General features: G+C 42.5%; 17 protein-coding genes and 10 long non-coding RNA genes across 56 annotated transcripts; 11 read left to right on the top strand and 16 right to left on the bottom strand.

Moving 5' to 3' along the window:
• The first annotated feature begins 7,938 nt into the window (after nt 1-7,938).
• Nucleotides 7,939-16,103, top strand: GARIN2 (golgi associated RAB2 interactor family member 2). Of its 4 annotated transcripts, none has more exons than XM_068684224.1 (8): nt 7,939-8,056; nt 8,167-8,744; nt 9,453-9,592; nt 11,083-11,285; nt 11,870-12,134; nt 12,778-13,019; nt 13,438-13,484; nt 14,136-16,103. In XM_068684224.1, the coding sequence occupies exons 3-8, from the start codon at nt 9,458-9,460 to the stop codon at nt 14,180-14,182; spliced, it is 939 nt and encodes a 312-aa protein (XP_068540325.1). In that variant the 5' UTR covers nt 7,939-8,056; nt 8,167-8,744; nt 9,453-9,457; the 3' UTR covers nt 14,183-16,103. The 4 variants fall into 4 exon arrangements, with proteins under 4 accessions (XP_068540325.1, XP_068540324.1, XP_068540322.1 ...); XM_068684223.1 differs by lacking the exon at nt 14,136-16,103 and having other exon boundaries at nt 8,167-8,353; nt 8,564-8,744; nt 13,438-13,739; XM_068684221.1 differs by lacking the exon at nt 14,136-16,103 and having other exon boundaries at nt 13,438-13,739.
• Nucleotides 16,104-24,965: 8,862 nt separating this feature from the next.
• Nucleotides 24,966-74,475, top strand: PALS1 (protein associated with LIN7 1, MAGUK p55 family member). 2 transcript variants are annotated; one of them, XM_068684213.1, is made up of 14 exons: nt 24,966-25,045; nt 49,079-49,589; nt 53,661-53,869; nt 59,809-59,886; nt 60,234-60,380; nt 60,981-61,142; nt 63,497-63,574; nt 64,466-64,649; nt 66,270-66,341; nt 66,769-66,840; nt 67,510-67,677; nt 68,405-68,607; nt 69,951-70,061; nt 71,417-74,475. In XM_068684213.1, exons 2-14 carry the CDS (start codon nt 49,223-49,225, stop codon nt 71,591-71,593), a joined length of 2,028 nt encoding a protein of 675 aa, XP_068540314.1. In that variant the 5' UTR covers nt 24,966-25,045; nt 49,079-49,222; the 3' UTR covers nt 71,594-74,475. The 2 variants fall into 2 exon arrangements, with proteins under 2 accessions (XP_068540314.1, XP_068540315.1); XM_068684214.1 differs by lacking the exon at nt 24,966-25,045 and adding an exon at nt 25,456-25,640.
• Nucleotides 74,476-76,429: 1,954 nt separating this feature from the next.
• Nucleotides 76,430-85,507, bottom strand: ATP6V1D (ATPase H+ transporting V1 subunit D). Its single transcript, XM_068684218.1, has 9 exons — nt 85,374-85,507; nt 83,370-83,487; nt 82,134-82,213; nt 80,706-80,773; nt 79,950-79,994; nt 79,369-79,472; nt 78,869-78,935; nt 77,838-77,916; nt 76,430-77,206 (listed from the first exon to the last, which is right to left on the bottom strand). Exons 1-9 carry the CDS (start codon nt 85,412-85,414, stop codon nt 77,065-77,067), a joined length of 744 nt encoding a protein of 247 aa, XP_068540319.1. The 5' UTR covers nt 85,415-85,507; the 3' UTR covers nt 76,430-77,064.
• Nucleotides 85,508-85,513: 6 nt separating this feature from the next.
• On the top strand, nt 85,514-94,228 carry EIF2S1 (eukaryotic translation initiation factor 2 subunit alpha). The gene is made up of 8 exons (XM_068684215.1): nt 85,514-85,663; nt 87,072-87,313; nt 87,958-88,037; nt 88,149-88,300; nt 91,303-91,409; nt 92,258-92,355; nt 93,210-93,353; nt 93,687-94,228. The coding sequence occupies exons 2-8, from the start codon at nt 87,073-87,075 to the stop codon at nt 93,810-93,812; spliced, it is 948 nt and encodes a 315-aa protein (XP_068540316.1). The 5' UTR covers nt 85,514-85,663; nt 87,072; the 3' UTR covers nt 93,813-94,228.
• A 413-nt stretch (nt 94,229-94,641) lies between these two features.
• Nucleotides 94,642-109,134, top strand: PLEK2 (pleckstrin 2). 2 transcript variants are annotated; one of them, XR_011097136.1, is made up of 11 exons: nt 94,642-95,565; nt 98,013-99,171; nt 101,685-101,849; nt 102,850-103,031; nt 103,746-103,837; nt 104,171-104,358; nt 104,774-104,875; nt 105,788-105,871; nt 105,974-106,035; nt 107,191-107,269; nt 108,106-108,242. XR_011097136.1 is itself a non-coding variant. In XM_068684217.1 (10 exons), the coding sequence occupies exons 2-10, from the start codon at nt 99,124-99,126 to the stop codon at nt 108,231-108,233; spliced, it is 1,068 nt and encodes a 355-aa protein (XP_068540318.1). In that variant the 5' UTR covers nt 94,642-95,565; nt 98,013-99,123; the 3' UTR covers nt 108,234-109,134. The 2 variants fall into 2 exon arrangements, 1 of the variants encoding a protein (XP_068540318.1); XM_068684217.1 differs by lacking the exon at nt 105,974-106,035 and having other exon boundaries at nt 108,106-109,134.
• On the bottom strand, nt 108,302-114,886 carry LOC137857557 (galectin-related protein A-like). Its single transcript, XM_068684219.1, has 4 exons — nt 114,758-114,886; nt 111,883-111,971; nt 110,953-111,127; nt 108,302-110,570 (listed from the first exon to the last, which is right to left on the bottom strand). The coding sequence occupies exons 1-4, from the start codon at nt 114,782-114,784 to the stop codon at nt 110,427-110,429; spliced, it is 435 nt and encodes a 144-aa protein (XP_068540320.1). The 5' UTR covers nt 114,785-114,886; the 3' UTR covers nt 108,302-110,426.
• An 896-nt stretch (nt 114,887-115,782) lies between these two features.
• Nucleotides 115,783-160,431, top strand: ZFYVE26 (zinc finger FYVE-type containing 26). 4 transcript variants are annotated; one of them, XM_068684189.1, is made up of 42 exons: nt 115,783-115,965; nt 116,153-116,363; nt 117,784-117,862; nt 118,691-118,780; nt 119,666-120,215; nt 121,183-121,313; nt 122,219-122,383; nt 123,592-123,680; nt 123,961-124,121; nt 127,217-127,399; nt 127,991-128,650; nt 128,749-128,838; nt 129,577-129,645; nt 130,270-130,421; nt 131,707-131,905; nt 132,220-132,483; nt 132,637-132,756; nt 133,055-133,219; nt 134,095-134,322; nt 134,917-135,022; nt 135,739-136,478; nt 137,103-137,299; nt 138,224-138,328; nt 138,890-139,012; nt 139,848-140,024; nt 140,964-141,210; nt 142,271-142,369; nt 144,207-144,364; nt 144,976-145,142; nt 146,071-146,099; nt 149,236-149,357; nt 149,449-149,669; nt 150,338-150,485; nt 151,579-151,788; nt 152,508-152,723; nt 153,616-153,813; nt 154,121-154,323; nt 155,114-155,255; nt 155,774-155,833; nt 156,148-156,330; nt 157,034-157,078; nt 158,104-160,431. In XM_068684189.1, the coding sequence occupies exons 1-42, from the start codon at nt 115,791-115,793 to the stop codon at nt 158,311-158,313; spliced, it is 7,887 nt and encodes a 2,628-aa protein (XP_068540290.1). In that variant the 5' UTR covers nt 115,783-115,790; the 3' UTR covers nt 158,314-160,431. The 4 variants fall into 4 exon arrangements, with proteins under 4 accessions (XP_068540290.1, XP_068540289.1, XP_068540288.1 ...); XM_068684188.1 differs by having other exon boundaries at nt 152,505-152,723; XM_068684187.1 differs by having other exon boundaries at nt 142,271-142,375.
• Nucleotides 160,432-161,178: 747 nt separating this feature from the next.
• On the bottom strand, nt 161,179-167,534 carry LOC137857544 (retinol dehydrogenase 12-like). The gene is made up of 7 exons (XM_068684204.1): nt 167,375-167,534; nt 167,143-167,261; nt 166,834-166,989; nt 166,078-166,182; nt 165,427-165,636; nt 164,385-164,574; nt 161,179-162,629 (listed from the first exon to the last, which is right to left on the bottom strand). The coding sequence occupies exons 1-7, from the start codon at nt 167,464-167,466 to the stop codon at nt 162,527-162,529; spliced, it is 975 nt and encodes a 324-aa protein (XP_068540305.1). The 5' UTR covers nt 167,467-167,534; the 3' UTR covers nt 161,179-162,526.
• A 220-nt stretch (nt 167,535-167,754) lies between these two features.
• Nucleotides 167,755-175,876, top strand: VTI1B (vesicle transport through interaction with t-SNAREs 1B). The gene is made up of 6 exons (XM_068684206.1): nt 167,755-167,940; nt 170,534-170,592; nt 172,058-172,249; nt 173,545-173,718; nt 174,664-174,725; nt 175,506-175,876. The coding sequence occupies exons 1-6, from the start codon at nt 167,826-167,828 to the stop codon at nt 175,600-175,602; spliced, it is 699 nt and encodes a 232-aa protein (XP_068540307.1). The 5' UTR covers nt 167,755-167,825; the 3' UTR covers nt 175,603-175,876.
• Nucleotides 175,877-195,024, bottom strand: ARG2 (arginase 2). Its single transcript, XM_068684203.1, has 8 exons — nt 194,848-195,024; nt 194,674-194,746; nt 183,105-183,282; nt 181,725-181,884; nt 178,875-178,969; nt 178,632-178,736; nt 177,130-177,266; nt 175,877-176,206 (listed from the first exon to the last, which is right to left on the bottom strand). The coding sequence occupies exons 1-8, from the start codon at nt 194,965-194,967 to the stop codon at nt 176,001-176,003; spliced, it is 1,074 nt and encodes a 357-aa protein (XP_068540304.1). The 5' UTR covers nt 194,968-195,024; the 3' UTR covers nt 175,877-176,000.
• Nucleotides 195,025-196,299: 1,275 nt separating this feature from the next.
• On the top strand, nt 196,300-204,906 carry PIGH (phosphatidylinositol glycan anchor biosynthesis class H). Its single transcript, XM_068684205.1, has 4 exons — nt 196,300-196,573; nt 198,175-198,384; nt 200,483-200,566; nt 202,720-204,906. Exons 1-4 carry the CDS (start codon nt 196,352-196,354, stop codon nt 202,819-202,821), a joined length of 618 nt encoding a protein of 205 aa, XP_068540306.1. The 5' UTR covers nt 196,300-196,351; the 3' UTR covers nt 202,822-204,906.
• Nucleotides 204,907-206,055: 1,149 nt separating this feature from the next.
• PLEKHH1 (pleckstrin homology, MyTH4 and FERM domain containing H1) lies at nt 206,056-254,594 on the bottom strand. Of its 2 annotated transcripts, none has more exons than XM_068684190.1 (29): nt 254,358-254,594; nt 248,172-248,343; nt 242,666-242,728; nt 240,149-240,298; nt 236,994-237,077; nt 235,375-235,456; nt 232,729-233,723; nt 230,308-230,386; nt 229,564-229,652; nt 228,897-229,047; nt 227,774-227,913; nt 227,110-227,220; nt 226,656-226,742; nt 225,435-225,596; nt 224,655-224,735; nt 223,443-223,622; nt 223,203-223,311; nt 222,383-222,495; nt 221,619-221,795; nt 221,281-221,378; nt 218,548-218,725; nt 217,971-218,126; nt 215,976-216,076; nt 214,335-214,476; nt 213,278-213,420; nt 212,074-212,203; nt 210,351-210,437; nt 209,675-209,821; nt 206,056-209,358 (listed from the first exon to the last, which is right to left on the bottom strand). In XM_068684190.1, exons 2-29 carry the CDS (start codon nt 248,295-248,297, stop codon nt 209,182-209,184), a joined length of 4,338 nt encoding a protein of 1,445 aa, XP_068540291.1. In that variant the 5' UTR covers nt 248,298-248,343; nt 254,358-254,594; the 3' UTR covers nt 206,056-209,181. The 2 variants fall into 2 exon arrangements, with proteins under 2 accessions (XP_068540291.1, XP_068540292.1); XM_068684191.1 differs by lacking the exon at nt 254,358-254,594 and adding an exon at nt 254,203-254,316.
• Nucleotides 254,595-254,988: 394 nt separating this feature from the next.
• LOC137858182 (uncharacterized) lies at nt 254,989-258,361 on the bottom strand. The gene is made up of 2 exons (XR_011097553.1): nt 257,113-258,361; nt 254,989-255,745 (listed from the first exon to the last, which is right to left on the bottom strand). It is a non-coding gene; the product is annotated as an uncharacterized lncRNA (long non-coding RNA).
• Nucleotides 258,362-264,542: 6,181 nt separating this feature from the next.
• On the top strand, nt 264,543-265,746 carry LOC137858181 (uncharacterized). Its single transcript, XR_011097552.1, has 2 exons — nt 264,543-264,656; nt 264,957-265,746. It is a non-coding gene; the product is annotated as an uncharacterized lncRNA (long non-coding RNA).
• A 14,868-nt stretch (nt 265,747-280,614) lies between these two features.
• On the top strand, nt 280,615-746,009 carry RAD51B (RAD51 paralog B). Of its 10 annotated transcripts, none has more exons than XM_068684193.1 (14): nt 280,615-280,740; nt 291,148-291,319; nt 329,912-330,005; nt 330,768-330,881; nt 332,527-332,643; nt 337,949-338,085; nt 342,727-342,846; nt 343,639-343,822; nt 395,195-395,242; nt 496,909-497,005; nt 555,614-555,738; nt 580,228-580,306; nt 741,890-742,088; nt 745,760-746,009. In XM_068684193.1, exons 1-14 carry the CDS (start codon nt 280,731-280,733, stop codon nt 745,872-745,874), a joined length of 1,611 nt encoding a protein of 536 aa, XP_068540294.1. In that variant the 5' UTR covers nt 280,615-280,730; the 3' UTR covers nt 745,875-746,009. The 10 variants fall into 10 exon arrangements, with proteins under 10 accessions (XP_068540294.1, XP_068540303.1, XP_068540293.1 ...); XM_068684195.1 differs by lacking the exon at nt 280,615-280,740 and adding an exon at nt 318,340-318,529 and having other exon boundaries at nt 291,183-291,319; XM_068684192.1 differs by lacking the exons at nt 280,615-280,740; nt 395,195-395,242 and adding an exon at nt 289,473-289,604 and having other exon boundaries at nt 291,144-291,319.
• On the top strand, nt 291,181-314,798 carry TMEM229B (transmembrane protein 229B). Of its 4 annotated transcripts, none has more exons than XM_068684209.1 (2): nt 291,181-291,319; nt 310,965-314,798. In XM_068684209.1, the coding sequence occupies exon 2, from the start codon at nt 310,992-310,994 to the stop codon at nt 311,493-311,495; it is 504 nt and encodes a 167-aa protein (XP_068540310.1). In that variant the 5' UTR covers nt 291,181-291,319; nt 310,965-310,991; the 3' UTR covers nt 311,496-314,798. The 4 variants fall into 4 exon arrangements, with proteins under 4 accessions (XP_068540310.1, XP_068540312.1, XP_068540311.1 ...); XM_068684211.1 differs by lacking the exon at nt 291,181-291,319 and adding an exon at nt 292,077-292,985; XM_068684210.1 differs by lacking the exon at nt 291,181-291,319 and adding an exon at nt 298,319-298,458.
• On the bottom strand, nt 455,608-457,809 carry LOC137857548 (uncharacterized). Its single transcript, XR_011097129.1, has 3 exons — nt 457,638-457,809; nt 456,776-456,848; nt 455,608-456,209 (listed from the first exon to the last, which is right to left on the bottom strand). It is a non-coding gene; the product is annotated as an uncharacterized lncRNA (long non-coding RNA).
• LOC137857529 (uncharacterized) lies at nt 595,187-596,859 on the bottom strand. The gene is made up of 2 exons (XR_011097125.1): nt 596,180-596,859; nt 595,187-595,423 (listed from the first exon to the last, which is right to left on the bottom strand). It is a non-coding gene; the product is annotated as an uncharacterized lncRNA (long non-coding RNA).
• On the bottom strand, nt 624,912-628,305 carry LOC137857528 (uncharacterized). The gene is made up of 2 exons (XR_011097124.1): nt 627,668-628,305; nt 624,912-626,972 (listed from the first exon to the last, which is right to left on the bottom strand). It is a non-coding gene; the product is annotated as an uncharacterized lncRNA (long non-coding RNA).
• Nucleotides 633,324-644,939, bottom strand: LOC137857549 (uncharacterized). The gene is made up of 3 exons (XR_011097130.1): nt 644,528-644,939; nt 636,662-636,902; nt 633,324-634,805 (listed from the first exon to the last, which is right to left on the bottom strand). It is a non-coding gene; the product is annotated as an uncharacterized lncRNA (long non-coding RNA).
• LOC137857551 (uncharacterized) lies at nt 679,383-685,895 on the bottom strand. The gene is made up of 3 exons (XR_011097135.1): nt 685,216-685,895; nt 683,877-685,039; nt 679,383-683,011 (listed from the first exon to the last, which is right to left on the bottom strand). It is a non-coding gene; the product is annotated as an uncharacterized lncRNA (long non-coding RNA).
• On the bottom strand, nt 695,459-725,520 carry LOC137857550 (uncharacterized). 4 transcript variants are annotated; one of them, XR_011097133.1, is made up of 4 exons: nt 704,468-704,606; nt 702,507-702,726; nt 701,051-701,244; nt 695,473-695,596 (listed from the first exon to the last, which is right to left on the bottom strand). It is a non-coding gene; the product is annotated as an uncharacterized lncRNA (long non-coding RNA). The 4 variants fall into 4 exon arrangements; XR_011097134.1 differs by lacking the exons at nt 701,051-701,244; nt 704,468-704,606 and adding an exon at nt 725,403-725,520 and having other exon boundaries at nt 695,459-695,596; XR_011097132.1 differs by lacking the exons at nt 701,051-701,244; nt 704,468-704,606 and adding an exon at nt 719,439-720,314 and having other exon boundaries at nt 695,459-695,596.
• A 7,749-nt stretch (nt 746,010-753,758) lies between the features above and the next one.
• Nucleotides 753,759-757,080, bottom strand: ZFP36L1 (ZFP36 ring finger protein like 1). The gene is made up of 2 exons (XM_068684182.1): nt 756,851-757,080; nt 753,759-756,303 (listed from the first exon to the last, which is right to left on the bottom strand). The coding sequence occupies exons 1-2, from the start codon at nt 756,905-756,907 to the stop codon at nt 755,353-755,355; spliced, it is 1,008 nt and encodes a 335-aa protein (XP_068540283.1). The 5' UTR covers nt 756,908-757,080; the 3' UTR covers nt 753,759-755,352.
• A 567-nt stretch (nt 757,081-757,647) lies between these two features.
• LOC137857538 (uncharacterized) lies at nt 757,648-763,742 on the top strand. Of its 2 annotated transcripts, XR_011097128.1 has the most exons (3): nt 757,648-760,247; nt 760,807-760,999; nt 762,705-763,742. It is a non-coding gene; the product is annotated as an uncharacterized lncRNA (long non-coding RNA). The 2 variants fall into 2 exon arrangements; XR_011097127.1 differs by having other exon boundaries at nt 760,807-763,742.
• A 4,329-nt stretch (nt 763,743-768,071) lies between these two features.
• LOC137857537 (uncharacterized) lies at nt 768,072-771,434 on the bottom strand. The gene is made up of 2 exons (XR_011097126.1): nt 769,227-771,434; nt 768,072-769,028 (listed from the first exon to the last, which is right to left on the bottom strand). It is a non-coding gene; the product is annotated as an uncharacterized lncRNA (long non-coding RNA).
• A 13,366-nt stretch (nt 771,435-784,800) lies between these two features.
• Nucleotides 784,801-800,180, bottom strand: LOC137857536 (serine/arginine-rich splicing factor 5-like). Of its 2 annotated transcripts, none has more exons than XM_068684183.1 (8): nt 800,021-800,180; nt 798,502-798,640; nt 794,900-794,970; nt 794,229-794,315; nt 791,871-791,943; nt 788,084-788,157; nt 787,269-787,379; nt 784,801-786,327 (listed from the first exon to the last, which is right to left on the bottom strand). In XM_068684183.1, exons 2-8 carry the CDS (start codon nt 798,625-798,627, stop codon nt 786,030-786,032), a joined length of 840 nt encoding a protein of 279 aa, XP_068540284.1. In that variant the 5' UTR covers nt 798,628-798,640; nt 800,021-800,180; the 3' UTR covers nt 784,801-786,029. The 2 variants fall into 2 exon arrangements, with proteins under 2 accessions (XP_068540284.1, XP_068540285.1); XM_068684184.1 differs by lacking the exon at nt 800,021-800,180 and adding an exon at nt 799,802-799,952.
• A 6,670-nt stretch (nt 800,181-806,850) lies between these two features.
• Nucleotides 806,851-891,969, bottom strand: ACTN1 (actinin alpha 1). Of its 4 annotated transcripts, XM_068684181.1 has the most exons (22): nt 891,739-891,969; nt 853,910-854,024; nt 849,236-849,355; nt 841,695-841,781; nt 841,025-841,112; nt 839,791-839,869; nt 833,620-833,701; nt 831,907-831,992; nt 825,231-825,323; nt 823,864-824,094; nt 823,187-823,334; nt 822,493-822,643; nt 819,945-820,053; nt 819,344-819,484; nt 817,117-817,299; nt 816,047-816,181; nt 815,022-815,201; nt 813,910-814,056; nt 811,817-811,897; nt 811,220-811,285; nt 809,590-809,748; nt 806,851-807,745 (listed from the first exon to the last, which is right to left on the bottom strand). In XM_068684181.1, the coding sequence occupies exons 1-22, from the start codon at nt 891,841-891,843 to the stop codon at nt 807,587-807,589; spliced, it is 2,745 nt and encodes a 914-aa protein (XP_068540282.1). In that variant the 5' UTR covers nt 891,844-891,969; the 3' UTR covers nt 806,851-807,586. The 4 variants fall into 4 exon arrangements, with proteins under 4 accessions (XP_068540282.1, XP_068540280.1, XP_068540279.1 ...); XM_068684179.1 differs by lacking the exon at nt 811,817-811,897 and having other exon boundaries at nt 891,739-891,968; XM_068684178.1 differs by lacking the exon at nt 811,220-811,285 and having other exon boundaries at nt 891,739-891,967.
• Between the last annotated feature and the right edge of the window lie 22,159 nt (nt 891,970-914,128).

Below are 914,128 nucleotides of genomic sequence, written 5' to 3'. Positions count from 1 at the left end.
AAAGCCTTTGTTAACACTGAAATCAATAGAAGTATGTTGGAGAGGTAACTCTGGGAGCAGTTTAAATCATTATTACAACTATGTCTCAGTTATCAAGCCTAACAGCTGAAGAATTTGGCTTAATTGTTGTAATAAAAATGAATACAAATGTGACAGATAAATTGGAATCACTTTTTTTACTTTTAACATTCCCAATTTGCTGTTGGTTGGCAGCTTCCAAAAAAGACATCAAGGACAAAAAGGTCTTCAAGTATGTGGGTACTTTGATTCAAGGACTGAGACTTGCAAATGGAAACATTTTAAGGAGTATTTTCTCTATTTTTACTTCTCTAGATAAGGCTTTAGCATTGTCAAGGTAGCAACATAACGAGAAGTGATGCCAACAAAGACTGAAGGCTGGTATTCCAACATTTGTATTTTTCTTCTTTTCACATTTTTTCTTCAGCACCCATCCATGGGAATTATCTTGGGTAGAAACATATATATGTATATAGTGGCCTTTTCTAAATACTAATTTCAAGACCTTAATTACAGAAATTACAACATTAATTCTATCTTGATATTAAAATATGCTAGGCATGAAATGTCTTTGATCTCTGGGTAGTTATTAGAGAGCTGTGTGACTCCAGAGATTACTAATTAACATGGAATCTTTCGCCTTTTTGATTCTGAAGCTGAAGGGTTACACTTAAAAGATATTACAACATGGGTTACACTTAAGGACAACATACAACTGGAATGGCTTTGCAATTCTGTCTTTGCCCTCCCCACCCTGCTGCTCTGCGCTGAGTACTGAAGCTTGTCTCTTTCGACACGTCTCAGTCCAGAAGTGCAACTTGCCTTGTGGCCAGTAAAGATGGTCTCCGGGCCACAGACAGCCTGCACAGAAGTTCCCAGTGGAATGGCTGGATCCACCATTTCCACCCAGTTCCCTTGGTTCAACATCTGTCAGTGTTACAATGGTGCGTGCCTGCCTTGTTGCCTTGGTTTGGCAGCAATACTAAGGGCCTGCCTGATTTGTGTTTGAGAAAGTTCCTCAGGTTTCCTTCTGCCAGCACTTGCCAGGCAGGAACTACATCTGGAAGCTGAGACTTGACAGTAAGACATCATATTTTGGAGATCAGGTACCAGACTAAGACGATGCAGCACTTCATTATGTTCTAATACTTAGCTTCTCAAAACCAGCACTGTCACCTGAGCAGTTTGTGAGGTTTTGTGTTGGGTAAGAAAAATACACACTAACACAAAACAGAAGAAATATACCACAGCTGTGTTTTCTTACAACAGCACTGAAATATGTCCAAGTACCTGTATTTACAGTTCACAAAGAAAACAATCAAAGGGAATGGTCAGATACCAAAAAGCAGTTAAGTATTGGTTAGTGCTGATGGCACATTTCTCAGGAAGTGCAGAAAGCAGTCAAGTTGAATAGGTGGTTTAAAGGTAGAGTCTATATCTTGGATGCATTTTTTGGCATATTTGCATATACAGCTTTGTGTTTCCCATGGTAGGTGGGACAGTATTAAATGAGGAGTCAGACACTGATTCAGGCTATGTTACCAAGCAATACATTGGTCTGGCATGTAATAATCCTTACAGTCTTCCTCTTATCTGAAGGGAAAATAAGAATAGGAAAGAAGAGGGTAGATGTTGAAATTCAGTGCACAAAACTTGCCAAAAAAATCTATTTTTTTACTTTGCATGAAATTTGAAACTAGCTTTTAATACCAGAAGAGAAGCATGAAGATTGTCTGTCATTTATGCTGACACTTTCAAAAAAATCTGGTATACTTTTATCCCAAATAGATTCAGGAATATATCCCCAAACTAATATTCCTTTTGTGAGGTTATTTTAAGTATTTCCGAACATTCCTGGGCAGAAACTCTGCTTAGGTGCCTTGTATCTGTGGCCGTCTCTTTGCTGAAGCTAGTTCATTGGTCTTATGCCCAGGAAAAAGCTAAAGAAGACTTCAGCACCACAGGTTAGATGGGGAAGGACATTTATGGATGTAGTCAATGAAAGCAGAGACATTTCTAGGAGAGGGGGGACAACAAAGTGGTCAAAGTCACAGCTACAAAAAGAAAGTAAAAGGGGTTGTAGTGGGGAGAACCACAGCAGCTGATAGTTAAAGCAGCAATATCTGTGTTGAGAAGAGGCAAGGCATAATTTCCCACAGCAGTATTTGGTCAGTATGATGCAATTAAGTGTTAACCTCATGATGAAGAACATGATCTCTACTAACTACAGAATGGTCTGGCAACCTCTTCACCTTTCCAAAGCCAGCCAGTTTCCACAGAAAAAAAAACACAGTATTCGCTGTGCCTTCAACACAATACTGTCAGTAGCTTCATTTCTGTTTACTCAAAGTGCAAAAACAACATTGTTGTTTCTTCTGCTTTCTTTTATTTATTTATTTATTTTCTGTTGTGGATTTTTCAACCTTGATCTTTGTTTTCTAGTAAGTATATCCACCCAGAAAGGTGAGTGTCCACACTGGATTTAAACAGTGTATTGAAATGCAGGCACTTCCTGGCTAATTCATGGGGAGAAAAAGCCTATGGGTTTTGGAAATATTAACTTCATGACATGCTGCTAGCTGCATGTTTTCTGAAAGGGCTTAGTGACTCATAGTCAGCATTAGAGTAAGACTTGCCCTGTGCATTCATGCCATATTGCACACAAGCTGACAAAGCTCGTGGAATATAAAGCTTCAGAGGGCAATGCACAGATGCTCAGTGGCTCTAGCTGTCAGACTGGTCTGGCTGGGATTACTGGTTCCTCACAGCACTGCATGGTGACTTCCAGCATGCTTTATCTCTCTACAAGAACTTCTGCATTTGCATGGGCTTGGGTTTAAAAATACAGACAGCAAACTTAATTCTTGCAGAGGTAATTACAAGCAAACCTGGGGATTGGTTGTGTGGCAGTAACTCTACACAAACATAGCAGAGAAAGCAAATGCGCTAACATGATCCTGATAACCAGTGACTTGAAACTAGAATTAAAGTAACTTCAAGGAGAGTGTAAGAGAAGAGTTTTCCAGAAGAAAAGCATACAGCTATGCAAAAACTACCTTACAAACAGCAGCAGGGGAAGACTCCAAAATCCTGATTTACTCTTTTTGTTGGTACTGGATACTGCCAGATTATAACAATCATATCCTGATGCATTTCTATCTATAAAAAGAAATCATACTTGTCCAAGAGCTAGATGAAATGTGAAAATGTCTTAAAATAGCGAATTGGGCCTAAGAGAAATTGGATCAAGATGAAATAATCTGAACACAAATTATAAATCCAGTGAAGCCACCAACATAAACAGTACTGAAGTGTTACCAGACAGTGAAATAGCAAAAAAACTGTCCCACCCAACTGAGAAGAAAGCATGCAAAGTAGCCTTCCTCAGTACCTGACTTTCTCCTTGTGGATTTTATTGTGACCTGAGATGGTCTGAAGGGATGCCATTATCAAACACACACCTAAAAGATCAGCAGGGCAAATGAGAGCTAGCACATCAAGGATGTAAAGCTTTTCAAGAACAGCACAGTATTACCAACCGGTCTGACAAGAGCATTTACTAACCAGATGCTTGTCTGTGGTGGCAAAGTGAATGATCACTTCATCATTTTGAAAAGCTGTGCTGTTTGGCCCACCGAATGGGATCCAACTCTGCAGCGATGTGCAGACCGGGCACTAAGCCAGGAGCAGCCACCCTAATGTTTGCAAACAACTTTCTACACCAGTAATGGCTGTTTCAAGCAGAGAAGACAGCTTTTGTGGAACCACTCAAGAAACTGCCAAGAGAGAGGCAACATAACACCAGAAATCCCTGTGCTGTGCAGTCTGTGAGATTTTAGGGGGGAAAAAAAGCCTTCCCCCTGAAAAAAAAAAAAAAAAAAAAAAAAAAAAAAAAAAAAAAGATACATCCTCCAAATACTCCTCCAGCATCCACAGTGTTTGGTACAAGAAGTCCCACAGCTTAACAGTGTGAAGCATTATCTCCTCTGTTTTGTTCTGCATCTGCCACCTCCTAGTTTCATTTGATGCCTCTTAGTTTTCATGCTGGACTGAGTAACAAGAAGCCACCCTCACACTGCCACCCACAGATTTGTAAACAGCTCTCATCTGGATTAAGAATCCTATTCTATGTGTGCTGCCCTTTGTGTGTGGTCATGCTCCATCTCAAAGGGCCCATAAATTGGATCATCCCTGCTGCATGTCTTTGAACCCTCTTAAGTTTTACTTTAATCTTTCTGAGACAAGAAGACCAGAACTGCATGCAGTAGTAAAAGACATAACTGTCTTTTATAACAGCACAATAATGACTTCTATTCTTCTCTGTTTCCTAATATTAATTTTTGTTTTTCAGTGCTTCTGACCAATGTGTCTTTATAGATCTTAAAATTCAGATAACCTTAAAGTCTCACTCTTAATTGGTTGCGGTCAACCCAGAAAAAGTAATTGTAGAGCTGACAGTTTAGGAAAGTATTTTCCTCATAAGCATCATTTGATTTTTATCAGTATTGAATTTCCTCAGCTGTTTTAACACATTTTCACTCAATTTTGAGCAATCCATCTGCAGTTCTTTGTAGCTTTGTCTTTAAAAATATATTAAAATATATTAGAAAAGGGATGAATGGTGAACTGATAGAGCCTGTTGACAATACTAAGATATTTGTAATATTAAATATCTTTACTAGCTTAAATCTTTTGGACTGTTTCTCCAAGGAATTTCTGTACCCCAAGAAAAGGGCTTTTGGCCCTTTGGGTGTGAGGAGATGGGACAACAGGTATTTCAATCCATATTTGCTACTTCCTAATCTTTCACTCTTTCAGGGGAGATAGGAGCTCAGGAAAACTTAGGGCAACCCTAACATCTACAAAAGGACATCCGTAAGTATCCATGTTACCCTGGAGCCCATATATGCAGCTACCATGCTGCTGTTGCATTATGCTGGAGAGGTGCCAGCTGATCTAATAAATCCTACCTAAGGCAATAGCACTCTTGTCCACACATGGAGAAGTTGCAGTGAAAAAATAAATTAATTAAATTAAATTAAATTAAAAATAATTTAAAAAAAAAAAAAAACAAAAAAAAAAACAGGGCTTAATATTTTCCCATAGCTGTCCTGTATTTGGATGAGGTTGCTGGATCAGACAGATCCATCGTAAATCCTGGTGGGAAACCTGTTGGGATGTGACTCTGTGGAGCCCGCTGGCAGGTGAGTGTGCTGTGCCTGGGGGAGATTTGTGCACAGGGACCTGAGCCAGCCGGTTGTGGCGCACTGTGCCTTTCTGAAAGCACAACCTGCTGGGGCTTTTGGGTCAGTGCTACATAGCTGGTCGTCACTGAAGGTGTCAAATAATTAAAATGAATGGCCTGAGAGCTACTAATCCACCAGTCTTTCGGGGGGAGATGGTCACATGGAGGTGCAATGCTATTTGAACCCATCTAAATAAAAGATGGTTAGCTGTACATCCATGAGTGGCTTTCTGCAATTTTCTGCTGGCCAAATCTAATCAATTTGCCCAATGTGCTATAAAAAACAGCAACCAAAGCAGAAGACAGGATTTAGTATGCTGTTGGCAGCCTGTGTTGCCAGGGAGCCATGCAGCTGCCTTCTCATTACCTGGTGTTTCTTCTGAGGTGGTGGCTAGGGTTAGATTAAAATAAAAATAACAAAATAACAGTCCTATCTTGGGGTGTGTGTTGAACAGCACACAGACAAAGGAGAACAGAGAAGATGGCAGGTGGGAGAACCTAAATAACACCATGCACCAGCTACTCTCGGGTCCATCACAGGAGCCTTCAGCATGTCAAAGGTCCATTTCCACAAGCCCAGAGGACCACAGGGGCAAAATGGCAAGTGGGAACCCAAATTATGGACAGGAGGGCTGTCACAGGAGAGCCTCAGCCCCTGCACAAGTGTGAAACCCACCAACTTGAGGCAATGGGAGAGCTCTCGCAATCAGTTTTCAGACTATCTGGAGACTACACCTAGGGGTGTAGGACATATTAAAGGAAGCAGAGAAGAACTTTTTAGGATTGCACAAGATTTTTGGTATGTTTAGGGGAGGAACCAGCGCTGGTGAAAAGGATGGGTGTAGTGGTTTTGGGGAGGAACAAATGTCGGAAAATAGAGGGATAAAGGGATAAAAAAAAAAAAAAAAAAAGCCTGTCAAGTATAAACAGGTACACTTGTTTGGCCTTGCCCAGTCACCACACTCTGTCCTGTCTTATTCAATGTCATTTCTTTTCCTGGGTGAGGAAGAGGTGAGACCATGTCAGGAGCTAGCTACTGGGGGAGCAGAGGAATCCCAGCTGGAGAGACCATGGGGTCTGTGGGACAAGTGAGACCCATTTCAGGGGTATGGGGGAGCTGAGTGAGGGGTCTCTACCAACACAAGTGGGACTGCATCCTTGGGGCCTCATATGTCCAGGTGCCAGCAACTGAGGAGTCCAGGATCCAGGGGCCAGCTAGGGTGTCTGAGCCCTGCTACTGGAGGGATCAATACTGCACATATGTCTGCATTTCCCAGTACCAGCCTTCATAGCGATCAGCTAGAGAAGGGCACTGGGCACAGCTAGAGAGGCCATTGGTACTGTCTGTGTGTGACTGCTCTCATATACATGCTGTATATGTGAGTTTGTATTTCACCTTTTGGGAATATATGCTTGGCCTTACTGTTGGTGGAAGCAAGGGGCATGGAGCTGCAGCAGTCTCACTTCTGCCAAGCTACCAGATTCACCCCACACCCTGTACCCTAAAATATGATACAAAATTTGTCTTAAAAAATTGATGGCAATATCTTTTTTAATAGCCAGACCAGTGGCTAAAGAAGCGGGAGTGAAAATCCTAGTCAACACATTAGAGCAAGGCATGATACAGTCACCTGAGCTAGCTAGCACTGTGCCAGCACATGCACCTGGCACAACAGGGCATCCTATGGCAATACTGTCTTAGGTCTAAAAGTGTTATTATCCTGCATTACAAGAGTCCTTGTATACCGCTTCCTAACACAGTCTTAGCTCAGACTCTCTTTCCTCTGGTATCTTCATACCACATATGCATAGTCCAAAAAAGTGCCAAGTGTGCATGTGTATTTGGGGTATTTGGACAAGACTTGAACCTTCCCTGGTTTAGGCAAGAGGTGTGAGCACTTGACTGTGGAATCAGTGTCCTCCAGCTCAGTTGCTCACCTGTGGTGGTGTTTAGAATTGTATTTCTATTGTCTAGAGATGGAAAGACAATTCAGTTTTGGAAAAATGTTTTCTTGTTGTTGTTAGTGATAGCGCAACAATGTATCCTTCTCTGTCCTTGTAAAACCCAGCCAGTAAAGCAAAGCATCACTGTCTTCCACACCGGAGCAGTGTTGTTTTGTATAGCAGAGAGAACAGAAAGCATTTGTGCTGGACACTGCTGTGTCAGTGCACAGTACTACCAGACAGTCAGGAAACTATCTTAGTGGGTCTTAACTAGGCAAACAGTAGATGTGTACCTATGCAAAGGAGGCTGCAAAGAAGATTGCACAATAGTTCCTCAAACTGACAGACAGCGTAGTTTTCATTTTGTAACATCGATACTGCTTTAACCAGCCTGGTGCTTAATCATGGCCTGAACCCTTGTCCAAGCACCAGGCTCAGTTGGAAGCAGAAGTGTTATCCCATAGGGTGAAGAAAAAAAAAAAAAAAAAAAAAAAAGGAGATAGTATCGACAGCGTCACATGTTGATTAGAACACCTTCTGACTGAACAAAAAGGTTATTCCAGCAAAAGAATGTATATAGAGAAGCTAAAACCTAAAAAACAGGGCAAGCTGTGAATACAAACACCATTTTACATTGTCTCATTTACACTCCGGGCTTGTGCCAGGGCCATGAGCACACCAACAGGCCTTAATTGCTCTGATCAGCCTCAGCTGGCATCTCCACCCCACACCTCCTACCCGTAAGTTTGAGAATTATATTTAAGCCTTGGCCTGAGACCTTAGTCCTTCTTACAGCTAGGCTATAGGTACATCTATCTACAGAACTGACTCTGGGGTGGACTTCTTTAGGTACCTATTGCAGTCCTGTCTCCAGCTCTTTTTCCTCCTGCTGACTGTGCTCCTGGGACAGAAGAAGTGTGATGTGTGAATGCTCAGCCCGTTCTCTTTGGATCCTGCAGGTTTGGAGGCCTGTGCCCTGGCTGTTGATGGAAATGCTTCTGCTGAGGTTATCACTAGCTCCCAGCTTATCATCATCCCCTACAGAGCAGACCCAGTCTTGTTGTTCCCTGACAGCCTGCACTGAGCAGATTATATCCATGCAAAAATCTCTGCAGCTCTTGTGTACTCAACTTGTTCATGTTGAAGGTAAATCCACACTACCTGTTACCACTATGCCCTGATTCAACCAAGAAATGGAATCGTTGCCAAGACTAGTGAGAGCACAAAACAAACAATGTATTGTGATGCCAGCAGTGATGGAGCTGAGTTCTTCCCATCCAACCTGCCTGCTTACTATGACAGAACTTGCTGGCTCACATACAGGCATTCATGTGTCACATCTCTTCGTATCATCAGGCATTGAAGAAACTCAAGAAGGGAAACTGTGTCATCAAGACTGTGCCTGATGCTACCAATCATGGGTTTCTAGACCTGGGAGAATTCCAGTAGGCTCCGCAGAAGGGACTAGCACACGTGTCCTCTCTTTCTGTGGACGGACTTGTCTAGCTATGCAATGAATTTTCCTAAGTGAAAAAAGGTATGAATGGGAACTAGAAGTCTACTACTGGATTTTAAAAAGACAGGCAGGATATTTCTGGTCTTTTTTGGCACTCTGCCACTCACTGAACAGTCTTGAACAAATCATTTAACTTTTGTATCTACTAGGGCTAATAGCTTATTATCTGTCCATTAAAGATTTGTGAAACATAATTAATGACTAGCCTTGACTCTTTTTTTTTTTTTTTTCTCTCCACTCTGAGTCAATTAATATTATGTTAGTCTCCAGCTTTTGTGTTAAAGTCTTCCTGGTCAGCTGCTGGAGAATTTCTACTTCACAGCCTCTCTGGTCTGCCATCTTCTTGACTCTGTGAAAACATATGTGATCCAAGAGGCACAAAGACAGAACTCACCATCCCAGAATAGTACTGAGAACAACCCAAGGGTTTCTATCGTTATTTACAAAGCATGTCACTATACTCATGTAGAAAAAAAAGTGTTTTTTTTTTGTTTGCTTTTTAAAAAGAGGACTCCAGAACTGTGAAAAAGCCCTACTAAGTTCCCCTTTGCACTTCAGGTTGTATGGTCTTAAAAATGTGTGTGTTGAGGGTAAAGGTTCTGCTCTTTAGTAATATAATGAAAGATATCAGAAGAATGTGTATTTTTTTCATAACATCAATTTTTTCAACATATAAGGCTTCTTATATTTTCTTTTTAATGTGTAAATTTATTTTTGTTTTGTGGATAGGCAAAATGAGTACTGAGTTTGATTTTAGGACCATCATTTCAAGTCAGACGTCCATCATGGGTGACCTTCGGCAACTTCTTAGCCAAGGAGAATATGCTCCTTTTACATCTGCTCCCGTGTTTGAAAGCAAGTTTGTTCAGGTAAAAAAATCATTCAAATGAAATTATTTTGCATGCTCGAGATAAAATTGATCAAATAGATTACCTTTTTTTTCCCTCTCGCAGCTGAAGAGTTATTCATTCATTCCTACCATCCTTATTCTTGTTTAATACACACATGGGTGTTTCCCTCCTCATACAGACTTATTTTGGTCTCACTTTACAGACAATGGTCCAGCAACAGCAATGCTGAAAATTTGAAGAGGGCAAAGAGTGTTTTTGCCCTTCTTTGTTAGTCCCTTACATCTTCCTGTAGCAACAGTTAAGACTATTCACCTATTTTCTGATTCTGTGCTAGTTCATTAAGGTTGTTTAGCCATTAACTTTAGTTCAGGCTAACATAAATGGCAGCTACCCTTCCTCAGGCACCTCCTTCCTTTCAGTATCTGTGTAGGTGATTTCCCAATCTTGCCAATCACTTACCCTAAGCACCGGCCAAAGAACCCTGCACAACTCCAACAATAGTCTAAATACCTACAATATTACATTCACAGCATGTCTAAGATGTGAATTCTACTTGCATGATGGACCTCAACAGAGATTTTCATAGGATTTTATTACCTCACTGTAATAATTGCAACATCCTTTGCTCTTGCCTTGATTAATTCAATCTTGCATTGCTTATACACATGCAGAATGCTAATTAGCTGCTAGTCCCTATTTTCAAGGTACTTGATTGATCTCTGCTTTATTTATCAAGCCCCATTTACTATCAAGGAGTCTGCTGCCCTAAACAAGCAGCCTGAGAAAACAGCTTCAACACTAACTCACATTCAAATGTAAATTTTTTTGCCTTTGATCTTTTTTTTTTTGCATTCTGTCTCTCACACTTAAGAGAGTTTACTAGATATCCACTACATAAATACACTGTTGTCCCTCAAATTCCTTCCTAGAACACACTTTTTTTTTTTTTTTTGCTGCCTACCAAAGCCAAACCCTGACAGCGGTAGAAAACATGATTTGATCACGTTGTCTTATTTTACTTCCTTAAATTTTCTCATCTATCTTTTTCTGTAATTTTATGTCTTATACAGAAGTTATCTGGGATCTTTTTCTACCCTGTGTTTTTACCACACCTAGCAGGATCCTGCTTCAGAATGAGGTCTCATTAATATCACAGCAATGCTGACAAAGACAATGAATCAACAGAACAGAGTGCCTCTTCCACCATGTTTACACTAAGAGAAATTCAAGTTAATGGTACTCAGGGCTTTTCTTATATCAGCAGTCAGATACACAATAATGGGGACTAGACAAGTACCAGTGATTTCTAGTCCTCCTTTATCCTTGTTTAACTTCCTCTCTTTTCACTCATGTATTCCTGTCTCATTATTTTATACTCTCCTCTCTCTTCACCACTCCATTACGTAAGTTCTAGGACTCCCAGGCCAAAGCACCATGAAATATATATCTTACACTGTCTGAGAGGTCTTGTGGCAAATGTCAGTGTTGAATTTGTTGTTGCTGTTCAGGTTAACCGAAGAGGGGAGACAATGAATATCCATAAGCAGCCTACCTGCGTCACCATCGGCATCTGTGCTACCAGTCCTAGTTCACCAATGCCCTATGGGATGCTGCTAGCACACACAGTGCCTGTATCCCCACAGGAAAGTGTGAAAAATTTCCAGAAATTCTCAGAGCGGTCATCCCAATTGGAACAGTTAGCACTTAGCAGGTGAGCGAGCACTAAGTCCTCGAAGAGTAAGTAAAAACATGAATGTATTTCTCCTTTCTGTATGGTGTTTTCTTTCTTTTACAGGTCAGATTATTAACAGACCTCACATTTGCACCCTTTCTCCCAGTGCAAACACAGTGAAGTTAGGAGGATCACTGAAGTTGAAGTACACACCTTTAGGCCCCGCTCTAGTCATCATTTCAGGCCAATAATACCACACAGACAGATGATGACTGGCAATACTTAATAAGCCTTTTTCTAAATCTATCAGACGCTGACAACTGATGGGAAGATTGGAGGTGCAGCATTGTCAGGGAACAAGGCAGTAGAATAAAGGCATTGTAAAGAAGCTGATATCCTGTGCCTTCCTTTTGTGCATTTCTGCTCAGCATTTCTTCCATAGTTAGATAGAGCCACATAAAGAAGAGTGTCCAGATCCACTCCACAGATTTTTCCTGCTCCAGTCTCTCACTTCCAATCTTACCCTATATTTAGGCTTAACAAACACAGTATCTTCTTTGGGATAAGTTGCTACTTGTGCTTGATGATGAGTTTCCTTTTTTTTTTTTTTTTTCCCCTTACAGGTTCTTGCCCTTGAAGTTTGTGGAACTCTCTGTCCACAGCACAGACAACCATCAACTCATGTTAAAATTAGTAAATGGGCGTTCCTATTACCTAGAGCTCTGTGCCCCACCAGACCAGCAACACCACCTATTCCAGCACTGGTTGCAACTCATCTCTCTCCTGAAACCTCAAAAAAATCCTAGCAATACCAACATTAACATAAGATGCAAGGATTCTGGCACAAATCATGAGAAAGATCCCAGCCCAAACAATTCATCAGAAAATGTGAGTCTTTGGCAAATAGATATCAAACCTTCAAGCTAAACAGAAAGTATAATCTGTGCCAATATGATTTACTATCACTCAAGCTAAAGCTTTTGTGTGCTTTGAGGGACCTACAGTTCTGTTTATCAAAATAGCTGTCCTGTTGTAAACTACCTACAGAATTCTGGGCAAAAATAGTGATAATACTGGGTGCACCGTAACTCCGATACAATTTTAAGAATCAGTAAATAGCATACTACGTATTGTTCAGTGTTTAGTTTTTCCTCACAGTCATTGGTATGTTCTTAAATGGATCTTTGGAGCCAAATTCAACCACCCACTGGAAAAAAAAAAAAAAAAAAAAAAAAAGCAGAGAAAGATGGGCATGGCACAGCTGAGACCCATGCAGGGACAGATAAATAATGAGCAAAGAAGGCAAGGATATTTGATCCATTAAAAGTACAGGAAGAAAAAAATATTAAAGGAAATGCTACAGTGGACTGCCAGATGAAGGCAGCTATTTGCTGAATATTCAGTGGATAGGGGATTAATGTGTAGGAAATTATTTCATCACAAAGTTCCAGATGTGCTGATCAGCTCTGTGCAAAGTATTTTTAATGTCTGTTGCTACTGTGTCTGTTTATCTTTCCTTTTTTTCTTCTAGAGGGCCAACCCACAAGATTTGCCTAATCCCAAAACAGAGGAAGAAGTTGTTCCCAAACAAACCACCTCCAACCAAGTTCCCCTCTCAGTTAGTGTGTCCCCCACAGAAAAGAGTGGAAGGGAAGAGGTAGCAGCCTTTGCCAGCCCCCTGGAAGCAACCAGGCAAAAAATCCCCATGCAGTCAAAGAATATAGACCCTCTGGATACAATAATGAGTAAAAGCAAAGAGAAGAGGAAAAGTAGGTAGGTGTGGTTGGGAAACAATTCTGATGGACTTGGTTTCTGCTGCTGAACATGCTAAGTAAAATGTGTTGTTTTTGTCTTCAGAAAATACATTATTGATACACCTTTTCAGAGTTATTGGGATTTTCCTGATGTTCTAAATGGTCTGGAAAGCTGAAGAGTACAGCATGGGGTTTCCAAGTATCCAGACTTTGGCTTCTCAAATGTTCAGGTTCTTTCAAAAGTCTGTTCCTGTGTGCCTGCACTTCAAAGCAAGGCTTACTACATCATTTAGCAATGCATATTTCTACTACAAACAGAGTTTAAAATAGCATCTATTTGAAACTGGTACATAACAAGATTTTTAGGACAAGGTATTTTTTTTTCTGAGTTTGTTGGCAATAGCATCACATTTTTTTCCTGACTTTTTTATTTTTAGGATCGACAAAACGAAGCCAAAAAAAGAAAAAAAATCACAACCTTCAGGTATGAGTTCTTCCAAAGTTTACTCGCTTCCCCATTGCTATTCCTACTTCAACAATAGATGAGAGAAGCTGAAACTTCATGAACTGGGAGCTGTGTTGAACATATGTTCCTATGCCCATGTTACCAATAGCTCAGCACTTCTACAGACATACTTTTAGAAAGTACCTTGTGCTCAGTCCCTGTTCTGATCACACCTCACCTTGCAGGGTTTGGTATCAGATTTCTTCTAGAAATGCCTTGACACTTGACTTATTTGGCTGATGTCAGCTGTGCAACATCACTGCAAAAATCAGATGAAATATGGTATGGTGGAAAGGGTCAGAAAGCTGTATGCCTAGGCGTTGCTAAGAGGTAGTGTTGGCCCATACTTCCTCTTTTGGTGTACTGTAAGGCTTCCCAAAGGCCCATAGCTGAGCATAAATTTACCTCCAGTGTGTCTGCATTGTCTTCAACCATGAGGTCAGGACCCATGTTCCTAGCAAAACAGGCACTCTCCACATCATAAGGGATTAACATTAGTGTCCATTTTTATATCCTCCATTTCTGCACATATCTCTACAGAACATCCGTCTGGGACAAGCAAGCATCTGAAAAGCAGTCTATATTCCTGCTCACAGCTCCCTGTATTCAAAATTCTCTTTTTCTTGTCAGTGATTCAGCATTGTTTCCTATGCCTGCCAAGGCACAACGAAAAATGAAGCCGCTTACCTTACTGATGCCCTTTACCTTGTGTCTAAACTCATAATCTGCATGTGAGTGAATCACTCTCTTGAACAAAACTTTTTACGGTCTTCCTCTATGTACTTCTCCATTTTTCTAAGTCACAAAAGTTTGAATTATCTCTTGTCCAATCAACCTCATTTTTGTGTGTGTGAACATGATGCTACTGCATGCTCCTCTTTGTAGCTGGTTGGTGGATTGCATGCAATTCCTTGTCCTAGTCAGATGCAATTCCCATCATTCTCTCTTTTTCAGTTACCATTTTTGTTTCTTCTCTTGTTTCTGTTACTTTTCCGCAGACATGCACATCTTTTCAGCTTTCCCCTCAATTCCTGTTCCTTCTAATTACCCTTCTCTCACTTTCCAAGTTCTTTTCACCCTGTTCAGTGCCTCTTAAATTGTACCTTCCTCCAAAGATGCATTCCTTCCCTGTGCAGTTGTCTACCCTCTTTTTCATTTTCTGATCATGCATCTCCCAGTCTGCATTCTACTACCTGTTCCTGGATTTGCCTTGTAGTCTCTCTGAGTTTACCAAGTCCTGCAGACTCTGTTCATTCTCAACCTGCTGATCAGCTTTCAGTAGAGAATGGAAATGATCTTCACATACCCCGAGGAAGCTGAGAAGTATGCCAATATCATGTCAGCTGATACCAGCTACGCACAGACTTTTTACACCTCTCAGGTGTTATGCAAGGACTAGATATTATTTCTGCTTGGAGATGAGTAGGTCTTAAGTAGTATGTAGAAATGACTGAAGGAGAATAGCATGGAAGAGACTGGGAAAAGGCCAGTTTGGAATACAGAGCAGAAATTCTAGTAAACCCCATCATTTGTAGATTGAAAATAGAAGTAGTGAGAAAAGTTGAAAATCAGTTGCTTCTGGTCAGTCTTTTTTCCTTTGTTGTTCTTGGTGTATGTTTATGTTCTCTGTCCTTTTCTCTCTTTTGAGTCCTGCTTCTTTTTCTCTTTCATCTTCTGCTTTCCTGCACTGTTCTGAGCACATCCTCACTGTGTTCGTTTTTGTTTTTTCCAGGAAATAGAAAGAGTGGCATTATGTCAAGTGTTGGCTGCTTCAAGTAATAATCCAGGTGATTTGTCAGTAAGAAGGAATAAACAACATAAAGCAAAGCATCCTGTATCAGGTGCAGTTGGAATAAGGGCAAGACATGCATATAGAAAAAAAAAAAAAAAAAAAAAAAAAAAAAAAAAAAAAAACATGCCATACTGCCGAGTTCAATTATCTTCATAACCATTTGCTATTGCAAAACTAACAATAACTAAGACATGAACACTGCATTTCTCTGTATTAATTCACAACTAGCAGCAACAAATGCATTTTGATCATTGAGACTGGAATCAGTCCAGTAAGTACACTGTACAATACACTGGAATCTACAATAAGATATAGATCTTACTGTAACTGAGGCCATTTTTCAAGGAGAAGACTGAAATGTGCAGCATAAGACAAAGAAATAGACACTTGAATTAACAGTAATGCTTGAGTATAACTGTAGTATAAGATCGACAAAGCTTCTCATGCAAGCAATTTTCAGAACGCTGCAGGGGAACAACTGAGAGAGAGCAATACCATGTCATGGCCACAAAATCTTATTATTACAATTTTCATTTCTGTGAGCTTCTAGAGGAATGTGAGCAAATCACTTATCCTCTTTGTTCCTCAGCTTCATTTGTAGAATGAGGATAGCCAGACCTCTTTTGAAAATCACCATGTGATGTACTAATGAGAACCATTATATAAGAATTAGGTATTGCTGTTACTATTATTATCACTTAGACATTATAAATATTGCTATCCTTTTGGAATACTGATCAGCAGTTTTTATAGGTCATATTTGCTGCACTACTGAGCATTTGGCATTATGCCAGACAAATATCTTACTTTCTGTGACTGTATTCACTATAAAGGTAAAGGCAGAGACCTACAGTAATGAACGCATCTACGCTGCATTTATGGGGCACTGCCTAGCACTAATCCATAGTACACAGGACCGCTGTGTCAGTCTTCACACGACAGAAAGGCTGCCACCACCTGAAATACCAGCATTCCTTCGGGCAGTACCCAAGAGTTGATGGGAGGTATCCCACTGAGAGATCAATTTACCTTATTCTTAAAGCCAAGTTAGCAGCCAACACGGTATAAGTTGTTCATACCTAATTTTCTCCTTTTAATTTAGAATGTAGTTGAACTTTTTTTTTTCTTAAAAAGTAAAAAATAGACCTGCTCTGATCCATCCAGTGACTATTCATTCTTTCCTTCCTACTATCATGCATTTCAGACCTTTCCAGAACTACTCAAAATTTATAGTTGTTAGTACAAGAAGTTTTTCTACAATTCTGCAGCAATACAGCTGTCTTCCATCTCTCTGCCCACCGCACAGAGAAGCATCTGAGGCTTTACAACATTTACTGATTGATAAAATAACAGATAGTGACCAAAACAACAGCTGAATTCCCCTGACTCTGGGATATCTGTGTAATTTCCAGCATGTAAACTTTGCTATTTTACTGAAGTTTTGAAGAGTAAGTTCTACACAATCACAGGTAAGCATGGGAGATGGAATACAGTAGGCTTTTCTCCAAGTGAGCACAGAGGATATACATAATTCATAGCTTTCGCAGAGACAAATGCCAATCTAATGTTCCTTAAGAATATAAATTAACTGAATACTCCTTGAGGACAGCCCATGTGTAATCAGATTCCAGCCTAGGATGCCATAAGAAACAAGTAGTGGTAAATGCAAATTCTAGTTATCACCAAAAACATGAACAAGGGTGAAATACCAGTCAGTAGACTTGGAAATTCCAATGTTATTTTCCATGGTGAAAAACTTTCTGGATTTTTGTTTAGTGAATGAACGAAGTTGCATTTACTGACAAGGAAGAAACTTTTAGGCAGTCTCTGAAGAAATGGTTATACAGGATATTTTCTGCTTGAGGGATAGTGAGTGTATGAATGATACATGATTTATGAAGTGCCATTGTCCACTCCATGAACAAACATAAAATACCACAAGAACAAGGACCAGTAACAGTATCTTCACTATCATCCATAGAGAGACTGGCTGCAGATGTTTACTGTCAGTGACTTCACACAAGACAAAATTAAAATTGTAGAACACTGTAGAACACTCATGATACTTAATCTGAATATTTTTTAAATAAAGCATACTGCATTCAGAAGGTCTTTTGCATTAATCAGAAACAATTGTTTTGCTAGCACAGAGATAATAACTATGACTGTTTTCATATAATGATATACAGAATATACTTGGTAACATAGAATGGAATGAAATAAATTAAAAATTTAACTAGTAATACCTCCCTCCTAAGCTAAGTACCATGTCTGGGAAGCATCACACATTACCTGTGATGATAAAGAGAAAATTAGTTTGCTTCCAAACAACCTGCCAATGCGTAAGACCAGCACAGACAACCTATTCCTAAGGAAAAGGTTAAAATCTGCTAAAGCAAAGTGATCAGATGTTCAAGTGCATTTTGAGAAGAGTGCCTTTCAGTTGGGAAACAACAGAAATGTTTTACACTTTCTTGAAATCACAGAGCTAAACTGTTATGAGTAAATATACTTGGTCCAATTATGTGTATTTAAATGTCATAACAGAAGACAAGCTGATGAGTCAGGATGGAAGAACTGACAAAAAACTTCCACAGATACTTAGGTTATGTTGTGGTAAATGGGACAAAGATGTCCACTAAAGCTTGTGACTTTTGTTCTGAAGTCATCAATGTAGCGATGTGACACTAGAACAATTACAACTCTTGAGCACTGTGTTTCTCTTTACTGACTGAAGATGTAGATATAGTCCTTCACCTGCAGAAACCAGGATCAGTCTCAGAACAATATCTTGTGCTGCCAAAAATAGCCACTCCTACACAGAGTACCCTAACCTGGGGGTACGTTAGCAAACCTTGAAGAGACACAAAAGACTGCTGCACTATGCAAATGGTACCATCCAGCCTCAGTTCACGGGAATACAATCTAAAATGCTTAGTCAATGTTGAAAAGAATAAACTGCTTCAGAGTATTGTGTTTCCCAGACTGCAACACTGCAAAGAAGGTTGAATTGCTTGCATTGCAAATGCAATAAAAAAAATACTGTTAATTGCTAGGCCTGGAGCAAAGAAAAATAAATCAGCACAGACGCTTGCTGGGTTACATACCAGAACAGTCTTATACTGAGCTGATTCAGTAGACTGGTATGCAGCGTTGGCTCAACAAACCAATGCAGTCTATCAGCTCCTCCGAAAGAAAAAAAAAAAAAAAAAAAAAAAAAAACTGCTGGGAGAAGACAGTTGCTGAAGATCCTGCAAGCAGTAGAGCTACCAAGCATAATGTGTTTGACTACACTTCTTAGGAAATACTGCAAAGTAGAGTGGTGTTCATGTAATGCATGCCAAAACAGTTTTCAATTTGAACGAATTTTATTTCCTCTGCAACGTTCTGTCAAGATGCAGATTTAGGAGAACAGTTTAGTGTTTATCCTGTACCTCTCAGATTTATCCAAGGATGATGAAGGCCATCCATACAGCTCCACATAGTTACATGGAAATGATTATTCTGTTGGTATCTAAACAATGCCTTCCTTAGAGATGACTGTGAAGCTGCTATTGCTTTCTTGGGAATGCCAGTTAAACATACTGGCTTTGCTTATGGCAACATATAAGAAGTGTTTTGGGGTTGTCCCTTAGAACCACACATTTTCACACAGTAAGCATCTGAAACGCACCTCTGTTGCACAAGAAGCAGCAATGGAAACCTACTGGCATCTTATGTCTGTACAGAAGACATTATGCTGAGATCAGCATGGGTATTTACAAAAAGACTGGATGCCAATCCGGAATTTCCTGTGCCATGACACTCCAAGTTTATGCATACAATGAAACACGTGAAGGATTTTTTTTTCTGACTGTACACAAGCAATACACCCAGCACCCACCCAGATGCCCATATTCATCTCAAAAGTTATGGAGTCTTGGCTGAGACTGGATTTCTTAATTCCACTTCATCATGAAGTTGAGGGTACAGAAAATTAAGAAACCCAGTCTTCAAGAGGTGTAACATATTTTGGTTTCAAATCAGGAGCTCTCAGTAAGTAGTGGTTTACTGGCAAGCAATGAACTATACATGTGAGAATTAGAGGGAAATGATATAAAACTATGCATGCTCACAAACCTAAATAACTTTAAACTGGAGTAATTCGTTATGTCCACATCAATAGCATTATTTATTACCTGTATTAGTGGGTTTCAAGGTATGCCTCAGAAGTCACTATCTATCATTTCTAGGGTCATACATAGAGCACAATATTCTCTACTAGCATGTTTCTCAGAGAAGAAAATGTCAGCCTCTTTTAGTTTCGGAATGTAAAACTTATTTAAAAATAAATAAATAAATAAATAAATAAAACATGCAATTATGCAGATGTTCAGTTTTCAAATAAAATAGTTTTTAAGCATTGCTTTAAATGCTGGGGAACTACAGACATCCTGGCTGGAAGTTAGCTGCTCCAGACATTGTTTATAATCTGCTGAAAGCAAGCTCAAAAACTAAGCTCAAAAACTAAGGGGAAAAAAAAAACAACAAATGAAAGTCTTAAGAATAATCATTCTGAAAGTGATTCTTCCTCAGAGAAATTTTCTATATAGACACTCATGTAAAGGTACAGTACAGAATAGCCACAACTGGTTTTGCATTGGTAATTAAGGTATAATAGAGATGCACAAGCTGAAAACCTAAACTGAAAAAAAAAAAAACAAACATAGCATACAAGATTATTTCAGTGAAGATTCAGAAAAAGGAAACAGGAATTAGAATTTTGGTGTTCTTTATGTAAATTTTACAGTATTTTACAGCTGTCTTATTGTACATGTAACTTGCTTTCAGGAGAAAGATTTATTGCATTTCTGGTTTATGCAGTATATATGAACAATATACTGTTGTGTCTTACTTTTGACAAATACATAAAGCTAAGCTTACAATGCAGCATTATCAAACAGGTGGGTCTCATCATTAGTATAATTACTACTAATAAGCTGCTTTTCAGGAAAGATGATTGTACCTGGGGAGAATCTAAAAACCACAAATGTCTTATTTCATTAGGATTTACCACTTAAGCAGTTTCCTTAGGTGGTGGTGTGGTTTAAACCCAGCAGGCAGCTCAGCACCAGAAGGCTGCTTGCTCACTCTCCCTAGGTGGGATGGGGGAGAGGGTCTGAAAAGTAAAAGCACAAGAACTCATGGGCTGAAATAAGAAAGCTTACAAGGTAAAGCAGAAGCTGCTTGCACAAGCCAAGCAAAACAAGGAATTCCTCCACTACTTCCCATCGGCAGGCAGACGTTCAACCTTCTCCAAAAAAGCAGGGCTTATCACAGAATACGGTTTCTTGGGAAGCCAGACACCATCACTCCTAATGCCTCTCCTCGACCCCCACTACTTCTTTCCCCCCAGCTTTTATTCCTGAGCATATGCCATATGGTACAGAATATCGCTTTGGCCAGTCTGGGCCAACTATCCCGGTCGTGTCCCCTCCCAGCCTCTTGTGCATCCCCAGATTCCTCACCAGCAGAGCAGCACAAGAAGTAGAAAAGTTCTTAGTTCTGTGTAAGCACTGTTCTGCAAGAGCTAAACCATCAGTGTGTTATCATCACAATTTTCATTAAAAAACCCAAAATACAGCATCATACAAGCCTCTATGAAGACAAGTAATTGTATCCCAGCCAAAATGTGGACAGGTGGCATGAACTGTTGAAACTTTTGTTGGTTCTTGCTCTATTCTGTCATAGATCTGTGGGTTATCTCATGGGTTTTTATTTCTTCACAAATATATTTGCATACATTTACGAGTATAAGAAAAGAATCTACACGGAGTAAAATGAGTAGAAATGAAAAATAGCTTTTATCCTCTATTCACGGATTAAAACAAAGTAATCAAACCGCCAGATAAACACAGCAAAAAGGTATGTGCAACTTGACAGTAAGGCAGGGTGGCACTAAATTACAAATAAAATCCTGTCTTGGCTTCGGGCTTTACGATACATCCTGACTCAAAATGGTAAGTCAGGGAAGAACGGCATGTATTTTGTTGCAAATTGATAATTGTTATAAATGGCATGACAGAAGACTGTTTTCCAGAGAGACTTAAGTATGTACTTTGGGTCCTTAAAGATTTATTCAAGATCAACCCAAAAATGGAGAGTTGTACTGAGGAAGGCACACAGATGACTGAAACTGTAAAAAGCCAAATGAAGTAATCACTAGTTTGAGTATAACCATACAGGGAAATAGAAAGCATTGTCAAGAAAATATCATTTTTATTGCCTAATATCTTTCTGGACTAAATGTAGTGCCCCAGACTGTTCCATTAACAACCCCACTTCCAGTTTTACTTTGGAGCGCCCATCTTCTGGGAATGATTCTTACTGCTGGGCTTAATACCTGTCTTTGAGAGATGATCTTTGAGAGATGAGTAATACTCCTAGAATCAAGACCTCTCTTCTGGAGATTAACCTTTTTCTACAGCTGAGCTTCTGTTGGGTTTATGACCTCATTTGTAAACACTGTGATCTTATTTGGAGTTGTGCAATTTTAGATCTGAAGGATTAAGGGATAGCAGAGGACATTAAAAGCCAGAGAGGAAGATGTTTCTGCCATACAGATGAACAAGAATGAAAATGTAGTTATCGGATAGAAAGGAAGGAACAGTTCTAGATTTTATCAAGGATTAGCACATGACCATATTTTAACCCTTAGTATTTGTTGTCACTGCTGAAGAAAGGCTGAAATGACAATGAATTGTTGTATTAATTTCAAAATTCAGGGTTTCTGTTGCTGGACTGTGTATGCCAAAAGATTTTTTTCTCACCTAATACATAATTTAGCTTTTGGACTTTTGTATTTTGCACTCTTCTTTGAAACACTAAATATTAGATACAGCAAGTCCTACACCCGGACTACTTCTTTCGGAAGGTTTGTTCCTGTGTCCTACTTAGGGTTAAAGCATTCACCAGATTTGTAGTCAGGAGACATAATATTGCTATAAATCAAACTGGAAAGACTGTTGCTATAGATCATCTTTTCCCCTGCAAGTCAGGGACAACATGCAGGGAAAGTCTGAGCAGGAAGCAGCTTTCATTCATATTCAGTTAGAGGTGACATTTAAATGTGATTAGCCACGATACTGTCAATATCTGAAGGCCAGGGGAAAATCTCTGTGAAGTTCTCAGAGACAGAAAAAAAAGAGACTATTTAAATTGATGCCAGACATGAAATTAGAGAGCTAAAAATAAGAGACGTCAATTTCTCAAAACCGTGCAAGAATAAAAGATCAAGAATTAAAGGGTGCTCAAGATAATAAAACAGCAGAAAGGTTAAGAAAGAGGATGGAATATAGACTCTGACATCAGACAGGCAAGAATTCTTTAGGGATTGCATAAAAAAATATTTTTGCAGATAAGCAGGGATGACAACAGCTTGGAAAGGATCCAAGATGAAGTTGGAAGAGAAAGTACATCTGTTGTAAAATGGATGCTCAGTGAGTTTAGTGATAAAGAGTTTAGAGATAAAGGGGAGGAGAGTAATGGGGCAGACAGATGGGGATTAGTTCTCCTCCAGCCTTCACTGACAATAAGCACTGTGGCCGCTGTGGGTCTTCTGACAGAGCATTCCTGTTTGCATCAGTAAAACATAAATTCAGTTACGCAGTGACATAAAAGGGAATTTTTATCTAATCCTTCTGTGATTTTTCATTCCTCCTCCAGAGGGCAATGGTTTCAAAGAAAACATTTTGTCCTGTGTTTGGATGATGTCACAGATTGTCAAAAGCATTTTTCCCCCCAGCTGATTACAATCAGCCAGATTTAGACTGATCACCGATTATATCAACATCTTGTTGGCCAATGTGTAAAATTCAGGTCACTGAAGTTAAATACATTCTTTATTAAAAAAAAAAAAAAAAAAAGTTTGTGGAATGAATGGATCAACCTTAGAAAGAAGATTCTTCTTCAACAATAAGTTGCCTAAATACATTGGTTCTATAGCTCCAATAATGCTTTAATGGTCCCATATCCAGTGATAATAAAATGACACATCTAAAATCAAGGTGTTCTTAGATCCAAACTCACAAAATGTCTCACATATTTCTTTTTAGTTCATTTCTGCTTAATCATTGAAAACTTTGAAGAAGAGATGGAATGACTTGTTTATAGTTGTATAGTTGTTGTATAGTACTTTGGTAAGTAATTTTCTAACTTCCTTTAGGAGCAGTCTTAGTAGATCCTAATATGAAAGATTAGTCAGGTAACATGAAACAAATTACAAAAAAAATTTGATTTCCCCAATCAATCAACCATTGTCCTTCCTCATTCTCCCATATGCCTTCTCTCTCTGCACCCATTGTTTCTTATTTGCAATTTTGTTAAATTCAAGATGTTGATTTACTCACAGCAATTTTTTGTGTTCAGCATCCAACAAACAGCACCCACAAAGTAAAATGAACCAGCAAACCTGTCCATTTAAATTGCTAATAAAATGATTTAAAAGACAGAGGTTATCTGAATCTTTACAAACAATGCTGCTGATCCTGTGCTGTGTTGTGAAACATTTTCAGGTATGACAACTTCATAGCCTGACGGAATATTTTAATCTGTTGGACAGAATTATCCAAGCACACCTAATTCAAGCATCTTATGAATGGATTTGCCAGCTGAGCAAAGGCTAATATTAGGGTTTGTGAAAGCCAGAGGGAGGAGATTGGTTACCAAAGAAACAAACAGATCCTTAAGCAGATCTATCCAAGAGATATCCCAAGCTCAGCCTTAACCTGGTCTGGCAACCCGTTCTGGCAAAAGATGAAAATTTCAGCTACATGTACAAGAAAACAAAGGAGGGAAAGAGGAACTCTAGACCTAATGTGAATGTTTCTTTGCTCTGTGACAACTCGCACAACATACTGAAGAAAACTCCCTTACCTTGGTATGAGCACTGGCTGTAGGGCAACACGCAAACTACAGGCAATGAGATGGTCTGGGACAGGAAGGAGAAATGCTGTCAGCTGAGGGAAGCTGTACTCAGGATTTTATTTTTGGTTGTTTTCTGTTCATCGCAACTTTGGATGTAGAAAAGACATTAGCCTAGTGATCAGTTTGGATGAGAGCAGGGAACAGCAAGCTGCTGAATCTACGTATTTTTTGCAGTTATTGTACCTTCTGTGCAACTGTCGTATTTTGAGAAAGTCTTTTCTGGTTCTCGGGTCTTTTGCCAAAGAAGTTCATTAACAAAACAAACAAACAAAAAAAAAAAGTTCGTCTGAACTTCCACCATTGTCACAGGCAAGTGAAAGGAATTGCCCTTGGTGCTCGTGAGGCACTGCCCCCAGGTCCCCTCAGGTTTCATTTCCATGTACTCTGCCACCCACTGCTGCCAAACACCCCACAGTTCTTCCACCTGTCAGCGCTCACGCTGTAGACAGCAGGCTGGGTGCGCTTACACGCCACATTCCTGTCACGACAGCGGCAGCCACCACACGGCGCCCACCCTATAGCGGCCGCTGGCACCGACCGTTGGGGGCGACCGTTGCAAGCGACCGTTGGGAGCGGCCCCGCCTCGCGCGGCCAGCAGGGGGCGCGCGCCTGAGCGCGGCCCGGCCCCGCCCCCGCCATCCCTGCGGGGGCCGCCCCGCGCCTGCGCTGGGAGCGGGCGGGGCCGGGCCGGGCTTCGGCGGCGGCTGCGCGGCGCTGAGGGGGCCGCGGCCGCGGCCGGGAGACTCGGCGGGGAGCGGGGCGGCGGCGGCCGGCGGCAGGCACGGTGAGCGCGGCCCGCGGCCGGGTCCTGCCCGCACGGGTGCCCCGCGGCGGCCCGGGCCGGGCTGCTCGGTTGTCCCCGTCCTGCCGGGCCGGGCCGGGCGAGGGGAGGGGAGGCCCCGCGGTGGCGGTGGGGGCGGCTGTGGGGGTGCTGGGAGCCGCGGGGCGAGGGGAGCCTGCCCCGGGAGCGGCGGGACCGCGGGGCTTTGCCTGCGCCCTCAGAAGGAGCACCTCCTCCGTTGGGTCTCGCTACGCGGCCATCCGAGCTGCGAGCTTGCCTTCTTAACCTGCCCGCGGAGTTTTCATCTTTTTGGTTTCTCTTGCGATCATCTTAGAGCTGTTACTAAAAAAAATGTAACTGTGATCCAAGCACCCTCTGTGTTTTATGCCTTAAAAGGTTAGCTCGTGGCTGGTGTGGTGCGTGGTTTAACGAGGCATCCAGTGCTTAATTTGCAGCGCTTTGGGAAACAGCTTTCTCGAGTGGTACATTCAATTGCCATTGCTGTTAATACAGCAGCACAGAGCTCAGTGATAATACGCGGTCACGTAACTCCTCTCAAAGTAATGCTGGCAGACCTTACATCCTCCCAGTGCTCAAGGTACGGAATAGCCACGGACCGGAATTTTTGCCGGATAGATTATGGTGGTGGTAAAGATGAGAGCTTTACTTAGATGTTGTTAACGTTTCTTTCAAGGGATCTGAACTGACTTTGTAATGTAAATAGAAATATTTCTTCACGAGCCTGATTTAGCTTCCTCAGGAATTTGCAGGAGTTCCTGGGGCCATTGAGGGGTGTCGGGTGTCTTTCATTACCACAACAATGCGAGGTACAAGCACTAAAAACGCAGCTGGAGCTTGGCATCCCTACCGAGGGTTATGGACTCAGGAGGCTCTAATGTAGGCTGAGGTTCATGTGGATCTGTACGGTTTTCATGTAAATAATTACATTTTCATAACACTTCATATGGTGCTTTTTAATTAAAATCTCTTGGCACAGGTTGAAGTGGCAGTCTTCTAAACATCCTACGGCATCCTTAGATGTAAATTCTGTTGGGATGTTTTGTCAAAGACCGAGTCTTATCATCAAATACTGATAGTTGTAACTACCAGTTTCAGGTACTCACTTTTTTTTTTCTAGTTTGCCCACTTGATTATCTGCATTCTTTTACAATATTAGGCTGTAGAAATTCTGAAGGCTAAGCTCGGTCTGTTACTTCGTAAATAACAGGATCCGTGTTCATATGTGTCAAGTTCTTAAATGGTCTGGCAACTGGCTTATATTCTATTCTTTTTAAGTACTCGATGCTATGGGTAGTGTTGCAGGAAGGCCTGATGTTACGGTATTTGGAACAGTAATTACTGCTTTGGTCATTCATCAGAAAGCCTCAAGACTTCTTGTAAATATTAATTAAATACTGTTCTATTGTTTTCCTTTTATTATGGTTAGAGAGGCATTTATACATTTGAAAAGGCTTGCTAGTACGTTTGTGATAGCGTAAACTGTTTCCTAGTGAGTTTTCTGGTATAAAATTGGATACGCTGGCAAAATGTTTTTTCTAATGTAATTACCTGGTTCAGAGCTTGCTTTTCTTCAGTGTTTGTGACAGAAGAAGTATTTTATGTATGCATCCTCCTTCCTGCACTCCCAACTTAGCTATATGATAAAACATTTTAAGTGTAGCTCACTGTAAAATGTGAAGGAAAGCTCCAAGCAAAAAGAGGAAAATTAACTAGATAAGTAGTTTATACATCAGGATATTTGAAAATTAGTTTTGATTTTCCTTAAACAGAAGTGATAAACTGTGTGTATCTATTGGTAAAGAGTTGTTTCAAGCTGCAGGGGTGTCTAATTGCCCGCTAATGCATAGCTGTGTGGGAAGTAAAAAATGCTGTGACTCTAAAAGTTTGCATCAGTTTAATTAGAAAGCAAAAAGATACTATTAGTAATGCAGAACTGTACAAGGAATGCCTCTATGCTTTGAAGCAGGAAATGCAAAAAGACAGGCCTGATCTTGCATGCTTTTTTTTTCCCAGAAAAAGGCTGTGATATCGCCTCTTGTAACAGATGGGTGATAGGTTTTAGTGCATTGTGAGTATGTTGAGATTTGTGTTCAAATACCTGTGCTATACGAGGGATCTTAAAACCCACATCTGTTAGTTCCCAAGGGAATGCCCTGACTGCCAGGCTGCTGGGCGCTTTGCTGCGAGGTGCTGCCAGGTGCCAGCCGGTTTCAATCCCAGGCAGTGATACTTAGGAAGGGAGCGAGCCCAGGGAGGAGCTGGCAGGAAGCATGATTGGGTACAGACTGATGTCTTGAACCCAAGTCTTCTGCTTTGCAGACCTGGTGATGAACAATGAAGAGGTGTATTTCCTAGCATGACATTCAATTCTGGGGAATGGTTTCTAAGCTTTCTCATTAGGAGTATTCCTGGCTGACTTTGGCAGTTCATCCCAATGTTGAGTCTGATATTCAAACAGCATCTCCAGTGTGCCTTTTCTGTTGCAGAGGGGAGCTGGGTGGCTTATTTGTGGGCTAAGTGTTGTAGGAGGTGTGGCATTTAGATTCTCGTAGATCAGTTTCTGTGTTCTTATAAAATGCTAAATAAATAGATACAAAAATGTAATTATTTCAACATATGTGTAATTACTATCTGTTACATAAAGATCAGCTCTATGCCTCGTGTTTTCCGAATTGATTTGCCTATTGCATCATGATTCTGTTCTGGTAGGCCATAATTGGCTTAAGAAAAATGCTGAGTAGGGAATAGTTAATGTGATTTTATGCTAACAATTGTAGTACTTGATTTTAGTTCACTCAATTCTTTCATATTTTGAATTTCTTTTCTAGGATTAGAGAAGAGGCTTGACAATTGGCACGTGTGACAGTGCAGCTCGTGGTTGATAATCACACACTTTAGTATTCTGGATTTGCTATGCTTTATTGGCATAGAAAATGAACTTGCTCAGAATTCTAAAGAAGAGAGGTATTTGATGGAAATTCTGGGGGAAAAAAAAGTTATTTTTTCCGGAAAAATAAGATAAACTACAAATTTTATCCTTGGTTCCACTGGAGGATTCATCTGGGGAAGCTGTGGAGAGGTCACACTGGATTATTTGGCCATAAGAGGCAATTCAGAGATTCTCAAAAGTTTTGGGGAGATAAAGTAGTTTAGAACCAGATCTGATATCCGATAAGGACATGTTAAAAGTGATAGAAGTATGGGGTCCTTAACAAATGGTATTAAGGGTACTCAAATATTGTATAGTCAGAGCTCATGTTAGCATCTACAATGTGTAGCTGTGTATTTGCATCAACTGTTGCATGAAAAGTCAGCGTGAATTGCCTGATTTTCATAGTGTCGAGTTGTTCAGTGGTATCTTCATGCTCTCTGAAGTGTTAATGTGCCAAACCTAAAAACGTCCATAATCAGGAAGTGCCAGTACAGCCTCAGCAACTGCTCTTTGACCTGGCAATGGCTGTTGGGAGGCCAATGTATGCATTCCTATTCTGTTTCCGAATGTAATGGTGTATTCAGTTAGAAAGGAGAGGCTGGAAAAGAAATATTCATTTAGCACTAGTAGTGTTGAGTTGATTAGTTGTGGAGTTCTGATTACACATGCATGTGATCAAAGGGTGGGGCAGTGTATACCACTGCCTAAGAGTCACTTCTCATTTCAATAGTATATCATAAATACTGCCAGTGATACATGTGTGAGCTATTCTTAGCAGTATGTTGGCATATGAGTGATTTGCACTTAATGAGGTGTATAGGAAGGAGTAACAAAATGTAAAGTTTGTCATGTTCAAGGCTGAAAGGCAGGTAAAATGTACCTGGAATGATGCCTTGGTAAAAACACCATTAAGAAAAAGGGCTTCCCTTGATGTTTCCCTTCACCTGTCTGTTTCCTAATAGCTAAATCTTGGTCTCTGAGTGGCAGAGAGATCAGTCAAGTCAGCTCTCATCCAGCTATTCAAGTGTAAAAACCAAGTGTTTGAACTGGGATGATCTTCACAGTCAAGGATAATGAAGGTGGTATGCCTTGGTAACTGCTTCTCTATTTGTCAGTTATTTAGGAGCTGGTCTTTGGTGAGGCAGGGGAGAAACCTAGGGAGGGAGGCATCTTTTTCTTCATGGCAGTTGTGGTATTTGATTGCTAAATTTTTCAATACAGCAGGTGTGAAAACTTTTTCTGTAGAATGTGATACCTCTGCAGTTAAAGCTAAGTCTTGACCTTGGTGTCAGATCACACAGTGTCCTGATGGAGAACTTGTGGTCACCCATGGTGTTACCATCTTCAATCAAATTGGCCCTGATTTGTCTGTTAATGAAGCTGGAGATAGACTAAGCATGGATTAATGCAGTGCACCTTGGCTAAGAAAATTAAAGCTGCTTTTGTAAGAAAAAAATGTTAGGGAGAGCTGCAAGTCTTACATTAGCTAGGAGAACACATGTATATCTTTGTTTTCAGAGAGCAAATCTTTCTACCCCAATGCCTGAGAAGGTATATGATGTCAGCAGACAAACTTAGGCCTGTGTTAGTGGGAGAATACAGTATTAGTGGACATTACGTGCTTTCTGCAGCCTGTGGGATCAAGCCATGATGGAACTGCTTAGTGGCACTGTGCAGTGGCATTTACATTTTGTTTGAATACTGTTAGAAACTTGCAAATGTGGGGAAGTGAGTGGAAATTGAACCAGATATGTGTCTTTAAAGGTGGTGATTGTTGCTGCAGGATAATATAACATAATGCAAGCCTGTACCATTTCATTTTTTTCCAGTAGTCAGGATGTGTTCTATATTAGTAACCTAATTACTTACAGGGAGGAATTAGCCCGGTCTCTTAGAGTAAATGAGGTAAAAGCTGATCAGCTTGGCATTGTCTTGTTTGTTGGGCTGGGTAAATGACTTATGAGCCCCGTAGTGTTTCGATTTTGACCAGTGGAATAGTTTGTTTCATATTGTGATTTTTTTAAGAGCTATAAACAGCACTAAAGATCTGTTTGAAACAGTCCTGTTTGAAGTCCTTACCAGGTGAGTGGGCTTTTTCTCCTGAACTATCACCTTGATTCTTGTGGGTTTGCAGAACGTTGTGTGTGCTGAGATCATCTCTCAGGGCTTTGTCATCAATCGCTTCCTGACAAAGCAGATTGCTTCAAGCTGTTATGATGTCTACTAACTAGGATGCTGAAGAGGCCGATTACTTGACTTCAGTGGAAAGAGGAGGGAAGTGGCAATCTGAGGTTTCTAGAGAGTTTGATAGATGCTTTTTACCTTTTAGCTTTCTTAAATTTCTTCTTTCATCTTTGTCCTATCAAGCAAGATGAAAAGATTAAGGGCTGAAAGTGTATCCCAAATAAAGTTAGGAACGCAACAAGTAAATGGTATTTGTCCTTCCTCCCAAACGAAAATATCCTGAGGGTGGGTTTAAGATAACAGAATAGGTGAAAGCTATTCAAGGCTGGTTATTTCGACATATTTTGTAGGTTACTACTTTCTTTAAGTTTTTGCCAACTTTCAAGTAAGGAGAGGTCAAAATGAAGTGCAACTGAGAGCTCTTCCTTGGCTGAAAAAGTGAATTCTGCATCTGGTTATGTGATGTTCTGAAGTGGCAGTTAAGTTATTTTGGCTTATTGCTTATGAAGAAATCTGGAGTTTACACTTTCTACTTCGATATCAATGTCTTGTTTGGAGTAGTAACTCTATTGCTGTTAGGGAGTAGTCACTTAATCCATGCTGAATGCTCCTGATATATTGCTTTTCCTTAGCTCTTTCCCATTTCTTGTGGCATTGTATTTTTACCGCTGCTGTTTTTGACAGCTTTTCCGGTTTTCATTTTCTTGCGCTCTGTAAATCTGCAGACCTTCAAACATGAGTCTTTCTGAGAGCTGAGTCTAAATAGGCAAGACAGACAATATTGACAAGGAAACAAAGGGTTCTCTGTTGAATCACAGCATTCCTACGCTCTGATAAGTCTTATGACCTTTTGCTTTCTCTTTCCCATTGACTCGTTGCCTTGCATCTTAAGGTTGGATTGGCTTGTAAAATCATAGCTATATTTAGCATTTCATTCTGCAGTGCTGTCTATGTTATTTAGATCTTCTGATGCTTGTATTCTCTTACCTGCCTGTACAGCTTTGATACATTCAATGTTACCCCTTCTCTTTCTGTGGAAAATTGCAAGAACAAAGTTAAACAAGATCATTGCTTTTTAATGGGACATAATGACTAGTATCTAGTAGTATGGGAAGCAGGGTAGTTCAGTGTCAGGAGCTCAAGAAATAATTTTTAACAAGTGTGTGGTGGGATGCTGTCTGTTAAGAGTAATAAAATTGGGACTCCTAGTTTCTGTAGAACCGGTGAGAAAGGTTTCTTTAACGATAGCGTCTATTTGCTGTTCTTTGTGTAGTGTGAGTGACAGCCAGCCAACAAAATGCTAAATGTATCAGGAAAGGCATAAAGATGACAGAAAACATAATATTGCAGCTGTGCAGAAATCTTGATGTCTTTATTCTGGTGTATGGTTTTTTAACTTGAGTTGCAAACTGGCCTTTGTATACTTCTTCCCCATGGCCACTTTTAGACTTCTGTTGGTGAGAACTTCATACAGTTCTCCTTCTGTCAATATTTTTCAAGTCTTTTCTATACAAATATTTAATGAATGCAGCTGCATACCTAAGTGACTGAGTAGTAAATGTAGACTATTTTTTTTGTTCCCACTTAAGTGCACACTTGTCAAATCTTAGGTTATTTAACACTGTTCTTTTGGTATTGTGTGTGTTGGAGCTGTTTATAACTTCTGTAGGTAGGACTTAAAGTGATAATTAAAATTCCATGCAAGACTTCAGTTCTTCATTTCTTAAAGCTAATTTGAAGTTCAATATTCAGCCTTTAAAGTACACAATACGACTAATCAGTGCCCGTTCAACTTAATAACTAATTGCTTAACAGTTTATATGATACTTTTCCTCACTTTTTGGTATTTATTTTCTTGAATGACTTTGTGACAAGAGGCACATCTGATTCTAGTTACTTTACAAGCAATTTAGCTTACAGCTATAGCTCTGGGAAATCTTGCCAGATTTGATGGTTTGTCTTTTTTCCTCTTTTACCTTTTCATGTTCGTTCAGCTCGTCTGCTGTATTTCGTCTCTTGCAGAAATGGCAAAAGTGCGTGCCGCCTCAGTTGTTGAAGCTCATAGTGTAATGTCTGAGGAAGAGGACCCGATCAAAGATGCCAGTCTTAGTACTGATGTAGCTGAGGTGTCAGCACACATTCCTTTCTGCCAGTTCTGCTTTTGGGATCAGTGACTTCTGACAGGAGCAGAGTCTACAGCTGAGGATAGTAACTTAATCTGCTACAACAAGATTTGCTAGAGCTTGTCTCTCAACATCTTTAAGCTTGCTGTTCCTTCAGCTCAGCCTATTATGCAGCATTATTTTATTTTTTATTTGAAAAAAAAATAATGCAAGGAAAAATAATACTTTGGCTTATTTTATTATTTCTTTGCAACAAGTTCCACCTCTAACTTCAAACCTGTACTCTGAGAAACCAATAAACAATCAAGCATTTTACTGCTGTTACTCCTACAGGTATTAAGGATTAATATATAATTATATTACTGTATTCTTACAGTTTTATATTTCTGAAAAATTTTATTCAGCAGATAAAATTTGTACTGGCTTTGTACGTAGTGTAGCATCATCCAGAATTGCATTGCATTAGTTAGCTATATACAACCCCCTGTGTATGCAGAACCAAAAGCAAAATAGTTTAAAAAAAAAAAAACAAAAAAAAAAAAAACAAAAAAAAAACAAACACAAACTTACAACTGAAAGTAAGGCTCTGAAATATTATGTATGGTTGCTATTTGAATGGGTGCTTAAAGTTTAGAGGAACAAGAAGTTTGCAGAAACATGTTCATGTGTTCAGTTGGTTAAAGTTTAGTTTACTAATAAATACCCTTTATTTGTATTTAAAATTCCAGAACTGGTCTTCAAAGAATGTGAGTGCATACTTAAAATGATTAGAGTTGAGTTAAAATGATTACAAGCTATTCATAAATCTCACTGATTGACCTCACCTAATAGATTCTGATTTCAGTACTTAAATTGTTAGATGTTTTCTTCTGAAACTCAGCATGCTTTAAAGCTCTTGAATGTTGACTGGAAATGATTATATCTTTTTAATGATGTAGGATTTTATAGATGTAGAATCAAGAACAGAAAGATTATGAATGCTGATTATATTCAGTGCTACTCTCTAGAGAAATCTGAATAAATGCTTTTCTCTTCTAATGTAAAATGTCAGCCACTTTCAGGTTGAAAATACATCCCAAATACGTAAGTATATTACAACTGATTGATCAGTTGGAAAAGTGAATGTGAATCTCCTGGTTCAAGCTCAAAACTTCTGAAAGTAGTAAATGAAATCTGACCATCTGTATCCCAAGCTGTGAGATACCTGAACATTCCTAGTTTTGATTTATTATGCTCTCTCTGGAGAAAAAAAAAAGTTGCTACTGCAGGTGTTGTAGGCTTTGTGGTAGTGGAGCGAAACTTCACCCTGCTTGCATTGCTGAGAGGATTTGCAGTCTCTGGGAACCAGAGGAATACAATTTCTCCCAAACTCTTTCTTTAAATCAAGTGGAATGAAGAGATTTTATTTAACAGAATGTCCCTATTGAACGGATATGTCAGAAGGACTAAATGGTTGATTTGATCCCAAAAGTTGCAAATTTCTGCAGCTTTAAAAGCAAAGACCATAGTCATGACTTGGAAAACTTGAAAGCATTATTTTAGGCATTGGGGTTCCTGGGTGATTTGCCTGTTTCCACTAAGAATCACTAATGGCTGCTGCCTTGGATTATTTTCAAATGGATGTAAGGTATGACTTGACCTAAATTGCATCATAGCAATTCAATTTCAAGTGGCAAAGGAAAACTATGGAGAACAGGTAACCTATATCCAATAATTTGTTGTCTCTTAATTTGCTGATGGTAAGAAGCAATGATAAAATTTAGAAGCTGTGTCAAAACTCGGAGAAAATCGGATATACTTGCTGCAATTTGCCCAACTAACATGGTTGAGTTGGCACTAAAGGTTAAACCCAGTGACCAGACTTGCCAGTTGATTGCTCAGAGTAATTGGCATGTGAACAGTGTTGCAACTTTTGTTCAGGAGGCCAGTATTTTTCTGACACCGTTTGAAAGAGTGGCTGATGTTTTATATGCTCAGGTTCCAAGTAAAATGCTAGTCACTGGGATGTTATGGGATTGTTCAAGAAAGTATCTGCAGGTTGTTTTTTTTTTAAGTTGTGGGGTTGTTTTTCTTCTGATGAAAAAATCTTAGTAATCAAATGCTTCCTTAGGGCAAGACCTTCTCAGTGTAAAATTAGAAAGCATAATCTTGGAACCTTGCTTTTTTTTTTTTTCCATCATCACACAGAATGCACGTAACAAGTGCTCGGAGGGGTGGTGGAGAAGAAAATAATGTGCAGAGCAACTAAAGGAAAACCTCTGTCTGTGATGCATGAGAACAGTCGTCAGAGGAGCTTCTTTCAAGTAAGGTGTCAGCACAGTTTGGAGTACCTGCTGGGCTAACCTGTCAGGCTGACTAGAAAATGAATGCTGCATCATATCTCCAATATTCTTTTGATTTCTAAGTTCAGCTGACTTCAAAGCGCAAAGACTTGCATTTCCAAAATGTATTTTATTGGTTTTAAAGGTGACAATTCAGTTCCCAGACAAAATTCTGCATTAGTAGTGTTTTTAGTCTACCCAACTTTGCCTGAAAGACCATATTAGATGGCTTCACAGTTAGTATGGTATCTACAGGAACAACAGCTGTGTATGCTAGTGAGTAGAAGAATTTAAGGCAGGTGTCTGGACAATAGCCTGCAACCTTGACAGGGCCCTGCAGAACCCTCTGGTATGTGCTGGAGTTGGAGAGAGCATCCTTTTGTAAGAGTCCTGGTATTTCTCTTTATTTGTGATTAAAATGCATGTGTCTGAGGTAGGAAGTCATCAAGAACATGGAGAGCCTGGTTGGCACAGAACAGAGAGAAGTTCAGCATGGTTTATTATTTTCAGGTCGCTGCCGGTAGTGCTGGAGCCAGGCACTTCAGTGTCACTTGCTTTTTATTTTTTGCCTCTGCCCTGTCCCCTAATATTGTATCTGCAGGCTTTGCCATTATGCAAAGTATCCCCATCCATTCCTACTTACTGATAATGTTGACTGTACAATGCTTTTATTGCAAATTTACAATGTACTTCGTTGCAGCCATTATACTGAGGTAGTACTCCGAAAACTATGTTAGAAAACTTTTGTTAATTGACTCGCAGTCATGTCAGGCCTCTTGATTACACTTGCCCATTTCTCTGGGGATTCTTTTTATTTATTAGTTGAAAAAAATTGTTGAGATAATCTGAGGTCCTGACACTTCTTCTTGAGCTGGGAAATGAAGAGAGTCAGCAGCATCTCCATAACAGTTGCGTTTAGGTACTGTAGCTGTGTGATGGGTTGACTGTGGAGGAATTTTTGAAACAGCAAGGAGGCCATGACTTGCCACAGCTCATCAAACCAAGCTACCAGGATGACTACGAGGAATTGCCTTAATGATGTTCAATTGAGGAATTAAAAATATTGTTGCAAGCAGCTGGCATTTCTTCAAGGACAAGATCTACGTGACTGCTACCACAAGGGGGTTGTTTTCTTGCAGGTGGGGTTCTTTTCTTGCAGTTGTTTGTCTGATTGCTTTCGACCAATAATCTTGTGTGAGATGCTGTATGCCCCTGCTAGATTGTTATAAAAATCAGGCTGTTCGGGTAATAAAGAGCATGATCTGACCATATGGGTGTGTGTCATGACTTCAGCTGTTCTTTCTGCAACAGTTGACTAAAATTATTTCTTTGTATTTAGATCTATTCTAAATCTATTCTCCATTTTTTGCAAATATTTGGATCCTTTTATACATTGTGCTCCGTGTAAAATCTTGAAGTCATGTCCCATTTTTTGTTCTAACTCTTCTTGAATAGCCCGTTGTTCTTTAAATTAAAAGTGCATGGTTTAACTTCTGCAGGCTGTTCCTTATCTGTACATACCTTTTGTGTACTTCCTTACTTTGTTTCATGTGCAAACAGAATCACACAATCACAGACTGGCTGAGGTTGGAAGGGGCCTCTGGAGGTCATCTGGTCCAACCCCCTGCTCAAGCACCTTGCTGTGCACTGACTAATTTACAGTGCCGATCTTCAGATGCTTTTGGCTCTTTTAAAGAGAATGAGCAAAAACTGTTCCAGGTAAAGTTGTGCCTTGTTTTGTTTGCATAAAGAAAGCTGAAACTTCCCATCTTCTATAAATTGAGTTTGCTGACTTATCCTAGTAGAGAATAGTCTAATCTCCTTTTTAATAGAAAGGATCTAGTATTTTCCTCATAATGTCACCTATTACACCTGGAAAAATACCACTAATTATAAATATAAATATAAATTATAAATATAATTACACTAATAAAACTACAAATAAAAACTATAAATAAAAATAACACTAATAACACTAATTTAAAATAGACATCAAGAAAATACTGCTGAAACAGTAGCATTATTTGTGTCAGATGACATTAGTGGCATGCATTCTAATACATTTTGAGACTCTCATATTTGCCAGAGCACAAAAGCTCCCATGTGTAAGTGGGACACTAAATTTCTAATCCTAGTCCTAATTCCACAATTTCGTGGTTAGGATTAGGATGAGTTTTCTCAACTGAAATCTCTTCTGCTAACCAGGCTGTTTCTTAGGGCAGCTGCAATGAGACCTGAGTAGACTGGTGTGCTGTTCTTACAGCTGTGGCACTTCACAGTGACATTAGAAGTTTCATCTGCAAATTTGGCTACTTTTTGCTGTTGCTTACAAGGCAGAAGCGTCAATCTGCCATTTCTGTCAATTCATCATCTGTCAATTGCGTTTTCAATTTCTACTTATATTTTCAGTTTAATTTTCATCATTTCTTTTACCTGAATAGAGACCATACTCTTTTCTTTCTCTATCCCTGTCATACAGAGGATAGAGAATTCATCTCTACCAGTGGATCACAGCTTTTATTATTTACTGTTACCATTTGGCTGACCTCTTTGATCTGCAAAACTGTGTAATGACAGCAGCAGCTTCCTGAGGGGCATATAGAAATGATGATATTGGCACTGAGCCGTGCAACCACTTAGCGATTTTGCCGTCTCAGTTTTGTCATCTTAGCCTTGTTCATTGACAGGGGATTCTGCTTTAATACAGGCAGGAAATTTCAGATAATTGAGCTTTGTTATTCTTGTGATTATTGCTTCAATGAAAAACTATTCAAGTTTCTCCAGTTGGGAGCTTCTCTCCATATCACACAGTTCTAGACTCTTCCCATTTTTGTTCCCTGGATTTTCATGTCTTTGGATTTTCTCATAGAAAAACAAGATCCATCCTAGCCAGCATTCATACTGTAACTTCTAGCAGTGGTCTGTGGAAACAACAAGGGAAGTCTTGACACATAATTTTGCAACAGGGCAAGAATGCCAGGGTTTGGGGCAAAAGTGCTGACAGTTTTTCAAGTTGTCCTGTCTGCATCATTGTTCCACATAATTGTGAATGCCAGTATTTGCAGCATATTTTAGTAAATTATTTGTATGGGATAGCTTTGTAATTGTAACACTGTTTTCCTGAATTCTTCAGTGTCACGAGTGTCATTAATGCAGTGAGGACATGAGACTGGTGTTAGATTACTGATTTTACTTTGCCTTTAGTGGAAATCATCCATCTATGTGGTCTCTGCATGAGAGGGCAGCATACTGGATCATCACAAATGCCTTGAGTGTTGTGTAGTTTTTTTACTCAAAGGATTATTATAAAACTAAAACTTTAAAACCTGTTAAAGGCTAATTTACTGAAGGCTTTATTCTTTAACCCAAAGCAGAACTGCCAAAAATGCAGCTTACATTCTTAGATAAGCTTAGCTATGGGAAAATTGGCTCTAAGGTATTGATTTAAATAAATAGCACTTTATATTCAGTTGGATGGCATCAGTGTGTTCTTACAAAGCTCAAACTTCCAAAGGAATCAATACTATGAAACTAAAACTAAATAGCAATTAGTGAAGTTACTGCTGCCTGAAGTGGCTATAGATGACAGTTTTATGGTTGTCAGCAGGATTATTCTGGGACACTGAGTTCTTACTCTCTGATTCAGAAGTATCCGATGGCTGAGTTCCAAATATTGGAGCAATAGAATGTGTGTTTTTTTGTTTGTTTTAAGAGATTTATTAGCTACATTGGTGTAATGCATATAACCATTCTTGCATCACTGGTATGTAGAGCCTGTACAGACTTAATCTTTAAGTATTTAAGGGTTTATGTGTGTGAATGATTCTTGTAAGCATTGCTAAATAATTTCTTTGAATGAATTCTTATTGTTCAGTGCCCTTTTGTATAATACCCATATTATTTACTTCATTGAGGGTCAAAATGCAAGGATACCCTGTATTAGCTGAAGCGGTTCCTCTTCTCTTCTGTTTTCCCATTATGAAATGTCTGAATTGCTGATATCTGACATCCACACTGAGAGGAAAGCTTTATCTGTTATGGAAAAGATTTATTATCTTGCATCCACTAAATTTTGACTTAACTTAGTTTTTATGCACATTTACTTCAGGTAGAGGTGGTGTTCAAATACCTTACTGGTTTTCTACTCCTATGTTGAGAAATTTGTTTTAGGTGTTATAACAGTAAAAAAATGTGCATGAAAGGTAAGGTGCAGCAAGTTAGTGAATATTGAACTTGTTCAGAAAACTTTGAAGACTGACTGGCCGTTCCTGAATTTTGATTTCCATCTTCTCATGCTGTTAAAATTTGCTTTGCTGGGTGATCATTCTTGAAGTGGGTATCAGCATATAATAAAAGTTTATGGAGCTAGTTTTAGTTGTCAGACACTAAAATGTGTCAAAGTTCTAATGATTGGGCAAACTTTGTACTTTTTGAATGAATAGTTGTGCACTAGTTAATATAAGCAAGCGTAAAGTATAGATTAACATATATTTCACTGTTTATTCACTTCACTGGTGCACATGGATGTACTGGATGGAGTCCAACAGAGGCCACCAAGATGATGAAGGACAAGAGCACCTAGTCTGTGAGGAAAGGCTGAGAGAGCTGGGACCATTTAGCCTGATGAAGAGGAGGTTCAAGGGGGTTTTTATCAATTCTTAGCAATAAATAGCTGAGGGAAGGATGCAAAGAAGACTGAGCCAGGCTCTCTTCAGCGGTGTTCAGTGCCAGGAAAAGAGTCTGTGGGCACAAACTGGAACAGAGGAGTTTGTGTCTGAACATCAGGAAGCACTTCTGTACTGTGTGGGTGATGGAGCACTGGCACAAGTTGCCCAGAGGTTGTTGAGTTACCCTACTTGGAGATTTTCAAAAGCCACCTGGACATGGTCCTTGGCAACCTGCTCTGGTTGTCCCAGCTTGAGCAGGGGATTGAACCAGCTGACCTCCAGAGGTCCCTTCCAAACTCAGCCATTCTGTGAAAACTCTCAAGACGATTGAGAATTTTTTGTTAGAAGCACAAGGGAGTAGTGTTTTCCCCTGACTTGTATAGTGAAGTTCAATACCCTAGTTCAAGAGATCAAATGATGACATGGCTTTCTAGATAGGATTACTGAACCTCTCCATGTGAAATAAGTTTGCCTCTCTTCACACAGAAAGAAGTCTTGCATTTCTGTGACTTCTTCAGTTTTCTAATGTTTTATAAAATCTACTTTTAACAAGTTTTCAGAAACTGAATTTAATTGTTCTTTAATTTAGCAAAAAAGTTGAACTGTGACAGAGCTAATGCAGCCTCAGTGCTTATTATGGTTGTGTGTTCCCATCAGGGTTTTATCTTAATTAGTGTAATTGATTGCTAAAATTAGGCCCAAGAGTCCACTTACATTTAGCAGAAGAGAGAAAAACTGTTTTTATAAGGTATAGAAGACCTCAATTATTATGTTTTTATAGCCTTTGTGTAGCTTTCTTGTACATTTTCATTATGGAATAATGAAAATTGGAATAGCAATGTAGGTTATTTACAAAGGATCTCATTTTCACACCTTGTAGTGAAATCTCATGCTTCTTGTAAAGTGTTTTTCTACGAGTCTTCCTTATGACCTATGAATGTACAGAGATACTCACTTTTAAGACCTTCTTTAACAATCCTTTCAAGACATGGGTGTTTAATTTACCATTTTTGTTTGGGAGTAAACAAGCTTCAAGATAAATGCGTGCTTTTCAGTCCTTTACACCCACTATGTTTGGAAATTTGTCTCAGGTTATGCCATTTAAGAGAGACTAACATTCTTTCACCATTCTTTTTACATCAGAAAGAAATGCCAATGGTTGGACGTGTGTGGTCTTTTGGGGGTGTTTTTTGTCATTTTGTTTCTTTAGTAGAATGAGTAACACTTCCAAAATCAGCTGTTGATGAGATCTGGGGGGGATGTGGATGAATTCACAGCACATAAGTCTGTGGGATGAGGTTCATTAGACTTGGCTCCCTGGTTCCAAAGGCGGGTGTTTGTGCTGGTCCATAGCCTCACCTCCCTAGTGTCAGTCGCTTGTTCTTGCTACTTTGCTGTCCCCTTTCAGATCGCTGTGAGCAGTTTCAGTATGACACTTCAACCAAAAACTAAACAGAAAAAAATACCTTGTAAGGTTCTTCAGTATTGGTGAAATAAGGTGACTTGCAGAGGAGTTTGACAAGCTTCAAAGCTCTCAAAGGGCATTGGCTGTACAACCCAAAAGAGGTGAGGGTAAGGAAGCAATCAAGAGAAAGGATTATGAGACAGCAGTCTTTGGCAGCAGCAAACTCAGCTTAACAGGCCAAGGAGCCACACTGACAGTCAGTTTTTCTTTTCATGGTACTTGTCATAAATTCATTAACTATGAGATCTGTGTTTCCAAAATTAGGGCATGCTTGAAAACACAGGTTTGTTCTGTGCTAGCAGTCGGGGAGTTAAAGCTGTGCACAAACATTTTCTGTAATTTCTTTAAAGAAATTACATGAATTAGTCTGTAAATGTTCAGTACCATGACTGACATAGGGCAAAGAAACAACAAAACTTTGCAACTTCTGAATGGTTGTTTCCATTTGTAAAATTCTGAGTTGTGACTTTGCTACTTGTCTTCTCAGGAGGGAAAAACATTCCAGCAGATTTCATGGATACAAATTCACATGAACGTAATCCCTATGTGCAAACTGCAATTGTGACCACGTATTTCTTTGGGGATATATTTGCCATAGCTACCCAAGGCATTTATCCTGTTAGGGCATGGTTTCTTTTTCTTTTCTGCAAGGGCTTTTTGTCTAACTGTTCATCTCAGCATAATAATAATACTGAAATTTTGTCATAGTAAAGCTGACATCCACTGCGCGGCTGGTATGCTTACAGTGTCCTCCAGGAAAAGCAAGTACAGATGATGTTAATTAGAGAAGACCTTAGGGGACTGTGGTCATGAAGTGAAAATCCTTCAGAAGAAAACTTCCGAAATTGATGCAGCAAATTGTTTGAGACTTGCTCAGCGTAACTGTCACCATAATCTCAGATGAATTTGGGAATTAAAAACTTGTGCCATCAGAGAGCTGAGCGTCTAAAATAGCTTATATGACTTTTCCTATAAATAACTAGAGAAGAGCTCAAATGAGATCTGGTATGTTCTAAGGGTGTGGTGAATAAGTAACTGTGAGGTCCATAAAGTGCAAAGATCATCAACTGTAGTTTTTGTGCCTTCTGTATTTCAGAATTTCAATATTTAAAAGTTTCAACTTGTTTTTGTGGACAGAAAAAAATATCAGAAGGTCTTTATTCCCAGCCCCTGATAACTACAAATAACATAGTGATGGAGCTAACCAGGTTAAAACATTAAGGATAGTAATTCAACAGGGAAAAAAAAAGAAATCACTTTGCTCTCACCCATTCACCCGATATTGGGGGTGGGGGTGGGTGATGAAGAGAGCTCAAGAAGGAAGGCTAGCACATGTCTTTGCATAACGTGGGGAGATCTTGCAAAGCTTGATAACATGAAGTTGAAAGACAGTCTTGGTCCCTATATCTAGCCATTTTGACGACTTGAATTAGCTAACATTTTAGAATTTGGGGATGAAAACATGTGAGGAATGTCTGTCTTACCTTTTCTCTATATGATGTTTCTAAACATGTTTGTCAGATTCACCAGGTGTTAGAATAATAAAACAGAAGTAAGGAAGAATTTTTTCCTTCTCTAGAGTATGGTAAGTAATAGCTTTAGAGCAGCTTGCTGTGGATAATTAAAATAATGCCATTTTGTATTAATTTATATGTTGGATGAGAAGTAAAATCATGGAACGTTGTCTTGAATTTAATTTGGAATTAGTATAGTTTGGGTTCCATTTCATCTCTGAAGTGAAAGTACTATTTGCATATTAGTACTCATGAGCATTTACTATGAATGCTGTTTTACGTAGTGAAGCAGTGACGAGCATTGACATTAAAAATAAAATGCTTAAAAAACGTGGGGTTTAAAGTGAGACCAGGACCTGAGTCTGAGACAAAAAAGGTACATACACTTTAAAGGGGATGGGGGGTGGGGTGGGGAAATCTTTTTAGAGATTAAAAATAGCAGCAGAATTTTTAATTCACAGAGAATATAACCACAGTTTAAGACAAGGACAGGCATGTTTACTTTTAAGACAATGAAGTCTGAAGTCTTAACTGTCTGTGAATAGGTGATAAGAAATGACTGTCTTGTTATCATGCTTCTGGCTGTCCTGTGAGATCTGTTAACATCCCTTGGAATTCTAGGAATTTCTTCACCCTTCATTTGTTATGCTTTTAGTTTCTTAAACATTTGGAGTGAATGCTCATGTAAGATAAATCATTTTTCTTTCACTGTTTATCTTCTTTTCATTGCAGCCCATAGACATGAGTGTTGTCCGCTTTCATCCTTATATAAAATAAATGTTCATTGCAGAGTGGGGTAGACAGATGGTGTAAAAGACTTGATTAGAGTATTCAAATATGTGCATAGTTGTAGTTTATTAATCTAAGCTGTAGCAGGATGCTGGAGTAGTAAATCTATGTACTGTTTTGGGGGTAAGTGGATGTCAGACTATTTAATAAGCTGCAACTTGGATTGTTTCTGAGGGCTACTTTTTGAAACACTGTTTCTTTTTTCACATTTGTTAATTGGCGCAGAGACTGCCCTCTGCTGTACTCTTCAGCTGAAGGACTGTTTAGGTCTTGTAAGCACTAAGTGTAGCTGCTGGTAAGTGAGCAAAAAGTGTTAAATTATGTAAGAGCTTTATTAATGACACAGGATAGCAAGAAATAAGCGAAGATCAAATAGGATATTTCTGAATTTACAAGTACCTTTAAATGACCGTGACAGAGGTCCGTGTCTAGTGAATTCTGGACATAAGATTTCTGAAGCCTACTCCGATTTCTTTCTGCTGTCATGCCCTCCCCTAATACATCTATATTAGTGTACATCCCAACTGAAACATTATTCCTCCAAATGTCTATTTTTCATTTGGTCTAAAAAGCAGAAATTAAACAATGCTTATGTGCATTGCAAATGCTAGTGTATATTTCAATCAAAGGGAATCATGCGACAAGTAAGGTGTTGGTTAGTGTTATCAACGATTGTTTTTAATTTCGGTCAACTTTGGAAGCACTTTAATTTTTTGTAACTGAGACCAAAGCATTTATACCACAGTAGAAAGTCCAATTTGTTAAGACTAAAGCCTTTTGTGTGGTGGTTTTGCTTGACCTGTGCTATCACTTCTAATAGATTAAAGTGTCTCGCTATTGAGATTCTAATCGAGGACGATTGTTGTTAATAGAGCATGCATCATGTGTTTTTCACTGAGACATCAGTATGAATTTAAATAGGATTTGTGTTCTCCCTCTTCGTATCTTCACTTCATATCTTCATAATTCATATGAATTCTGTAGTGTTTCTTTTATGAAAATTGACCTGTTTGATTTCTTAAAATTTAGATCATGCTTATTCTGAGGGGCTTTGATTTCTTTAGACCTAACAGAGCTAAAATATATTATTAAAATTAATCTGTGTGGTGCATCTTGATCTGTCTTCACTTGATTTCACTCACCTGAGTCGCTCAGGCTGTGAGCATTTTCTGATGGCCGACAGGAGCAGCACAGGCAGCTGAAGTGCTGTACTTCAGAGGTTTTACTGGTGTCGGTACTGCTGTGTGCTGAGAGGTTTTAGCCATCTGCTGACCAAGCTTGACGCGACTCACAAAAAGTGCTTTTTCACCTCTGGATTTGAGTAATCCTCTCGATTCCAGGCAGAGCTGGGCGAGCAGCTGCCCCCGCCTCAAAATGGCAGGAGCAGAGGCCGAGCGCAGTGCGGAGCGGCACCGCACAGCTCACGGAGGATGCGAGTCCTGCAGCTCTTCACAGGAGCTGGGTGGGAGCAGACAAAGCTCTCACCATGGGAACGAGCAGTCCTGCTCCAGAGAATGGCAGAGGAATGCCGAGCTGGTGGTGTGCATGAGGAGCTGCAGCTGCTGCTGTGGAGAGCCCTGGCCCGGGGGGCAAACATCACGGCCCTGTGCTGCTGACCGGCCGCTCTTGCGGGCGTTTGGCACTGGAGAGGGCTTCTTTGATTAATGGTAATAATTACAAATCTTGCATGTGATACCAAAATACTACAGTAATGTGCTCATGATTCCACTTGTTTATATGGCAAGCAACTTGTATATGCTGCTTATAAAACTGAATCTAAGCGTCTGAAACTTCAATTTCACCGTTTTCTTTGAGCTTTCGTGTTGTGAGCTGACAGTCTGATTCCTCTTGTACAAATGTAACTGAACAGTAACAATGAAAATTGCTTTCCTTTTGAGGGCTTAGCCCTTTTTGCTGTTGATCCACATACCTTGCACATTGAAGTGAGCATGGAATGTTAAAACCTTTCGGCATGTCTGGTAGCCCTTTGAAATACACACATTGAGCTGAGTTACTCTGCTTGACAGGTTTTCTAATGAACCCGGGACTGAAATGATTAGAAGTAAGAGTCAGCTGGATATTGAAGGAAACGTTTTCTTCCAATACCAAGACTACGGTATAACATCTATTTAGTGGAAATGATGTAAAAATGTAGACTTAAGAAAATAATCATAGCAGAAGTCAGTCTTGAATATATTGCAAAATTAGTGTAAGAGTTTTTTTCATGTCACAGAATTTTTGAAAATTAAGAAAAACAGTATCGAGCTTTCCTAGGGTTTGCAACTTTTACTTGCTTTTGAAAGACATCAAGCTGCTTCAGTTTGTATCAGGCATTTCAGATACTGTTAAGCTTCATATGAGCTCTGCAAAGTATTTTCTACTATGAACTCCAATTTTTAATGCTTGTCAGCTAGGTAATTTTATGCTTTACAAAATGATTTGTGCTGTTTTCCTTTATGTAATTGGGTTACAAGACTTAATCATGAAATACCGTTAAGGAAACAGATGATGTTTGGGAGATGATGCATTGAAAGTTTCTGTAATTGTTCATCTTAAAACTTGATGCAATGCTTATTGGTTAGAGTAATTTTTTTTTTTTCCTGTTCCTGGTATCTGCCTCAAGCTGAGTCTTGTTTTTAACCTCAACTATACCATGCCTTAATTTGAGGAATGAGTGAACATTTTACCGGTGTCATGTTTTACCTTTTAAATTCCTTAGGACCACTGTAGAGAGAAACTTCAGGGTTATTCTGAAGTTTTTTTCCTTGTGCTTATTTAATTTGTTGCAATTGGGTGGTAGCATTTTTCCAGAGTTGTTGGTGCTGAGGATCTGCGATATGTGAAGCGCTCCTCAGAAAGCAGAAAGAACAGTGGACTTAGATTTGGAGGGGGTCGCCTGTTATCACAATTCCTTTGATTAAAGGAAGTTATTCCAGCATTCCAGACATGCAGCATCCCTCTGCTTTTACCAACTAGATATTTTTAGGGGGTAGGGCTTGCGGGAGTTAGTTTCGTATTTTGGTAATCTTAAATCTTAGTTTGCCTGACAAGTGAGGTTTCATATCTTTTGTATTACCTCAGTGTGATTACTTGGCCTGTACTGCTTATTGCTTGCTTAAGAGACATCTGATTTTCAGGATATCAAAATTATTTTCTACCAAGTGCTCCTGAAACTCCTAATATTTGATGTCTATTTCCAGAATATGGGTGTTAGTGTGACTGCAGTGGAACTCTAGCTTTCCCTAACTTCTTTCTTTCTTAACTGACTTAACTCAGATCTTATATACTGAAAGTGAGTAGCAGTTATTACAAGTCATTTATGTCTCAGTTACTCTTTCAGGAATTTGTATGCCCTTGGCATCTTGCATAGAGTTTATGCTGAAAATGTAAGCAACATTACTAATGTTTGCCTAATACTGGTATTTGCCTATTACTGTTTACCTTACATTGTTTCTGTTTCTCTGGTCTTCAGTGTTCATTGCTATGCAAAAGGGGTTTACATTTCTTATTCTATATATACATATATACACAGATGCATAAGTTTTGGTTGTGCCCTTTCTCTGATTTAACCTCAAAACCTACTCTTTATGTAGCTAATGATTTTAAATTTGATGGAGGGAATGTACCTAATCTCACCTTCAACATTTTTGATCAGTTTTTAAGTATTGGCCAGTAACTTTATTTTGTGATGTGTAGATTCTTTAGTGTGACGTTACTTAGCTTACACTCTAAGTGTTATGATGATATCTTTTAAAGTTGCGTTTTACTTCTTGCATATCCTTAGATAAGGTTTTGACTTCCTTGGTGCTGAGTAAATGGGCATTATTCATTCCCTCATATTGTTTTGACACCTGTTAGTCATCGTGTGTGGACTGAGGAATGTAAGTTTTTTGTCAACTTGTCAGAGTTGAAAATAGATGAATGTAACTTTCAAAGGGCTCAGTCTTCAGCCAAGTTGCAGCTAGTACTGTGTGCATGAAATAGAATTTGAATTATCTTCCACACACAGCTCTGCTCTTTGCAATTTTATTTTACCCACTGAGACTTTGTTTTTGGAAATTGGCAATTGTGTACCATGACATTGCCTTTGTTGAAAGAGAAATTGGGCATTCTGAGGGTTGCTTTACTAAATTCTTATCTTCTTCTCTCCAAATTTCAGAGATCCCATTTTGGCACAGTGCTTTATATAACTCTTACTGAATACAAACTTTGACTCCATTTTTCAAAAAGCTGTTCTATTTAAGTTGTGTACTTAGAGAAAGTTTTACAGGCGCTAGTTGACTGTGCAAAACTTGCAGTGCTTGCCTCAATACTGTATAGCTTTTGATGGGCTTTTCTTGGTGGTTGCTTGATTTTTGTTTATTTTGCGTATCAGTGCAGGGCAGTTAAGCATCTTTAGAAGGCAAAAAAAGATTTTTCACTACCTAGAAATGCTTTTAGATTTACTTGAAAATATTAGTAATAACTGGTTGTAGTGATTAGGGAAGAAACAAGTGAAGAAAATTTTGCTGTTGCTGTATGTGGCTGTATACTACTAATGAAAATAGAAAACTGTACATTCTTAGGATTGCAAGCTGGCAGAAACTTGTGTAGGAGTGTCTGTTGCTGCTCCTCCAAAGCTGTACTATTGCTATTTAATTTTCAACTTAATTACAACATAACCAGCCTTCCTGTCCTCCTCCAGACACAAACATTTGGTCTGATTTTTTTTTCTTGTCTTGGTGCTTCCAGTGCTTTTCTGTAATACAACTTTGAGATGCTTTGTAGTATTTAGGTAGGCATTGGAAAGGGTTGCCCAGGGAGGTGGTGGACTTACTGTTCCTAGAGATGTTTAAGGAAAGGTTGGACATGGTGCTTAGGGACAAGGTTTAGTGGGCCATACTGGTGGTAGGGGGGTAGTTGGACCAGATAATCTTGGTGGTCTTTTCAAACCTTAATGATTCTATGATTTCTTTTGACTCAGTAAATAATAGATAGCAAAGGAAACCTGATAAAAAGGAATTTAAAACCTCAAGCACAATTGCTAGTTGTAACTCTGTACAACTATTTATTTATTTTATTACCTTTTAATTTGACATATTGAGGTTGATATATCCACGTCTTTGTGACAGAGAAAGCAGAAAGAAAAAGGCAATGTGCTGTAAGACACAGCTATGTGTTGTATTTAAGAGCTGAGTGACTGCATGTACTGTAAGGCTTAGGTTCTTTAGCCTGAATCAACAGGAATGATAAACCATATCAGGATGAAAGGCTGGATTTGGAGTATAGTGGAATGTCACTACTTGCCTGTGGAAATTACTGTATACTGTCAAATATACGTGTGTTTGCACGTGTGAAGATTTCTACTCTTGTATTTAATACTTTCCACTTTAGTGCATGTCTACAGGAAGTATTAAGAATAGCTGCCCACGTGAACTTATCCTAAGACTTTATGGCTACTTGGAATTGTGTAAGTGCAGCTCCAGACTTCTTCAGATAGTATCTATTGCAAGAGCTCTGTGCCAGACCTGTCTTCTCTGAAACCTGGGAATCTGTGTTTACATGAAAATACCTCAGTTTTTGAGCAATACACACAAATATTTTTGTGTGTTTATTGAACTTATTGTAAGCATGTTGTCTATAAGAAGTTATTCGTGTTTAGTGTTTGTAGGATCGTAGGCATAGCTTGTGTTGGAATTTTTAGGAGTGAGAGAATAAGTTAAAACTGATTGATAACTTTCGGAAATTGCTAATTTGCAATTGTGTATGTTAAATGCCAAAAATACAATGCTTTGACACGGATTTATAAGGAACTTTAGCATTGGTTTTAACAGTGATCTTTCTAATATCTGCACGTGAAAATTACTAAAATGAATGAATCAGATTTGTGAGGGTTCTGTAGTTCTTATAAGGGAAGAAGCACTATGTAAATGTGGAGGGAAAGTTCTGTTGTTCTCATGTCTGGAGCCTTGAAAAACTGTCTTAGGTATTTTGTTATTAATACAGTTACTCACTAGCTTCCTTTGAATGTCTTCCATTAGATTTTCATCCTGGATGCTTCTTCAACTGCCTTGTGATGGAAGGGAAATATTATTGAAGTTATAATGGATTTTACACAGCATCACAACAAAAACTGGCCTAATAGCATTTGTCTTTGAAGAGAATAGGCATAATTACGAATAATCATGACAACTTCTCATATGAATGGACACATCACAGAAGATTCTGACAGTGAAACAAAAAATGTGGATCTTGCATCTCCTGAGGAACCTCAGAAGCACCGAGAAATGGCTGTTGATTGCCCGGGGGACTTGGGCTCCAGGATGATGCCCATGCGGCGGAGCGCTCAGCTTGAGCGAATCCGTCAGCAGCAGGAGGACATGAGGCGCAGACGGGAAGAAGAGGGAAAGAAACAAGAACTGGACCTCACTGCTTCTATGAGGCTTAAGAAATTAGCACAAATTCCTCCTAAAACTGGAATAGACAATCCAATATTTGACACAGAAGAAGGGATTGTTTTGGAGAGTCCTCATTATACTGTGAAGACACTAGGTAGGTAAAATGCATTGAATGCAGTAATGGATAAAATATTTAATTGAATATTAATGTTCTTCTAGGTGACTAAAAACATGGTTTAGCTAATTCTTCCTACTTGGATTCCAAGTCTTCGGGTCCTTCAGACTTTAGGTTGTTCTTCATTTTGCCATCAGGTTATGTTCTCCAGCAAGGGGCTTTTCAAAACTGATCCATTTGGGGGGCATGTAAACAAACTCTAGAATGCTAATGGGTTCTTTGGATGTCTCAATCATCTTAAGGCGGGGAAAACTGCAACTGCCACCAAATTTCCTTACGTTTGATGAAGGACAGACCAGAATAAGCAATGAATAAACATGTTGTTTCATACAATAAAACCTTTCGTACTTTGTGTGATTTTACTGAATTTCTGAACTAAACTGCTTCTGACTCCTTCCATATTTCCACATTTGCTGTCCAAGTGAGCCTGATTCATCACCTGACAAATCTCTAACCTTTGTTAACAGAACCCTAAATAAAAATTGTCAGGTGCCAATGAATTACAAATATGTTAAACTACTGTTATTGATTCATGTTTAAAAAAAAATGGATTTTAGCTTAGCTTTTTTGTTAATCCATAACATGTGCACAAAATATAGGGGGTTTAAATAACAGCATTCACTCAATTGTCTGTGGTTTTAGTTTTGAAAATGTTTCATAAGTGCTAATGTCTAATTTGGTATATCTTTGCCAATCCTTTAATCTTTTCATCTTAAAAAAATATATGTAATAAGATATTGTTTATAAAGACAAAATGGGACGCTTAATTAAAATTTCAAAGGGCATGTTTGTTATCAAAACAAGATGTGATTTAGACAGCAGACCTAGTGGAAATAAATTTCTGAACATCTAGAACATGTGCATTTAAGTATTTAACTGGCTTGTTCACAGCAGTGTAATTGTCTTAGATGCAGAAAATATTTTGTTCACTACTGTTTATTCTGCTAACTTAGTTAAATGAGTAACTGATGCTTCAAGTAAGTAAACCTTTTGTAACTACAATGAAAACTTTTTTTTTGAGGGGAATACCTGCTTATTTTTAATGCTTTTGGCAAAGATTACTTGTAAATATAAACAAACTTCTAGAAATCATTTTGGATAAAACAGTTTTTTTAGTCCTGTGATTCAAGTAGTATATGGAACGTTAGAGAGCTCGCACTAGCACATCGGGTACTCTAAAGAGATCTATACAGAACTTAAGGTATTGGTGGTAATATATAATTAAGCCAACTTAATATCACTAAGTTTGTTCATTTTTGTTTGAAGTGATAAGCACAGCTATTTTCTTTTGCTCTTTTTCTAATCTACTGTGTTAAGCAGTAACCACGGGTCCTCCCCTGCAGTTGCGTATTTTTTCTCTAGCAGTCTTTTGATTAATAAGTATATTGCACAGTGCTCCATCGCATTCCAGCCATTTCATAGTCTACTGGAAAAAAAGACAGCAGTGTTTCTTGTAAAAGAAGACTTTAGAAAAAAAAAAAACAACAGTGGATTGCTAATTGGTCTGCAGTTTAAAATGGACTCGTTCTGCAAAAGAACCCTGACTTGTCTGTGAGTAAATGCAGATATTAGTCATTTACTGAACTTGTTTTTTTCTAGACAACTCTTTCAATAGGGAATGTCTAGAGAATGGAGTCTTGTTACCTGGTGTTTATTTAAAACAAAAACAAAACTACAAAAAGAAATCTATAATTTAGAATCCATAAACAGGGACCTAGAAAGAGTTAGGCATGAGTAAAGCCAGATTTTCATGCGTTTTTGTGTATGTTTTTACAACTCAACAAATTACTTAGGAAGTGATTTCTAGCTTAGTGGGAATATTTCATTTTATGTATTGCAACCATTTCTTGTGATTCTTTTCTTTTTAAAGATTTTTTTTTTAAAGTATCTTGATGAGGGGCAGGGGTATTTGCTGTTCCTTCAAGGATCATCATTTGACACAGGGCTTTTACATCCAGCACAGATGAAGATTCAATTAAGAGGGGAATTAGATGGGGAGGAGAGCACTCTGGTAGATCTGTAAGAAAGGGTGAGATAGAAGGCACTAGCAAAGGGCTGAAGAGGAGAATATGTAGAGGTATCTAGGAAGGGGCATTTTCTTATTACAGTTATACCGTAGATACCCATTATTCTACATTTATTTATGTCTTATATGGAGTTATTACAGATCTGTGTGATTGTGCATAACAAATTTGTGTGCATATATGTCTGAGAATTTAAGTACATGCATACATAAGGGAAGTAGAGAATTCACAAATAATTGAATAAAATCATTTATGTGCATAAGGGGTGTTACAGAGTTAGGTAAGTTAGGTTCTCTAATGCATCACTTATTTGAACCTAGTAACAGTAACAACAGAATTGTGATGTGTGTTTAACTGATTAGGTATTAATAGGAGCTTTATGTGCAATAACATCTGTTTTCCACTACACTTTTTTTTAATGCTTGGAAATAATACACTTCCTCAGTCTGAGATAAACTGGTTGCTGAGATGCTTTGGTAGTTCTACGTATTCAGCTAGGCAAGAAATGTGCCAGCATACCACATCCTATTTAGTAAATATTCTTGCCATCTAAGTGTTCTTTAGTCTTCAAGTGGCTTTTCCCTGTGTGATGGGCACTATATTTTGTATACAGTCCCCTAGTGAGATGCTGGCCTTCTTAATTACTGTTCTGAGCTATACTGGATTTCACCTGTGGAATATCCTGCCCAGCCTGTATCTGAGCTTTCAGTGCAGCTTTTGTACTGCTCTGTTTCCTTGTTTCCTTGGTTGTTATAGGAAGAAGCTTATGACCTTTGGTGGGTAAGATATTTTTAACATGTGTGGAATGGTTTTGGGGTGTGTTTTTTAATTGTCCTGCGGACAGTAAAATACTCTATTGGGAGTGTTTGTTTCCTTTCATTGTACAGAAGACTGACTTAAACTCTAAGTTGAAAACATTTATTTAGGTATGCTTTGCCTGAAATTACAAACATTGCACTTGGTTGATACACGTATTTTACAAGGTTTTACAGATTTCATGTGCCCCTTGATCAGCCATTTTAAACTTGCACTCAAAGTTTATCTTGAGTCTTCTGTTCAGTGTACTGATGAGTCTGAGGTTAAAAATAGGTAAAGGAAACGCCTTAGTGGAGTATTCATGTTAGTGATCCAAGTCTACCATGATTTTTTTTTAAAGGCAACCTAGCTAGTGTCTTGATAACATTCCTGTTTTAATGTTATTTAATTGGCTCAGAATGAATGAATAATGAAGATTGTAAAAACAAAAACCATTTCTAAGCTGGTGTTTTGTTACCAGTAAGGGAGGTTCACCTCAGTATTAGCTGACAGTTTTAAAATTTGGGCTTTTCTTTGCTGTTGAGAAAGTTTGATTTTTTTACACGATGTGTGAGAGAGCATACATTATTTTCATACGCACAATACCCACCATATTTTGGTCTGCGGGAGGATGTGAAAGATACAGACTTCTAGTGCAAAAGACTTCCACGATTTTGGTCATAGGTTTTTCTCCCTTTTTATTTTTCATACATTCTTATTTTAAGCTGGTAAGATTAAGCATAAAGTTATACTTGTAAATTGTATAGTTTACTTATCAATCACTCGTTGTATAAGTAAGCAATACATAAATTACATATACGCACATGGGACGGTCTATTGAAATAACTCTTAGTACACAGTGAATCAAGATTGGTTTAGCAAAACAGTTGTTTTCATATTGCAAAATAGTCCGTCTTTCACATTTAGTTATACATGAACTGCAGTTATTGGATCTTTTACATATCAGTGACTTCAGAATTTTTTTTAATATGGAATTAAAATTTAAATCATGTATCAGCTTGTTTATATGTTACAGTGACTTGAGGTCCTTGTTTTGATTCTGATATATTCTGCAAACAAACATCAGAGTGAATAATAGATAAAAAAATTTACATACATCATTGTTGATTTAAAATACTGAATACCATTTTTGGTAAAAATCTTAATGCAAACATTACAACGTTATCAGCCTGTTAACTTGTAACTTATTTTTATTTTATTTCCTACCTAGAAGTGGAAGAACTGTTAACTTCTCTTAAGCATATCCAGCACATTTTGGTAGACCCTCAGAGCCAAGAGGATATCTCTCTCATTTTACAGCTTGTTCAAAATACTGATTTTCAGAATGCATTTAAGATACACAATGCAGTTACGGTGCATATGAACAAAGCCAGCCCTCCATATCCTCTCATCTCCAATGCACAAGAACTAGCACAAGAGGTATGTACAGTATGCATCTCTGTGATACATATGTGAAACCTATAATCATAGCTGTTGTTGAAATATGTTCCTGGCAAGCTTGTCTGGGTTACTGAATGTTAAATATAAAATGGTTATAATAGTCACTGATTGCTATATCCAGTTTTTCCACATTTCCAGACAGTAACCAGAAAAGTATTTTAGGGATAAGAACTCGTTTTTTTAGCATGGGTAGATAATGCAACAGAAAAGCTATGGTTTAAACATAGAAAAGAGAGCAATTATGAAAATTTAACTTCTTGCATTCAGTATTCTTTATTCCAAGCATTCAGAAATTGAATTACAGTTCTGCTATTGTGACTTTCCTCCAAGTTGAGCCTTGGTAAAGAGGCATCTCTGAAAATATAACTGTACTGGAAAACAAGCGTTCTGTTTCAAAGAGCGCAACAGATACCTTCATACTTAATTCCTGTGTTCTGATGACTGCTGTGCTAGTCAGATCACATTTAATTTTGTCTGACAGATGACAATTCTTTTATAAGACCTGATATGTTTTTTAGAAATTAATAAAGTATGCTCTTAGAAAATTAAGGTTTTTAACTTCAGTCTTTCCAGTGAGATTTTAACTGTTTGAAATACTTTGAATACAGTTTCAGTCAAGTTAGCTGTTTTCTTTGAGTTTTATTCACTTGAATACTGATGATCAATACCTGTATAAATAGCTTTATAATCAGTAGAAGTAATTTATGGAAAATTAATCAGATACGAAGTTGCTGAGAACAGAATGAGTTTTCACACAGGGCTGGATGTGGCTAGACCTCTGAGAGAGTGGCTGCTGGTTCACGTTACCTCCATGCTCCATGGCCTGGTGCCTGAGGGTAGTGCAGGGCAGTGAGGCCGCACCTTGTGTGGACATCCTCTTTTAACTTGAAGCTGGCTAGTATGAATGCACCACGGCATGAGTGCGGTGTATTCAGCAAAGCCAGATCCAGAGGCTAGGCAAATGCACTCAGTCAACCAAACTCACCTGCTCTGAAACCCAGCTCATGTGAGCCAGTATATAAGCATTTTCCAGTTACTCAAAGGTACCTCACTTTAATTTCAGCATGGCAGTAACATGATTTTCCTAGTATCTGGTTTTCTTTGTCCAATTAGAAGCATTTTTTCAATGTCTCTTTACACTGTCCTTTTCCTAGTTTTTAATCTTGCAAATAAAGAAAACGTAGCAAGCTTGGAGTTCTTCTGCAGAAGAAATTGCAAATTCTTGAGGGATGTCACTTAAATGGTCTCTAAAGGCACAGTGTGCTGATTAATTTGCAGCTCTGGATTTTCCTGTTTAGGTTTGTCAGTCAGATTGCACCAAAACCAAGTGGGAGTATTTTTACCTATGAGCTTGCCTCTGGCTTATTAGTCTGCCTCTAGGCTGCTACAAGATGCTCACGAGGCTTCTTCAGTGTCTGTGAGCCTGAAGGAACCTTTTAAGTTAACTTCCATTTGTAAACTACTTCCCCAAAGACACACTTCATCCAGACCAAGTTTGTGTTTTTACTCAGATACACGTCAGTTTTTGAATCTCCACTTACATATATGAAGTTACAGATCCATCTCTTAGGAAATCTGGTTGGGTCATCATCCCGTTGCCACCCCCCAGTGGATATGAAAGTGTTTAATGGATGTTTCGAAGAAGAGTATATGCTTTCCAACTCTAAATTACTCCTGCAAGCCACAATCTTCTGGTGACTAGCAAAGCTCTATTAGCGTAGGAAAACTATAGGTCTGTTTTTAAACTTTCATATTCTCCCCTGCAATCTTCTCTACCCCTCACTTTCTCAACACACTCCTCTGTTTTTTCAGGTAGTTTCATAAATCCTAAGATCAGAAAACAGTGCAAAGCCAACTCTGTGTGTCTTAGCAACAATACAAAAAGAAATTTAAGCATAAAGAAAATATTTAATCCAATGGATTCTGTCATCACCCAGAAGAGTATTACATAAAAGGCAAACGTTCCTGCTCTCATTTTGGTATTTCATCTCCCATCCCTGTCTTGCTCCAGCCTTGAAATTCCTGAAGAGGCAATATATTGCATATGTCTGTTCCCATTTTCTGATGTAATTTAGATTCAGCTTCTTGCATATTTAAGTGACTTACATTTTGCAATATGTTAAGTAGGATCCTGAAGTGATTCAGCTGGAAATTCAGGACAAATATTTCTGTGACTAACAAAAGCGTCTCAAGAGGAAGACCTTAAGGCCTCCATTCGTGTTATTCTGTATTTTCTAGTCTTGTCTGAACAGAAGACACGAACTCATTTTTCAAATCTCGTACTCCTTTTGGAAAGGTCTCTTTTTTGGCTTATTAAGGTCTCTATTAACAAGAAAGGAAATTTTCTGCTTCAGAAAAGAATATTCTCTACCTCCTATCCCAAGCAAAGTCTCTGGCTTGTGTGCCCAGTTTTTTTGCTTGTAGTGTGGCTTGTTTGTGCCTTTACCCCTGAACACAAGCATGGGAAGCTCCCCCAGAAAGCAGTTTTCATCTTTCTAGAGCTTTGCCTACATCAGGGTGTTTTTAAAGACACTTGCAAAAGCCTGAACAACAAGATACTGATAACATCTGACAATACAAGACATTACAAGGAAGAAAAATAGCATATGCATGCATAACATTATGTTAATGTGCATATTTTAGTGTACAGGTCATCAGTGACAGTACACAACCCTGAAACAGTTTTGTAGCGCATGTCCCAGTTTAAAGCTACAAACATCTGTTTTGTTGGAGGGTTTATGGTGTGGAAGAGAACCTGTTCTAGAGTTCATGCATCTGCAGCCCTAACACAAAAAGTTCGCAACACAACTTCATATTTCAACAGAAATTTTCTTCTTCCCTTAAAAGAAAAAAGGTAAAGATTCCTATTAAACATATTTCCAAGGGTAGAGTTTGGGGGACGTTTTCATTTGCCACACTGAACTGTGATTCAAAAATCTGTTTTCATTTACTCTTTAAACGGTTATTTACTTTTATAAAACAATGTGTGTGAACAATGTGTTGTAAAAACTTTTTAGCTTTTAGTTTTTTTGTTAACCATTAACAGTACATTAGAGGGGAATGGTGCACTTTTGTTTTCTCATCTTCTGTAGGGAATTCTTAAAATTACTAGTGTACTTGTACTTAAGTTTTCTCTCTGCTTCTGGTAATCAGGCACAAACAACTCAAGATTTTTCTTTAATCTTATTTTTAAGAAACCTTTATTGAATTGAAAAAGCGGAATGGAGCATTTAGGCTTAAAGAATTTATTTTAGAGAGCTAATCTCTGTGTGTAGTCTGCCTATAAAAATAGCCATTAAATATCAAGTGTAATTAAATTGATTTTTAATCCATTTAAACTTGACTAAAATGGGGGCAAGGATTATGGGAATATGATTTGAATCTTGACCTTGTAAGAATATTTGATTTAACATTCAAGACAGTGTGTAATTTGTGGCTTGTAACACAGCATATCAGATACCTTGGAAGATGTTCTCGCTATTTAATATACTTAATAGATTCGATTTCTATAAGCTATATTTCTAAATACTTAATACTGTTGACTACAGCATGTGTAGATAATTAAAATAGATAAGTGCTTCTCAGAGGATGTGCTTCAATCATGATGCTAAATGATTAGATAATAAATTCCCCTTTCTATTAGAAAAGGGGGAAGTAAGGAAGGAGGAGCTATTGGAGTATTTGAATAATGTAATTATTCAAAACAAAAGTTCAGTTGGTTGGGCTAAGTTACAAGGCATGTCAAAATGAAGACGGATAGGAGATGCTGTTCCTGGCATTTTGTTCATAAAAATCCCACTCTTCTGGTTTTGTCTGGAAAACTGCAGTAAGAAGATAAAAGGAGGGGCAAGCCAAACATAACTGCCTTTCTGTAATTGGTTGTTTGCCTTTATTTCAGGATATTTCATCTGTGCATCATGTTGCAACTAGGAAAATGTTACCATAAATAATGTATATTTTTGGTAGCTCTTATGCAAAATACATGTACTTAATTTCTTGTACAAATTCACAAAGAATTGCAAGTTCACTTTTGAGAAATGTACTACATGTCTGTAATTATTACATCTTTTCCTCTGGCATCTGGCCACATGTTCAAAATGTTGCCTTGCTTGCAGGACTTTTATATTTATTTCTGAAAGGGTTTTTCTAGTTTTAAAAACAAACAAAAAATAAACTCTCAAAGTTTGGATAAGTAAGGCTTTAAAACTTCTAGCTTTTTCAAGACAAGAGATGAAAGATCATTGAATGTTAGGGACTTTAAATAAATCTCTGAGAAATTGTCTTGTGTAGAAGAGAGAAGAGGGAGGAAAAGTTTCTGATTCCATTAGTGAGATATATTCACTAGAACATCTGATAAATGACATCCCAAAATTCAGACTAAGCTTCCTGGCAGCTGCAGAGATATAACTGTGGTTAGGCCTATGTGAAGCTGAATTCTTTCTTTTCTCTAGAATTTTGAGGAGACTAGGTGTAGGGCTTTTTTCAAAAAAAAAAAAAAAAAAAGTGGGGGAGAGGAGGGTGCAAAAAAAAAAAGATACCATAAGTTGTCTTCTTGTTTGACTTTTCTAAGTTATAACAGGTTTGTTTACCATAAGGCCTATTCTAGAGATGTCAGAAGGAAAGCTGCTGGGGGCTGTGTCAGGTTTATTGCTAAGCCCAGGAACTTGTTCCAGATGGTGGTGTTTTGTTGGCAATGTGAAGATCTTGCTCCATGGAACGATTCATTTAGTAGCTTTTGCTAGACTTTAAAAGTTACATTTACTGTTTTCAGTTCTATTATCTGGTAGCATCCATGAGAGTTGTTAGCGTTTCTGCAGGTAATTACAGAATAAAGGCTTTTTATACATTGTTAGTTCAAAAAAAGTCATTTTCACTTGGTACAGTGAGTTTTCTGAATTACATTACGTTTTTTCATTCTTAAGAGTAAAAAGCTCTTGGGAAATAAATGTTTTCCATCTCACAGAACACTGCTGTTATATTTGTAATCTGCTCATGATGCCTCCAGATTTTTTAGTGCTGCTGGACTGGTGTGCTTTTGATGCAGATTAAAAGCCTGAAGATAATGGCTATGGAAAGTATCTTCTTCAGCCTTGCCTTCAGATACAGGGAATGTCCCCGCTCTTGGCTTTCCCTTGAAGCATACAGGGAGGGATTCCTTGCCAGAAATGATGGCAAGGCCTCTTCAACTGAATGAGAATGCAAACCTTTTTTGGCAACAAAAGCTGCTTGAGCAAACACAGTCCTTGTGTTAATGTGCATTATGTTATTTTCCCTGGCAAAAATCAGCTGAAGAAACCTGGTTTATTGGGATGTTGGTATTTTAAGTTTTGACTCTTACGCTTTCTGAGGCAGGGGCTCCAGCAAGTGTTGCAAAACCTGTTTTGGAATAAAACCTGTTCTGGAATCTTTGGTCTTGCTGCTGCTCAAAATATTGGGCAGAAATAAACCATCTGCTTTTAAGGAAAAGGAAATGTAGTCACTTCAGTGAGAAATCAGTCTATTAGAAAAGACCTAGCATATTCACACAGTAGAATTCATGGTGGCTGATTGTGCTATTAGGTTCCTTTCTGGAATTTAACTTTTTGGTCTATGTCTTCTGTGGTAGCTGAGCTCATTGTTAGTTTCTATTGACAAATATGTGTCACGTACTGGATACCAGCTTACATTCAATAGATAATTACTGAAGCAAGACATGCTGGAGTAGTCTTGTGGTCTCATCATATGTTTTTCTAACGTGTGCTAGACTAGGCTCAGTTTAGGCTCAGACTAGGCTAGTCAGTTTAACAATTATATGCACGTATTTTACAATTAGTAAAACAAATAATTGCAACTATTTTTTTTTTTTGCTTGAGTTAGAGGAGGGAGGATTGATAAATCACTGGGTAGAATAAAAGCTTTACTACTTGATTTCTTTTTAGGTACAGAGTGTTTTGAAACCCAGTCACCACAAGGATGGGCAGGAGCTTAATGCTTTGCTGAATGCCCCTCACATGCAGGTAAGACAAAAAGGGACTTCTAATCTGTAGGATACATTTCCTGATGCTGTTTTGAGCATCAGCACCAATGTCTGGGGTTCTTTTTTAAGAAGGAGATATCACAAGTATAGTCACAACACTGTGTTCGAAATATTAATTGTAGTGTTTTCCAAATTAATTGAAAATTTTGCCAAGTGTTTAGCAGTAGGCACTACATAGCTGTGATAAATCTTTCATAGCTTTAGTCAGTTTCCAGTATTCTGTATATACAAAGACTTTTCAAATAGCATAATTTCGTTGATTTTTGCTTTTTTGTATACATATGAAATGTAAAATTTTCTCTAACAAATAATTTTCTTTAACACAAGGCACTTCTGCTGGCTCACGATAAGGTTGCAGAGCAAGAAATGCAACCAGAGCCTGTGACAGATGAAAGAATTTATGAGAACGTTGGCACATATGGAGGGGAGACAGTTAAAATAGTTCGTATTGAGAAAGCGCGAGATATTCCATTGGTAAGTATTGGTATTCACTCCATTACATGTAAAGCAGGTAAGCTTTTCTGTCTTTCACAGATTGCTATGAAAATTTGAAAATTTGGATGTGGAAGTTATGTTTAGCTTCTAAATCTCATCATCCACCACCCAGCTTAATGAGAAATGGTCACAGATGACAAACTTGCATGCATTTTGTTATGACGTTATCATTTAGAGTCTGGACAACTTCTGTCAAGTTGAATTTGGACTTTGACAGAAGTCACTATCCCGGGCTTTGTTTCAGGAGAGCTAATATCCTTCTGCCAACTATGGAAGGTTGTTTCTGATGCATTTTTTAAACAAACCTCATCTTCTATGTTGTATCTTTCAAATAAGTGTTTAGTTTCCTTAGGAAAGCTTTTCAAACAGTCATGAATCTTATACTGTAGAGCAGTTCAGTTCTTTAATCAGTGACACTTAGACAAAAACATTAATTTCTTTAAACTCAAGCATTGGTTATAGCTGTTAATTGCATTCTCTTTCAGTCTAAAATGTTCTTCCACTGGCTTGAAATACATACAATAGATGGCATTGAGTTGAATATTTTTAGTAAATACAGAATTTGTTACTACTACACAGGGTGCTACTGTTCGTAATGAAATGGATTCTGTCATCATCAGTCGAATAGTCAAAGGAGGTGCTGCAGAGAAGAGTGGGCTGTTACATGAAGGGGATGAAGTTTTGGAGATTAATGGCATTGAGATTCGTGGAAAAGATGTTAATGAAGTTTTTGATTTACTGGTGAGTTGGGCACTTACGGTTTTCTTGTTTTCACTTGTTGAGCAAAAAAATACTCAGACTGAAGCCTGTTGGGTCTGCTTGTCATTAACGTTTTCATATTTAGAACTAGAGGTATTTTCATTCTGATGGCTAGTGTTCACATGTAAAGGGCCATTCCAAGCTTTCTTTCTCATGCTAAGTGTGATATTACTGACTATGATGTCAGTCAAATGCAAAAATGAATGTGAAAAATGTGAAAGAGTCAAGCTGTCATCTTGAGACTTGCTTTTAATGACTTCCAAGAACGTTGCTTACATATGAAAAGCCATGATTTTTTTTCATCTTCATCTCTGGCTTAGTCCACAATTAATATATGTGCCTGTATGACTGTGGTCATGTCAGGCTGAGATGGAGTTCATCTTCATAGCAGATGTGTGGTGTTGTGGGTTTAGACTGTGACACCAATGTTTCAGCTGTTGCTGAACAGTGCTTGCCTTCTCTGTCCCTCACTCTGTCCCCACTCATGAGTATGCTTGGGATGAGCAAGAGGTTGGGAGGGGACACAGCTGGGACAGATGTCCTGAATTGACCAAAATAGTATTTCATACCATGTAACATCATGCTCAGCAACAAAAATGGGCAGTAAGTGATTACCTCTGCATCACTTTTTTTGAAAATTCACTTATTAAACTGTTTTTTATCTCAACCCAAGAGGTTTTTCTTGACGTTAGTCTCCTGATTCTCTCCCAAGCTTGCCTTGGGAAGGGGAGGGAGTAAGCAGTTGGCAGAGGGAGGCTCATAGTTGCTGGCCAGGCTTAACCAACCACAAATTGTTTCACATGGGACCTTCACATAAACAGATTTCTTACTCTTTTCCTCCTGATAAAAACTTTTTTGTCTAGTGGTTTACCAAGATAGGTATTTTTCTGTTTGTTACCCATTTAACATTCATAGCAAAGCTATACATCAGTTCAAAAGCTGCGATGCAAAACAGGCAAAAAATCCATCAGACACTAGTAAATGTAGAAACATTCTCTCTAAGGACCTGCAAGGTAGGGTGCTAATAACTGGGAATTACAAGTATTTCCCTTTGCCCGGTACTGCTCTTATGCTCTTCCCTGGCATCTGCTATGGGACAGTGTTTTGAATGTGCTTAACAGATAATTCAACTCTGGCAGTTCAGTTCTCTGCAGAGATCTTGTTCCGCACTTGAACAGGTCCTGCAAATGAGAGTTCCAGAATAAGACTTAAAGCCATAGAACGTAAGAGCAATTGGTTAAAAAAATAAAATCTTAGTTTAAGAAACTAATTTTTAATCTTTATGGTTATTTGTTGTCTTTTATTTTGTAATGCAAAGTTGAAGTTTTAAAAAGCTTCATTCCCTAAGTAATACATAACAAGCACAGGAGAAATAAATTACTTTCCTTCTAATTCTTGCTTCACCCCTTGCAACTAAAATGGTTATGACCTGGTGCATGACTACAGTCAAGATTATTCATGCTATCACTTGAAAATTCTGCACATTCCTAAAGAAGCTGTGCATACTGACTAAAAATGGTGGATTTTCCTTTCCTGCAGCCTAATCATGTTATGCTCAGTTATGTTCATTTAAGCCCTAGGTCTGAATTTTTTGTGATGTGTGTACACTTCAGTTTTACGAACATGAATTATTATGGTTCATGGAGTGATGCATAGGAAGTGAGACACGTAGGCCTCTTCAGGGGCTGGCACTTGCATTTTATCTAGATGTTCTTTATGTGTGCAAAATCACTCTGAACAAAAGTGTGCAAACAACTAAGAGTTCTTTAGAGCCAGGATATATTAAATTCTACTTTCTTTGTAGATACTGGCTATATCAATATTAGATACTTCACAGAAGCAGGAGTTGAGTGTGCTAATTAAATTTTTAAAAAGTGTTTTGTATACTTTGGTAATGTTAACAGCATAAAAGCATAGTGGTAATGTTTAGATTTGAAAATGCCGTTCCATTTAAGCAGTTTTAGGATCATCTTCCACATGTTTTTTTCCTGACAGCATAGTTACTTTGTGTTTTCAAATAGAACAAGAGAATATAGTTCTTGGTAATCCATTTCTCTCAAGTCTCTACTTCAGTGTTACAGGTGTTCCACTTCAAATAATATATTTTTATACATGATCTGGAACTCTAGGCTTTTTAAATATGAATTGGCTTTCTAGTCTGTTGCTTAATCGCTGCATCTGTATCTGTACTATATTTTTTAAATCAGAGAGAGATGATGTGCTTTCAGGAACTGCTGTTTTGAATTTTTGAAACATTTTCTAAAACGTTATTTATTAGAATTCTTAAATCTTAAGGCAGATTTTAATGCTGTATGTTAATCTATTTTTCCTCTCAGGCTGACATGCACGGCACTCTGACCTTCGTGTTGATTCCCAGTCAACAGAGCAAGCCACCTCCTGCGAAGGAGACAGTTGTAAGTAGTTTTATGTAAGTTCTTGACCTTGATACATACCCTGTTTTTCCAGTAGTGCTAAGAAAGTTGTTCTGTAGGTCGTTTACATTGTGGAACACACACAGAAAAAGAATTGTTTTAATTGTTTAATCATTACCAGTCTAACACCTGAATTAACAACTGAAAATTATTGACAGTGATAAGCTGAAGCATACAGTATGTTTTTAACCCTGTTTCTAAAATTTCTAAAATATTTTCTATATTAAGAAAATATAGAAGTAGCACCACCTATGTTTGTGAAATTCTATTTGGAAATCCGTAGTTTCTCTCTATATCAATCAGATACTCTAATTTTGTAATTTTTACTGTAATTTGCAAGTATCCTTTGGGAGAAAAAAAAAGTATGCTTGGAACTTCTTTGTTCACTATCTTTTAGCTGACATACTTTTCTTAAAATAGCTTCAACAATTGAAAGAAAGAATGCACAGATTTCTATCAAAGCCAAAAAAAATAAATTGGTGGTGGCAAAGTAAAGTATTTTTAAAGTAAAACTTTTTCTAAAACACAGAAAATGGATTTTAATCTGTGTTTACTATTTAAAAACAAGTCAGAATATCTATGATTCATTTTGAGTGCAAAGGCCATAAAGTGGTGAAGAAATACTGTAGACTTTAGAGTTAACAAGATTTAAGTTCAGGCATTCACCTCTAAACTATCACAACTGTCTTCTCCATTGCTAACATAGGTAATGATTCTGTTACAATATGTCATATATGCACTACATAAAATGTCCATTCTAAAGGATTTTGGAGTTTTTATATATCAGGCCTCCACTGCAATCACAGAAGATGGGGATGTAACTCTTCAGAAGTTACACATTTTTTTCTTGTTTTTACATTTGATCTTCCACAGATACATGTGAAAGCACATTTTGACTATGATCCTTCTGATGACCCTTACGTCCCCTGCCGAGAGTTAGGCCTCTCTTTTCAAAAAGGAGATATACTCCATGTGATCAGCCAAGAAGATCCAAACTGGTGGCAGGCTTACAGAGATGGAGATGAAGATAACCAACCACTGGCAGGCCTTATTCCTGGTAAATCAACCTCTAGAAAAGCCTTGACAAGCTGTTCCCATAGCTGTAGGGGATAATATTCTGGTTTTGAAAGACTCTTATAGCCTAAAATATCCACTTCCTTAAATATGTGTGACTTTGAACTTTTTGTAGCAGAGCCCACTGTTGGTTATGTAATATACTTTTTTAAAAGATTGACCTTTTAGAAGAATGTCCATGTATAGATGTTAAACCACCACCTCCACTGCAGTTCATCTTTCAAGAATTACTCTCCTTGTCCTGATTCTTACACCATGGGGATTCTGTGGATGCAGAGTTCCCTCTGCTGGCTACAGCAGAAAACTTAGACTTCAACCTGCTCTTTATCGCTGGAGATGAGAGCAGCTGTTATGTTTCTCATTATTTCAAGCTTGAAAAATAAATATTTTCACTTAGCAAAGCGCTTCAGTTACTTGTAACAGTTATGCTTTTTTTCTAACTGCTGGAAGCCTTTGAGTAATTGATGTTTCAGAAATTTAAGTCGTCATATTTCAATGCAAAAATTATATGTACTGTTAATCTGTTACAGATGTGCTGATCTGTTAAACAGTGAACAAAAAACTTTTAAAATTCCATTGAATTAGCCCTGTTATTTTATGGTGATTGAGTGAGATGACAGGAACACTGATTTTAAATATAGCTTAATGTTTTTCAAGCTGAAATTCAAAAAAAAAAATCAAGCATAAATAGAACACATATAATAACAACAACAACAATTAGAAAACCGTATCATCATAGTAGGGAAATATAGTCTTTCCTGTTTTTTCAATTCTCAGGCAAAACTGTACATTGAACTGAATTGTACAAGTGCTCTGCACCTCTTCCTTGATGAATGTATTTTGGAAGCAATAAATAGGTTTCTCAGCAATTTTAACCTCCACAAGTCTCTGGGAATTCTTTTGAAAGGGTCAATCCTGTCTAAAATCCAGAGAAATTTTGGGATGCTGTGAGAAGGAAATCAGCTCGTTCCTTAATTCCCACTCACTACTAACATAGCATTGTTGCATTCCTGGAAAAAGTGATAGACAAGCTATATGATAATTCTAAGAAAATACACAAATGCATTTGATGATAATACTAGGTATGTAGCTTGACAGCAAACACAGGCCTTAAAAATAACGCATATTAAAAAAGGCACCCTATGAGTGCTACAAAACGTGCTCAAAAAAAAAAAAAATCCCTGAAATTTTACTGTAAACATTACCTGAAATAGGTAATGCCATAAAGACAACAGACACATTTGCATAAATATGAGTAAAATCACTTCCAAATACTGTTGGTTTTAAAGGCTGTTTCTAATGTACATGTTCAATATATATTAATTGTGGTCTTGATTTTGATTGAGCTTGACTTTTTTTCTTTTTTTAAGATTCATTCTATTAGGGTGAGGTAATTTTACGTATCTGTGGAAAGCGTATTTTCCCCATTGGTTTCTCTTTTATATGACATACTCCACTGGAAATGTCAGGGATATAAAAGCTTAGGAAAAAGTAAAATGAGGAAGTCATTAGAAGAACATATGGAAATATATATATACACACAGCTGTACGTGGAAATGTTTTTCAAATGTTAACTGCTTTTATCTCTTTTAAATGCTTTAAGGAAAAAGTTTTCAGCAACAAAGAGAAGCAATGAAGCAAACTATAGAAGAAGACAAGGAGCCGGAAAAATCAGGTTAGACACGTGCTTTCCAATGCAGGGGGAGCAGACACTAAGTAATAGAGGTGCTAATTACTATTACCTGGAGCCATGTCAGTGTAGAGTTACAGAAAATTCTGTTTTTATAATACAGAAGTAGTGATTCTTTGAAATACTTGCTGTAGATGAAAACCTAAATTTAGTGATACAAATCTCATGATTTTATCATAAATATGGACAACGTAATTAGGTTAACGTGGAAGAATTTGGAATGCCTCTTTTCTTAATTTTATCTACCAAGTCTCAGTTGAAGTCCTTGCTATGCAGCATTTGCTTCATACACCCTGCTGTTGTAATGAATTGAAAAACATTGTGCTTTCAAAACTGCGGATCCGGATAGTGGGTGGAATGGGAAGCATTTTACTGCATGGGTATGTGATTGTGATGATTTTATTTTGGTTAGGAAAACTCTGGTGTGCAAAGAAAAACAAAAAGAAACGGAAAAAGGTTTTATACAATGCAAATAAAAATGATGGTAAGTAACCTCTTTTATACAGCGTGCATTTAAAAGCAACTATAGGAGATTTTACAAATAGCCTTGTAAAAAGAATGCTTAAATCCAGGCAGTTAAAAATATTGCCTGATGATGGTGTTCTGTGTGGTAGCAGTAGTATGCTTTGTAACAGTATTTAGTGAAAGATACAAAAGAGGTGGTGGGATTAGTAGAGCCATTTAGTGTCTTTAGAAAAGATGAGATAAAACAGCTTTTTAGGCATGGAAGCATTCATAATCTTACAATGGTGAACCACTTTATTATGGTTTTGTAATATGTCACTATGTATAGTGAAGTTTAGTAAATGAAAACTTTGTCCACAGTGAGTTGTGTAGACTACTTATACCATATTTTTACAAAAGTACTTTGGGATTGGGATGATGATTTTTGTTGTTGGGCATAGTGCTATTCTTGTACTAGAAACTTGTTCCTTGGCAAGAAAGCTGTTTACTTAGTTTATATGACTGCTGAAGTCATTAGGAAGTGGAAACACCCTTTCTTTCCCCAGAGGGGGAAAAAGAATGACTTGGCTTACTGGACAAGTCAATCTTCTGGGTTTTAGAGGGGAGCTTCCTGAAATTTTGTACAGCATGCAACTAGCAGTAAGGGATAAAATAAATACTGTCATTTTTGTTTTGTTTTTCTGTCAAGATTATGATAACGAAGAAATTTTGACCTATGAGGAAATGTCACTGTATCATCAACCAGCAAATAGGAAACGGCCTATTGTTTTGATCGGTCCACAGAACTGTGGTCAAAATGAATTGCGGCAGAGACTTATGAATAATGAAGTGGACCGCTTTGCCTCTGCGGTTCCCCGTAAGTTTGATGGGCAGATATGATTGCTTATTCTAAATGCTGCGTATAGTCAAATCTCATGATGAGAACTGTAATTAGGAGTTTGGGGTTTTTGAGTCAGCTCTTGGATAAAGGACAAGTTGTGTCTTGTGTGGCAAAAGGTGGCTTTGGAAAGTCAATGCAAATCCAGTGTCTCAACATAATGCTTCTGTAACACTGTGACACATGTATATATTTCAGGTTTGGATAAAGTTGGAATGAGTTATAGAAGTTTGACAGATGTGACAGTTTCTTTTTTAAAGAACTTTTGAACTAGCTATCCTGCATAATTTTAAATTTAGGTGTCCTCAGTATCTTTCCAAGCTGCTTATATTCTACTGGATTTTTTATTTTTAATGTCTTCTCTACCTGAAATTAGATTTATAAACTGCTTAATGTTATAATGTGTTATAAACAACCAACAGTTTTTTCCATGTTCAGAATGCTGCCACACAGGTGATATCATGCCTTACATAACTGACTGTTTATTTCCTAGATGAACATAAGAAGACATCTAAATGTATGTTCAGCCTTTGACCGTTCAATCTCTCCAGGGATATTTATTACATACAATAAAATACCTATATTTCTTGGATGTTTCAAATGCCTTATTTGCTTGATAGTAATACCTCTTCTAACAGAAATATTGATTTATCCTCTTCAGTTCTACAGGTATATCACTGTCTGTTTTTTGTTGCTTTTGTTGTAGATACCACTCGGAGCAGGCGGGAGACTGAAGTAGCTGGCAGAGATTACCATTTCATTTCCCGACAAGCATTTGAGAATGACATAGCTGCAGGGAAGTTTATTGAATATGGAGAATTTGAAAAGAACCTCTATGGTACCAGCATAGACTCCGTGCGGCAAGTAATCAACTCCGGCAAGATATGCCTTTTAAATCTTCATACCCAGGTACAGCAAAAGCTGTTGTCTGTTGTGCTTTAATTCTAGTAGCTACTGTGAAAATCTAAAAGCTATAGTAGGTTTGTGTAACCTTAGTCTGTTCAAGGTCTATTTCCATGTTTATTCCAAGTTTTTTTCAGTGACATTTAGGTGACTCTAGTGTCTTGTGTATATTTACAAACAAGGAACAAGAAGGTTACCTTTATAACATCTTCTGTATCTGTGCTGAAGTTAAAAGGGACCTTGATTTCTAGATATTTCTCACCAAATATCTCAATTGAAAAATTAACTAAAATAAAATTTGTCCCTAACTGTTGCAATTACTCTAGGAGCTCTGAGGTTTTTGAAGATGAAGTTGTTTGTGATTATACTTGGAAACTGCATTTGGGAAATGTATTTATGCAGTCCTATAGGAGGCAGGGTTAAAGTACATTAAATCAACAAAATTGAACAGCTCTTTAATTATGACCTTTTGATTATAGAGAAAGAAGAAATAAACTATGCATGCAGACCTCAACTTTGAAATTTAGGCAAATGTAGGAGGTCTAATCATGGAACACAGCTGGTCTGTTATGCCATACTGTATACATGTCTGCTGCTGTTCTAGGTGCTGTAAGAGATTCCCTAGAACTTAGACACGTCAATAAAGTCTGGTAGTATGGATGCTAGAATAAGCCATTATCAGTTGGGACTGTGATGCTTTGCTAGAATTGCTCATGGGTATCACAAAGCACGTAATAAGTTGAAAATTTTTAATACTTTGAAAATTGACTTGCTCTAATTCTGTGGTTGCAAAATCTACCTCAGAGATAATAGCTTGTCCCAAGACAGACAGAAGGAAGCTTTTGGAAAAATTAAACTACAGTCAGGTTCTTTTTATTTTCCATCTCTCAATACGTATGTAGTCTGCAAAAAGTATGCTGAGGATGTAGTGTATTTAGTGTCCTGTATTTTAATCTTCAAAACTGGAAAGGATAAACTGAAATTTTCTTGATTGGTATTAAAACGTTTTTCTCTCAATGAAAAGCTCATACCATTCCCTAGCATTGTAAGGAAACTTGCTTCAATTTAGGTGACTTTTTTGCTTTTGCATACTGAAAGATATTCCTTCAGTTTAAGTTAGTCTTGAACAAAAGTAAACGTGTGGGTTCCATAAAGTTTTGTGTTTTTTTTTGTTTTTTTTTTTTTTTTTTTTGTTTTTTTTTTTTTTTGTTTTTTTTTTTTAAAAAAAAAAGTTGGAGTACCAGTTTTATAGCCCATGGTGACTACACTGTGAGTGGTAGTAATAATACTGTTATGGTCAATTGTGCAGAAGTTGGTTAGCTGTTCAATAATTAATCCTTTTTCTGCAGTCATTGAAGACACTACGGAATTCTGACTTGAAGCCATATATAATATTTGTTGCACCACCTTCACAAGAGAGATTGCGTGCTTTATTGGCCAAAGAAGGGAAAAACCCAAAGGTAATGCATTTAACACCTCTTCTGAAACCTTTGTTTAATTTACAGATCCGAATTGTTTTTGGTAAACAAATTAATATACTCTTTCTCTGGAACTGGGAGATGGTAATGGTACTGATGGTACACGGGAAGTGGTACAGTTAGAGATCTGTTTGCTGCAGGTCAGTAAGCAGACCATACTTGGGGGGGGCACAGCATGCTTTCCTTAACTGAATGTGAGAGGTATGGAGTAAGAGGATCCATTGCTAGTTCAGTTGTCCTGGGTCACAGTGCTGGTCTCCGCATTTGGGTACAAAAATGCGACCCTTTATTTCAAAACTACAGAAATCCTGCTCTGTCTTCAAGTAAATCTTGGAGGAACTCTAAGGAGCATTTTTTTTTCTTTCAGAATTTACCTGGCCTTGGAAAAGTACTTGAAAATGTATTAACGTTTTAGATAAATTAATCTTTACATTTGATCTTCTAGGCTCACTTTTCAAGTTTTGAGTTTTCTGAGATCTCAGCTTATCACCTCAGTTCAGGTGATTTTGTTAAATGAGAAGTTAGTTCTGCTGAGCGGAATTACAACCCACAAATGTATCCAAGGTGTCTGAAAGCTCTGAAAAGGCCCTTACTGGTTTATGGGATACAAAGTGCATATTGCTATGATAATGCAGTATATAACTGGTAGATTCCACTTAGCCTTCTACCTGGAATCTACCTTACAGTGTGGGGAGTACTTTTCAACCCCCAGTGTTAATTTAGCATAATGTAGGTCAGACTAAGGAAGAACAGTTCTCACAGCATAACTGCATCTACTCATAAGGACTCCTGATACAGCTGTTGATCAGGAATTGCTCCTCACTCTGTTCTAAGCTGTGTTTTGCCCTCCTTACGTGATGCAAGGGTGATGCACGTATGTTATGGATGTAAAACCTAAAAGGGAATTAGTCAAAACCTTAAAACAGGGATTTTTTTTTTTTTGCCAGGGTTAAAAATAATCGTATTCTCTACATGGATAAGTTTCCTCCTCCTCTCTGCAATCTTCAGTCTTTTCTGGAAAGATGATAAGCATAGCAACCTAATTTTTTGAGCCCCAGTCAGATGCATGTCATAAAAGGAGCAGTGCTTTGTCTTCCTCATTTACTTCAGTCTGGGACAGTTGTACTGGAGTGCCACTTGTGGCCAGCCAGAAATCATAGTCTTGAATACCTTTGGCTTTAAAATATGTCATGGTTCATTGTAGTCATAAACTTAGCTATAAGTAGCTGATGATGCCATGAAAATTTATGTAGAAAACCTGAGTTGTTGTATTTTGCTACTCTTGTTATGGGGGAGAGGTGTACACACATGCAATAACTCCCTGTTTTTGATTGCAGCCAGAAGAGCTGAGAGAAATCATAGAGAAGACGAGGGAGATGGAACAAAACAATGGTCACTATTTCGACACAGCAATTGTGAATTCTGATCTTGACAAGGCGTATCAAGAGTTACTGCGGTTAATAAACAAACTTGACACAGAGCCCCAGTGGGTACCCTCTACCTGGCTACGATGAGAGAGAATCATTCCAAGGGACAAATGGATTTCAATCTAGTGATCACTCTAAGGGGATCGTATGTAGGTCTGCTCAGTTCTAGTAATAAGTGTGTGAGCTCTATAGACCTCAGTGGCTGCATCCTTTGCAAGTGGAATAGTTTATTATTGAAAAAATGTACTAATCAGCTTGAGCTGATTTAACTGATCTAAAGATTGTCCAAATGTTCTTTCTCTGTGGTCTAGAAATGGAGACCTTGTCAGTACTAAGCTTTAGATAGTTTTTTCTAGCAACAACTTTTATATAAAAATCCACATTTTTCTACCTAGTCACTCTTAGGAAATCAAAGATTTTAAGTGTGTATGTGTGTGTGTATGTGTATATACAGTCCATGTTGTCACATAGTTATAAATATGAATGTTATTTAACACTTAACTTAATGACTTTGTGGGACATGATGGTAGTTTGAGTGTAATTCTACAGATCCTTGGGTGGAGAAATAATATACACATAAAAATTCTAATATTAATGACAAATCTCTACTTTTCAAAAAATTGAAAAACAAAGATGCCACTGGTCTGGAGCTGCCCTTTGAGGTCTGAATTTATATTTTAATTCTAAAAAACATTCCACTTTCGAAATAGCACTGTAATTGGAAAATGTGTATAATGTAAATATTTTGATCCTTGTATCTTTTTAGTCAGACTTTTAAAATCAGATTTGACTGCACATTAATTTTAGGTCCAATCAAAGATAAATATTATATTGATCTTTTAGATTTGATATTTTTATGGATTTTTCTTTAAAACATCAGCTGATTGGAGCCACTGTTCTCCACAGATCTCTACAGATATTTAGAAAGGCAGAGGTTATATTTTTATGAAAAATATATAGTTGTAAAACACTTCTTGGAAGTCAACTTAAGCTCTCATGTTTTATAACAGATTACTGGCTAAAACAGACTGATGTGCTAAACATTGGAAGATAAGTGGGTATTTTAATCTCTGCAAATGGTTTATGGTATGGCTGTTGGTCTAATGGATAACTAACTGGAATTAAAATAGCTGAATGTAGCTATTGCGTTACAAACAAGCATTGTAATTCACTAGCCTACATGCTGTCCTGCATTTGCTCAGTACTGCAGTAAAAGTATGCGTGAAACACTGGTAACTGAAGTCACAAGAATAGAATGCAAGAAAGGGGGATATTTGTAACTGTTAGAACAAAAAAACTTGAAACAAGTGAACAAAAAGGCAAGGTCTGTCTGCATCCTAGTGTGTTTGGTGAAGCAATGAGAACATCTCTGCATCCTCAAATTCTGAGCAGTGAAGGCTTAACTACAAAGGCTACGCACCTGCAGTAGGGCTGTTCTGTTGCTGAAGCTGACTGAGTAGTAGTGTCTCAGCTGTTTTGGTTTTGGGTAGCACAAAGAACCCTGAATGTGAATATCTCTTAATTTTAGCCATAGTGTTTCTGAATTCTTACAGGTAAAACACTGGAGTTAGGTCAACGTGTTGTTCGCTCCTGTCTATTGCTGAAGGATTAAAAAGTAGTTGATTTTTTCCATACTGTCTTGCATATGTTCTTTCTTCAAGTTTCAATGGAACAAACTCATACCCATAGTTGAATAGAGGACTCTAAGTATACAGGAAATATAAGGAAATTTTCAGATAACTTTCCTAGTTACTGAGCTAACATTGTGCATTGAAAAATTAAAGCATAGAGTGCGTTCCTGCCTTGTTAGGAAGCATTTCCAGGTTTAATATTTAGGGCTGAGAAGCAATAAGCAGTTAATGAGGCTAAGTAATGACCCTTCGGAAAAAGTTCAAATCTTTAATATCTTCAGTTTGCTGATAGAAATAATATAATGTTCTAGCTGTTGGTTTAAGGGCTAGATATTCAAGATAATAGCTTTTTGCCTCACATTGCAGGCACATTGTCGGTTTAATAAATTGTTTGAAAACAACACCATTCAGGTATATTGGATAAACAGTGTTTCATAGATGACAAAATATTATATCAGTTCTACCCTTTTTTAAGAAAGATGATTCGTAGAAGTATTAGCCTTTTTGGTATTGACTGCTTCATAGTTGGGCAAGAAGATGGAAAGCAGTAAAATGTATTCTTTAAGGGTAACCTAGCTCAGCTACGTAAGTACTGTCCAAATTCTTGCAGTCACAGACAGCTCGAGACAGTTGCTGAACCCTCTTCTGTATTCAGCATTTATAGCCAGTGTCTTTCAAAGTAAATCATACTGTTAATGTATTTGATGTTCTTCTCCCCAGTTTTTCTGAAATGGTGTACAGAGGCTGGTTTTATACCAATAAGTTTTGAATGTAGACTCAAGTACCATTGAAGTTCAGCTCTACTCTCTTAATTCCCAAGGCACGCAATGCTTGCTGATACCCATACAAAGAGGTGCTATGGTAGTTATAACCACTGAGCAGTGGACCTGGTGGTCCATCTGCCACCAGTTTGGACCTGGAACTACCTTGTGTAAGAAATGATTCTGCCTTTTTTTTTTTTTTTAATGAAGAGTGTGTATTAATTCCCTTGAGAGTAAAAGAGAATATGCAAACTTCAGTGGTGAAACACTTTGTCACAGGCTTTGTAGTGAGCTGTGTCAGACTGAAATGAAGGTATATGCATTTTTACCAGTCCAGATTTAATTAAACGTTAGCTGAATTGCATAAAACTTTGAATGTAATTATATGTGACTTTTTAAAATATATGGTGGGGGTTTAATGCCTTAATTAAGGTAACTTTACTGAGACCTGTGGTTAGCCCCACATCATACTTTTATATGTGTATCTGCACTCTGTATTTTGAGACATCATGAACTGCACACTAATGTAAAAATGTAAAATATTTCTAGATTTAAAATAAATCACTGTACAATTTTACTACTTCTAGTGAATCTTGGAAGTCGTCTTCATGTTGTTTTGCTGGATGTGTGAAAGATGCTGTAACCCATCAGTGCCCTGGATGTTCTCCTTACCTCTCCCACTGGATGCGTGGTGTCAGAAGGGAACAGACTGCAGAGAGAAACTGTAGACCTGAGAAGACTGCAATCTTACTGTAGCTTTCTTACTGATGCTGCCTGATCTTCTCAATTCAGTTTCATCCTTGTACTTTGGGGGGAAAAAAGTCATTTCAGCTATATTCCGAGACTTTATGAAGTTAACATAGTAAGTTTTAGCTGTCCTGATGTGATCTATTTTCAGAGGGACAAGCTTGTCATCTTATTTGACAGCCACAGAATTTCATCTGTCAGATGTCAGTGAGTTGCAGGCTTAAAATTTTTTTTTCTGATTGTTGTTTTTTGGATTCATTTGCACTTTATACTACTTTTAACCATCTTCAATTGAATTCTACTCCAGCTAAGACGTTGAACTGCCATATGATAAATTCCCATCTGCAGAAGAGGAAGGAATTATTCTATTACAAAGGATTGTCCAAAAAGGTGCAAAAAAGCAGCTGTTCAAACAGCAAGTACAGCCATCTCGGTAAATCTTAATCTCTAGTAGCCTGAATTAAAATCTTCCAAGGTTGACTAAATAGTCACTTTATAGAATTGTAGAATGTTTTAGGTTGGAAGGAATGCTTAAGGATCAGCCAGTTCCAACCCCCCTGCCATGGGCAGGGACACCTCCCAGCAGACCAGGTTGCCCAAAGCCCCATCCTGCCTGGCCTTGAACACCTCCAGGGATGGGGCATCTGCAGCTTGTATGGGCAACCAGCTCCAGTGACTCACCACCCTCTGAGTAACGAATTCCCTCATATCTAGTCTAAATCTACCCTTTTGTATTTTGAAGCCGTTGCCCCTTGTCGTATCACTACACTCTCCTACAAAGAGTCACTCTTCAGCTTTCTTGTAGGCCCCCTGTAGGTACTGGAGGGACTAGATTTTAGCCAGCACAGTACAAACAAAATAATTCTTAAGGATGGCTCTACTTCTTTCCTTTGAGGCAGTAAACATCTGTTACATAAGGATCCTCTTTCCTATCACTACAATAAGGATGTGTGAATACATTCCTTCTGGTACTTAGCTAAAGCAGGACACAAGGAACAAAGCAAGTGGGGTGGTTGTTTTTGTGTGTGTGTGTTTTTTTAACCAGTTGAATGATGCTACTCCTGTTGAGGAAAGTATCTGACAGAACACAGGTGGACTAGGAGGTAAGAGGGTTTGATGGGAGTTCAACACAAAAACAAGGGGCTCTTTCTTTCAAGCTGGACCAACCTGTATCTTAGGCTAAAGTACAGGTTCATTTAGCTGTGCTGCTTTCAGCTTCTAAAGAGGGAAAGAAATGGCCTTTTGCTCCATAAAATTGTAAAATGACTTTTTAAAAGGTGTTAATAGAAATAATTTTTCTTGCATTTGCCCTGCGTCTGCTGTTAAGTGCTGGATCATGTTTAAAACAAGGTGCTTATGTTAAAGAGTCTACTAACAATAAATCTATGCCATGGTGCCTACTGCATATCACAGCTTATTCACCTCTTTCCTAAATTCGTCTCATCACCCTAGAATGCAAGAAAGCACAAGAATGGACTACTGTACATTCAACCCTGCTTGCCTGCCTACTTGTTATGAAGCAACAAAAAGCATTTAAAGCAACATGGAGCTGGATAGTTTAAAAGAGCTTCTACATGTTTGTGGCAAGAGGATGTGACTTCTCCTTGGCTGTTTATCTACAGAGGTAAAGGGTAAGTGAATTTGGACACAGGATAAAAGGAGATGTGACCAGTACACGTTATAAACTGGGGGTGTGGAATGAAGAGAGGGTTATATCGCAATCAGCATGACAGTTACCAAGCTTTTAAGATCATCATCTTGCAGTAGGAGACAGGCACCAGATATTTAACATTTAGAACTTTTACTTGTTTCTAGCACAGAATACACAAGTTGGCAGAACCTCTAATTAAAACCACAGATGTTTTAGGCCAGTGGTAACAATCATGCAACAGAAATAAATCATAAAGACTGTGGATTTCATCAATAGGTTAGAAAACTAGAGTTGCCGTTACTTATATTTGACTTCAGTTGTACCAACACCTGTTTTAAGCAACTTACACATTAATTCACATTTCAGCAGTGAAGAACAGTGCATGCATCTCCCTCCCTAAATCACATTTTCCTCTGCCTGCAGTGGTAACAATTAAAGAGGAATCTGATTAGGCAAATCCAGAGCCACTGTGCAAAAAGAACAGGTATGGACAATCATTCCTATTAAATGAAGAAACAGAATGAGCACACAACAGAAGGCTTTACTGATAATAAAGCACCTTACTGATCTCTCATTTTCCTCCTATGTTACAGTCAAGTTCCCAGATTTCTAATCTCCCAGGAGAAATCCACAACCCAGTTAACTCAAGACTTATACACCAATTGAGAAGCCACTTAAGTATGATTGAGGCAACATGTCCCAAATTATACTGCAACTGGGCCTTCTGTATTCTGGGTCCCCTGCTCCAAATATAACAACTGCAGCAGGTTACTCAAAGAGAAGGTCTTCATCCTTCTCTTCTGCTAAGAGATTAGCTGGTTCCTGTTCCCCACCAGCAGCCCTTCGCAGCTCCCGTTCTTTCTCAGATTTTTCTTTCAGTACCTTTTTCTTTTCCTGGATCTTCTTTAACCTGTGAAGAGAAATTTGGTTTATCTGTGAAAGCAATGTGATGTTTTCATGAAACAGGCTAGCAGCAAAGATGTCATACAAGTTGGCTGTGATAAAGCTGCCTGGAAAAGTTCACCAGGAAATGAAAGTCTTGTAATAAGTGACATAATGCTCTTTTTGCAAGCTGCCACCCTTCAAAAACATTCATCTGTACAGATTAACTCATCTTTTCACCCAAACTCTAAATGACATTTTTTACTTCAAGTACTGCATTCTACTACTACTCTGCTTTTCTTGAATGAAGGCAACTTAGCTTTAATTCATTTCAGGTTTGACACCTTCGCTTCACGTAGTGTAGAATGCCAGCCTCTGTGACAGAGGTGTCCTTAAAGCAGAACACCTCAGTGTACTGTATTCCATCATTCCTGCTGGAGACAGCTATATGCAACCGAGCAGTAGGGATTCATCTGTAACTCTGCGACAAGCAATTGCAGGTCTATAAGTGCCCAGCTCTGGAAATTCAATGTGCATTAAGAATCAGGTTGTGCTTAACAGCACTCATTGCCAGATATTTGGCAGTTCTCCTAAGTCCTCTCTGAGGAATGGTCTATCTGAGAAAAAGAGACCAGTCTGGTCTTGTTTCAGATAGTTACCTGTAAAATTCCTCTCGTTCTCTTTCATCCAGTTCTGTGATGATGTAGGAAAGAGTGCGCTCAATCCTAGGAATAATCACTGAAGAAATATAAACAAGGAAGTTGTTGGACTGCTGCTATATAACTCAGGAAGTTGTCATAATACAGTGCACAGATGGTTATTTAAAGTAAATCTAGTAATTCTTTTGGCCAAGGGGAATTGTCTTCAATGGAAAATCACACTATTTCATTAGACAAATACACAAAATTGTTTTCTTCAGTAAGCCCAGGACTAAACTATGACTCCAAACATCATGGAATCTCTGATAATACAGTCTTTTGAAAGATATGCAATGGAATTGAAAGCACTGATTCTTGCCTTTTTAATAAGGTCCTTTTTCCCCTATTGAACTGCTTAAAAAACAATCCTTCAAAAGATGGGCAAGATTAGAAGTAAAACTATATACATCCATCACATTGTTTCAGAAATTTTTGTTCAATATAGGCCTTACACAAAGAATTATGATCTCAGTTGGAAAAAGCCATCATGAAAACAAATACTCAAATATGCTGTTACAAGGGAAGATACAAGACATCAGAAAAAGCTTTAACACACCAACTGAGCGATTCTGAAAGCCATGTACCAGAACCACTTTTCCAAAGGAGAAATCTGTTAGCAATGCTGCCAAATGCATTTGGAAGGCTGCAGAAGAAAACATTTCTACAGTCAAATTTTCTGAGGGATAAGCTGCAGCTAGGGCCTGCAGATAAAGAAAAATATACTGAAAAGGATAGTTTAGAATCATCTAATGAAGTAAGTTATTGCATACATGCAATATGCAAAATTCCAGGTATCAGCAACTCAGAATGGAACTGGGCTTTTCATTTTTGTTATTTGCAGTGTGTTTCGTTGTAACGCTCTCTCAAACATTCTTGAACTGGTTTGAAATCCTACTAATGGAATCAGTCAAAAGCAGAGTAGCTTCCAGGACCCAGCTCCCTGTCTTGCATGGAGACACAGAATTATGCATCCCAAACAGGAAAATGCTCACCATGTTCAATTGCATTCACACGTCTGTTTGTTATTTTGATGGCTTCATCCAAAGTAATAAAGGATGTCTGTGGAACAGGAATAAGTAAGGCATCACAAGACAAACTAGGCATTTCAATATATTTTACACCCCAAAACCAAATAGCACTTGTAAGCCAAAGCTGCTCACTTGATGGAAGCAGAATTGTTTCTGCTAATATTGGTGTTCTCACCAGTACCAGATTACATCTGAACACTGCATACTAGCAGTTTCACATATCAACTACACCACATAGCAACTCAACAAAGTTTCTTCATAGCATTGTAGAGTTCTATGAAGTGGTAGTATAACTGTGTTTTATGGCTGAAAAAGGTTTGCAACTTTGTGGAGCACTGGGATGAAAGATATGTTATAGCTGAAAGTGCTCAGCTACAAGCACTGAGACTGTTACTTTTAATTTCAGAACAGGGAGAAACTAAAGCCTCCTCCCCACTCCCCAGCCCTTTTTTTCTCCCATCAACCTGTAAGGACGCCAGTTCCACAAGCAGCTCCACAGCCTTTGCATAGTTTCTCTTCAGCTTAGCCAGCTGTTCTCCACCCCTGGCCAAGCCAGTCAGCTCATAGCCTGAAAAAAAGAAAACATGAAATTTGTTGCTAATACTACCGTGGTGTTTTCTTTCTAGATAAAAATTAGTAATTCATGAACTACACAGATACAGACGGCTCAGAAAGTGATAAGCTAAAGTCTTTGCCCATTAGCAAATCAATCGTTATAATGGTTTGTGCTACTATAAATCATTGCTGCGCATGTCTACAATAAGATCTACCAGTCTCAGAAACCTGGTAAACAAGCCTTATCCTGGTTTAAAAAATTCAACAATTTAGAAAATTACAATCCACTATGACCCCTTAATAATCTCTCCATATTAGAGGAACAGGACAAAGCAAAAATAGCTTTGTAAACAGCAAAAGACGGAGGAAATACATACTCCTGTGCCTGTGATATAAACGGACTTATCAGCAAAGTATGGCAAGTATTTTTCTATTAGCACAGAATAGCTACAAGTACATGTACAATAGAAAGCTCTTGTTTTGTACTTACTGTCCCCTCCTTCCTGATAGTGCTCAAAAACTGGCAAGGTTACACCTGGCAGAAGTGAGCAAGAGATGTGTGTAAGAGACGTAAGGTTTTATATATATATATACATATATATTTTTTAATTACAACTCATTTTTACCCCATTTGCTTCTAATAAATTCCATAAGCTCAGAAGCTTTTGTTTCCAAAATCTCCCCATATAGCTTGGAAAGACTTAATCATACTGATTCTTCCACTTTAATATGGAACTTAGAAATTATATTGAGATCATGGAGAGCTAAACACATGAAAAATTCAGAGAAGTATTCCATTTTATTTAGTACTCAATTTTAGTATGTTACCACTTAGCAATATATTCCCCATGCTTAAGGAATATTTTCAGCATTCAATCTTGATTATTCTTTCCTGTTTTCTTCACAAACAATTACTGATATTTAACTTCTTAATTTATTTAATTCTGATACTTAATTTCCTGGTTTTCTCATTTACTTTCAGTAAGGGAAATTATGCTTTATTTGAAGATCTAGAAATTGGACTACAGTTTACATACACTTGTTTCATCTTACGAGAGGTAAATGATTAAACATAAAAAAAAATATCTTGTGTATCTGAAAAATCTTAGTAAATTAGAAATGTTCCTACTGTTAGATTAATAAGAGAAATAAGAGGAGATGGTGTTTGGAAACACTCCTGCATATTTCAGTCACCTCCCATGATTCCCTTGAAAGTTGAAATACCCATAGTCTAGAGAAGAGTCACCTGCTACATTGTCCTTCTTAGCTCTGATCTTGACTTGAGCTTTGTTCACATTTTGGATCACAGTGGTACTGTAAGGAAGAAAACATACATCTTAAGTTGTTCATTAATTCATCATTATAGGCAAGGTTTAGTAGTTATCAAATAGCTGTAATGACTTGGAAATTATTTTTAGTTCACTACTCTGTGCATTTAATTGCACAGTCTTCAAAGCTAATGCAGAAGCTTTCAAAGAAACAATTTTCCAGCAATGTCTGGAAATGTAAAAGAAACAGACTCTGAAATGTAACTCTGGAAATATTTTAGACTAAATATACAAAGCATATCTAAAAATTGGTCAGTTATCTGGAAAATGACTTTAAAATATTTCAATAACGTTGAGTCTAATCAACCTGTGCAATTCTCTTCCCACTAAAAGCAAAGGAATCTCAAGACTTTAATGTAGACCAAGGCCACAACACTGTTCATTTTTATGAGTTCATATTTATTTGTTCTTTCAGAACAGTAAATGAGTTTGTTTACCCAATAGCTCTTACTGTGTTAACAAACTTAAGCTTGTACAATTCATCTTGAAGGATTCTAAAGTGTCTTAAGGTCTTCCAAGAACAGGTCACTGTAGCCAACTCTTCCACTGAAGTACAATTTACTTACAGGGTGGAATCTAACTATTGTTTATACCTAAACACCGTGCCTGGTTAAAACAGGAAATAGCACCACATCCAAATGAGAGTAAAAAGGCTTTCATGGATGCTGTGCACCTCCAGCAGCACACGGGTTACTAGTGCGTCTGATCACTTAGCTCTTCCCCATTAACTGGTGGTACCATCAGCTGAATCATTAACACTACAAGAGCTACATTTGGATGAAGTACACCAACAGCCTAGTTAGAATTGTAATTTATTAAAATGCAATTAAAAATAACCCACTAGAGGAAAAAGCTGTATCTCCCCTCTCGTATACAGCCCTCAATAGCCCTAGTGAGGCAAGAGGTCATGAGACAGGACACTAAAACATTGAGTAGAATCTCACAACAACTTACTGGAAAAAATAACACATACTGGATCCTGTCTTCAAGTCAACAACAAAAATCAAAATAATACATAATCCAACACTCTGATATAGAGTCTTGTATACCTATGTTTTATCTTCCAAGCTGCAAAAAACAACTTCTCAAATCAAGGATCTGTGCACAATCTGTACATAAATTCTGTTAATTTTTCAGCTTTTTTATACATTTTCATCACACATTCTCTCTCTCCTGCAGTGATGTCTCTCTACTTAATGGAATTCAGTTCATCTTGTCCTACTTTGCCCATTGCCTTTTTTTAAGAAGTGTGCTTAAGAATTTTGCTTATTTCCAGAAGATAAATCGACAGTTTGTTGATCACACTTTCCCATGGGTAGGATACACATAAGATCAGCAATCCTCACCTGAAATCTCCTGCTGTAAACTTTGCCTCAGCAAGTGAAAATGCAGCTTCTCTCATCACCTCACCCATCAGCAACTTAGTCTGTTAAAAAAAAAGAGGCAGCAAATATAAGGTATATTATTTTTTTCCCAGGATGAATAACTAACAGCATAAAGAAAACAATGAGAAATTTAAGAGAGTAAGAAAGAGAAAATCCGATATTTCTATCTTACTCTCAAACTGCAAATTGCATATCGTAATTCCCAGGTGACTGTTTAAAAAAGAAATACTTCAGCTATTTCACTCACCCAGTGTAAGAACCCAAAGAAACTGCAAAAGATTCATCTGTCTCAATAGTCATAAAATTCTGCTACATGGGGGTTAAATTGCAACAACAAAGTGTCTCAGCAGGAAACCACTTTTACCTGATACTGTACTGGATACTATGAGACATCTGAAGTTGTTTTTCAGCGTACAGGTGTATGTAACTTTGTGAAGCTGCTCTCTCCTCCTCTCTACTTTTTTCCCATTTTTACACATTTCAAGGCCTTGAAGCAAAAAACCATGCTATTGAGAAGTAAGAGCCTTAGTGTCTTAGTCACTCTGTTGACAACTAGACACAGAGTGCCAAAAGCTTGTCTACACCAAAACACTACTGCTAACCATAGGCATCATAGCAGTTCCAGCCAAAACAGTACAACTAAAACCTGTCTAGTATGGTAGCAGAGAACAAGCTATATAAGGCTCTGCTGAATATCTTGGGTTTGTCAGTCATGTTACCAAGAAAGAAGCAGAACTTGATGTTTCTTCATAAAGGAACAATGTCCATCTGGACAAAATTTGTTGTCTCTGCTTCCTAGTGTGCCTAATCATGCCAAAAACATTATAGATGTGCAGTATCCTCTCAGGCCAGATAAAGCAATAAAAATAATGCTACAGAACATGTTAGATCCACTCATAATGTATTTGACACCATCAGAGCAAATTTCCTGTAATGTAGGAGAGATGGTAGGGAACCACAGCCGAGGACTGGTTGGAAAGAAGTGAAGAATATTAACTCTTATAAACTTCCTGTACCACTGCAGCCAGGAAAACGAAGTTCTGCTCACCTGTCCTTGGAAGCCTCGCTTATAAAGAACGGGTTATCTACAATGTTGTCCTACATTCCAGCCTACCTAACGAAGTTAGCAAAATGGGAATGCACAACTGACGAACAGATTTCAAATAAAGAGAGAGCAAAAAAATATAATTTACCTACCTCAATAATTTTCTTAAGGATCTGCCTGAATCGAAGCGTCAAAGCATCAGATTTTTTCTTCAATAGGTTACGACCTGTTTGGGCTCCTTTCAAACGAGCCTTCATGATGGTCTGAGCCCTGTTAAACAGAGGAAGAAATAAAAATGTCCTGCATCATCCAAAGGGATTAGGAAAAAAATTACACATGATTTTCTGATGTGGACATGACAGAAAGTATGAAGCAATGAAGAAACATCAACGTGGTAAAACAGCAGAGACAATTCAGGATAGAATTTTTTTTATTCTTTTATTTATTTCCAGTAGCAAACTTCCAGGTTTCTGGTGCAGAACTGGGAACTCAGAAAGGATCCAAACTTTGCTTCCCTCTCTGTTGTCACATACATTTTAATTTGACGAATCTTTTTAACTAAAATTTCAGTAGCTATACTACAAAATCCACTGTGCTAACTTAAGCTACTGCTTTGTATACATAGTGTGCATAAAGGATGACATTCAGGTCTGTAAAGAGAAGCATATATGCTTCCTCTCTGACCTTGGAAAATGTAAGTATAATGAAAATTCTGCCCACGAAGTGGACACAGTTACTTCCCCACTCTACTGACATGTTGTAAGAATAGCTTCATTAATGCCTACAAGATTGTTATAACTGAGAAGCATGTATACTTTCTGAATATTCACAATAAAAATAAATAAAAAATAATAAAAAAGTCAAAGAACAACAGGGCACCTTAATTTTCACAGCAAGCAGGTGACTGTTCCCACCTTGAGCTACCTTCTCACCCTGTTCACTACCTGACCGAGACTGGCTCACTTTCTAGTTCAAGCAAGATTTCACAGGCTCTGTGAGTGCACTAAACAAAGTCCTGTTTACTGTCAAGGAGACTGAGCAGCTTCTGTGAGTGATCGTATCCAGCCCAGAGAAGGGTCACACAAGCAAAAGAGAACAAGACCACAAACCTTGTAAAACTCAGTTCCATCAGTTAAAAAAAAAAATTGTTCTAGAAGCAGGCCATCTTCAACATCCTGCCTCACATCCTATCAAAATATCTGCCACGTTATTACTCTATTACCTCATTTGAAACAGGGCTCATAAATATCAAATCTTTGTTCCTCACTACCTCCTTGCCACAATGATCTGTCAGCCCACAAAAACAGATACCTTTCAGAAGTGGTTGAGGTGCCTCCTCCTGCGACATGTAAACGGCATTGAAGAGCAGGCGACCAGGGGACTTAGTACATGCAGCCATTTATTTCTGAGCTGAGGTTCAAAACAGAACCTTTACCATGCAATATATAAATATTTCTATGTAAACTGTTGTATTGTGTGGCCTGAGCTCATTCATGAGGAAATAATAGTTGTTATTTTACGTTTGAGGTTTTCTATCCTGCAAGACATCTTCCTATAAAGATCATACCCAGTCATCTGCCTAATTTTACACTAGAAGATTTGAAACGGCCTTTCACCCCAAGGCAAAGTCTTTCTGTCCTGAAGAGGCACAGCGCTATTAAAACGGCATTTTTAATGCTTTATCAATGTTAAATGTTCGTGTTCATTCCCATGTTGGCTGCTTCCTTAAGCCTGGTCAGGAGACATCTGACTGCATGACGAGTGCTTTGCTGTCACAACCTGGAAAATTACTTGACTGTCCGCTCACTGCACTTCCTTTTTTTTAAAAAAAAAAAAAATCTTTATGGCCATCGTCTTATACGACATCAATTAAGCAGAGGGAAGGTACGCTCTGACGGTGCGTTTTTGCTTCTATTCGTGTTCTATTTTTAAATCGCGGCTTGCCCGATGGTACGGCGGTGACCCCCCCCCCCCCACACACACACAGCACCCTGGAAGCCGCTTATGCCGTGCCTCTGGATGCCGCGGCAGCCCTCAGATGGCTGACGCCGGAGAAGGGACAGCACCGAGGGGGGGACCCAGCCGCGGCCCCACGGCGCCTTTCACCCCAAAGCACGGAGGGTCCCCGCCCGCCCCGGCCCCGCCGCGCCACTCACATCCGCGACGGGAAGATCTCGATGCGGTCCTTGCCCGACATGGTGGCGGCGCTGGCGGCGAGCGGGCCCCGCTCCGCCTCTCGCCTCTCCCCGCCGCGGCCGCCCCGTGACGCGGCCGCCGGCCGAGGGCGGGCGCTGCCTCTGCGGGTGCCGCCGGCGGCCGCCTGCGGGGGCGCTGCAGCGAGGGGCGGCCGCGGCTCCCCGCCCGGCGCCGGGGCGGGCCGGCGGCTGCGCGCTGAGCGGCGGGGCAGGAGCGGAGAGCGTGGAGAGGGACCCGCGGCAGCCGGCAGGTAGCGGCCGGGGCGGGCGCCGCGGGGTCGGGAGGGGGCTCGGCCCCCAGCGGGGCTGGGGAAGGGCCCGGCCGCTTGGGCGCAGGCCGGGCGGGAGGGAGGGAGCGGGGGAGCGGCGCCGCCCCGCAGCTGCCCCGGGGCTGGCGTGGGGCGTGCGGCCTCACCGGGCGGGGGCTGCGATCGCGCTCGGTGGCCGAGGAATGTGGCCTGTAGCGCTGGGGTTGTGTGAAACGGCACCAAAACTTCATCGGCTTCATGATTGCGGTACCACTTTGTAGCCCTTTCCTGGAAGGTGAAATGGGAGCGGGGGCAGGCACGGCCTCTGCATCGTGTGGCCACGCTTAGCGCTTGGCGGTGCCGTCCTGTTCTCTGCACAGCCTCAGACAGCCCCAGCGCCGCCTTGGAGAGCAGGAGCCCCGCTCTGAAATGGCAGTTAAACGGAAGGGGCAGTGCATTGGGCTCAATTTTGTGGGCTCCTGCTTCTAAAATGTTCTTAACCTTGTGCATGCAGCTGCCAGGCGTAGACAAAAGCCCCGAGCCCAGCCTCGCCATTAGCGGTGAGTGCGCGGATCGCTGCCATCAGGAGAGGGAGGCAGCGTGAGCGTCCCGTCGTGTCACCACAGGATTATTAAACATGAGCCCGGTGCTTTTTTTGAATCGGTGACGAAGGGATCTTGTTTCATATATATATGTATATTTCATCCTGGCTACCTATATGTTAGGCTTTTTTAAAGTTATTTTTAGGGGCCTGTTTTCTGTTTAGTGCTTCACTCACATCAGGCTCGTTCCACCTTCTGGTTGTTGCCTTTACTTCCTTTCCGTGCCGAAAGGCGGCCCTTCTGCCACCTGTAGTGGTAGCAGAGCAGCGTCCCTCTACCTCGTACTTTCTCAGCCCTTCACACGCTGTCTATTGCTGTGCATACAAATACCTCTATTAGCACCGCAAGCTTCTCTCCTGTGTCCTTCTGTTGTTGGAATCTGGTTTCTGACTTAAAACTGACTTAAAAACGGGGCCTTATGGGTTTAGATGGCAGTGAAGAGCGCAGTGCCTTCTTTTCACCACTTGAGGCCTCTCCTGTGTGGTGCACTGTGTGTGGGGAGCATGACAGCTGAAGCGGGCAATAAAGTTGGGCTAGCAAGCTTTTTCTTCTTTCACGCAAAAAGTGAACATCATTTAAAAATGTGGAAATTTTGAAGTACTAATCAGTCTATTGCTTATTATCTGTTAAAACCTAACTACACATTGCACAAGCCTTATCCTAATCATCAGTTTCTAGTATCAGTGTTCCTCTCTATCTCTAGTCCCTGCTGCTTTTTTACCGTGCTTGTAGGAGACGTCAGTGATGTATTGTGAAATAAGTCATCCTTGTTTTGATTTTTTTTTCCTTGTTTTCTGTTCAAATTCCAGAATGCCAGTACTAAGCTGTAGATTCTACCAGCATAAATTTCCAGAGGTGGAAGATGTAGTGATGGTCAATGTCCGGTCCATCGCTGAAATGGGGGCTTACGTCAGCCTGCTAGAGTACAACAACATTGAAGGCATGATCCTCCTCAGCGAGCTGTCCAGAAGACGTATTCGTTCCATAAACAAACTCATCCGCATTGGAAGGAACGAGTGTGTCGTGGTCATAAGAGTTGACAAAGAGAAAGGTATTTGGGGATATTATGGGTTATATCAAGATTGAAGTCATAAAGAAAAATGCAGATTAACTCGGTGGCATAGCCATTCATAGATTTTGCCAGGGGTTCTTTATTTAAGACACTTAAGCAAAATAAACCATCATCCTGCCATCTGATGTTTACAATAATTTTTCTGGTAATCAGGCTAATGAAGGTCAATCACAGAGATTTGCTTAACTGGGTCCTCACCAGCTGACTGTTGGTCAACAAACCATAGGGAAGTGGAATTTTCTGATATCTATGCAGATTTCGTAGGTCCTGACTGAAGAGAGGGGTCATCTGATGTAGTGGTGAAAATTTAATGCTCACATTCCATCCTGTGCCTTAAGTCCTGAGCCTTGGCTGTCAAATAGATTACATTTTTCTAGAATACTTCTAAAACTACAGTTAACCTTCAGATTAAATAATGAATAGCAGAATAATAAAAAGCAAATTTCGATCACGATTTGATCAAATTCATTGAGGTTTAGTTTTGTTACTTTCCTTACCAACTGATAGTGGAGACAAGGGGCAAATCCTGAGCCAGATTGTTTGCTTGTTATGCTTTTTTCTTGAAGCAGTTAGATTTGGTTAGCACGATGCCTGACACTTTGAAAATTTATTTTCCCTGGTAGGTTATATTGACTTGTCAAAACGAAGAGTTTCTCCAGAGGAGGCAATCAAATGTGAAGACAAATTCACAAAATCAAAGACTGTAAGTTGCTTTGCTTTATTCAGTCACTGTGTTGTGGTGTCTTATGTCTGTGCACTTTGTTTGCTCAGAAAAGAAGATAATATGTCTGATAACACCCCATTTGTGTTCAAGGTTTACAGCATTCTTCGCCATGTTGCTGAGGTATTGGAGTACACTAAGGATGAGCAGCTTGAGAGTCTGTTCCAGAGAACTGCCTGGGTATTTGATGACAAGTACAAAAGACCTGGATATGGTGCTTATGATGCATTCAAGCATGCAGTCTCGTAAGAACATCTTTTCTGTTCCTATGGGTTTATTTCATAATTGCAAAGAAGTATTTTCTCAAATATATCCACTTTTTTTTTTTTTTTTTTTTTTAAGAGTCAGTATGTAGACTAGAATGTAGTGGTTAAGTTAACCTAATCCATTGTGACATCAGCCTTCCAGTTGTGAATTGTAGGTTTTTCTGTCACTACTCAAGTTCCCAGTGCTCTTGAAAAAGAAGACTCAGAGCTGATGTGTCTTTATCCACCTTTGAATACACCATTCTGCATATGTCAGTTTTTTAAAAGTACTAACTGAATTTGTTGTGGAAGAATACTGAGGAACTCAGTGAATAATATTATTAAGAGAAACTTGAATATCACAGAATCACACAGAATTTCTAGGTTGGAAGATACCTCAAGATCATCGAGTCCAACCTCTGACCTAACACTAACAAGTCCTCCACTAAACCATATCACTAAGCTCTACATCTAAACGTCTAAAGACCTCCAGGGATGGTGACTCAATACAAACACTGAGGAGATTTATATTGCTGCAGCTGAGCCTGTGGCATTACTAATAGAAGCAGCACTAATCTTGGCTTCTCTGTCAGAATTTGCCTCTTCTTAGTCCAAAGCAGATATTTTCACTCATATCTAGCTCTGTGTCTGAAGAAATTTGAACTCACATCTGACACTCACTCTTCCACTGCCACAGGCATTATTTTATTTTATTTTTTAATATAGCAAGCTGGCTTGTTGCTTTTCTACACTTTCAATCTTAAAGAATGAAAATGGGATGATGAGTTTAGAAATGGAATTATGTAAAGACAGAGTTCAAGTTGTGAATCTTATGGAGTGTGCACCAAGATGGGTAGTTCTTTGGTTTTTATGAGGTCTGACATTTGAATTTGCTTTCAGAATTAATTAAGCTATTTGGTTTCCATTTAAATTTAGTATCATGAAATTGGCTATTCAAGAATAGGTTTCTGAATAAACATTTCTAATTTTACTCTTGTAGCACATAAACCTACGAGAAATAAACTTTCATTTAATGCTAGTTGGCAGTGATAAAATTCTAGAAAATTATATTGATTTTAAGAAGCAGGGCACTTGGCAGTATTTTTGATTGATTAGCTCAGAACTGTTTCTGTAGTTTTGGGAAGAGACAACTTGTTCTGTCTTCATATAGATGGAATGCGCTCATAGAATAACAATGCCTTTCTAATAACTGCAAGTTTACCGGTGAAGGACAGATCTGGGCACATTGCTGCAGGAGGATTTCCAGGTCATCCTGTAACTGATGAATATTTTAACACTTGTATGCCAGAAAGCCAAAAAAACACCAATTACACTAACTGTTTAAGACTCTCTCAAAATCAAAAACTAAAAACTCCTGAACACATTCGGTGTGCTGCTGCTCATCTGTTACTCATGTTGGAGCATAAATCTCTGTACTGGGTCTGGCTGGAATGTTAACTTTCCCGGCAGCAGCCCATACAGGGCCGTACTCTGTACTTGTAGCTGGAACAGCAGTGTTATCACACCAGTGTTGTGTCTACTGCTGAGCAGCAGTGGCACAGCATTGGGCCTTTCTCTAACCCTCCTAGGGGGTGGGCAAAAGGTGAGGAGAGAAACATCACTAGGGCAGCTGACCTAAACCAATCAAAGGGATATTCCATACCATGTGGTGTCACACTCAGCAATAAAAGGTGGAAACAGGAAGAGGAGGGGAGGGCTGGGCTCTCGTTGAGAAGATGAGAAGACGTTGGTCCTCCTCTCAACACCGGCTGCGTGCGTTGAGGCCTTGCTTCAAGGATGTGGTCAATCATCGCTCATTTGTGGGAAGTAGAGAGTAATTTCTTTCCTCTGCACTTCCATATAGCTTTCATTTATTTTGTTTGTTTGTTTTCCTCCCTTCTTTTTATTTTCCCTTTTTCCCCTCCCTTTTCCCCTTTCCCTTTTTATTTCCCCTTAGTTAAATTGTTTAGTTCATGGTAGTCTTTATTTAATTATTATAATTATTTTCCTTTAATTGAATTATCCTTATCTCAACCCGTGAGTTGTTCTTTGCTTTATTTCTCCCTCTCCTCATCTAAAGGAGGGGGAGTGAGAGAGCGGTTGTTTAGCTGCCCAGCACGGTAAAACCACCACAATCTCTGAAGCTGTCTCTTTTCAAAGCATCTTTCCATCAGTAATACCTTAAGATTTCCAATAGATTGTATTTTTTTTTTCCTGTTTTGCACCTACATAAAGCTTTAATGTGGAACAGAAGAGTGTGGATACTTCTGCCTTTCTACCTTTGCTGAAATGCTAACTGGCAGCCTAATGTGCCCCTTAAGAGCTTGACTTGGTATTTCTTTCTGAGTGCTGAGAATGAATGTTTTGGGGTGTCGTGCAGCAGATACCTGTAGTAAAATTTTAAAGTAGATTTACACTTTAATGATTAAAAACTCAGTGTCCGGAAGCTATTTTTGAATGCCTACTGAAGGTCATGCAAGTAAGATGTAACAGAGATATAACATCTTGATTCATATGAAATGCTAGAATAACTCAAACACCTCAGATTCATTATGAATTTTCTTTCATACGATACAGGTTTATTTTCATATTGTAGGAAAGATAAATGCCAAGCAACTAGATATATTTGTCACTCTATATATAGTTTACAAATGAAACTGGGCAGAAATCATTCCTATTTTTTGTTTGGTTAGCTGACTCCTCAGAAAAAAAGGAAAGAGGGGAAAAATGAGTTGAATTAAGACTTTTTCATCCAGGAGCAGACTGAGTAAACTATTTATCTGCTTAGTTGTTAAGTTCTTCCATTAGAAAATACTTTGTAAATAGATGCATTTATTTTCTTCCAGTGTTTCAATGGACTCTTAAAAAATTTGCCTGTTTTCTTTTCTTTGCCTAGTAGAGCTTTATGATTATGCTAAGAATATTGAAATAATACCAGAAATTGATGTTGTGTCATATCCCACTTCAGTGTAAGTTCTGTACCATTTCTTTGCTTGGCTCAGAGACCCAGCAATCCTGGATAGCCTGGATCTGACAGAGGAAGAGAGGCGTGTATTGATCGACAATATTAACAGGCGTCTGACACCACAGGCAGTCAAAATCCGAGCTGGTAAGTTCTCTCCAGATGTTAATTGAACAGACTTGACAAGTCGAGTATATCTTGTAAACTTTAAACTCATTTAAAAGTGGGGGTTTGTGGTGCTGATGTTTGAGTGAAACTGCTCTTCCAGTGTTAAGATATGTTAGTGCTTGCAGAATGCCTGATAGTCCTATCTCAAATCCCAAGGTGGTTTGGCTTTCCCACCGCACTTTTCCAACCCCCCAGCTGCAGGTTCCTTGGGACACAAGTTAGTTGTCCTGATATATAATGCAGTTAGTCACATTCCACTGGCATACAATGAATCTAAATATTTTATAGGTATTACTGAATCCACAATATTCTTATTATTCAAAGTGTTAAATTCTTTGGTTCTCTAACAGGATGATTAATCACTGTCAGCATGGCTAGGTTGTATGTCATCTCCTTGTCCATGAACAAGTGAGAATAATTATGATTTTGCTGTGGGCATATTTCTAGCTGATTGTTTGTAAATCTCTCAGATAGATATATTAGCATATGTCTAATGTATTCATGAAGTTTATGAGCTGGTTTGTCTCCTACTAGCTCTGTTAGTGGTCAGAAAAAGCACACTAGACTCACTAGAAGATTGTAAAGCTGGTTGTACGGGTAACCAAGCAGCCTAAAAGCATGCTTGCCATTATACAGATAGTCAGTGATCAGCTTACAAGCCAAGAAATTGGAATGTTTCCTCAGTTTTGGAAGGTACTGAGGATCTCATTGTGAATAAACATTGGTTGCTAAAAAGTTTTTAATAAAGCTTAACTTAAAAAAATCTTTAAACATTCTACAACTTTTGATAACTTCAAAGTTTTATTGTTTGTATTCATCTGTCTTAGATATTGAAGTTGCCTGTTATGGTTATGAAGGCATAGATGCAGTAAAGGAGGCTTTGAGAGCAGGTTTGAATTGTTCCACAGAGACCATGCCCATTAAAGTAAGTATTTGTCTTAACTATGAAATCAATAGCAAAGTTGTCTGATGTCCTTGATAATACCTTTCAGTTGTCACAGTTGCATAAGTGAGGCTGAGGAACTATGTAGGGACAATGGATGTCCTTTCTGGTTTTCCTGTCTAGCGCACACATGGGACACTTCCCTGCAACTATGTGGTCCCAGTTCTTGCTGTTGCTTTCCAAGTTCAAGAAGCTGTATTTGTTCTCTTCAATTAACTAAGGTTCAATATTTGCATACTAAATACTTGCTGTTCCTTTATACAGCCTTAGAGCAGGTAGAGGACAAACATTTTTATTTTCAGAGATAAGACTGTGTAAGAAAAGGAATACTTTGTCCACATATGTTTGAGTGTTGGTAGAAAGCCTACTATACCCAGGTCTAAATTTTCTGCCCCAACCTCTTAAGGATATCGAACACATTACTGAATAAGTGTTTTCAGAAAACTGGAAAGTTTCTTTGAAATAGTTTCTTAGAGTGTTTTCTTCAAAAGAAAAAGTTATTCATCCAGTCATCTTAAAAATAAAAAATAAAAATATCTGTTGGTTGTTGCAGTTTTTTATTTGTTTGAAAAATTGTGGTAGGCTGCTTTACTTACCTGCAAGGTGGGTATTCTCTCTGTCTAACAATACCTGTCTATAAGAGCATACTATGTAAAAATAATTGGTTTTGATACCAGAAATCAGACAGCCTGTGTGCTTTCTTGTGTGTTATTTCATTCCATGTTATTTGTACTTCTAGAAATAACTTTTCTAATGGAAAAACATTTCTTTTTTGTTACTGAGTATATTTTTTTGTTATTTTTTGGTTTTGTTTTTTCCGCCCTGCAATGTGATAGATTAATCTGATAGCCCCTCCTCGATATGTGATGACTACTACAACCCTGGAGAGAACTGAAGGACTCTCTGTTCTGAATCAGGCCATGGCTGTCATTAAAGAAAAAATTGAGGAGAAGAGAGGAGTCTTTAATGTGCAGATGGAGGTGAGAAGACTTTGCATTCTGAAATCTGATTTATTTTTTCCTCACAACATTTTATAAACAGAGCAAGATCAGTAGTGCTAAGAGAAATCTTAGCAAGAGATATTGAGAAACTAAAAAAAAAAAGGCATAATTTTCAGTATTCATTAAATAGATGGCCAGAAATCCTAATTTTCCTAGGTTTTACTGCCTCACTAGTGGATTTATTTCAATATCTTTCTCCTTAGGATCAGAGCCACCAACCATGACTTTATTTTCATATTTATTTGTAGACTGAAGAGGGTGTTTTTTAATGATTGTTCATCATGTGTTGTGTGGTTGTTGTTTTTTTTTCAGCCTAAGGTGGTTACTGATACAGATGAAACTGAGCTTGCAAGACAGTTGGAAAGACTGGAGAGGGAAAATGCTGAAGTGGATGGCGATGACGATGCTGAGGAAATGGAAGCCAAAACTGAAGACTAAATATTCTGGGATTATTTAGAAGGCAGAGCGTGTGAAAGATTAGAGACCCCATTGCAAACTCTGGACTAAATGTTTCCAGTATTGAAAACTTCAAATGCAAATACTTGAAGTGTGTTACTGTTTTAAAAAGACCAATACATGGAAGCCTCTCCTAAGTAACATTTGATGCAGCAACTTACACAAATAGAATCCTTCAAAAGGAGGGTGCCTAGTCATATTCAAGACTCACATCTCATGAATAGAGGGAGGCTTCAGCCCCATGCTTACCATTTTCTTACGTAACAATTCCAAATTGGCAATTACAGCTCAGTGCATCTGATAGTGATGTTTTCTGGGAGTACCAAAACCAAACAGGTTGAACAGTTCTATACAGAATGTATCTGACCAAATATTCAATAAATTTCTGAGCTACGTAACTCCAAGTTTTTTTGATCTTCTGTCACATTGCTTAAATTGGTATGAATAAAACCTGGAAGAGTATGATCAGTCAGTCAGTAGCTCCCCTTTAACAACGAAAAGGGCTTTCTTTTGTTGTTTTAAATCAATGCAAGAATGAGTGGAACAATATTTTTCTTAGAAATTTGTTGATGCAAATTTATTTAAAAGAATATCTCCTCTGGTGTTTTTTTTCCTGTATTTAGGGATGCAGAACTTGTAAGTTGTGAACGTAGCTTTGAATATAACTTGTTACAATTTCAATAAATATGGTTGAAAAATTACATATAGTTACTTTGCTCCTATATGTGAACATAGCAGGAGCTTTAATTTATTCATACTTCAAAATAGACATTTCTGTCTTCCAAGCTCACTGTTGCTTGACCTTCAGTTCTGTCTACCCTAGATCTAGTTTGCATTGGACTGAGCTATTCACTCTATAAACAACCAGTTTATCTTCTCTGGAGGAGAAACAAGATCTGCTTTCCATGTTGCAGTGAAAAAATCCTGTTTGTCCTTGTCTGTGGGAATTGAGGAAGTTCTATTTTAAGTAAGCTTTCCAAATTACTGAATTTTTAAATGGATTTATCTTTTTCACAGTCATAGCCTATATTGCCTATCTCTTTTTTTTAATGTTTTGTGCTGCTAGTAAAGTAGGAATTCTTAATGTTGCCATAATACAATGTCATTGCTACAAGGTGTTGCTAGAAAAGACATTCACAAAGTGTGTGTATTGAAATAAGTGCTTGATTATCAGAAAAGTTCATGTGCCCAACTTTTACTATGTAAAGCCAAAAAGGTAACTTCCAGTCTTTGCAGAATGTTGGAAAATACCTGAGCATGTCATCACAAAGTGTTTTTTATGGTTACTTTATCAAATCATTTTATTTTTAGAAGTTACATATGACAGCCTTGTCAGGGTTTGAAGCTGTATTCTTCCAATGATAATTTCGGTTTAGTTTTTATGAACATCTCTTCCATTTTGGCCAATTCACCAAAACAGTGAATTGACCTGCATTCAACATTCATGTAATATGTGGATACTCTGACAAAAGTACAAAGTTTTTAAAACTAAAACATCTCTCTGTTATCTGTATGCCAAAATAATTCTGTAAAGCAAGGCACTGAAAATGAGCCGGTCTTGCTCTTTACTTAAGACTGTTACCAGGGGATTACAATTAATGTCTCTAAAAGCTGCCTTGGTGCATTAATAGGGGAGCGTCATTTCTGTCAGTAACTGGATATTTCTCATGTGTTGCAGTAGCTGGGAGAAGGAGCCCTGAGATGGCTGCTTGCAAGGACTGCTAGCCTGTGAACTGTGAGTTAAGGGTCCTTAGCACAAACTGAGCTGATACCTTCTGTCGCAGCCAGTCTGCTGTGCTTGGAACTGTGTTTGCCTACAAAGCATTTTAATAAATGTAGTAGGTTTTGTGTGAACAGCTTTGTGGAGTCAGTAAGAGGCAGTGGAATTGGCATGTTGTTCTCTGTAGCCGGATCTGCACTTTGGTATTTAACTTCTCATAAATCTTTGATCCAGGGAATACAGTTAAACAGCTGTTTTCAAACATTGCCACCTTTCTGCAGTTAACTTTAAAATGCTCTTACATCAGAATACCCTTGAACGCTTGTCTTTAACTTATATCTAGAAATGTTTCATTAGTTTTTATTTTGATGTGGTTTGTTTTCATCTTATTTCATCCCTAATCCCCTAAAGGAACTACGGGTTTAATGGCGTCCTACACTGGAGGGCAAAGTCCTAACATTTAAAGAAGCTGTTTTGGAAAAGCTGAATATATGTAATCTCCCATGTGATGCTGTTCACATTGTAATATTAATGCAAATTGTAGAGCATGCAATGGGGATTGTCCTTTGGGCAGGTTCTCCTAATCAGGGATTGTTAGCTTCGTGGGGGACTAAACTGGAGGTATGAGTAATGAAACAGCACAGTCTGTGTTTCCAGTTAACCCTGCGTCTGTGGTCCTGAAGTCTACAGATAGCTATTCCTAATCATGCTGATGCAAATTCTGTACTGCGTAAAGTATTTTGGGGTCATTTTGAATGGAAAAAAAATGTCAGTTGCTCAGCTGTACTATTTTGTTAAAACACTATGCTGGCATTTAGGAAATACCCTGTTAAAATGGATCTGATGAAACAGTCCTCCTCAGTGGTTTTCAATTCCCACCAAAGACTTAGTTTCTATAGCTCTCTAGTTTTACATGGTTTGAAGCACATCCTTTTCTACCAAAAGACTTGAAAGCCAGAACTTGCCTTCCCAGCACATACCTGAATATGACAGACCAAAGCTACTGACTCATTTGACGGTATATGACCCTTTTCCTACAAAGCCAAGAAATCTGTTTTTACTTAACCTCAGAGAGTAATATATGGGCAGTTTGTTAGCCTTGAATAACCTCTATAGAATGGGGGGTGGGTATGTGTACATTACAAAAATCCCAAGTATTGAAAGAATGCTTAGAAGCATTGAAGAATTTTAAAAAAAAAAAAAAGAATCTGTATTTAAAAAAGAAAGAAATAAACCTGATACAAAACCTGTTGTTTAATGACCAGCTAGGGAAATTTTGCTTCAAAATTCACCAGCAGTTTGAGAATAAAATTTTTCATTGCTAGTAGTAATTTTGCCAAGAAACTTCTGTAGTGTTGTGGGTGGTCTGCATGCTGGGGAGAAAAAAAAAAAAAAAAAAAGCTCACTTGCTCAGATCTTCGACCAGGGCTGGTTATTGTGTAATTTTGAGATCACTGTCTGAGCGAGAGCCCCCTGCAAGCTTCTGCCTGTCCTCACTAGCATGGAATTACCTGACCCACCTTGTTACGGATTGCCTGCAGTAACAAGCCAAGCAATGTGAAGTCAAACCTCAAGTACGGTGCAGTGGAACACTACTCCCAGAGCTGGTTGTATAAAGTGTGCCAGTCTAGGAAACAAATGTGGTGTTAATGTATCTTGTCTACTTTGACTCAAGGTTTTTTTTGTTTGATTCAGTATTGGTCATGTCCTTGTGTGCTTCCTTTTGTGACTTGTTCGTGTGTTATTACCTGAAGTTTAACAGTGGTGGAGCAGTGCAGGTTTGTAGAGGAATTAGTTTAATTCTGATATATGGGGCATTCAGTGAGCTAAACTTTTTTTTTCTGCTGACTTCCTCAGTTTTGATTCCAAGATTCCGCTTCTGTACATACTTTTATTTGTATATACATTTATGCATATACACAGAGACAGATCATTCTTTAAAGATAAAAATGTTACTTTCTAATTTCAGGTCATAAAAAAATAAATATTTTTCTGTGTGAAAATTTATAGTGCTATATTTGAGAACATGATGTACCTGTAAGAAAAACTAATCCTGTAGGTGTCCTTTTAAGCTTACTGAACTCAGTTCAAACAGCCTGAAGAACCAGCTAAATGTGAACTGACTTACACAACTGCTTGTCATGGGCCTGCCTTCTTTTTCCAGAGTGGCAAAGGGAGTATAGCAGGAGCTCTGCACTTCATGTGGGTTGGCTGCTTCTGAAACCTCAGCTAGCATATTCTCTGTTTATATAGGAATGGATTTAAAAAGAAAAAAAAAAAGTCTTCAGTTACACACTGTATTTCTCGTGATCTATGCAGAGTTGTTCTCTGGGTAGTCTCCAGCATGTTGTCATGTTTGAATACCTTTTTTGGTATCTCACTCTTCCTCTCTACTCCTTAGAAATTAGAAAAATTATATAAAGATAAGGTAATGATTTGCTTGTTCCTTTTCCTCAATACAGGAAAGTATGACCAGTAATCTGAGCCAGTATGCAAAGACTGAGATACGTGAGTCAACTTGTCTTACCTAAGAACTCTGGACTCTTTTTTTTGTGGGTGCATAGCAACAAGTGCTTTTGTTATTTGTTTTACTGTACGTCATTTTTCTTATCACAGTCTGTAGCTTTATCCACATATATCACCTTAAATTGGCTGCAAGTCATGGAATGCTAACAATACAGCAAAGACTATGCACAGCAGCTCTGTCTGCAATAGTTACTAACACTGGCTTATTTCTTCAAGACTTATCAAATAGATTTATCATGGCCGAGGTTTTCAAAAATAAAAATAATAATAATAAAAAAACACCTCGAGCTCATATTCAGGCACAGAAAAGGCACTGTTTCAAAAGCTCTCAAGGTTTTCAAGAGGTTCCTGCACTGCGCTTATTTATCAAACCACTTTTCTAAAAACCCAAGTAGTTGCTTACGTAGAGATTTAGGATATTCAGTTGAAGTAGGCTTATCTGGGAATTTTGGTTTACATGTCCTGGGATCACTGAAAGTAGAGTGGGCTTTGGGAGACATTTGGGCTTCTTTGGTAAAATAAATTACTATCAAATTATTTTAAGGTTTGTAAAATTCTCATTGTAATTATAATCAGTATGTTACACTCGAGGTGTTCTGATCTGTAGAACCCCTAGAAGATATGCTTATTAGATGAGAAATTTTATGCCAGAGTGGACTTTTCTGAGATAGTTGTATAACTCTGCTTCTCCCTCCCATGCAGTTCCTGTGTCTCACCTCTTTTGTCACCGTGAAGCTGTTGCTTACCTTGGCTTACTCACTCAAGGGTGGCTTTTTTACTATACTGAATTCTATTAAATCCCCTTGAGATCCTTTTTAGACTTCCCTTTGTTTTCCTCCCCGCAGGGCAGGTAATGTATCAGAGCCAGCTCAATGTTTAACTAATGTCTCACAGAGCGGGAGAAAAAAGGGAAGGGAGAGTACGTCACGCAGGAGGAGGGTCGCGGAGAAAAATGAGCTTGCCTGAACTCCTCACGTGCAGAGAGACAGACTGCCAGGGATCAGGTTCTTCTCAGCGGGGGCTCATCTCTCCTGCCGGCTGGCCGTGATGCAGGAGGCAGCTGGAGTCCTGAAGGAGGGCTTCCTCGTCAAACGGGTAGGTGCTGCAGCAGCGCCGCGAGGGCTCCTGCGCGCGATGCTCTCCAAAGGTGGAAACAGCCCCTGAGAGGGGACCCGATGGAGCCAGGGCTCTTGGCAAGGCAGCACATTGAGCACAGGGGTTGAGGAGCTCCTCCACATCCCTACAGGCTCCTGTGGAGGAAGCTCCGGGCTTTACCTGTCCTCCCTCCAGTTCCCCATGTTGGCGTTTGCCCAGAGGAAAGTGAGCGAGCTATCAGTGTTGCTGCCTCAGTTTTTGGAAAGCCAGTACATCTGCACCTAGGGCACACCTCTGCAAAGGGCACACAAAAGTAATAGTACCTGGTGAGAGGCTACGTGGCACCACAGAAAGTGGCCACAAGAGGGTGGGCAGAGGGGAGATGTTTGGAAAGTCTCTCAGGACAGTTTGTGCCTTCTTAAGCAGACAGCTGAGCAGGGTGTGTGAGAGGATGGGGAAGAGATTTTCTTTTTAAAGAGGGTGAGGGCAATATGAATATGGAAATGTCTCTGATACAACTTTTATTGCACACCCCAAAAGCTCCACTGTAAGAAATTTTCAGCTGAAATGTGGAGAAATCGACTGAAAGACAGCATGACAGCTTTCAGCCTTTCCCAACATTTCTCCTCAGGGGATCAAATCGGTTAGTAGAGGGCAATGGTGCAGGGGGCACGAGCAGCTTTCCGTACCAAGTCCGCCTCAGTGACTAATATGGTCTTTGTGCACTTGAAGTGCAATTCAAAGGTTTGTTCAAAGCTTTGCCACGCCTTGGGAAATGCTTTCCTACAGTACGTATCTGCTTCTGGTGCTTCCGCGGCGGTAACTCTTGTCGGGAGCTCTCCTGGCAGGGCTCACGGCTGCGGGGCACGGGAAATCCAAGCTATGCCCTGCTGCCCCTTCCACGGAGAGGGCAGAGCAGCCCCAGCTCCTGCTCTGGGTTCTGGGCTACAGTCGTCTTCTGTGTCTCTTATGTGACTACCGAATTGGAGAGGGGAAGCCGAGGAACGGGTGTCGTCAGCATGCTGAGCTGTGACTGCTGGCTGGCTGTGCACCAGCACCAAGGTGTGCAGCTGGATAGAAAAGAGGCCAGAAAGGAGATGAATAAAGGACACTGAGGGAGAATGAGGGGGAATGATATCCAGAGGGGGGGGGAAAAAAAGTAAAGGGATGGGATCAAGTAAAGGAAATGGATTTCTTAAGAAGAGCAGATGCAAGGAGGAAGTATAAATCCATGACAAATGACTGAATTACGTATTATAATGTATAAGTGCAATGTGTGACAGGTAAAATTGAAGGAAAAAAAGGTAATGTCATGTTCTAAAAGGAAATCTCTGAGAAGGAAAGAAAAGAACCGTAGCAAAGGAGAAGTGGACAAGGGAGTGTGCATCAGGTAAAAAAGTGGGGAAGGTGAAGGGAAGAACAAAACCAAGCTAGATTAACTGTGTTGAGTATAGACTAGCAGACGTTAGAACTAACATGCCCTGGATTTTAGAGACTCATTACCCCACTTCTGTGGAAATTGCTGGTTTTCCCCTTTACTCATAGCAAGTTAATGAGCTTTGATTCCTGCCACGACTGGACCTTGCATGTTCCTTCCTCCTAGCCATGCCCACCTCTCCCAGGTGTCAGAGCTGCCTGTGCCCGGGCTTTGCCTGCGGGCTGTGATGCTCCCGTTGTCGTCTGCAGGAACACAAGGCAGCTCCTGCACCATGAGGCGGGACCTGACCCCGTAGGACAGGACCGAGCCTGTCGAAGCCAGCCCTCGCTCAGCTCGCTCTCCCATGCAGCTGGGTGAAAGACAGCCGGGGGCTGTTTATGGAGGGGAAGGAAGAGGTATTTTGTTCCATATAACCCAGGATGTACCTGACAGCAGCCGTTGCTCAGTCTTTTGCCATTATAGAGAGTATTTGCCAAAAAAACAGTAGCACAGGGAGCGTTTTAGCCCAGGAAGCTGGAGGTAGGTAGGATAGAAATAAAGCACCAGCTGGCAGCAGGAGGGGATGTAAAGAACAGCCAAGTCACACAGCAAAGCACTCTCTGGACCACTTGGCACCTACAGCCACAACCAAAATGACAATGAACAAAACAAGGGCACTGCAGAGAAAGGGTTTGTCTTCTAGAGCTGCCGAGCACACCGACGCACTCACTAATTCAGATTTAGCCCTGTTCCTGCCCGCTGCTGTCAGCAGGCAGGCACGCACCCAAGTGACGGCTCTTTGAGATAATTCTTATGAGCTTTTGCAAGAAACAATTCTTGCCAGCAAGAATGTTGTTTCTGCTGGAGAAAGCAAAGCACCTTTCTGTTCTTGCTTCCTGTTTTTACACTGGTGGAACTGGGTTATTTCATTGCTAAAGATGTGTATTTCAGGGAGAGCTGAAATCAGGACTGACGATGACTTCTCATGTTTCTTTTCATATGGTTCCCTATTGGCTTATGGTATTTACATGAAAACAAAAAAGAAAACACACGTTTTTCAATGCTTTTATTAATATGTGCATTTCTTCCCTTCTAGGGACATGTCGTTCATAACTGGAAAGTAAGGTGGTTCGTTCTGCTTCAGGATAAGCTCCTGTACTATAAATTTGAAGGAGGCAAGAAGGAGTCTTCTCCAAAGGGCAGGATCCTCTTGGATGGCTGCACTATTACTTGTCCATGCTTGGAATATGAGAACAGACCGGTATGTCTAGAAAAATGTATCCCTTCTTGCTGACACTCGCTTTCTAATTTCTCTCTTGTGTTTTCCTCTCCTTCTGATTTATTTGGTTTCTATAACTACATCACTGAGGCATGTGCTACCAGAAGTAGGCCTTACTAAAAGTGAAACTGCTGTTTGCAATGTAACCAGGACTAGCAGTTAACTGCCTCGTTGTGTCTTTGTCATTCCCTGTGCTGAAATCTGAGGTGCAGTCACTAGCAAAAAGAAAAGAAAAGGAAAAAAAAAAGCCTCACACACATGGAAGAATAAATGCAAATGCATCATCCCAACAATATGTGAAGAGGGGACACGAGCAGCTCAATTAAACCTGAGAAGGATGGGGAGAAAAGACAGCTTATCATCTATGGTAGAGGCTGTAAACACTGTCTGTATTCACACAGGGCTCTCAGGCAGACAGGTCAGACTCCCTTTTCCTTTCCCAGTGGGTCCGCACTGCTGTGGAAAGTTTGCAGCAAAAAGGCTTTGGAAAGGAAAGTGCCTCCTGGGCTTTTCCACTCAGCCATGGGCAGCAGTCATGCAGACTTCCCCTCAGAAGAGCCAGAAGGGAAATGACTATGTAAATTGCTGACTATTTCAGTACATCTCATGGAAGAATGAGCCTAGTGAGAGTTTCATTGTTGATAAGCAAGAGATCTGGATGTGAAAACTCCACAGTCAGCAGCACGCTCCTGTGTCATCCCGTTTCTGGGCAGTGTGCTCTCTTTCAAGAATTACTATCTCCATATATACAAACCGTGCTTGTAACCAAAAACCCAGGGATCTAAGGATAAAAGAATCTCCCCAAAAAAATGAGCTGTATCCAGCATCCTTCAGGCCAGTATTACCCCCAGAGGGATGCCATATCTCACTAATTTGTCACTTGGGCTAGTGGTGAAAGAAGCAAAATGCGAGTGGAGGCCAAGAGCTAAATGTTATTACTGATGCTAAATATTATTACTGCTTTGCACTTCTCTCTCCACAGCTACTCATCAAACTAAGGACAAAAACCAACACAGACTATTTCCTTGAATGTTGCTCCAGAGAGGAGCGAGATTCTTGGGCTTTGGACATCACTGGAGCCATTCATGCTGGTCACCCAGTGCAGGTGCAAGAGCTTCACAGAATGAAGAATTCTTTCAAACTGCTGGAGAATATCAGCCTGCAGTAAGTGCTTCTAGTTTCATCTTCCACTGTCGCTGTAGTCTGCAAAGTACCTGAGCTGCTGGATGGGGAGGGTCAAGGGAAGCTTCTCTCTGCACAGATCTGCTCCTTCATGGCCAGGAGCCTCTATACTGGCTGCTCTGTCCGGGATTTGCACACACTTTTGTCAGGGCACAGGAATGCATTTTTTTTCCTGACCCTCATTTTTGGGTGTCTAGGGGCTCTGCACAGGCACGCCACTGCTGGCTTGAAGGCAGCTAGCCAGCTGCAGAGGTGTTCTGACTGAGATGCATTACCTTGCAAGTTGTAAGTCACAACAAGACTGTGATAACTGTGCGTGCCATGTTGGTGAGCTTTCAAAGCTGACAGCCAGAATCCAGGCTAGGATTTCCAGGGTGCATCATGTTAAATGAGAACTTCTATTAAGAAATAGGAAAATGATATGAATTTGATTTGTGTTGAGATGGTTAAAGGAGTCTGGCTGCAGCCCAATTTGAAGTGCTTTAAAATAAAAGATACATCGTGAGGCATCTTTTTTAGTGTTGTGCATTGGGAGAATAAAGTCTTCCTACAACAAACTCAGGACTAAACTAATCCAGATTGTTTCCAGGATTTATGCTGGTAATCATTAGGACATCCTGGGCACTGACAGAAGCATGTGACAATTTCTGCCTGACTTTCTGTTAAAGTGACATTGTCCTGTGTACTCTTTTACAGCCACATAGTGGATAAAATGCGTGACAGCAGTACTGGAATTAAGCTGACCCGCAACTTGGAGCAAGGCAACAGATACAAAGAGACCTTCACAGGTATGCCTGCCGCAGACAAAGGACTTCCTCACATCTGACATGCCACATTGCTGGGACAAGGGAGCCACTGCACTGGCTTGATGGTGGGATCAGTTATGGCCCACTGGAAAGTACTGGTGCAGCTGAATTCTCCAACACCTTTCTTTCTTGCTCTGTGGATATATGGAAGCATACATAGGACCCCACTCTTTCAGTCAACCTTGCACTTCACTGACAACCTTTGTGACGGTGCCAAAGTGTTTCGTCAAAGGAAGGCCTGTTATGGCAGGAGACATTAGTCTCACCTTGGAAGAGTGGGTTGCCTTGGTCTGAGAGCTGCCTTTCTCCCTGCAGGCTCTGCCCTGGTGGACTGGCTCATCTCCAACAACTTTGCTGTGTCACGGTTTGAGGCCGTCACCTTGGCCTCCATGTTGATGGAGGAGAACTTCACCAAGCCCGTGGGAACCCGCAGCATCGAGGCCATGCGCTACAGCGACCTCTCGGAGCAGTTCCTCGACGACTCCACCGCGCTGTACATGTTTGTAAGTGGTGTGGCTGCCAGCAGAGGCAGCTCCTCTGCCTGTGGTCATGCATTTCGTTTGAGGCAGTGCTGAAGCAGGACACACACAGCACGCACACAAAGGCAAAATATGTAAGCTGTGAAAACAAGCACTAAAGGGGCTGCTCTGGGCTTTCAGTAGTGTTAGTGCTTGTACTTTTGCTGTAAAAATAATAATAATAATCTACATGGATGTGGAAGGATGTACAAATAAGGTAATTTGGCATTAAAAAAGTAGCCCTTGGCACTGCTGTGTCTGCATTTAACAGAGGCCATAGAGAATTCACTTGGGGGAAAAAAAAAACAAAACACTAAAAACAGCTCAAGGAAAATCAAATGCAGAACTTTGTCCTTAAGATTAAAAATAAAAGTGGAGCCATCTTTTTCTGTGTTTGCAGGCTGAGAGCAGTAAGAAAATGCTCAGCTCCAAGGAAGAGCTACAATTTAACATCTCTGAATTAAGTGGCATGATTGTGAAGCAAGGATTCTTAGTGAAACAGGTAAATACAGTCTTTGAACCTTCACTGTGAAGCAAGAAAAATGACAGCTCTTATGGCTGCAGGGAGAATGAATGAGAGTTACACAGGCATGGCTGGGGAGTTGTGCCCAGCAGACTTAAATTGCCCATCAACATGGTTATCAGAGATCATGAAGTGAAGAGTGTGTGGCTGTAAGGATGTGAGCTATGGAAACTGCTGCTACTGCAGGATTCATTGGATGTTCTGTATATATTGAGTGCGTACTGAAAGGTATAAAATAATACTGAAAACAAAAGTCCCACACATACTCCACCGGAGCTGTTATATTCACACCAAGTGGATCCCCTGTCCTTCCGATCACACCTATCCCATTGGGATTGTGCAAGCAGCTATGATGTTCTGCTGGCCATGGCCAAATTTCAAGGCTGGGAAGATTGTTTTTTGCATGAAGTAGGCATTAATTTGTGGACAGTCACTCATGCACACACAGATGCTCTGCTGGGGGTGAGTCCTGTTTTCTTCAAGTGTAATTAACCTGTCAGTGGTAATTGCTTACAGGATTCCAACTCTTAGACTGCGAGACTTAGTTTTAGGCCCTTGCCACAAGTAAGATGAGGATCAATCACATTGGTTCACAGCATAACACAGCCAGCTGCAGAAGGAAACCTGCATGCCTTGCATGATCACATTTTTATTCTGGATCTTTGTATGAGGAACTGTGACTTTTCAGTACAAGAAAGGAGAGACTAAAAAATTATCAATCTATGAAGAAGGATGTTAGGCAGAAAATCCTGGGAGTTATTAAGATGACAGATTTTTTTTTCTCTGTTGTCTGCAAAACTTCTATTTTCAGTACCTTCCATAGAGCCTGCAGGAAAGTGACAATTGCAGGAGGTATTTACTGGTGTTAACATTAATTCTTCCATTTTGCAGGGACACAAGAGGAAAAACTGGAAGGTGAGGAAATTTGTTTTGAGAGCTGAGCCCGCTTTCTTGCACTACTATGACCCCACTAAGGTATGTGAGTGTGGAGTTGGTACCCTCAGAAATCCTCTTCCAGACCTAAATATTATAATGAAAAGACAACACAGTCATGCTATAAATGTTTCTCTCTCCCAGATCTCCTGGATTCCTCTGTTGATGTCCTGGGAAATAAGACCTCTCTGGCCTTACTCTAGGAGGTTGTCCTTGTATGATTTTCTATCCCTATGTTCCCTGCCTATCATTTCCTCACTGAGATTCCCTTTCCTTAGCTGTGGAGCAGCAGTTTAGGGGTTTGTACTGGGTCTGGCTGGAATGTTAACTTTCCCTGCAGCAGCTCATACAGTACTGGGTTCCTCTTTTGCTTGTACCCACACAGTCTGGGACCACAATCCTGCAGGGGTTCTTCCTGGGCTGTGGTGTTTCTGGGCTGACATTCCATCCATCACTTGACAGTGATTCTGCTATTAGGAGTTCCTGTGTTCTTTTTACAACACTGAATGGGGTCTCGTTGATCCCAAAATACTTACAGGAATTTCTGGCACTCAGATTTAAATGTGCTCAAGGAACAGTAGAGTTTGTCATTATGGGATATAACCCATCACAACGAGAGTGAGCCAGAAGGACATGTGAATCCATCAGCCCCCCATGCATGGGGCTACTGCAGAGCCCAAGAGGTCACTAAGATGAATATGTTATAGCAAAGTTTCATGTAATTTTTAAAGAAAACACAAACAGCATATCAGTGAAAAGAAATTATGAGCCTGGTTCATGTTTTGTTGCCTGTTTCTTTGTGTGGGTTTTGTTTTTTTATTTTGTTTGTGTGTGGGGTCTCTTTTGGTTTGGGGTTTGGGCTTGGGTTTTTGTTATTGTTGGGATTTTTTGTTTTGTTTTGCATTGCAACTTGCCCTTGTAATGCTAGAAACTTGAACTTGGGAGTCTGGAGTTCAGACGCAAGAGCCAGCCTACTAGTGAAAATGGTCAGATTTTTTCCATACAGGCTCAGTGAATAGTTGCAAGCTAAAAACTTGCAGAAGTGTGTATGTGTATATACATATATTTAATATGGGTTGTTATTGATAAAACTGTGCATAAGTTTGAAATGTGATTGTTAGCCTACCTTTTGTGCTTTTAATTGGTCTCCACCCTTTCCAGATAACATCAAAGAAACATCTGAGGCACAAACAAAATAGTAGTACATATAATTACATGTTCTGACTTCTGTGACTTGGATGTTTTGTATCCAGAAAGACTGGCATTACTTCTCCACCTTCATAAAAATAATTGGGGTGGTCTGGAAAATTATTCCAATTATGATATTTTGCAGCTAAGCCTCATTTCCCTTTTCTTTGCAGGAAGAAAACAAGCCAGTAGGTGGATTTTCTCTTCGTGGCTGTCTTGTCTCAGCTCTGGAGGACAATGGAGTCCCAGCAGGTAAAGCATGAGCCTCTAGACTTTGCTACTTATATACCTATGCTATAATAACACAGTCTTTGGGAGTGGGTTTGTGTTTATGGCTGGGTGTACGAATGAGTGGGTTAGTTTTTCTTCTCCTTTGCAAGTGAGAGAAGTTATGTCATCAGACATCCCCACACTGATGGGCTGTCCCATAAAGGAATTTTTTTAGAGTTACTTCTGGATATCCTGAGTTTTCTTTTTTTTTTTTTTTTTTTTTTAATGGACTGTTGTTAGTCAGGTGACCCCTCAGAAAGTCTCAAGATATAGATTAATATTTTGGAGTTAACAGACAAAGAGGAAATGCCTTTTTGAGTGTTGTTGAACTCAAAGTCTTGAGGCACCCCTGATGCTGTCCTTTATTCATGTGTCCTCTCCACATGTATATACTCTCATTTGGATCTGCTAGAATCCAGATGTAGGGGAGACCTAAAGACAGCAATATAAAAACCAATTCTGCTAGAGAATAAGCTTAGCTTAAGCATTTGTCTAGAACCTCAACCTCACAAGTAAGTGTTTCTGCTATTAAAGCAGTTTATTTTATTATAGTAAGCACAATGTGTGGATCACAAATAGGGAATATCTTTCTGAAGACAGAGAGAGCCTTAAAAAAGATGCTGTCCAGGATGGAGGGCCATGAAGAACAATGCAGCTCCTTACTAACAGGAACCCAGAGATGGGCAGGAACAAATCTAACCTACTGCACAAACTGGTGGAGAGCTCATCTCTCCAGTGTACAACTCCAGTAAGATCCTACCTACTGCAAAGCAGCTCTCAGTGCACTTTCCTGATCTGTCACATTTTTCTCTCTGCAGGAGTGAAGGGCAATGTACAAGGCAACCTTTTCAAAATCATCACCAAAAATGACATTCATTATTATATCCAGGCCAGCTCAAAGGCAGAGCGAACACAATGGATTGAGGCAATCAAACCACTGACATGAGTAAGGTGGACTCAGTGGCAAAGGAAAAGTCACACTTGTGACCTAGTTTCCTGTTCCCTTTGTCTGGCTTTTTTTTTTTTTTTTTTTTTACTTTGGCATTTTATTTTTGTTATTTGTATTTCCATAACACCTAGCAAATTCCTGACAGACCAGAATTGTAGGTGCTTAGGAGTCACGCAGATCTGGAATAATTCTCCACCAGGAATTTACCGTCTAACCAAGAGACAAAGGACGACAGGTGGATACAGACAAATGATGTTTTACAAGGAAACAATGAGATATACTATTCCAAGATGGAAGAAAAAGGAATCTCTTGTACAAGTATTCAGTCTATATCTGACAGATCCAGGTTGTGCTTTATTCTAAAGCAGAAATGTCTTCCTCCTTTCCCCTTTATAAAGGGGCTCATAAACTTAGTTATTTCACATGGATTGAATCAAGGTGTGTGAACAGCGTCATAGTCTGAAAGGTCCTGGTGTCTGAGACTGCCTGATCCACTGTGAAAGAATTCTGTGCTAAGTCACAATTACGTGCTGGGATAATTGCTACTGGGAAACAGACTGGGGGGCTCTTTGTCCATCTGTCTGCTCTACTGTTTGCCTCTCTGTTATGCCAGAAAAGACCAAAGGATTTTCATCTCCAGTACATACATTATTCTTGTGCTGTTAATAATCCATGGTATTACATGATCCTGAGTATCAGATCAGTGGCAGGGCAGTTATTCCAGACAATGGCTGGTGCTGACTGTAGTGGAAAAAATCACTCAGCCCTAAAAGCAAGACTTCCTCGTGTTTATCACCATGAATCCATTTATGTGGAGCACCATGGGGACTGAGAACTCTAATAGCAATTCTCATTATTGCCCTTTTTTTTTTTTTTTTTTTTTACTTTAAGCAATTTAATTTTCAATTATTTGTCTACCAAGCTTGACGCTGATATCATTAAACATATATTTAAAAAAAAGTTCAATGCATTTGAGTCTCCTGTCCTCTTCAGACGTAATTTTTCTCAGTTGGAGTGTATGATCATAATGGTTTCATACACCTTAAACTTAGAATAATATGGGAAGTGAGACATTGTCCACAGAGCCAGAGTAGAATGGAATGTATGAGATGACTGAAACATCAGCCTGCTAATGTTCTATTTTTACAAAATTCTTCTGTTGTCTGAGTACCTTTATGTGACAGACTCTGTGGTCCCCAAAACCACTCTGGAGACAGCATGCTATATATCTTCCATAAAGTCACAGAGAAATTTGATAGCCCTCTATCCATAGAACCATCTTTTTACAGATTTTTTGCCTTCTGAGTTATGTATTTAAAAAATAAAAAATCTCTTATGAAGAGATTTTTTACTTCTTCCTGTGTTATTACCAAGCAATCAAAACAGAGACAAAGCCAGCGGCTATGGTATTTTAACAGTCACATATTTGGGACTCTTTTATAAATATACAGCAATGAAATCACAGCATAACGCTCATTTGCCTTCAAATATTTAACAAAGCTGCTAAAGAAATTTGCCAGTAAAGATGCAGTTTTAATCAGATGCAGAAATGGGCAATGCAATTTCAGCTACAGGTATAATTTCAGAGGGCTGGTTCAGAGAAGATTGTTAAATCTACAACTGTTGAAACTTTTCAGTCCCTGAGAACTCTACCTGCAAGAGACAGGGATGGTGGTAAGACATTTATTGCTCCCTACTAGGAAGCACATAGAGCTCATGTTGATTGAGCAGAGCTTCCCGGACAAGCAGTTCTCTCCTGATAATCTGAGACTCACTGGGGCTCTCCAGACTCGCTTGTTCACTCACAAGGAAGTATCCCAATTCCCTTTTCTCATTCTCAGTACCTGCACAGTGCCCAGTTCTAGTGACAAGGGTAACAGCCAGGCCACAACAAAGGACTGAGCTCCATGTCTGGGGCATGAGGGAACCACGAAGATACTGGATACTGCATAGCATCATAAGTCTTGCAGTTTGAGATACTGACACAGTACCTCAGCAGAGGCCCTCTGATCTATCTGGACCAGCCATATCTGCAAGTTTTGAGCATGTATTAGAAAAAAAAAAAAAAGTGTATTTCAAACATATCAGCAAATGAAAAAGACAGTTCCAGTTCAACAGAATCAACCAGGAGGTTGATAGGGGAAAGTACATTTTTCTCTGTCCCATATTGATATTGTGGTCGCTGTTCATTCAAGCCACTTTGGTAAGCTTGACATCCCCTGTGATCTGCAAAGCTTTCACCAAGTTCAAGGGCTGAATGCGGTGAGTGAAGTCACAGAGCTGCCGTCCATCAAGCAAGACCCGTATTTGCTGGTGTTCACATAAGAACTCCATCTGCAACGCAAAACGACAGGGGAGGGCTTTAGAGGCCAGCAGCAAAGCTGATTTCAACAGCATGGCCTTAGAAACCTCATGCAATAGTGACAGTGAAACACAAAGTATACCAATTCTTTTAAAATGCCCATGATAAATAACCTACTCTATGCTGAGATAATACTATTAAACTCTTTATAGGAAGTTCTCTCAGTAAAACTAGAGAAAGAAATGCATGTCTCCTGTGAGGGCTTGAACTGTTGTTCTCCGTGCCATACTAGACTAGTATGCCAAGGTTCTTAACCTGGCAATTTCAAAAGCTAGCAATTTAAGGTGATATACATAGCCTTCAGCCCTGCTCTTCTCCTTTTCTCCACCCTATGCATAATACCCCAAAAATTACCTTAAATGTGTCCCCTGCTGTAAATGGAAAGTAGGGAATATTCTTCTCTTCTATTCCCCACTTCCCAGCAATTCGTGCGTTTCGGGTGATGGATTTGTCACTAAAGTTAACTGTAAATAGCATCCCGACATCTTTGTTTGCATCCACTGGATCACAGAGCAGAGTCACTGAAAAGCTAGAAAACAGTTAAATGACTGTGGATTTCAGAATTGTAAAAGGACATGGGGAACATGCAGATGCTTATAAGGACTAGAGGCAGCTGTTGATTTTCACACCAAAATGTGGGACTCCTACAGGGACTGTGCACAGGCTTATAAGCTGCAGAAAGGGCTGAGAACAAGACATTCTTTGTTTCTCTTCCAGTTTCCAGTAGGACGCTAGTGGCTTCTTATTTTGCTTTCCCTCTCTTGTGATTGAAATGAAACAAATATTTGTGGATAACAATTCCAATTTGTGTCCTAAAAGAGTTTATAGAAAACGCTTCACTTGTGAAAGGGCTGGAGATGATTGCCAAAGATGCAAAAAAAGCGTAATGATATCACAGGTGCTGTCATCTAGACTAAACAGAGCAATGGACCTACAATTCCTGTGCCAAAACCACTAACTTTTTAAGTGGTGTTGATTCCAGCCACCAGCAGTCAGCCTAGATATGGATTCTGAATTGCACCTGTTCCTGGAAGAGGAATGCCACTTGTTCACCCCCCTCTAGTTCATATTTAGATAAAGGCAAGGAGTAGAAAATGCTGGTGGAACAGTCAGAAAGTCCAAATAGTGAATCATTTCTCAACATTCTCAATTTAAGAGCAGAAAAAATAGAGACGTAAATTATGAATCTGTATGTATTTCTTCATCCCAAAGAGCACAGACACTCAAGAAAACCGAATTTAAGGCATGCAGGAGGGCATATGAGAACAGGTGACCCCCACCTACCTCTTGGGATTGGAAGGTACCATCCCTATGACAGTGATTCTCATGGCAGGTCTCAGTCCACCTTTAATTTCACCAACATACTGCTCCACCTACAGGGGAGAGGGGAAACGAGCTGCAGTAGGTTACCTCTGATAGCTTGATTGCATTTTTATATATAAAGAGCGTTTTAAAATATCTCCCCCCTGAAGTACTTTTTATGCTTTTAGTATGAAGTCTGTCAGTTCTGGTATTGTAGGCAAACAGGAGGGCTGACGTGACCACAGTGACTGATGCTGGCCTGGTGGCTGACTGCCAGGACCATCGACCCTGGTGGAGGGTGTGTGACGGAGGGCTGCAGTACCTGTGCCATACCTGACAGGCAAGCGTGGTCAGTCAGTACTGCTGGGACTGCCTGGGCAGATGTGATCAGCACCATTGTCGAGATGACCCTTGTGCCTCAAGTGACAGGAGCCACACCTCAGACAACCCAGTGATATGACACAACAGTATAATGACACAGAAAATCAGGTCATGACAGCGCTCCACAGAGCAGATTAAAAGCTCTGCAGCAGCATGATGCAGGCCGTGTGTGAATTTACTCTGTCAGCTCAAATTTGTTAACAAACGTTGATAGGTTAACTTGGTATCAAAAGGCTTCACACCAGGTCGGATTGTCTCTGTCCTCTGCCAGGACATAAAGCCACCACAAACTCTGTGTTTGGACAGAAACACCACCACTGTCTCTTCTTCCTGATCCCAACCACACTGGTACCAGCTAACACATGTGCCCCATGCTAATCATCCCTGGCTGTCATCTTGAGGTAGCTAATCCTCCCTGGCTGTCACCTTCTTATGGCCATGCCACACAAGAAATGATTTGGCAGAGATGCACTGGCTTTTTGCTGTTGGGAGCAGGAGGTAGGCTGAGGGGCCCTGAGGCAGAGCCAGCAAGCGGAGGTCAATCTCCATACGCTCACAGTGCACGGAATGGGTTGGGATGGAGTAAAGGTCAGTTTAAGCAGTTCGCACTGCTTCCTTGTATTTAGTCAGAGGTTCCATTTCTTCTTTGTATTTACCAGAGGTAGACTCTGATGTGCCTTTAAGTACCTTTAAAATGTCATCACTTTTTGGTGATCTACTTTTCTCCTGTTTTTGTAGTTGAAAACTCCACTGGAAGACCAGAGCTACGTTTTTCAAGCAATTCTCTCACTGCTTTGAGGGTCAGTGGAGAAACTAACAGAGGCAATGGTTAGCATGGAAAAGTAAGAGAGATTTTGGAACCAAATAGTAGGGGCATTCTGCGTACTACGCTGTGGCATGTAATCACTCCAAATGCATCGTTGTTGGAGAGAAGCTGCTGTGAAACACTGAGTGTTAATAGCAGTTTGCATAACACTGATAATTGTCCAAGCCAGCGCACGACAGACACTGCTACAGATAAAAAGTGCCTTATCCTTCCAGTGTCCCAAAGAAAAACTTCAGACTTTTTTTGCTAGAAGAACTGCACAGTATGTGTTTCATTTAGTAGTTTAGCTATTACAAGCACTACATTAGCATGGAAACCTTTGGGTTTCAATTCAAGTGTACATTGCTATGGGTATTTCGTACATATTTTCAAATTCAGATGATTGGAAAATATGTTAGAATATAATACGTTAGAATTCAAAAATGTTAGACTTTTGAATTACTGGATGCCAGCTTACTTAATGCGAACACGAATTCAAGATGAAAAATGTTTCACCTATACACCACTTCCTAATTTCGATGTACTAATTATATCTTCTTCGAAGATGACATTAAACAATTTTTCCCTCCTAGATGTTTATATCCAGCCAACTTTTACCATATCACTGACATATTAATGTACCTCTAACTCCTAAAAACACCAATGTAAGAAGAAATTAAAGAAAAATCCCTTCAGAAATGACAGCTCTACTGATCATTGTTAACGATGTACATTCACTCTTGCAGAACTGGGCAGGTAACTCCAGCAGGTACGTTGTAAACCTCATAACTAAAGCAAAGCATCAGCCACCTGACATGATGTGAGGAAACAGCTCCTCAAACAAGGAGCCTGGCTCTAAGGAGACACCCAAAATCAAATTGGATAAACCATAGAATCAGAATGGTTTGGGTTGGAAGGGACCTTAAAAGATCATCTAATTCCACCCCCCCTGCCATGGGCAGGGACACCTTCCACTAGACCAGGTTGCTCCAAGCCCTGTCCAATCTAGCCTTAAGTACTTCCAGGGATGGGGTATCCACAGCTTCTCTGGGTAACCTGTTCCAGTGCCTCACCACCCTCATAGCTAAGAATTTCTTCTTAATGTCTAACCTAAATCTACCCTTTTTTAGTTTAAACCCCAGTCCTATCCCTACATCTCCTGACAAAGAGTGCGCATCCAGCTTTCCTGTAAGCCCCCTTTAGGTACTGAAAAACTGCAATGAGGTCTCCCTGGAGCCTTCTGTTTTCCAGGCTGAACAACCCCAACTCCCTCAGCCTGTTTTCATAGTAGATGTACCCCAGCCCTTTGACCATCTTTGGTGTAGGTCAAGAAATAGTTTGTGTAGTGCTGCACCATAGGATGTACAGTCAATAGAGCATATAGAATCATAACTGAATAGATCAAACCACAACTGCATCGCTTCAACACTTCCAGCTTTTCCATTACAGCTGAAACAAGCTCAGAGGCATGAATACCCACGTGCCAACCCTCAGATGATACCGAGACAACAGCATGGGTGAGAAATATTCAGGACCCCATGGCTGGTAGTGCTACAAGCTCCTGCAGCACCTCATGGGCTGTGCAGGTGAGTCCCAGCGCGTGCATGGGGACATGGCCCCCTTCCCATATTTTCCATTCAGTAGCCCTTGGGGACCCCCTCCTTCACTTACTTTGGGACACCTCTCCTTCTCTGTCATCACTGCTCTGGGCGCACACTGGCCTCCACTGCAGGAGTCCCCGGAGGAGCTTTTGTTTCGTGTGAGGACGCAAACAAACAAAAAGCTTGGAATAAAGGGAGGATGTGGGGTGGTGGTGCTGGTTATCTCTGCCGAGCAGCGCCTGGACGCCACCCAGCCAAGCAGCTGAGTCACGGCCCCCATGCTTGGTTGTGCCCCTCGTGTCCCCCTGGGATGCTCAGAAACACCCAGGCTGTGTGGGTGAGAGGGTGGGGAGCCCCTGCGGCACCCTGCCACCCTGCATGGGGGGGCCGGGCGTGCGCCTTAGAGAAACACAGTAATGCACGCGTGTACAAGACACTGTATTTATTTATTTACATACATTAAATGCATTGTGTCTTTTTATAAAATGCATTTTTATGCCTCTTCCCTCCATTCTTAAAGGGATGTATATATATATATGACATATCACCTGTATAGAAAGTGGGATATACGTGTAAGTGTATAAACATACTCAAGGGGTAAATATATATATACACACGTGTGTGAATATACCTCTGCATGTATACCTCTCTCTCCCATTCTCTTTGCATAGGGGTATATGCTATGTATTCAGCCCTTTGAGAGAGGACAGAAATGGTATCAAATCATATCTATGTTTACATGTATATTCTGGGACTCTGTGATGTGCTTATGAAGACAAATTGCAGTATTTACGCTCTGTATATATATATACCCCCCTGTAAGTATACCTCTCTCTCATATTTGTGTGCATACAGCCGTAAATACCGCGTGCAGGTGTACACGATACACACAGGCACAGAGCGCGCCCAGACCCCCCCCATCCCCTCAGCGCTGCCCGTCAGGAGCCCGCGCTCAGGAGGGGGGCGGAGCTTCGCGCGGCAGCCAATCAGAGCCACGAGCGGCCGGAGCAACACGAGAGGCGGGCGTGTGGGCGTGGTCACGGGAGGGGGCGTGGCCCGCGCTGCCCGGACCCTCCCGGCGGCGTCAGGCTCCCCAAAGAAAGATGGCGGCTTATTTACATTCCGCCCCGGCCCGGCCAATGGGCGCGCGCCCGCCCGCCCGGCGGCGCGGCCAGCTGAGGCGGCGCCCAAGATGGCGGCGGCGAGGGCCGGGGCGGGCGGGAGCGGGGCCGCGCTGCGGTAGAGCCCGGCGGGGGCCGCGTCCTCCGGCGCCTCCAGGTGAGGCGGGCGGCCTCTCGCTGCCGGGCCGCCCCGCTCCCTGCCTCGTCAGCCTGGGAGGCGGCGGGGAAGCCCCGGCTGCCCGCTCGGCGTGAAGGGGACGTTTGGGGTGGGATGGGGTGGGTGAGGCGATGCGGGGCGGGCTCCGCTCCTCACGGCTCCTCTCCGCCGTGTGTCTCCCGCCCAGGTGCCGCGGCCGCGGGGGAGATGCATCCCTTCGGCCGCGAGGAGGCGGCGTCCCAGGAGCGGCTGCTGGGGTTTTTCTGCCGCTGCGTGCGGCGGGGCGGCTGGGGGCTCGCCCAGGCCTGCCTGCCCCAGCTCTGCCGCTGCCCCGCCGGCGGCCCCCAGCAGGTGGAGGCGGTGCTGCGGGCGCTCGTGGCCTGTCCCGCGGCCGTCAGGTGAGCCGGGGGCTCCGTCTGGGGGTCGTGGGAGCTGGGGAGCAGCAGGTAGCTAGGGGGGCTGTGGGAGGCCGGTGGGATGCGGGGAATGTCAGTGGTTTGTGTGCCGGGTGCGCCTGGGTAGGGACACCTGAGCGCAGCCCGGACACTGGGCAGGCTGCTCAGCCTGCTGAGGTACTGAGATAGCGAGGTGATAAGAGCTTGAAGCTAAAAACTACCTGAGAGCTCTTCAGAACTGACTCTGTCGGATTGTACTGAAGGATAGGAAGGAACATCTGAAATTATACTCCTGTGATGCTGGGCTTCAGTTGATTTAGAAATGAACCACCAAGATCAGCACTGTAATTATTTAAAATACCCTCATGTTTCCAGTTCTTGAAAGACCTCCCAGTCTCTAAAAATTCGAACTAAAAAATTCAGGTTATGCTATTAATTTCTTACTCCCCTTGCCTGGGATTTTGAAACAGCATTTAGTTTTGCTTGAGCATGGTTATTTTTGATTTCTGCCCTTCAGTAGTTGCATCTGAAGGGTGGCTTTCCAGCACTCCAGGGAACACTGGCGTTCAAGGGGAAGGTTAAAGCTCAGTGCTGCTCCCCCTCTCCAAGTAGATGATCACATCTCACATGTAGATTTGTGCAACACTGGCAAAGATTCCAGGACTTAGGGCAGTCTAGAGGATGATCATGTGAGACATAAACATATTTGTTTCTTTTTGTCCTTCGTAGTTGGACTAATGCATCTAAAGGCATTAGTTAGCACTGCTGAGATTTTTAAAGGCCAATGAACTGTCTTCTGCTTTTTCCTAGTTCCTTTCATAATACTGAATGTGTTCCTGGACAGTTTAGGTTTTGGAATATGTGTGTAAGAATGGGAGCACACAAAAGGCATAGGGAAATTAGAAGTGGTTTTTTTTTGTTTGTTTGATTGGTGGATTAGTACAATAGGTTAATTTTAATTTGGACAAAAGAGCTACACTTGTGTTGCTGTGATGTAAATTTGTTTCAATTTGGGGGATAGAACTAGACAGAACAGGAAATAAGAGTTTGGCAAGCAGTCAGATTGCAGAGAAATCTGCTGAAGTGCTGAAGAGGTCTCTACAGACTGAACTTTAGACCACAGATAAATTTCAGTGTTTTGAAGGAAAGACCTGTGGCAATAGTTGTTGGTATTTCACAGATCCAAAAGCATTTATTTGCACAGCAGAAATCATTAAGTTAATGTATAAGTAGTACAAATATTATGTTTTCTCTGTTCTTATCTTGTATGACTTTTCTTCAAAGATAGTCTTTTTTTTTTTTTTTTTTTTTACCATGCACAAAGAAATACATAAATCCAAATAAGCTCTGACAGTGTTTTCCAGGATCTAAGAGATGGGCAGAATGTTGTGTAATCCAATATGTGTGCTTATTGCTTTTGTAGATGTGGACAGAATTGCAGCCCCTGGAGAACGGCATGGCTTTGGCTTCTTGTGTTGGAAAAATGGCTTGCAAGGAATCAGGTACAAAAGTTGGCTGTAGCTGATTTCCAAGTGTGAAATATTTGCTTAGTTTTCCTGATGTTCACGGAACTAAGTTCTCAGGGTAGCTGGAGATGTCCATCATTTTAACAAACTTGTCAAGAAACAACTGTTAATCTTTTGAAAGTTGCTTTCTCTTGTGCATGCTGGAGAAAAAGTAGGGATTTTTTTCTTAGTTTTTATTTTTTTTAGGTAATAGAAGTAGCTTCTTTATAATCGAGCATTTCTGTAATTGGAAAGCACGAGTTTATCAACTTCTGCATTTTTGTAGCACCTTTCTTACCATAATAATGAAGTAGTTCAGGCATCAGACAATTCTTTATAAGCTTTAGAGGCTGAAGGAGTATAACTTGTGCTTGCTCTATTGCTGTTTTCAGAATGACTGGTGTGACCTGCTTCACTAGTAAAAGAGAGAGTCTTTTTTCCTAGATTATTTTTAAAATTGGTACACTGGGTCGTATAGTCATTTTATTTTATTTTTAATTCATTCGTCTTTGTCACTACTTAGACTTGCACTTTTTCTTCTCTGTTTTAGTGAAAGTTGTCTTTAATTGATGGGATTGTAATTCCTGCAGAACTGTCATTTTTCTCTGTTTCCAAAGTTATGTTTGTCTCTGATTTCTATGGAATCCAGTGTTGCAGCAGCAGATTCTAGATGTGCAATGGTCTTCAAATGAGAATTAGATACCTTCAGAGAGAGATTTGTCTGCCTCAAAAAGTTGATGCAATAGCTAAGATTCAGCTATAATAACACAAACACATAAAAGTTACACTGGTTAACATTTTGCCCATTCTTTTATGTTGTTTCAGAAAACTGTTCCAGTTACTCTTCGGAGAGAAACTGAATTTTTATTGTTCTTGGAAGAATTGCAGAAAGATGTCTCTGAGGAAGTCCTAAAGGTGAGCTGCTTTGCGAGCCCTTCTCACTAGATATGCAGAATGCCAAACGGTCAGTTTGGGGAATCAAAGGCGATGCTTTCAGTGGCCTTCTTTCCATGAGATATGAATGTGTTATTAATCTTCTAGGCTACTGAAAGAGACTGTAATTCAACTCCCTGTTTTAACTTAATCCAGTGTATCTGAAAATGATTTCTCTGGTTAAAGAGGAGGCTGTTGACAGGCAAGGAACAAGCTTTTCTTCTTGGTCTGTCTAACACACTTCAGTACCGATGCCAGCTACTTGTCACAGTCTGACATCTATAGATGTCAGTAATCACAAAGCCCACTGTGAGCCAAAAGAAACCATAGTCAGCAAGCACCTTTGAAATGTATGTCTATTTGCTTTTTTCCTTCTCCTAAAATACTGGATTTCATCACCTCTGCACCTTCCCACCCTCTCCCTGGAAGGTTTTGAGTGCTGTACTGTTTTTAGTGATACTGTTTGCTGGTTGGTACCACTGAGATCCAGAAGCCATTTTTCCATTATTGTTACTTACAGACTGCTCTACTTGAGAACCACATTGAAACATGCAAAAATAGATTAATATCAAAAGGAAGTGTAGGGCAGAAAATCAGGAAAGTTTCTAACTGTGGAGCTGTCTTAATATGATGTTGGATATTAATATGACGTATGTTATAGGATTCCTCACATTTTGTTGTGTATTCTGGAATATCCAGTCATCTATGAGGTATACTGGACAAGGTAGACCGTATTTAATGGTTTTCCTAGGTAATTTGATGTTTCCAGATTGATTTAACTTCTGGCTTTCGTGTTTCTTCTATTTGTAGAAAATAATAATATCACTTATGAAGTCTGAAAGGTATATTCTTTTCTTTCTCTGCCAGGAGCTGTTTGAAGCATTTGAATGCACCCTGAACAAGCACACTGCTGACAGGAAAAGGAGAGATGGCTGTTCTCACAGATTCAGTTTGGATGTTGTTTCAGCTCTCCGGAAGCTTTTATTACGGGCTCCACAGAGGGCACAAGCCCTGCTGGAGTTCTTCCAGGAGGAACAAGGGACACGCAGCTCCTCACTCCAACAATATTGTTCTCTACAAAACATCTTTGTTGAATTTCTTCGCGACTCCTTGAAATCTCTGCAGAGGCTTCAGTGCAGTTCTGAGGTTTCAGAAGTAGATCAAAGAGAACTAGTAGATACTATTTATTCTGCTCTCAGTATGGTGACTTTTGAGGTGGAGCATCAGACTGATGAAGTACGACACCTGTTCAGGGAGCTCTTGGATGTGTGCTGGGCTGAGGGAAGCCCGCTGAGGGAGGAGAAGCTCCTGAGCTGTATGCTGAGGAAACAGAGCCATGGCCTGTTAAACCTATATAGCAGTGTTCTCATAGAAAGGACAAGAGAAAAATTTCTGGTGTCAAAATCAACAGGAAGAGGTTTGTTTTACCTTTTTTTGTTGTTTGTTTTTACTTCTTGTGTAACAGATCTGGTTAGGCATTAGACAGGTAAGTTGTCAAGGAATTGGGCGCTTCTCTTGATAAAAGGTACCTTAACAAGCCATAGAGTCTTGCAAAAGGTGATGCTGAAATGTCTAAAAGCAAGGGTCTGGCATAGGAAAACCAGGGTGCTTATGTTTCTGTGGTCTTTGCTACCTTTTTGTGTGAATGGTTCCTTTATCACCCCTTATTGTACCCTATTAATTGCTCAGTGTTTTTCCTGCTGAAGGTCTTGCTTGTAACTGGAAACTGACTTTCCACTTGCATGTAAAATTCTTATTGGTTCAGCTCCAGCTCAGAGTCATCAGTATTGGAGGATGTTTTTCTTCAGGCCAATTAATTTCCTTTCACTCACAGGGATTGCTGAAGGGAAGTTCAGGCTGGCGTGGTGTGGCAGCCTGCCATTTCTGGTGGTAATCACAGTTAGGGTTTCCTCATGGGGTAGAGAAATGGAGATGTGAACACATTTGCTCTTACTGAGAATAGCTGAATTTGTACTTTGTACAGATCTGAGAAGTTGCTGTGCTGGACGAGTCCTTGCTAAGCCCTGTAAAGCAGCACAGTGTCTCTGCATAGAAGTGAAAATTCATGCAACATCCAGATAACATGAGAATGAGGGGAGAAAGAAATGCAGTGTGAACTGAGCTAATGCAAACAACCCATACACTGAACAAGCTTCCACGAGGTTAACAACTGTCCGGTTTCCTATCTGTCCTATTTCTTTTCTACCACATTTTTTTTGTTTGGATTTGTCATTATCCAGTAACAATATCTGGGAGTCTGAACTGTTAATATATAACAACTTGTTAATATTCACGGAAATGCTGAGGATTTTTCAGTTTAAATTAACAACCTTCTTTCCAAGGTACCCCTCTGCATTGTAAGGTAGTCTGATAATGTTTTTTAGGTTCATCGGAGCAGCTGGATACAGAGCGAACCATGATGAACTTGTTCTCGGATCCCAAAGAGGTTGCTTCCTGGAAGACTGCATATTTCTACTGCTTGAGCAGCAGCAAGCACTTTCTGGAACAGATTCTGGTATGGCCATAAAACCATTAAGGGGGAATCCCAGTGGCAGCTGAAGTCAGTCCTTGTATTGACCATATCTTGGTGATGCACAGAGGTGTGTTTATTTAGATAGTACTTAGGAGGATCAATGACTTTTAGGAACAAGAAGATATCTAGTGATAACTCCGCTACTTCTAGCTGTATGATGAACTTAAAGAATTTGATGTGATTTTTGGAAAGCTTATCTGCATGACAACTGAAGATTAGATCTTTAGGACTTGAGAAGTGCTGTGTTCGACTTGCACTTTTGGTGAATGTGCCTGTTGATTTACCCTGTGGCCTTGAACTGGTTGCTTTGCATTTTGGTTGCATTTTTTAATGCTTGTAGCTGGGGCAGTGATATTCAGGAGTTGGCAAGGTGAAACTTAGTAGTTTAAAGAGCATGAAGTTCTGGCAAAAGATATTCTGGTATGATTTAAATTATTTGAATGTATCTTCCTAATGTATCTATCTAATTATTTTGAATGTATCTACATGGAAAAAATAGAATCCTGGTAGGTGGTCACTGTTTTAATGTGACTTTAAGTTTTCTAGGTTAAATGTAGTTCCATTTCTAGACAACCTGCTCAGTAAAGTTTCTTATATAATGTTCTTGGCATAGACATGTTCCATAGAAAGATCCTAATGGTAACATAGTGAAGGATTGTGAGTTGGTTTTATAGTTAACATTTGAAATTATGTTTTTCTGTTCTCATTTTTACTGAAGAGTATTGTGATGGCTTGTAAAATGCAAGTTTAGGAAAGTTCCAGATACAGTGCTTCACCATTTCAGTGAAACTAATGTTGAAATGTCTCCTCACTTATATAACCTGCCACGCAAGCATTATGAATCTCTGCATTTTGAAAAGATAAATGTTTCTTGTTTTGTTTTCTAGGTGACAGCGTTAACTTTACTAAAAAGAGAAGACTTCTCAGGCCTGAGCAGCTTATTGCGGAGAGAATTCAACCCCCTTAGCCGCCTCTTGGTGTTGCTAGGATGGACTCACTGTCAAAGCTTGGAATCAGCAAAAGCATTGCTATGGACTCTTCACAAAACTCAGGTAGCCAGCAGAAAGCAAGTGGCAATGGCCTGATCTGAATCCAGTAAATACAATTTGTTTTCTTAGGTTGTTAGTTCCTGGCTTTTTTTTTTTTATTATTATTTTTCTGGTTTGCAAGAAGAAAAAGCTACAACCTCAAATTGTGAGAACCTGAATATTTTTGTTTAAAGAACAGTTTTTCTTTAAACAAAGATATAAAACAGGGAGTTCCCAGTGAGCGTTTTAATCTTTCTCAGAAGGGAACTTAAACTAATATGTTAGCTTGGCATAGATAATGGCATTGAACACTTGCCTTTCTTCTTACTCCTCAGCCATGATGGGATTATGGCTTTGCAGGTGATTGTGAAAGTTCATCTTATGTGAGCTGTTCAGCCCTTCGCTGCTCACATAAGAGAGAAAATGTCAGTAACAGTCTTTGACTAATTTTAAAAAGAGCCAGGGGGTGTTTAATCAATGTCATTTTGCTCAGTGGATAGTGATTAATTCTAGTCACAATTAACATGTTAAGTAACTGGGGAGCTTGGAAATTTCCCAGAGCCATTCTCAAAGTAAGGTGATCAATCACAGGAGCTGTGAGTGAAGGATCCACTTTATTTGGGAGTCTTCTTTCTCTTCAGAGAAGGCTGTTGGTTCTAACTCTGGGCACGTAGTTGTAGCTCAGGTGATGTCTGCCTACAGGCAAGTGGCTTGAGTGACAGATGTGGTGAGACAGGGAGCCCTGTGCTGCCGGGTCCTTGGGGCAGATCTAGTCTAGTATTGCCTTAAGCAAGTTACCATGGAATGTTTGTTCAGCAGCCTCTGCAAAGTGGAAGTCTTGGATCTAGTTTTAATAGGCAGGCATCGTAGTAGAAGAACGCCTGGAAAGGAGAAGTGTCTGCTACCCAGTACATCATCGGTTCTGCAGTTAGTTCTAGAGGTTAAAGTCTGTTTTAAAAATCATGAGTTTTATTTTTGAAAGCTAACCTTGAAAAGGGATGTAGACACCTTTCCGTGATTTGTAGATGGAGTGGAGGCTGATTTTGATGCTCCTTCATAATAGATCTTAGATTTTGCTGCCTTTGTAATAAAACTGGGAACTTTCTGCACCTGCAAGTTATCCCTGAGATTAAGGAGTCTTGTGAACACCACATCTGTCACAAAGGCTTGGTACTGCTGTTTGACAAGAGGATTTGTTGTAAAGGGATTCTTTTGTTTGTCTTTCCATTTAGGATCTGTGCAATGATTCAGTACTAAAAGATTTCTGCGATGGGCTCTGGTCTCAAGTGGAAGTTCTTGAATGGTGCATACAGCAAAACAGGTAAAAGAGAAGAACTTTCTTCCAAACGATCTTGCAAAAGCTGCCTATTAGTCAATTTATGAATGCAAATAGAAACTGTACTCTTTTCTGTGATTTTTGGCAAATAATCTCATGACTGCTTATTGCAAGCTTTTAAATGTGTTGTGGGCATTACTTACACTATTTGTTTTACTTTAAATGCTGTAGTTTTGTTGAATCTGAATTAGAGGGGGGGATATATCTTGAATCATGGCTGAAAGACCTAAATCTGTGTTCCACCTCTTTGTTTGTTCTCTTGCAGTATTACTATCCCGAGGAAGGTTCTTTTGCAACACTTGCACAGTCTAGATTGCCACACTGCAGTGTACTCTCTTCATCACCTCACTAATCTTCTTACACTGAATGAAGAGGATGTTATTGAGCTGCTTCAGAAAGTTCCTGCTAGAGACCAACAGTTGCAGGGTAAATGTGGAGGATAATGAGAACACAGGAAAACCCCTGAGCAGCACATACTTGATGTATCAGTATTTCTGCCAGGAAGAGTCTGTTCTTTTGACTTACTTGTGTGAATAGGGAAGATACTGTTTATCAGTTCTTTTGTGGAAGAAAACTAGAGAGCATGTGGAAATTTAGAATTCTTTTGGAGACTAAATCGTCTCCAAAGGAGTTGTGAGATCTCTTTTTGATCTTGCAAGGATAGAGCTCTGAAAGAGTCTTTTCAAGTCTCTATCAAGACTTCGCACGTGCTCAGAATGTATTCATACTTCCTACCAGTTTGTTTTAGAAAAGGTATTTAATGGTCTTCCTCTTGTTGCTTTAAACTGAGTTAATTCTAAAACTATCTTCTGTGTTGTTCGCTGTCACTTACATATTGTATAACACCCTTAGCTGGATCAGTAAGTGTATTTTGGATTTCAGCTATCTGTGCACTTCAATGTAAAACCAACAAGCATAACCAAATGAAACTGGCAATATCTTATACTGTAACATCTTCACTTTGAAAATATACAAAATGGTGGTGTTTTTTTTTCCCATTTTAACATTAAATCTTAGCAAATCTACTTTAATGTTAAAATTCGTAAGGCTTAACTACAATCTGTCTTTACATCACTCTTTTCTTGTTTCTCTCATTTCGCATGTTCCATTTTGGTTCCTAAAATTATTTGAGATTACCAAGCACGTTAGTTCACTTAGAAGTGGCTGTTCTTGTACGCTTGTTTGATTGCAGCTTATTCTTTTCTGTCAAAAATCTTTCAACAACAGGAAGAGGCAGACCTGTCAGATCTTCTGGGGGCTGCATGACTAGCAAATAAGCTACAGTGTGGTTTCTCTCCTTTTTTTCAGATCACTTTAATTTACGGAACTGGTGAACGGAAGGCAAATTCTTCCTCTCTTTTCAGTAAAATTCAGATAGTTCTATAAACAGTTTAATAGAATTTCCTTCAAAATTACCTATTTTGAATTTTAAAGGGAGGATTGAAATCTTGAAGTTCAAATTTTTCTGACTTGATAGTGCTAACATTTTTCTCTCCTCACCCCTCTCTCTTTCCCTTCTTCCTCTTTTAACACACATCTGTTAGCTGCAGTAGTGAAACTGAAGCAGTGAAACCATTTCACAGCTGTATGCAGGCACCCTTCAGATCATAGAATCACAGAATGGTTTGGGTTGGAAGGGACCTTAAAGACCACCCAGTTCCAACCCTGCTGCCATGGGCAGGGACACCTCCCACCAGACCAGGTTGCCCAAAGCCCCATCCAGCCTGGCCTTGAACACCTCCAGGGATGGGGCATCCACAGCTTCTCTGGTAACCTGTTCCAGTGCCTCAGCACTTAGTGAAGGATTTCCTCCTAACATCTAATCTAAATCTGCCCTCCTTTAGTTTAAAGACATCACTTCGTGTCCTATCACTACACTCCATGACAGAGACCCTCTGTTCTCCAGATTAGTGCATAAGACTAGTTTGTGTGTGATCAGTCTCAGTAACAAAAGAAATTTCAACGTGAGTTATAGAATTCAAGAATACGGTGTTAGTATTTCTGGGATAGGAAAGGCAAGTGCTTATCATTGCAGGCTATTTTTTCAGTATTGTTGCGAGGAAAAGGGCTGATTTAGATACAGACACTGACTTGGATGGAGTGCATCTGTGTCTTTCCATGTGGCAGGCAAAAATGTATAAAATTTGCATTTAATTACCAGTGTGTCTTAACAGTATGTCCAGCTAGCATCTTGCTTTTCATAGACCTGTGTCTATCAGACCTGTGGCTTTGCCTGCCCCAAGTCCTTTTAGAACGGTGATGTTGAGAAGTTTTCAGGTGCTCCAGAACAGTGGAGAACAGTGGTGCGTTGTTGCATTGCTCTGTCCGGGTGGGTTCTGAGAAGGACTCATACTTGGGTGTTTTCTCAGTTCTGCCTGCTGTCTGTATGATGGTTTCCACCACTGCTGCTATTTAGAATTGCTAGTGCTAGGGAATAATGGGTTTTAAACTGCTTGAGCGCTCAGGGCTTTGTCTCGGCTGTTCAGTAGTTTTCAGAAGAGCTCAGGATGATGTTTTCATTTGAGACCATGCTTAAGCCTTGTGGAGGGCAGTACTGAAACATTTTTTAGGTAATGCTGTTCAGTCTCAGTGTTTGAATGGGGACATTACCAGTACATCAAATCAGTCTCTAGTTAAAATGCTTTGTGAATGCTTCCTCTGCGTTGACAGTAGGCAGAAGTGCAATTTATCCCCCATATAAGAATGGTGGATTAATAAGATAGTGGATTCTAACCCTAATGTAATGCGTGGTAGTTTGATTCATCTAAAGCCAGCAGAACAGAAAATATGACTTTATATTATGTTCCCGTGTGAAGGGCATGACGATGTGACTTGTACATTGTTTACAGTTTTGGTGGTCTGCTGTAATTAGAAGGCACCGTGCCTCTGGCATGTGACAATGACACAGTACACTCATTTTCTCCAAAAAATAAAAAGGGGAAGGGAGCGGGTGTAGTACTTCTCTAAGATGCACATCATAACTGTGCGAAGACAACTATGGGACTGTGCTTTTTTGTTTAATCAATGGCAGGTTATGTGAGGTAAATATGGCCAGACATTGTGGATAGAATCAAAATGCAGTATCTCTTTATTAGTACAGATTTGAGAAGTGGTGGCACTCTGATCTCACCACAGTCATAGCCAGTCTCACTGTCTCTCTGCTTATCTATTGTGTGATAGAACACAAAGCTCTTACATGTTGGAACCAGACAGGATTCCTTCTGTGTTGTAAAGGCAGCAGTGCAGCTTAACCACTTACTCCTAATGAGACTTATCATGAACAGATTTTCATCATTCTGTGCTGTAGCCAAGTCCTGCAACACAAACTTGCAGATTTTTATTTTTATTTTTTAATATTGATAAATAACTGTGAGGTAGAGAAAAGCTGGGAGGGAAGTGGCACTGGGGAATAAAGTCCAGGAAAGTGTTGCTGTGTGGGAACTGCGGGGAGAAAACAAACAAACTGTTTCTGTTGTTTTCTTAACCTTCTATGCCCTCACCAACCTTATTTTCTTCCACAGCGGCACCACTCCCTAACACCTTAAGTCAGCAACGCAACCTGGCGTTCTTTCGAGCGTTTTGCGCCATGAAGTATGCGATCTATGCTCTCTGTGTGAATTCACATAAGCATTCCCAGTGCAAAGATTGCATACACAGCCTTCTTGGTGATAGCCCTGAAGACACAGCTTCTGCAGAACCAGCAGGTGATTGGCTTGCTTTCTCAGATTCAGTAGCTTGTGCTTCTCCATTTGCTGAGTTTTGAACCATCACTTAAGAGTACAGCTTATCTTTCTCTTTGGTGGGCTGTGGCTGCTTTGCAAACAAGTGTAATGGCACTTCTGTGAGGTGCTGTTATCTCTAGTAATGATAGATATGGATAGAACAAGGATCTGCATTCTGAAACATTTGAAGTAATTGGATTAAAACATAATGCAGAAAGAAAATTGTATTAGATACAGGATGTTTCTGGTGGGGATAATTTTGTAAGAGTTTGTGATTTCCCAGAAAATCAGTTTCCCAAAACCTGTGTGTTGTTCTTGTGTACAGCTAAAATGGGTGTAATCTGAGTTTGGATGTTGTTGGACATGGTGGTGATTGGTGCAGCTGAGAGTGAGGAGGCACACTATCTTTTAAAAAAATATAAAATGTTGAACATGTATGTATTTGATGTGTGAAGGAATGATGGGCTTTGAGCTGTTGGGCAATTGCATCTTCAAGAATTTCCTTAGAGAACAAAGACAGGAAGAAAGAATTCTGGGAAGTGTTGTAAATGGTCTTTATTTTTGTTTTTACAGGTACAGATTGCTCCTCAGTCTTTCCTCAGTACCTTGCAAAGTGTCACCAGTTCTTAAAGAGCGTTCCTGCTCCTCTGCGCCTGGAGGTTCTGGAGAACATCTTCTCCTTGCTTTTTGTTTCTTACAGTGACCTCCATAGTGAGAATTTTCTACCTGAGGACTATGCAGAGGATGATGATCTTGATAAAAAGAGTTGTACAGTGAGTGTAGAAAGCGGTATCAGTAGGCGGTCTTCTGCTTCTGAAAGTCCACAGCACCTAATAAAGGCTGAAAAGAAGTCAGAGAGTCATCTGTTAGCTGCTCGGACAGTCCACTCAGATCCCCGAGATCTTCCTGACTCAGAATTGCACGGCAAAAGCTGTGACGCCTCTAGGCTGAGCTATCTGGATCTAAAACACTTCACCAGTGGTGTCACTGGATTTTTAGTGGATGATATAGCCATGGATGCCTTCCTCACGTTGCTCCTCAACCATCTGGAAGAAATTCAGAGTTCTCTCCCATGGGACTCCAGTAATGTGCTTCGTGAAGAGCTGGAGCTTGTTGAGTGCTTGAACCTTTCTGCAAGCAGAGATGGCTTTGGGAGTCGTGTGTCACAGTTTTCCAAATACCTTTCTGAAGCTCACTGGCGATACAAGGTGGTGATGAGTAACAGAAATGCAGGTAGGCTTTGAATAGGCACCTTCAGTTAACTGTGTTTGTGGGCTGTCCAGTTACTTGGTAACATTTTGTTGTTTTTTTTTTTTTGTGTTCTTTTACAGAACATCAGCTTGCATCTTCGCGGAGATTTAGCTCTTCAATTAGGTCCAACAGCTTTAAGAAGCGAAGCAGATCTCAAAGGTACAAAACAGGTAAGTTGAAAAAGTGACTTGGAGAAAATGTCTCTGAATTGCAGATCATTTTGCTGAGTTTACAGCTGAATGCAACCAGACTTGAGCAGAGAGAGGTTAGAGATTAGTAAAGAGGTTAATTTATTTGATTTATTTTCTGTAGTTTTCTAACTAATTTTAAGTGTCTTACTCCAGTTCCACTTGGATTGGGTTGCTTCCCTGAAGCTCACCTGTACAACTAAAAGACATGTTATTTTAAATTCAGATAAGAAAGTAAATTCTTTAATACGTGGGCAGAGGAGAACCTTGCAATAACAGGACCAATTCTTCCTTTCCTCCACTATATCCAATGACTGTTTGCTATAGTTTCATTCATACTGCAATCATATCTAGGGTACAAATTCACAGGAACCTTCATGGCTTGAAGGTTCATTGACAGCTGTAAGAGAAAGCTTGGTTCCTCATGCTTTTTATATTTAGCCTTTAAAATGTATGTCTGGTTTGTGGGTCAGATGTTTCAAAATAAGAAGCTTTAAAGTATCTGTCATCCATCACTGGGCAACCCCAAAATAGTCTCTTGCCTAGTGTTTTAGTAAAATGAGCAGTTTTTGCATTTATCATAGGCGTCACTGGTATCTCATGTGAGATACTTCTCAAGATCTCTTGCAGTTGCCTAATCTGTTGTTTGCAATAAATTTAAATCACCTTGTCTAGACAAAGTGCATTTCATGTGCTGATTTTGATTTGTTTCCATTTTAGATGGGAAAGAGGGAACTTTCAGTCCATCATTGGAAAGTACAAGTAGCGAGCTAAGCACCAGTACCTCAGGTATTAAGCCACAAAAGTAGTGCTCCTTTGTCTTGTTGATGTGCCATGATGAAATACTCATCTGACTGGTCAGTGTGAATTACTGCTCTGTGCAGGACAGAATTAGAACTCTTCAATTTCAGAAATGAAAAATTTCCCATTTTTGGCTGACTTTTTCTAATTAGAATGCTGTATAGTTCTTCTGGAATAGGAAAACTTTTTTTTTTTCCTTGGTATTTTTGGCTTGCAGGAAACGGTATGAAACGTAGTGATGTGCATATCATCAAAAAAAGCTAATAGAATAGTGGTAATGTAACTGAAAAGAAGCTTAGGCATACCAGTTTGATATTAATAGGTCCAGTACTTAAGACTCCTTCCTTTATCAATACTGAACCAGTGCCTTAGTATTGCATCTGTGTTACATAGCTGCTGAAGGGTTACATCTGCATGAGATGCAAACTGAAGGTTCTGACCAAACAGGGAAATAAATCTTACGAGAATTTTGAACAAGGTGTTTATGTTGTCCTCTTTATCTGCACCTATATTTTCGTGTTATATATGTGAAGTGCCCTTACCTCTTAGCTGGCTCTTAACAGGTGAAATGTTTTTCCATACTAGCATACTGATTAATTAATTGTCTTACAGAGGGAAGTACCAGTAATGTGTCTGGCTCAAGTAATTTGGAAAGCAGGGCGAGACCACAGCAGCAAAACCCACTAATACCTATGATGCTTTCCCCACCAGAATCACTATTAGTTTCTTGTGTTTTGAGAGGAAACTTTGTGGAAGCCCATCAGGTGAGTGAGTTGCATGTATTTTGTGCAAATTAAAATCTGATTTGCTATTTGTATTTGCGGTTATGATGACTGAAGTTCTGCTCCTTCCACATTAGCAAGCACAGGCTGAAGCATCTTCATTCCAAATGAAGGGGTCACTACCGCAGAAGAAACAATCAAAAGGAGCAAAGATACTCCTGTTGTACCAAGGATGCTGTTTTTTTATCCCATTGTATAAAAATGCCTATGTTCTCAAAGCATGAAAATGTTTGATTGGAGCTGACCAAGCTGAGTCTTTCAGCAAAATGAATAATGTGAGGAACTCATGTGAAACCACACGAGGAAGCTTTTATCAGTGAATCAAAATCATGACTGTCTGCTACTTTTAAGCTCAGTAGGAGCATGAGAAATGTATTCCTTACCCAAAATGGAGCTGAAGTGATGAATGCATTTATTTGAAGGTGGTACATTTTGAGGATAAAATTCACAGTACTGAAAATAGGCAGAGATACTTGAAACTGACAACCTGCACATCTGTAGCTCTCTATTCTCTCACAGCTACCTTTCTGTGTGTGGCTTTTGGGCTGATGCTCTGAAAAATATCTTGAAGTATCAGCAATTGCATCTTTTGTAAAAAGCAGTGACCTTGCTGAGTTTCAGATAGCAATATTGAAGCAGTCGATACAGTTTCAGTCATTGCACCAGACTAGTAGGCTGCTGTTCAGTTCCTTAGTTCTGTCTGACATCAAGTAGGCCACTTCATATTTTCCCTACTTAAAGGATCAAGAAGCATTTTGTTTGTTTTGTTACTCCAAATCTCAGTACTGCTAATAATAACAAATTCAAGCTTGGTTTGCGTTCTCTTGTTGGTTGGCTATTAGGAATTTGTACAGCTATGCTCATCTATTGTCTTTAAATCTCTGGAAGATACTCCTTGCTGAAAAAGAATTTGTTTAAAATAGTTTATTTCATAGGCCTAACTTGCTAAATTTCCCTTGCAACGTAGTAAATTGAAATGTCATTATGAAAGATACAGGAGATGAAAATTAATTCAACTCCATTCTTAAAGCGAATAATAGATGAACATTTAAAAAAAAAAAAAAACAGGCTGAAAATGTCTTTAAGGCCCAATTTTTTACACTTTCAGGAAAGAGAAAGTGACTATTTTAGCCTGCTTTTAGTGCATATTTTTCAGATAAAGCATCTGTTTTATTCCCTCATTTCCTTTAAAAATCCCTAAAGCTCTTTGACCTTTGAAAACTTTTTTTTGACACTCTGTAATGACATTTATTGTTATTTTTAAAAGGTGGCTTTGATGTTTAACCTTGATACTTCACCTTGCTATGGCGAATTGGTTTTTATGGAGCGCTACCAAGAGGCGGTACGAGAAATGGCCAGAGTGGAGAACAATATTGAGAATCAAGCATCGGATGGCACTGGGGGCATCAGGAAATCTGGCAGTGGCCGTTCAACATTGCAAGCTATTGGAAATGCAGCAGCAGCAGGTAAGGACCACTTTTTTAGAGTTCCTCTGAAAAAATATGTGGCACAAATGGAAAACAGGAGAAAACAATTTGGGTATTGTCATAATGAGTGCAATAGTTGTTCAGAAATGTAAGTAGTGGTTCTTTGACAGCGAAGATAAGGATGATTGAATTTACTGTTGATGCCCAGCTTGTTTTATCTATTCTGTAATAAAGGGTTTGTAAAGCAGGTCACTTATTATTTTCTTAAAGGATTGGAGAATAATTATTGATGGCAGGATCTAAGATAAATATCCTGTTTAATTAGTGATTGTGTTTTTTGCTGACTTTTGTAGGTATGGTATTTTATTCCATCTCAGATGTTACTGATAAATTGCTTGCGACTGCTGGAAGTCTTGCCCCTACTCTCCAAGAAAATTTCTGGATCAACAACATCCAGCTGGAGCATACTGATCCTCTCCGGGAAGTCCTCGAGGACCTCAGTCCTTCAGCAATGGCAGCATTTGACCTAGCTTGTACTCAGTGCCATCTTTGGAAGACGTGCAAACAGCTTTTGGAAACAGCAGAAAGAAGACTTTTTAACAGCCTTGAAACTCGGGGTAGGCTTTTGCATTTTGTAGAAAATGCCCTTGTATAATATACTGTTTGTGCTAACACACGAGTCTTAATGAAGTCTCATTTTGTGCTTTTTGTATTAAGAATGGAAAAAGGAAAAAGTTTTATTTTGTGTCTTTGTTCCATGACTTTTTCAGGCCACCGACCTGACTTTGTGTTACTGCACTCCGAAGGCTTAAAGGGTTTCCCAGCAGTTCTTCAGCAATTAAGTAAAATTCTCAACTATTCCTGCACATCTCAAGGGCAGTCCAAGTCAGGTAGTATGCTTTACTGCTATGTTGTTTTGTTGGAATGTGCTTATTTCAAATTCTTGCCTTCTGTTGCAGTGGAAAGTTCTAAGTTTTTTCATTTCTTAGCTTAGTACTTCAAAAAAAAAAAAAAAGGGGGGGGGAGGAGAGGGGGGACAAAAATACTCAACCTCGGTTCTGAATAAACTGAATCTCTCTGAATTTGGCAAACTAATGTTATTATAATACGGTTTTAGTTCTGTGGGCATTTTCCTGTGCAAACATAGTTCCGTATTTGTTATAGTTGGTATTTCTTTCTCCTTTGTAGAGATCTCAGATGAGAAAATGGGCAGTTATTTTCGATGCAGTATAGTAGACCTCCTTCAAGCTTGCTATCCTGCCTTGACTGAAGAAAGCATTACTAGTGAGATTGTTTTATCACACCATCTGGATCAAATCCTAAAAGCACTGACACACGTTGAGCGTTCTGTGGGTGAGTTATCTTTGTGCTCATGAAGACTGAGAAATTGATCTAGACTTTTGCTTTGTCCCGTCCTGAAAAATGTAAATCTAGTAGTAATGCTCTTTGACTTGTACATCAAAAATATGCATTTTTAAATTCATAAATGTGAAGTGTAAAATTGGTCTGTATTTCCTATAATCCAAGCATTTGTCTTCAGAGCTTGCCAGAGAAGAAAGGCAAATGTAAATGAGTACATTTGAGGTTACTTGTGCTATTTTTCTTCAATCGTAACAAAGAATTCTTAAAGTATTTTTTGCCCTGACAGTTTATAGTTAACTGGGTGTATTACTATTGCTGTTTCCTTAGCTTTTACAAAAAGTAGATAAACTTGTAAAACTATTGTAATATACCTTTCAATTTTCATAAAGCTATTAAAAAACATGTAATCCTTTTCTAAAGGAGTTTTCCAGAGTTGCATTTTCTCTGCCTTTTCTCAAAGAGCTCTTTGTTTTATAGTATGAGATCTTTTGTTATATCTTCTCTGCGTTCATCAAATTTCTAAATGGCATGTGGGTGTTTATAAAACATTTAAAGATGTATGTTTAATGAGCAAAAAGTTAGGAAAACTCTAAGGGCTAAATGTTTTGGGGCATAGAAACTGGTCAACAGCTGTGTTTTGGAATAAACTTATTTGTTAATGACACCCAATTAGGAATATTTAGGCTTTTTTAAGCTGCCAGATACAAGGTTTCTAACTTAGATGAACCATGGTCATTAATGTTAAAGCATTTCTCTCGCTTTTTTTTTTTTTTTTTTTTTTTTGTCTCAAGCTTCCCCTCCACCCTCTGCCTTTGGCATTTAACACTGACTTGGATCTTGGATCTGTGTTTCTTCTTTTAAACCAGACTCTAAAGGGAGCTTGCTCAGCACCTTGGTGGAACAGGCGTCTCTGAAACCTGTGGAACTGGAGAAGCACCTAGTTTGGAATCAAACACAGCTCCTGCTGAGAACTCTTGACCAACATCTCCAGCCCATGTCAGAAAGCAACATGAAGACAAACTTTGTGAAGATCTTCTTTGACTATGTTACTACACTGAGTGCTGTTGTGTTACGAAGTCTAAATACAGAGCTAGGTAAGGGGTTTGTCTGACAGCCTGAGTATAAGTGAAGATAGCCAGGCTGTGTAGTCTTTCTGACTTGAAGAAGTAACCATATAAAAATGTCTCCTTTGTAAACAGGCCTACAACCTCTGTGTAGTTCAGATCATTCAACTTCTATTATTGCACTGCCTTTTTCATTTCTTAACACCTAGGCCAGCAACAGCTAAGAAAAAAGTAGCTGATGGCAGTGGGTAAAGCAGAACAGTATTGTTAACTGCTGACCCAGATTATGCACTTTGTTGAAACAAAGCAAACAGTTACTCAGCATAATTTAGTAGTGCATAGAATGGTATTTCAGCAATACTGGCCAGGTTTTCAGTGCTTTTGTAGAAGTAGCTTTATTTCTGTGAATTCCTGTCTGTCTTTGACTTTGACATGAATAGGACATGGACTCACCAGTCTATATCCAGAGACTCCTCAGAAGTTTTGTGAACTTAGGTCAAGAGATTTCAGGCTCTTAAAATCTATGTTCCTAATACAAGACATGGCCAGTCTATTCGGCTGATGTGTTTGTGTTGTAGTAAATGTTCTGTCTTGGTCTGATTTTTTTTATTTATTTTTTTTAAGACTTATCTGCAGAAGTGAAAGTGGGGAATCCTTTCATACTGTTACAGCAGAGTCCATCTCAGCTACTCTCCCAACTCTTGTTTGAAAGACAAGTTCAACCTGACAGGTTGGTGCTTTTCAGATATACTTCTCTAGGTGATTTTGGATCTGAGTTAAGATTGAAATCTTCTCTGGCTACTTAACACATGGAGGCTGTACTGCTTGTGCTATCTCCCGCTAGTAGGTCACTTAATGCTGCAAGGGTTGGTGTCTAGGGAGAGCTTAGTCTGTATTTTCTCTACAGCTACAACTCCATATTTGTACCATATTTGACAGTTACCATTTGTTGTGAAGAGAGAACCTTTATGTATATTTTTTTAATTGAGTGTAATATTGTTCAGAACACTGGACTTGCAGCTTAAAAAACAAACAAACAACAAAAAAAAAAAACAGCAAAATAAAATATACCAGTAATGCTTCTCAAGAAGACAGCTGGGCATGGCTCTTGCCCTGGTAAAACTGGGTAATCTAAGGTCTTTCCATCACAAACAACTAAATCAGGCTGTCTGATTTGTTATTAGTATGACTTGTACCTAAATATGACAATGTTTGAGTGGTAAGTTCAACAGTTTCTTTAAAGGAATGGCAACATAAGCTGTGAGTTATCAATGTCATGCTGTATAATTTTTCTCATACTGAGTGAATATAAGATCTGTGCTCTTCTCATGTGAGGGTTATGAGGGGTTTGTGCTCACAAAGCATTTGGAATGTTCCTGAAAATCTGGAATTGTGAAGTACTGTTTATTTGTGTTGGGTAAGCTGGTTCTGTTTTCAATCCTGCAGGCTTGCTTCACTCTTGGCTAAAGAAGAGTTGAACTTGAATGTGCAGCAAATTATTGTTAACTGTTGCTGTGAACCACTGTCCTTGTGCAGCACAAGGCAAACCAGCCAGGCAAAGTCACTTCTGACAAACATCAGCAACCTAGTACATCAGTATGCCTGCCACTGCCTCCCAGATGTTGAAATACCTACCCTCAGTCCTGCAATGGCCTCTGAGGACATCTGCACTCAGGCCCCATCCTCTGCGACTGACTTGAGCCAGAACACACTCACTGCCTCCTCCCTGGACTTCCTAAAATCTCAGTCAAAATTAACAGCCACAGTGGCATGTCTAAGTGCATCTAATATACAGAAAACTACCAAATCGAGTTTATCTTGGATGGAATTTCGGGGCAGACGGGAGGTGCCCTTAGGTTTGGAACAGATTTCCAGGGAGTGTGAGGCATTGTTGAAGGAGTTCCCCATACTGGAAAAATTCCTGCTTGCTATGTTTGAGCCACTTCAGAATCAGCAAGAGGAAGGCATCAGCTTGGCTAGTGCCTTCTCTGGCAAGACATACGTATCTTTGGTTCTCCTAGGACTGCATTCCACCACAGCTGTTAAGGTATTAATGGAAGTCTTTGAACAAGCACTTGCTGCAAAGGATTGGGTCAGAGCTCTGAAGGTCTTGGATTTGTACAGTCAGGATGTGGAGGAGGTGGACAACATTAAGGATGTTGTGCTGAGCTGTGCAACCGCTGAAGGTAAGATAAATGAAGTCAGGTGTTCCTTTGCATTCCTCTGCCTTCTGCCCTTTTTGTATTATATGAAGAATACAGCCTGAAACAGCAGGTAGAAACTAAGGTAGCAGTCCTTGAGCAAATCCAAAGACTGAAACAGATCTCTTCCCTACTATCATCCTAAATTTGCTTTCTCTGATGGTGTAGTTCCTGTTTTGCAAATTTGCAAATCCTGATAGTAAACTTACACAAAACCTATTTATTACAAGAGAACTGGAATGTATCTTGAGTGTTACTTGTATGTGAAGAGCTAGATATGTCAGAAGACACAGTATTGTTAATGGAACATCTCTTACAGCAGTGTTGTTGTCATACATGGATGATGTATCCTATGAAAAGAGAGGCCTTTTAGGAGTTTAAAGATAGCAAGTGTCCCATACTGACTTTGGTTGCTTCCTGAGAACCTGATACTTGGCATGAGTCTAGTATAGGCTTTTCAGCTATGTATTGTTTGTTTTGGTGGTACCATCCAGTGCAGATGAGGGTGTATTGTGGTCTTGTTTTTTTTGTTTGTTTTGTTTTGTTTTTTTTAAATCTTTCTAAAATACAGAAAACTCAGTTTTATCTGGTGGTTTGTTTTCTCTGCAGGTAAGGATGGTTGGCAGTACTTGTTCCCAGTAAAAAATGCAACATTGAGAAGTATGCTGGCCCTGCGCTGCCTGGACAAATGGCCACTTGATGCCTGTTTGGAAATACTAGCATATTGCATTTCTGATTTGGGCATAACTGATGAACTAAAAGCCAACTTGCAGAGCAGGAAGAAAGAACTTCAGGTTTATCAAAAGGTACAAAGCCGTTACTTAAGTAACCAGTAAGTTGAAACAAGCAGGAGGGAGAAAACAGGCTTGCACTTAAAAAAAAAAAAAAAAAAAAAAAAAAAAAAAAAAAAAAAGTTTTGGCCCTTGGTTCTTTTTGATCATAGTATCTCTTCAAGTCTTTCATTCCAAAAACATATCATGTGTTTTCAGTACTGTAGTATCCAATTAACATACTCTTCCACCCTTTATAACTTTCCCATTCTCCTATGAGAGTTCAAGTCTGCAAATAAGTTTAGACATAAACTTTTGTGCATCCCACTTTTTTACAAAGAACTTGTTTTTCCATTCTGTTTCAATGCTAGGACTTTTGGAAGTTTTCCATTGCAATTCATGATTTTGTCTGCCTGAGAGGCGTAGATGTATCTAGGCATAGTGTAGAGGATGACTGGTCCAATAAGCAAACTTGTATTGCAGGCAGTTCTTCTAACTGCAGGGGAGTTTAGATACCCAAGTTAAGTCAGACTAGCTGGCCTGCAATTCAGCACAGACTGAAAAGGCAGATGGAATGTAAAGGAGGAATAAATCCCTGCTGAACTCTGTATGGTGGTGATTCTCCTAACTGATGATTCTCACTTGATAGCACGAGCAACATCTGCAGTATACACTTATTCTTTCATCCATAATTAACTGTCGTGTAGTCTTCTACAAACCTTCCCTTACAAACCTGCTTTGCAGAGCCATTTGTAGGTTAACACCTTAGAAAGATAACATAGTCTTTTTGGAGTGGAAGTGTGTTACATTACTCTGGTAGAGGGCTAAAGATAAACGTGGATCTCCTTTTAGACTTCTTTGTGCAAAGTGTCTCTTGATGTGAGCAGCTCAGCTGTTTTCCTAGACTTGATTTTTGTAGATAAAACTTGTGTGTGCTACAGTAATATTAAACTTTTTCAGATTTTGAATTTGCAAAACGAACCTCTGTGGAATGACTGGCAAGATCTGAAAACAGCCTGCACTGATGATCCTCAGACCATCATGAATATCATTCTGAAGGCAAAGGTTAGGCATTGTCATGTGGACACATTAAACTTTGAGTGGATAAATTTGTTGAACTAGCTTTTTAAAACAGCAGTCAACAGATATTAATACTGTGAGAGGAAAGATTCTTTAACTCAATTCTGTGCTACAGAAACAAATACAAGTATGTGCTTAATGTCAAGACTTACATGTAATTAATAATCCTGTAACTCTTATTCGGAGGTACAACCTACTCTTTTCTCTTAAGACTTTGAAGACTTTAATGGTATGACTTTTGGTGTAATACAGGCTTGATTATTATATAAGCACTAATGCTGTAAATCTGTTTGGCTTGAAGAGTGTCTCTAGAAAGTCAGTGTGCTTACTGTGAGGTGAGAAACTATTCTCAGTACAGGTTGCGACTGGCAAACTGGGTGTCATCTCTTTCCTCTTGTCATTTTCATTTTTCATGTTTGCATGAGGGGAGAAGAATCTAAGCTACAGAATTTCTTGAAACTGATCAGAACTTTGGGAGAAACTTGGGGAGAAGGTTGTTTTTTGGTTTTGTTTCATTAGTGTTTTTTGTTTTCTCTTATTCTTTAGGACTATGAGTTGTGTGAGGAATGGGGGCACTTGTATCCTGTCCCAAGAGAAGACTTGATCAACCTTCACCGTGAGCACCTTCTCCACTTACTGGAGACAGGTGACATGGAAAAAGCATTGCAGGTAACAGCAAGACATTTTCAGCCTTACATCTCAAGGTTGAATAAGTTGAGAATAAGGTATCCAAACTGTTGTCACTGTCATTTACTCACATCACATGGGTATTTCTGAGAGATTTCAGTATCATCAGAAACGTTTTTTGTCTGTATATCACGTTTTGGAAAATTGTTTGGTAGTTGGCTTTTTTGCTTCTTCCTTTAAGGAATGCTATTTGTTTGGATATGCTTTCAGGACCCTGGCTCTCACCTGGTCCACTTAAATGAAAATACAGCTTTGCAATCCAGTTTTTGGACCAAGAACTTTAAATGTCTTTACAACTGTTTTAGTTAAAGGGAAATACAAGCCAGCTTTTATTTGAAAAATAATAATGAAGCACTTTTGCGCTGTTTAAGCAGAAGAATCAGAAGTGAAAGTAGCAAGATGAATTAGTTAGTTGTACTTTGGTGCCCAAATTACGCAAGTGTGAATTCTTCTTTTTTTAATAATTACAGAGCTGTTTCTAATAACAGAGTAAAATAAGATGCAGGCTCTTTCAGACTACATACTTTAAAAAAATCAGAGAAAAAAATAAGCAAGGAACGAGATACAAGATGCAGAATTGAAAGGTCTCTGCCTTGCTTCTAGAATACTTTAAAAGTTATTTTGAATATGAAATGGAGCAAATAGGCAATAAGTAGGCAAATGGATGATCTAAATCACCATTACATACCTAAGACACTTGTGGAGGTTAATTTGCTTGTTGGACCATTGTAGGACAGCAATCTGTTATTCACTGACTGATATGAGGAATCCTCTCCAGGAATGCAGTAGGGATTTATTGTATCTTGTATGTTTCTAGCTTTTGCAAAGAATAGAAGACCCTGGTATTTGCCTTGCAATCAGTGAGCAGTCCCTTGACCAGCATCCCAGCTTGGCAGCATCTCACTTCTTAGCTGATTACCTCACGAATCACTTCTACAAGAATCTGACAACAGCACGCCGTAATGAAATCCAAGCACTCTATATGGGATCAAAAGTGAGTAAAACTCCTTCATTGTAGGATTAACAGCAATATAGAAGCACTATAGAAGTACCTGCCTGTAGGTTTTTATCAAGCATTCTCAACCTATCAGACTCAAGATTCTTAGTCTCAAGATCCAAAATAAGGTTAATAATGGTTTAAAACTTCTTTTCTTTCTCCATCTTGGCATTTCCTGGATCCTGAGGTGAATGTAGCTCCCAGTGTAAACAGAGCATTCTTATTTCACTCTTAGCTGTGAGGAGTGGGGGACCATGCAGACTAAATGAGAGAATAAATTGGGGTGTCTATCAATACAGTTGCTATCTCTGTCCTGGTGAAAAGGCCATTGCCCTTACAGAAGTCATGTAGGTTCTGGGCTTACCCTGGAAACAGACGTATTAACCCATAGATTACTTTAGGCAAATGTTTTGTAGGTGAACAACATGGAGGGCTTCCTGTAATTAATGGTTTGCTGCAGGACTACAAATGACAGTTTGCTCCAGTGCTTAGCACAACATTAAGCTGTTTCTTTATTTGTCCGTTTTGAAGGCACAATTTGTAGAACCCATATTAGCTCGTGTTTCCTGAAATGATGTAAAGATAAGGATTGGGATAATGTTTTTTTTTGTAGTCTTATTTTAACAAGAGAATGTGCTCTACCCTGCTGTAACATATCTGTCACATGGTCACAAAATGGTTTCTAATTTTCAAATGTCTCTGAAATAAGGCAGTGTTTAGAATGTGAAAGCAGAAGCTAAGTAACTTCTGCAAATTCGTACATTAATTCTGTCACAGAGCTATGAATAGGCCTGAGAAGTCCCAACTCCGTTTTTTTTAGCCTCTGAATGTCATTCCATTCCCTGTGTAAGCTGCTCAGACAGTTTATTGTCTTTAATCTCACAGCAACACAGATTTGGAGGCACATAATTTTAACTGCTTCTTGTTGTTTCACAGGTGTTGCTGACTCTACCTGAGCTCTCCCGTGTTAACTACTTCCACCTCTCCTCCAGGCCACTGCTTATGCTGGAACAGCTGCTCATGAATATGAAAGTGGACTGGGTAGCTGTGGCTGTGCAGACACTGCTCCAGCTCTTAGGTGGACAGGAAGTTGGCTTCACTGTAGAAGACATTGACAATTTGCTCTCAAAGTATGCAGAAAAAGCCCTCGACTTCCCCTATGCATTAAAAGAAAAGCGATCAGGTGACTGTCCATGAGAATTTTCTGTTTGGGAAAGAAGGGCAAATTTTCCCCCAGAATTGTTTTACCAAATAGGCCATAACATTTTTAGATGTATGCCTCAGTTTCCCTCTAGCCCAGAATATGTTCTTAAAGTCCTTGCCTTTCTTGTAAGCATATGTACTCAAAGACCAACAGCTCCAAAACTTTCTCACTTTTCTCTGTTGCTCCTTTTCAGGGTCTTTTTTCTTATTCAATACTGTTTGATTTTATTTCACTTGTTTAATGTGAAGCCACTGACAACTTCAGCAGTTCTAAAACTTGCATTCAACCACATCTTCCCCCTAAACCAAATGAGACTTGGGGGGGGGGGAAATGTGCATACTCTTCCTTCCTCCTAGACTCCTGTTCCTTTTTTTATTGGTTCTATTTAACATTCTTGGCACAGCTCTCTTTTCTGTTTTGTCGATCAGTTCTCATCTGTGTTGTCAGCGGTTCTGCATTTGGCTCTGTGCTTGAGGGTTTTGTAACTGGAACAGCAGAGGGTGCTCCAGATCAAGTCCAGTGGTCTTGTTTCACTGCATTGGAAGTGTGCACGATGTGCTTGCCTGTCTGTATTTGTCTGCCTGTTCCTACATATGTTGTCCTAGCTCGCTTTATAGCGTTTTCAAAATGTTGATACCATTTCATAATTTAAAGATGCAGCTCTCAAGGCATCGTCCATCTCTTCCTGCCAAATGACCTATAACTTAGCAAGTATGTTCCTTCTGCTGCAATGTGAAACAATATTTGCAATGGGTACCTTGTATCAATTTATTATTCTCACACATGATACTTTTTCTCTGCTGGATTATTCTTGTGCCTGTCAGTAGTCCACTGCTCTAAGGATCCCTTTCTCTGCGTTTTATATAGTCTCACGTGAATCATTGTGGGCTAATTTTCTTAAAAGATAATAATTTGTAATTACACAGCTAATCCTGTTTGTACTAACATTGTTATGTACTCCTGTGAATGTATTCCTGTGACGTTTGTTAAAACAAGCAGACGTATGAACAATATTCTCTGATTTTTTACTCTGTCCTAGATTCTGTGATACGTATCCAAGAAAATCTCAGTCAAATACTGGAGTGTGAAGCAACGTCTAAATCAGGATCATCAGAACTGTCTTCTGCCAGTTTTACTGGTAAGGGTAAGATCTCTATGCTATTTTCTTTCAATTTGTTCTTTTTATCCCTTATCTATGTTTGAAGTGTGTACTACCACTAAGTAGTAACTTAGGTCATGTTCAATGCAGGTCTGTAGGTCTCTGTATTGGTGATTTGGGCCCAGTTAAAATAAGACATGAAGGAGAAGAGGAAGGGCATAGTTTTATTTTGTTTTTTTGGTAAATATCTACAAAATATCTGAAGAGTCAGCACACAAATCCATTTCAGGCACTGCAGGGGGGAAAAACGAGTCTGAACAGAACACAGAACTGGATTACATCTGCAGGAAGAAAAAGGTTTATCTCTTTGTCACAGCTAGGTTGTAAGTGGATTAATGGTGCTGCAGGTTAATCTTCCTATGTCTTGATTTCTGTGCTATCTTTGGATGTATAGGCAGAGCTTTTCTTGAAGCCCACTCACTGTAGTGGTACTTCCTCTTTTTTTTCTCATTATCTCTTTTTTTCCTCAATTTTAACTTTGGTTTTCCAGTAGAAATCTCATCCTTTTGTCTATTTTCTTCTTTCTTTCAGTCCTTGAATTAATTTTTTTCTAGGATCCCTTTTGTGACCTGAGGGGTAACACGCGTTGTTATTGTCTGAGAGGGCTCCACTCACAGTCTTCAAACGCAAATAAATAGAAACAAAATAATTTAATCCAAAACAAGAATACTAGTGGTTTAAAAACAACCACAAATTCATTTGTAGGGTCCATTCTGCATCTAATGCAAGAGATGCATGCTTCAGAAGATACATATTGTGAGAGATGCATAGTGTGTGCTCTCAGTGAAATGACTAGCCAAGGGTATCCGCAGACCTCCAAGGCTGGTGGTTCTCAGTGAGTGATGGGCCTGCGCTATCTTGATCTCCGGTTCAGGGCTCTGAACTGTTATCTGGTTATCTATACTGAGCTGGTGATTCTGCTTGCACTGCATATGTGAGGTGACAGCGTGTCTTGGATTTGGCTGTGTAGCTCTTCAGTTTCTCTCCTAGTGGTCAGCTTAATATCTATATGTTGTTACAAAACCTGAGTGAATTGTTCTCTAATGTTCCTTTGCAATCCAGCATCCATTTGAATGAGTTAGCTTTACTGGAATGGAGTTTTTTTCTTTATTTTAGTGTCCATGTACATAGAAGGTGGCTTGTAGGGCTGTTGAACTTTTTAGTTAGCCTTAAGTGTAACTGGCTCACATCATATAAACCAAGAGTCTATCTACTGCTATAAATTTGATTCAATTAATATTTCTTTGGCAAGGTCAAAGAAGCTAAAAGCCAAAAACTTAAAAACTGTTGCCTCTTTGAACTGATTTTTACCAACAGTAGGTTTTAAAGCAGACTAGACAAGGAGGCATATGCTGTTGCTAGCAATACTGTATCTCTCCTGAGATAATAAAGAAAATTCTTAGTCTTCAGGAATGCCAACACTGGGCATCCTTAAGGTTCTGTTTTATGCTATACCACTTATTTGGTATTCATATTCTTGTGTGTTTTCTTTCCCTCCTTCAAGTCTCTGCTTATGGTACAAGTATAGATGTTGAAGTTACCTTATACTTCTCTAATTGTTGTGGTAAAGATCTACTAATAATTATGTACTCTTGCTCATTAGTGTTGAAGTATTAGAAGCTTACAATCTTAGAGTTTTAGCTTATAGCATTTATACTCCTTACACAATGTTACTCTGCTATGCCTAGGTGAAAGATAATGGTCTTGATAATAGTCTTGTGAGTCTCAGTAAGTCTGTAGTGTTTTTTGGTATTCAAGACTCCATTAAACAGCTTAAATCCCTTTCCATGTTTGTCTTGTCCTGGCTTTTTTTAAGGTGTAACAGTATCTGCAAGTCCCAGAGAAAGAAGCTTGCAGCAAAATTTGTTTCCTCAGGAATTTGTGCCACCTGAAAAGCCTCCTCCAAAGCAAGAATGGATACCCGATGACACTGAAACAATATGTATGGTTTGCAAATCTGAACGCTTCACCATGGTAAGGAGCAAAAATTAGAACTGTGACCTTAATGTCAACAGTTGCCTGTAATATGTTTCTTAAAAACCCTTAGCTACTTTAGCAAGTTTGCCTACATCACTGTAGGCTTGAAAGAATTGCTAGTCCATGGATTTTTAACCATTGATTTCTATTTAGTGTAGCTGAGGAGACAGGCACCAGTTACCTGCTTTCACTGCGAAGTGAAAGATTAATTTTGATTTTTGCAGTTGTGCTGGCAGTCTTGTCTTATTGCTTAGAAGCAGTACTATTTCCTCAAAATGCCTGTTGCTTGTGAATTTGGAAGTGACTAAGGTAGTGTCAGAAAGAGTCAACAGCTTCTGAGTTTTCCAAGAGGCAGTCTAAATATTGTGGTGACCAAAATAGGAACAACTTGAGTAGTGGAGAAAGTTGAAGACTGCAGCAAGTATATTAAACGTGGGTGTCCATAGAAGGGAATTCTGGTAGTGAGAATCAATCATTTTATAGTTCTAAAAAGCTTCCTCATGTGTGCTGTGTCTTCTCATCAAGTGAAGTTTACTCATGAGTGGAGGCAGGTACAGGCGTGGACTTGGGTAAGTTCCTTCAGTTGCTTATTCATGACTTGTGCTCAGTTTAACAGGCGTCATCACTGCAGGCGTTGTGGCAGGCTGGTGTGCAGTTCCTGCTCTACCAAGAAAATGGCAGTAGAAGCTTGTAGAGAAAATCCAGCTCGAGTATGCGATCAGTGCTATAACTACTACAACAGAGATCTGCCTGGCTTGGTACATGACACAAGCACGTAAGTCCATTCTAGTTATCCTCAATTCCAAATTGACCAGATCTGTTGAACACAGTTGTTTTAATGCTACTCCCTAGACCCTTGAGTGAGACTTCTTGAACCTTAGGTATTCAAAAGCAAGTTCTTGATGATTAGATAGCCTTTTCATTAAGGGCACAATTTCAAAGCCTGTCTGTGATGACAGATTTTCATGATCTGGTTGCTTTCAGCTGAGAATTGGATGGGGATTCATTGTGCGTTGGTTAGGCCAACTGGTGAAAAGTGCAGCTGAAAAGAGTGAGCTTTACTGTTTGTGATCCCATAAAGCCTGCTGATAGCAGTATCAGCTGCAGCAGTATCAGGAGGCTTGAATAGCAATCTGAAAACAAACCTGAAAAAATAAGCAGTCACCTGTAGATAGATTAGCTTGATTCGGAATGGTTGCTTATGCTACCAGATTAGGTCAGCAAAGCTTAACTGTGAACTTGAATGCTACTAGCCGTGTTTTAATTGCTTAAGTGTTTGTCTTTTTGTTTATACTCACCCTATTTGTATTAAAATAAATAAATAAATAAATCTTTCAGGTCAGAGACTTGGGTCCCAAAAAAGTTACATGAGCTCTGACATGTTCTGTTACCGGGCAGTTCTTACTCTCAGCGTGTTTCATTATATGTGCGACAGCAAGTTATGTTACTATAGAAAGGTATGAGAATTAATCACTTAGTGTAGTTGAAATACAATACGTAGAGTCAGAATCTTGCACTTCCAGACAGCAGAGGGTGGGGATAAGGCAATGGGTTGGGAAGGGCATGGAGAGAGACATGTTACATTTTTACAGTGCCTTTTTCTGAAAAGGCTAGCCATATTGATCCCTTTTCTTTAAAGTATGTTTTCCTCAGTGTGGAACGGCATGGACTAGGCGTAATGGCTCTTTCTCTCTTCATTCTAGCACAAAAGAAGATCAGGACCAAGTGGAAGGTAAGGAGTGGAATAGTCTTAAAATGTGTTGTTGTTGTTTTTTAAAGTGCATGATTACCAACTCAGTTAGAGGTGGCAAGCTGCCATGCCTAGCTGTAGCTAAAGGTTGATCAAAACTTCAGTTAAAAAAATATCAGTGGTGTTTTTGCATGAGCAGACTGAAATAAAGTATTCCAAACTTCTGTGAATGGGAAATTTGTGATTTAGGAGAAATGCCTGAGTCAGTACTGAACAAGCAGTTTGGGGATTAATGTACTGGGAAAAAACAGTTGGAGATGGTACTTTGGAGAAGGTACTTTGCATGCTAGAAATAGTCACTGAGAGGCTGTGGTAAAAGTAGGAATTACTAGTCCATTATAGAGCTGTACCGAGTGATGCTATTTTTACAGAGTGTTCTAGCACAGTCTGTAAGAAGTGGTACCTCTGAATACCACTGCAGTGTACTCTGATGTTTGATACCCCATTTTAGATTTAGCTAGGAGTAGCAAAGGGTGAGGCTTTGCCCATGGGTCTGGTTGTAACCTGAGTTCCATTTCCTTTGCTGGCTGTATGAATATCAACTACTAATTTCTCTTTAGTGCTTCTGTTTCCCCATCTCTCATCATAAGACTTGAGGAGCAATAACAAAACTTAATTTGACTTTTTATTTTACCCTGACATTTTTCCTCAGATGGCATTTGTTGTTTGTTTCTTAAGTTGAGTGTTGGAAGTGATTCTGCAAAATTTTCTGATACTGAAAATAATACTGAAAACACTGAATAATACTGACATATTATTCTGCTGGACCAAAATAGAGCTATTACAAGTGCTTATAGCAGTAAGATAAAGCATGGAGAAAATTTTGTATTTGTGCTACAAAACAAATGAGAATTAGTATTTTTCCCTACTTATCCCCTTGAAGTTTGGACCATTTCAACATTTTTGCTGTTGACAAAAGTAGTTTTACTCTTACGTTTGCTGCAAAACTGATTCAGCTGTAAATTGGTTTGAGCTGCTGCTTCTGATTAGATCCTTCTCTTCAGTTGTGTTCTGTCTTTGTCTTGAGCTATAAGAGTTACCCTGGTGTGTAAGAATTGTGACAGTGGGCTTGCAGGATTTTGTAATACACAAGGACATGGAGATTGTTGTTTCTCAAATTTCAAATTATTACAGTATTACAATTAATAATTATTAATAATTACAGTACTACTTATTCAGTATTACAAATTACTGAGAATTACTACTTTTAAAGCAAGTATAGCAAATGTATATCTATTACAGTTACTACAAAATCACTACTAATAAAGTATAACAAGTTAGATAGCAAAGCTAATAGTCTCATCATAAGTAACTTGTGTGTTTAGATTAGTTATACATACATAACTACATTGAAATACATATATATACACATCGCCATTATACATAAATATTTCCAAGTGTACCTGGTATGGCACTCACCAAGCTACTTCCAGGAGGGAGGCCAATCAGTGATGGACCATGTCTTGCTTCAGAGATGATCTCTGTCATGTAGTCAGCCACGTGTCCCTGGCAAGGGTCAGATCTGTCCAGATCCCATGCAGGGAAGTTCACCAAGGGCAAGTTCTCAGAGAGAAGCTCTGTTGAGGGTAGAAAGCAAGTAATTTTTATATCACTAGAGACATAAGGGGATATCACTGCCTGGATCACCCCGTAGATGTTGCTAATTTCTCTTTTTCACCTGGCATAGCTAATAGATTGTTTTCAATGTTCTCAGAACAATTTTTACTTTCCCAGATGGTTTACCTGTTTTTCTAGCTACAGCAGCCAACAGCTGTTGCTGTTTCCTACTTTCTCAGTCTGCTTTCTACCTTTCCAGATAAGTTTGTTGTTGCAGTTTTTTCTTTTTGCATTTATTGAGGGTATCTCAGAATGTCTGTGGTTCTTAGCTACTCAGCTGCACTTCAAGTATGCCAGCTTTACTTCTCAAGGATGCTCTGGGTTCCTAGGCTAGCAGTTCCCAGACTGGCAGGCATTTTCTTCTGTCAGTATTTTTCCCATTATACGAAGGTTGCCTTTATGGCTGCTCCCATTGCTTTCTTGCTTTGGTTCCAGCATTCCTACCCATTGCTGGACCCATATCATTCAGTCAGGATGAGTGAATCAGAACATGTGTAGAGGGAAAGTGTTTTATCAGGCTGCTTTTCAAGCTTTTGTATTGGAACTGTGAATACGTCTTACCAAATCTTTTCAGACCTGGTTTGTTTTAATTATTCCACTTTCCATTTCAATTTACAAATAGCTTTTTTCTTTTTTTAGTTCACAATACAGTTTTAGAATTATTCACCACTCTAACAATTCATCTGTGAACTCTAGAACAGTGAGTTTTGTTTTTAGCTCAGTTTCAAAGTAGAACCAAGAATATAATGATATTTATTTAAAAAATCTTTATTTAAATATAATCTTTTGTTCAGTATCAGGTACAAGATGACAAATTATACTACTATACTACAGTATCTGGGTTACTAATTTCAAAACAAATTTTGTTAACCTGGTGTACAGAAAGTCTTTCTACAGCAATGTCTTCTGTTGAATCTTTTGATCAGAACTCTAATTTTCTGCTGTACGATTTCGTATGAAAACTTAACACACAAGTTAGCTCATCTTTTCAATGTCTTATCTTAAAGTTGCTGGACAGTATGTTCAAATAACTTGAATTCTCAAAAGAAGATACAGGCAGATAAGTAAACTTGTCTTTTCTCTTGCACCTGGTTCTTCAGTTTCCCTTGTTAGCTGTAACCTATAGGTCACTTACTGCTATTTTCCTCCTGATCAGAAGTGTTCAATACTCATCTGAGAGAAGGCAAAAGAGGAAAGATTGCTTTGTTTGATGTCCTGTAGGATAAAGATTGGTTAACTATTTGAAGACATGTTACTGGAGCCAGGTTTTGGTGAAAGGATGTTGGTGATAGAGTTTAGGTACTGTTTGGTAGCCTGCTGAGGAATGGAAATGTTTCTTTAATGTATGCACTAGACAAATGATACTTACAGGAATTGGTACAACAAGAGCATCACAGATGATTGTTTTAAGACTGTGGGACTATTCTGCATCATGCGGCTTTAGCCAGCTTTGTTGCTACTTGCACAATGATTCTACCTGTTCTTTCCTTCCTGACTGCAGAAACTCCTAATAATGAATATTCCACAGTGGTGCGAATACCCAAGGCAACTGAGCTTGAATGGATTTTTTCCCTGAATGAAGAGGAAAATGAAATTGTACGCAGTGAATTTTATTATGAACAGGTGAGATCTGGAGAAAGAGGGTCCAGTATAAGCAGTTCCCTGGAGAAATACCTCAATATTCACATTTGTCTGTCTTTCCTCAATTTGTTAGGCTCCCAGCTCTTCCTTGTGTATTGCCATCCTTAGTCTGCACAGCAACAGCATAGTGTGTGGCCACCAGCTGATAGAGCACTGCTGCAAACTGTCCCAAGGGCTCACTAATCCTGAGGTAGATGCTGGACTCCTTATGGACATCATGAAACAGTTACTCTTCAGTGCCAAAATGATGTTTGTAAAAGCTGGAAGGAGCCAGGATCTAGCTCTCTGTGACAGGTGATTTATCAGATACTCACTAGGATGTATTGTCAAGATCATTGTCTCCAGTAGGGAGTGGAGGGCGGAAGGGTTGCTTTGTGATTGTGCTGTGGACACCTTAAACAGGAAAAGAATTTCATAGTGTAAGTAAGAATAGTGTAATAGCTCAAGTGATAGAAATTCAACTAATACGACTATGTAATAATTACTGAGAAAATTCTTGGAGTAGGAGAAATAATTCACAATAATTGAAGTAAGTATTTTACTTCTACTGTTGTGGTGGTTTTTTGGTTGGTTGGTTTTTGTTTGCATTCAGTCTGTATTTCAGTATAGGATTTTAAATCTGTACTTCCTGAGAAACAGCATATTACTCTTTCTTCAGACTTTGTCCTACAGGGCTTTAAGTGGCAGGAGCAGTGTATAAATTTCAAACATACAATTTTGATTTTGTAACTTTAGTCGGTGTCTGCAGTCTGCATCTGCCAGTGCTCCATTGAATGTTGAGAAGAAAAGAGAGTAGCCTCAGTAAAATAGTAGAACAGATAGAGAAACCTGGTGTACTTGGTAATTTAGGACACACTGTTCTAAGAGTTGTCTTTGACATAAGGTTTTTTTTTAAGCTTCTTAGTGCGTATGATAATAATGGAAGTGTATGTATTTGTTTAACCTCCTTTGTTTTCTCCTAGCTATATCAGCAAAGTGGATGTATTGAATATTTTGGTTGCTGCTGCCTACCGTCCAGTACCATCTTTGGATCAGATTCTTCTCCCTGCAGCAGTAACAAGATTAAGAAATAGGCTTTTGGAAGCAGAGTACTATCAACTAGCTATAGAGGTAATGACAATAGAAGGATGTGAATATTAATATTTCTGTGGTGGCTTTTGTTTTTCTCTCTCTTGAGTTTAGATGGATGTGATATGTGAAATGAACAATATTTAAACTGTTATAAACTGGGAATAAGTTTTTAAACAATGAAAACAATTTTATCTGAATATTGGGGGAAAAAAGGGCTTCTGAGAGGGAAGACGTATTCTGCTGTGGAGCTGTCTGCTAAAGGGAAGGACAGGGGCCTTGTTTTCATGTACAATTAAAATGGGGATAGACTAACTGCCAGACAGTCATTATGGGGAAGAATGTTACATCCAGTAGAAGGGCTGAGGCATACTTTGTGGCAGGATTTTGTCTGAAGCTTGTATGTTTGGTTTTATTTGTCTGTAATATCACAGAAGATTTTAATAAGGCAACTTTAGCAACTATGTACTTGGAAAAGAGCAATGGTAGCAAATCTGTTTATTAGAGCTCATGTGGTTTATCTTCCATTCTGTTCCTGCTCCTGGTATTTCACAAGCCTCTGTTTATGGCATTGCAGTTTGTAGGAAGAGGATCATGATGCTGCAAAATATATTAGGATTTTTAAGGGTAACAAGTTGCAGAAATAAGTAAGGTATTTGATTAAAAAGGGTTAATGTTTAAAGGCAGGTGATAGACTAAAGAAAATCAGGAATAAATTTGATCAGCAGAGTTTTATGAAGTAAAAAAAAAAATCTTGGCAGTTCATGGGGCATTTGCTATTGTTTTGTTTTTTAAACCACAAACCCAATGAATTTTACTATGTAAAGATATTTGCCTTATGACATCTTCACATCAGGAACAGATTTTTTGTAAGGTTTAAAACTGCGGAATAGAAATTTCCCAGATATGTGACTGCTTAAACGTGTGCAATAAAAACATTGATTTGGAGATTGTGGGTGTTTCAGTAGCTGGCATTTTGTGCCAGTAACCTACAAATAATCAGCATGTCATTTTTTGTTTGTTTGAATGGGAAATGCAGTTCAGGAAGTGAAAGGTCACGGTCTCCAATAAGCTAGCTTTCCTATTTTCTGCACTGGGACTGTATTGCAATATTAACAAATTATTTTGAATTTAGGTTTCTACAAAATCTGGCTTGGATCCAAGTGGAGCATGGCATGCCTGGGGCATGGCTTGTCTTAAAGCTGGAAATTTAAGTTCAGCAAGAGAGAAGTTTAACCGGTGTTTAAAGCCACCTGTGGATCTAAACCAGCTGAACCACGGTTCAAGGCTTGTCCAGGATGTGATACAATACCTGGAGTCCACAGTGAAGCCCGTACTCATTGCGGTAAGGGTCTTCTATTCTGTCTGCTGTGAGAGGCTATGGCAAATCCAAGTATTGATGCTTTAATACACATCTTAAAGCAATGCAGGAGAAAATATCGGATATCAGGTTTTTCTTCTTCTGTCATGATTGCTTATTGCAAATTGAATATTGTTGAGAAGTTCAGTAGCTGCTTCCTCACAGTGAACTGGTGGCCGAGTGCCAGATCATAGTGTTGTTTTTTTTCTCTAGTAACTTAGAAGATATTCAAAGCTGAGGTTATAAATGTGAACGCAATTTTTCCCTTGGCAGAAAACACTACTACATAGTTTGGGGTTATTTCTGGAAGTTTTGATTAGGTACACCAAAAAAAGACTCTTAGTACTAAGTAAATACGAAATCATAATGGTGAAAGACCTCTTACTCCTAAGTATTCTAGGAGAATATAAAAGCCTGCTTGAATTAGCTTATTGAAGTAGCTGCTGGAGTGTTTTGTTTAATAAACAAGCCTCCCATCTGTCCCTGAAAACAGAGCTGTGCTAGTCATGAGAACATTCAATGTCCCTGATAGCAGAGTTTCAATTTAGTTTTTGTAAAAAGTCCTCCTAGAGACTAACCCCTCCAAAGTGATGACTATTTTAAAAACAAGAACGAAAAAGCTTCAAGGCTGGGTGACAAGGTCTATTTGAAAAAAAAATTCTCTTTTTAGCCATCACCTATCACTGATTCTGTTTTAACAGCAGGATGATGATTACTTTGCCACATTGAGGGAACTTGAAGCAACATTGAGAACAAGAAGTCTCTCTCTGGAAATGATGTGTGAGGGGAAGGTCCAACACAACAGCTACTATCAGGAGTGCTTGTTCTATTTACATAGTTATGGTACTAATCTGGCAATAATAAGCTTTTACATGAGACATGATTGTATGAGAGAAGCACTGCTTCACTTGTTAAATAAGGTGAGTAATCCAGTTTGCCGTCACTTAAAATTAAATTTGAAAAACAGCTTAAGAGAGCTTCAAGGCCAGTCAAGATGGTAATGAGCATCATAGAGCATTCCCTGTGTTTTTCTGCACAGTAGTTTTCCAGTGTCCTGAATGTTATCAAACACTGTCCGGTGAATGACAAGAATTCAGTGACGTGGAAAAATAACGTTGATCTTTATATCTTGTGTTTAATCTCTCTTCCTCATTGTGCTGAAACTGGCTTCTAGGGAAAAGGAAAAAGTTGTTTTATTTTTTGTAGAGCCACTTTATCAACACTGCTTTGTCTTTTCACTATAAAGCTGAAAATCTGCACAGAGAGAGAAGATTCTTGAATTCCAACACAGTGATGACTTTAGACAGTTCATCACAGTGGCCTTAAGTACATGATGTGTGAGGAGGGTGACAAGGAGTTTTTTCAGCTTGAAGAGAGCCGGCAAGGGAAGACCTATGTGCTGATTTCAATTACTGAGTGGGTGATTATGGACAGAATGAATTCAGGCTTATTTCACATGCACAGTAAAAGAGGCAATGGACGCAACTTGGAGCAAGGGTAGCTCCAGCTGAATATAAGGAAAATGTGTTTTATTTTGTTTTTGCACTGAGGTGAGGATCTAGGTCCCAGAGAGGCTGCTGAATCGCCCTACTTGGTAATACTCAGAATGTGACTGGGTAGGTCTAGAGAGGTCACTCTTTGAGTGAGGGTTTGAAACACATGACCTCCAGAGATCACTTCCAACTAAATTATCTATTTATTATCTATTTATCTTATCAATTCTGTGATCTCTGTCACTTGATACTATTATATAAGGAAAATCTACATGCCATGGCTGCTTTGTTTCAGGCTACTTTTCTGGTGTTTGTGTAGGAATCCCCATCAGAAGTGTTCATTGAAGGAATCTTCGTTCCAAGCTATGAAAGTGGAAAACTGCATATGTTGGAGAACTTGCTGGAAACTATTGATCCAGGATTGGAGAGCTGGGGTATCTACTTGATTGCAGCCTGCAAATACTTGCAGAGAAAGAACTACTACCACATTCTGTATGAGCTACAACAATTCATGAAGGTAAAATGAGAAATGTTGAATGCTGTCAGACTTTTGGTTATTTACTTTGCTGTAAATCTGCATGGTGGACAAGTATATTTTTGCTACTTTCCAATCCTGAAAAACAGATGGGAAGGCCTGGACTGACTGCAGCTGACCTGCTGTGTGTTTCTGTGATGGATCTGGCACATTGCAGTAGCTTAACTATTGCTTTAAAGAATTAAAGAAAACAGAGCATTGTGTGCTTTGTGTGAACACTTTATAGAGACAAGGATTAGAGAAGGTGGTTTACTCTGATCCATCTTAGTGTTGGATATATTTCTTCTAGGATCATGTTCGTGCTGCTATGACCTGCATTAGATTTTTCACTCATGGAGCAAAATCATACACTGAACTGGGAGGCAAACAAACATGGCTTGTGAAGATTAAGGACCATCTCAAAGTCTACCTGCAGGAGGTCTCGAGAAGTTCAGGAAGGAAAAAAATGGTATTCACATTTCGGAAGAAAATGTCTGCTGCAGATGTGTCGAGGTATGTATAAACAACAAGCTAAGTTATGGCAAAGAGGAAACTTCGGCTGTTAGTCTTCGCTTAATAGTTGTTTGGACTGAGTTTAGCTAACACATACTAGGGGGGCCTGACCAAGATCTGACTAGCTAGTTGCAAGTATAGGATTCCCATTACTTTTTCCCTCAGCTACACAGAATTTGAGCAATTATTTTTACTAAACAATCTAGTCTATCATCTACCTTTCTTCAATTTAAAAAAGAAATCAAACAAAAAAAAAACATTCCATGCACAGACAGTTATATTCGTCTGGCTATATTTGTTTGAATTGTAATTCAACTGTATACAAGTTACAGGCTTCAGTATTAACTGAATCCTTATGTTCAAAGAACGGAAGTGTAAATCTAGCCATATCTTTTGTACTTGGGCTTTTATATCTTGATTTTCTTTTTTTTTTCTTTCATATTTTCTAGGCTACACAGTAACTTAAAGTTGGAAGGAGTGGGTATAAAGAGGTCAAAAAGAGAGAGCAGATACTTATTTGGGATTCAGACTTCCTTGATCACTCTTTAGAACAATGCAAATAAGGTTCACCTGCAGCTTTCATTTGCTGAATGCACAAATCTAAAAATCTCATTGCTGTAGATTTGGCTACATGAAAAGTAGTCCAATAGTAACTAAAAAAATTACTGTTTGGAAATACATGTCATTTTGAAATATATTCAAGGAAGTAGTAAGTTTATACGAACAGTAATTGACACTTGGTCTGTTTCAAAATGAAGTGAGGTTGTTTTTTTTTTTTTTTCCTGCCTAGGCACATCAATACAGTTGATCTGCAGATGGAAGTAACTAAGTTCTTGCATCGATGTGAGATCTCAGGAACCTCTCAAATGACAGGTTCCTCCCTGCCCACACTCTTTGGAAACAATAGCATGAAAATGGATGTTGCTTGCAAGGTACTTACTGCTATTTAAAACACAGCTTTATTTTTCATCAGCAATACTAATGTGATATAGAGGTTGAAACATTTTATGGTTGGAGCAACATATGGTACTATTCATGGGCAAGTTACTTGTGTATGTATACAACCTACAGTTAATGAAAAAGTAGTGTTTTTCCTCAAAGTAGCAGAGAATACCTAAGAACCTGGAGCTTCTGTGCTCAAAATTCAAACTTTCAGAGGTGGAGGATCCCTCCTGTGTTTTGAAGCATGGCAAATAATGCTGCTATTGTAACCCTTCTTAACTTCAGCCCACCTTCATCTCTAGCTTACCCAGTGTTCCATAGTGAATCAATGTGACAACAGACCCCGTATTTGTTCTACTTCTTGTTGGGATGGTGGTGTTTTCTGTTGAAAAAATGTGTTGTCTTCTGGACTCTAGGCAAAATCTAGAAATGCAAGCATTATTATTTAACAATATGTCACAAAAAAGGAACATGCATTCTCAAACTCGTCTGATGCCTCTCTTTTCAGGTCATGTTGGAAGGCAAAAACATTGAGGAGGGATTTGGGATTGCCTTCAGAGTCCTTCAGGTATGGAAAAATCTGGTAGAACTATTACTATTACCAAAGAACCTACTGCGAAGAACAGTAGTTTAAGCAAAAGATTTTTGCCAAAGGTCTTTCAATCCACAAAATGGAAAATCTCTTATGAGAGAGGTCACTAGTTCAAGTCTTAAACGTAAGTAAGTTGCAAGAGCAACTTATTTATGTTTATATGTATCTATGCGCAAGAGCATAGTGTGGTATTTTGTCCTCAGCAGAGATTATCTCAATCATGTAGAGTCCCTCTGAGAAAACCTGCTGAGGATGTTTAACATGTTGCTCTGGTGTTCAACTACCTCTAGGACTTCCAGCTGGAGGCTACAGAAGTGTACAGCAAAGTGGCCAAGCAGCTGGTGAAGCAGCAGAAGTACAGTGAGATCCGGCAGCTCCTCAAGTGTGTCAGTGAGTCTGGAGTGGCAGCCAAAAATGATGGGGATAACATTATCCTAAACTGCCTAAATGAATTCAAGAACATACCTGCTGAGGTAATTCTGTTCTGTATTATGTCCCTTTTGAAGTAATGTGGGTAAATACAGTACAGGCTACAGAGAGACCATCCTGTGCTTCTCTTCTAGTAGTATCTTCAAACATTCTGGCTCTGTACTGCATGCGTTGTTTAAAGGTGGGAGTGTGTATTTTCCTTCCTTAAGCTAGCTCCTTTGAGAGGAGATGATAGTCTACCCTGCACTTCCCAAATGAGAACCCACGGCAGGGAGAGAATCTTTTCCTGACAGGACCCTGCTAAATGCTCCTGACTCAGGTGGGAGGTGTTCCCTGCAGTGAAATTTCCTTTGCTAACACGGAGGATATGTGGAGATAGACCAGCTGCCTCCGCTGGAAACAGCTTTAAGATTCCCTTTACCTACCACAGTGTCCTTTCCATTCTTGTGAAGAAAGCAGGTGTCCCCTAGCCTGACTAATAGAGCTTGGTAGAGGACAAGAGATTGACCTCTTAGTATTCTCTAGGGATACCCCACAGACAAGGCAGGTAGAAGAAAGCTGTGGTAAAGGGAGCAATTGGACTTCGTATTTTCTGTGTGTACAGTTGTGGTGGTTGGTGTCATGTAAACATCTAGCTGTGACCTCAGCAGCCCTTCCTCTTGGTAGAGGTTTGGTCCCTGAAAGAGTGAAGGCTTGCAAACAGTAGTCACTCTGAATGTGAACACCTTTTTCCTTCTTTGGATACAGGATCTGGATAATCTGATCCAGGATATGGACAGTGATGAAAACAAGGTACGTATAAGCACAGTAAAGGAACTCCTTTAGCAGAAGTTGAACAGCCTAGTCTTGGTCTGAAGGCGTTGTGCTCTCTTCCAGCATCTTCTCTCTCATCCTCACCCAAGTCAAAATTTTGATGGCCACTTCCTAGATTGTCGAAATCAGTGAGTTGGTTAAGGCTGTGGTGATTGAGTGTAGAGCTGTGAGATGAAGATATCGAGTGATGTTATCCTTATTAATTCATTGACAGTCCTTGGGGCGAGAGCTAGCCATTGTAATAGTGGGAAGAAGAGTTTTTCGGAGATACCTTTAAGGTGGCCATTTCAGCTTATCATTCTTTCAGGATTATACTGTTTTTATTGTGATGGGAGTTAATAAAACTTCTTCCATTCTGTTATACACTTTTCCTCTTAGAGGAAATGAGGCCTGAACTACTTGTATTTAGTTAGCTTAAATACCAGCCTGCCAAGCCCCCGCAGAGTCATTCTCTGTGAACTCTGGATGCATGTTCGTAGATAAAGAGACTGTGGTTCAGAGTTGCACTGTCATAGATCCTGAGGGGCATAATTAGGAATAAAATCTAAAAATTTGTGACTTCTCTGTCTTGCTCCAAGTGACAGACTCAGTGTTTTATGTGGATTGAAAAATGGGCTTTTAGGTCTGCCTTTTATGCAAGATTTGGTACTGAAATATATTAGCTCTTCTAGAAGAACAATAGAAGAGCAGTACAAGAAAATGACTCTTTTATAATCTTTCTCATGGGGATATGGTAACTTAATGCACAAAATAGGATTATTAATGTTGATTTCATGGTGATACTGTAAAGGACTTTCCATAGGAGACAAACTGAGCAAAATACTTGTCTATTAATCTTTCACATTGGGATCTGTTCTGTGCAATACTCTGCTTCATAATATACTGCTACTGCCTTGTACAAGAAGCTTCTGAGCTAGATAATTCCAGTGAATCCTTGCTTAAGCTCGTTGTGTTAGCTTGCCATAGTTTTCTAACTGAGTTCTGCCTGCTTTTTTCTGCTTCAGATCCAAGCGTACCTGATGTGCAACAAGTTGCGTTCTGCCTATCTGGTCTCGGTGAGACAGGAGAAGACCAGAGCAGTGCAGCTTGTCCAGCACGTGCGCCAGCTGGCTGAGAACAGTGGAGAAGATGTTGTGCAGGCTATCTGTACCCAGTGGCTTGCCGTGCACCAGCCCAAAATGAGAAATCGCCTTGCCCAGGGCAGTAGGAAGTAATTGACGTTTCGCCATCATGCAGAAGGGGAAGACTTCAAGACAGCTTAAAGGCATGCAGTTCACCAGTCTGTTGGTAAAAGGGACGTCTCCTGACTTGTGTTGGTGGCAAATGGAAGCTGCTAATGTGCCTCTGGTTGAAAGGAAGGGAACTAAATTACAAGTGCCAGTATTTTGACAGTGACTACCTCAGGGTGTTTTTGGGGTATTTCTTTGATTGGGGGGGTGGGAGGGTGGCATTTTCAAACTGAACAAGCAAGATTTTAGGTTTATGGAAGAGAGCACTTGTGTTTTTTAGAAATGCACTGACCTTTATCGCATGTATTTTATTTCTAATCCAGAAAACCTGTATAGAGAGGAGAGAAAAATCTCACCAGCTCAGTGTAGCCTGAAGTATAAAACTTTGTGGTTGTGGGTTTCCTGTAAATTTTTTCAAGATTGGAGAGATCTTTTACAAAGACTGAAATTTAGAGATGATTGTTTTTAAAGCCTCTATAAAAATTATTGCTACCTTCCCTCCCCCTCGTTCCCCCAGTGCAGTGTGCTCGACTTCTTTAGTTTGTTTGAAAAGGTATGAACTGATTCTTCATGGCAGGATTCTGCTGACCACTTGCACTGTCTGATGTCCATAGTGCAATTGAGTCCTTATTAGGTGGATGAAGTTATATAGGGCATATCTGGCAAAGGGACTACAAATGGAAAATCCTTTTTTTTTTTTTTTAATTGCCTACCTCTTTCTTTGCTATGGTAATATCCAATAAAGTGTTGTGATGCAGCTTTATCACTGAGCAGATGCCAGTAAATTTCAGGTATGGCAGGAAATATGGAAAGATAGAGCTCTGGTAAAGTTCAGCAGGCACTCTGTATTCCTATCACACAGGACTTTTTGTTTTTGTTTCTTAGGAATATAATCTGTCCCTGACAGGTACAACAGAACGCTAGTCTGAATTTGTATTAACTGGACATACTGTATAGATTGTCATGCCAGGCTTTGCTCTGGAGTGCATTAGACAGTATTCTGTGGTGCAAGGAATGGGACAGTAGCTTCTGTGCAGAATTTGTCTGTATGGTTGGGGCTTACTGTGACTAGAAACAGAATAAATTCCTAGGGTTAATTGGTTTCACGAAAGAGCACATATCTTTATGTAATTTTTGTGTTGAAGGATGCATAAAGAAGCAGCTGAGTGGGACATGAGAAATGAGCAGAAGAAAGGTAGACAGCAGTAGGACCTTCTAAAAGAAACAACACACAACGTGGCCATGAGAGTTTGTTTGCCGTTAGCGTGTACTTCAGCACGAGAGGTGGGAAAACTAGTTCACTTTTTTGTTAGATTGTTTTTTTACTTTCTTCGAAAGAAACAACAGTATTTCTGAAGTGTAATATTACTGCAATATAACTTAGTACATAAAACAATTGAGACTGTTCTGTACTACCCCTGAACTCACTGTAGTGACAGAATGGGCTTCCATAGCATTGAAAGGGACTTGCTCTATCTCCTTTGGGTGTTTCAGGAGCTGTGCTCCACTGACACTAACCACATTTAGATTTCAGAATCTCCCAATCACAGATTTGCACAATCTCATTAGTGAGCAGTACTAATGAAAGCTGCTTTTGTTTTCTTGGCCAAACTGACCTAGCTTGCCATCAGCTTAGAGCTGTTAGGCTAATCCTAAAACGTGACACTATCTATCTCTGACTTCTAACTCACTTCCAAATAACAAGGGGGGAGGTTCTACTGTAGATGTGCTTTTCTGTAATACCTACACTTCTGCTCAAGTTCTTTACAGCTGTATAGAGCACAGAGTGGAGTTTGTCACGCAGACCGGTCAGTTCTATACCTGCCTTTCTCCTTGACCTCTTTGCACTGTACCTTATGCACTTTATACAGTGTTTGTTGTAATTTGATGTTCTTAACCTGGAATTGTAGGGATCTATCTTTTACTGGAACTGGAATTTTGATCTTGACCGACTGCCTTGTGTCATGAATAGTGCAATTATCAGGAGGCTTTGAATTTTTGAGCTTCAGAAATGAATCGAGTACTGCCATTTAAACTTTCTATATTAATGACCAAGGATTGTTTACAATGGGGAAAAAAATAGAATAAAGTGTTCTGACTGAAGGTTTCTATATATCTTCTGTTTGCTTTTTATCTCAGCATAGCTGGGACTCTTGTTCTAGATTTGTATTTTGCTTTTGGCTATGCTCAACAGATGAACTAGAAAAGGAAGAATTGTTCTGTCATGCAAAAATTTCTTTGCTGTAACATCCTCAATATTTAGAGCAACTGGAATATCACCTCTTCAGAGGTCATGCCAGTAGCTAGCTCAGCTTATACATGGACTCTCACAGACTGGTAATCCTCCTCAGAGAGCTTTGCAAGGTAATGTAACTCTCTCTTACAATGCTCCCCTTAAGGCAGCTAAATGAGCTTAAGATCTCATTTTACAGATCAACCTAGAAGGTATAAGTGACTTGCCCAAGGTCAGATAGGGATAGACGCTCTATGTAATATATAGTTGCATGTCTTAGATTGAATCTACCCACAATCTGACTTCTTAAAGAAGAGCACTGACCTGCAAGGGAAAAATATATGGCCTAGGGAAGCTTCTGCACTTTTTTTTTTTCCTGTTTATCCTGAAAGCCACTTTCAAGATTGAAGACTTGCACAGAGAAAGCAACCCCAGCTTGCCCTGGTAGATAACATGCCACTGCTACATTGTAGCTGTGGGAGGAAAAAAGGTCAAGTGACAGGGAGAAACGCAAAGGGACTTGAAGATGTAACCCAAACAGACTTCCTAAGTTAGACAGGTAGAGTTGTCACCAACACCAAGTAAACTGCTGCAACATTTCTGAAGGAAGATACATCTTCTCTTGCTGAAAAAGATGGCTTTATTTAATTTTACTCAGAGGTAGCACAGGACTAATCTTCATGGATAGCTTCTAGACAGCATTAATCATAAAATTAGTATTTGCTTTCCAAAACTGGCAGTTGTTCAGAAGAATGTTCATATACAGATCCAAACACTTCTGGATTTTTTCAGACACAGAAGATAATCTTATAAGCTGGGGCACTTGTTTTCTAGCTGCTTAACTCTTTTAGAAATAATCTCTGATTATGGGTCCCATTATAGCAGTCTGCACTGGACTCCCAAGACAGTGGTCTCATGAGCATCTGGATTGACTGAGCTGCCGCCTGAACATGCAGGCTACTGTATGGAGCAACTGCTAGACAAACATACAAGTTTCAGTGCAAGTCTTATTTTTGTCCTGTAACTAAATTGACCATAATATTAAGATAGGTCCCCACTTCAGCTATTCAGCTCAAGATAGTTTACTGTTAAAGCAATGTTAAAGTCTCAAAAACATGACTTCTTTCTCAACTCAGTTGATTATTTTTTTAATTAATTTTGCTTTTTCCTAGGTTTGTAAATCAATTAGAGCACAGCTCAGGCTTTTGTTGTGACAACTTATACCATCTCTGTTCAGTGTTTCAAAGCAGAGCTGTTAATTGTTTTGAGTAACGTAACTTGTCAATGCACAATTGCAGCCTTCCTGCAGCTTTTAACCTCCCAGTCAGCTGCACTGAGAGCTGGGTTCTCAAAAGCTATACCAACCTTCAGTTAACTTACTACAATCAAGGAACAAGATACTTCAGTGGCTAGAGGCCAAGTTCTGACAATATGGAGAACAGCATTTAATTCCAATTAAAATCTTTACCTAATGCTTAGTACAAAAAGGCTAGCACCTGTTTCTGTGTACTTGAAAGCACATTATGTGTGTCTGCCAGTAACCTGAATGCTTGTACTCCACCATATCATATAGAACGTAAGTTTAGCATCCTACCTTTTTTTAATTACTACTATGGAGGAAAAACAAAACAAAACACAAGCTTTCAATACAGGTGATCTAATCCTAAAATGGTAACCTCCATTTCTAGTCTAAAGACAGAACAGCCACCTCTGGCTGTTGCGAGAGATATCAAAGGTTGCTCACTGCACTGGTGCTCTAATTCTTAGCTACAAAAGGAGACTGGTTGCTTACTAATCTCAATCCTTAAGTGCCCTATTCCAGAAGTCCCTATCAGATTGTGCCCACAGAACCATCGTGAGGGCAGCTGAAGTATCAGCCTTCTTGTCTTGAGTTCTCTCGGCAGTGCTCTTCCCAGGAGCAGCATCGCTGTGCTCAGCCAGGTATACACTTGAGGTGTGCACTGCTCAGTCCCACTGGATGCCGAGGAGCTCACAGCTCACGTTCCAGAGCTTCTTTGCTGTCTCATCATCTCGACCCCACGAAGATACATATGCTGGCTGGCAATCACTGTAAGGGAAACATTTTTATTTTTTTATTTTTAAATCAAAGATATTCAGTTACATTAGCACACTGAAGTGGCTATGGTAAAGTGAAGGAAGTGCTTTTTTTTGCCCATTTAACTTCAAGACTAATTGAAGGAAGGGTGGGGAAAGCTATCCAGCAAATGAGCAAGCACTCCTGCTCAGCAACTGTGAGAAACTTTTCTTTCCAGCTGGCTAGGGAAGAATCACTCCCTATGGCACCAAGAACTGGTGAGTGAGTCTATCTCTGTCTGCTACCTTGATCTTTACAGATCTTTATATACCTGCATAGGCTCTGCTCTTCTGTGTAAGTTCTCCTTTGTACTACTAAAAAGGGCTATACATTTTAACCAAGCTTCTTCAGGACCACCTTTTTTTTAGCAAACTACAAAAGAGCCCCTCAAACAGCCCTTTGTTCTAAACTATTTAATCCCTCCTATTCATCCCACTATATTGCCACTGCATGAAAGGCAAAGCTGCATCTGAATACTAATACTGTAATAACCATGTATGGGCTCACATTATCCCCTTTTCCATTGTCCTCTGAACTGCAGCGCTTTTCTTCTCAGCTCCTACCCTCAGACAGAACAGTGTCTGGAAGAGGGATCACGTGTTCTCATCTGTAATGCTAGATGCTGCAAATCGCACGGAAGTTTAAGAGAACAGATGACACTTTATCTGATGAAATCTGAGATTTCTATCCATGCTAGTGTGTTTTTTTTACAGCCCCAAATGCTCAGTCTCTCATGTTCCTGAATACCTGTAGATTCCTTTTTTAATGTGTACACTTATCTTTTATATTCTGTTGCCTGGAAAGGGGAAAGACTTTGAGGCCAGTCCAAGGTAAAACCAGGCCCACATGTGAATTACTGTTAAAGTTATTCCTTTCCCAACAGATTTGTTTATGACTTTAAAATCCACCAAGGTTTTCTGCACTCCAGTATGTAAGTGCTCCACTTAATCTTCCCTGCACGACCGTCTGTCCAATGTATAAATAGATGTTTTATATTCTGTAAGTGTGATTTAGATATGCAAACTCCCAAGTGAAGATCAAAGTCACTACAGAGACAAAGCTGGTCACTTACCACATGAGAGGAAAGCTCTGCAAAGGCTCCAATACTATCCATGTGGGGAAAAGTGGACAAGTTTTCAAAATACAGCCACTATACCCACTAGGAGGCTGACAGACACAACTGAAGGAAGCTGTTCAAAGGGTAGTCTCCACCTCTAGGATGATGATAACTTGCACCTGAAAATCTCACCTCCTAGTTGTGCAGCACCATCAAGCCTCTCTTCTCTCTGGGCGCACAGGCCCTTTTTGCTCCAGTGGGGAAAAACACCAAAAAGAACCAGACTGGTCTGTCCAAGCTTGACTCAAGCAAACTCGTTAACTACACGCTTCTGCTGCAGAGTGATTTACTTCAGTGTAAGACAGATTGTGATCAGAGCTCTAAGAATGTGACAGCCTTTCCTCCACTTCGAGTACAGCAATACTCCTAGCCCTAAAGGAACTGCTACTGTGTGATGTGTTGCACAGCCCAGGGATCCCTACCAACACAATGTCCATTGCAACAGTTATGGAAGGGATAATGCTCTAGTATTTACCACCTTCAGTCTTCCTGGCATGAGTTGCACCAGCCTCTTGCATAGTCCCTTCTTAATGAAGAATGTCAGTAACACTCGTTTTCTAAGCCAGCAAGGTTTCCTTCCACAGTACATCATTCCATCAGCTTGTACCCACCTGAAATACTGCCCACTCACAGATTCTAGCTCCTCTGCTACTGCACAGTACACACTGGTCTGAGCTCCTTCCCAAGGAGTCTTCAAGAAGAATGAGAATATTCTCCACAGCCACGTCATTGCAACCGAGTGCCGGACCAGCTCAGTATAGACAGAGCCAGGGTGGAGAGCGTTTGCTGTAACTTTAGTGCCTATGGGAAAAGAAAGTTCAGGACAGAACAGCACATGTCAGAGTGCCTTTAAACAAGGAGGTAACACCCTCCTCAATTCTAGCTGCAAATATTCTGTAACTTAACGGAGTCCAGCAATTGATACAGAGAGAGGCAGTGAGATTCTTAGTAGGTACTGCTTGCTGGAGCACTTCCCCACTCCCTTTCAAACACCGCAGTCATTTACAGGTCTTCTGTAAAACAACATGCTGAGCAGCCTGGGTGCTCTAACAGCAGCAATTCCCATCAGGCTTTGACAGCACTAGTTTTCTTTAACTTACTGTACTACTAATTAATGTACTACTACTAGAGAAGACACTGCTTTTGTTTTAGTAAGATAAATACTAAAGTTTATGAAAAGGACTGAATAATAAGGCTGTGAATACATTGTGACTTAAGAGGTACTGTCTAGTCCTGGGCTTCTGTTTTACAGGCCTTCAGCACTAAAACCAGCCACATCTGCCTTGGCTTTTCCATTGCAGACTGCAATTTGACACAAGTACAACTTTTTTTTTGTTTGTTATGTCAGTGGAATCTTAACAAACACAATTATCTGCTTGGATGCTGTCGGTTTTTGAGAAGCACCAAATTTAAATCCTTTCAACTGTGCCAGGCTACTGAACTCCCCTGTCCTGTTGCTGGAAAGGCAATTGGTGCATCAAGTTTCCTGGTTCCACAGACAGGAGCTATCCTTCCAAAGGATAGCTATCCTTCCTGTCTCAAACAGTTTCATTTCTGCACAGCTAATTTCCAGACCTTTCTGCAATCCACCTTCCTCACCCACATAGCTCAACAACCAAGCAAAACACTGCTCCGCTCTCCTCTGGGACTTACCTTGCAGCCGCCTCGCCAGCTCCCGGGTGAAAAGCACGTTGGCCAACTTGCTGTGACAGTAGGCGAGGCCGCGATTGTAGCTCTTCTCACCATTGAGGTCATGGAAGCGGATTCGGCCCCCGTGATGACCCAGTGAGGACACGTTGATTATGCGGGCTGGGGCCGACTGCTTCAGGCGCTCCAGCAACAGGAAGGTTAGAAGAAAGTGACCTAGGGTTCAGAGGAAACTCAGTCTTTCTCTAAAGGGTTCCCCTCCTGGAATTTCAAAGTACTTTCAACATCTTACTTCTGCATCATAGCTTACTGCTTTCCTTATTCCAGGGGAAAAGACCACCCACTGAATCAACAACTCAAGCTTTTTGGGGCCATTATGTTCTACTCCTCAGCTTCAAAGAGCTGGAACTGTTATACGTGGCAGACATCCCGGGTAATATCTACAGATCCTTAAATTAAGTCCATGATAAGCAAAGCCATTGCATTATTTTTTTTCACGACACTTGAACCCCAAAGAAAGCAGCTTCCATCCCCAGAGCTCTACCTCTGGGCTTCCATTCCATCACAAGAAAGAAGGACGGAAACACCTGGAAGGAGAATTACCCTCTGGCATTTTGTCACAGATACTGAATGCAAACACGACTCCACAGGCCTTACCAAGATGATTGACTCCCAGGTGCATCTCAAAGCCATCAGCTGTCTTGGAGTACGGGCATAACATTACCCCAGCATTATTAATGAGGATATGAAGCTCCTTCTCCTCTGCGAGTGTAAACACATCATTAAATAGGGGAACAATGACAGAAGACAGCCACAAGTCAGCCAAAAAAATCCCCACCCATGCCTATGTTGCAGCCACATTGTCCCTGTAAAATAAAGATAATTGTCCTACCACAAATCCATTCACAGCCTCTGGCAGGCCCTGCTGCCAACCACAGCGCCCAATGTGGTACGGAGATATGTGGGTCAGGAATTTGGCATTTGCTAAAAAGCCCCTGGTGCCAGCACACAACCCGCTTCTTCCCTGGGCACGCAGACAACAGCGGAGCGGAGCTGCCCTCCAGGAGAGGCTCCTCTTTCTGCCTTTGCCCAGAGCAGAGATCGTCGCACAGTTCCAGATACAGCAACGCCAAGCACAGAACAATTCCAGATTCAGCAAATGAAATCCACATAACGAAGGGGAAGATATTTTCATAGTCACATCAGCAGCACGCAGCACTTGCGCAACACCCTCAGCTGCACTTTGAAACCTCCTCCAGTATCGTGGACTGGAAGCCACCAGCGGTTCTGGGACCGGAGCAGGGAAACATTGCTCCCCGGGCACTGTGCTGCACCCCCTTCCCTAGCTCCGAGGGGCGGGCACCGGTCAGTGACAAAATACGCTCACTGAAAAGAAGGACCCGGGGGCCTCACCTGCTAGAAAGCTGTCAGCGAACTCCCGGATGGACTTGGTGTCGGCCAAGTCCAGCTTTTTCACAAGGACCTGCGGGTTCCCTGTCTCAGCGCGGATCTCACTGGCTGCGGCTTCTCCCTTCGCTGTGTCTCTGCAAGCGATGATCACCCGCGCCCCTGCAAGGCAGAAAGAGCAGGGACAGGAGCCGAGAGGTCCCCGCAGGAGCCGAGAGGTCCCCGCAGGCTCAGGGGCAGCAGCAAAAAAAAAAATAAAAGCGAGACCCGGCGGGGCCGTGCTGCCGGCCCGGTGCCGGTGCCGGTGCCGCTCACCTCTCCGCGCCAGCTCCCGCGCCGTCTCCTTGCCGATGCCGGTGTTGGCCCCGGTGATGACGGCCGCCCTCCCGTCCAGCCGGGCCGCAGACTCGCAGCGCCCGCCCGCCACGAACCGCCTGGGGGGGAGAGGGGAGACACGGCCGGGAGGGAGCTGCCGGGCACGGACAGACACACAGACGGACAGACAGACAGACAGACGCCCCCGCCGCCCGCCCGGCCCGGCCCGTACCTGATGCGCGGCGCGGCGGCCAGCAGCAGCAGCGGGACGCCGACGGCAGCGCCCAGCGCGGCCCCCCAGCAGCTCAGCCCCGCCGCCGCCATCGCCGCCGCCGCCACCCGCACTGCCCGCCCCGCCCCGCCCCGCCCCGCCTGTAAGGACTACAACTCCCAGCAGGCACCGCGCGCCGACAGGACCCCTCGCCTCACTGGGGCTCTCCGAATTAGTGCCTGATGAAACTTCTCGCCTCAGCGCCGCCGCCCCGTCGTCTCCACCGCCGCAGCTCTCCGAGCGGCTCTTTCTCGTAGGGATCAGACTGCGGCGGCGCCTCTCGCTGTCACCTCCGCGGCGGTAACTGCGGCGCGGCGCTCAGGCGCCTTAGCGGGCAGCCTCGCGGTCGCACCGAGGCCCCCGCGGCGGCCGATGGCGGGCGGGCTGCAGGGGCGGGAGGCGGCCGCCCGCCATGGCGAGCCGCGGGGCCGCGTCCTCCGAGCACCTGGAGCGGCTGCACGACATCTTCCGCGGGCTGCACGCCGACCTCGGCGGCGCCGCGCAGCGACTGCGACACGGAGCCGCCGGTGGGTGCTGCCGCGGGGGGCGGCCGGGCACGGGGTGGGGCTGCGGCCCTCAGCGGCCCGGCCTCGCCTCACGGCGCCACAGCCGGGAAGGGGCAGGGGCGGGGGGCAGGGGAGAGCCCGGGGCGCTGGGCCGGGGGCGCGGGCTGCGTCGCGCTCCCGTCAGTTCCAGGAAGCGGGGCTGCAGAGGGATTGTTTTCCCCTTCGGAAAGGGCTTCCCGTCGGAAATCCTGGCTTCCTTGTGCAAAGGAGCCCGGCCGGTCGGTGTGCTGGTGCAGTGCAGCTCGGTCACGGCTCCCTGGAGCTCCCCTGCGCTCAGGCAAGGAGCTGTGGGCTGTGGGCTCACACAGGTTGCTTACAGGCAGCGTTTTTTCAGTGCTTGTAGGCTTTTCAACAAGCGATTGCAAACTGGTGTTTAGTCATGCTATGAAATGATAACGTGCTGGGCTTATTCTTACAGTTTGGTGCTGAAAAAAATCCCAGTAATACTCATAAAGTACTTGTAAGGGAGTTTAAGATAAGCCAGGAATTGGCCTATCTGGCAAAGGCACTCAGCTTTCCTAATGTGCTTTGTCTGCTTCTTGACATACCGTGTGCGAGTCTTTATTTCGCAAGCTGTCTGATCCTGAAAAACTCACGAGCTGATAAAAGGTTTTGAGGTGATCGGCAGCTTCCCACTCCAGGGAGGACAGAATGTGTCCTTCCTGGGCCATCTGTGAGGGACTAGGAGCTTGGAAACATTATTTCGCTCCGTATAAGCAAGATAACAGATTCCCAAACCTAGAAATCTTTTTTGCCTTCCAGATTTATAAAAACCTGGATCAGTTTAAAAAGCCTGGTTCAGTTTCAAATATAGGCACCTTCCGTTAAATAAATGTAGTTACCTGTGCTTCTCAACTGACTCTGTTTCTGGTGGATTGGAAGTAAATCATGTCAGTGCTGATGAGGAAGTGGCGAGCGTTTCTGTTGCTCAACTGCAGTGTCTTATTAGTCCGACCGGGGGCACCCGGAGGGTAAAGTCCTGCTCTTCCAGTACTGCTCCAGGTTTCAACCAGTTCGAAATCACACTTGTTTTAAGAGGGACCACATAAACCAGATTAGTGAAATGACCTGTGCGAAACAAAATATTGACTTTTGGAAGTTGTTTTCGTGCCATTTGTATCCGTGTTTTCACTTCCAACCCAGTCACATGGGCAGTTGCATCAGCACAACGGTACGTGGCAGAAAACCAGAGCAGAAGTTGAGGAGAGACTGTTCAGGAACCTCCCAAGTCAGCATTTCCTCCTGGGTCAACTGTGGTGTGAAACTGCTCTGATAGCAGCCGGCATGGGATATACTGGTGTTTGTAATGTAGCTTGGTCTGTAATAATTCTGCTGGGTGCTACCTGAGAGCAGAGCTGCTGGTTAGGCGATGGTTTTTAACTCCCTCTCAAGTCCACTGCAGTTCAAGCCCTGGGCTTAATTGGAGCTGAAAGGGAGAGCCCACGGCCTGCAGAGGTGAGGTCCATGAGCCGAGCTGTGTTAAAATGCTTTGATCACTTCAAAATTTTCTCCTATTGCTCTTCTGAGAGCTCAGTGGTTTAAAAACTGCGCCTTTTGCAGAGGGCCGTATTTACAAAAGGTGTTATCAACGGCAGGTTTTGGCTGCAGCAGTGACTTCATAATGGTGTCTATACAGTTTTGTCAAATTAGATAAGTTTTACCAAGGTCACTGTCTGTATTTTCTGCTACTCAAAATTTTATTTAAGACTGAATCAGTCTCTTCTGAGAGAGATGAATTAGGTTACTGCAGATTTATCAGACTTCGGACAGAACTTGGCTTAATTCTGCAGTACTCTACAGGAGTGGTGGACTTCAGTGTTTCTGCAAAACCACTGGTGGTGGTCTTCAGTGTTTCTGCAAAAGCTTATGAAACATAGGTTTTTGTTCTGTTGAGACATGGAGAGTTTGAGAATTCTGCAGTTATTGAGCTTGGATATTAGATATGATAGTGTGTTAACATGTACAAAATAAATGTCCTAAGGGTTTGATTTAAATAAAGAATAACAATGGTGAAAGCTTCTCCACAGCACTGGAAGGCAGGACCCTAGCAAAGGACTGTTTTGAACACCTGAAATTTATAGTTTTGTTGGCAGAATCAAATGCCTGATGTCATTCCAGAAGAGAGAATCATTTGGGCACTAGGCTGGGAACCTGAACTGATATCTTGATGGCATATTTAATGCCAGGGTACTGCAGAGTGTTGTCTTGCTGAATATGCATGAAAATATGAAATGATGAGCTGTTAACTGACCTGTTCTCTTTGTTATCCTTTCACGTTAAATGTTTGTCAACAGCCAGAAAAATATTTGGGATTTGAAAAGTGACTTCTTTTGTCTACGAAAGCTAGTGGCCAGCTGGTGGAAGGGTGGTGTCTTTTCTGTTCCTCTCCCTTTCCCCAGCTTCTGAAAAGATAAGAACAGGCTGTTCCTGTCTGAGGTAACTTTTGACCCGGTGCCTCTGTAATCAGCCATTGGCGCAGCTTTGTTGCCTATAAGATTGAGTTCTGCTGTCATTTCTCCAGTGTTTGTCTGACATGCTGCTTTTTCTTCCACAGAAGAGAAGAAAAAGCTAGTTCGAGAGTTTGATGAGAAACAGCGTGAGGCAAATGAAACGGTAAGCAAGGCTAGAATTGTGGCCTGATGGGTTACAGCACTGCTAACCTTAACAAGGACAGTACTTGCAGATTTCTCCTTCTTTATGTTCATATGCAGGCAGATGAATATTGTATATTTTTTGTGTTTGATTGATTTATGTGATTAACATGTGTGTTTGTCAAGACTGTGTGCGTGTGTGCATAGCATATCCAGAGATACAGATGTGTTCGTACTTTTGCTTCTCAGCGCTCAGTTGGGTTATCTCCTTCCCTTTGTTGAACAAAGGAGAGTGGCAGAGGTACAGTTAGAATCGCTAGAGATCGTAGGGAGGACATGTAGAGAATCTGCTGTGTGGTTTGGTTGTTTGTTTTTCCTTCTGCTGTCATTTTTCATGTTGGCTTAACCCAGGTGGTCTTTCTGTGAGTCTGATGGCTAAATGTCAGGGGCCCTGACTATTTAAAGCCTCTGTTGTGTGGGCCTCCTGGACAGCAGGTGGCATGGAACAGCACACACAGAAAAACAACCAAACAAAGCACAAAACTTGTCTTCTATGCAAAACGTAATAGATTAAGCTTTCTTTTCTCATTAATATGCTATTTGTTGTTACTAATAGAATACCTTTTAGCTTGATGAGGGTTGTTTTCTTGTTTTGTTTTACCGCAGTAGTTGCAACAGAAATCTCTGGCTTTTCCTAGGAGAATGGTTTATTGTAGGTTACAGATTTGTTTTTGCATTGGTCACTTGAGAAAGGGACCAATTCTGTACTGTGATTTGCTGTACAAAATGGTTCTTGATATATCCTGTCAGTACTCACGTGCAGAAGGTTATGCCTTTTGCCCTTTAGGAAAAAAAAAAGTTTGAAACGCATCTTAGATCTGAAAAGGAGCCTCCCTTGCAGTGGAAGTAAAGTGAGTACCAATGGAAGTAGCAGACTCCTCTAAGTAAGGATGCTTTGAGGTCACAGCTGAACATTCTTTTGAGAAAGATGCTTTATTCCTCTAACTTACTGGATTTTATTGAGGTGTGTCCATGTAGATTCTGGCTCATACAGGAGGACAGCTTTAAGTGTGAATTTGTAACAACTGTCACTGAAAGCTGATGTGCGAATTCATGTATCCAAAATCTCAGGGTGTACAAATCCTACCTCCAGCCTCTGCTATCTATCCTATAGATGTTTAAACAATGTGAAGGTGAAAACTGCACATTTTGAAGTTGCAGAGTGACACTTCAGAAAATACCGTCTTTAACTTTGGCAATGAGTTTTTTCTTGAGGCACTATATAGCTGAAAACCCATGTGGGCTGAACAGCAATAGGCAGATTGGTGCCATTGATAGTAGATGAGGGGTTTGGGATTAATAGCCCCAATCCCCAAATCACATAAAAACGTGTGAATCCCTTCATCTGGTGGTAAGTTTTGAGTATAGCTGTTGATAAGAATAAATTTGATGCTTTAAAAAAATAATCAAATTTTCTTTCCTTAAAGCTACGGGAAATGGAAGAAGAGTTGAAGTATGCTCCCCTGCCGTTCCGCAACCAAATGATGAGCAAAATCCGGGCGTACAGAAGAGACCTCTCCATCTTCCAGAGAGAGATTAGAAGCACAGATTTGGGGTTGGGCCCTGGAAGTCAAGGGGATATGAAATACGGAATCTTCTCCACAGAAAACGAACAGAGTGTGAGTATCAGATATAAATTGTATTGAAAACTTGTGTGATTGTTTAAATGAATATTCCAGAGATGTTGCTTACAGCATTCTACTTTAATTTCTTGCATAACTCCCTGTGCCTCTCTTTGTGCATAACATGAGTATCTTAGGGAGGAAAAGGAACACCTGGAACTCATAAGAGAACTGTTCTGTTCTAAAACAAAGATGTTAATGTAATCAAAATGATACTTCTTGGGTACCCTGTGCCTAATGACTTACAGGATGCATTTAAACAAAAAGACTCATTAAGTGTACTGAAATACTTTATTTAATCATTCCCCTGCAGCAGTGAAAATACAACAGTGATGCTATTGACTTAACTGATCTTGTTTTTGTCTCCAAAAATGTATGCAAGTCCCATACACTGTAGGGGTTCTTCCACAGAGTTCCCTTTTAAGCAATTTCAGTTTAAATAATTTCCAAATAACATAAGAAGTCTTTTTCTACTTTGTACAGTGCTGATATGCTGCTACAGTGCAAGAAATACACCAGTTTTCCATACCTGCTTAGATTTGTCTGAGCTAGTGAGACTGAATTTGCTTACAGTCTTCAAAGATTAATGTAATCTGTATAGAGTTCATGGAAGTGTTTTTTGGTTGGTTGGTTGGTTTTTGTCTGTCTGCCTTAGTTAAGGAAGGTTTAAAGGAGGTTTTTTCCTTAATGTCTTATTCTACAGTAGCAGGTATTTTTTTGCATTAGATTCCTCTTGGTTGGTTCCTCTAAAACGTGAGAGCAGGATGTTAGACTTTCTGAGGCTTAAGAAAATTCTTTTTGAGCTACCTTTTGACCCCAGGGTCAACAAACATTTCTTACTCTGTAGCTGAGGCAAGTGGCATGAAAAGAGTAGCTTTTCTACTTAGCAGTCCATCTGTTAATGCTGTTTGTCTGTAATCCTTTTGGCTGTGTAAACTCTTAATCTCCCTAGCAACCAACTGCAAAGTCACAAATAAGACAATTGAGATATGAATGAGAAGTTAGCATCTGGAAAGCAGACACTGTTTTCGTGTAGATGTTATTTGATAGAAAAGTGTTACAGGTTTTTTTGTAACTAAGGGTCTTAACTCTTTAGCTGCGTATTCTCCTTTTTCAAGGTTTAACTAGATTTGACCATGACGTTACAAACATGTGAGAACCCTTTCAAAATCAACTGGGCTTCATCAGTTAACAAAAGAAGCCCAGTACAAATGGCTTGTAATTTTTTAACGCGTCAGAAGCCTAATACCTCTCTTTGTGTTTAATATTTAAAAGTGTATATTGTTTTTCAGACTAATCTGCAGTCACAGAGGGTGCTGCTTCTCCAGGGAACAGACAGTCTGAACCGAGCCAGTCAGAGCATTGAGCGCTCGCACCGAATTGCAGCTGAGACAGATCAGATTGGCACTGATATAATTGAAGAACTTGGGGAGCAGCGAGAGCAACTGGAACGCACCAAGAGCAGAGTAAGTGGAGAAACCATGGGTGTTGTGCTCTAAAAACCTGATGTTAGATGCTTAGTGGGAATTGTGTACCAGGAATTACACTTGGAGACCCCCCCAGATGTGGTAGTCCAGTTAGCTGACATTTTGGGCTGCCATATTGTTGTGCTGTGCTCCTAAAAGCAAAATAATTACTGTTTATGGGCCCAAAGCATGTCTGTCACTTTGTCTGTACAAGACCAGGTGATTAGACCTATATACTGCTGCGTGAAAAATTTAGCATTACTTAAAAATTTACTGATCTAAAAAAAATTTAGAGAATTGCCCACCATATAAAGATTAATATTAAAGGTTTAGATTTGGGAGATAATTAGTAAGTTCCTTTAATTAAATTAAATAGAAGCAGCTAACACTAACGTTCCAATATTTGTCGGCTAGCTAAGGCAACAATTCATTTCTGAGCATCATAAAGCTGAAATGGATTATCTATTAACAGTTCAGTGCTCAGATGCATTGGGTCACGCAGACCTGTCAGTGCAACGTTTCTTTTCTTTGCTAGAATAATGGCATTTCAAACAAGTCTAGAAATGTACTAGGGGTGTACATGTTAATACCAGAAGACAATGATATTGACAACTCAAATAATGAAATTAAATGCAATAAAATGAGCTAATACCAACTTTCCAATAATTTTAAAGTAGGTAGAGGAGTAGGAAGTGATCCTAAATTGCATATAAATTTTGCATGTATCTAAAGAAATGTATACCTGAAAGTCTTTATTTCTGCTTTATTAAGGACACAATTCTTCAACCTGTATTGTGCTTGGAGAACAGTGTTGTCTCTGAATTTTGAGAATACGTGGTTAGCTTTGAACCCAGTATTAATTACATTAAACACCAGCTTCTTGCATGTGAATCTTCAGTCATTGTAAACTTGTTTAACTGGCAAATAACTTTTGTTTCTTCTTAGTTGGTGAATACAAGTGAAAACTTGAGCAAGAGTCGTAAGATTCTGCGTTCCATGTCCAGGAGGTGAGTAGAGTAGCATGACTGACGTAGAACCGCGCAGTACTCAGCAGGTAGTGGTGTTGCTTGCCAGTTTGCAGCCAAAAAAAACAACAACCGAATGACCCACAGTGTCAGCGGAATGGCAGGGAGGTTTTAGGAAATGCGTAAATGGAACATGTGTCCTTGGGAAGATCTAATTAGTGTTTTCTCCTCTCCGGTAATTATTCCAGTAACGGAGTGCAGTGTAGGTGAGTGAACACTACTGAATCTGTGCTGCTCATTTAAGATAGTGCATGGGTAATCACACATAGCCATCATGCATGATAAAGTGTAGCAAAGGGGAGGGATTTTGACATAAGCAAGTTAGAGTGAATTGCTGTTGGTAACTTTTAGTGAAATTCAGTTATTCAGGTTGGAAGAAGTTGTGCTACAAATCACTGTGGCATTAAGTGCTATAGCTGCCTGATGACACAGACAAATCCATTTAGCCCACACTAATGCCCTAGCATAGCTAGACTGTAATATGAGAAACTCTGAATCCTATGCTATTTTTGATAGCTAAAATGCATTTACAGTTTCTTAATTATGTGGTTTAATTATTCTTATAAATCAGTTTGTGGAATATAATATTTAAACTTGAGTAGGAAACCAATGAGTTTGCCTCTTCTTGCTTTTTAACTGCTATTCAAAATAGTACTTTTTGATGTAGCAGAAACAGGGATTATACTTACGGAAGGTAAGAATCTGCTTTCATAATCAAGAAAAAGAACTACCTTGGATTTTTTTTTCCCATTTTAACTCTAGGGTAGCCACTAATAAGTTGTTGCTGTCAATCATCATCATCTTGGAACTAGCCATCCTAGGAGGAGTGGTCTACTACAAATTCTTTCGCAGCAGATGAATCTTCATGACTGAGATGAGTTGTTCCACTGCTGAGGAATGGGATGGGATGTCTTTCCTTTGACTGTCTGAGGACTGAACTGTCTCACGGGACAAGCATGTTCAACTGAAACTGTACTGACAGTAGAAAGACAGTGAATGGAAGTAAAGGAAAATGCAGAGACAGCCTTGAACTACCGGTGAGATTATAAGAAGGTAATAAATATTTTATTGTCTCAATATGTATATACTTAACTAAATGAATAAATCTTGGAATGTAATACAGTAGCCACTGATCAAGTGGAAAAGCTAGTTTATTTAAAAATTGAGAAGTTAACAGTATTTGCCAAGTGTTAAACTACCCCCTCAAGTGCCTCAGTAGAGCTATTTAATGTCCAATGTACCCAGCACTTTGGGTTCCTAAATCCGCACTTGCTCTTCACTGTCAGATTCATCTGGAGAACTAGGTGTTGGGAGTTCATCAAAAGCAGTGTGTGCCCCTTCTCTCGTCTGTCCAAAGCACGTTGCTATCACGTCGACTGCAAGGCTAGCAGTTGCGTTCACTTCCTCTTGAGAAGCTCCAAGCAGGGGATTGACTTCCACCATGTCTACAGCTGAAAGCATTCCTGTGAAAATTATTTGCAGCTTTATTATTGTGAAAAAGGGTTAAATCTGTAATAGGATTTCTTTTGTAGCCTTTCACTCTGTGTAGCAAGTCTGAAACTTGAACTTGTGACCAATTGTACCCACGCACAAGTAAAATGGGCACAAGTGAGGGAAAAAGTCATTGTTCTTAGATGCAAATTTGTGGTTTATCTTTAGTTTTCTTACATCATCACTACCTCACTCATCCCTGCTTTTAGCATTCAGGAAAACCAAGTCTGATGTTCCACCTATGTTTCTGAGGTGCACTCTTTTTTTTAGTTCTGCTTTTAATTCCAAAAGTTAGGGGATGTAAAATCTTACATAGTAATTTTTGCCATCCCAGTCATGATTCTGTTGAAGTCTGTTTTCTTTTCTTTTTCCCTGTACCATCTTTTACTGTATTCATTGTTAAAACAAATTAAATGAAACCTTCATGGCAGAAGGAGGAGGATCTTCATATTATGTCAACTGCAGTGTATAATTGGTTAAAAGTTGATTTGCTAGCCTTAAATCCTACAGTAGGAATTCTGAACTGTTCAAAATCATTTGCATCCTTTTCCCCAGGTGCTTGGTTTTTGCATCGGTCCTAATGTGGATAGGAATAGGGGGTACAGTATTTTACAAAGTGGCCAAGCCATTTGTGGCATTAGCTGTCTATAAACATATGCACTTTATTTACTTTTGGTAAAACTGAAGTTGATTTAAGCTGCTTCCATCTCCTGGGGTATTGCCTAATGGTAAGATTTGTTTTTCCCTTAGTAAAGGTTGAATTTACTTCCTAGACATCTTAGTTATGAGTACATTCATCTTAGTAGCTAATTATACACGAAAAACATATCTAGTATGGGCTGTATGTGGTTTGTCCTTGTCCTGTTTTAGTGCAAAAATACCAGTCAACTCTTACCTGTGTTGTGTATTTCCTCTGCGATGTACATGCCTTCTCTGTAAGTTAATCCGCCTAGAACAGGAGTCCCAGTTGCTGGAGCCAGTGAGGGATCAAAAGCATCGATGTCAAAACTCAGGTGAATAGGTCTCTGTCTCCTGGAGACAATAAGACAAGAAAAGCAATGTTAAAAACTTGTATTTTTTACTGTCCAGTCTGGTCAGCAAAGTAGCATCATGTTGCATGATGTTAAAGGTCCCTCCCCTAAGTCCTACACCATGTCATATATATTTGGGAAATAGATATGTTTTTATTCTTTGGATTTTCTGAAACATCTTTTAGCTCAGAACTTTCTCTAATGTGCATTGGGAAGAAAAGAAGTTTGTCTTTCAGTTTTCACTGAGAATCTGCTCTGACTTGATATGGCTGAAAGAACATAGAGAAATATGATAGAATCCAGCCTTCCCTCCTCTTGTTCAGAAAGGTTAAAAGGCTGAAACACTGATTTGCATGGTGTCTAAGATGGAGAAAGCAACAAAGCTTGAGGGTTTCCATAGATGGGTGGTTGAAGGCTCCAAACTCTGCCACATAAGCCTAGTTGATAGAGAAAGTGAAGGATGATGTCAAACTCCAAAGGTGCATGGCTTTACTACAGGAATCTGGCAGTCTATGAGAGCTTACTAGGACAATGCTTGTCACTCAGATGAGCTATTAAAGTAGTGGACTGTGTACTTCCAAATTACTGCACATGGTTATCTGGATTAGCAGGTTTTTCTACTTGGCACAGCTGCAGCTAGAAAAGGTGAGCACACCTTTGGATACAAAAGCATGCAGTTCAGAAGGTTATCCTTTGTAGCTTTGATCCTCTCCCTGTGTCCCTATGCCTTCTAGCATGATTTGCTCCCTGACCTTGTTCAGCAAAATCAAACAAGGTGAGCAAAACTTCAGTATTGAACTCAAGTAAAGGTGTAGTTTAAGTGATCTTTGCTAGTTGAACTAAAAATAGCAACTATCATCAGGACAAGATATGTGAGCATAGTCTGAAGAAGAAGCAGCCATAAAATGCTTTTACCTCATGTACTGACAGCTGAATTCAGGTACTGTCAGTTCATATATACATGTATGTATAGCTATGTGTAATAAATATATTATTATATTTATATAATTAATATAAATATTTTAAAGGGATACTCTAGGCACAGAGTGGATTCAACCCTTTTAAACTGCAGCAAAACACAGGATTCCTCAAGAAATAGGACAAATAATATACAACAGGTTCTACCGGTCAACACAGTTGTATGGTTGTATGTTTGCCAAACACTCTTAAATGCTTGATTTTGAGATGTGTGGAAGTCAAGGACTAAATTAAGTGCTAAGACTTTACTATTTACTGGACACTTTCACAGTTCTGTTAGGCTGCCTTACATCAACAGTGACCTTCACCTACATAACTTTCCGGAAAGTAGATACTCAGTGAGCAGATGACAGAGTACTTTAAGTACGTCAGACCCATAGTTTGTTACCTGCGCATCAGTTGTTCAAATGTTCTTTCCATAACTTTCTGAATCCCAAGGCGATCAATATCCCTCATGGAGAAATAGTGGATGTCATAGTTTTTCAAAATATAGCTGTTAGAATAGAATTTTAAAAAAATAAATAAATTATTACTGGCTTAACTTAAACCTAGCAACAACCCTTGTGAACAGCCAAGTATGGATAGAAGCCCATGATTTCAGAGTTTACGAAAATACTTTAAATCAGCTTACTATTCAGCAGGATCCACATCTCTCAAACCAATGTACACAATATCTGATGCAGAAAGGCAGGGCTTTAGCCAGGAAAAACCAGGAAGCTGTGGTACCTGCAAGCGAAATTTTGCATCGGATTAGTTTAATGACATATATAACAAACCTGTATTTAATACTTCCCTCAAAACTTTATTTATAGCATCCTTTCTCTGCCTCTACAGAGAAGAGTTCAGCACTCAAGAGTTTGGTTTCCTGATTTAATCCATCCCTGACTATGTCATACCATTTTACCTAAGCTGAATGTTAATGGATGAAGTTCTTAATTTTGCATTTTCTAGGCTGAAGAGAGGGAATGAAAAGCCCAAATCCACCGGCAATAGCTATTTAGCATCAGTGAATATATTGGGAAATTACAAGACACTAGATACCCAGCTGTATCACTTAAATCATGCACTTAACAATAAATGTATAGAGCCAATACAACAAAAAGACTTTGTTTCCCTCCCTCATATGCTTCTTAATTACTAATTATAGACTAGTGACAATATTTGAATTTGTTTTTAAAGTCATAACACCTGTAGCTATATTTATTTATATTGGGACTAAATAAGCACTCATTATAAAATATATATACACATACATATATATCTATACATATATATATATTTGTTACTCTGGCTTTGTTTTAAGACATACAACGTTCACCTTGGGTGAGCTTCAAACCTGATATTTTCTTTTGCTCTAACTTCCCTACAGAAGCAGGCACAACTGCCAAATAAAAGTCACTCCCTTTAACTTATGGGAAATTAACAAGAAATTCAGCAGCCTTCTACATTAGCCTTCTCACGTCCTGGGGATATTTCAAGAAGCCCCATTCATTTTGCATTACTTTGGGAATTCTAGCACATTTGCAAAAAACATACAAAAAACATACATACTTTCCCCAGGGAAGTGGTCACTGCACCGAGCCTGACTGAATTTAAGAAGAGATTGGACTGTGCGCTTAGTCACATGGTCTGAACTTTTGGGTAGACCTGTGCGGTGTCAAGAGTTGGACTTGATGATCCTTAAGGGTCCCTTCCAACTCAGGATATTCTATTCTATTCTATTCTATTCTATTCTATTCTATTCTATTCTATTCTATTCTATTCTATTCTATTCTATTCTATTCTATTCTATTCTATTCTATAATTATTAGAAAGAGGGAAATATTTAAAAGCACCAGATGACACTGTTCACTTGTAGATAGAATTCATTCAAATGAATTTGGATGAGAATAGCAGATGAGCTTTACCAGATAACAGCAGTCTTTCTATGCCAGACAGGTACTAATGCAATTATCTATTCAATAGCCATAAAAGCATTCAACACTCTTGATCTTATTTGGAAGAAGCATTCATCGAAGCATCAACACAGCACCAACAAGATTTATCAGGAAAAAAACAAGACAGCTGGCAGAGCAGAGTTCCAGAATAAAATCAAGAGTCTGCAGACCCAGTTAGTGTCCATTCTCTATGTGCAGTTGCTAATCCTCTTTCCACTCTTCAGCCTAAACTTTAGCAGATGCAGATTGTTGTTGCTATCAAAGTTCCTTCTGCAAAGGCCCCAGCTATTGGCAAATACATAGGCTACCCCTCTAAGTGTCTCCAGTAGATGCCACAGGTATTTCTAGAATCATCCAGCGGTTTGGGTTGGAAGGGACCGTAAAGACCACCCAGTTCCAACCCCCCTACCATGGGCAGGGACACCCCTCACCAGACCAGGTTGCTCCAAGCCCCATCCAACCTGGCCTTGCACACCTCCAGGGATGGGGCATCCACAGCTTCTCTGGACAACCTGCTCCAGTGCCTCATTGCCCTTTTTTAGTGTGAAAACATTACCCCTTGTCCTGTTGCTATACTGATAAAGAGTTCCTTCTCCATCTTTCCTGTAGGCCTGCTTTAGGTACGGGAAGGCTGCTATATGGTCTCCCCAGAACCTTCTCTTATCCAGGCTGAACAACCCCAATTCCCTCAGCCTTTCTTCATTGGAAGTGCTCCAGTCCTCTAATTATCCTTGGGGCCCTCCTCTGGTCCACTCAAATAGGCCCATGTCCTTCTTGTGCTGGGGGCCCCAGAGGGAGATACAGTCTTCAGATAAGTCCAAAAGGACATAAAGGCCTTGTGCCAACCTACTGCTTTTAGCATCCTGACAGCAGCAAAACACAGCCACACACATTCCATATGCCTCGGTAAATGGCTCTTTGACAACTTTACCTCTTTCAAAGACAAAGACTCTATCTTTAAAAACACTTGTAACCTGGTCTAGCTGTCCTGATTTGCCAGTAGCACTAACCCTAGAGCAGCCAGGAATCATGCAGGAACAGCCCATGTCAGGCCCCAAGGTTGTCAAAACATGCAAGAGCCAAACTAAGCAGAAGAGGCATGCAAGGTATGCAGGAGCCAGCTGTCACCAGAGGTGAGCTCAGCGGAGCTCTCACAGGCTCAGCTGGGGGGAGGTTCCCTTTTTTCCTCCTGGTGCTGCTGTTGCACAGCCTCGGCACTAACTCAAGTCATTATGCAGACTGGCACCATGGTCAGCTGCCACGTGGACTTGGGTCAGCCCTTGCTTTCTGTACAACTCACAGGAGTGCTAACCCAAATAAAAGCTTTTTCTCATTCTTGGTTCTAAGTCTAGGCATATGTACATATATTTACGTGCATTTGCACACAGATATGCACATATATACACACAAACAATACATACTATTGCTTGTACTCGGATAAAAAAGGCCTGCATTTGCAACACTTAAGAAAGCACCTCATGCCAGAAAAAGTAAAATGCTCAGAGGATTTCAATGTAGGCTAACCGTACAAGTAAGACACTTACTTTATCTTGAAGCTCTCTCAAGAGAAATGAAAGAGGTTGTCCATGGAGGTTTCCAGACTGAGTTGTAAGAGGGGTGTTGATATCAGCATGCGCATCCACCCAGATCACGCCGAGGTGTGGGCACTGCCGTGCATGGCCACTGACAGAACCAACTGCCAAGCTGCAAGTAAAGTAGGAAAGCCTTTAGTCAACTGTGCAAAACATTGTCCTTATTCTGAAGGAGAAACGGGAAGTCTCTGCAAATTCAGACAGCAACAGTCATGTTTCAACACATCAGACACTCCTGATGATGAGCAAAGGGCGTGTCCCATACAAACTGCATGACATGCCCACTCCCAAGTAACTCTACAGGACAGTATTTGTAATGAAAGATTAGAAAGAGCCATTTTCTCTCTTTCCATCGTCACCCTTCCCATGCTCTAAACTTCAAGTGTTCTAGCACCAAACTCAGACAAATCTAATATGCTAACTCATCAGTTCTGCTGCTCACCCATTTTGCCATATCACAGAATCACAGAATTTCTAGGTTGGAAGAGACCTCAAGATCATCGAGTCCAACCTCTGACCTAACGCTAACAGTCCCCACTAAACCATATTCCTAAGCTCTACATCTAAACGTCTTTTAAAGACCTCCAGGGATGGTGACTCCACCACTTCCCTGGGCAGCCTGTTCCAGTGTCTAACAACCCTTTCAGTAAAGAAGTTCTTCCTAACATCTAACCTAAAACTCCCCTGGTGCAACTTAGGCCCATTCCCCCTCATCCTGTCACCAGGCACGTGGGAGAACAGGCCAACCCTCACCTCACTACAGCCTCCTTTAAGGTATCTGTAGAGAGCGATAAGGTCACCTTCAAAACTAAATTCATTCTTAGATGTCCTACCTTCTTCAACCAATTCTCACACGAAAAGTTAGTGAAAAAGAAGAAAAAGACAGTCTGACATATGATAGCAGCTGTGGAAAAGTGGTCTATGTGTGGGCATTACAAATCAATCCAAAGAGTTGACATCGTGAGAGCAGAGGGTGCAGAACAGACGTATCACTCAGCATTCAGAAAACAAACAAACAAACCTGCAACAACTTCTAGAAGGACCTGATCACACAAACTTTCCCAAAGAAGAAAATTTAATTTGTATGTTTGCAGATTGCTGAACAGTCTGGAATTAAGCAGTGCTGTCTTTAGAAGGCAAGGTTTTTATAACTGACTTTTCTGTCCCACACTAAAAGCCCCAGCAGTAACATCAAAATGCTTCTATGGTACTGCCAGGAAATGACCCCCAAGTTATTCTCACTGTCCTATTTTCTTATTTAAATTCTTACATTCCCCTTCAAGCCTCAACCCGCAGCACACACCACTAATTGCTCCTAGTTCGTGAGCTCACCTGTGATCTCCTCCTATAGTGACACAGCTGTGTCCAGCAGCTACCGCTCTGCTTACAGCATCAGCCAGCACCTGGCTGGCTAACCCCACTGACCGTGGGTACGAGATCAGGTTGTTGTACAGTTCATCGTTGGGAACTTGAGTGAAATTCAGATCTCCAAAGTCATACACTTGGCATCCTGGAAGCACAACAGCAAAAGGAGGAAGTGAAGTTACTAAACAAGTGCCCAAAGAAACATTCAAAATAATGTCCCCTCAAAAATCAGTCAGGCAAGTTTGAAGGGAACAGGAAGGGAAATGATTCATTTGAATTTTTGCACACCCTTGCAAACAAACATCTCACAACTTTACAAATTAGAAATCTTAAGATAATATTGTCACTTTAATTTAGCAATGATATAGACCAATCATATAAAGTCACCTAAAATGTTTTAATTTAATTATTTGTAATTTTAGCACAAAAAAGTGTAGTTTGTATTACTGTCTTCCTAATTAGCCAAGCTGTATACAACCTTACATGAGCTTAGTTGCTGAAAGACTAAGGACCTAGGACTACATTTCAACAAATATAGCTGAGTCCTAACTGGTATTCTCCATTTTTGAATCCCATGAAAATCCAGGCACAAGAGCATCAAGTTAACAATAAAGGAACTTTTTGTAAAGAACTCCTGAGCAACTAGTCTCGTAAGAGAACCTGACCATTTTCTCAGTGCAAGATGTTCTGGAAGACATTTTAATTCTGGGACTTCGATCCCAACCCCCTTTTGAGATCCTATCATTGCAAATTACAACTTAAATGGCTCTCAAAACATGACAACATTCTGGGTCTTTAGCCTTTCCTAATAGGAATTTCTATCCACTTACTCTGAAAACAAGTTCCTTCAGAGAAGGAAACAAGGAAACATTTGAACATTTGTTAGGAAACAAGGGAACATTTTTAGGTGCATTTCCCCTCTCCCACCCAACAGAGAAAAGAGTTTAATTGGCTGCATCTTAACTCTCTTCCATGCACATCTTGGAGCTTAACCTTTGAAGTTCTGCTGCCCAACACCATGTGCTTTCATAACAGTCTTTCAGATCTGACAGGCCAGAGCCTCAGTTTCAGACAGGCCTATTTGCTGCAGGCACTGATGAGAACTGTAAAAGGTATTTACAGCTACACCAAAAGTAATACCAGTCATGCCTCCCTAATTTGTTCCTCAATCACTATAGTCTGTTCACAGTTCAAAGCATCCAGGCTACAGCTTGACATTTTGCCTTTAGCCATTCAATGCCTATCAAGGAGCTTTGAAAAATTAAGGCAAGCAAATCAGCATGGAAAAATATCCCACTAGGGACTGTGTGATCTCTGCCTCATTTCCATTAAACCATTACCTTAATATCTATGAAAAAGGCTCTGTGAGTTTCCCTGGTGGAAATAAGATTAAAGTAGCATTGACAAAAACATGAGTTTATCATCATTTGAAAGGATTTTGGACTGATGAGCAGAACAAAGGAAAACGGTTGAGTCACTTGTGAGACTTAGGCTACTGGGAAATAGGCAAGCATATTTTCTATGGCAAGGACATATGTGGACATACACTTGCTAGGAGAGAACGGGGAAGCTGAGCACAGGTACTTGACAAAGGATTAAATGAATGCAGCGTCAGCTAGTCTACAAGAAAGCTCATTATCTACAGATACTTAAAGCAATAAGCTGGACCATGACATACCACTGCATGGTTCTCAAAAGACATCCCAGGCATACAACAGAATTTTTTTCCCACCCTCGAGCAGTACCTAAATAGCCTGCAGGACAACAGCTCTGGAATTCTGAGCTCATGTTATTCAGATTTCAGTGTGCTATCTAATCTTAGTGACTTTGCCATTCATCAGACGTATCTCAAAGATCTCTTTTTCCTTTTTTCCTTTTTTTTTTTTTTTTGTGTGTGTCTTCCCTCAAGACTACTTCTGCAGCCCATGCATGCTGTTGCTCATTTCAGTATTAAAGGTTTGATGAAAGTACCTGAGTATGCTTAGAAGACAAGTTTTGGGAATAAGGCTCCAAGGCACTGCATTAGTCAGTAGGTATCAAGAGGTTTAGAAGATGCTGTACAAGTTAAAGTTTTCCACAGTCCTTTCATCTAATAACCGCTGACATCTGTGGGGAATAAATCTGCAACCAGGCAGCTGTGTTCATTGACAGCACACTATACCACGTAACAGAGAAAAGGACTGCCACATAAGGCTTGTTTTCTTACAGGACATACAGCACATCACAGTATTTTTACCCATTAAAGGGTGAAAGAGAACAAAAGGGAACTATACCATGAAGTTCTGTCTCTAGATCAGTGTAAAACAAAGAGCCAACCATGCCATCTTTCATAGCACTTTAAGACTCTTCAGGGTAACCTCAAAGCAGAACAAACATGTCAGATAAGATGCATGTTTAAAGGAGCATCACTTGTGCTCAAGATTTTTTTATTTTTCCTTCTTTACTCTTCCCAACACTATTTGTAAGGCAGAATAACCTGGTTCAGTCCCTGAATTAAAAAACAAAACAAAACACAACACAAAACACGTAAGCCATATGAACCCAATGGTGATTGTAAGAAACAAATGAGATGAATATATATATATCAGAGATGGCCACACAATTTTAGGGTCAAGGATTCTGGGAACTTGTCCACATTTTGGACTAACAGTACTCCTACACATCCTATAGGAAGATGCCTCTGTTTTTATAAAAAGCAGAATGTCTATTAAAAACAATAGATGCCATCTTCAAAAGTTTATTGTTGTTCACGTGGAGTTCATAAACCTTGTAAGCAGCTGCTTTTCTCAGCTTTGTGTTTCCCTCTTATTTAGGCCCACTGTGGTTTATGTACTTGCAGAGGATAGCTCAGGCTTCCCTGGGTGACTCCCTGGGGAGCTCTCCCTTGGTTATCTCATTAAGATACAGACAGACAATCTCAGAAGTAAGCCCTAACTGGATCCTAAAACTTGAATATCTTCTCTTTCTACTATATGTAGTATATATATGTACACATACAGAAGATTTTAAGAGCATATTTTTAAGGAGTATACAGTCTCTTAGATTATGTGGTTTTTTTTTTTTTAATATGCCTAGAGTTTTGAAAGCTATGGTTGAACAACCCTAGTGGAAAGTTTAATGAATGACAGAGCAGTACATAAGCAAGCCATGCATCCTGAGGTGATTAGAAGTATGTGAACATGTACTTTTTAGGATTGGATTGAACAGAAAGAAATTGAAATTGGCATGTGCTTAGTGCTTACTGAACAAAGTAAAAGAATCCATGTCAAATTGCCAGGGCTAAAGTCCTTTCTTCAGTTCTCTTTGAGGTGTCTTTGATGGTCTAATGCTTAAAGACCTGAATTACTTGCCACGTGATCTGCATGTACATAGTTTTGATTTAAGGAGGTTTAAAAACTAAATCTTTCTTGATTGAGTTTTGCTGCCCAACAGAAGTTACTAGATGGATAGACATGCTGTAGTGCAGTGCAGTCTACTGTATCTTGCTGTTATTTGGCTATTAATGAAAGAGTTCCGTAATTCACCACCCCTTACTTCCTTTGGTAGTTGGGCTATTCTATGTTTTAAGATACTAATAGCTATAAAGAAACAGCTTCTTAGACCAGCATAGGAAATTAACAGGAAGAATATATATGCACCTTTTGAAACAGGTGATCCAGGTTCTCAGAACTGGAGAAAGATGTGGGCAAACAAGAAAGCTAGCTTCCTTACATTTATTAAAAACATGTACACTTCATCAGCACAGCTGGTCAGGTTTGGTCAGAAACAGCATGGTACCTGCTTCAGCGATCAGAGGTATTTGTTCTGCCATGTGAAACTTTTTTTTTGTTTGAAAACAAACACAGAAGAAAGTTGGGCTGTGACATAATCAGGTTACATAGAGTAAAACCAATTTCTTTTCCCCACCAGCTGTGCAGACTTGCTAGCAGGTGTTTTTGTTTCAGACATAATTGTATTATCTGTCAAAGCAACACAAAAAAGTATTAGTTAGTAGGAGAGATGAGAACACTAATTGCCCAGGCTCTAACACTCCACCCCCCAACCATCAATAACAGCTTCATAGATGTTACTTCCTGTCTACCAGCCTCTACCTTTGCTTTTTTTTTTTTTTTTTTTTACAGAAATCAGGGAAATGTTATAAAAACCTCAGTTCCTCCACCCTCACTACCCACCCATTTTACTAATTTTACAGTAAAAAGCACCCTCAAGTTATTTTATTTATTTATTTTTTTTAAAAAAAAAGTAACTTCAAGCAGAAATACTTTCAAACTAAGATTTTTGGATTGAGGCTTTCTTTTTAAATGAAGCAGTACCATTCAGTACTTAAAAACTAACACTGCAGATATTTTGCTAGTAACTAAAGACTATTAAATTAAATATGATTAAAAGACTTTTACTGCACTCCAAAGCTCTAACAGAAAGTTTTCATTTTGGTGTAATTTGTTCAATAAATGAGTGAATTACCAACACTGCAGAAAATGTTTAATCAAATCCATACAACTCAGCTTTATCAGCACACTGGCTCACTACCCATTTTAAAATGGTGATCACTTTTTCAAGCAAGGGAAAAAGTGACTCGATTCAACTTCTGCTGTTATACGAGCTTGAAAGATGTATCAGGGAGATGAAGGTGTCTGTCTGAATATGAGCACAGTATAATTGCATAAGTGTGCATACTAGCACACAGTCCTCCTGCTGGTATGAATGATTATGTGAAAACAAATATCTCTTTTCTGCAGCAGAAGAGTACAATCCTTAGTAGCTCATTGCCCCCGTGTCAGGTTGTCAATCAGCAGAGCTTTTTGGTTACACACTTCAGCCAAAAATGAACATGAGCTTGAAATATTTTGTACAAAAGATCCTTCCTAGCTTTACTTTTTTTGAGCAAGACAGATTAGGGAATGGTCATACAGCCTGCATGACCAGAACCAGAACTTTAACTGGTAAAGAAAAATGAGCTTTTTTCAAAATTAGGCACCTAACTTGTAATTGGAGAAGGGGGGAAAAATTAGAAATACAAAGTTAAAACATACTTAGGAAGATGAAGTCTCCTGCATGCCTTTTCAAATAAGCTAGCAATGTAGCACTGGAGCACTAGGGCTCAACCTAATGATACCTAAAACTGGGTCATAAGATAGCTTGCTAAGCAGTATCTGGCAATGGCCATGTTCATTTCCTATCATCTTAAGCACAATACAGGTCTTTTATTCAGCATTCACAGCAGGTAGTAGTTACTATAGCAAGTCATTTCCCAGCACAGATTTAGAGAAAAAATTCTTCTGTAAAAGCCGATGACCGAAGTCTGGGAGCGTTCAACTGAAAAACATCTGGGTAGCAGCAGGGAAAGCCTCCCCATCCTCTTTCTACTAACTAGGATGCTGCACCAGAGCCATAAGCAGGAATTTGACAGAAGGGAATTCAGCTTGTAACATCCAGGCTGGCTGCTGAGCTGACATTGCCCAATGGCATGCTACTGTAATACAGTTATAGTGAGTCCCCTAGGCAGCAAACAGGAGCCGAAACAAAAGCATGAGGTAGAAGTGATCTCTTGGTGCTGCCTGTTTACATTGGATGTTTGTGGACTAGAGGGGGGGGGGAAATAAATTAATGGCAAAATTTAATTTGGAAACCCAGAAGAGGAAATATAAGTAGTCCAGCAGGATTTAGAAACACTGCTGTTAGCACATCTCACTTTGTGCTATGTATTATATAAAACCACTCACATGAAAGCATCACTCCTGCTTATGCAACAGAGCTGTTTTCTCAGATTACAGCCTCCTTAGCACAGAAAGGCTTTTCAGGAAGCAGTATTATGAACAATGTTTATAGACATCTTACTTCCTGTGAATAAGGAGGACTACAAGCTGTTACCATCCTTTTCAGTATATGCTCAGTGACTCACATGGACTTTACTTCGTAACCCTTTCTCTGAGACACAGGCAGAGCATTGCACAACAGCAAACAAATGACTGTTTCATTATGGTCAGTGCATTCTGAAACTTATTTTAAGACAGTTTTAACCCTCCAAATTCATCTGGGGAAGTGGGTATGTAAAAACATGTAAGCAGGGGCATACTTTTGTTTTATATGAATGAAACTGGGCTAGCAAGGTTCCCACTAAAAGGGACTAAAGCTCTAGCAACCTAGCTTAATCATAAACCCTCTCGCTATGAAGCTCATTATACACTGTCTAATTCTCTTTAATATATATCTACTGGAAGAAATCTATTAGATGTAGACATTGTGTGGTGCCAAGAATTGGACTCGATAATCCTTATGGGTCCCTTCCAACTCAGGATATTCTGTGATTCTATGATTTGATAGTTCAGTAGTTTTCAGCTACAAAATTTCACTGAGGGAAGTACATGTCTCAGGAATTTCCACCCTCCTTTTAGCATTCAGACAGGTCTGCTTTTAGACAAAGTTTCAGTATCGGTACCTGTTTAAAAGGCTTCTGCTCATACAGTAACAACAAAAAACAAAAACTCAACTCCAACTGCTACCCCAAATCTATAGTCTGAAGATGTCCTTTGTATACAATTAGCCAAGAAGTATTTTTCCAACCCCAAATTAAGCAGCTACCTCAATTCCCTTTGATACCTTTATAACTTCAATCACTTACGAAATCTAGTACACCGGTACACTTGACCTGAAGAGGTCTTCAAAAACGTCATCATCAGGTGTTGGGAAACATTTGTACTGTGGCTTGCATCAGAGAGGAGACAAGGCTGCAGCTATTGTGCTCTGTCACTCCATTGACAAAGCCCAGCACAGTTCCACTTCCCTTCCAATGTGCTTAACCCAGAAACAGTTCCTGACAGCACGTAAGCGCTTACAGACGTAGGACATCATAATACCAAAACAGCTTTCCTCCACCAGAAGCTCCTCATGCTTTAGACTGTTGCAAAAGCAAATAGTTGGTTTATTAGTTAACCCCTTAAGATAACACAAGGGCAGAAGAAGAGAACATATTAGAGATTAGAGCTTATTGAATATGTCTCCCTCCCTTTCAGCTGCTACCAGAAACTAGTATCAGACTTTCATCAGGCTTTCCATAGTGAAGAAAAAGTAGTAGATGGTGTATTTCATCAGTATGGGGAAGGGAATAGGATTGCTGACCTATCACAAGGAACACTTAAGCTTCATCTACTTTCATTGCTGATGTTTCTCCAGTAACTTATAAGACTAATGGTAATCATGCAGATATCAAAGTGTCCATCATTTAAAACGATAAGCCATAACTGGTGTCAGAACACACTCTGCTACTTCCAGCTTAGCTTTCTGTGCTCAGGGCCAGCTAGCAGATATGATCTGTTGCAAAACAGCAAGAGCATATTAAAGTCCTAAAGGATACAGGCAACTCTTCAATACCTTAGTCATATATACTGGATGGGCTGATGAAAATTACTGTCTTAAAGCAGCTACAGCTCCTACCAGTCTGCCTCTACTGAACCCCAGCACTAGTACTTACTATCCATACCTTGGTGCACAATTAAATGACTATTTATCTTCCTCTTGAAGTTTTCACCTGAGAAGATCTAGGGTGAAAAAAGGAGGTATGTAGAAGCTGGTTCATGATTTATAATCAAGGCAGAAACTAACCATAACATCATCTGTTGGTGAGACAGAAGAGTTAAATTGCTTTTTAAAGGAGCAGATGTCAGCAGGGATCCCATAGTTCTAGGCAAGGCAGGAGAATATCTCCAGTCACGTGGGGATTAGCAGCCCCTTTCCTCTTTCAGAGGTTACTCCTTAAGTTTCACTACACTGACCTCCTGCATCCTATTACTGAAGAGCTTTGTTCCTGTGAAACAAAAGAACAGTAACATGATGGTTATTCCCTTGGACAAGCCTAATCTACTTCTGTCTGTAGGCCACATGCCTCTGCAGTCTACCAACTCATCAAGCAAGCAACTCAATTCCAAACTCTTTTAATCCATTCTAGAGTAATAAAAACCCAAGTCTGACTAAACTCAGCCAACCCAGTCATGTGCAGCTCTAAATAGATAAACAAACCAAAAACAAAACAAATCAACAGTCAACATACAGGAATGAAGACTTGGGAAGATGTTTTGTACTGGAGTTGTTTCCATGGTAGCAACAGCAAAGATGCTCTAAGTCACCTCAAGAGCTATAGTGATTAACACAACAGCTACTTAGTGCTTATTAAAATCTGAGTGGTCCTTTTCTCCTCCAAGAAAGGGGGGGACTGGGCAACACTCCAGATTTAAGGTGGATCAGATTCTCTGCTTAATCTACAGTAGGCTTGAGAGGTCGAAAAAAAAATCTTAAAAAAGAATTCACAGAAGTGACTTCATACTTTACATCTTCTGTACCTTAGGTCAAGCTCAGAACTGTGCACCCTGTCCTCCTCCACACCATGGAGTTACGAATTTCTATTTTCATACAACATATTTACTTCTTTAGCAAGATAGAAGAGTCTTTTAAGGTGTTAATATTTTAGTTTCCCCTCGGAAAAGGAAAAAAGCCAAAAGACAGACATCACCAGAGTGATTAAGAAGCCTTGCAGGCTCAGTCAGTTATCCTTTAAATTATGCTTGCTACAGACTTGCACACCCACTGTTTTTGGCTTGGGAGTTGGATTCCTGCTACATTAGCTCTGAGTACACCTCAAGCTACTACCACCATGTAGCATTGTTTGCTCTGCTTCTAACGAGGGGATGGATGACAAGCTAGTGGCTCAGGCTCATCTCTGACAGTCTGATACAGGCTAGTGATGCCATCTGCTTCTCAGCTCCCTCCTTGTATTTCAGCCTAAGCATAAACAAGCTGTTCAGCAGCAGTCATTATCCTAGGTGGCCAAAAAAGATACCATACCATGTGACTACAGCTACAGCCTCTTTCAAGGAAGGGATCCCCCAGGAAGTAGAAAGTAGAGCAGCAGCTCAGGAGACTGCAACAGAACTGTAAGAGAGCAGGTTTAGGATAGAGTGAGAGGATCAGATTTCCCCCACCATCCCATGCAATACAGTGCTAAAAGGATGAACAAAAGATAATGGTGTTCTCACTCTCTGACATACTTTTAGCACTGTCAAATGAAGGTATTAAGTCAGCTATACAGGCATACAGAAAGCCATGTGGTGCCTTGATATTCAGCGTACTGAAGCATAAGGCTAAAACAAACAAATGGTGCATGCATCTTACTACCTGAATGCTGCAGTTCTAAAGCAGCCATAAAAGCATTTTGCACAGGTCAAATTGAACATACAGATGGAAAAATGAGCAAGTTGAACCTTGCAGTTTCAAGCAGATTCTACTCAGAAATCTCTTCCACTTGAACTAACTGAGTGCAATTTTATTTAAGAGTCACTACATGCAGATTTCATTATAGGAACACTGCCTCCTTTTCCCCATCAATAGTTGTTCTGACTGCCCTGAATCCACCTTTGCTTCTCTGCTGGAAAGCATCTCCCCATCGCTGGCCTCATGCCCAGCTCCAAGCTCATAATGACACAGACAAACACCGCAATCACATCTATAGCAATCTCCAACATCCCTGCTGCAGGGGGAAATGGCAGGGTGGGGAGCACATTCTGGGGACACAAAAGCTTCAGAACTAACCAACACATATAGAAGAATAGAAGCCCTATATCTTAGGCAGACATTTCTAAGGAGAAATCTGGTCTGCTGCAGTATTACCTACCTGCTCCTGGAAAACAAGCAACAAGGACCCATGAAAACAATTCTTCTAACACACAACTACAAGACTCAAGGTAATAATAATAATAATAAAACCACCATTGTTCTATTGCCTTCTTCAGTGTATAAGAGAAAGCGTTGTGTTAGAAAAAAAACAAAGAAAAAAAAGCAGCTAAAGTTTTACAGCCAGTTCAGTGTACCCCAGGAGGCCAACCAGCAGCATTATCACATTACTACAGGCAAAGCTATCCTGCCAGCCTCACAAAAAACAGTAATTTATTAAGTTTCCATGAACAACAGATGTGCACAATACAAAAGGCTATCCGGTAGCTTCCTCCTCCATCCAACCACCCAACCCTCAAGCAGATTGCCTTTGCAATGTAGACAGCTGTGTATGCTGGTGACTGCAATTGCTTCAGGATGGGCCCTCCCAGCAGGATTTGTTACAGTTTGTGTGCTATCTGAACCTGCTCCGATGAGAGCTGCAGGGAATTCAGGCAGCAGTATAAACATCAAAACCAACTGAAAAAAAAACCTATCCCAGTGGAAGAATATGCCAGCAACATGAAACTGAAAACGCAGAAGGAAGAAATCTGTCTTCAAAAAAATCTTAAGGGAAGAACAATAGAATATTTCCGTGTTCACTACTTGATTAAGTAATAAACAGTCCATAAGCAACTAAACAATGGAAGTATTCACCACCTTCCCCTGATTTTTGAGTTTAACTTGATTCATTTCTATCCTTGCATTTTTTTTGTTACTAGAACCCATAAAGGGCTCTTAGCCTGCTTTCTTCTCATCTTCTTCAAATATCTGTTGGAACAAGTTTCTGTTATGCAAATTACTTTTTTAAAAAATAAGGATTCTTGTAAAGTTGTAAGTATAATATCTGAACTATTTCAAAGAAAACGTCGAGCCTTCCAGTACAGAATTATATCATCAATTGGCAAAAACACTGCTGCATATCTTCTTGCCTCAAATTACGTATCCTTTCAAACCTGGTAACTTGTCAGTTTTTGCTGCCTTCAGGCTCAGTAACACCTAGACCTGCCTTTATCCCAGCATATAAGAGGTTTTTCAGACACCCTCTATTTTTGGTGGTGTTACAGATCACACTCACTGTGAATTCAAATGCTGCCATGGATATGCGTGGATGCTGAGACATACATCTCAACTTTGCGCAACACAAAAGAGGAAAGGCTCGTCTACTCATTTGATCACAAATTGGGGTTTTCCAGCTGGTGAATCATGAAATATGCACAGGAAGCCCACAGGGCTGCACAGAACAATAGCCTCCATTTTAAAGGTCTTATAATTCAGATTAAGTTTGCCGGAGGGTTATTAAGCAATTATCCTTTTTCTTCATGCATCTAGATTCTATTAGCGCTAACCACACGCACAGCGGGTAAGTTCTTTCTGTTGCTGGTCCAGCTCTGCAGTCCATCACCACACAGCTTCCAGCGATGCTTTCTAAATTAGGGATTCCCTGGGGCAGAATTTGGTCAAGTTTCTCTGATGCAACATTTCTAAAAACTGCGATACCGTACCCACCAGCTTGTAGGCACAATGGCTGGGAGGAGCTGAAGCCTGAAGAAAGGCACGGTTTTCCTTACCCACTGCTACTGGCGCTGATGCAGACCACCACCACCTTCCCCCCCGTGCAGCCTTACAAAGGAAAAGCGAGCCTGGAGGTTTCTCCAGAAAGTTCCGCATCCCCTCACCCGGCAGCACGCAGCTGCCTCAGGAAGGAGCTGGGGAGCCGGCACGGACAGAGGCACAGACCCGCCGTGAGCAGCGAGCACGGCGCCAGGCCCAGGCCGGCCCCCCCGGCCCCCTCCCGGCCCCACACCCCCCTCCGGCTCCCCCAGCGCCTCACCGAGCCCAGCCAGCCGCTCCAGCAGCCCCGCGGCGCGGACAGTAGCGGGGCCGTGGTCCACTCCGCGCCGTTTCTGCGGGACAAAGAGAAGGCGAGCCGTTAACACAGCCGTTACGCAGCCGTTACCCGCCGTTACCGGCCGCCCCCTCCCCGGCCGCCCCCTCCGGCGCCCACCTGCCCCCGGGAGAACGGGGCTCCCACCAGCGCCACCGAGTGCGCCTGCCGGGGCCGCTGCAGCCGGGCGGGGGCCGCCTGGCCGCGGAGGAGCCTCGCGAAGCCGCCGCGCAGGGCCATGGCGCAGGAGCCGCAGGAGCCGCGCAGCCACCGCCCGATGCCCGCCGCCGCCGCCGCGCTCCTCTTAAGCCGCTCCAGCGCCGCGCGCGCCGCCGGGCCCCGCCCCCGCCCGCACACCCCCGGGCCGCCCGGCCAACGGCGGCGCGCGCGCACGGAGGTGTGTCCCGCCCCCCGGCCCCGCCCCCCGCCCGCCCTGAGGTGAGGGGGCGCGCGCCCCTCCCGGCCGTTAGCGGCCGTTAGCGCCCGGCCCCGCGCGCCCCCCCTCACGGCCCCGTCAGCCGCGCTGGGCTCCTGCCTGCCTGCCTCAGCCGCCTCACCTGCGCCTCACGTGCCAGTTCCCTCTTTAAAGCCGCATCTTCGTTATTGTTTTCTCCTCCCACGTAAGCGTTTCTCACTCGTTTCTCCCCCATCCCCGCAGCCCCTTCGCTTCGCCCGCCAGGTGTTTTTTCTCCGCTGCCTCAGCTCACCCTTGGGCGCCCCGGCCCACCCCTCACCTTGGCGAGGCGCAGGACGAGCCGCAGGGCCTTCTGCACCTCCTCCTCCTGCCCAGCCCGACCAACGACCAGCCCCAGTGTCTCCCTCCCTCTCATGCCGGCCTTGCTGCCCCCAGAAGGGTGAGGGACGGGGTCTGTGTGCAGCACCCCGGATCCCAGGGCACCCTGCATACAGCGCCTTGAACCACAGCATCGTTAAGGCTGGGAAAGGCCTCCAAGGTCAGCTGGTCCAACCACCACCCGCTGACCCATCTCCCCAGCACCATGTGCAACCTCTCCGTAGACGACCCCAAGGACATCTGTGAGGAGAGCTACGGGCATGCTCAGTGGCCTGGGGTGGGGAAGGCAGCACAGGTTTGGAAATCACCGCCCTGCAGCTCTGCATCAGTGCCAGGCGAAGCACCTGAGGTGTAACTGCAAAGCAGTGAGAGCACCGCGCAGAGTCAGTAAGTCTGGATGCAAAGCCAAGCCTCCAATTCCTTATGTGCTGAGATGGCAAGGACCCAGAAAGCACTGCTTTAAGCTGCTGAGAAAGCATCACTGAACATAAATAAATAAATAAATAAATAAATAAATAAATAAATAAATAAATAAATAAATAAATAAATAAATAAATAAATAAATAAAGCCTGTATGTAAGGATGCACGGACAAGAACAGGCAACGTCTGTGTATCAGGAATGTTAAAGGCAATAGATGACCCCCCCGTTCCCGGCGGTGTGGTGGCACGGGAGCCCCGCGGCCCGGAGGTGCCGGGAGGTGCGGGCGAGGCGCCCGCTGGCGGCGCTGCGGGGCCGGGCGCTGCCCGCCGCCTCTCCCCGCCCCTTCCCTTCCCTTCCCTTCCCTTCTCCCCGTCCCCTCCGCGCCGGCGGAAGCGGGGCGCACCGCGGCATGGAGGCGGGCAGCTGCAGGCCGCCGCCTGGGTGCCCCCCTGGCGTGGAGGAGCGGCCGTTCCGCTCGGCCTCGGGGGAGCCCCTGGCGCTGCGGCGCCGGCAGCACAGCGCCTCCTGCCGGGAGCTGGCGCTGCGCCGGCCCCGCCTGCAGCTCCGCTCCCTCAGCGCCGTCACCTCCGCCGTCTGGCTGGCGGCCTACGGCGTCTTCGTGCTCAGCGAGGTACGAGGCCGGCAGCACCCGAGCCCCAGGGGCGGCCCCCGGCGGTCCTTGCGTCCCGCCGGCGGGTGTTTGTTTGCTACAGGACGGGAGGTGCTGGGGGAGGCGAGCGAGCGCCAGGTGGACGGCCTGGGGTTGTGCTGAGGGAGCCAAACCGCCGCGCTGCCGCCTCTCGCTGCTGTTGGTCAGACCATGGCAGCACAGACTGCAGAAGCAGCCGAGAAACGCTCAAGTGCTGGCTCCGGTACCTGATCCATATTATTTGACCCATATTAGCACAGAAGGACCAACTGCCAGGCGTAGACCTGTTGGTTAAACTCAGTAGCCTGACTCCAAAAGCTTGACTGTGACCAACAGTGTGGCACTTCTGTTTTCTCAGTAATCTTCTCAGGAATGAAGGCAGGGATGGAGATGTGAGTCATGTGGCAGTAATTCTAATATGAAGAGGTGGTTCACTATTTTCTAACAGGAAGTGAAGCTGTTTTCAAGTCTTACTTGTTACAAAAACATACATCCCAGGGGTTACCAACCACCACTTTCCTCCTTGGTTTTACATGTGATCATGAATCTCATATGCAACTACAGTCCTTCCTTTCTGCCAGGAAAGGAGATCCGAATGTCTGTTTCTCTGTGGATTTCAATGCCTGTGATTCGTTACTGCTTTTTTTTCCATGGTGACAAACCTTGGGAGAAATCCTGTATCCTTTCTCTTTGAATGTGGACATGGCATTTTTACCTCACATGGTGATATAGGCACAGTTTGAGTGGTAGAGCTGTGCAGTTCTGGTCCTTTAGGAAGTGTCAGTTTCAACTTCAGTCCATAGGTATGTGGCCTTGAGCTCTCGCAAACACGTCCCAGAAATAGGTTGCAGATTGAGGATCCTTAGGATTTATTACCAGGTCTTCAGATGGCTTACAGTTGCTGACCTACTGATGAAAGATGACTATGAAACTTACATAGCATTAGATTTACATATTATTTTATGAAACAGCAGTCCAAAGACTACAGCGTGCAAAAGACAATTTGTCCTTAGACAAAAGACAGGAGAAAGCAGATATCCTCTGGCTTGGTATTTAAGGCAGGAAGAGAGAGAAAGTTTTAATAAGTTTAGACTCACAGTATATTAGAAGAAAACTTGGATCTCCTACATAGGCCTAGGCTAGTGCTTTTGGTAAAAGATTCTTCTTCCCTTCTGAGATGCCATCCTTAGTTCCAGTAAACATTTAACACCATTTCTCTGTCAGTGATGTTATCGCTATAGCTGTTTGTATAATATGCTGTCATTGCTTTATATAATTGCTTTGGGTTGAGATTTTTGTGCTAGCTTTACAAGGGAATAATTTCTTCTTGCTGATTTCAATTTCAGCTCCCAGTTCTTTCAGACCATTCCATGAAGACTGATGTTTAGTGATGTAAATCTCATTACGCATATAGCAGCCAGCCTTTTGAATAAACAGACTCACCTACATAAAACCTGCTTTGTAAATGTAGCCTTAATATTATGTTTTACTATGCAGTGTGGTGTTTTTTTGTTTGTTGTGTTTTGTCTAAAGCCACATAATTGTAAGACCAAAGTTCTGTCTTTGCTTGGCTTGTGTTACAGAATAGTATGGTGCTTTCTGGTGCTATATTCATCACGCTGATTGGCCTGATCATCTACCTGCACTTTGTGAAAATTGACCAGGAATCTCTGTTGGTCATCGGCTCACTTGGCATTCAGTTGACTTCGTCCTATGCTTCAGGGAAGGAGAGCACAACCTTCATTGAGATGAGTCGAGTCAAGGACGTGGTTATCAATGAAGCCATCTATATGGTAATCAGTGTTTCTTGTGTATCTGTGGGCACACTCACATCAAGTGTATTTTCACAAGAGTGGTTTATCAGGGCAATTAAACATAGCAGCATCCATAGCTTTACTGACATCAGGAGCTTTGATTCAGATTTCTCTCTTTATTCTATCGTCTTTTCTCCTGCCTTTATTCTATCATCTTTTCTCCTGCCATTAAAGTAAAACTTCAGCAAGTAGCCTCAACAAGTCAGATCCATCCCTTAGATAATGCCACTGGCACTGAGCTAGTCATTTTAGTTCTTTGTATTATATTGTACTGATGCTGATGCCTAACTGCTGATGCCTAATGCTGATGCCTAATTCTATAGCAGTCTAGAGGGAGGTAAGAAGATAGACAAGAATAAGAGATTATTTTGTCCCATCTTGGGGGTAAACTGCCAGTCTCCTATGGAAGAGCAGACCTTACCCTTTTATCATGCATGTGTTCTTTTCAGGTTAAAAATTTAGTAGAGAAAGAAAACAACAACAACAAACACGGAATTATTTTCTTACTGAGTGAAGGGAGGAGAGCTATACATAAAAATGTGTAGATTTGAGTGTGGCTTGTGGTGACTGGGAAATGGCATATACATTGCACCGAGCTGCTTGCATTGGTGGGAAGGTAGAAGGCAGTAATTTGCATAATATGCTGAACCAGGTAGTGATAATCATAAAACCATCTGAGCCTAGAGTCATCTTCTCCTAGTCTTACCTGGAAAAGAGATGTTTTAACAAAAAAACTTTCCAAAATTGGCTTCATACATCAGCCAATCTGTGTGGGAATAGTCAATCCTGTACTGCAGCTTGTCTGTAATCTAAATGTTTTACTTAGTTGCTTTCTGTTAACAGACTTCCGTAGCTGAAACTGAATTTAAATATAGTCTCTGTCTTCGGATCTGTTTTACTTTCTTCACAATAAATTGCATGTCATAACCAGACAGCGAAATGCACTGAACCCCTTGGATTGGAAGGTGCATTTTGCACAACCACCGTTAACTGTTGAGTAAGCGTTTCTGAAGAACTATAATGAGGAACTAAGAAATGTTAGGCAGGAAATCTTAACAGGACTTCAGGCTGCCTGAGTGAGGACACTACTGGATTTCTTTAGAGATCTTTCTTTCAAAAACTAAAAACATTGGATCGTGCCTGGCTTGCAAAAAAAGATGCCAGCCAGTGAGATGTTTCTCCCCCAAAGTATTTTTAGCTACATTTCTTTCTCCTCTGCACTTTCCGAAATCAGTGTTTTTCCAACTAATTTGAGCGAGACCTGTCTTCTTGGAAGTACAGTCTGTGAAGACCACTTGGAGATTAGCATAGATTCATATAAAGTTTTCTTGCAAAAGGAGACAAAGGTGATGTTGAGCTCCTTTTCTTTCTCTTTATTGGCAAGGGGGCAGAAAAGCCTTTGCACTTCTTTCATTTTTTTTTGTTTGTTTATTTAAGACTTGCTGGGCTGCACTATCATCATTGTTTTGTTCAAATACAGTTATGAAGAACTGAGGTCACTCACACTGTCACTGATGTGTGTGAAGTTGCTGTAGATGAAAACAAATTCTTACTAAGTCCCCACAATCTTCAACATGTTCCAACATTGTGTAACTTCTTAGAAAGGCAAAACAGATAATTAGCAAAATGGTATGCATCAAAAAAGCATAAGAGAAAAGCATTGTCAGCAGGAATGTGTAGATCCTGTGGTGGCTTTCTTTTTTTTTTTTTTTTTTCCCTGTATATTTTGTTGTTCTCAAATAGATTTGGGAGAAGAATGGTTTTGGAGAAGGGATGGGTTTTCTGAAAATCTGACTGCTACTTTTACAATTAAAACTGAGAAGTCCGTAGGGCAAAACCACTCTTATATTTTTAAGGCTGAACACAAATAGGAAAAAAAGAGAAGGAGTCTGATTGCAAGCTTCTTCGTACATAATTTTGAAGCAAAAATATTTACCCTTGTGAAACACAGATGTTTCTGCCAATTTATCCTTAGAAAATTTTGCACGCTTCGTTCATCCCAATGAGTTGAAACAGGTCCTCTTTCTGTGATAACTCCAGGCACTCTCAAACTTCAATTATTTTGTTTGTCTTGTAGCAAAAAGTTATCTATTACCTGTGCATCCTCCTGAAGGACCCTCAGGATCCTCAGGGAGTATCTGAGGTTGTTCCACTCTTTCAGGTGAGTCTAACTGAATAATGGAGAAGTCCAAATCTGTGGCTTGTGTGTGTACCAGATGTCTGCATGTATCTTTGTTCCCCTACATGTAGCCGATCACAGTTGCCTTTCCTTGACTGGTGGGTCTTAGAGCAGTGTGCAGCGTGTGGTATTACAAGTCTCACAGAACGAAATACCAGGGAAAGAACAGGGAGCTGTCTAATTCTGAACCTAACCAGCAGCCTGCATGAACTAGAAGTCTGGCTCACATAGGGTACTGAGGACTTGCACAGCTTCTTATGCATTCTCATGCTCAGCATTACCTTCGTAGCTGTAGCACTGTGCTGTAGTTGATTTTTCTCTCAGCTCTCTGTGCCAAAAGATCTCATAAAAACCTTCTTGGTTTACAATAACTTCCCTTATCACACTCATTGACAAAGATCACAGTACAAGCTGTGAGCAATTTGCTTAATGTATAATAACTTGTTTGCTTTACCGTTACCGTCTTTCCTTTCTCTTCTCTTGCTAACCTTTTCTGACTGTTCATAATCACATTTTTGGGATGGAATTTCATTCTGCCTGTGTGTGCCTAACACAACAGTCCCCTGGTCCTTGAGGGGCAGTAAGCTATACAGATGTACCTCACATCTTAGACTGCTGATGTTGTGTTTATAGCCCCTCCTGTCCTTCTTAATTTGCCCACTGCTGGTGAATATCAGTTCGTAATCCACATCCAGTTTATGACTGGATGCAGTTAGTCTTCAGTTAAATACTTACAGGTGCAAATGGACTGATCCATTGATTAGTGCTGCTAACTCAGTCCAACAGTTGTGAAGGTATTTCCTAACGATGGATAGTATAAATTTCACACAGAGCCAACGGAGTAAAACGGATTTGCTGGAAGTCTACAACCATTGAATTCCAGGCATTCAGGAACCTGGTTTTCATTATACATGCTCCTTTTCAGCTCCAGAGGGACTGCCTGACACTAGTGTGTTTTTTTATTATTATTATTTATTTATTTTTCCCTAGCTCAATTCTGAACAGTGTTATATCCCTGGCAGTATCTTAATATTGGCAGAGTTGTTACCACCAGCAAAGGAGGTACAGAAAGCTGCGTCAGTTTGCAGTTCATTAACTGTCAGTAATTCTCACTTTAAAGTGTAAGTTAGAACGTTACTTAGTCTTGAAGGAGCAGTAATTAGTAACTTTATCGCATCTCCTTTGTTGGGTTTTTGTTCCTCTAAGGTACGTCAGCCTTCAAAAGTACAATTTGCCGTGTCACTGAGCCCAGGAGCACTTCTGTGCTGAGTTGACCTATTGTTCTCTTAAGCAACGCTTGCAAGGAGAGGCGTTTGATGGACTTTACACATTAGTGCTGTTTTGGGAGCTCAAAAGTCATGGGACCATAGGGACTGTGGGCCTGGGAAACTTTCACCTCTTTGTTGGTTTTAATCTGGTCCAGGTTAGAAGTGATGAAAAACCATTATACTTTGACCACCATTCCCTTGTTTGTGTGAACTGATGTTCTCAGTTAACCTTCAGTTGTCCTCTTGCTGACAGTACTAGCAGAGGCCAAGGGCCAGGTGTCTAAGCTCCCTGTCCTGAAGGTAGATTTTTGAGGAGTAGGTCTTTTAGAGTGTTGGATTAGTGCACAGAAATCTACTGTTTTGTAGGTCTCCAGAGGGAGTAGAGTACAGCCTTGTAGATAGGTTAGTGGGTTGGAAGGTGTGGATTACCTTCCATACTGTCACTGTATGTTATGAGTTGAGAAAGGAAGTGATTTCTGATTTGGTGAGAGACTGAGGCTAACTGCAGAATGGTGCTTCATGTTTTGACCCGACAGCTTCAGGGACTGGCATTTTTTTTTATCATAGAGCACGTGTGGCTTGGGCAATGGCTTTGCATTTCTTTATCAATGGCTTACATCAAACATCTCCTGGAATTTGATGAATTCTCAATGAACATGTAAAAAGGAAATCTATTCTCTGTTGTCTTAAGGTGAGATAATAAAGCTAATCAACTATAGATACCTTGCTGTTGCTTTCCTTCTACATGCATGCTTCTGATTTTTGGCTTTGTGTCAGCTGTCTCCACATTCTTTTATCTACCTGACAAATCTCACTGTTTTACACCCCATTCAGAGCCTGTTCTCTGTTGTTTGATGTGATTTCTAGAGCTCCCAGCCACGTCTGGACTGCTTAATGGAAGTGTACAAAAGTTGTCAAGAAATCCTGGATCAGAGGAAAGAAGCTCCACAATCAAGTGGAATAAAGTAATAAAAAATAATCAAGGTGGAAAACTTGCTGCAGGACTTGGACAGATGCATGCAAAGCAAGCAACACTGACCCATGGCTTTTTTAAGTTAGAGGTTTACAATGTGGTGCAGCAGTAGAATGACGTTATGGGTAATAGTCTGCACAGACTCACAGAGCTGTTATAGAAGGTGCCAGCTCAGGCACACAAGTGAACCTTGAAATTGGCTGCTGTGAAGAAAGGTGAGCAGAACTCTCTGGAAAATAAATATGGCAATGGGAGGCAAGAATATCCATCAAATGTTTAAATTTCTGTGGATCTGAGCATTCTGATAAACACATGGTGTAACCTTGTCCAGACCAACACAAACGTGGGCTTTTTTATTTTTTTTAATCCTTTCTTTGAAAAAAGCATATACCAGTCTAGAATATCAAAACTAAAGGGTCGGCTAGCACAGTAACTTCCTGATCAACAGGGGAATTTTAGAAAGAAAATGACAGAAAATTAAAATACACTGTTGCATTCAATTATGTTTATGGAAATAAACATAGGAGAGAATACTGTGGTTTCTTCAGGGATCTGCTTGAAAGAGTCCCATGGGATAGGACCCTAGAGAGAAGAGGGGACCAAGAAAGCTGATTAATATTCAAGGATCACCTCCTCCAAGCACAAGAATAGGCCATCCCATCCCAACAAGCAGGAAGTCAAGCAAAAATGCCAGGAGGCCTGCATGGATGAACAACTGCTCCCGGCAAAATTCAAACACCAGAAGGTGGAAGCAGGGAGAGGCAGGTAGCCTAGGAAGAATATAGAGACATTGTTTGAGCATGCAGAGATGTGGTTAGGAAAGCCAAAGCCTATGTGGAGTTGAATCTATTTAGGAATGTCAGAGACAGCAAAAAGGAAACCAGGAAACATTGGCCCACTGCTGAATGGCACAGGGGCAGGGTAACTCCTGGACATGGAAAAGAAGGGTGCTGAGTGCCTTCACCTCAGTTTGTACTAGCAAGATCAGCCTTCAGGAATGCCAGGCCCCAGATATCAGGGGACAGAAGGAAGACTTACCCTTGGTGGAAGAGGATAAGTTTAGATAACGCTTAAGCAACCTAGACACGTGTAAGTCCATGGGACCTGACGGGAGGCACCCACAAGTGCTGAGGGTGTTTGCTCATGACACACAGCTGTGAGGAGTGGCTGTTATGCCAGAGGTTTGTGCTGCCAACCAGAGGGACTTGGACAGGCTGGAGAGATGGGTACACAGGAACCTCCTGTAGTTCAACAAAGGGAAGTGCAAAGTCCTGCACCCAGGGAGGAATAACCCCATGCCATTCCTCCCCGTACATGCTGGGGCTGACCAGCTGGAAAGCAGCTTTGCAGAAAAGGACCTGGGGATCCTTATGGACACCGAGTGAGCAGGAGCCGGCAACATGGCCTTGCCACAAAACAAAAAAGGCTAACTGTGCTGGGCTGCGTGAGGAGGAGTGTAGCCAGCAGGTCACGGGTGGGCATCTCTGCCCTCTCCTCAGCACTGGTGAGGCCATGCCTGGGGTGCTGCATCCACTGCTGGGCCCCCAGTATATGGACGTACTGGAGGGAGACGAGGAAAGGCCATGATTGTTATGGGGCTGGAGCGTGTGAGGAAAGGCTGCAAGAGCTGGGGCTGGTCAGCCTGGAAAAGGCTCAGGAAGGGAATCCTATAAGTGTATACAAGTGTATATATCTGAAGGGAGAGTGTAAAGAAGATGGAGACAGGCTTTTTCAGTGGTGCTTTGTGACAGAATACAAGGCAATGGGAACAAACTGAAACACAGGTGGTTCCACCTGAGTATCAGGAACATTTTTATCATGTGGGTGGCTGAGCCCTGGAACAGGCTCTCTGTACAGAGAGGTGCTGGAGTCCCTTGGAGATCTCCAAAAGCCACCTGGACGTGGCCCTGGGCACCCTGCTCTGGGTGGCCCTGCCTAAGCAGGGCTTGGACCAGGTGGGCTCCAGGGGCCCTGCCAGCCTCAGCCAACAGGGTATCAATTGCTTTGAGATGATGAGGAAAATATGTTGTTGAAAATTATAATGCTATGTGAATAAAGTAGCTTCACTGAAACTAACTTAATATTGGAATATTCTTCTTAGTTGATGATTTAAAAGTTACTGTAACTTTTAACTGGTATTTTTCTATCCTTTTTTTTTTTTTTTTTCTACAACTCCATAGTGATGTAACTGAGGCAACAGAAATGTTGGAAAAACAAGAGCAAAACCAGCAAGCTGGCAGGAGCCTTGGGCTTGTGCTTAATCTGCATACAGTGCTGTGCTATAAGTGCGCACATAATGTAGAATTAAAATGTGGTGATGCATCATTGCTGTGTTTTAAAGATACAGGTTAGCTCTTATCACTGGAGTATTTTGGTTGTCAAAGTGAAGGGCAGCAGCTTTGGGAGGCATCACTGGCTTTTGGTAACCCTGTCTAGCTACTTTTTTTGTGTGTTTTTGTTTCTCACAAATGCTTTAAATGTTGGAGTTTGCCATAATTGTAAGTCCAGTTCTGCCGTAACACAAAGTTGTTGGGGGTGGGCTGAGTGTTCTCTCTCTGAAATTAGTGAAGCTGTACCCTGATGCAAACTGGTTGCAAGTCCTGGCAGAACTGGGGAAGCTGAGTGCTGGGGCAGGAGCAGAAACCAGCTCTCAACAACAGCAGCAGGCCCCAGGAATGTGACTACAGTAGAGGTCCTTTGACTAACACTCCTGTGGCATACTTAGAGCTAGGTACAGAGCTGCTCAGGGGCCTGGTTTGGGCAGGTTGTGTTTCTTTGTGGGGAGGGAAGGAGGAAATAGTAAAGAACCTCGAAGAGCATTACAGCAGCAGGAAGATGTGCTGAGCAGTGGGGAAAAGGTGTCAGAAGAGAAATAAGTCTTGGGCCTAAGAGTGTGATGGGAACATTGCCTACACTGCAAAAATCCCACGAAGTCCTGTAAGTACAGAAGAAATGCAGGTGGAGCTGTATCACAGAAGTCTGGAAGATTGCTTTAGCCATCATTGGAAGGAGTGGACATCCAGTACCCATGGGAGTGCGCATCAGTGATCTGCTACAGCTGAGAGTCAGACAATGAACAGAGGGAACCAAGGACTTAAGAGTATGGCAGGTGTGCACCAGGTATGTGTCCGGATGCCAAACACAGGTTTTGCCCACATTTGTTTACATCAGGGCTACTTCGGCTTTTGAGATAAAGAGTTTCTTTCAATCTCAGAAGAAATACAACTTAATTCATGATAATTGCTTTTTATTAAGTACAGAAATCTCACAGTATCTCCAAGACAGTCTTTTACACACACACAGCAGTTAGGAAAACAAAGGCTTCAGTCATCTCACTCTATACTGTAGCAATAATCATTGCCAAAAGCATCGATTAAAATAAAAACTGTTTTCCCTATCAAAGAATCATACAAAATAGATACCTACACAGGTTTTTGTTTGTTTTAGAGTCAGGTAAGCTATAAATAGGAGGTATTGGAGTGGGGTGGTCCCTGAAATACTCAAGTATTAATGAATGTTTGTAAGAAAGGAAGAAAAAAAGTTCCATATGCCATGGTTGTAAATTTAAAGTGCAATTATGGCAGAAAATAATGAATTTCATGACAGCTCTTGCTTATTCAACATCTCTGCTCCATGTTTGCCCTGACACAAGTCCCTGAGGCTGTGAATGTTAGCAGCACAAGGTAAGTACAGCCTCTGAACAATGAACTGGAGGCTTTCATGCCTTGAGCATCCTCAGAACGGCTGACAATGAGTTGAGTTCAGCTCATTCTGAGGCAGCTCTATTACTGGCAGGACATAAGAAGCAGGCTGCCAAACACACCTCCACATCCCGGAGGAATTGTCTGTTGTATGTGACTATGTAAGGAGAAAGAACGCTATTTTTATTCAAACTTGTGTATCTATACTAAGATATAGAGAAAATGAGAATATAAGCTACTAACTGCTCTATGAGGATTTATTGTCACTTAGAAGTATCTAAGGAGAAAAAAAAAAAGACTAAGACAATACCTTCACAACATTATTTTTGGCTCAGAAAGCTTCTACCCTTTTCAGTAAATTCAAGGGATGGTCCTTAAATTCATGACAAGTGGGTATATTACAGTATGTGCAAATAGGTCTCTGTATACATAATCTGTTTCAAGTCTGTTTCCACAAACCACTTTTTTTGTTTGTTTTTAATATGCTGATAAGAGATTGTTTAGAATGATTTTGTCTGCCCCATGTTCTTCTAATTTGTGGCTTTCTACCTGCCATAAGTATGAAACAAAAACTTCTTGCAGTATCAGCTCCACTGCGTGCATTAGTTGGATATTTGAGGGTTGGTGGCAAGTACTAGGAAGTTAAAAACACTGGTATGGTTGGTTTGTTCATTTGTGACTAGCTTTGGTTTGCCATTGTTGAATTCTTTATAATGGTTGGATTCACACCATTTTAATTTGGGAAAGTTGCCCATGAATGCATAATTATTATGAAGTTGCACATGGTACTTTTGAAAGGGCAGTTCTTCTTCCTTAGCTTTGTAGAAGACTCATCAAAATAGTCAAACTCAAGCCAGATTTAGAGTTCTCAAGAGGCATGGCTGTTTTTCTTTCGTTTGTTTAAAATCCATTAGGCTTCCCAATCAGCACAAAGTCCTTTTGAAACAGATCAAAAAACACTCCTGTGGAAAATATGAAGAACAGTATTTGAGTGTTTATTTGCTATCTACCTCCTCCTTGACCTGGTAGCATGAAGGAAGCAGGAGTTTTAAAGGAACAGCTTCTGTGAAGTAAGAAGGGCAGAGGGGGTTTGAGAAGGTCTGTTCCAGTTGCTGAAAGACAGATAAAATGGCAAGGTTTGCTTGCCTTGTCTTCCTTTGTCTGAGATCATGTGCAGTTTCAAACACATCCCAAAGCATCTGTAACGGTGATTAAGGGAAAGTCTGGACATGCATGTTAGAGGAGCACGTGACACGTTCAGCCCTGCAGCAGAGATCTGACACATAGAACAGCGTCAGCTGTCGAAACACATCCATTCTGCAGAAGCTAGGGCGTCGTCTGACACTGTTCCAGTCTCAATTGTTCTGAGACTTCAACATGCAAAGATGTCGGCTTTTCACCTTTATAAAGTTAAGGTTGAAAAAATTCTTATGTACCACTGAACTCTGTACTCCCTAGTTCAGGTCTTAAAATCACCCTTGACATGCATCAGAAGTCTTTTTGTCAGTTTAGTTCCTAATCCCTCTCAATAGCTTCTTCCTTTCTTTCATGTCTGGGGCAAGGACTTGGAAAGTCTCTGTCTTTGAATTTTGGCATCAGTTTCAGGGAGGAGTCAATGTAGCTTTAGGAAAAAATAAATTGTCTTGGTTATGTTAAGCAGTTGCATAAATACAGAGAGCTTTTTTTTTTTTTTCCAGAAACTACAATAGTTATCTTAATAGTTGTTCTGAGTGGCAGGAGTGAATTTCAACACCAGTCAAAACTATAATATGGCTATTCATAACCAGAGCATAGACATTGCTATGTCTAAACTACTTGGCCATCTATGTCTTATTAATCTTTACACTCTGGTAATAGCTTTTTCAGTGTGTCTCTAGTTTATGAGGAATTGACAGGCAACTCCTTATACAGGTAATAATCAGCAGGATGCACCCTTGTACTGGGTTCATGTCACATGCCACAGTATCCCAAAGCACCTGTTTTTAATTTTAATAGGACTGTGTGCTCAGCCCATTGCAGTCAAATTCAAGCCTACACTACTCAAATCTGCCTTGCAGAGGTTCCAGTCTAATGCAGGTAAAGAGTGAACAAGTTAGTGACTGAGTTAGTGACTGCAAACAGAATATTATTGGAAATAGTGGAAATAATTGAAAGGGGCTGTGATGAGGAAAAGAGGTCACGAGGAGATGGAAAAGCTGGAACTGAGGTTCCAAGCGTAAGGTGCAGTGCAGCAATCTAAAAGCAGGTGCAAAGCTGAAAATGGGAGGGATCAATGCAAACTGTATGTGCTTGTGAGCAAAGCTGTAACAGCTGGAGATGGAAGAAGAGTGGGTGCAAGGGAAGAGCAGGAGATGCAGTGTGACTGGAGCACTGTGCAGCAAAAGGACCTGAGGTGGGACATCTTGGATGGAGTGTGGCACAGAAAAGAAACTGCACAATCCCCAAGATCAACACTTCTGAGGAGAAAGAATACTGCCTCTACGCACACTATGGAACTTTTTCTGTTGTCAAGGAAAAAGAATCAGAATCTGCATTAAAACAAGGTGTACAACTGGCAAAATCATAACAGTCTGCAAGTCAGTACACAGTAGTGTAAAAAGAAACAAAAGAAAAATCCACAAACAAAAAATCTCCAAAGTAATTTGGAATGAACCCTCAGAGCAGGGTGGGCCCCTTAGTGCTTCGAGGCTTGGAAGGAAAAAAGCACCGACTTTCAGTCTCCCAGAGCTTGTTAGCAGGTGTTGCGTTTCGGGAGGGTTGTGTAGAGGGTAGAAGTGAAGCTGTTGAACGGTAGTTAATATAGCTGGCAATAAGAAGTGTTGCTTCAACAATCTAGGGGGAAAAAAGAAAATGATTAACTGTAAGTCAATTAGAGAGAAAAGTGCCCTTTGATTTTTAGAACCTATTGACTGCAAAACTTTTGCAAATGGCTGTGTCTCACATGGAGTTGTTCAGTTTTGGATTCAAGGTATGACTTTAAGAGTTGGGTGGAATAAGTCATTTGATTAAAGGTTCCACCTTGCAAGGGATTTCTTGAATGTACACAGCTTGTGCAGCAGCCAGAAGTACCAGTCCCTAGTGCTTGTACCAAATGCCCACCTGTGATGCTGCCAGCTGCAAAGGCACTGATCGTTCATTTTGTAATTACCTTTGGAATTGCCATTGCGAAAAGCAGTTTTTCTGTGCTGTTTTTTCCAGAACTCCTTTCTTTTATTTGACTGACTACAATCATGAAGTCATCTCGACAGCCTCCAAAGGTCAGCACGGAAGAGTATGAATAAGAGAGCTTCAAGTGCTGCAGAAACAGATAGTTGAAAAGAGTAATATTTCTGTAAAAGAAAAAACGGCCACCTCAAACTCATATATTTGCTATTTACGGCAAGAACTTCAGCTCTCCAGCAGCAATAGGTAATTGGCTGTAGAGGTAACAGCTGGCAGAGAAATCTCAAAAGAGAATTGCATTTCTAGGATTTTGCTAGCTTGCTTGATGCCCTGCTGCTTCAGAGCAATGGTGCACACTTTGCTATATCCCAGGTGGTAGTAAAGCACACACCGCTGGGGTTTTGCTGCTGTGGTTGTTTGCTGCCCATCAAAGGGACAGATAGCAGTTTCATGGAACCTTACCTTACACTGTAGCTGTAATTTTCCTTTGTTTATGTAGTGTTAAAACATAGCCCTCACTTCCCTCATTTCTGACTTCTACAAATTAACTTCTGGATCCAGCTGAAGTTAAAGACAAACTTTTACTGACTTTAAGTGGATTCAGGGGAAGGTCTTTCTGTGAGAGATGAGTTATTTTCCTTAAACAGTATTCCTCACCATACCATAGTGTTATAATCCAGTATGCTGATACCATCTTCATTCACAGCTATCCAAACTGGACAGTCTTCCAATGAGGAAGGCAAAATAGGCTGGAGAAACAGAAAATAGAAAATGTTAAATTTAAACATTTCTTTTATACCTTGAAGAAGTTTCTGATACAAAACTTGGGTTTTAAGGATAAAATGGATGTGAGAGAATCCTATAGGCTTACATGTGTGGCCTGGTTTGATTTTTAAGATGATTTATTTCAAAATCTGGAATAATATTTTCAGATTGACATAGAATTTGGGGATTAGCAGTACATGAGATGCAACAATGGCAGAGATATTGAGATTAAATGCCATCAGTGTAGTTAGAACTGAAGGTAATGCTAGGACAGTGACAGAACAGCAGTTGTGTTCTGATCTGGTTCTTACTCTGCTGCTGTCTTTCAGGCAGTGATGCCTGTTGGTTTCCATAGTACCAATGCACATACAGTGCCATCACATCAATGCATTTTTTTTTCTTACACATTTTGGCAAATGTGCATCAATTATCTGTTAAAGATGAGCTATGTGTTATGTCTAAAGACATTAATCCTTCCTGGGAATCTGCTGCTATATGGTTAATGCTGTAGGATTTGCTGTTTAACTATTTTTAACTAATTATATATATATATATATATATTTAACTGTTTAACTATTTTTAAACTAATTATAAACTATGGTAGTTATCAGAAATACCAATATTATTTAAACTGTGGGTGGTACTATTCTGTGTTTTGATTCTTTGGTGTCAGTGACCTTAAATACCAATAGCTTCTTCTGCTTTTATTACCGATCATGGAAATAACTATCTTTTTGAAATCTTTTCATTTAATCAAGAAGGTCTGTTACATCATTAGACTTTATTCAATAACTATAATAGCTTTGGCTTCAAAGCAAAAGACATTAGCCGTGAACAAGACACTCTCAGGCTTTCAACAGAGAATTCTGTTGGGTTGGGGAGTATGGCTGAGGCTGAGAAGTCTTGTTTTGGCATTAGTGTGCTAAGACATGAGTTTAGTCAAGGGTAAGAGGTACAGAGCTCTAGCGTGAAATGGGCTGAGGGATGGTACAAGCTCCTGGAAGAAGCACCCCCACACACCCCCTCAATCTGTTTCTTTGCTGTCCTGATGATGCCTGCGGCAGCTTACCCAATATATGCTTCATTTTTTTCTGTTTCTGCAACAGGACATTAGCAGTGCTTGCTTTTCTCATGTGGCAAGGAAAGCAGCCAGCTCAGTGTCAAGCGAAGAACAGGGCTGAAATATCCATTCTTCTTTCAGCTAGCATCGTCTACATGGTGTGATTTATGGGAGACTACTCCCTTTTTCCTCTCAGTGGGGTATGTACATTGTATTTTTAAGCTATTGCAGCCCTGATGACCAGAGAAATACCTGCCTGTAGTAAGAACTTTGGCAAGGGTTTGTAGGAAGAGGTAGTACTTTGTATTAGGATGAACTGATGCAGCCAGAAAAGCTTCAATATCTGTTTATTGAACACTAGCAACCCCTAGCGTCCAGAACGCATTTCTCTTCCTTCTTTCTAAACCGGTGTGGTACCAGAGCTGTTCATTCAGACTAGAGTTTAGTTTGAACACTTCCTGAGATAGGAGCATTTTCAATCTGTGTTACCAGAGATCACAGATACATCTCTGCTCGAGTTCATTCTTTGGGGGAGAAAAAAAAAAGAGTGTTCCAGTTACCTTAGCAGCAAACATTTTGGTTCCAAAGAGAGGCCATTTGCGGGCTACCGTTAAATAAATACGAACACATTCCGGTGGAGAGCATCCCTGCAGCACCATCCACTTTGTCGCCAGCCTGTCAGCCAGTTGCCTGTCAGAATCCAAGACACAAAACAGCACCATTTACTAAAGTCTTCCAAGGGAATGCGAGTAAAATTATATCAGCTAATAAATGTACCACTCAGGGCTATTCTACACAAATACTATAAATAGGGCTGTTAGCACTGTCAGTTATGAAGGTTGTACAAAGCTGAGTTTACTTTATAAGTTTCTCTGCTTCCACAGTCACTTTACCACTGGTTATACTGGAATGTCCAGGAACCCCGGTCACATACTGCTTGTTCACTGGCATATACACTCAAAAACTGAAACTACAAACACTCAGGCAGCTGTTGCAGTAAAATCCTGCCCAACTTTATTCTCATTCGATTATACTCTCACCTTATTCTTAACTTGTCTGTAGTATGCTCTAGATGGAGTAGCAATGCACATCAACTCTCTCTTGATTTGGCTCACTAGGGATGGCTTGACAGTTACCTTGCCACACGCATACAGAATTTATTTCCAAGAGAAGGTAACTGCATTAGTTCCACCTCTGCATTTCTTAGTAACTTTGGATCTGGGAGAAACCACTCTTTCATTAAAAGAGTTAGAGCTGAGATCCACAACAGCATCTGATTTCTGTATTTGAGTAATTGGGATCACTGCATAGTGTTTGAGAATTTCTAAGTCAGAACATCAAAAAGCCCTGTCAGAATTACTGCATGGCCTGAAGCAGCCCATATGTGCTGGCTTTGCGGCATGATGCAAATGGCATCTGGGTTCAACTGAGTCTTAGAGGAAGGGTAAAATGAAAATTCACAAAGAGAATTCATTTTAGGCTTAGACATGCTGGAATTTGTTGGAACTGGGTTGCATAATCTGGAAGTGAAAGGCTTAAACTTCTTAATTTGGGGAAAGTTAGTTGGTGATTTGGCTTTTTTTTTTTATTAGTTAACTACCATTTTATTTTGAAGGAACCTTTTTTTCTGACACTTGTGTTGTTTAAGCTTCTACGTTAATATAAACTTAATGAGCTCCTTGAAACTTCTTAAGTATCAAGAGAGAATTTTGCAAGCATAATAAATTGTTTTCAGTGCAGACTTTAAGAGGACAAACAACTTACTTGAGCTGTTCAGGAGCAATGTTTTGCTTGTAGCGTTTGGGGTAGAATTTGTCTAAGACCTGGTGGAGAAGATGCTGCATTTTGGGTTGTGATGTTCCCCCAGGGCTTGAAGATCCCGGTCGATCCAAATCCCCATATTCCACCTAAGACAGCATGTACCGTAAAGTTTGTAGTACAACAGAACTGTGGGGTTTTTAGTGCAATAGATCATTCCACAGGTTCCCATACTGCTATCTACTGTTTTAACTAGTCATGCAAAACATCAGGCTGGGGAATTTTGTCTGCAGTATTTACAACAATAAGTGTACAACAGAGCAACTATGGGAGACATGACTGCTCAAGGAATTCTTTACTGATCTAAGAAAAAGCAAAACAACATCTGGGCCAGCTACATGTAAGAAGACACTTCTGTATAACTGCCAAGCTTTTGGGGTTTATTCTCAATTAGCCAATTAAAACAACACCCTATTTGTAAATAGTATGGACAATGTTCCCAACTTCTTCATCTCTTTTCACATCGTTTTAACAAGTGCAACAATTGGTTTCAGCTCAGTAAAAAATGATTATGCTGTTTATCATGCCCACAACTCATACAATGCGTTTTATGTGGTAAAATGCTAAACGTAAGCCTGGAGGTCTAATGGAAAATTCTACAAAATGCTGTTCCTTGAATAATAATAAGAGGCTATTGGCAGTGCAATGGTGAAAGCTTTTACTATTAAACGGACTTCTAATAGGCAATACTATTTCCGTATCTTTACTAAGGCACTAATCAGAGCAGTTCTGGGGAGAGTCCAGCCCCATCGTGTTTTCCAATACTTTTCTTCAGAAGGAAAGAAGAGGATGTTCCACAGGAAATTTCCTTATAGCAAAAGGTGTTCTACTGATACAGCTATGCTGGTGTGATGCATTTGGCACGGTACACCTCAGACCGTATTTTTGGTAAGAAATATCACTTTTGATGTAAAAGATAGCTGCTTACTCAAAGACATTCAGCATACAGCTGTACTCTCTAGAGGACCAAGAAACAATGACTTCTGCCTGTAATAATGCTCACCTGAGCCATCAGAGCAACCATTTCCAGAGCTAATTCTTTATTAACAGGAAACCTTCCACTGGCTATTTCATTGCTGACTTGGAAGGCCAGCAGCAACCGCTCCCGGTCTGTCTCACCCTTGGCTTGGCTCCGAAAATACAGCCTAAAAAGTAGAGGATTATAGGTGATTAGTGTCTGTCTGTCCCCATCAAGCACAGACAGGCAATATTTAAGAGATGGCCTTCTCTGCTTATCACAGAATACAGAGCTCTCTCTGCTCTAAGGTAAGAATTGTACAAACTTCTACATGGTGGCCTTGCAGACTTGTTATTTTTACCAACTCTGTTTTGAGTGCTTACTCTGAGATTGTTATTAAAAAAATTGTTTTAGCGGGAAATAAGAAACCCAATTAGCAGGCTTTATTGCAAAAAGTAAGGCATTCTTGTAAAAACTACTAGGAAGCTTTGATTTTTCTCTTTACGCTCAATTTCTTTGACCTGGTACAGCAAGATGACTAATGCAGGCTGAAAATACGAGCAGGGGGAATGCTTCCCCAAACCATTCCTCATGCATGCCTATTACAGTCCACACCATCTACTTCAAATATCATTTTAAAGCTATACCTATGATGATATATTACACAGTGCCACAGAAGATACTAATTCTAGTGGTTCAGTTAATTATTTTATATCAATTCAAAACTCACAACACCATTAGGACCGTAGTGACCTTACACATCTTATCAGAGTCCTTGCAGTTAGAACAGACCAACCTTGGAAAGACCTTATCAAAATATCCTTGCTGTACAGTCTAAGCACATCCCAGTCCAACAAAATAATATTGCAAAGGTTCACTCCTGAAAAAAATACTTTTGAGTCAAAAGCAATAATTTCTGCTTCAAAGCTCACAGAAGCTTAGTTTCACCACTACTGTCACCAAAATCTTCATGTGTTCAATGCAAAACTTTGTGGCTTTTTAATCTAGGGGGAGGAGGGTTGTTTCGCCTCCAAACAGAATTCACAGGCAGAAAGCCATTACTAGTTCTCATGCACAGCTCTCCATTCACTTTAATTCAGAATTCCTGTTTCTAATATAAATGATGAACTTGTTCCAGTTTTAGTTTTATACCTGTGTCTCATAGTTTTCTCCTCTGTTATCTCTCATCATCTAGATTGAACATTTATCTCTTTCCTTATAAAGTCTAGGCACTGCTACTACATGTCTCCTTAAAGCTCTTGCCATTTAGAGTGTTGTTCTTGTATCCTTTTCAACTTCATGATTCCTTGCTTAATTGCAAGTTTCATTTTCACTGGTGATTATTCCCCCAGGTTTCTCTTGCTCTCACCTAACACGTGTTATTTAATTACATTTTAGGATCTAGACAAATGACATTGTGCCAAGTAGCTAGTTTTTAGCCCATTTTAATTCTGTTCCACTATTGCAAAGTGCTTTGGGTTTTACCTCTAGACCATATACCCTCTTGTATACACATACCACACACAGACAAAAGTCACTGCATCTCATGTAGGATCTGACATCATCTTAGCTAAAATACTTTTGGCACTAACAGTACTATAAATTACCGGCCATCTACAGAGATATATGTGGTCTACGAGTGTTTAATTAACAGCAGTAGCGAGGCCAACAAAGGAAGCACAATACCTGTTCTTATAGGTCAATTTCACGATTCTTGTGCCACCTTCATATTTCCCAGGGTGCAATTCTTTTAAGGCTTGTTCCCATTTGGAAATGACGTCACAAATCTTTAAAAAATATTATGGAGAGAGGAAAGACAAACAGGTGAAACGTACAGTCAAGACTTGAGGGGAAGGTGAAAAAAAGTACTGTGGAACATAGAAGATAAAGAAATAGATGGGATCAGCATAAACGCAGCCAAGAGTGACAAAATGATTCATTTTTCTATTACATATTATATAAAAATTAAAGCTTTGCAACAGAAACCTCCATCACGAAATCTGCAGGGGGACATCTGTGAGTGAATTCTGGCCTGGTACCAACTCTGTGATTATGCCTGCATTAGCAAGTCATGTAGCCCAGGAGGAGCAGATCTGCACAGTGAGACAGCTGTTCCTAAGACCTTCAGCCCACACTATGTGAGATTTTCCTTTGGACTAGCTTTAGTCTATTCAAATTGCCCGAAAGCCTGTTATGTTGGATCACATCTTCCAGCTCATGTTTTGTGTGAAAAAAATCCAGTTCATGCTAAAACACCTCCACAATGTGAACCAAAGCATAGTTAATAGGAAAGATTTTTTGCCTCAAAAGTGCCCTGCTGAGCCTACCAAAAAGAGTCATATATGTTCTGAATGGCAGCTGTATGCATACTTGGCTAAACGAAGCCCTTGGGTGTGAATGTCCAAATTCTGGGAACATTTGGATTTAGATTCCAACTTCATACGTCACACATATTCGTAGTAACAACATGGTTAACCTCTTTGGTTACATTCAGATTCTCTAGGTTATTCCGGTTCTTTCACAGTTGATCTCATAAAGGTCCCTAGTTCTCTTTCGATGGCATCGCAATAAAAAAAATGTAAACATGAGAAGCTACATGAGATACATAATCAGATATCCTATCTTCTCTTAAGAAGCTGTTGAAATTGCCTTGGCCAGTAAATAATAACCTGTTAATAATGACTAAAAGCAATGCTTCTGCTTGTCTCAGATTCTTTGATTTACTCTAATATCTCATCTCCCAAACAGTGGTTCAGTTATCAGGAAAGCGCCAGATCATCTGATCTGTAACAGGCCGTGAAAGCAAAGTGTATCATTTTAAGCTACTTGTGGTAGCTTCCTCTTCAAACCATCTAATTTAAAGTTATTGGCACCTTCTCCCTGTGTTGCCGAATGTGAAATTTTACACTGTGTAAAGGTGAATTTTTATGTCCCTTGTAGATATCAGGGCCTATTTAAAGTCATCACTGCCACTATTTCTCCATCAATGCTGTATAACAAATTCCTCTCCCAAGTTAGTACCAAAATTTGATGTGTCTCATTCACAGCCACTAGTCCACATGCTTAAGGCAGTCACCCAGCTGCAGCCTGAGTAAAAATCTCCACATGAAAGATGCATTAATACTTTAACCGCTTTCCCTTTTCCTTTGATCTAGGCACTCCTCTCTTTTAAAGTGAAGGCACACTCAGCAGAGCTTTTTCCCCTAAGAACACTCATCAACAAGAAAAGCCAGAGTTATTTGGAGATAGCAAGGAGAAAGATACTTAATAATCCAATAGATAAGATTTAAACAGACGTGCCAAGAGATCCACAGCCTAACATAAATTTGTCTCAATTAGGAGCGTCACCCTTGATGTTAGTTGTGATATCTGATCATGCTAGCTAGCTCAGTCATGTTTTATTTTTGTGGTTGAGACAAATTAAACTTTAATATGTGCTAAAATCTGAGTTAGAGCCTTTTTAAAAAAATACCAATTTATCACATATTAAAACAGAATGTGCTTTGTCTTAACTAGGATCTGAGATAAGATATTAATATCTCATCTCTAAATACTAATCTGGAAAGGCAAGACCCACTTGCATTTGTGATCTTTTTCATCTGCATTAAGAAAAATTTAGTAGTCATTTAGCAGCTCTTCAAAGATGTATGCTACATGTAGCAAAGGAAGAAAAAAAATTACCTTTATGTTGCCCTGCAAACAGTGTTCCAAATCCCTGCCAGAAGGATCATCTGTGAACAGAGAAAATCCCATGTGGGATGGTTTTCTCATTCCTGTCTCCTGGTTCAACCGCTGGATGAATTCATCAACTGTTGAGGAGCCATCAAAACCTACAACCTGCGATGCAATAGGAGCTAATTGAGTATAACTTTCAAAAAGCATGACATTGATGAGTATCACGACTAATGAAGCTTGGTTTTCTACAGAGTGGTGTCTCACAATTTACCATCAGTGACTTCATTCATATTGTCTCCTTTCACATTACATTCTTTCTCATACCGAGACACTTGCAATGACTCTTCTTTCTTCCCAGCTACCTTTTCTTCCTCTGACTTGTATGGCTGGGACTGGATTCCTTTCATTTTATTAAGAAGAATGGCTAAAATGGCGAGGAGGAGGAATAGTGTCTCTCTCTAAAAGTCTGATACATATAAACACTATAAACACTATGGTATAGTATGCTATCTGCTCACGTGAAGGAGGCAGGTTAAGGTGTAGTCCTCTAGTGCCCAGAAGGAAGGCAGCTGCAGTGGCTCACCTGGTAGGTTCCATTCATAAAGTGCACTGGGATGCTGAAGGGCAGTGAGTGGTGGTAGGGATTTCTCAGCAGGATGGACACAATCTCCATCCGTGAGGGCTTGGCTTCTCGCTCACCAGTCTGCACGGTGCGGTCCACTGATCTCTGGCAGTAGATGGCATACTTGCCTATTTCACTCCTAAGCAATGAGATGGAGATAAGTCACAAACATATGCTCTAAGTGTGCCTTGTCCTCACATCCATTTCCGTGCTGTGACAAAGCATTCCTCCTCAATTTTTTGCTCAAGCAAAGATACATATCTGTGTAGATATCCTAGTTCATTTTAACAGACTAACAGCTCAAGTGAAAAGCTACAAAACAAACCTGAGCTCCACACTTCTGTGAAATTAAGGTAGACTACAAACCCTCTGGGAAGCACAGGAGTATTCCCTGCTTCTTAGTGGACCAGATATAGTACAGGAGCCTCCTCTTCTGTACCCTGTTGCCGTCTGAATATCCATTGAAACAAGACCAAGTAGTTTGCCCTCACTGTCATGCCAGAGGAAATTAGTTACTATTATGTCAAGTCCTAATAAGAATTAATCATAGATTTTAATGCATTAGATTCAGTAACAGGATTATATAAATTGTGTTTATCAATTTATACGGTTAGACAAATTACAAGTTCTCAAATATGAATCCAATCTGCCAGTCAATAGTAACTTTAATTCAAAGCAGGCTCAGATTTGTTCATAGTTCAATACAGTACAGGGACAGTTACTAATATGATTAGTTTACTACATAGAGAAGAGAGAGCTCCATTGACCAAAAGGATTTAGCCATCTCTAAAACCAGGCAGGTCAATAACACCTGTAGGAAAAACGTTAACAATGCATATAGTGAATAAGTTCTGAAATGGAATGTAACCCAAGGATTTATAACAGTGCTAACACTTTGTAGGTGAGGAGTGGGGAGGACAACTCCATTCAAGATGCCTTCAGGATTTCCGTGCTTGATTAAATCTCCAGTTAAATCCCTGCAAGCAACACGGAAGTCGGGAGCTCTGGCTTTTCTCTGTAGCAAGATGTTGCTTGCCTCCCCAGTAACATGTTTGAACAATTTTCACAAGGGAGAATCTTGCTTCAATGAGAAGCCGTTGCTTCTGGCTCCCAAATTCTCCCCAAATGATCCTGAGCCCTGCACCTTATGACTAGAACAGTGCCCTACTTGTGGAGTGTTAGATATATACTTCCATGTCACTCTTCAAAAAAAAAAATCTAGAATGAAGATCTTACTTAAATCTAGATCATAGGCAATATGCAATGTAAACATCTTAGCATCGTTTACTGTGTGAAGCAGGGAAAGAGTATCTGCATCTAAGTGGTCACGAAACAGCCTTGCCTGCTCCATGGAGAGAGGCTTGCATATTCCTAAAGCCAGATGGGAGGAGTTAATCTAGGTCTCATTTAGTAACTGCTCTAAATTTAATCTAAACTACAGGTGAATATAAGCGCAGTTTGCTGCAACTTCTGTTTGTTTGTTTCTACCCCTAAAAACAGTTGCATTGCTGGTTTGTATAAACAGATTTCCTCTTTGCTTCTGTTTGAAGATATTTGTTGATAAAGGTGCTTCTGGACTAAGAACATGGCAGACAGTTGGCATAGTAATGCTTAAAGCTGATGTATTAATTCAGTTTCACAGAGCTCAGCACATCCTTATGAAATGGAATAGTCCTCAGGGGTAGTACAGCAGCTCCACTGCTGAGTTGCATGGGCCATTTTGGGAGCTGGTAAGTGCATGAGGTTGAAGAGGTGGCTTCCAGTACTAGCCAGAATATCCCTAATGTGTTGCCTTAGGCAATGGGGAGACAGGCTGAACACGAGGAGCTGTGTTTTACACATCTGTGCTTTACTTCTGAGAAGAAATAGCAAAGGGGAGGCAGCATGAAAAAAATAATAAATAAAATCCACTTGATAGAAGGAGTACACAGATTCCCTTTTCAATACCAGGACAGTTTTAGCTTGAGTTTTAAGGCATACACTGGCTGAGTATTTAAGTGTATATTTGATATGAAACTACTCTTTTTACTATTTCTGAGTACAGACTGTTCAAACAGACAACTAGACATCTCTAGCCCTGACCCTGCCAAGGACATAGTCAGACATGCTGAAGATCAGATCACCATGGAAACACACAAGGAGCACAGCATGAACATCAAAGAGCATACTGCTGCCACAATAATCTTGCACTGTTTTCGTAGGGGGGAAAATGTTACCCTGTGTAACACACTGAGGAGGTAACAAAAAAAAAGAAAAAAAAAAGAATGTATTTCAGGTTTGTTTTTCATTATGTTTTATGGTGAATTTTTCTCTGCCTGTCTTCTGCACTGTCAGTATGCCTGCTAACCAGACAGCAGAATGTAATCACCTAAAATTCATTCTAAATTTAGCCTGTAACTCTATTAATAAAATAAATTAATTGCATCAGCAAATAAATAAAAATAATTTTTAAAACTCCCTGGGTAGCTCCAGTTGCATCTGCAAAAAGTTCTGCTGCTAGTTTTGTGAACTAGTTTAATATAAGTGACAAAATGAGTGTGAATGACTGAAGGGGGACAGCTAGATACCTTTAGAAACCTTCCATCTGCTCCCTCAACTGATTTTTGCAGGTGAGTTACAAACTGGTTTCCATGTATTTCTGTAGTGGAGACAGAAGTCAATCAGCTTAGCAAAAGAAAATGTTGCAGTACTTACCTGGGGTCTGCATGGCGCTGGAAATGCTGTTTGATGTACCAGAGGAAGTGATGTTGTGGCAGGAACAGAGGAGCACATAAAGCCAGGAGTTGCCAGCACTGTGAACATAAAACTGGTCATCATTCTTGTTCTGTACTTCTTGCCTGTTTTCTTTCATAGAACACTATAACCAAAATGTTGGATGGTGACTCATGCTTCCATGAGTGACCTTTTATAGAGTCGCACACGGTTCAAGCATTAAGATTCTCCAGCATATCTTTAGCCTCGTTGCTAATTATTAAAAACATGGAATTAAATAGGAAGTATTTACAGAACAGAAGTGACAAAGAAGACTTCACCTGAATGACTGAGTGGTTCTGGGGCTGTCGGCAACTTGTCTGTTTAACAAGCTGACAGTAGATTTCATTCTGCAGCTCAGTATGTGTCAAACAGACCTGCAGTGCTGTCTGGGCAAGTGACACATGGTAATCAACAGAGGGTGCTTCCACGGGGACATTGATGAACAGCTGACAGGACTGTAAAACAGGGAAGATAATCAATGCTGTTAATACAGGGACTCTTCTCTGGTGCTTTCCAGCCCAGGTTCCAAAACACATTACAGAGAATTCTTCTAAATAACCCTGAAAGGAGTGTGTGAGAATAAATACTAAAACATTGTCCCTCCCTCTTTACAGCTGTGGCAACTGGGAAATTTACTTAACCTTCCCCAGCCTGAGGAGCTCACAATCAGCAGGAGAATCAGGAAAATGTGCTTCCTGCTTTCCACGTCTGCCTTTATTTTCTTAAGACTGTTCAGTCTTACTGCGGATCCTACTGTCAGTCCAGCTCTTAGAGAGGAAAGAGGAAGGTACGGCTAACTTTAAAGCATACAACCTTTGTGGGACATGGCTTCTAGCTCCAGATTACCTACAAGGAGAAGTTAAACTTCCAAGAATGGGTGTCACCTTAGGTCTGACAGTTTTATTGTAATTAAATGACCCAGCAGGCCTGTCTAAAGCAACCAATGGTGACACTAAGTTTTGTGACTAACAACAATATGACCAATGTTGTTTCCCCAACAACTGAGCAAAGTAGCTGAAAACTGTGTGATGTCTCTAAGTACCTTGAAAAGTTTCAGAGCTTCAGTCTGCAGAGCCTCAGATGGGAGAGTGGTGAGGGATGTGTGCAAGCCATCCTTACTGTAGCACAACATAGGGTGTTTCCATAGAGGAGAATCTGAAGCAGCAAAGAGGCAAAAACATGCACTGTCAGAAACAGAAGGTACCTAACAGTCCCCATGTTGAAAAAGAGCCTTGCTGAACTGGTAGAGCACCCTGGGAGCAGAACACCCCACATGCCATGGGGATCTTTGTTAACACAAATTACTACTCTAAGTAAGGTTTGCAGACAGGTGTAGGAATGTGTATGTGCAGGAAAGAGTATTAAGTACAAATGCACATTTGAGAACATGGTGCACAAACATATGTAAATGAGTGAATACCAAAGATGAGGAGGAACAGACAAGTATGGATTTATGTGTGAGGGTTTATGCATGTGGACAGAAGAACAGATGTGAAGGCAAGTGTCAGTGTGTGCACTCAGAAGAAAGCATGTGTTTGTACAGTCAAGATTCCCACAAAAGGAAAATCAGGACCAACCATTACAGGAAAAATTAAAGCTCCACCTCTTAAATGTAATTTATGTTACAGAACATTTAGATGCTTTGATAAACAACATAACAATGTGACAGATTTGTCTAACTTCACTACAATGCCTGTACCCTCTCAAGCTGTTACTGCGGAAAGTAGGGGTGAAATGCCGTACATCGTGCTGTTCTACTGAGAATCCCCTTTCCTCACCTTTGGCTGGATTAAAATGGAAGATTGAAATTATCCCTCCTTATGCTTTGCTACCATGAAAAACAGATTGTGGTTTCTACTTACTTGGGTCTCCCTCTGCATCCAACAGTTTTCCAATGAGCTGTTCATATGATGTCCCCACTGTGGCATTACTGCTACCAGCTGCTACTGTCAGATGGTACAGCCAGGTATTCTAGGCATAAGGATGAAAACAGTGTGGGTCAACCTGGATCTTGTTTTCTACAAAGACTTTCAGCCTATATTGACCATCTGTTGGCTGACACCAAAAAGACTCTTGCTCTCCAAAAAGACTGCCATATTTACCTTCTCATGTTTTGTGCGAATAAGTAAGTACGTGGGACTCTGGTCTTGTGGGTGAATCACCAAAGTGCAGTGGGATGAGAGAAGTCCTCCACCAGTGGCTTCATAATCTTCATCAGAGTCACAGGAACGGTCCACTTCTTCCACCTTGGACTCACGCAAAGGCAGATGTCCTAAGGGACACTAGAAGGAGGAAGCAAGCTAGGTAAGTACAGTTAATATATATACGGACAGGGACACTGGGATAGAAAACACAGTTCAAAATGTTAGAGTTCTGTAAAATGTAAGTAACTAACTCTAATTCACTGCCTAACTAATAATATTATTAGTTATATCATTTTATATCATCTTATATCATTTATACATATATGAGATATATACATATATATATACATCGTATATACATCTTATATCATTTCTATAGAACCTTCTCCTTATTCAAGTAAAGTACTTTAAAACTCTGGTACTACCACATTTCTTGCAGGGGCATCTACAGGTCAGAATGAGAACATGCAAATGAAAAATATGATTTTTCCCATAAATCATTGCTTTCCTCTCATTATACTTCTCAGTTGTGTTTACATCATTGGCCTTCCAATGTAGGATGTATTTTCTGATGGTCCACTGTTCAGTACCTTGAGCTACTGGATCCTGACCTGGGTCTTATTTTCTACTGGAAAATAAGTACTTTTAAAACTACATAAAGAGGCAGATTGAGACACAGGGTATCTGCTGTGCTAGCCCTGAAGGTCAATCCCAAATATGAGTCACAGTATTCCTTGAGACGCTAAAACATGGGTTTAGACAAAATAATGGAACACTGGGCCAAGCTTCTAGAAATGGAAGAACTGATTAAATGACCTTCCTCTTTCCATGTTGCTGTTGCTCCTTTTCATGACAGCATGCAGAATATACTGGCTACTGTATAAAACCGCCTGCTTGAAAGCTTTCATAAGGCCAAATGTAGATAGTGAGAAAGAAGATATATACTGATCTCAGAAAGAGCAGTCACTTGCCTTTTGAGTCTTTTGTAATTTCATTTTTTTAGCTATTTCAGAAATAATATATTCTTCTCATGGATAAGAGGCTATTAGAAAGGGATAAGTAAAACCAAGGAATGTTTTGAAGCAGTAGAGACAGAAGCAGTAAAAGGAAAGAAAGTTTCATAAGAAATGGGAATGAAGGGTTCAAGAATAAGAAGGGAAAATGAATTACCTTATCCTCATGATTTCGATAGTAGTAAAAAGTTTTTCCAATCAGTGCACACCAGACCAGCTTAGAGTGACCGTGCTTGACCTATACAGAGGACAGAGAAATACATACTCTTTTTAACATCAGCAGTATTGCTGGCACAATTTTCTAGAATTTCTATTTTCAATTCAACTCTTTTACAATATATTATTTGTTGTATGTAAATATAAGCTCCTCTCAAAACACACAGGGCCCCACTTCCAAAAGCAGGTAGGTACATCCCATCTAAGTAGATGGGACATAGGTGCTTGTGGAAGATAATATATGGAAATGGCATAAAACAGATTAATTTCCAGCCACTGTACTTTATACGCTTGCAGTCTGTTATTGGCAATAAATGCTTTATTAGAACATATAAGCCATTTCTTTGAAACTCTCCTATATCAACAAGTTCAGATCAGGTAAATGTGACACGTAACAGTTTCCTGGTTTTTGTTTGTTTAAACTGAAGTGTTGTGAGTTCTGTTGAAGAAAAGCCTACATAAGTTATGTATCTGTTACTGCTCACTATTTGACAAAGTCAGTATCTCTCAGTAGCCTTGTTTGTCCTATTCCTTATCACTTATACAAGCCTTCCTCTCTGACATGAAGAGGAATACTGTCATATTACTGCCACTTTCTTGTCACATTCTTCTAGGGGGTATTGAAATACTAACTTATTGCTGACGTTTACTGTGCAAACCAAGAGGCTGGTACACTGTCAATACTGAGGTAAACTGAATAAAGTCAAAAGCAGTATTTTACCTTGGTAAGCCAGCCTTTCACAGTAGGTTTAGCATCACTGTGAGGAACACCAACAGGACTGGTCACTTGCACTCTAAGGATGCTCTGTAGGACATGAATCCATTCCTCCAGGATGTTGGGGGAGTCTGCTGTCAGGAAATAGGTTCTCTTCTCTGTCATGAGCTGGAAGGAAAAGCAGTGAGGAAGTATAAATCTGTATACCTACACATTTTTTTCTTCAGCTGCTGAGTCTCATTATCCCATACAGACTATTTTTTGGTGGTTGAGGAGAGATTTTTTGTTATAAGAAAAAAGTTGCTAACTCTCAATGCCCAAATGAAAGATCTGGAACTCATAGAGATGAAACAAATACCCATGGGCTATCTTGGGTATTGCGGCTCTCTCAAACTGTCTTGTTTCTCAGTGCTGCTGCTAATTTTTTCATTTTAAAGGTGTATGCAGAAATACTTTCTGCATCCTTCACATTGTATTGCCTTTTGCCTTAAATAGTTCGTTACTCTTTGAGAGGCAAGACACTGGATTTAAGAGTATTGAGCCTTAGCGACTTCAATATCATAAAAGCAGAAGGTAGCTCACAGCCCAGGCCATGTGCCTTTCAGTCAGAGTATGACAGAAACTTCAGTGACTCCTTTACAGTGTTCTTTAACAATAATGACTTAAAAGCCCAGTGATGAGCTAACTTTCAACGCTTTGGAAACTGAATTGTAATAGCAATCCAAAGCTTTCGATTTTTCTTCAGATCCTCAGACAGAATCATAGAATGGTTTGGGTTGGAAGGGATCTTTAAAGATCATCTAGTCAAACCCCCTGCCATGGGCAGGGACATCTTTCACTAGATTACACATGCAAGATCAGGCTGAAGATCTTGTGAGAGGAGTGTCTCAGAGGAGATCCTATGTATGCTCCAGCTCTAGTTCTTCTAAGAATAACTTTTCTCACAGATTTTAAGCTCTCAGTGTCAACTGCAAAAAGAAAGTGCTACAGTTTAAAACAAAATAAAAATAAAGGAGAATTTCTTTCAATGTCAAAAAGCTGCATTTTGGTTACAATTTCCCCATTATTTATAAAGCTAACTGCCTGGCTGGTGCCAACAAATACAGGAGCCAGATAAAGTTAGCTTTTATCAATTGAGATGTATAGTGCTACTCTGCCTGAAATAAGCTCTCAATCACCCAGCCATCAAGCGCGTGGTTATCTACAGGATGAGAAAGCAATGCTTACCTGGAATGTTTGGGACCCTTCACCTCTGACAATTTGGCACGAGGAATTCAGCTCCATCTGCCCTTGTGGTTTGCGGATAACATCACTCTGGGGAAAGAAAAGCCAACAACTCTTTCAGTAGGAAGAAATTACATGGGTCTCAGAGTATCTAACTGCAGCATTAAATAAATGTGCATATTTATGTCATCTGTACAAAGTTAACCAGTAGGTGTCAAACTTCTGCCTTTGTGAACGACCATTCAACACCTGGAAACTGCCACCACAAAAAGCTTCACTGCCTGAGCACAGAATCCATTGTTGAGCCTGTGGGTCAGACACAAAACTCTACAGGGCATTTTGAGGAAAGCTTGTCCATGGCTGCCCCGTCTGCCAGTGCTACCAATCTGGAACTCATTCTGCAGCCAGTCTTCCTCCTGAGCCTTCACACAGGAGTAAACATATCTCAGTGACTTACCGGAGACTTGTAGTACATGATTTGTCCATTTCTTAAAACAAACCATCGTCTCTTCCACATCTTCACCTGACTGCCCATTTTCAGCAAGTAACCTGATTTCTCCATGGATTCCTGGAGGGCAAAGAGAAAGGTGGAGTTATCTTGCACCTCTCACACTTCCATGCAAATGACAGTATGAAATTGAGCTCAGACATCTGCTGTATCTCTGTCACGTTCCTCTTTACATTGTCAGATGGGATAAGCATTCATCCAAGGTCAGAGCTCTTTGCTCAATTTGAAGAAAGTCCTAGACTTTCTAAGCAGCTGCAAACACTACATGAAGAAGGCACTATCCTTTCTTTTGCTTTCCTCTGAATTTTTAAACTTGTTTTGTCACAAAGTATAGCCATCATTAAAGGAGAGTATGGCCACAGGAAAACAGTACAGGTCATCAGGAAAGAATACAGCCCTCAATGCTTGTGTTTTTATCTGACTATATAACACAAGTTGCGCCTTCTGCTGAAGCCTCAGATGGCGTCTTTTCATACAAACCAGCCGGACCAACAGTCCAATGTGCTATAGCATCATTTTGCATCAGAGAACTCAATATACTGTAGATATGCTTTCCTCTTTCATGGCCAAGGCCCTGTTTGCACCCCCTCACAACTGACGTAGCAAGACTTACAGTGCAGATTCCACCATCAGTGGAATAGGAGGATGTCCGCTGTAGCTTATGTTCTGGCTCTGAATAGTCCCCATCCAAGGAGTAGGCATCAGGAGGGATGGCATAGTCACTCTCAGAGCTCAGCGAGGACATAGAAACACCTGTTCAAAATGAAAGAATTAGAATCATAGCTAAGCAGAAGTAGGCTCGGCTCTGGTGTAACTTGCACCTGGATAATGAGCACTCTGAAAATGTTTTTAAGTTCACCATTAAGGCTCCTTTGCTCAGGAAGAATACATCAGATCAGACTTTGGAAACTCACATTACACTAATCAAACTTTTGAGACTTTTTTTTTCCTAGGAAGACAAGCAGTGAGGAAGTTTTGGATACTGACAGTGAAATAAATCTGCTGTTGAATAAATGGTGATAAAAATCAACAGACTTCTTATCTAAAGCATAGACATCGTGTTTTCAGTCTGGAAACATCCATTATAAAGCCCGAAGCCTCTCCCATTCAAACCAAAGGCTCCATCACCAGCAAGTGGGCTTTGCTTTTTATGAATCTTCCCCCACTGGTGGGCATTGCCCATACATCAACCTATGCATCACAACAAAAATTAAACTACATTTAGTGTTATATCTTATTGATTTCCAATTGTAATGAGTATTCCACTCTAGGATCCAGTTTGACCTTCCCAGAAGTCAAGGAGAACTGTCCTAGCCAGGACCAGATTACTTGATGTCTCTCAAATATAGGAAAAATTTGCTTACTGGTCAAGAAATTATCAGTCAGTGATAGAAACAACAACACACTATTTTCTTTAATGTGTCAATATTGGCTCACAAGAAGTCATAAAAAAGGTATTGATGGTTCACTCAATGTAAGATTAATTTGGAAAATAATCCTTCCCACAATCTTAGCTTAGCAATTGTCTGTATGGAAAACTACCAGCAGCAAAATACATCTAAAAGGACAGATTTCTACTGAGTAACTGTTGATATCTGCATGCATACTGTGTCAAGTTGTTAGCATCACCAAGGCAGTGCATTTGCCTGCTTGTCACTGATGACACTGTTCAGGACACCTTGCCTCATGTGAGGGGAGAGCATTCATACTGCTCAGTAGCAAGACTCCCACTTTACCTCTTTTCACTGCACGAGGGCTGCCTGGCATGCTAGCTTTCCTGTTTTCAGATCCAGCAGTAGAATTCCTGAAGCTGGCATGGGAACCACAGTCATCATCAGAGCCCGAAGACTCATCTAAGAAAGGCACGTTGCTGATCTGTGTGGCTTTCTGGAAAACAGAAAATTTGTAAGGAAAGAGTTTCTCCAGGACCATCTCTGCTCATAAGGAGACAGCAATCAAAGCAGGCCCTTGCTTTTCCCACTGCTGTCCCAGGGCTCCTCATTTCTTCCTCTTCTAGTCTGTGAACTTCCAAGCTGGACTCTCTAGTCTCATCTGTTTGGGTCTCCTTTGATTATACCCTCTTATTGTTCCACAAATCTAATTCTTCCCCTTGAGCACTCAAGATCCCTTTTCCATGTCATTCTATAGGCTACATCCACCATCAGCCCTAGGCATCTACAGCTTCATGATGCATACTGCAGCTTCCCGGACCAAAACTTGCCAAAGTGTTCTGTATTTCTAAATACTTTAATGATCTGCTGCTCCTTGTGCATTCCTTTGGTCTTCAGTCCTTCCTAGCATTCTCTTTCTTTCCTTCTCTGCACAGCTTCACCTCATTCTCTCTCAAATTAGTGGTAGCCCTGGCCCATGCTTTTCAAGAGGAAAAGTGAGATTGCTCCTTACCCCCTTCAGCATAGCGTAGACTGGCACCGCCATGTTTCTGTGGATGAAACCGGTAAATGGCCCAGAAGCTGAACGTGAGAAATTTGAAACTGGGAAAATTCAGAGAGAAAGCAAGAGAACAAATAACACAATCTGGTGAAAAGCAGCAGGTTTTAATGGAGAGGTACATGTATGTGTGTACCTCATGTAGACTTTAGAATACAATGGAAGAAGACTGCCGTCCCAGACAGTATGGCCCCAGAAAGGCTACCCAGATGTGTTATTGATTACATACAACTGCCAGAGGCAGCTGCAACGTTCTCCTCATTTAGCCAGTAACACTTCTTACCCACCCCATGCTCCCCATGTTATGATTGCAGACCATGTCCAAACAGGTAAAAGCCATCATGGGCAACCTGTTCCCACCCTCACCAGGAACCATTTCATGGCTACTTTCCTCTTCCACATTGGTTCACAAACAGGGGAAAGTAATGGTGAAACCACAAGGCTAAAAGCAGGTCACAGCCATGCTGGGGCAGAACAGTTTCAACGAAGTGAGGAGGGAAATAACAGAGCCCCCTGAAGATGTTACTGAACGTGGGGCACAAAGAGCCCGGCACCAGCCACCCCCAGGATCCCATATACCTTCTGCCCTTCCTTTCTTTATCATGGCTACCTGTGAAATCAAATTTACTTCGAAAACAGACAGATGCTCAGGTCCCATACTGTCACCCCCTTTAAAGATGGATTTTATCTAGAACTTACAGCAGGTGGAAGCGTCGTTCACAGCAGCTGCTTCAGACAGCCTCATGCCAGACTCGGCCATATCATAGATTCGACTTTCCTGGAACAATAATACCATAAACAGCAATGGTCAGTCAAAAACACCATTCCTGCAGGAAAAGAAATGCTCATGTCACAGAATCACATAACCCCTTGAGGTAAGAAGGAATGTCTCTCTAAGAAAACTTGCCTCATTTCACCAGATGTTGGGTAAATGACCATTAGCAGAAATGTGCATGTGCGTGATTCCCTGAATCACATCAGACTTGGTTTAGAAGTGCTACAGATGACACCCAGACTGGGATGCCTACATGCAATTGTCAACAGCTGCATCTCAACATATAAAAGGTATTTTTCTTCTTTTATGAGCAATGCATTAAAATGAATCAAGATCAGCCCTAAAATAGAACAAATTATTGAGTCACCACCTGCAAAGGATTCCCACTATCTGATAAGGGAATGAAAGAAAGACCTGGAGTGTTCTTGATAAGCTTGTGTCTCAGTTATAACAACACATGGAGCTTTCAGTACAAACGATCTCCAAGTGCTTCACAAATTAAAAAAATTCCAAGGCGGGGACTCAAATGTTTAATTAAGTATAATGTTCTAAAATATCAACCAGCCTAAAATGGATAAAATCAAAGCTAGAAATCTGAATCCTTTTGCTGTTCCTTAAGGTGTACAATCACTATCAGGCAACATGCCTAATACATATATGCCAATGTACCCAAAGACTGCAAAGTCAAGCACACCAAAAAAAAAAAAAGTAACAGAATTAATATTTTCTGTATACTTATGTAATGTGATTTAGCCTTTAATGAAATATGTGTAGTTTTTTTTCCCCAGATACTTCCTATTCAGGGCACAAAATGGACATTTCTTACTAATTAGTCTACTATTTAATACTCTATTAATATTTAGATACACTCACTTGACTGTGGCCTGAAACCAAAACAATGGATTTTCTCATAAGCTTTCCTGTGGTGTTCCTGAGTATAATATTGTAACGCTTCACAAACATTAATCACAGATTTTACAGAAATGCTGGGAAGGACATTGATGTGTGTTATCTCTAAGAAATATGGGTATCTCTTAGATATCTAAGAGGAATTCAGAACTAGGTTCTTTCAAGTACCCGCTGTCTTTGGAGTACCTATTCTGAGATGTCCATGACCTGACTTTCTGAGAATTTAGCATCATATAACATTGTCTGCAATGAAAACTACTGAATACAGTTACAGCAGATAGACTGCTCAGCATTTCTCTAATCAAACTTAATTGCCAGTCTGCAGTTGGACATTGAGAAAGCATGTGTGTGGGTAGCTAGCACTCACCTGTGAACACTTTAGCTTAAGGGACTGGAAAAATCTTACATGGGAACTCTAGGTTAGAGAAAGGGACAGAAGCCAATCTCAGATTTATTTTCCTTCTTTCAAGTGAGTGCATTGCCCATGACACCCTTCTGACTTCTGCAACAAATATCTTGAAAACTGCAGTTTCTTCACTACACCATCCAGCTTCATTCCCAACACAGCTCCATACAATGGACTGAATAACAGATTCCTTCAGAAATCCAGCTGTGATTATACTGGGGTTTAGACTGGTATCATAAAGGACACATCCAAAGATCACAAATTAAGTTTTCATATTAAAAAAACAAACAACACGTAAAATAAAACATGACGAGTAACGCAGTGCTTGGTTTTGCACCTTCAATAAACCACTTGTTTGTCTATGCTTTTAAAAAAGCAAACTGAAAAAAACCCTGATTTATCTCCTAGGATACTATATTGATTTTCACCAAGTTTTAACAGTTGGATTGACACATTAGCAAAAATACAGCCATCTGAACTAAGAAGTAACTGAAGGTGACAGACCTCTGTCACATAAAATACGCAATAGGACATGTATACTCACTCTACCAATTGTTTTCACAAAAATTTCCTGATAGCGAAAGAATACCATGAGATAGGAATGCTGACATCTTGTCCACATGTCTGTTCTTGTATTTATAGCTTCTTCTGACCCTGAACTTACCTGGTCTAGTCCATTCACTTGCACTTAAAACTTTTTTTTTTAATCTTAAATACATAACAACAGAACTAAGGATGGACTTCTGATGACCCGTAAGGACCAGCCACAATGCAGCATCTGTTGACTTTTGTTTTTACTTGTTTCTTGAATACTATATATATTTTTTTTTAATAAAGGGAAGAGAAACAATAAAATTGTCAGTGGAAGTAGCATGTCCCATCCTTGGAACTGCCAGACCAGGTGGTTTGGAAATGTGATTTATGTCACAAGGAAATGATTGATTGAGACCAAAAGCTGTTCTAGGCTAACTACTGGGCACTACTTAAAGATGAACAGCAACTCTCAGACTGGTGTCCTTGCATTTCTTACCCATGACGGGAATCTGTGCAGCGGTGGTGTGGGGGGTTTACATCCTGGATCAAGCATGCCAGCCTCAGAACTCACAGCTTCTCTCTTTGCAGTTAAGTGCTTGATCTCATACGTTCCAGCTTCTTCCCTCACCAGGCCACCTTCTGTCTCCATCTTCTCCAGCACCCTATAATCATCAATGTCTGTTTCCTCCACTGGCCCGTGGCAGACTGGTATGGGCTGGAAGGTGCTGGCCTCTAAGCTCATTACACGATGGAAGGAACCAGCACCTGACTGTGGTTGGCTGTAATGTCTCTTGGCTAGTTGGATACTGTCTCTCGGTGCATTGGGAGTCCGTGTTTTTGGAAAGGTCATACTACTTCCAAGGCCACGTTCCCTCCCTGGACAGATGGAACCTGCTGTAGCAGCCGACGTTGACATGGCCAGGGGTGGCCCAGCAGTCTGGAGGGTGCCCTCAAGCATGCTCATTATTTCTCCTGAGCAGGTGGAATCCAGGTGGTGGGAACGGAACCTGGCACTCAGATCATCGGAGGAGCCGGCCCCGTCCAAAGACACTTGTTGCAAGGTGCTCACAGTGCAATGGTTTCCCTCTAGTGAAGACCGGAAAGTCAAAGCCTCAAGGATTTTTGTGGGCTCAGCTGGAGGGTCCAGAGACACGGGATCAGAGCACCCTAACCTGTGTTCAGAGCTTATGGTTGAAAACATGTCTTTCTCTGCAGAGAGATTCCAGCTTGATGGGTCAGACATGAGCTTCAGTGTGTTCTGAGAAAGCAGAGATTTGTCCTCTCCATCCTCAGTGAAGGTGTCATTGGCAAGGACGATGCTTGTTGTAGAGAAGACACGTTTGGTAGGTCTTGTTTGACATAGCTGCCTGAAACCAGGTGCAAGAAACATAGATTTCTGGTCTATCTTCTCAGGTAAAGAAGCCTGTGGTGCTCTGGACTTCAGAGAATTACAGCTCCAAAGAGATTTAAAGGGAGAAATGCTGGTCATACCTACAATGGAGGAGAATATATGGTTAGGGCATTCAAATTCTTTATTGTTTAAAATGTTGCTTGCTAGCGTAAATTGTGTCAGCTGTATTTCAATAGCAGCCATAACAGTATAGGCTATAGGAGGACCGTGGCCTCACTGTGACTACTGCCATCTCTCTTCTATTCTGTTATCTAGAAATGGGAAGTAGTCTAGATCTTTGTCATTTTAATCTTTGGTTGCGAAAAAGCCTCATTACTTTTCTTCATGTCTAATCTTCTCAAGTACTCTTTTCTAGATTAGCTAGATTTCCAATGTTTACTACTTAAGTATGCATATGACGTCCTGCAGGATGGTGTGTGGTCACCAATCACTTCATGATTTTCACTTACCTGGGCATTTATATGTTACCTTATTGAAAAGCAACAACTCATAACGCGCTTTGGAATTCACAAAAAGCTGTGCAGTCACAGTCACCATACATGATTGCAAATGCTGCTTCAACAGCAAACTCTACAGGTATTGTTAAGAGGAAGTAGAAACAAACTGAAGACGCAAAGTAACAAAGGGAAGGACAAACAGCACAATAAATTACTGTTGATTGTGGAGAATGAAACCCATTTCTGGAAATACAGCTGAGAAAAAACAACCATCAGAGCTGTTTTGATCTTGGCACCCAAGGCACAAGAATCTGGATGCTACCTTAGCTATTCCTAACACACAGGTCTGGCACACACTCTCCCCTGCCTCTGAGGCAAATCATTAGTCTAGACTGGAAAAAGGCCATTCATTTTAATTTTAAATATTACTGATATTTTTGCAGCTTCCTGGATGTGACAGGAAGCAGAAGAAGCTCTTATTGTTAGTGTGGCAAGCAAAAAGATTTGTCCCTCTGCAGGGGCCTCTGGATTTAGCCTGGCATAGTGAGAAAAGTGGGATAAGAGGACAGGGTGGAACTGTTCATTGCCCAGAGCACTGGGCTACAGGGAACACTTAATACCAGATTATTAACGCAGCTTACCAGCCATTCTCTTTTTGTAAACAGCCAGAGTCAGAGGGGATGAGAAAAACCTATTCAATAAAGTATTTAGCTAGAAACATGGTGGGATTTAGAAGGAATTTTGCCCTATTCCCTTGTTGTGGATTGATGGAAACACCAGAAAAAGACATCCGTAGCAAAGTAACGCCCCTTGCCTGCATGTCCAGTGAAGTTCTGGAAACTAGCTCACCTTAAGTGACCAAACCAACCCCATTAAGGAAAAAAAAAAAAAAAAGAAAAGAAAGAAAAAAAGAAAAAAGGAAAGAAAGAAAGAAAGAAAAAAAAAAAAAAAAAAAACAGGAAGAAAATGGTAAAGAGAATTTCCTCTTTAAAATGTGTTGTGATGAAAGGTACTGATTTCAAGCCCTGAAGACCAAAGTTCCCCATGGGTTGTCCCTGTCTCAAAACAGGGGCCCATGTTCAGTCCCAGACGGGAAATCAATGAAGAGCTTTTATGGCAGCCAAACAATATTATGCCTGTCTTAAACACAGACCCACTGAGAAACAGAACAATTATACTGCTTGCTCGCTGTCACAAGTGCACATTTCTGACAAAGTTAAGAATACAACCCAGGAATGCTGCCTTCCACTCTTGTGCTGGTTACTAGGCTACAATGCCAGGTGAATGCATTTACCTTGCAATGTATCCTGAAGGGCTTCAATTTGCTCCGTCAGCCTCTGATTACAGTTTTTCAGGTGGTAGTTTTCTAGCTCAAGCTGTGAAACAACAATAACAAAAGCTGAAAAATTAGGCATAACTGTGTATGCGCTTGTGTTCCTCTACACAGAGCAAGTCTTCAACTTTACTTACATTCAAGTGTCTGAACAGAAAAAGGAAAAAAAAAAGTGTGAATTCTACCCGTCACCTTGAAATCCTTCTCAGCAGCTCCACTCACACTTTGCTGTGCTTTCTTAAATAGCCTCTGTATATGCCATTTCAAGTTCTCAGATCTTTTAATTTCCTTGCCTGCTATTGTTTATCATGTACCCTTGTTTCAGAAATAACCGTTATGACAACCAAATAACTACTACCCAGTAGAAGAATTTTTCCTCTCCCCCTGTATGTGTAAGACAAGATCCCCCCGCCTTAGGGGATCAAACAGAAAAACATTATGGATGTGTTTATATCTGCAATTAGTGCACGAGTGATTTTTTGCAAATTTTCCTTATATCTTTGTTTGAAGTGTCCCAACATACAATCAAGCACAGCAACAGTGCATCCAAAGAGGTTTCCCTTTGATGGAATCAAGGCTGAAACTGCACTCATGGTGCCATCTAGGGCAACCTAATTACAACGTAGATGCAAAGTCCTTCAGTCAACAGTGGTCTACTTGCGTATGAAATGCTCCCAGAATCACCATCTGGCATGAACACCGTTGCCATTAAATACACGTGAACGTAAGGTCCTGGATTCACAGCAGGTCCCTCTAAGTCAACCCTGCGTTTCCTTCTTTGTGCTGCACCAGTCAGTAGCGTAGATGCGCCTTAAGTTACCTCATCCAGGAGAATGAAGGAAGCACAGCTTTCTAGCACAAAGTATTTTGTCAATCTAATGAGATTACAAAATTGCATCCCAACACAAGTAGTGCTCACAAAGACTAATTCTTTCACCTCCAAAAGATTATTTTCTGGTATAGATTGGGAAATTTATGGCTTTAACTTAGAATAAAAAGGAAAGACTGGATAGACCCAACTCCCAGACACAAACTACTACAGTGTCTTTAAAACCAAGTGCTGACCCACTGATACTTCTTAGTTACTCTAGATGATACTGAATTGGCCCCAAATGCAGACATAAACATACAGGATGGATAAAAGAGAGAGACCAGACAAGAGAGAATGCTGGGCAGTAGGAAAACAGCATTGGTCAGGGACAGCAAATTAAGGCAGAGCAAAGGATGACGTGTTTGTGTCACAGCTGCTTTGTCAGGAAAAGATGCAGAAACAGCACCCTCAGAAAAAGGGAGAGGCAGAAGAAAGCTGGGGGAAAGGCATATGAAACAGTCTTCAGAGATCTCTATGGGGCATTAGCAACTTAGCAGTCCTGCACAGTTTGCCCAAATCAGTAACTAGCCCTAAGTCAGAGGGGTGACCCTAGTCCTGCAGCTGAATGTATTCAGGGGCAAACCAGGTGAAAGCTTCTGCAGCAAACTGACTGTCCTCACGCTATTGTCCCTGCATAGGAGGACGCTGTGAATGCAGCCACTGCATCTACCCATAGGCCCTGAAACGTGGCAGCAAGCTGAAGACTCACCTCTCTCAGCTTAAATGTTACCCACTCTTTGATCTTGGCAGCTTTCTCTTGAACAATTTTGGCTTCCTCAGTCCTCAGCTGTTTCTGTGCCAAAAAAAGATTAGATGCATCAGGACCATATAACCAGCAGTATTCTCAGCGGGTTACTGCATCAGGAGTGACTTATTCACTGAAGGTCCCATTCCAGATGTACAATTTAAGACTGCTGTTTGGATATTATTATCCAGCTGGCCGATGAAAAGTCAAACGCTTTAAATTATTTTACACGGTCCCTGAAGTCAAAATCAGAGGGTTGTTTCAAGAGACTCTTGGGGAATACCAAAATCCAACTTGGGTAATGACTGCCCACCTCCCACAGTTTCATTTGAGTAGTCTCCAACTTTTCTTGTTTCAGATGATTTTGCACTGTTGCTGTTGAGCATCAGTAGCATCCCTCCTCCCCCCCCACACAGTTCTTTATTAAATTTCAGCCAGCAGTAAGTAGTGCCTGTAGATGATTTACAAAACAGTGTAATTCTTGTGAGCAAAAGGGATTCAGTGGGTGCAGGTGTGGAGTATTGATCTTAAGGGCAGGTAAGATGGAAACTCATAACAATATGTTTGTAACACACAATATTCTCATTGAGAACATAAAGATGTAGACTCAGGCTGGAAAAAGCTCCGAAACTTGACCTTGAAATGTTAAGACCAGCTAGGAGGTTGTTAGATGGTGTAAGTGGTGGTATATTTACATACTGGCTCAGACTAGTTCTAATCTACACAAAGGTGTTATGGGAATACTGGTGATTTGTATAATGAACATTTCTCCTCCCCCTCCTGAGCTCCTTGGGCAATGTTGCTACAACATCATCTTTGCAGCTATGTTTTCTTAACCGCGTTTTTTCCTTTTTGGGAAGTTTCCTTTGAAAGGCACGGGATTGGTGCTACAGTCACCTGAAGTGTTTTGTTCCTCTCCTCTGTGGGTTCATCAGGAGCACTGCCCTCCATACTAATTTAAACTACAAGGAGAAATCCATTCTAGGAGCAAGGTATGGAGGGGGAACGTATTCTGTATGGCACAGTTAGCCCTTGGTTTTTCTAATTAAATGGACAAGAGTAATAGCTGCTGGTAGCAGTTAACAATTTCTCTGCTAGGTTGTGTTTTTTTCCCCGTGACGTGAACCACTGATTATGAGAATAAGAGTTAATGTATATGCCTCTTTAAAAAAGAAAGAACAAGAAAACTTAAGAGTGTGTGTTCACTGAATGCCACACAGAAACACAGTAGATTGCAGGAAGTTCCCAACATCTTCACATCACTTTTAATCAGCACATGATTTTAATCACAACCACACATTTAAAAGCTTTTATTCAAAAATGCTTGCTGAACTTAAAATAGATCTTGGCAACACTACCAGGCAGCAGTAAAAGTTGCAGTTGAGGATAATGAAATAAAAGTAATCTAATCTCATGCTTCAAGAGAAGGATTTAGTTTTCCTCCCTGAACATGGGTGTGTGTGTTCCTAATTATCAGATACCAGCCCTTGGTGGAGTCAGAATATTAGACATGACTATTAGCCTGAAACGATCTGGCAGATGTAGCAGATTTACCATAGTCCTTTGAATTACCATCACACTGTTACATCTTCATTTCCCTAATAATTCAGGGACCAAGAGGTAGGAGATCCATTGTGCAGTATAGCAATATTTTGAAGTGCAACATCAAGATTTTACTTAAGGTCCTACATCCGAGTAGCAACATTAAAACAGCATTGTCATAGAGCTTAGTAAGCCCTGCCTCTAAGCAGAGCCAGTGCACTCAGGCACAGCATCTGTAGAAGCAGTTACCATGCTTTAAGATCCAGGAGCAGTTAGGGATTTGTTATGTCCCACACTATTGTGGGGTGCAGACATGATCTCAGTGTCCTCTTAATAATGCTCTGAACTCTACAGCTCTCTCCAACCCAGTGAAAACAAATAGGATTGCAATATTACGTTAATGACCTTAATGACCTTCCAAGAACTCCCACCATCTGCAACTAAACCAGTGACCCAGAAAGCGAGCATTTCTTCTCTGAAACTGTCAAGCTTCATCTTTCATTTCCAGAAGTCTCATTTTGCCTCTTGTTGCTGGAATTGAGATATTTCTACTAACAGAAACATTTCTCCAACTTGTGTTTATTGATTTTAATCAAATCACACCTTGCATTTCTGGGTAAATCAGAATTTTTTCCATCTTCTATTACAGGAGCTGCTTCCAGACCAAGGTCACTGTTGTAGCTCCTTCTGAACACCTTCTTTCTCTTCCAAGATGCAGAAACTTCATCTACATTCTGCCAGAGTAAGCTGGCCCAGGGAAGTGACCTGAAACCCTGAGTATTACAAAGACCTGATGCCTGACCTCCACACTATACTCGATCTGAGTTCAGACAGCCTACTGATCTATTTTGCCCTTGAAACAGGTGACAATTAGCTACATGTGACGTGCAACTCAAACAGCAAAATAATTGTGTAAAACTCTAACAAACTTCTAACAAAATTCTAACAAAAATTTCCATTAAAAAGAAAGTTTACTTAGCAACATAAGATTATCGCGTTCCTCATGTTATAAACAAGACCATAGGGCCACGGCGTTTAACAGAGCTGAAATATAAGTCCCAGTGTAGAAGTAGTTCCTGCCTTCCATGTACTGAGAACGGAAAAGACCAAGAGCTCATCTTTTATAATGAAAACATCTGGCAAGATAAGAACTATGCCAAAGGATTGCTGAGGACTGTGAAAGTTCCCTTCCAAAGATGCAACACATGCTGAGCTAGAAATGGATTCCATAATGAATTTGTGGAGTAATCTATATAGCCAGAGAAATACTGTCAGCAGCTTTCAACATTACAATTTAGGGTCTCGCTACTGACTCAAGTCTATCCTAATGAGTCCTTCAAGGACACTGACCAATCTTCTGTAACGAAAAGATAAGGCCTACTGAGGCTGAATGGAGGCTTATGCCTGAAAGGAGAATTGAACGAGAAAATCTCATACTGAGCAGGGCATCATTGCCTTCAGATCAGCTGTAAGAGGATAACATGCAATGGAGACATGAGCTGTGCCTTAGAACCATGCACTACAGAATCCCTCCTGCTCATGGAAGCTACAGATCTCCCTACAGAAGGTATCTTTACCTGTTTTGCTAGCTGAGTCTCCAGTCTGTTAATCAGGTCTTCTTTTCCTTGCACTGTACCCATCAGCTCCTGGTATTTTCTGTACAGAGCGCTGTCTGATTCACCAGTCTTCATGTTGGCTAGTTTTATCTCCTCTTCCATAATTCTGACCTGAAAGGACAATCAGAGGGAGACCAAAAACAAATAATGCACATGAAGCTGCTTGTTTAGTGGTAAGACCCTGACTGACAGGGTATTTCTGGACCTCGTGGTTTTGAATAGGAAAAAAAACTAGGGATAGGAAGAAAGATTTCAAATCACAGTTTATTTTCGCATGTGTGGAAACAGCATTGTGCATTCATTTGCATTGCTGAAGGAGTAACAGATGTAAATTGAATAATGAACAGATAAACACATTGTGGATTGTTAAATATTCAAATGTGATTGGTCAGAGAGACCATGCAGGCACTATAATCTATACAGACATCTGAGAAAGGTACAATGCGTTTTCCTCCTTTGCAATATCATGGCCAGCCTTTTTCCCACCATTTAGCACTAAGATATACACCAAAAATACTCCTAAAAAAAGACGACTTTCTTCTTCCTACAGTCCTCAGCTTAAGATAATGTTTTGGCAACTTCTGGCTTTCTGACAAGTGTTTTCTCTAGACCTAAGGTCTAGACCATTTTAGATTTAACAGAAGCTTCGCCTATCTTTGAGCTCCTGTCAGCACCACCACTTGTTCATCTCAGCAGGAGAAGCACTGAAGTAGCATTCCTTCACTACAGACAAGGTTCCAGTGCTTTAAAATTTAGCTGCTGCTGACCCCTTTCAGCTTTAATTGACTTTGAAAACCTCTTTGCTTTCTTCAAAATCTATGTCTCTCAGTATGCCAGTCCCTCTTATAATCACCTCATCCCATCGGAAGGGACTACAAGACTTCACTTCTAAACTTGAGTGGATTTCTGTGACTTTAACTCAAACCTGCTAAATGCAGCATTTGACAACAGGAAAATATCTGGTTCCAACACGTCCCAGAGAAGCCGAATCTGCAGATACCAGTTCTAAATACCATTAATTTAGCCTCAGTTTGGAACCAGGAAGGCAGAAGATGGGCAAAAAACTGGACACTTCGTACAGTCTGTGCAAGAAAGTTACTCACGCTCTGTTGAACAGCCTACACCTCATGCTTGCAGCCGTGTTTTGTCTTCCTGTCTGTCTACATTAGGCAGAGAAGCAAACTGCCTCTTCCTCATACTGAATCCGAAAGGTAGGTGCCCAACATCTGAACCAGAAAACTAAGCCTGCTGAGTCAGATGTGTTTTTATTAGAGTTTAGGGTTATTATAGTAAAAAGAGGTGGCCCCTCCTTTCTGTCTGATGCCCAAATGCTGACTCTGTGCTAGAGGCTCAGAGTGGGGACTGCAAACATGTGATTTCTTTAATTGAGGTTGGCAGCTACAGGGAGCCTGCTGAATTAACAAATCCAATCCCCCAGACTCCTGGAGTGAAAGATAACAAGGGATTTTACACTTGGTGTGGAGCCCTCTCTTTTGTAAGCTGCTTCTCATTCATGGCCAATACACTTGTTAGTGGAAGGGAATGGACCTACGCCTTACGCTGTCACATGCTGTGCTGCTAGGCAGCAGTGAAGCATGCTTCTAGCAACATTCCTCTCTGGATGGGACCAAGTTCCTGGAAAGGCAGACCCTACAACTTCAAAGACTGCTAGTCCTTAGGACCTGCCAACACATGGCTGCAGTACCATGGTAACCTCCACTTCTGTTGGGCTCCCTCTCCTACACCTTCCCAGTCAAGTTCTTTGTTACCCATTCTCTGATCTGGATTTGACTTGACAGCTGCTCCTTGGTGTCACTGCATCTTCCCACATCAAGGACACTATTCCTGTCACTGATGTGTCACCGTCTATAAAACCTCCTTCACGGTGCTGTCACAGAGACATTACCTTTAGCTGTCTTGGTCGTGTGTGGACTTACTGATACCACTCTCAGAAACAATTGTTGCTCTTGGCTGGCAATTGCTAATCTAGCATAGAGGAAAACAGCATTGTGATATGACAGTGTTGTTCCTATACTTAAGCTGGTGAGAAAAAAAAAAGTCTAAAACGATTTATTTTGCAGACACATCCTGCTTCTTTTGCAGAAACTTCTTTACTTGTAGACAAGTCCCTACCAGCACTGATATATATTTTTCTGAGGGCCTGCCAGACAGTTTTATCTCTGCACCTTAACCTGAAGTAAAACATCCCCTTCCTTTTCCATAATCAAGTGGGCTAATCATGGATGAGCAGGTGAAGGCTTTAAAGAGAGGCAGATATAAGGTGCTGGTTTTCACTAGATATTGAACCTCTTTAGGCACTTGTTCATAGCTCAGGCTCAAAGACCACTCACCACCATAAATCAGGGTTTGCAGCACTGTAATATAGTAGTGAAAGTGCTCTCTGTACAATGAATTGTAAGAAGTTGAGAGTAAGTTCCTGCTGGGCTTGTACCAGAGCCATGTAAGATGACCTCTTACCTGTTTCTCTGCATCCTCAGCTCTTTGCTCTGCTTCCATTACTCTCTGCTCCAATTCTTGCATCTTCAGAATCAGAAGACAAGTGAGGAAGAGGGAAAAATAAGAAATTAACATCATCCAGAGATTTGGTTGTTTGACTTAGAAGCCTTCCATTTCTTTTTCAGGTCACAGATCTTTGGCATGTTTTGGGTTAAGTAGTCAGGTTTGACCGGGAAAAAAGCCTTTGACCTTTTCCAGTCATCTGCCCCAACCTGAATTTACCGGAACTGTTTTCTCATTAGTAAGCTTCATCATTCATTACATGGGTCAAAGGAATAGTCCTGGAGTCTTGACCCCATTTCTACAATTTACACACCATGGGCTGTCCCTGCAAGAAGCCTGACTACACACCAACATCCTTTCCTGTTTTTATTTCAGCTAGGATTTATTCACAGTAGTAAATAAAAACAAAAACATCTTATAAAGCTCACAACAAGTCTGAAGTGTCGCTTCAAAAAGCATCACAGGCTCATACATGACAGAATTATTGGTGTTCTTAGTTTTCTTGTTCTTCTCATTTTAAATAGCTTTGCAGACTGACAATTCTGTGATTTCTGAGTGTTGCTTCAAGTACAAGAACCCTGTTTTTCTTTTTTTTTTTTTTAAACTAGCAATAGGATTTCATTTGATGTTTGCAAGGCTGTCTTCTACCACCTGCCCTGCCTTGATGAGTGTCAGATTTTAGCCCAGCAATATCAGCTCAGTGACTCTAAGTTTCAGCCATTGAGCTGCAAAATTTGAATAATGCTCTGTTGAATTTTGAGCATTTACTAGAGTTTTATTCACAAAAGAACAAGATAGAAGCAGCTTCAAAAGATCAAAAGAATCATGCCTCAAGCAAATAAAAAAAAGGAAGACTGTAAGGGAATCTGAACTCTATTCTGATGTGTTTGATGACTCTAGATAAAGTATCAGAGCCAACAAAGTCAGGTAGAACACTATGAGAATCAAATCAATACTTCTGAAAATGGGACTTATTCATCTCGTGTTGATCACCCTGAAAGTAGATATCAGTATTCCCTTGTTTCCATTTCCTGTCCTCTAGGTAGCAAAAAGACTCTCCTCTCCATAGAGGCACATTGAAGAGTGGACTGACACTTATTTACAAACATATCAGAAAAGTACACATATGGAGACACAATCATCATATAACTTCAAAAAAAAAAAAAGTCATTCTGTAACAACTACAAAGCACGAAGAACACAAATTGCCACATTTAGCATGACACATATTTGATAAATCTTTTCCAGTGGAGCAGTCAAGGACATCACAGACTATGGACCTTAATCCACAAATCACTGAGGACATCTTGGCAGAGGATGAGAGGTGCCACAGAAAATTGCACAGACAGCTACAGCCATAGCTGTTCTGACCAAACACAGACACTGAAAGTCTTGGTAGAGACTGAGATCAAGGCAATCTAACATTAACAGCAGTTGTCTGGGCACAACATTTTCCTCCGTCCATTAGGAAACGTGGTCTATCAAGGAATTTCCCTATTCATCTCTGAATGTCACAGCCACAGACAGGTAGCAGCAAAATATGTTGGTGAAAGACAGATGGAAATTGGTGGCATAATACACTTTCTGAAACAAAGACTGTATCTGGTGGTAGCTTCTGAGTGAACAGTTTCTGCTAGTTTTCTGATGAATTGACATCACGAGGGACTACATTCAAAGCACAGATCTCAGAGGAATCTATCCCCCAACTATCCTCTTAGAATCACAGCTGGATTCTCCAAAGGGTTGGAGATCTCCATGAATGACTCAAGTTGTTTTAAGACAACAGCGCTGTTCTGAACAAAAAATGTCTTCTTGTTCCAGCAGGTTCCTCATGCCACTTTGCTTCTTGTTGGTAGTAGTCCTGGTTCCTGATCAGGACAGAGTAAGTTATGTTGGGACCATTCCTGATCACTAGAAAGTTATGAAACTTCTTGTGCAATCAGGATGGTCTGGCAAAGTTCCAGGCAAATCAATTACATTCTGTCACCCTAATTCCCTCTGTAGCCTTAAATGAACTCGCACTTTTCTTAGCTTCCTGTACTACATTGTTGGGTTGCCCTAGTATGAACTGTTAAATAACCACTGCATTTCTCATATCCACAGAGTGATTGCTTCACCCATCCATGGTGTCAGCTGTCTCACTGGAGTACATTCAGTTTTAATACATCCATGCTTGTAAGGCTCTTTCAAATCCCTCAATGAATTAATAATAATACTTGGCATTTACATGGGTCCTTTCATTCAAAAGGCTTTATAGCTTGACAAATGCTACTTAGAAATTTGACCCAGGTCACGCAAAAAAATCAGTGGCACAGATGAATTCAAGCAACTCTTCTTCCAAACATTAGCCCAGACAGCTTGAATAGAGAGAGAAACAAGCCCAGTTGTATAGACATGCTTGCATGAGACAAAGGAGGCTTTTTCCAAGTGTTCATTTTTATTGAATTAAGACAAACAGGTTAAAAGTTACCCAGATAGCCCTTCTAAAAGCAGCAAAAGATCCTCCTATCAGCCATTCAGAAAGCTTTCCCTCTCCTGACCGCTCAGAACACATGAAATAAAACCAAGGGGAAAAAAGGTTCAGGCATGTCTCAGCCTCATTTTCCTCTTGTTCTCTTCAAGCGCTCACTTGCGGCCAGGTCGCCTCGCTGCCAAGGCAACAGCCTGCTATGGGGCCTCAGAGTGAAATAACCCCGTGTCCAGGGACACCAGGCCCCTGCTGAGGTCTGCACAGAGCCTTGTGCCTCGCAGGGGCCCCAGGTTGGGGCCCTCCACCATGCCGGCCCACGCGGCGCTACCATGCAGTGAGGCCAGGCTGCACGCGTGGCCAGTCGTGCCGTGCCAACACTGTGCCAGCACCGTGCCAACTGGGGCGCTGGCAGTTCAGCCGCCTTGGTTTGCATTCCTCCTGTTCTGAGCAGCGATCCAGATTAGTCGGTCTAAGCGGATTTTCAAAATCTCAAGTATTTAAAGGGTTAGCATGCATTGTACTACCAATGTCAGACATGAGTGGGCTTTTTTGTTTGCTTTTTTTGAGTTAAAATAGTGAAGTCTGCCTTGAAATCATAAAATTAGACTGATTTAAAATTTGGGGAACAGGTTGCCAAGCTTTCTATCCATGGATTCCAGAACCCTTGGATAAGCTGGCTAGTGAGCAAGTGTCACACTGTTGCTAACACCGTTCTTTGCTTTTATCTGGTAAAACCGTTAGATATTTTCATTTTCTGTTGCCATAAACCATATCAGGGAATCTCAGGGACAACACAGGTTGGCAACCCAGCTTCAAACTGTGCCCATCTCTCATTTTTTAAGATTTTCTCCTCCTTCCCTCAAAACCCTTCTAGAAACACAGTATTTTTAAGATGTCTGAATCTCTTCATTCCCACTGATGGAAGTAAGTAAAAATAGAATCACAGTTGCTATAAAACATGACAGAAATCCCTGGAGCTGACATCACCACACTGAGCATGCATTTTCCTTGGTTCTGCATCCCCACCTGTCCAAGTAGCGGGATGCAGCACGGACAGGAGCCCAGTGCTGTGACTGCAGAGCAGTGGTGACAGAAGGGGAGAGGAAGGTGTCTGAGGAAGTCACTGCAGAGCACTCAGGAACAAGGGGCACAGAAAACTGGCCACCAGCCACGTAAAGCATGAGCATCACATGCTGAGCACCTGCTCTGGGGCCTAGAGTCCACCTGCGTCAGGAGAGGACACCGGAGCCAGTCCACATTCCCAGGAGTGCTTTTCCCTTCCCATATGACATTCAGAGTAGGGAACTGCAAGCCTGCTAGCTCTTTGACCCTTCAAGTAAGCCTAACAGGGAGCTGTGCAAGTAGTTACAGAGTAACCTGATCACTGAACCAAGCTGCTCCTTAATCTTAACAAAGGGAACATCGCTTTGCCTGAAAGGCTGGATTAATTGCAGTAGGGCCCCTCCTCAAGGACCCCCCTAAAGCTGATGACAATTTTATTCTGTTGTGGCCCACAGACCCCCCTAAAGAGATATTCCAACAGGGGCCTGGCAAGTCTGTTTTCCAAAAAGAAGGGTGATAGCTAGGTGGTAGCAAGGAAGTTTCTCAGAGCAGAGTTAGAGCACACAGCTACATCTCCTGCATTACGGAGTCTGTGGAGTACTGCACATCACAGTTGTCCTTACCAGACCTGTACCACAGCTGTGCAATGATTTTTACCCTACTTTATCTAAAGTGACTTTAGATGTTGCTGTCCTTGGAGAATATTGAAAATAGTCATGATGTCCACCTCCAGAGCTACACTGAAAAGATGGTCAGGGTGCTAGAATTGCAGCATTTCTTAAAACAATGAGATGGAATAACTGTTTCCCGTACAGCATAAAGCATTAGTCGACGTGTAATTAGATCGAAAGCAAGAATCAGAACTGCTCCACTCTGAAGAAACTCATGTAAAAACATCCAAAAAAACACAGACAGGCATATACACATGAAAGTTGCATAACCCAAAGTGGAGTAAGAGAACACATCTATCATCAAGTAAAACTTAGTGTTTGCAGTAAGCTGCAGTCAATCACAAAGATTTCAACTCATCAGCAAATTGTGACTGAAAGAAACTGTTCTCACTTTCCAATAGTAATTGAATGGCTGAACAATCTTAAAGTGGACTGTGATATTGTAAGTCACGTTTTGAAACAAAGAACTCCATAACAAACTACAAGCTTGGATTATGTGCAAATTAGAGCTTAGTGAAAAAGCTTGAGTTCAAATCGAAAGATTGTGTAAAGAAAATCTATACGCTATGATGGAAGTTAAAACAAAAACAACAACAAACAGCCACAAAAGCATACACCAAAACCTCAGGTTTTTGCCAATCCTCTCTCCTAGGACTGCAGGTGAGTTTATCTAATGCACTTGAAAGTGAGATTGGTAGGAGATGCCTCTAAAACCAGAGGGATGCCATGCAGATTTCTGACATCTAGATCTCATAGAGCACCCCAGTCCTGCTCTTCAGCATCCCCAGAATGTTTCAGAACATTTTGACTGGATATGCAATCTTACCCTGCTGTTATAACAGTATACATACCACTGTCCAGTCTTCTAACATTATACCATAACTTGTCTGGCAACAGGACAGCTTATGGGAGGGCAAATCCTAAACCCACCATTCTTATAAAAGATAACCCATCTTTGCTCTGTAGCTGCCTCATTCTCTTGAGTTCTAGAAACTTGCTGGTACAGCGTTTTCAGTACAGTCAGAATACCTGGTAATTTTCCAGAGAACAATGCCAAATTCTTACTTTCACTAACATCACTTTACACAACTGTGGCAGGAATATCCCGGTGTCTTAAGTGATGAGCAGACTGAAATGACCTACTGTAAATGGGAAAGAGATCCCCACTACGGGTACAGTTTTACTCAATGGTTCAGCATTTAGGTATTTTTGCCTTCATGTCATAACTCAGTACAAAGTAGAAGAAGCAGTCACTGCCTCACCTTCTCAGCTAACAGTTCTCGGATCTTGCTTGCCTGCAAGCGGAATTTGAAGAGCTGAGACTCCAACGCGACGCATCGCTTTTGCCAGTCCGTGCAGCTGCCATTCTCCACTGCAAGTTCAGCCATTGTTCAGCTATCCACTTGGGATATCTCCTGAGGTGCTCTAGAAGTCCTAGAGAAGAGAAGGAGGGGAAAATAAATATATTTTTTTAGACTGGCAAACTTTTCATCCCTTGGGCCTAGTCTCCCTCAGTCCAGTCAACAGGACCCGTAAGAGAGCCCATTTATTCTGCAAGCAGAATCATAGAATGGTTGGGATTGGAAGGAACCTTAAAGATCATCTAGAGGTACTAATCCAAGTTACCTCTGCCAGAAGAGGCTCTTCTCTCTGCTGTAGCAGATAAATGGATCATACGACAGCTTCCTGATTTGCACTGGACAAGTCAGGCAGGTGAGCTGACCTTGCTAATGACCAGCACAGGGGTGATTACAGGCAGTGAGTTCAGGAGTAATTGCCCACATCGTTCTCCCAGCAGATTGAGAGAATGATGGCTTCTAGCTGATGAGCAGAGATGAGCCCCAGACAACAGCAATACCTTTCACAGGTACAGCTGCATTTGGGAGAAAACTTGCATCTAGAACCTGAAAGAGCAGCAATGCTTCCATGCAGCTACAGCATGTCCTACAGCCACTGCATTGTGGGGAGCACTCCATTAGAATCAGCTCACAACAGGAAACTAAGTTTTTGCCTCGCAAAAACAATTATAAATTAATGTTGGCACTACATTCAAAGACAGGGATGTTACAGATGAGCATATGCAAGCATTTAAACATACATAAGCCAGCAGTTAATGGATAACATAAATATTCAAATAAACTTTTACCTTTAAAGTGAGTAAATAATTTACTAATGCATCACACTGTGTATTCCACAAAGAGCCATCTTGCCATCCTTACAGGCCTGCTCAGCCTCTACCTATATACACGCACCAGAAGGATTTTCATTCCTGCCTCCTTTATACCATAACACTATGGCTGCAAACTTCCAAGTCACTAAAACTTTAGGCGTGGCTCAGGTCCCACATTCATTACAAATTTGAGACACCAGTGTCTTATCTCACACTGACTGGGAGAAGATGCAATATATGAGGTAACAGTTCATTTGTTCCAAATCCCTCACTACTTGATACAGTTAACCCATAGCACGCTGCATCTGATTTGTGGTTTCCCTCAAGAGTTCTTCTCCCCATCTGAAAACCCAGCCAGCTCTCCTCCTGTTAGCTCCAAGTCCTGCTCTCAGGGAAACGCAAGGCAACGCACGTGCTACTCAGCATTGGCAGTGGAGCAGGACAGAAGGTCTCAGGAAGGACTAGAGGAACTCTGCATTTTTTATTTTTTATTTTTAATATACAGCCCTCTCTGCACCCCCTTGGTGGCAGGAGGATCTGTGCTTTCCTAGTCAGCCAGCCAGCACCCTGGTTTTGTCACATTGCTCAATAGCCCTTTCCAACTTTGAACAGCCCCAAGTCCCAGCAGAACTCTTCTGCACCATTTCTGGATGAGGTTTCTACAACAGGACCTATACACAGAGATAAATAAATTCAGAAGAAACAGTTACGTGACCAGAACCTCAAGAAAGTTGTACCTTTCTCCTTCTAATACAGACTCTGGTTTAAAGTAAAACCTTTCCAACACAAGTGGTTTTTACATAGTGGCAAAGTCTCCTCTAGTTTGGGTGTATGGACCACCAAATCCTTTCCAACTGAGTTGTCTGGCAGTCTGCTGATGCATATCTAGAAAAATCTGCTGCTGTGCAAAAGCAACTTAAGGGAGAGGGGGGGAAAGGGGCAAGAGAAAACAGATTTGTTTCTTGACTAATCCTACCACTGTCTTGGGCAGAAGTCGTCTTTCATTAAGAGGTGACAAACTAACTGAGGAGAGCATCCTTCACAATAACAGCCTCTCTGTCTCAATCAGCTCCATCTCAGAGGTACTCAAGCACTGCACAGAGTCGAATAGAGAAAGCCTTTTGCATTGGAAGCACTGGACAGTTACTCAAGACACATTCAACTAAGATTATCCCTCTACATGCTGACACATTCCCAACTTCACTCTCCAGGAACACATTTAATGCTGAATTCCAGAAATACGTGATGGAAGGGACCTTTTGGGTTGAGCTAGGGCAAGTCTTATAAAATTAACCACAATGGAAAACCTGGAAGCTGTTTCCCCCCCCAAGTTCACAGACCTTTCATGCTCCTTTCCACTAAGGACATTTCTAGAACAATTCTGCCAGCAGGAAAATCTGAGAACTATGAACTAACACTCATACATCCAGCTCCACCTTTACCAGACCTGCTCCACCTGTGCCACAGAGAGAAGGCTCGCATGACTACAAGCATCAGCTGTCTGCCTTCAAACAGACTAAAACATACACATGCAGTGCACTTTGTTTCCTCATTTCAGCTTACCTTATTGTAACACAACACAAGAAGAGCTAGAAAGCAATCTCCATGCTTTGAGGTTCATTTTTACTGCAGCTAGCTTGAACACTTCAGTTTAGCCCAGTGCCCCCAGCCACTAGATACTCTTCCAGCGTCTGTCATCCTCCATTGTATCACTCTATTAAAACATGCAGAGATCCCAGCTGGGAACAAGCTAGGTCTGAAGACCAAACATGCAGTTCTACTCAAGTCCTTGTAGAAAGTGATATACAACTCCACAAACTGGAAGAAGCTACAGCTTTTGGAGTTGTTTCTATTTTCTTACTCAGTAACTGTTTAGAAGTTTCAGACACATTTTAAGAGACATGCAGGATGCACATAATGTGTCCTTAACCAAATTCAGGAGTCGGTGAGCACTCAGATTACAAACACCAGCTGAACGTGTGCATTCCCACAGCCAGCTGTACAACCCTACAATAACAAACATTTGCGAAGCCAAAACAGTCATTAGATCATCAGCTTCATCACAACACTGAAATCCATACTTCAGGACTTCGCACATGCTCACATGCAAACACTTTCCTGAACTGGGGCCAAAGTAACAGGCCAAGACTTGGGAGACAACAGTGAAGTCACTGCCTCACCGCCTGCACCTCTCCCTCTGCAGGGTGAGAAAGCTTTAGATGTCCCTCTGGTGGTGTACACCCCACAACACCTGGCTCATGTTTTGCAGGTAAAAGAGCTGAGCTTCAGGTTACCCTAAGTATACATAATAGCATAAGTTTACATAATACAGCAGGCCACTTAACTCCAAACAGCAAGCATGTAGCTGAATGAAGGGATACATATTATACCCCTTAGCTACAAACATGAGTGATGAGTTATTTTGTATACAGGTTGCTTTGTTCAGTAATAGAAAGTTTTCAGGCAGCCAGTTGCCTGCCTTGCCAATGATTTGTGAAACTGTTCTAGCTCGCAAGAGGGGCTTAAAACAGAGAAGGCAGACTTACTCAGTACTGCATTGCTGAAAGAGCTCTGCGACAGGAAGGAAGACCAGCATTCTCCAACCAGCACACCTACAGCTTTACAGAAACACAAGCCAGCCTTCTCCACAGTCCAGCACATCGATATAATCTCTAAGCCTGGTTAAATGCTGGCAAGGAACTAGGGCATCTTAGACACACTACACAGGGTTTCCGTCTCAGGTACTGATATTACCCGTTCTCAAGCCAAAAGAGCACTAGCTGTGAAAGGATGCTACAACACTAGGTGTTCTGGATGTGACACTTCAGCTCTCAAAATTCTTTTCTTTCATGCAGACATAAGGAGATTTTAGTCTTTATTCACAGAGTTTAAATCCAAAGAGAACATACAGTCAATGAACCTGATTTACCACACAGCTCATGCCAGAGCAAGAGTAACTTCCTCAGACAGTCCATCACTTGAAGAAACTGAAGTACCCAGTTCTGAGAAGTCCAAGACTGGGATAGATCAAATCAGTAAGCCTAGTTCCCTTCCACTGCTGGCAACAGCATCATATAATCCCTTTGGTAAATGAATGCAGCCATTTTGCTCCCACTCTTCCTGTTGTTCTAGAACCTCATCTCTCTGATGAGCCGCCTTCTAATTACCAGCATAACTATAATCAGAACCAGCTTGCATCTGTTCGTTCTTGCAAAATATTGCCCTTCAGCTTAACTAGTTTTCCCCATGTTTACCCCTTGGTGTATTTATAGATATCAAAAGCTTCACCTTAGAGACCCCATTTTGCAAGACTAGAGATAAGGAGCTCTTCTAGACTCTGAAGAAAGCCTTGCCCCTCTCCCCCTGCACCTGTTCCCACTTTAGCACAAACAATATGGAAGCTGCCTTTTGTCTTTCTCACTCCCCTTACAGACACAGGTGACCACAGCCACAGCTGGAAGGCAGCGTGCAGTCTCCAAGCCTTATGTATTGGTACTTTTCATTCTCCTAGGGAATATCACACCTGATTGCCTTTGCCTTTTTTACAGCCACACTGCACTGGTGGCCGATGTTTGCAGACAAGCCAACCCTACTAGAGCAAAGGAATCTGAGCTGGCCTTGCCTTCCAAGTGCCAGACGTGGGAACACGTGGGGGCCCACTGCAGTGATCCTGAAACAGATTAATTAAGTACAGGTCTGTGCCAGACCTCCACAAGATCAAGTACAATCCACTGCAAAATTTAACAAGTCCATGGTTATCCTGTAGTCAGTTACTATATTCCGATCTTCTTGTCCCCTGCTGTTTCTAAACAGTGGTCTCCCAGGCTTTGTGCACATTTTGTTACTAATTCTAATGGGTGATTTTGCTATATGACATTAGAGTTTATCCCATCTTTTACTAATCCCCCAAGTAATTTGACTCTTCTAGTAAAATACCTTCTAACAGACCCTCCCCATTACAGTGGTGTCACATTATCTTTTGTCAGTTCTTTGCTTATCTTCTTCTATTAATCTCCATTTCCTCTGCTTAAGCTAATCATTTCCCAATGTGTCATCATACCAAACCATTTCTAGAGGCCACAGATTAGATTTAAAGTTTGTTCTCTGTAGCAGAAAATGCACCTTTTCAGAGAAAGATGCTGTATCGTCCTGAAGCAATGTTTAACATCTCACATTCACCTTCACCCCCTGAATTGCAGCTTTCCTTCAAGCTTACTCTGAATTCTCAGTTTCTGTTAAATGCATCGTTCCTCCCCTCTTCACATCCTAAACATAAGCGGGCCATCCATACTTTGAGTTACAATCTCAACTTTGATTTGAAAGACTGACTTTAAATCCTTGCTCCCGCTGTTATCTCTAGGACTTGCCATTTCAAAACCACTCCCGCCTGCCCCCATGATTCTTAACCATCTTAATTGATTAAGGTTTTGGATATTTTTACATAATTTACATTTTATGTATTTTATACAGTTATACAAACAATATTTGTATTGTTATATCAAACTGATTCAACAATTGTGGTTTTTTTTTGTTTGTTTGTTTTCCTTTGGAATACAAAGAAATTGAGAAACTTGAGAAATTGAGAATACTTTCAGGTGCAGTGTTTTAGGGACATGGGAAACAAAAAGCAGCCACAACTCAGAAAAGCTGAGATCATCCCAACCTGATTCATAAATGCAGCCAGACACGCCCTGGAGAGCAGCCTGACTTTCTGAGCGTTACAGCAGACAGCTTCCAGTGAAGATAACGGGAGCTGCTCAGTCCTTAAAATGTTGTGGGGGAACAAAACACGAGAGGGGACCAGGCACTAAACGTAGGTGCGAGACTTCTGGTTGTGACTTGTAAGAGTAGGTTTCAATGAGCAGCGACAGCTCCGGCTCCAAACACCGTATCCAAGAGATACGTGAACGGAGTGCCCAAGGTGCAGTTCTGCTGAAGTTAACCCCCCCCCAGCGGATAAATCCCCCACCGGACAGTCACTTTTCCCCTCATTCCCCCCCGCCGCCCCAGCGCGGAGCACTCGGGAGCGGGGCGCTGCTCCCCGCACCTGCCGGTCCCCGCCCGCACACGGAGCCGCGCCGCGAGCCACCCCGCGCCCCCTGCCCCTCACGACCCCCTCTCACCCTCGGGGCCAGCGGCTCCGTCCAGCCACGGAGCTTTTTTCTTTGCCCCCTCCCAGCTCGCGGCTTGGGATGCGCGGAGCACGCGGCGGCTCTCCAGACAGACCCCTTCACCCCGGGCCGCCCCGTCCCGTCCCGTCCCCCCGCGCCGAGCTCACCGCGGGCGGGCTGCGGGCAGGTGCTCCTCGCCGCTCCGCTGCCGCCCAGCGCCCGGGCCGTGAGCGCCGGCCCCGCGGGGAGCGCAGGAACTGACATCAGCCGCCCCGGGCCCTTAATCCCCTCCCGGCAGCGGCGGCCGGGCAGGTGGGGCGGGCGGCGCCCCCTGCGAGGGAGGAGCCGCGCCCGCTCCCCGTCCTTGACCGCGGCCGCCCTCCGCGCCCAGCCCGAGGTGCTGCGGTGGGGCCGGGCTGCGGGCAGCTGCTCGGGGCGGCCCCCGGGGGCTGCCCCCTGAGGCGGGACAGGTGCCGCGGGGCCGCCATCTTGTGCCGGGCGCCTGGGGGCTGCAGCCACCCGCCTCGTCCCCGGGGCTGGGCGCCGCACTGCAGCCATCGCCGTGGTTTCGGGGCCGCTGTTCCCAAACCCTCCCCAGCCCAGGGTCACCCCAGCTGCTTTTGGCCGCACTCAGAGGAGCGGCCAGGTGGGGAGCTGGCAGCTGCCCCCCAGCAGTACCCTGCCTTCACCTGACGCAGAGCCCTGTGGGCTGGCGGAGCACCCCAGGGCCCAGCCAGAGCCCCTCGGTGAGCTGTAGGCAGCTCCAGGGCACGGGTTGGTGCTGGGATAGAGGTGGAAATCAAGTTAGTGTCGTAAGAGTTTCCCAGCTAGAAACACTCTCCTCACCATATACTTGGGCCACCTCTCACATAATATGGCTCAAAAGCACCAGCCTGTGGCTTCAGGCATTTCTAACAAGAGCTGCCAGCACATCAAATACTTTATTCAGTAACAGGGCCACCACTTACTGAGCTGCTTTACATTTAGCATTCCCTTACAGGAATACATACTGAATTACAGGAATACATAGTGACTTACAGGAATACATGGTGACTTACAGGAATACATGGTGACTTACAGGAACACATTGCATGTTTCTCACCATGAGCTGCCAACAGGGCTAACGAGGAAGGCCGGGCTGTGGTAGGAGTGCACAGGCCTGCTGCTGCCCTCTGCTGCAGGCAGCTCATTGCCTGCTCTGCCTGAGCCTCAGGTGGGAGTGGGGAAGACCTCAGCTAAACGGAGGCTTCAGGACCAAATGCTACCAAGGCTTTGTGCCTTAGACCAGCATGTTTCAAAGCAAAATGTAGTTCATTCAGATTTAGTATCTTGTTACTTATTCCATCATCAGGTGCATGACTTCTGCCGAAGGTGCTTTACAATTTTCTCTGTGAAGCTCTTCTCAGAGGAGATGCCTTGTTATCCAAATAAGCAGTCAGATTTGCAAAGATTCAGCAGGCCTTGCAGTTCCCTCAAGATTGTTTTGCCTGAGATTTCTCATCCATTTCCAGTGTCATGGGATTTTGGCTGAACGAAGCTGCCTTTTCCTTTCCAGCTACAAGACAAAGCATGCATTGCTGATCTGCTTCTGTCAGAGAGCAGGATAGCACTAGACAGAGATGGCCAGAGAGCCAAGTGGAGACAGGCAGAGAACTGAAAAGAAACAGGCATCTGGCAAGGAGACATCCCATTTGGCCAGCTGAGCAGGGACAGACAGGAATACAGGCAGAGGTGGTGCTGGCTGCTGTCACAGTGTCACCCAGAGAGATTTCTCCATCAATTCTCAGTACAAGGGATTCCCGTTGCCTGTAATCTGCAAGTTTTGTGTGTGCCTGCATTAATTATTACTCCCAATGATCAAAGAATTGTAATAAATAACCAGAACCAACGTGACTTGTGGCTCCCTATAGGTATTTCAGCAGGGCAAAAGGTAGCTTCAAGCTTCACAAAGTCCCCTCCTGAACTAAGGCTGACCAAAGACAAAATGGGGAAATGAGTTATTCCCTTCATCTTCTCTATACTGTTCCTGATTTCTTTCAGCCACACATGCAACTGGTGTTCCTTAATCTGAATTTTAGGAGGTATTTTTATTCTTCCTTTAAAGTCACTGGTCAAGTTCTCTCATTTGCACCAGCAAAGCCAACAGGATTGTATCACTGCCTGAAATGTCAATCCAGCCTTGAGTTTTTCCCAGGCATCGAAGCTTGACTGCCAGGACATTCCTCAGCCACTGAACTTTACACAAAGTACCTCCCCAAGAACTGCCTGCACACACCTCGCTTTAACTCCTGGAGTCCCAGAACCACATCAGCACTCACAGATCTGTGTGCTGCCGTTGCTTTAATGCAAATATTCTACAGTGCTATGCCTCCTTTCGCCTGCTGTCACTTCTGTTAATTAACAAAATTATTATTGACAAATGTTAATAATAATGTGCCTTCTTTTACATAATGCAAATAGAAAATTTGTTTTGACTTCAGAGAGAGGAGGTCCTAAGACCAGACAGCAGTATCGCACAGTTCCCGAGTGAGTTCCCTCAGCAGTTATCTTTAATATGTCTGCTCTAGCACTCTATGTCAGGTCTTCAAAATTTGCAGACAAATCATCCATCAAAAAAATAAAACTAAAAATAAAATAACATTTACTATAAACAGCAACTACCTTATTGACAAAACAAACTCTCTGGCAAGTCCAAGAGAACTAGCTTGGCACTGTTAGGCTATCGTTATCACAACACAAGCACGGACTGCTTTGTTAAGAGCACCTTATCTGAGATACCTAAATAGAAGGGCAAAAAGACACAAGAGAACTAGTTGTCAGAAGATTAGAGCAGAAAAAACTGTCTCTAGAAAATGAAGTTGTTATAGCTCCACAGGCAGGAGACAGCATTATGTTCCTGACACAGCGCTGCTGAAAACTTACCAAAGGGGCAAAGCCACCAGCCAGACCCAGTCCATGTGGGAGCCCCACTGAAGGCTCAGTCCTACACGAGGAAAACTTGCACAAAACGAAGCCAGTGCTGTGAAACATCTGTCTGAGGAACTTGTCCCTCGCCATTGGGAACTTAGGCTTCAGATAGTAGTTCTCTGAATTCCACCCAGGTTAGGGGCTTAAAGAAATTGGAAATGGCCTTTGTGCCTAGTTCCATTTCTCTGTTTCTTGTGGGCTTGCAGTGTGCTGACAGATGCAACACAGACCTGCAAACCTCTGCTTTGCTTCTCTTCTAATCAGCAGTGACAAGCTCATGCAGCAGAAAATAAAGAGACTGGCAGCTGTGCATCACCTCACTGCATTAACCAGTTGCTTGTGGGAGGACCCAGTGGGAGGGCCAGGAAGCCATCGCCTTCCACTACTGTATCAGCTGGGTTTGGTTGTGTGATGGTCATCTCGTCACACCTCACAGACGGGACATAAAGACCTTTGTGTGTTCTAGTCAAGCCAGAACTCCTGCTTGAGCAAGAGCATATGTCTTGTATACTCAGTCCTGACTGGCAGAGAGCAAAACAAAGCAGAATTCCCATTATCCTCAGGGAGTCATCCCGGGGTAACTCCAGTGTTAGTCTCAGATTTAATAGCTAATGCCTTGTTTCATCTCTGCATTTCTCCCATTTCAGCCTCCAAGTATCAGATTTCATTACGTCTTTTTCTGTTAGATTGAGACATCAACTATCACTTAAGTAGTCTGTGGAGAAAAGAAAAAAAGGCCTTTCTCTTCTATAAAATACAGATTTAACATCTTTCACAATAATTAATGTTTCCTTGTGCTTTTATCCTTGTAGTTTTATCTAGATCACAGATTAGATGAATGGAGTTTAAAAAGTAAATTTGGGGTTGTTGTCAGCATGCCTGCGTGTCCATGTCAAATTGCTATTGCAGGTGGGAGAAGAAAGGAGGACAGCACATGGGAGTCTTCAGGCTGAGGAGGAGGAAGGCAGTCCTTGCAAGCGTGTTTGTTTTGTGTGGTCTTTCGTGTCTGTTATTGGCTGGTATGCAGCCCATAAGGTTCTCACATACCACAGCGCTCTTTGAATCTTTTTCTGAGTCCAAGACTACAGAGGTTAATGCTGTGCAGGTGATGCCATACATGATGTATTTCACAGGAAAACTGTATCAGGCTCAGATGGCTGTGACTGTGCTAACAGAGCTGGCTCAACAGCACTTGGAAGGCTGAATGTTGCTGCCCCAAGGATGGGAGGCCTGCCAAGGAAAAGGAGGTATAGAAAGGGCAGGGAATGGAGGTGGGACAAGGTGCTAGGACGAATCAAGGAGAGCCCTGGAGAGCTGGACCTCCTATTCCCGCAGCCCCAGTGATGTGCGGGATGGTCACAGCTCTGCTGCTGCAAAGGGCAGTCCGTGTCCCTCGCCCCTACCTGAAGCAGCAGCAGGTCTGCCATCCCAGGAGTGCTGCACAGGCAAAGTAGGCAGCAGATTGTGGTCAGTTTGTTTCCTCATGTTTCCTGTGAAATGCCAAGATGATTCCAGAATCACAGTGCAAAAACCTACATTAAGGAAAGACACAAACCATGTGGGGAGCAGAGTACAGATTATAGATCACTGGTTTGAATTCAGGCCAAGTAAAAGAAATCAAAAACTGCTACCCTCTGACAAGCAGCAGCAGAGACAGCTATGTGGACAAACTGGTGATATCAGCCCAATTCTTAAATATGAGCTCTCTGAGGGACACATTTACTAGGACTGAGCGCTGAGGAGGCAATAGGGTGTGCTACATAGACTTCCCTTACTGCTGTCAGAGCTCTGCATCAACCCGTCACTGCAGACAGCTTCTCAGCAAACAGATTCAGACCAGATGGGATCGTGGGGAGTGAACTCACAAATGAACTCCCCTAGAGCTGTGAAAAGAATTGTTGGATGGGAAGGGTTTGGGTAGGCCAGGAGAAGGGGTATCCTTGTCCCCATACCCCTGTGGCAGAGCTGGCAGGAAAGTCCATTTCAGAATTGTTAAATCAATTCTTTCAGGAAAGAGGAAAGTGGGTCCCAGCTGGGACTTTGGGTGCTGACCTGAGATCTCAGCCCCAGGCAGCTGGGGCGGCTCTGTGGCCAGAGCAGGAGGGGCTGCACAGAACACAATGGGGTCCCCTCTCCACAACCGGCAGTTCGCTGGCTGGGAGCGGGGCAGAGAAGACACCCGTAAAGATGGGGCTGGTCTGTGGGAAGGGCTTTGGCTGCCTTCCCGGTCTTGCACTGAAGTGAGGCCTACAGCTGCCCGATGTCAGGATGGGGTGCGGAGGAACGAGGTTCCCCACTGCAGGACTCTGACTTGCTGACTCCTGCTGCTGGAAGCAGCGGGCGGGCTGTCCGACAGGGGTGCGGGAGGGAGGGAGGCTACTCTAGCTGGAGAGGTTTTTGGCTCCTTTCCTGGTCTCACACCGGAGCCAGGCACACAGCTCCCAGATGGTTGTGATCTCTGCTCTGGGATCTTTCAGGCCTGTCAAGGCGTTGCATAAAGGGAGGAATTATTTTGCTCCCGTGTGGGAGGTGGACATGCCAAGAGCCCCCACCGAGGTCCCTCCGCCTGCCTCTCCCAGGAAGGGTCACCTGCAGGTGAGCAGCCCCGGAGAAGGCTCCGTCTCTCCGCAGGCGAGATCCCCAGACAAAGTGCTCTGACAGCAGCAGTTGCTGAGCCTCCCTGGCATGGCTCTGCTCCTGCCGGTTCCCATGGTGATCCACAGAAAGAGCAGAAAAGCACTGATCTCTCTGGAAGACAAATGATAGGGTGTGATAATGCCAGTGGCTGTGGAGGAGGGGACAACCCTGCTTTTATGCTGTTACCCGAGTTCCCGGGGTCAGTCCTGGGGCTTACCCCACCAACTGGCAAGGAAAGCGCTGCTGTACCACCCCCAAAGGGATGGGAGCAAGCCAAAGCACTAGCCTCTGTTTATGTGCTGCCACAGCGAGCAGTCTGGTAGCGCTGTGACTTGGGAGGGGTTTGCAGGGAGTGCTGCTGGGGAACCCGGGCTGGGCCACCACGGGGTATTGCACACAGAGGAAGATGCACGCTGCCCTCTCCTCTGTCATGCCTAGAAACACACAGACAAAATCTCAAACTTTTCATCTTGGTCATAGAGGGAAATGTGTAAGGAACGAATTCCACAGTCCTTCCTGCACGGTATCATTTCACCAGGGCTTCACCCGCTGCCCTGCAGGTCCCAGCCTGCCCTTCTCTCCATCTCCAAAGCAGCAAGTGTTACTCTCACACTTCCCCACGCAGTCTGGAGGCACCTGCCTGATACCTGCCCATCCACTTGCGTACAGCCATTGCCAGGCAGCACAGCCTCCAGGAAGAAACGGCGTGGAGGGGATGGGCAGAGCGGTGTTTTTTCTGATAGGTATCATTTTTATGATGCAGTTAAAGATTTCCAGAGAATTCTAGAAGGACAGGGCGGTGATGGTGAAATTGATAAAGGATAAGATGGCTTTCAAACACAGCCAACAAGTGTCTTAAGAAGCAAACCTAATTTTGTGTGCTTCCACCTCTGGGCAAAACGTTCTTGGCTCGGTTTCAAAGGTGCAGGGAAATTCGAGGGTTGGGTGTCTCTGAGAACAGGTCTCAGTGCCTGCAAGAGGGTGACCAGAAAAAGGGGCAGTTTTGAAAATTTCATCTTAAATTGCATTGATTTTGTAACTACCAAGGAGCGTTCCCCGGCAGGGTCAGGGATTGACCTAGAACTTTTCATCCATGCCCTGCCTGAGGTAAAACTCCTTGTAAGAGCCGTCCACCAGCTTAGCCACAGATTTTGGCAGTGCTCAGATGTCACTGTGCTGACGGCTGCCATGCGAAAGACTTCCAGCCATTTCCTCACACTGTGCTTCCTTGTCCAGAGCCGTGTGATCTGCAAAGGACCTTCCAGAGACCAGGCCACGGCCCAGGATGGCCTCCCCTGCCCCAGGCAGCCCCCTCACCTCACCTCAGTCCCCGTGTAGGGGTGCTCTCTGCTCGGGTTGTCCCTCAGCAAGGGCTGGGCTCACGCCTGCTGCACTGCAACAAGCACACGGAGCTGAGGTTTGCCGGTTAGCCTTTGTTTCAAGTCTGCACAGCATCAGGTACCAGGCAGTAATTTGCAAAGCAAGCACACCCAGAGCTGAGTGCCAGGCCCTTCAGCCAGCCCAAAAAGCAGGTACAGACAGGTGTAGGATCACTCACTGGCTGCTGTTGGCTACATCACTTGCTCAGCAGTGCATGTGCAGAGACACACACGTATGAGATAGGTGCTAGCTCATTAACCTAAGGCAGTCAGTCCCTAATTATCATGTCAGATCTCCACTTAGGGGCGTGTGCTTTATCATGCTGATGAAGCAGAAGATACTCCAGAGCATCCTTGCCTCTTTTTTTGTGCTGACTAAGCACATGTTTGTGGTTACACACTTATGTGCTCTTGTCCTTGCATGGTAACTCTCCGACCTGGGCTCCCCCCGTGAGGTTATGGGCCTTGCTGAGAAGTTCTACAGTCCTCTCCTTTCTCCATATTTAGGTTAAGGAAATATTCAATATTACTACTTTTCATTGTCATGATATGTTGGGGTCGCTGACATGTATTTTCTCCAAAATCCCAAGCACTCAGGTAACCATTGTACCTTAAGGCAGCACACAATCATAATAGGCAAAAATACAAACACCACAAACAAGTGTTTCAGCCACTCAGAATTAGGTAACTGTGAGGTCAACTGTGAGAAGTCAGTTCCGCTATTCTGCTTGACCTCTTAAGCCAGTTTATGGAGCTGTTCAATTTTCTCTTTGACTAGTCTGACAGATTGAAACAACTCCTTTCACTTTAACTGCCACATGAGTGTGAAGCAGGATGATTTATGGTCCTTCCCACTCTTCCTGTAAAGGTTTATCTTTCCACATTTGTTTTTTTACCCAGTGTTCAGGTTGGAATGGATGCACAGGGGCATCCAATGGAACCAGTAATCATTCCTGTATATCTGTGGTATAATGGTATACAGAAGGTGTCTAAGATCCCATACTGAAAAAAATAAATATCTATATATCTATATCTTCCTCAGATGTTGTCATCTGGAGAATGTGGGGGTTAGATCCCACTGTGTATGTCTTTCGTTATGTATGGCTCTCGGGTCCTGCACAGACCTATACTCTATACTGTTTAGTTTCTTTACTGGTGTATTGGGGTAATAAAGTTGGACTGGCCTTCTCAAATTAATCATACCATAGAAACTTGTCTACCAATAGCTCTAATCCTCTTGCTGCAAAACTGACGCGATATTGGGGTACCCATAAAGGCATTGCTCTCAGCTTTAACTCAGTCTGGACTGGGGATGCGTTTTTTACTTTCTCATGTTGCGTTCCTGTCCAAACTAACAGAGTTATTGTGTTTAAAACCTCTTCAAGTACCTGCTGGTCCCCTCCTGGCTCTAACCAGAAGGTAAATTTGGACTTTCCAAGAGTTTTCAGTTAGAACCTTAACTTTTACCTTGTCTGTGACAAAACTCACTTGGGATTTAATTTTCACAGTAAGTCTCTTCCGAGCAAAGGGAGAGCGCACTCAAGCATATATAAAACTGGTGTGTCAACATTCTTCCCCCAATTTTACAGTCCATCAGCTGCAGGAGCGGTCTTTTACAGTTTGTCACTACAGAATTAGTTGCACCACTGTCTAAAAGGAAATTGATGGTGTCTCCCCCAAACTTAAAAGGAACCAGGACATCTGGTTCCTTTTATTTTATTATTTACTGGAATTTCATCCCTTGGTCCCCGTCATTCTGACTCCAAATCTTCCAACATAATCAAATGATGCTCCTCACTGCCTCTGTTCAGCTCCTTTTTCTTTTCCAGCACACACTCATTTTTCCAGTGCCCCTCTTCCCTGCACCAGGCATGTTGGTTGGAGCCTATGGGTTTACTCCTTCCTGCCCCCCCTCCTTTGTCCACGTCCTCAACCTTCTCAAAATCATCTTCTATATCCACCTCTGCCTCTCCCCTGAGTTCCTTTCCCTTCTACAATAGCTGCTGCCAAAAGTAATGCCTACAGCTTAATTTTTTCTATCTCTTTTTGCACCTCGCAATCATTATAAACTTTGTGTGCAATTTCAATTAGCTGAGAGACTGACATTCCCCCAGCCCAATCTACCTTCTACATTTTTTCCCTAATGTCTGGAGCAGATCACACGATAAACTGCATGTTAAACGTTCTCTTATTGGCCTTATCATCTGGGTCCAGATCCATTTTCTCACCATTTCACAGAGGCGTTTGAAAAAAGCAGGTGGGCTCTCATCTGGCAGACCTCATAGAGTTTAGAGGCATTTTTCATTTTTGATGCCTCACGTTGAATCCCAGAAAGGATTACTTACTGGTACTGCTTTACCAACCCTCAGCCTCTGCCAGTATTTGGGTCCCCCTCAGGGTCTCTCTTAATCGGTACCAATGCTGCTACCTCCTCCCAGGGGAACCTCTGCCTTGCCTGTGCCTGAGCTTTTTCCAGAACCATTCTCCTTTCCCCTGCAGTCAGAACGGTGTTTAATAAAGCTCACATGTCTGCCCAGTTAGCATGATACTTGCAAATAATTGGTGCATCCCCTGCGGATTATCCCTAGAAGGCCCAGCTGACTGTTTCCAGTTCAGCAAGTCTGATGTAGTGAATGGTACATGAACAAAAACAGGCTTCCCCAATGATCCTACAGCCTGCCTCAACAGGGTTTGGATAACTGGCCTTCCCTGTTTGGGATGGCAGGCAATTGGGCTAAAATTTATGCTGCTTCTGTTTGAATCAGTTGATTCGTTTAGGGGAGATAACACGACCCCTGAACTTGGGGAGGCATCTTGTACTTCCCTTGCAGGGCTCACAGGTAAGCTTCCCTGCCCGGGTGACAGCAGGGGTACAGAGCCTTGGCTTCACCTACCGAGCCAACTAAGGAGGGCTTACAGGTTACCAGCCTGGTTCTGCCACACCATGGGATCTATGTGGGAGACTGACAGAGAACTTAAACCTGCCCCTCTTCACTAAACCCATATATGATGAAGGGTGCCCTCACCAGCCCACTGGATCCCCCCATGTTAGCAGGGGACCTCTACAAGCATCGTACCGCTGTGCCACCCGTCGACTCCAGGTTGGTGGAGGGCTGAGACCAGACCAGTGATAAAGTCCCTTACTTGTGGTTACACTGCTGCGTCCTTGTCCTTGTATTTTAACTTTTTGTCCTGGGTTGGCAACGCTTGTGCCCTCAGAACCACACACAGAACAACAGCTGATTAAAACAGCCCGAGTAGTGCCAACAATTAACCCAGCTGGGAGCTTCTGTAAAGGATGTCACAGGGTAATTTTAATTATTGCTTAATTAGTGCTAATTGCCCACAGCAGAAGGCCAGAGCTCAGCCTTCAAATGCTTGGTTGGCCAGGCAGCACAAGCTCTTGCCACTCAGGAAACCCCAGCCATGGGCACTGTGAGGAGCAGGATTTGCCCTTGGCTATCGTGATGGTGGTAGTAGTGGGTGAGTGAAACTCGGGTGTTCTTCTGGAGCAGAGAGAGGACGTGCTATCTGTGTAATCGAATAGAGCCTACTATAATCGTATAGAGCCCGCTGTGTTGTAAAGATGAGCGTGTTACACGAGACCACGGCCAGCCGCAGGAGCCCCCCCAGCGCCCTTCCCGCGCTGCTCCCTGCCAGGCCCCAAGGCTCCTGGCCGCCTGTGCTCTGGCGCCACCTGCTGGCCGCTGGCGGGGGCGCTCCCCGCGGGACTAGGGGCGGTTTTTGTACTGTTTTAAGGTCTTTTTCTAAAATGTTTTACAGCGGGAAGCTCTGTGGAGGCCTCGTTCTACATAGAAATGCTCCAGCGCACAGCATTTAATTGGATCCCGTGAAGGACTTCTATAAGCTATGAGCTGTGCCTCCTTTGCATTGTGTTCCTTCTCTGGCCCAAGCTCTGTGGCAGTTGTTTTAGGCCCTCTGCTAATTACAGATAATAAAGACTTTTCTTCAATTGAAATAGAAAAGAAACCCTGTGAGCTACACCCCTGCTGTTCCTGGCCATACAACTCTGAGGAGAAACGCTCTATAAGTGGCTGTAGGTTAGTTATGTGCCCTAGGCCTCGGTGCCAAATCACGCCTCTGAGAAACAGTGCACACACTGTGGTGTGGTCCTGACTCAGGGGGCACCTGGCCACTTGTTCCTAAAAATCAAATAAACATTGTATGGCTTATAAACATATGAGGGTTGTACAGGAGAGTAGGGAATGGCCTTCCTAGGGCGATGGTTGCATTCCTTAGCTGTAGTCAGTTCAGGCATTACTTCAAAGAACCAGTTTTCTCTTTGGTGCAAAGTCACTGAACACCTCTAGACTTGTTTCTAATTTTGGCTAAAGCTGGATGTAACCCACTCCCAGCCTCACAATAGGTCAAAATTCAAGCCTGATGTTTCTGTACAAGATTGTTGTCTCTTCTCAGCCTTGACTTATTAGCCCGTGTAAAAAAAAAAAAAAAAAAAAAAAAAACATTAGAACTTATCATTTACATTTGCCAAAGATTACTTGGCTTCTCAGGAGACACCAGAGGAAATTAAATATATCAAACGTTTTAAAAATTAAGATCTTTAATTTTGATCCAGTAAAAAAATATTTTGTTAATGTGTGATTCTTCTAGCAAGTAAAAGTAATACTGCTATTACCACAAGAAAGAGTTCTTTTGCTTTTAAATTTGAGAAAGCTTTTGTTCTTAGGCTTGTAGCTTTAGCTTCACAAAGCAGAATATTGTACCCAGATTTCTACAGTCTTTGAAATTAGTGCCTACAGTTTACAGTCTGGGTTTATTTTTGCTGGATTTATATTTAAGGTAAACCTGCTGTCATAAAAGAGTATTCTTTGAATAGTAGGCATGTAGGCAAAAAAGGAGAGAAGATTCAGGGCATCTTCCACCTGCACAGGATCAGGCAAAATCCCACTGCTTGCAGGAGGTTATGCTCACAAGGGTTTGTGATTGTTAATGTTTCTCAGCTTCCACAGAGGAGAGAGACCACAGGTTTTGGATAGCAGCAGCTGTGTTCCTCTTGCAGGCTCATATTCATTCCTCCCAGAGACCAAAAATCTCTGGGAACTGTCCTGAATTTCCAGTAGCTGTTTACTCCATTATCACAAAATCGATCACAGATGGTGCTTTTGATTCTGGCAGGTTGGAAAAATAATCTCTTGGCTTACATCCTGAGCACATTTGATCTGGACTCACTGAGTGGAGTCGTGACAGTCAGTCATCTTGTCATTGACAGAGAAATACTCTCCTGACTGCAGCTAAATTTTGGGCCAGTATGAACATTTTCCTTTAAATAGCAAACTTCAGCCTTAAATAGTTACACTTTGCCCTTGCTGTTTGGCTCTCTTGCATACCAAAGACTTAGCTCTTAGCAACATGAAATCCCATCCTAATTAGCTTCTGTTTAACAATACCACTTTGTACCAGTCTCAGAATGCTGAGCTCCTTCTATTCTGGGGCTACAGAGGAAGGGAATATTTCATTTCAAGCCTAATGCAGTTCAAGACTTTTTCTGTGATTTTTTTTTTTTTGAAGTGTAAAGTAGTCCTTTATGTTAAACCTTAACCACTCTATGAGTAAAAATCACATTCAAGAAATAAAAGGCTATTAACCAAACATAGCCCAGTGTAAGGGCACAAATAAGTTCTGGAAAATTCTGCATTAAGCTGACATAAATGGTTCATGCTAGTCATAAAACTGGTGTGTAAATGGTCAGGTGGTATAATTAATTATAATTTGATACTCAACTAGAGAGAAAAATGTGTATTGCTTAACTGCTGGGGAGGCAATAAGCATTTATGAAATAGAGCGACTCTCACACATGCAAGTAAGCCATCTTTTGCATTTGAACCAATGCTTCCAACACCACCCAAAAGCTTTGGTACCAGAAGTATCTCTGTTTAAGACAACTCTTGAGAAGTATGGTCTTGACATACCTGACCCTATATCTCAAACAGATATGCTAATGTTGCAGTGAGACATTAAACTATTTGCTGATGATAAAACTTCCATTAGTTATGGAGCTGCTTATTTCATTCATTGATAAGCAGGGTTTGTGAACATATAAACGAACAAACATCAAAGAGAAAGTAATAAGAGACCTTACACTGAACCATTAGGAACATTGTCATGAGTGTGTGGCTATCTGAATATTTAGGAGTGGCTTTTTTTAAAAATGCAGACCTGGAGAATCATTTGCAGAAAGCCTCAAGAGCCATGTACCTCCCTAGAATAAAAAATAAACAAGGTGACACAGGAAGATCTGCCCACCATAAATGCTTTAAGATTAAAGGTTAAAGATGATCATTCATACACGCAGTTTTGTATTTGGTCCACTTCTTATGCTACTATAAATATTTTTCTCATCTTATACGAAAACGCCTGGATTCCACTAAAGTCTCTTATCTGCAGCTATTTGAAGACATGTAGAGTGACAAGGCAGAACTGTTTTTTTGGTTTTTTTTTTTCATCCCTTCAAGAAAACTATTTATGATCTGTTTCACTTGCTATCCTTGGAACTTTGACCTAATTCCCATCCCACAAAGCTGTTACCCAGGACAACATTATCCTTAATAATGAAGATACCGAGTTTCTGTACTTTGTGAAGTTGTGCAACCAGCATGTTCATATTCTTTGAAATAAGATTTTGTATCTTCTAAAGTGAACAAAAGAGTTCCTTCTTGAAATGGGTTTGGTGCCTATTTTAAAGGAAAAACTCCACAATCATGTGACGCATTCCTATCACTGTAGGTAACTATAAAGCAACCTGAAAAAAACCTTGCTAAAAAACCTTTGCTGAGATAAACTTAAGATTGGAAGTTTGAGTTGATATTGGAGCCTCTGTAAAGTGGCTTAGTCTTGGTCCTGAAATATAATATCCAGCAAAGCTTTATTTTTCAGATCCTTCTGCCCATAAAGCCCTGGAGGCAGGGACTGCAATTTGTTGGGATAATTCCAGCATGCCTTGGTTTTTCAAACTCAGTGGCATGTAAGGTGCAGGTAGGAAACATACATCAGCAGAACCCTTGACCTCCTGCTCTGTGGGGATGACAGACAGCTATGTAGAGCCACTAAATTTACCTCAGATGGTAGAGCTAAAGAACCGTGTGCTTAGTTGGAACTGGGGTCTGAATAAGGGCTAGCTGGTGGAGGTTCCTTCCAGATAAGATTGTTGGAAATTATCCAGTGTCACAGAGAAGGTTATATTAGCTCTTCTAAGCATCTGTACTTTTTTTCATGTAATTACTGTTGGATATACAGATATCAGCATGGACAAATGTCTGTTTTGAGTCTGTGAGATTTTTCTCTACCTCTGCCATCCAGCAGGTGGGAGGAGATCAACACAGTGAAATATAGGGTACCGAATGGATTGTTCCCTAGGGACACCTGATTCGCTTGTGCACATCTCCTCAGGGCATATCCAATTGCTCTAATTTTCATACAATTATCCACCAGCCTCAGGGAACACGACAGCACTATTTTTTACTCCCTTGGAAAGAAAGGAGTTGGGTATCACAGTGTTAATATTCATGAACCACAACGAAGGGCCCCTACGCTTGCCACATAAACTGCCCAGCAATGTTTACACCTAGAAATTGCCAGCTGGGGTTACAGGACTGCTGTTGGTAGGTGGAAGCAGCATAGGTATTGACTCATCTATCTGCATCTTTTCACTTTCTTCAGCTGTTTTAGATGTTTCAAAGGTTACTTCTGTGAGCATAACTTCTTGTGATGTCCGGAAGGCACTGTTCTGGTATACCAAAAATGTCCTGGAAATAGATTATTTGCACAAGTCTAGTGGAGTTACTCTGCCAGAAAGTGTTAACTTGACTGCTGAGTTACCTACCTTGTAAAGAGCTTTAGTCATCTTTTGTTATCCTCATCATGGGGCAAGGACACTGAGAATAAAGAGAAGGTAAACACTTGGGGAGAGAGAAAGGTGATGGACCTACTGTAGTGTAAGGGCGAGGTGAGGGACAATGTAGTCTGACCAAGGAATTCAAAGCCCTACTTCCAAGTTTACCTGTGTTTTATTTCTGCCACGGGGATATTTGCAGATAAGTAATAGCCAAATGTTCACAGAATTATGAGCACATAAATGTTTTATAGTCAGTGCAGTATAGTTAGTAGTGGAGGTTTGAGTCTGGAATCACACTGGAGAAACAGCTTATTTGGGGAAGATGTACTATATTCTTTGTCCTCTGGTTATATTAGGGGATTGAGAAGAACGTCAGTTGGTGGTTAAGACTGTGCCTCAGAGGCTGGCTAATAGAGCACCCTTAATTGCCTGTATTTGGATAGATATCCCTTAAGGAAAAAAAAAATACTGAAAATGTAGCTGACTCAAAAAGTATTTTATATGCTGATATCATCTTTGGCTGTGTTAAACTGTGGTAGAATATTTCTCTCTAATAGCATGCCTAATGTTAGAACAAAATTTCCAATGGATTTAAATCAAAAAGCAACTATGACTTCTTTGCTGAAGAAGCACAATTCAGTACTGGTACTTTTACTCTCAAATTCCCCTTCTATTAACTCATTTTTTTCTTTGGAATGATATAAAAGAGCTAATTTAGTTCCTGTTTACAAAGACAATTATGGAAAAAGCTCTGAAAGAATTTGGTGGCATATATGGTATACAAGTCAAGCTGTGAAAGACGTGAGATTTACTTATGCATCAGAGACTAATTTGGACTTCTTTCTGACCCTCATTCAACCTGTTCAGAATCTGTCTCATGCAGTTAGCCAGGATGTTATAAAACAGAAAATACCTAGCTCAACCATCAGGGTGAGATTAGTTTGCCTGACTACCCAGAAGTGAAGCAGCTGTTCTGAACTACTCATCTGGCTCCATCTGTCGTCCATGGAGAAAGGGGAACTTATTCCATCTCCCTGGGATGGAGTGAATCATCATCCAGAAGCGTCCATCTCTCATGACTGAGTAAATAGGGGATTACAGGAGATAGAAAGCAGCAGCTCACAGTATTCTTGTAGGCTGAGAGTAGCTAGTACAGAGTGAAGCTAGTGGGATGTAGATATAAGTACAACATATTACAAATGTGGGACAACCTTCCATGTTTGCAGCACCTCGAAGAGCTGAATTGGTCTACAGATGAAGAGTCACAAGTAATTGTGCAAATGACTTTCACAGCTGGGGACATGAAAGGTTCTTGATCATTGCTCAAGTTCCAGCTCACTTAATCTACTTTTGTGTTTATATTTCTGAGGTTGACTTCTCACTATCAGCATCAGTTATACTATTTGTAACTGAAATTTATGGAGGATTACTGGCATTATTGGGTATCTGGAGCAGCCTTTCTGCCCTCTATTATAACAACAAGACATAAAAATTAAGTTTTTAAAGTTCGCTGGGCTGGTTATTTTTGGGCTGGATATTGGCATTTGTAGTCAGCATAAAAATATTTGATAATTATAGATTACAATATGATAAAGTCTAATTTTAATATTTCTTTTTGGAAATGTCATGAACTAAACAATCTTCAGGGCTATGCACTTAATCCCATTAAATTATTCACAAAAGTTTCCTTAAAAAGTTTCAAAAATGAAAACTTACTCTTTAGACAATGTGACCATTCCTATGGAGTCTGTGCTGGGTCGATGCTTATCGAAGGGAAGCTTTACGATATTAGATATAGATGAATATTTGATGATGTAATTATTTATTCATTGTATCTGTAGAAGCAGAAAGTCTTTTTCATTTGACTCTTCTTAGTCATCAAGTGATTTGGGGCCATTTGGCTCCTACCCCACCTGACCTACTGACATTTGTTAGGATCATGTGTTTCTTGTGGGACTGCTGTTGGGACAGTGACAAGATTCAAAAAGAAAAGAAGGAAAGGAAAAAGACACTTTTTTTTTTTTTTAAGTGAGGTAATCTCCTTGTTTATCACTTTGAGTTCTTCATCATATGAATGTATATGGTAGCTGAAATAGAAGTTAGGTGGCTGCTTGTCTGTCCTTCTGGGTACTCTCTTCAGTTCTTTGTGATGAACTTCGGACAAATTTCTCTGTGCTTGAGGCAATCTGCTTTAATGGGAGAAATATTCACAGGCAATGCATTCTGAAAGTAGCATAAAAATAACATGACAGTGAAATAGTGGAGATGATACTCAACGAGCAATGCAAAAGAACCCTATTTCTAGTGGAACTGTTCTGTAATTCTTCCTCGTGGACCAACTGAACCAATGCCACGAAGACTGAAAAAAAGAGGAACACTTCAAGCAAATACACTGCTACTAATGTTGGGAGTAGCAACACAAAACCAGAGATGTTTATTGCTAAGAACAAAATTAATTTAACCAGTGTTCTGAAACCTGCTGGAATACAGTAAAATTTCTTGGTTTAGTTTGTCTCCAAGGAGAGACTAAGAAAAAGAGGAGCATGAGGAGGAGACGGAGTAAGGAGAATGTGCTCTATGTTAAAGACAATCATTGCTTACTTTGGAATTATTAATAACTGAGAACCACAGGCTCTGGAGTATATTATGGCTCAATGTACTAAATAATATCAAAGCATAAAGTACCATTGGGGAAGAGGGATCTCTCAGAGGCCACTGGATCAAATTAGAAAACAGGATGAGGTACTTTATAAGCACACCAGAGCTGAGGAAGAGAAGCTCAGATAGAAAAATACGAAAGATAACTGGAAGTGGTTTAAGAATGGTTACTAGGTGGGAAGAAAAAAAGCCTCAATTTCATAAGCATGATAGAGAACAATGTTACTTAAAATTCCATCCTGAGTTGATGTGCAAAGTGAGGGCATAGCTAGAAAATAAAATGCCTACATAGCAAATGGTCGAATGGGAAATACATATTAATCAATATGAATTAGAAGTTATACAATGTAAAAATAGACAAAAAAAAGACAACAGAGGAAAATCATTGTCTGGCAGGGCTTAAGACAGTAAAATGAGTTAAGAGTATATTAAGAAACAAAAGCCTTAACAAGGGTATGTGCTGTTGCTTGATGGAGATGATGAAATGATAATGCTGCAGAAAAGACAGAAATATTCAATAAATATTTCTGTTCTCCATTTGGAAAGAAGAGGATGCACTTATATTACATGGACTGATGAAAAATTTTTCACTCCATTAGTGACCAGTAGGAAATGTGAAGTATGTATTGGGGTAAATATTTTAAAATCATCTGGTCTGGACAGCTTACAAAGGAATACTACTAGAGCTTATTTAACTGATCTCTAGCCTGCTGAAACTGGTATTTAATACATGTATATCCTGCAATAGTGAGTAAATACCAGAATACTAGAGGAGCATCTACTCTGTGCCAATATTAAAAAATGGCAAAGTCAATAATCAGAGTAGATATGTGTCAGCAAGCCTAGCAGCAGTTAGGGGAAAAAATATTAACTGGTAGAGATTCTCTATCAAAGAATGAGAAAATCTAGGGATGTATTTTCCAGCATCAGAATAATCTTGATTAAAGAAAATGTCAAGAATAATTTAAGCATTCCTGCCCTGAGAAGGAAGATGAGTAGAGGAGCTCTTAAAGAACCTTCTAGATGCATCTTCTGTGTTCCCATGGCTAAATAGTATGGTTACCAACAGAGTACTCACTGGACAGGTGTGGATGTATATAGAATGTATATACACAGAATGTGAATTCTGTTTGATATCTTAAACTTTCTCATTGAATACTTCTTCATGTATAATATTTGAATGAAGGGCAGTGCTGGATCTTTATTCCTGTAAGACTCCCATTCACTGGGAGTAACATAGGACAACAGGATCATTTTAGCATACAAAAAAAAAAAAGCAGTCTAGCCAAGTTTGTGTGCTGGATGTAAAGCAAAACAGAGTAAAGCCATGTCAACAGTGCTTTGCAAAGGTCATGGAGATGATATTAGGATGAATTTTAGACTCAGTTCTGTTCAACATTTTCATCATTGCCCTACAAGTGGATAGAAACTCACTGCTGATTAAATATGCAGATATTATAAAGCCTGGTGGAATGGTGATGATGAGGGAAAAGCATTTCTATAGAGCAGGCTGGGTCACTTGGCAGATCAGACATGTTTGACTAAAAAGCCTTTTAGTACAGCCAAATGCAAAGTTATGCATGTGGGAACCAGATAGGAGGTTAGGAGATGTGTAATCAGAAACTCTACCCTGGAAAACAACACCCTGAAAAGGATCAGGGTTGTCAGAGTATGGAGCAATTTCTCTCCAACAAGATACTGTGGCAAAAAGGGTGAAATCAATCCTCGGATGCATAAACAGGAGAATAGTGAGTAGAAGTACCAAGGTGCTTTACTTCCCTTTGTGGTGCTAGTGAGACTAATCATATGCAGGATATTTATTTTCAAAGGCTGTTGAAAAGCTGGGGAAGGCGCAGAAGGAGCTGTGTAATTATTCAAGATCACAAGAAATTGCCTTATTGTAAAAGACTTAGTGCTCAACCTGTCTGCCTTACTGAAAAGGGGATGACTTGATTTATGGCTTGATTAATGAATTGGTACTGTTGGAGGAGTAAAACACTAGCAGGAACGGCCTCTGAGCAGAGTAAATCTTAGCGAGGACTTAGTGCAGGAATTATAAAGTCAGACAAACTCAAGTGAAGAATGAGACAGAAAATGATTAACCACCAGAACGAGCTAATGTGGCAAATTCTTCATCTCCTTATGTCTTCATATCAAGACTAGACGTCTTCCTTATCAGCCTACAGCCGATACAAGTTGTCAAGCATGAGTTATAGTGTTTAATGCTGAAATATCGCCATGAAAATTAATGGTCTATGATATCTAAGAGGTCATTCTAAGTGATAGTAATCTCTGGGATCCATTATGCTGCAAGAGAGCAATATATTTATTATTATAATCATGCCAATAAGCTCTTGCTAAACATGCAACTTTCCCCATATTCTGTCCTTTAAGCGCTGCCATTTAATGATTACAAGATAAATTAAGCTTGTCAAGGTAACTAATGAAAGAAACTGGAGAACTGTATGAGTCCCCAGCTGATTTTCTCTCTGTTTGGATATTCCAGTAGATGGCCATTTAACCAGATGGCCGTTATATGTGCAAAATAGAAGTTGCTGGGTGACCTTCTTTCCCTTGTCCTTCTGTCTAGAAACTTCTTTCTTTGGCTGTGAGATGCACCTGTGGTAGGTAACCTGGCCTCATGCACACATATTAACCAAACCAGCTGAAGCATTTATGAAAGGCATGAACAGAAGTTGAGATAGAGAAAAGAAAAACAAAACAGCAGTGTGCCACAGGGCACAATGTTTTCAACGTAATTTAGATGCTTGATTAGGGGAACCTCATTTGCCAAAATGTTATTCAATATTTGTATCACCAAAATGAATAGGCGTTAATTGATGCTAAATTGCTTTTGAGAATGCCTGTAGTAGTGACCTGCATTTCTGAGTGCCTAAATGCTTTTAAGATTCAAGCCCATGAAAACTTTCCTCCTTCAAAGTACTTTAGAGGCGTTCATGGCTCTTGGGCAAAGCATGGGTGCTGCTGATAGTGTGCAGTCATTCCAAATAACAGTTTAAGAAAGAAACAAGAATCTCATCGCTAATGCAACTTCAGAGGAAATTCAGGCGATGCAGAATGGAGAAGGGCAGCGTAGATAACTTGCATTTATAGTAGACAGCTTATCTGACAGATTTAGCTGCTGCTTCTGCTGCTTCAGCCCTGGTTGTGAACAGCTTTCGCTCATCTCAGATGTTTTTGTTGTTCAGAAGCTCTTGGCCTGTGGAATGTTCTCGAGCAGCTCCTTCTGAATATTTGATACATAAAAGTACAGAGTAATACTGTAATTCTTAGCTCAGAATTGCTTTTATGTATTCCTTTGACTCATCCACTTTCCACATCATTTCAAATCTCAGAGGAACACTTTTTCAATTTCATTCATAGTGTTTAATTGCTCACAACCTTCTTTACTGATCTCTTTTTATATTGTAACCCTTGTCTTTTCCATCATTTTCCCCCATCCACTCCCCTCCTCTCCCTGGTTTATTATCATTACTTGACTAATTTTTAGAATTGTATTATAAGTGACTTGGAGCAGACACTTGTCATTTTACTGTTGTGCAGAGCACTTTGCAAACACGTCATGTTGTATAAATAAAAACTACAGCTACAGAAATATTTAGTCTCTCAACCATTTTGCAGTATAATTCATACCAGAGACATTATATGAAATAGAATTATTTATTATAATTATCCCATCTTTGATACTGACATTCAGAAGCATTTTCAGTAAATCATGTGCCTTCTCTATTCTGTCTTAGTTTCTTAGCTCAGTTACAAGATGTGTCAGTGAAGTGCTAGCGTTTGGTTGTTCAGCACCCTAGAAACCTTTCAAACATAACACCTCCTTGCTTATCCTGCTTTCTACTGCCATATGAAAGCCTTCTAGTAAAGGAATTGAGTTCCCTGTTTTACAGCTGGGGAAACAAACACAGAGGGGTGAATTTGAGGGCACGGAGAAGGCCTGAAGCATGTCTGTGAACACAATCCAGGTCTCTAGGGTTCCAATCACCTGCCATTTTTCCTGGGCAACACTTCCCTAGAAATACATTACTGGATCAAGTAGGGCTGTGCATATCCAGTTTTGTATAGCAACTTGTTCTTTTCTGAAACAACATTTGCATGGTGTTAAACCTGGCAAAATAACAGAAAAGATACTTGCCTCCAAACCCATCAGGATCTGTAACTTCCATATATATGCTATTTGCTTTGCTTCTGCACAGCAATGAATCCAAAATAGAAACCCTGAGGGATTCTTAGGATTATTTTTATTAAAAATGCAAACAAACACAGGCTTACTTTGTCAGGCATCAGCCACGCTTGTGGTGAATCTGGCCTGGTGTTGGTTCTAGAAGTCCCTGCTGGTCTGCTCTGAAGGACCTTGCTGGTATCTATCTAGTCCATGTGAAGGTACAGATATGGGAGGAGGCAGCGAAGGATACGAGCACTCCACTGAGCAATTTGTCAGTCCAAAGAGATGATCTGTGAACAACACCCCAGAGGAAACTCAAAAGCTTTGATGGGCTCGATGAAAATGTCTTGCTGGAAGGTTCCTTCCCATGCATATCTTGAATGGAAACCCTGGCTTTCCTCAACAGGCTGCCCTACAGGAGGAGTGCTTTGCTGCACAGCAGTTTGGTAGCATCTCTGAGGAGTAAAAGTTTCCTATCCATCATGGTTAGTTTCAGAGCCAAGCTCTCACTAAGCCACAAGGTATCACAGGTCAGGTATCTATTACAGAAAAACGTCTTGAAGAAAAGCAGATAGCTCAAAGCATCCAAACTTTATTCTTACAGTTTATATCTAGAGTGGAGAATAAGCTGTGGTAAGGGAATGGTTTCAGCGCTTTCAGAGAGAAGAGACAGTTTTCTAAAATAGCTCTGGGTTTCTTGGGGTTTGCTGCCCAGCCTTTAGCAACAGCCTTAAAAACAACAAAGCCATGCCACAAGCAAAAGAAAGAGAAGAACCCATTGGAGCAGGACATCTTGTCCAGCTCCAAGGGGTCATGTTTGAAAATTTCCTTCACAGCTTCAATAAATATTCAATGAATTCACTGAAAGAGGGAAGGTAGTGAAAATCTGCAGCTTTTTTTTCTACTCTCATCCAAAAGACAAAGGAAGCAATTTCCATGTTAATGCATGAAGACCTGTGCAAGCAACATAAAAGTAAAATAGACTTGTCTGCTTTGAGACAGCATGTGATTTGTGGCATTCCTCAAAAGGCATTTCCTATTCCTATTTGAAGAACATTTGACAACACAGGGACTGGGAGACCTCTCAGGAAAAAAGAAAAATAAAGAAATTAATTTCTTCTTTAATTTCGTTGCAATCTTTAAGGTTGCTCTTTGTTCCTCAGTTTCCTGACAGAGAAGCCTGTGTTCTGTATGTACATACGTGAGGGATTTATTAAATAAATACAGTGTTTCCTCTGTTTTCTCTATACCCAGTGAGATGAAATGCTCAATTCCCAGTTGCAGAACCTTTGACAAGCAGAAGAAAAGCCAAACCTCCCCAATGAGAAAACAACAAAACCAACCAAAAGTGATTTCAGCTGCTTAGAGACATGCCAGGTTTTAAGTAACTGTGATGAAGTTTTCCAGGATGTGCGTCTCTTTCGATGCACTGGCTGACAGGAGTCAGACTGAACCAGGGCTGAGCAGAGAGCTGGGTGTGTTGGGCATGTGAGATTCCTCTTTTGTTTTGGCAGAATCCATCAGCATGTAGTGAGTGGGGCAGGAAATTAGGGTAAGGGATATTTCATGAGGCAGGTGGTTAAACCCTGCTCTGGAGAGCTGGTGCCCGTCCTCCATTAGTTCCTAAGCAATGTCAGACATATCAGTGGACTAAGCTGGTAAGACAAATAGAAGTTCCTGATTTTCCAGGTGCTCCTTTTGCTAGACTGGGGCTGGATTTACAGAAGGGATGAGCATTCACAACTGGAATGTAAATAAAGGGAGCCATGTCAAACTAAATGATCTGGGGAAAAAGGGATGCTACAAGTCTCAAATTTATGATTCCTTTTGATGTGTCTGGGCTTCAAATCCCAGACTGTAGAAGTGAGATCTTAGAGAATGGCTGTGATTGTAGTAGTATTTGTGATGCACTTAGATACCAGTAAAATGACCAGTATAAAGAGCTCCCAAAGAAATGTCATTCTTTTTTTTTCAGTCTTGACAATTTTACCATAAATAAAACAGAAGCTACAGTGCAAGAATAAGCTCTGCCAGACCCAGGAAGGATGAGTGAGCAATCAGCATGAATATTTCTGCACTATACTTGTCGTGCACCCGGTTACAAGAGCGTAGTACCAAGCAAATAGGATTATGCTGCTTTCCAAAATGTTTCCATACAGTACGGTGTGATGCTACACCCCAATAAATAAGTCTTTCCAGAACAAGACAGGGCAATACAGAGACATCTAAGCTGGCTCTGGATGCACACAAAGAGGAACTAGATCTGGTGCTATATATAACATGTGTTTTTCCAGAAAAAGACAAGGCACAACTGACAGTATTGTAAAACCATTCATATGATTGACTGCATCTCCTGTGCCTGTTTACAAGTGGCTGCAGAGGGGCTAGGGCGTACGTAGGTCATTGCAAACTTCTCATCTCAGAGCCAGCTTCCCACATATGAGCCTGGATGCTTTGCAGAGAATGATGCTTGCTCCCAGCACCAGGCCTCCGAGAGCTCAACCGCGCAGTGAACACATGACAAATGGGCAGTTCTGGAAATCCTCACACCTCTGTGTTCATCCTACTCTTTTTTTTTTTTTTTTTTTAATAAAAAATACAGATTTATTAATGAGATTTTATAATCTCAACTCCATTAGCTTTTTCTCTTCTGTTACTAGCTCAGGCTGAAAGAAAGAAGGCTGGGTGGAGAAATAATAGCTTTTTCTGCACCAGCAAACACAGGTGGGGGGAGCTGGGCAAGCCCTGAGGTGTACAGCACCGCCAGCAGGTGCTCGCTCTGACATTTCTCCCTCCTGCCTGTCCCCTCAGCACAGAACAGCCTTCGTCTCCATCCCCCTCACCCCTGCCTCACTGCCTCCTCCTTCCTCCCTTCTCATTCTCAGAGCCCTCTCCTTCCTCCTCACCTCCTCCTTCTTCTCTGCTTGCTGTGACTAGAGAGGAGAATACAGATTTATGTATTCCCTACATGTGCTTCTCAGTTATTCCGGTCCATCTCTGGCTGTTGATTTCTCCTTCTCGTAGGTGAGTATCTCTTAGCTCTCTTCTTCCGTTCTCTTTGACCTTTCCTCTGCTCCTTGTAAGGCATTCTCTCCTCTCATGCTGTGAAATGTTCATGCTGTCTCATACTGTGAAATGATCTCTCTCACGCTCTCTCTCGACTATGTCTCTAGCACAGTCCTCAGGACTTTGTAAAGGATGCTATTGCACAATAAATACACGAGCGCTGCATCTGACTGCTGTCCTCTGCATCTGTCTAACCAGAGACGGTATTTTTTTGAACATAAAAGATGTTTTAGCTATCCTAGCATATTTCTTCTCGGCTCTGTTGAAATATATATAAAAGTGTGTATTTTTTTTTTAATCCAGCTTGAGGTGACCGGCACATGCCGTGCTGCCTTAGCTTGCACAGCTCGGTTGCTGAGGTGGTGCTAGCTGTGTGTTATTCTCCATTTCCCCTTTAAAATGCTCCATCTTTCTGACACTCCGGCTCTTGCAGCGGGATTGTGCGATCAGGTGACTCGGTGACAGGCCGGTTTGCTGCATTGTGGCATCCTCGGAGCAGCCACAGCGGTTTGCACGCAGCGTGGACGCTGAGGGGAGTGCCAGCCGGCACCCCAGGCACCCCGGGGTTAGGCAGGGACGCACAAATCTGCTGTGTTTTCCTCCCTGCTGTGTGTGGCACCTGCGGGCCCTGCAGCTCCGGGGCTGGAGGAGCCGTCCCTCAGCAGCCAGCGGCCTTTCAGAGCGCCGCTGTGGCCAGACATCTTGGGAGTCCTTCCCTGTAATTGCCTTGAGCCTGCACCGGGCTGACGTTGCCTCATCATTGCGACCATTTATTATTGATATCTGAGTTGCTGAGTCATTAAACAGAGGTCAGAAAAACATCCTTATTCTGCTAAAAACATTAGCTCATCGTTCCTGGTACTACAGAAGGCCGGAGAGACCTGGAAACCCGGTGACTGTCAGAAAGCAAGCGTGGACTGCCTGAGGGGCCCAGGCAGGCCCATGAGGTGCCCACGGTCAGGTGGGAGAGGCAGGAGGTCGCCGAAATGCAGACCTGTGGGCTCTGGCCAGCTGCCACTTCTGGCGTTGTGTCACTCGAGGTTAGCCTTTCGCTCCACAGGAGCTTGAGTTGTCTCTCTGGAAAGCAACAGCCCCAGAAATCTCCCTCACCTCTGCCTGTGGGGCGCTTTGTTAACCAGCTGCTGCCTGCTGCACAGCCCGCCTGGCTCTGCTGAGCTGGGGGCTGAGGTACCGGGGCTGGTCCTGTGCTCCCCAGCTCAGGATTGCTGAGCCTAGGGAAAGGCATCTTCCTCTTATCGTGCTACAGTTCATGTAGAATAAGAGAAGAATTTAATCTGCTTTGCTATGCATGCCCTAAATTTCCCTTCTCACTCTTCCTTGGGCAATTTCCTGCAGCTGAAGAAGCCCCTTCTGGGGGGAAGGCCGCTTCGTGCAGGGGCTGTTTCCCCCGTTGAACACCGGAGCCGCAGCCCGGCGTTACGAGCCCTCCGGCAGCCGCCGGGTGTTTCCCGCAGTGCGGGGCCGTGCCGGCAGCACGCAGCCCCAGCCGGGCAGCCAGGGCAGGGCCGTGCCGCCGGGCTCCGGGCGGCGCCGCTGCCGCAGGTACCGCCCGCAGCGCCTCACAGCCCGGCACGAGGGGGCCGCCGGGGGGCCGGCAGGCAGCGCGGAGCAGCCGGGAAAGAGTTAAGGGAAGGTGGCGGGGCAGGCCGGCTGCCGGGAGCGAGCATGTGCAGAGTGCGGCCGCATCGGCACCGCGGGCGAGCGGGGCGGCCGCGCTTCGCCTCCCGCCGCCGGCCGCGGGGCGCCCATGGAGCCCGGTGAGGCGATGGGGACGGGGAGCGGGGGGGATGGAGCCGCGGCACCTGCCCGGGTGCCTCGCCGGCAGCGCCCCGCGGCCTCCCCGCGGCCCCGAGCCCGGGGATGCGCCGCCCGGGGCGGAAGGCGGGGGCTGCAGCCGCCGGTTTCGCTTTGTCGGCGGCGGGAACGAGACAAAGGCGGGCGGCGGGGGCCGGGCCTGAGGGAGGGAGCCGCGACCCCCCGGGCGCCGCCGCCTCGCCTCGCCTCAGGGGGCCCCGGGCAGCGGCGAGGTGCTGGAGGCGGAGCGGCTCCTCCCGGGCAGCTGCCCCCTGCATGGAGCCGAGGGCTTTCCCAAACGCCTTTGTTGCAGCGATTTCAGCCCAAGTTTTCATCCGGGGAAGGGAAAAATCACCGTGGGGCAGGGCCGGGGGCTGGGGGCTGGCTGGCATCCTCGCCGCGGGTTGTCTGCGGCGCTGGGAGGTCACAGACCCGGATATCAGCCGCAGCTGAAAGCGAGGGAGTCCTCTTCTTTTTTTAACCTAAGCCGGTGTCAGGGTGGCTGCTCTTGTGCCGTTTTTGGCACGGAAAACGCATTCAGAATGGCCGAATTTCTGCAGGATGGGAAACCGGAGTCCTTCCGTGCATCCTTTGCACCAGGATTTCACAAGCTGTCCCTAGGCTTTTTAGCACCCGGGATGCGATGCCAGGTGGCTTGCCCTTCCCCTCAGGGTGAGCTGAGTCCTTACGCTAGGGCTTCCTAGAGAGCTTTTGGCACTGCTGGTCCACAGCTGCCAGGGAAGCACAAACTTGTTAAGTCTCCTAATTACACAGCAGCAGCAGCAAACCTCTGCCAGGTGAAATATTTCCTATTGTCCTCTGACATCATTTATTTGACAGGTTTGTCGTGTTTCCCTTGTAGTCCTAAGGTAAATGCAGTCCCTGGGGGAGCTGATTTTTTGCAGGCGAGGTGGCAGCAGTTTGATGACTGCTGGAGCTGTGGGCATTGGGGATTTGCGAGAGGACCACATTGCCCAAAGGGTTGCTCCGTGGCTTCCAGGAGTGCAAAAGCATTAATATGTGTACTGCAGTGGCTAGACACAGGGCTAGCCACCATTTGGTGGTAAATAGGAAGCTCTGAAAAAAATAATCTGTAGAATTAGTAGGAAACAGGAAGGGAAGACTTACTGAAATGCAAGCATTGACACCTGTAGCCACTTCTGGCCAACGCTGAGGAAAGCCCTGTAGGAGGTCTGTGCTCACAGCACCGTGATGCCCACGGCACATCCTGGAGGCTCCTGAATCTCAGTGCTTAGTCTCAGTGAGAAGGTACGGCCTCGTCTGTGCAGGGATGGCAGGAAATGCCTGTGTTCTGGGGGGGACAGCCCTACCTGCGGATAAACTGAGGTTGGTCGCTTGAAGTTGAATGTACGTATTTTCCCCTGAGTGGCTTTGTGCATGCCTGTAGACTTCATAGTTGTTCCCTGAACAGATGTTCCCCTTTTTGTAGGGGGGAAGCTGAGGCACAGATGTTTGTTTTTCACCAGTAGACTTGAAATTGAAACACAAAGCATTAACTCCAAGTTGCACGCTTCAAGTAGCAGCTTCCCAAACAAAGGACAGCAGAATCATTACAAGCAGGTTATTTGCTGTCTGTGAGACTCTTTGAGATCCTGCATGATGAAGAAGAAAGCAGTATCAGCCTGTGGAAGGGAAATGGAGGGGCAAGCAGGTGCTGAGCCGATACTGCCTGTGCCTGCATAACATCTTGCTGAGGTCTGGCAGCGCGGCTGCAGCCGTGGCCAGCGTTGCTGTTCCCACTCCGCAGCTGGGTGGCAGGGGAGGCTGGAGCAGCTTCCTCAGGAGAGTTCAAACCTTGGGATTCTTACTGCGAGGTCCCGTGGCAGTCTGCGAGGAAGGTCAAGGGGGCTACAGCGTGAGTTAAGGATAGCTGATTGACAGGTGGGTTGAGAGTAATGTAGATCTCTGCATGCGTGTGGAAATGATACCTGATAGTGGGAGCTCTGCAGTTGTGCTGACAATGTCATAACGTGATGTGGTGCCTAGCAGGGAAGGACAAATTTAACCTTGAAGCGAGATGCTGGTTCCTGACCTCGAGTGTAACAGAGGAAGAGGTTTTTGGGTGAGGTGGAAGACTTTTTGAGGTGGTGGGATTGGAATCTTTAAATTGAGGTATCATTTTACAGTCTATGCTTTAATTAAGCTCCTTAGAGAAGTCCTAAGGATTGCAGATACAGGGATCCCTTTGGGCTTTTAATTTGTCTGTCTTCTTATTCCTTCACATCAAGAGAGAATGAGTTGTTTTGCAGTGTCCTGAACGTGCTTGTGTTACCTGTCCGTTTGATTAAGGCAATGGCTGTACTCAGTTCTCGTGCTACAGGGCTGCAGGCAGGCACTGCATTGTGTGCAGGAAGGATATTTTCTCTCAGTGCATAATTAGCCACACGAATTTAGTTTTTGCCTTCCTCTGAAGCATCAGGAACGAGCCAGGTTGGGGCAGAACATGCAGAAGGAGGAGGTCTGGGGGCAGTGGGAGAGGAGGAGGTTGCTCACCCCTCTGAGAACAGTGCACAAAGGTCTTTTTGCTGACATTAGGTGCTCTGCTGGCAAGTCCGTTTTTTATCCTCAGAATCACGCTTATCATGGAGTTTGGGGCCAGGCTTTTAGATTTCCTCTGCAGCACATTGTGGGTTGCAATGGGTCATCCGTGTGAGACCCGTTGAAACAGTCCTTTGCCAGTTTTGGAGCTGCTGCGGGGGCTGTGGCATGTTTTTTTGTGTTCTTTGTTCCTGGAATGTAAATCTAATCTCCTTAGACTAAAGGACCTCTGTCCTTATCCAGATTACTGAGATCTGTTGCAAGGAAACTGCATAAAATTTAATAAATTGATATCCGTGAGGTCTGCCTAGATTTTAGGCAGAGTCCTTCCTGTCCTTACACTTTGCAACAGGGAATTTTTCCTCATGGAAGATGAAGAGAAAGTGTTCTGAAAAGCTCCTACAAAAGAAAAGCTTGACATAGTGGCACGGAGGAGACCTGTTTGCTGACACTGAAATCATAGGAGTAACAGGAAATTTTATTGTTGGCACTTGTGCCTTAGGATTCATTGTTTTTGGATTGCCTTTAATAAATGTCATGCTTAAGGAAATGAAATCAAGTTGTTTTCTTTTTTTTTTTTTTTCTTTTCTTTTTTTCCAGTCTCAGTCTGCCTACTATTACATGGTAAGACAAGAGAGGTACCAACATGACTAATTAAAGGGCAGCAGTGTTTCGTTCCCATGGGCTAATTATTCTGTAGAAAATGGGTCAATTACTTAGATAAATTGTTTGCCAGCAGGAGGCAGGAAAAGCCTCTGCTCCCACCCCTCTCCTTCCTTTGGTGGAAGGCACTGCCCACGTCCATAGGCGGTTGCAATCCCTTGGTAAGTTCTCAGATGCTGAAGGCAGGCACAGAAGGTGGGGAGTGACCCCTGCGCCAACAGCGATGCGCTCCCTCCTGGCCTGGGTGCTCCTGCGCTGCTGTGGGTGAAGCAACGTCCAGCAAAGCTGTTCCTCTGCGGGATCTGGGGTGAGAAGCTGGGCAGTACGGATGGGAGGTCGCTTTCCAAACAAATCTGCCTGTTTTGAAAGGTGAGGTAGGGTATTTTTCCTTCTTCTGTAGGAAGGTTCATCTTCTAGGGAGCTAATGTTTTCCTATGTGAAAGGTAGTACCTGTTTGTGGCTATGATTGGTAGGGGGTTGTAAGTGATCCCCTTCTACTTCTCAGGTCTGCTTCCTGTATGTATTTTAATACCCCCTGGTGACTTGACTGCCTGCCCGTGTTGCTTGCTGTTAGCTCTGCAGGTTCTGAGCAGGCTGGGCAGGGGAGTGGAGGGCTGATTTCCTTGTACATCCGAAATAAATGCGTCTGGTTTTTCACATTTCTGTGACGACACGTGAAGCAGGAGTATCCAGATGGTTTCCAAGCTCTTAGGTGAAGGTGCTTGTGCAGCCAACCAGAAAGAGTGCTGAAAGAAAGCCAGGCTGGGCAAAGGCTCTGGCTCCGCAGGAAGATTACCAACATCTGTGCCAACGGAGAACAACGTGCTCTTTCTGGTCAGTCAGAGTGCTACATTCCTGGTTGTAAATGATACACCCAATAATGTCTAGTGCAAGCCAAAGCCTATGCCCTTCACAGGCCAGTTGAAACAAATGTAAATTCTATTTATTTGCAGGTGGATGCTGCTTTTTAACACATCTCTGTAGGCTAAATGAAAGCTGGACTGCTTTAGAAATGTGTATGTAGGCATATCTGAACGAGAGCCTTTTGGTTACTAGTTCAGAGGTGTCTAGTTATTAGTGAGCGTAAAAGAGAGAAGCATTTTATTGGCTTCATTTTGTTTTAGATCTTTATTAGTGCCAGCACACAAGGTTTGCCTCAACCTTATTTCAACCCCCTCCACCCTCGCAGCCTTCCGTCAAAGCTGGATTAGATTACAGAGGGAATCTTCTCCACCGCGAATGTGCTGCCTTGCTGTCATTGCATAAGATCCAAGTGCCAGCAGTCACTAGATAAGTGTTGATAGCATGAGCTGGTGGGGCTGTGGCTTGACTCCTTCCCGGCTGCCCCTTTGGTCTCAGGTGCTTGGGGTAATGACGGTAGCCTTCTGCACGGCACCGTGCTGTGCTGGGGGCGTGATGAAGTATTTGTGAAGGGGGAGGCTCCCTCCTTAGCATGGACAGCTGCATGCTCCAAAGTGCCTGCTGGGTTCAGGGAGCCTGGCTTGCTTTGTTTTCAGCTGGAGTGCACCCACAGAAGATGGCCAGGCTCAGTCAGCTCCACCAGCCGCATCGTGGCTAAGAGATACTGGCAGGATCGCATCTGTACACAGCTCTAGGTAGGCTGGTTCCTCGCCGTGTGCGGCGGTGTGCCTGGTGGGAGTGGTGTCTGGCAGCTTGCTCTTCAGCCAGCCTCACCAAGGTAGGCACGCGTCACCTGCAGGATGTTCTTTGGCCAACGTGCTTCCCTCGGGTTTTCTATCAGTTGAGGCTGATGGTAAGGATGTTTCCAGTAGAATAAGAATTCCACCAGAATAAGAACTTTTTTTTTTTTTGTGCTTTCTGGTGTCTTTAACGTGTGTATGTAGTTTCCCATACTGGTGTGATAGGTGCTGTGTGATTTTGGTCTGTTTTGATCCAGCAGTTCTTTCCAAGGTAGATCTCAAAAATCAGCCTTTAATTGGAAGTGGACTTGCACAAGAACTGCAGGATGTAGGGCACAGTTCATAAAACTGCTTTAATGTCTGCCAGGAAGACAGGAGCTGCTGTGAAGGTAAGGTAATGATTCTTGGGCAATATGGATGTTGGCTGTCCTTGCTTGGGGTTTTCCATTGCCAGTTAATGCTTTACATGGAGGTGAGATACCGGCTTTCCAAAACATCATCTTCAGTCACTTGAGCTGACAGGGGCTGTATCCTATCAGCAGCACCCCGGGCAGCTGAGCCATCCACTTTTTGTGCAAAATGGAAAACAGAGGTGCATATGTAAAGCTGACAATTTGTTATGTTATATTGGCATATAACTCATGGTTGCTCAAAAGGTCAATCCTTAGGGTGCAAGTCAGCTCTTAGCTTATTATATCCTTCAGGAAACAATTCCTCAGCTTGATGTTTGTATCATGAGGTATTAGTGCTCACCGTAAAGGCAGCTAAAGGCTCTGTTCTTTCATAGATCAGCTGGAGCGTAACTAGCTTTTCAAAGAGCAGGTCACTAAGTAGCACATATTCTTATCTAAAAACGTAATATATGCACATGTTCTGATTCACCTCTGATTTTCACGGTAGGAGCCCCAAGAGCTGCAATAATGCATAGTAGTCCAATTCCAAGGTAGGGTGTGCTACCACGGAGCAGGGGGGAGGTTCGTTTTCTTCTTGTTTCTTTTCCCAGCTACATACCAGACACAGAAAGTGCCAGATTCTGATGAAAGAAATGTAGTTTTCATGGCATGAGATCGTTGTTTGGGAAACAAGGACTGGACAATGTCAGGACAATGATTAACATTTGCTGTGCTTTGGTCCAGGGCTTAGCAACGTTTGGAGTACTAAAAGCTGTAAGTGCTAACACCAGCACTTCCGTGGCATCCTTCTGAGAATCTCTCTGTTCTTAATGAATTTTCAGTGCCTCTCTGTGAGGCTGGTATTATTAGTGTCATTTTGCAGACAAGTAGATAAAATAAAATGCTTGTATAAGCACATTCTGCAAGCCAGGAAAAATCAGGAGTAAAATTCAGGAATATTGATGTTTTGACCAGTTCTTGAGCTACCACCTTGAACTTTCTCTTTCACCAGGAAAGAGGCGAAGGGCATTAGTTTTGGTAGCCCTTTTCTTATTAGGTTAGGAACCCTGAAAGTGAGACATTATGCAACATATCTAAGTATGCATGTGATACTTGAAAAAATGGTAATCAGATAAGTTGCTAGGCGACAGTACCCTGCCTTCAATTACCAAAAAGCCAGCGACTTTGCTTTCATGATGTAATGTGTTCTGTACTTCTTCATAAAGCAAGTGTAGGTGGAGTTTTGTGAGAGTTGCTCCTTTTAACTCTCTTCCTGCTTAACCGCCATACTGCAAGGTCAGATTTAACCCCAGTTTTAGAAAAAAAATCTTCACAGAACCTGAAATCAACAGGGAAAAATGTTTGCTGAGCTCTTCAAGGTAATGAAGTCTATGCAAGTGTATATAAGTAAATAACCTCCTGTCCCACGGGATCCCAGCAGCTTGTGGGAAGTAGACCACAGCTCATCCCTGGGAACATGATAGTAAGGAAAAGAGTGAGAGATTCGTGCCAAAAGGTACGTGGCAGGGATATGTGGCAAGCTGTGAGAAACCTCAAACACAGAGACCCGTTCACCCCAAAGTACCGAGAGCTGTGGCAATGCATGAGAACCCGCGCGTAAAGCCAGCTGGTTCGTTTTCACTGCCCTAGCAGGGAAGGAATGGAGGGAGCATCAGCAGTGAAGTGTACGTGGGGAGACAGCGAGACTCTAATAACATGAGACAGAGCTACCAGCACAGGGGAGTGTGTGTGTGTATGTGTGTGTTTGAAACCTGACTTCTTGTTTTATTTTTTTAAGACAGATTGCAGGATAACAACAAGAAGAAATAAAGGCTCTTGGCAGTTATTCCAGACCTGTTTCTGCTTTTTGGTGATAAACGGCCACAGAAGCGTTTGCAGATACTGGAGGTGTGTGTGGGTGCCAGCACCTGCCTGTGCCTCTTCAGCTCTTGGGTGGTGGCAGGGCTTTTAGGAGGAAAATGTGAAACTGGAGGTCTGATGTGCTCCTCGAGGCTTTGCTAGAAGCCTTTAGTAGGAACAGTGGATGGCTGTAGAGGTATTTGGGAAAGTATTCTCCTAACCTTCCAGATACTTTGTTTTTCTCAGGAAATTGCTGCTTTAGAGAGTTGGGTTTGGAACCTTGTTGCTGCTGCTCCTCTTCCAGAAGGGGGATTTCCTCCTGGGGAGGTGGGGATGGGGCAGTGGTGGTGTGCCCTAGCTGTAGCTGCACTTTGTATTTCTTCTCTACAGTCTTTTTTTCTTCCCTTCTTCTTGGGAAGGAGGCTCAGCCACACCTCCCATGTTTGGGGTGGCAGATATTCAGATCCCAGCTGGTCTGTGTGGGGGTTCAAAAGTCCTGATCGAAAGGCATTAGGGAAGGAAGGGTGTGTTGGGGTCCGGTTGGCAGTGACACCTGCACCATGCTCCCTGTAAGCTGTGCCAGAGCGGGGTGAGTTTCCGAGAAGACGGATGCTTGCTTTCTATTTCCAAACCTGGCACTTTCTCCCCAGGAGAAGCCTAGATAAATTGAGCCACAATGCTGCTCAGTGTCTTTGTTGGTGGAAATGTTCATTTTCATCACTAGGTAGTTGCATGGACCTGAGCTTTCTTTGGAGCACTTTGGAAATCAGGAAAAAGCATAAGCAGATGGTTGAAGGAAAATGCAAGTAACCATTTAGCAGTCAGGAATTTCATCTCCATTATTCTCGTTTGATGAGTGCTATTGCCTAGCTGTACTAAAGTGCAGGCACTGATAAGGAAGCCTGAGTCTGTGGGTTTTAGATTTTGAAATCAAGCCCTTACCTTCAGCTCTACCTCTCTGCTCGTGTTCCGATGCAGTATTTGCTAATGAAGAGTTTCTTCAGTGTTTATTTTCTTTCAAGTGTAGATATGCAAGAAACTAAAGCTATGATTTCTCAAGCATTTTGAGCTCTTAGAAATGAAAAGCTTCCTTCTGTTTGTTTTTCTTCTCAAAAAAAGGAATTCCTTCCTGCTGGGTGGTGGCCTGTGAGCCAAACCTGGGAAGTGATACGGCTGAGAGCTACCAGCTTTTTGGGGGTAGTGGTCACATGGATGACACATCCCTTGGTCCGGGTCACTGTGGCACCTCATGGGTGCCAGGGAAGGGGCTGAATTGTGTGGCAAGGTGCAGAGCAGGGCAGCATTGTCCCAAAGTTAGGTTAATTGAAGCCTCTGGGGAACAGCAGCCATATGTAGGTAGGTCCTGGTGAGGCATCCGCATTGTCCTCCTGCAAGAGGGCCAGCTCGGCCCCGCTCTGTCCCTTTTCTTCCACGCCAAGCCTTTGAGACAGGAGGGAGCACTCGAACTACGATTCCTTGAGCTCAGCTGGCAATAAATATACCCCTTCCAAAATGTTGCTTTTGCTTGTTCCAGAGTGTGTTCAGCCCTGTGACAGACACTGGGGTGTGTTTGTGACAGTTCCTCATCTGCGGTGGGAGATGGGATTTGTTTCTTACCTGAACAAAGAAGCAAACCTGTTCCTGAGGCACAGCCCGTGGGCTAGGTGCAGTAGTGTGCTTCCTAATGCTCAGGTGTGTGCATTGAAGGAGCCGGGAGCCTGTTCTTCACTCTTTTTCAAATCAATTTGCAGACAAATAGATCTGACTATGTAAAAGAGGTTCCCAGTATTCTATAAAAAGCATTTCTTGGAAATACTCCTTGAGATGTTGTTTACATGTGTCTGATGAATAGTTCAGCAGAAACCTATACCCAATTGTGACAAAACGCATACAATGGAAGTCGCATACGTGCAAATCATTTATGGGAACATTAAGTTTACAGCAATTTAAACCAGAGCTGGTTAACAACGAAGTTCTCGTCCAATCTGATGTACAAATACCTGGCTGTTAAAATAGCAACTACTGCTCGTGCTAAGAGAGGCTCCAAAGTAGATGCAAGAATCGGTGCGCATGCAGAAAGCACTGAATGTGTCTCTATAATACCCATGCTACATTGATTTAATTAGTGGTTTTATGCTATTCATCACTCCGTTAATCTTGGTGGGAAGGTTTTGTTGGGGGAGGATTAGTTATTCAATCTGCGTTTTTAATTGGAGTGTTTTTGTAGTTCAGTGTTATCTAAATAAAAACAGTGGGTTTTTTGTTGTTTTTTTTTTTTTTTTGTTTTAAGAGAAAATGTTTTGTTTCTCTTGAATTACTGTTGGATTCAGGTGCTCAAAAACTCAGATTCATCAGGATGATGTGAAGATCCCATTTGTTACACAGTCTGGCACATAAATGTTCCTGCTCTGTAACGTCTTCACATGCAATTAATCCAGAAAACGTCTCTGTATAGACAAGCCATGCGAGTGTAAGATCTGTGAGGCTGAAGCTAGTACGGTGCTGGATATTTTTGTGTTGGAGCTGGCACCTCAGGGTGTGACTTATGTGAAAACCAGGAGCGTGGCATCCTAAATGTCAGTGCTTGAAGAGATGGAGACGCTTGCGGGCTCTGCTTGCTGCCTGAGCCTGATGCAGAGGTGAAAGGCAGTCTCCTCGCCAGAGCAGGGGAGAAGCAGTGGTGCATGTGGCCCCCAAAACGGGCTGGGGTGGGGGGCGGTGGCAGGGACCTGCCTACGTGAAGGCATGGAGGGGGGGGAGAAGAAATGAGAGATGCTGGGAGAAGTGAGGAGGTGGGGGAGATGGGCAGGCAATGTTAGGAGAAGGAGGGTTGGGATGAAAAGGAGTCAGCAGCTTACTTAAAAAAAAAAAATAAAAAAAAATGTAGAGAACATTGGCAGACCCTTCAAGGGTTAACCAAGACCTTGGCTGAGATGGTAGCGGTGAGGAACCTTTGGTCACTGGCTCCAGTGAAGTTGACCCGGTGCTTGCTGTGGCTGGGCTCCAGAGGGACAGTGAAGAGCGGAAAGACCCAGCCCAGGCAGGGGAGAGGCAGCTGCCAGGAGCAAGCCTGGGCGAGGGGCAGGTACAGGCACACCTGGGGCTCTACAGGGGTCAGGCTTCCCGCACCCCGTGTACTGGAGCTAAGCTCTCTGCACACCTAGCTCTTTCAGTGCCTAAAGCCTCTTAGACTGCGCTCGGTTGAAATAAAACTGTGCTGCTTTGCTCTAGGAAGGCTGCCTGCTCGGCGTATTAGCTGTTGGTCACACGCAGCGGGCTCGGAAGCGGCAGGCGTCTGAGGAGGCTTGGACCTGCTGGAGACAACCCGGCTGCTCTGCGGATGCTGTGAGCCAGGAGCAAAGCGGGGCCCAAAAGCGGGAGAGCTCCAGGATCCCTCCCCAGAAAAGGTAAGAGCTGGGGGCTGAAAGCAGCGGGAGTGGGCAGAAAATCAGAGCAGTTCTCCAAGCACAGAGGTGAATGGGTTGTGAACGTGACCTTTGAAATTCAAATGTGCAGAGTGGATGGGTGATGGTCAAGAGGTGAAGTGATTTCCACCAGTTCACTCTTTGAGTTGCTTTCTGGAGGTGTAAATAAGGTCACTGCTTGCACACGTTGCCCTTGATTTCATTCTGCTTTGTGTCATGTTGTTCTGATTGCTTGTAATTTGTATTGCCAAACTTATTCCAGTGCTATTGTCTCTTTAAAACCTCACACACACACGGCCTCAGGCAGTTAAAACAATCAGGACAGTGGAACAGTGTCTCTGAACTAAAGGAGAGCAGTAGGTAAAGAGCGGAGGGTTGATTTCTCTGGTAGAAGCCCAGGTGTGAGTCAGATGATGTGCAGTCTATTCCTGGCCCTACCAAGCAGTGCAGTCTCTGCACCTGATTCACCAACGTGCTACTCTGCTAATCTTCTCAGGCTCAGCTTGCCTCTGTCTGTTGCAGCCTGCTACACTTGCGTAGAGTGGATGTAAAACGCTATCAAATCAGAAGGTGATTTAAAACCTGGAGCAAAGCTTTACATTGATCCTGGCAGATGGGCTGGACACGGCGGGACCACGACGGCAGTCTGCACACCCTGCTGCCTTTTCAGAGCACTCTGTGAGTCTGTGGTACGTGGTGTGGTGCCCAACAGGGGGCTAAGTGCTGGTGCTCTGATACGGCTTGCAGTTCAAGCTATAGTCTTGTTTTCTGTGTGGTGGGTGAGGCTTCATGGTAGATCGTGCACAGTGCTCTATCTGACTGGGAGCTCGCTTTGAATTTTCCTTATGCAGCACCTCCACGTGCAGACTTGCGTAGCACCTGCCTCCCTCAGCCTGCCCTCTGCCTCAGGGTCTCATTGCCATCTCTCAATGACCAAGCTGACCAAGTCAGCTGCTGGAGGAAAGCAGCAGGCTGAACTGTGGCAACGCTCGTGGTGAGGGGTCAGCTGCTGCCTCGGGCTCTGGGTGTGTTCGTGCTGCTGGTTGTGCAGCCAAACATGGGGCTTCAGTTGGTCAAAACACGTCACTGCTGAGCAGTAAGGCTTGGGCCAGTGCTGCAAGGTTATGACAAAGCAAGTGTCAGCAGCTTCCCGGGAAGGTTGCTGCTGCTGGACTGAGCCCTGGAACGAATCCAGCCGTTTTGTCAACGATGCAGCTCTGAGTGCTTCTGAAGAAAGCCGTGTCTGGCAAGCGCTGTGGTGTATGGTGCTATTGCTGCGAGTGGAGCAAATGCTGCTTATTGCATGCCCTCAAGAGCCATCAAAGGAAGCGCAGACGTCTCCTATTACTGTTAAAACAAAAACTGAGTGCCGCATGGGCACAAGAAAACATAGATCCATTGGCAGCAGAACAAGACTATGAATAATTCATTCCTCCAGTGCCTCCTGTATGTTCCATCCACTCAGGCTGTTCAGGATGCTGGCTGCCGGAGATGGAGACAGATCTGCTTCCACAGCCACGGGGACATGACCCTGCAGGCTGTGATCAGCACTCTGCTCACCTTGCCCTCCACAAAACTGGCTTGTGCACTGTTGTTGTGACATCCTTGAGGACACAGCGGTAACCTTTGCTCATCCTGTGGGCTGCTGGTAAGAACTCAAGTAGCACCAACAAAACTGGGATGCGCCCACTAATAGCAGCCTGGAATTGTCTGTGAGGTGGGGGAAATGAGTCAGGACCAAGGTGGAAGTGTTGACTGCTCTTGCCTGTTTTGCAAAAGGTGGTAAGGGGGTCATCTGCTGTAAGCCTTCTGAGCACAGCTAGGGTTTGATTTTTCCTTCCATGTGGAGCACCTTAGTGAAGAAAGTATTGGGAACTTCTGTAAAATACATTTATTTATTTTTTCTCTACTCATTTACTAGTGGTCGTTTGTCTGCATAGTAGTTAGAAACCTTATTGGCAGCTGAAGCTGAGAGGTGCCAAAAACTTATGAAACTGCAGAGGCTAAATTCTCTGCTCATAGCACGAGCTGTGCTGAGCTCAAGTAAGAGGTGCATTGGGAGCTCAGGGTGAGAGAAAGCTTTGCTGAAGGTTCATTCAGAGGTTGTTCAGCACAAAATACACTGATGTGGAGGGATTTCTACTCTCTTTTGCTTTTTCCCTCTGACCTCTTGGTATGAAGATTCCTTCAGCCATGTCATGTACCCAGGCTGCAACATGCATACCATACTGCAGAGTTTTGGCTATTTTCCCCCATTTTCCTTCTAAATCTTCCAGATTTGCTCTTGGCTATTAGACTTGCTGAGAGGTATTTACACTTTTAGTGTGGGTAAAGCTACCTGTAACTAGCAGCTTCTACAGAAATGATGGGCTTCTTAAAGCAAAGAAGAGGTGACTTGTAATGTCCCCTACTTGATTTTGAGAGCAGTTCAAATGTTCTTCCACAAATATAAGCTCTGAGGAAGGAAACTCAAAGGCATTTCAATCAAGTCACTATAACTCCCAACCTGTAAAAAGGGTTTGTCCTCCTGTGATCTGGGCAGCAGCGAGAAGAGGATAGACTGGAAGAATACTTATTTTTTTTTAAACTGGAGAAAGAAGTAGACAAACAGAGCAGGCAGTGGATTTGTGGTTTCCATAGTGATGTAACTGTGGAAGCTTTTGTACGGCTGAGCTTTGCCTCACTGCAGTCACAGTTGAAGGCTGTGAGTATTCAGCTCTTCTGCCAGGGAAGTGTAAATGTACATCAAACATAGAAACGGCTGAAAAATGCAACTGCCAGTCTGTCATTTATTATGTTCGTCACGTTACCTGAATACGTGGATGTCAGGAAGCTTGGCTGTATCGTGGCTTATTTCTCCTTTCTGTTGTCCTGTGCTGTAACAATGCACGTGATAATGCTGTGACAGTACCACAGTTCTTGTACCAGTCAGTGATATGCTGACCTGTGTCCTTTGCTTACTTCTCATGTGTACATGCATCTGTGACTCTGCTCATCCACACTGATCTCAAACAAGCACTGATCAAGGAACATATACCTAAGTTTTTCAGCATGTTAACTGATCTCAGTACCATCCTGTGAAGCTGGGCATGTGTGCTTAATGCTTTGTGTAATCATTGCCTCAGCTGTTCCTGTGCAAAACAGAAATAAGCTGCATGTGACATAAAGTCGTTTATTTTAACGAGAATTTTGGGAGTGTTTTGACCTTTTGGGGAATTCTTGTATATGGAGAGAGATGTATGTGACTGTAAGTGGTTGAGTTTGAGAGCATGTAAATCTGGCTTTCAAGAGATGTTGGAGTGCAGAATTTTTCAGTATCATTGGCAGGTCACAGAGGCAGAGGAGAGAGCACCTTAGAGAGGATGTACACATCAGACCCATGCCAGTCCTGCGTGCCCACCTGCACAGGCCATTCCCCATGAGTCACAGGCATTTGTGCCTGCTACTGGATGTTTCTCATGCTCACCCCCCGGAACAGAGCTCCCTTACCTTGAGCATTTGTTTTGCTTGTCAGATGGATGTAATGGGTCATCTGTTCCCTTTATAGAAAGGAATGTTAATTATTTTCAGAATGCTAATTAGGTTGCTGATGAGGAGCTTTACTGCAGCACCATTTCCTTTAATTACTCACTCAACTGCTGTACGGAGCAGCTTATTGAGGATGCTGTTAAATACAAATGCGTGTATCTGGCTCAGAGATGAACCTTCAGGCTCCCTGGAAAAAAAACCTCTGGTAAATTCAGGAATCCACGTGACACATGATTGAGCAGACGAGGCTGGTGCTGAGAGCCGCCTAGTCATGCAGCCTTTTTAACTCGGTGTGAATTCAGCGCTTCTGCAGGCGGCTGGCTGCAGGTGCTCTCCCTGTTCCAGTAGTGCTGCGTGGCTTTGGGCCAGGTCACTGACCACTGGTGCTACCTGCCACACCAAGCTGTAGCTAGAGGCAGCTCTTGCACCAAATAGTTTGATCTAATTAGCCAGGTGGCAGCCAGAGGCACAGGAAGATGGAGTGACTCATCCAAGGTCATCCCTCAGATCCTAGCAAACCTAGTAATAAAACTGAGGTTTCACGAGTCCTGTGTTGCTGCACTGTACTATTTAGCCTTTTGTGTCTCCCTTGGGACCACTGCATGACTTGCCATCAATTTGCATATTGCCTCATGAGACAGCACATCCTCGTGACAACCCGATCCATGTGTCCACCTTGATGTTGACTTAGGAATGGCCTTTTGCTTATCCATCTGAGTCCTAGATGCTTCTTGCTTCTCTCCTTTTTTCCCCACCCTTCATTGTAGAGATCTCAACGTCTTTTAGAATTGCTCTGGGAGAGCTACAGTATTGTACATGGCACTTTAGTTGTACTCCCAGCATGAGAAGTATTGAGTTGGATCTCCAGCATCCCATACTTTTTAAGTGCTGAGCCTTCCTGCAGCTCTGCAAAACAGCTTCACCTCCTTGCAGCATCCTCTGATGCGTGGTCCAGTCTCTGAGACTTCATCCCAGTCTTCTAAAGCCTCTGCCACCTGGTAACACATGCTCTTAATCAGACTCCTGGAATAATTCACACTCCATGGCTCCGCCAGGGAGGATGATGAGGGAGGGCTGCTGAAAGGGAGCTGCTTCCAGGCAGCAGAAGAAGCTCCCTGTGTTTGTGTGCTGACCATGATAGACCCAGCCAGAGAAAGAAGGAGGATCTGTCAGTGCTATGGCTGCAGCGCAGAGCTTCATACGTTGTAATGTGCTGTCAGAGTGCCTATATTCAGGTGACTGAGGGTGACTGAAGGCAGAAAGTGAGAAATACCTTAGAAAACTGTTTTCAGCATGGGGTGTGAAAAGTCACCTTCCAGTTCTTGTGCGTTTTCAGGAATGGATGTATGCTGCTAGAACAACTTGTGTCTAACCTCCACACACGGACTACTGCCTTAGCTGGCCACATGTTTAAAAGTTACCTCTGCATATGCAGCATTTCAGTTAACTTTGTGTGCATCATTGCAGCTGTGAGAACTCTGAGAGACAACAAGGAAGATACAGCGAAGCAAGCTGGTCAGCTGCAGTGTAGGCATGATGTAGGTTCTAAGTTAGTAAGGGTCTGAGCACAAACAGCACACTTGGAAAATGTCTGGGGAGCTGTTTTGAGCACCTTGGCATTGCTATAAACTCTTGTGCAAATTAGTGGCACGCTTGCTGTTTGGCATGTGTGCGATGTGACAGGCTTATTGTTGTATGTATAAAGATTAGTTACATAATGGAAGCATATTCAGGTTGGGTTAGTCATGGTGGCTGATAAGAACTTAAATTCTTACTCATCCCACTGACAGCGTATTGCTTAGATACCCACTGACTGTCATAAAAGTCCTCACATGCTGCAGGTACGCATCCCTCCAGAAAGGAACGGACAGGATGACCAGAAGGTATGCCTCCAGGACTGTCAATAGCAGATGCACGATTCAGGCACCAAAATGACAGCTCGTAAGCATTTTACATAAGCAGGGACAACATATGCTGCTGCTCTGGTTCCATTTGCTGTGGGTCACCTGATGCTGTATTTGTTGAGCAGATTTTAAAGATGGTTTTAAAAGAATTTAGGGTTTGGGTTTTTTGGAGAGTGGTGTTTTGTTGTTTTTTTGTTGTTGTTTTTTTTTTTTTTTAAGTTATTTTCCCCATTAGCCAATGTGATGAGGATCAAACTGTTCAAAATTGAAACTGAGTATTTCCATCTTAGTCTTGTCACAAGACGATTCCAACACACACAAGAGAGCTGGCATCTTTTTTCAGCGGGCACGTTGCCCAGAAGCATGAGGTACCTATTGTTGCCCAGAAGGAAAATAAGATGAACCAAAAAAACTTATAAGACATGGAATTATCCTATATAACCTCTGGTGTTTAACTGAGGTGGATAAATCAGGGTTCTGCATACTTTAAACACCTCTAAGGGAGTGTGGGAAAGGTGCGGGAATGGTTCCATCAGGAATGTGTAGGCTCTGCTCTTGTCTCCAGGATATCCATCTCTAGCTGTCATCACAGGCTCTACTTAACTACCAATGAGAGGCTGCAGAGACAAAGCTTGTATCTAAGGTATCGTTATGTGCCTGAAGTCCATGAATGAATTTGGGTATGTTCACATAGCGAGAGGGAAAGTTTATATGAAAATCAAAAGCTGCTAAAACTGCATCATGCAAATAATCCACTTGTTAGAACGCCATCGTGCTGCAGGAGCAGTGTGAGGCAGATTACTGGAGGCTGCATCTCCAAGAACAAGTGTGCCCTGGTAAAGGTATGTTTCAGTCAGTATGAGTGAGAGCTCTGTGCCTGCACACAGCTCCCCAGTGCCTAACTAACAACTGTCTCCTAAAATAACAAGCAGTATTTTAGAGTATATCTTTATCTTTTATCTTCAGGAAATTGCAGAATAAACTGAAAACATGAGTCAGGAGTTAAGGGCACCTGAAATGAACAGCTGGGCAGAAAGACCCAGATGGAAAACAGTCTGACTCTGGAAAAACCCTGTGCTGTCCTGGAGCTCTGTGACAGGTCACTAGCTGGGCAGGACGCTTCTGTCACCCCTGGCCAAGGCCATTCTGTGTAAGCACAAAAGGACAATTACACGGTAGCTGGATAAAGCGTTAGGTTACAGTTGGATAGAATGAAGTCAGGTGAATTGCCCTGCAGTGAAAAGGCCTCTGCAGCCGTGTGAGCCTCCAGAACATCCCAGGGTTTGCCTCCATTCTGTCCTCCTGCTATAAAGAGTGGCAGGGCTGTGTTTTTTTTTTTTTCTTTTCTGGTTGTGCTCCCCAGGCCCCACAGGGAAGCTAAATCCTTCCTACCAGGTGTGGAGCACAGTAAGCTTCCTCTGGCAAGTACAGAGCAATTACTGGAGTGCTTAGTAAATGAGAGAATCTAATTACAGGAGGTGTTAAGAAAGAACTGAACTTGGTGGATGGGAAGTAGTTATCTGACCACTTCCTCTTACGCATTCCTGTCTGATGTAAATGAGTGTAGAGCACAGGCTGGTAGGTAATATCTCTGCCAGCCTTACAGCTGGGAGCGTCCTGCGTATCGTAGCATTTGCCAGTAGGCTGCCATGAAACTTCACCAGTAACTTCTCCTGGGAACCAGCTGAGGTACGTTTGGTTCAGTATTCCTTTCTCTTCAAAGATCAAGCACAGCGTGGTTTTCTAAGGTGTGGTAGTATGTTTGGTTGGGTCAACTGATGATGACGGGGTGGTGGTGGTGGGGAACAGTAAGTTTCAGATACTAAGGCTGCCTTGGGGCTTGAAGCTTTTTGAAGTTGTCAGGTTTCTGTCCCTGATCTGGCCGGAGTAGTAAGACCGAAATACTGAGAACACGGTCTGGGTCTGCAGTGGGTCTGATTGTCCCTGGCACCAGCGTTTTGACTGTGGAGCCCAGCAGTGGAGACACTGCACGTCGCAACGCCATCTGCCAGGCAGAGACACCTGGCTACCAACTGCACCTTCTCTGCACTCCTGTCCCCACATGTTCCTGAAGCCCCTGTATGATCATCAAAGTATTTTTGTGAGGGGAACCAGGGCTGGGGAAAGGTACTGTCTAGACTGTCCAAAGCTACATTTGTGCTTCTTTAAAGGCAAAGAGAAATTCTGAGCCTGAGAACATGAGCTGTGTTGTATTGGTATGAGTCATCTGTTTTGGGAAGAGCAGCTTCCAGAGGCAAGTTTAAAAACAACAACAAAAAAAAAATTGAGTCAACTGGTGTCTGGTTTCTTTTCTGAGATGGCCAAGGATCTGGGCTACTTAGCGCCTGTGGTTGGATTATGAGGGTATGTTTTGTCAATCGCTGCGAATTAAATATATATGAGAAAAGAGAAGAATTTTATGGCTTAGAACATTTTATTTGAAAGCCCAGCTAACAGAACAATAGGATTCTGTTTTTTAAATTTTGCTGCTTCTGCAGTAGTAGTGAATGAAGAAAGATGTCACGGTGTGACATGGCCTTTGAGGCACTGGCTGGCATTCCGCGTGCGTTTGTACAGGCCCTGGGTACCTGCATTTTCTGATACCTGGCTGCATATTGTGGTGGCAATGTCTTAACTGTGAAGTACTCTGACACAACGGGAGATGCAAGGGACTTGACTGTCTTAATAAACTGCTGCTTTAGGAAGGTGATATTTTTCCTCCTGTCTCCCACTTCACCCATAACGTTAGCATTTGGGACAGATGGATGCAATGGCAGAATCCGGCATTTGGACCTTCAGCCACTGATGTGTGCTGCTAGCCCAGGGCTGAGGCTGCAGGAGTTGGTACCCAAGAGCCTTCTCCTGCTGCTTGCATTTCATGTGGTGTTAGTCAATTGATAGTCGTGCCCTGCTGCAGTGCCAGGCTGGGGGAGACTGGCTTTAAAATAGTTTTCTTCCCATTTTTCTCAGGCTAAAAGAGGCCAGTGGAGATGGCCTGGCCCTGTGAGGTCATTTTCTCCTCTTTCTGCATGCTGCAGCTTCTTCAGATAGAAAGGAGTGCTGAACTAGAGTAGCACAGGGTGAACTCCAGCCTGCAGAGCAGAGTAGAATTTACTTTTTATGAAACTAAAATTGCATCTAATGTCAAGGGAAGCCGTTTCCAGTCTAGTCTTCTGAGCAGAGTCATCTGAGACAAGAGACTGGTAGAAAAGCACTCTTTGACTTACCTTGGCACCTTTTATTTTGGGGGTTTTGTCAGCTCTCTGACAGCAAATGCAGACAAGGATAGTAATCTTTCACTTTTCTCCCAGTGCTTTTGAGGTTATTTTTCATCGCAGAGCAGCCTTTGGATCCATATCCCACTGTCTCCCTCTTCCTCTCCCCATTCTTCTGTATTATGGCAACTCAGCTTCCAAAGCAAGACTTGCAAAGAGCAAATCTCTCCTAAGCCCAGGGATGTAACTGTACTGCCAGGTTAATTTTGCCACTAAACAAAACTCTGTTTCTTTGTTCCAGATGGGTTGCTTTGACGTGTGCTAGTGCAGGAAGATAACGTGGCTAAATGGCTCCAGTGGAGCTCTCACAGGTCTTTTGTCTGTTGCCCTGGTTGGCCACAGAGAGGGTCTTTACATGCCTGCCCCATCTCCTCTGGTTTAGACGCCTTGTCCACATCTGAGTGCTGCCTCTTCTCCATGAGTGCTCTGCAGGTCAGTAATGAGAGGAAAACAGCCTCTCTTCCAATACATTTTCTAGGCCCATCAAGGTTCTGAGGCAGGCTGGTTTGGAGGCTGTAAACTCTGGGTGGGTAGAAAGAAGCAGGACAGAACATGTATCCAGGTTTTGTCTTCTCACTGTAGTAGCTGCAGAGAGCTATGGATCTTCATTTTTATCTGCTTAGGTGAAGTTAGTGGTTACGAAACAGCAATGAGTTTACTTGCCCAACGTCTGCCTCCTACAAGGATTCTGCTACTAATACACTTACAGCTTTATTCCTACATGTGCACTCTTACTTGCTTCTTTCTACTCTACAAATACTCCAGAGTCTTTCCACCCTACTTCTTTAGATCCATCTTCTGTTCTCAGTGCAAAGTTCTTGCAAAGTTTTTCCTAATTAATTCTCACCAGCTTTCCCCCTCTTACTGTTCTTTGGCTCCCTGAGTCTTAGGAGAGCCAACACAAATACGGGAGCAGTTCTAAGGAAGAAAATCACTCCACCTCTTACTGTGGCAGCTGTGTGTGTGTACTTCAACTCAGGTGTCCCTTTGTCTTTGTGCATTGACCTTTCATGACTGTGCCATCTTTCTCCACGTGAGTGGAAAATATCTCCTGTGCAGATTGACAGCTGATAGGAATGAAGAGGTGACTATTATTTTAACCTCCTTGCTGAATTTAGGATTAGAGTTAATAGTTCTTACGGATTTTCTGTTCTAAGGTAGAAGCTTACAAAGGTAGAGAGTTAATTCCCTTTTCAGGTATTTAGTAAGTAGGTGGTCTTAACGTGATACAGTTAAATTCCACTGGTCCTGAAGGAGATGTTTGAGAGGTGCTATCCACAAGAGATGGTTTAGAATTTTTCAGAAGACTAAATGTGTACATCAGATCTGGCTTAGGGGGTGAGTAAGAGCAGGATCTGAGCATGTACCACACCCCCAAACTGCTAAATCTGCAAAGCAATCTCAAGCTGTGGTGGTACTGCTTTATTTCATGATCTGAGCTACCCTGTGCTATGAAAGATGAATTCCTGGACTTGGCACACCAAAGTGTCTGAAGCATCCCTGTACATGTATGTATAGACTCCTCTGTCTTATTTCAAGTAACCTGAAGTCTTACATGAATGATGACTAATAAATACAGGCTATTTGTGAAAATGCTGTCCTGCGAGCAAGGAATCTGTTCACTAGTTTTAGCAGGGAAGCTGTTCACTAAAGCATGGTCATTTGGACATGCTGCAGTCAAAAAAGGAAATGTGGAAGAAAGAGACGTAATATTAAATGGATATACTTTCATATGGGCTGTGTAAAGGCTGAAACTGAACCTGCCCTGTGAAGCTGTGATAAATGATGGGCAGGCACAGGTAGGAATCCTGAATCCAGTAATAGCATTTGCGGAAGGTCACTTCAACATAAAAAAAATAACATAATAAGAAGTAATTATAGGGAAAAAATCTATCCCTGTCAATTAGAGGAGAAGAGAAAGCAAATAAAGCAAACAATAAGAACATACATGTGCCTGTGTATTTTGATACATGTGTACCTCTGTAGATAGCATTAAAAATCATGTAGGCGCAGTGTGTTGGTTTGCCTTCAATAAAGCACATATCTCTGGTCCAGTCCCAATTGGCATGTGAGAGAGCACTTCAGTTCTGTGACTTGGGAGAGAGGCAGCAAGAAGCTCAGAAAGAGCTGGACAGGAACCAAGGTGATGTCAGCTGTAGTCAGAAGAGGAGCAGAGCATCCTTATGATCTGGCTCCCTGGCTCATGAGCTGGAGTGCATGAAGCTGCAGCTGGGAGCACATGTTGCGGCTGGGAAACACCTCTGGGACTGCGCCTTCATAAGCTGACTGAGTGGAGAAGCAGGGAGCTGTTGGATGAGGCAGTGAAAGCTCAAGGGCAGATGCGGAGTTAAACTGATGCCTGAAGAGGTGAGAGGCTTCCTTGACTGGTAGGTGGAAATAGATGGGCAAATGCCAGTTCCACACGGAGCGCAGATGTCGAGTTATTGTTTTACTTGAAAGAGGTCATATGTAGCTTACCACCTTTCGGAAGGCTGATAATTTCAGCCAGATTTCTTTGTGGGAAGGCTTTGGTGCCTTCTTGGGACATAAAGCACACGGTCAAATGAAAGACTGATCTGAGGAGGACTATAAACCACCAAACATCGGAGATTTATGAAGGATTTCTTGCTTCATGTTTACAAAAAAGGCAAATGGCAGGAGTGCATAAAAAGTGAAGATGGTGTGTATGTAGTTGTAACCCAGATGATAAGCTTCCTGATACTTTGGGGAAATAACAGCACTGAAAATGTAAGCTTGCTTTTACAAAGATGTAAGTGGCAATGAACTACCCAACACTGGACAAGTACGTCTGCTGTGTAGGAACCAGGCCCTAAAATCTGATATTTAAAAACAAACAAACAAACAAACTTGTTTTTCAGGACAGAGAAATTTGTCTGATCTGTGAAGACAGACATACTCACTGATAACAGTCACAGGCTGCTCGCTGTTCTTTCTGAACTGAAATAAACCTGAACAATAGAGAACAAAACTCACCACTAATTTATTTGGCCGTACAATGGATTTCGGCTGCTGACCATGTACTTTGCCAAGGCAGTGATGGCATGAGTAACTCCCATGGTAAGCTAATGTGTGGGCACTACTGGGAGAAACTCTCTGGGAAGCTGCTTCAGAAGAGCTGCATTTCCCAGCTGTAGGCATGGGTGCCTGCTTGAGGATCTTGTCAGACATGGTGAGCTGGTGAGTAGGAGCCTGGGATTTATCCTACTCTACCCTTCCTTCCTGGGATATTTCTACCTCTTAGAACCGGAGTGAGCTAGAAATTGAGGTGAGACAGCCACCGCTTTGGAGGAGCCACTAGGGTTCCTTGGGTGAAAAAAAAAAATTAGCAATTTGGGACTCCTGAAGTTTCCTCCTCAAGGGCTGTTAGGAGGAAATTTGAGGATTCACAGCCTGACAAGTAGCAGATAGCACTTGGAAGAACTAGTTACTTCACATCTTAGTGGTAGTTTGATGATAGGAAAGAAAACATATATTCACAGAATGCTAGAGGAGAAAATATTGAGGAGGAAAATAATTTTATGTAGAATTGCCATGAAGAGACTTCAGAAAGTTTTTCTCTTTTTCCCATTTTGATGACAGTCTGGGGCCCTGTTTGAAGGTGCTTGAAGTGTTCTCTCTCTCGTTTCATCTGTCTTCATGCGGTGTCTTCTGCTTGCAAGCTTTAAATATAACTCGGCACAAGCCAAGATGTGAGATTTCTTTATGGTCTGCAGCAGTCCTGGTCCCCCTCAGATGAAGAGTCACTGTGGATTCTTGCTGTAGGTGTTTACCCAGTTACCAGCTAACTACTGACAGTCGAACAGTGGAAGTTTATAAAGGCCTGTGCACTGGAGAAGAGTAATAAAAGGAGAAGGAAAGAGTTCTTTGCAGTTGTGTGTATAAATAGCAAGAATTTTTAGAAGCTGTCTTTTTATGCTCCAGTAAAAGAAGCAGCCAACTTCTGAAATGCTGCTTTTAGTTTCTCCTGCAGCTGGCTAGGAGAGGCTGCCTTGGATCTGTCTACAGCTCTTTTTTTTTTTTTTTTTTTTTGTCTTTTTACACTGCTTTTCTTCACAGATTTAAGTGACTTGGATTTTGTCACACTATTAGCAGGCTAAGATTTTAGATACTCTTAGTTCAGCGCCGTGATCATAAGACTTTTCTTCCAAGCTTCCTTTTCAATGTGAAATGTGTTTGGATTTCTTGTCATTCTTATTGCCAAACCTGGCTTTTCTCCACTGCATGCAGATTGTGGCTTGTTGCTGCAGATTGTTCAGAAGAGTTGGGTTAAGCACACTTAGTTGTTATTCTCAGAAGGATGTTGACCTCTAAGTTGTCTAAATCAGTTTATTATTGTAGGGCTGTTCATCAGGAATGGACTGGTGTATTTGTTTTTCATTTAGCTTTGAAAAGAAGATGGGGGAGAGGGGACATCTGTTGAGAAGAAAAAGAAGATGGGGATAAAAAAAACTTTTTCAAAAAATAACTGTCTGAATTTCCAAACAGCCTTAAGAAATGATATAAGATAGGCATCATGTCTTGACCTTAATGTTGTCTCTCCTTTATGTCTCTAGGCTCCTTAGTGGCAGTGGAAAGGATATTGGCTACGGCTTACACATTCTCAGCATGTTCTTAGGATAAATTCTCTCTCTCCGTTCATCACTCTGTTTTGGGTTGCTTTTTCCTAGTAAGCCATGATGTGCATTATGTTCTCTGAATGTCAGATTTGCTTCAGGCAGCTAATGCAACACGCTAAGCTCAAGCTTTCAAAACCAGCCGTGAATGTGGATTGCCGCTGTACATAAGTGCACAGTTTGAAATGAAGGTCCGGGCAGCGAAGAGCCAGGCAGTTGCCCACCAGGAACTACCAGTGCTGAGATCTAGGCTGTAAACTTACGGTAGCTTTGGAAAAATCACTTATTGGAAGCCAGTTCTGCTCTCACTGCAGAGAATAAAATCAACCTGGCCTGTTAAAGCTTTATTTTAAGGCTTACCAGCAGTTGAGCAGCCCAAAGCTGGAGAAAAGCTGCGGCAGATTCTGCAGGCTGGTTGTGCAGGCTCCCTGTGGGCACACCTTCCGCAGGGCTGATGGGGGGGCTCTGCCCACTCCTGGCTTCAAAGCCTCTGCTCTGTGCTGGGGCTGCTTCAGAGGCCCTTGGGCCCTTGCTGGGCAGTTGGTTGTTGGGGAGCCCTTGTGTCAGCACATGCTGGGGACTCAGGGCAGCTCTTCCAAATTGGAGAGGGGCAGGTTGAGGCACAGGGGAGTGTTCTACAAGCAGGCTTTAAGGTAAGGTTGTGTCCTCCTTGGAGATGTTGGGGAGACTCAGGAATAATAGTTCTAGATGTTGAGTGTGATCTCAGCCATTTTTCAGATTTGTCTTGTGAGTCTTCTGCTTGCTCGACTCTCGAGGAGTCTTAACTTGTATCTGGAACAGCAAGCATCCCTTTTGGTCACTGTGAGTGAAGAGCTGCTGCTTTGCTTGCTCTTGGGGTAGGGTGGTCGCTGAGGACAAAGGTCTATTACAGTAACGTGATGCTGTGCATGATACAGGGCATGGGAAGTCTCAGCTTTCCGCACTTCTGTTGCCATTAAAGAGATCACATTAGTCAGAAAATTCTTTAAACTAGCAATGTCTTCATGTTTTCTCTTTGTTCCCTGAAAAGCCTCCCCCCTCTACACTCCCTACTGCTCCCTCCCAAGACATCCTGACCCTCCTCCATGCTGAGAAGTGGTGCCTTCTGGGCAGCCCACGCAGACATTACTGGTAACAGCCACACTTCCCCATCCCTTTGGCTTAGATTGATAATTGGATTCATTTAATCTTCTTTTGTCGTCATTCTTTTCTTCTTTTTTTTTTTTTTTATAACTGAATCCCAGTTCTCTTCAAAACAGATTTGACAGATAGGCAGGGATCAGAGGCTGTCGGCAGGTCCGGGGTGGCACCAGGAGTGGCAGGGAAATGATGCACTTTGTAAGAGAAGGGAGATAGGGACAAAAAAAAAAAAAAAGGGAAGATGCAGACTGGAAATGGGCTGTGCTTTCTAACTGGCAACACACGGTGTGTTGGTAGAACTCTGAGGAAGGGAGACAGTGCGCATCCTGATAGGGCTGGAGTCCAGAAAAAGAAGCAGCAAAAGCATTAATACATCAGAACTGACCGAAATCCCAGAGCTCCAAATCCATCCTGAAAGCGCTAAGAAAGGGACATCGAGTCTGTATTTAGAGACATCTGTCTGTGGCATGCTTTTAGCATTCGTTGTGAGGCTTGATTAATCGATTTGCTGGAACTATTCCACACTTCAGTGGAGTTGAAATTCTATTTTCTGAGCCGCGGTTAATTGAGGCTCTCGGTTACCTGAAGGATGAATATCTCCTCAGAGTTATGACTTCAGCACATAAGTACTGCTAAGGCTTTGCTGCATAAATCTTTAAACACTAATGAACTAATGTCTTGGGGCAAATCCAGTGCTGGTGTTCTGTAAATCTTTACTCCCAATGGTTTGTGTGAGAATTGTATGAAAAGACTGAAGACAGATCTGCAGCACGTCAATGCTGTCCCTGGTTACACAGGCATGCTGATTTAGTGCGTACTCACAGGGGAAAATAGAAAATAAGAGAGGAAGAATTACATTTAAAAAGATATTGCTCAAAAAGCAGTTACATTTATATAAATGCTGTTTGAATAAGAGGGGTCTGAAGAAACAGCATATCAGAGCTTACGGTCAGGGAATGGCAGTGCCATCTATCTCAGAGCTGTCTGATAGTCTCTCATTTGGAGAGACTGAAGTATCCTGCTACGGGCCCTCTCTCTGCAGTTACTCTTTCAAATTACAATGTAATTATGACATATTACACAAGGTTATAGACGTATCTAAGACATTCCTTAGAAATATGAGCATGAACATTACAAAACTAAATATTACTAGTAAACACTTCAGATATGAATTTTTAAAATAACACTGAGTCCTATTTTTTAACTCTGTACTGAAGAAACAAGTGGATGTTAAGAACAAGGAACTTATTGCAGCAGTTAAAATTCCCACCTGTGGTGAATCAAGCAGCTGCCAGAATTAACAGCCTAAGGCTGACAGTCAGAAGAATTGTCTCATGGAAGTTTTTCTTTTATTAGCATTTCAGAGTTAATTCAGAGTATCTTGACTGCATCTTACTGTAACTGTCCAGAGGCTGTGAGTCTAAATAATTCTGCTGGGGACAAGAGATAATCAGGGAGAGACTTTCTGAAGCTCACTTTGGCTTGGTAGAAGGGAAATGGACAGAAAGCCACTGCAAAGGAGAGCCCTTGGAAAAAAGAAAGTGAACCAGACAGTGCTAGAGGGTTTAATCAGGCATGAACAGGACAGGCACTGATGCCTCCCCTGCAGTGCTCGTGCATGACAAATCTGCCATTATCTCTTGGCCTCCCATCAGTCCATTTTCCGATCACTTGCCTGTTGTCTGCCTGGGCTGCAAAACTGGAAATGTGTATGGAAGCATTCCCCCTGCACAGAAGTGTCTCACACACTAAACAGACAGTCTGGGATGTACAGCCCGTCTCCTTACTTGGCCTGGTGCATCAGGTTGATCTGCATCTTACTCAACCTAATGGATGATGAATGTCCCATTTGGAGTTGGTGTTCTAAAATCTGAAAGGATAATCTTAGTGCTGTTATTATAATCTTTTCTTGCAGCCCTAAACCAGAGTCCTGCCCTCATCTTCCGAGACAGATTTCTGTAGAGAAGCACAGCTCTTCACAGTCTTCCTCTTGCTAGGCCTGTCCTTGTCTGCTGTGTGTGGAGAGGCTCTCAGCCCCCATGCTCTCACCAGTATCACCTGGACAGGGACTGCATGCTCCTCTCAGGGCCAGGTGTGGTTTCCACAGACTTGCCTTCTTTCTTGTCATTCTATCATCAAGTTGGAAAAGAAGGTCCTGGGGGGAGAGGGAAAACTTCTGAGCTGGCTTAGTTCAGTCTTACTAATATTGCATTTTGAGGACCTCCATCTCTAGCTGCTTGAAATACAATCTGCTGGTGATAGGAGGTGTTTCCACAGCCTTGAGATAAGGAGCCCTCTGTTTTCCACAAAACACCGTGGTGTGAGCAGCAGCAGTACCAGCATTGCCATCCACGTGCAGTCTCCATGACTTGTTTGCTCTCTGCTGAGACAATTGCATCAGTGGCAGCTGTGTTTCTGGTTTTCTGGAAGCTGCTGCCCATCCCACTGTAGCTACCTCACTGATTAATGCCTTTTGGTTTCCTCAGGGGACTGAATAGCTACCATATGATTAGAGCCTTTTGGTCTTTATTACCGTCACACCATTAAAAGTCTTGTATAACCAAGATCAATTATCTATTTGAAGCTTTTCATAAGTCTGCATCTTGCCAAACCCAGCCTGCTGTCTGAATGCCTCTCCCACTAACGTCCTGCAACTACTTTCCTGCGTGGTTCTTAGGCATTAATTGCTGTCCAATAAAACAGTACTTTTCTCCCTCATTTCCCTATTAAGAGCTTCTTTTGCTGTGCTGCCTGCCAAGTGTCAGCCAATTTGGTATCACTGGCAGATGATACTGGGAATGGCTGCAGTGTTCATTATTGTAAATGCCCAAACGACTTGTAACCATTACCCTGTGGTGTCCACAGCTTGTGCAAGGATGGGATGTGGCTCATATTCTCCCAGGGTATCATTTGTTCTCTTCTATGTTTTACTGTGCAATTTTTGTCTTATTTTGAGTGAAATGTTTTACAGAAGGAGCTAATGATTTACGGACTTGCTTAGTGCCCAGCACCAGATTATATTTGGCTGCCACCATTCAGCATCTGCCCTGCCTAGGGCTTTTAATCAGCAGGCAGCAGGTGAGGGCTGTTCTTCAAGCACATCAGAAGGAGGTTCCCATCAAGCTTCAGCTGACTAGACACCTGACAAGAGAAGAAAAATGCAGAGACAGTATTAGCACATTGATGCTTGACTTCTTGCAGTTGTGGTGAAAGGCTTAGGATTCAAAAGAAATCAACTCTTTTTGTTGATCGTAATCTGGTTGTTGTAAGGGGTTCATTTGCACTGCAGAGGTTGTCACGGACCTGGTTTTGTGGTTCAGTTATTAGCCACAAGCTTCTAGTGTTGGAACTAGATACCTTGCAAAGTGTAAGAAAGAAGCAGAGGATAAATGGGTGATTATTATGTGGTGCACAAATCCAGGAAAGAGAAATCTTCATTGCATGGGGGAAATGACACAGGACAAGCCTTGTTGGCTGTATTTGTGTGAGGCTTTGGCGGGCAGGCATAAGGCAACAGAAATAACTTGTGGCAGGATGCTTGGAAGAAGAAGGGGCAGACTGAGAGGGAAAGACCTTCTGTGCATTTGGATAACTTCTTTTGTTAAAGGTCCAACTTTGTAAAGAAATCTCAAAAATTACAAGGAAAACCTTACAGATAATACTGCATGCTGTGGATGCCTGCTGCTATCAGAGTTTAAATACATTTCATGTAATAAAGGTGTAGAGGGAAGCGCAAGGAGTAAGCAACGCAAGCAGAATAACTTAGATTTATTGAAAAGAGGAAAATCATACAACTGTTGGCAGTTCAGTAAAAAATTCACAGTTGTTTTGTTCCCTGGAGAATGCCAGTTCTTTATTTCCCTGGTGCCTTACCTAGCAATAGGTATGACTTCTGAGGCCTCTGCATCTTTTGATGTCTGTCTATTCAGATACAAAAAATGTCTCCCTTCATGCTGTAGCTGTATAATCCCTATTCTGACAAAAGAAAACTCTTCCTAGCGCCTTGTACCATGTGGGGGGGTTGACATGTGCAGAGCAAAGAAGTTTAGTAGTGCCTGATGAAGAGTCAAGAGAAACTCAACTTAAAATAAAAGTTTCTAAGAACCAAAAGATGTCAAATTCACACTGAGGTGTAAATCTGTCAGGCTTCAGTAAAATTGTGCCTAAGCAGCTTGTGCCAGTGAAGGTAGCATGGGAGAGCAATGCTTAGGACCTTGTAAATTTATACTAAAAGCGTAAGAACTAATTGTGTTGAAATTGTTCAGTGATAAGCAAATCGTATCCTTTCAAAAACCTCTTCACCAAGTTTCTTCCTGTAGAGACAAATAGAGTTTGTTTTCATTTCCTTTTTGTCATGACTAACCACCTCTATGCTCAGCTGTTCCTTTTTATTCTCATCCTTTGTGCTTTGCTGTCCTGAAGCCAAATCTGAGTGGATTTCAATGGCTCTCTTGTCCTTTTTGACTTGGTACTGGGCAGTCTGAGAGCATAAAAAAAACTGTTCTCCATCTCCCAGATATGATGCATGAAATCTTTATCAAGAAGAAGTAAGAGTTCAGCTGCATAGATGCAAGGTGCAGTACAGGAAAATGTTAAACCTCAAAACTTTCTCTTCCAGTTTCCTGTCTGTGGCTTCTATCAAAGCTTAGTCTTTCAGTATAATAAACTCTTAGGGTATGGAGGCTGTAGGAGACAGCTGAGGGGACTCAGGTTTTTAACACTCTGTTGCATTGAAAATTGCATGTTAGTGGCAGAAAAGGTGGGACAGTGCTGCTGCTTTAAATGAGTGAGAAGGTGATGTGTGCTTCTTTTGAGATGCCTGTGTTTTTCTACTGATGATTCCATCCAGAAGTTCTTTGGTAGGCTCACCCCTGGCAAAGTCTTTGAACCTTTCAGCTCCCTCCTTGCTACCAGATGGAAAAACAGCTGCATCCCAGTCCTCAGGCAGAGCAGTAGACATTGTCCAGGTCCCTTCTGAATCTTAGTTCCTCAAGGCTTAAATTCGCTGTAGTGAAAGTGCGATAACTTAAAATTCAGTTTTCTTAGAATTTGTGCTTTGTGGTTGTTACAGCTTTGTGCATGTTGCCATCTGGGTGATAAGGGCTTGTGAATTCCTCGTTGACTTCTCTCCCTGTCTTCATTTCAGAGTGCCTGCTGGGGTGTGTGCAGAAGGATGGCTGCGGCAGAGCCTCTGACCGCTTTCTCACGATGGTACCTCTATGCCATTCACGGCTATTTCTGTGAGGTGATGTTCACGGCTGCTTGGGAGTTTGTGGTCAACTTTAACTGGAAGTTCCCAGGTGTTACCAGTGTGTGGGCACTCTTCATCTATGGCACCTCCATCCTCATCGTGGAGAAGATGTATCTGTATCTCAAAGACAAGTGTAACATTTTGCTGCGCTGCTTCATTTACACCCTTTGGACATATCTCTGGGAGTTCACCACTGGCCTCATCCTACGCCAGTTCAATGCCTGCCCGTGGGACTATTCCCAGTTTGATTTTGACTTCATGGGCCTGATCACCCTGGAGTATGCCATTCCTTGGTTTTGTGCTTCTTTCATCATGGAGCAGCTGGTGATCAGAAACACCCTGCGCTTGCGATTTGATGAGACTGCTGAGCCAGGGGCCCCCACTGTCCCCGTAGCCTTGGCCAACGGCCACGTGAAGACAGATTGAACAGTGACTCCGAACCACGGTTAGCAATCTGAGAGAGCCCAGACCTCCACAACAAACTGTCGGCTCTGGCTTTGAGGTACTGCTCCTAGCTGTATGATAAGATAATAAACCCCATTTTTCTAATGGGGTTGTGCATGGGATATACCGGAAAAAATGGAACCAATAGATTTTCTATGGATTTTACTCTTTGGGCTCCAAGGACCAATATCAATTACTTGTTAGCTAGGTCATTTCTGATTTTAACTTATTACAGATGAAAGCAGTTCTTTGGCTTACTGTTTCATGTGGAGAAAGAAGAAAAGAAGTGCTACAGAGGAAATGCATTCAAAAAGGAAAAACATAATCAGTGGATGGGCATGGATGCGCCAGCGAAATTAGTGATTGGCTTACTCCATTAGGCAATATTCAGGTGCTTGCTTGCAACCAATACCTCCCGTGGGACCTGAGATGCTACAGGAACAAGGAAAATCTGTCTGCTGTTGAGAGGGACCTAAGACTGGCAGTCTGCTGGGGAGGTAGATGGTGTTCCCCTCTCGAGGTCCCATTGGCCTCCCCCAAGGTTCTTTGTTGCACCACAATGTGATCTGGTGCTGGACATCTTGCTGAATTTATACAAGTCTTGTACTTCTTGAAATCTCAGTCCTGATACTCACTAGATTTTTTTTTTTTTAATAAAGGCCTTTTCTTGCCGAGTGAATTTTACCATAATCTGTGCAATCTAAATCTTGGCAAAAGGCACAAGAAATAGCATAAGTCTTCCCATCTCCTCTGTCTCCCTAAAGCAGAACTTGTCTGAAGGGCTGCTGCAGATTCCAGCTCCCATCCCAACCGTGCAAATCTTGTAGAGACTGTACGTGCCACAAGAGTTTTCTGCCTGCCTTCCCAGATCTGTTTCTGGTGATGTTTGGCTGCAACCCATTGTATTTGACCAAAGGTCAAAATCTTCATGTGGCTAAACTGGTACCCGTGATCCAGTGCTCTGACACTGACTGCCACCTCCTTCAGCACTGGGCAGAACTGAGCCAGGACTCAGTGTTCTCCCCAGTGTTTCAAGAGGTTTTGCTTTTCCTTTCCAAAATCTATTTTCAACAACCACAGCAAACCTTTCTCATGGCAATTACTGGAGGAAGCAAAAGCTGTGCTGTGCTGTCTGATATAGGGAGACACTGTATTTTAACAAACAAACAAACCCCTCCTTGAAGAGCGCTAGGTGAGTTATGAGGTCCCAGTGAGGGCAGCAGTAGAGCTGGAGGTGCAGGAGTGCAGTGGCTCCCTTTCAGAGCTACCTGCATGGGGGCAGTTTGAAATTTGTCCTAATGACAGCATTTGTGGAGTATGGGGAAAGCTGCAGTGTGAAGGTGTTTGATACTGGCAGCCACAGATTAAATCATTTGCTTTGGTAAGTCTGTGCTGTCAGTGTCAGCCACGAACGTGGAGTTTCCATCTGTCAGATGTACCTCACTCCTGACAGCTTTCAGAGGCAGGTTTGCTGTAATGGTCCTGTAGGGCCAGATTAATTTGGGGTTTTCTTCCATCACAGTCAACTGAGCTGCAGAAGGGATGAATTTAGCTTGAAATGCAAGCGTGTTTGTATGGCTGTAGGGTTCCACTCCTGTGATGGAAGTGGCCAGGTTCTTTCTATGTTGGTCCTCTGAGAGGGCATGCTCGGCTGTGTAGCTGCTTCTTGCCCTGGAGCATCCAGCCTTGAGGGGAAAAGCACTTCTGGCCCTGTGAGGGGAATTAGTTGTTGGTTCTGCTCTTAGAAAGGCAGCATTAATCCTTCTTGTATCACACTGAGTGCAATTATTTTATTCCTCTCCTCCCCCTTCTCACATGACATCCGTTGCTGGCAACGGGCACACAAAAACAGTGGTGTCAAGGAGTTAATCAAATCTGCCCTGGGGTGTGTAGTGTCTCCTGAAGCACTCAGCATACTTAGGTGGGTATTTAGAGTTCCCTTTTTAGAGATCATTAAATTAAAAGAGAACAAACACTGAACAGATTCTTTTTTCTTGCTGTGATGCCAGTATTACGAAACCAGAGAAACAGTATGTTGTTTATCAGCCTTGCTGGTCTCAGGTGTGTAGACCAAGGCAAAATAGTCACCTGGCATTGTACAAGAGGCAAAAAGGAGAAACCCTCAGCCTCATAGAAACTTCCTTAGGATCCCTGCTTTCTCCTTAGCTGTTACAAAACTCTCAAAAGGGGTTAGCAAGATTGTTTGGTGACTGTACCAGCTGCAGCTGGGGCTAAGGGAGGAGGTGTTCACAGAGCTAACCCAGTTACACAGTCGTGTCCCCGCTAAATGATGTGGTTCTTTCACAGTGATATAATAGTTAGGTGCTCAAATTATGGATGGGTTTCCCAGCAGCACATGATACCTTATTCCATTATCCTTATTGTTTATGCCATCGTAACAATTATTTTAGTTTGCTTTCCAGTAATGTCTGATGTACCACCTAGACATTACATCCTCATAGAGTTGTAATTTACACCCAGAAGTGCACTTTACTTGCAGCTTGCACACCAGAAACAGAAAGGGACCCAGCAAATTCTTAAATCAATTCAAATAATTCCCTGGACAGCTCATGATATCACCGTGTTTGCTTTACTACCATGTACCTAATGCAGCAGAGTTAGCTAGACTTCTCCTTTTTGAGCAATGTGGCTTTGTCTCTTCTGCAAAATCTCCCTTTTTAATATGTGTCATGCTTCTGATAACATCAGAAGGGTCTGGGGGACTCAGCACGAGCTCAGGACCTGGACTAAAGTTGTAGAGACGTTTATGTTATAAAAAAGAAAACAAACGCACAAGGCCTAACCATTTGTTTGTATGTGGCTCTTCCTCAGCAGATTAAAGTTGCCTGTTTTGAGTTCACCAGCAATAAAAAAACCTTGTGATTTATCCACCTTGTCCAAACTCTGCAGCAAGAAGGAAAAAATGTCCCATTGCTGCTCTTTTTGGAGGGTGGTGGGTGGTGGGATCCAGGTTTTGATTGCCTGAGGTTCCACTTTTGCCTCCCTTGTCTTGCTTATCTCCTGTACTGTCCGTGCTAAAGGATGTCCAAGTACTTCCTAAAATACAGTCCGGTGTCCTCGGCGCAAGGGGGAGTTTAAGCATTGTCGTGATGTCTGTGCATATTGCAGTGATGTTGCCGGAGGGAAGTGGTTGATTCAAAGCAGGACGAGACTGCATGTTGGTCTTGGGTGTTATAACTGAGAGAAATGTGTACATATGTACCAGGTATTACTATGCCTTTGGTCTGAATGCATTTTGTAATTAAAGCCGAATAATCCAATCAACGTTTCGCTTGACTAGTCCTGTGACTATAAAAGGTGAAGAATTACTGGAGTGCCTGAGCTGCTTGGAGAGTTAAGAGGCTGGTGGCTGAAGTCCTCTTGAGGTCACTAGCATTATTCTGCTGTTGACTAATTTTTCTGAAACCTGCACAGAAAGCATGGGGATTTCTTCGTTCACAGGAACTTTGGCCCTTTAGGTACTATGAATAAAATATGAGCTACTGCTAAAATGTGAAACGAAACCACATATTTTTCTATTTTAGTTTATCCTGGGCCCTGAATACACGCGCTGTGTCCTGTATTCAAGGGCAAGGCTTGCGGACCCAAGTTCTTCACTTCAGTCTTTCTGCCTGCAAACTGCAGCTGAACCCGCAGACAAGGAAGCTGCTTTATCTTCCTTTCTGCATGTCCGCAGCTCCCACATCCCTCTGCCAACCACCCTGTGTTGTAGAAGAAAATCTCTCTTCTGGTGCATCCCCTGCTAAATCAGAAGCCGTTCCCACCATGCACCCCTTGCCCAGTTGCTGTGGCACCAGGTTGGGTCACAGAGGTGGGGACCCCTCAGGTGGCCTTACTTTCCTCAGCTATCCTTGCTTTGCAAATGATCTCCTCTTGCACCTGCCTTCCCTCCTGCCCCTTTGGGTGTCCAAAGCCTGCCGTGGGGAAGTGACCGGCCCTTCCTTCCACCTCCAGCCTGGGGAGCGGGGCAAGCCCCTCTGCACCTGCTGGGGGGGCTCAGCACCACACCAGGCTGTAAGCTAACAGAGGTCAGGCTCAGTCTGGGGAGGGAACTTCAATTTTAAGGGCAGGCTCAAGAAGAGTGATGATAAATTTGCAGCACCTATGATGGCTTATTTCCAGGATGGCAAGGGTTCGCTCCATCAAGGGTTTAGGGACTTGGGCTGCTGCTTTGCAGTCACCCAACGAGAGAGAAGTAACAGGAGGAGGTGGTGCCCTCCGTACCTGCTGTGCATTTGGCCCCCACGCAGCTGGCAGATGCCAGGGGGAAAAGTGGCCTGGAGTAAGTCCAGGGAGGGGCTGGGGGGACACTGCATGGTTGGTGGGTGTCCAAAGGCGCTGCTGCTTCAAGTACACAGCTGCCCTTTCCCAGGGAGATCTCCGCTGTGTGTGGTAATGCAGAAGTCTGCTTGCCCCACAGAGCATGACTGCCTGGACTTGCTCTGGGGTACACCGGAGGTTCAGGATCTCTACTCACCTTTTTTCTCTAAGGAATTCCCTACCGACATCTCTGTGGAAAAGTGCATCACCTAGCGATATGCAAGTGAGAGCTCATTAGACTGGCTGAGGTACTAAAAGCCATGCAGCACTGTGCTCCATCCTGGTAAGTTAATCATGCTGAAAGGCAGAAAGCCTTGGCCCACAGAGTGCTGTCGTGTGTTTCTGCCACTTCCAGCACCTGAGTTAGCCCAAGGGCCTACTCAGGAGTGTGTTCTGCCTTATTAAATGTGCTCTTAATTCCATGGGGTCCGATGGAAATGTTTTTCATGGGAAAGCAGGGGGTTAAGAGGGGGAGACTGGGAGGGATACTGTAGCAGCTTCATTACCATTTATGATCTCACCAGAGAGCATCTTGTTTAAAGTTGCAGCTACTTACCTGAGGCCCTAGACACCAAATGTAGGAAGGTGGCTTGTCACAGCTGTGGAGTGGGGCCCTAGCACCACACACCCACAGTCCACGCTGAGTGTGCCATGCCCTGCAATCCCGGTGCAGCCAGGAGGAGCTTCTACCGTGCAAGGACTGTGGTGATGCAAGAGCTGCTGGTTAACGGTGGCAGAGCAAGGCCTGCTGGTGACATCTTCAAGACCTGGACAGGTTGGAAGCAGCTGTTTTGTGCTCTCCATGTCTGAGACTTCTCACAGGTGTAAAGCACTCTGGCAGGTTTTTTATTCAGGCAGAAGCTGAGCTTTTCCTTGACTCCTTCCTCTGTAGCCCAGGCTGCTCGCTCCCTTTGTAGCCACCGGATTTTCTGATGAGCACGGCCTTCATTAGCTTCTCAGAAAATAGCAGTTTTAAATGGTAATCCCAAACGCTTGACGTCAGTTTGTATTTATGCTCTAGTCAATTTTGGAGCTAAAGACTCTTAAGTATCTGGTAATGCTGTTTGTTTGTACCGTTGTGTGGCATGCTGTCCTGCTTTGATGCTATAATGAAGAAGAAGGAGAAGGAAATACAAGCAGTTTGCTCATTAATAAAAAGAAGTAAACATATGCAGTTGAGACTATCGATATTTATTATGAGTTGAGATATGCACAGTGTTTGTAGATTTCTGGCCTTTCAAACCGAGGATACTTTCCAGTGCAGAATTTGCCACTGACCCCCTTTGCGACATACCTATGCTGCTGCTTTGGTATGGCTCCTTGCCTAGTATTTGGGGGAATAAGAGTAACAGCATTTACCTTTATCAATTTTCACTGAAAGATCTCTAAGTGCTTTTCACAAACGAGTGAAATAAATTCCCACTTCAGGCCTTGAAGTAGGTCAGGATGAGCCCAAAATACAACTGTCAGGGAGCTGATGGAAATGTCCTGACAGGTCCAAGGTGGTCTAGTTGGACCTGGAAATGAAGTTTAAAATTTTGCCTGCCCACCATTTTTCCAGGTGTGAGGAAAAATGTTAAACTCCCAACTGTGCATGACAGCCCCTGGAGCAGTGGGCTACCCACAGGCCATGGGCTTGTGACTGAAACAAGTCCCTCAGCTCTTCACTGGAGATGTCAGCAGCCACCCGCATGCAGGCTGCCCATATGCAAAGCTGGCACGTGAAGGGGCCATCAGAGCTGACATGTAGCATAGGTCTGTTGTTCAAAATAGGACTGATTTCCCTCTCTGTGCTACATAATCTCATCATCATCAGAGTACTTTTGGGTAAATATTGCTAGGGGCAACAAGCCATGTTAGAGGCTAAACTGAGGTGACCATCTGCTCTATCAGCTCATGTTGTTGCAGTTACCGCAGAGCTTATCTACATCGCCCCTTCTGTTGTCAGATCCCTCATCTGATGCCACATCTCTTCCTATTGCTCTTGCTTCTCCATCAGGTCTTTTGGCAATCTGTCCCTTTCTGTGCCTTAAATCCACTGCAAGTCCATGTTGTGATCACAGCTACTCTAAGCTTCCTTTCTGGATCCCTCCTTTGGCAATTTAACACAAATGGGCTGATTATTGATGAGCCGTGGCATCCATTAAAGCCCACAGCAGCTGCAGTTCTCAGTGCTTTGGAAGCTCAATGAAGAAAGCATTTTACACACTTGCCTTCAGGCACAAGGACAGCAGTAAGTTTGCAATTAATTTCCAGTGCCTTTGCTATAACATTCACACAATGGTACATAATAGGCTTTCAGGGCTAAATTCAGCTAAAAGGTTCTCCTGGCAATCTCTGAGTTTCAATGTGTGCAGAATAATTCATAATTTCAGCTGATCCTTCTTATAAATGCACACAGAGTGTATGTGTGTGTTTACATGCGCAAACATGGCCGATGGCCTCAGCACTGTACCACTCACTGACTGCATTGTAAATTTTACAGGCAGAGAAGAGCCGTAACCTGCTTAGCTGCAAACACTGCCGCAGATCGTCTGCATGTGTCCACTCTGCCGCTTTCCTGAACACCTGAGATCCAGAGAAGAGCCAAGGTGAAGCTCCACATGCCCATGAAGCAGGCCAAGAGCCGAGACAGCAGCTCTTGACCTCACAAGTGGTGTGCCTGCAGGTTTTATGTAAGTTACACAAGTTGCCCCCAGGCCGTGTCCACCACCACGGCTGCCTGTGAGCTCAGGGCTGCCCCCACAGCAGGCCCGAGGCCTGGCCTTGGCTGCTGCCATCTCGGTCCGTTAAAGCCCACGTCTCTGCTTTATCTTCCACTGCTTCTGTCCTCTCCTTCCTCTCCACCTCACTAGCTGCCTCCTGGCAAGGACTTGTTGAATTTTAGGGTTTTGGTGTTAGTTTGGACCTGGTGACTTAATTGGTGCCACATAACAACTTTTCTTCCTGGCCAAGTGACCAGCAACGCAGGCTGTCCCTGGCCACAGGAGACTTGTGCTCCCCTTCTGCTTCTTGTGTTCCCTGCCAGCCACTCTCCTCCTTTCTCCCTGGCAGACACACAGCAAGCAGGGAAGGCAGGGACATCGACCTCCTCTGCTGCTTCTGTTCACACCCAAAGGAGAAAAACTTCACACACATTGTTCTTGCTGTATCAACCCCACCTCCCGGTGCTGAGTGGTGCTCCTCGTTCCCCTGCATTAACTTCAAGCATTCTGTAATCATCAGACCAGCTCTTCCTTATATGCCTGGCCTGTATGTCCCACCAGCTCAGCCCCTTCCCCTGAGTGTCCCTGCTGTGCTGGTGCTGATGTCCCAGATGCCTGTTTCCCATTACTCATCCTGTGCACAGGAGGTTTTCCTTCAGCTGGCCTGCCAGAACATACCCTTCTCTCCATTCCAGTCTGTCTTGCCAGCCCTACAAAACCCAGCAAATTAGATCATCTGCATATCTATTTCACATATTTATGCGTGAGATACTAATCCCCACATAGTGAAAGGGTCATGTGTACAAAAGGGGAAATGAGGACAGCAGCATTAAAGGGAGAAGTAGGGTGAAGGTGGGTAATGGCAAGGGCAGGGCAGATGTCAAGGATGGGAGTTTACAGTGTTGGGAAAAAATATTAGAAAACCAAAACAACAGCAAAGCAAATTATAACTAAGAAGTCACATCAATGCTCTTTCCTTGCTAGTTCTGCATTCAAGCTCCTGCTCCCTGTACCTCTGCCTTCAGAGCGGAGACCAAGTCCTCCAACAGGCTCAAGAAATCTATAAAGAAATAAAAAAGCAGCAGACACCCCTTTTCTGTGTGCCTTTTGCGATAACAGACACCTCTCATTCCCTTTCACCATCATGGCAAAGCTGCTGTGCCCTGCAGACCTGTGTCTCCTCGAGGAGCCCTGGTCAAGCGCCCAGCCCGACCCCTGGCCTTGTGCAGCTGGGAGAGCTGCCTCGGGGCTGCCCCACGCAGCTCCGCACCCTGTGGCTCCCAGCAGGTACAGGACTCGCCTTCCAGGCTGCTACAGGGACCCCCACAAAAGTCAGCTCCGTTTCCCATCTGTTACTTCCCTGGGGCACAAAAGCAGGTGAAATGTCTGTTGGATGCCACAGGAACTGCTCAGGCTGCAGTGGTGGTACTGTAACGCTTAGAGCAGCAGAAAGATCTCCTCTCAGGTGAGAGAGGTTGTTTTCTTTTTGTTTGTTTGTTTTTGTTTTTTCCCCTTTAAGGGATTCTGCAGCCAGCCAGTGACCTGGGGATGTGACAGTTGGGTCTCAGTCATGTTTTCACACGACGCAGACAGCAGATGCTTCAGAAGATTATATTTCTTCATGTACATTGGGTCTCCGGGGAGATTACATGTTCAGGGTCAAGGGCTTTTGGGGACTGGCTCTGCAGCCCCAGAGGAGGATTTTTCTGTTTCCAGCAAAAGATATCTGTAAAGCACAGGGCATCCTGCCAAGCCTTCTGTATGGAGTCAGCAGGAAATGCTGCTCCCGAGAGAGATTTTTACCTACAGCTCTGTCAGGGATAGCTTTTATTATAAGCATAGCAGTTGATCAAATATCCCACAGCGCCACAACACCTTACAGCCTGTGTATCAGGGCTGATCCTGACCTGGGGAGCAGCACTTATTGGACTGCAAAGAGGTTATTCATGTGGGGAAAAATCGTCTCCCTCTGTAAAGGCAGGCAGCAATGGGCACTTTATAGTGATGCTGTGTTTTTGAAATGCAGATATCTTGGCCAGTTCAATCACCAGCTGGCCAGCACAGATTTTGCAAGGGAAAGAATTATGTCCAAAGATGCAACGAAAGCCCTCCTGGGGTCTTCCCTGTGCACACTGACAAGCCAGAGATGATCTATGCTTTTAAGAGGTTTCATAAAGAGCCTGCCTCCTCCTCCTCCCTGTCCTTCATGACAGTTAATCGATCTGCTTGAGATATTGAAGGATTACGACTTAGCCAGCCCTAGTAGAATGGGAATTTCAGATTCCACATGTCTTAGGAACACAGGGCACCAGTCCCTCTGAAAGCCAGTTCTGGGAATATCCACAGCTACCAGTAAAATCCCAGTACAGCGACGGGCACTGCAGGGTGCCCTTCATCCTGCAGCAGCTGCCACGTGCTATAGCCCCCTGTCTTGCCGGGAAGTCACTTTAGCCGTGAGGAAGGATGGGCCGGGCTGCCTGCCATGATGTGCTTCTCTGGCACCCAGCCCTCCCCATACTAGGCAGCAGTGGCATGGTGTTACCCAGCCTCAGGGGGCCAGGACATCCCTGTGACATCTTCTTCAGGAACAAGGGGTCTGCAGTAACTCATTGAGCTGCCCCAGTGAGAAAACTGAACAGAAGCACCACATTTGGCCATGGCGTTTGGATCCAGATCTAACCTTTGTCAGGCTTAGGACTGAGTGAGTTTCTGAAGGGTATGCCCAGGACAGAGTTCTTCAGAAGCAATGTGACTAATTTTCATGTTACTTATGTCCTCCTGCCTTCGTTTATATGAACAAAGTCTTGATCTTGTTCCACTCCCTCAATACCACAGCATTGTGGCTAACGGGGTGGCAGCAGTTTCCTTTTTCTTGCTGTTCTGAACAGGCAGAAGGGGGATCAGTGGTGCTGATAAGCAAGTGAAGCTTGTAATGGAGAAGAGAGGGAAGGAATTCATGCCTATCCCAAGCTATTTTTTTCCGTTTATTTTAATATATGTAATTTTGATATTATCTGTTGACTTAGATTTTTAACAGATTGCAGGAAAAGAGCCTATGTGCTACTCTAGGCATTTTTGGCAGATCCATAGGAAAGCTATCCAGTTAAGATCAGCAGTTAACCCACAGCAAAGCCTAATCTCCAGCCAAAAGCTTAATCCAACAGAAACCAAACATCTGCCCTCCTCGGGCATCATGGGATGGAGACAGAGGCCTTGGCTTCTGGGGTGGCTCCAGGATTGTTCCTCTTCTGCCTCCTGCCTGGCTGCAGAGCAGGGCACGTGTGCTCGCTCCGTGGGTTAGGTAAGAGACGGTGATGTGGGGTGGCAGATGCCAAGCTCTCAGAAACACAGCTACAGAACCTCAGAATGAACCATACATAGATCGAGCACAATAACACTACCCCTCCCTTGCCCTGTAAAACCTTCTGCTATTTCTGGCCTTTCTCTCCAAGAGTCTCTTTTCATACACAGCAGATTGAGTCCATTATCTCTGCAAAAAAAAAAAAAAAAGAAAAAAAAAAAAAAAGAAAAAAAAAAGAGTCCGCACACTGCTTTTCTTTGCTGTATCTCATTCCTGACCTCTGCTGCTTTTTCTTACTATTCTAGTCCTGCCTTATAATAGGAAATGGAAAGCCCAAAGATTTTTCTTCACATCTGACATTCATTCATCCTCCTCGTTTCTTTTTTTTCCCTGTTAGATTAACAGCAGGGAGAAAGAAACAGTAAAAACACCACGGTCCATATTTTTTATACCCAAAAGCCTGATTCTGTTCTTAGTCTTACTTTCTCCTTGTGTACCTATATTCACTTCACTGACCTTATTCTGGATCCTTACCAACTTAAAAGGGAAGTAAGGTGATATATTTAAAGAGTATTTATTTTAAACGCTATATTATGAATTAAGACAAACAAGTCTCATGCTCATCTGCCCATTTCCCAGCCCTGAAGACTTGTGTACATTCCTGAGCTTATCATTCAAGCCCAGATATTTGAAAAGTGACCACAGATTTAGAATGACTCAAGTTTTACCAGTCTGGGACATTTCTGCCCTGTTTTTGAGATGGCTCCAGTTGAAAGCATGACACCTGTGCACCCTTGGGGCTGAAAGTATTTCAAGTTGGAAGCCTTAAAATCAAGCCAGCTCAAATCAGAGGCTTTTAAAAATCATTTGGCCTTGGTATCTGAGTCGGCAAGTCCCTGCTGTGAGGTGATGGATGCAGGCAGCTCCTGGTGCAAGCTGAATGAAGGCCATTAGAATTAAACCTTTGGTGCCATACGGCTGCTGAATCACACAGCCCAGGATACACCTGTCCCTGCTGATGCCATGAGAGTGCAGCTCTAATGAATGCAGGATGGCTCCATCTTCTGTCATCTCAGAGGCACCTTTTCTTATGGTGCACTTTATGTTGCAAGGTCAGGAGTATTCTCATTTCATGATTTTTCCCTCTTGGGTGTGAAAACTCCTAAGGTTTGGGAAAAATATGCCCTGAAAGGCTGGAATAGATTGGACTGACTGAGATGCTTCCTGCAGATTTATAAATCTATATTCTAAAGACCATCTAAAACAATAGTTGAATTATCTGACAATTAATAGGACCCTGGTTCAGCAAAACTGCTAATCTTGCCTTCAGCTTCTTGCTGTACAAATGTCCTATTTTACTCCAATTAAGTATATGCTCAATGTGCTGCATTGTTCATTTAACATAATATGCTGCAGTGATTTAAAAAATAGCTGTGACACTAAAATCAATCTGCCGTGGGTAGTCAATGTAGGGTGAGGATAATGTGATCATAGCTATGGCATCATGCCCAAGCAGTGAGCAGCAGACCTGCTTGCCTGGATGCTCTCTATAGTAATTGAGTTTGTGGTTAGTGGAGTCCTGGGGTGATGCTCGAATATATTATTGCTGTGTGCTCATCCCAGAAAAACGGATAAGAACTGCCATGCTTCAAGGTAAAAAATAATCACCACAGAATTAATTGAATGTCTTCTTTCCTCTGTGGGTAAATTCTTCTATAATTATCCTTTAAGAGATCTCTTGCATCTGTTCCTGAACGCTGATGAGACACAGGACATCAGGTCCCTGTTTTGATCTTGCTGGAGTCTGCCAAGATCCTCGTAGGTAGCGTGTGAGAGTGAGTAACGTTCAGTCTCAAGGCATGAAGATGTCTCATTCCTTCAGGGCTCGGGAGAACACTGTAAGGCACAAAGACTCTGGGAGTGGAGACTTTCTTTGGCTTTTTCTGCCCAGGTTTGGTGATTTCTTCTCTTCCAGCCACCTTCGGAAGCAGTTCAGCAACATCTGGGGAGGATGGGAAAGTCAGGACTCTGTTTGGAGCAGTTACCTTTGTAGTCCCAGCAATAGGGCTCTCATTCATGGCTTTAGAAAGGACTAGAATGAAAAGCATGCAAGAGCCAAAGGCCCCAGACTGAAACGATTCATGGAATTAAATGTTCCAGGCTTTGTTTGCTTGCTGGTTTGTGTTTGTTGTTTGAAATAAGAGCTACTGGGCTCAGTTCAGCTGCTTGGTTATCAGAGTGATTAATCTGCGACATCACAAAGTGAAGACTTCTTTTCCAAAAAATGAAGGGCTTTCACTACAATTGCTGATTTGGACATGCTCCTTGGGCAGTGAGCTGAACAAAAATTTTCACATCAGGGTTTGTTTTTGACATTGTGCTTGAATGATTTTGTCTCTTTTTCAAGGGCACCACCATTTCTGGCAGCTGCACAGAGATGAGTGTCTGGGATCTGCCCTTCTCTGCTGATGTTGTCCATGCAAAAAAGCTCCTCTCTCTGTCGTGTCCACCTGCTCCTGTTGTCTTTCTTCTCCAGTGCAGATCTCTGTGAAGGGAGCGAGGGCTGTACCTGAAGGGAGCAGATGTCCTAACGGAGCCACTAAAACCAGGCACCGCAGGTACTCATTTCACTGCTGTCTGATTCAGTGTGTTATTACAAGAGGTGCACAGCGTTTTTCTACTGATCCCTGTGAAGTGCTTAGATCTTTCTGGTGTAATTGCTGCTTCTCAGTGGAGGCTGGCTGCTGTGAGGGATCACAGCACTACTTGCTGGATACGCGCATCCCCGGAGAATTGAGCTGATCAAAGGGGAACCACTGAGCTACTGAATTTGGCTCCATAGCTGGGCACTGCGAAACAAATCTGCTTCACAGGACATAAGCCTAAATGTAGCTCAGGTTTCTGAGTAGCAGGATATGTTCCAGTTGTTCCATGCTTTTAGCAGGGGAAAGCTGCAGTAGAGACCTGAGGATTACCTCACTCAGATACTGTCTTCTTTGTGCAATGCTCCTAAAGGCCTGCTAATGCAAAATTTGCCATTCCTTAGCCTACCTCAGCAACCCAGGAGATGAGTGGTGAGAGTGGCAAGGCCTGCTAAATGCAACATTGCTACTGGGACAAGCTTAGCACCTCAGTACACAGAACCTCAAGGCAAGACAGTAAAAAAGGGGTGCTGGTAGGGCACAGGTGAAAGGCAGGATGAGGTTGGGTTTGCTTCATGGAGAGTAAATTGGGTTTAGCATGTACTGGTAAAGATGACAACAACTCCCTGTGGATTGTTATGCTGCTGCTTTGCTGGTTCACAGCCTTCTCATTTAACAGAAACTTAACAGGGAAATGTAAAAAGCCCAAAGACTTGAATGGCTCCTGCTGTCTCTTTAACCAGAAAAAGCTAAACGAAGTAGGAAGCTGATCTTGGAGGGCAATCTGCTTAGATGAGTACAATCTAAAAGTGGAATAATCCCCAAGGTTTCTCATTTTGCTTGCTGTAATTTGGGCAGAAAGCAAATGCATCTGAATTTTTCAAAGCTGTAATGTGCAGGTGGGTCTGTGCTTCTGCCTGTGATAGCAGCGAAGGTGGCTATTCTGCTGTTCTGGAAAAAGGGTAGGAGGTACAGATGCTCTCTTTCAAAGACTCTACATTGGTGCTGAACATTTCTGAAATGGTTTTGGGGATGGTGGGTAACTCTGAATCCTTTCTCACAGCAGCATGACTGGAGAGGTAGGAAATGGAGAGATGCCTTCTGATTGTCCTGAGAGATAAGCTTCTTTTGCATGGGTGTAAATGTGTGTGGTGAGACAGGTCCTCACTAATACCTGAGGAGGATTCATTGTAATTGGTTTTAATCCTTCCTGAGCAGGAGAAAAAAGGTTAATTGCCTGGGGAGAGGCACTTATCTGGTCCACAGACTGTTCAGAGCAAAGGGGGAGGGAGAATTATCCAGAATGAGAAGATGGGCTAATTTTTCACAGGTCTGTTCTCAGTCTGTTTATTATAGCCAGTGATAACAATTAGGTTGAGCTGAGGAGTTTGTAGGAACAACTGAAGGATGTTTTCTTTTCCCTCTACACAATCCCTACAGCAGATACATCAGGGAGTCTCAACTGAGGTGTCTTTTCTAAAGCTCTGATGAAGTACATATAGAAAATAAAGTATTTTTAACCAGGGCTTCCTTGGGAGATCCTTCCAATTCCCTTTTTGAGATGAAGGAAACATCGAAGAGTTGGAAGAAAATGTCCATCTCTTTTGGGGAGGTGGTAATGGATAGAATATCTCATTGGTGGTTCCTTTGTATGCTGTTATTGAGCAACCTCTTGGGACTTGAGTGCCAGGAAAGCACGAGCTGGGCTATAATCACTTTCCAGTCTCAGGAGCACATGGATTGCTTTTAAGAATGTGTTAGACATCAAGTAGGTATTACCAAGGAGTAAGAATATCTTAGGCTAATTAGACACTAGTCAGCAAGCATAAGGTGGAAAACTACTCTATGAATTACTGCCATGAGTCAGAGTTGTTGCTGTGTTCTCATACAGTGTACTCTCGTAAGATGTTTTCCTTTCACAGAGGTAGGGGAACACTGCTAATTTTAAAGCAATAACTGATAGTTGGAAAACAGTAATGAAACTGCAGAATTAAGTCAATATCAGCAGGCTGATGCTGTTTTAGAAATTAATGATCTGAAATGTTCCAGAATGCCAAACTGTTGTCTGAAGTTACACAGAGAAGTCTGTCTTGGGTTACAGGAAGATGTCATTTTATTTATTTATTGTTATTTTTTTGTGGATTCTTTTTCCAGGAAGGAAGTATTTTGCCATTATCATTTGGATTCTGGAGCCTTGCAGAATTACTCAACTGCTGAGTATTTATTTGGTTATGAACTGATAAGGATTTCATCCTGCACCCTTCAAATCAGGTTTTGCTCCTTTTGGTTTGGTTATTAGCAAGCTAATCACCATTCCCGATTTTATTGTAATTGGTGTGTTTGATGTTAGAGCACTCTGGTTCTATGAGACTTCATTTGTTGTTGCTGTTATGCTTCATCTTTCTGTAACAGTCTTGCTCCAGCATTGCCAGCTTAAAGGACTGTCTTAAATTAATGTGTAGAGTCTCAGTCTTATAAAGTAATCATCTCTCAGCTTTATTAATCCCTTATTATGAGTTCCAGGGGCAGCTAAAGGCTTAGACTAGAGCAGAGCCATGCTGTGCTACACTGGGCACATAATTCTGTCAGTTTCTTTCAGTGCTGTGTTTACAGTCTAAATACGTAAAACCGAAAATGAGAAGGAAAACAGATACCCTATCATTACAGAACTTGGCCAAGGTCACGAAGCAGCGGTGTTTGCACTCTGTTTGCAGAGTGTCCCGATTCCCCAGTGACCAATGTCCTGCTCAAACATATGGGAGCTGTGAAGCTGCCTACAGTGTTGCTGCTTGAGAACTTTGATAGTAAACTGGTGTTTAAGAACACTTCTCTGGATATATAATACTGATTTTTTCAAGTCACGTGGAGAAGATGATGCATGATTAATTTCCAGTAGATTTAACTGTTTATATGAGAAGTGAAGAGGGGAACAGTTGTGACTCCACTGAGAATCGTGATGCAAAGAACTTGCAGGAGAGACGACAGGGTGTCTTAGTTTTGCTTACAAATCTAAACAAGCTGGCTGATAAGATTTGTTTGCCTTGCTCAGTGTCCCCAAACAGTTCTCTGGTTTAATACAGCTACTCTGCTTTTGTGGAAGATGGGAAGGAAGGCTGTTGGTCTGGAGGTAAAGGGGAAAACCTGCTCCATTTGTGGGAGAAAAAAAGGTCATCAAGGCAATATCACTTCTTTCACGACCTCTGGTATCAAAGCTGGGGCTCCTGCTTTTCTTTTTTTTTTTTTTTTTTTTTTTTTTTTTAACAAGCAGTAAATAGAATTCCATAACAGATGAATGGAATGGCAATAGAATAGTCATGCCCTCTTCTTTCCACTGAAACCAATCCACAGCCAACAGCCATCCTTTCCTTTAGCCACCTTTTCTCAATCGCGACTTCCATTTTTCAAGTCAACTTCTAAAGACAATCTCCACCAGGAGGAGCTCTCTCTCCATCTCATCTCCTCTCCCTGTTCAGCTAGCTGTTAAGTAAGCCCTCAGTAGCTCTTGTATGTGCTGCTTTCTCTCCGTGCAGCTTCTTAACCCCCCTGGACTTCTTTGGGCAGTTGAGCTCCTTTCAGGGTATGACTGAACCACTGATTCTAGCGAATCTTTTTGATGCTATGGTTGTTGGACATTTCACGACAATCACCTTCTTGTTATACACTATTTCTTGCTATGTTTCTCCCATTTGCTACTTTGGAAAAATGGCTGGAGTGTTATTTTGAAGCTTCACTGTAATGCTGTTTATTAATACAAAAAACCAGCCATGCGGTTCTCAGTGCACAGGACTTCAGTAAATGTCCCAGATAGCATTAGCCCATATTTTTCTTCAGTTCGGTTATGGTCTAGAACATAAGATTATGCGGACAGCGTATCTAAAACACAAACTTCCATGTTTCCTAGCATAAACCAGAGCGAGTTGGAACGCTCACCCTACGGACATCAGCGAAGTCATGTAAGTCTCGTGTTTGATGACTAACTCTGCCATTTACATTCACATTACAGAAAAATAGCTCCTTCAAAGTCAGCAGGCACTTCTGACGGAGCTGGCGTAAGACCATTAGTTTGAGCCTTACATCTGAAGACACGAAGCTGTAACCCCAAGTTCTTTATTAACAAATTAGCGTGTGTGCAGCACCCTTCCTGCAGAAGGTTTGCTTTGTAGCTTTGTAACTTTTGTAGCTGCTTTCTATGCAGACTGTAGGAATTCCTAGTTAAAACATGGAAGAAGTTCTATTGTAATAACCGGCAGGCCAGTTTTTAAAGTGAGGAGAACAGAGACCAGGCGGCGGGGACGGGGTCGTGCCCGCCCTCAGCGCACCGCCGCCATCACGGCCGCCCCTCCGCCTACCCGCCCGCCCCCCACGAACTACAACTCCCAGCACGCCCCGCGCGCCGCCTGCATTCACGGCTGCGGCCGATTGGCGGGAGCGGAGCCAATGGCGGGCGGGCGCCTTGCCCGGGGGCTGCGCCTCAGTGAGGCGGCGGCGGCGGCGGCGCTTTGAAAAAGTGGGGCCGGGTGAGGCGGGGGCTGGGGAGCGGCACGAAAAGGCACAAAACCGGCCCCAAACAGCCCCAAATGCAGGCAGCTGCGGGCCGGGGCACGAAGGGTTGGTAGCCATAGCCTTAGCTGCTGCACGCATTAGTTTTAAGGCTTTTCGGAGCTGCTCGGAGGCCCCTGAAGCGGGAAGCAATGGATACGGCTCGTAGCTGGCTGCCAGAGCTGGTTCTGTTTTGCCGTGTGGCGCACAAAATAATACTTACCGTGTCGTTTGGGTCTTCGTGTCCCTGGCTTTGGCCTCTGGTTCTGTTATTGGTTAAAGCAGAGCTCTCTCTGTCAGCGTGCTTTCCGTAAGCTTACCCAGGAGGTTATCGGGTGCTTGGAGTAGTTTGAATCTCGCACGCTGGAGTGTGTTTCCAGGCATTTGGTCTTCCTGGTGTCTCCTTTTTGCATCCCTGCTCTCTCAGTGCCCGTGATGAGCTCTCTCTTGCTCACCAGAGCCCAGCGTTGTGCTTCAGTTGATGTTCCAGGTCTAAATGCTCGCTGCCGTTACCATACAGCTCACATTAAGCTGTTCAAAGATAACCTCATTGCTTTTCAAAATAACATAAGTTGCTCCCATTGCTATCCAGAGGCTCATCACAGTAATTTCCAGCTTGCTTCTTTCCCAGAAACCAATATCATACAGGCGTTGCTGGTTCTTCTGTTCTGATTGGCATGGCCTCGTACGCAGTCAAATATGAGGAGATATAACTCAACGCAACTATCTCCTGAGCAGTATTATAATGTAGCGTAGGCTTCCTATATTTATACACACCTTCCTTCCTGTTCTTTGGCAAAGGGAGGGCATAGCTGTCTGCATTGCCATATTCCAAGCAATTCTCAAAAACTTGTTTGTTTTGCCCTGTAGACTGGGAAGTATGGCTGCAAAGAAACTGAGAAGAGCAAAGCTGTCTCAAGAGCTGTGTGAAAGGCTGAGTCGGTATCAGATCACTACCTGTCAGGTGAAAGGGTTATTTTATGGCTTGGGATTTATTTATTTATTTTAAATTTAATCTACATGGAGCTTTATTTTCTGTGGGTATTCCACTCTCCATCTAGCTGCTGCCTTGTAAAAATGTAGCTTTAAAATGGTAAATGACTAAGACATTTAATCTTGTATGTACTATCTTGCCTTCTAAAAAAACAGGAGGTGCTTTATTTCAGCAGAGGCATGCAGCTGCTACTTGAATGGAGCAAGGCATCCATTTAAGAGCTCTCCACAAAAAAACACATATGCTACATTATCTAGTGTATGTGAATATATTGTAAAATTATACTATCAGATTTGGGTTGATTCACTAATCAATTCTGAAGTTGTTACAAATGTTTGTCTAAAGACAGCAAGAGGTCTTTCGGTAGTGTTCATGAGAAGTACAGAATCTAGCTGTAGGACTGCTGTCTAGAAGATGCAGTGTAATCTGAATGTTTTTCAGGTAGTGAGGACTTCTGTGGGCAGAGAAGTGTTATGTTGCAACTTCTTTGCACAATTCTTGAATTGTTAATCCCTGATGCTGTGTGCTTTAATATATGAATACAGTTTCTTTTGGTATAGCCTGACTGGCATCAGAAAAAAGTAGCGGAGGTGTAACAAAATACTGCATAAGACAGCACAAGTGGCAAGTCTGGCCTTTGAAATGTATGCTAGTAGTGTATAAATTGTATCAGGGTAGTTCCTAGCCTCAATCTCTGCCTTTAGGTCTCTGAACTGTTTTATCTTCTTTCAGGACTTTTTGTGTCTTTCGCTCTTGGAGCTAATGAAAGTGACGGGACAGAGCTACAGAAATGTGCAAAAACTTCTTCGTCAAGTCAGCCTTGCTTGTGCTCCCAAAATGCAGACAGTAAGTTTGTGTTGATTCTCTTTTTAATACTTTGTCTGGGGGAAAAGCTAAATGATGTCACTTATCTTTGTATCTGGGAATGGAGTGATCTCAATTTGTGATGTCTGTTTGACTGCACAAGGTAATACTTTAATATTTAAATCTGTGGAGGGCTTTAGTTTGATACAGATAACTGTTAATAATCATCAATAAATTGAAGATAGGTGGAAGCGTGTTAAGTAGATTTCTAGCACTTGCCTTTGCCCATCACTTACGTATCACTGTTCAGTCAAGTTTTTGGACTAAAATATATCTTTGGTGAGAAGCTTGGCAGACACTGAAGTTTATCAAATGGCAATTGTCAAGAACTGTTAAGACATGATAGATGACCAAATAAGCAAGTGCATATAATACAGTGCTGCACTTCAAGAACCAGAGATGTTAGCTGTTTTTAAAGAGCATGAATTGAATCTTTGCAAATGCTGGATTTCAAATGGACCTCAGGTCAGAGTGACTGAGGTAACATCATGATTGATGTAGCAAGGTTTGACAAGATCTTTGCCTTTAAAAGAAAAAATAGGTAAAAGGAATTATAAATAAATGGAAAACATTGTCCAAATATGACACTGGAAGCCCTGGTAACAGAACTTTAGAACAGGCCAAGAAATACAGAAAATCTCCTTTAATTTCTGGGGTAAATCTGATGCCCGTGTTTCTCTCAAGGTTAGAGAAATCAGGTTTTCTCAAGCAGTTAGTCATGCTAGGGTATAGCAGTATGCTGTGACAGGGCTTCAAGAGTGTCTCATTAGGCCAGGAGTCTGAAACCTCTGGGAACTTTTAATTGCGACTGGAGCAACAACTTTTACATCTTGCATTGTTCCTTTTAAAATCAAATGCTTGATGCTCAGTGAATGAGGAATGTGTTAGTTTTAGCGGAGGTCTGCAAGGTGCAAGGAGGACTTGTTCCTTTCAGAAGCAACTTTTGGATCTTCCAGATCAGCACTTCCATTTTCTTATTTCTTCTTTGGATTTGATTCAGTCTCCCAAATGAAAATAATTTTTATGAACTAAATTCTGATCTTGGACCAGTTCTAGTTAGCAGAAGAATTAGAAATTCAACTCTTTTCAGTTCTGTACCTGTCTTCTTGACGTGCCTTCCTCTCAAAACTGGAAAGGATAAGCCAAGACTTGTTCAAAGACTTGAGAATCTTTAGCAAACCTTTCCTTGAACCCAGGTAGTTTCAAACTGGTAATGAATGTTGGCCAGGGAATTCTTGGTTTTAGGTTTCACTGTGAATATTCTGCATTTGGTCACTAATAACATGGTGTTCCCTTATGTAAAAGCTGGAATTTTATGGGTTGAAAGCAAGCCTCATTGAATGGGAACAGAGAGAACTTTTGAAACGTCATTATAAAAACCTTATTTAATATTGTGGTGAGAGAGACACAGTGAACTTTGAAATTTGTTCTATGAGCTATAAATGGGATATAAATGCAAGGAAGGGTGATGAGAAAAGAGGGGACTGTAACTGAAGATGGGAATTGTTTACTTATTGGCAAATGTTAAGTCAGTCTAGGTTAACAAAAGCAAATGTGACAAGTTTTCTATTTCAACAAAAAAAAAAAACCTTTTCAATCTTGTGTTGTTTTTTTTCTCCTGTTGTAGGCTTATGAAATGAAAGTAAGGAGGTCTGTCAATCCCTCTTCAGCTTTTTTATCCACCACACTGCATAGCTTGGATAAAGTCTTGCATGGTGGAGTGCCCTGTGGATCCCTCACAGAGGTAATTTTTTTTCCCAATGTACTTTACTGTAGTTGCACACCACACCTAGAAGTCTTACATGCTTGACCACCTTGTGTTAGGTTCATTAAACACACAATGAACAAAAAATTTGGATTAGAAGTGTGGGCTTTTTAATTGATAAAGGCTACACTTTGGTATATTTCTGCAGCCTGTTAAGTAAGAAAACAACAACAAAAAGTAGATTTGGTGACCTATTTCGCTATTAAAAATGAGTGAAAATTTGCCCAGAAAAAAAGAGGAGATTATTACATGGATTTTATGGTGAAAGGAGGAGTGTGGTTTAGTGATCAGAGCACAAGGTGCTGGATCGGGAATTGGTCTTGATTTTAATAACTACTCACTCTGACTTCAGCAAGTCATGGGTTTTCAGAAAGGCATGCGGAGCAACTAGGGCAGAAGTATCAAGTGGATAGGCATGAAAATTACTTTACAGAGCTTTTATATATAAGTATAACTAATCGTTAAAACAAATACGTAATGCATTCTTTTCTGAAAAGACGCTGCAATTAAGGCTTGCATTATATGTGCATACATTATAATATAGCATATGTATAGCTATTAACAGTCACTCTGGCTTTTGAATGCAATACTACTTTTTTTTTTTGCTTGGAACTTTCCTTTCAGAAGAAGAGAGCGCTACATCTTCTTGCACTTTAAATCTCTTTTGCCTTGCAGAAAGTGATAAGTTGTGCAGCTTCTATTATCTGGAAGGACAGGATTTGTATAGATGCTTAGAGGAGTCACTGAGTATTATAAAACTAGAAAGGCACAATCTATGGCTTAGGAAGTCTGTGAGCCACAAATGGAGATGGAGAAATGTCTGCATTGGAGGGAGTATCAATGGGTGCGTGCCCTCTTATGTTATTTCACAACCATCTGTTTTAAGCCCTTGTTAGAAAAAGAATCCAGAGCTAGATGGACATTGTTCTTACTTGCCTTCTTACAGTAAAGTTCTGAACTAATCTGTGCACTTGAAATGAGTGGAAAATTCATATTATATGTGTCTCATGCTCTGAATTCAGACAGATTGAAACCATTTTTTCCTCAGACACTTTAATAATCTTTACCAAATGTTTTTCTTTGTCAAATTTCAACTTGCAAATTGCCACAGTAGAGGAGTAGAAGTGAGAAGTTAGCAAAATGTTATAATGAGGAAAATATTTTTTTTTCCATGCCCTGTAGTCAAACTAGCTTGTAGTCAATAGGTTTTAATCTCAGATAGAAATCACTTGTGAATCTAATAGAGACTTCAAACATATTGGAATTTAAGCAGCACTGGGTTTAAACTGTAACAGTTCCTGCTCTAGTGGGAACTCTAAGCTTTTATGTAACGAGGGGATATTACTTTTTAAACGTTCTGAGTATTTATTTTTGTATATGCTGTACCGGACTACACGTCATTCAAATCTTCATAAAAACGTTTAAAATTGTGTCCATGAATTTACATCGATGTGTCAGAATTCATATTTTGTTCATATTTAGGCTTAGCTTCGTTGCCAATTTATTGTAAGAACACTGCTGTGTTAGGATAGCCTTTGCACTTTAAAATATGAAAGTTTTTCTCAGAACAAAAGGTTTGGATTTTTCGTATTCTAACATGTTTGTATTAAAAAGGCAGAGACCTTCCTAATCAAGTTATCTTGTATATGTGATCTCACTAAGTGATCAAAATATTGATGTCTCCACGAGGTATCTCATGAATCAGACCAGAACTGCAAGCACTAAGCCTTTCCATGTGTAGCATGGTCATGGTTGCAGTGTCAACACCAGTTTAAACAGGAATATGCATCAGTGTTGTCAATCAGAAATATTTTGGAGACCTAAGTGGACATCAGAAATTAGAAGGTGAATTTAGGAACAATGTCTTAGATAAATAAATTGCAGTTTATTTTCTTTTCATTTCATTTTCTTTTGCCAAATCTGTAAAGTGATTCGGGAAAGTATTACAAGCAAACATAAAGGCAGGGAACAAATGACTCTGCAGAACATTTTTTCACTTAATGTCACTCCAGAATCAGGCTTTATTAAAGGCATTTTCTCAAAAGTCATGAGATCTGAAGTAGTCTCAAAATTGGCAGCAAGCGTTCTTTGTGATCGTTAGATGAAATTTTAGTAGAAATCAAGTGTCTGCCGCTGTTTTGATGCTGTACAGTAGCTTGTGAATGCTTTTCCAGTTATATTCTGTTGAGATTCAAGCGATTTTGGAGCTTAGTCTGTCTAATTTTCTCTTTTGTAACTTACTGGAGCATAGCTGACCAGCAGATTGCTCTTTGGTAGTTCTGTTAATAGGCAGATGCTCCAAGTCTGAGAGAAGTTCTCTTGAAAAGTGTGTTGTGTGTAACACTTCCTGACTGGTGGGGCTAAATTGTCGTCTTCCTGTTACTTTACCCAGCAGTGAGGGTGGTTGGAAACTTGGAATTTGAATGCATGAGCCACAGGGTCGAGTTCTGCTGGTATCTTCTACAGCCAAAGCCGCTTGCTTTTTGAGTGCCAGAGGGATTTGATTTGCCTTTCACTGTCTCAGACCATTTTTCCCCAAACCGCTATTAGGCTTTAAGTTGGAAATTAAATCGTAACTGAAACTTTGTGGTCAGATGTCAGAACTTTTGGCCAACTCCTCTGAGGAAAAATTAAAGTAATGATTTCGTGAATATTGAAGAGTTTAATCCCTGGGTAGCTGACGAAGAATTAGCTCCTTGTGACTTGATCCAAACCCGACAGAAGAGCCAGAGAAAATAATATATAGCTTATTGAAAAATAAAAGTATATTTTACTAGACAGAGGTAAATTAAAAACTGTTGTAGTCTTCACATTTCTGTCTGGCAGACTTCTGATTTTCAAAGCAAATTCAGAGTAAAGCAAACTGAGCAAGCTTTTTGCAGACGTTCATTTCAAATTGCATTACAGGCACTTAAGTTTTGGTTGTTGTTTTTTTTTGAACTAAGATTGTATTGATCAAAACATTCACTGAAACAGTGGTAACCATAATAAAATGTGATAGTTCACTAAAAGTGTTCATTGTGGATTATTTTAAATTCCATGTAAATGCCCTTTAAGGGAATGCTGATAAAAGATGAATTGTTCTTGTTTTGGGGAAGGGAAATCCTCTCTTCCTCCACTGGATTGCTTTCTTATACTAGCTAATACAGCAATATTCGCTGTCTTTCTCTGACATGATGCATAAATTCTCAGACACGTTTACAGCATCTCTGCTGAATTTACTCCTGCATCAACCATTGAAATAAATGTTGAATAAATTCCAAGGCACCTCCCAGGCAGGGCTCAAACTACAAATGTTTTTATGAGGTCTCCTCACAGTTGTCCAAATATTTTAATTTAGCAACTGGATTGATGCCCTTCTCTCGTTCATTTCAAATTTTAATTAGAAGCAGCTGGTGAGACTCCTTGACTATTACAGTCTAAGAAATGTGAATTGTTTCTTCAAATGTTATATATGCTTTGGGTCTTTGTTAAAATGTGGCAGCTATTGTTGGTACAGCATTTTGTAACTTAAGTATGATGGATGGAGGATGGATAATTGCATAAATATGACTAATTCCTGATCTGTAATCGCTAAACGTAGTGTGTGCTTCTAATCATTTAAGTCATCTAATATTTTCCTTGTGTGGAAGCTTGAAGTGGATTGACTGATAAGATTGGTTTTCAGGCCTTGTTTAAAGACAAAAGTGATTAGAGAGCTTTTAACTAAAGAACATGACAGTAGCTAATGCAGTCCCTCAGTATTTCCCTGTAAATTTCCTGTTCCACATCAGGCTGCTGCTGTTTAAAGTGCAACCATAGCAATGTTATTGTATATTGAGGTGCAACAGTGTTTGTGCTTAAAATCTATTGTGCACTTTGGCTCAAAAATCAATTTGATTTGATCTGTGTGTCAGCTGTAAGAATTTTTCTTTTTTAAATTAAAACACAACCTAAAAAAAAAAAAAAAAAAAAAGAACAAACAAATGTTATGGCAGTGCTGTGTATTTTGAAGGGGTATGCTTGATTTTGTAGTTGAAGTTCCTGGACAGGTTTATGCTGCATTATTATTTAGTCCCTACTGGGGTTGGAATGAGAACAGTTTCAATTTCTAGTGCCTAAATTCACTTCAACTTTCTATTAACCGTTTTTTTTTCAGCCATCTTAATATTAAAAACACTATCATCTCCCTTCCCAGAAGCAGTGGCAGTGTGATACTCTATTTAGAAGCTCTGTAGTACTAATGAACGCATGATTATCTGAACACAGGGCCTGGGATTCATTTGCCATCTCTAAAATCTGCTGTGGATAAAGAACAGCCTAGTACCATCTCCAGTACAAAAAAGTCTTGCTCTCAGAAACTGGGGATCTCATCAAGCAATGTGTTATTTTGATCCTTGTGGTTTTGGTCTTGGATCAAAATCATACTAGAAGCATTTCACGCAAATTAAATGTTCTTTTTGAATACTGCTTAACTGCAGTAAGCTTTTAGTAAGCACAGGTGAAAGCTTAAAATTGGCATGCTGATCTGAATCATTAAATGGTGTTCATGCTAAAATATGGTGATAGGGAATTAACACCAATGACAAAACACATGCTGTAAAGTAAATTTCATATAGTATGCTAAGCTAAAACTTGCTTCCTGTTACATTGTAGCATGAGGGTAGTCTCTGGGGAGGATAAAGTCTCTCTGCTGTATAGGTGTGGTTCGTATTGCACATTCAGACTTCACAGGGTTTAAGCTATCATCCTTGTGATTTCCAGGTGAGACCTGATTGTAACCAAGGTAATGATAATTTCTGAGCAATGACTTACATCTGTGAACTCAATGGCTTTTGATTTCTTTTGCAGCTTTAAAGGTCGTTTGGTGTCATGTGAATGTCAACAGGGAATTTTTTAATTCTGCTTTATTTTAGAAGGTAGCACAGAAGAGGAGATGCAGGGTAACTGGCTGTGGCTCTGTTAGGGAGTAAGAGGAGGGGAAGAGTAGGGGACCTCAGATATGAGATATAACAAAGTAGAAAGAGGAAGGTAGAAAAGAAAGTGTAAGCAAATGCTGCATCTGAAGAACAATTATTTATTCTTTGGTGGTGATGAGTTAGACACAAGCAAGGCGCAGATCCAAAAGTAACTACAAATTGCTCTTTGTGGGCTTCATATTCTATCTTTTTGTGGCTGTCTGCTTTGGTAACTAGAGGAGCAGAAGTTGAGGCATTCTGGCTGATGGGCATCAGTTAAAAGTAGAATTAGGGTAAAATGAGTGTGACGTTTCTTGCTCATGTTACTAATCTTTTTTTTGTTACAGATAACAAGCCCTCCAGGTTGTGGCAAAACTCAGTTTTGTATTATGATGAGTGTGCTGGCTACGCTACCTGTAAGCATGGGAGGACTGGATGGGGCTGTGGTATACATTGACACAGAGTCTGCATTCAGTGCTGAAAGGTAAGATGCAAAATTTTGACATGCACACTTCCAACTTCTCTACTGCTTTTTATGTTAGAGCCTTCAATTATTTCTGAGCAATAATTAAGCATTTATAACATATATACCTATGGTAGCTATTAAGGATTCATCTATTATATGCAGTTATTCCCTAGATGATGAAAACCACTGAATTGAATGATTTACCTTCCTAGTTCACATGATGTTGCAGATTCCAGTTGTGATATGGCAAGATGGATGACTCTCTAATTTAAAAATGGTCTTAACAGTCCTATATTGAAATTTTTCTTTGCAATTTTGTTTGTGAAGTAAGCAAGAAGGTTTTGAGGATGTAAAGGTGCAGCATTTTGTGTGCAAGGAACATGGAGGTTTTTCAGTGAACACTAGGACTAACGCAGGCTGTTTTCCTTCAGATTTCTGTTCTACTTCTGCTGCATGGGGCCGCCTGCCCTTCCTCTGTACTTCTCACTTCCTTCTGCAGTAAGTTCACTTCTCCCCTATGTGCATAGCAAGCCATGCGGTATGATATTCCCTTCCCTCTATAATATCTATGGTGTTCCTAACATCTGCTTTACTCACACAAGAGAAACCGCTCAGCTCTGCACTGACCATATTTTCCAGCTGCAGAATGGACAGGAGACATATCCTGCATCTGGCTGAGAGTTAAGCATGTATGTGCATGTAGGTTACCACTCTTGCCTTGCTAACTGCTTAACTGTTGAAATCATTCTGTAGTGTTTCATTAGAGGTAGCACTAATCTGCTCAGCTACCAACTTTCCTGAATCACAAAGAAATTTGATGTTTTTGAAATGTTTATTCCTCTGTTACCATTCTATAGAATTAGTGAGTTCTCAAGTTATTAGGGGTCTGGAGAGGGATGACAAGAAGTACAAGAGTCATCTTTGTGTAGAAAAATGGGCAGAAAAGCCATCTAGAGATTTAAAGTGAAATAGTAGTTACACTTGTGGTCTGAATCTAGAGTATCTAAACACATGTATTTACGTTGTGTAATCACATAAACATCAGGGATGTTTAAATGCTTTGTTTAATCTATCATGGATGAAAAGGCAGGGCTTCTAACCCTACTTCTGTCAACTTAATATCACAAAAGTTTGAATTAGTTTGAACTGGAAGTGTAATAGAAAAGGAGAAGGAAAAAAAACCTTAAGCAATGGCTTTGCAAAAGCAAATGATGTCCCCTTCTTGTATTCAGTTTATTTTTTATTCCAGGTAATTGGAATGTAGATAGCAGAAAAGGGTGGGACCTAAGGGGTGAGTTAAGACTTGTTGATTAGAAATGAATGCTGAGGAAAAGGAGAAGAGATGGACATGGAAAGGAAGCTGTTGAAAATAGAGCAAGATGAAAGGAAACATAGCAAAAAGTACATTATTACAAAGGATGAGAAAATAAATTAAATTGCTCAGTTGAAAGGATGGCTCAGTGTAACTTCAGCAGGCATGCTGTATTTTATACTTCAAATGTGTTGCAGTTTCGTGTTGATGGTGCGTTAAGGTTATATTTGATAGAGCAGCATGCCCTGGTCTTCACAGGTTGCTCAGTGCCATTTGGGTGGGCTTTGTACTCTGTTCTGGGGAGTGACATCCTGAGCCCAGAGTGACAAGAGCTGATGTGTGTCAGTAACTTGTTCCCAGGGGCTGCAAACGGGCTCTTGGCAGTTTGTTGGGCAGAGGTGTGTGCAGGTACATGGGTCTTTGCTTATGCTGCTGTTTGCTGCTTATATATGGAGAAACTTTTTGACCATGAGGTCAGTCAGCTATTGGAAAAGACACTTCAGGTAAGAGGGCAAATATTCACTGCCCAGAAATTTATTTTAAAGGACTCAGTGGAGACATTTATCTGACAATGTTTTTGTGAAAAACTCAAAAGTCTCCATCAAAAAGACCAGGAAGAATGTTGATATATCTGGTGCCTTTTAGGGCTGAGAGTTGCTAAGTTGTAGCTGTTGTACTGGCTGTAATGTCTTGCTGTTGCTAGAAAGATATTACATAAAATTGGCTAGTTTTATGTTTTGCTAAAAGGCACTTTTTTTTTTCTGGTCCTTCTGCCTGGAAGGTCTTAGTTCAGGGCAGGGAGCTTTCTCCTTCCATAAACTTTCATACGCTATTTCTTATTCTCTGACATGACAGCTTAGTTCAATTTAATAACAATGCTGAAAAAAGTGACCAGAATTGAGGCTGGTCTTCTAAGATGTGCTGCTGTTTTCTGTAATTGATATATGTATATATTTTCTGCTGTGGAATAAAAAGCTGTAACAGTGCAGTGTCCATTGTTAGAATGTGGATGCTGGGACAAGCAGATGGAATGGCCATACTCATTCGTGAAATTAAAATTGTTGTTTACAGTTTTGTTAGGAATTCAGTTCAACTCTAGCTAGCCAATTAACTGAAAACATACCAAGCTTCTTTAGAAATTCTGAAAATAATGCGTTCTGTTTACTGTCCAGCTATATTTATTGCTTGTGGAATAACATGAGGTGCAAATTTCTGTGAACTAATGCTGAGAAGAGTGAGGTATTTTCACCCTATGGGCCTCTGCCTTGGTTGCAGAGAGCATGTTCTGTGCAGTTTTTGGATTTATGACAAATGGGATTTCGATCTTAAAGAATTTGGAACCTGCATGTACTGTATAAATAATACTGTGATCTTAGTAAGATTGTGGTGTGTCATTTGAAGTCAATTTATGTAATGGTCTTCTTTGACATATATATTCCTTCCTATTAATTAACTGTGCAAATATAAAGACAAGATCCTGTCCGTGGAAGCCGCTCAGGACAAGCTTTGATGTAGTAAGTAATGCATCAAATGAGTGAAACTGAGGGTATTGTGTTGAAACTGCTTATTCAGATTTAGGTTAAAATACAACACTGTGCTTAAATGGTAAAGCTGAAGAATAATGATTTAAGAGTTTTTCCAAAACGGCTTTTAACATTCTGGATTTTAGTGAAAGGGGTTCAAACAGCATCAAGCTAACCAGTAAGATGTGTGTCCAGGTATCATCCACCAGATGTCGTTCTTCTCAAGCACATGAGCTAGGGGATAGGGATGCTTAAAATAGAGACAATTAAGTACTTTCCATGTCTGTTCTCAAAAATAAAATCTCCATGGGGGTGGGAGAGGGAAATGTACAGTGCTCAGATTGTAACTATGAGTTTCTAAAATTAAATTATTGGACCCATTTTCAAGGACCTAGATAAAGCTGCCTTGTGTTCACACGCACAGAACTTCTTTCCACTGACTTCAGGAGAATTTGCAGGCATTCAGCATTTCTAAAATGTATGCCTTTGTGTCCTCGATTCTATGTGTACAGGTCAATTTAAAGTGTTGATCTCTCATCAGTAAATTGTTTAATTTTACATTAATGTGATTTTTTTCTTTTTATAGAAAAGTGTATTATCACCAGTTATCTGATACATTTCTGTAGTCAACCATGGTAGTAAACACTTGTATGTTTGATAATTGTAATTCAAGGTTTTGAAGGGTCATGAATTTACTAAAAAGGTAGTGGACAATATTTAGTCGTGAAATCACACATTAAATATGTCAGCAAAACTGCCATTTAAACTGTTTAGTTGTATCATTTTATGGTATGTCAGTTTTACCTGGGCTATCTGGATGGATGGATGTTGTGGCCACGGGGCCAGGCTGGATGGGCTTTGGGCAATCTGGCCTAGTGGGAGGTGTCCCTGCACATGGCAGGGGGGCTGGAACTGGGTGGTCTTTAAGATCTCTTCCAACTGGAATCATTCGGTGATTCTGCTGGAGCTGCCTGGTAGTTGGAACAGGCAGCCTCAGTTACTTTGTGACACAATGCTGATATTTTTTGCTATGTTCTAAAAGTACATTTTCTTAAGGTTTTATAAGCTCTTTTTTCAAAGTGGGAACCAGTACAATGGGAATGGATTCAGTGTAGAAGTTTCCAACCCAGATGACCTTGTTCTTCTTTTTAAAGACAGATTCTGTGAAAAGGTTTTTACTTTGGCAGGTATACCTGTTGTATATGCTCTGCTTGCATAAGTGTTTGCTGGTCAATTGGGATTCTCTGCAGTCTGACTTCCATGTTGGCTGGATCTTGTAATGGATCTTCTGTTTGTTATCATCTTGTTGAATTTCTATGTTGACACAAGAACTGATTTCTGATTTCAATGCAAAGTAAAGGTGAAAGGGAAGGTAGTTTGGATTGAAGAGTACATTTATTTAAATGAAATTATTACTTAGATATAAATAATTAAAATAGGAGAATACTTAGCAGTTGACTTGAACATGTTATACAAAACTGAAAGAACTTTCAGTACTGTAACTGAAGAACATTCAGTACTGTAAACTTTCCAGTTTCCTTCTGCTGGAGATGTGCTGTCTTTTTGTGTATGGGCATATTATGTCTTTCCCAAGTGTACCATTGACTCTGGCTAGCGTCACTGGGAATACAATCTAAATGTTCTGACTTCCAGTATTTCAATCTGAGTACTAAATTGTGCTTCTCCTTTGAAAAAGATTGCCATGTAATAACATGGTATCTACTTATCATTCAGAGATTTGCTTTGTTTGTTCTGTGAATATTTTGTGTGTTATTACCTCACATGATTCCTTTTTCAGTGTAATGCCTTTTGTTTTTTTGATAGGTTGGTTGAGATAGCAGGAAACAGATTTCCTACTTATTTTGACTCCGATGAAAAGCTATTTTGCATGACCCGTAGCATTCATCTGTATCGAGAGCTGACCTGTGACAGTGTACTGAAGAGGTATTCTTTCCCGGAACTTAAAAGGAGGAAAAAACAAAACACCATAATTTGTCTAGATTATCTATAATATTTTATATCAAAGTTTTATGAAGAGTAGTTCATTTCTTAGAAGATTTTTATTTTAGTAACAGCATGGTTCCCAACAAAGTAGAATTTCTACAGGAAGACTGGCATTGTTTTTTTTCATTTCATAGTTCGTGACTAATCTACTTGATGTTTTATGGTTTAGGATAGAAAATTTCTATATAATCTGGTCACTCAAAGCCTTTAAAGGGGGCTATTTGTGTGACAGGTCTTGTTTTGGTTTGTGGAGAGACTATAGTGTAAGAGTTATATATGTCATGAAACAGAAAGGAGATATTTCTCCTCCTGAGATGGCATACCATCTTTGGAGCTATATGGAAAGAGCTCTGACTTCCTGCATACATAGACACAAGGATTTTGATGTCGACAGTAGGATGCTGCTACTGTAAGCAAAGGCACAGTCTCAATGTCTGCTTAATTTGCTGTCTGTGCCATTCAGGGTTTGCACAGTGTAATGTTGCTAACTAGTCTTCCAAACCTTTCTTCTGGAGGGGCCTGCCTTTGGTTATGTGGCCTATTGGAGCCTGAGATTACTTTCCAGTTCTCTTTAATGCATGCAGATGTTAGTGGGGGTGGGCTATGAGGGTGAAAGAGGGGCTGACTTTTACCTTATTGCGGCAAACCTTTTATTTAAATAATTTCAGGATTATAAAATGGTTGTATTATATATATAGGTATAAGTGACTTTTTGTTTTTTTGCTTTTTTAGGATTAAGTCTTTGGAAGAAGAGATTATTTCAAAGAAGGTTAAACTCATAATAATTGACTCTGTTGCTTCAGTTGTCAGAAAGGAGTTTGACACAAAACTCCAAGGCAATCTGGCAGAGAGAAGTAACTTTTTGGCTAGAGGAGCATCACTATTGAAGTATTTGGCAGAGGAGTTCTCAATACCAGTAAGTTGTTCTTCCTTTCTTAAATTTCTGCTTTACAGAAACATGGAAGAAAATCCAAGAAGAACAAAAATGACAAGAAGATGAAAAAACAGGTAAAAGAACCTTATCAGATGTATTCAAGCAAATATCATCTGGAAAACAGTTGGAGAACAGGAAAAAGTAACTATTCCACTTGTTTTAATGGTGTTTTTTTCTTCATATTTATTCTGGACTTCAAATGAGGATTTACAGGATTGTCTTTCCAGCTGTTTTTCAGTGCTTTGTCATTCTGTTTTGTTAAATATCACGTTTTGTTTTGCCCATAAAATACAGCAGAAGAACAGAAGAAGTGTAGGGACCGAGTGAAACTGATTAAAAAGTGCATTAGAAGATGTAAGCTCCATGAATGTGGGGGGGGGGAGGGGTTCCTTCATGTTGTGATCAATGATGGGGTATCAGAAACAGAAGTCAGAGGATATCATTGGGACTCAGCTGTAGGAAATATTTCATAGTGTGAGTACAGTACTAATCACTCAAGTGAAAGAGAGAAACTGGCAAGAACTTGAATCAGACTGGTCAGATCTTGCTTCTGAGGTCACGGTGGCTATGATACCTGAAATATGCATGCTAAAGATGTTGAACTAACAGACCTAGCTGTAGAGGAATAGATTTCTTTCTGCCAGGTAATTTATAAAGATCCTTTATGGGGAAAATTAAACCCTGCGTGTATGCCTTTAAAGTTCTGGTACAAAAGATAGTGTCCAAGTTAGTGCACCCAGCAATGTTTGTAGTGCCTAAAAAGTCAGGAAAGAATTGTGTGAGTAAGAATGTACACTTCTGTATTTTAGGAAAATATGATACAATCCTTTGAAAAAGGAGATGGGTTTTATGGGAAGATACTGTTCTCTTGATTTTCTTCTCCTTTAAACACCTCTGCCCTCTTCACCTTCTGTCTTCATTAAAGTGGTGAAGTTGAGCTGGATTGGAGCCTCTGACAGCTCAAGCTGCTCTTCTGCTTACAGACAGGCTGCTATTTACAGAGGTTTTAGAGTTGGACAGCATTAAGTAGTATGCAATTATAATTCTATTTCATCCTACATAAGAAGAAAACAAAGGTTGAATGTTTAAAGGTTTCCATTATGTTAAAGCTAATGTGTTTGCTTAAGGCATTTGTGATGGCTGGTGTGCTGCTTGTCTTCTTGTTTCTCATTATGGCTGCTTTGGTAAGGAGTTTTGAAATTTTGGCCAAGAATGTGTGCTCCTGGCCACAACTGTCTTTTTGAATTGGTCCATGAGGTGACTTACCTTTAAATAAAACTTTTTAAAGATCTGTGCAATATTCTAGAAAGGCTTTGGCTAGAGATTGGGGTTCCCACGAGCACAGATCCCTAGGCAATGTTGTGTGTGTGTAAGGTGCAAAATCCAGCAGTGGTGTGTTATGCATCTGCAAGTGTTGATACATACAAAGAGATAAGTCTGCTATTGCATACCTTGCATTAACCTCTGGTATTTGAGGTTACAGAGTATCTGAAGTTCCTATTGTAAATAACTGCTGGAAATTTTTTCAGATGTTCTTCCTTTTGTACCTGTAATCTTCTATATATTTGGGACTAAAACATTAGTAAGCTTGCAAAGTGATTTAGATCATTAATAAACTGGACACTGAAAATATAGAATGCTTCATGGCAGGGCTAGTGCAACTGAATATGGAATTGGGCAACAAGTAGTGGGCCTGATTTGGAGACTCTGAAAAAGACGTGGGGTTAATGACTGATGCGGTTTGAACTTGAAGTAAACCTTTTTAACTGGTGAAAAACTGAGTAGGTGAACCAGGGAATTGGAAATGGTGACGAATTAGGCTCCAGAGGCTAGACTTGAAAATAAATGGGAGTAGGGGACAGGAATTTCAATAACTAAGATGCATATTTTGTTTAGCTTAGTGAAGGAAATATTAAGGATTTTTTCATTCATCAATATGTACCTATTTGAAGAGGTACTTGACAGAAAAGCATCCTTCTTTTCAGCTGACAAAGTTCTGTGGTTGGAACCTGAATTAAGCAAGTTCAGACTTCAAATAAGGGGTGTGTTCTTAATGGAGTAATTAATAATTGGAATAAGTTACTAAACTTAAGTAGATACTTGTCACTAAGTATTTTTAAAGGGGCTTCCCCCCATTCCCTAAAAAGGAAATGTATTCAAATAGGATTAAACTTGGGAAAACCTCTACTACTGTGCTATGCGGGAGTTCAAATAATTTTAAAGTTGTTCCTTCTCCTGGCATTGTAAACTACCTAGCTATGAATAATTGTGTGTTCATGTTGTCTGGATATTGAGTTGGGCTTGCAAAACTGACTAACAGTCATAGTTTCTACTGAATTCAAAAGGAGCTATGTTTCAGACCCAAGGAACTCTATATGGTATGAAGTATTCAGGGAGGGGGGGAACAGATCTCAGCTGCCTCAAAACTGAAGGTCATCGCTCAGTAATCTCCCTGCACCTCTGTTTTTGCTTTGTGAAATGGGAATAACAGCTGTTTCATCATGAGGATGCTGAAGATAAGCTCGTTACCATTCAGAAAGCATGCATGCTGACTTCTTGAGCTGTATATGGGTGTCCATTGGAAAGTAGTACTTCCCATCTCCGCTGTAAAAAATGTCAATTGTGTGTAGTGATTGAAATTCTAATCCACATTTTGAGATGAGAAAAAATGTTAAACATAGTCACTGAAGGTGTCACCATCTTAGCCGCTGAATGAAACAAAATGAAACTTGTGATCGTAAATTTTTGCTTGACTTAATGGTTTTTGAATCTTTTTAATGTATCAGCAATGTAGGTTGTTTCTTGAAAAATGAGATATATGACGCCTGATTTCCCGTTTTGATCCATACTTCATTCTAACTTGGCAGTAAACCTGGTTCCATCCCAGGTTTTTTAAGGGATGCCAGGGCAAGAGGCAACACAAGGTTTTTTTTGATCACTTCCAGACGATTGCTGACAGGCCACCTGGCAGCTGTACTGCTGACTGAATGGCTACGGAAGCTTTTTCCACCATGGGAATTATGTGGCAGTGTCCCTTTTCACCCTTCCCTGCACACAGCTGTGATGAAGAAGTACTTTTCTTTTGGGTTTGGTTGAAATGAGCCAGTCAGCCCCAAAATCTTTCTTAGAAACTGAGAAAGACAGTTTGACTGTAAGTCAAACAAAAAGCCCTGTAGTTTTGAAATTCAGTGAGGATATAAACCTGTATGAAACATCTGTATGCTTTAGAACAAGCTGTACTTGTGAGTGTTTAGAATCGGGATGTTCTGTTATAATGTCTATTGATGCTGTCTACCAGATTACACATTTAAGCAGCGTTCCTCAGTCCTGTATGTTTCTTGTCTATTTTCCTGGGACCCTTGCTATTCTTAAAAGAAATAGAAAGCAAAATACATTTTGGATAGTCTTTCTCCTCTTTTTCCATATTCATAGGAAGCTATTTATTATTAGTAAGTGCTATTCAGTAAAAGCAGTTCAACGTTCATGCTGGTTGAAAGAGAAGCTGAATCCATTTCAGTAAAGAGCTACAAGCTGAATACCAATACGACTAGAGTTGTTCTGGAGATTTAACTGTTTAGTGTATGAAAATTGGTATTTATAGAATCTGCCCTTCTAGTTGGTGTTAGTTGATAAAATGTGTGAAGCTGGCTAGACATCTCTGTGGAAAAGCACTCTAAAAGTGGCACTTGCAAAACCAAACTGCTTTAACTGTTCTTTTAAATAGCGAATTGAGACTGAAGGTGAAACTGGCTTTGTAAATCCAGAAGGCTAATCAAATTACAACACTGGCTGTCCTTTGTACTTCTGTCTGGGTTGTGACCTTAGATCTGTGAAGAGGAACTTCATTTATGATAAACACCCTGGCTATCGTTACTAGCAGCAAATGTATCATAGTATCTATCTTTCCTTTTTTATGTCTTTGAAAATATGAAATAGAAACCTCTCCTGATAGAAGCCTCTCCTCCTAAGCTCAGTTGTGATTTTATAGTGCAAATAAAAGACAAACTTTGACTGGTCTGTGATGCTTTTAATTGCTATGCTAAGTTAACGGCAGTTAAGAAGCCTGTAATTTCCACAGGTAATTTTTTCCCTTTAATGTGACATGCTTTAGTTTAAAAACTACAAAAAAATCCCTTTATCAATATTAATAATGACAGCACTTAAAGATGTTGTAGTCAATTTCTTTTCACGTTCTCAGTTCTCACATTTGTCATTTCAGTGCTTCCTGCTTATTTATGTATTCTGCTCTGTAAACTTTATACCCAAGGTTTTGATTTGCTTTGGAAAGTCAAATGTTTAGTGGCATGTATGTTTGTTTTTAGGCTGTGTGAGTTTTTCTTCTCAAAATCAATTTAAATGCACAAACAGCTTGACATATGCAGTGCCTTTCTGCTGTCTTTGGTTAAGTGTGTTTAATTGTATCATTTCAGCTTCCTGGAGTGAATTTTAAGATTCAGAATGCTTCTGTTGGTAAAGAGAGGACATTCAAACTAGTAATTTTCTTTCCTTACATGCAAATGTTTCCAGTGGGCATCATATTTGGCTCTCTTTTACTTTGTGGTTGCTGCTTGTCAACTCTGCACCTTTATCAGTGTTCTGATATTTGAAAATACAAGTTTATGGAAATATTAAAAAAATATATTAAAAAAATCCAGAATGGAAGATCTCTGAAGAAAACTGTGTAATGCCAATTACTGTTGAACTGGTAATAAAAGATGTAGAAAGTTTAGAAGTATTACAGAACTGAATTGTTGTTACAGTGTGTAACAACGCTGTCTGCTGATTTTCCCAAAACTATGGAGATACATTAGACTGCCAGGTTCATTTGTCTGTAGCTGAACCATAATCTGCTGAAATACAAACTTTGTTTTTATACTTTGCTATAAAAACAAACAAAAAAACACTAAAAACTATTTTCCATATCATCCTGCCAGTGTTATAGAAATAGTAATTGAATTATTTTTCAAGTTGTTTAAACCTAGAATAAGCAAAATTTTTCTTTACTTTGAAAGCTTGGAACACCGGTTCCATTTTGTAGTTTTCTAAAAGGAAATATTTTAAATGTTACACCACATTGAAACATGTGTTTCTTTAATGAGGAGCTAACCTTATCAGGAGGAAAGCTCTTTGGAACTGAGTTGCCAGAATTTTACTAGCCATATTTAGGCCAGATGTGGTTCAAACAGTTTCCAATGGTAAGAATTCAGTTCAAAGTATGGGTCCTTTTCTGTTGAGCTGCTGCTCTGCATGTAAAGTGTCTTGATGCTCAACTTCAAGCACAATTTCTGTTTGCGTGTATGTGTGAACCTGAGTAATTCCCAACTGCTAACAGAAAAATCTTTGTATTTTTTCACAATTATACTTAACTGCTGGTCGCTGCATTGCTAGGTAGTCCACCATCTGCATGCTTCAAAAGGTTGAGATTTACCTGATAATATAATCCTCTTTTCAGTGTGGGGCTGCTTTTTTTTCCCCACAATTTTTATTTTATCTTTTATTTCCATATAAATGGAAAAATAAATTTTCTAAAAAGGCCTTGGTGCCTTTTTTTCCTCTCGTGAAGCCTGGTTATTTCTCTAGGGAGCAGCACAAAAGTAAAAACGTTTGTGACTGTTTGCTAAGAAGACTCAGAACAGTGCTGGATTACAGATTTTATTAAAAAAAAATTAATAAAAATTATTTTTTAAGATTACAGGATTTTATTAAATAATTCACCAGCTACTTGGAGAAAGTGAGTTGGCCTTCTATGAACTCAGTAGGATGAAAAGTGCTTTATGCTGATTGTATTTTGCAAATTATCTGTAGAAACATAAATGCTTAGAATTGTGTAGATACTGCAGAATTTGCTGGCTTTCATTATCTTGTATGAATTACAGAAACCTTGAGTAGCCCTAACTTTTATTTTAAGCTATGGAAGACAGTGGTTTGTTTTCTAAACCAGATTTACTTCCAAAAATAATTTTCTCTAAGAAAGAACTGTTCTTGGTGTTCTTTTTAAGGTATTTTACTCCCCTTATTCCAAAATAGGAGATGGTGTTCATCTTCCTTAAATAACGAGCTGAGTAGCATTAGAAAATTGTGTTTCTGCTAGCTATGTCATTTATAAGAACTTATTTAGCATTGGTTTCAAACTTATCTTTCCACCAAAAGACAATATATACCTAACCTTACCCATTGTGCTTCCTCAGTCTGAGTAATGAATAGTTCATGAAATAAATCACTTTATGTTAAGGTTTTGTTCCGTGTTATACCTAGCAGCATTTTAATGTCTGAAATTAAGTCTGTAGCTTTGTTCTTTTACTAAATATTCTGGTATTATCCTTTGTTTTCTTGCAAAAGCCTGCTGAAAATACGAGTGTCAGAATTTCACATATATGATCCCTGCTGTTTGTAAAGTGTGGTTTGGACTGAATTTTAATTTGTGCTATTGTTTAATTAGGCAAACAAAATGCTTAAAGGGGGATTACGTACTAGAGTTCTTTCTTTGCCCTAACTAAGGCTTGGTGAGCTCACTTTTTGCTGCTGGCAGACAGTTCGCTTAAATACTGCACTCCGTGGTACCAAGCAACAGCTTTGATAAAAGGGAGTTAGGCCAACTGTAAAGTGCTGTTGCAGTGACAAAATGTAGAAGTCTTTGTTTTCTGGTGAGGCTGTTAAAATTATTCTCAGAAGGCACACCTTTGTTTTGGTTTTAAATGACTATTTAAAATGTAATTATAACTATCTTCAGTACTGCTGCCATCTGTGTACTTTTTAATGCATGTCTGGAGAACATACACTTCTGCAGTTTATGGCCCGACACAGTGTTCCTTTTGGACTGTCTACACTCATAAAATGTTTAATACTGCTGAGGAAAGAGAATGAGAAATGGTAGAGCAATATTTCCTGTTTTCACATGGTGGCGAAGTATAGAAAAGGAGGTGGTTTAAAAATATACAATACTGGAATTAAAATTTCTTTTTCTTTTCAAGTACTCCCTCCATTGCTTTTTCCATTTGATGTTATAAGTGGCTTTGCCAAAAGCTATGATTCTTTACAATTCTACATATGAAGTCATGTAGAAGGAAGGCACCAGTATTATGGAAGGGAGCTGAGAGCAATGAGGCTTTATTCCCAGATTTGGTTTTGGTCTGCTATATGATCAGCAACGCTTGTTGAAGGAGGGCAGATACTTTCCCTGCTGCCTATCTTGACTTTGAATTTCTGAAGGACTTGGTGGAAATAAATTAGCAGTCTTATGTCTTCTAACCCTTGTTCTCATTATGCTTTTTTGCATTCCCTTCAGCAGGCTCGCATTATCTTGAGAGTGAAGTGCCCAAAATCAGAGGCTGTGTTCCAGGTGAATCTCTGACACTGCTTAGCTATGGAGAAGGATTTCTTTTCATGCCTTGCAGGATGTCTGTTTTTTTATGCATCATGGTGCACTGTTTGCTCTCTTTGCAACAGCTTGATGTCTTTTTCTTACCATACATGATCCATTACCCTGGACCTACATCTGCTGATTTGGTACTTCTGTAGTTTCTCCTCTCAAATCTGTGTTATTTTTCCTGACTGCTTTTCTGATTTGTCAAGATGGTTTTGAATTCTGATCTTAGTGTTCTTACAGACTCTTTTCTTCTTTCCTAGTTCCGCAAGGAAAATAATCCTTCTGTTACAGCTTGTTTGTGCAACTAGAACCAGACTTGAAGCAGACCATCCCATGCTGTTCTGTAAGAGACTTTTAAACACTGCGCACTGCTGCGTGCAGTTTTCCAATAACCTTCACATCTGATCTATAATAGAACGGTCTAGGTTACATTTCTCTAATTTTCAAGTAATATACATGTATGAGATGGTCTATTACTAAATGTAGAAAATGAAAGTAATAGTACTGAATGGCTTTTTTGCCTTTTATGAGGAGTTTAGGATTTGCCAAGATGTGCTGTTTTCACAATGTGGACAAATTACCAGAACCTATTTCTCTCTGCAGAGAAGTATTTATGTTTCCGAGTAGTCCATTCTTTTTACATGTTGCCCTGTGTCTCCTTCCTCTTGTCCTTTTAGTTTTATGTAAACCATATATTCTATAGGAATATTTCTGTATTTGCATGATGTGTAGAAGGAAGGGATTCTAGTCTCCAGGTAGGATAGCAGTACAAAGAACAGTTGACTGGATTACAAGTTGTTGGAAAAACCTTACCTATATGAGCTCAGTATAGATTAATTAGTGGTTTGGTTTCCAGATATCCTAGAGTTTGTTTGCTTTATGGTTACTCAGCCCCAGGGCTCCTGAGAATAAACAGGACTTCCTCCGCAATTGTTGCTCCTAAATAAAATTGTACCAGACCCTGAGGTGAAAAGGGATGGGGATGAGAGGAAACAAAGACAGAGCAATGCATATGACTGTTAACATTTGGTCTCTGGGCACATTTGTAAATTTAAGATTGTATTTGTTTGCACACAGTATTAGATAACTGTGTTGTTTTCCCCTGTGAGTCTACAGGACAGCTTTGAGAATATTGCATTTCTGTGGAACCGGGCGTGCTGCTGGGGCTGCTTTTTCATGAAGTATGATAGGGAAGCTTCATGATGCAGTCTGCTTGCTGCTGCTAACTAGGGATGCTGTCTTTTTCAGAGACTGCAAAATTTATTTTCCTTCCACATAGTGAAGATTTGGATGGTAATGGACAACCAGACCAAACTATCACAGTTAGACATCTGATGATCCTGTGCGGCCTTGAAATCTAGCATCTAGCTTAATGGGACAAGATTTTCAGCCTACACTTTCTCCTCTGTTGTTGAGGCCCTTGTGCATTAGAAGAGTAGTGGATTTTGTTCTTGGTTTCAATCTTCTGTTTTGTGGTCAAAATGGAATCTATGAGCTTAGGGTCTCCTGAGTAACTCATTAATGATTTGTCTACAGGAAGACTCGATCTTCTGTATTGAGAACACGGATGTTTTGTATCATTGCTCACTATTGAAATGATGTTTAAATAAAAACTGGGGTGAATAAATACACAAATATCTGCAACTTCAATAAATATTTTAATCAATTTAGCAAAAGTTCGTTGTAATCGAACTGAGGGAGTCTTGTTCCAAATATGGATTCCAGTGAGAATCTATGTGATTTTAGTAACCTCATCAAAACCCTCATGCTGGTTCCCGCTAAAATGCATATCTGTATTTTATTTGAAAGTATAGTACTTCTTTTCTAATAGTCTTAGGTAAATAAAATTGGAGGGCTTTATTAGACAAGGCTGAGAGGTCCATCTGCAGAGTTTTGATTAGAAAGGAGTGAGTAACATGAATGAGCGGAATGAATTATTTGTTGTTTTTTTTTTTTGTTTTTTTTTTTTTTTTTCTGGTGACACTAAATCTGAATTACAGTAGGACAAGAGCTCTTCTTCTCTCTCTCCTCCCCTTGATACTTTGCTAACCTTTTTGATACTCTGATTTGGATGAGCTGTGTTACTCACCCAGAATGCAAATTTTTGTCTTTAGATGACAGTATTTTCCATACTTTTGTATTTATCATGTCTCATACTTCTAACCTGAGACAGAGAGTGCTTTGCTCTTCAGTGATAGCAGAGGTCTTGACTGGATTATTGGCAGACTCCAGAATTATGTTTCCCATGATGTGCTGGTTACCAAAATCACCTCTAGTAAATGAACTAAATGCTACTTTTTTCATGCAGTTTTTCTTGTAGTGGAAAGGTAGCTTTAAAGCTACTTACTGCTTAGATGCTTTTTGAAGCTTCATGAAGATTTCCCTAAGGAAAAATGGGGGCTTGCTTATGGGTGCAGGCACTTAGTAGTGCTGCAAGTGTTTTATTTCTCAAGGTTTTTAATTGCAACAAACCAACTTCAGATGCTAACAATCTGATGGCTGGAAATGCCAAACTAATGTCATTTCTCTGCATAGCATATGAACAATACCAGCAAGCTACTAGCAGATAATCAGAAGTTTTATGTAGTGCAATGTGTCTGGTTCTCTTTCAGTCTTGAATTTGTGCATCATCACGTGCATGTTTTTTTTCTTACAGTATTTGTGAGAGAACATGCAGTGAAAAGTAAGCTAGGCATGACATACTGATGCTGCTTTTAAAATTCGGTCCCTGCCTTCTGTTATATTCTGTGATTTCCTGTAACAGTGCCTTATTCTAACAAACCTCAAGTCTGTCTAGAGGAGTTCTGGGATGACATCTAAGAACCGTTCCCGTGTGTCTTTAGGAAATTCTCTGGGAACAGTACAGGAGCATGTTCAGTTCTTTTAATGCTCCTTTTTCATGTAGCTCCTTTTCCATGTAGCTTTCTAGCTCAGTAGTGAAGGCCTTGTTCAGAACAGAATCGACTAATTGACATCACCAAAAATTGTTTGTGGGGAAAATCTTAACCAAAAATCTTCTAAATATGCACTGTCATAGGATTTCCTAGGGGTTATATACACAAACTAAGGCTGGTTTGTGTCGGGATTATAGAACTTTATTTGGTTGCATGGAAGAGCTCTGTCATGGCCCTTCCTGGTGTTGTGATGGAAAGAGTCATGCCTGGGCAAACATCAGTAGCTAGTACAAAGTTTCCGAGAAGGCCTTAGTGCATCTAGAACATATGCACAGAACTAGTGCGCTCTGTATTGGAACAGATATACCCTCGTTTGCTTCTGTGAGGTCCCTAAAGATGAGGCTACTAGAAGCAGGCAGATGCTTCTGAAGTAGCTTGTGGAGCCTGCCCCTCTTGGTCATTTTACAAGGAGCAAGCTGTCAATAGCAAAGGGTATTGTTACTGGCTAGAGACACTGTTTTTGGGGTTGGCAGCAGTGCTGACTGTTGGGCCTCCTTTTTCGTTAGGTAAAGGAATACACAGAAGAGAGGAGCGATGATGTGGTGAGGCTGCTGCCTGACCTGCAGCCTGTTCTGAAGTTGCCCTAAGGAGAGAAAGCCAACAGATAAAATCTGCAAGCAGAATATATTGTGTGTGAACATCACAAGTGGCACGTGGGTAGCAGGTTAACCAAGCTTGCATTGCAGAAAGTTTGAGTAGTCCAAAATCAAGAGGTGGTCAACCACTTTCAGAGGCTAAATAGTGAAAACAGGACAATAACATGTTCCCCCCCCCCCCCCCCCCTTTCTTACCTGCCTTGTAATTCAGTGCAGTATAGAGTTTGCAACCGGTTCATACTTGCTGATGAGCCAGAACCAGGATGTAATCCAGCTGAAAAGCAACCTAGGAAAAAAATGCAGTGGGCAATTGTGCAGCTGAACAGGCAGTAATGTAGGCAGAAAGGAGGGGCAGGAATGTGTGGGTTCTGGCAGCAGTGCAAATTTTGAATGTAAAGCTGCATCTTCAGTAAAAAGGGTAAGAATGAGTAAAAACGCTAACCAGGTGATTACTGGGAAAAAGAAAAGAAGAGCATTAGGTGCTTGAAGCATCCTTTTAGGCTTTTTACAGTTCTAGGAAGGATTTTGTCGCATACCATTATTTGCAACACTTTGTACTTTGACTAAAAGTGAGCAAAACCCTGTCTGCACACAGCCTATACTTACGTTGCTTAAGGCTTTTTTTTCATTAGGTCAGTGTCCTGGTTTTAGTCTGCATGTTCTGGTTTTAAAATGCATCATAATAAGGTATATTTGGAGTTGTAATATAACCATGCATAATGAATTATAGCTGAGGTCAGAAACTATGCTGAATAGTAGATTTTCAAACCACAGTATTTCTTCCTATGCTAAAATTCAGAATGAAATGTATAACAATCCATAAAATAGCTGGTACAGTTCATAACATGCTTGCATTCCTTCATCATTAATAGTTTCATATCCATCTGTCAGCATGTTATGGCTAAATCATTAGCCAAGTTTTTGCAGCTGTTGTTATACAAGTCTGTAAAATGTAGTTATCTCCAGCTCCTGTTTTTTGTCTGCTGGTAAGAGAAAACTTTATAGAGAACTTGCTAAATTGTCCAAGACTAAGTTCAGTTCTAGGTGAAATTCTGTGATCTTGATTTAACTTACTTGGCCTGTGGCATTTTTCGCTGTTAGTTCTTTTGTTTTAATGGCATTGGTTGCAGCAGTTGTTTGAAGTCGTGGTGGCTTGTTTAAGCTCATTAAGAATTCTGCACATAGTTGTTGTAGTTCTGTACTTCCGTAGTTCTATTTTTAAGAACATTTCTGTGAAAATTATAGTTGCTGATTTGATCTGATGGTCTGTTTTGAAATGAATGTCTGTGGATAACATGTGTAGATTTCTTGTTTTTTGTTTACTCCCTCCATTAACATTCATCTTCAGCCACATTTTGTTTGTAGTGAAAATACCTATCTGTATGGACAGAAGCATCCATGCTGACTGTGGGACTCCTTTGTGCATGATACGCAACAGCTGCAGGATAATAACTGTTAAAATTATTGCTACATCAGTATAGTTTCCTAATAGTTGGATAGGCAAAATTTCTGGAAATATTTGTGTGGTCTGGTATCCTTTTGTGTATGCACTTTCAAAAAATTTCAATACTGTCAAACTCCCAAGGCCTCAGTTTATAACTCCTGCTTCATACCTGCTTTCTCTCCCATTTTTTTTTGGTGCCAGATAAAATCTGTTAACATAAATGTGAAATTTCTAAGTAGTAAAGTAATATTTATGTATATTTACAAAGCTCTGTGTGCTAAAATAGTATTGTTTATGCTGAAAGGATGTGATGAAATCTTTGTCTTATAAAACACTGTGCTAGGAAATAAATTGCATTTTGAATACTTGACTGTCCCATCTGCATTCAGTCCAGTCACTTACCTCTGACCGGGCCACTAACGCATTGAACCTCTCACTGGTTTAATACAGTGGCTGTTGAAACAAGGGATTATGTTCCCATTCATTTCCAAAATCTGAAGCTTGTCATTTTCATGCCTGGAGCCAGCTGTTACCAGACATTACTCTAGAGTGAGGGTAGACCAGCCTGTTACTAGGCTTGTAGTCCAGTTGCTGTAATGTCCTGTTTTTCTCATATTGGGGTGTTCCTCAGTGGGGTTAGTTTGAAGGAAAGTCATTTAATACTTCTTCTTACTTCAGGTGCCCTAATTTGCCCCTAGGCAAACAGTGATATTTTTAATACAGTTTGAACCTGGGTTTGCACTTCCTTCTGAAGGAATAATTGACTAGCAATAATAGTGATTTATTTCTCCTCTCAAGGAGAATTTGTGCAGAAGACTGTAATGTTTCTTCTTGGTCACTGCAACGGAGTCCTTTGTCTGGGTGCTAGAGGTAAGGTTTGCATACTGGTGAATAAGTCATGAGCTTGTGGTATGATGACTTAACTGCTGCTTATTTCATAGGGCCTTCCAAATGCAGGGAGATGCTAAACAAGGTAGATCTGCAAACAGCCAGGAAAGGAAAGCTTATATAGCAATACCATTTACAAAACTTAATTTGTTGTTTCTGGAATACAATCTCTGTAAATGTCACTAGTTTGTCTGGAGTTAATGCAGCCTGAAGAAACGCTAAGTACTGCTCAAAAACATGAACCTGGCCCAAGTCAAGTTGTAGAGCTTTCTGGAGTTTTGAGCAGAAAACACGGATTTTTAGCCAGACCTGAAGCATGTACATGTCATACAGACACTCCCAGTGATTCTGTTGAATTTAACTTTGGTATTTTTGTTGGTCCTCTTATATTGAGAAAGTCTGAAGAAATGCTGGGTAATTAAGAACAATCAGTCATGGTATTCCAGTTGCTCTGCAAAGGATAAACATCACTGAATGTCTTGGCATAGCAACCATTTTTCTTTCTAGTAGTTGAATATCTGACTTTTAAGATGTCATATAAAAGTCAGTGGCATTTTTTAGGCAAAATATGGTTTAGATTTGGTTTTCCGTTCCCATCTCTTTTCTATTGTTAACTTTTCAGCTTTTTCATCCATAAGCTTAGCTGTATATGAAGAGTAAAAATAAGCTTTTTGTTACCAGGCAAAGATGTGTGGTTCATGATGTTGGGGTATGAAGTGATAAAAGTTATCAAATAGGACGTATTCCTGAGCTCTAGAAATACACATTAACACAATTACTGTCATGTGATTCTTTCAGAAAGTATAGATGGAATCACAATGTAGTTTTTATCAGTGCCAAAGTTTACAATAATTTGGGTACTGGCACAGTCTAGGACCTCAGAATATTTTAATTACCACCACTTTTTTATTCAGCTTCAGTAAGTCTGCTTCTTTTAGAGTTCTTGTCACTGCGATGAGGTAAAGACAAAGTGAAGAAAGATTGATAGGGGGTGGTGTCGGAAGTCTCTTATTCAATTAATAGTCAGAAGGGAGAGCCCTTCATTAGAAACCTGAAGGGCAAAGCCTGCCTGCCAGTTGGTCCAATACAGTAAAATCTCTCCCTGTGACTTTTGTTTAATTGGGATGAGAGTCTGTAGAGTTACTGACTAGCAGAGGCATTAGGCTTACCTCGTTTCTCCAATAGTGTTGCTTACCCCAAAAATTCTTTTATGTATAAATTGCAGCTTTGAAATACAAGCTATGCTGTAAGACACCAAATGCCTGTGGCCATTTGCACCCCTTTGCACACAAGTGATCTAGTAAGGTGCATGGAACTGATAAGCTGATCGTTTGGCATTAATGGTTTTCCCTTTGGGATCCACTGTCTTAGAGAAGGCACGTCGAAGTTTTAATGTAAGAATAAAGACAATTTTTTGCTAAACTTTGGGAAGTAAAATGTTCTGTGGAGCGGGCAGCTAGTGGTTTATTTTGATGCTACTAAAATGAGAGCAAGAGTGCTAACAGTCCTCCCCCTTCCTGCACCAAATTTTAAAGTAATTGGAAGTGAAAACTGACACTGTGCAAACCTCTCTTGAGTTCTTTGCAGTCATCACCATGGTTGTAATGTATCCTTGGTGTTTCATCTGTTGTGTGAAGCAGCTGAGAACATCTGTCTTACTCATAAAGATTTTCCTTTTCCTTTGCTTCACTATGTACCTCAGGAGCAGTTAGAGAGAGATTTCCAAACCGAGTCCTCTTTTGAGGGCGGTTATTTCTTCTTTCTTTGGTTTATTCCTTTCTCTTCTTGCCAGTATAAAGGTGCTAAGAATCCACCTTAAAATCTAACACTTATTGTATGTTAAAATATTAAAACTACTTTCATTATCAAAGCTGAGTTGGCCTTGGAAAGGATGGATGAAGTGGCAGGATATTTTAGTTATTACTCCTCTGTGTTGCTTTTCTTGCTAGTCTTCTGTTTTTCCTTCTCCCCTTTGTTGTATCACGTGTCTCTCATTTGTTGAAGGCTGAAGAGCTGTTTGTCACATTCTTTACAACAGCAGTCTGAACAAGCAGTAAATGTGCAGTGCCTATTTAGTCACCGTTGAATTTTTCAGATTTCATGTTTTCTGAAGCAAACACAACCATGGGGTCTTGCTCAGTTGGAATGAAAATGTGGGTGGCTGACATTCAGGCTGTACTCATCAAACTCAGGCTCGCTAATACGTTGTATTTGTGACTGAAGGTGAAATGTCATCTTAAACTCTTTGACAATGCTGTTTATTTATATATTTGTATGTGCATGTGTATATGCATGTACACATTTTCTCTTGCTCACGCCTTATGTTACCTTTTTTGTTCTCGTAGAAGCGCTTGTGCAGCTGTGTAGCAAACTGGAGAACTGATCCGGGTGGAAAGTGATCTTTTAAGTTCTTTTTCCTTGAATAATTTTTCACCTGGATGCAATATCCTTGCACCTTGACTTGTTTGCTTGTATTCCGCTATAGTCCCTCACAATTTTTGTAAAGAACACCTGCATTTCTAACCGGTCTTTATTTATTTTATGGTTATTCTTGTAGCAGCTTGTGGTTATCCATTCTTGATTTGAACCCACCAACTTCCCCCTGTGTTTTTTTTTCCCCTCAACTATTTATCCAGTCTTCTGAGACTCTCAAGACCAATCCTATCCTGTCCTATTTGGTTCCTTCCACTTCTGTTGCTGATGCACAAGCATTCTGTTGGAACAGTGCAGTGAGCTCTGCTGTAAGGGGGCAATAAAGAACTGAGAAGGTTTAGAAGAAAGAGATAGCATTGTTTGAGCCTGTCCGCAGAGTACTGCTACTGAACATCAGGCAGTGGCTTTTGTCCTTCTCACTAGAATGTACTAATTGGACAACAGATGTGTTTTTCAGCTGTATGGGTTAAAAACTAAACTTAAATGTGCTAATTCTTCCAAGACTTATTTTCTGTGTGAAAATAATGAAATGTAAGTATGGCAGGTAGATGATTTATAAGCAAATCATTTCAGCAAGGATCCTTAATTATACTGAAACCACAAGAACTGACTTTGAGTCATCAGAACTTGAAGACAGAATTAATTCCCTGTGCTATAAGTCACAGCAATTCAGTTTTTCTTCATTTTAGATGTTGAAAAAATAGCATTTACATAAAGCTATTAACTAAAGAAACATTTTCAAGAATTGCAAACAGATTTTATATTCTTGTGGGTTTTATTGGTTGTTCATTTTATATAAATTGCATAAACACTAGCAGTGTTGGTGGAGTATGGAGATGATGTATTAAGAAGTTGACCAACTTTTAAAAGAGGAATTGCAGGCGTTTTCTGCTTTCTGTTCTTTCCGAATACTGGCTATATACATTTTCTGATGTGTATTCTACTATTTTGTATTCCATCAGTACACTGTTACTTATTTTGTATTGCGTTAACCTTAGAATTTGGTTACAGCATTTTTGATAAGAGGACACACTTTCTAGTAGCCAGACACTGAACTAGAAGTCATTTGGATTGTTTTCTTAGCTGTGTTGCCTGGTACCTCCCCTGGCCCAAGTTTAACGTGCAAAGGAAAATGAAGCTTTAATGAAAAGGTCTGTGGATGAAGGATTCTATTTGTGGCAAATATTGTTTGCTCACTCACTGAAGTAAGTACAATATTCTTATTCTAACTTCCAATGAACCATCCCTACAGCAGCTTTGTGTGTTTTATTTTGGACAAAGGTGGTGGGCTGTGTTTGCACAGTGTGTTTGAATTTGCTTTTGACTGACTATTTGCTATTGCTTATGGAAAAAGATGCAATAACAAATATAGGTGCAATAATGGCGAGGTTTATTGTTGCATGTTATAAGCAAAATTCCCTGCTTGAGACTCCTGCAAATTCCCTACTTCAGGCTTTTGCATAGCTGGTTTTGTTCTTTTAAAGAACTCCAGTATTCGCTTTGAGATTAAATATAATAAAGCTTCAGCTATTCACTTCTGTTAGGCAGAATGCTTTGGTAGCTGAAATGCGCTCTGATATTTATGATATTTTTTTCGTTATACGAACCTTTTGAAATTTCTATTGACACAGTTGGGAATTGGCTGTACTAGATCTTTTTCTGGCAGTTGGCGATGCACTTCTCCCAGAGCAACAACCGCAAGGTGGTGCCTTTTCATCACCTGAAATGGAAAAGAACTCTGTTTCACAAAGTTCACGTTGGCTTTTGGCCTGTTGCTTGGCAGAACTGGAGAGCTTGGATACTGAAGTGACAATTTTGATTGTTTTCTCTCTGGATACACGAACACTATTGTTCTCCAGCCCTTATGATTGGAAACCGTTAGGTTGTAATGCTCAAAAGTTCAGAGCTCTAAGTGAAAGATAATTTCCTATAAATCAAACTTGAGTCATGTTGGCAAAATCATGAAAAGATTGGCTGGAGAGTGCTCAAGTTGTGCAGGCCAGGGAGGATAGATACTGCCAGAGCATCCTGTGAAACCAGACCTAGATCTGCAACTGCTTTTACCTGTTAGGCTTAGGCCACTTTGGTGGGACTGTGCAAGAGCCTGGAAATGGAAGAAAGGGAAATGCTTTAGGGAAGTGGTGTGCAGTTTGGGGGAATGCTGGTAAGGGCGAACTGGTGTGGCATTGATGATTCTTTTTAGTTGCATCATAGCTCATCTTTGTATGCTCAGTTCAGTTAAAGATGAGACAGTTGGAAACCAGTCTGAAATTTTACTCTATTGCTGAATAAGACCTGAGAACAGAAGTATATAAAGAAATAGTTTTTCACATGACCTATATGTAATTCCCAGCTGTGAGCCCTCTGGCAGTGAGCATGAAATCCAAAACACAGCTGATAGGGGAAAGGGTTGTTGTCAGCTCACACTGAACACTCGAATATTCATAGTGTGGTGCTTTTACAAACAGACATCGAAATACATCGGGGCAATTTGCTCTTGAGGTCTGTGCAGAACCTCTTCCTAGCTGTGTACATTTTCACATACAGTGACAATCAGTGTTGAAGGAGAACCAGGTGTGTGCCATACTATACTCGCTTTCCTCCAAAATAGCAGTTCCTCGACCCCCTTCATACCTCTCTGCCAAATTTCCTGCTGTAAATTGGTTTTATGTTTGCCTGTGTGTACCCTGTGACCCCTTCAGAATATTTGTGGTATTTTAAACCCTGCATTGTGTGCATGACACAGTGTTTAGTTTGGATATGAAGTTTAATTTAATCACACATGCTGGTTGTGGTGTTTATTTTGGAACCAATAAGTGGGAGGCACCAGTTTATATTTTATTAGTCTGGATGAATTCTCCTTGTTACTTGATAACCATGTATAAGCTCGAACTAAAAATTCATGTCCAAAGGAATGCTGAAACATGGATGGCATTTGAATACAGACTCTCGTCCACTCTGGGTTTGGATTCTGCTGGAAAACACTTTGGGTGTTTGTGGTTCGCTGCAGTGATAGTGATGGAGTGGCTGTTCTGATTCTAGAGGGTTGTGTGATATTCCTCTCTATATGCCAGCAGAGCTGGAGAGGGAGCTGATTTGGAAAGAGCAATGCTCATGTTAGAGGAGAGGCCTTTTCTGTTTGTTTTGTGCATTGTTGCAGGCAAACGGAGCTGTGTTTGCAGAGCGAGGTTATAGATCCATGGCCCCAGCCTTGTTTCGTTTGCTTCCCACATGGCTGCAGTTACAGCAGAGTAAGTGAGTATTAGAAACTGATTTGCTGCCTTCCCTCCCACCCCCCCCCCAACATGCCAGCAAAACTGCTCCCATGGTCTGCAGTTAATAATGCATGTGGTAGTAATTCTGGCCCCAAAATCTTACCTTTTGATGAGTGTTGAGGGGCTGGAGAAAAAAAAAAAGGTGGTGAATTTCCATGAGTCCTGTTTAATAGAATGTGATGGAAAAAGAGATTAACAGAGCCAAAAGGAATCCACCAGCAAACTTTACAGCATTGCAAGGACACCTGTCTCTTCATTTATTTTTTTTTGAACAGTGAAGCAAAGCAATTTTGCTGCATAGTTCTGTATGTCATGAAATGGCAGATACTATGAGATCTAAAGCTGCGTGTTATGCTTCTAACTCCCAGCTGTATTTTCCCTGTAATATTCTACTTGTGTTCTTCTAAGAAACTTTCATTCAAGAGAAGTGTTGGAAGTCTGTCCTCTGAAAGCAATGCAATTAAAAGGCAAGATTCACTAATCCAGGAGTTGTGGCGATACCATATGCTTCCAATTCCAAAGCCTCGTGTGGCAGAATGCAGTGTTATTTCCACCAGTTATCTGCTGTTTGGTATTTTTTCTGGTGTTTGCTATAAGTTTTTTTTCCATGTCTGATTTCCTTGATCTCGTGAAAATAAACAGGGTATTGTAAAAGCATAATCAAGGTGAGATAGAAACAGGCTTGCTTTGTTTTTTATTTATTTATAAATCTGAGGATCTGCTTTACATTGTTACATTAACCTGTATTCCATGCATCAAAGGTGTGACTGTGTAGTCCTCTCAGCACCGCATGTGTGCTAACCTGCATGGAGAACAGTTCTTGAAGCTATGGTATCCAGTCTGGCATAAAATTGATCAGTTATTTCTGCCTGATTTTTTGGTGCTAACTTCTGTTTGTTGTCTGTAGAAATACTGCACTTGACTGCAGACACAGTAGATGGCACTTGAGTCATTTGTTTTATGATGTTGGAGTTAAAGCCAAACTTGGTTACAAAGTTAGCTGTTTGTAGAAACAGGCATATTTTACTGGAAGACAGCTTCAAAGCTTTTGCTTTCAGTTAGATAGACCTAGAAGATAGTAAAAGATGCATATTTTTCTTCCATACATGCAGCCTCTCTCACAAATGGTTGAATTTTTTAAGGCTACGGATGGGCAGGACATGACCAGCCTGAATCATAAATGCTGAATGGCAGATTCCCCTTAAACACGTTGCTGGTGTTCCTTCTGGTTTTGTAATCTGTTATTTACAGCATATTTTCTAATACGGTTTCTTTATTTCTTTCTAGTCTTCCATACCTGATCTGACCATTTGCGATGTGACCCTGATAAAAAAAAAAAAAGGGTGAAACCTGCTAATAAAGTGGATTTCTAACAATTTCATCTTATCGGAGTAGTTTAAATACTGCATTCCTCTCTGTGGCTGAGCCTGACAACCAGTGTGCCAGTTCTGCTAATCAAAATGTGAACACGTGATTTGAGAGAACTCCGAAGTGGTTACTTAATGCAGTGTTGGGCGCCGTACCCTTGGGCAGTACTCCTTGGCCATTTACTTCTTCTAAACATTTTCAGTACTAGCAGTAGACAGAGTAGTGCCAGTCCCGAAAGCTGAAGCGGCAATACAGACTTCCTCATAATAACAGCCTGTCACTGTGATTCAGCACCGATGTTTATTGCTGAGTTAAGAAGGTATAGTCAGACTTAGCTTATGATTCATTCTCTGGCCCTCCTTCTGATCATTTTATTTTAATAAGGACACAATTGGACGTGAACCCTTACATTCTTCCTATGTCATTTTATCACTGCCAATTCCAGGTTCGTAGAAGTGCTCGAAGGCTAGAGCAGTGTATTTATTTACAGCCAGAATCCTCCGTCCTCTAGTATATGTCATCTTTTTTAACCAATTTTTGTAAAATAGATAGAAAGATAGAAATATCTATATATGCTTTATTAAGTTTTATGGGATTGCAACTACATTTGGAGAAATGTTGCCTGTTAAACAGGTGCTACCTGCAATGAAGTTTGATCAGTGTGACTTTGCAGGGAGCTTACCCCTTGGCTTGTTTTAACTTGAATATTTGCCAGTGAGTTTCATTTTCTCAGTACAGCTCTTTCTGATTCTGATTATACAGATATGTACTAGACAGAAAAGTAAAAACTAAGAGAAAAGTGTTGGTAACCTAATTTGAAGGCTTAGCTCCCTACTAGCACAATCGCTTCATCCCATGACTAGGACAAGTTCCCAGATGTTGTAGTTCAAACTGTCCCCAATTCAGGATGCTCCCTTCAGATTAGAGGGTAGCTAAGTCTCTTTAGCAGCTAGTGGGTCTTTTGGAAGAAAAAACACATTAACAAAAGTGGCTTTTTCTCCTCTTCGATTGAGACTCCTCAGCAGGAGGTACCTTTTTGCTTTGCCAGTTGGAGAAAGCCCACATAGACTATACTGGAACTCACAGGCATTTCATTTTAATTCCAGGCAACCATCCCTTTGCTGCTGCCTTTGGAACAGCTCAGCTGTGGAAGAAGTGAGCTAATCTGGAAATTTGAAAGTGAAGTACTTAGTGAAGCCCTGGGGTTTACAGTTGAAGTAATTAAGGAGAGGAATTGCACACCCTGTACTTGATTTTTGTTTTAATTAGTCTTCCTTTGATCTAGTCTCTCAATTTAAATTCTAAGATTTGAATCAACAACCTGCCACCGTATATTGCTTAACTCCTTTCCTTCTTAGCCTGTGGAGGAGATGTAGAGTCTTGTTTATGCTTTCTGTTTTGTATTTTGTTGCGGGAAGGTTTTGGCTGTCACTCCTGCTTTGTAAATTTTACTGGGATTCTTTCCACCTCTCCCATCTTCTCCATTCTCTCGCCCAGGCCTCCCCACCTACTTTCTTTGTCCTCAGACATTTCCACTAACTTTCCACTCACTTCAGGATCCAACTTAAGAATTGTTGTAACTTTCAGAAATCTGCCCTAGGCATCTTCACTATGAATCAGTCCCACTCCTACTTCTCCCCCATGACTTCTCTCTTATTGGAAGAGTTACCTTTGCAGCTGTTGCTAGTTGGAATAGGCTTGCTGCACTTCTCTGCCTTGCTGGATAAGCTGTCTATTTTTAGCTGTTATTCAAAGACAGCTTTTTTTTTACTTACAATGTCTGCCTTGGCATCTGAATCTGACTTCCCAACATTATTATATTCTGTGTTTAGGTTTATCACCATGTTGCTTTTGTGATACAGTTTGTGAAAATATCCTTGTGCATCTGCAATATAGATGTTGCAAGTGTCAAAGTCTTCGGTGATCGTGTTGTTGATGAATAATCTGTTTTTCTAGCATATTTTTTTAAGTAGAGTTTATGGTCTTTGAGCAGGTCCACTTTGATGGAAAGGAACTATCAGCTTCAGAAAGAGAACGGAAACTTAAGTTGGAGACAACAGGCCAACTGTGATTTCTTGAAGAAAAGTCATGAAAACATTAATATCAACATGAAACAAATAGGACTTCAGTTTTTAAAGTCTTATCCAAAAACTTTTCTTGCCAAAAAACTGCTGGGCAAATGTGGTAAATGCCATAGAAACCCGGTCAATCTGCTTTGGAAAAATAAAACTTTATATTGACATTACCGAGATTTGAACCTCTAGGAGTAGTTTTTTTCTAATTCATTTAAGCTGTGTTACTATGAAACTTTTGTTATCTCTGAGTGCGTACGTGCCATTTTATATTTTACAAATAAGCAGAAAATGTTTGGAGCTTCAGATACAGTTCACTGCACAAAAATGTTTATGGATGTATGTTGTAGTTGTGATTTATTTTTGGCAACCAGTCTTTTATTCTTCCTTCAAGTGAACAAGACTGCTGATTTTTGTTCAATTATGACTTTTTTTTTCTTCCTATTGATATGTGTACATCCCTGTTAGCTTTTAAATATTCCCTCCTTTGTTTCCTGTTTTGTTGCCACCCCTGAGAACCACAGGGCACCAACGCTGTGGCCAATGGAAGTGCTTGTAGGTGAACTGGAGGAGACCTCATCCTGGGCCTTGCTTTATTTTTGAACTCTGAACTTTAAGAACAGCATTGTAAGGCTAAAATTAGATTTGCGGGTTTCTTTAATGTAATCTTTTCTAATTAAATCTGTCCAATTTTGAACTGACAGAACAAGAAGGGATTGTCAGTATTTGTCTCAAATGTAGTGGACCCTAACTTTCATAACTGTTTACTCTCTGTTGTGTGTCTCAGCTTTGAAAATTTCACTGAAGTGTCCGATTCAGATTGAGTTTTATGTGACATTATAGTATAGTACTATGTTAGGTATATGTACCAGGTAGTATGTACTAGGTATATTTTTCTTCAAATGATGGAACTCCACATGGTTATGGCCAGCAGACAAGCAAATAAAATGTGAATATGTACCTGAGAAACAACTGGGGAGAACCACACAGACAATATTTTTGGAACACGAGTCCACACATTAAATCATGTGTAATGTACACTCTGTCTTCAATTTAGTGTTTTGTTTTTGTTGCTGCTTTTTAAGTAAAAGATCTTGTCTATAGTGGTTAGGACAGAGTTTTCAGTGATGAAACATCTTTCTTGAGAATTTGGAAGGAATCAATGAAGTAGGTGATAACTACCAAGAATACTGGCTTGGAAACTTCAGATTTCTTACCACATTTTATTTTTCATGAATATCAGGCAATATTTTCCATTAAGCTTTAGTTCCTGATGTCCACCAAGTGGAATATATATGTACGCATCTATTTCAATGATTTTGGTGCTTACTCTTAACTGCTTAAACTGTGAGTTAAGTCGTCACATCAAAACTATTCTTATGGTAGTTATTTGCAACAGTTGACTTGGTAATATTGCTCAACATGGTTAAAAAATCAATCAAACTCATGTTTGAAAAGCTCTAAACTAGACATAAAAATGTCTCTCTCCACATCCTGCATACAGAATTGACTCCTGATTTGTCATGGGAAGCAACAGCCTGAAATTCTAAGGAATCTCATAACCCCTACCTAGTAATAAAAGTGAAGCTTTGCTGCTGCTTTCAAAGAATTTCTGTCCTGCAAGTTGTAGGACAAGTTGGAAGGAAGTAATTATTGGGCTGAGGCTTTCCCAATATCTGTAATTGGTAATTTGAAATATGAATTACAGCATGAGTAGCTGAGTATATGTGATGGTGTCCAAGAGCTGAGTGGGTTAAGGATTAAGATAAGAGGAAGATAGGAGTGGGAAATCTCCCAGTTTTTCATGATGCAAGAAATTTATGCTCTGCCTTGCCTTCTCTCTTATCTTTTGAATAAAAGCTGATCAGATGAAATATAGGTGTGACAGCCATTGTCATAAAGCTTCATAAAAATGCTTCTTCTTGGGTCAGGGATTTTTGGAAGCCATGCCGAAGAAGGAAGTAAAGCATATCCAGATTATATTGGGTCTATTTTAACTTGGAATCAATAAATAAAGATTATAGAGTCAGATGAGCAGTTTCAACTAATAAATATTTTTCACTTTTTTTTTTTTTTTTTATGATACATGGTCAATTCCGTCACAAAAGGAACTTAAAAACAAATAAAAAGAACCACCACCTGGAACATTGTTTTTCAATTGGTCACCGATTCATTACTTGATTAAGTCCTTGTAATACTGGGAGTTTATTAAACATTACTACTGCTACAAAGCTTTGTGTACCAGAATCCTCTTCAGTTCTCTTGTTATCCTGTAGTCCTCAAGTACTTAAAGAACCTACGCTTTCTTTGAGTATGGTTTTGACTGTTTGTTACAAGTTTTCTAGGAAAAAGCAATGAGATAAGAGGCTTCCAAGTGGAAGAGTGGGGACTAAAAAGAGGTGGTTTCTCAAAGGTTTTCATTTCTGCGAGAAATAAGGATTAACGATCCTTATTGATTACATGTAACAATAACAATACAATTACAATTTTCACACAAAAAAAAAGAAAAAAAAAATCAAAAGTAACTTCTCACTGTTTGGCCCTTTAAGTTCTACATCGCATGCACATTTCCACCTGCTAAGCATTAAAAGCAAAACAAAAAACCCACAATGCTGGTTAATCCTGAATAAGGTGTATTTATTATTCTTGCACCTTGGAAATGTAACAAGCAAGAAAAATTTCTTCTGTTTTAGACCTGGTGAATTTGCTGAAGTACTGCATTGTGAATTGCATGTGGTTACCTTGATTGCCTGATTTTTCGGAGACATGCAGGATGATGGTTTTTCTGGTAATAACATTTTAAATAACAATTTGTACTATTGCAGCACTGAGTGAGTCAGTTTAATTCCAGGTTTTCAAAAAGCAAGGTGAGGGTCAGTTACATTTGTCATTTTGTTTTGCCTTGACATCACTTCAAAATATTGCAGAAGTCCGATAGCTGAATTCTGAGTGCTTATTAAGATTTAGGATCCAAGATACAGGGAAATTTAAGACTTGGATAAGCTGATCAAACCAATAACTTTTATACATGGAATATGAATATCTGTGGTCTCTCTGTTGGGTCCATTGCAGAATAAATTAGAAGGAAATAAGATAATGTAAGCTAATTGATAAAGGAATATGCTGTTTCCCCAGTAACCTATCTATCTTTGTCTCATCTTAGAATGCTATTAGATTGAGTATGCTGTATGATAGGATTCCATGGGCAAAAGCAGCTTAAAGACATGGAGTGTTTAATAACATGACATGGGCTCTTGAATGTTTTATCAGCAAAATTTTTTGTTGTAGATGGTATCAGATACTTTAACTCGCTTTAATTGTTGAAAAAGCTTTCTCATCCTTTGCTAAAATAACGTCACCCGATAACATGACCCTGAAGCTTAGGTTTTAGTGATTGTGCTTTACGGTGAGATACTTCCTTGACTGTAAGCTGTTTGAGTCTTTTTTGATTTTTTGGTCACTTTTAAGACAAACCCTCCATTTTCTGACTTGCTGAGAACAATACCGGTATGCTACTTTTTGGATGAGATTGGTACCTTTTAAAATATTTTGCTTTGGAACTTTGGACTTCTGTAGTTTAGCTTTCATAGATTTTCTTAGCCCCACGCAAATGAAGTGCAAAGCTTGTTTTTAATTAATGGAGAACAGAGCAGTTGATTTGGAGGGTCTAGGGGCAGGAGGTCATTCAGAACTGAGAGGAAGAGCAAACCTTAGAGAGAGCTTTAAGCCCACTTAAGCTGACCAATTCTAAGATTCAGGGGATGGAAACGAACAGGAATGTTGGGAGAGCTAGTGTGAGGAAACAGGAATTGCTCAGTGCCTTCCTTTTCATGGGAGCAAAGCCTCACTTTTTTGTGCATTTCTTGTACTTTTTCCTAGGCTTGGTTCTGGCCAATTCTCCATGCTAGTAGCAGAATTTTCCACCCTTTGCTCTTGCTGGGTCTGGCCACTTTGGAATGAATCCTGTGCTATTCAACAAAATTTATTAGCTTAGGATCTGTAATGTACTTGTCCTTCTTAAGGTGGTATGCATCACTAGTGAAGCTGTATTGGTGGGGAATAGTCATTTATGGGGGGTTTTTAGAAGCTTGGTATTTAGGGAACGGGCAGATTGTTTTCTCCACTTTATTAAATGCATAATATCTTTGAATGGATTTGCCTTGTGCTACAACAACAGAAATACTGTTTGTGACAAATAGATCACACTTACTTTGGTAATACTGGCTTCTTTTTCAAGCCTTTTGTGGGTACTTCAGCCTCATTTAAGGAGGAACTTTCCTACTAATGAAAGATGCTATTGGGCAGGTGCTTGTCTTCACTAGATTGCAAACATTATTAACCCACTGAAGTAGATTAGCAAACACATGCACATTTTCTTCACCTGTTTGATCTTAGCTTTAAATGTGTGGGTCAGCTTATAGACATTCCGTATACAGTCATGGTAGTGCAGCCATCTCTCGGAGATGAGTCAGCAGCCAAACATATGACCAATTTGGTCACATCTGTAGATTTCATTGGAAGTGCCATGAGATTGTTTCCTCTACTTATAGTAGAGGAAACGTGTTGTTATAAAGTCTCATCTGAAAGATCCTCAGATGGAAAATTGAATTAAACTCTACTCACTTTCATCTGCGTCCTGCTGCAGATTGAAGCCGTGGTTCCAGCAAGTCTAAGCATTTGAAACCTGAGGCAGAGAGCTGCGTGTCATTCCCTGTAGTGGTTAATGGCATGACAGCATTTTGCTGTAAATCTAGTTAGAGATCAGATAGTAAATGGAGAAGGAATGGAGGACAATGGAAATGCCGTTTTCATTTTGACATACTGCATGCTTTTTCTGTTTTGAAATGCAAATACTGAAGGGAGACTAAAGAATGATAGTAGAAAGACACTAGATTTTCCTCTCATCCATTTTGACTGCAAAGCAGATCTTTCAGTATTTCGTCAAGTGCTCTTAGCCTTTAATATTCAGCCCATGAAGACTGGCTGACTGTTGGGAAGGTTTAGGAAGGAGACATAAAGGGGAGGAGGGTAAGGGTGTGGTGTGTATTTACTTGTCAGAGATGTGGAATTTACAGATACTGAAGCAGAATTGGCGAAGGATTAAAACCTAAAGGAATGTACAAAAAGCTGTGCTGCTTTGGGTAGATGCTATTTTCCCTGTAGGCATTTGAATCTGAGTGAGGTTTGTTTTTGTGTAGCTGAAGATGATTTATGATTTCGACATGCCCAGTGGGCTAAGCCCTGAAAATGTTTCATAACAAAGATAACCAGAATAAATGGTGTATGGATTCTGTATTCATTTGAAGGTGAACCTCAAAGTAAACATCACTGGCTTCCTGAATGTTTAAGTGGTACTTCGCTGTGTTTGACTAATGGGTGTTGCAAGGTTGAGAATTTCACGTAGCAGGATGGATTTCAGAGAGAATAACAGTGAGGGAACAGTGGTCTGTCCAGCGAGATCTCTTAACATAACTTTCTTTGTAAGTTAAAAAGGTTGAAAATGCGCATCATGTGCAAAAAAAAAAAAAAAAAAAAAAAAAAAAGTGTCTTTAATACTTAAAATGGGCCTGGTTGCTTAGCCATCAGTATTCATTCAGCCTCTTAACAATACTGTTCTGCTTGAGAAAGCATGGTGATAGCCCGCATGCTTTTTTTAGTATGAAGTAAAGATTGTAGGAACGGAAAAATGCATGTTGAACACAAACATGTAGCCCTTAGTCTATATGAAGGTAGGATATTAAGAAATAAAAAATGGGCCTATGGCACAGAGTTTGGAAGGGGGAGTGCTTAAGTATCAAGACCTGCACTGGAGTTACAGAGCAATGTACCTCTTCTTCAGCTCTGAGTATAATTTGCACCTTTCAGCAGCAAAGCAGAAGAGCAAGGATATTAAAGCTTGGCTGCAGATGGTACCTGACCCTTTAACTTATAATTTGGTTGTTGAAAGAGCTTTCTTATCCCTTGCTAGGATAACGTCACCTGATTACATGGCCCTGAAGCTTATGTTGTAGTGATTGTGCTTTACATGGAGATACTTGCTTGACTCTGACTGAGGCTTCTGTTTATTGCAACAAGCATATATTCAAGTGACATTGTAATGTCTTATGAACACTGAAATAAAGGAAAACTATTTTAAACTCATTGATGTAATGTGGGTAATCTGATTACGAGGTAAAGTGCACATCAGTTGCGAGATTATAAAGGTATCAAATATCCTGTTCACCCCTCACCCCTTGATTCACGTCCTGATAATACTGCAAATAAGCTCTGAACATTTCTTATTTCTGATCTGTGAGTGTCTTGCAGTTTTACCTGTGAATCGTTTTTCAAAATGTTTCTCTTCCTTTTTTTAAAATATCAGCTTACCAGCTGGAACAACAGTGTCATACCAATCTGCTGCGTTAGAGTTTGTGCTGAATTTTGCCGGGTTGGATGCCATTCTTTGCTTTTAATCTCCACTGAAGCATGGTTATGATGTCTGCCTGTCACTTTTCACCCTTCTGTGACTGTTTGTACTGCGTAATTTATAAAAGAGATTGGGGTGGTTCTTCCACATCAGGGACTTAGGGGGACTACTGAAATTCCAAAGCAGGGTAAGGTGGCTGGTAGAGAATTAGAAACAAGAATTCCTTGTAGATTCTCTTGTGGAAATCTTAAAGCAGCCCAGGCAACCAAAGCAGTAGGACAGCAAGGCTTGGAGGGATGGTGTGAGTAGTTTACTGCATTCTTAGGTTACTAGAATTTGCTCTTGATAAATAGCTCTTAAAGCAAGCTGTGCGTGCCCTTGTGCACGCGCTTCTGCCATAACACAGAATTTACCAGCCCTACTGAACTTGCTGGGCTTGTTTAGGACCTGAAGCAACAAACTGATTGAGGTACTTGTGCAGCACAGTTATCCCTTGGGCACTTCTTTTGTGTACGTGGTGCTGTATAGGTTGGGACGTTGTGTACCAATGGTTATATGTACCTCTATTAAAGAAAAGGCATTTCCTTGCTTCCCAAGTCTGTCTGATTTTTAGTGGGAGGCATCACTGACTTGATGTGCTGTGTGTTAGTGACACAGGTATATGCACGTTAGTAGGAAACACTTTAGTTTTCTCTAAGTGATGATAAACAGATCTTGGTCTCGCTAAGGTTTTTGTCATGACTGTTCCGTGTAAAATACTTCAAATATGCAAAGTGATTATTGCAATTTTCATCACAGAATCTGAACTATCGTTGTGAACAATGAATTTGATCCCTTGTTCCTACCCCATCTAACACAAATGAAAACAGCATATAACGTTAAATGTATTTCAGGAGATTTGTAGAGTTGTTCTCTGCCCAGGAGCTCCCTCTGATTTTGATGCATCTGAACACACTACCCAAAGACAGTAAGTTGTTGAATGTCTTGGATTAAATTAACAGGATGAAAATTAATGATGTACAGTAAACATATGTCATTATATACATATATCATTATATACATATATAATTACTTCCTATTACACTAAACACATGTATTCCTATAAAAGTCTGGAACCATATACAAGATACCAGTAGTTGTAATTTTCAAAATGATGTTGTTAACAAAATTGGAAACTAATACAATTTGAGAAGTATTTAATTTTCAAATGTTAATAGCAGCTCAACAACCTTGTAGTACCTTTACATTAAATACTGAAGTATAAGAAATTATGATAAAAGAGCAAAATACCTACAGAAAGGGGTAGAAGACAGATTCTGTATTCTTGAATGAAATGGTGATAAAGAAGCTTTAAGTGAGTATCTTACACCAAGTCTGTACCATCTAATATGAATTTCAAAGGATACCTACGTCTGCACAGATTTCTGTGGTTGTTCCATACTGCTCTTTCAGTTTTTACCTAACTATTGGTCTCTGTACTTTATTTTTCACTACTACGAAGTTAGGAGCGACAGTCTTAAGCTTCTATAAGATTTTTAATTGATTTTTCATCATTTGCTACAATAATGAAGCACAAGGGCACCCTGACTGGCTTGCTTTCACTCACCATTGTTAAATTTTGTTTTTCAAGCATTTTCTTATTTGAAACCTTTTTTCCTTTGTCTCAGTGCTTTCAGTATCACACATTTGCATTTTGATTTTCTTTTCTTGGATTTATTTTCATAGAAAGAAAACTAATGTTCAGGTGACAGATGATGCTAGTAGAGGGACCTGAGAGACTGATACTCGTTGTCTGCACTGGTAGAAGTATTTTAGAAAAATTTAGAAATATTTAGAATTTTTTTTTTCATTATTTTTTGTAGCCTTTACTGTGGTCTCCTCTTCTCTTCATGAAGAACTATTTCTTCACCACTCTGATGTGTTAGTACATAGAAATGGAAGTAAGATAGCCTTCTAGTTACCGGGTTAAACTGTTTGTGGCTCATTCAAACCAACCAGTTGTTTTGTCTGGTTCAGAATAGGTAATTCAGATGAATGCAGTACTATGCAAACTGGCATTAGTTGCGTTAGTTTGGCATTACTTATATTAATGTTCTGGTATTTGCATGCTAAACACAAGGTATGTAAATGAAAGTATGATTTAAATAAACATGGCCAGTACAGGTTTGGAGTTTGCTGTTAATGACTTAACAGCTAACCAACTTAAGGTTTTTAGACCTATTTGAAATACACAGTAGGCATGTTATATTTTACGCTGATGATGCTTATGAAAGTGCTGGTGTGTGCTGTGGAACACGATGGTGATGCTTGTTTATGTTTCCATTTTTTGTTGTAAATGCTATTCCATAGCACGAATATTGAGCAAATAACTTAAATAAAACAACACAAGCAATATCTTTCTGTACAATTATCCTTTGCAAGACTGGCCTATGCCTTCTGTTGAAGGGCTAGGGGGTAACATGTAGTTTGGATGGAGTTGAAATGGGAATGATGCTGTTGGCAAGTAGGCACAATAAATACAATGGAAATGTGTCTCCAGGTTTAACGCGTAACTCCTAAACTGTTACGAACCTTTAGGTGACCTTAAGTACGTCAAATTAATGACTCAGAAGTTACTGTCGTCCTTTTCATTGCTGAAAAAAACTCGTACAGACTTCAACTGCATCTTTCTGTAGTTGCTCAACCAGATATATAGGTAAGTAGATGACAGGGACCTAGTACAAAGAAAATGTTACAGAGCAGTAGGTGAAATGTTTTAAACCATCTTAATTAGAAAGCCCTCAGGTAAAAGCAGTGTATGTAATACTGAACTTTTACAGATGTGCACTTTCTTTGTGATCACAAGTAAGGATGAAGTTAGTCCCCAGAGGAAACCAGGGAGCTGCTTCAGTGAGGAGCAGTGCCATATGAAATGATTTATTCCAGAAACTTTCCCTCCAGCAAGCTTGCAGTACTGGCTTTAAGCCCTTGGCTTTGAAAGCAGAAAGTGCCAGAGGGTCCCAGAGCAGTGCAGGTATCAAATAATGAGCAGTTCATGTGGTGTGATCACTACAGTGGTCTACGGTGTTACACTTGTAGCCAGTTTGGCAAAAGGAGAAGCATGTGGAATATATGGCTATATTTTAGATGAGGAGTTTAGCAGGCCTCATATCTTCATATAGTTCAATACCTTAGTGTGTTTAAATGAAAAACTGTTTTAATTAACTGTCATTTTAGAAATCACAGGAAATAAATACCAATTTAAGGTTCTCATAGCTCACAATTCTGATTAACTTGTAAAACTTAGGGAATTTTATATGCTTAAGCAGCATACACTAAGCAGGATTTTTATCTGGAATATGTTGGACTATTATCTGAAACATATCTGGTTATATATGTAGAGGGGTGTATATATGGCCAGGTTATGATTTCTGCTAGATTAATAACTTAAGCTTTTGGGGTTTTGATGTAGTCCATAATCACTTAGATAATAAGTAGTGATCCTTTTGAATATTCTCTACTAAAAGTAATTATTTTATTGGTGAACACAAGGCTCCCTTCAGTTGATGAGAGATTCTGCTAGAAACAAGTAAAAGTAAAGTTCATGGTATTTTGTGGGAGGTAAGGCTGTATTTTCTTGGATAGGTCAACACCTGTGAATTTCTGAGAAAAATAATGAAAGCTGTCAAAATCTCTACATAAGAGCAGAGGCTTCCAGGAAGGTAAAAGATGTCATGGGCTTCTTGCTTGGAAAATCTGGTGTACTTAAAACTTGAACTGCTGAACTGGCAACGTTTGGCTTTTGTTGGCCATACGTGCCTCAGGTGTAACTTGCCAGAAAGTATGCTATCATCATAGTAAATATGAATTAAAAAATATTCTGTTGTTTTTTCCACTGGAAGTTGTTTTACTGAGTTAGATGCATGTTGGTCAGCCCTTGTTAACGGGATGCAGTCAAGATAAAAAGCTCGTGGTTGTTGGGTCTCTTGTCTGTCTGAGACGTGGAATAGAATAGGTATGAGCACAAAATGGGAAGGTAAAATGATTGTGTAGTGCTGTTACCGATCCTGACAAAAACTTTCCAGTAACAACTGATCCTTCGCAACAGCCTTGTTTGTGACCCTCTTAGCATATTTCAGAGCAGCCTTAGAACTCCTTTTGAAGTCATAGTACTTACTTAGAAAGTAAGCATAGAAAGCATTTGGATGTTGAAATTACTTCTGGAGTATGTGAGGCTTTTTTTGCACAATGTTAAGTGTTTAACTGTTTAAAAAATAATGCTTGCCTTCCTATCTGATCAAATGTTTCTGTAGATACTAGTTCAATGTGCTTCTTAGTATTTTCCATTGTCTATAAGCAAAAGCAAGTTAGAATTTGGAATTTACAGATTTTTGTTCTAGAATTTGCTAAAGATAAAAATGTTTTTCAGTTAGCGATATGACTTGTTTGGAGGATACAGAAATAGCTCTGAAAGGATCTGACTTTTTACTGACTGTTGAGGGTCCAGTGATGGAAAAATAACGAATAACTTTAACAAACATGTTAATGAAATCTCCCTTTTGGAAGTGTACCTTTACCCAACTATTGTCTGAAGCAAGGTATGGTTATTTTCACGAGTCTAAAGTTAAGTGCACAACTAGTTTCATTTATTTAAACCTAAACCAAAATCAGTGCTTAAATACGTTAAATATAGTTTATAGATTTTTTTGGGTCTAACAGTTTGATTCTTCTGCAAAAATGCAGCATGATAGAGCTTAATGAAGTAAAAATTGATACTTCAGTGCTTTGCGTGCTTTTCAGGCAGCTAGGAAGTGCTTCTGATGCATTTGTCTCTTAGTTCAGTGAGGAGCATTTGTGAGCTTGGACACGGAGCTGTGTTCTGATCAGCTTGGCCTATGGATGGAACAACCCTCATCTCTGCTAAGGCCACAGCTCTGTCATCAGCCTGCAAAAGGTTGTAGAGACATATGTTGCTTCAGTCCAGCACAGCTTGCTCATTCTGCTGCATGTTAGCAGCCTGCCTGAAAGATATTCTTTGTCCTAAAATGGTGTTTCAAGTTCATTGGAATTCAAGTATTACCTCACGAGCGCTAAGGCTGTTTCAGGAAATGATGAGACTCTTGGATCCCCTACTGAGTTGGATAATTTAACATCCGAGGAAGATGTTTGCAAGTCCTTAATCCATAAAATGTGTAAAGAACCATGCTTAATGCATCCCCCAGTTTGAGAAGGTGAGCTCATTCTCTCAGATGTTCAGTGCCAACAAAATCATGGAATAAAATGCTGTTCACAAGCTGGGAGACAGTTTAGGGGAAAAGCTTCCCGTTAAGGAGGTCCTCTGCAACTTCTACTTTGTCGTGCCCCTCTGATCTTCAGAGTATTTGGGGAATTAATCCAATTAAAATATATTTATAGTAGTACAAGATGTAATGTCAGGGGTCTTAATGCCTCGTAACTCATGGTTAGCTTTGTGAGTCAGCGTCACTGTGTGGTGCCTTCTGCTGTCCTCAGCAAGTAAACCCTTCTGTGCCCTCACCTTAAGCAGAGGGGTGGGAAAGGTGCAGGCTCTCTGATAGCAGGCCTTCCTTACACATTTCCCACCCATGTAAGAATATATCCCTAATGATAAGATCCAGATGTCTCAAATACAGAACGGAATTTCTGAATGTCAAACCTCAGCTGGACCAAAACTTACTCAGCCAGGGTTTCACATGTCCTAAGGCATTTTTCCTGTAAATGGCAGAACAATTTCCATCACTGTCTTGGCTTGTCATGGGTACTGCGGATGGAGAGAAGGCTCTGGTGAGCACTCAGCAAAGGTTTTCTGAATCTGACTGTGGTGGCATGAGAGTGAGCTAAGATACAGCCATGTTTTACTACTATGGTGCGTGTATCTGGTCCTTCTGAGGTGCTTCTCCCTCTTCCCCCCTCCCCTGCCCGCACACCAAGTTCAAACGCTGCAATATCCTGAACATCTGTAACGCGGCTGTCTGGGACTCCGTGCATCCTCCCAAGATGACATTATGCAATTTTCTGGGGCGTCCAGAAAATGCGCTCACTTGATTCTTTTGAGACCTCTTACGTCTAATTCCAAATGAAGTGGTGGCTACCTTAGCTTTTCTCACAGGGGAGCATGTGATACAGACAGCAACTCGGAGAAGGAAATGACACATTTCTCAATCGCTGGAATTATTTGAGTTGTGGTTCATGTATCCAGTCCTGCAGGCTATTTCTCTTTTCTGCGTTGCTGTGTGTAGGGAATGGTAGCTGAGCAAAAACCTCTGTCAGCTCTCATAAAGATAGACAAGTCATGCATGTTGTGATACCGTGATCCAAAACCAAATCCTGGCATTCCTATGAAGCCTTTTTTGCAAATGGCTTTGTGATAAGCTTTGTATTGTTTGAAATAGTCCCTAGAAGACCTTGTAAATCAGCAGTAAATTTTACTGAGAGTATCTAATGTAATAAATGGCAGTGTGGTCGCTCAGCATTCAGTATGGAGTGAAATGTCTGTAGCTGGCTCACTCGGCACCACCTGAGCACTAAGCTCTGGACTTGCTCTTTTGAATGATATGGTGCAGTGTGCTGTAGTATTTCCCTCTTTTTGTTTACTTACTTTTTGTGGACTGTTTAAAATAACGTGCTTTAATGCTTTCACTTTTTTTTTTTAAAGGATGTAAGCCAAGTTGGGAAAGGAATTATTGGCACCTCCTAATTCTTGCTGTGACTGGAAAGAAGGAAAAAAAAAAAAAAAAAAGCCCTCCTAACCCTCCTAAAACTATTTATTGAGGTTGAAGCTTCTTTTAAGCTCTGAATTTCCTGGACAATTGTCAGTTGGTTACACGGTCTTAACATGACTTAAATGTAGCTTTTTTTGATGTTTAAGTTGTGTTTTTAATGAAGAGGGGAAAGAAGGTATAAGAAGTCTTTGAAATACTACCTTGTACTCAGGAAATGAAATGTTTTAGCTTCTTGAATAAATATGATGTTTGGCCACTTATGTAACAAAAAATAGTGGCTGTTACTTGCCAGAGAGTTAGAAAGGGCTCGGAAGGAAAATACTCAGTCCCCAGGAAAGTGGTTAATCTCTGCATATACACACCTTGGATGCTGGCCCATTCTATGGGATTTGAATGGTAGTTAGGGGTGCTGTTTTAGAAGGCTGGCTCTTAATCTACCCTTTGCTGAAATGCACCCATGTCTTCTCATGTGGGGTCCCATCTTCTGTCCATATCCCCAAATGTTCTCTAAGATAATCCCATGAAGTGGGGAGGGAAAGGTGGCTTGGATCTGGCTGTTCTGAAACCGAAGAAATCCTAGAGTGACTCCTGATGATAGAAATAAATGGTAGAGGTGAAGGAGATTAGCAGCAAAGTAGGATTGGTGCCCTCAATATGTTGGAAAGTTAGCTGTTTAGGCAGAAAAAAAAAGTCTTAATATGTACTAGAAAATAATTATGTACCCTTACTCTGTAAAAGGGGGAAAAGCAATGATAATGCTGTTGGTGCACCTGTTACAACAGAAGTGAGGATTTGAGTTCATTTACTGTGTTTGCCTACTTCAGTCTGGGTAGAAGCAATATCTTGAATTCGTTTATCATTGGGATTTGCAGACTGTGGAGGAACCTCAGTGCAAAAGTAATTCTGATAAAGATCAAGGTGTCATAGTCGGCTTATTTCAAAGCTATTTGCTTTGTTAACAACACTTGCAAAATGTGGTTTCGCAAACAGTATCCCAAATAACTAGATATTTAATGTTAACAAGGCTGTAAAAAATATGTGGGAATTCAGAACTAATTTTTTTTGGTGACTTCATAATTCTGTTCATCTCTGCAGGAGCTCAGGGATGATATTTTTGGACAACAGATTGTATCTCCATATCTCTCATCTTGCCTCATTAAACCAGTAATCTTAGTATTTTGGGGGTGGGATTATTCTTTACTTTGTTTTTTATTAAATCTTTCTCCTTGTGAGGTGGCTCTTTGCCAATGCCCCTGATGCATTTAAGTGTTGTTTATCAAATTATTTTTATGCTTACTAATGATGTATTAAGCTCACTTTTCCATTAACTTGAAAAACACTTTTTAGGTTGCAGATAGGTAGCAGTGCCTGGCCTTGTCTGAGAGCAGATTAAGTTCTTCTAAAAGGGAGTTAGGATAAGCATGGAAATTTTAGTTTGAATTCAAATTTACAGAAACAAAAACCAAAACAAACTGTTAAAGCCAAGACTACGAGTTCTTGTAGATTGCTGCATATGAGAAAAAACTGATAGAGACGTGTCTTTTGATTTAGAGCCGATTAAGCTCTGTATAGAACTACTACTTTTTTGGTCATGCAGTGCAAACCAAGTTCTTTGTGTGTGGATTTTTCTGTGAACTTCAGGTTCTAGGGGACCTGGTTCAAAATCTGCTATTTCCATTTATGAACCAGCTTTGGATCAAGCTTGGAAGCAGCACAATGAGGGCAGTGGTCTGTCTCTCTATGTGAGTAACTATTCAGCATCTTCATGTTGAGAGAGGAAAGTTATTTCTTAGTCTTTTACGGTCAGTTGAACACAAAATGTGGTATTTCTCAGGCAATGATGTACCAACAAAATGCATTTATTCTGTGGCTTTTCCTGTGACACTCAGTGATGGGTTGACCCTGGCCAGCAGCTCAGCACCTTCCAGCTGCCTGCTCACTCCCCCCTCAGCGGGATGGGAGAGAGCACTGGAAGAGCAAAACCAAAATAACCTCAGGGGTGCAGAAAAAGACAGTTTTAATGGGTGGGGAGCAGAAAAACGAAACAAATAATGCAGAGGCAGTCGCTCGCTGCAACCCAGCAGCAGGCTAATGCCCAGCCAGCCTCCAAGCAGCAGCTATCTCCACCACCACCCTGAGCATGCTGATGCTATCCAGTATGGAATCTCTCTGCTCAGTTCCAGTCCCAGCTGTGTCCCGTCCCAGCCTCTTGCCCTGCTCCCTATGGGGGCAGAGTGACAAGCAGAGGCAGCCTTGATGTTGTGTAGCCACCATTCAGCAGTAGTAAAACACCAGTGTGTTATAAACGCTGTTCTGGTCACAAACTTAAAGCACACCATTATGAGCTTCTGTGAAGAAAATGGACTGTTCCAGCAAGACCCAGTATACCTTCTGAAGCTCAGAATCATCTTAATAGGATGTTAGGAAGGACATCTTGCTTCTCTGGTCATAGGATGTGCAAATAATGAGAGCTACGATCAGTAGGGCTCAGACATGGTCTTTGGTACAGTTTAACATTTTAATAATATTAATATTTTAATTTTAGCTGTGTGGGACCTTGGAGGAAGAGTATCAGGACAGGACTAATGTAGAAAGGATGAAATGCAGAGAGATTGACTTGTAGGCCTGTTTAGAAACAGATGAGATAGGTAGAAAACTGCAGTTTTCCATTTGAGGGTTTAGTCATTACAGTATTTTGGGTAAGCTTCTGTCCTGTTTCTTTTTGGTTAGCATTCCCATTGCAGAGCAGTTTCTCATCTTGCATTAAGAGCAGCTCTTGGTGCGAGGCTGAAGCAAAGTTGACTTCCTTTGGGTATTTTACGCATCTGAGGGCTGTCAATGGGACACCTGTCTGCAGTATGTGTTTTGCTTTTGCCTGATGTTCATTACTTCTTTGGGAGTGTCGTTCCTGAACTTGTAAGCACTTCAGTAAGGCTGGCATTTTGAAATCTAAATATTTAAGGTCAGTTGTTGAATCAAGAGACAGAGTCTGCGCTCCACTTGAAGTTTGTGTGTTTTCTCTGCTCAGAAAATCAAGATGCTGATATTTATGTATCCACCCCTGTTTTTTTGGTAACCTGACTTTTTAGCATGAAAGTATGAAAATAAAAATCAGTTTTCACAGAGCCTTCAAGGGAGAAGGGTGCTTTATTTTTATTAAACTGTTGGCTTGCTCCATAAAATATTTTACAAAGTAAAGTAATGCTCCAATAATAATTTCTGTTTTGCTAAAATATTTTATCTTGGGAGCTCAAAATGTTTTACAAATGCTGATGAATAAAACCTCCCTTCGCTTCTGTGAAGCACATGGTGGTATTCCCATTTAATGTATGGAATGGACCCCAGATGTATTAACTTACAGGCCTGTGCCACAAGCAGCAAATCATCTCCTCCCCTCTATTTTTACACAAATCGTCTCTGCTTTCCAACTCTTCAGTTTATGAGATTTTTAAATGCACAGAGCAGTGATTTACTGTTGATCACTTTTCTAACGTTTTATTCTAAATGAAACAGCCCTGCAGGTTATGAGTTGCCAAATGACAGAGAACAGGAGCTCCCCCAAGTTCAAGCTGTTTTAAAGTCTAAAGACTTACAATAAAGAAAATAATTAAGTGAATGGTGTCAGAGAGGCCTGGGTTTTGGTGTTAAGCTGTCACCGACTCAGCTGTTAACATCTTTGTATTGACAAGTTTGTGGGGCTCACTTTTTTATTAAAACTGTATTCTCCCTCGCTGTTGAACACACAACTAACATGGAGGTCTGTCCCTTCTGATTTTGTTAAATGTCCTTCAGTCACTGTGCCTAATGATGTAGCCATTTTGTCTGATAATTGTAGCCTAGTTTCAGTTGCCGACACTACAGTTTTGAATAAACTCAGCACATCTGTGATGTCCTTTAAAGCTCCAAGAAGGAGACAAATATCTGTTGCTGTGATTGTTGTTCTTACCATGTGCTAAATCCATTAAAAAAAGGCATTGGCTGGAAGTAACTGCTGTGCTCCATCAAAGGAATCTTGTGGAAAGATCTTTTACTGGTTACACTGTGCTGAGTGCCTGCTTGTCTCCAGTTTGGAGAAATAATGGGAGACGCAGGCAGTTTTCGGGGATTCATCCTTGATCTGCAGAACAACAGATGTACGTGAATGTGAGTTGATCTCTGCATAGTGCCTCATGTCTCTGTTGAAGTTTAGTTACTGCACTTTAGCATTATTTTAAAACATTAGTTTGGAAGGAACTGGGGTATTGGAAGAGGTTGCAGATACATCAACAAACACAGATTGCATTACTTTCTGTTAGTGTAGTTAGTGCAATATCAAGATACCAGAGCAAGTTTAAGCTGACTCTGACACCAAAAGGAGACTAGGGGTAAGCAGCTTTTTTTTTTTTCACGTACATAGTTTTGTTTGCTCTTCAAATGAATGGACTTTTTAATAATCTTTTTTTTGAGAAATGAGCATCTGCAAGGTCAAAGTAGAGAATGACTTCTGCAGAGCATTTACTATAATGTAACACGGCTATATATTTTTCCTCCTCTCCAACACTATGAAACAACTGTACTTTTTCCAGAATAAAGTATTAGGAAGAAAGAAATGCCACCCCCATAACGTTTTTTTTCTCCCCTTGTAAATGAGTCACTGCAAATGCTGGTTGGTGGGCTCATGTGCAGAAGGGATGAGAGCAAAAAAGCCAAAAGGTAAGGGAGGGAGTGAAAAGCAAAACTTTTTTGTAAAGTCAACACTCAAGAGAACACTTATTAAGGAATTTATTCTGGAAACCAGTATGATAGCCTTGGCTATGGAAAGATGGTTGTTCAAAAGTTATCTTACAGTTTTCAAACTAAGTTGCTCCTAGAACGGCAGCTCCATGCTATTAAAATTATTGTTGTCACGAGTTTTTGCACTAGGATGTCTTACTGGTCTGAGAGAAGCTCAACAGCTCTGAAGATCAGGATGCTTACCTGAATGGTCATTTCAGAATTACGAGCTTCATGTTTTCGTATGTTTGCTCTTCAATGTTGCTATGTGTATGCCAGTAAAACAGGCTAATTTTGAGATACAGAGGGAGTATTTGGCTAGTAACTTGCAGTTTTTAGAAGAAAAGCCTCATATAACTTCTGCTTCTTAAGAATACTTGGAAGAAATGTTATATCCAAGAAAACGATAGTCCTCTGATGACAATTATTTTAACCTTTTCTGCACAAGTTCGGTTGACACATTATTCTGTCTTGAGTTTCCTGATGGTTGTTTAAGAAATGCTTAATCATAAATGATACTGCCGATGTTGAATAAACATCAATGCAAATATTCTACAAACATTGGCCTTCTTTAAAGGAAGACCTCATGCATCCTAAGCAGGCTTTGTAATTGCTGTTTCCTTTCTTGGCGCACTGATAATACATTGTGCTGATGACTGCCTTGATGCTTATTGTAAATTAAATTATAAATCACTTAGTTGTTTGTGTACAGATGGTCTGGTTCCGAGTAAACCTGTCCATCAACAGTTTACACTTGAAGACTTCTCACCTAGACAGCGTTCATGCTCCTTATCTCCTGATTTGCGTAGGTGACCTAGGGCAGCCAAGTTTTCTTGCTCCCCAGTTCGTCTTTTACTCAAGAATGAGATTTGAATTCAAGAGTTTCTGCAGTCTGTTTCAGGTTGTTTGGTTAACAATTGCTAACAGTATAAAACATGTTCATTTTTTCCCTTCCTTTTTGAACTCTCCAGTTGTTTCTTAATCACATTTTCTTATTCCTGATGCTTAGGTTTGGTTATATTGGAGGAGGACTTTGGATTTCTTTGGCTTGGGTTACATGATTGTTCGAACCAGCTGAGGCTTCATTTTCACTGTACTTTGTTCAAGACTTTGGCGTGGCTGCTTCTGAACACTTGATACCAAGATTTGTCTCTCCAGTTAAGAGCTATGCCAACTATAAATGGGCAAAACATTTAAGCTACTGCTCCTGGGAATCTTAAATTGCTGGGATATACTGTATTTGTGAATTGCTGAGTTCCTGATAAGGAGAGACCAGTGTTCTTGCTGATGTTGGAAACCAAAGCGTGTCTTTCTTACTTCTTACTTTATTTTATCCTAGTAAGCTAGGTCATGCTACAAAGTCCGAAATGGAGACTCTCAGGATGGATTACAATCCTGCTAATAGCAGGCGTAGCTGGATTGGATATTAGGCTTAGCTCCAAGGCAGGCCTGTGTACTGGAAGTGTTGATACATGAGCCCCACATGCATCCTGGTTGTTCTACAGGTAAACATGATGATGTCTTCTGCAGTTTTTTTTTTTCCACATATGTGACTGTAATATGCTTTGAAAGCATTAGTAAGAGTAGATTGTATCTTCATGTTTCTTATATTGGCATATTTCTTACACCTGTAAAGAAACAAAAAGTTACAGTATTGTCTTCAGGGGAGGGTTTCTAGAGGATGGAGCTGGTCTCTTTTCAGCTGTGCCCAGTGACAGGACGAGAGGCAACAGGCACAAACTGCAGCACAGGAGGTTCCGGCTCAATATGAGGGGGCACTTCTTTACTGTGAGAGTGACAGAGCACTGAGACAGCTTGCCCAGAGAGCTTGGGGAGTCTCCTTCTCTGGAAATATTCCTAACCTGCCTGGATGCCATCCTGCACAACGTGCTCTGGGTGATCCTGCTCGGCAGGGGGGTTGGACTAGGTGATCTTCAGAGGTCCCTGCCAACCTCAGCCATTCTGTGATTCTGTCAGTGAGTTTGAGAAAAATAAAATAGGGTTGAGAAGCAGATATGGCCAATGAGCAAAATCAGTACTGGTAGGACACTTGAAACCTGGATATGTACAATGAATAACTCCCTTTGTTGTCTGTTGTGTTATTTTTAAAGAAAGATCTAACTGTTGTGGTCAACAACATTTGCTTGGGGTATGCAAGTAATGTGGAAATGTACAATACAGTAATATGCAAATGTCCTCATTACATGCTACGAAAATACCTCAGTATATGAGGTATATGAGTATACCTCAGGGAGGAGAGAAATCTGCAAGGTAGAGTAGTAAAAATATAACCAGCTGAAAAAGTCTTTTTTTTTTTTTTTTCTTGAAACCTGGGGAGAAAGGCAGTATGTTGGGAAAAAAGCTGGTTTTTTTGAATAGTCACATTTGTGTTGTGTTCTTAGAAAGGGAAAATGCTAACAGGAATGAAAATGACAGAGAAAGTCTTAAACTCCAGCAGCTCCAGAGCCAAGGTAACCAGTTTAAATGTACAGTTTCATGGGCCACCCTTCCTGAGCCAGACTGTGCACTATAAATAATGATGAATGTGCAAACAGTAACTGTGATAAAAGATGTCTTTATTTCCTGCTCTCAGAAGTGCCAAGGAAAATGATCCATGGATGAGCAGTTACAATTTTGTAAATAAGGCATCCTTTTTGCTGTGGAGAAAGTCTTGGATCCATTTATCCTAATACTCCTTTGCACTTGCATATTTATATCCCCAGGTACTTCTAGGGGATTTACTCCTAATGTGCTCTTCCACTTTATTTCCTCCCCATTGGAAACAGGATCTAGCCCATTCAAATTGCATTCCTGCTTGCAGAAAGGTAGAGAGAAGGAAATTACTATTTTTCTGTTAAATCTGAAAATTGGCTTAGGAAGATGAGATACTGATAATAGTTAGAATGCAGCTAGGCTGATTCTAGATTCATGGTTTGGGTGCATGTCACAACTATTTTAACCTGTAGAGGACCTCACAAGATTGCTCCAGATCTCTCCTTCAAGTTGTAAGAGATGTTTGTTGTTTTACTGAAATGGTTGCTTTATTCCAGTGGCAGTGATGGATGTCTCCTTTGATATTTTGGGGAAATGGCATAGATTCTGTCACACTACAATCCTTTGTCAGAATCGCCCATTTTGCAGCAAAAAACAGTGACGTAGGTGCTTCCTCCTGATCAGCACGGTCACACTGGCCCTGTAATCTGGCCTGTCACATATGACAGGAAGAAGCCTTCAGAAATCTTGTTGGGATGTGTCCTTTTTCTTCCAATGTGTATTAATGTGTGCTGACACGATGCTGAAGAGGCAGTGTGGGACTTGTTACAAGGCAGCGACAATTTCAAAGAATGAACGTCCTTGAGCTACAGCACTAGAACTGCACGGCTGCTTTTCACCTAATTTGAAATTTTTAAAAGTTCACAAGAATGGAAGTGCAGAAGAGAAAGTGCTTTTGAGAGAAAAATGGGGGGAGAGGAAGCTAAAAACAGTATCAGAAAAGCAGGGAAAATGAGCTACAAGAATACACTGCAGGACTCTCAATGCTTCAGAGCCCTCTAGTCTACCATTCTGGTGGAAACAAACTCCTTAAGAGTTTTAAGAGTTAGTTTTATTTGCCAAGTGGTTGTACTTAATAACCACTAATAATTGATCACTGGCTGTGTCGGTACATGGCCGTTAGCTGGGAGTCAGGATCTGTGGCTCTGCTGGGACCAGAGCGGTCCTAGTGGATGACCTGAGAATACAGGTGTCGCTCCTCTTTCCCCAGCCCTAACCTTTACCTTCTCTATTTAGTTTCAGCATCAGGGTTAGGTAGCAGGCAGCTCCCCTGTTTTTTACTTCACTAAGCACTGATAAGAGTACAGTAGGCCCAAGGTTTTCTTCTGTTTTTATGTGCTACTGAACTACTCATTATTGGTTTAAAAAAATAAAGTAAAATATTTAATAGAGGTTTTTCCATAAGGATGAAACTTATTGCTAATAATATCCCGTGTTTACAACCCTCGGGTATTCCTCGGGGACTGATGTTGTCACAGATGAGGTCACTTTTCAGCAATATTGTCAGTGCCAGCAAAGAGCTTGGTGATGTCACTGTTAATTAGAGACCTTTTAAATTCTGTTAAAAATGTCAGAGTTCTTGCTGATCAGAGAATGCCCTTTAGCATGTGTTTATTCAGGGTGTTGAAGGAAAAAGCCTTGAAGATGGTTTTTCCTATATATTCTAGAAACTTCCATTTTCAATCCCAGATCCCAGTAAATTCCTGATGCTTCAGTATTTTTGAGCCTGTTCATCATTTTACTTGATGGGGAATAGTGAATACAAAGTAGAAAGCAAAGAAAAATTTAAAATAGATCCCCACAGCCCCTCCCTGCATCTAATTAATCTGAAACAAACGAGTCGAACTAACTGGATGAGAGAAGCAGGCCTGAAGCAGACCTACAGCAGACAAACCTTCCTAAAAAGTCCAGTCATTCTTCCAGGCAAGCTCCTTCCCCTCCCTGTTTTGAAGGGGGGAGCGTGTGTGTGTGTGTGCGTGTGTGTGTGTTGCAGGAAATGAGAAATGCGAATGACAGAAAATGAAGGCTCTGTAATAATTCAAAGCTAACTTGTTGAAATAACATGCTTTATAAAGATGTTTTGTCCGTGCAGTGTATTCCAGCAAGGTTACAGTTATTACCTCAAGTTGTGCCGAAAGTATCTTCTATGTGCTCCACCCAGCGTCAGCTCAATTAGCTGGCCGTAACGAGGGGCAGTACATCTCTACTGAGATTAGGGCGCCTGATCTGCAGCTGTTGTCTGTGCTGTGTGTGTGAGCAGAGCAGCAGCACCTCCTCTGTCCTTGTGCTTACATTCTTCAGTCAGAGGAAAGCAGCTTTCCTGTGACCTCCACTTGAATGTACTTCTTTTGGTGGTTAACTTAAATAGTTACGCTTTTTCTTGTACCAAATCCAATTAAGGCAGTTGGACTCTGAACCAGCTACTGTCTCGATTAAGAAACATTTATATGGGGTAGCATATGGAAGCAGAACCTGTTAACAGCTGCAAATTTTGTTGATTAAACTAGGTGCAGACAAATTTACAAGGGAAAACCTTTCTGTGAAAAATTCCAGTCTGATATACAAAAGTGTCCTGACTATTTTCTTACCAATTTCCTAAGTTTCTTACCAAGAATAATACGAGATTTCTTCTGAAGTGTTGACGCTGAAGGTTCTAAATGCTAAATGTTTTATCAATCATTTGGGTTGTCTTGAATCTCAGTAAACAAACATATGTATCTATGCAGACGCCTGGAGATGCTCTTAGCCCTCGAAGACTGCATTCTTTGTAAGTGAGCGTTCAGATCCCCATGTGGCCATAGCACAGTTTGTTTGCATCATCTGCTGAGAGGCGTCACAAGGTAACGCAAGGTACAGGACACTGTGGCCTAATTTTTGTTCCTTAGTGCAATTTTGGGATAATAATACTTGCAACTTGTTTGGACAGGAAGGCTGTGTGTGTCAAGCAAGATTCTAAGCTTTCGGAAAGCTTAAGATATTTTATCTTAGAATCTTAAAACGCATTTCAAACAAACATTGTTTGATATAAAAGAAGTTATATGGATAGGTAACTAAATCATGGAGTGGAAAAATAGCAACTTCAAAGATTGCTAAGTGAGTCAGAGGCAGACCCAGCACTAATGAAATAGTCCCCAATGTCAGAAGATCGGGACATCAAGTCAACAATTAGACCAAATACAATATAAAGCAATAGTGTCAAGTATGTCTCACATGTAAAATGAGATCAACGTTTTTACTTGCACATAAAGGCTTATATAATCTGTCGTTCTTTGGGTATTTTTGTTTGTTTATTTGCTTTTTAGATTAAAGACAAATTCGTAAAACTTCTTTCAGTTGCTGCTAGGAGCTTGATAACGTGCTTTATTGGTCTGACATGTGTTTGCAGTGCTCATAAGCGACTAAAATTCAACTGCATTTGCTGCTTTGGTGTCATAAACCAGCCTGAAAGAAAAAGCTGTACTGAAGTACAGTGGTTTGTGGATTGAAGTTTCTAATTCTCAAAATATAACTCTGTATCCAAAAGCTTAAAAAAAATCCTTACTCTCAAGAATCTACTGGAGTATTTGGTATTGATTAAAGTAATTATGTCCATACATTAAAAAAACAATAACAAACAACCATTAAAAAAAAAAACACACCAAAAAAAGACTGTACTTGGAACCAAGCTAATACAGTTTTGAGTTAAATGTCAAACAAATGTAATTCTTCTATGAATATTCTTTATTGTGTATTACAAATGGAATTTCTGGTACTTGGTTTGTCAGCAAACAGTATGCTCTGCTATTGCAGAAGAAACAAATGTGCTTCATCGGGAACACACTCTTTCCTGTTTGGCTTCTGTTTTTGGTTAATGCGTTGCTGCAAATATGTATATATATATCTTTTTCTGTAGTTCCAAGATGGTAATATTAGATAGCAAAAGAGCTTTTTTTTTTTTTTTTTCCAAAAAAAAAATCTTAAAAAATTAATTAAAAAAAAGATTTAAAAGATTTTTAATGATTTAATGATTGATTACACCAGAAATACACTATGTGAAGAGCTCTGAAACAGCTTCAGTATCTCTGGAAAGAAAGAAACATTACTGAACACAACTTTGCTTCAATATAACAGCAAATCTCCCTCCAACCCTCAGACTAAAGCTGTCTACTGGTGGGTCTGCTGTAGGTCAGGGAATACAGAGCTTTCCACGTGAAAGGCAGCTTGTTCATACTTAGACCATGAGCTCAAATGAATCAGAATAATGCAATAATCTTTAATATTCTTAACAGAACCCATGTGGAAACATGGAGATATATAATAGTGTTTAAATATATCAAAACATTATTGAGGGTAGTGTGACAGAGTCAAGAATAGGATATTAAATGTTTCCACGCAACAGTAATTTTTCCCTTTTAGTATTATGAAATAATCTAATCTCACTAATGCGTACTTTTATTTTACAGGGTATCCCTGCCTCAATCTGTTCAGGGAATGGGTCTGTTTGCATTGAAAGAGACTGTAAGATCACTGCCTCATAGGTTGCAAAAAATGGTGTTGGTTTTTTTTTTGTTTTTTTTTTTTGTTTTTGTTTTTGAAGTAAATAATACATAATCAAGACAGCTGAATTCTTCCCTGGGGAATCAGATATGCCTTTGGTTTGGTAACTATGTAGAAGTATGCTTAGGGATGACTAAATAATTGAGCAGGTTCTTCATATCTGATCATTAATATTACATCTCCTTTTCTAAATGCTTGATTTGTGAGATTAAGAGTGAAGTGTTCACTCATCTACAGTTACATTGAGTAGAGGCTGTTCTTTTAACTAATCAAATGTAGCAGTGTGCCATATTAAACTGAACTATCAAGTCCTGAGTGGCTCAAGCAGGCACTCAAAACTTGAACTTTTTGTGGCTCCGTTCCCTGTCTGCAAATGGAGCTGATCCCTTTCTCAGTACAGAGGTATTCTGAAGGCAAAGCAGCTGTGAAACATTTAGTGGACGCTTCAGAAAGAAAAGAGTAATTTGGTGTTCAAGACAGAGCTGCAGTGGTGTGCAGTGCTTAGATCACAATCTTCAGAATGAAGAGAAAACAAATTGAGTAATTTCTCCTTGAGAGGCATCCGGCACACATGTAATTGTCTTTTTATAGCCCTGTTTTTCAAGTGTGATCATGGAAAATTAAAACAAGATAGTTCAAGAGTGAAAATGAGAGAATTCTTAAGGCAAATTTGTCTTTTATTGTTTTTGGTTGTTGGTTACTGTGTTCTGCTTTGGAATACAAATGTTTTTAATTTTGCTAATAACTACATAAGGTGAAAGAAATATCATACCTCACCAGTCACTGATGTATATTGGTCGTGTAACGTAACTTAAAAGTGAGGCTTGCTGTGTACCTAAAGCAATAATTTAGCTATGTTTTATTTATACATCTATAAATGTCAACATTTACTAAAAATATACATTAATGTATATATGTGGAGCACAAGTCTTCTAGGACAAAATAATTTTATAATACAAGTTAATTTATTAAAAGCTTCTCCAAATAAGTTATTTTCTCCAGATGATGATGATATTGAAAGAATGTAGGCTTTTCAAAAATTTTTCATTAATATCTTTGAAATAATTCATAAGGTTTTCATTGAGTTGCACTGTTGTCAACCTAAATTTACTAGTGAATTTGTCTATATGTTATGATTTTTCCTAAATTCATTCTTATGTATCCTTCAGTGTGCATATTGCTACCTGCATTAGCCAAAGCTAAATACAGTGGTAGTCTAACTCCTGTGCTTATTTTAGGCTTGGCAGTAGGATTTTGGGGAGAATAACTCACGTTTTTAGCTGAGAATTGTTCTTTGAATTGTTTTGCGTTTTGACGGGGGAATTGTTGTGACCCATTCTGAGCCTTGTATAGAACTTCCCCAACCAGCCAAGTTTGTAAATAAAAATATTTTGGACGAGGCATGCACCTCACTTCTGGCTGTGCTTGCCTAGTAAATCATACCTAGTATATTGTACACACATAGTGAACCTCAGGGTAATGACTTGAATCCTTTCTTCTTTCTGAAATAATCATTTTGGAGAGTAAGGATCCAGGATATATGAGGTGTGATAAGGTATAATGTAATGGCATTTTATTTTGGGATGCCAGTGACATGAAGACTGTACGGATGGATTTTGGTATAGAGAAACCAGGGTTGAGTTTCAGTAGTGGTGGCATTCCTGTAGTAGTGGACCTGACAGATCTCAAACGAGATCCTACACTGACTGCCAGGACTGCATCAGACTGGATGGCTGGGAATTTCCTCTGTCTGGAGATGTCATTTGTCATGGGAGCTTGCTCTGATTTTCTGTGTCAGGTTGGTAGAAGAAAGATGCAGGCTGTACAAAAGCAGCTTTCTAAGGCCATCTGGAATCCAGCTACTTCCAGCTGCTGCAGGTCAGAGACTAACTGGTCCCGTGTTGGCAGGTTCCATGTAATGTACTGGTGGAGGTCTAAGAGGAAATCATTGCTTTTATTTGATCTTCCTGTACTTGTTTCATAAACATTCATATACCACTCACTAAGCAAGAGTGCAGTTAAGTGCAAAGAGAAAGGAAGTAGTACAGCTGCTATTGCAGTAATCAGAGTTCACCAGGAATTCATAATCAGCTGTATAAATGAAGGTCACAATAAAACCTAGCAGGGTAGTGTCACTGGAAGTGGAATTGTATGCCATCTCTATTCTTGCTCTTCTTTCCCTTTGAGCACATAGGGTAGTGTTACCCTAATAAATATATTTGGGCAACTTTGTACCACAGAAGTGCTAGCAATGTGGAGGGAAGTCCACCTGAGACTGCAGGTGCTGGGATGTGCCTTCTCAATTGAGAAGTTGATCTCAGTCCCATCAATCCAACTCAGTCTGTTTTGCAGGATACCCAGCAATTCATTTTCTCCTCATTTTCTCTCATCCTCCCCATTTTGCTCTAACACATCAGGGTATCACTTGTGGTCAAAGGCATTTTCATGTGTTCTGTAGCAAGTTGCACTCCTTGTTATATCCCCTTGTTTATCTACAGTGAAATATTTTCCTCTAAGAAAGGAAGGAAAACACAATATTCTGTGTCACAGCAGAGGCAAAATCACATATGTTTTTCTCCATGTACAGCTATGGTCTACCTCTATGTTACTCTCTTAAAAAAGAACTGATTCTGAAGTTACCAGGCCAGCAAAGGCAGTTGTAACTACCTTGGTTGTTGTGTTATAGTTGCTGTTGATCATCTATTAAGATTCTCTGGGTAATAGGATTAGGTGATTAGGACATGATCCTCAGATTTTTTGTTTCAGTGCTTTTATTTTAGGCAATAAGGGCAAGGAAAGCTTTCCGTTTACATAATGTTCCAAACTGGAAGAGGTTGAAACAGTTTGTTGGTCCTCTGATAGAAGGCCTCCCTACTTGTGACTGATGTGTTTACAAACGGAAGGTGTGAAGTCCTGCTAGCCCGGAAAGCATTACCTTAGTGACAGTACTGAATTTAGTTTAACATAGTCGTTGCTATCTGATTCTTCTCTAATGCTATAAAGGACACAGAAGTTTTTGGATGACTCAGTAATGTCTTTTTTCCTTTTGTTGACAAGTCAAAACCTGCTGGAGTTCCCTTTAACCCCTTACTAGTATAGAGTAGCAGAGGATCTGATCCCTTGTCTCTAACAGCCACCTCCATGGTCAGTCCTAACTTTATGTCTTTTTTTTTTTTTTTTTTTTTTTTTTTTCCCTAGATGCTGCTTTTTGTTCTTGTGGGTTTTTCTCAGATATCTGCTGAAAATACTATGATTAATTACTGAGCTGTTTCTCCTTTCTATAATCTGCAATGTGAATGAGGTGCTGTTTCTAATAATTTTGCAAACTGCTCTTCAACAGGCCTCTTAGTGAAGTTCACTACTTTTTCCTTTTTAATAAATTATAGTTTAATGTCAGTGAATCATTTAAAATACCATTTGTGAGTTCTTTTCTGGGTATTGCTTTTCTTCTCAATCTTAATCCTCCTGCTGTTCATGGAGCCCCTGTAACCTGTACTACTGTATAAGATATTATTTCTTCTGAACTGGTACTCTGCATTTGTATCGTATTCTTCTGCTTTTTATATTATAAAATAGTTGAGTCTTTTATAGCACCTATATCTTTGCATGAACTTTGTTTTCTGTATTTCTATAGGTGTCACATCATGGGGCATGGGTCTAGGTTTACTCTTTTTTTTCCTCTGTTTTTTAAACTTAACCTTTTTATACCCTCAATGTTTATTTTTATTTAACTACGCTGTTTTGCAATGTTTGTTCTTTGGGGTTTTTGTTTAGGTTTGCATTTCCTTATGTCCTGCTGCTTGGCATGTGGGTGCCTTTTTAGTCATGATATGCTTTGCTGAATATTTGTTCACATATCCTTTTTTTAGCATTCAAATGCTAAAGTAAATGCTATCATTAGATTCACTGCAATATGATTCCACAATATAATTTTCCTACAAATGTAGCAGTTAAAGTTATTCATTGTTAATTCTTTTCTCTTTTCTCCCCAGCAACCCAGAATGTGTTGCACTCGCATCAGGCTTATGTACCAGCTATCGGTAACAGGAAGGCAAATTTTCTATTTACCCAGTTTTTCCTTGTCCCTTTGCAATGTATTAAAAGTTTGAATTGCTACTTGAACTTCTTCCAAATTGAACTGGCAGATTTATTTGTAATTGGAAAAGCCCCACAATGTGCTTATTTCTTCTGCTTTTTGCCCTGTTTGTAGATAGCTAATGCTTTGACCAAATATTTGCATTCTAGCAGTTGTTCTCCTGGGTTTACATGTAATCCATTGCCTGCTTTCAGATGCTATGTTTCAGTGGTTACTTAAGCTGTCCTAAAATTCCTATCAGTAATGATGCACAATTATGCAAATGCAACACTGACTTTTATGATCTACACCAAGCTGTTCTTTTTTAATTCTCTGCAGCAGGTTCTTGCCACTCTATGAAAGTCAAAAGAAAAACAGAGTATTAATTCTGCCTCTAAAGCTTGATCTCTTAATTCTACAAGCTTCTTCGTAGCGTGTCGGTCTCTCAAGTTTATACCACTCAGTTCTGTCTCAGACAAGCCTGGTATAATCAGCAGGAATTGGCACCTCTACTGATTTCTGAAGATGAGGTATAGAGAGATGCAGATCTGCTCAAGAGAGTAGATGTAGTTTGTCTTTTGAAATAAAACATAATTCCAGATGGAACATAAAATCAGTTTTAGCGGTTCTGACTCCTTGTAATATTGTGATCACAGGTAGTCACCACTAACACACAACCTGACATAGTGTCTGTAGTCAATTTACAATGTAAAATTGTGTTGCTGTTATAGAAGGGTGCTCAGAAAGGGAGAGAGCAAATGGGAGTGAGCAATGGACTGAAAGCAGAGGGGAGCCACTCACTTTTTCTTCTCCTGCTTACCTGCCTGGACGTTACCACCCTGATGAAGAATCAGAGTTGGAATTTGTTCATTGTTGAGTGTATGAACATCTTTTATCTTATAAGTTCCAGGAACATTTTCCTGTTGAAAAGATTTTAACACACACTTATGTAGATATTTTTTGTTAACTTGTTTGGACATTTTCTTGCAAATGAGACATCTGATTGCATCAGATCTTATTCTTCCTGAAAACGGTAGTCTATTTTGATGCTATTTTATCATGACCAAATGCCATAGAAAGAATTATAGGCTGTTTATGAAGTTTGTATTTTTTGTCTATTTCAAAGAGCATACTGAATTTTAAATGCAAAACTCCTCTGGTTTTAGGTGTTCTGATACTGAGTTGCTTCTTTTTTCAACAAGAATGTATTACATCGAGCATCTTCACATGACTTTTGCCCATCATCATGGTGATACCTGTTGTCCTTCCCTATCTGTTTTTCTTCTTTCTTTCCTCTCTACTCATCTACTGCTTTTTATGTTTAAAGGATGCACATCTCTTGTGTGGCTAAGGAAATCGTGTTTTACGGGGGCAAAATATTTTGAAGAATATAATGGTCTGCATGGTTGCCTTGGTTGTATCTTGCTTTTAAATTGGTTTGAGTAAAGAAAACAAACTGACCAGTTTCAATTTTCTTTCTAGTCAATTCCTTTAACTTTGCTTTGTTATGCCTCTGCTCTTCTGTTTTATATAAATAAGGTCACAGAATTAAAACCAAGCATTTATTTTGAAAATAAAACCAGCTCCCTGCTATTCAGAGTTTTCACAGGCGTAATTGTGACCACACTGCGCACTATTATTAACTAAAATAAACTTCAGCTTTGAAGTCCTTCCATCTCTCACACGTTTTTAAATGGCTTCCTGTGAATCCAATATATTATCAAATTGTGCTGTTATTCTGCCTCATCTATTAATGTTTTTATATATAAGAAAACTCATCAGTTTAAGTAGTTCTGTAGGCAATGTTTTGCCTTGATTGTTGTTTTGAAGTGTTTGTCTAGCCCTGAAAATTTATGTTAGAAGCAAATGTATTCCAGAAATACTCTGAAGTATTTGAAAAGTAGTTATTTATCTTTAATTTCTATATCGGGGAATATGTTTTATATGTTATAATTTTATACAAAATTGCGTGCCAATATCATGTAGTTAATTGGCATAACTGCAGTAATATTCAAGTATATAACAATCCACAGCTGCTGAATAAAGGAAATTTGTATTTGGGGGGGGGGGGGGGTGGGCAAGGCTGAGTGCAAGGGTAAACTTTGTGTATCTTGAGGAGAAGGCTAAAGTAGAGTTCAGTTGGTTTCATGCCCCAGAGCTATCTGGCTCAAGACAGAATTCCAGATTTTTTATGCTTATAGTTTATAATAATTAATATTAAGGCTTACATTTAAAGCCTCAGCTATGGTGATTGACAGGTATGTAGTTTCTGGGATGATATGCAGAATGATTTAGGAATCTCTTTGTTAGGAGAAAACAAAACACAATTGTGTAAATTCTGTGTAAAAGTTGTTTTTTGTTTTGTTTTTGTTTTGTTTTGTTTTGTTTTTGTTTTGTTTTCCGGACATTGCCTGTAAGAGTGGCTAGTTTATAGTCCTTTAAAATACTTTCATCTCACAGAAACAATTTTCCATTTGGAAGCACTGTGAGTGCATCATAACCTTTCAAAAAGACCTAATCTATAAGCATCAAAACTGTATTTTCTTTTTTTCATATAGGACAGCTGAAAGCTTGGCTCACGCTGTCAGCTGTCGTGACACCTCTTGTGAAAAACAGCTTGGTTTGCAGAAATGTGCGTTAATATGTGTTGAGGTTTTTTTCCCACAAAATAATTAGCAGTCAGTAGTATGTAGGCACTGGAGTTCTCTTCCCCACCTTTTATACTGCTATCCTTTATTCTTGTGGATGGAGCAATCTGCTTTCTTGTGCGGAGTGTAAGTAGTAAGTCAGGTGTGCCATGTAAGGGCACTATAGAACTCCTGCACACTGTAATATTCTTAAAACTGGTAAATGTATGTATCTTTATGCAGAATCAATGATATATAACAATGTAAGCTATCTGTTGACAACGTGCTTTGGTTATTGTCATATGAACCACATATGAACCAATGGCTAGTGAACTATACAGTAGCAAAAAAAATGACAACAGTGATTTAAGTTTAATACTGTTGTTCTCTTTGCTAACCCAGTATTTTTCATCCGTGTGTAATAAATAAATGATATTCTTTAGAGGTCAGTGTTCCATGAAACTGAAAGACATTTTGGTCTTGTTTGTTTTTTAAAGAATGAGTCATTCAGAGTCGAGTTGAATTTAGCCTCTATGGTTGTATGTACGTTCCTGTAGATCTTCCTCTTGCTCTGATACCTGCTTTCATGAAAGAGCTGCTCTGCTCTATGAATTGAATAAACATTTTAATAAGCATGACTTTGTTCTGCTCTTGGGGAAACTCAGACTTATCAGCATGGGTCTATTGAGAAAGGTGAGCAAAGGTCCCCTGGGCTTGCCAAGTCAGCAGTCTGTGCTTGCTGGGGCCAAGAAATGTATTAAAGAGACTGCAAGTTTAACAAGTCAGAACGTTTTCACTATTTCCATATTTATCAAACCTGTCAAGGAATGTGGTCACAAGGCCTTCCAGGGATTAACTGCTCTAGTAGTTCGATTGTTTTGGTTTTGTTTTTTTTCTTAACAGTGACAAAAGCCAAGTTCTCAGTGTGCAGCAGCACTTTGGTATCTATGAATGTGAAGAATGACTGTCTGATCTTGGAGATCTGTTCTGAATGGCAGGCGGCGTTCTGTAAATGTTTAATCACACCCTGCAACTGATGGGAACTTACACTTGCAGAGATGACTAGTATATTGGCGTGTTTCCCATGACCAAAAGACTGGAATGAATTTTTTGTGGTGTCTGTAAGTATAGATCAGCCAGTCAATAATACCTTAAAACATACATGTAACCCAAGGAGTGGGTTTAATCCCTTTAGGCTTGCAAGTGTTATTGTTCAAGGCATTTTGAATACCTTGGCATAGCAGTGTGCACAAGATTTTGAATATCAGAATGGATAGGCTCCCTTTCTACCAACACTGAGAACTATCCAGAAAAGGAAAACAAGAAATGAGGAGACCCAATCACATGAGAGAGACACCTGTAGATAGAGGTCTGTTTGCAAAATGGGTTTGGTTCCATGACTAGCTCATACCTGACTCTAGGGGTTATTTGGTGGATTGATCTATTCCACTTGCTGGTTCTGTGTACTTCTATTGTATTACATTTCTGAACTCTGAGTGATGGTAAATGCAGTGAAAATTGTATATCAACTATCTAAAGGTGAAAAATGGGTAAGAATGTGTGGAAAGGTTTTCACTGTCTTTGTATCTTTTGTTTTACAAGAGAGAGATTCCCTGAACTGCAGCTTCACAGTGTGAAATCACGTTCCTACAATCAAAAGCATAGGATGACATGCAACTGTGTGTTCATGCTTGGGAGTCTGTTTGCGAAATCCTCTTTGAACTTCTGGCCAGTTTTAGCCAGATCTGGCAGAAGATTTAAGAGAAATAAATAAATATATATATATATATATATATATTATTATTATTATTATTATTATTATTATTATTATTTTTTACAAATGTTGTGAAAGTAGATGACAGACTTAAGAAGGTGGAGAAAAGTTGTAAATGCCCGTAACTGAGAGAGGAGGTTCAAGAGGTCCTCAAAGGTCTCAACCTGTGACAAACAAACAATCAAAACGCACTCTGTAAAGGACATATTTAGAAGAAGACACTTGATGTGTTGTGTATGCTGTTCTGGCTTTAAAACACCTTTGGAAGAACGAGGATGACTTCATTTTGAAGAATTGTTGTTATGCTCCATGAAAATGCTGCGGAATGACTGGAACCTTTCCAATTAAAGTCAAAATGTTGATCAAATATAGAAAGAGACCATAAAACAGTTCTTTTGATGTTCTAGTAAATGGTTGCATCTTGTTTTCATTCACAGTGGTTAAAAAATCAGAATCATGTTTTTTTTGCCATAGTTTTATTGTGATGTAGAGACTTATTAGAGATTTGATGCAAGCAGTCGTTTGCTTTTTTTTTTCTTGTCATCTTTTTCTTGTTATTTTACCATTTTGAGAGGTGTTTGTTTTTTTCTTCAAACTGTTGCATTTATGGCCATGTGTTCCAGCTTGTAGTTCATGAGCTTGCCCCCATGGGACTCTTTGTATCCTTCTGGCTTTTCCTTGAGGAAAAAGGGACCACAGATTAATGTTGTATTTGCAATCCGTGCCCATGTCTGCATATGGGCAGCAGTTGTGGCCCAAGTCAACTCCATGTCAGTGTGTAAGAATAAGGTGGAGGTAACCCGCACTGCCATGTGTTTGTGTTTGCTCTTTCAGCTGCCTGCATCTGCTGCAAGGTTGGGCAAGTTTAACTAGAGAACGAGGCATTTTGTGCTTGGTTTGGTTGAGTCACTGTTTAGAAAGCTGTATAACAACATGTGTGAGTTTAAATAATGACTTCTAAAATACCATTTGGATGATTCCTTGACAAAGATCTGTTCTGTTGTTGTTTTTCCTGTAGCAATTTTGATACAGAACAGATTTGGTCAATGTTGGTGTGAATTCTGACTATTAATGAAATCATCAACTATGATTTAGTAAATGTCCAGAAGATTCTAATGTAGTTTTCCTAGTTAATGTAGGAAAGAGAACGTAAGCATGTTATAGATTGTTGCAGGTTAACTCATCTGTTGATAGGATTGGTTTTAAAAAAGAACTGAGCATGTGCAGTGAAATCTGTCCACACTGGCTAAGAAAAGTATTTTAGCATCTTCTGGTCGCAACCTGTAGCTACATACAGTTCTTGCTGAGACAGATATCTAGTATATACAGGGCATAACAATGAAGTAAATACTATTAAAATCTGCTAGAGAAATGAAAATGGCAATAACACTATTTCACTCTCTTGTAGCACCTTTCATCTAAAGAATTTCAAAGCACTTTAATACTATTTAATTAAGATTTAAAATGTCCCTCTGTTAGAGGTTGATTTTATTCCTTGTTTACAGGTGGGAAAAATATAAGTCCAGTGCAAGAAGTTGCAAAGGGAGTTCTTAACAAGAGCCAGGAATGAAACCCCAGGAATCTGAACTCCCACTTTTCTGCTTTAGGCTTGGATCCAGCAAACACTTCTGCAGGTGTTTTAATTCCTGTACTACTCACATGGTTAAACTTAAATACTTGTAGGAATGGGGAGCTAACAAGTAGGACTCTCACCTTTTTCAATGTGGGAAAGGTAAAATGCCAAACATTTCAAGCTAGTCTTGGGCTTTGCACTCTGAAAGTATGCATTTAAATAGTGTTTTTTGTTGTTGTTGTTGGTTTTTTTTTGTTTTTTTTTTTTTTTTCAGAATTATTTTTAAGTGATTGTTTTCTTTAATAACAAACAAACAAAAAAATCAACCCAGCTTCTTCTAAAAACTAAAATGCAGAAATTTTAAGTACCATTAAAATACCGTCCTACGCAGTTGGCCTTGGAGTGGCTTTGGTAGAGTAGAACTTGGTAGTTCTATTTTGGCCATTTGGCTGGAATCTCAAGTGCCTCATAAGGTGGCAAGGACACGAGTTTTTTCCTGAAAAATGCTCTTCCTCAATGGCAAGGGTTGTTAGGGTAACAGATTCAAAAGCATCCCAATTTTTTTTTTGTCTGTTTTAGTTTGTAACCTTCAGGAATACTCTACAGCAGGAAAGAGGAAGAAGAAATAAAAGGTGCTCCTACTGCTAGTAGTGCAAGGGCTGTGGAATCGCTTGACAACCTTATTTCCTTGACTTCTCACATGGCTGAACATCATGTTAGCACAGCAGTACTGCTGGTAGTACCTCTGTTAGCTAAATGGAAATGTCTGTGTCATGTACTCTGATGGTAGGGGCAGAAGGGACAGTAAATGTAGAAGGCAGTGTAGAATGAAAGCAGTTAGCTTGGTTAAAGAGATCTTACTCCAGCACGAAGTCAGGGTGCACCCAGACACAGAAGTGTTCTTGGGTCCTGCAGCTAAGAGTCACTTTTCCTTCTCTTTTTGTGTCTTGTCTGCCTAATGCGTTGTGCACCATTTATTCATATACGGAAGTTTAAATACCCAGGAGCTGCTGTTGTTCAATGTCAGATGTATTTTCAAGTATTTGTTCCTCCCGCTCATTACATTTAAAAGTGAGGTGCTATTGAACTTGACAACTGATGTGGTTGAACTCTATCCCAGCTGAAACCAGGACAATCACTTTTGTAAACATAGGGATATGTCGCCGACATTTGGAGATTGTGGTAAGATGGGGACAGAAGCTGAATTTTGTGGTATGATAGCACAGGAAGAGAATGTAGCTGGTTGAATAGAGTGCGGTCACAGAAAGTAGGGTCCCAGAGATGCACCCAGATTTTCAAATTCACTGTAATGCCCCTGTCCCTGCTCTGTCCCTTTCATGCAAAAAAATCATCAAAAAAAACACAGGTTCCCAATTTCATTTTGATTTTTTTTTTGGTTGTAACTGGTTCCTGGCACCTCCTCTGAGAAATTCAGAGAATAAGGAACTGCCTTACTGCATTTGAAAGAAATGGTTTTCTCATCACTGATGAGAAATATAACACATGGAGTTTTGCTCTAGTGAGCAGGCCTGCACACAGTGTTTTTTATAAAAGCTGTACTTATTTGTTTTGTTTGTTTGTTTGTTTTTTCCTCTTAAAAAAAATAATGAAGACAATTATCATCACTAAGCCTGTGTTCTGAGCCAAAATTAACTGTATTAAACTCAGTACAGTACCTATGATTTGAATAGCAGCAGCATTCTTACCATGAATGACCTGGGGAGAAAGCATGGACGTAGCTGAAATAAGGGAATGAAAGACCACAGATTCTAGCACGTGAGGGAAAAATGATGTATTACCCACTTGGGTTGGATCCAACAAAAAATCATCTGATTTCCTTTTTCTTCCCTGGGGTAATGAGTGGAAACGTAAGCAGCAGAAGTATAGGCAAGCATAGAGAAGGTACGAAGAAGGTTTGCCGGTTTGGCTGTGTCTGTAGTCACTTGTGCAATCAAGTCGGTCACATTCCCCTGCCTCTCCCCCTTGTTTGTCCCTATCTTCACTTGCTGACTAAGCCAGCTTTCTGTGCTACTCCAGGCATTGTGTTTGCAGCAGCAGCCACCTCCCTGCTCAGAAGCACCACCACCCAGATTTGCTGGCAGATCATCTTCTAGGAAGCTGACAGCAGATCTGTTTACCAGCAGCAACTGGGGAACAGTAGATGGAAGCAAGATGTCTTTTTTTTTTTTTTTTTGTCTGAATGAATGAAGTGTTGAGATGGGACCTCATCCAGAGGCAATTATAAAACATACGACTTTGTCTTGGTGGTGCTGTATGAAAAGTTGCACTATGTATTCTTATTTAAAATAACATGTTTTGCGTTACCTGAAGTCGTGTGTGAGTGAACATAATTTGTTTTTTAAAAAATGGCATGCCAAGTAGGCTGACTGTACCTAGTTCTATAGTATTTAGATTTTTTTTGTTCCAGAAGTAGCGAGGGTGGTACTAGGATGGAATGCGATTAGGACTGGGAACCCATTAGGCTAGGGTATGTACACTACATCTCACAAAGTGGGATGGTTTGAGCCACAGCATGCTTACAGTCAAAATGCGAATCAACATTGAAAACTGGGCTTGTTTTGAAATCCTAATTCATGTAAAGAAAAGGAAAAACTTGGTTAAAATATGATTTCAAAATTCTTAGTTTGGTATTGCATGCTTCACAACGTATTCTCTTAGTTTTAGGTCCTCCAACAAAAGATCCACTCATTGATCTGATTCCTACATAATTGTTTCCTGCATAATTTCTTATGCCTTCACTAAAACCTCCCATATGAGCAATTGTAGACACCGGACACTAGACTGGATTGAAGTCTACAGTTTGGCGTGGTGAGCCTCTTTTCTCCATTTTGTGCTGGGTTGGAATCCATCCTCAGAGCTTCTGCCTGTCCCCTCATTCTTCATTTTACTTCAGCCCGTCAGGCCAATTCCTGTCCCAAGATCGAGCTTGCTGTCTGTTCTGAGGGTCTTTTAATGTTATGCAAATATTCAGAAAGTAAATACAGTGCTTCTTCATGAATTCAAGGCTTATGGACTCTGAGGAGAGACTTCTGGCTTCGTTAGCTTTTTAGCTGCCCTGAAACTTTTTTTCCTAGTTTAAAGTCATCAGAGCTCATTTCCAATGGTGTTTTTTCCTTTGTGTGTGGATTAGGATTTCTGGTTTTGTTTTATTTATTTATTTATTTTAATAAGCCACTTTCAATCATACATTCCTTACTACATTTTCCAAATCCTTTTTCTGAACGCTTTCACCTGTTTGGTACTTGCTGTGTGCTTACAGACATATATCACTGATTACAACAGCTTCTGAGATATCCTTCGTTAAAAAAAACACTTTTTTAATGGTAGCAGGGAGATGTCTTATACTCAGTTCTTGGGTTTAATTGACAAATTCTAGCCTAAATATGATTGCACTGTTTGAAAATATGGTGAATGGGTTAGATATGGATGTTGGTTCAGACTTTCTTGGCTTTGTCACATGGAAAGATAACCAAACACAACAAGTAAATGCAAAGAAGTTATCTGAGAGTTCCAGGAAAGTTCTGTTTAAGTATTATACTGTGACTTTTAATATACTTTACTACATGTTGATGCTCAAAATTTGCCTATTCGTTCTCAAATTCTGCTTTGTAAGTGCAAGACTTTATTTTTTTTGAAGTTATCAAACATTCTGTATTCTATGGAGATGTTTTCCATAATCATTTATTAGGGAACTGGTCATAAAAATCAGCTTTCTAAACAATATTTTCCTATAGTAGCTCCTTTTGAATGTACTCCTCTCTGCTGGAATCTTTTAAAAGATTCTTTTCTTTCTTAAGACTCTTAATAATCTTATAACTCTTTTGTTAATTCATAAGAATAGTTCCTGAAAAGAGAGAGATTAAGCTGCCAGTGGAACTCTGGTTTTAGAACTTAGATCTCTTGGTGGCACCTCCATTTTTAATGTCTTTGTTTATATTTATAATGTTTTAAAAAAAAAACGTGAAGTCTACTACCAGGCTTTGAAATATATTTATATAAAAATACATATTTTTATTACGTTTTCATAATCTGCACTTTAATTGTTTAAAATTCTGCTTCTGGCTTGCATCAGAGTTCACATCTTTTTTTTTTTTTTTGCTTTTGCTTTCTTCTGTCATTGTATTGGAAATGTTTGTAGGGAGCAGCAACAGGAAAGCAATAGGACCAAAATGTATCGATCGCTCAGCTTGAATGTTAATCAGTGGTTTTTCTTCCTCTCAGGTATGGAAGAATAAGGATCTGCACATAATTTGCAGGTGAAAAACATGTTTGAACCATGCCCTATAACATAATAAAGAGTTGGACAGGATAGGAGGTGTGTTGTTGTCACCAGGGTGTAAACAGGGTTTGTCCTTGTCAGGAATACGTGCATCTTCTACTCTGTCCATAAAGGCTATTCTTGCTATAAATTCTTGTAGGTAATAACCAGTCTCCCCCGTGGAATAAATACTCATACACACATTAAAAAAAAATAAAAAAATAGGGCTTACAAGTTTTCCTAACTTTCTGGTTTGGGTTTATTTAGAAGTGAGATAGCCCTTGACCAATTTCTGTTAATTGCATTAGAAAGAATTTTAAAGCAGAAATTTTAGAAATTCAAGTCTAATTCGGTGCTTGATTTCATTTCATCTAGGTAGGAGGAATTTTAAAATTTTATTTAGCTAAGAGGAATTTTGTGTTTTAGGATGCATTTGTTCAAGATGCTTTCAACAGAGTGCAAATGCATGCTATATTTTACATTTGCCAGTCACTTTTTGTTTTCAAATTATCTTATGCATTGAACTGTAACTCTGCCAAATAATTCCTCAGGCTACTTGAAGCAGACATAAAATATAAATGTTTTCCTGAAAGACACTTTAAGACAGTTTCTTGTAGGCACACAGGAAAAGTTAATTACTAAAGTTTTCTAGAATGTTTTAGTCAATTTTAAGATTAGATTTGGTTTCTTAGGCCAATTTTTCTTTTTCCAGACAAGCCTAAAGCTGTGTTAGAAATGCACTGTGATAGAGATGGGAGACACTTGAAAAAATAAATCTCCAACTTTCCATTTGATTGCAAACTCAACTGGGAAAAAAGTTTCGCTACAAGTTGAGTAATTGCAAAAAGGGCTTTAGAGTATTCACCTTATCTACAGATGTTTCACATACCACTTCATTAACATTGCATCCTGATGAGTCTTTCTATTTGTAACTTCCAGAGCTGGAATTTCTAGGGATAAGGCTGCAGCTATCAAAAATACAATTAGATCTAATTGTTGTGAAATAAGTATTTTATTGGCACAGAGGACAGAGTTGAGAAATATACACTATCTTTCATCTGTGCATTTCAAATCACTTTCCAGATGAGCTAATTAGGTCTTGCAGATAATTAGATGCAATTTATAAATAAATAATTGGAAGTGACTTGTCTCATATCACGTAGAAAATCAAAAGCCGACTAAAATGAAAACTGGGAGACCTGGCTCCAAATTTCCTGCCATCAGCACACAGTCAGTTTGTAGTTCCCAATGTTGCATCTAAATAAGATGTATTTTCACAAGACTGTGAAAGTTTAGGGTTTGAATTTTCAGACCTCTGCTGCAGCTTGTTCTTCATTGTACTGTATTTCACAGGCTTGCTGTGGAAGAAGAGCAGAGCTCCGTCTTTGCTGAATGAAGTAATGCTTGTTAAAAAAGGCAGGCTTTGGCAAAACTCTGGAAAATGCCAGTATACTCCGGTAACAAGTTGGAAGCTTTTACTTTATTAAATTGCATCCTGGCTTGGGAACAGTCTCTAGGTTAAATAAACATTATATTGAGGTTCCTCTAACACAGCTGATAGCTTTACTTGACACAGTGCCTATTCTTAATTCTTTTTTTCAAGCACAAGGTCACATTGGTCTTGAAATGTAATTGTTTTTCTTGCCTTTTTTTTTTTCCCTGCTAATGTTTTGTAGTATAATGTCTATGTCTTGGTGAAAGACTGAGCTGGTATTATGTTAGTAGATTAACCCCCTATATTTTTCTCTGAATGTCATCTTATAAACTCAAATCTAAACTATAATTTCTGCAGTACTGATGACATTGATAGCCTTTTTTTGCTGTCTCTAGCGAAGAATGATATGCCCCTCTGCAATTGTATGCCTGTAATTCGGGAACTAGTGAGGGTGCTTTGTGCACAAAGGATTCCTGTGCCTGTAGCTCTTGCCTTGGAGCTTCCAAGAGTAGAAAGCAAGCTGGTTATTGTACAAAACTCAATGGTGTACTGTACTGTGTAGTGGCAGCAAAAGCAAAACGTGTTACTGGGACTATCTTTGCTTCTATTTGAAATAAACTTTATAAAGGCTTAAAACAAATGTCCCCCACCCCAGCTGGCTAGTATTTTGCTTTGGTGCATGTGGATGTGGGATGCTCTGGATGTGATCAGAAGGGCTAACATGCTGTATCAAAACCCCTGGAACAGGAAGGGTTTGGACTTCAGCAAGACTTCTAGCTTGTGAAATTTTATCCAGCTTATTTGAAGTTTTGTTGGGGAGGAGAAGGCAAGTGTAGAGGGAATGTTTCAGGAAATTGAGTACATTTCTGCTCAAAAATCGAAGAGGACAGAACTTGTATGCTTTCATGTTGCATGGATCACAGTTTTTTTTTAAGATGGCATTTTCCATATAACAAAACTAAGAACTTCGTAGTTTTGATGTTTGTATATGCAAAGAATAAACATACAAGTTATCTCTCTGAATAAGAATACAGCTTTCTGGTATATATTTTTTCCATTTCCCAAAAAATTAAATAGTAGCATTAGAAAGACTTTAAAATCACGATGCAGCATTGATTACTTTTTTAAATTAATAGAGGTCGTGTTTTGCATAAGAAGGATAAGTGTTACTTGGCAAGAATTACTTCTTACCACATTGCTCTTAAGGTACCAGTAGAAAGACAAATGAATTTCTCATGGGAAAAGTGATGCTGATGAACATATGCTGCAAATCAGAGTATTAATTTAAATAATGTGTTGGTAACCAGACTGAGGGAAGAAGCAACATGAACCATGACGAACTATGATAAATTAGTTTATCCTGAAGACAAATTCATGGTAATTAAGTTACAGACACTAAGAAAAATGGCACTCATAATAGCTACCAGTTACCAAGCAGCCCTGCTGTCTGTGTATTCTCTATATGGAGATGTTTATACAGAAGTTTAAATAGCAGTTGTATTAGAGATGATTGCCGAATCCATATTTTATGAAGAAGATCATACTCTACTGCCATTCCTCAAAAAGATGTCATGTTTTGAAATACATTTCTATTAGGTTCACTGGTGCTACTTGCAGAAAAAAAAAAAAAAGAAGAGAAAAAAAGAGTTGTGAATATATTGCTGCCTTCTGAAATTTACCAAACTGACACAGTTGCAGGAAAATCTAAAGCATGTTAAGAATCTGTAGCTCAGTTCTGATTTAGGATGGAATCCTTTTAGTTGACAAAAGACATTAATAACTCGTTATGAAGGTTACATTCTGTCCTCCGGTGTTCATAGGAGATTAAGAAAGTACAGATCAGATTTGAGGAGAGAGCCATGCCAAATTAACATTTTGTTGCTGCTGGGAGTAGTCCTGCTTCTTTTTCCTCCCTTCCTAGTTCTGATGTTCATCTGAGCCCTTGGTAAGTTGCCTGATGGTACTGACTTGCTGGAAGTCTTCAAAATGCCATTCTGTCAGTATTCTTACATCCAGACTTCAAGGTTAGGCTACCCAAGAAAAACAACGACTAGAAAATAATTCAGTCCTACTGGCAATGAATTACTCTTTCAGCTGGGAATAATGGACTTTCTGCTGGTACTGTGGATGCCCCTTGGCTTTTGAAAGAATTCTTGTTTGTAAACCAGAGAAATATATGTCTTTTCAAAGATTGTTTCTTATTTGCTGATATTCTACCATCTATAAAATTATTGCAGTTGTTTCAGTCAGAGATGCTGTGGATATCGCGTAAAGCCACAAAGTACGAGGTATGTGCTGAGGCACTGCTCCGTGCAGAGTCAGTCATGCTCTGTGGCCCTTCCTGGGCTGGGATAAACGGCAAAGCTCTGCTGCATGTGCTGTAACTGTACCACATTACTCGTTTCCTTGTATGTCCCAGTGTAGGGGACTGTTCCAGTTGTGTGTTTCTCAGGAAGCATTTACAGAAATGAGACAGCATGATAGATGATCTTTTCAGGATAAGTATTTAAACAGACATGTATGTGAGCATAAACATAAGCATATGAAATTAGCCTTTGTATATGACTTCTCTCAAAAGCTTCTTTCAAAAAACACCAAACAACCTTAAATCACAGGCTTGCTGAAATACCACAAAACAGGACCAAGAATTAATAATGTAGTGTTAATTGCACATGACAGCAGTACAACATGCCCTCTTCCTGTGGTAGATATCTTGTCGATACTGATGTAAGGATGATTATTGCCTGCTTTTTATTCAGAAACTGTGGATTATAGCTTGCTAAAGCTTCTTTGTAGGACTGCTTACATTTTATGTGTACATATGTCCTACAAACAAATATCTGCCCTGCAAAGTCTTTCTCAATTCCCTGAATCTTTGATTGGAGATCCATCCATAAAAATCAAGGTAAATTCAGCTATTACCATAGAACAACACAAACCCTTTGGGGGATTCCACAGGTAATAGCTGTAATTACAGTGAGTAGAGGTAGTCTTGTGGTGATTGTCTAGGATTAGATATCACAAGGTCTGTAGTCTGTTTCTGCCTTTGTGCTGGAATTAGCTCTTAATATAGACAACTCATAGCACAATATCCCCTGTGAAAAAGGGATTATATCTGCCTACCTGACAGCAGTGTAAGGTTGCTACCCTCTATAGAGAAGGAAGGTTGTAAAAGAAGTGCCAAGTGTCATTTCAATTCTGCATTTCATTTGAACTCTAGATTTCCAGGGTAAAAGAAAATGAGTATCTGCTTATTGTCTCAGACCCTTTGGGATCCAAAATACTGTATCTGAAAAAAGGCTTCAGCTCTCACCCAAAGCCTTCAGTTTCTCTTCCTCCTTACTTCTCTTGTAAGTGTTTTCATGCTGCTGCATCTGCCTCCGTCAGTTATACTGATGAACTGTTTGTATGCTGGCACTATTTTATTTTTGTTTAATATAACATTATTTTCCATTTCAGACATGCTATAATTCCTTCGGAGCTCAGCCTTGGCTGCTCTTCATGTGTCACAGTAGAAGCCATGAGCCCTTTTACTACTAGCAACTGGCCTTTTGCTGTTCCTAATTAAAATATGAAAATAGGAGAAATACATGTTTTAGGATCAATTTTCTCTTCAAATTTCTGCTCCATGGGGTCCTTTGACTCTGCAGATCTAAAGATTTTTGTTATTTTATACCATTTTTGGTATTGGTATGGAGATTTTGAAGCCACCAGTTTTTGCTTGTTTTTTTAATTGAATATTCCTTGATTAGGCTTTTACTAACTTTCCAGTTCAACCTGTTTTATCCAGTGCTTCAGTGCTGTTTTGGTTTGCTCTTTGTCTGTTAGAAAATAAGCAAAATAATTTTCAAAATGTAGAAGCATTGGCTGTGTATTTGAGGAAAGCTTAAAACACTCTGCTCTTCTCATCAGATCTTTTATGACTCATCAGCACTTACTTTTGTAAAAGGTTGCTCCTGTTAGGCTAAGGGGAAGGTGGAGGGAGAAGGTGAATCCCTCTTTAGCCTTGCCACATGTTTTATTTTAGTACTCAGTATTTATGAATGGCCTGTCTTGCAGGCTAGCACCTTCCCGTGGGTGCCAATACCTATTTTCACCAGACCTCCTTCACTGCACTAAAAATTTAAACACTTCATCCTTTGAGAGTAAGAGATAAAGCAATTAACAAGGCTTCAAACAGCCTCGTGATGGAACAAATCTGTTCAGACACCTCTATGTGGTGTTTGTAAATTTCTGGAAGTTTGATATTTATGCACTTCATTTTCCACTTTCTATGGGCTGTTTTGATAACAGTTTCTGGAATAACAGACATTAACAAGTTATACAAATATGAAAAATACCACATTGCTCCTTTTTTTGGAAATTCAGATTTTAGTTTGGGTGCCTGGTAGGAGTTTGAAATAACAAGCATCCATCAATGTTGTTTTGCTGGTTCGAATGGCAAACTGTTGGAAACATCTGCTGTCTACAAGTTCAGGGAAAAGGTACTTTATTAAAAGTCACGTGGCTAGAGGATCGTGTCTGAGCCACGGGGGCTAGTTAGTTACAACAAGCTATATTTGCTAATCTTTGCTGGGCTTTTGGCCGATGTTCTTCAACCTCAAAGCATGTAATTTGGCTTAAAGAGGTATTTTATTCTTCAGCACTTACAAAGCATATAGGCATGTGACGAGTTACTACCTCTGGGCATTACATGACAGCCTGTCATATTAACCAGTTGTTTTTGAGCTAAGCATGTTGCTATTGGTCTTCATAGTAAGATCAATAAACACCAAGCACTCCTAAATCTTGGCTATGAATGCCTTAGAAAAGCGAGTTAAATACAAATGTTAAAATACACTGAGTTAAATACAAATTTAAATCTGGTTTCTAACAGCTTTGTTTATGGTTGTTTTTTTCTGCCTCTTCTGTTGGTGTATTAATATAAATTGCTATAACTTGCTTGAAGGAAGCGGGGCAGCGCTGATTAACAACTGTTAAGGTTTGGGATTGTATATTTTTCTAATGTGTTTGGTTTAGGCAATGAAAGATCTCATTGCGAGAGAGAGAGGTAATATTTAAGCATCCAGTTTGGTCTTTAAAAGGAAAGCAATAGCAACATGCAGAAATGTACTTTTTTTTTTTTCTTTTTCTTACTGAGCCAATTTCAACAGTAGATCCAATGTTTAAAAGTTTGATGTAGCAAACTGAGCTGTACTTTGTGGAGAAGATTCAGCTTTGTGTAACTGCATTAATTGAACTGTTGAGGAATGAAAAGACTGTCTAACAAATTTCCACAACACTTTTAGTTGAGAAGAGGCATGTAAATATTTGCTGTCATGAGGTACTTTGTATGTGTTGAGGGTAAAATTGAGTAATATAGACCTTGCCTCTTTCAGTGATTTTGAAGAACCATAGGAATATAACTATTCATCATAATCTAACAAAAGGTAATATCCCAATTTTCCACCGAAGTCCAGATCATGCAGTCAGAATGAGCTGAATTCAGAAGGCGAGAAGGATTCATGGGGAGGATGGTTTTCTGCTGCCTGAGGCTGTTCAGTTGTTTGTTTTTTTCCTGTGTTTGATATTGACCTCTGTCCAAAAGGTGATCAGGATGCTCAGAGATTGTCTTTCCTCTTCATTGGCAATCCACTTCATCTCCCTTCAGCTTCCCCTTGAGCGTCAGAAGGTAAAAACATCCCGTTGGCTAAGTGTCTTGCAGCCAGACTGCTTTTTTTTTTTTTTTTTCTGTCTTCTGTACAGCAGGATCTTTCCAAGTGATTGCTGCTTTGGTGAATTTGCCAGTTCTAATTTACCATTGTCTTTTGGGCTTCTGCCTTCTCTTTCTCATCAGCTACTTCTGTGGTCTAAAAAGGAATGCAAGGAGCTGAAATTGATTCAGTCTCTCCCCGTACAGGCACATCTAACTTCTAGGAATCACAGTCTTCTGCAGGCATCAGCTTTACTTTCCTTAACTAGATTAATCCTGATGATGCTAAATCTTTAGAGATTGAAGAATAATCTACAGGATTGTTAATGCCAGTTTGCTTTCATGGGGTGTCATCCCTTCACTCTGTCTGCAGCATGTAGCAGTTACTTCAACACTTGCAGTGGAAGCTCTTTAGTTGGTTTGGATGACAGAGGGTTATCCTGAGAGGCTTGTGGCAACATTTGCTGTGGACTGTCTTTGGAGAGGTACTTTGGTTTACATTGCGACTAAGTTCATGAGACTAACAGGAGTAGCAGGTATGGCAAACACTGGTTTTTCTGCAAAGTTTTCCTAGAAAGTCCTGAGAATCCTTCTCCATTGTTGTTAAAAGGCTCCAATTGTATCAAATCTTCCCCTAGCAGAAACTAATTACTTGGGCTAAGCAGGGGAATTTGTAGAAAAATAAGTACTCAATCCTCTGTAACTCTTAGCCACTTTACAATGTGGCTAACAGCAGTTATATCTTGAACACCTTTGAAACAGCATTGTCTGTAGATTGCAGTGTTTTGGTGTTTTGAATGCATATTGATAGTAATACACTCTGCATAACCCAGAAGTGCATTTATTTGAGGTGATCTCTTTTGTACTTGCTGTACATGAGAACTTGTTCAATGACGAAGGATGGTGTTTTACCCAGCCAAAACACAGCTGATGAATTCTGCTGCATCAGGACTCTTCTCCCATCCCTAGTATTGTTGTAGACTTCAGAGCTGAAACTGTGTATTCATCATTTAGGATCACGTTGATGTTTGCAGTGTCATTTACCAAATCATTCTTGGCATGCTATGTCCTACTCTTCTTTCTTGTGTAGTGTAGAGCCACCAAGCTCTGCCTTGTGCTAGCAGCACTCGGTCTTCTATCAACTTCTGTGCTTAGTATTCCAGTTTCTTTCCCTCCCGCTAAAGTTAGTGCCCTCAGTAATGACTCATGGTTGCTGTGAACATTTCTTATTAGTGTCCTTATTATCATCTTTGTGGTTCTGAAATGATCAGGCCTGCTGAGAGATCTGTCAATTTTCTGCTGTTGGCATTACCAGAACATCTTTGCTTTTCACAGTAACAAATTGTACTATTGTCTTTTGTTGTCTTTTACATTGCTCATTAGGGACAGAAATTCTTCCTAAGTTCACTTATGAGAACTGTTTCCTTTAACAAAGCTGTTCCTGGCTATTTGTGTGTCTGTTAAACCAAAGAACCAGACTCCGGGAAGTATGGCACTTACGCACTGTACAAATGTGGACCAGAGAAATGATCTCTGTCCCAGAAAAACTCAAGTCCTGCCCGTGCTGTCATACTTAGCAGGTTTTTCTTTTTGAAAAAAGATGTATTGAGGGTGGATGGTATTAACTGATACTTACCTAATACTCCCCTTTAGGGACGTACAGAACAAAAAACAGTGCAAGGTAAAAGAAAAATGTTTTTGTACTCCTGTTACTCAAAATAAGCCCAAATGAAACTAGAGAATTGAAGTTTAAAGTAGAAAAATGCAACAACAAAACCCCCTATTTGCTAAAACTATGCATAACAGGCTTCAAAGCTTAAAAAAAAATAAGTAAAAAGTAGGTACAAACAAAAATAAGTGCTAGCATGGAGGGGTTCCTGTAATTTGGTAATGTTTGTTACTATGCTTTTCCTCTCGGTAATTAGTAAGCAGAGATTTCTCTTTATATCGAGGAAAGAAAGGTATCATGCTTTAAGACTGCTATTACAGTTACCTGCCAGCAAGTTTTTGTTTGTTTGTTTTTCCTCCAGGATTTCTACCTATAAACATTCCACTCTTTAAACAAACCTTTTAGTTTATTTTTTAAAATATATTTCTCTTCCATTCCTTGTTTAACCTTTTGGAGCTTTTAAATTTATTTGAATTTTCTAATTTCCAAAGCTCAAGAACTTGATCCGGATCTCAGGAAATCTGAAGGACCTGCTTGTTTCTTTGAGAACTGTTACTGACTCTTACTGATAGGCTTTGAGAAGGACTCTGGCCAGACCTCCTTGTGAGAGGCTGGAAAAGAACTGGGATTGAAGCTTTTTTGTAGAGTGGGTGTACAGACTCAGCTGTGTTCTAGGATTTTTCGTGATCCTGTCCTGGTTGAAGGGTGGAACTTACAGAACCACAATTCAACTTCATTGCTTATAAAGGTGCTTATCCACTAGGATATTCATACTATAAGAAGTAGCCTTTGGGCACTCTTATGCAGGAGTGTAACCTTTGAAGGGTACAGTACAACTGTATACTCTTGTCACCAGTGAGGCTGTTTTATTTCAGAATTTCTGCTACAACAAGTGCATAAGAACATATTTCTGGTCAATATTGAAGGTTCAAGCATTGTTTACACATCGTAGTCCAGTAGCTGAAATCAGATCCACTTCTTGGATTAAGCTGGAATTAATTTCTAGCATAATCAGTGGATTAGCAAAGAACTGAAAACCCAGATTCTCAAGTTCTGTACTTTGCTGGTAATTTAATCATTATTCAAAACTTAACTAAAATACTTATCCTCTCAGTTTCAGTATCCTCAACTATAAAATAACAATGATAATGGCTGAATTGTTAAGTGTGTAGTAGTAGAAAGACAGTAATGCTAAAGATAGGAGGGTTTCTAATGATCCATTATCTTCTAATACCAGTCATTAAGAAAAAAAAAGGCACTTTTAGCACTATTATTACTGTTTGTCGATTTTCATCTTCTGAAGAAAACATTCTTGGGAAATCTCCATAAATTCTCAAGTTTGTCTTTGTCTTGAGGTATTTGACAGTAACGCCAAACAACACTGGAGCTATTGTTAGAAGGGAACCTGATCTTGTTATTGTTCTACTTTAATGGAGTTGTCTGAGGAAATGGCAGCTCTCCTATTGAGGGAACTCAATCAACTGGAAGAGTTTTTGGTTTCTTGCATTAGTAGCTGCCAAACAAATGACAACAGCTCATTGAATCCAAGTCTGACTGCTTACTCAACAATCATCTCAAGGAGTCAAATGTAAGTAAATTGTCCTCTGCAGAGATTTCTGGACTATAAATCATAAGTGGGAAACAGTGGTTTTGAGCTGGTAGATTTTATGTACATAGACAAAAACTTGTACCTTTTAAAATATAATGAAATTAATATAAAAGAGAATTTAGTTTGGAGCAATTGCGTTTTGCAGAGTTCAAAGTTTTATTTTACTCTAAAATCTTAATTAATTGTTCCTTTTAGCAGATCTTTTACTCGCATGTACACTGGGTAGGTAGTATGTGGCTTGATTCACACACAAAATCAGGAATTAGCAACTTAACTGACCTCAGTGTCAAAATGTCTTGACGTTGCATTACTCTTGCAAAATTCGGATTTTTCTAGATAGGGCCTATATATTTTTGGAGAAAGCTTTCCTCTCACTGGAACTATGTGGAAGCCTTAAGCTGCAGATGAAGCTAGTAATACAAAATTATATTGTTAGAAGAAAGCAACGTGTTATATATACCACCCCTTAAAAAAGCACAGGAACAAATGCATTTCCTTTAATTTGAAATTATTACTGTTAAGAGTAGGGGGAGAGGGAAAGGTAATCTGGGAGACCGGTAGTTTTCTGAGATGCTTTCCTACACAGAGATGACTGTACAAAATACTGCTAGCACAAGAGCTTTGGTTTCCTTTGGGTTTTCCCATTGCTAATCTTTGACCTTTAATAGATGCATGCAGGGTGTTAAGCAGGAGCAGTTTAAATGCCCCAGCTTTCTGCTTCCTCCTCCTGCCTCCAGCCAAGTCAGCAGAAGGGAGGGTATTTCTGCTGCTTCAGCTCATTCTGCACACCGTCCATATTCACAGCTCCCCATATTTAAGGTCCATGGTTGATCAGCAGTGTAAAGGGGAAGATACCTAGGGAATTATCTATTAAGCTGCCATAAATATTTAGCTAGTAAATGTATATCAAAGACCGTTGATTTTACAGACACTCCTATTGACAGTATTGATATTTAATAGATGATTAAACTGCTTTTATAGAGAAGTTGTTTTGCTTAAAGATGTACATTAAATTTGAATTTTAACTGTTGAATAAATAAGAATGAATGTTATCTTTGTTCCTCAAATTGTAATTATGAAACTGTCTGTTAACTTTCTACTAAAAGCTTACTTGTTTTACTGTTTTATCTATATTGAAAGTTGATCAGATTTACCAATGGTTAACTGCTGCTCCCCAGATTTTCTTAGAACTGTTAGCTTGACTTGTGTCATTCAGTTACTTGCATTAGATTTAATATTTGAGCTAGGAGCTTAAATCAAAACAAAACAAAAAATTGTTCATGAAAACTTGAGGGAAAACACAAATTTAAGCAGGGGGAGTTCACATAGACCACATTTCAGGTTTTGAAAATTTGCTGCATTTGGGTACCATTAAATGTCTCCTGTTTAGGTCACACCAGCACAATTTTCAAGATGCATTTTTGTTTACTTCCATAGCAAGTGTGAAATATTTATTTACAAATGGTAAACAAGCTGTGATTATTTACATAAAATCAGCAGTGTTAACTTTAGTTCTTGAAGGCTTTGGCTCTGCAAATTCCCTCTTCAGTGTTATTAGGTGTAGTACCTTCTCCTTGAAGCCCCATATCCATTTCAGTACTGCTTTTCATGCACACTATGAGACATAGTGTAGTGAGTACAAACAACAAATATAAATTTTAAATCGGTGATTAATTTTGTAACAGCACCACTTTACTGTGGCAAATTTCCTGAGGCTTATGGATCAGATGGAGTTAGTGGGCTTCTCCCAGTTGGTCACAAACCTTCAGGAGGTGCTGTGCATCTTGTAGTGGGAGGGCTTGTATTATAACTGCAACACTTCATTTATAGTTCTTAGTCTGTTTTCTTCAGCCTGGAAATGGTTTTCAGATTTTGGGGGTTGGACTTGATGCAAGGGTCTAACTTCACAGGATACTATGAATTTTTCTTTCATTTAGAGGGAGGAAGGATGAACACAATCTTGGCGAAACATCAGTAATGTCTGACCATCTCCAAGTACCTGTGCAACCAAGTATCAGCAACCAGTTAACTCCTGTGGGCCTTCCTCCCATAGCAGCCATGCGCCGCACTTGGTGGTGGGGCTGGATTTCCCTGCAGGTACAGCGTGTCCCACACAGGGGGAATGGCTCCTGCTGGTGGCTACTGTAAGAGAATCGTCCTGTATTTCCAGAAGTGGTAACCACAGACTTCACTGTGTGCTCTTTGCTGCCCACACGACAGGAGGGATTCCGCCCCTGACCTCTCCCAAGGCAGAACAGGCCGGGCAAGGCCCCCAGGCCGCCAGGCCCGCCAGCAGCTCTCTGGACAGCTGCTTCATTAAAACCCGGAGAAGTGTTCCATTAACACAGACAAGTCCCAGAAACACAAGCCAGTGATGTCAGCTGGATGAGGCCATGTGATTTTTATTTGGTATTTTTAAGGTCAAGAAGTGCAGAAGTTCCAGCATTGCTTGCCAGGTCCCATTTGAAGGGCAGCTCCTATTTCTGTATGAAAAGGAGTTCTGCGGGGACAGCAGGGTTTAGGAGTAGATAGCGGGAGTTTGGGGCTAAATGTGCCCTTTTTATGTGCTGGTTAGAAGGAGGGGCTTTCACCCGAGAAAATTTATTTTTGTGGTTTCTTTATAAACTTAACCGTGGTTATCTTTTAATTCAGATAACTATATAGTTGTCACACCCCAAATGTACCAAGTCCTTTGAAATCAAATCTAATTATGAAAAAAAACTCAGATATGTGAAAGGTAGAGAAAAAATAAATATTCAGTATTTATATATTGAGTATAATGATAGTAATATGTATAAATTAATAAGTAACTGCATGAGGTGAAGTGGGTCTTGTGGTTTTCTTGGCTATGGATTTTTCAGTTGTGTTTTTTTTTTTTTTTTGTATATGGGAATGGCAGGACTGGGGAGAAACTTCAGATGCTGAGAAAAGAAGAAGAATTTATAAATGAGCTCAGAACAGCTAGGGGTGGTAGAGTTGAAGAGAAATTTGAGGGAAGAGGCTGTATGAACAGTTGCCTCTGTAATGAGGACTGGCAGTGGAAATGTGCCTGGTTTGTTTGTCATCGCTTTTCCTCCCTTTTCCTCTTCCTTCTCTAGTTAGCCATGATTTTCCTGCAGTCCCACTGATCACTCCGAGCCCTTGGAAAGGTGCCTGTAAATAGACAGAAAGCCACCTTCTTCTTGCCGGGCAGCTGTCTTTAGTGCTGAGCTTTTCTGGGCTCTGGAGAAGGGACTGTGGTGCTGCCCGAGCAGCGCGCAGGGCCTGGCACATCCCAGGGCTGTCGTGGAAGGCTCCTCGCAGGAGGGGAATGCAGGGGGGTTTGCTGCTTGTCAGCACTTCTGGCCCCAGAACCTGCTTGTTTTATGGAAGTCATTCTAAAGGTTTTCTCTGTCCTTTACGGGCAGGATTTGTAAGTGACTTGACATATTTTGAAGTACTCTTTTTCCTGACAAAACAGGAACTGTTTTATCTCTAGACAGTATCTCTGTTGACATCACAGGCAGGCTGTAGTGCTGGTATAAGCAGGTGCAACTGTATTGACTTGGGAAAAGTTGCACACATTTTTGCCAGAGGTGAACATCTCCTGTTTCCACCCACATAACAGTTGGGTAAATAATGATGCACACAGTTCTCATAAGGGGATTATAGCGAAGCCACAATGGAGTTTATTCAGTTTTGATAGAATCAAGTGACTTCATTTTGTCGGCTGATAATGCGATTTACTGCCATACCGAGGATTCAGGTCTGAACCGGGTGCAACTCGTTTCACTTGTGCATACAAAGCATTTAACTGAGCTTGAGATGTGTTTTCTGTCAGCTCATTTATGAGTTATTTAGTGCAGGCGTGTTCAGGATCAACCATCCAAGGTCTTCTTGTGTCTGAAATGGCCTAAATTAAGAGCTTGTGATGCAGCAGTTTTTACTGGCATCAAATACGTACAGGGGTAGAAATAAAATAATAAACTTTTCTCCAAGCATGTCTTAAGTCACATTGGTGTGTTTATTTGGGATTCAACATGCCCCTGCTTGTCTTTCCCAGGCTCTGTACACACTTCATTAGGGTTACTTTATTTATATTACAAGGTCAAATGTGATCTTAGTGCACAGGCCTCTGACTTAAACAGAAATTCCCTTGATTGTTAGTGAGATTTTTTTTTGTTTTCCCCCAAGTCACTTTCTGACGTCTAGCCTGATTGAAAACAGGCAGAAACTGGCACGGAACAATATTATGTCATCCTTTGCTTATATTTCCTACCCACTCATTCTTTATTTTAATGTTATATGAGGTCTTCAGCAGAGTGTGACATATTGTTATAATTACATCATTTGAAAATGTGTTTATCCCCAAGAGTTGTAATTTGATTTAGGAACTGTTTTCCCTGCTTTCAGTCTGTTATTCATAGCATGGCATGACCAGCAGGCTTCTGCAGCAGGACTTGACACACCACTTTAAATATTTGCAAACGAAAACACAAGAGTCCATTGATGCATGTGGGGAGGAGAGGAGGAAAGGGGACATGATTTAAGAGTTGATAAAATTCTTGCAGGTTGAATAAACTCTAATAATATTGTGGTAGTTTCTGTCTAGAGTATTAATTCATTCATATCTCTGCCGTATAAACAAATGCATTTTTATGGGTGTTTTTATATGTTTCTGTAGGGTGCTTGTAATGGAACTGAACGTCTGGCCTTTAGCCTTGTGCAATGGGAAGCAATAGCTCTTGAGCAAATTTGTTCAGAAAATTGCTGTGACTTTTAGCCATGGTTTTTGATGCCTACAGGAAAAAAAAAAAAAGTATAATTAGAACAGAGAAGTTATGGAAACTTCAGAGTAGTGTTCAAAAACATTTCAAGATCTGTCTTATGAATGGAACAGCTGTGTAAATGTGGGAAATTGCCTTTTTTATGATGATGATAAGAAGCAGAGTGCCATGATGCTCATCAGGAGTGGAAGAGCTGCCACCAGAGGTATTCAGACCCTCCAGGGATGTGAAATTCAGACTTGGTCCGGGTTTTTGAGATATGCTCTTACATTAAATGTATGTATCATGAGAATATATCCAAAGACCTGGGGGAAAAAATGTGTGCCTTTAGAAAGATGCAAGCTGTTCCTGTAGTATTATTGTTCTGTCCCTGGTAATCATTAACGTTCTTTAAACTGTTTGGTTTTAGTCTTCTTCCTTAATAAATAGTTACGGTGGGCTTTTTATTCTTATACACAAAATGAAAGAGAGAGAGAACACTGAAATAAATAAATTATTTAAGGCTCACTTTACCAATCTCTTCTGTAACTATTTTGAGATCACTCATATGAAAGGAACTTTGTAGGACTGTAGCTGTGTTTTGTTTTGCAACAGAGTATTAGAGCATAAAATGCGTATTTCAGTCATGCTCTCCTTGAGGAAGGAAACACTAACCACCTTCAGAACAAAACCTAGAGATTATATAGGGGAAGAAGTATAGTTTAACTTTGCACTTGATTCTGAACCATGCCAGAATACCTTTGTCTCAGTACTAAGCCTGAGAAGGTAGCAGATAGCACCTCCCAACTTGCTGTTTTTCAAAGATATGAGGCCTGGTGTAACGAAAGTAGTTGAGGGGTTCTGCAAGATGCTCTTAAAACACACAGATCCCTCTTGGGGAATGCAGGCTGCTCTGCTAGCCTGCCTGCCAGCAGCCTGCAGAACTGCCTGCGAGAGCCCATCTCAGTTTCACAAACATTCATTGCTGAAGTTTGAGTTGTTGCTTTCCTCAAAAAGCAATGCTATGGCTATTTACCTTTGCCCCTATATCCTTAGGAAACAATATTCTTTATCGGGGTCTAAAGAATGGGACTGTACATGGGCCAATCAGAGATAAATAAGGATCACTTGTTTTCTGCAGGCTTATGCTTCAGATCTGCTTTTTCTTCTTCCAAATGCTAATTTTAGTCACGGACTTGGGGTGTTGAAAGGAATGCAGCTGACATGGTGTCCTGCACCGTCCTTTTCAGCTCCACTGTCACCGCATGTCCAGAACTGCGGCGTGAGGGAGACTCCTTTCTGCAAGCTGTGCTGCTGGAATGTACGCTGCTATACTCCGAGGGCATAAAAGCAAGCACCTCTGCAGAATTCGAGGTGAATAAACTTAGTTTCTGACATTTTCAAGTCTTTCAAACTATTAACAAATTATATGAGTGTATTCATTATATTCTGCTTAACAAGCACCTTGAATTTATTTGATCATCTGAATTTTTAGACTCTTCATCAGTTCAGGTACATGTTAAACTTCCTCTGATACTATGTCAAGCTCCTCTTAATAAGGTTTGGTGTTGCAGTTTGGGCTTGTACTTTCCTATGCTATACTTAAGCATAGGAAACACATTCAGGCTATTCTATTATCTCATTTGTTTTTCGAAGTTCTGTTGTTCATACTGCTTTTGCACCATTTTTCAGAATTTTGCTTGATTTCCAAGTCATAAACCAATCCACCAAAGGACTTAGTTTTATATCTATGTGGAGAAAACTCACATAAAGCCATGTTTTTCTTCTATCAAAGCCTTGCAGTCCAGGTGCACATTTATGAATATGCTTTGCTTTTGTATTTCTTGGAAAATATACAAAAGTTATATAATTTTGTAATAATAATGTAGTAATTTTGATTTTATTGTACTGATTACTCCTTGATATTCTTTGCATTGTGAAAAAAAAAAAGCTTCTCTTGCCTTGACTTGTTACATTTCTCCTTTGGCCTTTGTCTGTTCGTCACTGTCATTTCGAAATGGTGCTATAAAGAACCTCTCTCTTTCTTGAACTAACAGTTTGCATTATTTATCACTCGGAAGATTGCTGAGACCAGTTTCAGACTAAAGCAAAACATGCTTATAATAAAACTCAACTATATCTTTAAAGCCAGAGAAGATTACTTACTCAGTCACTCACATGCAGAACTTGAAATGATTTTGAGAGTTACATAACAATGAAGTGCAGCACAGCTGCTGGAAAAGAGCTGGCTGGAGGTTGGTATTAATAATTCAGATGTTATGCTGGGTGGGAGCAACTGGGATGCTTAATCAAGAAGTCTGTTTTGACACATGCTGCAAAACAACATCAGCGGATAAGAATTTTGAAGAGAAGCTGTGAACTCTAAGTATAGATATCTTCTTGAAAAAAAGTTTTTTAATGGCAAAAATGACATCGGAGTTATTGAAACTAGCAGAATCCTACTATATTTGAGTAGCTTGTGTGAAAAAGAAGCCTTTTTTTATTCATACCGCCCCTGCCCCTAACATCTTAGTTTTTCTCTTCTGGCTTTGTAACCGCACCTGCTGTAAAAGGATGAACATTCAAGATAAATGGAGTGACCTTTCAAATATTTTATGTTTAAAAGATATAATTGAACAAGTATGTTGAGATAATGACTAACTTCAAATGAAAATTATAGTTGCTTGGATTCTAGAGCTTAAACTCTTCATCAGAGGCTATTTTTAACGGTGAAGTAAGGGACCATGAGCAAAACAGTTTCTTCGAAGCTCATTTTTGTCATGTGTAAAGTTGGGACACTGTCCTCCTCTTCAAAATGTAAGGCTATTAAATAGCTGTTAGCTAAATATACTCTGTAATGCAGTAGTGTATTTGCTATGAAGTCATCAAACTTTTCCTGCTCTTTTGCATATCAATCTCAAGTTTAATCTGCTCGGATCTAAAGTCTGCCAAAAATGTTGAAATGTTGAAATATTTTTTCTAAATGACTTTGTTCTATGAAGTGGTGGTTTATGTTAACATATGTAGAATTTGTCATTGCCACTTCATTTCTGCCGTGCTTACTTGCGATAGAGCATTTAAAAATTACTTGCCACTGATGTTTAATGGATGTCATGATCAGAGTGGGTCAGTGAAGAGTGGTTTGGTTTTTTGTCTGATTTCTGGTGTTAGATTTATGTTTATAGGTTGAAAAGTTGTAGCAAGTAATGCTGGATGAGATATTGTTACTGAGAAAGATTACGAAAAATGTGAAGAAATGTTCAGCTCACAGAATGAGTTACAGATCTCACTTCATTTTCAGATAGGTGCAGATACATTTTTGCTACAGACAGCTTGTATCGACCACATACATGTCCTGTGAAACACTGCACTAAAATAAGTAGGGTTATATGAAACTTAATTTGATCTTCTGAGTCTGGTTGATAAACGCATATCTCCGAGCAGAAACAAGAGGTGAAATTACCAGAACTATTCATATATTTGCTAAATTATCTTAAGGTTCACCTTTATATTTGACTACCTCAACATATTTTCCATGCTTTGCATTAAGGCAGTATTTTTATTACAAAGCAAAGTGGGGGATAGTAACTGCTTTCTGTTTGTTAGTTTCATGAGAAACCTGCAGCTGCTGAAGGTGGAATGACTAGCCACTGGAAAGTGAATTTTACTCTCTTTCAAAATGAAGTCCAAGGTTCCCTTCATCCTCAGATTATCACTTTTCATGTACAGACCGACCTACTTCACATTGAAGTGTTCTGGTATTTGCAAAGGTTTTTTGAGGACCAGGTTTCAAAAGCACTAAGGAAGAGCAAAGCATTGATGTTGTTACTGAGATGTTGTTACTGAGATACTCATGGAAGAATGCACTGAACAAACAAATATTTGAAAGGAATATGTCCAAAAAACAAGCTTTTCAGCCGTGTGTTTATTGTTATCCTCAGGCTCTTGGCTGATTTCTAATTGTGTGTAATGTCTCAAACCGAGGGCTCTAATTCAGAGGTAATTATCATATGATCAAGCTGTAGATGTTATTTTAGTGCAGACTTGGGAAATAAAAGCTGACAGCTGTGTTCCAGCTGCATTTCAGCTGCACTCCATTAAAAAATAGACTGGAGAAGCAGCAGCAGTGGATTTGCAATTTTTTCCATCGTTGCTGAGCTCAGTGAAGTTGCCTTATCTGGTTGCCCTGTGAAATATTTACAGTGCATCACAAGCCTAAATAATAAAACAGGAAAAAGAGGTTCAGTAAATAAATAGGAAGATTGTAAGTAGGAGACTGGACATGCAAATGCATGTATGTGCATTTGGCTGTGTGGAATACATGAGAGATCAGCCACTAATTCCTGCTAGACTTCTGAGTAGGGTGGATCAGAGGTTACGAGAGAGGTCACTTCCCTTAAGTAAACAAAGCTGAAGACATTCAGTGACTTTCCTGTCATGACTTATTAAAAGCTGTCATATAACCCATGTTTAGAAAACAGATTTAAAACTTCTACTAGGCTATGGTTTTTCTAAAAGGATAGCATCAATGTGTTAATGGTGAAAGCCAGATATCCCACTCCTTAGGCACGAATTAAAATCTTTAATATATATTTGATACATATGGGTGCACATTTATTTACCCTTACTGTATAATCCTGAGAGAAGCAGATCATGTAAAAAGTAAAAGCAGAGCTGAAAGTTGTAACTGATCACTCTAGAAATGCAGAATGCACAAGTTCTGTAGATCAGAGGTGAGATGCTGACTATTTGGGCTTACTTTATGGAAAATTAATTTTTGCTTTCATTTAGAAGTATTTGACCATCACAGGGATAACATTTTTTCAAAACCTGCAAACTGATTTAGGAGCTAAAATTCCACTGGTGTGTGGGATTATATGTTAAAGCAGTGGCCTGTAAACTGTACTTGTTCCTATGCTCTCTGGTTTGTTTTGCCCAATTTTTATTTAGGTCACTTAAAGATCTATCAACGTGTATTTGTATTTCAACTGAACATGGAAAAAAAATTGTTTGTGGTCATGCCCTTTCAATCCACCACTGAAACCTGAATTCAGGCACACAGTGCAATTGAAACCTCTGTTCCTGGGATGAAGATTTTGTAGTTTGAGTATTTGAGTGAAAACTATCAGGTGTTCTATGATTTATTCTAAAATAGAGATGGCATTCCTTTGCACTGCTCCCATGTAGAAGAGAGCAGTCAGAAGAAGTAAGAGTACCATGGCTGAGCTCTGGAACATGGCATATGAAGCTTTGTGCATCTCATTTTTCTTTTTGGTATCCCATAATTTATCATCAAAACCACAAAGGCTTGAATCAATGAATGATGTCACTAGTCTTCTAGTGCCATCTTTAACTGATGTACTGTTCCACTATGTGAACCCAGGACTTTTACAGAAATGTTGCTTGTTGAAATTCAAGTGCAAGTTGATAAGGAAATATCTGATTGACCCTCTTGAGCAACTTTAAATGTTGAGGTTGATGAATAATGCCCACAAGTAGCATGTACGGTATCATGACTGAGGGTTCTTGGCAGCTGAACTGGCTGCCTCTTCACCTTTCTTTGCTGCACATTGCGAGATACATCTTCAGGGCTGTTAATGGGTGAAAAAAAATGTAGTATAGCCTTAATTATTCCTTTCATTTTTTCATTAGGTACCCATAACTCAAGGTTGGTAATGCAGAAAAGCATAGCACAACATCTCTTGTCTCAAGCAAGAGAAGCTTTGCGTGATCCCGAGTTCTGAGTTAATTTACAATTGACCTATTTGTCTTTCTCATATTCATTATTTCCTGCCAAAAAGGCTAATTAACTTATTATAGACAACATTGTGCTGAGTTCTAGTTTGTTTCCACAAGAACTGAGATTTAGCTCTATGTTAACAAATATTTTACTGTGGGGTTTTATTTATTTATTTATAGTAACAGCTGCGTTATTGCAATAGAATAGCATTGGGGTTTGATTTTGTTTTGTTTTGTATGGGAGCAATGCCATGTCTGTTCTTCTCTATAAACTTCCTTTTGAATGGCAGAGAGAACAGAGTTGGTGATTATAAAATTGATGGAGGGGGTTGCACCCTCCAAGCTGAAGAATTAAAAATTAAAGAGCATACATATGGCTTTCTTACACTGTGTGTATGTATGTCTATGTATATATATCTCACAGTGGTAAAGTTTGTGCTTCTATAAAACCATAGACTCCGGAGACAGAAGAAGGCTAAGAGGTATTTAGTCCTTCTTTGTCCTTCCCTATGCCAGTCAATCCAAAACTATTTCCAAAAGCGTGCTGCAAACCAGTATTGCAGTCAGACATTTGTACAGATTGTGATGGAATTTTTAACCATTTTGGAAAATTGTCAACAAAAGATAAAGTTCAGAAGTGAGGCAAAATGGTTGTAGTTGACAGGCAGAGACTCAGTGCACTTAAGTGGAGGCAAAATGCAAACTTGGATGGGAGACTTTTTCTGTATTATGGAAAAATACCAAAAGGGGTAACCAATGATCTTTTAAAGTCGTTGGATGCACTGTTTTTGATTGCATGGTCTAGTTATCATTTTCAAAAGGGATTCAGGTCAAGAACTCCAAATCTTTTTAAGTCAGTGGGATGTTGCAAGTTAAATACCTCGGCTGCTTTTAAAACCAGAGTTGGATTCTTTGGTCATTTATGGCCATGTGGTGCTGAGTAGAACAATGGCTGTTTGTCACTCAAGAAAATCTATACTGAAAAGCCTGGTAAATTAGGCCAACACTATCAATCTCACAGAAAGTCCATTGTAGAAAATGTGTTTAGTGACAAACTAACCCAGGAGTTCTAGTACAGCCCTCATAATCCAGACTAAAGTTCATACTCGATGGATGTGGTGGTTCGTTGAACATTTCGTCATCAGCGGTGGTTTCTCCTTTTAGAGGGCTGATGTGTATTTCGTAGCAGGTTAGCTGCAAAGCGGGAGCAGCCTGTCTGACCTGAAAGAACACATCTTGTTGTTTGGGGACTTTAATGAATATGTTGCAGAACATTCTCCAGCTGTTAGCCTCAAAAGGAAAACTATCAGGGTCTGTAAAGAAGGCAGAGTTATTTTCTAAACCACCAAACCATGTGCTCTGATACGAAGTAGATAAGTAAACAGCTTGTATGTGAAAAACAGGAATAATTTCAATATGACAGATTTGCAATCTGAAGGTATAAAATTCTTTTAATTTTAGATCTGATGTGACAGGATAACTCATGTAGAGTACAGGGATGCAATTTGCCATGACTTACCCTCTCCAAAGTAGTGATTTCAGCAGAATCACTGCAGCTTTGGGGAAAATGTGTGATGATCAAACCCATCAATACAACTGTCTGTTACATTTTTTCTCTGCTTGTTACCTACTAGAGAACTTCTATGGGTAAAATCCTTGTAAAGTCTTATCCTGGTAGTCTAGTCAATACATTTCATCCTACTTTCTTTTCTCGCTGTGTCATCTTATTTATTGCATTTCATTTTTTATTAGAATGGAAACTTGTGGATGATTCCTTTATCTAAGTCTTTAAAAGTGGGTAACAGCATAAAGTGATCTTTCATTCACATGTAGCATAGTTAATTGCTTTCTGCATTTCAGATCACACAAGGTCCAACACAGTTTTCTCTTTTGCCTGAGCATTGACCCAGGCCTCCAAAATTGTTCTTTGATACCGGCACATGCAGTAGGTGGAATGTAAGGTCCTGCCTTCAAAAGTCAAAACAACAATTAGGAAGTCAGTTTCTAAAAGATTGTTCCTTGTTATCGCACGACAATATGCTGTTCTGCACTGAGCACGTTTGGATCAGATGTGCACCTACTGCAAAAGAAAATACAATTAAATTAGTCAGGATAGGCAAGGTGGGAAAAAAAAGAAGGCCAAGTCCCATGTAGTGTGTAGCAGCCTGATATAGCTAAAGCAGCTGCTTTTGCTCAGAAGAGGCCTTGACACATTTGAGTTTTTACTGACACGTAGCTGATGTTGATGCTACTGTTGGAGAGTTAAGCTGATGTCTAAGCTGTCTGTTTTCACAGCTTAATTATTTGGTTAAGCACTGATTCACTTTTAAAGATGCTTAAAATATTTTTGTATGAGTGGGTGGACACTGATAGCTAATGGAAATTATTTTTTTTTGTTGGCAATGCTGGATAATTTTTAAAGTTAATACAGCTTAAATTCCAAAGTTTTCAAAGAGATTTCTGGTGGGCTGAAACTATTTTAACACAGCTTCATGAGGGCTGAGACTAGAATTAAGGAATACTTCAGACTCCTGTGCAGAACCAGTGTGCAAATGCTGTTCTGGAGAAAACAAGTATGTAGCATAGTGCTTAACAGTGAATGATCCATGGTTTGCTTTAAAAGCAGAGATGGCCTTAGCAATGTCTGAAACTGGAATACAAAGGAACCAGCTAGGATATAGATCAGCACTAGTGCATTTTTTTCAGGGCACTAATATGTCCAGTTTGACAGAGCTAGGAAGAAAAAAAGAGTCAGAAGAGCAATACATACAGACACTTCCCTGTCTACTCTAGTCTATTTCATTCCTTATGTATTCCATCCCTATATTGCTTTAAAAAAAATAAAGAAGTCCCCAGATAATTTTGTGGCAGGCTTTTTCCTTCCATTGGTAGATGACATAGTGTCCTAGAGGCAGCAGAAATTTTTCTTTGAGTAAAAGAATCACAGTAATTAAAAGCAAAGATTATTAAAAAAACAAACATACAAAAAAAAAAAAGACAAAAAAAAAACAAAACACTTTAAGCTGTGATATATCAAATAATTAGTGGAGAGTGAAAAAGGTGTCAGTCAAGGTAATGTTCTCCATTTTGCTGCCTTTCTTAACATCTTTTAGAAGAACGAAAGACTCCATTCTCACAGGAATTGAAATTCAAATTCTGAATGCTTTGGGTAGCAGATGAGAGAAAATGAGTTGCTTTGTAAATTTGCTATAAAGCTTTATCAAATCTTGCAAATTTCTGACAGCAGTGGATGTATAATTAAGGGAGAGCAACCAAGCTTTCTGTGAGTGTTGTTTTGCTTGATCTGCACTAATACTGCACTTGTGGGAGGAACCTGATACCCCCACCCATCCCCAACTAGGAAAAAGGTGCTTTTATCACGTAGCATTCAGGTTTGCTCGCATTGCAAATATTGTGCAATGTCAACACAGCTTTTTGCCCTACTAAAAAGTACTGAGGAGGGAAATTGGAGTAGTTGCGCTAGAAAAATCTGGTAATCTTTTTACTTTAAAGCTCTCAGGGCACTGTAGAGCAGCGAATAATCAAGAAACAGCAGTGAGAGGGACACTGCAGTTCTGAACCATCTCAGGAAGGTGTTGCTGGACCACTGCCCTGACCATGTAGAAGTTGTCTGCTTCTGTGAAGTGTTTTTGGTATTCAGTCCATGAATAGTCTCTATTTGCTTGCCCTTCTGAAGAGCTGGTTTATAAGGGTCTCTATCTCTCCTGTTCTTATGCTTTCTGAAAGCATGATCTCGATGGTTTGAGTGTAAGCTGTTGCTACCCAGAGCTCATCCTGCGAAGCATTGTGCTCAGTCATTGTGCTTCTCTTTTCTGTTTGTGTCTGTGAGATCCTGATGGCATAAGCAGACCAGTGCCACATTTGTAGCTGGAACAGTGCAAGAAATTACCCTCAGTGCTGCTTGCTACTACCACTAAGTTAGCAAACAAATTGCATAAATACCCTTTGGACTATTCACCAGAAAGTCAGCTGGGTTGGCTTAAATTACTAATACATGTGAGTTTGTACCGCAGCAGATGCAGAGCTCTTACATCACCTGATATGTTAAATCCGCTGTGGAGGTGTAATAGCCACTGACAGAGGTTAAACTGCTTTCCTTTTTCCAAAAGACAGGATTTGTCTTTGTCCTAATTTAACACTGACCTATGCTATTTCTAGCTTGTGAATGGAGCGTAGAGTAGCACAGAGAAAACTAATTCTACTGACATTCATTTCTGTTGGAGTGCACCCATCATATAAAGGGAAAGGTGCTTTTTCCAGAGCTGTTGGGCAACTCTTATATAATAAGAAAGTGTAGAAATAATTCCCACATAGGAGTTTACCCTGAGCAGTTAAAGCCATGTTATATTCTCAGTTGTAGACAATATTTTTATGGATTAGTAGAATTTAAAAGGTACAGTTTACTTGTTTTTAGATATCTGGAAGAGGGATTATTGCTTATGTGGCTGAAGTTAAACTGTGATCTGCCCTAGGGAGAATTTGGGTACAAACCAAAGATTTCATTGGATTTTGTAAGAAGAGACTGGGATGACCTCAGCCTGTTGCTCAGGACAAGCGTTGTTGTGCCAGGTGATGTTAGTGATTAGTGAACTAACAGTAAAGTATTTGGGTTTTTATTTTCTTTTTTTTTTTTTTTTCTATCTGCTTTGTTATTTGATACATTTTCTTGTGTGGTTTGTCTTCTCAGATTAGTGATGAGGCTACATGTTACTGTATGGTGTGGTAGCAAGCTTTTTTACTGTGACATTTTGCTCTGAAGTTCAAAATTGCGTTTAAAGAACTCAAATTATTTTTCGCACTTGTGTGCCTAGCAATGGCTTAGCAATAGTAACAACATATCATTTTTTCCCCATTAGTAGCTTTTCATCTCTTTTTTCCCTTGTCTGCTACCCTTTCTGCTGAAAAGTCTGATTCTGGAAGGCAGCTGGTGGTGATTAGCTTGCAAAATTTGTTTCACTTGGAAGAAAGGACACAATGGAAAGCACAGTGGTCATTTCTTAGTTGGTAAGAAAAAAAAAATCTGTCAGTTTATGATACAAGGAAATTACGATTTGAGGAATTTTGAGCACTCAGTCTTAACTTTGTTAACTTACAAATATGCTTCCTTCAATAAATTTAAGACACTTGCGTTGAATTTTTCTGGTAACTGCAGTTTGGACTGTCTTCATGGGACTTCATGCAGACCTCTTCCAAGAAATTTTCTTCATCCTCCCTCTTTAGTTTGTTGTTTAAAAAATGTTCTCCTTTCATATTTTGCTTGCTGTATTTTGTAGCAGTGTTTGAAAGATACTTGTTTTGTCTTTTTGGGGGCTTTTTCCTTACAGCATTATCTCTGGTTCTACCATATTCCGTTAGATACTCATATCTTTGAAGACTCTGCCCTTGTCACTGTCTATTTTGTGGTCAGGTGATATCTTCCCTGTTTAATTCGACTGCTGTTTTGAGGCTGACAGCTTTTAGATCTGGCATGTGCTATTTCGTCTTGAATCTGAAACTGTTCCCGGACCTTGTACTCAAACTGAGTGTAGTCTTTAAATCCTTGTATCTTTTTCCTTTCTGTGGTTTGTTTCCTGAGGGGAAGGTAAAGACCTGACAATCTGGGAGATTCTTTCTGAGAAACAGCCTGTTTGTGGTTCTCAGATGGAAAATGAACATCTGTCTAAGACTTACGGCATACGAGGCTTGACCTGGCGCCTTCCCAGCATTACAGCTGTGTTGATGTGGCATCTCCAAGAGACCTGAAAGAATCTGGGAAACTAAATAGCTACACAAGGGTTAACCTTAGTCATTTGTGATTGAGGCTTAACCTTAGGGATTAACCTTAGTCATTAGTGACGAGGGTCATTAACCTCAGTGGAGCAGGAGGAGCTGGAAAGCACGGTGCAATGAAAGAACTGTGACCTAGCGGCTGTCATGGAAATGTGGTGGGACACGTCACACAACTGGCACACTGGAGCAGAGGGCTACAGGCTTTTCAGAAGAGAGATGCAGGGAAAGAGGAGTGGAGGCGTTGCTCTCTGTTAGGGAATGGATTGATTGTGAAGAGATGCCTCTGAGAAACAGCCATGGACAGGCTGAGAACTTGGGGGTAGATGTTAAGGACCTGAGCAATAAAGGACACCTTGTGGTTGGGGTTTGCTACAGGCTGCCTGATCGAGGGGAGCCTTTTGATGAGGCCTTCTTGTGTCAGCTACAGGAAGCATCAAGCTTGCACGCTCTCATCCTGATGGGGGACTTCAACCACCCAGGCGTCTACTGGGAAAGCCACCCAGCAGGCTGTAAGCAGTCCAGGAGACTCCTGGAGTATGTAGAGGACAATTTCCTGGTCCAGGTATTAGACAAACCAACCAGAGAAGTGTTACTGGGCCTGGTGCTTACTGATACAGATAAACTCATTAAAGAGGTCAAGATTGGAGGCGGTCTGCACTGCAGCAACCACACCCTGGTTGAGTTTGTGATCTTGAGGAATATGGGCCTGGGAAGGAGCAAAGTCAGGACACTGAACTTCCAAAGAGCGAACTTCTAGTTGTTTAAAGACCTAATGGACGAAATCCCCAGGAACACTGTCCTTAGGGACAAAGGAGCTGAACTGAGCTGACAACACTTTAGGGACGTTCTTCTTAGAGGGCAATAACTCTCCATCCCTGTGTGTAAGAAAGCAAGCAGGGAGGGCAGGAAACTGGGATGGCTGGGGGAGGACCTGCTGGTCAAACTGAGGCACAAGAAGGAAATGCACAGGCACTGGAAGCAAGGACATGTGGTCTGGGAAAGGTACAGGGATGCTGTCTGGGTGTGCAGGGATGGGAGCCAAGGCACAGATGGAACCAAGCTTGGCAAGGGATGCAAAAAAATAACAAGAAGGGGTTCTGTAGGTACATTGAACAGGAAAAAAAGGGAGAGTGATTTAAACTAAAAGGAGATTTAGATCAGATGTTAGGAGGAAACTGTTCACTCAGAGGGTGGTGAGGCACTATAACAGGTTGTCCAGAAAATTTGTGGATGCCCCATCCCTGGAGATGTTCAAGACCAGGTTGGACAAGGCCCTGGACAACCTGGTCTAGTGGTGGCACACACACACACACCCTTGCAGGGGGGTTGGAACTAGATAATCTTTAAAGGCTCTTCCAACCCAAGCCGTTCCATGATTCTAGGATTTCTGATCAGAAGTTCAGGGCTGCAAAGCTACTTCAGCAAGTACGTCTGGAGAACCCCCTGCTCTTGAATGTGATGTTTCTCAGAGTTCTTGTTAGCCCCTCTTTTCCATAATTTCCATTCAACATAATTTCATTCCTCGAGAGATTTCCTCCCAACCATTATCTTATTTTTCTGCAAGACACTGTAAGATAAGACATAAGTCAGACCCATACTTAGAGTTGTGTTACTCCTAAAAGAGCCCATATTGCCCAGTTTCACTGCAACAGTGCAGCTCCTTGTGTTTCAGAAAGTGATTCTCAAGCATTTTGTCTGTCAAGTATTCTTCAAGAAGGGTTGTTTTTGTTTCTTTCCTTTCAAGAGTCAAGGAAAAATTGGCATAATATGCCATGCTGCTGGCCATGTCTAAGCTTCTTATTTTCTTTTCCAGAAGTCTTCCATTGGGAGTATTATATTATAGTTTTGGACTTTAATAACAGAGCATTATAACAGTTTTTTCCCTGTCAAGTGATATGGTTGTTTATACAATGGAATACATGTACATGACAGCTTTTGGTGAATTTTTTTAGGCCCTTGTACTTGAGTGTGTGATCTTAGCCCTCAGTAACTTTATACCTAGGATTCAGTTACTGTTCTGTACGTTTCTCTCCTACTCCCATGCATGTCCACTTTTAAAGTTGTACTTTCAAGTAGACATTTTATGTGCACACATTAGTAATTCATGTTTGGCTAGGACTGTTCTGAATCTACTTTTTTTTTCCCCCTTATTTAGCTTAATTCTACTTTATCTTACTTATTATTGCTATCCATTTCTGCTTTGTTTAGTATTATTCTAAACCACTGCGAAGCTTGTATTGTTCCAGCCTTGAGGTTTATGGATTCTGGCAGCATTTAAGAACTGGATTTTCATAAGGTCTCTGTCAGGCAGTGCAGAAACGTGTGGGGTAAGAACAACCAGAGGCTGAACCTTGAATTATCATAAATACAGGATGGAGTAAGAAGTCATTGCACACAGCTGTATTTTTTTTCACTTTCTACCCAGATTGCTGCGTGCTTTTACTGTGAGCTGCAGTGTTCTGTGAAATTCGGTGTTCAACCCCAGAGCCAGAGGTACTTCAGCGCATGTTTTCAGATCATTTGACATGAAAGGCATGTTAGAAAGGAAAATTGCAATTGCTACTCTCAACCTGTATAATTAACTTCTCTTTAGGGAAGTAGAGCAAGATAAGAATATATAGTTTGACCTCAACAGGACTGAGGCACGGGAACATAAGTCTCACTGGTCAGCATTACCCCAAACATAAATATTTCAAGGTGGGGTGAGCAGGGCAATGGCAAATGAACTGTGCACCATTCTATCTTACTCTGCTTGAGAGCAGGCAGTGTATTTATTGAAGGAAATGGTTCTGCTGAACTAGTGCTGATGCTGTTCCAAGCCAATTGGTGATTACCTTTTCCACAGGGATTGAAACGAATGTGTTATATTTTAAAATAAGCTTTATAACTGCTGTTGCTATTCAGAGTTTCTGTCTGTTGGTTGTTTGTTCAGCTGGACACGACAGCTTCTGTCTTAACTGCACAGAGAGGCACTAGCTCAGGTTTAGGTTGGCTTAGGTTCTCTTCCCTTTTTCCCCCCTCACATTAGCATGCTTATTTTCTTTCTAATTTTCAGCACTATAGTGTACAATGAAGGATGTCTATAAATACAAAACTTAAATATAAAATGAAGGGACGCTTATTCTGTATGACCGTGAAAGAAATGATGCACTGATTACTGAGATCCAGGAAGTTCTTCTAAATTTGACTATTTAACCCAGACTGCAAAAAAAACAGTTGGGCTAGAGCCAATTGGTATGTATCTAGAGAGGACAAGAGCAGCAGGGAGAAGATCAAAAAGGTGAGGTCACAATTCTTGAATGTTGCTTCATCTACAAGGTCAAAATCACTGAAGATGGATCTGGAATCTGATCCAAATCTGAGTTTCCTTAAACCATGAGGGAAATAATGACCTATGATTCAATTTGAAGCAAACAGGCTTGGACTTTTAAAGGAGAGACCAATGTTGTAAGGTTCAAATCTGAAATCAGAAATGTGCCTAAAACAGTGGAAAACAAACTCATACATTTTGGTTCACATGCATCTCTTATTTCATGATCCTTTACTGCAACAAGATAGCAGTAATCAACACTGATGTCCACTCTGTGTTCCAGGCTGCCTGAGCTGTGCAGGAGGTGGTCTGGGAATGCAGGTAATTTCAGCAAAGAACTGCATTTAGAAGTATATGGCATGTTTTGCTTCAAGCCCCATGGAGAAAAAATTGCTCTCTATGGGAATGAATAAATTGCTGTCAATTGTTTAATTGAAGTGGTCTCTGTACACAGAAGCTTATTTTCTTTGTTTTCCTGACTGGTTAATCATAGCTATTTGTAAAGGAAAAGAGAACCGTAGTGAAAATTCTGATTAGGTGATAAATGAAGAAAAGTTTTGTCTTATCCTATGTTGTCAATCCATGCTGTGTCTGTGTTGAAAGTTAGACAAAAATGTTTCTTTTCATTTGCATAATCTGAGTAACAAAATAGAACTCTGGCAGGGTTTCAAAGGTATTGTGATGGTTAATTATTTTTCAGGTAAATATTTTGGTTTGATGTCTTCTGCTGAGGAATCAAATCCAATGATGACTGATGCTGTAGGTAGGGCTTTAGGTATTCAGCCAGTATGTTTCTTCTAGCTTCCTGTCGCTCTCTTCTGGTTTCAGACAAAGGGCAGGATTCTTTAGTGCTGGTATATGATGAATAAATCACCTGGCAGAAGGGTGGAGAAGGTCTGAAGCATATGCACACTAGTTCTAGTTCCACTTTAAAATAAATTTGCATCTCTCTAAATACCTAGTTCAAACAAAGCAAAGAAGATATAATGTGAATCATAGCTTTCTGAACATACTTGCAAAGATAATGGACATCTAATAGAAATTCTGATTAAAGAAATTTTACAGTATTTGCACCTCATTGTCATGTGATCCTGGGAACTGCATTTAAGATGTGTTTCTAAAAGAAATCATGAATGAGAATCTCATTGCCTCTAGATTCTCAGCAGATGATCGTGTTCATATTTGTCTTCCATTTGTCTTCCTAAACGTTCATACTTCCAATAATTGTACATCTTTGGATCAAATTGGATCAATTGGTAGCATTGCGAACAATAGAAGAGTAGGAGTTCCTTCATTTTGCAATGTATACATTAGATTCCCTAGGGGATGCCTTTTTCAGGTAGGGTTGTATGTCAGGGGTGGATCAATGGTGCTGAAGTTCACGCATCCAGGTGAGGGGCTGAAAACAATGGAAGGAAGCAACTCTAATTACATTTTATGGATTACACAGTAGTTTCATGTTTCCTTGTGTGCCTTGTGGTAAGGTCTAAGAGGTAAGATCTGAATATTGTCAGGTTTTTACGCAACAAAATTATTCCCTGTTTAATTAAAAACCTAAGACAACATTATCTTAGACAATTAAAAACTATTGTTTGTCAGTGTTGGAGATTCGGTGTTCTAGTGAACTGATTTATAAAGAGACTGGATGGCTGTGAAAGTTGAATTGCATATAAGTTACAGTATGGGGAAAAAATGTTAGTAACACAGCAGGACTTTAAATGAATTTATATTTTTTGTTGTTATTGGAGTGCTATTAAATATAAGAAAACACTATAAATAGCATTAATAGCATCAATTTTAATAGTAACTTTTAATCTTAAATCTGACATGACCAATTTGATAATGATTAGTCTTTGTAAAAGCCTAATTAGGCTTGTACTTTATAAGGAATTGTGCAGATGTTCTGGACTTCACTAATGTTATTCATGTTTATAATTAGAAACAAACGTTGCAGTGTAAGGACCAGGATGGTCTCATCACAGCAAACATAGCAACAAAGTCAAATTTGTTGGCTGCTGCAATGCAGCCAGTTGCTGGCTGCAGAAAAGCTGCCATTTAAGAGTCTATGCTCTGTATATGCCTGTAGGATGTCTAACATCAAGATGTCTAACATCATATCTCCTGTGCAGTTAAAGTTTCACAAGCTCTTGGTTGAGCTGTGGTCAAGATTCTCTAGAATTTAACATGGTCAGTGACAGCACTTTTGTTCCTGCCAGAAGTTCTTGGAAGTCTTTGCCTACAATGATACATTTTAATTTCTCTCACACATTGGATTACAAAAGTGTGTAAGTATAATCACCAGTACCATTTCCTCAGGCATCACAACTGTTCATTGTACTGATTTGGCCCAAACCTTTAAAAGCTTGTTTAATAGAGAGCATAAAAGTATTTAAGTCTGTCAGATTACAGAAGTACATTTGGAAGAGTAATGATGGCAATACTTAGAACTAGAGTGGGTATTGCAACACATGCTGCTTCTGTATTTAAGGGTTAAGATCTTCCCTGAGCATTTGGACTACATCACTACAGTTCATATTACATATCTATCTGGGAGAGAGTTCCTTGAACTGCTTTGAAGACATTGATTTATTAGTGGTTTGTACATTTTGGGTGTTTTCATTTTGTAACATGTTGGCTGATGGATGTATATATTGTTCTTCTGCGCTACCTTTGTAGCAGTCCTCTGTGTTATCGTGCAGCAAGTCCCCTGTGTTGAAAGCAAAGCCTGCTGTTGTGATTTGTCAGGAAGCATCTGAAGATTCTGTAGCACAAACTCCTGGAGTCTGCACGGTGTTGGCGTCCTGCTCTCTTCCTCTGCACAACTCTGTTGGAGATGTTTGCAGGTTCACGTCTGAGGGTCAGGATTTATCCCACACTTAATACATTCCTCTAAACTTCTGAGAGATGCAGTTACAACCCTGTCTGAGCTCCTGTGTGCTGACAATCATCTGGCTGTAAGAGTGTGGCTAGCCAGGCCAGTGCTGGCTCATAAGACTTTTCAGTAGCTTGAAAAAGCTGCATCATTTTGAGCACTGTACATTAGTATCTTTAGTATCTTGCTATCCAGGGATATCATGACAGTTGAAGTGATTACTACTGTCTTTGGAAAGGCAATTTTATAATGTACAGTACTTGAGAAATACAAATACTTGAGAAATACTCTACAGTATGAAAAACTAGCAAATTTTTGCATGCAGATCACTAATTTCCTCACTAGTCCCAAAAGTCCACTGGGTCTTTATCAATGTCCTTCAGTAATTTGCAGATTTTTGGAGAGTCATCAACTTCCTTTTGATTTGATTTCCTGTTTTCTTTTCAACTGTCTTCTTTAATAGCAGGTGTCTATAAAAAACTGTATGGCCCCTTACCCCCCTGGGCAAGATAACTATACAGTAGTTTTGCCCTACTCAGCCAAAGCAGCAGCTCTCAAGACCTGTATTCTCGGTACTGAAGGCCAAGTACTACCATTCTTGCTTGCCTTCCAGCAAATGTAATTGTGCAAAACTACCACATCCTGGTCACACAGGTAGAGATTTAAGAAACTCACCTGATTGATAGCTGTTACCAAAAATATGCTTATTCTATTCTTCACCCATTAGTTAGGGGAAAGGAAACAATTAAGGAAAAGGAGACAAGCATAACAGGTGACTGTGTTGCCAGTGAGATTTTTTTACTGGAAAATAATTATTTATATTAATAAGTATGTAACAAGTTGTTTCTACAATTCTTTAACCTAAGTAATTTGTTTTTAAATTGGTGGTAAATCAATTTTTCCTCAAGTTGAATCTATTTTGCCTGCAGTGGATTTCCCTGTCCTTATCACTATCCACAAGCTTTCATCTCGTTTTCTCCCCAGCCCTGTTAAGGAGGGGGAGTAAGAACATGGCTTCGTGACCACCTGGAGGTGTGCCAAGGTTAACCCACTACATTTGGCTATAGCGTTGATGATAGCATGGGCCAGATATTTGTACATAATTACTCAAGTGTCTACACAAGATGCAGGCACCAGGCTGTATGTGCTACAGCGTAGGTGTATGTGAAGGGAACAGTTTGTGTTCTCTAAGGATTGTTCTAAAGCTGACGGTATTGTCTTCTGTTTCTGGAAATGTGGCAACTACAGGAAATGACCTCTTCGATGTTGTAAGACATCATTTATCATCGCTGCCCAACAAATAAAGAAATAGTTAATAATGAGATGACATGTGCAACCATTATTTTTCATATAGGACAAGTAATCGGAACTGGAGCATCTTGAGGGAATGCTCAAACTGGCTGTAAACAGCCTAAAATGAGAAGCTGGAGTAGAGGGTGACAATTAGGCTAGGAGATAAGAGGGCAGAGGATGGCGGCAGGCTAGGTGGGAAGGAAAAGCAAGTCTTTGGAACAAGGCCTGAAAGATATTCTGCTTTTACAGTACCTATATGATCTTTACACACTAGTTAAAAATAAGATTAGTAGCATGAGGTGAGGGTAAGTTGTGGACGGATGGAGGAGGACAAAGATACAGAATCATACTGCATGGATACAGGGATGACAGAATCAGAGCTGCACAGAATCTTAATCCTGGCATTTCCAAAAATTACACTTGACTCTTTAATAGTGAGAACATTGTTATGGTGGTTTAATATTCTCGAAAACAAAATAAAATTATGACCTTATTAAAAATTATGACATCCAAACTAAAACAATAATACTTCATGGAGCAATGAAACCATCAAGACATCAGAAGTTAGGCAGTGCTATTGAATTTGGACATAGTGTCAGTCATAGAGGTATGTCGTATGATAAACTAACACTGCAGATCTGTATCCTTAGAATATATCAAGAGTTGTGTTTTGATTTGTGTTTTGACAATTCCAACTTCGATCAAAAGATTTGAGGAACAAAAATAATAAATTCTGGTCAGACCAGGTCAGAAATTCCAGTCAAATTCTTGGTTTTTCTTTTACTCAGCTGGTCTGCAGGTGTAGAGGATTTTGGCCAAAATTTCAGTACTTGGAGACTACAGTCATTACTAAAACTCCTGGACACACATTTATGTCGGAATGCAGCTGATGTCATGGAAAAACAGGACCTTCGTGGTAACCCTTAACAACCAGAAGTATAGTAAACAGTAAATGTTACCTCCACCAAGGTATTGGGTTTTAAAGAGACTTAATAGGATGGTGCCTGTGTGCCAAGAAACATAAACTTTTACTGATTTAACTACAGTTCTCCTAAAAGCACCAGCCTGCTGCTGGGGTTTAGCTATGATTATGATATGCCTAATAAAACTAGAAATAGTTCTGTTTAAATCTTCAAATAGCCAGAATTTACTGTTCTTTCCACCACCTAACAGTTTTATGGTCTTTCACGTTAGAAATCAGTGATGGTATGTTAGTTACAAGGGAAATAGCACTGTAATTTTCATGATTTGCAAAACACGGTTTCTTTCCAAGGTATATTTTTCCTCTAATTAAATAAGTGAACTGATTTTTTTTTTCTTGTGGAGCTGAGCAGAAATGGAGAAGTGTATAACTCCATTTATTGTTTTTGAAAAATCTGTTCCCAGCCTCAAGCTGTGCATGCCGTTTTGCTGTCATGACTTCCAAGACAATTGAGTGGTTTGCCATCGTAGCAGTATTCATTCCTTTATATGATTTGTATGTTTAATTTCTTTATCTGTCGATTGAAATACAGATAGCACATCAGTGAAAACCACACCACTTTGACCTTGCAATATAAAAGTTTACTTCCTGTAATAAGCAGACAGTAAGGTGAGGGAGAAGGATGAATAACCCAACTTATACTGACACAGTCTTTTTCAAAGCACCAGTATAGCTCCTAGAACACTTTTTATGACAGAATTGGCTATTAGATGCTATATACACAGCTGGTATTTCTTGGCTTAAATCTTGAGGTGGTTATCAGTCGCTTTGTGGTTGTAAATGGGACATACGTACCTATAATAGTGTTGTCACTTAAGATACTGTTGGCAGGACAGAACTAATGCTTTTTTACTGCTTGTCTTTAAGCCATGCTTTTCTTGCACTTAAATGAGGACCTAAACCAATTTCCTGTATAGTAACAGTGGTGTAGGACCAGCTTTACGCTGCATACTTTAAAAACTTCATTTGCCAGGGACTTGGTATCCCCTAAGATAACTGCAAATTGGACCTTAGAAGCAGGAACAGGGAGTTTTAAAAAAAAAAAAAAGAGGAAACATTTGGAAATATCCAGCCATTGTACATAGGGTTTGACCATGTCTTTTAGAATGAGAAATGAAAGGTTTCCTTCAGTGGTTCTCTGAGTTTCTTGATTTACACTTGGGTGTCCAGCTCTTTTTTGAGAAAATATGTCATCGTGCATTCACTGATAGCTTAAGCTGACTCACAAAATCGATCATTGTTTTTCAACATTTCTCTAACAAGATCAGATCACAGGAATTGATCTGCGATAAAGTCAAAATACTGCGGATTCAGTGGTGTGATATCTTCAGTCTACTCAGTACCTTGGAAGAACATGCTCCAAGTTCCACTGTGAAGTCATAGGCCTCCTCTTTTTATTTGAATTAGGGTATCTGTTTCTAGTTGTGACAAATTAAAATTTATATTAAAATACTGTTCATTAAATAAATAAAAAATAATAAAATAAAAATAATAAATAAATACAAATAAAATAAAAAAATCTATTTCTAGCTTTTGTGACTTATAAGAACATGAGGGAATTCATTCTGTAGCATTTTTTGTCGCTACTGTGTGCTCTAATAGCTTATTAGTTATAAAAACATAGTTCACCCTGCTTACCCTGTTGGAATTTAAAGCACATCAATTTTTGAAATTAAGGGAACACAGGCATTTTTGGACAGAGAAAGGAGGGAACCATTTTTGGCAGTTTGACTTGTTTTTAAATAGCAGCTGTTCAACTTATTTTAAAAGTTAGAAGTATTAAGACTAGGCCTAATATTATTAAACATACTACAAGCAGAACAATGAAATTATATTTTACAAAAGAACGGATGAGTTTCAGATAGTGTTTATTTGCGTAATTCTAAAAAAACCAGATTTTTCTTTTAAACTTGTAGAGACCAAAGTGTGTTGCCCTCCCTCACTTGTGTGGGCCTGAGATGCAGTGTCATTTAGTTCTGGATGGAAACAAAAATTAAGTATTTTAAGATCAGGAAGAAAAACATTTTAGATTTTCTGGTCATTTTAAAAACATTCTTCTATAAAATCACTGGGAGGAAGGAGAACAGGGAAATTCAGGATGAAGCGTAAGAATCAGCTTGACTTTCCAAAGCTGGCTTGTGTCAGAGTGTCTGGTAGACAAGGCCTGCAATTTCATTCCTCTCTTCGAATTTTTTTCTGAAGTTCAGACACTTTTCAGGAAGTCTGGGGGAATTCTTGGGTGTTGTATCTGTACATTTTTGCTTGCTTAAATACCTGCAAAGGGCTGCATTCACATTCATCAATATACTATTGAAATTGGTTATCAATGCCTATAAAAACTTGGGAAAGCCCCTAAAACTTTTAATTTAGAGATGTAGGGCTTGCACCAAATGTGCTTCTCCTAATTGTGAAATGTTTGAAAATGCCTGCAGGGGAAGAGGAATTTAAAAGTTGCTAGTGAAAATTACTGCTTCTGATCTGACCAGATCTTTTAGAAGCCTCTGAATAAATAAACTGCTTCATTCCTGGAATATCCATCTGTCCCCTGTTTCTGGTATGGAGCTCTCATCCTTCTTTTCTTAATGGATGCTGCTATTAATAACTTACCAGTTCACATAACACTATGTCAAATTATTCTCTAGGTAATGAGCATGTTTGTATTTCTGACTAGGGGAGGAAGGTTTGGAGTGAGGCAGGAGAATGCTGCACTCATACGTGGGGGCCCAGTTCCGCTGAAGCTGTCTTCCCTGATCAGCAGTGATTCATGGCTGAAATCCCTCACATGTGCTTCTATTGCAAAGCACATTTTGCAAACGTTTTGCGGGTTAGTGAAAAGAGTTGCACAGACAAACCTAGGAGGATCATTGACTCCAATTGCTGACAAAATGTCCGTTCTCCTTGTTAAGATCATAGACTCCATCCCCCAACCCCTCCCAGTGGCTGAATAACAGATGAAATTGAACTGGTTTAAAAACAAATTTTTAAAGACTTGCATCTGTTTGCTGTGTAGAACCAAAGAATGGCAGAAGCCTTGTGAGAATGTCTCACACACGTTTCTCTCATTTCTTCCTCATTCTACCAAATTTATAAAATTTGCTTTTGTCCTTTTATAAGGACCTGAGGGACCACTGCAGACAGAGGATGTGAGTTTTTTCAGGCATATAATATCCAGAGGCAAAACAAACTGGAATGGGTCAGAAGTTTGAGCAGATAACTTGTTCCTTATTTTTATCTTGTCCAATAAAGTGTGTTCCTTAAAGGTATTAAATTGCTGTGGGTTTTTGAACCTGATCTGTCCTCAGCAGTGAAAATAACAATCAGTTATTTTAAAATTTCAGTCAATTGCTTCTTCTACATCCAGTGTTTTCTCAAAATAGAGAGCTTCTCTGGCCATTGCTATGCCCAGAACAGTATCTTGTGCTTTATGTAAAATAAACAGATGTACCCTTCATAATAGCTTAAAACAAGCAAAGCATGTTATTCACACATTTCTGAAAATTCCTCATGTTTAAGCAGCTTAAAAAGGTTCTAACAAGAAAATTCCTCCAACAGAAGATTTAAAAGATTTACTAAATCAGTCCTTGGAAAGATGGTGCAGCACTGTCTGTCATTGCCAGTTGCTTTTTTTGGGTATGGAATAAGCCAAATAATAGGCCCTATACAACTTTTCTCATTCAAATTCACCTCTTAATGGCCTTACGATTGTGGAATTTTTCTTAGTATACATTTGCATTGTCCTTCAATGTAAATTACCTCTTGGGTCTTTGTGGTATGGTTGAACAACACAACATTGCAAGCCTTTAGCTTTCTGAAACTGAGACAGTAACCTCTAAATGTAGTAACTGCTTCAAACTATTTTTAAAATTGTATTGTATCCTGAAGTTCTTTATATTGCTACTTTTTTCAGTTTTTTAGGTATTCACATTTTCCATCTTTATGCATTTGGGGTCAATAACACTGAAAATGACAGTGTATAACAATAACAAATGTGGTATTGGGTAATTCAGAAGATTCAAACATCAAGAACAGTGTGTCAAGCATTGGAGGCTGGCAAAATCCTATTCAGTATTTCATCTCTATTTTCTGAAATATTACTTGCTTTCAACTGAAATGGTTGCACACCTTTTGAAATCTTGTCTTGTCTCTTTGTATTTCTAGCTTCTTGCTTTCCTTTTACCTCTCTTTACTTTTTATCCTTTTTCTTTCAGCATGGTAGTTGGACTGTATTTTTTCCTATCTCTCTATCATTTTGTGAGAATTCCTCATTGCTTGGTCCCTGATTCCTTTCCCTTTCTAGATAGTTTTTCTATTTCTATGCAGACAATGACAAGACACTCCACTTCTCCTAAGCCTGATTCTCTTTGTGAAGACTGTAATATTAGCCTTTCTTGCTGATATTTTTCAGCCTAATCTCTGGATTTATTAAGTTCAAAACAGACTCCCTCATCTGTCTTCAGCCATCCATTCCTCTTTAATTGCTATAGGAAAAAATGTTCTTGTTTGGTCCTTCGTTACTTTTTTTTTTTTGTAGATCCTCATACCTTGGGCATTTGTGAATTATTATTTTTTTTTTTTCTACACAATTAACTGTAAGCTCTGCCTGAGAGAAACTGTCTCATCTGAAGAGTTCCTTTGCTCTGACACCTGTTAATTGCGTAGGACAGTCCTACTGTAGACTGGCTGTGTTTCAACCATGTCTCTGCCCCTTTTTTGTGGGTTCTGGTCTTCTGTTTAAGATTTGAAGCACTTTTGGGGTAGTTCTGGCATTGTTATCTGTTTGTGTAGCAGTTAGCCCAATGGTATCCTGGGGCACAAACAGCAGTGTTTGTTTTTGAGGTGATTTTATATATATATATATATTTTTTATTATTTTTTTTTTGAGGTGATAATATAATTAGTACCTGTTATGCACTGAAGACTGGAGGTGCAGCAGGTTACGAGGAGCCTCTCATATTCCACAGGTGTGATCTAGAGAGTCAAAAAAAATTTCCTTGTAGTATCCAGATCAGTGGAATACCTGTTAAAACTATGAGTAACTTCAAAAACAGTTGACGACTAAAAGAAACTCCTCAAGTGATGAAGGATAGAGCTGACTGTACCTCATGCAGCAAGGATATTGAGTTTATCAGCAGTCAGTGACTAAACGCTCTTCTCATGTTATATGCTTTTAGCATGGAAGAAATTGACAATGTGTCATCTCTTAAGTCAGTCAATGGGAGATAAAAGCAAGCCATGAGATTCTGAATAGGATTCAGATATCAAACACCCCAGGTGTCATTGAGCGTATTTTTCTTTATATTTTTAGGCTGAATATGGCTTTGGATGTTTGTCTCACAAGCCAGCTTACGTCCTGAGGACAATCTGAAGGTGACAGTGGTGGTCTGAGACAGGCTTCCTGCAGTATTTTTAAAAACAAGTTTCAGACGTGGTAGTCAAATGGCACTTCTGTTAAGTACCTTCCAGCCAGTGTTCGTTTTGTTACTGGTAAATACTGACCAAATGTCCCTTCTTCGTTATCAGAACTATGGCAGCTTACACATTGCCAGTTAGAAAAATCCAGTGCTCCTTTGGATTTCCTCGCCTAAAGTCAGACACAGTATTTCAGACACGTCATGTATTTTGTGTTAAGTAAATCGAAGTCAACACAACTGGTAGATAAGTTTGTAAGCACTTTGGCTAAGTGTTACCTTTTGGCATTTAGATTAACATTAGATCAATACTGCAGAAACTGAGTGCCTTGTGCGTTGTGTTGAACAGTTTCTGTAAGGTAAAATTCCTGTGCATCCATTATGATGCTTCTCAAGTTCTTCCAGCAGTAGCAGCTTTCTTGCTGGTGAAGTGTTTTGAGTAAAATGATTTGGAAAAAAGTAGCAACATTTAGGGAGTGAGTGTGTGTGTCTGTACATGAACTGACAAATTTTAAAATGTGGATAAAAATGGTAAGTCTTGCTGTTTGCCACTTCTATCCTAGTTAGTGCTGCAGGGATGACCTCTGGTTGAAAAAGTCACAAGGATTTTATTGCAGTCGCTGGCTTTTGCCAAGAGTGAGTGTATCCATCCTACCTTGTAGGAAATGCTCTATATATGCTAGTTGTATAACCTGCAACAACTTATAAAAAAGGCAACTTACAAAACAGAATGGTCAGACAGTCCTTTTTTGACACACAAAAACATCATAGCGAGGTTTGGGTAGAAAATTCATATCTTGTAGCAGAAAGTACCACTTTGGCAGGAAGACTGAACAGTGATTTATTTATTATTTTTTTGGGGGGGGGGGGTTAGGGGGGTTGGAGCTAAAAGGTACTTTCAAGTCTGCCTCAAAAGCCAAAGCTGGCTTCATAAACACGCATAAAAGCCAAAATGGTACCGTGTCTTCATTTCCACTGATAGTTCTTAGGATGGTCCCAAATTTCCAAGCAGTTGGACTCTCCTGCTAAAATGCTCATTATTAATATATCCTTTAGATAGTGAATCATCAAGTATCTGTAACTGAAGCAAGAATTCGCATGTCACCTTTTTAATGTTATTTTTGCAGTCTCTCAAGCTAGTTTTAGAAGGACTTTATATAGAAATATATAAATAGCTTTCTTTGTAAACAAAGATATATATTATACGTGTGCAGATTATACATGTGCATTTAAGTTAATTTAGCCCTCTTCACATACATCATCTGTATTAATAGAGGCTCTGAGCAGTATTTCTAACTTAGGACTCTGGGGATATTGCAGCTCACAGCTTTCCATATGTAATTCTAAAAACAAAATAGGAAGCTCAGAGAAACTAAGCTTCAGTGGTTGTCTGTCTTATTCAGTGGATGCATTAAAAATAGTTTCCACCACTTCCAAGAGCATAACATTCAAAACATCATACTTGTTCATAAAATTAAGCTCTTCCAAGAACGATGTGTGTACTACTGAACAGAAGTCAACAGTTTTGAAGCAGATCTGCTGTAACCCAAAGGATCGGGGTGCTGGCGCTAGCTGGCTGTGCTGTCCTGTATTCTGCCCCTAGCACCACCGAGTGTGTGTTGTTAGGGGGCTGTGTTGGAAGGCACGCTGCAAATACAGATAATCCACCACCCCAGTCTGCCTGAGTTTCACTGATTCATGCAGGTGCCTCCAACATACCCCTGTAAAGTCTTTGATGTTTATCACTAGGATGTTTCTCTTAAATTTATGTTAGGTCAGGCAGAGGTCAGAGTGCCCTGTCTAAATACCTGCCTGGTGTGCACACCTCTGGCAGTTCAATAAAAGGCTTATGTTGTCACGTGGCCATTTGCCCTTGCAATGTTATATGACAGGCCAGGTGAGATTGAAATGCATACTTGTTTTGTCATTTGAATTAACTTGTGCACACAATGGTTTTGAGTAGATGTGGTGTTGTTCCCATTTATTCCTGGGGATATTTATATGTTTTGTTTACTTGCAGCTAGGATTTTATTAAACACTGTTGTGAATGTGGCTATGGGTAGAGACAGTGCCTCTCATAAAATTAAGTGATATGAGAGTGTTTCAGATTTTCAGTGCTGTAAGTTCTCCAAAATAATGTTCTCTGACTTTTAAAAGAATGAATGGGTGTTCTTGTATCTGGCTTAAATACCTAGTGAGATTGTATGTGAAGAGCACTAGGTAGTTCAAGAAACAGAAATGAAAAAACTCTAAATCTGTATCATGGTGATGGGAGGAACTTGTGCATCCACTCTCCAAAGCAGGCAGAAGGCCAGTACTTGAGGTTTGTACCAATGTCTTCTTGAAAGATTATGACCAAAACCATGTAATATCTTGTAACTAGGGAATTAAATGGAGACAGCTGCTGCAGAAAATGCCTGATTTACTCTGAGTACTTGTAGTGGAGTTGTTGTGTTCGCTGGGGAAGAGAAAAGATGGCCTAATTCCTCATTTGACTGCTATAGGTCCTAAACAAAGATAATGAAGGCAACTATAAGTCAACTCTTATCAACTGTCAGGTTGCAAAGTGCTGAACGTAGGACTGTCAAATTGCTTGTCTGTGCATACAGCACTGTATAAGAAGCTGTAGGTCACTGCAAATTTTCTGTCCTTCATGTGAAGGTTCATGTGATTGGTCATTGCTAGAAGCAAGATCACTGATTAGGTGGTCAGTGGCCTTGGTGATCCTGTTTCTGCAGTCATGAATGTCATGAAGAAATATTAGTCAAGAAAGTCAAAAGTTGTCTCTGCTTTACATGTCAAAGTTTGGTATACATCTGTTTTTGTTTGACTTTGTGATCATCTGTACTGTCCTCAGTATTCAGTTTGGAAGCTGGAATTTAGATGATGCAAAAACCATTAGAAATTAAAACCTGCTGCCTTGCTTCTTTTTAAAACTGAAAACAAGCACATTTCAAATTTAGATTCCCTTTTGTAGGTTGTTTACTGGGGTCGGAATGGAACATTGTTACATACCCGCAGAGGAATTCACATTGAACGACTTACTTTCAAAAACTTCATGCAGAATTGTTTAGGTTAGAAGGGAGCCTCTTGATCATTTAGTCCAACCCCACATTTACCACATCATGCAAATGTTAAGTTAAAAATAAACTGATGTGGGCACTATCTATTATCAGTCAGTGCTGTATGCGTTTTGTTACCTAGTTTTTACAGCAGGCTTTCCAACAGACAGTTGAAAAGTAAAAGAAGCAATAATTGTAATAATCATACGAATTGTTAGAAATCTTTTTGAGGTAAGTCATGCCCACTTGACCAGTCTTATTTCATGTAGTTTCCAAATTTACTTAGATTGATTTAACAAAGAACTGAAGGATAAGTACAACATTTTGTACTGTGAATTTGATGCTCATAAGTCCAGCTTTTCCACTTAAATTTTGACTGTGTATCTGATCTTAAATGTGTAAAAAAAAACCTCATATTTCAGCCCTGGGTTCTTTGCAGTTCTGAAGAGCCTCAGTCTATTTCTGCTTTGTAAAATGCCTTTTTCTTAGAGTACTGGTCCAAGACGTGCTTTAGGAGAACAAAGTTGGATATGTTTGATGCTAATACTCAAGTTTCCAGTGTCCATTTAGCTGTTGGAACTCCTTGCTTGTGGATTTGAAATTCTCAACAGGGAAAGAATAAATTGGACAATATTTGGCTTACATGTGAGGGCTTATCCTTCACCAGCTGGACTGGTGAGTCCAGTAGTAATTTAGTTAATAGTCAGTGTAGACAATATAATTGCAATAAAGGGGAAGTCTGTATTGTAGTGAGACAGTCTTTAAGGTAGTGCTATGGCTGATGTTCAAAGATTAACCACAAAGTTTGTGTGCAGGCAACCGATCGCTTCCTGTGATTGTATTAATGTATATTAAACAATGCCAAAAGCAGTGGTTTTCACCACAAGAGCACCAAGAACTCTCAGACTTTATTGCAAGCCATGCAAAAGAAACAAATTTGTCATTTTCTCTTAACTGTGGTTCCCTGTGCTGGTTGCCAAATGCCACCAGTTTGCAGACCCCATGGTTTGGGGATTGGTGCTACAGGGAGCGCTTGGAAAAACACTGTTAGAAAGATGGTGAGCTGAGGCCCATGATGTGGAAATAAAAAAAGAAGTACACTCTTTGGGGCATTTCACCTAGAGAGAGCATCCACGTAGCTAAAGATGCCAAAAGGTGTAAAAAGGTGGCCGGGGGACTGGTTGGCTGACCCGTGTGCTGCCGCAACCCCCCAGGTTGGCCGCTGTCGGCCTACATTGCGTGGTCAGCCCCTGCCTGCCCGCCTGTGAGCAGGCCTGTCCTACTGAGCCCAAGGAGCGGTCTGAAGCACCCACTGGGTTTATTTTTTGTGGGACTGCAGTTGAACCCTTTGGCAGAAAGCCAGTGGAAGTGCTAAAGCTGGTCATCTCCTTCGCCGCCATCAGTGACTGCTTCTGGGGGCTTTTGTCCTTCAGGCCGTCACGTCAGTATCCAACATCAGACGCGGCTTCCTCCCTGCTGGCCTGCCACTTGTCAGCTACGTGATGGAAGAGAAGGAGGGAGAGTGATCAAAATTGCACGTATGTTCATACCCACTCTTGTAAGGAGCAGGCCTCGGGCTAAGACAAAGGATTTGAGAGGTTTGAGACCTTGTGGATGCCTCCTGGATTCTTTCCTGCTGGGTCATTTCCTTGCAGCCCTGTCTGGTTCTCTAAGCTCACCTGGGTGTGTTTGCAGGCAGTCAGACCTGTATTGTGAAAGAGAAATTAGACACTTAACCTTGGTAATAATTAACTTCCATAGCCTTGTTTGCTACCTCTTTGTTACGCTTTTATTGTAGTTTGTTTGCTCACTTCTGAGGAAATTCTTTTTGGCATTTTATGAGTTTTTATGAAGCAGAGTAAGAGAATTAAACCGTGGGGCTCAGGTGCAGAGGAAGGATTTCTTTCTTTCTTTGGCAATTCACCTGTATAAACACAAATTGGGGACGGGTGGAGCTCAGGGGCAGCGATAGCAGAGTGGAAACATAATAAACAGGTTTCCCATCGTGTTTCTTGTTAAGAGTCTGCTTGAGAAATGCCTGATCACGTATTGCAGACTGATAACCTTCCTGTCCTCAGCTGGGCGAGAAGGACCGGGTGAATTGCTGTGCAGTTTGTGCAATCCGTGCCGAGCCCTGTGGAAAGGTCCCCGGAATCTGCCCTTGCCACTAGGGACACGTCAGGGCAAACAGCCGCTGGAACCAAGAGCCTGGTACTGAACTGCAGGGTTTGTGGGCACAAAATGTTGAAAGTGCAAACACTCTCAATTATTTTCATCCGTATTAAACAGTGTCTCTTCCAAGGAGACCTTTTAACTTGAGCCTCTTGGTTGGAGTGTCCTTTCTGTGTACACACAGTGCTTTGCAGAACATCGGTGCGTGCCTGACAAAGTGCTGCCTGCCAGCCGATGGTGCAGAAGGGGGTAGTGCTCAGTGGTTGAGGGATGCTTACTGTGGTGTGGGGGTGTGCGGACTTGGCATGGGGAAGGAATTTGATCTCTTGTGATACCTTTTTTTTTTTTTTTAAAGTGTAATGTCATATATGTCTGGTAGTTGTTTTTTTTTTTGTAAACAAGATCTTTTTTTTGTTTATTTTGCCAGCAGACTATATCAGAAGCCAGACTTGTTTCTGTATTGAAGCACTCCAAATTGGCTTTCATATGCAATCAAGTTCTCCTTATTCAAGTTCTCCTTATCTACCGCTGCATGTGCAGCAGCGAATTGTTTCTCTATAATTTCCCATAAAAACATTTCAAGAGAATTAAGAGACATACTTTGGCTGTGGTTTCAAGGACAAAGAGAGCTGATGTAATAGTCCTTTCACTCAGCCTTCTGCTCCTGCGGCATACCTTGCTCTAGTTTCTACATTAATTGTACCCAGCAAAACCAACCCTGGTCAGATTTCTGATCTGCCCTTGTACTGGCTTTGGTGCTATCTGCTCTTCTGCACCACTGTATGTGCTAGCACAGACCAAAGTACGTGCAGCAGAAAACGCAGTTAACTTCATGTAAGGTTATTAGGCTGAAATGCCTCAGTGTAGGGTTACCTGAGCGGAGAAGTTAATGTGGGAAGCACTTGAGCAGGAATCATGGCACAAACATGTGAACTTGCTGAAACTGTTCTGCTTTCACAGGCGATACACGTTCCCTTTCCATAAACTATTGAAACTCTCAATAACATTAAAAATATCAAAGCTTGTTAGGTTTCTTGTTCACATTTTACCTGTGGAGAAGCTATTTAAGAGTCCTAATTCTAAGATGGTTACACATTTCTTTGTGATTTCTAATTTACGCTTTTTTCTGCCAAGTTTGTACCTTTAGGAATGCAGTGAATGAACGCTTTGTTTTGTGTATGGCATACTTTGTGCCAACATAATAATTTGTTTCCCTCTTCTGAGCTTACTCCTTTGAAGTATCTTGCAGTGCTTCTGTGTAGCACTCAAGTGAGGCAGGCTGCTCTTTTTGCGTTAGATTCAAATTCTAATTCAGATTAAATTCATTCTTTGTGCATTAGATTCCCCACAGCATATCCCAGCAATCCTGTTCTGTTTTGAAATGCATAGTATTCCAGATAGTATCTTACCAATGTGTTGCATAATGCCGTTTTAATTTCGTTATTGCTGACATTTTTGAATGACTTGCAGCAGTAACCTTCAAGATGACTAAATCTACCTAACATATTCTACTTAAGAAAAGATAATATTGATATGATTCGAGTCCATCTAATTAACTGTTTGTTGTCTCTGTACGTGTCTTAGTATTGCTTCATACTTGTCTCCTTTCCCATTACTGTATACTGTTTGTTTAGGTTTATATTGTTTTCCCTAACAAACAGGTTATTTTGCTTCTGGAATTCCTGAAATAAATCCTGAGTGAAACTGAAGAATCACATTCTTGGTATAGATTTGAGATGGCAACAGGTGGTAAAACCAGAATGTATGTCAGCGCAGTGCATGCAGTAGAATACTTAAAACAATGATCGGTTGACTAAATGGATCGTACCTACCTTTCTAAGAATAATTTGATATTTTAAGTGACATTTTCTCCTTATTTGCATTGCCACAGAAGAATTGATTTTGGAGCTTATAAACGTTTTTCTTATTATAAAAATAAGGTTGTTTTGCTATCTTCTTTCATTTCTCATCCTATACCTGTAAATAGGGAGTGTTGTTAACAAGAATAATAATTTGAGCCAGCTGATGAGAGGCTTGCCAGAAAGGCTTTTGTTTTGTAGGAACTGTACCAGTTGGTCTCATAAAAACACACTTGCTGCTTCCCAGAAACTTTGCTTGTTTAAATCATTGGTGAAAAGTGGATGTTTTCTCTTATTCAGGCATTTGATTTAACAATGTTTTAGAGGTGAATTTGGCTAGGGTTTTAAAATAAATCAAGAAAGCAAGCTCCCTCAAAATGCAAGCTGAATTCTGAACATAGAAGTAGGTCTACAGACTTTAAAGTGTTTGTTTTCAAATAGAAAAGCTGTGTAGTGTCACTCTAGCACGGGGATCGTTCCCATCTGTGAGCAGCACAGAAATGGTTGTGGTGTGGTTGTGCAGTGCTCACTGGTGGCCTCTGATGGGTCACATCTGTGCTGCACTTCAGTGCTCCCCACTCTGTTCCGTGGGGCTGGTGCAGTGCTTCCTGAGGCCACCTGTGAACTGGGTCCAGAAACTGAAATGAGTCTAAAGAACTGGATAAAAAGAAGGGATGGGGTTAGTTTGAATTTTGACCAGTCTCATAGCTTGACACATGGCAGTAGAAGTCGTACCGGTGTAAGCTGCTCAGGTTGTCATTGCTGCACAAGAAACATCTGGGGGAACACTGCCCGAACTGGCTGCTGGGCTTGGTAAATGAGAAGTCCCTATGATGCTGGAAGTAATGCTAACTTTCAAATATTAAAATCATAGATATAAAAAAATAAATAATAAAGGTACATTTGTGTATCTACCATTTACTGCATACAATGTATAAAAGGAGTTTTCTGGCAGCCAGAGTGCTGTACACCCTGTTTGACGTGTAACAGCTGGGAGTCCAGCATAAGCTATATGCTTAAGAATGTTTAAACATGATGATATGGACATGAAGAGTAGCTGCAAAGCATCTGGCACACCATCTCTTAACTGGTAATGTGCAGCTGGGGTTGTAACGTTTTACATCCCATTTCTGTATGGACATTCTCGTTACTTTAGACATCATATGCACTGGACATATGGAAAAATGAGAGGGGAACTTTATGGATTAGAAATGAAAAGACAGCTAATATGCGTGTAATAAGAAATTCAAGTATTTTGGTTGTTATGTTGGAAAAAGATTTTGTCGTTAAACTCTTCTTTCATATCTGAAACATTTCTATGAACAAGTTCTGATTTTTTTTTTTTAGTGAAATTCACATTTCCTAAAGTATTGCTATTATTGTGTCCAAATGCTGTGCTCAGTACATGTAACGTTTTCTGTGGGCATGGCTGTTGTGTGCCTTATATCCACATCTCAGGGTGCATTGCCTGCTGCTTCTTCTTGGAGTTTCCTGTCTGGGGCATTCCTAATTTCTGCCAAAGCCTGCTCCGTGGTGTTGGTGACTAAATACTCTGCGCACTGGCTTCAGCTTTGTTACCTTGCTATTTCTATGGACTTACATTTGTTTAAAATCATAAAGATAGACATAACATACTACTCTGAAAATCATTAATGGTTTTCATGTCTGTAGGCCACTACATCACGAGGAAACCAAAGCATGCTTTGAGAACTTTTCCTTTTTTTCTAGCAGGGTGACTGGCATACAGAAGGCAGCTGTTCAGCAGTGCACATAATATGTGCTGGCAGCACCAGATAAACAGTATAAACACAGAAAGGCAACACTGAGGAAAGCTTTCATTTTCTTTTTAGTAGAAAAAGAGCTATTCATATCCCTGACTACAGTTTAGTTAAAATAATAATAATAATTAGTAGAATGGGAAAAACCCATGCTTCGGAATTGTGTGAACTGCTCACAACCTCTCAGCTGTCTCAGATGGGTTGGAAGGGACCTTAAAGTTCCAACCCCCTGCCATGGGCAGGACACCTCCCACCAGACCAGGTTGCCCAAAGCCCCATCCAGCCTGGCCTTGAACACCTCCAGGGATGGGGCATCCACAGCTTCACTGTGCACTTCCCAGTTTATGCACATAAAATGCACATTTCTTCTTAGTGCAGAAATGTTGATTTGATATTAATAAACCTTCGGAGAAGATGACAAACTTTACTGCTTTTTCATTGCTTTCCACTCCCACGCGTAGGCAAGGTGAGCATGTGGTGTGGTTGTGCAGGTGGAAGCTTCCTTTGTAGTTGTTTGTCTTGCGTGCCTCCTTGTGAGGAAATATGGAAATCAAAATTGCTATTATCCAAAATAATTTTTAGAAACACCTATGAATAAGTAGATAGCAAAGGATCTCCTTTAATTGAAATAGCAATTAAAAATACCCTGAGCCACCAGAAGCTGAGCTTTTTTCAGAGGATTGCCTTTATTACTATTACAGGTCCAGTTGAATCTGCTGTGCTGTGCATTTCTGAGTAATTGTCTGCGGTAGAGGAAGGTCTGTTAAGGTTAGAAATTACATTCTTCTCTACTACAACTAAAGAAATGGCTGCTTTCTGCCTGCCAGCGGCATGCTTAAAAACAAAACTAACCCAACCCACAGGGAGTTAAAATATTTTTGTCCTAAGTCGTCACGTCTGGCCGAGGAGTGACCTCAACCTTCTCCTGCTCTGAATCATTGCTGAGATAGCCACGTGCTCTAAATAGACTGAAGTAGATTACAGTGCCAGAAACTGTTTGTCTTTTCACGTGTCTCGGATGGCTAAATGAATACAACCTTGACATTGTTAAAAAGGGCGCTGCTACACCCAGTTACTGTAGGTGTAGTAGCAGATTAACCACTCTAACTGCTTTCATGTGTGTAATCTTTCCAATCTTGATCTGGTGGCCATGTTGCTTTTCTCCCTTGGCACGTAGGCAATGCTTGACCGTGGTTTTCATCCTGAAGCTGTTTTTTGCATTGGTTGGTGCAGAGAAAATACTCAGTTTCAAGGAGCTCAAATACTGAAAAAAAATAAAATAATAATGGTACCCTGGCAGGGTTAGGCTGCGTTTACATGTCACCCCCCTGTCCCAACAATATATTTGAAGGTTTAGAAGGTTCTTAAAGTGATCTTTCAAGAAGTACTTGAGAGTGGTGCTTTTCATACTTGCTGTAATTCTCTGTACTCAAATTAACCTAAGTTGTGATGTAGTAAGTCTGATAAAGCCAGCACACGGTTTCTGGCAGTAGTCAAAATTAATACTTCAGAAGGAGGAGAGATGCTGGAAGCAAAGAAATTCTTTCCTGATTGTTATTTTCTTGCATTTATGATCAAACCCATAATTTGCAAAATTATAAACCTTACTGGTGAAAAAGCTGTTAAAGCCTTCCCTTACTGTCACCCATTAAGATGTGAATGAGAGCTTGCTTGCTTTTCAAGTAGAAATGAGAGCTGTCTCACCTGGTACTTTGAATTACAGTAATTCTTCCTAGGCTGTTTTGCCTTCACAAGGTGTATATATTTTGGATTTTAGCAGTTTAGTTTTGTGTTCTGACAGCAAAGAAAAAAAAAGAAATTAATTGTTACCTTCTTAGTAGCTTCCAGCTTTTGTTTTCTCCTACAAGTATGTTACACAGTGTCCTAAGTTTTGATGGCATCTCTGAAAGGAAAGAATAGTTAACTGAAACAGCTTCATTTTCTTTAGGTAGCTTTCCTGAGCTTACAGTTTTGGGGGATGGTGCTGTCCTCACCTTTCCCTCATTTTGTACATTCATCCATTTTGTGAGCAATCCAAAACATATCTAGGACCTCAAAGATACAGTCTAGACAGCGGTGACAAGCTCTAATGAAGGATATGTTGTTGTATAACATGAATATATTGAGTAGCTCTGCATTGTGTTACCCATGGCAATAAAACTATGGTTATATCATTACTGAAATTTTCAATTCAGAAAATAACTCTGGGATCAAAGCATTAGTTGCCAGTGGAGCTACATCCATAAACTTCCTCAGGTGTTTAGAACAGCTACCTTATGATGCTCTTGTGCTTTATATAGGTTCTTATGCTACTTTTATATTTGTGATATCTGAGGATCAAATTATAATACTGGTAACGTATTAAATGCTTTTTCTAATAATTGTCTTGTGTTTTATTGTCTTTGCACCAAAAGACAATCTTTTTATTGTCATGCACCAAAATGTGCTTTCCAGTTTATAAGTTACATTTTTTTTTTCCCAGTAGACACCATCCATTTGGAAATAATCTTATACACTGGTTTTATTAGATGACGTCTAGGAAGTACTCCTTACACATGTTTAAGTATAAGACATTTGTTAGCCTGAAATTGTAAAAGAAATTTTCACAAGACCTGTAACCATGTTGTTGCTCATGTGTTGCTCTCTGCAGTAGAAAAACAGCAAGGAGTGAGGAGGTAGAATTTAAACACACCAGGGTAGAAGGTAATTTTGTAGAAGCGTATCTTTCTGTTCAGCAGGGACAGCAGAGAGAAAACAGTGCCAGGCAGCCAAGCAGCTGTGCTAAGTGCTGGTGCAGGAGCTGCCTAATGTTCTCTGACACAGCTCGATGGCCACAAGTTATTTGCAGCGTGGAGTGGGTGTTTCTGGACAGGGAGTCTGCACTGAAGTACAGTTATGTGAGGTATAAAAAGCTTTCATTGCCGCTCCTTTAATCAAATCAAACCTGATGAAGATAATAAAGATAAAAGCTTTATGTGTATAAATAAAAGATCTGGCTTTACCTTGCGCTTTTGGGAAAGAAATCATCGTGATGAACATATAAAGAACATCGTAGTGGATGTTTAGTTTGTTAAATAAGAGAGCAGTGGGAGCAGGGGGCTGGAACAGGCTGAGAGGTGAAATTCTGTCTGTTTTGCTTCTCAAATAGCACATCTCTTTAATGCAGTCCATGTGTTCAGCCTTGCTTGGCTTAAGGTGGTAGAGTTTTCATACGGGGGGAGGTAATATTTGCAAATAACTGTTCTTTTGCTGTCTTTAACTAAGACGTATGTGTTGAGTTAGCTAGACATGTCTCTGCCTTACACAAGGAATAGAAACCCTGGTCATTTTGAGGGTTACTGTGTAGTTTGATTTGAGTGCTCTTATTCACCCAGTGACACAAATGCCCTCATTGTATGTACAATGTGTGAATAGAAACAAGACTGAAAACAGATGTTTTTATTATGGAGGGGAACGTTAGAACAATACTTCTAGGCTATTTTATTTCTTTTTTTTTGGAGGGGGGGTATTTATTTATTTACTTTATTTGAAGTTCTTGGATAAAGTAGAAGTTGAAGTAGAAAACAATGAAGTTTTATCTAGAGAACCCATTTCAGCTCAGCTGCAAACCTCCACAGCTAAATAGCTGTTCACGGGAGATTAATTAGTTCTTCCTCACCTGATAATTTTTAGTGTCTTTTGGGCCTCCTTCTTCTACTTCCCTACTGCCTTATTCAGGTGTTAGAACCACCTGTGGGTACTCTCCATAAGCACCTCCATTTGTGTGTAATGAAAGTCTTCAGCATACAAAACTCCTCAGGAGTGTGGAACTGGGTCCTTTGGTGTTCTTGTCCGTGAGGATCAGTGGATGAGCGTGTTTTGCCAGTGAATAGATTTGATGTGTTTGCTTGTGCCTGTGCTAACTGTCCTGTATGAGAAGACATGGGCTGAGTGGCATTTTTGTTTGTTCTGTGGCTGTGAATTGTTTGAACGCTCCTTTACGGTGTTTTGTGAATGCATGTGCCAGCAGTGAACCTCTTCAGCTGGAAGGATGCTGATGATAACGTGGGAAATAGGTGAGTAAAGGTTTAGCTGATACTTACGGTTATGACATGGATAGAAACTTGATTATAAACAATAATCCTCTTTATCAGCTGCTAAGATTAGTTATTGCTGTGTCCCCCCCTGTAAGGGATTAAGGGACACATTTAATGTGCTGGTTTACTTACAGAAATACATTTTCTTGTAGATTCTTTCAAGAGGACTTGTACAACTTAAAGAAAAGAATAAGGCTGAACTGCGCTCTACTCATGAATTAATTTTTAAGTTACTAGTGAAACATTGTTCTATTATTGGTGTGATGTTGGAGATGTGACTCCCTGTAGAATTGCAGGCTAGCACTATTTAGGAAGGCCACCTGAGTGGGTTAGGCTGGAATTAGCAAGTAAAAAAAGCTTTGGAGCCTTTTCATGTCACACTTACTGTTTGGTTTTCTGGTAGAACAGCAGTTTTAAGATACAGCCAGATTCAGGAAAGAAAGAATTAGCCATCTTTCCTGAGAAGCAGCTTTTAAATTCTGAGAAGCACACCAGAAGATGCAAAGAGAGGATTTATTTTAATTTTATGCATTTAATATCTGCCCAGTATAAAATTACTCATAAGGGGTTGTTTGGAAAGCTGGTTAGCCATGCAGCATGTAGTTTTTCAAATCCTGTTCCTCTGCGTTCTGCTTTCCATGACACCATCCTTTAGGGACAGCACATTTGTTACAGGAGGCTGAATTGTTTCCTCTTGCAAAGCCTTACAGTCTTTGAATCTCCCACTGGCTGCTATCCAGAAAGAAAGATTTGTTGGTTCTGCCCGGTGTCTGCAAATGTGTGGTGATATTTATATCCATTGAGTTGTTTTCATTGTAGCTAGATCTGGTAAAACATTTGTGGCAAAGGCTGGGAACTTTGAAATAAAATTCTGTCCTTGAAGACATGCTCTGACTTCCACGGCATCCTTGGTTACTGGGTGGGGAGGAGGATCATCCTAGCTGGACTGGAGTCAGGAAACCTTTTAAGAAAGAAGTAAAGTTCAGTTTTTGAAAGTAAAACACTGTTTAGGCATGGACAAAAAGCAGAATATTGCTAAGCTAAGGGCTAAACTCAGACTTAAAGGTGATTCACAGTACTTTTTAGTGGTAGTCTTTATAATCCACTTAATTCTCTATTGCTGTACAGTTATGTTGAGTCAAAAGTCATCATAGATGGAACTTCTAAAATAAAAGTCTGCCTTTTTCTCATAACATTTTTCTAAATTGGTGACAACGAAGGAAGAAAGGCAGGTATTTCACTTCCATGAGCATTTCCAAGCCTGTTTTCTTTTCCCTCTTCAAGAAACTTCCACTAAAAAAGCAAGGCCAGTGGCAAAAAAAACCTCTTGTTTTGAGAAGCATTTCCAAGCATGAAAACAATACCAATGTAATGTTTTTGAAGTACAGTTTTTACTTAAATTAACAATGGTTCACTTGATCTTTGTCTGAAATTTCTTAGAGCTATTCACCACTTCCTCCAGATATGATTTAATAAAACTATTTTCTCAGAATTTTCCAGATGGTGGTTTTCTTTTTAAAAAAGTAGTAAAGTTTTGGCTCCATACTTGGTATATCATAAAGCAAGGATTGTCATCGCCCCTTGAAAGCTGTTTGTGACCTTTGAGCTTGAAAATCCACAGGCTAATCAGTAGATTAAGTACTATGCAGGTTTAGCCCTGTTCTTAGCTTTGCTCCACATTTTCTGTACAGTCTTCAGTAATGAAAGTGGTCAGTCTGCCTGTAGGTTCATAGTCTCTGAAACAAGACTTACAGCTACCTTAGGAAGGAAATCAGGAAATATGTACTCAAGGCAGTGAAGGCTGACTTGGAGATTCTTAGAAAGATGTTTGTGCATGGAAATAATTTTCCTTGAATATGCATTCTCTTTTAACTTACACTTTTCAAATAGCTTTATGGCATTAGATGTAGAAATAATTTTTATTGGATGAAACATACATTGCATAAAACTTCTGGCTTAGTTCCGTATGTGTGACTGTAACTGGCTGAAGATCCAAGTACCAGCAAAAGGATGTGGTAAATTTTCCTTGGAACTGGCAAAAGTTCCTGTACTTGGAATTTTTAAAACCAGCCTAGATTGATATACTGGAAAATATACTGCAGAGAAAGACGGTGCTTTATTTGTAGGAAAGTAGGCTAGGTATTCCTTAGGCCTGTCTGTGTATGGCTAATGAAGTTGTAAATGATAGTTATTCTAATCCACCTTCGTTTTCCTGGTTTTGTTGGATGTGGCCGACAGAACGACTGAAGTCCTAAGTCTCATGCCAATGAAAATGGCAGTCGACGTTTCCTTGTTTAGTTTCTCTTGTTAAGTGTGGAGTGAAACTTCAAGGGTGTAGCTAAGAAAATATTGATTTTTTTATTATTTTTTTTCTTCCAGATGAAGACTTGCAAGCATTTGCCCAGTAGGGCGGGGTAGAGAAGTGATCTTGATTGTGTAACTTCAATCTTTGGCTCCGAAGCCCTGAGAACACTTGAGCAATATCTGCCTGCCGTTTGCCGTTGGCTAGATAATGTTGTTGTTTCTAGGTTCTGGACCATAGACTGACTTTCACACGAGCCAATGGCATGGGGCTTTCCCACACTTGCAACATCACTGGTTTTCCAGCAGTGTGCCGTGGCTTGTGTACAGAAGTTAAATTTCAACTGAAACGCCTTCTGCTCAGGTCAGTCATCAGTTGGGCAAAGCCGTGCTCGTTACCCAAGCCAGCAGCGTCTGTCAGTGCAAGCGCACGGTATACAACAAAATCATTTTGAAATACTACACCCCGGGGTTAAAGCTGTTACAATTTTTCAGCTGCAAATTCTTAACCGGCTTGTCCCTGGCATGAGTTTCTGGAACACCTTCCTACAGCAGTAGTGGCTGAGGTGGCACCTGGGCGCTCAGGGACTGCAGAGCCCGACCTAGCCTGCAGAAAGGATTGCAGTGAGCTTGGGTCAGGGCCATGCAAAGGATCAGGCCCACGGGTGCAGGCAGACATGGTTGTGCCCAGCTGGAGGTGGATGCATGGAACACACGGGCTGCTTGAGTGTTGTGGGAGACCCTTGGTCCGAGAGGTTACAGAGATCTGGGTGTGCACGTAGGGGTACCCATGGTGAGGGTGTTCGAGCATCTGGTTTTGTTCAGCTCTGAAGCTAGAGGGCTGCTGGCTTTGTTTTTTTGCTTGTTTGTGGTCTGTCACCCTTATTTCTAAGAAAGATGCAAGTCTGGGGACTCTGGCACTGGCATTGGATTGATGTAATCCAATGACATGTCGCAGGAAGCTTGTCCTGTGGTCAGTGCTACCTTCTTTTGCTCGATAGCATGAAATTTTAGCGTTTTGGAAGGAAAGGAATTTAAGGTCTGATCTGTTAGCCCCTGAAATCAGTGGGAGTCACACACTGATTTTTGTTGTGCTGGCCTAGGAAAACTTTTGCAATACAGTAGCTAAGATTTTAATTGCCAGCACAGTTGAGTCTTTTGGAGGGATTTTAAGTAGGAATAGATGGTTAGGAAAGTGTTTCTGGTTTTGTCAAATTCCTGTAAAATTGGATCAATTCATACAGTTCATATTAATAATATTGTCTTTGCTTTTACCTGTGAGGAAGTTGACAAGTAAAATGAATGGTGAAGTAGTTCCCAAGTATTCTCTTGACATAACTCAGCGAGATTCAAAGTTTCCACGGGACTGTTAGTCTTATTGCAGTCTGTGCTGGCTCAGAAACAAAGGTGAAGGCGATTTAACACCTTTATTGTGATTTGAAGTAGCATGAATTAAAATGAAATATAGTGAATTTATAATATGTGTGCCTGTGGAGTTATGGTTACAAAGGGCTGGAAGACAAAAGGCAGAAGCATTGAGCTGCTGTTTCCAGTGCAGAGGCAGAGCTGTGCCCCTGTGCAGGGTTTGGATCTTTTGTGCTTTTCTCCCGCCATGGTTGCAATCCTGTCTCACTAAGCCTCAGCTCTCCAAATTTCATTGCATATAAATGTGGCCTTTTGGGTAGTGATCGCATTAGGTGAGGGTTTGTACACCCTTCTGTAAAGGGATCAGGAAGTTCACTTGTTCTTTTTTTTTTTTTTTATCTGTACCTTTGGAAAATACACTGGTGTCCCAGAAGGCAATAATGCCGGCTCTTTGATGTTTATACTAGCTGGTTTTTCTTTTTAATAATCAGAGCAGGAGGAAATGTGTCGAATTAGCTGCATGACAGAAGCAGAGGAATTCATTAAAGAAAGTAAAATGAAGCCTACTCAAATTTCAGGCTCCAGGGTTTGAGTCACAAAGTGGTAATCGTTCTAGTTGTTTTTAATGATTTCTTCTGTGGCACTTTCCTTGTCCATGAAACTGATATTTACTGTTAGTGTGGGTGAGCCTGAGAAAACGAGCAATGTCATTGAAGCTTTGAGCAGTGTAAACATTAACCAGCACCTTTCTGTTGTAGTCTCTGGTGTGTTTGTCAAGACCAAGGGAAAGAGACTGGATGAATCAGGGTATTATGTTAGGACTATACAAGCTTCACCTGTAGTTTGCCATTTCATATACATCCCAGCTTGGTAGCAGCTGGAGTGCTTTACCAACTGATGGCAGTTTTGTATCCTAGGTGATACGAATCAGTAAACGTTTGCCTTCATGCAGGGCTTTTGAGAAACTCTGTGTGTCTTGGAGCAACATTAAGCTATGGACCCTTTCTTTAATCTGCTTCGAAGTTAGAGCAGGGCACTGAATCTGTGCCTACAGACTACATGGCATCACACACAGTTTGTTTTATCTGTGGCTGATTTACCTGCCAGCTTGAGATCTATGTGGCATGTCCTTTCTGTGTTCAACTTTGCATGCACTGTGCAGCACATGCATACATGTTAGTCCCCAGTTTCTGTGTTTCCCCCAAGAAATCAGGCTCCCCGGCAATTATTTCTCCCTGATTTTAAAGGAGAAATTCCTGAGAAGGGAAGGATCCCAAGTCTGCACCATTTTTTTAAACTAGTTAAGAGAGGTATGAGCCTTTTTCTCCCCATATTTTGGTCCCTATCTACCAGGGGCAGTAGTACTTTGTTACTCTAAAGGAATGGATGGTTGGTTACTTGGTAGGCTGGGTGACATTTATGTAGCTCCTCATTGTCACAATATGCATGGGCCCGAGGCTGATGCATAACAAACCTAGCCTGAAAAGGTAGATGTGCAGATATGTGAGCATGTATTAGCTGGGCATATCAAACATGCATTCGAGCCATGGATTCACCAGGATGACTTATGGGACTGCAGACCCCCTATTATTGCTGCACAGTGTGGTGTGCATGGTCTTGTCACTGATGTGGAAATAGTAAAGCATGTATTCAAGCCTGTGACTCTACACAGTGTTTTGGGGTTTTGTTTCTTTGCTGGAAATAATTGTGCTTTGTATGTAGATCCACTTCTGCTTTTAGTGAATTAAACAAGTACCAAAGCCATGTTACATTAAGAACCTTAGTGCTGACTTGTCCCACACCAGCTTTTCTGGCTTTGTATATTCATCTTGGCATCCATATCTTTAAGAACCTCAGTCTCTCAGGGAGCATGCTTAAAGCCGATGCTTAGTAGCTCCTGTATCTTATTATAGATGAAGCTTCTATGTGCAAATCTCTGGTAAGCTGAAGAGCTGGACAAATGATGTCTTACCCAAGAGTAGCTTGGAAATCTGCAAGTAGGTGTCTGCAACTAGAGGAACACCTGTGTCATTGGTGGCTGAGGGTGGTTCTGTTCATTGCAGAAGCAGCTGTCAGAAGAATTTTAAAACCAGATTTTTCTTTCCCGTATTGAAAATGAAAAATGCCTTGGGAGAAGCCACCCAGAAATGAAGTGGTGCAAATGGGGTTAGGCAAATTTGTGATCACATAACCATAAACTGACTCTGAAGGGAATAGCTAGAGGTATGCCCTCTGACATCCCCAACTTGGTGAGTGTAGCTGCTGAGGAAGCTCAAGACGAGTAGCTCAGCCACTTTCTAAGGTCCTACGTGCTCACCTGTTCGCACTACAGGTAACAGCGCACTGGTTTAGATAAACCATTGATCTGACTCAAGTCAGCATTTCTTGTCGAGGCTGGATGTCCTGTGACAGGTGCTGTCACCCACAGATGAGCGATACCAAGAGAAGAGAGACTCCCGTGTCCACTGCATGCAGGAGGCCCAGTGGCATTGCTGCGATCTGTGTAGTTTGCTGAAGGTTTTTTTGGAGCAGGAGATAGGCAGTTTGAGGGTGATGTCTGTGTGTTTGGGGTTGTACAGCACACAATGTACAGAGAAATCTTCAGATGTGACTGGAATTTTGGGACAGTAATGTAATGCAAATAATAATGGTGGCCTGCAGATCTAGACACAGATCTCTTGGAAGTAGTGTGGCTGGAGCAAGGTCCTTGGGAGCTGGGAGAGGACCATGGGGAGTCTGATTCTCATCCATTAGCAACAGCAGTCCCACGTCCTGCTCTCAGAGTGGTATTCTTTTCAAATGGAAACTTTTGTGGTTAACATATATATAAGCTGGTGCTTGGGCAAGAGGAGTACTGTCCTGGCAGTGTTAGAGAGTCAGGATTTGGTTTTGCTTAGTCTTTAGCACTGAGAAATTTCCCTGTGTATTTTTTTTTTTTTGGCTCTGCAGGGGCCAAAGATGAACATAAGGGCATATGGAATCTGGATTTCAACCTAAGTCATGGTTTGACTAGGCAGACATTTTCTTTTTGAAGCAAGAGTTGAGTTTGGGTCTGCCTAATGCAGGCCCATGTTTCTGATCAATATTTTTTCATCAGTATTCTCACAGAAATTGGGAATAAAAAGCAAAAAGGAAAACATTTCAACTGCTAGTAAATACTTCTTCTCCCTATTAGCTTCCAAAATTCCAATCAGGCTTTTTATTGCAGCTTGATGTAATTTGCTGTTAAGAAGGATATGTCAACATGTCCAGTATACCGTGGTGTGGACAGAATGCTTTTGTGGTCCACAACATACCATTTTAAACTCTCTGTTTTTCTGGAACCACAAATTGAAATCCTGGCAGCGTTAACTTTGTCCTTCTGCAGTAGGGATGAGTATTCCAGTGCTCTGAACATCTGCAGGTCTTCCTCCACTGTTTGTTTTTCTTCAGTGATTTCCTTCACCTTGGTACCTCTATCACTGTGAGGTTAAGAAAAGTAGTCATCTGGTAAAGTTCACTCAGGCAAACAGAATGCATTTTGGTCTTAGGCAGCTTTCTCTTGAGGTAAACAAGGAAATAATATCTTCCCAAAGTACAAATCATTGTAGAAGAATAAGTAATTTTATTGTTGATACAGTGGTTTTTTACGTACAAACTGTCTAATCTTCCTCCTCCAGTGCTTTGTGTTGTTATTTAAAGAATCTGTGCACAGTTGCTTCTTTAAGCCTCTCCTTAATCTCTTCAGTCATTAAAACTGACCGTTTTTCCCCTATTTTGGAACTTTTCATGTCCTTTTTTTTTTTTTTTTTTTCCAGAACTGCATTTGCAGTACAGTTACCTGCATTGCCTGTACCAGGTTATGAGTTTGTCACACAGGCTAGGATAGGGAGAATGGGGCTAGGACAGGGTTTGGAAGAGCAGCCTGGTCTCCCCAGAAACCACAGTAGGATATTCCTATCATAGTGGGACAGTAGATTTTTGGAACATAATTTTGGAGAATCCTGAATTAAGTATGAAGCCAAGGCCCAGGCTAGTCGCTGTAATTAATGTATTTCTTTTAGGCTTTCAGAAATTTTATTTGCTTACCTATATTGTCCTTGCTATAAATGTTATGACTTTCATCCTTCTGTGATGAACAGTTGGATAACGTGCATGCTGCTGAAAGGGGCGTTTTACCAACCCCAGGCGTGGCTACACTTCAAAGACATTAGAGAACTTAGGTTTACATACAGGGTTCATCCTGTAACATCCAGGCATTACAAATATTTAAATGTCAATTAGTTGCACACTGTTCTTGAGGTTGCAATTCCATAATGTCTTTAAGAGGACAGCAATACTGTGAAAATCAGTGACGTCCTCCTGACCAGCTGGCCATGTACTTTCTCTTTCTGCATCCCTCTGCCTCCCAGGGAACAGCAGTGTTGATCTGTGCAGGCTGAAATGGAAGTCTTCTATTTGGTGTCAGTGTTGCCTTACGCCCGTGTGCAATGTGAGTGGAAACCCAGCCTATAGGAAGGCTTTGGAACTAGGTCTGTGCAGTTTCATGTTTTGGGACGAAAGCACTGCAGAAATCAAGATCCCAGGATATCAGCTCTTTGCCTGCTGGGTATTGTAATCCAAAACTGTTTCCTTAACCACTGCATGAGCAATTTTTGATATTAAAACAGTTTGTCAGCAGCTGGAGAGAAAGTGCTTTTAAAATGATTATTTTGGACTTAAGTGGAATTTGGAATATCCATTGATACTGTGGTTTGTTTCTTAAAGTTGCGGAATACCCATAATTTATGCACACGTGCCTTGAGGGAAAAGCAAGCCCCACAGAACAGGGTAGAAAGCAGAGAACAGCTTCAGTGATCTTCCTTTACCCTTCTTTCACGGAGCATTGCTGGATATATAAATTAGCAAGAGGTTCAGCAGCTTGGTCTTGGTGTTGTTTTTTGTTTGTTTGTTTATTTTTATTTTTGTTTTTCTTCAAAATCACATTTTTTCTTCTTTAGTTTTGCGATAATTGTGCAAGTTAAAAATGAGGATTTCAAAAAAGCTATATAAGCCATAACAAGTTATATAGCACTCCATTATTATTTGGTTTATTTAGTTATTTAGTTTTAAAATATTTTGGCTTCTGGTTGACCAATCAGTTGCAGAATCTTCTGATCTTGTCCAGTGAGATTTGCAGAAACTTTTGGTATGTAGGAAAAAGCCTTGTGCAAATGTGAGTGCTGATTTCTTCGTTATTGATTTCAGATAAATGTATTATCTCTCAGTAATACTATCTTAGTAATATATTTTCCCCGACCCTCTAATTTCATCTCTGCTTTGGAATTATTAGCTTCAAAGGAAAAACTGCTGCTTTTGAAATAGGTGACCATAAGAGATTGATTTCCTGATTAGCCCATTTACGGTATGTCAACAACAGCGCTCCAGGCGGGATTGCAGCATGCGTAGGCATACCTGAACCAGCAACCCCAGCAAGTACCTGGTGTTCCCAGCAAGCCCGAGCAGCGTGCCCTCGAGCCTCTGCTCCCTGCCTGCTCGGCTGCTGTCAGAGTGAAGCTGCCATAGGGTGGCTGCTTGCGCTGCGGTCATCCGATTGCAGCGATGATGCAGCTTTACAACGTGCTTAGTGCTGTGTGCCTGTTGTATTTGTTGTTCCTTGGTTTTGTTTGGGAAGCTCGTTCCTAAAAAAGGACTCGGGGAGAGTATGTACGCTGGGGTCTTGCTGCTGCTCAGGCCTAGGCAGGTTTCAGGCAGCTTTGCCAGGGATTCCAGTTGTCTCCGAGTGCTAGATTAGCGTAGGTTAAGAAGATGGATTGTTTAAAATGTCAACATCCTTTAAGCACCTAGAATATGGCATGTCCTCTGAAAGGCTTCATCATCGATACGCATCATCAGACAGATGAAAGAGGTTTCCTGTTTATTCAAGACTGTATACAGCTGTGCCTAAACAAAAGAAAGCATAGCTGAGCAAACCACAGTAATCGTACCATAATGCATGCTTGCCTTTGCTAATTTTGCATGAAGAGATACTGTCAGTCATGTCCTCGTACATGATGTTTCTTTGTAGATTCAACTTTTTTGATGTTACCAACCCTCCTTTCTTACAATATGTGGAAATCTTCAATGCACATTTACTGTAATAATTTTAAGCTGATGGTCATATACTGAAAAGTGATCACAAAAACTAAGACCTCCCATACACATCTACCGTATGACCTTCTGTGTCAAATATTTGCAGTCAGCTAGTCTGAAAATTTAACTTTTTTTTTTTTTTGCTGGTATTACAGGTGCCCCCAAGGATCCTGAAAAGCCAGGTATATATTGCTGAAAACTGGCAAATGGAGGGGTACCATGAACAAAATCCTAACTTTGGTCTGAAAATGTTTATTCCACAGTCATTGCAAATACTATCAAATGGTAAAGAGATCAGAGAAAAAAACATTTTTCTTTCATCTTTAACTGTATACTCTTTTCTTTATTAATCTTATAGTCAGTATTTTTGTCTCGATAGTTAAGTGTCATTCTCACAGAAGTTTTGGTTTATGAAAGAAAAGCTGTTGAAAACTTGCAAGATGATTTCTTTAAATCCATTGTTTCAAATTATAAGATACCTAGCAAATCTTTAAGTGTGTGTGCGCATGTGTGTGTTTTATTTCAGTATTTGTTCCCTGATGCTGGAAACAGAGTACAGCCCAGTTTGCCTTTCTGTAGCTGCTTTTATGCTATTTGACCAAACAGGAGTTAGGCTTTGCTTTTGTTGTTAGACGACTGCTAAGCATGATTTAAAGTTGCTCACTGAGTTGGTATGTCAAATTAAAACTATTTAATGGTGGCATTTCACACTCTAGCCATATACTCAATGAAGGTTCTCCTTTGAAATATAAGGAACATTCTACGTATCCAGTCTTGAACCCCTTTTACATTTAAGTTCAGAATGAAAGCATTCCAAGTTGTTAAGGAAAGGCAAGTCTGCCTTTACCATATGGTTTCCTTTAAAGGTATTTGTGCTTGAAAAGTCTGCATTGTATTAAATTTGAAGCTGAACTTAAATGCTGTAGTATTTGGCTCTCTTTCAGAAGGATAACCTTTGAAACATAATTCCCTAATGTAGAAAACCTGCTGTTAAGCATTGTTGTTCATCTATAAATAAGGTTTTATAAAAGAGATTTTACTTTCCACAGCTTTTATTAAAACAAATTTAAACCCAGCAACAGTGTCACAGCTTGGGTCATGCACGTGGTTGTTTATCCAGCCCTCTGCTGAGCCTGTTGCGCTAAGATAAAAAATTTACACCTTTACAGGTAACCTTATATAATGTCAGAATGAGATTTTAGGATCAGTTCTACCTGTGTAAAAAGAGATCAGAGCTGTATTTGTCACGTGCTCTTTGTGGCTCCAAAGTTGATATTCATAGTCAAGGAAACTATCAGAGTGCAGAAGATCTGCCACTGGTTGTCCTAAGGGCTAACGTTTCTGCTGTCATTACCCCAACAAGAATGACAGAGCAGAGGCACTGCAAACTTCCCTCATACATGGGCTCACTTTTATCTTGCACTGAAATTGCGACCAGTTCAGCGGGAGGGAGCGGTTTGGAGCATTCAGTTTTGTTTGGTCCTTGGCCTGCTGAAAGCTGCTAACAAGAGCAGTGCTTGGTGCCAATTGCAATGTTTTGCTTTGTTTTTCCGTGATCCTGAAAAATGTCTAGTACAAACTGGACCATGACCACCCACTCATTTCACATGAGCCACAGCTCACTTGCCAGATGGCAAAGCCTAAGGAACATAAGATTTACTACAGCAGATCCGTCCGTCTGTCTGTCTGCTGCGTTCTGTTGAGCTCAGGGTAAGGCACCCCCTCCTCTCCTGGCTTAGTCAGCACCAAATCGTGGTGTGGGGGGAGCGGGGAAATGCTCCTGTGACGACTGTGGCAACTGCTTACAGTCAGAGGTATGGCATTTCAGTGTCCCATCTGACTTTGCATAAATAGAGTTTGGTTTTGGTTACAGTTAATCAGCCCTTTTCCTAGAGAAACATTGCATTATAATTTAGTCCCAAGCTGAGTTCTAGAAAATAAAAATCCCCAAGAGGTGTCCCTCCTCCCTCTCCACTCTCCACCCCCACACAAAAAAAAAAAAAATAAAAAAAAAACTTTTTAGGCCTCAAGTCAAATCTATTTCTGTTGCTGTATAAAACCTATATTGAAAAGGTTGTTTTGAGCAACGCACCTTGACAGTATGCCACATGAACTTTGCTTTATTAATGATAATGCACCAAGGTGAACTGACTGAAAATAAATACAAATTCATCAAAGTGCAGCTGCCCACGGTGCTTTTGTCCAAGCTGAATGACATGCCTACAGTAAGGCTGACAGTAAACCAAGTTAAAATGGAAAGTTTAATATGCTAGATAAGATCTTTTGAAGTAAGCTACAGTGCTGATCCAGGAAGACTCAGACTTTGAATTCAGTGAGCCTTAACACACAGTCAAAGTCTATGCTTTTGGTCTTTTAAAATCATGCTGTCTGGCAAGAGGTTAGTAGTAGTTTTGCCTCACATCTGTAAAACTTAGAGAAGCGGAGTTAACACAAAACTGGTGCATTATAAACTTGATGTGTTTCAGACACCCCGAGTTTTGCAGTTCAAATTTGTGGAGTTGAATACATGTTTTTAATCTTACATTCACCAAGAGGAGGAAAGAGCAAACAAAATTATTCCAAAGAACCTTATTTTCTATTTTCTCAGCTATTGTAAGTGAAGGATTGTGTGTTGGAAGAACGAAAGGAAAGAGCAGATCCTTTCCTGAGCTCCCAACCCAAGAAAGGATGCCTTTATGAAAAGGTGGGCTGTATGTTGTGTGCGGCGTGTGATAGCTCACACTGACCTCAGATTTGTATCCAGGGGACCCTTGCAAAGAGTACTGAGTCCTTATTTCTTGCCTATATGGCAGCTTCATCATTTGTAATGCTTTGGGGATGCCTGTGTCTCAGTGATCACAGAAAGTATTAGCTCAAAAACAAAGCTTTTAAATGCTCTACAGAGGAAGAAGTGGAGCATGTGGCATGCTTTCATGGTAAATGTTTTGATAGTTGCTCTTGCTTTATGAAAAGGTGTTTTGATAATTACAGTTGCTGTGTGAATCGCACCTTCTTGTCTAAGTAAGAGGAATGTGAGTGGTGTCTCCTGGAGCTGTTTAAGATACAAAAATTGGAACATCTTTACCTGATAGGAATAGTTACAATAAAAATTGCATTTTAACCAGTAGAGAATATTTTCACAGTTGATAAACCCAGAATTGGCGTTGAATCCACCCGAGCTTGTAAGCAGTCCTCTATGTTGGTTTGAGGGAAGCAACCCATCAGTAAAAGGTGAAATCGGCCTTTTGGCAAGCAGCTTTTTCCAGTATGTGTTGTCTTTGTGAAGATCATCTATCCCGATCTAAAGCTGCCTTTTACTTGTGTCTGGGAGGACTGCATGACACTAAACAGAAGATGCAAGGCGTGCAAGATACCTTGCCACTTCTTCTGTGGGTTTTTCGTGTGTTCACAGACAGCAAGTCTGGCAGGGACTGCAGGGAGTTGTAGAACCCTGTAAGTCCTTTGTGTGTGTGTACGTGGATACAAGCACCAGCAGGGAGAAGACATGGGCTTGCACTTTGCTGAACTTGGTCATCTTGGAAGAAGAGAAATTGCCTGCTGGGGTTCTGTGGAACAGCCTGCAAGGGAGGTGGGAGCCAAGAAAGTAGGGCAGGATTTGTGGTTCTAGATCCTCTGTGCTAGTCAAAATCACTTCATAATTTGAGGTGCTGATAACTGCCAGGAGTTCTTATGTTATAAATTCAGCCTTCCTTAAAGTCTCTAAGGAAACTCTTTCATCAGGGTCAGCTGTTAAAGAGGAGGTAAAGGCCCAGTTTAACTATATTCACTACCACTGTTTTCTCACTGTTTTTTGTTTTTTTCCCCCCTCCCTGCACATGGCTTGATAGTGCTCATGAGCACTGAGTAAGGATATCTTTAGGATTGGCCACATTGACCAGTGTTATGGATGAAGAGCTGTGTGCTCTAAGACACCCACTGATACTTCCAATTTGCTTTTAAGCCTGTTTTTCTCCACCTTCTGAGAGCTGTAAAGAGGGAGACTGCACCGTGTGTAGGAGTCTGTATTTTGAATCTGTGTAAGATGATGAGCCTTGGCAATTTCAAATGCAATTGTAAAGAGATTTGCTGAATAAACAGCACAACTGTAATTCAGTTTAGCCCATGTGAAGGACACAAGGAAGAAGTAAAGAAAGATGGGGCAAGGAAAAGGCTTTGTTTTCCTAAGTTTAAATCAGGAGTCTAATCTTATCAGTGACTGTTTACTTCGCTCAGCCAAAACACAATAAACTATAATCATTCCGATCGCTGCTTATTGCCAGGTGACGGGGACACAGAAATTGCTATCACCTAGTTGTCCTTTCATATTCATGTGATAGGAGTTGGAGATCTTGGACCTTACTAACTTGGTGAAAGTTGCAAACGCCGTCGTTTACTCTGCACTTGAAGACACAATGTTTGCGGACAATGAACTCAGCCAGAGGTAGTTTGGCAGCCCTGTGATAAGGGAGCATGGAAAAGATTATTTTGCCCTGTCCCTTCAATAATTAATCTCTGTACTGAAGCTCTCATTGTTTAAAGCTATAGAAATAGCAGCATTTGGAAACAATACATTTTGTTTAAAACTAGACAGACTGCCATGGGATAAGGTGTGTGTGTGCGTACGTAAATGTTTTCAACATTCAAATGCGTATTGCAAAATAGATAAATACACAACAGATAAAATGAAGGGGGGTTGTAAGTAAGAACTCTCACTACTGCAAACATATTACTGTAGCAAAGGAGACCTTTCTTTTTTAATTAAGGGACAGCAAATACTTTCCAGCTGTATTTACTTGTGCCTGTGTTTTGCTTTGTTTCACCCACGTTTTCCCAGTAGAGTGAGTAGCTGAATGTCAGCCCTCAGAACCATTGACTTTGTTCACCTCTTTCTCTTCCCTTTAAATAACACAATGCTCCGCAGCACCGTAGCTGTTTAAGATACAAAAACTTTAAAATCTACCAGCTCTTCAGTGCCAGGCTTCTTTTAAAGCATTAATGCTTTAAAATTAGTATCCTACTGCTATATGATTTGCATGGATGAGCAACTAGAATGGCAACTAGCATCCTTGCTTTCTGTTATTGTCCAAGCTGGGCCTTACTTCACCTCCAGAAGGTGTGGGAGTGAGGTAGCAGCAGCTTCCTTTGTTTTATTTCTTCTAAGCTAGGCAATGGAGGCTGGTGCAAGGCCCCTCTTTACTGCAGAAAAAGTCTTCCTCGTTTATTGTAATTACATGCTGTTTTCCTCCATACCAGGTCAGTAGTTCAGGTAGACATGGGTTTGCTTTGCTTCCACTTTGAACCTGAGCAGAGGCACTGTGTGGTAGCTTGGTCCTGGCATTGCGCTGATGCAGTTTCCCTTCTGCCTGGACCACAGCAAGGCTGTTTGCCTGCCAAAGGTCATAAAACTGTACCTGTAGGTCTCTCAGACTGCATGTAGTATCAAAGACCGATAGTCCTTCTGTCTGTCTGTCTATTGCTATCATCGCAACACTGAGAGAGAAATAACAAAGCATCCTAGTACTGTTGGCCTGTGGAAAGCCCCAACTTTCCAAACGCAACCCTTGCTTCACAGCAGTTTTACTTAGAGCAGTTTTCTCACAGCCTTTAAACCTCTTCATGTTGATTAATCATTTTCATGTCCTGACTCATTCAATCTTAAGGAAATAGCTTCAGGTTCTGGCTGCGTTGGGCTGTAGATCAGGCAGGCTGGATAATAAATAGGCTTGTTGTTGATGTGTAGAGGGAGGGAAGCACTGCCAGGAGTGTCTAAGCATGCCGTGCTGAGATGTTGGCAGACTGTTGCCAGGGGCTGCTGTGGATCAGCCATGTATTCAAAACAGGATGTTAATTGAAAAGCCTTTTTATATGTATTATGAAATGTTTGTTTGTTTTCACATTTTTCAGGCCCTGCAAGATGTATTCATTATTAGGTTACTCCATTTACTCTTACTTTAATGACTCCACTTAAAGAAAGGTGCATAATGCGCAAGTTACATAGCTACATCACCTCAGGCTGTGATTTTTGTCACAATTCACGAGGTAAGTAAGGTTGAGGCTGGTCAGTAAATGGATCGGCAACCCCCCTAATCCTATGGTTGTGTGTGTGGGTAACACCACATGATTCGGCAGCAGTTGTTGGCAGTTTGGTTATAGGCATGCTTCCCTCTGAGTCAGTGTCTCCCAGGGTAAAAGATTACTGCTGGAAAGGGCACGTGATATCAACGAGATGCAAAACCAGGATTTCAACATCTTATACTCTCTAAAGCACTCTCTTTTTTTCTTCCTCTCTTTTTTTTTTTTTTTTTAATATCTGTGTGTTCCAGGTAAGTTCCAAAAGAATGCCTTCATTTTCTTTTGTGAAATTTGACTTGGCAGAAGGATTTTTGCATTCCCATTCATAAATGTAGTTACTGCATTGTATTGTACATTCTACTTAAAAACACATTCTTAGTGACAGTGATGCATGCAATTCACTGGGGGAATGAATTTCTTGACAGTATGTGGTAGGATACAGCATAATGTAATTTATCAGTATATGAAAAATAATGCAATAGATTTGATATATATATATATATTCCCTATATATTTTCAAATGCCCTGTGTGTTAGCATTTCTGATACTCCCATCTCCATGAAGATCTCTTAGTTTATTCATTCTCATATATATACATAAAAGATCTTAAGAGAAGAGTGGTTTTTTTTCTGGACTTAGAAGGTGGTAGCTCCAGTATGGCCAAATCATAAAGAAAGTGGGGAAATGGCGATTTTTCTTCCTAGTGTGTTACAGAATATTTTACTGGACTATGAAATGGACAGTTGGTTTGGATTTCCTTTTTTCTTGCTTCTGGTGATCTCTTAACAGACAGTTGAAACGAGTACCATGTCAAAGGTGACTTTGTTCTTACCTTATAGGAAGGAGTCTGTCTTGTAACTTTTGCCACTATCAAATCCAAGATAGTTAATATTGTAAATCACTGGGACAGTCCAGCAATGATACAGCTCCGAGATATCACCTGCTTGACCTCTCATTTAATGCCCCATCCGGGTGTGTTTCCTTCGAAAAACCGAAGTCCCAAATGTGATCAAATACAGGTCACAGAACAAATTATCAAATGCTAGGGTGTGGCCTTGGTAGTGCACTTTGCTTCATAGATGATCTAGTTTCAGAGCAAAAGTGCCTTATTATCCCCTTTATTGAAAGGGGCAAGAATTATGAGACCAGGACACTGCAAGGAAAAACATTCTTTATGGGAATTCCTATGGGAAAATACCCTATGGGTGGAGAGAAAAAAAAAAACTCAGCACATCAGAATGCAACAATACAGGCTGGAAGAAGTGCTAGTTTGCTTCCATCTATTACACAGACAGGGAAATTAGCTTACCGTAAAAACTAAAATATCTGCATAAATTCTTAATGTAACAACTGCATTTACATACGCAGCAAAAGATAACAAAATTCAGAAGCAGAAAAAATATTGAGTTTGTACAGGATGACCTTCCATTTTTGGTACAGAAAACACAACTCTCTGAAACCAGATCTACTAAAAACATCTTTTTCTAAATTCGATTTTTATGGATATATGCACTTTTTTGCAGGTTTATTTAGTATTGATTGCAAGGGAAGGTGGCCAATATCTGTAATGGGATCTAGCTCTGCCACAGTTTTTTTTTTGCCTTTCTTTGAATGACTCTTGCTATTTTGCTTCAAAATATAGGGGTAATAATACTTAACATGTAGAAATTATTTGATGCAGATAGGGGTAAAAGTGGATAGGTACATATAAAAGCATTGAGATCTAATTAAAATCTCACTGCTGTGGTATGCAAATTAGAATAATATATTGAAACAAAAAGCAGTAATTAATATTGCAGGTCTGCTCGCTGGGCTCAGTAACGAGACCAATTTAAAGAAATCAGTCAGAAAAATATGAAGGAGCTCCCCAGCCAACAAATCCTTCCCTGCTGTGCCCCGTGCCGGAGGCTGGGCAGGGACGTGCAGCTCGCTGCAGCCGGTGCGATGGTCCTGCAGCTGCTTCAGTCAAGGAGCTGCTCGTGGGGTGGGATGCAGAGCTCCCGTCTTCATAGCCCAGCTGTGCACTTGTCAAGAAAAAAGGAGTTGCTGGGAGGCCTCATCTGAAAGAGTGTGAAGCTGCCGTGCATGTGCTGCTCTGCAAAAAGGGCTGGGTGGCAGCCTGGCTAGTGTGTACGGGGCAGCAGGGTATCAGAGGGATGGGGGGGGCAACTGGATGTTGATTGTAGATGGTGGTGGGCCTCCGCCAGGCTCAGCAAGGTGGAACAAGCTTTCAGTGGTGTTCCAAATGAAGGCCAAACAAATATGTCTGTTTAATATAAAGAGTGGTTAACCGTGCTGTCTTGTGTTGTGATCCCCTCAGGTCCTGTGAGCTAAGCTCATTTATTCCACCGCTGTTTGGATGGAGGCCACCCATGGCTCTCTTGGCCTGGTGAGATGAGGAAACATGCAGGGCAGGGGAGAAGTGGAGCAGACTGGTGTTCACTTTGTGGAGTCGGTGCTTCCTCTGACAAGGCTGGCAAAGCCTCTGCTTTCTTGTCACTGCCTTGTAGTGAAAGGACTTGGTCAAACTTCATAAAACTTCAGCTCCATTACTGCTAAAAGCGAAGACGTGATGGGCTTACCTTTCCAATACCACTTATATTTTCCATTTACCTAGATCAGTGAATTTAGACTGGTGAATTTCAATATAACTCTTAAAAAAAATATTAGATTGTTGTTTTGATACTGTTATACTGAAGTGTTTGGGGTCAGAATTTTCAGCTTAAAAGGCTGTTAGACAGTTTGCTATATGTGAATTTTAGAAGATTAATGAGAATACTGTGATTTATGATTTTGTTTGTTTTGTTGTTGTGTCGTTGTTGTTTTTTAAACCAAGCAAGCTTTTCCCTTGTCCTCAACCCCCTAGGCTTTGGCAATAAACAGCTTCTGATTTGCACAGCTGACAAGTCAACAACAGAACAAGATTGTAATATGTTAACAGTTTACGGTTAATAATTAGATTTTTTTTTTTTTCCCCAGTAAGGAAATAACTGTTTGTTTGTTTGTTTGTTTTGGATTTTTCTAATGGAAAGATTTACATTAAAATATCTCGTATATCCATAAAAGCAACAGTAGGTGGCAGAATAACTTCACTGGAAGTCGGTTTCTTGATATCCTCAACTTTTTTCAATGAACTCAGAGAGAAAACCAGACGCATCTATATGAGATACAACCCATTGCTACTCTAGATGGTTGTCTTAACAGAGGATGTGTCAGGCAATTCCAAAACGCTGCAAGGTTTTTGTCAAATTTTAATGTGATTTTTTTTTTTTTTTGCTTCCTACTTCTGTAGGATAGTTAAACCCTTGTGAAGACTATTTCTGAAAAGTTTGTATGTGGTGCCTTGCTGCTGCAGAACATGCACATGCACTAGTCACCAGCTGAAGCATAGCAAATGGTATTTTAGAGGAAGTATATCTATGTAAATAGTACATACATATAATCCTTTCCTTTTAGACAAAAGCACTCATGTAAACATATTGCCACAAAATGTTTTTGCTCTACAGGATAGTCTTGCTGTCATTTTTGATGAAGAAATAAGCTCCCTGGGAAATTGCTAGTAAATCATGACTGGGATTCTTCAACAAAAAGTAAAGAATCTGTGAAAGACGGATCTGGCAGGATGAGGGGAAAGGGAGGCTGCAGCTGTGACTCGCGTTGGGTGTATCACGGGCTGTTTACCAACACTTTGGCTTTCTCCTCTACATCTCCCTGGGAGCAATTGCAGCACTCAGAACCGTGAGGGCCTCCAGACAATTCCATTTCAAAGCAATGAAACAATCAGACCACTTGTGAGGTAACAGCTGCCTTCACCTTGCTAGGCAGTCGTGGTAGGCTGAGGTGTACTTGGGCTGCAGCCAGTTCTTCAGTCACAACTGTCTGATTTCAGATTTGGAGAACTACCAGGACCAGAAACAAGGATGTAATTTAATGGTGTTTTCCCTCAGCGTAGCAATGGAAAAGAGTCTAACGTAGAATCACAGAATGGTTCGGGTTGGAAGGGACCTTTAAAGACCATCCAGTGCAACCCCCATAAGTGTAATCAGAACTTCTGTTCTCCATCAAACATCTGGGATCATCCCATCCTCCTTCCATACAGACCGAGGAACTGACCTGGATTCGGATCACACGTGGCTGGTTTTAACCTGCATCAGGCCCTTTGTCCATGTCGCTTCCTGACCATACGGGCATCTTCCTGCATGGGGTGGGCAGCAGTCTGGGGATGAGAATGAGAGACAGGAGAGGGCAGGATGGCTTCCTCTCATTGCAGCACTGCCTTAAAACACCTAAGCCATATGTGAAACTACAGCCTTATACAGCAGATTTTTCTCTGTGGAAAAGGTATTAGAAATCATTATGGAAATTAAAGGGTTTTTTAGTGTGTGTATGTGTTTTTTCTCCATAATGGGTGCTTATAAAGATGTCCCCAAAGGAACACATGAACAGTGGTAGTGCCCACAGTGTGTTTTCTTACTTTTCAAATATGGCTAAAATGGCATTGTTGAAAAATCACTTCTTACTCAGATCAGATTTGGTAGCTGCAGTGGCTGGAAATGGACTGTGCACACAAATGGCAGAACCCCACAGGTTAATACAGCTATCCCAAATTTACAGACATGATCTTTTTTAATACAAGGCATGTATTTAAACTTTGGATGGTCACACGTAATGAAGCCGTATAAAAATCAATGTTGTGAAGAAGGAAAACAGTTCCTGGAGACTTCAGTCTGATATTTGGGTCTGAAGATGAGGCAGATGTGCCTCATTTGCTCTGTGGTGTTTTAGCATGGGTGTGCTGTGACATTATAGTGACTCACCAGCGTTACACCGGACACGTTTTGTGTGTAAGGTGGTGATCTTGTGAAGATCTAGCAAAGATGAAGAACAGGGGAGTTGCAGATGGGTCTATTATAGCAACATGTCTGAGGGAGTTTTATTTTGTGCTGTGAAAAACAGTAATGCTACAGAGGGTAAGCCTGCAAATGGGCAAAAATATGGTGTGTATGTAGAGTGAGAAAAGGAACTGGCGCATGTTTATGTGCAAGTGCTGTGATGCAGCTGCTTTACAGTGGGTTTTTTTAGGGGTTCATCCACTCTGAAAGTGAACTTTGTGAGGACTCTTTCACACCTAAGGTGTATTCCCTCCAATTGTGTTGACAGGTTTCTCTTTAACTTGCAACTTCAGTATCTTTTTGATCCCATAGACTCTGGCATCTCCTCATCCTTGGAGGTGTTTAAGGAAAGGTTGGGCCTGGTAGGGACACAATTTAGTGGGTGATACTGGTGGTAGGTGGATGGTTGGACCAGATGATCTTGGAGGTCTTTTCCAACCTTAATGATTGTAAATTTCTATGATCTCTTTTATTTGAAAATAGCTGTGGGATCAATTTAAGTATTTGTCTAAGGTTATTTTTTCACTGAGGATGTATTTAACATAATCATACTATTTCTTTAAGTGGTCCTTGTCCCCTTTCACTTTTTCTTCCCAGCAGATTCTTTGTTTACTTGCTTTAGACATTCTTCAGGAATTTGTTTGTTTTGTCCTTGTTTATTTGCTTTTCCAATTCCATCAGAGTTCTCTGGATTTCATTCTTATATATTGACTGTTGTAATTTATTTTCCTCTCCATCAGCTGTATTAGTTTGAATGCTCATTTTGTAAGGTCTGCTTGTCTCTTGAAAATCATATTTAAACTTTTTGCTCCATTTGTTATTAGGGCTCTCCATCTTGAGATGAATATTCGTATTATATGTAGGCCTTCTATAACAACTACAGGCTTTTAGATTTACTTTTGAGCTGATTTTCAACTTCCTGTCTTTTCAGAAGCCAGCTTAGTGCTGTTTAATTCAGAAGTTTTCAAACTGTGGTCACTAGTGTCAGATGGTTATGCATTTGTAATATTCCCTAGATGTGCCAGATATCTCTAAAATACTCAATGCTGACCTTTGATTGCAGCTTGTAAATGAAGTAAGAACAATAATCTTAATGGGCTTAATTGCCTTGGTTGTTGGTATTATTAGTCTGAACTTTTTATGCTTTTCCACACTTCAGGGAAAGTAGACAGAGAAATACTGTATTTGTTTCTCTAGAAACACAGGAAAATAGTGGTTGTATTCTAATGTTGTGGGTTTGTACGTATGAAGATTTAGCAATAATGGGACATTATCTGCTATTCTTTTAGTATAACGTTACTTTGATCTACCTGCAACCTAGTCACTCCCTCCTCTGTGCCTAGATACTTTTTTTTCCATAGCCTTTTTTAAGTGTGTCTAGTTTGCCTAAATCCATTTCTGTTGCTATACCCTCCTGCTTGACATTGTTTCCTTAAACTCTTAATATTATATTTGTATTTATTCTTGAAAATGTAGATGCTTAAAATATTTGATTGTTTGAAACTTGAAATGCATTCTTTCCATGATCTCAGTCTGTCCACACCCTGGGTTCAGGTGTAGTGTCGTGTCATCACACCACCACCACCACTTGAAGTCCCTTTTATAACCCTGCAATTCGGTAGTGTCTGGCTAGCTGCAATGTACTCTTAAAAGAATATGCAACCTCTGCCTCATACAGCATTTTGTCTTTTAATAACCTGTTTTGCATTGCAATACTAAGTAGAACACTATGAATGCTGCCTTTTTTTTTTCCCATCAACATCTGATAGAATTCTTTTGGCCTCAACTCAGGAAAGCACTTAAACATATTTTAATTAGCATTTTAAGTATATACTTAAAATTGAGTGCATGCTTAAGTGCTGCACTGAGTGGGAACACTTTTTGAGTTTGTTCTTTGGTTTTGTCTCTCTTCTGATGTTTTGTTTTCCAGAATTGTGTGAATGCTGTACTGTTAACTCCTTCTAGGCTTGACACTTTTTGACCACCTCCAATGAACTGAGTTCTGTCTGCTTCCCATTCTCCGGGTCTTTTTATAAATAAATACATTCCCCTCCAGAAGTATTTCCTTTCCTGCACAGCCAGGGTCCCAGATTGGATGCTGTTTGGCAATAGCCTGAATTTAGGTCAGTCTGGGTATCAATGTTTTGCTCTAAAAGATATTTCTCTGATTTTTTTTATTTTTATTTCTAGCTCTCAGCTAAAATGCCTTTCTTTAGTGTGATCTCCACTTTCTAACAGACTGTTATCTAGTTTTCTCTTTTCTTTATACAAAAGAGAGAAGGTAACAGCAAGCCTAGGCTTTTGCATTATAAAACTCAGGTAATTTAGACCAGTGAACACTTTGGTAAAATCCTTTTGTTTAAATCCCTACTGTTTTGCATCCCATGGATTTTATTTGAGTTCCATGTTCAAATAAAATTAGAAAGCTTAGTGGAAAGCCTAGGCAGAGTTAAGAGGTTTTGCTTTCAGTGATAATGAAACAAAAGTTTCAGATGATTTTGGAAAAGAATTAGTTCTTCCAAACTCTTTAACACCTTGGTCTTTAATCTGCTACAACTTTTATAGGTGATGTGATTCTGTCTTCCACCTTTCATGCTGGGAGATGAGACAGATAAGTTTGCTTTCAGCTTGGGAGGCATTCTGAGGAAGGCTAAGGGTGGGGGAACATGACCTTCGGGAAAGGATATACTCATAGGTATTTCAACTCCCAGCAAGTTCCCTATCAGTATCAGACAATGGATCCCTGCTGTTGCTGCTTCCTTTAACTGTTCTTCAGATTTGCTGCCATTTATAGAGACCTGTCAAATATTGGTGCCCAAATATTGGCAAGGTCTCCCAAACTCCTACCTCAGGTTTCTGGTCTATAAAACAGATGGTATAATTCCTGTCTACTACCTCTTCTGAGATTCAGGATCTGAGTCATTGTAGTGTTTTGAGACTATCTGAAAAATTTCCTAAATGAGCACTTTTTTTTTCTGTTGTTGTGGCCCACAGAAGCTAATGCTGCACACTTGCACAGTGGGATTTGGAACTATTTGTGTCTATATTCTTTTTGTTACCTGAATCCAATGACAAGGCCACAGAATATCAGAAATATATTGCACAAATGCTTGAAATTTAATAATGTCTGTGGGATTTGGGCTACTGAGACATCAAGAAGTTTTTAGGTCTGTGGGTTGGAAGTGGGTCTGCCTTTGGTCTGGAGGTTGGCTCTTGCTGTTTGTAGATGGAATAGAAATGCTTACAAGATAAATGGTGGATCTTTCTGCTGGTGGTCATTGCAGAGACATTGAACAGTTTGTACGGCTGATACATGGCATCTCACGCCATGGGAACTGCTCTTCTACTTACAGCCTTTGTCCTTGAACTATAATGAAATTTCAGGCCTCTTTGCCTTCAAAGCAGCACAGTTTTTGGGGCGGCTCAGTGACCCGCCATGCTGTAGAAGTGCCAATTCCCTTGCTGCCACTTGTATTCACTGTTGGGATTCACAGTGATTTGCGTTCTTTCAGGAAGTTCTCTGTTAATTATTCATAAATTACACCTTCCAATGAATGTTTTTCCATGCCGCTTATATCGTGCATGTCTGGCTCCTTAGGGAACTTTGTATTATAAAAGTAGTGCAAGGTTGGCATCTGTTGGTGCACTCTGAAAGAGTAGCTGTCATTAGCCCTTTATTGGCACAAGAACTGCGAGTTATCCAGTTCAGAAGATAAGTTAGTACAGGCCTGATCTGAAACTATGCTGCATTCCTCTTATTTTGTCATCTCACTGTTCTGGATCTATTCAATCTACCTGCTCTGTGACATAGTTCTTTAAAACACCCTCAGTAAACTCAAGAGAGACCAAAAGTTGTTCACCAGGGCAGAGTCCCAGCTAACGTATAAATAATAAGCTGGTATTTGTTTCTTTTCCTCTGTTATTGATACAGTACTGATGTTTTACAGTATATCGTGCAACATACTGAAAGTTGCTCCAAGAGTAGCTCTCCAGATTTACCCTTCCCAAACTCACATTGCAAACTAGCGATCCTTACAGTTCATTTACCTGGCTCATGTAAAGGGCAAGGATTTTTAAATAAAATTCATAAAGAAATGAAAAAGGCCTATGGGTTTCTCTGGGGGGAGATTATGGGAGTTTTGTTACAAGATCTACAACCCCATGCCCAGAATATTTAGCAGTCAACTATTTCAGCTAAACTGTATCTAGACATTGCTCAGCTGTACCATTGGAAGACTCTTAAAACACTTGGTGTTTTTATCACCCTTCACGCAGTGAGTTCAAAGCATTAGGAAAGTAAAATACTGAATCTCACAGCACTCTCACGGAATAGGCGTTATGCCTACTTTGGCAAATGGGGCACAAAGAATTTATTGTATCAGTAAGCAGTCACAGCTACTTGCTGTCAGAGCCAAGATTAGAAAACATGTGGCTGGACTTCTGCTCCCTCCTATTCGCTCTTGAGAACGAAGCAAGGTGAAGAGTAAATGGTAAAAGAAAGCCTGAATTTTATTTTTTTTCCCTTGGAAATGTGTTTAGGGACAGAAGGATGAAGGTGGAAAGAGATAAGTTGTTGATCATGCTTCATTTTGGTGTAAATCTTTTAGGGTCAATAAAACCAACCTGCATTAAATCTTAGTCTGGAATGAAAACTGAGTAACATCAATAAAATTTAAAATGAGGCCTTACCTTGTCAGGCTAGCTTCTACACTGGAGTGTACATCTAATATTCTGGAGGAGGAGACAGGTCTAAGAAGTAGCTGAAGTAAAAGAAGTCCATTGCATGATACTCGTTTCATACATGCAAATTTAAGGTTTGGTAAAGCAGGTAAGGGTTATTAATTTTTTTACACTTTTGAGGAGCGATTTATTGTAATACATATATATTAATAATAATAAAACCTACTGTTATCCTTAATGGACTCCAGGCATAGCCAACGGCAAAAGAATTTTGTTGAACTAATAACACTCCTACTGAAAACACTTTTCTAGTTGATGCATGTTGTGATGGTTCCAGGACTCAGGGAGCGTAGCTAGAGGCATGTGCCATAAGTGGCATTACGCCTGAAGAAGTACGTCTCACACCACATAAGGCATTCTGCAAATTAGCATGTGCCTGAACATGGAAGAGTTTTTACCAAGATTTGGATATAAATGAGCAATTATCTTCAACCTGTCTCACACTCTGCTTTGCTGCTGTAACTTACTTTGAAGTCCAAGCATCTTGTGAATTATTTTTTATCTTTGTCTTAAGAACTCTCCAAATGCATCCCATTCTTCCTTGAGAAAGTCTGTGTTGGGCCACTGTCCCAGTGGCATGTCAATCCCAGTGTGCAGCATCCAGCAACCACCACTCTCCCGCCCCATGCCCAGATCAGGAGATGTGCTTCCAGTCTGACTGGAACCAGCCTGTGGCTGTTTTACGCCTGATTTTCCACAGTTTGCTGTGGAAAGCAAGCAGTGTCTTCAAACAACCGTGTCCTAAAGCATTTCTTTATCCTAGGCTTCTTTCCTGCGTTTGCCCTCACCTTTCTTATTTCTTATTGAAAGAACAGCTATTCCAGGCACGTGCCTATAGAAAGCCTATTGCTGCATATCTGTTATCTTGATTAAGCATACCTCGCTTCTCTACAGTTTTTCTCAAAATTAAATTAGTTCCTAATATCACTATCTTTGCAGTTTAATACTGAACTCCACAATGGAAACTCATTTGTGGTTTCTTGAGAAATATTTCAGACTAAGCTGTTATAACATAGTCCAAGGAAAATGCATGATCCTGTGAATTTTAATAGCAAGTATGTGAGATATAAAAAGTTAATAGTTACAGTGAACAATTAATCCACATCTTCATCAAAATTGCAGCTGGCTGTCCAGAAGATGTCAGCTGTTTTTCACTGCTGTGTCTGTATGCGAAGTTTGAAGGGTACGCAGCAAGAATCTCAAAAAATTTGACCCAACTGTGTTCTCTTGGGTTAATTTGAATGAGGTACAAAAATGGTTTAAGTGCATTAAGTGTGATTCTCAAAGAGGAGGTGCTTTGTAATTGTGAAATATATATTGCACAATTACGAAGGTTGTCCTAAGGTTTAATATAACTGAAGGTGCCAAAGCCTGTTTGTCTTCACCTGATAACTTCTAACATTTCTGTAGTTCTAGTAACAGCTATAATGGTGTGTCCAAATAGCTGAATAAATATTTTGTTGCTCTTGATGTTTACTAAAATCTACATAAAGCTAAGGTACGAGTAAAAGAGAACAGTAATACTTGTAGACAATCTCATTTCCAGTGGAATCAGTGGAGGTGCTCTCAGTAATCACCAACTTCCCAAAGAAATTACTTTTTTTTTTTTTTTTTTTCTCAAAGAACACCTTTGGGCTTGAATTGATTTGTTTTTGCGTGTTTCACTGTTATCAGTCTCAATGTGATTTGTCTTAATGTTGAGGAAAGATTTACCAAAACAACCCTACAGGGCTGATGCTCCCTGCAGCACAAATGAGATAACATATTTCTACAGTGCTGTCTTCTACACATATTTAAGTAATGACCTTGAGGAATGGGTTGTTATCCCAAGAGGTGAGAAATTAGCTTGAGTGTAGTTTCATGGGTCTGTGATATTATTTGGACAATCTCAAATGCTGTTATTTTCTGTACTAGCCAGAGCCAAAGGGGGATGATGTGTCATGCTGCGGTCTCAGCACAAAAATGACTCCCTTGCATTTTTCTGAGTTCATTTTCCATCCCAACTCCTAACTTTCAAAGAGATTTCTAATGAGTGATATTTCCAAGGCAAGTACACCCCGATTTAAGTGAGCTAAGTACATAAATGGAAATTTGTCATGTTAAAATTTGACATAAGCTCCAATTTTAGTGGGGAAATACTGACTAACTGTATTTCCTAGTGAAAGGATTTAGAAGACATGGGATGCAGAGGCCAAGAAAGTGCCAATGAAATTTCAGAATACTTTGAGCCACAAGGTATTTCCCCCCAAAAAAAAAATATTGAAGAGGAGTGACATGGCTGAATTATGTTCCTCTCTTCTTTCCTCTGGGCAATATCAGATCAGACGTATTTAGAAAACAATCATGCACATTCATGTATTTTTTCTACCTCAATATGGACTGTTTATCTGTAACTTGTAGACTGTATACATATTTAATTTTTTTTTTCTTTCTGATATGCTTTTGTGGAATAAGTATGTAGGATAAACAAACTGCTAAGCAGCAAAGCTTCAAAAGAGTGCTGTAGCAGGTTTCAAAAAGTGTTGATAAAACTTCATAGCACACTGCACCATTGTGCATTTTGAGTAGATTGGGGTTGTTTTTTTTTGTTGTTTTTGTTTGTTTGTTTTTTAAGGAAAAATTGCTTAAGAATTAGTTTAGAAAAATGTACGGTATTTGTGTAGTACATATAATTCACAACTCTTCATTCTCACTTATTCTTTCATATATTTCTGAGCCTTATTTCACAGAGAAGCAAAACTGGTGGTAGATTGGGAAGTGGGTGTTGGTTTCATCAGCTGTTTGTTTTGTTTTTTGGATGACTTCTGCTCTCTTCTAGCCATCACAGGATGGTAGCTGAATTTTGTTTAGCACTCTAAAATAACCAGGGACACAATGTTCCCTAGGTGGGCCTTAGTTGGACCAAATAATGATGTCACCTCCTGGTTTGATCCTTCTTTCTTAAAGCTGACTCATTTTGTAGAAAACCGTTGGTCTATCGGTTTGTCACACTTGTGTGCAATAGCAGTTGCTGCCTTAGTACTCTGCAGACCTGTTAAATTGCCTTAGGCAAATTGGAGACGGAGTCATATATCCCAACTCCCTCTTACCTTGTATTGAAAATCGATTGACTTTTATATGCAGTGAACTAAAGCTATGTGGTCAATTAAGGGTAGCCCTTATAGATGAAGTATAAAAAGCCAGTCTGTGCCCAAAATGCATTCAGTGAAAATCAGCTGCTATCGTAAAACAGCAAAAACCAAAAACTTCTGCAACAAACATTGTATAAAGCACGCTATGTAATCCTCAGAAAGAATTACTTTGATTCTGTGACACTGGTAGAATATATGGACTACAAAACAGTGGAAGCAATTTGATGTTGTCTTGTGATGATGCCATATAGTCATCTGCCTATAGAGGTTTAATGAATAGAGGGCAGTTTTGGACAAGGTGGAGCCACTTCTCCTGTAGTCCTCTGCTGCCTGCCTAAAAAGTAAATGGAAGGGCTCCAGTGCTGCAGAGCAGGCAAAAAAAGTGTGGTTTGTAGGGGAATTAACGGCGAAGTGCTGAGGGGAATTCTCACACATCCTAAAGCTGCTTTCTGCTGCTTCCGCAAGGCACTGAGGAGCAGCCTGAAAAAACAACACCCTCCCTCTAAAATGTTGGCACAGGGTCACAATGTGGGATAAGGGGGTGTTAGGGTGAGTGTTTTAAACTGGTTTAGAAAAGCTGTGTAATGACAGTAGCCCACTGAGCTGTTACAGTTTGCATCCAAGACACAGTATGTTTGTTGTGACCTGCTGTCTTGAAGGCCTGAAGGAATTAATAGGGGAGGAATCTGAGGAATTAATGAAATTAATGACATGTAGATTGAGTTGTGTATATAGTAGTATAAACACTCTTTCTGATGGGCTTGTCAAAATGCCAAAATCGAATAAAAATGCTAGTACACTAATTATCAGCTTGAAATAGGCCGTGAGTCCTAAACAGGCCTTTGTTAAGAGTATTACATTAGTTTAGTTCATATTCCCACTTAGTTGTTAGGAGATATATGTGTATATATATATAGGTGTATACAAAAGCCAAATAAGATAAAAACTAAATATAGAAAGAATTATAACCATAACTTGCTGGATAGATGCTAGTTTGTTCTGGGGTGTTCTCGGGTGTTCAGCTGAATGTAAATCCTTTGAATCTGCCTTGTGAAGTCAGGGTAACAATTTGTGATAGCTGTAGTCAGTTTGCTTAGTTTCTGAGCATGTCTCTACAGCAACAAACAGGGGTAATAATATATTTATTCCCTCAGAAGGTAGTGAGGTTTAATGTCACAGAAGTTGAGTAAGGCTGTGTAAATTTGAAGCACTGGATGAGGCAGGGGAGGTGTGCGGCCTAGCATCTGAACTCTGCCAGCAAAAGCGAAGAGCCTTCAGTCAGTGTTTACAACTGCTGAGGAAATCTAGCAAGTGTGAATAAATTGAACTGTATTTTTCGTTGAGGAAAAAAAGTGTACGTATCCACTTTCTTGCAGTTCTGTTAAAGCACAGGATTTGTGCTTAACTCTCCCCTCAGCCTGGAGCTCAGTGGGCCAGCAGAGCAGATCTGAGGCTCTGTACAACTTTGCTGGTACTCCAGACAATCCAGTTTCTTTCCCATCCTTCAGAAAGAACCAACCAAGAGTCCTCTTGCTGAGAAAAGTGCGAGGTTTAAGAGTGAATTCAGAATTTTTTAACTTAACGAGACAATTTGGCATGCATCAGAAAACACGTTTAAGCTGTGCTGTTTGCAGCTTTGGGAGTAAAGCAGGTCCTGGCTGTAAAAGCCATCTGTAGGTGACAGTGATTTCCTGCACAGCACTCCGCTTCAGCTCAGCCAAGATCAGGCCAGAGGCTTTTAGAGAGGTACGTTGCTAACTGCATAAAGGAGTTAGCTGGATTCAGAGAGCTGTCATTATGCAGAGGCTGCAGGGGAGGGCGGAGGAGCAGGAAGGCCTGCTGAAACTAACCCAGAGCTCTGGGCGACTGGCAAGGCATGAAGGAGGGTGGCGGTTCCTCTTGGGAGATGTCTTACGCATGTCTCTGCAAACAGGTCCCTACAGGCTGTGGCAACACACAGTACTGGATGTGAAGGCCTTCCAGGCACACAAACCTTTTTCATGGGGCAGGGTAGCACAAGGGTGCTGCAGTGCAAATTTTGAAGGTTACGTTTGGGTTGGCTGCGATCCTTGTTCCCAGAGGAGGAAAGGCTAAAGACCTCAGGCTATCTCTGGGTGGTAGCTGTTTCAACTCGAAGGCATGTAGCTGCTTGAGAACAGCATGCTTTTGTTTTGGTTTGTTTCTTTTTTTTCTTTTTCTTTTTCTTTTTTTTTTTTTTCCCTGCCTGGTGGAAGCTTTATTAATTTATTGTGATTATTTTAAGCAATTGGTGGAGATATGAATATGCACTTTTCCAGAAGGTTTATGGAACAGAATTGCATAATTTTGTACTTTTCCTATGCAAAGCAGAATAAATCAGATGTAAATCCAGTGGCCAGTTTCTGAAAGATTCCTTGGTTTCTTCCAACTCCTATTTATACCCAATGAAATCCAGTGTCTATAAAATGACTCCTGCTGCCATGAATTACCTTGCTGAGGAAGGTAAAAGGAAGGAAAGAGAAAAAAATTGGGTAGAGATGCTGTGGCAAAGCATGAGCTGGAAGTCCTCTTCTTAGGAGCTCTAATATGGTTGCAGCTAGCAATAATGTGTCCTGAGGAACAGTTCTCTAATCATCCTTCTTCTTAAAAGGTGCTCATGAGGCTTCTAGAAAACCACTACTTTCTTGTCTTCATGCTGTTAGACTGCTTGATTAACCCTTTTTTCCTGGATGTGATGCAGCTGAAAATAGGTACAGATGAAATTCCACTGAGGCGAGGCCAACACTTGTTGCTAGATTGCTTATAGGATTAGGCGGCATTTCTCAATAGGCTTTCAGTGGTTTGTGTGTGTGTATATATCTGTTGTTCAGGGAATTATGCCAAATTCTGGTGACATTGGTTGAGAATATGAATCCTAAAACAACTCTCAGTACCGAGGCCTCGTCTTTGCCTTTAGTCAGGCTAGCTGCTAGGCCTTTTTCCCTGAAAACGTCCATCTGTTTCACTCCAAAGCTCACATCTCCATTCCAGCCTCTCTCTGTTGTGTATAAATAACCTTTTCTTTCAGCTGATTTGGTTTAGCAACAATTGTTAAATATGGGCACTTACCTGTTGTTTATTTTGTTCTTTCTTTGTTAGCTATTGTGATTTTACTACAACATGTACAATTACCTTTGAATAAATATCTTTGTTATTTAGGCCTTGATTAAATACCAAAGGTGGTGTTTGGCTTTGAGCACGTGAATTTCATTTGTTAAGAAGTTTTTTTTGCTTGTGATGGCTGGGCTCTGTAGAGTGCTTGGTGTTATCTTCATTCTTCCCCACAGAAACATGATGTGCTAAGGCTGTTGGCCAGCTCAACTTGGAGTCCAGATCTCCAATGGGAACAGTAGGGGCTAGGTGTAAGGATTTGCTTTGATTTGAGAAGATAAGGTGCTGTTGGATTTTTCTCTCCTGTATTTGGTTTGTATGAGTCAAAATGGTTTTCTGTTTTATGAGAGTGAAGATATGTGTGTATAGTAATAGTTGTGATGTAAATATGTTTGGTTTGGTCCTGGAGCTCAGAATTGTCTCAATAGTGCAGAGGCTTTTCATCAGAGAAGTCTGCTCTCCTGGGGGATAAGCCCCTACCAAGCACCGCTGCAGTAACAAGCTTATAGTGGCTGTGGGCAGTTGAAATTCTCTCTTTAAAACTCTGATTTTGTTTAGCAGATCTCAGTGTTGCAGTTTAGTCTTTGCCTCTTACTGCCTGTAATTCCCTGATTTTGCTGAAAATGCTTGGTTTTATGAAAGTTTTCTTCCTTGTGAATATTAGGTACAAGTCCTGCTGAGCTTGTTAACAGCTCTGCACAGCTTTTGTAGCAAATGGCTACTGATGCTGGAAAAAAATCTCTCTGGAAAAACAGGAGTCAAAGAGAAAGCTAATTCAGTCTGTAGCCTAGCTGAAGATCACAAGTACCCTGCTCTTTGACGACTGTCTGGTAATTTAGGGTTCTTCCTCTGGACAGACTGCTGCCGGTCTCAGGGAGCTGTAGCAGGTTCCCAAGGAGAAGGCCGCAGTTCTTGCAGCTGTTTGAAGCGTGCTGCCCTCGCCCCAGTTTTCTCACTGTTCCCTTTTTCTGTTTCCAGGATTGCTGCCTGCCCCATCTGGCTTTGTGGTATTGCTTGGTGTGCTTTCCTTCCGCTAGTGCATACACAGTAGCCACTGTTGTTTTGACCCGTTGCTGAATGCCTCACTAAAAGCTCTGGGCTTCAGGGAAAGGGAGAGGTGCCTTCCAAGGGACTGGTGTGAAGAGTAGCTGGGGAGCAGTAAAATTTCCTTCCCTTCTCCTCCAGCGTGCTGAGTCAGCATCTACCGAATGTCACTCTTACTTCGTGCTCTCTAGCGACGTTGCTTGAGTACAGTGAAAACCACAAATACATGGGCTAATAAGGGCAGAGTGTTCCTGCGCTTGCTTCTCCAACTCAATAGGAAGCCTTTAATAAGAGTTTTCCTAAATAGCGTTGCTTGCGAAAAGGGGAATTCTGCTCTGTTCTTTTAACAAACAGACGTTTCATGAAAGGTTGTTTTTTCTTCCTCCTCTCTCGGTACATTCCAGAAGACTTTATACCTTTGCTGGTTACTGATTGATAGTTCTGCACTGAGCTCCCTTTAATTTTGCAATAAACTAACAAGGAGGCTGAGACCACAAGTTTACAGAAAATGACTTATTTACTCAACGGGATTTACAAGGACAACAAAGTCAGATTTAGTAGTTCCAGTGTGGTCCGAGGAAGGGCAGGAGGAGTACTTGAAAAATTGTACTGTATAAATAATCAAACAAAAAATAGTTTGCTTATTCTTCTGTGTGAAGCAGTCATATTTCAGTTCCTAGGCCAACTTTATCCCAGGACCTGCAAGGGCCTTCAGCATATGCAAGAACTACGCTATTTTCAACAAACATGGGTGCTGGGAACTTGGGTATCTTTAATAAGTGTTCTTATTCTTCTTTTGTGCCTCCAGAAAATTGGCATCTGGTAGTCACACCAGTGGAAGGAGATTCTCTTTTCACCATGACATGTAAGGTTTCAAGAGATTATAAAAATAAAGGTGTTGGCTTTTGGATTAATCTTGGAATTAACAACTGTCTGTTTCTGTCTGAAACAAGAAAACTATTTTCCTGGAGAAACTAGTGTTCCTATTCCTATAAAACTGAGGGAGATCATAAGAGGAGTCAGGAATTTTCTCTAGTGTCTAAAATTAGGAACTTGAAAGTGTGTTCCCCCTATTTCTTTGGGTTTCTCTCCAGGTTTTCTAAGTGTAAGGAGAAGTGTTCTTGCTATTTCTAATAGTTACAAGGGGTTACTTTACAATTGGAGGTTGCTGTGCTGATATTGGGACAGTAAACAAACTTTTTCATAAGATTGGGAAATTGTATCAGTGAGAATTTCTACAGTGTAACTTTGTCAGAATCTGAAAGCTGAGAACTGATTTTTCACCACCTTTACCAGCTGCAAGTGAATATGCTGAAAGGTGTAAGACAGTTCACTGAATTCCACAGGAAACTGAGTGGGACAAGTTTTCAGTGTTACAGGGCTATAGAGTTGACCTTTTGGTCTTTTTTCCTTTAGCAGTAGAGGGTGTTTTCCATAAACTTGCACAATCATGGGCAGAAGAAGCTCTATATTCTTCATCCATCATAGGCTAAAAACAGAAAGCAGTAACAAAATCTCCTTACCTGTTGCATGTGTCAGGCCTCAGTTGTGCATGGAGAGGTATTAAGTTTTTTTGTGTGACTTAGTGCCATAGTAGTAATGAAAATACCCCTGATAATGAAAATATTTAGTTTCATTAATGCTGAAAATAGGAGCTGCTATTAAAATACCATGTATTTTAATATGATAAAGTTGCTACATGATATTTTAATGTTCTTATTGTTGATTGTTCTCCTGAAAGAAAATAAACACATGACTGGCATTGCATCTGTGGAATAAGTGGAAGCTATGCTTGGCTGGTAATAATGTCCAGTATCTGTCAAAAGGAACCACAACAGAGGCAACTTTTCCTTACCTACTTAGACTGTGGATTTGGCAGGTCTCCTGTACTAAACAGGGTAAATCTGATCTGTATTTCAATGGCAGATCTCCAAGGAAAAGTTGAGGAAGTGCTACTGCTAATTCAATGCAAGGCACTCTTTCTAGTAAATCTGCTTGGACTTGTGACCCCAGACTGTTTCCAGGCACTGTTTAGCATTGAGAGGTGGTTCCTTTGAAGTGTGACATCTAGCAGACCAAAGGAAAATATTCTAACCCTCGCTCACCTAATGTTGGTTATTCGTAAGATAAGGAGTTCCTAAGATCAGAACTGAGCACTGTATGAGATTCAGCTGGTTCTCTCCATGCACAAAGCACAGAATCACAGAATGGTTTGGGTTGAAAGGGACCTTTACAGACCTTCTAGTTCCAGCCCCCTGCCGTGGGCAGGGGGGACACCTCCCACGAGAGCCATCCAGCCTGGCCTTGAACACCTCCAGGGATGGGGCAGCCACAGCTTCTCTGGGCAACCTGCGCCAGTGCCTCATTGCCCTCTGAGTAAAGAATTTCTTCCTAACATCTGATCTAATTCTCCCCTCTTTTAGTTTAAATTTGTACTCATGAGGAAGGCACACAGCTGTTTTACTCCCTATCTCCTTTGTTTACCTGGGCATTTTCTCTGTATCACACTTGGGTGTAACAGTTTCCTCAGACGCCTATTTATAATTCTCTGAATATATTTCGTTCCATTTCAAAGGATAGCCATATGTCCATTTCAAAGCAATGGAGTTTAAACACATCTTTCAGGTTGGTGAAGGAGACTTTGGACAAAAGCTAATAGGTTCTTTAGATGTAATACTGGGAAGCACATGGTAACAGCATTCGGGGCCTCAAACTGAATATAGGCTTGGAGACTGATGAAACCACAGGGCTTTGTTTGTGTGCCACTATTCACTGCCAAAGTATTGCTGACCAAGATTTTACTTTGGGAAAAATTAAAGAAATCTTAGTAATTTCCAGTAAGGGGACGTAATTGGATTTTTGCACCTTCATTAAAAGATACATATATTAAGAGGAGTTTTCTAAATCTGACTGCCTTAAAATTTTTCTTTGGAGATGAAGGTGAGTAAAGGCCTGCTTTTCTCCTTTTGTTAGCAACCCATAGCTTGTGTTTGAGCCAGGGTTTGAAGCACTCTGCATACCTACAGAGTGAGATTCAAACTGCATTATGCTAGGTGCACCAAAATGAATATTGGTTGATGATATAGGAATGCACAGCTGCACCTGATGGAAGAATTTTGCAGTAAATGAGGCTGCAGAAGTGTGACAAAATTTAACGCCACATTTAGTGCTTAGCTAACAGCCCCTTGATTTGTACTTATGGGAGAACTGAATCTCTCTGTAGGCTCTGCAGGCTTGCAGAAACGAAGAATAATTTTCAGTGAATTCCAAAATAAGTATTCTGCACATGCATATGGCTTCATCTCAGAGGAAGTGTGCACGTTTTTTAACTGTACCTTTTTTAAGACACTTTCAACTGGTGTAACAAGGTGTCTAGAGTGTTGTTAGTGTTGAATGGATATTGAAGGACACATCAGAAGTTGAAGAGTAAGTTTGGAGGTGTAGCTTGGGTTGAACATAAGAGTGAAGAAAATTTATGCTTCTACAGCTATCAGGTCTGTGGAGATCCCAGCTGAAGAGGAAGCCAAAAAATCTCAAAGATTAAAACAAATAGTAGAATTATTCTCCACGTTCATTTTTATTTTGGAAGTGTGTAGCATGAGTTTCTTTTGAAGAAGAGCAGCATAAAGTCTAGGTTATATAGGCTTTGTTTTTTAAGAAAGATCCTTAAATATGGTATTGTTCCTTTACTATGTGGTGCATAAATAACATACATGATGGCACAGTGTAAGATTACCTTGGCAAAGGCATAGGATGACTGCATTGCTTACAAAGCTTTTGACACATGTGAATAATGTGATCATTGCAAAAGTGTGCCAATGAAAACTTCATATCCCACCACTATGTATGTGCATAGAAGTTTTTGTTAGCGTGTTCTTTTTCAGCATGTTTCTTAGTACCTGATCGGGGAAAGCTCTCAGTGTTGTGCCATATTGTTACATCTTATGCCCGGCTGCCAGAATAGCCTCTGAGCTGCGGGTTTAAGAGCAGAGAAATTTGTCTTCCTTTTAGCCGTGGCAAGCTGTTAGTTTATTCCAGTAGCATCATGAAGCCGTATCCATAGAGTAGCATGCACGATTCCAGTTTCCCTTCCTCCCGTGTCATATACAGCTGAAGACAGGCTGTTGAGTCTGGAGTGGAGTAAGTTTTAAGTAAAGAATAAGGGCCACCTTCGTTCTTTGAAGAAAACAACAACAAAAAAAACACCTACATATTTCTGCAGTTTTTGTGAAGTCTTCTAAGTGGAGACCAGTTGTAATTGCAGAAACTGCAGCGGCTTAGAGATCCCCAAAGCATTTAGAGATAATTGAGGTTATATGCCTTCCTATCTATGGAATTGACAGTGTTTGCTTTCATGTTTTCTGTTATTAGAAAAGAAGTACATGTTCAGAAGTACAAGGGACTGCTTTTCTCTTGCAAGCAAGACTTTCGTTCATGCTGTCAGAGAACTAAATGTTTTGTAGCACTGTGTGGGTAGTACCAGCTGTTGCTCTTAGCCAGAATCTTGTGATCCTGAAGAACATCGGACTGCCCTCCTGTGTGCAGACAGCCCTGTGAAATGTAGTACTCCTATGCTTCAGACAATGGGGCAGTATCACTGCCACACCTTTCTTCATGGCACTGTGTTTCAGCCAAAGAAAGGAAGTGTATAAACTGGATAGAAATTACTTGAAAAATATGTTTGCCATTTGCCTTTAAAATTTCAGAGTTTTGGTTTTACTTAATTGGTCCTTTGGCCTCATGAGTGACCTAAAAAATTCTCAAAATATTATTCTCTCACTAGGTGCTTTTTTAAGGAGCATCACATTGTTAGTTGGAGAATGTTCTTCAGGACAGTGGTTTGATACTTATCTGTCAGAATATGTTGTTTGATATTTCATCTTTTTAACAATATCCCTTTTACTGCATGTTTTTGCAGTTCTCTTCTAGTTACTGCAGGTAGTTCGATATTTTCTGAGCCGAATTTGCTGAAGGTCAGAGTAGGGGGTTGCCCACACGCTGTGCCTGTGCCTGAGGGATTCCAGTCCTTGCCTGGGCTGTTCTCTGCCTTCCTGTAGCTATAAAAATTCATTTCCCTTCCCCCTCTCCCTATGTGTTTGCAGGTTATCTTGACGAATCAGATTACCACATCACTGAGCAATGGCCTTGCAATCCCAGCAGACCTGGTGTCTCCAGCTGATGATTTGTTCTTGTCTGAAGGTAAGAGATCCCTTCTATCAGAACTGAAACTCTATACTGACACAAATCCACATTGTAACTTGCAGTCTTCTGTTGATGTACAGGGGTCCAGGAAAGTCAGGTAATCAAGCCAAAGATAAAACCATGAGGAGATGAAATTATTTTTCAATTTATTTGAAAATTTATTTAAAGAAATGAAAATAAAAGAGTGTATTAACTAAAAGAAACTGACCCTTTCTAAGGGGTGGGAATGGATTTTCAAGCTGTGTTCATTTCTGCAATATGTTCCTTAGCATCCTACTTTCATTCACACAGCATTATTTTTCTCCTTCTGGAGCTGTGACTAGAGTAAACACACAGGCTACGCCATAATTTTAATCTTGCTTAGTGATTATTGGTGATTCCAAAAAGAAACAGCTGGTCATAAAGGAAGGAGAGCACATAATCACTCCTGTCCCTTGCATTATACTTGTCCAGTTTTCAAGCACAGTGATTCAAACTGCAGCTCTCGATATTGTGTGAATGTAATACGAGCTTTTGTGTGATGCCATATACTACTTTACATCTTCACGTTTCTTTTGTTTCTGCAGAGAATTAGAGACAAGTATCTCTCTCACACGCATACATTTTGGGGGTTAGTAGTGAGGACTTACTGTGCAAAGTATAAAAGATACAGAATCAATGCTTGCAATGTAATACAATTCTAGCTTTTCCCACTTGAATAATCAGAGTGCCCTCAGAGACAGATGTAGAGAGTTTTCTTATTTAGACTTAAAATTCAACTATAGGCCGAAATGTATGATGATGAGCAATGCTCACCTTTTCTGCAAAGGCATGAAAAATGCATGGGGAATTTCTACTTTGCGTAATAACGTTATTTCCCCTCTTTCTCTCCTTGGTGTGCTTTCTGGTCAGCTTATCTTTGTTCTGGTTGATCAGAGCTGTCCTCTCAAGCTTGTCTGACTTAATGCACGAACAGCTTGGTGACAAAAATAATTAAGCAGTGGTAAAAAAAAACAAAACAAAACAAAAAAAAAAACATTATTCTGCAATTCATTTCAACAGACAAGAGGAAGAAGTTGAGTATATATTAAACAGAATGTGAAAGAGCAGCAAATAACTCCAGTGTAATGTCTTGACACTGACTGATGCATTCACTTCATAATTTTGTCAATAGGAGTGCTTGGGCAAAGCATGGTCCATTAAATCATTTTGAAACTGTGCTTGTGGCTTTTGTTGGCTCCATCCATTGACAAGACATCACTGAAGTTCATTGCTTGAATATCTCGCTCCCTACCTCTGTCAGAGAGTTGAAATTTGGTAACTATATTTGGAAGAGGAAGACATAATTTTTCATCTTTATGATTTCCTTCTTGGCACGAATATGTTACACATTGCCTCATTAAATACTTTAGATCATGGCAGTTGTGCTTTAATTTGTCCTCTGGAATTGCAGTGTATGAGCTTCTTCAGAAAAGGAGAGCATAGGTAACTCTGAAGTAGGAGTAATAACAAATATATACTTAACAACACATACTTTTTCTTGTGGTTAAAATATTTTGAAGAGTCTCTGGAAAAAGTTGTAATCCTTCAAAATTTTCCTGAAAATGTCAGAAATGTGCAGTGCTATGTATGAGCCATAGTTCTGAAATCATGACTGTGTAAGACATGGTATGATGATTTTCATAGTAATTACAGCTTATTAATGAAGATACCGTGTTGTGTCTGAACTCTGTGCCATCATTATTTTTCAACTTTTAACCCAAGAATGAGTGAAAATGTGTTGGTTGCCTTTGTGTGTGTAGTTGCCTTTGTTTTTCTCGTTCCTCACTTTTAATTAAGTGTCTGAAGTGGTAAAACATGCCAGCATGGCACTTTTTAAAAATGGGAGCTGTTTGGTCTTCCAAGGATAAACAAGAATTGCACAGCAGTGATGCAAGCTCCTTCAGTAATTCAAGTTCTATCAAGGGATAGCAAGGGTGTTCAACTTTTCCTTCTCCCCCGTCCTTTCCACTTCCATCAACTAACAGAGGTGGTATTTACCAGCTGTGTTGTATAATGGCAGAGCACAGTGCATCTCCATACCACATGTTTTTTTCCTCCCATCTTTCTCATCCATGATGTGGTTGCTTCTGGATTGCCAGTTTGCTTCAGTTTTAACCCATGCTGTCTACCTATGAGGAAAAAAAAAAAAAGGTAATTACAAGCCCATTCAACATTATAAACATTCTCCATGTTTATAATGCTTTCAAAAGCATGGCTGATATTTTTCTTTTCAACGTTAGGGTGTTGACCTGTCCTGAGAAAATTCCCCCTAATTTATTTCATATTGACTATCAAACAGCCTAAGAGTAGCAATATGTTAATCTTCTGACAGTCTTGCATACTTTAAGATTCCTTAAAGAATTCGCCTTCCATGGTCGGAGTGATATTCGTAGTATTTACTCCTATTTTACAACTGCACAGGAAAGAGTTGTTAGGTGAGTAGTCCATGTACACAAAGAGAATATGTTGCAGTCAGGAATGGAAGCCAGATTCATGTCTGGGTTCTTACCTCATTCTTCCTTTTCACTCATCACCAACTTAAGCTGAATTTGAACCAGTGACCTAGATGTGAAAGGACCCGTAACACATTATTAGTCCTGTAAGCAAATCAGACCTCTTGGTTTGTATATGTCTAATATGTTGTTTTAAACCTATCTGAAACCAGTCCTGTCATTCTAAATGGCTTGCTAAAAGGGTGATCTTTCTTAGAAAGAGACAGAAATAAAAATTTCAAACTAAATGTGTTGTTGGAAAGAAATGGAATGTTGTAGTGGCTTTTGGTTTTGCTTCTGATTGTGCTTTGGAAGGGTATTTTGTGGGCTATGTATTAGATTAGGCAAGAAACCAAGGAAGCTGTTCACTTGATGTGTGACAAAGTTAATCTGATGAGCAAGCTGAAAGGACGTTGTCAAGCTGTTTCAGGCTCAAAGTTTGTCTTCTTTAAAATTATATTGTAATACGTGAAAACTTGTGTCCTAAAAACATGTTAGATTTTTATGAGAATAATAAAGCCTGTATAAAAGCAGCACAGATCGTAAAATCTCACCACTTACATAGCAACGTAAGAGCTGTTGAACTGTGCTTGTTTTTACTCATTGCAGGAAAATGTTATGTCCAGCTAAATTCCCAGTTCTGTGCATACATCTGCTTCAAGACAGAACACATGCTTAGTTTGCTGCAGATAAATGTTGAATAAAATAGAAAAGTTTTTGTACCTATGGACTGAGCCTTGGCATTCATTTGGCCTTTACATATTTGCCAGATTATTATCTGAACTTCAGTAAGACTTCTTTTTTTTTTTTTCTTCAGCTCAAAAAGTCTCAGGCACGTAAGGCTGTCACCTCTCTAGAAGACAAACTCCGTTTTTATTTGTAGCCATACCGTTCTTACATATCCTGTCATCAAAGGGGATAGACTGGATGGAGCTTGATGTGGATGCTGCTCTTTGCATTTCGTGCTTGCTTTATGGAATAGATTTTTACCTGTTCCAGTAAAAGACAAGTTTGAGAAGCTTTAATGTTACTTGAAGTTGTTCAGAGATGGTCAGACCAGCCCACAACTAGGCTTTAAAATGTGGCCTAAAGAATTAAAACTTTGTTATTTAAATGTATAACAATTACCCCTTACTCCCAAGTTAAAATAACCATCTCTTTAACAATTAGAGAGCTTTAAGCTGCATTAGTCTAAAGGATTAAGCCATTATTTGTGGCTGTGACTGCACTATTTTTATTTCTGTAAAGTTCATATGACTGGACTTTACCTAACATAGAGGATCCTTAGAAATGAATTCTCAGGCGTTTTGTTTGAGTGCTAGCTGGAAGGTGAGATTTCTGTGTTTCGTAAGTATTAGTCTTGGAAAAATCAGGTTGAGCAAAGTAACTCAAATTGTAAAGCGGTGCAAAGAGATAGCACAGTGTGACCTATTGAGGTCCCCTCTAGTCCACTGGTGCCTGTCCTGTTAATACGTCCACCAGCTGCAAGCTTACGCTTCCTCTTGCAGACATCGAAGACAAGCCCCATCTTTCTCAGAAAAAGGTCAAGAGAGTGTTGGCATGAACAAGAACAGAGTCCTCCTCCCAGCATGCACAAACGTAAGGCAAGAAGGGAAATTCTGTCTCAGGCTTCTTCAGTCTCAGCTAGCACTTTCAAATATTTATTTGGAAAAGTCAGAATTATTTTGTGTTTAAAATTGTCTGTAAACTTGTGCTAACTCTGGGGAGGCCAGTTTTCGGTCTTCTGCCATTTGTGTTCATCAAGCAGTTTGTCATAGCACTGTATATTTTTAATGCACAATGTGAGCAATGAGTTTAGTCTGACCTTTTCATCTTTGTTGCTGTGATCCCGAGTTCTTTTAAGCTGTTGAGCAGAAATAGTCTTTCGCACTGTGGAGACTGAAGAAACCTAAGCTACCATAATATCTTCCACCCACAGGGTTTTCCTGCTTCTGATCATGGGATTTTAGTCTGGGGGGCAGAAGATTTGAAGCTGGAATGTTTGAATTCTATTCTTTGCTTTGCTCTTGCCTTTCTAGGTTGTAGTTGAAACATTTTACTCTTCAGGCCTTGGTTTCCCAGTTTTAAGTGATGTAGGGATATATTCTTTGTAACTTTTTTTTTTTTTTTTGAAGTATTTCAAGATATTCCCATTGCTAAGTAATAAGTTGACCTGCTGTTCACCTCAGGGAAAGACCAGTTCTGTAGTTTATTACTTATCTCCTTTCAAATCCCTTTTTTTGGTCCTGGTGCTGAAAGGAGAGATAACACTGAAGGAATTACCACGAGAAGTGAGGGGCCCCCAAAGATAGGAGTCTGTTGTTTGGTTTTGTTTGTTTGTTTATTGATTGATTTATGTGTACGCTTATGTTTAAGGTTGGACCTGCAAGTGACTTAATAAAAATAGAAAAAAACAATATTCTGCGAGAACCCTAAACATACCTGTTTTGCAGGAACTTTGAACTGACAGAGCAGCTGTTAAACAAGTTTCTAAAACACTTCCTCCTTGCAGTTTTGCAGCTAATGCAGAATAATTCGTGTCTTAGTGAAGTTTTCCAGCATGGTATGAATTTAAGTAAAAATATCATAGTACTTTGACATGTTTTAAGCCTGTAATGTTTTAACTGCATGCTTTGAAAATGTATTATAGGCTGATTACCACAAGTTTGCTTGGTAGGAGGTAGTTTGTCTTGGATCAATGAAACACTGGTGTTATTTAAAAAAAATAATTTATGAATTTTATCATTTAATTAAAATAGTTAATATCCCATCTTTTTAATAAAAATCCACACTGACTTTTTGAGACCCCAAAATTTGGCAGTAGTTACTAAAAACATTTTTATCATCATGGAATAATCTGGAGGTGGGGAGATTGCTCGGCCTGTTCATGAACCTTGAGTGCAATTTGTGGTATGGTGAGAGAAAGGTCTTTAAACTGTGACCCGTTATGTAGACCCTATGACGGTTAGAGTTTTTAATGTGCAGAAAAAAAGCAATGAGTACAAATAACAATAGTGGTGCTGCCAGATAATTGTTAGAATTCACCTCAAATAATGCATCTATGCATACTGACAAGTACGTTACCCACCACTGATGTGCTTGTGTGAACCCAGAGGACTAAACTACATCTCTGAAAAGGTAATAGAGTTCTCTGCTATGTGGTTTATCTTGATATACCCACTCAGCCCAAAGCCAAGTTACCCTCCCACGCAGGGACAGCAGAGTCCAGCGAGTCCATCAGCCACGGGGCTGTGCCTCCAGGTCCGAGCCCTGGGTAACCATGACTTCAGTGTAGGAGTCGATCGAGTTACTCAACTCGTTGGTTCCAGTTCATGTGAGCTGTAATGGAACAGCTGGAGTTATTTTTTTTCCCGAATTCTATGATGTGCTGCTGGACTTCATGTCTCAGCTGTCTTTTAATAAACTACACCGGCACAGACCCTGTGATCCCTGTCAACAGTGCTGTGGGAAGCCTTGTGTTCAGGCTGGTCTCTGCCTTTGAGTTACTTCTCCCGCTTCAAAAATCTTCAGAAAAAGATTGTAAGGCTCACATACATTGAAAGGTGAGAAAGAAACTCTTCGTTTACCTGGTGGGAGTCAGGGTATGATGTAGCACTTCAGGATAGGTAAGAAATTGATAGCAAAAAGAAAGAGAAGAAAGAGACATGTTGATAAATCTCATTGACACATGTAAGAAAGAAAAAAGAACCTGCTCGAAATAGTGAGGTTTCATTGTTGTGCTTGAACTGTGTTCGTGTTTCTAGTAACTGTGCTCCTCAGTGCTTCAGTGGAAGGAAAAAGTCCTCCTAGTTGCTGAGAATGCTTCAAGGAAGTGCACCATCACTATAGGGCCTGGGAGAAATGATACCAACCATTAGGGGAAATGGTATTGTGATTGTTTCTGCATGATGCAGGGTTGTGGTGCATGGAGCAGTTAGATTTCACGATAACAGTGGTCATGTCAGCCTGTGCTAATTTTGATGCTATATTTCAACAAGTGGGAAGTAGTGACATATAACATCCAGCCAAATTTTAACGGCTTTTTAATCAAAATATAAATCTCTCAGTAAAATGGTGTTACAGAGACTGTACGTGTCTATGGAAGTTTCAAGCTGAATGACACATGTAATCGCTTGATCTAGACTACGAAAGGGTTGAAAACTGTCAGCAGGAGCATTCAAAGACCTCTATATATCAGTTTAAGAGAATCTCCGTTCCTTCTTTCCTAATTGTTGTGATGATAGAATACCAAGTTTTACTGCTTTGTTGTGGTTTCTTTCTGAAGATGTGATATGACTGACAATCATTATCTACAATTTGTAATCCAAAATCCCTTCAGGTGTATTTGCTGGGAATCACTCATCTATAGCATCAGAAGCATGATAACAGAAGTGCTTACAGTCAGAGCTGAGTGGTTAGAAGCTAGCACCTCTTGGTTGCTTACCTCAGCTGAGACAGTGCCAGACCAAGTACGTTGCATCTTTCAACGCAAAGTAAAATGGGTTTGCTTCAGAATTCTGTTTCCCAACACTAGTTTTTCTTCCTGTTTTCCTTTAACTGCAGTAGATTGAGAGCCTGCACAGGTCAGCCACTGACTTTCATGGCATATAGCTGTAAAGAATTATAACAGGACTGCAATTTGTCATCTCTTTGTGCCCTAAAATGTTTTAAAATAAACATTTCCCATTCTATGCAGAATAGAGAAGATCAACTTGCATTTTCTCTGTGGTCCTGCAAATCGATGTCTTAAATCAGAAACAAAAGATATGGTTTGATTCCAGACTCGTTCTGCAGCCCTACATTGTACCCTAGTGTTGGTGGAACTGCTCCAAACTAACTTATCTTTCAAAATGCATTGTGAAGATTATTCAAGGGTAGGTACAAGCTACACAGCACTGGCCCCCATGCGCTATGATCAATTAAATTCTGCCCAATGCTGTTCTTAACTTACTGGATTCTACTTAAATCTGTACAAACAGGCTGAGGAAAAATAAAAATTGAATCTTCATTATGTAGTAGCAGTCAGTCCCATTTCTTGTGGAGTTTTATAGTACCAACAGTGGATCCCTCTTCTGGTGGGACTGGGAGAGATCTGACAGATTATTGTGTATGGGGAAGCATCACTGTATTTGGCTTGCGGTGCTACATGAACCATACAGTTCACCTTTGGGACATGGACCATTTAGGAGTGACTTTGGGATCAGGTGTTATGCAGATCGGGAGGGCCAGGAAGAGAGGACTGAATGATTTCAAGGTTTGATGTCTATGTTCTGGTTGTAGTTCCAGCTGCGTTTCCTCTGGGTTTACTGCAGGATGTTTGAAAAAGTGGCTCCTTGTTAATCTCGGGCAGCCTCTATGATTGATGACTCCCCTTAATGGTAAAAAGAGGACATTGGTGTTTCTGCTTAATTTGTGTGTATTTCCTGCTTTATTATTGTAATAATGATTTATTGTCATAAATGATGGAAGTTTTATAACCTATTAGCCTTTTTGGAGGTTGAAGCTGGGTGATGTGGCATGTGAATGAACTTCTTCCCAGTGACGTTCTGCTGCTAAAAGGTTACGTCCAAACCCAAACATAATAAAAAGACAGCATATGGTTGGTGTATGATCTCTTAATTTAATGAAAATAGGCAGCTTCAGTTTGAGCAGATTTAGCATGCTCCACGTGGGGAAATTCATCCAATCTGGGTTCTACTTGTCTCCTCAATCAGTATACTAAGCAGTAAAAATAAAGGAGCATTCAGAGAAGAGCAGCTCAAGTGGTCATAGTGCTGTACAGAAAGACGGGTGAAGAAATGGTAGAAATAGGTAACAGCAGATGCTTCTACAGGGTAAGCATCCATGATTCTTTGGGAGTAATCTGAACCATTTTGGTACCTGGCAGGGGAGCTGTTGTTTCAGGCTGGTGCATGGACGTGTAACAGGGTTGCATGGGCACATCTGAGTATCAAGAAGTTGCTGAGCGTGAAATCTGTTAGGCCAGCTGCTCCCACATGGTTTCTGTTTGTGCCTCTGTTTCTGGTGGTGAACTCACTCCAGCCGAGCCTGCGACCCTAAATACTAACACATACAATCGAATCTCTGTCAGGCTTGTGACCCCACTCTGTGCTGCTGTGACCCTGCTGGAGGTTACGACCCCGGGTTTGGGAACTGCTGGGACAGCCTGCCAGATAGTCCTGCTGGGGAAGTGGTGATGTGCCCCATCCAGGCCAGGATCATCACAACAAATGCCTTCAGATCTCACAGTAATTTGTAGGCCCCTGCCACCAGTTGGGGAGTATAGCCTATTAGAGCTGACATGTCACTTTGGTACATCAGGAACATCTCGGAGATCAAAAGGTCATAGTCCTCCCACGCTGATACAGCCTTTCTTCATGGACTCGCCTCCTCGCCTTGCTTCCCCAGCAGTTGGCTGGCAGCGAGCCCCGGCTCCCCGGCACGGCTGCCTCAGCCACAAGTGGCGACTGCGTACCCGCTGCCGCTCCTGCCCTGCTGCCTCCCGGCCCTGCTGCTGCTCCCAAGTCATCCTTTCCAAAGCAGTTCTCCCTGAATGCTCCTTGTCTTAACGCAGGGATTGATGACTGTGACTCTTTGCAGAAATGATTAAAAGCTATATTCAAAGTAATTAAAACTATATAGGGCAATGCTCGTGGAGGCAGGCAAAGCCTTTCCCTCTTTTTGTGCAAATGTAATTGTTATTCATATACCTGTATATGCAAGTGCAATCTTCCAGATTTGGGATGCTGATGGAGAGATAAACAGAAGGTAGCCTCTTGGGGATGCTGTCGTGGTCTACAAAACTAAGCAATTTGATAAGCCCTGCAAGCAGCCTTTTTTAGTGTAAAATGTAAAGTTAAAGATGCCCTAGTTGGAGATTATTGTGTTTTGTTATACTGCAATCTAAAATGGAGTTTATAAACAAAAACACATTTCAAATTTGTTTTTAAAAAGCGCTACTTGCCATAATGTGAAATGGTAATATTTTAATAGCTAACTGACCGATAGTCCAAGGCCAGTGACTTCATCAAACACAGTCATGGAAGTTAGGCTGTGGCATCACCGCATGATCTGGCATGGGAAGGAGCCATATGATTTTGACCTTTTTCTTTTTTTTGTATCTAGACCCTGGAAAATGGCAATGAGTGTAGGAAGGAGAGAGGGGGAGATGGTGCAGAAAGATTACTTATATGGATTTAAAAAAAAAATGCATAAAATTAGCCTCAATTTACTCTGTACAAGTCTTGAGTTTGAGCTTTATGTAAAGCGCTTTGTTTAGAGATGTTGTAGGACTGGTTTGCTGTCAGGCAGGTGCACAGAGAGCACTCAAGTGAAAATGAGAACAGAAAAGTCAAGTTGTGAAGCTCATAATCCACAGTGCCACTCAAGGAAACAGCAAATCATATGGAAATAAAGTTGGAAAATACGCTGGTTACTGTACACAATTCTCTCATATGAAAAAATTGCTTGAAACTTTCTATCTGTAACTCGATAATCCCTTAAAAACTAATTACATGTCAGAAAATGGAGCATAAAGTCTCCTCCATCTGTCCAGGTTTGGATGTGGCGCACAAAGGAGCGTATCCGATTCATAGTACCTCTTAGGTAATCAGATTAATATCTCTTGAGCTGAATTTACCCTTTTGATACTGAGTCTTTCATATGCTGTGTTTCACATATCACATTCTGTTGAAGCTCTGTGGCCTTTCAGTAATTTCCTTGAAATCTATATGTGGTATGTCTGCGCTCTTTTGAGCTGTTTTTGGGACATGCATCAATTAGATGTGTTTCTGGCACTCTCTTAATGGCATAGTTTCCCTAGAGTCAAAAACTGCTCCAAAAACTGAGATCATTTGTTTAATTTAAAAGCAAATGGGAATGGAACTAAAATTTCAAGCTTCAACAGCTATGTCTCTGTAGCTTTGAAGAAAAAAAGCTAATAAACATGATGTCTTGCACACAAAATAAATAAATTTTTGTTTTCTTCCTAAAATATCTGATTTCATCCAATTTATTGTTTCCCTTTCTTATCTTATTTACCATATAGAAATAGGAATTTTTCAAATTCTTATTGATTTTGTTGTTGTTGTTGCTGGTTTTGCTTAGCAAACCAGTCAGCTGGATTTCCTCGTCTGCTTTTAAGGAGGAACTGTAAATGATGCAGGATGGGTCTTAATTAAAATCACTGATAATCAGTCAGAATCCAGAAGTGGTTGAAGTTTTTGGCTCTAAGATACTCTGGAAATATATACTGTAGAGGAATAGGCTGCTGTTTTTTCAAGCATATTGAGAGTAGAGGTACGTGAATTCCCATTTTCTAACAGATCTATCCCATAGTATCAACTCGCTGTCTCAAATTCCCCTTAGCCTGCATCTGTATTAGCATTTGGATTGAGATCACTACCACAGCTTTGAAGCAAGTCCTCTGTCATCTTTACTTGCTGCAGGTTGGTTCATTACATGGAGTGATTTTCAACTCTTTTGGTCTCCTGACCCTTTTGTGCAAAATTATTCCCTACTGGAGACTTGCTTTGCAAGCGAGTGTAGTTTTTTGTGTTTTTCTGTAAGGTAAGTCAGACGATACAGCCCTCGTCTGAAGATCAGTGGGAAGGATTAGCGGGGAGCTGTAACGCCCATTGCCTGGCTGTGGTAACCTGCAGTTACCAGGCTCAGGTAACGAGTGACAATGAGAAACAGGATGAATTTCAGCAGGAGAAGTGCTCATGTCTTCGCTGTGCAGTTCAGAGACTAGTCTGCACTGAACCCTGAGGTGCCATGTCTTTCACTGTTACTGTCGTTTGTGCTACTAAATGTGGCATTCAGCCTGCTAGGGGACTGTAGTCACATCTTGCAGCTGCAGTGACCACCTGCCCGGTGTACCCAGCCCCTGAGCCCAGTCACCCGCAGCAGCCACTGCTGTAGGATCCGTTCATAGGTCTGGTTGTTGGTTTATTTCTTGCTGTTCTTTCTGTCTTTTTTTTTTTTTTTTTTTTTTTTTGGTTTTGGTGAGTGTCTTTTTTTTTAACTGATAATATCTGTGGTCTCTTTAAAGAGTTGAAACAGTGGCTGTCAAGTTTCAGAGTTAATTAATGTTCTTAAATTGCTGGTAGAAAACTGCTACCCATTGAAGGGCAAGGGACTAAAAAGATGAAGGTCTTGGAAACTTCAGAGGTCACTTCAGAGAGTAAATCTTCCCGTTAGCATTCGGTAGGAATAAAAGACAAGAGTGAAGTTTCAGATAAAGTTCAGTGCATACAAACTAATATTGTGTCATTCAGTGTCTGAATCTGAATCTCAAGAGGAAATGTTCATGGTGGATTCAAGTTAAATGCCAAAAACCTCATGATCCTTGGAATCCCCGGTTTGGTCTAATGCCAGTTCAACCAGAATAACACAAACTGTCAAAGGCTCTGGTCACGTTCTTTTCCCCTGGGTTAGCATGAGGTAACTCTGAACAGCATGGGATCAACACGTGAAGCCCTTTATATCCGTTGAGTTCGTTGTCTTGGCTTATGGTCAACAGCTGCCCAGCTCTCCCTTTCCTGAGGGTGCATCTGCTTCTTAGTCACCGCCGTGACAGCAGTGTGTTACGGTCATGGGAGCTAGCATGAAATGAGCCGCTCGGATCCCAAGGTTCCGGCAGCAGATGAGTGGCAGAGAGGTCACCACAGGCTAATCTTCCTGGTATTTACCATGAACCCTATAGATGTATCCCGAGATGAACCTGCCTTTTCTTAAAGTGAGATGTCATCTGCCTGGATGGGAAAATCCTGTGGGTGAGGGGAGGCTGCATCACCTTCATGCAATTCTGGCTGTGTAAAGGAGCTGGAAAACTCAGTTACCTGGGGCTTTCCCTTAGGTGAGGATATCTTGCTTTCCTTAGGGGTTATGAAAAGGTATTTGTGACCAGCAGGCTGAATAGTAACCGTGAACAAGTCAAATGGCACATAGTTTAGTAGCCCAGTGCAAGCAATTAGGGTGATTTCAAGATTATTATAGTTTCAGCCCAGGATTTGATTGTTGTTCTTTTGCATTGGTATTTATGGGGGTAGAAATTCACTTGCAGTTTGGTGTAGTGGAGTAGTGAATCAGGTGCATTTCAAGTAAATAAATAAATTGCTGTGTCCATAAAAGATTGTATTTTCATCAGCATTCAGCATGATAAGGTATTTCCTATTTTGTTTGTGCTGAAAATTTTTGCAGTAACAGTGGTTTCAATGAAAAAAAAGTTTCATCAAGTAACATGTTTAGTGGAGATGTTTGGTCTGATAAAATATATATCTTGAAGATGTGAGGAGAACAGGCTGAGGTTCGTGACCATAACCAGAGACATGCTACACAAACTAACATATGACTTACTCACTCTCTCTTTCTCTCTCTCTCTCTGCCTCTCTCTCTCACCAGTTTTGCTCCCTCCCAACCCCAAAAATGTTGCTTTCTGAGGTCATCCTTTTGCTCTACTAGTGAAGAACAAAACAAAAATAAAATAGTTTACCTGCCCTACTTCTTACATCCGTATGAAATTCTGTGGTGTTTGCGTTGCATTTTGCACAGGTGCTTGTGGTAGTGGTGTATTATGTTCAAATCTCTCATTTTAACAATTGCTTACCAGTGGTAGCCTTGCACGTAGCAGTGAGCAATCCCTGCACTCAATAGTGCCATTGAAAGTGTTTGAGAGCTTACTACACAGTTTTGGCAGTTTAATTGCTAATGATGTGTTATTGCTTCAAAATTAATAGCTGTTTCTGGTTATGATAAAGTTGTTTTAAACCTTCAAGATGTTTAAACTGAATTTGTTGCTTCCTCTTCTCAGTGTGGTTTCCTTCTTTGGCACCATCAGTACGTTGTGGTCCTGGGTGTTGGTGAGGTGACATGCCCTATTTACACTCTTTTGGAAAAGACTGCATCACGGGCACTCGAAACTCTATGGGGTTTTCTCAGTTCAGATACTCAGATCTGACTACCTGTAATCACTCGATTACTTGTTTTGAATGTGAAAGTGGTCTTTCTAACTTCAGTATTGTTGTATTAAACTTCAGATCTATACCAGTTATCTTTTTAATACTGTGTGCTGCCTTTTGTGGAGCGAGCAGAATGATGATCGAAATATTAAACAGTATACTCCCTCACTGTGATTGTAGATAGTTAAGCTCAAAAGAAAGCCTCTTATTTGTCTCCTTCACTTCTGCTCCTTCCTTTTCCATCTTCGTTCCATCTCCATGGCCACAATTCTATATTGTTATGACTGAGGCAATCATGTTCTTTTCAATACACAGACTTTTCAAAAAAATAAAGCAAAGCCTAAGATAACAGTCTATGTAATTATATTTATATAATATAATTATTATATATATATATATATATATATATATATATATATATATATATATATATATATATATATATATATATAAAGGCAAGAGACAAAATTATTTTACCTCTTGATCTTGTAGCATTTTCAGTGCTGTGACTGGTGGCCTTTTTGTGATATACTCTTCAGTAGCCTGGTGTGACCTCACAGCTGTCTCAGCTTTGAGCAGGAGGTAGGACTAGAGACTTTTTGAGACAACTTGAAATATCCTGCGAGCCTGTGATGCTGCTGTTTTGTCTGATTTTTACTTGGTCTCTTACCATCATTTTCTGTAGATCCTCCTTTTTGTTGTGCTACATTTCTTATATCTATGAACTAACCTGCATGCGAGGTTACATATTTTGATGACTCTCTAATACGTATCTTGTTTCTTAACTGAGGGCTTTTATGAAAGACAAGAATCTTGTTCTTTTAATCTCTAATTCCTTAATCATAAATCCATCTACTTTTATTGATGTTAAATATGTTGATGGTTTGAAGATTCTTTTCTGCTATCTCAGGTGAATAAATACTTCTTAAATTTTAAGAAGGAACAGTCCTATCTGAAGGCAGAAGGAAAAAAAATAGTCTCTTCTTAAGCCATCTATGTGATGTGAGATTGTTTTGAACAGTACTTGAAGAAAATCTGCTTTTTCCAAAAATCTGAACTCAGTAGATAGGATGATTCTATTCCTCCTGAAATGAGCAATGATTTTTTTTTTTTTTAATGGAAAAACTACTTTTATTGGTATGCCTTAACTAGTGATTAATAGCATGCACACAGACCTAGGACATCCTGCATTTTGGCCTAATGAGAACCCTGCCCTGCCAAATCTCTTGCAGTACACATCCTCTCATAACTCACAGTCCACTTTTCTCCTCTCTTATTAATCCCAGGATAATATTAAACTACCAGTAAGTCATAGCCCTCAAATGTTGACATTCCTTGAAAAAGTAACTGGTTATAACGTCAGTGATGGTCATACCGTAACTAACCAGATGCAACCAAGGTGCATTTAAAAAGCAGTTTAAATCCCACCTGACGGTCAACATGAACGTTTTCCTAACACCTAATATAGGTTAGATGAAAAGAATTTTGGTGCTTCCTGGAAGTTTTGTATTGACACAAATAGCTATGCCTTCTTGCATCGGTAGTTAGGAAAATATTTGCTAAAAACAGACTGTACTTTTTCATAGATCTTAGCGTTACTGGAAGGCACCAAGCTGAAAGTGGAAGCAATAGTTGTCTTCCTCTTCTCCTTGGACCACTAAACACAAGTGGTATTAGCATAAGCTATTTTACTGATTTAACATCGTGTTTCAGCTTTGGCCTGGAAATTTCACTACCAAACTCAAGCAGAACGGAGGCTCGGGTTCCCATTAACCTTTTGCTGAATCTCTAAAGCTGTTGGGAAAGTCATTGGTGATGTAGATGGCAATTCCGCTACACATTGCAGTAAATAGGCAAATCCATTTCGCATCAGACCATAAACAACTGTCTGCTGGTGATGACATTTGGCTACTACTGGTAATGGATCCAAACCAGTGACCTAAAGGTAAAACATAATTTCTCCTACAGTCAGTCTGTCTCTTGACTCAGGCTGAACTTGTGGAACAGCAGTGAAAAAGCTGTATCTTATTGCACTGTCTATGAGCCAAAGACTGAGTCAGAAACTCCGTGTAACTACAGTTGATAGATGGTTGGATGGTTTGGGTTTTGGGTTTTTTTTTGAGCTTTGATGTACTTGGGTAGAAAATACTTGAAGAGAGCCGCTGTCAAAAGCTGGCAGAGGCCTAATTTTCTGACCATCTTTTACTAACAGTTCCCACTTGTAGTTCTAGACTTAAGGCCCTGTGTATGATAGGAGCGTGTGTCAGTGGTTATATGTGTACTAAGCTATTTCGTTACTTTTAATTGGAGTTATTTCCCTGTTAGTTAAAAAGGAATGTGTATGTAAACAAGGGCTTTTACTCCTTAGCCAGACTGTTCTCGCAGCAGTCTTAATGATAGGATAATCCCGTGGCTGTGGGTTAGCCGGTGACGATGTCGGGGAACCTGATTCTGGCACCTCTAAATAAATCCTGGAGGACACAGGTCCCTGATAAGGGGGAATCGTACTGTTTACACTTTAGTGCTTGTGCAACCAAAGTTGCAAAAGGAAACACATGAAAGATAATGTAGTGTAGTTTTTAAAGTATATTTGTCCTTTGGCCTTTACAGATAAATATCTGATGTACTAGAGGTGGACATGGTAAGTCCATGTGCTACGAAACTCCTGACTATGATTTTGGTTCCAGGATATGATTTGTTCCCACAAAATCAAATCTGTCCTGAAGATGACGGTAAATGCTTGTTCCTAAAAGCAATTAATAGAATGGGTGTGTATATTTCCCAGACTATCAGAATTAGGTAAAACATTAAGTGCATAAAAGAATGCTGGGAGGCTAGGAACACTTTTAAATAGCAGCAGTAGCAGCTACTGACTTTTTTAAGATTTTGCTTGTGAATTTAGTGCTGTGGAATGGTGCCAAATTAGTTCCATTGATGCGATGGTTTCCCAGGCAATTCCCAATATGGGCAGTGGGACTGAAGGCTTTTCCCCTTTTGACTCAACAGCATGCTTGCACACAACTTTTATGGGACATCTTCATGGCTTATTGGGTTATTCCATTTATCTCCTTGTCTGGTTTTTAGCTCCTTTTTAAAGATTAGACATACTTCTGTGTTGTTCTGCTACACCCAGATAAAGGCAATGTAAATGAGAGGAAAGAATGCGAGTTTGTGCATACAACATAAGAAATTGTCTTAAACGGTGATTTGGAGATTATCCTGGGTTGGGAAAGTAGTTGAAACTTCCTCAGCAGAAGCAGTCTTTGCTAATCAGCTCCGGCAAAGAGCCTCTTAATGTGATCCCAATACACTTTAGCAGGATTGCCACGTAGAGAAAAGGAATGCTGTTTAATAGTCTTGGTACAGTAATAAACTTGTTTTGGAATTTGCATCCGTTTCTGATCCTCAAACTTTGAGGATGATACGGAAATACTGGACAAGAGTTCAGAAGAGGGCCACAAAAAGAAACAAACAAACAAACAGTCCTTGTTGTGGAATGGCTTTCCAGGGTTAGGCTTCGGGAGATCAGTGAGAACGTGAAACTGTAGAGGTCTTTATGCTTGGAATTGCTATTTTAACTGTTCAGTCTTCTCTGTTGTTCAGGCAAGCGTCTAGGAATGTGCAGTGACTGGAAGAAGTAGCAGTAAACTTCAGCCTTAGAAGACACATCATGCTAACAGTATGGATAACTGAACTTTGGGACAGCACATGTGTGATGCTAGTACACTAGCTATTACTTGAAATATTTGAGACTACCTGAAACATTTGTATAAAACAATCTCTAACCCAGGTTCTTGCAGTGCAGACGTAGATATTGCAGGGCAGGGTGAATGTTCACTGGAAACTTCTGGCTGTACATACTGCTATGATTTTACGGTAAGGGAAAATGAGATTGGAGAATGAAAGGCCAACTAAATGCGGTCCATTTGCTACATCTCATAGGTGAAGGGACAAAACTGTTTTTGCACTGTAATCCTTGGGTTTTGGCAGAGCCTTGTTAGAATCTGGCGGAGAAGTGCGTCTGTGGAAGAAATTAAGATCTGAAGTCATCCCGAGGCATGAGAGAATATGCATACTTAAATATTGTTAGTGACGTGCAGTTTTATGATTATTTTTTTTCTAGAAAGTTTCAAGGAAAATTCTTCTTTCACTTTTGGTAGGTATTATGCCTAATTTAGGCATACTCACTCATAGCTTGTATGTATAGTGTTAGTTTCTGCATGGCAGTGACACGTAAGCTTGGTGAGGTGCACAACCCAGACTTGTGTATCTGTGCTTTCTTTTGAAATGTGTCCTCACTGAACTTCTGGGATTTTAAGAACAGTGATGCATGGATACAAATTACAGTTCCAGACATATAAAGCAGAGTTCTCATAGAATGAGTTTTGTGCTCTGTTGTGGAAGAGCTTAACTTCCCTCTTAGTGACTCTACAGGCAGATGTTTTCATAGCCTCTCTCTGGATGCAGCTTTTCCTGGCCACATGCTGCTCAGTCCTTTGGGATTTTAGTGGAGGTGAAAAGTAGAGCAAAGCTCATCTGAGCTGTGGCCAGTAATATTTACCATCCCCTCCTTCCCCCCCCAAAAAAGGCACTTATTCGCTCAGACACCAGACAGCTCAGGAAGGTTTGCATACTTTGCAGTGTCCTGGATACAGAGGGCTTGGATGAAGAATACAAGTCAGATTTGAAAGATGTGGACTGAAGTGTGACTGCTGCATGTTCCCATGGGGAATATTTGAATTGTTAAACTGGTTGCTGTCAGTGTCAGTATGCAAGTTGTTCGCCTGTCATACATAGGCATCATAAACGTGTCCAAAATAATACCTGCCTCCAGCCAAATGGGATTTCTGGATTGTACCGAGGTCATCAATGATTTCCACAGCAATCAATAAATGTGTTAGTTTCTGGTGGGCAAATGAGAGGATAAACACATCAGTGACATAGGAACAGTGTTTCTGGAAATGACTGTGTAGGCTGCTCTATCCCCATGGGCTGCAGAGTAACTACACTGTAAATCGGTAGCATAAAGAAGTGACAGCAGCTGAGGTAGTATGTGCTCTAAGGGCAGTAGGTCCCCAGCTTATTAAGCTTTAGAACTGCAGGACTAGATGAAAAACTTCTAGTTGAAGAGCATGGCCCAAATGCACAAACGTTTCATAACAGATAAAGTCTGTTTTACAGCTATAAATGAATGTGTTCTGAGACAATTCACAAATTGACATATTCCTGAGTGTCTTCTTCTGGGAGTTGTGTTTGGTTACTTGAAAGTAGACCTTTAAGCTGATTTCTGGATGGAGACTTTAACAGACGTTGGAGGTGTGTAATAGAAATGGATATAATCTCCCATATTATGTCATGTCACGTTAAGACATGGAACATTTTATACATGGAACCAGCACTGAAGGCAGCAGAAATGAATCTTGCTTCCTCCTTGCCAGCTGATGTAGTCAGAATCTCACTTGGCAGTCTGTGGCTCATATAATGACTTTTGGAAAGACTATTTACAGAAGTGGAACCTTTTAAAATGAAGAACTGAAGTCATTAAATCAAAGGATGGCAAGCATAAACCACAGGAGAGACCTTCTGGATTTATCTTTCCTTTGGGTGACCGAATTTCACATGTTTTAGATTAATGAGATGGAGCCTGAGGGAAGGTACAAGAGAGAAGAGGAATTTTTTGAAGTTGCTTCACCTGGTTCCCTTTTGAGAAAGCACATCTCAATTCCTTATGGTCTCTGCACAAGTGTTTATACAATGGCTTGTGTAAGAACAGCTTCCTCTAAAATGTTCTGTTCTGTGAATGGAGATGTCTGTGGGGTGGGGAGCAGGAAATTCTTATCATTGAACATTATTGAGTTGTGTTTCTTTGTTCAATAAGTACCTTACTATAAAAGACAAATTAAGTGTATTCATCAGGAGGAAGTGAATGATCACAGATGAGAAGAGGTGAAGGGATCCTTTGCTGTCAACTCAAGAGGAGCAGGGTTCAGCACTTCTTTCATGACATGTCCAAATTCCTGTGCTTGGAAGTGGGGTTCAGATGAAAAGTAATATTTTTTCTGTGATTTTTATGCCTTCAGAAGGAAGATGTTATCAGCTTTGCAAATGGTGTGTTCTTGCTGCACCTGGCAAGAGGGCAGGAAAGTCAGTAAACCATGGCTGTCACTTGTGTCTTACTCTAAATTAGTGTCTCATTTTGATTTGGTTTCCTACTCTCTGTCAAAACTCTCTTGTGTAACTTCAGTTCCTCTCAAAATAACTGTCTCTCCCGAGTATCTTGTGGTGAAGTGGTGGTTTCAACTTCCCTTTGGCTGAGTTCCAGCATAAGGGATAATGGATCTTTATTTTCTCTTTGGTTGCTGCTTTCCCTGCTCATCTTTATCATCTTTTATTACTGAAATTGCAGAAAGTGGATTTCTTTTCCAGTGCATACAATGGTCTCCTGCAGTTGTTTTGCGTCAGGGAGGATGCTTTCAAATGTTCAGTTGCTAGCATGACAGTGCTACAGACTGCAGACAGTGTTAAGTGCTGTCCAGTGCTATTACTTGTTTCATCGTTGTGCATTTTCAATGGGGTTGTAAACAATTCCATATAGACAGACATCATCGTTCTTGTCCTGGGGGATTTTGCTACAGTCAGGCAGGTGAAGTTGCAGAGGGCAAAACTGTGCACCACGCAGAATACTGCATGTATATACTTTCAGAAAACATCTACGTAGAGAACAGGAGAAGAAGGACTTTCAAGGGACTTGGGAGAGAAGAGGAAGGCTGTGATGTAAGTCAGAAGATGGGAGAAGGCCGTGTATACAGAGTATGATTATCTGTCAGATGAACAGATGAAACTAGAGGTCATGTGCTACGCTGGGAATTCAGAAAAAGTTGGATCAATAGAAAGCTGCAAAGTTCTATGGACTAGAAATATGGCATGAAGGAGCTTACACTGGATTTAGTAGTGGAGAGAAAACTGCTGAATTTAAGGGGATGGAGGGAGCGATGAGCATGAAAGTTTATTCTAGCAGAGAAATGTTACGTGAGTGTGAAAGTACAACAAGGATACATTGGAGAGCTGAAAAGGGTCGTGTTTAATGTTAAAGGCAAAATTATTTTTTTTTCTTTCCATCTCATCTTCGCATGGAGAATGAACCTTCAGCCAAAGTTCTGGATCCAAGCAGCCTTGGCGCTAGAGAAATCAGTGATGGTAGTGTTTTAATGTTTTGACCCTTCTTAGGGTGTTTTCTTCTAATTTGAAAGCTTCCTTACCAATCCTTTGCTAGATGATACTCCTGCAGATAGATGTGTGATTTTCAGTTGACAAATCTGGACTCATCAGGCATTTGTTAAGGACAAAATGTTGTGAGTGGATGAATCTGCCCGGGTTAGCTGTCAGATTCAGCAGCTAAAGCCCTAGCAATCCTTTATGTTGATATGAGGTCAGAAAACATCTGCCAGGAAATTTCATATATTAGATGCTGTTTTTCAAACAGAGGAGCATCTCCATGTAGTAGCCAACTTCTGGTATGCCCTCATCTCTTGGTGTTTTATCCTAACACATCCCAACATCCCTTAAAAAGGACAACATAAAGTGAAGGACTGTGTTTGACAAAGGTGAGAGATTTCATGGTTTCTCCAGAACTCATGCTTAGTATAGTATGGATTTTTCATGTATGTCCAGCACTGTTGGAGAATGATAAGGGGGAGGAAAAAAAAAAAAAAAAAGAGGAGGAAGTTATTTAGTAAAATTAAAGCAAACTCCCAGCTAACATTTGATTTGTAAAGCCCTTTTACTTAGCTGTTGTAGCTGTTCTAAAAAACATTTAAATCCCATTTCCGTAGTTGCCTAAATTAAGCTTCTTTAAAAGACAGGAGTATCAAGTTCTAATGCACAGTTCCCTTTCAGAAAACGTTCTCAGAGTGATGAATGTCTGAAACAGCTGGAGCTTTCACATTCCACATCTCATGCATAAACATGCAGATGTTTCAGGATATACTAGAAGATGTGTGTGTGTCTGTGCATGTAGATGGATTTATTAATGACTACAAACTCACAAGTCTTTTACAATTGATAGGTAGTATCTAGGCAAATCAGAGGAATGGCCATTCCTGTTATGTTTTTTTAGGGAGGTGTTTTGCTTATCAGATCTTTTTTCCCCTACTAGTGAAGTACTCTACTAAGGGGAATCACAGACTGGTCTTTGGTCAAACATTCATTAAAGAATTAAAAAAAAAAATTAAGGCAGGATTTGAAGATGGAGACACTAGGCATTGTTTTGACAGAACACGGTTGCAGAATTTTGGATATGTGAGTATTGGCAACACAGAAATTTTGATCAGTTGCTCACATGTTCTTTAGCCAAACACCTCGGCCTGTTAACATCTTGCCTGTAGTAACAAAAGTGTAGCAACCATTAGAGTGGAGACATAACACTCAAATAATGCATACTACACAAAAAGTTGATTAAAACTTTTTTTGTACACACAGGCTGTTTTGTTGGATTATAAATACTTAAAATGGCAGTCCTTCTGCCACTTTACACTGAGTAATATTTGCATAGAAACATTAGCTTGCACAAACATTACCCATTTTCTTCCTGATTTCAGTATTTTCATTTCTCTTCTGTCCACTTTTTGTTTTTAATCCTTAAATCAGTTAATTACAGATAATATATAAATACAGGTTATTTCTATTTAAACACAGTGGTCTGAAACCATAGGCCTGAGATGATGGGGAACATTTTTGTTCTTTACTAGTATAACAGATGCAACATGTCCAGTTTCCAAACGCACCATATCATCTTCAAATAGATAATTTATCTATTCTCTTAGGGTGCTGTTTCAGCATTGGATGTTAGCAATGTTTAAAAACAGCTTTTTTGCTGAAAAGACAAACCAACAAAAGTGACTAACCTTTAGGCAGCTAAACTTCAGTTTTGAAATAAGTCAATATCGTATTGTGCAAAATTGCTGGAAGTTTTCTGTCTAACTCAGATATGGTATTGAGTTTTTATGAGAGGTGATGAGGTCAAACCTCCAAATAATAATGTTTGCTATATAATGTCCTCATAGGTATATTTGTCGGCGTGCCAAGAAGTCAGAGGGTAAAAATATCAGAGTTCGTAAATACGGGCTTTGTGAGCACAGGCATTGGATTTCTCTCTGCAGAACTTCTCTCTGACTCTGCTTGGCATCTCATCAAATACAAAATCAGCCCGATATTACATTAATCCTGAGAAATAAAAGAGCAAAGTTTCCATCATACTGGAGTTGTTATACGTTATTTTTTTTTCTATTTTTTTTTTTTCCTTTCAGTTTAAGAATTTTAAATTAGCTAATAAAATAGTCCAAATTCTTCTGAGATCTTAAAGGATAATTTAAAATGCTGACAGTCAGATGCTGGTAATGACTCTGGTGCTGCTTGCAATTAACCCGTAATGATTGCAGATTCTGTACCCCAGCCAGGGTTGTTGGGTGAGGGGAAAAATGAGACAAAGCCCATTAAGGTCTCAAAAAGTTAAAAAGTGACTTCTGAAATATACATGGTCTTCTGAGCACAGAGGGCAGAAAAGTCAGCAGAAAAGAATATATATATTGTGAACTGGAAAGAAATCGGTGCCTTTGAAATCATATCCCTTGCTTTGCCCTAACTCTGGCTGCAGCTTTTAGCTTCCACCACATGTTTACATTGGAATCTCTCTTTGTGCATATAGAGTTTGTTCTCTTATGAAATTATGTCTCGGGGGAAGGATAATTTAAAGCCATTTCCATTTGTTATGTCTGCACCGAACTAGGCTATTAGGGGCTGTTAATGCTGGATAAACTCAAAACCTACGACTACCTTCATCTGTGGATTATAGAATCTGTCCAACAAATTGCATGCTGATATTACCAGCGTAAGGAGCTATGTATGGGCCGTTTCCAATTGTAGCCAGTGCCGGGGTCATTTTATATTGTAGCCAACATCAGGGTTGTGCTGCTAATCACAGATGTGCATCTGACTTCGCTTTAGGAAGACTGAATTTATAAAGGTTAAGTCTGATGATAGTCAATGTAATTTTAGGTTTCTTAGGTTAGCAGCCCTTGCTGGACAGCCTTTGAGAGAACTTGGACTGCGTTTTCTGTAATTCAAGACCTAGGATAATCTTATTTTGTCTAAAAAAAGCTAATTATAAGTTCAAGCACAGCAGTAAGCCAGGGACAAGTTGTAAGCTGTGCTTCAGGAGTAGCCACAGACAGCAGTGGAAGTTGGAGGCACATTGCTAAACTGAAGTTTTTCTATCTATGCTTTGGCATAAGAATGATCATGTAACAGTGTAACATTCGCTTATTTTAGCTATGAATTACCATTCCTTCATTGCTTCGGACAACAGCTTAATGAATGGTATGGCTGGGAGCCAAGAATCAACCCATTCATCTGTACCTGCTCCTCATTCACTCTCTGACCAAGGGCTTCTATTGTAGTGGTAAGCCTGATTGACCGCATTTATGCTGGGATCCAAGACCCAGGGGCCAGTGGTACCCCGTTTGAAAAACATGCATTCCTGTCTGTGTGTAGTCTTAGCCAGTTGTAGCATTATTCTTATCAAGACTGGTAAGTTCAGATACCAGTTATCTGCTGTTTATAATTACAGGATCCATTCAGGAGATTTATATATTTGTTGCAGATGAATGCTTTTATAAGTGGAAGCTTTTCTCAATCTCTTATCTAAAATATTGGGCTGCAGACATCACAAAAGCTTATTTTCTGGAGAAAATCTGCTGCATTTTGTTTTGCTTTCTTTGACTGAGAGATGGAAAAACAAATCACTCCTTTGGTATGTCCCAGATGACTCCAATTGTGCAGATGCGTAAAGGTGAAAAAGAACAGAACAAAGTTATAATTCACAGAGTATAAAATCTGTCTTGCTTAAAATTTCCCCATCACACTCATTCCCTTATTTTCTTATGGCAATAGTTTTGCATCACTGGAATTCTGACTTCCTAAAATGACTAGGAAGTTTTAACTCATTCTGAATAACCAGGACTAGGAGGAATGAAATAGCCCTAACAGTGATGATTATTATTTATGAAAGTTTCAGAAACTCGCATTGTTTTTAAGGTGCTGTGATTCTCACTTACTGAGATAGAAGTCAGAATTAGTTTGACCCATTCACAGGGATTACCTTCAGTGCCTGTGAGTAAAGTGTGTTGTTTTTATCATTCCAGAAATATCCTGTATGTGGAATTCAGTAGGGGGACAGAAGGGAGCATTAGTTTTATGTACAAAGTTTTCCCTGGAGTGGCGGGGGAAATTGTACCTACCAATTCCCAATCGGTGCCAAGCCGGTGACTACCACCAATACTGGAGAACTGATTTTTTCTGCCAGGTACAGCTGTTGATTCTAAACTAAATGCTATTCATGATGGGTGTTTGGTATGTTGGTTGCTGTGGGGTGCTCCCTCACCTCGGCCAAGTCTGTGCTAACCTTCAAATGAAAGTCCACAAGAGAAATGGGGATCTGCTCCGGAAATCAGTGTGGCTCCAGTGGGGCAGCTGCAGCAAGCACGAGTATGAAGAAGACCAGGAAGCATAAATTCAGGTACTGCTCTAGCTGTCAGCCACAAGCATTTGATGAGATAAAGGAGTGGGTGAAGTCACGTATGTCCCCATCAAAATAGGGAGAAAAATAGCTGGGAACTGTGATTGTGAGTCACAGTTTCCTCAGCTGCTCACAGGGAACAACTACAATGCACTGTGCAGATATAATCTAGGCCTTCATGTCCTGAGGTGGATGCTTTTGGTTAAAATACCAGTAAATTTGCCTACGAGCTGTACTTCATTCTTTGTTTTAATCCTTCCAATTTTGAGCATATCCTTTGAATAGTGCTCAGAGAAGGGATGACTTGTTGGTTATTTCAGTTCTGCATTGTGTTTGCATTTCCTGTTTGTCGGTGTTAGATTAACAACATTTTCAGCAAAATTCTTGATGAATTTGTATCTTAGACGTTGTTGTGAAAGGAGAAATATAGATCTAATGGGAAACTATTTGCTTTTGTGTTGGTTTTTGGGGGGTTATTTCTTTTTGTCAAGTTTCTGTTGGTTAGTTTCCTTTACCTTTATAATCACAGTATGATTAAGTTTACCTCATTGTCTGAATTTCTGTTTTTTTTGAAGGTGGAGGCAGTTTTAACAGTAAAGTTCAGTGTTGCATCCCATAGGGCCCAGTCAGGAGGAATTGTCCTGAGTTCCTTGGTAGTGCATCAGTAACAACTGCAACCTTCGCATCAACAGGAATGGGGTTCTGTTTGGAAATTATATCTTGTTTGGAAATTATATCTTTTGTTGGATTAAATGAAATACAAAAAATCAGTATCAACTCTGATATTTTGCTGTAGAAGAAATTTCAGTAACTCGGGAAAGGCAGGGATTAAAAGCTCAATAGAAATTTTACATACTGTAAAGAGGGAGAAGAATATTTAGCCCACTTGCCTTAATCGTTACTGGTCACTTGTGAGTTTTGAAAACTATTACATATTCAGCTCTTGAAAGTGTGTGTTTTTAGGAATCATAACACAAACAGTGCTCTGCTCTTCCATTCTTTTCATTAGAGTCATTGTTTTCATTTGCTGTTTTTTTAATCACTCCAGCACAAATAGCGTGGTGTGTCTGTATAAACTCTCATATTTAGTGTTTGGCATTCCTCTGGATAATAAACTGCATTTGCCGAGGAAGGCTAACCTAGATTGTGAAATTCAGCGGCTGGTTTTTGTATAAGGATGCCGGGCAGAATTTTGAACTCATATTCAAGGTAAAAGACTCAAGAAGTTAATTAAGAGGGGATTAATCTTCCTTCATACTTGTTGGATAAAGATCACAGGCTTCAGGTTTTGAGGGGAGAGAATGAAAAAGATCTTCGCTGCCAGTGGCCATGAGGCTGAAATGCTTTTATTCCCTAGAGAGGCAGAACTCATCTGCTGCTTCCCCTCATTTAAACTCATGACACTTCAGTTTCCTGTTTAGTTTGTATCTAAGTGCATTTGCTTTTAGATTGCAGATAGTTGTTTGTGTATTCTTTGCTAAGGATTATTATTTTTTCCTTTAGCTGCTGGCTTGGGAATTGCCTGAACAGTGTTCTTTATTGAAAGGATTACGTGCTACCTTAGATAGGGGTCCCAGAGGAAGCAGATCCCACATAAAACCAAAACACAGTGTTTCCAGGTTGCTGCTCGCTGGGTCTTTTAGCAGTGATCTACTTGTAGTAACCTGGTAGGAAAACGAGTTTTTAGTGATTCTTAGTGTCCACAGTGCCACTTGCATTGACAGAACAGGGCAGGTCTGTGTTCCCTTTGGTGGGCAGTCACAGTGTGTCTTGGGGTCTGGCACCCAGCTGGTCATGGTGATGCAGTGGTTTCTTTTGTTGGCTGGATTCATGTCCTCCCTCAGTCTTTAGACCCATTTAGGTTACTGCTTACATTCCCTTTATGGCCTTGATCACCTTTTTCTTTTTTCTTCAGTGAAGCATCTGTAAGACTAGATACTTTTTTTTTTTTTTTTTTTTTTTTTTTTTTCTCACATCCAAGTCTGCAAATTTGCCCTGGACCTGCTGGTGGAACCAGGAAGACACTGTAAGCAAAACTGGCTTGTGTTGCCTGGATGCAGAAAAGAGATTGTGCTCCCCTCTATGCATGTTAAAGCCTCCCATGCCTGCTGCTGGGTCACTTCTAGTGGATTCTTCTGGGGTATCAGCTCTTGTAAGCTCTGTGCTTCTTTTCTACAAGAGGAAAACACATCCTGGTAGAAGCCAGCTTTCCTAGCTCATGTGGCCGTTTCTTATGGAAGCTTTGTGGACTGGAATGTCAAAGATTGCCAAGTATGTTGTAAATGTTTCTTTCCAAAAAGTTGCAAAAGCATGGCTCAGAGTTCAGTATTTTGAAATAAAGCAGGTAAGCCTATTGCCATTGCTGGGCTATCATCAGGAGGAGAAGGAAATAGGCAGTTGCTTCTCAGTGAGATACTGTTTTGCCCTACAAAGTCCAGAGCTTTCATGTTCTCCCTTTGCTAGCTGATCCAGGTATCGGTGCAAGAATACAGAAATCTTGACCTTTATTCTTTTCAGTTTGACCCCTCACGAGGCACACCATTGATATTTCAGTGTTTGATTTACTTCTAGAGAAATGAACGACTTGCTTGTTCTTGTGACAAGTGAACATTTGCATGTAGTATTGTACCTTACACACCTTGTGATTGTCAGCAACAGCCCCAAGCAGGCCAGCAGTGCGGAAAAGGCCTCACAGAGCTAAAGTAAATTAAGGAAAGAATCTCTCTCAATCTATTTGACCTCTAAGTATGAACCAAGCGTTCATACTGCAAATTGCTCCTCCATTGATAGGTATGATACTCTGTTGCTAGGAAAAAAGTGACATCCTCTGTTGGATTGCCTAATTTGCTTTCACAGTAGTTCTGAATTAACATTTAATTGTGTATCTGCATGTGCACTTTGGAAAAAAAAAAAAGGAAGAGGACATGCAAGAGGCAGAAAGAACAGGATTTGGAGAGAGAAGATGAAAGAAAACTAACACAGGCCCTTCTGAGAGTTTGAAGTTTGCTACTGAGACTCGGGATGGAGAGCGCTACAGCCTGTAAACCTGGTTTCTCAAAAACCATGCCTCTCTAATCCCCTGCATCCGCTGAGGGCCTCTTAGTATTGTTGTAAAAGGTCTGTTTTGCAGAGTGATTTGATTCCCATAGCCATGGGCAAAGGCACCCAAGCAGCTCTTGTTTGATTAAAAAGCTGAATTGTTTGTTGGTGTCTGTAAACACAAACAGCTGCTTTCTGAAACCACATAAAAATGAGAGCCAGATTGGTGGTTCTGCTGCAGTTTTAAACAACTCGCTAGCTAGGAGTATATTTTCTTTTGGAAATTTGTTGAGACGCATGTTAATAAATTCAGGCAAAGAAGCGTGTGTACTGAGCTTGCTTTCGTTCTGCCCTGCTTGGCTTTGATGCAGGCTGTTTCTCCGGTGTTAGCACAAGAGTGACTCAGCTTGCTTCAGGTAGTAGTTTTTACAGCAACTTGAAAATGTGACCAAAATGAAGAATAGTACAGGATCAGTCAGTGGTATCTATTTCTGTTTTGCAGCACCCTTTTTTTTTTTTTTTCTTTTTTGTATTTGTCCAGAAAAGAGAGAAGGCATGGTACTGGAGACCCTCTGCAGGCCTTACTGCTCTGAAGCAATGACTGCTGTTGTTGAGTTTATGGTTGTACTTTCCTCCCCACAGAGTACACAAGCAGGTATACCCTGAGTAAACCCAGAGCAGGTATAACTGTGTAGAACTGAGTAAACTCAGCGTATAACAGAGTAAGCTTAGAGCAGGTATAACTGTGCTCAGGGATGTGGTCTCCTGGGTTTTAATGCTTATTTTTAATGTATTTCATTTTCCTTTGCAGCTAGCTAATCTGAAGGTTATGGGCTGCCTCTCCCATGCTGCTGCATAGCCAGTGTCCTTAGCAGATGTTTTCACATCATTTTTATTAACTTTATCTATGTATAATTGACTATTGAAAGGACCATCAACAGGATGAATAGAAGACATTAGGCAATTCCCTACCTGAGATTACTAAAACCAAAAGGTTTTGAATAGTCTTGTTTAATACTTTCTGTTCACATGTTTTTTCCTCTCACTCTGGGTGGACAGTATAAACCAGTTGTGTAATTATTGTTTGCCAGGAACGTGGAATATGTAAAGCCAAGCTTTACTATTATAGTAGTTTGACTTCCCATTTCTTAGACGCTAGTTCAGTTCTTTTTGCTGTGATTGGATTCCCAACCTTTCAGACACAGTCCATGTATGCAGTGACATGCATTTTATTATAAGGAGATATTGCTTACATATGCACACAAGGCTTTTGAGAAGTATTCTGAAATTACAGGACTAGGCATCTGGAGACCTGGCTTCTGTACATGGCTTTGCCATAAACTTCCTGAAGGACTTAAGCAAAGTTGGAAAGTTTTTTACACAATTACATTGAGCAGTACATAATCCTGTTCTGGGGAATAACAAAATCAGTACAGATCCATGCTTCATTGTGGATTCTCTCCTCCCCTGATGGACTGTGGGAGTTAGGATTAATGAGGGCTCTTCCAGCTTTTTACCTTCCTTTCCACTTGACTTTGTGTCCTGGGCAACATTTTTATTTTTTTTTACTTTTAATCCAAGTTTTCTTCACTTGAATGTGCTTAGCCTTTGACCAGCTATAAGGGAAGTGCTTCTCTCCCCATCTCCATTTTACTTTGCAGTGTAACCTAGAGGTTATAACCACCCCAAAGCTGTCTTTCTGCTGATTCCCCTTTTATGTGCGCTGGGGATAATGCAGCTTTTCTAGAGAGACCACAAGACTTGATTCATTGATGTTGTAACAACTGTCAAAATCTTGTGACAGAAGCGGAAAATTTTGTTGACTTTGGAAAGAGAGGTGGCTATAGCTGTAGTCTGGGTTCCAGCTGTAGGGGCATTTCTATTAACTAAAAAGGGATTCAGAACCTTATCCCGAGATGTTTTGATGAACTTAAAATAATTGAGAACAGTTTTTGTTTAGCTCTGGGTATTTCCTGAATGTGTTTGCAAGTCAGACTGTGTAGTGCTGGGCTTAAAAGCCTGGCTCCAGCTTGAGTTTTGTTAAAACAAACAGAATTTATCATGGAGAGGTACATGAAATTTTGAAAATTTTCAAGTAACAATTAGTGGTGCTGTTGATAGCACAGTCATATACTTTTTAATTGAAAGTATGATCTGTTACATAGATGTCTAAAGAAAAAGAAAAGAAACTTTCTCTGCATATGCCATTACTACCATGCACTACTGAAGTGTCTCAGCATTTCCTGAGTATTTACAGTACAAAAATAATGACAGCAATCATACTGTCTGTCTTCTTTACAGGCTGAAAAGGAAATCAGTTCAAGGGTTGGTTACTGCATGAACTTTCTGGTGTCACAGAGGTTTTGAAGAAATTCAGGGAAAACTACTTTGCTGATGTCTGTAACTTTGAACATAGTTATACCCATGCCGTTGTCTTGTGGTCCAGGGGAGAGCTCTCTTCCTGGTGCAGGCAGGAGCATCCTCTTTATCCTCTTTTGCCCTGGCAGCCTGACTGCTCTGGCACGGTGGTGGCTGATTATGGGCTCGGCAGAGAGGTGGGTCACATAGCATTACACATAGTTTTGACTGATCTACAAATATCAAGGCAGAAATCTTGAACAAATGCGGAGAGGAAAACACGTTTTTTTATCAGTAAGTTGAGGGATTTATATTCCTCAGCTGATGTACTTGCAAAAATGCTAGACTTCACTCGTTGGTAGAATAAGTAATTTACCCTGGTGGTCACAAATGTCACACTTGCTCTTCAGAGCAGTGTTGATTATAATGGGGGACGTTATCTCTTCTGTTTGAGGTAGAGAAGGTTGAATAAAGATCGATCAAATGGCAGCAAGAAAGGTTATGCAGAGCAAGTAAAAAGGACAAGAAGACCAGAAAAAATAAATGAGGATGTTTTGTATTCACATGTGCTTGAGTACTGTTTAACTCACCTTTGCTCCTCTGAGCATCCCTCATAACCAGAAGCTCAATAGTGTGGGATAAGCATCAGCTGTAGCTACTTTTTCCTTTGTCTGCCACACATATCCTTCTTTCTCTCTTTTCCTCAGTGCTTCATTTAATTCTTGTTGCTTTCTCTGTTGTTTGATTCCTGCCTACCTGTCTTACAAGTGAAGCAAGATTTTTTAGTACCTATATGAAGAGGAACAAATGAAAAGCAGGAGGTCTGGAGCACACCTTCAACCATAAAGCTCCAGGAAACAGCCAGGTAGGAGAACCATTTGTGCTGCTGGAGGAGGATGCCTTGTTCTCTCAGCTCAGATTGCAATTTTGCTGCTGTCCAGGCTGCTGCAGCAAGGCTTGGAGGCCTGAGAAACACCCCCATGCTGCGCGCAGGGATGGCACCGTGGGGACAGCATTGGAAGACGGGACAGCGAGGACGCTGGCCCTCCCACAACACTGCCTCCCTTCCCCCTTCCTTTTCTTTCCCACTTGCGCACAGTGCTGTGGCTCGGAGGTCATTTGTTTCCCACAGCTTCACAGAACACTGTAGCAGAAAGGGGGACAATGGTCCCTTACAAGGGGCGATGTGAGGCTGTCTTTCATCTCTAATAAGCCCCTTCACTTGCACTGGGAAGCCTGTTGTGCGTGTGTGTGCATGCACGGTTCCAGTGTGAAACACTCCGCAGCTTCAATAGATGTAAAGCATCTAGGCTCTTTTGTTTTGGTTTTGAAATGGGCAACTCTTGGCATGTTGCAGCCTGAGGTGGGTTTTCTGTTCAGCACAAGTACATCAGGAGACATCATTTTTCCTTTTCACATAACTATTAAAATCGAGAGCCCATCTGGTCAGCATCAGTCAGCAGAAAGACTTAACCCAGAAAGCAAGGAGAGGAGGGAACAACTATCTGTAGCTCGCCTCTGCCAAGCACAGGCTCCCTTGTGCTTGGGATGGATCGCTAACTGAGCGTGGCAGGGGGCTGGCAAGCTGGTGAATCGACTCTCCTGGCAGTTGCCTGAAACCCACTGGCGGATGGCAACTATTTGTGAAATCCACAGTAAAGGAGACTAAAAAGGGTGGCATCTACCCAGTGCAAACAAAAATGAAATTCTGTAGCTGCCGTCTTGAGCCTGCAATCAAATCACTGGAGCTTTTGAGGGTGATGGGGAAAGCATTGTTTAGAAGACAAGAAGTCAGGATTCCTCCTGAATTTACACCAGTATTTCTGTGCTTGTTGACTGGGACACTTAATCCCTTTTAATATCACTTGAACACAAAGGTATAGATAGCTCTATCATCCTTCTAACACCTTCTGACTCCCTCATGGTTGTCTATTCACCCCTTCATCCCTTCGAATTTACCTTACTGCTTTATTGTGTGATAGAGGAACTAGACCTGTGGAAAGGTTTCTAATTAGAATAAGCATCCCTTCTGCCAAGACAGGTCACTGTTTGCTTCTTAGGTGAAGTGAGGAAGTAATCTGGAGGATCTCCTGTGAGAACATTTGTCTTTATGGAGAGGTATTTAACAGCTATGTACTAAAGCTTCCAATTGATCTCTACAGCCCTGTTAAACCATGAAAAGATCAGTCTCTGAGATTGAGCTGATAAAGCAGGACTACAAAAACCTCCACAGAGGATTTTAGAGAACATGATCAACACAGTGTAATAAAAGATTATCAGAAACTTATCAAAAGCTAGTGTAGTTGATGGAGTACAGGAGCATTACATAAACAGGTAACTGTTCATTGCTGTATGAAGAAGTTTCAAGGGGTCTTTTGCTGTTGTGCTTTTCAGCTGGCATGCTAGCATCTTCTTCCCCATAAGGAAAGCATTAAAATTGCTTAGAGCTGTCTATAAGTTCTGCAGCCTTGCCTGTGAGAGCTTTGGACTTGTCTTTGAGCAATAAGAGAAAAAAGGAACCATGATGACTTGTGGAGCAGTGCTGAGTTAATTTCTACTGTATTATTCTATCCCAATCCAATTTTCAAATGTATAAAATATACCATTTAAAGTGTTCTGTAAAGTCTGTCCTGTGGCTTCCTCGCATGCCCACAGCGTGCTTGTTGCTTCGTGCTGTCCTGCCGACTAACTGTGACACCCTGCTAGCGCTGACCTGTTTGCTGTTCCCTCTATCAGGCGGTTCAGCTTGACGCAGACACTCTCCACCCCGTTCCCCTTCCTGCTGCTGACCCCATTTCGGTCTTGGCTCCCCTCTCCGATTCTAACATTTTCCACACTCTCTCCCCACCTCCCTTGCCGTTGGTGCCTCCATCCAAAAAATCACGTAAGTGGATGTTTATGCAAAATACGCGCTTCTAGGTACTAACCAGCTAATAGATAGACCATGGAGAACAGCAAGATGCTCACAACGCAAAGATAAATGCTAATCTGAGTGCTTTACAAACAGGATTACAAAAGGAAAAAAAAAGTTGTTTGTGAGGGGGTTGAGAGATACTTGGGACAGCAACTTAATCACAGAGCAGCGACTTTTCCTCTTTATGTATTGGGCTGGCGTCTACAGACAAACAAAATCCTCTGCTTAGGGTGTTTTCCATCTTCTCCATCCAACAGTCCCCTTTACTCGGGACATGTTTATTCTAAGCAGGGTGCGTGATTCATCACCCTTGGGAGATGAGGCAAGGTTTGGTGCTGATCTCAGACAATATTTCTTCCCTCCCCTGGCCCCACCTCCCGGCATGATTGTACTAGGAAATTACATCACTGATAAAATCTTTTAAGGGGAACATCCACCTTGTTACAGCACACAAAATAATAGAGAATTTTTGCTGTTGGGTTAGTGGCGAAGTCAATTCATTAAAGGCTATTCTGTACAAGGCAGCAGGCACAGCAGACACTGAGAAATGTGACTTTGGTGTGGAATGTCGCTGAACCTAACAAAAAGTCGTGTGTGTGAATGGGAGACCTGCAGAAGAGAAGCGAAGGTACTACCACAGATGTCTGAAAATTCAGTCACACTTCAGATCCCCTGAAGTTACACTTTCTTTGCCTCTGGGAAATAGCTACATAAGAATCTAAATCATCGTTTTTGAGAGAGTTAGCTCCTTACCTTGCAGAGAAAGTGGGATGTAGATCTCTACTGGGAAAATAAACACAAGCAATAGATTTTCTTACTGTACTGGAGTCTGTGGGACTTAAAAGTCCCCCCCACGCGTATATCTGATGTGACATTAGTCAATTAAATGAGGCATATGAAAAGAATGAATAGTCAAGTCGTTAACATTCCATATAGTCTGTTGTCCAGCACTGTCCAGTATGAAGGGGAAATGGTTATAGCTGAGTTGATAAATATTTATTTCAGTGATATTTATTTCAGTGGTTTCCTCAAATGGAGAACACGTGCATCCCTGAGCAACACATTCTTCCAAGCCAGTGCTGAAATTGTGCATGTCCTCCAAAACGAGCCACTACTGCTAGCTATGCCAGCTTTAATATGGAAAGCAAAACTGAGACACCAGAACCTTTAAAGTCATTTAAGAACTCATGCTATCAAAAGCCAAGCAGCATGTTAATTCCCTTAATATGGCAAAGCTCCCATATGGGTAATAATCTAGGCTATGCAGTCTGTTTGCCAGAAGACCCAAAAGGTACGCTTAGAATTTATTTGTGTTTCAGAATTCATTGCAAACTCAGTTAATCTAAGGGCTCCTTACAGTGTACTTAGAGCTGTTTCTGGTTTTATGGCTTTATTTAGTTGTGATTCTATTTGGATTAAACTCTCTTTTTTCGAATGAACTTTGGTTTAGGTTTTCCACAATGTTTTTGCATCTGTAACTTTGAAAGATAAATCCAGAAACAGCAGAAAGGTAGTGCAAGTACCTCGTAGCTATCCACTTAAAAACAAAACAAAGAGAAAAAACCCACAAGCTTCTGGCTGTTATAAAATACACTTAATAAACACACTATAGTGTTGTAAATGTCTTGCCATAATCAAGATTTTACTGATTTTTAGGATGGGTGCTCAATTAACAAGGGACCCTTGAGACAGAGTTCACTGGGTTGTTGTTCATACGTATATATGTATATACTGTTTTTATGTGCTAAGTAGATATGAGTTGTTGAATACAGTATGATTCACTTCTTATCCCAAGCTTCTAAACAATACAGCTGTAGAGCTGCTAAGCAGGTATTGCATTCCAGCCTAAAAGTATGGCAATCAAGGGAAGTGAATTGTGTGCAATACAGTGTGTAAAGGACCTTTATGCACAGGCTGTGATGTGTTCAGTTGTGCATTATGTTCATCTTTCATGTTTTACAAGTAGACTTCAAGTCAATGTATAAAACCTGAAATATGTATTTGCTTACAGTTAAGGTTAAGGATAGAACAGTAAAAGATACAGGTCTGAAAAAAAAAAAAAGTAGTAAAAAACACAGTTATAAAGAATCATAGTTATTAGCTGATTTATTTCAAAAAATATATATATAAAAAAAAATTGCTAAGATTCAGGAGCACCGATTTTAATACCAGTGCTATGTTGTGGGAGAAAGCAAGATTAAATATTTAACATTGATGTATCTTGTTTATGCGTGTGATGTTGAAGCTGACACCAAATTTAGGATGGAAGGGAACTAGATTCTTTAATTTTGAAGTAGTTATCCACACGGACATAAATATTAACACCAGCTATTTGCTTTGGTTTGTGTTTGACTGGCCCAGAATGAACTTGTATTTCTCCTGGATTGTTCCTGAAGGTGATGATCTCTCAGTTGTAGACAGGGAAATAACAGGCCTCAGCTCACCAGGGTTCTGCTAGAAAGGCTCTGGCAGTTTTTTCCTTTCTTCTTTCCCTGGATTTTTTTTTTTCCTCTGAAGGGAGAATAAATCAGCATGATGGCTGGAATAAGAACAGTTAGGTTCTTTTGCAGCCAATACATACCTTAGTCTCTAGCATTATATTCAAATTGATTCATATGCTACATGGATTTTGCTTTGGATATGACAACACATCTGTGGTCTGGCAAGGTCTGTTAGAATGCCTTATGTACTTTTCCCTCTCTGCTTGAACTGAGAAAATATCATGCAGCTATGTTAACCAGCTCAGCCCTACTGCAGTGGGGTTGCACGTTGAGCTAACAGCATTGTCCTAGTTGCAAGGTTGCATCAGTAACCTGCCTTTGCACTAGGCTGTATGAGGTGCAGATGAGCATTGACCATGGCCTTCATACCAGGCTCCATTCTGGAGTCCATCGTTGACTGCACTTGCTCCAAACAACATGTTGTGTTATTGTAGCTTAACCACAGGGTAATGCCTTTGGAGATTATACTAATCCAATTAAATGTATTGCTAGCATTTGCAAACTGTTTCTGTAACTTCTATAATCTCATCAATGTTGCAATGGTTATTGGTTAAACATAACTACATTTGAGGGGGAAAAGATAGAGAAGCCAATGGAGAATGGCTCATAGAGCTTTTCTCTATGTTCTTGCTGCATTTAACTGCCAAATGACCACGGCGCCTTTGGCTCCGATCTTGCTGTGTCTTGTAAGTTAAGTAGGCTTGGGCTGAAACCAACGTGATCAGCTTTTGTTGGGCACAGAATAGTGTTGGGTGGTAAACATCGCATTTCCTGCTAGGTTAGCATTGAGGCAGGAGGTGGGAACGACATAAAGAGGCACTGTGTTTGTTGAAATGCTGTCATCCACATGAAGTGCAAGTCTTGTTTTCACCACTTGAACCCATTGAAACTTCTGTGGCATTTCTCACGAGTTATGGGATGTAACATGACTTGAAGTAGTTCAAGGATGTATCCTTCATTTAGAACTTAATTATACAAGCCCAGCCTTTATTTTAGCACGGGTCAAGTTATTTTTCTTTGGCAATGCTCGACTTTACAATACAGATTGCATTAACTTTGTCTGGTGACATACGTGGAAAAGGTCTAGCTGTGGTTAAGTTTACCAGTATCCCTACAGAACCTGGGCAGACCTTCCTAGGCATTATGTTTTCTTTCCCACCATAACCTTCAAATGGCAACTAATGCATTTGAGTCATAGCTGTTCATATGTTGTAGGATAAAGCATGTCCACAGTTAGGGTCAAGGACCATGGGACTATTTGTAGGTGTCAATTCTTTCTAGGGTACTCTGAAGGTACACGTGTCTATACACTGGCAAAGGTAACGGTTGGTAAATTTGACAGAGATGGAATATCTCTGCTGTCCAGCTTTGGTAAGATTTCTGATAATGTAAATTTTTCTTGCAAATTGCCTCTCCCTTCCTGAATGTCATTAGGTTATAGCACTCGGGGCCTTTGTGCGTTGTGCCGGCCACGATGCTGTCGCTGGAGCAGGGAGGCCGGCCGGCTGACCCAGGAGGCAGTTATGCGGTGGTTTCCCAAAGTACCAGTTACGGCACACCTCCAGGTGAGGGTGCAAATTTCAGAGAAATTTCAGAAGAAAGGAGGGAAATGGGAAGTGCAGTTGAGAGGCAGTTGATCAGCTTTCTGGTAAAGGATTAAGCCTGTGGCTTAATCCTTTGTAGTAGGTGTGGCTGGTAAATTCTGCTTCTGTTGTGCAATAACCCCTGAGTTTTCAGAAAACCTTTCTAATGGGAATGGAAGGATATAAATGTAAGTGTCTGCTCAAGAGTTGCAACATACCCTTTGGAAAAATGTGATCGTGGACGTCCTCCCCCATACTTCCGTCTCCCTAGCTGTTAGGTTGGAAGCCCTGGGATCCTTGGCCCCAAGCCCCCCTGTGGGCAGGCTGCTCGCAAGCAGCAGGCTGGAAAGCAGCAGGGCTCTGCCCAAGTCTGCTTGGCAGGTATGAACGCAGCCTTTCTGTCAGAAGATTTACTGGCATCTACATGTTTTCACAAAACATTTAGTCTTTAGCAGATTGATTTTTAATTTGTTGTTATTATTTTTTATGGGCTTTACTTGGGAAATATTTCAGCATAGCTAGTATTAGAGGGAAGAGCGTAGATGTTACTCAGTTCAGTGAGTATGATCACAGATGAGCCATGGCTGCAAGTTGTTGCTATGCTTCTGTTCACCACAAATGGCAGGAAGGTATAGGTATGAAACAGTTCAAGTGACTAGACCCAAATCTGCCACCAAAGATGTCCCCCCAAATCCCACTGCCTGCTGTAACTGCTGAACGTGCGTACCTGTCTGCAGGTGGAAACTGGAGCACTGTAATACAGGTTTGCAGACAGCAGCAAAGCTTTGAATCCAAATATGTGAAGTGAGCAAGTTAAAGTATGAGAGCGTTGTCATATTTTGGCTTTTGGTGCATGAAGCTGTCACTTTAATAATAAATTGTATTTAACTAATTTAGAAGGGTAAATTTCTTGCACTCTCAACAAATTCTGCTCTGTGTTTCCATAGTAGCTTCATGTTTTTGACTGTGTGACTTTAATAGACTTGCACAGGGAAATAGTTACACAACTTCACTTTTGTGCTGATCACATATTATGAGCTTTATTTTACCTGTATCGATGATAGCAAAGTTAAAACCTGTGTATTTATAGGTCCAAAACAAAGTGTGGAAATCCTATCATACATTCACAGAACCTGATATTTAATTTCATATCATTCATTTTCATTTAATAATTTTTACAAATTATTTTGAGAATCAGCCTTACTGAAAAGAAGCAAGATGCTAGGGAAAGAACAGTCCATTCTTGTCATCTAGTCTGAGCGATCACAAATCTCTTCTGGTAATTTGTTTGGCTGGAAGACCTGAAGCACTTCCTATATAAGCAACAGATAAGCCTTGGAAGAATCCTTGGCCTTCAGTAGGTACCAGATATCTGGACATTCTTTATTTCTGTCTGAAAGGTTTCATTGTCCAAATAGACACTGCCGTGCAAAATGCTTCTCATCATATGCAGCTCCGTTGACAATGATGGAAGTTATAGGATGCTGCAGTGATCGATATCTATGAGGCACCCTCCTAACCACTACTTCCTAAACTGTTTTCTTTTTATCATGTTCGTAGCATGGTAATGAAATGATGAATGTTGTTTAATTAGAATTATAATAAGTGTAATATATTTGTGTAGAACATGTTTATTTACGTGTAAGTGTACAGCACATCCTTATTATATCTGAATGATATCAAACTAGCCTACTAAAATTATGACTAACCTGTGATCCAGCATCTGTAAAATGTTCAGAGACATTGCCTTTAGGAAAAAAGTGTTTTCTCCTATGCTGCTATTTCAGAAATTCCACACAGTGTCACTGCTCACTAGACTTAGTGCTCTCCAGGTCTCCTGCAGCTTGGTGGCAGGTTAGCCTTCTTTCTTCACACAGCATCCTCAAAGAGCAGTTCTAAGTACACTTCTATATTTTTCTCCAGGGTTGAACGTGTACCGCTAATAAACATCTTTCCACTTCCTCAGACTCTGTTTTAAAGGGGAAATTAATCTTCTCACACTATTTGTGCCTTCAGCTTTTTGTTGATGCTTTAGTTCATGTATGAGGCTGGACGTAAGCTTCTGTGAGATGTCTGCATGCTATTGTGGGTGAGCTCTGAATCTCACATTCAGTTTACCGAGGCCACCTGTCAGTCTTTTAAGTTACAGAAACTTTCTGCCAATGTGGAGCTTTTCTGAGAGTTTATGTAAGGATAAAAATTGAGGTAATTTTCTCAAGGAAGAAAATAGAGTTGTTTAGTCACATTCACTAAGACACTACATAGTCTGTATTCAGTGCTTTCTTATGTATGTCAAGTTGATGTTATCTTTAATCATACTCTTATTTTGCAACAAAGTTAATATAATAATTGTTCTGCTTTTAATCAGTGTTCTTGTTCATTTGCTTTTCAAAGTCAAGGGCTCAGAACCACATTACAAGTTCTGCTTGAGAAGCATACTTGGAATTCCCCAGGGTTTGTACTCAGTCATACTGCTCAAGTTGCTTGTTTTATATACTCCTAACCCAAGTGTGAAGAAGTTTAAATTGTTTGAAAGTGTAATGTAATCAAGTCTTAGAGGTTATGCCTCAGGTAAGATAGATAACTCGAGAAGAGGTGGAAAAGCAGCCGTTAGCTGTTTTTTCTGTGTGGGATAGGTGGACTTCCCATTGCATTGCTCTTTTGACACATCAGGCAGAGTGAATTTGCCCGTGATGTTCCTTTGCAGAAGCAGAAGTCAGTTGGCTTCACTGGATACCAAGACAGGTAGCGAAGTCACAGCACTGGTTTTTGGAGAGGATGGGTTAAATATGTACATAAAGTAGGAATGCCCTGAATTACATCGTTGGTCAATGACTAGACTTGCTTTACTTTCTGGCAATCAGGTTACACTGGAAAAATGCCACATGCTTCAAACGTCTGGATGTGCAGCTTAACAAGTCAGCCATACTTTTCTGTCAATCTTTGACAGTTCCAGTGCAGCACACTAGTATTGGAAGGATAAGGATAGAAATTCCTCACATCTGAGGGAACAGTCCTTGCAGGATGCTGCTGGCATAATCATCAGCCCAGTAGTGGGTGAAAGTAACAGAGTAAAACAATTTATTATTTTTTCACGTGTCGTGTACCCCTACTTAATACCCAGTTAGGATGGCGTGGCATTGTACTTTCAGCAAATATTTTTCACCATCTTTCACTTACATGAACACAGCTACTTTTCAACCCAAGCCACAGCTTTTTTTTTAAGATTTTATGGGACTGATTATGTAGGAGCAGACCAACCTCCAGCTGCGTAGTTGTGTGTTAGTAGTGATTATCTTTTGCAGGTTGGTCTTTCTTCCCTTTTTCCATAAAAGAGCAAATGTCTGTACAATGTGACCTCTACCTACGGCGAGGTTTTGATACAAATGTACACACAGACGGGTGTCTACATTTAGAAGTATTTCCCTCCAAAGCAATGTTCTTTGCCTTAAGCCTAGGAGGTGGTGAAACTGTACAGTCCATGGGTAAATTTGGCAGTCTCAAACTTGAGAGGAATGAAGTTGCACAGATGAACGTAATCTTTAGTGTAGGAGGTTATAGTTTATCTCCGGAGTGGGGCTGCTAACCGCAGTCTTCGTTCTGGACCTCAGATGGCGTTTCAGACATGCTGGATTATGGATATAGGCCTGCTAGAAAGACAGGACAAAGAACTTCAATGTTCAAAGCCAGCACAGGGAGTGGGGAAGTTGTCTGTCTGCTGGGGAAAAGCTCTGCAGTGCTACTTGCTCTCCAGTGACTTCACACCTGGCTGTCCTGAGTGCCTTTAGCTGGGCAGAAAGCGACGAGGATAAGTATTGCTATCTCTTGGGGAACTGAGCTCAGCAGAAATGAGGAGAGTAGAATACGTGGTGCCTGCTCTTTGAGGCATCAGTGAAAATCTAAATGCATTCCTTAACTACGGAAAGCACAAAAGGTATAATTAGAATTAAGACAGAAACACTATAGAGAAATGTGTGATCAATGCCTCCAACTCAGCATTCTGTGATCATCTGAGCTTCCCTTGTGTGATTGATTTAGGGAAGTCTTTGAGTCTGTAAGGAGCCAGAAGCTGTCACTGGGAAGGGCAAAGTGCCGTGTTTGGGGAAGTGGGATTTTAACCCCAAGATTCACTTTAGCGGAGTGTTGGCAATCACATCCATACTGGGGAACGTGCTCTGTGAGTGGCAGAGCTCGCTGACTTCTGGCCCTCCTCTCCAGGGCCAAGTCTCTCTCTCAAATGTCACAGCTGCTGTCCTATAGATGCCATCACTAGATGTGGCTGTGAGAATGCCACTGAAACTCCAAACAGCATTATGCAAGTCTTATTAAAACAATGAATATCATACAGGGAGGTACCCTTTTAGTAGGAAAAGTAATTCTCTGTGTTATTCTGAACAATGGTGTGAAGACTTAGTCACTGGATGTCTTATACATTATTGTTCATGTGGAAAACAAAGATCCAGACTCAGCTGATTGAAGGTGCCGTAGGTACAAATCATCTCGTGAATAATAACCTGCTCACATGCTGAAAAAAATGTAGAAGTTATCCTTAATATTTGTAGATGATATTTGTCTTTCCAGAGAATAGTGAGTATCAGGAAACAACTTAGTGAAGTTACTTCATGAGATGCAGTTGTCTGCCTTCAGTTCTGAGAAACCAAATAGGAATGAAAATTGTAAGGGTGTTGGCAGCTCATCCCAGAGTTGCAGGAGGTTGAAGGATTGATGACTTGGCTTATTTTTACAGCTGTTTATCTTGCTTCTGCAATACAAGAATACATTTTAAAAATCCTTTAGGTTTCTAGCATGGGGAATAAGACACTAGTATGGAATTTTCTGCCTGGAGTTATCTGCTGCCTTATCTGGTCTCAGCTGAAACAGTCAGAAAAAAAAAGTACAGGATTTACGGGAATTCGTTGCAGATAACAAGAACGTGTGTAACCATTGCAGCTAGACAGATTCAAAATACATATCAACCTCAGATGACTACTTATAGTCACATAATAATTGATCCAGTGTTCATATCATGCATTTTCAATTGAAATAGCAAAACAAGTTTAATAAATGTAGTACCTTGAGTTGCTATAACTACATCAATATTGCCAAGCCTTAATAGGCTCAGAAAACTGAGATTTAAAATGTATATATTTGGGAGATCTTTTAATTTGCCCCTTCACTCATAACCTTTGAGGATGCAGTCAGACCATTTTCAAGCCAATCTCCTACTCATTGTGACAGAGAAATGGATATATGATGAGTGCAAGAAAGAAGAGAAAGCTGAATAGGAAACCATGTGGGTTTTTCATAATCTCTTGGCTCCAGAAATCAAAATTTTAAAAACACCAAATATTGCAGAGAATGGTTGATAATGACAGAGTATGATGTTTTTATCTATATTTGTACAGCTTAGATATTTTCTTGTGTAGATTTTTGGCAAGTTTTGGAGATTGCCAGGACTGCAGAGCAAATCTGAGAGGCAGACCCTGCCTGATTCCTTCTCCATCTCCTCCCACTATTCAAACTCCAGTTTAACAGTCTTGATGTTGCTATGGGATCATTAGTGACTTAAATATAGCTTCTTTTATCTCGTATAAAATAGCAGCACAGAGGCAGCATCAAGCAAAGAAACAGGATCAAACCTGGTTTTCTGCTCACAAACCAGCGCTTCTCTCTGTGCCACTGGGCTTTTCAGCAGCATGCTGTGGAAGTGAAAGGCTGAGCAGTTGAACAAGAAGAGCTAATGAAGCCCTAGTTAGAAGGTAATACCATTTGAAATGTGGTGAGGGGACCCAGGTGATCTCTCAGGTATCAGAAACAATTTATCAGTATAAATATGGCATCCTCCCAGGTGAATTCCCCTTGCTTTGAAGGCAGCTTGAGTCCACCTGTGAAGCGCTGCACTGGTCATTGCAGAACATCCCATGTTTGTAGCAATTTAATACAAGCGCTTCCCACCCAAGTCTTCATTAGGCAGACTGTCTGATGCTCTTAATTCTAAAGAAGTCCCCCCAATTAAGTTTTTGTGTGAACTGTATGTTGGGTTGAAAGGCTAGCATACATGTATATGCCTCTGAAGCTTTTCTGTTTGTGTAAAGTCATCCATTGACACGTTTATCCTTTATGTATGTACTGGAATACAGTGTGGGCCTTTCTGGATTCTAGAAAGATCCAAAAGAATATTTTCTCTCCTCTACTAATAGTGAAAATGTATTAAATTTTACCTGTTGTTTGTTTTTTTTTTTCTTTAGAAGAATTCAGTGAAGTTTAAGGGTTTACAAAGTCTATTCACAAGTACAAGATATTGTTAGCAGGAATTTCCTTGAAACCCACTGTATGAGCTCCTTTGACCACGCTGAGTATTCTTCTGAAATTATCATCTGGGCTGTTGAAATTCATTGCAAAGCAAAAATGAAAAATGAATTTTTGTACATAATTGCAAGTCATTTTTATTCTAACTTTTCCATGATCTTTTAGCCTTTGACAACCTCTTGGTTCACAGAGTTGTGTGTGCTAATCTCTGCGCTTCCAAGTTATTTTTAGAAACTTTGGATTTGCAAGTCAAGGGAGACTTCCCCAGTTCTCATCTTGGGCTCACCCGGGTGCGCTCTGACACAGCTAAGCAAATTTGTCAATTTCCTCTCTTTTCCTTCCCATTTCTCACTATGGTACTAGGTGGTAGGGGGCTCTTGGAATTCACAGAAAGAGGAACAATTTTGGCCATTTTATAAAGAAAGCTAAAATTCCCCTCTTCCTGGGCCTGTTCCATGTTCAATATACTGCGTTGTGGGGGAAGATGTCTACATATGCATTGTTACTCAGCATCACGTTGGTACGCACTGATAAGATCCTGTGCCTCGCAGTCAACATCATTTTAGGCCTGGACAAAATTAGTCTTACAGAACGCACTGAGGCAAGTTTGCTTAAATGCCCAACTTTCAGTCCTGGGACCATGGGAAGTACCAGGGCAGTTGCTGTACATCCTGGTAGTGTTTTATTTGAAGGCAGTCACACAGGGGCATCGTTTCCCCTGAGGCACAGTCTTGGGTCAGTCATGCAAAGACCACATAAAACATTTATCTCTCAGAGTTCAGAATAGGTTTCTTTGAAAAACAACAACAAAAAGGGGGGGAGAAAATAAAAAGGATAGAGCATTTGTTTGTGGAGTTCACAATTGTACTGCTAATCTCTGATACGATTAGGCATCAGCCCTAGCTGAAGTGTCATGCTGGCAAAGTGCTTGAAGGAATGTCATGACGTTGTTGGAAATGACATTGGTCATGCAGTAGGGGACAGTCTCCTGTCACAGTCCGTAACAAGCCAGTACCCAGCGGAGCTGCGGTGCTGGTAAAGCCAGACATGCCAGCTTCTGCACTGAGATGCAAACCAGATTGCCAACTGCCTGTAGGTACTGTTATCTCGCAGCATTTTCCAGCAGAGCAGAAATGTTAACCCCCCTCCCAACTATTCCAGTTACAGCCTGGCAGTCCTTTTCTGCCTCCTAAACAGTAGTTTAGTAGTTGAGACATACTTAATGCTTTTCATTTCCTGGTCTCAGTTCTTGACCACTGGCTGTGTTTCATCGGTGAGAAGAATTACTTGCAGTCATGGGGTTTTCAAGTATATCTGATCAGGTTCATTCCTCTAGGGAGAAAAATCAAAAGCTTTCAGTGTTTCCCTAGCTGCTGTAGGGCAACACTGAGTTCTTATAAAAATCTTGCCCAAACTGTATATTAATGAGTGTTGGAGATGTTTTGATTTTTTTTAAGCAGATCAAATAGTTTGTATAAACATAAAATGTATAAGTCACCTTAATTCATTTTTTTTATTATTATTTTTCATTTAGATCATCAGACATGGTATAGAAAGAAGAAAGCACACGCTCAAGTTTATCATGTGGACTATTACAACGGTCATAAGTTAATTCTTCAGTTATCTTTTCTGCAAGACTTTTTATAGTATAGCAAGTGAAGTGGGAGCTCTTGTTTTGAAATTTATCATCTTGTCAAAGTGACAGAGCTCATGCAGCATAAAAGGTCCGTTACTATGTTATATATAAACTTTTTGTTTTCCTCTCCTACTGTTCTTGTGGGGAACTAAAAATGCTTTAGACAACAGATGTGGAACACTTAAAATATTTGGAATGTGTGGGAATATGCTGAGGGACCACCTGTCCTGCGATGTGAAAGACAGAATCAGTTTGTGAGCACTGTTCATTACAATGACAGTGACAGAGAACAGGAGGAGACATACAACACGAGTAAAGCAGGATGGAAACTGCTGGGTAATTGTACAGGGCTGACTTTACTCAAGGAACTAAGGGAAGAAAGGCAAACTAATTCAATATTCATTAATAGGTGGTCAATAATCGACATTTTAGATTCCCTTAGTAAATATAGCCTGAAGCAGTTTTTCTGCTCAGGAAACTCATGATTATAAGAAAAGAGAGGTTTTATCTGATTTAGCCTAAATAAGGTACTTTATTTATTGTCTGACTACTTCTAATAGTCAGATCCTATCTATTTAGTTATAAATTAACAATTACAGCTAATAATGGCTTTATTGACTATCCTTTGTGGAAACAAAGCAAACAAACAAACAAAAAACTATTTACCTGTTGTGGAAAGCCAAGGTTTTGGCAATAATATGGATTCCTTTAGAGCCGGAGGATTTCAAGGTGATGTGTAGCCAGTGTCTGTTTTTGTACACGTTTACTATTTATTGACCAAAGTTAACAAATGCCGTTTCACAGATGAGGGAGCAAAGGCCCAGATAGGATCAGCATGTTGCATTTGCATTTCTCCATTCTCAGTTCTGGCATGCGAACAGCCATGGTTCTTTATTATCTTTTTCCTTCAATGATTTTTAAAAAGGGGGACATTAAAACTGGGACGATAGCTACTTCCCTGCCTCAGGGAAGAGCTGTGAAGATGGTTAATGTTTACCCCCTCTTCCTCACCCCAGCTGCCACTGCTCTGGTCCCGTCACAGCACAGGGGAAAGGTGTTGTGTGGTGGCTTTGCACATAGATGGGTATAGGCTGGGAAGCAATGTAGCGGATTTTGTTCTAAAAAAAAAAACGAAAACGATACATAAATCAGAAAGAAATTCACGCAGCCAGATTCCTTCCTCTCGCTTGATGGGCTTTGGAAGCAGTGAAGCCTGGCTGCACTTCATGGATTGATCTCACTCTACGTTTTGGGGATGGATGGGAAGCAGACCTTCGAAACTGCAGTCTGCGGCTGCTGGTAGACGCACAGAAACAGCGAACCAAACAGCTGTGGGTGCGTTCTCCTGATCAGGACCGATAGAAGAAGTCAGGACATACATTAGCTGTGTTTCCCACAGCGAGTACAATTCTCCCTGCCCTGGGATATAATGGCTCGCTGCTGTACACTGTGCAAACAAATTACGCGTACTGTGGGAGCCACAACTTTAAATTTCTCAACCTTTTTGCATGCAAAACTCTAGAATTAATTATGCTTTTTTACATTTAAAGTTCCTCTTAGCTGGCTGGAGGGAGGTCTTTGTGATTAAAGGAAGCAGGTTTCATTGAGCTAGACGAGTTGTGATCTGTCCTCTTTTTCACCTCCCCTCAGGGCAAAGACCAACAGCTTGAGGGTGACCCCTCCAAGAAGTTTCACTGAAAAGGAAGATGAGAAAGGCTGGACAGGCTCTTTCTAATGCTCTGCGCTGGAGCCAGGAAAAGGCAGCTGTTTCTAGCCTTTCTGCTTTTTTTTTTTTTTTTTTTTTTTTTTTGCCTCCCCCCCCCCCTCCCCTTTCCTGGTGGCTGAGATCTGGGCTTGCTGCCATATCTGTTTGTCTGTCTGTCTCATGTTGTTTTTCTCAGAGCTTCAGAGGCCAGTTGCCCATAGTCAGTTGCTGGGAACAGAGGTTGTTCCTTGTATCGTCTTAACTCTCCATGCCAGAGTGTTCATGCTTGAATAGGAAACAGCAAGATCTGTCAAAATAGCCCTTTTCTTTGGCGCTTTGAGGCTGCATTCTCCACGGCCATCTGTTCCCTTTCACCCTTTTGGACAATGTTGCTATTTGAAACCAAGCACTCTTTGCTCTCTCCCTTTCCCCTTGCCCTCCCCCCCACCCCCAAATCTGGGAAAAAGGGAAAAAAAAAAGTTGTTTCTGGCCCTGCCTGGCCCCTGGAGGATTCAACCATTTTGTAGTCCAAGCGTTAAAAGTGATTTTTTCATTTTTTTTTTCATTTTTTTCACTGACTTTAAAAAATGTAATATATCTCAGGAGAGAAGAGTCACTGCAGCAAAAGATCATTTTGGATTTATGTGTTATTCTCCACAGAGCGCTTCGGTGTCCTGTTGGTGCCTGATGCAGCCTGCAGCACAAACTTGGCACGTCCCGGAATAGTTCGCCTTATAGCAGGAGCGGAAGGAACCTCCTATAGTTAAGGCCATATAACTGTTTCCCTTTTACCCCTCTGTGTCCAGGCAGAACAGCTTATCAGGATGAAATTTTCCAGTCCTGGTGGCTGTCCAAGATTTGAATTTATTTGGTTAGTTTGAGATAAAGTGAGTCATTGCTTTTTGAGAATGAGATGAAGAAAAAAGAATATACCTCCTCAGGGCCGGGACGGGACCTGCGACGTGAGGAAAGGGGCTGGCCGGCTGGGAGGCTCCTGGAAGGTCCGGGTCGGCCAGGGAGGGAAGCCAGACCCCTGTAATCCTCGTTCATTTTAACATCCTCTATGTTGCTGCCTCGCTCTGTGTATAAGTATGCACACACGCATGGTTTTTCAGCTTTGTAAATGAATCCGTTCTGAACAGTGAGCCGCTGTGGGCTGTGCATGTACTAAAAGGTTTTGTCGTTGTCTTCTAATGAGAGGGAAGACATTTTGTGTGAGCGTAATGGCTGTGTGCAATAAAGAAGTCCAGAAGTGCCCGGTTAGCCTATGCGGTGAAGGTACTCCGAGCACTCGGCTGTCCCTGCCAGCTAGGTGTGGGAAGGGTTGCCAGGCCAGCCCCAAAAGCACTTCTTCAGGCCACTGTCACAGCCCACAGCTCGCATCGCGGGTCCCTCTACGCTAAGAAACAGATGCAGCTGGTGAGAGGTACACTGGCAAATGCAGACTGGTGGTTCCATACCCACGGAAACACCACAGTCAGCCCTGATGCTGTTTGTTGCGAGAAATAACCGCGGCCCTCACTCTGCATTTGCTAGGCAGAGTTAGTCACACGTACCGGTTTTTACATTTAATGTTTCCTAACTTTTATGTTCCTCATCATACAACCAAAACATTCTTTCAGTTTAGTTTTTGTGATGGATAATATCAGGAGTTTGGCCAAATCTGAACTCCAGATGTGAACAGCTGTAATTTGCAAACCGTCATCTCTAGCCCCCGAATGTTTGGCTGACCTCTGTTTCCATGTTGCAGGCTGGAAGGGAATTGTTTCATCCTGGAATTTCTTTTTTGATAACTTTGGTTGATGATCCAAGTACGCTTGTTGTTTTTATTTACACCTAGAGGGAATTGTTTTAACTGTTAATTACGTGACCAGTGCTAAGATCACCGAAGGCTAGATTTTCAGGGAACTGACTGTCATCGAAATGCACATTAAAGCAGTTTACTCCATTTGCGTACAAGAAATCGTAAATTTGAGATCATTAAACACAGCCCTTGTGGTTAGCATCCCCACCCTGAACTCTTAATTATCGGAGATTTCAACCTTCTACACCAGGAAATTGTCACACTCTGAGATCTGAAAACAATCCTGAAAGAGAACCAGTACTGCAATAATCCCAGGAGCATAAAGGACAGATAACTTCGTTCACCAGTTCAAATGCAGGGGGTGAGGCTGTGATCAAAAAAGCCTTCGTTGTTTGCGAAGGCTTTTTAGTCTATGCGAAGTATTTTAAGAAAGGTCCAGTTGCTGAATGGCAGTGCTGGTGTTAATCGAGCTAACTCGCGTGCTGCCAGTGGGCTTGCTGCAGCATCGCAACATCCTCTGTGGCTCCTTAGCAGAATATATTTCCCAAGGCAGACTTTAGTGCTCGTATAAAACTGACTTACATATGCCTACTGTCCTTTTCTGCCGGCCATGTAGACGTGCCATCAGACTGCTCCCTGGGAAGTGGACAGCCATGTCAGAAACACCCTCAGTATGGTAGCACTAATTGGCCCTTGTATTGGCCACTTTATCGCACATTGAGTTCTCCATCAGAAACTTGACTCTCTCTCTTCTACCCCCTTCACCCTTCCGCGCTCTGCCTCTCAAATGTAATTTAAGGTTAATTTGCAGACTGGCTCCTACCTTTGCCTCAACTGCTGTTGCTTTTGCCTGCACCGTGTCAGATTTGTGGGTATGGGAGATAAGCTGCCAAGATACTGTTTCTTTACCAGAACATATTTTATAGAAAAAAAATGTAGTCTCTGGGAATCCAGTCTGCATTTCAGACCGCAGCATCCGAACATGTCCATAGTGCTGTGAGCTGTGTTCTGAAACACTGCAGTTTCAAAACTGCATCTCTCTCTCTCCATCCCCCAGATGTATTAGTTTTTGTTCCGCCTTTATGGGATTTAGCCGTTTAGGCTTCCAGACTGTTATGGTTTGGTTTGTTGTTTTTTTTGTTTTGTTTTTTTTTTTTTTTTTGTCCTTGTCAGGGAGGAGTGTAACAGCTGGATCATTTGGTTCTAGCCTGGAAAGTTCGGAAGTGGCAAATCCAGATGATGGGTAAACACTAGCAGAGACTGATGAAGTTTAGCAGCTGAGATTAACCATCCTGGGAAAATCAGATACGATAATACCACGGTTGTGTAGGTCAGAGGGCTGAGGCTTGCAACAGGCAAGGCTTCAGTTGCTTTGACAGCATGATTTTAAATCTCCGTTCTTTATTCAAGCCTTAAGGGGCCTACACATGTGTAACTCTAGCATTCTGCCCCGTCCCTCCTACATGCCTTCTGATTAATATCATGATCTGTTTAATTCCCCGAGGGAACTTAACAGCAACAACAACAAAACAAAAAAACAGCAATAACTTGTAGCATGATTGGTGAGGTGATAATTGAAAGCATTTTCTGGTTCACAGGGCCCAAGCATTGCCAGATGCCATGATTGGGCAAGCTTTGTTTTTTAAACCTATGCATCCTTTATATGTGCATGCAGGCAAAATTCCAGCTGTTTGTTTTTTTTTTCTTCCCCTTAGAACTGTGGTTTGGGACTTTATTTCTAGTCTTGGAGAGACAGGAAGAAGTGAGCGTATAGGATAGGTTAGATGGAAGAAGCTGCTTTAAGTTTTAGTGGTGAGCAATGTGGGAAAGAACTCTGGATACTGAGAACAGGAAATTTAGGATAATTTAGGACAATTCTAGATTTTAGAAAAAGAGGGAATTTCTCAAAATCTCTCATTAGAAAATGAAAAAGGGTGAGCCAAGGAGTAAAGTATTTATCCTTGGTTGTAGAAAGGTATCGACTTATAAGCACTGTCTTCTACTTGGTCTTCATCATCCCTCTCACAGCAGGCCTACTTGCACTCAAAATGCAGGATGAGTAGAGTGTGAAAAGTGATCAGTTAGGTACAACAGGCCGCAGAAGCAAAAAATTCATGCTGGTAAAAAAAAAAAAATCTGTTCTGAAGGATCTTTAATCCCAGATTCCCTGATTTGGGCTCTGTTTCAGGTGCTGTAAACCACCAGCTGTCTTTCCACCTCCACAGATCTCCTGAGACCTGACCATTTTGTTCATGGCTGGTAGATTGCCTGGCAAGAAATCAGACCAGCTGGATTTTCTCATTTCTTAATGTCAATTCCTTTTTTTAGGTCAGCAGACAGGAGTCTCTGTACTACCATGTGTGTGCTTCTCTCTCTGTCCATGTGTCTCAACTCAAAACAGAATCAACACGAACACACCGATGGCAGGCAATGTGACTTGCTAGGGCAGCCCATGCTGACTGTGGTGGGCACGCTGGTTGGTGGCAGTGGCATGAGATGAAAAACACGCCAGCATCTGGCCAGTTTTCTGGGGGACTTCCTATGCCTTGACCTGGATGGAGGACCCAGCTGAGTTGGCAGGATAGAATTCATCATCAATAGAGTTCATATTACTTATTTGAAAAGCTTCTCATGTTTTGTGGAGAATACTAGAAGACCCACTTTATACACAGTTTTACTGGTCTGTCACGTATTTTGGTTTATTTTCTGTCATCCCCTAGGGAAGGTTCCTTCTAAGTGGGAAATAAGCAGCAGCAGCAGCAGCTAACAGGCTCTTAAACTGCAATTCTCATGAAAAGAAGGTCTTCAGGTCAGGAGCTATCATTTTGTTCTGTTTGTATGGTGTTTTGCATACGGCAGATGAGAGCTCTAGGAGTTGTCACATGCAATGGCTGTAAAAAAGACAGTAGAAAGAACCTTATTTTTCATGTAACATCAGATTAGCATTGTAAAAATCACCCACAATATGAACACAGATACACAGAAATATACAGTGGTAAACAAGAAATGTGAAAACTCACCTGTATGAGATGAACTGTGCTGTCCAAAATTAAAGTCAGTTCGTTCTCTTTTTGTCTCATTCAATGTGTATGGAGATAAGAATTTTGCAGCTGGAGTCTTGAGTGGCAATTTTCTGTCCCTCGATGATGGCTGAATCAGAACAGCAGTTTCAGCATTATCTCCGCATGCTCTTCACTTCTGTAGGAGTAACATAGCTACGTACTAGGGTTGGTCAAAAAAGTTTCCGTTGAAATTGTTTTTTTGTTTTGTTTTAAACTGGGGGATTAGTAGGGTTTTATATTTAATACCATTAATAAGTATATTTTGATGACTATGCCACTGAATAAAAAAGAAAATTAAATTACCTACCATTGACAATTTAACTTCAAACTAAAACATTTTTACTTATTGTTATTCCAGATTAATTCAGATTTTAATTAATCTTTTGGATTTTTTGCTCAGATGTAGACTTACTAGCTGTTTGGAAGTAAAATTGATGGATTACCTCTCTGAATAAAACAAGGCAAATAATTTAAAAGTAAGGATTTTTGCATGGCTAATTTTGTGGCCAAGCTTGATTCCTTACAGCAACAACTGGTTTTCTTGCCATATGTCCTAAGTAATGAAAGAGTGTATGAAGGCAATACTGCCAGTACTCAGCAAGCAAGTTTTGACTTTTCTCCCAGGATGACCTGGCACGCCTGCATGATACATTAACTGAAACAGAGCGGTACAGTTAGAACAGGGAGAGACATTTTCTTTCGTGGCTGCACAAATCAGTAATTTGTGTTTACCTAGGTATGTATAGATGTGCTTTGTCTCAAGTCAGTGATAATAAATGGTGGTCTAAGTATCTGCCTCCTGTTCTTTTAAAGAACCTGTTTTCTTTCTTTTTATCATCCTCAGCCATTGTCTCTTAGTTTAGCGTATGCTGAGGGCAGAGAGTGTATGCCAGGAAGGGTCTGGACTGACCTAACTTGGCTGACCAGTGCAGAGAGTGAGACGGTCACCAGTGCATGGTAAGAGAATCAGAATCACCTTTTGGCTCAAGAGAACAGTGTGGAGCAGGGCTGCAGATGGCAAAAGTCAGTGAGTGGGAGTTTGAAGAGCTCTGTGGTTAGTTACTTCACAGATGAGTTTGTCCTGTGGGTTGTTTTGTACTGTGCGATGGGTTTTTCCACCGCTGGATATTTTTATACTTGTACTTTCTGAATAGGTGAAGATGGAAAAAAAAAGATAGGGGTGTGGGTTTTTTTTCTTTTTTTTTTCTTTTTTTTCCCCCCTTCTGGTGTCATTGTTAGAGATCTGCACCAAAAATGCAGACTACATGCAATTATGAGCTCTACTGATTAACCAGAACCCCTGTGCAGAAAAGCTACACGGCCTGAGCAAGAGGGAAAGTACTTTCGTTCTTATTGCATGGTGTGCTGTTTTAGTTGATATGCCATTTTTATTGAGCTCAGTAGTTTAATTCTTTATAAATATTTTCTCTGCACCTTTGGAGTTTGTTTTTTCCCCTTTTGATAAATCAAGTTTTTATGAAGATGATTTGCTGTTAAAATTTGAAAGATTTGGGGACTGGTAACTTCTGTATTTTGTTATTTCACTATTATTTTGTGAATCAGTCCCTTTTTGCATTCATTGGAAAAAGATTTTTGAATCATCAAATCGATAGAGCTTGCTAAAATTGGCCCAGTGATGGGTATGAACCTGTCAAGCAACAACTCTTTCATCTGCAAAGACAAAAATCTATATGAAAATGTAGGAAGTGTGGAATTCATTGCTCTTTGCAGTTATACCAACAAGGAACAGATTATATTTTTTTAAAATCAAGAGTATAATTTCATTCTGCCTGCAAGGACTCCTTGCATTTAAAAACGTTTCAAGCCACCTATTTTATTTTATTCAAGTCAATGGTCTAGATATCCTAGGATTTTCATAGGATAAGACTAATGAAACTGAAATTCCTTTATGATTAAATCCCCTTCAAGCATATTTGCAACAATTGGGACTTGGTTACACAAGGAATTAATTTTTTAAGAAAATATGGTACGTCCTTCTATGTAGAGGAAGAGAAGGTCTTTCAGACCATGCCTGTACTTGTAATTCTCTGGTTGGGCATGATAGAATAAACCCTGAATGAGTATTGAGCTGAACAGCTTAAATCATCCTGTTCCCTCCACTTAAAAATGGAAGGTGGAATAAACCTCCTGCCCCCGTCCTGCCCATGTGTGGCGTTAATCCCAGTGACAACTGACTGACAACTCCTGCCAGGGCAGCAGAGCCCAGAAGCTGTGCACCCCATCTCCTGTTTGGGAGCGCCGCTGCAGATCTCAGTTGAAGAATCACCCTTTTCTCTTTGGTTTGTTTTTCCCCTGGTTGTGCGGAGTCATTTACTTTGCATTTGACTCAGACCACAAGGAGCTTTATTTTCACTTGTGACAGCTGCTCAGTGAGAGTGAAGCAGACAGTTCCTGCTTTGTTCTTGCATCCCAGCACAGATAGGGTCTCGGCGAGTGCCTCTGCTGGTGCCCCGAAGAGCCCAATTTCACAGGAGGTGGTAGAACAGGTACCTCACACGGTACTTGGCCTGTCTGATGCTGTGCCCTGTGATCAATTTGAAGCCCTTTAAAATAAAGAAAGGGGTGCTTACTGGCATTGGAGTCACCACTGCATTTTACTTGAGCTGGATCTGCCTGCATCATGCAGGGGTTTGTTTAGAGGTCTTCTGCTACCCTTCTAGCAGGCATCCTCACCTCCCCGTGCTAGGATCCCATCTCTGTGCTTCCACATGCCCACCCCTTTTCCTGCTTACTGCCCCCCTTTATTCCAGCCACAAACTGAGATCTGCCACTTCTCTCATCAGGCTGCCAGCCCCCTTTCCTTCCACCCCCTAGGTGGTCTTCCACCCATTACCTGAGCAGAAACCCTAATGCCAGGACTGCCTGGAGTGTGAGCAGGCTGGCGAGGTGGGAAATGCCGCCTGCCAGCTGAGTGCACGGAGCTGTCTGTGGGGAAGCAGCCACCCCCAGCATGGGTAAGCCCCTCCTGTCACAGCTGGTGCTCCGTACTGCTCTGAAGTGGTTCAGGTTGGACATGTGGGGACCTCCGAGTAGAGACCAAGTCCTTTAGAGCCAAGGAGCCTTTAGGAGCCAGGTTCTTCTCTGGCCAAGGCTGGCCTGATCCTCCCATATCTAAGTCTGAAAATGCCAGGGTTTGGAAGATCAAGGCAATGCAGGCTGAAAAAATCACTCTGTCTTTGAACAGTTTTATTTATCCACTTCCTTTGAGCTGTTCATTAATGACTAAGTAGTGTTTGAAATAACAGAAAAGATAAGTTTGGCTTTTCTTTAGGGCCATGCTTGAATATAAATCTATTTTAACATACTGTCTTTCCCTCCTCTGAGACGTTTGCTATCTTCTTGTGTTCAGAGCAAGGAGAAGGAAAGAAGCATATGCTGTCACTGTCCTTGAACTTCTCTGCAAAGCTGGCGCTGCTTCCCCTGCATTTAGCTCGCTTCTTGTTGGTTTGCCTGTCTGCCTAATGCATCGGGTTGCAGGAGGATCCCTTATAAAATGGAAACCTTTCCTGTGAGGCATTCCTTTCCATCCTGTAAAAAGTCTTCACTGTAACTTTGCTCCAGGCTTACTAACCACTTTGCACCAGAGTCATAAATTTGAATAACTTCATGGAAGAGGATTTGCCTGAAAGTGGGTCACACACAGCCCTCTTCAGACGGGGGCTGACACAGCGTGGTACAGTAGGCTTTCTCCTGTACAATAAACTAAACTAAACTACAGCAATTAGCTTGCTTGTTCTGCCACAAGCCTCACACCTCTAGCACTCCTGCTCGCTTTGGTGCAGGTTTCAGGCCTGCAAGGAATGCAGCATTAGGATTGCTGTGCAGCCGTGCCTTCCCTGTGTCACCAGGCTCCAGACCTTTAACCGCTTACGTGCCCAGTTCAGGACCCCAACAGCAAGATGTTGCTCTGTGTTAGCTTCTGTAGAGAGACAGACTTCTGCAGCTGTTAAGCCAACAATAGCTGCTTTTGGAGCGTCTGGGCTTTTTGTCTGAAGGCAAAGGTCCTCTGGCAGTTCTGTGCCCACCAGAGCTGACCTTGAGCTGCCTCCGTTGAATTTTGTGGTTCCTACCCATTTCTAGCAGGTGGGAAAGGACAGTGCCAGCTACAGGAGGAACGTTTGGCTTCTTCTGTTTGATAAAGAGAGGATTGTGAGGCTTTAAAGTTGCTTCTCTTTCTTTTTTTTTTCTCCCTTAGCCTGTTTGTACAGTAACAATATTTTACTTCTGTGGTGCAGGCATTTTGCGGAACTTAATGAACTTAATTAAGTAACTTGGTTTCAGTCATTTTAAGGGAATGGAATACAGACCTCCCAGCACCCTGCTTTTAACACTTGAACCCGTTCTTCCCTCCATGTGGCAAATTAAATCAGAAATGTAGATGAAGATAAATTATTCTTGCCGGCACATCCACCTTCCCAATGCAGCTTGGCTGGGCTAATTAACACAACAGCATCCCTGATGCTAAAACTTCCAGTTAGGTGCTCCTGTGGTGTGTAATTCCAGCAGAAGTCTGATGCCTATCAAGACACCAATACCTTTGTTCTGGGGAAAAAGCAGCCATCAAGCAGCCATCCTTACTGGATGGCACAGTTGTAGACTGTTTTCAGACTGGAATGGGTTTTGTTCAGAAGTGGATATTGTGCATGCTGCAGGGAGTTACCGTGATGTGGGAAGCAATTCAGTCAGGTACCAAGTCCAGGCTCCTGGCAAACTATTGGCTTGAACCAGGTGCTTCACTATTTTCTTTTGTAGACCGTAAGCATTTAAAGACCTAATTCAAAGCCAGCTGATGTCTATTCAACCTTGAATTACTCAGGGAAAGGTGGAGGGGAGGTTTGAGGTCTTCAGATGGGTCTTTTAGGGCACTGCAGTGATTCCAGGCCCTTCTCTCCAGCCTGTTTCTCTCCTCTGCCTAATGCAGCCTCATACAATATCCATGTCATTGTTTGCAAGCTACCAGTAGTGATATAAATAATGATTTTTACTGCATGATAGTAATTTTTGGTCTTGCCCTTTCTACATATTTTACCAAATTATAAGCTTGAGCGAATGAAGAAACTGTGTTTCTGTTCCGAGTAGTTGGAGGGTTGGAAGTAACAAAACCTACAACCTTACAGATGTAAAAGCAATTAAGGGTCTTAGTCTGAATCTTCCAGAAACTCTGCTGGGGCATGAGATGACTTTGTCATCTCAGTACAGTTATTGCTTCCAAAACCTCATACTTACAATTTAAGTTTCAACATATACTGTTGCATTGCTGATTGTTTTGACAGAAACTTAAGACTGCTCTGAAATTTGTATTGCAGAGTCAGTGCAATGCCTTTTGTGTTTTTTTAAGTCTATTTTTGCCCTTTAAAACATCAGCTACCTCGTAGCAAGGTGAAATATTTCTTTAAGAGCTGTGACTGGCTCTACCAGGGTGTAGAAGTTAGAGCTGTCATACTATATAATCTGCTTTTTTACACTCTAATAATCTTTTCCACTGTTTTCTTTCAAGGTCTTGTCTGGTCTAACTTTAATTAACCAGGATTTCATGACCATCCTGAGGAAGCAACTTTGTTTTTTTCCTGATAGATGTTGTAATTTTTTGTTGCCTTAATTTTGTGGCAGTTTCATTTGTTGTGTGATAGATGACAGGATGTTTCCTTCCTTTAAATCCAACTTTTTCTCATTCAACTTCAGGCCAACACTCATAGCTTTTAAACATTACACAGTGACTGTCTCAAACAGTTCAGTTTTCAACTTGCAGATTATCATTATATCCACATAACAATTGTTTTATTTTTTTCCTAAATGTCTTTAATTTGCCTGTTTTGCTCACTTCTTGAAGTGTCATTTGAAATATAAGCAAATGAACCATCTACCTGTTCATCTTGCACAGAATTTGTGGTAAACAGAGGTGAGGGGTTTGGGCCCCTACCTGCCTGCATCTGTCTGTGTATGTGTGAGTGGGCTCCCTGGCTTCAGTGCTAGAGAACTCGGGTGAAGTGACAATTCAGCAAGCTGGGTCATGCTGCATTACTTAAACGCTTCTTTATGTTATCATTGCTGATCACAGCAAAGTGCATTTTCCTTCAGGGTTATATAAAGTTCATATGATTTCCAAGACACCAGAATGGTATTTTATGGTTAAGGGGCTCCTTGCTTTGTGGGGGTTGCCTGCTTGCACAAAGCAGTATATTAATGTTTAGATAGAGTATTGTTGCACCGCATTCTGCTCTTTTAAATTCACTTTTCATTGTTTAGTTATATATACACTGTCATTCTGCTGGCCTGCTTCCCCGTGCCCACAGAAAGCTAGTTTGCTTGGGGATATATCTAAAAAGGCAAACAGAAGTGTGTTCCAAGTATGGTACACCTCCAGATATTTAGGAAAATATACTGATCTCTACAGGAAGGTACTGGCTACTGTGTGACATATCCTTAATTCTTGGCGTTTCATGTAGGTACCAGAGGGTAAGATGGAGCACTCACACTGCAATTGTATAGATAAATCGGAATGGTAGGAATTTCATGCAATACTATAGGTACAACTTGTGATTACTTAGCTTAGGGAAAGACCTGAGATGACTGATCAGAGTTTCCATGTCTGTGGTGCGGTCCTGATGCAGTTTCTTTCACAATCAGTTTCAGGGGCATCTGGAAGCGGGAAGAAGGAGTCTGGTTGTGTGACAGCAGCCCTTGGCAACACATGGAGTCACAGCGTCAACACCAGGCTCATACTGCAATACCACGACTTGCCAACAAGACAGGTGAGAACCTGATGACAAAGAGAACTTAAGTTAAGCCACACAAGCAGTGCCCGGTCACTTGGGCTAACTGTACTTCAGCCCATGGGGATGCTATGATCTGTGTGTTGAGAAGGGACCAGTTGCTTATCTGGGGTGGAGGGCAGTCAGTGTCCTTTGCTTTTTGGGGTTGGCCAGTCCTCCAGTGCCTCCCTGTGTTAGCATGGGCTTATCTGAGTCACAGGACCTAGTGTGTGTTGGCACAGGCGTGCAAATTCCTTGAGCTTTTAGGGCATCGCTTTTAGGGTGGAGATGAAGGTAATCCCCAAAGTGCTCTTTCCTGTACAAGGGTTTTGGGGCAGGACTGGGAGGTTAGTCCTTTGGTACCATAATTGTTTTGCTGTCATCTTTTCCACTCTTTTGTGCCAAATTTCTGCTGTGACTGTTAGGATAGGGAGTGCTCTATCTCCTGCAGCTACTGTCTGCAAGCGGAGGCTTGCTGCCTTCACCAGCAAGCTTAACTTTGAGCAGTAAATATAGCAGCAATTTTCCAGAAGTGTGTCTGCGAAAAAAAAGAATGGTTACCCTTTTCACTGAGAGATTTCATGCTTTTGAATGAAACATAGTAGCATTTTTGCCTGCAATCTTCACCTCTTAATTAAAAAAAAAAAAAAAAAACTGTGAAAAGCACGGAGGCAAGACATTTGGGGTTTGATTGAGGGAATGACTTTTTTTTTGTTTTTAAAAACATCATAACCCATGATTTCATCTGTCCTTTGGGATATCTGCGGTTATAGTTGCTTTTGGCTTTGTCTATTCTGTTTTTGCATTGATGTAACTCTTTCCAAAGGCTGTGACCCTCAGTCTTAATGTTATTGATTTTCTGCCCGTTAAAAGTAGAGTACTGTCAGAAAAAGTGCTATGCAAAATTTGTACCATCTTATTCCTATAGCATTATTACCACATGTGCTCTAATTAGAGCTCCTGGTTGTGCTGCCACAACACAAGGTTACTCACTTTTAGGTTGCAGTCTTTCTCTCTTCTGGAGAGAAAGTCATTGTTTTATTCTGCCCTTTATGAGTAAAATTATAAAGATGGCACTTCTGTTCCTGCGAGGGGGGTACACTGAAGCAGAAGTGGTCCTCTGGATTCTCAGGTAGCAGGTTAAGTGTGTCAAATACAGTTAGAATAGGGATTCTCAGGTAGCAGGTTAAGTGTGTCAAATACAGTTAGAATATGGATCTTCTGGACTTCCATCTAAAGATTGTTCACAGTTGAATATAAACATGCTCGTACTGCTGCTCTTATTCTGGACTGTAATGAGTTTTCTCTTACTACATATGTGTGAAAAATATAAAGCTCTTCACAAATTCTGTGGATCTCTTTGGAGATACATGAGAGGTGGAATTGGCAAAGGCAAAAAGGAAAGAGTGGGCAAGAGACTGGGCAGTGTGCTTCTTCATGCTACACAAAGTCAACTAAAAAGGTTTAAGAACTTTCCTCTGACAGTGGAAAGAGGCAGCAGTGCCTCTGAAGAACATTCGAATATTATGTGTAGCTTTTCTTGATTTTGTTTGAGAAGTGTTAGATCACAAGTGTATGAAGTGTTATTTTCAAGCCTGTATAATTCTGTATGTTATGATGCACTTAACAAAAGCGCAGTTTTAGTCACTGTTCTGAACTCAGTTTTATCAGCTGCATCCCCTCACTTGCACGTAACACCATAGGCTAACTCTGTTGCAGTTAAGTAGAAGGACTAAATCTACAGTTAGGAAAAACAGCTTTAGTAAATCCTATATATGTTATTAAAGGCAAAGTAATTTGAAACAGAAGTGTGACATAAATAGTTATGTATCTGTGAAGTCCATGAATGAAATAGGATATATGAATTATGTCTTGCAAATACTTTCTTGCTGCTGATGTCTGTCTCCTTTTTTTAGATAAATTGTCTTTTCTTCAAGTCATACAAATCTTTCAGCAAGACATAGAGTTTCAAGTAGAAGAGGGCATCTAGAGTTACCCCACCTGCAGCAGGATTGTATTGATAAAATTACTAAAATTTTGCACACACGTTCCTTTATAACTGTTTTATACCCACTTTCAGAAATGAATTGTGAATAAAGGTTTCTCAGTTCCTGAGATGCCATTTCAGTCATCATAAGGTGGGTCTGTCAGGAGGTATTGGGTATCAGCGCTTTGAAAATCAGCACTTTTTAAGGAAGCTTAAGTTGGAGGTCCAAAATTTCCAAGTCAGTAATCATTTTTACAAATTCTCATATTACTTTATATATATGTGTGTATATATATATATATATATATATATATATATATATATATATATATATATATATATATATAAGAGCTCAAGATTATCTCTGTAGTCCAAATTATCTTTCCTTGGTTTTAAGTGAAATTTAGGCTCAGGAAATTAATGAAAGAATGAAGTTGGTCAAGAGATGTGGGTGAAAACTAGGGCAGAAACAAGTTTTCCCTACTTTTCACACCTTGTGACCCTACAGAATCAGCACTGTTAAGGGCAAAACCTGTGTTTTATTCTGACTTGCACAGTGGACACATTTTATTTTCTTTAAAATGTAAGAGAATTCTTTGTCTCTTCAGTCACCTTATGGCTTGAGGAAGATCTTCCTGGCTCTACCTTCTCTCCCTCTTGCCCTGGAGGCGCTGGGGCTCTAGTGACAGTGATCTTCCCTTACATCTGACTTGTACAGTAATAGAGCCAGCGTGTTTGTTACCACTGGGAAATCTTACCTGTCAAGAGAGAAATCAACACTTGAGGTGTGCTGGGCCATGAGGCCCAAGGGTGGAATTCTTCAAAATGTGAAGATAAAATCATTACGGAGGATTCAAGCAAGCAGCTTGCAGGAAACACAGGATCTCCTGGGCAGCACAGCCCCCTGTTTTGCTAGTTGTTTGTTTTCACTCGTGAAGTTCTGAGCTCTGGGAAAGCTTGGGGTTGGTGCAGTAGTCTGCAGACCTAAAACTTTGGGGAATGCCAGGGCAGCAGGTGGCAGAAAGAGTATGCAACAAATCTAGGGAAATCAAGCACAGAGTTTCTATGCAGGAGTTCTTGAAATTTGAGTAAGAGATTCCTTCATTTTGTTTGTCCTGCAGACATTTTTTCAGCCAACTCTCCCTTTTTCCACCCCACCCTCCACATGTCTGTTGAACATTAATAAGATGACAGCCAATTCAGCAAAGTAATGAAATTTCTGGAACATCCTGCCTGCCTTCCAAACAATTAGCTTTGCTTTATTGCTTGGATAGGAACAGGTTTCTTAAGCTGATGAACTTTCCTCTTTTGTCCCTTTCTAGAAGGCAGTGTTCTGGTTTTGGTTTCCTCCAGGACAGAAGCAACGCCACAGAGGGGGAGGGCAGGAGCAGGTTTCCAGGCTGCACTGGGATTAGTTGTCCCATCAAAACCCACCGGTGTGGACTGCAGCAGGAGCCTTCCCACTGCTGAGGTGGGGCTGAAGCTGCAGGAAGTCCAAAGCAGCACGGTGGCTTAAGAGCTTGGGAGAAAGTGGGAGAAGTTAATCATTTCACACAAACGTGTTCATGAAGGGAGCTTGCTATTATCTGTTGGGTATATGGATACTGATACTTGGTTCTCCCCAAGGGGTCTTGCAAGTCATTAACCTTGACATTTGTTTTCCTGAATTCCATACATAAACATGCAGGCCCTTTGAGTTTGGGCCAAAACCAACGGGGCTGCGCTAGGAACTATCAGGCTCCTCAGTTACCCCTATGCTTATAATTATCCTTCTTTCCTGAATTGGAGTCAGCAGGCTCCAAGATTACTGTTTTCATGTGTGCTCAGCTGTCTTTGGGGGACAGCATGGTAGGGTTTTAATAAGTTGACATGCTATATTTAACATTTTATTTTTGTCTGTTGGAGACAGGGTGCTGGATTAAGTGAAACACTGGCCAGATCTGGTATGGCAACTTCTATGGGCCTGGTTTATTTTATAGTTTCCAAGGGATTTGTGAGACTCACAGTATAGCATTAATGGCTATAATGTGTTTTGAAATTCTCAGATGGAAAGTGCTATAGAAGCACAGGGTGTTATTTTATAACAAATCAGTGTGGCATTTTAAAGAAAGAGCATTTAGGATTGAGATACAGGCTAGAGCTTTCGAGCCATGCCAGGTAGTTGTACAGCTCTTTCCCTTCTTCAGGTAAAGTGGTTCAAATGGATAAGTGTATTTATGGTGACTCAGTCTTAAAACAAAACAGAAAGCCATCTCTCATTCAGACTAATAATGCCAGACATAACTTTTGTTGTGTCCTTGGTTACAGAACAGCTGTTTTGTCTTGGTCTGCTCAGTATCATATGAATAAGCCCTGAATAAGCATTCCAAAATTGTGATGGTGAAGTAACCATGGTATTGCGTGGGGAAGGGCTGGGAGAGAGAGAAGGGGAGCAGGGACCAAGTTTCATGTGTATGCAACTTACTAAGGCTTCAGAATGTACGTGAGACTAGATTTACCTCTCCCTGTAAAACACTGAGGATAGTTGTTACATAGACTCTGTAGCTGTCTGGTTTTAAAGATAATATCAAGTGAGGTTTTCATCCATAAAAAGGGAAGCAAATAAACTGCGGAAAAAAAAGCAATTGCAAACAGAGCAAGTAGGCTGAGAGAAAAACATGCAGTAAGTGCTAACTGAGGTTGATTTTATAAGTTTTGCCATAATAATCTAGAGGAGAACAAGTACAGTAATGAAATTTGGAAATAGCATCAATGTTTTGTGTATCAAAGCTTAATGAAAGATTGTAGCCTCATACTATAAAGGTTTCTGCTTACTTTGGTGAGATGGTAATGTTTACTGGGAAGAAAGAAGAAGCAATGGGATATAAGTTGATGAAACATACTGAAATCACTGGAAGTGATGGAAGTAATAATGATTAATACAAATAAAATACCAAGAGTATTGGTGTGTTTTCTTGTACTAACTTTGTAACATTTACATATGCATACTAAAGCAAATGGAGATGGGGAAGAAGCAATGAAAAAAAAAATTCAGTAGTTTTAAAATACTTCTGGAGTCAGATGAGGAAGCTGGAGGTGGCCACTGGTATTGAGAAATGCAGACAGAAAGCTTTTCACCTACTTAGTGGGAACAGAGAAGCAGCTAGTTCAGTCTTCAACATGGTGAGGGGAGAAGGAGCCCACAGAGAACTGGGCACTGAAATCAGTGTTTGGCCAAAGAAGGTGACGGAGGATGTGTGCAGGTTGCCTATAGCTGTGTGTGAGGCAAGAAGTACGGTTCTTTACATTCTGTCTTCTGCTGAACTAGGATTTGGGGAGACTCAGGAAAGGAGATTTCAGTACCCTAGGCAAGAACAGAAGAGAGCTCTGCCTGTGCGTTTTTAGCAGAAGTACTAGGACAAATGAAGTGCCATTTAGCAGCTTCAATCTGTGCTGAGAAAACCTGACTGTGTATGCTACATGAATCATGTGCACAGTGCAGTAAAGCAAATTCTGTACGTAGTGCAGTACTTCTTATTCAAGTGTTTAGACATGAGAAAATCTGCAGATGACAGTGGATACTGAGCTTCAGTAAGCAGTGATAGAAAAGGGATGTGGCTATTGGGTTGTGTCAAAATGGAAGTGATAGAAAGTGTTTATCTGTTCTAAGCCATCTCATTATATAATATCTCTGTCATATGGAAAATAAGCTCTGTGAAAGCACAGAGACACAGACTTTTTAAGACAAAAGGAAGAATGATGCCATGGAGTCATGCAAAGGGTAGGAAATTTTGCAGGAAAATAGATCTTTTTCAGGCAAGATTATTTTTTTTGTGGTTCTGCCTTATGGAGAATGTTGCTTTTGAAGACATAGCTGTGGAATGACTGCAGGAGCACTGGTTTGAGTTCTGCAAACCCTTCCATTAAAAAAAATAAAAATCTCTAAGACTTCTGCCTCACTCCTACCATCTTTTGAATGTTTTGAGTCAAGATGCAATGAAAGGTTGTTATGGGCTCAAATTTTAACACAAGCTTACAAACCACATCCTTTAAATTCATAATTAAGTACCTTTTTTTTCTGATAAAAAGTCTCTAAACTGATAACTCTCACAACAGAAATCTTTTGCTTATCCATAGATGATATACAAGCATAAACAGTGATATGACCTTGAGTTGGATAGGATAAAAACAGGATAAAACTGGACACAATGCATGATTGTAGCATAAACAGATGATTATCGACGCAGTATGTTAGTGACTTAATCCAGCAAAAGTGCCAAATGAAAGGATGCCATAAAAATAGAGAAGGTTCATGAACAAGTATCTAGAGCTCAGACATCACTAGATCACTTACTTTCCTGACTTCTATGTTTGTTCATCTCTGTTGTTTGCAGTGAGCTTCCTTCTTAATGGACTTGTGGGAGATTGTTATACAATATAAACATCACTGCAGTCCTGTCTGCATTAAATGGGGAGGGATTTATGGCCCTCTCCTGTTAACAGGACACTTTTATATGGAGAAGAACTTTTCCATCAGTCTTGAACAAGAACTCATTTACTCAGGTGCTTATATAACACTAATCAACTTGTTATCAAAGAACCCAAATAGAAATGAGAGGACATTAGATAAAATTGTAAAGAACAGAAGGAAACCTTTAAATGGTTTATATTTTTCTCTGTTCTTTTTAAATTAGCTTTGCAATTTTTCTTAATGAAGGTTATTCTAATGCTAGATCGACAAAACATAGCAGCAGCTGTGCAAACTTTAACCATGTCGATCTGTAGTTCAAAGCATCTTTAACAAAGAAGCAGGAGTATCTCCGAGGTAGAGTCAAACTCATTCAGTAAGTTATACCAACTCTTCCTCCTGAGGCTGGTGGCAGGGGTGGGTGCTTGTCAGGGACTGAACTGCATCATCCCAGTTGTTTCTGACTGAGAGGCCAGTCAGCTCGCAGAGACCTCTCTTTGCTTGCTGCCAGCCTGCACTGGTTACGAGTTTACCATATCATAAGACATTATATTTTCAAATTACTATGCAAGCATTTGCTGACTGATCTCCACAATGCCCCTGCCAGGTTCTCATAACTGAGGGAACAGACTCAGAGATAAGGAACTTGCCAGAGTAAGTTGTTTGCAGCTGGGAACAGAGCTGGAATCTCTTCACTGCCATTTATGTGCCACTGAGCAGGATATTGCTCAACCTTTGCTGCCTGTGTTTCAGACACTTAAAAAGTTTTTGTATCACCTTGTAGTGCACAGTTCCTTGGCTGTGAAGTTACTGCTCCTGCTTCTCTCCCATTTTCTATTTTATTTAACTCATCCACTGCAGTAGTTTTAACTGTGGCCTTCATGTCACCGACTTCTCTCTCCTTAGCGTGCCATAAATGTCTCTTCATCAATGTTCACCTTTAATAAAAGATTAACATAGCCAAGACTGTGCCTTGAGCTTTATTGCAAAACTCTCTCCACTCCCTTGTTCCCAGTTTCTGTTGATACCATGGCTGATTTTTCAGTCTTTGAGGCCTTGGCTCTAGAAATCGCTTTGCATTCCTTCCTCTCTCCTGTTTGTATACTTCAAAACTTCTCCAAGTTGCAAGTTCATAACAAAGCGAATATTTAGCATGTAAATTTGTAGATAAGGGTCTGGACAAACATTTCAGTTATCTTCCATCCTGAATAACACAGCATCTTCATTTATACTATTATCAACCCCATATTCATTTTCCTCTTCCAAACCTACCACAAAAAACAGAATTGTTACCGTGGTGTGACCAATAGTCACAGTGACACTATTTGTTTAATTTATACATACTTTCTCACTTCCATAACTGGAAAAATGGCCTTTTGCCTTGTTTTGATTGGTAATTGTGCACCTCCATATTAATCAGCACAATTCTCAGAGATGAGGGCTATATCTCCTGTTTGTTATGGGAAACCACTGAAAGACCAGAATTGGAGGGGTAAAATTAGCAAAATCTATTCTGAATCTAAACAGAGAACTTAAGCCTGTGAGGCTGTTAGTCCAATGCCTTTTACAAACACTGTATTTACAGTTCACTAAAACAGCATCAAAATAAGAGAAAGAACCAGATATGACACTCAGGCTCTGGTCCGAATTGTCTGAAAAATGCTTTGTTTGTAAGCTTAAGCCTGTTTGCAGAGAGGGAATGGACACAAATTCCCATCCTGTTTATATAGAACCACTTTTCTGATTTTGATTGGACTTCAGTGTGAGCTTTCCCCTCAAAGCAGAGTGGAATTAACCTAGGGCAGATTCTCTCATCAATATCTGAAATGTCATTGCTCCTAACATCAGAGTGGCAATGACCAAAGTTGTTTATCCTTGGAATGCCTTGGCAAATCCTCCTGCCTCCTGTCTTTTACCAGATCCCCTTTTCTCTTTTCTTGTAATTGAAAACAACCAAACTAAAATGCCTAACTGAAATTTAAGTGTTTATTATTTAGAAAAGTTTTGTTAAGTTTGTCTTGAAATATAGCATACTGAAAGTTGGGAGGAATTTCTAATTGAGAAAAAGATCAGGATAGCATTGTGAAGGAATTGGGCAAGCTTAATTTGTGAAAGTGTAGTGGAATGTAAGACGTTACATAAATAATATGTAAAGTAATACTGGGCATTATAAATTTGTTTCTGCTTTACATAAGGAGCATACCAGCTGGAAGTGAAGCTGATACTGGAGTGGTTCAGTTTATCACAGGGTAACTAAGCCAAAAGTGCAATGCAATTGTGAAAAGGGCCAGTGTTATCCTAAAATAGATCAGGCAGGGTAATTCCAAAGGAAACAGGGAAGTATTTGTACCATTGTACCAAAGACACTGGAAATGCCTCTGGAATACTGGGTATGGCTTAGACGTTTGTGTTCAAGGTGCTAAGAAGGAATAATAGAATTACAGTGGGAATGGCGTTGCTATTCTGAGAGGAAACCAAGTGCCTGAACAGATGAGCTCTGATACACACTTCTGTCCCCAGACATCCAGTCCATCCCTGTGCTGTGAACTCTTGTCCCAGCAGCAGTCAGTTAAAGGCAGCTTTGCCACTTTCCTGTGCCCAAAACATGTTAGCATCAGTCCCTTTGGTCTGTAACATAAGCTGACAGGCTGGACTTGAGGCCTCTATAACTGATTTTATTGAGCCGTTTGGTCAGATTGCTGGGGCTGGTGGAGTCTCAAGCTACTGCACGAAGACTCGTTCCAGCTTACCCAGCCTGGGTAATGTTATATTTTTCCAGTGGAAGGAAGAGGTACAACAAACCCATGAAAGGGTAGGGAGCAGACACGATCCCTCTAATCCAAAACATTGCAACTCGTATGATGCTGTAGGCATATTAAGGGAAAATCATCTAAGGACTTTGTATATCTAGGATATTATACTTTGTTTTGAGAATCTAAAGTCATTGAACTCTTCTAGATTGACAACACAGGAAAGTGATAACCAGTGAGTAGCTTTTTAGCTGCCAGGCCAGCTAGCTCTTCTTTATCATTTCTACTCATCATGCTACATCAAGAAAATAATAAAATATATTTTTTTCACAATATTACATTTCCCTTGACTGATTGCCATGACTGTTAGAAAAATGTGATGGGATTTTAGGGCATCTGCTCGATCAGGAATGGAAAGGATGTGTTCAGGCTATGATAAGTGTGTTAAGATGAAGCCCATGTTGTGGAAACATTGGGAGATACTTGACTAAAAGCTAAAAGGCATTAAAAGTACCCACCTGATCTGTCCTGACTTCAGCTCTCACCTATAGTGACTTGAACTTTTCAGATACCGATAGGGAGAAATTAACCTTGAGTCTGTGTCAGAGGTGTTTGTGCTCACCTTGAGTGACCAGTCTTGGCTTTTTGCATCATTCCACTAAATTTGGCTGTGCAGTTGTCATTGTAGATTCCGGTTCCGGGTATTTAAGTGCTCCACAACACTGAACTGGAAGCTACGGAGTTCAGTTTGCAGAGACACCTGAGTTGGCCTTGTACAGAGCCTACTGTGATCCAGGAGGTTTGGCTTAGAGTCTGAGCCAATAATATCAGGTCTGAGCCAGGTTTCACTTAGCGAAGTGATGTCTCTGGTCTAGCTTGTGTGTTTGTTCCTTCTTACTGTCACTTCACTCTTCATTTGTCTATCTAATAATATGATAAAAAACTGTTGTCATCTCAAGCTACAGACAAAAAGTCATCTAATTCCCTCTTAGCTTCTCTTCATGATTCCTGGTGGATGTGGTACATGTCATAACAAGAGAAAAGTACTCTTTTCTCCTTTTTTCATGCGTTTTGTCTTTTCACTGGTATTCCTAGAATGGCCATCTTAGTCTTCCTTTGAAATAACTTAGCAGGCTTAAATGAGACATGTAATTTAGCATGAAAGAATTCAAGAAGTTTTATATATATATATTTTTTGGTACTAAATAAAGGAAAAAATATGTATTTCCTGTAAGAAATACAATAAATAGTTATCCTTTGGATAGTGTTGCAAGAAAGAAAAGGTTGAGAGGGGTTTTTTCATCTTTTTTTTTTTTTCCTACAGTTGTGCATTTTCTTTGCTATGACTACATGTTTATCCTTTGAGTATGACAAATTGTTTTCAAAACTTCACAAGTGGTTAGGAACCCTACTGCACAGAGGCCGATCTGAATTTCTCAAGCATAATCACTGTGTGAGAGAGTATCTAAGATCTGTAAAATGCTACTCAGTGTTTTTGTGGAAAGAATGACCATTATATTTGATCTTTGCTTCTGTTTCTCCTCCAACTTAAGGTTTATTCATGTACTGATTGTTATCTAGGGCACGTTGTCTTCTAGGGTTTTAAAGCAGTGTTTTGGGTCCAACTGTCAGCTATACTATGCACTGGAATAAGCATCTCTGCTTCTACCTTTGGTAACAAAATAGCAACGTTGGCCAGGAAAAAATTATTTCTTGGTGGATATCCACTATCCTCTAGAAATGCTAGTGAAGTCTCCCTAAACATTTCATGTTTATTAGGGAAAAGTTTTTCCAGGATGCTGTTATTCACCTCTCGTACATTCAGTAATACAGGTTATTTTTATAAGGCCATGAATCTTTCTTTTAACATACTGCTTTCCACTGGGTAGAATCTCACCCAGGAATGTTCTTGCTAGATGAAATCTGAGTCGTGTGGAGAGACTGAAATTAAGTTTTAAACTAAATCTGTCAAATTTTCTCAATGCCCATGGAGTGTGATAGGACTCCGAATGTACATGCATTGCTTCTGTATACATTAGTTCACAGATCTATTAACATTTTTTCTTGTCCTTATTACACAATGCCCAGTGGAATCTAAAATCTATTCTGCTGAGACTTTATGTAAGATAACACTGCTCTCTCACACGTGATTTTAGCAGTGGTGTCATGTGAGATTTTCCCCACGAATATTGCTTTTAGGAACAGGACTAAGTGAACACACTAAAAAAAAAAAAAACCTTTTTTGTTTCTTTCATATCAAAAGTATTTTGCAACCACTAGTATGGGTGAAAAATATTTATGCTACAGTCTAGGACTTGGTTGAATCCCATCTTTTTTTTGGTTGATGCCTGGGAATTTAGGATTATGCCTTTATATCAAGGAAGTATGAAGGACTTGGCTTTATTTATGTCTGAAAACAATGAATGCAGGATGGGGAGAGCACACTTATGATGCCCTCTTACAGAGGATTGATTTTCTTTCAATTTATAAACAATAATGTTGAGCTTTTTCATCATTCAGTAAGCCAAAAGAAAATGGAAGGATAGAGTATTGGCAGTATTGGCTGAATTAAGATTTGAGATGCATTAGAAACAGGGATCTGTTTCTAATGATACTGAAGGTACTTTTTTTTTTTAATCTGTAGATGAAGTATGTTGCTAAAACTACCACAACGAAGCTTCATAGAGATCTGAAGAATAACAAAAGCAATAAATCATGATGGCAATGCAAATGCAAATTATATATTTAAGAACACATATTGCTCACGTTGTGGTTGTGAATTGCACCAAGCTGATCTGCTGTGTATGTTGGGGAGGCTGGAAGCTGGTTGGATCCCTACATCTTCAGCCACGTGGACAGAAGGGCCAGCAGCATCTCTAAATATGTTGTTCTGGAGGAGAAAGTGTGCAGCTGCGGGGCTTCCATGCTGTTCTCTCAGCTGGTCCCATCTCTTCAAAGCCAGTCTGGCAGGCGTGGTGGAAGAGACATATATTCTCGGGTGTTATTGTACTCTTGCTCCTTTATGAGTCCTTCCTGACTTGGGGTTCATGATCCAGGGGATAAGGCAGTGTTCCAGTATGTGTCATAAATAAGAATTGCATCCTTCAGCTCTCTTCTTATTTTTGGAACCAAAGTCAAGCTGAACAGTATGGAAGGCTCTGAAAAGCCACATAAATTTTATTTTCTCTTCTTGGTACCAGTGTGTTGTAAGTCTGATGAGTGACCGCAGGCTGCCACGCAGGAGAATTCCCCGAGGAGGCCACGTTTATGCTACCCAACTGCTTTCTCCAGGCACAGCACCATCCCCAGATCCCTTTTCTTTGTGCTGTTTCTTTGTGGTAACCCCGACATGCTGGCTGCTTTCCTGCTTAGTAGAAGCTACGAGCTGCTTCTCCTGAATTACCCCTGGTGCTGGACAATTACCAGGGCTTTGGGCCTCAACAGTTTTATAGCATAGGAAATCTTCATGGCCAAGCTCTTGTGAGGTATCCTGACCTCTAGAGCATCTCCCCTGAGAAAATCAGGAGAGATTCAGAAAGAGAAAAGACAACAAAATTCAGTTTACAAAGTAGGGAATAAGGCACATGGCAGGGAGACAGAAAGTGATTCTGGGAAGAGGAATTTCTCCGGGTCTGGTGTTACATGAGCAGAAGGGAGCTGACTGGCCCTGCATACCCAGGATTTCCCCCTGGGGAACTTGCACCAGATGTCCCAGAAGCCAGGATCCTCCCTGGCTTAAGTGGAAGTGTACTGGAGGCAGCCTGTTTTTCTGCACTTCCCAGGCCAGGTTGTTACAGCTCAGACACAATTTGGATAAACATATGTGACTGTGTTTTCTTCTTCAATTAAAACTTGAAATGGACCAGTGTTTGCCTGGGCAGTGGAGTTCCCTGCCACTGAAGTTACAGTGAATCCTTAGGTACCTCAGGCAGGAAAGAGGCGCCCAGGCTGAGAGCGCAGGGCAGCGTTCGCTGCCTGGGAGAGGGCAGCTGAGCCAAAAAAAGCGTTTTGTTCATTTGGCCTAATGCAGCCAGGGCAGTCATTGCTCTGGAGCACATCGGGGCAGCTCACCTTGGAAAGTTGTGCTTTTGTTGTCTGTGATTGTCTTTGATACTCATTAGAGGTTTTGGTGGTTTTCCTTCTGTTGAAGTTGTGTTTACTCAGTCCAAGGATATTCAGAGCTCCTCATTACGGTGCCCGAAGCTAAAACCATGTCTGAGTGGCAGCACATATTACATGCTGAGCTCTCGCACTCAAAATAGGGTGTTTGGCTAAAACGTGCACACTAGAACAATTTCCAGACTGATCATCTGTTGCTAGCAACTACGTGGATTAGGATGGATTCGGGACCTAGAAAACGTGGATAATTAATCTCCTGCCATGAGCATTTGGTGTATGCTTCCTGCTTACGGGCAACAAGTGCTAGAATGTGAAGGTGAAATCATGTGAAGGTAGAGGAGAACATCACAGCCACAGCACGTGCCTTTGTTCTGGTTTTATGAGGGGGGACAGAAGTGACCCTACTGAACATTCAAGGAAATAACAGAGCAGTTATGTATTGATACTTCTGCTGCACCTTCTCTGTAGGGAAAAGCAGAGCATCTCCAGAGCTGTGCCCACCTGGCAGAAATTAATATGAAGCTGCTGCAGATGTCTGGCTCCATGCATGGTTTCGAACTAAAGCAAAGGAATGTTATATGTTTTTCACGTAATTGCTCAAGGAAACAGGGGCAGAATTAGGAAAAGAAGTCATGAATCCTGATTCCTGGGTCCTGGCATTGTGCACTATGAAGAAGTCCTTTATGTATGTACAAGTTTTTAGAAGAAAGAACTGAAGCCAGACAGATAAAGCAGAGCTTGACATTCAGAGACTGTCCTCATTCCTGAACTAGTCCGCTCCCCCGTTTCTCCTCCATTCCTAAAAGATTCTCGGTTTTCATTTCTATCTCCTCCTCTTGTTTGTTTTCCTTCCATTTCTTTCCTTTACAAGTATTGAATGTCTCCTCTGGGAGTAAGCCCAGCCACATGTGCGTGCAATGGTGGTTTATTTTTATTGGAGTCATTGCCTGTGACTGTTATTCATTACTATAGGAAGAACTGCACTAACAAACTGCGCTTTTTTTTTTCTGTTGTAAAAAGTCCTGTTTTGTACATAGCTACTGAGAGCATCTACTGCCATTGTTACGAAGCTGAGAGTTTGGAGCTTGGATTCTGCTGCTGCCTCCTGAATGTCCTGTTATGTCTGCTATTGCAAAGCAGAATTTCAGCTTCTCTCAGCTTCCTTGCACATTGTCTCTTTGACCCAACTTCTCAACCACTTCTCCACCCCTCTGCCACCTGAGCAACTGAATTGGCCTCTGCATATGGAAGAACTCAGGGCTGTGCGAAGCTATTGCAGTCACTGACTGCTGGTATGGCTTATGTTAAAGGGCAGAGCCAGAAGAACACCAAACAAGACCTGCCTGTCATAAAATGCCTGATCCAGAAAAGACAAGTCAAAAGTACTCTAACATGCTTTTATCTCACTTGACTTCAGCTTTCTCTTGACACTGGATAACTAATCTCTTCTTTTCCTTTTATTCTGTAGTTATCACACATTTCTGTGCCACCATGGGCAACACCACCACCTCCTGAATTGGAGGTCGTGTAAGGAATTCCTGGTACTTCTTTAAGATTAATCTGTGGCGTAAATAATAAAATGATCGGTAGTTAAATTAGGAACACATGCTTAGCATAAATATGTCAGAGCTCAGAGATGTAAGCAGCTCAATTGATTTCACATTAAAAAAAAATACAGCAACGTAAAATCAATGATTATTAATTAACTACTTCTGAGGTCAGAGTGGAGTACAGTGAGGGAAGATAACTGATTTGCCTTGGCTTACCCAAAAAACATTAGGACCTTACCGTAAAAGTTAATGCTAAGACAAAACAAACAGACAAGAAGTGATTTATCTGAAGTTTGGCTAATGTTGCATAGGTCCGTTTAAAAAAAAAAAAAAAAGGATTTGTTTTAAAGATTTCAGAATCTCTGCTTCCCACTAGCAGTGACACCTGAATCTTAAAAGTAATCTGAATTTGGTGAGAAGGTTTGATCTAATTGATATTATTTTACTTTTGTTAAAATAAGTGTCATGCTGCTACTTCAGGATTGAGATTTCTTTGTATTCTTCATCCCACGCTAAATCCACCTCGTGTTTTCCATCAGGCTTTTGAAGGCTTTCCCTTCGCTAACTCTCTTGTTCAAATCATTGTCTGCTGTTGCTACTTCCCCTGCAAAACTGTCTTCAACGCATCTGCATTTCTTCCTTCCTTCCTACCCCCTCTGCCATCCCTTTTTTCTTAAGACGAGAGGCAAGGACCACTCGACTTCAGTCTTAGCAATGTTTTTTAATACGTGGAATTTGTATGCATTGCACTAAAGGAAAATATACAGATATGCTGCTACATTTTGGGGGCTGAGACAACAGCAGGACGGTCAACTGCCTTTTGAGTCTGTTCATTTTGGAGTTGTTTCCAGATGTCTGCTAATGCACATTTTCAGGATATACACACAAATTCTGCTTACCTACTTCTCTGCACTAATTGGTTTGGATTTATGGAATGCCTCTCATAAAGCGTCTCTAGCTGCCATTGTTGCCTTTCTATAAAATAGTAGAAAGGAAACTCCTTCCTAAACAGTTTCCTCTGGACAGGATTTTCTTGTGGGGGAAGGAGAGACACAACCCATTTAGGTTGCTCTATAAAGAGTTTTATTGAGTTGCGGCCCATTAACCTGGCCTTGATGAAAACCTTTTCAAACAACTGGACTTCAGGGAGCCACAACTCTCAAGTGCTGTGCAAGGTCCAAAAGAAATGATGGCTTCCTAAGAAATCATTTTAATCCGTATTGTATGTTTTTTTCCTAACGTTTGCAGAAGTTGTAGGGACTCCACAGCTATTCCCTGTACTGGGGCTTGTTCGTGGCCCCATCTCTAATTATTTGCTCCCTAGTACTCAGGGCATCTTAACCTTTCACCGTTCTCAATCCACTCAGTTTGTTTTTACCTGGCAGAATGTACGTGTGGGGTTTAGATGCTTAGGAGGGTTGAAGGATGACTGTATATATCTGCTTTCCCTCGACCTGTCTGTTTTTCCTCTTTATTCCCAGTGGTGGTACAGCCCGCCCAGTCTGGGGCCTTTCCTACTGACAAGGAAAGAAGCCAAGAGGAAGCCTGCAGCTGGTGCATAGCGTGCAGCTGTGCATGGTACTGCTGGGGTGGCTGAGCTTGCATCTGCTTGAAAGGAGAAAGTCTTTGTAAAGAGAGCTTCTCCTTGCAAGGGGGTTTAGAGGAAGATGTGAACCTGGGGATAATCATTTCCATAGGAATATACAAGTCCCTGATCAAGTCAAATTCTGCAGTGAGTTGCCTGTGAAGGTGATGTGATTTGATAAGGTCTTATTCAGATCTTAGCATTTGATATATGCTGTACTATCTTTAGGAATGTAATTAATTTCTTAACTTCAGTTTACCCAAACTGTAGATATTTTTACCCCACTGTCGTAAAACCTTTTTAAAATCTACTGATAAAATACCATACACGAAATCTTTTCCTAGTAATGGAGGAAATCAGTAAATTGTTTATGAATACATCCTCAGGCCATGGACATAATTGCAGGTCACCTAGCCTACTTTTTTTTTTTTACCAGCACACTGGAAACGAATTAGGGCCACTTTTTGCTTTTGTGACAGGGAACAATTATCTCCCAAGGTAAGTCAGATCCTGTTATGGGACTGGGGTCTCTGAGAGCTCCAGGGCCTTACGAGCCTTTCTAGTGTTCCGTGAAGCCTGGCAGAAAACACAACCGTTTTTTTTCTCCCACCTTGTAAAAAAGACATCCCGTTGCCCTGAAGTTTTTTTCTGTGTGGAGAGGGAGTAGGGAACAGCTGCTGTGTGAAGCCTGGATGCTACTGCAAAGTTTGTGCAAAGTTTGTGGAGGGAGCTCTTGACTCTCCTCAGGCACTTTCTGGTGGGCTGGAGGCGACAAAACCTGTGGAATGAGAGCTGGTCCTGGGAACTGGGTCACAAGTCCTGTGCAAAAGCAGATGAACTACAGAATAAGGACTGTTGCTTTCACTTCTAGAACAGAAATTCCTGCGCATAGGGCCCAAGAAGAACCAGCAGGGAGGGGAGGAAAAACAGTCATGAAGTCTGCTGGGATATCTGATGCAAAATCAACTTTGTTGTTTTCCTAACAGGCTTTTTCCTGGGCTCTGCAGCTGAAAAAACAACCCTTCTAATCTACAATAAGAAGGGAAATTCTGGCATGAAGATTGTCCACCCAGACATTTTGGCACAATTAGGGGAAAAAATTGTTTAGCTTAGCACTGATTTTATTAGTGCCCGAGTCTAACTGAACCTGTCGATGTGCTCTTTTCCCTGCTGAATGACAGTGTCGATGGTACAGTTTTCTTTGTCAGTTCTCAGCTATGCTTTTCCATGCTACTGCAGCATAACTTGTGTTCTTTGAAAAGTACTGACTGTTAGCACTGATCATTTACTGCAATAGGACAATAACATAAATTAGCAGAAACTCCCAGCAAACCAACATTGTTTCAAAAAGGCCAGCTATAGTAGTGAGAGCCAGGCTCTTTTCACAAAACTAAGGTATTTGGTCATTTGACAGTACATCTGAATCCTAAAATACGTATTGGCTCTAAGTGTAATTTTGTTATTCATTACAATTGTTAGTGCAGTTGAAGTCTCTTGTCATTTTTATAATCTTCAGAAGTACAAACAATGAGATAAGGTAAATCTGTCAGAAAAGGAAATCTAAGGAAAACAAACAAAAGAATACGATATATTTTAAAAGAAGTTTCACATGGTTTCTCTAGTGTTCCTCACCCATTTTCCTTGTTAATAGTCTCATTAAAATATGGGCAAGAAACTGTATGTCTTCCCAGTGTAAACAGAAATGACATTAAATGTTAATACAGGAGATTTTATCAAATGTTTCATTAAAGTCTTCGTTTGTAATTTTTTTTTGTTAAAATCATTATTTTTTTCATGATGGAAATCTTTTTTTCTTTTTTCTTTTTTTTTTTTTTTTTTAACCATTTGAGAGTTCATAGCTCAGTCAAAATCATCATTTTATTTCATCGCTTGGTAGTTTATCTTCCTGGCATTTTGATAACTAATTTGATATAAAATCCTGTCACCCCTTTTCCCCCCTCCTCCTTTTTTTTTTTGGTAGGACACTGGCTTAATTTCTGGTTATCAGACTACATCTGAAACTCCATCCAATATATTTTCCAATTCATCACTTTCTTTGCTATTGACAGGGGATGTTGTCCCAGTAATTAGTATTTTCTGCTGGGCTTTTGCAATCAATTTCTGTGATTCATTTCTTCCATAAAGCTTCCATAAACAATAAAGTTTATTAATAAAAAAGCTTTCCCTAATTAAAAAAACAAACTTTAATGTACATTTTTTCTGCTGTCATCATCAATTCTCTCTAAGGCTTTTGTTTCTCAACTGTTCTGCCTGTCTCCCATTTATCTTCCTTTATCTAATCTAATGGCATCTATCCAGTTTCTATTCACTTTTCATCAAGGTGATATATTTTCTGTCCCATAGTACCTTTGTGTTCCTAACATGCCTCATGACAGAAAGCATTTTTCAGTTGTTTAATGTTTATTCTACATTGCTGTCGTATAATAAATAATTATTACAAGCCTCCTGGTGGGGAAACACAATGTTAGAAAGGAAGAAAGGAAACAAAAAATTGACCGCTTTGTAAGGTTAGGACTTCAAAAAAATTAAAATAGCTTTGACTTTTACATCTCTCATCTATCTTTATCATTCCAACTAGTGGTATCAGAATGCATCATTCCAACTAGTAGTATCCATAATAGTAGGACAGCAGAATAAGAACAACTGCACTTGGTATTTATATTGCATTCCAGGAGCTCATGGATAGCCCAGATCAGGGAGACTCAATACCATTTCATCATTTTTTGTATGTTTATTTCTATTCATTTCATTATTTACGAAATCATTTTGGGATTGGACTATTATTTCCTATCACTGTTTACTCAGCTTAAATTATGTGCTGCTTTTGGTGAGACTTCAACTGAAAAAAAAAAGTTTTTGCAATAAATAATAATAAATATGATACAAGTAAACTATAAAAATTGTCAAAAGAAGTATTAATAGGAAATATTTCTGGTGAGGCCAGGATTTCATCTTTGATTCCTTTATTAAATAGTGCTTATCATAAGAGGTATGTCTTTCATATGTCTGGGTAGGAGACAAAGCAATGAGTTCTTTTACATGTGTCAGGAACATCTGTAGAATTGTATGTTCCTTTATTTTCCTGAAGCAAAAAGAAAATCTTTCCATTATGTTGAAATGAAAATGTAGGTTCTTAATCAAAGTTTGGGAAAGTAAGGTTGTGGAAACAAGTTTCTGTCTCAGCATGCTATACAAGTAGCCTCCTTATAAAGGACTTAGATTCAGGCCTAGGTTCAGACAGTGCACCTTTCTCTACTCTCTCCAGATTTTGGCTATGGCTGGTTTAGAATTAGAACAAGACAAATGGTTAAATACGCGTGAGTTTTAGAAATGCTTCCCGAGATGTCCTGGAAGCCTCCTTGTGTTCTCCACACCCTCAGGTGGTTGCTTGGATTCTTAGGGAGAGGAGCAGATGCTTTCCAGAAGACAGAGATGAGGCGGCTTTCAATCATAAATGCTGTATTTGAAAGCCAGCAGCTTTTTTCTCCTTTAATTGACTGCAAAGATCCCTTGTTGCATGTGGACCTTCAAGAGACATTGTTAGCCTGTATTCTTCCAACTCTGTCAGTTCTCTCAGTGTAGAAGATGAATTGGCAGGGCTTTAGTGCTCAGTCTGCACACAGGATTTGAAGAGACTTCATAGGTTATGGAGCACATCGTAAGCACTGTTTCTTATTCCCTTTCATAAATATTTCAATCTGAATCCTAAAACAAAGATTTTTTTTTTCTTCTTTGAATTGAAGGCTCATGTTTACTGGTGGTTAAAAACTTTCAAATTTCCAGCCAACATGTTTTTGTGGCTTCACGTTTGTTTTTGTGCCAGAGTTGTCTTTCAGTTTGAGTAGCTCTTCTCTTTGTTTCCTGCTCCATTCTCTCACATCCCCTCTGCCACTCACTGACACACACACAGCAGTCAGCCTTCGCTTTTGCTAGATTCACTGAGATCATGCTTTCTAGTGGCCTTTCAGATGAGTGCTCTGTTCTCCTCATCAGCATACAGCCCATCTCTTGTAGCTTGAGTTCATGAGTGACCTGCACCATACCTGGTACTCCAGAGTAAAGTGTAATAGTGGCTTCTACAGAAATACCAGTGGTTTTGCCAGGTTTATGTGGTAGCACACTGTACAGTTGGATTTGTCATTGTCCTGGCTGCATCATGTTGTGGGTTAGTGATCTTCTCAGGTACTAATATATCTGGGAAGTGCTTTCTTTTCAATAACTGACTGTTTCCCCTTTTGCCTTACAGCTTTCCTGATGATTTTCATTTCTTCATTAACAATTACCATTTCACAGTGTTAAAAGCTTTATAGCATACGTGTTTCATTTTACCCAGTTTTCCAAGTATTCAATTATTCTTCCCTACAGCATTTCTTCTAAAGCCCTGTATTATACTTCATCAGCTTACAGGCTTCAGCTCACCAGTTTACATCTTGTTCCTCATCCATTTGAGGTTTGATTTTGCTGCTTCTCAGTTCTGTTGCATCATCTTCAATTTCATATTTTTTCACATCTGTGTATGACAAATACTAGCTATCAGACCTCAGTTTATATGATGATTCTTACAACGTTTTTTCCTCAATAGATATCTGTTTTCTCCTGAATGCGCTAAGTTCCTCAAGTTTTCTTTCCACTCAGTTGTTGTTTCTGCATCTATATGATTGTTCCAATTATCAGCCTTGCTTTTCCTCTTCTTCAGCATCCTCCTGCTTGTTGAAAACTGATGTCTTCACTCATTTCCAGAAAGTTTAATCACTATCTAATTTCACTATAACTCCCAATTTTAATTTCCTTTTTGATATTGCTGATATTCTTTCCAAGCTCAACAGTACCTCAATTTTTGGCAATTCACTTCTTGGCCTCCAAAACACTTTTTTTTTTTTAATCTGTTTTTCCTTCTGTATTTCCTAAATTCCTGGAATATGCTTAAGAACCTACTGTGTGTAGGCTGTTCAATCCAGAGAATGATTTGCAGTGACCTTTTATAGTTGTTTTTTTCTCTTTGGTCAGAACACAAATGTAAATACATATTTACTTTTTTCAATTTATGTTAATGTGGAGTTTGGTGTTATAAAAAAAAAAAAAAAAAAATGTGTACTCTACCTGGTTGTGAAATAATGCAATCATACTTAAGGTTATTTTTCGCAGTAAGCAAACATTCAAAGTAAAGCATTACTTTTGAATATCATGAGCAAGTTCTTTCTAAAAAGAAAGCTAATTCTGAGCCTCAGATGTAACTGTGGAGCAGCCTTTCAGAGAGGTCCTGTGATGTGCTGCTGAAAGGATGTGATTTATTATGTTTTTTCATTGCTATACTTAGTTATGCACATATTGTAACTACATAAAAATGCAGTAACAGAATGTACATAGGGTTATTTGAATGTCTAGCTGTTTGCACGTACAACTGTGCCTAGTGCACATTCATATATAGGTTAATATTTATGTGCATAGCACTGCACAGATTGCCAAAAATCTGACCTTAGACATCAGGTTTGTAACTGTTTCACTTTGGGCCAATCTGATTACACATCCAGCTGTTGTGGGAGACCGTAGCTGAGCATTTGCACAGTTTTCCCACTCCATCCTCTCTCTCACGTTCTCAGAGATCAGCGCTGCGTTGGCATCACAGGACTGCTAAGCACAAGGAGGCACTCTGTTGTCTCCCTTCAGATTCTCCGTCCTACCCCAAAAGTGAGCAGGGCTGTCTGTCTCTCTGGGAATAATGACAGGAAAGGGAGTTCTGGGTTTGTCAAGGTGCATCACAGGCACATGATGTGGCATGCTTCTCCTTTCTCCAGAAGTTTGTTAGAAAGAAGAATAGAAAAAGAAGAATTAGCATGCAAGAGGGGAAAGTGTTAGCATGGCAGTTTTCCTACTTGGAGTAGTTCACAAAGGTTATATCACATCCTGGGATGGTTTTGCCAGCTTCATAAGGAAAACATTGACATTTGGACTGGTCTGATGTTCTCCGGCTGTATTTGTGTTCTTCATGTGCATTCCTTTATTTTTTACTGTCTGAAGAAGAAAGAGTATATTTGGTTTAAATTCTGAAAACCGTAAAACTGTTGGCTAGCTGTGGGTGCGTGTGGGTTATAATGATTACGTTTAAAGCCCAGGTATAAGGACTTTGTTTCTTCAGTCTGCATCAGAATCAGATGAGAAAGTCACAAGAAATCTCAGCATGATGGTGTCTGCAGACTACAAACACAAATGAAACCTGCCTACTATAGAGATATCCTTAACATTTAAAGCACTACAGGAAAGTTACACATGCCTTGATTCGGCAGTAGAATTTGCTGCCAAATCCTGTTATTACATAAGTATACTTCAGAGCCCAAACTTCTGGTCCTTGATATTGTTAATCTTACACTTAGGAATAAATGTTCCAGCTCTGTGTATCTATACAGTGATTCAGTACTGTCTGACTTTTCAGGGGAAAGTTTTGTTGAGTACAAACTTCCTCATTTTTCTGAGGTCTGTCTTGACTTTTATATAACACTGTTCACTGTTTGCCTGCTGATCATTAGACACCTCCAACAAAAATCATATATAACAGCCTTTAGGCGTGCTTGACTGTTGGGTGGAATTGGGGCATGACATTTGGGAGTAATGGAAATAACTTACTCCATTTGAAGTCAGCAGGAGCTATTGGTGCTCCACGCCTCTAAAACTAAGATCTTTGTCTGTAGTTCTAAGAAGTTTGGATTTGGACGCAGCTGCCGGAGGTTGGGTATCTTGGGCTGAAGGGGTGTAGTACTGAGAAGGCCTCGGAAATGTAAGCGCTGAGATGCGTGCTGGTGCTAAAATACGCTGCTGGGTGAGGCCTTACTGCTGAGGTTAAATGAAATCAATACGCTGAAGCAAAGCAAATAGGCAGGCCTGCTGGATTTCCTGAGCAGTTGGGGTGGGCTCTGTGACGTGGCTGTGCTGACAGCAGAACCCTGAAAAGGATCAGAGCATGGGGTGGGGGAGCAGCCTCACCAAATGGTGCCCTCAGGGCCTGTAGGGATGGGACGGCTCTTCCACTGTGCTGCGCTGGGAGAACTGGTCTTCAATTCCCTGGGGACGTGGGGATCGCTAGACCAGGGTTTGTGCTGATCACACTCTTGGCAGAGCTTATTAAATCTACCATTAAACTCTCACTTTCACATAGGTGATAGAACGGGGGTTACTTTGTGGCAAACCGTAACAGAACGGTCCTCCCCAGTCAGCAAAAATCAGGCAGACAAACAATAAAGACAGGCACATTCGTGTCATTTGGTCTGGCACTGTCAGTTCCACATCCCAACCTTGCTAAATCCATTTCTGTGTGTCCAGAGCTCTGCTGCTGTTCATCTTCTGTAGTGGGTGTTCCCTCCATAGTGGAGTCAGAGGGCTTTGAGTATTTCTGACCCAGCCATAGAGGGTCAGCATACCCAGATGCCAAGCTAAATCTGATTGCACTGTAAACCCTCAGGGAATTTCAGTTCCTATTTTGAAACTCCGAAGACAGGATTCTCACATAAACTCGACTCAGTCACTGACCCTTTTTCAAAAGAGGACATCCAGATCACTGCAATGCCATGTTACCTTCCCCGGTGTGATGACCCACAGGTGGATCATACTGCATCTGGGGCAGCAGGAACATGGTGGAATGCTTGGGGAAGGCAAGGGGATGCATCTCTAGAATTGCTAATGGGGATTAAAATTACATTACACAGCAGCAATTACAGCTTGCTCAAAAATTGTCTCCTGCCCGAACCAGCAAGAATGATCATCTTATTTGCCAATAAAACAAGCAAAACACGTTGTTTTTATGATGGTTGGTTTTTTATTACCTGAGAATCCTTTTTAAATTGCAGTATGAGCTCTACATTCCTGTGAGAAGATCTCTACTTAGAAGTGACAGGGTTAGATCAATAGCAACCTTGTTATTTCTACATTATGCTTTAATGCTTCTGGAAGTTAAATCTAGTGGGATTGTTCTACAAATTTGAGCTCTGATCAGTATGTGATAGAGATATGTACTTATACATTGTTTGTTTGTTTTGCAGATCCTGGTTGCAAAATCCCCTGTTGCTCCATTTTCCGTTTTTTTCTACACCATTGAGAAATCAGGCTTGGTTCTTCAAGGTAGGATCAGAGCATTGATTACTTTCCTTTTACAAATAGTGTTTTAAGCAGGCTGAAGGCAGGTAACAGTGATGGTTGTTGAAATGGTGCTGGTTTTAACTAATTAAAAACAAGAACAAACCAAAAAAAAACCCACACACACATTTGAACAGTCTAGTTGACAAGGGCAGCCTTCTGCTGCTTTCCGTCTCACCTTGGGTAATATTAAATTAGTTGCTGCATATTCACATGGATTTAAGAATAGGCCCTGAATTTATTACATCTCCCTGTTTTCATTCAAAGTAAGTTGAATGGTTCTGGCATTGTTCCTATGGGAGAGATTTTTCCAGGAGGAGCATACCTGTCTATCATTAGTAGCATGTTTTAATAAATAGTTTCTCTTTAGCAAATGGCTCAGCATCAATAAAATATGGGAAATTAATATCTGTCCTCCATTTCTGTGATCACTTTAATGTGAATGCCACAGGGCCCTAAATAATCCTAAGGTTCTCTATGGTGTGAGTATTGTACTGAAAAGATGGGTAATAGTATGATGGCAGGGAACTAGGGCTCTTTGTGGCCATCTCCTAAAATACATGTTTTTGAACCATTGTGAAAGAGGGAAATGCAGCTCTTCATTTCTTTTCCCTACTTATCCCAGTAAGTATTCCTTTAATCTATCTATTTTTTGACAGACATTCATAGACCAACTGTGTTTAGTTCCTCTGTGTTGATATGCAGTCGTGGTCCTGATTGCTGCAGCAGTTTAGCAGACTTTTTGTTCAGAGGATACTTTCTAATATGTAGTCATGGTATTAAGAAAGCTGAGTATTGCTGTTTCTCAGGTTCCAGTGATTAGTAATCAGTGATTGCTAAATACTGATTTTAGCACTGATTGCTAATATAAAAACGCTACAGACTTTTTAAGGTATGTGAACAGTTCTCTTTCTTCTGATTGCCCATTTCCCACCTACAAACAGGCAGTACCAGATCAGCGATGTATTTACATTTATTCATGATTAGATAAGCTTAAAATACTGGTAATAACTAGTTTAAGAAAACAAAAGAAAAGGAACAAAACTTTTTTTTTCTTCCATTTGATGCATCTACATAATAATGAGGGTCTATTGGGTGTTTCCTAAACCTTTAGACATTAAACCCAGTGTATTAGATGGCATTCTGGGACTTCAATTTGCCTTATGTGGTACTGGTAATTTTAAACAGGCTGCATGTACTAGCAATATTTTTATTGGTTTAAATTGAGATGGCTTGCAAGAGTTGCTCTGGACATATTTTGATTAAGGACGGGGTATAAGACATACCACTTCTCTATCTCAATTATCTTCTGAGTTGCAGAGATGTTTCTGGTCATCATTAAAAACGTAGACAACTTCCTGCTCTGTCTTCACGCACTAATGTAGTGACACTTCGGGAAAGAAAAACTTACTATTTCAGAAACTGGGATCATTTGTTCAGAGAGGATCTTTATTTGTTTCAAATCTTTTCAGTAAGCTGGGAAAATAGCTTTCTAAGGACTGAACCCTACCTTTAAAGAGCAGATTGGCCTGATAACATGTACTGATGATGGCAAGGCTCTCTGATAGTACGATGCTTAACAGCACTGTATGAGGAATGTATCAATTGCTCTTTTATCTGTATCCATATGTTTCTGGGGTGTGCGTTCACCATTTTTCTAAAATCAGCGTGGATTTCTCTAAGTGAGCATTATCTTGCCATCAGGCAGTCTTTGTATATTCGGAAAGCAGCTTGGAGCTTTTCTCTGTGTAAGCTTTTTCTTAGTTTATGACTATGCTGTTATGTTTAGATATTTTTTCCAAGATGGATAGTATGCAAGGGCATGGTTCCCCTGCTAATGTGCCCCAGACTGTTTTACGTAGCAGGTAATGTCCTGGCCAGAGATCAGACAGCAGGATCTGAACCTTAAATGTTCACATAGTGTAATCCAAATCTGGCATTTCTATGATTTTACATGCTGGTTCTTTTAGATTCTAGGTTTGTGAGTCTAGTGCTATTGGTGATGTCATGGTTCAATGATAAGGTCCTGCTGCTAGTATCCTTACAGAGACTTGTAAGCACTTACACATGAGAAGCATCTCACAAAGTTTTACAAAGTAAACATTGCATGTTTCCTTCCCACACTTCAGTGAGCATTATTTCTGCAGAGAGAAGTGAGCAAATCACATGAAAATGATTGTTTCAGGTAAGATGTTGACAGGAATTGCTACCTAACAAGACAGAGCCATTAGCAGAGTGATGGTGGGTGGCCTTGTGCAAGAGAGGCTAGAGTTTTTGTAAGAGTTGAAGCTTATACGTTCCACAGGGAAGCTGCATGCGAGGTAAGATGTCCCTAGGGCGACTGGCCGTGGGTTAGCTGGCGGGGGAGTTGTCCCTGTGTTGCAGTTTGAAGGATGTCGTAGAGTGCGAACAAGTGGAATCTGTCCCGCAGCAGGATTGCAAAGGCAGCTTTCCCATTCAGTCTTTGTTGTTTAATTCAGTTGGTGTCAGGAGGTGAGCACATTCAGGGCGTCTGATGAGAACAAGTGGATGGGTGTGGGAACTGGTGGGAAGCGGCAGCTGTCTGAAATGCCCAGGATTCTTTCTTCTTACTCAGGGGGTCCCATCCCGGGACCATTAACCAATAGGCCATAAACAAAATTGATATCGGAAAATGTGGCTGGAAGCTCCTTGATTAGTGAGGGTGAATAGGGAATGAAAGACAAAGTGAAAGTGTGATTTAACAGTTCCACAAGCAATTTCCATTGCCACCTCTGAGGGATTAGGATGTGTGGAATAGGCTAAAAATGAGGAGGAGCTCCTCCCTTTTGTTCTGTGGGCCAGAGGATAATAAAACGGCAGGAGAGGCAGTGCGGCTAGTTAGGGATTTCACAGGCTGCTATTTGATGCAGTTTAAGGAGCCCTTTGCTATTGTTGCAGTTAAAATGGGAAGCGGAACTGTTCTCCATTCGCAAAAATCTCCAGCGTCCTCAGGAAGAGGGCTGAGAGCAAAAGGCTATTAAGATGGTAATGCTGCCCCATTTGGAGGAGTGTATCAAAATCCTCTTTGTCAGTGTAAATCGCTGCTCTGTTTCCCTGGTGTCTTTGCATCTCATGGCCCCAGTGCAAGCACAGAAGTGTTCAGAGGAGATCCTAGTGAAGGAAGACCTACTTCTCTGGTATTGTCAGAACAGAACTCCAGGTTGCCCAAGGGTGCCACGGAGAAAACTTTGCTTTTAAAAATTTCATGTGTTCAGGGATTGAAAGAATCCAGTTATTCATTCCTTTTATTTCTGCTTTCAGACTGGAGAAATGAAATTTGATTATTGGGAAAAAGTGGTTGGTCACAGATTTAGCAAGGAAAGTCAGCCTTTGGTCTCCTCCTTTCATCGCTGCAGTATGGTCTGTGCAGTGGAGGAATGCAAACCCAAAAATACCCTCAGTTGCCTTTACATTGCAATGCAATGTCATGCGCTGCCACGCCGCAGTGTGACTCTGTAGTGAACCTGAATTACGATTGGAAAATTCAGTCTGACAGATCTCTGTTTTTGTAAAGCTTCTCCTCTTAGAGAGACAGAAACCTGGATCTAAACACTGCAAAATATTAAAAGCTTTACTGTCTGCATGTGTATTCTGTTTAAGTACTTGTTGCATGGATATTGCTCCGTAATGCAATATCCTAGTTAAAGAGAGTGACATGATTCTGTTAAGAAAAAGAGAATAACACAAAAAAAAAAAAAAACCTTTGGATCTATTTGTTTAGGGCTGCAAGTCATAGGATGACTTTTGTCATTGCCAGTGATATGAATTCTGGTTTGGGTTGGAAATGATTAGCTGATACTCGTATATCAGTTAGAGCACATTATGGGCTGATCTTGCCCAGCTGTAGTTTCAGAGAAGCTGAACGTAGCAGCTACTGGATTAGGGCGGCTGGACTGGCAGTTGTGACTTACACGTGTACGTGCATATCCAGAAGGAAGACAGGATAAATAAGCTGATGTCAGGTCTAAGTTGTATTCTGTGGGTGATCCTCTGATGCTGGGGAATAAATACAAGACAGCAACAGAACCTACCTACCAGCAACTGGCAGCTAAACTGTCTGTGAAATAAGTCTCCTTCCATCTCACCTAAGTAAATACCCTCTGGTACTAAGAGGGTGGTGCTGCAAAAGACAACGGAATGTGCTTGCCAACTGGAGAGCCTACTGGGACTTTTCAGGGAGTGCTTTTACCAAGTGATTAACATTGCTTGTGACTGAAAGAACTCAAGCTCTGGAAACATAAGACAAATAATATTAGTGAGCTACGACTTGCTTTTGAGTAATGATTTATTTTCAGCTTCATAGGGTTTTAAGATGAGTGCAATCAGAAGGTCACCCAAACTGACCCCCCATATTTCCTACATGCTTCCTTCAGATACTTGATAACTTATGATACACTGAAGTGTTTCTTCTAGGACGGCATTTGCTTTAATTTGAAGGCATCAAGAAATGTGAGTTCCTACTTTGCCTTGACAGTGTTCTCCAGTTTTAGCTCTCTTGCTGCTATATGCTTGTTCTGTATTTCATGTTAGAATTTGTCTGCCTTCAGGTTTTGGTTTCAGTTCTTTTTATGATGTTCAGTGCTAAATAATGGAGCCCTCAAATTGTTGCAGTTTTTCATGAGTGTATATGACGTCAAGATTTATCCTTCCATGTTTCTGTTCTTCCATTTGGAAGAAATTTATAACTGTCTGCAAACTTAACCTGAAAACTTCTGTGTCTTGTGCTGTCTCCCCTCACTACCTCAAGAAAGGATGGAATACGTCATGCTGCCAAATTGAAGATTTGATTTGATTCCTGTCCCAGCAGGACTGGTTGATTAGTTAATTAATCAGCCCTTTCTCCTTCCTGCCCTCTTTTCCACTGGACACGCATCTGCGTGCACACAACACAACCTTGCCTGTGACATCTTGTCGAGGCAGGTGACTTCTTGTAGGTGGTACTGGGAGGAGAGTTTCTTAGGTTTTCAGTTTTACAGTGCTAAAGGTGGAAGAATTCTAGGAACAGCCAAATCTTGGGAAACCTTGTAACATTGTCTTTCAGTTGTCACTAATGTAGTGAAAGAAGCTCATTTTGGTGTCAAAATAGCACAAAGTTTGAGTTTGTAGGGCAGCATGGCAAATGGTCTCCAAAGTGCTATAACTAATTTATGTGGCTGAAGCAAGTGAAAAGTGCCTCATTTTATTTTGTAAAGAAATGCTTTGGTAATGAGTAGCGAGGTAGAAAGGGAATTCTGAAAGAAAGGGCAGCATTATTTGTATTGTATTGTGTGAGTTTGAACAGTGAGAGACAATGATTTACTGCATCAAAAGCTTTCATTCAATTGAAGAACTGTAACTATAAAGTGACCTTTGTCTGGAGCAACATGGATATAATCTGTAAAATGAAGCAGGGTTGTACTTGATGTGTGAATGGATGGAAGACAGATTAATGGGAATAAAGTTGTGCTTTGCTATTGAGATGGTAACAGATTTGCAGTGCCACTGGTGATTTCCGGCCCTATTGGAGGGATAAAGATGAACTGATCATTGTTAGGATCTCTATGGGGTGGAACAGTTTTTGATGTATTCCCCACAGGACACTGAAAGGCTCATGCTACTTGTAACAGGTTTATAATAATGAGAGCAAAAAAGCATGATCGGTTTGTAGGCTAGGTCCATCTTGACAATAAGGGATGTGAAAAAAATAAGACCTCCATCATTCCTTTGCCAGCAAAATCGCCCTATTGATGTAGCTGACATAAACAAAAATTTCCAGATAGTTCTTGGCATTTGGGTGGAAAGGATTACTAAACCTGACCCAGGAATGCTGTTGACTTGGATGAGAGCATCCTCACTAGGTGGCTTGGTGGGAATTGTTCAGCTGCTTTGCAGCTGCATTGGCAGAGCCTTGCTGGAGTAACCCAACTCTGTGGCTGGCACAGATATAAAGACAACTGAAAATGGTAATGAAGAGAGGTGGAGGGAATTTTTTTTTTAATTGTGAAAGAAGACTAGAGGTATCTTAGGTTGAGATCCAACAGAAACAAAACAAACCCCGTCATTTCATTAAAGTTGAATCTTTTCCTCTGCAATCACGCTCTTTCTAACTGCATAGTAGATAGACAAGAGATTGGTAAAGTTTTTGTCCAAAGGTTTGCTGTTACTCTAACTTGCAGGAGGATGTTACACTGGATAAATCCAGTGTAGTACACAGTATTGAAGTACCTGCTTATTTCTGAACGCATACTAAAGGCACTGAAGATAACGGTACAGCTTTCCTGCAGTGAATGCCAAGCATATCCCTAAATGATTTGCTAGATTGCAACCAAAGTGCCAGCATTTAATTTTTATGAAGTTTCACTGAACGTAATATGAAAAAACTTAGTGCAAGCAGTGTGCCAAATCTGTTCTCATTTATGCAAGTGTGAATCAAAACCTATTTTTTCTGAGCCAGTGTTGTTAAACAAATGAGCTGAAGAATATGAGTGTATTTGCAAAGATTCAGTCTCTGTTCAAGACTGTCATATACCACAGGCCTTCTGGGACAAAATGGTCCCACTTCAGAGAAATCTTGTCCTTACTAGTCTCACAGTAATGAATTCCTGATCAAAGTGAGTTGCTCCCCTGTGTTTTCAGCACAGTGCTAAAGCAAATGGCCTTTTTTCCAAAAGGCTTTTAGCATAAGGAGTGAAGGTGCGTGTTGATTAGAGGTAGTATCGGTGATTTGTGACATTATATTGTGCTGGGAACTGACTTTTCTCATAGAAGTCCAAGACTCTACTATTGATTGCCTGGTGTTAACATAGAAGATGTTACATCTTTCAGGCTACAAATTTGTAGAATAAGGACAAATGTACTTATAGTGGACTTAATGTTCTTAAGCAAACACATTCGTGAGTAGGAAGCCAAGAAAATGTCTAAAAACATGTTTTTCAGCCAGAATAAAGTCATATGCTTTTGTGTGCAGCTTGTGAAGGCAAGAAGCAGTTAAGTCTTATGGTGACGGATCCCTCTCTCACATAGGCATGACTACATTTCTTTTGCTGTTCTCAGAGTTCGTCTGTTCTGGCATTTCATCAGCACGTTTGGTGAAGCCATCACTACCTCATTTTATCTCGTAGAACGATACTTAGCAATAGAGGACAATGACCCCAGTGACGTAGCCTTTGTAGTAGATGTACCATTTCTGTAGCCGAAGGACTTGATGTATTCTGCATGTTAAGATTTCTGAGTGTACAACTTAGCTGCCAAAGGGAGCTGCTGGAAGCTGTGTTGTTCTCTGCGCTAGGGAGGGGAGAGCGGTGCAGAGATCTGGCAGTTTGCTCCAGTCTAAACCTGTACATCTCCACGGCGCACTGCTCTGTAGATAGGCACATTTGAATAGCACTTCACAGAAACTAGAAAACTTTGCCCAAGGGGGGGTTATTAGCACAGGGATAGCACTTGCAAACAAGGTTCCTGCTGCTTTGGCCCCAGCGCTGTTTTTCTTTAAACTTTCTCTGTGTTTCCAGGATTAACACAGTTAGAACAACCTCAGATATCTCTGCATCTGATGCATAGACTTGCCCTGTCTTTAAAATGGACTAACCACAAATTTAAATGATCTTATCGTGTAGGCTTAAATCTCTCCTGATAAGATGGAACAGGAATATATAGCACTTTCATGCAGACTGACACGTGATAAACCCTCCCAACAAACAGGTTTTTACTTCAAAAAGTTTTTCTATTTACAGTCATTCCCTTAAATTAATAATGTTGGATGGTATTATAATTTTTTTTCCATAATATTCACTTGAACTTTTAACCAAATATTTGTCAACTGTATATTTGTACCCCCTTTTCACTACATTTCAGTGTTCGTGCAGGATAAGTATAAAAGGTAATGTGCTACCTAAGATTTTGTAACTATCCATGTAAACGTTGCTGTTTGTAAAAAGCAAATTTCCATATACTAATCAAGCAGGGGCCATAAGCATTCTGGATATCTAGTAGAAAGCCAGAAAATAAACTACAGGAGACACATCCTATTAAAACAGACTGAACATTAATAACAAATACATGCAAGAGACAGTACTATGATAAGCTATAAACCACTATTTACCTACAGAATTTATTGAGCGATTACTTCAGTTTACAGTAGATCTGGGTGTAATGCTAGTTACATAGTGTTAGTGATTGTTATGGCATTTCTCCTCATTGTTTGTGCTGTAATGAAACCAAAACCTGGCCCTTTGTCATTCATTTTTTGTCAAGACCTCTGAAAAAATTAGGAGATTAAATTTCAGGACTGGATTGAGTTAACTAAGGGTGACAGAGATAGAAAGATGATGGTTTGTTAGAGCATGGTGTGTCAGCCCTGGTTTGCCACCTGAATAACCCTAGAGGGTCTGCCCAAGGTACGGCTGAGGCCAGGCACTGCACACATAGGTGAAGAGGCAGCCCAGGTAGAATATGCTAGAAATTAGCAGTTTTCCAGAAGATGTTACTGTTGAAAAGATTTTGCTCTGTTTTCCGCTGAATCTGATTTTCATTTACGCTTCCTAGCTTTTCCATTACACAAACAGTGGCCAATATTAGCCCAAAGCCCTACAAAGGTGTGCTCCCCAGAAGCAGCAGCAGAGGTGTGGAGGGTGACATTTCTAGGGTATGTTGCACAACTATTGGAGTGCTGTCAAGCAGTCTGATACAGTGACTTCTCAAGAGTGCTATGTGCTGTTCTGGAAACCTCAGCTGGGATGTTCACTACTGCGTGAGTAAGCTTAGAATAGGCTTATGTCCTAGAAGGCTAATGTCCCGAGTCCTGAATGACAAGCATATCTCTCCTGTAGATGTTCTGAGTGTATTTTGGGATGAGATGCTTTTGCTTAGTAACATATAGGAAAAGAAAAACACATCATATTCTTCCTTCAGGCTGCGTACATTACATTTGATGGAAGGTATGTCAGCTTGGAACTGCACAGTTAAAACTAAGTGAGTTTTCAATGAGCAATACCCTCCCTTTTACCTTTTTATCCATATTTGTGCTGTGAGTGAATTACCCAGAACAAGCTATCAGGCAGGCAGGCAAATATATTATAGCTGCTTGTTTGTAGTTTGTATCCTATCTGCTGGGGTCATTTGCTGGGGTTCACCGAAGAGCAGAACATCCTGTTTGCTTCATTTTCTTTTGTCTGTCCTGCACCAACACAGGGAGAATATTCCTATATGTCTTTTCTTTTCTGCTCTGAAATGGGATCACAGTACTCCTGATTGTGTTCAATAGCTGGAAATGCTGAGGATATCCGATTGCTGAGGTCTCTTATTTTAAACTCCACATGCCAGGAAAAGTATGTGGGATCCCACCAGCTTAGCACTGGAGGGTGCAGGATGCATCAACAGGAAAACCAAACAAAACATGAAGTGAAATTCATTTGAAAAGGGAAGGGACTCTTATACCACCCATCAGCAGTGTTTAAACTATTCGTATCCACACAATAGACCTTTTATTTTCCTTCACTACTTCTAAATATGCAAACTATCTTAAATTGATTTTTAGATCTGCAGCTGCCACTAAAGTCAGTGGGAGCTGTAGGTGCTTGTTACCTTTGAAAATCAAGCCAATGTATTCTAATATGATATCAAAAGCCAAAAACGCTAAATTAGGGTGGTTGAAGCATAACACTGGCAGTCCTGCAGTGTGATCCCGGCCACTTTCATATTTAATACAGAGGCACAGCCTCATGCTGTGCACATCAGAGCTCAAAGGTATGTTGTTTCTTCTCTGCCTTTGAGTTTTCTCCCCCTGCATCTCTGTGGCCTTGCTTCATCACGGCCGTCCTTCCAGCTGGGTAACACTGACCGGGACTCTGCTGGTCACCGTGTGATACAGGTGGGCTCCCCACTTTTCTCTACGGTGGGCGTTAGACTGCACTGGGGAGCAGGTGGTCACAGCGCTGATCTGGAGCCTTCCACCCACCATAACCACAGAGAGCACTCGCAGCCACCCCAGGCATGGTTTGCTTTTCATTTAAGATTTGCCGTGCCCTAGGAGAGGCTCCTAAGCTGTGGCCAGAAGTCAGAGCACGGCCAGATTTCTCCTGTGCAAAATGAACTAAATTCCACTGTCAAGTCTGAACACGAGGAGAGAAGGGCGGCTCTCCAGCTGGCCCCAGCTGTCTGGGCTCAGCAAGGACACCGCGTGTTCCTGCAGCACTCAAGGGCACAGGAAACTCCGGAGTACAAATGTGATCTGCAGAGGGGTAAATGAGCTGACCCACCTGAGGGCTGCAGCCGACAGCGTGGCACTGATCAAGCCAGCTTGCCTCGCACTCAGTTCAAGACTGTCTCCCCTGCAAACAGATCTTTGCAGAAGAGGAGAGCAGGCTGAGGATGAAGCTGTCCACCCTCTTTTGCGCCTGCCCTGTTTTTGGTATAGCTTTGCTTACTGGGGGCATGATTTTGTTCACCCAGTAAGGTGACAGAATGAAGCGGGCGCATCTTGCTAAGCCTAAACAAGATATGAACGAAGGCAGAATATGTCAAGGAAGCAGCTAGTACCGCTGCCTTCATCCTTTCAGTCATTATGTGTTAGCTGACACCTGTAAATGCTTTGGGTTGGGGTAGGTCTTTGGACCAGGTTTGGAAGGGCCCTGAACCAGTCTCACAGACCGAGCTAAAGGCAAGAAGAAACCCATTTTTTGGTCAGAGTGATTTCCTGAGTGATCCATTTAAATAGCTTAGTTACTGTATGCCTCAGTTTACCTGTTTGTAAGTAAATGATAATAATTACCATACGGGTGCAGAAAATTAACCTTCCACCCCCACAGGTATCTGCAGCATGTCATTACAGAAACTGCAACTCGTACCTAATATAAGCAAATGTGCGCTTCAGGTACAGCTTGGGAAGTGGCCAGCAGGAATGGTAGACAGTTCACTACAAAATGCTGTTCTAAAAGACGTGTATTAGCTCAGCTGTCAAGAGCTGCATGACAGTTTCAGATGTTCCTGTGTTCAGAGGAGGGCTTTTTGTAAGTAGGAGGCCAAAGGGATGGGAACTGACTGGTGGGTGATTGCCTGGAATTCTCTTCCCGAGTCCCGAATTAGGCAAGAGAAGTGGATAGTGAACCAGGACACTTTCTTTTCCCTATGTCTGGGTCAGGGTAGATGAAATCTATGACTTGGCTATGCCTGGGTTGATGGTCCAGAGAAGATGGCATAGTTGTCATTAGATTTGTTCACCTGTCCTTCCCATAGCATGAAGAGTGAGTGATAATTTAGTAACTTGTCCAAAACAATTACTCGTCCAAGAAGAATAAAATTCTGCAGGAAAGGACAAATGATAAGTCTGTCATAAACAGGGCTTGCCAGCTGTCTGTTTACAGATCAGGGGATATGGATTTTGCTGAATGATCTAAAGGCATTTTTTGCTCATAAGGTAGGAGATGGGACGGGAAGGGGTCTAGTGCTAATGCTGATTTCAGGAAGCGTGTTCAGAAGCCTGGGTATTTTCAAGTAAGTATATTCCAAGTCTAAACTGTGGTCCTCACATGCACTTCCTTGAATAGTTGCTAAGGATTAAGTTGTTTTGCTTTTCTTTGGTTTTTGTTTGCGTTGGGTTTTTGTTGTTTTATTTTGTTTTCTCCTCTATTGCTCAGAATCAGTAGCTGAACTGGTTCAGAGAAAGCTAGTTTAAATTGTCTTTTGTTATTGCTTGCACCCCAGACTGGCGTTTTTCTCAGTTCGTTGGTTCTGTGTCGGTTTTTTCATAGTACCGCATATTGTTGGTAAAATAAGGAGGCTTTAAAATACAGGAAGTAGAGGTAATGTTGATCTTGAAACACCAGCAATTGAAAGGACCATTCAGGGTTTCCTTCAAAACAAAACCAAGTGGTAAGATAATGCTAACCAGGGCTGTGTGCCCAGGAGAGCATCATAATGAAGCATCCACTGTTATTGTTCAGCTCAGTGTTTGTTCTTCATGTGAACAAAAGGAAGGAAGAACTCTGCTATCAGGCTAGAGAGGAAGGAGTCTTTGTTGCCCTTGGCTACCCTAACTTTAAATGTGAGGAAGCACAGGGCACTGCAACATAACCTTTCTGCAGTATTAGATGGGGGAAAATTGATAGTTCAGGAGGTTAAGGGCGGACACTCTGTTTATCTAAATAATATGTTTCCCTTGCATGAAAGCCCCAAAGCAGGTATGACAGTGCTAGTATTTTATTTAGGTCATGTGAGTCAGAGGTTTTAAGCCCTGGTTCCTCTGCTTTGCTGCTTCTCTGCTGTTCTGTTCCCCCTCTGCATCATTGCTCACAATCAGGAACAGTAAGAGATGCCATTTCCTTATTGAGTATGGCAGGCACGGAGTGTCCTTAATGCAAAGTTCAGTCATGTTGCTGAAGCATCAGGAATGTATCTGCTTGAGACTGAATGAGCCAGGCTTACTGTACTTTTCTGCTCCTGCTCCACCCATAGAGTTGTCTGCTGAAGTGGCAGAATCCCTGCCGTCCCTCTCCCCCTCCTTCAAACCATGAGGCTGACATGCTGTCAGATTAATGAGGAAGTTTATTATGCTTAGAGCCATTGTTTCAGATCTTCAGATGACTCAGGCAGTGACTGTGCCATCAGCTTTGGCTGCCTGTACTCTTACTTTGGTTCATCTGGTCCGTGTCCCATCTCTGTAAGTATCAAGGGACATTGGAGAAGCAGATTTTCACCCCATTAGAGGTAATGCCATGTTGTTGAGGTGTTTGGGGAAAAAAATGGAAAAAGTGTGTGTATTTTGATTCTGGTATAAAGGGTATTTGGTATTTGATGCTATGAATTTTCTGGGCCCAGAGTGAAAGAAGTTCACACATATTCACCAGTTTTGACTTCATATTCATTGTGTACCCACAGATTGATTTCTTAATTCACAGGCTGCCATGATGTGTGTGATATACAAAATGCCACTTCCATACATGTATGGCAGAGTCTATCTCCATAATTCCAAAATCTAAGGAACTTGCTCTCTCCAACCTGTAAGACATGAGTTTTAGAAGACTGCTTGCGAACTTTATAATATAATGTCTGAACAGAATATATGTCTTGTGAAGAGCTGCCAACATTAGTGTAGACAGAGCAAGAATGTTACTTACAGAAAATCATCTTATTTTGTTTAATATAAATGTTCTGAGGACACACTGATTTAACAGAGTGGAAGCATGTGGTAAGAATGCAAAGAGAATTCCATGAATCTACGGAGATGGTAAGTGTGAGGAATGTTCTTTGAAGGGTCAAAGTATGTCAATCACATACAGTGTGGATGAAGGCACGAGAATTAGGGCCAAGGTCAAATCAGATATGCTTCTTGTATGGCAAATACTGTTCTGGAGGTGATCAACTTCTGTGTAAAACCATACTGGATACAGGAAGAAATAAAAACAAATATTCGGTACTACATTATTGGTATTGTGGCTCTGTAAAACCACAAAGTTCAAGACAGAAAATGGAAAGAAAACTCTGAATGTCCTGGAAAATAAAGTTAAGAAATAAAATGAACTCAGACCACCCATAAGTAGCCTTCTGGAAATAGATTGATCTTTACTTCACATAGTAGATGTGAAAGCACAGTAAAATGCTGGAAACACAGATGGAGCAGTGGAAGGAAGACTGCCCAGACGTAGTTTTATTTCATTACTGGCATCTTAAAGTAAAAACAAGATTACATTTAGCACATCTTAGTCAAGCCCCACAGCAAGTATACTCAGGTTACAAGTACAAATGTTTTGGTTTTGTTTTTCTAATTGCTAACCCTAGAAATTATTTGTTTTCTAAAAAGCTAAAAAGAGTTCTTTCCTTCTCACATGTAATCATGAGTGGTTTTAACAGAATAAATCGTGTATTCCATGCCAGCTAAAACTGTTGTCTTCAATTATGCCAGTAATGGAGTTCTACGTGTGCAGTTACAGTTTTTATACTTGGGTGTTAAAATAAAACTGAAGAGACACAGAGGAAATAGTATCTGCTTTGGTTTTTGTGTTTGTGGTCCATTTGCTGAACAGAGCTAGCAAGGCTGATTGAGGAGCTGACATCCAGTAGTGTAACTGAAGACAATAGATGAACTTCTGAGTATGGCCAGGGAACAATTATCCTGAATAAAGTAGGTGCTGTTTTGATGCATCTACAGTTAGAGCTGCCTTGTACTGTGAGGGGGCTTCCTCTCCTTCCCAGGGCTAGGTGGCTGGGCGAAACCTCCTGTAGAATGAAACTCCAGGGCAATTCTCTGAAATGCCTCACCTCTTCACCTGCCCCGAAGGGGAAAGCTATTTCTAAATACAATGCAAATCAAAAGGCATCTCTTTGGGGGGTGATTTACTCCTTTACCTTGGGAAGAAGCTTAGTGGAACTCACAGGAGCTCACAGGAAGCTATGCTGGGCCCAGCGAAGGAGACACAATCTTCACATGGCTCCTGGAATTGGGTTTCTCATTTGGGGACTGGACTTGCTAACAGAATAGTTTGCAGTAGGAAACCCAGCTGAAAGCTGCCTGTGGACAGGGAGAAGCTTTTTATGAAAAGAATACTAGTAAAAAGGCTAAACCAGTTACCAGGAGGAAGCTTTTTCAAGTGAACAGATCTGGCAAAAGAAACTAGAATACGTAAGGCAGTGTTACTGCAAAACAGTGTTTCTTGAAGGAAAATGGTGTCGTTTCCACAATTTAGCAAGAGGCATATCGGTTACTGTAGGAGGAGTTCAGTGGCATCAGATAGACCAGTGTGGTTGTTTACTGGTAGGGATACATGACAGTATTTACAGTATTCAGGAAGAAGAGAAAGACTGAAGACTTTGCTGTGTTTTATTAACATTCTCTTCCCAACACAAATCACATTGAAGAAGACAACAGATAAATCCTGATTTCACTTTATTAGTAGTTGTTGAGATATGCTTTTATTACGAGAAATGGGAAACAGATTACACCAGCAAACACATCTGGCCTCAGCCTGGCCTTCAAGTCATCCAAAAAGAAGCACGAAATATGGCGTTGTTTACAGCCAGGCACTCACAATCCCACACAGCTGCAGGGGTGAGAGGCAGCCGAATAAACTCTCAAGACAAGCTGACAACAGCTCCACTGCTGGGGTGCCCCTTTTACAGACTAGACAACAACAGATGAAGAAATCTTGAGAGTGACCCAGAGCAGTACTCATTAGTGAATGAAGCACAGGCAGGAAATGGGACAAGATTCCTTTTGTCATAGTTTTTCACCCAGCTGTCCACCCGCCCCACAGCCACCCACATGCAATCAAGTCTAGTCCTAGTCCCAGTCAAACTCCAGAAAAGTTATACAAATAAAACCTCCAGTGATTTCATGCAGACCCCTTCCAAGTTACATTTGCCCCATTAGCAAAGAATGAAAAATCGATGGGTTTAGTACAGGCACGTTTATCACCACAATTGAGATTTATTACAAGGGGTTATATTCAGGTAAAGCTGATTAGGATTGTGTAATTCCTCTTACATCTGTCTGCCCATCCGTTTCTCTGTATATCTACTGTTTATTATTGATTACTAGCACTTTTACTGTGTCTATTGTATTTCCTTTGTATGGCAAAGCAGAGATTTTTATTTTATGTAGGTATATACTCTCTTGGTGTGTCTAAAACAGACGCATTTGATTTCCAAACTGTCAGCATTTGCACACAAAGCAAAAACATTTCTGGAGCTCTGAAATGGATTCTCTGAGGGATCAAATGTTATTTGGAGATTTTAAAATTATAATAACATAAACACTTCAGTTGCTTGGGATCTTTTGTTTGTAAGTACAACTCACTAAAAATCTTGCTCATGTGTTATTAAAACCCTTTTTTTTTTTTTTCTCATGTATTGAAAGTAAATTTTTACCTGTATTTCTCAGCTGGAGTTGAGTAACAGAAGTCTTTTACAGACAACTTTGTAAAGGACTCTCCTTCTTCCAAGTGGCTGCCATTCTCTTCTTTACCAGAACTGTGAGTGCAGTGTGCTGTGAGTAGTTGCACTTTATTCCCTTGCTGGTCGTAGTCCCTTCACACTTGACTTCGCTCCTCAGGGGCTGTTTTTAAACAGAGCACTTGTGTATGAGCTGTTCATGAGATTCCTCTGAAAGGAAACTTCTCATGTATCAGCCTCTGAGTTTGAGCATCAAGAAAAAGGAGAGTCAAATTTGCAGCTTACCATAATTGTTTTTAAAATCATGAATTCACCCAGGCTTGAAATAGTGTCCTGTGACACGGTGTCCTGTGACTGTGTAGAGTGTCAGGGTAACATAAAGTAGCCAGAGAATTCAAGTCAGCATTAAAAAAAAAAAAAAAAAAAGCCCAACCCTTTCCCCCTAAAACGAGAATACTTTGAGATTGGCGATTGGCATTCTCAATTTTCAGATCCATAGTAGTATTGTATCATAGCACTCTAAGAGTTTAAATCTGTTATTTAAGAAAAAGAGCACGTAAGGAAATTAATTTAAGAAATGGCACTAGGAGATCTGCACTTGCAAAAAAACCCCTGCCTGTTCTGAGGTGGAAACTTATGGCACCCACCTCTCCTTTCCTTCTGTGTGACAGGAAGAAAAGAAACAAAGATGTCTATGCAGAGGGGTTTGATACCAGTAATATGAAAAGTGTTTTGACCATATCCATATTAATACTTGTGTGCAGCAGTACTGACAGATTTACTGACAGTCACATACAACTGTGGTCACAAGAAACAACACTAGAAGGAAGTGATTTTCTTCTGTCATTCTTTACCATGCTGGGAAGCCTGTTGTGTTAAAGCTTCTGAGCTGGTGCATCATACCAAAAATAGTTCCCCCATTTAACTTTTGTAGCAGATTAGTTTACTCTTCTTTTTCAAACTTGTTAAAGCTATTCTAGACTGGATTTTCTGGACAAAAGGAAAAATAGTTTTGCATTTCATTTGGTATGGTTTCATTTTGTCTTTCACTTATCCTGAGGAGCCCAGAACTGGTTGTTCTAGAGGACAACATACCCACACACCTTTTCTATAGCCTTGTCCCCCACGGTACCTCAGCACTGATCTGAGGCAAGTCTCTTGAAGCTCAGCACCCCTTTTTAGAGCTCCCACTTGAATCAGTCCACATGGGTATCACGGCAGTTTTCCATGCTGATAAATATCCACAAGGAGCCTCTGTAAGAAGACCACCTTGTTCCACCAGATAACAAAGAGATACGAAGCAATTGCTAATCAACATGATTTTAAGTTTAACTGGGGAAGAATGCTGCAAGTTATCAGAACAGTCTTAGAGGCATCTGGTTTGCCACTTTTGGAGCCTTATTACTATCTCCTGCGCTGTCGAGATGGTAATGGTAGCTGTCGGACATTACTGCATCTCCTCTTACCAGTGTGTCTAGGCACGGTATCACTAGAGCTTTTAGTTGTGCATTTTTCCCCCCACAGCTCTCATTTCTCATCTTTATTTGAATCACAGGCTTGTTCAGCAGGTCAGCTAATGGAGAGCAGATCTTTTACTCATTCTGGTTCTTTTTTTCCCTTTTCCCTCTATTTATATAACACACAATTTGTAATCTTTTTAAAACCAAAGAAGAGAGAACTCTTGAGTTCATCTAGATTAAAATCAGCTGCAGCCTATTAATGGACTCAGCCCAAGACTGAGACTTTAGGAAACAAAAACACTGGACTAAATTAGACTGAACTGGCCTCTGTCTCCTGGTGAGGGGATTCATATAGCGAGAGGAAAGGGGAAAAGGGGGGTAGAGGGAGAGGATCTCCATGTGGTTTTAATTCATTTTGATTCTTTTCCTGAAGCTAATTTACCCAACACAAAGGCTCTGTAGTGGGCAGCCAGCTTTTTAGAAGTTTGGCTTTCACTGATAAACAACTCAATTCCTGTTCTGAAGGTCTGAGATAGCTCAGACCTGTGTGTAATCAACAGAGGTTTAATGTGGATGTTTTGGTACAGGGTATTTCAATTACATATTAGAGTTCTTTCATCATCTGTCAGATTGTATCCCGAAGACTCTGGGATAATTGATCTAACTCCTCCATTCATTCCTCCCCAGAAACAGACAGTGAATTGTCTCATTGAAGAACCGGATCAGCAGAGAGATGGGTCTGTCTCGCCACCAGTACTTCCCCGATGTTGTCAGAAGGCAGTACTTGGCTTGTTCTGGGCATAGGAGACTTTGCCACCGTAGTGGAAACTCTGTTTTCTGCTACAGGGGAAATACTAGAATGTTCTATTCATCCCCGTTGCTATTAAATCTTTTTTATTGCATTCTTAGCCCCATTGGTGTGCGGGTAGTCCTCTAGCAACATACAAGAAATTATGTCTTTGCCCTAAAAAAGCCAGACGGTGGGTGGGGAAGTGAAGCAAACAGTAAATCATTAGCTGGAAATGACTTGAGTGATTGTTCGGCACAGACAGTCTTTGGTTACAGTTTGCATGTACATAGTGACGATAACTTGTAATCTAAGCAAAGCTAAAAGGCAAATGGGGAGATTAATGGTGGGCTGGAGGAGGGAAGGGAACCATGCCTTGAGAGAGAGGGTTAGCTGAGGCAGGATCTGTGGGTGTATGGTTTTGCAGTACTTCAAGCCCACGTGCAAATACGTGTTACGCTAAATGAGTGTATGTGGGCCATCTATTGCTGACTGGCTAATGAACCACAACCATCAGCAGCAGTTGTTCGCTGCTTTTTTAAATGTGGCCTATGAATGAGTAATATCAGAGGAAATACAGTTTTAAGGCTGTGGTCAGAAGATACCTGACTTCAGCTGCTAATTGTTACCCAGTTTTGTGTAATGGTGGACAAATGATTTTCTCATGTCCTGTTTTTAATCATCTTTTCTAATTTACAGAGATTGAGATGTTCAGCAACATATGTAGCATGCCGTATTTCTACATTGTTAAAGGCCATGTATACATACGTAGATAATTCTGTTATTGCCCAGTTATCTGGAAAGCCTTGGATTGCCTTCTCTGGGCACAGGTTTCCAAAGTGAAATTTTGCGTTTTCTTGGCTTTCCTGCTTTAAGAGTCAAAGTTTTAAATACTCACATAATACTTTACAGTTTGCTTGACTTAAATAATTTCTCACATCAGTAGCAGCTCATCTGGAGACTAGGTTGAGCAGGACCTAGGTTATCTCACGGGATTCTTGTGTAGTCCTTCTTCCTCCTGACCAAATGCTGTACCTCCCCTCAGGACCCAGTAAGGTGCTCTGTAAGGACAGCAGAGATGCTACAGAGCTTTGGGGAATTAGACTGTTTTTTAAGGATAAATCAATGATGTACCAGTGCTGTGAAAGTATTTAATATGAAAGTGAACTACTGGAAATCGTCTTAGCAGTTCCTGCCTGTATTTTTCTTGCCAAAACTTGAGGCATGATATGGCTGGAAAAAAAAATGACCCAAAGCCTTTTGGATACTGTGAGGTGTTCCACTTTCCCTTAGGCCTTCCTCAGACACACTTATAAACAAACTGGCCTACTGTCCTTTTAAGTTACTTTGTTTTGTTCTTTGCTTTTATTCTAACAGTCAGTAAGTCTTACTTGTCTAATGCTTAGTCAGATTGCTTCCTCCTCTCTCTCCAAAGAGTGTTAGATGCTGAGGACTCCAACAGAGGTAGTTAAAGGTCTATTCAGAAACAACTGGAAGTAATTAGCCATCTAGGTCTTGGCCAGTAATAAGGTGTGGTTAAAGGATGAGCTGAAATCCTATCCATCTGCTGAATGGGGTTCAGAGTTTTATTTTAAGGGTTAAGGTTACCTATCAGTAATTTGAGAGAATAAACCCATTTTGGATGGTTTTCTTTAAGAAGAAACCTGTTACTGGTATTCTTTTTTTAAAAAAAATACAACTTGATGCTTTTAGTGTTCCACTTGCTTTGAGTGACAGCTAGCAAAATACCAAAGAAATAACTACAGTAATTTAATGTAGTAAAAAGGGTGTATTTAACATTGGTTTACAGTCAGACACATTAGGATCTTCATATGTTGAAAGGGATACTATACTCATCTTCACCTCAGCTCTCCTAGGCAATTGGTTGGGGTTCATCAGTTCTGCTCCTCTCAGAGCAGAGTTGCAATATTCTTTGCATTAATCTCCACATTTGGGGCATCTGTTCCCGTGATTCCCTTTGTCTTGTGAGGTCCAGACCCTGCTCAGCCTGTGCTTTTTTTTGCAGTCTTTTGTTTTTAGCAATTGTTAAACAAAGAAGTATTTAACTGTTGCCTTATTTAGCTTGAAAGGAAGTGTAGTGCGAGATCTACTAGTTTCAATAGGTCTTAACTCAGCCCATATTGAAAAGCCACAGTCTCTTTCTTCCATTGATTCAAAGCTGAAGAAACCTCGTTTGTTCAAACAAAAACCTCTGGGGAGAAGGATGGGTTCAGACGGTCATTTTCAGGGTATCAACCTATGATGGGGAAGTTATTTTTGAGAAACCTGTTTTAGTGCGATTGCAAAGTCAGACGACTTGCTATATTGCTTACTCTGGGGTCACAATGTTGTATTCACAACCATAAAGCTAGAAAGATGCTTTTGAAGAAGAGGTATTTGACAGTACAATATTCAGTTACCGTGAAAAAAAGTTTTACCTTGATATTCTGCCCTCGAACAATTCGATCCTTCTCTGTCACACAAAATGGGACAGCAGTAAGGTCTTGATCCTGGAGGTTCCCAGGGATGTGGCCCAGCAGATGGGATGTGTTACCTCTGAATACCTGCGCTAGGCTAAGCTCTAGTTACCCTTGCACTAGTCAGGGCCTGCAACACCTTTGCTGACATTTTACCTGTAGAGAGGAAAAAGGTCACAATTTTCCGGTTTTCACCTAAAAGAAAATGTCGAGAGACATCCTGCTTTCGTGTTCTTCTCGTGGTCCTTTAGCTGGCTGCACAAGAGTGTGTGCAGTCACGCACACAGCTCAGTGCCCTTGTGCAAACTTGCCTTTATGTGAGTCGGAGTGAGCTCCATTCCCCTGGTCGGGTGGCTGTTAACAGAACAGGAAGCAGGGCCTGTTGGGAGGATTTATTTTAAGAATCTGTTGTACAATTTTGGTTCCTTTCGGCTGCAGTGTTTGTTGTCGGCATATGGCTGTTCTCTTGGGGATGCTCTGAGCGAGCTGCACGGCTGTCATTGTTTCTCATTTGCCTCGCTGTGTTTCAAACTTACGTGTGGTTTCAGAGTGCTCTGCTGGTCTACCAGGTCAAGCTCCTTGGGTGCTGATTCTCATGTGGTAACCAACACTATTTCACCCCAGCTGCCATCAAACTTATTTGCCTTAATTTAAAACTATTCCTGCTACTATACCTTTTTTTTTTTTCTTTTTACCATGAAACATCTGTTCTTCAGGGAGCTTCTGCATGTACAATGCTTTGGGGAAGCCATGTACAAAACTTTGGGAAAAAGGTTTGTGAATAAAAGGCAGAATAATACAGAGGAACATTCTGTAATATGACGTGGGTGGTGTTTGTTTGTTTGTTTGTTTCAGAATTACCATTAGGAGGACCTGTTGTAGTCATTGCAATAACTTTTTTCTGAAGTGATGTGGCTTTTTTATATAGAGGGCTTCAGGCAGTGAAGTTGTCCTCAGCATAGGAGTCTTGCTGCTGGTCTCTTGTAGCTCTTGCAGAGTAGGCCATGAGTTGTGCTTTATCACCACTGCCTGGCGGGTAAACAATACATTTTGAGTTATTTCTGTTATCCTCATGCAAAATGGTGGATAAAGAATTAAGTCACTGGCTTCAGTCATCAGCCATTTTTAAGAAAATTAAGATGGCCTACTCTGGTGCATTTTCCAGGAGTTGGACACATCATTCATTGCCCTCGAGACTTTCACAGTTGGTAGCACTTGTGGGCCTTCCGTACCCACAGGCTTCCAGACAATATAGGTTTCTTAGCATGGTTCGAATTCACTTACACTCTCAGTCTTCTTGCAATACCTTCCACATGAGTTTCTTAATATTATCAGGTTGTTTCTTGTCCTTAATTACTACCTCTAAAATATCATATTGTTTGGAGAGAAACAGGCCCGTCAATAAAGGCAGAAATTGAAGGACAGTTGGCTGCGCTAGAGCTCTGAGAATCCAGAAGTTCTGTTTTTCAGAGTGTACTTAGCATTTTGCTTCAATGCTGTGGATCCTGTGCAGTGAAGGGTGAATACAAAAGTAGAATATTGGTACCAGCCCAAAATTTCAGATGTTTATCATGTGATAGCTGAATTTCACATACCTGCAAAGCTGGGCCTGGGAGTCTACAAGAAAAGTTTTCTTTCAAGATTTTTGCTTTGATTTGGGTTGGATCTATACAGAAAATGTCTTGTGGCATATTATTTAAATTTTCACAGCTTTTTTCACCATCAGGAGATAAAGTTCCTGAAGTTCTGAGCCAGCAGAAGGAGGTGAAATAAGGTGGAATATGATCGTGTAGACAATTCCACACATGTTCAGATGTTTAGTATTCACAGTTTTGCCAAGTTTGAATAAATGTTTGGGCTGGCTCTGATGTCATCCAGAGTGATTCATCTGCTTCTTACCATCTCCCAAGTGGGTGAATCACATTGTAGGTCTCCAAGACACATTATCAACATACACAGACAGAGATGCACTAGCAAACTCACTGTCCTGAAGTCAAACCCTTTCCATGTGAATGACAACTAGCAGATACGTGGACATGTACTTTCCTGGTTTTCTGCATAGTCCGCCTTTGATTCCCTCTACTTAGAGAAAAGGTGAGGTGTAGAGGAGAGCAAGCTAGCCTGTCAGAAGTGTTTCTTTCCTGATACCAACTGCCAGAGTTAGGAAGATTATTTTCTCCTTCCTCCCAAGTCCCCTGGCTCTTTTTTTTTTTTTTTTTTTCTTTCCTTGGCAGTATCCATTGGAGGAGATAGTCCTGTTTTGGACAAAACCTCGTTTCATTTCCCTCCCACCCCCTCTTTCTTTTTTTGTCCTAGACGAGAAAAGTGCATCATTTGAGGAATAAAAATCAAGTTTCTATTTCTACATCTGCTTTTCTCCCTGGGCTTTTATCTGTTGACTTGACTGATTTGCAGCCCTTCCTTCCCCCCTTGCTGTTAACTAATGGACTTTGGTACTAAGCCAGCCTTTCAGTGCACACCACCATGCCAACAAGAGTGTGTGCAGCTATTCTGTCTGCTTCGGAAGGCTACAGATGCGGCCAGACCTAGAACAATTCCCGTATTGATCCCGTGCTTGTCAGTTAATCCGTCATAAGGCATGGGAATCCTAGCCCCTTCCACATCTGCTTGCATAACTGCAGGGGGAAAACCAATTCTCTGAAGCTCTCACCAGGAAACAAGAAAGCAAAGAGAAATGGGAGCTTGCTGGGAGAGAGGGCTGCAAAGCTGCTGGGCCGGCGGGCCGTGAGATCGCCTACCTGCTCCACCCTTTCCCCCCCTCTCCTTTTCATCCTCCTGCAGGTCAGCAGGATCAGGTTTATGTTAGCGAACCATGAAGCTTATCAAATAAATGCTGCAGCAGCAGGTGTTTGGCTGTCTCCACAGGCCAAGTCTAACAAGGTTGATATTGTGTCTGTGGCCAAAGCAATGCAGTAATTACTTTTCTGGGCTTGGAACCCCCTAGAGGTTTCTGGGAACCAGTTAGAAAAACAAACCTTACTAAGAGCAGGGGATTTTTAAAAAGAACAGTAGTCCTGCCTGTGCCAGAGGAGAGGACAGGCGCTCCCAGCGCAGTGCCCGCTTTCCCTTTAGCTCGCCTCACGCTGCCCGGGCCAGGGCAGAGGCCGCGTGCTCGAGGCTGGCTGCTTGCCTCTGGGCGGGCACCTCAGCTTGGCCCAAAGTGCCATGTGGGATGGCAGCTGCTTTCTGTAAAGACCTGAATGTGGTGCAGCAAGAACAAACCCCGGTTAGGGGGCCCTTCGGTGCTTGCAATTCCAGCAATATAATTCAATTTGACTTACAAATTAGGAGTTACACAGCATAGCTTTCCCACTGCTGTGTGTTTGTTGCTTTTGAACATTTCTCTCCTAAGCAATGAGTGCAGAAACTGAGGTTTTGACAGTGATGCAGCCTAATTTTACTGAAGGATGAATGCGATTGCAGAGCACAGCTCTGCTGTGCCATACCCCTTTGTCTCAGGTAATCTGTCCCACGCCAAGGAGGGGAAAGTTAAAACAGAGCCATACAGAGGTGGCATTTTGAGGCAGCAATCATCATCATTACTTTTGAGAGGATATTGTTCCTTTAGGCTAAAGCTTTTTCTGTGAAGCTGATTACCGCAAATGTTAATGCTGGAGTGGAACAGCAAGAGTCCGTTCAGGACTGAGGTGTATGGCAATGTCAAAAAGAGGCTGAGGCATGTTAGGATTGGTGTTGTGGTGGCAGAGCTGTGTATGAGAACCTCACACATGACTTATCAGTGTTCACCTGAGTGTAACCAGACATGAACCAGAATGTATTTGCTATTAATATTACAGCAGTGATTTTTTTTTAAACTTTTGTAATTAGAAGAATGTGCCAGCTTGTGTGTGTGTGTGTTCTGGCAGGGGAACGATGCAAGTGCTTACAGTTTCCATATGAAAGCGAGAGCATGCCTTTTCTAGGCCCCAAACAGTTACAAAAGTACCTCATAAAGCTCAAGAAATAATGGCAAAGAAGGAAACAAGTGGCAGCAGATTAGGCCAAGATATTTTATGTACTGTGATATTTTGTGTAGTCATCTGGAAAGAAACAGAAGAGACCTTTTGAAGATCATTGATTGGAAACAATCTTTATTACTGATCAAGTTCATCTTTGTCAAAAGGATGATTATTTAAATATTAGGCATCATTTACTCCCTGGCACGAAACTGATTCAAAGACTTGACCTGATATATCAGCTGCTAAATGGCGCATTAGATTAGATAAGGGAGTTGGAATGTATTTGATGTTAATATTACATCCCTACATACCATCTAAAATCTCTCTTCATCTATCGTCTAATGAAATATATTACCCCAGTATAGGATGTCATCTGCGTGCTCTGTAGTCTTCTGTAGGCTGAGGATTGGCTTGGATATTGCTTTTGCTTTTACTGCATTTTTTCCCCCGATAGAAAAAAATATGGTATTGGCTATAAAGAAATGAAAACACATTGAAGTTTTCAGGAATTGGTAATGGACAACAGAGTTCTCACCTAATAAGTGCGCATTTAAATCTGGGCTATATCAGAAAGAAGAAACTAGCGTGAAGAGAAATCATTTCTTCCCATTCTTTAATGGAACAGATTATTCCTGGCCTTTTAACATAGAAATTGACAACATGAACGGAGTTACATGAACCCCTGCAAGGACTCTCTTCTTAAACAAAATAGCTAATACTGTCATTTTTCATTTGATTCCCAAAACAGGGTAATGGTGTGATCTACTTGGTAGGATGAGAAAAGTAAGGAATTTGCTTTAGCACGTTTATCACTTAAATCATTCTTTTGTTCTTTGACTAGGAAGTTCTATTCCTCTGTGGCCCAGACTCATCAACTTTTTTTTTTTTTTCTTGTGTAGCCTATTTTTGCTCATGGTCAAAACAGTGTAAATCTTCAGACCTCTTCTTAAGCCCTTAATACACCATATGATTTCTGACCCCACTAGAACTCAGGTCTCATGGTAACATATATGACAAGGAGGAGTGAGAAGGAGTGATTAACATTTTAGATGTTATGTAGCTTTGCATGGTACTTTATAAGCCTGTGATGAGTATCAGTAGTTGTTGATGATCACTTACGAACATAGTATCTGCATATATTTTGTGTTTTGGAGCCAATACTGATGTGACTGTGAAGTATGCAGAGAGGTTGCCTAAGCAGAGGTTTTGTTCTGGTCAGTATTGCGTATAAAGCTTTTAACTATAATTTGAACATTCAGTGTTGCTTGAATGGCTTGTCATATCCCTCCCAAATGCTTTTACATTCCCAACATGGACAAATTTGTTTTAGTGACCTGCTTTCAATTAAAAAATGATAAAATGGGCCCTTGGCATGTTTATCATGAACTGTTTTCAAGTGCTCATATATTCCGAAAAGTAAATCTGAGGCAATAGTTGGAGGCACTTACTAAAACATGCAGATACAAACTCTTAGAATAAGAATTCACTGGGGAGTCTGTCTTGAACAACTGCTTGTGCAGAATAGCTTCTTGTCATCCTCAAGACAACTGGTTACCACTGTGATTTAATATCTCTGGAGATGGTGAGACAATTTTTAGGAAACGTATTCCACATAAAATTACTTAGTACTAATAGATTAGTCTGATTAACCTTGGGAATGCATACAAAACTATTCAGTGCTTACCGTGACACTCAGTATAACTTTGAGTTCCTGTATTTAAAAGACTCAAATAAAATTTCAGAAAGTTCTAGCTGGAACAGTGAAAGTTTCCCGGTTGACATTTTTGAGTCTGAACTGTCTTATAAATTGATTGTGCTGTTCATGCTAAATACCTAGGAGTTTTGACATCTATTATACAGACAATATATGAAGTCTGTAGTATTAGAAGGAAGCCCAGTGTATCTGGAAAACATATAATCCAGTGTTCCTTGTTAAACTATTGAGTCTGTCTGTTTTCCTCTCCTTCTGAAGTTGTCTTGCTCAAAACTCTCACTTCAGTCTGTTTTTCTTTGTGTATCTTTTCTGTGCTAGTTTTTAAGGAAGTGGCAAGAATATTAAAATATATCTATCAATCTGTATGTATATGTGCATATTTTAGACATATATGCATTAGTAAGACTTAAATAAAATTTTCCTTATGCTTTTTAGAATGATGGTCTTAGGCCACTGTTAAGATTCCTGTTTCCCAATCCTTTAATACATTGTAAGTTTAATCAAGGTGTATCAAGGAATACCCTTGGCTAGGGGAGAGTACTTTGTAAAACAAAGGGTAGGAATGTCAGAGATATGAGGTGTTTTTTTTAGTATGTTTCCATTAAACCATATAGAAAGAAAGCAAATGCAAAAGAAGGTTAAGGAAAGCGAAGAGCATAAGGGGAAAAAAATAAAATGACAGTAACCAAACTGAAAGGCCATCAAGGACAGAGAATCTTCTGAGGAACTCTGAAGGGTGGGGAATGGAAAACTGGAATTAGGAGGGGACCTTAAAAAGTCAGGCCTAAAGCTTTGTCCATGCTGCCAAAAAATCTATTTTGCTCAATTTTGGCTAAGCAAGATAAACATTTTTTCTGGCATGTATAGGTAGCGGCCCAAATTTGTTTGTTACAAGTGGGTTGAAAAAAATCTTCCAGAAATGCTTTTGCCTCGTCTAGTGAATTGTGCTAACTCATATTTTTACTTGGAGTTAAACAAATTTGGCCCTACAGAGACAGGCCAAACACCAAGGCAGATCAGACACAGTTGGATTTCACAGCTGTTTTTAAATTCTGTGGTTTTAGCTCTGTGGATGTGGCTTAACTGCAACATCCCGTCAAAGCTCACAGGGAAGGAGCACCCCAAGGTAGCATTCTCCAACTGTGCCAAACTTCAGGAACAGCCTACAAAGAGAGGTTCAGCTCTTAAAAATCTCGATGTCTGTAGCAGAAAATCATGACAAAAATGCCCGCAGCAGGCTGTGTAATGCACATACACACCAAAAAAAAAAAGAAAAAAAAAAGACACAGTTAATCTGAGAGTGCCTTTTCTGTATGTTGTCTGTTTGACTCCATTTTGTACAACTGCAGTGGTGCTGGGTCCTAGGATAGTTCAAAAATCTGCTTGGAAAGGTAGCAGAGAGGAAAAAAAAGTGGCTGAATGTTGCCTTTGCCTCTGGTTTAATGACAGTTTAGTGCTTAATTAGAGTTGGCCTAAGTAGTGTTTGCTGCCTGGTGCATGCCACCAGGGAGCTCTCCTGCTGGGTGAGGCCTAGCAGGTGCAGACGTTTGACTGAGGCCTCATAAGGCCATGGTCAGGTTTCACTACTGCTGATCTCACAACTTATAGTCACCAGCAGTTGGCCAACTGAAAGCCAACTTCTGCGTTAGTTCTGCTGCTCATCTAACCCCACAGGACATCGACTAAAGGAAGTTACAAATCTGTACGGAGCTGCACTTTGTGGTTGGTTGACTACATCTACAAATTCTCCTGCACTTGTCATACTGAGAAGTCCTCTCTCTGGATTTCAGGCAGTCTACTAACATCTACAGGAACTTTCTTTTCTTCTCTACTCAGCCATCTATTTTCACTCAATTTCTGTGACCTCACAGATGTTTGAGGACCCCTGCTATTTTCCAGACTTGGCTGAAAGCAATCAATGGCTGAAAAGGTTATATAGACTGGGATACAGAATGTGATTGCAAAAGCGTTGTCTGTGTAGAAAACCAGACTACAAAAGAACATGATAAACAGCATTAGGAGGAAGGTGACACAGCTGTATTGTTTGACTCTGCTGACTGCAAACATGATTTTAACATTTCTTCTTTCAAGCAGTGCCTAGAAGTCCTACTTGCTTCTATTCAACAGGATGTTGCAACTTGAACCTGTTTGTTTTAGTTGAGCTGACAAAAGACTAGACTTATAAATGGAGATCTAACTCTTGTTATCTTAGTACCAGTGCATGCAGAAGAGCTCATAAGGACCTGTTAAACTGATTCTGGCCATTAGAAATGTTATATACGTCCCTGGTTCCATAGCTGACAGTGCCCCACGGGACATAGGGCATTATTTTTGGATAGCTAGCTAAAGGCATCTTCGTCTTATTTACTGCTGTTTCCTCTGGCATAACTCCATTGATATATAATTGGAAGAACAACGAAGAATTGAGCTGCTGAGCCTGCTTTTTCTGACAGCCAGAGTACCTACAGAACTTTGTGCTGTTGTTGGTTGTTTGGTAATAGCATCTGTGACCCCTATTCAGTATCCAGAGCCCCACAATGTAAGGCACTGCTTACACGCAAAGAATAGAAAGATATCCCATGCTCTTTCTGACTTCAAATGTGGTTTATGGTTCGTCCAGTAACTAAGTATGTCAAACAACACCAAAACTCATGGCCAACAAAATCATAAACTATTCGAAAACAAACTCAGCTTAAAGAGACCACATGAATCACCGTGTAAATGTTGTTCAGTTGTACACTGGAAACATTTCTGACTTCTGATTGGCATGTTGATAAATTCCTACAACCAACATCATGTGACAAATGGGCTAACCCAATATCCAGTGTTTCCTAAGTGGTCATAAATGGGATCACACTTCTTTATGAGCTCTCAGAAAGGGAAAATAGATTTTAAATTGCAGTATTGGCAAATAGAAAGGGCAGAAGGGGAAAACCAAGAACATCTCTAGTTGCAATAAGTGCCCAAAACCATAGAATGAATACCAGTGCTTTATAAAAGACTGCTGCAAACAATTTGAGCTGCCCATTTTTCTTACAGAATTTTCTAGCCATAAGCCATTCACTGTAGTTGAACAGTGACCACCAGTCCTTGCCAGCCAAAGAGAAAAAGGGGGACAAAAACTTTGTGCTTAAGTTGTTGTGGTCCTTTTTGGGCTTGCAAGAGTTTTGCAAATCAGGGTTCACAATCATTCAGTCATTCATTCTGTATTCAGCAGTGTCCTTGACCATACCCCCTGCCAGTAACAGGACCTTTAAGTCCAAGAGAGAAGAGAAACAACTTTTTTTTTTTTTTTTTTAAACCAACTAGCAGAGGATGTGCTGAGCCAAAATAGAAATAGCAAGGTCAGGTCAGGGCAAGGCCCTGCATTTCATTAGCCAGGCCTGGCTAGGAGTGATTAAATATGTACAAGAGGCTTTGAATAGATCCAGGCAGGGAGGATGACATTGTGGAATACAGAAAAATCATTCTTTGGTGCTGTCAACTGACTAAATACAGGATGGTACTTAATTAGAGAGATAAAAGGAATTTATTTTAATTATTTTAATTTTGCAGAAGAGAGAGATTTTATTTTATTTTTCTGTTGAGTGTTTTGTAAAAAGGGGGAGAAGAGGATCTGGTCAAAAAGCCTGGCTTAACAGAATCCAGACAGCCTCGAGGTACATGTTGACCTAGCCTGCAGTTCTCATGAATGCAACTTGATCGAGACCCAGTAAAAAGAACAAAATTACACTGGCAATGGAATCAAGGCCCGGTTACATTTTGGAGGTGCTCTGGGTAGAAACTGATGACCTTCTGAGCATATCGGGCTGCCTGTTTCATTAGACATGTTAGAGAGAATTTGAAAAGAATGGAGCTTTGAAGCAGAATAAAGTACTGTGTCAAGTGGTGCTTCGGCTGCCCAGCTTGAATTTGCTATTGGGATTGCCTGACTTAACTGACATTTTATAGCTGTATTGTAATTCTTGTATGACAATTGCATTGTTGCATAGGCACCTAGGCACTGAATGCACACTGTTTGCAGTCCTTTTCCATAAAAACTAGCTGCCCAGCTGGTAGAAATGACAATGCATTTACATTTGTCCAGAGCACTAACAATAATGTCTTTGCAGAACTTCCAAGGGCTCTTTTCTTAAACCAGCTGTAGGAATTTGGATCTCAACTTTATACCTCTTCTGGGAGATGATTCCTCCAAATGTCATGGCACTCTTTCCTCTTGTGTTGGACGGTCGGCTCAGAACCAGCTAGGAATTTCTGTATGCTCACTTTTGCATGAATCTAACTTAAAAACCATGAAAGACTAGATGCAGTTACATTTAAGGAATTTCTTTGTCTGGACACCAGTGTATTCACAGACTGGTATAAAGATAATTGTATTTGAATCAGTATTTGTACACTGGTTCTCATTAGCTAAATACTGCATTTTTCATCCTGGTCTGGTGTATCTTAACTACATAGGAATTATTTTCTTGGTCACTGCCAGATCTTCATTGCCCTGTTATAGTAAATAAAGCTTATAAAAAAATCTTTTGGTCTTCTGAAACTTTTGACAGTGGAGCTGACATTATTGGTTTGATTTATATGTTTTCTTGCTTAGATGTCAGATTGACAGCCCTGGGAACAGAAATACTCAGATATTGCCCAAACACGCAGCATACTGCAAACTTTGCCAACCTTTCACAGCGATAGTATCTTGATCCTTGAGCGTGAGAGCATATCTAAGCCTTCAGAGGGCATTCAGTGCTGAACCCGATAGGGCCTAAGAAGTACTTTTTGTTAGATCTCATCATGATTCACGAAGGTAAACAATGACCGTGAGGTTCTTTTGTATAAAGCAATTGAACAGCCAGCCTGCCAGCAATAGCTTGGAGTTGGAATTAATGAGAGCTACATTTCAAGCTATGGTAACTTTATCCTAAATGATTGCAGACCCTATTTTCAATCCCATGAATGAACACTTGCCCCTGGTTGTTATATCTAGGCTAGTTGTTCCACTACCAGTAATGATCGTTGGTTGTGGGCCTGGAAGTTTAGGTTGCACATTCTTGGGGATTTCTAAACTAGCACTAGTGTAAATTTAGTCTCTGAGGCTTGGGTAGAAGCAGTATTTGTCAATATATGGTTGCTGAATCAACATTGCTGTTACCATGTACCCATCACAGCAAGTTCTAACTGCTGACTGATTGTGAAACTTCTCGTTCTTTCTCTGACCCTTCCCACATCTGCTCCTCTTCTCCTTTAGAGGTTTTCCCTCTCCTGTGTCTCTAGTACATTCCCATCCCTTCATGTTCTCTCCATCCGCTCCTTTTCCATTCTTTACTCCCTTCTTTTGTTAATTCCAGTCCTTTTGCCTGTCCCCATTCCTGTTTCTCTCTGCTTTCTCACATTGCATTTTTTCCTTCATCTGTCCCCATTTTTTTCTCGTTTATTCATCTTCCCACTGCGTCCTATCTCCCTCTTCTCATTGGCACATGGAATAAACAGTACAGCTACGATGAGACAGCTGCTATTTACCAGCACCGTATTAGGCTATCCTGCTTCATTCCTCTTTCTTGTCCTCATAGTTGCTTGTTACCAGTTGCCTTAACGGTGACGTAATTAATATACCCAATTTTATTTTTTTCCTTTTCATTAGAAAGAGAAGGAGGGGAGGAATAGGGATATACTTATTTGTTCTTTTCTCTTCCCCTGAAGCCAAGGCAGTTTGACTGTGGCTTTTTTTCTGTGCCTAAGAAGGGGTAGAGGCCCTGCCTTTAAAAACTTGGCTTTTTCCTCCCTTGAGGTTTTCTTCCAGGCCCTTTTTTAAGTGAATGGAGAGGAGCGATTTTCTTGTATCGCCAGCATTCTTTTCTTTCCCTCCTCCCCTCGGCACAGTCACGTCCTAATTAATTGAATTCCCTACTAGACCTTTTGTGAGTCATTTCAATTACCCATTAGTGAAGCAGCCTGGGATTTCTGCTGTTTTCACTCATCTTCCTGGAATTTCTCTTCCCCTCCCTCCCCCCCTTCCCCTTTTAGTCACTCTGGTCTGTGAAAAGCATTAGATGGACTTCAGTGCCGAGTGCCTATATTGTTTGCAGGCCCAGCTGCATACTTCCACACTCTGCCTTGTGCGTCACAGCTATTCATCTTGTTTTGTACTTGGCTCTGCTGCAGATGCTGTAAATATGGTAATTTTAGATTCCCTGATTGGAAAGGGTTGCAGGGCGGGTCTAAGTGGTAGGAACACTGTTTGATTTACACTAGTTCATTCTAGTTTCACAGAGTTTGGGGTTTCAAGGATACAGCTGAAATAAAACATGTTTTTAAGGGCAGTTTCTTTTTTAGGGTTAGGAGGTGGATAAATGCGAGGTTAGCTTTGCTTACTTGCATGCGAAAGTGCTGCCTCAGAACCTCTAGGGAGGCTGTAAAGAAAAAACGAGCGGGAGATATCACCTCAGATTATGTGGGATGCCTTTACACATGGATTGCTGCAAAATGTTTATAGTCTAAAAACTACAGAAATGAAACTGTGAAAGGAAATCTGGAACTTGACAGAAATGCCATCAGTACTGAAGTACTGTAGACATATGGCAAACCCTGAAGGAAAGAATTGATGAGCTGCTTATTTCTACAAGATTTTGGAAATACTGGGTAGGACTGTACCAGATAACATACATTATATTTCTGAGGAATAGGATGCAACTTTGGGCAGTGATAAAGCCAGCTTGCTAAAATTATGATGGATGCAGTGACTGCCTGAAATTTGATGTCTGGAGAATCGCATTTCTGTTCTGAAATTGAGTTTGTATAGCATATGAATCTTTCAGACGCAGGGTAATTCTGAAATTCTGAAATACAGACATTCAAACAGCATCACCAGGAACCAGCATGCCGGAAACATGCCCCACACATCCAATGTTACAAAAGTAATTCACAGTGCTCAAGCTATTATGATGCTTTCATATTATCATGATACTCAGTCCTGTGAGATTAGAGTACTTCATGAGAGAAGTGACTTTTGATAGTGAGGTTGTTGTGAGGAGGCTCCTCGTTGCTTCCCAGGGGGGTCTCATTAGTTCGACTGACAGAAAGTGAATTTATGAGGGTTCCCTGGGCATCCATCTTCATAGTTGTGTTGTTTTTTTTCCTATCTCTTTATCCAGTCAAAGGAGAGAGGAAGGGAACAGTGTGAAAACGCTGCTTGGTACAGACACGGTAAGATGTTTGTAAGAGACCTCATCCAACCTGGTCTTGAACTTCTCCAGGGATGGGGCATCCACAGCTTCTCTGGGCAAGTACCATTTTATGGTACTTGCCTGTACATTTACACTTGCCTGTACCACTTTGTTTGAAGTACCAGGTCATGGCAGCCACTTTTTTAAGCCATCTCTCATGTTCCTCTGTTTCTTTGCACAGATACTATTGCTAGTGCCATGTTAGAAGTTTTCATGATTTGGCAGGCCTTATCCCTTTTTATTTTGTTTGAATCCTCTTAAGTCTTCCATTGCAGAGTTAGCCTGGTGAGGGCTGCTACCCAGCTGTTGGCCTGCTACACTGGCCTGCCTGGCAGCAGCATTTGAAGAGCTGTGGTCCTGCTGCCACTTCACCAGATGAGGCATCCAGTGTGTGCTGGAGGGTACTGGCGGGTACTGACCGAATTACACGAGCTCCGGGTGGCTTTCTGCATCTCTCCGTAGGAACTCTTTCCTCTTTCTGAGAGTGCCTGGAGGGACAGAGAAGCACTGCACTGAGAAAAGCCATTTTTCAAAGCACAGGACTGTGTGCTGTGCCCACAAAAAGCAGAAGGGACACCCAGAAGAACGGCTGGATGCCTCAGGGATGGCTGCACTGTCCTGGCCAGCCTCCCCTGGTCACTCAGTCACCTGGACTAACTCTGCAGTATGGGCAGGACATCAGAGACTTTTTTTTTTTTTTTTTTTAATTTTAGACATTCTGGCTCTTGTAGCACTGGGAGCATATCACATACGCAATAGGTGAAAAACTTGTTAGCCCTTCTATGCCAAAATGCATCTGAATTTCATTTACCTTATGCGGGGCCTAAATTCTCCTGCTGTAATATTATTAGGGCTCTTTATATGGTGTTTGCCGTTGCAGAATGCTGCTCGGCTCTTACAAAGTACTGCTGTTTTGCTCCAGAGCTGCTTGCATCCTAGTAGTGGTAAAAACCTGACACCAACTTAAATAATCTAGTTAGTTCAGTTGGTTAGTAAAGGGGCTACAGAAATTTAAGTTTATTTTACTCATAACCTCTCCTGGAGTTTTCACAGATATGTCTGTGCGTATAAATAAATCCGCAGCTTCTGTAACATCCCTTCTGCTGGGGAACTATTTTGGACTTCCAGGGCTCTGGGCTGTAAAACTCCCTAGAGCTTTCTAGGTTCCCAATTACAGGTTACTTTCCTTGCTATATCTCTTCTGAGGGAGCAGCGAGAAAAATGTTTATTGGGTTACATTTTCTCGAACAACTGAACGGTCACAGACTTTCTATTTTTAGTTCTGTTTTGATACACATTTTATTTTTAGTTTTTATTTTGATACAAAAACTAGATTTAGAATACCATGCTGGATGAATCTCTCTACACTGCAAAAAGCAAACGATAAAGATGATTTTAATTCCCCCTGTCTCAGGAAGGAGCATATCCAAGGGACTGGTTCAATCTCTGTACACATAACACATGCTAGCGGCTGACCTCGCGTATGACCATTTATAGCAGTTGGAGCAGCACCTTCTCCCTCCTCAGCAATGGATCACTGCTCACGCTCCAGATGAGGTGCGCTGTTTGGACAAGGAGCAAAACGTGTGTAATCTGAGATTCACAGCGTGCCAAGTTAGTTTTCAAGGAGCTTTAATGGCTAGCAAATGTACTGCTAGCTAGTAATTAGGTTATGGAAGCACACCCATAACAGGTGAACAGACAATGAAATATCATCTGCCCTTTATCTTTTCCATAGTGTGCTGGCTAATTACATGGGGGGGGTGAGGGAGAAGTGGTTCTTTGGGTGGGATTTGCCAGAAGAAAAGTGTGTCATCCCAAGAAGAATATTCAGCCATGTGGTTTGTAATTTATCTGTGCTCTGTACCAGTGGTTGGTCGCTCCTCTGAGCTGTGCAGCTGAGGGCAGGATGTGTGTCAGTAAGGAGGGAGAGAAATGAAAGGTGGGGTTAGTAACGGATACTAAGGAGATCAAGGAGAAAATGATGAATAAGAAGGGGCATTCAGTCAAAGAAATGATGATGTAATGGTGGGGAAGAGAAAATCGTAGTAACTGCATTATTTTTGGAAGACAGATAAGGGATCAGACTAGGATAATTGGAGGGATCAGGGATGAAGAGCTGGTTGACAAAGACCAAGCATTTAAGCATGACTCTGAGTGATCTATTGTAGGGTTTGAGATCAGATGAGGTTAGATATATTATTAATATAAGTAGGCACATTTGTGTAAAATACACACTCCCAAATATTTGCAAAGCATGACATAATACTGTACAGCGCAGAGAATACTCATCTCCTCCTGAACCTCCTTAACACCTTTCAGGATCTGCTCAAGACTTTATTCCCAAATTCATTTTGCTTGAATATCACACTCAGCCCCACTGGCAGCTGCTCCCAGCTCTGAGTTGCTCAATACACATGGCAGCTTTCAGGGGTTCAAGCTTCATCCAGATGCCACTTGGAAGTAGTCTGGGATGTACCTGCGCAGGGTGAGCCCATTGCTAACTGTTGTCCTTCCCCTACTTATTGCCAGGGTGCCATTTAATGCATGAGAATGGTATTGAAAAATGTACCTTACCTGGTGTCCTAAACTGGGTTAGTATTTGAGCATGAGTTAATACTGGAGCCAGTTATATCCAGAATTTCCTAAGTGACAATACTGTAACTCATTCTTCTATGGGACAGATGTCTAATCTAGTCCAGTCCCACTGTTGGGTTGCAAATGGCAGGCTGCATTACACCTATGAAACGCAGTGTTACCATGCAGGGCATTTAACAGGGCATGTATTTTGCAAGGAGAAGGTGGGAAAGAGCTCCTATGAGTTGATTCCCATCCTCATCAGTAAGTTGGAAACAAATGATTTCTTTACAAAAAAAGTAGTAATCCTACTTTATATATATATATATATATATATAATCCTGCTTTTTATATATATATATAAAGCAGCTAGATAGTGAAAGTATGGCCTAGTCATCCATTTCTTTCTGGAGTTTGTATTTGATTTTGCAAACTCTTGGTACTTGGAGTGGGTTAGATTGCATTCCCCTCTCTGTCTGTTATGTTGTGTGCTTAGAGGGGTCTGTGTGGGCCATCATGCTCGGCTCCCATGAGATCCCACATCTGGTAAAAGATGGAGTGTATGACCCCACTCACAGCCTCCTCCTTACCTCCAGCCTCCCCCCTCCCCATCATCTGAGAAGGTTAAACTAAAAGCAACATCTATAATGGCAAAGGTCCAAGTTTGAAATGTGGCCATTGTATGCGTTCAGTTCAAAAACAACATATCAAGGCGAGTGCAGTCCTTACAAGTAGCACCCCTGGGCCTTCTTTTATTCCAAAGCAGAGATATTTACCCAAGGAAAAGAGGGAAGTGACGGGGTAACAGAGTACACATGTTGTGAAAATATGCAGGCAGAGACTGAAGAAAAAATAACATTCTGCCACAAGTAGCTGCCTTGTTCCTCAACTTTTTTTTTTTTTTTTCCTTCAGATTAGAACCAGCCATTTCTTGTGCTCTTTCAAGCACCTTCTGTGGTTTCCTGACAGCTGGCTGGAGAGGATTGAAATCTGGCCTGAAAAATGGGCTATGGGTCATGTTATTTTCAAGAGAAGAGAAGCAAAAATTCCCATAATGGTCAAAATTCATAGGTTTCTTTGATTTTTACTTGTTTGTTTGTTTGTTTGCTTAGAAAATCAGTGGTGGATATTTTAACACATAACTTTAACTAAAGTAATTAATAAAGAGAAACTAGAGAATAATCTCTTCCTTCAGATTGATTTATGATGGAAAGCAAGATATAGTGTGGAGTCACAGCCTGTGCTTTTGCGTGGGAGTGTGAGAGGAAAAGTGTTCAGATGCGTAAAATAGTATGCTGTTTTTTTCTGGAAGTATTTTGTTGTGTTTTTTTTTTTTTCTTTTTTTTTTTTTTTTTCTAATAATGTGATAACAATTCTCTTGTAAAAGCCACTTCATTAACAGAAAGTGAAGCCTGCAGGCTGGTATTCTTGCTGCTGGCTCTCCTGAGCCTGAGCTGACCATACCAATACATTCCCAGCTTTATGTTCCAGTAAGTGTTTTCTGTTAGGAGTTACAAACCTTTCTTTTCTTCTATTCTTTGGTGAACAAGCTATTTTTTTTCATAGTATTCAAAGAGAATGCTTAGTTCACAGAAGTGCTAACTTACTTGACCTGCATTTTAGGGCAGAGACTTCGTCTTGGGAACAGGGTGGACAACCCCACAACCAAAGGGCACAGCCCAGAACAGTAGTGCTCTCAGCTGTGTTTAAGGAAAGAAAGGAAAGAAAGCAGAAGCAGGGTGAGAGGTACAAGAGAAAAACCTCCATAGGAGGCAGCAAGTAGGTAAATCCAACTATCATGCCCTGCTATATGGAAAGAGCCAAGTGGTCCAGCAGAAGTCTGTAGAGCGTGAGGAAAATACAAGTGTTGGTTTGACTTGTGAATGGAAAAAGGAACAAACAACCCCAGGCAGTGGCAGAGCATGCCTGGGACAGGTACAGCAGCACTGGGAGCATGGAGCTGCATTCGTGGAGAACTGAGGCCACACGACCTGAGCAGCAGGGCATGCTCTGCAGCAGCAGTGTGGGCGTGTGTTCCCCCAGGATGTCCTGGGAGCAGCTTTCTTCTCTTTGCTTTAATAACGCCTTACAATCCTTTCTGTGGGAGGACTGGGTTGGAGAGTACTGTCTGCATGGTAGAGTCCATCCACAACGCTTCAAGACACTCGTTTAATGGCAGTTTTAACAAGGGTGTGGGGAGGTTTTGTGTTTTGTTGGTTGGTTGTGGTTGTTGCTTTTTCGATACGAACCAACATTCTTTAAAAATTGGAATAGAAGCCCATTGCATACAGTTCAGTGAATAGGGAGGTTTTTAATGGGTTAATCAGATAAAAATAGTCACCCATTCTTAATCACAATTATGTCTTTTAGAATGAGAATAAGCAGCACAGTCTAATGGGTAGAAGATGTTGATGGACACTAGGAACGCCTTAGTTCTCACGTCTGCTCAGCTTTGCACTTGTTGAGTGACTGGATAACATAAGTAAATGCCTTCAGATAATTCTGAAATTCTTCTTGAAAATGTGTGGGATACAGCATTTGGAGAGTTTGGAAAATATCAATTTCCATATTTCTGCTAATTATTTGTGACAGTGTATCATACTCCATAGTGAAAAAGAGATCTGTTAAATTAACTGAGCAGATGAATGGGTCTCTTCAAGTCCCCTCATGTCCGTGCTACAAATGATAAAAGCCCACTAATAAAAGATGAAACTGGTTCAGGCATTTCTCATCACGTCACCGAGTTGCACTGGTTTATGTGAAGCTGTGCCCTTCATTACGAATTTAACTTACTGTATCCAATGTATTTATAAACAGAACTTATAAATACAAAATGTATAAGTGAGGTCTGCTCTCATAACCTACCTATATTTTCAGTAGGGATTTCTGCTCCAGAGGTACAAACATCATTGTGAAAGGATATGTTTTATAGTCTTCAGCTGTAGAATGAGCCCTTTCAGTGGTATGAAGTCTACTACATTCACACCAGAAAGTTGACTTGGCTCCTGGAAGTAGCATTGAGTGCCAAAACAGATTGCTTCCACTCTATAACCAGTTTTCACCTGTTTTTGTGTACGAAGGCATTAATGAAAGAATTCTTTTTGGTATGGTTTAATGGTTAGAGGAAGGTAGTGCAATTCAAGGCTTTGCTAGGCAGCCACTCAGGTACAAAATGGGATTGTTCTGCAAACCACAGCAAACCTCTTAAACTGTCTGTAAAGTACTTTCCCAGTCAGAAAAATGGGTGCAAGAATATTACCACTTTGCAGGCTTTGTTACTTATAAGCTGTTTGTAGTGACTTAACGCATTTTTTGTAATCACTACCTATTCTTGTAGTGTGAGTTTTTTTAGTCTTTTTTTTCTAGTTTTTGTATGATTGGCTATCGTAGCAGTGTTTTTCATATGACATACTGTACTCGCTATTGTTTGAAATCACCATTAGAACACTTGACAATAACGTTTTCTTTCCTAACTGGTTTGTATTTTTTCCAGCACTGATTTTTTTTGCTTTCCTGTTTATCTCAAGTAGCTGGAGGAAAAGGACACATTGCGTCAAGGCTGATAGGACAAGAATCAGACCTACTGTATGTGCTGGTTGTATTCAAGGCTTACAAGCACTTCCTTTCTCCTCCCCCAAAAGCCAAAGGCAGCTCTGCTCCATTCTTTGGAGCAGGCAGGATATGGAGCTTTGCAAGACCTCTACCCTTTGAAGTACTAGGAGACCAAGGTTCTTGCACACTTCTGCTCAAAGCTTGTCCCTGAGCGTGAGGAAAATAGGTGCAGGGATGGTGAGGATGGAAAGCTTCATATTCCCTGCATTTGAGGTAGTGTTTTTGCCCTAGGAATAATAGTAAAGGAATACAAGGTTTGCTGTTATTTGTCACTTGGGATCTGTTACCATTTAAAACTTGGTCTAGGCTTAGAGCAGAGCCAAATTCTGATGTGATTTACTCTTGCTGTGTGCATGTTTACTCCTGCGTGGGTATGTGCATAATGGGAGAATTTGCCCTCCTGGGGATGCAAAGGATTTGTTAACACACAGAAATCCCACCCGTTTAATTTAAATCAGTTTAACAGATTTAGTGAAACTCATGCCACACCCATGCTTAAGCTAAATTTCAGTAAGTGCTTACACAAGGGTTTACAGTAGTTAAGAGAATTGGATATAAACTGTACATTTGCTTAAACCCATGCAATTTCCAGATGTAAACAAGAAAGCAGTCAAAAACTCTGGGCAGCCCCCTTCCTCCGGAGCCAGCTGGGAGCAGTACTCAGCCCGATTACTGACCAGTGACCTCTCTTGGCCACCTCCGACCGTGGAAGGGGTTCGTGTGTGCGCTCCCCACTATGTTTCCTGCAAGGGAAAGGTGCATGAGCTCAAACCAGTCGTTTACACTGACGTGACAAATCCTGCCTGAAGTGGGTTAGGAGCACTCACGCTGACAGCTGGGGCGACGGCAGCCTTCAGCAGGGTGGCAGGTACAGCAGCTGGAGGGCAGTCACATCTCAGACTAAGACAGCTGTTTGCACAGAGAGCGTCTGGCCATAGCCTACCTTAGGTACACGCCAGGTTGCCTTTGAGCAGCTTATACACACTTTGCCGATTCGTAAAGAATTCAAAGCTTATTTAATTTACAAGCCGGGGAGCATCGATTTATATCCGCGACTGTGCCAGCATTCAAGCTGTCACACACCAGGAAATTTGCCTACTGTAAATCATTTCCACTTTCCAGCTAGTGCAGGATGTTCAACAGAGCAGGTTTCAGTGCAAAACCCAAAGTGACTCCATTTACCACTTCTCTCACGGTAGTTTGCTGTCTGTAATTGTCCTTCTGGACTACTTTTGCATGGCTATATTTTAGTTTCATTGTTCTTGTGTTTGTTGGTTGTGTTTTGTTTTTCTTGCCTTGATTGCCATTGCTGCTCAAAAGCAGCATGATTTCTTTCCACTGCCTTCAGTGGAAAGGAGTGGAGCAGGGCCCAGTTACCTCTGTTATAAGCAGGGAAGATCTCTTACAAATATCTGAAAAAATGCTTTAGCTTTAAGGAGCGAACATGTAGGAGCTCATGAGCTAACTCAGTAGATTTGCAAAGTGTTTCTTTGCAAATTTTTTCTTCCTGCGTTTTGCTAGGCTTCATCTCCATGGCAATTTAAAGTGATCGGTTTGCTGTGCTCCTGCTTGTTCAGCTCCCAGCTGTGTGCTCCCCTCGCCTTCCCTTATACTGGCACTTGCACTTTCCTGACCTGAATAGTTGCAGGAACTGGCTTAAACTGGCTGAAAAACAATCCTCTGGGTTTTTTTTTTAGGCCAGCTAAAACTGGTTGAAGCATCTTTAGTCTTTCTGAAAAGAGTCAGCAGTGCTCCTTGCAGTTATCTACAGAAAGATGATGGTTGGGAAGGGAAGGTGGTGGTGTCAGCAGGGAAGTCCCAGACTGCATGGTCAGAAGCCATGGATTTTTCTTGTCCTCAGCCTTCCTCTGCCTGAGAATGCAGTGGCTGTGTACTGGCAGACAGGGGAATCGTGCTGCTGCTCATCCCCGATGTGTTTGGTAGAGAACTCCTGAGCCCAGCATTCCTAGGGCTTGTTACTTTTTATCGGCACTAAACTGAGTTTCAGGTAGAACAGAATGAGAAAGCTTTGATCAGGCAATCCTTGTTTGTTTTTGCTATATTTTCTGCATTTTTTGAGTAATTGCTGGCAAAAGGAGGGAGCAGAGAAGTTAGGAGAAAGCTGTGTTTGTAAGACACGTATCTCTACACCTGCAAAACCAGAAAGGATTTACCACAAAGGCGTCGTAACCACATGAAAGCCCAGGCAGTGACCTCCAGAGGACACCCATGAGTTAATACCAGCGCAGAGATAGGCATGGAATTGCCCCTGTTGTTCAGGCAGCTGGGAACATCTGGATATATTGATGTGTCCTAAGTGATCTGTTAAGGAGTCCTTTTGGATGTTGTTTTGGATGTGTTTGCTTGTTCTGCCATTGGGAATTGCAGTCACTGCACCGTTGATGCAAAGGCAGAACTAATCAGACTATCGCTGTTGCAGTTGTCTGATGCTTTCCATTACAAAATCTTGTTTTCAACTAATTGTAAACTTACCATAGCTTTTGGGCCAGGAATATTTATATAAGGGACTTGCTTCTGGATGATTTAGATGGAAAGTTTCTTTTTGATAGTTTCAAGTATTGTTGGGAACAAACATGTTGTCTGACCTGTGATTAAAGCAACTCTGTTTTTTTAAGAAGCCCTGTTGCCTCTCTTATTGTAGTACAGATTGCACGTTACTGAACGAATGATGGATGGGATATTAAGAGGAAAAAAAGGGAAAGAATTTTTATTTTCATATGAAAATTTATCCAACGATACTCTAAGCACATTTCAGAACAAGATGAATCCATCTTTTGCAACACCTTTTCCTTGCCTTTCTGAACTGCTGAGTCACTGGTAGGCAGTGTTTGGAAATGTGAAGTTAAATGATATCCCCCGTTCACAGTAATCCTCTGGGCATCCTGAAGGAACAAGAATGGGAAGCAGCAAGGAGTGGAAGCAGGACACTGATGGGCCAGGTGACAGCTGTGATGAGGTTTAAGATTAGGGCGGAGATAAGGAGGAGAAAAAAACGCAGGGAGATGGAATTTAAAGGGGCTCATCTCCAGGCCTTACATGTACACTGGGGTTTTTAAATCTCATTGTTTTGCTGTTAGATAGCAATTGGCTGGCAAGATGCCTGCTTCAATCCCCTCTTGCCTTTAGAAAGACCAGTATGGCTGCTACTTGTGCAGGCAGTTAAAAGTGTGCATCTTAGATCTAAAGCTACCCGAACCCTAAAAATACCAGCATTTTCCTGTGGTGGAATGTGGAGGGGTGACGCAATTTGCCAGCTTATATTTAGAAGTGCTTGACAATGATAAACTAAAACCTGGTATTTTTACCTTTTTTTTTTCTTTTTTCTTTTTATACCTGTTTAATACAACTAGAAGTTAGTGAAGCCAGTTGTTTGTTTTTTTTTTGTTGTTTGTTTGTTTGTTTTTAATAAAAAATACCATGTTTAGTAACAAGTCCAACTCTTGATATTTTTTCACTGATAGGCTCAGTCTGTAGAAACATTAAGGGTATCTCCTGTATGAATTCTCTTAAAAAATTTATACATATATATAGTAGTTCAGTCCAGAACAAAGATGACTTTTGGTAAGGCATAAGGCAATAATTCTTCCTACCTAACAATTTAAATTTTAAAAATCCCTTTGGTAAAATTGTATCTACTTCAGTACAAATTAGTTCAAGGTAAGGGCTTTTTTTTTTTTTAGTAGTGTAATAACTTCATTTATTTCTTTCCCTGGGTTTCTTTAAAGTTTTGCAGTACTCTCGGATGTAATTTGAGTTTGACCTATTTCTAGCAATCACAGAAGTCTTGCTCCAAATTCCTACTAGTCTGAAATGCTGTGTTTTGATATTGGCAGCATTTAAACCCTTCTCATCTTCCCACTAAAACTGGAAACTCTCTGTTGATTTGCAAGGGGTGAGGAGTGGCCTGAAATGATAAAATCGTCTTAGGAGACTATAAAATTTATCATGAGACGGAGATCTATTAGCCTGTAAAATTTTCTTTGGCTTGATTGCATCTCCGAGTTTACCAGAACATACACAAATAGTTCCTAGTTCTAAGAACTGCGCAGCCCTCAGTTTTGCATATGGCCATCTCCCCAAACCACAAGTCACTAAAGAATGTCAGTGTGATGTTTGGCTGGTTCGAGGAGGGCAACACTCCTGAAGCAGGCTTGTGGTTTTATCCCTGCATACGGAGACTCGAGCGTTAGGGAGATTATTTTCTTTCACATGTATTACAATTTATTTCTTTTCCACAGTCTGAAGTAGCAGCACCTGTGTAACCTTATTTAACTGCCTTCACACATTTTCTTTCCCTCAGCTAATATTCTGCCAATATGACAAACTTTCCTCCCTTTGAACTGCAGAACACCGTGAAAGCTTGTATTTCTCAGCCTTGTCCAGTGATGTGAATGTCTTCTGTGTGTTGTTCACTGGAAGCTGTCATTTTACCAATACTGCAGGAACATGACCACTAGCAAGCAGAATAAATTGTACAGTGAAGCTGTTACAATTTGGTTTTTAAAAAGGTTGATGCATATAAGGACCTATTGTTTGCTTATCCCTGAGCCTTTCCCAGTACAGAACATTACAGATGATTTGCTGCTGCTCTAACATTTTTTTCTCCAGTAGAGGTTGTGAGGAAGCTGTATCCACACACTTGAACTCAGTGTTAACAAGAGGAGCTTGCAGTCATGTTTCCTTACCTTTATGTTGACAGAAATAAAAAATAGTATGTTTTATAACCTTTTAAGTCCTTTCCTGTCCTCTGGGGGCCTGAAGGATGTTCATTCAGTTTTTGGCTTCTCGGCTCATTCTACCAAGAAGAATGTCAGCTAGGCTGGCATATCAGAAACCTGCCTGTAAGTTCGCCAAAGACCAAACTGAGGCATGTCACGTATTTAATTTCTGTTCAATGGGACACTACAGAAAAATTACCATTATCACAGTTTGCACCCCAACCAAGGAACCTTGTTTCCGTTCCAGTTTATTTTCCACTCACAAGAATATATCCTCCTCTATCTCTATAGAGATGATAGTTGTCAGGAAATGATCTACCATTTGGATAAGTGGCATTCAATTCCTCACTTGCTGCTCTCTGCCATCTGGTGCAATTACTTTGCTATCTGTTTGTTATCCAGCCTAACAGAGCTGACTGTCCCTGGAATAGTCCAGAACTGATTTCAAAGAAATGCAGGACTGTAAAAAGATAGGTGCAAGTTCCTAGCAAGAGGAGTCGATTCATAACTGAATTCACTCGTCTTTTAAGCCCAAAATACCTGCCTCCCAGTGACCAGAAAGTCTTATTTTTACAGTGAACAGCCCTTTTGTTAGCAGTCCTGGTAACAGAGGGAAGGGAATTTGTTAAAACACTAATTTTATTTCCACACTATCACTTTAAACATGAGCCAAGTCCATGTTTTCCTGAGAACCAATGAGGCTTGAGATTTTTTTTTTAATTAAAAACCACCGAAGGTGGGGTTTGTATTTCCTTTCCCGTAGAACGCATTTGAAGCACCTCTGTCTCCAGCTGGCTGTGGGAGCAGAGCCAGCCCGTAATGGTTTCAAGCCCAGTGTGTGCATAGGGAACAGGGTTTTCACCTGATTGATGGCTCTGAAAACGTTTGCAGCGCAGGGAGCTGGAGCTGGTAGCACCGGAGTTGTTTAGAAGAGCAGAGAGAGGAGGTGGCTGTGTTTTCTGAAACCTGGCAGTTCTTCCCTGTCAAGTGCAGTAAATGGTGCATGAAGGGTCTCATTTCATCTGCTTGTGGGCGCTCTGCTCCGTGAAACCTTTTGAAGTTGTTGCCAGAGGATGTTGCTGAGATTGGTTGAACTTCCTCAGAGTCCTTTCCCCTGGCCCTACAGCCATCCTTTCGGCTGGGCTCTCCGAAGTTTTGTTACTGGGGCTATACATGTAAGAATAGGGATGAAAATAAATTGTTCGCCCTGATACCACTTAAGAATGTAAAGCACTGTGACGTTTTCCACAATATCAGTATCTTTTCCAACTTTACATAACATTTACTGCTTCCAAGGCATCATACTGCTCCAGTTTTAATCTGGGTTTCTTAGGAAATTTGTAGTATCTCTACCTGATCTGTTACACAATGGCCCCATTGTCATTTCCCTAGGTGTGACAACAACGTTATTGCCCAAAGTGACTTAATCTTTGCTTTAGGGCCTTGTGATCTTGCAGTCATCTTTATAGCACCTCACTAATGGGAATGCTTCCAGCATTATGCTGGAGAGGGGAAAAGGAAACATCTTTCTTTGTGAGGGAGCCTGCTGTCCATCGCCACGTGTGGGTGTGGTGGTGGCCAAGGGTCAGAGCTTCAGGAAATAGGACAGGGTGCTAAGCAGAGGGGGGGGCACCCCCATAACTGGACTTCTGAGGACTTTTCTTCTTTCTGAGCGGGGAGGAGAAGACATATTTGAAAGTACGAAAAAGATGGAAGAAAGAGACAAAAAGAGAAAAAAAAAAAAGAGAGGGGAAAGAGACTGGCAGAAGAGCACAGGGCAGGGTAACACAGACCTTGTTTATTGGAGCGCTTATCTGTAAAAATGGGCCTGGATAGTTGAAAATGTGCTTTTCTGCATGTTTTCAGAGTCCAGCTGAGGAGCTGTACGCATGGCCTGTTTCACGACAGATTGGTGTTTCCGGGTGGGCCCGTAAAGCGCAGACATGCTTGAAGATGGGCAGGTGGCAAGAGAAATGATCAGAGCTTTATCGAAAGCCAACAATTCTGGCAGGCAGACGCTTGGTTTCAGTTCTGGGCAGATGCTCAGGTCAAATCTTATTTTGTCCAAACCACTTCCCCTCCCCTTAGGCGTGATATTTTCGGAGGGAAAGGACAGGCAAGGCCCGGGGAGATTCCAGCGCTGGGCTCACCGTGCAGCTGCTCGGGGGAGGAATTCGTCGGCTGGGGAGCACCACTCGCCCTCCTCCTGTGGATGTAGGGAGAGCTCGGGCTTGTGCACCACACCGAAACATGCACACGCATGCATGTGCACACACCAGAACAAACCAGTTCTCTCCTGCCTGCTGGGGAGGCTTCGGTTACAGGATCCGCAGCCAGCGATTGCCTTTAAGCCGCTCTGCCTGCGAGTGCCGTATCCCTGCCTTCCTCCTTCCTTTCTCAGCACAGAGCCAGAAAAATACTCCCCCTCTCCTCCCGCCCTTCCCAGCACGCCTGACACAAAAAGCAAAAACTGACCCAAGCTCGCCTTCGCAGCTGGGCCGTATCAGGCAGGACACACACACACGGGTCGGCCATGGGAACGCGGCGCAGCGCTGGGTCTGCAAAAGCACCGGCGGGGGTGCGGGGCAGCAGGAGGAGCAGGGCCGGAGTCTTTTTTTTTTTTTTTTTTTTTTTTTTTTTATCGTTATTATTGTCTGCTCTTTTAGAAAGGAAAAGGAAGAAAGATTACAGCAGCTTTTCTATTAAATGAAAAGATTAGCATGCCGTGGATGCTTTGCTGGGGCGTGATGAGATTTGCAGCAGATGAGCGGGTTGCTAGGCGATGCTAATGAAAAGCAGGCTTTCAAAACTTGTGTGCTGTGTGGGCCCAAAAGTTATCGAGCCGCCCTCCCGCAGCCCCCCCGCCCCGTGCAACCTCCCAAATATTTATAAAATCCTCACCAGGACCAAGAAAGCCAGACACTGGGCTGGGCTTTTGACAGCTCGCTCTTCCTGAGCTGCCTGCGAGACACGCACACGCGCGCACACAAAACTTTGCTGATTTTTCTCTTCCTCCTTACAAAGGAGGAGGTAATTGAAAACAAAACGATGACTTTAAAAAAAAAAAAATGGGAGGGGGGAGAAGAAGAAGAAAAGTGAGCAGTGGCTCCCAAACCAGCTTGGTCTCAGATTTCGGAGTTCAGGCAGAGTTTAAGGGCCTGTGTGCGTGCCGGGGTAGGTACGTGTTTGTTTTCTAGTTCGCTCCATGCGTTTTCAAGCTGGGTTCTTGCTCTTCCCCTCCTCCCGTCCTCCCGCAAGCCGCCTTTCCCTTTCAAGGCCTTCCGACACAATGAGCTTATTTTCCCAGGCTCCCTGGGAGCTGGGGTATGGGCACGAAAGCCGCAGCCTCCAAGGACCCTTTTAAATACAAAAGTTGAACGTTGCTGAAGTTACAGACAGGGTTTCTGCTATTTTTACAAATGACCCGTGTCTCGCTCCCCTTCTCAGAAGTATCAGCATTCTTAGATATCTTACCAGCTGTCTCTCCTGGTTGTTTTTTTTTAAGTGAATTTAGTGCTGGTGTGACAGCCTGGCAGACTGATGCGTTCTGCTTACCCGCTGTCCTCCTTGCTGCTCGGACTGCTGTGCCTCCAACCCAAAGCAGAGCAGCTTCATATCAGCAAAAAAGGAGATTTCCATCATCTGCTCTGGGCTAAAGCAGCCAAAGAGGTTTGTGTTTCAGCAGCATTTAAGAAGGTCTAATTCATAATAATCTGATCAAGTCATATAGCCCTGCGATGATAAAGCACCACACAGCTATTGCTGAGCTACCTTGGGCCAGTTGGTGCAGCCTCACTGCACAGCCTGCTTCTGCTTTCCCCTGTCCCTTGCCCCAGTGTATCGTGTTAAATGGGAAGGGCTGCATTCTCCCTTCAATGCCAATGTGTATTTTTCATGAATGTTTTGGGGGAGGTAAGAGGTTAGCACGAATTGGAAACAGAATTTAAAATTACTGTGGAGAGTGAATATGAGCGTCTCATACGGTGGTCCCATAAAGGTAGTCCAAGTCAGAACATTAACGATCTTGGTTGAGGTCTGCAGAAGCCACTGGCACTTGGCTTAATGAAAACAAGAGCATGTGGGCGTTTTGTGGGAATTTTTTGTTTTGTTTTGATTTAAAACACACTGTAGCAGCTCTGTTTTTCCTGGACTCCTTCTCACTAATGCCAGTATAAATTGCTAATCAATAAGAAGTTCCTTGGACAGACAGATTTTTGGGGTCTGACACTAACCTCTTTACATTACATATTGGGTGGCACAGGCCTATATGTCTTTCCCCCTCTCCCCCCCCTTTTTTTTTCCCTTTTTTGCTACCCTCAGCACTCTTTTAGTCAGCACTATATGGATAGCTGAGATATTAAACCAAGGTCCTGATCGTGTGTGGTCATTAAAAATCTCAAGGCATTCCCTCCAGAAGTTAATCTTTCAATTATCAGTTAGGGGAATTAAATTTTGCTTCCATAAATTCTCCTGCTGTTTCAATTAAATCGGGATGGCCAATTTCTAAATGCTTAGGAATAGGGCCAGCTGCTGTATGCAGGCTGTGGGATGTCTATTCAGGTAATGCTCCATTATTTCAAGTATGAATTCTGGTCCTACAGGACGTGTTAGGGAGTGCAGCAGGGGCAGAGCAACCATGTGCCCTCCCTCCTGTCCTTTGTCAGGCCAAGCAAAATGCCTGGAGGGCTCCACATTTTTGAAGCCTGGCCCTAGGCATTCCAGGGCTGCACTGACATGCCTATGAGGTATTGCTGACCATTACATAGGGAAACTTATTTTTCACCTTTTTCCAAAGTTGTTCTGTAGTACCGTGTAGGGAGGCCAACTGCTACCCTCAGCACCATCTCAGTAGTGGATGTGGGCATTCCTTTAGATGTAGCTTGTTCTTTATTTTGATGTTTTTCAGGAAAAAAAAGTGAGACACACATAGAAAATACGGGTATTTCTGGAAATAAACATAATATGATGCTGCATATTCTTTAATCAGAGCCCAGCATGTGCCTTTTCCACGTGAGTTCACTCCCAGCAGAGTGGTGGCCAGAAGCACTCCCCACTCGTGTGCACCTGGGTTACTCTTCAGTCGAAGTCCTGCAAAAATACGTTGATTTGTGATGTTAACAGAATTAGGTGATCAATGGACAACACGGCCAAACAGTTTTGATTCACACGTGGCTGCACCTTTCATTTTTACATGAGCAACTCCTGAACTTTGAGCAGGCAGGTCTTACCAACGTGGTGGTTCACAGAAAGCCCATTTAATAGTCACCTCTGTGACCTCTGTGCGTGCTGTATCTTGTATTCACATATACAAGAATTCTTAAAGGAAATGCTTAACCCTCCAGGAAAAGGAACCAGATCATGTGATTTATCTGTATTTACTTGTAGGAGATAAAGCTGGGACAAATCTGGTGAAATGTATTATTCTGTAGGCTTCAAGGTGTTTAATTTGTTTAAAAAGCAGCTGACACATTTCGAGTGTGTACCTGGAAGCGTTCCTGATAGCAAACTTTCCTTCACATAAGGCTTGACTGTGTGCCCGTTGGAGTCAGTAGATTTTCTGGGTAGTATAAGGTATATAATGGATCTGGGGGTAAATACCAGCAGATCTACACAAGCAGAGCCATATTTGCAGACTTAGAGATAGCAAAACCTGTAATTCCTCCCCACAAGAAATGCTGTGTAACTGAAACGTGCTTTGCTGGATTTCTGGTCCCACAACCACCCCTACTATCCCTACTGATTGTTTAAAGAAGGTCCTCTGCAGATTCACACACACTCAATTGATCATGAATGAACCCAAGAGCAGTTATTAATCTTACTGCCTGGTTGCACTCTAAACCCCCTTCTAATCCTGCCTCTGTTCTCATAGACAATGAATGCAGTGAGATGAAGGCAGGATCAATGCCAGCATGGAGCTGCCCTTTTTAGTAGTTGTCGTGGCAGGGTTTTATACATCGGCAGCAGTGAGTGGTTCTCAGTGTACTGGGGGGAGAAGGGAGTGAAGATGAATTAAAAGGGTCAGACGTCGTGCTCCCCAAGGGATGGCAGAGTCCCATCCTGACTCTTGGTCTCTGGTGAATTTTTGGGTTCCTTGTATTTAGTGACTGACCTAACGAGACATTGCAGCCCTACTGCCCTTTGGAGATCCATGAAGAGCTGAACACAAGCTAAGAAAGGGCGCATTGTGTCTTTGATCCACTGGGCAGTATTTCACAGGCTGGCAGATTTAATAAAATCTCAGAGGAACCTCAGCTCATATTTTAAGAGGCTTAACATTGAGTTAAAAGTTCCCTTTACTCCTGCATTGTTGGAGACCGTTCCCTTCCTGTGTGCTGCCAGAGGACCTGCGGGGAACTGGGGCTTCGTGAGCCCAGACTGGATGCAGGCAGCTGGTTGAGACTGGCTACAAATCTGCAGGAGGAATAGCGGGAAGCAAGAAGCTCCCTAATCCTTTTTGTGTTTCTCGTTCTTTGAAGTCATCCGGTGCCTCACATGCAGCGTGAAAACTTTGCTCTACACCTGAAAGGGAAGCCAAGCTGCTGATAAGGCCTTTTGGTCAGGCATTTTGAGCTGCGTGACATGAAAAAGCTAGGTCTGGTACCACTGCTTCTAGTAATGTTATTTGTACCACTGCTGACATTGAAGTAAGGATAAGTAGCTCTGCAACCAACAACATAAACAAGGTCACTATCAGGAAGTCCTCCCCGATCCAGTGTTTCTAGAAATAGCCAGAAAGCAAAAGCGTCAAGGTGGAAAAGATCTTACAAAAGTTGATAAATGGATCCCCAAAGCCTTGCAAAGCTCCATAGTTTCTTATCCAAAGCTGCCTATCTAATGAAAAAAGCAAAAGATGGGGAAGAGCAGAGAGCCAGACAGGCTGGAAGGGAGCCACTCAAGCAGCAAGCTTTTTCTTTGATGTTCAGCGCTGAGGACTCTGGGCATTTGGGCCAGGAAGCAAATCACAAAGTGCCAATTTGAGTGCAGACTTAGGTCAAAATCCGAAAACTGATGAATAGTGGAAACTGCAGAGTTTGTTTTTGAGCATCTGATGACTTTAACCACTACTCTGCTCCCTCCCGCTCTGCTCACTTGTGTTATTGTCATGCTGTGTGTGGATTGCACAGTTAACATTACAGCAAGAGTTCCAATCGAAGTCATATGTTGACCCTTTGGTCTAGCTTTATGTAGAAAAGCTATTTTCTCTTTACATGGAAAAACAGGAAAATGTTAGAGATTACTTCAAGGGAGGGGAAGGCTTCTGCTTAGATTTTCAGAAGTGCAGGGTAAATACTTTAGAAATCCCAAGCACTCGAATATTACCTTTTTTGAGAAGTGAAATACAGTTCTCATGATCCTCCAGTCACCACTGACTCTAAAAGAGGATCCTTTATAAACTCAGAAATTTACTGCTAGGTTGCTGCCCAATCCCACAGATAGCGTAGGCTGCTTGAGTTTTGGATTTGAAAGAAAAATGGAATCTCCTACCCAAAGATTGGTAGTTAAACTTTTCATTGTTGTTGATAGAAGTCTGGCTTTCTTGGTGGTTAAAGTTTTATATACTTAAAGAAGCTTTAACATGACCTAGTAAGCAGTTTGCCAAAATTGGCATCTAAAATGATCAGCGATTGGGAAGGGAAAGCTCCAAACTCTTACTATACAAGAATTTTTGCCAATTTATACTTCTCTTGTAATACAGCAGCTGAGGTCCCCATTTCACAGAGCCTTGTAAGATCCAACAGAACCATGCTGTCTTCCGGCAGGCAGATGCAGATCCTGCAGAGGTGCACAAAATAATAACTTCCACAGATATTTTTAAGATAGCTCTTTTCTTGAGAGAAGACAGCAGAAGGGAGAAAAATGTTTTCAGGAAGAAGAAATTGCTGTTTGGAACTGATATGTCTAGGGGCAGTGCTGAATATCAAGAGAAAACAAAGAAAATTAAATGAACTATCACAAAGGAAGGGGCAGTCATGTAAAAGACACAGATGATTTGTGGGATTTTGCAATAGCCTCCCGAGGGGAGCGAGGCCTTTTGCTTTGAGACATTTAAAATTAAACTGGACAGAGCAATGGAAATTCCAAGCACTGGCCCCTTTGGGGCAGAGTGGATAAGCCACTAGGTCTCCCTTTGCGTGTTCCCTTACTCTTTTGTAACTCTTCCTGAATACCTCCATTCCAAATAATCATTCGTCTTCCCCGGACGCCCATCCTGGCCCTCTGTTCCTCCCCTTTCCCCTTGAAGAAAGGAGCCGGGCTTGATTCATGGTGTCAGTTATCTTCCAAGCTCCGCGCGGATCCCAGGGGCAGGGGCGCATGGGGCTGATGAGGGTAGGGGTGATCAACTACAGGCTTTCCTGTTGCTGAGCTTGCTGCAGGCCTGGCCGTTTTTAAGACTTCAACAGATGTTTCTGCTTAGAAACTATTGGCATCTTTATGGACTGTTTTTTCCATTCTTCCCTCCCGGCCCGTGTCCCAGCAGCAATGAATTATGTAAGACTACATTCTAGCCTTTTCTTTATTAATATTTCTGTAGACACATATCTAAGAAGTGCATCTGCAGTTCTCCCTCTTAGTTTTAGGTGCGTCAGTTTTCAATTTGACCGAAACCCCCACCTACCCCAAAACACTTCTGTGCCTTTTCATCCTCTTACAGACACAGACGCCAGAAATACAATCACTGAAATCCCGGCTCCTGGCTTCAGATTCAAGGCGTCTCTCGCTGTTCATACTGTGATCTTAATTGATATGCCTTGTGCTTAAAGGTTAACCCCTTGGTACGGGGGCTGCCTTTATTTGTCTTTTACCTAGCACCGATTGCACTGCTGGTGCTTAACAAACAGTAATTAATAATAAGTAATGGAAGGAGATTTAGAAACTGCTGTTAGAGCTCTAAACGGCTCCAACAAGAATCATCCCCACCTGGCTTAGTGGTTTAGCTGACAGTTATTAGAAATGAACCAGTTTCAGACAATCTTGAGTGGAATAAATACACTGGACTGGTTTATTTGCACAGTTGATAAGCACTTGTAATCCCACAAAATACGCGGTGTAATGCATGCAGGGCACCTGACGCAGTCTGGGTAGACTTAACCCTTTTACATTGTACAGAAAAACTTCAAAGCTTGAAACTGGACGGATTAAGTTTCTTAAAAAGATGATGTAAGTAATATGTGCAAGACCACATGCAGATTACTTTAACTCAGGAGACAGAGAAACTTTATGCATCGGAAAATTTGGCATGGCACCACCAGACTACTCCTTGATTTCAGACATACTGTAGTAGCAGAAATAAGCAATTTCCTTCTTTGGGAACTCACTGCAAGAAGGAGACAGAGCAGTCTTAGCCAGTGTGCCACAGCCAAACATGGGATTTTCATGTAGGCCTATATCTTGTTATTACAGCAAAAGGTTGCTGTAAATCCTCTTGATGCACTTAGTGACTGAATTCCCACTGGAAGAAAAGCACATCTTTGCCAATATAATACTCTCATTGTTCAGCACCTCAAACTTTTTTTTTTTTTTTTTTTTTTGTGGCTGTGCTGCTCTGACAAGGCGCAATGCCATTGCAAGTGGTCCTCTGGCATTTTACCCTTTCGTGAATTTAGTGCCGACGCAAAGTTGCTGAGTAGGTGGCTTCCTTTAATTTACAATGTATGGATAGTTCTGTAGTAACAGCCAAGCAAATTCACATTGTCCTACCCATGTGTCTTCACACTGTTTTTGCTGGACCACTGTGAGGTCTGGAAAAAAAAAAAACAACTCAGTTCTTTCTTGGCAGCTTGTCTGAGACTGCCCAGCAGGAGAGGCAGTGGTATGGATGGGTGTGATGTGCTTTGGGCCACTGAGGAGATGATCCGGCCACTGGAGTCCCCCTCCATAGAGAGCAGAGTGTGGTATTGTCACTGCAGGCAGCTGGTGCAGCTCAGTTGGCCTGGGTGACTTCGAGTCATGAGAGGGTTCCCGTGTCCCTTGGATTTTAATCAAAGTCCCCTAGATTGTCCCTCTTGGAAGTGGAAAAGAGAATCACATCTGGCAAGAGCTGAAAAATATATGTGGTAGAAGAATGAGAGTTAAACTTTGTCACAGCCTTTTTCCATCTTTCAGTGAAAAAAAAAAAAAAAAAAAAAAACATTATAAAGATTGCCAGGTCAGCCAGTCTAGCATCTTTCATCAGTGACTATACAATCATGAGAGACTTGCACACAGTAGACACTGTGGTAGATGGGATTTTTTAAGGCTTTTTAGTCTTTATTTCCTGGGAGATAAGGCATTGCTGAGTTAAGCAGGTATTTCCCCCAGTTTGAGCAGGGAGTGCCATTACAGTGGGCAATGTTTTGTTGGCTGATGTAGAGGCAGGCTCGGTATCTAATGTCTTCAGAGAGCTTGACACTGCACAAACATCTTTGATGTACATCCTCACTGCTTCCTGGTTTTGCTGTTATTGTTATTTTTAATAACTAATGCTCTCCTGGTGAAAAGAGTCACATAGCGAAATAGAGTGCCAAGATCTGAACTCAAGAATTCCTGTGCTTGCTCCTTTAGACCATGCTGTTTTTCTTAGGAGAGTTTAATTCACTTCAGGATCCAGGAGAGTTGTGAGCCAAGCTATGAGCCATTATCCACTAACAAAAATCTGCAATAATAGCAAATGGAGCATGTAAGCCGCCTTGCCAAAGAGCTTGATGCTCTCTTCTCAGAGGTCTCTGTGCTCAAGGTCTCCCCAGATCTCTCCCTGTTAAAAATGAAGTCTCCTAGCTCCCCGGGGCCCATTACTGACCCCCTGGCTAATGGCTTTTTGCCAGTCCTGCTCTGTACGGTTATATTGTTGGCTGACACTGCATTTTTACAGTTCAGTTTTGTTTCTCAGAGTCTTAGAAGTGGCCGTTTTCATTGTCAATAAATACATCTCTTTGGCCAGTACACCGTATTCTCCTAGCAGCTTGGTGCTCACAGACTATAGGGAGCTGTAAACAACACTGTTTATACTTTCTGCTGATACCGAACATTAGCATATAAATAGGGGAGAGATTTAAACAGGCTAAAACAACTCCAGCCTGGCCTATTGGGAAGGGCGGACAAGCTGCTTTTCACTCTCCTTGCCAAGGATGTCAACTTTTCTGTGGGACTATTGCAAGAATGAAGGGCTTAAAGAGATGGGAAGCTTTTATCTGACAAAAGAAAGGTCGATGAGCCTTAGAAATGCAGAAATGGCCTGAATAACAGTCTGCCTGTTGGGATTTCCTTGTGAGCACCCTTGGTGTTAGTGTGGGGATGTGGAGGGAGGGAAAGTACTCGCTTAAAAATCGCTGCAGAGCTGTGGGACAAGAGCTTCCTTTAAAGGGTGACTCTCGGCAAAGTGTTAAAAATATTAAAATTGCACCTGGAATGAATGTATCCCCTTAGAAAAAGTTATTTCTTTTACCGTAAGAAACATATCGTGTGACCTTTAGCATTCTTTTAGCCTCACTGTATTTCAGAAAGATGGTACAGCCAAATACTAAATCAAATTATCTCTCCTATCTTATCTATCTATTGAATTACTAAAATTCCTCTCACCTTTGGCACCAGTGAGAGATAGGCACTAATGCTGCAGTTACTGTTAAATGACTTTACCTCTTTTTTTTTTTCAGTTGTAGTGTTATTTTATTTTATTTTATTTTATTTTATTTTATTTTATTTTATTTTATTTTTAATAGAATATGTAAAGTGGAGTTAAGTAAAGTGTAGAGGCAAGGGAGAAAACAGGTTCTCAGTGAAGAGTCCTTTGGAAATCAGAGAGCAAGAAAAAGAGAAAGCAAGCCAGAAATGATGTTTCCAGATGACAAAGAGGTACTGTGGGATTTTAAAGAAAGCTGTCACATGAAGAGTGGGGTGAAACAATGAAACAGAACGTACCTGTGCTTGGGATTGGTCCTGGGCTTTTTGGATGTGGCTCAGCGGGGCCTTCCCAGAGACCTTTGGAGATACTTCCACTTGGGGACTGGAGAGCTTTGGGTGGAGCAGCCACTTGCCCTATTTCTCTTCCCTCCACTGGGATCGACAACATTTGAGATAGTTTTCCTCATCAGAAGCAATGAAATTTTGTGCCAAAACAAAGAATTCCAATGGCTGTTTTGCATTGTCACCTTTCTGGTGCCTGTGCAAAAAAAAAAAAAAAAAAGGGTTCAAAGTTAAGTCCCCAAAACTGGAAGAAACACTATGATTTGTACAATGTTTAATCCACAAAGGTTGCTGCAGGACTGTTGTGTAGTCACAAGTGAGGCAGTGAGAGGGGTCCATGAAAAGGACAAGGAAATGGAAACAGCAGGTTTTTACTCTAGACCTCTTACTGGAGCTCTTCATTTGGCACATCTGCATTTGGTCCTCATGATGCCTTGACTGATGGGCCAAAACAAAGCTGGAGACCTGGAATATCTGGCAGTGGTGGTAAAACATAAATCAGAAGGCACTTTTCAAAACAAACCACAGTGCACACACAGGCCTGTGCCTCTGCAGTCAGGAGCTAGTGCAAGCAGGAGGCAAACCCGTTCTTTGCTCTGGGGTGCAGGATGCCAACAGATAAGCCACCACCTTGGAGGGGGTAGGACTCTCTGACTGCGTATTGCTGGGGTGGCTCAGAAAAAAGGAGGCATTTCTGAGCTGGGGGACCATGGATGTCCCAGAAAGAGAGAGGCATTAGAGATTGAGGGCTACAAAACATTCCTGTATTTCAGAGAAGACCTTGATCCCCAAGACACTGTGTTCTCCCACAGGATTAGTTGCCCTTAGATTAACCTCATTAGCAGTAATTATAAAGTCTGACACATTTTGCTGTCATCATCTCTCCTGTATCATGCTGTAGGACATCTTCCTCGTGCTTCTGTCTTTTATCTATCTGGTAGATTAGAGACCAGAGTTCTTTGACTATGTTATCTCTCAGGTTTTTTTTTTCTCCTATGTAAGCTGAACAGTTTTAGCACAGGATATATTGCAGTGATCTCAGTTCAGAACTTCACTTTTGTCAGGCAAAAGTGAGACAAAAAGGACAGCTAGTTACTGTTCAGATAATAACCCTAACGCCACCAGGGATAAAACGATGTTTTGTCTTCAGGTTGGGATTTCATTCCCGTGGTTTGCCCAGGCCTCAGTGAGCATAGACATGGCAAAATGCTCCCCGTCCTGCCGAATTACTGGGAAGGAGACGGCCAGAGCACCAGTGTCCTGGCAGCTTGAGGGAAGAGTAATAAAGTACCAAGGGCACTGTGTCTAAGGCAGCCCATTCTGAGCAGCAGAGAAAAGCTAGCAAGTGCACAGACCGCTCTCAGAGTTGGCTTTTTTGAAGGATGTATGTGCACAAACGACAGAGAATCTGTTCTCGCTCCATACAACTTGGTTTACATTATATGCAACAAGATACCCTGGAAGCTTGCCCTTCTTTGGTTTGGTTGCCACTTGTAATGTAGAATGCAGGTCCCATTTGATCTCCATGAAAAAAACAAACTGTTGAGAGACCCTGTTGTGTGTACTCCTCTCACCAGAGGGCAATGAAGTCAAGTTGCATAGCACAGGACCGTCCAGCACCACACAAGTGATGCTCCTTGTGTGCTGAAATCTGAAGAACACCACCTGACGCAGCACCAGTATTTGAATAGAAAGGTGGCACTGGGTCAGGGTGACTCCTGCACAACAGGTGGCATGCAGATAAGCAGGCTGCCCCAATTGTCCACAAAAGATCATGGGATACCAGTGGGAGGACTTGGCAGCAGTCACTGTAGCAGGAACTGGCATTCACACCTACTTTGTGGCAGATAAACTTATCTGCACCTCGGTAAATCTGCTTCCAAAGTGGCTTTAATAGCCTACGTTAATAAGCCAGATGCATTGCAAAAACAATAGGGTTTGGAGGCGAGATGCTTAAATTCAAAGCAATTGAAGTCAACCTGCGGCACAGCTAAGTGAAGAAATGCCGTGATGGGCAGGCGGCCTGCAGGAGGGGAAGCTGGAAGAGATCTGAGCCCGAGCTGGTGCCAGTCCTTGGAGGATTTTAAAGGGGGCTGATCTGAATTGATTGAATCAGAAGTAAATGTGAGAGTCTAACGGATGGAAGGAACTGCATTTGTAATGTCTTCATTTTTCCATCGCCTTTCCTCATCCTCTCCGGAGCGCTGCTGTTGCATCTCACAGCATTGAACAGCTCAGCCGAGCACTGGCACTTGGTATTCTGCTCAGACCCGGTCCTTTGCAGGGTGCCAAACAGCCCAGTGTCGATGCCTCAGCCCTTCCCCCAGCCCCAGCACACAGAAGCATCTATGCGAGGCCTTACAAAGCCTTTTAAATGTCCTACAAATGGGACAAAGATAGGAGGAAATGAGATCTCAGATTTCAAGAGTCCATTTAAAAATTACACCATGTGGGCGAACTGGGGCTCTCACCAGCAGGCTTTGAGAAATTGAACTTTTGCTTTTGGGTACTAGCTTGACCTTGATCCGTGAGGCTGGTCACAGCAATATTTAACATTTGGCCCACAGGCTGTTGGAGAAAAGCATGTCTGGAGGGTGTTTCAAGGGACAGTGCCTTTCCGTGAAGCCCAGAGGGCAGGTGGAAGCTGAATGCCTGGTTGGTTGTTCAAACAGGAGCTCCCCTGCCTTGTCAGAGAGGGCTGAGGGCAGGGCAGGCTATGGAGGAGCAGCCGAGCAGCAGGCCACAACACTGCCCTTGCTCATAGCTTGCTGTGGTGAAGGTTTTTGGCTCCGAGGCTGTCAGTCCTCCACCATATGTGACCACAAAAAGCGTGCGTGCCACCAGAGCTGGCCTGGGAAGATGGCGGCGGGGCCGGGCCGAGCTCGGGTGCCCCCGCTGTGCCTTCCCTCCCTTGGGACTTGATAAATACCCCGCGCCTTCCCCCGCCCTCCTGCCCATTTTCCACAGCAGAGAGCAGACACAAGGGGACCCTTTCATCTTGGCACATCCCCTTGCTGATTAATGTGATGCAATGTTCCCACAACAACAACACTATGTCGGCCATGTAATTAGGCGGGAGATAATGAATGCTTCAGAGACTATTCAGGCAGCGGTGCCCGCCTCCCCGCCGAACAAGCTTCTTTCTCAGCAGTGAAGCCAAGTGGAAGGAGAGGCAGCAGAAATGCCATTGGTGCTGCGCCTAATTGTGCTGGAACCGGGGGCTCTCGCAGTAGAAAAGAGGGTAAGGGCCGGTGTGGGAGAGATGGGCGAGTGGGTCCACTCCGGTATCTCAGGGCCAAACTTTTTGTTGTGTCTTTTCATTTGTTTGACCTTGTGGCAGGAGAAGCCTTAAATGTGCACATCTCTGGCTTCCTATGTGTGTGCCTTTTTTGTTTCAAATCATTAGGGAAAGCCATCATTTAATAAGCATAAGAGTCTGTCTTCTCAGTAACCCAGAGGCAAAGATGCTGGTGCTACTTAGTGGCCTTTGAAATGTGGGAAACACACTGGGGACACAATAGGCTTATTCTCTTTTAGGGGGCTTTACAGTTAAGCTGCCATTGTCTAGCTAACATTAGCAAGAAAGATACTCCCCTTTTTCCCGACCCCTATGTAGACTCTGAGAAAACAATCAATTGGTTTAAAATGCACTACCCAAATGTCTTCAGATTGCCCGAGAATAAAGCCAGCAAGTAGCCGAAAGTCTGTCTGATCAGCTGGAGGCCAATGAATCTACTGTCAAAGGTCTTAGCAGAAATTCATTCCTCTGCTCAAATAGCTTTCTGGTTTTTTTTTGTTTTTTTTTTTTTTTATTGTTCGCTTGCTGATGCAAAGTCTTTTTAAACTTCGATTCTGGGTATACTGCATACTAAATGTAGGCAGTGCAGCCTTGTGTGAACAACTGTTAGAATTCATCATGAACTTACTTCAGTAGTTATGAAATTAAAAAGGTAACTGAAGTTGTGCATGAAGTGCAAATAGGCAGAAAACAGCTGTTTGTGATAGCAATGAAGCAGGAAAAGAAGCTCAGTTCATGTGCGGATTAGGTTAATTTCTGAGCAAGAGGCTGTTGCGCGTTGGAGTATATCAGAAAGAGCAACCAACAATTTATATGATAAAACAATTTGTATACACACTCATATTTAAGCCTGCTTCATTCCAACAAGCTCTAAAGCCATAATGTGCCCTTTTGTCAATAAGTACGTTCCCAGGCTGACCCACTGAACACTCTGCTGAATTAAGTGACAGACTCTTTTGTGCATCCCTTCTTGAGAGGCAAATGGATGCAAGTTATATTATTCTGCTGCTGAAACCCATTTTCCAATCAATTTATTATATAAAGTGCAGTGCTTCTCACTGAGGCACATTTTGACTCTGCAGCAGATAGTACACAGACAATTCTTAAGCCTTCCTAGTATACACGGTGTCAAAAAACAGATTTAATTCTGAAGCTTTTCACATTGCGAAGTAACTGTAGAGTTGGAAAAAAAAAATCTGGCAGGGAGACCAGCTTTTACAAAAGAGAATCCGTTCCACTCACATCTTCATAGAGCTGTCCAGTGGTATGCTTAGTCATGTGCCTCCGTGTCATGCAAACACACTGCATTCATTTGTGCTATACCATTGCGTCCTAAAGCAGATGCACGTAGTCTCACTATAACCCTCAGATCATGTGTCCTCTGTTTTTCCTTCCTCTGTCACATGCACAAACATGGCCTATGGGGTCTATGTGCGCAACGTTGAAGGGAAACAGATGACACGTGGTGTGAGGGTTACAGTGCTTCTAAAATTGATGATCAGCATTTTATCAGTGTCAGGGACTCAAAGATTAAGAAGCAAAAGAAGTGATCTGGAACTAAGGAGTTCAGTTGTTACAAACCAAGGCTGAGAAAGACCTCTGTCCTGAAAGGAGATTAAAATGTTTTCCTTCTGTCTATGCTACTTGCTGGCAAGACATGCTCTAACATGAACTTATGTTAGTACTTCTCTCAGTAGCACAGTGTCCTCCAGGGAAACATGAAGTCAATGTCGTCATTGATTTGGATCTGTAAACTGTAGCTATATTAACGAGTGCCATTCCTATAAACTGACCGGGCTGATGTACCGATATTTCATTATCTTACTGACAGCTTGAGGCAGCATCTTGTATCAAGGAGTGCACTCAGCATGTATCAAAAGGAATTAGCACAAGCACAACTCATGCAGTATCTATGAGACCAGCTTGCTCTCATAAAGTAGAATATCTCCTTGTGATCTCTCTTTCCCCTCTGCCTAATCTGGTAACAAAGCAAATTGCACCGAACTCCAGCAAGCATTGCACATCTGGGAGAGGAGTTCTCCGTACAAAAGACATTCAGTCACCAAGAGTTCAGTGACGTGACCTTTCTCAGGGCAGCTTGCAAAGCGATTGGCACTCCTAGAATTGTGATGTTGACAACATCTGGAGCTCAGTTGTCTCCGGCAAAAGCCCAGATGTTTTGCTTCTGCTGGTCACAAACATCTCTCCATGTTCACTGTTCTAATTTCTGTTTAAAGTTGGCTTCAGCCAAGAAATGAACATAAATTTGCTTGGAAAATGTCCCAAAGAATCTGCCATCTGAACTTCAGAATGTTTTGCTGTTTTACTTGCTCTTGACAGGCTCTGGAATCTATCCAGCTCTCTAGTTGGGATGGAATTTCTTTTGCATCTTTTCCATTGGCCCAAGTGGTGTGAGGACCATCTTAGTTGCATGTAGTAGCAAGGAACGAGGTAAGGCAAGATGCTCTCTTGGTGTTCCTTCCTGCTACCACAACATGGAAAGAGCAGTCAGCCATCTACACTCCCAAATTGCGCTGAACTTAGACTCTATTTTGGTCTATTTTGGCTATTGCAGAATAAACCAAAAGAAATGTAAGAAGGTAGGAATAATGATGCAGAGCAGCCTCAAGATTGCAGACCCTTCTAACCACCTTTGTTCACCAGTTGATTTGTTTTTCAACAACTTGTGCTGCAGCTTGTATACACCGATAGGCTCCTGCAGACAGAATATAGTGTTAACACAACAATAGGGTAAGAGTTCACATTCTCTTTTCATTTGCTGTGCAAGCCCTTTACCCTTAGCTATTCTGGCAGGGCAGAGTTTCTGGACCAATGATTTCTGGACTGTTTCAGGGTTGAGGTATCCCAAGACAGGCACATGAAATTGAACTGGGAAAAGGAGAAATGGCCAAAGTACTTCTGCTCTCCAGTAAACCTCTGCAGCGAGGCCGTAGGACAAGTTTGCTGGGGACTGGGAGCCAGAATGGGGAGCAGGAGGCCTGGTGTGGTGCTGAGCACAGCCCCGACTGCACAGCAGCGCTGGTGTTGGTGCGGTCCTGGCCCTCCGTGCTCTGCCCTCCCATGCCTGGCACGATGCTGGCCGCATGTGCAACTCCTGCTGACTCACACCCATGGCCTGGCACGGTCTGGGCTTTGCTTGAGTTCAGTTCTCTGTGCTGACAGAGCAGTCCCGTGCTGGTACAAACCTCTCCCTACTGAGTGTCCCAGTCTCCTGCTGTCCCGCCTCTGCATGCATGCCCACCCCACAGCTGTTAAAGGCATTGCTGGCCCACCTACTGCTAGCTCCCTCCCAGTATGGCCCACTTTAAAAATGAATCAGAGTGCCCTGGACTGGGAAGGAGGCTACTGGAAGGCAACACAATGGCTTCAGATAAGCACTGTAGAAACCAGCTCCAAAGGAGGGTACAAGAGGGTGGCAAAGGCAAGCCTACAGCCTGCCTCTGTGCTGGCAGCTCCAGCAGGCAGCTGTTTGGCCAGTGCTGAGACTGCAGAGATAAGGGAAGGCTGAGGAGCTAAAAAGGCTTCCAGGGAAGGCGGGCTGGTAAGAGAAGGGGGGGAGACGGGGCAGTTGTGAATCCTCTTGTGCAAAAAGATTTTCAGAGCCTCAGTATGCCCCAGGGAACTACAGGCCTGTGCATGGGATGCTTATTTTTTTTAGATCTGTTTTAGTTTAGATGTTTGGGGTCTGAATAGATTGTGATTTATCCTAAAATGGATGTATGGTGACAGGATATAACTTGTCATAGCAAACTGAACTGCAGGGAATGATCATGATTCATTCTCAAATTCAGCTTAAAATTCAGCCTGATGGCAAGGGAATCTTACAGTCATATTCAGAGACAAGCAGTTGTTTGCTGTGAGTTATTAAGAGATTTGAGATGTGAGAAAGTACCAAAATAGCTCAGACATGCACCTTTATGTGTCATGCTTACACAGATCTTACTGGTCCCTGCTAGCAAGCCTTTCTTCCATTTAATTTTATCTCGTTACCCATAGATACACCCCTTGTGCATTTATTTTGTTAATGAAATGTTGGCTCTATTGAAATATCAACTCTGTAGGGGTTGCCAGGACATATAAAAAAGAACAGCCATAAACTATGTTCATTATTAGTGCAGTGCAATGCCAGGTCCAGTACTGATTCCATAAAGTAGGAAAGGGAGAACAGAACTTAACATGTCCCTGACCTGTCCAGAGGGACAAAACAGAGGGCTTTTATTTTATTTGTTTCTACAGTGACTCAGTCTGTAGTAACTGGGTTAAAGTCCACTTAGAAACGAATAGAACAAAAGGCCTCCTGTTAGTGCTGGACATTTTCCCTCTTCAGATATCACCAAAAGGATTTTTTAAAAAAAGCCCTCCAGCAGAATGCAGGAAACCACAAGCTTATGGGAATGTAGCAGCACTTTGGAAAGGAAAACACTGCCTCAGACTTTCATCTGCAGGGCTTGCCTTTTTTTTTTTTTTTTTTTCTCCCCCCCCCCTTTTTTTTTTTTTCTTACCTTCTTTTCATCTCCTTACAGCTAAAAGCATTAGCCAGGTCGACTCAGAGCCTGGAGAAAACACTGGTGGGGAGAGGAGTTAGGTTGCAGGAGGTCATTGCCAGATCCCAGGCAGAAAAGAAAAAAAAAAGGACTGTGCAGGTCACCAAGGTCTGCAAGGGGGCTCCAGCACAGATTGAGAGTGCTGTGGTGCAGCAGGGTCCTGCAACTTCCACTCACGCACGTACTTGCCAGACTGAGGGTATTACTGGGTCAGAACCCTGGATCCTACAGACCATACCACAGGGAAAAAAAGGCATTTGCATAATTTTTATTTGGTATGTCTGATCTTTTTTTTTATATGTAGCTTAGTGACATCTAAGTGACAAATTACATAATGTTCTGTAAGATACAAAAAGTATCTGAAATGCGTTCTCCCTCCCACACTAAGTATTGTCATGGCATGCCTGTATTTTCATTGTAAAACAAACATTTTCATGCAAGCATTCACAGTTTCATTAAGTTTCACTTCAACATTTCCCTAAGGAAATTGACCTGATAGTAACAGAAAAAGCATGATGGAATATGGTTTGTATAGGAGACTGAGCACTTTATCTTGTTTTTCAAAATTTCCCTTTCCCTTCTCAACAATGAACAAACAAAAAAATCAACCCCAAACCTGTCAAAATTTACATCTATCTAAAATTAAATGAGGTTAAATGTTACTTCTTACCTATAGGTTTAGCTGTTCCTGTGATCCTTGTTTGTGGCAAAGGATGTGTTACTTGCTTTTTGTTAGGTGAGTTTTATGCTCCCCTAAATCAGTGAAATGGCTTGGTGAATGGCTTAATGAGCAATGTTTTAGGTGTAAGGGAGGAATGGGAATGCATAGCCAGAGCTGGACCACATAAGCCAACAGTTAGTTTAATTTAGACTGCTGCAGAGCCATAATCTCAAGTGGTAAGCTTTTGAGTGACTTGACCAAGACCACATAGCACATAAGTAGTAGCTTTATTTAGTTAGATGACTGATTCTATACTCAGAGAAGTTTAAGTCTTTTGTGTGTTCAAAATAAATAGGTAAAGAGACTGGACCGTGTCATGCCTCTGTTGCTGAGGACTGATGACACCATGCAGAAAATTCAGTCTTTAAACCAGATCTTCATCCGTAAGACTAAGTGATTCAGTTACTTTTAGTAGTTGGTATTGTGATATATACAGCATCTCCTCTCTAGGTAGCTTGGGCCACTTTCCATTTTAGCCTGTGACGATAATCAAAAATCAGTTTTCACTTACATGAATTGAGTTATTGCAGTTCCTAGTGGACAAATTATCAAATTATCTTTGGTGAAATCTCTAAATTTGGTTTCTGTAAGAGCATTTTTGTAAAAATAATCAAATTCTAATCTCATTCTGTCGTCTTATCTGAAGTCTCCTGCCTTAGCCTTCTCCAGGCTGAACTCAAATTGTTTGGATTAGGACCATTTTAGGGCTCTTCCACTGGACTTTGCTTCAGTTTGCCAGTGTCTCTCTTGTACTGTATGGCTTAAAACTGGACATAGTATTCTACTGTTTGTTAACTAGCACATGTTTAAATGCTATTTTGTCCTTAGTGTGATCACAGCTAGTCACATTTGAAAGCACATTTTAAAACCCTGTCCAGACCTAGAAAATTAGGCCTGACTAGCCAAGACATTTTAAAACCCAGTAAAACCCAGCTGAGACTACTTACACTGAAAACTTCCAGCATCTCACACCGTGTATTAACTAACACACTGGGGGGTACTCAGAGAAGTTAAGAAGGGTGCCTGTTCCTACCTCAATAGTTCTAAGTCCAGATCATTGGAGTTAGCTGCCTTCAACCATAATTTTAAATGTAGCCATTCTGTTTAGCATCGTATCTGTAAACAGATGTTTTAGCACAAAACCATCTTCTAGTGTAAATGTGCTGACTGGGAGCACGGTTGGTAGCTAGAGCAGTTTATTACATGATGAGCTTTGATCTCATCCTTACGCATCAAGCGGCCAGATGGAAATGGAAACGCGCTGCTGGCTCACAAGGGAGAAGGTTTGCATGGCTCTGGTGATGATGGATAACCAGAGCATGTCAGTCTCTGTGGTGTCACTGTAAAAGCATTGCATTGCCACATACGGAAAGGCATGTTCATTGCTTTTTAAGGTCCAAACCATCCCTGATAACCAACATCGCCAAACAGTGCTCATAGGGAATAGGGAACGGAGAACATTCCCTGCAATTTGTTTGAGTTCAGAGCTTCTAACTCCACCTTTCTGAGCCTCGAGAGAGAAGCATTTTTCCTCTTTCCATCTGGTACGGTGCTCTGGAAAACTTCAGCTTGGCCCACGCCCTCCTCAGCCCCTGAACTTTGTAATTTTTCAGCTGCCAGAATCACTAACTGCCCAGTTTTATGTAACTCCAAATATCTGCAGTGGAGCTGGAGTATACACACATGGAGGAAGTTTTGTGGCTTTTAAACTATGCCCAGAAATTTGCCTTAACTTTTTCTTTTGGTGGGAGGGGGAGGAGGAGGAATGCAGTGAGGGTATACACAGGACTTTTCAAAATAGACCGGAAATTTTGCCTGCTGGGAGGATAGGTGTAGGCTTGGTTTTGAAATCCCCCTTTTTCTGGAAGGGTCCCAAAACACGTTTCTTTTTTTTGTTTTGTTTTGTTTTGTTTCATTTTGTTTTGTTTGATTTGTGTTTTTTTGTTTGTTTGTTTTGTTTTGTGTTGCTGTTATATTCGATAAGTGTAAATACCTCATTAAGAATTTTGAGAGATTTTCAGTTCTTCGTGCCTGTTGCTCTAGGGGACCAAATCTATCTCAGAACAGTGACTGCCAGTGTTTGTACAGCCAAAAGGGACCAGTGGTTTTCCCCTGCCCCAGCTAACAGCTTCCCAGATGAATATGCTGTGCTTGGGCTTCTGCAGCCAAACAAAGCAAATGGCCATGCAGCTCTTGCGGCACTTGGAGCTTTATATTCCAGTCCCACAGAAAAAATGGCAACCACTGCGAGAAGTCAGGCGGGGCAGGGAGGCTGGCATTTCCAGGGCCCGTAACCCCTTTTCCCACATTCCCTTTCAAATTGTTTGCAAACTCCAAGTCAGTTTTTGTGTTCGCCATTTCAAAATAAATATGTTGTGGTGGTTTGTGTGTTTGTGTGAAAGATAGCGAACTGGAAGGATGGGAGAATGAGGTTTAGCACTGTAATAACAAAACAGCAAACAGCCTATCAAGCCAGGGACAACCCTGCAATAAACTAGTGCATCCAGACCTGTAATCACAAGTGACCTAGCAATAACAAATCAGTGCATGCCTATGGGTGTGGGAGAGATGAGCATAAGTGAGACAGATGCATTCCCAGAAGAGTAGAGAAAGAGAACAGAAGAAACGAGGTGTGGAGGAGATAAACGGGAGTAGCGTGCGCTTTGTGTGTGTTGTTTGTGCCTATACAGCCCAAGTAGTTGAAGTTAAAACTTTCTTCCTGTTTCCTACAACATGCAAAATTACATGCTCCTGCCAAATGCTGAATCAGGAGCAAAAATCAGCATCAGGTCCTCTTGAAACCAAATTGAAACTGCATGCAAACAACAAACTTTTAGCACAGCAACCAAGTCAGAGTTATCTGCAGGCCAGTTGTACCAATGGTCTGTAGCCAGAGGAACCAAAGGTATGAGCCACCAGCGTCACAGGGGGACGAAACTAAATGAAGAGCGAAATGGATGCTTACAGAAATAAGCTGTCAGTAAGGTTAGTTTTAAAGGGATGTGGTTAACGATAAATATCAAACTGTGCACAGCAGAGCTATGTTAATGAATTGCAGTCTTTCCAGTGACAGAATCAGAGCCTTTACTCAAGTCAGATTGTAGATGTGGAGGTCTGATGCTCTCACCATATACCTGAAAGGTTCCAGTCTTATCCTAGGTTGAAAGACTAGCCAGTTGGATGTGCATGAAATGGTTAGGACAGCTGTGTCTCTCCCAGGGGTGGGGAGTGCCTAAAACAGCATGAGAAGAGTGGATGCACTTACAAGTGAAGGGATTCATGGCTCTGTGTATCCTCTGTCAGTGGAAGAGACAAATGTGCAAACAGAATTACTACCTCAGACTCCTTAGTGGGATTTTTTTTTCTGAACCCCCTTTGGGACCCTGTTGATGCACAGCCTGTGTGCTGCAGGCTGAATTGGTTCCTGAGTGCATTTAGTATTTAGAAACATTAATAATTTAAGACTATCTGCCACAGCTTCATTTGGTGTGATTGGAGCTTCTGACCTCTGCAGGCTCCAATTCCTAAAAAAGAAAGGGACCGGGGATGGACACAGAGCCTGTGTGTTGAGGTATAACCGTGCACCCCAGGGTGAGCCTTCCAAAGGGGCTGAGTCTCATTAATGCTTGGTGATGAAGTTATTTTACCAAAGTCCCACTTTTTTTACCAGATGCCTTCACCATGCTGATTTCATGGAGGCAGAGTGGTTAGGGGTCTGCACAAAGTTGTTGCTGCAGCACTCTTGCTCGCTTCTGGTCTTGTTGGGTCCCCAGCACGTAAGCAGAGCCCCTCACTCAGCACTGCTAGGTGCATCCATACCCAGTCGCAGGCTCGGAGGGCAGGAGTCCAGCCTCAGGAAGCTCCACCAGAGGTAAAAACAACACTGGAGTTCACAGCCAAGGTCAGGGACAAGAGAGCAGCCCATGTTTGGGGGAGGCCATAGATGATTGTCAAGTTCAGACTGTGGAGAGCAGCAGAACGGTGCAAATGGATGCGCCTGTTTTTTTCTTTTCTTCTGGGACTGGCAGGAGAGGCTGCATAACTGAGGGCTAAGCATACACTTGAACCTTGCACATTCCTGCCAGGGCACTGATCAAAGCTGGCCAGAGGCACTGGCTGTGTGGAAATGAAAGGTGGTGCCCTGTGTTGTCACATTAAAGGCTTTTTTTCTCTGAAATCAAATTTGGACACTGTGTTGGCATAGGACTCCTTCCCTCTTGACCCTGCCCAGGCCAGCTGGCTCAAGGCTCTAGAGCTTGGCAGATACATCTTGGGCTGGGTGCATATCAGCAGTGTCCTCCCTCTCTTGAAATTCTTTCTTTTACTTGAACCGCTGTTGACACAGTGGAGTTATTTGTGCAGAGGATGAGGAGGAGAACTGTAGAGAAAGAGGAGGTCAAGAAAGGCAGCTTTGAGCACACATCCCGAGCTACTCCAAAGCAGGGGCTAGAATGACAGAAATGACAAGGGTGGCAGGCTTAGCTCATGGTGCTGACACGGAGCAGTGGGCCAGAGCCCTACCCCTTCTCTGAAACTGCACAGGAGAGAAGGGGCCGGCATTCCTCACACCCTCTGGAGGGGGATGGCAGTGAGACGACTGAGAGGTGGGTCTTGGGGGGCACATTTTATCTGAGGCCAAAGTTGCCCCACATCCCCTGTGTCCAGGGAGAGGTGCCTGCAGTGCTTCCTCTCAACGCGAAGGACAGCACACCACGAGCCTTTGCAGCTCGCACCCAAAAGCTCTTGCCTTCACCAGCTGCCAAGTGGATACAGCCAAAATCGACCTTGCTTTATGGTGCCAGCCCCAGCTCAGAGGATGTGCGTATATTTTTCTAAGCTACACAAATTAACATAGCAAATAGTCCCAGCATGGGAGGAAAAGGTAAAACACTGTGACCTCATTTCAACAAAATGCAGTAATTAAAAAGCACAGTGATTAAAAACATGCCAGCAAATATCTTTAGATCCTAAGTCACTCGTGCCCAAAATAAGCAGTGCAATGTGCACATTAGGAGGAAAAGGTATTACTGAGTGTTTTCCTCTTTCAGCCTGTGCAGCTTCTGAGCAGCCAGTTTCTTTCAGCCTGTGCACCTTCTCTGCAGCCAGGTTGCTTCTTTGGGCCACCTTATCTGGGGTAAATTTCAGGGAGAAGGGGAAGGTCTCTCTCTTTGGATGATAAAAATGATGAGGAAAAATCACAGTGAGGCTGGTTGCATTGGAATGAGGTTGTGTCCCAGCTTCTCATCTTGGAAATTAGCACTTTCATAGCCAGGACTTGTAGTATTTTAGGTTGAGAGATGGCATTTCAAAACTGCAGATAGCATGTTGTTGTGAGATTTAGCAGCTGCCCTCAGAAAGGTGTTTTGTAAATTTCCTTTTTTATTCTCCTCTCCTTATTTTTGTTTGCTTTTTGTTCCTCCTCCTGCTAAAGACAAAACAACAGATACAGACCTCTAACTTTTGGGAGAGTCAGACGTATACTCAGATTTTTAATCGCATCCATACAGCATAATAATGGGTTAAATCAAAACACACGCAAAACCAAACATCCCTGTTTTCTAAGAAAGTTTGGTTACAGATCCAAACATCATATCTAAATTAAATTCTTGTTTCCCCACTACTAGCCAGAAACCATGGTGAGATAAGTGATATCAGATGGGGGAAAAAAAAGAGGCTCAAATTTACGGCAGAAAAGTTCTCAGTGTTAATAGTGTATCTTTGGCTGCCCTGTCAAGGAAGGAAAAAGAAGAGGAATCTTTCTGTCTACTCCCATTTTACAACTGGCTAGGTGCACTAACTTTTAAGCTTTCTTCTGAATGAGTAGACTTTTGCTGGAAACAGAGTATTGGCATGATCTGGTAACACAAACCCATGTTCCCTTCTGCCTGGCCTCTCCTACCGGGAAGATCAAACTAATTTTAGATTAAATGCTGCATCCCTTCTCTGTCCTGTGCTCAGTTATGAGCAACGGCTGGGTTGTGTAGGAACTGTAAGGAGGGCCTGGAGGTCTCACCGTGACCGAAGTCTCGGGCAATTGTGGAGAACAGGCTGTACAGCAGGGTGTATGTCAAGGCCAAACAGGCAGCCAGGTGAAAGGAGTAGATGGCAGGGGAAATGGAGGCTGAATTTGCCATGTGTTTGGCCTGTGCAAAATTATTCACAGCTGGGAAAATTCAGTTCCAGTGTTATTTGTGTTGAACTGAAAAAGAACATGAGAAGCAGTGGCAGAGCAGGGACACTACCTTGCATCAGACTGGAGATGAATGAATACGTCAGCGATTCCTGTTTGACACCCTGGTATGTGTACGGGGCATTATGATCCCTCAGCCCTTTGTTTCCCCAGCACCTTCTCAGGCTCACAGCAAGGCAGAAAGCAGAGGCAGGAGCGTACCAGCAGCCCTTGCAAGTGTACGTGGCTGCCTTTGTCCCCACTGCAGGCACACAAGACTGAGAGCAGAGCCACACGCAGGGTCTGGTTGTCCCTTGCAGCCATTGCCATGGGAGGTGTGTGGCTAAATTAACTTTGGCAGATCTGCTCTGACTTCTGCTTAGGTGTGAAAGAGGAATTAAGCTGAGTAAGTCAACAGCAGAGCTGAGGGCACAGCTGAGGGCCTGGCAAAATTTTGCATTGCGGCTTTGCACTGTTTTGTGTCTGCACTGGAAAAGGCGCGCACATGCCTTGCAGCGGGCAAAACCTTGACAGTGTTTTCACTTCCCTTGTACTACTTCAGCTGGAATCTCCTCGCTCGTTATCTCAGTGCAACTTCTCGTTGCACAAGAAGCCACAAACGTGCTGAGGCACCGCTGTCGCAAGCTGCACACAGCATGGCCACATCCGTGGGTACAGAGCGCGGGGCCCTCTCCTCCCCCCGCTCGCTGGGCCGGGCACAGACGCTGTCAGCTGGCTGTTACTCCAGCTTACCACGGGCCTGTTCCCTCGGTCTCCCAAAGTGCGGCTTAAGTTTCCAGCAGGAGGGCTTGAGGGACCCAGAAGCAGACCTCTCGCCGGCTCCGGCGGCTCCAAGTTGTGCATGCCTGGCGCTGACCTTCCCTGCCCTTCGGCCTCTGCCCTTCCCTCTCGACCTTGCAGGATTATTCCTGCTGTGCCTGCTCCGGGAGATGGCCCCTCGGCTGCAGCTTTAGTGTCGAGGGTGACCGTGAGAGGAAAGCAGAAAATCCCCCTCTGGTGACTGGCTTTTGTTGAGGGCAGTAATCAATACCTCGCGCAGAGCTGAACTGCCGAGGAGAAGCACGTTAAGCCTCTGCCTGCTAACCTCCCCCAGGCTGCCACCATCCTCCCACAGCACACTTCTCTACCTCCAAGATATCAAATGGTGTCTGTCCTGCCCTGTTTTCTACTTTGAACCTGAGGAGCAAGATGGGAGGCAGGGTTCTTGCTAGAGTTTACCCCTGCCCTGTCCTCCTTGGCTGGAAAAATTGGCCGTGGCTAAGGGGATGATCCACTCCCTGGGCTCCTGCACTGCAGGCAGGGGTCATTTTGTGTTTGTTTGCTTTTCTGTGAACCCTGAAGCACTGGGCAGTGCTGAAGGCAGGACACCAGACCCCATGGACACGGTTTGTTTTTGCAAAGGCTCCCTCCCCAATCCCAGAGAAGCAGGGCTTGTGGCCCCCACGCCGTTTTCAGACCATGCCAGCTGGGGAGTGAGAAAGTAGGCCCGCAGATTGCATCAGAGCTATTTTTCTGGTCATGCTGGTTGGTTATAATGAGAAAATACTCCAAATTCCTCGTGAAAAATCCTTTCTTCCTTTCATTATTACTGGGCCAGACAAGCTAAGCTAGCACCACTGCACTGGATGACGGCTGGCAGCAGTGCCAGGGTGGGAGGTAGGGCTCCTGAATTCCCATCCCAGCTTTGTTCTTCAGCATTTTCTGTAAACCTGAAAATCACTTAACTTGCTGTACATTCTGTCCCAGTGAACGTATCTGGGCATGAAACAGGATCCATGATATAAACCCAAATGTTGTTTAAGCTCAGCTGGCTAATGTGAGTAAAAAGATCCTTCAGCAAAAGAGACTGAAATGCAAAGTGGTAGGACTTTCTCAGACTTGATCTCTGAGCAAAGCTGAATTCAGATGCCGCAGCACGTACCTTAAAAATGTGCCTCATTTTTTGGATTCCTATTTCTCATCTCTTGCAGAAATTTAACACATCTTTTGGACAGTAGGTTGGATCCAAAACTGCTGCAGACTAAATTCCAGGTGCCTTGCCTCATCGCTGAGGCATAAACCGTGAGGTGTGGCTGCAGGTAGCCAGCAGTGCAAGTTGTTGTGGAGAATGGATCAATTCAATCTTATTGCTGGACTGTGAAATGTAATTAATTAACTAATTTTTGTGGGTTTTCAACTGCAAAACCTAGTGTATGCTCAACAGTTGACAAGGACAAGAAGTTTGGGAACCCAAGATTTGTGTCCATGCCATATTGTTAGTCTCTGTCTTTATATTTGGAGATATCCTTAGATTCCTTTCCTGTATGTTTCCCATTTCCCCTTTTATTTTCATTTGTGCTCCAAATCACAAATTTCCCATGCTTTTCTTTAGTCTTCTTTAACTTTTTTCAAAATATTCATTAGTCTCATAGTAGTCCTTGTAGGTAAGTATATGTGATTTTAAAATGCAGTCTTTTACAGGTGGGGAAACTGAGATACAGAGTATTAAATAATATAATAATGAATTAAAAACCATACACAAACTGTTAAGTATCTTTCCTCGTTGGTCTATATTTTATATTTGAATATCAGAGAAACTTCTCTGAGTATTCTTTAAATAAAAATGGTAACTGTGTGACTGTGGGCAAGGAGCAGCTAGTGAACATAGACAGTTTAGAGGAAATCATGGAAATTCCAGATAACTTGTTATATCTCCAGAAGGCCTGAAGGCCATGTTTTTTATAGCAGCATTTCCATTAGTTTGTGAAATAGTTTTGAGATATTTCTAAATGTCTTGATTGGAAAAGGTGATACTGAAGATTGAAGCCCTCTTGACCTCTATAAAGGTATGAGAATTTCATGGAAAAATTCCTACTTCTCTTTCTTTTGGTGCTCATGTAGCCCCTATCCATGTAGTATCTGAGCATCTCGTATGTATTTAAAAATAGAAATAACAATAACAAACCCTCTGTCTCTCTCTTCCTTCCCAGTCTGTAAGTGAAATAACTAGATTTGTTCAAAGGACATTTTCCTTGTGGGTTCTAAATATTTAGCTGTGGTTTTGCACAGTTTATCTACTGTTCCATTACTCCACTGAGAGGGAGGAAAAAAGATGCCATTTCCATTATTTTGTTCGACTCAGAAAGCCACAGCGTTATGTGTTCCCTCTACTGGTTCCCATGCAGAGTTTAACCAATGCCATTCCCAGTGGTGTATATTCATTGCTTAATTGGTGCACAACCAGGGATGTTTTGGCAGGATTAGGTGTTGTGTAAGCCACATGTGATGGAAAGCCACGTTAAAGGAAAACTGCTATAGATGTTAATTTAAGCTATTCACAATATATGTAACTTGATAAAGTGATGTTACATTAAGGAGGGCCATTTTTCTCAGTTTTGTATATTTTTCTGGCCATTGTCACCTCAATATGAAGCACATTTTTAATAATCAGCTTGATTTCTTATTCAAATTTCTGCTTACTCCTTTGGGATAGTAGTGTGTACAGTTCCATATTTTCCATGTTAATTCTTGTTTTAAAAGCAGTGTACAGGAGAGCAAAGCTGTTTCCTGAAGACACTGAGATTTATGGCCACTGGTAGACCTTTTCCTACAACATTTCTGAAAATCTATCCCTTTCACTTGTCAAATTTCTCACATTCATCTCCCTGAAAAGATCTGAAGGCCCTGAACTAAACCAGGTAATCTGTACAGTCAGCTGTGCTGGGCAAGTTGTTGTTATTTGGTAAGCAAGACGCTGCATGGGACATGTACTCTAACCTCTTCAAATCCTCCCAAATGCAGTGACCGCTGAAAGTAAAGTTTGAGGCCATAGGGGTGCAGATCATGCTGTGTCCCAGTCCTCAGAGTTGGACACTCACATGGCCATCACCTCGGGCATTCAAATGGGACCATGTTCCTTAAGGGTCACCAGCTAGATCAGCTTTTTTTTGGCTGTCATATTTGTTTGTGTATCCTACATCAGGGAGGCATGCAGACAGACCTTGACATTCCGTGTCACTGTGGCAGCAGCCTGTTCTTTCAATGCAGTGTGATAATTGCTAGCATGTCTAAAATTTCACCTCTTGTGCCAACATTACCTCTATCTTTTGTGTGTGTGTGTGTGTGTTTGACTAAGCAGCAGGGTTTTTCTTCACCTTTAATTTGAGCTGAGGAATTCAGTTGGCAGGGAAATAGTGCTATCAGTTTTGAAGTGAAGGCAGTATAGAGTCAGGCATCATAAATGCTTTCCTGGCATCCAAGGGTGCTGTGTCTCACACATTTATACATGTCTAATGGTATGGGGAAGATAACTGAGCCATGTGGGCCTCTGTGGTTGCAGAAGTGTCTCGACTATCATGACCCTTTTGGAGGAGAAGGAATGTGAGACAAGTCTTAAGTCTTTTACATTCACATACAAAAGTGTTAAACTGAGACGGCAGCATCTTGTGATCATTAGAGCTAAAGGCTGCTGAGAAGTCCTATAATCTGTGTAGTTCCTGCCCATTTCCTCATGATTTAAGACAAATTTCCATAACAGAAAATATTTCTCTTTCCGAACTGTCAGATTATTTCCAAGTTACACAATCTAGCAGTAGAAAAAGTAATTAAGAATAATACACAGTTCCAGAAACAGGACACACATACTTGTCTGAATGTATCATCTGCAGTGCATTTCATGAAACATCTGACTTTCCCATAAGAACCTCTGTGATGCTTCCTGTTCCTTTTTACCCTTAGAAAAGTAGCATTCTCTTCTGCCTTCCAGAGAACAATCTCACAACTAATAGTAGCTTTAAAGAGCCATCAGTACTTAGGTGGAAGAAATACTTTCCTTTTGTAAGTTAGTTCTGAGAAAATACCAAATTTTCTATCATTCTTTGCTAAAAATAGAGTTACTTTGGGAACAGGATATCTGCTTCTTTATGTCTGCGTCTTTTGGTTAACCTGCTTGTGGCATCTAATCATCTGACTTCTGATTTGGGGGATGATTCTCCTTCTTCTGTACAAACGTAAGCATGTACACATATCCATCAAGAGTCTGCCTGCTCAAAATCACCTAACTACACCCATCACTGTTCTCTGAAGTCCCCATCCACTTTGAGACATATTCTGAAATCAGTCCAAGTATGGTAAGAAAACACTAAGAGACTGGCTTAGGCCAGTGCCTTTATTCTAGCTCACTCCTCACTCATCATGCACCAGCCCTCTTTGCCCACGTGCACGCTTGTTCACTGTTGCAATAACCTTCACCTTCCTCCACTTTCCTTCTTCCTTTCTGTCTGTTCACCTGATTCCAGACACCGGCCCCAAACACTTCCTTTCCACCTGCAAGGCAAACTCTGCTTTTGGAATATGAGAGAATGAATTCATACTTGCAGTGTGAGAGCAGGAACCCAGAACTCCTAAATTCTAATCCTACCTCTGACACCAAAACGTCGGGCAAGGCGCTTTAGCTTTCATCCCCTGATTATTTCCCTGGGTGGCTAAGTGGGAAAATAATTCCTAGTTAAATGCTCTGAGAGGTTCTGTGGGCTTAATTAGATATTGGTCTATGAGTTAGCAACATTAAAAATACAGGCAACAGTTTAGGTGCTGAAGATTTTAACCACAAACATCTCTTTCAGTGTCTCTCATTCTTTTAACTTAATTAACAGAAGTTAGTCTTTTAACTTTATAACTTAATAGCTTTACAGCTTTGAGTCTATGAAACACACCATAGCAGATCTTCTGAAAATGTAATTGTGTATTATTATAATTATGGCTAAGAAATTTACTTTGTGCATTAGTAGAACAGGAAAGTAAGTCTGTTTTGCCTTTCTCAACTACTTGGCATGAAAACATCCAAAACCCTGCAAATTTAGGCTTTGGTCCCGCACCAGATCTGTATACCACGCACAATACAAATGAGAGGTGATTTTGCCTGAATGCTTTGAGCACTGCCTCATTATAGACAACACTTTTTAGCAATGGATCTTGAAGAGCTTCGCCAAGAAGGGTACATGCCATTATTGTTCTTTTACAGTGGAAACTACAAAATGCAGTGTATTGTAGAAAGTGGCGTTAGCCAACAGGGGGTCCTGGCTCCCTTCTCCCCCGTCTAACAAGTGGGGGCTGTAAGAGCAGTCTCTGCAGCCTTCATTTTACAATACAGAGAGTGGATTATGGTGGTCCTTGAAGTAAACCTTTTTATAATTACTGCTTAAATCAAGAGAAATGCCTAAGACTACGGCATGAGTGAGGACTGACCTAGCTTTGTAATTCATGTTTAATTTTTTCTGTTGTTTTAGCAACATAGATAAGGTCACTGCTAACATATACATCCAAACCCAGTTGGCCATAGCACATGTTCCACGGCTGAAGTTGCACAAACATACGAAATGGCAGAAATGTGTGTCTTTTTAGGATTTATAAATGGTACAGGACTGAAAGGGTTAAGAAAAACCTTCTGCATATACCTGGTATATAAAACTGTCATGTAATCAAATGAGAGGAATGCACTCCACTGTGTACATTAGCAAACACTCCATGCAAGCTGGCTGGCTGAGGCTCAGGGTTTTCAGTGCTGCCCTTGCACTACAAAGCCCTTCTTTGTTCTCTCAGCTCTGTTTTAAATATCTGATGACTATTCCACACCGTGTCAGTGCCAAATCCCCAGCTTCACTGCAGACTCTTTACAACAGCACATTGTGGGCAGATCGGATGGGGATGGGCTGGCAGAGTGTGGGTATCTCCCCTTTCTTTGCTTCTCAGGCAGGTCCTTGCACCAGCTCTGCCATCTCCCTGTAATTTCTGTAGCCCCTTGTGCAGCCACCTGGATAGTTTTCAAAGCCAGAAGGAGTAACTTCGGAGTGCAGAAATTGAACTTGGATCCTGACATGGCAACTGCGCTCTGTGAGTGTGCATCAGGATGGGTGTAGTCAAGGTTCAGCCAAGGAAGGGCAAATGAATCAAAGAGTGTTCTTGCAACAAATATTTTTGTTGAAACTTGTTGTGCCTATACTGTTGTTGGCTGGATCTTGCCTGAGCTTGCTAGCCAAGTGGGATTGGGCTTTGAAATAAAATTAGATGAAAGATTTCCTATGAACATGAATTCAGAAAGTCAGGAAGTGATGCTGATGACTCAGGAGACGGTGATGTTCCTTCTTGATTTGGAGTTGAAGTACTTCCCTGGAAGGATTTTAGCACAGCAACACATATCTCATCCTCTGTTAGATGAGATGTTAAACTGGGGTCTCATCTCCTCATACTTGTTAAGGAAATTTTATTTAGAAAGGTGATGTTCTAGCTTTCCATACAAGACAATTCTGTGGGATCGCCTTAGCTGCTACATTGGTGTTCATTCTGCACAAAAGGTGTTTTGTTTTGCTTTGTTTTTTTCATACCAGGAAAAAAAAAAAAAAAAAAAAAAAAGTAGCTTTTGTACATGGAGATTTACAAGACAAATATGGCATCTTCTTCTTGGTCCTAAACCTACTCTGTTCTTGAAGTGCACTTCTGTTTTTGAGAATGAACATAGAGTTAATGTTGTTTCCTGCAGTGCTTCTAGATTTCTGTGCATTGGCAGTAGGGTAGGAGATAAACAGTAAGCTTTCTGAGTTAGGAGAAGATTTTATTCAATATTATTTCAGTGGTGCTGCCTACTTTTGGCGACTAATGTGAAAGAAGCTAAACTGCTCGGTTTCCCATTCTGTTTCTTGTTTCCCTTCCTGAAGCTCCTTGGCATCCAGTTCTGGTGTGCTGGAAACTCAGCCGTGCAGTGGGTGGCTGCAGTGCCTTCTAAAATAAACAAACCTGTTTTCATTCAAATGTCTTCATTTCACATGCAAATATTTCGTGGTAGACTCAGTAAGAAACCTTTTTCTAAAGTAAAACCTATTTATTAAGGGCCACTTGAAGGTGCATTGTAATGCTTTTGCTTAATCATTTAAAATCCATGAAAGCTAAAATCACTGAAAGTAAGGTTTACAGCACTGTCGAAGCTATGCGAGGCCATATTCTTCATTATAGTTCTTTGGCTTAAATAGTTTAATTCAGTGCACACTGTGTACAACGATGAGAATCCGAGAGGGGACTTGCAATGGCTGCTTATGCTATGCAAAGGGCAGTCACTCCTGTCTTGGCCATGTTTGCTTCACTGGTACAAGACTGAGTGCTTTACAAACAGGAATGAATTTCTTGGTGGTAAAGTATTCATACCTGATGAGAAGGAGGTGTTGTCATTTTACTCAGAAGGGATATAGCAAAAGTCAAAGAACTCTCGTAGTGGTATAAAGAAGTCTGCACCAGAGTCAGAAATTGATTCCACTTGTCGTATGATCCAGTTCAGCGTCTGATTCATTAAACCAATGGTTCTCATGTCGTCTAGTACCTCCCATCACATATGCAGTCACAGGAAAGCTCACAGATGAGATCCCGTTCCATTAGGCAGAAAGTAATCGGCCAGTGAATGCCTCATTTTTTAACACTGTGGCCGGGGCTGTGAACAGGCTACATGTCTGTTCTCAGTGTATCTCAATGTATTGGTGTATCTCAATACCATGAGATATTTTTAATGATCCCCCAGAGTTTGGTGGAAAGCAGGTTAATGATTACTGTTTTCCCAAAGATGAATCAGCTAGCCTTAGTATGATACTTTTAAGAGATTCCTGCTTCCTCTCTTTGCCCCAGCCTCTTCACTGTCACTACATAAACCTATACCCTTAGGTGACTCCCTGCAATTACAGAAAGTCAGTTCTTTGAGAGGCAAGACTAAAACCAGTACCCTACCTTGCAGGTAGGTGCCCGTGTCCCTTGGTGCAGGCTGCCAGGAAAAAAGGTAAAGTCAGAACTGGAAGGACTTGGGAAATGCTCCAGCTATAAAATGTTCTAAATGTACAGTTACTTGTTTCTCTTAAGCAGCAAGTTGCTCTCAGGAGGAGGGCTGCAGCTGGCATGTACCAAGAGAATCTACAAAGATCTGCACCAAAAAGAATCAGACTAAGTAAAAAGAAGGCTGTGCGTTAAAGAGGTAACTATATTTTGTTAGGAAGGACCAAAGTAGGCTGTTTTCCTGGCAGTCATTGTTTGGTGGAGCCGAAAGAATGAGCCAGGTATTATGCCATTACTCGAGATGGGACATTTGGGAGAAGGCAGAGATTTGCTCACTCCCAAAATACTGCTGTTGGGCCTGAACTCAAAAGCAGCGTTCAGCAGAGCCAGAGCCACCGGGATCCTTGATTCAAGGTAATTCAGGCAGAAGGTCTCTTCACACTGTTTGCAGGTCCTGTTTTCTGTCAGGCAGGTTGAATGTTGTGTGGGTTTAGCTTCCCCCTCTGATTTGGTTGTGTGTACAAACAGCTTGTTGCGATTCACGAGAAGATGCATCTTGATGAGATACAGCTGTATCTGTCCAGCTGCCGTGCTCATCCACTGTCATCTGCTTCACTCCAAACCAGAACCTCCCACTTCGCTTTCATTTTCCATAACTTTCCCTACCACAGTGACAGCCACCCTTCTAACTACATATCTCGGCTTCCAGACTTTCTGGCACTCAACTGCTCTGGCTTTTCTGTGAGCTGCTAAATCTTTGGGCCCCGTTCTTCAGTCCTGTGAGTTCCCACGTGAGTCAGTCATTGCATAGCATGGGCACAGCCAGGGTCGCTCTTGGCTCTTCTCCAAGCACAGCTGAGTGCAGATCTTTTATAAACCAGTGGAAGTTGAACTGTGGATTGGAAGAAGAGCAAATTAATCCAAAATTCCCAATATGTATATGCAATGGGAGGGCACCTTAGAGCAATCCCAAGGAAGAGCCTCAGGTGACCACTGAAGACAAATTCCCTGGATAGAATGAAATGAGAAGATCCTTCCCTTCTTCCCAGTGTAAAACACATGCTTGCTATATTAGCAAGATGCGAGATTAGTAGATGGTGTCGGGGAGATGTATCGTGTGAAGATGTGTTTTTTTCTGAGAGCACTACCATGCTGCCCCACGGAAGAAAGAGATTTCAAGTGGCCTTTCTCCACTTTGTTGTCAAGTCAGCCGCTGTTTCTCCCAGGATAACAGGAGTGCCTGATACACTGAGCAGATGTGCCCTGAAGGATGTGAGGAAAGCTACTATATTGGGATCAATAGCATACTTTTTCTCTCTGTAGCATGTAAACATTTGACCTGATAAATACTAGAACTTCTTCATCAGCCTCTTCTTTCTTATTTGTCTTTAAAGAACATCTACACCCCCATATCTATACATTGAAATAATATTTAATGGTGAGTTGAATGAGCTCTGAAGCACTAGGAAAACCTACAGAGGTCAAGGGTGACAGAGTTTCAAATTGAGTAGCTGGGGAAAAAATCATATGGCTGGACACTTACTGCTTATTGGGAAGTCCATCTGTGTATGTTGCCTGGGGAAGTGCTGTGTATGTTTGCTTAGGAAATCGAGGAGAAATTTAGTTGTAAGAGTGTTGGTGGAAGTTTTATGCTGATTCCATTTACCTGTAGCTGAAATGAGTTGAATTAGATTGCCTGCTGCAGTCAGAAGAAATAATTTTAAACATACTGGTGCCTCATGAGTTATAGTGTGCTCCAGGCTGTGCTGATGGGACCTCAGCTCCTTAACAGGGTGTTTTTAATGTGTTTCTGGAGTTCTGAGGGACTCTTACAGAATGACACTTCCACCAGCAATCTCTGTTTAAAAGTTTTGCACTCTGAGATGTGCGTATTCACTGAGTGAGTGAGTGGGGGAAAGAATTCAATTGATTTTGACTTTAAGGAGGAATACTGTTCTTTTAAAGAAAATTGGAAAGTAGCATCATTTAACAAATATTTTTATAAGGCTGCTCTTTTTCAGAAGAGCTAAGTTTTGTTCCTGAGACAGATTCTGCACATGTACTGCTCATGCAGTGCTGAGTCAAACAGCAGCCATCTGTAGGAGCAGCAGAGCTGAAGGTCAAGGAACAGACTCTGCAGGTGTCTTCCCCCAGGGAACTTTTCATACCTGCTGTTTGGTGCAACCTAACCTATTACATAAGTGAGAGATTTGCTCTTCTGAAGAATGTTAATGATCCTCAAGGACCGTATCGTGTTGGCAGGGATGATTTAGAAGGATTCAGAGTGAACGTGAGAGGCAAAAGGCAACCTTCATCTACTGCCATATGTTGGATGGTGCTGTTTGACTGTGAAGGTGTCTGATCCTTCTCCAAAACATCAGAGATACAACCAGCATTAATAGATAAATCTGCAAAGAATATATATTTTCTTTTCCCTTTGTGCCTGTTTTCGTAGATTTGATCCTAATGAAAAGCCCTGGAGTGACAGCCCTAGTGATTTCACTCCTGTATTCCAATGTGCTCTTGGACTTGACAGAGGGACAGCACGCCAGCCTTTGAAAACCTGGTTTCACAGTTACAAAAAGAACTGCATAAGGTAGTTCTTCTTTTCATCTTCTTTCAGCAATACTAAATAATCAAAACACACAGTAAGCAAAGAGTGATATTAGCTCGGAGTGTTCTGTGTATGTGAGGGCTTCTGGTATTGAGAGAGTAACTGGAGTCTGTTGTAGGGACAAATTCATTATCGGAATCTCCCTGAAATCTATGGAGTTTCAGACAGTACAAATTCAGCCTTTGCATTTGAGTCAGCTCTTACAGTCACACAGTATATTATAGGTTTAGAAAATGTTTTGTTCTTCCACAGAACCCTCTGGATCTGTCAGCGAGTGTTTCTAATATCTGTTCTACCTGTTCCTGCTATGAACAAAGGACTATATTGCTGGTAATTCAGTACATCCCATACACAGTATTATTTTCAACCTCTGTTTTTTCTGTTGCTGGAGCAGTATGATACAGAAGCCAGCTTTCTGGAGTAGAGAGGTAATACTGATCTTCTGACCCAGAAACCCACCCCAGTCTTACAGTATGGCATATGAAAGGGTGCTGTAGACAGCCCCGGAGTGGACACAAGGCATTGATTCACTGGAGGAACTGTGCCGACATCCTGGACCGTGAGAGCGCAGCTGGGGCGGTTTAAGAGCAGCAGTCAGGTTCCAAGAGGAAAGCCAGGCTTTTATTATTCACACTACAGTCACCTATTGTTTTGCTTCTTGTTTTTCTCAAGATATTTAGACGTGTCTGGTGGGCAGGAAAGTGAAAGACTGGGAGTGCCAGCTCTAGGCAGCCACAGCACTCCCAGGTACTCTGCAAACTTCCTCCTCACGGCTCTGTTCCTGCTGTTTCACACCAAAGCTGTAGCTCCTGTCTGAGCATTTGGTCCTGAATCTCACAACCTCTACCTCCAGCCTGGCCTGCGCACATTTGGCTAATTTCAGTGTGTAATCCCACACAACTCTGCCAAATCACCTCAAGTTTAGTCAAGAGTAGTCAGGCCAGGATGTGTTTTTAAATGAACCTGCAAATAGGATGTAATTATACAATGTTCTGTAATGATTTTATGATAGCTGTTGAAGGCTGGCGTGATCCTTTTGACTTTAATTTCAGCTGGGATCTTGGACAGAAGTAAATACATAAGCAGAGCCTCACTCATTAAATGACTCTTCACAGCTTCAAAAGGATACTATTAATGAAACCAGAATATTTAATATTTGTTAACTGAATAAAAGCCAGCAAGTATAATACCCTGGTCTGTTTAGCCACGAGAAAGTACAAAATGGCCTTACAGCCATCAGCTCCCCAGCAGAGAATTCCTCCTGCTTAGGGGGACATTCCCCTGATGAGAACAACCAGCTGCCTATCCCTCTGCCTATAGTAAGACATGTGTAAGAGAACAATTTGAAATAAATCTGCACGTACTTTATTTTCTGCTGGATTAACTCTTAGTTTGGGAGTAGTTCTGTTATGAGCAAGAGCTTGGCAGCTAAGGGCCACATGTCTGTAACTAGCTCCTCTCCTTATCCCCTAACTTCTCTCCACACCACTGTCAGAGAGAGTGGAGAAACGAGCCCATTTTTACAATATTAAAACATTTGAATCATTGCTGGTATCTCAGAACTCGTGACAGTTCCACTGAGATCAAGACCCTGATGTGATGCTATCATAAAAGTGTTGGGACTAGCCTCTTCACTGATATAATCCACAACAGGGAATTTGGGCTGAAGTACGGATTATGTTTTAGAGAATCAGATTGCTGTATTGCTTCACATGCCAAAAATTCCTTTATAGCACTCAGGGTGACACCTTTCTTCCACATTCCAGACTGCTCAGATTGTTTGCACGTAGCCAAATGTGTGCACTCAGCTTGCCATGCTAAATAAAGGTAATCTAATTGTAAAATAAACCCTTCTGGTGATGGAGGATATCTGGTGTTCCCTTAGAGGACACAGATAGAGACCCAACTTGGTACCATCTGCCATCTTGTGCATTTGTTTCCAGTTGTGAAAGGCCTGCAGTGCGTTGGCTAACCCAAATTGCAGGGCCCCACAACAGGGAGTTGTGGGGTTTGGGTGTAAACAGAACATCCCACACTGGTCAGAATCATCTTCAGAAGGCATTAATGTGTCAACTCCAATACAAAAAAGAAAAAAAAAAAAAAGAGGGAAAGGAAAGGAAAAAAAGAAAAAAAAAAAAAAGAAAAAGCTTATTAAAAAAATGAATGTAAAAAAATCTTGACTCCCCAAACTACTTATGTTTTATCATCTCTATCATGATTGCTAGTTGCAAAGGTAGATTTCTGGTTTGAAAGACTAACAACATGCCAGTGCTAATATGCTGGATCTTCATGGACAATGTAGTGAATTCCCAGGACTGCTGTTGCTGGCTCTCAGCAAGACCAGTGGGAGTTTTTAGGTATAGGGCATATACCTAATAATATAGATATACTTATAAGCTATTGTGTTTATTTTTCCACTTTTGGAGAGTCCTGAACAAGGAAACAACCAAATGCTCTTTACCTAAGAGATTTGTTTTAAAATGAATGAACATTCACTTTCCATTCACTTTTTTCAGTCACTTTCATATTTGCTGGCTTACAGAGGTACTGCTCATGGATGAGGGATGCTGACCTTCCTGTATTCCAGGATCTCTATCATGAATTTAGGTGGCATGTTGATGAAGCACATTGCATTCTTATGCCTTGCTAAATAACAGGGGATCTAAAAGTGGTACCTTATCTGTTACTATTACCTTGCTAATAAAGAGCGTGATGGAGTTAGATGACTTGAGAAATGCTTTACATCCATTTTCCTCTCACCTTATGTTGTAGTCAGTGCCTGGAGAAGCTGATTCTGTTTTGGCCAGTTCAGTCATCCATGGCTGAAGCAGTGTGTTGGTTTTTTTTTTTTGTTTTGTTTTGTTTTGTTTTTTTTGCCTTTCCTCTGCAGAGTTCATGTTTTCTGAGCTCTTGCAGTGCATACTGTCTGTGGGAAGTGTCTGCTCACACCTGGGGGAAATACACAAAGCAAAGTGCCTTTAATTGCTTCTGGAACAGTACAGAGAATTGTTTAGATTAGATTTACTTTTCTGATTTGTGCTTAGAGACAGAGCTGACCTCTGCCAGGACTACAAAGAGCACCCAGCTGAGGTGGTTAACATCTCTTAGGAAACAGTTCAGGAACGAGCCTAACTCACTGCCCAGCGCTGCAGTGATTACAGTAAATCCTCATCTTCTGCTGACTTCAGCAGGGTATTTGCAGACAGCAGTTCTGACTCTAGCAGGAGCTCAGAGCCCAAAGAATGTGAAGCATGAAGACTTCAGTATCAGTCTACTCAACCAGAATAGCAGTTTTCTGTAGCTGCTTTCATTTATATTACTTCAAACCGGTATGTTTTCCTTTAAAACGGGACATATGTGAGTGCTCTGCCTGAGGGAAGTGCAAGGAAGAAAAAGTTCTGCGTCACCTTTAACACATGCAGCCGAGTCTTGAGTCTCAGGCACTGTAACCTTGCCTAGTGGGACGAGTCAAAGCCCACTGGAAAGATAAACTGCTTCTGTCATTCCTTGTTCTGCTGTTGATAACGTTTTACATTACGGATGTTTATTGTATTGCTGGTGAAGAGCATGTGAGCACACTGCAGCATAGGTACCGCAGTGACTGCTCTGCGGCTTGTGTGGGTTGGCTTGGTCCTGCTCCAGTACATATACATGTATATGTGTAGCACAAACGCTGGTAGGTTGCTTGGCAGGGTACAGCCTACAAACTATGCATTTAATATAATTAAATAAAAAAAGAAACAAGATCTCTCCTTTCTCTCTTAGGAACAGCTCTGTAGGACAGGGGTGAAGGGCACTGGCATACGAGTGATACTGCTAATATGCACGGAGCCAGAAAGAGTGTATCTCCAAAGCAGCCTTTATCTATCACACATGAGGCACACAAGAGCACTAGCTTAAAAAAGCCACTACTTGAAGTTTGTAATTAAGTGAAGGTACAGGTCCCATCAAATGCTAGCTGATTGTGAAGCCAGATGGAAGATGCCCTCTTCCCAAATGGTCTATGTCAGAAAAGTCAGAAAGACATCCTTTTTTTTTTTTTTTTTTACTTTATTATTTGTAAATACAAGCAAAATTAAAACTGAAGGATAAAGCAGCCAAACTTTACAAGCACTCCCTGTTTCTCCTCAAATTGGCTATTGCTCTGCTCTGTGCTTCAAAGGCAACAGGCTGCTCTTCTGGCACTGCAGAGGGGACCAGACTTCCCCAGGCTTTCAGGCCGCACATCTCTGCTCTTTTTCACTATGTTTAGGGACTTGATGCCTGTACAGAGGCACACTGCACTCACTTTTAAAAAGTCTTGGCAGCATACTGCTGCCTAGAAGCTGTAAGCTACATTAATTTGAGCACCAGAAAGTGCTTTGGCATTTATGGATATGACTGTCTTTCTACAATTTTATCAGTAATACTGTTTGCTTTCATCTTAGTTATCCTTTAAACATTGTCAGTGTGCATGAGATCAGTGCCTCAGCTTTAATGAAAACAGGTTTCATTTGTTATTTGAGATGTCCTTTTAAGTGCCGAAGATGGAGAATCTGGGATCCTGGGATCTCAAGTCTGAGATGCTGCCTGGAATGAGGGGCTGATGAAATGTTCAAATCAAGTGCAGGACAAAACAAAATCTGTGTATGTGATGGAAGGGGAACTTGGTTGTTCAATATCTTGTTTTTATACCAAGATATGATAAGGAATTTGGAAATTTTAGTTATACAACTTTTAGAAATTCAGATCTGTGATAAGGAATTTAGAAAGTGTTATACCATCTGCATTTTGAACATAGTGCATCTATTAAAGGTAGTCTTTTACTTTGGGGTTTTTCTATTTACAAGTAGGCCTAGGAGAACACATGGTAACTTAGGCATACTTGACAAAGGGTTCATAATACATTCATGGACTACCCTTGCAGATGCAATTGCTGTATGGAAAAAGTTTCCTATGCCCAACTAAGGAACATATTTAGGCCATTTCAGCCACATAAATGAAATGAATGTACAGCAGAGGTCAATGCCCTAACTGTTCTGTGCCAGAAATCCTCTGTACATTCTTTGAGGTGGTATTTATACTGAAGTATGCATTATCTGTAGCTTGTTTATAAATATGTCTGCTAACTCTATACAGTATTTCTGCCTGTAGAAGCTCTTATAATAACATATACCCCAGGGTTTAATTTATCCTTCTCCCAGCCTGATTGTTCTTTTTTCTTTGTAATTCATTTAATTGTCTAACATTGGCAACTCAAGTTTTGTTCTTTTTCTCTCTCTCTTTTTTGTTCTTTTCTTTTTTTTTTTTTTCCCCTCACAAATTATTGCAAGTCATTGTGCACTAAATATAGTTCTGTTTTCTGCTTTCCAGATGCGGAGAGCTTGGCATACATCCTTATAGCATTCCAGCCTAATTCTCTCTCTCTCTCTCTCTCTCTCTCTCTCTGTCACATACACGACTGTTCAAAGAAAATTTATTGAGTTCAGTGCTGCAAGGAAATCTTGATAGCTCTCCTTGTAGACTGGAGAATAAGTTTTAGTAAAACTTACTCATGTTACATTTTTGTAAGGTTTATATTCAATTGCTGTACCCCATATTCTTGTGATGGTATAATACATGGTTCTTGTTGACTTACATAGTTCATAAAAGATTTCATCTCTGCACACATCTCGCTGCGCATTTTAATTATTTAGATCTCAACTTTTGCAGTCTGATCTAGCCAGGCAGTTTTCACTTCTGGTGCAACTGGACTACACTAGAATATCAGGGCCAGCTTCAGGGATGTTTCAGCTCAAAATGTGGAAGTTCCACAGCAAAAGTCATTAGAGTGGAAAAGTACATACGTGTCTGAGCCACAGCTGCAGATTCAGTTTGGATGTGATTAGAACTTATTACAGTCATCCAAAGCAACACTAATTTTCAAGAAAATTAACTTTCTGCTCCATTTCTTTTGTGAGCTGGTGCTGGTTATCCTCATAAGGGCTGCCCACCAGGAAAGTGACCGTTTCGGTAGTGATTGAATAGTTCATATATAGGCTATGTAACATTCCTAAATTTTAGAGTGATTTGGACTATTAAAAGACAGAGAACAAAACTGTAGGTTTGATTTTATTGACAATCAGTAGTGCCTTGCACTAGCACAGTATCTTTTTGTTTGGAAGTATCCCAATTTAAGACATGCATTTATGCTGAAATTTGCTAGGATCAATGTATTGGGATATTTACCCACCACTAAAATGCTGCTGTGATGCAACATGGCAGCTGCTTACGGCAGGAAGCAAGGGAAATGTCTCTAATGAAAGCTGTAGTGGGAAGTGATTGGCAGAACATACTTACCCTGAAGATGGATCTGTACTGCCCAACACAGTGGGTAATCCTGATCGGGGCTTTGGCACGCCGCGTTAGTACAAACGCAAACAACTATTCATTTTGAGACATGGTTAAAGCACCAGGATTAAATTTCTCGACAGTCTTTTGTAAACTGCCTCAAATCTGTGTTGACCACGGCCCCTTCTCCCTCAGGACAGCGCTCTGTTCCCCTCTGAGTCTTGCTGGGAGGAGAGGGAGCCGTGTCCCACCGCTAACCCCCGTCCTGCAGCAGCTGCTCCTGGGAACTGCAGCAGCCCCGCTCGCTGTGAGACTGGCTGGGAAAACGGAGGACTCTGGCTGGGTGCCACTGCTTGATTTCCATAATGCTTACTTAATGTCATAAATGCACAAAGCCTACAAAACAGCAGCAAAGCTGTGAGGCCGGATAAAATCTGTTTCCTAGGACTGATCTGCGCAGTGCCCGGCTGGTGGGGAGAAGCTTCCCGGGAGGTTTCCAGCCCTCGGGATTCCAGAGGAGCCGTGGGCCCAGACGCTGCTGCTGCGGCTGTCCCGTAGCGGCTTGTGAAGAAATACCAGTATCAGGCCGTGGCTTGCTGTTCATCCACGCCTCTCACAACACAAGGAGCGTGTCATTCAAAACAGAAAATAGCTGCAGTTCAGCACGGGGTTGGCGCGAAAGGACCAGGCAGGGCACGTCGCAGGAGCCCTCCTGGCATCGCGCTCTGCTGCGGGCCGGCTGGTGGGGGGGTGGCGGAGCTGGCCGCTCTCGGGAGCCCGACAAGGGGCCGCATTGTTTCTGGGCCTATCGGTTGGTTTCTGATTCACCCGCGGCCAGCGCCGTGCTCAGATCACAGCTGGCCCGAGGATACGCTTTCCAGTGCATTTAGCGCCTGGAACAGGCCCAGGTTTTGGGAACACATGGTGAGGAGGAGGGGACAGCTGTGAGACCGAGAAGGGAGCTGCTTTTTGCCTTCCCTCAGGATGAGCTTTTCTTTCACAGTTTGATTGCGTTAGCAGCATTCAAGTTTGTAAAGTTAATGTGAAGCCTGTGTAGATTTGGAAGGAGGGCAGACAGAGGCAAAGGGGGATCAGATCGAACAGGCAGTGGGTGCCTGCGTGGCGGCGTGCCCCCATCCAGCACTGCCCTGGCTCACCGCTCAGCAGTGGGTCTGCTTGTGACAGCTCTTAGATGGCTCCCGAGTACTCAGCCTGTGTCCTTGTTCAGCTCAGAGCTTCAAGACAGGTCTGCTTGCCTCTAGCCAGAGGTTTATGTGTCTGCTCCATCCCCACGGGGTGTAGCTGGCAGCTGCTGAGCTGGCGAGAGAGGGAATGTCGTGAGTGTGACTGGGGATGGAGCTGGGCTTCACTGCCAAGCCGACATTTTCATTTATCTTTACAGCACAGTGCTTTTGAGCAATTCCTGACTTTTTTGTTCAGATTTCCTGTTGGACAGTAAGCGTACCATTCCCCATTTCCTATCCTACGCTTCCCTGTGTTTTGTAAACAGTTTTGCTGTTTCACCTAGAGGTAGCTGCAGTTCAGGGAGGAATGAAGAGGTACCTGCTTGTTTGCAGGTCCTTTAAGTAAATCTGGAACCTCCTGGTCATCCACCAAGTTCTCCACTTCCCAGCTTGTAGTTTCATCTCTCTTTGCCTTTCTTCCAGAGCTGATCCAAGAAAGGCAGCTGCAGTTGTGTGCGCTGCCATCGGCTTCTCTGCTCCACTGCAGAACTTCAGTAATGAACCATAGCTTGTCAGGGCAATCTGCATTTCCCTCCCTATGGCCTATACCTCGTAGGCCTATAAACTACTTTAATACTTGAGAAAGTTGATCTGTTAATCAGCAAAAGTAATAAGCCAACTTTTTTCTCCTTCCCCTTTCAGGGCCCCAATTCTATATGGTCATAGGACTTAAACATAGAAAAAGACCTGCAGTGTAATCGAGTCTATCTCCTGTAGCGAGGGCTTGTTCTCTATTACAGGTTTTTATTGTTATGTCAGTCTGATTTCAAATGAGCTCTGCTGCATGATTTACACATTCTTCTGAAATATATTTAGCCTAACATCCCAACATCTAGAAGATTTTCCTGATACAGTTATCTCAATGTTTTCTCCAAAAATCAATCCAGTTTCTCTCAGTTAAACCTTTGCTCTCCTGCAGCATTGTTCATTCTACTGAAAAAAACAATTCCATTTTCCTTTAAAGGGGCTAGGGGGACAGCCAGCCTGCTATTTGGCCTGGCTGTTTTCAGATCTCATTTCTCAACCCCACCCTTCCCCTTCTCTGAGGAGGAGGGGCGGTCTTCATATTTTCCCTTTAAGCTGAGCTATGAAAAACAACTGTTTGCCAAAATCTTTCACCTTGGCCATATACACTCACAGATGTTTTCTGCAGCATAAACAGAGCAGCAAAGAATGTCGGGGCACGGGGGAGGCGAGGTAGTTGGGCTGGGGGAGAGATCGTGCTGGAGAATTGCCGTCCCAGCCGCTCGGCTGTAGTCTGCCTTGCAGAAGTGCACAAGAGCTGCTCCCACTGCTCAAAGAGCCGAGCCAGCTGTAAAATCATGCACAGCTTGATATAGCATGAGCATTCAGCCATGCAGTCTAAACATATGTAACGCACACGTCACTGTAACATGTGTGCAAATTAAGAATAGTGACAAATCTGGCTGGTAAGACCGGGTTCTCAGCTGTTCTTCAGCCATTTCCCTGCCCCAGCTGAGACAGTGCTTGGGGCATTTGTCCATTCTGCTATCTTTTGGACCAAACAAAATGTCCAGACAACTGTGAATTGGGTTCCAGTTCCTGGTTTTGAAGGTGAATGATTTAGAGGGAAGGAAGGCAGGAACCACTGGGACTGGGACCTTGTGTGAAAAGAGATGTTCTTCCTAAGAGAGCAGCTGGTACTGCTGACTGAATGCAAGGCATAGCCATGAGTTCAGTAAGGTCCTGATGAGATTTTTGACAGCAGGAAATGGTGGCAATGATGTGGTTGTTCAGCTAAGCTTCTGTGTTGTCTCAGAATACTGCTTTGGGCCAGCAGAAAAGTTTTTAGTGTAAACAGAGTCAGTTCTTGTTTAGGAGCGTTGAAAGCAAATTCATAACGATCAGTGTAAACCACTTGGTGCAGATGAAAGGGGTCAAGAATGTGGGCAATTTTTAAACAATTTGAGGCTTGGGAGGGAACCTTAAAATCTCTCCTATGGTCACATACGAATCACAAAGAACATATTGGTCATGTTTGTGTATATCCCAGAGGATCAATTTGTGAGCTGGTGCATATGCTGGTGGGTTGAGAGGCACCGAAACAAAGGGGACCATGGTTGGAAAGATTTGCATATTAAGGAAAAGAATGTGGAATGTATGTATTATGTGTAGTAAGAGCGTGGAACTAATGGCTTATGACAGGGATACAACTATGGAATTAATGTGTTTTGGCAGCCAGGCATTAATATGGAATGGACAGTTTTGGAGAAAACAGAACAGGAGCACATAAGTAGTTGAAGTTAGTCCCTTGCATAGGAGCTGTATTGAGAGGTTTCTTGCACATGTGTATGTGAGAGTAGACACAGTTTATCCTTATATCATTGTTAGGAAGTAGATAAAGATCTTTATTTGTATTTGTAGGGTGTGAGAAGCTTTTCCTCTCTGTTGAGTTGACATGAAGAATCCTTTTGAGTGTATATCCTGCTGTTTTGTGTGGTTGTGATTTAACTGCTGTCATAGTTTCATTGTTTAGGGTTCTATTAAATACATTAGGCTTCTTTACAGAGAAACTGGAGATAAATATATTTAGGACTATCAAACATATGTACTGTACTGGAGATAAATATTTTGGAGATAATGATTGGGCATAGCAGAGCACAAGATCTACTGCCCTAAGTGCCCACAAACATTCTTGCCAGCTTAGAGCATAATGAAGTTGGTTCGTGCTTCATGGGGCTCCCAGGAAGCATCACTAGCACAAGTACCAGGGTTGTGTCAGCAAAAAGCTCCTAAGAAACAGCACCCATTAAAAAATCATAGCATTTACCAAAATAATCTCAACCTCATTGAAACTTTTCTGCGCCTATGTAGGTCCTATGTTAAGACTGAGATTCTTACTACAGCATTTTCAGCTGTTCAATATTTATTCAAGCTAATAAATAAGAGAAAATAATATCCAAAAGTTTTTTTTTTGTGTCACAAGAGCACTGCAGGGGGCTAAGACCTTGTCTTTTCTGAAGCCTTGATTGCATAAGGGAATTGAGCAACATCACTGTTCTGTATCGCCACTTCATAAGCAGTATTTTGTAATATCTCTGCCATTCAGTCTCTGTTCAAAAGCAGACGTTAAACAAAGGTGTGAGAGGTCTCCACTCAAGCACTTAGTTTGCTCTGCACAAACCATTCCAACCACACCAGGCTCGGCAGGTTTTACCATCAATGGGCATTCACTCTACAGAGTCCTTCTAAAACCTTTCTTGTCAGCTCAGCGCTGGGATCCATATGAGACTGAAGGTATCACAGAACTGCTGGTTAGAAGGGACCTCTGGAGGTCTCTGGTCCAATGTTCTGCTCAAAGCAGAACTGTTGCCAGCACTTGAATAGGTCAGCTGTGACTTTGTCTAGCCAAGTCATGAAAACATCCAAGGATGGAAATTGCACAACCTCTCTGGGTAACCCATTCCAGTATTGTACTACTCTCCCACTGATTTTTTTTTTCTGTTGTTCAATGCAAACCATAATATAAGGTCCTGCATATTCATTCTGGCATATCTTAAAGACTCAGACCTGGAATGAGATGTGCCTCATCCTTTGAAGATCATATCCATCTCTCACCATCATAGTTCTGTTGCTTCACCATCAAGTTGCTGTGTTGCTTCCACCAGTCCTTACAGATACGTCACATAGCAAACAGAGCTGAGGTACAGGCAACTAAAAATGGGAGCTGAAAGCTGACGAGCACTTGAACTATTCACTTGAACTATTTTTGCATCTACTGGTTGCAGAGTAATGTTACCCAAAAGAGTCACTACAGAACCATGGATGACATGTATAGCACAGATGATAGGCTTTTCTCTGGTTACTCTGTCTTAAGCCTAATGCCTTATATTTGACCAAAGGAATTCCCAAGATGCTGTGATTTGAAGATGTCGAGAAATGGAGAACATGAATGTACTTTCCCGTTGCATTACTTTAGCCTGGCAGCAGCCTTGCTGAGGAGCTGGTTGCAGTGTTAGGATGGGACAGCACTGAGATTGCTTGTGGCTGCTGTGAACCTTGGCTTGTAATTTTATGGCTGTGGGGGAGCATGTTAAACTTCAAGCTGCTCCTCACAGTACAGAATGGCACACAGCAGCACTACATAGCCTTAGGTGTATACTACTAAGAGTTTGTAATATCTAACACAAAACCCAGTAATTAGTCTTTTTCGTCCCTCTGATTACATATGCATACATTGATTAAAGTCACTCCTGTGCTGTCTCTTTTGTGTGCAGGAAGTTGTGCTGAAATTTCATAAATACTTCCCTTGCAACTGTAGTTTGTTACTAGAAGGAAAGACTGCCTTGAGAATAGAAGTGTTTCTGCCTTCTTGTCACCTGCCCCACTCCCCTGCTAGAGACTCCAAAATGTCATCCTAAAATTTGTGACAAATGAATCAGTTGTTTCTTTACTTCCTAAACAAAGTGTCCTTCCCACTTTCCTTTTTCTACCAGAAAGTTGTCTCCTTCTGTTTTCTTAGAAATAAGATCACTTGCCTTTCACAGCCAAAACTTATTTCTGAAGAAACAGCTTAAGAAGTGTTGTCAAGATGATCCCCGCTTGAATCATCAGCACTGTTTCCTGCTTCACCCTCCACCCTCCCTGGAGTTCTCCCAGCCACATACCTGACCTGAACCTAATTAGTTGGTGAGAGTTAGAAAGTTTGCCGCCCGTGGTGTGGCTGTGGGCCAGGCAGGCAGAGTTCTCTGTGCCTGGTACTGTAATTGTTGGGAAATCTTGCTTGATGGACAGAAGGTTATTCTGTTGTTTGGGTGGTGGTGTGGTTTTTTTTCAACAAAGGTCCTGGAAATGTGCAGGAGCACATTTTGGAGCTCGTAAATTTGAGTCTTTAGAGGCAGAAGGAAGCCCATGTCTTTAACGTTGCTGACAGACAAATAGTATCAAGAGCTGTTTTACTTCCAAGAGTGTTTAAAACAACCTTAACACATTCTGTCCTGCTTTTTCAAAAGTCCTTATTATTATTTTGAGGTCTGTTTATGCCTCTTGTCTGAGTGACACAGTGGAGTCTTTGTTAGGTGAGAGAAGTATGTATTGCTAGAACAGTAGGACTTGCTTCTCTGCTTCTCTTTACCAAAACAAGGGGCTAGTTTGCACATCATCTCTTACCAACAGCCCTATTGAACAGTCCCACTGACTTCAAAGTTGCTTCTGCCCATAAGGATTATGGCTCCTAGGCTGAGATGCATTCCTGGGAATCAAGAGTGGTCTGGAAGTATCCTCCTGCCTTCACTGGAGGTGTGGAATGGGCCATATGTCCTTCCACCATGCTGTTACTACTGCTTTGCACAGAGGAGGAACAAAGCACAGCCTCATGGTATGGGCCATTTAATGTGAAACTTGTTCAACTGTACTTTTTCCTCCCCTCTACTAATGGCCCTGTAAATTTTCCAAGGAATGTACTACTGAACAATAAATGTGTCCATTTGTTTGCTTGGATATTGTAGTGCTGTAATCTTCTCTCCCTCCTGAATCATCAGTTTCAATATCCATCAACATTTTTGTTGGGGAATGAAGTACTCTGAAAGCAAATGCCTAACAGGCACTGGAGAGTGTGAATAACTAACATTAAAACCATTATATCAGTGGCTTTTATTCCATTGTCTATGTATCCATCAGGGTCCAGTGACTGCTGAGGAATCTGCACAAGATAACTGAAAACAGCAAAAACATTTTCAGGAGGCAAATTCATAACGTAGTCATCAGCCACTCCTTTGGAAAATGGCTGCTGTTCTGGGTAATATCTGCAAATGGGCAGAGACCTGAACAGCAGGGAAGAAATGATCAGGTGTAGATCACTATCGTGTATCCAACCTCAGGGTGCTAGGGGTGTTTGGGAATCATTCCCATCTGATAGCAATTTAGGCACCGTTACAAATGAGTTGTTTCTGTCAAGGTCCTTGAGAATGGATGGCTGCATCACAAAAAACAGCTTTACGTTTTGGATTAAATGGATTGATGATGGTAATCCCAATAGAAAAAGAATGAGAGGAGAACTGTAATGGGAGCTCAGCAAGCCTCTCTGCTCTGGAATTGTTCCACTGGTTGGGGGAGTGCTGGGAGCGGACTGAACGGGTCTTGAGCTTCCTGCATAAAAACTGCATTCAACTTTATTTTTTATCAACATTAGTTTTTTGTAAAAACAAAGGCTGCAAAAGTTAGTTGGTTTAAAAGGCCTCCAGTTCTAGAAATGTGCTCCTACCTTTTCTGTTCTCTTTGGAAATTATTGTTTATCCAGCGTAAAAAAAAATTCATGGACAAATTCTGCCTTCAAGATCTGTAAACCTGATCAGTGTCTTAAAACCCCTGGAAGCAATGGCTTTGTTTATCTCCAGAAGTCCAAGAATAAGCTGATTTTGCTATTTTTAATCTATCCGGAAATATGCAAAGAAGAGAGCTTAATTGCAAACAGACCAAACCTTATATAGGAAACGGGTACGTCCCTTGGGGGCACCTAAAAAGTGAATGTCTGAAATTAAATTCATACATTCTTCTCCCTTGCTCCCCGAAGCACGTACTCTTCTAATGAAAGAGAACGCTGTATGCAAGCATCATATCCCAGTAGTTTCCTTCCATTATAACACTCTGGCTATCTTCATATTCAATTAACAGATGTTTCCCAGCATGTATGAGCTCAAGGTGACTAGTTGTATGTGTCTGTAATAAAATCATTAAAGAGGACAGAGAAAAATTAGAAAAATAATGGCTCCATTACGAAGATCTTAATTTGGTTACCAGAGAAAAATGAAGCAGGAGTATTGTGTTTCCAAGATCTCACCCACACTTTTCTCAGGAGAACGCTACCACACCGAGCCAACAAACATCAGTAAAACTTTTTATCGTGAACGTAGCTCCCATCACCTGCCCTGTGATTCTGAAATCAAATCGTATCCTATGGTAGGTAACATACATCCTAAGGTGGACTGGGCATGGTTAGCTAAACTAACAATCTCCCACCCAGGAAAAAAAGGAACGGCATTGGTTTTGTACAGTCAGAGAAGCAGGCTCTGACTGGCAGTGCCATTTTACTGTTGGCTCTTCTACTACTCATCGTATGACCATTGAACACATCACATGTGTCACTCTCTCTGGATGTGCCCTACACTGCGTCGTGAAGCTTGGCTGGAGCACTGGACCAAAGCTGCACTCCTGCAGGTTTGGAAAGAAGCTCACCCCAAAACTCCTCAGGCATCTGTACCAATGCCCATCTATTAGCAGAGCGTGCTTTGCTGTGCTCCTACAAGCTGAAATGGCTCAGCTGGGCTCCCTCAGGTACTCTAAGGCCACCCGAAGAGCATACCATGCTGCTCCTGTGCGTTGCATACTTGCCATCAGCACGGAAGGCTTTGCCATGCCCCACGCTATCAGTAGGCACTGCCATGCTCTCTGGGCCACGGCATCTCCTGAATCCAAATCCTGGCCTCCGGATTTTGTGGTCTGATAGCCGTAACGGTCTGGGTAACATCCTAAATGCTGAGTGGCCTGCTGGCAAGAGCGCACACAGGGGACCCAAGATCTGTAGATTTATTGCTTGTAAACCAAAAAGTATATTAAAAAAAGAAGAGATAAAAATAGATGGGGAGCTTGGGGACCGGAAAGGCAGCCAGTGGAGATTAGGTTGACTCATCCAGTTTGTTTTATTGTAGCACAGTTCCAATAACGGCTGTATTATTTCAGCTTATGTGCAGTGAGCAGACATTTGTTTTGCATCGAAGCTTTTTCACATAAATGTGCTCCATTTTTCATTTCTCCTTGCATTTCCCAGTGTTTCAGCTGGCAATTGCGCAGGGGAGAGGTGGTGGCTCCAAAGGAGTATTAGCCAACTTCTCAGCTGGTACAAATCAGCAACACCCCCTGGTCTTTAATAGAGCTATGCAGCTTTATACCAGTTGAATCTGCCCCAACTTTTCTTTTAAAACATGTCCCACCTTATAAAGAGCTGTGTTTTCTTCAGTGATGGATTCTGAAAATAATGAAAAGTGCTGGGCCGACTGCCTCACAGAGCATGTACAGCGTGCATCTTGGCAGGCTCAGCTTTCTGGTGTGTGGCTGTCTTCAGTCCGGGGGACTTTTTGCCAGAGAGCAGTAAGAGCCCGTCACACGCTGTCTGCTGGACCTGGGCTGTGGTCTGCCGGCCTGCACAAAATCTGCACGCGGGTCGTCCTACATGCTAGCTCGGTGCCTCCCAGCATTTCTAGCCCCACTTCACTTCAATTCATTAAAATTTTTCTGTGTCTGCGTGTAAGAAAATATGTGGAATGTGTGTCAGGCTTCATTAGCTGCTCGCAGCTTGCTTCACGGCTTGAAAAGTGCTGCCCTGCCAACTTGGGCTGCAGTCAGAGGCTGAAGAGTTCGTTAGAAATGGGTCTGGAAACAACCACAGGGAAGGAGAAGAGCTGTTTACCTGAAGCGATATGAAATCGGGTGGATCCATGTCTGCGTTAGAGGCTGCGCATTTGTTCCAAGATGGTAGCACTTTGCAGCTCCAAAGGTGCAGGCAGACTGAGGGAACGCTTTGGGTTCTGTGCAGCTTTTTAGAAAAGCCTGTTTAAAGGTGGTTTCTTGGGACAGAACCTGGTGAACGGGTGGGTCACTTCTGGCCCATGTTCCTGTGCATCTTACTATCAACTCTCAAGCAAGCCAGCCTCTGCCATATGGACTATGCAGCTGTATATTTTTACTGGGATTTTGCTAATGTTTTAGTTGAGATGTTTATTTGCATGTTGCCTTCATTTCTCTACACAAATTACACAGGGTAAGTGGCGTGGACTATATAGCTGTGTTAACTAGAAAAAGTGCCTTTATCTCTTCCCTGTGTTTTGTTTTTTTAGCTGTAGGGAGATGGGAGGGAGAATCTGCTAAAATGTGATTTTGATTCATCAGAGTCTTCTATTTTATTGTAGAAACTGTATGGTCACAGGCTTCCCCATGGCCATCTTGTGAGTGGTGTGTACAGTTTGTAGCCCACCCCTAGCAATCCAGTTGCTAGGATTGTCTGACATTCAGACAGCTACATAACCAAAAAGAAGGTCCAAGCTGATCCACAATCAATTTCTACATGTGCATATGAATAGAGTTACAAGTACCTTGTTATCATCAACTATTTTCTACAACACAAAAAAAAATAGCTCAACTGTTTTTTCTTTTTTTTTTTTTTCATAAACTTGTCAAGCTCATCGAGCTCTGATGACAGTCACTTACAGGAATAAATGGTGAGGTAACAAGAGTGTTGTGTAGGATTGAGGTAAATTTGGGTCTGAAATAAATGAAGACCTCCATAAGAGGTAGAGTTAGGAAATAAGTGTGTGGGAAAATTGGAGTGAGAAGGCAGCAGGGAAAAGGAAGCCACAGTACAAATTAAAGATTGCAAGTAACAGGGCCGGGTGCCAGGAGTCTCAGAAAAGAAAAGAAAAAATATCCTTGATTAGCTAAACTGTTTGCTTTGCTATATAAAAACTGACCTCCTTGAGGAGCCCTGAGCCCTGGCCTCCTGGGTGTCTGAGTACGTGCGGGCAAGCCACTGCCATGCCAATGGCAACACAAATACTTCAGCAGGAATATTCTGCCCCACGGATTTCCAGTCAGGCCAGGTGCAAATGCTTCATCTGGCAGCAGCTCTGCCTACCTTAAGCCAACAGCGCCTTACGTTTTATCCAGCCTGGCAATGCACACTTTCCCTTTTTCCCCCAATCATTGCAATAATCCCGGTTCCATCAGCTACGTGTGAATGTCTGTGTTGAAGGGAACCGCTGTCTCTCCAAGCGTGACTTTGCAGGGGGCAGATGAAGGGCAGAGCAAGCATGACAAAGGCCCACTCCTCCAGCCAAGCTCAGCATGGCCACAGGAGGGACAGAAGGGCTTTTCCTCTGTGCTGAGGTCTCCACAGACCCAGGTCTGGTTACAGCAGCCAGCAGGGCAAATCTGCTGCCCACAGCCCCTCTGGAAACAGACCTCTGTCTGCTCTCCTCAGGAGTCCCCACTCCCCAGGGAATATCTCCAGCCACCTGCCCCAGGGGCTCTGCCCTGCACACAGATGCTCTAGCACAGAGAGCCTCATGGAAAACCAGAGACCAGGCTCGACAGTCACCATCTTAATGCAAATACGGTCATTAACGTCATCATTTGCGTTAGCCACTGTTATTAATAATATTTTCCTTCTTCTCATCCATTCACAATGGCATCGCTTGAACCATCCCTGCGGAGGGGGGAATTCTAGAGCTATGGGGAATGTGCTTGAGCACCTAACACTTGGTGGATGTGCTTCTAGTGCCTGCTGGTACTTCTGAACACAAGTTGTTCTGTCCTAGACACACGTGAAAAAGGACCCATCACAGCCAGAGCTGCTTGGAGAGCACAGACAGGGATAGTTATACATGGAAACATCAGCTCAAACCTTTTGTCAGCAATTCCATCACTTTTACTTGCAAAACTGTTACTTGCTCTCTTAAACGCCCCTCTTCCTCCACTCCAAATCTGCAAAAATCTATTATGTACAATTTAAGTAACATAAAGACCCAAAGAGAAGAGCAGTTTTTTAACAGCAGAGGATGGAAGAATTGCAGGACTTCTTTGTAACAGAACAAGATTGAAACAAGCAATGTTTAACATTTGTAAAAACTTCTAGAGCTGAACTTCTCTAAACCCCTCTGTTACAACCCCAGTTTTACAGATGGAGCAACAAAGAGGTGGTTGTATGCACAAGGCCTCTAGAAGGCCTGTAGACATAGAGCTCAGTTCCTGGAGTGGGAATCTATATTCAATCTTGGGACTGTACCTCACTGTCAAAAGCTGCTATCACATGGGTATCGAATTGCAGGGTTTCTTCTATAAACCACAGCTTCTAATCTACGCTGAATCATTTGTTGGGGCAGAGAATGTCCTTTCTGGCCTTTAAAATGCACAGGGCTGCATGGAGTACAAAACATGCCCGTATTAAACTGTTCTAGCTGTCTTTGTTTGAGTATATTAATAAAGATGAGGAAGGTCAGATGGAGGCAGCTTGCCTTGAGTGCAAGGCTGCTGAATGTTTGAGACTTGCTGTGCTTACAGGTGTATTCCAGCATGCTCTCTGAGGAAGAAAACAGATTTTAAACCCAGGCAAAATCAAGCAAGCTTAACTCAGGAATGTGAGAGCGCAATATCAGAGGGATGTCACTAAAAAAGGAAGAAACAATGACAGCTATTTTCTGTTCATACTGCACTGTTCATCCAGGAATATCAAAAGTCTTCCAAAATTCCAGTGAACTCTCAGTTCACCCCTTTGGATGGCTGAGTGCTACTGTCTGTGTGTTACAGATGAAAAAAGAAAGGCACAAGAGGCTGTGCAGCCATTGTGTAACACAGTGGCATTAGATTTTGGGTGAAGCTGCCTTGTGCAGTCAACACACCCCTGATTTAGACATCATGTGATGTCTAGTTTCGGTAGTATTGTCCATGGCCAAAGGTGGTCCAGGGCTTCTGGTCTCCTTTTTTTACCTACTAGGCAACACAGTCATTTTAGTCCTTTGTACAGGGTTCAACAAAAGGGGAGAGCAAGTTACCAAATTGTTCCTGATTTGAGGCTTCTCAATTTGAAGAATTTGAAACTGTTGATGTATGGGTTGTTTGCTTGTGCTGATGACGTGAGATGTTCCAGAGGCAGGAGAGCATTAGAGTAGAAGGTGAAGGCAGGCAGGAGTCCGAAGGAGACGAGGAGACTGTCATGCACCAGAACACAGTGCCTAGGAAATGCTACTTAAAAGTACACCCAGAATTCAAAACCATGCTAATGCGGCCAAAATGCAAGCAGCCCCTTATTAAGTGGGGAGAGAGAAATGGAACATGAATAGTTTCTGAGCATGAGCAAGCTGCACGCACAGGAACAATTTCCACTGCTAGTTTTTAATTCTGCTGGCTTTTTTGAAAGTATCTGCCTCCTATTCCAGCACGATCAGAATGAAGGCATGGGATTGCAGTATGATTGGCATAGCAAAAATAGGAAAACAATATGAAATGGGAGTCTGTCACATGAGTAGAGTGTATTAAACTGATTCCATACAGTATTTTCATCCCAGAGTGCTTGAGAAGTTTGTGTATAAATGAATTACTTCCCTGTGGCTCAAATGTAGCCACCTCTGTGCTGAAATGCAGTTGTCCTCATTGTGCATCCAGTGCTTAAGCTGCTTGTGAAAGATTTGCTTTATTATGCATCTGGTTTCATCCGGCTGTTTGTAATAAAATGAAGGCTTTGCAGCACCTGATTCAGATTCACAGACTGGAAAGGGCAGTTATTAATGCCAGAGGTTCTAAAATCACTGAGTTTTCCAAATCAAAATTCAGAAAAGGTATGTTAATATGCAACTGCAAACAGTTACAACCAATCACATAAACGTTGCTTGGTGAATCCTGAGGACCCTGGCAGCATTGCTTGCATCTCTAGAGCTGGAAAATCGCTGCTACAGTTGTTGGAGTGGCATTTTGTTACGTGTTTGCTGTGTCCTGGACTCTGTTTCTTTATGATTCTTCCACACCCCCATGACTGAAGGGGAACCCGTGGAGATGGCAAGGAGTTGAAAGACTGCAGGAATGAAAAGAGTTTAATTTTTCTGTCAAGCAAAATGTCAGTAGTTTGCATATTTCCTTCATGTGTTCTACCTCAGTTTATCAGACCTAAACCAGATCACAGCGTAATTCCACACTTCTGCTCAGTGGTTACCAACTTCTTTTGATACTTTTTCCTACCATCTCATTTGATTAGGAATAATGGGAACTAGAGTGGTAGAGCCAAATCTGTACTATACTGAGGATGCCTTGCATTTAGTTATTCCTACTACCTTGTTAGAGCTTGTTTACCTTAGGCAGGTACAGTATGTGTAGTAACAATAAACTTGATACACCCGGCCATCTTCTTACTTCTAGGACCTTATAGTAAGGTTACCTCAGGAAAGTAGAAATAACAATCAAGAGAGGGTATACAGTTTCTCATACATTTATTCATACTTTTGTCTGAAATCAGGAACAAGGCTGAGAATATTCTGTGATGGTCTCATGTACTTTCTGCTGGATCTCATCCCCACCATAAGCAAAATTTTTAAGCAAATCATCACCTACAAAATCTAGCTCTGGACTTTGCATCATTGCATTTTCATCAAATGCTCTAGGGATTAAGTCTGAACCTGCCAAATCCCTCATAATCTGCAAATCATAAATTTGTAACTGGAAAAAAACCTTTGTGTTCATGAGGAGAGGGGGGTTGCCAGGCCATTTTGGCAATTGCAGCAAGTGGCTTATGGTCAGTTTTCTAACACAGGATTCTCTTTAAAAAAAAAAAAAAAAAAGACAGGAAACCTTTTACGTTTATGGACAAATGCCAAATCCTTCTTCTCTGTTTGAACGCCCTGACACTCAGCTTTTTTACTGTTCATTGCACAGAAATTACTGACCTGCAGATCTGAGCATATAGCTGCAAGAGGATTAGCCCGGTTCTCTTCTGGGGACAGCTCTGTCTCACGTGTGCTGCTAAGATACCTCGGGGCTGCATCCTTTTCCAGTTTCTGGAATTGTTAAGATTTGTAGTCAAAGTCTACTGGATGTCTTTGTACAGCAGTGCCCTGGGGTTGTCAGGTCACACAGCCAGGTCACACACACATCTCCTGGGGCTTCCATTCCAACAAGTCCTTGTGCCCTCTGCTTCTGCATGCAACCCAGCTCCTCTGTAACCTTGCTGCATACATTGCCATGACATGTCTCTCACCAGCGTTTTATATCTGTTGCAAAAAATCAGCATTTTTGCCTGTCTAACCCAGCTTAGTTTCTTCTCAGGGCAGCTCTGAAGCCTTTTACTGTTATTCTGTTGTTTTTCTGTTTTCTTTTCTTTCTTTTTTTTTTTTCTTCTTTTTTTTTTTTTCTTGCTGATCTTAACATCATCTGATCTGTGTAAATGCTGAAAACTTGGTCCATTATCAAACATCTGCTGTATTTTTGGAGAAATGTCTCAAGTTTGGTGAAGCAATCCAAATCACCAGAAATTGTGATTCTCAACTTGCACAAAATGCGTGCTCTGTTTTTTAAGGGTTTCTGCCAGACCCTGCTGACACATGAAGCATAAGAAAATATTTGGCATCAGCCACTTCCCCAGAGGTTTTTCCTCTTGTAGGTAGTGGAAAATGATCCCTCTGTACACATGTATTCAATTCTTTTAGGTCTATTCATAAGCAAAGGTTTCATCTCTTTTTTTAGTATACCCATTCTGATGGTTTCGCTATGCAGTTTGTGGTAATGAATATATTCACCTCCTTTTTTAGCCTCTGCTGCAGGGCACAGGGAACCATGCCAGGGCTGTAGGTTGTGGAGCAGCCCTCAAACTGTTTTTCAATGACTTGATCCCCCAGCTCTCCAAAGAGAAAGGCCTCTTGAGAAAGCAAAAGACTGGTTCCCTCTTCTCTTACATTATTTCTGAGTCTGTTGCTTACCTAGCTGCTGACTTTCCAACGTCCTCGCAGGAATGAACTTAACACTATTAGTCCAGGGTTTTACCAGTTTCCACTGAGGCACAGCTGGTGCTCACGCTGCTGCTGGCAACGCAGGCTCATGCACCAGTAAGCGCCTGAGGGCCAAGAAATGTCACTGCCTTACCGGGCACTGGGAGCCCTTCATACTTCAGACCCTGACCCCCCTGTGCCCCTTCATACCTCAAACACCTCCCTGTGCCCCTTCATACCTCAGATACCTCCCCGTGCCCCTTCATACCTCAGACCCTGACTCCCCTGTGCCCCTTCATACCTCAGACACCTCCCTGAGCCCCCAGCCCCTCTCCACAGGGCTCAGTACCGCAGCCCTTCAGGGTGTGCGTCTCCTGGTGACACCCTCCAAAGAACAACAGGACAGACCCTGCTTGCTTGGGTTCCCTACTCAGGCATATGCCAATGCCCCCAGTTACTGAGAGGGCACTTGGGTTTGTTGCACTGAGCGACAGGGGGAAGGGTCTGCCCTGAGACTGAGCGCGTGGTTCCTCTTCCCATCAAGTTCAGGGGAGGTTCAGCTCCCAGCCCAGCTTTGGTTACCAGGGAGGCTCAGCGAAGCAGAGCTATAAAGCAGGCCAAATGCAAACATTTGAAGCTCTGTGGCCCCTTGCAAGGGAACTATGCTGTGTCAAATCTCAACAGCTCACACTTACAGCCATGTCATCAAGGAGCATGAGCACACAACTGTTGTTAGAAGAGAGCGAGTGAGAAAAAAATAATAAAAAGAGAAAATGCAAGAGGCTTAGGAGGCCCCTGGTTTCCTTAATGGAATTAGCCCTTCCTTTATGAATTCCAGGGCTAGATGCTGTAAATGTGATTCACATACTCCCTCCCCTCACCAAAGCAGAAAGATCTGCTAGACACATGTTCGGAGTGGAGCAAGGGAAGATATGACGTGACTCGAGAGCCTGGAAGGCTAAAAGGAGTAGATGGGGGAGAGCTCTGCAGCCCTTGATCTTTGTAAGATTTACTGCCTTTGCCTCTTGCAAAGATCTTTTTTTCCTGGAAAATTGCTAGCTTCTAGCAATTTAAAAAAAAAAAAAAAAAATTGGCTGGGGCAGTAAACAAGATCTTTGAAGGGGGAAGGAAGCCAAGAGAAAGTCAGGCCCATTAGTCACGCAGCTGCATTTCCTGTCACAAAGGACCCCAGTTGAGTAATCACTCAAAATATGCTTATTATTTTTTCCTATTTTATTTCAACTTTCAGCCTGCCAATATCTACTGTAAGAAAAAAATTAAAACAAGAAAAAGAAAAAAAATCTTTTAGCCTCAGAAGGGAAAACAATGTAGAAAGAGACATTGATTTACATTATTTTTCCTTTTCTTTAATTTTCATAGCCTAAAAACACTTCAGTCATATGAGAGAAATCCATGTAGCGTAGAGTGGGTCTGAGGCAGTCCTGGTGTTTTCAGGGCACATAATTTCAGCATGAGTGTGAGTGTCAAAGTTGCTAGTCTCCACATCCAGCTGCTCCCATTAATTCATTGTACAACTTTGATTGAGTCATGTAATAATTTATCTGCAATTTATTTTGGCCATATGAAAGGTAAAGATGGTAATAGCTTCTGCATAATTGTTTTGTCAAGCTTCATTAATAATGCTTATAAGTAACATTGAGTCTTCTGATGAAAGCTTTGTCCACTGTCTGAAGGAAAATCGAGTGAGGATTGAAAAGATGTAGACTTGTAATTTAAAGCAGAACATTCTTATGAATGTATTTAAATGCATAAATGTATATATATATATTATTTTTTATAAGATGTGAAAATAGGAACAAGGTTGTGAAATAGAAGAAGGAAAATCTTGCTGACGCTCTCTCTCTTGAGACACTCAAGGCAGAAGAATAGAGCAGACGTGTCATAGGGAACACCCCCTTTTGCAGTGTTGGAATAGAGCACGTCACAGACTGACTATACCACTTCCCCATCTCTAGATCTTGGAATAAAAGATGCTGTCTCTGGTCAACCTGGTACCAGCTTCAAAAAGAAGCCACAGATACATGAAGGAAGCAAAGCTGAAAAAATACCGTTTTTCCAGATTGCTGCAAAGAAAATACCTCTTTTACCAACAAACACAACTCCAGAATACCAAATTCCACATTTTATTTACTCAAAAGTAATGAGTGTGGTGACCAGGCCACCTATAAAGAATGACCATAAGCAAGCATCAGGGCAGCTGACAGTTTGTAGCCTACATTCCTGATTGGGGTACCTGACTATATGGCTGTATGAAAATGATTACAAAGGAATAAATTCCTTTTTGTATTGCTGTATAAGTAGACAGTAGGTGATTGCAGTTTATGGTACATAATAACATGACTTCAAATACTGCACAAAAAATGAAGCTTACATTTGCATGTAAGTGACTAGTAATGTCATGTAATTCTCTAATTTGCACACATTTGATACCACAGATGTGCAACGTTTTTAAAACCACAGCTTATGAGCAGATGTGATTTACCCAGCAATGTAAATCACAGCTTCCTAACACTAGTTAAAGGGTGCAAACACAAACAAATGTGAGACTTATACAATTTGGTTTAAGAGAGATTTTGAAATGCTGTTTGCATATATTTTGTAAAGCAATTCAAAATAATCATATGTGCTTATTTACACTGAATGGAAAAGTAAGACTCTTGTGAGTCATGATCCAAATATGAAAAGTTCTGCTCCAAATTATGTCTCTAAAGTTCATCCTTTGTCTTTCCAAATGGCAGGCAGGGCAAGCTGTGCTCCTCAACGGGCACACAAGTGTACACTCCCTGGTTTGTGGTCAGAGCTAACACCAAGCCGTGGGGGTGGTCTGCTGCTCTTACACCAGATGACTTTCACTGCTACATATCCCAGACTACTGGATCCCCACATCATCTAACATTCTGTGCGACAGACATAGTTTTGTCCCTAAAACGGTCTCTGCTGCGATGTGGGCTTATAAGTCCATTTTCAGTGATTATTGGTATCCTCGCAATTTAGAAATTATATACTGGTAAGTATGAATGAGTGGAAATAATTAGTTTACAAGAGCAACATAAACTTTGAACATTTCCTTTTATGAGTACCACTGTATGTTATAATATTTCCTATACTACTTTATAGGTATGTATAAATCACACTAGCATCTGATATATCAGACTCGGTAATAAATAGCTACCTATAGAATTAATTATACCTGACCAGTATTTGGGTAGCAACCAATAGTTATTTATTTACCCGCCTGTTTATCTTAGGATATGTATGGCTCTATAGTATCTGGGTATCTCCAAACCTCTGAACTTTTGATGTACTTGTTCTCTCCACGCAGGCCTGATGTAGATTAGTACAATTAGCTCTGTATACGTGTGCCAGTAAAGTCCTAAGATGAATGACTAACCCAGAATAGCCTCAGAAGTGTATGACTTCTTGATTCACCTGCTGGATGCAAAGAACTTCTCTCTTGTATAGATGGGAAGCTGAGTCATAAAGAAATAGTTACGTGCCCATAAGCACATAGATAGCAACAGAAAAGGAATCAGCTCATCGTATACAGAGCTTCAGTCCCTGGCTGTGTGTATTAAATTACTCTCTCCTGTCTTCAGTGAACTGATCATATTTGGTAAAATTGCCAGCAGTTGTTGCTCGTTGCAGTGTGGTACTTCTGTGATGTGCATGGAGGGGACCTAGAAAATAATTGCTTATTAAGCTACATTAAACAGCAAACAGGGCAGTTGCTTAGTACATCGACAACTGAACTTGTCAGCCTTTCTACTGAACTGCTGAATGAATTTGGGCAATTCCTTCACATCCATATACTGGCATTGCTCTAATTTAATATAGGGATAATGCACTTGGAGCTCCAGGCACAAAAATCGCTGTATAGTCCTGCTCCAATTCTCATTTAAGACAGTGGAATGAGAATGCAAAGGGAAGGTACAGGGAAAATAGTTTTTTTTTTTTTTTTTTTTTTTTTTTTTTTTTTTTTTTTTCCAATTAATTGAATGAAGCTTCTGTGGGACAATTCAAAAATCTCCCTTCTGAAACAAGCATGGCTGGTAAGAAAATTTTAGCATCAAGTTGCATGTTGTCAGAGGACATGTTGATGCAGGGCTGTTGTGCTAGGCATGGTGCAGGCTTTGCAGCTGTGATTTAGGGCTTCTGCACCCCTCAGCCTATGGATAGGCCTGTTGTAGAGGGGCTTCTGGTCTGTGTAGATAGATACTCAGACCTCAGGGCTGAATGGAGCTTGCATTGGGGCCAGGGAAAACGCAAAGAGAACCGAGGTGTGGGGGCTGCTACTGCTGGCTGTAGTATCTTAACATCTGTTTAGATGCTGAAACAGAGTCCTCTGGGTCTGCCTCAGAGCTATTTTCTTCTCCTCCAATACAGCATAGGATTGTGGAACTGAGCTACATGTAGCCAATTAACTTCACTTTCAGAGCAAAACTGACTACGAAAGAGTTAACCTGACTAATGGCAACACTTCAGTAAGAGTGAGGGAGGTGGAACTCAAGTCCCAAGTCTTAATAAAATGCAGGTGTTTTATTGTTAGGTTAAGAACTCCTAGTCTAAGACTCCAGCAAGCATTTAAAAACAAGGAAAAAATGTGCTGTTGAATAAGAAACTTGGAAAGGCAACAACGGGCCGTGCTAGGCATTTATGGAGAGTGCAGCATTCACTGGCTAAGGCCTACCATAAAGTTCACAGAGGGAAAACAAAACACATAAACATTATATGAAGGACACCTCTCACAACATGCATCTGGCCTCCGATGTATTACACCTGGGACTAACTTCTGACATTTTTCTTTCCACCATCCTGGCTTTGCTCTTACTGCCCCCCTACAGAGTATTTCTACAAGAGCTCTCCAGCTCTTCCTCTTTCTTGTTTCCTGTTCTGTTTGTGGAACCTATGGGGTGACAGGCAGCATGGGCATCACACACAACTACTCTTGCAAATGCTTTTTCTGTCAGGGATGGCATTTTTTTATTTTTTTATTTTTTTAAAGAGCAAATGATTACTATTGTAGAGCTAGCTAGTTAAAAGAAGTTGTAAAGAAATCGCTCATCATTGTGTTCTCTTTCCTTTTTCCTCCTTATCCCAAGGAAGCAGAAAATTTTGGGGAGCATTTTTCAGTAAACTACACCAAGTTTCGGTCACAAAGCTGAGAGATTGCCCTGAACTTTGAGCTCTAGCTTTAAGTTCTTCATGTGTTTGGAGAACAGTAGTAGTTATGACTTAGTAAAAGGAAGTAGAAAATGATGAACCAGTGAAATCTGAATGTACTTATAGCGGCCCAAGGCCTAAGACAGACAGGTGAGATACTAGCAATACTAAGTGAAAGAATAGAAATGACATACAGAAAACTCTAAGAGAATAAAAATGAAACTGATGGAGCTGTTGAGCTTATAAACATGAGTACGTGCGAGCTCGCATTTACATGGAGCAGAGCTCTTAGGACAGCCTGAGCAAATAATTCAGAAAACCAAAGAACAAAAATCAAAACCCTCTGTAATCACAGCCGGAAACCCAGAAACCCAAACAAGCCCACGTTGTGTGCCCTGAATGCACCACTGCACTGCGTCCTTGCTGCAGTGGCTGTACTGGGCCCTCTGTACTGGTGGGCAGGAATGGGAGCATCAGGCAGGCACGGCACAGGTGAAGAAGGAAGATGAAGCGCAGATCCGACCTCTTCTTCACACACCTTTAGGAATTACCCTTCTTGACTCCCAGCCGTCATCGAAAACAGGTGTATTTAAAAAGAAGCTTCTTGTTAAGATGCAATGGAAATGCAGACTGCAGATTAATAGGGGGACCAAGAGTAGAAATCTTCATTAAGAATATCCCAGAAATCCTTGTAGGAATCTTTGTGTTGCCCTGCTTGTGCATGGTCTCATGGGGACCATCAAGCAAGAGAAGTCTCTGTCAGCATCTGCTAGCTGCTTCTAATTTTAGATCTTCCCTGGCCTTTTCCTTTCCTCCTTTGCTTGGTGAGACTGCTTTTCATCCCACTCCTACTCTCCTTTGCAGCTGCTGGTTCCTGTTACTGTCTTGTGTCAGCAGTTCTCAATCTTCTCAGACAACCCCGCTGTTGTTTGTGCTGTGCTACGTGAGGGAAACAGCCCATGCTTTCTGTTCCCTCCTGAAAAGTCACCGCACCTCAAGCTCCGGCAAAGCTAGGCAAGCCCCTGTTCAGCACAAACCCTGGCCAAATCCAGCACATCAGATTGCAACAACTGGCAGTGCCTCTGGTCTCAGTGCAGGGAAATATCCAAGATCAAAGCTAGAAGCCTGGCTTCTTTTTTCTGTCATCAAATTGGCCTTTTTTTTTTTCTTTCTTTCTTTCTTTCCAGTCTTACAATTATTGTTATCTTTTCTGATGTGTGTTATCTCTGTGAGTCACTGAGAAATAGTGGATAGATTTGCAATAATATATGTACAGCCAGACCAAAGTGTTTTCAAATTAGCTTGTCTCAACTTTGAAATAATAATGATGTCAGTCGCTGAAATATTCAAGACAAATACTTTATACTAGTATTAAGTATTAGAAATAATCACTAGCCTTTAGGTCTCGTTTCAGGAGTTGGACTCGTTTCAGGAGTTGGACTCGATGATGCTTGTGGGTCCCTTCCAACTCAAGATATCCTATGATTCTATGATTACCCTTGCAGATACTGTCAAATCTTCCATATAATACAAAATAGAGCAACATTATCCTCTAAATAGAGCAACATTATTCCTGTGCTGTAAAATTGACTTGTATTTGACTTAAAGAACTGACTGATGATCTTAGCATCCTGTTTCTTATTCCTCTGTCTTTGCATGTTAAAAGTTCCCCTTCCAAATTTCATTTCCCTTGTGTATAGTTATTTTAAATGCCTGAAAAGAAAAAAAAATCCTTTACAGCTTTCTTCTTTACATATAAAATGCTGTAGTTAACTACTTGTAAAAGAAACAAAGATCCCCGTTGGAGAGAATAATAAATAGGTAACTCATTACAGGGGAGGAGGGGAGGAGGGTGACAAGACTAAGATTTTGCTAATAACATGGAGAACAGAAAAGATTAGACTCAGAATATTGAAAAAAAAAAAAAAAAAAAAAAAAAAAAAACCTTTGCTTTTCTGCTGCCCTACCTATACCAACTTTTTGGGTGTATTTCAAGAAATGGTTATTTTTAACCTTATTCTCCTTTTTTTTTTTTTTTTTTTTTTTTTTTAAGTGATGTAAAGAATGTTTTCCCTGTTTTTTATGTATTTATTTATTCAAATTTATTGTAGCCTGGCCTAAAGGGTGTCAGCCTTGTACCTTTCACAGGTGACCTGTAGCTCTTTTGCTGGGTGTGAAAATGCCTGAAGAGCTTATGTGTAGAGCAATGGCCTTCGTTTCACATCAGGTTAGAAATGAGTTCAAGGGACAGCAGTGCAGATGCCCCCACCCATGGCAGGGCTCAGAAGGGATAGGTACAAGCCAGTAAAAGCTGTTTGCTTTCCCTTTCCCTTGCATTACTGTGGGATACTTGCAAACATTTAATTAAAGCTATTGTATGCATGCTTAACTGGGAGCTATCTGTGGTTCCTTGAAACCATTACACAGGAGCACCAAAGAAAATACAAGGGAGTCACTGAAGGAAAATACAAATGAATTAGAAAAGCATAGCAACCGAAGAATACATTTCCCATAATACAACAGTCAAAGGTCATGAGGCCACAGATGCTCAGTTGCTCATGCATATCTTCTATTCTCTCCACTTGCATGCCTGCTCCGGAGAGGGCAAAGATTTAATGAGGATGGGGCTAGCTTTAGCAGTTCTCACCCTTCCTCACACCCCACATCTGAAAGAGCATTGAAAGCCTCTTTGAAGATGGAATAGACGCACATTGAACTGTCCCAGTGCACACACACAATCTGGGGTTTTCTCATCAGGTACAAAAATACAAGGTGACCGTTCTCTTCCGGCTTTCCAGAATACGAACAAAGCTGCTGAATCAAAGACTTATTGAATTTAGGCTGGAAAGGAGTTTCTCCACTGCATCTGTCTTTTCAATCTGCAGTAGCTGCCCTTCTCAGAGTCAAACAGTTCCTATTAGTCAGGTCGTTTTTCCTCAGTCCTTATGAAAAAATCCTGTTCAGTCAAAACAGCGTACTATTTACAGGAAGCTTGGCAGGGTCAAAAAGTGACTGCAAAACCAATCTCTTGTTAAAACACATACATTATCTGCTCTGATGTAGATACTATTAGAGCTCAGCAATCTCTGATTTGATATCAGGACCTTGAAGGTGATTTCAGAGTCAGATTTGTTAAACTTGGCGACGTTATGCGTGTTATCATGTGTCATTAGCAGAGCTAACTTAGTCGCTCCAAGTCCCACTTAATCTATCCAGCTCACTACCCACAGCTTCTGACCTACTTAGTCACTTCCTGTCTTTGATTTTCACCTTAATGCCTCTTTTCTGTGTTGGCCAGTGACTGCCATTTAATCTTAATCAAACTTCCTTGGACTTCCATTACTGTCAAGCACAACTCCTCACGCTGTAACGCGCACCCTTCTGAGTGCAAGAATGTTGATTTGCAGCCAGCAGTCTACCTCTTCTCTTGTGCTCTAAGTTCATCTTTGCTTTGTTTTTCTTCCTGTATGAGTCACTCCTTCCCCTCTTTGAGACATCGTGCCACGCTTTGTTCCCCCTCCCTCCTCAGTGATGGAGAAGCCACCATATCCACTGCTTCTGTAGAGACCTGGTACACGTACATCGTCGTGTCCACACAGCTACCACGTGCAGGTTGAGAAAAATTGCTGAAAACTAAGAAATGGAGTTGGCCACAGGCTGCTACAGAACATCAGTTTTTTTAACATGAGAACATTTGATGGCAATAGCAACTGTGTGCAACCCATAGGAGATGCGTGCAGTCTCTCCTCACGCGTGTGCTCTCTCCCAGCTCTTTTTTCAATATAAGCACTTTTCCTTTTTCCTCTTCCTACTTCTGTGCTCATCAGCCTGTACTCGTACTCTTGATTTTCTGTTGTTGATGTTAGCATGCAGGGGCTATAAGATCATTCACCGAGGGCAGCAGCCTTGTCCTCCTAATAAGCAGAAAATACCATACATATTGGAAGGAGGAATTAGCTACAGGCCGTTCTCATTAAGCCTCTCCTTCAACTTATCTCAGCTCAAATTGTATTTTTGAACTGCAGTCACTATACGGCATTGTAAGCTGAAAACAAGCACTTGAGCCCTTTCCAGCGAGGCTTTGAGTGGCCCTGATAGGAGGCATGGAGGAGAGATAAGCAGTGCATTGAAGTTGCAGTATCGCTGTCGCTGAGGGCAAGGAGTGAATGGAAACATACCCTCCCTCTGGCACTGCCTTGCTCCGGCCGGGGGGAGAGGATCAGGCCGAGCAGCTCCGGTTCACACGCGGCAGGAGTCAGCGGCCTCTCAGCTGATGACAGATTAGACTCGGGGCCTGCTTAGTGGGAACACTGTGATTAGACCTCAGCAGCATCTGTCTCCAGCACTGAAGGAATTACTGCTGCAGGCTGCGATTTTCTCAGCAAGCTGTAATTATACCAGGAACCTCATTCCTGCCGTTTTTCTTGACAACTTGAGTGCAAAAAAAAATGCGGGTGGGTGAGCAGAAATTGCGAAAGGAGCGGGAGAGAGACACCTGCTTATTTTCGTTCAGCTCATTTCAGTCACTTTCCCTGGGTTTCTGAGATGCGTACGAACCACAGCCTGTTCTTCCTCAAAGGTCAGTGCCGAGGTTTAACTCCCAGCAGCTGTCCTGCCACCCACCCACGCTGACAGGACACGTCCTCTCCGTGCACTTAGGCACCACGGCACCGGGGCTGAGTGAGGGTGCTTGCAGGAGGCACCCAGCAAGCCCAGCCCTGGCAGTGCCCCTCAGCCCCCTCCCAGGGGAGCAGCGGTGAGGGGGCCAGGCCCTGGTCACCCCCGACCGAGAAGGTGCAGCCTGAGCAGAAGTGGGGATGTTGGAGATTGGGCAGGGTGGGTTTGAGCCTGGAAAATGAGTTTGAACCACAAAGGCCGTGCCTAGACTAGGAGCTAAGCCTCTGAACCGTGTTGGGTTGTATGTGGTAGCTCTCTGTTTTAAAAGATGAACAGTTCCCAGTAACACCTGGTGAGTTTTGCCAAAATAATGATGTCAAAAATGAGCAGGACTTCTTTGTAAGATTTCTCTACTAGTAAAATACTGTCTTTGGTGTACTTGTAACTCCATACAAGCTTGATTGCCATTACTTTTTTCTTTGCTCAGAATATAAGGAAAACAGATATTTTTTCAGATTAAATCTAGGAGAAGAGGGCAGAAATAATGTGTGTATTCCTTTCTTAACTTTCCTCAGGGCTTTAATGTGACTGACATACTTTGAAGGCAAGAGTGTCTTATCTGCGTTAAGCAATTTTACATCCAGGCTGTACTCATCTGGAAGAAAGCAGAATTGTTCCCTACCAGCACCCCGTCCCTCCATCCAGCAGCGTGTCGGGCAGGACAGCCAGGGGTGAGAGCGTGGCAGCAGCACCGCAGCCCCCGGGGCTGGCAGCCCCAGCAGGCAGCATGCTGGCACGCAGATCGCCTGGCTCCAGAGCCAAATGTCTTCAGATACTGGTGGGAAAGACACACATCTGGAGTCGTCTGGAGCTGGCAAGAAAAGCTGTAGAGAAAGAGGAGAGAAAGGGAAGGTTGGAAAGAAAGTGGAAAGAACGCTCCTTACACATCTTGCTTTCTTTTCCATCTGCTTGTGCAATGTTGCTGTGAGCTATTAAACAGCTGCAGGGCTCTGCCCCAGAAGGGGCTGTTTCAGCAGTGATGGAGAATGAATCCTGCAGCAGAGTGCTCTGGGAACCCCCTAGAATGAGTGGGGTGGTAGAAATGTTCCTCTGATTCACTGTCACGCTAAATACCCTTGGGACCAGGGCACCTGGGGCTGCAGCCAGAGGCACTGTTGCAGCTCCCGAAGCCTCTGGCAGGCACTGGGTGCTCCTGACCCATCCCTGGCGCCCTTGGTGAGTCCCCTCTTCTCCTCTGCCTCCCAGGCAGAACATAAGCCTTGCCTGCCAAGCCTCCGGCACTGGTTCTGAAATTGAAGGCGAGCGCATTGCTCAAGCAAAAGGTGTTTGCTGACTGCAAGACTTTGTAGCTTGGGGAGATAAGGGCGGTGGAGGAGGACTGGGAGCAGGAGGAGTGGGCATGCTGCGACTGCCAAGGGCTGAGCAAGAGAGCTTTTTTTTTGCATCCATTCAGACGCTCAGCTATTTCCTGCTTGGTTCCTGCAGTCAGCATGCTCCACCTGCTTTTACTTAACCATTTCCTGTTTACCGCTTCCAAAACCTTTCTGGTGCGATCACTACGCTGCCAGTAGACTTCTATCTTCACAGTCCTTTTTGGACAGGCTTCACGATATTTTTTTCTTTCCCTCTTCTCTGTACAGACCGTTCAGATTGAGGCATTGAGGGGGTGGGAGGTACGTGTATGTGTGTATGCATGTGTGTGTGCATTTCTTGGGGCCAAATTCAGTCATCACACAAGTCTGTAGTTTTGTCAGGAAAGCATTTGCTTGCTTGCTCATTCTTTCTCTCTCCATATGCCTGTTTTTCTTATCCTACTGCTTGCTGCTTTTTGCAGACTTATCAAAGCAAAAGGCAGTAGCACCGAAGGCAGGTTTCACTTTCTGTTGCAGAGAGGGCTCCAGATATTTAGAAGAAAGACTCTTCCCATCACTTTCAAGAGTTAACAACTTTCCCACAAACAAGGCATTTATTTCCTGGATAGCTTGCCTAAGCTTCAAGTTATTTTCTAGTTTTGAAAGAGACGATTTCTTCTGGTTTGCTGTTCAGTTTCTCAGATGTGTAAGGCAAGGTATGAGGAGCAGGAAGGATCAGACAAAGAAAAATAAATCCCTTTGCTAGTGTAGATGGCTCCCACAAGTCCCCATCCCACACTCAGTCACGTCTTACAGAAATCGCTAGAAAAACATGCATGCTTCAAGTCTAGTCTCCTTAGCCATAGTATAGATAACACTGCAGCCAAGACTGAAATCAAATTTATTTGTCAGTGCTTTTGCTGTTTGTTTACTTTCTGTGTTTCTCTTCTGGAGCAGTGAAAATAGATTCTTCAGTTTCCTCTCTGGTTCTCATGCTCTTGCACAGCGCTGCAATGTTTGGGTTGCGGTGAGCACTGCAGGGGAATGTTCCCTTCTTAAAATAAATCATGGAAACATTTCTGTTGGAATCAGGGCTTGTAAAAGTTTATTTATTTTTCAATAAGAAGAATGTCGGGCCAGCTTTGACCTGACACTGTATCCCTTGAAAAGGATCAGGCCTGTGATGCACGCCGGTGTATATACACAGTGTATCTCTGCATGTACACACGCGGTATACATGCCAGTGGTACTCGTATAACTGAGCGCTGAAATCATCCTCCAAGAATGCTTGACATGTTGTCCCAGCCTGCATCAGACAGATCTCACAATTCCTTCACTCACCCTGTTAGTGTAAAGCCGGTGGTGCTTCGGCTGCTGACTTCCCAGGAGAAGGCAGGGGGCTGGGAGCATAGGCTGGTGGTGTCTCCGAGCTGCTCCACACTGCTGGGATTTACATGGATGGGCTCACGCTCCCTCACAGTTCTGAATATTTTAAGAAGAACACCAGCCCCCTGTTTCAGCAGTAGCATAAATATATACGGTAGCACACCTGTATGTGCTGGGAGGAATGGTCTGGACACCAGTGATGTCAGCCATCTGCTGCAGGCATCGTGCAGCTTAAATCAGAGTTTGCTAGAGTTGCCTTCAAGCTGTCTGAGAGCAGCTTTGGAATTTTCTTTTTAATTAGGAAAGGAAGCAGTTGTTTTCTGCACAGAAGTGTCTTTCAGATTGGCCCCAATATGTAGAACAGTTACTCTGGTTCCCATCCAGCCCCATTCATTCAATAGCTTGTGTCAGGGCACTTGTCACCAGTGGCATTTGCCCAGAGTGAGTCACACCCGCCCATGCAATGTGTGAGAGCCTTCAAATCTTTTTCATCTTCATTTTATAGGGTACAGCTCTGGCAAATTCATGACCGTATTGTACCACACAGCTCTTCTTACAGCAGCTTCTTTTCTTCTCTCCAGCTTTCCGTCCAAGGGGCAGCTTCTTCCAAAAGAGGCTCTGTGATTCAGTGCCCATCTTTGTTTTCCAGATGTTTCTTTCACCACTCTGCTTTCCGGTTGCATTGCAAATTCGGGTGCATTCAAAATATTTTTGCCTCTCCCCCACGCTTAAAATGGAGAAAAGCTGAAATATATGAAAATGTAGGAAGAATGAGAGTAGGGCTGCACCGGACTGCACAGGACTCTTTCCAGGAAATGGGTAGAAGGTTCATCAGATGAGTCACTGAAACCCTAGATGACTAAATTCTTGAAGAATAAACTGTCAGGAATATGATACTGGACAGGACATTCAGGGGGAAAGAGAAACTTCTTAAATAGCTCTTGTTTGTTTTCTGTTAGTGATTCATTCCTAAGGAAATTGCTGCATTTCTGGCCCGGGCCAGCAGCAGCAGGCAGGCGGTGCCAGCCTTCACGTGAAGCGTGCCGCGGCGCTCGAGGCCTCGCAGAGCCCAGTGTCTGCAAGGGATCCGGAGCACTCGTGCTCGTCCTGCCCCCGGGCAGGCTCTTCGGCTGCCTTCCCCTGTCCCTCCCCACCCCACAGAAAGGAGGATTCGAGACTTGACGTGTTTGGGTCACCACGAAGATGGGAGTGTTGAAGGCAGGGAGCCTGTGAGAGAAGGCTGTACAGAGCCAAAGTGAATAAAACCAGGCAGGGTCACCAGTGCAGTTATGCCATCTGAATCAATTTGCCTCTTTCTTAGCATACCAGCAGGTATGAGACCAAGAGGAAATGAAGGCATTAAAGCTCCAGTTCTAAGCTCCTTTTAAAAATTTCTCTCCCTCTACCTGCTCCAACCAGTAAACCAAGTTGTATCAATAAAATTGGCCCAAGGCTCTGAATTTGGATTTCAGAAAAGGTCTTGAGATTTTGAGTGCCAGTAACAACAGAAACAGTCAGGCTCCCTCCGCAGCTACCTCCAGAGGAGCTGAACCAGCGCTCGCAGCAGTGGGAAATGTTTGCAGTAGTATCCGAGTGTGGAGAAGCCCCAGCATTCCAGCAAGCCACTGCCAGTTCCCATTTTGGTGAGTTTGACCTAGAGCATTTAGCGTTTCGACATCAGTTCTGCGTCTCATAATGCTGTTTACGTAATGAGCTTTCATTTGGTTCCTATTAAAATCGTGGTACTTCTGCAAACCGCTGCCTGTAAATATCAAGCCACCCAGTTTTTCATTAGTTTGTGATATAGGAGGTAAACAGTCTGTCTGTAGGATGCACACCGTAGTCACCTGGTAGAGGTGGCTTTTTTCTCCTCTTGGACATGCAAAGTTCAGATCTCAGAAGCAGGAATGTGAAAGAGCTATTCAGGGTTACTGAATCCATCTCCTGCAAAACCACAGTGTAGTTACTCCCCGATGGATGTTCCCAGCTACTGTATTGATCAAAAGAGAATCTACATCTCCTCATAGGCACGGCAGCAGCAATTCTGCTAAGGGCTGCAGAAGTGGTGTGTGTAGCTCTCACAGATTGTCCCAGCGCCGCTGACATCTCCGAGGCAGTGCAGAGCGGTTCCTTGTATTATATATACCAGCACTTTGAAGAATTCAGTTTCAAATGTCTGAAACAATGGGGGTTTCACCGCTTCCTGTGGGAGCCTGTTCTGCAGCCTAACTCGTTTCACCATCTGGAGTGTTTTCCTGAGAGTCTGCCCACTTTTAGCTTTCTTTAGTTGTGCTTCCACTCTTCCGCCTTAAAGGTGACTTGCTAAACATTTCTGTTGCACAAAATTCATGTTATATGGTGCTTTTTCCTTTTTTATGATGATCAAGGAAACCTGAAAGCTTGATTGCTTCTTCTCTTTGCCTTTCGTTCCTCAGAAATTGAAATTAGGAATGAATAATGTATTGCAGCTTTTCTATTCGGTCATCTCGACGACTTACCAGGAAGGTCAGCATCATTGTACTGTTTTTACAGATGAGAGAACTGAAGCACAGAGTAGGAGACTACTTGCCCGGGATCATTCAATGGGCTGGTGGCAAGGCCTGGGTTTTTAGCCAGGTCTCCACAATAGTGCCCTACTTTTTTTTTTACTTTTTTTTTCCCCTCCAGTCCAGTTCCCTTTGGCATTGTTGGAGTACCTAGGACAAGCTTTCCGAGAACTTTATTCAGAATTGTCATATTGTAACTGAAAGGCCAGCCTGCTGAATATTTAACAGTTACTGTCTTTCCAATGTGTTCATTAAGCATCCTAATTAAGTAGAGATACATAAAACCAGCAAAGCATTTTAACAGACCGATTCAGTCCCTAGAGCCTCCAAGCTGAATTTCCTTCAGCTAGCCTGTGCTTTCCTGGTTGTGGGTTGTCCAAATTGAACACAGTTTGTATCAAGCGTGCTCTTATCAGTGCGCTGCAGAGAGGTTTCCTTCCTCTTCGGTACCACCACGCTTACTTCACCTGTTATATTTTCCTTAGCTGTGGTTTTTGGTAAGCCTGTTTCTCAGAATCTGGGTAGCTATTGAACTATAAATCTTCCTATCTGGGGCGATAACACTGCAATCGGCACAGCACAGAGTGCCGTGCACAGACCAGTATTTGGGTGGTGCTGAGCAGGCTCACCTGGGCATCAGCACCGCCTGCTCTCAGCAGCACGGAGCTCCTTGGGGGCTGCTTCCCCTACCTGAGGGGGACGTGCCTTAGGGCTTCTGCCTGCCCAGCCTGTCATTTCAGTACCTTTGCTAGATCTGCCTGGGCACATGAGCGAGACCAGTTTTTTCTCTGCCACCACTTGGGAATGACAGGGAAAGGCAGTGTGGCTGGCAGCCTGGTCTCCTGACCGCCCCATGCTGATCCCACTCTGAGCTGAGGGCACCGATCACGCGGGAGATGCGGCGCTTTGTACGGCTTGGGAACAGTAAATCACAGCTATGGGTAGGACGGAGTTGTGTCTGAGGGCTAGCGCATCGATGTCCCTGGCTGTCAACCACTTTCGAAGCATGCCAGTAAGTGAGCCAAGCCCTTACCAGCTGCGTTGTTTCCCCCACTTCTCCTCCAGGCCGCCCTTATTCCGGATATCATTGAGCCAGAGTTTGAGGATTTACCGAAAGCTGCGAGGCTGCTGTAGGTCACCGAGCACATTGTCTTTGCTTTCAGATTGAGTTTGAGAAATTACCAGCGGTGTCATGCTTATGCCTTCTGGCCATGTGAATAGAGGAAGCTAAGAAGCAACAATAGATTACATAAAGCAGGGAAATCCCCCTCAAACTTCTCCCAGACTATCTTAAACTGAAGTTGATTTGCATACATACACTACAAATAGCTTTGCAATGGCTTCTGGCCCCATGAAAGGGTTACATGTGCTTGCCTATAATCATTTAGGCCAGTTCCACCAGTTGAATCACTCAGAGAAAATAAAATAGGCTGAATGAGAGCCCGTATAGAAACCCAGGCAGTTTTATGTAGCATCAGCCTACTTCAGGTAAGGACACAACTGGGTAACGCTATGCCATAGAAGATCAATGGGAACTGTTTGATACCTGGTAATAACGAGTGGTTATTCTAGAAAGCCAATGCCAAAAAACTATCTTAATGTTTATAATTTGTGATGACGGATGGATAGTGTCTTTCTTTGGCTGAACTTGCAACTGAGCTTCCAATACAAACCCTGCTTGGTGGAAAATGGACCTTACTGAAACCCAGGAAAAAGCTGTAGTATCTTATAGATGAAACCTGTGACCCACTGCTTTTACAGGCTCTGAGATTCATTAGGCCTGGCATTCCTGCATGATGCTGTTCAAGAAGCAGTGGTGTTAAACATACTTGCAAAATTCCTGTGATTTTTTAAAAAGTCACAGTTTAACAGAAACAAACAAATGACCAAAAAAGAGATAGCGTAGTGAAAATGCATACTTGCTGTGTTATCTCAGGCCCAGAAATCTAGTTGGCTAATCCAACATTTACAAAAATCTTTTACATCAGCTTTAATGTGCTAAGAATGACAATGTTTGTAAGCCTAGTGCATCATGACTGCGGAATGCCTAAATTCTTGAAGACAGATGGTATTTTCTGTTCCCTTGCTGAGGGACTTTATCAACTAAAAATAATGTTATTTTTCCCATTAACTGGTTTCTTATTTTGGGGGCTTTTGGAGCCGAGTTGTGGTTTTTTATTTGTGTATCTATGTGCATGTGTGTGTGTGTGTGTGTGTGTGTGTCTGTTTGTTTGTTGTTGTTTTGTTTTCATAGGATAAGGATATAAAGTTCCCAAAGGCTCAGTAAGAGTAGTTTCTTTGGAAAGAATTTGCTCACCTACTCCCTTTCTTATCTTTCTGCAGAAACGTGTTTTCAGATATGTTTACTGCCAGCCCTGTTGCAAGCAAGGCACAGTGTAGGCAACTACACTGATTCTTTAGGCTTTCCCAGTAAATTCACAGAAAGGATTTTCTCTACATTTTTTTTCTACATTTTCTCTACAGCTTACCTTGCCAACCTGTGTAAGCCTCCTGATTCTTCTACGATATCCCCTCGGTTAATATTAATAATGTCATGGCCTGTTGCAGGGGAATACCATGCCTTGCACCCTCCTCCTTTCAGCTTTATTGACTTTCTTCAAGGCTTTGATACAGCCCAATAGGGATTGGCCCGGTAGGAGCTGGCTGTTCTGCAGGGTCCTTGGGGCAGAGCTTGTCACAACAGATCAGCTGTAGAAATCGGAAGAGAAGTACATATTTGAGTAGGAGCGTGATACCTTGCAATGCACTTAATAGCAGTGAACAGGAGGACATGACACGATCTGACTGATGATTCATTTTTACCTTGGGTATTTTGGTCTTAATAACGCTGTGTGTTTCTTCAGTTTGTGTTCTTTCCGTCAGTTTGCAGGTCAATTAGAAAGGCATTAAAGGATGCTTTTATTTTGTCTTTTAATATCTCCTCTCACAAAAAGCAGTCCATTTTGTCCATAAGGTGTCTAATCACAGTAATTTAATATTCTTTGTTTACATAGTAAACTTAATCCCAAAGCACTTTACCTCCTGGCATTGACATGGGACCAAGATTAAAAATGGAACAGCTCGTACTGGTTAGGAGGGAGGCTCTGCTCTCAGCCGAGGCATTAGGAAAGCACATAGGGCGCAGCCATAATATTTGCTCTGAATCCAAGGCAATTTGCTAATAGTTGGAAGATATACTGGTATGAGCTGTGCTCTGCTTAACTCTAGGAAACGTGTTTGAACTGTAGAGAGAAACCTGTGGTAGAGAATGTCAGTCTTTTTGCACATCCCATTCTCTGTTAATAGGCTCTGGCTAACAAAAAACAGTTTTACTGGGAAACCAGAGTGATGCAAAGCTCCTCAGCAAGTATACACTGGCACTGGGAGAGCTCTGCCAGGGGGTGACAGAGGGGCCTGGACTGTGCTAAGGTTTGGCTCCAGAGCACGAGGAGCATCAGAAACTTTGCCACACAGAATGGGAATGAGTCTGGATATTGGTAACTAGAAGGACAACCAGGCAGGCAGCAGAATGAGGATCATTACGCAGAAATTAATCCGTTTTCAACTAATCTGTGAAATCAATTTATACTGAAATGTACCTTTATTTGTTTTGTGGATTAAACAGGTTTCCAAGTGGCTGTTCACCGGAGGAAATACTAACTTTGTCATCTCAGTCTTATACATTGATATTGAGGTTCTGTCTTTATTGTGTGTTTCAGATGGAAAGGATCAATCACATTTAACCTGGGAAGGAACCAATCCTGCCCTGCAGACCATACAAGTGAGAAACACTGTCTTGAAAAATACTTTAGCTGATGTTGCTTTACCCCGCACTACTGGTGCGACTCCTGGCCATCTATCCAATCCATAGAAAGGGCAAATGCAAACTCCACTGAGAAATGAATAAACAACACTTTTTCAAAAATTCAGGCATTCTTCTTTTGCCTCTTTAAAGACTAACTTCAAAAGCAGATGCTGTTCTCTGGATGTGTGGTGCCATATTAAACTCTGGAATTATGAAAATTCTGAATTTTGTTCAGGTTAAAATGCTAGTGAAGAAACATAAGCCACACACACCTTCCGAATTCACCCCTACACCTCACCAGTCTGCAGGAACTGACAAACGCACAGCACTTGCTTTCCACAGCCCATAACATAGGGAAATGTTCGCTTCTGCTTTTTAAGAGAAATGGTAAACCCACTCGTTGGTTTTACTAAGAAGCGATAGTTCTGTGGGCTCTTATTCCTGTAATTCTCTTGTAAATCATCAGGGATGATGTAACAGAGTTGGCTGTAGCAGGGTACTGGCAGTTCAGAAGCGAAGGAGAGCAGGTAGGAATCCAAATGGTGGGAAGGCTGGCGTGTGTTACAGCTGCTTAGCTTCTTCTACCTTCAAAGCACTGTTGGAGCGTTTGCAACATGACTGCAAAGCACAGCACTATGTACTCACCTTCCAGATTGAGAGTATGACTTGCTCAAGGCCACCGAAGGCACTGGCTGGGCTGTGATCAGGACCAAGTTGTTCCCAGCTCTCCAGCCTCACAACCCTAAGGACAGCCTTGTGTGTGCTGAGTTAGTGCCGAGGGCTGCTGCGGTCCCCCTCGGCCCAAGTGGCTGGTTCTGTGCTCTGCACTCACGGGGAAGCCTCTCTGAGCAGCCTCCTGGAGAGCAGAGCATTACGAGCAGAGCACCCTGTTAAAATTACTGCGTGCCCTTACAGCGGCAGTGCGGGAGGCTGGGGAGGTGCTGGGGTGCGGAAGCCGATGTCCCTTTGCTCCCAACCACCTGAAAGGATGGCGTGGAGCAGACTGCTTCAGCTATCCTGTTACACGCCTGCTTGCACAGCTTTGTGCTCTCCTTGAACAGGGAAGTTTCCAAGTTTCCATCACAACAAGTAAGCTACTCCACTTCAATAAACTACTTTTAAAAGCTAATAGGTTTCACCTTGGGGAAGAGCAATTCTCCAGTTTTAGTGTTACCAATTTTGTGCTTTGAAGAAACCTTTGTAAAATTTCATTTTAATTTTGTTTTAATTAAAGTTTAGATTTTCTTCTTGACAGCATTGCACTGCTGCCCGGTCAGTCAAACCCTGCTGAACTTGCTTGTAGCCATTTTATCTGGGTATCTTGTAAATATTTGGTAGAGCACTCAGACACAGAAGTGTTTTTTGCTCTTACAGTCACATGCCTGGTTCCAGGACCTTTCAGAAGTACAAAAGGCTGAAGGCAGGGAAAATTCCACTGAGACACATTCAGGTCTCCAGGGAGCAACTGCACTCTGTTTAGACTAAAATTTCTCATTGCTGGTTCTCCTTTTTTTTAAACATGGAGAGATAGAGAGGGGAAGCTGGAGGGTAAGTTTTTTTATTATTATTATTATAAACACAGAAATGCAAGCACTGTTTCTCTCGTTTCTCTCATATTACAGGAACATTTGCAGTCAGAGGGAGATAAGCTTTTTAATGCTCTCTGCACAACCTGGGAAATTTCCATCCAAGTTCTAAAATGTTTTACAAACATTAATGAATTAAAGCTTAATCCCCTTCTTCTCAGCCCTGTGAAGTAAGTCCTAAATACAGTTTAAAGACAGGGATAATAAGTCTAAAAAAATTGTAAGTACCTTGCCTGAAATCACACAGGCAGTGTGGCAAGAGGACTCAGGTCTTTGAGTCCCAGCCTTCTATCTTTTCTGTCAACACAGACAACACCATTCCCTCCCGCTTCAAGGCTCGCTATGCTTCCCCTTCTGGGATCTAGTGAAAACATGCTGGCGTCACACCTTGACAGAAGCTGTTTTTTTCCCCCCTTGGGATACAGAGAACTCTCACTGCTGCTGTCCTGTGGGATCAAGATGCTGAAAAGATCAGAGAGGGATGTGAGCAGGGAAAAAAATCAGCAAGTCACTGCTCCACCTGCCCTGGACATGTCCTGCCTTTGCTGCTGCCTCTGCATGCACCAGCAGGAGCAACCTCTGCTTTCTTATGTGCTCCCGTATCATATTCAGGCAGGACTCTGGCAGAAATGCCATAACCAGAGCGAGCTCTTGGCTGACAAGAAACTGGGCAGAAGAGCCAATAAGGCATTCCCCTGTATTAAATATCTGAGTTCATTAGCCTCCTGTTTGTGACTCACAGTCTTTATTATCACAATCCCATAGCTACTGCTGCAGCCATCCTCCGCGTCCTCTTCCGAAGAGGGGGATAATCCAGCAGCCAGTTCATCTCCAGTGCTGTGAGTCAGGTTTTTACCAGGAGGATTAGGGCCATTGAGAAGAGCTGTTCCCAACAGGGATGAGCCAAAAGCAGTGCGTACATGAGTCATGAAGTGAAAGAGAAGGAAACAAATCTGTACATTTTTGAATGATTTCTTTTATCTTCCCTTGTCCACACTGATCAATAACCAGGTATGTGAAAGGTGGATGTGCATTGGTGGTGGCCAGCTTATGAGGGGCTGAGAGCTCCTCATGTGGTAAAACCAACCTGAAGTTAGAGAGCTCCCAACACTAGATCAGTGCTTACCCTCAGCCCTGTATTTGAGAGATGCGGGGAGCCAAATCAGATGGGAGCCCAGCTGCCCATGCTGCCTTCCCTGCGGCCCGGTGCTGCAGCCCTGCACCGGGGCCTTTGAGCTGTTCATGCCATCGCCATCCGTGCTGCATGCCCCAGCCCTGGCGCTGGCCCTCGGGTGCGCTGCTGTGGCACGCGTCCCTGCCAAGGATCCAGGGTCCCTGCAGATGCTGTGCACAGTGCTCGCTTCATTCCCTGCTGAAAGGCGGCCAGGCCTGGGGTGGGACATGGCAAGCACTTCGCTGTGCCTGGCAACGCCGCCCAGCTGCCGAAAACAAGCGGGGAAGGAGGGCTGTGTACAAACGCAGGGGAATTTTCACATAGGCAGGATGTAATTAGCAGAGCTGGAATTTGGCCAGGATGCTGGGGTCAAAACACTGGCTTGCAGGTAACACACTGGGAGCTTTCATAACTCAAACGCTCAGGATCTCCTGTTTCCATCCTACCTGGAAGATGTCAGAGGACAGTTCCCTATTTAACGTTCCCAGGCTGCTCTCGGACATCTGACACAAAGGAAAAGGCGTCTGAGGGTGCTGCACACTGCACCTGCAGCGCGTCATGGCCAGCAGCTGCCCCCCGCTCGCCGCAGCTGGCAGCACCACGTCCTGCCGGGGCTGCACCACATCGCGCCAAACCCATCACACCCCGCGCCCTGCCTTGGCACTCACGTGAGCCTCAGCTTCCCTTACGCAGCTTTCAGGCCCTGAGTCCTCAGCAAACAGCAAGAAAAGGTGATAAAAATAGGGCAGCCCCTCACACGTTAATTGCAAAAGAGGGAATGTTGCCATTAGGCGCTGCTTCAGCCTCGCTCCCTGCCACTTGAAGAAGTACCAGACCGGTACCGGGAACGCGGTTCAGCACTTCTCCCCGGCGCATACCAGTGAGCTTTCCCAACCAGCCTTGCCAGTAATATGCAACACGTTAGGAGCTCGTGCCTCCTCCTTCCTTCCAGCAGAGAAATCACGTTCAAAGCAGCTAAACATTTTTTTCCTTTGTGACCTCACTTTCCGTATAAGCAATCGTGTTTACTACGAGGATGTCGAATGTCCACAAAAGGTCAAGGGAGTCATTCATGAACCTCACGTGCGGAAAGTCCACACGACATTTCTACCACGATGTGGCCCGCAATGTGAAAGAAACCTCATGGCAAACTTTTAACCCCTTGGGGCAGCAGCCCTGCAGGCCGGCCTTAGTTCAAAGCGCTGGCTTCCTCTCTGCAGAGCAGCAAGCGAGACAAGAGGTGTTCCTGCCACCCCAGAAAGCATCATCTGCACGTCAGCAACTCGTAGACAGGAGCCCTCCTGTGCCTGTGAGGGCTCCCTGCATTGGCTTTGGGTTGGGTTGGACTTTGGGTGGCTTGGTTTGCACGCCGTGTGAGTCCCCCTCCCTGTCAGGTGTAAGGAATGCGACCATTGACCAAGCTGGGTGGGAGCACCTGAGAGAGCCTGAGTCGAACGGCAACACGCGCTGCAGAGAGGAAAGCACGGGCAGCTGCAGGCAACAGGAAATCCAGCACTAATAAATAAAACGTCTTACAGCCAGAAAGAGGAAATAAACAGCACCAGTACAGACTGAGAGGACAGAAGAGAGGAACACAGCATAGCTGTGGCACAGGAATCGCTGCATTACAGTGAGCTTATTTTTACAGACCATCGTCCCGGCTTGTTGTGTGTCCAGACTGCAAAAATAAGTGGGGGAGTGGAGGGACTGGTCAAAGAGAGGGTCTCTATCAGGAGGAGTTGTCAACAGCCGCTGTAATTAAGGAAGCAGCCAGAGCACACACAACCTGAGTGGCCGCCAAAGCGAAATGAAAGCATTTTTTGTTTGCAGCTATAGCCCCAAAGGATAATAAAAGATGGCTCCAGCATGCCAAGTTAGGAGCTGCAGAGACACCGTTTCTAAGCAGTGAATGTCCTGCTCCCGTCTTTCCAAGCTCACGCGCTGTGGGGAGCAAATCCTCTCCCTGCGTGCACCTCCAGCCCGCGTGCCTGCAGCCACCATCTCGGGAGGCCGCCCGCCGGGCACTCAAGCCCCAAGCGCAGCAGAGACGGTGGGGACGGCACCGGGTGAGCTCTGCCTGCCAGCTGACGTGTGCCCTTTGGTCTGGGATTCCTCCAGCCTCGTTTTTCCCCCTCACACCCCATGGGTGTGCCATGGTCCCTGGTTCTGCTGCCAGCAGTGGGAGCTGCCGCGCTCAGCACAGCCGCCGCTCTCCCCGCCCTGGCAGCTGTGGTTGGGAGGTGCAGGGATGCCCTGGCGAGGAGCTTCACGCCACGCATGGCACGCAGGAACATCGCTCTCGGCGCTGCTGGTGGCATCTCACCTGGGCCACTGCAGCAACTGAGTGGGTGCTGGGCTCCCCGGCGGCTCGGCACGTAGGGCTGGGGGACAGCTTGGACCTTCTGAGCCACGAGACATTGCTGTCAGGCTTTCACTGATTGCTGTAGAAATTTGTGTGCAGGTTCAGCGAAGGGAGAGAAGTCATTCACAAATCGCATGCATATTTATTCATTCATCCATTGAGTCGGGCTTCCCTTTCATCCCCCCGGCCCCACACACATTGCTGGCATTCTCCCTCAATCCCATCTAATAACCCTGAGGTCTCCGCAAGCCGCTGCTTGCCAATGGGGACCACAGTCACCAGCCCGCCCGCTCGGTCACATGAGATGTTACATGCAAAGGTTTAGCGCTTTCTCCTGACCCCAGCCCCCTTTCCTGTGAAACCCCTGCAGTGTTTTCCTAATCAGGCCCCAGGAGGCTTTGCAGGGTGCAGGATGCTAAGAAGGTGGCTATTTAGCTGCAGTGCCTGGCTGGCAGGGCCCAGTGCTCATCTGGGGCTCACGTGGCCCATGGAACAATGTGCCAGGGGCACCTTGAAGCCAGATCGCTGGATAACCAAGCAGAGCATTTGGTTTCTGTTTCAGTTCTCTTTTTTGGAGGGGAGGGGGCAGGCTGGTTATGAACTGCACCCAGTGCATACATTTGTGTGGTGTGAAGGGGAAGATCATGGCAAAATTTAATTTATAGACTGCTCGTGTTGTTCTGCTATAAGCTTTCTCATTACCTACATAACTTTCAAAAAAACAAACCATAAATAAGTAAATGAAATTGGCTGTATTTTTTTTGTGTTCTCTGCTTTTCTCATGCTCTTGAAAGACTATGCCCGTTCTGCTTGACTGGCTGTCTGATTGTTGTTTTCTATTTTACTACATTGCTTAATTTCTAACTGTAAGCCTTCCAAATCACACAATCAGAGTTCTAGTCTCTACTTTCAAATGTAGCTACTGAAAAGTGTCTACCTCTTTGGTATGTATGGCATTTAACATACTTTGCTTAAATTGGGTATTTCCAACTCAGTACAAATGGGAGACTTGAGAAGTCCTGCTTCTCACAGACAAGAGTGAACCTGAGTAATACAGGAATGACTTTTCTCACTGAAAAACATTATCAACTTGCATGCATAAATACTGGGGTTTAATCAGCCAGTGCTGCGTGCTTGTTTGAAGGAGAAGCTTATTTAATCCCTCGGGAGGAATTCCAACTTCCAGTGAGAATGGAGATCAGCCTGAGCACCCAAATGGTGCCGCGTTCACAGAAAATACAAGAGGGGGATGTCTTTGTATGTGATCTCCCATCATTGCCCTCCCTGCCAAATGAAGGACAGGACAGCAGAGAAGAGCCTTTTCTATTTCTGCAAAGTAAGTGTAGTGACATGGGGGAGCCTAGGGATCACCAAATTGTCTTTGCTTCCAGGCGGCAGTGTCTTCAAGACACTGCTCAATATCAACCCTGTCAGATATTTTGACAATGTGAGTAAACGAGCGCCCAATGTTTTGGATGTTCACCTCAGAAGACGACAAAGTAGCTCGGTATGCCCCTGTCTCTTTAGATACCCTTCTCTGCAGGACCGTACGTGGCAGACGGCCCAGGCAGCAGAAGGCCCGTCGCTTCCAGTCACTGAGTCTCGCTTCCCTCTCCACACGGGCCCCTCGCCACCGCAGCCCCATCCAAGGCCAGGGTGAGGGAAGTCCCTGTGGATCACCACGCAGAAACCTGCTGCTGTGGGGACAGCACGCGTGCCTTGTCATTCTGTGCAGGTTTCTGAAAAGCACGACATCCACGGTCCCTTCACAGCAACACAAAATAGAGGCGGCAAGCTGAGGCAGCGCACGTGTAGGCACACAGGAGCCACACCTGTGGCACCCAAGTATCTTGGCCTGAGGAGAGGCCAGGGCAGCTTCCATCTGTGTCCTGGCTGCAGACAGGGGAAGGGAGAGCAGTGCTTGGTTTGGGGTGTGTGCAGTGGCTGGTCTGGGGTGGCAGAAGCCATGCTGTGAGGCCACGCTTGAACATGGCCACACCACCGCCACGCCCCGCTGCAAGGCCGGCTCGTCAGGGGCACATCCCGCTTCTGCCGTCAGCAGCAGCCCCGGCCTCCTGGGGCTGACACAAAAACCTCTTTATTCCTGAGAGAATAGCAGGGGAATTGGCGGGAGGCCTCTGGAAACGTCGTTGTCATCGTTGTCATCACAGTGCTGAAGTGGTTTGGCTTTTGTCTGGCCCTCAAGGTGCGGTGCCCGCACAGTTCTCAGCTGCGCCGGCGTGTCAGCAGCATCAGAGGTGAATGAGGGACTTCAGGTGTCTGGATGGGAGAGCAGTTAGTGGCAACACCTGAGGAAGATGCTTTGTTACCTCTGTAGTCTAAACAACATGAGAAAAGTGTTGGTTTAGGGTAGAGTTTAACAGGAGCTCACTCTGAAGTCTGGGCTGCCATATTCTCATCTCCCCCACCGCCTTCAGCACTGGTGCAGCCGTGCAGGGAGGCAGGTCAGAGAGCCGGCCTGTCTGGAAATTAAACTTCTGGTTTGTTTCTTTTTTTCTTTAAAATAAGAAGTTTGCTTCAATAGAATGTCTCAGAGTTTTGTTGAAAGAGAAATACACAAATAAAAACATTAGGATATTAAAAAGGTAAAAGTAAATAGAACTTTGAAAAAAAAATGCAGCAGACTATTTTTAAATAAAGCTAGTTAAAACTTTTCTTACTGTATTTATTCATCTCTGTCTCTCTCATCAGCCCCTCAGCCATCCGCTACACAAAGCAATAAGCTTAAACTATTCAGATATGCTAAGCAAAGCTACTCTGAATATGGCTCCTAGCCTAATAATTCAGAGCCTTATCCAGTTCCCATGAAAAGCATCAGGAAAGTTTCTTCTAACACTAATAGACATAAGATTGGATTGCAGAACAACTACATAACTTTTGACCAAAAAGTGAAGTTTTTGTAAAGCACCGATAAAAATTCATGCAGGACAGTATGGAAACTCTGACTGGAGCAGTCGTGTTGCTAAATATGTTTCAAGTGAGCATAATCTCTTCTGGAGCCACACTCATTCTCACTACTGATGTGTGCTCTAGGGGGAAGATACAGACCAAACATTTTTTAAAGGAAAAAAGCGTTTATAATGTCTTTGTTATGGATGTGCAAAAACACTCCCCCTCTGCTGCTGGAAAACCAGTTCCAGCTCCATTAGCAATAAAGCACATCCTAATTTTTAGAAAGCATTTGTTAGGCAAAACAGGTTATTTTTTAAGATGCTTTTTATTATTTTTATTTATTTATTTTATTTTTGTAATTGCAGCCTTTCTGTTGATGCCAGCTGCTTTAGTTGTAGGTATCTTCTGGGAGGTGGTGTCTGTCAGCAAGTCCCACGTGGGTGTCCCCTTGGCTATCTCTCATAGCCGCCCTTCTGTAAATCACAGCATATTAAAAAAAAAGGGGGGGGATAACACTGACATGTGAACTAATCCCCACATCAAAGGGAGCAGCTCTCCCTCCTCTAAACACCCGCCCCCCTCTTTTGCTGGGAAAAGTCTAATGCCTAGAAGGTGATTTACACAAAACTTCATCCCAGTTGTTAGGAAACTTGTAGTGCCACTTACAAGCCGACTGCAGAAGAAACCTGGGAATCAGGGTAACCACAACAGCTAGCCTGAGGGGTTCAGCATTTGGCAATTCGGGGAGGGGGTGGGGAAGGGGGAAGGATTGGCTTCTTACAGCAAACTCGTGCATATGTTGATTGTATGGCAGGATAGGCATGTATACGGACAGATGTAAACGTGACGAGTAGCGTGGGCTGCATGGGCACATATATACCTACAAGTGTCTGCAAGTACTTGTATATGCACTGGTGTGCCTGTTCTGACACACAGACACATGCACACACACAAGTCTTTACATCTGTTTGGAGCAAGGAGGAACGATGGGAAGTATATGTGAAAAACACAAGCACATATGGGCACACAACTGTGCATCAGGTATAGCCATGGAGGGGGCTGTCTGTAGGATATCTTAAAGCATCCCTTCGTGCCATAGGCCTGTTTTTGATCTATAGGTTCAAATGCTAGGAATCTATGGATAAGGCGAATACGTCTGTGTAAGACAGGATTAAACCATAAACTTATTCCCGTTCTGAATTTTGCAAATGCTCCCTGTGTACTGACTAAGTGTACAAAATGCTTCCCAGTAATGCACTGTCTTTGTGATGCAACTGAAGGGAGGAAAACAAACCTCTGTCTGCCTAGATAACCATCTTTTTCCAAATCAGCTCCAAGTCTGTGCCTGTGCTAGGCACACTCCTTCAGCAGTGACAACAAAGCGTACATGGCATGGACAAAAATTATACTGGTAGCTCTGTATTTAAAGCCAATAAGCCAAAATACCTACCTTATGTGAAACGAGCTTTGCTAATCACAGCGCATTTCTATGAGTACGTGAATGCATGAAACAAGACACCCACCAGTATCACTGCTGCTGGCTGATCAGCTTGGCTGCGCTTGCAGCTCTCCTCTCCTGCTTGCTCATGCAGGCAGGGCTCGGGGCCAGCATCCCGCCCCACCTCCAGGCCATCCCTTGCCCAAGCCAGAGGGCCACCAACACCCGCGCCAGCATAATCTGGTGTCACCCGCATAAGCTGCTGTCACTGCTGCAAGAAACCTGTGAGAATCGCTCCCAGTGCCAGCACTGGTGTGCCCTCAGAGTGAACTGGAGTGGGGAACAGAGCTGGGTTAAAAAAACAGAGACAGCTTCCCTTTTGTAGCGGGTGGTCAGCTGCAGTCCAGCTGCGTTCCCTGATGCTCGGCTGTGTGACTGCACGGGCAGGAGCTGGGGGCTGGAAGCAAGCAGTGGGGCACCCAGGCGGCTCCCTGGGAAGCCTGTGCTGGCTCACAGAGCCCAGGGACAGTGCCAGGAGTGCCTGGGGGCCCATCGCCCACCCCACCAGCACAGAGCACATGTGGAGGAAAAGCAGAGCCCAAGGGCTTTGCAATTCCAGTTACACGCTCCCTCCATGTACACTACAGCTCCATGTGCATCTGTGCCTGTCCCCTGCCCCGTGTCAAGTGGAGAGGATGTGAAAGAAACCCCAGTGTGGTTGCAACCTTCACCTCCAGTACACGGAAAAACAAACACAGCCATTCTCTGTTTGTTGATTTAGTGCAGGGTGCTCCTTCCATTACAAAACCATTTCCCTGCAGGCAACAGGCTCAAACCTATTTGCTTATTACTCTGCAAAAGAAAATGAGGGTTTCAGGATAGGCGCAATCTTCGAGCATCTCATCTGTTGATAGAGAGATTGAAAGGCAAGAGCCATCCCAAGTGCCTCTCAGCAGAAGTGGTTGCTGCGAATGGCTTTTCATGTTTCCTAGCTCAGAAACACATGCCACAAATTTATATTTCTCTTTCTTCTCTCTTTTAAATATAAATCTTAGTATGTGAGAGCTTTGTGCTTAGAAAGTTAAGTATGTGCTTCATCACAGATATTCACGTAGACACGGCTTCGAGCACCAAAAGCCTCATCCAGAGCCACAATTCGCAGAGCACCCACCCTCCTGCCCACAGCTGTACTCGTCAAACCCTGGCATGGGCACTTCTGTTGGCTGAGGGCTGCGTCCTCTCCCCTTCAGGACAGTGCAAACACCATGCCCACTTTTTGATCTGGCACGGCAGAGCTGGGCTCCAGGTGTGAGACACGTCCTTGCGAGAAGCGAACGCATAGGAAACATTCACACGAGTCTCTCCTGGCCTATTTGTATTTATGAGGTGCACCCGGCGGCAGTTCCTGTTGCTGGCTGGAACAGGACTGGATGAGCACTGCAAGAAGAGCAGCAAAGTTTACCTAGAGCTGGCACAAGTTTTGGCACTCGGCTAAATTAGCTGTTTCTACTTGAAGCCAGAGCTCTCTGTTTTTGCCAAACCCACCCCCCTGCATAATTAAAATACTCTCAGCACCTTTTTTGTCAGATAAAATCGCATCTCCTACAGCTGGTCTCTGAGATGGCCAAAATCATCACTCTTCTGGCTGGTCTTTTGGCTGGCTGGCACTTTAGCCTTCTCCCAAATCCAGACCAACAGCATTAAAATGGAATGAATGCATGACGGGGGGAAGCATACAACAATGTCAAAGGAAAATCAGATCAAAAAGAGCTGCTGGTATTGGATATGAGGTCAACCTGAGTACCAAAGCAAGACCTCAGTGTCACTTCCAGCCCTGTCTGAATATGCACACGTGAGACTAGCCTGACCATGCTAAGGCCCAGCCTCCCATAGGTATGTTTCCCAGAGCCTTGCTCAGCATGGTAGTGCTGCTCTGCATATTGAATAGGGATGGCGAGTAGTCCCTACACGTGCAATAACTAGGGTAGATTGAGAGGATAACAGTAACAAAACAAAACAAAACAAAACAAGACAGTTTCACACGATGAAAATTTCTGGAAGCTGGGATTTCATTGCCTCCCCTCTGCCCTGCATCTCAGCTCAGCAGTGTGTGTATGCTAAGTAACGGGTTAATTCCCATCTCGGTGACTCACTCCTAAGTTCTTCAGAGCAGGATTCAGTATTGTAGTGTCAGCGGCTGCTGCAAGAGCTGTTTAGACGTCCCTGCACGTAAGGAAGAGCAGGGCGCTGGTTCTGGGCAGCAGCACTGGGAACGTCATGGTTTGTTTAGCGTTCGCCGCGTATCTTCCTAAAAAGTCAATGTGCATCCCTACGGCTCTGCAGGCTGTCTGAGCGTTACGCTGCAGTTTGCTCAGCTTTTATTTTAGCGCACGAAGGGAATTGTCCTGTGAAAGGGTACCTTCTTTTTCAGGTTTAATGGCAGACTGTGTCACGGTAATTTGATTTTAAATTATCTCCTGTTGAGGCTTTCACAAGCGAATCCAACACACATGCATTTGCTCCGTAACAAATTTGACTGTCTGGAGAAACAAAGGTTGATAATTAAGCTAACAGTGGATTATCAGGATGGGGCCTAGGCATGGCCTAAAACCTCAACAAGTTGGTGCCTTAATTTCTGGATACTTATCAAAAGCAAACCTTCTACCTGATGCAGCTTGCCCGTTCTGGATGATCTGGCTCCGTGAGTCCCCGGGCTGGCTGCTGGGCTTTACCGCGGGAAGTCGGCACCTCCGTACGCGACGGAGGAATGCTGAACAAGCAGACACCTCTCCGGGGTAATCAGCCATGCCAAATCAAATGCATAATTCAGCTAGATTATGGCTAAATCTGGGAGATACATTTCTCTCCAGCTGATGCATGAGATCCCAGCGCCTTTTGTAGCCTGAAATACCGTTAATTAATATTTATCAGATGTAAAATGTGACACCAGCTACTTCGTATAGTATGCCTTGAAGCACTGTACTATTATTCTTTTTTAAGCACATGTTACAGCCAGAGAGACCAAGGCAGATGAGCACAAGTGTCAGCAGCAGCAAATAGCACTGAGCTGGGAGCCAGTTTTCAAAATCCACCCAGGATTTACAATGCCCTGTCTGCGGTGCAATGCACAGGAGGCAGGGACAGACACCTTATCAGCAACTTCTTGCATCGATAGGGTGGTTTAAAATAAAAAAGTAATATCGTAGCAAGTTTTTTCTGGTGGCAGCTTTGTTCCTAACTCGCACAGGAGTTTGGAAAGCATCTGTGTACACCCCCATTCTCACCCCCCTCGTTTGTGTCACGCTTCTGTGCTGGTGCTCAGCCTTCCCGGGATGTGGTATGGCAGGGCAGGAGGTGTCGTGCCATGCCATGCTGTGCCATGCCAGGCCGTACTCCTGGCTGCTGGGTGGGCACACAGGACACAAAAACAGTGGCTCTCGCTCTCTAAATGAGTTTGATCCCCGCTGGGGCAAGGCAGGGGCAGGCCCGACGCGTTTGACAGCGCGGTACCTCCAGACCACCGCGGCGGGGGCTTCCCGGCGGTTTGGCTCCCAGGGCCGCAGTCTCTGGATAACTTCCATCCCAAATGTATGTCACATTTCCTTCCAGAGAAAGCAAAATATTTACACTAATCCAGGGTCACCCGGAGGCCACCCCGCTATCGCGGGCTGGAAGCGGCTGCAATACTGTAAACCGAGGGGCGCAAGGGCGGAGGGGATTAGCACGGGCCTCCAAAATAAACCGTGTGAATGGCTGGCGGCCGCTGCTGCGAGGCGGCGGGCACCGGGGCAGACGGTGCCTGATGGGTGCTTGTGCCACGGGATGAGGAGGTGCTGGGCCGGGAGCTGGCTAAGGATGAGGATACAGGGTGGTACGGCAGCTGGTGACATTCTTCTCCAAGCAGCACTGAGCAAATTCTTGGCTTACCTGTCCAGAGAGGACTTCCCGAGAAGCCAGTGCCCCATCCAGCCCACCAAAAATGAAACCCCAAAGCTCGGATCATCTGGATGTGTTTGTGGTCAGCGTCTGAGCCTGCGGCCACACCAATGTCACTTCCTCACCTGCCTTCAAGAATCTGTTTGGAAACCAGAGAAGCACCGAGTGGCTGAGGCTGGCAGGGCCCTGTGGAGCCCCTCTGGTCCGACCCCTTCCCAGCAGGGCTGCCCAGAGCTGGTTGCAAGCTGGAGTTGGAGCTTGTTCCCCTTTGCTGCCACCTCCGATCAGGTGAGCCCACAAAGAGCAGCACTTGGATCTGAACGAGCCCGCAGGCCCTTTTACACCGGTTCCACTGCCCAGCAAGACTTGTGTGAAAGCGTGCGGGGTAACCAAAATATTACCAGGCTGTTCCAGTTATTGTTGCCTGTCTGAGGGAGACATAACTGCATTTTTTGCATCAAATCATTTTCCACTGGCACTTTTTATCATGACTATCGTGGTGTCAATATCTGAGGTGTCAGTGTGGGCCAAAACTGAAGAGGGTGGCATCTGGCCACTCTCTGCCACCTGGGATACATGGCTTTTCCCAGCTTTGCAGAGAAGTTGCTTTATGCTGATTACTAAACTATTAGGTATGCAAGGCATAACTATAACAGAAGGGGATTTCTGCGTGGGAGGGAACAGTATGATTCAGATTGTCTCATCAGCCTTGCGACAAAAAATATCCGAGCAACAGAATATGCTTTTGCTACGTAGCCACTTATTTCTGTGCCTTTCTGTGCAAGCCGCAGGACAATCTGACAGGAAATGGGAATTCACAGAACACTTCGCTAGTGATTCCCTTGTCGTGAGAGATAGTACGAGCACGGCGAGGGGAAGGAGGGAGGAAAGGCTGTGTTCGGGCACCCAGCTGCCACCTCTTGTAATAGCTCCTTGAGTCAGACATGGGGAAGTTGTATCAGGAATGCTATTCCAGCTTTGGAGGCTTGCCCGCTTTGCAACCAGCCCAGTATCTGGTGCACAGACACGTGGCTGAGCATTGCTCACGTAAATACCTACTGCGTCGCACTAGTTGTTCAAAGGGATTCATTACTGAAGCTGAGGTAAGGAGTTGGCTCTACTGTTGGGTGGTTATTTTAGAACAGCCTTCAGGAACATACCACCCCTCATTGTCTGGGGTTGCAAAAGAGGATAGTAAGGGTAAACAAAAAGCACTGATTTCAAGAAAAAATATCGTAAGTTGAAGTTCTACCTGAGGGCATTGGTCACTATCTTACAGGTAAAAATACTTCCTAGAACATTGCACTTAGGTACTAAAAATAAAATAATCAGGACTTTTCTCTGCCCCGCAAAAAAAAAAACTCAAATTTAAGACAAAACAGAAGAATGTCAGATGCTTTAAGTTACGGAAGTTCACAGTGTAGGTCCCAGCCTGCCCTTCACGATGATGCCCCTGAGAAAAATCAGCGCCATCCATAACAAACAGTTCCACCTTATCAGGGACCACAGAAAGTAGGTTGCCTTAATCTCACTCGCGCAGGGACCGGGCCAATTCCAGCCGTCACTGTGAGCTTACAGAGGTTTGTTTTTAGCACACTGCTGACAAGACAAATGGCACACAGAAGGCAAATGCTCTTCAGCCTTCTTTTTCAAGGCTGGCTCAGAAAGTCAGAAGCTTGTGCACTGCAGTGTTATGTGCCAGCCCCATATCTGAGTATCATTAGACACAGAACTAGTATGAGGCTATGCATACTTTCCTAGGCTTCGCACATTCTTTTCACATGTGACACTAACATAAAAGCTATGCAATTGTAGGTATGTTTTTATGAAGCCAGTTAAAAGTCAGTGTGCGTGTGTCATATTTTTGGTACTTTAGTCACCCTCAAAAAGGGGCGCCAGGGGGAGGGGGAAGTGGGGAGGCAGGCTGCAGCTTGCTTTCTTAATAACAAGCAAAACCTTTAAAGCCCAGGTTTCAGTACAGATTTTGTCTCTAAACTCCAGCTATGAAGCAAATAGCCCACAGACTCTTCCATAGAACTGTAGTGGCAAACTCCAATAACAGCTGAAGTGCAGTGATGAAGGGCATTGGTGCCAGAAGTACCTGCTAGAAGTAACATACCCAAACCAGTACTTTTAAAACCATTAATTTTAAGATCTCCTGTCTTGGAAGCAATGTCACCAGCAAGCATCTTGGGGCTGAGACTTACCCCATTCCTTCTGCTCGTACAGCATGTGGGTCCCACCTGATCGTGACTTTTATGCTGCTCTCTCACGCACACTGGCTCTAGTACGAGCTGGGCCTTTGACAAGCCATCTCTCAGCACTGCAGCCCAAGAAAGTGCTTTATGGAACACCAGACTGACCAGTTCTTGAGGCTGACCCAGTATGGCTCTTCCCATAGCCCAGTATGAGACAGCTCCTGCAATGCGTTGGCAAACGGGCTGAACTCTTGCAAAACACCATAACTGTAAATCCCAAGGAAACACAGCGATGTATGATACATGATAAATCCAAAATACAAGGCTGAAGGTGTCAAGGGTTTTGCTACCAAGTTTCATAAGGGAGTACAGTTAGGCCTTATATAGCCTGTCCTTGGCCACGCTTCAAGCAGTTTAATGGGGCAATTTCCAGTAAATAGAGAAATTGAATTATGCCAGCATGAAGAGGCCGTCCTCTTCAGAGCCCCTAAACTTTCTTCCAAATGGCAGTGCTTCCTTTTTCCAAAGCTATATAAAATATGATGGTTCAGGTCCTTCCTACAAATAAAAAGGTGCATTCTTCCTTACGTTCCTCATTCAGTGAAAACTTATATGATGAGAAACCACACGCACACGCACATGCCTTGGCATGAGCCCCAATGTGGGCACAGCTGATGTGTTTAAGTGAATGGACACACAGAGATCTCTGTGTAGGTCAGAGCATTTGCCACGTGCAGTGCTGGGAAGTGCACGCATGATTCCAGTGAAAACCCACAAGGTTGGCTGTCAGACATTGTAATGTAAAGATCCTTTCTGGTGTGTCCAAGCCTGAAAGTTTTGTGACATGCTGGAGTTCAAAGATGAGGCAGGTAGGAAACAACTTCTCAATCGGTTTGTGCAGTGGATTTCTGCAAATACAATTAAGATGCCTGCAAGCAGAAAAGGCCATCAGATCTAAATCCTGATTATCTGATTTTTGTAATTAGCACCTATTTCATAGAGTGGTAGACAAATCATCAGCTTGCCACAGTCAGGTATTAGCCCTGTGTCCCTGTTTTGCCCAAGGGAAAAAAAGTCTTCATTGCCATTACGCCGAACTACGTCTTGGCCACAGGGTTTAACATCTCTTCTATAAAATCAGCTGCAGCAGAGCTCTGGTTGCTCAATGCTGGCTGCTGGGAGCATGCTTGCAGAAACCCCATGAAGGATCGTGTGGGTCACTTCCCCCATGTTGAGAAATAAATAAAGGCCAAGTTAGGAGAGCTCCATCTGAAAAGGAAAATAAGGCCATAAAGGGAAAAGGAGGATAGATTCTTAAACTGACTTCAGCTTTAATATTCTGCAGTTGTTTAAGGAGAAACCAACAGGAGCTTTGCCACTGATATCAGAGAAATATTAGACATTTAGTTTGAGAGAAAAAAAATACCTTTTTGAAGGCATTAACTGAAGAAATGAATTCATTTAAAATCAACAGAGTCCCATAATATTTTGCTTCATGTGTGGTCCTTTCTCCTGTGCTATTCCCACTCAGGGACAATATATTTCTGACAGGCAAGTAGTCACTCTTTCCACAATTAAATTCTCTATTTGCCTCTAAGATTTCTCCTTCTAGATATGCATCAGATTACGAGCAGGGTAATTTCTAGCTCAGGAAAAATCAACAAACTTCTCCCTTTTCTTTCCTACTGGCTTTAAGGCATTCTAGAAATCCCAGGTGCACCGGTGGCCAGCCCCTTGCTCTGCCTCCACGAAGGCCTTTGCTTTCCATTCTGTTGTTATCTCCATACCGCGGTTTTGCCCACACTCCTCTGGGTACTACTGAGTAACTTTTGGTTCTTCCCAACCATTTTGATCCCTCTGCTCTGCTGATTTACACGAAGCTGGAAGGCTGCAGGGGCAGATAAACTCCTCCCCAGCTTTCCCTTTGGCCAGTTTTGCCACCTTTGTGGATGCTGCTGGTCTTCAATGGGGGGATGCAAGCCCTGAGTAGTGCTGAGACCAATGTGTCTCCAACCTTGACATGGACAGAAAAATGCACTTCCCTCGGAGAGGTTCCTTTTTACAAGACTCTAGACCCTATTTTTGTTCAGGTTTACGGCAGCTGGATCATTCATGCTCACTTATAAACTGTTGATTATGTATAAAAACCTTTTCTGAAGCTTTTCCCAAAGCTCAGGTGACATTTACTGTTTAACTCCCCTCCTTAACTACTTAGTGAAGGAAAAAAACAACCACAAATCCATGCCAGTTTCGGCACCTTTGCCCTTATGATTGACACCTTCCCTCCACTGCTGGGTTAAGACCGCTGCAAGTGGGAATTCCTTCTCCTGAATTAATTAACTCTGTATTGTTACTGCCTTTGATCTACTGCCATAGGAACAGGAGTGAGCACTGGAAAACCTCCCCTTGTGTGCATTTCTTACGCAAATAGCTCTGGACAGAATATTAAAGGGATCATTTAGAAGATGGTGGGCAGAAATTTTCCCCTCTCCAAAGTTGCCCTTGAGACTCATGCTCACTGCGGAAACTGCATGGGAATGGTTACAGACCTCTAGTGGCTCTGTTTATATAGCTTGTCTAGTTTCCTAATTGCTCACCAGTACAGAATTTTGGAAAGCTGTATAGAGATTTCCCATAAGGATTACAACACGGTGTCATTTCATCTTCTCTGCATTTCCCATCCCGTTGCCTGTTTGTTTTATTTTCCTCACCATAACATCTGTCCCACGCCGCTGAGAGATTTCACAATTGCAAACCTGCTATAAATTATGACACAGAGTTAAAGGACTTCAGTGTTTGCTCTCTGCTATTTTTTTCAAGGGACACTGGGTTAGCCACCTCTTTAAAATGGGTCCTTTTTTTTTTCTATTTATATACTGATGTTTGTAAAAGCTGTCTTTAGAAACTGAGGGGGAAAAAAAAAAAAAGTATTTCTGTTTTCTTGTGCCCTTTTCCACTTATCATCCTTTGAATTGCTAGAGAAATGCAAACTCCTCTAAGTGCTTGCAGAAAATAATCTCTAGTAAGCTCTGTCCCTAATGGCCTGTGGGGACTCCAGACAGAAAACAATCGCTCGCATTTCTCTTACCCAGCGTCTGATGGAGCCTGTGGCAGCTTTAGTGCTGCCAGTGCCAGCCCACGTCACTAGTGCCAGGGCTGCAGGCTGAACTGGCCCCTGGTTCCCACCGAGATGGAAGCAAGCAGTCCTGAATGCTGTAGTTCAGGGAGGCCAGTTCTGCCTGGCTGCGATTAGCAAACAAGCACAACGGGCTGTTTTACACCGACCAACGCTTTCAAGGCTAGCGTCATGCACCATCACTATGGTTAGGAGCAGAGGCATTTAAATGCAAGATAAACCACACAGCACTATACTCTCTTAATCCAAGGATGTCTCTTAGTCTTTGGTGACTTTACCTGCCATTTTCCTGCACACCAGCAAGCAGTGCGTATGGCTCCTGCAGGACTGTTCTTGGCTCCCAGTCACGAATGTGAGCGTCACAAACCACAAACGTGGAGCACTTGTAATCCTGGCTTCCTTCAGCAGTTAGGATAGAATCAGAGATTTATATGGCTGGAAGGGATCTCAGAAGATCATTTAGTCCAGACTCATGTCCCTAGGCAGGATCATTATACTTATGTCACTCTTGACAAATGCTTGTCTAACCTCATCCTAAACACAGGATAGCGAGTCCACAGCCTCCTCTGGTACTCCTGTGCGTCATTATCCTTACTGCTTTCTTTCTTCTAACATCTAACCTCAATCTCCATTTCTGTAATTTAAGTTCATTACTTGTCCTATCCATCAGGGATGTGGAGAACAATTTACTCCCCTTTTCCCAGCCATCTTTCACCTACCTGACAACAGTAACCCAACCTCCCTCAGTCTTCCCTAGACTAAAGAAAGTCAGTTTGCTCATTCTTCCTTCCTAGGTCTGGATTTCAGGAACTCTGATTAGTCCCATTGCCATCCTCTGGACCCTATCTTGAGCACAGCACCCGTAATCCAACTGTGGCCTCATGGAGAACGGAGCAGAAGGCTTAGTGGTAGGGTCCATGCCTATTTACACAGCATATTACTGCATTTGTGCTCTTTGCATTAGCAATTATCTCATATTTTAATTGTGACCTGTAACATCTCTCACATAAACTTTTTATGTGGAGTTGCTACTTGGGCTACTTGGGCATATTCACCACACTACACAAACAGAATTAATTATTCTTGGCAATGCCCCTATGCAGGAACTTACAACCATCCTTACTGAAATGAATCCTATTTTGAAGACCATTTGCCTAAATAGTTTTTAATTGTAGTTTTATATGTCAGCACATCCATCATCTCCTTCCAGGTTTGTGGTAGACAAGAATGTGATATTCTCTATTCCATTGCCTAAGCTGTTCATAATCACCTTAATCACACTGACCTGGTACAGACTCCCAAAAGACTCTTCCTGACCCACCTTTCCCGTTTTAAAGTGTCATTAATAACTATTCTCTCTGTGTGGTTTTCCAGTTAATATTGCATCATCCTAGACCAGCCCCATTTAGCACAGGTTCCCTTAATTTGTTTAGAAATATCACGTTACCCTGTGACAAAAGCCTTACCACAGTCAAAATATAGGACAACGATTGCTTCTCCCTTATCAACAAAGTTTTTTACTCTGTCATGAAAGGAAATTTGATCCATTTTACACAATTTGTTTTTGACAAATCTATGTTGGCCATTATTCATTTCTTTGTTTTGTTTTAGGTGCTTACAAAAGTTTGATTGTTTGTTCCAGTATTTTTCCGGGAATTGAAGTTAAACTGAACAATCTGCAGTCCCTGGCTCCTCCTTTTTTTCCTTTTGAAGGCAGGAACTACGTCTGCACTTTTCCAGGCTTCCAAGTGTGTTCTTGAGCTGTGTAACATCCCAGAAGCTAGGCTAGGTTATGCCTAGGTCTTTTGAGGTTAAACAATTGGCTGGTGCAATTAACCTAGGCTGAAATTCATCTGGCCCAACTGACTTGAGCACTAACACACTGAAGGATCTTCTAACCTGTTCTCTGCTCTAGTTTTGTGATCTTACCCCCTCTGTCATTGACATTGATGGCAATATTAATCTGAAGTGACAACAAAAGCAAAAAAAAAAAAAAAAGGTATGAAACACCCTGGCATTCTAGCCATGACCTGTCCATAGATTGTTCTCCGCTGGAGAACATGTTTTCAGTTGCCTGGTCATCATCTCGCTGCTAAAGTACTGAAAAACTACTTGTTGCTTTAAAGTGTCTTGTTAATTGGATCTCACTTTGCTGCCTGGCCTTTGTGATTGTGTCCTCAAACATCTAGTCCAGCTTCTGAATGCTTTTTTCCTTGAGGCTGAAATTGAAAAAGAGATGGTGATTTATCTGCTATTACATTTCCTACGAATTCCGCAGATTTAAGATAGCCTATGCTCATTGCTGTTCTCTCCGAGACTCTTTTCACATCACTAAAACTTTGCACTTGCCCAAAGCACAAAATGACATGCCTTTAACTACGGAGTACGTGACCTTAATGGAATCACCACTGGTTTATCTTGGCCTAGGAAAGATCAGGAGCACGACCTTCATTGCCATCTCTTACCAACTGGTAGGCTCTGCATAGAAGCACTCAGTCTCTGCTGGTCAATTTTTATTTAAACTTCTGTCCTTACCAGAAGTGACTGGCACAAGTCACAGGACCTTCTCACCCATATGTGAATTTTAAATAGTCCCAAATGCTAGAAATGTTTACAGCCAGAAGTATTCAAGTTCATCTCAACCGCTTGTTAGAAAAACATCTTTTCTCGTTTGGGTACACTTTATTGCTGGCTTTCTTCTCTGCTGGCCTTCCAAGCTTGAGTTCCTGACAGAGTGAGGAACATTTTTTTGTTGTTGTTTTCACACATATGGAAAACTCAAATCACTAGCAATGTAATCATGCCAAACTCCTGCCAGCACAGAAACTCTAGCTTACCTTCCATCATCACATATTCTTCACATCAGTAAAGATACGCAAAAGATCACTGCTCGAGGAAGCTGTAGCTGTAACAGCAGCACTGTAAATACAGCAGTGTTATAACACTATAATGGTGCTCTTTCAAAAGAGCAGCATGAGCAGCCAAAAGAGGAAGGCGTTCAGACAGTCTTTCTATTGCCCAAGCGGAAGTGAATTTCAGATACTGCTTCGGTTCCCTTTAGTTAGAATTCCCCATAAATGAACGGCTAAAACACCAGTTGATAGTAAGGACATGCAAGCAGGGAATCCAGAAGTGGAGGCTCAAAGGAAAAAGCAGAAAAAGCTGGCCTTTTGCCTAGCTATGAGTCTCCTTCCTTCCCATTCTGCTTCTTTTGTTTTTATGGTTCCTGCACGTTTTGCAGTGTCAGCCAGTTGTCACAGATGAGAGGACAGCATTTCATGTGTTTTAGCTAAGCCTGGGACCCCAGGCACCTTCCAGGCCCTAGCCTGGGGCATGTTCACTGCTGCAAACTGCTGGTTAAACCAAAGCAGTGATCTAGATCATAAAGCAAATAATAAAATACCCTGCTGATAAATTGCAGTATGTGGAAACTTACACATTATTTATGGATTGTTAGAGGTTAACACTAGAAAGAGCAAACCGTAATGATTTTGTGGGCCTCCTCTATTTGTTATCCAGCCTTAGTATGACAATTTTCCATGGTAGAAAAAAGCTCTCTCCTTCTCAGCCTGGGCAAATCATGATGATTGCAAAGTGTCCCCCTGTCCAGACATTCTTAATATGCCTTCGGGCCTGAATTTGGTGAGCTTTCAGCCATTGGATTTCGTTTTGTCTTGTCCTGATCCTTCCCAATGTCCATGCATGTGAGCCATGTGTAAAAAGACTGGTGCAGAGGCAAATTATGCATCAACATTGAAAATCAAGTGAGCATGAGAGACACATTTCCAGTTTCTATAAGGAATCATCAGAGACCACTTCTCAAGAAACTAGGAAAAAAAAAAAAAAAAGGAAATGGAATAAAAAGTACCTTTGGAAAAAAAAAATACCTTTGGAAAGAAGGGAGAGTGGTGGTGTTGCAAGATGCAGCAACGTATCAATGCTGGCAAAGACAGGCAGGCATTAACCAACCCAAACAACAGCCAAGTTCTCCACTGTCCTGCAGCTATTAACACCACGTCCTGCCACTACTAACACCAGCTACAAAATAGGGTATATATATTAAAAAAAAAAAAAAAAAAAAACAACGTAGATAGTGGTGCAGGGTAACGGATGTGATTTCTGCCAGTAGAACACAACAGATTATCTTTCCATCTGTTTTTTACAAATATATGTCACATTGAGTAAACAAAGCCTCACTGAACTTGCATTTCCCTGCTCTGCATGAGACTCCCAATGAGTGAACATGGGTGGAGTGAGTGAAGAAGCAGGATGCTACCCGTTGGACACCTACACACATGGATATATGAGGACCAACATTAATGAAAGGTCCCTAGCAAACCAAGTGTCTTCCTACCAGTATGTCTCACTATCTAAAGCCGTGTTTATGGGAGGAATACATTTACTGATTCAGATTATATTAGCAAAACGGCCTGTTAGCAAGCATGACTTGTTCAGACACAGTAAGGGACAACTGCAACATGCCCCCAACCCCAGCAAGTGTCATCCATCATAGCTCTGGTTACAGTCCTGCTGGCAGAGGCATGTTGTGCAGACCTGACCTATGATAGAAAGACTTGAGGAAGGAGAAATAAGGGTGGGGGATGTGTTAGATGCCAAAAACCTGATCCCTCTTCAGAGGAAATCCCTTAGCAAAACAATGCCTACAGAAGGATGGCCTGATACGTGAAAGAGATTAAAACAGTAAACCTGTACTCAAGCTGAGCTGCCATGTGGAAAATCTAGCACTTTCCATGCAGCAAAAGTCCCTGTGTGCACCTGTAGCTAGACGGGAGGGGAAACTCCTAGAATTAGGAGGAGAGATTAATAAAAAAAGTATTTGCACATTTAAAGGCTGACCTGATCTTTGGAAATAGCTAACCTTATCCCTCCTTCCAGAAGTCAGCAGTCCATGCACCTCACCTGCACAGCAAGATGGGAGTTCTTGGCTGGAGGGGGGTATTAAGGTGGGGAGGAGGACCTCCAGGCAAGAGAGGTTAACGTAACCATTTACCATAATGGATTGCTTTTCAATAAGAACTAAGAGAAGTTTTGTTTGGTTTTTGTTTGTTTGTATTTTAACAAACAAACAAACCTCCTTTAAGGAGCCTGTGGAGGAAAGGATCAAGTAAAACCAGTAAGAATCTGCAGAATTTTTCCAGCTAAGGCTGGCAGAGTGTAGCAGGGAAAATGTGCTGTTTGCCATTGCTGCCTCCTCCTTGGTGTCTGGAGCTGAACTGGTGGTGGGCAGGACCACAGTCGTGCCACCCCCTTACGTCCCCACAAGAGAAGTGTCACAGAAATGTGAGTGTTCGTCTCCTGAATCCATCAGCAAGAGGATGTGCAGGACAGGCACTCCCTTCTGTTTTGCAACCCATCATTCACACAGACTCTCAAAACACAGCTCTGATACACGATCTGTCTGATTTTCAGATTAAAGAGTGCACTATCAATGACTGTACTCTGCCACTGTCGTGGTTACCAGCGAAGGATTAAGCTTTACCCTGGTTTCTTCTGCTAAACACAGACCTTCTAAGAAGCTTCCCTATCAGCTTGCAGCTGCTTGTGCTCTCTAGTTCTTCAAGATATTCACGCTCACTGGAACTGCTATGGTGGGATCCCTGTTCTTCAGGCAGCAAATGCTGGCCACCGTCATAAGAAAGACATTTGCCAGAGGCCCTAAGAAAAGGACTGTGTGAGCTTTTGCTAGGCAGCACCTTGCTTAAGTGCACGAACCTTTCTGACTCATATGCTCGCTCTGATTTTGAAAAGGATGATGCAGATCAAATAAAGTAGGAAACACTGCTTCCAAGGCAAACATTGCACATTTGCATTCAGGTTTGACCTCTGCCTTCCTGGAGGCCCATGTGACCTACTTAACTTTTTACCTTGCTGTTTCTTGGGAGACTGGATGAGCTGAGAGAGGAAATGGTAATGGGCTACGGGACTTTCTCACCTGCAGCCTGTATTTCCATCAAGCAGCACCCTTCACTGAGGCTCCAGCTTGCTTTCCAAATGTTTAAAGGGTTGATTTGCAAAAATAATAGTAATAAAAAATCTCAGGAAAACAATTATTCTTTTATTTCTATCAAACATTTTGTGAGGAGCAGATCCTGTGTCTCCTCCCCCCCTTTGATAAAAGAGTTCACCATCACAGGGGTGGCAGGAGAGAGGGAGTGAAATAAGATACCTCCGCTCAGCTTGCCTCAATTTAATGAGCTCCTTTAGGCCTTATCATTCGCCCTCTGCTTTCCCCCATTGTGAACTTCTCAGCCTCATCTAAAAGAGCGTCTTCTTCTTCCTTTTTTAGTTTTTTAATCGGACTCTGTTTGATCGGCCCTTTACCCTTTCTTTCCACAATCCCCCACATCACGCTGGAACTGGTACCAGTGGAGCATGTCAGCATGCCCTAGCAACGGGGAGATTAAGGGAACCACCAGCTCCCGAGGACGGGCTGGCTCGGACTTACTAATTAACTGCAGTGAAAGAACTGAATGAGAGCAGCCCTTTCTTTGGGGCAGAGAAGGCACTGGAGGTGGATGAAGGAGTTCAGCTAAAAGAAGATTTCCCTCCCCCAAAACATGTGTCAACACTCGGACCAATCCTTTCTTAATAAGACTTTGTGTACATGTGGAGGTTATGTGGATGGCAAAGGCTGACAGCAGTCAAGCTTGATGTAAAAAAACACAGGTGGGAGTGAAGTCAAGCCACCACCCTGCCCCCTGCCCAGAGGCAGGTCTACACATGGCCTGGGGGGATGCTCCTGCCCCAGGCCCCCTCAGGCAGCAGCCTGCATGCAGCACTGCAGCCCGCGGCCACAATGCGTGTCCTCTGCACCACTGGGCTTGGTCTGTCTGGGTGGCAGCTGGGTGCGCTGCTGCTCTAATGAGAGGTGGCAGGGTTTGTACTGGAGCACAAGCAGTGCCCCAGCCCGCCCCAGTCCCTGCACCCTCCTGGATCTGGACCCTGCCATCAGCGCCCAGCAGTGACCAACAGGTTCCTGCAGGGCCCCTTCACACCAAACTGCGTTAGGATCCTGTCCTCTTTTGGTCAGCCTTAGCCTCTGCTGGTAAATCTTTTCAGAATTATGAAATACTTGTGACACATCGCTTTTTTTTTTTTTTCCCCCCCAAAAAAACAAACATTATTTTGTGTTCTTGCTGCTTCGGCGCTTTTGCTTCAGGCTGAACTGGAAGTGAAACTGCCGAAATCCCACAGGAGAAGTGCTGGTGGTATTTCTGGACGGAGCAGGAAGCAGCAGACACGTTGCCAGACAGCAACTTCTTGTAACAATCCAGCCCCTTTCTCTAATGCAAAAAAAAAGCTAAACTGGATAGATTTAAAAAACCTTTTCAGATTAGCGTTATTTCCAAAACGAGGGGATGCTCCTTCAAGTGCGTGGGGACGGGCCCACGCTGACGTGAGGCCGTGGTGTGGAAAGTGGGGCTGCGGCCAGGGCGCCTGCCGGGAGGGGGAAAGAGGAAGCCGGGCCGGCGGGAGGGCTGCTGGGCCCGCGGCCTTGCCCCGGCCTCCATTTCGCGGGGCGCAGCGCGTGACGGCCTGGGGAAGGGCAGGGGATGGAAATCTCCTTCCATCTCTGCTGCCGGCAAGAGACCAGGCTCCCCAAGTGCACGGGAACTGATGAAAACAGCGGCTTTGTTTTTCTGAAATAAACTGCCACTTGAAAAGGAAACTATAAAAGACTCACTCAGAAAGCGTGGGTTTTCTGTGAAAAAAAAGGCTGTGGAAAAATGGTGCTATCTTACAAAAGAGAGCTGTGCCTTTGCATATTTAGCCGTGGATCTGCTGGTATTAGAGACAAAGTCGGATTTTATTGCTTTTTATTTTTTTGAGCCCTGCAGCACTGACACAGATGAGCCACGTAATGAACTGCAGAATCTTTTTTTTTTTCTTGAGCACCAGAAGTGACTTTTTTTTTTCTAACTGTATACTGTATCAGCCTTAACTTTGCTAACACACCATAAGCCACATACAGCATTTTGTAGGTTCATAAAACTTGCAATTTTTTTATTCAGGTGTACTGCTTTCCAGGGTTAATCTCTACAGACTTTTAATTGAATTTGTGTGGCCTGCTGTTGATTTCACCCTCTTAAAGGCTGTGAGACCTTGCCATATGTGTTTGTACAGCATCATTTCTCAGAGCAGACCTGTGCTTGAAAAATGCTGCTGACTGCAACGTGCTGGTGCCTGCAAAGGGAGCACTCCATGGATGCAGCTTCCCGAAGGAAACAGAGAAGGGTTAACTTCACTGAATGGTTGCAGAGTCCCGACTCTCCAGACCTCAGATGCTGAGAAAGGACATGAGACAATAATCCCTTAGAGAACGTGCTAAATAATTCAAGGCTAGTTTAATAAATAAATAAATAAATATTTTGTTGCAATAGTTTGGCCTTTCTTAATATAGCTTGGAGGAGCAGGATATCTGGCTGCTTTCCGAAAGTCCTTGTTATGGTATTTAATGAACCCTAGGGATCATTACACTATAAATATGGTTCATGTTTATATAGATGCATTGGGCAATGTATTACAATGCTAGGGGTTAAAAGTCATTTCCATGGATTCCCAACCAAGATAAACTCATCCACACCCCTGAGGTGAATAGTACTTAAGTCTGTGTTTGTATAAAGGAGGCCGTCAGACTTTCCAGCACCTGAAAAATGGTCAGGCTTATCTGTTATTTATCTCTCAGGCTCGGCTTTTATATGTAAATGTACCTACAGTGGCTGCAATGGATGGTCAATGATATCTCTGTTTTAGGGCTGGTCATTGCAGGCCAGATCTTCTCCACCGGCAGCAGCCATGCAGCTGGAGGGGAAATCCAGCCCAGCGCCTCCCCTGGGGACCAGGCTGAGAGCAGCAGCCATCTCGTGTGTGTCTTGAGGGAACTCTTCGGGCTGGTTCCCCTCCAGCCACAGGGACTTGCCAGCAAGGGCTGGGCTGAAGTGGTAAGCTTGATCTAGGTAGCATATGATCTACATGATTATGGCTCATTTTAAACTGCTACTGGGCTTAGCTAGACTAATACTGAGGTAATGGAATATTCTGCATCTGCATGTAGCAGGATATTTTTAACACATATATGTGTGTTTACACACATGCGGAAATATAGCTGAGGTGACTCTTTTCTGAGAAGAGAACCGTGGGTTGAGACCAAATGCGGAAAACATTACACAGAAAAGTGTTGGAGAAAAAAAAGGAACAAAAAAACCCTACGCCTCACGTGTAGTAAAAGTGACTGTCTGTCAACAAACAAGGAAAAATCTCACAGGCACACAGATCAACCAGTGAAATGAGAGACCAGGGGAGAGAAACATAGCACTTTCCAAGGGTGAAAAATCACTGTAAAATATCAGACAGGCACTGAGTAATATTGAATTGGCCTGCTGCAATGAACAGGGGCAAAATCTGACTGCTGCTGGTGGGGTTTGGTCAGGACACCAGGCTGGGAAACAGCTCTACTCCTCTGAGGGGGGAAAGTTGATTTTTAACCATGGCAAGTGCTCAAGCCACTCATTTCAAATCTGTAACATGCCGTTTAGTAGCTACAAACATCAGGCTGCTTTTCCCCTGTGACAAGCAAGTTGTTTCTTGCTTCCACCTTATTTCCATGTAGCCCATGGGCAAGCTGGAAAGCTTTGGACTCCAAAAGCAGAGAACACTTCAGCAGCATCAAAGAGGCAAGGTGAGTGCATGGCCGTCACTCCATGTGCACACCAGGGCGCACATCTCGCTAGCAGCTTCCAGAGCCGCCTGCTTGCTCCTGCCTGCTCTGCTCATCAGCGTGGAGCGGCTGAGGTGTGTGTGTGCGGCTGCTAAATGAACATTAATTCACATTACATCACCTGGGAGGCTGGAAGTCAGCTGCCTGGTTCCCCACATGGGGGATGTGAGGCTCAGCCAAGCTCCTTGGGCGTTACTTTTCTTTCTTCCTCATTTCATTTGCTGTTTTTTCTTTTTTCCTCTTTCAATATTTGCTTCCAAGAAGGGATTAGGTGTGATGGGTGTGGGGCGGATTGCACCGACACTGTTTTGTGAAGGAAAGGGACCCGTTCATAGGAGAGTTGTGGGTTGTTTATTAGCAGCTCGCATGACTGCAGAAATCCCAGAGCAATATGCTGGGCACCAGGCACATGGTGGCTGCGCACAATTACCCTCCGCACCACGACAGAGCAAGCCCAGACTCAGACGTTAATGTGGCTCTGAGGACAACACTTCATTCCACATCTCCAGTGGAAAGCTTTTATAAAAAGTCAAGTACCCACATGGGATTAGAGTAATAATAACGTCTTGCACTTTAGCATAAAAAATAGGGTGTGAAATCAAGCGGCTGATCAGTGGTCACAATTACTAACACATTGAATCCTCAGCTACTTTATTCCATTCAACGAACGGAACTGTTTTGATGTGGGCTCTACCAGAGACCAGGCACATAGTGCTTCTTCTTGCTTTTAGCAACAGGAAGTGTGGAGCATCAACAAAATTGGCATTTTACTGTTACAGGTCTGTGGAAACTGCTTGTCCGGGTGGCGAGAGGTGCTGGAGAAAACCCCACAACCCAGCCCCGAGCGGTGCCTGGAGCAGCTTGCAGCTTGCTCTCTGTGGGCTGGGGAGTTCTGCAGGGAGGAAATAGCTGCAAAATCTCATTTTTATCACTGAACTCAGCAGCTACGCCTCCGAGTATAGCAATCTGACCTATTTCACCAGTTGTACACACCAGTTTTACACCGGCGTCAGTCCAGTGACGTCAGTGGGATTACTCCATCCCTGCATAAGATAAAAATCAGGCCCAAAGAACAGCTTCGCTGAGGAGTAACATGCTCTTTTGACATATTTCCTAGTCTAGCCACATTTACAAGAGATCAGTCTCATGTTTGTTCATTTTACATATCAAATCATTTGTCTTTTGGGAGTTCTCAGCTCCATCCACATCAACCCAGGATGCTGCCTCACCTACTAAGTGATCTCAGTCAAGGAAGGACCAAGTCACAATGACTGGTGACAGCAGCGTGCATGACCTTTATGATACCAACACCAGAGCTAGTGAGCTGGACCAGGAGCCACCAGCGTGAGGTGGGAGTGCAGAGGTTAGCAGGGTCAGTGCCTCGGGTACCATTGTGCCTTGTCCCTTCCTGGTCTGTCGCCATAGGGCAATGCTGAGACCCCTCAGGGTGACACTGTGAGGCCCAGAGGTGCAGCAGCATAGAGCTCCCAGGAGACAGAGTAGCAGGAAGACATCTGAAGCCTTCCTAGATGGTGTCGTGTTGTACTGTATCGTCTTTCCTGCTTTTGCCTTCTAGTAGAGTCATTGTATTTGTTTTCTCTATTTTGATTTCTTTCTTCTGTTTTTCCTGATTGTCACCTTCAGACCTTTTTTTCCTGTTCTATGTTCTTTCCTTCAGACCCTCTAGATCCTCTGTGGCTCGTTTACTATCCTGCATCTCTTCCTGTGCTTCCTTCCACTACCACGGTCACATATCTCTTTCTCCTCTCCTTCTCAGCTCACCCTGTTCTCCAGTCTTCACTGCTGCAGTGTTTCCTATCATATTCTCCCTCCATTCATGTCTCCTATCTGTCAGTGTGCATATGGATCTTCAGACCTCTTTTTGGGATGCTGGAAACCAGGCCAGCAGAGTCTCTGGAGCTCTTTAAATGAAGCAGAAGGTGAGATTGGAAAGATGGCCAGAAGCAGAGAGAACGTGTGGTGTGAAATCAGGGAGATAAAACCTTTTGTTTTAACTGATATTGCTGCCAACAGCAATCTGGTCTACTGCTGCCAGCAGATAGGTGTGCCACCACACCTTAGTAGACAAGCCAAGGGATTTTCATACCTCCTGCCATGAGGATCTGGATAGGCTGTAAAGGCAGTTTAAACCTAAAGCCATTATGTCTGTTGACTACCCCTTACACAAAGCTATGCTCAGAGATCAGTAAGATTGCAAAACCAAGCTCCTATATTTAGAAAAGGCCAGGCTTATGCTGCTGGTGAAACATGAACCCAGTGCCTGCCACGCAAGCGTTAGCGCGCTTTCTTGCCCAAGACCCCGCAGGAAGCCGGTTGCAGTGGGAAGCCAGACAGCACAGTGGGGGCTGGAGAGGGCCCTCCTGCCCTTACCTCTCTGCCTGCCTCACCGGCCGTCCTGGGCTTCAAATGAGGCAGAGTCTTGTAGAGCAAGTAGCCTGTGATCACGTAATTACAGACTGCCACGATGCATGTTCACAAAAGAGCTGAATTAAGCCCGAACAGGCAGTTACAAGCACTATTACATCATTAGACTAATCGCTCCTTGGCTGGTCATGAAGGACCTCATCCTGTTCCCACTGAAGCCAAAAGACCGTACCTCTATCGACTTGAGTGGAAGCTGGCTTGGGCTCGCCCCAAGGCTCATTCACGGCTGTTAGCTGCTAGTTGAGGCTGTACCCTTAAACACATTAAACTTTTCATGCATAACTCATGTACCACACCTAACACTTGCACTTTCATTCAAGTAGAGACTTCAGCCCCAATGCTGTGGGTGGTGGAGTGTGAGGGGAACTTGCTCTGCCGCCACGCTTGCCCTACCTGTTCAGCCTGTTAAGTTGTACATCGCCGTCAGCCACTGCTGGCTGCTGAGCAGGAGGTGGAGAAGGTCTGCTCCGTCTGCTCCTGCCCTGCACAGCCCACAGCCAAAGCCGTCGTGGCCACAGCGAGCCGATTATGTCTGTTTTCCCACCCTGGTGCATAGGTGAGAGCAGAGAGCCCTGGCAGCCATGTTGGCATCAGCTGCGACATGGTGGCACAAGATGGCAGCGGCGGGAGCTGAATGGGGACGTGCACCCTCGCGGCGTTGTGTCGCAAGACCAGTGCTGTGCTCCTTTGGGCTGAATGGCAGCTGTGCTGCAGGTTACTTTCCCAGAACAGTTCTCGTTACCTTCACCCGACCAATCTGGCTTTATAGCTTTTGGAAACTGGCTGAATGTCTGAGATCTAGAGAGGAGGCTTTGGTGGGTGATAACCTAAGTGGGTGCAACCTTTATACCTGGATGCATCTTAACGTCAACCCTCTTCTTTGTTTTTTCCAAATATTGCACACAGTCATTGGAATTTTCCTTCACTACGACCTCACAAGTGGCCTTTTTGTTGCACCAAGAAACCGCTTGCCATCTCTGACATCTCTGCCCCTGTGGCTTACCGTGCTGTTGATTTCAGGGCTGCACACATCAAAGTGATGAGCACATCCCTCACTCCAGGGACAGAGCAGAATTTGTCACTTCAAACAAGTTGTGCACAAAATGCCCAGTTCAATCATTGCCGTGGACAAACTAATTATTCCTCTATCTAACAAGCCAAGGACACTTTTCCTGTTATTTCATCTCATGTTTTCCTTTGTCTAAATTAAACTGATCTGGTTTAACTCTCTTCTTGTATCACATATCACATGAAATAACTTCATCACTTCGTTTATGTTTATCATGAAGAAATGGATGAGGTAATTTTATATTGCTCTTCACACTGTGATGTCGAACCATGGGCTTGAATGTCAGTGTTTGTGGATACATTTGACACACACAGAAGAGAGGGGGAAGAGGACCAAAAATAAAATTAAAAAAAAAAAAAAAAAAGAAAAGAAAATGAAAGGTAAAGGAGTGGAAAGGGCAAAAGACAAACTCAAATTAAAAACAGAGAAAGCATATGTACACATATGTGTGTATCCATATGCTCAGGCACACACACTCTCACAGTCACCCAGGCACACATGCTCTCACAGTCACCCAAGCAGACTGATATTAAGGCAGTTATTCAGCTGTTTCTAATACACAGTACAGAAAAAACTCAAGCTGGAGAAATATTTTGTTTTAACAGTGAGTCATCCATGAGAAAAATGTGGGTGTAGGTTATGGGAGAGGGGGCTGGGGGAGATTTTATGAAGGCTTATTTTTTAAACCCCCAAATAGGAGGCTGCATAAAGTTGATCAAGGCACAGAGCGAGTCCCTCCCTCCCTTGCAGACATGACAGAAGGTAATCAGCTCCCATTGAGAGCCTGATTGTGCCATTTGGGCCAAGGCCCTGTGCTGGATCTGTCCTGCCCTGGAGGGACCTGCAGGGATGGCAGTGGGAAGGCTCTGGGCCAGCCCTGCCAGGGCACCCCCAGGCACAGCCATGGACACTGCGATGACAGCCAAGCCTGGGCAATGCCAAATGTAACAGCTATGCTTTACCTGAGTGTCAGCAGCTCTTGAGAGCCTGACTGTACTGCTGAAGACATGTCCTTCAATCTGGAGTAATTCAGATTTACTTCACTGACAGTGAAACCAGGAAGAGGCTGAGGGTTCCCTTCCAGCCCCATGATCAGCACAAGTACCAAACATACCAGGAACCATTGTCCCAGCACATCCGCAGCCAGACTCTAAGAGGCTGGGAACTGTAAACACGTTGTCAGGTTGTGAAATGCCCATTGATTCTCAGGACTGTAATCACCATGGGAAGAAAGGTGGCTATCACTTAGGAGTGACAGCCTGAAGATCAGGCTTTCTCCCTTGGCTATCTTGCAGTTTTTCTATAGGAGTTTCAATTCTTATGTCCTGGTTTTCTCACCAATAAACCCAAGTGACTAATAAGGACCAGTCTTCCCAGGAACAGCTGAATACTATTTGTGGATATTGCACAGAGCATTCATGATAGCTAACGTTTTTCTGGTGGGTGAAACCTGCTGAGACCCAGAGCTAATTATTCCTTGGTGTGATTCAAGGGGGTATGGCCAAGAATAGCAGCAAAATGAGCAGCAAAAGACTTACCAGGAAATAAAGTGTAATGGTAAAATCTATTAGAGCATGGAACTGGCTTCTGGGGAAAAGGCAAGGGCTCCATTCCTTGGGCTAATTAAAAAAGACACCACCACCAACACCTTATAGGCAACAATCCTCTTTGCTTCTTTAGGATGGACTATTTAGCTGAACAAAGAGGAGGCCGACTCCTATTACTCTGCTATACCTGTGTGACTGTAGAGAAATGCTTTTTACTCTAATTATATTATTCCTTGTATACACCAGGGTTAGTGAGAGAGAATTTCTCTGGGTCTTTTCCGTCTGTTAAGTTCCATGGTTTGTGATTCACTTTAAAAAAACAAGGGTGGTTGAAAAAAAAGAGTTGTTTTCAGCTGTGTGGTGATGAAATACAGTAACTGAAAATGCTGTGGGTTTTGAGGTTGGATTTTGTGATTAAAATATTGTTAGGTTCAGGATAGGATTGGTTGGTAAAATGAGTTACAGTAAGACATTATGCTTTCACCTCTAGAAAGTTGAGTTCAAGCCCTGTTTAAGATCACAAAACCAGTAAGTAGTTCAGGATGATTAACAGTTTCTGAACAGGACAGGACAGGAACACCCAGGGGCTGGGAAGGTCAGGTCAGATTCCCACCATGGAGGCCCTGGCCTCAAGCACAGGAGGGCACTGCAGGCGAAGGCAGACCTCTGCTGGCATGGAGACAAGGGGGGCAAAAATCACTGCCACAGGAGGTGCTGAGGGTCCAGATGAGGGCTATGTGACCATGTGGTTGCAGTGGGCACCACATGAAGCACATGCCCTGCATGCCAGTGGTAGAGGCTCAATCCTGTTTTGTCCCACCACCTCAGTCAGTCTATGACAGCAGGCATGGGCCACACTACTTCTATAAAACAGTGCAACAATACAGACCGCTGTGCATTTCTTCCTACGTGAGGTAACCAGATTGATCCTTAAAACAATGATGCTCCTCAAGACTCCCATTTTGCAATTTGTTTATGTTGAGCATCATAAGCTGCTGATTCAAACAGCCAAGCTGCAGAAGAAATGTTGCCAGGAACCCTATTGAGTTCATTTCCCCCCCTCACGGTTTCAGTTTTAGCCTATCTCAACAAGATGTGTACTCATCAAATACGCAACTTGCAGACATGCAGGCCAGAGAGCTGTAACCAGCTTCGATGCCCTTCAAGCTGCTAAATGGAAACCAATGCAGCAAGCAGATTTGGGCCCCTGCTCTCGAGCAGCTGAGGCCAACCCACTAGCCAAGTACTACTTGCACTTGAAATACAGCACAGATAGGGTGTAAGTGGCGTATCGTCACTGTTCTGGTGCTGTGCATTTACCCTAAATGCAATTAATGTGGTTACTGCTAGCAGAGAGTTACAGATCTACTCACAAGTTAATAGCTGTTAAGATCTTTTCTAGTTGTCTGGAAATAAAACTGAACTTTTTTCATAGCATAGTATTAGGTATTTTCTGTTATTTCTGGGATTTTGTAAAGTACTATCAGAGGGTTTTTTGATTTGTTTGTTTGCTTTTTTTCCGTAATTTCAGTGATTCCTAGAACAAAACAAATTTTATCCAATTTGAACTTGAGTACTTCAGTGAAAGAAAACTAAAATGTTTTCTTTTAGCACTCACTTAGCAAACAGTTCTAGTTTATCTGTGAGCTTGGTTAACAGGGGGAGCTACAAACATTCAAAACCACAACATGCTTCCAAAGTGTTTTAGAGAGCTGGGTATTATTTGATCCATTTTATAGACTGGTCCCAGTTGGTGCATAGAACAGAGCCCAGCTCTAGCCCCATGTCCTTTATGGTAACCATCAGCCCACAATACTATTCATATGAGCTTCTTTTGACTCTGCTTAGCTAGTCAGGAATTCAGAGGTACTGCACTTACTTGCCTTTTCTCGAGTAAAGGAAAACCTAGCCTTAGGTTTGGGATAACCCAAAATGCAATTAACAAATTCATTCAATTTCTGCAGTAAGAAAGTATCCAGTTCAGTAAGGAAAAGTGTGACACCTCCAGAAATCCTTTTTAATGCTTCCTTTCTTCTGAGGAGCAGAAACATACTGTCCTAGAAAACTTAAGTATTTCCAAGATTTGGCTTTAGGAGGAGCCCTGGAAAACCAGCAAATTCAGGTTCATCCTGGCAGAGGCAGTGGTTTCCAGTGTCCTCATTTCCCTACAGAGACCTCCTCATTTCTAGCAAGGGGGCTGTGGTACAGAAGCTCCTGATGAGAGCTGCTGTGACAGTATGTAAGGGGAGAGTCATCATGTGCTCCCAAGATGACTCCCTGAACAAGTGCAAGAACAAGTGCTGTGTTTCTGCAGTAGCTGCCATCTCCAGATGGATTCAAGATATGACTAAAGGAAAGCTTATTGCAGCAGCCTAAGTCTGCTGGATCTGGAAATGTGGGTGGATAACACCCCATTGAAGGGCAGTGTTGCAAAACTGGGGAGTCACATTGCCCTTTCCATCAGAACGATTCCCAGAGCGTCATTCCCTAGACGTTTGCATCACTTTTCCTTGCACTCTCCCAGGTTCAGTCATTGTTTTCCCAGTGCTCTCCACGTGGCAGCCTTGCACAACACCTGTGAGGCTCCTTGGGAAGCACCCAGGCTTGGCCGCCAGCAGGTGAGGGCTCCCAGGGGAGCCCTCGGCCTAATCCGGCAGCCCCGTGGCTCATCGGGGCAGCAGCTTTGTGTCCCTCTTAAATATCAGAGATGTGAAACGCAAGTGCGTATGTCACAGCGGAGTCAGGGCAGCCCACGCATCCTGCCAAGAGAAGCACGGTGTCCCCACGCCGCCCCTGCCCCGGCAGCCCGGGGCCTGTGCTGCAGAGCAGGAACAAAACAAACCACTGCGGAAGTGTGGTTAACAACGCCCGGCACGACGCGTTCTCGACAGCCCGGCTTCGTGCTGGGGCGAGCCGGTGGGAACGGGGCGTGCTGCGGCAGGCAGGCCCTTCAGGCCGGGCCCTGCCCTGTGATGATGTGCAAAGCGCGGTGGCTGCAGGCACCCCGGCCTCCCCAGGCCGCCCTTCAGCCTTGTGCCCTGCTTCCCTTGCTCGTCCTGCCCCATGGTCCCCCTGCCGTGGCCATGGGTGGCCCTGGTTGGCAGCGGTAGTGGGGTGGAGGCAAGGAGCCTGCCCTGGTGTTTTCTGCCTATAGCAGGAGGGCGGATCGGAGCTAGGCGAGGTGGGAGCAGCCATCACATGCTGCTGCAGCCCCCTGAGGGGAAGGGGAGGTGGGACCACTACCACAGATCTCCTGGCCACGCTGCTTTGTTCAACTGGAGTGCGTCCGTGCAAGCTCATGTCACAGGCATGTGAGCTAAAAATCTCTGATGGGTGCTGAGTCACTCAGCACTAAATCAGCACTTCATATTCTGGCACAACTAGATCCCCTCACGGCATTAAGAGCCAGGACAAGCTCCAGCACGGAAGTATTTGGTGCAGTCATTTGATCCGCGTCCATCTATCTCGCTGTAACCCCAAGACACATTCCAATTTCGCAGGAGATATGAAGCACGCACCTCAGAGGAGCACAGTGTGGGTTTTGGGGGCGTGCAGGCAGCGTGGACAGGGCATGGTGTGGGAGCAGCGGTGATCCACCTGGTCAGGATCCCAGCGGCTATGGCCCAGCTGCATCACGAGCTCTGCTTTGAGGCTGTGTTTACTTTCTTGTGTGTGCAGGTCTAACAAAAGGAAAAGCAAAGAGACGCCTTCCTAGTGAAAGGTCCGGGGCTAAGGAAAGCCTTGCACTGCTTTCTCCCAGTGTACTAACAGTGTAAAGAAAGAAACTCCTTCAGACTTTTTAAACTCACTTTTTTTTTTTTCTTTTTTCACTTGAAAATACCTCAAGGGGAATTCTGAATACCTCCCTGCTTGGGCTTACTGGTATTTATATTTGAGCTGCAGAGTAGTGGAGCTGTGTGCATAATTGATTACTGTTCCAGGCAGATCTCAAATAAAAAGAATTTGGTTTCCTCATTAAATGGAACCTTCTCCCCCCCCCACCCCCCCAAATAGGCGTTCTCTATTCGGGTATTCGGGAAAGCACCAAATGTTTAATCTGTTCGGTTTTTTTCTTTTTTTCTTCTTTTTGTTTCTTTTCTTCTTTTCTTTCTTTCTTTCCTTTCCTTTTTTTGTTTTTGTTTTTGTTTTCCAAGAGTTTTGTTTCACTTAGAAATTACTAAAATATAACCAAACCCTTGAAAAATCATTCTAAAATGAAAAACAGCATTTGGATACTGCAGCACTTAAGTGTGGCAATATTTCTAAGTATTTTTTGCTGAAGCTATTTGCAAATACAATGCATTTTTTGTTGGCCTGAAGCAGCATAGAATCAATTATTTACGTGAAGTAATGTGCCCAGCTCCACTTGAGATTGTTCTTTCAGTGCAAATGTATTCAGGTGGCACTCATGACAAACGCTGCCTTGGCATGGGTGGAAGCAAAAAGAGCTTTGTTTGATCAATGTTTCACAGCGTGAAAAAAAAAAAAAAAAAGCAGCGCTAACTTCCCTCTTCTGTTGCCAAGGCATCTCCTTGGGATGGCCCGGAGAGGCAGCCGGGGGACAGGGGAATTCAGTTTCCATGACTCATTCATTCCTGGGCTGCTCTGTGGAAACAGCCAACAAGTGGTCGATTGGTGGCAATTGTCATGGAGAGTTTGTGATGTGGATACTCAGACCATCAGCATATTGCACAAGAGCCATTCAAGAGCCTTTCCTCTTCAGGTAAGCAAGACCAGAGCTGTCTCTAAACCTGAAAAACCCCACCTGTGTTTCTTAACAAACCCCCATCTCAACCACCTTTCGGTGTGTTGTTTATTTAACATTTATGTTTTATGATAGTTTTATCAATAATGAAAGTAAATCAACCAAACCACTAATGAAATAATACAGCAGGGCCAGATAAGTGTTAGGGATGTCAGGCAGAGAAAAAAACAAGCTTGCTTCAGAGGAGGAATATTTTAGAGACTACTGTGGGAGAAGACATTTTAAAATTATTCAGTGTTCAAATCAAGTCTTGCTCTAAGCTTCTGCCTGTGGCACATTGCGTTCTCAGTGCTCCTCAAAGTGCATAAAAACCACAAAGTATGTTCAACAAAATAGAGAGTAACAGTATGCTTCAAAGAAACACTTTAAGCTCCCTACACTTGTTCTGGGAGGCTTCCCGCAGTCCCGTGACACAGCTGGGTTTATCTAATGCTCTGTCTGAAGGGGCTTTATTTCCACCAGATCCCTTTTCCAGCCCTCCCCTTGAGCCAGGCCTTCACTGAGTCAATTTTTCCCTATTTGCCCACTATAAAAAAAAAAAAAAAATCTCTTTTTTTTTTTCTTTTGTTGGGTGGCTTTCAATCCCCCTCCTCCTTTGGCAGCAGTAAAGCTTTACAGGAGTATAAAGGGCCAGCCTAACTATGGCAAGTGTTTGGAGCATCTCTTCCTTGAAGTTCCAGCTTTGCTTTTTGCAGGGCTAGGAGACACCTTTGATACGTGTCAGCTCTCCCCTACTCTGTTGTACTTGCATTCAAGGGTGCGAAAAAAGCAGTCATGCACCAGGTGGTTCCCATGCACATATTCTCAGTGTGCCACACTCTGCAACAACAACAAAACCTTTACGCATTGCTGAGGTAGCTCTCACTTGTAACCTGACGGGTTAGTCATACCGCCACTGGAGATGCACAGCCGTGATGGGAGGGTAGGGAGCCAGCAATTTACGAGCACAGTGAGAGCACAGTGAGGGTGCAGATACACAGTGAGGATGCAGATACTGCCCTGCAAGGTGGAGGCATCTTCTCTGAGCCAGCTCCCACCGGGCTCATAGGTGGTGCCTGCATGCAGCCCTTCAGAGCGGCACTAATCCTGCCTCATGTCCTGAGCAGCTGGGGCAGTGTGGGAGACACCAAAAAGGCATCCACAGAGACATCAGTTTCAACCAGGCTTTTCTGCTGTTCTCTCAGTGGATTCGCTTTGTTCGGGCAGATTGACCAAAAAGTACAGCGCAGGACCAGTGGCCAGGGTCCCCATGTCACCTCACTTTTCCACACAGCAAGAAGTGGCACCAGCAGAGAGCTTGGTCATGCTGGTACCTCCTGAATCCTGCCGCCCTTCCTAGTTCCCCAGATCCCAGTGACAAATTTGGACATCTCAAAATGCTCCAGAGCACAGTGTGGGCAGGGGGAGGCGTGCTCCACTGCCCTGGGTCACAGCATGGCCTGGCCCACTTGTGCCCTGCATCGCCCCAGGAGGTTGTGCTGGGCCTCAATGGGGGCTGTAAAGGGACACTTAGCATCCTTGTGCTGGATGGCCCTCCTCTTGTTGCTATGCATGCATTCAGTGTTTAAATCCGGCTTCATTTCCCTCTGAAAGCTCGTCTAGCAATCTGAAAAAAAAAAAAAAAAAAAAAAAAAAGCATTTGTTTTCAGAACAAATTTGTGGCATTGCAAACTCCAAGCAGGAGCAGGCTCACTTGTGCTAGTTGCTGTGTGAAGGCAGTTCACAGATGAATATGGCCCCATATGATCTTCTTTTGTCTGAGACATAAAGCTGCAGCTCCGAAAGGCTGGTAATCTTTTTCCATGGTGCTATCCAGGTCTGAAATAAGTGGGGTGTGGTAAATCTGTGCTGACGTAAATGAGAGAAGGTGTTTTGAAGAACCCAGGACAGGGAGAGCAAATTAAAACCAGAGCAGTCTGCTGAATATTTCACAAGCGAAGCCTAGTCTATTTTCTGTTTCTTATTTTTGTGATTGCTGAAATTCCCCTCATCTTAAATTAAAGAGATGAGGCCAGGAGGCCAGAGCCAGCGTGGTTTGCCATGGTGAACCAGCAGAAGCCAAATGAGGAGAGACAGTGCAACCATGAACCACCCATGGCAAAGATTAGGGTCTGAGGATGCAGAGATCCGGCTGGATTGACAGCTATCCCCTGTCTGGTGTGGGATGATCCCAAACCTCACAGCCAGACACAGCTACAGCTGGGTCAGTTGGGAATGGGGCTCGGTACCAAATCACCACTTCTCTCCTGTTTCAGGCAGTGACGGTGTTTTGGTTTGGGCTTTTCTCCCACTCTCAAAGTTGTGGAAAGCTGTGGACCGGACTTTTTCTACTTGCCAAGGACAAAAACCTCTTCCTTACTGCATTCATTTGCTAAATAGCATGATTGTCTGTCTGTAAGAAGCATTTTGAAAAAGCTGTTTGGGCTTGATTTTTATATTCCTCTTCCTGCAGCAAAGCGTCTGCAAGTTCAGTACAAGCAGATCAACAGAGTCCAGCACGGCGAGTAGCCTAGCTACAGACTTCAGCTTGAGCTCTGAACTACTGAGGTTTTGAATGATGTCAGTCTGGTCTCTTGAGGGCTGCTGTTGTCATCAGATAGTGAGGTTGATAAGGCACATGTTATGATGAGGCGTACTGTTGGGTTTAACCATAGTATCGTGCACGAGGTGCCATGAAAGCGGTGCATTTCCTGGTACAGTACCTTGATAAGGCTGCCTCTGCTTCATAGGTATTTCCACCACACTGTCCTGTGTGTTCAGCACGCAACAGATTGCTGACAACCCGAAAGACCAAACATCGCAAGGGTTCAAAAATCCATTTCCTCTATCACAAACATGTTTGTTTGGGACTTTGTATTCCTTTTCCTGATCTCAGTTTCACTCTTCATTTCTTTTCTTTTCTTTTCTTTTCTTTTCTTTTCTTTTCTTTTCTTTTCTTTTCTTTTCTTTTCTTTTCTTTTCTTTTCTTTTCTTTTCTTTTCTTTTCTTTTCTTTTCTTTTTTCTCTTCTCTTCTCTTCTCTTCTCTTCTCTTCTCTTCTCTTCTCTTCTCTTCTCTTCTCTTCTCTTCTCTTCTCTTCTCTTCTCTTCTCTTCTCTTCTCTTCTCTTCTCTTCTCTTCTCTTCTCTTCTCTTCTCTTCTTCTTTTTTTCTTCTTTTTTTTTCTTCTCCCTTTCCAGAATTTTCTTTTCCAGGTCTTTCCAGACCTTTTTCAAAACTGGAAAAAGCAGGACCAGGAACAGCTATTCAGAGCTAGACAAAGTACAGCCACTTTCTGAAGCTGGTTTTCTGCCGGTCCCTCATCCCCTGCTCTAGTTGGGAAGCACCTGAAATCCAGCAGAGCCCATGGGCTAGAGGTCCTCAGCTGGATTTGGAGCCCTCAGCCCCCACCAGCACTGTTTTTCCCACTGATCGGATGCTCAGAGCCAAGCTGTGGTTTCTTCCCCTCCTCCTGTTCTACTTCACATTGGATATTGTGGTTTGTGCTATTGGCAGACCAAATGATAACAGCTCAGGACCAGTTCTGTGAGTCAAGGAGCACTGAAAGGGAGTTTGTATCTTGCCTTTACCTAGATTTTGCTTTTTCATCATCATTGATTTTTTTTCTTATGTACTTCTTATTTTTCACTTAGATGGAACTGGGAAACCAGGCAGGCTGGATTCCTGACCATCCCTCACTTTCGGTCATGGGGAAGAACAGATCAGTCTCAATCCCACCAGAGGGACTACACGCAACAGACAAGCTAAAACTGAAGTGACCCACGCTTCTGTCAGCTCTGGCCTATTCACAATTTATCTCCACATACCAGAAGAAAGGTGGAGAAAGTACATTTTAAAAACCCTGATTATAGAAATTATAATATTAAAGTCTGCTGTCTATCAGTTTTCGATATGCCAATGAATAAAAAGCCCATTTCACTACCTAAATACGTCCTCCAGGACCCAGTAGGGAAGTATAGCACCTGTGTGAAAAGAGCAGCAGTTAACGTGGCAGCAAAATCTTGAGCTGACACAGGCAGTGTGTACAAACTGTACAAGCCCGCAGCCCTGTGAAGAGCGGTGAGAGGCTGGGTAGGACGGCACTCAGAGCAACGCAAGGGCGTTGGGTTTTTCCATCCCCCAGAGGAGATGAACTCAGCGTAGCCTTTGAACTTCTTCAGGCCTTTTAGAAAGTAACTCATTGCGAGCTTTTCAGCACATGGAGGAGAGGAGATGCTGGCTGTGCAAAGAAGGAGGGAGGCAGAGCTGGGGGGGCACCAAGCAGGAGCAGAGCTCCCCATTTGGACATGCTGGAGGAGCTGGGTGGGCTTCCACAGCTGGAACCCACCCCAGACAGGCTGCTGTCTGTCACTTTGCTGAGTTTATTGCTGTGATGACTTGCACATTTTGAAGCCCATCTTGTGTTCCCTGCTGTCTGTCCTGTAGAGAAAGCATCAAATGCACTTTGTATCTGATCTGAACTGAGAACCCCATCTCACGCCCTCTGACGTTGCTCACCCATGTCTTGCTCCCGCCTTTTGTGGTATTCGAGGCTTAATTGCCTGTAGTTTTATCAGCCTAAGTGGTTATAATTGCTAATCATGTTGCATGTGACAACATAGTCATATGCTGAATTAGAAAAAAATATTGAAAGAGCAGATAGAGGTGACTTAGTAAACATTCTGTGGGTCATCCATATTTTTACACCAGTTTTGATGAGGCCGCCTACAAGGATTGTCAGAGGACATAAGTATCACCAGCCAAGCTCTCGGAGTGAGAAGTATGACAGGCCAAGAGTCTGCACCAGATTTAGACCCAGAGTGATCCAGCATCCCAGAGAAAGGATCACCACCTCCTCTTTCTCAGGACAGAACTTCACTCCACAGTGGTGGCCACTGGTGAGAAACGCTGGACAGCTTAAATTGCAAGGGCTTGGCAGAGCAATTCAGAACTGTGGAGCTCACAGCGAGAGGCCTAAGGACCAACACCAGGACAGCAAGCAAGCCAGCTGCTGCCACAAAAGGGAGATGAACGTTTGTGATGAAAACGGACTGCTTCTTCTTCCCCTACACACTCGCCCTTTGGAAGTGAGCTGATCAGTGAGGTCACAGGGCCAAAATCTACAGCTGATTTTTTTTAGGGCTGGATAATTTTATGGCCACTGTTAAGTGCTGTAATTTATGTAAACTAAGTTAATGATAAGTGGAAACAACTCGACTCATGTTTAAAAGCCTGTGTTCCCTGGGGACAAGGATGAGCACTTCTCTTTCAGGAAGGAAAGCTGAAGGGCAGGAGCAGAGCTTCTTCTGAATGCCTGACAGAGGGGCAGCTGCCCAAGGATCCTGTCTGCCTTGGAGCATGGCACTCCAATCAGAGCTACATATTCCTACATGCATTCCCACACATGCAGCTCAGCAGAGATAAATTCCCAAGAATTTCCAAAAAAAAAAAAATCAAAACAAAACAAAAACAAACAAACAAAGAAACAAACAAAAACAGAGGAAGAACAGCATCAATGAGAGCAGAATCAGGATGAAAATGAAAGTACAAGGGTGGGTTTAGGATACCCTGTGCATGGAAGAGACACGGGAAGAGAGCAGTGGAAAGGTTTGGGGAAGCAGATTCCCTGAGACCAGGCTGATGAAGAGTACAGCAGGGACTTTATCTAGAAGCTGGGCTCTAGTCTTATTAGCCAAAGGGGATGGGGCAAGAAGTTAATGGCTGTAAACCTCACGAGGAGACATTCGGGTTAAATATTAGGTTAAATTAAAGAGAAGTTAGAACAGCCTGAGCGGTGAACCACTCTGACATGGGAACGCTGTGGAAGCATCGGTGCTGGAGACATTCAAGGCTAACACAAGTCAACTGTCTGTGCCGGAGAGGTGGTTTGGGGATAATGAGATCAGTCCTGTCATAGTTAAGAGTGAAGGTCTAGGTGACTCACTAGAAATCCCTGCCAACCTGGATGATACACTGATAACCCCACGGGCCGCCTGTCTCCAGCCTCCATCACGAGACTGCTGGCCTCCTCCAGCTGCCTGCCCTCAAGTTCTCCCAGGCTGCTAGCTTTAGAAACAAACTTTCAGATGGTTTAGAAACATTTCCAGTTCTGTTTTCATTCACATATAAAGTGTTTTGCTGGTCAGAAAAGTGCCAGAAGAAGGAAAATATCTTGGTCAGCAGATTCAGTCTATGAATCCAAAGCCGCACCACCTAAATTTAGAGGAAAATAATTTTCTGCAGTTCTCCTAGCTGTTTTGGCTGTGCAGCCTCAAGAGAGGGTGAATTAGATTTGTTTGTAGCTTTTCAATCCGCTGATAAATGTATAGGTCATGGGGAAAATAGGGTTTATTGTAAGCATAGCACACAAGACCTGAGGCCAAGAGAAAATAAGCAGGCAACCTCTTTGCATATTTTTAGTACTGTCTCTTTTCCAAGCAGAAGTGCACCTTTGCACCTTTTACTCTCTCATGTTGGCCTTGGACATAACCTTTCTTTGTTTCTTGTGACTGCAATGGCTTAGTAAGCCAGGACTTTGCTAGTGTCCCAAATCCCTTGCAGCATCTCCGGAGCTGAGAACACGGTATATTCTCTCACTGTAGCTATAATCAGGGCAAACCACGATGGCTCCCACATTAGACTGCTTGAGAAATCTCTTTATAGCAAACACAGCAAGAGCTTCAAGAAATAACTTCATTGGTGTTTGTTCCATATAGTTTAATGTCTCCTTAGGGGCCGTGGCTACTATCCCAAACAACATTTCTATGGCTTGCGTGGCTACATCCTTTTCCTGTGAATCAACGTTGGCATCTGCTCATCCAGAGCATTCAGGAGAAATATTTGCTGTTGCCTGGAGACTAAGACAGGAGAAAAAGTATCGGGAGCCCTAAATTATTTTTGCAGCTCTTCCTCTGATCCCATGCCACTCCCAGACAATCCCCTTCACTTAGCAGTTGTGTATCTTGCGGGTTCTTCAACCTGGGGAATAGGTACAGTTATACTCACCAAGTGCCCAAAATACTTGAGTCCTCCCAGGCTTTCACGTGAAAGGAATCACGTAGAAGTATAAAATACATCTTCTACATGGGCCAAAGGGACTCTGCCCATCTTTGTCAGCATTGTCATTACTTGCACTTGCTGTCCTCTCCAGGAGGGAGATAAACCCTGGGGAGACAGAAGGGTTGCACTAAAAACTGGCCTTTCACATCGCACCAAAAACCGCTGGAACATGTGGGGGATGAGGGAACTTCCTTCCACCCAGAGGTGCAAGAAAACTCTGGAGCTGGCAGTCACGTGTTGCACACAGCCTCACAACCCACAGGATCCCGCATGGAAAAATTTCACTTCCATGTGTTGACTGAGTTAATGTGGTGGGGTTAGTGGGCGGACATAAAATGAAACTATGAAAAGAGATTAATTTGCAGCTGAAGCCCAGGCAGGGAGAATGCCGGTCCTCTGTTTGCTCAGAAAATGGCAGTTTTCTGAAAGAAACCCAGTTGAAAAGAAGAGGTTAAGGCAGCGGTAGTAAAAAATCAAAACCAGGGGAAAAAAAAAAAAAAAAAAAAAAAAAAAAGCAAAAGTTAAGAAAAGCCTCTCTGGAAATTAAGATGTGGAATTCAAAACATTTGCAGGATAATAAACCCAACCGAGCCCATAAAGCTGCACCAGCCAAAAGGAGGTCTGTTCTGCCTACGAGGAAACACGAAACCGCGTCATGCCTGGCAGCAGCCGCCCCATAGTCCCGTTTCCTCCCCGCTTTATTGCAGAATTGTGCTGCTGGGTGCCCTCGGCTATGTTTAACGCAGCGTCTGTTTCCACTCTAACCCCTTCGCTTTGGAGGGGGAGGATATAAATCAGCTGCGGAGCTGCCCACAGGGCTTAGTCACAGCAGGTATTGGTTTAGGGTGTCTTAGAGGAACTTTTTTTTTCTTTCTTTCTTTCTTTTTTTTTTTTTTCCTTTTTTTTTTTTTCTGGAAGTATTCTAGGGAATAAGTGCAAGCTTTGTGAGGAACAGGCATTGCTTCATGGGCCAGAGTCTCCAGACAAAGGACATTTTACATCACCCGCCAGAATCATCTTCTAACGTTTTGGGCTGAGCACAGCCCCAAGCACAGGGTGCTGTTTTGCAGGTTCCCAGATGTTTGCAGAGTCCCTGCCGAGCAAGTCTCATGGTCCTTCCTGGCATTCCTGGAGGTGGCCGTGCACCTCCTTCCTTTGCAGCCTCCCAAAGCCTCTTGCTCCAGACTCGAGCACAGGCCGGATTTCCCCAGCGCCGGCCACACAAATTGTAGTAATTAGCAAGTGTAAAGGTCACGCTGTGGTTTTCACATGTATTACTGCATCTTACTGCTCATTCATATCCTTGGGCATGCTCATCAGATAGCATCCAGTCAGTCCGTGCTATCCAGGCCTTTCCCTAACACTGCTGTTTCTGAGGCCCACTGGAGAGATGCAGTTCATCAGTGTTCATGCATCCAACCACCAGCAGCTGAGCCTCCAGCCTCAAGGCAGTACGGCTTCTCTCACCCTTCCAGCCCCATGCTGTGTGGACCTGATCTCTAGCTCTTCCCCTGCTCCCCATCTCCAACCATGACCCCTTCAATTCCTGTCCCACTGCCACATCTTGGCCTGGCACGGCCTGGTTTTCCCTGGGTGGTTCACAACAGCAGCTCCCCGGCCCCTTTTCAGACCATGCCCTCCTTGTGCAGGAGCCATACGGACTGGAAGTCCAGGCCAGCTTTTAACAGTCTTCCAGGTGTATTTCTACTCTTCTCAGTTTCTCTGCTAGCTCTTGCCTCCCTGCCTCCCCTCTCAATTTCACTATTATGCCAATAGGGCAAATTCTGTCAGGACCAGAAAATTTGAGCATTTCAGGCTTTTTTAAAATAGTATTTTACTGTTACTTGCAACCCTGGCACACCACAAACCTATCTATAAGTGGTTTGAAGTAAGGGTTGGCCTAAACCAGACTGCAATGTTCCCAATTACCTTCAAAAACAACAACAGCAAAGTAAGCCTATTTTACTTTGCACCCCTCAGCTACAGAGGCATTTGGGAATAAGAAGGCCTCTGTTTCTGCAGCCCCCAGCTGCAAAACTAAAGATGTTTTGGTAAAAAAGCCACAACTGGCCCATAGCAAGGGAGTAGATGGTGCAGTCACTGGGACACCTTCAGCTGCGTAGGAATTAGGAAGGAGGGAGGCAGCTACTGGAGTGGGATCTGAGCCACCTGGAGCTCTGCAGATCAAAGTCACCGTGTTCCTCCTGACAGAGGCAGCTGGCAACGGCAGCCGTACGTGCTGACTGCAGTTTCCAAAGACAGCCAGACGTGTTGAAGGTGGATAGCTCTAGAGTCACCTGACTCCAAGGCCAAAAAAATAATAGCTAATGCCTGCAGCCTGAAGGCATGGACCCAAGTTTCTCACCAGGAGAACACAGGGAGCATCCATGAAGCACATGAGCAGCCAGCCAGAGCCACTGCAGGATCCCCCTGTCCTGCAGTAAGAGCTGTAAGTGCAACCTGAAAAGTACACCAAGGCACCCACTGCCGTGCCACCGCATGTGGGATAACAGGTATCTCATCCTCATGGGTGCTTCTCTCTGCCCTCGGACACCAGGCACTCCAGGACCAACTGTGCCAGCACACGGGCCAGCCCCTTCATCCTGGCCACTCTGAGAGTCCTGTGCAATAAATGAATGAGCCAGAGCATGGACGAGCCCTCAAGTCAGAGGAATGTGCCCCTTGAAACCACCCTTCCAGGAAAAGCTGTTTACTCTTCCGAGCCTTGGATAGGGTATTACAAACACACGGCCAACTGCTAGGGGAAACTTGCTAACCTTAGGAGAAATAGCACGGACAACTTATCCACAGCACACCCGGACTAGCTGCTGCCATATACCCAAGCCACAATGAATGCCAATGATCAGGCAAATCCCCACGTTGCTGGAGGCTCTCATGTACACACTCTCTCTTATAAACTATTACAGAAAGTAAACTTCTGATACTGCCTGCTCAGCTCTTCTCTGTTCCCCATGTGGCCTAGCTCAAGGTTAGTTTCAAAAAGCAAAACATCAAGTGACAGAGCATTTATCATTGATAAGCTCATAGAAGAAAAACAGTGCTGGCATCCCAGAACCAGTGCCCTAGAAAGACAAGGGAAGTATACAAGTACCATGAGCAAAGACCTACTTTCAGCACAGCTTCCCAGTTGCTTGTCTTACCAATAGCACCCCGAGACTAATACAGCTATTTTCTTCATAAATTATTAACTGGGCAAAGACTATTTGTTTGAAGAGCTGCACAGAAAGTCCAAAGAGGAAGCGAACAGTTTCAAGCCCCACATGCACACCCATGACAGGCGTGGGATCCTCTCCAGATCAGATATGCCTGGCTCGTCAGGGGCTGACGGCTCTGCTCCCAGCAGCTGGGAAGGAGGCAGGCCCGGGCACTTGCTGCAGCTGGGCACGGGTCTTCCAGGCAGGGGCACATCTCTCACGTGAGGCCTGGCTGCTTTCACTCGCAGGAGGTATATGGAGACCGCTGAGCAGCACCGGGGCTGTGCCCAAGGCTCTTCTCTTGCATGCTGTGCGCTAGTTACATCAGCATCTGCCAAGAAAACTCCCCGTGCAGCTTTTGTACTGCTCATGGGAACCAGCTCCTACCAGCCACGCTCTTCTTCCACCATCTTTCCTCCACCTAACTCGCCTTTATTGCCAGACCACACAAGAAAGAGCGTTGCACAAAGCCAGCAGCAGGGAAGGTATGTCGGTGTAAGCCTTGAGGTATCCTGCAGCTTTTGTTTTGCAGGAACTTTTCCAACTTGAATTAGGAAACGTCTCTCCTTAACGTTGAGGCATGTCAAGACAACTGAGCAAGCCGTGGATCGGCGGCAATATTCCACCCCTGATTTGGAAGAGAGCTGGAACAGCTTCAGATGAAGAGCACCAAGCTTTCTCCAGAGGAAAGCTCAAAGGTGAAGAAAACAAGAAGGGCACTGTGAGCAGCACTGGCAAAGTAGTGTCCCTAAATAAAAACACAGGTTTCAGGGATTGTTTTCTGGGATGTTTCTGGGATTGGTGACCGATGTTCCAGCAGCTATGGGGCCCTGAGTGCCACTGCAGGATCACTCGTACACACACTGAGACTTTGCTGGGGGCCCACATCCTTCCCCCTTGCAAAATGCCAGACAGCCACTCTGCCACAAAGGCCCAACACCACTAACAAGCTGGGCCTGATGTTTGGTAAATTCACAGTTCAGCATCGCCCTAGAACCTCTCACAGGACAGCACAGGCTGTCCTCCAGGGGAAAGGGGCTGCTCCTCACAGCAGGAACAAAAGCCAGTCCAAAGTTTGAGCCACACCAACCAAAAAGAAGTTTGCAGAACTGACTGAGCAACTCAGGATGGGGGGAGGATTCCCTAAGAGACAGAGAGGGTTAGAGGCCATGGGACAAGCCACACCAGGTGCTCACTGACATTGACCTGCACACCCATGCGCTTGATGGGGCCGACCAGCTCCATCAGTGAGGTGCAAAGGGTGCCTGAGCACGTGGTGGGCGTCGCAGGGGTGAAAAGGAGAGAAGTAGCTGCATTTGAGTGGTTCTCTAAAACCAGCGCCTCGATTTTTGCAAGTAAAACCAGCTTCACTTGTCAGTTTCTTGAAAAAACTTGGGGTTTATTGATTTAAACTGCAAACAGTCGTTACAAAAGAGATTCTCTTTTAAATAAACTCACACAAAGAGGAAGAAAAAGCAATGTAGTGAACAGTAACAGGGGAAAAAAATTACATTCATTATTCTCTTTGTGCCAGTCCCGTTCACCTCGGCAAGGAAAACTCCAAACTTGGAATACAGAAAACGCAAAGACAAACTGTATTTGGAATGTCTTCAGATAGGCACTTTGAGCCCAAGGCTTTTCTCCTTGAAGAAACTATACAGAAAGAGGAAGAAAAAGGTCTTCCTCCCACGCTGTCTCGCAACAGAGCTCAGGTATGTACATTCTAAAGCCCACATAGGCAAGACCCAGGGGAGGGGAAGAGAAGAGGAAAGGCAAAGAAGCACATGAACTCAATTTGCAGTCCAACACAAAAAAAAAAAGGGGGGGAGGAAGGGAATTCTAAAATAAATAATCCAAACACAGTTTTTGCATTTTTTTTAAATTAATTTTTCATTTTTTAAAATAAAATAACCAAAAAAGTGTAAAGTTACAAAAAAATGTCATTGTAGTATAATATATTAAACTGTGGGGAAAAAAAAAGGAAAAGACACTTCACAATCTTAAGATTAATATGGAAGATCATAATTTAAACATAAAAGAATATATTCTATGGATTCATCATCCCGATAAATATGAACAAAATTAACAAAAAAGCATAGGTTTCGGCAATAAATACGTTTTGATAAGTTAAATAAGCTTTTTTATATTGTTGTGCAGTGACAAGCAAAATTTGCTCTCCAATTTCTGAAGTTATACAAAATTAAAAACCCAGAAAAAAAAATAATAAAAAGCTTGGCGTGAGTGCTCTAAGATAGGTCTAAAGTACTCTAGAGCAAAAACCATTAAAGCTATGTCTACTGGAACTTTGTTTACACAAACTTGTGTGTGTGGAATGACTTCCGTCAGCCCCACCCCCTCTATTTCTTTATTTGTTTTTAAGATGTCACATGAATACACGGGGAAACTTTTAGCACCAAAATCGAGTCTCTCATAGTCCCATCTCTTTTTTTTTTCATTTTGTTTTTTTTTTTTTTCATTTGCTCGTTTTCCTCCCAGTCGAAGTCCCACTCGTGTTACAATCTTTGTCCGTTCTCAGCTTGTCTTCCCGCAGACCTGAGTGGATCCAGGCAAGATGAGTCTGTAAGGGGGGAGAGCGCGCTGGATGTTAACGCCTGCCCACGTGCCTGCAGCCTAGCGGGAGCTGGCCAGTCGGGAAGGGACTGGGAGAGGGCGATGCAGTATGCAGCCAGTGGAGGGAGCTGGATCCGGACATTTCCTGCACATCTGGAAGTGCACAGAGCTGCTGGTGCCCTCTGCAGCTGGAGAGGTAATACAGTCACAGTGAAAGCATTAAAAGGCACTAATTTTTGTAAACGTTATTGCTTTTCATCGTAAATTTGGCACTTAAGGTTTAAGCCAGTGGGTCTACGACAGGCAGGTGGACACGTTAACATCCAGCTCCGACTACGGGGCCGGGGGAGTTCAGCTTAACATCGTAATAGAGGTGGGGGGGAGCAAGAGGAAACCCCAGATTAGTCGTCGGAGATGGAGAGTCTGCTGAAGATGGGAAGACGTCTTGAGGTGTCCAGGATAGGGGAATCTGAGCCGCTGTGGCTGCTGCTGGAGCTGCTCAGATAGCCCTCCTGGTCAGAGAGGGAGTCCTGAGGACTGGGCGGCGAGTCAAACAAGTTGGGGGACTCGGACATGGGCCTGAACAAGAACGTGGTGGGGGAGCTCCCGCTGGGCACCTGCACCCCCATGCTGGGGGCGAAGAGACTGACCAGCTCCTGGCTGGAGAAGGTGAAGGGGTTGCTGGCGCAGTCAGGCAGGGTGGGGGAGCCCAGCAGGTCGTCGGCGCTCAGCATGGGCGGCGGGGTGATGGAAGTGGGGCTGTCCAGCAGCCCGCTGGCAGCAGTGCTGGGGAAGCCTGCGAAGCTGAAGCTGTGCTGAAGGCGGGGTCTGTCAGTGACGGCGGGCTCCCGGCCGCCCGCCACGGCACGGCGCTCCTCGGCGTTGTGGATGAAGTGGCAGCGCGGCCCGTAGGGGCAGAAGCCGATGGTGTGGAAGGTGCGGCAGAGCTCGGTCTTGTACTTGGGGTGGCGGGTGAGGCTGCGCAGCTCGTGGATGCCGTGGGCGAACTGGCACTTGTCGCCGTACTTGCAGGCGCCGTTCTCCTCGAAGGGGCGGCACAGCTCCGTCTTGTAGCGGCTGGAGTTGACCTGGCCCCCGGGCTGCTTCTGCTGCAGCAGGCGCTCGCCGCCCTCGGAGAAGGAGCGGTCCCGAAAGCGGCTTTCCCGGGGGCCCAGCATGGGCGCGGGCTCCCCTTTCAGGCTGCTGAGGAGCTGGTTCTGGTGGAACTTGGAGTTGGGCAGGGTGACAGAGTGCCTCCTAGGGAAACCCCCGCCGGCCGGGGTGCCCACCGCCTTCCTGTCCAGCAGGCACCCGCTGACACCCGAGGGGCTGTAATTCAGCATCTTGTTGCTCTGCGGGCAGAAAGCAAGCACCGGTCACTGCCACCGCCTCAACGCAACTCTCCCCAGACGGGAGGCGACGCCGGGAGCCCTCGGAGGGCTCAGCCTCGGCGGCACAGCACGGCACGGCACGGCACAGCACAGCACAGCCCTCCTGCACGTCCCGCCCGCCTGCTAAGAGCAAAGCAAGCCCCGAGCCGCCCCTACGACCACCGGGGGGGCGGCTGCTGCGGGAGGAGCCCCCCGGGGGGAAGGCGCCGAGAGCTCGGGCTGCTCCCAGCCCTGCTCGCTGCTCCCCGCCCGGGCACGCTGCAGCGGGCGGCGGCGGCAGCAGCTCGGCCCCCGCCCGGCCCCGGCCCTGCCCTGCCCGGCCCCGAAGCGGGGAGCAGGGAGAGGGGCCCGGGCTGAGCCCCGCCCGGCCGAGGAAAGTAAGGAGGAAAACGCAAAAAAAAAAAAAAAAAAAAAAAAAAGGATAAAAAGTAAAGCAAAAAAAAAAAAAAAAAAGCGCAGAGAGCCCCTGCAGGCGCCAACCCGGAGCGCGGCCAGCCGGCGCGTTTACCTTGCATAAAACTTCGCTCAGGTCGAAGATGGTGGGCGACACCAGGGCTGTGGACATCTTCGGCGAGCGAGGGGGGAAGCGGCAGGGGCGGCGGCAGGCAAGTGGAAGGAGTCGCGGTGTGGGTAAGGCGCAGCCTCCAGCTCGCAGCCTCCAGCGCTGCCTCCCCCCGCTGCTGCTAGCGCTGCCTCCGCTGCCGCCACCAGCCCGCCGCGCCCGCTCGCCGCTTCCAGCGGGCTCGGGCAAAAAGCTCAACTTATAAAGTTTTCCGACTTACCCCGGGAGGAGGAGCCGGCGGCGGGAGGAAGGGGAGGAGGAGGAGGAGGGCAGGGTGATTGACACCGCGTCTGAATCACCCGGGCGGGCAGGCCCAGAAAAAAAAAAAAAAAAAAACTTCTCGGGGGAGGGAGGGGGGGGAAGAAGCTGGGGGGGGGGGAAGGGAGGGGAAAAAAAAAAAAAAAAAGAAAAGGAAAAAAAAAAAGAGCGCGTCCCTTCCAGAACAGCCCCTGCGGGCAGCGCTCCCCTCCCCGCCCCGGACGCGGCTGTGCGCGGCTGCTGCGCGCGTGTGTGCGCGTGCCCGCGTGTGTGTGTGCGCGTGTGTGTGTGCGCGTGCAAGTGCAACGCGCGGCCCCGCGCAAAAGCCGCGCAAATCCCGCGGCGCCCGCCCCTGCAGCTGGGGGCCCCCGGCAGCCCCGGGCTCGCTTTGTGCCCGGCTCTGCGCGGGGAGCGAGCTCGCAGCCGCCTTCCCGAAGTTGCTAAAAGGCGGTTTTAGAAGGGTGCTCGGTGCGCTCTGCCTCTCTTCTCCCCGTATGCGCTCTCCTGCCAGTCCCCTCTTTGAGTTGTAAAACTGAAAAAAAAAAAAAAGACTGTGTCTCTGAGCAAGTAATCTGTTCCAGATTTCAGTCGGCACAGTGTGATTCATACCGATATTGATACGGCGGGGGGGTGAGGGGGGGGGAGGAGGACGGGGGTAGTTTCGGTGTAAAAAAAGCCAAACGTCTCAAGGCTTCCTGATAGCAGGCTGCCTCAGCGCCGCGGCGGCTGCCCTCCGAGGCGGCCGAGGGGCTGGGGGGGCGAGGGGCCCCTTGCCGGGGTCCCCCTGCCGCGGGTCCCTCCCGGCCCCCGCAGGGACCCAGCGGCCAGCGCCTTGAGGACTTGAAGCAACTCATCCGCTTCCTCCGCTGTTTGCTTTAGAGTCTCGGGAGCCGGACTTTGAACTGGCGGCTGAGCTTTTTCCCCTCCTTCGCTCTTCGAGAACGGCCAAAACAACCAAGGAGAGGAACGCCCACGGGCTCTGGCTATGCCAGAGTCCTTTCTTTCTTTCTTTCTTTCCTTTTTTTTTTTTTTTTTTTATTATTTACTTAGGGAGAGCAATCAGGTTCCTCGAATTTCCTTCTCTTTCTAGTTTCTTTTCTTTCGCCTTGGCCAGAAGCAAGGAGTAACCAGGGGAGAGACCAGTCTATTATTTTCTGCAGTTGTTTACTGATTCTGTAGATGGTGCTTGTTCCCAGGGCTCCGAGCCTCTCTATAATTAAACCCATTTTAATTGTTAGGTTAGAAACGTCATTTCGGGGACTTTCCAAGAGTTACCGAGAAAGCCGGCCGAGATAACTATTTCACTACTGAGTTGCTCTGAGCCGTTTTTGTTTTTTTCTTTTTCTCGGCTTCCTCCCTGCTCCCTCTTGTGCTGAAATGTGCATATTCGCTCGCCCCACGCGTGCGTATGTTTTGGAAACTTGGGGTTTGAGGTCGCGCATTTCCACGCATCGAGCAGCGAACGCCGAAGCCGAGAAGGAATTTTTTCCAGTGATTTAGCTTGTCAAAACCTGACTCCGTGGTGGTCTGCTTTGCATTCAGCGCGCACATGCTCAGAGCAGGAATTTAGCTGCTCGCCCCACCTCGTGGCTAAAAGTCAGAGCCCTCCAGGCCAAAGTGGGAATTTGTGTGGGCATGAATTCACACCGACTGGAGGAATGAAAAATCAGAGCCTTGCACCTTCTGCCAGAGCCCTGCAAGAACTTTGATAGATGGAAATGAATAAAGATAGGTAAATGAATAAATGAAAGTAAATTATTAAAGGAGGTTACTGAAAAAGTGAATGAATGCATGCCATGCTCATTAGCCACCCTGTGTGGGGCATGTTCCAGCTGGGACACTACTGCTGGGCTCAGGGAACGGCAGTAAATGTCCAGGGCTTCTGAGCCCGTCCCAAGTCCCTCTTCAGCACAGGAGCAGCATCTGTAGCATTCTCGCTCCCCAGTTCTGGTGCAGGCAGATGCTAAACTTGTCTCAGAATAGACACAGATAAGGGTCCTGGTCCATGCACGCATCCAGCCGAGCAGTTATAAACTGCTTTCCAAAATTGGAGCTGGCATACGCCAGAACGGCCTGAAAATGGGGAACAGACTAGGGGACTGCAAATGAAACGACAAGCCGGGAGGTTTAAAGAAGTACTTCTTCAAATCGCGCGTGCACGAAGCTGTGGGCTCATTGGCACATGATGCTGTGGAGGTCAAAAGTATAAACGGGGTCAAAAAAGCAATTTGACAAATTTATGGAGGAAAAGTCCCTGGAGGTTTACTAAAGCCAAAGGCAGACCTGAACTGTGTGTCGCTGGACAATGCCCAGTGAAGTACTGCTCTGTCATCCCCCTGCACTTTCCCCTGAGTATTGACTGATTCTGGCGGTAAGAGGAAGGCTAAAACAGACTCTTGATCTGACCCAGTACAGTTATTTTTACATAGTCCTGGCCTGTCCTTGCGCCCTGTACTCCATCAAACCCTAATGGACTCCTCTGGAGCATGGGTTGTGTGAGGAGCCTTGCAGGAGCCCCTGAGGAGCTGGCAGGGGCTGACCCGAACCCTTACTCCCACACACCGAGCCGCTTTACCTCCCAGCAGCTCACAGGGCTGCTGCAGCCAGCCAGACCTTTTCCTGTCATCTCCTGCTTTTCGTGGGCCTGCGGACATCAGCGGGAGGCCTCACTGGGGCAGCCAACGCTCCCACCGTGCAGGTGGAGCTGCGTACACTGTGCTGGCTGGAGGTGGGCCTCGCACGCGTGGTTCTCACGGCACAGTGTGGAGGTGTCCAGGCCGGGCAGGAGGAGCTCCACACTGGGAAGTAGAGGTCAGCGCTGTCTCGTGCCTGGGCCACTGGGCTCAGCTTCCCGTTCTGGCCTCTGCGAGAAGCTGGAGAAGAGTCCCACGGGGTGGCTGTGCTCTTCACTCAGCTGAACTCCCCCTCGGGGTAATAAGAGGTTACATGGGGCACCACATATAAACTGAACGCAAGCGCCAGCTTTGTCACAGGTCCGTCTGGTGATGGTACGGCTCCCGTAGCTACAGGAGAATATCGCTGCCTTGAGGTGCCTCCACATGCCTTCACCTGGAGCCACACACCAGTAGGAATTTTGGGGGTCTGAGCCGAGCAGGGGTTACTGAAAAACAGCACAAGTACAGAAAAGTCAGAATGGTTGAAAACAAGGCTTGGTTTGGTTTGGTTTGTTCCCACCTTGGCCTCTTTCCAGGGTCTCAAGCTAGGAAAGGGAAGTGCTTCCATGGCACAGAAAGGGAGTTTTGTAGGGGTAAGGGGTTTCCCCTCGGCTGTGGGGGCCAGGGGTATGTGGGTGTATCTTATACCACAGACGTGTTCCTCCAGTGCGGGGCAGCTAGGGGCAGGACAAACCTCCCACCCTTATTTCTGCTGGGGGTGCAAGAGGAGCCGAAGCCCTGTGCAGTGGCTGTTCGTATCTTGTGGGTCAGGTGCTATTTTTGTTGGCCGTGCCTCTGGAGGTGGAGGTGCAGCAGTGCCTTTCTTCTGCTGCCCGCAGGCTGTGTCAACTCCAGGCACCTTGCAGACGATGTGGCCCTTAAGGTGGAGTAGGCGGATGTCAGCGTGGCTATTCTGCGCCTGCCCTTTGTCGCCTGCCCCTAACTTTTTAATCCTTCCTTTTATTTTAGCCTTGTGCTCCGCCTGTGGAACATCTCCGGGTTGCCACTGGGAGGTGTGAATGGCCAGAGCTGGAAACCACAGGGTGTAGGGACGCCCTCTGCCAGGGCTGCCGGCACCTGGGGCAGCGTGGCCTCCTCCTGCTGCCAAGCAGAGGGGACACAACCAGCTCCCCGGTGGGACAGCAGACGCGCAGAGATACAGGCAAGTGTGCTAGGGTGGTGGGAAGCAACCCGAGCGAGACTCCTGGCTGCTCGCGTTTGTAAACATCCGTAAAAGAGGGAGTTTGTGCATGTGTGTGTTTTGTGGTGGCGTGAAACCCAAGAAGCTAGCTCCATTATTTTTGCTGGAATTGGTAGCAGCAGCGCCAGGCAAATATTATGAGCCCTTAATCCTCCCGACTTTACACGTGTGAATGACTTAAGGACCGTCCAGGATGAGCTCAATTACAGGACTTCTTTGCTAATTAGTAGTGGGGTTTGGATCTGATTTGGTTGTTCGTCAGGAGGGCTTTCTCTTCCTCAGTGGCTCAGATACTGGGCTACTGTTTGGGTGTGAAGGGAGGAAAAGGCGGGAGGTGGATGTAGTGTGTGGCCTCCTGAGGAAGGGTCACGAGTTTAGCGCTGGTGGCACTGACAAGGTACTGCAGGGGAAAAAGCAAAGGTGTCCTCTCAGCAGATGCAGGGTAAGGAAATTGGCTGAACTTAATGGATCCGAGCTGTAATTTCCAGTGGAAATACTAATGTGGTTAATGCACAGCAAGCCCATGCTGGTGTTTTGCTGCCTGCCACGACCACCTCGGGGCCCTGCGGCTGCAGCCAGGCTGGTGCCAAGCTCCATGGGGCTGGGGCGCAGATGGGTGCAGAAGAAGGCAGTTTTGAGGGGTGGGAGAAAAGAGCATGATCCAGATGGGTGCTGCCTGGTGGTGGCTGGTGAAGGTGCTGGCGTCAGCCCCCGTCCCACTGCCCCCCGAGTCCCAGCTGTGGGGCTGGTGGTGGCACACAGCATCCTGCAGCGCGCTGCAGCCCCGCCTTGTCTGCAGGCCCGGCCTGCTGGGGCAGAGACACCGGCTCTCTCCCAGCGCTTTGGCGTTCAGATCAAGGGGAGTGCCGGAAGCTTGAGAGAGGCTGCTGGCAGTGTCCGGGGGAAAAAAAGCAGCCCACACCTGCTGCAAGTCGAACCGGCAATTGCCCTTTGTATCAATAGGGTGGTTAGTGCATGAAGCAGAAGCAAACCTGGAAATGGGAAGGTGTAGATCGCAGCAAACAGCACAACTTCAGGATTGTTTTCAAACCCTGCTTGCACGCTTGCAAGCCTGTACGCACCAGCGCGATAATGCAGCAGCACAGCCACTCCTGATTGCCCATGCCAGTTTCCAGCTGGAGCTGGCTGCTGATTTATTCAGCAGACATCAACTGGTGGAATGTTTCCATGATATTGTCTCCCCTGAAAGAATGTGCTAGGACTAAATGCTTTCACATTATAATTTATTTATTTTAAGGAGAAGGTCAAAACCTCTTCGAGATCTCACCTTTGTCAGCCATGCAGTGCTGGTGTCTAAACGTGCTGCTTGCTGTGCTGGCAGCAGTTCACCTCCAATCGGCCTGGCTATAAACCTCTGAAAAATTCCACTTTGCCCCTTCACGGTGGAACTTGTCACAGCCTTGTTTTCAAACACAGTGGTTGTACTCCACACATTTCACAGCTCAGTGAGATATTTGCATCAGTGAGGCAGCTTACTTCCCTGCCTATCCCATCCCATCCCATCCCATCAAAACATACTTTTAGTACCAGGCAGGAATCAAGGGTTAAGCCTCCTTTTCTTTTTTTCTCATTTTTGCTCCTCCTGACTTCTGTGAACACATTACGATACCGCCTTCGGTTCCACTATTACATCTTTTCCCACAAGACCGTTGCCTCATCCAGACCACAGCGGGGAACGTGCTTTCATCTCTGCCAGCTGGGTACTGCTGGAGCACCCGGCCGTGCCCCCAGGAGCTGCACGAAGACGCAGAAGAGGCCAGGCGCTGCAGATTCGTCCACAGGGCTTTGGTCAGACCCACATCTGGGAGGGCATTTCCAGGGAGCCTCCCATTGTCTCCTTTGTCCCGCCTGGAACAAAGAACCTCCATGAGGCTGGGTTTCCTCTCTCCCAAGTTTAGGTGCCTAAAAGTTAGGTGTCTAAACCTAATTAGTCGGACAGGCTTCTTGCATAGTCAATGGAGACAAATAGGCACCTCTAGTGTGTGATTCACCTCGACTATCTTCAGCATTTATCTTGAGAAGGGCTGACTCACTCTGGAGCTGAGTGCCCACTTCTCTTCTGCGACTGTAAAGGCAGATGGGCAACTTGCTCAGAACTTGACAACTAATTTTGGGACGCCCCAAGTTCAGGAAAGCGGATCCCACCCCGCAGCCTGGCCACAGCAGTGGCTCAGGGAAGCAGGCACCATTGCTGTGCACTGTCTGAGACCCCCCATCAAATTTCCCTCAGAGGCTCCATGTCCATACCAAGCAGGGCTGGGTCTTAGTGTGTCCAAATCACATTATCAGCCCCTATCACGTTATCAGACCAAGTTAAATATTTATAAAGCTCTTGGGGGCAGGGTCCATGTCTTGCTACGTGTTTGTATATTCCCTCACGGAGCAAAGCCCCAGCACCGGTTGCAACCTTTGTGGACTGGTGCAATGCGGGATGGGGAATCTCTGTGTAAATCTGCAGGTCTTGACGAAATGCAGCTGGGAGTGCAAAGAGTGCTCATGGACGTTGAGAAATAAGCAGGAGTGAATCATAAGAGTCAGGAGAAGCTACTAATGTGTGGGAAAAAGGCAAATGTGCTACCTCTGCACAAACATATAATAAGGAAGTATGTAATAATAATTATTGTTATTGTAATACGGTCTGGGTGAGCATTTGGGAAAAAGATATCTAATAACTGACAAGCAACGTGGCTCGGTTTGTTTTGATCTGAAATTCAAACAATGGTTATGTTTATAAGGTAATAATACACAGGGCACAGAGCACTGGCACTGCACCAACTATGCACTCCACAGGTCGGGTTTATATAGGTCATGCCAAACAAATAATAGTGTTCTTCAATATAATTACTGATTCATTAAGAGAATGAGAGAGAATGTAATCGAGTCTGTTTGGATTTCAGGGAGGTGTTAGATATGGTAAATTTATACATTTGAACTTGGATTTTGGAGGTATCATGTGCTTGCCCAGCTCTGCTCCTCCGGAAGCCAGCGGTGAAATTCCCGTTGCGGTCTCCTGCAGATGGTGCAAGAAACCTCCTGCGCAGCCTCTGGTGCTCCCACAGTGCTTTTGGGAGCCTCTCAGAGCCCTTTGTAGCATTTCGCAGGTAGGTTGGGAAGCCAAACTACCTCTAGACCCCGATCCATATGTGCAGTGCCTGGCTTTTAGCTCAGGCAATTGCACTGACCCAATCAACCCACCTCCATCCCGGGGACACCCTGACCCTTCCACTTCTGAGACCTGTGCTCCCCCCATAGCCACCCATTCTGGTGATGGGGTTTTGCTCTGCCTGGCCCTACGAACTACATGAGTTTTTTCCCAAAGACACAATGCATGTTGGCACAGCCATGGGTCCAGCATCCCTCATCTCCATCACCAGCCCCGCTGCTGCTCCCCACTGTGGGAAGGGAAGAGCCCTGGCGCCCGCACTCCTGCCCCCCACCAGGGAGCAGCTGCATTTTTTAGAAAGGCTGGACTGAGCATAACAGGGCTTCTGGGCAAACAGAGACCGCAGAGGAAGGAGCAGTGCATGGACAAGAGGTTGTGCAAAGCGTCTGGCTCCAAGCTGGCGTGTGCTGGGATGGGAGGCAGCAGTGGGGGCTGCAGCAGGAGCGAAGGCAAGTCCCAGAAACTGCCCCATGTCTGAACTCTGCCCTGTGGGGGAGCAAAACAGGAACGGGAAAAACAGAACTGCTGAGCAAAAGCAGCATCCAAAGTAAGTGGGAAGGATACGGTGATAATAAATGAACTCATTTTTTGTGAGTCTAAATCATGCCCCTCTAGTCAGTTGACTTCTTTGGGTTTCTGAAAAAGCTGGTCAGAAAGAAGTAGGGACCATTGTAAACACAGGCTTTCAAAGGGGTTTTTGATAAAGGCTCTTCCAAGAGTGAAATACACTTGGCAGCCATGGGATGAAATGTCCTGTCATGGATTAAAAGTGGGTCAGAGCTGATGGGAGGGGGGGAATCCATGAGAAGTAAGTGGCCAGCAGGGTAAGAAAAGCTTGCTGGGGAGGGGGTGGTGGGGCCACGTGTGGTGGGGATGAAGGCAGCCCTCCTAGTACTGTTTCAAAACACAAATGGGGGAAGAGGACTAACAAGGCAACAACATTAGCTACCAGTGGAGCATTATTTATTGTAAATTCAGGCATAGTTAGACAGAGCTGGGAGACACTCCAGAAGCTTCTAACTAAACTAGGAAACCAAACCACAATGACGGAGAAAGTTCAGCTTACACAGAAGCCAAAACAAGCCATTTCAGATGAAATTGGGCAAGCCTCTTGTTCTGAATTAGAAGTTAGCTCGTAGGGGTCAGCAGTGGCATGGGCCAAGACTGTTCAGGAGTTGCTCAGAAACGATCTGGGGCCTGGATCAGCATGATGAATAGTCATCTCATAGCCTGGTCGCACATCGCAGTCCCTGTCAGCCTGCCTGCTTTGAACGGCCATAGCAGCAGGACCTAAAGCAGCTCCCTAAGAACAGCCCTGCTGAGGCAGATCAAAAGCCCACCAAAGGCAGCATGGACGAACAGCAACAGGATCAAAGGCAGAGCTGGGTAGGGGGCTCTTTCTCATGAAGGGGGATAGATATGATTTCACTTGCAACAGCGAAACAGAGGGCTACAGAGCAATGATTTGCTTTGGTAATAACCGGCTGATGCTTGCATTTTATTTGTGTCATACAAGGGGAAAAGAAAGGTGTAAAGGTGCTTTTAAAAATAGTTGCAAGGGAACTGAGTGCTTTGCCAACAGCCTGCCTCGCAGTACCCTTCCAGACGGGATGCGATCTGCCGATAAGCCGGTACCTGGCCTGAACCTGGCCCGGCGTGCCAACCCACCCGTAGCAGCATACCTGCTCCGGCTGGATTGCCGAGCCCCACTTTTGCAGAGGCTGGATGCAGCTGCCTTGTGGGCAACGTCCAGCCTGGGGCAGCGGCTGGCGAGGCCCAGCCCGTGCACCCAAAGCCTGCTCAGCGGTGGGGTCCGGCCGCCCCAGAGCAGGAACGGCTCTGCTGGGGACAAGCACGGTTCCTGGCAGGGTGTGGTAACACCAAGCCCAACGCAGTAAGAAACAGAAGGGGGGTGTGTTTGTAAATAATTCACTAGAATGACCTACATGCTACCAGGCCTTTGTTTGTTTTTGTGAAGTCAGTAGAAAGCTGCACAGCCTCCGAGACCGAAGCTTGGGGACCAAATGCTGAGAGGTGACACAGAGCAAAGGCATCCAAGCCCTCCGTGCGGGAAGACAGCCTGGGGTGGCTTCAGAGTTTCCGAGCTTTCTTGGATACAGAAAGCTTTGTGGAGAAACTGGAGAGGAAGAAACGCCCCGCAGCTACATGTGGCAGCCTCAGAGACGTGGGAGCTTTGCCACACACTCCATGGAGGGGCCGGGAGGGGAGATAGCTTGCTGGATGGTGCCTGTCATGTTTCAAGCAGGCTGTCTCTCTGCCCCCAACCCCATGTGTCCATGGAGAGGCAGACCTTTGGTGGAGGAATGAAAGCAAGGCCTCGTCATCAAAAACTGATCATATTCCTCACAAGGGCTGAGACGTTGGGCCTGGTGTCTGGGCTGCCTCTGAGCACTGCATGCTGTGATGCCCAGTTCCGTGGCACAGTGCCCTGGATGTTGCCGATGGCAGGGTGCTTCCTCTGTGCTCACCCTTTGCTTTCTGAAAGGGGATAAGGTGTGTTGCACAAACACGGAGCATCGATTACTGGCTACGGCTCCTTCTTGCTGCTACTTTTTTGTTCTTTAAGACTCTGCTCCATAGATCATGTGATTGTAGGGGAATCAGTTTTCAGTTAAAAGCACGCTTTTCCTGCTGGCTATTGCAGAGAAAAACATGAAAGCTCTGTAGAGTTGAGCCCAAAGGCTGAAGAGTCAAAAGACAAACAGATACTGAATCCAACGTTACTGGTTTTCAAATTTTTTAAATGATATTGTTTAGGATACTGACAATATTTCAGAACCCAACTCTTAAATGTCTGGGATTAGCTGTTCTGCAAAGAAGAGGATGTTGGCCGCCTAGTACCACTTGGGAAATGTCAAAATCCCAGCCCACAGCTCTGCAGAGCTTAATCTAGAGCTTAATCAGAGGTCTGTTACCACCCTCAGGGGGCTCCAAGAGAAAAGCAGGTCAGGTTTTCTCTTTCATCTCTGCTGCATGTGCCAGTCCAGATGGATAATACTTCCAGCAGTGATTCCCAGCAGCAGGAGGCTGGGGCTCTGCGATGGCTACCTGACCTCCCCTGTGAAATGGAAGTTCTGCCAACAGTACTGGCATTTCTTAGCAGACAAGCATCCACACGGTATAATTTCTACAGTAACTGGTGTCTTCATGTCTGCCATGACCATTCTCCCTGCCAGCCCAGCAGACAGGACTTAAATTACCTGGAAACAAAATTTCTCAATGAAAGTGTCCTTCCAACTTGCACCGCTCTGCAATAACATCACATCCACTACCTTCTTTGTTTCTTGCTGTAGTTTGCCTGTGGATGGTCAATTGCAATCTTCAGGCCTACAGAGATGATTCATGTTTCCCATTGTTAGGCATATTAAAAGATAATAATAATAAACTCCCAAATTCACTGCCCTCCAGTGTGTGCACCTCTAGCCCTTAGAGCTGAAACACTGTACCCACCAGTTGTTTCTGAAGTTTGCAGTTAGTTGACCCACCAGTACAGTGACAGGATGCTGGGTGGAGTTGTGTGGTTCTTCCCAAATTCAGATGCGTTCAGGATGCATGGCTCAAAGATGACCAGTCTGTCACCTTTAGTATCACTGATGGATCAAAAACCCACAGATTCATGCTGCGGTGGATATGACTGTGTCTGTTGCTAATGCAGCTGCTCCAAAATGCAAACCAGAAATTTTAAGTGCTGTTGAACTAGTGAAAACCCTTTGAGGAGCAGGTGTGGGGGTGGTGGATGGCAAAACCTTGTCTGGTGAAACTGTTCAAAAGAGCAAATCTGTTAATGAACGGGGGTTCCACATTCACCTCCAACGCCATATGCAGAACAACAAGAAGCAACAGCAAGAGCCAGCAGTGCACCAAAAGCAGAGTCCAGAATAAACCAGGCCAATAAAAAGAGCTGTGCATGTGAACAAATATGCCAGTTCAAGCCACGTGTCCTGAAGCAGTTGAACCCCCAGCCACAAAGTTCATCCCAGGAAGAAGAACTGTTGCAGTGACGGTGCAGTGGGATAAGTCTGCCTCACAGCTGCCCTGCATACGGCTTGCCAAGCGTGTTGGTGCAGTGCTTGATTATCCATCTCTCTTCAGTACAGGAGAAAGCACTAGCCTATGAAGAGCATGTGTGCGCATGAACAAGCGCCATGGGACACGTGAGCAGGATGCCGAGGGGTTACCACAGCCACCCGTGCGCATGGCCGCGGCTGAGCACCCTGGCCCACGCGAGGGACGGCGCCGTGCTGGCAGCCGCGTGCCCGTGTGCAGGCAGGGAGGGTGTGGGACCGTGCTGACGGCAGCGTGGCTCTGGCAGGGAGGACTTTTCCTGGCTGCTGATGAAGTGCAGCTGGGCTCAGCAAAGAGTTAAATTGGTAGAGAAGTGTCTAGAAGGGCTCCTGCCAGCTATAAACAGAGCGATCAGCGTACACAGGATGTGGCGAGCAGCTAAAGGCGTCCCGTTATTAACTTCACTTTTATTTCAAGGGGATTCACTTCTCTGTTCTGTTTCCCATTTGGGAAGTGAAACCTAAGACCATGGTACCACTTTAAAAAAAAATGGTCACAGCTCGTTTGTTTTTCTACTTTATTCTTTTTTCTTTTAAAGGTTACTCTGCTGTTCCTTTGACGGAATTTATTGAAATTACTGGTAACACACTGAGTCTTCGCTGAGAGTAACTTCACTTCTGTTTCTCTCCTGAGGCATTATCTCATTTGCTCTCATTCAAGCCTGTTGACTCTGAGGGGAGTGTTTACTTGAGGACACCTCGCTGCATGGTGCAACCCAGCCTGGAAGGAACAATGTGGAGAGCGTTAGCGCCGGTTCCTCTGAACAGCAGCGTCAGAGGCACACTGCTCACAAGGTGCTTTGTAAACATTTATTCATTCTTGCACACGCTCCCTTCCCTCCCCCCATAAGGTGAGGAAATGTTATTGTCACCATTTCACAGATGGAAGAAGTGAGTTCAGATAGGTGCAGTGACTCACCGGCCGCAGCTGAGGCAGATCAGGAGCTGAGGAGTCGAGCATAACCCAGGAGGTCACGTTCCCACCCAGGGCTGGCAATGTAGGCAGAGCCAGCTCCATCTACCTGCCACCCACTTGTCCTGAGAAGCAGTAATGCTCATCTCAACGTTTGCAGAATGAGATCAGATTGCTGTGGCTTGCTCCATGGGCTGGTGTCATCAGTGTGATATATTATTATGATATCATGATGTTATTACGCCTGAAACTAACGCAAGGCCACTCGCAGAACACGGGTAGGCAGCTGAACACCGGTGACCGTGCGCTCCGCAACCACATCACACGCACACACACGCCCTGTACCGAGGTGTTGGTCAACCCCACCACGCCGCAAGGATCTGCAAATGATCTGCGTGCTGGGCAGGGTTGTCCCCATGCCTGTCCCCCCTTCGCTGCTGTCCTGGGTTACCTTGGCCCCACACAGCCCTGGTGTGAATGACTGAGAGAGGAAACGTGGCTCTGTGAGGCAATGGAAGGAAAGTGCTTCTCAGGTGGAAACGGCTCTCACAGCACATGGCCAGCAGATAAGGATCAGAGCCCATGTTTGCAGGTGATGCTGGTTATTTTGGAGCACTGGGTGCTTGTTGGAAAATCAAGCTTTCCTCAATGCAAGCACTCAGGTGACAGGCACTTGGTGCCCAATGGTGGCTGAAAATTCAGGGCCGTACATTACCACAATTTGGTGGCAACTATTGCTGTTTACAATCCTCACCAATATCGTTTTCCTCTCCCACACGGCATCAAGAACAACAACAACAACGAAAACCCCCGCTCCTTATCACCTCCGCTTGCTTTCCACACTGTCTGCACGGCGGATGGTTTCACTCATCCTCAGCTCGGCGCGGGCGAGTCAGATCAGTCAGTTCCACTTTCTGACGCAGGTCTGTCTGTCTGTCTGCTCCTCAGGCCCGGACAGGATGTGCCTGTGATCAGGTTCACAATACTGGAGGGAAGGTTGGAGTTCACTGTACAAATCTGTGCATTTTTAAGTAAAATGCTTGATATTCTCTTCTTTTAAACAGAACCTTTGTGGCAGGTCATCCTAATTAAGCTGCAGTTTAGCTGCCTTCTGCCTTGCCACATGCAAAACTGGCTCCCGTTGCCACAATGAAGCCTGCAGAAAGATCCTCTTTGATATCTGGGGGCTTTGGGCTGGTCTGGGGGCCTGGTTCTGCATGTGTTGAAAGGAATGGCCAAATCCCCATAGACTTTAAGGTTTGAGAGACCAGGGCCTCAGCAGACTCAGGAACATGAAGGGCGTGCACCGGAGTGCCTAGGCCTCTCCAGGCCCTCCCTGCATCTCTTCCTACCATGGAGTGTGGTTGTGGGGAGCAGTGGGACCTTACAGGCATAGGGAAATTGAGAGGTGTCTAAAGCATCGAGAGCAAGATGGCTCTTGCTCCTCCTTTGGCCCTCCTTTAGGGAGCAAGCACCACATAAGCTCTGCCAGAAACCTGCCTGCAGAGTCACAGCGGGCTCAGGTTTCCCGTCCTTGCCGAGGGTCAGGCTGCAGTTTCAGGCGGTGGGGAAGGCAGGCCAGCAGCGTGAGGGGTGGCGGGAGAGCGTGGGCTGGCGTGTGGAAGCGCCTGGAGTCAGCACCTTTCGTCCTCTGTTGTGGAACTGGCAGGGAGTTAATCTCATAGTTAAACTATTACTGGGCTTCACCCGCTCTTATCCCTCCACAGTGCAAGGGGCAAGGGGCTTAGTAGGTCAACTGGCACTGGTACCTGACAGCAATTAAAGGGGCCCGGCCAAGGCCCAGAATTTGACCTACGCCTTTTTGGTTAGATCTTTTTCCACACTCCATGTCAGTCCTCACAGGACTTTTTTTTTTTTGTGTGTGCTTCATTGTGTTTTGTGCTAAATGAACAACGTATAAATCCTGCAAAGCAGGAAGCCCAGCCCAAAGCCAGGGATGCTCAGGGCAGCCTTCATGAGCTCCCTAGAATAATGCAAGAACACACAGCATGCTTGTGAGGACAGCCTTAATATAACTGATGGGTACATGGCAGTCAGGTCCTTGCAATGTTGCAAAACACAGTGCCTGAATTTCAGGAGTTCCAGATGGGGAAGACAGCTGTGCCAGCTGTGAGACTGTGAGAGACAAATAAAACAACTAGCTGAGAAGGAGTTACAAATTCAGGACAAACGCCCAGGCAGCACCCCGCCTTCTTCTCGTAAGATGCATATAGCCAACACCCCGTTGCAATGGTAATCAGGGGCCTGGATAACATGGGGTTTGTTTGCTGCTAATATTGCCATTGTACCTACCCTAGCCGCAGATCTCTGCTCCAGACCTAAGCCACCAAGACTGCAAGTTAGAGCTCTGCTGGCCGAAAGCTTTCTGAATGGGAACAGAGAGCGATCCTCCCTATCTCTACAAGTTCTAGCTCAGCAATGTGTGCTACGCCCATTCATCTGAATGCAGAATTAGCTCTGAAACTAATGATAAGGCTTTAAACACCATTGCACAGCTAATTTATTTTCCCACTGTCCCAAAGTGCTTCCCAGGTGCTGAAAAGCTTGGCTGCCAAAATCTCCATAGCCTCTGCTGACAACCTCCGCAGCGCAGCTCTGCATTGCAACACCTTTCCCATCACCGCAGGCCCGAGTGCTTCGAGCAGCAGTGTAGCTAGCTGTGGTGAGGGCGGTCACTCTCCTCGATGCAGGTTGCTGAGGCAACGTGCCCTCTCCCCCCACTCAGATGGGAAGCGTGTGCACCAGCACCAGCTGATGCCTCCCATTTTCCACGCGTCTGTTCCCTCCTCAGAGTTAATTTAGCAATTTTCTTTGCCTTGATGTCAGTGGCATTACATAAGTCTAAACTAGGTGTGAGATCACAATACAACACATCGATTATCCAAGGAGGCACAAGGTCATAACCACCCTTTGGACAGAGGGAGGACGTGTGTATACACACACATAAACACACCTAGGTGGATATATATAAACACACACGTGTGCACACAGCGTTTCCATTTGGAGATGTGCCATGCGTGGCACATGTCTGTTGGGGCAGAAAAACATCGCTGCCTGTGTTTCTGCATCAGAATCTTTTGTTTTTCTCTCTTGGGCTTTGGAGTTACTTCTGTTTTACAAAAATAGCACCACTCAGGGCAGTCTTCCTGATAGGTGGAATAATTTCCCCTTGAGAAGGAACTGGTGGAAATCCCCTCTCTTGAGACATTTTAACTCTGCCAAAAATGTAGAATGGGAGTGACTGCTTTAACTAGCGAGCTGACTTGGATGAGCTAATGGGTTTTTCCATCACTAGTGTCTAGTTCCAGGGATTTCCATGAATTGCTGTCAGGACAGAAGAAGGCAACAGATTGCAACTGTGGGATCTGCTGTTTCAGCTCCACTGACACGTCATTCCCTCAGGACACCCAGTGACCTGGTTAATCTAGTTCTTTGCTTCTGACTTCTCCTCGTAAATGATTTATCAACTGGCGTGGATCCCTGTTTGCTTAAGGAGGCGTGTGACGACCTCTAGCAGACTGCCTGCTCAAAGCCACGGGCTGCGTTTGGCACCCGGCTGCTGGTCCCAGCTCGTGACCCTTGGGCTGCAGCGGAGCCCGGTGGCGCGGGCAGCTGCGGGGGACTGTGGGTAATGTTTACACGGTGTCTGGAGAGCGCCGTGACTAAGCTGCCGGCTCGGCAGCCAGAGCGCCTGCCCGGGACCTGCCTCGGCCTGCTCTGACCCCCGTGGTACCAAGGTGCTGGTGGGCAGAGGGCTGGCTCACTGCTGCGTACAGGCTGCTGCCCATGGGAGCATCAGTGGTACCAGAGCCAGCCTTGAGGTCCATGCGCGCCATGGAAAAAGTAACGTCACCGTCCTCCGCCTTGTCCAATCCCACAGAGAGATCTGCATCGGCAGCGGTGACATCAGTGTCGTGTCTGAAGCAGATGCGGCTCTGGAGGTCTTGGTCACGCACACATGTAGGTCACTATGCATGTCACCATGTGTTAAACGCTGCCGTAAGAAAAAGATGGTACAGATCTAAACTCACTCACTCAGAAGTCAGGGAGTGAGGGTGAAGGTAGTTCCTGCAAGATTTACATTTGTACCTGGGCTAAAGGAACGTGGAAAGAGATCGGCTATCAAAAATTGGGCACCCTTCTGAAAAACTGTCTATGGGCAACTCCCTGCCTTCCCTCCAGGCCAGTTATTGCTGCTTCCTGCTCTGATTGTTTCAAATCCGGTTATCTTGAGTTGTGCCTGTTCTGGCAAATACGGTGCAGCAGAGGGGAGGTTCTGTTCCAGTCGATGCTGTATGCATGCCACAGATCACAGAGATTAGCATGGGAGGAATCGCTGAGATGAGCTGCTTGAGGCAGATAGTGGGAAGCTTACAACAGAGCTGTGTAACAGAGTCATAAAACTGTTGAACAAAATCCTAATTTTGGAGGACACAGGGCCACGCTGGATTTGCAGCTGGCAGGAGGCTGCTTCACAGGGGCAGCACCCAGCAGTAAGCGAGCAGAGGAAGCCCGTTGTGGGCAGCCGGGCTCCCCAGCAGCACGGTGTCACACCACCTAAGGGCCACACATCATCAGGGAGGGCTGGTTCAGGCTGTGGCAAGGAACCTGCAGCCACATGTAGAGAGAAGCAGGGGTGTGTTTTCTTCTCGCGTAAGGGTGGATCTGGAGCAGCTTTCAGCTTCCCGAGACCTCAGGGGTGGTCGTTCTTCATGGCCCAAGAGGGTGGAAGGTGCAGCTCCCGTTCCCTTTTTGGGGGCACACCACTTGGATGTGCCTCAGCAGAAATCTCTGTTCACACGCCACGTGCTCCCACTCTGCTCCTTGTACTGTGGACCAGCGTCACCGAAGGACAGAGAGATGGTGGGATGTGTGAGGGCTAACCCCACCTCACCAGGAGCAGCCACGGCTTAAAAAAACAAACCCATGTCCCCACAGACAAATTCAGTCTAGGCTGGGCCCACACACCCTATGAGATCCTAGTCATAGTCACAGAGCAGAGAGGCAGGGCAGGGAAAGAAAGGATGGTCAGTGAGTTATCCCCCAATCATATTTCCAACCTTTTAATATGTGTGGAATTATTTTAGACATAAACTTCAGTCTGAATTCCCAAGTGCTGATAGATTTGTATATGGATAACACCGGGTTCAGGCTTAATTTCAAGCCCAAACTCACTGACCGTTCACACCACGTCTTCCATTCAGTCTTGCTCGTCAAAGAGCAGAGAGAAGCCTGCTCTGTATGGAAGCTATGTCCTTACAAGCAGCACAAGTGCTCCTGGCTCAAACATCTTGGCTTTGTGAATTCAAAACACGTTTACTGAGGACAGCATGGATATAGAGTGATGCAAGTGCAAAACTCCCCAAAAGCATTCCTGTGTCCCTAGGGCACTGAAACAAGAGCCGGGTTTTCTCATTGACCTCTTTTGTGTCAGGTGCACAGATTTAGCAACAACACGTTAAAAAGAGCACCCAGAAAATCTTTGGCAGAGGTAGGACTGGAACCTGCTTCCTCTCATAGCATCTCCCAGGCCGGGGGAGAGCTTGCTTCCAAGCGCCTGGCTTTGTTCTGGTCCTGGTAACACAAGACAATTTTCTGGTCTGTTCTTTGTATATCCCAAAGGGGTTTTAATTTGCATTTTTGACCACAACCAAACTTAGATATTTTCATTGAACTGTTCACACAGAAACCATTTTATTGAGCTGCTTTGGTTTTGGTGTGCTAAAAACACCAGCTGGTGGAGCAGTTTAGTGCATGACAGAGAGACGTCACTTACCTCAAAGTTGTGTCTTACTGTAGGGGATCCTACCATGATGCTCTGGACAAGCATCAACTACCTGTCATGTAGCCCTGACATCCTAAGGTACCACCACTCTTCTGGGAAGACAGGCTCAGAGGCAGAGGCAGCTGACCACAGTTTCTTGTCCAGAACCACTGCTGATGAGACTCACATTAAATCTACTGGCAAATCTAACAAGATTGAATGCAGAAGGACACAGCCCCGAATAAATAGAAGTTAAGGGAATAACCTGTTTTTCTTGGACTTGGTCCAGTATTCACTAAAGGGATTCTGTGAGTACCAGTAGGATTGAAATCAGACCATAAATTTCTTATTAATTCTCTCCTGCTTTATTAAAAAAAAAAAATGCAAACCCTAATAAATAAATAAATAAATAAATAAATAAATAAATAAATAAATAAATCTATTTTAAGAGTTGCTTCCCCTTTTTCTTTTTCTTACATGTTTATTCTCCTTTCTGCTGCATCCCGTCACTAGGAAGGGCACAGTGCACCTCTGACAGCACCATGATCTGAGAGTTGCCCATAATCTGAGCAGTATGTTCCTGAACAGGAGACTGAATCCTGCTCCGAGTTGCTGCAGCAGAGCACAGGAGTGCTGGGGGAATGTCCAGCTTGCAGCTCACCATTTACCAAGGGCCCTGTCAAGGCAGAACTGCATCCTGCAAAGACATCCTTCTTATCTTATTATTGCCTCCCCAAACTATCAATTAAAAAAAAATGTCACGTTTCTGTACCTGTGGATGTCATTTGCCTTCTGCATGCACTTTTTTTTCATGCAGGGCTGTGACACACACTTCATACAAGTCATCTAGGGAGGGGTACTGTAGGCACTGAGGCACTTAAAAATGCCAGCAAAGTGCCTAATTGGATTTCAAAAGGGCATTGGCCCTGACTGCTGATTTCAGTGCAGCTTAGACATGTAAGCCCCTGTCTCTGTCTCTAGGTGCCAAACACCTTTGAAATCTGGCTCCCTCAGTTCCCTTTTTGGCTATGGCAATTAGCTCTCAGGGAATTATGATGATGGAAGAACACCCTGACTATGAGTTCTCGGGAAATATAGAAATGGGGATAACTAAGTAACATTTAAATCAATTAGACAGTTCATTAACACTTCTGCTAACAGCCAACTTAGATTCCTGTGCATGTGCATTCTTTCCCACTGTTAGCATCTCCACTCACGCACGGATTATTTACGACCCTTCTCCAACAAAAGCCTGGTTATTCTTATTTAAAATAGACCATAAAGATACATTTATTAACATTAAGGACGTTAACGCTCCCTTTTTGTCCCCATGCTTAAAAAAAGAAAAGAAGGATTCAAACCTTAAGTGGAAAGTGAATTACACAGAGTGGCTGCAGATGGGAGCCATTAAATGCCTGGCTGCCTTTTTTTTTTTTTTTTTTTAATTGAAACAATAAAGCAATTTTCTGTACAAATAGCTCTGGCAAAGTGTGGCTTTGGTTCTGTCGAAGTTCACAACCACACATCCCTAAAGATCAAATACAGCAGCGGAGCCTTGGACCTTCCTGCTCGCTGAGGAGGCCCTCGGTTCTCACCCAGGAGAGCTGCTCGCCCATCAGGCGGGGCACTGACCAAATGTGTGCGGGCTGCAGGGCGAAGCAAAGCACCGCAGCTCTTCTTTGGTTCCCACACAACTGCAGAAATTTCAGGATGAATTCCCAGGTAGCAACTCCCAGCCCAGTAACGACAAGTACAGAGTCCAGAGGAAGGCAAATCCATATTCCTTATTTTGAACAAGAAGAGGGGAAAACCCAGACACGGTTGGTTTTCCTGTAATCTTGATTGCCCGTAGGTTTTGGTCCAAACTACTAAACTGCACGGCCTGTCTGTAAATTGAGCGTTTAAAAGAAAGGCGTGTCTGTTTTTTTAACTTTTTGATGTGTGAGTAATAGGGGTGCCATCTAGAGGACAAAGTGACTTTCCAGCACATTCCCTTGGACAGGAATGGCGCTGTCAATAACCTACTCCTCTCACTACCTCCTTATAAACGACTTATAATTTCTAAATAAAATTGTTACAGTACGAAGCACTCCCCCATACACATCTCTCATTCAAGAATTGCAAATCCTGCCTTATTCAATCCAGTTTAAGAAGGGGCTATATACGTTATCCACGTGTCTACCCACTGCAGGGATGAGATGTTGAGAGCAGCAACAGGCTCTGGTTGTACAGGTCTGGACACCATCCTTCCCATCCTGACCTTGAGCTGGACACTGCAAGTCACACTGAGCCGAACTGCCAGCGGTGGGATCCAGTCTGGAGCTTGCCTTGGTGGTTCCAGCCCCATGCAGAACACTCGTCTCATGCTCCTCTGCATGGCTGCGTAATGTCCTCTCTTGCCTGGCTTAGGAATGGCCTCTCCCTGTAGGATATTCCCTACAGTGGGCGTAGGAATCATCTAATGTTAATGCAAGCGTTAAAAGGAGCCCCGTACAGGGCAGGCATGGCCACCTCTTGCTCCCCACAGTGCTCCATGCTAATTAGTGCTAAACCCTGCCTGCCTCCCACCCACCCGGAGCGGCTGAGCAGGTTGCAGTGGAGCAGGAAAGGGAGGGTTGCACAGCGCTGCTCAGGCCTCACAGACAGAGGAACCCCAATCCAATGCCCTCGCGAAGCACTCCAGATTTGCTTGCAGACTCCCTGCACCCACTGTGTTGCAAAATCCCCTGTTGATGTGACTAAGAGTCATGCTGGCAGCCTCAGCTTCGGTTTCTACCTCTCACAGTCCTGAAATGGAGACAGGGAAGTGTCAGATGCTTTCTGTTCTCCTTGCCCAAGACTCTCTGACCACGGGTGTTTTTGCATCCACAGTGCTCAAGGGACCTTTCAGTCAGTGCTATCTCGTGAGTAGCTAAATAAAAACAGACCCAAACGTCGTCGGCTCTGCTTACATCAAGGAAAGGAGAAGCAGCTCTCCTACTACAGCAAGCGCTAGCAAAGTTCTGCAAGAGGCAGCTAAAAATAGGGCTGCCCCCTACAACACTTCCGTCCTGCCTTTCACACACTTGCAGCTTTCACGTCCCATCGGCCCCACAATTTCCTTGTCGCTGGCTTGCCCCACGCCCAGTGTCCCCGCGCAGCCCTTCCTGCCGGCAGAGAGCCCCGATGGCTTTGAAGTGCGGGAAGCTCCCTTGCACCGGAGTGAGCGGCCACTTCCCCTGCTTTCTTCACTGTTTTGGTCTGCATCAGTTGCAAGTGAGAAGTGGGACAACCCCCCCGGTGAAGGTCTCGCCCCAAGAAGATGCTGAAAGTCCCTGAGGTGCCGAAGACAAGAAAAGTTTTCCTTAGCGGAGTATTTTCAAGGGTATTTTTCTTGGTAAATGAAATGATGGAAAGTGTTTGTGTGAATACCTCTGGGATAACATTCCCAACCATTCCCTTCCAATTTTGGCATTTGTTCCTGGAGAACCAGGAGCTGAAAATGGCGTGAATGTGCTTCTTGGAGTCAAAAGGAAAGCAAGCACACCCGTGGTGTAAAGGAAGGGTTGTGAAGGGGACCTCCTCCGCCTGGTCGGAGGCACGGGGCTGAGATGCCCTTGGTGCCAGGGTGCTGGCTGTCAGCAGGCCAGTGACACCGCATGGATGTTGGATGAGGGCACGTGGAAGGTGGAGGTGCGTTAGCAGTGTGCCATAGGAGCAAGAGTGGTGCTGGTTCTGCCAGGGCAGTCTGTGAGGAGTGACATGGGACAGAGCTTGTGGGGACAGGCATCGCTGCTGAGGCAAGGAGAAAGCCATGGTGTGCATTAACCCCGATGAAACTGTTGAAAATGGTCTGTGCTGTTTGCCCAAGGTTTTCCAGACCCTGGGAAAGTAATGCCCATGGGAAGTTGGGCTGATTGGCAGCTCGTGAGCATTACTGCCTTCTCCGCTCATCAGTCCAGCAGGTACCGGAAAGGGTAAGGCAGCATGTGCTGGACTCCCAGCAAAGACAAATGGATAAGACAAATCCAAGAGCAGGGCTTTGCCACCTTTTGGGCCACAGGAGGACTGAACAACTTACCACCGTGCTGCCAAACAGCAGGAGCAGGGGCCCAGGCAGTCTGGGAGCTGATCCACACCTCCAGGAACTTGGAGTCCGCCCGTTCTGGCCTCAGGCGGAGGGATCTCATCTTGAAGGGGAGTCACTTCACAGCCCCTGTTTGTGCTTGGGGGAGTGGATGAGGGGTAGGGTGTGTGGACTGAGAAAGCCAGATGAGTTCCCTCACTGTACAAGGAAAGAGAACCGTGCCTCTTCACCAGGGGTGGGTGCACTGCTTCAGGTTGTCCCCCCAGAGCCCCGACATGGTTAGGGAACCCTGCAGTTCGAGGCTGCCACAGTAAGCTGGCTTGCAAAGGGCTCAAGAGGGGAAGGCATTTCTGAGGAGAGAGCCCCTGGCCAGGCTGCTGGAAGACGGCTACTTCCCCATTGGATGGTAAAACACAGCAGAAAAGCCATCAGCTCAGAAGGCACACCCAGACCGCTAGAAATTCTGTCCGGACCAAGCCAGAAAATATTTCCTGAAGCCTCTTTGTCACCAGGCTGCTTTAGAAGAGTGGCACCATTGAAAGTGTAGCTAAGACTGGCTGGAAACAGGGCTGTGGCAGGAGAAGGGTGCCAGCCCCACTGCTGGGTAGCTCCTGTGGGTACACGTGTGTGCATGTGCAGGGAGACGTGGGGGGGCTGGTTCCTCAGCAGCTTTATTTTTCTCAGTCTGGTTCAGAAAAGAAGCATTTGTAAGCTCTCACTACTTCTAAGCCTCGCCAACCACTCTCAAGAACAGCCTGTGAAGGTTTCCTGGGTGGTTGCCTTGTGGTTTCTACCGTTGCAGTTTAGTATCTGGGTCTTAATTCGGCCTCCCCCCTCACCCCGCTGCCCTGCCGGTGGCCACAAAGGCGGGCTGCGTGTGCCCTTTGTCAGGCTGTGCCCCGTGTCCCTCAGGAGCTGCAGCAGGGTCAGGAACAGGCCTGCAGCCCTCAGGCCTTTCTCACAGTGCTCCTCAGGGCAGAGGCAGCCCCAGGGCAGGCAGCAGGATGGGAAGGGACAGGCAGGTGGGCTGACAGCAGATCCTTCGAGGGAGCTGCGCATGCCCCGGCTCCTTCGGCTGGTTTTTGAGGCCCCCGCTCCCCCTCCTCGTCCTTCCGCTCCCCCGGCAGGTGAGCCTGCCGGAAACCACACGAGCGGAGGAAGGCAGAGTTTCCAGTTCTCTAGTCAGGGGTGTTGTTGTGTATTTTTGGTACATAAATACATATTTTTTTTCCACAAAGGCTTGGGTCACCAGGGCTATTTTAAGATGGGTTTTTCAAGTTTCCTCTAAAAAGGGTATTTCGTTGAGGCAGTGTTACAGCACCATCTGGTGGGGTCCCAGCTAGCCTCCCGCAGCAGAGGGGCCGTGAGGCTTTCTGCAAATGGCTGGCGCAAAGGGGCCTGTGGGAGCAGAGGGGCTCTCGGTCTGTCTTCATGGTGCGCCAGCCCTGGGCAAGAGAGCTGAATGCTCTTTGCAAGCATTGCCTACTGCTGTGCTGCAAAATGTCTGAGGCAACTCGGGCTGTACCACCTGTCTCGAACTCGCAGAGTAGGTTGGAGAATCATCCAGAACGACAGAAGGATTTACAGTACTCAGCATCGTCCTGCATATTTTACAGAGGGAGATGCTGCAGTTTGGAGGCTAGTGAATGTTGTGGCAAGAGACCTGGGGACGGGGTGCAGGTACTTCAGCTGTATCCCCATGCTGGTCCTGTAACCAGGGAGAGCCTTCCACACACACCCACCTGCCCTCGGCCTGCCACATTCTGCGTGATGCTAGAATATCCAACAAGTCAAGGACTGGGGACGGCTGCAGTGTGGTCTGGAAGCTCCCAAAGAACACATTTGGATCCAGCAAGCCCTGCCTCCTCCAGCCCATGAACTCCATGCTACGGCAGTTGCTTGCTTCACATGGTACATCTGATAATACAGTATGCTGAAGTTTCCTTCTATAGCACAGCATTGCAGCTGACACTCTGGTGTGCTGTCTAATTGCTGATATACTGGACAAACCCCACTGTTATGTAAAGTGCACAGTCATAGTGTGGCCACGCATGGGGCAACTTTAGACCCAAGTCCACCTCAGTGCTGGCTGCTACGTAACACCACTTTTCCAGTGTGAGTCTAAGCAAAAGCCTACTCATCGCAGTTTTTCCGCACACAATTATTACTGTTGTTCAGGTTATGTAGACAAATGGGAGAGTGTGCAGTGCAGGTTTTTGAGATATTAACTGAACTAAGTAAATTTGGAGATTTGGGGTCTCAGAATTTATATACTAACTATCACGCATTCTTACTGAACAATACAGCATAGTGTGATTCTTCTGGCATTCAAGGATAAGAGATATGAGTTACTGGAATAAAAGAAGTTCAGGGAAGGTCATATAACGAGCAGATGTGGATTTTAGACTATACAAGTGCCAGGACTGGAAAAGGGAGCAATTCCTGGCCTGGACTGAAGCATCTACTCCAAGCATGTTGATCTGGATCTTTCCAGCTCAACCTGTCACTGCTGAACACCTGCACAGAACATGGGTTTTCTAGGGTGGGAAAGCAAGGAATGAGGAGAGGAGACCCTGGTTATGGGAAGCAGCCACTGTAACACAAAAGAGTATCGTTCAGTTCCTGTGAAACTCTTTGTCTTTTATTTTAAGCCCTTCATTCATCTTGAAGAGCGGGTTTTACCTTACACTCCCACCTCTCCCTTGTCACTCCCTCATAGTCTAGGCCCAGCAAATCAATAGTAGCGATTGTCCTTTGAACATCTCGAGACTACCCAGGCCTACAGGGTTGCCATTACCTAGTGTTTCACTACAGCACATAATGCGGCCTTGTTTCTTACACAGGCCCCCAGCCTGTTACGCCTTACACTTTTCTTTTGGTGCCTGGAATGGCCGCTTTAAGTGGAGTCAGTGTTCCTGCTGCATCCTATGCAGCTGATGTGCACAGAGCACCCTGCTTGTGTGCCCCCCAGCCCCAGGGCTCTGCTAGGCGTAACTGCTCGCTCATCAGCAGCATTGTCCTAGCAAATCAGCCCCAGGGTGAATGGCTAACAACTCTCTTGCAGGTTTGTAGGGAGGGGGTGGAGGGGTAACTGATGGCAGGGCTGGTAAAAGAGGAAACACCCCCAGGTACTGTACGCACAGCATTTAGCCTTCCAGCCAACAATTGCTACATAGGGGGAATGGAGGAAAATTGGAAATCACACGTTTCCAAAACCCTTGTGAGAAAACCAAAGCCATTTAGGAGCTGTACAACGTTCAGGCTGCTACAGCTCCTACGGGGCACAAGGGTTGCATTTTCCAAGGCATTTTTTGTTTTGTTTTGTCCTGCAAGAGCATTCAGCTCTCCAGATTCCCGGATAGGGCCTGATGGAACACACCATCAGAGCCACCCTGCTTCCAGGGTGCCAGTATGACTTAAAATACATTTTTCTCTTCTGTGAGGAAACAAAACCTTCTGAGCCTGTTTCATGACTCCACAAGCAGTGGGAGCAAGTACAGCCACTAGATGGCACGAGTCAGGGATGAATCTATTCAATGAGGAATCCTGGCCTTCATTTCAGGCACACTCCTATCTGTTCCTGAACTCCCTCACTTTTCAACTACAGGTGAACACCCTTAACCACTTGCTTTGCTTTTCTCACCTGTCAAGCAGTGATGTGACGTGGCCAATTATATCAAAGTTTATTTATCTTCACAACTACTTGGATACTCTTGGTTGAAGAGCCATGCATTAAATTGACAAAAATGTAACTAATAATAAAGAAATGCAATACACATCATAAGAAAAAAATCACTTATTTTTGGGGATAGTAGGATACTTGTGCTTGTGAAGGAAACAGAAGGATCACAGGGGAGTTACACCCCAGGACACAATTCCACTTCCTCCCTCCATGTGTCAGATTCAGAGAGAACTGGTAAAAGCAATACTTCAGGAGACCTGAAGTATCCACTCTGTGGTGGAATCGTTACAAACATTTTAAAAAACTGCTCTTCGAGACCCAGGCTAGCAGGATAAAGGCAGGAGTAATGACAGGTTTACTTGTTCTCATATAAAGTGTCAGATGTTAGAACATACTGCCTGTAAAAGCTGTGACTTCAGAACATTAGAGTTTATTTATGGTTATTTTAAAGCTGGGCTTTCGTTCCTGTGCCCTGTAGTGTTGGAACTAAGGCACCTGGTACAGGTAAATAATTACTATGAATGTAATAAATACTATACTGTGTTCCCTAATGAGTCTGCCAAGTTTATTTCTTCTAATCAAGATGCCTACCTGAATCAGACACTACTAACAGAAACACAGGTAGTGTTTCTTTAGACCTTTTGCTCTTCTGCAGAATACCAAAGACTTTTAAGCAAAGCCAAGAAGTACACAGGTTCCCAAATCTGTCTATCTTAAGATCACATGCATAGGGAAACTTCTACATTTGAACTACTATCTTCAGTAACAAAGGTCTCGTTTCCTTCTAAGGTTTATCTATACAGCCTTTGACACTGAAGCTGCCACCTCTTAAAACCCAAAGTCCCTCTGTCCTGTTTTACTTCACTGCTTCTTTCTACTCTAGTCCCTCATCTTTCCTCTCAGGACTTTTCTACACTAGTTGGCCTCAGGCTATCTTATTCAGGCTGGAGAACTTTTTTGTTTTGTTTTTTTTTAAATTTTTTCCACCAATTCAGATGCCCTAAAACTAAAAATTCTAGATTGGGTTTGCTTCTCCAAGCTGAGGTCACATATGACCAATTTACAATGGCACAATGAGTCATCCTTCATCAAGGTTATTAAGTGTACAAAATTGTAGCTCATTTTACATGTCAAGTAATGTCTAAACTTTAAACACAACTAAAAAATGTAGCTTGCATTTCCACAACTACCTACCTTTCTTTACTCACCTGTTTTTGCCAAATCTGAGTAAAACAAGAGAAAATTATGCAAGGGGAATGAAACTGTACAATAAAGAATCAAAAGTGAATAGTAACATTCACAAGCTCTGTATTTATGCTATTTGCAAGGTAAGCATGTTGTAGCCAGGAGCACTCAAGGTCTCCAGTACTGCACTTGCGAATCTCAAAGATTCTCCAAAGAAGTGGACATTTTGGAAGGTTTTTGGTAACATCACAAATTTACCAAAGCGAGCAACACTGACACTTAGAAAATTGTGCAAATCCCAGCCTTCCTAATGTAGTCACGTCTAGCAAGATTCCTTTGCAAGTGATTTCTATTTGTTCCTTCCATTTTGCTGAAGTAAAAATTCAGGTAACATCAAGCCAAGTATGTAAACGTGATTAGCAGAAACTTCCTCTAGTAATGGTGCCTGTCTTGGCGCTTTACATTAACGGAAAGAGTGTAGGCAATATAAGATTTCCTGGAACCGTATTTCAAATGTTCCAAGTGGTTTTACTTACACAAAAATTCCTGTATGGACATTTGGCTGTTGGTTCTTCGGTCAAACTGGGGACAAGAAGGTCAATAACACAAATAGTTCTGCAAGGACAGCAGAGAGACTATTATTTGTGATCAGGGCTCTGAAACACCAATGGCCACGACAGGAGAATCCTATCCAGTCGTCCTTTTGGACAGGATCTGATTACTTACATCACAACTGGTTTCTAGTTTACATTTTGCTTGCTTTCACAAGGGTACACCTTCCAGCAAGTTTCCTTGCGATCGTATTTGCAAGACTGTACAAAGTGAACAATACCACGTAACATTAGTACACAACACTGCAGGGTAAGCCAGAAAAAGGTTTTATTTTTATTAGGATTGGTACATTTAAACACATGTAAGACTGAGTTTAATTTACATGTATTTTTCCAAAAATGTTTCCCTTCTTTAACAATCCAGAAGTTAAAAAAATCTTATTCCAAATTATAAGAACAAACAGTATTTGCAGTGGAAATTTCTATTAATCAAAACAACTGTGCATCCAGGAGATTTAAAGAAATTATCCTCTTTACCCTTTAACATGATTAACTTTTTGTTACAACTGACTACACTTTTCCTGGGAATTTTTGCTGCTGTCCTTTACTAAAATAACCTTCCTTTCCGTCAAGACTATTTCTAGTCATACACACAATATTCAGTATCATACATCTGGGTATGAAAGCTATGCCACTTTTATAAACATTAAAAACATGGACATGCATATTGACATTTCTGTGCAGTTTTATGGAGTCACCTGTCAAATAAGGCCTCTACATACAATAACACATACTAGTGAATTACTGGAAAATTAGTATAATGGATTCCCAATAATCCTGACATCTGAATGGTATGACTCATTTTAACAGGAAAATCCAGCATTCCTTACTGGTTAACATTGTATTCTTTCACTAACCAAATAAACAATATTCAACTGGCCAACATGTATTCCTGAAAGTCTGTTGCAAATTAAGCTTATTATCAAGGTCATTTAAAGCTGGAACTTAAACAGCCTGTTAAGCCAAGCAATGGGGGAAAAAAGTGAACTCTAAACTAAATTCAGCTGGTCCATTCATACTCACACAGAAAAGTAGCCACAGAACTTTAAGGAATAAAATCTATACTTCTCGTTCTCGGACTTAATACCAAGGACAAAAGATAACGTAGTATTTTGGAAGTCAAAGGCCTTGAAGGTGGAGGGGAATTTGGGGGCAGGAGAGGGAGAAAGCAGCGTATTGTCTCATCCCATTACCTCAGCATTATGTGTACATATTATATCTATGATAGAAATGTTTACTAATAGCAGGAAAAAAAATAACAAAAAAAAGACTTCCCACTCCAGACTTCACTGAAAGGAGAAAGCTGACAGCCCCTCCTCACAGAGATGGCCTATTTGATGACAGGCACTTTGGCAATGTAAAAGGAGGTTACCCTTTCATCATGTTAACTCATCCCCTCCCAGTTCTCATGTGTATTACATCTCAAGTCTTCAAGAAACTTGAATCAAATTAAACGTATTAATACATCTCTAAGAGCAGGTTAACTACGGCTATGAGCAGAGCTCGACCTAGAACGAGATTTTCTTTTAGAAGAAGAGGGAGATGGGGAAGAAGCTAGCAAGCTGGAGCGGTGGCTCTTCTGGGAATAGCTCTTTTTAGGTGTACGGCTGCGAGAGCGAGACCGGGATCGGGACCGGGATCGCGAGCGAGACCTGGACCTAGACCTGGATCTGGACCTTGATCTTGACCTAGACCTGGACCGGCTGTATGATCTGGAAGATCCTGTAGACTTGGATTTGCTGCGAGATCTTGAGTAACTCCTTGATCGAGATCTGCTTCTAAAGAAACACAATTAAAAGCTGTAGTCCCATTTCATACTTCATGTAACCACTTTGTGTACACAGCGCTTCCAGCTGACCATCTGAATGCACCAAACACAGCATTCAGTTATTTCAGAGAGCTGCTCTGTTAGTTCTATCAAATAATATCTTAGGCCAAGGATACCAGGAACTGCTAGCCTTAACATTCTCTGCTAGATTGACAAAATAAGACCGACCTAAGAAAAGGAAAAGGAAAAGGCCTTTCCCCTTTTCTGCCTCCTCCTTCTCCTCTCTCCCAGTCTCTCAGAGCAAACAATTTTTAGCCATTTATCAAGAAAAGCACAAAAATGAAAATTCATACCTGTAGTCTTCAGTCTCTCTAGAAACGCCCATGCAAATTAGTTAGGGTTTTTTCAAGATGCTAAAAATGTCTCTGGCACATACCACCACTACATTTCAAGGCTCAAGAGTTTAACACAATCTCTAGTTATACAACCTTTTTTCATGGAAAGAAATAGATTTATTTTTAAGAGACTTAATGAGAGAGCTGCAGCTAACCTGCTTTTATGACTAAGTGGCAGAACTGCTTTGGGAATAACACAAGGAAGCTAATCTTTTCTTTTATTCTAGTGAAAATGTTGGCTTTCACAATAATCTGAGAGGCATTTCACAGGTCCCAATAAAGTAAAAGGAATTTAATATCAAAATATCATAGCTTATAATCCTTTTAAATATAAATTACGTTTTATTTTAAAGATTTCTCCTTACTCTTATCCTAACGCATTCTATTCAGTCTATTTTTAGCAAGTCAGATCTTACCTAACCTGTTTATACTGCTAGAAAGTGCTTCTTTGCTGTGATATTTAGCTTGGGACCAAAGAATTAGATAATACAATTTTGGGATTAATACTACCCAAGTCCAAACCCTCAGCAGAATTTTATGAAGTCAGCTGACGTACCTATGCCTTCTGTGGTCTTCAATCAGTTTAATTCTGCGTCCATTCAGCTCAGTGCCATCCAATTTTTCCAGCGCACTCTTCATATCACTGTAAGATGCAAATTCTACAACCCTATACACCAGAAAAGACAAAAAAAAAAAAAATCAGAGAAACTGAGAAAGCAACGAGAACAAGTTCAAACCTCTTAAAATCTGTTGATTCACAGCTTGATGTTTTATCATCTCAAAGCTAATTTTTAACTTGATGACAGGAAAATATGACCCCAACAGGCCTAGCCATACATAAACCTCTCACATCTTCTTAAACATTACTGAAACTCCCATCTGCAATGAGGTGATAAAAATCCAGGAAGCTACACAAACCTGCACCAACTGGGGAAATGTTAACAGTGAATAAATAATCCCCTCTTTGGTTTTCCATCTCTTTTCCTTGGTTACGTTCATTTCCAGTGACTTTGCCTGCTGAACCAGTGCAAGGTAGCTACAGACAGGTGATATTTTGGCCTCAGAAATCAGAATTAGATGATAAATGGCTATACATAAATAACTCTTAAGTTTAAAACTGTAAAAAAACAACTGTTGACTTTTCTCCCTTCTTCTGTTTTGAAGTTGTTTTCATTGTGGAGGACAGACGAGTTCAATACCCCTTCTGAACTCCTACTTACTGACAGGTTTATTTATTATTTTTAATCGGAGAAATTTCAGCCAAGCTAAGCCAGACCATATAGCTATGTTTCATTTATTTTTATATTACAGGAATAATAATCCTTAATGGTTTTCATTATCACACAGATTTATACACAAACATGAACTTACCCTTCATTCCTGTTGTTTCTGTGTGCATCCACATAGGTGACCTCCCCTGCCTTTCTCATGACATCTTTCAAGTCCTGCAGTAAAAGTTAACATTTTAGCCTTAAACAGAACACAAAAAAAGTCAGCTAGCAGTAGGCAACATCCCCCTAGAATTCTCTCCACTAAAACTGCATAATGCTTTTTTCCCCCCCTCTATATATACCCACAATTTAGAAAAATCAGTTTCTTAATCTCAGTCTACGTAATAGCAGCTATGTATAGAAAGAACCCCTCACTGACGAAGACACTGAATAAAATACTGCTCTGCAAATGATCCTGTATCACAAAATAGCTGTTATGGAAACAGTACAAAACTTAAAATACCAACATATGCATTGATACCAGAACTACACCAGATGAAAAGCAACATAGTATTAAATGCAAATTTTAATACTATGAGGATTAATGTCCCAGGTAACTGACAATCCGGTATACTTTGACAAATTCATGCTATACGTTCTCCTCCCAGCTTCACAACAAAATTAAAGGCAAATAGGTTTAATTAGCATATAATAAATAGTCTTGTAAGAGCATTTTTTCTTAGATTTTAACTGATTATTCTGTCACACTATAGAGTCATGTCAATAGACATCCTTGCATTTAACTTAATAGAGGCTAAACACACACGCACTATGTAATTACTTGCTCCACAGTAGCATAAAGTACAAAAAAAAACAATGTGAAAGGTCACTAAACAACAGAATATTTGCATAAGTTAAACCACTACTTTTTACCAAACTGTAGCTGGTATTTTAGTCCCAGACTACTTACCGCAGCACACCACAAGTGGCAGATGATATAAGAAGGTACCTTAAGCAAAGAGTTGCTTGTCCAATACCTAGCTGGCCAAGAGGAACTCTCTTACATGAGAAAGGCAGTGATGGCTCATAGCAATGTGCTTCACCGAGGTACCAGAGGCCCTGAAAGCACTGGATAGTCTCCAGAAGTGGCTAAAGAACCCGAGGATGATCTGCGCTAGCCAATCGAGATCAAACCCAGACAAACCAAGATCTAGATTGCCAAAAAACAGGAGTGTCACAGGAACCAAAAGGAAAATTCAGAACAGGCCAAGCCCTAGAATTTCAGCCACTAGAAACCCCCAAATCTTTGGTTCTTTCTCTTCCACACAAGAAAAATGAGGGTTAACCAAATCAAGGTTGTTAGAAGAGGTTCAAAATGCACTTGGTTAGAAATATGCTTAAGGAAGAAAAGACTACAAAACAAAAAGCCAAGAAAAACTTCAGAACATTTGCCACAGGATATAAGAAGGCTTAGTTTTACCTAATTTCTTAATTAGAATTCAGTAGTTTAATTTAAAAAACTGGCACATGCAGACTAGTAGATTATTCCCTTTGTTTCATATGTGCAAAGAAACGTAATTGTAATAGCAAGTGAAAAATGGGCCCTGCACCACCGTTAAAAGTAACATTTCAACTTCAGTATATTTAGCCCAATTTAGAGGTTAAGAACAAAATTTTGGCCCTGCTTAAGTCAATGAAAATCTAACCAGACCAGGACTAGTAAATCAAGAGAAAGTTAAAAATATTAAACTACATCATTTTCTAATTTAAAAAATGTTAGTCTTTAAAACTGAGCCCCCCTTGCCAGACAGTACATTGACTCCTAAAGGTTATCATGAAATATAATTCAAAATAGTACTGTCAACATAATTAAGATGCCAACATTATTATTCAAGAGACTAAGTGTGCAAGATAAGTAGAATTTGGGGAATGTTTTAAAGTTATCTAGTTTGGTTTTCTGTTTGTTAAACCCAAGTCCCCAAGTCAAATTTTAACTTTACTGTTCTGGTTCACCTTAAACAGCACAAGAATACTCTGTTGTCCTTGGCATCAAAAGACAACAAGGTGTAGGACAACTGTAAATAGGAAAAGCATGTATTAAAAATTAGATCTTCAAGTAACACAGAGCCAGTTTTCCCAACTGTTTGGAAACTGACAGACACTGAAGAACTAGTAAGTGGCTGGAGAGCTCTGAACATGCAGAAATGCTTTTACTAAAATAAAGAGAATTCTGACAAAATTGTCTACTACTTTCGTATGTACCTAATTACCTAATAGATAATTAGGTAATTGTCTATTAACGATATCGTCAATGGTTCAAAGAAGCTAATCTGAAAAGAAATATTATAATTTTACTCATTTATCTTTTTAATATCTCAACACAGTAACTCTTAAAGGAGACAGAAGGTCTCAAAGCATGGGGATCTGCACACACCAAAGATGAAAAAATGCACACAAGTTTTAAAGCAAGGTTCCATATCAGTTGTGGCTGCTAGAAGCTTGAGGATTACAAAGGAGTAATAATGCCACTATTGTTAATGTATTAGCTATTTGAATCAGTTGTGCAAGTAGCATAGTTAAAAGAAGTTAAAACAGTATCAGTATCAAAGCAGGTCAGCTTCAAAACTAAATGAGGCTTGCATATGGATTTTAGCTTCAAGTGATTGTCTCTTTAGACAGGTATCAAGAAGTAAAGTCTCTTATAGTAACTTATTATACATATAAAAGAGTCATTAAAACACGTAATTAGAATCCTAAAGATTTATAGCCATGAAATCTATATTGGGTGGGCTTCAGTCTAAATCAGTAAGACACGTAAAGCCATTATAAATATTCACAAGTAAAAGAAAGTTTCAGAAATGTCCCCCCCCCCCCCCCGCAGTTATGAATTTAACACTGAACAGCATTAAAAGATTCACTCTGTTTAACACTATTCTAGCTTACTTCTCTGGTCCCTATTGTCGTTTCCAAATACCTTTTTTAAATTATTATTATTTTTTATTTTTTAAATGATCTCTTCTAATACATAACTGCATAGCATACCCAGAAGTGATTTAGATGAAATCCACTAACTCTACATCGACTCAGAATTTGTTTTTCTAATTTTTCGGTAATTAGCACAATCATACAACTAGAAACTTTTTAAACCCATCACACAGAAGATGAACAATCCTAGTTCTGCTATTTATCTGCACTCAAGCTCTTACGAGACACATCAGTGGAGCTCCAGGCAAGCAAAACAGCCTCAAGTGGACTTTGCTGCAAGAGCAAGTCTTTGAATATTCAAAAAAACTAAATGTTCTATACAGACTGTATACGACATAGAACAAGTGAAGAAACTGATTATGTGTTTATTCTGTTTAAAAGCCAGCTAGAAAATCTGGAAAACATTAGCACGAGGCAGGAAAAAAAGATAGAAAAGTGGTAAGAAATCTACAGAAGATGGTTTATTTCATCATTAGAAGATGACAGGGTTCTTGTTTAGTATCTACAGTAAGCACGCTTTACACAGCAGCTTTCTTAAGACTTCCTTTATTAACGATGCCTTACGACTTCTCAATCATGCATCACATCACAAAAGTACTTTGTAAAGCACAAGAAAAGACCATAAATTTCAATCAAACCAAGTGCATGATTATTGTACTACAAAAAGAATTCAGAAACAATCTAGAGTTGTTTCAAGTTTTATCAGTCGGTAAACGCAAGTAAGCAAGAATCAGTTCCCAACTACAAAATCTATTTACAGAACTATTTGCACAGCTGTGAAACCAAAGACTTCTTTAACTGTTTGAACGCTAATTGTTTGCAATCACTGACTTTTTTGCCTATTTTTATTTGCATTAAATATTTATGATGGCTTTAATACAAAATTAGGTTGAGAGCAGTTTACCAACAGGGCAGAAAAATAAAGTGTTAAAAAAAAAATAAAAGAAAAAATGGTAACTCACCTGCCAGCTGATACGGGACGAAAGGTTTTCAACTATGATCCTGTGTTCAGTACGAACAGGAGGTCCATACCGGCTAGAAGAGTTCAGAGGGGAAAAAAAGTCTCCAGTGTAAGGAATTTAGAACATAAGAAATTTAATGTTTTCTGTAGTTTGCTGCAAGATTTGAGTCAAGTACTTTCCTTATTTCTGGACTGCAGATTTGATTCTCCCTAGTAAAAAACATACCTAAGAGTCCGCTACAAGAGAACAACTGTAATAAGGGGAATAAAGAGGATTTTGATGATGAACATTATGCCAATGCAGTCAATACAGCTGCCATTTTTCTAGATAATACTGAAACAAGTGCCTAATAGAATAAAAAAAAAACTTTAAAAATAATTAGTTTCATTTCAGCATTTAACAGGCTTGGCTCACACACAGGGGTTTGGAGGTTATTCATCTAAAATGCAATATTTTATTTTTATTTTTTAGTTGGTAAGATAAATTCAGCTTCAACTAAGCAATTTGAGGCACAATTTAAAGGCACCTTGATTCATGCTTCTAAATGCCAAATCACTTGTCAATATTTATGCATGACCTATATTCAATATTCTTGTGCGTAGAAATATTACTGGTTTAGTAAAAAGAGATCTCGATAACTGTTACCTTGAAATAACCGTGGCAGTTCACAGTTCCTGAATGAAAGCGGATTTTTTCTCCCCTTAACCAAAGGTTAAAACCATCTCGAAAATGAAAATGTGGCTTAAAAATATTCATACAGAAAAGAACAGTAAGACATCCTGAAAAAATACTGCCTTTGCAGGCTATTTCTGATCCTAACGCTAGCCATTTGAATCCAAAGGGATCTGAGAACTATGGAAAAACATATGCCAGCCTTTTGATAAGTAATGCAGGATTCTAACAATGGCACTACTTTGTATTACTACAAAAAGACTCAAGAATTAAGAACACTGACCTCAGAGTAAATTATTCTTATCTTCTCCTCCCACAAAAACATAACCCTAAATTGTGCGTATTGATTTGTACACTGAAGCATAGGCAATTTCATTTCAGTGCATACCTCCAAGTGTCCCAATTTTTTTCAGAACATCCAGATCTTCAGAGCATTTAAACAGAGGTCCCAGAGTCCCAAAACTGGCAGGCTGAGTCTCATTTTTCCATTATTGCAAACCGAAGTCTCTTCCTGTCTGGCATCGGCAGTCTGACGTCATGAACATGACTACAACGTCAGACGCCCACGACCTCCAATCACACTTCCTACTTTAAAAGTCCACTTTTAGCCTGGACCTCGGATCAATTATACCGCATCAAGGTTACTGCCGCTAAAGAAAAAATAATCTAATTAGCATACTTGCATATGCAAATTAGATGTTCCAGACACTGGTTCGTAACTGGCTGCAATTCTGTCTTTGAAAGAAATGCAGAGGTTTACGTCAGTTAAATCTTCCTCTTTCTTCCGACTGCTACCCTGTGTAGGCCACAGCTATAAATGTTTTTACAGAGTGAATTATTTCAAGCATAGATAGGTAGACATAAAGTACAGAGATGTAAATGTGCTTATCTGGTGGAATATATGCAAAGCTGCAGAACTTCACAAAATTCACTGCAACGTGGTGCAAGATTCACCACTGGCTCAATTCACTGGAAGTAAACACGGCCACAAATACTGCAGGTCCACTACAGGTATTCCACATGAGCTATCTCCTGCTTTTCAGATTTTGTTGAACAGAGGCTCTCCTTCAGAAGGCTCCTGTTCGGTCAGCAAAGATGGTATTTAAATGCTTCTGCATGTGCTAGTACCTCGTCCCCTAGCCCTGCTTCTGAAATACAGTTCCTTTTGTGCACTGTGATGAAGTAAGCATTTTGATAACCATACAGCTGGAAATGTGAAAGCTTGGTTAGATAGTAAATACCTTGGAGAACTATTATTCCACAACACTTCTACTTAGCTTGTAAGCTCAGTTTAATGACAGAAACCTCAGCAGAGAAGCTCTGGCATTCTCCTTGGTTTAGCGTTAAGAACAGCCAACCCGACTGCAGCGTTACTCCTTCACATCATTTACACAACAGTAGGACGCGAGACCAATGCAGTGCCTACAACAAGGAGGGGAAGCATTTCAAAAGGTGTTTGTGAATCTCTGCGAGCCAGTTAAACTGCTTTAAAGACCACAGTTTCCTCAGCCAAAAGAGGTAAATAACAGTAATGGACCTCCAAGGTTTGAGAACGTAAAACCTCTGCCATGAAGCTCCACAAGGAAAACAGAGCTGGATCCCTAGCTCCAAGCACAGGAAGAAAGCAACAGTATAGTACAGTTCTTCAGTTACTCTGCTTGAGGGAACAGAGTCCAGACCACCTACCTAGATCCACTCGTCGACTGGTAATAACTGAACCGTTGCGGGAATCTGCCCCTTCCTCTTCGGGCTCGAGCATGCTCAATTGTAACCCTTATGCAACAAAACAAGCAAACAAAAAAAGTAAGTATTTGAGAGTGACTGAAATCTTTCGCAACTGGAACCACATGTGCACAAACAAGAAGCATCTTGCCCTTACAAGCAGTATTTTATAATACAGTCACTGGCATTTCTTAAAGAGGCAGAACAATGGTGTTCTCCTGCCTCATTCATCTCCCTCAAGACTTTCAAGAAAATTGTCATGGGTCTGTAATTGGTTTAGCAAATTTAATTAAAACAGAGCCCGAAATTAATCACAGAGTGAAAAAGATACCAAAAGGAGTAACAACAACCTAATAACCTAAAAACAATTTCCACAACGCAAATGAAAATGACCGTAACATGCAATCACTACTGACCATCTCATTGCAAACTGAAGGGCAACACCCCAAATGATGAGAGGTTATCATCAACTTGTTTTCTGAAGTCAACATATTCAAATAAATCTCTTCAGATAAAGTTACGGAAGGTGTAACATGTCACAGAGCCAGAACAAACAGGCGTCAGCACAAGCTAACGTGCCACATCTAGATGCAAGACACTCTTGCTGACCTTAAGGGAAAATGTATCAAGCTTACCTTTCATCACACAACTCTTTACCATTTAGTTCATAAATTGCATCATCAGCATCCCTGTGGTCTTCAAATTCCTACAGAAAAAAAAAAAAAAAAAAAGGAATATAGAATTATTTTCCCTCACAGGATATTCAAATGCTAGAAAACACACTTTCTTCACAAATTTTCTATTTCTGCAGCAAGTAGCAGCCAGAACTTTGAACAAGAGAGTGGACTCCTGGCACATTAATGACTGAAAAGCCTGGACCATTCCTTCTACCTGCACCCTGCACACTCCTTTTGCCTCCTTCAGCTATTTCAGTAGAACTATTTGTGGGAGCTACGTAAAATAAATTAAATGACTTGGATTATTACATAAATATCTAAAATACCATTTGGGGGAGGGGTGGGAGGATCACTGCAAGGTATACAGTTTAAAACACAGCCCTACATGCAGGGAAATTCTATGTAACAGCTCAATCTATTGAACTGCAATCAAAAGCATGGGAGTAGCACACTTCCAAAACCCTCCTAAGAATTCATTTTTTACTGAATTGGCAAAGAAACAGCAAGGAAGAAAAAAAAAAAACTTCTGATTTTTTTTTTTTTCTGAGCTAAATTCAGCTCACTACTCTGGAAAAAAAGGTGCCTGTGTAAGACAAGCAAGGAAGATAAGCCCCTCTTCAGCACTGGCAACCTGTGGGTCTGGATCAGCTGTGATGTGCAATTCCATACACTGTTGCAATGGAATCTGCTGCTTCACTTTTGGCAGCAATGCTGCTTTAGTCAGCTTGAGTCGATCCTGCCCACTATCCAGCCCACTGGTTCTTGGCAAAGCTGTTTGTACAGCTCTGCAGGAAACTAGGTCAAGAAACCTATCCAGATGAAAAACAGCACACTTGCTGCAGGAGGTGGGGTGAAAAAGACAGTGTTATTTTTCAAATAGATCAGCTTCCCAGGTAGGCTTATCACGTGGCTGAACAAGTGTGGTAACACCAAGTGAAGGCAAGGGGAGAAAAAGAAGAAAGCAAGCAGTGAGAACAGGCAGTTGGATAGGGAACGCTTACACCAACAGCATTCTGTAGAAAACAAAAACATGGAAATGTAGCTTGAGAGCAATGAACAAAAAGAGCTTCAAGTGGAAGAAATTGTTTTTATAACTGTAAGCAGCTTTTCAGAAGCAAAACTGGCTTATGCTTTCCGCCCCGTCCCGCACCGAAATCTGCTTCACTACCAAACATCACACAACCCTGCACAATGATGCAGGAATTATCTGGGGAAAACCTATTTAGACCCATCATTAACTACACGAAGGTGTGTAGTTAACACCTACAACTCCCACTGATTCCAGCTGGTTTCTAAGACACTGAATGGCTGCCAGTCTATCTAGCTTCACATACTAGCTCTCAAGTTTGAGAAAATTCTGTATTGAAATCTACAGAATTTAAGTCAAAATCATTAGTTTCAAAGATCAAGCAATGATTCGGATCAAGCAGACTAAAACACGCTTTTTTCTTTTACAACAATGTTAAACCAGAATCACTTGGGTTTTTAAAAGGTTTTATACAGATTTCAAATAACTGAAAACAAAGGGGAACTGACAGCCAGCCACAAGTAGAATACCTCAAGGGCTATTCAATGTTTTTACAAATGACCTGGATGGCAGGATTGGATGCACCCTCACCAATTTTGTGGATGACACCAAAGTAGGAGGAGAAATAGATACAGTAGAAGAAAAAACACACAGAGAGAGCCTGATAGGCTGAATGATTACTTCAACAAAAATTGCAAGTTTCAACACAGATAAATGTAAAGTCCTGCATGTGGGACAGAAAAATCCCAAGAAGCAGTACAGGCTGGGGTCTGAGTGGCTGGAGGGTAGCTCTGCTGAAAAGGACATGGGAATCCTCACGGAGAGTATGCCAGGTGTAGGTCAGCAGTATGGCTTTGCAGCAATGAAAGCAAACCATGTCCTGGGCTGCTCCTGCAGGGATACACCCAGCAGGCCAAGTGACATTGATTATTCCACCCTGCTTGGCACTTGCTAGGCCACACCTGGAACACTCTGTCTGCTTTTGGTCTCTCCAGGCTCAAGACATACATTGAAAACCTGGAGCAGGACCAGCAGGGGGTCACCAAAGCTGATCAGAAGGTTGGAGAACTTAATAAATGATTAAAGGTTGTCAGAGTCGTATTTGTTCAGCCTGCTGAAGAGAGTGCTCAAAGGGGATCTAGTCAGGGTCCTCCAAAACCTAAAATGCAGTTACAGAGATGATGGAAGTATGTTCCTCATGTGGGTGCACAGTGACAGGAGAAAAGGCAAAGGGCACAAGCTACCTAGGCAACATTTCATTCAGAAAGAAGAAAAAAACTTCATAATGGGAGCAATTAAACATTTTTGACAGAGTTATGGGACAATTATTGAAGTTTATTTGTAAATTTTGAAAGGAAAATGCCACCACCTAGGAACTGGAGGAGGAAGAAAGAAAGGAAGGTTGGCTGACTCACATACAGGAGCTCAACAGAAGCTTTCCTGAATGAGTCAACAGCCCTGCCCAAGAAGAGAAGAGAAATGCTCAGGGAAAAGCAATTGAGAAGTAGCACCAACTGGAAAGGATGGACTAAATAAACTGCTCAACTGCAGACCAACCATTTACCTCCAGACTTCAAGAGGGAGGTATTTACCTACTGGTGGCAACCAACAAGAAGTATCTCGTGCTGCGCTGCAATCAGGAACTGGCACGTGTAAGAGTTCAGAAGTAATATTCATATGAAACTTAAGCAGGAAAAGCATTTTTTTTCCTTCTTTTCCCCACAGCTTCACACAAGCAACTGATCACGGCAGAACAAATGGCATGTAAGCCCACTGCTGTGTGAGGGCAGTATAAACCTTTTTGGTTGGAATTTGGTGCTGCAGAATGGCCAGTTCTTGGCAGATAACAGCAAAGAAACAGGCTGATCCTCAGGCAGCCTGGGAAGCTGCAAAGATTTGGGTCACAGTTTAGGAACACAGAGGTCAAAAAGCAGTGGTAGGAAACTAAGATCCAATGAACTGTGCTTTGTTTACTAGTCTGAGAAAAACATATACTTTATGAACATAGGATGATGGTGAATATGCCTAACTTTAGCTGTACAACCGTTTAAACTGTGCTGCTTAAACCCAACAGCAAACACCTATTACACCTGTTATCTTAGCCAACTACTTTGCCTTTATGTCTGGATATTATTTAGAAATACGACCAAGCAGACTAGGAGTGAGAGAGAAACTATAAAAATGTTTCTCTAGGTCAAGATTGGGTTGAGTATTATAGTGTGTTAACAGGCTATTTATTCTCTCCGCAGAAAGAAGAGTTAAAATCTAAATGCCAGGGAAGACAACGATCAGGTTCAGGATGCATTTAACATAGTTAGAATATTAACAAGATTTTGAGCAAGACCTTGCAGAAAACAAGGAAAAAGCTTAATGAGTGAAAGAAAACTAATCACATCTGTAAAGCAATCTGAAATGTATGTTAATATTTTCCATTTCCCATTGGAACTGTTATTATCTCCAACATTTGCTCTTCCTTGACTTCAGACTACCATGACTAGTAATGCCAAGCAAGACAAAATAAGGTACTACTTACCACAAATCCAAATCCATTTTTTAGATGTATTTCTCGTATGCGTCCGTACCCTTTGAAGAATTTTTCCACATCCCGTTCCCGAGCACGTGAGCTTAAGTGTCCAACAAAGACACGGCAGCCACTCATCTTGAGTTTGATGCTAAGAAAGAAAACATCATTGCTTATCAAATTAACTAATTTAAAGAGGTCGATTAAAATCACTCTTACATCTCAGAAAACTTGGTTAATTGGAATTTGTTTTTATTGTCCTAGAGATATACGTGTTAAAAACCTGACTCTTGTCTATAGCAAGAGAAGTGAGAAATTGCTGCCTTACTGACTTTTAGCTGAACCTACACAGAACTCCCAGCTTTGTTCTTTTCAGTTATGTAATTTAAAGCCTCCTGCTCTCTGAAATAATGGCTTTGTTAGCTGCTACACTAACAAGGTTTTTGTGCCACAGAGCACAAAAAGAAACCCCACTCTATAAGCTCTAAGATGAATTTATGAAGCTAACAGTAGTTAAAAATGTTAATCATTAGAATAACAACATAAAACAATCTCAGATGCCTGCTTTCACCTGAAGAGACTATGCCAATAACAGTTATATTAGAACCCAAGAGACAAACTATATTAATCAAATTCCTAATCATAAAATTCTGTTTTTTAATGAGAAAACTGTTATGAAAAAACAGTTTGTTGTCACGAGGTTTCAACAAGGGCAAAAACAAAGGCTATTCTGGATATTCAGATTTTTAAAACGATTGATTGATCCAGAAGACATAATTTGGGATATTTTACGGAAGTCCCATTGTTTACGTGGACTGTGTCACATTTTCGGTGGATAAGCACCCCAGATTCATAACCCCAGAGGTGACAACGTACTTCCTTTTTATTTTAAGAGTGGCTTACTGATCTGAGTATTTAGTTAAAAAAAAAGATTATTTGTGTGCTATTTAGTTACAAGTTGACGTAATTTAGGAAATCTTATGTTCTCGTGACTAAAAAACGTTAATTGTTTGGCTCCCTCGGTGAGCTCGCTGCCATACAGAACACAAAGAATCCGAGCCCTGGGGAGCAGCAATCCAACATGGCCTTGTGCGAGGGCTCCCGGCTGCGGAGCACACCGAGCGCCCTTCCTACAGGCCGGGCTGGCCCTGGCGAGGCGCTCGGGATGCGGCATTTGGGACCAGCGCGCTTCCCCCCCGGCCCGAGGTGACAGCTATACCGCTGCCACAAGGCCGCAGCCCCCCCGCGGGCCCTGCCCGGCCCTTTTTGCCCCCCCCCTCCCCGGGGCTCCCCCGCCTCCCCCCAGCCTTACATAACGGCAGCGCGGCGGGGCCCGGCCGCGGCCCCCCTGCTGGGCGCATCCCGGCGCTGCCCGAGCAGGGCCCCGGCGGCCCCCGCACAAAGCGGGCTCAGGCGGGGCCAGGCCGCGGGGCTCCAGCCGGGCCGGGCCGGCCCCTCACGGCCCCGCCGCGCCGGGAGCCGCCCTCGGCCGCCGCCTCCGTTCCCTCCAGCTTCCCCCGCCGCCGCTCACCGTGTCCGGGGCGCTGCGCGCTGCGGGAAGGCGGCTCCGGGCTGCGGGCTGCGGGCTGTGGGCGGCGATGGCTGCCTCGCTGCCGGAGAGACCCACAGCGCCGCGCGGCCCCGGCCGATGCTGCGCAACCGCCAACGCCCGACTACAACTCCCAGCCTGCCCCGCGCCCGGCCCGCCGCCGCGCCCCGGCTCTCCGCGCCGCATGGGGGGCAGCGGGGCACGCTGGGAGTTGTAGGCACGGCGGTGCGGTCAGCCCGCCCGGCAGGGACGTGGCAAAGGCCGGGCAGGGGGCTCTGCCTCAGCCCGGCCGTGTTGGGCAATCCTTAAAGTGCTGCCCTCTGTTAGTACTCTGCAGGATGGGGATAACCTGCAAATCCAGCCACCACAATACACAAAGTAACCCCTGGAGCCCACCTCAGGCAGGGTCATGCAGAGCAGGGTGCCCAGGGGACCCACGTCCAAGGGACACCAGAACCTGTGCCAATGTTTGGCTGCCCTGAAAGCAAACTCTTCTCTCGTATTCACACGAATTTTCATGTGTTTTTATTTTCTCCTTCATCCCCTCTCATCAGGTGTTTATACACACACACTGAGCCTTCTCCTCAGGCTGACCATCCCAGCTCTCAGCCTTTCCTTGCCGGCGAGATGCTCCACGCCCTTCATCATCTTCATGGCCCCTCTCTCCAGTCTGCCCATGTCTCCCTTGTACAGGGGAGCCCCAGTCTGGATGCAGCACCCCAGGTGTGGCCTCACCAGGACTGGGGAGATGGGAAGGATCACCTCCCTCAATATTCCACATATGCTGTCTGATGCAGCCCACCACGCTGCTAACATTTGCTGCAAGGCAATTGATGTGAACCCTTTTAGTAAGAAAAAGTTGTAATGTGATAGCTTAACAAAACTATCTGTCATTTAAAAAATGGGTGACTGTAGCTGGGGCAAGTATGTCTTACAACTTCAACACAACATTCACTTGTAAGGCTGGTTTAATTCTTTATTTATTAAGACCTTCCAGAACACTCAAAATGGCAGCCCTGTGACTCTATTCCAATTCTGTGCAGCTTGCAGAGCTGGAATATTACAGGAGTAGCATCAGAGCCTTTGTGGGTCTATGTGCTTGGATTGCTGTGTAAGAAGCTCAGAAGCATGAAAAAGCTCCTTAGGTGGCAGTCTTGGAACGGTATGAGAGTAATAAGGATTTGAGTTACTGGCAATAATGAAGATAAGTCATGCCGGAAGCCCAATTAAAGCATTTTTTGGTTTTATCCCGCATCACTGCAGTCTCTGGGATCATGTCAGCAGGGAAGAATGTGGCTGTGTGTCTGGAACGAAGCTCGGACTGCTCTGGCAGCGCCTGGGCCGGGCTGGACTCCTGCCTTGCCTTTCTTGGTTGTGGACACGCTGCACAGGCAGTAGAAGACATGAAATTAATCATTTGAAGAACCTGCAGTGTTGCTTCTAGCATGTGGGTAGTGTTTCTGGATGTTATCATGTGCAAAACAACTCTCACAGTAGAGCTGCATGTCAGTTTCCTAGTTATTTTGGTGGCACAAGAAGATTGGTCTCAGAAGCCTGTTTGAAAGCCCCTTGGGAACTGTTAGTGTCCTGACTGCACACCTACAAATGAAAACAAACGCTCAGCTGGAATCAGCATGCTTAAAAACATAATCTGCTTATTGCTATTTTTTTCTTGGTTCCCTGAAGCAAGTGTTTTATTTTCTCGGTGGCAGAAAGCAGGATGGTGTGGTTCAGTGCCACAGATGAAAGATCTGCTCTATTCAACTAAGAAGCAGCAGGAGAGAAAATCTTCATTAAAGTGATGGTGGCAGTGTTTGAATGTACCTAATAATAAAGAAGTCATAGAATGCCTTCTTAATTCTGCAGTTTTTAAAAGATGTTATTGGTTTTAGGCAAATCTGCACAACCAAAGCCACAGGGTTCATACAAAAAGCAACAATAGCAATTAGGGAACTAGGGGGAATCGTCTGGGAAATGTTTTGAGATACTTGGAGGATGACTGTGGCACTTGGACTGGAATGTAACAGAGCTGGGTTCAGTTCCCTGCTCACCACTGACTTCCCCTAGGACCGCAGGCAAACGGCTTCTGGCTGGGGACACAACTGAGTTGTCTTCACCACAGCTCCCACCTCAGAGGTGCCAGCAGCCCTGGTGGGCTCCAAGACCTTGAGTCAGGTCCCTGCAAAGGACACAGCAGCAGGTGGGCACCTGGTGACCGAAAATACCTGTGTGCATAGCAAAGAGCTGCCTGGAAGCAGTAGCGAGAGATGTAGGTCTTTATGTCCCTGCACATACACACCCACCTGCAGCTGGGAAACCAGAGCCTTGTTTCATTGGGATCCACAGGCTGGGGTTGTCTGCCGACATCCATTTCTGTCAAGGACTGACTGGGACTCTTTCCTTGAGCCACCAAAAGATGTTTTTAGACCAACAGCTACTTTTTGTAAAATAGCTTATGTTTAATATCACCATTGCTCTGGAGGCTCAGGCCTGGTGTCTTCCTCAGCGTGGAGGTCCAGGCTCCTGTCCACCACAGAGAGCCCTGACCACAGCGCTGAGCGAGGTGCCTGGTGTGGAAGGCAGGCCCCCTCACAGCGGCTGTGCCATCACGGGGCAGGCAACCCAGGGGAGCAAGTCTAAGGCCGACCTTGTGGTCAGGGTGCTGGGAGAGGAGCCCCAGGGCCTGGGGCCTGCTCTGAGGCTCTGCTCTGTGTTTTACCCTTTGTTTAACACAAAATACCTAAAAAATTCCTTCCTGAATCCCAGCAGTCTTCCTGCATGCTTCCTAAACCACAAGGGTGCAGGGTTGTGCTTTCTGACTCATTATTCTTTATTTCACAGACACAGGAGCCAGGTTGGTGAGGTGCTCCCTGGCCCAGCTGGGCTGCAGTGCTGGGGGTGGCGATCCCCTGAGGAGGGATAAAGTGTTGACCTTGGGTTACTCGCCTTACATTGAGATATTTTAGGCAATTAGGCCCTTGTGAAGCAAATGGGTGGCAAACCCACCTAGTGGCTTTGCAAAGAAAGCAGCAAAGAAGGCTTAGGTACAGGAGGGAAAGGCCTAGCAAAGGCCTTGAGAAATATCTCCAGGTTTGGGCAGCAACTGAGTGGAAACTGAATTGCAATTTTAAATACAGACTTCTAATTTCTTCCTTCTAGTGAGATCTAGCCTTTTCACCTATGTGCTTTTTTCATCTGCTCAATGGAAATGACACTATTTCCCACAGCAGTGGTGAGAGGTCCTGTTTTTTTTTCTTTCAGATGGTAGGAGGGTGAGGTCATCGAGGTATTGCTCTGGCTAGAGGTCCTGCTGGACATTTACCTTAAATGGTACCTTCCGTGATGCTCACTAGGTTGTCAACTACACACAGACAGCGAGAAGGTGTAAATAAAATTGCTAAGAAGAGAGAAGACAATAGTGCTGTTTCTACCAACATATTTTCATGCATGCATGTCCCAGAAGTGTATGTCTGAGAACAAAACTGAGGAACTACTTCCTGACTGTTGTGTGGTATCCAAATAAATGGGAGGAATCCATTTCAGTGTTTTGGTGGTGAGATAGATGCACAGTCTATTGTAGCTATAAGTCCTCAGAATATAGAAAAAACTAGTTTTATTCCAGCATTTTCAGTGGGTTGTTGAGATTTCAGTCTGCCTAAAATAGCCAGATAGGAAATCCTTCCCTGTACAGGAGACAGTCGTCCATCTCTTGCAATGGCTGACTTCTCTACTGTCGTGCTGAACACATTTCCTCAGTGCATGCTGGGGCATGCTCTGATTACCTGTTTGTCTCAGGGTATGCCCTATACTTTGCTAATCCAGGTTTATTGTGCTAAGACTTTCCCAGCAGCTTATGGCTAATGCAATGGATTTTAAGGGTTTATGTAGTGGCAACTCTTGTGGTAGCCAGAGTCACCTAGGCAATTTGATTAATTCAACAGGATTAAGCTTTCTTAGTATTTGTCTACCACATGAAAAACAAAACAAAACAACAAAAAAAATATAAATCTGTTCTACCTGGACATTTGTTGTGCAAGTTATACAGTACAAATAACTTTCTAGTTATGGTCTGAAATCATACCTGTATTCTGGTTTCTTAAGGAAGATATTTCAGTTTGAGCTGTTCCTTCTCCCAGCCATTACAAACAGTCACCCTCTCCTTATTCCTTGCCCTCTCTGTTATTTCACTGATAAAACCAGCCAGCCTGATTCAGCTGTATAGATCTGCTGTGGATGTATGAATACTTCTTTGAAACTAAGTTCATTCAAGGTTTCAGAGCAGTTTCCTTTCATTGTCTTCTGAGACTCCTGGCTCCACTCCTCTCTTCTGAAACCAGATGCTGGCAGCACTGAAGACATGCGATAGTCACAAGCTACACTTGAGAGGCTTTTCGAAACGTGGCTGACATGCTGGCAGGCAAGACAGCTCCATGTTTTCTGAGCACTAATGTGTTTTTGTCCCTGGGCTGTCAGAGAGCCATGCAGGGGCAGGTACCGAGATCTCCAGAGCTGAAGATGGCAACAGCCATGAAATGAAAATGGTTAATTTCTGGAAAAACTATTATTTCAGTTTCCGTGCCTGAGAACAGTGAGTCTGCCAGGCTGAAAAAACGATCAGTTCATCCCTGAATGGGAGATGTGAGCTTGAGACGCGTTGTCTGCTGCTTCTGCTCTTGGCAGGGGAAGGGGCAGTCACTGAACTGCAAACAGCTGCTTCCAGGAAGGAATTTAATCAAGTCTGATGTCAGGATTTGGCTGAAAAGTGGCACATTAGCTGCAAGACCATGATCCTCACACAAAAAGCTGTTTTCAGATTTCAGCACGGTAACTGCCAGGGGCAGTTAGGCCACAGGAGTGCAGAATATGTCTTGTGCTGCATGCGAAGAAGGCTGATTTGCTGCAGCACCACTGTGCCTCCTTGGGTGGCGTGGGGATGGGAGGCCTTTACCTGCAGCCCAAGGGTCAAAGACCAGCTCACATCAGCTCTAACTGGTTTGTCAGAGGCTATGCAGAAAAAATAACAGTACATGTGACTAAAAGGTGTACCTGTGCTTTCTTCAGCCCTATTTCAAGATAACATTTTCTCAAGACAGTGGTCATTGAAATCCTGATGGTTATTCCCCTCACCCCCTGGTATTAGTATTTTTTTTTTAAAGCACGCATAAGGGAATTCATCACTCCATCTTCATGTGTACAAGCCACTCCTCAGAGAACCTCAATTTATATGTAAGTGCCAATATCCTTTCTAAGGACCAGGCAGCTATTGTGCAGGAGGAAGAAGGGTTATTACAAAAAGGGCAGTGGGTACTCTGAGGCAAACTTCGATACAGATTTTCTGCTCATGCATATAGTCACCCCCCCTACTGTTTTAGTTTTAAAACATAACCTGTGTTTTGTACATTAAAACATGGTAATGGACTCGTCACTCTACCTTTGAAGAGGACAGACCCATTTGTACACTCATTGTAGAGACTTGGCTGAAAACGGGCCTAGAAAGGAGCTTGCAAGTGGGTTCAATACTGATGTAGCTGCAAGGCTGACGTTACTCATCACAGCTATCGGCCCCTCCAGGGGCGTCAGTGTTAAGGATTGCAACTCAGCCTTGCACCCAAGGAAACTTGGCTTCTGAACTCCAGCACTCATTAACCACACAATTTTAGGTTAATTTTAAGCTATGTGAACTGTCTCGGCTTCAACTTTCGAAGACAAACTGTTGCTGAGTATAGTCTGGCCTTGCCTACACATGAAGCTAAACAGCGTTCACGGGCGTACCCTCTGCCAACACATTATCAGGAAGAGAACAGGGGTCGCAGTGTCTGCTGGAGGAGGTGCAGTGGCAGACATTAGCATCCCCTCTCCCAAATACAGCATGCAGATGTTGTCAGGTTGGGATACCTCACAGCATACTGCTGTGGTTTTTACGGTGTGTCACACTCAAGGTCAGGAATGAACCCGAAAGCTATACTGAACCCAAGTACAATTCTTTCCTCAGGACTCAGCTTTGCCCTAGGAAACAGAAGGCAATTCTGCTGAGAGCTGCAGGAGTTCATTGTGAATCTGTGAATGAATTCTCAGCTCCCGCAGGCTAGTCACTTCAGAATAAAAACTGCCCTCAGGACTGGAGGCAGCAGTATGTGGTTATACCTAAAAAGCCCACTTGAAACACATCATGAAGCACTAATGAAGATTTTTGTCCTTAAGTCCATGTTTCCTAAAAAGTTGTGGGAGGGCAAGAAATGTCTTTGTAACACGAGATGTCTGGGAAGGGATTAGCTGCTTCCCTTTGCTAATTTTCAGGTGTGTGCGTTTGCTTCTACTTTATGATTCGTTAAAGGTCCTTAAAGAGATGTTTTGAAGGCTGGTTTCTTTTGAATGTCCAATACAAAGCTGTTCTTGAGTGCTCTGGAAGAATTTACAGTGTCAGAAGATGTGATATTAAAAGCAGTGAGATATTGAATGCTGAGCATGGAACAGTGGAGGAATTTCTCATTAGATGGTTCAAAATATGGTGATTGTTTGTATAGCTCTAGCAACAAATTCTGTACTGTTTTCTAAGGAATAATGAGGATATTGTTCCTAGAGGTGTGTGTGTGTAAGGAATGGTTAAAAATGGTATAAATCTAATTTAAAGTGGTCAGAAATCTGTGAAATTTCCAACTTAATTAAAAGAAAATTAAAAGTTAAGGGAGAGGGAAGGTGACATTCAAAGGACTGTAATTTTGATGAAAAAACATTTTGGATTCTCTTCTTCATGCCTGTGGTTTCAATTAAAGAGGATTAAACATTTACTGTACAAATGAATAAAGTCTAGATTTGTTATCACAAGAAATTTTTAATATGGTTTGTGACAAGCAATATCAAAGTTATCAACTCTCAAGCTTCATGTTCTGAAACCAGACAACTCTCAGCAACAAAAAAAGTTGTGCACTGATAAACATAGGAGGCATATTGTATTTTTTAATTAAATATGAAAACATGAGCTGTGTACATTATTTTTTCCCTAGAAAACACAGCAATTTCAAAAGTTTATCATAAAATATTTTCATGAAATGAGTGAACCAGCAAACACATGCACTTGTGTGCCTTCCCCCCTCCAAAGATAAACGTGATAAAGAGACATACGCAAATGTAAAAGTTAACAGAACAAGTGGCGTTTTGTTGTTGTTTGGTTCTTTTTGGAAAGGATGGAATGTAACATTGTGCTCGACTTTCTATGTCACAACAAAAAATATTTGGTGTAATATTTTAACATTTTCATTTTAAGTTTCAATCTGGTGGAGAAAAATACCTTTTTTCTATAATAAAATATGTCTGTTCTTTTTAAAACGTAACTTTTTTTGCACAAAATAATTTTGTAAACTGTCATTTCAAGGGCAAGGTAGGCGGTGTCATGTCAATGTCCTCCCCCCCACTTAAAAATGTGATCTGTTATCTGAAGCAAAACAGGGAAACACAAAAAAGAGCGGAGCAGAGGCTGCTTTGCAAAGAGAAAGAAGGGTGTGTTGGACGGGGGAGAGGGGAGGGAGCGTGTGGTGGGACAGAAAAAAGTTAAAGGTCACTTTCGCCATAGAGCGCTGTGGAGAAGGACATGTAGTCCAGGGCACCGGGTACGGCATCGCGGCCGTTGTAGGGTGCCATTCTAGCAATGCAGTATTCAGCCTGATCAGGAGGCAGTTCCCGCCGTAATTCGTCCACAGTGATGTAGTTCTGCAATGAGGACACAAGATAAGGCAAGCGTTATTTTCAGAAGACTGACCTTCCTCCCAGGACAATCGCTCCCTGTCCCCCAAGGGCAGCAGATGACAGTCAGGGACAGACCACAGCTAGACTAGGACTGTATATCCGTACACAGTTTGGCCAAGAAAATGTTTTAAAAATGGATAGGAGGATTGTTTTTGCAGGAGAGATGCTTGCACACCTAAAGAAAAGACCTGGTGGTAGGTCAGGTAAATTGTTAATGTGAAATTACCCCTTTTTGTTGAAAGTGGAGGTCCTACTGAAGGCAAATGGAAGGAAGCAGAAGTTTAATTTGGATCCTGCTCTCACTGGCAGTGGTTCATGGCACTTGGGAACTGCTGTTGCCTCTCTTCAGACCACAGAGAGGAGCCATCCCCACTAGCACTGGTTGGTGGCACTGATGCAGGCAGCAGACAAGCCAACACTTCCTATTGCTTTCACAGCTCTGCTGACAATCTTTGCCTTTCACAACATACATTTTTAATAGGCAAGTAAAATGTCTTACATAAAACTGACTTCTGGAAGCTCATTCAGCTGAGGTGAGGCTAGCTTAGCTTCTCTTCATGCAGCTGGTAACAGTAACTGCCTGTTTGCTAACCAACACGTTGTATTTAGCTAACTGACTCCCTTGCAGTCTTCTGAAAAATGGCTCAGGTTTCAGAGCATCTCTCTCTCTCCTTTGACTTTCTATACTTTTTTTCATGTCTTTCAGTTTCATGACTGGAATGAATAAAATATTTTTTTTCATAATGAAATCCTGTCTGATTCATGTTGTAGTCACTGAAGCATATTAAACACTGAAAATTTTATTTGAAGTACTGTACAGAGTAGATGAGTTAGTAAATAAAACTCTATGCCAAAAAACTTATTTATTCAGTGTTTTAGCTTGTCACAATAAGCTGGAATTTTCAAGCCTTGAAAGACAATAGAACTGGCTTTAGTCAGGTATAATGCCTTAGAGAAAAATGGGCATCATAAGTTTCTACATTATTGGTTATTAAAAGATTATTAGTAAAACACAGAAAACAGTAGTGGATGAAAGGATAACTCATTACAACCTAAGAAATTTCTTGTGAGATGAACAAGAAATTTCATTAGCAAATACAGAGAATCATTAATAATTGATATACTACTTATTTATGCAGTTGTAGCAAAGATTAGTGGGGATTTTTATATAAGTAAAATAAGAATATATGTATTTTTATATCAGCTGGCTCCACTGATGCAAATTTAGAAAATTAGTACTTTACATTCATTCTGTGAGTTTTCCTATTTTGGGCCAATTTATGTGATCAAAAGATGCCCTTTTTATATCATACAACTTGCAGAGAGAACATATCCTCAATGAAAATCTAGTATTGATCGTATAACAGCAGTAGTGATATCTACAAAGATCACCTCAAGTTTACAGCTGTCTAATAGTTTTTATTCTTGAAAAATAGTTTTTTGAAAATGTTTTTTTATTCTTGAAAAACTAATGGTTTGAAAAAACATTAGATTTTCAAGAATAATCAAGAACCATCTGTTGAATCCGTTCATACATTTTGAAATAACAAATTGCAGCTAAGCTCTTAATTCAATTCTTAATGCCAGAGTGGGCAGCATAGTTCTGACTGACAGAGGAACAGGACTTCAGTTGCTTGGCAGGCTGCCCATTAACCCACACTTTAACCCTGCACTCCTCCAGCACTGCACAGTGGTCCTGTGAAAACACTCTCCTTGCTAGAGAGCGCTCCCCTTGACACTCTTGGAGACAGGAGGGAAAAAGGGAAGCAGGAGCAATGAAGATTGGAAAGGAGGATGTAGAGCCTCACCTTATCTCCAGCCAGGATCTTGAAGGAAGCCATAACCTGGTCAGCAGTGTCTGTGTCTGCTGTTTCCCGGGACATGAAGTCGATGAAGGCCTGGAACGTCACTACACCCAGGCGATTAGGGTCGACGATGCTCATGATGCGGGCAAACTCTGCCTCTCCCTGGAGAATAAGACAGGCATGTGAGCCAGGATGCTTGGGCAGCAGTGCTATGACAGTGGGGAACAACTGTTCCGCAGCACATCTTACAGCTAGGAAAACAAAGCCAGACAGAAACAACTTCAACCTTTTGTCAGAATTTTCTTTTTTAATCTGTCTGTTGTGTAAAAAAACTTCCAAATAATTTGTCCTTTGGAATAAAATACTTTCAAGCTGTGACCTAGGATAACATCCAGCTCCATCTGGCTCTAGGACAACGCTCCTATCAGGGAACAATGTCACACAGACCTCAGGGGAAGATGCAGCTTTCTCTGTACTACATGTTGTGCTAGATGCCTGTAGCAATATTGGGAGATCTGCATTCCTCAAATCCTTTTACTTTTGTTTACTAAAAGAGAACTTTTATGGTTCTCCTCAGCAGCCAGAACATAATCCACCAGAAGAAACCTCTTTGGGGCCCTTGATAGCATCTAATTCATCCTAATTAGACAGGCCTTGGAAAGGACTTGCAGATCTGGAGAGGCCCAGGGAAGTATAGCCTTTACAGGAAAGGTGCTACAGGTACGTTTGCTAGAGAGGCCAAAACCTTGTAGTAAGTTTTTTGTTCCTTTTTTATTCTTTCATATAAACAATGATCTATTCTCATCTCTGGGACTCCTTCCTCCCCAGGTAAGGAGGAAAGGGAAAGCACAGCTGAGTCTTCTGGGAACAGGCTCTTCTAACACCTCTAGATCAGTACACCTGCAAGATTAATTGAGGTATCTAATCAAATGCTACTACAGCTTGGCACACTACTTTAAAGAGTCTGTGTTTACACTGGGCTGATAAGTATGACAAATAAACACAGCTTTGCCTGGTATCGGGAGCAAAGGTACTGAGCGTACAGTTCAACATTTCTGCACTACGCTGTTCTGCCCTTTCATGACCCTCAGTCTTTGGGGAAGCTCTCCCCATTAGTTATCATGCCTCTCAAGGTGCCCTGTTCCTGTTGTGAATACGCAGGTACTCTGGTGAGGAAAAAGCTACAAGGAAGATGACTGGAACTTGAACCTACTTACACGAACAGGAAGATGGATGTGAAATAAGTGAATGAGAGGAGTGGCATCTGAGTGTATTCAGAAATCAGGCTGTGCATATGTCCAGATGAGTTCAACTGATGCTCAGGGCTGGGGAGCTTATATGCCACTGTGCATACTGCACATAGCAATATGAAAAATTTATTTTCTTCCACTTGTAGCTGCACAGTTTGATAAATACAACTCTTATTTGACATACACAAGAATTAGACAATGATTTCAATTTTTTTAACCTTCAGCTACTGCTGCGAGACAAGAGTTTTACAAGTGCTAGATTTAACTTCCATTGCTGGAAAACAAGACTGCGTTTACCTTGATTCGCTACACATTCTCCCTTTCTTTTTGAAGGTGGCTATAAGAATCACTTTGAACAGGAGTGACAGAGGGCTCTACATTACCATATTGTAACCCATGGAGATAAGGCAGGCTCGGAAATCTTCACAATCCATCATACCAGTCTTCTTCTACAGAGAGTGATGCAAAGATGGAAAAAGCCAAGAAAGAAAAGGGAGACCAGGCCAGGGAGAAATGAACCCACAGGAGACATTACAAAGAATGAGTTTTAGGAAGAAAGTATTTAAAAGACAATGAAAAACAATACAACACAGGTAGTTTGTGAAACCATAAAGAAATAAAGGTAGTTTCGGAAATGAAACAGTTTACACACAAGGGACACATTGATGATGAAAAAGAGGAATGAAGATATCAAGCAAGACCGATTGAGAGACGGACAAGAGAAGGATTGTTACGTGACACAGACATAAATGGAATAGTTTGAAGATATAAAAGGAATTTGCCGAAGACAAACAATTAGGGAATTAAGAAGGAATAGATACCAAGGTACATTTAGGGAAGAAGTAGTATAGAAAAATGATGCATTTACAGTCAAACACAAGAATGACAGATGGATTAAGACAAACAAGAAAAGAAAGGAAAAAAACTGTTATTTTTTCACAGTTTAATATCTGGCTGTGTTCACCACTAGCATTCAGTACCTGTGCATCGTTTCCAATATCGTAACCCAAGCTGATGAGACAGGCTTTGAATTCCTCAGGGCCAAGTGTGCCGGAGTGGTCCTGGTTATGCGGTGTGCCAGGCAGCAGGACATGCAGTGCCAGTGGGGTGACGGTGTGGGCAGAAGGAAGGGAGACACAGAGGAGATCAAAGGGAGGCAGAAAGACAACAAATAGGTGCCCCATGCAGTGGGTGAGAGGAGGGAGAGGAAGAATGACATGCAGATAGAAAGATAGGGAAGAAAAATAAAAAGTGCACAACATTAGATATCACAATGACATTTCAGGATGTGCTAAAAATGCTCTTGGAACAGTTCCTTCTGAGAAAGCTCGTCACATCTTGAGAGCATTTCAGTGACAAAAACAGTCAATGCTCAGAAGCCTCAAGATCTCAATCTCCCAAGTGAATTGCTCGCATCACTGCTTGTTATCCATAGTGCCAGAAGCCCTGTGTTTCGCTAGTAACCTGGGGTGCAGGTAAGCAGGCAGAGGCAGTGGGAAGCATTGCCTTATTCTTCTAGTCACAAGTCCCACCAAAGGAGTAGGTGAGGGCAGGTATGTTTGGCAACACACCCGAGGAAGCTGAGCTGTCAGGGCATCCCACGAACAGACAAAGAAAAACAGCTGAAGCTCAAGGGAGCAGTGTTATTGCTGTATTTATGAGACCTGCACATAAGGTGGAGCTTTGACTGGCAAGGCTGTTTGAAGTGCTCAGCTCTGAAAACAGCACTGCTGTACAGCATGGCACAACGTGGCTTGGCAGCTGCTCTTCCCTTTCCTCATTCCCCCTTCCCCAAACATCAGTGTTTGGATGTACCCATGATCACAAACTACGACAGGAACTGAGAATCCCCATTCACCCCACAAAATTTTAGCTCAGGACAGCCCCAGGCATTGAAGAATCCCTGCATGCAGCCACCATCTCTAGCCAGAGAAAGAAAGCTACAGACAGGATTGTGGGGCAAATTCCACGTGACTTTCCTCAAACAATCAGCTTTTTAAAGCCAGACTTAAGCCTTCGTAACTCAAACAGACAGCTGAAGATTGGGAAAGACATTTTTTCTCTGCATTATCATTCAGACTGTTGTGCAGGAAGGGCCAAATGACATGAAAGTCAAAATATAAAACTTACAGTGCTTTCTGGGTTCTTCTGCCAAGGAAAGAAGCTATGTTTTTGGTTTTCCTTTGGCAGCTAGAGAGGGGCTGAAATGGCTAGTGCTCAGCAATCTGAAAACGTTGCCAGCCTCTGAGAGGGCAGGCTGCAGCCCTGTTCTCTGGACACCTTTCAAACAGTCTGACTGGTGCAGCAAATGGTGGAGAGCACCTACATTTGCATCACTGACTTAGTATCTCTGCAGGCGCATGGATTTCCAGACAACAGTGAGGGGGCTGATAACTGAGCCTACAGAACCAGTCATGAGATGGTGTCAGGCTGGGGCTGCTGTCTCTGCCTCCCTGCGTTGACAGCTTTCTGATTTGTTTGGTAGAGGGATGCCAGCTGATGGCTTCTCAATGGAGAAGGAAGAGCTGCAGGGAGAGTGGCAAATCAAGGGGAGGAGGATTGCCTTTGAGGAATTCTTTTCTTATTGTACCTGTTAGTGCCTTGACAGGTATCTCCACAGAAAGGCAAGGCAGGCTTTGCATCAGGGTTTATCTACATTATATAATGTCACTCTGCGCATAGATCCTCCTGTTTGCTCCATACAAGAACAATGCTGGTTCCTTCAGTACTGGTGTATGTGATGGCGTATCACAGCACAGGACGGCTGCTCCAAAGGATTTATAAACTACGGATTATAAACTAAGATAGTGAAGCTGGGGTAAAAATGTAATTTTCTAAATAAGCCTTCAAACTTTTTCACACTTTAGCTTTATCAAGAAACTTTCTGTTTCAGATATACTTCTCCTCCCAGGCTAACAATCTCTTGGCAATCTCCCTGCTCCACAGGAGTGGCATTTTTAAGAATTAAGCCTCTTCTATTAATCTAATTTTATTACAGTGACTGTTTGTTATTGCACTACACAGTCTACATGGGAGCTTGTAACTTACCAAGCTGCAGTCAGCACTGACTTACCCTGTCAAAATGGTTGAAAGAAGCCCGGAACTCGTTCATCTGTTCCTGGCTGATTCCTTTGGCATCACGGGTCAGAATCTGGTTTTCCACTTCATTGATGGTTCTAGCAATTGTTGTTAATAGCTGCTCCCAGCCCACTCGGATATGCTGGAAAAAGGAGGACAAGACAATTTATAAATTATATAAATTAAAAAGTCCTTCTGCCTCTGAGGCCATTGGATCAAATATGCTACTTGTTTCAAATTAAATGATCCTGATGGCCAAGGTAGAAGTCCTCTTGCTCAGAAACATTTCCTTCTCATCCACATTGTAAGCCAGCCAGATATTTAAAATCTGAATTTTGACTGTAAAAAACATTGAAGAGGCCAATTCCTGCTTGTAATAAAGTCTTGGTCCTATTGCAAACTTCTTTTCCTAGTAGAGCAACACAGTGGGGGCCTTTAACACAAATGAGAATCAAACCCAATGCTTCTAGGACTTAGTTGGGCAGAAAACTCTCCTTACATGAACCAAGAAAATAAATAAACCACAGTCCTCGAAATACATTGGTGCTCCGCTGCATCTGCTGTTGTTCAATGAAGAGCTGGCCAGAAACCAAAAAGCAAGTTTCAAAGCCTGTCTGTGTTCTGCTGGACTCATGCTGAATTCACATTGCTTCCAAGAAATCTCACGTTGTCAACAGAAAGCCAGACTCTGATTTTAAAAAGGTTTTGTTGGACTTCTTTCTTCTTCAAGGCTGTAGCAACTCAAACTCACCAACGCCTGGCTGGTTTTTCTAATCCCAGCTAATAGGCTGCCACAGTCAGGTGGCAGGAGAAACAAGGCCAGCCAATTTTTCAAGCAATACTGTTGAAATCTCATTTAGGTTATTTCTATTGTCTGTATTTGGAAGAACAGTGGACCACGTTGGTATGAAGTACAGCAAGGCTGAAAAGAAATTTATTAACACGTTGTTGCATGCTTGGCCATACTGTCAAGCTCTCCACGTTGCTGAGAACCACAACACATTGCCTGAGCAGGATGTGGCTGGTGCTAACTGGCCACAACAGATCAGGCTGTCTGATCTGCTGGCACTACACTCCAGCAGGGAAAAGGCTTTGCAAAACATTTACCTCCATGGTGTAGTTGGTGTGCTTGTTGTCAAAGATAAGCGCCTCCTGGATCTGTTGGTGGTCTCCTTCCAACTGGTCAATCTTTGGTTTGTAATTCACGATGCTCTTCTCATACTGCCGCAAGTGGTTGAGCTGGTCCTCCAGGGTCCCGTGCATCTCTATTGAAATGCGGCCAATCTCCTGCATTAAATTAACAAAGGGAAAGGAGTTACACCCCATTAGAAGGAAAAGCCTTAACATGGCTGACATTTAATGCAGCTATTTCACACTTGCATAGGATGATGATTCAGAGAAAAAAATCTCAGAGAGCAGTTACTTGAGATGAGCTGAGACACTGTCAGCAAAAATTTCAGCAGAGACTCGAACATTTTCCAAGTAGGGTGTGTCACATGAAATGTGTCTAATATAAAGATGCAAAAAAATGAAACTGCATTCCATAAGCTAGTAATGTAGCAAGAAAGATCTTCTCTTGATGTGCTGTCCACTACTGTCAGTCCCTTCATAAAGAAATGTCTGTAACTGCTCTCTTCTTTACATCTCCTACCAGCAGTAACAGCTTCACATTCTTTCATCTCATCAACTCCAATTTTAATTCAAATCTTACCTAAAGAGAGAAGATTTCCATTAAAAATGTTTCTTTTCTGCTGATGTTTGACATACTAGTTGTATATATTTTCTCATGTGTACCAAGATGTGTGCAATTGCTGTGAAAGCAGTTATGGAAAATATGCTTTTGATGTAGAGTCTTTCTCTTGCTGCATATATATTTGACTCTATTCAAATACCACTGTTCCCCATTTTAAGTAATGTATTTTTATCACTTTACTGAAGAGTTAGGGGAAGAAAAGTAAAAGCACTTCAGTAATTGATAACAATCTTTGTATTCTCCGTATTTTCTAGGAAAGTTTCTCTTGTTGCAATCTGAAGGAAAAATGACCAAAACAGTAGTCAAAAAAAAAAAAAAAAGAACCAAGTATCAGTGAAAATCACAAAGGAAAACAGACTGAAAATGAGAAAAGCAATACCTCCATCTTGGTCTGGATCCAGGGTCCAATGACATTGGCCTGTGCACCAAACTGCTTACGAAGTCGTTCATTTTGCTGTTGGCGAGCGTGTTCCTCCATCAGCGCTTGATCCCTTCTAGGAACCAGCTGCCTCACCTAGAGCAAAAAGTGAAAAAGCGTGCATTTAATACATGCAAAGCTAAGTGAATAATAACTGTAGGAATTGATGCAAGGAAGGGGTAAGGTTTGGAGAGAGAAATGACAGCCCCAGTGTGAGTAGGGTTGTGAAGGGGCTTCCAAAAGAGGGTGAGGGCTGCCAGAAGCATTTAATCCAGGGCTTTTTTGGGGGGGAGCCCCAGGTGGGGTGCTTGTTGGACCTGGGCTCTCTCTAGGGCTAGGATTTGGAGACAGCGAAAGTACAGAGATCCACTGTGAGTGGCGTTGCAAAAGGGCCTGTAATGTGCTAAGATGTTTGCACTGAAAAAAAGCAGTCATAATTTTTAGGCCTGGGCAGGGAGGCTCAAGGAATGTGAATCCTATTCACTGCAGGACTGCAAATTCATCTCAGGCCATGAAAAGAAGCTTTCATCCACTATCTGGGGGTTTGGTGCCTGATGCAGGTTGAATTGTAGTAGCTACAGATATCATTGAGTTTGTGGTAAGAACCACCAGCATAAACTGGTATTAAGATTATCTGCTCTTTTAGGATTACAGCGTTGGAAGGCTCCGTGTCTGTGGAGACTGAACATCTGAAAGGTTGAATGGTGGAGAAGGATATTGACTCCCATGACATACTTACTTGCTTTTCAGGTCAAATGAGGACTTAAAAATCTCAGTTTTTAATTTAGCATCTCTTGTTAAAAGCAAAACAAAAAAAAGGAATGAAAAGGGATGACACCCTTAGGAATATGTTTTAAAGGTGTCTTACAATTTCCCAGCACATGACTTTTGAGCTGAAAGCAAATGGCAAATGTGCAGGAGCTCAGCAGTAAGCATAAAGGATAACTCAGATTAAATAATCCCCTTCCTGGGGCCCCAGTGACTAAGCAGCAGCCTCCCCCACACTGACTGCAAGGTTGTAAAGAACTCACATGTTCCCATTTGCCATTGATCTCCTGTGGGGTGATTGTAGTGTACGGATTCGTTCCTGCCATGTTGACGTGGTATGTCTGGACAATCTTTGAGACTTCGTTGTGGATTCCCAGGATGGCCTGTCGCTCTTTGTCAGCATCTGGCAAAGTGGCTTTGAACTGTTCGTGGGCTGTTGTCAATCCCTGTAGAAGGAGGGCAGCAGCAAAAAAGAGCATTAGTCACTGAGTAGCCTCTTCAGCAAATATATCCCCGCAGAAATGACTGCAAAAGCTTACATATTCCCAGGATATAAAATAGGCTACTCTAACACACTTTCAGCACCTCCCAGCATCACTAAACAGGCTGTTTTAAGTAGTTAAATGAAATTAATTCTCATTTTGCCTCTTTGTTTCTGTCCCATGTTGTCCAGGGAAGGAGATCACATCCCAAAACATGATGGAATAATTCTGCCTCGTAATAATAATGGAACTATTTCTCTGTTATTGCTCTGTGAATGGCTCTCAGCCCCCTTTGGGAAGAACACTGGAGTACTTGTCTAAATGCACCACATTTTTCTTCTCCCACTAGGTATGTACCAGTTCTACATCAAAGATGATTTCAGATGAATAATAAAGAGTCAGATCCAGTCTGATCAGTGAAGTTAGAGACAGGTGAAGGTCTTCCAGCCCACAGCAGACCTGCACAGGCAGCACAAGCTCCTGTTGCTGAAAACAGCTCCCTCTCCCTGAACACAACAGGCCCTCTCTGTTGCCCATCTTGCTGTGGTGCCCAGACTGTGAACCGAGGACCGACGGTAGGGGCACACTTGCTGGTAGCTTGTGGACAGCTGACAAGCCAGTTGGTCCTGGCTCATTTCCCACTGCTTCTACAGGCCTTTAAGATACTTCATCCCAGAAGCCTGGAAGATCAAGACTAGGGAAGCAAACACAGGGGAAGAAGCAGCAAAACAAATGGGGGACAGAGAGGCATGTGAAGGGATAATGGAAGGAACAGCGTGGACAGAAGAGGGAATGAAAGTAAACCTCGTGACTGACCACTTTCTTACCACACAGACACTGTAACTAGTTTTGTAGAACTGCTTTCTTACACGGTGACTCATTACTTTGCAGCTGCTGCAGTGGCCATAGAAATTTAATGCAAGTCTGGGGGAGCTGGGAAACAGTCTGCAGTCACAAAGAGATGATGGAAATGTTTAAATGCTGTTCAGATTTGTTCTGCATTATGAAAGACTTAATGAACCCCTTTGTTCAGAAGGGAAGGGTGGAAGTAGCAAGTTGTAGTTCAGTAACAGAGCTCAAGCCTGGTTAGGGCTATTTCACTGCCTCTCTGATGCCCCGGCTGCTTTGTGTTCCCTGTTGGTCTCCAATTCACTGCCTCAGTGATGGCCATGTTGCTGTCAACCATTCCTGGAACAAACTCATCAGTTTTGACAAACTGAACAGGTCCTGAGAGAGAACAATGTCAGGAGTGGCAGCAGTGCAGCAGCTGCTAAGAGCAAGAATATCCTGGCTCTTCATCTCAGCCAGCTGAATCCAAATGAATACCTGGATTCTTTTCATGAGCCCATCAAGCAGAAGAAATAGTCCCCTCTGGAATCCAGAGAAGGGTAATTCCTGCTCCCAAAGGTCTGAAAATTACCTTTAGATACCTCAAGTTCCTCTCATTACAGCCTTTCAGAAGGGGGAAAACTGAGATACCGTCCTTGCTGTCTTCAGGAGGCAAAAAGTCTTTGGCTTCAAATGGCAATCCACTAACAAAGTACAGAATCCTGATTTTTCCATTGCTTAGCACTGAAGCCCAGCTGGCAGCTCAACAACTGCCCTCATGCCACATCACATAGGAACAAATGGCCTTAACATGGGACAACCGACCCACAGAATCTGAGAGCAGCACTAAGGTTTCTTCATTTGGATTAAAACCGACCAACAAACACAAGACCCTAAAAAGATCCTCTCAGCTTTCAAGCTCCTATTACTAATACTGGAGTCACAATGAAAAATACACTTTCAGTTCTTTGTACTCAGCTAGGAAAGTATGAACATGTCTCTTATCTATTCAGATACATTTTTTTTGAAGAAATCAAGGGAAAGCACAGTCCCTTTTGTTTCTCTTGCTAAGGCTGACTCACTAGAGCAGCACCACCAAAACATGACCTAAAAATTCATCACTGTTAGGAATCCAGGAGACCCCTGATTTCCCTGGCTGGTGGAAGTGACTGCTCTGTACCTGGATCTCCTCAATGGTGTGAACGATGAACGTGTCCTGCAGGTCCTCCATGGCCCCTTCCATCCAGTTGTTGAAAGGGGCAGCTCGTTTGGCATATTCCAGGTACAACTGGTCAATTGTTTCCAGTAGCTTCTCTGTCCTCTGAGCGTGTACAAAAAAAAGAAAAAAAAAAAAAAGAAAGAAAATGAGGAAAGATGGTTAGAGAAGAATAATCACACAGATACATGGATTCTCTGAGCTTTCAGACCTCCTTGGAGAGTGCTACAGTAAAAGTCTCTCTGCTATTAAGATTACACACAAGATAGATTTATTCCTCTCCATGAGGGAAAAATATGAGGTCAATTGAGATTAAACAAACAAGGACAGTCTTTTCAAGCAGAATAGCATTACAGAACACAAGAAAGTATAAACAAATCAATAGCCTGAGCAAACAAATGGTATCGTAACTGGGCTGGAAGTAGAGAAGCTGCCTAAGTATTCGGAAATGCAGCCCTGGTTTACAGCCTGGGATGTTCCAGGAGAAATTGGCTGTTCACACGCACTGCAGCTTGCTTTCCACAAATGACCTACCCCTCTAATCCCAACTGGCAACATGTCTCACCTCCAAAGCTTCTCTACGTTTCTGGGTTAGGGCACCCAGATTATCCCACTGATCGCAGATCTTCTGGCACCTGGCATTGACACTTGGAGAATCGTAATAGTCCAGCTCACTGTGAGGGGTGGGGAAAAAAGGACAAAACAGCAAATTAAGACCTTTTGGAGAAGAAAGAGAAAACTTTATCAGCCTTAAGGACAGACACAAAGGGCTCATGATCTCTGCAAGTAAAATGTGCCAGGAAGACAGCAGTATCTAGCTTTGGAGACACTGGCACATCAAACATCATGCAACAGGAAGAAAAACTACCCCCACCCAAGGCTGCAACAGGCATTGGTGCTGGCTGCCTGATGGGGATAACTTAGCACCAGGGGAGGGGAGTGAAGACTTTTACTCAGGCTGGGATTAAGCAGATTAAAAGCAGCAGTATGCCCCTGTATTTTGTGCGAGAAAATCGAGTAGGCTAACTACCTGCATCTTGTACATCAGGAGAATGGGCAGCAAAGATTTTATTATGATTGCAGAGAAAACTACTTAAGATGTTCTAACGGTTGCATAGGAGAGGTGGCAACCTTCAGCAACAGTGGAAACGTACAACCCATTCATTGATTTAGGACAACCCCAGAATTACAGTGTAGGTTTCTCTCTGGTATGCCTCATAACAGTGCTTTGCTGGGGCGTCTGTAGCTTGGCACTCCTGGAAGAAGGGGTGGTAAGAGTATGGCTGGGGAAAGGAGAGCATGGGGGTAGGCTGAGGGCTGTGGTCTTGCATGAGTGTGTGCTCTTGGCTCTGCACATGATCAAAGAGGGAGAAGCTTGCAGGCAGAGGGAGACCAGCCAAACTGGGAAGTGTCACCCATAAAAGAAGGTGGAATAACTTGCTGAGCTACTGAATGACCCTGGGCAATATGATGAGCATTTCTCTTATGCAGTAATGCAGGTTTAAACAGTTTCCTCCTACTTCATTTCTTCCCATCATTGTATTGCCCCTCCTGAGGTGTGTGGGCTCGACTGTTGGTGGAGTCTTGTGGAAAACTAGTCATGAAACTGCCTTCGGCTAAAAATAACTTTTTCTTTGCTGGGTTTTTAATCCAGATCAGTTCCTTGATCTACTTTGCTGCACAGCCAGCACTGCAGCTGAAAGAACTGCTTCTGAAAGCCTTGCTTGTAATGCAGCCAGGCTGGACCACTAGTGCTGGGGAGTAAAGTGTACCTGTGCCCCTCCACTTGCCTGGTGTGGGCAGCCACAGCGGCTTCCTTCCCATCCTCTCAATCTCCCTGGCAGGGTATCTCTGGATGAGGAGATAACTCAGCCATCTCTTTTTCTGGGCACAGCACCTTTGCTGACATAGGAGATGGCTTTCAGAAGGACGGCACAGCCTTCTGTTCTCACACTTTGGAAGAAATCAGCCGTCTCCCAGCTTAGGGCCCAGTTTTCCCTGTCGCTATTAGAGCCACAGCCGGTTTTGCCTGGCCTGTAGCATTTGCTTTGGAAGTGGCAGGTCAGCTAATGCTTGCTGACTAGCCAGCCTCAGTTTTAATCTTACTGAGATGGAGGATTGCCTTGAACCCTCCTCCTGTTCCAAGGTCAATCCTCCAGTGGTCAAGTGAGCACTTCTGTAAATCTTTGCTGGTAAAGGAGATAACGATCTTGATCCAATAATCCTGATTTTTTAGAGAAAAATGGTCATTCAGTCCAAACGAGATGATCTAGCCCAGATGCTGTCTAACTTGAAATAGGCTAGTGTGATATATAAATATTTTTAATAATGAGACACAAAGTCAAAGCCAAATTGTTCAGACTGTTTTTGCCAAGGAACATGCAGGGCTTCAAAATCTCTCTCCGTGCTACAGAGACCAGCTCTCCCTAGCAATCAGCCTCACACTCTGATGGGACCCTGTTTCACCTAGTAACCTGTGTCACTCCTCAGTCCAGGAAAAGGAGTAGGGGTGAAGGTTTCTAAGCCAGGGGGAAGCCCAGAGGAAAACGAGCTGCTGTAAAGGGTCCCTGGTGCAAGTCCCAGCTGGAGTGCATGCGGTGCATTATGCCTGGGGCAAAGTGCCTGAGTGGCAATAGAGGCCACTATGGGCTGAAACAATCAGCAGACTTTTTTCCTCAGCAGTAAGGACTTTTTTTTTGATAAAACAGAGCAAACTGGGAGTCTCTGGAGTGCCTGCTATCCTCTGCTCTTTCCCTCTGTTCCTGGAAAAGTAGGACAGCATTACAACGCTGCATCCTAACAGGGGCCAGAGGCAGGTCAGGCTCTTTAGGAAAGGGTTCATGGCAGTATAACAAGCTGGAAGAGGATGGAAACTTGGCTTGAGAATGTAATTCTGCCTCCCCCTCATCGGCACCCACGACTCAACCATTTTCTGGCCTGCTTTTCTGGTATGTCTAGATACTGGAGAACAGTATCCTAGATACTGTTTGGAAACACTAGGGCTTCCCAGCATTTTTGTATGGGGATGGATTCATGGCTCTCCAGAGGGCAGAGGGCAATGCTGATCAAGTCTCCCTGGCCCCAAGGATCGGATGTGCGTCGGGGTGCCGTACTTGAGCTCTTGTGCAATAGCAGCAATCTGTTCCACGCGGTCCTGGTGTGCGGCCAGGTCGCTCTCAAAGGCCTCGTGTTTCTTCAGCAGGGCCTTTATCTCCGAGAGGGTTGCAGTTTCGTAATCCTTCTGCTGCAGCATTGCTTCCTTACCTGAGGAGGGAGCCAAAGGACAAGAGAATGAAGGACAGGACCCCATGCCCCCGAAGCCAGCTCCCGGGCACCCAGACAACCCTGGGGCCTTTGCTGGGGCACCTGCCCCACTCCAGACACCCTGCCTAAAGCTTGCCATCACGCTTGCTTGCCTAAAGATGCACAGTTCTCACTTTCAAACGAGCGAGTTTGCCATGAGCAACAGATATGGGCAGGTAGTGCAGCTCAAGCCGTCGCAGTCACAGTTTATACTGGACTCATCTCACTATGCTGTTCCTGTAAATGCCAACTGTGGTATTTACTTTACAGTAACCTTTTCTCTGCTCTGTAGCTCTGTTCAATCCAAAAAATCTCCCTCTGGCATGGTTAAGGAATGCCAGTGCAGAACAGAGGTGCTTTTTGTGATTTTTTTTTTTCTTCTAATAAAGTAAGAAATGAACCTAGCACTCTGGAGAAGAAAATCTCCTAGAGAACCCATGTAAGACCCATCTTTTCCCCTCTAGATAACTGACAGCAATAGGAAGCATACAGGTTGGCATTTACCATCTGTCCAGGACTCGTGAATAGATGCCTTCTGCCGGAACTTCTCTGCCAGGTGATCCAGCCTCTCTAGCCTCCGGATCTCATTCAACAACCACTCCTCATAGCCCTTCTCAGCCTGCTCTAGGCCACCCCAGGCATTGTTTATATCCTAGAGACAGGAGCACGGGAAGAAAAGGGAGGTTAGAAGATGGGGGAGAAGATGTACTTAATGTACAGCATTAATCCCAGAGGGCTACATGGTTCAAATTGGTTGGAGAGATTGGGTGTGTGTGCTTTCTATCTCAGAAGGTTGTGCAGACAGGTCAGGAAGACAAAGTGCTAGACTTAAGATAAGCAAGCCTAGCAGTGTCAAGATATATCAGTCTACACACGAAACCCTCTCTATACACTCCCTCACATGAAAATATAACAAAATCCAATTATTTCTGAATTAGAAAGAATGAGAGGCACCCAGACATCTCCTCATAAAGGCATGCAACTTGTGAAGAGCCTCAGAGTCTGGTTTAGGTACAGAGGAGCGGTGATTCCTTGTTCCTCTCTTATTATGGACTCACTGAACTGCATTCTGTAGGGTTTCTGCCACAGAACAGCTCACTCTGGAGCTTGGCATTGCTCGGCCCAGTTCCATTTTTTGGGGCAGAGCTGGAGAATATGTATGCTCAATCACCCCCACTCACCGAGACCATTTTCCCTTCTGAAGGCATGAAGGCTGGCCTGTTGCTGAGCCGTAGCTTGGTCTGCAAGGTGTTGAAATTGATCTCAAGTTGGCACTTCTCTTGGACTTTGGGGGGCTTGTGCAAGCGGCGGTAGTCCCGGAAGTCCTCCAGTTTCTGCTGCATGGCTTGCATGGTGTTCTCTGGTGCCCGGTTCTCCAGCCAGGGGATGGTGCGACGGATCCACTCCAGCAGCTGAAAAGATCAAGAAACCTTCAACTGAAATTGTGTTAAAACTACAGCTGTTGGTCTGATCTCATTAGGGACTACTTACTTTTATGTTTGCTTTCAGAAAGGCTCTGCCAACAGCAGGGCTAGTAAGGAAAACCTTGCTAGCTTTTTGGGAGTACGATCGTTTTTCTTATGAGCAGCCCATTCCCTACCACGCTGAGTAGTACTGCTTGTTGCAGCACTGCTAGTACCACATGCTAAAGTCATAGCTTTTACACAATCAGGACCAAACTACATCCTCTGACTGCACTAAATAAACCCTAGAATTTTGCTGGGCTACAACTAATGGATGGTGTAAGCTGTATAATATATTTTCTCCTGACAGGAGAAAACAGGCCATTGCTTCCAGTTCCAGAAGAGCCATGCTTTTCTCTCTCTAGCTTCTTAGAAGTCAGCATTGCTCTTTGAATTGCCCTCCTTCACAAGCCAATGTGCTAATGCAATGGGCAGTCTGTAGTGTGAGTGAAGTAGTGTCAAATACTTTTTAAACAGGCTGAAGCCAGGCTCATTGGCAATGTTTGACCTTTTGTTCTCCCCATCTTCCCTTCCCTACTTATCTTCCATAAACATACTCCAGTCCACGTTTGGTCACTTCTGGAGTCTCACATCTGTCAGTCTGTCAGGCTCCTCAGTTAACCAACGCAGCCTCCAGCTTGTGTTGTACACAGATTCCTCCCAACTATCAGCAAAGGCATATTTCTTTCCTCAGCTATATCTGACTTCCATTCTCTCTGATCCAGTTCCTGATTTCTGCAGTATATTGGCACGCAACATGTATGAAAGATATTATGATGTTGTGCAGTCCTGAGCAAGTCAGAACAGTTTGATTTTTTGTTTTATTTTTTCAGTATTTTTGTGGCTGCTCCTAATAAACTGAGAAACTCAAAACTGCTCCAATGGAAATTTCTATTTTAAGCCATATTTTTCTCTTCTTTAAGATATAATTCAACCTTTCATCTTCCTCAAGCTAGAAGGGAAAAGAAAATAAATTTCTAGGAAAACACGGGCCAATAGCACTCCCTAGGATTAACTATCAGGGATAAATGCAATTCCTTTCTACACAACACCACCCAGAAACCAACAGCACCATGGACACCTACATCACTGGCCAGTTTTTCGTAGTCTTCCATGAGCTGTTCATTCTCTTGGTTGACTGCCAGCACCTTGCAGATACGATTTGCTGCTGTCTCCGCCTGCCAAAGAGAAGAAAAACAGGAGAGGGGGAAAAGTGTGAAAAAAATATAAGCCAAAGCTTGCGGCTTAGCTTCCTGCTACATACCTGTGGGTAAAGTCTCCTAACCTTGGCTCTTGCAGCCTGACTGGGCTTCAAAAACATCTGTCCTGACCTCTTTGCTTTCCATCTGACCTTCTGTAACAGTTTTTTTAATTTTTTTTTTTCCTTTCTCAGGTGACTATGTATGTTCTTTCAGGGATTCTGAGTTCAGCTGACCCCAGCCCTGTGTGTTGTGAGAGGAACACATTTCTCTGCCTTTTCTGAAGCTGCTCCTACTAAAGGGCCCTGTTGTTTGCTGCCTACAGAAGGACCCCAGACGGCACTTCACAAAGACAGGGAGCTTCTGTCACCAACTCCTCTCTCCTCACCAACATTCAGAGCTCCAACACCAGGCACTGAGTGGTGTCACACTGACAAGTCTCTCTACATGCTTCTACCTAAGGAACACACTACCTAAACACAGTTATCTGTATAGAATCACAGAATGGCTTGGGTTGGAAGGCACCTTTAAAGCTTATCTTGTCCAACCCCGCTGCCATGGGCACCTTTCACTAGCTCAGGTGAATGCATACATGTATATTGGACTTGGGAAATTTTCTAGTTTTGCTTTGAAGATAAAATTAGACACCCTTGAGCTTAATTTCAGCCCAGCAGAGATGTTTTCCAGCACTCCCTGTATTTCTGGCATCCATTACAGGGCCACCTCTCCCAGCATTTTGCTGCATGACACCTACCATGTATTCAGGTTGGCATGATCCAGGTGAGAAGAGGATTTTTTCCCCTTTCTGAATAATCATTCTGCTTACTCTCACAAAGCAAATCTCACAAAAAAAAGAGCCTGTTCTTACTACTTATTTTTTTTCCTTTTTTTTTTTCCTATTATGGGACCAAAACCTGGCTCTCTGTGGGGAGCTGGACACGTTAAAACATGAAGTTGGAACAGAACAATGCTCAGAAAAATCCCAGCTATGAGCTCAAGAGCAAACAGTCTGCCCTGAAGTGCCATGAAAGTGTTTGGCACAGGGAACATGCAGCAGGCTGATCCTTGTGCAGCACGTATCTGTGGATCTGCACAGCTCCTTTTATTATTACAGTGGTAGGTGCAAGGCCATAAAGCCTTGGAGGACATAGCCCTGTGACAGGTGCCTAGAGATTTCTCAGTATCCTCTTACCAAAGCACAGTTATCGCCCTGGTGCCTGGGGTAGGTGCTGGAGCTCCCCATAGGACCCCTGTGGAGGAGTTCTCCTCACTCACTCCCTCACTCGCAGAGGCCAAGTGGAGATGAAGAGGAGGGCACACGCCAGCACTACAACAGACCCGTCATCAGCACTGTGCCCTGCCTTAAGATTCTGTGTGGGACTGATGACAAAAGAAGTTTTGCCAAGCTTATAGTTGGCAAGTTTCAACCTCTTTCTATTTTTAAAAGGCCTTTCATTATCTGTTTATTCAAGGCCAGTTGAGAAAAATCCTCTAAATTTTGCAGCTGACGCGAGGCAGCAAGAACAGCAATAAAGTCACAGGCTGTACAGTGACATATGGATTGCGAAGGTCTCAGGGGATATGATGATCTTAGTCATTTGTAAGAACCTCTAAAAATGTATATTCAGTGATCCGTCCCTTCATTACAGTGGGCCAGCTAGCGGATGCACAGATATTAACTAATTAGAAACACATCAGAGGGAACCATACAGGAAAAAGTCATTTCACTTAAAAAAAAAAAAGTAAAAAATGTAAATGATGATTGCATTTAAGAAACTTGTACTTTGATCTGTTTTTAACAGAAGTTTTTACTTTAGTGGAGTGCTTTTTGATATTCAGAGAAAACTTTATAGGCACGAGACCAAATGGTCTGTTAAAAAGCCAGTGCCAGAGCCCTACCACGATGTGCTGAGTGGCTGCAGGGAACTGGTGATGCCAAATGTTTGTATCAGCCTTTCCAGGAGAGGAGCTCCCTGCACACTCTTAACTCTCATTCTTTCCTTTTTTACCCCTGGAGCTCACTGCAGCAGCAGCCAGCTGTGCAGGAAGGACCCCATTTTGCACAGGCATATTTACATCTATCTGACGATAGATTTCCTCCAGCTGCCCAGGTCTGCGTGTGTATATATGTGTTGAACATCTGTCCAAACACAAAAGCCCTCTGAATGTCAGCAATTACGGCATTATTTGTGTTATCTTAACAGTTGACATGCAGAGACCAATCTTCTTCTTCCCCTGTACCAGTACTTGCTGCTCCATGGTTCTTGCCTGCTCCAGACTGCTCCGTGTAAGGGTGCTCTATGCAAGCTTGTTTCTTCCCCATAGGGCTTAAGGCAATGATGCATTTGGGATGCTCAGCCTGGTTCTAAAGAAACCAAGATGCCCACAAAGCATGGAGCAGCCCTGATAAGCCAAATGCACCGTCCTGGGGTCTGAAATCTACACAGCCGGGTTCTCTGAGGACTTGTGTGAGCTGATCAGCTTTGGTACAGCACGGCACTAACACATTATACTACTTACTCTCATCAGAGATCATGGAGGGGGGGTGAGACTAGGGCATTCAGCGTGATACTGCAGTGCTGTTAGGTATCTATGTCCTGTTTGGTGGGCTCAAAATGGAAACCTGAATGGCCAAAGAATAGCAGAAGTAGCAGTAATTTCTCTGCCTACTGTCTTCTCTCTAATTCTCAACCCTGACTTGGACTTCTTAGGATGGAGTTGTGTCTCTAGCTCTTGGATCCAGGTCTCTTCGGTGAGGGTGATAACAAAGGAAGGCATCCCCCCAGCATGCTACGTAGGGGGGGTGCCTGCCTGTTGCTGCCCTCTGGCCTCAGAGGACCACCCCCGAATACCATATGCCAAACACAATCTTTTAATAAAATAGCAAAACATTAGTTAGAAATTTTCACCCCAGAAATAAGGTTTACAAAATATTAAGCCAACCAGTAGTAAACAATCATGCATTTAGTGTGAAAGTCAGAAGCAGTTAGAAAACAAGCAAACCAACCAAAGCAAGTATACCTACATATATATACTTATAACAAAATGGCATAAAGAAAAAGCAGCCATCTACACACACGTCAGGCTGGGGACCCTGTACCTTCAAAGGCTCAGTATAAGAGAGTGAAAGAAGCAGAAAGCGGCTCATGGGACTTCCCCTTCAGGACTGGTGGCAGTAATGAAAAATCTGAATGAAAAATGGAGTGATACCACAGTAAGTCACCTAACCACGCACAAGGCAGCAACATGTTACAAGACACTCTGGGCTGGGGCTTGCGCTCAGCAATCACTCTGCACTTGCCCTGGGATTTCAATCTGTGTCACTCAGCAGCTGCCTAATGTACGGAGGGGGCAGCTCCAAAAAGGAACGGGGCCCCTCCTGCCAGCTCTCCGCTGAGGCACTGGCCCATCAGGCCTACTAAAAATTTAATTAATGATTAAATCTTTTATCTTCCCTACAAGCCAGTTAGACCACATCGGTTTGAAGCTTTATTAACAAAGAAGCTCCGTCACTAGTTGCTGCCCCAGCTGCTTGGTTCAGGTCCTGAGGCAGCAGAAGATTGTTTTCAGTTATCCCAGCAGACCTAGCATCCGCCTCAATTGCTGATGAGAGCATGGGACCTGCTGAGCAGGTTTCCAAAGGGTGGAACGGGCACAGAGGTAAGAGGAGGGAACTGGAGAAGGACACGGCCACTTCTGCAGCAGGCCACTGCCCTCCTCATATTCGTGGTTTGCCCTTTCTTCGGGTTAAGCATGGAGCAATTCCCAAGGGGCACCTGGCAAACAACAGGCCTTATCGCTGGGCTGGCGTGAGTTCTGAGGCTACAGTCGTCAGAGGCAAGTATCAGCTGGATGGAGCCCGCAGCCTGGTGTTAGGGGTTTTGAACTATTCACAAAGCAGGATCCCAGTGGACAAGTCCTGACTACATAAATCATGCCAAGTGGGCAAATCTACTGCACTGCTGTGGAACGTATTTCCAGTTCCTTGGAAAGCAGATAGTATCATCTCATTCATATGGAACAAGGCAGGGAACAAAAAGCTTATCCCAAAAAGCTGCTCCCTGGAACCTATTGCCCATTTTTGCCCTCTGAGAGCCAGCCTCAGCACAGTATCTATATCAACGCTGCAACCATCAGCATTGTTTTGCACAAAAGAGATGGAGTCTTTCTGGAGTCAAGTTACCCCTCAAGCTGGGCAACACACGGACTGGGCCTCAAATAGAAAAGGCCTGGTGAGAAAAAGAAGTTATGGAAACAGGGAGATTTTACTTCCTGTACGTAACAAGAAGAATCCAGTCTTGAGCTTTGGATTTTATTGTTCCAAAGCTCATAGTCTGAAATCTGCAATGATTTCATGGAAAGGCTGCAGCCCAGACAGGCTATGGTATGGGAGGAAAGGCTGGAACTTTGTCTTCTATTGAAAGGACTGCAGGGAAATTGCCATTTTGTGGGAAGTTTGCCCAAAGAACGTGCCTCTGAGTGACTGGTTCCTCTGAGGAGAAATGTCCCAGTGCCAGGCAAAGAGACTCTGGGGTAAAGAAGAAGCAGGACTGAAGCTACGGAAATGGGCAAAGCAGAGGAAAGAGAAATAAAACATACAGGTGGTTTGGGAGGAGAATGACTACAGAGAAGCAAGGAATGGAGAAGTGGGTGTGTGTGGGAAGGCTCAAGGCCTGGTAGGGATGAACTTCATGGCTGGAGCACAAAAGTGCTCCAAAAGAGGCTACCACTGTGTAATCAGCTGACGTGATACAACCTAGGAAGCGATGACTGACCTCGCAGAAGCTGAGTGAGAACAGAAGGCAGGCAGCTCAAGGGAGACAGGATGCAAAGTCCTGGGCCAGACCGAGCTGATTATGGCACTGCTGAAGATGCACCGCCTGGCCAGGATGATGCCCGCTAAATCACTGACAGGGTGCTGCCTCTGTCAGAGCAGACACTCATTCCTCGTTCTACGCCAGCTTAATCAAATGCTTTCTCCACCACTGGGGCATGAGAACTGGAGAGAAGGAGCAGCTGTTTGGAAGGACATCTAAATCACTTCTCCAGCAGGGCTAGAGCTGGATGGGGTGCAGCAGAGACTGCTCAGCCTCGGCGCTGCGCCGGGCGGAGGGGCTGGAGCCTTCCTCGGTGGAGAGGACGAGTGGGCAGGGCAGGGAGTGGGGAGGGGGTTGTTAGCAGTAAAGTCTCACCTTCTGCGCCCCTGAGAAGGCGTGGTAGTAACATGAAACATAGGTCATTATGGCCTTCTCATCCGGCCTTAGCGTGCCTATAATATCTGTGCAGAGAAGGAAAAGAGGTTGAAAGGATAAAGTAAGAAGCAGCACATAGAATAAAACAAAACAGTCATGGGTGGCGTGAGAGAGGGGGAGAAAACTTCCCATCATGCAGAGCAGGACAGGCCAAACAGATTTCCATGCGGAGCTGGGAGGTCGGATCAGAAGGTGGCTAGCAGCGTTGGCTTGTGGCTCGAAGCGGCACCCCTGCGCCCTCCCCCCGCATCCAGGAGGGTTTGAGCTGAGGATCCGGGCTCTGCACCTTCCCAGCGGTGGTCGGAGGGTACCAACGGGCTGTCGGGAGGTGTTCGGGGCTGTGCCTGAGGCCTTGCTGCACACTGAGGAGGTGCAGAGATCAGAGCTTCCTACGCACTGCTCTGCTTCACCACGCACTGCGCGCTCCTATGGCACTCCAGTATGCTGCTGGGTTTTGGTCAGAGACATTTACAAGGTCTCACCCACAAAACGTTTTCCTTAAGTGACTCTGTTACCAACAGGATAATGGCTGAGCCAAACACGGCGAGGACTCGACTGCCTGATTTTCAGCATGGTGGGTGAGGAAAGGTTAAAAGGAAACAAATTAACAAAGCCAGGCATTTCAGTTGTGATAAACTGTGCTCTGTTCACATCTCACCACCATAGAAGCCCTCATTAGACATGCTTTGTAAGACCCAGATGAACTGGGACTGAATTTGTGGCATGACTCAAGAAAGCAGCAGGTTTGGACCTTGAAGGACGGGTGTGAGAACCTGCAGCATATATAAGGTAAAAGATAAAGCTTTGGGTATTCATTGAACCCAACATAAAACCACTAAGACAGCTCTGTTACCCCATCATTGTAAAGAAAACAAAAAAAGTGAATAAGTATCAGCATAGTTTCCAGTGGGGTCAGCCTGCCGTGAGCAGCTGAGCAGAGCAATCTGTGGTCTCCATCTCTGTGAAACCAAGCATCGCAGCTCAGATTTTCCAGACACAGGGAGTGCAGGTCCCCAGCCATCAGGGCAGCAGTTTGGCTCCCCCCATTCTTGGCCTTTATGGGCACGCCAAGGCACTGGCATATATAAGTGCCACTGGAACAGCAATGCTAACTACAGGGAAGTAGGACTCCTGGCTCCCTTGCCCCATGTATTGAGTCTGGGGCACCACTTTGAACCAACAGCCAACTCTACCGAAAACATAATAAAGATGCCCGTAGCTAGAGAGGAGAGAGAGAAAGAAAAAAAGGTTTGGACATTAGCAACGGCACCAGGTGTGCTCTGTGGAGGGAGCTTGGGATCCTGTGATACCTTCTGGGCTCCTGAGAAGGCGTGGTAGAAGCTAGAAACATAGGTCATGATGGCTTTCTCGTCAGGACGGGCAGTTCCAACAATGTCTGTCAAAAAAAACCTCACGTTAAGAGCATAACCAACCGATGGGAGGAAAGTAAAGGAAGGGGAGAACCACAACTGTCCAGGAGGCCTGCTAGGGTATACACTTGTCATAGCAACTCTGAAGAGCTTCCCAGCTTTGTCTAGAAAATGTACCACTCTCAGAAGCCAGGATCACCCTTTCTGGTTCCCCTCCCTCATGATAAAATTGCTTCCAGTGTCTGGCAGGGCTAATGCAGCCATATGTCAACACATCTCACACCAGAGCGCTTCCCCATCCTGAGAGCATTAATGTGAATGATGGGTTGAATCAATCCAAACTAGCAACAGGTTGATATGGTTTTTATAGATGTACCATTCTGCAATTCTTCCATGCAGTTCTTCAGAAAAGATCCTTTCTTCCTTCCTTTCTGTGCCCCTGTCCTCCATTTCAACACAATGATGATTTGAATTTCAAAAGACCCTTTCATTAGTTTCAAGAGAAACTCAACACCTCCAGAGATCAGAATTAATGGTGTAGAGGAATGCACATTAGTCCCAGTCTGTAAGGGAGGAGACCGATCAAGAAAAAGCAATAGAAGCTCCTTTAAGTGACCCTCTTCATCACTGTTAGCTATGCTGAGATCTGAAGCTGGATCCATTTATTTTGGGGGTGGCTTTATTCCTACAGAATGGCAGGAAGCACTCACATCTATTCCAGAAACCTCATGATTGTTTGTGACCTCAACATAGTGAGTGTAGGGAAACCGAGACTCATCCCTGGGAATGGGAAACACTGCCTAAGAATATGAACATGAACTTCCTAGTTACCCGAATACAGGTTAACTGGGTTCAACTGTCTTATTTCCACCTTCCCCCTTAGTTCCTCTTTCTCTTTTATTTAAAAAATGCCTTTAATTGCTTCTCCTGTCAAAACCAAGCCTGAAATACAGCTTCCACCACTGAAACCAGCTGGCTTCAGCCCCTGAACCAGTGAACTATTTTAGGCTGTTGTTTATACTTCAGAGTTACAGTCTCTGGTCTGTAGCCAAGCTGGTTCTGACAAGGCTTGGAGAAGTAATCCTTGCTGTCCCAGTGGCCTCTGGGAAGCAGTCATAGTCAGTAGCAAAAGCATTTCTGAAATGCATGGATTTCTGCCTTGGTCTCAAGATCCAGTCATTGAGGGATCTTCATGCCCAAGACTTCCAAGTAGTCAAGAAGAAGCAGTTTATAATACTGATATCGCATCCCCAAAAGGAAGGTCAACAGCCGTGTCAGAAAGAGCACAGAAAAAAAATCTGAAGCAAAAGGAACACTGTCCTACACCATACATTATCTCAGTATTAAGCCTGGCTCTTGAAAGGCAACACTTTGGTCAGCTGTAGACATAGGCAGGTGTTACTAATCTCTGCCTAGTGAGTCAACCCCAGGTTAAGATCTCCGTATCAGACTCTGAAAATTGAGGGGCACAGGAGGAAGAGGGAAGCAAAACGTGATTAATTATTCCATTGTAACTTTTTTCCTGCACACTTAGTATGTGATGATGGAGAGAGCACTCAGATGTTACTGAATTTTTGTACAATACAAATCCACCTAGAAGAAGTGGGAAATGTCAAGAAAAAGCAAGTTATCACCCCCTGCATTCCACTTTACCTTCGGCATCCAGCATCTTGGGGATATCCAGGTATTTCTCAGCCACATCAAAGGCTGTGTTTAGGTTAGTGAGAGGATCATCCTGGGAAAGAAAGAAAGCCAGAGCATTAGCATCAACTCGTAAAAAGGTTCACAGCATTTCTCTCAAAATAGAGCAACTGTGCTTTATTTGGTTCAGGTAACTCAGCTGTCCAGACAAAATTACGTGCAACTCCTCATGTAGCAGGATGAAATAATTAGCCTCCTTTTGAAAGCAGAGCCTGGAGACTCATGATATGATAACAACATATAATCTATGCACTTGCAACAAAAAGGAGTAATACATTTTGTTTTGCATTTAGTTTAAAGTAACATTAGCTTCACATCATATTGATAGTAAATGGCCATATCACACATTTACATATCATGCTTACATTAGGTTTGCATCTTCCATTTTAAAGAACTGCAGAGCAGTGTAGGAACATCTAAGCAATACTAAAATAGTAACAACATCTGCAACGGGTGCTGTCCTTAGCTAGTGTACAGTTTGTTGAACACCAGTTGAGTGGGAGGAAGAGAAATGTTTGAACGAATCTCTACAAAATAAATATATATAAAAGTACCCATTTTGTCTGAGCATTGGTTTTCTTCCTAAGCGCTGCAGAGTACTTGCCATTTCCTTAGTATATTTCTATTCCTCTAGGTATAAACCTTCTGCTGTAGCAGGATGCACTTCAGATACAGACATCAATACACAGTAATCAAATTCTAAACAAAGTTGCGTGTGACATGAGTCATATCACAAAGGTAACTAACTAGATTTTAGAGAGCCAAACAAGAGAATGTGAAACACAGATGTCACTGGAAATGAAAGACCTCTGCAAATTGCTCCCAGCATTCAAACGTAAAGATCTGCAACAAAACACCTATCAAGCAGCATCAGCCCATCATACAAGCCTGATTCCTATATTCCTGCATATCCATGACATTTATTCTGAAGGATCAATCAATCAGCTTCATGGATGACTATTTCTACTGTTGAGACAGGTGGCTTCTGCTGGAGGAGGGGCTGTGCACAAAATGCTAGTGTTTAGTCACTGTTTGCTAAGAGGCTTTCAGGAGGGAGGAAGGATAGGGTGTCTCTCCATACTGTCATTTCTGCCACACACCGAGTCCCGCCTTAAAAATTAGGAAATAAGAAGTGCAGTCATTTCACCTTTCTTCCTGGACTAGCATCCATGCTCTATTTCTTTTCTACTTGACAGCATGTGCTTTCACTTACTGCAATGACTTGGAAGACTGAGCTGTACCTGACCTTTAATCAATAGTCAATCTCCTTTGAACCCACTAAGCATGACAGATGGAGCCAGGCAGGCTTGGGCAGACAGGTGTGAGCGCACAGAAAGGTTTCTTTACAGCACTGGTCTCAAAGTAGCCCCTGGATTACTGCCTTCAAGAAGCTATGAAACCAAGCCATTCTGGAAGAGGCTTGCTGCAGCAGTTCCCCAGGAATTAATGCATGCTTTGGGTTGGCATCCCATAACAATATCATGTTCCCTTGGATGAATGTCTCCAGCAGGCAGCAATGTTTCACCTACCAAAGTAAATCATACACAGAGGCCATCCACACAGACCCAAGCAGTAATCCATATTTAGTCCACTGGGACAAGTCAATACTAAGTGAGGAAATGTTGCATGGGCATGCGGTGATGAAACAAACGTCTGCCACACATGGCGACAGGCCATCATTTCTCAGCACCAATTAGTACTTTATCCCTATTTAGTACACTTTCAGGGGTGACTTCAACAGATATATCTAAATCCACCTCTTCAGAGCTTAGTAGTGCAGGGGATTTTAAATATCCTCCAGCCACAAGGAGCCACCCTGTGCAATGGACTTACAGATACTGGCACCAGTTCAACTTCAGCCTACTTGCCTCTGGTACCAGCTGTGCAGAAACCACTATGAACCCAAAGGGTAACCAAAAGCCTTATTTGAGGGGCTGAGACTAGCTACATGTAGACAGGACCTCACCTCCATTTACGCTCATAGGAAGGAAGTGTAACAGCCTTTCTTTCACTTGAGTGAAATTTTCCCCTAGCCTACATGCCATTTTCTACTTCTGTAGAAACATCACCAGCACGTACTTTTAATTTCAACCCATGCTGACCAGGAATACCACGCCATCACTAACACCCCCTGCCCTGAGAGAGAGCCTAGTATTAGTATTATTAACCTAGACCCTTCCTCAGCTCAGCCCCATCTGCCAGAGCTGCCAGAGGAGCGGTCAGCCTCTCCTGGAGGAAAGGGAGGTGCAAACTTGCTGCAGATAGCTTCCCTATCAGTCTGTGAGTAACAACGCCAGGGGCGATGTTGCCAAAGGTTAAAAAGAATTCTAAGCTGCAAGCTGGGAGAGGTTTCCTGATGGGAAAACTTACTGGTCTTGGGCACTCCCAAAGGAAGGGCTGGAAGTCTTAACGTGTGGGAAACCGAAGGCTCACCTAGATGAAGCCAGCTGACTTCTATTTCGTGTGTAACAAGGATGTGTGATCACATCGTCTCTTGGGGAATGAAGCTAAAGATAACACTACTGAAAGCAAGCTGTCTGAGCCCAAGACTAGCCTGGAGATTTACAGAGAGCTAAACCTGAGCAAGGCCCTGTTCCCTGTGGGAAAAGCTGCACCCCTCACGGACAGCAGAGCTGCTTACCACAGAGGTGGTGCTTCTTGGGTTGCAAGGCAGAGGGTTCCTTGGCGGCCCCAACAGGGTCTTGAGCCTCTGGAAATTCCTCCAGACACCACTGCTTTCAGTTCCAGCCCCTAGTACACCAGCTAATCATTACTTCAAATTCCTCACTTCATTTGACTCCTTGTGAAAAGGGAAAAGCAAGTGAAGACTGCCCTGCCCTGGCGGCTCCAGGCCTCGCAAAGCAGCACTCCAGCACCACAGGTGCAGGCATGCTTCAGGGGCCCAAAGGCAGCAGGGAAACAAGAGCCCAGTGACTTGTCCCTTCCCTCCACGGCTCAGACACACACCCCAGAGCAGCACTGACTGAGATGAGGGTCTCCTGAGGCGCCTTAGTCCCCAGCCTGCTTACATGAGCACAGAAATAGAGACACCTAAGAAAAGCAGTAACCTGGGAGCTCTGGCGGGGCCAACAACCAGGAAAGCTATCATTTTTTTCCACGTAAGAATAATGTTGTTTTAACAGTGGCAGACAGTACACCTGCTCTAAACAGATGCCTACCTGGCACGTTCTCTGTTTTTGCTGTCTAAAGACGACCACAGCTTTTCCTTTTCCACCACAACCCTAACTCACACAGGGAGTCATCTCTCCTCCTCCAGCTAGTCCCAAGCCCTTGCAGCACACAAGGTTGCCATGGCAATTATTGCAGTGTGACATGAAAAAATCTTCTATTAACTAGCAATCAGGAAAGGGGATGGAGGAAAATCAAGAGAGAGCAAGCACTTCCTACATCTGCCAGAGTTGAAGACACCAGGAAAAAAAAATCCAATTAGTACAATTCATATTTTCAGGAATATCTGTAAGAAATGCCTCCAACAGCAGCACACAGATGACACTTCTGTATGGACTGAAGTACATGAGGGGGCGTTTGAGCTATCAAACTGTACTGGATGAAAATATCTTAGATTTGGTTCACAATTCAGCTCTGGATGGGGGTAAAAGGCGTATGGGAAGCCCCATCTTCTTGTCCCTCATGTGCAGACCATGAGCTGAAGATCTTACCTACATTGACCAGAACAATAGCAGGCAGACCTGCACCGAATAAAAGCCATCTAATCAAATAAGTTATTGTGGTGTCAGGGAATTACTGACACCAAACTGTGTTGACCTGAACCTTTCATTTCAGGGCCTGGTCAATACAAGCACCTTCAGTTAGGCACTGCATGTCAGCAGGAAATAACTGTGCTCACTCTACTACTACAGCTAAAGAAAAAAAAGAGCTAGGAACCAAGAACAACCATGCTGATAAAAGAACTTTCTAACTTTTTGGAAAGCAGACACACAGCTACACCGGCTACCTTTTGCTACCATACGCTGCCAACACATGGTATGTAGCACAGACACAGCCTTTACAAAGGAGCAGAAAACACTAAAACTGCATGAGAATGCTGCTCAAACAGGAGCTATAGTGCAGACTTCTTATCATCTTGGACTGCTGATGTTCACTTCTCTCATATATTTGTGTGCTTGTGTGTATACAAACACACATCACCAAAGGCACACACATCTGAGGTGTGTGAGCTAATCAGTCCCTAGGGATGGAAGATACCTGGAGGTGGACCTTTAACCAATCCTCGGCTGCAATAGCTGATCTCAGCAGCCCTCCTCATATCTTTCCCTGCAACATAAATCCCCTGCAGAGCCAGGGCAGATACAAAATGCTGGGCTTTTTTGTTTGCTTGGTTTTGAGGAGAAGTGTGCAGAAATTGTGCAGGCAAATACTGTATTTAGGAAGGTGCCGTGTTTGTACATTATACAGATGGGTTTGAAAGATCTACTGTAAAAAAGGCAACTTCAGCACACATCAGCTGCAATCAGAGCTAAAGGCTAGGCTCTGAGCTAAGTTCTTCCCAGCTATTTGCTCAAGACTTTAGTTCTGTAGAGTTATCAAACATGCATTTAATCTCATGCCTTTAAAGCAATCAAGGCAGAACAAAAATAAAAAATGATACAGTAAGGGTCAGAAGACTGCAGGAAAGCAGAGGGAACTTGATGAAGGATGTGATCAAAGTCAAGGGGAACACAAAAGGAGCTGGTTGCCTTTAACCATGCTCCAAGGAGGACAAATTCCTTCCCATTAATATTGATTTTGGCTAGAACAATCACCCTCTCCTTCACCTTATAAGGCCTGCAGGCGAAGTGACCAAATAACTTTCATTTTCTTTCCCTTACTTGAGTTTTGTTTGAGCTTGGCTTAGGACTTTGTTGGTAATGGAGAGCACTGTAGCATTTACCCTGTTGGGTTTAGCTGCTTTTATTTTCCCAAGATCAGACACTGAAAATGTAGCTAGCTCCAATAATTCCATTTTTTATTGCTGCTGTTTATGTAAACAGGTAGAGTCTATCCCCACTGTTTATTCATCATATGCTGACTCCAGACACTAAAACTGATCAGATAATATAATTGACTGCTCTGCAAGACAGAAAAGATCTAAAAGGTTACTGAAAAGCAGATCAGACATTGTACGAGTCATTGCCTCAAGGAAGCAGCTAATTTGATTAACTCATTTACATATTGTCCATTTGCACAGTAATTCAAGAGCCCAGATCTATTAGTGATGGGATTCTATGCTTATTTTTCTAGCTAGCATCTTTCTAACAGCCAGCCCATGAGATCAGATGGTCAAACTTTTAATATATTAGCCCCAGTAACAGTACACAAATAATGCTCTTGATGACATTTCACTCTGGTTGTATACACAGCTATAGGTAAACAGGATCTAAGCAGGCGGTGGGAATGCAAGTAGGATGCGAATCCAGCTTGCTCTTCTGTCACCTGGCTGGGTCAGAACACTGCTGGCAAGACAAAGGGCTGATCATTCTCTCTCATCATTCCAGTAGCAGTCTTGTTTCCAAGACACACAGGAGGCACTTTGGAGCAGCTAAATGCCATATTGCCAGTGGCAATTTTTAAAGTATAACTGAAGTGTTATGGCAAATACTTTTCTGGTATTTGACAATGCTAGGAGACGTCCAGTATGCAGATGGCTCAGTGCTGAGCTGGAAGCATGTGGCAAGCATCCAGTTGGGGCACAACACCCACCTCACTTGAGCTTTTACACTTGATTAACAGGTAACCGGTTTCCATCCAGCTCTTCCCAGAAATGTTAAGTCTGATCTGACTCACTAGTCTGTGACATTAGTACAGAATTAGCCTTACATTTGGTGCTACTGAATTTGCCAGTTTTTGCTCATTAGCTGGGACTGGGGCACGTGCGGCTCATATAAGGCAGTCTGAAAGCAAGGAAAGTCAAGCAGGCAGCTCATTAAGTTCATGCTTCACTAAGAAGCCTGAATGTACTGATTCATCCCCTCCTTCCTTCCCCCTCGTCCTGCAACTGCCAGCTTGTGTTGAAGTTGTCCAGTTATCTGTTTATCAAGCTAATTCTTCCTCTTTAACTCCATGGACCCAAGCATTTACTATGACAAACAGACTGAGTTGTACCTTTCGTAGCTTCCCATAGTCGATGAGCTCTGGACGGTGTCTGTGAATTAAAGCGCAGAAACCAAGGCCATCCTTCCAACTGTAAGAGAGCACAATGAACAGTGTTCAGCCAGGGAGAGATACAGTGAGGACATGAGCATGAGAGAAGGCACCAAAACAGGAGGAGGATTAATGAGAATTTAGTTTCTAACCAGCAGTGCCTCTGTAAGTGCTGGGAAGGATTCCTTCCAAGCCCTAAAAAAAAATACACTGCAACTAGGACTTGCCCGTTGAATTGCCACGTCCTTTACACCAGTTCTCTGTGCTGAATTTTTACCGTCCTGGGGAGCATGCAATAACAGGTGCAGAGCTCAGGGTTGAAAAAAGGTGTATATACATGTGCATGCCTTAGGGAAGAGACAGACTGAGGAGGAAGGGAACGACTGTTGTTGGCTATAACCAGCATTAAACAAGCCAATGCTTCACTTCCCAGACTGCTCTGGACGTATGAGCAGAACTGGAACCAGAATTCCTCATTCCAATTAGCATAATCGTTTCCTACAATTTATCTAATCTAAACACTTCATCAACTAATCTGGGATGTGAAGCACTGATGCACTTGATTTTCTGAGAGGCACTTCTGCACTCAGTCTTAAGAAAAGCCCATAGCTAGGTCCACTACAGTACTGGTTAACATGGACAGATCTTCAGCTCTCTCACAAAAAAAATAAATATTTTACATTTATAAGGTTCATACAGTTTTCTGAGATGTGCTGTAAAAGCACTATTACACAGAATCTTCAGTAAAGCACCTGTCAGTTTACAAATATTAAAAGCAGAGCAAGAAAACCTTTCATCCCATCCTAACTCTGCTATACAATGAAGTTTCTGGTGAAATAAGGGTTTAAAAAGCCCTTAATTCATTTCTTCTAAGGTATTCTGAGTTTTCACAGAGTGGAAGGTGTCTTGCTTATCCTTTGTCATATATGCTGCTCTCCGAGGACCTCATGCTCCATGAAAAGTTCTCCAACTTCTCAAAAGCAGCAATTGTAACCAGAATGAAGAATTGGGATGTAGGTACTCGTATCCTCTTGTAACCTCTGCCTTTAATTTCCTATGTGCGTCTCTGGACTATGCCACCATGTAACATAGTTTCCGATGGAAATGCAGATGTGTCAGGAAAATTTTTAAATATAGCATAAAGACATCCGAAAATAACATAGACTGTAAAGCTTAATTCTTGCCTGTGACTCACCTGATATGGAAGTTTTGGATGTTAACATTTTTGTAGGGGGCTGTCTTCCTCTGACACCATAACAAAAGTCCTTCTTTAGCAGATGTCTCTATAGAAAGAAAGAATGCACGCCAATTAACCCACTTCCGCAGAAAGCTAGAGTCTCTGGAGCACATTAGAAAAACATGACCAACTCCTCTTTAGTAGAGGCAGCACTGAACTGCACTTTATTTAACTTCCTTTGTCATAAAATTCCTTGTTTGAATAGTGTACTGGAATGATTTTGATATTGTTATTTTCTTAAAGAGGTTCTGTAATAAGAAGATGGCATTTTGGGATTAGAGAGGAGATCTTTGTAGGACTTGCAGTAGAAACGTTTGTTTTCAGTGCTATTGAATCACCCTGCAAGAAATACAATAGATTCCAACATCAAAGTTGATTTTCCTGCTTAGCCATCTTTTTGAGCTGCTCTCAAATTCTCTTACAAGAAGGTGAGGTGAAAAGACTTCTCAGCACATCCAAATCCTGACAGAAAAGTCAACAAGACCATATGGCAGCTTGGGAATGGTAGCTCTCTGGGATCTTCCAGTGACTCAACTACAAGCACATTCTGGGCCTTTTAAGTGGCAAAGCCATGTGGCCACCCCATTTGTTTGCTGCTCAACCATGGCTTGAAAGAACTGAGATTTACCTTCAACTGAGATATCCTGAATGGCAAAACGAAGAATGATGGTCCAGATCATGCCAAGAGTCATTTTAACGTTGCCATCCACAATTTCTAGGGGAAAAAAAAAAAAAGGAGAAAGAGAAGGATTAGAAGACATCAAGTTGCAAGTGCAAATCCCAATAAAACAGGCACATCAGGAAGCCCTCCATTTTGCAGATGGGGGAAACTGTAATTCCAGCTAAAAGCAGTTCTTTGTCTCTCCAGATGCTCTGCTGGTGCAGCACAGTCTTGCACAGTAGTTCCCACTAATTACAGTGGTTCTCTTGCATTATACCACTGAGAGAAAAACAGATAGTGACAGAGGAACAAGGACCAATATAGATCAGTGTAATTCACCGCAGGGACCTAAAACCACACTGTTCAAGTTTAATTTCTATCACTCATAAACCATATTACCCAAACTGGGAAAAAGTAAAGCCTTCCTGTCTTACTCTAGTATACCTACTACGAGTCACACCTATGTAACTGCTCCAGGGAAATTATACCAGAATAACCAGGGAGACTTCCCAATGCACATGAGTTCTGGCAGCTGATTGTGTAGTGTGAACAAAATAAAACCAAGAAAACCAAGAAACATCAACATTTTAATTTCAAACAAGCCTAAATGCCCCAGACTGCCTGCGTAGCAATTCCTTCAGCCATGTAATTGCCAAAAGACACAAAAGAGCATTCCTCAAAGTACATGCATCATGCTTGAAGAGGAAGCAAAGACTCATGCTGATCAGCTTGAGCAGAGCATAACATAAACTAAGATGTCAAGCAGATTGTGCTTTATTGCTCACTGGACTCTGCAATATAAATCAGCAAGGGTCAACAACTGGGAGGTTTTAGAAAGCAACCACTTGCACATGTGACGTATGGTCTGTTTGGGACGAGGGATGTAGGTTCTGGGGGGAGGCGCTGGGAAGATGCTAGACCAGAAAGGGGTTTCCACTGCGTGCAGAAGAGCACCGAACAGGCCAAATTGCAAGCAGATGGGTCTCAAATGCTGATCCTCAGCATCTGCAAAAATTCTGCACGGACTACATATTCAGGTTATGAATTTTACAGCCTTCATTTTTGTTTGGATGGTGAAAATAGCCTATCTGTTTTTTCTAGTCATTCTCTGGTGGTTTCCTGAACGGCAGAAGGATGTTTCACAAATAACTGACAAGTTACAGAGGTATTTTCAGTAAGAAAAGGGTTCGAATTAACCTACTGTTTGGGCTAGAACAACTCAAGTCCTAACCACATTGTCAGAAACCATTTTTCTGCAACTGTAGACACCTACGTGTCACTGCTTCCACAAAGCTGCCCTGCAGAAACACCTTGTGCTCTGGGGCAAGGAGAAATCTGCAGTACAGGCAACTGCCACCCACCTGGATTCTGTCGCAAAAGTAACAATACTGGAAATTTTCTGTTTAAGCTGTTAAAAAAAGTTTTTCCACCTATGAGATATTATCAAAATGTGAACCTCCCTGCCTTCAAAACCAACAGACAAGTAACCTGTAGCCCAAACATACTGCTTCAAAAACCCTCTCCATCCAGCCCAGCTGCCTGGCTTGTGATTCAGTGGTACTTGTGGTGCCACGTCAAGTGCAAACTAGAAGGATAACCTCTGCTGTGCTTTGTCATACATCTGCATTAGGAATTTACAAGTTGAAAAGATATAAAACTAGACGCACCAGCTTATTCTGCTCCAGCACACCTGTGTCCACTCCCTTCTGCACTTACAGCTTGAGGGGGACATCAGTTTGCTCAGAATTAAATAGCCAACAAACTTTTCATTGCATTACAAAAGAACTATGGTTATTGTTTCTGGCATGAAAAGAACTGTTTTTCCTGCTGACAGTTTTTATCAATTTGCATTTTCCATCCTCCTGTGAAGCACTGCAACCAATGTAAAGGAAAATCCTTTTTTTTTGTTAACTCCTTTTTATTGTTAAGGATACCTGAGATACCATAGCTGAAACATTAAAGAAAACATCCATGTTTTCAACCTGCTTTGTTCATGTGATAGATCTTCGTGGTGATTTAAAAAGAAAAAAGAAAAAAAGAAAAAAAAAAAACAACCACAAAAAAAGCAATGCCTGTAAAAACCACAGCAGTTGGCAGAAGGACCCTAGGGTATACTTAAGATCTGAAAATAAATTTAGCTCTTTATTCTAATGGACTAGATTAAAATCTGATGGCAATACTTTAATGTTGGAAATGGTTTATGAACACTAATAAATCAATCAGTGAGCTGAAACAGGTAATTAATATTACTGTTCCATGGATTTTAATTGGAAATAAAGGTCAAGATACTACATAAAACCAGATGGTGTTAAGTTGCTAATGTGGCATTAGAACTCAGTACTATGCTCTAGTCACGTTCTCAAATTCCCCTTTTTATAAAGTTAGCTGGTGGAGTTAAGGTGGAAAGTATCCTTTCTCCCCCAGTTCTCCTCTTTGCCATATTCAATTTAAAAGGAAGATGTCTGCTCCCTGCTCCCATGTCAGATTCTTCCTTGGCACTGCTCCAAATCAAAGCTGCTCTGGAAGAAGCCCAAAATATTTCCACCACTTCATCTCTACAAATCACTTTATTTTTTCTTGACAAAGAGAAAACTCACCACCTACCAAGCAGATACTGATGTCAATGAGATTAGTGAGTGATCCATCCTGGGATGCAGATTTAATCTACCATACCATCCCCAGTCCTTGCCTTCCTTTTTTTTTTCTTCTTTTAAATAGAGTTGACGAAACTGCTATCCTTTGTTAGAAGCAGGCAAGCATTTTTAATTTCTAGAGCAAAAAAAGTTCTCCTGGAAACCTGGTTACAAAAGCCACCAGCTTGTTCAGAAAGAGCCATATGCTCTTTGGCCCTAACTCACTCACTTTTCCATCTCTGCATTCCCATTCACAACCTCCTTTTCCCTTAGGATTCCTTCAGTGCCCTTCAGCTGGTGCCAGTCTCTTTCTAGTATAGTGGAATATGGCCAAGAAGCAAAAGCAAAAATCACGTTTGCATGAAGCCTTCTGCTTCCTGGTGACGACAAGAAAGAGACTCCACAGAAATTGTTAAAAAGTTGAACATAGCACTACGAAGCTGGAACAGCCTAATGCTTGTTTAATTAGCTATGTTTGTTCCCTCTGATATAAGCAACACTTGATAATATGAGAGTGGTATGGAATAAAAGGCCAATAGCCAAGCTGTATCTTCTGCCTATCTGTGCTTTCTCAGTGCCCCTCCTAGGCAGGACCTCTGCAAACGTTCTCTGCATTTTCTCCACCAGCAGCAGCTGTGGTCTGAGCAGCAGCAGCAAGTACATGCTATTAATGTGATTTACATTCAACTTGGGGGTGGATCGTTGCTGGCTAAAGCTGACGAGGCGTCTGCAGCCACTGGAAGGAAATTTCCTGCACCAGTGAGTATGATTCCACCCAGCTCCTATTATTGTACCAAATACCACAAACAAAATATGTAAAAATTACAGTACTCTCATCCAATTGTTTGACAGTCAATTAAAGGCTTGACAAATATTCAGTCCTTAGGAGTAAGACTGGCTTGCCACATAGATGTGGCTTTTAAAATGGCAATTTTGAATTCACAAACTCATTTTGAAAAATACAGAAAGGACCAAGCTTACTATTCTACCTCTGATCTGGGTAGTTAGAAGCAGAAACCGTTGTGCACCCCAGCTATTTCTGAGTTGTCCATAACTGCACCTGGCTACCCCATGGAGCAAAGCAGTTGCAGAGGAGGAGCAACTGGCAGGGTGGTGTTAGGTTTGGGAATTAAAGACAAGGTGACATAAAATAAAGGCTGCTCTTTATTTTTTTTATCCTAACAACATGGCAGGTACAGCAGGACAAGCTTCCACGACTCTGTCTGCACAAAGCATGTTGCTGGGGAAGTTCCAGCCAGATTTAAGACAGATTGCTGGCATTGATGACGGGGGTATGCATACATTTAAGCTTCCTAATTGTGAGCAGGCAGGGGGCAAATATCATGCTATGTGTCACTCACTGACATGGAGAGACCATATTTTTTGCCTCTTTCTGCTGTCAGATGTATGCTTGCTCTGCTTGGTGGTTCAGCGTTTTGCTCAGCTGTGACTTCTACAGTCACTGAAATCTTTATGTGTTATTTCTCCTTTCACTTATACAGGTGAGAAGAGGGATCATTCCATCCAAAGTTATCTTCGTGTTGAACTGAGCTACATCTGTCTAAGACAGTGGTTACTTTCTATGCAGATTAGAGGTGCAAATAAAAAAGTCTTGGGGACAAATACTCGACCTATTCAATCTGTTAAATCCCTGGAGCATTTGACTCTAGTATGGAATCTATTACAGCAAAAGAAAGCTCCTGAGATGTCAGAAGAGGAAGAGATGTAGAAGCAGATGAAGAACTATTCGGAAGCTGCAGCTGGCTAGACCCTTTCTTGATCCAGGTTTACACAGATCCATTGTATTACCACAACTTCTTCAATCCAATAGACCAGCTAAACAAAGATGTTTAGAATTATCTTGGATTGTTAATGTCAGATATGGCTGTAAAAAGCTGCTCTTAATCCTCATTGCTTATTCTTTTTGCTTAGCTCACCCTCCATTTAATGCGAACACAGAACATGTACCACACACATACTCTGTTAGGAAGCCCTCTTCCACTCTGGTTCTCATCCACTGGGACAAAGCTGCAAAGCCTGGCTTGTAAGCAGCACAGAGGGACCTTCATTTGATGAATGCTAGAGAAATGTCATGGAAACGTTTTGCTTGCTTTAACTCTGGTTGAGCGCAAGGCTTCACAAGGCTTAAGCTAGTTGACCAGAGTCTCCCACTGAGATTCTTAGATTCTTTCTGGAACTTATTTTTCAACCACACTCCAAAAAAGGATCAACCACAACAGGCCATTAATGCCCAATGCCTTTTGTCTAATTTATAAAGGGAACTGCAGACCTACTAAGGTATACATGGGCTGCAGACCTTTCACACAAGACTGCTGCCTGGTGGATACCCAAAGATGAAGCAAGCCCCCTCGAGGTGAGGAGGTGCTGCCCTAGCAAGTACACCTAAATTGCTACCGGACTGTATTTTTCCCTTATGGTAGAAAAGCCACCTGGAAAACTTTCCAGATCAGTCCCGCCTGCCTGAGGCATTTACAGCTCATTTTCTTGGTGCAGTGTTATGACTGCCTCATTGGCTTTGATTTCCTACTTTGCTGTGGCGTGATGTCTGAAAGTCTCAATGTATGACCTTAAAATTCTTGCCCAGGAAGGCATATAAACCCTTCAATGGACAGAGCTACTGCCATCCTGTTCAAAGCAAAGGTCCATTTTTGCAGCTGATGTTTAATTTACCGTGTCCCCAGCTTAGACAGCCTGGGCAGAAGACCTGCTGCAGGCCCACATCTCACACCAGAGTGGCCTGGGCTCAGCCTGGGGGCACAGGCAGGTGCTGGGCTGGGGGACATCATTCATGATCACACTTGCACGGCCCAAGCTTGCATCAAATCACAGGCCCGAGAGCCTGTCTCACTGCCAGTCTCAAAGCAGGCTCTTCTCCTCTCATCCTCTTTCACCTCTTTCTTTTCTTTGGTCATGTACCACCTGTACCTTCAGCAGCCAGCTAGTTTTTATCTACATCAAACGCCACCTGAGCATCCTGAGAAAGATCCCTCTTGGCTGTCAGAAGCAAAGTTAAAAGCCAGGTCTTTTGGGTGGTGTAAAGAAACCCACATAGGTTCACCATGTAGTTGCATGGGCACTAGGACAAAGAAGAGGCAGGAAGGTTTGGCAGGGGAGGTCAGAATCACAATTTAGACTGAACTAAATCATGGCTTGCCACAAAACTGCACCTCGCAGCCTACTCCCAAGCAGGATAACTGCTATGAGTCAATGCTGAATAAAGGGGCCCTGGAGATCATTGGTCACAGAGCCTTTTACTTGCAAATGATCTGTAAGTGCTGTGAGGGTACAGTCATAGCTGATGCAGGAGCAGAGATCAAAAAGAGAAATCCAGTGGAAGGAAAGGAAAAGGCCAACTAGTGCCAAGGAGACCAGAACCAGAAAAAAAAAAAAAACAAACATAAAAATAAAAAGGGATCAAGCAGTGAAGTTGGGTTTGACGCATGCTTTAGACTCCCAGAAGAATCCATATGTCTGTCCAAGATCCAGATGACAGCAGGAGCTGTCTTCTCCTAAGGCAGGAGACTTCTGGCTTCAGGTCCAGCCTCTAGTTATAAAAAAGTCCTGTACAGATATGGACTACTGAATCAGACGCTGGATATATTAGTCATTTTAATAAGGGCACAAAATAACTTTAAATCTGCTCTTGCGCTAAACAAACAGTACTCAGGGACAGCAACACCCTAAGGTTGCTCCTATGGGAAAAGCTGAGTAAAACAAGGGCAAGTTTTGCATGCAAGTTATATCAAGCCATTCATCTCTTACATTTAGCTCTTAAATAGGAAACACTGTAAAGAATTGTTTCTGCAATGCCCCTGAATGCAAGCTGCAAACTGTTACAATGTCTTCCTAACGTTACATCTTTAAGCTGGGGTATTTGGGGTAAGGCAAACACAAATACCTGCAGTGGTCTAAGTGTTCTGCCTGATCTGACACAGAACTAGGGGACCACAGGATGGGCACATGTTTTGGAGATGCTCACAAGAGCACGCCCAAGAAGCCAAACCTAGGGACAGCATGTCAATACTGCTCTGACCTCCTGGGCTAAGAACAAGCAGAGCACAGCCCTGCAGCCCCACTCCCCCCCCAGAGGATGAATACTCATCCAGAACTGTATCACAGGCTCATATCCTGGCTGTCACGAGTTTCCGTGGAGAAACCACGTATTCCATCTGTAAGATGGTGATAACAAACCTCCCTTATTTTCCGTGGTCACTGTAAAGGCAAACGTAGAAATACCACAGAAGCAGAGTGTCTCCACAGCAACAGGGACAATAGGAGTCCATAGGCACAGGTCCAGAGCGGAGGAAAATGAATGTCACAAAAACACAGTCCAGACAAGATGACAAGTTACTAAGGTCTATAAAAGTCAGAGCAAACTATCTTACTAACCTGCAAGCCCTTCCAGGTTTTGAGCTATGTATCTGCAGAACACCTGCCACCTTCGCTAGGAAGACAAAAATCCTGCACAACTCTCTGCTGTGCAATTTGCATGTTCATCACCTGGTGCTGCCCTTAATTGTCTGCACAACAGTACATGGGCTCACCAGCCAGAGTACCCACGGTTCCAGGGTGTGCAAGAAACCTGGAAGCCCTGAGGACTGAAGTCTCTGGGATCCTTGACCTGTGCTGGTGACTGCCCTTGGCTTTGACCCATGGCACGTCCTACAACAATAAGGGTTCTTTCCCACAAGGTCTGCAACAAGCTAAATACCAACAGCTGCTCTGTTTCAATTGAGAAATAAACATGGTAGGGCCAGGGAGGCACAAAGGGAACTGAGATGCAGATGTGAGAGAAAGGCAATGGTAAGTACAGCTTGGACACAGACAAATCAGACAATCAGCTGGTTGCTTTACCTTCTGCTCCAATAGATACTAGTTTGACTCCTTTGCTGGCAATGAAATCCAAGGCCTTGTTCACGTTGGAAATTTTGTGTACTCGCATTTTGCCTCTCTCAGGCTTAGCCAAACGTTCACCTAATTAGAAAAGAGAAAAAGAATTGTTAGAACTCTGCAGCCTTTCCTCGCCGGTGGGTGTTTTCCCATGCTGGTGGCTCCCACTGCTCAGCCAGGCAGAGGGTAGGCTTCCCCAAGTCTTTTCTCGATGGTGAATGCAGAACAGGTATGTTCACTGTTAAGTACTCTCAGAAATAAATAGATAAAGAAGTAGTTTTGTTACATCCCAGGTAATTTCATAACTGATAATCTGTCGGCACTGAGTCCTTTCCACAGCAGGTTTGTACCAGAGGTACAAAGATCCTTATAGAAATTGTTCAAAATCATACTGAGCTCAGCAGTGGAATTAACCTCTCTGTACCATTAACCACAATTAATGGTGCCTGGAAATGACATTAACTGCCCCTCCCTGTGAAGACAGGTGAGGAACTCATCTCCAGCATCTACAATGTGCAATTTACAAAGCAAATATCTCTTTCTTGGAACTCCTTATTGTCAAATATTAGGATGGGCTTGTATCTTGCTTTTCTTTTCCCCAGACAAGCTACAGGCCTTGTGTCTCTCTAGCTGTTGCATCAAATGGTCACAACTGCATCTATCAGGAAATAAAATCACTTCTTCAGTGAGCAGCTTTATAACTGTAAGAACCATCACCTCAATTCCTCTCCATTAAATGTTCAATGTATTTCTAACTCTACGTGATGGCCTTGTACACAATGGCATGCATTTTAAATGTGTATTATGAGGCAGAGAAAGGGAAGCAGCCCAGCTCTGAGCTAAGGCAGGTAAATCTCTGGTGGGAGTGAGTCCAGTCACACTGGGTCCTGACTACAACTAAGCTGGGGAACTTGGAAAAGCACTTTGTGGGCCTTATTTGTTTGAAAGAGCTGCATGAAGTGGTGTCCTTCTTGACTGGCTGCAGGTACTACTTCCATGGCCTGCTTTTCCTAGCACTAACCCACCACTCAGGGTAAGCAAATTAAAGCTTGGGCAGACAAGTGGGCTTTTCAAAGGAATCAGTGATAGAAACATAACCAGACAGGACATCAGGAATCACCTGATGTGACTGACTTCACCAAAAAACAAATAAAGCAGCCTGGGTTTCAGATCACAGGCTCCAGAATACCATATACAATATATATATAAATACACAAACAAAATGCAAGAAGGTTTTGCATTTGGAACAAGAAGTTATGAACTAATTAAAAAGAGATCAAATGGGCAAGTCCAGGCAAGTAATTACTCAGATCTGTTCAGTTCCAAGAGCTCCAGCTTTATCTCAAGCCTGAGTATTTGAGTCAATGCGAGCCATCTCAAAACCTTTACTTGAGACTTAAGGGTGAGAAAGAAAAGTATTTTTTTAAAGAACTTTTTTTTCATATTAAAACTGGATGGCTAGTTTTCCTAAGAAAAGAGTGAGGAAATGTTACAAGGGAGCAAAATAGATTATCACCATAACCATGCCCTCCAAAGGAAAAAAGGTCTGGAAACGAAAATCCTTTAAAAGTGTTTCAATTATTACTGTAGGCTGGTGTCAGGCTTAAGGATAAAACCAGATTCACTTTCAAAATGACACAATTAAAGTAGAAAAGATGTATTTATGGTACTACCGCCTTCCTAGGATTAAAAATATCTCTCTCACTTTAATGGACCCTCAAGTACACATCATGCTGTTTTGCTTTCTTTTTCCACCTGAATAATGCTAGTCATTGAAAATACAAGTGGAAGCACCTTTTGTGACAGTTTCACAAAGATATTTTTACAAATGTCACTTCAGAATAGACTTAAGCAGATTTATGCTGCCAAACATCAACAAACAGGTTGAGCCAGCTGAAAAATAACCATTTTCTTCACTGATGTGACTGTAAACTACCCTTGCAAAAAGAAAAATAAAGAAAGAAGCTCAGGTTTCAGCTGGAGCAGCAGCAGGCCGATCCAATTCACCTTGTGGCTGCATAATGCGTGCTGCCAACAGGAGGGAGAGCATCCGAACTGCTCTCCCCAGGGCTGAGGAGGGCAGGATCGCTCCCTCTGCCAGCAGCATGATCCAAGAGCAGCCAAAGGTGTTTGCAGAACTGCAGCTTCCCTTTCTCAAATACCACAGTAGGATATTTGTTTTAGAATCATTTTTTAGTGAACTTAAAGAGTCCCCAAGCCCATTGGCTATTTCCTTCAGTCCCGAACTTTATTACAAATTTAGATTTCCAGAGCAAAGCTTCACATGGTTCCATGCCATGCAATATTAATAATGCAGACTGTTAAAACGGAAGCCTGCTAGAAATATGTTCTACTTTCAGCTATTTGCATTGCTGCTTTATTTCTCAGAACTTCTCCCAGCTGAGACAATGAAAATAAAATGGTCGACTCGCTTCCATTCTCCAATTCTCCTGTACTAGCCCAAGGCTGCACTTCAAAAGCCAAACAATGCAAGGAAGTGTTGGCATAGAAGTTGTTTACAGCAAATTTGTTTAGGAAAAATTTCAATTAGTCATCCCTTCTGTTTGGTAGGAAAAAAAAAAGAGCTGTATAACTTCATTTGAAAAGTACTAAACGTGGGCTTGGACTTTTTCAGTCTCATGGTGTTATTTTTAAAACAGCTTTGTCAGGGGAAGGAAATACATGCAGTGAAAAATGAAAGTGTCTCTCATAGGGCAACTTCTATGGGACCCACCACGAAGGCCAGCGGGAGAGGACTTGTGATGATAGCACTACCTCCCTCACACGTCTCAGGCCGGAGGGCCAGGTGGAGGTGGCACTTGGCTCTGCACAGCTCTTGGCCAGCCCAACCCTGTGCTTCCATGGCTGAAGGCTCCCCCAGCCATCAAACTACCCATGGTGTAGCTGGGTTAGAGGAAAAGCTCAGCCCACCACAGAGCAGCCCTGCCCACGCCAAATTCCTGTCAGCAGCTCCACAGTCCCCCAAAACGCGGGAAGAGGAAGGTCTGGAGAGAGCCAAGAGCTGAGAGGAAAGGCCAGAAGCCGAACCGGAGAGCTACGAGCCATCCGGAGACTCTCCCTGTTGGCAGGCGACCAGCAGGAGCTGTGGCAGGAACAGAAGCGAGCCCTCTCCAGCAGGGAAGGCACGAGCAGGAGACTCGTTCCCCTCATGTGGCGGTGCTGGGAACCGCTGGGCTGCTGCTTCCCAAGCTACGAGCCCAAGGGCTACTGGTGGGGCCAGCAACTGCGGGCAGCTTCGGCCCTCACGGCAGGATGGGGATGCCCACGCCTGCTGGTGGGCTCCCACCAGGACAACAGGCTTGGAAAGGTGAGAGGTGAGAGGAAATCAAGCAGTGTGAGGTGAGACCTGCTGCTTGAGCAGACAGCCTGCCACACTCACCACACTTCCCTGTTCATGCTCCCCTCCCCTGTCTTCCAGCCCAGCAATCAGTAACCAAGCCATCAGGGCCCATCTGGAAGCCCCTCCGCTGGAAGGGAACAGCTCAGCAAAAAGATAAACACAGAGAAGAAAAATCGGGCTCTGCCAGCCAGCTTCTCACAGGCACTGCAGGAGCAACATGTGCTGCAGGGCTCTGATAACATTTTGAACTTTGATTCCTATAAACCACCAGCGTGGGCAAAAAAATGAGGTTTTATTCTATATCCATAAATTCTCAAGAACACATACTGACAGCATCTTTGCAGGAGCTGGAGAGGGTTAGGAAAGGAGGGGCAGAGAGAAGGTAGTCTGAGTGCCTCTATCATGGCAATTTTATTGGAAAACATACCAAGAAGGTCAGGAGTGCAAATCCCAGGGTTGCTGTTACTGGCTCTAAAGCCATCAGAAGAAAGTCTGTGAGCACACAACCCCAATTTCACACACGCAGTCTTATCCCCCGTCATGCCTCCCACAATACTTAAGGTATTATTTCATCAATAGGGATTATTGCTTATATGAAATAATCCCTGCTGAGGGAGATACCTGCCAAATAGTGGGACATTTGTGATAGGGAGTTAAAACATATCTGACCTAACTTGGTCACTGTTTTTATTTCAGATTGTTTTCTGGGATTTTGTTTTGCATTGGGATTTTTTTTTCCCGAAGGCCTGAGCACTGAGTTCAGATTGAAAGTAGAATGGAAAAACTTCAGTCACAGCTGAAACTGAATGACACAGAAGATTTACTGGTCTGACTCCCCTCTTCCAAAAACTTCTATCCTATTCCCACTGTCATGTGGCTTTGGGATGATTTGCCAGTGCAGCATTCCCACACTCTTTCCAGAGCTGCTTCATCAGCCCTGCCAAGCAGTAAGAGACGTTGCCTGAGCCTTCACAGGAGGCTGCGCATTCCTGACGGGTGGAGGAAAGCCGAGAGGCAGGAGCAGGAATGCAATGGGCAGCCTGCACAAGCCATGAGGCTTGGAGCACATTCCAAAAGCACATTCATGGTCACTGCTGGAGACAAGATATTCGTTAGGGAGAAATTTGTTCTGAATCAGAAAACAGCTGTTCTTATATTCCAGCAAGATCGGCAGCATTACAGCCCTTGCTGTCCCTAATCTGCAAGAAAGGGGGAGGACAGATTTCAGAACAGAGATGCTAAGGACGCTTGAGAGCACCACACAGAACCTCTCTCACCTGAAATGACTTCCAGAAGTAACATGAGTTTAAGACCATCCCTGAAATCTTCCTCTATGTTCTCAATCTGTGTCCCAGCCTTGCGGAGGTGAGAATTACACCATGCTGTAAATGTCTAAAACACAGAAAAGAAAAAAAAAAAAAGAGCAGTCAGTAATCTTCCCAGAAGCCAAACAACAGTTCAGAACCAAAGCAGAGCTGCTAGGGCACTGCGATACAGACTGAAACACCACTTAGATTATCACTTTCCCATCTTGCAGAGCACAAGTGTTAGTATCTAAATATCTGAGGGAGTTGCAGGGTGCTCCCGTGACAGAGGGAGTCTGATAGAGCTGGTTACTTTGTGGCTCCAGGGTGCCAGATCTTCTGGAGAGGCCCTAAAGTTTCTGTTTAGAGTACCTTGAAACTAATTTTAAGGCATGCTAAGTGCTCACATTACCGGGGACTGTGATGGAGTTGAGGGACACACATTAAACATAATACGAAGGAGAAAGGAAAAAAGTATTCCAGATCTCCCTGTCCCTAGATAGGTGCTTGAGAAAAAAAAGAATTTTTCATTTTTTTTACTCTAAATTGCCTCTGGACTACTCCACCACCAGCAAAGGTTGCAGCCCGTGGCCAGCACCGAGGGGCAGACAACTCGGCCATGCAAACCACATCCAAGAAGTGTGGGTCCGGCTGCCCCTGTTCTCCCATGGGACTCACTGCCGAGCAGCCCCCCTCTCCTGCCTGCCTGGTTCACACTTGCCCTGCAGCTGCAGCAGCTGCTCACGTGAAGAAGCAAATGCTTTCTGAACTACACCACCATCACCCATCTCAACAGAAGTGCCGGTCCTCCAAAGGATGAGTGAGCATTACCCACACCGCTGCCTAGCAGAGTCCCAGACTTGCACCGTTTGAGGGCCTCTGGCAGAGGGATCGCTGCAGCCACCTCAGTGACAAAAATCGCAGCCACTCTGTAATTAGTGATATTCTGCAGGGCCAGTGGGGTAATAATAGGAGTTTGAAGTGGAGGAGGGACTGAAATCCAAATTACAACACAGCCAGTGGCATTAAGGGTAAACAAAACTCTTTTTGGAAATGCCTTCTGACCTCAAGTGGCCAGGATAAGAGGATCTCTCATACGAGAGAAATGAATTTTGCCACAACTGATGACAGCACACATTTTCTGTGGTTGGGCTCCGCTGGCCCGTGCTCTGAACAATGGGCACGTGGGGCACTGACGGGGAGGAGACCATCTCGCCTGTCAGGGGATCCACGCCAGGGTCTGAGCTCCCACGAGACAGGATAATAGAGATTATCTCAAAAGAGCACCATGTGAACGGGTCTGAAAGAGAAAAGTAAGTGCTGTCACTGGACAGTGACACACAAAACCCCGAGGTTGTGACACGCTCTCGGCCGGATGAACCACAGAGCCCAACCTGGAGATGCAGAAGCCATTTGAAACAAAAGCGCTGTTTGAAGAGTAAAAGGCAGCAGCCAGCTCTTTATGGGCGGACAAGTTTGTCCAAGTGCTAAGGAATGAGTTTCACAGTGTTTGAACAGGGCACCAAGCAAACCCTTTCCTTTGTACAGATTGATAACCCCTCAATCACTCTTTAAATAGAAGGGTGAGGTTACTCAAAGACTGGGCAGCTCCCAAAGCTCAGCGCTACCACAGAAAGGAGGTCTTTCTTCCCAGCCGTGCTCCCAGAGCCAACTCAACTCAGCGCCCCAGCACAGAGCTGTTTGCTTGCTGTGGTGAGGCATGGCTCCTGCTGGGGCAGTGCCCGGAGACAGTCCAGCAGCGTCCAACAAGCCTCTGCAGGAGAACATTGGGCTCACCTGGGCAGGCAGGAGGGTGGGGGGGACCACAGCACTCATGCCATCGCCAGCTGCTGAGGAACTGCAGCGGGAAGGACTCTGCTGATACTGAAGCAAGGCATGCCAAGAATTTAGAAATGCTTCGCCACTGCTCACACCACGCACTGGATTTCAAGAGGAAGATTGCCCCAAACAACATCAAGACTTTTCTTATTTTTTCTGGAGGCTGAGTTTCCTCTATTAACCTGCTTGCACGACTGCAAATAGCGTAGCAGAACCTTGCCTAGGAAAAAGCTTTGCTTAGCAGCTGCCGAGCTTTGCGGTGTTGTGCTCGAGCCGCGCTCTCTGCCGGGGCTGCGGGATGGAGCAGGAAAACAGCGCAGCTGTAAATACTTCCATGGCAATAGCTCTCTGGACGGGTCCACGTATTGTGAAAGTCTGAGATCTCTATTTTCAAGATGGCCTGGTTTCCTTCCAGACTTGGAAGTTTTAAAAAAAGATTAAGCCATTAAGCACCTTTTATTGCTTTTTATTGTTATTCCCCTGGGAAGTGTTTCTTTTTTTTCTTTTTTCTTTTTTTGGTTGTTGTTTTGTTTTTAGGATAATAGTTGCTGTATTTGAAAACATGCCCTGTATCCTGAAGTACATCCTTTTGGCACTACTTTCTTCATTCCACTGCCCGTGCTATGTGGAAAGAGGTTCCTTTATTCGGCTCCCTTTTGCAGCCAGGCTCCTTTGCTCCTCCAGAGGGGCAGATGAGAGCAGAGACAGTTTCAAATGCTATGTCCTCATCGCATATCAAAGTACAAGAGCAAGATATGTCAGGAAAGTTGTAGATACCCATCAACCTCCCTCTCATTTGTGGAAAGCAGAAAGAACACCACAGCTAGTGACTGGCCCGAGGTCACGTTACAGAGCAGTGTTGAAGTGAGGAGGAAGCCCAAGATTTAACTCACAGGTCACCAGGCTGCACTTTAATTTCTTGTACAACTTCTCTGAAGACAGTTCAGTTTTGTTATTCATTAAACTAAAGCAGATCAGAAGGCAGTGCTCTAAATCATGGAGAAGCCCAGCACAGCTCAGCTGGGCCTCTTTGCCCATTTTCTGAGGAACTAAGGGGGTTACAGGATCTACATTGCCAAGAAACACAGATGAAATTACAAACAAACCACAGATCTTCTAAACCTCGCATTATTGCAAGGCCTGGCATGATAACCACATAACTGAGATGACATTTATTGGTGCAAGAATCACCTAAGCATCAGTGGAAGGGTACAGCCCAGAGCCAGCCCTCCAACTCCTCTGTAGGGGCCTTCACCACGTCACAGACATGGACGTGCTGAAGCAAGATGCTCCTGCGAACTGTTGCCTTTAGGCATCAGTGGGACAGCTGAAGCCTCAGCTCCTCAAGGCCACAGACCAGGAAGAGTTAACAGATGGCTCCCCACGACAGCTCCCAGATGTGCAGACACTTTCTGGAGGTACCCTTCAAGTCCTACATGAACTCCAAGACACCATAAACAGCACAACATGTGGAAACAGCAACAACCAGCAGCCCTACGTGGATGCATCAGGTCATTTTATGAGCAGGATTATAATGCTTTTAATGAGAGCGGGCATTTATAGCCATGGGATTCACAGAGAGTATTCTTCACAGATCAACCCTGAGCAACATCTGTCAAAACACAGCAAGCCGAAAACAACTTTACGTTGCATCTGCTGCACACACGGCTTGGAAATAAAATATCTTCTTACTTCAAAGTAGTCAGTTGGAAGGAGATTTGACAGACAGCTGAGAGAAGGCTGAAGAAATGTGTTAGAAAAGTCAGGGGGAGCAGAAGGGAGAGATGAAATTTTTGCTGCCTCCTGGGTCTTGCAATCCTGGCAGTCTTGTTTGGAGTCATTTTTACTGACTTGGCTTCATGCAACTGCACAGGATCCTTTTTGTTTTTCTGGGAAACCTACTGAAACCGCTCTCTCATCCCATCCACCTTCTGTGCAATGAACCCGCATCCCCGTGCCCTGAGTCACAGCAGCAAGCAGCGGGGACAGCCGCCGAGCCCTGCGGGGCTGCCTGCCGCCGCCTGACAGCCTCCAGAGAGCGGAAAGGGCTGTCACAAGCAGCCAGCCCTATTTTGGGTGCAGGCTCGGCCCAAAAAGCACCTGTGTTTCCTGGGGAGAGGCGAGGCAGACCGCAGCTTGGGGGGGAGGGCTGAAAAACCCCGTGTCGGGTACAAGCACAGAGCCACGAACTCAACCCTTCTCCACAGCAGCAGACATTCTTCCTCGCCGTCTGCAAGTGCAGAAGGCTGGAGATTATCCTCTCACTTACCTCTAGCTCCCTGTCCCAAAGAGAAAACAAATACTCTGGTAATCTTGAGGCTTAAGAAAATTTCACAGAAGTGGAAAACTACTTACTCTTACCAAATAACGGCACAGAAACACACTGTCGACTGGATTTTCTTCCTATGAATCTCACACCGTAAATTTTCTATGGGAACTTCACAAGAGGTGTAAATGGAGCTGTGTTTCTTGGCCCTCGGATCTTTCCATAGAATGTACCCTTAATTTCATTTTTGGACACAACAGATCTCCCCAAAGGCCTGCTTCTTGCTCAGTGCTCGCAACGAAGGGATGCCCGAGGAAGGAGTGTGTGTGCGTGCATGTGTGCATTTGTCATCCCTGCTCTCTGCCTCCCCCTGCTCCAATCTACAGTTATGACTTGTACCTTCCTTATTCATCTATTTTTTTAAAACACCCCAGCCTCATCAACAAGGTCCCTGAGACTGACATCCCCTCATACCCCCTTGCTATTTGTGTGCCTGGTGCTGTACAAACAATAGGACCTTCAAATTCTACCGCAATTATAACTTGCCGGATGATAAAAAGAATAACAAAAGTCACCAAAAACAACAAAATACGATCAACTATTCTGCTGCTACCTCAGCATATAAGAGAAATTTATTGCTGGGGTCTCTACAAGCCTAGTTGCACACCTATTTTAACAGGCATGAGTGCCCTTTTTTTCTGACACAACACGAGAAGTCCCTGCTTCTCCAGGGTTTGCTGTTTTAGTCCTTGCCTGGGCATGTTACACGCTCTATGGTACTCTTTGCACCCCACAAACCTTTGTTTCTGTTCCTGAAAGTCAGTAACCTTTCTTCTTTGCACTCCCTTTTCCCAACTCTCTCTCTTTGTGGTAGCAGAGTGGTTCACACAACGTTCCTACAACTCGGGGAAGCAAGCCAACATTTTTAAGTTCAGAGAAAGCTTCTGCTTGCACTGTGCTGCTGCTGAGAGCAGATCTAGAGAGCTCTTTGCTGCAAGAAAACAGTCATAAAGCACTTCAGCCTCTGAGCAATTTTAGCAATGTAAATGTCGGAGCTACCACAACCACGCAAATGACATTAAAAAAATAATATATGGGCAGTTTTATCTCTTTGCGGCTGTGACAGTGACATTCCGGCTTTATCTGACCTTTCCAGATGCTCTTTACTTCTCTCCTTGCTAAATCACTCTTCCATGCAGCCCTGCTTTCCATGGGTGAGTGTAAACTTCCTGACACAGCCAAGAGACTGCCGTATTTGTATAACAGCCCCGGAGAAGCTGTAATTGAGCCTGAGCAGCGCTGCTCGCCTCCTCTCTGACAGCAGAAAGAAGTCTGGCTAAAGCGACCACAGAAAGAATTTGCTGGAGCACTGCTTCGCCGGCACACCACCACCACGCTCAAAGGCCTCCAAGATACTCTCCTCCCTTCCTCGTATGTGCACTGGGGGATGGATTTTAATCGAGTATTTCAACACCATTCGGCCTCTGCCATGTGTCCACAAAGCCCTGGCTCCTCTGAAGGAGGGGACAGAGTTGCTAGCACACGAATCCCAGCCTAGGACCATGGTATTACACGATCTGCACGCGTGCCCTGCAAAGTGAGGTCCTGAGCAGGCCGGGAGCTAAGGGTACCGGTGGCTCAGGCAGATCCACGCTTGCTCTTGCAACGACTCCTACAGCCAATTCCAGGCTGCGAGGAATTTCATTTGAATGAAATTATCTGGAACAAGGATGGAGGCACTCACCCAATAACGACTAATAGTTTTTTAAGAGCAGTCAGAAAACTGCTGCACACGAGGTTTCTTTAAGCCGCGGAATTAGTCCTAAAGCAGTTCCAGCTGCTCCAAAATGGGCTCCTTTCCACCCTGGTAGGCTGGGAGCTGAACACACCGTATTGAGCAAGGAGGATCCTAACCCACAGCCACCACAAGCCTCTCTCTCCTTGAGCAGACAGACAAGGCCACCATTTGCTCATTACTATGAAGCATTTGTATGGCAGGCCCTAGCTCCCAGGCCCCCAGCCCAAATTCCCTGCCCTCAGCACCAGCGCACTACCACCATTAACCCCACAGCCCCACACGGTTTCCCCCCTGCTGGGGCCATTGCTCTCAGAGTTTCCCTGGTGCTCCTTTCCCCCACCACACACCCAAAAAGCATTAGGAAGAACTGCTGGTGGTCTCCTGGTGGCTGCTTGTCACCACAGCCCAAACTCAGCACAGGCCCAAAAGAGGGGCTTGGCAGCAGCTCTGCTTCCTGCCTGCGGCTGTGCTGCGAGCTGACACGGAGGTGTTTGGTTACACGGGGAAGTTACACAGCTATCCCAGATCCTGTCAATGCCTTGGCACACGGAAGGCCACGGCTGGACAAGGCAGACCACATAAAACAACCCTAGTGAAGAAATTTGGGTGTTGAAAGGGGCCTTCAGGAACTACTCCTGCCATCGGATGTGCCAAAACAGGGTCTCCAGGCCCACCCAAGCAGTTTCCTTGCCCATGGGCTGCAAGTGACAATTTTACATGTCTATATTTTTAATTTTCAACTGTGAGTGAGGAAGTCCAGCCCTACAACCTTCATCTCTGTATTCTATACTCCGTAGTTTATTCATCAGGCACCCTAGCAGAGCTTTAAGTACACTAATGCCACTGGCAGATGACTGTCCTCTGCCGCAGACTGGAGATCCTCTACACAAACCTCACCAACTCCAGGGAGCTCCCCAAAGTGCTTTTTGTTTGAATCTGAATCTTTTGTTTGAACTTGATTGGCCACTGTTCGCCATACCCTTCAATTTCATCTTCCAACCTGAAAATACAGCCCTGCCTTCGCTGCCTGTTGCTCTGTATTTAACACCGCCTAACAATTCCCAAAGGAAGAATGGCACTTGATAAACCATTTCAGCATTTACTCATTTCAGCCCATTCTCCAGGACACAAGGGCGGCTGAAAGAGCTTGGTTTGTGCTGAAGAGGTTTGCTATCAGCAGTTGACCTGTGAAGAATTACAGGTATGATGGTCAGCGAGACCAATGCCGCACAACAAAGAGCTTTGCTTTCCCGTGGGGTTAGCCCATTCTCTCAGAAAAAGGCTGAAGGAATTCAATGGATATTCAGAAAGAATCATTACAGAAGCTCTCAGCGCTATTTTGCCACCTCCACAAAAGGAGTTTAGTACCACTAGCATCAGGGATAATGTCCTGTTCTGGTCTAATTGCAGCTGCTGAGCTCCAAGTGCAGCTGAAAGCCAAAATATAGCCCACTGCTCCTGAAGTACTACGTGCTGAAAGGGGGAGGTGTCCCTGTATTATACAGCATGTTACCAGCACCCAGATAACGAGCCATTTGGTGTCTGCCTAAGGAATTACCCAGGGTGAAAAGGAAAATTGTAAGTTTAGTTGCATCTTCCAACTCCAGGGAACAGCTGCTGAACTTGGGAGGACAGAAATCGGTCGCTGCTTCTGCACACCCGGCTCCAACGAACAGCACTAAAGGAGTAAGAGCCCCGGTCCTGACTGCATCTGCATGAGCCAGGCTGGATCCCACTGGGGATATAACGCTCACTACCAAAGCCTCTCCTTGTCCAGAAGAGCTCAGAATTGGTGCACAGGGAAAATAAACCCTTCCTGACAGCCAGTCCGTCCTTCTGGTCAATGGCAACGAATCAGCGTACCACTTGCAAGAAGCTCAAGTAAATTCAGTGTAAGAGTTTTCCATTTTTGCTCAGTGCTTTGCACAATTTTAAATTCTCCTCTCCCGGAGGAGGGGAGAATAAAAAAAGCCAGAGTCCCTTCCATGCTGGCTTTCCTCTGGCATGGTATTAAATGTTCTGGAGTCAGAGCAAGCCTTTTATTAGCTAACAACAAGCTAAAGCGATGAGGGCAGAAATCTCAATCCAGTGCACTTCCCTTCCAGCACAGGGTAAATATTTGTTCTTCTCTACATTTGTGCCTCTGGAGCCTTTAACTCTCCTTCTGCTACAGACCTGCACCATTTCAGGAAGAATCTGCTGGCCTTTAAAAGCTCCTGGCCATTAAATCAATGACTCGGCTGGCATTTCGGATCTGTAAAGTACAAGCAGCCCTCATCCCACAGTTACCAGGGAGCACGAACAGCTAGGAAGTTACAAGAAGTCTTCAGACATGAAAAAAAAAAAAAAACAAAAAAAAAAACTGAACGGTGAGATTGAGTGGCCAGAAGTATGATCTTTTACAGTGTATTATGAAGCTCAGGCTAGCAAGTCTCTTCATTATGCTCTTCTCTCTCCTATGAAATCAGCTCATAAATGTCAACTTGCTTCAAGCTCTCTCATAACAAAAATTAAACAGAGCTGGCCTCTGCACTTTATATGCTGAGCTTCCCAAATACTTTATAGCATCTGGGCATACACTGGAAGAAATCATTTTGCTGAGCACTGGGATGCAGCTATTTATGGACTGAAAAGTGGCAACAAACCACCGAAAACAAGACTGCTCACTTCAGGGAGGCATGAAAGCCTCCACAAGCAGTTTTACGCCATCAAGATGATGGCAAGTCTGCTCTTTAAAACCTCAGTCTCTCAGGTGGTTTACTCTGGCCCGGTGATGATTTCAGTTCAGGGAATCACTCTGTGCTGGGGCAGGCTGGGGGAGAAGACAGTGAATGCTTGGCCCCATCGCACAGCAGACATAAAGGCAACTGTGCTGTGCTTCTGCTCTCATGGCGCAGGGGGTTCTACCAAGTTTATCTCAATCCCATAAAGCCAGCAGTGCAGGGAGCTGATCTGGCTGCAAACCAAGTTGCCAACCAAAAGAAAAAAGAGAAACAAAAAGGGCTGACATGGCTCACTCCATACCTGCACGACAGCGGTGCAGGGAAGCGCGCTGCCAGCATGCGAGGGGCATCCCTCTCTGGGCAGCCCATGTGCAGACTGCTGGAAGGCGATTTCTGAGCTGCAGCTCTGCAAAGCCCTCGCGTGGCCCAGGTTCAAAGACCCTTGGGATGGCCCCGAGTCCTCCCTGCCACCCAGCACGCTGAGGGCTCACGGGTGTCGCCTTTTCTGGGGCTTTTCTCTGGCTGTTTACTTTCTGGTGAGAGGGAAGGCAGGAAGAGGAAGTTACCGCTTCATCTACTCAGGCTTTCTAAAGAGAGAGCTAAGTAAACAGGTTGAATAATTGCAACAACTCCGTGTATTTGCCCGCTGCTCTGTACAGATGCTGCAAAATTAGCCCAAACAGCTGCTCCTCAGCCCACCAAGCGTTGGTGACTGCAGCTCCAGAGAGAAGAAACCTGAAATAATCTGGTTTTCTAAGGGGAGCTGGCGAGTGTCATAGCTAAAGGAATCTACACATGCAAGAAAGGGTCTTCAAAGCAGTGTTTGACGTGAAGCCTGAGCTCCCTGACAAGGAGTGAAGAATCAGAAAAGATACCTGTGTCCAACAGAGTTTCATAACACTCCATGGATATACTACGTGTCTGGGCTTCGCTCCCATCACTGGGGACCCAAACACTTGGCTAAAGTATGGCAAGAAAATAGACTTATGGATTCACTAGTGCCCAGCTAGGTCTTCCCCTTCCACACCTTTCAGCACCACCATCTCTGTGAGCATGCTGCTGTCCCTGTGGCTCTCACCTCTGTCCCTGACAAAACGTGCTGTCAGCACTCAGCTCTCCTGCTCGCCCACGGCTGTGAAACACATCACCCCCAGCTCCAGAGTGCCTAACAGTCGCAGATGTTGTGATCATTCACCTGATTATGGGTTTCTCCAAAATTTAGAAAGCAGCTCCTAGGTGAAGATGGCTGTGACGTGCGGTCTCAGCGCACCCACAGCTTGCTTCTTGTGAAGCTATTCACCAAGATCACCTCCTGCCACGCTGCAATTTGCTCAAGTTTGGACCAAATTGGAAAGGAGACGACAAAACTGTGGCTGTCTCTAACAGGTTCCTCCTAGGTGAGAGGCAGCACAACCAAGAGCAAGAAAACATTTGGTTGAAAACACAACAAGCAGGCTACAACAGTAAGTATCGGGCTGATAGACTTGAGAGCTGACATCTCACTGCAAGGATATAAGAATGGGAGAGACAACTCAGGGCCCTGAAAGCAAAGACAGGCACCTCCTGCTTACTGAGATGAAGGAGGAAGAGCTGCTGGAGAGATGCGAACTGAAGGGCACGTTTGTAAGCAATGGGTTATGAAAATTTTCTGCTGTGGATGTTTGGATGAGGGTGAGTCTGACTGGATTGCTCCCCTGGAGTCAGGGAAAAAGGGTGCTGCAGCTCCTCAGACAGAGGATAACTGAACACCCCTGTGGGAGTGTTATTGGAGATCCATCAGCCATTCTGGAGGGAAACGAAATGTCAGGTTGGAGAAGGGGATGTCTCATCACTGCTCCTCAGCGCATCCCTGGGTGGATGTGCTCTTCCATTCACAAACACGGTTGTCACTTTTTGCTGCCGTTACTGGTGTGAAGCCAGCACAGATAATCAGGGCGGCACCGAGCTCTGAGCTTCCTCATGCGTGAAGAGTGAGCCCTAACTGTGGTTCATTCAGCCCCTGGGCCTCTGGCAGCACACAGAGAGCACTGTGAGGATGGTCAGAGCCTCACTGATTTACCAGCAGCTGACCACAGGCATCTCTCCTGGCAGGCTGTAACTCTCAGGTGGGCGCACGCATTTGCACAGCTGTAGGTTTTAGGGTGTTTGTACTCGTGGTTTAAATGCCCAGCACATGAAACAGCTAAGAACAAGACAAATCCAAATACACGAGTGCCTGTGTCCCCTACGGTTGTGGGGAGAAGTATTTATTAAGGTTAATGGTCAGATTTAAAGTTGAATTGCGTCGTGACTTATTTTTAATTGGATGCCAAAAGTGCTAGAGCTACCGTGGGTGGTGAGATTATGAAGATGGTCTTTTCTGGGATCTTAAGACACAGTCTCTGTTGAGGCATGAATGTGTCATCTAAGAGCGAGGATAAAACAGGATTTAAACTCTACACTAGCGCTGAGTAGCAAGCTATTCCTATTCCTCGGTGTGCATCACAGGGCAAGGAGTGGCCCCATTAGTTACCATCTCCAGGGGCCCTAGGGCTCCTGCGTGCCAGCGCAAGTTCCTAACACCACCTTTCCACCACACGCACTGCTAGAGATGGGATCTTCTATCTTCACGCAGCATGTGCACACCAGTGGGCATATCCAGACAGCGCTGTGAAACTGGTGGAGAGGCGTAGGGCATCCGAGCCAGGGTACCAGAATCAGCAGCAGTGTGAACACAAAGCTGGGCAAGGGCTGTGGGATGCAGGAGCACGGGGCACAGCCCCCGGCAGAGATCAGCACGCAGCAGGTACGGGGCCAGGCTCGGAGCTGCAGTGGGGGAAAGAAGCAGGGGAGGTCAGGCCAGGTCTTCCCAGCATGTGTGTTCAGAGCAGGATGGAGATCTTAGAGCAAAACAAGAAAAAAGGCAGCGGAAGATGAAAAGTGATGATAGGGGATAATTACAGCAGGAGCTTTGTTCCAGGCTGCTGCGGTTCGACGTTTCAGACATCCTGAGACCGTAGCGACTGCACCAAGCCATGGAGGCAGCGCCGGCTCACCCCGTGTAACACCTGGCTGAGGACGGCACGGCATTTATCCTCTGCCTCCCCCACTTCGCTTTCTTTGCCCCAGCCTCATGCTGCTTTGCCTTCCCCATGGCCACAAGGACGCTGGACCGGTGATGTGAGCAGAATGTGGCCCAGCTTTCAGGGGATGCACTCTTTAAACATCTTCTTGAACTGACAACCAAAATGTCTTTTTTTTTTTTTTTAATTTAAATAAAATTTGTTGGTCTTGAAGCTGTTTATGAACTTTATCAAAGCAAGAAACTCTCTTTAAAAGAAGTCAGATGTTGAACTGATAGGAAGGATTAAAAGGGAAGGAGAAACATTCAAGGATTTTTTTTCTTTGATGTTTTATTAAGCCTGAGCCATTAGCAAACACGTTTTCAGTTCTTGGTAGCACAGTAAGCTCTGACCTAGTGGAAAACCAGACGCTATTATTCTTCAAAAACCTTGTGCTAGGGTTTTAGTTTATTTTTTTCAAAACTTCTACGAAAAAGGAAAGAAGGAAGCGAGGCTTAAAGGCACGCACTAGGAATCTGCAGCACTCCGGGTGGACGTCAAGCCTGCATGAGTGGCTGTCCTAGGTGAAGCCTGGGAAAAGCCGTCCATAAACCTTCTGGCCTCGATCCAAGGGCTACCAAGAAGAATGTTTCCACGGACTTCATGGGGTTTGGGATCAGGCCCTGCTCCACAGGGGGTGATGGCAGAACGACAGAGTCTGGTGACTCCAACCTAGTCCAAAGGAGCCGTGAGGAGCTGCTGCTGCGTTGTTTAAAAGCAGATCCGCACAGCGCTGTGCCAGATACTAATGGGAAGAATTTGAGCTCTCTTTTTAAACCCTGCAACATGATTTTCGCCGGTCTGATGACAGGAAGACCTATGGGAACGCGGGGGAAAGCATGCTGCAGAAAGAACTGGAAGCAAAACGCTGATGTTCAGCCCATCAGGAAACATTTGCTGCTTTTACTTTTCCACCCCAAAGAGCTGGAGGCTTCAAACAAGGCTCTCGAGCACCAGCACAGGGGGCGAGGGCAGGGAGGGCAGTCCCAGCGCCGCAGCCCTGGGTGAACTGAAGTTCCCATTAGCCTTCGAGGACTTGGGGTGTCCTCAGCCCTGGGTTGTCTTCCGTAAAAATCACACTGGGCTCCTCGCTTGCCCTCTGGGAAGATGCAACAAGCCCAAACCTCACCTCGATTAGCAACGCTGTGCTACTGTATTCATTCAGCTGGGGAAATTAACTTCTCAAGCTGGGCAGTCGGGAAGGCGTGAGAGCAGTGGGAAGGCAGGAGCCGGAGCTGCAGCAGCCACGGTTGCAGGGGACGGGGCGTGATTTACGCCCTGGCCACAGACACGTTCACATTCCTGCATTTGCTCATTTCTAGGAGATGAGGTCAAAGAGCTCACCACAAGAGAGGACGGATGATGTAAACTGGATGCTGAATGCCAGCGCTAATTTTTCTTCCCCATGCTCTGCACATACCCAGAGCCTTTCCATTTATAGGAAAGGCCATCGGTATAAAAGGTGCATTCTTCAGCGGGCCGGAGGAGGAGGCATCACACTGGGTATGAAAATGCTAGCATGGTTTCCAAAGCTCTGCAATCCCAGTTAAGGGATGAGAAAAAAAGAAAAAAAAAAAAGAAAAAGAAAAAAAAAAAGAAAAAGAAAACACTTTCTCTCTCTCTAAGGAGAAGCTTTCAGGAGGGTAGGGGATGGGAAATGGAGACTGTCTGCGAAAAATCAGGTATTTTCGGTGAGACAAATGAAAGAGCCCCAGAGGTAATGATGTCTATTTTCAATCGAAAGAACTAGATAGCAATTTTTTTGATTGTCTTCAGGCAGGGAGAAAGAGGAGTGGGACGACTCCTATTTGCCATGCCAAGCCTCCCAAGATGCTGTGTGTTAATGCAAATACCTTGGGAAAGAGAAGACGGGAAGAGGAGAAACCCAAGCAACACCCAGTAAAATCCCTCTCAGAACCACAAGTGAAAACGAACTTTGCTAGGCGTTTCTGTAGCACTTCAGGACTGGAAGTGTTCGGCTTTTCCCTTCCTTTTTGTAGCTCCATCCCAGCTCCAAGCGTACTCCCAGCTCCGCTCTGACTAACCAGTGGGTGCTCTGCTCCCGTTCGACAGCTGCAATTTTGCCCTTTTAAAAACACGAGTGAGTTTCAGCATAGCTCTGACAATCTGAGATACCGGCGAGGGTGAATCAGACACCTTCTTCCTACTGTACGGAAGGCGGCCTGCTTTCAGCAAGGGTGCTTACAAGAGGACAGCTTGGCCACAAGCTGTAGGATTTTGCCTCAGCAGTAGTGTGGCGATGCCTTTTGGGAGCTGGGCTTCAGGTGCCTCATGCTCCCATTTTCTCCCGCAGGAATTCTTGTTTAAAGGTTTCTTCCACAACAAAGCACCCAACAGGATGGTGCATTCCCACCTCTGACAAGTGCAAATCCTGGGAGATGTAACTCCACGTGGAAACACATGGTCAAAGAACGTTTCTATCACTTCCAGAAGGACTGGCCCTTTGTAGGAGCCACACGGGGATGTAAGTGGCCAGTGCCTCAAATCAGACGGGCAGCAAACACCCCCAGCTACCAGAGTTTTCCAAACCATCATCACGAGAACAGGGCACACTCACAGTGCTGCCAGCTGTGCCACCAACCACGTTATTCAGAAACACAGGTCATTTTTTTTCTCCTGCCTGCCAGCAGGCTGCCCCAAGGAGGAAACAAACAGGGCACTTTGGGAGAGGGTGGCAGAGAGGCAGGGGCAGGGTTTGACTTGCGACTCATCTGGAGCGAGATGCTCTCAGTTATAAAGCTTCACTGGTACTCGAGGGGCATTGATTGGAAGAGAGTTGTGCAAAGATTAATTATTCCTGGCTTTTGCTGCTGTTTAAAGAGAAGGCATGGTGAAAATTGCAAAAGGGGAACTCATCCTGGGATAGGACGAGGGAAAAATGGGAAATGGGGACCAGTTTTGTTTTTTCTTGGATGAGGGAAATTGCAAAAATAGCTGGGGGAAGAGTTTATTTGTATTGTGAGCTTTAATCTCAGTCTGGCGGTGGTGGCAACAGGCTTTGGTCCAGCAGCAGCTGCAGAGAAATGACCATAGGACAAATCTGTATTACACATGAACATAAATCCAAAATTTTCCATTCCTCTTCCTTCTGCCTGGAAGCATATGGCATCTATTCCCAAAAGTTTCAAACAGCAGACACTGAAACTACCACTAGCCCTGTGGGCTAGAAATTATTTCTTCACAGCTCTAGGTCTAAAAATACGTATTTATTTTGTCCTTGAACATGATGAACTTCCACGATACATTTGTACGATTACTGACAGCAGCATTTCAGTAAGAATTTGGGAGAATTTTTCCCCTCCCTGCCGAACGGAGCAGAGGAGCTGAGCGCTGAGTCTGACAAGTGTATTTCTCCGTTAGACAGGAGCGGAGGGGCAGGCAGCCCTCAGGAGATGTGCTGCACGATGTGTGAGCTCCTGGTGGAAGGCAGCATCCGCACGGGTTACCACAGCCCTGCGCAGTCCTCTCCTCCCTTCTCCAAGCAGCTTGCCCAGCTAAAGCTGCTATATCCAAGGCTTCCTTTCGGAGCTTGGCTCTGCTGAAACTCCTCCGAGACCACAAACCACACTTCAATAAAGAAAATACACACACACACAGACGAGAAATTCCACCACAGCTAAAACCCGGCCGTCCTCCTGCTCCTTCCACCTCCCACGCTGAGCACGAACCTTGCCTTCAGCCCAAGTCAGACGTAACCGGCCCTCCTCAAACCACTGCAGCAGCCAGAACACGGATGCATCAGCAGTTTTATAGCCTCTGTAGGTAGCCACTGCTCGCACGGCCGCATAAACTCCTAACCAAGGGACTGCTTGTCTCCAGTTGTAGGCTGAGCAAGATGGGAAGCGGCCAGGACAGTGAGCGCTGCTGGAGAGCCCTGCAAGACACGGCGCTGGGCTCGGACATCTCGCGCCCACCCGGTACCTCTCTGATCAACAGCCAGGAGTTAGGGCTTTAGTTAGGGAGCCCAGAGGGAGAGCATGGGTGTACCAAAGGCTCAGGGTCCCCCCAACACGACCAGCTCGAGCACCCCCCTCGCTACGCACCCGAGAGCTTCACTGTAAACACGCCCTCCACCAAAGCAGAGAGCAGTAATATAAACCAGATGCTGCAGGGAATTTTTTCCCTCTTCGTCTGCACTAAATTTAAATACTGAGCTCTTCCTTTGCCAATTCCTTCTTAAAGGGGCTGTACGCCGCTCTTCATCTCCGTCCCACTCATCTGAAGCCAGCCGAGCCCTCGGCAGCCCTGGGAAGCACGTGTCCTCCACGAGGCCTCGGATGCCAAGAGCTGCCTTTGCAGCCACAGCACCCGGAGCCCTCCCAGCCCCTCTGCCCCTCCACCTGGGCGCAGGGGAAAATCTGTGGGTGCAATCACACGAGGAGTGCTTGGGGGCTGGTGTGAGGCTGCAGCACAAACCTCCTGCTACACGAACACACCACCACGTTTCAGCATTGTGCCATGGCTGAGTCTAAATCCAAGTGAGGACTCCTGGGCTCGGGATTTCGCTTAAATTATGAGGAAAAGAGCTAAAGGCAGCCTGGTGTGTTGAATGCTGCAGTGTGCAGGGCTAATTGTCAAAGTCCAGCTGAAACACACAAGCAGCAGCGTAATTGCACACCACCTAACCGTGCTTTCCAAGTTTTTTTTCCAGCTTTAACTAGAGGGTAGGCTCCAAAAAACTTGGCTGTTGTTTAAGACGACACTACCCTGCCCTTTGGTTGAGCACTGCTACTCCCTAAGAGGTGCAGTAAGGAGGAGCACGTGCCTGAGCCTCAGCTGCTCCACCTCTAGGTCCAAAGTCTTTGTTCCAACCAGGTGTGAGCCCCATGAAGTTTCCCCATCCTTGAGTTATATCCTACTCCATCTCTTTATCTTCTGACAAGGAATGTGACAGAGTCAACACAGGAGCAGCAATTCCCACCTCGTGCATGCCAAAGAATTGCATTTAGCTTGTAAAAACTGCACCAGGCCTGATCAACACAAAGTCCTACCACGAAGGCAGCTGCAGTGCCAAGAGCAACCTGGAGGCCCCTCCGAGCAAATTGACAGAAGAGATGGAAAGCTGTACCCATCCCACCACAGGCCGTGCCTCCCAGGAAGAGTAATGGAAACCCAGATGCCAGTGAGACACCAAAGCACCTACAGGACTCGATGATCCCTGTGGGTCCCTTCCAGCGCAGGTCTCATAGCGGAGGAGGACCCAGCTGCATCACCAGCTTCATGCTCAGCTGGGATCAGCCCCCAAAAGTGACTGCACCTGCTCCCGGCCTTAAGTCAACACCATCTTCCTTGCAAATGCTTTCAGCACTTATCTGTCACTGACCTGTGGCTAACCATTAGGATGGCATTGCATTTACACATCGTTCAGGCCCTTCCCCTCTCCTTCGCTGGTACTGTCAAAGTGCACAGCTGCTCGGGTAATCAGCAGGGTGGGTTTTATTTCAGGAAGTCGCCTTAGCCTCCTAGCTCCATCAAACATCAGCTGCCCATGGTAATTCATAAGCAAATCACTGGTAATTTAACTGAGCGAGCCATTCTGGAAAGATGCAGTGGTGCTGGCACACACTTTTCTGTGTACTCCTGCATTACATTTCTACTTTTGGGAATACCTCACTTCCAAAGTCAAACAGTAACCTATTTATTTTTTGATAACAAGCCCTTCAGCAAGCAGCGGAACCAAGGAAGCCTGGCTTCCTACAGTGCTCCCATTGCTCGCCGGTGCCTCACCGGGAGCAAAGCTCTTTGCCTTTCCCCATCCCACCCCAAATCCCGAAGGCAGCACACAGCTAGCACCTTTCTGTGTTGCTTGACTTGTTTTCCCTAACTCTGTTGTACCATAACACTCTTCAAAGGTAAATAGTCACAGGGTAAGGGGGATGTTCTCTCCTGGATTATTAAACTAGCTAAATAAGAGAAAATGAAAGCATAAAAAGGCCAGTCTCCCTCACAGGGAGAAGGGCATTACCCACACTTCATGCAAGCTCAAATACCACTTAATTTTTAGAAAAATAATATGATCAGCAAGGTGAAAACACAGTTCTGCTTACAAAGCCTAGCTGTGAAGAACTGGATTTAATCAAAAGACAGGTACATAACAATGACAAACAAAATTCACTGGTGATAAATCTTCAAAGATATGCTTGCATTGGAAATACTCAAATGTCTTTCTGGATCCCGAATGAATTCAAAACAGGGAAGAGCCCTGAACAGCTCATCAATTCACCTGCTTAAGGCACAGCAATACCCTAAACGTGAGGCCACAAGTGCAGGAGGAATAGCACGAAGAATAATTATGGACATGAGAGTACCAGCACGCCACTCCATGCTGTGCCTGCATGCGGAGCACAGCAGGGGCCTGAGCTTTCACAACAAGGGAGCGAGAACAAAACATTTTTGTAAGCAAACTCCTTAAATCATCTGAGATGTTCAATTTACTTCTGCTTTACAGTTCAGTAGGAAAGAGCAGAATGAAATTATGCAGCAACTGTTCCATACATCTATGGCAGTTTTTAATGTAGAGCTTGATCAGTGAAGGTCAGATCTATACTATGATGCTTAGAGTTGGTTTGTTTGCCTTTTTAAGGGAACACTGTAAAGTAAATCACCACTTTCCTGCCCCTCCCTTGCCACTCTTGGAAAAGACATTGTCAAGGTACAGAAATAATTGTTGAAATCTAGACTTTCTGTGGACATTGTGGTTGTACATTAACTACCAGTGAGAACTGCCACCAAACAGCAGCTTTAAGGGCAGCGTGTGGAGGTGCCCTTCTCCCATGCACAGAAAGGGAACCATTTGAAAGATGGGGTGATTTTAACAAGACTTGTGTACCACGTTTTGAAATATTCTCACGAAGACACAGTTATTTTGGGTGCATAACAGAGCTGTACTGCTTCAAAAAGCAGTAAGTACATCAGCATCTTCTGTAAAACACTGAACCATCACTACACGTTATTTGCCTAACTGAGTAACCGTGTAATCATATCTCTAACCCATATCCTTCCTTAGCTTTTTTTCTTTCTAGTAAGCACTGATCTCATCTGAAATGCATGTTATTTAGCTACAAAGTCCCCAGCCTGCATACGTTGCTCTCGAAACTCTCAGATGTGGCTCCTGACCACAGGAAACAAGCTGTGGTCTAGTCCATCAGGAGGAACAAGGTACAAGGATGCCCGCTGCCTTCTGCTTGCACATGGGTAGCTGGAACCACTAATTTACCTCAGAAACCCTGCGGGACACAGCCTCATCTTGTTTTCTGTGATGCATGAAACACTTGCAGGTGGCTCATCTCTGCTGCATAAATTAAGTCTGCATAAACATGGGCACTAAATGGTTTTCAAAACAGGGGACACCCATTAAGAAATGAAGCGGTGTTCTACAGCAGAAGTCCCAAATTACCATAGCAGCCTATCACCCTGGGGCGCTGGCACAGCAGGATGGGATCTTTTTCCCCCAGGGACAAGAGAAAGCTCTAATCCCATGTAGTCACTGAGGCGGGCATTTTAATTCCCAAATGGCATTTCTTCAAGCATCTCACTTTCTTCAGTAGCAGAGGCTTTATTTAATCCAGAGGCACAATAAAGTTCCAGGCAAAGCTTGAGCTTTCTTCTGTGGTGATTTTGGAAGAGTCTGTGGATCTAAGCGATGTGCCTGCAGTAGACTGAAGCTGAAATCATTAAGAAATGCTCTTCATGATCAGCACTAAGAAAGAAGATCCCACAAGACCAGGGTGCCTTCACAGGTTTTTATCATCCCACACTCTTTTAAGTCCTTCATCAATGGCTTAATTTAGTGTGTATGTGAATAATTTTTTCCCAAATCCCTGGAAAATCACTTTGAGGACTACAGAGTATAACTGTTGGTGTGGTAAGCTGCAGAAGCACCACAGGGCCATGTATTTCCATGGCTGTTCTCTCGGCCACCATTTCTGCTTCTGAGGCTTTCAGCGGCACCTGCTCAGATGGATGCCTGTCTGGGGGCCTCAGTTACCAGCACTGGTCTCTAAACCTTTGTCCACGCCTCCTGACACAAGCCAGTTGATTTCTTGCCCTAGCAGACAGGTCGCTGGAGCTTGCCATGGCCCCACCACCAGCTGGGGAACAGAGACAAAGCCGTGCTGAAGGAGCCTACATGATCATGGGGCGCAGAAGGCCCTTCCCTGACTGGGAAGGCCGTGGGGTGGCAGTGCCCTCACCGGCCAAGCCCAGGAGGCAGGGGCGGCCTGGGTCCTACATGAAGAATTGTCTGACCCAGATAATGTCTTGCTGAAAAGCTTTTTTCCCTGCCAGGTCCTTCTGGTCCAAACGTGGAAGCTCTCCCCTTAGAGAGCTTCCACTTGAGCTGTGTTGTCACCTTCGCAAAATGCTGATCCCTATGAGCCACGTTTGGGGCAGGCAAGGAAGAAAGGGCAGGTACTCAGAGACAGGGCCCTGGTCCCAGCTGATCCCAGGCCTGGAAAGGCAACGAAAGCACTGCAACACCTCCCTGTAACACCAGGATTCTGGGAAAAATGACGCCTTCCCTCCAAGCAAGGGCAAGCAGTCTGGGCAGACTACTACAAAGCTATATAAGGAAGAGTCAAGGTTACCCTTCGATTTATTTTTGCATAGAATTTCACAACCATCTGAAAAGTCTATAAAACATACGTCAGACACTCTCACAGATAAGCCAGCAGAAAGGCCCTACGTGTGCCAGCTCGAGGCAGGTTCCTTTTGCCTTTAATCATTTCTCCCATGAATAAGTAACACCTAATGAAAGTGCTCTTACCCAGGCAGTATTTGTAGTCCGATACCGAACTGCTACTCACATGCCTCTCCTACGACAGTCCCCTGTTACGATTACAGTAGCGAGGGCAGGAGATGTGTGGAAGCAAACATTTGGATGGCTGCATACACCACCCAAATTCTTCAGTGCTGCTCACTGAGGGGCCACAGAAGTTACAACCACGTAGAGCTCTCCGACCCTGCAGCCTCGTGCTGGGAAGCTGCCGAGAGAGATCTACAACACACAGAAAGCCAGCAAGAGCATTCATGTAGCTAGGGGATTAGCCTGAACTTGCTTTGATGCATATTCATAAATGCGCATATTCTTACATGTTCACAAGAAAATGCCAAATCATTTAGTCACGGGTAGCACGTCAGAGTACAGCTCATCTCTTAAAAGGAGTGCCTTCCATACTCACCATTCCTGATTTTGCTGTTGCCTGACAATTTTCCTTTGCAACAGTTGCTAAGCAAAACATTTGCAATTCAGCTTACTATCACAACTCATGCATGGGGATTGTTCCTAATGGATACACAGTAAAATTCATGGCTGTTCAGTCCTGCTCCTCTTTTGACCTACCCTAGCTTTCTTTTTTTTTTTCCAGACCTGTGACACCCAGGATATTTTATTCTTTACCTACGTAACGCCTAAATTATTAGCACAGCAATATACGCAGGCACGGATATGGTAGGAATAATAAAACCAGCAGATCCTGGATCCTGAGTCATGTTACATTTAAAAAAAAAGAAAAGCTTCTGACGAGAAATAGATAACCCAACTGACGGTACGTGCAGCTTCTGTGTAATCTATAAGTCATCACTGCCATGAAGTTTGTCATCTGCTTTCTTCACTAAGGAACCATCTGAACGAGGCAAAGTGCATGCATGAAGGTGACATTCAGATGACAGATAAGTGTTAGAAACCACGTGAAAGCCAAACGACACCCTGACACGAAAAGCCAAAAAAAAGAAAGAAAAAAAAAAAACAACCCACAAAACACACTATTATTTCTGAAGCTTGCTTTAGAAAAACTACAAACTCATTCCAGTGACTGTAAGTAGATGTCTTACTGGAACCATAAGATACCCACTGTGAATTAGAGGAATTTGAAATTATTTCTAGAAGTCCAAGTGGTTTTCTATTTCTCCTGCAGTAATCCAGTTCAGACTAACACCGATACAGAAAAGTTAATTCAAGACAGGCTCAAATGGTTATATTTTTAATATTGGCAGCTAAGGCCCTGTGCCACAGGTCAGCAGTCACAGCTAGTAACCAATGCAGCAAGAACCTGGAAATCATCTTCTTTCCTGCTGAAACAAAGTAGTAAATAAAAGCCAATTTTGTTCTGAAAAAAAAAAGGAGGCTCCTTCTGACATTGCTAACAGACACAAACACAGGTGCATTTCAAGCTTGTACTTAGATTCTCCCATTTTCCTTCAGCCCCAAAGCAGGCAGACCCCCGTAACAAACAGGATGGTCAAGAGGCAAGTTCCCTTTCCATTAGTTTTGGCTTCATTGTGGAGAGAAAAAAAATGCACTTCTCCATTCTACTTCTTCCATGTCAAACGCATAAATTTCATTCAGGGATGATGATCAGACACTTCTCATACAAAACAGAGATGATGGTGGAAAAAGCTTTGTAAGCACAGAGGAAAAAAGAGAGATTTCTGCAATTCCTAAGACACAACAGGAGTCTTCAGAACTGGCTTTGGAAATCACCAGCATTGCAGGTTGCTGCCACAACTTGAAGCCCTGAGGAGAGCAAAGCAGGTCTTACAGGTTGGTGGGATACAGGAAGAAACGGAGCATCTGCCTTGTGCAGCAGGAGGAGTAGGAAGATAAATTGCATCCTGCCTTTGGCCCCATGGAGGCTAATTACAGTTATGCCCATCCTCATAGCAAGGGCAAACTACAGACCTTGTGACAAAATTACACTTTCCCTCTTGAACAAAACCACACCTCAAAAACTAATTTGAATTTTATAGCAGGTTCTCTGCTGCCACAGCTGCTTGTATTCAGTACTGGCCAAACGGCTGAGTGACACACGTACAAACCCTCTGGCCACAAGGCACGCTCCCATTTCCCAGACTGCTCACTGTCAAGCCTGGACAGCTTCAGGCATTCATCTGGGACTGGCGTCCCAGCCAGAAACTCCCAGAACCTCTTTTGGAAGAGATCAGGTTATTATGGAATAAGTTAACTCCTGGCAAAACTCTCTCAGCTTCAAGCTTACACCAAGATGAATGCAGCCCAGTCCGGTCCGCTCTGCGGTTCCTAAAAGCATTCATTTTCTGCTCTCTCCGCAGCTCCCTGCGAGGGCTGCAGGGAGGAGCAGGTCCCTGCAAGAGGGCTGATGGCAGACAACACAGCTTCACAGGAATACCAGCCTGAAACACATTGTTTCAGGGTCTCTGGTTAAGTGCTAATCTTCTTCCGGATTTGGATGCCAGCCCTGATTATGAGAAGTATGCGGTAAACAGAGCCTCGCCATGTGATACGAGCGCTTAACCCTCTTCCTGCTGGCAGCCGCGCGTCAGCACAAAGTTGCAGTGGGAACAGCAAAACCCCGTTTCCACGGGCGGGCTGGCCTTTTGTCCTCAGCTTGGTGCTTGCTGCCATCGCCCTTGGAAAGCCGCGCTCACAGCGGAGGGATGAATGCCATTTCCACCAGGAGCAGCCCCCTGGAAGGCCGCTTTATGCGGTGCTCGGCCCCCGTTCAGACCCAAGCAGAGGGCTGGGCATCAGCCACGGCCAGGCTGGGGAACAACGCCCATCTGTGCGCAGCTTCACGGGGACAAGGGCATGGGCAATTCACATCCACAGCGGGGGGCTCTACCTCATCTTGTCTGCGGGCCAGGAAGGAATAATCCCGCTCCCAGCACACTGATTAACCAGCGGGTGGGCTTGAAGAGGCAGGGCACGGTTGTCCCGGCCCTGTCCTCATCAAGCAATTGCTGGGCACTAGGGTGGGCACTGCCTGCTGCCCCAGGGCACCACGGCTGCTGTTCCAGCACCCACCGCAGCCAGGGAGCGGAGAGAGGCCTGAACCAGCAGGCGGGGAGCCAGGGAAGGGATGGATTTCAGCCCCTGCTCCCTCCCAGGGGATCAGGTATCCTTATCGTCAAGGCAGGCAGGACCGAGTCTTCGCAGGCCTCTTCCTACGGGTTGCACGGATGGCCTCAGAGCATCGTGTGTGGCAAGGAAACATTTCCTTCCTGCACAAATTGGGCAGACCAACTCAAAAAGCCAAGTTTTCGCAGCACTACATTCAACTTGGTACTTAGCAAGCCTAGCCACCCTTACTAGTGGCCCAGGACCTCCTCACATCCTACCTCCTACGTCCTAAGCACTGCACTGGCAACTGCTGAAGGAAGTTAGTCACTTCCACATTAGACTGTCTCCCACGCCACAAGCAGCCAGCCCATTTCTGTCGGCAGGTAAGGGATTGTTAAGCCATTTAGAACTCATTTCTTCCCTCCTCAGCTGCCAAAACTGTTAAGCCTCTTGCTTTGCTTGGTGGGTTACTCTTTAGCACTTTTTTCCCTGATGCTTAAGAACCCAGCCCTGACAACGTGGAGCCTGCCTCCAGCTCTCTGTGGTTCCTCTCTATTTAGGACCGCCGTATGACAAGTCCCAGACAGGAAGCTTCAGCACAGAGCCCTGACGTGTTCATGCTGCAGACTTTGAACTACACTTGAAGCAGCAAAAGGCAGGGACATATAGGTTTGTATGGGCAGCAACCAGGCAACAAAACAGAGCAGAGCAGCATGCATTTGCTAGGGAATAAGGACCCAGGCACCCGTGAACAGAGCAGCTGCAGCAGAGCATCTCCCTGCTGACAGGGGACTCCCCCTCGGCTCACTGTGAGAGCAGCCAACCCACAGCACTGCCCTTTGCTCCCCAGACTCCCTAAAGCAGCCTTGGGACTCTTTAAAGATGGGTATCAGACTACTGGTACCTGCTCGTGGAAGAAGTCTGATACTCTGCAAAGCAGCATGGCAAAGGCTCCAGGTTTTAGGCTCTCAGACTCTCAGGGCCAAAGGCTGCACTGGCTGGGCACCTTTGTTTCCTCAAAGCTCCAGCGACTGGATCCGTGGGAACTACTCTGGGCTCAGTCTCTGCAGGGCCTGAGGAGGAGGCAAACGTTCCTGCACAGGCAACAGAAGAAGCTTCTTTCCCAGCTCAGCAGCTGCTGCACAGCATTTCTTTGACCCGCTATTAAGCGCTCTTTTCCAGAAGGCAAGAGACTGCATCAGACTTGACAGTGAGACAGATGCCAAACCCCAGTCCAGGGCCAGTGCTCAGGGAACCAGCAACGTGATGGTCAGAACACAAATCCACTGCTACTTATTTCCACAGGAAAACCAGTTAAAAGCCTCATTTTCTTACGCTCTCTCCCATTCTCCTGATGCTCTCTCAGCTACGTAGGTTTAACTTCTCCCTTTTATCTGTTCGGTAAATTCATTTTAACCCTGATTTAGTCCATTCACATGGCTCACAGCTCAGGTCTGCAAGCAGTTACGCCGGAGCAACGCAGATGCTGTGCCTTGCAGGGTGGGAAGGAGCAGCTGGGGACAGGTACTCCGCAGGCAGCTCTTGCTAGCACAGCCCCTCAGCGCATCAAGCCTCCAGCACGGCCCCACTGCTTCCAACATTACTTGCTGGTGTCAGGCACATTTCCATTCCCCCACTCCAAAACCCTTCCCCCATGCATCTCCGCTATTTCGCATGGCTGGAGGTGGCTTTAAGCAGCATTCCTACCTAGGGAGAGCTGGCGGACAGCTTATTCTTTTCACATGCAGACTAGAACTATCACCTGGTCCAAGCTGCAAAAATTCAAGGAATTTGGGCAGGGTTTTGAGAGAGTGAGAACGCATTGCTTTGCTTTCCAACCAGCATGAGGTGTTCAGAAGCCTCTGCTTTTGCTCCAGCCCCAAATACCATATTGCTGAGAGACCGGTTTCAGGGTCAGCTTTGGCCACTGTACTGACAGTCTGCATCCAGCTGAGAATGGGTGACAGGTAAGCGCATGCAGACTGGTCTGAAGACTGAAACTGCACCTGGAGTGAGTCCTGCACCGAGTAAATGGATGAAGAAAGCACTCACCATTTGCATACACAGAAGTTAAATAAATTAGGTGCAAAACGTTAAGATTTGGCAGGTCTTTGGAATCAGTGACTGCCAATTTGAAGATACCTTACATCACCTTCTGGCAAACTATCTAGAATATAATTTGCAGGCTACAGTTACACAATACACTTGTACACTAGGGCTGCAGAAGTACCAAATTTCACCAGCCAAGAAACAGATAAGCACTACATAAATTACATTAAGAGCTCTGGAGCATGCTATTCCTAATATATGTATGTAAAACATTTTGCCCACTCATATCTTCTTGGGAAGGCAAATGTGCGAATGGGGGGATAAATTAAACTCCTGTCAGTTTGACAGACGCAGGCATGTTGAGCTCGTATTGCTACTCCTATTGGAAGGGGAGCAGTTGTTCGCTGCACTCCAATTTCATGACAAATAAGCACCCTTACAAAACCTTGTCAACGGTTCACATGAGAAGTAGTCATAGGAGAATGTGACTTATAACTTCCCAATCCATCATACAGGAAGGTCAGAGGGGAACAGGAGCAGAACTGCGTTTTGTCAACACCTCGTTGCTTGCCCTAGCGTCAGGACAGCCCTCGCAACCCACAGAGGCACGCTTAGCCAGAGTACAGCTGCGTGTGCGCTGTACCCCGGAGTGCTTCCCTGGATGGGATGAGCAGACTGAATCCACACCTCGCATCCTGGATGTGCCCATGGCACACACTTCCCTCTTTCAAGCCTGCCCACTGCTGCGCTGCAGAGAACCAGAGCAAGGCTTACCCAGAGCTCGCTGCCAACCAGAGACTTCCAATTAAGCTCTGAAGCAACGCCACTGAAATATTATCTCCTTCATGAACAGACAAAGTTTTTAATAATTATCTTCAGCAGAAGCAGCTGCAAAAGCCCCTTTGAGTAACATACCATTATACCATTTTGTTAATGTATCGGAGATGAAAGCCAGCAGCCCACCTAAGCAGGACAACAAGCAGCAACCCAAGGCGGAGCTCTCAGTACGACGGCAGCGTAAGATGCCCAGAACACGGACCTCCCTCTTTAGCTCCCGTTAATGAAGGTGGGGTGAGGAAAGGCAAGGAGAACAGGAGGAGGAGGAATTTGGGACTGGGAAATACAGGCAGAAAACGAGAGATGAAGGAGTACCACCTGAGGCTTCAAACTCAAAGCAAAATGTAATGAAAACAGCATGCTTCTGTATATTCTCTCTGCCTATAGCCACATCAGAAACTTGCTCCAGCATACTGGTGAGTTGGGATAGTGTGGGGAAAGGACATCTACAATTTTACAGTGACATGCTGAAAGCAGGCGTTTGGACCTAAAGACAACAGAAATACAGAGGCATAACTCCGAGGCGGCCTACTACTAGGCCTCATGGTCACGAGAGACCGGGAAGCGCTGAAGCAGAGTGTGCCAATAGTGGCCAAGACAGCACCTAAAGCAGAAACCCAAATACATGGTACTAGCACAGGAGAACATGGAATTGACAATATTTTTTTCATTTGAGTCAAGTGGATTGTAAACAAGTACCACAAACACGGATACAACTTTTATTTGCTGTAATTGGCATAAGTAGCCTTAAGAAAACATCGATAAGTACGTGCTAAGAGTCCATTTAAAATCTGTTAGCATCTCTTCAGTGCTGCTGGCCATCCAGTGTCTGGGAACTATGCTCAGTGATCAGAGAGGTCTGTAGTGCAAGGTGCTGCAGGGCAAAAAGCCCACTCTTTCCCCAGGCACCTCCTGGCTGCGAGCACAGTGAGGAAGATGCCGGCAGAGGCGAGGAGCACAGGGAAGCAGATAGCTGCCCCCTGCTCAGGCCAGCAGCTGGTGATCATGGCCTGTTCCCAGGGCTGGTCCCGATAGTCTCTGTACTCAGTGCCTGGCTGTCCACACTGACCCACAGGGCGCCAAGCACACGTCACATTGTGTGGAAGATTGAACAGCAGACACCGGGGTGGTGAGGCAGGTACGCAGACAGCAGTACCAGAAGTCGACAGCCCGCACAGGATCCTGAGGGTGACAACATCTCTCCTCTCCCAGGCTAAATACACAGCACATGAAGTTGAACTCATGCTCAGAGTTTTTTTCCCTCCGTTCCTTTCAGCTGCTTGGAGCCATGGTGCAAGCCAGGCATCTCACTGCACCTCTACTGCCCAGCACCAGGCAGGAATGAAGCCTAGAAAAGCAGCAAGATGATTGCTCGAGAGCAAAATGAAAGCTGTGATGAGAGTGTTTTTTTGTTGTTGTTTTTGTTTTTAAACCCTGTCCTCCGGCTGAACAGACTTCTCATCTTTCTGACCCCACCAGAGGCCAAATACCACAAATGAACACCCTGCTCAGCTGCTGAGTCCAGAGAGGCGGCTGACTGATGGCTGGCACCCGGACAACTAGGTATTTTACTTTACCCTGGAGGAGCCTGCTGCAAGGTAGGCATTTCCTACCACATAATAAAAATAAAACAAACCTTAAGTACTGCCATGTTTCAGCTGCCTCACAGTGCCCTCCACACCCTTCGGCAGCACCGTGCGTAGCCAGGACTCCTGATGTGATGGAAGCGAGCCTTGTGCCTCACTGCGCTGCTCCAGGCAGAGCAGCTGGTGCTCAACAGCCTCGAAGCATCCCCAGCTTCTCCCAAAGCAACCTTGAGGACTGGGACCTGGGCACGCCAGCTCAGGGCCCCATAGCTCCCCAGATGTGGGAAGCCCTAGCGGCGCCAGTGTGGGCCCACGCCAGGCTCACCCGGAGCCCCAAGCACCACGGGCAGCGATCGCATCGCCCCTCGCAGCACCGCAGGCAGAAGTTGTTCCAAGGCCTGCAAGCGCAGAGGGTATAACACTCACAGTTTTACTTACTGTAAGCAGTTCACTAATTACAGTAGTAATGATTGGATTATGGCCAGTTAACAGCTTTAAAGAAACAAGCCATTATAGGAGGGGGAGGGAAATATTCCTCAGGGTCTAGGCTGGAAACCGCTTTCAGATTTCGGCAGCCTACCCCGCAGGAAGCTGTTAGGAGCTGGCTGGGTCGGGCCATTTGCAACAGGCTGCAACAGCGAGGAGCAGTGTAACGTGTCACTAAATGATAGGCTGGCACCTGAAAATTATCAGTGTTGGAGGAGGTGTGCTCGCAGGAACAGAAGGGCTCCTGTTCATGCGCTGGCCCCATCGGCTCCAACACCCCTACGTGAGCAGGCCCAGAAGACAGGTGTGTGCATGCAGAGCTACACAAACAGCACCGTGCCGATGATGCTTTGTTTCAGCACGCACTGCACTGTGACTACAGGCAGTTCAGAAACTCTTTCGCAGGGGCCTGCTAGCTCCAACCACGCAGCCGGCTGCGAACACCCACGGTATCAGGAGCCAAAGGCACTCACCAGAAACGGCAGCTAGAAATTTCCTTTCCCTAGCAATTTCTGCCAGCGCTGGAAGACCCGCAGTTATCAGGCATTAATCCCTTAGTCCCTCCAGTTGCTAAAAATTCATACAAGGCACAAGCAGGCCCTAAATGAGGAAAGCCAACCCCTTGCATCCCCACCACCCACCCTGCCCTCCCCACCCAGTCCAGGCACCACCCGGAGCCACCCCACAGGTGCCCACCCACTGCAGCCTCCCCCTGTGCATGTGCTCAGTGTCTCCCCTCAGCACCGTCCTGCTCTGCTTGGTCTTCTCCTCCTCCTCCTCCCTGCAGAGATCTTTGGCTCAGGGCTGGCAGAAACTGAGTTTGGTGTCGCTGGCTGGAGGGCGAGGATTTCTGGCAAGGGATACCAGCGGAGCTGGGCATCTTGCCCAGGGTGAGTTCACACTTGGCTCCCCACAGCTGGAAATAGTCTCATCCGCAGCCAGAGTTCCCCAACGGCCCAACAAAACCCTTGGGAAACGGCAAGTTTCCACGCGTTGGCCATTTTGAGGCAGTCTGGTGCGTGGCAATGAACGCGCTCCCCCGCTGCCCCCACCCAGCCTCCTCTGCACCGCAGCCAAAGGGTGCTTGGCGAGCGAGGGCAGGCTCCTGTGCCATGCGAGGAGCCCAGCACAGCCAAGACCAACACGACTGCTCCTTCGACCACTCCTTTTCCTACAGAGCAACACCAGAGGGAAGAGGAGGGCTGAACAAGTGTGCTCCCGCACCCCCCTTCCCAGCGCGCTCCTGCAGCCGGGCTGTTGCGCTCCTCACTTCATCTCCCAGGCCAGATAAAACATGTAGGAAACTCACCTGGAAGCATAAACACATTTAAAGAGCTGCAACTGCTCTTGGCTGCAATCAAAATTTTCCTCAGGAAATTAAGTATTTTCCGTTGTGATAAAACCTGGCATAGGCATGGCCTCAACAGCTTTAAACAAAGTGTCTTTACTTTGGCATTGTTTAGCAATTAAGAAATCCATTTACTTGCTTTTTTTTTTTTCTTCTTCTTCTGTGGACCCAAATTTTTACAGTTTTCTTGTGGGTAATAGACTTTGGTAGCTGAAGTAGCTCGCCATTTACTGAAGGGTACCTTTAAATAAATGGAGGGGATCACAGGTAAGCACGGGGGGCAGCAGAAGCAGCTCTGTCCCTGCAGAGCCAAGGAATCCGGCCAGGAAGCACGGCCCCGGGACGTGCACATCACTTTCCATGATGAAGAAAAGAGCGCTCTGCCGGGGTGTGGAGACCATACATGGATCTCTCTCCGTGCCTCGTTTCTCGGAGGCCTTTACAGGCCAGCTCCCGGAGCGAAGTTGTAACAGCACGACTTCCATTTACAGCAGCGGTGAAGTCCAACTGCTGGGCATCATATGCTGCAGCGAGCAGCAGCAAGTGCCCTGCCTGCCTGCTCCGAAGGCCATGGAAAGCAGGAGCTCTTCCTCAGCTGCCAGATGGCCTTGGCTCAGCACCTCTGTAGGACGGGAGAGTTGTCCTCGGTGTTGTAAAAGGAAGCACGAATTTTCTGGGCAAAACTTATCCAGCACAGCAGCCCCTCCTCACCCAGCAGCATCACTCAGCTAGGGGATGGCTGTGTAGTGATACAGAAGAGGAGTAAACTCTGCCCCAGCTTTCTGTGTGAAAAGTTTTGGTCAAGCAACCATCCCTGCAGTGATGCACGGTGACCGCAAAGTCACAGCGATGACCAAAGCTGCAGCTGGCTGGTACAAGTCCCCCTGCCTGCCCACCGACCACGTCTAGGAGGTCTATCTAGGAGGCTTTTGGTCTCCCTGCAGCCTCCCCTGCCTATGAACTATCACCCCGGGGTGTTTCTGTAAGACTGTCCAGAAGGGATGAATCACTGGCACTCAGAGGCTCACCTGAAACTACTCCAAACTACGTGACAGGTGATAAAGGGAGCCTCACGGTGGTGGCGTGCAGTGCAGTGAGTGTAAATAGCCAACGCAAGGCATTTTCACCTGCCAGCACGTCCCATCCTGAGCTGTACTTTAGCCCCCACCCAGTGGAAAGGCCAGTTCTGCTGTCATTTCCCATAACACAGGGATGAACACATCTGAGAGGCTTTCAGTCTATCTATACAGAATGACAAATCAGAGTCACCTGGATGAGAGGCCAAAGTCCTGTTTCAGAGTGTGTGTACCCCAGCTCCCAACAGGAGCTGTTTTGGTGCACTGAGGGCAGAGAAAGCCTCCGCAGAGACCATGCCCTACTGCTGCAAAGCAGCAACACATTTAGAAAAAGGAGAAGAGAGGACAAGTGCAGGTGAGGGCCTGAGGACAGCTGGCTGCATACTGACCCAACAAGGGGTGGCTTGCAAAGGCCTGACCCAGGCCTTACCAGTAGGATGCACGCGTTGCCAGCTGAGCAGGAAGGATACAACGACAGGAAACTAAAATAGGAACAAAAAGGTTCTGCTTTACTGCCCGATAGGGTGCTCAGAGGTTAAGCTGGCACCGGGCCACACCACAGACATCCTATGGCCAAGTTCTGCTCGAGGGCGGCGAGGGAACGGGAGCAGGGAAGATAGGGCCGGGGAACAGGAAGGCGGCCGGTTTGCTGAGCACATCACTGCTGCCGGGCCTGCTCACTTAAGCATTTTTGGGGTTGGCCCAAGAATTCCCCAGTTGTGTCTCAGGGATGTGGGTGATTATTCAGAACCAAGTGAGGCTGAGGTACAGGAGGTCAAAATGCAGCAGTGGGTGGCTCTAGTGACCTAGATAAGACGGGCTTTTGCAGTGTGGCTAGTGCCAGACTGAAGGTCCCGCCGCTGACAAGCCTATCTCACCAGTCTGCACCAACTCATCCTCACAGATCCAAGCTCTGGGTAACATGCTTCAGCCCCGGTATCCCACAGATGGAGCAAATCCTATGTCCCTAGGAAGATGACAACTCTGGGCCTTTCTTGCTCAAGTGACATTTTTTCCACCTGGCAGCTGCCAGGCACGCTAAGCACGTGCTTCATGCTCCCCCTTCACAAAGTTCATCTCTCGGAGAGGTAGGAGTGTTTTACACTGCAGCACAAGGCTTGTGGAAGTCACGCTAAGCATGTTCCTTATGGTAATCACCATGTTCCTAATAGTCACACAGGGCAAGAAATCAGGTTTATATAGATACATAAAAGAATCAGTTCTGTTCCACTCTGCTCCCCGTCCTCCCTCTCAAACACCACCAGAAGTCACAGCAATGCATCCAGCAAGCCCCTGGGCAGACACTATATATCGAAGTGAAACCAATCCACCCTATTTGCTGTATATTAGCAGCTTCCCAGTGTTTCCCCGAGACAGAGCTCCAGCCTCTTTTCTACACTGACTGCTTTCTGCACCTTGCCATCAGACGGAGCGCAGCCATCCCCGCCAGCCTAACGACGCCCCAGAGAAGGGCCCAAGTGTCAGGCACTATAGCGATAATCCACAGGCAGCTGGAAAGAGCCCTCAGCCCTTCTCCAGCAGCCCCATGCTAGTTTTCACCATCTCTGTCACCTCTACTTGTGCCAGCCCTAAGAACTCCAGGCCAGAAACTTAAGCACATCCCAACAAGGCTGCAGAGGAAAGTGCACAGGCCAGGGGGGATCACCGAGTGCTGCTCCTCCTCCAGCCAGAAACACAAGGGTGGGCTGTGAAGGTGCATCTCACATGAGAAGAGCAAAGTGCCTCCAGCAGGAGCAGCTGGGGCTCGTTATTACAATTCACAGTGGCCACTTGGGCATTGTGAAGCACAGGTAGCATCCCCTGTAACACACAGGGCTTCTAAAAGCGTGGCCTTAGCATTCACAAAGGTTTTTACTGAACAGGTTACCAGCCCACGTTCTCACAGCTACACTTGATTTTCATGGAAAGTCAACACCACCCCACACAAAATCACCCATTTCCTTCTAAGGGCACAACTTCTCACCAGACAGCCAAGAAAACTGAAGTTTCTGCTTAAAGACACGTGGCGGGGCAGCAGACCACATGCCCCCAGCTACCCCATGCAGCACTGCAAGCGGGCAGGGGGGAAGCAATGTCATCACATCAGGCCTCTGCAGCTCCGCACCAAAAACGTCATTAAATTCTTGTGCCTGTGATTTGGTAAGCTGCTTGCCTGAAGCAGCTCGTGAGAAGTTCCCCAGACAGGCACATTTTACATCAGTGGGCTGGTAGCTGGATGCCTTTGAGGTATTTCATCCGTCCCTAGAGGATAAGGAGGATGAACAATTCAATCCTGTTTGGCGAGTGTCTCTCCTCACAGTGGCTCCTTGGGGTCTGTAGCAGCAAAGCCTTCCAAGGAAGGCGCAGTCTTCTTTTTTAAGTCTTCTTTTCTAAGTTTCTCTCTCAAACTGGCTGCTGCATAGGCGGTAAGTCGCTGCAAAGCACGCACGCCTCATTCATCACCTATCTGAAGGGTACGATGAAAAATAATGTTCTTGTCAAAAACCCACAAGCACACTTCCTGATCACAAAACACACGAAACCTGATCACAGAAAGCAGGAGGCAGCTCCCCCACTCAAGGACAAGTAGCTGATCTACAAAGCCAGATACTTGTAGAGACCCCCTACAGCAACTTCTCACCTTATCATTCTGAAGAACAAGTATCTGGCGACAGCTATCTGTGTTAAACAGCAAAAGCTTGATCGGAAAGATAACAAGTACCTGCTGACCCGTATTGCCTGCCTATATGACTGTAAAACAGCGGCTGAGCGAGCAGCCACACCGATTTCCCCATCCTGCTTCTACACTGGTATCAGCGAGTGCAAAACAAGGCACGGAGAATCCTACGTGCACCAGGGCCACCCTGCAAAGACCACGAGGGCCGTTCATGATCACCTGCTGATTGTCATTGTGTCACTTACAGGGGGAGCAAAGGGGCCAGCGCTGCATAGTCACCACCAACGAGCATTTGTGCCACTGCTGAAACTACAGCAGGAGGTACTGAGAGTGACTGTAGCAAGCTAGAGATTGCCTGTGGCACCGCGTCTCCAGATGGGCCCCCAGCAGCCACCAGAGGTGCAACTTTCTGGAAATGTTGCCACCCTTCTCAAACCAGGGAGGGAGGGCACTCAAACCAAGGGGAAAGGAAGCGGTGACTGCAACTTCTACGTCTTGTCAGAGATATTAGTCACCCTCGGTACAAGCATGTTACCAGCAGCCTGGGAGGTGGGGTGCTTCTGCGAGGGACATGAGCTAATTTCATGAGTATTTTCTACCCTTAACTACCCCACCTCAGACACAGAGGTGATTAGCACAGCAAAATTCAAATCATAACGAGAGCAGTAAGACCTGTCAGGTGCAGACACAGCCGTGCTACCAGATCCATAGCTTTCGGGGGTATGGGACCACCCTTGCGTTCATACGTATCTCCAGATGTAGCTCATGGCAGAGGGTTTGGGAGATTGCCATTCCCGACTGAGAATTTCAGCAGTTTCACGAGTAACAACTGTACGTAGCACTTCTTCAGGACAGAAAATGTGCTCCAGAAGCTTGTGCTATCACTGCTTCAGTAGCACCGTACACCACAACGCTTCAGCTCTCTCAGCTGGTCACATCATTTACTGCCACAGGGGTGCCAACCTGGAGAGGCAGAGCAGCGCTGGACAAAGACAAGGCACATTTATTTCATTGATATCTTAAAGAGAAGCATGACTGTGTCTCCTTACAGCACTGAAGTTGTATGTGGCTGTCTTCTGTATGTTGCAACGAACACTGCTTCCTACTCACACTGTCAAGTCAGCAGCTGTCAAGTCTGCAAGCAATTCAGCATTTAAAGGGTTTGTTTCGCCCCCAGCTCTGCAGTTTGGACGAGTCATTTCAGGCCACATTTTAAAATAAACTCTGAACAACCAGCCCACAAAATGGGCAACCAGAGGGAGAGCCAGAACCACCCCCAGCCCCCAAAAGCCCCCAGCAGCACCAGCAGCACCCCAGCACCACCTCAGACCCCTGTGGGACACTGGGGGCCGGTGGGAGGAGGCTGGAGGTGCACCACAGGTGCTGAGCACCCAGCAGCTCATCCAGGCACTTGTGCTCCTGCACCAAGAGCCCCACAGGGCCCTGGAGAAGTCTGGCCATCTGCAATTGGGAGGCAGAAGTGCCTGGTACACGCTTTCTAAAGGGCAAGCTGGTGTGCCCCGACCGACAGCTGCTTTTCAGGTGGGACCTTGGCAATGGCTCTCAGCAAGCTCTGCTTCGTAACGCTGGAAAACAGCGAGATCGGTCTCGTTATGCCTTGGCCAGTGCTACTCCACAGCCTGACTCCAGACAGGAAAGAAGAAAAAAGGGAGAGGAAAGACAAGGCTGTTAGAAGAAACTACTGAGATGAGTCCAATAGCGCAGAGAGGAAAGTATTTTAATCCCCAGCAGAGACCCTGCTCCCGTACAAAAGGCTGTGCAGAGGCTCAAATCAAGCGAGAAGTAGCAGTTTGTTCTGCACATTACATTTTTTGCCACTTATGAATAGCAATGCTGCAAGGAGCTCTTTGAAACCTCTCCGAGTCTCTTCTGATAGGCACAGAAATGCCTCCTGTGGAAAGCTGTGTGACTGGAAAGCTGCTTCCCTCCGAAGCGCTGTCGCTTCATCCCCAAATTTTAAACCAGCAGCTTCCCAGGAAGGGGCAGGTAGGAAGGTGTGAGCCCAGTGCCTCTTGGCTGTATCACGTTTAGAGGCCTAACTTCACCCTCCAAATATGAAATATGAAATTCACTCTGCCATCCCTCGACCTGTGTGAAAGCAGCTCATGAGACTGTACCTCGAGCCCTGCCCCTCTCTCAGTGCAGCAGGAAACCTGCGCACCAGCTCCCTGAAACCTGTCCTCCTTCAAGCACAGCACACCTGTTGAGCCCATTCCTAAAAATAAAATAAAAATCAGCAGATCTCCCTGCTTCTGACGCCTGCCATTGGCTCTGCTGAGCCCAGTAGTAATGCTACAATAACTCGGTGGTACTTAAACCCCTGCACAGACCTTTCCTCGTCTCTCTTTCCCCACACTGGGGCAGAAGCTTTGGGGTCTACTGCTGCCAGCACCCGAAAGCGAGTCTCACCCATGGGAGAGGCCCGGCTGCTGTGCCTGCAGGCAGCGAGACGTCAGCGATCTCCCACTGATAAAGGCCCCGACTGAATGGCAGTGCTGCAACAGGCACAGCGATTTCTAAGAGCTGATCGTCCAAACAGCCATTTATGTAGGCAGAGAAATCGCACGTACAGTCAGGATTCATAAACAGCGGAATTAAGTTCACATAGCAACATCCCAGCCTTCTTCCACAGCGATTTTCTGCTTCTCAAATCTCGGTGCCCTTTTATTTCTAGACAGACAGGCTTTTAGAAATTCTCTGGCTGTTCCTTGCAGGAAGGAAAACCTAAAACACGTGAGCCAACTAGAAAGCCCCAACAGTGGGCCAGAAGAGAGCCGATAGATCATTTGGGAGGTGTGAACCCCTCCGATTCACCTTGGCAAGCTATCAGTCCTGAGCAGGGAGACAAAGGTGCAGCTGTAATTACTGCAGTGACTTCATTTTGCAGGTGAGGAGGGGTTACGGTCTCAGCACACCCCAGGGCTGTGCGCACTGGATGCTGTTACCTCCTGCCCTCTGAAGTGAGCCCCAAGGCCCCAGCACGGTCACTGGGAGCTGCTGGCCAGGTAAAGGACCTGGCTGGGATAATTTCCGAGCAGACACACGGATACCTCCCAGCTCCCTCCCGGCTTCTCCCCTCCTGTGTGAGCACAAGTAACCCAAGTTAACGGAGCGGCTCTCTGTCCCCCTCTGCTGATAGGACCACGAGGACCAAAAAAACCTCCTGGCAGGAGGTAATTAAGGAAGCCGTGGCCTTCGGGGCACGTGCCACAGCTCCTGCTTTGGGGCTCCTCGTGAAGCCAGAGGCTGGGCTCCTGCTCCCAAGCACCACGCCAGCCGCTCCGCTCCGCCTGCCCCCAGCGCCCCATGAAAGGCAAGGAGCTGCGCGCAGCCTGAGAGCCATTTATTTCCCCTTGTGGGCAACGAGCAGTGCTGCCCACCTCGCCCTGCGCCCCACAGGCTGTCCCAGACCCATCTGCAGGGCTGGAGGCAGCACTCGCAGCCAGGCAGCCCTCCGGAGCAGGAGGAAACTTCTCTCCCTCCATGAGAGTGCATGGTGGCAGATAAGCCACCGAGCGAGCACAGCCCAGACCGAGATTGCATTCCTCCTCCTCCTCCTTTGTTGAGGTGCGAGCTCGCACACCGCCAGCTCGCTCTCAATCAAATGCCCTGGTTTGGGTGCTTCAATTCTGCTGCCTCCCCGAGCGAGGAAGCCGCGGGCAGAAGCCCCGCAGCTCTCCCCTCCCATTCACCCGGTGGCGACGGGCAGGGGAGCCTGGCAGCCCTCCACCCGCAAGCAGCGGAGGTGGGAAGGGACGGGAAGGGAAGGGAAGGGAAGGAGGGGGCTGGAGACGGAGAGACCCCTACGGGGGGGCAGCGGCACCCCCACCCGTCTGGCTGGGATGCGGGGCTGGGAGCGGTCCCGCGCGGGATGCTCCGGGCTGAGCACAGCGAGGAGAGCAGCGCCGAGGCTGCAGCTCCCCAGCTCCCAGCTCCCCTCCCCGCTAGTTCAAAAAAAAAAAAAAAAGGGCCAGAAAAGGGCCGAACGTTACCATTTTTGGACATGACTCGGCGCCAGCCCTGCCCTAGCCCCCAGCGCTCAGCCCGCCGCCGGGGCCGGGTCCCCCCGGGGTGCACCCTATTTATTTTTGGGGGGGGGGGGGCGGGCTGCCCGGTGCCCCCCGGTGCCCCCCGGCTTTCCCCGTGCGGCGGTGCCCACCTTCCGCTGCTGCTTCTCCCAGGCGGGGTCGAGCAGCAGGTCGCGGTCCCAGTCCTCCTCCGGCTGCATGTAGTCGTTGGTCTGCTGCGGGTCGTAGTGATCCATGGCGGCAGGCAGCCTGTCCCTCCGTCCCTTGTCTGTCCGTCCGTCCGTCCGTCCGTCTCACCCGTCTGTCCGCGCGTCCTCCCCCCCCGCCGCCCCGCCCCGCCCCGTCCCGGCGCTGCCGCTGTGCCCGGCCCGCGGCCGCTCAGCCCCGAGCAGGCGGCGGCGGCGCCCGCTCCCTCCCCCCCCTCCGCCTCCCTCCGCCTCCCTCCGCCCCTCCGCCTCCGGCCGCGCGCGCCGCACCGCGGGGGCGGGACCAGCCGCCCCGCCCCCGCTTCTCATTGGTCGACTCCTCAGGCTGCGCGCCTCTCATTGCGCTCCCCGCCCGTCAGTCACGCTCCCGTGGCCCCGCCCCCCCTGAGGCGGAGGGAGCGGCGGGGAGGGCGGGCAAGATGGCGGCCGGGGGCGGCCGGGTGGCGGGAGCCGCGGTGCCATCCGCGGGGATGTGCCTCAGCTGCCGCCGCCGGCAGCCCCCTCCCTGCTTCAGCCTCTAGATACAGAGTACGATATGTAATGCACAACCGCACACAACGTAAAGAAATAAAGATCCACCATATCACTGCAATAAAGCATAAAGAAATCAAGAATTGCGATATTTCTGTTTGAGCCCCTCCTCACTGCCCCTCACGTTCACGCCTCATGCCTCCCGCTCCTCGCCTCTCCCAATCCCTCCCTGCGTTTCTGGGAAGTGCCGCAATCTTTCACTAATCCTGACCCTTAGATCCTCAAGGGCTCCGTAACAAAACTCTTGGCTGCAGTTTGCGAACTTACGGGCAGCAGCGTGGGGGGCGGAAAGGAAAATAAATGTCACTTCTGGACTTGGGACGCTTCCCGGCCCCGCTTGACCCGCTGCCCTGGTGCGGAACCGTACTGGTGACACCACGGGAGCGCAGCGATGCTCCTGGGGGATGTCTGCAAGCACAGCAGCACCCCGCTTTTCCTCCTGTAGCCTCCTAAAGCTCTCTGTGTGATGCTAATGCCAACCTCCTTGGGCATCCTTCAAACCTCGCTGGACCAAGCCAGGCTCCAGCAAGGTCCTTCTGATCCGACAAAAGGGCAGCGGGTGTTCCTAGGGCAGTGGGAACAGTCAGACCTCCTACCCCTTCAGATGAAGGAGCCCAAGGACACTCGGGTAGCTCTGCTCGCTGCTCTTTTGCTTAACACATCGGCTTCAGGTCCGAGCTTCCCTGGGGAGATATCTGTTCCCTTGCCAGGAGCATCCACAAGCTCCTGTAGGAGGCCCAGCAGGTGAGCTGGGTCACCCTACAGCAGCACACTGAGCCATGCGGAAGCGGTCTGCCCTTTCTGGGGAGACTCATGGCCAAGTTTCAGCTTTTACATCCTGCAGGTATTCCAAACCATTGTAGCACTGTGACTTAGCACTTACATTTGAACTGTGTGTTGGACTCTCACAGTTAAAAACTCAACAAATTAACATCATTCTTACCCTACCAGCCCGGGACATGTTACCAGTAAAAACTCGGCACCTCTGAAATGCAGACATTTATCTGGTGGAATTTAGGGGGCTATAGCGTGCTGTGGTGAATATGAGGAAGGAAGCTGTCTCATGGCCAGAGACTGGGTAAAAATCCATGCTTTTAAGAAGTGTCATAGAATAATAGTGACAATCCTCATTATTCAGGGCTCATTTGATGTAAATGAGACAAACACACACACACAAAGGCAGGGATACTGTGTTATGGGAAAGAGGAAAGAAGGGGCCTGGTAAGGTACAAGACCTCTTATCTCCCTATCAGGGCCTCTCCACCTGAGTTGTTTTCCTCTTCTACCCTGCCCTGTCCTCCCCTTCTTCAGTTCTCTTTCCCTGTACTTCCCTTCCCATTTAGCTGAATTTCCAGAATTGGCTCCCTGGCCCTGCACCCCAGAGCTGCTGGGACAACTTCTTCTCCAGGTACTCGTGCCATCTCCTCCTGCTGAATGGGCGTCAGCTGTGCTTGTTCAGAGCAGAAGATTTAAGGTTAAACTGACTTACAACAGCTGTCTTCATACTGCAAGTGGGTGTAATTTTCTAATATTGTTTGAAGTGTCAATGTGTTAGCTCATCCTATAAGGACACTGATTTTACTTTTCCAACAGAAGAACCCCTTGATTGCTCTCTTTGCTTTCACAGTGTCACTTGAAGGATGGGATCAGGAGTTACACATCTGGTCCCATGCCCTTGTTATTATGTACCCACTGTATCTACTTGTATCCTGAAAGATGAATCGAGTACATTACAACGTTGCTTGTATACTTATTTGCCTCTGCTTCCTCCCATTCAGCCCCGCAGAGGAAGGAGCTTGCTGCTCAGACACGCACAGGAGCATCACGTGCCAGCAAAGCAGGCTTGGCTCAGGCAGCTGCCAAGCTGGTTCTGCAGAGGGATGTAGGGAGTAAAATCAGACAATGGGTACCTAACCTACAGTCAGCAAAATGACCACCTCAGTGGGGTCAGCATCCTTGTTTTAATGCATGGGCACAGTGACATTCAGTTGCTTGTGATAAGGGTTTGCTTTTTTTCCCCATGTTTTACCTGTTCATTGTCCTGTAGTGAGGGGCTGAGGACTTGTTTGCTCACACCTTTTGTTTTCCTGTGTCAGTCTGAAACGGTGTCCCATGTCATGGTCCTGGCACAGTTCTGTGATATGGCCCAAATGATAAGGAGACTCAGGGAAGGGCCAGAGATGCTAAAGACGTGAGCATCTGTCTTCAGGCAGATCAAGCCTGTGCTTCCCCCAAGGCCAAGGCAGAGGGAAAACAAGAGAGCCTCCTTATTTCTGGACACCGAGGGTGAAATCCAGGCTAGCTCACCCCTGGTGCCACCTAGCCAAACACTCAGCTTTGAGTCTGTTCTCACTCTGTCTCTGCAGAGCTTGCCGGAGGACTTGCCAATTGCCTGCAGATGTGAGATCAGGAATTTGCTGCTGCTCTTGTTTCCAGTGTGCCAAAACCAGCCATGGAGTGATCATGACAGGCTTTGGAGTGAAGTCCTCTGAAAGGGAGCAGCAGCAAGATGGCAGCAGAAAGGCAAGCACAGGGATTAGCCGCTTTCCAGCTCCACCCTTGCCCTCACAGAAAATCTTTTCTCATGAGAGAATCATTGAGCTCTCAGACCTATCATTATTTAGCCCCAGCTTAAAAACTTCGCTTAAAGATCCCTTCCCTTCTCTTTGATGTTCTCTGTAATTGAAAGCCTGCAATTCTCTAGCACAAAGCTTGAAAAAAGTAGTGCTCCCTCATCTGTGGCTACCACCAATGCAGTGGTACCCTCAGGCTGTTTTCCAGCAGAACCCCCCTCCATCTAGAGCTGGAGAGGACTTCCCAGGCAGATGGTCAACAACCCTCCCACTTCTGAGGAGGAGAGCAGCTCCCCCACCATGCTTTAGCCACAGTGAGCTGTACCAGTGGCAGTCCCTCCTGGCTCTGCCACCAACCTGTGAACTTAAGCCTTGGCCAGAGCAGTGATACAGCACCATCGTGCCATCTGCCACCAGTCTGGGACACACTGGGTCCCTTGCAGTTAGTTACTACATTTAGGGCACGCAACAGTAGGTTATGGTTGTTGCAACAGCATGTCAGCTATCCCCACCTGACCAAAACCACCACCACTCTCAGGTGTTTTAAGAGAGGTGCTTTGGGAATGCCTGCTGAGGTTGCCAGTGCTGTTTTACCAGTCTGTATTGGGCTGGAGCCCCCAGCTTTGCAGAGGATGGGCATCTCTTGGGGAGACCTCCAGTGAATGCTGGGCCTGCCAAGGGTGATGCTTCAGGAGGGCACTCCCAGAGAGCTCACAGCTTGCTCAAATGGTGCAGCCCCTGGGAGCTGGTGTAGGACCTGACTGTGCACGTGGCTCATTTGCTCACCATGTTTGGTCCCTGCATGATGCAGACCTGTAGAGGAAACCACAGAGGACAATGGACAGTAGCGCACACGTACAGCAGTGCCACTCGCAGGACACGAGGACTCCATCTTCCATTCCCCTTGGCATTTGTAAGGCTATAGCTGGAGGGCTGTCTGGCTTCAGGTGTCTGCTTGTAAGAAAGATGCACACCAGTTGGAGAGTAAGGAGAAGTAACAAGAAGGCTCAGAGGTCTAGGAAACCTGACCTTTGTGAGGAAACTGGGAGAACTCAGCTTGTTTAGTCTAGGGCAGAAAAAAAATATGAAGTGAGACACAGTAGCAGACCTCAAATATGTGAAAGTTTACTGAAAAGTGGAAGTCAGTAAACAATTTGCCCTAGCTGCTACAGAACCTGCTAATGGTCAGGATAGTGAAGCACTCAAGCACACCACCAAAGAAAGCTGCTCCATCTCCACTGCTGGAGGCTTTATAGAACAGGTAAGAGGCCTATAAGAGGTTGAACTTCTAGGATAGGTCAACAGATCCTGCTGTGGGCCCAGAGGATGAATGTTATGTCACCTTCCAGGATCACCTTCGGCTCTGTTTCATAGCCCTGCAGCACAGTCTGCTTCAGAGGGCAAGACAACACCATGAAGAAACATGACAAGGTTGCAAAGAGACTAGTGATGGAAGAAAAGCAAATACAGCTGCTGGGAAAAGGCAGGGATGTGAAATGTAAAAGTAGACACATGGAACATGACCTTGATGGTCCCATCAACACCCCCATGTGTGAAACATATTGCAGCACAACAGCAGCTGGAACTCAAGGCAGCTGAGAGGTAACTAGGGTAAAAGAGGCTGTGGGAGGGGGGAAAAAATACAACCACACATTTATGTTGACATAAACTGCTTCAAAATCACTTCCTGACAAGGAAAGATGCAGCTCTCCTGCATCATGGCCAACAGCAAAAATCACCATCACTATTCCAGATGCTGAGACAAGATGCTTCACTCTTAGTTTGACTTTCAAACGTGACTCTCGTGGCCTCTCCACCTTGTCATGTTTTTAGCATAAATTGTCTATTTCAGTAGCAAGATAGGTCACAGTGACATTGGACTCCTGGCAGCAATCTATACATATAATCAGTGCTTGGGTATGGAGCCACGACAACAGATAGTTCACAAGGAGCTGAGAAAACATGGATCTGTATGATTGAAGGGACCCCACCCTCATCATCAATACACCCATAGGACATGAGTGCTCTTAAAACTGGGGTTATTAAATGTTACCTGTGGTCTTCAGGATACCAGTCAGGGCTCCTGTAGCATCATCTAGTGCTTGAAGGCTTCCCTGGGAGACTGGGGAAAAACAGCTAAGCTGCAGATTTTTGGTGTCTTCTGTGCTGTGCCAAGCCACCCACAGTCACCAGCAGCAGAAGTGGCATAGCTAAGCACAGTGTGTTGTGGAGGAAGAGCTCATTCCTCTTAGAAAAACAGTTGGTGCAGCTGGAAAACACACCAAAAGCCTCTCAGACACAGCAGCTTTTTCTCAGGGTAGCCCAGCAGTGAGTGGGGAACCCGATGCTGAGTCAGTGAGGCTGGGCTCCACATTCAGATATGCATCAGAGGTGGAGCAGGCCCCACCAGCTGCGCTGAAAGCCACTGCACCATTCACTTCTCTTCCCAAAGGACACTTGTTTGAGCCTAAAGTTCTCCACCACACGAGGATGGACAGCTAAGGGCTTTGCTTGAAGGAACCATTTCATCCTGCTCCTCCAGCCGGTGTGGGGAGCAGCTGGGCAGCCAGCCTGCTTCCACAGGGCAGATTAAGCTTCTGTGCTCCACAAGTGAAAGCTGCTGCACAGCAGCTGCTGTGGGTTATGTATACTTTCACACAAAAAGTCATCGCGTGTGTTTTATGCTTTTCTCCTAACTGGCTCACTCTCCCTGTTAGTTTTTTCCTTGGCACAACAGTGCAGAGCCACCCCAAATAAAACCACCCAGTGCAAAGTTACCTCCTACATCAGAGAGCTTCTTATTCAGGAAGCAGCAGCAAACCCCACATCCTCACACTCGCAGAAGCTCTACCACCAGGAGGAGGATACTCGTGGAGCAACATGTCGGATGGTGTAAAATGGAGCTTGGAGAAGATGAGCAGCAAGTGAGGAGGTGCTGGCGGGCAGCACCAGCAGCGCACAGCAGGGACAGCAAGCAAACTAGCTAAGCCAATCTCCCCAGCTTCCTTTAATCTCTTCTCTAGTAGGATTTCCCCCTCCTCGGCATCGTCTCACATGATGCACACCTGTGACCCTGCCTGTGACAGGAGGCTGCAGACCAGCAGTGTGAGCCCAGGGATCCCTGCAGTGTTTTGCGTCTGCTGTTGTTTTTCTGAGCAATGCTTACCTGTTTGTGCCTTCCCTCCAAGCCTATCACAAACCTAACCAACCTACCGTAACCCCCAGCATCCCAACCCCATCCTTCCACAGCACAGCAGTGAAAAAGAGCTCGGTGGCTTCTGTTTTCAGCTGACCAGGAGCAGCCTGGCCGCAGGCTGACTGGTGGGGACACGGGAGACCAGCTCTGGGAAGCACAGGGCACACGGGCATTTTAGAGACAATAACCTGCCATGGCTGATAGCAAACTCACCTTAGAGCCAGTTATGCTGTTATAGCCATGAAATCAGGGTGTTTTAAGCATAGAAGCTGCTGCACCTCAGGTTTCTGTTGCCTCTGCACCCAAGGTCCAGGGCAGCAGGTCACTCAGTGACAGCAGGGCAGCTCCAGGGGTGCGGTGGGAGCCCCCTCGCAGACAGAAAGGCTCTGACCCTTCCTCCATCTCCGCATGTTGGTGACGTGCATCCTGGCATGTTTTCCTTCTGACCAACAGCCCCAGGAAGCTGACCCCGTGCAGATATCACTGCTGCAAAGCTGTTGGACAAGGAAGGAGGGCATCCTCATCTGGGCTACAGAGACATGACAAGAACGTGCTGTGAGGTCAGTGTGCTGGCCTCTGCCTCTTAATTACTCATCTCTAGCTTTTTTTTTTTTTTCTTTTCCTTTTTTAATGACCTCATCTCATAAGGTATTTTTACTCCAGTAATTCCTGTGATAACTGAGCTTGCAGGTGTTTGGAAGCAGAGTTACAGATGGGGCCAGCAGAAAGCCTCCCACAGCTGATGGCAGCGCACAAGCCCTGGGGCTGAAGGCCTCGAGGATTTGAGCTAACCAAGTAGGAGACTCAGGAAGGTTTGTTGAATGGTTGTGGTAAAGAGCCACAGGCACTCTCAGCCCTCACTCATAAGGTGGAGCTCAACAAGCATCTTGCAGGTACTGTAAGGGTTTTGAAAAGCGGAGAGGGCACTAAAAGCCTGCGAAGACAAATAAAGTGTCCCGGTCTTATTGCAGGACTGAGCAGATCTGGGGCTGAGGTGGCACTGTCCCGTTGCTCTGGCTGTCCCTCTGACACCCCACATCTCTGGGACAGACTCTGCACCAGTGCTGCAGCCTGGAAGAGAGGAACTGGAAATGCCAAGATGCTGTGGGTTTGTGAATTACCCTGATTACTTCTTATGAGGTCCTGTTCCAGGTGCTTTGCTGTCATAGGTGAACACAGGTGGTTCCTGAGATGCCCCATGGGTGACAGCCCCAGATTATAACCTCTCTTTCTCTATGGCAACACCCACATAAAAGGAAAACCCTCGTGGCATAGCCTGCCTGTCTGTTTATAAAGGCAGTTAGATCAGTTTTGAAAGGTGAGTCGGTTCTGAAAGGACAGGTCTGTGGAAAAATAATATTAAAAACCCATGTAAAGTGAATTGACAGCATTGGTCATAAAATATAGTGAAATATATTCCTTTCTTCTGCAGAACTAGAGAAAGCAAATCATTGCAACTATGATGTGTCCTAATGCTCATGACAATCTCAGGTGCAGAACCGGAATGCTGCTCTCAGATACACACTTCCAGTTCTCCACTGATAGATGTCCACCTACAGCCAATGAAGCATACTTTAATTCCTCTCTGTTTCTCTCAGATCCAAAGCACCTGAAGTACTTAGGTACTGGTGCTCTACAGAATAATGGAAATGGAAAGTAATAAAATGTGAATATTTGACTAAGTACCTAAGGGAACTTTTATGCAAATTATTCATTTGCAAACTGCTGCCAAGCCAGTGCCAAATCCAGCCCCAGTACTGCACAAATGCAAACTTGGCTGGTGCAGGGTTTTTGCTGGGGAGTTCTGGTTCAGTTCTGGCCTAACAGCACCCCTTTGGGGCACCCTGTGCTCCTTGCTTTCTTAGCAGTCAGAGCTGTGAAACGATTTTCATTGTAGCTCTGTGCATGTTCTCTGTTCCACATACTCATAACTTCTGAACCATGCAGCTTTCCAGGCTCACGTCTTCATTCAAGGAGGATTTTCTGCTAAGCCAAAGAAACAAGCAAATACCCCCATTCACTACTTTGGATTCCTAAGCCGCCGTTCTTTGAATGACAGGCAATGCAATGAATGCACAGTTAATGTAGTAGAAAAGAAATATCAGTATTTCTCCATCCCTTGAATGAAGGCTCCATTTCGGATTTTGAAAGGTGCTCCTTGTACTGAGTTCAGTTTAATGCCACTGCTTGACTTGAGTGAGAAGAAAGGGGAGAATATATGAACTTAAGGTGGCTGGAATATCTCTCTGTAACATACTCAAAGAGCATCTGCTAATAGTTGGCAGAGCCCATCGCAGCTCCTGATGTGGTGGCATCCACGTGCACGTCCCCTCAGCCCAAGGCTGGGGCCCAGGGCTGCTGGAGCAGGCTGCGTGGGTCTCACTGAACACATAAATAACCTCACCCCTCTCCACTGCTGTTTCATTAAAGCAGCAAATTAGCCACAAGGTACGTTGCTTTAGCTAAAAATAAAATGTAAATAACAGGGGGTTGTCTGCAGACGTCTGGTCTCCGTGCGTGACACCTGAGATCCCTTCAAGGCAAAAACAGCGGAGGGCACAGGGCTCCCTGCTTTCTCCGTGCTTTCGTGGTTTGTTTTCTCTGGACATTTGTCAGCGCTGTGCAATTGCTGCGTTTCCTCCCCAGGGCCAGTTTCCTTGTTTGCCCAGGTCTTTCAAGCGGTTCTGGGGTGAGAAAGCCCAGCCCCTGCTGTGTGACCACCAGGAGAGGCACGTCCCGGCCCAGCCATGCAGGTTCTGTGGCATGGCCCGGGCCAGCCGTCACCCTGCTGGTACCTGCACTTTTTTGGCATTACAGCGTTGGCACAACATCTCTTCTGCTGCCGGCTGGTCTGGAACAAGCCCCCCGACCCTTCTTATTTTGCAGCACATCCCATCTCGGCGCGGTTGCACCCCAGCCCTTGGGCACTCTCTGGGAGTGACTCTCATTTGCGTCATAGCTTTTACACTCCAGTAATGAAAACTTTCACAAGGGAAACAAAACAAAACAAAACCAAAAAGAAAAAAAAGAAACACCAAACCACCACACAACAATAGTGGTAATTATGGAAAGAGCAATTAAGAAAAGACAGAGGGAGAGAGAGGACCTGGGCACAGTCCAAATTGTGTGTAACCAGCAGCAAAATTACCATTCCCTTGAACGGGCCCGAGGTTGGCATCTTCCCATCCCCAAGCAAAGCAGCAGACGAGGCACACCTGGGCTTACAGTAGCGTTCTCTCTTCTACCTGCTTATCTGTAATTTAGCATTTATATACACAAAATACAGCCCATCCAGCAGGTTTCGGGGAGCATATGCACAGCGTATTGTGTGCATCCAGGACACCCCGGGAGGAAAAAAAAAAGGCTCCAAGAGCTTCTGAAACATCAACAGACCTCAGCTCTGCCAGAGCGGCAGTGGGAGAAAATTAGAGATGGGTGCAAGCGGCTGGAAAATTCCTGCTGCCTTCCTCTGGCCTGGTTCAGCAGCAGTACGGATCTCTGGGCAGCAAACTTGTCCCCCCTGATGGATGAGCTGTTTCCATTGAGTGCAGCACTCCCACAAGCAGCCCAGAAACCCCCAGCCCCCCGTGGCTACTGTTGGTGTCGTTGTTTCAAAGGGAGGACTGCGTTATCCCCCTGAAGACAGCCGCAGGCTTGGCGTGCTGGCACTCTCTTAGGTTTGCACCATCCCTTTTATTAGGCAGAAGACGACATTTGCACCAACCTGGTCCCAGCGTGAGGCTCTGTTTTCAGATGGGGCTGGGAAGGATGCCCCAGAGAAGGAACAGGGCCAGTTTCTGCCTTCCACTTCCCTTGTGAGAACAGAAGCAGCAGTCACTCCACCCTCAGCCCTGGTGAGAAAAAATCAGGTCCCATTTTTTACTCTTTACAGACACATCTTGCTCCTTCCAGCACCAGCAGGCAGGCTTGGGAAGAGCTACAGCTGCAGGGTGTTGCCCTCGGAGAGGATGGGCACGCACACGGGCTGCCAGGTCGGGGGGACTGGCTGGGAGGGTTGGCTGGTGGGAAGCCCTGGGTGCTGCCTGCCCCTGGTTTGCTGAAAAACAGCCACATCACCTCCTGGGACTGTAGTGTAAGAAGGCATTAGGAACTCGGGTCTTGTTCTGCTTTAATGTTTATGAAATTTCAGGACTGTTTTTTCTGCAGACCGTCAGGAGCCCGCCACCCTTCAGTATCACAGGGTAATTTAGGTTGGAAGGGACCCCTGGAGGACATCTGCTCAGGGCAGGGCCAATTTGCTCAGGTTTCTCAGTCCAAAAAGCATGATTCCACTAACAACTTCTTATTCATCCTATCTGCTGGCTTGAGAGACTGGACTGTATTTTTACCACATTTTAGTCACGCTAGCAATGCAAAAACCACTGCAGCTCTGCCCAGCTGAGGAGTCAGGTTCTGTTTTCCCTCCTCCTGGTTTATATAAAAACGGGAATTGGTAAGGGCCCAAACTGTCCTCAGCTACACCAAAACAATGGGCTTTGTTCTGGGAATAAGCACTCTGAACCTCATTATGCTACCTCTAGTGGCCCCATTGTCCCTGATAACAAAATCCCGGGCTATTATTAAAAAAAAAAAAAAAAAAAAGGAAAAAGGAAAAAAACAAACAAACATGTTCTGAGTGCCTCACAAAGGACAAGGTCTTTCAATTAAAAAAAAATATATATATTGTCTGAAAAATGCTATCTGCTATAGCACAACCTGATAACAGCCCAACTGGCATAGTACTGATAACCTCTTCTTGTGGTACCTGGGTTTTGCCCTGGAGATCTCCTGGCCAAACCGAAAGGGTGCCTGGGTCTGCACTGTCCTGAGGCCAGGAGAGCTTGTGCTCCTTCCTTCACAGCCCACTGGCCTTGCCGAGGGTCCTGTGCCCTGTAAGAGCTTTCACTGGAGCCCATGGGCTAGCAAGGGAAGCTGTGGTATCTGGCTTTCCCTCAGGCTGTGCTGGGCAGGGTGAGAAGCATTTTGGCTGAGTACTGAGGCCAGGCAAAAAGAAATATGGGAAGGAGATGTTGTAAGGAACCGGAGAAATAACGCAGCAGGGCCATCAGGTGATGTATTCCCAGTGGGAAGCTTAGTGGGTTTTAGCACCCTGTTTTCACAAATCAAGTTCTCACTCCTCTATGGAAAGTTATGAGTGTGGGAAAAGCCTCTGCTCTCTTCAGAAGAAAATTCCTTACCCTCAGTGTCTCAAGTAGGACCTGGGTCTCCTCTGAGTGCCCAAGAGGTGACCGTCTCCCACCAGCGTGAGACGTGGTGGCCACCCATCCTGCTGGTGGTCCTGCAAAAGGGGTGAATGGGACCAGTTTCCAGTGCTGGAAACACGCAGGGAGAGTGGAGTGAGGGATGGAAGCAGGAGGGGTCTGATGGAAGATTAAGCATGGAGCCTGCAGAGACACTGTCTGAAGCGACGTGTCGGGAGAAGCTGGGGACCACACAGGCTTCCCACAGCCCTATGAGGCGTTCCCAGCCAGGCACTGAAAGGGGTGCAGAGGGAACAGCTGGGTTTTAACGCTTGGTGTGCCTGCCTGTATTTTACATGAAAAAGTAGCATTTTCCTCCTTGCTTGTAGAGGAAACAAGTTGTCTTAGAGCGAAGATTTAAATGATTGAAAAATCACTGCTGGGCAAACTTGGTGGGTGTCTGGTAAGAGGCAAACGATCTGTTTTGATATCAAAACGTCTCCCCACTGTATTTTAAGAGGCATAGAGGCTGCTACTTTCAGGAAAAATTGCCTGAGGGAAATTACAAACAACTGATAGATTGAAAGGCTTATGTCAAAATCCTCCCTCGCTCTCACCCAACTCAATGTCAGTGAAAGGTCAAAAATAGGGATGACAAAAACTGAGGGTCTCTAAAGACCTTGGATTTTGTCACTTTGCCCTACAGTCAGCAGATTCAAGTCTCCAGTCAAGTGTTTCTAAAATTGATGTCGTGGTGATGTCAATAAAATCCTCCAAAGCACAAAATAGGACACACTTGAGCAAGCAGGCAGATTTCCAAACAGTCTGGCCTATTTACATCATTTCCTCCTCATAATTCACCCTGCGTGCTATACCTCTTACTTGCCCATCTCTGGCTTCCTTTAGATAAGAGGGAAATTCTTCTTGTATCACATGAACTTCTTCAGTTCTATCACAAATCTCTCAGATAAGAGGCTTGTGTGAAGCAATCCTTGCTGTCCTCGCATTCCAGCCTTTGAGCAGCAGAGCATGGAGCTTTTCCACCTTATAAGGACGTTCAAAAGGTGCTGCAATTGCTTTCAAAGGTTTCTCAGTATTGCAGAAAGAAATGTACCTGGTACCTGCTATCCTGAACTAGCTGGCATTCCTGGGATGCTATTTTGTGTGCTTGAGAAAAAAGCATTTGCGAGGCTATGTTAGAAACCTTTTATTTTTGCAGAAAATTTCTTGTCCCTCTCCCAGCCTAAGCCAGCTCTGCCCTGCTGTCAAGGCAGCATCAGAAAGTTTCTGCAGCAAATCAGAAATTTGCATTGATAGATGGGAATTCAGGGTCCCCGGTCTGTCCTCCTCTCCGATCTTTGAACTCCGGGCTCTGGGTGCACGTCTGTTACTGCTGCCTAAAACCCAGCCAAGCTAATGTGCTTCTATTTATAAAATTCCCTCGAATGTTCCTTTTTACACTACATGTGAGGAAAAGTAGAATGTAAACATATTAACAAAATAAGCACTGGCATTTCAAATGAAGCAAAGAAACCAGGTTCTCTACCTTCCTCTTTCTGCAAAGCAAGAAGTGTCCCAGGAAACACTGCGTGGCCCATGTTGTATACAGCCCAGGCTGCCTGTCAGGCTTCCATGCAACACAACGGACTCTTTAAAATATATCAAATATGTACTTTAGCTGTGCGGTCATTTGACTTTGAAAAAAAAGTTCTGAAAACAAAGGACTGGGGAGGATGGGAAAGGCTCCCTTTTGGCAGCCCAGTTGAACGCCCAGACTGCAATGATGAGTGATGCTCCATGGACCATTTCATCGCAGGCCATGCTGTTTTACAAAGCTTCCTATTTCTCACAAGCCTCTTGTGCTCACAGCATGGAAAGCCCAAGGGCAGAGCCACAGCGGTGCCAGGTTCCTCTTCCACTGCAGCACCAGCATCAGGCTGGGCTGTGCTGTGCTGTGCTGTGCTGGGCTGCAGGAGCTCAGTCCTCCTCCCTGCATTCTCCTCCCAGTGTTGTTCCTGTCAGACCTTCCCCATGCAGAGAGGTCCCCAGGGCAGGAGTGAAAGATGAAGAGCAATGAGGAAAGCTTTGTGTCTTGGCCACAAAGAGAGAACCATGTCCCTGTGCAGTGCCCTCACCCCAGCCCTGGGGGTGCAGGAGTGTCCCCCTGTGGGCAGGGGACCTGCCATGCCGTCCCCTGCAGCCCAGCAAAGCTGATGTGGTCAGGGTTTCATGGCATGCCCAGGTTCCACAGCATCAGCCAGGAGCGACGCCAGAAGCCACATAGGTTATTTTTAATTAAAGCAACAACAGAGAAGGACTCATGATATTGTTCCTGAATGAGAACTATTTAAGGGAATAAATCATCGCCATGGAAACGGGGAGCTTTGCCAGAGAGCAGCAGGAAATGAAGTTCAGCAAGAGATACCCGAGGAATTTTCAGCCATGCTGGTAGCAGTAGCTGCTCCTCTTGGGGTTGCATCTTTGGGCCAGGGGACCCCAAACTGCCTTCCTGAGCCCCCTGAGCCTGAGGGAGCTGGCTGCCTGCACTTGTGGTAGGTGTAGCATGTCTGCACGGTGACTCACCGGTGCGGCACACGCCTGGTGAGGGACCAGAGGAAGAACAGAGCCTGCGATAGATGCTACAAATGGGATTTGGGAAGTAAAATTAACTACACGGGGATTAGAGCAAAATGAACTCTGGGGGCTTGAAAGACTTCAAATGTGTTATCAGCCTGGATGCTTCCTTACGTCCCAATTAGGTCCAAAGGCCTGTTCTTTATCTCAAAGTCCTAGAGAAGCAAGGACAAAAGCTTAGCTAAAAGGCAACAATCTCTTCTTCACGCCACTTAGGCATTCCCTGTGTTGCCTGCAGTCATCCTACCGCTGTAGGGAAATTATGGACACCCCATTCTTGACTGTTGCAATCACTCAACAAAAATAAGTCTCCTAATTTCATAGGGTGGCTTACACAGCTCTCACAAACTTATCAGCACCTAGTTTTCCTCCCTGAGCAGTCAGGGAGGCTGCCTCCTGAGCAGATCTGTTCACTTGATACGTTTTCAGCCTTTTGTGAGTCATTTCCATACTCAGGAGTCCAACCTGAGCAGCTGTCAGCTCCACTGCATCTGGAGCCAGGTGGGATGTACGGGCAGCTGCTTCCTGTTGTTCTTCGTTGGGTGCTCCTCGGTGCAATTCCAGCCATGGCTGACTGTGCAGGAAGAACCAAAGCTGAAGGGATAGAAAACCCAGAAAAGTAAAATGCAATTGAATAAAACAAGCTGGAGAAGTGGCAGCAGCAGTAGTCCAGGCAATGATAAGGAGGCAAGAAATGTTAGGGAAGACCAAAGGAGCATCACCATCTGTGAGAGAGGAGCCAGCAGCCCCTGTCCTCACTTGAGAGTAAATGCATTACTTATCTGGCCTCCTGAACACTTATCCCCATATTTCGCTGTGTGAAATAAACAAGACAAGATGGACAGGAAACTCCATCACCCCTGCATGAAAGCCAGTCGGTGCTGGGGAGCTCAGAGGTGATCTCTGCTAAGTAGCAGTCACTGCCTGCAGGTCAGCCTGGGGCTCTGCTGTCATTACTGTGTGTCTGCAGACACCTCGACATCCATCCTGAGAGGCAGTTCCTGGCAACAATGGAAGATGTTCTCTGTGGTCAGCACTTTCGTGGGATCTAACGGTGGCCGCAGACACCAGGATTAGTCCTCGGCGGATGACAAGGGCTGCTGTGACCATATGGATCGAAGTGGGGCTGGGAAACTTGCACCTGAGAAACAGCTGGGATTCATGCAGGGGGGAATGCCCGAATTCAGGGATCTCACCGCGTGTCTCCTCGCCTTTTACGGGAGCACAGCCCCACCAGCACCCTGGAGACACGTCAGCGCCTGCACCGGCCCTCGGGGCAGCTGGGCTGCAGGCGTCAGGCCCCAGCCAAGAAGGCAGCAGACCAGACGGAGGCTAATATTACTCTTCCCAGGGGTTCAGTAGGTCACCGCTTCATCCTGTGAGCAACTCCAAATTTCAGGGCAGTGAGAGAATTGTTTATATTGGCTACTTGTACAAATGCTGAAAAAAAAAGGGTATTATGGGACTTCTGTTCTTTAATTCCAAAAAGAAATCAAACATGTCTAGACTGTTGCATGCATGTGGCTTTCTTCCAGGCTTCTTCCACCTGGAGCAATAAGCAGGCTGGAAACTCTCCACAAAAGAGTTTTCAACACCCATTTAAAAATGCTCCCACCCCGTGCACACCAGCCAGCACTGACCAGCCAAATCCTATTAGGAGGCGACGTCAGATAGGGAAAAAGATTTCAGGCGCAGGTCAGAGAGAGCCGCTGCGGTGTCCCCGCTCTCCTCCCGCACGGGGAGGCTCAGGAAGAGGGCGGTGTGCCTGTGGCAGGGCACGGGCACCACGGGGGGACATTTCTGGGGTGGCTGCAGGAGCAGCAGCCAGGCCCCACCATGCTGGGGCAGATGCTGTTGTTGTCCAGCATCAGCTCATCCCGCAGGATTGCCCCTGCAGCCTGCAGACCGTATTAAACAGGGCTGCAGTTCAGGCGGGGGTTGGTTTATTGTCGTTATCGAGTGAACTTGGAAGTGCTGCTGACAGGAGATGTCAGAGCTGCCCGGGGTGAATGACATCTTCCCTCTAGCTGGGAAGCAGCCTGAGCTCGGGCTTTGTTCGTGTCAGCTCACTGAGGAGCTGTGGTGGCAGAGCTGGGGGAGGACCAGCAGCTGGAGAAGGCTGAAGCTCATGCTACCATGACTGATTTTGTGCTCAGTCTTCTTGCCGAGGTTTCCAGCCCCCAGTCTTTCGTTCTTTCTCCTCTCCCCCCCCCCATATAGAAAGGAAGATCCCTCTTAACCCCCTCATTTGTCCAGCAGAGACTGAGACAGGACACCGACACACCTATATACCTAGTCAGAGATGGGAGCAACCGTAGGAGCTGGCTCCCAAAAGTCCTGCTCCCTCCCTTTTGTTAGCAGATCTATGGACCTATCTTCATCTGTTTTCCCTACCTGTCCTCACTCACAAACCCTCAATGCTTTGCCATCACCACCATCACTCATCCTTTCCAGAGCCACCAGAGGCCACAGGTGCAGGGCCTGGGCCCGTGAGGAGATGACCGACAGGGAAATGGGGAGCCCACAGCCTGGCCTGGGCAGCATTTCACAGGGACAGGGAAGAAGCAGAAGACCTAGAGTTTATTACCATGATGTATAGAAATGATTTGTGAAGATAACTGACTTTACAATTGCTTGGGTTTTACTGATCATGAGCTAACCAGCAGGCAAGAAGCTGTGGTGGGACATCCAAGAGCGGCCTTGGTACTGTATCTTGGGGTGAAGTAAGCACTGTGCTCCCTTCCACATGGTCACCTGGGCTAGAGGATTTTTGCCACCCTTTAACCAAGCACAGTGGAAGCACTAGGTAGGATGCCATGTGTCACATCCAAAGTAGCGCAAGTGCCCTTGGGCTGTGCCACACTCAGGGCCGTAACGCTGGTCTAACACCGACATGGGTGCCCAGTGAGCAGGCCCCAGTGCAGAGCATGCCACACAATTGGAGGACTGAGGTAATTTCATTAGTGTCCTACCAAAAAAACGTGTCACTGGCCTAGCTGAGAGGTCAGCATTGCTTCTCCCACCACAACTACAGCTTCAGAGCTCCTGGCTGCACTGTGGGCGAGGACTTCTGTAAGAGGGACAAGGGCCCCAGTTTTCACTTTACTCTAGGTCAAAAAAAGTCCAGATTACTGGATTTTTAATTATTAGATTAATTTTCTGGACATGAAGCAAAAGACAAATATTTGAGAGAGGCTTTGAGAAGACCTGGTCTCATAATGATGAAGAGCTTCAGCCCACAGCAGTGGGTTTGGTCCCTGTTTGAAACATTGCTTCATGCTGGTGGAATTTCACTACACCAAAGCAGGGTATGAGTACAACTAGATTGCTGGCTAGGAAGCTTTATAAAGCTATAAAACCTGAAATAAACAGAGTGCTGGGGTCAGGCTGGGTTAGCTCCCTGGGGCTGGTGGCTGCTTGGGGAGGGGTGATGAACCAGCAACGTGCTCTGCCTGAGCCCGTGTGGTGCTGGGGTCAGCCTGCAGACAGGGGAGCCACCCGTCACAGCTCCCTGTGACCACAGGGCCACAAGGCCATGGTGTCGCAGCTCCCTGCTGCTCACAGGGGTGCTGAGCAGCAGGAGGGGCTGGCCAAGGCAGAACCAGGAGCCCTTTGGCTCCTGTCACCTGAGCTTGTCCTCCTCGTGTGAAGGCCCAGCTCCTCCACTGAGACAGAGGCCGCTCGGCCCGGTGGCAGCTGGGCTCTGACACAGGAGGAGGAGGAGGATGCGGTGTCAGAGCGCAGGTGGCATGCACGGGAGCCGGCATTCCCCATCTGGCACAGTTGACAGCTCTTGGGCGGGTGGATAACACCACAGGCACACAGCTACTCTGCGCCCCATCAGCTACTCATATATAATGCAGGACGGGTGTGGTGACATGCTTTAAGTCCTGTATAAGAATCTGAGGTACATAGAAGGTTACTGAGTACTTTGATGGGTATCCCAGCCTGCTGTCCCTGTGGCATCCTCACAGTTTGCACCACCCCTAGCCCTCAGGTCAGCATCACTCCGCCACCACTGTGATCTTCCATGGCTAGGAACAACCTGGACAGAAAGCAGCAAGGTAATTAGGATCTTCTTCTAAAAATGATTTCTTTGGGAACCCAAGTAATTTGATCAGATACTTCCATTTTCTTCCACCTAATGGCCAGGGCCAAGCATGCTGCTTCCTTCACCAGCAGGATATGGTATTGTTAACATTATGCGAGTTATAAAAGGATGGATGAGTGATACCTATAATTTTATTTCATTTCCTGCATGAAAAAAATAATTAGATTTATTTAAGAAAAGAAGAACAACTGAGGCATTATTCATCATGGAGCACTCTACTGGGAAACATTACTGAGCTAAGGAGAAAAAGCCAAGCCCCAGAGTCAGCTCTTTGTGTTAAAGTAATAAAATTTCTCCATGAACGTTTATAGATCTCTCACTAATGCTAATTCAGCCTCTTCCTCTGTTTGTGCAACGATGAATTCCCTGACAGATTAAACCAGCTCCCCCATCATGAGAAGGGAACTCTGTCCAGCTCAGTTTGCTGAAGGTGGTCAGGCACCACCTTAACATCCAACTTTCTGCAGAAAAATGTTGAGCTGCTACTATTCTGAGATAAACAACAAATGCTGTAATATCATTAGCAAACATCACCATGACTGTTTAGTGAATTAGTTTACTATGCCTCAAAGAGTAGGGATATTACTGTGGAAGTAGAACAGAGCATGTAGACAAAATACGTGTACATCCCACCCTTAGTCTGTCACCGCAGTGAATCAGACACCCCATGGGTTACTCTCCAGTGAGATGTCTAAATTAATAGATTTGAAGATACCAATTAACAACTGGAGTAACAAGAAAAGGAACAGTCTCAGTGCAGTGCTCCGAGGGGCCCTTGGAGACAGAATTCAATGACGTTACAACCAAATTTATGCTATTATCAGTCTCTTTCCCATCTCCTCATCTGGTTGTGGTTTAGCACCAGCAGGAATCCTGCACGGTCTGGCAGGGCACTTCCACAGGGAATAGCACTGCAGAACATGGGCTGAGCCATGTTGGCTAGGGGGAAGCGGAAAATCTGCAAGAATAGAAGAGTCAGAGCCTGTCTTGGTTAGAAAATGGGCTGAGAGGGGATTTTGCATTTGTACATAAGGTAAACAATCCATCTAAGAGCTAACACCTGGGCTGGCCACCTGCAATGCCTTAGGACCAGTGCGCATGGGCTTAACGTAGCTTCTTGTAGATGCACAGAGCCTCATTACCTGAAATTACTTTTTTTTTTTTTTTTTTAAATGAAGGATTTCCTCTGCTTGCACTCCAGTGTATCAGGCTGGTGCACCTTGCAGTGCTTTTCATGGCACCATTATTGTCCCAGTAGGAAACCAGGCTCTTTAGTACACAATTTAGAGGGATCGGTTGTCTGCACTGCTGGCATCTTCTGCATCCTGCAGAAGTCAGCATCACACGGCCGCCCATCCAGAGCACTGCACACACACACATTTCTGTTCATGAGAGACCTCCCAGGCCTGGCGTGCTGCAGTAGATGAGGCAATCAACAGAACAGCAATTAAATGCATGAACCGTTAAAACCACTTGGGGACTATTTTCATTTTCCTAAAAATGTTAGGAAAAGGTGAGATTCCCTGGAGAAGAAGCTGATTTAAAGGCCACATTTGAGCCCAGAACTGATACCAGCCAGGTCACCTGCTGCTGAGGGGCTTCTCCTGAAGGGTTTGGCCAGAGCCACCAGCAGCTCCTCCTGCACAGACTAGGCACAACCTGCACCGCAGGCTGCTGAGAAACAGGTAAAATTTGAGCAGAGCAGTGCAAAACTCTGGGGAAAAGTAATGTGCTGAAAGGCAGTAAATGCCAGAGCTGTCTCCTTTCTGCCACTCAACCATACAACTCCATTTTTCTGCTGGGCAGAGCCTTCCCCCAAAACCCTCTGAGGAGGCAAGGCCATGGGATGGCTGGGTCCGGCTACCTTAGGCCTCACGTGTGTCCTCTTGCAGGCACCTGCAGAGAATCCAGTACACGCAGTAGGTGAGTGCCAAGAGAAGCAGCCTTGTGATTTACTTTTTATCTGAAAGCTGTTCTTTTCCTCAAGAAACAGGGCTTGGCCTTTGTTCCCTGGTGGCAAGCAACATGCTGGTTCTGGAGCATCAGCGATGCTTTATTTCAGCAGCCTCAGAGCTTTTCCTTCTGTCTGCCCCGCCAGAGCCACCTCAGGGCACTGCCATGTTTCTATAAAGCAGCCATTTCGCTTTATACAGGCCAGGCCCTCCAGACATTGCACCCCTTGATCCCCTCAGGAATGTAAGAGCCAGGGGCTCTGCAGGACAGCCTGAAAATGCTGCAGCAAAGCCCCTCCATGCGCCAGGGCCTGGCACCACCGCAACTCTGATTATGCCACCATTTTGTGCAAACACACACACTAACACGAAAACAACCCAAATCAGTCAAATACACAAACAATTTTTTCCCTTATGTCTTCCCTATGGACAGCTGAGGCCTGTGCTGCATTGATTTCCCTCAGGTTAGGCATTCGGGTAACTGCGCCAGTGCTTCTGCATCTATCAGTCAGAGCTGAAGTCCCATAAAACACACTCAGCTCAACACAGCCTATTTTCTGTGCCATCAGCTTGCACTATTAATTAGCTACAATATTTTCTTCCTTCTATTTTAGCTCTGTCCGGCATGAAGCCTTCCATCGTGCTGTGAGCCAGCTGATGGGCCTGGAACTAGGTCAGCCCCTTTCCCTGGTGGCTTCCAGCCCCGCGGAGCTCCCAGCCTTATTAATTACCCCATAGGGATGGGCCAGAGACCTCCCTGGTGGCGTGCTGAAACCTCCCACACACCCTGTGGCAGCATGAAGGTACCAAGGAGGGGCTGGGTAGAGGTTGTGTCTCGCCAGCAGAATGGGCATCCTGGTGGCTTCAAACCCAGGAATCCCACACACCCGCTGTGCACTGCTGCCCATCCTGTGTTACTGCAGCAAAATGGCATTTTCAGCTAGTGCTGGGCAAGCAACAGGTTCCCCCTGACCTGGATTTAACTGCACTCTCCTCCCTGCCCTTTATTCCTTTTTTTTTTTTTTTTCCCCTCATTACTTCCTCACATTTCCTCATTTCTGGTTTATATTTGTTGCAGTGAACTTCCCCTTTCCACTGTTTGCTAACATAAATATGTATTTTATTACCGCATTTACTGCCCCGAACCCAAGCTCATTTGCAAACTAACGGCACCCATCTCTCTTGGCTTGACTTTTAGACTTTCTAGGAAAATGTCCTAAAACCATTTTAAGTCATGGCTGGAGGGAAAGAAGCCACAGCTCCCCTGGCAGCTGTTGTATCCTGCTACCGGCAGTGAAATTGGGTTTTCACATCCTGAAACCAAGAGAAAGGGTGTTGTACAAAGAGGCAGCAGTCCCAGTGACTCCCGTCTGCTCCCTGCCTGGTAAGTCACCCCGGCTCCAAGGAAGAGCCCTCTCCCACCTCCTGCTGATGAGGGGCAGAGCAACCCCCGGGCAGCCCAGCTCACACCAACCACTCCTGCTGCTCCCTGGGGGTTTCACATGAGGGTGAAGGAGCACCAGGAGACACCTACCAGCTTCCCACCAGCTGAACTGGTACCCATGGGATGTCCAGTGGCAGGGGCTGGCCTGCCTCAGTGCGGGAGAGGGGGGTTTCCCCTGGGCACCAGTTTCATGCTAACAGCTGCTCCTGAAGCCATCAGCCTCATTCTCGTGCAGTTTGCTCTTTAAAATGCTTTATTTTCCCAGCTGTACACAGATGAAATCCTCCCTTTCCTGGCAGTGTAATTGTCATTTAGTATGAACGGTTAAGGATTTCATTTGGCTTAAACATGACAAATGTAATCATCTAAGCAACACGCTAACTTTTGAGTTCTGTAAATTTTTCATCTGCCAAAAGTAAGACTAAAGTAGAATTGCCCTTGGGCTGGAAACAACCATTGACTTCAGAAACAACAGCATCAGACTGTAGAAACATCAAAGGTATTTCAGGACCGGCAGCATGAGACCTCAAGATGTGTCACTCAGACTGAAATCCTCCCATGTTTGTGCAGATTTTCAATTTAAGATTACAGCTGAGTGATTAATGAGCCATTACTCCTGCTGTCTACTGCAATTTGTGTGTCTCCAGAAAGGTGATCTACCGTCCCAACCTGC

The sequence above is a fragment of the Anas acuta genome, chromosome 5 (genome assembly GCF_963932015.1).
Source record: "Anas acuta chromosome 5, bAnaAcu1.1, whole genome shotgun sequence".
NCBI classification, from domain to species: domain Eukaryota; kingdom Metazoa; phylum Chordata; class Aves; order Anseriformes; family Anatidae; genus Anas; species Anas acuta.
This window is presented reverse-complemented; position numbering and strand designations above follow the sequence as displayed.

Bases quoted from the DNA above. Each gene is read 5' to 3' on its own strand.
- GARIN2 (XM_068684223.1), top strand. From the start codon at position 9,458: ATGAGTACTGAGTTTGATTTTAGGACCATCATTTCAAGTCAGACGTCC. The intron at 11,286-11,869 runs GTGAGCGAGCAC...TTCCCCTTACAG, and splicing joins GAACAGTTAGCACTTAGCAG to GTTCTTGCCCTTGAAGTTTG. The intron at 13,020-13,437 runs GTAGGTGTGGTT...TTTTATTTTTAG, and splicing joins AAAGAGAAGAGGAAAAGTAG to GATCGACAAAACGAAGCCAA.
- PALS1 (XM_068684213.1), top strand. From the start codon at position 49,223: ATGACAACTTCTCATATGAATGGACACATCACAGAAGATTCTGACAGT. The intron at 59,887-60,233 runs GTAAGACAAAAA...CTTTAACACAAG, and splicing joins TGAATGCCCCTCACATGCAG to GCACTTCTGCTGGCTCACGA. The intron at 68,608-69,950 runs GTACAGCAAAAG...CTTTTTCTGCAG, and splicing joins TTTTAAATCTTCATACCCAG to TCATTGAAGACACTACGGAA.
- ATP6V1D (XM_068684218.1), bottom strand. From the start codon at position 85,414: ATGTCGGGCAAGGACCGCATCGAGATCTTCCCGTCGCGGAT. The intron at 80,774-82,133 runs GTGAGGATTGCT...TCTTCCTTACAG, and splicing joins TTTACAGCAGGAGATTTCAG to TACCACTGTGATCCAAAATG. The intron at 79,995-80,705 runs GTGACTCTTCTC...CACTTCTGCCAG, and splicing joins TAAGAAGGACAATGTAGCAG to GTGTAACCTTGCCAGTTTTT.
- EIF2S1 (XM_068684215.1), top strand. From the start codon at position 87,073: ATGCCAGTACTAAGCTGTAGATTCTACCAGCATAAATTTCCAGAGGTG. The intron at 87,314-87,957 runs GTATTTGGGGAT...TTTCCCTGGTAG, and splicing joins AAGAGTTGACAAAGAGAAAG to GTTATATTGACTTGTCAAAA. The intron at 88,038-88,148 runs GTAAGTTGCTTT...TTTGTGTTCAAG, and splicing joins AATTCACAAAATCAAAGACT to GTTTACAGCATTCTTCGCCA.
- PLEK2 (XM_068684217.1), top strand. From the start codon at position 99,124: ATGCAGGAGGCAGCTGGAGTCCTGAAGGAGGGCTTCCTCGTCAAACGG. The intron at 101,850-102,849 runs GTATGTCTAGAA...CTCTCTCCACAG, and splicing joins TGGAATATGAGAACAGACCG to CTACTCATCAAACTAAGGAC. The intron at 104,876-105,787 runs GTAAATACAGTC...TCCATTTTGCAG, and splicing joins AAGGATTCTTAGTGAAACAG to GGACACAAGAGGAAAAACTG.
- LOC137857557 (XM_068684219.1), bottom strand. From the start codon at position 114,784: ATGACAGAGAAGGAGAGGTGTCCCAAA. The intron at 111,972-114,757 runs GTAAGTGAAGGA...TCTCCCCTGTAG, and splicing joins AGAAGGAGAGGTGTCCCAAA to GTGGAGCAGTATGTTGGTGA. The intron at 110,571-110,952 runs GTAATTTTTGGG...TTTGCGTTGCAG, and splicing joins CAGCAGGGGACACATTTAAG to ATGGAGTTCTTATGTGAACA.
- ZFYVE26 (XM_068684186.1), top strand. From the start codon at position 115,791: ATGGCGGCTTATTTACATTCCGCCCCGGCCCGGCCAATGGGCGCGCGC. The intron at 133,220-134,094 runs GTGAGTTATCTT...CTTTTAAACCAG, and splicing joins ACACGTTGAGCGTTCTGTGG to ACTCTAAAGGGAGCTTGCTC. The intron at 155,834-156,147 runs GTATGGAAAAAT...AACTACCTCTAG, and splicing joins TTGCCTTCAGAGTCCTTCAG to GACTTCCAGCTGGAGGCTAC.
- LOC137857544 (XM_068684204.1), bottom strand. From the start codon at position 167,466: ATGGCGGCGGCGGGGCTGAGCTGCTGGGGGGCCGCGCTGGGCGCTGCC. The intron at 166,990-167,142 runs GTGAGCGGCACC...TCTGCCTTGCAG, and splicing joins GCGGGAGCTGGCGCGGAGAG to GGGCGCGGGTGATCATCGCT. The intron at 162,630-164,384 runs GTGGGTACAAGC...TTTCCCTTACAG, and splicing joins GTGAGTGGGCAGTATTTCAG to TGATTGCCAGCCAGCATATG.
- VTI1B (XM_068684206.1), top strand. From the start codon at position 167,826: ATGGCGAGCCGCGGGGCCGCGTCCTCCGAGCACCTGGAGCGGCTGCAC. The intron at 170,593-172,057 runs GTAAGCAAGGCT...CTTTCCTTAAAG, and splicing joins AGCGTGAGGCAAATGAAACG to CTACGGGAAATGGAAGAAGA. The intron at 173,719-174,663 runs GTAAGTGGAGAA...GTTTCTTCTTAG, and splicing joins TGGAACGCACCAAGAGCAGA to TTGGTGAATACAAGTGAAAA.
- ARG2 (XM_068684203.1), bottom strand. From the start codon at position 194,967: ATGGCCCTGCGCGGCGGCTTCGCGAGGCTCCTCCGCGGCCAGGCGGCC. The intron at 178,737-178,874 runs GTAAGCTGATTT...CTATTCTAACAG, and splicing joins GATGTGGATCCTGCTGAATA to CTATATTTTGAAAAACTATG. The intron at 176,207-177,129 runs GTAAGAGTTGAC...TAATTTTCACAG, and splicing joins AGAGGAAATACACAACACAG to GAATGCTTTCAGCTGTAGAC.
- PIGH (XM_068684205.1), top strand. From the start codon at position 196,352: ATGGAGGCGGGCAGCTGCAGGCCGCCGCCTGGGTGCCCCCCTGGCGTG. The intron at 196,574-198,174 runs GTACGAGGCCGG...CTTGTGTTACAG, and splicing joins GCGTCTTCGTGCTCAGCGAG to AATAGTATGGTGCTTTCTGG. The intron at 198,385-200,482 runs GTAATCAGTGTT...TTTGTCTTGTAG, and splicing joins TCAATGAAGCCATCTATATG to CAAAAAGTTATCTATTACCT.
- PLEKHH1 (XM_068684190.1), bottom strand. From the start codon at position 248,297: ATGGCTGAACTTGCAGTGGAGAATGGCAGCTGCACGGACTGGCAAAAG. The intron at 223,623-224,654 runs GTAATTCATTTT...TCCTCCTTCTAG, and splicing joins ATCGAAATCATGAGGATAAG to TGTCCCTTAGGACATCTGCC. The intron at 210,438-212,073 runs GTAACTGGAACA...CTGTTTCTCCAG, and splicing joins CCAAAATGTTTGCTGCTAAG to CCTATTTTGCCTTCCTCATT.
- RAD51B (XM_068684192.1), top strand. From the start codon at position 289,512: ATGGGATTTGTTTCTTACCTGAACAAAGAAGCAAACCTGTTCCTGAGG. The intron at 330,006-330,767 runs GTGAAAGGGTTA...ATCTTCTTTCAG, and splicing joins ATCAGATCACTACCTGTCAG to GACTTTTTGTGTCTTTCGCT. The intron at 332,644-337,948 runs GTAATTTTTTTT...TTTTTGTTACAG, and splicing joins CCTGTGGATCCCTCACAGAG to ATAACAAGCCCTCCAGGTTG.
- ZFP36L1 (XM_068684182.1), bottom strand. From the start codon at position 756,907: ATGTCCACAGCCCTGGTGTCGCCCACCATCTTCGACCTGAGCGAAGTT. The intron at 756,304-756,850 runs GTAAACGCGCCG...TTCTGCCCGCAG, and splicing joins TGAGCGAAGTTTTATGCAAG to AGCAACAAGATGCTGAATTA.
- LOC137857536 (XM_068684183.1), bottom strand. From the start codon at position 798,627: ATGAGTGGCTGCCGTGTCTTTGTTGGACACTTAAGCTCACGTGCTCGG. The intron at 794,971-798,501 runs GTAAGTAGTACC...TTTTTTCTGTAG, and splicing joins AAAATGGATTTGGATTTGTG to GAATTTGAAGACCACAGGGA. The intron at 788,158-791,870 runs GTGAGTTACCAT...CTTTTACTGCAG, and splicing joins CGTCCCGTATCAGCTGGCAG to GACTTGAAAGATGTCATGAG.
- ACTN1 (XM_068684181.1), bottom strand. From the start codon at position 891,843: ATGGATCACTACGACCCGCAGCAGACCAACGACTACATGCAGCCGGAG. The intron at 820,054-822,492 runs GTACGGCACCCC...CACCCCTCACAG, and splicing joins GCTATTGCACAAGAGCTCAA to TGAGCTGGACTATTACGATT. The intron at 815,202-816,046 runs GTATTGCTTTTC...AATTTAATGCAG, and splicing joins GGATCCAGACCAAGATGGAG to GAGATTGGCCGCATTTCAAT.